The sequence below is a fragment of the Hemitrygon akajei genome, chromosome 5 (genome assembly GCF_048418815.1).
Source record: "Hemitrygon akajei chromosome 5, sHemAka1.3, whole genome shotgun sequence".
NCBI classification, from domain to species: domain Eukaryota; kingdom Metazoa; phylum Chordata; class Chondrichthyes; order Myliobatiformes; family Dasyatidae; genus Hemitrygon; species Hemitrygon akajei.
Window position 1 is genome coordinate 183,089,186 of NC_133128.1, and position 1,153,433 is coordinate 184,242,618.

At 41.2% G+C, this 1,153,433-nt stretch overlaps 4 protein-coding genes and 1 long non-coding RNA gene across 11 annotated transcripts; 1 reads left to right on the plus strand and 4 right to left on the minus strand.

The window, feature by feature from the left end:
• Positions 1-970: 970 nt before the first annotated feature.
• LOC140728541 (dipeptidyl peptidase 4-like) lies at positions 971-203,335 on the minus strand. Of its 3 annotated transcripts, XM_073047412.1 has the most exons (28): positions 202,802-203,335; positions 202,436-202,514; positions 202,053-202,140; positions 155,433-155,519; positions 120,019-120,114; positions 105,103-105,197; positions 85,270-85,344; positions 81,183-81,235; positions 81,026-81,098; positions 80,156-80,276; positions 68,908-69,062; positions 67,461-67,555; positions 64,521-64,647; positions 64,378-64,422; positions 62,994-63,092; positions 62,838-62,908; positions 51,520-51,573; positions 47,277-47,401; positions 47,145-47,192; positions 39,359-39,457; positions 27,225-27,294; positions 26,337-26,531; positions 24,070-24,124; positions 21,858-21,957; positions 9,635-9,699; positions 8,542-8,614; positions 8,143-8,216; positions 971-3,809 (listed from the first exon to the last, which is right to left on the minus strand). In XM_073047412.1, exons 2-28 carry the CDS (start codon positions 202,439-202,441, stop codon positions 3,711-3,713), a joined length of 2,343 nt encoding a protein of 780 aa, XP_072903513.1. In that variant the 5' UTR covers positions 202,442-202,514; positions 202,802-203,335; the 3' UTR covers positions 971-3,710. The 3 variants fall into 3 exon arrangements, with proteins under 3 accessions (XP_072903513.1, XP_072903515.1, XP_072903514.1); XM_073047414.1 differs by lacking the exon at positions 155,433-155,519 and having other exon boundaries at positions 202,802-203,333; XM_073047413.1 differs by lacking the exon at positions 202,802-203,335 and having other exon boundaries at positions 202,436-202,795.
• A 24,836-nt stretch (positions 203,336-228,171) lies between these two features.
• ifih1 (interferon induced with helicase C domain 1) lies at positions 228,172-346,002 on the minus strand. Its single transcript, XM_073047417.1, has 16 exons — positions 345,412-346,002; positions 328,806-328,980; positions 315,419-315,634; positions 294,500-294,601; positions 264,526-264,755; positions 258,462-258,672; positions 249,829-250,034; positions 245,964-246,080; positions 243,829-243,952; positions 240,860-241,081; positions 238,241-238,497; positions 236,252-236,401; positions 233,095-233,256; positions 230,076-230,266; positions 228,986-229,079; positions 228,172-228,889 (listed from the first exon to the last, which is right to left on the minus strand). The coding sequence occupies exons 1-16, from the start codon at positions 345,859-345,861 to the stop codon at positions 228,713-228,715; spliced, it is 3,084 nt and encodes a 1,027-aa protein (XP_072903518.1). The 5' UTR covers positions 345,862-346,002; the 3' UTR covers positions 228,172-228,712.
• A 12,025-nt stretch (positions 346,003-358,027) lies between these two features.
• Positions 358,028-364,373, minus strand: LOC140728544 (uncharacterized). Of its 2 annotated transcripts, none has more exons than XR_012099103.1 (3): positions 364,099-364,373; positions 358,484-358,609; positions 358,028-358,381 (listed from the first exon to the last, which is right to left on the minus strand). It is a non-coding gene; the product is annotated as an uncharacterized lncRNA (long non-coding RNA). The 2 variants fall into 2 exon arrangements; XR_012099104.1 differs by lacking the exon at positions 364,099-364,373 and adding an exon at positions 362,891-363,534.
• On the plus strand, positions 363,490-397,553 carry LOC140728543 (sorcin-like). The gene is made up of 8 exons (XM_073047418.1): positions 363,490-363,655; positions 369,186-369,344; positions 382,631-382,700; positions 384,979-385,022; positions 386,063-386,210; positions 392,926-393,039; positions 395,111-395,169; positions 397,017-397,553. Exons 1-8 carry the CDS (start codon positions 363,632-363,634, stop codon positions 397,041-397,043), a joined length of 645 nt encoding a protein of 214 aa, XP_072903519.1. The 5' UTR covers positions 363,490-363,631; the 3' UTR covers positions 397,044-397,553.
• An 18,095-nt stretch (positions 397,554-415,648) lies between these two features.
• LOC140728545 (voltage-gated inwardly rectifying potassium channel KCNH7-like) lies at positions 415,649-938,648 on the minus strand. 4 transcript variants are annotated; one of them, XM_073047422.1, is made up of 16 exons: positions 938,312-938,648; positions 926,576-926,806; positions 637,821-637,973; positions 598,437-598,871; positions 581,352-581,372; positions 533,745-533,959; positions 498,458-498,883; positions 484,888-485,287; positions 474,883-475,082; positions 459,201-459,423; positions 441,059-441,264; positions 430,583-430,682; positions 427,842-428,105; positions 420,709-420,880; positions 418,088-418,271; positions 415,649-416,192 (listed from the first exon to the last, which is right to left on the minus strand). In XM_073047422.1, the coding sequence occupies exons 1-16, from the start codon at positions 938,385-938,387 to the stop codon at positions 415,902-415,904; spliced, it is 3,597 nt and encodes a 1,198-aa protein (XP_072903523.1). In that variant the 5' UTR covers positions 938,388-938,648; the 3' UTR covers positions 415,649-415,901. The 4 variants fall into 4 exon arrangements, with proteins under 4 accessions (XP_072903523.1, XP_072903521.1, XP_072903520.1 ...); XM_073047420.1 differs by having other exon boundaries at positions 427,842-428,102; positions 459,201-459,453; XM_073047419.1 differs by having other exon boundaries at positions 459,201-459,453.
• Positions 938,649-1,153,433: the final 214,785 nt, after the last annotated feature.

Consider the following 1,153,433-nt stretch of genomic DNA (forward strand, 5'->3'; position numbering starts at 1 on the left):
AGTGAGTGTTTTTGGTGTCATACCAAATCTCCTCAAACTCCTAACAAGCAACACACACACACACACACACACACACACACACACACACACACACACACACACACACACACACACAAAGACTTAAAGGTATCATGGTCTTATTTATTTCATATTTGTCATGAGCGATATTTGATAGGTATTGTAAAGCACCTACATCATAGGAAAATATAGGTATTCATGGCTGATAATTAGTTGACAGGTTGATAAAGGGTGTGAAGCACAAAAAGAACTGCTTGTTCACTTAAAGCAGAATGGCTTTTTATCCTTAGAATAGCTTCAGGTTTACTTCCACTTTAAACTCAGTACACACATCTTATTGTCACTCGCAAACACTTGCACAGCACAAGATTTTTGCACACAATGGTCATTACAAATTAGAGGGAATATTGATTGGTAAGAGTGATGGGTACATTGCATTGATTGATCTTGTATTCAGTTGAGGATAGAAGGTGGGTAAAGGATTCACTTTTGTAATTGAAGAGAAAACTTTTATCTGGAGAGATTGTAACCTAAAACTGGAGCTAGACCTGTTGTGAGTGACATCAAAGTACACCCTTTGCTTCTTTGGAATTTGGCATAATGAATCAATAATTTCTTCAATAAAAGCAGAATAAAAAAGCCAGTTTTAAAACCTGCAGACAAATTATTGCAAACTCCACGTTGTTAACAGCATCCGCATCAAATCCAGAAAAGGAAATGTGATTGTGTACGAGCAGGAAATATACTTAACATGCCAACAAGGTTGAGTGTGACAACCTTTTGCGTGTGGTTTAAAATTTCTTTGTGGGCTAGTAAAGAAGGATATGTGTATGCAGACACCTTAAAGGGAACATTGCCAATAATCATCTTCTTCAGTTTTTCCACACAATTTTATGTACTCTTGAACAATATTATATCCCATTCCCTGAATAATGAAGCTGCACAAAGAATACAAATTTACAAACATTACCATTTATTTGTAAGGAAGCAATGTGCACAAATTTATTAATGTTCTTAAATTAAAAGCTTTCATTATTGAAATATTTAAAAAAGGAATGCAAAATGGAATAATATATAGTATTCACTGCAAATAACACAGAGCTTAAAAATAAGATGAAATTAAAAGGGTATATAAAATTTCATACAGCATATTATGCACATTATGGCCATTAATGCAAATATAAGTCTGAAATTAATCAAGTATGTAGCATTTTCCAAAACTCTGTTCATGGCAGGATTCAACTCATCTGAAAATAGATTCCATCAGGGAATGACCAATCTTAATCTTAAATCAACAAAACAGTGCAGAATGAGTAAATCATACAATAATAATAAATCACAGCATTTTATGTGTATCTGGTCATCAGAATGCAACAAGGATCTACACTTAACTGAAGTTACTTATTGTACAGCAAATTCTAAGCTCTGTAAGCACCCTGAGAACCAAAGAAAAGCTTCTATGTATATTTCTTTTCTGATAACATTGCATCATTTTAAATACTTTGAAGTATGGAATTTTTCAAACATTTATGCTGAACGTGTTGAATAAAATTCAAGGTAAAACAATTCAACTATTTCCAGAATACTGCACTAATGTCAGTAGATTATTTAGGAGTGAAATTGAGTAGAAGGAAAATGTCCTCAGTCCCCTTTATATGGAAAGAGTCCTTTAAACAGTAAACCCAAAAATCTTGAGAGTTAGTTCACTTTTGTTGGAAAATTAAAAAGTTGTAATCAATATTGGCATGATGTTCTGTTCTTCTTTGTAAAGCCATTATGGAACTTTGGTTAAATAAACAATTAAAGTAAAATACATTGAGTTCTGGTTAATTGAGCCACTGATTAATTGGAGCAGTCAGATAATTGGGCCAACTCTTAAAAACAAAAACTGATTGAGAAAAAAGCCAGGATTTCCCTCATTTATCTGGGACACTACACCATTTAATTGCAACAGGAGACTGCTGCCAGACAGTTTCCAGCTAGCTTTAGTCAGTGTACTTGTGTGGCCATTAGTCCCTACACCATGCAAACAACTTCTAAATAGCAGAAGTTGTGGACGTTTGTGTTCAAAGGACAGTCAGCCTTGTCACTGATAATAGTTGACAAGAAATAAACAGTAAGACAGGTCAGAACTGCTTTGCTCACTGTCGTTTCCAACATTCAGGCTTGGAGATGCCAATAATGGTTGGGAGTGAAAATGAAGTAATTTCACTACTTCAGCAAGTTGTGAACTATGAAGAATTTGAAAATATTACTAATCATCTTGAATGTTGTAATAAAAATGAAGATTTGGAGGATGCAATCATCAAAAGGATTATGTGAAAGCAGTCCATTATCTAGATGAGATGTCTGCTTATTTTGCAGTCAATCAACAGAAGACAGTAGCCTAGTGTGCATGAATTTTGCCATCAATAACTATCAGGAACTACTACACAGTTTATACTGTTGAAGTAATGATACCATTAATTTGTTCTCTTTTGAATTTAAATACATAATTTGTTACTCAGTTTAACAGCAGTTTGCCTTTTTTATACCTTCTTAACTATTTCCATGAAACTTTGGCTAATTGGGGCAATCACTTAATTGGGCCAAAAGGTGTGGTCCAGATATGTCCCAATTAACTGGAATCCACTGTAATAGTAAAAACTCAAACAGAAAAAATTCAGTCCATTCTACAGAAATCTCATCAAAGTTTTGGTTGCTAGGAAAGGTGAATCAATGACAGTACTCTTGAATAAAACTTGCAAATAAATTTGTAAGCTACTTGTTCTTCAGTAGAATCAGCTTTGATTGATTACTTGCAAATTGCACCAAGTGGCAAGACGATAAGAATTGTAAAAGCAAAATTTGAAGTTATTTATAGAAATTGAATCAAGTTATTCAATTTCACAAGCCACAGAAGAAAGCAGTAATTGGATTTGGATTAAAAGGAAAGGCAACAACTGGGCTGCAAGATGAAGACAGGAGGGTATGGAACTGAGTGGGGTGTACCTGGGACGCCAGGTAGCACCGTTGAGCCCTCTGGAGATGTTGTGGGCTGATCAACGAAACGTCAAAGAAGGAGGGTGCCCACCTGATGACCCCAATGAGGTACCTCCTTGTCACCACTCCAAGCCCACTGCCAACATTGAGAGTGCTGACTTATCATAGGGATTGAAACATCAAGTCCTATTAGCTCTAATAATATAGCTTTCAATTACAAAAGCATCCAAAGTGAACCATTTGTTTGAAATTAGCATTTTTTCCAGATGAAAAATGTTCAAAAAATTTCAAATAATACATGATCAATTAAGACATTGAAAAAATGTAAACCATCTTTTAGAGAACCTGGATCATAATATTTTATTATTTTATCAATACAAATGCTTTAAGTGGGAACAGTTGAAATATCAGAAAACAAACCTGCAGATGCGAGAATCTGAAACATAAACAGTAGTGCTGGGAGAACTCAGTCAGTCAAGTCACAACTTGGAAACAAGAAAGATCAGCCATGATCTTGTTGAATGGCGGAGCAGGCTTGAGGGGCCTACTCCTGCTCCTATCTCTTATGTTCTTATGTTTGTTAAACCAGTTAACGTTTCAGATCAAAGACCCTTCAGCAAAACTCCGTGAGGATCCGCTTGACTGGTTAAGTTCTTCCAGCATTTCTATAATTGTAAAGTTTTACACTCGCTTCGATATATTGTCTGACATCAGTTGAGAGAGAAACATTGCTTCAGGAAGTGCGACATATGAATGTAGAGATGACATTTTGCGGGACTGCTTAAAGCATGATCCTTGTCTGTATACCACTGAAACACAACAGAAAAGCAAAATATCAGAGCTTGCTTCAAAGTTAATGTTGTTTTCTTCCCAAATTCTTTAAAACGTCAACCAAACACCGGATCAACTCTTTTTTTAATAATGCCTACATATTGCCATGTTATATAGTCTTTCCTATTTAAAACTGTTGACCATATATGCTATGAGCTAACATATTTTCTTTGTGATCTTTTTCATTTATTAATTTGAAAACAGAAGCTCGAGTTTTGTTTTATTAATAACTTTTTTCTCATCTTAGAGCATGTTTAGTCCATTTCAAATTAAACCAACATAATCTGAGAACTATACACTGAAGTTCAAAAGACTCACACAGCACAATGTAAAGAGGCTCCTCCTTTTGAAATAATCTGTAAGCAGTGTATTAAAATTATTATATAGGTAACAAGTGTTTTGTATACCGATTGCATCTTTAAGACCCTGTTGGACATTGATAATGTAAGATGTCACAAGCCTGTTTCTCTTGCTAGTGGAAAGACTTGTGGCAGGGAAGCTGTGTAGCTTGGTTGTAGTGAGGTCTGGACCTCAAGCCGTGGGCTTGCCTGCTGTTGCCACTCAGGAGAGGAGATACTGGAGGCAGGGCAGCACAGTGTTTATGCTTGGTTGGGGGCTGGTGTCTCCTGTCAGGCATGCGTTTGGTGGAATAACAGGGTGGACTGCATGCATATGTCTGACTGTACATGAAGGGAATGTGTTGCTTGTGGTCTTGTGTCTTTTTGCATAACTACTTTTTTTTCTTGCTATTTTGAACATAGTGTGAATGTATGCACCAATTTCCCACAAATTGAATCACAGCTGCCTTCTATCACAAAACCATATTCATTAACTCAAAATGCCAGCATTACTTGATCTTTTACACATATGATTTAAATGCAATGATCTCAGAAATATTCACCAGTGGCTGCTGTCTTTTAATTCAATGTGTTTCATGGCACACCATTCAGTGGTTCACACCATTCACACATTAAGCAATAGTACTTGGTCCTTCTGAGTTTAAATTTGGCACGGCATCTATACTCAATCGATTTCACTGGGTATCGTAGCATTGCGAGGAAGAACATTAAAAAGGCAAGTTCTTTAGTTAATTATATGTGTTTAATCAGTGTCTTAATTGACTTCTTCAAATTATTGAAGTAACTTTTAATATTTCATATGTTTCACAATGTGACAGTAATATGTATATATTTAAAAACATGACAGCTTTAATAGCTGGCAAAATGGAAGGTAGATAAGGGTAGAAGATTTAAAGGGCTGTGGATTTTCCAACACATCTTTGGAGTCCCTGATTCTACTCAGACCTCACCTGGGATATAAAACAAAATATACATTCCACATCTAAATAAGCTGAAGTGACTCTGGGAATAACTACCAATGCCAACTGAAAGCTGTAGATGTGTGTCAGCTTAATCTAGCCCAATATCCTGTCCCGGATCTGGGCCGTACCTTCCAAATATCCAGACCTGACTTGCACTACCTTAATTTCCCTTTTCTATTTTATGATTATGATTTATAATTTAAATTTTTATTATATTTACTTCAATTTGTACTTCAGGGAGCGTGAAGCGCAGAATCAAATATCGCTGTGATGATTGTATGTTCTAGTATCAATTGTTTGGTGACAATAAAGTAAAGGAAGTGCTTTGAAAAACAAAGTAATTCTGCATCAGTTTGAAGTAAACTGTTCTCCAAAATCAAATGGAAGTCATTACATTAAAAAGCACATATTTCTAATGTAGTCATTGCAAATGTATTGATCAGTAAGATCTTGAAGAAACTAATGAGGAATCTGAATACACCCAACACAAATCCAAAATAGACTTATTTATTTACATGAATCATTTTTAAGATACTTTTCAATGTCAATATGTGACCTTGCTAGGGATGGACAGAAAGATTATGTGGAAGCTTCTATAAGTGTTGTTAAGGAACACACACAAAGTGCTGGAGGAACTCAGAAGGCCAGGCAGCATCTACTGATGTATTGAGTAAGCAGTTGATGTTTTGGGTAGAGACCCTTCATCAAGACTGGAAAGAAAAGATGAGATATCAGATCAATAAAGTGGGGGAGGGGAGGAAGAAGTACAAGGTGGTAGGTGAAACTGGGAGCAGTGGAGGGGTGAAATAAAGAGCTGCGAAGTGATTGGTGAAAGAGATAAAGGGTTAGAGAAAGGGAAATCTGGTAGAAGAGGGTAGAAGACCATGGAAGGGAGGGGGAGGAGAACCAGAGAAGTGATGGGCAGTTAAGGAGATAAGGTGAGAGAGGGAAAGGGGAATGGGGGAATTGTGAAGGGGGTGTGGTAATCACTGGAAGTTAAAAAAATTGATATCATGCCATCAGGTTGAAGGCTACCCAGATGGAATATAAAGTTTTGCTCCTCAATTCTGAGTGTGTTCTCCATTTGACTCTCCAATAATATGCACTGAGATTCTAATTTCAAAGTTACAAATATTTTCTTTCACACTTTAAGCGGAAATTTCTCCAAAACCTTATCCATTTTGGTAATGCAACTTTGGATAAGGTTGTGTGCAAAAAATTTTGAGAGAAAGCAGAGATTTCTCAGAATGGTTATAGGCAATAGTGATTTTATTACAAAGCTGGGATTGTTCTCTTTGAAGGGAGTTCTACTAAGAGGAAGGCTGAAGGTAAATAAAAGTGCCCCCATTAGCTGATGGTAGATGAACTACTAGTAGTAGGCAGACTTCGATCCAAGGAGATCCCGGGTTTGTGCCTCTGATAAACTGTGTCCTCTCCAGGGAGCAAGCCTGGCGGGAAGATTGAAGAACCAGCTGTTGCCCATGCTGCGGGTTCCTCCTCTCCATGTCACTGATGTAGTCCAAGGGAAGGGCAAGTGCCGATACAGCTAGGTACATGGTACATGGCACACGGATTTAAGAGATACAGGGATCACTTTGTGGAAGAACTTGTTCATGCAGTGATTAGTAATGACCTAGGTCACATCCATGAGTGTGGTGGGAACAGAGACCACGAATTATTTCAAAAGGAAATTGTATAGGCTCTTAAGAGAAATACAATTTAAGGCCAAGGGGATAAAGTGTAGGAATGGGACAACCGGGTTATCCTACTGGAAGGACTCGGTGACCTGAACTGCCTCTTAATTTTTCATAATAATTCAAGGATTTTATGAAAAATAAGAATTCTGCTGAACTATTAAAGGCATTAGAGAGGTTCTGAATCCTGGCCCTCTCCGTCCCTCTCTCCCTGCATCAGCACTCCCACTATTCACAACAGCAAAGCGCCAAAGAGAGACTATGGTCTACAGTCCATGAAAAAACTACTGTTCATCCCAACAGTTCGACATCCCTCAGGCGTTCTCTCTCACTAACAACGGAGAGAGAATTATCACAACTTCAGTGTGTTAAAGACTGGGAGAATGCCAAGGGTCAACTGAAGAGGGAGATGACTTTGGGTCAAATTATGTACAGAAAAATAATAAAACTAGAGAAAGAGGAAACACAGAGTGAAAGGAAAGCTTCCAAACTTTTGTCAAAAAAAAACTTTTTTCAAATATGGAAATGATTCGCTAACATAGGAATGAGAAGCCATTTCTGAGTCAGAATGTGGCATGTCATTATACATAGAACAACTTACAATTTCTTAATTTTTAACTATTCACTGCTAACAGAGGGAGACTAGACCAAGGTTCCTGTTCTTGATTTAAAAGATTGATTAGTGTTGATCCATGTTGTTAAGCTGTTAAACAGATTTTATTACTACACTGATCTTTATCTCCTGAATTCATTGAGTAATCTAAGGGAGATCCACCACCTTTTAAAAATATAATGCAAAGAATAGGACCTAGATGTTGTTTGTCTGAGGAATACTACTGTTCATGTGTAAATTGATTTGTAAGATCTGGAGATTTGTCAATCGCAGGGCAGTGTCTTGAATGAGTTGGACTAGAATTAGAGTGACACACACCAAATGCTGGGCGACCTCAGCAGGTCAGGCAGCATCTATGTAAATGAACAGTTGACATTTCAGGCCAAGACCCTCTTTACAGTTGAAGATATTGGCAATTACTGGTCCCTCTGAGCTTTCTCAGAAAGTATACATAGCCTCCACTCAGTCAGTCATGTTAGAAACATAACTTAGCTTTTAATATGTAGACCAAACTTGTATAAAAAGTTAAAAGAATTAAACATTCAGTTATTTTTCCACCAAGAATTGGCTCAATATTTCCCATGTAATTATATTTGTTGATTTAATAGAAGAAATTTGCAAATATTCTCTTAAGTATATAATGTAATATTGTGTTTTTTAGAAACTGTAGTGCCTAAACGTACCATCGCTTGAAAATCCACTCCTTTCTGAACAAGGGCTTTTGAAATCTGTGCTGCCTGCTGGAAATGGACATTATCTGAAACAGAGTGTACAAGTTAAATGTTATTCCGGTCTGCTTGATAAATTAAGCTAAGGCAAACAGACTGGATTAACTAAGTGATAATCCTAAATGATGTATTGACATCTTTTGGAAAGCATTATAATCCATTAAATTGTACAAATATGCATTCTGTAAACACATATAGAAAATTTCTCAGAAGTTAAATAGGACGTCTAATGCTTCATAATGAAGTATTATTGCTTACTCAGTATTTGTTCTGCAGATTGGTCTCCGATCTGCAGTTTAAATATAAGTATGATTTGCTTAAGCTATTGGATGATCTAGGACCTGCCAAACTCACCATCTGCTGTTCCATGGACAAGGAGATAATCAACCAATTTGAAATTTGCAGCTCTTTGCATCACAGTAGAATTCTGGAAAACAATGAAGAATATTACAGATAATTCTTCAGAGGAAGTGGAAATTATTTATATATTACAAAAAGCACATGCGAATTTTTATATTTTAATTATAATTTCAAAATTTAAAACCATATTTTTAATTTAAACTGCAGAACATTGAGCAAAAGTATCCCGATGTCCTAAAATGATTTTAAAACATTCACTCCTTTCTGCTCTACACAGTTGCTCATGACTCACTGATGTGGGGTAATTCAGAAATGTCTGTCTCAATCATTACGATTTTCTGAAATTCATTTTAATTCACTTCAGGATTTGAAGAAATTCTCAAATGTTTTAAACAAAAAACACTCAACAATGGTGCAGTGGTGGGAAGAGAAATGGCATTAATATTTTTGGTCAAAGATATTTAATCCGAACCAAGAGAGGAAGACAAGTTAGTGATAAGTTGTGAAAAGGGCGGGTGAGGAATGGAAATATCTGTAACAGAGAGAGGCCAGAATTGCCATGTGAAACTCCGTTATAGCTTTTTTTTTCTAACACATACTTTCTGAAAGTGTTAGTCTTGACCTAACTTGTGTGAGAGCATCTTGATAAGGTCACCTGTAAATTCAGTTGTTGTTCTCTACTTGACTTTAATCTCCTGTGAATTCAATATCGGATAGGATGGATAATTTAGCGTCAGCGGCATGGTAGCATTGTGGTGGTTAGCACAATACCTTACAGTACAGGCAACCCGGATTCAATTCCTGTTGCTACCTGTAAGGAGTTTCTATGTTCTCCCCATGACTGCGTAGGTTTCCTCTAGGTGCTCCGGTTTCCTTCCACAGTCAAAAAATGTACCAGTTGGTAGGCTAATTGGTCATTGTAAATTGTCCCATGATTAGGCTAGGATTAAACTGGGGATTGTTGGGCAGCACAGCTCAAAGGGCCAGAAGGGGCTAACCTGCATGGTATCTTAATAAATAAATCAATAACAAATTAGACTAAAGTTCCTCCATTGTGACTGGAATCATAAATATGACTAAGCCTTACCTTGTAGAATTGAAAATTGTCATCATTCGTTGGTAAGCCCATGTAACGTTCAGTATAGATAGAATCTGTGATATGTGAAACATAATAGATTCAAATAGAAGAATTCTTGGAAATATACTCAAACAGCTCTTAACAAACAAACACTATCTGCTTGTGTGAATTAAATACCCTATTTCCAGTTCCATATTAACCATTTACAGTTTATTTGCACGTCCTTTGCAACTTATTTCATTGATGATGTGATGAATTAGAATGAATAAAAAGTTCATTCCTTTTCTAAAATGATACATTTCTGATGCAACCTTATCTTATCCCTCCCTTTTAAAATGTTAGACAATATATAACTTAACTGAGCCACTCACTAAAATGAAATGATTGTAGAGTGTTCAAAAATATAATGTGATATTCTGTAATTAATACAGAATACTGCAACATTGGTTTCAGCTCAGGCACCATTTTCATCAAAATTACAGCTGAGATCCTACCGCTGCCTGCAAGGAGTTTGTACATTCTCCCTGTAACTGTGTGGATTTCCTCCCGATGTCAACAGTTTCCTCCCACAGTCCAGGGGTGTACTGGTTGGTAGGTTAATTGGTCATTGTAAATTGTCCCGTGATTAGGCTGGGGTTAAATAGGGGTTGCTCGTCAGCATGGCTGGAAGGGGCAGAAGGGCCTATTCCATGCCGTATCTCAATAAATATATAAATTCATACATACATATTGTCAGAAAATCTCCAAATCTTCAGTGTACACATTGAATGCTTCTGCTTTTGAAGTATACCCAAGAGCGGACTCTTGAAAGTTATAGAGGCATAGAACACTACAACACAGAAATGGACTCTTTGGTCAATCAGGTCTGTGTCAAACTATTAATCTGCTTAGTCCCATTAACCTGCACCTAGATCGTAGCTCTCCATACCTTTCCAATCCATATAACTATCAAAATTTATCTTAAATGTTGAAATCAAACCCAAATCCACCACTTCTGCTGGCAGTTTATTTCACACTCTCACCACCCTCTGAATGAAAAGTTTCCCTCCTCCCCCAGTTGCCTTTAAATTATTCACCTCTCACCCTTAACCTCTTGCTCTAGTCTGTTTGCATTTACCCCTCTATACCCCTATCACTATCAAATCTCCCCCCATTCTCCCACGGTCTATGGAAAAAAGTCCAAACCTATTCAACCTTTCCCTCTAAGTCAGGTCCTCAAGTCCTGGCAACAACCTTGTAAATTTTCTCTGCACTCTTTCAGCCTATATTGATATCTTTCCTGTCAGTAGATGACCAGAACTGCACACAACACTCCAAACTGGGCTTCACCGATGTCTCATACAACTTCAACATAACATCCCAACTCCTGTACCGAATGATTTGACTTATGAAAGGCTATGTGCCAAAAACTCTCGTTTTGATCCTATCTACCTGTGATGCCATTTTCAAAGAATTATGGATCTGTATTCCCAGATCCCTCTGTTCTACTCCACTCCTCAGTGCCCTATTGCTCACCATGAAAGACCCACCCTGGTTTGTGCTCTTAAAGTTCTTTCTTATTTCCATCTAATGAAAAATGTACTTACTAATAACATTTTATATGATCATAGCAACCATTTTTTTTGTTTTAATCTGTTTTAATATTCAGACAAATGTTTTGCATATGTTTTTTTTTCTGACCAACAGAGGTAGATAAGTACTGTGGGAGAATTTCATTAGAATGATGAATTTCCTTGTACTGATTTGCCAATGGACCCATTAGAAAAGTTAGAATGAAACTCTTTCCAGAACCAACTAAGGCATAATGTAGAGCTATTTAAATTACAAGACATTTGTGGATTAATTTCTGGTTAGTACATTACAAGAAAGATGTAATTACATTTGAGAGGGTACAGAGGAGAATAAGGCCAATAGAGCATGAGACAGAGGAGCAGAATTAGGCCATTTAGCCCTCTGATTCTTCTCTGATATTCAGTCATCGCTGATTTATTTTCCCTCTCAACCACATTCTCCTTTAAGTCATTGACACACATGCTAATCAGGAATCCATAGAATCTTCGTTTTAAATAAACCCAATAACTTGGGCTCAAGAGCAATCTGTGGGAACGATTTCACAACCTGTGATTCACAATCCTTTGGCTGAAGTTCCTCCTCATCTTTGCTTTAAAGGGACATCTTTCTATTCAGAGGCCGTGCACTCTGATCTCTCTTGGAAACATCCTCTCCACATCGACTCTATCTAGGCCTTTCAATATTCAGTAAGTGTCAATGAGATTCCGCCCTCCCAATCCCTTATTCTTCTAAATTCCAGAGAGTACAGGCCTAGAGCCATGAAAGGTTTTCACATTTTCACCCTACCATTCCAAGGATTATTCTCATGAACCTCCTCTGGACCCTTCCAATGCGAGAACACCACTTCATCCAAATGAGGTCTGACCAGTGCCTTAAAAAGCCCCAGTTTTACACCTGGCTTTTATGCTCTAGTCATCTGAAAATGAATGCTAACATTGCATTTGGCTTTCTACTACCATCTCAAACCGCAAATTAACTTTTAAGGAATTCTGCACTAGGTCTCACAAGTCCCTTTGCACTTCTGATTTCTGACTTTGTTCAGAAAATAGTCTACCCATTTTTTCCTTCTACCAAAATGGATGACCATACAATTCCCTGCACTGTTTTCCATCTACTACTTCTTTGACCACTTTTCTAATCTGTCCAAGGCTTTCTGTTTCCTCAACACTGGCCCCTCCACGCAAGTTTGTATGTTTGTAGATGGAAATCATTGACATATATCATGAAATGAAGTAATCCAAATCATTGACATATAACCTAAGAATAAGTGGTCCCAACATCAACCCCCTCAGAACACCACTAGTCACCAGCAGCCAATCAGAAAAGTCTCCATTTAATCCCACTCTTCACCCCTTGCCAGTCAGTAAATCTTCTATCAATGCTGGTATCTTTCCTGTAAAACCATGGGCTCTTAGCAAGCTGTCAAGTTAAAGTTTGTCATTCAACCATACATGAGTACCCATCATTACAGCCAAAGGAAACAGTGTTACTCTGGGGCCAGGATACAAAAAACAATACCAATAGCCATACACAGCACAAGGCACATGTAACACATATAAGATATGAGTAGACAATAGACAATAGGTGCAGAAGTAGACCATTCGGCCCTTTGAGCCTGCACCGCCATTCTGAGATCATGGCTGATCATCTACTATCAATACCCGGTTCCTGCCTTGTCCCCATATCCCTTGATTCCCCTATCCATAAGATACCTATCTAGCTCCTTCTTGAAAGCATCCAGAGAATTGGCCTCCACTGCCTTCTGAGGCAGTGCATTCCACACCCCCATAACTCTCTGGGAGAAGAGGTTTTTCCTTAACTCTGTCCTAAATGACCTACCCCGTATTCTCAAACCATGCCCTCTGGTACTGGACTCTCCCAGCATCTGGAACATATTTCCTGCCTCTATCTTGTCCAATCCCTTAATAATCTTATATGTTGCGATCAGATCCCCTCTCAATCTCCTTAATTCCAGCGTGTACAAGCCCAGTCTCTCTAACTTCTCTGCGTAAGACAGTCCGGACATCCCAGGAATTAACCTCGTGAATCTACGCTGCACTTCCTCTACAGCCAGGATGTCCTTCTTTAACCCTGGAGACCAAAACTGTACACAATACTCCAGGTATACTCCCTCACCAGGGCCCTGTACAAATGCAAAAGGATTTCCTTGCTCTTGTACTCAATTCCCTTTGTAATAAAGGCCAACATTCCATTAGCCTTCTTCACTGCCTGCTGCACTTGCTCATTCACCTTCAGTGACTGATGAACAAGGACTCCTAGATCTCTTTGTATTTCTCCCTTACCTAACTCTACACCGTTCAGATAATAATCTGCCTTCCTGTTCTTACTCCCAAAGTGGATAACCTCACACTTATTCACATTAAGCGTCATCTGCCATGAGTATAATACAATTATTCAAAAAAATGTAGTCCAAGTCCCTGAGTCCATCAATGTCACAGCAGTCTGCATTCAACCATAATGCAGCTGGTCTTCTGGCAAGTGAACACAGATAGCAGCACTGACCCCAGCATGGACGCTGTGTCACACCACTTCCAGCACCAATGCCTCTTTTCTGGATGGCTACAAACAGGCAACGCTGTGGCTTGAGGCCTACTCTTCTGCCGAGTGAAGACTGGAGGGCAGCACCAATGTTAGCAAAGACACCGTGCCACACTGCCTCCAACGCCTCTCTTCTGGACAGCTGAAAACAGGTGACACTACAGCTTGAGGCCTAGTTCTTGCTAAAACTGAGGCCACACAATTCCCCCACCGTCGATCCTGTCAATAAACCAGTGAACTGAGCTTGAAGCTTTACAAGTTACCAATGTCCAACAGGGTCTTACAATCACAGGAAAAGCGACTAAGATAGGCTGATAAGATACACCGATAGACTGCACACCGCCTTCGTGTACTTTCTCCAACGCCTCTCTAGCAGGCAGCTACAGGGTCTGCACAAAGTTCAGCTCTGTCAGTTTTTCTACCAACAAGAACCTCACCGATGGGGTAGACCTGCAGTACTTTAAGTTCTTAATGTCCAGCATTATCTTGTGATCATAAAAAAAATGGTTAAAAATATAGTAACTCCTTTGGTTGGCCCCGTAGACGTCAGTGTGTCTGAGTGTGGCGCCATCTTAACAGCAGGACTTACCTTGTTAAGCAACCTCGTGTACTGCACTCTGTCAAAGACCTTCTGAAAATCCAAGTAAACAACATCCACTGACTCTCCTTTGTCTATCTTGCCTGTTATTTGCTCAAAGAATTCCAACAGATTTGTCAACCAAGATATCTTCTTAAGGAAACCATGCTGACTTCAGCTAATTTTAACATGCACCTCCAAGTACCCAAAACCACATCCTTAAAAATGGACCCTAACATTATTGCGACAATGTTGTGAGAACAGGAGAATTTTAGCCATGAGGAGAGGATAGCAGGGGAATGGTTTGTTTACTTTGGAAAAGAGGACAAGCTATATAAAGTTATAATGAGCAGATAAGGGGGAATTGTACCTTTAAACAGGGAGATCAATACTTTGGGGTAATGTTTTAAAGTAATTTGTATCAAGGTCAAGGTTTTGGGGCCAGAGGCGAGGACTGGTCAGTTCACCTTGCTTCTCCCTGAGGTTTACTTGTTAAACTGAGGCTGTGGTCTGCAACTAATAGGATTCTGTGGACTCACTTTTGTGAACTTCAGTTCTGAATGCTGTTTGCTTACTTTTATTGTTTGTACAATTCATTTGTATTTTCTCTGCATATTGGGTGTTCCACAGTCTTTTTTTTAATGGGTTCAATTGGGTTTCTTTGTTTTGTGGCTGCCTGTAAGGAGATGAATCTCGAGGTTGTATAAAGTATACGCACTTTGAACTTTGAAGTACAGTAATGCAATTTACAGTACAAGTCCTAGACACAATGGGCTAAGAAGAAACCTTTTATATGATATATCATGAAGTCTTTTGGTCAACTCAGTAAGATTTCAGATAATGCCATTCAATACCCTCTATTTTTCATAAGGAAAGCACAATCTTAAAAAGGTGATGTTTCAGGGGGAAAAACCTACCACACAGCAGCTTCAGAGAACTTTCTGCAGGGGCTCTGGAACAACAGTGCTGGCCAATGAGCAGGAATAGACTGCAGAAGGCTGGAACTTTACAAGAAGTTTAAGGAAAATATTTCTTGTTGAACCTCTTTGCTGTGGAACGACAGTTGTCTTTACCCTTTTTGTCTTTAAGGGAATAAATGTAATGGGGGCAAAACAGTCCAGAATTATGGTGATTTACTTTATGCTTGTTCATTTTCCTTTGAATAAAAAATGTGACATGAAAAACAGCTTTGAGCATTACCCTACAATAGAACGGAGTTCCTTTCTGGAGGTCAGAGAACGGATTGTAGACGGACTCCAAATTTCTGGAGTCAACAGCCATATGCATCTAGCAGCTGCTCTGTTTCGGGTGCCGGATATGATAACAACCAACTCAGTTTATTTACATTCATATGATTAACCAGACATGTTGCATGATACAGGCCCTTAGGGAACTAGAGGATGGGAAGCTCCTGTTAAATGAAAAAGTGAAGTCCAATCATAATGTCACAGTATTTCAATGTGCAGAAAGACAGCTGTTTGACATCTCCTCTACTCCAACTGGAAAATGAACTAGTTAGGACTATACTGGTTCCCAGTTCTTTTCCAGAGCCTTACGCCTTCATGTTCATCCATTTGATTCCTAGGTGTGTAGAGCATTTCAGCCTTTTTCAGATGGTAACTTCCAGACCCTCAGTAATCTGTAAAAGTAAATGTCTTTCTAGAACTCCCCCCTAAATTTTTTTAACCTATTAGCTTAAATCTAAGCCTTCCCATTTTGATTTTTCTGCCTTGAAAACAACCATTGTCGGGGGCCAAATCAAAGATGGTGATGAATCAGCACATAGGAGGGAGATTGGAAATCTGGCTGAATGGTGCCGCAAAAACAACCTCTCACTCAGTGTCAGCAAGACCAAGGAACAGAATACAGACTTCAGATGAGGGACACCAGAGGTCCACAATCCAGTCCTCCTTAAAGGACCAAAGGGGGTGAGGGTTAGCAACCTTAAATTCCTAGGTGCTATAATTTCAGGGTACTTGTCCTGGGCTCAGCACATAAGTGCAATTACAAAGAAAGCACTTTGAACTTTAAAACTTTGAAATATGGCTTTCCACTTCATCTTGCCCATTTGTTTCATAATTTACTACACCTCAAAGGAAATCCCCTTCAGTCTGTTTAGTTCCAAAGAAAGTTTTCTAATCTACCCAGCCTCTCCTCACACCTGAGATCTTCCAGCTCCGATGACTTTCTTGTAACTCTTCCCTCTTATATATGCTAGGGCTACTGCAATGGCACATTGAGTGTTATTGGATGCCATTATTTTCTCAGTTTTTCTGTGGAAGCGTCTTTCTCTGTGCTTCGCAGGCTGTGCTGGGGCAAAAAGAAAGACGCACACATAGAAGAATTCAATCTTTCAATCACCCCCACAAAATGCTCCTGACAAAGGCATTTTTGCCAGTGCTGTTCAGTTACTTTAATATAACACAGAACAATCCGACACAGCTATGTGACCTCTGGGCTGGAATGTCTGTGCTGAACACAATGCCAAATTAAACAATTTCATCAGCCTAGAAGTAATCCATATCCCTCCATTTCCTGCATATTAATGAGTTCATCTAAAGGCCTCTGAAACATCTGTATTACATTTGTTTCCACTACCACCCCTAGCAGCCTGTTCTGGTCACACTCCACATAAATAAGCTTTCTCATTTAACCTCCCCTCCCCCAACATGTGTCCTCTAGTTCAAAAGTTCGAAGTACATAATTGTTACTATATACAACCCAGAGGTTCAGTTTCTCAGTAAATCCAATATTCATAATGAAATCAATGAAAGATCACACCCAACAGGATTAACAACCAGTGTGCAAAAGTTAACAGAAGATAAAAGATAACAAACGCAAAAAAGAAAGAAAAATTAATAATAGAAATGCCTGGCTCACAATTGGAGAACTCTTCTCAGAAAGAGAACTGTTCCTTGTGGCAATACAGGACCAGGCGGTTAACACAAAAATGATCAAAAACACTTAATAAAAGACCAACAAATTCAGAGAAAATGCAGAGAAAAACCAGAAACAATCCAGCACATTACAAGATCCTGTAGCAGTTGAACTCAATCTGATTACTTACACAGACACAATCAAGTGGCAAGCATCATTCACCAGCAACTTGCTTTAAAATATAAACTCGTATATGAAATCACACCTTACTATATATACAAGCCTGATCCAACTTTAGAATCAGAATACCATAAGTTATATTATGACCGATCAGTTAATATAGATAGGACAATCTATATAACCATTTAGATACAATAATACAGGATAAACAAGCAAGAACAACTTATTTAATAGATATAGCCATTCCAAACACACATAACTTACAGAAATCAGTAAGTGAAAAACACCAGAAATATGCTGAATTAAAAGAGGAAATTGAAAGACTTTGGAACGTGAACAGGGTATACATTGTCCTGATAGCAATATTTACAACTAGTATCATCCCAAAGTCACTACACAATAGCATTAAACAATTAGGGCTACACAGTAATATTTATGTAAATCTTCAGAAAGCCACAATATTAAACTCTATGAGAATAGTCCGAAAATTCTTAGCAATTGACAAATGAGTGTGTGTGGCTATGCCTGTATATCAGGGTCTACCAGCTTGAGCTGAGAAAAAAAAAATCATCATCATTAATAAATAAGTAATAAGTATCAAGAACATAAGATGAAAGGTTCTCCATATCAACATCTTGGGCTGAACATATTGCTGTCGAGTTGAAGAAGCCATACCAGTGCCTCTACTTCATTCGGAGTTTGACAAGATCTGATATGTCCACACCATCACAGGCACAACCACCCTCACCATCGAGGACATCTTCAAGAAGGCTGGATCTATCACTTAGGACATTTACCATCTGGTGCATGCCCTCTTCGCATTGCTACCATTTGGGAGGACATACTGGAGCTGAAGAACAACACTCAATGATTAAAGAACAGTTTCTTCCCTTCTGCCATCAGATTCCTGAACGGTGCATGAATCCATGAATACTACCTCATGATTTCTCTTTTACATTATTTGTTTATTTTTGTGACTTTTACTAGTTTTTATGTCTTACACTGTACTGCTGATGCAAAGCAACAAATTTCTTGACATGTCAGTGATAATAAACTGGATTCTGAAGTGATTAAAAGGTGTTTGGGTTTGAAAAAATCAAATTTCTGGTTCATTAAAATGAGTGAGCTTAATGGACTAATTTGACCATTTATGGCATTAAAAAAAAATTTAAATATGAAGGTAATTTCTGCGATAAGAATTGCTGTGTATTTGATACTTCAATAATATTTGATTAATCATGTATATTGTTTAATTATGCATTCTCATTTATTTGAATAATTTATTATGGGTTATATGTAACATACATGAATTGCATACGTCATCATGTGCACCCTTACTTAATGTAAACCCATAGTAACACCCACAGTTCAAACTCCCATAATTTCATTTGAATTAGTTTAACATTTTGAAGTTACAAATCATAACTTCAAATATTTTTGAAGTGTTTGTTACTCATGAGAGGGTAAAATTTTCATCTATTTTCTGATTATTTAACTATAAGTGACAATTGAGTAAATTGCAAAGAAAACTAAATCTTTAATTTATTAGATTGGTATCTCTGGTTTTATTTTCCATCTTGAGAATTCAAAAATGACATTGATGTTTTTATAAAAACAGAAGTATTCTATTGTAAATACTTCATCTGAGTTCCTTCCGTTGGGGGATATTTACTATCCACTTCATTAGCACTATTGCAGGCTTCAGATTTTGGTATTTATCAAGTAATTTGTTGTATTTGTAACAGTGGCAGGGTGGAAATACATCTCTCACAAAGGAGGTGTTAGGCGCTCCTTCCTTCTGCTAGCCTACAAGTTACCCTTGGACATGGCGTTGCACCTGCTTAGCCCCCTCAGAGTCATGTGAAGCCATAGGAACAGGTGGTGCATGGTCAATTTGACCAATGAAATGACACTTGGAATCATCCAGTATGGCCCCAGTCTTGTCCATTTTTGTGGTAAATCCTTTTCCTTCTTTGCTTGTGGTCTCAAACAGCAAACACCCTACCCTTCTGACACTAATATGATCTTTGGCCTTTGAAGATAAATGTCTCCTGTCATCCATTTGCTTCTCAAGCAACTGTGGCCTAATTTGACCAAATTAAAGGGTTCCTACAATTAGGGTAGCGGGGTGAAGATACGTCTCTACCAAAGAAGGTGAAAGGCGCTCCTTCCCTCCAGTTGCCTGCAGGTCACCTTTGGGCAAAGTGTGGCACCTGCATAGCTCCTCAATCAGGGTCACATGAAGCCAAGGGAGCAGATGGTGGATGGTTGTATGAGCAGCTGGCACATATCACTAGTCCTGGTTTTGCGACAAATAAAGCCAGGCAATCTCTGAAGAGTATTGATAAGGGCTAAAGTCACCCATCTTGTAAAGACACTATCCAGAAGATGACAATGCAAAAAGCTTCTGTAGAAAAAATTGCCAACAACAATCATGGTGAATGAAGACCACAATTGCCAACATCATGACATGGCACATAATGAATGAATGAAACTAATTAGTATCTTCTATATTTGATGAACATTAGCATATTTGCTGAACTCAATGAGTGAAATTTTTCTTTCAATGGTGCACAAAATTGGCAAAATATCTGTCTTGGATTTATGTACAAGCATCACATTGCTTTGATTATACTTCAGACAGTGTTGTCTACTTATGTCAGTAAGTGCAGACACATATCTAATAGCAAATGCCTTTCTGTGATGTCTTGTTAATGAACTTGAAAACAAATTATTATTTCTTAAAAGATAAAATTATTTTAAAAAACAATATTTCTAGTAAAATAACAGATGGTTTAATATAACTATACAAGTTCCCCTGTGGGATTAACAGAATGTCTCATTGTCCTCTGACTCAAGTGACACAGAATCAAGATGCCCTGGCCAACGGTGTTTAAGCTGAACTGCAGAAGCTATGTGAGAGGTAAGGTGCACATCTACTCTGACCTCAAAATTCCCAAGCTTGTGATATACTGATCCTTCTGCTCAGGGAGAATTGCTCTCATTTTGATGCAACTGTTAAACGTTACCAGAACTATGCTTTCTCAGGCACGTAAGTATAAGATCTGTTGGCAACACCCTCAATCCAAGCACGGGCATTCGTCTAAGTGAGGGACTGCAAGAATAATTGCATCATCCATTTTATAACATACATTGATGACCACTGAATTGACCAAAGCCAGCATAACCAAATGCACCATTTAACCACATATATTTAAATTGTTCACTTATCAACAATATTTGTTTGATAAAAGTAAGATTTTGCACTTCATTGTTAGGATGGAATAGGATGGGGATGTCTATTGGGAAAATATGTAACATCACTTTATATTGTAGATGATAATTAAAATCAGTCATCAGAAAATTGTGGTTTGGGATTCAAAAACTCATCTATGTATTGAGTGGAATGTTAGGATCTATGATGCATATAATCTGATTAGAGTCATAGAAGCACAGAGTCATGGAAAGATACAGAAACATGCCATTCAGCCCATCTAGTCCAAGCCTACTCCCATCAACCTGCAGTGGGATTACAGCCCTCCATACCCCTACCAACCATGTACCTATCCAAACTTCGTTTAATCATGGAATTGAGCTCACATGTACCACTTAAGCTGGCAGCTCATTGACCTTCTCATGACCTTCTGAGTGAAGAAGATTCCCCTCACGTTCCCCTTAAATTTTCTAACCCATGAGCTCTGGTTCTAGTCTCACCCAACCTCAGTGGAAAAAGCCTGCTTGCATACCCTATACCTCTCATAAGTTTGTATATCTTTATCAAATCTCTGCTCACTCTTCTATGTTCTAAGGAATAAAGGTCTAGCCTATTCAGTCTTTCCTTATAATTCAGATCCTCCAGACCTAGCAACATCCTTATAATTTTTCGCTGTACTCCTCAACCCTACTTACATCTTTCCTGTAGGTGGGTGATCAAAACTGCACACATTACTCCAATTAGGCCTCACCAACGTCTTAACCAACTTCAACATAGCATTCCATCTCCTGTACTCAATACTTTGATTTATGAAGGCCAATGTTGTTTTACTTATAAAACAAGATTCAAATTATGATACAGAAAAAAATTTACAAAAGCAAAACTCATGCTTTTCGCTTAGATTCCACTTCTAAGCCATGGGCAAAAGCAAAGATGTGATCTGACTTACTTATTATTCCCAAGGTTTAATGTGCTATAAAATACAACTGGTTGTTGCCTCTTCATTGTTTTACCACTTATTTAAATTAGAAGCTGAATGTGCTTTTGAAATTTGTACCCACCCAGTCAATCAAGAAGAATTAGAGGCATGCCGTCATGCTGAATCACCAAAGACTAAAAATGACTCCACTAAAAACAGCACTAACAGACAGACAGACACACACACACACACTATACACTTACTTGTTAATTTCTATGTTGTGTATATTTCTGCAGTATATAAATATTCCGTCAGTTTATTTATTAGAACATACCATAATAAGTCCAGTTGGACACTGGAGCAACCGCCATTCCACACTTGAAGACTTTGCTTCCTGATCCAAGTACCATGGATGTGACATAACCTCCATAAGACTAAAGGCAAATAGAAAGCAATGAGTTACTTTGAATTAGCATATAAAATGGTTGAATACATAGATTTATGTTCAAAGACACTGAAGAGAATTCTCTCAAACTCTTAGTTTTAAAAAAAATCCTGGAAGTCTGCTTATGATAAAGATGCTGATGGCCATGGTGTGTAATTCAATCATGAGGAAGTCTGCAGATGCTGTAAACACAAAAGCAACACACACAAAACGTGGAGGAACTCAGCAGGGCAGGCAACATCTATGGAAAAGAGTAAACAAGTCGACATTTCAGGCCAAGACCCTTCTTCAGGACCAAGAAGGAAGAGGGAAGATGTCAGAATAAAAAGGTGGGGGGTGGGGAAAGAGGCTAGCTGGAAGGTGAAAGGTGAAGCCAGGTGGGTGGGAAAAGGTCAAGGGCTGGAGAAGAATCTGATCGGAGAGGAGGACCCAGGAGGAAGTAACAGGCAGGTGAGAAGAGATAAAATATCAGAGTGAGGAATAGAGGAAGGGGAGGAGTGATTTGTTTACCAGAAGGAGAAACTGGTATTCATGCCATCAGGTTGAAGATTATCCAGACAGAAAATAAGGAGTTACTCCTCCAACCTGAGGGTGGCCTCATCTTGGTACAAGAAGAGGCCATGGATGCATATTTATATAATATTTATTTGTTTCAATGCCTAAAAATTTGAACAGTTTTAGTATTTGATGCATTACTTTTGAGAGTTTTGCAACAATTTCAAGTATTAATATTGAGGATGGAAAGATCTGGCAATGTGGATGGATATCTTTTTCCTGCTCTGTAAGGTCCATAATCCAATGATAACTCTTTTTTTCCATATCATGCACACTGTGAATTGTTTTATAATGACAGCAATATAGCTACTTCCTGGATAATTTCATTGACATGGATGATTACTTCTATTTTACGTTTCTTTTCAATATTGCTCAGTGGCAACCTTTTCTGTTGCATTTGGTTCTTCAGGACACACTACTATGTCCTTGAGAAGTATAATCGGCCTCTTGGTAAGTACAATGTCCTTCAGTAAGCATAATGTGCCTCTTCTATTGGATACTGTTGTTCCACAGGATTTTGAAGGAAAATAAAAACATAAGAAACAGGAGTAGGCAGAGGCTAGCCTGATATTCCCCAGTCTAGTCTACAATTCTTAGGAAAAAACAATAGGAAAGTATTTGCGCATGAAACCACAACCAACATCTTATCTGTTTAAATAATATCCAGATCTTAAAATTTAATTCAACTAAACATAAAGATCCAGCATATGGGCAGCAGGATGGAGATATGTTTCCAACAAAGGAGGTGTAAGGCGCTCCTTCCCTCCGCTAGCGTTCTGGTCATCCTTGGGCAAGGTGCAGTACCTGCTTAACCCCCTGATCAGGGTCATATGAAGCCACGGGAGCAGGTGGTGGATGGTCGTATGAGCTGCCCAGAAGAAGGCAATGGCAAATCACTTCTATGGAAAAATTTGCCAAGAACAATCATGGTCACATGACGTGGTTCAACGCCTTATAGGTTTGATCCATTTTTCATATTAAAGAAACAGATTTTAATGAGAAAATGCAGGTTTCCTTCGTCAAACTAAAAGCCACATATTTCTCTTATAACATCTATCCTAAAAATTGTCAATGCATGCATGGACAATCAAGTGAGAACCTTGATTAAATCTATGTGAAAATCCTGGTCTCTACAAAATTGCGGGCTCACATACATATTCCTGAAGATGGGTCTTGGCCCTATTAGTTGACTGTCTATTAATTTGCATAGATGATGTCTCACTTGCTTACTCAGTTCCTCCAGCATTTTGTGTGTGTTCTTATGGATTTCTGGCATCTGCAGGTTTTCTCTTGTTTATTATCTGCATTTTGTATAAATGGATTACTCTATTGAATAAGCTTTTGCAATACTGCTAATACTGTAGTACACTAGATTAATCAAGGGAATCAATTAAACAAATATGCTTACTCTCTCACAGAATGAAAGGGAGTGTACTACCAAATTAATGGTATTGCAAAGATGTATTTTTTGCAGTGGGGTCAAAACAATTATATAGCATACATATAAGAAAGTAATATTTTTACTAAGCATAATTTGAAGACTTACCCATCCCCAGATTGCTATTTTTTTCTCATCAATGAATCCCATTTCTATGAATTTTCTGCAAAGTAATGAATTGCTTATGTTAATTAAGCCCATAAGCTAAAACACTGATGCATGCAACAATGCTTAGTTTGAAGTCAATAGTTTAAGTACTTCATACTTGTGATATGTCTGTAATCATAGTGCTTTAAAACTCTATGCACTGCAACTTGTTTTTTGAACTTAAAATACAGAACAGTTCAGCTCAGGAGCAGGCTATTCAGCCCACAATTTTGTGCCAAACCAGCTCAAAAACAAATCGATAACACTAATGCCTCCATCGCCCTTAAATCCATGTTCCTATTCAAACATCTCTTAAAAGCCTCTGATGTTTTTGCCTCTACCACCATTCTAGGCATTACAAGGAGTTCACCACTCTCTGCATAAAAAATTTACCCATCACATCCCCTTTGAACCTACCCTCTCTCACCTTCAATGTATGCCCTCTGGTATTAGACATTTCAACCCTGGGAAACAGATACTCTCTGGCCACTCTATCTATGCCTCTCATAAACTTGTAAGCCTCCATCAGATCTCCCCCTCAGCCTCTGGTGCTCTAGAGAAAACAACCCAAGTTTAGCCACTTTGTGGCCATTTTCAAGGAGCTACGAACTATGAACAGATCTCTCTGCTCAGCAACTCTGTTAAGGATCTTGCCCTAGACAGTGTACCTTGTACCTTGCATTTGCCCTGCCAAGGTGCAACACTTCACTTCGCATTTATTTGGGTTAAATTCCATCTGGTAGATGGAGCTCGTCAGCCTGGGAAGGCAGTCCATCTAAGAGAGGGAAAACTCTGATTTCAAACCTCCGCCGCCTTGCAGCCCATACCCACTCATGGGAAAGGCTTCGGGAGTAAACCCTGAGGACAAATCCGGAGCTGGAGTCCCTAAGGCAGTCCGACGTTGTCTTCAACCTCGTTCTGGCAACTCCTGCGAACACTGGTGCCAAGCTGTATCGGCCCTTCCCTTCCCTTGGACAACATCGGTGGCATGGAGAGGGGAGACTTGCTGCATGGGCAACAGCCGGTCTTCCATACAACCTTGCCCAGGCCTGCAGCCTGGAGACTTTCCAGGCACAGAACCGTGGTCTCGCGAGCCTAACGGATGCCGTACAGACTCCAACTGCCGTTTCTCTTCACATATTTGCAACTGATCTATATCACACTGTATTCTTTGCTAGTCTTCTTAATCAGAATCAGAATCAAGTTTAACATCACTGGCATATGTTGTGAAATTTGTCATAATGCAGCAGCAGTACATTGCAGTACATCATAATAAAATCTATAAATTAAAGTAAATATATGGTATATATTAGTTATATTTATTTATTAGATATATATTTAAAAAGTAGAACAAAAAGTAGTGAGGTGGTATTCTTGTGTTCAATGTCCATTTAGAAATCTGGTGGCAGAAGGGAAGAAGCTATGCCAGACACATTGAGTGTATGACTTCAGGCTCCTGTACCTCCTCCGCGATGGTAGCATTGAGAAAAGATAGATAGATAGATAGATAGATACTTTATTCATCCCCATGGGGAAATTCAACATTTTTTCCAATGTCCCATACACTTGTTGTAGCAAAAACTCATTACATACAATACTTAACTCAGTAATAATATGATATGCATCTAAATCACTAACTCAAAAAGCATTAATAATAGCTTTAAAAAAAAAAAAAAGTTCTTAAGTCCTGGCAGTTGAATTGTAAAGCCTAATGGCATTGGGGAGTATTGACCTCTTCATCCTGTCTGAGGAGCATTGCATCGACAGTAACCTGTCGCTGAAACTGCTTCTCTGTCTCTGGATGGTGCTATGTAGAGGATGTTCAGGGTTTTCCATAATTGACCGTAGCCTACTCAGCGCCCTTCGCTCAGCTACCAATGTTAAACTCTCCAGTACTTTGCCCACGACAGAGCCCGCCTTCCTTATCAGCTTATTAAGACGTGAGGCGTCCTTCTTCTTAATGCTTCCTCCCCAACACGCCACCACAAAGAAGAGGGCGCTCTCAACAACTGACCTATAGAACATCTTCAGCATCTCACTGCAGACATTGAAGTCAAGGGCACGTCTTGGTGATATGGTTACTTAATGATGGATGCCAGCTTACTGAGGCATCGCTCCCTGTGGATGTTCTGGGTGCTGGAGAGGTTAGTGCCCATGATGGAGCTGATGAGTTTACAACTATCCGTAACTTATTTGATCCTAAGTGAGAACTCTAAGTGTTTACACACCTTGCTGCTCTGATTTGATCTTCCACTTCATATGTGCCCAATCTTCGATATATTGCATGCATTATTTTGTTTCCTTGATAACCGCTTCCCCTTCCATCAAAGCTGGCAACTATAATCCCTTCTGTGCTGGCAAGGTAAGTGGCCCAGCCAATGGAGAATTGGGCATTGGCTTTCTGACTGCATGGCCCACCATATCTGAAAGAAATATCACAGGAATAATATAATAAAATCTTCTAACAAGTATTTGTAGTCTTTAATTATGCAAACCTAAATATTCTCCAACATCAAATAGAGTGCAAAAATATTATCATTATACATATCTTTCAAAATATGCTTATCTAGAAGACCAAACAAAATAAATAATAATAGAAACATAGAAAACCAACAGCACAATACAGGCCCTTCAGCTCACAAAGCTGTGCCAAACATGTCATTACTTCAGAACTACCTAGGCTTACCCATAGCTCTCTATTTTTCTAAGCTCCATGTATCCATCCAGGACTCTCTTAAAAGACCTTATTGTTTCTGCCTCCACCACCACTGCTGGCAGCCCATTCCATGCACTCACCACTCTTTGTGTAAGAAACTTACCTCTGTACCTACTTCCAAGCACCTAAAAACATGTCCTCTCGTTCTAGCCATTTCAGCCCTAAAAGATCAAATCTTATTTGTCAGCTGGCAACTAATAAAAGGTAATTAAAAATAAAAAAATGAGTTACTACTACACTACACTGAATCAAACGGCTTCAAACACAGATTTCAAAGATAAAAATATCATTTTCTGCTGAAATAAGACAAGATGGGAAAAGACTATATGCTACAGATTCATCTCCTATTGTAAAGTTAACATTTATTTTTGGGAAAAGCAGACGTTGGGATTTCACTTACACATCAATGAGCAGTGGATATTTCTTTTTATCATCAAAATGCGGTGGAAGTATCATCTGATACCAATAATCTGAAAAATATTTAAATCAGTTGCACTTAAAACATTTGTCATCAACGCTGAGTACAATTTGCTGAGAACATGACAAAGATTAAATATTGCCACTTTTTATTTTTTACTTATCTGCCTTTAAAGCAAATATTGATGATAGATAAACCACTTCCCTATAGGTACACATAGACCTGTTATTTGCTGATCTTAACAGGACATTCAACACAAATATTAAAGATTAACCAGTGTTCAAATAAAGCTGGTCAGAAGTGTGCACTACAGCTTTCTATCAAGCTGTCTATATTAGCAAGTTGGGAATAAATAGCACTGACTTGAATTGACTTTATTACTTACATCCTTTATATACATGAGGAGTAAAAATCTTTACGTTCTGTCTCCATCTAAATGTGCAATGTGCCATTACAGTAATTTATAATAACTATGTATTACGTACAACAGGATAGTCAATATAACATAGAAATACAGTCGCGTCAGCATGAGTTAATCAGTCTGATGGCCTGGCGGAAGAAGCTGTCCCCGGAGTCTGCTGGTCCTTGCTATTTTGCTGTGGTACCGCTTCCCGGGTAGTAGAGGCTGGAACAGTTTGTGGTTGGGGTGACTCGGGACTCCAATGATCCTTCGGGCCCTTTTTACACACCTGTCTCTGTAAATGTCCTGAATCATGGGAAGTTCACATCTACAGATGCGCTGGGCTGTCTGCACCACTCTCTGCAGAGTCCTTCGATTGAGGGAGGTAAATACCAGGCAGTGATGCAGCCAGTCAGGATGCTCTCAATTGTGCCACTATAGAAATTTCTTAGAAATTTGGAGGCCATACCAAACTTCTTCAACCGTCTGAGGTGATAGAGGTGCTGTTGTGCCTTTTTCACCACACAGCCAGTATGCACAGACCATGTGAGATCCTTGGTGATATTTATGCTGAGGAACTTAAAGCTGTTCACCCTCTCAACCCCAGATCCATTGATGTCTATAGGGGCTAGCCTGTCTCCATTCCTCCTGTAGTCCACAACCAGCTCCTTTGTTTTTGCGAAATTGAGGTTGTTTTCTTGACACCACTGTGTCAGGGTGATTGCAAAAGATTAGAGAGGAAAAAGCAAGAATATGTGGCTATTTGAGAAAAAGGATAAACAGATTAAAATTGAATTCTTAATCAGGGAGTTAGCACAGATGAAAAAGCCCTGAGTGATTTTGAATGGAATTTACAGAAACTCCGGCAGTGGTGTTTACAATATGCTCAATCTGTGAGGACAGATTGAGGGAACCAGCTGGAAACCGGTAGAATAATGCACCCAGTAATGAGGACCTGAGTTTCAACAGCAACAAGCTGAGGTAAGGGCAGACTGGCCAATGTCAAAGTGGAAGTAGTTCAAACACATCTTTCAGGCAAATATGCTATCAAAGGTCTGAACAGTTTGGTTCATTTCCAGGGAGAAGGTGAGTTTGTTACCACAGAGATATTTTGGGGCTGTGGAGAACAGTGCAGGCAAACAGAGAGGTGTTACATCACTGCCATGTGAGATGATGGAAAAGACTACAGGACTGAGGGAGCTAAATGGAGCACTGCTGCCAATCCCCAGCAATTGCTGTCACTCATAGTGTCAGCCTGGATGTAGCCCTAAAACATGGCAACAGGAGTATTCTATTTATTTATTGAGGTACAGCATGGAATAAATCTAACCAGACCTTTGAGACACACGGCTCAGCAATCCCTCATTGAATGCTAGCCCAAGCACAGGACAATTTACAAACACCGGTTGACCTATTAACTAGTAAGTCTTTGAACAGCAGGAGGAAACTGGAGAATGATATCGCCAGATCATTGTGTGGCTGAAGAACTGATGCAGAGATCAGGCTTTCAGACTGGTGGATCACTGGGATCTCTCCTGGACATACTATGTTGTCAACTTGCAGGCTGTCCCCATCACAGCCTTAGGTCTCTGCCATCCGATTCCTAAATGGACATTGAACCTGTGAAAACTACCTCACTTTTTAAATGTATATTATTTCTGGTTTTGCACGATTTTTAATCTATTCAATATATGTATATTGTAATGAATTCACTTATTTATTTATTATTATTATTATTATTTGCTTCTTCTATATCATGTATTGCATTGTACTGCTGCTGCTAAGTTAACAAATTTCACGACACATGTCAGTGATAATAAACCTGGTTCTGATTCTGTTGGTTGTTAAGGCAAATGATGAATTTCACCATGTTTCAATAAACGTGTAATAAGTAAATGAAACTGAATTGGAAGGTGTGACCTGTAGAAAAGGTTTGGATTACTCTTGAACTTGATGGGGACCAACCTCCTTGTGGACAGGTATTCTAAAACAGTTGGGGAAGATAAGGACTACTTTCGCAGGGGAGAGGAACCAGATTGATAGGGCAGAGGATGGAGCAGTTGGTGTAATGGTAGATGCAACATGGAGAGAGACTGTATGGAAACATAGGCAAAGGGTAAGACACAATTGGAGAGGTTGAAATATACTATTTTAATGCAAGATCTGAAACAAAGGTGATGAACTCAGAACACGGCTCAATGCATGGAACCACAACACTGTGGCCATTATAGAGACCTGTCTGTCACAATGGCAGGAATAGTCGCTAAGTGTGTAATGAAGCAAATTTGTATGAGTATTACAGTGGAGTAAAGGGAATTAGAGAGGGATGAGAGAGGAGCTGTCAAAAGCTGATTGAAAAGGACACTGGCAGGGATGACAAGAGAACAGTAGTAGCTGGAGTTTCTGGGCACAATTCGGAAGGCACAGGATAGATACATCCCAAAGATGAAGAAATATTCTAAAGGGAGGACGACACAACCATGGCTAACAAATCAAAGACAGCATAAAACCTAAAGGGAATGCATATAATATAGCAACAATCACTGGGAAGATAAGCTAGTGGGAAGCTTATAAAAATGAAGAGAAGGCAAGTAAACAAAGAACTATAAGGATAGTAGAGATAAAATAGAAAGGTAAACTAGCCAATAACATAAAAGAGGATACCAAAAGTTTGAAATATATCTATATATCTATATATATAGCATATACTCTGCTATAGTAGTGAAGTGAAGTGCATTTGCTATTACTAAAGAGAAGGTGCTTGGGAAACTGAAACGTCTGTAAGTGGATTAGTCTCCTGGACCAGACAAACTACACTCCAGAGAAAGATCTGAAAGAAGCAGCTGAAGAGACCGTGGAGGCGTTAATAATGATTTTTCAAGAATCACTAGATTTTGGGGTGATTTGGAGGACTGGAAAATTGCAAATGTCATTCTACTCTTCAAGAAGGGAGAGAGGCAGAAGAAAGGAAACTATTGGCTAGTTAGTTTGACTTGGGAAGATGATGGAGTCGATTATTAAGGAAGAGGTCTCAGGTTACTTGGAGGTGCATGATAAAATAGGCCGCAGTCAGCATGGTTTCCTCAAGGAAAAATCTTGCCTGAAAAATCTGTTGGAATTCTTTGAAGAAATAACAAGCAGGATAGACAAAGGAGAATCGGTTCATGTTGTGTACTTGGATTTTCTGAAAGCCTTTGACAAGGTGCCACACATGAGGCAGCTGAACAAGTTATGAGCCCCTTGTATTACAGGAAAGATTCTAACATGGATAAAGCAGTGGCTGATTGACAGGAGGCAGAGAGTAGGAATAAAAGGGGGCATGTTCTGGATGGCTGCCAGTGACTAGAGGTACTCCACATGGGCCGGTGTTAGGAGCTTCTCCTTTCACATTAGAGGTCAATAATTTGTATAATGGAGTTTACAGATGATACAAAGATAGGTGAAGGGACAGGTAGTATTGAGGAAGCAGGGAGTCTGCAGAAGGACTTAAACCAATTAGGAGAAAGGGCAAAGAAGAGGCAGATGGAATATAGTGTAGTCAAGTGTATGGCCATACACTTTGATAGAAGGAATACAGGAAGGTGTATTTTCTAAATATGGAGAAAATTCAAAATTCAGAGGTGCAAAGGGAGTTGGGAATCCCTGTGCAGGATTCCCTAAAGGTTAACGAGCAGGTTGAATTGGTAGTAAGGAAGGCAAAAGCAATGTTAATGTCTATTTTGAGAGGACTAAAATATAAGTACCAGGATGTAATGCTGAGGCCTTGTCAAGCATTGATCAGACCGCACTTGGAGAATTTTGAGCAGTTTTGTGCTCTAAGAAAAGATGGACTGGCATTGGAGAGGGTCCACAGGAGGTTCTCGAGAATTATTCTGGGAATGAAAAGGTTAATGTATGAGGAGTGTTTGATAGCTCTGGGACTGTACTTAGTGGAGCTTAAAAGAATATGGGGATCTCAATAAACCCTATCAAATATTGAAAGGCCTAGATAGAACCAATATAGAGAGGATGTTTCCTACAGTGGGTAAAAATATGACTAGCAGGCACAGCCTCAGAAATGAGGGACATCCATTTAGAATACAGATGAGGAGGAATTTCTTTAGCAGAGGGTAGTCAATTTGTGGAATTCCACAGACGACTGTGGAGGTTATGACACTGGGCATATTTAAAGTGGAGGTTGATAGGTCAGGATGTCACAGTTTATGGGGAAAAGCCAGGAGAATGGGGTTGAGAGGGATAATAAATAAACCATAAAGGAATGGTGGAGCACTGTCAATGTGCCAAATGGCTGAATTCTGCTCCGTGTCTTATGGATTTATGGTCTTTTTGTCTCAAGCTAATGTTTCTATCGTATTCTCATTTCAGGGGCTCAGCCAATAACAATACCCTTCTATTGAGTTAAGACTATGATATAGAGAAGAAGGCTGGACCATTTAGTTCCTTTATTAAGATATCAGCTGATCTTTTACCTTTGTGCCATTTTTTTTACCAATCCCATTCCCTTGAATATACACCAACTATCTCTATTTCCAATATACTCATTTACTGAGACTTCATGGTCCTCTTGGATATGGAATTGCAAAACTGCACCTCCCTCTGAGAGAAGAAATTTCTTTTCAGTTTAGCTCTGAATGGCTAACATTTGTCTGCAGGCCCATATTTTTCAACACCTCTTAAGTAACCAGTGGAACATCATCCCTACATCTCTGTTCTCAAGCCCCAGAAGAATATTGCTGATTGAGTGGAGAGAGATGGTGGAGATCAGAGAATAGGTGGGAAGCAGGAAATAAATGGTAAACATAAGAAATTCTGCAGATCCTGGAAATCCAAAGCAACAGATACAAAATGCTGGAGGAACTCTGTGAGAATGAAATGCTTTTAATAGTGTACGGTTTTAAAAGTGGAGATAGAGTCTTGATTTAAGAGGTTGTTAGCTGCAAAGCGGAATGAATTAAGGGTTGACATTAATGCTAACATAGATTCAAAGCCTAAGGAAATTGTTTCTCTGCAGTGTACTCTATCCAATCCTTATGACACTGTTGTAAATTTTTAAACATGTTATCTCACCTTTAGTGATAAAGTATAGTTAAAGCACACATATAAAAAAGAAAATCAGACATGATCTCACCATGCCTACATTTCTCAAAATTATCTAATGGTCTGGAGGGCTGTAAAGTAGGTAAGCAGCATAATGATTTTAACAGCTGGATTAACAGTAGCAGTTAGCGGTAGTAGATTTTGTATCACTTCAAGTAAACAAACAGTATGGTGCTACCACATGTAAGACCGCTGAATAAATACCACATTGAATAACAAGGTTATGTTTCCAAAATCTTCAATAACTTCTAAAACTTTTAAACCAAGGTATTTAAATAAATTAATAGCCTACAGAGAGTCTGCCCATGTCTTTTATTGCTCCTGAACTCCCCAAACAGTTTGCACTCTAGCTAATCCACATCTAACTAACTTTACTTTTTTTCAGCTTAGGCAATTTGCCTGAGAGTTCAAAATGAGATTGCTCTCGCCAAATTAGAAAATGTGCATTTTGGGCCTATACATGCTACTGCGTGTAGAAGTGAAAATCTAATTATGCATTTGCCGTTTCCATTCTATAGGAGAGAGGATGAAGATCTTAGCAGAAATGTAAACATCTTTATCAAATGGCCATTCAAATTGCCAAATACCTGACTTGGCAGAATCAGAATCAGGTTTAATATCACCGGCATATGTCATGAAATTTGTTAACTTTGCGGCACCAGTAAAATGCAACACATAATAATAGAAAAAGCAAGTGAATTACAGTATCAACATATATATTAGTTAAGTAAAATAAGTAGTGCAAAAAAAAGAAATAAAAACGTAATGAGATAGTGTTCATGGGCTCAATGTCCATTCAGAAATCGGATGGCAGAGGGGAAGAATCTTTCCCTGAATCGTTGAGTGTGTGCCTTCAGGCTCCTGTACCTCCTCCCTGATAGTAGCAATGAGAAGAGTGCAGGTTCTGGGTGATTGGGGTCCTTAATGATGGATGCCACTTTTCTGAGGCACTGCTCCTTGAAGATGTCCTGGATACTACGGAGGCTAATACCCATGATGGAGCTGACTGAGTTTATAACTCTCTGCAGCCAACTTCGATCCTCTGCAGTACCCCCTTCCCCCCCCCCCCACACCCCAATATGAGATGGTGATGCAGCTCTCCACAGTACATCTGTAAAAAAAATTGAGAGTGTTTTTGGTGACGTACCAAATCTCACCAAACTCCTAATGAAATATAGCCGCTGACGTGCCTTTTTTGTAGCTGCATCGATATGCATTGATAAGCTACTCAATGAATTTAATTGTGTATCAATGTGTATTTTCAATTTCTTGAACCTCATAAACATTTAGGGCAGTCTGCCATTTAGAACAGCATAAAGCATCAGCAACTCTTTGCAATTAACAATTCACATGAAATATCTTCCTCACAAGAAGTTGCTGATTAATTTGCACATTAATAATTCTTTACTTGTTAAACACACTATCTTGTCAGCATGTTCTGAGCTAATATGTCTATAATATGAATCAGACTTTCCCTACCAAGGAAATGTACAGCCAAACAAGCAGTTGCTATTCAGCTGCTTGCCGATATACAGGAGGCCTCACATGCTGGGTTCAGTGTTGCACCTTAAGCTTGTTTACATTAAACCATCACTGTGTGACATTTCCTGTTTTTCATGGCAGACACAATTTATACTAATGTCTCCTGTGAATGCAGCACTCCGCTGTGATTATGGGACAGGAATCAGCCCTCAAATGTTCACAGAATTAGACTTTGTCTAACTAGTTATATCCTCTTATAGGTCGGTGAGCCTAACATCAGTAGTGGGAAAGTTAATGAAAGGTATTCTGAGGGACCGGACATGTAAGTATTTGGAAAGACATAGACTGTTTAATGATAGTCAGCATGGCTTCCTATGTGGCAGGTAATATCTAACCACTCTTATAGAGTTTTCAAGGAAGTTACCAAGAAAGTGGATGAAGGCAAGGTGGTGGATGTTGTGTACATGGACTTTAGAAAGGCATTTGGCAAAGTCCCACATGGGAGGTGGGAGGTTGGTAAAGAAGGTTCCGTCGCTTGGCATTCAAGATAAGGTAGTAAATTGGATGAGACATTAGCTATGTTGCCTCTCTGACTGGAGACCTGTGACTGGTGAGTACTGCAGGGAACTGGTGCTGGCTCCATTGTTGTTTGTCATCCATATCAATGATATGAAACATAGTGTGGTTAGCTGGATCAGCAAATTTACTGATGACACCAAGAGTCAGCATGCAGATAGTGAGGAAGGCTCTCGTGACTTGTTGAGGGATCTGGACTAACTGGAAAAATCGGCTGAAAAATAGCAGATGGAATTTAGTGCAGACAAGTGTGAGCTGTTGCACTTTGGGAGGACCAACCCAGCTAGGTTTTACACAGTGAATGGTAGGGCACTGAGGAGTGTGGCAGAACAAAGGGATCTGGGAATACAGGTCATTGAAAGAGGCGTCACAGGTAGTTAGGGTTGTAAAGAAAGGTTTTGGCTCTTTGGCCTTCAACAATCAAAGTACTATGTACAGGAGATCAAATATTATGTTGAAGTTTTATAAGTCGTTGGTGAGGCCTAATTTGGAGTATTGTGTGTAGTTTTGGTCACCTACCTACAGGAAGGATGTAAATAAGGTTGAAAGAGTACAGAAAAAATTTATAAGAATACGACCTGAGCTATAAACAAAGATTGAATACATTAGGACTTTTTACCTTGGAAAGTAGAAGATTGAGGGCAGATTTGATAGAAGCATACAAAATTATGAGGGGTAAAGATAGGATAAATGCAAACAGGCTTTTTCCACTGCAGTTGGATGGGATTACAACTAGAGGTCATGGATTAAGTGTGAAAGGTGAGAATTTAAGTGGGCCATAAGGGGAAACTTCTTCACTCAGAGTGTAGTGAGAATATGGAATGAGTTGCCATCACGTGGTGCATCAAATGCTTCTGGGTTTCTTGAATACCTGTATTTATTAATTGTTAGAGCCATTAAGCTCAGGTACTTTTGGTTTAACCTTGTCAAACTAATTGTGACCAGCATGTGTTTCCTGCATTTTATGATTATTTAAAGGGGATTCTCATTGTGCTCTGTAAGTGGAGTCCTACTGTGTGCTAGGGAGAATGATTTGTCTCGCAGTGCTGCTCAGTTATGCCTCCAATGCTTCGTTGGTATTTTTATGTCTAACATCTTGCTTTGGTCTCTTCATGGGGATTCTGCCATTTCTCTGCTCCTGAGAGGAGTTGTTGTCAGCAACCTCTTTGACAGACAGTCTGCCATTCCTCTGCACTTGAGTCCAGTTATGTGAACACTGGTTTTTGTCAAGAGTGATACCATGACACCTACATGGCTTATTCATGCCCCAACTAGGAGTTGAGGATGCCATCGTCTACCTGCTGAACTGTGTCTACGCCCACCTAGACAAGCCGGCGAGCACTGTGAGGGCCATGTTTTTTGACTTCTCCAGTGCGTTCAACACCATCCGCCCTGCTCTGCTGGGTGAAAAGCTGACAGTGATGCGGGTGGATGCTTCCCTGGTGTCATGGATTATTGATTACCTGACTGGCAGACCACAGTACGTGCACTTGCAACACTGTGTGTCAGACAGAGTGGTCAGCAGCACTGGGGCTCCACAGGGGACTGTCCTGTCTCCCTTTCTCTTCACCATCTACACCTCGGACTTCAACTACTACACAGAGTCTTGCCATCTTCAGAAATTTTCTGATAATTCTGCCATAGTTGGATGCATCAGCAAGGGAGATGAGGCTGAGTACAGAGCTACAGTGGGAAACTTTGTCACATGGTGTGAGCAGAATCATCTGCAGCTTAATGTGAAAAAGACTAAGGAGCTGGTGGTGGACCTGAGGAGGGCTAAGGCACCGGTGACCCCTGTTTCCATCCAAGGGGTCAGTGTGGCCATGGTGGAGGATTACGAATACCTGGTGATACGAATTGACAATAAACTGGACTGGTCAAAGAACACTGAGGCTGTCTACAAGAAGGGTCAGAGCCGTCTCTATTTCCAGAGGAGACTGAGATCCTTTAACAGCTGCCGGATGAAGCTGAGGATGTTCTACAAGGCTGTGGTGGCCAGTGCTATCATGTTTGCTGTTGTGTGCTGGGGCAGCAGGCTGAGGGTAGCAGACACCAACAGAATCAACAAACTCATTCGTAAAGCCAGTGATGTTGTGGGGGTGGAACTGGACTCTCTGACGGCAGTGTCTGAAAAGAGGATGCTGTCCAAGTTGCATGCCATCTTGGACAATGTCTCCCATCCACTCCATAACGTATTGGTTAGGCACAGGAGTACATTCAGCCAGAGACTCATTCCACTGAGATGTAACACTGAACGACATAGGAAGTCATTCCTGCCTGTGGCCATCAAACTTTACAACTCCTCCCTCGGAGTGTCAGACACCCTGAGCCAATAGGCTAGTCCTGGACTAATTTGCACTTGGCATTATTTACTTATTAGTATTTAATTATTTATGGATTATATTGCTATATTTCTTCACTACTCCTGGTTGGTGCGACTGTAACGAAACCCAATTTCCCTCGGGATCAATAAAGTATGTCTGTCCGTCTGTCAGCTTTCTTTTATATGTTTGTCCTCTGGAGGGCATGGCTTACGTTGATCGAAAGTCGCCTCCATTCTGCTGATTGATTCATTTAATGTCTGCCATGCTCTTTTCCCATTGGTTGGCTTAAGCGCAATGGTGCCCAATTCTGGTTCCGGGCACCCTGGGGGTATAAAAGGTAGCACGTGCAAAGGGTTCACTCCCTTTCCTTCCTGCCATCCACGGGGCCCACTTCAGGCAGAGAGTCACAACCAGTACTGAAGGACCACTGAGAAAGAGCACTGCAGACACATTGCCCCACCCCAGCGTTTGTTTTGTTAAGTATCTGTTCGTAGCATGCTTACTTCTTGGATTTTATAAATCAGGGAGGTTTAGCAGAGTATCCATTTATTTAAAGGTCATTGAATGTACAGCTTAGTGGTTCTGTGTAGCTTTGACAAATACTTGTTTAGCTAGACGCCCAGTTTAGTTCATTTTTAAGTGGTTAAGGCTTTGGTCTAATGATCTTAAGGTCACTAGTTCGAGCCTCAACTGAGGCAGCGTGCTTTGTCCTTGAGCAAGACACTTAACCACACATTGCTCTGCGACAACACCAAGCTGTATGGGTCTTAATGCCCTTCCCTTGGACAACATTGGTGGTGTGGAGAGGGGAGATTTGCAACATGGCAAACTGCAGGTCTTCCATACAACCCTGCCCAGGCCACAGTCATCATCGAAAATCAATGGACAGCCGAAGAAGGAGTTAAATAAACATCTAAAGTAGCTATTTTTAAATCAGTGTCTCCTGTTTCACCCATTGGATCGTCGAATCAGCTCTCCCACATTACAATTTCACAATCAAATATAGCTCAAATAGCTATTTAGGCAATACTTTCCAGATCACAAAGAATACTAACATGGAACATTTTCAGCAAACCATGACCTTAGCCTGAAAGTAATACACACAACATCTTAGAGACCCTTAGATGGGTACATGGAGCTTAGAAAAATAGAGGAAATAGAAAAATAGGAAAAACAGGAAATTCTAGGCAGTTTATAGAGTAGGTTACATGGTCAGCACAACATTGTGGGCCGAAGGGCCTGTAATGTGCTGTAGATTTCTATGTTCTGTGTTCTAAAATGCTGTAAGAATTCAGCAGGCCAGGCAGCATCTATGAAAAAGAGTAAACAGTCAACATTTCAGGCCAAAACCATTCATTAAGACTGAAACAGAAATAAGAAGACAGAGTAAAAAAGTGGGGGGAGGAGAGTAAGAGGTACAAGGTAGTAGGTATTTATGAGATTTCTTTGTTGACTAGTTTTAACTATTAAAATCTGTAGTCAGTGGGTTGTACCCACACAAAGTGGTTTAATTACATATTCATTTCTCACTATCACTCCATTGAGATAACGATGTTTTACTTAATACAGCACATAAGTACCATGAAGATATTAACAGCCCAATATCAACTTAATAGCAGTTAGTCTTTTCTGCACAGTAAATAAAATGAGGTCACACAAGTGTCTGCATCTGGTGCAGATGACCATGCTCTCTTCTCACTGCTGCCATCAGGAAGAAGGTACAGGAGCCTCAGGACTCACACCACCAGGTTCAGGAACAGTTATTATGCCTCAACCATCAGGTTCTTGAACCAAAGAGGATAACTTCACTCAACTACACTTGCTCCATCACTGAAATGTTCACTCAACATACCGACTCACTTTCAAGGACTCTTCATCTCATGTCCTTGATTATTTATTGTTTGCTTATTTATTATTATTATTTAATTCTTTTTGTATTTGCAAGTTTGTTGTCTTTTTTGCACTTGCTGAACATCCAAATTGGTGTAATCTTTCATTGATTCTATTATGGTTATTATTCTATCATGGATTTATTGAGTATGCCGGCAGGAAAAGGAATCTCAAGGTTGTATATGGTGACATGTGTGTACTTTGATAACAAATTTACTTTGAACTTTGAATCTGTAACAGATAAACTGCTGAAGGAACTCAGTGGGTCAGACAGCATCTGTAGAAGGAAACGGACAGTCAGCGGTTTGGATCGAGACATTTCATGTGAATATTAAAAGTTAACTTACTTGTGCCATCTAATTGTAAAGACTTGAGAACCTTTGTGGGCATCTGAATGCCCTTCAGCTTTTCTTCCAAATCTTTATTATCTTCGAGAGTTTTTACCACTTGAAGATAAAAAAAAGTCTTTAGTTCTTCAAAGATCCAAAATGATACTTGCCTTATCAGACAGAGTTGCATTAAGATATAAATAAAACATCTGGATGGATGGTTTAAAATTATAGCTGAAATAATAAAAATCATCAAATAGTAATGCATGTGATATTTTATCATTTGATAATAATGGCAAAATTTCACAGAACATAAAGTAGAATGCATTCCAGGACTAATAGAAAGAGGTTATTTTAGATACTATTGAGAAGGTCTGCAGATGCTGGAAATCCAAAGCAATACACACAAAATGTGGAAGGAACTCAGCAGGTCAGGCAGCATCGGTGGGAGTGAATAGATAGTTGACATTTTGAGCTGAGACCCTTCTTCATGACTGTAAAGGAAGGAGGAAGATGCTAGAATAAAAAGGTGGGGGTAGGGGAAAGAGGACAGTTGGAAGGTGATAGGGGAAGCCAGGTGGGTGGGAAAGGTCAAGGGCTAAAGAAGAAAGAATCTGATAGGAGAGGAGAGTGGACAATAGGGGAAAGAGAAGGAAGAGGGGACCCAAGGGAAAGCAATAGGCAGGTGAGAAGAGGTAAAAGGCTAGAGTGTGGAATAGAGGAAGATGGGGGGAGTGGAGGGACTTTGTTTACCAGAAGGAGTTATAGTAATATAGAAATCAGGTAGATTACTATATAATGGCTCTCCATCATAGTTGTAATCAATGATGTGCTTTCTCCACCCCCAGCATTCGAAGCAATTTTTACAGGAGCATCACGGAAAGTGGTTTGACCAGCTGCACCACCATCTGGTGTTGGAATTGCAAGTCGTCTAACTGCAAGTCTAGACAAAGTATTGTGTGGGTGGCTAACAGGATCATTGGGGTCTCTCTTCCATCCATTAGAGATATTTATCAGGGATGCTATATACACAAGAGTCTTAGCATTTGTCAATGATCCCTCCCATCCATCCAACGATATCTCTGACTCCCAGCATCAGGCAGGAGGTACCGCAGCATTAGGTCAAGGGATGTTAGGTTGGGAAACAGTTTGTTCCCCCAAGCTGTGAGACTACAGAGCCCCCTGCCATCACCCAGGTCTCATCGCATATGAATCACCAATAGCGATATAATATCCAGTAAGATGCAGCGGCTTTTATGGGGTCAACTAAAGATGTTTTTGTCCTGTCTAAACTTATTTTTTTACAATCACAAGATCCTGCTGGACATCAAGAACTTATAGCACTGCAGGTTTACTCCATCAGTGAGTTGATTATTGGTGGAGAAACTGTAGGAGCTGGATTTGGTGTGGATCGTAATACTACCTGTGTCAGAGGAGCATTGGAGGCCTTGGCCATAGCGAGGATTAAACCTCAAGCTGTGGTGTCGCCTGCTTACAGCCACACAAGAGAGAGGCGTCGAAGTCGGTCAGCTCCCTCAGAAGTGGAGTGGTGTGGCATAAAGACTGGAGTCAGTGCTGCCCCCCAGTGTTCATTCAGCAGAAGGTAAGACATAAAGGGATATGGGTAACCCTAGGTAATTTCTGAAGTAAGTACATGTTAGACAGAGCATTGTGGGCCGAAGGGCCTGTACTGCGCTGTAGGTTTTCTATGTTCTATATTATTGTACAGTCTGCTGAAACATTCATTGACTCAGGGTCTTGGACTATATTTTTTTGTGTCATATAGTAAACAGAATAAATGATATTGAAATTGACAAGGTATCTGAAACAAAATTTTTAGGAGTGGTAATAGTAAATTAAGCTGGAAACCACAAATAAATTATGTATGCCAGCTGATACAGATCTCTCTGCAAGCCAAGATTGCCTTCCTAACTGTCCACTACAGCCTGAATCTTGGTGTCACCTGCAAATTTGCTGATCCAGTTAACCACATTATCATCCAGATCATTGATATAGGTGACTGTTACGAATGAAGGGAGCAAAGTCACCCCCCCCCACCCTTTTTGAGAATCGCAAAATCGCTATTATTTCGGGTCTGATACCCAGGAAATGAGAGAGATACACAGCATGTCAGTAATGAGAGACACAGGATAACAGCAAAGGCAGTTGTTATAGACAACGCAGAATACACAAGGTGGAATGTCTCCTATTGACAAAGAGAGAGATTACTGCTATTGTCTCTTGAAGGAGGAATTGTGTATTGAGTACTGTACTATTCATTGAAACCCCTCAGGGGGCAACCAGAGTGGTCTGGTTGAGGGATTACATCATCCCAACCTGATTAACATCTGAGACCCCGTGAGTGGGGATAAAAGTCGGGTCTGGGGAACACCCCTCAAACACACCAGGAGAAACGCTACGAGACCGGTGGGGGCTTGTGTGTGTGCCCACCCTTGCCTGGGTGACGAGTCCGCCACGGAACGGTCCAGCTAAAGGACGGATACGGATCAAGATCGTAACAAGGAAAGTCAGCAAGTTTTTCTCTTTCTCTCTCTCTCTCCAACAATTGCAACACAGCGATCAACAACGGCTGCAGCCTGTATGAACTGAACTGAACTTTATATTTCCATCGGACAATTCATTATCCCCTAGACAACGATAGAACTTATTTATTATTGATTATTATTATACCCGCACTTTTAGGTTTAGTATTGATGACGTATATTATCTGTATATTTGCATTGATATTATTTTTGTGTATTTTCACTAATAAATGCTGTTAAAAATAGTATCATCAGACTTCAACGGCTACTCCTATCTTTGCTGGTAAGACACCCAGTTACGGGGTTCGTAACAGCGACAAACAAAAAGGACCCAGCACTGATCTCTGCGGCATAACACTAGTCACAGGTCTCCAGTCAGAGAGACAACCTTCTACGACCTCTCTGTGGCTTCTCCCACAAAGCCAATGTCTAATCCAATTTACTACCTCATCCTGAATGCTGAGCGACTGAACCTTCTTGACCAGCCTCCCCTGAGGACCTTGTCAAATGCCTTCCTACAGTCCATGTAGACAACATCCACTGCCTTGCCTTCATTTGCTTTCCTGGAAACTTCCTTGAAAACTCTATAAGATTGATTAGACATGACCTACTATGCACAAAGCCATGCTTACTATCCTTTATCAGTCCATGTCTGTCCAAATTCTTATAGATCCAGTCCCTTGGAATACCTTCCAATAACTTTCCCACAACTGATGTCAGGCTCACCGGCCTATAATTTCCTGGCTTATGTCTAGAGACTTTTTAAACAGCAGAACAACATTGGCTATCCTCCATTCCTCCAGCACCTCAGCTGTCACTGAGGATGATTTTGATTAGGACCCTGGCAATTTCTGTGATTGCCTCCCGCAGGGTCCAAGGGAACACTGTGTCAGGCCCTGGGGATTTATCCACCATAATATGCTTCAAGACAGCAAACGTCTCCTCCTTTGTAAACTGTATAGAGTCCATGGAATTGTTGCTGTTTTGCATTACTTCGATAGACTCTGTGTCTGTACCCTGAGTAAATACAAATGCAAAAAATGCATTTAGGATCTCCCCCATCTCTTTTGTCTCCATGCATAGATCTTCTTGATCTTCCAGAGGAGCAATTATGTCCGTTGTTCTTAACATACCTGTAGAATCCTTGGGATTCTCCTTCAGCTCGTCTGCTAGGGCAACCTCGTGCCTTCTTTTAGCCCTCTTGATTTCTTTCTCAAGTGTTCTCCTGCATTTCTGATATTCGATAAGCACCTCACGTGTTCTTGCTTGCCTATACCTGCAATGCACTTTTTTTCCCTCTTAACCAGGGCCTCAATATCTCTCAAAAACCAAGGGTCACTACATTTGTAATCTGTACATTTTACTCTGGCAGGCACATACATGCTTTGTTGCTCTCAAAATTTCAGTTTTGAAGGCCTCCTGCTTACCAAGTACAGCTTTGCCAGCTAACAGCCTGTCCCAATCTACACTTGCCTGATCATTTCTAATACCATCAAAATTGGCCTTTCTCCAATTTAGAATCTCAACCCACAGACCAGATCTACTTTACTGCATATTTACTTTGAAACTAATGGCATTGTGGTCACTGGATGCAAAGTGTTCCCCTACACAAACTTCTATCACCTGACCTATCTCGTTCCCTAACAGCAGATCCAGAACTGCACGCTCTCCCATTGGGACTTTTACGTACTGATGAAGGAAACTTTCCTGAACACCTTTGACAAACTCTGTCCCAACTGATCCTTTTACAGTATGGGATTCCCAGTCAGCATTTGGAAAGTTAAAATCACCTACTGAAACGACCTTATGTTTGTTACAACAGTCTGCGATCTCTTTACAAATGTATTCCTCTAAATCCCTCGGACTGTTGGGTGTTCTGTAATATAGCCCCATTACCATGGTCATATCTTCCTTATTTCTCAGTTGTACTCATAATGCCTCACTAGACAAGTTCTCCAGTCTGTCCTGATGGTTCACTGCTGTGACATTTTCCCTGACTAGTAACACCACCCCCTGCCTTTAATCATTCCCACTCTATCAGTTCTAAAACAATGGAACCCTGGAATATTGGGCTGCCAGTCCTGCCTCCTCCTGCAATGAAGTCTCACTAATGGCTACGATGTCATAATTCTGGGTTTCATGCCCTGGGCTCAACTGCCTTTTGTACAATACTTCTTGCATTGAAATATATGCAGCTCAGGGCTCTAGTGGCCTCATGCTCAACCTTTTGATTCCTGACTTTGTCTGAGGTCTTACCAACACCTGTCCCCATAACCTCTCCATTAACTGTTCTGACATTCTGGTTCCCATCCACCTGCAACTCTCGTTTAAACCCCACCATGCAGCACTAACTAGCCTTCCTGCTGGGATATTAGTCCCCCTCCAATTCTGGTGCAAACCGTGCCTTCTGTGCAGGTCCCATCTTCCCTGGAAGAGAGCCCAATCATCCAAGAATGTTATGCCCTCTCTCCCATGCCAACTCCTTAGCCTCATGTCAAACAGCATAACCTTCCTAGTTCTGGCCTCTCTAGCACGTGGCACAGGGAGCGATCCGGATATCAGAACTCTGGAAGTCCTGCACTTTAACTTAGTCCCTAACTCCCTGAACTCCCCATGCAGAACCTCGTCACTCATCCTACCCATGTCACTGGTACCTACACGGACCACAATCTCTGACTGTTCACCCTCCCACTTAAGAATGCTGAGAACTTGATCCGAGATAAGAACATAAAGCATAAGAACAGAATTAGGCCATTCAGCCCATCGAGTCCGCTCCGCATTCTATCATGGCTGATCTTGGATCCCATTCTAACCCATACACCTGCTTTCTCACCATATCCTTTGCTACCCTGACTATTCAGGAAACTGTTGACTTCCACCTTAAATATACCCACCTTCTTGGCCTAAAACACAGTCTGCGGCAGAGCATTCCACAGATTCACTACTCCCTGATTTTAAAAAAATCCTCCTTATCTTTGTTCTAAAAGGTTGCCCGTCAACTCTGAGGCTGTGCATTCTGGTTCTGGACACCCCCACCACTGGAAACATCCTCTCCACATCCACCCTATCTAGTCTTTTCAACATTCAGTAGGTTTCAATGAGATCCCCATGCATTCTTCTAAATTCCAGGAAGTACAGGACCAAAACTGCCAAATGCTTCTGATATATTAACCCCTTTACTCCTGGAATCATCCTCGCAAACCTCCTCTCGACTCTTTCCAATGACAATACATCATTTCTGAGATTTAGGGGCCAAAACTGTAGACAATACTCCAAGTGCAGCCTGACTAGAGTCTTATGAAACCTCAGCATTATCTGCTTGTTTTTATATTCTATTCCCCTCGAAATAAATGCCAACTTTGCATTTGCCTTTCTTACCACAGGTTCAACCTGGAAATTAACCTTCTGGGAGTCTTGCACAAGGACTCCTAAGTCCCTTCGCACCTCTGATGTTCAAACCTTCTCCCCATTTAGATAATAGTCCACACTATTGTTCCTTTTACACACTATTGTTCCAGACCCTGGCACCTGGGAGACAACATGCCATCCAGGAATCTCTTTCTTGCCCACGTAACCTCCTGTCCATTCCCATAACTAATGAATCTCCCATTACCACAGCTCAACTCTTCCCCCATCTTCCCGTTGAGTCAGAGAGCAGACTCATTGCCAGTGACCCGACTGCTATGACTTTCCCCTGTTACGTATGAGCTCTGTGTACTGTGTTGTGCATTTGGTCTGGAGGAACATTGTTTCACCTAGCAGTGTATGCGTGTATGATTAAGAGACAATAAAGATGAATTTGAACTTGAACATGGGCTTTGTCCCTGACACATGGCATGACATCAAATGAACAGAAACCATGGGCAGCAAAATGATTGTTTTAAAATGTCTTCAGCTCCAGCCAGGGAAGAACTTGATATCTAGAAATTCACAACTCTGGCACCTTAATAGCCCGTCTTAATCCGGACTTTATTATGTTCTGAGGTTAAAATTGTCTCTGTCATACCTGGTTTAATTCACGGAGGACATCATTATGGGATTAGAGGAATCACTTTACACTGAGGTCCTGATTGGAGATAATGCTACCTGAATACCCTGAGCAGATCTGGATTCCTGGTTAAAGGTCTTCTTTTCCTTCGTTGCTTTTGCCACCAGCGTGGCCTCATCATTCTGGCTTCTGTTCATCTGATGTCATGGACAATGTCCATGGCTCACAACTACGATAGAGAGCTGTGAACTGCTGGTGTAAGTGGCAGAATGAATCAGGAAACTGCCCTCTGGTATTGCCGAATTATCCTCTGCAGACTTTTGCAATTTAGTACAAAGAAAACCAAACATTCACAAATCTGTACATTGCAATTGAACATTTAGGAGTACTGCTATACAGACATGAAGTGGGCAGCTGGAATCTGGTGGAATCTTGCACCAAATTAACTATGAATGATCCGCACATTCTGCACGTACCCTGTTTGTCCAAGGTGACTTATCTTTCAATTGTTCATGATTGTTGTTGACTGTAATCTCATAACAATATCCATTAATGAGAGTTTAAAAAGAAGCAAGCAGGGCAGTCAACACCTTTTGAGAGCCACAGTTCCTGATTAGTGATTGGATTGTGCATAATTAGGTACTTGGGAAGGTCTAATATAAAGATGTTAGGTTTAGGCAGAGTGGCAATTATGTGAGTGGGGAGTTGAGGCTCACTGAGGCTTCAGCAAGGAAATGCATAGGCTGTAGGTAGATTTTTCTTTTTATTTATTCTTTCTTTCTTATTGCACATTTAGAGCAGTGGTGAAGCAGGGCAGGATAGTGGAATGTTCGGCTTGCAGGACGCGGGAAGGCAGGGAAACCTCCAGTGTCCCTGATGATACAACTGCATTCAAGATGAGGTAGTAAGTTGATTAGATATGAGTTTTACAGGAACAGCCAAAAGTAGATGGTAGCCTCACTGACTGGAGGCTGGTGAATATGGTTAAGGGAGACACAAGGAGGAGATTCTTCATTCAGAGGGTGGTGAAAGGGTGGCACAAGGTGCCATCGCAAGTGGTGGATGTGGGTTTGATTTCAACACTAAATACAGAGATGGGAGGGTTAGGGAGGGCTATGGTCTGGGACCAGGTCAATGGGACTAGGCAGATTAATGGTTCAGCACAGACTTGATGGGCTCAAGAGCTTGTTTTGTGTTGTAGTGTTCTACAACTCGAATAATCCAGCTTTTGCACCACTGTAATTCATATGAAAATTAACATATTTGTGATTACCTGTATGATTGGCAGTATTGTAAATACCAAAAATAGGCATTCCAGGACCTGCACAGAACAAAGGTCAGATAGTAAGTCGATGGTAATGATCTATCTTTGGTTTGAAAGAATTAACATCTTTGATGCACTTACCATAACAAAGCAGTTTGTAATACTTTCCGTTCTTGCTGAAGTATGCAGAATAGTACTGACAGCGATCTTTCATCAGTTCACAGGTAATACACTGTTGTTTTGGATTAACTTTTCCAACTTCAATTCTGTAGGAGAGAAAAAATAACATAAATACCAGACTGAAATAGACTTTGTGCAAGCTTACTTAAAGAGTTGCTGTGAAATTAGTCGTGTCCTCTATGTATTGATTAGATCCTGAATTAAGCATCAGATGATTGGAAAACTGGAACATGCCAAACTTTAAAAGAGAAAGATAGCATTACATAAAACTAATGAACACAACACTTCTTTTGCTCATTCACAGACTGTAAAGACTGTATCAAGATCAACATTCATTTCTCTTCTCATCGTTTCTGAGGAAGTGGAGATGAGTTGCATGTTTTTGAACAGTTGTTACCTATGTGGTGAATGAATTCTTGTAATGTTCCCACGTCCATAACCTTAAATCTGTCCCACTGTGCTACAGCCTATAGGTAAAAGGGATTAATGTTAATTTTCCCCAATGGAATATTAATGAGATTTTTAAACTGTAATTTTGATTGACTAAATATTCGGATGGACATGATCTGAGCACTTCTGTTCCACTGTACTGTACAGAGAAACCAAAACTCTATGCACTGTGTTGCTTGGGAGACAGCTAAGATTTAATCCAATTAAGTGAATATATCTGAGAAAAAGTACCATGTTTAGTGATACCAAATAAATACCTTGGCTGCATTGACCAAGGTATTTTTTCTTGGAATCCAGTGGAATGGGAAATACTTTGTCTATGAATATATTTATGGCTAAAATTCAAACACAAAAGATGATTGTCCTCCCAGATGCACCATCAGGAAATGCTTCGAAGCTTTTGACTGTGGCTTGGAGTGGAAATGAACATTTGACCTTTAAAAACACGAGGAAATCTTTAGATGCTGGAAATCCAAAGCAACATACACAACATGCTGGGGGAGCTCAGCAGGTCAGATAGCATCTACGGAAATGAATAAACAGTCGACGTTTTTGGCCAAGGCCCTTCATCAGCTCTGAGTAGGAAGGGGGAAGATGCCAGAATAAAAAAAGGTGGGCGGGGAAAGACACGGACTGGAAGGTGATAAGAGAAGCTAGGTGGGCGGGAAATAGCAAGGGCTGGAAAAGAAAGAATTTGATAGGAGAGGAGAGTGGACCATAGGAGAAAGGGAAGAAGGATGGGACCAGGGAAGTAATAGGCAGGGGAAAAGAAGGAAATGGTCAGAGTCTGGAATGGGGTGGGGGGGGGGGGGGTAATTGACCTATAGATGCCTGTTAAGTTTGACAAATATTGAGACTACAACATGTAATGTTGGTTGGGGAACTGTACAGACAACAATTCAAACAGATTCTAAATCTATTATCTGGGTTAAATGTACATTGCTGTCATTGAAACATCAGAAAAAATGCGACAAGGTCTTAGACACAATAATAGGAGCCATTACTTTAGTACTAAATTGAGCTTTCCACCAAATGCTATCAGTGATTCCACGAGGTACTAAAGCAGGTGAATTGGACACCATATCACAGCATCATATCTTTTGGAAATTGTTAAACAATTACATTTGAAAACCAATGTGCAAGCATGTTTGACAAGCAACCATCTATAAGAGAGTTTGCTTTGAAGTTACTGAAATTAGAAATAGGGAAATTAAGCATGAAGAATCAACAGAATTGGGTTCAATGAAAAATTGATGCAAGCTGTTTTCCCAAACATCATGAGTTACCAGTGATTGCATGAAAGAGCAACGTTAGCACCAAAAAATGACACTGTGTAGGCCATGAATAAAGATTTTCTTTTGAAGCTTCATGGGCAATCTGTACCTGACCATCTATTGAAAATATTGACAGATATTGATGAGGCTGAATGTTTTCCTGCTTAATTTCTAAACTCTGTCAAAGATTCAAAGTACATTAACTATCAAAATATATATAAAGTATTCAGTCATGAGTTTCAGCCTCCCACAAGCAGCCTTGAAACAAAAAACACCATGGAATCTATTCAAAGAGTACATCAAACATCCAACACACAAAAAAGGAACAAATCGTGTGAACAGCAAAAAGTCGATGAATAACACACAAAATATGAAACATTAAACACAGAGTCCTCAAAATAGTCTAGAAGTCCAGAATGTTTGAGTTTAGTTCAGATTCGTCCAGCACTGTGCCGTTCGTTGACTGCAGGCTGCAGAGTCAGGCTGTGGTGAAATGCCCCAATTCATGGCAAAGTTCTCCGATTGAATCACGCAAAACAGCAAAAATAAGCGTTACCAGAATCCAGAAACACATGTAACATGAAGCACAGAGTCCTCCAAAAATGAGCTGAGAGCCACAGCAACCAAACCTTGCAGTGTGGGACCCAAGAGTCCTGCATCTTCCGAGAGAGACAGAGAGGGGGACAGAGACAGAGAGAGACAGAGACAAAGAGAGAGACTCAGAGATCGAGAGAGAAACACATAGAGACAGAGTGATCACTCGAATGCAAGCAGACAGTGCTGAACACTCTCATACCTTCCACTCTCGTTATCATCTATTTCAACCTATAATCGGCAAGAAGTAATGGAGCCGACCATAGGTTCGTGCTCTGCCTTTAAGACACACACCAACTCAGAATCTCGCCAAAATCCCCAGACACAGCAAACGTGCCAGATCGCTCAGTCAGCCAAAAAGCACATCATCAAAATGTAAATTCCAGGCTCCAATCATACACAGATTAGTAGTGGAAGCACATTTTAAAAAAGTAGTAGTTTTGATTGGAAGTAGGTGGTGACAGAGTGCAGAAACACTCTGCTCCACCTGATGAGCCATCACATAGTCATCAACTAAAAGGAGGTCCTCAGGAACTTGCATCCACCATACAATGCAATATAATAACATTATTAATTCATATTTGTTACTACGTATAATTAAGGCTTCAATAATGTCCAGCAATCCCATTTGGGGAAATGTCCTCAAGTTTCAAATACCAATTATCCCATCTGATCTACCTTTTCAATCCCAGTGACTTAATTTCCCTGTTCATTTTAGTTTTGCTATGAGTATTAACAGACTTCTTTCCAGACAGAAGGAATGAGTTCTGATGAACCCCCGGGGTTCATAAATCAGTGAGACCAGAGTTCAAGGCCTAGTGTTTGGGGTCTTGTTATCAGCAAGTCCAGAGTTCAAGGCCTGGTGCTCAGTGATCGGCATGTCTGGGAACAATGCCAAGAATCGAAACACAGGGGTTCAAATTGGATTTCCAAAATTGAGAAACATTGACTGCAAACCAATGCAAATCCACCGGGGAGGTTGAAGCTCAGTGCTTGTGGGCCCAAGTCGAAATCTACTGGAGACTTGCGGTGGGAGGCTGGAGGTCCGTCCTGGGATTACGGGACTGTTTATGTTTGTGGATGGGAGGAAGGAACAGGGCTTGTTCCCCCCCCCTTCTAATTCTGACTCCACACCTTTTTTTTTAAACAGTCTTGCTGAAATGTCTTAGCCCAAAATGTCAACTATACTCTTTTCCATAGATGAAGCCTGGCCTGCTGAGTTCCTTCGGCATTTTGTGTGTGTTGCTCATTTTGCTGTTGTCGTTTTGTTGCTTGTTGTGTTCTCTGCTATTCTGCTGAGCTATGTTGGCACTGACATGTGTGGTGATACTTGTGGGCTGCCCCCAGCACACACTCCGGTGTGTTGGCTGTTAATGCAAATGGTGCATTTTACTGTATGATTCAAAGTACATACGATAAATTAACCTGAATCTTGAAATATTCAAATTCTGAGGAGCAAGGACAATCATGAAAAGATGTTATCCTTCATCTCAAAACTCACTGCTTTTCCCATTGGCAATTATCTAGTTGGCCCAGAGTTGGAGGTAAAAAAATTCTTTACATTTTCAAAGTGTAGTCTGAAGTCCACCAATAGTGAAATTAAGTGAGCTTGCCCACATTGTACAATGTGCATAACTACAAGAATAGATTAATATTGAATGCAATTTTTGTTTACACATTTATTTTCTGTGTGTACAATTTTATTGGCAACTTTAGTTAAACTACATAATCGTAAACCCCTTCTGGTGTAACTATATATTTATGTTAGATTTTAGCTCATTTACCAGGAGTATTGTAAAACTGACTGGATGGAAATAAATGAAAATATCACAATGGGTGGGATAATAATCCACATAACATCAGATACAGTTGTTTTTATTACTTACTTATAAATGTTTCTTCTTCCTGGATACTGCTCATATTCATTGCTAACGTAGTATCTGTAACGTAAAGCAGAGATATAAGGAATAATAAACAACAAGAAACAAAATATCATAATTAGAAAATTATATATTAATTCTGAAGATAATTTTGTAGACTCATACAGCCAGACACAGGCTCTCTGACTCAACTAGTCCATTCCCAGCCAGGCTAGTCACACTTACATGCACTTGGTCCTTAACTGTTGTGCATTTAATATTTCAATAATTGAGTAATATGTGTGTGTGTATGTGCGTGTGTGTCTCCTGCTCGTTTAAATCATTAATTATGGATCATATGTAAAACTACATTAATTGTATACATCATCATGCTACCAAGTTATATGTGCACGCTTCGCTAAAAGTAAGGACAAAGTTAAACCTGCATACCAAGACACCTGTGTTTTCTTTGAATTAATTTAATGTTTTGAAATTACAAAACATAACAATAACTTTCTAATTCTTTCCAATGCACGTACCTATCCAATTGATTGTAAAGTTTAAAGTTAACGAGTATTAGTAAGAATTCAATTTAAGATGATGAATATATATAGAACATAGACACGATTTACAATGCCAAAATGAAAAAAGAAAAAAATATATTTTATGCATTTGATTTTGAAGCAGAAATATTACTGCTTGCTTTGACTTAACTGGTGATCTCACAAACCTCTCCACCCCCGATTCCTGAGGAGATTGAGGCAAGTGAGGCTCTTCCTCCCCTCCCCCACCTATTTTAACTGAATTTTACAGGACAGTTTGACAGTCCTGACAAGTTGCATCTCCATCTGGTTCGGGAGCAGCAGAGCATCAGTTTGGAAGCTCCTACAAAGAACTATGAAAACAGTTGAGAGGATCATACGGGTCTCCCTACCATCCATCGTGCATATTTCTCAGAAGTGCTGTGTTCGCAGGGCTCGTAGTATAATCAAAGGTGCCACCCATCCACCCAGCACCCTCTTTGACTTTCTCCCGTCAGGCAGGAGATTCCAATGCATAAAGACAAGAACAGTCAGGATGGGAAACAGTTTCTTCCTTCAGGCCATTTTGCTTCTCAACTCCCTGCCGCATCACATTCGAAGTATCACTGGTTAATCTATTCTGTACCTTACAATTTTTAAATTTAGGAACTTTAGTTTGTTTATGTGTGATCGATCTGTAGATTTTATCCTTACTTTCATGAGTCACTGTGTGTTATGTGTACTACAGTGCTTTACATCCTGGTCTGGAGAAATGTTGTCTTGTTTGATGATATAAATATATATAGTTAAATAACAATGACCTTGACTTGATTTCTACAAGTAGTTGCTATTCACAGAGAGAGATAAAATCTTCTGTGATTTCATCTTAAAACTAATAACCACTTGCTGAACTGTAAACATGACAAAGAGTAAACAAGTAATTTATGGAAACTTAATGAAAACGGCAAATTCTATTAAAACAAATTTAAAATAAAACTGGATATGGAAGGGCATAAGCAATACTGAAGTTGAGATACTTAGGCATTCAAAATCAAACAATTTTTTTTTATTTGAGTTCATAACTACAGCACCTTTCTGATTCTGAGGCAATAACTCTATCAGTGAACCGAGGCTAATTCATGAACAGGTTGAATGATATATTCCAAGTTCAATGATGCACACATAATTGTCAGGAAAATCGCTGATAGCCTTGTTATGATTAAATGTTTAATTGGGATTTAATATGCCTAGGAGTATGGAAATGATGATAAAGAAAGTGTTGCAGGTAGCTGGTGGTTAGGAGACATTTTTAAAATGTTTATTTATCAAAAGTATTGTAGTGTTGAAAAGATGAGCAATGGGTCGCAGGTGCATGGGATCATCAGTCATAGGAAAATACAGCACAGAAACAGGCTCTTTGGCCCATCTAATCATTGCAGAACTATTTAAACCGCCCAGTCCCATCAATCTGCATCGGGACCATAGCCTTTCATACCACTACAATCCATGTATCTATCCAAACTTCTCTTAAATGTTAAATTCAAGCTTGCACTGGCAGCTCATTCCACTCTCACATAACCATATAACCATATAACAATTACAGCACGGAAGCAGGCCATCTCAGCCCTTCTAGTCCGGGCTGACCGCTTACTCTCACCGAGTCCCACCGACTTGCACTCAGCCCTTAACCTTCCATTCCTTTCCTGTCCATATACTGATCCAATTTTTTTTTAAATGACAATACCGAACCTGCCTCTACCACTTCTACTGGAAGCTCATTCCACACAGCTACCACTCTCTGAGTAAAGAAGTTCCCCCTCGTGTTACCCCTAAACTTTTGCCCCCCAACTCTCAACTCATGTCCTCTTGTTTGAACCACCCCTACACTCAATGGAAGAAGCCTATCAACGTCAACTCTATCTATTCCCCTCATAATTTTAAATACCTCCATCAAGTCCCCCCCAACCTTCTATGCTCCAAAGTATAAAGACCTAACTTGTTCAACCTTTCTCTGTAACTTAGGTGCTGAAACCCAGGTAACATTCTAGTAAATCTTCTCTGTACTCTCTCTATTTTGATGACATCTATAATTTGGTGATCAGAACTGTACACAATACTCCAAATTTGGCCTTACAAATGTCTTGTACAATTTTAACATTACATCCCAACTCTTATACTCAATGCTCTGATTTATAAAGGCCAGCATATCCAAAGCTTTCTTCACCACCCTATCCACATGAGATTCCACCTTCAGGGAACTATGCACCATTATTCCTAGATCACTCTGTTCTACTGCATTCTTCAATGCCCTACCATTTACCATATATGTCCTATTTTGATTAGTCCTACCAAAATGTAGCACCTCACACTTATCAGCATTAAACTCCATCTGCCATCTTTCAGCCCACTCTTCTAACTGGCCTAAATCTCTCTGCAAGCTTTGAAAACCTACTTCATTATCCACAATGCCACCTATCTTAGTATTATCAGCATACTTACTAATCCAATTTACCACCCCATCATCCAGATCATTAATGTATGACAAACAACATTGGACCCAGTACAGATCCCTGAGGCACACCACTAGTCACCGGCCTCCAACCTGACAAACAGTTATCCACCACTACTGTCTGGCATCTCCCATCCAGCCACTGTTGAATCAATTTTACTACTTCAATATAATACCTAACAATTGAACCTTCCTAATTAACCTTCCATGTGGAACCTTGTCAAAGGCTTTACTGAAGTCCATATAGACAACATCCACTGCTTTACCCTCATCAACTTTCCTTGTAGCCTCTTCAAAAAATTCAGTAAGATTGATCAAACATGACCTTCCACGCACAAATCCATGTTGACTGTTCCTAATAAGACCCTGTCTATCCAGATAATTATATATACCATCTCTAAGAATACTTTCCATTAACTTACCTACCACTGAATTCAAACTTACAGGCCGATAATTGCTAGGTTTACTCTTAGAACCCTTTTTAAACAATGGAATAACATGAGCAATATGCCAATCCTCTGGCACCATCCTCGTTTCTAATAACATTTGAAATATTTATGTCAGAGACCCTGCTATTTCTACACTAACTTATATAACCATATAACAATTACAGCACGGAAACAGGCCATCTTAGCCCTTCTAGTTAGTGCCGAACGCTTACTCTCACCTAGTCCCACTGGCCCACATGCAGCCCATAACCCTCCATTCCTTTCCTGTCCATATACCTATCCAATTTTATTTTAAATGACAATACTGAACCTGCCTCTACCACTTCTACTGGAAGCTCATTCCACACAGCTACCACTCTCTGAAAAAAGAAATTCCCCCTCGTGTTACCCTTAAACTTTTGCCCCTAACTCTCAACTCATGTCCTCTTGTTTGAATCTCCCCTACTTTCAATGGAAAAAGCCTAGCCACGTCAACTCTATCTATTCCCCTCATTATTTTAAATACCTCTATCAAGTTCCCCCTCAACCTTCTACACTCCAAAGAATAAAGACCTACCTTGTTCAATTTTTCCCTGTAACTTAGGTGCTGAAACCCAGGTAACATTCTAGTAAATCTTCTCTGTACTCTCTCTATTTTGTTGACATCTTTTCTATAATTTGGTGATCAGAACTGTACACAATACTCCAAATTTGGCCTTACCAATGCCTTGTACAATTTTAACATTACATCCCAACTCTTATACTCAATGCTCTGATTTATAAAGGCCAGCATATCCAAAGCTTTCACCACCACCCTATCCACATGAGATTCCACCTTCAGGGAACTATGCACCATTATTCCTAGATCACTCTGTTCTACTGCATTCTTCAATGCCCTACCATTTACCATATATGTCCTATTTGGATTATTCCTACCAAAATGTAGTACCTCACAGTTATCAGCATTAAACTCCATCTGCCATCGCTCAGCCCACTCTTCTAACTGGCCTAAATCTCTCTGCAAGCTTTGGAAATCTACTTCCCTCAAGGTCCTAGGGAACATCCTGTCAGGACCCGGAGACTTATCTACTTTTATATTCCTTAAAAGCACCAGTACTTCCTCTTCTTTAATCATCATAGTTTCCATATCTTCTCTACTTGTTTCCCTCACCTTACACAATTCAATACCCTTCTCCTTAGTAAATACCGAAGAAAAGAAATTGTTCAAAATCTCCCCCATCTCTTCTGGCTCCTCACATTGCTGTCCACTCTGAATCTCTAAGGGACCAATTTTATCCCTCACTATCCTTTTACTATTAATATAACTGCAGAAACCCTTTGGATTGATTTTCACCTTACTTGCCAAAGCAACCTCGTATCTTCTTTTAGCTGTTCTAATTTTATTCTTAAGATCCTTTTTACATTCTTTATATTCCTCGAGCACCTCATTTACTCCATGCTGCCTATATTTATTGTAGATATCTCTCTTTTTCCTAACCATGTTTCCAATATCCCTTGAAAACCATGGCTCTCTCAAACTTTTAACCTGTCCTTTCAACCTAACAGGAACATAATGATTCTGTACCCTCAAAATTTCACCTTTAAATGATGTCTATTTCTCTATTACATCCTTCCCATAAAACAAATTGTCCCAATCCACTCCTTCTAAATCCTTTTGCATCTCCTCAAAGTTAGCCTTTCTCCAATCAAAAATCTCAACCCTGGGTCCAGTCCTTTCCTTCTCCATAATTATATTGAAACTAATGGCATTGCGATCACTGGACACGAAGTGCTCCCCAACACATACCTCCATCACCTTACCTATTTCATTCCCTAACAGGATATCCAAAACTTCCCTTTCTCTAGTCGGTACCTCTATGTTTTGCTGCAAAAAACTATCCTGCACACATTTTACAAACTCCAAACCATCCATCCCTTTTACAGTATGGGCTTCCCAGTCTATGTGTGGAAAATTAAAATCTCCCACAATCACAACCCTGTGCTTACTACAAATATCTGCTATCTCCTTACAAATTTGCTCTTCCAATTCTCACTCCCCATTAGGTGGTCTATGATACACCCCTTTCGCATTCCTCAATTCCACCCAAATAGGCACCCTAGACGAGCCATCCAATCTACCCTGCCAGAACACCGCTGTAATATTTTCTCTGACAAGCAATGCAACACCTCCCCCTCTTGTCCCTCCATTTCTATCACACCTGAAGCAACGGAATCCAAGAATATTTAGTTGCCAATCACACCCCTCCTGCAACCATATTTCACTAATAACTACAACATCATATTTCCAGGTATTAATCCATGCTCTAAGCTCATCCACCTTTCTTACAATGCTCCTAGCATTAAAATAAATGCATTTAAGAAATTCTTCACCTCTTACTCTCTGTTTATCACTAATGGTGCAAACAACTTTACTATCTTCTTTTTCTTCCTTCTCCCATACATCTGTTCCTACACTCTGATTCCCCTTCCCCATTGTATCCGGTTTAAATCCACTGGAGCCTCTCTAGCAAACCTACCTGCAAGAATATTTGTCCCCATCCATTTCAGATGTAGACTATTCCACTGGAACAGGTCCCACCTTCCCTGGAAAACTACTCAATTATCTATAAATCTGAAACCCTCCTTCCTGCACCATGTCTTCAGCCACATGTTGATCTGCGCTATCTTACTATTTCTAAACCCACCTGCACGTGACACTGGCAGCAATCCTGAGATTGCAACCCTGGAGGTCCTGTCCTTTAGCCATCTGAGTCAATCAGTTTCCCCTTATCTTCCCCATAAGCTTTTCACCTTTCACCCATGACCTCTAGTTGTAGTCCCACCCAACCTCAGTAGAAAAAGTCTCCTTGCATTTACCTTAAAATAGTGGTAGAATAACATCCTTAATGGTGCTTTCTGGGGGAGCAGATTTTCAGAGCACAAAGAAAGTTGTTTTTGGTGTTTAATTACATTAAAAAAGGCTAGTATTTTCTGTGCAGTCAGCAATGAGGAGAACACAGGAATTTTAGTTGCACAGGCCAAGGTTGGGCTTTTGGGAGCATTGGGAAAAGATGCTGCTGTTGATTTTGGAGAGCAACGAGGAAACCGCACAAAGTAGCCAAAAAGGAAATCCTAGGAATGGAGTCTCTATGCCACAAATATTTTCTTGTTTGTTAATTACTGACAAGAGGGAATTAATAGAAAGCTTGTTGTTTCCTGATGAGACAGGAACTGGGAACTTCACTTCAAAATGTTCAGAGGAGTGGAATTTTTTTCTCTTGAGGCTCAGGACAAGTTTGGTCTACAGATGGTAGAAGGAGGCTGATCTAGTGCTGAGAATGAGCTCGTAGCCTGAGGTCGCAAAAGGAGCACAGAGAAATGCTGGGCCAGTGAGGATGATAATGTCATATAAACAAAGAGTTCTGATATACAAATATGCAAGAGAACCACCTTACAGATTTGGCTTAAAGACCTCCAACAACACGAATTTAAGTGTACTGGGAAGGGTGAATAGAAATAGGTTTGACTGGAGAAGATTTCATGTTATGTGTAGCTATTGGAAGAATCCTAAGTAAGCAACTTTCAATTAAGTTACCAAGTCTGGAATGTATGGCAGTTCACAAGATTATTCACACTTAGTATATAGAACATAGAAGAACATAGAATAGTACAGCACATTACAGGCCCTTCGGCCCACAATGTTGTGCCAACCCTCAAACCCTGCCTCCCATATAACCCCCCACCTTAAATTCCTCCATATACCTGTCTAGTAGTCTCTTAAACTTCACTAGTGTATCTGCCTCCACCAGTGACTCAGGCAGTGCATTCCAAGCACCAATCACTCTCTGAGTAAAAAAATCTTTCCCTAATATCCCCCTTGAACTTCCCTCCTCTTACATTAAAGCCATGTCCTCTTGTACTGAGCAGTGGTGTCCTGGGGAAGAGGCACTGGCTGTCCACTCTGTCTATTCCTCTTAATATCTTGTACACCTCTATCATGTCTCCTCTCATCCTCCTTCTCTCCAAAAAGTAAAGCCCTAGCTCCCTTAAACTCTGATCATAATCCATACTCTCTAAACCAGGCAGCATCCTGGTAAATCTCCTCTGTACCCTTTCCAATGCTTCCACATCCTACCTATAGTGAGGCGACCAGAACTGGACACAATACTCCAAGTGTGGCCTAACCAGAGTTTTATAGAGCTGCATCATTACATCACGTCTCTTAAACTCTATCCCTCGACTTATGAAAGCTAACACCCCATAAACTTTCTTAACTACCCTATCTACCTGTGAGGCAACTTTCAGGGATCTGTGGAAATTTACCCCCAGATCCCTCTGCTCCTCCACACTACCAAGTATCCCGCCATTTACTTTATACTCTGCCTTGGAGTTTGTCCTTCCAAAGTGTACCACCTCACACTTCTCCGGGTTGAACTCCATCTGCCACTTCTCAGTCCACTTCTGCATCCTATCAATGTCTCTCTGCAATCTTCGACAATCCTCTACACTATCTACAACACCACCAACTTTTGTGTGAACACCACCAACTTTTGTGTTGTCTGCAAACTTGCCAACCCACCCTTCTACCCCCACATCCAGGTCGTTAATAAAAATCACAAAAAGTAGAGGTCCCAGAACTGATCCTTGTGGGACACCACTAGTTACAACCCTCCAATCTGAATGTACTCCCTCCACCATGATCCTCTGCCTTCTGCGGTGTGGTGAACTAGATATACCTGTCTGACTGCTCCTGTGGCTCCTCCCACAGACCCTGCTGACTGCTCCTGTGGCTCCTCCCACAGACCCCTGTATAAAGGCGACTGTGGGCTGCTGCTCTCCCTCATTTTCCCCAGGATGTAGTGCTGTTTATTCTTCCAGTCAATAAAAGCCGATATCTCACTTCCTAAGTCTCAGCGTGAGTTATTGATGGTGCATCATGCGGGCAAGCCAATTCTGAATCCACCTGGCCAAACTTCCCTGGATCCCATGCCTTCTGACTTTCTGAATAAGCCTACCATGTGGAACCTTGTCAAATGCCTTACGAAAATCCATGTAGATCACATCCACTGCACTACCCTCATCTATATGCCTGGTCACCTCCTCAAAGAACTCTATCAGGCTTGTTAGACATGATCTGCCCTTCACAAAGCCATGCTGACTGTCCGTGATCAGACCATGATTCTCTAAATGCCCATAGATCCTATCTCTAATAATCTTTTCCAACAGCTTTCCACCACAGATGTAAGGCTCACTGGTCTTTAATTACCTGGAGTATCCCTACTACCTTTTTTGAACAAGGGGACAACTTTCGCCGCCCTCCAATCCTCTGGCACCATTCCTGTGGACAACGAGGACATAAAGCCTCTGGCCCCGGGGACTTATCCGTCCTAATGTATTTTAACAACTCCAACACCTCCTCTCCCTTAATATCAACATGCTCCAGAACATCAACCTCACTCATATTGTCCTCACTGTCATCAAGTTCTCTTTCATTGGTGAATACCGAAGAGGAGTATTCATTGTGGAACTCACTCACTTCCACAGCCTCCAGGCACATCTTCCCACTTTTATCTGTAATCGGTCCTACCTTCACTCCTGTCATCCTTTTGTTCTTCACATAATTGAAGAATGCCTTGGGGTTTTCCTTTACCCTACTCACCAAGGCCTTCTCATGCCCCCTTCTTGCTCTTCTCAGCCCCTTCTTAAGCTCCTTTCTTGCTACCCTATATTCCTCAATAGACCCATCTGATCCTTGCTTCCTAAACCTCATGTATGCTGCCTTCTTCCACCTGACTAGGTTTTCCACCTCACTTGTCACCCATGGTTCCTTCACCCTACCATTCTTTATCTTCTTCACCGGGACAAATTTATCCCTAACATCCTGCAAGAGATCCCTAAACATCGACCACATGTCCATAGTACATTTCCCTGCAAAAAGTCATCCCAATTCACACCCGCAAGTTCTAGCCTTATAGCCTCATAATTTGCCCTTCCCCAATTAAAAATTTTCCTGTCCTCTCTGATTCTATCCTTTTCCATGATAATGCTAAAGGTCAGAGAGCGGTGATCACTGTCCCCCAGATGCTCACCCACTGACAGATCTGTGACCTGACCCGGTTCATTACCTAATACTAGATCTAGTATGGCATTCCCCCTAGTCGGTCTGTCAACATACTGTGACAGGAATCCATCCTGGACACACTTAACAAACTCTGCCCCATCTAAACCCTTGGAACTAATCAAGTGCCAATCAATATTAGGGAAGTTAAAGTCACCCATGATAACAACCCTGTTATTTTTGCACCTTTCCAAAATCTGCCTCCCAATCTGCTCCTCGGTATCTCTGTTGCTACCAGGGGGCCTATAGAATACTCCCAGTAGAGTAACTGCTCCCTTCCTGTTCCTGACTTCCACCCATACTGACTCAAAAGAGGATCCTGCTACATTACCCACCCTTTCTGTAGCTGTAATAGTATCCCTGACCAGTAATGCCACCCCTTCTCCCCTTCCCCCCCCCCCCATCCCTTTTAAAGCACTGAAATCCAGGAATATTGAGAATCCATTCCTGCCCTGGTGCCAGCCAAGTCTCCGTAATGGCCACTACATCATAATTCCATGTATGTATCCAAGCTCTCAGTTCATCACCTTTGTTCCAGATGCTTCTTGCATTGAAGTACACACACTTTAGTCCTTCTACCTTACTACCTTTACACCCTTTATTCTGCTTCTCTTTCCTCAAAGTCTCTCTATATGTTAGATCTGGCTTTACTCCATGCACTTCTTTCACTGCTCTATCGCTCCGGGTCCCATCCCCCTTGCAAATTAGTTTATATCTGGATGATTATCCTCCAAAGTTGATCATTGTATAAACTAGGGGTTCCTAACCTGGGGTCCACAGACCCCTTCCTTAATGGTATTGGTCCTTTGCACAAAAAAGGTTGGGAACCCCTGTCCTAAACAGATTACTGAAAAAAAAACTTGACATTTACAGGTTAGATAGGTAAATATATTTGATTAATTAAACTGTATATTGTTCATGTGTACAAAACTTATAGATCCAGCAACACTGATTAAAATTATTTTCTGAATGGATATTGACCCCATGAACACGACCTCACTACTTTTTACTTCTGCTTTGCACTACTTATTTAACTGTACACTCATGCACCCATATACACACATACACAAACTTCACACTTTTATTTATATTATCAAGTATTGTATTGTACTGCTGCTGCAAAGTTAGCAAATTTTACAACATGTGCCGGCGATATTAAACCTGATTCTGAAATCCTAAGTTTTCTGATCACCTTTAAAACATTGAAATCTGTTAACTTTAAAGTACTTAGTCTTCTGCGAAATATCACTACATATCAGGCTGAGATTATTAAATATGTACTATGAAATTGGCTGAATTTCCAGCGGTGATAATGAAACCTTGTCTCTGATAAACGAAGGAGAAAATATTCAAGGTGGCCTACACAATTCCAGAGAGTGTTACAGGAATAAGTTGACCAATAATTAAAGCTAACATGCGAAGAAGAACTCAATGAATGGAGAAATTTAACTTAATTTTAAATTAATACATTTTCCTCCAGCTAATTTAAACTACCAGCTAACTTCCTGATAAAGGGCTTCGGCCCGAAACGTTGTTATTACCTCCTCCCATAGATGCTGTCTGGCCTGCTGAGTTCTGCCAGCATTTTGTGTTTTTTATTCAGCTAACTTCAATTGTTTGGGCCGGAAAAATTACTGAATTAATAAAGATAGTGTGTGGACAACTCTGCTTAATCGCCTGATGATAATGCTGTGAACTGCAGTGCAAAGGTTGAACAATGTGTTGAGAATTCTGTAAAGATAGTGTTGTTAGAATTTCAGTGCACTTACAGTGTATTGCCCAGCAGAGCTATTATTCTGGTCACTTCCCAGTTTCCTTTGGTAATTTGTTTCAGGTGTACCTTTAAAACATAATTATGGGACTTGAATTTGCATCAGTTTAGAAAATATTTTAAAAGACAAAAAAAATACTAGTGCTTACTATACCTGTGTTTTTTCATGAATATGCTTATATCCATTATTGTCACTTAGTATTTTGTAGAAAGTAACATTATCTGGTGCAAAAATTGGATCTGAAGGTCGAAACTGCAAACAATCCAAAAGAATTAGAATTCTGAAATGTTGGCATTCAATAAATTATACTTAAGTTGTAAAACAATGAAAAATACATTGTCCATGATGAAATCAACAACAAAGGCATTGGGAGAAACTGCAGGTGGGCAGCAATGTGTATGGAAGCAAGAATTATCACAGTCATATGTTTACTAAACAAAACATGACCTGGTTAAAATCATGCGAGTGGGTGGTTCTCAGTAATAGTTTTGGATATCTTTTTATTCATACTTCAAGGTCTGAATATAGTTGCATTTACTTTCCACCCTCTCATTACCTTCGAACTGAATAACTTCAAAAGTCATTTGTCTACTGCCTCTGAAAGTCAGCTCCATTGACTTCAATTTTTTAAAGTTCTACACAATGTTCACATTTATAATGCAAACTGCCTATGTAAACATGTAACACTGATGCTAATTTTAATAAAAACACAAAATGCTGGCAGAACTCAGCAGGCCAGACAGCATCTATGGGAGGAGTAGTGACGACGTTTTGTGTTTTTATTTATTTCCAGCATCTGCAGATTCACTTGTGATGCTAATTTTAATGATGAGTTATTAGTGCGTAATCATAGCAGAGTGTACTTCCTTGTTCCAAGAGAATTGTGTTTCTGGAAAATTATCCGTATCATTATTTGCTGCAATGTGAATGAACTCTTAATAAAATTTGTTGTTTCTTTCATATTTTGTACTTATTTAGTTATTTTTCTCTTAAAAATCTCAGGAGAAATTGTTTATTCTGCATCTTAAATTGTTTGCAATGATTTGTGAAGTCTGGAACCGGACTTCCATAATAGGAGAGTATACAGTACTAGTTTCCAATATGATTATCTGATGTCAAAAATAACTTACTGCTCATTACGCCTCTGGCATGTAGGGCAGCAATGAAGTTCTTCCCTCTCTGTCTGTATAGAAGGATTCTTAATTGCTGCTTTGTAACAATTGTTCTTTTTTTAACCATTCAAAGTTGTTAGCCCTGAGTTGAACCCTTGAACCTAGAGCAGTGGACCACTCTTAGTCTGGTCTCTACCCTTTGACCTGTTTGATACAGGTAACCCTACCTAGAGCCAAAGCACAAGGCCTTGACTCCAGCCAACATAGCTCTCTGGTCATTGAGGTACGCAAGCATCCAAACCATGACAAGGTTGTGGTCCCCTTCGAGACTCAAATGTAAAGCTGAATAGAAAAGGATGTATGTATACAATGTTTATGATACTAATTTTCAGAAAAAATAAAGTAATTTAAACAATTATACGTACCTCACCAATCCAACCCGTTGTACTTATTTCCTTAAGTTCTTTATCCTAAAGAATAAATATTCAGATTAACTGGGCATAGAAAGATATTAATCATATTTTAGGTAATAATTATGATATCTTAGGGATATTGGTTGAAACCTCACCTTTGAACATGTCCAATGGTCTGTGTTAAAATCACAGATTGTTAAAATAGAATGATTCTGTCTTCGGTTAATCCACTGCACACAGATTCGCTCTTCAGTTACCCAGGTTACAGAGGCCAGATAGTAACTAAAAATGTAAATTAAAAAACTGAAAATATTCTGACTTGGATGTTAAAATACAACTATTAAGTATTGAACGATTCACCTTATCTGTCAATACATTTTTATATTTTATATGTTATTATATAATAGTATTTTATGGTCGACTTTACAAATCAGCTGTAAATTTGCATAAGTTGATTCTATGAGCTAAATTTAATCATATTGATTAAGGATATCCACACTTCCATAAATAGTACACTTAAAGGACTTTGAGAACAATATTTATTTGCTTAGCACAGTTATTTAGATAAATAATGACTCAAAAGAGTGTAATAGGACTGGCTAAAAAATTTGATGACAGAGAAATGGGGAAAAATAAAGGAAAGAAAGATGGAGTGGATCTGGATTTAGGGATGAACTATCAGTCGGCACTGGTTACGGAAGAAGATGTACATTGTACTAGGTTCTAAGAACAAGATAACATGGGGAGGATGTAAAGAGAGATTGTCCCGCTATGGAGGGGCAAAGTCATTAAGGAATTAACTCAGAAAATGAGAACCTCACCTATAGAATATTAGGAGGTTACAAGCTGATATGGTTCACTGAGAATTTGGTACAGCATTGTTGTGACAGCTGTATTTAGTATAAATTGAGATTTTCTCAAATTCCCAAAATTTCCCAGTACTGTTTTTTAAGTCTTCTATTAGAAATCCTCACATTTTTCCTAATAGAATTGACCTATTTTTGTTAGTCATAAAAAGTAAAGCAAATAGGTCAATTTTATTTTAATCTACACATTTTGTAAAATAATTTTACATTTTATTGTGTGTATGTTTGTGTTTTGAGAGGGGAGAGGGTACGTATTATCTTCAATATAATGGACGCATCCTCCTTCTGAATGACAAGATGTGAATTTTATTTTTTTTAAGAACTAATTTTAATCCATCTGGAAATTGAAAGCAACAACATAAAAAGTTACTGGTTTTATACCCTGCCTGGTGATTTTTTTGTGACCTTAATGCAGACCAGGGGTCCCTAACCTGGGGTCCATGACCCAGTGGCTTAGTGGTAATGGTCTATGGCTGGGAAACCCTGACCTAATGGGAGCATCAGAAAGACACTGGTGTAACGGAACAGCAAGTTTGCAGCTAGTAATTATTGACAGTTGCACACTTTCTGATTCCTGAGTGCGCAACCTGGTCCTCCACCCAGGATTCAGAGTTTGCATGGTCAATTATATGTGCATCTGACATCAATGTGACCATTTGCATCAACAATATCCCTTGCAATAGTAAGGTGGGAGTGGAGCAAAAGATGCTGGGATATTGCTGCTTGTGATCAGGAAGATGTTGGAAAAAGGACTGGGTTTACTTTTTGTGATCTGGTAGAAAATATTGGGCTGGTATTTGGGAAAAGGTTTGGGGAGACTTGGTTGGCATATTCGTGCAGATATAATTGGGAATGGAGCCTTGATGTGGGAATGTAGTACCAACAAAGGTAACAATATCCGTAGATGTGAACTTCCCACTATTCAGGACATTTACAAAGACAGGTGGGTAAAAAGGGCTCCAAGGATCATTGGGGACCCGAGTCACCCCAACACAAACTGTTTCAGCTGCTACGATCCAGGAAATGCTACCACAGCATAATAACCAGAACCAACAGGCTCTGGGACAGCTTCTTCCACCAGGCCATCAGACTGCTTAATTCATGCTGACGCGACTGTATTTCCATGTTATACTGACCATCCTATTGTACATAATATTCATTACAAATTACTATAAATTGCACATTGCACATTTAGATGGAGACATAACATAGAGATTTTTACTCCTCATGAATATGAAGGATGTAAGTAATAAAGTCAATTCAATGCAATTCAATTATAGGATCAAGTAGGGACACATTTGGGAAGGTGAGCAAGACATTTGGAGTGTTATTGAGAGAATCATTGGGGTGCTGGGAGGCGGATAATGCCTAAAGGCTTAAACGAAGTATTTTACTCATCCGCAGCGTTCTTTTCAAGTCATGTTTGCCTGAGGGTGCCCAATGATGGAAGGTGCAGGAAAATGCAGGTTGAGTTTTCCATGATTTTTTTTTTCAAAAGCATCCCTGCACATTGTTGATGCAGAAATCACACTGGGGTTACAAAGGTGACTGACAGCAGGGAATTTCCTGATCAGCAGGAGATAAATCAATTTTAAATCTCAAAGTGCTGAAACAGGAACTGCACATTGGGATCCACTTTCTGAGTAGAAGTTTCAAATGTGTGATCTGTACAATTTGATATAATCAACCGTCTACATCTCCTCTGCATCTGTTTATTGAACATGTATTGACAATGTAAAATCCATAGCATTATTTTTACTGATATAATCCATTTTTCCTTAAATAGCTATTGAGCTTGTCGTACCCAACTCTGCCATTTCTGAATCCATGGATTTTCAATTAATCCAAGACCTTCCAGATGACTATGAATGTTATCTAAATTATGGTTTCTTGAAATATTCCCAATGTTAATGCTATGTTGGCTGGCCTACATTTACTCGGTCAATGTTCTTGTTGTTGAATGGTGTTGCTATATGCTAATCATGCTTATTTTTACACAGGATGTCTAAGCAAGGAAGAGGAAAGAAAGAAATTTTGAGTCACCGTTCTGTTATTGGCAGGTGAATTACACGGGCAAATGGATGAGGAAAAAAATTGATTTTGTCTGCTGCACTTTGTTGAAATTTTGCTGACATTTACCATTCAGGTCTTTGACAAATTTGACATATTGGAAATAACTGGGGAAGATATCATTAGGACAACAGAGAAATCAAAAAAATAGAGGTATACCTTGGAAGTATTTCTTTTGGAGCTGAAAGCTCTGCAGGCACAAGATTTTTGGTATCTACAACAAATAACCTCACAGAAGGATTTGGAGAACCAGCCTAATTTGAAAAAAATAAATTATTTCTGTGGTAACAAATGCAGCCCAATATTTTACAAGCCTCCATTCCCAATACCATTCCCTGCTTAGAATGTGTACTGAAATGAAATTGTTACAGTTTTTCACAGTTATATTTCACAAATGTACAATAATGTAGAACAGTTATATTAGTATGAAGATGTTATACATTTTATTTTGTATTTAGATTTTGGAGTGGATGGACAAGCCTATAATTTAATTGTTAGTCATAGATACTGAGATACATCCCAGGATGCACTGGGACACACTATCAGTGATGTAACATGGGGTCATCGGGTGGTTTGGGTCTTTCAACATCAGATGCTCTTGCCCAGGTGACCCAGCTAGGGCTGATCAGTCTCTGGCTTGTGTCCCAGCAGCAATGGTTCATGGATCACATCTCTTGATCTGTAGCCACCTTTTCTTTGCAAGGTATTTCAGATGCTAAGGAGGAGTTCTCTGCTTGTGGGGGACATCCAGCAGTAAGGAACACTGCTTCCCTGTGGATAAGCATCCAGATATGCTGAGTATTATCACATGTTCATGGTGAAACAACTGTTAAGATCTTTCCTCAAAAGTGAACTCAATGGGAGAAATGGAAACATATTTGTATCCAGTAACTTATGAAAATTGTGGGTGCTTCAGGGATTTCTGAGAGCTCTGGGACACCACAGCTTGAAAGGCCATTCCAGGGAGGCACTCACATACACAAACTTTCACTGCTGTTTGATAAATCTTAGGGTGAATTAACAACAAAGATTTATTTGGGTGAGGCACACCCAAGACTGAAATGAAGACTAAGCTGATGGTGAACTGTTCCACACTGAGTGGAGGCCAGTGGAAAAAATACTTCCCTGTACTAGAGGAATCTATGCTCTTCTTCCAGGCTCATCGACAACTTCAACTCCCCCTGGTGAGGAATGACATCTGAGGATTGGTGGCGGTGTTGAGGGGTGTGGGGGTGAGGTCAGTCTAGGCTGGCTGGATATCCACCGGGAATGGTGCCCTGTACCTAAACTCTCACAATTTTAATGTAATAAAATGAGCAGGAGCTGGTTAAGGTTTGGAGCAGCCCTGATGGGCTGAATGGCCCAATTCTGCTCCTATGTCTTATGTCTAGGTGGGATGTTCAGATCGGGATGGAGTGGGGAGAGGTTTTAGGGATAGGAGGGTGGTGGTGCTTGGAATTTATATAAGGGACATCGTAGACAATATTAGACCTCATCACCTGAGCCCTTTGGCATTATTGTATCTATTTTTGCTTTGGACCATAGAGAAAAGGCTCTAATTTTTTTAAGACTACTTTTTAAAAGAAACTTTTTAAAGGAATTGTACCTTGGGATATGGAATTACCACTGTTTCCGGGTACTGTCCATTACCATAAAATGGGTACTCTATCACTTCAACCTCGGTGTCATTGAATTCTCCATAAGCAAGAAACCTTCCATTTGGTGACCACCATAAAGCATTATTTGAAGAAAACATTTCCTCTGTAAAAAGAAAGAAACATTATCTTGTTTGATAATATCAAGCAATACTTAAATAAGACCTATAGCAGCATATACTCTTAGTGACCACATTATTAGGTACAGGAGTGGAACCCAGCGTGGTCTTCTTTTGCTGTTGCCCATCCACTTCAAGGTTTCACATGTTAGACCATAAGACATGGGAGTAGAATTAGGCCATTCAGCCCATTGAGTCTGCTCCGCCATTTCATCATAGCTGATCCCAGATCCCATCCAACCCCATGTACAGTACCTGCCTTTTCACCATATCCCTTGATGCCCAATCAATCAGGGATCTATCAACTTCTGCTTTGAATAGACCCGAGGGCTTGGCTTCCACCGGAGTCTGTGGCAGAGCATTCCACAGATTCATTACTGTCTGGCTAAAAAAAACCTCTTTACTGCTATGCCCTCTGGTTCTGGATACCCCTACCAGAGGAAACATCCTCTCCACATCCACCTTATCTAGTCCTTTCAACTTTCTCTAAGTTTCAATGAGATCCCCACACTTTCTTCTAAATTCCAGTGAGTACAGGCCCAAAGCTGCCAAATGCTCCTCATATGTTAACCCCTTCTTTCCTGGAATCATCCTCGTGAACCTCCTCTGGACTCTCTCCAATGACAATATATCCTTTCTGAGATAAGGGGCCCAGAACTGTTGACAATACTCCAAGAGCTGCCTGCATACTGTCTTACAAAGACTCAGCGTTATCTCCTTCTTTTTATATTCTATTTCCATTGAAATAAATGCCAACAATGCATTTCCCTTCTTCTCCATGGACCCAAACTGTGAATTAATCTTCTGGGAGTCTTGCACGAGGACTCCTAAGTCCCTCTGCACCTCTAATGCTTGAATTTTCTCCCTATTTATATAATAGTCTGCACTATTGTTCCTTTTACTATAATACATCATCATACATTTCCAAACATTATTCCATCTGCCACTTTTTTGCCATGAATGTTGTACTTTCATAGATGTTCTTCTGTACATTACTTGTTGCAACACCTGGTTATTTGAGTTACTGTTGCCTTCGTGTCACCTTGTACTAGTCTGGCAATTTTTCTGACCTCTGTCATTAACAAGTCATTTTCACCAATGAACTGCAATGCACTAGATGTTTTTTTAAAAAATTTTCTCATGATTCTCTGTAAACTCTAGAGATTATTGTGTGTGAAAATCTCAGGAGATCAGCAGTTTCTGAGATATTCAAATCACCCTGTCTGGCACTAACAATTATTCCACAGTAAAAGGAAGTTAGATGACATATCTTCCCCTTTCTGATGTTTGGTCTAAACAACCAATGAATCTCTTGACAACACACATAAAATTCTGGAGGAACTCAGTAGGCCAGGCAGCATCTATGAAAAAGAGTAAGCAGTCAACATTTCGGGCTGAGACCCTTTTCCATAGATACTGCCTGGCCTGCTGAGATCCCCCAGCATTTTGTGTGATGTTGCTTGGATTTCCAGCGTCTGCAGATGTTCTCTTGTTTGTCACTGAATCTCTTGACCATGTCTACATGCTTTTATGCATTGAGTTGCTCCCACATGATCGTCTGATTAGATATCTGTATTAACAAGCAGGCGTACAGGTCTATCTAAATGAAAAGCGGCCAGTGAGTGTAGTTTGAGCAGATAGCAACAAAAGTTGAATATTGCAAACAATCTAGATCACTGACTGAAAGGTGAAAGAAGTTTAAAAACGGTCATACAACAAAACAAACACTGGCAGTTATTTTCAGGTTTGGACTGCCAAACGATTTAGACTCTTACAAGTCTAGTCCATATTACCAGAAATCAAACAATTGGAAAAAAAAAATGTAGTTGCTAAAAATCAGAAGAAAAAGGATAAAAAGCTGGGATGCTAAAGTGTTCAACAGAGCAGACAGTTTGTGTGGAAAGAATAACAGAGTCAATATTTCATTAAGGACATTAGATCAGCATTGCAAAATCATCAGCAGAAAGAAGGGAACAGAGGGGTTTACCGGGATCTTGCCTGGTGCAGAGGGCATGTGGTATGACGAGAGGCTGGATAAATTGGATTGTTTTCTCTAGAGCACTGGTAGCTGAGGGAAGATCTGATAGAGGTTTATAAGATTATGAGAGGCATTATGGACAGAAAGTATGTTTCCCGGGGTTGAAATGTCTAATACCAGAGGGCACGCGTTGAAAGGGGATGTGAGGGGTAAGTTTTTTACTCAGAGAGTGGTGGATGCCTGGAATGCACTGCCTGGTACAGCGCTAGGTGACATTAGAGGCTTTTAAGAGATGTTTGTGTAGGCACATGGATACAAGGAGAATGGAGGGATATGGACATGGTGTAGGAGGAAGGATCAGTGTTGAGCTGCTTTTGATTTGATTATTAGCTGGTTCGGCACAACTTGGGGGCTGAATAGCCTGTTCCTGTACTGTACAGTTCTACATTCTATGAAATGTTAACTCTATTTCTAACACTTATAACATATTTAAGCTTTTTGAAAGTGTAGTGCAATGCCTTTACCCACATTATTTAATTACTAATGTACTGAGAAATAATATAATTAAAACAAAAAGAACACTATTCTGTGCATGCCTGAATATACAGTCTTTGCAAAAGTCATAGCCACATACATATACAGCTTTTGCACAATACTGTATTTATCAACGTGGAGCAAAGAGGGAGTTCGTAAATCTGGCAGGAGCAAAGAATGCTGGAAATGGTGAGGGTGGAGCGCCATGGGAAGGGTGTGGGGTAGGAGGCAGAGAAAGAGTGCCGGGGGTGGGGGAATGGTATGGGTGCAGATAACTCACAGGCCTGAAACACCAATCAAGGTTATTTGATTCCAAACCATTGGCTTATTGATCATTACCAAATGTCTTTCTGGTGCTTCCACCTCCCTCCCCCCCTTTCCCTAACTATGATTCCCCTCTCCTTGCCCCCCTCCTACTCTCACCTCACAGTGGAGACATATATCAGAATCTGATATCTCATCACTATGTCATGAAATTAATATTTTTGTGCCAGTAATGCAGTGCAATATATAAAATTACTACAGCACTGTGGAAAATTCTTAGGAACCCTAGCTATATATACGTGAACAAGACTTTTGCACAATATTTTGTGAAGGTTCAATTTACATAATGTTACTATACTGTGAAGGGCAAACCGAGGTTGAGATGGGGGTCCAGAGTTGACCCTATGAACTATACTGCTATTGAGAGGGGGGGGGGGGGGGGGGGAGGCGTCCAGTGCAGGGAGGGGGGGGGGGAGAGAGCGAGAGGGGAGAGAGGGGAGAGAGGGGGAGAGAGGGGAGAGAGAGAGAGAGAGAGAGAGAGAGAGAGAGAGAGAGAGAGAGAGAGAGAGAGAGAGAGAGAGAGAGAGAGGAGAGAGGGAGAGAGAGGGAGAGAGGGAGAGAGAGATATGATTTAATGTTGTGGATCCTCGGCTGATTGTTTACCTTTGCTCCAGGGACACTCTGCCTGTGTGTTAGGATTCCTGCAGAGACAGCAGGGCGGAGCCAGTTTGATGGACAGCCGGTGGCCCGCAAGTGGAGACAAGAAGCAGGTCTGCTAAGACACAGAGAGACACACCAGGGAGACACACTACAGGACACTGAACGAGCTTTGTGCACCCACATGAAGGTGGGGGTTCTGGAGGATTGATTCGGGGAATCGATCAGTGGCTCGCAGTGTGGGGAACTGTTTGTGTGTCCACCCTTGCCTGGGTGACAGGTCCACCACTGAAGAATGGGTGTACGTGGTATGGTCATAGTCGGTGACCACAACAGAAAGACAACGGGAAGATCGACGGCAATGGCATCACCTCTCATCATCTCTCTCTCTCTCCAACGTTACTCAACTAACTACCATGAACTGAACTGAACTGAACTCTTTTCATTATATTGTAAGACTGTATCCATTTACCCCTAGGTTTGAAACAGCCTAGTTTTGATCCTATTTCCACACATATACATATATCCATATCTATATCATTGCTAACCTGTTTGATATATTTGCATTTATAGTACTGTATGGCTTAGTTTACTAATAAACACTATTAGTTTATGGTAATACCAGACTCCAACGTGTTTTCTATTTCTGCTGGTTCTTAACCCAGTCACGGGGCTTGTCCGGCATCTTGAAAGACAAATTGGGGGCTGTTTGAATTGATTGGGGTAAATTCCCTTATCTGATTTGGGCTGTGTGGAAAAAACAGCAGAAATGGACGTCAATAAATTTTTGGCAGAGCCAACCTCGGAGGCATTAGAGGACGCCAGGAGGGTGGAACTGTTGAGTATTGCAAGAAAGTTGAATCTTTCGAAGGTGAAGATTTCAACAAGGAAGTCAGAGATGTTGAGAGCCATAGCCATGTATTATGTATCTACAGGGGTGTTTCAAGTAGAGGAGCCGACCCTGCACCAGTGAGTACTGTTATGACAATGGAGGAGATTGTCGTGTCTAGTACTGGAATACCAAATCATTTTACTGAACTCCCTGTAGTTTTCACAAGACTCAGAAAGTCTGATGTTTTGGAAAATATTGATGGGAAAATTCAACATTTGCAGTCAAAGCAGCAAAAGCAACTGAAGAGCTTAATTAACAAGTATAAAGGTTTATTCCCTGATATTCTAAGACCGTGCACGATGGTGGTGCATGACTTCATTGTAAAGTCAGCTCAGCCCATTAAGGAGCATCCCTACAGTATGAACTTGGAGAAAAGCAAGCTGGTGGACAAAGAAATTGACTACATGCTAGCAGCCGGTATCATTAGGCCAACCACTTCAGACCGGGCGTCACCGTGCGTGATTGTCCCTCCATCAGATGGGGGCATGAGATTCTGTACTGATTGCAGGAAAGTAAATGCCATAACAAAAACAGATGCTTATCCCATCCTGAGAGTAGATGATTGCATTGATAAGGTGGGAAAGGCCAAGTACCTTACAAAAATTGACATACTGAGAGGATATTGGTGTGTTCCACTGACTGAAAGGGCTAGTAGCAAGGCTGCCGGGGCAATATTGCTACAGAGAAGATGGGACGAAATTGAACACCCCATGGTTTATTTCTCCAGAAATTCAACGTACAGCAGAAAACTATTCCATGGCAGAGAAAGAATTACTATCACTTATTCTGGTGTTGCAGTATTTTGAGGTTTATATTTGTCCGGCACAGAAGACACTAATAGGTTACACCGACCACAATCCATTGGTATTTCTGACTAGCATGAAGGATAAGAAACAGAAGGTTGCTAAATTGGAGTCTGATGTTACAAGAATATGATGTGAAGATAAAACATGTAAAGGGGAACTGACAATGTCCTTCCCGATTGTTTATCTAGATGTTAGATTCAAAATTATATCTGTTTTACTCTGTTAAGTGATGACTACCTATGTATCATATTAAACTCTTAATGTACATTTACTTTTAAATTTTTACTCCCATAAAAATTTCCTAAAGGGGGGGGGGGGTATGATGAGCAAACCGAGGTTGAGATGGGGTCCAGAGTTGACCCTATGAACTCTGCTGCTATTGGGGGGGGGGGGGGAGGCGTCCAGCGCAGATGTGTGTGTGTGGTGTGTGTGATGTGTGTGTGTGTGTGTGTGGTGTGTGTGTGTGTGTGTGTGTGTGAGAGAGAGAGAGAGAGAGAGAGAGAGAGAGAGAGAGGAGAGAGAGAGAGAGAGAGAGAGAGGAGAGAGAGAGAGGAGAGAGAGAGAGAGAGAGAGAGAATGAGAATTTTAATGTTATGGGCCCTCGGCTGATTGTTTACCTTTGCTCCAGGGACACTCTGCCTGTGTGCTAGGATTCCTGCAGAGACAGCAGGGTGGAGCCGGTTTGATAGACAGCCAGTGTCCAACAAGTGGAGATAAAAAGCAGGTCTGCTAAGACACAGGGAGACACACCACGGGACACTGAACGAACTTTGTGCACCCACGTGAAGGTGGGGGCTTTGGAGAATCGATTCAGGGAATCGATCAGTGGCTCACAGTGTGAGAAGGTGTGACTGGTGGGGAACTGTTTGTGTGTCCACCCTTGCCTGGGTGACAGGTCCACCACTGAAGAATGGATGTACGTGGTATGGTCATAGTCGGGTGACCACAACAGAAAGACAACGGGAAGATCGACGGCAACGGCATCACCCTCTCATCATCTCTCTCTCTCTCCAACGTTACTCAACTAACTACCACGAACTGAACTGAACTGAACTCTTTTGATCATATCGTAAGACTGTATCCATTTACCCCTAGGTTTGAAAGAGCCCAGTTTTGTTCCTATTTCCACATATATACATAGATCCATATCTGTATCATTGCTAACCTGTTTGATATATTTGCATTTATAGTACTGTATGGCTTAGTTTACTAATAAACACTATTAGTTTATGGTAATACCAGACTCCAACGTGTTTTCCATTTCTGCTGGTTCTTAACCCGGTCACGGGGTACGTGACAGTACTCATACACTGTTGGGATACATGTCTGAATTAAAAAGCTATTTTTCGCTTTGATGATCATTTTGGGCTCTTTGGAATTCTATGTTTTCCTGTCTTTCATTCTTTCGGATTTTTCTTCTGTTTTGTGGATGTCTGCAAAGAGTAAGAATTTCAGGTTGTATATTGTATACATTCTCTGATATTAAATGGAACCATTTGAACTATTTTGGTACTTTCTGTACAGATGTATATGGCACCAAGATATCTGTGACACTTTTCAAATCCCTTTATGATTCATGAAATTTTGTTTTATAGAATGTTTCCTAGAATGCGTTCCTTTCATAAACTAAGGAATAAACAATCATAAAAAGGGGGAAACTCTGCAGATGCTTGAAATTCAAGCAACACACACAAAATGCTGGGAGTATTTCAACAGTATACATCAACAGGCTAGGCAGCATCTATAAAAAAGAGTAAACAGTCAACATTTCGGGCTGAGACCCTTCATCGGGACTGGAGAAAAAAGATGCAAAATCAGAGTAAGAAGGTGGGGGGTAGGGAGGAAGAAATATAAGGTAGTAGGTGATAGGTGAAACCAGGAGAGAGGGAGGGGTGAAGTAAAGAGCTGGGAAGTCGATTGGTAAAAGACATAAAGGGCGGGAGAATGGGAAATCTAATAGATGTCAGAAGGGCATGGGAGAAAGGGACAAGGAGCTCCAGAGGGGAGGTGATGGGCTGGTGAGGAGATAAGGTGAGAGAGGGAAATAGGAATGGGGAATAGTGAAAGAGAGTTGGCTGGGAAGTGGTCCATTATCAGAAGTTCAAGAAATCTATGTTCATGCCATCAGGTTGGAGGCTCCCTAGATGGAGTATAAGGTGTTGCTCCTTCAAACTGAGTGTGGCCTCATTACAGCAGAAGAGAAACATAAGAAACATAAGAAATAGGAGCAGGAGTCGGCCATCTGGCCCGTTGAGCCTGCTCCGTCATTCAATAAGATCATGGCTGATCTGACCATGGACTCATCTCCACCTACCTGCCTTTTCCCCATCACCCTACTATACAGAAATCTATCCAACCCTGTCTTAAATATATTTACTGAGGTAGCCTCTACTGCTTCAATGGGCAGAGAATTCTACAGATTCACCACTCTCTGGGAAAAGCAGTTCCTCCTCAGCTTTGGCCTAAATCTACTCCCCTGAATCTTGTCCCACATGGAGGCCATAGACTGACATGTCAGAATGGGAATGGGAAGTAGAATTAAAATGGGTGGCCACTGGGAGAGAGGCCGCTTTTTCGGGCAGACAGAGTGTATGTGTGCAGCAAAGCAGTCTCCCAGTTTACATCATGTCTCACCGATAAATAGAAGGCCACTCCGGGAGCACCAGATACAGTAGATGACCCAATAGACTCACAGGTGAAGTGTCGCCTCAACAGAAGGACTGTTTGGGGCCCTGAATGGTAGTGAGGGAGGAGGTATAGGGGCAGGTGAAGCATTTGTTCTGCTTGTAAGGATAAGTGCCAGGAGAGAGAATGGTGGGGAGGGACGAGTGGACAAAGAAGTCATGTAGAGAGTGATCCCTGCAGAATGGAGAAACTGGAAAGGGAAGGAAAGATGGTGGTGGTGGGATTCTGTTGGAGGTGGTGGACATTACAGAGAATTATGCGCTGGACGTGGAGTTTGGTGGGATTGGAGGTGAGGTCAAGAGGAACCCTATCTCTGGTGGGGTGGCGGGAGGACGGGGTGAGGGCAGACGTGCGCGAAATGGAAGAGATGCGGTTGAGAGCAGCGTTGATGGTGGAGGAAGGGAAACCCATTTCTTTGAAGAAGGAGGACATTTCCTAGTTCTGGAATGAAAAGCCTCATCCTGAGAGCAGATGGGGGTGGTGATGCAGGAATTGAGAGATGGAGATGACAGTTTTAGAAGTAACAAGGTGGGAAGAGGTATAGTCCAGGTAGATGTGAGGATCAGTGGACTTATAAAGGATATCGGTAGATCAGCTGTCCCCACAGATGTCTCAAGAAAGATGTCAGAAATGGACAAGATAAGTTCGATGGCAGGGTGGAAGTTGGAGGCAAAGTTGATGAAGTCGATGAACTCTGCATGGGTACGGGAAGCAGCACCAATGCAGTCATCGATTTAGCGTAGGAAAATTTGGGGTGTGACACCTGTGTAGGCTTGGAACATAGACTGTTCTGCATAGCTGACAAAAAGGCAAGCATAGCTGGGAACCATGGAAGTGCCTATGGCTACACTTTTTGTTTGAAGGAAGTGGGAGCAGCCAAAGGAGAAATTATTAAGAGTGAGGACCAGTTCTGCCATACGGAGGAGAGCAGTGGTAGAGGAGAAATTGTTTGGGTCTGATGTCCAGAAAGAAACGGAGAGCTTTGAAACCTTCCTGATGGGGGATTGAGGTGTATAGGGATTGGATGTTCATAGTGTAAATAAAATGATTGGGGCCATAGAACTTGAAATCATTGAAAAGATCAAGAGCATGTGAAGGGTCATGGATGTAGGTAGAAAGTGATTGAACCAGGGCAGATAAAACTGAGTCAAGGTATGCAGATATGAGTTCAGTATGGCAGGAGTAAGCAGACACAATGGGTCTACCCAGACAGGCAGCCTTGTGGGTCTTGGGTAGGAGGTAGAAATGAAAGGTGTGGAATGCAGGAATTATGAGATTGGTGGCAGTGGATGGGAGATCCCCAGAGTTAGTAAGGTCAGGATGGTGTTCTTTAGTGGGATCCTGTTCACGGGGTAAATAAGAGGTGGTACCTCAGAGTTGTCACCTGGCCTCAGCAAGGTAGAGGTCAGTCCACCAGACTACTTAAAGAATGCCCCTTATTAGTGGGTTTGATGGCGAGGTTAGGATTAGTGAGGAGAGAGTGGAGAGCAGTGCGTTCAGAAGGAGTGAGGTTGGAATTGGAGAGAGGAGTGGTGAAGTTGAGACAGTTGATGTCTCGTCAACAGTTGGCAATGAAAACCTCCAGAGCAGGGTGTTCAGGAAGAGAAGGAGGGTGAAGATGGGAGAAGGTGCCATTGGTGCAGGCTGGAGAGTCCTTGCCAAAGAGGTAGGCATGGAAATGGCAGCAGTGTTAAGGTGGGAATGGAATCACTGAGGTGTGGGTGCAGGGGAACAAAGGTCAGGCCCTTACTGAGGACAGAACGATTTGCCTCAAAGAGGGGAAGGTCAGAGGGGATGGTGAAGACCTGGTATGAATGAGAGCTGGGATCAGAGTGGGGGAGGGGAATGCCTGTCATTGCAGCTTTGAAACTAGAGTACAAACAGGACAAGAATTATTCAGTTTGCTCTATGTTGCAAAACTACATGTCGGGAATAATTTTAAGTAATATTTACAGGAAAATTACATTAAAAGTAATAAAGAATGTGAACATGATTTAGAACAGTGATTTATTTTTTCCAAAATATTTCTTAACACTTTAATCTCAACAGATTTCAATGGTAAACACCTTTCCTCAACCTAAGAGAAACTCCATGTGCAAATTCAAAGCAATTTTTCCTCTGAGGAATACTGTGGCCTTTGACTTTGAATGATTTTATAGATTTTATAAAACTTTGACACAGTAGTGTAGTGGTTAGCACAACACTTCACTGTACCACTGACCCGGGTTCAATTCCCACTGCTGCCTGTAAGGAGTTTGTACGTTCTCCCCGTGACCGCGCGGGTTTCCTCCGGGTGCTCTGGTTTCCTCCCACAGTCCAAAGACATACCAGTTGGTAGGTTAATTGATCATTGTAAATTGTCCTGTGATTAGGCTGGCATTAAATTGGGGGATTGCTGCGTGGTGTGGCTTGAAGGATTGGAAAGACCTGTCCTGTGCTGTATCACAATAAATATACAAAACAATCAACTTTACAAGGAACTCAAATTGGAGAAAGTGCGTAGGTAGGTGTGATCTTTGTAAAAACAGTATGCAGTTGAGATGCCTATTTTACAAAAAGATATTTACCATTTGTGTACAAGGATGAAATACCAGTATGATTTTGATGAATTTATATCATATGGAAGAATCATATTCCTAATTATTGGTTATTAACCCAATGGGAATGTATTAATTCAAGGTTGTTAAGAATGGATATGATGCTACACAGTATAGCTCATGAAAGTCATATTTCATAAAGGGAACATGGGTAAGACCGGTAGAAATTGAGGGGGTTGAATTTTCATGATTCGAGCTTGGGTTTTCCTCAAGTCCTGCTGAATTTTGCAATAATAGAATCTGCTTCCCTACTTGTAAGTACAGTAGCTTAATTAAAAAGCTGGGCAGGACAGATAGAACAAATTAGTTGGTTTAGTCATGGAGCAGTGAGGTGGGGACGAAGGATCAGGTGTCAAAAGGAATAGTAATGGCAGGAAACCAAGGGAGATCAGGAAGAATAAAATATCTAGGGTTAGAAGTAAAGACCCATATATAAAATCATGTGGATGAATTAGAAAGTTTAGCGGGCAGCAAAACAGAAGACTCAGGCAGGTCAACATCTAGTGCAGGGGTTCCTAACCTGGGGTGCATGGACCTCTCAGTTAATGATAGGGGTCCATGGCATAAAAAAGGTTGGGAACCCCTCCCTGATCTAGTTGAATATATGGGGCAAAACATATTTGACCCATTACTTAATTAACTAAAATAAAAATAACGGTTATTTTACCCTCGTAAACCCAGTCAGGTATCCCATTCAAAATTTTATTTTCCTCTCCATTGGATGTTAAGTTGATAGCAGCAGCTCCAGGCTCAGTTTTAAGATAAATGTTGTTGTTCCAAACATAGGCCTAAAGAGAAGAGATTTATATTAAAATATAGTATGGAAATTCCAGCAACATTTTAGAAGTAAGTAATAAATAAATGCACAAAAATTCCACTAACTAGTTTGAAAATCCATCTAAGATGCCAAAATTGTGAACTTGGTGGAAACTTGCAAATAATTACTTTACTAGATTTTTAAAAATGTTAAGTATTATAAAATGGTCCATATTTCACACACTAACACAATAAACATTGGTTTGCAATCCATTTGTGCAAAATTATTTATAATCAATTTTAAATAATATTAAAAATGTACTTAATCAGATGAGGGAAAAATACAGTTTGGAAATAACTCAGTAAATGTGTAGCTTGGGTGGTCGATGGTTCTCCGATCTTGGCAATCCTTTTGCAAGTGTTTTTTCACCATACGAGAAGACTCAGCACTCTATTCATTTGTGGTGTGTCTTCCGAATGCTTGGCCTATTTGTTAGCCAATGCGGACAATATTCCAGACCACAATACACAGAGTTTGCCGTGCATCCAATCAGTGACAAAATCCCCTCCCTGCATCAAAATTGAATTTCCGTAATGATGACCAATCAGTTGATTGACAAGTATATAAAGGCCAAGCATTTGGAGGACACACAAGTGAACAGTGCACTGACGATACCTACTCATATGGCGACAAAATGTTTGTAAATGGACTGCCACATCAGAGAGCAACTCAACCCAATCAAAAATACAGTTTACTAATACAAATACAAATACAACTTACTAATTTGTGTCCCACTGGAGCCCACAATATGTTCTGTATTTTAATGTTCAAGTTTGCATTCTTCACAAAATCCCTAAGGAAGAAAAGAATATAGTAAGAGTAATATACTTTCAATGTAAAGCACTAATAGTAACATTTTTTCAAAGGTTTCACTGACCTTTTCGCCAAATCATAAACAGAATACCAAGCGAAAAAGGAATGCCTCCATAGCTGTGAACAAATTTACAAAGGTCATTAATATATACAACAATTTGTAGATAGGCACTTTGTTTAATCTATCAAAATGGCACAGAGGTTAGTTAGACAAGGGTTTACATTAAGCCAAAGAATACATTAGGATAGGCAACAGAAGTGGATTTTTGATTCAGATAACAGAGATAAAAATTAAAGAAACTGAGAACTTAAGAAAGGGAATTTTTGAGCTTAGAGCTTGAAGGAGCAGACAAATTGAAAATATTAAGACTGAGGCTTATCTAGACCAGAAGACAATAATGATTACTGAGCAGAAGGGTAATAATTGGTGTAGAGTTAAATACTGCAAACATACCTAGCTTTGGATAAACTCAGGTTTATGAAGGGTAGAAGATGGAAAGCCGACCAATGCAATAAATTTAGTGAATTTAGAAATAATATAATGGATATGGCTTTCAAGTGCACTTTGGTGAAGACTGGCACTGAAATGGATACCATTACAGAGGCGGAAGTGAACTGTCTTTGTAAAGTGTTAGATATGAACTGAAATATCGTATCAAGGTAAGTTGGGTAGTGATGATTGGGAAATATTGCAAAGAGAATTGGAAAACACCAAAGAACGCCTCTGACAATAGAATCTAACATGAGAAAGGTAAAAAAGAGAAAGGTGAGGAAGGCCAATGTGATGTTAGCACTTATATCAAAATGACTAGAATATAAAAGCAAGGATGTAGTGTTGAGGCTTTATAAAGCACTGGTGAGGCCTCTCTTCTAGTATTGTGAACAGTATTGAGCTCTTTATCAAATAAAGGATATACTGACATTGGAGAAGGTTCAGAGGAAATTCATGAAAATGATTCTGGAACTGAAAGGATGTGATATGAAGAGCATTTGAAGGCTCTGAGCCTGTACTCATTGGAATTCCGAATAAGGGGTGACCAAATTGAAACCTATTGAATCTTAGAAAGCCTTGATAGAATGAATGTGAAGAGAATGTTTCCTTTTGTGGGGGAATCTAATACCAAGGACACAGCCTCAAAATAGAGGGGCATCCTTTTAGAATCAGATGAGGAGGAATTTCTTTAGCCAGAGAGTGGTGAATCTGTGGAATTTATTGCCACAAGCAGCTGTGGAGGCCAAGCCTTTAGGTATATTTAAGGCAAAGGTTGATAGGTTCTTGATGAATCAGGATATGAATGGATATGAGGAGAAGGCAGAAGATTGGAGCTGAGAGGGAAAATGGATGAGCCATGATGCAATGATGGCATAGACTTGATGGGCCAAATGGCCTAATTCTGTTCCTATATCTTATGGTCTATTGCAGTGATCCCCAGTGGGAGCAGTTACATGTCCTAAAGGGCATTAGGGGAAATAGAAGTCTTTGGGGGTGTTCAAGATTCTTGAGGGGTGCAACTTGCTGCTGTCATCAACATCTGACAGGCATGTCCAGTTGTGTTCATTTTTAATTTTAATTTAGCCCTGTTAATGACGGATAAATACGTACAGCACAATCTCAAATTTCAAAGTAAAATTTATTATCAGAGTACATACTCTATGAGTCTGAAGGTGGTGAAGCCTTGAATTCTAATCCTGCTAAGAAACAGAAACTACAGGAAGTGTGTCAATACAGTGTTACACATCTGGAGTATGGTTTAATTCCATTCCCATCAGATTAGTGACGCCCCATTTGTAATACCATACTGTCTAATGAAGCCGCCAAACAATCAAGAATGCAGGAGCACTTCCAAAAAGACACCCTGAAACGACTACATATGGTATTACTCAGTTCCAGAAGATGAAAGAAGCTTTGGAAAAGTGTTGCACACTCTAGTCATTTGCCAAGAAATCTGAAATTTAACTGGATAGTGGTCTCATTGCTACTTATAACGTTTCCAAAATGATAGTAAAGTGTGGAAAATCTCACAATTGGTAAAAGATTAATAATGCCTGCTGTATCAGAAGTGATCACCACTGTTCTCAAACTGGATACCAACATTTTCAAATCAATTCCCCTGACTAATACATCTGCAACTCATCAAATTGACGAAATGAGTGAAGACATTGAGCATCAACTACGCACAGAGCTATAAAAAACAGAATTTGGGATACAACTGGATGACTCAACTGCACAAGACACTAAAACATTATTAATGGCATATGTACAGTTTATCAAAAATGGAAAAGTTTGTGAAGACATTCCCTTTTGGAAAAAGTAAAAACAAATATCAAAGGAGAATCAAACTATGACAAGCTCAAAATGTATGTTGAGGATAAATGAATTCTGACTAGGAACATGATTTCTTGAGCAATTTATGGAGCACCATATATGGCAGGTCACCATGCTGGTTTAGCAGCGTTTATGAAAAAAAATCCAAGTCTGTTTGCAATCCATTGTGTAATGCATCATTGACCTCTCGCAGCCAAGAACCTCAGCCAATGACTTTTTTCAAACATGACGCTTGTAATACCCCCTATTAACAAAATTAAAGCTCATCCATTAAATAGCAGAATATTTTGCCAGTTATGCCAAGGTGACGATGAAGAATTTGAACGCTTGCTTCTTCACACTGAAGTGCATTGACTGTCAAAAGGCTGCTGCTTAAAACATTTCTTTGATCTTTTTGATACTGTGGTTGAATTTTTGCTCAAAGTTTACAGGAGCTTGGGAAACCAGATTGAACTTTTCCGTGGAGATGTGGCATGCCTAACCAATTTGTATGACAAAATGAAGATTCTAAATCTGAAACTGCAGGGTAAGAATTTTAGTTTAATCCAGCCAAAAAGTGCAGTGTCAAATCTTATCAGAAGATTGGAAATATATAAGCAAAGCATCGGGAGAAGAACATACTTAGAGTTACCTTGCATGGAAAGTATGACATTCTCTTTCACAGACAATGATTTGCTTATACCTACAGTCACTGAAGAACAATTTTCAGAATCGATTCATGGATTTGAATGATCTGGAATTTCCGGATTAGGTAATTAACCCACTTAGTTGCAAGGTGAAAGAACAGGAAGAGTGCTTACAAGAAGAAATTATCAAAATTCAGTCTGATGGAGAAGCAAAAATGATCAGCTTTTGTGGTATGTGACTACAGTGTCATACAAAGCTTCCTGGTCTTTGGAGAAAAAGCCAAACTGCTCTTCATTGCATTTCCATCCTCCTACCTTGTTGAAAGAAGTTTCAGTGCAGTGGACCACATACTCAGGAATCGCTTGGACGTTGTTATGCATGGTGACTTAAGGCTTTGGCTGTCACAATTTTAACCAGATATTTTAACTCTTGCTAAAACCCATCAAGCTCAAGGATCGCATTGATATTGAAGCTCTTGTACAGCACGCAGATACTGTGTAAGCCAGTTTTATAGACAAATGAAAATTTAAAGCAGAATCATTGTCCTCATGTTAGCATATTGTAGGCATGTTTTACATTTTGGGGATGTCAGAACGTATGCTGTGCCTAAGAGGAGCATTGGCAAGTATGGATGTGCTTTATGGGGTAATTGGGCTAAAAAAGGTTGGGAAAAACTAGTCTATGGTAATAAGTCTGATCAGTTGGAAATCAGCTCATAAAGCACAAGATTGGTCATCACTGGTCAACTTATTTGAACTGAATGCAGCCTTCAGTTCTGCTTAAATTTAAGGTCCAATTTACAGCTAGGGCTTTGCAACTTTAACACAAGCCATTTCAGAGCAGCCCACTAGCAGTATATACAGTTTTAAATTCTGCCGCGGGACATCTCCTCATAGATCTAAGTGAGTTCCATCTTCTGTCCCAGCCTTTCTGAGCTCACGCATGCTGGGGGATTTGATTCCCTCGTCAGTCTTGCATACTTTGTCCAATTCATTCTATCAGTAATTAATCCCCATAACACCACATTTAAGTTTGCTGATGACACCATTGTTACGGGCCAAATTAAAGGTGGTGATGTATCAGCATATAGGACTGAGATTAGGAATCTGGCTGTATGATATTTCAGGTGTCTCACCAGAAGTATTCACTTCTTTTGACTGCACCAAATCAATAAGAATCATTTAAAATCCAAAATTACCTTTGTGTAATTACTGGTGAGAAGTACATATTTTTCATCAGCTGATACCAAGTAATCTGAAGCGTCAACCTTTTCCTAAACATTGAAAACAATAGATAAAATTAAAACAAGAAGACAAATCCCTTTAGTTTCATTAGTCAACTTAAAAGACTTGGCAAGTTAAATAGTAAACATCACATGTGGATGCTAGACACGTATGTTTATTTATTTATTGAGATACAGCACAGAATAGGCTCCTCCAGTACTTCAAGCTGTGCTGCCCAGCAACCCACAATTTAACATGAAATGCTGGCAGAACTCAACAGGCCAGACAGCATCTATGGGAGGAGGTAATAACGACGTTTCGGGTTTCGGCCTGAAACGTCGTTATTACCTCCTCCCATAGATGCTGTCTGGCCTGCTGAGTTCTGCCAGCATTTTGTGTTTTTCTATTTATTTCCAGCATCTGCAGATTCACTCGTGTAACCCACAACTTAACCCTAGCTTTATCTCCGGACCATTTACAATGACCAATTAACCTACCTTCTTGGGCCCTTAGCTCCCAGCGGAGCTTAGGCCATCGATGATCTCCCGTCTCCATTATCCTCTGAAGACGAAGGCATGCCCGGTGTTCATCAATGCTTCTGCAATCCACTGTATCCACTGGACAGGGGATTGGCCCATACAGCTTCATCAGAGCCCTGTTAGCCAGCCTGAATGCTTCCACCTCTCACGATGGGGATATAGGGTGGAACCTACCTAACGGTACTTATTTGGACTGCGGAAAGAAACTGGAGTGCCCGGAGGAAGCCCACATGTTCACAGGGAGAATGTACATCTCCTTATAGACAGTGGAGAGAGAAAGTAATTGATGGTGTCAGTCCTTTCACAAAGGAGGATTTTAACTAATGTTAATCCTCCTGTTCAGGAGGATTTAAACTAATGTGGCAGGGGGGATGGGAACAAGTGCAGAGAGACAGAGGGGTGTAAAATGAGGGTAGAAGCAAAAAGCAGTAAGGTGAAAAGTAAAAGTGGCAGGCAAGCAAATCCAGGGTAAAAAGCAAAAAGGGCCACTTTTCAACATAATTGTGTAAGGGCTAAGAGTGTTGTAAAAACAAGCCTGAAGGCTTTGTGTGTCAATGCGACGAGCATTCGTAACAAGGTGGATGAATTGAATGTGCAGATAGTTATTAATGAATATGATATAGTTGGGATCCCAGAGACATGGCTCCAGGGTGACCAAGGATGGGAGCTCAACATCCAGGGATATTCAATATTCAGGAGGGATAGACAGGAAAGAAAAGGAGGTGGGGTAGCATTGCTGGTTAGAGAGGAGATTAACGCAATAGAAAGGAAGGACATTAGCCTGGAGGATGTGGAATCGATATGGGTAGAGCTGCATAACACTAAAGGGCAGAAAACGCTGGTGGGAGTTGTGTACAGGTCACCTAACAGTAGTAGTGAGGTTGGGGGTGGCATTAAACAGGAAATTAGAAATGTGTGCAATAAAGGAACAGTAGTTATAATGGGTGACTTCAATCTACATATAGATTGGGTGAACCAAATTGGTAAGGGTGCTGAGGAAGAGGATTTCTTGGAATGTATGCGGGATGGTTTTCTGAACCAACATGTCGAGGAACCAATTAGAGAGCAGGCCATTCTAGATTGGGTATTGAGCAATGAGGAAGGGTTAGTTAGCAATCTTGTCGTGCGAGGCCCCTTGGGTAAGAGTGACCATAATATGGTGGAATTCTTCATTAAGATGGAGAGTGACATAGTTAATTTAGAAACAAAGGTTCTGAACATAAAGAAGGGTAACTTTGAAGGTATGAGACGTGAATTAGCTAAGATAGACTGGCAAATGATACTTAAAGGGTTGACGGTGGATATGCAATGGCAAGCATTTAAAGATCACATGGATGAACTACAACAATTGTTCATCCCAGTTTGGCAAAAGAATAAACCAGGGAAGGTAGTGCACCCATGGCTGACAAGGGAAATTAGGGGTAGTATCAAGTCCAAAGAAGAAACATATAAATTAGCAAAAAAAAGCGGCACACCTGAGGACTGGGAGAAATTCAGAGACCAGCAGAGGAGGACAAAGGGCTTAATTAGGATAGGGAAAAAAGATTATGAGAGAAAGCTGGCAGGGAAAATAAAAACTGACTGCAAAAGCTTTTATAGATATGTGAAAAGAAAAAGATTGGTCAAGACAAATGTAGGTCCCTTACAGTCAGAAACAGGTGAATTGATCATAGGGAACAAAGACATGGCAGACCAATTGAATAACTACTTTGGTTCTGTCTTCACTAAGGAGGACATAAATAATCTTCCGGAAATAGTAAGGGACCAAGGGTCTAGTGAGATGGAGGAAGTGAGGGAAATACATGTTAGTAGGGAAGTGGTAGTAGGGAAGTGGTGTTAGGTAAATTGAAGGGATTAAAGGCAGATAAATCCCCAGGGCCAGACGGTCTGCATCCCAGAGTGCTTAAGGAAGTAGCCCAAGAAATAGTGGATGCGTTAGTGATAATTTTTCAAAACTCCTTAGATTCTGGATTAGTTCCTGAGGATTGGAGGGTGGCTAATGTAACCCCACTTTTTAAAAAAGGAGGGAGAGAAAAACCAGGGAATTATAGACTAGTGAGTTTGACATCGGTGGTGGGGAAAATGTTAGAGTCGGTTATCAAAGATGTGATAACAGCACATTTGGAAAGAGGTGAAATCATCGGAAAAAGTCAGCATGGATTTGTGAAAGGAAAATCATGTCTGACGAATCTTATAGAATTTTTTGAAGATGTAACTAGTAGAGTGGATAGGGGAGAGCCAGTGGATGTGGTATATTTAGATTTTCAAAAGGCTTTTGACAAGGTCCCACACAGGAGATTAGTGTGCAAAATTAAATCACACGGTATTGGGGGTATGGTATTGACGTGGATAGAGAATTGGTTGGCAGACAGGAAGCAGAGAATGGGAGTAAACGGGACCTTTTCAGAATGGCAGGCAGTGACTAGTGGGGTACCGCAAGGCTTAGTGCTGGGACCCCAGTTGTTTACAATATATATTAATGATTTAGATGAGGGAATTAAGTGTAGCATCTCCAAGTTTGCGGATGACATGAAGCTGGGCGGCGGTGTTAGCTGTGAGGAGGATGCTAAGAGGATGCAGGGTGACTTGGATAGGTTAGGTGAGTGGGCAAATTCATGGAAGATGCAATTTAATGTGGATAAATGTGAGGTTATCCACTTTGGTTGCAAGAACAGGAAAACAGATTATTATCTGAATGGTGGCCGATTAGGAACAGGGGAGGTGAAACGAGACCTGGGTGTCATTGTACACCAGTCATTGAAGGTGGGCATGCAGGTACAGCAGGCGGTGAAAAAGGCAAATGGTATGTTGGCATTCATAGCAAAAGGATTTGAGTAGAGGAGCAGGGAGGTTCTACTGCAGTTGTACAAGGCCTTGGTGAGACTGCACCTAGAGTATTGTGTGCAGTTTTGGTCTCCTAATCTGAGGAAAGACATTCTTGCCATAGAGCAGGGGTGTCAAACTCATTTTAGGTCACGGGCCGGATTGAGCAAAATGCAGCTTCATGCGGGCCGGATCAGTCGGACGCGTGCGAACGCAGCTTTCGTTGCCTCCGTTTTTTCAGCCTGCTCTCATGTGTCTCAGTCTCTGCTATAACTACAAAGTGTTTCACTTTACAAATTCCGTTTCTTATGAAGAAGACTGCCGAGCAAGACTGCCGAATAAACACTAAAAACCCTGAAAACCTGGTACCTGAATAAACTCAGCATTAGCCATATCATACGCCATAGGCGCTTCGATTACTGGGGCCAGCTTTAATAGTAATTAGATATTATCTCGCGGGCCAAAGATAATTCCACCGTGGGCCGGATTTGGCCCGCGGGCCTTGAGTTTGACATATATGCCATAGAGGGAGTACAGAGAAGGTTCACCAGATTGATTCCTGGGATGGCAGGACTTTCATATGAAGAAAGACTGGATCGACTAGGCTTATACTCACTAGAATTTAGAAGATTGAGGGGGGATCTTATTGAAACGTACAAAATTCTAAAGGGATTGGACAGGCTAGATGCAGGAAGATTGTTTCCGATGTTGGGGAAGTCTAGAACGAGGGGTCACAGTTTAAGGATAAAGGGGAAGCCTTTTAGGACCGAGATGAGGAAAAACTTCTTCACACAGAGAGTGGTGAATCTGTGGAATTCTCTGCCACAGGAAACAGTTGAGGCCGGTTCATTGGCTATATTTAAGAGGAAGTTAGATATGGCCCTTGTGGCTAAAGGGATCAAGGGGTATGGAGAGAAAGCAGGTACAAGGTTCTGAGTTGGATGATCAGCCATGATCATACTGAATGGCGGTGCAGGCTCGAAGGGCCGAATGGCCTACTCCTGAATCAGCTGACATTTATTTTCTTAATGTCTTTTCAGCAGAAGGTACAGCTGAACGTTTGTGCTTTATTAAGAGGTTCTTAATGACTTGCAGGCTTGTTGTTAACTGAGCCAAGAGATTGGGAAGATATCCACTAAGTCAGACTGAACAGTAACAGACACTTTGGCTCGCCATGCTTTATATACAGTACTGTGCAAATGTCTTATTCTCTATAAAACTGTTTACTGTTTTCCATAGTGCTGCCTGGCCTGCTGAGATCCTCCTGCATTTTGTGTGTGTCATTTGCACAGGACAGTATTTACTAATGTGGAGTGGAGAGCAAGTTTGTAAATCTGGTGGGAGCAAAGGTTGTTGGGAATGGAAACGGTGGTGCGCCATATGAGGGGTGTGGGACAGGTGGCAGAGAAGGAGTGCTAGGGGCAAGAGGTGGCATGGGTGGAGACACATCCAGCCCTGAGACACCAGACATGGGCATTTGATTCCAAAATACTGGTTTATTGATCATTACAGAATGCTTCTCCAGTGCTTCCCACTCCCTCCCCTTTCCTTGTCCACTTTCCTCTCTCAGTCCACCATAGAGACCATATCAGATCAGGTTCATCATCACTCACATATGTCAAGAACATCTTTTTGTGGCAGCAGTACAGTGCAATACATAAAATTACTACAGTACTGTGCAAAAGTCTTAGGCACCCTAGCTGTATATGTATGTGCTAAGACACAGTATCCATCTCTACTTATTCTACTTATTGTTCTGTACCCTACTATATTATTGTAATGTGCATTCAGATACTTAATTAAATCAGAATCTGAATAACTTTATTGCCAGTATGTGAAAGAAGACAGAACTGATTATGCTTCAGTGCCAAGCATAACACACAGGACAATGGATTTAAGATTCAAAAACTTTATTGTCATTCCAACCATACATCAGCTCTGCAGGGCAGAATGAGACAGCGTTTCCCAGGGGCAAGTGCAATCATAACATAACAAACACAACAATAAATAGTAGAACACAACAGCCACATGTCAGATAAAATCAAGTTATATGTGTCCAGTGCAAGTTAAAAGTGTCCAAAGCAGAGTCAGATAGAGCAGCTATTTAGCAGTCTGACTGCCCGTGGGAGGAAGCTGTTTAGTAGCCTTGTGGTTTCGATGCTCCTGTAATGTTTGCCTGATGGCAGAAGAACAAACAGTTTATGGAGAGGGTGTGAGGGGTCTTTAATGATGTACCGTGTCTTCTGGAGGCATCGACTCTGAAAGAGGTCTTGGACAGAAGGTAGGGAGACCCCAATAACATTCTCTGCTCCCCTAACCACCCTCTGCAAGGCTTTTTTGTCAGCAGCACTGCAGCTGGAGTACCAGGTTGTGATGCGAAAGATCAGCACACTCTCAACCATGCCTCTGTAGAACGTAGTTAAGATGTTAATAGGGAGTGATGCTTGTTTAAGTTTCCTCAGAAACTGCAATCTCTGCTGGGCCTGTTTCACAATCCCAGTGGTGTTCCTGGATCAGGTGAGATTGTCTGAGATCTGCACCCCAAGGAACTTGATGTTTTCCACTCTCACCACTATGGAGCCGCTGATGCTGAGGGGTGTGTGCTCAGGCTGAGACCGTCTGAAATCGACGATCATCTCCTTGGTTTTGGTGACATTAAGCATCAAGTTGTTGTCATTGCACCAGCTGTCTAGGTGTGTGACCTCCTCCCTGTACATTGTTTCATCATTTTTGCTGATGAGCCCCATCATAAAAGACAACACAATAACAATCAAATGTTTACAAGACAATAGTGCAAATCAGCCAGGAGCAATCAACATGTGCAAATGTCAATAATCAAAGTTGTGTCTTTGCCCCTACTGGTCTCCCAGACAGATTTCAAAATATACTGAGTTTTTAAAAAAGTCTTCACCAGATCTTCTCTAAACTTTCTATCTTAGCTACAAATTGGACCTTAAACTTAAGCATAACTGAAGGCTGCATTCATTTCAAATAACTTGTTCACTGGGAAAGACTGATTTAGTTCATCTGCCATTTCTTACATTACTACCTCTCCAGCTTCATTTTCCAGTGGTCCGATTTCAACTCTTGCCTCGCTTTTACACATTATTAATCTGAAGAAGCTTTTGGTATCCTCTTAAATACTATTGGCTCGCTTACCTTTGTATTCCATCTTATCTTTCTTCATGACATTTTTAGTTGCCTTCTGTTGGTTTTCAAAAGCTTTCCACTCCTCTAATTTCCCACTTATTTTTGCTCTATTATAAGTCTTCTCTTTGGCTTTTATGTTGGTTTCAGCTTCTGTTGTCAGCTTTGGTTGTGTCACCCTACCTTTAGAATACTTTTTCTTTGGGATGTATCTCTCCTCCGCCTTCTCAATTGTTCACAGAAATTCCAGCCGATGTTGCTCTGCTATCATCATGCTGGTGTTCCCTTCCATTCAATTTTGGCCAGTTCCCCCCTCATGCATCTGTAATCCCCTTTACTCCACTGGAATACTGATACTTCTGACTTCAGCTTCTCCTTCTCAAATTGCAGGCTGAATTCTATCATATTATGATCACTGTCTCCTAAGGGTTCCTGTATATTAAGCTCTCTAACAACACCCAATCCAGAATAGTTGATCCCCTATTGGGCTCAACCATGAGCTGCTCTTCCATATTGCAACCTTCCATAGTTGAACAGAAGAACTGTAAGCTCTTCAAGTTGTAATGAGAATGTAAAGCTATAGTTAGGTCTACTTGATTGAAAGAGATTGATATTTGATAAGTGATAGGGGTACATTGAGAGAAGAAGTCTATCCCTTGCTTACAATTTAATGTCAATACACTTTTTAGACCAAAAAACCATAAGACCATAAGATATAGGAGCAGAATTAGACCATTTAGCCCATCGGGTCTGCTCTACCATTTCATCATTGGTGATCCAATTTTCCTCTCAACACCAATCTCCTGCCTTCTCCCCATATCTCTTCATGGCCTGACCAGTCAAGAATCTGGCACTGCTTTCATTTCTTCCATTCATCCTAAATATTCTTCTGGGCCTCAATAGATAGATAAACTCTGCCTTCCAGAGCTCTCCGATCAACATATCCAGAGCTCATTCTGAGCATTAGTGTGAATGATCTAGGCATGGATAAATTAATATTCTCAGCCATGATTTCCTCCTGCCATTTCAAGCAATTAGCAAATGGACATACCCACATACAGTACTGTGCAAAAGTCTTAGGCACATCTAAAAATCCAGTAAAATGAAGCTTCTTTCAAATATAATGAAATGAAAAGTTTCTAAGTATCATAGAATTTACTATAAAGAGCAGTAAACAGTAAAAAAAAAACCTAGATCAAATCAATACTTGGAATACTTTAAAGGGACCCTTTGCCTTTAAAATTGCATCAATTCTCTTAGGTACACAGTTGCGCAGCTTTATAAGAGAAACCAGCTGGTAGTGCTCCAAGTATCTTGGAGAACTTGCCACAGTTCTTCTGCAGACTTTGAGTGTCTCGCTTGCTTCTGTCTCTCCAAGTAATCCCAGACAGCCTCGATGAAGTTAAGGTCAGGCCTCTGTGGAGGCCATACCATCTGAAACTACATTTGTAGATAAAACATCTAGGGTGCCTAATTCTTTTGCATAGTTCTGTACAAATCAGGAACAGGAACAGACTATTTGATCCCTTGAACCTTCTCATCATTCAATGAGATTGTGGCTTATCAGTAAACTCAACTCTGCATTCCTACGTACATGCATTTCCTCTATCACCAGCGCATATCTTACAGCCACTATCCTTTGGAGAACAAATTTCAAAAGATTCAAGTCTCTTCAAGAAGAAATGTTTTGCCTCATGCCTGACTTCAAACAGTGACTCCCACTCCCAGTTTTAATATCCCCAACATGCACTTTTAAAGATCCTTCAAGAACTTTTAGCTGTCATTCAAACTTCCTCTCACTCATCTAAATTCTAGCAGATTCTTCCAAGTATCAATCTATTAAATTGTGTAGAGTTTACAAGATGTGGTCTCATAATTTTTGTTCTCAATTCCCTTACTAATAAACAATAACATTCTGTTTATTTTCCCAACCTATATAATTGTTTTTGTACATTTTTGAGATATTTCCAAATCTCACATCTCTGCATCTTTGACTATTTAGATAATATAGTTTGTTTTATTTTGCCTGTCAAAGTGGACAATTTCACATTTTCTCCGATTGTATTCCATTTGCCAGGATCTTGGCGAAATTACTTTATCAATCTCTGACTCTCTGTGACTTCCTTAGAAATTACTTGCTCGGTTGCCGTTGTATCATCTGTAAATTTAGCAATCATTCCCATGGTGGCAAATATAACAAGCTGAGGTTCTAGCACCAATCCTACAGTCACATCGATCATTATACTTACCAAGGATAAAAAGACCCCTTTATGAATACCCTGTATTTCCATTAACCACCAATCTTCTTTTGAGAGCATTTCTCCCATAAAAATGGATGCTTTGATATACATCAAATTAAAACGCAACATTTCTCATTATTGGATGTTGTACTCATTTTAAAAATATGGAAACCTAGATTTTATGAGGATGCTGTGGCAGGTCAACTGAGTGCAAATAAAAAAAGCCAAGGTGAGTCCAAGTATAAAGGCCAAAACCAGTGTTTGAAGGTATTAAACCAAAAAAAAACTACAGGTCAGTTAGTAAACCATGGCTTGACCTCAACTGGAATTTTGAGTTCACATCAGATCACTACTGTACCTTAGTAGGAAGGATGTAAAGACATTAGAACTGGGAAGAAAAAAATACTTATTGGAATGGTCTCTGGGGTAAGTATCTACAGTTAAAATAACAGACAAGAAGATTGTTTTCCTGGACAGAAAAGATTCAGGAGAGATTTCACAGACACATGTAAAATGATGAGATTCTGAACACAGAGGACAGTGACATATTGTTTTTTTGGTGTAACGGTCAAGGATTAGAAGTCATGGGTATAAAATAAAGAAGCAGGGAATTAAAAGTGACATGAAGAAAAACTGGAAATTTTTAGAGTGAGCATTATCTTTGGAATCTGGAAAGCACTGTCTGTAGACATGGTGGAGGCAGATTCCATTGTTGGCATCAAGACACAATTGGAAACATATTTGCTAGGAAGAAATTGCAAGGCTCTGGTGAGAGTGCAGAGCTGGAAAGTTGCCCAGTAAAAAGCTGATGTAGACACAGCAGGCCAAATACATTCCCGCTGTGCTAAATCTATTTTCTTCTTCTGCCACATCAACGACTACATTGGTGCTGCTTCATGCACCCATGCTGAGCTCATCAATTTCATCAACTTTGCCTCTAACTTCCACCCTGCACTTAAATTCACTCGGTCCATTTCTGACACTTTTATCCACTTTCTAGATGTCTCTGGAGACAAACTGTGACCAACATAGAAACATAGAAAACCTACAGCACAATACAGGCCCTTTGGCCCATGAAGTTGTACCGAACATGTCCCTACCTTAGAAATTACTAGGCTTACCCATAACCCTTTATTTTTCTAAGCTCCATGTGCCTATCCAAAAGTCTCTTAAAAGACCCTATCCACCACCGTTGCTGGCAGCCCTTTCCACACACTCACCACTCTCTGAGTGAAAAACTTACCTACTCTGTACCTACTCCCCAGCACCTTAAACCTGTGTCCTCTTGTGGCAACCATTTCAGCCCGGGGAAAAAGCCTCTGACTATCCACACGATCAATGCCTCTCATCACCTTATACCCCTCTAGCAGGTCACCTCTCATCCTCCGTTGCTCCAAGGAGAAAAGGCCGGGTTCAGTCAACCTATTCTCATAAGGCATGCTCCCCAATCCAGGCAACATCCTTGTAAATCCCCTCTGCACCCTTTCTATGGCTTCCACATCCTTCCTGTAGTGAGGCAACCAGAACTGAGCACAGTACTCTAAGTGGGGTCTGACCAGGGTCCTATATAGCTGCAACATTACCTCTCGGCTCCTAAATTCAATTCCACGATTGATGAAGGCTAATACAGCGTATGCCTTCTTCACCACAGAGTCAATCTGCACAGCTGCTTTGTGCGTCCTATGGACCCGGACCCCAGGATCCCTCTGATCCTCCACACTGCCAAGAGCCTTACCATTAATACTATATTCTGCCGTCATATTTAACCTACCAAACTGAACCGCTTCACACCTGTCTGGGTTGAACGCCATCTGCCACTTCTCAGTCCAGTTTTGCATTCTATCAATGTCCCACTGTAACCTCTGACAGACCTTCACATTATCCACAACACCTCCAACCTTTGTGTCATCAGCAAACCTACTAACCCATCCCTCCACTTCCTTATCCAGGGTCCCAGAACTGATCCATGAGGCACACCAATGGTGACCAACCTCCTTGCAGAATATGACCCAACTACAACCACTCTTTGCCTTCTGTGGGCAAGCCAGTTCTGGATCCACAAAGCAATGCCTCCTTGGATCCCATGCCTCCTTACAATAAGCCTTGCATGGGGTACCTTATCAAATGCCTTGCTGAAATCAATATACACTATATCTACTGCTCTTCCTTCATCATCATGTTTAGTCACATCCTCAAAAAATTCAATCAGGCTTGTATGGCATGACCTGCCCTTGACAAAGCCATGCTGACTATTCCTAATCATATTATTCCTCTCTAAATGTTCATAAATCCTGCCTCTCAGGATCTTTTCCATCAAATTACCAACCAATGAGGTAAGACTAACTGGTCTTGTCACGTACCCCGTGACCGGGTTACCGAACCAGCAGAAATGGAGTGCACGTTGGAGTCTGGTATTACTGTAACTAATAGTGTTTATTAGTAAACTACGTAATACAGTACTAATAAAATGCAAATATATGAAACAGGTTAGCAATGATATATACAGAAGTGTGGAAATAGGAATCAAAACCAAGCTTTTTCAAAGTCTAGGGGTAAATGGATAGTCTTACAATGGTGCAAAGTTCAGTTCAGTTTAGATCGAGGTAGTTGCTGGTGTACTGTTGGAGAGAGAGAGAGAGCGAGAGGTGATGCCGTTACCGTCGAACTGTCCGTTGGCGTTCTGTCCTGTTATGGTCACCGACTATGACCACATAGGACCATTCTTCAGTGGTGGACCTGTCACCCAAGCAGGGGTGGACACACAAACAAGCCCCCCACCAGTCGCACCTTTCACACACTGTGAGCCACTGATTGATTCCCCGAATCGATCCTCCAAACCCCCACCTTCACGTGGGTGCACAACGCTCTTTCAATGTCCCGTGGTGTGTCTGCTTGTGTCTTAGCAGACCTGCTTTTTATCTCCCCTTTCAGGGCACTGGCTGTCCATCAACCCGGTCCTGCCTTGCTGTCTCTGCAAGAATCTTACAAGCAGGCAAAAGTGTCCTTGGAGCAAAGGTAAACAATCAGCCAAGGAGCCATAATATTAAATCATGGCTCTCTCTCTCTCATCTGCGCGGGATGCCTCCCTCCTCTTCTTCTCTCTCCCTCTCTCATTAGCAGCATAGTTCACAGGGGAGTCAACTCTGGACCCCATCTCAGCTTGGTTTGCTCATCACAGTCTATAATTTCCCGGGCTATCTCTACTCCCTTTTTTGAATAAAAAACCATAGAACCATAGAACATTACAGCACAGAAACAGACCTTTTGGCCCTTCTTGGCTGTGCCAAACCATTTTTCTGCCTCGTCCCACTGACCAGCACCTGGAGCACATCCCTCCATACACCTCTCATCCATGTACCTGTCCAAGTTTTTCTTAAATGTTAAAAGTGAGCCCACATTTACCACTTCATTTAGCAGCTCATTCCACACTCCCACCACGCTCTGTGTGAAGAAGCCCCACCCTAATGTTCCCTTTAAACTTTTCCCCCTTCACCCTTAACCCATGTCCTCTGTTTTTTTTTTCTCCCCTAGCCTCAGTGGAAAAAGCCTGCTTGCATTCACTCTATCTATACCCATCATAATTTTATTTACCTCTATCAAATCTCCCCTCATTCTTCTACGCTCCAAGGAATAAAGTCCTAACCTATTCAACCTTTCTCCGTAGCTCAGTTTCTCAAGTCCCGGCAATATCCTTGTAAACCTTCTCTGCACTCTTTCAACCTTATTAATATCCTTCCTGTAATTTGGTGACCAAAACTGCACACAATACTCCAAATTCAGCCTCAGCAATGCCTTATGCAACCTCACCATAATATTCCAACTCTTATACGCAATACTTTGATTTATAAAGGCCAATGTACCAAAAGCTCTCTTTATGACCCTATCTACCTGTGACGCCACTTTTAGGGAATTATGTATCTGTATTCCCAGATCCCTCTGTTCTACTGCACTCCTCAGTCCTCCCATTTACCTTGTATGTTCTACCTTGGTTTGTCCTTCCAAAGTGCAACACCTCACACTTGTCTGTATTAAACTCCATCTGCCATTTTTCCAGCTGGTCCAAATCCCTCTGGAAGCTTTGAAAACCTTCCTCCAATCTTCATATCATCAGCAGATTTGCAGATCCAATTTACCACATTATCATCCATATCATTGATATAGATGACAAATAACAATGGACCCAGCACTGATCCCTGTGGCACACCATTAGTCACAGGCCTCCACTCAGAGAAGCAATCCTCCACTACCACTCCCTGGCTTCTTCCATTAAGCCAATGTCTAATCCAATTTACTACCTCACCATATATACCTAGCGACTGAATCTTCCTAACTAAACTCCCATGTAGGACCTTGTCAAAGGTCTTACTGAAGTCCATGTAGACAACATCCACTGCCTTCCCTTCATCCACTTTCCTACTAACCTCCTCAAAAAACTCTAATAGATTCGTTAAACATGACCTACCACTCAAAAAGCCATGTTGACTCTCCCTAATAAGTCCCTGTCTATCCAAATAATTGTAGATCCTATCTCTTAGTACTCCTTCCAATAACTTACCTACTACCGACGTCAAACTTACTGGTCTATAATTTCCCAGATTACTTTTAGAGCCTTTTTTAAACAACGGAACAACATGAGCTATCCTCCAATCCTCCAGCAGCTCACCTGTAGATACCGACATTTTGAATATATCTGCCAGGGACCTTGCAATTTTAACACAAGTCTCCTTCAAGGTCTGAGGGAATATCCTGTCAGGTCCTGGGGATTTATCTACTCTGATTTGCCTCAAGATAGCAAGCACCTCCTCTTCTTCAACCTGTATAGGTTCCATGACCTCACTACCTGTATCCTTTATTTCCATTGACTCCATGCCAGTTTCCTTAGTGAACACAAATGCAAAAAACCCATTTAAGATCACCCCCATTTCTTTTGGTTCCATACATAGCTGACCACTCTGATCTTCAAGAGGACCAATTTTATGCCTTACTGTCCTTTTGTTCTTAATATACATGTAGAAGCTCTTTGGATTATTCCTCACCTTGACTGCCAAAGCAACCCCATGCCTTTTTTTAGCCCTCTTGATTTCTTTCTTAAGTATTTCTTTGCACTTTTTATACTCTTCAAGCACCTTATTTGCTCCCTGTTTCCTATACATGTCTTACATCTCTCTCTTCTTCTTTATCAGAGTTCCAATATCCCGAGAGAACCAAGGTTCCTTATTCTTATTCACTTTGCCTTTAATCCTGACAGGAACATACAAACTCTGCACTCTCAAAATTTTTCCTTTGAAGGCCTCCCACTTACCAATCACATCCTTGCCAGAGAACAACCTGTCCCAATCCACGCTTTTTAGATCCATTCTCATTTCTTCAAATTTGACCTTTTTCCAGTTTAGTACCTCAACCTGAGGACCAGATCTATCTTTATCCATGACCAAGTTGAAATTAATGAAACTAATGATCACTAGACCCAAAGTGTTCTCCTACACACACTTCCGTCAATTGTCCTAACTCGTTTCCTAATAGGAGATCTAATATTGCATTCTCTAGTTGGTACCTCTATATATTGATTTAGAAAACTTTCCTGAACACATTTTACAAACTCTAACCCGTCTAGACCTTTAACTGTATGGGAGTCCCAATCAGACAGACAGACAGACATACTTTATTGATCCCGAGGGAAATTGGGTTTTGTTTCCCTTGGGATCAATAAAGTATGTCTGTCTGTCTGTCTGTCTGATTGGGACTCGCATACTGTTAAAGGTCTAGATGGGTTAGAGTTTGTAAAATGTGTTCAGGAAAGTTTTCTAAATCAATATATAGAGGTACCAACAATATGTGGAAAATTAAAATCCCCTACTATCACAACTTTGTTTCCTGCAGTTGTCTGCTATCGCTCTGCAGATTTGCTCTTCCAATTCTCGCTGTCTATTGGGTGGTCTATAATACAACCCCATTAATGTGGTCATACCTTTCCTGTTTCTCAGCTCCACCCATATGGCCTCGGTAGACAAGCCCTCTAATCTGTCCTGCCTGAGCACTGCTGTAACATTTTCCCTGACTGGCAATGCCACCAACCCCCACCCTTCATTCCTCTGCCTCTATCACATCTGAAACATCGGAACCCTGGAACATTAAGCAGCCAGTCCTGCCCCTCCTGTAGCCAAGTTTCACTAATGGCTATAATGTCATAATTCCACGTGTCAATCCATGCCCTCAGCTTGTTAGCCTTCCCCACAATATTCCTTGCATTGAAATAGACACGCCTCAGAAGATTATTAAAGGAACAACATCTTTTATAAACTTACCAATTCCTATAGTTATCTTGATTATACCTCTTCCCGCCCTGCCTCCTGTAAAAATGCTATTCCTTTTACTAAAAATGCTATTTCTTTTGTCTCCGCTGCACCTGTTTCTGGGCTGTGGCTTTCCTTTCCGGGACCTCAGAGGTGTCCTTCTTCTTCAAGATAGTGTATCTTCTTTGGCAGATACACCAGTGAAATTTAAGAGACTACTAGTCAGGTATATGGAGGAATTTAAGGTGGAGGGTTATATGGGAGGCAGGGTTTAAGGATCAGCACAACATTGTGGGCCAAAGGGCCTGTACTGTGCTGTGCTATTCTATGTTCAAAGAATGGGGTTTCCCTTCCTCCACCATTGATGCTGCCCTCACCCGCATCTCCTCCATTTCCTGAACATCCATGCTCACCCCATCTTCCCATGTGCCTCAACTGTGATAGAGTTCCTTTTGTCCTTATATACTATTCCATGAGCTTCTACATCCAACACATAATTCTCCACAATTATCAATAAACATATCTTTATCTCTCCCTGCCCCCACCCCACATTCTGCAGGAATCACTCCCTCCGTGATTCACTTGTCCATTTGTCAATCCCTCCCCACTAATCTCCTCCTGACACTTTTCCCTGCTAGTGTTACACCTGCCCATTCACCTCTGTTCCGGGTCCAAACAGTCCTTCCAGGAGAGGCAACACCTGCTTGGATCGTCTATTGTGTAAGATGCCACTTGCTCTACGCTGGTGAGACCCATTGTAAACTGGAGGACTATTTCATTGAACACCTCTGCTCCATCTGCTAAAAGCAGAACTTCTCAGTGGCCAAATATTTTAACTACGATTCCCATTTCCATTCTGACATGTCACTCCATGGCCTCCTTATGTGCCATGATGAGGCCACCCTTGTATTCCCGTTTGGGTAGCCTCCAACCTAATGGTATTAATATCAAATTCTCCTTCTAGTTAAAAAAGTTCTTTTTCCCACTCGAACACTTCTCAGCAGCTTACCACTTCCCCCCCAGTTCCCCTCCTCCTTCCCTTTCTCCAATGGTCCACTCTCGTCTCCTATCATATTCCTTCCTCTTCAGCCCATTACCCTTCCCACCCGCCTGGCTTCACCTATCAGCTGCTAGGTATCCTCCTTCCCTTCCACCCACCTTTTTATTCTGGCATCTTCCCCCTTACTTTCCAGTCCTAAATAAGAATCTCGGCCCAAAACATCAACAGTTTATTCAAGTCAAGTCAAGTTTATTGTAATTTAACTATGTTTATGTATATGTGTATCAGGGGCCCTCAACCTTTTTTGCACTGCGGACCAGTTTAATATTGACAATATTCTTGCGGACCGGCTGACTGGGACGGGTGGGGGGGTGTTAATCATGACCAGAATATAGATGATAAGTCAACTGTAAGTCACTTCCAAGTGGCAAATACACTCAATTTTGTTTCTAAAAGGGTTTATCTAACGAATTTAATATTAAACACACAGCGCGTATTTTCCTCACATGAATATAGTGATAAGTCAATTATACGTCACTTAAAAGTCAACAGCATCATAGCATTTTAAGTAACATTTGGATATTAAACACAGCGCATATTTTCCTCGTATGAACATATAAAATCATTGCAGCACACCAATATTGCTGAATCAGTGGGAGCCCTGGGCAAGACGGTCCCATCGAGGGGTGATGGGAGACAGCGATACTTGAAGGGGGTTCCTTATGTCCAGTCTATTCCGCAATTTAGTCTTCATTGCATTTATTGCAGATAACCCTGCTTCACAGAGATATGATGTTGGAAATGGAAGCAACGTTTTCAATGTCTTCGTGGATGTCTCAGGATATTCAGCCTTGACTTTGATCCAGAATGCCGGCAGAGATGTTATGTCAAACATACTTTTCAGCCCACTGTCATTTGCAAGCTCGAGGAGTTGATCTTCTTCCCGCGCTGACATGGATGATTCACCGGGGACATTCACAATTGGATCATGGACCCATTCCTTTGCACGTCTTGGGTCATTTGCAGTTGGGAAGTAACGCTCGAATTCTGTCGACAGCGAAGATAGGTGATCGCGCACCAGCTGTGAGAAGGACAGTGCAGCCCCAGTCTCTCCCAAAATCCCAGCTAATGTTGGGAACATGTCAAATATGCCCCTGTCCACTCGCCGTCCCCACAGTTCCAGTTTGGCTTTGAAAGCAGACACTTTCTCTGCCAACTTGAAGACAGTTGTCATTCTCCCCTGAAGAGACAAATTGAGTTCATTGAGCAGGTTGAAGATGTCACACAGGTAAGCGAGTTTTGCTATCCACTCCTCGTCACATGGTGACTCGTTAAGCCATTCCAACAGCTGTGCTTCAATGTCCTCCGCTATGTAATTGATTCTCCTTGAAACTGTGGTAGCTGAAAGAGAAACCTGTGACATCTTGTTAGCTACAGCTTCTCCCAACAGTTCACGGCACATGTCCTTGGCAGCAGACAGAATCAATTCTTCACAAACAGTGAAAGGCTTCTTAGCCTTAGCAACACAGCTAGCCACTAAGTATGACGCTCCCAGAGCAGCAGCATTTGTGGAGGCGGTGGCTCTCAGCACTTGCTTCTGTCCTGCTTGCTCATGTTTTTTCCGCTCAAAAAACTCAATGGGTTTGTCTTTAAGTGCAGGGTGCTTGGACTCAAGGTGCTGAAGCAGTTTTCAGGGCTTCATTGGCTCATTAGACAGCCTGTCTCCACATATCACACACAGGGGGGCTTGGAGCATGCAAGTCACTGGTCGCATTAAAGCCATATTTTATGTACGATTTGTCGCATTTTCTGTTGAAGGAAGCTTTCTTTTTTTTTGCAGTCTCGGCCTCAGCTGTCGCTGCGTTATCGTCATCATTAGGCCTTTTATGTCCCTACCACCTCTTCCAAAGAAACTCTCAAGCGACGTTTGTTTTTTACTCATTGAGTAGTTGTAGGTTTATGACCGACTGATGACCTTGCGTGCATTCAAGTTCAACAGTGGGCGTGACAAGGAATGAGGAAAGGTGCAGCCGAGTCATATTGTTTCATATAACCAAATTATGTCGTTCCCTCGCGGTCCGGTAGCACATGCTTTGCGGCCCAGTGGTTGGGGACCACTGATGTATATAACCATATCATGCCTATAGAAACGTGACAGTGTTTCTCTAAACCAGGGTGTAAAGTGCAGTAGTACACGTAACACATATAACATGATAACTTATGAAGGATAAAGTCTACAGATGAATCATACATAAATAACAAACTAAAGTGTATTAATATTAAATGTTGTACAGGAGCAGATTAACCAGTGACACTCTGAATATCATTTCCATGGATGCTGCCCGACTTGCTGAATTCCTCCAGTGTGTTGTGTGGATTGCTTTGGATTTCCAGCATCTGCAGATTTTCTCATGACTATTGTACAATGCTATGCTTTTCCACTGCATCTAACCCAGGGTCAATAGGTTCTAGCCTTTTATCTGATCCTTATCCAATTCACTATTAAGATGAATATTGAGACTAATATTTCTAGTCATGCATCTAACTTCCTAGTAGATGGCATGATCAATGTAAGTTTGCATTGTCAACTTTCCTTATGAGGGTAGATATAAGTCAAGCCTATACAATAGGTATATTTTCGAGATATATTAGTACAAAGTGCTCTGGGATAGCTCATTGTTAGCCAAAAGACGCTCTTGACACAAGCTTTGCTGGGAATGTAGAAACATGATTATGATAAATATTGTATTAATTCTATATTTGTTTTTTTTGTTATAGTCGTAGAGTCATAGAAAAGTAGAGCACGAGAAACAGACTCTTTGGCCCAACTCATTCATGCTGAACCATTCAATCTGCCCACTCCCATTGACTTGCACCAGGACCACAGCCCTCCATGCCCCTACCATCAATATACCTATCCAAACTGCTCTTAAACTTTGAAATCAAGCTCACATGCACCACTTGTGCTAGCAGATTGTTCCACTCTCTCATGACCCTCTGACTGAAGAAGTTTCCCATTAAGCTTTACACCTTTCACCCTTAACCCATGACCTCTGATAGTAATCCCACCCAACCTCAGTGGAAAAAGCCTGCATGCATTTACCCTGTCTATACCACTCATAAGTTTATATACCACTACCAAATCTCCTCTTAGTCTTCTATGTTCCAAGGAATAAAGTCCCAACCTATTCAATCTTTCCTTATAACTCATGTCCTCCTGACCAGGCAATGTCCTTGTAAATTTTCTCCGTACTCCTTCATGGAAGTTTATAAGAGCATAAGACATAGGAGCTAAACCTGACTTCTTCCTGTATTCCTTCATGCCCTGTCTCATCAAGAATCTATTGACCTCTGCTTTAAATAAAGGCTTGGCCTTCACAGCAGTCCATTGCAAGAATTCCACATGTTATCACTTTGTGCATCTCAGTAAACTGCTTTTAGTACTTTACATTGAAGAACATGATGACTGCAAGAATATACAGTATATTTTAAGGATTTTATCAGTCGATGTTACAAAGATAGTAGCACAGTTACTGGTCTTCTGCATATAAATGAAGTTTCTAAATTTAATTAAATGTGATATTTTAACTTTCTTTTTAAAAGGAATTACCCAAGTTTATTGATCATTTTATTGCAAACGTCAGGCTTAGATAACATGATAGCCATCACCATAGGCAGAAATTTATTGGGGCACATCAAAATTCAACTCTGTATATACCACCAAACATCACTTAAAACCACTCAAGCATAAAATAACTATACTTACCATTATGGTGTATGACAGAAAATCACTTGTTTGTCCTGTTTCAACATTGTAGCGAACAACATTGCCATCACTGCTTTTATGTAAGTATTCATTATCTAAAACATTAGTGTAACAATGAAAAAATTAAAAGCATGAATATATATGCACATATATCAAATATTTTTATCTTTAAAGTTCCTTTCAGAAAAGGGATCCTTTCTAAGATATAGATTTTTAAATCTTCAGTGAAGGTCAATAGTATTCTTATCCCAGTATAAACTCTTCTCCATTTATGCTTTGGGGTCTGAGAATACCTGAGAAGATAAGCATTTACAGCATGTCTCCAATCATCTTTATGCTGGAGATAGTGAGCCATCTTCTTGAATTGCTGCTGTCCCTCTGTCTTGATATCCACCCAGTGTTGCTCACCATAAGACCTTGGGGCAGAGTTAAGCCATTCAGCCCATTGAGTCTGCTCTGCCATTCCAACATGGCTGATATATTATCCCTCGCAATCCCATGCTCCCGCTTTCTTCCGTAACCTTTGACACCCTGACTAATCAAGAACCTATCACCTTCTGCTTTAAAGAAATCCAATGACTTAGCCTCCATAGCCATCCATGGTAATGAATTCCACAGATTCAACAACCTCTGGCTAAGGAAATTCCTCTTCATCTCTGTTCTAAATAGACATCATTCTATTGTGAGGTTGTGCCATCTGACCCTAGACTCCCCTACTACAGGAAACATCCTCTCCACATCCAATAGGTTTCATTCTTCTAAACTCCAGTGAGTACATCAAACATTCCTGATACGTTAACCCTTTCATTCCCCACATCATTCTTGTGAACTTCCTCTTGACCCTCTCCAATGCCAGGAACAATTTTTTCTCAGATAAGAGGCCCAGAACTGTTCATAGTACTCCCAAGTGTGGTCTGACCAATGCCTTACAAAGGCCCAGCAGTACTTATTTACTTTTATCCTCCTTTTTGAGGAGGCAGTTTCAGGATTAAACCCAACTATGGTGGAAGCAGCAGTGATAAACTTTCAGATCAAATGTCTTGTACGACTTGGAGATTTCAAATGGACTGAGGGGCTGTCTAGTTGACTGTGTTTTTACTATTATTCTATATATACTTGTATATGCAAGGACTGGGCCTTAAAGCCACAGTGTCGTCTAGCGAGCGTTGAAGGCTGGTCGACCAATGATATCAATGGACTGGGGGTTCTGGCTACATATGTGTATATATATATATATATATTCACATATTCTGCATTGTTGTATTTTTGCTGACATTTTAGATGGGTTTGTTGACTTGCGTGTGCGAGGACTGGGCATCATGCCATGGCATCGTGTTGGCAGGTTGTGGGCAATGGGACTCTTATTACCTGATTGTGATCCTGAGTGTGGCTGTTGGTAATGTGTCTTTGCACCTTGACCCCATAGTAACGTTGTCTCGTGAGTGAATCTGGTCCAGGAGCCCATGGCTTATGCCAAAGCTGTGGAGTCTGTAATTCAGTGATGAGGTGAGTGAGGCGGTCCAGGAGCCCATGGCTTACGCCAAAGCTGAGGAGTCCATAATTCAGTGATGAGGTGAGTGAATCCGGTCAGGAGCCCTACGGCTGCAGGACAACAACGACTCCCAAACCTGGCGGTGTGGATGAAAGACTCCTGCATCACCCAGCCTAATCCCAAAATGGCACTGGCGATCTACAGCGACGTTTAGTTGGCAGCTCACAAAACAACCAGCTGTTATACTAACAAGCATAGTTCCGTATTTCAGTTTCACCAAGACGGTATTTTGTTATTCTCAGTGCAGCTCCTGGCAATCCTTCTGTATTCTCACTGAGCCAGAGTTCATTCTGAGACATTATGGTAATGATAGACTGAGGGTCATGAAGTTACAGATTGGGATACTGTACATTCTTGTTACTGATGATGTTTCACGGGACCTCATAGATACCTAGTTTTAATCTGCCAGATTTCTTCCCAGTGTAACACACTTGTAGTGTAACACAACGTGATGGAGAATGTCCCCATTGTAGCAGGACAAAGATTGTTCATTGGTCATTTCTATTAAAGCTAAGGACAGATGCAGCTGCCACAGAAAGGCTGGTAAGGATGAGATTAAGTAGTTTTATTCCTTATGTTTTTCACTTGTTACCTGCTGTTAACCCAGTCTGGCAACAGGATTGCAGCTCAGCCAATGGTGGTGCTTTCAATCCAATCCACTCCTGAATTATTGACACAGACATTAAAACCAAAAGACATAGGGGCTGAATCAGGTCATTCAGCCCATTGAGTCTGCACTGCTATTTCATCAGGGCTGATCCATTTCCCTCTCAATTCCCATTCTCCTTCCTTCTTCCCATATCCTTTCATGCCCTGACTAATCAGAACGTATCAACCTCTGCCAAAATATACCCAATAATCTGCTTCCATAGCCACCTGAGGCAATGAATCCACAGATTCACCACCTGCGGATTAAAGAAATTCTTCCTCATCTCCTTTCTAAATGGACGTCCCTTTTTTCTGAGGCTCCACCTTCTGGACTCACCTACTATGAGAACCATCTTCTCCACATCCACTCTATCAAGGCCTTTCAACATTCACTAGGTTCCAATGAGATCCACCCCATTCTTAGAAATACCAGTGAGTCAATGTCCAGAGATATCAAACGCTCCTCATATGATAACCATTTAATTCCCAGAATCATTCTTGTGAACCTTCTCTGAACCCTCTTCAATGTAAGCACAATCTTTTTTTGATATGGGGACCAAAACTGCCTGCAGTCCTCCAAGTGAGTCCTCATCGGTGCATTGTAATGCCACAGCATTACATCCTCGCTTTTAAATTCAGTCGAAATGAATGCTAATATTGCATTTGCTTCCTCACCACTGGCTCGGCACACAAGTTAACTTCTTGGAAACCCTACATGAGGACACCCAAGTCCCTTTCCTTCTCCAATATTTGAATTTTCTCCCAAGTGAGAAAATAGTCTACGCTTCTAGTTCTTCTACCAAAGTGCATTCTTCAAAGAGCATACATTTTCCGACAGGGCATTCCATCTGCCACTTCTTTACCCATTCTCCTAATCTGTCTAAGTTCTTCTGCCACCTCCCTGCTTGTTCAACACTACTTGCTCCTCAATCTATCTTTGTATTGTCCACAAATGTGGTCATAAAGCCATCAATTCTGTCATATAAATCATTGACAACAATAACCACCACGGAACACCACTAGTCAATGGCCGCCAATCTGAAAAGGATCCCTTTATTCCCACTCTTTACTTCCTGCCAATCAGCCAATGTTTTATCCATGCAAGTACTTTTCCTGTAATATCATGAGCTCTAATCTTCTCCAGCAGCCTCATGTGTGACACTTTGTTAAAGACCTTCTGAAAGTCCAAGAACACAACATGCACCAATTCTTCTTTGTCCACTCTGCTTGTTATTTCCTCAAAGAATTCTAGCATATTCATCAGGCAACATTTTCCCTTAAGGGAACGATACTGACTTTAGCCTATTTTGCCATGTGTCTCTAAGTACCCTGAGAGAGCCTAAACAATCAACTCCATCATATTCCCAGCCACTGAGGTCAGGATAAATGGCCTATAATTTCCTTTCTTCTGCTTCCCTCCCCTTCATGAAAAGCGGAATGGCATTTACAATTTCCCGGTCCTCCCGAACCATACAAGCATCTACTGATTCTTGGAAGATTACTGATGTCTCCACAATCTCTACAGCTACCTCTTTCAGAACCCTGTGGTGTACTTCATCTGGACCAGGTGACTGACCTATCTTCAGACACAAACAAGAGAAAATCTGCGATGCTGGAAAACCGAGCAACATACACAAAATGCTGGAGGAAATCAGCAGTCCAGGCAGCATCTAGGAAAAGAGTACAGTCGACATTTCAGCCCAAAGCATCAACCGTACTTTATTCCTAGATGATGCTTGGCCTGCTGGGTTTTTCCTGCATTTTGTGTGTGTTCCTACCTTCAGACATTTCAGCTTTCCAAAACCTTCTCCCTAGTAATAGCAATTGTGCTCACTTCTGTTCCCTGACACTTTTGAACTTCCAGCATACACTGCTAGTGTCCTCCACAGTGAAGACTGATGCAAAACACTTACTCAATTCATCTGCCATTTCCTTGTTCCCAATTACTACCTCTCCAGCAACATTTTCCAGTGGCCTAATATCTACTCTCAACTCTATTATTCTTTATACATCTGAAGAAACTTTTGGTATACTCGTTGTTATTATTGGGCAGCTTACCTTCACATTTTATCTTATTCCTCCTTACGGCATATTTAGTTGCCTTCTGTTGGTTTTTAAAAGATTTTCCATCCTCTAACTTTTCAATACTTTTTCTTCTATTATTTTCCCTTTCTTTTTCTTCCATGATGTACTTGACTTCCCTTGTCAGCCACTGATGCATCATCCTGCCTTTAGAATACTATTTCTTCTTCGGGGTGCATCTACCCTGCACTTTGCAGATTACTTCCAGAAACTCCTGCCTTGCTGTTCTGCTGTCATTCCTGCTAGTGTCCCCTTCCAGTCATCATTGGCCAGCTCATCTCTCATGCCTCTGTAATTCCCTTTATTCCACTGTAATATTGTTACATCTGACTTTAGTTCCTCCTTTTAAATTGCAGGGTGAATTCTATCATACTGTACTATCTGCCTCCTAAGGAGTCCTGTAACTTAAGCTCCCTATTCAAATCCTGATCATTACACAACACCAAATTCAGAATAACCTTTCCCTGAGTGGGCTCAACCACAAGCTACTCTAAAAAGCCTTTTCATAGACATTCTACAAATTCTCTCTTTTGGGATCCAGCACCAACCTGATTTTCCCAACCTACCTGCATATTGAAACCCCCCTTTTCTATCTTCCATTGTAATATGTACCTCACATTCTGGCTACTGTTCAGAGTCCTGTATATATTTCCCATCAGGGTCTTATTGCCTTGCAATTTCTTAACTCTGCCCACAAGATTCACCATCTTCCGATCCTCTTTCCAAGGATTTGATTTATCACCAACAGAGCCACACCACCCCCTCTGCATAACCGCCTGTACTTTTGGTACAATGTGTGTCCTTGGATGTTAAGCTTGCTACAATGATTTTCTTTCAGCCATGATTCAGAGATACCCAAAATGTTATACTTACCAAGTTCATCTAAAAGTTAATCTACTGTATTCAGTATACTGAGTGCATTCAAATAAAATACCTTCAGTCCTATATTCATCATCCCTGTTGATGTTGTCCCCCTGTTACACTGCAGCTCATCTCACTGACTACAATTTTGCCCATTCATCTGCCTGTTCTTCCTGACCGTCTCACTTCACACTGCCCCTGCTTGTGTATCAACTGCCCCATCCTCAGCCCTATCACTCCAGTCCCCATCCCCCTGCCAAACTGGTTTCAAACCTCCCTAACAGCTCCAGCAAACCTGCCTGCAAGGATGTTGGTCCCCCCTCGGGTTCAGGTCTAGCCTGTACAGGTCGTACCTTCCCCAGAAGAGTTGCAAACGATCCAGAAATGTGAACCCCTGCCCCCTGAACCAGTTCCTCAGCCATGAGTTCATTAGTCAAAATGTCCTATACTTACCCTCACCAGTGCATGGCACAGGCAGCAATCCAGAGAATACTACCTTGGAGGTTCTACTTTTCTGCTTTCTAACTCCTTAAATTCTCTCTTCAGGTCTTCATCCCTTTTCCTACCCGTGTCACTGAAACCAGTATGTACAAAGACCTGGAGATGCTGATCCTCCCCCTTTAGAAAGCCGTGGACCCAATCCATGGTGTCCTTAGCCCTGGTACCTGGGAGGCAGCATATCACCCAGGAGTCTCTTTCACATTCAAAGAATCTTGTGTCTACTCTTCTAAACATGGGATCACCTATCAGTACTGCAGTCTTGTTCTCCCACTTCCCTCCTGAACCACAGTGTCAGATTAAATGCTAGAGATCTGGTCACTGCAGCTCTCCCCTGGTATGCTGTCTCCCTCAACAGTATCTAAAGCGGTATACTATCTATTGAGCGGGACAACCTACCAAGCAGCTGCCCATTTCCTTTCCCTCTCCTGACAGTCACAAGAGTCCCTCATTCAGAGTGTATTCTGTGAATTGGTTACTTCCATTACACCGACTACGTGTAAAAAGAGGAGGAGCACTCATTCATCAGCTGAAGGAGAATGCAGGGTGGTAATCAGGAGATCTCCCTGTTCATGTTTGACTTAATGCCAAGAAACCACATGAGGTCTGGAATCAATGTTGAAGACTCCAAGAATTGCTGCCACCTTCCCTTATGTGACCGTGCTGACACCTCTGGTAGGTGTACTCTTCAAGTGGGACCTGATATTCTTTGAATTACACTGAAGGAGCCTCGTTCATCAGAGCTAGAAGTACTGGTACATTAAAACTAGAATCTAACAGGGTAAAGCTTAGCAACAAGAAGGGGAAAGTCACTCTAGTGGGACTGCCTTATAGAGGTTCTTCACAGTCCTCATAGTCAGCAGGAGCTTGAAGAGCAGGTGTGTAGAAAAATTGCTCATAGTTGTTTAAATAATAGGATTACATTAGTGGAAGATTTCAATTTTCCCAGTATTGACTATAGAATGCAGAATGTTAAGAACATGAAGGATGTAAAATTTATGAAAAGTGTCCACAAAAGTTTCTGGGTGGCCCTACTTGGGAGGATGCAATACTGGATCTCTTCTTAGGAAACATGGCAAGGGTAAGTAACTGAAGAGGCAGTCAGTGACCACTTTGACTCCTGAGACCATAATTCTATTACTTTTAAGATAATGATGGAAAAAGATAAGGCAGGTCTTATGGATAGTGTTTCAAACTGGAACACGGCTAGTTTTGGAGAAATTTGGCAGGATCTAGCAAATGTTGATTAGGTGAACCAGTTGTAGGGAAATGAACAAGTGAGAGGCTTTTAAGAAATGTCATGTCAAGTGTATGGGAGCTTAATGTTCCTTTCAGGGTGATGGATAAACAAGTTAAGGAACCTTGGCTGATGAGGAATCTGGCCAAGGAAAAGAAGGAAGCATTTTATTGATTTCAGAAGGTTGTGGTCAAGTGAATCCCTTGATAACTATAAAAAGATAAAAAATACTCCAAAAAGGGAAATGAGAAGGACAAAAAGGCAGTATGACATGCAAAATCCCAAGAGGTTCAATAGCTATATCATGTGTAAAAGGATGATTAGAGAGAGAGTAGGCCCACTTAAAGATCAGCGGATGAATATTTTCCTCTTTTCTGAGGAAAATATTATAGTTGTTCGAGAGATAAGGGTAACAAGGAGAGATGTTTTGGAGGACAGTCATATTATGTGCGAGGAAATACCTGCAGCTTTACAGTGCATTAGGATCATAAGACATATGGTAGGGTGCCTCACCTGAGGGTGCTTAACAAGATAAAATCTTATGGTGTTACAAGAAATATACTGGCATGGATAGCGGAATGGCTGACAGGCAGGAGACAGTGATGGGCCAGAAATGGGGCCTTTTCTGGTTGACTGCCAGTGACTAGTGGTGTTCCTCAGGAGTCAGTATTGTGACTGCTACTTTTCACATTGTTTGTCAATGATTTAGATAGTGAAGTTGAAGCCTATGTGGCAAAGTTTGCTGTTGATACAAAGATAGGTAGAGGGGTAGGGAGTGCTGAGAAGGCAATGTGATTGCAGCAGGACTAAGACAAATTGGAAGAATGGGCTAAAAAGGGGTAGATGGAATACCGTGTCGGGAAGTGTATGATAATGTATTTTGGTAAAAGGAACAATCGTGCAGATTATTATCTAGATGGGGAGAAAATTCAAACATCAGAGGTGCAATGGAACTTGGGAGTCCTTGTGCAAGGCTTCCAGGAGGTTAATTCACAGGCTGAGTCTGAGGGAAAGAAGGCAGATGCAATGTTGGCGTTTATTTCAAGGGGAGTAGAATATAAAAACAAAGAGATAATACTGCGGATTTACAAGACACTAGTCAAGCCACACTTGGATTACTGTCAACAGTTTTGGGCCTCTTAGCTCAGAAACGATGTATTGTCATTGGAGAGAGTCCAGAGGAGGTTCATGACGATGATTCCAGGAAGGAACGGGTTAACATAGGCAGAACGTTTGGCAGCTTTGGGCCTGTACTCACTGGAATTTAGAAGAATGTGTTGGGAACTCATTGAAACCTACTAAGTATTGAAAGGACTAGATAAGGTGGACGTGGAGAGGATGTTTCCTCTGGTGGGGTTATCCAGAACTAGAGGGCACAGCCTCAAAATTGAGGGGTGACCTTCTAGAACGGAAGTAAGGGGGAATTTTTTAGCCATAGAGTGGTGAATCTGTGGAATGATCTGTCACAGACTGTGGTGGAGGCCAAATCCATGGGTATATTCAAAGCAGAAGTTGATAAATTCCGGATTGGTCAGGGCACCAAGGGATATGGTGAGAGGGCAGGTGTATGGGGTTGAATGGGATCCAGGAACAGCTATGATGAAAAGGTGGAGTAGACTCATTGGGCTGAATGGCCTAATTCTGCTCCTATGTTTTATTGCCATTCCATCATGGCTGATTTATTATCCCTCTTCTGCTGCATTCTCCCTAAAACCTTTGATGCCCTGACTAAGCATGAACATGTTAACCTCCGATTTAAATATACTCAATAACTTGACCTCTGCAGCACAGCCATTTGTGGCAATAAACTCTACAGATTCATCATGTTCTGGCTAAAGAAACTCCTTCTCATCTCTGTTCTAATCAAGGTCCCTCTATTCTGAGGCTGTGCCCTCTGGTCCTAGAGTCAACCACTATAGGAAACATCCTCTTCCCATCCACTCTGTCGAGGTGCTTTAAAATCCTATAGGCTTCAATGAGATCCACCCTCATTCATCTAAATTCCAGTAAGAACATGCCCACAGACATCAAATGCTCCTTTTACGAATAACCCTTTCATTTCCGGAATCATTCTCATGAACTTTCTCTGAACCCTCGCCAATTTCAGCACATCGTTTCTTAGATAAGGTCCCCTAAAATGCTCACAACACTCCAAGTGTGGTATGACCAATGCCTTGTAATGCTTTTTATCTATCTTTGCTCTTACATTCTAGCTGTCTTGAAATGAATGCTAACACTGCATTTGCTTTCCTTATCACTGCAAGTTAACCTTTATAGAACCCTGCACAAGGACTTTGTACCTCTGATTTTCAATTTTCTTTCAATCCGTTACTTCTTTGCCTGTTCTCCCAACCTGTCCAATACCTTCTGCAGACTCCCTACTTCCTCAACACTGCCCCTCTACCTTTCTTTGCATCACCTGCAAATCTGGCCACAAATCCATCGATTCATTATCCAAATCATTGATGTATCATATGAAAAGAAGTGGTCCCAATTCCGACCCCTGCTGAACACCCGTCACCAGCAGCCAAGCGGAATAGGCCCTCTTTATTCCCATTCTGCCTCCTGTCAGTCAGCCAATCTTCTATCCATGCTAGTATCTTTCCTGTAACACCATGCACTCTCATCCTCAGCCTCATGTGTGGCAGCTTGTCAGAGGCCTTGTGAAAATCCAAGTAAATAACACCCACTGGCTCTCTGTGTCCATCCTGCTTGTTATTTCCTTGAGAATTTCAATAGATTTGTCAGGCAAGTTTTCCCCTTAAGGATACATTATGACTTTGTCCTACTTTGTCATATACCTCCAAGTACTGTGAAACCTCACCCTTAATAATGGACTCCAACATTTTCCCAACCACTGAAGCCAGTCTAATTTCCTTTCTTATGCCTTCCTCCCTTCATAGAATTCAGTGACATTCGCAATTTTCCTGTCCTCTAAAAATATTCTAGAACCTAGTGATTTTTGAAAGATTATTATAATGCTTCCACAATCCCTTCAGGTATCTCTTTCAGAACCTCAAGGTGTATTTCCATCTAGTCCAGGTGATGTGTCTACCTTCAGACTTTTCAGCTTCCCAAGAACCTTCTCCTTTGTAATCACAACTACACTCACTTGTGAACCCTGACCCTCTGGAATTTCTGGCATCCTGCTAATGTTTTCCACAGTGAAGATTGATACAAAATACTTATTCAGTTTGTCTGTCATTTCTTTCCCCCATTACAACTCTCCAGCGCCATTTTCCAGCAGTCCGATATCCACTCTTACCTCTTTAAATATCTGAAAAAAATTGGCATCCTCTTTTATATTACTGGCTAGCTTACCTTCATATTTCATCTTTTCTCTCCTTATGGCTTTCCTTGTTTCTTTCTGTTGGTTTTTAAGCTTCCCTTTCCTCTAATGTCCCACTATTTTTTGTTATATTATATGCCCTCTCTTTTGCTATTATGCTCTTTTTGACTTCCCTCGTCAGCTATGGACATCTCAACTTCCTTCAGAATACCTCTTCATCTTTGTAATGCATCTATCCTTTCAAATTGCCCCCAGAACCACCAGCTATTGCTGTTTTGTTGTCTTCCCTGATTATATCTCCTTCCAATCAACTTTGACCAGTTCCTTTCTCATGCTTCTGTAATTCCTTTTATTCTACTGTAATACTGATACATCAAACTTTATCTTCTCACTCTCAAACTGCAGGGTGAATTCTATCATATTATAATCACTTCCTCATAAGGGTTCCTTTACCTTAAGATCCCAAATCAACTCTGGCTTATTACATAACACCCAGTCCAGAATTGCCTTTCCTCTAGTTGGTTCAACCACAAACTCCTCCAAAAACCCTTCTTATAGGCCTTTACAAATTTCCTCTCTTGGGATCCAGCACAAACCTGATCGTCCCAATTGATCTGCATACTGAAATCCTCCAATACTAGCAAGATACTAGATTTTTAACATTGCCCTTTTTACATGCCTTTTCTATCACCCGTTGTAATTTATTTCCCTGGCTTCCATATAGAGGCCTGCATATAACTCTCATCAAGGTCTTTTTACCCTTGAAGTTCCTTAACTCTATTCACAATTCTACATCTTCCAATCCTATGTCATATTTTTCTAAGGATTTGATTTGATTTTTAATCAACAGAACCTCCCCATCCCTCTGCATTCCTGCCTGTCCTTTCGATACAAGGTATATCCTTGGATGTTAAGCTCCCAACTATAATCTTCTTTCAGCCGTGACTCAGTGATGCCCAAAAAGTCATACCTGCTAATCTCTTAATGCACTCCCTCATTCCATGTACTGTGTACATTCAAATATTTCACCTTCAGTCCTGCATCCATCACCCTTTTTGATTTTTTATCATGTTGTTCTTGAACTCATTTCACTGAGTGCGACTGTGCCCTATTATCTGTGTGTACTTCTCACAGTCTCACTACACACTACATCAACTTGTTTACCAACTGCCCTATCCTCAGCTTTATTACTCGGTTTCCCATCCCCCTGTTAGATTAGTTTAAATACTCCCCAACAGTTCTAAGGTGAATAAATCCTCAGGACCTGAATGAGTGCATCCTTGGACTTTGTATGGTGCTAGAGAAGAGATAGTGGAGATATTTGCTTCATTTCATGAGGTTACTGAAGACTGGAGGGTGATGAATATTGTTCCTTTGGTTAAGGGCAGCAAGAACAATCCAAGGCACAACAGGTTTGTCAACTTGACGTCCACAGTGGAGAATTTGTGGAGCAAATTCTGAGGGACAGGATCTACCAGCATTTGGGTAGTCCAATTAGAAGTCAGCATAGCTATGTGCACAGAAAGCCATTCCTGGCAAATCTTCTGGATTTTTTGAAAAGATAATCAAAAAAAAAAAAGATGAGAGTAGGTCAGTGGATGGTGTATATTTGGATTTCAACAAGGCTTTTGACAAGTTCTCACATGATAGTTTGGTCTGGGAGATAAGATCTCATGGCATGCAGGGAATTATAGCGAGATATATTCAAAATTGGCATGAAGGTAGGAACCAGAGGGTGGTGGTCAATGGCAAATTCTCCACCTGGAGACTTGTGACTAGTGATGTGCATTAGGGGTTGGGGGTGTAGTCATGTTTGCCATGCTTCTCAATGGGACATCACAAACTGGCCCAAATGTTTTCACAGTGTACACATTGAATAGAAAACAAATCTGGAAATTTTCTAATATAAATGGCTCATAAGCATTTCGTGCTATCTAGCTAATGAGGTAGGAGTTCAGGATTCAAGTCAATTCTTTTATTTATTGAACTATTTGAGCAAAATGAGATCAGGAACAAAAGCAGGAGTATGCTATTTGTGCCTGAACTAACTTAGGATCAGATTAGATTATGTTGATAATTCCCTTAAAACTTAAAGCTATGGTCGTATTATATCTGTTTATTTCACTTTGTTTTTAACTAACATATTTTTGTCTTTATTTTCATTATCCCATTTTAAAGCACTTTGAACAACATTGTTTGTATAAAAAGTGCTCTAGAAATAAACTTATGTCATTAGCTGCCAAATGTTATGCTGGAAGTTTAAATAGAAAGGTACAAGTTCCCAATTATTGAAGTGTTCCATCCCTGATTACTCTTTGTAGCCCTAACTGCTCATAAGTTGGAAACAAACAAAAACAATGTGCGCAAGAAGATCACAGATACTGTTTGGAGAGCAAACATGAGAAAATCTGCAGACATTTGAAATCCAAGCAACACATACAAAATGCTGGAGGAACTCAGCAGTTCAGGCAGATCCATGGAAAAGATTAAACAGTTAATGTTTAGGGTCAAGAACCTTCTTCAGGATTTACAGTGAGGTCTATCTGTCAATAATCACCAGAATTACAAAGGAAGGTGGAGGGGCAGGTAGTGTTGAGGAAGCAGAGAGACTACAGAGGACTTTGATTAGGAGAATTGGCAATGTGGCAGATGGAATATAGTGTCGGGAAGCATATAGTCATGGACTTCAGTAGAAGAAGTAAAAATGCAGACTATTTCCTAAAAGAAGAGAAAGTTCAAAAATCTGAGGTGCAAAGGGACTTGGGAGTCCTTGTCAGGATTCCCAAAAGGTTAATTTGCAGGTTGAGTCTGTGGACAGGAAGGCAAATACGATGTTAGCATTCATTTTGAGAGGAATAGAATATAAAAGCAAGGATGTAATCAAGGTTTTATAAAGCACTGCTGAGGGCTCACTTGGAATATTGTGAGCAGTTTTGGGCCCCTTATCTAAGAAAGGATGTGCTGTCACTGGAGAGGGCTCAAAGGAGGTTCAGGAAAATTATTAAGGGATTGAAATGCTTTTCATATGAGGAGTGTTTGATGGCTCTGAGCCTGTATTCACTGGAATTCTGAAGAATGGAGTGGGGGGGAGGGGTTCTCATTGAAACTTATCGAATGTTGAAGGACCTCGAAAGAGTGGATGTGGATTGGAGGTTTCCTATGGTTGGGGGCATTTAAGACCAGAGGGCACAGCCTCAGCATAGAGGAACATCCATTTAGAAGAGAGATGAGGAGGAACTTCTCTAGCCAGTAAGTGGTGAATCTGTGGAACTTCTTGCCACAGGCAGCTGAGGAGGCCAAGTCATTGGGTATACTTAAGGCAGAGGATGACAGATTCTGGATTTGTCAGGGCACGAAGGGATATGGGGAGAAGACAGGAGATTGGGGCTGAGAGGGAAATGGATCAGCCATAATGACATGGCAGAGCAGACTCGATGCGCCAAATGAGCTAATTCTGTTCCTCTTTCATATGGTCTTATTTGAGCAGTGGGCCCACCCTCCCTACCAACAAGGAGATACTCGCAGGGAACAATGTAGTTTTAAACACATTTTAATTTTTGTGTAATTCAGACAAATAGTTCTTGACATAGACTCAAAAGTCAAAGAGGATTTATAACATATAAAGAATTTACAAATTACACAAGATTACTAAATGACAAATTATTTCCAAACGCCGAGGCAATTCTTACAAACCTAAAAGACATACCAACAAGTTACATATGCCCCATTCCAACATGTCAGTCTATGGCCTCATCTACTGCTGTGATGAGAGCATACTCAGGTTGGAGGAGCAACACCTTATACTTCATCTGGGTAGTCTCCAACCTGATGGCATAGTCATCGATTTCTTGAACTTCTGGTAATTGCACTCCCTCCTTCGCCTTCACCATTCCCCATTACTATTTCCCTCTCTCACCTTATCTCTTTACCTGCCCATCACCTTTCTTCCATGGCCTCTGTCCTCTCCTATCAGATTCCCCCATCTCCAACCCATTATTTCTGTCACTAATCAGCTTCCCAGCTCTTTACTTCACCCCTGCCCCTCTCCCAGTTTCACCTATCACCTACCATGTACCCATTCCTCTCCTCCCCCGATGTCTTACTCTGACTTCTAACTCTTCCTTCCAGTCCTGCTGAAGGGTCTCAGCCTGGAGTGTCAGCTGATAACTCTTTTCCATAGATGCTGCCTGGCCTGCTGAGTTCCTCCAGAATTTTGAGTGTATTACCTTGATTTCCAGCATCTGCAAAATTTCTCTTGTTTCTGGTTACACACAAACATGTTGTCCACTCTAGAAACCATAGACTGCGTCTTCTTTCTGTTATTTCTACCAATCCTGACTGCTTTCTTTCACTTATACTGTTTTGCTGTTAATTGACATCATCTGCATATGATGTTTTTCTGTTTCATTTATCAGGTGAATGCAATGTTTATTTAGGCCAACATGTTTCTCTTGATTTGGTCGTTGGCCAATGGGAACCTCATTGTTCTCTTGTCTTCAACAAGAGCCAAAGCAAGAATTATTGGTTCGAAGTGTGACTTAGTCAACAAGAACTCTGACCCTTGGAAGGTTATGCTACTGTGCAAGAAAGCTGAGGTTAGCAATAAGCTTCTTGGGCCCTGGAAAGTGAATATCATTCATAAAACCATGCCAGTCTTTATCCAACACACTTCCACTTTAATTTTTAACCCTTTGACAACTTTAAAGTCAGTGTAATTACAGAGTAAAACAATCAACAATTAATGATTACCTGATATCCAAATCATAGGATATGATTTGTAAGAGTATGTTCCGCTTGTGAAATCATCTAAGGTAAATGTTCGACCTTGACCATTTTCCTTGTCTCCTAATTTTTAAAAAAAAGTTATTTTCAATATGAAAGACCAACTTTGAAAGATTTCTATACAACTAGCTCACGCTATTTAATAATTTTCTAATGTTCAGGCATTAGTCTGGAGTTGGGATATATAACACAATGTAAATTTCAGCAACCAATCCTTAAACGTGAACATGGATTGTAGATTAAATTTAAATTACTTTAGTTCCTAGAACTCCGGATTTCAGTTCATTTAAAAAAAAGACAACGCTGATTAACATTCCTTTTTGTGTGTCTGGAGTGTGGGTGCAAAGATGGAGGTTTGAAAATTATATGTAATTCAAAGGAAGCATTGTAGGTACATTGTAACTATAGAATTGTCCTTTCATCTTTAGCATATAAAATGCCATGTAATATTGGGTTGAACAGGCCTCTTCCTCCAGAGAGTGCCTCACTTTGTCAAATAAAAGTGGTTGAACAAGTTAGGTCTCTATTCATTGGAGCGTAGAAGGTTGAGGGGGGATTTGATCAAGGTATTTAAAATTTTGAGAGGGATAGATAGAGTTGACGTGAATAGGCTGTTTCCATTGAGAGTAGGGGAGATTCAAACGAGAGGACATGATTTGAGAGTTAGGGGGCAAAAATTTAAGGGAAACAAGAGGGGGTATTTCTTTACTCAGAGAGTGATAGCTGTGTGGAATGAGCTTCCTGTAGAAGTAGTAGAGGCCAGTTCAGTTGTGTCATTTAAGGTAAAATTGGATAGGTATATGGACAGGAAAGGAGTGGAGGGTTATGGGCTGAGTGCGGGTAGGTGGGACTAGGTGAGATTAAGAGTTTGGCACGGACTAGGAGGGCGGAGATGGCCTGTTTCCGTGCAGTGATTGTTATTGTTATAAAAGACTACGTACTTTATATCTACCAGCTGAGTCTCTCTGGTGACTTTGTTCACATTACAACAATCCATGCTTTGTCATTCCGGTGCAGTGCAGAGAGGAACAAATGGCCATTTTGTCATTGCCTTCTTTAGAGTAAAAGTTGGTATTACTCCCAAAATCTTAAAGCTTAAATCAGTTACTTCTGTATTTTGTTGGTTAAAAAATGTTGATAAATCTTTCTTTTGAAACCTCAGGTTCAGGAAATCATCAGCCACGTCCCGATTTGGGCTTGCACTGCAGCCCAAAGTTGGTTAATGGGATAAGGAAAGGAAATCTGGAAATTATGTTGTGACATATCCCTGACAGTGTGTTTTCTTAAGGTTTACATGGGGCCACCGTCAGTGTCTTGCTAGAGCATGTGACTGACTGAAATGATCAAATGCATATAATTTACAATATGCTTTTGAAAGATCAAGACGGGGAGCAAACAATTTTCAGGAAGTAGATTGCCAGAGCCTGGCTGTGTGTTTTTTGGAGACTGGGAATAGGTGGGTACTGTGTTTTTGGCAGATCAGGGGTGGGAAGACTGGAAAACTGAGGTTCAAAGTTCAAGGTACATTACAACTCTGAGATTCGTTTTCTCCAGACAGCCATTCAAAGAAAAACATCAAGCCTCCCCCAACCTTCCCATGTGCAAAAAACAAATCATGCAGATGACAACAAGAACATCAAACGTTAAACCCACCTTGCACAAAAAAATAAACAAATTGCGCAATAGGAAGAATAGAGTATCAGAGACCAAAAGTGTGCGCAGTGGTAGAGTGTGCGCAGTGGTAGAGTGTGCGCAGTGGTAGAGTGTGCGCAGTGGTAGAGTGTGCGCAGTGGTAGAGTGTGCGCAGTGGTAGAGTGTGCGCAGTGGTAGGTTTCCACAGGGAGGCAGAACTCAAGATCGTGACATCATGGAATAGCCTTAGGAATTGTTTTAGTGTGGGAGCGGACAAAACATAATTAAGTGATTTCCTCACCTTGAAGATCTCCTAATCTAATATTGTAGAAGGAAGACTACATTGTCCGGGGATTCTCCATTGACAGGTGTCTCAGGAAAATGTGATTCAACCTCCCTTCCAGTAGTTTCAGAAAAATGCCCGATGAGAAATTGTATTGTCCTGCTGAAGAAGTTATGTCAGGGTTTTCTGAATGATGTGGAATAACCGAGGAATGATTGTTACTATATTTCATACTCTAATGGAGATTCCCAACCTGGTATCCACAGACACCTCTGTTAATAAAAAAAGGTTTGGAACCCCTGCAATTGCCAAGAGTTTTTTTCCAGTATAAGCTGATGCAACAAGCAGAGCTGTTGGTAATATACGTACACATTCAGGAATTTCATATACCGTAGATTCCGGACTACAGAGCGCACCTGATTAAAAGCCGCAGGCTCTAATTTTAGAAATAAAATCAATTTTTTAATTGTAAAGGCCGAACCGCTACTTTTAAATATACATACGTATCGGTAACACAAATTACGTTGCATATACTTTTTTACTGAACAGCACGAACAACATTCCAATATCTCCTAGCGACTGGTAAAAATATATATACTGCAGCTTACCAGGAAAAGTTATTGATCGACTTTAACTTAAAAGCAGCGTTTTCGCTCGGGTCTAATCGGCTCTGACGCGCTTGCGCAATGCGATCGGGTCTAATCGGCTCTGACGCGCTCGGGTCTTGCTTTTCTTCGAGTATTTTCCATGTTGATGAGGGTGAGTACAAATGACTGATTTACAATAATTTAATTGTGAAAGTGCGCTTGATTTATCGTACAATTTCATTGGACCTCTGTGAACTACTCATCAATTTTATTGGTCTACTGTTACGAGGCAAAATGTTTACGAGGCGGCATGAAAAAAAACCATGTATTAGCCGCTCTGGATTATAGGCCGCAGAGTTCAAAGCTGTTCAAAATGTGGGGAAAAAGTAGCGGCTTATAATCCGGAATCTACGGTAGTTTTTCTTGTACTTCCAGCCAAAGGAGCAGTAAGTCTTTGATTGCACCTAATCTCTGTTGCATTGTCACAATCTACAAGCTGTAACTACTCACTGGTGTCCGCCTCTTCCACTCAATCTTTTAAAGAGTCTTATACTAATAGTATCCTCAAATCCTCCTACCAATTGCTTCACATCTATCCCTACCGGTTTTGACCCATCTGCTAGTTGATCTGGATTCTGTCTATTTACCTTATAGAACAGGGCATTCTGCCGTAAGGTTAGCTAACTCTAATATTAATTCTATCTTTTTCTTTCTCTCTCTTTCTGCAGACAATGTCTGGTCCACTAGGTATTTCTAGTAATCTCATTTTAATTCACATTTCAGTAACATCCCTAACCTGCACATCATAGCTGTAACATTGTTTTCACTTGCTCTACCCGGATCAATCCTCACCTTGCCCTAACAAAGAGATTTCCTTTGTCCTTTCTGATTCTCTTCCACCCTCACAGCGACTAAGAGCTAACTCATTTTCTCTCTTTTCATGTTCTGATGAGAGATTACCAAATTCATCTCTTTGCCCTTTTGCAAAAATTACCTCATCTATTGAGAGGATCTTCTGTTTTAAATCAGGCATGATCTTCCATTAAAATCCATGTTCGCTGTCTTGGATTAAATCTGTGCCTTTGTAAATAAAGGCTTATGTTATCTCTTGAAAGGGATTCCAGATGTTTGATCCCCACTGAGGCTGAACTAACTGGCTTTTTAAAAAAAATATATAATCATTTCTGTTTTTAATCTATTCAATACACAGATATACTCACTATAATTGATTTACTTTTTTTTCTTCTTTCTATATTATGCATTACATTGAACTGCTGCTGCTGCTAAGTTAACAAATTTCACGACACATGCCAATGATAATGAACTTGATTCTGATTCTGATTATATACTTACTCAATATTTCCTTTACTAAAAATGGTACAACTCCTGTGGTCTTGTAGCCAGGAATAACTGAAAAATCATTGGAGTCACAGTACCACAGAGGTTGGCACAGCACTTCCCAGTGCTGCCTGGAAAGAGTTTGTACGTTCTCCCCGGGACCACGTGTGTTTCCTCTGGGTGCTCCAAGGAACTACTGATTGGTAGGTTAATTGGTGATTGCAAATTTCCTGATGATTAGGCTTTGAATAAATCGGGGAATAGCTGGGTGGCGTACCTTGAAGTGGCAGAAGGACCTACTCTGTGCTGCATCTCAATAAATACATTTTAAAAAATAGTAGTCAGTGAATCCTCAGGTTTTTTTTTCCTTTTTATACTTCAGTCTGGGCTTTACGTTAGTTCATTTCAGAGATGCCATCCTCCTTAATACTTGCTCTTTTGTGACAGAAAGTCATCCAATGTTTCACAGTCATCTGCCTTAACTGCAACATTGGCATTGAACCCCTCTTTTGGCAAAGACATTTGTCATCTTTATCAATGATCGGGATGATAATGTGGTTAAATGGATCAGCAAATTTATGGATGACACCAAGAGTGGGGATGTAGTGGACAGTGAGGAAGGCTTTCAGGGGTTGCAGAGGGAAACATAGATTGAAAAATGGCAGATGGATTTAACGCAGACAAGTAGGACTTCAGTAGGACCAACTAGGGTAGGTCATACACAGTGAATGGTTGGGCACGGAGGAGTGTGGTAGAACAAAGTGATCCGGGAATACAGGTTCAGATGGGATGTAATGTTGAAGTTGTATATGATGTTGGTGAGGCCTGATTTGGAATATTGTGTGCAGTTGTGTTCACCTACCTACAGGAAAGATGAAAACAAGGTTGAAAGAGTACAGGGAAATCTCACAAGGATGTTGCCAGGTCTGGAGGACCTGAGTTATAAGGAAAGATTGAATAGGTTAGGACTGTATTGTTTAGAATGTCAAAGATTGCGAGGAGATTTGAGAGAGGTATACACAATTATGAGGGCTATAGATAGGGCAAATGCAAGCAGGCTGTTTCTACTGAGGTTGGGTGGGACTACAACCAGAGGTCATGGGTTTAAGGGTGAAAGGTGAGAAGTTTAAGGGGTACGTGAGGGGAAACTCCTTCACTCGGAATGTTGAGAGAGTGTGGAATGAGCAGCTAGCGCAAGTGTTGCATGCGAGCCCGATTTCAATGTTTAAGAGAAGTTGAATAGGTACATGGATGGTAAGGATATGGAGTGCGATGTTCCTAGAGCAGGTCAATGGGAATGGTTTCAGCAAGGAGCAGATGGGCTGAAGGGCCTATTTCTGTGCTGAACTTCTCTATTGACTCTATGATTCATTACGAACCTTACCCAAATCCTCCACATCCACGCAGAGGTTACTTTTTCATTTCCCTCATTGCTCAAAGTCATCAGGATAAACAGACTATCAAAATTAGCTTTACCCAGATTTGGAAACTATACCCTATTTCATCTTTGTGCTTTTCCATAACTATGCATAATCAAACTGAATTATGATCACTGACACAAAAATGTCTCCACTGATGCCACTCATCTCCTCTAGGACTGTCAACCTCGCCCACATCTTGCAGACTGTATTCTCTTCAAACTGGCTGAAAAGGGTCTGCCCAGGAATGCCGTGACCTCCATTGCATTTACATTCTCTGTGTACCAACTAACGTCAAGGCAAATAAAATCTCCCCCACTATTGCTCACTGAAGCCTTTGCACTTCTTAGAAATTTAATTACAATTTCTTCTCATCTTCAGCCTGTTTGGAATTCTTAAGGTTACTGTCGTGGTGGCATAGCAGTTAGCGTGACGCTATCACAGCTTGGGGTGTTCCGGAGTTCAGAGTTCAATTCCAGTGCTAATCTGTAAAGAGGCTCTGTGCGTCTGCCCTGTGGAATTCACGGGTTTCCTCACGTGATCCAAAGACAACTGGGTAGGTTAACTGTTCATTGTAAATTGTTAGAGTTAATTGGGTTTGCCGGGGGCTGCTGAGGCAGCTTGGCTTGAAGGGCCAGATGGGTCGACTCCACTCTGTATCCCGAGGGAGTAGATTTCCACAGCCCGGTTGGGTGTGTAACACCCTGCGAAAGGTTTCAATTCTAACAAAATGGTCTTTCTGTGGAAGCAGTGTTTGGGCTGTGGTTAGAGATAACGGGTGCTTTGGAATGCGAGCCTCAGGGGTGCGGGTCTTTGTTTTGTGTGAGCTCGGGTTGTTTGCTTGGCCGGAGATGAAGAGAGAAGACGCTGGCGAGAACCGATCATAGCATTCAACCCGGTGGGGGACCGTTACCCGATGGAGCAAGGTGCCGAGGCTGACTGAGGATCAGTGAATATTACTTCCGGGAAGAGTTGAGCTCCAACTTCTGCACTGTTTAATTATAATGGGCCCTTTAACATTTTTTTTCTCTCTTTTGTTTTTTACTAACTCTTTGGTTAAGGTTCATAAATATAATTCCTTTAATCATAAGCAGTGTGCTGTCTGTAACAGGGTAGGAAATTGCACAGCATCCACACAAACCGGGGTTTGGGGTGGGTGAGCCATCCCAATCTCATGGGTTTTGCAGGACCAGAGTGTGTTTTCCCCAGACTTACACAGCCAGGAAACCAGGGGGCTTTCATGTGTTTTGGGGAGCTACCTGCACAAGCGGTGCATGCGAGTTCGATTTCAATATTCAAGAGAAGTTTAATTAGGTACATGGATGGTATGGGTATGGAGGGCCATGGTCCTAATGATTGAGCATGGATTACATCTTGTTTCCATGCTGTATTTTACCATGACTCTATAAATAACTTCGTGATAGTCTCATTTAGAAGAATGACGGGGGGATCTGATTGAAACATATAAGATTATTAAGGGATTGGACACACTGGAGGCAGGAAGCATGTTCCCGCTGATGGGTGAGTCCAGAACTAGAGGCCACAGTTTAAGAATAAGGGGTAGGCCATTTAGAACAGAGATGCGGAAAAACGTTTTCACCCAGAGAGTGGTGGATATGTGGAATGCTCTGCCCCAGAAGGCAGCGGAGGCCAAGTCTCTGGATGCTTTCAAGAGAGAGTTAGATAAAGCTCTTATAGATAGTGGGGTCAAGGGACATGGGGAGAGGGCAGGAACGGGGTACTGATTGTGTATGATCAGCCACGATCACAGTGAATGGCGGTGCTGGCTAGAAGGGCCGAATGGCCTTCTCCTGCACCTACTGTCTATTGTCTATTGTCATGTGATAATCAACATATTATCCTTACTCAGGGTTACAAATGTTTTTAACCCATATTTCTAACATTCGTTGTCTCATCCTTCTCTCTTCCTCAACTAAATGCCCTGAAATGAGGAATGTTAAGTTAGCATTCCTAACTCCCTTTATGGCATATTTTGATCTTTTTGTAGTGTACCCCATCTCACTTGTATTGGTTTGCACTTCCCAAGAACCAGTTCCAATACCCTACAAATGTAATGCCCTTAGAGTGAAAGAGAAACAGACCTTTTGACCCATCTGGTTCATGCCAGCCCAATCTTCTGCTCAGTTGCATCTATTGGCACCTGGATGATAGAACTCCATATCGCCTTCATCCACGTAACTGCTTTCAGTTTGAAATTAGATTTACATTTTGCTGTTTTAATTGGATGGTCTCCTATGTTATGAACATAACTTTTTTTAAGCTAAATAAAGGTTTTTGGTTCAACTTTTACATTTCTTGTGGAAGGACAAAATTCTGCAAACTGCTGAGTGAAGACTCTCATTGGAAATAGACGAGGTGTTGAATTCATCCTTAGCAACAAGAAGAGAAACAGTGATTGAAGGAAAGACAGGTAATAAATATTTTTTCTTTCAACATAATAAGAGCAAAGTTTCAAGGGTAGCATGGTTATCTCTGTCTCCACAATCCTCACATTTGGAGGGACACTATTTCCTCCTCCTGCACGAGGGTGCAGAAGCTTAGGTGTGCCCAGTGGAAATGTAAATCCTCCACACTCGGTTAGAAAGTTGGCTTGTGCCACAGCAGTACACAGAGGAAGAATTACTCACAGCTTGCATAATAATGATTCTGTGTATGAACGTTAAAGCAGACTTTGGTATCAATATTGATGAATCCATCATACATCCTATGTGCAAGCCCCCTTAAAATCTGAGCAATCTATTCACAGATGGAGACCACGTCTCCAAGATTCCTTGCAGTGGCTTTCCAACAATACAGTATCATAATTAGGGCTGGTTCCCTAGAGAGTGCTGCGACACTCAGATGCCGTCAAAAGTGCATCCATGCTGGCAGATCTATTGAGAAGATATTTTTAGTTGTAGTTCTTCCATGGCATAAGGTTAAGTTCTCATTTACAGCTCTACAGCACTCTATATCTGGAGCCGTTTAGAGCAGACACAGCAGGCAGCCAGTCCAGGAAGCAGCCCAGATCCAGGACATTCCATACAAAATTCAAGTTCAAGTTTAATTATCATTCCGCTGTATCCATGAATACAATCGAACAAGGCAGCGTTCCTCCAGGGCCGAATTGCGAAACACAGCACCGACAGTCAGACACAGCACAAGGCATATATCACACATATAAGATAACAGTGAACATACAGTCACACACAAAAAAATACGTAGCCCAAGTCCCTGAGTGATATGTCTTGCAGACTGATGGTACATGGATGATTGTCGGGAAGAACAATCCCTTAGCAGTCTGCAGTCATGCGTATAATCCACCTTTTGTCTTCCACTGAGTGAACACTGGAGAGCTGCACCACCCCACTGGAAGAAATCTTAATATTAATTAATTCTAAGAATGATTTTACATGTTGCATGTTAGCCATCAACACCAAATATGATTTAAAGCCTTGATATGTTTTAGTACTAGTGAGGTATTAGAATATTAGTGAGGATAACCAACGCCATCTTTCAGTCATGGCTGGTGAATTTGAACAACAGCACATTGCTTGCTTCAGAAACTGTAAACCTACAGTAACACCACTAATAGCTCATTCTCCTTCCCGTGCACGCACTGGATACAGATGCTTTATGTCTCAAGACATAAGTAATGTGTGAAGACTTCCAGATTTCTTGGGAAGGAAAAATAATAACAGAATTGTGGAATGTAATTCTAGAGCGCCATAATTCATATTAGTACAGGTTTCACTTGCCAAATTCATCTCACTAATGTGCGTTTGCTCATTTCAATTACCAAACAACACATAATGGATTTTTAAAAAAACACTTGTTCAGTTTTAGTGGCTGCTGTGGGATTGTTTCTCAGTTCCTACCTTTTTAAGATGTTAATCGTTCTTCTGCTTTCTGTCTGACTTTCTAAAGTTTGTCGTTTGACCTTTGTGATCTTTACAGGCGAGCCTGCTGAGCATTGCACAGCAAGGATCTCAGCTTTCGAGAGGACCAACAGATAAAGGAATTTAAGAACTGAAAAATTACTTGTTGTCCTGTGTGTGTATTTTTCCTCAGGCTACCAGGAGTGGGGTAATTCCAAGCCAGTTTAGAGTGTTTTTGATATTTTACGGTAGTGGTGAAGAATAAGACAGCCGGTCCTGTGGGATGGAAAGAGAGACTGTTATTGCATGGACACTGTAGTAGAGCCTTGAGACCAGGGTGGGACATCCGGATGGATGCCAGGACGTAGAACTGTGAAGAGTAATTGTGGCCGTGAAGTTATCGTGTTTTCTGCAAGAGACGTCAGCGACCCCTTTTCCAGGCTTATTGTAGAGACTTTAAAGACTTGAGTTTTCAAAATGTTACACTCAGAGATTGAGCAAACTGAACCTGATTTGAATGAACAAATTAGAGAGTTGCGTAGTAGGCTTAAGGAAGTCTTGACAACTGTAGATAAATTACACAACAGGTCCTATCGATACGTTCCAAGGAAAAGACACATTGCTCTATTTACAGGGGAAGTTGAGAAAGATGTGAGGTTTGTTGATGACTTTATTGAAATAGTCGAATGGCTGCTTTGAGCTAGAAATCAGTCTGACCAGGATCAGCATGACTTTGTTATGTCACTGCCCAGGGGTGCAGCTTTAGAAGAAGCACGTATACGCAGTGATGCTGAAGAGGACCGAGCTGATGTCTTGTTCACCTATCTCAGGGAAGCTTTTAGTGAGCTGTTGCTTCATTTCTATAGTCGCAAACAGCATGAGGGTAAAGACACAAGAGTTTTCACATGCCCTAGCCCAAGCCATTAACTTGTTACTGAAGTGTTCCCCTGATGTTGTGGCCAATAAGAGGGTGGCACTCAGAGATCAATTTAAAGAGGCCATCAGCGATCCTTCGCTTAGAAGGAAGAGTGCGGAACAACCCCAACTCCTCAATGATAGAAGTGCGAGAGGAGACTTGTCTGTGGTTTTCAGAAGAGTCCTCAGGAAATTCAAAGACTGTAAATCAAAGTGTAGCAGTAGCCAGGCCCAGTGCTCAACTCTCAAAGCACAGGAATATAAGTCTATCACTCTAGATGACATCCTTAAAGTAGTTACAGAGCAGGGCAAAACCATTAGTGAGTTAATTCAAGCAATGAAAGATCTTGCTGTACAGAGAGGTGTTGCACATGCTAGTAGCAGTAGACCTAAGTTACAGCCTAGGCCAACAAAGGATGGGTAACCAATATGCTTCAAGTGTCAGGTGGGAGGGCATGTAGCAAAGAATTGCCCACAGAAGTGAAGTGCAAGGGATGTAGAGCCTGAAACCTCCAGCTCTCAGGTTGCTGTGACCTGGGGGAACCTCACAGACTCAGATAATGTACAGCCATCCTGTAACCATGTGCTGCAACATGCTGTAGGAATATGTCCTGTTGTTGAGCTTGAGATATCAGGTGTCTCTGTCCGTTGTCTGTTGAACACAGGGAGTCAAGTGAGCACCATGACTGAACAGTTCCTTCAAGAACATGTGAATGGCGAGGATGAAGATATGTTGTCCACTGCTCGCTGGCTTAGGTTAATAGCCACTAATGGTCTTGGTATTCCTTACTTCAGGTATCTACAGCTAGAGGTTCAAGCGGTGGGCATGAAGAATCCCAACTGTGGATTTCTAGTAGTCAGAACACTAGAATGGGTTGTTAGCACTGAACAACCCGTCCTGTGCATTTTAGGGATGAACGGTATAAGCCAATGCAGACAACTTTTCTACACCGAATTTGACACAACCTTAGAAGGAAAGTTGGATTCTGATTAGAGAGATGTTTTCCAGAAAGTGCAGAAGCACACTACTGAAAAGAAAGCCATAGTCCCAGTACTGTATTGGGAAAAGATACTGAGCACATATCTGCTGAATTGGTAGTTACCATTGTGGCTAGAAAGGCCACTGCGGTGCTGGGACAGACCACAAGATGTTACTTGAGCCACTTAACACTCTTCTACTTGGTGGACTGTTAGTTATTCCCATGCTCGTCGACTCTTGTAGTCATACGGTACCAGTACAGGTTTTAAACCTCTCTCGAGAGGATGTATGGCTCTCATCTCGAACCCAGCTTGGTATACTGTCAAAGGTAGACTGTGTAGACAGTGATCAGTGTGGTGCTGTAAGATTTCAGTGGATCTCAGCTGGCATTGAACAAGTGAGAGTTGGTGTAAAGGAAGAGGGTAGTAACCCCAAGTTAAAGTCAATTCTAGAAAAACTCGACTCTGGGGGTAGTGAAGAACAGCGAACTCAGCTAAGAGCTTTACTGGTTAAGTACCTGGATATCTTTGCAGTCGAAGATGAAGAACTTGGGTACACTGACATAGTCAAGCATGAGATTCATTTAATTGATGATGAACCCATTTCCCAGCCGTACTGTCACATTCTGACCAATCAGTACAGTGAAGTGAAAGAGCACATCTCAACGTTGTTGAAGAAGGGTGCGATTCGGGAGAGCAACAGTGGTAACGTTGGTATGGAAGGCTAATAGTAGCATAAGGCTGAAGGCTGCGTGTAGATGGTCAGAGACTGAAAAGGATGCATTCCTACTCCCGTGTATTGATGAGAGTTTCGATACCCTGTGGGGATCGAGATTTTCTCAACGATAGACCTTCTAATTAGTTATCACCAAGTGGCGGTAGAGGAGTGTAATAGGCATAAGACTGCTTTTTTGACCCCGTTTGGTCTATATGAATACCTTCGCATGCTGTTTGGGGTCTGCAATGGACCAGTGACTTTTCAAATTCATGCAGGCAATGATGAATGATTTAGCCTTCCAAGTTGTGCTGGTGCATCTGGATAATATTCTGGTGTATTCACAGACTTTACAGGAATACTTCGAGAGGCTTGACACTGTGCTTCAGCATCTCAAGGAGACTGGTCTGAAATTGGAAAATGTCATTTTCTGTAGACAGAGGTTAAATTCTTAGGACACCAGATATTAGCCAAGGGGACAGATACAGATCCCAAGAAGGTCTTGGCTGTTTACCAATGGTCAGTACCATCTACAGTCAAAGACTTAAGATCATTCTTAGCTTCTGTAGTTATTATAGACGGTTCATTTGGAGATTCTCGAAGATTGCAGGTCCACTGCATGATGTAGTCAATTTGTGTCTTGGTGCAGGGAGCCCTAGTAAATCAAATCAGCTGTTAAAACAGTCTTGGATGGAAGATTGAGAAACTGCCTTTGACTTGTTCAAGGAGGAACTGAGCAGTTCACCTATCCTCGCCTTTGCCGATTTCTCCATAGCGGAGACAGATGCAAGCAGTCGTGGACTAGGAGCTGGTTTATACCGGCAAAAGCGAGAGACAAAGAGGAATTATAGCAGCATGAAATTAGAGCTGCTTGCACTTAAGTGGGCTATAGTAGAGAAGTTTTGTGGTTACTTATTGAGTTCTAAATTCACTGTAATAACTGATAATAATCCGTTACCCCACTTGAAAACTGCCAAGTTGGGAGCAATTGAACAGAGATGGATCTCACAGCTGTCAGTGTTTGACTTTGATGTTCAGTATCATCCAGGTCGGAGAAATACTGTGGCTGATGCTCTCTCTAGTCAGCCAGTTGCAGGGGAGCCAGAGCCAATCCCAGAGGATGCTGAGTTTGATGGGTGTGTGGAAATGTGTAGTCTGAATAATCGCAGCCATGCTCTTGACCTGGCTCTGGTTACAGCTGGTCTTAAAAGATGTAAGGTTAAGCAAATTTGCGCCCTTGAAGCTGGTACTAGTGATCTGATGCAAGGAAACACCCCAACCTTCACCGGTTATTCTACTGGGGACTTGCACACTTTTCAGCAGCAGGACCCTGTGTTAAGTGTCTTCAGAAACTTATGGGACTGAAAAAGAAAGTCGAATGGCAAGGAATGTAGAGCTCTGCCTAAACCGGTTTTGTCTCTATTAAATCACTGGGACAGGATCAGGGAGCGTAAGGGGTTACTGCATCGTGCAGTTGAGCATGAGAAGCACAGGGAGTGTTATCAGCTTCTGCTACCTGCCAGCTTGAGGAGGCAAGTGTTAGGGTATGTACATGATTCTATGAGCCGTCAAGGCATCGAGCGTAATCTGTACATGTTGAGAATCAGATGTTTTTGGGTGGGCATGCTCGAGGATGTGGCAAAGTGGATCAAAGATTGTCCACGTTGTGTTTTAACTAAAATGCCACACCCTAAGATCCGTGCCCCCGTGAAATCACTTCTTGCTTCCAGGCCGCTCGAAGTTGTCGCTGTAGATTTCACTGAGCTTCAGCAGGCAGCTGATGGACGTGAGGGTGCTGATGTGACGTGAGGGTGTCACAGATGTTTTTACAAAACTCACTCAGACATTCCCAGCTCGGGATCAAAAGGCGGATACCACAGCAAGGTGCTCCTGAGGGAACGGTTCATGAGAGGCTGCACTCTGACCAGGGCTGTAACTTCGAAAGTGAGGTCATTGCTGAGCTTTGCAAATTGTACAGGGTAAAGAAAAGCCATACTACACCCCATCATCCGACTGGCAATGCACAGTGTGAGCGTTTCAACAGGACGATGCATGATTTGTTGTGTGTGTTGTCTCCAAAAAAGAAACGCAGGTGGCCAGAGCATTTACCCGAGTTAGTGTATGTGTATAATGTGATGCCTCACGCCACCACCCGATATTCCCCTTATTACCTACTGCTGGTGTTGATCCCCTCTTGCCAGTGGATGCTCTGCGGGCTGAGAATAGTCTGTGAACTGGAGATACGACGGGTTAGCCATACACCAGAAACAACTGAGTGATGCTCATGCCAGAGTGAAAGAACACTCTGAACAGAAGGCTGCGGAACATATTGCCTTACAGAAGGACAAAATTCATTGTCTCAAGATTGACATAAATGCACTGGTTTACCTTCGGATCGGACCATTAGATTGTAATAAGATCTAGGATGCTTGAAAATCAACTGTCTACAGGGTGGTAGAGGTGCTAGACAACACATACACTGTGGAATCTTTGAAGGGAGGTTAAACAGGGTAGACATCAGGCCCTGTGAAAACATTCCCACCCCAGTTCCTCAGAGGAGACTGAAAACTCCTGTAACTCGGGGTAGTCCTTCCGAGACATGAATCAGATTCTGAGGATTCAGAGAATGGTGCGATATTGGGAGAAGATGTGTCAGAACAGGGTGTACATAATTTCGACCCTAGCCTTGATAGCATTACTCCTGGGACGGAGACCATAGTGCCTGTGACAGCTGATACGGGGTCAGGTGTTGGTAGTCTTCCTGTTGCAGCACCCTGCAGGAGTAAAAGAGTAAATGCTGGACCGCACTCTAACCCACATCACAAACCAAGGTCAGTCTTAGATGCGGCCTCCATAAGTCCTGCAGCAGTGTCACAGATACTGGCTAGTCTAAGTACAGTTCTGTTCAGAGAAGCAGTTAAAGAGGTTAAAAGTACTTTTGCAGTGAGTCAGTAATCGAGGACGCTCACTGGAATGCAGGGAGAATGTAACCAAGTGACTGTTGAATATCATTTTTATTGTTAAAGTGCACTTGTGTATTCACCTTGGTAATGCTAAAGTAGTAGCCTGTGCCTTTAAGAGAAAATGGTGATGCCATTTTGCATGAGTGGAGTAGAACGAAGAGTTGCCATGTTCTAGAAAGGACGACGTACGAATGCTTTTCCCAGTTTTGGTGAGGAGAGGTGAATCATATTTGATAATATCCATGTAAATTCATTTATACTTGTTTGTAAATCTAGAATAGCAGTAATTTGACATGTTTGACATGTGGATGCTTTAGATTTTTGGGAGTAAATTGATCAACACTGGAATAGAGTGATTGTGATGTTCCTTAATCAGCCAATGAAGTTAGTCTTTTTAGTAATTCAACTACAAGGAAATATATTGTAAAACTTTGTGTAAAAGTTTATTTGTCTTTTATTGTTTCATGACCGAATGTGATTGTAACAGAGTAATATGTATGTTCATGTAGCGTCAGCGAGAACTGATTTCAAAGTCCAGCCTATATGTGTTTGGAAGTTAAGCACGTGTGTGCCAAATGTGAGTATATCTCTTAGTTAAGATGAGAAGTATTTATTCATATTTTTGATGTTGTGTATAAGGTACTGGGTTGGTGGGATTCTAACATTGCTTGTATTGAGTTTTTTAGAATTGTCACTGCCGTATTGGTTTTGTATATTTCGTTTTAGTTATTTTCATACTGCATACATAACAAGGGTGTGGTCGGAAGTTAAACTGAGATTGTAATAGCGGGAACTGTTTTGTTTTAATTTGCTTTGACATTTTTATTTTGATACCCTCTTTCTGTAATAAAACATCCAAAACAGACAAAGGAACTTAAGACCCAAAAAACGATTTGTTGTCCTGCGTGTCTATTTTTCCCCAGGCTACAAAATTTGGTGCCAGGAGTCGGTCAATTCCAAGCCAGTTTAGATGGTTTTTGATTTTTGTGTGCAGTACAATACAATACATTATACAGTAATGGTGAAAAAACAAGACAGCCGCTCTTGTGGGACAGAAGGAGAGTCTGCTATCGCACGGAGACTGTGGTAGGGCCTTGAAACCAGGCTGGGACATCAGGACTGACAACAGCATGTAGAACTGTGACAGTGATCCAGAGCAACTGTGAAGTCATGCTTTCTTCAAGAGACATCAGCAACCTCTTGCCCAGGCTTGTTGTAGAGAATTTAAAGATTTGAGTTTTCAAAATGTTACACTCAGAGAATGAGCAAACTGAACGTGATTTGAATGAACAAATTAGAGAGTTGCATAGTAGGCTTGAGGAAGCCTTGGCAACTATGCTTAAATTAAGCAACAGCTCCTATGTATATGTTCCAAGGGAAAGACACATTGCTCCATTTACAGGGGAAGTTGAGGAAGATGTGAGGTTGGTTGATGACTTTATTGAAATAGTCGAACAGCTGCTTTGAGCTAGAAATCAGTCTGACTAGGATCAATATGACTTTGTTATGTAAACACAAAGTTTACTGCAGATGCTGGGGTCAAAGCAACACGTACAACACGCTGGAGGAACTCAGCAGGTCGGGCAGCACCCGTGGAAATGAACAGTCAATGTTTCGGGCCGAGACCCTTCGGCAATGTTCCTCCAGCTTGTTGTACGTGTTGATTTGACTTTGTTATGTCACTGCTTAGGGGTGCAGCTCAAGAAGAAGCACGCATGCGCAGCGATGCTGAGGAAGACCAAGCTGATAACTTGTTCATCTATCTCAGGCCATTTGGCCCATCGAGTCTGCTCCACCATTTCCTCATGGCTGATCCATTTTCTCTATCAGTCCCAGGAGCCCCAATCTCCTGCCTTCTCCCCATATCCCTTCATGCCCTGACCAATCAAGAATCTATCAACCTCTGCCTTAAATATACCCAATGACTTGGCCTCCACAGCTGCTGTGGCAATGAATTCCATAGGTTCACCATGCTCTAATTAAAAAAATTCCTCCTCATCTCCATTCTAAAAGGACACCCTGCAATTCTGAGGCTGTGTCTGCTGGTCCTAGACTCTCCCCCCAGAGGAAACATCCTCTCCACATCCACTCTGTCCAGGCCTTTGGAGTACAGAAGGCCAGATTTTGTGGTTTTGTTATTGTTTTCCATTAATAATGCTTGCTGTATCCATTTAAAATGTGCAAGATCCTGCTTCTCACCATTCATTTCAATAATGCCATTAATGAGGAAAGGTTCTTAAGTCTGAAGTATCATTCTGCTTAAAGGAAAGTGGTTAAAATGATACTTCATCTGATCACAGGTTGCACTGTGCATTTCAAGGGTTAAAATTACCACTTGAAATGAATAAGTCTTGTTTATCAGTTTGGACTAAAAATGTTAACTCAAAAATTCAGGTCAGTATTGTCAGGTGACTCATAATGACATGTCACATACCAAGTTACTTGAAAGGAGTACGTGATAGTGCCCAACACATGCAGGACACTTTTTCCAAAGTATTTAACATATTTAAAACTTTTTTCCAAATTACTTCAGGATGGAGGTGAAGACAAGCACAAAATGATTTCTGTCTGAAACAAAGTTCCATTGCCCTTTCTCAAAAATATGCATGCAGCAATATTGATTTATACCATGCCAAATAGTGATCTTTTGTATTATTCTGATTCACATAAAAATAATTTGAAACCTCCAGGTATTTTTTTTGTAACTGTAGAGCCTATTTTGAACAAGGGGGCTTTGTGCTTGGCCTGCCTGCTGTTAAAGGATTGTATAGAGGCAAGGGAGTGACAAGAGCTCCAGAAATCTTGCCGTGTCCCAGTGAGTAATTGAACTTCCCCTGCTTCACAGCCCAAATGCCACAATAAGCCGTGTGTTCGGCCTCTTTTGCCTCCAAAGGTTCAAATCTCACTGCTGTTGAATGGTGGGAAGTGCAAAAACACAATTCCACCAGACTAGAAGGCTAGTTCAGCGCAAGCTGATATTCCCTCCCAGATTGTCCAGGTGGACTGCCCCAGGATGAATATGCCATAACAAAGGCAGTATCTGGGAAAATGATGGGGCGTTCCATCGCAGCGGCTTCTGCAAGGTCAAAGAAAGGTGTTACTATCTTTTTAAATGTATTTTTTATGATCGCAAGACCCTGCCAGACGCTAACTTCAAGTACTGCAAGTCTACCCAATCTGTAAGTTACTCATTTGGTGGAGAAACCGAAGGAGCTGGATTTGGTGTGCATCATGCTGCAGCCTGCATCAGAGAGGTGTCAGAGGAGTTGGTGTATGAAGGCGGTGTGCAATCTAACTGTGAAAAATTGTCTTTGACGCTTTTCTTGTGATCAGAAGACCCTGATGGACGTTGTTAAGGTGGAATGCCACAAGTCTGATTCACTGATTTATTGGCAGGGAGCCAGGAAGCTGCATGGCCTCAGTTGTAGCAAGGTCTAGGCCTCAGGCTGCGGTGTCGCCTATTTACAGCCACCCGAGAGAGAGGCGCGAGAGGCGGTGTGGTGCTGCGTCCAAGCCAGAGTCGGTGCCTCCTCCCCCTCCCTGTATTCACTCAGCAGAGGACAAAACGTATTGTGTTTGACTGCAGATTGCTTCAACATTCATGGAGTCAGGGTTTTGGAGAGTATACAGTTGGCCCTCCTTATCCACAAATTCCGTATGTGCGAATTCAACCAACCACGAATCAAGAAAACCCGGAAGTGCTTGTGCTGCCTTTATGGCAGTTATCTAGTTTATAATATTTTCGCTTAGTAATTAATTTGTTAGCATTTTTTAGTTAAAGTTAGGATTGTTTAAGTAAATTCGTTGTCTGTAATATATTGTGGCATGCGATGACGTCACATCCGGTTTCGCTGCGTCCTGTGGGAAAATACCGGTTTGAGAAAGACGGAACGGAGGGGGCTCACACACACGTGAGACCAGCGCAAAAGTTGTCTCTGTATGCATTAGAAATCACAGTGAAAGCAAAGCTGTAAGTCATGAGATAATCGATATGTTGAATTAAAATGTTAACGCTGATTCCGTTAAAAGTAACGACGGTCGATAAGGTTTATGTTTTCGTTAGTTAAAGAGTTGCGGATAGTTTGTGTTGAAGTGTATTTAAAGCTGTCAATGGCGTAGGCAGATTCTGACTGAATGCTGCACTTTAATGTAATGTAGTTGTTGTAGTTTACTTTTACAAGTATTTACAATGTAAATGTGATATCAAGAAGGAAACAAATACTGTACCAATCTTGTATTGTTTTATCAACAGTTTTCACCATACGTTAATGTGAAGAGTGAACAGTAAATGGTTAATCTTACTTCGACCTTGTTTTCATTGACTACGGTTTACCTCGATGTTTAGTTCGGCGCTCTGTTACACCCGAGCGAGAACATTACAGTGCTCTTCCAGCACTTGTTGTTCGAGCATGTACAGACTTTTTTTCTTGTCATTCTTCCCTAAACAATGCAGTATAACAACTATTTTACATAACATTTACATTGTATTAGGTATTATAAGTAATCTAGAGATGATTTAAAGTATACGAGAGATTGTGCGTGGGTTATCGTGGATCGGGATCAAAAAAATCGGAAGTTCTCTTACTAAGTAAGTCGGAACAGGTACATCCGGTATTATTTAGCGTCAGTTAGTCAAACACTTGTCTTAGTATATAGTATATAATTTACCTTTCTATGCATATAAAACACTTAAGAACATATGTTTCAGCGCCGGGCTCAGGAGCCAGTGACAGACCGCTTTCGAGCGCGCTCTCCACCGTGCTGGGTTGATGTGGAGGATCAAAAACCCAAAGCCCAATAATTAAACCACTGCGTTGCGTTGGAAAAAAAGTTGAATTTCCCCATGGGGATGAATAAAGTATCTATCTATCTATCTATCTATCTATCTATCTATCTATCTATCTATCTTAGTAACAATTGTAGCTTTCATCCGGGCAGAGCCTTCCTCATTTTAACCCTTAAAATTGTTCCGATCGTTGACCGACGTAGCCTAACGCTTTTCCGATGACCGATGGCGTTTCACCTCTTTCCGATCGCTTTATTACTTCCACTTACTTTATTTTCAATCGCGATCGTGATTATTTTCGTGAACAGAAACACTGCGCATTCAGAGCTCTGGCGCCGGGTCCTAATGTCCACCACACTGAGACAGGTTAAATGAGGTCTGGGGTTCCGCTGGGTCCTAATGTCCACCACACTGAACAGGTTGAATAAGGGACTTGAGCATCCGCAAATCTTGGTATCCGCGAGGGGTCCCGGAACCAATCCCTCGCGGATAAGGAGGGCCGACTGTATGTGCTATATGTGCTGTGTGTGAATGCTTTCCATTTTGGGCCCATAGTAACACTGTTTAGTTTGGCTGTATTCATGAATATTTGAATGACAATTCAGCTTGATCTTGAACTAGAACATAGCCAAGTGCTTTTGTGTGGTAGCCCATTAGCTTAACATTAAGGGGAAGCAATTTCAGTTGACCAGCATGCCTGGGTGCACTGGTGTGCCATGATTGGCATGTATGGAGTCAAACAAAAGTAAACCTGAGCATTTAAGTTTAACTAATTTGCCTTAACAAGGAAGTCATTAGTAATCTGATGCAGAAAAGACTGCTTCCTACATCAGCAAAGCTAACCATGCAGTCTTCCAAATCTATACTGGGCCGACACAAGAACAATCTGAACCATCTCACTTCCTCATTCTCTGTTGCAGCATCACTGTAATATCTGTCAAGTTCCCTCTTGAACACCACAATTGAATCTGTTTCCTATGTTCCTTTAGATAATGCTTTCTTAACCCTAACTACAAGTTATGTAAGCACAGTTTTCTTCACACCTGGTTGGTTCTTTTGCAATGTTGGTTCTTTTGAAAGTATAATTCATTGCATGCCGTCAAGTGGAAAACCTCCAGCAGAACCCTGGAATGGATGCAATGGTTGCAGATGAGCTTCAAGGCACAGGCAAAGTGAAAAGGCAAAGACCGGGACATTGGAAAATGGAAGGCCTTTCATTTTGATGGATACACTGGAAAAACATTTCACAAATGTTGGAGATTAAAGAATACTGGCGTTCAGAAGGGCACAAATCTCTGACAATTAACATGAGGGTACAGCAAGAAATTGGGAAAGCCAACGAGATGCGTTATTTTTGTAAAAGAAACGGTATCTGGAATACTCTTTAAAGGTGTAGTCTCTCATTGTTTCTATTGTGTTTCTTTGTATTTACTGTGCATGCTTACAAGAAAGTGAATCTCAGGGTTACATAAGGTGACGTATATAAGACTGTAAGACAAAGGAGCAGAATTAGGCCATTGGGCCTATTGAGATAGGAGGGAAAATATGAAATACAAAGGCAAGCTGGCAAACAATATCGAAGTGGATCATAACAGCTTTCTCAAGTATGTAAAAAATAAAAGAGCGATGAGAGTGGATATAGGACCACTAGAAAATGAGGCTGGAGAAATAATAACAGGGGACAAGGAGATGGCAGATGAACTAAATGAGTATTTTGCATCAGTCCTCACTGTGGAAGACACCAACAGTGTGTCAGATGTTGAGGGGTACAGGGGAAGAGAAGTGAGTGCAGTTACTGTACAAAGGAGAAGGTGCTCGAAAAGCTGAAAGACCCAAGGGTACATAAGTCACCTGGGCCAGTTGAACTGCGCCTTAGGGTTCTGAAACATGTAGCGTTGGAGATTGTGGAGACATTAGCAATCATCTTTCAAAAAGCATTGGACTCTGGCATGGTGCCAGAGGACTGGAACATTGCAAATGTCACTCCATTCTTTAAGAAAGGAGGAAGGTAGCAGAAAGGAAATTATAGATCAGTTATCCTGACCTCAGTGGTTGGGAAGATGTTGGAGTCAATTGTTAAGGATGAGGTGACGGAGTACTTGGTGACGCAGAACAAGATAGGACAAAGTCAACAGGGGTTACTTAAGGGAAAATCTTGCCTGAAGAACCTGTTGGAATTCTTTGAGGAGATCACAAGTAGGATTGATAAAGGGGATGCAGTGGATGTTGTATATTTGGACAGAGCTTGATAGCTTCTTGATTGGATATGGTATCAAACATTACAGGGAGAAGGCTGTCGAATGGGGCAGAGGAGAGGTCAAAATAGGATCAGCCATGATAGAATGGTAGCGCAGACAATATACGCACTTTGATAATAAATTTATATCGAAGTGTACAGGATAACGGGAGGCGTGGATTGAGTGGACAGCCAGAAACTTTGACACAGGGCAGAAATCATGAGGGGGGAATGGCTTCAGGGTGATGGTGGAGGGTGCGGGAGGGATGTCAGAGGCAAGTTTTTTTGCACAGGGAGAGTTGGGTGCTTGGAATGCACTGCACAGGGCTGGTGGTGTAGGCGGGTACGTTGGGGACATCTGATTGATTTTGGATAGGTATATGGATGATGGAAAATGGAGGGCTAGGAGGGAGGGAAGCGTTACATTGATTTTAGAGTAGGTGAAACAGTCGGCACAACATTGTGGGCTGAAGGGCCTGTCCTGTGCTGTAGTGTTCATTGCTCTATGTTCAATTCAAAAGTTATGGTCTCATTACTTAATGATATACTTGCAATAGAGGGAGAGCAACACCAGCTTGCCAGGTTGAGACCTAGGCTGAGATGATTATATTGAAGTTTAGAAAACTGACAGGTGATCTCAATAAAAAAATAAAACATTTTTATATTGTTTGGCAGTTTAGATATGAGTGTAATTTTGTTTTCATCCAGAGAATAATGAATTTTTAGAATTCTTTATTCGAGAGGAAGCTGGAGTCGTAGTCACTGTGTATACTAAATGCCAAGTTTTAAATATTAAGGGAATCGCTGGACATTTGATCAATACTTCCATTTCTATGTTGTTTAAGGATCCTAAAACAAGGTTGAGGGCTGTAGTGCTCTTGATTGACACTGGTAAAACATGTCCAACAGATGCAGTAAGGTAAAAATGTCCGTCATCGAACTGTGACATTCACATCCTCCCAAGGCACTGCTTTTCAGAAATAGTGAGGAAACACTGTATACAGTATCTTCTCTCAGTACACAAAATGTGTCTGATCATACAATACTACGCAAAAGTCTTAGGCACCCTAGATTTTTTTTGTATGGTTTCAGATACCCTGATCTCAACATCATCAAGGCTGTCTGGGATTACCTGGAGAGACAGAAGCAAGCAAGACAGCCAAAGTCAGCAGAAGAACTGCGGCAAGTTCTCCAAGATGCTTAGGACAACCTACCAACTGATTCTGTTTTTTAAAAAAACTGCATGACAGTGTACTTAAGAGAATTGATGCAGCTTTAAAGTCAGAGGGTAGTCACACCAAATATTGATTTGATTTAGTTTTTATTGCTTACTGCTCTTTATAGTAATTTTCTTTTCGTTTCATTATTTTTGAAAACATCTTCACTTTACAGATTTCTTTTTACATGTGCCTAAGATTTTTGTACAGTACTGTACTGCATTTGAGCTTCCATCCACCACTGACCTCCCTGCAAAACCTGAAGAGCAGCTTGGTGATGTTTCTGAGACTCTGGCCGTTGGAAAATTGTGATCATCCTTTGGATCACAACATACAACAGCCTCCACAGGTCCTCATTGATTTAACAGTACAGAATTGGAGAGTCCCTCCAAGCATGTGAACTACAGGAATGGAATTACAGAAGTTACTGACTTCCACTGACTATAGATCCATCACTACATTTTCTAAGAAATGTCTCATAAGAATTACTTGCAGAGATGCTGCAATATTCATTAATAGATCCATCTGGGGACTCTTCAGTCTTCAGCTAATACTAGTCTGCTCTTGGTTTCACAGGTAAATTACTAGAAGATTGGAAATTCCATCTATTCCGTTAAATTGCAAGGCTCCTGGTTTTTTTTGTATCACTCTAATGCACTTTTGATCAAAATCAACAACCTGGTTTTCTCAAAAAAGCACTTGGGACAACACGTCAGGACTGACCACAAAAGTTACCTTGGAATTCCTTATTCATCATCACTTCTTTCACATTTACCCCCAACTCCATCCCATCCTAACTTTCAAACCAACGTGATCACAGAAACCAACATTCCTCCAAAGGGATGGCAGCAGGATATGAATACACTCAAGCCTTCTCTGCCCTTATTTTAGATCTGTACACCACTGCTGTATTGCTGTGTATCCCTCAGTAAACTTACTGAACTAAAGCACTTTTGATTCCAAACCTCAAAACTTTAATTCCTCCAGCATTACATCTTTTTTAGGGAGAACATTCCAAGTTTCCATTTCCCATGATGAGGAAAACCTTTTTCTGATCTCATTCTTAAAGCTTTGGCTCTAATTTTGTATTCCATTTCATTCCTCTGTTATGGGCTAAGATCCTCCGTTGTCGATTATAGCTGCCGGCCTACCAGTTAAATTGTTCTACTCAGTCCTTAATAATGGTTCTTGACTTAGTATTGCAGAATCACCATCAGCAAACAGACTTGGTAGTTAAACCAACAGATAGATGCTTGCTGATGTGAGTTTAATATTTCAGTAATATTTGTGTGGGACATGCCTGTCCTTTGATCTTTTTTTTTGGATTGCTTGTGAGATCGCTTTGCTATCGGAGATGGGAGACTGCCTTTTGATCACTGGTGGGATCGCTCTGCATCCAGAGAGGGAAGACTGCCTTTTGATCATTGTTTGGTTTTCTCTGAGAGGAGAGAGGCCACCACTGTGCCCTCAGAATGGTACCCAAGTTTTCTGCTTTTAGGTCTTGTGCTTGGACTGTAGACTTTCTTTCAGTCATCATTTTTATATTTTGTGTTTTTCGCCTGATCCTTCCCATTTTTTTGTGTGGGGGTAAGGGGATTTGGGGTCAATACACCTGTTCTGTTTTTATTAATCTTTTATGCAGGGAGAGGGGATTTGGGGGTTGATGATTGTACTGTTACTCTTTTCTACCTCGGTTTCGTGGCTATCTGGAGAAGGAAAATTTCAGAGTTGTATGCATTGAGAATAAATGAATCTTTGAACCTTATGTCTTAGAATGCAAACTCTGCAATGAGATCCAATGGCCAGGAAGATGGTTCTGCAACGCCCTCTGGACAGCAAAGGGCATGACAAGGCACAGGAGACGTCATGGTCATCCACTGCAACCGGGGATGACCCCAGTTTGTGATACTTGTTTGTACCACTGGACCCGGACTTCCGACGACAAGAGGGGAACTGCCACAGTGTAATGGCTTTTCCACTTTAAAAAGTCTCCTGCACAGGTTTCCTGTCATCGTTGGACATGACAGAAAATTACCAATATTTGAGTGATATTGTAAATATGTTGCTGATTAAGCATTATTTATTTGTTTAAATAATTCATTATGGGTTCTATGTAAAAATATATTAATTGCAGACGCCATCACGCTAACAAATGATATGCGAGTGCTTCTCTTAAAGTAAAAACTGGTTAGACTCACATGACCTTGCTCATTCATTTTTCTTCCAATTAGTTTAATGTTTTTCAGTTACAAAATATAAATCTCGCCCATTCCTTTATTGCTGCCCATAAACTTACACTGCAGAAGTTGCACTACTGGCTTTCTGCATGACATATGATATCAATTTATGGCAAGGGTGGTCCTGTAGGAGAGTATTGAGCCTGCTGAGGGCAGGAAAGCAGCTGGAGTGAAGAATTCCAAAATATATCTGAAACTCTTCTGTGCAGAGCCACAGTGAGGTAGCAGTGATCTGCACAGACAATTTTAATGGGAAACATTTAAAAGTACTAAAAAAAATTGCTAAACCTTCCCAATATTGCAGGCAATACATAAATATCTGTATTCCATATCTGTTCTTCTAACTTTATTTTTTACGTAATTCTTTATTCCTTATAATTGTCGAATGTTGTCATTTTTTGTTGCATGTAACACCAACATGGTTCTCAAAGTCCAACCCTAAGCCCCCTTTGTAAGAAGTGGATATGGGTAAGGCCAGCCAGCTGGCCAGCAGGTGAAGCTGTATAGGCCAATCCTCTACACAGTGGATACAATGGATTGCCAAAGCACTGATGAACTCCAACTATTCCATTGACTTCAGAGGATGATGAAGACAGGAGGTCACTGATGGTCTGTGCTCCACTGGAAACTAAGGGCCCAAGTAAGCGAGAAATTAACGCCAACATACCACAGCAATTTCCCAATACCGGTAAATGCATATGGCAATTAAAGTTGATGTTTGATCCTTGTAAAGTTAATTTACTAGAGCAGTTTATCCCTCCATCCCATGCCAAAAAGAAAGCACTGTAGATTTTGTGCTTAAAGTTTATGCATATTGAACAAACAATAGTCTTTTTCTCAATAATCATCGGCCCTTGATTCTAATGTTGTTCATGCAATGCAGTCATCGCTTCCCACTTGTAAGGATATTGGATAATTACATAAACTGTTAATTCATTTTAAAAAGATATTTTGTGGGTGTTTCTCTGTTCTAACTTAAATTGCACTGAAGTTGGTAATGGGGCTTACACCATAAATGCTGATATTAAATCTTTTGCAAGCATTGTAATATGTTCTCCTTCAGGTAACTGACCAAAGGTACTTCCATCAACGATAGGTCAGAAACTAGCAATAAAAACCTTAACAGTTTGTGTCAGTATTTTACATACAGTTATATAGAGGAAGAAGATAAGAGAAATTGAAGGCCAGAAAAAGTCTTTAAGTTACCATGGAAAATATCAGGCTCAAGGCTAACAGTTGAGATAACAGGGTGATCTAATTATGCTAGGTGAGCATAATTCAGTTGGCAATACTAAGACAGTTGTAAAATATTTCGCTGAAAGTAAGAAGATAACAACAATGTGTGTTGTAAAATCAGTATCTTTGAGAAGTTCCTCTGCGTCACTAAGCTTTCCCCAGCTCATGCCAGAATAAAATCTTTCACTGACTCATGTGGTGTCATCACTCAAATCTCTTTTGGGAAACAGTTATCATTTTGGGAGCTAGCATATTTTAACTTCAGAAACTCACAGAATGTTTATTATAAGGTAGGAGGCCGTTCAGTCAGCCGTGTATATTTTGACCACTCAGAGTGATCCAGTTAAGCTCACTCTTACACTCCTTTTTGTAGTCTTGCAACTTTCTTTCCTGGCAGATTTCTTCTAAGTACCACGATTGAATCTGTCTATCCTTGGCAGGGCACTCCAGACATACAGACAGCAGAAAAGGAGAGGAAGGACATTGATGGCTTTAAGTTGGGGCAGGGGTTCCCAGTCTGAGGTTCACAGACCCCTTGGTATTGGTCCATGGCATAAAAAAGATATAGGATCCTCTGGTGTCTGGGGACGTAGATGATTTGACTGGGTATCTCCAGCACTTCCTATTTTTATTTTAGATTTCCACCATCTGTTAGGTGTTTGAGTTGTGAATCAAAGGAAGAAAGTCAAACTCAAACTGATCTACTCAATGAAGATGAAGCTTCTGGGCACTTACCACCAAAACTAAGCAATAGACACTTGGTGACAGATGAGGGCAATATATCTAAGGTATAATTTCAGGAGAAAATTGGTAAAATAAAATAATTGGTGAAAATCAAAGTTAGGCAGCAGAGAAGGAAGTCAAGCCAGTGCAGAAGATTTGAGCAGAGCTTGGTACATCATTGTTTAGCCTGGAGCTTTATTTCAATCTTCACCTCCACTAACTTCATTAGCAAGATTGTTGAGGACTGTCTACCAAAGAGATCAATCTGAATGTTCACCAATCAGAAACCACAGGTGAACTGAGAGATCCACACCCTAGTGAGGTCTATGTTAGTGGCATCCAGATTGTTTGTTCCGACTTTTTCAGGAAACTGAGGTAATGCTTTTGTAACACAGACAGTCTTGCCAAAGGGTTTCCGCCCAAAATGTTGACTGTACTCTTTTCCATAGCTGCTGCCCGGCTGGCTGAGTTCCTCCAGTACTTTGTGTGTGCTGCTTGGATTTCCAGCATCCGCAGATTTTCTCCTGTTTGTGATTTTAAGGCTTTTGTAAGATAAAGAGGGGCCCATACTGGCTGTCAGTTGTGGCAAGCCTTGTGTGCTATAATAGATTACAAAATAAAGTCAGGCAGCATTGCTAGAAACAAAGTACCCCTCCCTAAAGAGCTCAAAGCATTCTGTGCATCATTTAGAACAGAAAGGGAATGAAGTTGCACTACTGGCTCTGGCATACCCACAACCACCATTGATCAGCCTTCCTGTGAGTGCATACACATCTGGACCAGATGTGTCCTCCGACTCTGTCCTCAGATCCAGCTACCAGAAGTATGGTATGTGCAGACATCTTTATCCCCTCCCTTCTTCAGTTTGAAGTTCCCACCTGCTTTAAGACCACTATCATCCTGGTGCTAAAAAAAATTAAGGTAACATCCCTTTGGCTCTGACATTCACAATCATGAAGCGCTTTGAGATACTGATCCTGCACGTCAGCTCCAGGCAACCTTGACTCAAAGCAATTCACACACTGTTGAAAGAGGTCCACAGTGGATGCCACCTCCCTGTTCATACACACATTCCTGAAACATCTGGATAACAAAGATACCTATGACAAACTCCTATGTATTGACTATAGTTGTGGTGTCTGTGCAACTACATATCAAATAAATAAAAGCAGGCATGCAGGGGATGGCTTTAACTGGTGCATTCACATTGCAGGTGGGGGGAGGGAGAGAGACAGAGAGAAAGAGAAAGAAAGAGAGAGAGATCAATGAGCATGCGTAGACAACAGATCAATGTGCATAGCTGAGTTATCAGTTCATACGTAGTGCTAAGGGGAGTCATTGCTCTAAAAGAAATAGGTCCATACGTTACACTTCCTCATCCTATTAATGCAATATAAAACTCTAATATTACAAAGCATTCAATTTCCCTGTCCATATCCAAATAAAAATGCTTTCACAATAACAATCCATAACTAAGCACTATACCAAAGATTCAGTCTTTTGCGTGGTGCTCTGTTTCTTTCAGGACAGCACCTCTCGACCTGTGGAGTGGCATCAGGTTTGGCAGGTGTCTTGTCGAAGACAATGCTGTTGGTTGCCAGTGTCACGTTGCTGTTAGTGACATGATCATCACTGGGAGGTGAGCCCCGTGGCTGTAATGTGTCCATCTTGTTGGATGCAGTTGACCTGTGTGCTTTTTGGTTGAGCATCCAGTATCTGGTCCACATGACATCTCCATGTATGATCTCCAACATCTACTGTGTACATCAATGATCCATATCTTGCCGCTAACCTAGCAGGTGTCCACTTGTCTTCTTGGTAATCATGCACTAGGACTTTCTGTCCAATCTTAAAGCTCCTTGCTGCTTCACTTGGCAACTGGCTGAACTGTTTATTCGGCACTTCCCTCCTGGATCTGGTTTCAGGAAGTCTGTGCGAGATCAGAGATTCCTGTTCATGAACAGCATTGTAGCTGCTTGATTTGTCATCACATGAGCAGCATTTTGTCAAGTCTTCCATCTGTCTATCTATTGCCGACCACCACACGTATCTCCGGGTGAGATTCTTCATCTTGACCATACCCAGGTGTCCTTCATGCAAATTCTCCAACATTCTCTTGCACAGTTGAGAGGGAACCACAACACGAGATCCTCACATCGCCGTTCTTTGACATACCAACAGTTGGTCTCGTCTCAGAGAACTTTGGGAACATAGGGATACCATGAGCTGGCCATTCTTGCATGATGGTATCATAGACTTTTGACAATGTTAGTTCATTCCTTGCCTCTCTTTGTATTTCAGAATTTGTTACCGGCAACTGGTCCAGTAATGATGTGTAGAATACTTCTGGGTCACAGTATGAAGACTTTTCTTCTTCAGTTGCCAACAGTGGAAGACGGGACAAGCCATCAGTGTTGCGGTGTTGTTTGACACCCTTGAACTCTATGGCATAAGAGTGTATTCCTAGGAACAGTGCCCAACATTGTAACTGGGTAGCAGTCATCATTGGAATTCCCTTGGTGGGATTGAAAATGGCCACAAGGGGCCAGTGATCAGTTACTAGCATAAACTTTTATCCATTGATGTAGTGGTGGAACTTCTTTATTCCCCATACTAGACTAAGAGTCTCTCGGTCAATCTGTGCATGGCTGCGATCTGCTCTTGTCAGCGATCTTAAAGCAAACACAATCAGACATTCAGATCTATCTTTCATTGTGTTTGACAAAATGGCACCAATGCTATAAGGGGATGTATCACACGCCAGTCTGATGGGCAGAGAGGGATCATAATGGGTGAGCAGTTCATCTGATGTTATTAGACTGTTTGCTTCCTTGAATGCTTTTTCACATCTTTCTGACCATTCCTGCGTTGCTCCTGTCTGTAACAGTGTGATCAATTGATACAGCACTGCAGCAATGTTTGAGAGAAACTGGTGATAGTAGTTTATGAGGCCCAAGTATGACCTGAGTTGTGACGCATTTTCTGGTTTGGGTGCCTGTAGAACTGCTTCAGTCTTCTCTTGTGACTTATATAAGCCCTGCTTGTTAATGACATGGCCACTATATGAGATTTCATTCTTGAGAAACTCACTGTGTTCCTGGGATATCTTGGAGCACTTGGTCCATTGCTCTTTGCCAAGTTGCTGGAGCTGATGTGACGCAAAAGACAAGATGATTATACTGGAACAGTCCCTTGTGAATGTTGATTCTGAGGAATTTCCTGCTTGACTTCTTGATCCCCATTTGCAGATAGGCTTCTGACAAGTCGATCTTTGTAAATCTCTCCCCACCTGCCAAAGATGCAAAAATGTCTGTGTGTGGTAGGGGATACCACACAGCACGCAGCACAAGGTTGATGCTCACTTTGATGTCCTCACATATGTGAATGGCTCTGGCCTTCCCTTTCTTGATCACTGGGACAATGGGCATGGCCAAATCACTACACTCAACCTTTGAGAATATTCCAGATACCTCCAAGTCCTGTAGCTCAGCATCCACTTTAGCACAGAGCGCACAAGGCATTGGATGTACTTTATGGAATCTTGGTGGTGTTGTTTCATTCAGTTCAATTCTGGCCTTCGTGCCTTTGAGTTTACCAATCCCTTTCACCAACTCCTTCTCATTAGCATTAAGCAGCTGTGACAGACTCTGTTGAGCGGTACTATATGGGGTGCAGTTGCTTGTTGATGACACATTGAGAGCATTGATTGTGTACCAGTCTAGTTGGATTTTTCTCAACCATTCTTGTTCAAAAATTGTTGGCCTTGCTCCACTTTTCAACACAAAGTTCTAATTGCTGTGTTGGTGTCCATACATCACATTCACTTTCAGTTTGCCTTTGGGAGACGGTTTTTCTCCTGTGTAGGTCTTTAGCATATTGAGGTATTCTCTAATGATAGCTTAGAAAAATCTGTTGTAGTCAGCTTCTGAAATTATAGACAAAGCTGACTCTGTGTCCAGGTCCATTTTCAGTTCTACACCACACACATCTATTGAGGTTCATATGATTTTGTGATCTGCTTCAGTAATGCTATGCAGTTCTCAGCATGTCAGCTCACTGTTGTCAGACACTGTGGTGTCTGATTCTGGTTCATATTTAGTTACTTGATGCCTTTGCTTAGGTTTGTGTTTGGAACTTTCCACTCAGTGTTGTATTTCCCTTTGGTTGTGCTTTTTGTCTGCCTTGCACACTTTCTCTATTTGGCCTTGACCTGACACTATCTGCAAACTTTTTCTTGGACCCAACAGACATTTGCATTATGGGTGGATTTGCCACATCAATAATATTTTTGACTTTTTTGCACTTCACATTCTAAACTCAGTATCTGTCATTCTGCTGCATCTTTTGTTGCAGTTTCTAACGATATTGAAATGATCAAAGCCTGTTTAAGGTTGGGTCTCTTTTGAACCGTAGCCTCTTCTGAGTGCTTGCCATGTACAAGCTTGCCCCTTAATGCATCAGGAAATCCATCTCTAAAGTCACAGTATTGGGAAATTGTGCGCAGTTCTGCAATGTATTCAGAAATGCTTTCTTCTTTGACTGGATCCTTCTGTGAAATCTAAATATCTCCATTATTACCATTGGTTTAGGGCTCAAACAGTTTTGCAAAATTGCAGCAATTTTGTCAAACGTCGTGCTTGTTGGCTTTGCAGGATTTGCTAGGTTGTGTAAGAACCTATACATTTTTGCACCCAGTAAGCTAAGAAGTGTGGTTGGTGGCTTTCTTTTCATCATCCACATTACTTGCCTTACAATACAGTTCAACCCTCTCGATATAAGACAACCAGTCAAATTAGCACTATCAAATTCATCAGCTTTCCTGACAAAAGCCATTGTCACATTATCCCGTAATCATCTTGTAGCTATCAGTGCAGTTGGTGATATTCTCTGACATTCAGGTTTGTGTTTGGCACCAATTTTTTGTGTCTGTGCAGCTATGTATCATTTAAATAAAAGCATGTATTTGGGAGATGAGTTTAACTGGACGGGGGAAGAGGGGAAGAAAAGAGAGAGAGAAAAAAGAGAGAGAAAAGAAAGAGAGGAGAGACAGAGAAAAGAGAGCAGAGACAGAGAGTGAGAGAGAACAGAGAGAGAGAGAGAATGGAGAGAGTGAGAACAGAGAGCAAGAACAGGGAGTGAGATCAGAGAGAGAGTGAGAGAGAACAGAGAGAGAGGAAACAGGAGAGAGAGCAGAGGGAGAAAGAGTAGAGGGAGAGAACAGAGAGAGAGAGAAAGAACAGAGACTGAGAGAATGAATGAATGAATGTGTAGACAACAGATCAATGCACATGGTAAGTTATTGGTCCACACATAGCGCTAAGTCATTGCTCCGAAAGAAATAGATCCATACATTACAATAGTTCCACATTCAATATTGATAATCCAAGCTAACTCATTTCCACACTCCTAGACCTAGGAGATGACACCTCTCTCTGCAACTGGATTCTCGACATCCTGACCAATAGACCACACCTCTGCCACAATTTTCACAATACTGATGGCCCATAAACAAACTTTCTCTGATCCTACCTTTACTTTGTACACACCTATGACTAAATGACTGGATTTTGCACTAACTCTGTCTACTAGTTCATAGATGACCCCACCACAGTGGGTCAGATCTCAAACAATGATAAGACAGAGTACATAGAAAGCTGACTGCCATTTCAAGACAAGAAGCTTCTGCTCAATGTCAACAAAACAAAAAAGTTTCAGTAAATGGAGTTGAATACATGTCCCTATCTGCATCAATGGCGATGAGGTGAGATGGCCAAGAGCTTCAAATTCCTATGTGTAAATATCACCCATAGCCTGTCCTTGTCCAACCATGTAGACACTATGACCAAGAAAGCACACCAGGGCCTTTACTTCTTCAGAAGGCGAAGGAAATTCAAAAAGTCCTCTGTGACCCTCATCAATATTTATAGATACACTATACAGCATCTCATCAGAAGCGTCATAGCCTGATATTGGCCGGAGGATTGGCGTATTGCTCATGTGGTTCCATTGTTTAAAAAGGGTTCTAGAAGTAAGCCTGGCAATTATAGACCTGTCAGTTTGACATCAGTGATGGGTAAATTAATGGTAAGTATTCTTAGAGATAGTATTTATAATTATCTGGATAGACAGGATCTGATTAGGAGTAGCCAGCATGGATTTGTGCGTGGAAGGTCTTGTTTGACAAACCTTATTGAATTTTTTGAAGTAGTTACGAGGAATGTTGACGAGGGTAAGGCAGTGGATGTAGTCTATATGGACTTCAGCAAGGCCTTTGAGAAAGTTCCACATGGAAGATTAGTTAAGAAGGTTCAGTCGTTAGGTATTAATGCTGGAGTAATAAAATGGATTCAACAGTGGCTAGATGGGAGATGCCAGAGAGTAGTGGTGGATAATTGTTTATCGGGATGGAGGCCGGTGACTAGCAGGGTGCCTCAGGGATCTGTTTTGGGCCCAATGTTGTTTGTAATATACATAAATGATCTGGATGATGGGGTGGTAAATTGGATTAGTAAGTATGCCGATGATACTAAGGTAGGAGGTGTTGTGGATAATGAGGTGGGTTTTCAAAGCTTGCAGGGAGATTTATGCCGGTTAGAAGAATGGGCTGAACATTGGCAGATGGAGTTTAATGCTGAGAAGTGTGAGGTTCTACATTTTGGCAGGAATAATCCAAATAGAACATACAGGGTAAATGGTAGGGCATTGAGGAATGCAGTGGAACAAAGAGATCTAGGAATAACAGTGCATAGTTCCCTGAAGGTGGAGTCTCATGTAGATAGGGTGGTGAAGAAGGCTTTTGGAACGCTGGCCTTTATAAATCAGAGCATTGAGTACAGAAGTTGGGATGTAATGTTAAAATTGTACAAGGCATTGGTAAGGCCAAATTTGGAATATTGTGTACAGTTCTGGTCACCGAATTATAGGAAAGATATCAATAAATTAGAGAGAGTGCAGAGACGATTTACTAGGATGTTACCTGGGTTTCAGCACTTAAGTTACAGAGAAAGGTTGAACAAGTTAAGTCTCTATTCATTGGAGCGTAGAAGGTTGAGGGGGGATTTGATCGAGGTATTTAAAATGTTGAGAGGGATAGATAGAGTTGACGTGAATAGGCTGTTTCCATTGAGAGTAGGGGAGATTCAAACGAGAGGACATGATTTGAGAGTTAGGGGGCAAAAGTTTAAGGGAAACACGAGGGGGTGTTTCTTTACTCAGAGAGTGATAGCTGTGTGGAATGAGCTTCCTGTAGAAGTAGTAGAGGCCAGTTCAGTTGTGTCATTTAAGGTAAAATTGGATAGGTATATGGACAGGAAAGGAGTGGAGGGTTATGGGCTGAGTGCGGGTAGGTGGGACTAGGTGAGATTAAGAGTTCGGCACGGACTAGGAGGGCCGGAATGGCCTGTTTCCGTGCTGTGATTGTTATATGGTTATATGGTTATACGGTAACAAGACGTTCACCATGAAGTTCACTCAAAAACATCAAAATAGAGCAACACTGGGCTTTTTCACCCTTTAAGCTTATCCAACACTCAACAAGATTATGGTAAATTATCTGTTTTTACATCTTTTTCCTGCAATATCACCACAATCTGTGATTCCCAGAATTTTTTTGATCTCTGTTTGGAATAAATTAAATGACTGAGTCTCCATAGTCCTCTCATAAAGAATTCTGGAGAATCTTGGATTACTGTGCGCAGTTCTGGTCACCTCACTACAGGAAGGATGTGGAAACCATAGGAAGGGTGCAGAGGAGATTTACAAGAATGTTGCCTGGATTGGGGAGCATGCCTTATGAGAAAAGGTTGAGTGAACTCGGGCCTTTTCTCCTTGGAGCGACAGAGGATGAGAGGTGACCTGATAAAGTTGTATAAGATGATGAGAAGCATTGATTGTGTGGATAGTATGAGGCTTTTTCCCAGGGCTGAAATGGCTAACACGAGAGGGCACAGTTTTAAGGTGCTTGGAAGTAGGTACAGAGGAGATGTCAGAGGTAAGTTTATTATGCAGAGAGTGGTGAGTGCGTGGAATGGGCTGCCAGCGACAGTGGTGGAGGCGGATATAATAGGGTCTTTTAAGAGATTCCTGGACAGGTACATGGAGCCCAGAAAAATAGAGGGCTATGAGTAACCCTAGGTAATTTCTAAGGTAAGTCCTGTATTGTGCTGTAGGTTTTCTATGTTTCCATTCTCAACTCTCAGCTTGAAGAAATTTCTCATCATCTCATACTTAAGCATCCTACCTCTTATTTTGAGATTGTGACCTCCGGCCTTAGATGACTCAGTCAGGGAACTGATACTTCTTGCATGCAGTATATCCTTGTCAAGCCCTAGAAGAATTTTGCAAGTTTCAGTAAGATTGACCCTCATTCCTTTGAACTCTAGAGATTATTCCACAGACCCTATACATTCTCCCCTCAGAAGGCAAGCACACCACCCTTGGAAACAGTCCACTTCATTGATTTCTGTCTGTGGCAACTATCTTTTTTTTAAACTGTATACATATCCAGTTACAACATGGCCAAGGTTTCCTTTAATTGCAGTAAAACATATTTATTCCTCTATTGAATCCTTTCATGGTAAAACCCAACATATCATTCATTTTTCTGATCGTTGACTTTGTAATTAAAACTGTATCAAACCTCTGACAAGGAAGCCAGACATAACATCGGGAAATACCTAGAGGTCTTATTTAACACATACAAAATGCTACAAGAACTCAGCAGGTCAGGCTGCATCCATGGTTTTCCAAAATTTGGAGAATCTCTTCTGCCTGTCGAAATTCAGGCTAGGAGAGAAGGAGGGGGTACGAAGCTTAAAATTAGCTCAAAAGGAAAACTGTGATTAGAATGCTAGTGGCTGGCAGTATTTTACCTTTAGTTAAGACCTCTCGGCCAGATAGGTATTGCATTTGGGATATGAAGACCAGGAGCCATTGACAGGTAGACCAATGAGACGGGCACTGTATTGAGGAAACCTGAACTATCACAAGGTCCGCTAGAATGTCAGCAAATTGACCCAAAAGGCAGTTTCAGTATAGATAAAGAGGAAATGGTGATATTATTTCTGCTGTTACTGTAATTACACAACCCCAAGTCAAGGTATATCATACCAACAGAAGAACTTCTGGCCTATTATCACCTATGAAAATCTTCAATCAGGACTCTTGTGCTTTGGGAGTATTTCAATCTTTGGTCCATTGTGAAGCAAGGGAGACAAGAAGGAAATACGAATCCGTCATTGGAGAAGGACAGAGACCTCGGGAGTCTAATCAATTACCACCAGCATAAAGCTTAGCATATTTGAAAGTTTGAAAACTTTATACTGGATGAAGTCATCAGAGTGTCACATCTGGCCTGCTGCACACAGTCAGGGATGTCTCGCATTGAGTCCATTGTATTCTAAAGGAGAAGGATGAACAGCCGGATCTCGTGGTACATATCGGTAGCAATAATATATGTAGGAAAAGGAAGTAGGTCCTGAAGAGAGAATTTAGTGAGTTTGGCAGAAAGCTGAAAAGCGGGACCTCTAGCGGAGTGATCTCTGGATTGCTGCCTGCGCCATGTGCCAGTGAGAGCAAGAATGGGATGATTAGGCAGATGAATGCATGGCTGAAAAATCAGTGTGGGGCAGGGCATCAGATTTCTGGATCCTTGGGATCTCTTACGGGGAAGATATGACCTATAGAAAAGAGAGCAAATATAAAATATGAAGGTAAGCTAGCCAACAATATGAAGGCAGATACAAAAGGCTTTCTCAGATGTATTAAGTGTAAAATAGAGACGTGAGTGGATAATGGACCACTGTAGCATAATGCTGGAGAGGTAGTAATGTGGGACAAAGAAATAGCAGATGAACTTAATAAGTATTTTCTGTCAGTCTTCACTGGAAGACATGAGTAGAACGCCAGAAAGACGAGAGCATCAGGGGTCAGAAGTTGGTGTCATTGCAATTACCAAGGAGAATGTCAGAATCAGAATTACTTTTAACATCACCAGTATATGGTGTGGGATTAACGGTGGCAGTGCAATGAAATAATTGATAAATAAATATACAGAGAAAAGAAATATTGAATTACAGTAAGTATATATATGTCTATTAAATAGTTAAGCTAAAAATAAGTAGTGCAAAAAAACCCAAAAGTTTTTAAAAAGTAGTGAGCTGTTGATGGGTCTAATGTCCATTTAGAAACTGGATGGTGGAGGGGAATAAACTGTTCCTAAATCACTGAATGTGAACCTTCAGGCTTCTGTACCTTCTTCTTGATGGTAACAATGAAAAGAAGGCATGCCCTGGGTGGTGGGGGTCCTTAATGATGGACACTGCCTTCCTAAGGACCACTCCTTGAAGGTGTCTTGGATATTACGGAGGTTAGCACCCATGATGGAGCTGACTAATTTCACAAGTTCCTGCAACTTACTTCAATCTTGTGCAACAGCCCCCACCCCCATACCAGACAGTGATGCAGCCAGTCAGAATGCTATCCACAGCACATTTGTAGTTTTCAAGTGTTTTAGTTGACAAACTAAATCTCCTCAAACTCCTCTAATGAAGTTGAGCTGCTATTTTGGCTTCTTTCTAGCTGCACTAATATGTTTCATGTAGGTAAGGTCCTCAAAGATCGTGACACCCAGATCATACAAAGGTTGCTCAGTCTCTCCAGTTCTGATCCCTCTATGAGGATAGGTTTGTGTTCATTCATCATAACTTTTCTGAAGACCACAATCATCTCTATAGTCTTGCTGACACTGAGTGCAAGGTTGTTGCTGTGACACCACTCAACAAATTTTCTTGGGAAGCAAAAAATTCTGAGGGCAGATAATTACTTGGACCAGATGGACTACACCCCAGGGTTCTGAAATTTGTAGTTGAAGAAATTGTGGAGGCATTAGTGATGATCTTCCACAAATCACTAGATTTTGGACTGGTTCCTGAGGACTGGAAAACTGCAAAATTCATTGTCATTCTTTCAGAAGGAAGGGAAAAAACTGAAAGTTATAATCCTATCAAATATTAAAAGGCCCAGATAGAGTGAATGTGGCCTGGATGTTTCCTACAGTATTTAAGTCTAGGTCCAGAGAGCACAGCCTCAGAATTGGGGAATGTCTATTTAGAACAGAGATGAAGAAAAATTTCTTTAGCCAGAGGATAGGGAATCTATGGAATTCATTGTGAGGCCAAGTCATTGGGTATATTTAATGAATGGTTGATGGGCCCTTGATTAATTAGGGGATCAAAGTTTATGGGGAGAAGGCAGGAGAATGGGATTGAGAAGGATAATAAATTAATCAGCCATGATGGAATGGCGGAGAAGACTCAAAGGGCCGAATGCCCTAATTCTGCTCCCAGGTCTTACAGGATCTCTTCTGGCCCCAATCAATGCAATCATGGAGAAGGTATGCCACTTTGTTAGGAGCTTGAGGAGCTTTTGTATGTCACTGAAGATTCTTATAGGTTGTCACACAGCCTGGCAGGAGGCTGCAGACTCACTTAGTTCCATCGTGGGCATAACCCTCCCCAGCATCATGGACATCTTCATGAGACAGTGGCTAAGAAGATGGCCATCTTTCGGGATCCTCACCATTCAGCCCATGCCATCTTCTCATTTCTATCATCATGGAGGAGATACAGCAGCCTGAAAACCTATACTCAGTGATTATAGGAACAGTTTCTTCCCCTCTGCCATCAGATTTCTAAAGGGTTTCTGACCAATCCACACTACTTCTTTTTAATCCATTTTTTGCATTTCTTCTGTATTTTAGATTTTTCTCTCCACTGTACTGCTGCTGCAAAACTACAAATTTCATGTCATCTGTCACTGATAATAAAACTGAATCTGATTCAGAATTTGACCTTGTGTTCCTCCCATATGTCTTTCCACATGCTTGTCTGCACTGCCTACTGGACTGATTAAGTTACCTTCTGTCTTTAACTGCAGCTTGCCACAATGGGACTCTGTATCCAGTTTCTGTCAAAATGGTTTCAAAAGCATTAAGAAATCTTTCTGCAAGAATGTTGGACCCTTGTGGTATCCAGCTTGTATGGGTCCACCTTTGCCAGAAATGAACTTACTAAACCTGAAATCTGAAGTCCTTGCTGCTCAATCAACTCTTAAACCATGTATTCATTTTCAATATCTTCCTGTTCCTAACTGCCTAGGACTGGTACCAGAAAAGTCCAAAGTCATACAGTATCAAGAGAACCACGTATATATAGTTAGGGTGCTTAAGACTTTGCGCAGTGCTGTAGTAATTTATGTATTGCACAGTACCACTGCTGCATAAAGAAACACATTCCATGACACATGTGAGTATTATAAACCTGATAAAGATTTGGGTCTCTTTTGTGGACTGAGAGTGGGAAGGGGGGCAGGGAGAGCGGTACTATGGTTGGGAAAATGGAAAGGAAGAGAGAAGAGAGAGGGAAGCATCAGAGAGACATTCTGTAATGATGAATGTTTGGAAGCAAATGACCTTGCCTGGTGTCTTAGGGCTGGTGGGTCTGCATCCACACTCCCCCCAACCCCGGGACTTCTACCATTCGTTCCACACTCCTCCAGCAGCACTCCACCATCACCATTCCCAACCTCTTTTGCTTCCGCTAGATTTGTAAACTTGCCCTCTGCTCCACGTTGACAGACACAGTACTGGGGCACCCTGGCCTAAGACTTCTGCACCACACTGTAGTTGAGAGAGAAATGATAGCCCAAGTCATAGAGAGAAAGAATTCAATCCACCTAGCAAATTTGACATTATACAAAGCAGATGTTCAAATAATAGCCAATTCAAGCAGTATAAGAGGTATCATAAGGAAAAAGGAGCTAAGATCAGAAGTATCATATAAAGGGATTAACTCCAGTAAGAGCAATGCAAGAGAATATTGAAGTTATTAAGTGATTATGATTGCATTCCACAGTACAACCTGTGGAAGAAGTGATGTAAATAGAGTAACATGGTCATTTGAGAAGTCACTCAGAAACACCACTCTTTGTATAAAAAGAGGATATCAGTATAGTGTGTGAAAATGCACCCTAGGGCTCTGAAAGAGGTAGCATTAGAGATTGTGGAGGCAATAGCAATCATCTTTCAAAAATTTTTGATCTCTGCTAGCGGACTGGAAAATTGCAAATCTCACTCCGCTCTTTAAGAAAGGAGGAAGGTAGCAGAAAGGAAATTACAGACCAGTTAGCCTGACCTCAGTGGTTGGGAAGATGTTAGAGTCAATTGTTAAGGATGAGGTGATGGAGTACTTGGTGACACAGGACAAGATAGTACAGAGTCAGCATGGTTTCCTTCTGGGAAAATCATGACTGATGAACCTGTTGGATCCTTTGAGGAGATTACAAGTAGGATAGATAAAGGGGATGCAGTGGATGCTGTATATTTGGACTTTCAGGAGGCCTTTGACAAGGTGCCACACATGAGGCTACTTACCAGGTTAAGAGCCCATGGTATTACAGGAAAGTTACTAACATGGCTAGAGCATTGCCTGATTGGTAGGAGGCAACAAGTGGTAATAAAAGGATCCTTCTCTGGGTGGGTGTCAGTGACTAGTGGTGTTCCGCAGGGGCTGATGTTCGGACCACTTCTTTTTATGCTGTACAGTATATAAATGATTTAGATGATGAAGTAGATGGCTTTGTTGCCAAGTTTGCAGATATGAAGATTGGTGGAGGGGCAGGTAGTATTGAGGAAGCAGGTAGGATGTAGGAGGACTTGGACAGATTAGGAGAATGGGCAAGAAAGTGGCAAATGAAATACAGTGCTGGAAAATGCATGGTCATGCACTTTGGTAGTAGAAATAAATGTGCAGACTATTATCTAAATGGGGAGAAAATCCAAAAATCTGAGATGCAAAGGGACTTGAGAATCCTTGTGCAGAACACCTGAAAGGTTAACTTGGAGGTTGAGTCAGTGGTGAGGAAAGCAAATGCAATGTTAGCATTCATGTGAAAAGGTCTTGAACACAAGAGCAGGGATGTGATGCTTAGGCTTTATAAGGCACTGGTGCTGGCATTGCAAAGGGTTCAGAGGAGGTTCACAAGGACAATTCTAGGAATAAAAGGGTTATCACACGAGGAACATTTGATGGCTCTGGGTCTGTACTTGCTGGAATTCAAAAGGATGGGTGGGTAGCTCATTGAAACCTTTCGAATGTTGAAAGGACTAGACGGAGTAGATATGGAAAGGATGTTTCCTGTGGTGGGGGAGTCCAGGATAAGAGGCACAGCTTCAAGATAGTGGAATGCCTTTTCAAAACAGAGATGCAGAGAAATTTCTTGAGCCAGAGGGTGGCAAATCTGTGGAATTTGTTACTATGGCAGCTGTGGAGGCCAGGTCACTGAGTGGGTGTATTTAAGGCCAAGATTGATAGATTCTTGATTGGATGCGGCATCAAAGGGTATGGGGGGGGACGGTCGTTGATGGGTTTGAGAAGAGGACAAAAAGGATCAGCCATGATTGAATGGTAGAGCAGACTCGATGGGCCAAATGGCCTAATTCTGCTTCTATGTCTTATTGTCTTATCGTCTTAAAATATTTGATGAATATGCCTCACAGGAAGACAGGGTTCCAAAAAATTCTTTGGCACATTGGCCTTCATAAATCAAAGTATTAAGTACAGGAGATGTGATGTTATATTGAAGTTGCATAAGATGTTGGTGAGGCCTAATTTGGAATATTGTGTACAGTTTTGGTTACCTACCTACTGGAAAGATGTAAACAAGGTTGAACACGTACAGAGAAAATGTACAAGGTTGTTGCTAAGTCTGGAGGACCTGAGGGAAGATTGAATAGATAAGGAATTTATTCCTTGGAATGTAGAAGATTACAGAGAAATTCGAAGGAGGTAGACAAAATTATGATGGGTATAGATAGGGTAAATTACAAACACAAGGCAGTCTGCAGATGCAAAATAACACAAACAAAATGCTGGAGGAGATCAGCAGGTCAGACAGCATCAAAGGAAAAGAGTAAACAATTGATGTTTCTGGCTGAGAACCTGCTTCAGGACTGTAAAGAAAGGGAAGGATGCCTGAATAAAAAGGTAGGGGAGGGGAAAGAGGGTAGCTGGAAGTTGATAGGTGAAGCCAAGTGGGTGGGAAAGGTCAAAGGCTGGAGAAGAAAGAGCCTGATTGGAGGGGAAAGTGAACTAAAGGAGAAAGGAAAGAAGGAAAGGACCCAGGAGGAAGTGATATACAGGTGAGAAGAGGTGAAGGGTCAGAGTGGGGAGAAGAGGAAGGGAGAGGAGAATTTGTTCACCAGGAGAAGTCAATATTCATGCCATTAGGTGGAGAGATAGGGTATGTGCAAGGAGGCCTTTTTCCACTGAGATTGGGTGGGTCTTCAACCAGAGGTCATGGCTTAAGGTGAAAGGTGAGAAGTTTAAGGGGAACATGAGGGGAAACTTCTTTACTCAGCGGGTCATGAGAGTGTGGAACAAGCTGCCAGAGCACGTGGTGGAAGCAAGCTTGGTTTCAATGTTTAAGTTTGGATAGGTACATGGACGGTACGAGTATGGAGGGCTACGATCCCAGTGCTGGTTGATGGGAGAAGGCAATTTAAATGGTCCTGCATGAGCTGGATGGGCTGAAAGGCCTGTTTTCTATGACTCTATGATTGAGCAAATACACAGAAATGAGGACAAATTCGATACACGTTTTCTAGAAACTCCACCTGTCGTTTGTTGCTTTTTCATGCACCAGGTATTGTATAGGCTAGAAATAGGCATGAAGAATACATGGACACATAGACACACACACACACACTCTACTTCGCTAATATTGTGGCGAGAATTTGGTCCATTATGACAGATGAGGAAGCTCGTTAGTTCAACAACGGGTTTATTGGGAATGAACACAAAACAGATTGGGCACCATCACTCGGAGAGTAAACCCAACCAAAATCATGTCTGACGAATCTTATAGAATTTTTTGAAGATGTTACTAGTAGAGTGGATAGGGTAGAGCCAGTGGATGTGGTATATTTAGATTTTCAAAAGGCTTTTGACAAGGTCCCACACAGGAGATTAGTGTGCAAACTTAAAGCACACAGTATTGGGGGTATGGTATTGATGTGGATAGAGAATTGGTTGGCAGACAGGAAGCAAAGAGTGGGAGTAAACGGGACCTTTTCAGAATGGCAGGCAGTGACTAGTGGGGTACCGCAAGGCTCAGTGCTGGGACCCCAGTTGTTTACAATATATATTAATAATTTAGACGAGGGAATTAATGCAGGATCTCCAAGTTTGCGGATGACACGAAGCTGGGCGGCTGTGTTATCTGTGAGGAGGATGCTAAGAGGATGCAGGGTGACTTGGATAGGTTAGGTGAGTGGGCAAATTCATGGCAGATGCAATTTAATGTAGATAAATGTGAGGTTATCCACTTTGGTCACAAGAACAGGAAAACAGATTATTATCTGAATGGTGGCTGATTAGGAAAAGGGAAGGTGCAATGAGACCTGGGTATCATTGTACACCAGTCATTGAAGGTGGGCATGCAGGTACAGCAGGCGGCGAAAAAGGCAAATGGTATGTTCGCATTCATAGCAAAAGGATTTGAGTACAGGAGCAGGGAGGTTCTACTGCAGTTGTACAAGGCCTTGGTGAGACCGCACCTAGAGTATTGTGTGCAGTTTTGGTCCCCTAATCTGAGGAAAGACATTCTTGCCATAGAGGGAGTACAAAGAAGGTTCACCAGATTGATTCCTGGGATGGCAGGACTTTCATATGAAGAAAGTCTGGATAGACTGGGCTTATACTCGATGGAATTTAGAAGATTGAGGGGGGATCTTATTGAAACATAAAATTCTAAAGGGATTGAACAGGCTAGATGCAGGAAGATTGTTTCCGATGTTGGGGAAGTCCAGAACGAGGGGTCACAGTTTAAGGATAAAGGGGAAGCCTTTTAGGACCGAGCTGAGGAAAAACTTCTTCACACAGAGAGTGGTGAATCTGTGGAATTCTCTGCCACAGGAAACAGTTGAGACCGGTTCATTGGCTATATTTAAGAGGAAGTTAGATATGGCCCTTGTGGCTAAAGGGATCAGGGGGTATGGAAAGAAAGCAGGTACAGGGTTCTGAGTTGGATGATCAGCCATGATCATACTGAATGGCGGTGCAGGCTCGAAGGGCCAAATGGCCTACTCCTGCACCTATTTTCTATGTTTCTATACAGATGGGGGAGATACACAGTACACACCCCGGTTACAGTCCGCGTGACCCACAAATACACAAACGAATAAGTGTACAACCCAAGCTAACATGTAACAATAAATGAACTGGGTCTTCCCACCATAAACTCATAAAAGCATTTTAACACAAAAACGATAAACAGTGCTGGCCATTAGAAATGCAGGGGTGGGCAGTTGACCGCACCCCTCCTCCAGAGCATCACTATATAGTCTTTTCTCATCTTTGAAACATTGTGTGCTGTTTAAAAATAAGTGAATGGTATTCAAGGAAACAGAAGCAATTTCTAAGTACATGAGAGGATTAAAACTTTAGAGAGGATTAATACTTCATTATGAGGAAATTGAATGCTGATGATAGTATTCTCAAAGGAAGCTTCACAATAATAACATTCGCAACGAATTAGGATTGCAAAAGTCAACAGAATTTTAAACAACATGTAGTCAGTGAAATTGGATTATATTTATGAAATCAATAAACGGAATCTTGCTGCTGATAATTAAACACTAACCTAAGATTGCTCAAGATTTTGGAGAATTTGTTTACTCAAGTTTATAACCAGGATTTATGTAACAATGGCAAGGCTACCCTTTGCTTTCTGGCTTGTTAAGAATAGAGAAAGGTTAATAAAGGAGTTTTTTAGAAATAACCAGTGCCTGCTGGCATTAATACTTCAAAGAACTCCTCCAACCCAGAACAATGCTCATGGTCCATGAAGCACCAATGATCCTTACCCTCCGCTAGAGGAGTTCCCAACCTTATGGCATGGACCCCCCCTACCATTAACCGAGGGGTCCATGGATCCCGTGTTTCCAATGGAGAAGTAACTCCTCATCTGATGCCAGGCAGAGTGAACTCACATCCACGCTCTAATTACTCTCAGCATGCTCTGACTGAACAGCCATCAGATCATCAGACTTCTAAAGAGAGGCTCTATTCCAAGCTCATTACTGGGAAAGCAGAGAAATTGTGGGAATTGCTGGTGCATAGATGCTTGAAATGAAGCTTCTTTGTCGGAGGCAGTCGGAATTCCAGAAAAAGATCAGAACTAGAATCTGGTTTATTAGCACTGACATATGCCATGAAATTTGTTGTTTTACTGCAGGGGAACAGTGCGCTACATAGAATTTACTACAAGTTACAAAAAGGCAAATGAGTATTCACCACCTTCTACCAGCCTTACGCTTGCTGCCTGCCGTGGGAAGGTGTCTCTGTGTCACAGTCTCTCTATCTCACTCACTGTTCATGAGGGAAGGCCCCTGCATTCAAATGGTCTCTCTCTCTCCCTCCCTCCCTCTCCCCCCTCCCTCACTGTTCATGAAGGAAAGCCCCTGTGATCAAATGGTCTCTCTCTCTCTCCCTCCTTCACTGTTCATGAGGGAAGGCCCCTGTGTTCAAATGGTCTCTCTCCCTCCTTCATTGTTCCTGAGGGAAAGCCCCTGCCTTCAAATGGTCTCTCTCTCTCTCCCTCCCTCACTGTTCATGAGGGAAGGCCCCTGCATTCAAATATTCTCTCTCTCCCTCCCTCACTGTTCCTGAGGGAAAGCCCCTGCGTTCAAATGGTCTCTCTCTCTCTCTCTCCCTCCCTCACTGTTCATGAGGGAAGGCCCCTGCGTTCAAATGGTCTCTCTCCCTCCCTCACTGTTCCTGAGGGAAAGCCCCTGCGTTCAAATGGTCTCTCTCTCTCTCTCTCCCTCCCTCACTGTTCATGAGGGAAGGCCCCTGCGTTCAAATGGTCTCTCTCCCCCTGACTGTTCCTGAAGGAAGGCCCCTGCGTTCAAATGGTCTCTCTCCCCCTCACTGTTCCTGAAGGAAGGCCCCTGCGTTCAAATGGTCTCTCTCTCTCCCCCTCACTGTTCCTGAAGGAAGGCCCCTGCGATCAAATGGTCTCTCTCCCCCTCACTGTTCCTGAAGGAAGGCCCCTGCGTTCAAATGGTCTCTCTCCCCCTCACTGTTCCTGAAGGAAGGCCCCTGCGTTCAAATGGTCTCTCTCCCCCTCACTGTTCCTGAAGGAAGGCCCCTGCGTTCAAATGGTCTCTCTCCCCCTCACTGTTCCTGAAGGAAGGCCCCTGCGTTCAAATGGTCTCTCTCTCTCTCCCTCCCTCCCTCACTGTTCATGAGGGAAGGCCCCTGCGTTCAAATGGTCTCTCTCCCCCTCACTGTTCCTGAAGGAAGGCTCCTGCGTTCAAATGGTCTCTCTCCCCCTCACTGTTCCTGAAGGAAGGCCCCTGCGTTCAAATGGTCTCTCTCCCTCCCTCACTGTTCCTGAAGGAAGGCCCCTGCGTTCAAATGGTCTCAGCTCTCTCACTCTCTCTCTCTCCCCCTCCTTCACTGTTCCTGAGGGAAAGCCCCTGCACTCAAATGGTCTCAGCTCTCTCTCTCACTCTCTCTCTCTCCCCCTCCCTCCCTCGATGCTGTTGGAGGATGGTACCAGAGTTCAGAGCCTGCGGTTTCCAGATTGGACTATAGTTCCAGGTTGCTCCTTTTTCTGTTGCTATTTTGGGTGACTTTGAATCGGGGCGGCCTGCAGATAACGAACACTGAGCTGAACTGAATACAGAGTCTTACAGTTTTTTTTTGCTCATTCTTTCTCGTTGCCGTTCATGTGATTTGAATTTTGCACACGTTGGGGGTGTGGTTGATGTTTTTTACTTTAAATGGGCGGCATGGTTTTCTTTATTTCCTGTCTGTCTGTAGGAAAGATGAATCTCAGGGTTGTACACTGCATATATACTTTTATAAAGAATGTACTTTGAATCCTTTGAAATAAATAATGTGCAAAAGACAAATAATAAGGCAGTTTACATAGGTTCATGAATAGTTCAGAAATCTGATGATGGAGGGAAAGGAGCTATGGGTCTTCTGGCTCCTGTACCTCCTCCCCGATGGCAGTAATGCAAAGAGGGTTTGCCCTGGAGAATGAAATTCTTTAATGATGGATGCCGCCTTCTTGTGGCTGGACTGGATATCTCTCTTAGTACTTCAGATTTACCTTATCAATCTGTCTGTCACATAGACTGCATATCCCATAAGGCCATGAAATATAAGAGCGTAATTAGACCATTTGGCCCATCTAGTCTGTTCCTCCATTTCATCATGGCTGATCCAATTTTCCTCTCAGCCCCAGTCTCCTGCCTTCTCCCCAAAGCTTTCACACGCTGACTAATCAAAAACCTATCAAACTCCACCTTAAATGCACCCAGTAACTGGCCTCAACAGCCACCTGCGGCAACAAATTCCACAGATTCACCAAACTCCAGCTAAATCAACTCCTCCTCATCTCTGTTCTAAAAGGATGCCCCTCTATTTTGAGGCTGTGTCCTCTGGTCCTAGAGTACACTACCAAAGGAAACATCCTTTTCACATCCACATCCATTCACATCCCATGTCCAGGCTGGGTCTTTTAGCCACCTTGAAACAGAGTGGAAGCAAGACATTCTTAACCCTGAAGAAAACCCCAAAAAAAAGGTCCTACAAATACAACTATGGATTCCTCAGCCACGGGTAGTGGGGAATATTGATATTGTTAATAGGCAAGGCCAGTTACAAAGCCAGGTTTCCTTCATTTAACTGAACACATTCAGTTTACCAATTGAGTTATCATAACAAATTATAAGTTTTTTAAAAATATTCCACATTTCCACCTTTTTAAATGAATACAGTTTATTAAATTGCTCATGTGCTATGAACTCACGTTCTCAGGATTCTGAATTAAGACCTCGAAGTGACTCTGTAATTGCCTCACAATCATTTCAAATACTTTTTGAAGGAGCAAAGAATATAGCATTTTAACCACCCACACAGCTGGGTGTCCAACCAAGCAGCAGTAAGTTCCAGCATCTGTTAACAGTGCTAAGCAGCCACTTACACCAAGTAAAGAGCCACTTAATCCTTTGTATGGTGCCAAGGAAAGCAGAATTGTTATTAATGTTTTTATATGATTGTGCTATGGAGATTATCAGAAAAAGATAAAAACTGTTTTATTGACAGAGCATGAAATTTAAGTGCATCAAATACAGGACGATATGGCAAATTGGATCTCCGCTATTTCTCCAATCTGCTCAACCAGGAAGCACATTAAGAAAAACGCGAATGGAAGACCATAAAATATAGGAGCAGAATTAGGCCGAGAGTCTGCTCTGCCATTCCATCATGGCTGATCCATTTTCCCTCTCAGCCTCAAACTCCTACCTTTTTCCCCAAATCCCTTCATGCCCTGACTAATCAAGAATCTATGACATTGGAAAAAAAGTTGAATTTCCCCATGGGGATGAATAAAGTATCTATCTATCTATCTATCTATCTATCTAAATATACCTAATGACTTGGTCTCCACAGATACCTGTGGCAATCAATTCCACAGATTTACCATTCGCTGCCTAAGAATTTCCTCCTCATCTCCGTTCTAAATGGACTCCCCTCTATTCTGAGGTTGTGCCCTCTGCTCTCTGGTTTACGTGCCGAAATTGATCATGAAGGGAAATATGCCTTCCTCACTGACAAATCTCATAGTTATAAATTATAGTCATAGTACTGTCATTAGAAACAATCAGTACAATGAATGGCTTCCATTTCTGAAGGACATGTTGATCAGTCAAAATAATATTAGCAAGTTCAAGAGTTGGCAATAATCCTTAAAATTTTAGTAATATTTACTATCAGAAAGTGAAACCTTGTGCTCAGTGTCAGTAAGACCAAGGAATTGATTATAGACTTCGAGAAGGGTAAGTCAAGGGAACACACACCAGTGCTCACTGAGAGATCAGAAGTGGAAAGTGGGAGACAGTTACAAAGAAGGCATGACAGTGGTTATATTTCATTAGGAAAATTGGCATGCAATGAAAGACTCTTGCGAATTTCTACAGATGTACCGTAGACAGCAGTCTAACTGTTCGCACCACTGCCTGGTACAGAACAGACAGACATACTTTATTGATCCCGAGGGAAATTGGGTTTCGTTACAGCCGTGCCAACCAAGAATAGTGCAGAAATATAGCAATATAAAACCATAATTAAATAATAAGTAAATTATGCCAAGTGGAAATTAGTCCAGGACCAGCCTATTGGCTCAGGGTGTCTGACACTCCGAGGGAGGAGTTGTAAAGTTTGATGGCCACAGGCAGGAATGACTTCCTATGACGCTCAGTGGAATGAGTCTCTGGCTGAACATACTCTTGTGCCTAACCAGTAGATTATGGAGTGGATGGGAGTCTTGTCCAAGATGGCATGCAACTTGGACAGCATCCTCTTCTCAGACACCACCGCCAGAGAGTCCAGTTCCACCCCCACAACATCACTGGCCTTACGAATGAGGCCTTACAACTGGACAGCATCAGAAAAAGCTGCAGGAAACAGGCCCGGATTAACCTAGTAGCAAAAGTAGCGTATGCTACGGGCCCCGCATTTTCGAGGCTCCTGACCTCACTAAATGCTTACAAGCTGCAGTCTGGTGAAATCGGCATCTCACCGTATTCTCATGACTGTTAGAGTGAGTTTTGGGTAGGCGATTCATTTACACTTAAATAAATGACTTCAGCCATCAGTCTTCTGTTCTTTGATAAATACTGTGGATTGAGTTCATAGCAATACATTTCTTAAAGCTGTGAACCCAGTCTCATTTGTAACAATGCATCTCTGGCGCCTCTGAGACAAGAATGCTAAGTTTACAGGTAGTTGCAAAGACACTATATCTATGCTTTTTGAATATGAATTGTCCTCTGTGTTAGCAGGTAACATACCAAATAGTGTATTATGGATTTTAACTTGCATTCCTGAAGGCCATGAATGCCAGTTTAGGCGTACTGGCGCCGTTAGAATGAATTTAATCAAAAGATGTGAAAACTTCAAAGAATTGTCTATACTTGTAAACACGAACTGTCCTTTGTGTTTAGCAAATAAATCTCGAGCCTCAATCACAAGGCGGACAGACCTGTTCTGCCAGGGGTCTCTGCCTGCTGTAACCTTGTTTTGTCGAATAAAGAAACTGCCTTGTACCTATCGGTAACGCAACGCTCTGTGATTTCATCCACGCCACAACATTGTTTATACTCCTTCACGTAGTACTCCAGAATGTGTCATTTCATTAGATGCTGAGAAAGCATTTGATAGAGTTGAATGGCAATATTTATTTACTGTGCTTGAGAAATTTAATTATAGTTCAACATTTATATCTTGGATTAAATTGATACATCATACCCCAGTAGCTTCGGTTATTACTAATAATCATAGATCTCCCTTTTTTCGCTTATTTCAGGGCACCAGGCAAGGTTGTCCTCTTAGTCCATTGCTATTTGATATTGCTCTGGAACCTTTAGCAATTGTGATTCGAGAATCACATAATATTTTTGGTATTACCCGTGGGAATGAGATACATAAACTATCACTATATACAGATGATTTATTATTATATATTCCTAATCCTGAGGAATCCATTCCCGCAGTTTCATTTTTTGTTGGCTCAGTTTAGTAATTTTTCAGGTTACAAACTGAACCTTAATAAGAGAGTACTGTTTCCTCTAAATATGCAGGTTCCAATTTATGGATGTTTACCTTTTAGATCGGTTACCAATCATTTTATATATTTAGGGGTTAAAATTACAAAAAAAAATAAGGATTTATTTAAGGCTAATTTTTTACCTTTAATTGATCAGATTAAACATTTATTTACCAACTGGTCACCAATGTCTTTGTCATTGATAGGTCAGATCAATATTACATACATTTTTAAATTTTTTTCAAGCAGTACCAATTTTTATTCCGAAATCTTTTTTTGATAGGGTTGATTCTAAAATTTCTTCATATATATGGCAGAATAAAAAATCCTAGGCTAAGTAAAAGATATTTATGAAAGTCTAAAAATGAGGATGGTCTGGCATTGCTGAATTTTAGATTTTATTATTGGGCAATTAATATTCGCTATTTGAAATTTTGGCTTTGGGACTTGGATATAACTTTAAGCCCACATTGGGTAAATCTCGAATGTAAATCGGTACAAGGGTTTTTATTGGGTTCTATTTTAGGGACCTCGCTTCCCTTTGTTCTTTCTAAATTGTATAAACAATTGGATAATCCAATAGTTAAATACACTTTACAAATATGGTTTCAATTACAGAAATTTTTTGGGTTGAATCAATTTATTTTAGCAAGTCCTATTATATTTTAAAAAAAATTCTATCCCTCTATCATGGACCAAGCCTTTTTGACTTGGAAAACTAAAGGTGTATCACGATTTTCTAATTTATTTTTGGATAATTGTTTCATGTCCTTTGAACAATTATCTAACAAATATAATTTACCTACATCCCATTTCTTTAGATATTTACAGGTTAGAAACTTTTTAAATACGGTCCTCCCTACTTTCTCCGAATCTACATTCTATAGACAGTTTGGAAAAAAAATTTAAATTTAAATCCTTTTCAGAAAGGTGCAATAGCAACTATCTACAATATAATTATGAAACTTCATTCAGATGTATCTGATAAAATTAAAAATGATTGGGAAAGGGAACTTAAGCTTACTTTACCTACCGAAAAATGGGAAAAAATCCTTCAGTTAGTTAACTCATCCTCTATATGTCCTAAACATTCGTTGATACAGTTTAAAGTAGTGCATAGGGCCCATATGTCTAAGGATAAATTAGCTCATTATTACTCTCATATAAGTCCAGTGTGTGATAGACGTCATTCTGAGACAGCCTCTTTAACCCATATGTATTGGTCATGCTCTTCTTTGAAAAAATATTGGGAAGATATCTTTGATATTATTTCAACTGTATTGAATATTGATTTACAACCTCATCCTATTACTCCAATTTTTGGTTTACCAATGATAGAATCACATTATTTAACCTCTTCAGCACGTCAGATGATTGCATTTCTTACATTAATGGCTAAAAGATCTATTTTGCTGAATTGGAAAGAGATTAATCCTCCCACCACATTTCACTGGTTCTCTCAAACTATGTTATGTTTAAACTTTAAAAAAAATCAGAAGTGTTATATAGGATCCATCTATTAAATTTGAAAAGACTTGGAGGTCTTTTATTCAACACTTTCATATGTTGTGATTTGACCATTTTCCAAACCTATTCTCGTTTTAATATATGCAGAGAGGTTTGGAGTTAGTGACACTAATGGTTCTCTCTTTTTTGATGTTACATACAGCCCATGTTTTTTTTTCCTTTTTCTTAGTTTTTGGTTACTATTGTTTAGATTAGATTTTTTTTCTTGGGGGTATATATTTTTATTTCTCTTTTTTTTCTTTCTGGATATGTTAATTCTTTCTTCTATGTATACTACATTTGTACTCGAACCATTTTGGGAGGTTTATTTCCTTTGTATTAACTGAATATATATTTATATATGTTATGTATTAACAATGTAATCCCAATAATTGTGTAGCATTACTATGTTGTATCCACTATTTTGATATTAATAAAAAGATTGAAAAAGAAAAGAAATTGTAGTTTTGTTACTTTAGACATTTGAAATTGATACCTACATGTAAGTAATACTATTACTGAAGTGTCAGACATTTGTTGTATTATCTGGCTGTATAGCAAATGAAAAAAAATGAATTACTTTACCATGCAAGTAAATAATTTATGTTTTAATACTTATGTGCATTTTGTCAATTTAGGGCCCCTTTATGACACATGCTACAGGCCCCGCACTAGCTTAATCCGGCCCTGCCAGGAAGTTGTGAACTCGGTCAGCTCCAGCATGGGAACTGGCCTCTCCAGCATTCCGACATCTTCAAAATGCGGCGCCTCAAAAAGGTGGAATCCATCATTCAATCCCTCATCACTCACAACATGCCCTGTACTCATTCCCATCATCAAAGTGATGGTACAGGAGCCAGAAGGCACACAGTCAATGTTTCAGGAGCAGATTCTTCCCCGCCACCATCAGATTTCAGAATGGACAATGAACTCATAAACTCTACCTCAGTAATTTTCCTTTTATTTCATTTTTTATTTATGCTTATTGTAATTTATCATTTTGATTATTATGTATTGCATTGTACTGTTCCACAAAACAACAAATTTCGTGACATATGTCGATGATATTAAATCTGATTCTGAACCAAATAAGCCATGATCAGCTATTGCAGCCTTATAAACCAAAGATGATGCATAGAAACATAGTAAGATCAAGGAAGATACTTGCCAATTTCCTGGAAGATACAGCGATAAATAAATCGGTAGATTGGTTTATTATTGTCATATGGCCTGAGTTACGGTGAAAATCTTTGCTTTTCATGCCATCCATACAGATACTTTCGTAGCAACACTGAATTGAGGAAGAACGATTATAACACAAGCTTGTATGGATCTGTGCAGAGCAGCTTGCAATGAGATGCTGTGCTCCGATGCCAACCATTCAACACTCCCTGATGTGACAACAACTAAACCCTGGAGGCAGGAGAGCTTTGGGAATTATATCCAAAGGCACAATTTCACAAAGTATGCCACATATATCATCCATCGTATCTTGTTTATATTGTAGTGGGGATAAGTGAAATAGCTTTGTAACACTGACAGAGAAGAGGGATGATCGAGGGAACACACACCAGTCCTCATAAAGGGATCAGAAGTGGAAAGTGTGAGCAATTTCAAATTCCTGTAAGTCAACATCTCTCAGGATCTATCTGGACCCAACAAATCAATGCAGCTACAAAGAAGGCACAAAAGCTGATATATTTCATTAGGAGTTTAAGGAGTTTTGGAATGTTACCAAAACACTAGCAACTTTCAGCATATGTACTGTGGAGAGCATTCTAACTGGCTGCATCACTGACTGGTATGGGGGGGTGGGGAAAGAGTGCTACCTCACAGGCTCGAAATAAACTGCAGAAAGGTGCAGACTCAGTCAGCTCCATCAAGGGCACTGGACTCCCCAGCATCCAGGACATCTTCAAGGAGCAATGCCTCAAAAAGTTGGCATCGAACTCAACGATTCAGGAACAGCTTTATACACTTCTTACTTTAATTTATAGTTTTCCTTAAGGACTCTCATCACCCAGGACATGCCCTGTTATCATTGCTACCATCAGGAAGGAGGTACAGGGGCCTGAAGGCACAAACTCAACTATTCAGGAACAGCTTCTTCCCCTATGCCATCAGATTTCTGAATGGACACTGAACCTGTGATCACTAACTCAGAACTGCTTTTTCTCTTTTTGCACTACTTATATAACTTTTCAAAAAGATGTATACTTTTTATCATAACTTACAGGTTTTATTATGTATTGCAATGCACTGCTGCCACATAGCAACAAATTTTGCGGCATATGTCAGTGATATTAAAACTGATTCTGATATAGCAGAGAAATAAAAGGGGACTTTTCAGTGTTGGTACCAGTCACAGAGAAAGTCTGGAACCCATTCAAACCAACCTATACTGCAGACTACTGTCTAAAGTGAACTTATGCCTGCTTACAAGCCAAATGACAATCCCATGAACTCCAGGACAGAAGCTTGCCAATGTACATACGGTACAAGGTCAAAATGGAACTGCACACAGTTCATTTAGCACACAAGCTTGTCAGTTTACAGAACACGCAGGCTCTGAAGTTTGTTACTGCAAAAAGCACTCTATGCAAGTTTTTCTGAACTTTTGAAGTTTTGGAATTTTTTGACATATACAGTGCAAGCAGGACAGAAACACAAGGGCAAACTGGATAAGAAGTAAAATAAGCTCAAAATAGTTTTTTTTATTATCAAAGTACATATACATTGCCACATGCAACTGTGAGATACTACGTTTTCCTGTGGGCATACTCAGCAATTCTATAGAATAGTAACCATAACAGGTTTGATGAAAGATCAGCCAGAGTGCAGAAGACAACAAACTGTGCAAATGCAAATATAAATAAATAGCAATAAACAGGAACATGAAATTACATGATAAAGACCTTAATGTGAGATCATAGGTTGTGGGAACATCTCAATGGATGGGCAAGTGAGTGTAGTTATCCCCTTTTGTTCAGGAGCCTGATGATTGTGAGGCAGTAACTGTTCTTGAACCTGATGGTGTAAGTCCTGAGGTTCTTGTACCTTCTACCTGATAGCAGTAATGAGAAGAGAGCATGAACTGTGTGGTGAAGATCTTTGATAATAGATGTTGCTTTCCTATGACAGCATTTCGTGTAGAAATGTTCAATGACTAGGAGGGCTTTTCCCGTAATGAATCCATTACGGTGTGTAGGGTTTTCCATTTAGTAAAGTCTATGCAATAGAGTGTATAAGAATTATGGGAACTTGAGCTGGAAAGTGTTCATTCCAGGACAAGTAACTCTCCTGTTGACAACAGCTTGTAACAAAGAGAATATTTGTTCTGCAGGTAAACACTGACTCTGAGTGAATTGTTTGAGTTTACAATATATTTAAATCCCAAAATGTTACTTTTTGAAAGTACAATAACTTGTATTTAAATGAATCATTACCAATTGCTTCCATCATCTCCTTAGAGATAATATTCCAGAGGCTCACCAATCTGAGTTTTTGGTCTGAATTCCTGGTCTGTCACGAGGATGAAGATGTTTACAAGTGTCATCATGCTGTGAAATAGGTAGCAACCTCCCGCATCCCAGCAAGTGTTAGAAGGCTGTATAAACCACTGATAGTATTGTTCCTTCACAGCGTGTGTTGCGAATTGACATAATGTTCAACATTTTGGTTAAGCTATATCCATGTCTAGATTTTAACCGCTATTTGTACAATATTCAAAATGATAAATTTAGATCAGTTTATCTCAGTCAACTGTCTGACAATATTAATCCAATTAGCTGCTCAACCAGCTTGATTGCATCACTGCCATCGATTGTCATACATGTCCTATAGCTGGGGTCTGACAACAATTCCAATCTAAAAAGGGAACAATGAAGTGAAAAAGCCTAATGACTCTTGGTGGGCAGATTTGTTTCCTGACCAACTGTAAACATCGTCTCCGTGCTGACTGTATGACTGCAAAATCATAGGCAACATTTATCAAATTGTTTTGAAATCCCTTTCACAAAAACAATCAAACCATTGACTTACTAGAATCAAATCATCATCAGGGACTTCCACCATCCAGGCCATGCTCTCTTTTTGATGCTTCCATCAGGAAGGTGGTACAGGAGCCTCAGGACCCACATCAACAGGTTCAGGAACAATTATTACCTCTCAAACATCAAGCTCATGAAACAGAGGGAATAACTTCACTCACCCCAACACTGAACTGCTCCTACTGAAACAAGGGCTCTTCATCTCATGTTCTTGATATTTGTTTATTCATGCATTATTATAATTTCTTTTCTTTCTTTTTGTATTTGCAGATGTTGGGATTTTTTGCACCGTGGTTGTTATCAGCCCTGTTGGGAGTGTTCAATCAGTTATTCTATTGTGTTTTGTGTATTTACTGTGATTGTCTGCAAGAAAATGAATCTCAAGGTTGTATATGGTGACATATTCTGCATGTACCTTGATCGTCAACTTACTTTGATCTTTGGACTATAGAATCAAGCAAACCTTCTTTATATGTTGAATGAAACAAACTTGGACTAGGTTCTAATGTCAAGACAACATGACACTAATAAATGTATCATTCTTCATGTGTTTGGTGCATTGCCACTAGTAGGATCCAACTGGGCACATTTAAAATAAATACAATACAATTTCTGGACAAGTAACTGTAAATTTGATAAATCCTCAGTGAATCAGAGAGAGTCAACATGGGCTTAAAAAATCAAGTTTATTGTTATTTAAATATATAAAACATAGACATAAAACATAGAAATTTACAGCACATTACAGGGCCTTCGGCCCACAATATTGTGCTTACCATGGAACCTACTCTAGAGATTGCCTAGAATTTCCCTAATGCATACCCCTCTATTTTTCTAAGCTCCATGTACCTATCTAAGAGGCTCTTAAAAGACCCTATCGTATCTGCTTTCACTGCAACCACTGGCAATGCATTCTATGCACCACCACTCTTTATGTGGAAAAACTGACTCCTGACATCCCCTCGTATTATTTCCAAGCACCTTAAAGTTATGCCCCCTCATGTTAGCCATTTCAGCCCTGGGAAAAAGCCTTTGGCTATCCACAAGGTCAATGCCCCTCATCATCTTATACAGCTCTATCAGGTCATCTCTCAGCCTCCTTCGCTCCAAGGAGAAAAGACCAAGTTCACTCAGCCTATTACCATAAGGTACACCCTCCTTGTAAATCTCCTCTGCACTCTCTCTATAGTATCCACATCCTTCCTGTAGTGAGGTGACCAGAACTGAACACAGTACTCCAAGTGGGATCTGACCAGGGTCCTATATAGCTGTAACAAAACCTCACAGCTCTTGAACTCAGTCTCATGGTCGATGAAGGCCAACACACCATAGGCCTTCTTAACAACACTGTCAACCTGCACAGCAGCTTTGAGTGCTCTATTTACGTGGACTCCATGATCTCTCAGATCCTCCACACTGCCAAGAGTCTTACCATTTATACTATATTCTGTCTTCAAATTGGACTTACCAAAATGAATCACTTCAAACTTATCTGGGTTGAAATCCATTTGCCACTTCTCAGTCCAGTTCTGCATCCTATCAATGTCCCGTTGTAAGCTCTGACAACCCTCCACACTATCCACAACACCCCCCAACCTTTGTGTCATCAGCAAACCTACTGACCCACCCTTCTACTTCTTCATCCAGGTCATTGATAAAAATCACAAAGAGGAGGGGTCCCAGAACAAATCCCTGCGGAACACCACTGGTCACTGACCTCCATGCAGAATAGGAACCATCTACAATCGCCCTTTGCCTTCTGTGGGCAAGCCAATTCTGGATCCACAAAGCAAGGTCTCCTTGGACCCCATGTCTCCTTACTTTCTGAAGGAGCCTTGCATGGGGAACTTTATCAAATGCCTTAATGAAATCCATATACACTACATCTGCTGCTCTACCTTTATCAATGTGTTTTGTCACATCCTCAAAGAATTCCATCAGGCTTGTAAGGCACGACCTGCCCTTGACAAAGCCATGCTGACTATCCCTGATCAGATTATGTCTCCCCAAATGCTCATAAATCCTGCCTCTCAGGATCTTCTCCAACAACTTGCCCACCACTGAAGTAAGACTCACTGGCCTATAATTTCCTGAGTTATTTCTACTCCCTTTCTTGAACAAGGGAACAAGGAAACAACATTTGCAACCCTCCAATCCTCCAGTACTTCTCCCATCCCTATTGATGACGCAAGGATCATTGCAAGAGACTCAGCAATCTCCTCCCTCGCTTCCCACAGTAGCCTGGGTTATATCTCATCCAGTTCCGGTGACTTATCTAACTTAATGCTTTCCAAAAACTCTAGCCCATTCTCTTTCTTAATGTCTATATGCTCAAGCATTTCAGTCCACTGTAAGTCATCCCCACAATTGCCAAGGTCTTTTTCCCTGGTAAATACTGATGCAAAGTATTCATTAATTACCTCTGCTACCTCCTCCGACTCCATGCACACATTTCCACTATCGCACCTAATTGGTCCTATTCTCACACGCCTCATCCTTTTGCTCCTCACATGCTTGTAGAATGCCTTGGAGTTTTCCTTAATCCTGCTCACCGAGGACTTCTCACAACCCCTTCTGGCTCTCCCAATTCCACTTTTAAGCTCTTTCCTAACAACCTTGTAATCTTCTAGGGCTGTAACAGTACTTAGTTTCTTGAACTTTTCGTAAGCTTTTCTTTTCTTCTTAAATAGATTTTCTACATACTTTGTACACCATGGTTCTTTTAACTCTACCATCCTTTCCCTGCTTTAATATCCATGCAGAACTTCATGCAAATGTTCCCTGAGCATTTGCCACATTTCTGCTGTGCATTTCCCTGAGAACATCTATTCCCAATTGATGCTCCCAAGTTCCTACCTAATAGCATCATATTTCCCCCTACTCCATTAAAATGTTTTCACAAATTGTCTGCTCCTATCCCTCTCCAGCGCTATGGTGAAGGAGATAGAGTTGTGGTCACTACCTCCAAAATGCTCACCACCAAGACATCTGACATCTGACCAGGTTCATTTCCCAATACCAGATCAAGTACAGCCTCTTCTCTCACTGGCTTATCAACATATTGCATCAGAAAATCCTCCTGTACACACCAAACAAGATCTACCCCATCTAAACCCCTTGCACTAAGGAGACGCCAATTGATAATTAGGAAAGTTAAAATCTCCCATCACAACAACCCTATTATTATCACATCCTTTCAGAATCAGCCTCCCTTATCTGCTCCTCGACATCCCTGTTACTGTTGGGGGGGGGTCTATAAAAAACACTCAGTAGAGGTATTACCCCTTTCCAGTTTCTGACTTCCACCTACACTGACTAAGGCTACGTCCACACTAGACCAGATAAATCCGTAACCAAAGCTTTTTCTCTTCATTTTGACGCTCTGACCACACTGAAATGGCGATTTCTTCCCCCGAAAACGGAGCTTTTCTAAAACGCCCTCCAGAGTGTGTAAATTTGAAAACGGCGATTGGGCAAAGCAGTGTGGACAGGGTAAATGGAGATTTCTAAAAACGCTGTAATGACGGGCCAGAGCAGATAGTGACGGCAGCGCAGCATTTCATTGTTTTCTTGAATGCAACCCCAACGCAACCTAACAATTTCAGAAGAGACGGCAACGAGACTGAAGCCAGAAGAGTTAGAAATGTACTCACCAAATACTTTGACCCATAACTTACTGAATAAATAAGTATATTCACTTTGCCCTGTTTTCTGTCCTTGCTTGTATGAAGGTGGTTTACCTATTTATGCAAGTACTTCTCTGACAATAAATGTGTAACAGCCTAATGTAACATTGTATGGAAATACAAGATAACACTGATGCAGACATGTTTTATACATTTAACAAGGTGCTTTATTAATGCAACAAAGTTAGTCAGTTTTTCAATGTTCATCGTCAACTGGGTCATACTGTCCATGAACTCCCTGCCAGTTGCCTCCATACACTCCAGTATTTGTTTTATTTTAGTTTTAAGTCCTCCTGCGTGAGAGCCAACAGCTGTCCGTCATTTGGCAATTTCTTTTTAAGTTTTTCTAGTCTGTAACTGCATAAACGCGCTCTTTCACAGTGAGATTCGACACCAAACATGTCGCTTGTTTTCTGTAGCTGTTTCCTGCGCATGCCCAGTGGGAGGAGATTTGCCCAAATACCCGTTTTAATGTGGACGGAGGTATTTTCAAAAATGCTTGGTGTGGACGCCTATGGTTTTTACGCGAAACCGGCATTTTCAAAATTATCCGGTCTAGTGTAGACATAGCCTCAGTAGACCATCCCTCTATGACTTCCTCTTTTTCTGCAGCCCTGACACTATCCCTAATTAGCAATGCCATGCCCCACCTCTTTTGCTTTCCTCTCTGTTCTTTTTGAAACATTTAAAGGCTGTCACATTCAGCAGCCATTCCTGCTCCTGAGGCATCCAAGACTCTCTAATGGCCACAATGTCACAGTTTCACGTATTGATCCTTACTCTAAGCTCATACGCTTTATGATACACTTTGCGTTAAAATAGACACATCTCAATCCATCAGGCTGAGTGCATCTTTGCTCTAACATCTGCCTACCCTTCCTCACAAACTCCCTACAAACTGTCTCTACCTCTGCTCCAACCTCCCCACGAATAGATGGATAGCCTGTAAGCTAACAGAAGTACAGAATTTACTCCAACTTTCACCCTGCCCTCAAATTTACCTGGTCCATTTCCGACACCTCCCTCCCCTTTCTTGATCTTTCTGTCTCCATCTCTGGAGACGGCCTATCTACTGATATCTACTATAAGCCTACAGACTCTCACAGCTACCTGGACTATTCCTCTTCCCACCCTGTCTCTTGCAAAAAGGCTATCCCCTTCTCACAATTCCTCCATCTCCACCGCATCTGCTCTTAGGATGAGGCTTTTCATTCCAGGACGAAGGAGATGTCTTCCTTTTTTAAACAAAGGGGCTTCCCTTCGTCCACCATCAACTCTGCTCTCAAACGCATCTCTCCCATTTCACGCACATCTGCCCTCACTCCATCCAACCGCCACCCCACTCGGGATAGGGTTCCCCTTGTCCTCACCTACCACCCCACCAGCCTCCAGGTCCAACGTATAATTCTCCGTAACTTACACAACTCCAACTGGATCCCACTACCAAGCACATCTTTCCCTACCCACCTCTTTCTGCTTTTCGCAGGGATCGCTCCCTGCACGACTCCCTTGTCCACTCGTCCCCCTCATCCCTTCCCACCAATCTCCCTCCTGGCACTTATCCTTGTAAATGGAACAAGTGCTACACCTGCCCTTACACTTCCTCCCTCACCACCATTCAGGGCCCCAGACAGTCCTTCCAGGTGAGGCGACACTTCACCTGTGAGCCGGCTGGTGTGGTATACTGCGTCTGGTGCTCCCGGTGTGACCTTTTATATATTGGTGAGACCCGATGCAGACTGGGAGACCGTTTCGCTGAACACCTACGCTCGGTCCGCCAGAGAAAGCAGGATCTCCCAGTGGCCACACATTTTAATTCCACGTCCCATTCCCATTCTGATATGTCTATCCATGGCCTCCTCTATCGTCAAAATGAATCCAAACTCAGGTTGGAGGAACAACACCTTATATACCAGCTGGATAGCCTCCAACCTGATGACATGAACATTGACTTCTCTAACTTCCGTTAATGCCCCTCCTCCCCTTCTTACCCCATCCCCGACATATTTAGTTGTTTGCCTGTTCTCCATCTCCCTCTGGTGCTCCCCCCCCCTTTCTTTCTCCCCGAGGCCTCCCGTCCCATGATCCTTTCCCTTCTCCAGCTCTGTATCACTTTCGCCAATCACCTTTCCAGCTCTTAGCTTCATCCCACACACTCCGGTTTTCTCCTATCATTTTGCATATCCCCCTCCCCCCACTACTTTCAAATCTCTTACTATCTTTCCTTTCGGTTAGTCCTGACGAAGGGTCTCGGCCCGAAACGTCGACAGCGCTTCTCCCTATCGATGTTGCCTGGCCTGCTGTGTTCCACCAGCATTTTGTGTGTGTTGTTGTTTGAATTTCCAGCATCTGCAGATTTCCTCCTGTTTGCTCTACAGAATTTAGAGGCAGCTCAAAGGGCCAATTGGGAACCTGATCCCTTTAAGGTTCGAGCCATGTTGAGAAAGGGCAAAGATCCTACTGTAGGGCTGGGGACACCTGGCTGGATGATGAAAATGAGGGAGAGAATAGAGTGGACCCCTCAGTTTAATCCTCAAGATGATTGCCCGCTCTCTCGTCTGTCCGAAATAGTAAGGGCCAGGTCAGTAATTATGCATTTCCACATCCACTGTAGGAGGCATCAGCCTACAGCTTTTCCTCTCAGGAAGAGGAAGCTCAGGAATGTAATGTTGAAATACAATGTGAAAGACATTGTTGGAAAATGCGCTATGGTTGTAGAAATAAATGTGCAGACAATTTTCTTAACATGGAGAAAATCATCATTTAGAAAATAGTCTTCACATGTCTGCACTGAGTTACAAAGGAACTTTCTGCAGAACGCCCTAATGGTTAACTTGCAGGTTGAGTTGGTGGTGAGGAAGGCAAATGCAATGTTAGCATTCATTTCAATAGGTCTAGAATACAAGAGCAGGGATGTGATACTGAGGCTTTACAAGGCACTGGTGAGGCCTCACCTTGAGTATTGTGAATAGTTTTGGGCTCCTCATCTAAGAAAAGTTGTGCTGTCATTCTAAAGTGCAGAGGGAGATGGTTCAGAGGAGGTTCACAAGGATGATTATAGCGCTGGGTCTGTACTCGCTAGAATTTAGAAGGATAAGGGGGGGGGGGGGGATCTCATTGAAACCTTTCGAATGTCCAAAGGCCTAGACAGACTAGATGTGGAGTCTAGGACAAGAGGACACAGCCTCAGGACAGAGGAGGATTAACTTAAGACAGAGTTGTGGAGAAAATTCTTTAGCCAATTTATTTGGTGTATTTGTGGATTTTATTACCACAAGCAACTGTGGAAGCCAGGTCGTTGGGTGTATTTGATCAGAGATTGATAGGTTCTTGATTGGATATGACATCAAAGGTTACGGGGAGAAGGCCGGGGAGGGGAAAGAAAAGGATCGGCCAGGATTGAATGGCAGAACAGACTGGATGGGCCAAATGGCCAAATTCTTCTCTTATGGAATGTGTGGAGTTAATAGAATGGACACCTTCGACGCAACAGATCTCAGAGAATTCTCTGCTAAGGAATTAGTGAGTTTAGGGGATTGATACAGACATAAGGCCGGGGAGTCTTTGACCGCAAGGTTATTGAGAATATGGAATGGGGGGTACTGGAGTGATCTTATCTAACAGAGAGTTGGGTGCCCTAGGGTGCCTATCATGCCAACACGTGACCAATATCGCCCTGAGAACACTGCTCGCTTCCCCTGAGCATGATGAATTACTATGGATTCGGGTAATAGCAGCAGTTATACTTGGGTATCCCACCAGAGGATATTGAATTAACTTCTGGAATCACATGATTACGGAGGCAGTTTTTCCAATAAAAGGGGTAGAGCTGTCCTTAATGGCCCCAACCGTTAGTCATCCTATAAGTACAGTGTTTCATTTATTACAAGGTTTAAAGTATGTAGAAGAGAGTGCCCATAGCCAGGTATGGAAGTTAGACAAGCAGATGGGGATTGGGGGATCCCGCATGTCCCTGTAAAGAAAAGCTTTTAGCATTGCCTTCCACCATCCTCTATGCAATGTGGAAATACTGTCAGGAGGGGAGAAAGGCAGACTGTTGGGGGGAAAGGTCATTTTTCAAGTGCTCTGCAGACAAGGGTTCTTTTGTCCTCTGCCAGATTCCCCTCATTCCATTCATGGTTCCCTGCAAAGAGTATCGGCTAACGTTCACCAGCAGTGGGAATCGGTGGGGGAGGGGGGTGGTTACTGCCTCATTGTTGTAGGGAGGGGCCATTCCACCTGCATCCACCTTCCTGTAAATCGTGTGAATGATCTGAATGCAGAGAAATGTGAGGTGTGACCACACGTGTCAGTTTGCATGTCTGTTTGTGGGCACGCATGCGCGTTCATGCATGCGTGGGCTTTGCCTTAAGGTACCGTGAATGTGTTGGGCCCCCCCCCCCCCCTCAGTTGCTTTTTCCTTACCGGTCATCTGATAAGTGTTGTTTCTCTGTGAGAAATTAGCTGTCTGTTTCACGTTTTTGCAGTTCCATACCAAGTTTCAAAAGAAGGAGTACAACCTGGGCTTTGTGTTTTGAGTTCTAATCTGTTGCATGTTTATTGTGTCATAGCCTGTTACTTTGCCACTTGTTTCCCCATGGCTTTTGTAATTGGTTTTAGGGATGACTCATGTTTCATAGTGGCCATATAAAATTTTGAGTTGAAATTTGGGCAACTTTATTCTGCATATGAGAACTACACATTTCAGAGGGAATTAAGCATTTGGGAACAATTCTAGTAGATCGATTGTTGTTGTTTTCTAAATATCCAGTGACTAATCAGGAGCAATTAGTTGCACTTACATCTCCCTGCATTACAGAATGACAAAGTGGTGAATGCTAATTTGTGATGGGAGATCAAGTTACACATTCCTATGGATGGTGTTTCAATTTGCACACTGAATCAACCGGGCAGATTGCTGAATTTGTATGAAGACCCCTTACTAGATCACAGAAGGAATGCCACTGATATTGACCCTTTTGACGACAAAGAAAAGACTGTTGGGGGAAATTATTTGGCTCCTCAGGTTTTGGCACTCTGTTTTGGAAGAGCCGAGAAAGGGAACTCTATTCCAGCCAACCTTAACCTTAAGGTAGCAGCCGTAAGGGACTTGAGCCTTAACAGCCCTGGTACAGTCTGTACCTTAAGGGCTGGTATTTCCCTGTGTATCGTTTATTTAATTGGAAGGTGCTGACTCAAAGTGATTTCCCTGCCTAACAGGGAGCGTTGGTGTAGCTGGTGTGCTGAGAACAGCTGCAAGGTGTATTGGAGTATAAAAGTTGCATTGTTTGCTGTGTAACCAAAACTATGTAGTCAGCTTTGAACTTGCTATTTGCTAGAGAATGAAATCTTAAGAATGTAGAAGACAATGATGTGTTAATGAGAGGTAGCTAAGAGATGTAGATTATATAGTCTGAGTTTGCTATTTGCTATGCATGTATCCAATTTAGTTTGCTGTGTAACCAAAACTATGTAGTCAGCTTTGATGTAGATTATGTAGTCTGAGTTTGCTATTTGCTATGCATGTATCCAATTTAGTAGGAGAATGAAATCTTAAGAATGTAGAAGACAATGGTGTGTTAATGAGAGGCTAGCTAAGAGATGTAGATTAGAACAGGATTAAGTCAATGGGTAGAAACAATAGTGGCGGATGTACTCGTGAGACGCAACTGTAGACTAATGCAACTAAACCAGGAGATTGCTATAAAAATGCTATGTACAAGGATCGGTGGGCAATCAGTGACTAGCTCAATGACTTTTGCAAATTAAAGTTTAACCCTTCTTGAAGAATCTTCTGCGTCCCCTGGTCGTTTGTGGGGCACGAGAAACCACGACAGTTGCAAGATGGGTGGCAAGTGTGAGCAGGAACATTACCCTGGATGGCTGTATCTGTGCCAAATGCTGTTGCAAACTGGGCACTTGTTGGAAGCTAATCAGCACTTACTGGATATGGAGTTCCTCGGCCTAACCATTGTTCCCACAGGGTGGTGCAGTTGATATGTGGTGCTGTATGTATGCCGCCCCAGCGCCCTGGATTCTGATTGGTGAGAGGGCTATTAGAAAGGAAGAATGTTTTGAACGATAGCCTTTCTCAGCATGGGACGGCCAGTCTGTCCCAGAACCTGATGCCTTGGATTACCTGCTCACAAAGAAAGGTAGCACTTGTACTGTTATTGGTGATACGTATAACTTACGAAAGTAAAGACAAAATATGCAGCTGGATTATGCATAAATAAACAAAGTACACTTCATAAGTTAAATATTGTCAGGTCTTGAATAGATTCACTGGTGACACTTTGAATGTGAGGTGGCAGGGAATTCAGAAGCTTGAGGGAAGAAACTTTTCTCATCCTGACCGTTCTTGTTTTTCTGCATTGCAATGTCCTGCTTGATGGTAGAAATTCAAAAATGATGCTGGATGGATGGATGGGATCCTTAATAATACTAAGGCTACATCCACACTAGACCGGATAATTTTGAAAACGCCGGTTTCGCGTAAAAACGATAGGCGTCCACACTATGCGTTTTTGAAAATATCTCTATCCACACTGAAACGGAGATTTCAGCGAATCTCCTCCTCCTGCGCAGGACACATCTACCGAAAACAAGCGACCTGTTTGGTGTCGAATCTTGCCGTAAAAGTGCGCGTTTGTGTAGTTACAGACTAGAAAAACTTAAAACAATGGACGGCTGTTGGCTTTCGCATAGGAGAACTTAAAACTAAAAAAAACAAATACTGGTGCGTACGGAGGCAACCGACAGGGAGTTCACGGACAGATTGACCTGGCTGACGATGAACATTGAAAAACTGACTAACTCTGTTGCATTAATAAAGCACCTTGTTAAATGTGTAAAACATGTCTGCATCAGTGTTATCTTGTATTTCCATACAATGTTACATTAGGCTGTTACACATCTATTGTCAGAGAAGTACTTGCATAAATAGGTAAACCACCTTCATACAAGCAAGGACAGAAAACAAGGCAAAGTGAGTATACTTATTTATTCAGTAAGTTATGGGTCAAAGTATTTGGTGAGTACATTTCTAACTCTTCTGGCTTCAGTCTCTTTGCCGTCTGTTCTGAAATGGTTACCCCGTCCACATTGATCTGCCCGAGCAGCGTTTTCAAAAATACCCACCCTGAAAAGCGTTTCTGAAAAGCTCCCGTTTCGGGGGACGAAAATGCAGTTTTAGTGTGGACAGAGGGCAAAAACAAAGAGAAAAAGCTTCGGTTACGGATTTATCTGGCGTAGTGTGGATGTAGCCTAAGGGCCCTGTGTTCGCAGTGCTCCTGATGTGTCACTGATGGATGGTAGGGAGACCCTTATGATCCTCTCAGCCATTCTCACAGTCCTTAGTAGGGACTTCTAGTCTGATGCTCAGCTGCTCCCATACCAAACCACAAAGTCTAAGTCATCCCTGAGAATATAATTAATCTTTGTACATGGATGAGTAAAGTAATAGGTAGAGACAAGTCTATAGCCAAACACACAAAATGCTGGCAGAATTCAGCAGATCAGCAGCATCTATGCAGGGAAATGAGCAGTCAATGTTTCGGGTCAAAACCCTTCATCAAGACAAATACAAGGCTGTTATTCATTCCTACAGTCTCTCATAAAAGAACTGCTCAAGTTAAAGATCTGATTAGATACTAGGCTAGCAGCAAAAGGCAAATTGTAATGATAAGAGTGTACTCAAATAGGCACAATGTTAATGGTTTACCACAATGAGCTGTGCTAGGACTTTCAGTCTGAATCATTCATTAGTCTGATGCAATTGAATGACCTGCTACACACAGAGCACAGTTAAGGTTCAAAAGCTTTGCCACTTATGCAAGTTTGCTGATGGCACACGCTTAGTACTGTAAAGTGATATCTCTGGAAGCACAACATTACAAAACAATGTTAATTAAACAAATATGCAAAGGTCCACATAAATGAAATATCATCTGCATATGAAAAGAAGTACAGTCCTTTCTAAATGCTGAAAAGCTAGAACCAATTGTGGTCAAAACTGATGGATATAGAGTATATTAAGCATTAAAATGTCATGAAGATGCACAGAAAATAATCAACAAGGACGGCAGAACAGTGGTCCTTAAAAGAGTAAAACAGACATGATGAGACGTTCTGAGCATTTAAAAAGCATAAAAACTCCAGATGCTGGAAATCTGAAATATAAACAGAAAATAGAGAAAACACTACAGTTAAGAAGCATCTCTGGAACAAGAAGAATTACCATTTCAGGTCAAAAATTGTCTGCACTAGGAAAGAGATAATCAAAAGCAACACACACAGAAAGCTAGAGGAACTCAGCGTCGATGGAAACGAATGAAGTGTTGACGTCTTAGGCTGAGACACTTTTTCAGGATTCTGAAGAGATGAATCAGTTAGTTCTTTTCCCCCCAGTTATAACAAAGAGAGCTCGAACAGAAATGTTAACTCGGTTTCTCCTTGTACTAATACAGTGTGGTACTGACTGGTTAAGAGTGTAAATTTACCAGCATGTCAGGATTTCAGGGGTTAAATTATGAAGAGGGATTTCATAAACTGTGTTTGCGCAATGTAGATGATTGAAGGGTGACCTTCTAAAAATTTTGGGATATTAAAAGAAACAAAGAATGTAACTAATTTTGCTGGTTGGTGCCGTCAGGACACAGTCTTGTTTACAGAAGCACGGTGCCCTCAGCGCACCCTTGGATGGTCATTGACACAAATGATGCTTAACACTGTATATTTCGATATACAGGTGATAACTAAAGCAAGGGGGCACGGTAGCACATCGCTTTATAGCATCAACATCCCGAGTTCAATTCCCACTAAGGAGTTTCTACATTTTCCCTGTGACCATGTGGGTTTCCTCCACATGCTCCGGTTTCCTCCCACAGTCCAAACATGTATGGGTTAATAGGTTGAGCAGTCACATGGGTGCAATTGGGTGTGCTGCTAGACCAGAAGGGCTTGTAACAGCTCTGTATTGCTAAATACACAAGAATAAACTAAATAAGGCTAACCTAATCTTTCTCTCCCTGCTCATGTTTTGTAATGTCTTTGCCCGTGAAGAAAGCATGTGGTATATATTTCTATCGACCTTAGCAAACTATTCTGTTGCCATCAAGTATTTGATTACAGGGACTCCATGACTCTTCTGTTCCGCTACACCTCTACAAATATTTGTCTTTTTTTTTCATTTTCCCTCTTCAAATGTTTTACAATTTACCACACTGAATTTCATTGTTACCTTTTTTCCTTCACCCAATCAGTCTGTTGGTATCTTCGCTTGGATCTCATGCAAGTCTCTCTCTCTCTTTCCATGATGTTGGAGGATACTAGCAAGGTTCTGTGTTTATGGATTTGGACTACGGACATTTTTATTCTTATGGGTTTTATATTTTGTGTTTTCACCTCTTCTTTATCTCTGGTTTTTTTCTGATGTAGGGACGGAGGGGTTTGGGGGAGGATCAATGTTCTTGTTGCGTTTTTGCGCATGGGTGGGGGTGTCAATGACGGTGGCGGTGTACCTCTGTCTGTGTGGTGCAGGTTATGTTTGTTGCTTCTCTTTGAATTTTCTTCCATGGTTTTTCTTTGTTTTGTGGCCATCGTGAAAAGAAGAATCTCAGAATATACATATGCAATATGTATATTGCATACATACGTAGATAATAAATGAACCTTTGAATCTTTGACGCCTGTTCATTTCTCTTCATCAGTTTGTCATGTGGATATTGACAAAACCTTGCGAAAAACCATGTTTATGTCATGGTTCTGGTTGGCCGTTCCCCTTTAACGCTTCTTTCTCCCTGATCATACCCCAATTTCAGTCAATTGCTGCTAGTTACCCAATTACTGTACATCTGGCTTTCATCAGAGACTGGGAAATAAATACGATGGCGACTCTATCACAGGTTGTCAGTTCGTTGGTCAATTCTTGTGTGATACTTCGTTCCCTGTTCAGATTAGAACTGGTAATTCTAAGTTCTGCTCTAGTTTCTAGAGAGTCCCTGTGAATCCCGTCTCCTTGTCAAGATCCCTCTGGTTTCCTGCTCTATGTTCAGGTCTACGCCAGCCTCCCCAACTGAGTCAACGTACCAGTGTCCTGCACTTGGGTTCTCCTCCGTCGCCCCCGTGTAACAGTTTACAATATTTCATTGCTTTACCTTCTCAAAAAAATCAATGTAGTTTTGTAAGAATGAATTTCCCAAAACAAATTCATGCTGAGTGGCCTCAATTATCTTATCTAATCCTTTCTAAATCCTGATTTATGCTGTTCCTCAATTTTCCTCACAGTCTTTCCGCAACCGGTGTCATGTCACTTTGATCAATTCAGCCAGCAACCTTATAGTTCTCCAACACCATAAAGGAGATTCATGAAAATGATTCTAGGATTGAATGACTTGTCATGTGAAGAGTGTTTGATGGCTCTGGGCCTGTATTTAGTGAAATTCAGAAGAATGAAGGGTGACCTCATTGAAACCTATCGAACATTGAAAGGCCCTGATAGAGTGGAGGTGAAGAGGATGTTTCCTGCGGTGAGTGAGTCAAGGACCAGAGGGCACAGCCTCAGAACAGAGAGGTGTCCTTTTAGAATGGAGATATGGAGGAATTTCTTTAGCCAGAGAGTGGTGAATCTGTGGAATTCATTGCCACAGGAGGCTGTGAAGGCCAAATCTTCATGTATTTTTAAGGTAGATGTTGATATATTCTTGATTGATCAGGGTATGAAGGGATACGGGGAGACTGAAAGGGAAAAGAGATCAGCCATGATACAATGGCTGAGCCAACCCAATGGGCCAAATGGCCTAATTCTGCTCCTATATCTTATGGCCTTACTTCTCTGCCAGAAAGCTTTAGAACATGGAAAGGAGGGTTACCTTGATTTAACTCGCCAATATTTTCTCACGTAATCTGGTTGCCTTTAAAATTTCCTTATTAATTTCATCCCTACAAACTTCTACACTGGGCTAGTCTTTCTAAAGTGAGAGAGTTCCAGTGACTTCCATACACTTTTTTATTTATGTGTTTGTTCTCTATTACCTTCAACCCCTCAAGGGTCTAGATTTCACAGAGTTATACAACATGGCAACAGGCCTTTCAGCCCAACTGGCCCTTGATGACCAAATGCCTCCTCCAGGCTATTCCCATTTGCCAATGTTTGGCCCATAATCTTTTAAATCTTTCCAATCCATGTACCCATCCAACTGTTATTAGGGAAGTTGTTATTGTATCTGCCTCAACCACTTCCTCTGGAATTCATACCACCCTGAGTGTAACAAAGCTATCGCTCGAGCTTCTATTAGAACATTCCCATGTCCCCTTAAACCATTAGACCAAAGCAGAATCAATTTATATAACTTCCAGTAATTTCTCTACACCCCCTCCCCCTTCTCTCTTGTTCTCTTCCCCATTCTGGCTCCCCTCTTGTCTTTTGCTCACCTGCCTATCACTCCCCCTCTGGTGCCCCTCCTCCTTCCCTTTCTCCAATGGTTCACTCTCCCCTCCTTTCAGATTCCTTTTCTTTAGGTCTTCACCTCTTCCACCTATCACCTCAGAGCTTCTTACTTCATCTCCTCCCCCCACTACCCCCCGCCAGGGCTTCACCAGTCACCGGCTACCTTGTACTCCTTTCTCTACCACCACCTTCTTATCCTGGCTTTGTCCCCCTTCCTTTCCAGTCTTAATGAAGAGTCTCAGCCTGAAGTGTTGATTGCTCATTCCTCTCCATAGGTCAACACACACAAAATGCTGAAGGAACTCAGCAGTTCAGGCAGCATCCACGGGAATAAATAACTACTCGATATTTTGGGCAAAGACCCTTCATCTGGAATTAATTAACAGCATATAACAGTGGGGGGAGGGGAAGGAAGATTGCTGAAAGGTGATAGCTGAAGTCAGGTGGGTAGGAAAGATAAAGGGCTGGAGAAGAAGGACTCTGATAGGAGAGGATAGGACCATAGGAGAAAGGGAAGGAGTAGGGGACTCAGGGGGAGGTGATCAGCAGGTGAGAAGAGGTAGGAGGCCAGAGGGGGAAATAAAAGAAGAGGGGAGGGGGAGGGATTTTTTTAAACCATGGATGCTGCCTGACCTGTCAAGTTCCCTCAGCATTTTGTGCATGTTGCTCTAGGTTTACAGCAACTGCAGAATCTCTTGTGTTTAAAAAATGCCAAATTACTGACTTCGATCATGATGTTACACTTCATGAAAACATTAAATTCTGGGAAAGGTAGGAGAGGCATGTTATTACACTGGAGGAATTTCAGTTATGCAGAAGACTGGTTATTTTGAAGCAGAAAAGGTGAAGAGGGCATTTGTTATTGGTGGAGCAACCACTTAGAGTGCTGAGTATTAATAAATAAAGGTCACTGGTTTTGTGATAATTGTCAAGTGGGCAACAGAAGGGAAATTCCCTCTGCAGTGAACTGTTAGAGCCTGAAACAACATAAAATGCTGCTGGAAGCAGATTCAACAAGAACTGCCAAATGGGAACTTAAATACTCGGAAGAAAATAAGAAGCAGGAATCCTGGAGCGGAACTAATTTCTCAACTCTTTTAAATAACCTGCACAGGCACAAAGGGACAAGGAGAGATGCATTCTGCTTACAATTAGATCCTGCCTTAGCAAGAACCTGGACCTGCTACTGTATTTTGCCTACCACCACAATATACCTACAGTGGATACAATCTCACTGGCTCTCCTCTCAGCCTTCGAAGACCTGGACAATGGCAATGCCCATGCCAAGATGCTGTTTATTGATTACAGCCCACTGTTCAGCAGGTCAGGCAGCATCTATAGGAGCATAAACGGTTTAAAAAATTCCTCCCTCTCCCTCTATTCCCTACTCCAGCCTCTTACTTCTTCTCACCTGCCTATCACCTCCCCCTTGATCCCTTCCTCCTACGTTCCACTGTTCAATACCATCACCCCCTCAGTACTCATCAAGAAACTTCAAAACCTGGGCCACTGTTATCTCCCTCTGCAGCTGGATTCTTGACTTCCTAATCAGGAGACCACAGTCAGTTAAGATCAGAAATAGACAGCAAACCACAGTAAGTGTGGATTGGAAATACCATTTCCTCCTTACTGAAATCTATACGGCACACCTCAAGAATTTGTGCTTAGCTCACTGCTCTACTCTTTCTACATCCATGACTGTGTGGCAAGGCACAGCTCAAGCGGCATCTATAAATTTGCCAATGGCACAACCATTTTTGGCAGAATCTCAGATGGTGACAAGGAGGTGTACAGGAGTGAGAAAGGTCAGCTGGTCGAGTGGGTGTCACAGCAACTTTTCACTCAACATCAGTAAGCCCAAGGAATTGATTGTGGACTTTAGGAAGGGGAAGTTAAGAGAATATACATCAGTCCTCATCGAGAGATCATTAGTGGAAAGTTGGGGGGGGGGGGGGCAGTTTCAAGATCCTGGCTGTCAGCATCTCTTCAGATCTATCCTGGGCTCAACATACTGATGTAATTACAAAGATGACATCTCAGCAGCTACATAATTCATTAAGAGTTTGAGGAGATTTGTTATGTCACCAAAGACTCTAATACATCTCTACAGATGTACCATGGAGAGCATTCTAACTGGTTACATTATCATCTGCACAGAATAAGAAAAGCTACAAAGGGTTGCAAATACAACCAGCTCCATTATGATCACTAGCCTTCCCAGCATCGAAGACATTTTCAAACAGCAGTGCCTCAAAAATCCATCATTAAGGAGCTCATTACTTAGGACATGCTCTCTTCTTTTTGCTTCCATCAATGAGGAGGTACAAGAGCCTTAAGGCACACATTCAATATTTTAGGAAGAGCTTCTTCACCTCCACCATCAAATTTCTGAACAGATAATGAGGCAGCGCATGAAATCTACCTTGTTATTTTTGCTCTCTTTTTTATACTAATTTACTTTAATTTCAAATATTTAATATATACTTCTTATTGCAATTCATACTTTTCTTATATATTGCATTGTACTTCTGCTGCAAAACAACAAATTTCACAACTTAGGTCAGTGATATTAAACCTAATTCTGACTTAATTGTATTACCATTTTATAACTATAAATTTGTTCATTAATATATAGCTGTTTTAATTATATGTAGCTGTTTTAATAATATGTAGCTATTTAATTATTTAATTATATTTATTTTAATGCTAGGAGCATTGTAAGAAAGATGGATGAGCTTAGAGCATGGACTGACACCTGGAAATATGATGTTGTAGTTATTAGTGAAACATGGTTGCAAGAGGGGTGTGATTGGCAACTAAATATTCCTGGATTTCGTTGCTTCAGGTGTGATAGAATCGGAGGGGCAAGAGGGGGAGGTTTGGCGTTGCTTGTCAGAGAAAAAATTACATCGGTGCTCTGGCAGGATAGATTAGAGGGCTCGTCTAGGGAGGCTATTTGGGTGGAATTGTGGAATGGGAAAGGTATAGTAACACTTATAGGGGTATATTATAGACCACCTAATGGGGAGCGAGAATTGGAGGAGCAAATTTGCAAGGAGATAGCAGATATTTGTAGTAAGCACAGGGTGCTGATTGTGGGAGATTTTAATTTTCCACACATAGACTGGGAAGCCCATACTGTAAAAGGGATGGATGGTTTGGAGTTTATAAAATGTGTGCAGGATAGTTTTTTGCAGCAATACATAGAGGTACCGACTAGAGAAGGGGCAGTGTTGGATCTGCTGTTAGAGAATGAGATAGGTCAGGTGATGGAGGTATGTGTTGGGGAGCACTTTAGGTCCAGTGATCACAATGCCATTAGCATCAATATAATTATGGAGAAGTATAAGACTGGACCCAGGGTTGAGATTTTTGATTGGAGAAAGGCTAACTTTGAGGAGATACAAAAGGATTTAAAAGGAGTGGATTGGGATAATTTGTTTTATGGGAAGGATGTAATAGAGAAATGGAGATCATTTAATGTTGATATTTTGAGGGTACAGAATCTTTATGTTCCTGTTAGCTTGAAAGGAAAGGTTAAAAGTTTGAGAGAGCCATGGTTTTCAAGGGATATTGGAAACTTGGTTAGGAAAAAGAGAGATATCTACAATAAATATAGGCAGCATGGAGTAAATGAGGTGCTCGAGGAATATAAAGAATGCAAGAAGAATCTTAAGAAAGAAATTAGAAAAGCTAAAAGAAGATACGAGGTTGCTTTGGCAAGTAAGGTGAAAATAAATCCAAAGGGTTTCTACAGTTATATTAATAGCAAAAGGATAGCGAGGGATAAAATTGGTCCCTTAGAGAATCAGAGTGGACAGCTATGTGTGGAGCCGAAAGAGATGGGGGAGATTTTGAACAATTTCTTTTCTTTGATATTCACTAAGGAGAAGGATATTGAATTGTGTAAGGTAAGGGAAACAAGTAGGGAAGTTATGCAAACTATGACGATTAAAGAGGATGAAGTACTGGCGCTTTTAAGGAATACAAAAGTGGATAAATCTCCGGATCCTGACAGAATATTCCCTAGGACCTTGAGGGAGGTTAGTGTCGAAATAGCAGGGGCTCTGACAGAAATATTCCAAACGTCATTAGAAACGGGGATTGTGCCTGAGGATTGGCATATTGCTCATGTGGTTCCATTGTTTAAAAAGGGTTCTAAGAGTAAACCTAGCAATTATAGGCCTGTCAGTTTGACATCAGTGGTGGGTAAATTAATGGAAAGTATTCTTAGAGATGGTATATATAATTATCTAGATAGACAGGGTCTGATTAGGAACAGTCAACATGGATTTGTGCATGGAAGGTCATGTTTGACAAATTGAATTTTTTGAAGATGTTACAAGGAAAGTTGATGAGGGTAAAGCAGTGGATGGTGTCTATATGGACTTCAGTAAGGCCTTTGACAAGGTTCCGCATGGAAGGTTAAATCGTTAGGTATTAATATTGAAGTAGTAAAATGGATTCAACAGTGGCTGGATGGGAGATGCCAGAAAGTAGTGGTGGATAACCGTTTGTCAGGTTGGAGGCCAGTGACTAGTGGTGTGCCTCAGGGATCTGTACTGGGTCCAATGTTGTTTGTCATATACATTAATGATCTGGATGATGGGGTGGTAAATTGGATTAGTAAGTATGCAGATGATACTAAGGTAGGTGGCGTTTTGGATAATGAAGTAGGTTTGCAAAACTTGCAGAGAGATTTAGGCCAGTTAGAAGAGTAGGCTGAATGATGGTAGATGGAGTTTAATGCTGATGTGTGAGGTGCTACATTTTGGTAGGAATAGTCCAAATAGGACATACATGGTAAATGGTAGGGCATTGAAGAATGCAGTAGAACAGAGTGATCTAGGAATAATGGTGCATAGTTCCCTGAAGGTGGAATCTCATGTGGATAGGGTGGTGAAGAAAGCTTTTGGTATGTTGGCCTTTATAAATCAGAGCATTGAGTATAAGAGTTGGAATGTAATGTTAAAATTGTACAAGGCATTGGTAAGGCCAAATTTGGAGTATTGTTTTCAGTTCTGGTCACTGAATTATAGGAAAGATGTCAACAAAATAGAGAGAGTACAGAGAAGATTTACTAGACTGTTAAACACAAGGAAATCTGCAGATGCTGGAAATTCAAGCAACACACACAAAAATGCTGGTGGAACACAGCAGGCTAGGCAGCATCTATAGGAGAAGCACTGTTGATGTTTCGGGCTGAGACCCTTTGTCAGGACTAACTGAAAAGAAAGATGCTAAGAGATTTGAAAGTAGGAGGGGAAGGGGGAAATGTGAAATGATAGGAGAAGACCAGAGGGGGTGGGATGAAGCTAAGAGCTGGAAAGGTGATTGGCTAAAGAGATACAGAGCTGGAAAAGGGAAAGGATCATGGGACAGGAGGCCTGGGGAGAAAGAAAGGGGCAGGGGAGTACCAGAGGGAGATGGAGAACAGGCAGAGTGATGGGCAGAGAGAAAAAGAAACTAAATGTGTCAGGGATGGGGTAAGAAGGGGAGGAGGGGCATTAACGGAATTTAGAGAAGTCAATGTTCATGCCATCAGGTTGGAGGCTACCCAGCCAGTATATAAGGTATTGTTCCTCCAGCCTCAGTGTGGCTTCATTTTGACAGTAGAGGAGGCCATGGATAGACATATCAGAATGGGAATGGGACGTGGAATTAAAATGTGTGGCCACTGGGAGATCCTGCTTTCTCTGGCGGACAGAGCGTAGGTGTTCAGCAAAACGGTCTCCCAGACTGCGTCGTGTCTCACCAATATATAAAAGGCCACACCGGGAGCACCGGATGCAGTATACCACACAGGCCAACTCACAGGTGAAGTGTCACCTCACTTGGAAGGACTGTCTGGGGCCCTGAATGGTGGTGAGGGAGGAAGTGTAAGGGCAGGTGTAGCACTTGTTCCGTTTACAAGGATAAGTGCCAGGAGGGAGATTGGTGGGAAGGAATGGGGGGGGGGGGGGGGGGAACAAGTGGACAAGGGAGTCGTGTAGGGATCGATCCCTGCAGAAAGCAGAAAGAGGGGGGAGGGAAAGATGTGTTTGGTAGTGGGATCCTGTAGGAGGTGGCGGAAGTTACAGAGAATTATACGTTGGACCTGGAGGCTGGTGGGGTGGTAGGTGAGGACAAGGGGAACCCTATCCCGAGTGGGGTGGTGGGCGGATGGGATGAGGGCAGATGTGCGGGAAATGGGAGAGATGCGTTTGAGAGCAGAGTTGATGGTGGAAGAAGGAAAGCCCCTTTCCTTAAAAAAGGAAGACATCTCCTTCGTCCTGGAATGAAAAGCCTCATCCTGAGAGCAGATGCGGTGGAGACGGAGGAATTGCGAGAAGGGGATAGCCTTTCTGCAAGAGACAGGGTGGGAAGAGGAATACTCCAGGTAGCTGTGAGAGTCTGTAGGCTTATAGTAGATATCAGTAGATAGGCCGTCTCCAGAGATGGAGACAGAAAGATCAAGAAAGGGGAGGGTGGTGTCAGACATGGACCAGGTAAATTTGAAGGCTGGGTGAAAATTGGAGGCAAAGTTAATGAAGTCGACGAGCTCAGCATGCGTGCAGGAGGCAGCGCCAATGCAGTCGTCGATGTAGTGAAGGAAGAGAGGAGGACGGAAACCTGTATAGGCTTGGAACATGGACTGTTCCACAAAGCCAACAAAAATGCAGGCATAACTGGGACCCATACGGGTGCCCATGGCTACACCTTTGGTTTGGAGGAAGTGGGAGGAGCCAAAGGAGAAATTATTGAGAGTAAGAACTAATTCCGCTAGACGGAGGAGAGCTTTGAGACCATCCAGGTGGGGGATGGAGGTATTTAGGGACTGGACGTCCATGGTGAAAATAAGGTGGTGGGGGCCAGAGAACTTAAAATCATTGAAAAAATTCAAAGCATGAGAAGTGTCACGAACATAGGTGGGAAGGGATTGAATGAGGGGGGATAAAAAAGTGTCAAGGTATGCAGAAATGAGTTCAGTGGGGCAGGAGCAAGCTGAGACAATGGGTCTGTCTGTCCAGTTAGACCCACTGACTCAGCTTGCTCCTGCCCCACCAAACTCAATTCTGCATACCTTGAAACCTACCTGTCCAGGCAGACCCATTGTCTCAGCTTGCTCCTGCCCCACCGAACTCATTTCTGCATACCTTGACACTGTTTTATCCCCCCTGGCTCAATCCCTTCCCACCTATGTTCGTGACACTTCTCACGCTTTGAATTTTTTCAAAGATTTTAAGTTCCCTGGTCCCCACCGCCTTTTTTGCACCATGGACGTCCAGTCCCTAAATACCTCCATCCCCCACCCAGATGGTCTCAAAGCTCTTCGCTTCTTTTTGGATTCCAGACCTAATCAATTCCCCTCTACCACGACTCTCCTCCGTCTAGCGGAATTAGTTCTTACTCTCAATAATTTCTCCTTTGGCTCCTCCCACTTCCTCCAAACCAAAGGTGTAGCCATGGTCCCATAGTATGGGTCCCAGTTATGCCTGCCTTTTTGTTGGCTTTGTGGAACAGTCCATGTTCCAAGCCTATACAGGTTTCCGTCCCCCTCTTTTCCTTCACTACATCGACGACTGCATTGGCGCTGCCTCCTGCACGCATGCTGAGCTCGTTGACTTCATTAACTTTGCCTCCGACTTTCACCCTGCCCTCAAATTTACCTGGTCCATTTCTGACACCTCCCTCCCCTTTCTTGATCTTTCTGTCTCCATCTCTGGAGACGGCTTATCTACTGATATCTACTATAAGCCTACAGACTCTCACAGCTACCTGGAGTATTCCTCTTCCCACCCTGTATCTTGCAAAAATGCTATCCCCTTCTCGCAATTCCTCCGTCTCCACCGCATCTGCTCCCAGGATGAGGCTTTTCATTCCAGGACGAAGGAGATGTCTTCCTTTTATAAACAAAAGGTCTTCTTCCACCATCAACTCTGCTCTCAAACTCATCTCTCCCATTTCTCACATATCTGCCCTCATCCCATCTGCCCACCACCCCACTCGGGATAGGGTTCCCCTTGTCCTCACCTACCACCCCACCAGCCTCTAGGTCCAACGTATAATTCTCCGTAACTTCCGCCACCTCCTACGGGATCCCACTACCAAACACATCTTTCACTCCTCCCCTCTTTCTGCTTTCTGCAGGGATCACTCCCTACGCGACTCCGTTGTCCATTCGTTCCCCCCCCATCCCTTCCCACCGTTCTCCCTCCTGGCACCTATCCTTGTAAACGGAACAAGTGCTACACCTGTCCTTACACTTCCTCCCTCACCACCATTCAGGGTCCCAGACAGTCCTTCCAGGTGAGGCGACACTTCACCTGTGAGTCGGCTGGTGTGGTATACTGTGTCCGGTGCTCCTGGTGTGGCCTTTTATATATTGGTGAGACCCGACGCAGACTGGGAGACGGTTTGGCTGAACACCTACACTCTGTCCGCCAGAGAAAGCAGGATCTCCCAGTAGCCACACATTTTAATTCCACGTCCCATTCCCATTCTGATATGTCTATCCATGGCCTCCTCTACTGTCAAGATGAAGCCACAATCAGATTAGAGGAACAACACCTTATTTACTGGCTGGGTAGCCTCCAACCTGATGGCATGAACATTGACTTCTCTAACTTCCGTTAATGCCCCTCCTCCCCTTCTTACCCCATCCCTGATATATTTAGTTTTTTTTTCTCTCTGCCCATCACTCTGCCTGTTCTCCATCTCCCTCTGGTGCTCCCCTCCCCCTTTCTTTCTCCCTAGGCCTCCCGTCCCATGATCCTTTCCCTTCTCCAGCTCTGTATCCCTTTAGCCAATCACCTTTCCAGCTCTTAGCTGCATCCCACCCCCTCCGGTCTACTCCTATCATTTCACATTTCCCCCCTCCCACTCCTACTTTCAAATCTCTTAGTATCTTTCTTTTCAGTTAGTCCTGACGAAGGGTCTCGGCCCGAAACGTCGACAGTGCTTCTCCTATAGATGCTGCCTGGCCTGCTGTGTTCCACCAGCATTTTGTGTGTCTTACTGGAATGTTACCTGGGTTTCAGGGAAAGATTGAACAAATTAGGTCTTTATTCTTTGGAGCATAGAAGGTTGAGGGGGCCTCGATAGAGGTATTTAAAATTATGAGGAGGATAGATAGAGTTGACGTGGATAGGCTTTTTCCATTGAGAGTAGGGGAGATTCAAACAAGAGGACATGAGTTGAGACTTAGGGGGGCAGAAGTTTAAGGGTAACATGAGGGGGAATTTCTTTACTCAGAGAGTGGTAGCTGTGTGGAATGAGCTTCCAGTTGAAGTGGTAGAGGCAGGTTCGGTATTGTAATTTAAAGCAAAATTGGATAGGTATATGGACATGAAAGGAATGGAGGGTTATGGGCTGAGTGCAGGTCAGTGGGATTAGGTGAGAATAAACGTTCAGCACAGGCTAGAAGGGCCGAGATGACCTGTTTCCACGCTGTAATTGTTATATGGTTATATAAACCTTCATGTATATCTTCAAAAGAAATTTGGATGTCTTAAGTCAGTCATAGACTATTTCAATCCTTAAAGTATAATTATGCTATAGAACTTGAAAGGAAATTCCATTTTTTTTTGCAATATAGTTAGGCATTAGAATCATAGCGAAGTAGGACACATAAATAGGCCATGCTGAAACGTTTAAACTGCCTACTCCCTTCAACCTGCACTGGGACCAACGCCCTCCATACCCCAACTGTCCATATACCTAAACTTCTTTTGAGTGTTGAAATTGAGCTTGCATGCACCACTTACACTGGCAGCTCATCCCACACTCATAACCATCTGAGTGAAAAAGTTTCCCGTCATGTTCCCCTTAAACTTTTCACGTTTCACCCTTCACCCATGACCTCTGGTTGTAGTCACACCCAACATCAGTGCAAAAAGCCTGCTTGCATTTACCCTAACTATACCCTTCATAATTTTGTACACCTCTTTCAGATCTCCTCTCAATCTTCTACGTTCTAAGGAATAAAGTCCTAAACCCTTCAGTCGTTCAGAACTGGCTATGTAAATTTTCTCAGTAATCTTTCAACCTTACTTACATCATTACTAACAAGAAAGTAACCGTACCAAGTGTGCCTGAAATAATGGCACTGAGGAATATTAGCAATAATAAGATAAACTGTCAGATTAATCTGATACTTCAGATTAGTTACTTGATTAGAAAAAATGTTGACATCACAAGTACTATCTGTAAACAGGATTTACACTGCATTGAAGTCTTCACCTCAGTGGAGCAGACCGTATGGAATAAAAACATTAGGGCCACAAGTATTTCCCAAGGATGTGTTTTCAGGAAGAGTGACAAGGTATGTGGGTTCAATGCACATCAGAGAGACGGAACAGGAACAGACTTTGGGAGCTCTTTGCAATCTTGCTGTATTTTTTCCCATCAGTTTCTGATGGTGCCGCGAACAATAAAGTCACTCTACAAATACATTAGAAATCATCATTAATGACGCGTTGCAACGCTTAAACAGCATTAAATACACTTACTGCCTGGCACCAGGACGACAATCGGAACTGTTATCACAACGATAATGACAACAGTTGCAACGACACCCAGAAGCACTTTACATATGGTCTGAAATAGAAAGTTCACGTTTCAATGTCTTCGCATTCCTTCATTCAACAACGGGGATATTGACTTAAAATTTCAAAATTCGGAATAGTATGCGAAGTTATTACACAGCCACAAAATGAATTAACTACACTCCCCCCCCCCCCCCCCCACACACACACACAACCACCACCAACTAACTCCCGTTCTGAGTCGTCAAATGAACAAAAACACAGGTCAACGTGTTGCCAGCAATCAAAACCCGCACATAGGTGATTTCATTTCACGCTGTGAGTTAACTATTTTACCAGTTACTGACCTGCATATTCGGTTCAAGTCTTGTTCTTTGGATAGAAGTGTGAAGCCCGACTTTGATTAGTCTGGAATGGTGGCAGAGGCTGGACGGACAACAAGATATCAACTCAAAAAACTGTTGCCGAGAACTTTACAACCTCACTAATGTACCTAGTTTTTGGCTTAGTAAACGATCTTTAAATATTATCTGCAGTAGTATGCATCGTCCCAGTCCATCAGCTACCAATTGTAAATGCAAAGGTTAACTGATAATAAAACGCTATATTTTGATACGGAAATTGGACGATTATTTTCATTGCTAAAAATCCTTGTGTGTCAGCATTTACAAACGTGGATTCTGGCTGAACAGCCGTTGCAACAGGAGACTTACCACTTGGTTAGGTTAATTCAGACAGCAGATTCGCAGTCAGGACTGAGGCCAATGTGATGTCGAGGAAACACTGCGTAAGGACTACCGAGTACAAACGTCCGGTTTTATTTTAACTGAGATATTGCCAGATCAGCTACTCCGACAAGATCTTACTATAGACAACGCTTTAAGCATTCATTAATTTTCCCCAACCGCGAATTAGTGACTTTTGACATCGCTGTGTGCTGATTTGAATTGGATGGGTCGGGTTGAATTATTTCCCATTTGATGGGTGGAGATGAATAAAATAGTTTATTTCCTTCCCATTTTGAAACAGATGTTTGCAGCCGTTAAATGCCGTGCAATATCGCTGCCTGCCACCCGTGTTAGTATTTCTAATGTGTTCCACTGTCTCCACTGGAATAAAGGCATTCAATAAATATCTATGTGGCGTGTAAGGCTAACCGAGAAACGTAAAGCAGAACGAGGAGGACACTTGGTAGGTAAAGAGGAATAAACACACAGACATTATCCAGCTTTCTCACTGCCTAACGAAATGTTGTTTCTACCCATGCCTTGTAGGAGGCTCCTTGTGAAAGAAACCTCCGCGATGTTAGAGTAGCTTTGTTGTACGAGTACTCTGGGGGGGGGGGGGGGGGGGGAACCTAAACAAAATGTAAAACAGATTGTGCAGAAATACTGTCACAGCTGACTAGGTAACTTCAGTTTCAACTTCTCTCACGCCGAATAGTGGTGAATCCAATTGCAGAGAAAAGTCGCACAAAATTAGAGGGAAACAATTGAACAAAGTTTGTTTATTGTTTACTCATTGAGATACAGTACAGGTTAGGCCTTTTCAATCCTAACCTAACCATGGGCAATTTATGGTGACCAATTAATCTTCCAACCAGTACATTTTTGGATGGTGGTAGGAAACCCAGAGTCACAGGAACATATAAACCCCTTACAGGCAGCAGCTAGAATTGAACCCAGGCTACCTGTGCTGTAAAGCATTGTGCTAACCACCAAGCCACCCTGGATTCCATAAGAGGCAAGATACAGACAGGGGTTAACTAAGGTCACCAAAGTTAGCAATTCCCACAAACAAAATCAAACTTCACCCAAAAAGAAGATACCAAACTGAGCCAAGAAACTGGGGGGCAAGGAGCTTATACAGGGCTACAAACGAGGCGCAGGAGATAACAAGGAACTATCCTCATCGGCAGATGAGCAGAAAGCGCCTGGCCTTGTCACCTCTGCCTCCCACTGGTGGCCAGTTCAAGGAGTGAGAAGAACTGTTGGTACAGTATGTAAACAGAAGTTTGGCTTCCCCACTGCAGAGCAGTGAGCACTGGATGAAGTATGTTGAACGGGAAGCTGTACCTGTGAATCACTGCTTCTTCTGGAAGGAGGGTTGTCATGCTAGTGAGCACTGGAAGAGTTGTTGCATTTCCTGTAATTTGTGGGAACTGGGTGTGAGAAAGGGAGAGAGTGTTGATAGAGATGGAAAAGTGGAACAGTGTATCAAACAGGGAATTCTGAAAAGAAAAGGAGAGGGTGAGAATGTACCTACCCCTCCCCTCTTGTTGTAAGTGGCAGAAATTGCTGAGAGTGAGCATGTTGCAGAGAATGACTGGGTGGGAAGACCAAGGGCAGGAAATGGAATGGACATGATTTGAGGTCCCTCTGTCTCTGGTGGAGGGAAATTCACCAATGACGATAAAAGAGATACCGATGGGAAAGTGCTGTTGTTTGACTGGATACAATGGAGACGGAAAAGCCCGGGGAAAGGAATGGAAACTTTAGGAAACAGGGAAGGATGGGGTTGAGGGGTTCAAATGGTTCTGTTTATTATCAGAGAATTCATGCAGTACAAAACCTTAGTCTTCACAGACATCTGTGAAAATAGACGAACCCCAAAAAATGAACAACAGGAAAACATTAGAACCCAAAGCCTCCTCTCCCCACTCCCCTGCCCACCCAATTAGCAGCAAGCATCAATTCATCAGCTTCCCCCTTCCTCACCTAGCCACTTCAGCAGCAAAGTGTCAGCCCCCACCACCCACCAAGCAAAAACAAAGCACAAAAAGAGAGACCATGATCTGCAGTCAACAAAAACTATTAGTTATCCAACAGTCTGATATGCCACAGTCTCTCTCTCTCTCGCTCCTGTTACAGAATTCTGTGATGCCTTTTATTCAGAGATTCTCCAACTCAAGAACCAGCAGCAAACTCTCCACCCCACTGAGAGAGAGAGAGAGAGAGTGATCACCCGACTACCAAGACCTCCATCCACACACTTGCTTCAGCAAAATCCTGATGTTCCTTACCTCAGTCAGCAACACTTTAGAGAGGGATAATAAATTTATTTCTTTATTCTTTGTCTTTGGGATACAGCACCAAATAGGCCATTCTGGCCCTTCGAGCCATGCTGCCCAGCAACCCCTGATTTAACCCTAACCTAATCATGGGACAATTTACAATGACCAAGTAACCTTCCAACCAATATGTTTTTTTGTGCTGTGGGAGGAAACCAGAGCAACTGGAGAAAACCCACATGCTCATGGTGAGAACATACCAACTCCTTATAGGCAGTGGTGGGAACTGAACCCAGGTCACCTGTACCGTAAACTTTGTGCTAATCACTAGCTTATTGTGCTGCCATGATTGAATAGAGGAGCAGACTCTATGGGCCAAATGGTCTAATACTGCCCCCCAATGTGAGACAAAGGTACACCTGAACTTCTTTCAATCTGGCCTACTGAATTCAGATCTCATGATGTACTCCACTCTCTGGCCATCACCCAAATCCAGGCCATCATCTCCTGGACCATTCCATATCTCATCAGAAAAGGAGATCTCCACTCCACAGCCTCTGGCCTCATATTGTTACCAGCCTGTACTGCCCATTTCCACCTCTTACCTAAGGTTCATGAACAGAACTGCCATGACAGAACCATTGTTTCTGTTAGCACTTGCCCTATTGAACTCATTTCTTCAAAACTGGACTCTATCCTACCTCTTCTTGGCTGGTCCCTTCCCACTTACATCCAAGTTACCTCTCATGCCCTCCACCATTTCGATAACTTCTGACTTCCTGATTCCAAATGGCTTGTTTTTATCATGGATATTCATTCTCTTTGTATTCATATACCCATTTGAGGATCTCAGGGCCTTCTGTTTCTTTCCTGAATAAAGAAGCAGCTGATTTCCTTCCAAATGGCAAAACTTGTGCTCATCTTCAATAACTTTTCTTTCGATTTCTCCGACTTTCTACAGATCAAAGAGGTGGTTACAAGCACTCTTACAGGCCCTATCTATATATTTTGTGTCAACCTCATAGAAGAGTGCTACTTCCAACCCTAAACTGGCACCCCCACCAAATCTTTCTATGCTCATTGACAACTGCTTCAGATGTGTCTCTGGCACTCATGCAGAACTCATTACTTCATCAGCTACCCTGCCCTAAGTTCACCTGAACATCACTGACAGTCCTCTTTCTTTTTCAGATTTTTTTCTGTTATTGGACAAATCTCCACCGGCATCTTCTGTAAACCTGCTTGACTCCCACAGCTGATTCAACCATGCCTTTCTCCAACCCTTCCTCTTGTAAGGATGCCATCACTTTTTCTTAATTTATCCAACCTGTTCACGTGTCCTAAACATGGGGCCTTCTGCTCTAGAGTTTCTCAAATGCCTTCCTTCTTCCGGAAGCTCAACTTCCCCTTTATCATGATTGATGGAACTCTCACAATTAAATCTTCCATTTCCCACATGTCTACTCTGAACCTCTTACTCCAGAGGTAGAACAGCAGGGGTGTTCTTGGTCCTTAGCTTTCAATCCTCCATCTTCCATATCCAACACATAATCCTCTGACTTCTCGTCCAGCTTCAATGTCATCACCATTCGTATCTACTCCACTCTACCTCCTACATGACTCAGAGGGTGGAGCAAAGTCAAGATGGCACTAAACGGCGACTCCTTTGCTTGCATCTTTGGAGACAGCTCTATTTCTATCTTTGAAATCTCGTTTTTTCCCCTTTTCAAAGTTCTTTTGAAGACCCTGACCTGGTCTACCACTTTGACTTGGGTTCTTTACGGGAATGGGACCCGCTCTCAGGGCCTCACAAATGGCCGTTTTTTGATATGCCAAGGACGCAGCCTGGAAGACGAGCGTGCCGTCAGGGTGCCGGATTTTCGTGGCTCTGGAGACCAGCTGATTCAAGGCCGGTGCCCCTGACTGAGGCGTCGCAGGAGAACATGGAACATCGGGAACATCACTTTAGCTGCCGTGGGCTGTGTGTCCAGAGACCTGAGCCCTGGGGCCAACACTCTGGGCTCAGAGCTCGGAAAAAACGACGCAACATCATAAATCAGAGAGTTGTTTGTTATGTCTCCCCACTCACTCTAAAATGGGAACACCTCATTTTCCTTTATTAGGGAGAGAGAGAGCCTCTGGTATGTCGAACTACCGGGTGAACGAGTAGTCTTTGGTGTACTGCAAGTCTGTGTCTTAATTGATGCTTTGCTGCACACTTGAGTGCTTGGTGGGGGGGCGCCGATGCTTTTTTTCTGGGGGGGTTTGTTGCCTACTGCTGCTTTTGCATGGGAGGGGAGAGCTGGGGCTTGGCTTTGGGGTTCTAACATCTGACTGTTATTCATTCTTTGGGGCACTCCTCTATTTTCGTGGATGTTTGTGAAGAAAAAGAATTTCAGGATGTATATTGTATACATTTCTCTGACATTAAATGTACCTATTGAATATATTTCCATAGGGGTTGCTCTCCTTGGAACTCTCTAGTCTGTTCATACCTTCCTTTGTCCTCTGGCACGTTCTGCTTCAGCTGACATAACATGTACCCCTTCACCCCCTCTCCTCATCATAAAACCACCCCTTTCAGATGAGTCAGATGTTGACTGGATTTGGTGCTCACAAAGTGACTTCCTTTAGATTCTACGTTCACACTTTATATTTCTTGACTATTAAAGGTGTCAAAAGGTATGGGGAGAATGCAGGATAATGGGGCTGGGGGTTGAGTGGTATAATAAATCAGCCATAATCAAATGGCAAAGCAGAGTGGATGGGACAAAAGGCCTAATTCTGCTCCTATGTCTTATGGTCTTACATTGGTGGAACCAGGCATAGACTAGGTGATGCCTTGCAGTCCTTCTACCGCAGCTAATCTGAGCTTCCCGTCACACATCATTGTAACTTCCCAATCCCACAACAACCTCTCTGTCCTCCGCCTCCTCTATTGGTGCATGGAGATGCACGTTAGATGCAGACCATTTTATTTACCACGGGAATTCACCACTGTCCTTATAGTCGGTGTGTACATTCCCCCCAGCGCTAATGCAAAGGAGGCGCTCTGTGAACTGTACGGGACTATTAGTAAACTGCAGAACGCACACCCTGATGGACTATTTATTGTCGCCAGAGATTTTAACCATGCAAATCTCAAATCAGTGCTCCCCAAATTCCAACAGCATGTGGACTTTGCAACGAGAGAGAGAACGCGTTGGACCTTGTTTACACAAACATCCCCGCCCCCACCTCGGTTACTCAGACCACATCTCTGTTATGCTAATCCCAGCATACAGACCGCTCATCAGGCGCTCCAGGCCAGTTCAGAAGCAGGTGAAAACTTGGCCAGCAGGAGCCATCTCTACTCTTCAAGACTGCTTTGAGAACACTGACTGGCACATGTTCAGGGAGGCTGCAACCGATGGCGACTCTACCAACTTACAGGAGTGCATGGCATCAGTGACTAGCTACATCACCAAGTGCATCGATGACATCACTGTGTCCAAGACCATCACTACACGCGCTAACCAGAAGCGATGGATGACAGTGGAGGTGCGTGCGCTGCTGAGGACCCATGACTCTGCCTTTAGAGCAGGTGACAAGGCAGCCCTAACAACAACGAGGGCCAAACTGTCCCGAGCCATCAGAGAGGCAAAGCGTGCACACGCCCAGCGAATCTGCAGCCACTTCCAGGACAGCAGCGACACACGGCCAATGTGGAAGGGCATTCATGACATCACCAATTACAGGACAACATCACCTGACTGTGCAGGAGATGCCTCCCTCCCAGATGCGCGGAACAACTTCTACGCTCATTTTGAGGCAGAAAATGACATGGTGGCGAGGAAGTCCACCCCTCCTTCAAATGACCAGGTGCTGTGTCTCACCGTGGCTGATGTGAGGAGAACCCTGTGCAGGGTCAACGCACAGAAGGCTGCTGGACCAGACAATATTCCTGGCAGAGTGTCTAGAGGATGTACAGACCAGCTAGCAGATGTTCTCACTGACAACTTCAACATCTCCCTGAACAGCGCCATCGTTCCAACGTGCTTCAAGGCCACCACCATTGTTCCCGTGCCGAAGAAGTCTTCAGTGTCCTGCGTCAATGACTACCATCCCATTGCACTCTCATTCATCATCGTGAAGTGTTTCGAGAGGCTCATCATGAGGCACATCAAGACCCTGCTGCCCCTCTCACTGGAACCCCCTGCAGTTCACGTACCGTCCCAACTGTTCACCAGATGACACCATTGCCATCACCCTCCACTTGGCCCTAACCCACCCAGACAAAAGAGATACGTACGTTCGAATACTGTTCATAGACTTCAGCATTCAACACAATCATCCCTCAGAAACTGATTGGAAAGCTGAGCCTACTGGGCCTGAACACCTCCCTCTGCAACTGGATCCTAGACTTCCTGACTGGGAGACCTCAGTCAGTCCGGGTTGGGAGCAGCATCTCCAACACCATCACACTGAGCACGGGGGCCCCCCAGGGCTGCGTGCTCAGTCCCCTGCTGTTCACTCTGCTGACCCACGACTGTGCTGCAACACACAGCTCGAACCATATCATCAAGTTCGCCGATGACACGACTGTGGTGGGTCTCATCAGCAAGAACGACAAGTCAGCTTACAGAGAGGAGGTGCAGTGGCTAACAGACTGGTGCAGAGCCAACAACCTGTCTCTGAACGTGAACAAAACAAAAGAGATGGTTGTTGACTTCAGGAGAGCACGGAGCGACCACTCCCTGCTGAACATCGACGGCTCCTCGGTAGAAGTTGTAAAGAGCACCAAATTTCTTGGTGTCTACCTGGCGGAGAATCTCACCTGGTCCCTCAACACCAGCTCCATAGCAAAGAAACCCCAGCAGCGTCCCTACTTTCTGCAAAGGCTGAGGAAAGTCCATCTCCCACCGCCCATCCTCATCACAATCTACAGGGGTTGTATTGAGAGCATCCTGAGCAGCTGCATCACTGCCTGGTTCGGAAATTGCACCATCTCAGATCGCAAGACCCTGCAACAGATAATGAGGTCAGCTGAGAAGATCATCGAGGTCTCTCTTCCCACCATTACAGACATTTACACTACACACCGCATCTGCAAAGCAAACAGCATTGTGAAGGACCCCACGCACCCCTCATACAAACTCTTCTCCCTCCTGTCTTCTGGGAAAAGGCACCGAAACATTCGGGCTCTCACGACCAGACTATATAATAGTTTCTTCCCCCTAGCCATCAGACACTCAATACCCAGAGTCTGGACTGACACCAACTTACTGCCCTCTACTGTGCCTATTGTCTTGTCTATTATTTATTGTAATGCCTGCACTGTTTTGTGCACTTTATGCAGTCCTGGGTAGGTCTGTAGTCCAGTGTAGTTTTTTCTGTGTTGTTTTTACGTAGTTCAGTGTAGTTTTTGTATTGTTTCATGTAGCACCATGGTTCTGAAAAATGTTGTCTCGTTTTTACTATGTCCTGTACCAGCAGTTATGGTCGAAATCACAATAAAAAGTGACTTGACGACTTGAAATGCAAAATGAAAAATCAAAATCTAATATTCTGGTTGGGTAGCTTCCAACCCAATTGTATGAACATTGAATTTTCCATTCTTAAGTAACACTTATTCCCTGTAGACTCATCCTTCCCAGAGACCATTTGTCCACCTAGTTTCTTTCTCCCTTTGTTCTTCTCTCCCACCCTTTCCCCCCAAATAGTTACACCTGTCCATCATCTCAATCTCAGCTGTTTCCATCTATCCTCTACCAACCTCTGCTGAGTTCCATAGACAGTGACATGCAAAAGTTTGGGCACCCGGTCAAAATTTCTGTTACTGTGAATAGCAAAGCGAGTAAACGATGACCTGATTTCCAAAAGGCGTAAGGTTAAAGATGACACATTTCTTTAATATTTTAAGCAAGATTACTTTTTCACTTCCATTTTTTACAGTTTCAAAATAACAAAAAAGGAAAAGGGCCCGAAGCAAAAGTTTGGGCACACTGTATACTCAGTACTTAGTTACATCCCCTTTGGCAGGTATCACAGCTTGTAAACACTTTCTTTAGCCAGCTAAGAGTCCTTCAATTCTTGTTTGGAGGATTTTCGCCCATTCTTCCTTGCAAAAGGCTTCTAGTTCGGTGAGATTCTGTACTGCTTTTGAGGTCTATCTGCAGATTTTCGATGATGTTTAGGTCGGGGGACTGTGAGGGCCATGAGGAAACCTTCAGCTTACGCCTCTTGAGGTAGTCCATTGTGGATTTTGAGGTGTGTTTAGGATCATTATCCCATTGTAGAAGCCTCCTCTTTTCATTCTCAGCTCTTTTTTTTTACAGACGGTATGATGTTTGCTTCCAGAATTTGTTGGTATTTAATGGAATTAATTCTTCCCTCTGCCAACGAAATGTTCCCAGTGCCACTGGCTGCAACATAAGCCCAAAGCATGATCAATCCACCCCAGTGCTTAACAGTTGGAGAGGTGTTCTTTTCATGAAATTCAGCACCCTTTTTTCTTCAAACATACCTTTACTCATTGCGGCCAAAAAGTTCTATTTTAACTTCATCGGTCCACAGGGCTTGTTTCTAAAATGCATCAGGCATGTTTAGATGTTCCTTTGTAAACTTCTGATGCTGAATTTTGTGGTGAGAATGCAGGCAAGGTTTTCTTCTGAGACTCTTCCATGAAGGTCATATTTGTGCAGGTGTCGGTGCACAGTAGAACAGTGCACCACCACTCCAGAGTCTGCTAAATCTTCCTGAAGGACTTTTGCAGTCAAACGGGGGTTTTGATTTGCCTTTCTAGCAATCCTACGAGCAGTTCTCTCAGAAAGTTTTCTTGGTCTTCCAAACCTCAACTTGACCCCCACTGTTCCTGTTAACTGCCATTTCTTAATTACATTACGAACTGAGGAAACAGCTTTGCTGTCTTCTTATAGCCTTCTCCTGCTTTGTGGGCATCATTTATTTTAATTTTCAGAGTGCTAGGCAGCTGCTTAGAAGAGCCCATGGCTGCTGATTGTTGGGACAAGGTTTGAGGAGTCAGGGTATTTATAAAGCTTTGAAATTTGCATCACCTGGCCTTTCCTAACAATGACTGTGAACAAACCATAGCCCTAACAAGCTAATTAAGGTCTGAGACCTTGGTAAAAGTTATCTGAGAGCTCAAATCTCTTGGGGTGCCCAAACTTTTGCATGGTGCTCCGTTCCTTTTTTTCCACTCTAAAATTGTACAAAACAAAAATAATACACTAATCTTACTTAGAATGTTGAAAAGAATGTTTCATCTTTAACTTTATGACTTTTGGAGATCAGTTCATCTTCTACTCACTTAACTATTCACAGTAACAGAAATTTTGACCAGGGGTGCCCAAACTTTTGCATACCACTGTATGTTCATGCATTTTTCTTGTAACTAAGTTTGTTCACTTTTTCTACACAGAGGGTTTTGTCAGGATAAGCAATATGGTGTATGTATACCAGTGTGAAATTTAAATGTTACTTCATGATGTCACTAAGATGTTAAGGCCCTTTGTCAGATGATTAATTATTCTAACATTGTATGTAACATGATTCCAGCAGTTAAATATTGACTGCCACAAATTTCTTGGTCTTGCTGGTTGAGTGATGTATGTAATACTTCAGAATAAAAGAACAATACAATACACTGTGGGGTAAGTATGCCACAGCTGGTCAGTGAGATTTGGTTTGACATGGAAAAGTAAAAAGAGTTGTGATGGAACATGACTGGTCAACTCTGCAGCTTTGATCATTTAGTATCGTGACAGCTGCTTCAGGAGGCACAAGCATTTCGAAAAGAGTTCTCATGAAACTGATTTCAGTTACAGTTGGGAGAACAGAGCAGCCTTGATGCATTTTCAGTGAAGACCTCTCAATAAAGGCTTCACTTAGCAGGTCTAGGAATGCCTGTGAAAGCTAACCGTGCACCTGTACTTACGCGTGCAAGCAAGAGAATTGCTTTGGCATGCACACGTATCTTGCAAGTGTACAATATGGACTATAAAATGGTATACAGAGAGCTGATTGGTGCCTTTCGGAAGGGTAAGATGGGGAAACACGAATCACTCCTCATACAGGGATCAGAAGTGGAGAGTGTAGTGTCTGTGCAGAACGACATAGAAATTAAATAGAAGCATGGATGCAGAAGATGCCTGTAACTGGTGTATTCACATTGCAAAGACAGCAAGAGAAAGAAGAATGCGCATGCGTTGATAACAGCACATGCACAGACAACAGATCAGTAAATCGTGCAGAGGGGTGGGGAAGTCATTGCTCCAAAAGAAATAGATCCATACATTACACTTCCTCTCCCTTAAGATTAATGCACTATAAAACTGTGTAAGTACAAAACATTCAATTTCCCTTTCATAAACCCATATTCCAGATAAGCATGCTTTCACAATAACAGTCCATATCAACTTCACTGTTCTAAAGGTTCAGTATTTTGGGTGGCACTGTTTCTTTCAGGATAGCACCTCTGGACCTGTGGAGTGGCATCAGGGTTGGCAGGTTTGGTAGGTGTCTTGTCTAAGACAAAATTCCTAGTTTCTGGTGTCATGTTGTTGTCAGTGACATTATCATCACTGAGAGGTACAGTAACTATGGTGATGGTAATGTATCCACCTTGTTGGATGCAATCGACTCTTGTATGTTCTTCAGCTGAGCATACAGTATCCCATCCACATGACGTCTCCATGTCTGATTTCCAACATCCACTGTGTACATCAGTGGTCCAGTTCTTGTAGCTATCCTACCGGGTGTCGACTTGTCTTCTCAGTAATCATGCATAAGGACTTCCTGTACAATCTCAAAGATCTTTGCTGCTTCACTTGGCAACTGGCTGAACCGTTTATTTTGCACTTCCCTGCATAGATCAGGTTTCAGGAGGTCTATGTGAGATCTCAGATTCCTGCTCATGAACAGCATTGCCTGTGTTTGATTTGTCGTCGCATGAACAGAGTTCTGATACAGAAAAAGGAAGTTGTCCACCTTGTGCTGTAGAGAAATGTCCTCCTTGTCCATCGCTTTAATGGACTTATTGAAGGTCTGGATAACCTTTTCAGCTAAACCATTCATTGCTGGGTGGTGAAGAGCTGACTTGAAATGTTTGATGCCATTTTCCTTCACGAACAGTCTGAATGCTTCTGACGTGTATTGGGGTCTGTTGTCACTCACAATTTGTTTGGGTAAGCCGTTTCTAGCAAAGATAGTTTTCAGAGTGGAGAAAGTCTTTGCTGAGGAGGTTGGCTTCATTGAAATAACCGCTGGCCTCTTTGAACGAACATCCACAGTAATCAGGAACATGGAATCCATGAATGGCCCAGCAAAGCCAATATTTATTCTTTGCCATGGTGATGACAGCCACTCCCATGGGTTTAACAGAGCATGTGGGGGTATTTTTTGAACTTTTTGGTATCCTGAACAGTATTTGGCCATCTTCAATCGTTTATCTGTTCCTAGCCACCACAAGTAGCTCCTGGTGGGATTCTCCATCTTGACTGCATCCAGGTGTCCTTCATGCGGGTTTTCTAACACACTGTTGTGCAGTTGAGAGGGAACGACAACATGAGCTCCACACATCAGCATTCTTTGACCTATCAACAGTTGGACTCGTCTCACTGAGGACTCTGGAAACATAGGGTACCAATGAGCTAGAGATACATGCATGGTGATTTCATAGACTTTTGACAATGTCAGGTCATTCCTTGTTTCCCTTTGTCGTTTGGAATTTGTTACTGGCAACTGATCCACCAATGCGGTGTTGAACACTTCTGCTGGGTCACAGTATGAAGACTTTTCTTCTTCAGTTGCCAATAGTGGAAGATGTGACAAACCATCAGTGTTGCTGTGTTGTTTGAAACCTTTGAACTCTATGTGATAAGAATGGGCTCCTAGGAATCGTGCCCGATGTTGTAGCCAGGTAGCAGTCATCACTGGAATTCCCTTCCTGGGATTGAAAATGGCCACAAGAAGCTGGTAAGCTGTCACTAGAGTAAACTTTTGTCCATAGAGGTAGTGGCCGTCCCCATACTAGACTTTTCCCCAATGCTAGACTAAGGACCTCTCAGTCGATCTGTGCGTAGTTGCGTTCTGCACTTGTCAGTGATCTTGAAGCAAGTGCAATCAGACATTCAGATCCGTCTTTCATAATGTGTGACAAAATGGCTTCAAAACCATAAGGGGAAGCATCACACGCCAGTCTGATGGGCAGGGATGGGTCATCATGGGCGAGCAGTTCCTCGGATGTTATTAGTCTCTTTGCTTTCTTGAATGCTCTTTCACATCTCTCTGACTATTCCCACTTTGTTCCTGTCTGTAATAGTGTGTTCATTGGATACAGCACTGTAGCAACGTTTGGGAGAAACAGGTGGGTGTAGTTTACAAGGCCCAAGTATGACCTGAGTTGTGACACATTTTCCGGTTTGGGTACCTGTAGCACTGCTTCAGTCTTCTCCTGTGACTTATTAAGCCGTGCTTGTCAATGACTTGTCCATAACATGAGATTTCATTCTTGAAATCTCAGAAATCTCTCTCTGCACTCAGACCATACTCTCTCAGCCTGGTAAGCACTTTACCAAGGTTCTGGAGGTCTACTTAATCATTTTTGCCGGTCATGATGATGTCATAAAAGTAACATTTTGTTCCTAGGATATCTTGGAGCATTTGGTCCATTGCTCTTTGCCTAATTGCTGGGGCCGATGTGATGCCAAAGATGAGAAGATTGTGAGGAACTTCTTGCTTGACTCCTCAATCTCCAATTGCAGATAGGCTTGTGACAAGTCAATCTTTGAAGACCTCTCCTGGCCTGCCAAAGATTCAAAAATGTCTTTTATCCATGACAGGGGAATCTGCACAGTGCACAGCACCGGACTGATGTTCACCTTGAAATCCCCACATATGCAAATGGCGCCGGCCTTCCCTTTCTTGATCACCTGTACAATGGGCATGGCCCAATCATTCCACTCTAACTTGAAGAGAATTCCAGATGCCTTCAAGCTCTGCAGTGCAGGATCCACATTAGGACGTAATGTGTAAGGCACTGGACGTGCTTTATGGAATCTCGGTGTTGCTCTTTCATTCAGTTCAGTTCTGGCCTTTGTGTCTTTGAGTTTACCAATCCCCTTCTGAAACACCTTCTCATCAGCTTTAAGCAGCTGTGCCAGTCTCTGGTTAGTGCTACCATTTGGGCTGCCATGGGCCGTTGATGCCACTCTGAGAGCTTTGATTGAGTGCCAGTCTGAGTTGGAATTTTGGGTTGGAGTAGATGAGGGGAGTGACGAAGTTGAGGATGTTGACATTGCATCAGCAATTAGATATGAAAAGGTCCAGGTGATAGAAGATAGTGAAATTCTGATGGGCTTGGAGCTCACTGGGATGTGGTCACAGAAGTACAAAGGTGACACCTCTGCTGAGGATAGAACGCTTGTCATCAAGTAGGTGGGTATGAAGAGGATGTTGAAAACCTGGCAGCAGTTGGAACTGGAGCAAAGTGGTATTAATAGTAGGCAGGATTCAGTGGGGGAAGGGGTAACAGGGGCAACATAGTGAAGGGAAGGGGCTCAGGTAACCATCCTCAGCCCTCCTCTTTCCCCTCTTTTTTAACACTTGAAGGTTGGCCATCACCTGTTCCCACAGGTTTTATTTTGCTTCAGTTTACAGTATTTGCAATCTTTTATGTGTCCATGGGAGGTGCTTTCCTGGCATAAAGCTATTCCTTCTTACCAGAATATGACTTACCTGAGACCTTTAATATCTGGCATCATGTTCGTCTACCATCATGCTTAATCTACTTTAGCCAACTTGGTCTTTATACTATTGTAACTGACTTTATTTAAGTTTAGGACTCTAGTTTCAGGCCCACATCCCTCATCATTAAACTTATTTCTTGGGAATACATTCTTTCTTCCTCTTTCTTACGTTGACTCAGGCCTAGGGAGCCTTGCCTTGCTACTGGTACCACATAGCCCAATACTACCTGTCTCGGGTTGGGTTGTCAGCGACTCAACTGGCATACCCCCTGGGCACTTCGGTTAACCAGGGAGGAGGGTGTGTAGGCACCCAGCACGACTAAAAACAAAACCTGTCAAAGGGGCGGATGAACTCCTTGTGAGTCAACGGCCACCTACTGTCTGTGTGAGGAGTGGCACGCCACACAGTCTTTCGTTTTGCACCTTGTAAGGCAAATTTAAGACAATGGGGATATATTACTATGACATAATTAATTTATCCTCTCTCATTCCATCATGCCAAATCTAAAACAGTCTAAAGTTGTTTCCTATTCAGGTGCAATCTACTTGGTTTGTGGAGATGCCACATGCCCCAGAAATGGTCCCAATTCTTCATGAACATTCAGAAATCTAAAGCCTTCACTCCAGTCACACACTCATCTTCTCTCTTCCTATTTCAGCACACACTAGCACTTGGCACTTGTAATGATCCAGAGGTTAAATTCATTCAGGTCCTACTTTTTAACCTATTTTCTAACTTTGTCTGCGGAGTTTCATTCTTTTTCTATCCCTGCTATTGATATGGATCACAACCTCTCGTTACTCATCTTCACCATTCAAAGTGCCCTCCGGCCATGCAGTGACATCCTTAATCCTTGAACCACAGAAACAACATACAATTCTGGAATCATGTCTGTGTCTGCAGGGATATCTGTATGCTCCTCAAACTATAAAAATTCCCTAGATCCCTTACTGAACCTTCTTCAGTGCCATGGACTTGGAACTGGCTGAATTCCCAGAGGATCATTGTGATACAGAGTACAGTACCATAAGACCATAAGATATAGGAGCTGAAGTAGACCATTTGGCCCTTTGGGTCTGCTTCACCATTTCATCACGGCTGATCCATTTCCTTTTCAGCCCTAATCTGCTACCCTCTTCTCATAACCCTTCATACCCTAACTGATCAAGAATCTATCAACCTCTGCCTTAAATATCCCCAAAGAATTAACCTCCACAGCCATCTGTGGCAATGAATTCCACTCTCTGGCTAAAGAAATTCCCCCTCATCTCCGTTCTAAAAGGACGCCCCTCTATTCTGAGGCTGTGCCCCCTGGTCTTAGAGACTCCTCCATCACAGGAAACAGCCTCTCCACATCCACTCTATCGAAGCCTTTCAAAATTCAGTAGGTTTCAATAGGATCCCCCCTCATTTTTCTGAACTCCAATGAGTACAGATCTAGAGCATCAAATGCTCCTTATATGATAAGTCTCTCAATCCTGGAATAATTTTTGTGTAATTCTTTTGAACCAAGTCCATTGTTAGCACATCCTTTCTTAGATAAGGAGCCCAAAACTGCTCACAATACTCTAAATGAGGCCTCACCAGTGCCTTATAAAGCCTCAACATTACATCCTTGCTTTTATATTCTCTCGAAATGAATGCTAACGTTGCATTTGCTTTCCTCACCATCAACTCAACCTGTAAATTAACCTATAGGGAATCTTGCAGTAGGACTCCCAGGTCCCTTTGTGCATCAGATTTTTGAATTTTCTTTCCATCTCGTACTTGCTAATGAGCAACATAGACCCTGGGGCTCTTACAGTAACTACTCTTTCAAAATGTCCATACACCAACAAAATATATGAACGCAAATTCCCAGTTGCCTCTGTTTCTGCACACTCTTCGTTGCAGCCAATAGGTAACACCAGAGATGCAGTATTTTTGTGCTCTGCATATTATATCCACAAAACAAGGTCTCCAGCTGTCCTAAATTGTATTTATCTTGAAACTAATGTCATTAAAACTACTTATCAGGTCACTTAGCACAATGTATTTTAACAGGCCTTGCAGAGAAGAGATTGGCTGTCACCCTTCTCAGCAACCAGTGAGTCTTACCTCAGTCGTTGGTAAGTTGATGGAGAAGATCCTGAGAGGCAGGATTTTTGAACATTTGGAGACGTATAATATGATTAGGAGTAGTCAGCATGGCTTTGTAAAGGGCAGGTTGTGCCTTACGAGCCTGATTGAATTTTTTGAGGATGTGACTAAATACATTGATGAAGGTAGAGCAGTAGATGTAGTGTATATGGATTTCAGCAAGACATTTGATAAGGTTCCCCATGCAAGGCTTACTGAGAAAGTAAGGAGGCATGGGATCCAAGAGGACATTGCTTTGTGGATCCAGAACTGGCTTGCCCACAGAAGGCAAAGAGTGGTTGTAGATGGGTCATATTCTGCATGGAGGTCGGTCACCAGTGGAGTGCCTCAAGGATCTGTTCTTCATGATTTTTATAAATGACCTGGATGAGGAAGTAGAGGGATAGGTTAGTAAGTTTGCTGATGACACAAAGGTTGGGGATGTTGTGGATAGTGTGGAGGGCTGTCAGAAGTTACATCGGGACATTGATAGGATGCAAAACTGGGCTGAGAAGTGGCAGATGGAGTTCAACCCAGCTAAGTGTGAAGTGGTTCATTTTGGTAGGTCAAATATGATGACAGAATATAGTATTAATGGTAAAACTCTTGGCAGTGTGGAGGATCAGAGGGATCTTGGGGTCTGAGTCCATGGATGCTCAAATTAGCTGCACAGGTTGACTCTGTGGTTAAGAAGGCATATGGCATATTGGCCTTCATCAATCATGGAATTGAATTTAGGAGCTGAGAGGTAATGTTGCAGCTATATAGGACCTTGGTCAGACCCCACTTGGAGTACTCTGCTCAGTTCTGGTTGCCTCATTACAGGAAGGATGTGGAAGCCATAGAAAAGGTGTAGAGGAGATTTTCAAGGACATTGCCTGGATTGGGGAGCATGCCTTATGAGAATAGGTTAAGTGAACTGGGCCTTTTCTCCTTGGAGCGAAGGAGGATGAGAGGTGACCTGATATGTATAAGATGATGAGAAGCATTGATCATGTGAATAGTCAGAGGCTTTTTCCCAGGGCTGAAATGGTTGCCACAAGAGGACACAGGTTTAAGGTGCTGGGGAGTAGGTACAGAGGAGATGTCGGGGTAAGTTTTTTACTCAGTGGTGAGTGCGTGGAATGTGCTGCTGACAACGGTGGTGCAGGCAGATAGGATAGGATCTTTTAAGAGGCTTTTTGCTAGGTACATGGAGCTTAGTAAAATAGAAGGCTATAGGTAGGCTTAGTAATTTCTAAGTTAGGGACGTGATCGGCACAACTTTGTGAGTCGAAGGGCCTGTATCGTGCCGTAGGTTTTCTATGTTTCTAATATAGAGTGAACTAATCTTGAAGAATAGTTCAACGGCTGTAGGTGGCACAGCAGTGTAGTGTTAAGCACAGTGTTTTACAGTACAGGTGAAATGGTTCAATTCCCACTGCCGCCAGTAAGGATTTTGTATGCAAATATCAGAGAACAACTCTACCCAACCATCACCCACTCAAGCTATGTATTTTCTGAGTTACTTTCTGTTTGCCTGTTCTCCTGTGACCACATGGCTTTCCTCTGCATGCTCCGGTTTCCTCCCACACTCCAAGGACATACTGGTTGGTCAGTTAATTGGTCATTGTAAATTGCTCCTTGATTAGCCTAGGATTAAATTAGGCGATTGCTGGTTGTCACGGCCCGAAGGAAAGGAAGAGCCTCTTCTGCATTTTATCTCAATAAATGAAAAAACAGTAATTAAACATATATTTGGTTTGTGAAAGGTAGTAGTAGTAGTCTCTCGAAGTCCGAGGAAGACGGATGTGTTGCACAGTCAACGTCTGTGGGCACGCATATGACTTCTGAGGCCGAAGTCCGAAGCGCAGATACGATTGCAGATGGGGCAGGGATCACCGCCTGTTGGGGCAGGAGCGGACGCCTTCCTGTGTCTTTCTTGACTCACCTGCATGCGCCAGTTGGCTTGGAAGTTGCTTGCTGACTTGGAGCATAGATTGCGCCACTTAGTAAATAAAAGTGATTTCCTTTCCCAACAAACAAAAACTTTCTACATTCATATAATTTATATATATTTTTCCTCATCATAACAAGGTTCTATGCTAAATGAGATGCTTCCTCACAGTTGAACAACTTGGTTTCTATCCTGGCCTCAGGGGCAGTTGTGTGGAGTTTACACACTCTTCCTGTGACTGTGTGGGTCTCCTCCAATACCGCAGTTTCCTCCCAATTTCCATCAGCATAAAGGTTGGGACATATATTTATGACTGCAAATTACTTTCCACGTGGGTGGATGGAAACAGGCAGAATAATAGATCACAGGGGAATTAGCAGGGATGTGGGATTGTTCTGTGAGCTGGCACAGATTTGATGGGCAATATGGAAACATACAATTGAAACATTGCAGTTGACAGCACTGAGGCTTGACAAATCTCTTCCATACTGTTTTTCAGCTACTACAATCCCGAATAGTCTTAAGCAATTATTATGAATGCTGGAAATTTGACAGAAAAACACCTCAATTCATGAAACACGTAGTGTGCAGTACTTTCTCCTTCCTTTTGCTAAAGCATTCACAGCAACAATAATTCTCAACTCTGAGTCTTGAGTTGATGATTCATTCTCCAACTAGAGGACACAGTGACCTAAACATTCACAGGAACACATTGAACTGTTGCTCTGTGATGTTCCAGTGACTCTTTTGGTTATGAATCTGTTGCTTAAATGTGGGTGCTGGGCATTACTGAATCGGCCTTGTACAAAAGTCCCATCTTTCCTTAACGTGCTCTATTGGAGGATGCAAAGGAAAGAGGCATGTCCGGGTGAGGGTGGGGAATGCATGGATGGCAGATGCTGATGGTGGTGGAGAGTCACCACAAGGATCAGTTAATTATATCCAGTGGCAGCAAAGTTCTGTGATTGGCACTCTGGGTGTTGTGAGTTTGGTAAGTCAAGGTGAACCATCTGAATCGTGTCTGCAATCATATTGGTGACGAGGGACTAGAGAGCAGGATATTGCAATTCGGCAATCTAAAACAAGAACAGATAACGCTTAAAAAAACAGCAGATCAGCGGAAAGAAATGAAGGGTCCCAGACCTGATATGTTAACTGTTTCTCTATCCACAGATTTAATCCGAACCTGCTGAGATCTAACAGCATTTAACGTGTTTGTTTCATACAGATTGCCTTTTGTATTGTGTACAGGAGGTTATTTTTGCTTCTTGGGATTGATAATTATACTCCCTCGGAATAAATCTTGAGGTACACATCAGTGTTGCGGAAGATGAAATCATATGCACAGACTTGATTAAAGGATGATTAATGGGGGAATGTAAATGGGAAATCTGTGAGCAAGAACAGCCAAGAGAGGATTGGGAGCTACTGGCTGGGGAATGAGGATTGGGGGCAGGGAAGGTTTCAGACCATGGTGAATCTGAATTATAGCAAGAAAGTAAGGAACTGAAGCCCACTTGTTCTGGGAATTGTTCAAAGATATCCTCTTTAGATTTTCCTGCTGCAGATCAATGTTACGGGTTTGTTGGACTGAGACTGCCCAAGGACGGATTCACTAAATGTCTTCATGCATTAATTTCTCCCAGCAACATCTTAAAAATAAGATTTTCCAGAAGCAATGAACAGCTACGTAAAACCAATTCAAGTTTCTGGGGTATTATTAATCACTTTGGAAACAAGCAATTCATTTTCCTACCCACCACACTTGAAAAGTCATGTCTATGAGACTAAGTTTGTATTCAAGTCTTTGTCGATCCATTGCATTTCGCAGCAATGTCCACAGTACTAAATTTGCTGTGTTTATGACAGGCACCAATCCATTTCTTTCACAGTGAAACAATTATAGACCTTGGTGTTAAGTCTATCTGTGCGGAGGAGAATTCCTCATGAGGTGTCCTACATTATTGTTGTTCCTTTCCGCACCTTGAGGCACATCGGGTCGCAACCTGGCTATTCTTCAGCGTTTGTCTGTTTTTTACAATGTCCAGTTGCTAGTTCGGTGCTTAACCCAGCACAGATGGAAAGTGTGCAAGGAGCGGCTGGATTTGAACCCGGAACCACTCGCCATTAAGTCCAGTGCGGATGCCACTACACCACTGACTGGCTTTCCTCCATTACCTTAGTGAGTACAGCTGAGCTGATAGGTACAAATGACATGGGAGTATTACAAAAAAGAATGAGAAACTGGTCTCGAAAAACATTAATGAATATTGGAATTGGTGGTATTGCAGAGGTGAATATTAAAAATCAACACTTTGAATTTGCAGCTTGGGAAGGTGCCAGTGAAAATCTATAACGCATTCTGCAGATGCTGCAAATCCAAAGCAATGCACACAAAATGCTGGGGGAACTCATGGATGTTCTGAGCTGACACTCTCCTTCAGGACTGAAAAGGAATGGGGAAGATGTCAGAATAAAGAGGGGAGAGGGGAGGAAGGAGGATAGCTAGAAGGTGAGAGGTGAAGGTAATTGGGTAGGAAAGATAAAGGGAGAGGAAAGAATCTAACAGAAGAGAGTGATGAAAGGGGAGGCGGGGCACCCGGGGTGGTAATAGGCAAGAGTGGGTAACAGAAGAGGAGGGGAGGGGGAGGGAATTTTACCAGAAGGGGAAATCGAATATCCATGCCATCAGGTAGGGATCTGCTCAGATGGAATATAAGGTGTTATTCCTCCAGCTTGTCCCTTACAATAGCGCAAGGACAGGAGTTAAAGCAGGCAGGCATGCTTACCTCATCAGATTATATATTACTCCACTTCTTATTCAAAGGCTGGTCTCAAAGACAGATTTGTGGCATTAGTGTTTAATACTGCATACTGACCGCTTCTTGTTTTAAGTGCATCCAAGATTTTCCTGAAACCCGAGGCTGAGAGCTCTATTATGAGTAAATCCTGATTTTTATCATACTGGTTGTCTGTTTGACATCAGTGGTGGGTAAATTAATGGAAAGTATTCTTAGAGATAGTATTTATAATTATCTGGATAGACAGGATCTGATTAGGAGTAGCTAGCATGAATTTGTGTGTGGAAGGTCATGTTTGACAAAACTTATTGAATTTTTTGAAGAAGGTACGAGGAATGTTGACGAGGGTAAGGCAGTGGATGTAGTCTATATGGACTTCAGCAAGGCCTTTGACAAAGTTCCACATGGAAGGTTAGTTAAGAAGGTTCAGTCATTAGGTATTAATGCTGGAGTAATAAAATGGATTCAACAGTGGCTAGATGGGAGATGCCAGAGAGTAGTGGTGGATAATTGTTTATCGGGATGGAGGCCGGTGACTAGCGGGGTGCCTCAGGGATCGGTTTTGGGCCCAATGTTGTTTGTAATATACATAAATGATCTGGATGATGGGGTGGTAAATTGGATTAGTAAGTATGCCGATGATACTAAGGTAGGAGGTGTTGTGGATAATGAGGTGGGTTTTCAAAGCTTGCAGGGAGATTTATGCCGGTTAGAAGAATGGGCTGAACGTTGGCAGATGGAGTTTAATGCTGAGAAGTGTGAGGTTCTACATTTTGGCAGGAATAATCCAAATAGAACATACAGGGTAAATGGTAGGGCATTGAGGAATGCAGTGGAACAGAGAGATCTAGGAATAACAGTGCATAGTTCCCTGAAGGTGGAGTCTCATGTAGATAGGGTGGTGAAGAAGGCTTTTGGAACGCTGGCCTTTATAAATCAGAGCATTGAGTACAGAAGTTGGGATGTAATGTTAAAATTGTACAAGGCATTGGTAAGGCCAAATTTGGAATATTGTGTACAGTTCTGGTCACCGAATTATAGGAAAGATATCAATAAATTAGAGAGAGTGCAGAGGATTTACTAGGATGTTACCTGGGTTTCAGCACTTAAGTTACAGAGAAAGGTTGAACAAGTTAGGTCTCTATTCATTGGAGCGTAGAAGGTTAAGGGGGGATTTGATCGAGGTATTTAAAATTTTGAGAGGGATAGATAGAGTTGACGTGAATAGGCTGTTTCCATTGAGGGTAGGGGAGATTCAAACGAGAGGACATAATTTGAGAGTTAGGGGGCAAAAGTTTAAGGGAAACACGAGGGGGCATTTCTTTACTCAGAGAGTGATAGCTGTGTGGAATGAGCTTCCTGTAGAAGTAGTAGAGGCCAGTTCAGTTGTGTCATTTAAGGTAAAATTGGATAGGTATATGGACAGGAAAGGAGTGGAGGGTTATGGGCTGAGTGCGGGTAGGTGGGACTAGGTGAGATTAAGAGTTCGGCACGGATTAGGAGGGCTGAGATGGCCTGTTTCTGTGCTGTGATTGTTATATATGGTTATATGGTTGCACACTGATGTTATCAAAGAGGAAACGGTGTTATGTGAATACTCTTGAATGAAAAGGTGTTGCTTGAGGCAAGGGAGAAGCTGCATGCTGCTATTTGTTGCACGTTTATATTGTTTTTGATCATTAACATTTTTATCCACTTTGCACAAAGATGATATTTCGCCCAGAGATGTAGATTTAGAAATGGACAATATTTACCCAGTGAATGAATTACAAAATAAATTAGCAATGGGAATGCTTCACTCATGAAGAGGCTCCAAAGCATTCGGGCTCTCACGACCAGACTATCTATCAGTTTCTTCCCCCAAGCTATCAGACTCCTCAATACCCGAAGCCTGGACTGACACCTTACTGCCCTACTGTCCTGTTTATTATTTATTGTAATGCCTGCACTGTTTTTGTGCACTTTATGCATTCCAGTGTAGGTCTGTAGTCTAGTGTAGCTTTCTCTGTGTTGTTTTTTATTACGTAGTTCAGTCTAGTTTTTGTACTGTGTCATGTAACACCATGGTCCTGAAAAATGTTGTCTCATTTTTACTATGCACTGTACCAGCAGTTATGGTCGAAATGACAACAAAAGTTGACTTGGCTTGACTTGGAGATTACAGAAGTACGCATTATAGAAAGTGTTCTTCTTTTAACTCTCAGAATACCCCTGGGAAAGACTACATTTCTCCATCCCACCTCTGGAATCATATTAACTACAGTCCATTTCCACTGGAGATTCAACACCATTTAATACAGGGTGGCAGGGCAAGATACTTCTCTACAAAGGAGGTGTGTAAGGTGTTCCTTTCCTCCGCTAGCCAGCAGGTTACTCTTGGGCAACATGTAGCACCTACTTTGTCACACGCCCCACCCAATCAGGGTCACTTGAAGCCATAGGAGCAGCTGATGCATATCAAGTCCTGGTTATATGACCACTGATGCCAGGCAATCTTTGAAGATTATTGATAATGGCTGTGGTCACCAGTTTTGTAAAGACACCACCCAGTGGGCAATAGCAAACCACTTTTGTAGAAAAATTTGCCAAGAACAATCATGATCACCTGCATCAAACATGTTGATGATGATGATAAATACAGAGAAGATCACTATTGTCTTAGATTGCAGTTGGAACAATTGTCTTGTTTAAAATACATTTTCAGGAGGTGGCCATCACCAGCTAGACCCATTCCTAACATCCCTGAAAGAATACTGTAGATCATCTCTCATGGTTCTTTTGTCTAGGGAGCTGCAGAATTTAGACCCAGATTTTCTGACAAGGCCAGTAATTGTTACCTTTGCCTGATTGTCCTGGGGTAGGTGGTGATAAGCTCTTCTGAACTGCAACTGTTCTTCCAGTTGTTCTCTAATGATGCTGTTGGGTAAGGATTTCCAAGTTTTAGACACAACGTTGAAGTGACGCTGTTTGTCTTAGTGGTTTCCCAAGGAGTCTGCTCCCTTATCCTTCTTGAAGGTGAAAATTGCAAATTTGGAAAATGCTATTGGAATAACATGCTGGCTGTAGCCATACATTCTGCAGCCAATGTCCACGGGTGATGGACGTTTTGGTTGGTTAACAGACTTCCAGAGAAAATCGCTTTGTTTTGGATGGCGTTAAGCTTCTTGAGAGATGGAGAGTATTAGTCATAGAAGAGAATAGCCCAGAAACAGGCCGTTTCAAAATATTTAAATTGCCTACTCCCAACTACCCACACTGGGACAGTAGCCCTCCATACCCCTACCTATCCAAACTTCTCTTAAACATTGAAATTGACTTCAATGCACCACTTGCGCAGGCGGCTTATTCCATACTCTTAAGACCCTCTGAGTGGAAAAGTTGCCTCTCATGTTCCCCTTAAACTTTCCATTTTTACCCTTAACCCATCACCTCTGATTGTAATCCCACCCAACCGCAATGGAAAAAGCTAGCTTGCATTTTCCCTATCTATACTCCTCATAATGTTATATACCTCTATCAAATCTCCTCTCAATCTTCTATGTTTTAAGGAATAAAGTCCTAACCTATTCAATTATAACTTTGTATACCTCTACCATATCTTCCTCAATCTTCTATGTTCTAAATAAAGTCCTAACATATTCAATCTTTCCTATAACTCAGGTCCTCCAGACTGGCAACATTCTTATAAATTTTCTCTGCAATCTTTTAATCTTATTTACATCTTTCCATTTTGGTAGGTGACCCAAAAATGCACACAATACTTCAACATGAGCACCTTATACAACTTCAACATAACATTCCATCTCCTGTACTCAATATGCCAAAAGCTTTCTTTACGGCCCCAAACATTATATCATGCTGTGAAAAGATTCTTCACAGACACCAGACACTGATCTGTTCTCGTCACCGCAGCACCTATTCAGCTGATCAAGTGAAGTTTTAGTAATCTCTGACCTAGGTCTGATGCGTGTACAGCTTTCAGACAACACTGCTTAGTGGCATTTATATATAATTTTGTGATTATAATTTAAAGTATTTTACACTGGCTACCCTTTGTGACTACTTTCATATTCATTGACCCTCAACAAGCAAGGAATGAAAGATGTTGAAGATGTTGTTATGCTGTAGTCGATAAAAAAAACTTAGATCATTAGTATTTCATTGCACGTTGACTCCAAGAAAGAAAAAACAAAACTTCATCAAAAAAGATACCTCTTTTAATCACAACATATTTAATTTTCATTCTCATAAGATACATTAATCTCCTCAGAGAATAAGCTGAAACAACTGCAGATTATCATATTTCCATACCAATCATTTACTCCCCTAGATAAGCTATTTCAATATTTCACAATCGTAAGTCTCACTCAGGCAGACACTCTTTGTTCTGAAGGTTTATAATCCTGCACCACCCTCCCCTCCCCTCCCCCCCCCTCCCCCCCCCCCCCCCCCCCCCCCGCCTCCCATCCTCATACACAAGATGCTCATTCCGGTGACACGAACACTCATTCATCACTCAGTTAAACTAGAAGCAGACAAATTTTTGCTGCTCATGACTTGGGTATCTTGGAGTTTATAACAGTTTTTTATATAAAACCCCAAGTGTACTATTCTGGGAACACTGGGCATTATCTATTGGCTGCAAGTAAATGAAGCCTGTGCATCCGATTAGAAGCCGATTTTAGGTCTAGTTAACTTCAGTGTCATAGGGCGAGTATTAAGTCTTTTAATGATTTCTAGACTGCATTTTCAGCCCATGATTGTGCTATATTTAAGTAAGTCAGAATACAATTTACAGCATTGAAATATTTTACAAGTACCATGTAAGTGCAGACATTTAAACATTTGTTGCATTGCTAGCAATGAAAGGAAATTAAATCAAGAAGACCATGGGGCCAATATATTTCCTTATTCTGATCACAATTTATATAATTGTTAATGGATATTTAGTTTAAAGCAAATGCAAAATGTGTCAATATTTAAATGACATTAGAAAGTGCTATTAGAAATATTATCTGTGGCTTTCAACATACTTGACATAGTCAAAATTAGGTAGCCTGAAGGGAACGTCCCTCCATTTTTTATAGGTACTTTTTTCAGAATTCTTCTCGTTGATACATACAGCAAAATATCTGATTGACAAGCAAGGTAAATCCACTCCACGATGAACCATCATTGTTCCCCAAGACTTTGAAATAAAAAAAGCAGAAATACGTTAAGACTTTGTTGAGCAACTAAGCAGTTATCAATTGATCTTGTTAAAATCAAATTAAATTTCATTTACCTGACCACAGCTCCTGCAATAAATCTCTTGATTTGTTTGGTAATCAAGACATTTCTCTTGCAAGGACTGATTTTCTCGCACTCCATACAAATCTCTGCAATGACAGATAGGTAATTAAATTTATATTTAAGACTGAAAGAAATAAATTTTATCACTTTAGTCAAAGCACACAACTTTGCTGGCATTACATTAATTGTGCCAAGCAGTAAGAAGAGCATTAAAACGTTCGCTATTAAAATATTTTGTGGAATATTTGACAAAATATTTTAATATCAAACAATAAATAATGAATTTGTCTTCTAAGTCAGTTTTGAAGTGAAGAAGTATATACAGAACATTATTTTTACCAAGAGTTTTATCCTTGCTGAACTGAGGGTTTAAGATTCAAAAATTTCATGACTCACAATGGCTATAATATTATAAAAATGACACCCCAATAAGGATGGTGGGATGGAAACATTTCTCTACCAAAGGAAGTATAAGGCATTCCTTCCTCAATGAACCTGCAGGACACCTTTGGGCAAGGTGTAGCATCTGCTTAGATCCCCCCCCCCCCCCCACCCAAAGCCAGTGCATACATATCCCATGTCCTGGTTATGCAACCACTGACAGGTAGACAATCTCTGAAGACTATTTTTAATGCCTGGGTCCACCCATCTTGCAAAGATACAGCCCAGTTGAAGGCAATGGCAAACCAATTCTGTAAAAAGATGTGCAAAGAACAATCATGGCTATATGACACAGCACATAATCATTATGATGATGAACCTGATTGACTTTGGTAAGTAACTATTTTGATTTACATTGAAAATGTAAATATTGAACCATATTTCAAAACTTTTATATGTTATAAATAGAATAAGCAAGAAAATCTGAAATTAAAACAGACAAGTATGGAATTACAAACTAGATTTATAAATACATTTAAAGAATGGCCACTGCCAGAATGAAATTTTACATCAAATATAATATTTAATGAAGGAAAAAATTAAAAAATTGTGTTTGACTTCAGAGTGGCTTTGAGAAAACACATTTTAAATGGAAAATTATGCATTCATGTAAAGCTATTAAAAGTTTTAATGAACCTTACTTGAAGTCATCTGTAACATTCACATGGTGCATGTTTTCAATTACTTGAATATCTTTTCCTGTACAAACAAGTCTGCTACAGGTACTGCAATGGAAAGTCACTTTAGAAGGATCACTTTTTATTCTTTTTCCCAAATCTTTCCTCTTTTTCATTTTGTGCTCCATTATGTTCTGCAATTGCTTTTCTGCTATCTAACGATTAGTAAAGAAAAATATTGTTAAGTAGTACATAAACTGTTTTGAAAATTTGTTGTACAGTTCTTCATCTGAATTTGTTCTAATTCAATTATTGACTATTCCAACCTGAAGCTGAGCTTGAATCGAAACCTGACAGAATGGTTAAACTGGCTATGAACTGATTCCAGCACACTATTATTCTTCAGTGTAATAAAAAATGAAGTGATTTAGACAATATTTGAAATTGGCCCCAATGTTGTATTCTGGATCAGTATCAGAATCAGATTTAATATTACCAGCATATGTCCTGATATTTGTTCACTTTGCGGCAGTAATACAATACACGATAATTATGAAACTGAATTATAGTAAGCATATATATGTATATTAAATGGTTACATTACAATAAGTAATGCAAAAGCAGAAATAAAAAGAAGTGATGTAGTGTTCATTCATTCAATGTCCATTTAGAAATCATATGGCAGAGGGGAAGAAGCTGTTTCTGAGTCGCTAAGTGTGTGCCTTCAGGCTTCCTGATGGTAACAATGAGAATAGGTAATGTCCTGGGTGGTGGCAGTGCTTAACCAATAGTGCCACTTTCCTGAGGCACTGCTCCTTGAAGATGTCTTGACCAATCCTGAGCAATATGCACCCATATTCAGATCTATACACGGGCAGAATAATAAGCCTAGGAGTTGTAATGTGGCCTGAAAATGTGTATAAATGCTGTATGTAAGTCTCCAAATGGCACTATTCTGTCAAGCGCACTCCCAAGTCATTGAATATGGTAGAAAAGGCCATGCATGAGAAAAACTGCACAGGGAGCTTTCTGCCATCAGGTTCTCATCAGCAGGGACTGCAAAGGGAGCAGGTTTAGCAGTTCTTTGGAAGGGAAATTGTGTGATCAGGTGGAGAGCAGACATCAGGGAGGAGATGGGGAGGGTGATCTTTTTAAACTATTGTTTAGCTGGAAACCACACCACAAACTCCCTGACGGTGGCCTAAAAGTTGCCCCTTTTAAATAACAATGAATAGATCATAACCCTGTTGTTGCATTGTCATGCTGCATACAGGCAATACTTAATGGTTCAATAATGTACAATTGATGTTACAATGGTCACTGCATATTTGATATCTATATATAATCTTCCATCCATACACAGGGAAGGGGAAGAATCCAAAAGTGTGGGTGCATTCTTTCATATGCAATGCTAGGATATTCTTAAGTCACTATGCTCGTACCAAAAAAAAAGCGTATTCCAGAGTATACTAAAATTTCTGTTTAAAACCCAATGACAGATATAATGTTGACAAACTGAGTCTTCAAATCAAAACAAATGCACCTAAATTAGATGGAAAGAGTTTATGAAGTATTTTGCTCATCAGCATTTGACAGACTAGAAAAAAATGTAAGGTTCTTTTTTAAAAAACTTTTGGTTACAGTGCAGACAGGAACGGGAAAAAATAGTGATGATGTTATTCTGGTGTAACATATGTCATCTTGACTGAAGTATTGACATGCTAAGCAGAAAGGTCAAATATTATCCACTTTTAGCTGCTTTGGAATCTATATTCACCATCTTATCTGCCTTGATATTAAACTAGTCTTTGGAGTCAAAAGTAAGGTTTGAATCCATAATGATATTTGACTGCCAACTGCCACGTTAGTTGAGCACGTTTCTGGAAGTAAATGTGAGGTTGAGGCCTAAGCAAAGAGACAGTCATAAAATGCAGGTGGAGAAAGCAGACTTTAAAGCCGCTAAAAACCCAATTTATGTTTTGGTTCTTGATTCTACAGCTGAGGATTAAATCACAAGTTACAATGTTCTGATTATTTTACAAATAAATGATTTGCAGTTGATGCCTGTGGGATGTTATTCTGTTCCCTAGCCATTTTCTATGTTGACATTCATTAAATATGCCTGGTTTCATCCACTAGATGCTTTAAATTTTTTTTGAGAGATTTGAATTACGATATAAAACAATAATTTCTACAAAGTGATTAAATCCACAATTTACAATAGTATAGATGAATTTTCACATAAAATGTGGAGAAGTGATGGACTATTCTTCCTCTAATGTAACACTCCAAAAATGTAACTCAACTGCATAAAGTCACCCCCTCCTTGATAGTTCTGTGCACATGCTGTACTATAGACGTGGGGCAATGTACAATGCTTTTGAAGTTTAGATCAATGTGATTGACTTTCAGCCAATTGTTTTTACTGAGGTAATTTGGTTACAGCATTTAGACACATTTTAAACTAGGTTTTCTGGGTTATTTTACAAATTTCACTTATGGCAAATTTAGAAACTAACTTTGAATAAAACTATGTATTTGAAAAAAAAAACACCAAGTTAACAGACAGAAAATGGTGGAGGAACTCAGCAGGTCAGGCAGCATCTATGGAAATGAATAACAGTTGATGTTTTGGGCCGAGACCCTTTCTCAGCACTGAAAACTCAGAGGGAAGATGTCAGAATAAAAAGGTGGGGGGGGGGGGGTGGTGAAGAAGGAAGCAGGAAGGTGAGAGGTAAAGCCAGGTAGGTGGGAAAGATAAAGGGCTGGAGAAGAAGGAATCTGAAAGGAAAGGAGAGTGGACCATAGGAGAAAGGGAAGGATGAGGGGACCCAGGGGGAGGTAATAGGCATGTGAGAAGAGGTAAAAGGCCAGAGAGGGGAAGAGAAGAAGAGGGCAGGGGAGTTAAGTTTTTTTCTTGCCAGAAGGTGAAATTCATATTCAAGCCAGCAGATTGGAAGCTACCCAGATGGATTACAAGGTGTTGCTCCTCTACCTTGATCAATACCAAATGCTGTTCCATTGAATATTTCTTTTATATTACCTGCTTCTTGTATTCCTCTTCTGGCATGTCTTGCACTTTCTGAATCGCTTTATACATCATGGATTCACGGAAATCATTTAAATGTTCACGTTCAAGAACTCCTGATCCCTCACGTGCTACAAGTGCGTAAGTGCTGTCATGTGATCGAGCCCTGCCACGAGCCTTTAAACAAGCAATAGGGTAAATCAAAATATTGAGTATGATTACTGCTGTTGAGAGGCGTATTAAATCAGCGGGAGCAGACTCAAATGGCCTAATTCTGCTTCCAGCTCTTATAGTCTAAGATTATTTTTCTCTATGAACAGAAAAGTTGCTTTGAGAATTACTGAAGGATCAACCTTGGTATTTACTTCAAATAATAATTCTATAAGTAGCCAAATTAAATGTAGACCGTCAAAGTAACAGTTTAGTGAGAAAGGTGGTTTTGAGTTTGCCGACTCTCACCTGTTGAGAATGCAGCGTAAGTACAACAAAATATGATCAATCTTTTTATCTCAGGCTGGATTTATTTTGAAAGGTGTGGTTAAAAGGCCTGTTTCTTCAAGGAAATAAAAATCTTTTAAATGAAAATGGATGCTTTGTGATATGAAAACATCTCTAAGGTTGTCACGTTAAGACAGGAAACATCCTGAACAGGATAGCCCGTCTGAACCCCTCCCCGACCGCACAATTGTTGGTAGCTCGAACCACATTTGAAGCCTGCTAAGTTCATTAACAGTTAGGCCTTCAGAATGTCAACCAATTATTAATATCTGCTAGCTGTTCAAAATTTGAAAGCTACTCCATTATTTGTACTCCTTACAATCATTCTCAAGAGATAGTTTGAAATACCTAAAGTAAAATGATGCAAAACTGACTCCAATGAACTTACCAAAAAAAAATCTTTATTTCAGATTATTTGGGCTCAGACCCATCTAATAATGACCTTGGGCCTCGTTATCAAACACATGTGTGTGCATTACAATAAATGGCTTCTCTAGAAAATGTATTGACTGCAGGTTGTTTTCAAGGAGTTTCACACTGCTTTTCAAGTAGCTTCTTGTGTTCCTTATTTTACAGAGTTGGCCCACTTCCATCTGTTGAGAATACAGTGGAAGTATAACAAAATGTTATCAGTCATTACCAAATGTTGAGAGTAGTTCTGGGGTGGCGGGGTGGAGCTATGCCCCTACTAAAGGATGGGTAAGGCATCCCTTCCCTCCGCTAGCCTGCAGGACACCCTTGGGTAAGGTGGAGTACCTTCTTAGCCCCTTGATCAGGGCCACATGAAGCCATGGGGACAGGTAGTGGATGATCGTATGAGCAGCTGGTGCATGTCACAAGGTCCTGGTTATGCAACCACAGACGCAAGGCAGACAACCTCTGAAGAGTACTGATAATGGCTGGAGGTCACTTGTCTTGTAAAGACACTGCCCAGCAGGTAGTGATGGCAAAGCAATTCTGTAGAACTTACCAAGAATAATCATGATCAAGGCCATGGTCGCCTACATCATACGGAATGCCGCATGATGATGATGGTAATGAGTGGTGGGCAGTTCAGCTAGTGATCTTGTTGTTTTCTTTTGTAGGTGGATTCACAGGTGGGGTGGGAAGGGCAAGGCAGACGTGAGGTGCAGGTACTGCTGAGCTCGGTTGAGGCGGGGTAATGTTCAAAGCAACTTAAATGGTCATTTCATAGAATCAGTCATATGTTGCTTTTAAAGCCAAAATCAGCGAATCAAGCAATATGGTAGCCTAGCGGCTGGCTCAATGCCTGGGTTCATTTCCGGCCACTGCCCGTAAGGAGCTTATACGTTCACTGTGCCCACCTGGGTTTCTCCCGGGTGCTCCACTTTCCTTCCGCAGCCCAAAGGTGGACTGGTTGGTAGGTTAATTGGTCGTTGTAAATTGTCCTGTGATTAGGCTAGGGTTAAATCAGGGGTTCCTGGGTGGTGCAGCTTGAAGGGCTGGAAAGGCCTATTCCACGATGTATCTCAACAAATAAATAACGAGGGGATTTAATGTGGTTCAGAACTAAGCCAGATCTAATATTCAGGATAAGGGAAGCAATGAAAGCACTTGGTTAATCTGGAGTGAAGAACATGTTGTGAAAAGTTAATTAAACAGAAAGGTTTGAATTGGACAATATTCTGGAGATAATAATTGTCCTGTGTTAAAAATGACATAAGATCTTTAAAGACGGTTAATGTCAATATAACAGTGAGGTTGAAAATGAACTGCATAAACAAGAGAGCAAAGACAGCTAATTTGTTTTCTTAACACTGAGAAGGAGAACACTGTATGACTCATCTTAGCTTGCAAGGCAATGAAATAGCTCAAAGGGATCAAGAAAGGAAAAAGCTACGCATCACAAGCATTGATGTGTAAGATGACTCCATACATGTTACTAACGGCGAAGGGCAGCAATGAAAATCTGGGGAGAGGAACAAAAATGGTTTCTTGGGGGGGATTCCAGAGGTGAAAGTAAAAAGGTGGAAAAAGTACACTGCCTTTACTTGTAACCCACAGCGGAGGATCCTCATGCTGAGTGCTGCAGGAATGGAGATGGGCTAGGATGCTGTGATCCATTTCGTTAAAGTGCTGAGCTGAAGAAAGGTCCTTAATTGTCTTGCCTACCACTTGCAATATCTATTGTACATCCACAGAATGGTTACAAAGACACAATTCAAAGAAAAAAGCTCCAAGGTCTTTTAAAAGTCTATTAAGTTTTAATCAGAATATTAAGTAATTCAGATTTTTTTCTTTTACTAAGTTATTGTACTACTGCAATATATCAATGGTGTAAACAGGGCAAAAGTAACTTCTAATGCTGGGCATTTTAATTTGCCCATGAAGCAGATGGACACCCAGTAATCTGTAGAGAAGCTTTTCCTAATTTACCACAATTTTGAATTTTACCACCTTGCCTTTCTGTGTGTGATTACTAATATAATAACGTATACCTCCTAGTTACTTTTTTCTCGATGATGATCCTTCCATGAGTTTTGGATGGGTTTTAACCAGGTCTCAGAAGAAAAATGTTAAGACTCACACCCTATGCATTAACCAGCTTCCCCATTTATTGAACTCTTAAGAAAAATATCACTGAGTCAAATAATATACATTTATAAATACTAAAACTGAATGACTACACTTATACTTTGTGCACTATACTCACTTGGACCATGGCAATCTCATTAGTGACGAGGCCATAGCGAATTACAAAGTTACATTCCTTGATATCCAGACCTTCTTCTGCAACAGTTGTTGCAATCAGAAGGTTTATTTCTCCATCATGGAATTTACTGAGCACCTCCTTCTGTTCATTCTATTTAAAGTGCAAGGTTAAATGAAAAAAATTAGAAATGGACAATACATTGACACATGACAAAAATGTAGGGAGTTACTTATCTATAGAGTTCATGCTAAACCATTTAAACGGCCTACTCCCATCGACCTGCACCGACCCCCCCCATACCCATGTATCCATCCAAACTTCTCTTAAGCATTGAATCGAGTCACATGCACCACTTGTGCTGGCAGCTCGTTTCACACTCTGAGCGAAGTTTTCCCTTGTGTTCCTGTGGTGAACTACATATACCTGTCTGGACTGCTCCTGTGGCTCCTCCCACAGACCCCTGCTGACTGCTTCTGTGGCTCCTCCCACAGACCCCTGTATAAAGGCGATTGAGGCCTGAGCCCGGCCTCATTCTCCAGGATGTAGTGTTGTTCATTCTTCCAGTCAATAAAAACTGATATCTCGCTTCTTACGTCTCAGAGTGAGTTATTGATGGTGCATCAGTTCCTCTAAAACTTTTCACCCTTCACCGTTAACCCATGACCCACAAAATCAATTGCCCAGATGATCATTCCTATTCAGGGCCCTGTTATCTTCCTTTGATAATCATTTGAATGAAGTCAATGGGATTAATTCAAGAGGCAGAGTACAATGAACTGAAGTCAAAACACTTTTTCAATATCTGAATTATTTTACTGGCTTTGACAGTCATAGAGCAATAGAGCACAGATACAAGTCCATATCCAAATAACTAGTCTCAATTTCCTGCATTTGGCCCATAGCTCTCTAACCCCCAACTCTGCACGCACCTATCCAAGTGGTTCTGAATCAGATTCAGAAAAAGGTTTAATTACCACTGTCACAGGTTGTAAGACTTTTTGTGACAGTACAGTGCAAGACATTAAAAAGTTACTATAACTTGCAATAAAAAGTATAATAAAGAAATAGAGCAGAAGAGGAACTGCATGGTAACGTACATAGCTTCATGGACTGTTCAGTAATATGATGGTGAAAAGGAAGAAGCTGTTCCTAAGACACTGAGTGTGGGTCTTTATGCTCCTGAATCTCCTCCTTGTTGGTGTGAAGCTCTAAGTATTTGAAAATTATATGCAATTCAGAGGAAGCATTGTAGATACATTGTAACTACAGAATTATCCTGCTGTTGCCTTTGATCTTTAACCTATAAAAATGTGATGCAATATTGGATCAGATTCCAGATCAGGTTTACTAATCACTGACATATTTGTGAAATTTGATGATTAATACTCTGGAGATAATGGGGTTGAACACCAAGCTTTAATCACTAAACAGCAGCCTGATAAATATATTGCTGTTGTCCAGGTGCTCCAAAGCTGAACAGAGGCGCAGTGAGATTGCATCCACAGCAGAACCTCAGAAAGGCGGCATCCATCATTAGGGACACCCACCAACCTGGACATGCCTTCTTCTAATTGCTACTATCGGAAATGAGGTACAGATGTCCAAAGACACTCACTCAGTGATTCAGGAACAGCTTTTTCCCCTCTGCCATCTGATTTCTGAATGGGCATTGAACTCATAAACACTACCTCACTACTTTATTTCTTATTTTTGCACTGCTTATTTAATTTTATTGTTTAATATATATACTTCTTTTCTTTCTTCTCTCTATTGTTATCTATTGCTTTGTACAGCTGCTGCTAAGTTAACATGACTCTGATTCTGATTGCAACCGGTTTGAGACTTTACTATCAATATTTGTCCTTTAAATTTCTGTACAGTGGAGCTGAGAGCTGAGCTATGTTAAAGGCATAATATTTGTAATACTTGTAAAGGCACAAGTTGTTGACGTAGAATCATTGTGAAGAAACAAATGCAAGAAAGGTATACCTGAGTCATGTGCTTGAACTGACTGTTACTGCCAGCTCCAGTTAAGTAATGTGCCTTAATTCCAACATCCTTAAATTTCTCATTCTCTTCAATCCACTCTTGCAGAGCATGTGCATTTTGACGAGTCTTTGTAAATACGATGCCTCTTGAATTTCGGTTTTTAGTGAATTCCTGAAGTATAGCTGTTCGTAGTTTTGTCAGATTTCCATTTTCATACTGAGGCATTCCAGCAAGACTCTGAAGTTTGGCTTGTTGATCTGAAAAGGGTAATTAAAGAAAAAATCTATCATGTTAGACCACCCACACCTGCTCCCGAATTCTAGACAATGCCCTAAAGTGAGTGAAACTCTTTATTATCATAGCATATGCCCTTCACTGTGCTGATATGTAACATTATTATGTAGGGTACACAACACAGCAGAGGCTAGGAATATGAAATAAAAACAGAACCTTAGGAGAATCCAGAGATTAAAATTAAAAGTACTGTTCTTTTAAGCATATTGTAATAGCTTGCACTTGGGCAAGCAGAACATATTTTCAGAAGTTCTCAGGTGATACAAGACACGCAAAACGGATTTACAGAGGATAATCATGGAAATGGAATTAGTTGGTTAGCTGTACTGGCATATGCTAAAAGCACTCTGTATATGTTGTATTGCACTCTGATTCTCCTGTAACTCTTGCCTCTTCATGTTACAATCATAAGTTGTATAAGATGTTGGCAAGGCCTAAGACCATAAGATATAGGAGCAGAATTAAGCTAACGGGCCCACTGAGTCTGCTCCGCCATTTCATCATGGCTGATCCATTTTCCCCTTGCCCCAATTTCTTGTCTTCTACCCATATCCCTTTATGCTTTGAGCAATCAAGAATACATCAACCTCTGTCTTAAATATACCCAATAACTTGGCCTCCACATCTGCCTGTGCCAATGAATTCTACAGATTCACCACTCTTGACTATAGAAACTCCTCGTCATCTCTGTTCTAAAAGCATGCCCATTTTTTTTTCAGACTGTGCCTTCTGGTACTAGACTCTCCTACCATAGGAAACATCCTCTCCACATCCACTCTATCAAGGCCTTTCAACATTTGATAGGTTTCAATTGGGTCACCATTCGTTCTTCTGAGCTCCAGTGAATACAGGCCCAGAGCCATACAGTGCTCTTCATATGACAACCCGTTCAAACCTGGGATCATTCTCGCGAACCTCCTTTGAACCCTCTCCAGTGTCAGTACATCCTTTGTAAGGGGTCGAAAACTGACCACAATGCTCCAAGTGAGGCCTCAAAGATAATTTGGAGTATTGTGTTCAGTTTTGGTCACTGATCTATATGTAAAATGTAAATAAGGTTGAAAGAATACAGAGAAAATTTACAAGGATGTTGCCTGTCAGGAGGACTTGCCTTATAAGATTGAATAAGTTAGGATTTTATTCCTTGGAACACAGAAGATTGAGAGGAGGTTTGATAGAGGTATAAAAAATTATGAGGGGTATAGATAGGGTAAACGCAAGCAGGCTTTTCCTATTGAGATTGGGTGGGACCACAACCAGAGGTCATGGAGTAAGAGTGAAAGGTGAAAAGTTTAAGGGGAAACGCCTTCACTCAGAGGGTCTTGAGTGTGTGAAATGAGCTCCCAGTGAAAGTGGTGCATGCGAGCTTGATTTCAATGTTTCAAGAGAAATTTGGATAGGTAGCATAGATGTTTGATACAGGTATGGAAGGCTATGCTCCCGGAGTAGGCAGCTTAAATGGTTCGGCATGGACAAGATGGGCCGAAGGGTCTGTTTCTGTGCTGAACTTTCTATGACTCTAAGAATTCCTCTCAGGGTGTATTATAATGATAAAGAACTTGAGACAGCTAATATCAAGCATTGGAAATAAAGGGGCAGTTACCTCTGAGTGATCTCTACCAGTTCCTGAGGTTATTTGGTGCACTGGGGCTTATAAAGGAAAATAAAACCATATCCTGCCTTCTTTCTCATAAATACAGCTGGGGAGATGACCGAAGACAATGAATTACTGTATGATAAGTTTACATAAAGTTGTGAACACTAATCAGTAAGTGGGCAACACAAGAGACTGAAGATGCTGAAACCCGGAGCAAGTTTTGCTACAATAAGTGTATGGGACATTGGAAAAAAATGTTGAATTTCCCCATGGGGATGAATAAAGTATCTATCTATCTATCTATCTAAACCATTTGCTGGGAAACTCAGGAAATCAAGCAGCATCTGCTGGTGGAAAGGAACCCTTGACTTTGCAGGTCAAAACACTGCACCAGAACCAAGAATGGAGAGGCCTCGACCTTCCACACTTTGCCTGTTCTGCTATTTCTAATGGCTCTCTCATCTTTCCACTCTCAACACCGATGCAAAGTTTTTGACCCAAGCATCTAATGTTCAATCTACTGAGTTCCTGCAGCAGATGAGATCTACAACTTTCAGTGCATGCTTTGTCCGCGATGAGTGTTTTGTCTCTTCGAGAGGTATTTTTATATAAATCCTGTTACAAAACCATTCATTTTGGAAGAATTCACAGGGCCTCTGTTATTACGTTGCATAAAAAATGGCTGAAATGTCAGTTAAAATTCATCGTGAAATGTAAAAATGCATTACCATTAAATAAGGAAAGAAGAAATTTATCAGTGTCATCCAATTTTGACTTCGGTACCTCCTCCTCCTCTTCTGAATATTTTTTCCTTTTTTCGCCTTTATAGAAGTCCATGAGATAATTATACGCATCAATCATCCGAATGGTATCATTAATCATCAAAGCATCATTATATTTTCTTAAATGCTCTGCACAGACTCGTAGCTTACGATCCTCTGTCTTTGCTCCTGAGGGTGTCAATTAATAGCACAAACAATTCTGCATTATACATCAATTTACAGTGCAACTTAGTCAAACATTTCTTAAACAGTAGCCATCCATGAGACCATATAGGAGCAGAATTAGGCCATTTGGCCCATCGAGTCTGCTTCACCATTTCATCATGACTCATCTATTTCCCTCTCAACCCCGTTCTCCTATAAGACCTCAGTCCCACATGTATAAACGTACACTTACATTCATACTGCATACTGTTCAAGATAGCATTTGAAAACTCTTTCAACCACAAAGTCATTAAAAATGTCCCCAATTTTTCAAAGTGAAGCTAAGTTTTGTTTTGAATGAGTAGCTCAGTTCATCTGCTTTACAGGACAGTCGATCATCTGGGGAACAAGTGTTAGTTAGACAGGGGTCTAAAAATGCCATAAGTTCATATACTGAACAATATAGGCTGCTTTCTGATTTGCCATCTGCCATTCATGAATACCAACTAGATTGGCCATCTGCTTCAGGGGGAGCCTGCATGTAATTTCCCAGCTTAGGCTCCGATGATAACTAGGATTCCATTTTTAAATTCCAAATCACAAACAACTGAGCACAGAGCCCTTCCTTTGGCATCAGGTACTGAATGGCGAAAGCACTAACCTATCGACAGAAAAAGGAGGTCAGAGGGGGCTGGTACAGGTGAAAAATAAAACTTGGTTTGCTGCTTTACTATGTGGAATTTTACCCTCTAAAACCAATGAGGATTAGTTTCCCTATTTGGCTGCACGTCTTGGGCGACAAAGTGGTTTATGATTGACTGTGGGTGCATTTCACACATTGCTTATCTTAAGTTAAAATAATTGCTGTCACATTAATCAAAATACTCTTTGATCTTTCCTCAATTCACTGAATCTCCTTCCTCCTCAAATATTTAAGCACTTCCCTATTGATGACTATTGTTGAACTTGTACTCAATATCCTACGATTTCTTGATTGCTTGCAGCGCATATCTTAACATAATTTCCTGAGCAATTTCTTCTGAATTTTCAGTGCAAAAGCATGCCAACTTTCATAAAATAAAGGCAGTCCTGTAAACAAATCCAGCTGAAAATGAAGAACAGATAATGCAGGGAAAAGATATCTTTGCTCTGCATTTCAGCTGCCAAGGGTTTGAACATCTGACTTTCCTTCTCCCTCCACAAGAAAGAACTGACCTGTTGAGCGTCTCTGGCAATTTCTGTTTTATTTCTGCTATTTTCAAAGTTCAACAATTCAAAGTAAAATTTATTATCAGAGCACATAAACGTCACCACATATAATCCTGAGGTTCTTTTTCCTGCGGGCATACTTAGCAAATCCATAGAACAAAAACTGTACAGAAGATCGATGACCAAACTATGCAAATGCAAATATATACATAAATATCAATAAATAATGAAAGCATGCAATAACAAGATGAAGAGTCCTTGAAGTGAGACCATCAGTTGTGGGAACACCAGAAATAGAATGAGTGTAGTTAACCCCTTTTGTTCAAGAGCCTGATGGTTGAGGGTTGATGGTTGATTGGATTAAGGCAGAACCAAATGTTGCTAGCCTAATGCCTTATTCAGGTCATCTAGATCCTGGGAAAGAATCATGGAAACTGTTTGCAACTTGCTAGTTAAATATTCAAAGAAAGTAAAGGTGCTTTTAGGTTTGGGATTCCTATATGGATGGCAACATATAAGAAGAACAAGCTATATAAAAGGCTTACTTCAGCATGAATAGAATAACTAAGCAAAGGTTTCTTTACTATTTTTGATTAGATTTCTCAAAGTTTACCTTATGTATTTAATTTTATACAGCAATCTTACAATGCATACTCAACTTGTTTTTATGCCATGGAGCTTACCATTAACCAAGGGGTCCGTGCACCCCAGGTTGGGAACCCCTGATCTAAAGCTTGCAAATACAAGCAAAATCACATCATACAAACCCAACTACAGTGGTTAAAAATGAAGTAAATATGTGAAGTAAGGAATTCAAAGGAAAAGAAATAAAGGATGGCCAACCGATTTTAAAAAATCCACTTACAGACCCAGACCAAGTGAGGACGGACTGGAGTCACATATAGACCCAGATCAGGTGAGGACGGACTGGAGTCACATACAGACCCAGAATGGGTAAGGACGGACTGGAGTCACATACAGACCCAGACTGAGTGAGGACGGACTGGAGTCACATACAGACCCAGACTGAGTGAGGACGGACTGGAGTCACATATAGACCCAGACTGGGTAAGGACGGACTGGAGTCACATACAGACCCAGACTGAGTGAGGACGGACTGGAGTCACATATAGACCCAGATTGGGCAAGGACGGACTGGAGTCACATACAGACCCAGACTGGGTAAGGACAGACTGGAGTCACATACAGACCCAGACTGAGTGAGGACGGACTGGAGTCACATATAGACCCAGATTGGGCAAGGACGGACTGGAGTCACATACAGACCCAGACTGGGTAAGGACAGACTGGAGTCACATACAGACCCAGACTGAGTGAGGACGGACTGGAGTCACATACAGACCCAGACTGGGTAAGGACAGACTGGAGTCACATACAGACCCAGACTGAGTGAGGACGGACTGGAGTCACATATAGACCCAGACCGGGTGAGGACGGACTGGAGTCACATATAGACCCAGACCGGGTGAGGACGGACTGGAGTCACACAAGTGATTATACTGATGAAATGTCTTACAATCACAAACTGTACATCATCTAACCTGTTTTCTCCTTTTGAACAATCCACTGCTCGTAAGACTGGGTGCCAAAATCTGAATCAGCGCTTCGTTTCATGAAGCTGTGGATTTGCGTCATCATGTCTTTGATCTGGCAGCCGAAAGGATCCTTTAAGATACACAAATGTCACATTAGTTGCAGCTTCTTGATAAATTCTCCATGATCTGCAGTGCCTGTTGAGTGTGACACTTGAAATATTGGTCATGCATTTGCACTGACGGTGCCATTTTTGCTTTCACACAGATCAGGCCTCCCAAGAACAGCACTGAAATATGTTATGGGAGATAGCTATTGTTCTCCCGGACAATACAAAGCACGACAGATATTGAAAGTATTGTTTGATATAAAGTGGAAATGTAGAATGAATCAGACAAAAAGCCGGAGTAAGGGAAAAGGTTTGATTGCTGTTCCAGGGCTGTATCTTTCTCAGTGTTGCTACTGTAGATATTACAGTGTAAATGGAAAATGGATATTAAAATCAAACAAGCTAGCGTAAGGAAGGAACTTCTTAATCTTTTCAATGCCAAATTGGACTTGGATATTAAATCTTGGATTACATCTCCACGGAAGATATCCCTGTTAGGGGTGTGACCAAATATTTATTTATTTACCAATACAGCACGGAACAGGCCCTTTACACCCAACAAACTGCAATGCCGAACAACACATCTTTTTAACCCTAGCCTAATCACAGGGCAATTTACAATGACCAATTAACCCACTAACCGGTACGTCTTTGTATTATGGAAGCTGAAGCACCCGGATGAAACCCATGCGCTCACGGGGAGAACGTAGAGAATTGAATTCTGAACTCCGGAATGCCCCGAGTGTAATAGGTTTGCGCTAACCACTACTTACTGTGGTACCCTTAGAAGTTAATGTAGAATATAAACTATGAAGCACAAGGTGTCACAATTGGGAAAGACTGTCTGGATGGAGGAATCCTACTAGGCAGGCAAGTGAAATTTGCAGCTATATTTTAGATCAAGTTCAAAACCAAACAATTCACCTAAGGCTCTCCTCTACAATCACTCTGAGCACCGGTGCCCCACAAGGCTGTGTACTCAGCCCCCTGCTGTAGTCACTGTACACCCATGATTGTGTAGCCAAGTTTGCATCGAAGTCAATATATAAGTTTGCTGATGTTACCACAATTGTAGGCCGTATCTTGGGTAATGATGAGTCTGAGTACAGAGAGGAAATTAAGAACCTGGTGGCATGGTGCGAAGACAATAACCTATCCCTCAACGTCAGCAAGACGAAGGAATTGGTTGTTGACTTCAGAAGGAGTAGCGGACCGCACCACCCCATCTACATCGGTGGGGCACAGGTGGAACAGGTCAAAAGCTTCAAGTTCCTCGGGGTGAATATCACAAATGACCTTACTTGGTCTAACCAAGCAGAGTCCACTGTCAAGAAGGCCCATCAGCACCTTTACTTCCTGAGAAAGCTGAAGAAATTTGGTCTGTCCCCTAAAACACTCACTAATTTTTATAGATGCACCGTAGAAAGCATTCTTCTAGGGTGCATCACAACCTGGTATGGAAGTTGTCCTGTCCAAGACCGGAAGAAGCTGCAAAAGATCATGAACATAGCCCAGCACATCACACAAACCAATCTTCCATCCTTGGACTCACTTTACACCGCACACTGTCGGAGCAGTGCTGCCAGGATAATCAAGGACAAGACCCACCCAGCCAACACACTTTTTGTCCCTCTTCCCTCCGGGACAAGGTTCAGGAGCTTGAAGATTCATACGGCCAGATTTGGGAACAGCTTCTTTCCAACTGTGATAAGACTGCTGAACGGATCCTGACCCGGATCTGGGCTGTACCTTCCAAATATCCAGACCTGACTTGCACTACCTTACTTTCCCTTTTCTATTTTCTAATTATGATTTCTAATTTAAATTTCTATTATATTTACTTCGATTTGTACTTCAGGGAGCGCGAAGCGCAGAATCAAATATCGCTGTGATGATTGTACGCTCTAGTATCAATTGTTTGGTGACAATAAAGTAAAGTAAATAAGTAATTCTGCCACACCTTAGGGGAAAGGGTTGTAACTAATGTTGATTACAAAAGCACCTCTATGCTTTTAGCAATAATTCCATAAGTACCTCTGCTCGTTCTTCAGCAACCTCTACTTTCTTCACTGGATCTTTCACCTGGTCCTTCAGTTGCTCCTGGTGAGTCCTCACGGTCATTATTTTACAAGCATCGAGATTTGCACAAATCTACAGAATTAAAAAGGAGCAAGAGTGTGTCAGTTAGATTCAGATAAGAAGTTGATTCGTTGTTTGATGATTAATCTCTTCCAGTAGCTCCTCAGCAGTGCCTTTATGCCTCTCCCTGAAAGCTAAAACTGAGCCAGGATTCACTACCTCTTCAAAGTTCAAAGTAAATGTATGACCAAAGTACAGATATGTCACCATAGACAACCCTGAGGTTCATTTTCTTGTGGGCATACTCAATAAATCCAATAAACCTATTAGAATCAATGAAAGACCACACCAACTTAGACGTTCAACCGAAAGAAAACAAACTGTGCAAATACAAAACAAAAGCAGTAACAATTATAAATTTAGAAGCAACAAATAAAGAACGTGAGATGAGGAGTCCTTGAAAGCGAGTCCACAGGTTGTGGAACATTTAATTGATGGGTGAGTCAATTTATCCCCTTTGGTGCAAGAGCATGATGGCTGAAGGACAATAAATGATCCTGAACCTAGTGATATGAGTCCTAAGGCTTCACACCATTCGATATCCTTCCACAATGTGCATCCCTTTGCCTTGTGGGGTACCTTCGCAAATGCATTGCCGCAAACTTTTCCAGTTGCAATATTTGGCCCACTGAACAAACCATCTCTACCTTCTTTCAACCTGCTTCAGTTACAACCATATGCCCACATCTGATCATTTCTTTATCGCGCTTATTTGTAATTAAGAATATGACTTCTTGTCCTTAACGAAGTCATGTTGGCTGTCACTGATTTAGAGAAGAACCCCGTCTGAACAACAGTTCGTTCCAGCCTACACGAAGTAGCTGCACTCCATCCATGCTCAGCCATAGAGAGCACTTGCACTAGTGGGTCTCCTACTTCAAGAAAATTTATACAATCTGTATCTTTGACTGGTTGCAGGTAGCAGCACCTTACTCTGTAAACCTCAGGAAAGGAATAAACTGTGATAATTAAGAAATATAAGTAAAGGAAACAATTGCAGAAAATTAAAAGGTTAAGTATCTGTATTCTTACTAGCATGAATGTGGGAGACAAGATTAATAAATCTGTGACTGACATGAAAAATGCTGAAATTGTTGACAGTGAAGAAGGTGATCTTTGTCTGTGGAGAGAGGTTTTTAAAAAAAATTTAAATTCAAGATTATTTATCATTCAACCATACTCCCTCCTTCCCAGAGAGCTGCAACAGGTGACCCTATGGAATGAGGGCCTGGTCTGCACAACAACCAAGGCCATGCAGCTCCCCTGCCGTTGGTCTCTCCAATGAATGAGTAAACCACACTTGTAGTATTCCACATTCCTCATGTCCAACAGGCGATTACAAGAAAAACGACCAAGGCAATCATTTTCACCGCTGGTTCGACAGTTCACTGCCTCCAATGCCTTCCTGTAACAGGTGGCAACATAGTCCAGCTCCACCACTATCAAGCAACTCGCTAGTGGGGTAGACCTGCAGTTCTTAATATTTAGTGAAACTACAAAAGGGGATAACTACACTCATTCTATTTCTGGTGTTTCCATGACCAATGGTCCTTCTTTAAGTATTCTTTATCTTGTTATTTCATACTGAATTGAATTGAGTTGACTTTATTTCTTACATCCTTCACATACATGAGGAGTAAAAATCTTGTACGTTACGTCTCCATCTAATTGTACAATGTGCAGTCATAGTAATTTATAAACATTTATAATAAATAGAACAGTCAATGTAACATAGAGTACAGCGTGAGTTCATCAGTCTGATGGCCCGGTGGAAAAAGCTGTCCTGGAGCCTGTTGGTCCTGGCTTTTATGCTGCAGTACCATTTCCCAGATGGCAGCAGCTGGAATAGATTGTGGTTGGGATGGCTTGGGTCCCCAAAGACTCTATGGGCCCTTTTTACACACCTGTCTTTGTAAATGTCCTGAATAGTGGGAAGTTCACATCTACAGATGTGCTGGGCTCTCCGTACCACACTCTGCAGAGTCCTGCAATTGAGGGAAGTACAGTTCCCATACCAGGCAGTGATGCAGCCAGTCAGGATGCTCTGAATTGTGCCCCTGTAGCAAGTTCTTAGGATTTGACGGCCCATACCAAACTTCCTCAACCGTCTGAGGTGAAAGGGGTGCTGTTGTGCCTTTTTCATCACACAGCTGGTGTGTACAGACCACGTGAGGTCCCTGGTGATGTGGATGCCAAGGAACTTGAAACTGTTTACCCTCACAACCCCAGATCCATTGACGTCAATAGGGGTAAACCTGTCTCCAATCCTCCTGTAATCCACAACCAGCTCCTTTGTTTTTGCGACTTTGATGGAGAGGTTGTTTTCTTGACACCACTGTGTCAGAGAGATGACTTCTTCCCTGTAGGCCACCTCATTATTGCTTGAGATAAGGCCAAACAATGTAGTGTCATCGGCAAATTTACTTAGCAGATTGGAGCTGTGGGTGGCGATACTGTCATGGGTATACAGGGAGTAAAGGAGAGGGCTCAGTATGCAGGCCTGAGGAGTTCCTGTGTTGAGAGTCAGAAGATTGGAGGTGAGGGAGCCCACTCTTACAACATGCTGGCGATCTGACAGGAAGTCCAGGATCCAGCTGCACAAAGCAGGGTCAAGGCCGAGGTCTCTGAGCTTCTTGTCGAGCCTGGATGGAACTATGGTGTTGAATGCTAAACGGTAGTCCTAAGAACAGTATTCTCACATAAGCATCTTTCAGTTGTATCGGTAAGCGAATTGTGAGGGGTCCAGTTTGGGTAGTAGTAAGCTGCAGATGTAATCCTTAACCAGCCTTTCAAAGTATTTGCTTATTATTGAGGTGAGTGTGACAGGATGCCAGTCGTTCAGACGTTACCTTGGTCTTTTTTGGTACTGGGATAATGGTGGATAATTTGAAGCAGGAGGGCACTCTACTCTGGGAGAGGGAGTGATTTAAAAATGTCAGTCAACACACCTGCCAGTTGTGCTGTGCACGTCCTGAGTACTCGCCCTGGATGCCGTCCAGTCCCACAGCCTTGTGACTGTCCACTCGTTGGAAACACCTGCGTACCTCAGCCTCAGGGATGACCAGGTTGCAGGTTGTAGCGGTGGCTTTCCTCGGAGGCTCAGACTGAGCGACATTGAACCAAGTGTAAAAGCGATTGAGCTCATCTGGGAGAGAGGCCACGATGTTGGCGGCACCACGATGTTTGACTTTGAAGTCTGCGATGTTATGCAGCCCTTGCCACAAGTCACGTGTGCTATCTGTTGAGAATTTTAACTCAGTCTTCCCCCTAAATTGTTGTTTTGCAGCCTTGATAGCTTTGCGCAGATCACAGCTGCTTTTCTTGAGCTCTAACTGATTACCAGCGATGTAAGCTTGATGCCGCGCTGTAAGTGCTGCTTGCACGGAACTACTGACCCAAGCTTTCTGGTTTGGGAAGACCCTGACCGACTTCTGGGGGACAGCTTTGTCGATGCGCATCTGGATGAAACATGTGACTCCATCCGTGAACTTGGAGACATCCTCATCACGGAAGACATCCCAGTCAACGTTATCGAAGCAGTCCTGCAGCATGGAGGCCGATTGGTTCGACCAACAGTGGACGGTTTTAACTATGGCCGCCTTTTGTTTCAGCTTCTGCCTGTACATCGGCAAAAGCAGGATCGAAGAGTGATCTGCTTTTCCAAAAGCTTGGCGAAGGAGAGCTTTGTAATCATTGTGGGAGTGTAGCCCTTTCTACACTGTATGATTCTATAACTATTAGAACAAATTCAGAATCTTACCTGTAAAATATGTGATTCTGCTCCTTGCCTCTTCTTCGCACCACCCACGCCTGGTGATGCTGTTAGTCCAAGAATCTGTGGAAGTGGCTGCGCTACAGATTCTTTCTTGTTGTTCAACTTTTGTTCGATGTATCTTGTCATTATGCTCTTGTACACTCCTTCCTTCTGAGTGTGGTGGCATTCGTCAATTATTATCAGTGAGAAATCTGTTAGGAAGAAAGAACTCATGTTACTTTTAAGCATAAGGCTTTTTGTGGGCAGTAGGAAAACATATGTTGTCCTCACAGCTAGGAGGTTTAGATTCCACACCTGACACTGAATTCATCACATTTTCTGTCTATACTATATTCCACTGGATTATTACTTAACCTGGGGCCCATGGACCCCTCGGTTAATGGAAGGGGTCCACGGCATTAAAAAGATTAGGAATCCTTGACTTCGATGGTGGAAAAGTAATTTGTCTTCAGGATTCTCAATTTGTTTTGAATAGAAAAAATATTATTGGCATTATATTTTTAATGTTATAGATAATAGATAAATGAATGAATAAATAAATAAATGAACAAACAAAACAAACAATGTGAACTGATGATTTGTCTGCCAGCTTTCTGTGAGGTGTTCCTCTATGTAAGTTCCAGTAGTATTTAAACTATACAATAGCAATTCATCAACTACAAACTGCTTGACATGACTTGGGAGCATGAGTGAAACCTTCGTACTGTCAGCCTTTTCTATCCGCTTTACTATGGAAAAGCAGAAATCATTTTCAACTGTCACCCACTTGTTTTCATCTGGAAAATGAACAGCCTACATTAGAAAGAATGTAGATCACAAGAAACAGAACAACGAGGAGGAGAGATGGTTCCTTGTGCCTGCTCTGCCTTTCAATAAGCCCAATTGTGGTCTCAACAGCATTTTGAAGTGAGGGTGGTATCTGGTATGGAGACAAGTTTACATTGCTAGATACTCTATTCATTCATTTTAGCAAACAGAAAATCCAACAGATTTGTTCATCTCCATGAGTCAGATTCTGAAGCTCTGCCGTAGGAAAACAAATTTAAAATACCCACCCTGACTGACACACTGTTTGTTAATATATCAAAGTGTGATGACAAGGGAAGAATAATAAGCAGAATCTAACTGTGGAAACCAGAGTCTATTATCAGTCACTGAAATGTCATAATAAATGTCACCGAGGTTGGGTGGGACTATCACCAGAGGCCATGAGTTAGGTGAAAAGTTGAAGGGGAACATGAGGGGGAACTTCTTCATTCAGAGGGCTGTGTGTGAAATGAACTGCCAGCACAAGAGGTGCATGCCAGCTCCATTTCAATGTTTAAGAGAAGTTTAGATAGGTACATCGATGGCAGGGTTATGGAGGGCTACAGTCCCAGTGCAGATTGATGGGAGTAAGCAGTTTAAATGGTTCAGCGCGGTCTAGAAGGGCTGAAGGGCCTGTTTCTGTGCTGTACCTTTCTATGACTCTAAGTCATTATAACTTTCTTGCACACAGTGTAATTCTAACTGCAATATCGTAGTGACTAAATAATCTAATTCTGACCGCTGTGATTAAGAGACAGTTATTAGCAACAGACAACAGGGATATACCCTGCTTTTCAAATGGTGCCATGAGCGTCCTGAAGAAGGGTCTCGGCCCAAAGCGTCAACTGTTTATTCATTTCCATGGACGCTGCCTGATCCACTGAATTCCTTCGGCATTTTATGTGTGTTTCCATGAGAATTTTTATGTCCACTTAAGACATTGGACAGAATCTCTAAAAGGGCTTGGGTTAAGCACGAGCTTGAGCCTTTTCTGTTTATTGAAATGAATCAGAACACTTGGATTCATGGAGCAGTATAATGGCAACCAATAAATGCATGTGTGTTCAGAACTAGTGAACAAAGGTAAGAGGTTTCCTTGTTGCAAGCTACACACTTTGAATTTATTTTCAAGGTTTCTATAATTAGGCCAAGCCTGTCATTGAAATGAGTCATGAAGTGGCCCAGCGGTATAGATGTTGGTATTTCTGTTCCAGGGACCAGGGTGCTGTCTCATTGGAGGTTTCAGGTTCACCCCATGGTTGAATGTCTCCCCACTGCTTGCTCCCTCTTCTTCCCCATCTTCTCGACATAATGGTCAGAGTGGGAGATGGATGGTGAACTGAAGCAGCAGCATCCTGAAACTCAAGGCCCCTCTTGAGAGTGAATGCGTTTAGTTTGGAACATGATGAACCAATCTAGATTTAGTCTCTCCAAAGCAGAGGAAGTAACAATGTGAAAACCAAATGCAATACACTGGATTGGAAGAAGTCTAATTGAATCACTGCTTCATTTGGGAGGACAGTTTAGGTCCTTGGATGATGACTTGAAAAGACAGATATAGTATTTTCTGCAATTGTATGGGGAAATGCATATGGAAGTCGTAGCTGGGGATGTAAGATTGAATCAGGAAGTCACTAAATGAATGCTGAAATGAGAAATGAAGATTGGTAAAATTTTGCTTCAGTTGACAGCTTATGAAGGATGCTCTGACGAATGTGGAGGCTGATAGGATGGACGGTGAATCCCAGCAAAACTCTAACGTGAGTGAGAGAGAAGTGCAAGGAACAGATGAGACATGATCAAGGACTTTTCCAATAATGGTTTTGTTATTAATTTCATAATTAATTCTTTTCAATAATTTCTGATGTGGGAAGTTTATCCATCGGTGCCATCATGACAGAGACAGAGAAACAAGAAGAATGGAATAGAGTCCTTAAACAAGACAAGTTGTGAGGAAGTATGATCAACATAGCAATGGGAGTGTGCAGGCTTCTATTGGGTGACTGTAACTGACTTATCTCCTGAGAAGGATTCGGAAGACAGTTCAGATAAGGGCCTTGTTAAGGCTACAATATATTCTTATTACCTAGATACTTAAATGTCAGAAGATAGAGTAGGAGCCAGGCATCTATTTTTCTGTCTGTATTAAGATAAGATAAAACTTTATTTAATCCCAAGTGAAATTATTGAATTATTGTATTGTATTGTGTGCTGCACATTTATTATGTTAATTTGGCTCATGGGTTGGGGTGTGGTAGAAGTGAAGAGTATAAGCATCATGCTTTTTCTTGGTTTAGTTACTTATTGTTTATTTATTTACTGAGATACAGTGCAGAATAGGCCCTTCACGCCACACCACCCAACAATCCATTTAATGCTAGCCTAATCATGGGACAATTTACAATGACCAATTAACATACCAACTGGGACACCTTTGGACTGTGGGAGGACCTGAGAGAAACCCACGCAGTCACGCGAAGAATGTACAAACTCCTTACAGAGAGCAGCGGGAATTGAACCCAGGTCACCTGTGCTGCAAAGCGTTGTGCTAACCACTACACTGCTGTGCAGTCCCAGTTAATTAATCCCCTTTAGTTGAGAAGGGGGGAGCCACAGGGAGGTATCTTTTTGTAGACAGTATGTAGCCTTTACTTGAAAGCAAACCAAAACCGCTGAGAGATTGAGTATGGGAGTTGACATTTCCAATATGTGTTTCCAATATAACTAAGTTCCAAGTTGAGAAAAGTATGTTCGATCCTTTATTACAAAACCAGCAAAGACAAACGATTTTATAGTGGTAAAGAGCTAACAAAACTTAATCAGCGATAGAGCAAAATTAACGTAACTAAACGTATTTAAATGTAATTAATGAAATAAGCCTTCCAATTAGAGTAACTATGCTGTTAGCAAAAGAATATCATTCCCCGGTTGCCTCTCTCAACTAGACTAAACTGACTAAGACAAAAAGAGAATATGTAACTATACTCATTCGATCCTACCATGTGACAAATTACCCATAATAAATGTGCAAGACAAAATACAATGCAGACAGAAAAAAGCGACATGGCTCCTACACATAGAATTCAACACATTCATCCCTCAGAAACTGATTGGAAAGCTGAGCCTATTGGGCCTGAACACCTTCCTCTGCAACTGGATCCTAGACTTCCTGACTGGGAGACCTCAGTCAGTCCGGATCGGGAGCAGCATCTCCAACACCATCACACTGAGCACAGGGGCTCCCCAGGGCTGTGTGCTCAGTCCACTGCTGTTCAATCTGCTGACCCATGACTGTGCTGCAACACACAGCTCGAATCACATCATCAAGTTCGCCGATGACACAACTGTGGTGGGACTCATCAGCATGAATGACGAGTCAGCTTACAGAGAGGAGGTGCAGCGGCTAACGGACTGATGCAGGGCCAACAACCTGCCTCTGAATGTGAACAAAACAAAAGAGATGGTTGTTGACTTCAGGAGGGCACAGAGCGACCACTCCCTGCTGAACATCGACGGCTCCTTTTTAGAGATCGTTAAGAGCACCAAAATTCTTGCTGTTCACCTGGCAGAGAATCTCACCTGGTCCCTCAACACCAGCTCCATAGCAAAGGAAGCCCAGCAGCGTCTCTATTTTCTGCGAAGGCTGAGGAAAGTACATCTCCCACCCTCCATCCTCATCACATTCTACAACAGGGGTTGTATTGAGAGCATCCTGAGCAGCTGCATCACTGTCTGGTTCGGAAATTGTACCATCTCGGATCGCAAGACCCTGCAGCAGATAGTGAGGTCACCTGAGAAGATCTCGGGGTCTCTCTTCCCGCCATTACAGACATTTACACTACACGCTGCATCCGCAAAGCAAACAGCATTATGAAGGACCCCACGCACCCCTCATACAAACTCTTCTCCCTCCTGCCGTCTGGGAATAGGCACTGAAGCATTTGGGCTCTCACAACCAGACTGTGTAACAGTTTCTTCCCCCAAGCTATCAGACTCCTCAATACCCAGAGTCTGGACTGACACCTTACTGCCCTATTGTCCTGTTTATTATTTATTGTAATGCCTGCCCTGTTTTGTGCACTTTATGCAGTCCTGGGTAGGTCTGTAGTCTAGTGTAGTTTTTCTCTGTGTTATTTTACGTAGTTCAGTCTAGTTTTTGTACTGTGTCATGTAACACCATGGTCCTGAAAAAATGTTGTCTCATTTTTTACCATATACTATACCAGCAGTTATGTTTGAAATGACAATAAAAGTGATTTGACTTGACTTGACTACATAATATAATTTGAAACTGTAATAATAGGATGCATCTTATTCACAACTAAAGAGAAGTTAATAGCAGAAAGATTGCTTACCAAGTAGTTGGGAGAGTGACTTTGCATTTAAACAGACAAAGCATTTTTATTCCAATGTCATAATCATTTAAGAAACATTTGTCATAATAGCAACAAGATACTCTGCGCCAGTAACCAAAATAAGATCAGTCTACGTGCACGAGTACTTATGGCCTGGAAGTCTAGAAATTGGAAGATGACTAGTATCCAACTTCCACTCAAATAGAGAGGTGGGATGTGGACTGGAACCTGGCTCTGCAGTATTCTGCATCTCTCTAAACAAAAATCAGCTTCCGTATGGAGACAAAGGAAGGAGAGAATTATAGGGAACAGAGTTTACTTTTATAAATGCATGCATAATCACGATCAAATGTTCTTTAGGAGTTAAAATCAGTAATCAGACTGGCTAAGAACAATTTTACAAGTAACTCCACAAGGACTTAAAAATTCACAGCCTATATTTTGCTTAGATAAATGATAATTTTCAAACAGAGGCACTTTCCCAGCCCACTCTGTCCAACAGAAAAGAGAGAGACATCTGACTAAGGCTCACTGGCTGACTGCTCCAACTTTGTGAGAAAGCAGAAGATTGAAGGAATGTAAAAGAGCATGGGAGTACAAGAACTCTGTAACCAAACTGGTCACTTGCTTGTGTCTGCTTACATGAATGTTGTTTGTAACCGTATAGGAACAAAATCACATTATATGCTTTGAAATGGATCACCCAGAAACTTTGCTTTAGTTTTTTGTTATATTTATAGAGTTCAAATCGACACTCTAACATTAAAACTGCATACAGGGAAGTGGGTGCAGATGATACTGAACAATCCCACATAAATCAATGGGGGGGGGGGGAGCGGTCATTATGAGTTTCTGAGCTTCACAAGGAAGATCCTTCAGCTATATCACTGAAAGAAGTCAAATAGATGGAAAGTTGCAAGCTAGCTAGAGTCACTTTGGGGCCTGCTGAAGGCTCAAACCTTTGTGGATAAGGTAATCCAGCCCAGTAGAGAAGAAGTATCTCCTCCAATGAGAAAATACAGTAGGTACAGCGGGAGTACAGGCGGCCCCCATTTATCGAACGTTCGCTTTGTGACAGCTCACTGTTATGAAAGACCTACATTAGTATAACTGTTTTCGCTAACCAAAGAGCATTTTCGCTTTTACAAAAAAAATGACGCCTGCTTTATACGTGTGTTACCCCGAGAAAGACTACCATGATCGTGAAGCCTTGTGCGGGCAGTTGTGCGTGCATGCGTGTACGTGTGTATGCGCGTACATACGTATGCGTGTACGTGCCAATTTTTTTTCTCCACATCGATTTTGGCTCGCTGTCTTCCCCATTTTGATCATTGAAACTACACCGTACATACAATATTTCTATTTTATATAGGCTGTATATTTATCATATCATTCCTGCTTTTACTACATGTTTGTGTTACTTTACATTTTACGTGTTATTTGGTTTGATTTGGTAGGTTATTTTTTGGTCTGGGAATGCTCAAAAAATTTTCCCATATAAATTAATGGTAACTGCTTCTTCGCTTTATGACATTTCGGCTTACAAACGGTTTCATAGGAACGCTCTACCTCCGGATAGCGGGGGAAACCTGTTATAGAAGCACAGTGTGCCCTTGGTCTCCTCTTGCCTTCTCTGCCATTCATATGATCATAGTTGGACTTTTACCAGATTGGAAAGGGCAGGTACAGGCTGAATCGAGGTGGCAGGACCCAGGCCCAAGACCGAGGAATGACCTGAGGTTTGGTTCATTTAAGCGTCGGGCCAGGTTGAAAATGTCAGGGTGTCGGGGCTGGAGGTGAGAGTCAGGCTGGAGTTCAGCTGGCTGTTCCGTGAGGTTTACACATCTCTGCGCTGAATTGAAGCTGTGGTCTGCAACTAACAGGCTCCGGCATTGGCTGAGACTGGCTTTGTGACTGCTGGTAATGTGTTTGGCCACTGTTTCATTTGGCTGTATCCATGGGTATTCGCGTATGGTTGAATGACAATTAAACTTCAACTTGAACTCATATGCAATTAAACAGTTGTTAAGGGTGGAATCAGGTGCATTGCTGATAGAGGGGCTACCACTGGGAGGTTGAAAATTGTGGATGGTGGAAGTGGTGGTGGAGGGAATCAAGGCAAAAAAGCCAGGAATTAGTTGGGCTAAGTTCCATACCATGCAGAGGAGGAGGTGTGGAAAGAAGGGTTATTCATACTGGAGGTGAGGGACATAAAACTGGGGCAGCTCCTTGGTGGGGATGAGGAGATGGGTTTTGGTATAGAATCCCACTTAAGTAACATTGGGTATTTATAAGTTAAACAGGATATAAAGGTCAGCAAATCTTACAGGTCATAAATACTTAGTAGAAAAACCTAGAAGAGGCATACAAAACATTGGCTGTGCATCATGTTGTGATATGTCACTTGTCTGGGCTCCACTCTGTATTACACTGTCAGACATGCAGAATACTGTGCATGAGGGGTAATGCAAAGATCATAGAATCCCAGGAATCTACAGCACGTTACAGGCCCTTCAGCCCACAATGTTATGCTGACCATGTAACCTACTCTAGAAACTGCCGAAAAGGATCTGTGCCATTAACAATTCAGTCCCAGATTTGGCGTTAAAGTTTTTTCAAAAATCTGCTGTTCCACTTTCTGATATCTAGGCAACATTTATTCAAAGCAGACTGGATTGAATTCAGACTCCCAGCTGCTTTGCAATTTGAGCTTGTGGCCCGAGGTTATGGGAGTAAACGGCCAGGAATGTGACCAATATCTTGAGTAGTATCAGTAATGGAACAACTGCGGAGAAATTATTACCTTAAGAAAAGGTGAAAGGAAAGAAAATATTAAAAGCAACTGGAGTTAAAAAGATCCTGCCGACAGGCAGAATATTAAAATATTAAGAAGAATCCTATAAACACCTCAGAATTGCTCCAAATTTAATCCTGGAACCTGGGGCAGCATAATAGTATAGTGGTTAGCTCAACGCTTTACAACACCAGTGATTTGGGTTCAATTCCTACCTCTACCTATAAGGAGTTTGTACATTCTCCCCATGACCACGTACATTTCTTCTGGGTGTTCTGGTTTCCTCCCACACAGATTAATTGGTCATTGTCAATTGCCCTGTGATTAGGCTAGGATTAAGTTGTGGGATTGCTGGGTGGCACAGCTGGGAGAGCCTATTCCACAAGATAGATAGATTTTAGATAGATAAAGCTAGCTGCAGCAAACACTGGAATTGATATAAAAAAAGACATTTTGGTGACAAATTCCTGCCAGAAATAATCCTCTCTCTTTGGCTGCACATGTTCAGATAATACATTTCAATTACATATTTTAGTTTAAATTGTGCTTTGCAAATTAGAAATAGGATTATTAACTGTGAAGGTAATGACTACTGAAAAAAGATGTAAGCAATAGCTTTAATAATTAGCACATTAAGAATTGTAATAACGGCAAAAATCTACCTGTTATCTTGAGATCATTAGCATCACCATTACTGGGCTCGGCCAGCTGATTCTCCAGAATCTGAGCAGTACAGATAATAATGTCATTTTCACGCACCACTTGAGGGAAGGAGATCTTCAGCTGGGTGTCACCGCTTATCTTGCTGACGCTGTACTTATCTTTTAGGAATGGATTGAACTCCTTACGGAAATGCTGGTCAACCAGGGGTACCTGAGATATGTGTGAATGCAAGAGAAACAATCATGTGTAATTTCATCCAGATGAGTGAATTAGATAATAAATTCGTATTTGTTTAATATTTTCTTCATATATGGAACAGCGATAGGTCATTAACACGGCATGCAGTAATTTCACGGTTGTGAGAGGAACTTCATTTTTAAAAAATTTTTATTTTTCATCTTTCATTGATCCTGTTATAGTTACTATTCTATAGATTTGCTGAGATTAGCTGCAGAAAAATGAATCTCAGGGCTGTTACGTACTCTGATAATAAAATTTACTTTGAACTTGAACTTTGATTTTATTTTATTTCCATGCCAAGTTTTCATGAATATTTATCTATTTAGTGATAAGGCAGGGAATAACCATGCCATCCAGCATCTCCAATTTAACCCTAACCCAATCACGGGACAATTTACAATGACCAATTAACCAAGCCAGTACATCAATGGACTGTGGGAGGAAATCCGTGCACCTGGGGAAAACCCACACATTTCACGGAGAAGATATACAAACGCCTTACAGCGGACACCGTGACTGCACTTCAAGTTCCAATGCTCTGAGCATCACACTCCCGTGACTCCCTCAATGTGCATTTCCTTTAAGCCTTATCCATGCCTCTCTCAGAGATATATTTGGGAAATCCATTCTTTAGTGGTTCACACTTAATACTCTTCCTGCTTCTCCACCTTACACCAAGTACAGCACAGCAGTACAGGACCTTATTATTCACCAAGAGCTTCATGGCCTGCAGGAACGAATTCAGGAACAAAACTTTAATCATCTTAAGTCAAACCTCTCCATGAAAACCTTTGAAACTCCAGCATGAAAGCAATTGGGGAAACAGCATGATTGCTCTGCAGTCTCCTTTTCAATTAATCGCTAACAAATCTGCAAGGGACTGCTCAGCTTTTTAAACAGGAAAGAGCAAGGGCAATCGTGAGAGCAAATCTTTTTTGCTGCTAAAAGGTGAGGTCTCTGTGGTGAACTAGATATACCTGTCTGACTGCTCCTGTGGCTCCTCCCACAGACCCCTGCTGACTGCTCCTGTGGCTCCTCCCACAGACCCTGCTGACTGCTCCTGTGGCTCCTCCCACAGACCCCTGCTGACTCCTCCTGTGGCTCCTCCCACAGACCCCTGCTGACTGCTCCTGTGGCTCCTCCCACAGACCCCCTGCTGACTGCTCCTGTGGCTCCTCCCACAGACCCCTGCTGACTCCTCCCACAGACCCCTGCTGACTGCTCCTGTGGCTCCTCCCACAGACCCCTGCTGACTGCTCCTGTGGCTCCTCCCACAGACCCCCCCCTGCTGACAGCTCCTATGGCTCCTCCCACAGACCCCCTGCTGACTGCTCCTGTGGCTCCTCCCACAGACCCCCTGCTGACTGCTCCTGTGGCTCCTCCCACAGACCCCTGCTGACTGCTCCTGTGGCTCCTCCCACAGACCCCCTGCTGACTGCTCCTGTGGCTCCTCCCACAGACCCCTGCTGACTGCTCCTGTGGCTCCTCCCACAGACCCTGCTGACTGCTCCTGTGGCTCCTCCCACAGACCCCTGCTGACTGCTCCTGTGGCTCCTCCCACAGACCCCTGCTGACTGCTCCTGTGGCTCCTCCCACAGACCCCCTGCTGACTGCTCCTGTGGCTCCTCCCACAGACCCCCTGCTGACTCCTCCCACAGACCCTGCTGACTGCTCCTGTGGCTCCTCCCACAGACCCCCTGCTGACTGCTCCTGTGGCTCCTCCCACAGACCCCTGCTGACTGCTCCTGTGGCTCCTCCCACAGACCCCCCGCTGACTGCTCCTGTGACTCCTCCCACAGACCCCTGCTGACTGCTCCTGTGGCTCCTCCCACAGACCCCTGTATAAAGGTGACTGTGGTCTGCTGCTCTCCCTCATTTTCCCAGGATGTAGTGTTGTTCTTCAGTCAATAAAAGCCGATATCTCACTTCCTAAGTCTCAGCGTGAGTTATTGATGGTGCATCAGTCTCCATATGTAACTGCATAATGCTAACAGGATTGTTCAGATCCTGTTTTTGCCGTATTAATGTCATATCGGAGATGGCGTATCTTAATGGTGTTTGCTTTGCTGATCATGAAGATCACAAAATTTCCCTATGGCGCACATTTTTAAAAAAAATCGCTTATATTGCTATTTCAATTCATAATTCAAATCAGAATAATTGATGCTGAGATTGAGGAAGGCATTTCTGTTGGTCCACAAATCAAAGACAAACAATTCAAAAACCTCCTAGTGGGACCCAAGAAAATCGCATGGAAGGAATTCAAGGATATTGTTGAAAAAGTTCTTAGCAACTACAGAGTACCAAACTACATGCAGCTGGTCGACAACATGCTTCAAGCACACAAAACATGAAGCACAACCAGTCACTAAAGATTCATTTTCTGCATTCCCATTTAGACTTCATCCCTGCAAATCTTGATGCTGGCATTGACGAATATGGTGAAAGGTTTCACCAAGACATTGCAGTCATGGAGAAACAGTATCAGGGCAACTGGAATCCATCAATGCCAGCTGATTATTGTTGGACATGTAAGTGAGAAGCCTCAGATACTGAGTACAAATGAAAATCATCATGCAAACATTTTTAGTTTAGTTGAACTATTGCTATACTATAGCAGTATTGTCCACACTGCTATACAATTATTCAATAAAGTTAATTTCTTGTTTCTCTAAACTCCTGTGATACAAGTAGTCTGAAATTATATTTGGGTTCAGCTTCAAGCAGTCTATCATAAACAAAAAAAAAATTCTGAGGAAGCAACACTTTTGGAAAAACTTGTTGTCCAGTGCAATTTGCATTCTACAAACATGACATGCTAGAATACTTTGAAATGAGCAGAAGGGTTGGATTGCACTAGGAAAGTATGCATCAGTGTCCCAGACTGCAAGACTGGCCCCTCCAGAGGCTGTTCAATTGGTGTTGCATACTAATTTGGTCACAAGTTTAAGCCTGGTGTAAAAAAGATTAAAATTGCAGCCAAATTACTATGCAACACCAAATGAACCACCTCTAGAGGGGCCAGTCTTGCAGTCCGGGACTCTGACTACATCTGGCGGCTGGCGCACAAATTCCACACACAGGAAGAGGGTGTATCTTTTTTTGAGCAGCTGCCTATCACCAATCTGCAGTGTGAGAAGACGCAACTCACTCAGGTTCGCCGATTGAGTAAATAAGGCATCGACTCGCGGTGGTTTGGTGTCTGAGCAGCAGCCAATCAGCGATCAAAAGAGTGAGAAGACATGGCTCACTCAGCTTCGCTCACTGAGTACACAAGGCACTGATATGCATTAGTTGAGTGTATTGGGCAGTAGCCAATCAGCAATCAAAAGAGTGAGAAGGAGTGGCTCACTCAGCTTCACCAATTGAGTACATAGGCATCGATTTGTGATGTTTGGTGTTTCGAGCACTGGCCCGTGATCAGGATTGATTGGCAAGAACAAATTAAAATAAGGCAGGGGCAAACGGAATGGCTATTGCTGAAGTAGACAGTGTTAGAGTGGTTATTTAAGATTTTAGCTCTTCGAGGCTTCAACGAGGAGAGGCTTGTGAGAGAGAAGGTGAAAAAGCTGCAGGGTAAGTCCTTTTCCCCCTATTTGATTAACTGTTTTCCTTCTTTACAGTTAGAACAGTAGGGATGCCAGGCAGGATAGTTGAATGCTCCTCTTATGGGATGTCGGAAGTCAGGCAGATTTCCAGAGTCCCTGATGACTTCACCTGCGGCAAGTGCATCCAGCTGCAGCTTCCAGCACTCCACATTATGGAGTTGGAACTGGAACTTGATGAAATCCAGATCAGTCAAGAGGCTGAGGGTGTGATAGATAGGACATACAGAGTCTATAGAAGTGAGGCAAATTGGGGTGGATAAATCCTCAGGACCTGACAAGGTGTTCCCTCAGACCCAGTGAGGAAAAGTGTGGAAATTGCAATGGCTCTAGCAGAGATATTTAAATCATTGCTAGTGACAGGTGAGGTGTTGAAGGACTGGAGGACAGCAAATGTTTTCCCGCTGTTTAAGAAAGACTCTAAAAATAAACCAAGAAATTATAGGATGGTGGGCCTGACTTCAGCAAAGGGAAAGTTATTGAAAGCATTCTAAGGGACCAGGTATTTCAGTGTTTGGATAGACGAGAACAGCAGGTACCTGCGAACACCACCACTGGGAAATCCCGCTCCAAGTCACTCACCATTCTGACTTGGAAACATATCGTCATTCCTTCATTGTCGCTGGGTCAAAATCATGGAATTCCTTCCCTGACAGCACTGTGGGTGTACCTACACCTCAGGGACTGCAGCGGTTCAAGAAGGCAGCTCATCACCACCTTCTCAAGGGCAACTGGGGATGGGCAATAAATGCTGGCTCAGCTGGCCATGCCCACATCCCCTAAGTGAATAAATTTTTAAAAAACATGGACTGATTAGGGATTGTCAGCATTGAATGATATGTCTAATCAAACTTATAGAGTTTTTTGAGCAGATATCCGAAAAGTTCATGAAGGCAAGGCAGTGGATGTTGTCTACATGGAATTTAGTAAGGCAATTGACAAGTTCCCGCATGGGAGGCTGGTCAAGAAGGTTCGGTCACTTGGCATTCAAGATGAGGTAGTAAATTGAATTAGACATTGGCTTTGTGGGAGAAGCCAGAGAGTGATAGTAGATGGTTGTCTCTCTGAATGGAGGCCTGTGACTAGTGGTGTCCAGCAGAGATCAGTGATGGGTCTGTTGTTGTTTGTCATCTATGCCGACAATCTGTGATAACATGGTTAACTGGATCAGCAAATTTGTGGATGACACCATGATTTGGGGTGTAGTGGACAGCGAGGAACTCTATCAGAACTTGCAGTGGGTTCCAACCAGCTGGAAAAATGGGCTGAAAAATGGCAGATGGAATTTAATGCAGACAAGTGCAAAGTGTTGCACTTCAATGGGACCAGCCAGGGTAGGTCTTACATAGTGAATGGTAGGGCACTGAGGAATGTTTTAAAGCAAGGAGATCTGGGAATATTTGTTCACAATTCATTGAAAGTGGCGGCACAGGTAGATGGGGTCGTAAAGAATGCTTTTGGCATATTAGCCAAAATGAATCAAAGTAGTGAGTATAGGAAATGGAATATTATGTTGAAGTTATATAAGATATTGGTGATGCCTGTTTTGGAGTCCCGTGTGCAGTTTTGGTCTAAAGGAAAGATGTAAAAAAGCTTGAAAGAATGCTGAGAAAATTTATAGGGATGTTGCCGGAACTGGAGTACCTGAGTTATAAGGAAAGATTGAATAGGTTAAGACTTTATTCCTTGGAACGTAGAATATTGAGGAGAGATTTGATAAGAGGTAAATAAAATTATGAGGGGTATTAATAGGGTAAATGCATGGAGGCTTTTTCCACTGAGGTTGGGTGTGTCTACAACTAGAAGTCATGAGTTAAGGGTGAAAGATGAAAAGTTTCAGGGTACCCTAAGGGGAAACTTCTTGATTTCCATGGATAAATATATAAGCACGCGAGGAGTATGGAGGGCTATGGCCCAAGTACCGGTCAATAGAAGTTGGTAGTTTAAATGGTTTGGTACAGAGAAGATTGACCAAAGGGGCTACTTCTGTGTTGTACTTTTCTATGGCTCTATGACTGATATTTTTGATTTTTGTAGATATGTTGTGATGTGTACATGGGCTTCTTTCCTGGCAAGCAACTTTCATACCACTAGATATGTCTTGTGTCCTCAGTTTCAGATTATTGGTTCAGTATAACTACTGAGATTAGCTGAAGGAGGTGTTCTTAAGTCTCTCCTGCGTTGTAAATAAATTCCAGCAAGAGGCACAATGAATTACCTTGTTAACGAGCACAATAACCTTCCCTGTTTTCCCCTGTAACTTCATTTTGTCCAGATGATGCCTAGTAATGTAGACAGCCACTCTGGTCTTTCCACTTCCTGTGGGCAGGCAAATAATGATATTTTTACCCTCCAAGGCTGGAGCCGCTACTTCCTGCTGATAGTCTCGGAGCTGGATCTCGGAAACTGGGGAATTTCGGCCGTCCTTTTCGTTTTCGTCATCTCCATCTAGAATGTGACATGAAAAAGTACAGGATGTTATACAAAGGACAATATTGATACAGATCTGATTACAGTGTATAACAATCTATCCTAATCACTGAGGATTATTTTTTAGCATCAAACCTTTTTTTTTATCTATAAAACATGAAATTAATCATTAGGCTGGCATTTATTGGAATTGCCCTTGAGAAAGGGGTGGTGATCCTCCTTGATCTGCTACAGTTTTGTGGCTTCTTGTGACTCTCAGTGGAATGGGGTGGAGTAGTTTACATGCTCCTGCTACCTGACACAGTAGAGGAGGTTGGTTGGGAGCAGATGGTACAGATATTACCTCAACAGTCGGGAAGGCACAACAGTGTCTATACTACCCAAGGTGCTTATGGAGAGATAATCTGCCTCAAATATTGCTGGCCATCTTTTAGCCTGTTCGCTGCTATCCCAATAATAAGCCCTGGATCACTAGTCACATCAAAGGCCTCCTAAACCAGAAGAAGAGGGCCTTTAAAGATGGTGATCGGTTGGAGCTTAAAAGAGTTCAGAAGGAACTCAGAGTACAGATAAGGGGGGCAAAGGAGCAGTATAGGAGGAAGCTAGAACAAAAGCTGCAGAAAAAAAGCATGAAGGAGGTGTGGGATGGGATGAAGATCATCACCGGATGCGGTGCAAAGCGGGGGGCGAACATAAGTGGAGATGTGGAGAAAGCGAACCAGCTGAACAACTTCTTCAACAGGTTCGACAGCTCAATCTCATCCTCACCGCAGAAATCCACACCAGGCTTACTTCCCTCACAGGAAAATAGCCACTCACAGGAGACCTTGCCCATGCCCAGGATTACGGCTGCACAGGTGGAAGGCCAACTGAGGAAGATCTGTACCAGCAAGGCGGCTGGACCGGATGGAGTTTCCCCACGATTACTGAGGGCCTGTGCGACTGAGCTGGGAGAACCACTACAGCGCATCTTCAACATGAGCCTGGAGCAGAGAAGAGTACCCAGACAGTGGAAAACATCCTGTATTGTCCCGGTACCGAAGAAACCACAACCAAAGGAGTTGAATGACTTCAGACCTGTTGCCTTGACGTCGCACGTGATGAAGACCATGGAGTGGCTGATAATACAGAATCTGAGGCCACAAACTAGGCACGCCCAGGATCCTCTTCAGTTTGCGTATAAGGAGAAGGTGGAGTGGAGGATGCTATCACGTATTTGCTGCACAAATCACTCTCTCACCTAGATGGGGTCAGTTGTGCTGTGAGGATTACATTCCTTGACTTCTCTAGTGCCTTTAACACCATCCAGCCCAAGATCTTAAGGCACAAACTAACAGAGATGGGAGTAGACTCTCACATGGTGGATTGGATAGTGGACTACTTGACAGATAGACCTCAATATGTGCGGTTGGGAGACTGTAGGTCTGACACGGTGGTCAGCAGCACAGGAGCGCCGCAGGGAACCGTACTCTCTCCGGTCCTGTTCACCCTGTACACATCAGACTTCCAATATAACTCGGAGTCCTGCCATGTGCAGAAGTTCGCTGATGACACGGCCATAGTGGGGTGTGTCAGGAATGGACAGGAGGAGGAGTATAGGAAACTGATACAGGACTTTGTGATATGGTGCAACTCAAACTACCTGCGTCTCAATATCACCAAGACCAAGGAGATGGTGGTGGACTTTAGGAGATCTAGGCCTCATATGGAGCCAGTGATCATTAATGGAGAATGTGTGGAGCAGGTTAAGACCTACAAGTATCTGGGAGTACAGTTAGACGAGAAGCTAGACTGGACTGCCAACACAGATGCCTTGTGCAGGAAGGCACAGAGTCGACTGTACTTCCTTAGAAGGTTGGCGTCATTCAATGTCTGCAGTGAGATGCTGAAGATGTTCTATAGGTCAGTTGTGGAGAGCGCCCTCTTCTTTGTGGTGGCGTGTTGGGGAGGAAGCATTAAGAAGAGGGACGCCTCACGTCTTAATAAGCTGGTAAGGAAGGCGGGCTCTGTCGTGGGCAAAGTACTGGAGAGTTTAACATCGGTAGCTGAGCGAAGGGCGCTGAGTAGGCTACGGTCAATTATGGAAAACCCTGAACATCCTCTACATAGCACCATCCAGAGACAGAGAAGCAGTTTCAGCGACAGGTTACTATCGATGCAATGCTCCTCAGACAGGATGAAGAGGTCAATACTCCCCAATGCCATTAGGCTTTACAATTCAACCGCCAGGACTTAAGAACTTTTTAAAAGCTATTATTAATGCTTTTTGAGATAGTGATTTAGATGCATATCATATTTTTTACTGAGTTAAGTATTGTATGTAATTAGTTTTGCTACAACAAGTGTATGGGACATTGGAAAAAAGTTGAATTTCCCCATGGGGATGAATAAAGTATCTATCTATCTATCTATCTTTACCGATGTGTGATAGAGAGCGTCCTGACATACAAACCGACAGGGAGGTACTCTAGCTGCAGCAAGACAAATCACAAAGCTCTCCAATGGGTAAATAGGATGGGTCAGCACATCACTAGGACTCAACTACTGGACCCGAGGACTATCTACATCTCTCGATGCCTTTGGTGTGTTCGCAACATCATTAAAGACCTATTCTATCCCGGGCACTGTCTGTTCAATCTCCTGCCATTTGGTAGGAAATACAGAAACATCTTAGCCAAGACAGTAAGACCGAAAGCAACGTCTTCCCGAGGACCCCAGATTGCCAATGGCCTTTGAGTATTATGGACTATCGAAGTCACTGTTGCATGTAAATATGGATTAAAAAAAATTAAGTCATATCTGTTTTGCACAGACTGGAGTAGCACTGAAATCTCGTTGCCTTGAGTGGACAATAAAGTTCTATTCTATTCTATTGTGTCCCACTGGTAGAGCGAGTGAACATCTAGGATGAAGACAAGGGTGCCATGCTGTTTTGCACTTCAAGGTTTTGGTCTTCTTGAGAAATCATGAGTGTCTGCTGCTCTGTTGAAAAATATACTGGAATTACTGAGTTCAACAGTGCATAATGGAACTTGGAGTTGCTTAACAGCTCACCACAGACGATATACAAGCCTGTCTCATTACCCTGCTGATTCAGAATGCTGCACACTTGCTAAAGATCACATTACTTTGAATCAGATTAATTTAAATGTTTTTACAGCTGTCATTGCAATCACTATATCCCATCCAGATCCCTCCTACTTATCAGGATTGCAGAGCAGTTGAGCAAAAAGCCTGACCCGTAACCTGACAGATCTCTCTCTGAAGCTTTGATACAAATGGAAAAAGATTAAGGGCAATTCCTTGAGCATAATATGGTGAAACATTTAATCGTACACCGTATCTGCATGCAGTTTCATCTTCATTAAAGGCCCTGTAATCTTCGATACAAATAGTATGGTACGAAACTACAAAGGCAGCAGGAAGTCTGGAGTTCCTTCTTTATAGAGAATGCCAAAGCTCTTTTTGAACTGATCCTTAAAAAGCATATTATGAAAATATTTTTCAAAAACAACTTTGAAAATTGCAACCTGATTATATTGAGGCAATGCCTCAAAAACAAAGTGCCATCCATCACCAAGAACCCTCACCACCCAGGACATGCCCTCTTCTCATTGTACCATCAAGGAGGAGGTACAGGAGCCAGAAGACACACTTTTTTGCAACATATATATATATATATATAGATATATTCTTACCGTAATTTAACAGTTTTTATTGTTATGTACTGCTGCCAAAAACAGCAAATTTCACGGCATATGCCAGTGATATTAAACCTGATTCTGATCCTGTAATATCGGAGCTGGGGGTAGGGATTAAGTGGGAAGAAGTTCTTTGTTTTGTGCTTTGTACCGTGAATTTGAGGTGTACCAATATATGGAGAAGTAAATGACAATAGTATTACTGAATGGAAAAAAAGAGGGAAAACAACACAGAAAGTTTTGCTTGGTACACCTATCAATCATTTGCTGACTTTAGTGAGGCTTGGGAGCAGGGAATTTTCTCACCTTTTAAATAAGAATAGTCGAGGATACTAGGAGATTAAATTATTTAAGGTTAAGAAAGGAGAGAAAGGAAATATCTTTTCATATTTTGTCTGGGTAGCCTCCAACATGATGGCATGAGCATCAATTTCTCTACCAGTAATTTCCTTCCCCTTCTCCCTTTTTCCATTCCTCATTCTGGTTATCTTTCTTCCCTCAACTGCCTATCATCTCCCTCTGGTCCTGCACCTCTTCCCTCTACTGCCATAATCCACTGTCCTCTCCTATCTGATTCCTCTTTCTTCAGCCCTTTACCCCTCAGCTCCTTACTTCATTCCCACCTCCCCCCTCACCTGATCTCACTTATCACCTGCCACTTTGTACTTCTTATCCTTCCTCCATACTTCCTTATTCTGGATTTTGTCCCCTTCCTTTCCAGTCCTGGTGAAGGGTCTTGGCCTGAAACATTGATGTTCCTCCAGCATTTTGTGTACATTGTTCTAATTTTCTAGCATCTGCAGAATCGCTTGCACTTACGAAAAATAAAAATTGTTTTGTCCTTTCTTGGCTCTTTCTACATTCTGTCCTAGAAATGTGATTAAATAACCGAAAGTGCTAGTACATTTGGGAGATGACGTCTACAAATTACTCTACCATGTTTTACAATGCTAAATATTGCCAGTATTTAGCCCAGAAGCTGCAAACTCACCAGCAGTTATTAAGTTATTAATAATTGTCCAGCTCTGGGGAAAGTTGCCACTGAATGAATGGGCATAACAATGATTGTAATAAATAAAATTGCACACAGTGTCAGAGGGACCTAGGTAGGCAGGTGAGGAATACTGCCAGCAGGATTGAATTACTTTGTGCATGAGAGCCATGGACACGTTCAGAGTTGCAGTTTGGTCTGCCAAGAAAGGAAACCAGAATCAGATTCAGGTTTATTATCACCAGAATCTGTCGTAAAATCTGTTAACTTTGCAGCAGTAGTACAATGCAATACATAATAATAGAAGAAAGAAAACTAAATTACAGTATATATACATATATATACAAAATAGTGAAATCAAATAAGTAGTGCAAAAAAAGGAGAGAGGTATGGAATGAGGAATGAGGAATGGCTGTGTGGAATGAGCTTCCTGTAGAAGTAGTAGAGGCCAGTTCAGTTGTGTCATTTAAGGTAAAATTGGATAGGTATATGGACAGGAAAGGAGTGGAGGGTTATGGGCTGAGTGCGGGTAGGTGGGACTAGGTGAGATTAAGAGTTCGGCACGGACTAGGAGGGCCGGAATGGCCTGTTTCCGTGCTGTGATTGTTATATGGTTATATGGTATGTTCATGGGTTCAATGTCCATACAGAAATCTGATGGCAGAGGGGAAGAAGCTCTTCCTGAATCATTAAGTGTGTGCCTTCAAGCTTCTGTACCTCCTTCCTGATGGTAGCAATGAGAACAAAGCATGACTTGGGTGGTGTGGGTCCTCAATGATGGATGCTGACATTACAGAGGCAAGTGCTCAAGATGGAGCTGACTAAGTTTACAACTCTCTGCAGCTTTTACCCTGTGCATTGCCCCCTCTCCCATACCAGATGGTGAAGTAGCCATTTAGAATGCTCTCCTCGGTACATCTGTATTGAATTGATTTTATTTCCTACATCCTTCACATAATACATAGAAATACACTCAAATCAGCGTGAGTTCATCAGTCTGATGGCCTGGTGGAATAAGCTGCCTCGGAGCCTGTTGGTCCTGGTTTTTAATGCTGCGGTACCGTTTCTAAGATGGTAGCAGCTGGAATAGATTGTGGTTGAGGTGACTCAGGTCTCCAATGATCCTTGGGGTCCTTTTCTCACACCTGTGTTGGTAAATGTCCTGAATCATGCAAAGTTCACAACTACAGATGTCTGCACCACTCTCTGCAGAATCCTGGTACAGTTCCCATACCAGGCAGTGAGGCAGCAGGTGAGGATGCTCTGAATTGTACCCCTGTAGAATGTCCTTAGATTTGGGGGCCCATACCAAACTTCATCAACCTTCTGAGGTGAAAGAGGCGCTGTTGTGCTGGTGTGTACAGACCACATGAGGTCCTCGGTGACGTGGATGCCGAGGAACTTAAAGCTGTTCCTCGAAATCTGCGAGTGTTTTTGGTGACTTTCCAAATCTCCTCAAACTCCTTTATAGTCGCATCGATGATGTAATGCAGGCAAATTCCCATGCCTGCCCTTGTGGGCTGAAGAAAGGAGTCCACTCTGCTTGAGGATGGAGTTGGCCTAATCAGCAGTTAACAGTGAGATGTGGAGAGATCAGCAGCATCAACAGAATGTGAGTGACTGAGTTTGAACTCCATAGCAAGACAACCAAGACATCAGTGAAATGGTGTTTGATGTCCCAGTAGGTCACAGATCTCCGTGGGGGGGGGGGGGGGGGGGAAGGAGAATACCATCCAAGTGTTAGCCCCTTAAATAAGATTCCTTCAGGGAAAATGGAGTTAGCAAAATCCTGATACCAAAACTTTACAAGACAATTTTAAGATGCTGGAAATGTGAGATCAAGGATTTGAATGATGATGAGAAGAAATTGTTAAATTTAATATTGACCTTGGAAGTCTGTAAGGTGCTCAAGTCATGAAATAATGTGTTGGTCCTTGAATACAGAGGGCAAATTAAAGTGAAGATTTCAAGAGAGAGGCAAATGAAATCCCAAGGTCTCTCTTGCTGTTGACTGTAGAGTTTCTGTAGTCACACCAATCTGCATTTAGTTTCCCCAAGCATAAAGAAGAATATAAACTGAGCAATAAGAGCAGTACTCTAAATTAGAAGGATAAAAACCAAATCATTGTTTCACCTGGAAGCCTTGGCTGATGACAGAGAAGATTAAAAGGCAAGTATTGCATCTCCTGTGGTTGCATGGGTAAATGGCATAATAAGAGGTACTGCTGAAGGTAGGAGAATGAACCACAGCAAAACAGAGGAATGGTCTCTTCATAATGCTAATAGGAGAGGAAAAGAATCATTCTTTAATGGTGGCACCACATTGGACAACAATGGGTTGAGTGTGGAGTTTCAACATGCTCAAAGTGAAGGTAAGAACTTTATTGTTGCTTTGGGTGGGTAGAGTGAATGGGAGAAAAGATGCGTGAGAAAAGTGGAGTTACGGTTGTGGCCCTGTTAACCACAATGTAGGGAAAGTACAGTTTAGAGAGAATAGATGCGGTATATTGGAAGCACTAGGATACAGGATGATATTAGCAGAATAGATATGATGGAGAGAGGGAAACTGGGAGACAAAAATAGAGCTTCTGGATTAAATAAGGAATGATACTTTTCTACCTCTGATCTGTTTAGCCTGCACAGAAATCAAGCCATTTGCAAGACTTTTATCAAAATTAAAAGCAGACACCACAAAACAAGATGTTTAAAAAAATTAAATGAACTTCTATAGCTTAAATAGTTCTTTAATATTACATGATCTTAAATATAACCAAAATAATCTTTATTTTTCCTCAATGTAATCCCTTTTCTCTCTAGTTTTGAGTTTCATATATTACAGTCCCAGGCATCAAAACATTCAAGCGAGCTGCTGACGCAATGAGAAAAAGGGAAAGATTGACTCATGTTTACAACTTTCCTTTTCAGTCTCTTGATAAGCCTTCTAATCTGCACAAAGCAGATTTCAGTGATAAACAGAACTGAGACTGATCACTGGACATGTGGTAAAATTGCAGGCATAGTGACAACAAAAAGTGATTTACCATCTTAGCTTGTGACAGACACGAAACAGCAGTAAGAATGAAACGGTATACAAATGAATGCACTGAGTTGTCATTGTGTGTTAGAATTGAGAGCAGGAATCAGTAACCTTCATCATGTTGCCACAAGCAACTTGTCAGTATAGATTTGACTTTCTGAACCACAGTCAAAAAATAGTTTGCTTAATTGGGCGGCACAGTAGTGTGGTGTTCAGCGTAACGCCTCGGGTTCAATTCCAGACTCTGCCTGTAAGGAGTTTCCACGTTCTCCCCATGACTGCATGGGTTTCCTCCTGGTGCTCCAGCTTCCTCCCACAGTCCAAGGACGTACCGGTTGGTAGGTTAATTGGTCATTGTAAATTAGGTAGGCTAGGATTAAATCGGGGGATTGCTGGGCAGTGCAGTTTGAAGGCCCAGAAAGTTATTACATGTCTTCAGCACTGACTTAATTGTGTTACACTCTACACAAATTAACGGCTAAGGAACAAAATTTAAATTTCAGAAATGGAAGATGCCAGTTTATCTACCAAAATACATGTAAAGAGACATTTGGAAATAGCCTGGTCTAGAAAGCATTTTGCACAATGCAATGTTAGTGAAGAAACTTAATTGGTATTTTGACCTCTTACTACATAGAACATAGAAAACCTACAGCACAATACAGGCCCTTCGGCCCACAAAGTTGTGCCGAACATGTCCCTACCTTAGAAATTACTAGGCTTACCTAATAGCTCTCTATTTTACAAAGCTCCACGTACTTATCTAAAAGACCCTATCGTATCCGCCTCCACCACTGTTGCCGGCAGCCCATTCCACACACTCACCACTCTCTGAGTAAAAAACTTACCCCTGACATCTCCTACATCTTTTATTAAATGTCACCAAATTGCTCTCAGGACCTCCATGCTCCCCAAACAAACAGAATGGTATCTAATTTTCCAAAACATGTAACATTCGAAGAAACGCTACATTGCAGATGCTGGAATCTGGAGCAACAATCAATCTGTGGGAGGAACTTGAAGGGTCAAGTAGCTGGAGAAAGAAATTAATTGTCAAAAGAAATTTGTAATGTTCCTTCATGGTTAGCTCATCCAGAAGATATCTGGACTCCACAGTGTCTGGGCAATTTGGATTCAGATGGTGGTGTTGATGTGCTTTAGCCTGGTTGAAGGTACATACCCAGTGGTGTTCCATAGAGATCTCTGCTTGGACCTCTGTTTGCACCATACTGCTGCCACAGAAGAAAAGAACTTCTCGACAGGGTGCCTGCACCCAGGCCACCCCCTACCTGTGACACTGCTTCTCTGCCACCTATCTCACACCCTTCCGTGACATTGCACCCTCGCTATTCCCAACATCCTTTGCTTCTGTCAGATTTACAAACTTGTTCTCTGCTTCACTGACAGAGTACTGTACAGTCTTAGCTACATACATGTGTGCCTAAGACTTTTGCACAGTCATTGGCATCTGTACATCTCAAGAGACGATGGTCTGAAGGTTCTTGGGGTTGTAGCCTTGGGGCTATTTGCACTTTCTAGAGTGGCTGTACTCCGAGTGACAGTCTCTTCCACAGCGGCTGTAGGTGAAGGAGGAAAGTGCTCTGGTGTTTCTTTGGGCTCTCTTGTTAATGAGCATGTTTGTCTTTGCTATCTCAGCACGTTGTACACCACTTTTGACTGTGGCCCTCCATGCTTTCTGGTCTTCAACTGTTTCCTCTCATGTGTTGAGGTAAATGCCCATCAGCCCCATGTCGTGCTTGCAGACATCCCCGTAGTGGTGGCATGATCTTCCTTGTGGGTAGTAACCCTCACTCAGCTCGCCATGCAGTATGTCCTTGGGAATGCATCCCTGGTCCATCCATTTGACATGGCCCAACCATCTGTGGCTGAGTAATGCGTGGATGCTGGAGGTGTCAGTCCGCTGCAGAACCTCTGTGTTGGTGATTCTGTCCTGCCAGCAGATCCGCCTGAGGCAGCGTAGGTAGAACAAGTTTAGCCTCTTCTCTTGGCTGATGTATGGTGTCCAAACCTCACCGGTGGAGAGGAGTGTGCTGAGCGCCCACACACCTGCACACACACAGCTTGGTCTTCCTTGTCAGCTGCCTGTTGTTCCACACTCTCTTGTTCGGTCTGGCCATGACAGGTGTAGTTTTGGCAATCCTGCTGTTCACCTCTGCTTCAAGGGACAGGGAGCTGAGATGGTCAACCCAAGATAGGTGAAGGAGTCAACTACATCAAGATAGCACCCATCAGTGGTGATGTTTGGGGGAGATTCTGCATCCTGGGCCATGACGCTTGTCTTCTTCAGGCTGTGTGATGTCAATGCTACGTCATTTGCAAACAGCATCTTGTGGATGAGGGCTGTCCTAACTTTGGTCTTGGACAGCAAGCGAGCGATGTTGAACAGCTTGCCATCAGCTCTTGTCTGAAGGTAGGTGCCTTCAGTGCATCCTGCGAAAGCACAGTGAAGGGGCATGGGTAACGTAGAAGGTTGCCCAAAGGTACCGTGGGATATAGATCAGTTGCAAATACAAGGGGAGAGATTGCAGGTAGAGTTGATGCACTCAGGGAGATCAAATGTAAAGGGAAAATACACAATTAATTACGTGACCCTTAACAATGTTGATCTACAGAGGGATCCTGGGTCCTAAGACTCCCTGAAAATGAATTCACAAGTTGATAGGTTTGTAAAGAAGACTGGTGGTGTGTTTGCCTTTATTGGTTGAGGCATTGAGTTTCAAAGTAAGGAGTTATGTTGCAGCTTTATAGAACTCTGTTAAACTGCTTCTGGAGCCTTCAATTCAATTCTGGATGCCCCGTTATAGGAAGGAAGTGGAAGCTATGGTGAACGTTCAGAAGAGGTTTACCTAGGATGCTGCCTGGACTAGAGGGCATGCGCTATAGGGATCACTTATATTCCATGGAGGACTAGAGGCTGAGGGAAGATCTGGCATGTTTATAAAGTTATGAGAGACACAGATAGAATAGATAACTTGTATCTTCTACCCCAGGATCAAAATATCCAATACTAAAAGGCATGCATGTGAGGTGAGAGAGAAACATTCAAAGGAAACATGTAAAGGGCACTACCACAGAGGTGGTGGGACTTGGAATGCACTGCTGGGGTGATGGCAGAGGCAATTATGGTAGAGGCATTTAAGATTCCCTTAAATAGCCACCAGAATAGGCAGAGAATGGAATGCTATGGACCATGTGCAGGCAAAAAGTATTAGGTGTCAACAGCTTTAGTTTGGCATAGCTCTGTTGGCTGAGAGACCATTTCCTATACTGTACGATGTTATAGATTATTTGCTGTTACACAAATTTCAGTTGTACCTGTCTGGACTGCACATGTGGAAGCCAATTTACACAGCTACACAATACATATTTTGTGGTAATTTAAAGCAGATCTGTTGGACCAAGTCCTCAAGCTATGGAGTACGACATTTCAAACCACCTGGATACAAATTCATTTTAAAGTCTCTACTCTCTCCTTGCAGGTGGTTCACTTGTTAACTGACCTGCAGAGTATTCTCAGTATATTCTCTTTTTTACTTCAAATTTTCAGCAATTTGTTTTGAATTTCAGTTCTGATCATCCCCAAATCTATTTTGCATCATCAGCTTGATTATGCCACCAGTGTATTGAACCCCACTGTTTCCTGTGCCTTAATACTTCCTATTTTGTGTCTCTCTGGACTGAAACGCTTCTTTACATAAGTGAAGTGGCATAATGTGTACAGAAAGGCAATTCTGTTCCACATAATACTCTGAGGAGAGAGGAGGGGCCAGGTGTGAAATTTACTTGGTCCACCTTCAGTTGAACATTTAACACATCCTTCCTTGTGCTAATCAGTCTCTGGGCTCTTATATTCATGTGAATCTGCAAAGATGTTATAATTTTTTGCACAGGTCATGTTATGTGTGCAAACACAGCAAGACCCTCTGATAGCTGTAAGATGCCTTTGCTGTTGAACCAAAATCTCTCCCAACAGGGCCAAGATACTATTCACTTCCCTAAGAGCTTTGTAATCCATCATAGGGAGAACCAGTTAGGTGGCGAGCATTCTAACTGGCTGCATCACCATCTGATATGGGGAGTTAGGGCCCTACTGCACTGGATCGAAGTAAGCTTCAGAGAGTTGTAAAATTAATCAGCTCCATCATGAGCAGTAGCCTCTGCAGTATCGAGGACATCTTCAAAGAGCAATGCCTCAAAAAGACTTCTCAGCAAATATATTTTTCAGAATCGGATTTACTATCATTGACATATTTGTGAAAGTTGTTAATACTGATGGTGGTGTGTACTGAGCTTTAACTGATAGACAGCAGCCTGATAAATGTATTGCTGTTGTTCAGGTGCTCCAAAGCCAAACAGAGAGACAATGAGATTGCATCCACTGTAGAGTTATTATGATGCTTAGCAAATATGTAGTATCCAGGTCATCTTCAAGGAACAGTGCCTCAGAAAGACCGCATCCATCATTAACACCCCCACCACCCAGGACATGCCATCTTCTAATTGCTACCATCAGGAAAGAAGTACAAGAGCCTGAAGGCACACACTCAACGATTCAGGAACAGCCTCTTCTCCACTGCCATCGGATTTGTGAATGGACATTGAACCCACGAACACTACCTCACTACTTTTTTTCCCATTTTTATCTTTGCACTACTTATTTAACTGTTTAATAAATATATACTTACGGCATGTCACAGTTTTTTTCTTTTCTATTATGTATTGCAATGTACTGCTGCCACAAAGTTAACAAATTTCACAAAATATGCCAGTGATATTAAACCTGATACTGATTTCTGCAAGCTTGAATAGAATGATGGTGTAGACTTACTCAAACATTCATCACACCAAAATGCATCAATGAACCATCAAATTGCCAGAATTATGCTTGGAATTTTCATGGCTGATCCTAAACATAAAACCATCTTCAATGAATTCTGTGCCTGGATTAGATCATAAAACATTATATCGTGCTCTTGGGCAGTGACCCTTAAACGTTTGCTGTTGCCAGCAGATTCGTCTGTTATCTTTAGTATTTTATAGTGCAGAGCTGGTACTTGTTGATTGCCATTATCACTAACCTTTCATTATTTTAACAATCTCTCCCTCAATATCGCAAAACCGAAGGAGCTGGTTGTGGATTACAGGAAGAATGGAGTCTGGCTAACCCCTATTGGCATCAATGGATCCTGGGATTGAGAGGGTAAACAGCTTTTAAGTTCCTTTTTAAACAGCTTTTTACTCCTCATGTATGTGAAGAATCTAAGAAATAAAATCAATTCAATTCAAAACTGCTGCCCTATATTTTATGTGCAGTAAAAAAAAAGAAACATATAGTTAAGTATATAGATAGTTTGCATGCAGGCTGAAAACTGATTTCAGTTTGAGATTTAATGCAAAATATCTTAATCAAAATCATTTTGTATAAAATGATTTCAGTTTAACCATGTAGATTTGTGGCAAACTTATTTAACTAACCTTATTGTTTGAGAATTAACAAATTACCTTTGGAAGAATCTCTCAACATCTGTTGCCTGCAGGAATGAATTTCTATAATGATGTGATTCTCTGGATAAAATTCCCCAAGGAAGCATAGGGTTGGAATCATTTGGTATCAGAGATGGCTTAACAATGAATTACTTTTAATATATATTCTTAAACAATGGAATATTTCTACAGGGTTTTATTTGATATCCTTATTCATTTCCTCCTCATTTAAACCTCACCATCACAAGATATCAAAGTATACCTGCTTCCAACAATCAAGTTATCAGTCTCTGCTATCCTTCAAACTAGAATGTAATATTCAATTCCCTTTGCTTTTCTAGGTCTATGGAATTCTGTCTTGGAGAATGAAGAATTTACAGAAAGCATCCCCAATGATGAAAATATATCACCTGATCTGACTTGAGCAAGCTCAGAGAATGGCTAAATACCTATGGGGGAAAAAGTAGCCCATGGCGTCAACTTTAGGTGATATGTCAAGCACAGGGAACATGAGCAGAACTTTGGAAGGCTTAGGAACCAAAAGGTTAAAGGGAGGTCACGCATTCTTGCTTTGAGGTAAAAGAGAGGAGAAGCAGAGGGGATTATGTTCAAGCACTGATTCTCTAGTACCAGCAACTGTTTAAGTGTAGTGGGTAGGCTGCCAAACACTACGTACAATGTCACTGGGCAGGCGCAGAATACCCCAAACACAAGAGAGACTGCAGGCGCTGGAAATTCAGAGTGACACACACAAAATGAAAATGAGATCTTGAAATTAATCATGAAATGTGTGGTCAGTAAATAATGAGACATAACAATCAGTCTCTGGGACCTCAGAGTTTTTCATACAGCACATGCCTTCAGTGAATGAACAGCAGATTCCCACTTCCTCATTTCCTACAACTGGGAAACACGTTGTGGGAAAACTGGAATAGGTCAATGAGTATAGAAACCAAAGGGATTGCACACAGGTTATTTAATTTCTAAAGGAGAAGCAGTTAAATGTGTACCGTGTGTAATAAACACTCTGGAAACACTAATGCTCATAAACAGAAAATCTTACAAAATATGGATCTGGCCCAGTCCATCGTATGTAAAGCCCTCCCCACCACTGAGGTCATCTACATTAAATGTTGTCACAGCAAAGCAGCATCCATCTTCAGGAATTCCCACTAGGCAGGACATGCTCTCTTCTTGCTGCTACCATCAGGAACAAGGTACAGGAGCCTCAGGGCTCACACCACCAGGAAAGCCTTGGGTGTGCATTCACTTCTGTAAGGTTTAGGAACAGTTACTATCTCTCAGCTATCAGGGTCTTGAACCAGTGGGGATAACTTCACTAAACTTCACTTGCCCCATCATTCAACTGTTCCCACAACCGATGGACTCACCTTCAAGGAATCTTTATCTCACATTCTCAATATTTATTGCTTATTTATTTATCATTATTATTTCTTTCTGCTTGCATTTGCACACCGGTTGAACATCCAAACTGGTGTGGTCTTTCATTGATTCTATTATGGTTGTATTCTATTATGGATTTATTGAGTATGCCTGCAAGTAAATGGATCTCAGGGTTGGAATGTTGACATATATGTACTTTCATAATAAATTTCCTTTGAACTTTGAAGAGGTAATGTAGCTGGCTCGCTGGAGAATGTGAAAGGAGAAACTAGGATTATTGGGTGGAGGATATGCTGAGCAAAACTTATGTATAATAAGCTGATAAAGTATAGACCTTTGAGCTGAATGTACTTTCATACTTGTGTTTTTATTTTGCAAAGTTGAGGGAATACTTGTGCCAAGGATGGATCACATATTACCCTGACACATTTTGCACTTGGTTAGGTTTAGATCATAACTGATGATCTTTTATAAATAAAAAAATCTAAAGAAAGGGAATAGGTGCTGCCCAGTTGGAAAAATTCAGAGTTCTCTGAGAGTTATAAGGCAGGACGTGTTAACGGAGACAGGAAAAAGGCAAAACCATGAAGGGTCTGAACACCAGAATCTGAATTTTCAAATTCAAGCGTTGGTAGACTACAGGCAGTATCGGTCAATGGAAAGAGTTGCAGAGCATCAGATGAGCTCAAAGTTATGGTGAATAGAAGATGAGAGGCCATCCAGTAAGATTTGAAACTGTCAAGCCAGAACACAGCACAGGAAGCAAAATAAAGAAATATTGACAAGAGAAACACAATATTTTAAACCTAAGCTTGGAACAAACTCTTGGAGCACTATATTCTACCTTTTACATTGTAACATATAACATTCCCCATTTTTCTTGGCATTTAAACAAATCTGCTAAGATACTACTTTTTTTCGAAGGAGTTGAGAATTCAGGGTATTTGCATATGCTACAAACAACTAATTTGTTACAATTCTTGATCTTTTTACTTCTTGAGTCAGCAAGATGGACACAGACTCTCAATGTACATGATTTCTTTTAACATTTTCAAGAATGTAGTGGTAATTACAGGATGTGACTATATCACAGCACTCAGTGCAGTTTCTTGAAGAGCTAATTGGTCTGCTATAGATTCCATGCTGATCAACGACACATTAAAACTGCTGGGTAAGCAATTGAATGGCAGAATAGATTTGTTATCATTAAAGATACGGAGAACAAATACAGCTTGATAGAAGTTTCAAAGGGTATATAAAGCTGGAATAGGCATTAAATGACTGCATTGGAAATGAGCTGCATATCTTCAGGTACAGAAGCCTGAAGACGCACACTCAAATATTCAGGAACAGCTTATTCGCCTCTGCCATCAAAGTTCTGGACAGTCCATGAGCTCATGAACACTACCCTGCCGTCCCTCACTTTTACAATGTGTTTGTTAGGTATTGTAACTGAATGACTACCACCCAAAGGCGCTGACGCCAATCATCATGACATACTTTAAATGGCTGATGACGACCCACATCAAAACTCCATTCTTGCCACATTAAACGCTCACCAATATGCTTACCAAAGGAATTAGTCTATGGCAGATCTATCATGTATCTGGCCCTGACGACCTGGAAAACAAGGACATCTGATGAATCATCTCGGCCTAAAACGTTGATTGTTTGTTCATATCCATCGATGCTGCCTGACCTGCTGAGTGTCTCCAGCATATTGTGTACTGCACTTACATTATATTGCTGTTTCTAGATTTCGGTTTGGTATTCAGCACTATTGTCCCACGGACCTAGGTGAACAAACTCCGCCTCCTCGGATGAAATACATCACTGGGCAACTGGGTGTTGGATTTCCTAACCAACAACCTCAGGTATCAAGATGCACAACTCCCGCCCCATCATCCTCAGCACAGGTGCCCCCCAAGACTGTGTGCTGATGCCATTGCTATATGCTCTTCTCACACGGCCAAACAGCCCAGTAATCACGTTGTCAAGTTTGCTGATGGCACAACAGTGGTGGGGCTCATCACTAACAATGATGAAACAGCCTATAGAGAGGAGGTGGAAGAGCTTGAGATCTAGTCCCGTGCAAGTAGCCTCCTCCTCAGTGTTAACAAGACAAAAAAGTAGTTAACAACTTCAGGAGAACATATACTATTGATACCCCCTTTACATTGGTGGCACAACAGTGAAATTTGCAAGCAGTTTCAAACTCCTGGGAGTGTACATCACATACAACCTCTCGTAGTCCGATAACATACCTGCACCAACATCTCTGCTTTCTGAGGAGGCTGAAGAGCTGGACTTTGCACATCTATACTCACATCATTCTACGTATGTGCAGTAAAGAGCATCATCACTGCTTGGTAAGGAAACTGCACTGCAGTCGGCAGGAAAGCTCTACCTCGGGCTATCAAAACTGCCCAACACATCACCGACACCAGCCCACCCACTATCAAGGACATATATACAGAAAGGTGCTGGAAAAGGGCCAAGAACATCATGCTCATGACTGTCCCACTCCCATCAAGGAGGCTACAAAGCATCCACACCAGGACCATCAGACTCAAAAACAGTTACTTTCCCTCAAGCAGTAAGGTTGATCAACACCTCCACTCACTACTTTATTATTTCCCATCACTCTCACCTTATGTACAGCCTAGCATCATTTTACGGACACACAATACGTGTACAAGCTTTCTTAAGTATTTACGTCTATAGAGTGTTTTTTGTAATTATTATTTATTCTTCATCTTTTGTGGGGTTTTTTTGTATTGCATCGGATCCAGAGTAACAATTATTTTGTTCTCCTTACACTTATGTACAGCAACAAACTTGAATCTTCATATCTTTGCACTGTACTGCTGCTGAACAACAAATTTCACATTATATGTCAGTGATATTAAATCTGATTCTATTTTTGCAAATGAGTAAAATAAATCTGTGCGCAGGGTCCTCAGTTGCTTCATCGACACACACAAAATGCTGGAGGAACTCAGCAGGCTGGGCAGCGTCCGTGGAAAAGGGTACAGTCGATGTTTTGGGCTGAGACCCTTCAGCAGGTCATTCTTTTCCTCTTTGTACTCTTTTCCATAGATGCTGCCTGGCCTCCAGCATTTTGTGTGTGTTGTCTGCAGATTTCCGCTTGTTTGTGAGTTGCTTCATCTATGTCAGAAACAGGAAAATTCAGTGATAACTGCAACATTCACTTCCATTTTCAAATACACTGATGATGAAATAGTCCATGCCTCCATGGATTTAAAATTCAAAGTTCAAAAGTTAATACTTCTTGTTGAAAATAATTTGACTGCATAATAATATATTCCAAAAAGTATGAAACATGCAATAAGTGAAAAAATAAATGTCTTGATTTTTGAAATAAGCCTGATGTCAGTAGTGGGTAAACTATTGGAAGATACTCTAATGGACAGGATATATGAACATTTGGATAGATAGGGCCTGAGGTAGTCATAGCCGAAGGGTGGTAGTGGGGACGAGCTCCCACTGCTAAACAAATGCTCTTCAGGGGGTGCGTCTCAAACAGCCTCTGACAACCAAGACCAACTCCTGGCCTTCATGTGTGGCATAGTTCTTATGTCCAGCGGAACTGTTCTCACTGACAGGAGAAGGGGCAAAGGCGGGCCACTAGCACCTTAAAACCAGTTGCTCCGGACAGATGGGGCTTGTTAACCATGGATGGTAGCTCATCTAGGAGAGGGAAAACTCTGATTCCAAACCTCTGCTCCCTTGCGGCTATACCCGCTCACGGGAAAGGCTTTGGGAGTAAACCCTGAGGAAAAATCCGGAGTCAGAGTCCCGAAGGCGGCTGACTGCTGTACCCAGCACCAGCACGGCAACTCCTGCGATGCTGCTGGCACCAAACTGTATCGACTTTTGTCCTTCCTTTGGACCTGCCATCAGCATGGGAGGGGGAGGGTTCCACTGCATGGACAACAGACGGATCTCCATATCAACTCTGCCCTGGCTTGCGCCCTGGAGAGCCCACTCCAGTTTCGTTTTATAGTGTCAGACAAACACAGGAAGCAGCAGTTACCGATTATAAGTCATAACACTTGACTGGCGTAGAGCATGGCGCCGGGGTTACTTCCAATGGTGGGAGAGACCATCGCATTTCACTGGACAGGTACCGTCTGCTTCAAGCTGGGCAACTCCCAGCCAATAAGGTGCCGTCCCGCCACAGTCAGTCTTCCTCATTGGGTGCATGGGGATAATGCATTATTCCATGAAGAGCTAACTGTAACTATGCACCAGACAAGAAAGAAAACAAGTTGAATAAGACAACACTCCTCAAGTTGGGATGTTGGAATGTCCGCACAATGATGACTGGACTTGACCAAAACCTCAAGGATATCAAAGATGCATGAAAATCAGTGGTAATTAACAATGAGCTACTAAGGGTAAAGGTAGATATAGCTACCCTACAAGAAACACGTTTGGCAGATTCAGGTACACTGAAGGAAAGGGACTACACATTTTTCTGGCAGGGAAAGAACCAAGATGAGCCCCGGAAGCATGGAGTGGGTTTTGCCGTTAGGAACTCCTTGTTGCAAATGGTGGAGCCACCAGAAAAGTGGAACACAACTCTGAGCTCTACTCAAGGGAGAGCGTTGTTCTTAGCTCAGCCATTGATGCCATTGATTGTCTACCAGTCATGGATGAACTTGACTTCAAACCAACCATTGAGGACCTCAGCAAGGCAATTGACAGTCTGGCCCCAAGGAAAGCTCTTAGCAATGATGGGATTCCTCCAGACCTGATCAAACACTGCAAGAACTCACTCCTCCAACCTTTGTTGGAAGAAAGAAGCCGTACCACAGGATATGCGTGACTCCAAAATTGTCACTTTGTACGAGAACAAGGGTGATAGGAGCGACTGCAACAATTACAGGGGTATCTCCCTCCTGAGTATTGTCGGCAAAGTCTTTGCTCGTGTAACTCTGGCACGTCTACAAACTCTGGCAGAACGGGTCTACCCCTGAGTCCCAATGTGGTTTTCGCACAAGGAGGTCAACTGTCCATACGATTTTCTCATTCCGTCAACTCCAGAAGTACAGGGAACAACAGAAACCCCTCTATGTTGCTTTCATCGACTTGACCAAGGCTTTTGACCTTGTCAGCAGGGATGGGCTCTTTCAGATTCTCCTCAAGATCGGCTGTCCCCCGAAACTCCAAGGTATCATCAAGTCATTCCATGAGCACATGAAGGCTACTGTTCAGTACGATGGCAGCTCATCGGAACCCTTCGCTATTCGTAGTGGAGTCAAACAAGGTTGTGTGTTGGCCCCAACATTATTCGGCATCTTCTTCTCTATGCTATTGAAGTACATGTTTGGGACATTGACAGAAGGCATTGACGTGCACACCAGGTCTGATGGGCGGCTGTTCACCCTGCGTGCCTGAGAGCAAGAACAAAGGTGCAAAAGATCTCAATATGTGACATGCTCTTTGCCGATGACGCTGCTATAACCTCGCACACCAAACAGCAACTACAAACTCTCATGGACCACTTCTCTAAGACATGCAAGGACTTCGGGCTTATCATCAGCCTAAAGAAAACAAATGTCCTTGCCCAGAACATAGTGGAGACACTAGTCATTACCATTGATAATTACGATCCAGTGTGGTCCATGAGTTCATATACTTGGGGTCGACCATTAGCAACACTCTCTCCCTCGATGCTGAAATCAATAAGCATATTGGCAAAGTAGCATCGATCCTTGCTCGACTCTCCTCGTGGGTCTGGGAGAATCTGAAACTCACTACAAAGACCAAGACTGCTGTGTACAATGCATGCGTTATCAGCACCCTCCTGTATGGTTGTGAGACTTGGACCATCTACTCCAAACAGGAGAGGAAACTCAATAGCTTTCACCTGCGCAGCCTTTGTCGCATCCTCAGCATCACCTGGAGAGACAAAGTCCCAAACTCTGAGATCCTGTCCCATGCTGGACTCCCCACAATGTTCACGCTTTTAAGACAATGCAGACTGCGTTGGCTGGGTCATGTCTATCGTATGAAGGATGGTAGACTGCTAAAGAACATCCTCTACGGAGAACTAGCAACAGGCAAGAGGAACATTGGTAGACACCAGCTTTGCTTCAAGGATATCTGCAAGCGCGACATGAAAGCCTTAAAAATCAACTCAGTGTGCTGGGAGGACACAGCAGATGACTGCAACAAATGGCGAGGTACTCTTCGGCAACACCTAGAGCAAGGCGAAAGAGTGATCTTGAGTCAGTTTGAGGAGCGGAGAGCTAAACAGAGAGCACAGTGGACAGCAGACAACTACTCCACGACGCCCTACACATGCAGCAACTGTGGCAGAGCCTACCGTTCCAGGATCGGCCTCAATAGCCACAGTCAACGCTGCTCGACAAACCAGTGACCACCAGAGGCGCAGTACCCATGGTTGACCACGACCGATGGAGGCCACACAGGGCCCGAATAGAGATAGTCATCATGACTTTGTGTTTGATAGGCCATGTTTAACTAATGCTATAGAGTTTTTCAAAGAGGTTATGAGGAAGATTGATGAAGGAAAGACAGTAGACATTGTCTATGTGGACTTTACCAAGTCCTTTGAGAAAATTCCTCATAGGACTGAAGGTTCAGGACCCTGGCATTTAGGATGAGGTAGTAAATTGGATTCAACATTGGCTTAGCTGGAGAAGCCAGAGAGTGGCAGTAGATGGTTGCTTCTCTGAACGGAGGTCTTTGACTAATGGGTGGTACAGGAATCTGTGCTGGGTCCATTGCTGATTGTCATCCATATAATGATTTGGATGATAATGTGGTAAACTGAACCAGCAAGTTTATGGATGACACTAAGATTATGGGTATAGTGGACGGTGAGGAAGACCATCAAAGCTTGCAGTGGGATCTGGACCAGCTGGAAAAATGGGCTGAGGTATGAGGTATGGCATTTTGTGAGGACAAACCATACACAGAGAACTGCACAAAATTTTGAAGGGTATAGGTACGGTAAATGCAAACAGGCTTTTTTCCACTGAGGTTGGGTGAGACTGTGTTGGCGCATGGCCTAGTGGATAAGTCATTGGTCTAGCGATCTGAAGGCCACTGGTTTGAGCCTCAGCTGAGGCAGTGTGTTGTGTCCTTGAGCAAGGCACTTAACAACAACCGACAACACCGGTGCCAAGCTACTTGGGTCCTAGTATCCTTCTCTTGGACAACATCAGTGGCGTGGAGAAAAGAAGGCTTGCAGCTTGGGCAATTGCCGGTCTCTCATACAGCCCTGCCCAGGCCTGCGCCCTGGAAACCTTCCGAGGCACTAATCCATGGTCTCACGAGACTAACGGATACCTACTATTATTGGGTGAGACTAGAACTTGAGGTCATAGGTTCAGGGTGGAAGGTGAAATATTTAAGGGGAACCTGAGGAGGAACTCCACTCAGAGGCTGGTCCGAGTGCGGATCACGCCACCAGCGCAAGTGGTGGCTAAGTGCTTGACTGCAGCATTTATGTCTGGAGAGGTACATGGATGGGAGAGGTATGGAGGGGTACGGTCCAGGGTTAGACAAACAGCAGTTTAGCATGGACAAGATGGACTGAGTGGCCTATTTCTCTGCTGTAGTGCTCCATCATTCTATGACTATGAAATGCGACATGCAAGTGAAGTGAGTGTAAAACCGTCGGAAATCACGAGAGTTACATTCCATTTGAACATAGAATTCAGGAAATCAAACATAAAATTATTGGATTTGAAAGAAGCCAAAGTCCAGCAAAAGAAACAGAACCTGGTCTTAAATCAAGTGTGTGTATGAGTTAGCAAACAGGGTGACAGACAGCACTGGAGATGCTTCAGTAGTATATGAATAAAATACAAAATAAATACGTTCCTATAACTATAAAGGCAGAGTGTCACAAAGGAATCAATTTGCACGTATAATGCAAAAATTAGAGAGAAGACCACGTAGATATGAACAAAATTGATTGGAGATACCAGTTACCCAGGTTATTCCAATGTAACTAATAACTACTGCAGCCACAATGAAATTCTCAACTATCTTCACAAATTAGTCCAAAGCAAAACAGACTGCCACAGCAGAAACAAATCACACTGTATTTGTCACTGTGTAACATCCAAATGAGAGCTGTCAAGCACAATTGGGCCATTCTATCAGTCACTTCTAACGGTTCAATGTTCAAAGAATATCATTAGAATTGTAGTTATGGAAGTGGCACCCATTATACCAGACTGGAAAGCTAAGCCTTATTGTGCCTTTGTGACTTCGTATGTCAAATTTTATTATTTAAATGAAGATGATACAATGCCCTGAAGTTACATAAGCACAAACTTATGTCAACTGAGCCGGAACACTGGAAATATATATACCCTTGATGAATCATGAAATATAAATGCGAGATTTCTATTTTAACAGCTTTTTTAACAAAAGGCAACGCAGCAACAAAAATATTTTCTGTTTTATGCTTATTGTGTCTTAGACTTGGACTTTCTACTGAGTACCAGGCTTTAAAGAAATGACTGAAACTGCAAATCGTACTCTGATAAGAAGGCTGAGTTATAACACTGACTATATACACAATTTTTTTCAACATGGGCTCTTCATATTTGTAAACACAAGAAATTCTGCAGCTGATGGAAATCTAAAGCAACATATGCAAAATGCTGGAGGAACTCACCTGCCTATCACCACCCCCGGTGCCCTTCCTCCTAGGGTCTGCTCTCCTCTCCTATCAGATTCCTTCATCCTTCCCACCCACCTAGTTTCCCCCATCCTTTCTTTTTCTTTCTTTCTTTATTTATTTATTTATTTATTTATTCATTCATTCATTCCCCCCATTTCTCTCTCTGCCCCTCTCACAAACCCTCCTTGCCTGTTCTCCATCTTCCTCTGTGCTCCCCTCCCCCTTTCTTTCTCCCTAGGCCTCCCTTTCTCCTTTCCCTTATCCAGCTCTGTATCCCTTTTGCCAATCACCTTTCCAGCTCTTGGCTTCATCCCACCCCCTCCTGTCTTCTCCTATCATTTCGGATTTTCCCCTCCCCCTCTCAAATCTCTTGCTATCTTTTCTTTCAGTTAGTTCTGACGAAGGGTCTCAGCCCGAAATGTCGACTGTACTTCTTCCCATAGATGCTGCCTGGACTGCTGCGTTCCACCAGCATTTTATGAGCGTTGCTTGAATTTCCAGCATCTGTAGATTTCCTCGTGTTTGCGTTTTTAAAATCTTCTAGCTGTTCTTCTTCCCCTTCCCCTACCTTTTTATCTGGGACCTTTCCCCTTCCTTTTTGGTACTGAAGAAGGGTGTCAGCCCCAAACATTTAACTGTTTGTTCATTCTTCATATTTGTACTTGATTTTTACATGATTACATGTTGAAAAATGCACTGAAAATAATAAAGATTATTATAAATGTAATTATCCATTATAATTATACATGACTGTATAGGACTTCATTCCCTAGACTGTAGGAGAATGAAGGGAGATTTGATAAATGTATGCAAAATTATGAGGATATGAATAGGGTAAATGCAAGCAGGCTTTTTCCACTGAGGTTGGATGAGACTAGAAAAAGAGGTCATGGATTAAGGGTGAAAGGTGAAATATTTCAGAGGGTAGTGAGAGCTTCCAGTAGAAGTAGTCGATGTGAGTTCGATTTCAACAATTAAAGGAAATTTGGATAGGTACATGGATGGTAGAGGCATGCAGGACTATGGTCCAGGTGCAGATCGATGGGACTAGGCAGATTAATAGTTCAGCATGGACTAGATGGGCTGAAGGGCATGCCCTGTAGTGTTTATAACTCTACAGCAAACTTCCATTTACCTGATGTGTTCTGGTCTTTGTTGGTCCCAAACTAGTAGATCTCCAAACCATTACACATTAATAAACTTCTAATTCTGTCTTTCTTAAAAGATGGTACATAGAAAAATAATACATTTCCCAGTGAATCATAAACGCAAGAGGTTCTGCAAATGCTAGAAGTCCAAAGCAACAAACACGGAACACTAGAGGAACTCAGCAGATCAGGCAGCGTCCAATTGAAATGAATGAATAGTCAACATTTCAGGCTAAGGCCCTTCATCAAGCCTTGATAAAGGTCTCAGCCCAAAACGTTGATTGTTTATCCATTTTCCAGTGAACCTGCTAAGTTTAAAGGGAGCATGGAAATAAAAGCCCTAGCAAGTTTCAAGGAAGTTTGGGAGGGAGAACCAGACGTGCTTCAAGAGACTATACCAAGTGCATTTTAAACAAAGGTGTGAACAAAAGGGTGTGAATCGGGGCCCTGGTGTACAACAGGAACAGTAGTCACAGGGTGAGAAAGGGAGTGCAGGAACTGAGTTCCCAGTGTGTGAAACGCAGCAGAGGAATCAGCATTAGATAGGCCTAAAGCCAACTCAGAGGCACTTCTGATTGTTGGATATTACAGTGTTTGGATAATATTATTACAGTTTAACCATAAAATTAATTTTGGCTCACCTTATTGCATCAAACAGCTGACTAGAGAAGAAAATGGCAAAATGATAGACTTTTAAAGACAATTCTGAAAAACAGAGCCCCCTCTCCCTGCCGCAGTTTTACTTGGCTTGAGTGCACAATCATTTGGTTGTCATGGGGCTTTAGATTCCTGCCTATGAAACCCCATGGTTTTCTGCCAATTAATTTTAATTCTCAGATAATCATAAGAATCTCGTACTCATACTCTACATAAGTCTTTCTGGCAAGTAAGGCTCCCTGCTCAGAGAGCACTTTGCAAAATTATGCCAATTACTTAATCTTTGTGATGCCTTAAAGCATTTTTGACAGGGAATATTTTATATGACAGATTTTGGAATAGTAACAAAAATGAAAGATTACAATTGTCCCCTGTTTTGTATCTGATAATCCAGAAGCATGTTTTCTCTCCCAAGCCTTTCTGCTTCATCTCTGATATTCCATGTGCCCACTCCCCAAGTTCATCCCTTTAATCACATGAGAGACTCTCTTCCATTCTTTTGAAATTCTCCCCAAAGATATCTGCTCATGCAATGTTTCCATTTCTGAATTAATTATTGTTATATCTATATCTCCTAATTAGGATGAGAATGTCCTTGAGACCTTGTGAGAAAAGGAAATGGTTCGCTAAGCAAATAGACAAAGTTTTATGGCAGAATGTCTGAGCACCAGAACCTTCAAACAGATACCAGGACCATGTTTTCCTGGTGTTGAAAAACACACCAAACCCCATGCACAGCCAGAATTTCAGCCTCAGCACACATTCCTCTCCAGGCTACCATCCATCTTGAGGTTTGTGCATTTGCAGTCACTGTGGATCAGGGCTGTTGATGTTCATCGCCCAGACAATATTCACATCCTGAGGGCACACACTAAAACGAACATCAACCATTAACAAAGGTTATCAACACAGTGAAAAATGCTGCCTGCTCTACTGAAATATAGCAATCTTCCAGTGGAAGGAGCTATTCATTCCCAAATGTTGCAGAATGGCAGAGATGCAGAATAATGAGGGTTCAGCTAAGGTTTAGTTCAGCTATTGTAAAGACCACATGTGCCAAAATGAGAAGAAATTTGAAGTCATGCTGCTGTGTAATTCAAATTTTGTAAGTAAACAGCATGATTTGACAGACTGATAACAGCGATATATTATTACATTTGCAAATTTTATGAATGAAGTATGCTTTTGGAAAAAAATAATCACTATCTCCTTCACCTCTGATCAGACTCCTTTTGGTAATTTCCCCTTCCTGCCCTTGTATCCTATCCTCACCCTCCTCACCCGAGTGCAAAACCTCGAGTCTGCTGACTTCTCTGGGGATGCCAGTGTCCACAGCTTCTCATTTGCTGATCACGTGGCCGAATGCTCAGTATCAGGTCAGCCTCAAAGATTTGACTTTCAGCAGCAGGTTGCTTTCTTCCAGGAAACTGTACTTTCAATCTTGCACTTAAATCAGAGATTCCAACCTGGGGTCCATGGATACTTTGCTTAACGGTATTGTTCCATGGCATAAAAAAGTTAACTGACTTTAAGTGACTTAAATCCTTTCACTTTTGGTTGCATAATACAATTTTAAAATCTCTATTTAGTTATTTTTGTTAAGGATATTTTTTGATATACCATTTTTCAGAGTAAAAAATGTATGCTTCACTCTTCTATAAATATGTAGATCCGATAATACACACATACTCTTGATTTTCCTGTACAATTATCACAGAAGTTACCAGAATAATTTTTAGTGTCACTAATTCATTAAAGAAGGGCATTGAGAGAAAATAAAAATCAATTCAATACAATCATTTTTCCCCAATTGTTCATCTGCAAGCACATGGCAGGGTTTGATTAGATGGCAGCATTAGAAGCTCATGAGAATTTCTTGCACTAATGTCCTGAACAATTTGTCAAAAGTTGAAAGGACGCTTTAATCTCTGCACTTTGATTTTTGAGATTGAAAACACTGAGAGATTTATGGCCAACTTTATCAGCAATACAATGCTGAACAATAACCCTTTTAGACATCAATGGAAACTGCTATTCTCACACTAGTTGAAACAAATGCCTTGTATGACTGTAAACCAGTATGACTGAAATTTAACCGATCTTGTATTGTGTTTATTATCAGTCATCATTTGAAAATTTTAAAAAGAGCATCAAACTTTTGGGAGAAAAGTCAGCTTCGTAAATTCCTGAGTAGTAAATTGTGTCCTTGTTGGCATCAAGAAAATACAACTGTGGAAAGGAAGTTGGCAGAGTTGAACTAAAATGGTCTCTGCTCGAAATGTCGGCTGTACTCTTTTCTATAAATGCTGCCTGGCCTGCTGAGTTCCTCCAGCATTTTGTATGTGTTGCTTGGATTTCCAGCATCTGCAGATTTTCTCTTGTTTAACATTATTGTGGTAACTTCTACTTTACAAAAAGACCACTCGACAACTTGATGGCCAAAAGAGCATCTTTATCTGGGACGGCAAATGATATTTACAATACAGAGGCTTCCAGGTACCTCGTGCGGCCTGGGTGGAGGAACTATATACAATGCATACTGGGAGTAAAAAGAGCAGAAGTAAAGACCCCGCCAACCCTGGATCCCACCTCTTGCTACCAACAGCTCCCCGACTAGTATTAACTTACTTTTAATAATACTCACATTACAACAATTATAATCTCATTCCTTTATCTAGGAACGTACAAAATTCTGAGCGAACGTGATAGGCTGGATGTAGGGAGGATGTCGCCCCTGACTGATGAGTTTGGCACCAGGAGTTATAGTCTCACGGGATAAGACATTTACAATTAAGATGAGTACAAATTTCTCAATTCAGAGATGGTGAACTTCTGAGAATCTGAACTACAGCAGGATGTGAAGAGCAGATCATTAAACTCATTAAAAGTGGTGGAGAATTATAAACATGATTCTGCAGATACTGGAGATCCAAAGCAACACAAACACACAAAATACTGGAGGAACTCAGCAGATCAGAGAGCATCTATGGAAAAGAATAAATAATTGACATTTCAGGCCAAGTCCCTTCTTTAGGACTGGAAACGGAGGAAGAAGATCCTGGAATTCAAAGGAGGAGAGGGGAAGGAAGATAGTTAGGTGGGTGGAAAAGATAAAAGGCTGGAGAGTAAGAAATCTGATAGTAGAGGAGACTGGATCATGGGAGAAAGGGAAGGAGGAGGGGACCCAGCTGGAGGGTCTTGGCCAGAAATGTTGACCATTCACTTCTCTCCGCAGACAGTGCCTGACTTACGGAGGTAGAGGGATTTCAGGATACCAAAGCCATTAAGCAGTATGGGGAAAGACTATGAACATGGTGCCAAGATTGAGAATTAACCATAGCTCACTATATTAAGATTGGTCAGGATTGGCATCTATTGATGCACGGCGAAAAGCTGAGGTTGAGTTGAAGATCAAAGCATTTAATTTGAGGAGTATGCAATTTATTCTTTGCACTGGGTGGGGATATAGTCAGGTGATAAACACTGAAACAAGAGGCAGGTTTATACTAAAAATGAAGAGGGGTGTGTCCCCTCTGAGTGGAAATGGAAGATGCCATTGGCAGGGAAATGGTAGAAAAATTAAACTGAGAGAGACAAATCATATTCAGTAAATTGCATCAAATAGATATGGACACAGCTGAAAAAGACTACAACTTACTCAACTCAGCACCTAGCATTGCCAGTCAGGGCTGAATAGCAATCAATTATCTATAAAGTTCAATGCAAATCAGAGGATATACAGTTTAAACATTTTATTCAGCTAGAAACATTGCACTCTGAGCACTCAGTTCAGATTCTGGCACCAATAATGCACATCATGGTGACAAGGAGGCATACAGGAGTGACATATAATGGTGTTGCAACAACAACTTCAAACTCACCATCGGTAAGACCAAGAAACTGACTGTGGATTTGAGCAAGGGGACGCCAGGAGATGACATCACTGAGGGGTCAGCAGTGGAAAGGGTAGGCAGGTTCACACTCCTGGCTGTCAACACCTCAGAGGATCCACTCTGGGCCCAGCACATCATGAAGAAGGGTTGTCAATGACTCAACTCATTGTGATTTGGAGCAGAGTTGCTATGTCACCGAAGACTTTTGCAAATGTATACAGGGCCACGATGGACAGCATGCTGACACGTTGTTAATTGTCATGGCTTGAAGGGCTGTAAAGGCCTAGTCTGTGAGATGTGCATGATTGAGAGCGCGAGAGTGAGTGAGAGAGAGAGAGAGAGAGAGACAGAGACAGAGACAGAGACAGCACCAAGTGTCACAAGTCTGAACCCTGGTAATATAGACTGTGTAGGAAATACTGGAAAGGCATGCATCTTTTAACTTAAATAGATGTTTTTGAGAGGTGATCTTACTGAACAAAATCTTAAACTATTAGTCCTCCTTTGAAACTATAGCCTGAAATATTCCATTCGAGTAAACTAAAATGAACTTTGCAAGATGCAAATAAACATCAGTAATTTCATTAACATAGTTTACTGAGAAATGTATGAAATATATCTCATTTACAAGTAATACATTTCTAAGAATAAGTTAATGTCACCAAAACAAATGCTAATATTAGATAGATTCAATATAAATAAATATTTATCATTGAAACCTGTCAATGCCTTACCTGAGCTGGCATTCTCCTCTCCAGATTCACCAGAACCTCTGTTCTCCAAGCGACTGCCATTTAAACTGCAATTACTTGCCTCCAATGAATCCAAAGCAGGATCTGTTAGGGAAAAAAACTAGTGGTTTTCAAATTCTATGAATTCCAACCAACGTAAAATAGCAGGTGATCACTTAAAGCAATCGTTTACAAGGCCAGTTGTCCAATAAATGCAAACCAACTCTAATCTGAAGGTCAATGTACAGTATGATCTATTAATAAAATTATCGGAGCATTAGTATTGCATTATAGTCAATAAATTCTCATGTGGATTCCTTCTGCATTCTCTTAGCACAGAAAATCAGTTTTTTTAATGAATTTGAAATACCCTGATGAGCAAAAGACTTAAGCATATCTATTTATAGCTAGGATGTTTAAGACTTTTGCAGAGTACTGTATTAATTTTACGTATTACATTGTACTGCTGCCACAAAAAAAATAAAAAATTTCATGAGATATGTGAATGATGACAAATTCTGATATGGGTCTCTATTGCAGACTGAGGGTGGGATGGGAGCGGGGGAGAGGGATCATGGTTAGGAAAGGAGGAGGGGAGAGGGTAGGGAGCGGGAAGCACCAAAGAGACACTCTGTAATGTTCAATAAACCAATTGTTTGGAATCAAATGACCTTGCCTGGTGTTTCAGGGCTGGGTCGCTCCCCGCCCCTGGACTTCTTTTCTCTGCTACCTGTCCCACACCCCTCCCATGGCACTCCACAATAGCCAGTCCCTACATCTTTGTCTCCCACCAGATTTGCATCTCGCTCTCCACTCCACATTGGCATATAGAGTACATGGATGCTATTGTAGCCACTGAACCAGGATTACAGGCAGGTTCGGTACTTCTTTAAGGCAGGGAGTCCGACAAGGTAGTTTAAATACATAATACAATTTTACTAACAAATATCAGTTTTGTTAAAAACATTGCCGGACCTACACCGAACTGCAATGTACAAAGGAAGCTGCATAAGTAACACACCTCATGTGGGTACACACGGTCACAAGAATAAATCAACCAAGAGGATCAGCAATGTTGCCACTTGCCTCCCCTTCTGGACTAGACAATGGCCTAACTATGTGTTAGCATGCTTTTAAAGTCATCTCCTGGGGAGCAAGGTCCCAGGCTACCTTCCCTCCTGCAAGAAGCAAAAGGCACAATTCTCTGTACTACCTGGCTATACTGTTAAGAATACTAAAAGTTAAAAAATCTCATGTGCCGACACTTCACCTTTCTCAAGAGAAAAAGTTGCCATATTGCAACTCCAAGCCTGGAAGTATTTCAAATGCTGAGTTTAATAGATGGTAAGATGAAGATTGTTGTGTATAGTTTGGTGCTGATTTCTATCGTGCATAAGGTCCAATTATCAAGTATGCCCAAACAAGCATTGTAAATTGTTCCTATAAAGTTTTATCTTCTGGTAGTTCCAGAATGAAGGACTTGTTGAGGGATTCAGTGTGGTAAATGGAAGCCAGGATTAGATCAAAATGATGAAGAGCCACTCAAGACAATGGATCAGCCATGGTCTTCACAGGAGAACGTGAGCTGATGGACTAAAGGCTTTGGCGTTCATATATATCATGATGAGTAGGAAAGTGATCAGCCATGTTAAGGATGAGGTGAGGGAAGGGGGTGTAATATTCAGTGAATGTTAGTGGTGAAAAGCTTCCACTGCCTATTAAATGCTCCCAATGGTGTGCTTCTCAAATAGCCTCTGACAACCAAGTCCACTCCTAGCCTTCACATGTGGCTCAGCCCAGTGGAACCACTTCTACTGACAAGAGAAAGGACAAAGCCAGGTAACTGGTGCCTTAAAACCAGTCACTTCAGGTAGATGAAGCTCATCAGTCATGGTTGGCAGCTCACCTTGGAGAAGGAAAAATCTGATCTTAAACCTCCACTACCTTGCAGCTATACCCACTCATGGGGAAGGTTTCAGGAGTAATCCCTAGGGGAATAATCCTGAGCTGGAATCCACAAAACAGTCCTACGCTGAGTTCAATGCTGAAGAAACCCACATGGTCACAGGGAGAACGTACAAACTCCTTACAGACAGCGGTGGGAACTAAACCTGTGTCGTTGGTACTATAAAAAGCGCTGTGTTAACTACTATGCTACTGCGCAGGCCCATCATCCCAAAGTCACTGCACAACAGCTTTAAACAATTAGGCCTACATGGCAATATTTATGTAAATCTCCAGAAAGCCACAATACTAAACATCACTAGAATAGTCTGAAAGTTCCTAGCCATTGAGAAATGAGTGTGCTTGGCTATGCCTGTACCTCAGGTTTTCCCAGCTTGAGCTGAGAAAAATATAAAAATAATAAAATGCTTTGTTGTGCTCACTAATGACTGAATATCATATATATTCCATTAAGTTTAATTATTGGTAGAGTTCAATGAAATGAAGAGGCTTATGTGGAGTGACAGCGATAGAAAATGGATATTCCTAACATTAAAAAAAATGGTTATGGACTGTTCTCTTGACGGGAATACTTATGTAATCCAGGGACTACCTACACTATTAATTACATTTGATTACACAAAGAAATCAGTCTGGAAACGTTTGCAGTCAGTAACTGCCCTCTGCTGAATTATAAATGTAATGACACTTAAAACAGGTAAGTAAAATGCCACCTCCTGACAGCCTGCAGCAACAGCAGGCAATCATTCAAACAGAACAAATTCAATCAAAATCCTAAGTGAAGAAACATCATTCAAATGATTACTAGTACCATAAGACCTACAAGAATAAAGAATTTTTTTAATAATGTTGTTGGTAAGTACTGGACACTGACCTATCATTTTTTAATTTTTTAATTTATATATTTCAGAATTCAAGAAATATCTTGTGGTATTATTTCACTATTAGATATTACAAACTGCAATTTTACAGTAACTATCTGTTCTAAAATCCTTCTTATCCTCACAGCCACTTCTCAATCATACTTTCTTACAATGTTCTTTTTAATGATCTTCCCTTGTCTCTCTTGTTCTGACTGCAAAGCTCATCTAATGATTAGGATACGGTTTAAAATAGTCATTGTAAACAGCAAATGTTTTAGATTTGATACAATACATTAAACATCTTACATCTGACATCCATTTCCTTTTTGTTGTACTCATCCCTTGTAAAATTTAGTCACAGCTGTGTGTGATGCACGATGCAATGCCTGGGGATTTACTTCACTGTCATGTTTGTCCAATATTCCCAATGTTATATTACTTTCTCTGCTCAGTTGTGCCCCATGTAATACTCTTGACAATTTCCACAAGACTCTGTTTCTGCAGATACCAAAATCATGTAATTTCATATAAATTTTATTTTAAGGCAAATTATTTGTTTATGAATGTGATTGTTTTAGATTTATTCCTCTGATCTACACCACATTTTCCCTGTTTTTCTTTCATTTTTATTTACTACTTCTTCTCCTGCCTGCAAGACGTTGTCACATATTTTGACTTCCTTCTTCCAATAATGGCCAATCCCCTTTCTCCTTCCCAATGTTGACTTTTCACCTGTGTGGTTCCACTTTCAGCAGGTCCTAACTCAACCCCAGGTTTTGTGCAGTGTAGATGGAATGGCAGGTGGGGAAGTCAGAAATTTTCGGACAACCGGGCTCATGGGGAAGACTGAGACCAAAGATGACAGTGGGCATGTTGAAATAAGATAGAGGAAGGATAAGAGTGGAGTAGGATGAGATTGAGAACTATGGTGCCAAAAAAGATTAGAGAGGACACTTCACAGTCAACACCCAGCTTTGTCAGCTCTCAAAGTTCTCCAAAATTCTGGATGTCTCTGAATGTATCTGGAATTTGATACATTTAAAAATTACTAAAATCAACAAAACAAACAAAAGCATAATATATTAATGTAAAACCACAATATCTAAAGATAGTAAATAACTTAACTAATTAAAAATGCAAATTACATTATATTTACCCTTCACCTTCACAACCAATGCTGCCATTCAAATGAATGTGCTAACTTTTGTTCTACCAGTACTACACTGCTTCAATTGCAATGGCCAGATTCCTGCAGGAACTCTTGGAAAATTTAACAAGTTCTTTCTTGGTGAAAACACGGTAGGAGAATTGCCAGTAATAATTTGCCAGTAAGTTAAGGACATCAGAGATCTGGTTGGGAGGTACAGATATCCTGATACTACCTGGAAATAAATACCAGCAGTTCAGTATTGAACCATTACTATTTCTCAGTGATTTCCGACTCAAACACCATCTATTGAATTGTCTCTTTTGCTTTTTACTAGTTTCTTTCCAAAACTCTAGCACTGGACTTGAGTTCTGATGAGGGATCTCGGCCTAACACATCAACTCTTTATTGTGGGCTAAATTTACACTTTGTAGTGTTTAGAGTATCTAATTGAGATTCAGACTTAATTATCACGTGTATCAAAACATGTAGTGAAATCTATCATTTGCCTTATCAACCAATACACCCAGGGATATTCTGCGGGTAGCCACAAATTCTGGCACCAACATAGCATGCCCACAATGTTCAACACGACATAGAAGAACACGAGCAGCAGCAGTAACAGTGACAACAACAGAACAGTAAACAAACACAAGAAAATCTGCAGACGTAAGAAATCCAAAGCAACACACACACACCAAATGCTGGAGGGACTCAGCATGTCGGGCAGCATCTATGGAAAAAAGTAAACAATCAACGTTTTGGGCTGAGAAGAAGGAGGAAGACGGCAAAATAAAACAAGTCCCTTTCCCACCCTCCTCACACACGAAGACCTCCAACCTCTGGAAGGACCACCTCCAGCCCTTGAGTACTTGGCCCCATGCTCTCAAACTTGCCGACATCAGACCTCCAACGTTCAGTCCCTGGGCCAGACTCACTGACTTTGGTCTTCGACCTTTTGGACATTCTACCCCCGGACTCACTGAACTCTGGATTTTGACCTTTGGCTTTACCATCTGGACTTCGCCAATCTCAGGGTATCAACCCCACGACTTACTAATCACGGGTTTGTCCATTGGGCCTTAACTGACCTGGCCTCTGGAATCGCTGACCTTTGACCACAGAGCACCTTGGGCCTCACCTTCCAGACTCCCACAAGTCTCCAATCCCAGTGACCTGGAGGGTCACAGGCTCCTGTTACTCCCACCCTTATGGACCTCTAATTTGGAATGTGGGATCTGTGAATCACTGGTCTCAGTGCCTGTCAACCTGACCCGACCTCCAAACTGCTGACCTTTGACCATAGGGTGCTCCAATCTACACTAAGGATCCCACCCCTGACTTTCATTCTCCTTCATTCTGTCAGTAAACCCTAAGCTGCTCTCACGCTGACCCCCACCAACCAAACCTACAAATAAGAAGGGTCTGAGTCACAACGTTGATGGAAATTGCAGCTTGGTGCAAACCTGACCTGAACTGGCTCTTCATTTATCCCTAACTCACCCTCATTCCTGTCTCTAAACCCTACCCTGACCCTAACTCTCCCACTACCCCTAAAACCATCACTACAAACCTAAAAATCAACTAACTCCGAAGCACAACTTTGACAGACATCTCTGCTCAGCACCATCTTGACTGCAAGTTACCAAAAAGTTATGAAAACAATTAGTCATTACATCTTCACAAATAACAAATTGTCTCCTTTGGGTACTTTCTACTTTGTAAAAAATAGATTGAGGTTAAAGATAACTTGACTAAATTATATCTCATTGGTTAATTTGGTTAATTAAAAAGAGCCTAATCTCATGCCAATGAGAGACAAATACAATGAGAGACATCCATTTGTATGCAAACTGGCTATACCATGCTTAATGGGCAAGTAACATCCATAGAGCTTGATGAATTATTGATTACATATTGTACAGAAATATTAATCTTTACCAGAACAAATAAGCTGTTCTTACCAGTAAGATGCTAAGTCTAATCATCAAGGATAAACAAAATGTTATCATCAAATTATTTTGAGTAGTAAATAAACAAATTTCCAAGCTATTAAGTTGATTTTATACTGTTTGAATGGAAGAGGATAAATGGGTTTAATCTCAGAGAATGCGAGTAAGAGAAAGCAAGGATTGAGTAGAATTCTTCTCCATATTAATGCTACTTCAATTAGCAGAATTAACATCCCTTCAGTTTTGAAGATAATTAGTTATTCTGCTCTCTCTTTGATTGCATAAATAATTTATTTTCATTCTGACCTTTGTGACACAAAGCGAATGAAAAGCAGGGTGCATAAATGAAGATTTGAATTTTGGTTACATTGATTCTACTATGGTTATTATTCTACTATGGATGTATTGAGTATGCCTGCAACAAAATAAATGACAAGGTTGTATATATACTTTGATAATGAATTTACTTTGAATTTTTGAGCCTTGAATTGTGATGGAGCAGTCAGTCAGCTGCCACATTACAGCTCCAGGGAACTGGGCTTGATCCTCACCTTACGTGCTCTCTGTGTGATGCTGCATGTTCTGTCTGTGATTGTAGGCTTCCTTCTGATGTTCCCATTTCTTCCTGCATGACCTCTTCATGTGGGGTAATGACAAAAAGAATCCAAGGGGAGTCAATGTACATGTGAAAGAGAGTAAGTTGCAAACGTCCTTAGGAATGAGGATAGAGGAAAAAGAACATGTGGGATTGTCGCTCTGAGGGCCAACATTATCAGCTAAATGGTCTCCTTCTGTGTTACTTTGAATGTCAGTATATCATCATCATTGCACGCAGTGTTGTATGATGTGAGTGATCATGGTCCTCCATCCATGACCATGATTGAATTTGGCAAGTTTTTCTACAGAAGTGGCTTGCCATCGCCTTCTTCTGGGTAGTGCCTTTACAACACAGGTGACCCCAGTCATTATTGATACTCTTCATACGTTAATTGTCTGGCGTCAATGGTCACATAACCAGGACTTGTGATATGCACCAGCTGCTCATACAACCATCCACCACCTGTTCCCATGGTCACGTGACCCTGATCGGCCAGTGGATGGGGGGGGGGGGGGGGGGGGAAGAGAAGCTAAGCAGGTATTACACCTTGCCCAAGGATGACCTGCAAGCTGCAGGCTAGCGGAGGGAAGGAGCACTTTACATCTCCTTTGGTAGGGGCATATCTCCACACTGCCACCCACTGCAAGTACAGAACAGACAAAAAGAGAAAAAAAGCCCACTTTCAGAAGTAAAATTCAAATCACACACCCTGAAAGCAGGCAGGTAGATTAATTTGCTGATACAGATAAACCCTTCATGTGGACTAGTGGAAAAGGTCAGGTGTGAAAAAGTATGAATTGTGCTGTGGGAAAATAAGGAAAGGGGGAATGGAACAATGGGATTGTTTACTGGGAGGTTAATGTGGATTTCTTGAGCTACATGCTCCCTTCTCTGTTCTTTGGTAAAAATTACAGTTTTCAACTGTTGTTAGCTCCTTTTCCTGTTCAATTGTATCTTCTCTTAATACTGCAGCTGAAGGCATTGTAAAAGAAACTTAGTCAGCAAAGTGCAAGTGGTTAAAGAAGAAAATGAACAACAAAGTTATGCAAAAGGGTGATTATATGACAACTATATCAGACAGAACCAATCAAAGCAAGTTTTCTTTTTCTGGTGGACTTCACATTAATATGGTCCTTACTAATACTGTGGACACTTTATATATAAATACAGTTGTGGGTAGGATGGTGGGTGGAGATACTGCATGTCTGCATCAAAGGAGGTGTAAAGCATTCCTTCCATTGCTAGCCTGCAGGTCACCCTTGGACAAGGTGTAGCACCTGCTTACTTCCCAATCAGGGTCTCATGAGGCGTATGAGCAACTGGTGCATATCACAATCCTGGTTATGCGACCACTGGCACCATACAGACAATCTCCGAAGAGTATTGATAATGGCTGGGGTCAACCCGTCTTGTAAAGACACTGCCCAGTTGGCAGCAAAGGGAAACCACTTCTGTGGAAAAATATGCCAAGAACAATCATGGTCATGGTAAGACCATGAAAATCATGTCATATGACACGGCACGTAATGGATAAACAAACTGTTGTGATAAAATACTAAATTACTTCAAAGTAGATCATTATTTATCCTGGGTTAATCAATAATAAATTCTATACGAAGGAAGTTATTTTCTCCAAGAATATATATCCAATCCTAACCACAAGAAAACAAATATCCTAAAGCTTAGTCGGTTTTTACCAACTCCCTGTATTTGCCACAAACATTGAATTAAGGGCTCCCAGTAAGAATTTATCTGGGGACTTGTACAGAATCAAGGTCACTTCAAAAAATTAAATGTAGAGAACACATACAACTTCTGAACTGTAGAGACTGCCCTTACTGTAACTGTAGGCTTCAATCTATAAATGGACTAAATGGAACTGCAAAAATGTCCAAGATCTCAAAAAGGAAGTTAACTGAAATAAAAATGTATGGCACATAATATAATGCAAACGAATATCCCATGAACAGTCCAAAAGGAAACGCATTTCCTCGTTTCTTTGGAGTATTACTCTGAAATTGATAAACGAAACTTAATTGTAAAGCAATGTTGATTATCAAAGTATCAGTTTCCAGTTCACTGAATTACTGACACTAGACTTTGGCTACTGACTGTGAAACACAGCAAGGGGACTGAATATGTAGGGTCACACCAAAGGAACATTGACAAGAAAAATGCATTGGGTGTGCAATCACTTCTATAAGGTGAATTTGTAAGGTTCAGGAACAGTTATTACCCCTCTACCATCAGGTTCTTGAACCAGTGGGGGAAACCTTCACTCAACTTCATTTGCCCCTTCACTGAAATGTTCCCAAAAACTTTCCAGGATTCTTCATCTCATGTTCAGGATATTTATTGCTTGCTTGTTTGTTTGTTTATTTATTTATTATTTCTTTCTTTTTATATTTGCACACTTTGCTATCTTCATTATTGTTGAATGCCCAAGTTCAGTAGTCTTTCATTGATTTGGTAATGGTTATTATTCTATAGATTTTTTGAGTATGCTCACAAGAAAATGAATCCTAGGGTTGTATTTGGTGACATATATCCACTATGATAATAAATTTACTTTGAACTGTGAATTATGCATATCCATTGCTAAGGATATTAATTTGTGCACAGTGAACCTCTGAAGTATCTAGACTTGGAATGAAATCTAGAACGTGAATTCAGGCAGGATGGAACAGTAACCTGACACCTGCCCTGTCATTTTGGAGTGCAGTGTGATGAGGAAGAACCCCCAGTAGTATAAACTGAAGGATTATTATTATTTGTTGGCAGCTTAGCACAAATCAACTGTTCCAAAATATGGGTAAAATACAGAATGACAGGAAATTGCATAATGAGGAGAAAGTGCAGAATAAGCAAAAGGGAGGATGTGAAGGAGGAGTTGGGAGAATGGTAGGACATTAATGACACAGGAAGTAATTTTCTTTTCCGACCATCAGTTAGGAGCCAGAAAAAAAGGGCGTACTTTCATAAGCACTCCCAGAGTGAAATCAGTAACCTACAGCAGCCACAACCGCAACCACAGAGCAGGGCAAGGCCCATGTTACCAGTGGATGCCAAGGTGGGCCAGCAACACCAGAAGAAAGCGCGTAGCTTTCCCAGGAACAAAGGTCTCTCCCTGATCCAGAATGCCATCAATTTCTGGACATGCCATACCAAAACTACCAAGAACCAGAACGGCAGGCTAAAGCAAAAATATGTGAAGGTAAAATTGCAAGCAAAAGAAAAAGTACCATGAGAATGTGTTAATCTGTTCTTCCAAATATTTAAAATTATGCCCCTCATAAACTTCTTATTTCATGAAATTAAAATCTTGCAGTAGCACAAATAATATATTAGTGAATCAGCAACCCTTCAGTAGACAATCACTTTTCCTTCTGTGCGAAAAGTACCCTCGACTTCATGTGTGGACTGAAATATCTGACAGTGACAATGGCGACAGCACTCAGTTGGCATCAGATGATTGCTGAATCAGAAAAATCGAGGCTGGGCATATCTGAACTATAATCCAGCAGGATGCCATCTATTCTCTGCTCTTTCATATGCCTAATTTCCTCTTTCTGACCCTTTGTCATCTAACCTACACCAAGGAACGAATTACAATCATTAATTGACCTGTCAGTACAATTTTTCATAAGACTGTGTTTATTTCCTGCCTTTCAGATACATGCCCAAAAGCTCTTTAGAAGCTTCTGTTGCCACAACTTGTCTGTATCTGCCTACTCTAGTGGTTGCCATTTCTTCCTGCGTGGAATTGTTTATTCGTACATTAACACCATAAGATAAGAGGAGCAGAATTAGGCCATTTGACCCATCAAGTCTGCTCTGCCATTTCATCATGGCTGATCCATTCTCCTCTCAGCCCCAGTGTCCTGCCTTCTTCCCGTATTCCTTCAAGCTCTGACTAATCAAGAATCTCTGCCTTAAATATACTCAATGACTTGGCCTCTACAGCCACCTGTGACAATGAATTCCACAGAATCACTACTCTCTGGCTAAAGAAATTCCTCATATCCATTCTAAGTGGACATCCCTGCCTTCTGAGGCTGTGACCTCTAGTCTTAGACTCCCCACCATATGAAACATCCTCTTCTCATCCACTCTACCTAGGCTTTTCAGATAGGTTTCAGATATGAAAAGAAACAAGAACATTAGGGGGAAATGTACATAGACAGGGGAAACACGCAAACCCTACACAAAAAGCTCTGGGGGGTGGTCAGAATTGAAACCAGGTTCCTTGAGCTCAGACATAATAGTGTCAATTACAGAAGTTTTTTAATATTCTATGCCAGATAACTGAGCACTAAATTCAAGGCTGATCCTCTGGTGTAGTCCTTAAGGAGTTCTGCTATATTTCAGTTGAAATGTTAAACTAAGGCCTACCCTGCTCTTTCAGGTGATTATTAAGAAATGAGGGAATTATCCTAAAAGTCTTGTCAACACTTTTCTCTCAACTCATACTTCTTATAATAATGTAATCTTGCCATTATCATCTTGGGAGATTGCAACATTGTTGTACTACAGTACATCAGTGGCTAAATTTTTGAAGTACATCATTCACTGTCTTCATCGAAGTACTAGTTATAGTAAAATAGCCAGAGTTGGAGACACTGATTAAAATCAAAGATCACCAAAACTTTTACTGAAATTAACATAACACATACTTATATTAAAAAAAGCTTAAACTGTTTTCCTGGTAATGTGGATGCTGAAAATGGCTGGGGTCACCTGTCTTGTAAAGACACTGCCCAGACGAAGACAAAGGCAAACCCCTTTATAGAAAAACTGGCTAAGAACAATCATGGTCATGAGACCATGATCACCCATGTCACAGGACATGGCACATGATGTTGATGATGATGGATGCATGAGGGACTGCAGATGCTGGAAATCTAGAGCGACCCACACAATGTGTAGAAGGAACTCAGCAGGTCAGGCAGCATCAATGGATGAGAAAACCCAGGAAGGATCTCAGCCAGAAACACCAACTGTATTTTCCCACCCATAGATGCTGCCTGACCTGCTAAGCTCCTCCAGCACATTGTGTGTGTTGCTCATGATGATGATGATGGATGCTGGAACAATATCATACCCAACTTGTACCGATTTCCATTCCAATTAATTATACCATTTCAAATATGAATACTGTATTTTACCAACATTGGCATTGCACTGAAAGTAAGAAAATAATATTTAATACTAACCTAACTTTTAATTAAGAGTAATATTTTACTAGTGAAACTCTAAAATCATTTGTAAAAAGCTGCTAACCTCTTGGCTATCTTCCACAATGGATGTTTTGTGCAGTAGCGTATAACACATTTTTCAAGTCATCAAATGCTGCATGGATCAGCTGTGACACTGTGATCTTTGACATTTTTGATCTGGAATAGGGAACTGAGCTGAGAATCCCTTCTGCCAATGGAGCTGTTTTGGAATAAACTTTATATTTATCAGTTGTCTACTTAATGTACTATTTACTAATTGGCTGGCACAAATGATAGTAAATGTATCCAACGAAGAGTAAATTACTCATTAACTAATAGGCAGAGGAAGCAGTGCCATACCACCTTTTCCTTCTGCATAAGATCAGAAGCGATCAGCATGCATGTGTATGCGTGCATGTCCCTAATCTCAAGTTTGAAAAAACTCCAACATATTGAGATAATTTTTTTTCCTTCCTGACAGTAACAAAAATACCTGGATTCTCATGATTTTGGAAGTTTCCCTTGTGCCCATCAATGCAAAATTCCCACCACCACAATGCAATTTGCCATCCAGGACAGCCTGAGGTCCAGAAAACTATTTTCCATCGCAACAACAGAAAATGCTGGAGCAACTCAGCAGGCCAGGCAGCATCTATGGAAAAGATTAAACAAGTCAACATTTTCGGCCAAGACCCTTCATCGGGTCAGATGAATGAACCACCTTTCATTGCGTGACCGGCACTGCCATGGAAGGTGTGAATGAGAGGTGGAAGAATAATATGTTAAACAGAAGAAAGTCCAGAGATGCTGGGAATCCAAACCAACACACACAAAATGCTGGAGGAACTCAGCAGGTCAGGCAGCATCTATGGAAATGAATAAGCAGTCGACATTTTAGACTGGCACTGCCATGTAAGGTGGGAATGAGAGAAGGAAGTATAATATTTTGCAGCTTTTCAAAAGGCTGAACCAATTAATGGGCAATATCACTTTCCAGTAAGGCGATAGAGTAGTAACCTCATGGGTGGCAGCAGCTGGAAGAGCTATATTGTGAAACAGTTGTTTAATTATGTCTGTAAATTCCCACACCTTATAATGTTCTCTTTTACATTCAAGCAAAACATTATCAGCCACCAGCTGATTGTTAATATTTACAATTTACTTCTCACATTCAGTCAAGAGCAGTGTGGTAGGAACTCAGTAAGGTGAAAAATTAATAGTGGAAAATAAATTTGGGACATACTTGATAAATACTTTGGACTTCAATAATCTGAATTCTTGCACCAACTAATGAGATAATTCTCTCCAAGTATAATATGGTTCATACAAATGTAACAGTCCCTATAGTGTAGTGTGAAAAAATCTGAGCAAGCGTCTTTTCAAATATCATCTGAAGAAATTATTAGCGCCATTAATTTCTCCATGATGATTATATTACAGGTTATACACTATTATTAATTACTTTTATTTTTTTTGAGAATAGCTTGTTGCAAGAAATGCTAGATTAAGTGGTTTATTTAATGGTAACTGTTAATTAGAAACTCAAATTATTTAAATTGTTCTGTGATTTACAAACATGAGACTATTATAAAAGATTTGATATTGTAGTGGGAATTCTCTGCTAATGATTGGCACTCTCACATTTGATAATGCAGAAGTAGCAGTAAGAATAATTCTTTTAGATCTGGGGTACCCAACCCAAGGACTCCTCGGTTAATAGTAGGGATCTATGATGTAAAAAAAGTTGGGAACCCCTGTTTTAGATGAAGAATGTTACAAAACTTGCAAATTACTGACAGCACTACCATCCAAAACAAAGTTGGAACTAGGTAGGAAAATGAGCAGGCGTCTCATTATCCTTCTTTCTCTTCTATCTTTCGACGTGTTAAGATTCTTCATAGCACACCCATATGGTCAATAATTGCTTCAAATCTTCAAAACTAAAGGTTAACATCTGAGATTGCTCAATATGTCCCCTCTAAAATTTGCACATATGTACTTTCAGAGCAGGAAAGCCTTTCAGCTTTACTTCCTATTGGGACTCAATAAACTGACATCAAAATCTCCATAGAATGCATAATTACTCAACAAACCTCTGAAAGAATAAATTTACTCAAATTTTTAAAAAACCTTTTGAATGAATAATCATCTAGTTGAAGCGAGCTATCCTCCAAGAGGACCACAACCTTGCCATGGTTTGGAGGCTTGCATGCCTCAATGACCCAGAGAGCTATGCTGGCTGGAGTCAGGTCTTGATGCTTTGGCTCTTGGGTAGGGTCACCTATGTCAAACAGTTCAAAGGTTAGAGGCCAGACTAAGAGTGATCCACCAGTCCTCCAGGTTCAGCACTGGTAAAACAAAATTGTTATAGAGACAGCAATGAAGAATCCTTCCATGTCTGAGTGCATCAGTATTCCTGAGTCTCCCCCTGGAACTTGCATGAATGACAGTAGTGAAAAAAGAGCTACTGACACGATGAAGGAAACCCTGACCACCACCAGAGATGGAGGACCTTCATTGCTGCCCTAAACGCTAGTGGTGTAACAGGCAGTAGGCAAGTAGTTAACATGAACTATGGTACACACATTATGCCAATGGAGATCGATTAACAATGTCATCTGTTCATCCTGCTTCCATCCCACTTCATTATTTTCCATGACATTCTTTTGTTGTAGCTTTCTGCAAGAAAACTAAACAATTAAAGGAATTCCAGAAAAAAAACTTATGTTTTTCTTCATAACAAATGAAAATTTTGTATGAATTTGGTCCTGCAGCACAAATAACTAAATTCCACTATTATCCCAAAATCTACAGGGAAATTCTCCAGAAAATGAAGTTGCAACACCTGGCTACTTTTGTCAACTAACTTCAACATCAGAAGCTCCAAGAAATATTCTTACTTTGCAAGAAGAAATGCATTATTACCACACTGACAAAGCTGAGTAAATGTTTTCTAATATAGGTCCACTGAGATTGTGAATGCCAGACTCACGGACAGCCGGTACATATGCGACAATATTCAAGATGAATGGGAATAGGTTTGCTGGCCACTGCAAGACAACAGGCATCTTCTACCAGGTGAAAACAGTATGTTCCCATGTGTTCTTCTTCCCCCACCACCCTGAACTGCAACAATCAGGTATTGAGTCAAGCCGAGCTGAAAACTCAGCAGATTGACTCATTCACTGAGCCAGTGAGGCTGGCTCACTCTACCATCACAGCTGTTTCTGCGATCCTCTCCCACACACCGTTTTTGTTCATTTCCATCTTATTCAGCAATGGAGCACAGTCATAATCTGCAGATTGCCTTTAATGCTTAACTCGTTCTAAACAAAGTAAAATTAATACCCAGGAGAAAGTAAATTAGGTATCAAAATATAAATCCTAAATACAGGTTGAGCACTCCTTATCTGAAATGCTTGGGGCCAGAAGTGTTTCAGATTCCAGATTTTGTCTGGATTTTGGAATATTTGCAGCTATATAATGAGATAGTTTGGGGATGGGACTCAGGTCTAAACAAAAATCCATTTGCATTACATATACAGCTTATACGTATACCCTGAAGGTAGTTTAATATAATTATTAATAACTTTGTGCATGAAACGATAATGTGTACGTTGAACCATCGGAGTGGTAAGCTATCACTACCTTGGCCGGTCAGGTGGACAGTCAGTGGCCGTTTGGCATCGCGACCAATCCCGACTCTGAATGTATATGCTACTGGTAAGCAGCCTTCGTCTTACACTTGTTCATCACGCAGTAAAAATTATGAAGTACCATTAATATAATGAAAGTATAATGAGTTTAAGATTACTAAAGCATCAGGAGAATACCTGAATCAGCTGTTGAACAACAACAAACAACTGCAGTCTTTCAGTTTCCACCTATGGTACTGTATTTTGATTAATCATAGAGAAGTACAGCACAGAAAGAGGCCCATCAGCCCATCTAGTCCATACTAAACCATTTAAACTGCTTACTCCCATTGACTTGCACCAGGACCATAGCTCTCCATACCCCTACCATCCATGTACCTATCCAAACTTCTCTTAAATGTTGAAGTCAAGCTCACATACACCACTTGTGCTGGCAGCTCATTCCACACTCTCACGACCCTCTGAGTGAAGAAGATTCCACTTATCACAAACAGGAAAATAAGTTTTCTTTGTACTTTTTCAACCTTATACACATCTTTCCTGTAGGTAGGTGACCAAAGTTGCAAACAATACTACAAATTAGGCCTCACCAATGTCTCATACAACTTCAAAATAATATCCATAACATTACAATGCATTTGTATTTCACTTTTTTTTTGGTTTTATGTAAGGTATAAAAGCAAGAGTGAATTTAATTACAGGTAAATAGAATGAAAACTGTGAAAAAGTTGACATTTTATTTTTAATGCAATAATGATGCTGGTCATGTTACACTTGTAGGGTAACGTAATTGGTGGAAACTTAAGTAATTCACAACCACCGACATTCAGTTGGGGTTCACTTTAAGAGGCTGGTCTGATGTGATTACATAATTACATGAAGTTTGGATGCCACATTTTGTGTTTAGGTTTTGGAGTACAGTAAATGAGTTGTTCTAGGTTGTCTTAAACATAAAGCATCTCCACTGTTTTATTTGCTAAAACCTACACACTGGAACATGGGATTTTAGGTGGAGATGAAATTCAGATTTCATGCACAATATGTTTTGTAATTTAAAAAAGTGTGATGATCTTCACGTACAACAAAAGATAAATGCAGTACCAAACACAACCTCAGGTCTGAGAAACATAAGGCAGAGGGTCTGTCATCGTTAACGGCATTGTGAAGTGAAACGTCTGAAGCAGTTGAGGGACGTGGAAGCAGATGCCCTTGGGATGAGGAAGCACTGTGCTGGATGACTATTTTCATCTGCTTCATTAACAAGGGTTTCTTTAAAATAGCATGATTTCTTGTTCTGTTATGAACGCACGCTGCTCTAGCCCTTCAATTTCTCTGCTGCTTCGTGATCTGAAGACACTTTATCACCTCAAATCTTTAAAAATTTAATGTCATGCCTTTTCTTAAATGTCTGCAACCAGCCTGCTGAATATTCACAATTACCTTCCATTTTCAGTTTTATGTGATAGATCTTTACTTGTTTCATGATCGGCATAAGTGGCATATGTTCACTCCAAAGCTGATGAATCCACTCTTTCAATACATGAGCAAGATCTTCATTTTTCACAAGTGTAGAACCTTTACACCATAGAACCATAGAACATTACAGCACAGAAACAGGCCTTTTGGCCCTTCTTGGCTGTGCCGAACCATTTTTCTGCCTAGTCCCACTGACCTGCACCTGGGCCATATCCCTCCAAACCCCTCTCATCCATATACCTGTCCAAGTTTTTCTTAAATGTCAAAAGTGAGCCCGCATTCACCACTACATCTGGCAGCTCATTCCACACTCCCACCACTCTCTGCGTGAAGAAGCTCCCCCTAATGTTCCCTTTAAAATTTTCCCCCTTCACCCTTAACCCATGACCTCTGGTTATTTTCTCCCCTAGCCTGTTTGGGGAAAAAGCCTGCTTGCATTCACTCTCTCTATATCCATCATAATTTTATACACCTCTATCAAATCACCCCTCATTCTCCTATGCTCCAGGGAATAAAGTCCTAACCTATTCAAACTTTTTTCTGTAACTCAGTTTCTGAAGTCCCAGTAACTTCCTTGTAAACCTTCTCTGCACTCTTTCAACCTTATTAATATCCTTCCTGTAAGTAGGTGACCAAAACTGCACACAATGCTCCAAATTCAGTCTCACCAATGTCTTATACAACCTCACCATTACATTCCATCTCTTATACTCAATACTTTGATTTATAAAGGCCAATGTACCAAAAGCTCTCTTTATGACCCTATCCACCTGTGATGCCACTTTTAGGGAATTATGTATCTCTACTCCCAGATCCCTCTGTTCTACTGCACTCCTCAATGTCCTACCATTTACCTTGGTTTGACCTTCCGAAGTGCAATACCTCACACTTGTCCGCATTAAACTCCATCTGCCATTTTCCAGCCCATTCCTCCAACTGGTCCAAATCCCTCTGCAAGCTTTGAAAACGTTCCTCACTGTCCACTACACCGCCAATCTTTGTATCATCAGCAAATTTGCTGATCCAATTTGCCACATTATCATCCATATCATTGATATAGATGAGAAATAACAATGGACCCAGCACTGATCCCTGTGGCACACCATTTGTCACAGGCCTCCACTCAGAGTAGCAATCCTCCACTACCACTCTCTGGCTTCTTCCATTAAGCCAATGTCTAATCCAATTTCCTACCTCTCCATGAATACCTAGCGACTGAATCTTCCTAACTACCCTCCCATGTGGGACCTTGTCAAAGGCCTTAACTAAAGTCCATGTAGACAACATCCACTGCCTTCCCTTCATCCACTTTCCTGGTAACTTCCTCGAAAAATTCTAATAGATTGGTTAAACATGACCTACCAAGCACAAAGCCACACTGACTTTTTCTAATAAGTCTCTGTCTATCCAAATACTTGTAGATCCTATCTCTTAGTATTCCTTCCAATAATTTACCTACTACCAATGTCAAACTTACCAGCCTATAATTTCCCGGCTTGCTTTTTGAGCCTTTTTTAAACAACGGAACCACATGAGCTATCCGCCAATCCTCCGGCACCTAACCCACGGATATCCACATTTTAAATATTTCTGCCAGGGCCCCTGCAATTTCAACACTAGTCTCCTTCAAGGTCCGAGGGAATACCCTGTCAGGTCCTGGGGATTTATCTACTCTGATTTGCTTCAAAACAGCAAGCACCTCCTCCTCTTTAATCTGTATAAGTTCCATGACCTCCCTACCTGTTTGCCTTGTTTCCATAGACTCTATTCCAGTTTCCTTAGTAAATACAGATGCAAAAAACCCATTTAATATCTCTCCCATTTCTTTTGGCTCCATACATAGCCGACCACTCTGATCTTCAAGAGGACCAATTTTATCCCTTACTATCCTTGTGTGTTTTCTATTTTTCTGCATTATAAAGTATGCAGTGTTTTTCTATTTTTCATTAACTTCTGTTCATTACTTTCGGCAGAAGACTTTAACAGCTTGTCCTTCTATTTCATTAGGTCATAGTTGGAGGGTTGTTCCAACACCATAATCCTCCGTGAGATGCTTCACACTCATGTTGCTGTCAAGTTTTTCCAACAACTTGACTTTCTGAGATAAAGATAAATGTAAATGCTTCCTTTTTTACCCATAGTAGTAGTCTTGGGCCTTTTTGACATTTTCAACAATATCTTCACAGCTCAGAGCACAGAATAAGCACCAAACAGGGTCCCACTCATGGAATGTGACATCATTTCTCAGAACTGTCTATGGTGCCTAGAAAACTGCACAGCACCTGGGAACCTTCCCATTGTCAGTGCTCTATAAAATTTTGGATTTGAGGTTTTCTGATTTTGGATTTTCAGATAAGGGATGCTCAACCTATATAAACTTATTTTACTAGCCCATAAAAAATGTGAGGAAAATTTCCCATATAGCGGAAGCTAGTCATGAATGAATTTAATTCGCATAACACGAACATTCAAAAGATAGTAAAGACCATGCAAATACACACACAAAAAATGCTGGTGGAATGCAGCAGGCCAGGCAGCATCTATAGGGAGAAGCGCTGTCGACGTTTCGGGCCGAGACCCTTCATCAGGACTAACTGACAGGAAAGATAGTAAGAGATTTGAAAGTAGGAGGGGGAGGGAAAAATGCAAAATGATAGGAGAAGACCGGAGGGGGTGGGGTGAAGCTGAGAGCCGGAAAGGTGATTGGCAAAAGGGATACGGAGCTGGAGAAGGGAAAGGATCATGGGACGGGAGGCCTAGGGAGAAAGAAAGGGGGAGGGGGGCACCAGAGGGAGATGGAGAACAAGCAGAGTGATGGGCTCCCCTCCCCCTTTCTTTCTCCCTAGGCCTCCCGTCCCATGATCCTTTCCCTTCTCCAGCTCCGTATCCCTTTTGCCAATCACCTTTCCGGTTCTCAGCTTCAGCCCACCCCCTCCGGTCTTCTCCTATCATTTCGCATTTTCCCCTCCCCCTCTTACTTTCAAATCTTTACTATCTTTCCTGTCAGTTAGTCCTGACGACGGGTCTCGGCCCGAAACATCGACAGCGCTTCTCCCTATAGATGCTGCCTGGCCTGCTGCGTTCCACCAGCATTTTTTGTGGGTGTTGCTTGAATTTCCAGCATCTGTAGATTTCCATGTGTTTACCATTCAAATAGAGTAAGTTTTTGGACCCACTAAAAGTAAAGACTCATGTTCTAGAACAGGCTGCAGTCTACACAACCTATTCTTGTACAGTTGCATCTTTAACATCTAAAATATGTACCATAGTCAAACATCGCCAAATATGTTCAAACGGTTCACTAATGCTCCCTTTAGATTTTTTTTCGAGTCCGCTCCTCACCAGAGTTCATTACTGCTTTGAAATAAGGTAGACAAAAGAGCTGAATTCAGTAGGTGAGAGGAAAGTGACTGCCCTTATTGTTAAAGCAGATTTAGCTTCAATAACACTTGGGCAAAAAAGAAGTCAATAAGGATAATGGGAAAAGTTTCTAGTGGATGGCACTATACACAGTACAAAGGGAGCTAGTCATCCCAGCCCCTGCATAGGGTTATTCACAATCAAAGTTCTTGGCCTTATTATCTTAAGCTGCTTCATCAAAGGTCTTCCCTGGAAAATATCAAAAATGGAATTATTCATTACAAAGTTTTACCATATCCAAGCCAGCACTGAGTGTAAAATCTTTCAATTCCTTGCAAATCTAACTCCACTCAACTCAACACCATCCAGGGAGCAAAAAGAACACACTTGACAGGTTCCTCATCAACGTACTTAACTATTCACTCTGTTCATCTTGAGCAAAATAAGGCTGCAGTGTGTTGCACCTCCAAAATGTAATGCAAAAAAAAATTCCTCAAGGTCAGTTCTGCGAAAACATCGGATAACATAAGCTGGAGTCTGGAAAACTTCCTGCTATCTTATCCAGTACACATTGGAAGATCTGATCGTACAACAAGTCAAACAGACAGGTAAATGTCACACATTTCTTCATTCCTCATCCATATCCTCCATTGAATTAAGCCGATGAGTGCAAACAATCAATCTTTTACCTGTATTCAGAGATGAATCCATTGTAGACATGTCTGACAGGATGCTATTGTCTTTGCTGTTAACTTGGTCATCTTCCCCATCAGAACTGGGCCCAATGTACAAATCTTGGATTGCTTGCTCATTGCTTCTAAGGGCTAACTGGACTGGGTTAGCATCGTTCAATTTGTTCTGCTCATCAGTTGCCAACTGACCACCAGATGGATCTTGATTTTCTTCTGTTGAATGTTAATGAATAAAAAATACAATCAAGTTAAAAATAATGTATAGATGCTGGAAATCTGAAATAAAACATGAAGAGCTCTAAATAATCAGCAAATCAAAAGTAGAGAAATTGAGTTAACATTTTAGATTGATGATCAAGAATTAGAAATCAAACATATTTTGTGTTGTAAAGTGGTGATAAACTTTAACACCGTAAGATATAGGAGTATAATTAGGCCATTTGGCCCATCAAGTCTGTTCTGCAAGTTCATTATGTCTGATCCATTCTCACTCTGAACCCAATCACCTGCCTTCTCCCCATATCCTTCATGCCTTGACCAATCAAGAATCTACCAATATATACATTAAATATACCCAATAACTCAGCCTCCACAGCCACCTGTGGCAAAGAATTCCACAGATTCACCACTCTCTTGTCCCACTTGGTGGCACAAGCGCCGGACTCCAGAGCAAAGGTTCCAGAGTTCCAATCCAAGTCGGATTAAGCATCGAGCTAGCAACTCAGCCTTGTAAAAACAAGAATAGCTTGCTACGGAAACACCGTCATGACGGTGCCCTGATAACTCCACTGCCGAGTTAAGGGCTGTTCTTCTTCTTCTACCACTCTCTGGCCAAAGAGATTTCTCTTCATTTCTGTTCTAAAAGGACATTCTTCTGTTTTGAGTGTGTCCGCTGGTCTTAGGACTCCCCCACCATAGGAAATATCTTCCCCACCTCCACAGATAGCCATAGATGGAGATCATGAAAAACCCAATGATGCAAGTTGTAATATTGCTGGCCACAAGCGTGGCGAATGGTTGTTCAGCAAAGGTAATTTGGCTGAAGGTGTTAATCAAAGGAGCTACATGAAACAGAAGATGAATATACAATAGAACGATGAATAAAATAAAGATTCTGAAATGGAAGTTCTTAAAGCACTCAGTAAAAATGGATCCCTCCAAGAGGACCTACAACCTTGTCATTCGGTTTGTAGGCTTGCATACCTCAATGACCTGACAAGCTATGCTGGATGGAGTCAGGGCTTTTTGCTTTGGCCCTTGGTAGGACCACCCTTGCCAAACAGGTCAAAGGGTAGAGGCCAGACTAAGAGTGGTCCACCAGTCCTATAGGGTTGGAGGTTCGGCTCACAGCTAACAACGCTGACTGGGAAAACAAAATTGTTACGGAAATAGCAATGAAGAATCCTTTGACATCTGAGTACAACTGTATTCCCGAGTCTCCATCAGGGACTTGCATGACTGACAGTAATGAAAACCGAGAAGAACCTACTGACATGATGAAAGAAGCTCTGAACACCGCCAGAGATGGAGGACTTTCACTGCTGCCCTAAATGCCAGTGGCGTAACATGCAGTAAGTAAGTAAAGTAAGGAATAGCATTAACTTCTGTAAGAAAAAGTTAATGTAAGAGGTCAATGACTTTAGATCTGGTGCAAGCTGGAAAGATAGAATTCATTGTTGAGCCCTGAGGACTGTAATGGGTCTGTTTGAAAGATGACTTGCTCTTCCACAAGCTGTCAATAAGAATTGCTGAAATAGTGTAGAATACCAAAAGACAGAGAAATGGGAATGTAAATGGGATGGAGAATTAAAGTAACACACATCTAGATCAGGGGTTCCTGGCCTGGGATCAATAGACCCCTTGCTTAATGGTAATGGTCCATGGTATGAAAAAGGGTGGGAACTCCTGATGTAGATGATAAGGTTAAGTCATTTGCAGACTGAACGCAAGCAAGTGTTCTCCAAAGTCCTTAGATTCAGAGGAAACAGCAAATGCAATATACTCAACTGGAAAAGCACAAGTGAATCCTCACTTCATCTGGAAGGAGAGTTTGGGCTGCATTACCATCACTGTGTAAAAGTTACCCAAGAACGATATAATTCAGCTCATTTCCCCCTCCTCCCTTTTATAGCACAAACAGGATGTATTTCCAGACAAGAATGGGCAAAAGCATCATTATGATACTCAATAGGATAGTGTATAATAACAAAACTTCATCATAAGAATTAAGAATGGGTTATTTAAATGTTTATCATTGTAAATTGCATGGCCAAGACACATATAGAAAGGCTGACTAAAAATTCTTTCAGATTCAGATTCTCAAGAAATATCAAAACGAAGTACTAACAAGTTTTGTATATCTGTATAGGATGTCCTCAAAATTATACATATAAACCCTATATACTGTAACTTATTTTAGCCCTATGCTTTATAGTTTACATATGCCAAACTTTTGGGCAGATGGGGCTCACCGGCCATGGCTGTCAGCTCACGTAAGAGAACAAAAAACTCCAATGTCAAACCTTTGCTGCCTTGCAACTGTACCCACCCATGGGGAGGGCTTTGAGAGTAAACTCCGAGGGAAAAATCCACAGCTGGAGTCCCTAAGATAAGACAGCCCTGTGTTGAGTTCAACACTGACAGTCAACTCCTGTGATGCTGTTAGTGCCAAACAGTATCGGTGTCTGCCATTCCTTTGGGTTAATCAGATGCATGAAAAGGGGAGCTTGCTACTTGGGCAACAGCTTGCTCTCCGTATTGTACTGCCCAGGCTTGCGTATCTAGAGAGCTGGAACACAACATCCATGGTTAACCTTGACCGACAGAGGCCTCCTCATACCAACATTCAGTAAGATGATATCCATATCTAAATTTCACCTAGGAAACATGATTTTCTGACGTATGCATGATTTTCTGATTTTGCTGTTATTTCACAAGTTACATTTGTTGATGTTAAATGACAGTGGGAATTTTGACATTTGAAAGGCAAGAGTTTATTTATGACTCTAAGACATAGGAGCAGAATTAGGCTATTTGGCCCATTTAAGCTTCAAATAAGCAAGATGCTATTCTGTTGCTCTCTTCTTTGACAAAGCTAACAATGTTCAAAATCAGTGTAAAGAGAGCTCTATTATATCCACACTGGCAGCACGATCTATGACTAATACCTTGATTCTAGAAAAATATGCAGTTTTGTTTTCAGCCTTTCATAGAATACTTAAATATCTCTGTGTTTAATGATAACACAATTCAACTCCTTTGTAAAAGTAACAAAGTTGGTCAAAAATCTAATGTCGTAGAGCCAGGATGCTTTACTACCAGAACGAAGCACCAAAGGGGAACTTGTGTGATTCCCCAGGGGACTTCACCCTTTGCTGTATGACTTCCTATAATTTGGTGCTCTTGACCACATGGAATTTTCATGTTATCCCCATATCTATGTGGGTCTCTACTGGATGATCTAATTTTCTTCCCAATCCCAATGTCCAATCCCCAGGACATGCTGCAGATTAACTGGGTTGAGTCAGGACCGTTCACGCCGTGACCCTGTTAATCCGAAAGGAGACCAATCCTGACATTACATGCCAGACCAAGTTATCCAGTGGGTGGTAAAAGGATAAACCCTCGGCCCACTGGAAATCATGAAAATCGTTAGCCAGAACATCGAAGGCTTAAGCCACAGTAAAGCAGAAATCCTAGCAAACTAAAAACCGGACATCTTGTGCATACAAGAAACTCATAGGCTGAGCAACCAACCCTATGTTCCAGGAATCCACTTGGCTATTGACACCCCTAGCCAAACTTATGGAAGTGCAAACTTTGTTAAAGATAAATCTATAGTAATGAGCACAGCAAACATCCAAGCTGGCTCAATGGAACTTCTGAAAGTTGAAAAACACATAAATATCATCTCAGCCTACAAACCCCCTAATGAACCATTCATGTGGCCACCTAATCTAGATCTCCAGGACAAAATGTACCTCATTATTGGTGACTTTAATAGCCATAGCACCAACTGGGGATATGAAGATGACAATGCAAATGGAGAAGAAGTTGTATCATCGGCTCTTAACAACAGCCTTGAGCAACTATACAAGTCAAAGGACACCCTTACCTTCACAAGTGCCAGATGGAGAAAAGGATACAACCCAGACCTTGCCTTTGTTACCAACCTCTTCACACGAACAGTCCTCCAATATATACCCAAATCCAACACCGCCCAGTCCAGGTAGAATCCCTTCCAGTTCTGAGACCTGTACCAACAAAGTATCTACCAAGATTTAACCTGAGAAAAGCCAATTGGACATCTTTCGCAGAATCCCTTGATCAACTTATCGATGCCATACCACCAGAATCTGATCATTATGATGAATTTGTCTGACTAATCTGGAAAGTAGCACAGCAGAACATACCTAGAGGCTGCAGAACCAAATGTACTCAGGGATTGACTAGTGATATCAAGCAAAGTTATGATGAGTATGTCAACTTATATGACCAAGACCTGTTTGGTCAAGACACAATTGAAATGGGAGAGTTGGTTCTGTCCCTACTGAGTCAAGAGAGACAACAGTGTTGGCAGGAGCTGATAGAAAATATAGACATAAACAGGAACAGTAAGAAGGCATGGGCAATTGTTCGGAAACTCAACTCAGACAATAGAGCACCACAGAGAATTCCTGCTGTAACACCCAATCAGGTTGGCCAGCAACTAATACTAAATGGTTGACAAATAACAAGGAATGGAGGCAAAAGAAAAAGCAACATCAGGAGATGGAGTCAGCTCTCTCAAATGGGAATAACAACTTCCCACCTCTCACCCTAGAAGAATTAAAAGATGAAGTATCACAGCTAAAATCCAACAAAACTGCTGGCATAGATGGGATTCTTAATGAATTCCTTAAGCATCTTGGACCTAAAGCACTCCACTGGCTGCTGTCCCTTTTTAACTGTTGCCTAAGATCATTAAAAATACCTAAAAAGTGGAGAAGAGCCAAAGTTGTTGCTCTCCTAAAACCCAATAAAGACACCAACACTCCTAAAAATTACAGACCAATTTCCTTGCTCTGCACCCTCTACAAACTCTACGAGAGACTCATACTGAAAAGAATATCCGCCTTAGTCTAACACCAGACCAAGTTGGGTTCAGGCCAGGATGCTCTTGCTGTGGTCAAGTCCTGAATTTAACCCAGTATAATGAGGATGGCTTTGAAATGCAACAAATTACAGGGTCAGTATTAGTTGACTTAACAGCAGCATACGACACTGTGAATTTCTACTGAAATTATCTAAAATGTTAAAGAACGAAACCCCAGTCAAAGTAATAAGAAGCTTCCTAGAAAATTGTAGATTTTGTGTAGAAATGATTGGAATTAAGAGTAGGTGGTGTCCACAAAAGAATGGACTACCACAGGGATCAGTCCTGGCACCTCTACTATTTAATGTTTACACAAATGACCAGCCAATCTTTTCTAACACACACTGGTTTATCTATGCAGACGACCTAAACATAGCAACAAAAGATAACTCCTTCCAAGAAGTTGAAGCACAACTTACAGCAGTCCTCGAAGCAAAGAAGCAGTATTATGAAAAATGGTCTCTGAACCCAAATCCATCAAAAACTCAAGTGTGTGCATTCCACCTGAGGAATCGAGAAGCAGCTCGGAAACTCGATCTTCTGGTGCAGGAAGGAGCTTGAACACCATCCGACTCCAATTTACCTGGGTGTGCCACTGGATAGGATGCTCTCATTTGCCATCCACATCCAAAACTTCTGAGGGAAAGTTGGCTCTTGCAAATCTCTCTTGAAAAAATTAGCAGGCACAAAATAGGGAGCTAATGCTCACACACTTAGATCACTGCCCTAGCACTCTGCTATGCACCCACAGAATACTGTGCAACTGTGTGAGGCAGATCAGCCCATGTGAAGAAAATAGACCCATTGCTTAACAAAGCCTGCTGAATAATCACAGGCACACTGCACCCCACACCCACTAACATCATTTACAGACTTGCAGTGCATTGCTCCCCCAGAGATCTGAAGACAAACTACAACAAAAATTGAAAAAGGTAAACAGAACTCAGATCCACGGCACCCACTACATCATCATGTGCCAGTTTCCAACTGCCTAAAATCGAGGAAAAGCTTTGCTACTGTGGAGGAACTACCACACGGAACATCTCCCCAAACATACAGGATTGACCTCTGGCAACAAACAGGAGCCAGAACCCCACCAAACAATACAGTGCGAGACCCCACAGAAATGTTGCCAGACGGGGCACTGCTTGACAGACAGAGAGTTGCACTCTCAACAGAGCGAGAACGGGAGTTTGTAGGACGGGAGACAATATAGTGAAGTGGGGTTTAAAGACCAGCGAATCCTGTGAGTGTGGCAAAAGGGTGCAGAATATTGAACAGGTTCTGCGCAATGCCCACTCTCACCTGACTTAGCTGACACTGACCTGCGCAACATCAACCAAGCAACACTAGAGTGGCTGGCTGTCTGGTGCGACAAGCTATGATGAACTGGCTACTATAAATAAATTCCTTCTTTAGGTAAGTGCAAAAGAATCAAAGGGGATTTTAACTTTCAAAAAGTAAAAGTTAAATTATTATCGAAGTACATATTTGTCACCATATACAACACTGTGATTCATTTTCTTGTGGGTATACTCAATAAATCCATAGAATAATAATGATAACCGGATCAATGAAAGACCACACCAACATGAGCATTCAACCAGTGTGCAAGGCAACAAAACGCAAATACAGAAAGAAAGAAATAATAATTATAAATAAATAAGCAATTAATATTGAGAACATGAGATGAAGAGTTCTCGAAAGTGAGCACATTTCAAACATCAGGCAAGTGAAGTTCAATGAAGTTATCCCCTTTGTGTTCAAGAGCCTGATAGTTGAGGAGTAGTAACGGTTCCTGAATCTGGCCGGGTGAATTCTGAGGATCCTGATGACCTTCTTCCTGATAGCAACAGCAAATAGAGAGCATGGCCTTGTGGTGGGGGTCCCAGATAATAGATGATAATTTCCTGCAATAACATTTTGCATGGATGTTCTTAATGGTGGGGAGGTCTTTACTGGTGATGGACTGGGCTGTATCCACTACTTTTTGTAGGGTTTTCCGTTCTTGGGCATTGATGATTCCATAGCAGGCTGTGATGCAGCCAGTCTATATACTCTCTATTACACATCTATAGAAGTTTGTAAAAGTTTTAGATGTCATGTTGAATCTTTGCAAACTCCTAAGGAAGTAGAGGTGATGCCTTGCTTCCTTCATACTTGTACTTGGGTGCTGGGCAGAGGACAGTTCCTGCGAAATAATAACACCGAAGAATTTAAAGTTGCTGACCCTCTCCACCTCTGATTCTCCCATGAGGACTGGCTATATGTACTTCTGGTTTTGTTCTCCTGAAGTCTATAATCAGTTCCTTGGTCTTGCTGACATTGAGTAAGAGGAATGTAAGTATGTGGTATGTGAGAGAGAATAACTTGCAGGAAAATGGTGGACTGAAACAGATGATATTATGCTGCTCAGAGCATGGAGTCAATGGACTGGATCACTTCTTCACAAGACATAAGGCACTGTCCCCAGAACTGTCACAGAGCTAAAACATTCACATTGGTTGCCAGTGAGGAGAAAGAGATTGCAGAGGAGTGAGTGAGAAAGCTCTCAGAGGTGGGCATGTAAACTTTCATCTACAGATACATGCCAGGAGGAAGACGTAAGACCTATTAAAAGAGAAGCCTGTAATTAAATTCCCATATAATGCAGAAATGCTGAATGAAATTTCATAATCTCGCAAAAAAGTCAAGCTGAGCACGGTTTACACCTGCAGAATAAAAATCATTTGTTTTAATGCAAAGCTTTAGTCATTTAAATGAGCTGCAACCCATTAGGATGTGAATAAACTTTGCAGCAAACCATCACAGTACTGGAGCCATAGTTACTTCTCCTGTATTTAAGAGATTCAGATGGACCAGCATTACAAGAAACGGAATTTTATGCATCATCTAGGCTCTCAAAAGTTCAAAAAAAGTTTATTATTTAAAAACATACATATCACCATATACAACCCTGAGATTCGTTTTCTTGCAGGCATACTTAGTAAATCCCAGAACCATAATCGATCAATGAAAGACCACACCCAACAGGTCATACAAACAACCGATGTGCAAAAGACAATAAACTGCAAATACAAAAGAAAAAAAAACAAATAAATAAGCAATAAATATCAAGAACATGAGATGAAGAGTCCTTGAAAGTGAGTCCGTAGGTTGTGGGAACAGTTCAGTAGTGGGGTGAGTGAAGTTATCCCCTCCAGTTCAGTAGCCAAATGGTTGAGGGGTTAAGGGGTAATAACTGTTCCTGAACCTGGTGGTATGAGTCATGAGGTTCCTGTACTTCCTTCCTGATGGCAGCAGTGAGAATAGAGCATGCCCTGGATGGTTGATGCTGCCTTCCTGTGACACACACCATGCAAATGTATTCACTGGTGATCAGGGCTTTACCTGTGATGAACTGAGTGATATCCACTAATCTTTGCAGGCTTTTCTATTCAAGATCATTGGTGTTTCTATACCAAGCTATGATGCAACCAGCCAATATACACTTCGCCACACATCTCTCAAAGTTTTAGATGACAGGCCGAATCTTCTCAAACACCTAAGGAAGCAAAGATGCTGCCATGCTTTCTTCATAATTGCACATGTGCTGGGCCCAAGACACATCCTCTGAAATAATAACTCCAACGAATTTAAAGATGCTGACCCTCTCCACCTCTCACCACCTGATGAGGACTGACTCTTGGACCTCCAGTCTTCTCCTCCTCAAAGTCAATAATCAGGTCCTTGATCTTGCTGACATTGTGTAAGAGCTTATTGTTGTGGCACCACTCAGCCAGACTTTCAATCTCCCTCCCATCTGCTGATTCGTCACCACCTTTGATTTGGCCTGTGACAGTGGTGTCATCAGCAAACTTAAATATGGCATTAGAGCTGTGCTTAGCCTCGAAGTGTAAAGCAAGTAGAGCAGGGGTCTAAGCAAACAGCTTTGTGGTGTACCTGTGCTGATGGATATTGTGGAGAAGATGTTCTTCCCAATCCAAAATGACTGGGGCCTGTAAGTGAGGAGATCAAGGATCCAATTGCACAAGGATGTATTGAGGTCAAGGTCTTGAAGCTACTGATTCGAATGCTGAGCTGGAGTCGATAAAGAGCATCCTGATGTATACATTTTTACTGTCAAGGTGTTCCAGGGTTGAGTGAAGAGCCAATGAAATGGCATTTGCCATGGACTTATTGCTCTAGTAGGCAAACTGGAGGAATCCAAGTTGCTTCTCAGGCAGGAGTTGATATGTTTCATCACAAACCTCCGAAAATACTTCATCACAGTGAATGTAGGTGCTGCTGGACGATAGTCATTAAGGCAGGTTATCACGTTCTTCACAGGCTTCTTATTCCTCAGACTACCAAAGCGAGAGGTTAAAGATATTGGTAACCACTCCAGCCAGTTGATTAGCACAAGTCTTTAGTACTCAGCCTGGTACCACAGTTGGGCCGTACGCTTTCTACAGGTTAACCCTCCTGAAGGACCCACAAGAGATTGAAATCATAGGGCTATTGGCAGCTGTGTGACTTTGTGAAGGTTCCTCCATGTTTTGATGGCTAAAGTAAGTATAGAAGGCATTGAGCTCATCTGGAAGCGAAGCCCTGTTGTCTCCTATGTCGCTTGGCTTCACTTTGTAAGACGTAATAGCATTCAAGCCCAGCCACAACTGTCAAGCATCCTTCAGTGATTCAAGTTTAGTCTGGAATTGCCACTTTGACCATGGGATGGTTCTCTGGAGATCATATCTGGACCTTTTGTATCTGACTTGCTCACCAGACCTAAATGCCAATGATCCAGTCCTTGGCAGACTGTGGATCTTGTGGTTTATCCAGAGCGTCTGGTTGGAGAAAAATCCAAAAGATTTTGTGGGGACTAAAAGTAGTCCACGGCTACTTTTATAAAGTCTGTGATAACTGTGGTATATTCATTCAGATGCCCTGATGAGTCATTGAACACGGCCCAGTCCACTGATTCGAAGCAATCCTACAACCACTCATTTCTCCCATAACCACCCCTTTATTGTCCATAACTCTGAAGCCTTGCCCTTTAGCCTCTGCCTGTATGCAGGCAGCAGAAATAGTCAAGTTATCAGGTTTCCTGAAAAGTGGTCTGGGCATGGAATGGGAGGTAGTCCCTATTATAGCATTTCAGTGGTCTATTGTATTGGGACCCCTGCCTGGTGCTGCAGGATATATGTTGATGGTAATTGGGCAGAGCTTTCTTCAAACAAGCCTGACTGAAGTCCCTGCCTATGATTTGAAATGCTTTGGGGTGGACTGTTTCTTGTTCTGTGATGGTAGGATTCTATATCTAGAGCGCCTGATTACCATTGGCTTTTGGCCGTATGCAAACCTCAGTCAGGATCACAGAGGAGAACTCTCTTGGTAAGTAGACGAGTCAGCATTTAATTTTTATATGTTCCAAATCAAGGGAACAAGAGTACGACAAAACTGCCACATCTGAGCACAACCGAGAGTTTATCATGATGCACAGACTCACACCTTTTGCCTTCTCTGAATCAGCAGTTAGGTCCATCCTATGTACCAAGAAGCCTTCATGCCTTACCAATGCATCAGGAGTGTCCAAGCTGTGGCATGTCTCCTTGAAACACAGAACACAGTAATTCCTCATTTCTCTCCAACACAGCAATCTTCCCCCAGGTCCTCAATCTTGTTCTCCAGCAAATGCATATTTGCTAACAAGATGTAGGGTAGAGGGGGTATTATTCCTCTGCATTTCAGCCTGACTTGGGGTCCACCCGTCCTCCCTCACTTCCAGCCAGAGTGATGTACTTTTGTCCTCTTAAATTTGTGTGTCTATACAACTACTTATCAAATAAAGGCATGCACTCGGAGGTGAAGTTAACTTGGGTATTCACTTTGCAGAGAAAGCAACAAACCAATTCGCATGGGTAAGTTGTCAGTCAATAATTAGTGCTAAGGGGAATCATTGCACTAAAAAAAATAGATCCATGTATTACTCTTTCTCCCCTTTTAGATTCATGTAACATTATACTGTCTATATAACAAAACATTCTATTTACCTTTAACAGACCATGTTCAGATAAACATGCTTTCACAATAACCTACGCACTTGGTAGTTAAACCTGCCGACTCTGGGTAATTATTGGTGTTAAAAGTCGAAATGTGGAGGGGGTTCACTTGGTCGGTATTGGTGTATTTTCACGACACATGCTGGTGATAATAAACCTGACTCTGTATTTTATTTTGCAAGGTCATTTTGAAAACTCTCTCTCTATAAGGGAGACCCATACATCCTGAGTCTGGCCTTCCACTCAGCTGAAAGCTAGAGCATGGTTGTTAAGCAGGAACAATCTCTCATAAATCTTCTCTTCCTGTTACACTTCCTCTTCCTGTTCCTCTTGTCCTTCCTCCCGCTCTCCGGATCTCACCTCACGTAGTTCATGTAGAGGCCAGGTCATTGTGTATATTTAAAGCAGAGCTTGATAGATTCTTGATCAGTAACAGAGTCAAAGATTACAGGGAGAAGGCAGGAGAATGGGTTGAGAGGGATAATAAATAAGCCATGATGGAATGGTGGAGCAGATTCGATGGGCTGAATGGCCCAATTCTGCTTCTATGCCTTATGGTCTTATATCAGGCTCTGCTCTCTGCATCAGCTTGGCATGTGATGCAGGATGCCCACAGACAGCCGCTATCAATATGCCTCATCACTGGAAAACCAATACTATTTTCTACGACTATACAGAAGCTCAAGAGGCTTGGTTGCTTGGTTAGAGAGCTCATTAGTGTGAGGAATCAGAGGAGACATCAGGACCCTTTGCCCCCAAAGAACCACAACATCGTGCAAAACTATGTGTATGCTGATGCAAACTCCCTGATGCAAAAGCAGACAAATACACACAGTGGCCACTTTATTTGGTACCTCCTGTACCTAATAAAGTGACCACTGAGTGTTTGTTTGTGGTCTTCTGCTGCCGTAGCCCACCCACTTCAAGGTTCAATGTGTCATGTATTCAGAGAAGCTCTACTGCACACCACTATTGTAACATCTGACTATGTGAGTTACCGTTGAATTCCTGTCAGCTAAGGCTACATCCACACTAGACCGGATAATTTTGAAAATGCCGGTTTCATGTAAAAACGATAGGCATCCACACTAAGCGTTTTTAAAAATATCTCCGTCCACATTGAAACCGAGATCTTGTCGAATCTCCTACTGGGTATGCGCAGGACACATCTACCAAAAACAAGCGACATGTTTGGTGTTGAATCTCGCTGTGAAAGATGGTGCGTGTTTGTTCAGTTACAGACTAGAAAAACTTATACGACAGGCAGCTGTTGGCTCTTGCGCAGGAAGATTTAAAAGTAAAAAAAAAACAAATACTGAAACGTATGGAGGCAACCAACAGGGAGTTCATGGACTGTAATACCCGGCTGACAACGAACACTGAAAAACTGACTGACTCTGTTGCATCAATAAAGCACCTTGTTAAATGTGTAAACATGTCTGCATCAGTGTTATCTTGTCTTTCCATACAATGTTACATTAGGCTGTTACACACCTATTGTCAGAGAAGTACTTGCATAAATAGGTAAACCACCTTCATACGAGCAAGGACAGAAAACGGCAAAGTGAGTACAATATACTTTTTTATTCTACGGGTCAAAGCATTTGGTGAGTACATTTCTAACTCTTCTGGCAGCAGTCTTGTTGCCATCTGTTTTGAAATTGTTAGGTTGCGTTCAAGAAAACAATGAAATAGCGCGCTGCCGTCTGACAACGTTTTCAGAAGTCTCTGGTTACCCCGTGCACACTGATCTGCCCGAGCAGCGTTTTCAAAAATACCCACCCTGGAAAGTCTTTCTAAAAAGCTCCGGTTTTGGGGGACGAAAACACAGTTTTAGTGTGGACGGAGGGTAAAAACGAAGAGAAAAAGCTTTGGTTACGGATTTATTTGGCGTAGTGTGGACGTAGCCTAAAACCACTCTGGCCACTCTCCTCTAACCTCTCTCATTAACAAATCATTTTCACCCACAGAACTGCCACTCGTTGGATGTTTTCTTTGGTTTTCACTCTTTTCTCTGCAAACTCTAGAGACTGTTGTGCATGAGAATCAAACCACCCCATCTGGCACCAACAATCAATCCATGGTCAAGGTTATTTATTAGTTATTTCTAACCTACTATGATACTTGGTTTGAAAAACAACTGAACCTCTTTAACATATTACATATGGGCATAATATTAGAGGCAGAAACACGTAAATTCAGAATTTACCTTCTGTCTCAGATTTGCAATTATTGCCAGCTAGGATATCTGCAAGATCCTCATGTCCAGTCTTTTGTAACACTGCCAAGAACTTGGAGAACCAACCAGGGGGCTTCACCACTATTCTGCTCAATAACTCTCGGATTCCAGCTTGATTCCCATGTTTCGAAGTTTCACTCAAAATCTACAAAGGAAAGTTTAGATCAGTGTGTTAATGAATATTTTTATAGTCTTGCAATGGTTCACACATTCCTCCCAAACTATTTGATGATTTTAATTGAGAAAGTCAGACTATGAAATACTTGATACTTGAGTATATTTGGTTTTCACACAACCCAGAGAAGTAGACAAGATTTCAATTTAATATTTTGTCCAAAACATGACATTATTAGCACTACACTCGCCAGGGTTCCAATTCCTGGAACAACTTTGAAGCTACACCCTTTTGATTCAGGACTAAATTACCATTGGAGACAAGCCGATTTCATAATTGGTCGCTCTCTCATGTAATATAATTGTATGTGGGAACTCTGACAGAGCTTCATGCTACTCTAGCACAATATTACTCTATCTTGTTTTGCTATGTATTTCTACAAGTGCAGTGGAAGTTCTCTTTAAAATTCAAAAAAACCTTGGAGTGAGACCCTCACCAAGGAAGTTTGAGAATACTGTGTTAGGTTATACTTATAGTAAATATGAGTCATCATATTTTTTATGATTTTCCAATATAAAATCACAAGCTCAAATTCTAAATGAAAACTGATTAAACGAGTAATACAGCATTTACATTATCCAGCCACTTAGGGTCACTGTCTTATCTTATCTTCTCAACTTACGCAGAAGATATAAAGCTTCCATTAGAAAGTTGACTATTCTGCACAGCTTTTTTTTCCATATCCGTGCAGAAGATCATCATCATTATGTGCCTTGTTGCAAGATGTGTGCGATTACGGTCTATAATCATGATTGTTCTTGACAAATTTTTCTACAGAAGTTGTTTGCCATTGTCTGGGCAGTGTCTTTACATGGCTGGTGACCCCAGTCATTATCCATACTCTTCAGAGCCTGGAATCAGTGGTTGTATAACCATGACTTGTGATATGCACCAGTTGCTCATACGACCACCTGCTCCTATGACTTCACATGACCCAGATCCGGGATCCTAAGCAGGAGGTATACCTTGCCCAACGGTACTTCCAGACTAGCAGAGGAAAAGAGTGCCTTACACCTCCTTTGGTAAGAGATGTATCTCTACCCTGCCACCCAAGATCAGACCTTCCATAAAAGTCCTGAACAGCTGAAGGATGTTATTATCCCGAATATGTTTCAATGATTGACCCTTCTAGAATCATGCTCTACAAAGTTTCTCCACCTTTAAGCGGGAAGTTTGTGATGCACCATCAATAACTCTCTGAGACGTGAGGCGAGATATCGGCTTTTATTGGCTGGAAGAAAGAACAAGCAGCAATTGACCACCACACTGCATCTTGGAGACTGAGACCGGGGCGGAGTCCCCAATCGCCTTTATACCGGGGTCCGTGGGAGGAGCCACGGTCAGTGGGAGGGGCCGCAGGAGCAGTCAGCGGGGGGGGGGGGGGCGTGTCCAGACAGGTATATGTAGTTCACCACAGTTTGTCCACCTGCTGTACCTATGCTAGGTTAGACCCATACTGGTAAGAGCCTCATTGATCAAGTCAAAGCCAGCTTCTTTGTACACAATCCCACAAAGGAATGAGGTAATACTGATTCCAATTCAAGTGGGATGTGAACAACAAGCCCCAGCAGTGAGGTTCTTCTGCAGCAAGACTGGGACTCATGGACACATCGAAATCCTGGGCAGATTGGCATTTATAAAAGTAAATGCCAGCAAGTTCACAGGGGAGTACTGACATTTCCCTTCAAAGTCAAGCTCATTAAAAGCCTTGCAGAGTGACATGCATGTACGTTTTTAACAGGATGCTATGACATGGCTCACTTGTTCATTTTGTGCCATGCCATATGCTGTGGGAAATCGTGTCCAAGGTCTTTCCATGATGACCAAAACTGTTCTTGGCAAATTTTACTACAGAAGTGGTTTGCCACTGCCTTCTTCTGGCAGCATCTTTACAAGATGGGTGACCCTAGCCGTTATCAATATCCGTCAGAGATCGTCTTCCTGACATCAGTGGTTGCACAACTTCATAGTTCCCACACCCCACACTTCCCGTTTCTACCTCCTACCCAAGATCCACAAACCTGCCTGGCCAGGCAGACCCATTGTCTCAGCTTGCTCCTGCCCCACCGAACTCATTTCTGCATACCTTGACACTGTTTTATCCCCCCCTTGTTCAATCCCTTCCCACCTATGTTCGTGACACATCTCACGCTTTGAATTTTTTCAATGAGTTTAAGTTCCCTGGCCCTCACCGCCTTATTTTCACCATGGATGTCCAGTCTCTATATACTTCCATCCCCCACCAGGAAGGTCTCAAAGTTCTCCGCTTCTTTTTGGATTCCAGACCTAACCATTTCCCCTCTACCACCACTCTCCTCCATTTAGCGGAATTAGTCCTTATACTCAATAATTTCTCCTTTGGCTCCTCCCACTTCCTCCAAACCAAAGATGTAGCCATGGGTCCCAGCTATGCCTGCCTTTTTGTTGGCTTTCTGGAACAGTCCATGTTCCAAGCCTATACGGGTATCCGTCCCCCACTTTTCCTTCACTACATCGACGACTGCATTGGTGCTGCCTCCTGCACGCATGCTGAGCTTGTAGCCATTAAATTTGCCTCCAACTTTCACCCTGCCCTCCAATTTACCTGGTCCATTCCCGACACCTCTCTCCTCTTTCTTGATCTTTCCTGAAAACGACTTATCTACTATAAGCCTACGGACTCTCATAGCTTCCTGGACTATTTCTCTTTCCAGCCTGTTTCTTGCAAAAATGCCATCCCCTTCTCGCAATTCCAGGACGAAGGAGATGTCTTCCTTTTTTAAAGAAAGGGGCTTCCCTTCCTCCACCATCAACTCTGTTCTCAAACGCATCTCTCCTATTTCACGCACATCTGCTTTCACCCCATCCTCCCGCCACCCCACTCGGGATAGAGTTCCCCTTGTCCTCACCTACCACCCCACTATCCTCCGAATCCAACATATAATTCTCTGTAACTTCTGCTACCTCCAACAGGATTCCACTACCAAAAACATCTTTCCCTCACCCCTCCCCTTCTGCTTTCCACAGGGATTGCTCCCTACGCAACTCCCTTATCCATTCGTCTCCCCCCATCCCTTCCCACTGATCTCCCTCCTGGCACTTATCCTTGTAAGTGGAACAAGTGCTACACCTGCCCTTACACTTCCTCCCTCACCACCATTCAGGGCCCCAGACAGTCCTTCCAGGTGAGGCGACACTTCACCTGTGAGTCGGCTGGTGTGGTATACTGCGTCTGGTGCTCCTGGTGCAGCCTTCTATATATTGGTGAGATCCAACGCAGACTGGGAGACGGTTTCGCTGAACACCTACGCTCTGTCCCCCAGAGAAAGCAGGATCTCCCAGTGGCCACACATCCTAATTCCAAATCCCATTCCCATTCTGATATGTCTATCCATGGCCTCCTCTACAGTCAAGATGAAGCCACACTCAGGTTGGAGGAACAACACCTTATATTCCGTCTGGGTAGCCTCCAACCTGATGGCATGAACATTGATTTCTCTAACTTCCGTTAATGCCCCTCCTCCCATTCTTACCCCATCCCTTATTTATTTATTTTTATATTCCCCCCCTCTCTTTTTCTTCTCTCTCTGCCCCTCCCACAATCACTCCTTGCCTGCTCTCAATCTCCCTCTGGTGCTCCCCTCCCCCTTTCTTTCTCCCTGGGCCTCCCGTCCCATGATCCTTTCCCTTCTCCAGCTGTGTATCCCTTTTGCCAATCACCTTTCCAGCTCTTAGCTTCACCCCGCCCCCTCCTGTCTTCTCCTATCATTTTGGATCTCCCCCCTCCCCCTCTCAAATCTCTTACTATCTTTTCTTTCAGTTAGTCCTGACGAAGGGTCTTGGCCCGAAACTTCGACTGTACTTCTTCCTATAGATGCTGCCTGGCCTGCTGCATTCCACCAGCGTTTTGTGTGTGTTGCTTGAATTTCCAGCATCTGCGGTTTTCCTCGTGTTTGCATAACCAGGACTTGTGATATGCACCAGCTGCTCATACAACTATCCACCACCGGCCCCCATGGTCACGTGACCCGGATCAGTGGCCGGGGAGGGGGTGAACTAAGCAGGTGCTACACCTTGTCCAAAGGTTACCTGCAGTATAGTGGAGGGAAGGACAGCCTCACATCACCTTTGGTAGGGACGTATCTCCACCCCACTATCCAAATTACCCGCCCCATAAACTAACTGTGTACGTTGACTTTCAACTCAACTGGTCAATGGTGCTTTTTGTGCTTCATACGAGCCTCCTCCTTCATACTTCAGCACACCCACTGGCTATGATACTCTACTCCGTCCCCTCCAGTTTGCCCTTGAATCTAGTTATGTTAATCATTTCACCATGTGGTTGTAAATGACATATTCCCACAATTCAAAGCAAAATGTTTCTCCTGAATTCCATACTGGATATTCAGAATTGGCAAGGTGAAGTCAAAGTGATAGCTTCCTTGGTGACCAAAGATGAACCATCCCAACACTTTCAGCACAGCCCTGTGAGTAAAGCAGTGGATGTGAAAAGACCGTCAATTCCAAGTGCGACTTGAAGGTCAAGCGTGTTCTTTCCATATTATTCACAATAAAGGGTGTCACTATAGTAAATGGCTTATTCATGTTGAAGGAATGTGCTGTCCTTACATATATATTTCCTCTCACATACTGCACTATGGGAATGTATGAGTTATTCATGATGTGAGCATAGTGGCTGTATCTGTTGTGTTATTCATGTTCAATTGTGATGGTGGCTAAAATATATTATTCATTTTATAGGCTCCAGTAGAATTCCAACTTATATGAAAATGGAGTCCATCTATATATTAGAACCATAGAACACTACAGTACGGAAAACAGGCCATTCGGCCCTTCTAGTCTGTTCCATTGACCTGCACCCAGTCCATAACCCTCCAGACCCCCTATCATCCATGTAGATTAGATGAAGCCCTTTTTGTACACAGCCCCCCTCACTTACTTGCTGCCCATTACACCGCTGGTGTTTAGGGCAGCAATGAAGGTCCTCCATTCCTCTCTGTCCTTGATCACTCAGATATAGAAGGATTCATCATTGCTGTTTCGGTAACAGTCCCCCTCAACAAATATATTAAAAGACCTGAAGACACAAGAGACTGTGGATACTGGAATCTGAAGCAAAGATCAAGCTGCTTAAGGAACTCACAAGACTCAAACAATATCTCTAGAGGTAGATGGACAACTGATGTTATGGGTCAAGACACTTCCTTACCAATGAAGATAATATAAACATTTCCAGATAGGAGTAGCAACTTACATAAATAACGTTGTTTGTATTTTGACTAATATGAGGGCAATGGAGATTGTACAAGTGTTTTACTGCCTTATGGACTCTTGGGTATTTACACCTGTCCTACCAGAAACAATTCTGGCTTTTGGGACCACCAAAGACCAAAGCATGCTAAGTAACTGAAATTTTACTATAGAGTTACAGAACACTACAGCACAGAAATAGGCCTTTAGCACAGCTGGTCCATGCTGAACTATTAAGCTGCCTAGTCCCATTGACCTGCACCTGGACCTAGCCCTCCCTTCTAAGTACCAATATAAATGTGCCAATAACTCAATATTTATGACGCTATCTACGTCTGATGCCACTTTCAAGGAATTATGGATTGGATCTGTATTCCCACTTCTACCATGCTCCCTACCACTGACCTTACAAGTCCTAGCCTGGTTTGTCCTCCCAAAGTGTCACTTCTCACACGTCTTCATTAAAATCCATCTGCCATTTTCAGCCCCTTTTTCCAACTGGTCCAGAACATGCTGCTAGCTTTGATAGCCTTCTTCGGTAGCCTCAAATTTTGGTATCATCTGCAAATTTCTTTTTCCACCTATGCCTCCTAATCTGAAGATTGTTTCTGGTACTTTGTCTTATTGCAGATTCCAAGAATCTGCAGTTTTTGAACTTGTTGAAAGATTCCAAAGTGCCAAGGGAAAGTTACAAGGAGAAATCAAACAAGTTCTATAGAAATTAATTATACTTAGGAGCATAAAATTCAGTGTTTATGATTACTTTCTGGATCTGATGATAATACTTTAAATGTCTTAAACACACAAATCCCAATTTATTTGAATATCTGCATTTTCTATCAATTCATTTCTGAAGAGGGATCTGAAACATTGACTCTATTTCTCTTTTCGTACATGTTCTCTGACCAGATGGGTGTTTCTGACTGTTTTTGTTTTTTTTTATTCCAAAAATGTGTATTCTGCTGTGGATAATTGGACTAACCTAGAATTGAGTGATATTGCACCAATTTTTCAGCCTTGTTGTCCCATTTGGGGAAATCAATTTGTCTCTGCAAAGGAATACTGTTCTATGAACTTTGCAATAGAACATCTTGGAGTCTTTAACCTTAGGTTGACCGATAATATTGTTTAACACCATTAAGATATAGTTCACAAGTTCTAAGCCACTATGTCTAAAATTAATGACCTCACATTTACCAACATTGAACTCAATTTACCCTGTCATTTGATGTATTAATAAAATCTTGTTTTATGCTTCCAGTTACACAGTTCATAATACTTCCAACCCTTAAATCATCAGCAAAGTTGAATAAGTGATTCTGTCTCCCATATTCTAATTTGTTAATAAATATGTTGAATAATTAAGGGCCCAATTCAGATCCTTGTAGTTCACCCATTAACTCTGCTGAAAAGGATAGACTACATATTTATAAGACCACAAACCGTAAAATATAGGAGCAGAATTAGATTATTTGGCCCATTGAGTCTGCTCCACCATTTTATCATGGCTGACCCATGTTTCCTCTTAGCCCATCTCCCTCCATGCCCTGTCTAATCAAGAATCAATCAGCCTCTGCCTAAAATATACGTAAAGATTTGGCCTCCACAGCTGCCTGAAGCAACAAATTCTAGATTCACGTGGCGGAACTGTTCCTACCAACGGGAGAGGGGCAAAGGCGGGTCTCTGGCGCCTCAAAACCAGATGCTTCGGGCAGGTGGGGCTTGTTAGTCCTGGTCGACTGCCCACCTAGGAGAAGGAAAACTCTGATTTTAAAACCTCCGTTGCCTTGCGGCCACACCCCATCATGGAAAAGGCTATGGGAGTAAACTCTGAGAAGAAATCTGGAGCTGGAGTCCCGTAGGCGGTCAATAGGGAGGACTTCATCAATCTACTGTCTGGCAACTCCTGCAGCCAAAGAGGCCACCATGTGTAACGATCTTCGTGTGTAACGATGTATCATATATGTAACCATATAATGTATATAGAAATGAGACATTTCTCCAAACCAAGGTGTAAAGCCAGTAGTACACATAACACATGATTACTTATGAATCTGAATAAAATCTAAAGATGAATCACACATAAATAACAAACTAAAGTGCGTTGATATTAAATATTATAGGGTACAGAACAGATTAACGAGTGACACTTTGAATATGAAGTGACAGGGAGTTCAGAAGCCCAGTGGCCATTGCTCTGCCTACCCCTCAATATTTTCCTACAGCATAAGACTATCCTTTCTCACTGTCAACCACACTATGAATTTTCATGGCATTTGAAAAGTACAAATCAATCCTATATTCATGTCCAAATAGTTCATCTATATAACAAACAGTAAGAGTACCAACCCCTGTGAACACTGATCAGAGGTTTCTAATCACAAAATCAAACCTCCACCATCACCCTTATCTCTAATTACTAAGACAATTTGCCAGTTTTCCCTGAAGGTCTCTAAGCTTTGGAACAGTCACTCATGTAGAACCTTGCCAAAGACCTTATTAAAGTTCATGTACACTACATCAACTGCATCACCCTCATTGTCACACTTCTTCAAAAAATATCAAACAAATTAGTCAGACAGGATATCCATCTAGTTGCTGTAGAACATAGAATAGTACAGCACATTACCAGGCCCTTCGGCTCACAATGTTCTGCCGACCCTCAAACCCTGCCTCCTATATAACGCCCCACCTTAAATTCCTCCATACTTGTCTAGTAGTCTCTTAAACTTCACTAGTGTATCTGCCTCCACTACTGACTCAGGCAGTGCATTCCACACACCAACCACTCTCTGAGTGAAAAACCTTCCTCTAATATCCCCCTTGAACTTCCCTCCCCTTACCTTAAAGCCATGTACTGAGCAGTGGTGCCCTGGGGAAGTGGCGCTGGCTGTCCACTCTGTCTATTCCTCTTGTCGTGAACTAATCCTTGATTTTCCAAGGATAGATAATTCCTGACCCTAAGAATGTTCTCAAATAACTTCCCTACTCATTGTTCTTAGACTTGACAGCTCAACTTACTCCTGCTGCCCCTCTAGAATAAAAGTTCTCACATTTGTCATCCTCTAGTCCAAGGTTTGACTGATTTAAGAGCAAAGCTGAATTGGAAAGGTACTGGCCGTATTAAGGTGATGAAGCCCAAGCCGAGGTTTGGACGATTTAAGTGCAGGGCAGTGTCAGAGTTTGCTCAACATTTGTGTTGGACTCAGGCTATGGTCTGCAACCATCAATGAGGACGGAGGAGGTTCCAGAGGATTGGAGGATTGCAGATGTTGTTCCCTTATTCAAAAAAGGGAGAAGAGATAGCCCAGGAAATTATAGACCAGTGAGTCTTACTTCAGTGGTTGGTAAGTCGATGGAGAAGATCCTGAGAGGCAGGATTTATGAACACTTGGAGAGGCATAATATGATTAGGAATATTCAGCATGGCTTTGACACAGGCAGGTCATGCCTTACAAGCCTGATTGAATTTTTTGAGGATGTGACTAAACACCTTGATGAAGGTAGAGCAGTAGATGTAGTGTATATAGATTTCAGCAAGGCATTTGATAAGGTACCCCATGCAAGGCTTATTAGGAATGGGATCCAAGGATACCTTGCTTTGTGGATCCAGAACTGGCTTGCCCATAGAAGGAAATGAATGATTGTAGACAGGTCATATTCTGCATGGAGGTCAGTGACCAGTGGTGTCCCTCAAGGATCTGTTCTGGGACCCTTACTCCTTGTGATTTTTATAATTGACCATTATAACTGAGGAAGTAGAGGGATGGGTTAGTAAATTTGCTGATGACACTAAGGTTGGGGGTGTTGTGGATAGTGAGGAGGGCTGTCAGAGGTTATAGCGGGACATTGACAGGATGCAAAACTGGGCTGAGAAGTGGCAGATGGAGTTCAACCCAGATAAGCGTGAGGAGGTTCATTTTGGTAGGTCAAATATGACGACAGAATATAGTATTAATGGTAAGACTGTCGACAGTATGGAGGATCAGAGGGATCTTGGGGTCTGAGTCCATAGGACACTCAAAGCTACTGCACAGGTTGACTCTGTAGTTAAGAAGGCATGCGGTACATTGGCCTTCATCAACCGTGGGATTGAGTTTAAGAGCCGAGAGGTAACATTACAGCTATATAGGTCCCTGGTCAGACCCCACTAGGAGTACTGTACTCAGTTCTGGTCGCCTCACTATAGAAAGGATGTGGAAACCATAGAAAGGGTGCAGAGGAGATTTACAAGAATGTTGCCTGGATTTGGGAGCATGCCTTATGAGAATAGGTTGCATGAACTTGGCCTTTTTCTCCTTGGAGCAACGGAGGATGAGAGGTGACCTGATAGAGGTGTATAAGATGATGAGAGGCATTAATCGTGTGGATAGTCAGAGGCTTTTTTCCAAGGCTGAAATGGCTAGCACAGAGGACAGAGTTTTAAGGTGCTTGGAAAGCTTTTAAGGTGCTTTAATGTAAAGAGGAGATGTCAGGGCTAAGTTTTTTTACGCAAAGAGTGGTGAGTGCATGGAATGGGCTGTCGGCGATGGTGGTAAAGGCGGATATGATAGGGTCTTTTAAGAGACTTCTGGATAGGTACATGGAGCTTAGAAAAATAGAGGGCTATGGGTAACCCGAGGTAATTTCTAAAGTAAGTACATGTTCGGCACAGCACTGTGGACCAAAGGGCCTGTATTGTGCTGTAATTTTTCTATGTTTCTAACTAGTGGACTTCTGGATCAGCTGCAGTGATGTAGTGTTGTGAACTTCAGTTCTGAATGCTGTTTGCTTGTTTCATTGTTTGCAAGATTTTTTTTGCTTTTTTTTCCTCTGCACATTGGGCGTTTGATGGTCTTCTTTTGTTTTTAATGGGGTTTGTTGGGGTTCTTTGTTTCGTGGCTCCTGTAGACACACGAATCTCAAGGTTGTGTAAAGTATACATACCTGTACTTTGATAATAAGATGCACGTTGATCTTTGATCTGACACTTTACTTATGATCAATGAAAGTTTTAAAATCTGTCAGGACCCCGGCAATTTTCTCTCATCTGCCACACAAGTCTGCAATATATCTCAACAAGATCTGACAATTTATCCATTTTAAGTAAGACAACTGTTCTATGCCCGTGGAGCACTTTTTAATCATTTAAAACCTGCCAACACATGTAATACCTCCTTTCTAACATTAACTTGCTCTGGCATTTTACCATCCAATATTTTATCAGGGTTGTGATTGGATCAGGAGCTTAATAGTTCTGGTAAAATGCAAACTGGGCATCAGAAAGCAGGTTATGTTTGAGTTGGTATCACATGACAGCACTGTTAAAGATATTTTCTACAATTTTTCTGATAGTTGAAAGTATACTGATTGAATGGTAATTTGACAAACTTACCTAGACCTGCAAATCTGTCGGGGTTGTCTTTTGTACCCGGTGCTCCCAATGCAGCTCCCATTGGTGAGACATGACACTTCATCATGCACCTCCACTCCATTCACCAAAAGCAGAATTTCCCAGTCACCAACCATTTTAATTCTTACCCTGTTTCCATTCCAACATATCGGACCATGGCTTCTTCTTCTGCCATGATAAGGCTACTCTCAGGGTGGAGGAGCAACACCTCATATTCCATCTAGGTGGCCTCCAACCTGATGACGTGAATATTGATTTCTCCTTCCAGTAATATATTTTTTCTCTTTTTTTTTCATTTCCCATCCCTCTTCTCTCTTCTTTCATTCTCCACTTGTCCTCTTACCTCTTTTCACCTGCCTATCACCTCCCCCTCGTGCCCCTCCTCCTTCCCTTTCTCCCACCCACCTGGCTTCATCTGTCACCTTCTAGCTACTCCTCCTTCCCCTTCCCCTCACCCTTTTATTCTGGCATCCTCCCCCTTCCTTTCCAGTCCTGGTGAAGGGTCTTGGCCCAAAATGTCAACTGTTTATTCATTTCCATAGATGTTATTTGACCTGCTGTGGTCCTTAAAATCATAAAACATAGGAACAGAATTAGGCCATTTAGCCCATTGAGTCTGCTCCGCCATTCTATCACGGCTGATCCCAGAACCAATTGAACCCCATACATCTGCCTTCTTACCATATCCTTTGATGCCCACAAACTATCAACTTCCACCTTAAATATAGCCACAGACTTGGCCTCTACCGCAGTCTGCAGCAGAGCATTCCACAGATTCACTACCCTCTGGCTAAAAAGTTCTATTCTAAAAGGTCGTCCCTCAATTTTGAGGCTGTGCCCTCTAGTTCTGGATACCCACATCATAGGAAACATTTTCTCCACATCCATCCTGTCTACTCTTTTCAACATTTGGTAGGTTACAATGAGATCTCCCCTCATTCTTCTAAATTCCAGTGAGTACAGACCCAAAGCTGCAAACACACCTCATACGTTAACCCCTTCTTTCCTGGAATTATCCTCATGAACCTCCTCTGGACTCTCTCCAATGATAGCACATCCTTTCTGAGATATGGGGCCCAAAACCATTGACAATACTCCAAGTGCCGCCCTACTAGTATCTTATAAAGCCTCAGCATTATCTCCTTGCTTTTATATTCTATTTCCCTGGAAATAAATGCCAACATTGCATCTGCCTTCTTTACCACAGACTGAACCTGAAAATTAACCTTGTGGGAGTCTTGCTCGAGAACTCCCAAGTCCTCTGCACCTCTGATGCTTGAACCTTCTCCCCATTTTGATCATAGTCCATACTATTGTTCCTTTTACAAAAATGCATTATCATACATTTTCCAACATTGTATTCCGTCTGCCACATTTTTGCCCATTCTTCCAATTTTATGAAGGTCCTCCAGCATTTTGTGTATGTTGCTCTAGATACCCAACATCTTCAGAATCCCATGTTTTCCAGATGTGTAGCTTGCTTTGGAGTGTTGGGCTTCAGAACTAGATCTGAAATATTGTCTGATTGCATTCAGTGTGCTTAGCCACTTCTTTTTATCATTTCTATGCATTAGTTCTGTGAAAATATATTTCTGTGATGATGTTGATCATACAAACAAGTCAAGAATGGCATTCACTTATAGTAGCACTGGAGCATTAGAGAAGTACAGCACAGAAGCAGGCCCTTTGGGACATCTAGTCTGTGCTCAATCATTTAACTGCCTACTCCCAGTCCATAGCCCCCCATACGCCTACCATCCAAGTACCTATCCAAACTTCTCTTAAATATTAAAATCAAGCTTGTATGCACCCGCTGTGCTGGCAACTCCTTCCACACTCTAAGTGAAGAAGTGTCCCCTCAAACTTTTCCTTTTTTTACTCTTAACCTTTGACTTCTATTTGTAATCCCACCCAACCTCAGTAGAAAAAGCCTGCTTGCATTTACCCTATCTATACCCCTATTTTGTCTACCTCTATAAATCTCCCTCAGACTTCTATATTCCAACGAATAAAGTCCTAACGCACTCAATCTTTCATTGTAGCTCATGTTCTCCAGACCCGGCAACATCCTTGTAAGTTTTCTCTGTACTCTTTCAAACTCATTTACATCTTTCCATATCCTTTGCATTTCCATTTCCTGTAGGTAGGGGACCAAAACTGCACTTAATACTCCAAATTAGGCCTCACCAAAGGATTCTTCAGTGGAATATGTGTAAAAGCTAAATTTCTACACCCTACCTTGGCTACATTCTACTTCATGGTTTACTACTGGTTAAACATAGATTGTAAGTGCTTCTGCTTTGATTTTAGTACTCTCATGTACATCCTGCCATCACTACAGAACTTCTTGGGCCTCTTCTTTCCATTTAATTATCCACCTGCATTCACAACTACAGAGATTTGATCTCATCTACAGTCAAAAGATTGTTTAGTTCTGTCAGTTTTTGCAGCTTAACATCTCTTGATTCAGTCGTCACATTACAATCACGTCACAACCATGTAACCATATGCATGAAAACGCATATGTCAGTGTTACCCTGCCTCCTTAATCAACACCAGGGTTTGACACTGACTCAGCTGGTCTAACCACATTGGAAAACAAATCAGACTCAATCAGATACTTTGCCACAAAGTGTTCTTCTGATGACTCACTAGGCTTCTTTGCCAATCAGGTGCATGTCAATAGTATGATGGGATGCTTCTATAAAAGGGAATAAACACTCTACATTTTGGGCTGAGAACTTTCACCATAACTTTCCTGATGAACAGTTTCAGCCAGAAATGTTTACTGTTTATTTCCCTCCATAGACGCTGCCTGACTTGCTGACTTCCTGCAGCATTTAGCGTGTACTGGTTAAGATTACTGGCATCTGCAGAATTGCTTGTGTTTATAGTGGATGCTTGCTAGTTTTCTCTCTGGGTTTAAATGAAACGGTAGTCAACCTACACAAAATCACGCAGAGCAAAGCACTCCAGTTGATGAACTCTATGTACTCCTCAATGAGCAACCCGTGGATATTACATTCTTTTCTCACAGCTAGATAAGCAGCAGCAACTGCTATATTATAAACATGAAAACAAAGATTTAATGTTGAGGCTTTATAAGGCACTGGGAATGCCTCACTTGGAGTATTGTGAGCAGTTTTGGGCCCCTTATCTAAGAAAGGATGTGCTGATATTAGAGGTGGTTCAAAGGAGATTCATGAAAATGATTCCAGGATTGAAAGGTTTATATTGAGGAGCGTTTGATGGCTCAGGGCCTATACTCACTGGAATTCAGAAGATGAGGGGGGAGCGTGGGATCTCATTGAAACCTATGGAAAGTTGAAAGGGCTCAGTAGAGTGGATATGGAGAGGATGTTTCTTATGGTAGGAGAGTCTAAGACCGAAGGACACAACCTCAGAATAGAAAGATCTCCATTTAGAACAGAAATGAGGTCGAATTTCTTTAACTAGACTGTGGTGAATCTGTGGAATTACTTGGCCACACATGGCTGTGGAGACCAAGTCATTGGGTATATTTAAGGCAGAGTTTGATAGATTCTTGATTAGTCAGGGCATGAGGGGACATTTCTGAAGGATCTTGGCCCAAAACATCAACTGTACTCTTTTCCATGAATGCTGCCTAGTCTGCTGAGCTCCTCCAGCATTTTGTGTGTGTTGCTTGGATTTTCAGCCTCTGCTGATTTTCTGTTTAGAAAGGGGGCCTTTTCTAGTGGGCTGCCAGTGACAACTGGTGTTCCAGAGTTTGGTTTTGGGACCACTTCCTTTCACATTCTATGTCAATGAATTGGATGATGGAATTGGTGGCTTTGTGGCCAAGTTTGCAGATGATACAAAGATAGGTGGAGGGGCAGGTAGTGTTGAGGAAGCAGAGTGTCTGCAAATGGGCAAAGTGGCAAATAGAATATAGTGTAGGGAAGTGTAACATTATGCACTTTGGTAGAACGATATAGGTGTAGATTATTTTCTAAATGGGGAGCAAATTCAGAACTCAGAGTGCATAAAGGTTCATGCAGGATTACCTAAAGGTTAACTTGCAGGTTGAGTTGATGGTAAGGAAGGCAAATGCAATGTTAGCATTAATTTCCAGACAACTAGAATATAGACAATGTAATGTCAAATTGTTCAAATGCATTTTAAATATTGTCAGCAGTTTTGGGCCTCATAGCTAAGAAAGATGTACTGGTATTGGAGAGGGTTCAGATAAGGCTTATGAGAATGATTCCAAGAATGAAAGGGTTTGTGAATGAGCAACAGCGAGTATAAACTTCCTATGCTCACTGGAGTTTAGAAGAATGAGGGGAAATCTCATTGAAACCAATCCAGTTTTGAAAGATGTAGATAAAGTGGACTTGGAAAGTTTCCAGTAGTAGAAGATTCTAGAACCAGAGAGCAAAACTTCAGAATACAAGTAAGTCCCTTTAGAACGGAAATGAGGAGTAATTTCTTTAGCCAGAGGGTGGGGAATCTGTGGAATTCTTGCCACAGGCTGCTGCAAGAGGCCTAGTCCTTATGTATATTTGAAGTAGAAGTTAATAAATTTTCGGATTAGTAAGGGGTGACCTAATTGAAACATATTGAATGGTGAAAGTCTTTGATAGAGTGGATGTGGAGAGGATGTTTCCTTGGCTGGAAGAGTCTAAGATCAGAGGACACAACCTCAGAATAGAGATGTTCTTTTGGAACAGAGCTGAGGAATTTCTTTAGCCAGAGAGTGGTGAATCTGTAGAATTCTTTGCAGACATCCCACCTCTCCCGGAAGTCTCTGGCAAATTGACAGTGGCTCCCTGACACCTGCAAATGATAAATATCCCGGAAATCGATTTATGGGAGCGAGGGAGCAGTGAGTTTAACAGGCGTTATTTTATTTCAACTAGCTGGCTAGCTGCTAAGAAGCCATTCTTTTGCAGACATCCCACCTCTCCCGGGAGTCTCCCGCAAATTGATGGCGCTACCTCCCTGAAATGAGTTTTTGCAGGGTGGGATGTCTGTCTTTGCCACAGACAGCTTTGGAGGCCAAGTTATTAGGGAGATTTGAGGCAAAGAATGATAGATTTGTGATTCGTCAAGGCATGAAAGGATGAAAGGATACGGGGAGAAGCCAAGAGGTTTGGGGCCGAGAGGAAAATTGGATTAGCCACGATGAAAAGACGGGGCAGACTCGATGGGCCATGTAGCCTAGTTCTGCTCCTATGTCTTATGGTCAAAGGTTTCTTACTCAGCAAGAGAATGGGGTTGAAAGGGGAGAGTAAATCAGCCCATGATCGAATGGTGGAACAGACTTGATGGGTTAAATGGCTTAATTCCTCTCCTGTGTCCTAACGTACATAATTTCCACGTAACACACACAAAAAGCTGGTGAAAAACAGCAGGCCAGGCAGCATCTATAGGGAGAAGCGCTGTCGACGTTTCGGGCCGAGACCCTTCGTCAGGACAGTCACAGCGCTTCTCCCTATAGATGCTGCCTGGCCTGCTGCGTTCCACCAGCATTTTTTGTGTGTGTTGCTTGAATTTCCAGCATCTGCGGATTTCCTCATGTTTAATTTCCACGTCATTTCCAGGTGAACGCTTATGGGGTAACAGCGACCCTACAGGAGGCAATAATGTCACGTGGTTTATCGACCGCTTCCTTGGAAACCAGAAACCTATCGACAATATCAACAGGACCCTAACTTTTACTGATTTAAAACTAGACCTCCAAGCACTGAAATTATGTCGCCACCAATAGGTATTTCCAGAGACATACGAGTACTCACATTCTCCAAGTCATCCATGATAAAAATCTGCTCGGCGAAACAGTGTGCGGCAACTTCTTTCGGTACCATCTTGTCGATGAGAGTCGGTGATAAGAGCCTGACGAGTTGAACTTCCAGGTCATTGCGAGCCTCGAGTGATGGGGGCATCAGATCACCTTCTGTCGGGTCGATGTACTCAGCAGCGTGCTCGCAGCCCCCTTCCCTCAGAGCGGTGACAAACTGCTTGAACCAAACCTCTGGAGGGGGCTTGTCGACGATTTTGGTGAGCAGCAGCTGGGCGGCAGCCCGGTTGCCCCGCTGTGCCCTCCTGGCGCGGATCTCCTCCTTGTCGGCTTCTTCCATAAACTGGATGAAGTCCAGAACTGGCTCCACCTGGATGATGGTGGCCAGGCGGCCGAAGAAACACTCGATCAGCGCCAAACGCTGCCGCTGCAGCTCGTCGCTGCTCATCCTGAGCCCTGCTCAGCGAATATTTTACTGTGAACCTTTGGGAGGTTACTGCCACTCTGAGCGCTGCTTTCCCTCGGCACTTTAACTATATAAGAGGAAACTTTCAGTTTCGATTTCGCATTTCTTCTGCGGAGAAACAGCAGTGACGACTCCGGGGACTTTCGAGTGCAAGAGATCGCACAGAAAAGCTGAGCGGAAGTAAAGCAACACACGAGATGCTGGAGGAACTCAGCATCTATCGGAAAAAGAAAGTTCCGTTTTCTGTTTCTGTGCAAAGGACAGTCCAACTAACAAAATGTTTTAATTTTCTAAATGGAAAGGCTTTTATCGGTTTGTAATGAAGCCGACGTGTTCAAATGCAGCGTCAAAGCTAATGGTTATACTATTCCTATTGCTCTTTCAAGAGTGTATCTAAGTTTGTAAGGAAAATAAGTTTATTCTATTGTGTCATTTATGTATAATTTATGCTGATTCAAGTTCATATGATTTATGTTTGTAATGTTCTATACTACTGCAAAAGCAAATTTTCACAGCGTTTTTACCCTTTGTCTCTATGTATGCCACGATAATAAAGTTCAACTTAAAACCAAACGATGTGGGAGCAGAGTTTGACATTTGGCCCATCTAGTCTGCTCCACCATTTCATCATGGCTGTTTCAATTTTCCTCTCAGCCCCAATCTCCTGCCTTCTCGCTGTATCGCTTCATGCCCTGACCAATCAAGAATCTATCAACTCTGCATAAATGTACATAAAGACTTGGCCTCCACAACCGCCTGTGGCAAAGAATTCCAGAGATTCACCACTCTCTGGCTAAAGAAATTCCTCTGCCTCTCCATTTTAAAAGGACGTCCCTCTATTCTGAGGCCGTGTCCTCTGGTGTTAGATTCTCCCACCATGCTCTCCACATCCGGCTTTTCGCCATTCGATAGGTTTCTTTGAGGTCAACCCTCATTCTTCTGAGTTCTAGTGGATACAGGCCCAAAGCCATCAAACGCTCTTCATATGACAAGCCATTCAAACCTGGAATCAATTTTGTGAACCTCTTTCAAACCCTCTCTAGTTTCAGCACATCCTCTCTAAGAAAAGGGGCCCAAAACAGCTCATAATACTCCCAAGTGAGGCCTCACCCATGCTTTATAAAATCTCAATATTACTTCATTGCTTTTATATTCCAGTCCTCTTGAAAAGAATGGCAATATTGCATTTGCCTTCCTCACCGCAGAATCAACTTAACCTTTAGGGAATCATACACAAGGACTTGCAAGTCCCTTGGCAACTCAGTTTTTTTGCATTTTTTCTCCATTTAGAAAATAATCAACCTTATTATTTCTTCTACCAAACTGCATGACCATACACTTCCCGACACTATTCTGCCTGCCAATTCTCTGTCCATTCTCCTAATCTGTCTAAGTCCTTATGTAGCATCCCACTTCCTCAAAACTACTTGCCCCTCCACCTATTTTGATATCATTGGCAAACCTTGCAACAAAGCCAACGATTCTATCATCCAAATCATTGACATATAATGTAAATAGAATAGGTCCCAAAACAGTCCCCTGTAGAACATCGCTAGTCACCAGCAGGCAACCAGAAAAGGCTCCCTTTATTCCCACTCTTTGCCTCCTGCTAATCAGCCACTGATTTATTCATACTAGAATCTTTCCTGTAATACCATGGGCTCATAGCTTGCTAAGCAGCTTTGTTTGTGGCACCTTGTCAAAAGCTTCCTGAAAATCCAAGTACACAACATCAACCGATTCTCCTTTGTCTATCCTGCTTGCTATTTCTTCAATGAATTCCAGATTTGTCAAGCAAGGTTTTCCCTTGAGGAAACCATGCTGACTACTGTCTATTTTATCATGTGCCTCCAAGTACCCTGAGGCTTCATCCCTAATAATCAACTCCAACATCTTCCCAACCACTGAGGTCAGACTAGCTGGCCTATGGTTTCCTTCTGCCTCTCTCCCTTCTTGAAGAGTGGAGTGACATTTGCAATTTTCCAGTCTTCTGGGACTATCTCCAGAATCTAGTGGTTCTTGAAAGACCATTACTAATGCTTCCACGGTCCCTTCAGCCTTCACAACCCTCTGTTGTACATCACCTGGTCCAGGTGAACTTGTCTACCTGCAGACCTTTCAGTTTCCCCGGAATCTTCACTCCAGTTATGTACTTCTCTCAACTGGTACTTGAAAATAAATTACCTATGTAACAAAAATATTCAATCGTATGTATTTCCCGCCTTTTAAGGGCATGCCCTCAAAAGTTTTGGAAGCCTCTGTTGCCACAACTTGTATGTATCTGCCTATTGTAGTGGATGCCATTTCTTCCAGTGTGGAATTGTTTATTGGTATATTATTATCACATGTACTGAGGTACGTTGAAAAATGTTTGTTTTCCATGCCATTCAGACTGATCGTTATCCATAATTACATATAAGTAGTTAAAAGAAAATAATATAGAATATAAAGGATTAGAGAGCATGTTTCACGAGGTTAAGCCGTGTCAGTCTGCACAGACTTGCACCTTCCAGTCTCCATCCAGCTAACAGTATTCACTTGCTGCTCGTTCCATACTCAGCACTTGCAGCCCAGTTCTCATCCACAATCCTTGTTCACTCATCGAACCAGCCGACTTTAACCAGTTGCTCCTCGCCTTCACTTCCTGCCTAAAGTTTATCTTGTTGCCTGTTGTGTTTAGTTTCTGATCTCTTGCGTTTAGTGGCCCCTTGTGGCCTGTTATTTTGTGGTCTATCAGAAAAGTATCATTATTGCTAAATCATCTTCACTGCTTTGCTTTTAGGTCAATCCTCTCCCACATTTCCTGACAGAATGAGTGAAACAATGATTGACCCAGCAGAGTTTGCTTACTGGAAGGAAGTTATCACTGACGTGAACACCTGAGGCTGCTTAACAAGCTATGAGCCCATGGTATTATAGGAAAGGTTCTAGCATGGATAAAGCAGTGGCTGATTGCCAGGAGGAGTGGGCAAAGAATGGACCAGATGATGTATACCCCAGGGTTCTGAAAGAGGTGGCTGGAGAGAGACCATGGCGATATTAGTAATGATCTATCAACGTGATCCAAAAGCAGCAGGAAACCATTGACCATCTGTCAGCCATTCTCATTCTTCTTTCCAGCTCTGTGCCAGACAACCTCCTCCCTCTGAGCCCTGGATTTGCGTGCCTAAATGCTTCCACAGGACCCTAACCCAGTGCCACAACTTCCTGTCCAGTGCATCTCCCACTTTGAGTTCCAGCTGTCTCTGTATTTTACAAAGGGGCAAAGATTGCTTTTGTCCTTTCTCAATTGACTGAGCAATCTATGATCTGAGCCACCACTAACTGGGACAATAAAGTCATCATTTGCACCACACTGTGTATGAGGATTTCACTGCTGAAAAGTGAAAGGGAAGCAGAGGATCCGATGCTTCACCTGCACCAAGGTTCACGCACTGTGCTGAATTACACCATGGAATTCAGGACCCCTGCAGCGGAGTACAGTTGGAATACAGAAGTGCTGCTGGCTCATTATCATCATAGCTTCTTGGAATGCTTGAAAGATGAGCTGCCTACCCAGGAGATGCCCACCAACCTCAACAGCCCCATCACTCTGGCTCCCATATCGACAAGCATCTAATGGTACAACCCTCCAGATCATCAGCCACACCCCCATTTCTATTCTCAGAACCCAGAACCATTTGAGGTTTCAGGATCCTCATCAGCAATGCCTTCAGAACAATGACAATCAGGAAGACTTAAATCAACCCCCCCCCCCCTCCCCCCCCCCCATCCTCGGGTACGAGTGTCGGTGGAGAAACAGACTTGTGCATCTACTGTGGAGCAGTTGGCCACCAGCACATCAAATGCCCACTGCATCTGAGACTCCGGGTAGAGGCGAGGAGCCTCCTATCTGGCAAGCTCACCTTGGTCCCTTGTTCTAGCACCACAGCCCATCTCACTCGATCTATCCTTCACACCCTGATGACTCTACACGTACATAAGTCTCTGGTGCATTCTGACACAGCAGGCAACTTTCTGGATTGGACTCTGTGCGTGCAGCTTGGACTCCCTAGTGAACCTATCTCTCATCCCTTCAACATCATGGCCATGGACGGACATCCCTTGGGGTGTGGGACAATCAGGACATGCACACAGCATGTGCACATGAGCACCGTGAGTCCATTCAATTCCTCCTGATCAACTCACCCAACAGCCTTGGTACTTCTGATTCTCCACTCACTATCCCTACTTCAGGACATTTACAAAGACAGGTGTGTAAAAAGGGACCGAAGGATCATTGGGGTCACCCCAACCACAAACTATTCCAGCTGCAACCATCCAGGAAATGGTACCGTAGCATAAAAGCCAGGATCAACAGGCTCCGGGACAGCTTCTTCCACCAGGCCATCAGACTGATTAATTCATGCTGATACAATTGTATTTCTGTTATATTGACTATCCTGTTGTACATAATATTTGTTATAAATTACTATAATCGCACATTGCATATTTGAGCAGAGACATAACAAATATTTTTACCCCTCATGCATATGAAGGATGCAAGTAGTAAAGTCACTTCAACCTGGTCATCCAATGCACTGCTGAATTGGGAACCCAACTGCCTGCAACTTCAGTTAACTTCACCCCAAAAATCCATGGAGACGCAGGAAACCCTTGAACTCACCAAACCCCCACAGGATTATCATGACTTAGCCATCGCCTTCACTAAAGTGGGAAGCCAGCACCTTGCCACCTCACAGATCACACAATTGCTTGATTGACTTCTTCCTACTCACCACTCCTCCCCAAGGCAGTCTGTTCTCCCTCTCTCTACCTGAGACACAAGCCATGAATGATTACATCTCTGAAGCACTACAGCATGGCTTTATTCACCATTTCCCATCCTCAGTCAGTGCAGAATGTTTCTAAGTCAAAAAGAAGATGGGGTCTTCATCCCTGCATTAACTACTGTGGACTCAGCAATATCACCATTAAATACTGTCAGCCCCTCCCTTTGATGGATAGCACATTGAAACATTCCACAGAGTACAGATTTTCAGAGTGTGTATAACCTGATGCACATGCACCAGAGGGTTGAGTGGAAGATGGCGTTCATAACACTGGCCATTATTAATACTTGGTGATGCCTTCCAGACTCTCCAACAGTTCAACTGATTTTTAAGCCTTCATTCACAAGATTATCTGAGACATGTTATACAGGTACGTGTTCATCTGTCTCGACGACACCCTCATCTTCTCCAAGAACCCCCGGGACCATATTTGTCATGTCTGTATAATCATTCAGCATCTTCTCGAAAACCATCAACTGCAAATTCAAAAAATGTCAATTCCACACCCCAGTCATTTCCTTCTTGGGTTACATCCTTTCACCTCGAGGCATAACCATGGACCCAGAGAGAGTGTGGTCTGTTATTGAATGGTCCCATCTGCACACCCTCAAACAGCTACAGCGCTTCTTGGGCTTCACCAACTTCTACCGCTGTTTCATCAGAAACTACATCCAAATCGCCACTCCTCTCCACTCCCTCATGGATACCTGGTGTGCTGTGCAGACTGCACTGTTGAAGAGCTCAAGAAACGTTTCACCACCACTCCCATCCTCCACCATCCAAACCTCTCCGGACCTTTTGCGGTAGAAGTGGATGCATCAAATGTGGGTGCCAGGGCCAACCTTCCCCAGTGAGGAGAGGATGGGAAGACACACCTTTGTGCCTTCTTCCAACCCAATCCTGCACAGAGCCATTATAGAGTAGGAGATAGGGAGCTACTTGCCATTAAATGGGCCTTGGAGGAAAGGAGACATTTGCTGATGGAGAACACCAAGCCCTTTCTGATCTGGACTGACCACCAGAACCCCATATCCATACGACAGAGCTGCCAACTCAACCCACATCAGGGTCACTGGGCTGTCTTCTTCGAACAGTTCAACTTATCATCTCCAACCGGCCTGGTTCCTAGAATACAAAGGTGGATGCCCAGTCATGGCAGTTCAGCCCAGCTTAAATGAAGACCGATTGAGCCCATCATTCCATAGTTTCACATTCTCACCCCAATCATCTGAGACCTTAACAATTAGGTCTACCACGTCCTATAGCATGAACTTGCTCCAGCCAACACACCTGATAACTGCATAAAAGTGCTGGCAGAATGTGCTCTGCTGCACTCTTCACCCCTCTCCAGCTGTCCAGGCATTCAACGGACCCTGGATTTCCTGTGTTGCCAGTACTGGTGGCCCAACATGATCGCAGATGTACATCGGTTCATTGCTGCCCGTCTTCAATGTACCCATTTCCAATTTCTCCAACCAGCAGGCTTCTGGGCTCCTACAGGTCCCTCAACACCCATGGTCCTATGGATTTCATCATAGGATGCCATTTTCTGTTGGAGCCATGGTGATCAATACGGTGGTGGACCAGTTCTCCAAGGCGTTCCACTTCATTGCTCTCTCCAAACTTCCATCAGCCGCTGAGATGTGGAACTTGTTCTCCGACACGTAGTTTGCCTCCACTCCATCGTGTCGGACCAGGGGCCACAATTCATCTCCAGCTTCTGGCAAGCATTCCACTCTGTCCTCTGCACCTCAGTGAGTTCGTCCTCTGGCAATCATCCACAGACTAACGGTCAGTCTGAAAGAGCCAATCAGCAAGTGGAGAAGTTTCTGCAATGCTTCACTGTCTCTAACCCTTCCACAAGGAAGAAGTATCTGGTGTTGGCCATGCTGTCACACAATGTGTGCACCTCCTCTGCCATGGGTATGCCACCCTTTGAAAGCTACCAAATCCCATTGTTTTCTACAGAGGAGCCCATAGTGGAGTTCCTGTCCATCAGGGCATGGTCCACTGTTGTCGGAATGCTTGGAGAGACGGAGGGCCATCCTCACCACCAACTGTGCCTTCTGCCACCAGGCCAACTACTCTGGCTTGAGGAACATGTCTTGCATTAATTCAGTTGCTTACCATCTCTAGCTGCAACTGCCCCACAGGATCACAAATACCTTCCATATGTCCTCCCTCAAGCCCATTTCCATGGATCACTCAACCCACCTGAGCCTATACTTCCAGAAACTAGGATTTGGAAGGTAGCCCAGTTTGCTGGTTGATGGATTCAATTTGCTGTGGACAGAGTGTGCAGTACCTGGTCCGGAGGAGAGGTCTTTAGTGCTGTCCAGTTATATCTTGGGTCCATTGCTCATCTGTGAGTTCCACCAGACCAATCTGGATGATCATGGGCTGTCTGGGATAGGTGGGGAGGGGGTGGGTCTGACAGGACATGCATGCATCCACCCAGCTAATAGTATTCACCTGCTGCTCATTCAAGACTCATTACTTGCAGCCCAGTTCTCATCCACAGTCCTTGTTCACTCATCGAACCAGCCAACCTTAACTAGTTGCTCCTCACCTTCACTCTACCTGCCTAAAGTTTATCTTGTTGCCTTGTTGTATTTAGTTTCTGTTCTCTCTTGTTTTGTGGCCCCTTGTTGCTTGGTAGTTTGCAGTCTATTAGTAAAGTATCGTTACTGCTAAATCATCTCTGCTGCTGTGCTTTTGGATCAAGCCTCCTCTATATTTCCTGACAGGATGAGCAAATTATGGCTTTTCTCTTTGGAGCAAAGGAGGATGAGAAGTGACTTAATGGTAGTGTACAAGATGATAAGAAGCATAGAGGCATAAGAGGCCTCTGGACAGCCAGAAACATTTTCCCATGGTGGAAATGGCTAATACAAGGGGGCATAATTTTAATGTGATTGGAAGAATGTGTAGGGGAGATGTCAGAGATAGGTCTTTACACAGAGAATGGTGGATGTGTGGGAAGTCCTACGAGGGGTGGTAGAGAGGCAGATACATTAGGGACATTTAAGTAACCCTTAGATAGGCACATGGATGATAGAAAAATAGATGCTAAAGGGTTAAATTGATCTTCGAGTAGGTTCAAAGGTCTGCACACCATTGTGTGCCGATGGGTCTGTATTGTGCTGTAATGGGCTCCAGATAACAATTTCTTTGGAATCTCATTCCCTGTTCACCATTTTTTTGAATGACGTCCCTTACAGTAAGCGTTTGATCCTGTAAACATTCTGATATTTTCAATTCCCTCTCTCAAACAAAAAATCAAATCTAGTGATCTGTTGAGCAATTGATACAAATTCTGTGATGAGAAACATCATTTTGTGGGGAGCTTAATGGTTGAGGGGTAATAACTGTTCCTGAACCTTACAGATTCACCTTACAGAAGAGAATGCACCCCATGGCCTTTTACTTGTCAATATTTCTCTGATGTAACATACATATTCAGTTCCCCTGCAGTGTTTCAGTCAGTAGCCAAAGTCCAATGCTAATAATTCAGTGAACTGAAAACTGAAACTTTGATAGGCTACATTGCATAACATTTTAGTTTCGTCTATTGCTTTCAGGGTGCTACTCCAAAGAAACATGGAAACTTTTTCCATTTCCTCTTGGACTGTTAATGAGGAATTTCCTTGCAGTATATGACGTGATACATCCTTTTTTGAGACCTTGGCTGTTTACCAGTTTTGCAGTTCCATTTAGTTCATTTATTGAATTCAGTTTGTAGCTTCATCACAGTCTCTACAGTTCAGAAGTTGAGGGGTAATAATTGTTCCTGGACCTGGTGGTGTCAGTCCTGAAGTTCCTGTACCTTCTTCCTGATGGCAGCAGCAAGAAGAGAGCATGACCAGGATGATAGGGGTCCCTGATGATTTTTGCTGCTTTACTGTGACAACTCTCCACGTAGATGTGCTAAATAGTGCGGAGGGCCTTACCTGTGATGGACTGGGCAAAATCCACTACATTTTGCAAGATTTTCCATTCAAGGGTATTGATGTTTCTATACCAGCCTATGATGCAGCCAGTTGATGTACTCTCCACCACACAACTATAGAAGTTTGTCAGAGTTCTAGATGTCATGCTGAATCCTAAGGAAGTGTTACAAGGTGGGGACAAGGGTGCTGGGAGAGGACCCATAAGCAGGACACAAACACATCTTTCTTAGGTTCAATAAAATAGCGTTCATTACCCGCTACACAGAGAACCGGGAAATCAAGGAGGACAAAGAGGAACACGAACCTCAGACTAGGAGACTAGGGGCTTGGATCACCGTGGACCTTGGACTTAGAAACTGGGAACTTGGATCATCGTGACCATGACTGGGACCCTGGGGACTGGGACCGCCGCGGACCTTGGACTTGGAGACTGGGAACTTGGACCGCCATGGACCTTGGACCTGGAGACAGGGAACTTGGACCGCCATGGACCTTGGACCTGGAGACTGGGAACTTGGACTTAGAGACAGGGAACTTGGACTGCCGTGGACCTTGGACCTGGAGACTGGGAACTTGGACCGCCGCGGACCTTGGACCGCCGTGGACCTTGGACCTGGAGACTGGGAACTTGGACCGCCACGGACCTTGGACTTAGAGACAGGGAACTTGGACCGCCGCGGACCTTGGACTTAGAGACAGGGAACTTGGACTGCCGTGGACCTTGGACTTAGAGACAGGGAACTTGGACCACCGTGGACCTTGGACCTGGAGACTGGGAACTTGGACTGCCGTGGACCTTGGACCTGGAGACTGGGAACTTGGACCGCCACGGACCTTGGACTTAGAGACAGGGAACTTGGACCGCCATGGACCTTGGACCTGGAGACTGGGAACTTGGACCGCCGCGGACCTTGGACTTGGAGACTGGGAACTTGGACTGCCGTGGACCTTGGACCTGGAGACTGGGAACTTGGACTGCCGTGGACCTTGGACCTGGAGAATGGGAACTTGGACCACCGCGGACCTTGAACTTAGAGACAGGGAACTTGGACTGCCGTCGACCTTGGACCTGGAGACAGGGAACTTGGACTGCCGTGGACCTTGGACCTGGAGATTGGGAACTTGGACCACCGCGGACCTTGGACCTAGAGACAGGGAACTTGGACTGCAGTGGACCTTGGACCTGGAGACAGGGAACTTGGACCGCCACGGACCTTGGACTTAGAGACAGGGAACTTGGACTGCAGTGGACCTTGGACCTGGAGACAGGGAACTTGGACCGCCACGGACCTTGGACTTAGAGACAGGGAACTTGGACCACCGCGGACCTTGAACTTAGAGACAGGGAACTTGGACTGCCGTGGACCTTGGACCTGGAGACTGGGAACTTGGACCGCCACGGACCTTGGACTTAGAGACAGGGAACTTGGACCGCCGCGGACCTTGGACTTAGAGACAGGGAACTTGGACCGCCATGGACCTTGGACTTAGAGACAGGGAACTTGGACCACCGTGGACCTTGGACCTGGAGACTGGGAACTTGGACTGCCGTGGACCTTGGACCTGGAGACTGGGAACTTGGACCGCCACGGACCTTGGACTTAGAGACAGGGAACTTGGACCGCCATGGACCTTGGACCTGGAGACTGGGAACTTGGACCGCCGCGGACCTTGGACTTGGAACTTGGACTGCCGTGGACCTTGGACCTGGAGACTGGGAACTTGGACTGCCGTGGACCTTGGACCTGGAGAATGGGAACTTGGACCGCCGCGGACCTTGGACTTAGAAACAGGGAACTTGGACCGCCGCGGACCTTGGACTTAGAGACAGGGAACTTGGACTGCAGTGGACCTTGGACCTGGAGACAGGGAACTTGGACCGCCACGGACCTTGGACTTAGAGACAGGGAACTTGGACTGCAGTGGACCTTGGACCTGGAGACAGGGAACTTGGACCGCCACGGACCTTGAACTTAGAGACAGGGAACTTGGACTGCCGTGGACCTTGGACCTGGAGACTGGGAACTTGGACCGCCACGGACTTTGGACTTAGAGACAGGGAACTTGGACCGCCGCGGACCTTGGACTTAGAGACAGGGAACTTGGACTGCAGTGGACCTTGGACCTGGAGACAGGGAACTTGGACCGCCACGGACCTTGGACTTAGAGACAGGGAACTTGGACCGCCGCGGACCTTGAACTTAGAGACAGGGAACTTGGACTGCTGTGGACCTTGGACCTGGAGATTGGGAACTTGGACCGCCATGGACCTTGGACTTAGAGACAGGGAACTTGGACCGCCGCGGACCTTGGACTTAGAGACAGGGAACTTGGACTGCCGTGGACCTTGGACTTAGAGACAGGGAACTTGGACTGCCGCGGACCTTGGACTTAGAGACTAGGACCTTGAATCACCGCAGCCAGAATGTGGACATCAAGGATTGCTGCAGCCAGAATGTGGACACCATGGATCGCCACAGCCAGAACGTGGACACTAAACACAGGACAGGAACGTCTAGCCAGGACTCCGCCTTCAACTCAGGCACTGAGCCGGGACTCTTCTTTGAGGGATAGACATGGACACTGGGCATGAACGTCCAGCCTTCAATGAAATGCAGTATCTGATGTAACACTGATGTAAGAACAACATTAAAGGCAAAAGAACATAGAAGACTGACACAAGGGAGCACACAAAATGTTTGAGGAACTCAGCAGGCCAGGCAGCATCAGTGGGTGCTGTACTCTGTTTCTGCGAACTATGTGGTGACTTGCCCGCCAATATGATGAACTGAATACCGAGGCTTTGGGCCTACTCCGAGCCAGACATCCCACCTCTCCCAGCAGTTCCGGGAGTCTCCCGCATATTGATAGCTGCTCCCTAACGCCCGCAAATTATATCCAATATCCCAGAAATCGATTTTTTTTGAGAAGGAGAGGGAGCATACTGATTGGTCCCTCTTCGTGCTAAGTAGACCTATCAGTTTTCTCTGTGGGTGGGCTTTACAGTCAACCTCAAAAATAATGAGTGTGGCTCACTGCACTGTTTGCAACAGTGACTTTTCCATTGCCCATGGTGGGTAAAATGACTGTAAAAGACACATTGGGGTGAGTTTAACAGGTGCCATTCATTCACTAGCATAGCTAGCATTTTTTAAACTAGCTGGCTAGCTGCTAAGGAACTACTCTATTGATGTCCTACGTGATGAGGCCAAACTCCCTGTAGACTTGCTTAAAGTTGTAATAGAATAAAAAGTCTCCATGATAATATCATAAAAGTACGTATTTTAATGTCACATTTTCTGCATATACCCAACTTAGTTTACAGATTAGACAAAATCACTAAACAAAGTATTACATACACCCTTGGAGGTCGACCGGGGGGGGGGGGGGCAGGGATATGGGGTTGCAGGGGGCGGGGGTGCTACCTCCCTGAAATGAGGGTGGGATGTCTGCCAAACTGCTCTGGGGTTTGGATCAAAGGACTCAGTTTGGCTTGCAATGCTGCTGTTGCTCGCTTCTGTTGGTTGCATGACTTGATTTATTTTTTTTCTCTTTCTCTGTGGGCACTTGATGTTTCAGGCCGAGACCCTTCGTCAGAAGTGGCCGAAGGATTTTGGCGTGAAATGTTGTCAGTTTACTCTTTTTCTTTGATGCCTCACATGCTGAGTTCCACGACCATTCTGTGTGTGTTGCTTTGGATTTCCAGCATCTGCAGATTTTCTGGTATTTGTGACACAAGAGTGATGTGTTATTTCTGTGTAATATAACATGCTTGATGCATAATTTTATTTGCAACAATTAATTTGCATTAACTTTACTTACATAGTGTAACCAGGGCAATGCTGAATAAAATGTTGCTAGTTTTATTTGAACAGAGCATTCTTCTATTTGATGATGAATGATGTAATGTTGAAAAATTATTCAGATTCACTCCAATAGGGCACTGTCCTGTAAAAGTTCATGGTTCAAAGATTCAAAATACATTTATTATCAAGTACGTAGACAGAATACAACTCTTGAGATTCGTCCTCCTGCAGGCAGCCAGGAAACAAAGAAACACCATGGAACCTGTTCAGGAAAACATCAAACACCCAATGGGTGAAGAAAGAACAAATTGCGCAAATGGCAAAAAGCAACACATAGAATATCAAACATCAAACCAGGTGTTCAGTTTGGTTCAGTTCAGTGTTGTGCCGCTAGACCACTGCAGGCCGCAGGGCAAATATTTTTTCACTGCAGCGTCCCAGATTGCAATGATCAAACCACTCAAAAACAGAAAAAAAAGGAATAACCAGAATCCAGGAACACATGTAATACGTTGAACATGACAGTCATGGACAGTACAGTGCTCTCCCTGCTCTCATAACATAGTGAGAATATCCTAATGATTAAATATAAATGGTTCTGAGATTTAAAGATTCTGCTCTACACTTTTGGCATCATTGTTAATTGAGAGACCCAGATAGATTACTGGGCAAAGTAACCTTTGGAACACAGATATTTAGATAGATAACACTGAATATAGTAAATCTTGTTAAATAGTTAATAGATTGTAATGACAAACATCAACGTTCAATTTGGACTTTACATATCTTTCAGTTTAATTTTCGTATTAGTTCAATTCTTACTGCAAAACTGAACACAAAATATTTTCTTGTACATAGGTCTGCATCTTGCAACATCTTGTAGAAAAGTAATTCTAACTGAACAGGTGCAGTGCAATCTCTTTCAGGGTGTCTTAATGGCATCAATACCTCCAGGTTTAAACACTGGCTAAGGTTTCCCTTGTACTTCCGTTGTTAAACATGCGTGAAGAGAAATGGATTTAACTATGATGTCTCGTGATCAAATTGTCTGTGATATTTACCAGGGATTATATGAAACAACTTGTATATTATACTCAGGGCTGGCCAACAGTTATTACACATGTACAAGTATGAGAAAATCAATAAAATATTTGTGATAGATCAGCTAGTTGAGTGGTGTAGCAACAGCCTTGCGCTCAGTGTCAGTAAGACCAAAGAACTGATTGTGGACTTCAGAAAGGGTAAGAAGAAGAAATCCAAACCAATCCTCATCAAGGGATCAGAGTTGGAAAAAGTGAGCAATTTCAAGTTCCTGGGTGTCAATATCTCTGAGAATCTACCCTGGGCTCAATATACTGATGTAGCTACAAAGGCAGCAGCTATATTTCATTAGGAATTTATGGAATTTGGTATGTCACTAAAAACACTCACAAATTTCTACAGCTGTACCATTCTGGCTGGCTGCATCACCAGCTAGTATGGTGGCAGGGGGGTGGGGCACTACTCCAGAGGATCGAAGTAAGCTGCAGAGAATTATAAACTTAGTCAGATGACTCATGGGCACTAGCTCCCATAGTATCCAAAACATCTTCAAGGAATGATGCCTCAAATAGGCAGCGTCTATCATTAAAGACCCCCATCACCCAGGTCATGCCTTGTACTCATTGCTACCACAGGAAGGAGGTGCAGAAGATTGAAGGCACACACTCAATGATTCAGGAACAGCTTCTTCCTATCTGCCATCCAATTTCTGAATGGATACTGAACCTATGAACACTGCCTCACTACTTTTTATTTCCATTTTTGCTCTCTCTCTATATGTAGAGATATATATATATAAAAATATATATCTTACTGTAATTAATGTTTTATTCTGTTATTACGTATTGCATTGTCAACAAATTTCATGACATAAGCCTGATTAAATTAAGACATATTAAACCTGATTTTGATTCTGAATAGATGTTAGAGACACAGACTGAAATTAAATCTAAATTTGCAATTAACTTATGCCAGTTCTATGTGCCTTATTTAAATCTTATTTAAATAACATTTTAAAAGCCTTAAAGGTTGGTGGAAGAAAATTCAATAGTAACCTTAAAATAAGAAACGTAAGTGCTTGAGGATGGGAGAAATTTATGTGTCCATCAGGAAAGGTCATGGTAGGATAACTTTATGCTTAAGCTTTTAAAAAGCAAGATGTATCAAATGACTTACTGCCGATTTATATCATTCTATGATGTGTAAACTAACCTGACATTAAAAGGAAACTCTTTGTTTATAGAAAATTATACTTGTAGTAGATAATTAACAATCTTTATGAAGCTGTTTTAGCAGGAAATTCCTGAATATTTCTGAGCAAAAATTGCCACAGTGCTACAGAATGATTAAGGCGGATGATCAGAACCAGAAGCAAGGAGGTAGAATTTACAAAATAGTTTTTGTAAGAACTTAGGACTAAACTTGAATCGACGCAGGATGCTCGACAGTTGTGGCGGGGCTTGGATGCTATCATCTCTTCTAAAGTAAAATCAAGTGACATAGGCATCAACAGGGCTTTGCTTCCAGAGTAACTCAATGCTTTCTATGTTCACTTTGATCATCAAAACATGAAGGAATCATCACAAGCTCCTACCGCCCCCGATGATCCTGTGACTGCAGGCTCTCAGGCTGATGTGTGTGCAGTCTTCAGAAGGGTGAACCCATGAAAGCAGATGGCACAGACGGGGTACGTGGCCACGTACTAAAGACCTGGTGCTGATCAAGTGGCCAGAGTGTTCAGTAATATCTTTAACCTCGTTTCTGCAGTCTGAGGTAATCACCTGCTTGAAACAGATTTCAATTATTTAGTGCCTAAGAAGATTGTGGTAACCTGCCTCAATGACTATCATCCAGTATCACCTACTTCCACAGTGATGAAGTGTCTTGAGAGATTGGTGATGAAACACATCAACTCATCCCTGAGAAGCATTTTGATTCTGCTCCAATTTGCCTTCTGGAGCGACAGGTTCACAGCAGATGGCATCTCATTTGCTCTTCACTCAATTTCCGAACATCAGAATGCTCTTTATTGACTACAGCTTAGCATTCAATACCATTATCTCTTCTAATCAATAAGCTTCGAGACCTTGGCCTAAATACATCCTTGTGCAATTGGATCCTCGATTTCCTCACTTGCAGATCACAGTCAGGTCGGATTGGCAACAACATCTCCTCCACAACCTCCACCACTAGGCTGTGTGCATAGCCCTTTGCTCTGCTTGATTTGCACTTCTAACTGTGTGGCTCCAATGCCATACTTAAGTTTGCTGATGACACCACTGTTGTAGGCCGAATCAAAGGAGATCATGAGTCAGCAAGTAGAAGGGTGATTGGCAGAGTGGGTGGTGTGACACTGCTGGCTCCTCCCACAGACCATGGCTCCTCCCACAGACCCCGGTATAAAGGCGATTGAGGCCTGATGCCCTGTCCTCAGTCTCCAGGATGTAGCATGGTGGTCAGTTACTGCTTGTTCTTTCTTCCAGTCAATAAAAGCCGATATCTCGCCTCCCGTCTCAGAGAGTTATTGATGGTGCATCAGGATGGTAGTTGCTTAGTGATTTTTTCAGGCTGGCCTGGTTAAAATCTCCTAAAACAATGGTGAAGGCTTTTGGTTGTGCTGTTTTGTGCACGTTGATCACATTGCTCAGATCACCTAAAGCCTGCTTGATATTGGCCTGAGGCGGACTGTAAACTGCTACCAAAATGACCTCAGAGAACTCCTGTGGTAGTAGGTAAAAAGGACAGCACTTTAGAAGGCCAGGGAGTGGGGCTGAGGAGGGGAGAAAAAGGATCAGCCAGGATGACTCAATGGGCCTAATTCTGCTCCCACGTCTTATGATCTTAAGGAAATCTGGCTGAGTGGTACCACAACAACTTCTCACTCAGTGTCAGCAAGACCAAGGAGCTGGTTATTGACCAGCAGGAAGTCAGAGGTCGGTGAGCCAGTCCTCATTGGAGGATCAGAGATGGAGAAGGTCAGCAACTTTAAATTCCTTGGTATTCCCGGGCCCAGCACATAAGGGCAATTACGAAGAAAGCATAGCAGTGCCTCTACTTCTTTAGGAGTTTGTGAAGATTTGGCAATGACAACTAAAACTCTGCAGATGTGTGGTGGAGAGTATATTGACTGGCTGCCTCACAGCCTGGTATAGAAGCACAATTGTCCTTGAACAGAAAATCCAACAAAGAAGTAGTGGATATGGCTAATCCATCACGGGTAAAACCCTCCCCACTACTGAGCACATCTACACACAGCGTTGTCATAGGAAAGCAGCATCCATCATCAGGAACCCATCACCATGCTCTCTTCTCACTGCTGCCATCAGGAAGAAGGTACAGGAGCCTCAGGACTCACACCACCAGGTTCAGGAATAGTACTTACCTCTCAACCACCGAGCTCTTGAACTATAGGGGATAAGTTCATTTGCTCCATCATTGAAATGTTCACGCAAGCTATGGACTCACTTTCAAGGACACTTCATCTCATGTTCTCAGTGCTAATTGATTTTTTAAAATTTCTTTTTGTATGTGCACAGTTTGATGTCTTTTGCACACTGGTTTAACGCTCAAGTTAGTGTGGTCTTTCATTGATTCTAGTGAATCAATGAAATTATTGATGAAATTATTCCATTACGGATTTATTGAGTACACCCACAAGAAAACAAATCTCAGGGTGACACGTATATACTTTGATAATTAATTTACTCTGAATTCTGAAGTCGAAAAGTGATCCAGATTAACGCTGCTAAATAACTTTAGAAATTCTAGAACATTATCTCTGTGGAGGCTGGGAACTTCCACGACTCCATGTAAAAGTGCGGCAGCTCCGCTGACCCAACTCCCAAATGCTCATGCGGCTTTGCCACGGTCACCGAGCCATCGTGCTTTTCAAACTGATTGGCTGTCGCAGCGCTCAATCATTGCTCGCCGTGCAATTGAAATCGAAGTTGAGAAGTCATCCAACGGATGCGGCGGGGAGGCGGGGATTGAGGTAGCGGCGACAGGAAGTGAGGCAGAGAAACGGGACGTTGCTCGGTGTTGAAATACAGCGTTTTCCCAGAGGTTGTGAACTGTAAATACCTTCAGTCCCCGGCTTTAGTCATACGCAACGAGCTCGGAGACCATGTCTTACCCAGGATATGGCGGGGTAAGTCGGTTGGAGTTACCGTTGTTCGCGGCCGGGGCTTCATCGAGGCGGCGTAGGCCAGGCATGAGGTGTCGCTGGGCCCGAGCAGGCCGGACCCGTACCGACCCCTCACCCTGCACTCCCGGTCATGGCCGTGATCGGCCCTACCTTACAGCCCCTCCCGCAGGCACGGCGCTCGGCGGGTTTCCCCGCTGATCAGTAGCGATGGTGCCGGGGTCCCTCTGCTCCCTGACGATAGACACTCATTGTTCACCCTCTGGAGCAGAACTCACTCCCGCCGTTGTAGTCCTTTTTTGGTCGAGAAGGTGGTTCCAAGGCAGGAATGCCTTCAGTGAGGCCTTGGTATGTTGCAGTCTCGCTCGGAGAGAAGTGAGGCCAAGCAGTCGAGTACTTGAGACTTAACTCCCCGTGATCTTATTTTTAAAAAAATATAAAATACCTACCAGTGAGTTAACGTACGGAGAAGAACTGATGAGCAGTATGTGAGATCAGGTTTTGCAGCACTTCCGTAAATTGCTGCGGTCAAATGGGGAAATGCACTCCATTTTAACTGAATTTTAAACCGGTAACGCCAAGTAAAATGGAGTGTGTTTTCCTATCCTGTCGCGGTTCATTGTTTGCTCAAACATCTTTGTGCCTTTTCATGAACCCACTCATCTTATTTGCATTTTGTATTGCAGATTTTAGAATTATTTTGAAGTTTATATTCCAGTCAAATTAATTGTGGGGTGGGAGCTTAGAGAGTGCTGTTTAATATACTGGGGAGCTAACAGTGAATTCTGTATTTGGGTTACAGATTTGCCATTCAAAGTGCATATGCCACTATACTACTCTGAAACTCATTTTCTTGCAGGCATTCACAGTAGATGCAATAGAATTAATGAAAAACTGCACAGGGCAAAAGACCAAAAGCTATTGTGTGAAAGACAACAAGCTGTGCAAATACAAAAACAATGAACACTAAATATAGAGAACACGAGTTGTAGAGTTCTTAAGAGTGAGTCCATAGATTGAGGAATCTGTCTAGTATTGGGGTACGTGAAGTTATTCCCCTGTGGCTCAAGATCCTTATGGCTGAGGGGTAATTGTTTCTGAACCTGGTGATATTTCTGTCATGTATAGCATTAAAAAAAATTACAAGAAACAAAGTACAGATCCAAACAACTGAAAAATACAAGGTGAAAAGGAGCATAAAATAAAATTTGCAATGGATAACATAATCAACTTTTTACCTTTTATAATTATGGAAGAGACAAAACATTAGATGCAGAGTATATTACCAATACTTGGAGCAAGAGAATATCGTGTTCTGTCAAAACTGATTTCGAATCAGAGATGAAACAATACACAATCAATATAAGAAAACTAATTAAAGTGAAGTAATAACAGTGGTACTGAAAAGTGAGAAATTCCTAGGTTTCTATCCTAAACTTTATTGAAAGTCCCTTTATTTGGGAATCTTTGCATTAAATTGGAAAACTGCAATTATCAGTTTGCTATGTAAGACTGGTTGCTATTTGACATTGATTCTTTAAGGTTGTTACAGCCTGGGGAGTGGTTGGGGGCAGGGGGAGGAGGCAGGGAAGTTAAGCTCCCACAATCTTCTAAATGCTCCCAGTGGCATGCATTTCATATAGACTCTGACAACAAAGTCCACCTGACCCTAGTGGAACCATTTCTACTGACAGGAGAAGGGGCAAAAGCAGGTTATTGGCACCTTTTTTAAAAAAAAAGTCACTTTGGGCAGATGGGGCTTGTCAGCTGTGGTTGGCAACTCATCTAAGAGAAGGAAAGCTCTGATCTCAAACCTCCAATGTCATGTGCTATACCCACTGTGGGGAAGGCTTCGTAAGTAAACAGAGGGAAAAGTCTGGAACTGGAGTCCCTAAGTCTGTCTTGTGTTGAGTTTAATGCTGATTGACCACTTCTGCGATGCTGTTGGTGCTGAACTGTACCGGTCTGCTGTTGCTGTGCATTTATTAGCTGTGTGGAGAGGGGAAGCCTGCTACATGCAACAACTTGCTCTTCATGTCATACTGCCCTGGCTTGTGTATCTGGACAACTAGGACAAAACATTCATGGTCAACTCTTCCCAATGAAGTGCCTCATTTAAGCTTGAGGTAAACCAGAGATTTTACAGATGGCAATTATTGAGGAATTGAGTCTTTGTGGGACAGTTTGGAAAACCTTCAATTGATAGATCCAGCATAAGCAATACATCATTACTGACAAACCTGACCAGAGCAGTAGTTATCATTTCCATTGAAACCCAGAAAGCATTTGATAACTTTGTGTCACTCAAGATATAAACTTCAGTGCCTTCTGCCTGCCTACTGTGCCTTGGAAGGTACAATAGAGGATTTCCATCTCCCTCTGAAGTTTTGTTATTGGAGGCCAGGTTCTTTCCCCGTTTAAAATCTCCTGCATCCCCTTAATTTATGTAGTTTCCTGGAAAGTGCACTTGGGGAGGGGAGTTTACTACTAACTTCCAGGTAGAGTAAGCTCATATAGACTACTTGAAGTTGTAATATGTTAATTGGGAATTCTGGTGTCTTCACTCTTCCTTCTCAGTCCTGAAGAAGGGTCTCTGCCCAAAATGTCGACTGTTAATTTCTGTAGATGCTGCCTGACCTGCTGAGTTCCTCAAGCCTTTTGTATGTGTTGCTTTTGATGTCCTAGGACTCTTGTTACTGGTTGTAATAATAATTAAAGAGGGGTTGAGAGACTATGTTACATTGTGATTTCCTATTGGTTTCTGTTGAAATTGACAAACTGTGCTAAGGTGCCTGTAAATGATTCTCATCGGTAACCGACAATGAGTACGAAAATTAACATTCAAGTTTATTTGTCACTTGTATGCACGTTAACAGCCAGCACACCTGAGGGTGTGCTGGGGTCAGCCTTCACATTTCAGCTGGTAGCATGATGTATTGACATGGCATTATTTGTTGCCATATATTCCTAATGACCAAAGGCACACAGACTCACTGTGTGGCCGTTTGTCCTAATTAGTTTGATGAAGTTTGAAGATCTATTTGTCTAAAGGTAGTTTTCCTTCGTGTGAAGTCTGGCACATTGTTAATTTCATCCAACACTTCCTTTCTAAAGATGCAAAAGTACTCCTTGCTCACCACATTAGTTTTAAAAGCAAAGTGTTAAATGAGTGGCTATCTGATAGTGAGTTTCCCTTCGCAAAAAGGAAGTCAACAGCATAGATCTCCATGGGCAGCTGTTTTCAAGGCTCGTGGTAGGCAATATTGCATTGCCACTGATCATAAATCCACATGTATTACTGCTGATTTAGCATGACTTTAATTTAACGTTCCCCATATTTATTTTCCTTTATGTCCTTGAGTTTAAAAATTGCACATTTCTTCCACCAGAAGATGTAATATGCGTTTTATGACTAATTTCTGAAGTATTAAAGAATCATAGAAAAGTACACCATAGAAACAGGCCCTTTGGCCCATCTGGTCTGTGTTGAGCCGTAAACTGCCTAGTCCTAACTATCTGCACTGGAACCATAGCCCTCCATACCCCTGCCATCCATATACCTATCCAAACTTCTCTTGAACATTGAAATCTTGCTTGATGGCACCGGCAGCTTGTTACACACTCTTTAGCTATTGGAATGATTTCCAAAAAAAAGTTTTGAAAATGTGGAACTCAGCAGACAGAACTCTGGAAAGCTCAGATACATAGTAATAAACTGTAAAAGAACAATGGGTTTTTATTTTAAAAATTATCAGAATTAACACATGTTTTTAACCACCTTTTGCCATAATATGGGGAATGTGGGGCTCATTGAGGGTACAGGTAAGATTATAATCATTTTTTAAATGGTAGATTTGTTAAATGAGTACTTTGTATCCGTTTTCACAGTGGAGAAAGTGGACAAAATGCCAGCGGTCAAGGGAACCTAAAAATAAGTGATGGGGAGGAGCTCAGTGGATTTAATATAAGTAAGAAAAGTGTTAATGGAGAAAATATTGGGACTTAAGCTATACAAATCTCCAGGAGCTGATGGTTTCTACACCAGGCTTTAAAATAGGTAAGGAACTTGTAGATACGTTAGTCATAATTTTATAAAGCTCTCTAGATACAGACATTATGCCATATTGGATCGGGAGAAGTTCAGATGTCACTCCATTATTTAAAAAATTTGCAGGCAAGAAAAAAGACAGATAACCACTCACCTATTGTTTTAGCATCCACTGTAGGGAATCCATCATTGGTTTAAATAGGTATTGATTAATCAGAATTGAAGAACAAGCCATGCCTGACTAAACTAATTGGTTTACTTTTATTGAGGCAGTCCCTAGAACAGTGGAGAGGGAATGTATTTTCAAATTAGTTTACATTCACTTTCTAACAGCATTAGGATTGTTATAACCAATTATTAGCAAAGATGGAAGAGCATTTATAACGTGATGTAGTTTGGTAACAGTCAAAAACAAAAGGTGGATAAGCATTTTTCTGCGACAATATGATATGGTCCTCAAGGACCTGTACTGGTATTTAGATGGACAGTATATTACTGACTTTGATTTTAATGTTATCTATTGCATTCCATGTTTTATAACTTCCAGAATGAAATATTTCCATACTTTCCTTGTTTATCTCCTGCTTTTTACAGTCCGCCACCTCTCAAGCTGCTTCTAAACTGCTGCCACTACCCTAATTTATGTTTTTGCTGATCCATCTTCTCAATTCACCCATTTGTCTCTTAATGGAAAAATTCTCAATCCTTGCGTTCAACTTTTTCATATCTTGCACCTAACTATCTCTGCATCCTTTCCCAGTACTGTAAGCCTAGGTACACTTGTATATCACCCACTCTGGTGGCGATAATTACATTAGCTGCAAGCCCAGGAACTTGCACCCTCATTTTACTTTATTTCCCCTAACTCAGTCTCTTATTATCCCAGCTGTAACTCTTGTTTATGGCATATCTTGAATATATATTTATAAGACTCTAAGACATAGGAGCAGAATTAGCCATTCAGCCCGTCGAGTGTGCTCCACTGTTTCATCATGGTCAATTCATTTCCTTCTATAATACTCAAACTTTTATATTTGTGAATAATTTGAACCAACAGTTGCTTATTTCTTCAAAATATTCTAATTTTGGTCAAGTATGATGTGCATTTTATATTTTTATGCTTGGTAATTCCTGAATACTTTATTATTCTCCAGAGTATGTTGTCTGTTTCCTTCAAATGTGTGTTTGCATAAAATTGATAGCTTTTAGTCCTGGTGAAGGATGATATCAGGTGGATTAATGGAGCTTTATTGCTATGTATAGAGCAAATTTACTAGCTATATTAAGAAAGGTGGGAGTAGCTTAATAGAATGTTTCTGTGTGTGACTATTTTAAATCTCTGAGAATCGTTCTCATAAGCATGCAATCTTAACTTTTTGTAAGAAGTAGGTCTAAGAAAGTTATTTTACCTACTGGACAATAGAAATTTAAGTTTTAAAAGTTAATAAGTTTTTGTCTATTAAAACTGAATGTGTTCTGTCTTGTCAGCATGGAGGTTTTAGTGGACATATGGCAGGAATGGCAGGGCCAGGTGGTCCGATGCATGCTGCTCCACCAGGTGCATATCAAACTTACTCTGCGTACTCTGGTTATCCTGCGGCTTCAGTCGATCCAATGTGGAGTTATTTCACTGCAATTGCTGGACAGGTAAGCACTTTGAGCTATTGCTTCCAGTTACTAAGAAGACATGGTATGAACTTGCCTGAACTTAGTGATGTGTTTTTGAAAGTTTTCTTAGTTATGGTTTGATTCAATGACTTGCACTATTAACTGAACATTTCAGTATTAATTTCATTGCAAGTATGCTTGTTTCTTACACCTTGAAATTTGAATTTAGCACTTCAGAATAAGATCTTTAGAATGGTTTATTATTGCCAATTCAATGCTCTTTTATAGAACATTCTTGAGGTTGGAAACACCAAGGAAGATTAGGTAATGGGATTCATATTGGTGTGAAAAGATCTGCTTTTCAGTTCAGTTTTGACAGTAAAATAATAAACTTGGCTTTGACTTTGAGTTTTGTCTTTACTTTGCATCAAGCTTGTGTTTTTCTCAAGTGGTCTTATGCTGAAATTTGATTACAAATTTAGCAAAGTATTCCATTCCCCAGTGTTCACTTTGCTTTGGTTAAACCCTTGCGTTTGCATGAAGTTAGCAATATTTTTGAAAGTGGTGCTGAAATGTCTGCTAAAGAACTCCACTGCTGATTTACTAAATAGGAAATTTAGTTTGAAATTTAGTCAGAAATTTGTCTGTTTTTAGATAAACATCTACAGGTATTGCTTAATGTATTTTGAATACTTTAGCAATAATTGCCCTTTGCAATTCACAAGGTAGAACAATAAGGAAGGGAAATTTGGCTCATCAATTCAGAAAGAATCTGCAATTCTTTCCTCAACAGTTTCAGCATAGCAGCTTCTTAAACTGTCAAGCACCTGACATTTCGATGACAAATTCTGCCATCTTCATTAGGGATATCTAGTCTGGTGGTGTATATACCCACGTCATCCAGCCCTCCTGATTGGTTAGTCGTCAACCGATCAGGTTTCCACTGTCCCATCTTGTTTACAATCGTATTCCAGTTCTTAGAGTGAGACCTTTGTCTTTGTTAAAAATTTTTATTCTGTGGTCTTATTTGAATGGCTTTCTTCCCCAGGCAGTCCCAAAAGCATTTGGCACGGCACAGTAGTTTGTGCCGTCGAAGTCAATCCTGTGGTTATTGCGTATGCAAAAGTTCTGCTACCTCCAACTTAATGTGCCGAGGCGTCATTCCTGATGCAGATGGCAGAGTTTGTCATTGAAATGTCTGTTAAAGTTGACACTGGAAGCCTAAGAAGAGTTTATTTATCAGGTTGTTTTTGTTTTTCCCACCTATCAATTACCATCATATCAATTTTTAAATTGCATTTGTGTAAGTGACAATAAACTCTTCCTTAAATCTGAAGTTTGATTTTTGTCAGTTTGGGTGTAACTCACGTTTACTCTGCTCTCCTTAAAAATAAAATGAGAATTTAAATGTAAGCATGTGGGGGGGGGGGGGAGGGGGTGAAGAAACGTAAGCCACATTCACAAGTGGAAGTGAGCAGGAAGAGTTCACACTGATTGTCACATTCCTGATGTGAGTTTTTCCGGAGCGTGTGGAGACACTTGTGGTCTGCCCCAGCACATCCTTAGATGGTGTTGGTTAATGTAAATTGCATATTTCAGTTTTTGATGTATATAAATCTGAAATCTAAATCTCCCTGTAGGAGGCTATTACAGTTTTGGGGATAAAACCAATCATAAAGGCCTTTCCCTGCTAGAAAAATAAAATTGCAAAATTCAGATTGTACTGACTACACCAGGGGTCACCAACCTTTTTTTGTACCATCGACCGGTTTAATATTGACAGTATTCTTGCGGACCGACTGACCGGGGGGGGGGGTATTAAACACAACTGGAATACAGCGATACTGGAAGGAGGTTCCTTATGTCCAGTCTATTCCGTAATTTAGTTTACGTGGCTTTTGGCACTTGCTTCTGTCCTGCTTGCTCACATTTTTTCCACTCAAAAAAACTCAACGGGTTTGTCTTTAAGTGCAGGGTGCTTGGACTCAAGGTGCCGAAGCAGTTTTGAGGACTTTATTGCCTCATTAAACAGCCTCTGGGCCCAAACTCCAGCCTCCTGCCCGCCAGACGCCTTGGCCAGGTGCGGTTGGTCGTGGGTGGGGTGAGAGGACAAGGTCAGGAGTGGGGGGCCCCGTGTCGGGGCCGCGGCGGTCACAGTCCAGAGAGAGCGACTGACCGAGCAGTGCGACAGGACGCGCGCCCAACACAGACCCCTGTGAAACATCAGTACTCACTGGTAGTCAAGCAGAAAAGGATTCTTTTATTTCCACTTGCTGCCTCTACCAATTAGTCAATGCTTTAACCATGCTAGTAACTTTCCTGTAATACCATGGGCTCTTAACTTAGTAAGCAACTGACACAGTAGTGTTTGTTGTCCATCATATCCGGCAATGACATTGAAACCTGTGCAAGAGGGTTTTCAAAGTAGAAAAGGCGTTGCAGTGGGACAGTTCCCCTCCCTCAATTTTAGAAGTCTCAGTCCAGTGTGCAATGAATTATAGAACAATACAGCTCTGGAACTGGGTGTCATCACACTGGTTACAGTGGATGATCATGACTTCGGTGCCTTATCATGCCTTCATTCTCATTGAAGTGTTGCAGAACCGCCTTGGCTGTTGAATCTCACTGCTGATCTCATCTGCCTAGACTGCTGGAACTGGCTTCACATGCTAGAACAGGCATGTCCCTATTTCACTGGGGTATGAGGCCTGCTGGTTAATCTCACCTGGTTTAGCAGTGTACTGGGGTGTGACTGCTGTTGCATGCAAACAGCTACTTGGAGCTACGAGTGAGAGCTGAATGTTCAAAGTAAATTTATTATCAAAGTGCATATGTCACCATATACAGCCGTGAGACTCATTTTCTTGAGTATGGGGACTAAGGTAAGTGAGCTGCCCCAGAATGGGCATGACAAACCCCTTCACCAGAGGTGCTACCCCTCCCTGGACACCCCATGCATGGCTGTGTATACTGGGTGATAACTGTTAGGAAATCTGTATAGAAAAGTTTTTAAAGTGGAAAAGCCATTGCACTGGGACAGTTCCACTTTCTTGACCTTGGAAGTTTTATAGTATTGTAGCATTAGTAGTGTTTTATTTCAATTAATTTGTTAATCAATTCAATGGCAGTTTGTCTATTTTATACACTTGTAACTATTTCCATGAAACTTCAGCTAATAGGGCAGCTGCTTAATTGGGTCAAAATGTGCTGGTCTTGACAGGTCCTAATTAACTGGAACCCACTCTATTTGGATTTCCTACTTTATTGGTAATCTATTCTGGAACAGACTATTCAAGTTTCTTACCTACCGTCTTGCGCTGTCTAAGAGGCAAGCAAGGATTTTTTTTTTAATGTGTCTCCGGTATACAAGATGTGAGTTATCACTGGATTTATTTTTTTTTTAAGTACTTATTTACAATTTTAAAATGTAGGTTTGGTTCAGTGGAAAATAATGGGATTTGGCAAGCAAAGTGGCTATCTCAGTTTAGACAATAGACAGTAGGTGCAGGAGTAGGCCGTTCAGCCTTTCTAGCCAACCAGCACCGCCATTCAGTGTGATCATGGCTGATCATACACAATCAGTACCCCGTTCCTGCCCTCTCCCCATATCCCTTGACCCCACTATCTATAAGGGCTCTATCTAACTCTCTCTTGAAAGCATCCAGAGACTTGGCTCCACTGCCTTATGGGCAGAGCATTTCACATATCCACCACTCTCTGGGTGAAAAAGTTTTTCCGCATCTCTGTTCCAAATGGCCTACCCCTTATTCTTAAACTGTGGCCTCTAGTTCTGGACTCGCCCATCAGCGGGAACATGCTTCCTGCCTCCAGTGTGTCCAATCCCTTAATAATCTTGTATGTTTCAATCAGATCCCCTCTCATCCTTCTAAATTCCAGTGTATACAAGCCCAGTCGCTCCAATCTTTCAACATATGACAGTCCTGCCATTCCGGAATTAACCTTGTGAACCTATGCTGCACTCCCTCAATAGCAAGAATGTCCTTCCTCTAATTTGGAGACCAAAACTGCAGACAATACTCCAGGTGGGGTCTCACCAGGGCCCTGTACAGCTGCAGAAGGACCTCTTTACTCCTATACTCAATTCCTCTTGTTATAAAGGCCAGCATGCCATTAGCTTTCTTCACTGCCTGCTGTACCTGCATGCTTGCTTTCATTGACTGATGTACAAGAACACCTAGATCTCGTTGTACTTCCCCTTTTCCTAACTTGACTCCATTTAGATAGTAATCTGCCTTCCTGTTCTTGCCACCGAAGTGAATAACCTCACATTTATCCACATTAAGCTGCATCTGCCATACATTTGCCCACTCACCTAGCCTGTCCAAGTCACCCTGCATTCTCATAACATCTGACATTTCACACTGCCACCCAGCTTTGTGTGATCGGCAAATTTGCTAATGTTACTTTTAATCCCTTCATCTAAATCATTAATGTATATTGTAAACAGCTGCAGTCCCAGCACTGAACCTTGCGGTACCCCACTGGTCACAGCCTGCCATTCTGAAAGGGACCCGTTAATCGCTACTCTTTGTTTCCTGTCAGCCAGCCAATTTTCAATCCATTGAGGGAGAATTCCAAGGGATTCTACAGATGATGTATTTTAAGAGCAAAAGGATTGCAAGGGACAAAATTGTTCCTCTGGAAGATCAGAATTGCAATCCATGTCAGTACTCTGCTCCCCAATACCATGTGCCCTAATTTTGCCCACTAATCTCCTATGTGGGACTTTATCAAAGGCTTTCCTGAAAGTCCAGGTACACTACATCCACTGGCTTTCCCTTGTCCATTTTCATAGTTACATCCTCAAAAAATTCCAGAAGATTAGTCAAGCATGATTTTCCCTTCATAAGTCCATGCTGACACGGATTGATCCTTCTACTGCTATCCAAATGTGTCGTAATTTCCTCTTTCATAATTGACTCCAGCATTTTTCCCACCACTGACGTCAGGCTAACCGGTCTATAATTCCCTGTTTTCTCTCTCCCTCCTTTCTTGAAAAGTGGGACAGCATTAGCCACCCTCCAGTCAGCAGGAACTGTTCCTGAATCTATAGAACATCGGAAAATTATTACCAATGAGTCCACTATTTCTAGAGCCACCTCCTTAAGTACCCTGGGATGCAGACCATCAGGTTCCGGGGACTTATCAGCCTTCAGACCCAACAGTCTATCCAACACCATTTCTTGCCTAATATAAATTTCCTTCAGTTCATCTGTTACCCTAGTTCCTTTGGCCACTATTACATCTGGGAGATCGTTTGTGTCTTCCCTAGTGAAAACAGATCCAAAGTTCCTGTTTAGCTCATCTGCCATTTCCTTGTTCCCTGTAATAAATTCACCCGTTTCTGTCTTCATTGGCCTAATTTTGGTCTTAACTATTTTTTTGCTATTCACATACCTAAAGAAGCTTTTACTATCCTCCTTTATATTCTTGGCTAGTTTACCTTCGTACCTCATTTTTTCTCTGCGTATTGCCTTTTTTGTTATCTTCTGTTGCTCTTTAAAAGCTTCCCAGCCCTCCGGTTTCCCGCTAATCTTTGCTATGTTATACTTCTCTTTTATTTTTACACTGTCCTTTACTTCCCTCGTCAGCCACGGCCTCCCCTTACTCCCCTTAGGATCTTTCTTCCTCTTTGGAATGAACCGATCCTGCACCTTCTGCATTATTCCCAGAAATACCTGCCATTGTTGTTCCACTGTCTTCCCTGCTAGGGTTTTGTTCCATTGAACTTTGGCCAGCTCCTCCCTCATAGCTTCATAGTTCCCTTTGTTCAACTGTAATACTGACACATCTGATTTTCCCTTCTTCTCAAATTGTAGGTTAAAACATATGGTCACTACCTCCTAATGGCTCCTTTACCTCGAGGTCCCTGATCAAATCCGGTTCATTGCACAACACTAAATCTAGAATTGCCTTCTCCCTGGTAGGCTCCAGTACAAGCTATTCTAAGAATCCATCTCGGAGGCACTCCACAAAATCCCTTTCTTGGGGTCTAGTACCATCCTGATTCTTCCAGTCTACTTGCATGTTGAAATCCCCCATGACAACTGTATCATTACCTTTGCAACATGCCAATTTTAACTCTTCATTCAACTTACACCCTACATCCAGGCTACTGTTTGGGGGCCTGTAGATAACACCCATTAGGGTCTTTCTACCCTTAAAATTTCTCAGTTCTATCCATACTGACTCTACATCCCCTGATTCTGTGTCTCCCCCCCCCCCCCCTCGCAAGGGACTGAATATCATTCCTCACCAACAGAGCCACCCCACCCCCTCTGACCGTCAGTCTGTCCTTTCGATAAGACGTATATCCTTGAATATTCATTTCCCAGGCCCTGTCCGCTTGAACCTATGTCTCTGTTATTCCCACAACATCGTACTTGCCAATTTCTAACTGAGCCTCAAGCTCATCTACTTTATTCCTTGTACTTCGTGCATTCATATATAATACTTTTAATTTGTTACTCCCCTCACCTTTCATATTAATTCCTATTTCACTTGGCAATACTATATGATCTCTTCTTGAACTTTCTGTTCCATTGATTCTGTTTGCCCTTTTTAACTTTTCCTATTTTCACTTTCCCTTTAACTCCATCTTTATTTCCATTTCATCCCCTCCCCCCAACTACTTAGTTTAAACTCAACCATGTTGCAGTGGCAAACCTGTCTGCCAGAATGCTGGTCACCCGCCTATTAAGGTGTGACCTGTCCCTTTTGTACAATTTATCCTTACCCCAAAACATACCCCAGTGGTCCAAGAATGTAAATCCTTGCTTCCTGCACCAGTTCCTCAGCCACACATTCAGATCCATTATCTCCCTGTTTCTGCCCTCTCCAGCACAAGGAACTGGAAGCAAACCGGAGATAACCACCCTGGAAGTCTTGCTTTTCAGCCTTCTTCCGAGTTCTGTGAAGTCCTGCTGCAGAATGTCCTTACTCTTCTTCCCAATGTCATTTGTGCTGACATGCACTACCACTCCCGGTTGTTCACCTTCACCCTTGAGGATTCCCTGCAATCGGTCCATAATGTCCTGGATCCTAGCACCAGGGAGGCAACACACCATTCTTAAATCTCGCCTGTTGCCGCAGAAATCCCTTTCCATACCAGTGTTTCATAAACACTGTTGTACAGTTTGTTGTACATTACAGTGGGGGCCACAACTGATTCACAACTCCCAAAACAAGCTGTTTCAAATCCAGATAAGCAGTTTGCTATCTGATTTTCAGTAAAGTAATAAGAATTATCATGACTGTGGCGAGGTTTGATTGATATAAGTGCTGGGCCGATTTGAATGGTTGGTTACGGGCCAAAGTGTGGCGGCAGGGTCCAGGCCCAGAGTGTATCGATGTGACAGGGTGCAGGTTTTAGAGTGAGGAACGACCTGATGTTTCGAAGATTTAAACGCCAGGTCAGATGGATTGAAAAGGCAGGGTGTCAAAGCCAGAGGCAAGGGTCGGATCAGTTCTACTCGCTGCTTTGCAGTGTTTACTCTTCGCTGTACTGATGTTGTGGCCTACTCCAGGCTACATGTCTGTGGGCTCTGTGACAAATACTTTGCTATGCATTGAACTTAGGCTGAGTTTGTGGGGACGCTCCACCTGCTCTGGGCTCCATGTCTGAGGACTCGCTTTCATTCTAGATGTTATTTGCTTTCTTTTATTGTTTGCACTTGTCTTTTATCTCTGCATGTTGGGTGTTTGTCAGTCTTTTTTTATATATGGGTTCATTTGGGTTTCTTTTGTGGCTGCTTGTAAAATGAATCTCAAGGTTGGGTAATGTATAAGTAATTTGATAATGTACTTTAAACTTTAGTTTAACTTGGTTTTGACATTGATAGTTAAGAGAAGCAAGAAAATATAAACCAGTGAAATGCTAGTAAGTCTCTTTTTGTACATTTAAGTCCACATGACTGCTGAACACAAGGTCTGTCTTCATTTAATCCTTTTAACATTTTGGTGGTTTGAGTAGAATTTCCAAACTATATTCAAGTTGAATTTGCCCTTCCCATTGTATTTTTGGATGTGTTAGAAATGGCAGAGAGATACATTGCTGGTGGTAGTGTGCTTTGGTCAGCTGCATGAGCAGGTGGCAGACATACATATTGGTCAAATTGGGGGGAGGGAGGGAATTGTTCATTAAAAAGTTTGAACATAGAATTAAAAATGTTGCATCTGCTAGGAATGTTGTCCCATGTAGACAATACAGTAAGATCTGTCATTAATTTTTAAAGGCTGATTGTCTCATTATAAATAGGCCTTGCATCAGGTCTGAAATACTGGCTGTGAACGTGGAAGATGACAAAACTCTTTAAGTTGAAACAGCAAGGAATTTCTCAAACCCAGTCATGTTGAATTTGTCCTTTTTATATTTTTTGGAATTGTATTATTAGATTCAAGCTATTTTAAGCAATTTTACCTATTTCATAAAGAATTCTACTTAAACTAAGTCTATATATTCAGATTGATGGGTAATGCCTTAATTTTTAAGGCGGTAAATATTCAAACATAATTTATACCTCTGCAGTATCTTTATACCTCAGCACTATCTTTATGTAAAGGCATTTTTGGGCTTGTTTTTTAAAGTAAAAATATTTTGTTTGGGAGGTACTTAAATTTTAAACAAAACAAAGAGATTGCTAATTTGCTTGAATGTGCGGTGTACTACACGTAGTCGGTGAGCTGCAGTTGCAAAAGAGGTTTATTCAAACTTCGTGGCCTCGCTTTAAAGCCTTCCTGATCCCGCCCTCTTCGGGTGGGAGTGCTGTGTTCACAGTCCCATCCCGCGCGCGGGCTTTTCCCCTTGCTGGTGAAGCAGACTTGGCGCCCTCTTTGGGACCGGCCTGAATGCCAGCGCGTGCCACTTTGTGAGCCGGTTCGAGTGCACTGGGAAGTGGGTCGCCACATACCACCCCCCCCCCCCCCCAGAACCTGTGATACACCCCCCCCCACCCCAATGTCCTCAGTCTGGGTCAGTCCCTGTTTGGGAGGTCTGCCTCTGCGCCGCGGTGCCTGAACCTTGACCGGCTGCACCAAGTCCACATGGGCCGGTTTGAGTCAGTCCACTGTGAAAACTTCCTCTTTCCCCCCAATGTCCAGCATGAATGTGGACCCGTTGTTTCTGATCACTGTAAACGGCCCCTCGTAGGGCAGTTGTAGCGGTGTCCGGTGTCTGCCCCGTCATACAAAAACGAACTTACAGTTCTGCAGGTCTTTGGGTGCACAGGTTGGGTTCTGCCCATGCTGTGAAGTGGGCATGGGGGCCAGGTTACCGAGCCTCTCACGTAGTCTGTCCAGGACTGCTGCGCGTTCTTCCTCTTGCCCCCTTGGGGCTGGTATGAACTCTCCTGGGACGACCAGGGGTGCGCCGTACACTAACTTGGCCGATGAGGTGTGCAGATCCTCTTTGGGCGCCATGCGGATTCCGGGCAGGACCCAGTGAAGCTCGTCCATCCAGTTAGGCCTCTTGAGGCGGGCCATGAGAGCCGACTTCAGGTGATAGTGGAAACGCTCCACTAGTCCGTTTGACTGTGGGTGGTAGGCAGTTGTGTGGTGCAGCTGTGTCCCCAAAAGGCTGGCCATAGCTGACCACAGGCTGGAGTTGAACTGGGCGCCTCTGTCGGAGGTAATGTGGGCCGGTACACCAAAGCAAGATACCCAGGTTGCGACTAGTGCTCGGGCGCAGGATTTGGAGGTGGTGTCGGTGAGCGGGACCGCCTCTGGCCATCTTGTGAACCGGTCCACGATAGGAGGTGCCGCGCTCCTCGCGACACTGGCAGTGGGCCCACGATATCCACATGAATGTGGTCGAAACGCCGGCGGGTGGAGTGGAACTGCTGCGGCAGGGCTTTGGTGTGCCGCTGCACCTTGGCTGTTTGGCAGTGCATGCACATTTTGACCCATTCACTGACTTGCTTGCGGAGTTTGTGCCAAACGAACCTGTTGGCTACCATCCAGATGGTTGTCCTGATGGAGGGGTGTGCTAAGTTGTGAATGGAGTTGAAAACGCGCCGCCACTGGGACGACGGGACGGGGTTGGCTGGTGGTGACGTCACAGAGTAGGGTCCTCTCACCTGGGCCTATGGGGAGGTCCTGGAGCTGCAAACCGGAGATTGCAGTCCTGTAACTAGGGATCTCCTCGTCTGCTACTGCGCCTCCGCCAGTGCTTCATAGTCTACCCCCTGGGACAGGGCTTGGATGTTAGGGTGGGAGAGGGCATCCGCCACGACATTGTCCTTTCCCGAGACATGCCGGACATCCGTCGTGTCTTCGGAGATGTAGGACAGATGTCGCTGATGGCGGGACGACCAGGGGTCGGATGCTTTCGTGAACGCAAAGCTAAGCAGTTTGTGGTCTGTGAACGCGGTGAAGGGCCTACCTTCTAAGAAGTACCTGAAATGCTGGATTGCCGGGTATAACGCCAACAGTTCCCGGTCAAAAGCACTGTATTTGAGCTCGGGTGGTCATAGGTGTTTGCTGAAAAACGCCAGGGGTTGCCAGCACCCCTCGATGAGTTGTTCCAGCACTCCACCGACTGCCGTGTTAGATGCGTCCACTGTGAGGATGGTAGGGATGTCCGTTCTGGGGTGCACTAGCATCACGGCATTTGCCAAGGCTTCTTTGGTTTTAACGAAAGCAGCGGCAGACTCCTCCTCCCATGTAATGTCCTTGCCTTTATCCGACATCAGGGCGAACAGGGAGCGCATGATTCGAGCTGCTGAGGGGAGGAAGCGGTGGTAGAAATACACCATACCCACAAATTCCTGCAGGCCTTTGAGTGTTGGGTTAGGGGAAATGGCGGATCGCGTCTACCTTGGCAGGCAGAGGGGTTGCCCCGTCTTTAGTAATCCTGTGGCCCAGGAAGTTGATGGTGTTGAGCCCGAACTGGCATTTGGCCGGGTTGATTGTTAGGCCGTATTCACTCAGTCGGGCGTAGAGTTGACGGAGGTGGGACATATGCTCCTGACGACTACTGCTGGCTATGAGGATGTCGTCCAAATAGATGAAAGCAAAGTCCAGGTCGCGTCCCACCAGGTCCATTAACCGCTGGAATGTCTGTGCGGCATTCTTTGGGCCGAATGGCATGCGGAGGAACTCGAAAAGGCCGAACGGGGTGATGAGTGCCGTTTTGGGGACGTCGTCCAGATGCATCGGGATTTGATGGTATCCCCGGATGAGGTCTACCTTGGAGAAGATCCGTGCGCCGTGCAAGTTTGCTGCAAAGTCCTGAATGTGCGGCACAGGGTAGCGGTCCGGTGTTGTAGCCTCGTTCAGCCTGCGGTAGTCACCGCATGGTCTCCAGCCCCTTGTTGCTTTGGGCACCATGTGCAGGGGGAGGCCCATGGGCTGTCGGACTGCCGTATGATCCCTAATTCCTCTATCCTCTTGAACTCTTCCTTTGTCAATCGGAGCTTGTCCGGAGGAAGCCTTCGAGCACGGGCATGGAGGGGTGGTCCTTGTGTCGGGATGTGGTGCTGTACGCCGTGTCTGGGCATGGCTGCTGTGAACTGCGGTGCCAGAACCGATGGGAAATCCGCCAGGACTCTGGTGTAGTCGTTGTCGGACAGCGTGATGGAGTCTAGGTGTGGGACCGGCAACTGGGCTTCACCCGGGAGAACGTTTGAAAGGTCTCGGCGTGGACCAGTCTCTTCCCTTGCAGGTCGACCAGTAGGCTGTGAGCGCGCAAAAAATCCGCTCCCAGGAGCGGTTGGGCTACGGCGGCCAGTGTGAAGTCCCACGTGAACCGGCTGTAGCCGCACCGTACGGGTGCCGTAGGTCCTTACTGTGCTGCCATTCGCGGCCTTCAGGGTGGGACCCAGTTCTCTGTTGTGGGTGTCGTAACTCATCGGAGGTAAGACTCTGATCTCGGCTCTGGTGTCGACCAAAAAGCGGCGTCCCAACTGCTTGTCCCGGACATACAGGAGGCTATCCCGATGGCCAGCCGCCGTAGCCATCAGCGGCGGCTGGCCCTGGCGTTTCCCGGGAACTTGCAGGGCGGGCTACAGTGGCGGGCTTCTGTGCCCCACCGCTGGTGGTAGAAGCACCATTGTTCGTTAGTCTCCTCACCCCACCTCTGGGGTTAGTAGGCTTTGCAGCCGGGTCTGGTCTGCTGCCGGGAGCGCAGCCTGGTGATCTGTGTGACAGATGCCCCACTCTCTTTTTTGGCTTTCCACAGTACGTCTGCCCGGGCCGCCACCTTCCAGGGGTCGCTGAAATGCGCGTCGGACAGCAGCAGGCCTATGTCCTCGGGCAGCTGCTCCAGGAACGCCTGCTCAAACATGAGGCAGGGCTTGTGTCCCCCGGCCAGGGACAGCAACTAGTTCATCAAAGCCGAAGGCGGCCTGTCTCCCAAACCATCCAGGTGCAGTAAGCGGGCAGTAAGCGGACAGCTCGCTTGCGCTGTGATAGACCGAAAGTCCTTATGAGCAAGGCTTTGAATTCTGTGTACTTGCTGTCCTCCGGGGGCGACTGTATGAACTCCTCAACCTGGGCGGCTGTCTCCTGGTCGAGGGAGCTCACCATGTAGTAGTAACGTGTGGAATCCGTGGTTATCTGCCGAATGTGGAATTGGGCTTCTGCTTGCTGGAACCACAGGTGAGGTCGCAGCGTCCAGAAGCTTCGCAGTTTTAACGAAACTGCATGAAAAGATGCGGCGTCGTTCATCTCCGGTCCAAATATCGTCACCAATTGTAGCGGTGTGCTACAAGCAGCGCTGAAGTAACGACACGTAGTCGGTGAGCTGCAGTTGCAAAAGAGGTTTATTCAAACTTCGTGGCCTCGCTTTAAAGCCTTCCTGATCCTGCCCTCCCCGGGTGGGAATGCTGTAGGGGGCACGTATTCACAGTCCCGTCCTGCGCGCGGGCTTTTCCCCTTGCTTGTGAAGCAGACTTGGTGCCCTCTTTGGGACCGGCCTCAATGCTGGTGCGCGCCACTTTGTGAGCCGGTTCGAGTGCGCTGGGAAGTGGGTCGCCACAGTACTTGAAATTCTGTCAACAATTGCAAGGAGAATTGTAGCTTGATGGGAATTTCTAATATCTTAATAAAACTGGACTACGCTTTGTTTACCTGAAGCAAAATGGCTGCTGTGTGCATCATTGAATTTTTCATTTGTTTTCATTAGCTTTGTAATTTTTAGTTTTAACAGTTAATGTATTTGCATGTAAATATATTAGTGCAATAGGAAAGTTCCAAATGTTTTTGTTCTAGAGTATTTGTATAAAACATAAAATTCTTAGCTGATAGTGTTTCCAACATTGTATGATAAAAACATAGAAGAAATCTTAAACTATGATTTGATTTTGTAGGATGGTGAAGTGGATGCTGAGGAATTGCAGCGATGTTTAACTCAATCTGGGCTGCATGGCACCTATAAACGTAAGTAATTTTTCAATATCTGCAGATCGCTGTATTAAATGTTTTAAAGTAAGTAAATTTATTATCAAAGTACATTGTGTGTCACCTTGTACAACCCTGAGATTCATTTTCCTGTGGGCATACTCAGCAAATTTATGGATTAGTAACTATAGCAGGATCAATGAAATATCAACCAGAGTGCAGAAGACAACAAAGTGTGCAGATGCAAATATAAATTAATAGCAATCAATAGTGAGAACATAAGATAATAATACAGCATCCTTAAAGTGAGATTATTGGTTGTGGGAAGATCTGAATGGATGGGCAAGAGTGCAGTTATCCACTTTTGTTCAAGAGCCTGGTGGTTGAGGGGTAATAACTGTTGATGAGAGCCCTAAGACTCTTGTACCTTCTACCTAATGCAAACAGTGCGGAAAAGTGCATGGCCTGAGTGGTGGGGATCTCTGATGATGGATGCTGCTTTCCTATGACAGCATTTCATGTAGATGTGCTCAGTGGTTGGAATGGCTTTACCTGTGATGTACTCTGCTGAATCCACAACCTTTTGTAGAATTTTCCATTAAAATGCATTGGTGTTTCCATCAATAAATAAGAGAAATCTGCAAATGCTGGAAATCAAAGCAACATACACAATGCTGGTAGGAAATCAACAGGCCAGGCGGCATCTATAGAAAAGAGTAAACATTGTTTTGGGCCAAGACCCTTCAGGACTGGGGGGGGGGGGGGGGGGGGGGGGGGAGGAAGGAAGAAAAGACTAAGAAGGTGGGAGGAGGGGGCAAGAAGTACATGGTGATAGGTGAAACCTGAAAGAGGGGAAGGGGTGAAGTAAAGATTTGATGGTTGATTGGTGAAAGAGGTAAAGGGCCAGAGAAGGGGGAAATCTGATAGGAGAGGATAGAAGAATTTCCCCATTCCGATGTGTCAGTCCACGGCCTCCTCTACTGCTGCGATGAGGCCATGCTCAGGCTGGAGGAGCAACACTTTATATTCCGTCTGGGTAGCCTCCAACCTGATGGCATGAACATCGATTTCTCGAACTTCTGGTAATTGCTACCAGAACCCCCCCACCGGTCCACCATTCCCATTTCCCTCTCCCACCAGTCCATCACCTCCCTCTTCCCTTTCTTTCATGGTCTTCTACCCTCTCCTACTGTTCTTAGAATAGTACAGCACACTACAGGCCCTTCAGCCCACATAGATGTTCTTCCATAGATGTTTCCTGGCCTGTAGAGTTCTTCCAGCATTTTGTATGTGTTGGTATTTCCATCCCAGGCCATGATGCAGCTAGTCATTACAGTCTCCACTACACATCTATAGAAGTTTGCCAAAGTTTTAGATGTCATGCTGAATCTCCGCAGACCCCTAAGGGAATAGAAGCACTGTCGTGCTTTCTTCACGGTTGCACTTGTGTGGCAGGTCCAGGACAGATGCTCTGAAATGGTAACACCTGGGAATTTAAAGTTACTCACCTTCTCAGCCTTTGATCCTCCAATGAGTACAGGCTCACAGACCTCTGGTTTCCCTCTACAGTCAGTCTCTTGGTCTTGTTGACATTAAAAGTTGGTGGTTATGATACCACTCAGTCAATCTCCCTCCTGTATCACTGCAGTTGTCAGTTACTGAAAAGTAGCATCACATGTTGGCAAAGTTTTGCCTTTTATTTAAAGGTAGGTAAACCAAGTTAAAGGGGAGTCACATGAGGGAAGAGTAGGTGAAAATATCTAATTGTGAAATTGAATCAAAGTTGTAAAAAGAGCCTTTAACTTGTTTGGTAACTTTAACAATGAAAAGTGTGGAAGATTTGCTGCTTACCAGTTTAGGCTGATTGTTATTTTCTGTGAATCTCCTGGGAATTTTAATCTAAAGATCTTGAACTCCTGCTTTGACTTCCTATATAGTGACCTGAGTAAGTTAACTTTTTAATGTAGATTTAAGGAAATGTTTCGCTGTCAGAGATGAGTGCCTGAAGATGTAAAAGAACCAAAAATAATGAACTTTTGATGATGGACAGTCCTATAGTTGTGAAAGGTCTATTAATAGCAAGTTACTTTTTGATTCAATGTGGACTGAGGAAGACTTGGTTTGTAGAAGAGTGTATAATATTTTACAATTATTTTCAAATGGCTTAGAATTGAGGAAAAAATTAAATTAATATTTATTTCAACTAGCTTGCATGTTTGGATTTTTCAATAAACTTGACAAATGCTAGATGTATGTTTTTTTATGACCCATTGTTCGTTTTGTATCTAGCATGCCTGATTATTATATTGCTTTTCAGCTTTTAGTTTGGAGACTTGCAGAATCATGATATCCATGTTGGATGTATCCTTCACCTTTATATGTATATTGATACAAAAGTGGTCTTGATCACATAACCTGTATATTGGATTTTCAGGTTTTTGGTGATTAAAATTAGTTAATATGTAAAAACCACAATGCTGTAAGTCTAAAGTGAAATTGAAAATGCCAGAATTATTTCTGGTGTCACAACATGATTAGAAAGTAGCATAGTTAATGGCCTAGATTTAGTGATAGTAATGTGCTAGCAACCATCGATGATTTTTAATACATTAAAATAATGTTATCCATTTAAAATGTGGAAGTGGCAGTGTTGATTTAGCTTAACTTTGGAACTGCCTTTGATCTCTGTAAAACCTACCTTGCCCACCCTGGTTTTCAGGACTTGTCTCTGGACCAAAAGGTAGATCAAAAGTTGAATTCTGGAAGCAAGGCCAGAGCGATTGCCTTGCCTGTCAAGCTATCATTTGATTTAATGTGGCATCGAGGCAGTCCGGTAAAACTGAAATCAATATAACATTCTGCCTGGCAGTGACAAAAGAGAGAGAATCTAACAAATTGCACTTGACATTCAGTGGGGTTACCAATGCTGAGGACTCCACCACTAATGTTGGATTTTGCTGTTGACTTAAAAACTCAACTGAGTTAGTTAGAATGCTGCAAATTTTAGTTTTTTTTACTGGTATTCTAAATCTTTAACTGCTTGGTTAATAATCTGGCTTTTTTTTTGGGGGGAGGGCCTAATTTCATGGACCTGCAATGTTGTTATATCCTCATTTTTGAAGTTGCTATCAAAATAGTGATTATTAAAAATGAAACCGTTTTAATTCTTGAAATATTTTTTCTTTTGCCATACCTTTACTGATTTAGGTAACTGATCTATTAGTGTCTTGTATATTAAACACTTAGTTAAAATTTGTACTGTTTTGCTTCCTAATTGGAATAAAGTTACTGAAATATTGGGAGCCATTGATATAGTGAAATATGTTCAGGACTACATTTATTTTTTGCACTATTTATTTTTTTATCAACAACGAGCACAATTCTTGACTCGAGCTTTTCAGAGAGATATGACTGGGAAGATGGGCTTTAATGAATTTAAAGAACTGTGGGCAGCACTCAGTGGTTGGAAACAGAACTTCATGATGTATGATCAGGACAGAAGTGGGACTGTAGAGCCACTTGAACTTGGCCAGGCTATTACATCAATGGGTAAGTACAAAATCTCAGCATCTATACTTTTCACCAAATTATAGAATGGCTAAGCTGATATTACCAAACAGAATTAGTGGACAGTTTAATACATTCTGTTTGTGTTTTGCAATATATTTTTATGGCAGTTCTGTTTAGTGTTAACAAATGTTATTCTTGTTATCCTAAAATGTTTGCATGACTAATTATTGGTGTGCCTGAGCAAATTGTTTGCTTGTAAATATTTTTGAAGAACATTTTGTAATTTAGAACTTTATTCTTCAGTAGAAAAGTAAAAGGAAGTTGATTTTAACTTAAATTTTGCTTAATACCTTAAACTCTTAGACCACTTGTTTTTGAGTGTATTGCCAAAGCAGTGGAGTGATATATAGGACATTATAAAACTTGATTGATCTTCATTAGTGCTAATTATTACTTAAAAATAAATGGTCTAATTTTTCTTTACACTTGTCATGATATTTAAATGTATGGAACTTAAATATCTAGAAAATATTCTTTTTAACACTTTATTCTGGGGACACTAGGGATAACGAAGTTATGAGAAGATTGTTTTTCCAAAATACACTATCTATTTTGAAACTAATGTTTCAAATGTTTTGTGAACTTTTAATAACCATCTCAAGCTTTTTTGTTCTATAAACCATATTAATGGGGTAAAAGGATTACTGATAATTTAAGTAATATAAGTGGACTGTAAAAACAAAGCAAAACTTTTAAAGGGCCAAATAAGGGGACGTCATGGCACCCACATTTTCAGGGAGTAAATGCATTCTTGAGAAGTGTTGGATTAGAGCAAGGACTCCCAATCTGGAGTCCATGGATCACTTGCTTAATAGTATTGGTCCATGGCATGTTAGAGGTTTAAAAGGTAACAACAGCAAAAAAGGAAAATGCAAGTTTTGAATTGATGATTCGAAGAGAGACTGGTAGTGCTCGAGCAAAGTGGTTTGAGGACGGGGGGGCGGGGAAGTCATGGGGAAACCTCAGTGAGGCAGATGTTAAAAGGTAACTGCCAAGACTGCAGGCCAAGTATTGCCTATTAACTCCTCCAGAATGTTTAATATCACTAGCATATGCCATGAAATTTGACTTTGTGGCAGCAGTACAATGCAATACCTGTTAAATATAGAAAAACTGAAATTACAGTAATTATATATGCATATTAAATATATATATATAATATGCATCCATTAGTCTTGTGAGACCATGCATTTGCACCTTGGAAAGTTTCCAGGGCACAGTTGCCCTCTCCACACCACCAATGTTGTCCAAGGGAAGCGCACGGGCTGATAAAGCTTGGCACTGGTGTCATCGCAGAGCATTGTGTGGTTAAGTGCCTTGCTCAAGGACACAACACGCTGCGTTAGCTGAGGCTCGAACTAGTGACCTTCAGATCACTAGACCAACGCCTTAACCACTTGGCCACGTGCCAACACAATTAAATAGTTAAGTTAAAATAACTAGTGCATTAAAACAGAAATTTAAAAAAAAAATGAGGTGTTTATGGACCAAAAATGGACATTTATTTAAAAAATGTCCATTTTTGAAATCAGATGGCAGAGGAGAGGAAGCTGTTCTTGAATCATTGAATGTGCCTTCAGGCTCCTGTACCTCCATCTTGATAGTAACAATGAGAAGAGGGCATGTCCTAGGTGGTGGGGTCCTTGATGATGGATGCCACCTTCCTAAGGCACTGCTTCTTGAAGCTCCAGAAATGTATCTTGCAGACCTTTAATGTTCCTTTTCCATTAAGTCATTCTGGGCCATTTGCTTTCTCTTCTGGATAAAGGTAATAAAATCAAACTAAAATGAATAGCAAGAAAGTTATGTAGAAGCAGAAGGGAACTAGAGTCAGAGACACGAGGAGAGATGCTGAACAGTGACTAATAGGAAAGAGACCATGTTCTCTGACTATAAGTGTAAAGCCATGGGAGATTGACTTGTAATATTAAAACTCTGACTTCTGGCAGAATTTCACCAAAAAACCTGCATTGGTGGTCAAGATTGTTACTGGCTGAGTAGAATAACCAAGAGAATGAGTCTGAAGTCATTCAGGAGAGTGCATAGTTGAGCATAAGGTAATTAAGTTAGTTTATGCTTTCCTTGAGCAATTTTTTTTTCGTATTTACTCAAACTGAAATCAGCAAAACTGGTTTGTTTTCCAAGCTACCTAATGTAAATTTGGAGTGTTGGGAAGTATCAACACAGAATAAATTGTACGAATCTTCAGAGAAATTAAAACAGTTACACTCAAAAGCAGGGGTTCCCAACCTGGGGTCCACGGACCCCTTGCTTAACGGCATTGGTCTGTGGCATAAAAAAGATTGGAAATCCATGCTCTAAAGCAATATTTTTTGGGCTAGAAATGGACCATGTTATCTAGAGTTGAAAATGAAGTAGCCTAGTTATTAACTGTAGTTGAAGTTCAGGGACCCTGGGACTTTTTTTTAACACAATTTTCACCATATTTGATTTTTTTTTTTGCTGATAGTTTTGTTTCTAGCTTGTCTTGTGGCACATCTGTTGATAAAGCAGAATTTTTGCATGTGCAAATGATTTTGTAAATTGTGTTTCAAATATCAAAACTGTAGCTACTTTCCAGCTGCTGTTGCAAGTAGTGCCTACTCAATTTGTGTCAAGTCCTGGTATCTAGATTAATTTTTGACATTGGTCCTGAGAAAGCCTTTTAGATACAAAGACAGCTGATGTCAATTCCAAGTAAGGAATGTGTATTGGAAAGGTGGTGATAACTTCAATCTCTGATCAGAAAGGTTGATTAGTTTGTTCTTCAAACAAATTTTCCCACTTTTGCCTATGTATCTGTATTTTCTGTCAAGTATTTTCAGTTCAAGGACTCAACTGAATCTATTCACCATTCTCAGCTGTGATAACATTTTATCTACTCATTTTAAAAGTCCCCATACATTGCTCCCTGGGTTTTTGCTAATCTTCAAAAATCTGTGACCTTTTATACTGTTACTGTAATGTAAATAGTTTGTTCTATTTTCTCCCTTTCCACATTCCCTTGTAAATTTGAAGGAAGCCATTTTACATACTGATACTGGCTTGCAGAGCAGTTCCTCTATCTATCATCTTTCCCTACCCACCAGATTCTACCCACGAGGGGCAATTTGCAGTGTTAAATTAATCTCTCGGGTTGCACGTCTTTTGGATGTGGAAGGAAGTCAGTGGACCTGGAGGGAACCCACGTGGTCACAGGGAAAATATGCAAACCTGGGAAATTAAACTTAAGATCTAGAGTGAATCTGGATTGTTGGCACTGTAAAATAACAGGTCTGCTAGCTGAGCATTGCCTTTAAATACCTTATCGCATTTTAGCTCTTTCTGCTGTACGGTAAACAGTCGCAGCTCTACCAATCTATCTAGGTAACTGTAATTCTTTCTGCTTGGGACCATTTATTCAACGAGGATAAAGTTAGGCACTCGAGAACGCTGGTGAATTCATTTCTATCGATGTTGCAGTGTGAGGTTGGAGGGAAGAAATTAGAATGGCAGCTTTACCAAAACCTTCACTGCAAATTCTGTGGACGTAACAACTGGTCAGAGGTGAGGTATTCTGCTGTACATCAAAGCCACTCCATCAAGTCACAAGTTGGGAATACCTTTTATCTTTCTAGATAAGTGTAGCTTTAACAATAGTTCCATTGTTCCATTTGATGTCAGAGAATGTATACAATATACAACCCAAAATTCTTGCTCTCTCAGACATCCTTGAAATAGAGGAAAATACCCCAAAGTGTGAATGACAGAAAAAAGACGCAAGATCCACACATACAAGCAGCGTCAATCCTCTTCTTCCCCACCTAACCCCCCCAATATTCTAGCATAAAGAATCAGTATTCCCACTGCCCACCATTCCATTCAAGCAACAGCAGAGCCCCCAAAGAGAGACCATGATCCACACTACATCAAAAACTAAATGTTCACTCCAAAATTTCAACATCCCACAGACTTTCTCTCTCTCACTAACAAGGGAGAGACCGACATCACTCCTTTCACAGCAACAGTAGATGACAGTCACTGTTTTAATATAACAGTCAGTCTGAAGTGTTGCTTTTGTATTTTGAATTCCCCAACTTGAGAATAGAAACATAGAAAATAGGTGCAGGAGTAGGCCATTTGGCCCTTCGAGCCTGCTGATCATCCAACTCAGAACCCTGTACCTGCTTTCTCTCCATACCCCGTATGGAATCAACAAATCGATTACAGAGTGCAAGTTTCTTCTGACAGTCACTCTCAATGTCTTCGATGTTCCGGCTACTGCTATGCTTCAGTATGTGACTCCGGCAAGAATTCGCATCCACGGGGCCATGCAGGCCTCTAAGTCACCCGACTTCGGGCTAACCTGGAAACCCGGCTGATCGGTGAGCTTCAAGAACAGGAACACTCCCTTGTGCAAGACCCCAGTTTTTGAGTGCCACTGTAAATCAAAGATCTTGACCCTAGCCACTCTGAAAAGGAAAATAGAGACATCAGAATTGGAAGAATTTAGCTGCTGATGAGCAGGGAGAAGTCACCCTCTGGTGCCATCTTTAGCTCTGCCTAGCTGAGCATGATGTCCCTTGGCACAAAGTAGTTCATATGCTGTCATCACTGAATATGCCTTTCATTCATTTCATCTGCTGTGTTTTAGCTGTTGTCATGATGCCCTTGACATGATCTGCCAAACTTCTACCTCATTTCCTTGTCAGTAAAGCAGCAAAGATTGAGGAGTGTCACTGTGCAAGTTCACTTCCAAATCACAAACCATCTTCACATAAACATTTTCTTTATATGATCCAAATCTTAGCTTTTTCTTCTCATACTGAACTGTGCAAATATATTTGCTGAAAATCTGGCTTTTATTTACCATTGCCATCTCTAGCAATTACAGATTTGAACCCTGTGCACGTCCCATTAGAGCATTTTGGGGGGTGGAGAAGATTAAATGAGTTTTTTTTGTATGATATTCAAAGCCTTCAAGTTATTCCTGAATTGTGGCATCTAAAATTGATGCCATTCTTTAGCTGTGTCAGAGCTTGTTTTGTTTGAATTCAGCAAAAACACTTTTGCTTTCCAGTTTTAAAGCCGAGGATAATCTTGTATTTTAGTCGGTTCTGCTTTTTCCAAAGATGGTCTGCCTTGCCCTCTAATTGCATAGAGACATCTCCAGATCTCTCTCTCATCTTATCCCCTTTTAGAACCAGATATTGATCCCACTCTTCTTGCTAAAATATCATTGTTTATCATATATCAACCCTATTCTTCCAATTTTTTAGTTATTTAGTTTTTGAAAATGCTCTGTATAAAACAATTCATTACTGTATATAATGGAGATAGAAATCATTCTAGTACTGAACCTGTGATATAGAAATTCCACCTCCATATTAAATAATCTGTCAACTCTTGGTGTTTAAAAATAATCCATTTTTTGCAGCCGTTAGCCAATTTTAGATCAATGCGCAATGAACTTTATTAAGTTTTATTAAGGACTTCAGATTTGCTAGCTACTGACTATGCGCTACCTTATCAGTTTTTTTTGTAATCTTTAATCTTTGCCCATCCTATTGCACCGCTATCATCTCTACCACCTGAACAAAATATTATGTTAATCAATTACAATTTTCTCAATAAAACTGAGTTACCTGCATTATTTCTAAAGCTTCATTTCCCAAGTTCTATCAGTATATACCCATTTCCCTTTGCATGAGTAAAGCTTATAACATGTCACAGTCCTCCTGTGTTTTAATATCCTATATCCAAGGAGGTTTGGTAGATTATAGCTGACAGCTCATAGCAATCTCTGTAGTCCTGAAACTGTACAATACAGATGTAAGCCCCTTTTCCCACTGTGTCCAAACCAATCATTGTATCCTACACTAAACCAACCTATGGTTGATTGTCTGGCAATTTGAAATTCTCTGTATCTCGATAACTTGTCTTATCTGTGTGAAATAGAGCTAGCCTTTTCACTGCCTGTTTTTATCTTCTCCAGTTTTCGAGCAGCATTTTTATATTGGGTCTTTAGCAAAATCCCCGGTGCTGAAGTAAATTCCCCATGGCTTCAGCAACATTTTGGCTCTCCTGTTTTCTTCCTTTTTCTTTAATTTTTGCTGTTGTACTATTTTAAATCATTACTAATCACACAGAACTGGACTTTTTTTTCCAGCATTCAATGTTTTATTGGTTTTTCATTTAATTTCCAATGCTTTCTCAACCACCTTTGATTTTCTTTGTTGTTTTATTGTAATCTAATCAAACATTTTTCCTCCAGCTTCGGGGTTTGCAGAACCTTTTTGGTAATTGGAATGCAGCTTGTTTTAAAAAAAAAAATGACAATGTATAATATCCATTGTGGTTAAATCAAAGGATTCAACTACTATTGCTGACTTGCCCGAACACCTGCCAATGAGATTATGATTTGTCTGCACTCCAAATTTATAAAGGCAATAGCAGTGAAGATTGTTAGCTGACATTGTTAATGTTGGCTACAAAAAGCAAGTTTCTTAGCATTTGACTTTCAATGTTTTATTGTTATGATTTACTTTCCAACATCATGGTATATGGTCTGGAATCTCTGAAATAAATGTAGCTGAACAAGGGAGCTTGGGATTACTTTTGGCCTTTGTAGATTCCAAGTTTCTATTGTGCTTATTGCAGACTTCGTAAAGTATTTTGTAACTTGTTAACTGAGAATTTTTTGTGATATTTCTAGGATACAGGTTGAGTGCTCAAGCTATAAGTGGTATTATAAAGCGGTACTGCAAAAATGGGAAGACTTACTTTGATGACTATGTTGCCTGCTGTGTAAAGTTAAGGGCGGTTACAGGTATGCTTTTCTTATGAAGAGAGATTTTTTTTGTACTATTACCCTGAAGGACAAACTTGGCACCAGTAGAGTTATTGTTTTATTTTAGTTGGGTTGGAGGAGGGTGTGAGGTGTTTGGGAAAGAGGATACACAGTTAAGACTGGAATTAAGAACATTGTGCACACTTAACGAAAAATGCAGTGTAGCCTGCACCCACACTGGTTTGCTGCATGAAACCCCAGTCACTACTTTGCAGGATCCTTCTCTACAAGTGTAAAATACTTGCACTACTTCAATTTTGACTTGTTCTGCCATGCCCTTGGATCCTAGGCTCTGCTGCTAATGTGAACATGCTCTGTATATCTATTCTATCCAGGCCTTGCAGTATCCATTAGATTTCATTGAGATTCCTCCTTCCTGCCCCCCCATCCTTCTGAACTCCCAAGTAGAGGCCCAGAAACAACAAATGCTCCTTCACTCTGTCTTCACCTCCCTTGATCTCCTTTTGATTTTTTTTTGTCCTTTTGTACCATATTAAATGGATATTTTTTATTTGTATTTACTCGGGACATGGGCATAAAGTCTATAGAACTGAGGCAAAACAGTAGTAAGGTCATGGATCGTATCTAGATTACAGAAGAGGAAGTCCTGCTGTCTTGAGGCAGATCAGAGTGGATAAGTTCCCAGGCTTTGACAAGGTGTCTCCTTGGACCTTGTGGGAGGCTGGTCAGAAATTGCAGTGGCCCTGGCAGAAATATTTAAAACATTCTTAGCCACAGGTGAGGTGCTGGAGGACAGAAGGATAGCTAATGTTATGTTGTTCAAGAAAGGCTCTGAGAATAAGCCAGGAAATTGTAGGCCAGTGAGACTGACGTCAGTAGCGGGTAAGTTATTTTAAGGGACAGGATATGTGAGTATTTGGATGGGCAGTGCCTGATTCGGGATAGCCACCATGGCTTTGTGCATAGGTAGCTCGTCTTTAACCCATCTTAGTAGAATTCTTTGAAGAGGTTACCAGGAATGTTGGTGAAGAAAAGGCAATTGACATAGTCCACATGGACTTTATCAAGGCCTTGGGGGGGAGTCCTGAATGGGATGCTGGTCCAGAAGGTTCTGTAACTTGGTATTCAGGATGAGATCATAGATGCTTGCCTCTGTGACTAGAATGTTGCAGGGAGCAGTGCTGGGTCTTTTGTTTGTTATTTATATTCATGATTTGGGTAATAATGTGGTAAACTGTATTAGCAAATTTGCAGGTGTTATCAAGATCGGTGGCATAGTAGACAGTGAAGAAGGCTGCGAAAGCTGGCAGTGGGATCTGGACCAACTGGAAAAATGGGGTAATAAAACTGTCAGACAGTAAGACTAGAGCTAGAGGTCATAGGTTAATGGTGAAAGGTTAAATATTTAAAGGGATCTTGAGGGGGAGCTTCTTCACTCAGAAAGTGGTGCGAGTAGAATGAGCTGCCAGTGGAAATTATAGATACAGGTTCAAATGCAAAAGTAGAAGTTTTGGTATGGGAGAGATACGGAGGACTAGGGTCCAAGTGCAGATCACTGGGACCAGGGTCCAAGTGCAGATCACTGGGACCAGGGAACTTAACATACTAGATGGGCTCAAGGATCTGCTTCTGTGCTGTAGGACTGTCTGCTTGTTTATTTTTATATTGAATTTTACAGTTGTTTAACATTTAACTATCCAGTTCTGATGAAAGGTAGACAGGCTTTGATTCTCTGCCCAGAGGTGATGTGTGTCTCTGACTTTGTTTTGCATTCTTGAGCAATACTCATTTTTGCTTTTGTAGCATCGGGTGATGGTTGTGTAAGATGAGATATCTGATGTAATTTCTTTGTCACCTTGGTATTGCCTGCAGAATTCTGGAGACCTTAGTTCAGCTTCTCACCACCCCCCATTAAACCTAGTGACCAAACCTAATTAAATACCTCCATCCTCCATCGCTCTCCTGGATAACTTTCTGAGGATTTTGCCATTTATTTCCTATTTCTTCACTGTGTCGTGCAGATTTTATTTTGTTTGAAATAACAAGTGAAAACAGCTTAGTCAAAACTAAAGATATATTTTTATTGCAGATGCTTTTAGGCGAAGAGACAGCCTCCAGCAAGGATATGCAAACTTCAGTTATGATGATGTAAGTAGTTAAAGGATAATAAGCTTTAATCTTTTTCTAATATAATAACAGTCCATTAATATACGTATTGTATGATTTGATTGAGGAATGTGGTAATAATTTTGGTTATCAAGGGAATGAAAGGTTACTGGGCGTAGGTGGGGCAGAGCTCAGATTGCAGTCATACAAGTGATCTTAGTGAATCAAAGATACAGGTGGCTACTTGCTATTTCTAATTCGTGTGTTCATATGTAACCCTTGTAATTTGTTACAATATGTGGGTTTTCACTGAAGGAAAAAAATGGGTGGAGTTGGCACTTTTCGTGCAAGGGTATTTATTTGGTGTGTCAAAAAATCAAGCTTATAAAAATTAGTAAAAGTAGTGAAAAGAAAACTGCCAATATTTACTCAATATCTACCAGAAAACACCATTAGAGCTGCATACTTTGTTCAGTGTGAACTCCTGTCAGCTCAATCTTTTTCCTCCCCCCCCCACCCCTAGCGATCATTTTTAATTACTTACAAAGTTAACTTACAACGTCCAATGAATCAATATGATGCACCCCAAAATGAAGTTACAATCCTATTACAGAATAGAAGTACACCCTATCCTCGTTATATGCGAGGAATACGTTCCTCGCAGTCGACGCATAATGTGAATAATTATTTAAATGGAGAAAATAGGGATGTGTTCCAGAGGGCTTCCTAAATGTTTTATCTGTAATTTATTCACATTTTCATACCAATATGACACAAAAGCAGTACCACAAGGCACATTTGTATTATATTTCATCAATTTAAGATAATATTCAATGTAATAAATCATAGAAAGTTAACATACTAGGGTGTACAGTACTCACCAACAGTGGTAGATGTGTTTGGGATGGGCTGGCGCATTGTCAAGCAACAAAAGAACTTTAAAGGCAAGATTTTGTTCCCAGCAGTAGCGTCCCAGAGCTGTGTTACCTTCACCTGATGCCGCGCTGTTTATAATTTCCAACTTTTTCCCCCCCAAGTGTTAAAGCGGTTCTCTGCCGTTTGGCTGATGTCCCAGGACATGACAATGGATGCTTAGGAGGGATAGTTATATATTTCAAGCACAAAATCACTGCACCATAGGTAAAACCAACAAAAGTTGTAAGAGCGCAAGAGCATGCACACCTTGCCAAAACTAATGCGAGACTGGCGGGAGTGAGATAGTGAGGCGCGTGCACCTGACGTATTGGCGGGAAAGTGGCGCTTTTCATCCCAACTGTGAGATGCACGCATATGACTTGTATTGGTGGGAAAGCAGTGCTCCTCGCATAACTGAGTTTTGGACGCATATAAGGAGACATTGGTAGAAATAGGTTCCTCGCATAACTATGAATCCGCATAGTCTAAAGACGCATATAACGATAGGGTGTATCTACCTTAAATACAGTATACAAACAATATATACACTTATGCATCCACATTACTAAAGAAATTGAATATTCTACCGTGTATGGTGGGAATGGTATCATAAAGCAAACCCATTTTAAGAATATACCAGGGAAGACATTGAAGTGTGCACATTCAGTGCAACTACAGCAGAATGATAAGGCGATGTTTGTGTGGATAAATGTGCATGTGTACTGAGCGTGTTTACCAAATGCTCTCCACCACATAATTATTTATAAAGATATCTATGTAGTGTTTCTTCTAGTTAAATGTTTCAGTATTTTGCCTGTGAATATTTTAATTCAAAAGGTAGCTTAAGTTTATTTGAGTGTCCATCTTGAAAAATTTATATTAATTTAGCTTGCCCTGTTTTATAAACTGCACTACTGATTTCATAATTATAGTGAATAGAAGCTTTCATTCTGTTTTCCTGTTTTTTCTTATAGTTTATCCAGTGTACAATGTCCATTTGAATACAAAATGGCATCAAATGCAAAAAAAAACAGTCATGGATTAAAACCAGTGATTTATATTGCTGTGAAGATGAATCAAGCTGACTTAAACTGCATAAATGTCTAGTTGTTTTGTATATTTTTTCTTTTTTAATAAAAAAAAAGAGAAATTGGATTTTATGATGTGTACACTTTGTTATCCTCCAAATTGCCAAACTGCATATTTCTCTAATAGCTTGCAAAATGCTACTTTACATGTTAGTGACGTTGTCGTTGTGCCTCTTGGAAAATTTGTGTAATTAAATAAAAGTTAGGTTTTGGCCTATTGTAATGTATAATGTAATCAAGCTAATGTGAATAATTTTTTTTTGTGAGCCGAACATTTTACATTTGACCACTATTCCCATTTGCAATTTTTTAAAAAAAGTTATATTTTCACATTTTCATACTGTATCATCACATAATAAACACTTTCTGATTTAATGCTGTATACACAGTTGTCAATGCAATAAAATAGAAAGTCACGATAAAGGTTTTTATTACCCGTGTCTTTGTGAAGAAAATTAGTGTGTTAAACAACTGTTTGTCTGTAGGCATTTTAGAAATACTGCAGATGTTGTAAATCTGAAATAAAAACAGAAAATACTGAAGGTATTCTTTGGTACAGACAGTATCTGTGGTGACAAAAACAGATTGACCTTGTATCAAAACTCATTATTTTTATCCTGTTTAATATTAATCGTAATGTAAACCAACTCATAAAAGTAATCAAGGCACCATTTGCACTATTGGCAGTGACTGCACTTCTGAAGCAGCAAAATATTGCACATCCTGTATTCTGAAACTACATTTAATGTTCATCATAAATATCTGTTAATGCTTTACAGTTACACATTCAAAGTAAGCTTTTGGAACCCGGAACATCTTGTGTTTTGAAACTTTTCATCTTTAGAATTGCTTTTAAGTATTTTTCTTCAACTTTATATGAATATGGCAGAATCAGGTTTAATATCACTGGCATATGTTGTGCAATTTGTTAGGTGGTAGCAGTATATTGCAATATGTAGTAAAAACTAAATTACAGAAACTAGTATGTATTAAATAGTAGTGCAAAAAAGGAAAAAATTGTAGTTCATCAATTCTTTGTCCATTCAGAAAGCTGTTCCTGACATGTCGAGTGTGTGTTTTTGGGCTCCTGTCTCTCCTTGATGGTAGCAATGAGAAGAGGACATGTCCTGGCAGAAGGGGGTCCTTTATGATGGATACTGCTGCCTTGAGGCATCATCTTCTGAAAGTGTCCTGGATGCTTGGAAGGCTAGTGCCTGTGATGGAGCTGGCTGAGTTTACAACTATCTACAGCTTTCTTTTCCTGATCCTGTACCAGATGGATGCAATCCATTGGAATGCACTGCATAGCTCATCAGTAGAAATTTGCAAGTGGCTTTGGTGACATACCAATTACCCTCAAACTCGTGATGCAATATAGTTGCTGCTGTGCCTACTTTTTAATTGCATTATTATGTTGAGCCTAGGATAGATCCACAGGTGTTGAAGGAACCTTTTCTACTTCTGATGCCTCAATGAGGGCTGGTATGTGTTCCCACGATTTCCCCTTCCTGAGGTCCACAGTCAATTTCTGTCTTGCTGACAGTGGACATTTGTTGCCATGGCATTACTCAATCAGCTGATGTGTCTCATTCCTCTTCACCTTGTCACCATCTGAAATTCTGCTAATAGTTGTGTCATAGCAAATTTATAAATGACATTTGAGCTGTGCCTAGCCATGCAATCATGGGTGTTGAAAGAGTAGAACTGTGAGTTATGCATGTATATTTCAGGTGCACTACAGTTGATTGTCAGTGAGGAGGAGATGTTATTGCCAATCCACACAAACTACGATCTCCTGGTGAAGTCAAGGATCCAGTTGCAGAGGGAGGTATGGAGGCCTCAATTTTGGATTGTTGGTTGTGTTGAACACTGAGCTGTAATCAATAAACAGCAGTTTGACAAGGGTATTACTATTGTCTAGATGAGCCAAGGCTGAGTGGAGAGTCAGTGAGATTACATCAGTTGTAGGCCAATTATGGCAATAGGCAAGTTGTAGTGGGTCCAGGTCCTTGCTTAGGCAGGATTTGATTTTGGCCATGACCAACCTCACAAAGCACTTCACAGTGGATGTGAGTGCCACTGGGTGATAGTCATTCAGGAAGCTCACCCTGCTCTTGGCACTGGTGGTGGTGTCACCCTTTTGAAGCAAGTGGAAACATCTGACTGCAGCAGTGAGAGATTGAAGGCATCCTTGATCACTTCCACCAGTTCGTTGGCACACATTTTCAGAGCCCTACCAGATACACCATCAGGACCTGATGCTGTGTGAGAGTCGAAAAATGTTCTGACATCAGCCTTCAAGACAGATATCACAGAGTCACGAGATGCTGCAGGGATTTGCATAGATACAGTTTGATTCTCCCTTTCAAGTGTGCATAGAAATTGTTGAGCTCACCTGGGAGTGAAGCAGCACTGCCCATTAAATTATTTTCATCCCTATTATTTATTTTATACACTGAAGTTGAGAAAAATGCCTGATTTGTGAAATAAATCATTTCAAGCAGTGAAATATCATGAAGGCTATTACATTTTATGCTGTATTCCCTCCTGATTTTTTTTTGATTATGTGGTTAACAACGGCTGGTTAAGGCTAACCACTTTAGTTCATGACAAACTGCTGATACCAAGTGTTACAGATTTTAAAACTGGATAGGGACTTAAATGTGTACATTGCCCACTAATCAGTGATAAGTTTAACCGATCAGTTTCTTTTGGATGTTACTATCTTTTAGACAAATGGCTTCTTCAAAGTGTATTTTTTGAGTTGATTTTGAAACTGTTGTAATGGAAGCATGTTGCACCAGGTTAATTAATACCAAAGTTTGGCTTCCAATTATTTTTTTAATTTAGTGCGGAACAGGCCCTTCTAGCCCTTTGAGTTATGCCACGTAGCAATGCCTAATCACAGGACATGTTAACCTACCGACCAGTACATTTTTGGGCTGTGTGAGGAAAACGGAGGACCTGGAGGAAACCCATGTGGTGACAGGGAGAACGTACAACTTAAAGGGAGTGGCAGGAATTGAACCCAGGTCACTGATACTCTAAGGCATTGTGCTAACCACTATGCTACTATACCATGATCATAACATCACATGGCTCTCAGAGTAGAGAGTTATAGCCTGATAATTGTTCAATACAAATCCAACTTGGCCTAGGATTCTTTATTCTTAGCACTTGATTCCTAGCATGAATTGAATGCTTAATAGCACTAATTATAAAGGTGTGTGTGTGTGTGCTTCATTTTCACACCCTCAAATTTTTAAAAATGGCTTTGTAGCCAATGAAATAACTTTTCAAATATAAACAGCCTTGTGGGGAATTTTGGCAGCCAATTTGTGCAGCACAAGAAATCTCACAACGGTGTGGCATAACCAGATAATCTGTTTTGATTTGTTGGCTGAAGAATGAATATGTATTGAATTGATCATTACAGATTAGATCCCTGCTCTTTGGAACAGTGCAAACTGAGCTTTTCTGTCTTCATCTTCAGTCCTGTGGTTCTTCACTTCCTTGGTGTTTATTGTCCTGTGGTTCTTGGTCTTTATTGGAGCATGCTGTGACATAGCTGTCAATCACTGTCATCCTCACCTGAGCGGCTAGAGTTGATATCATGTTCATTCTGCCATTCCTTGGACTTCAGATAGTGTTGTTTTATTAGGAGACTGCCCAACATAGACAGTAATTCTCCAGCGTTCAGATGGTGTTGCTGTCTCCAGAGAAAGTTTGACGTGGGCTACAATTGCTCAGGGGGACCTTCTGAAGTAGGTGCATCCCATGGTGGAACACCAGCAGTAGCGTAATTAGCAGGACTGCTAGAATCCTTTTTCTCTCAGAGAACAGAAAATGTTCTTATCTCTTCTTGTATGCTAAAAATTCCATTTTTGTATTCAAGTATTCCAAGTTCTAAACTTCAAAATCCTGCTGACTATGCAACTTGTTGGATTCTGATCTTTTTGATCCAAGGTTCTCTGAGAAGTCAGGAAAGAGACATAGAACTTGTTGTTTCATGATCGTTTTATTAAGTTGAGAAATTGAAATGGATAGTGATAGAGGTCTACTAATTGAAAAGAGAGAGAGAGAGAGAAACTAAAATTGGCACCTAACAAAATCAGCTATTCTTATACCACTGAGAACAAGAAAATCCTATTCAAATTTACAGATACGAATTAACCAATTAAAAATTACATATCTGAATACTGTTCTACAAGTTAACCAATGAGAAAGCAATTACTTAAATACAGCAGAACAAAGAAGCTTCAAATGTTTTCCAGAATTATACTTGTATAGCCGTGAGAGGCATATTAAATGATTATGTGCATATAAGAACTACACAAAATACAAGGAATATTTAATTGTTAAACTGCAAATAAAATAACAAACAGTCTAATCTAAGGATTAAACAGTTGAATCCAGCAATCAGTCAAGATAAAAAACAGAAAAAAATGGAACAAAAAGTATTGCTATCAAGTTTTATTCTTGAGTAACAGTATTTGATTTTTTTTATGATGAGGTAATATTGTGACTATAAAATCCATGAATTTTCACTCAGAAGTAAAAGTGTTACTTTCAAAATCACACTTCATGAACTTTGGAGGTACTGAACAGGATTGCTAATAACATAAGAGTTTTACATTTAAAGATAATTTTCTGAATTTCAGAGTATATTGATGCAATATAAAAAATAAATCCTGTGGAGATCCTTTAGATCAGGGGTTCCAAACTTTATGCCATGGCCCAGTACCATTAAACAAGGGGTCTATGGACCCACAGTTAGGAACCCCTGCTTTGGATGAATATCCATCTATTTTCCATAGAACACGTAAGACTTGATATGCTCTCATAACAAAATCTGCCACATTTTCACATGCAATTAATAAAGGGTCTTGTCCCAAAATGTCAACTGTTTTTTCCTCTTCATAGATGCTGCCTGACCTATTATCTTCCTCCATTTGTTGCTCTAGATTTAATTATTTTAACTTAAGCACCTGGGCCAGGAGAAACCGGAAACATTGTGAGGGAAAACATAAGGTAATAAAGCCTTTAATGCAATCTTTTTCCTTTGGGCAATATTTTTAACATCAACAGTTTTTTAAAAGAGGAAATGGATAGATATTAATTCATAATTTCATTGTAATTAGATGTTGTATATGGAAAAGTGATTTCATAATACAAATCTTTGTTGAAACTAAGCAGCGTTAATGGATTACTGGCCTGCAGTAATTGAGTCAGCAGTAAACTGTAACAAGTTCATAAACTTAATTAATTGTGTTGCTTACCTTTTGTATAGGATGGTATTGCCTGTTGTCACATATAATATTTGCAATAATTTTTATAAGCATAGTCTGCTACCAATAGTCACCATCGCTTTGTGAAGGGCAAGCCATGCTCATGAGCCTGAATAAATTTTCTGAAGCAGTTTCAACACAATTTGATGAAGGTAGAGTGGTGGATGTGGTGTATATAGATTTTAGTAAGGCTTTTGATGAGGGGTCCATGGAAGACTCATTCAGAACCTCAAGGAGGTATGAGATCCAGGGAAACCTGGCTATGTGGATTCAGAATTGGCTTGTGGAAGGCAGAGGGTGATAGTAGATGGAGTGTATTCTGCTTAGAGGTCAGTGGTATGTTCTGGGACCTATGCTCTTTCTGATCCATATAAATGGCTTGGATGACAAAGTGCAAGGGTGGACTATTAAGTTTACAGAAGACGTGAAGGTTGGTGGTGGTGTGGATGGTGTAGAATGTTATAATTTGCAACAAAACATTGATAGGATACAAAGCTGCATTGAGAAAGGACAAGTGGAGTTCAATCTGGAAAAGTGTGAAGTGATACACTTTAGAAGGTTGAACTTGAAGGCAGGGTACAAGGTTAATGGTAAGATTATTAGTGATGTGGAGGATCAGGGAGATCTTGTGAGCTATGTCCATAGATCTCTCAAAGTTGCCGCGCAAGTTGATAGGGTAGTTGAGATGGTGTATTGGCCTTCATTAGATGGGGGATTGAGTTCAAGGGTCATGAGGCAATGTTACAGCTCTACAAAACTTTGATTAGCTCACACTTGGAGTATTGTGTTCAGTTCTGGTTTCTGCATTATAAGAAGGATGTGGAAGCTTTAGAGACAGTGCAGAGGAGATTTACCAGGACATTTGCCTGGATTAGACAGCATGTCTTATGAGGTTAGGTTGAGCGAGTAGGGCTTTTCTCTCTGTAGAAAGAGAGGATGAGAGGTGCCTTGACAGAGTGGTACAAGATGACGAGACCATAAGACCATTAGACATAGGAGCAGAATTAGGCTATTTGATCCATCCAATCAAGAACCTATCAAACTCTGCCTTAAATACACCCAAAGACCTGGCTTCCACAGGTGCCTGTGGTAATAAATTCCACAAGTTCACCATCCTCTGGCTAAAGAAATTTCTGTGCATCTCTGTTTTGAATGGATGCCCCTCTATCCTGAGGCTGTGCCCTCTTGTCCTAGACTCTTCCACCATGGGTAACATACCACATCTACTCTATCTAGGCCTTTCAACATTCGAAAGGTTTCAATAAGATCCCCCTCATCTTTCTGAATTCCAGAGAGTACAGACCCAGAACCATCAAATGTTCCTCATATGATAACCCTTTCATGATTGGAATCATCCTTCTGAACCTCCTCTTGTCCCTCTCCAATGCCAACACACCTCTTCTAGGATGAGGGGCCCAAAACTGTTCACAATACTCAAGGTGAGGCCTCACCAGTGCCTTATAAAGCCTCAGCATCACATCATTGCTCTTGTATTCTAGACCTCTTGAAATCAATACTAACATGGCATTTGCCTTTCTCACTAACAATTCAACCTTCAGGGTGTTCTGCACAAGCCCCTTTGCATCTCAGATTTCTGGATTTTCTCTCCATTTAGAAAATAGTCTGCACATTTATTTCTACTACCAAAGTGCATGACCACGTATTTTCTAACATTGTATTTCATCTGCCACTTTCTTGCCCATTCTCCTAATCTGTCTGTCCTTCTGCATCCTGTTTCCTCAACACTTCCTGCCCCTCCACCAATCTTCGTATCAACTGCAAACTTGGACACAAAACCATCTATTCCATCATCTAAATCATTAATACACAGCTTAAAAAGAAATGGTCCCAACACCGACCCCTGTGGAACACCACTAGTCACTAAAAGCCAACCAGAAAAAGATCCTTTTATTCCCACTCGCTGCTTCCTACCAATCAGCCAATGCTCTAACCATGTTAGTAACTTTCATGTAATATCATGGGCTCTTAACTTATGTGGTAGCCTTATGTGTGGCACCTTGTCAAGGCCTTCGGAAAGTCCAAATATGCAACATCCACTGCATCCCCTTTATCCTACTTGTAATCTCCTCAAAGAATTCCAACAGATTCATCAGGCAGTATTTTCCCTGAAGGAAACCATGCTGACTTTATACTATTTTGTCTTGTGTCATCAAGTACTCCATCACCTCATCCTTAACAATTGACTCTAACATCTTCCCAACCACTGAGGTTAGGCCAACTGGTCTATAATTTCCTTTCTGCTGCCTTCCTCCTTTCTTAAAGAACATTTGCAATTTTCCAGTTCTCTGCAACTATGCCAGAGTCCACTGATTTTTGAAAGATAATTTCTAATGCCTCCACAATCTCTACCGCTACCTCTTTCAGAACCCTAGGGCGCAGTTCATCTGGTCTGGGTGACTTATGTACCTTTAGATCTTTCAGGTTTTTGAGCACCTTCTCTCTTGTAGCAGTAAATACACCCACTTCTCTTCCTTCACATACAAAATCAGGCACACTGCTAGTGTCTTCCACAGTGAAGACTGATGCAGAATACTCATTTAGTTCAGCAGCCATCTCCTTGTCCTCTGTTATTACTTCTCCTGCCTCATTTTCTAGCAGTCTTATATCCACTCTCATTTCTCTTTTATTTTTTAACATACTTGAAAAAACTTTTACCATCCACTTTGATATTATTTGCTAGCTTGCTTTCATATTTCATCATATCCTTTCTAATGAATTTTTTTAGTTGCTCTCTGTGGGTCTTTAAAAACTTCTCAATTCTCTATCTTCCCAATAATTTTTGTTTTGTTGTATGTCCTTTCTTTTGCTTTTACAATGGTTTTGACTTCCCTTGTCAGCCACGGTTGTATTATTTTACCATTTGAGTATTTCTTCATTTTTCGAATACACATGTCCTGCACCTTCCTAATTTTTCGCAGAAACACATGCCCTTGCTGTTCTGCTGACATCCCTGCCAGCAGCTCCTTCCAGCTTGCTTTGGCCAACTCCTGTGGTGAATGTCCTTTTCTGTGCTGTACTGTTCTATGTTGCTTGACATGCTTCACTTGTATCCTAGGATGAAGTTGATTGAACGCTAAAAGGGTAACTTTTTATACATCATTTTTTCTTTCAGAAGTTAGCAACTGCTCTATTGGATTTTGCAATTACTTCGACTTTCACTATTTTAAAGTCGACACTGCTTCTAGAATTGCTACTAAGGTATCTGAGCATTTTTGTAACTTCCTATAATTATCCCTTAAAGATAATTAGGAAGTTGAAATGAAGGAACCAATGACTGGTTAATTAAATCTTGGTATCTCAAAAGAAGGCTATTCTTGAGTTCTTTCTAATAGGATAGAGGCCCACTTAGACAGATCATGTGGTAGGCCAGTGTGGCTTCAGAAAAGGCCAATAATATGCTGGCAAAATTTTACACTAAGCCAGTTTTCAAGTGCTTGGGTTCCAGAGTAATTTATCTGTATTAATCTGAACTTTGTCACGAAGGATATAAAGGGTAATACCAATGAGTTGTTAATTGGGTTGGCTAGGTTATTACACTAGAGAACAAAGATTTTGCTTTCTGAATACGTTTGGGTGTATCTGGGATTCTGGGCTGCCAATCATGAAAATCACTATGAAATTTCCTTACCATGCACCATTTTATTTGAGATCGCTTATATTTGTTATTCCAATTCATAATTCAAGTCAGAATACTTGAAGACCATGGAGCGGCTGATAATACAGAATCTGAGGCCACAAACCAGGCACGCCCAGGATCCTCTTCAGTTTGCGTATAAGGAGAAGGTGGGAGTGGAGGATGCTATCACGTATTTGCTGCACAAATCACTCTCTCACCTAGAGGGGGTCAGTTGTGCTGTGAGGATTACATTCCTTGACTTCTCTAGTGCCTTTAACACCATCCAGCCCAAGATCTTAAGGCACAAACTAACGGAGATGGGAGTAGACTCTCACATGGTGGATTGGATAGTGGACTACTTGACAGATAGACCTCAGTATGTGCGGTTGGGAGACTGTAGGTCTGACACGGTGGTCAGCAGCACAGGGGCGCCGCAGGGAACCGTACTCTCTCCGGTCCTGTTCACCATGTACACATCAGACTTCCAATATAACTCGGAGTCCTGCCATGTGCAGAAGTTCGCTGATGACACGGCCATAGTGGGATGTGTCAGGAATGGACAGGAGGAGGAGTATAGGAAACTGATACAGGACTTTGTGATATGGTGCAACTCAAACTACCTGCATCTCAATATCACCAAGACCAAGGAGATGGTGGTGGACTTTAGGAGATCTAGGCCTCATATGGAGCCAGTGATCATTAATGGAGAATGTGTGGAGCAGGTTAAGACCTACAAGTATCTGGGAGTACAGTTAGACGAGAAGCTAGACTGGACTGCCAACACAGATGCCTTGTGCAGGAAGGCACAGAGTCGACTGTACTTCCTAAGAAGGTTGGCATCATTCAATGTCTGTAGTGAGATGCTGAAGATGTTCTATAGGTCAGTTGTGGAGAGCGCCCTCTTCTTTGTGGTGGCGTGTTGGGGAGGAAGCATTAAGAAGAGGGACGCCTCACGTCTTAATAAGCTGGTAAGGAAGGCGGGCTCTGTCGTGGGCAAAGTACTGGAGAGTTTAACATCGGTAGCTGAGCGAAGGGCGCTGAGTAGGCTACGGTCAATTATGGATAACTCTGAACATCCTCTACATAGCACCATCCAGAGACAGAGAAGCAGTTTCAGCGACAGGTTACTATCGATGCAATGCTCCTCAGACAGGATGAAGAGGTCAATACTCCCCAATGCCATTAGGCTTTACAATTCTACCGCCAGGACTTAAGAACTTTTTAAAATCTATTATTAATGCTTTTTGAGATAGTGATTTAGATGCATATCATATTTTTTACTGAGTTAAGTATTGTATGTAATTAGTTTTGCTACAACAAGTGTATGGGACATTGGAAAAAAAGTTGAATTTCCCCATGGGGATGAATAAAGTATCTATCTATCTATCTATCTATCTATCTATCTATCTATCTATCTATCTATCTAACTGATGCCAGGAAGTTGGCCCACAAATCAAACAGGTAATCAATGACAGGCAACTTGAAGAACTTCTAGTGGGACTGGAGAAAATCACATAAAAGGCATTTGGATGTTGATGAAATATTTCTTGGCCGCTACAGAGCACCGAACTACATACAAAACCATGAAGTGCAACATTTTACCAAATATTCATTTTCTTCATTCCCATTTAGACTTCTTCCCTGCAAATCTTGGTGCTGTCAGTGACAAGTGTGGTGCAGTAATGGAGAAATAGTTTCAGGGTAACTGAAATCCATAATGCTGGCTGACAAATGTTGGACCCTTAAGTGAAAAGCCTCAGATACTGAGTATAAAAGAAAATCCTCAACGGAACATTTTTAGATTAGTTGAATTATTGCAAAGTGTCAGCACTGTTAGCAACTAAACTCATTACAGTATATTCAATTGAAGTTAATTTCTTGTTTGGAAGTTAATTTTTGTTCAGCTTCGTACGGGTCTATCATAAAAAAAAGTTCTGAGGGTGCAATACTTCTGAAAAAATTGCTGTCCAATGTTATCAGTCTAGTCTAAATCATACACAAGACCTGTGTCAGATTGAAGGAAGAACAGAGTCTTTGCCTTCCTCAACATTGCAGCTAGAGCATGCAGAGTCAGAGGCTAAAAGTATCAGTTCAAGAACAGACATCAGAAGACATGAGACGTGATGAATGACATTGATTCTTTTCTCAGAACCTGGGTTGCCACCATCTCACATCGAGACTATGAACTAAATGCAAGCAGGGAGGCTGGGCCTTGTGTTTCCAAATGTTGGATCGGATACCCTTATTCAGAGAATTTCAACTTAAGTGGTTTATATTTATGAACGCTCATTTGGTATAATTTTATATAGCAATCTCCCATAGCAAGTTCCCAAAATCTGTAAGATTCTGAGAGAGTACAGACTATGAGTCAGCTAGAGGAAAATCTTCAAGGGTATGAAGAAATTCCTTGAAGAAATGCGACTTCAGTGATTGCTAGAATACTCCGGCAAATAATGCCCAGAATGTAGAAAAGGATATTTGAAATGGTGTTGAGAATCTCAAAGTTATGCAATGGGAGCAAACAACTGCACTGCATTTCCATGTGCCTGGCCCTTATGCAACTCTTAGCCCATCTATGGTTTCCACGTTGGCTTCTATAGCCACCTCAGAACCTTCAAAACTGGTATGGAAAGAAGGGATTGCCTGAGCATAGAGGATTTGAATGATGCTAACTCAGTTAAGAAGGAAATGAAGATTCAACTGGAAGAATCAGGTTAACTCTTATTTATTTGCAGCATTAACATAATAAAAGTTTATCTTCCAAATTGTATTTGATACACATTATACAGCTGGGAACAAATTGAAACATTCAAAAATAAATGGTAAGTGTTACATTGTACAAAACCTAGTATACAGTGGATGGCTTTATAAATGCTTAAAAATAGTAATGTATTAACACACTTCACAGAAGAACAAAATTGTCAAAAAGAGTTGGTTTCTCAGTTTATAAATTCTTGGAGACAAAAATGCCCAATTGCCATCATGCAAAAAGGCAAGGTAAGAAAGGATATTAGACAGAACTTCAGTTGCAGATTTTTTTTGCTTTACAGTAGGGTGAAAGTGTTTGGAAACTGTTTAAAACTAAGCTAGTAGGAAAATTGTGCTCAAATGCAGAAACCAGGTTTATTTAACAAAGGAAAATTTGGAACACACCCATACTGTTAAAGCTTTTATAACCAGCAACAGAGAGACTACTTACAAAGTATGGATGCTTTCAAGTACTAGACCCTGGTTCTTGGAATATCAATAGATTCTTAGAATTTTATTTATTTTATTTTACAAACATTCTCTGTCTTTTGAATTTTCCATTGATACGATAACTTACTCCAAATTCCATTTCCTTCTTTGCTATACATTATCATAATATGACTATTTACAATGTTATATGCAAAATTTCCAGTTAAAAGTGTGCAAATTGAAATTTTGAATGACTACAGCATTAATAAACGTACCAAAGAAGCAAACAATAAGTAACGCCTTTTGGATAGAGTTGTTACTCAAATAAGTCATGAAGGAAAATAATGCAGTCAAGGAATTTTTGATATCTTTTATTAAATCATTATTTTATAAACATATCACAACCATGATAAATTAAAAATGCATTTTAAATTAATGTATATCTCACAAGGATCACAAGGCAGCCCCAGTTACTTGCATGAAAATGTGCAATGCACAAGTGTAGGATATATAATTTATTCTACAGCAAGGAAGACTTTATAAAAGTTACAGGGGAATTTTTTTCTGCTATTCCCATTTGGACATTAAGTAAGCAATAAGAAATGTTCAAGGTCGATTTTTTGTAATGATGCTGTAAGTTGCTAAAATATTATGGTAAAATTATTATCTCTTGTAGTATTGCGAAATTGTGTATTTTACATTGTGATTCACTCTGTAATGCCAGTCACAGGCATTGTTGGGATGGAGATACATCTCTACCAAAGGAGGTGTAAGGTGCTCCTTCCCTCTGCTAGACTACAGCCACCCTTGGGCAAGGAGTAGCACCTGCTTAGCCCCCTCACCCCCCAGTCAGGGTCATGTGAAGCCATGAGAGCAGGTGGCAGATGTTTGTACGTGCAGTTGGTGCACATGACAAATCCTGGTTATGTGACCACTGACGCAGACAACCTCCGAAGAGTATCGATGATGGCTGGGGTCACCTATGTTGTAAAGACTCAGCCCAGAAGGCAATGGCAAACCACCCCTTCTGTAGAAAAAATTGCCAAGAACAATCAAAATCATGGAAAGAACATAATCGCCCACGACATATGACACGGCACATAACAAAGAAACGATAGACATTGCACAATACCTCTGAGTGCTTTAAGTCGAGGATTCCTAACCTTTTTTATGCTGAGGAAGCCTTGCCATTAACCGAGGGGGTCTGTGGATCCCATGTTGGGAACCCTTCCTCTAGGTGATGTAAACGGCCAAAATTACAGTTTTATTATGATTTAAATTAAATAGCATGTCAAATGAAAAAGTCTTAAAGGCTCTGAGAAAATTTACATTTTTCCTCATGGTACCATCAAAGAACACTGGCCACAAAAGCATTCGGGTGATGAATAGCTTCCCTACAAATCAACTAGGACTAACTTCCTAATCCCTTCACTTTGGTTACCGGTTTAAAACTTCCTGGAGTTGGGAGTTAGTTAACTTGATGGGAGCCATTCAAACAATGATATGGTATACCATAGCAATGATTTATAGAGTTCAAACACCCCAATTCAATGATGCAGCAGCAGTGATCAAGTTGTGTGATGTATGAAAACTACAACTGGTAGTTCCTTCAGTGCTGATGAGACACTTAATGGAAATGAATTCAGTAAACCTGTATCTATAAGAGAAAGGCTCATCTAATAAACTAACATACCTACAATAATGTAGTATATAGCTGGAAGAGAGTGCTTCCCAATGATAATGTACATTTGTAACACCAGACCTAGAATTTTGTCGGTGATTTTAATCTGGCTGTCACCATACATGCCCTAATTTTGATACAATGTGGTCCCAGATATCTCATGTGTATTACCTGCTAGAGAGGATCAGGATCAGAAAGTAGGAGCAAGTCTGGATCACTTAGCTGTGCATCTGTAGTGAAGTGAATCCAAGTACCCTGATTCGTAACCCAAAATGAAGAACTCCTGTGCATATTTTATTTTAACCATTATTAAACTGCCTTTTGTGAACGGAGAAGCTTCAGAAATGTTGCCTTCAACACACAGATATTTCAGAGGTCTCTCCGTGTCAAATTCTTTTAATCAATTAACATGCAGCTATAGGACTGGGAGGAAATCTTGATGACAGCCAACACCATACAACTGGGCTTTCATTTTAGGCCGTCACAAACTAGTAGAAATAGCTGCAATTTATATAATTTCACTCCTGCAATAAATGGATAATGATTCAGTGAATATGATTTGATGAATTTTCTCCTAATTACATAGGACCATTCCTGCCTGCAGGCCAGAACTAAATGTACAAGTACTTTGTAATTTTGAATTCACCAGTAATTCTTTCATGAAATTCTGGATAAACCAACAGAATACAGCACAAATGTACTCACTATTATAGCATTAAACTATGGATTTAGGAGTACAACACTGGTATTAAGTAATCCCTAACTCCATATTTAATCGGAAGAAATTCTGTAGATGCTGGAAATCCAAAGCAACACACACACAAAACGCTGGATTAACTCAGCAGGCCAGGCAGAAAGGAACAAACCAGTCCTGAAGAAGGGTCCCGCTAGAAATGTCGATTATTTGTTTATTTCCATCGATATTGCCTGACCTGCTGAGTTCCTCTAGCATCTTGTGTGTGCTCCATATCTTAATGCTCTCTACAGAGTATGGTTCTGCTGGTGCAATATTAAAAGAAGGGTATCAGAACAGAGCAGCCAGACTAATTGGGTGGCTGAGATTACGCTGAATTTGTGGATAGGAAAGATGTTTGGAGATGATGCAATTGCTTCTATTAAAGATTATCAATGGGTTAGATAATGTAAAAACATGTAAATTATGAGGAGAACAGAAGATTCAGAGAACACTGCCTGCATAGGAGTAAATTCACATTCATAATGAATCTGCTTAAATATAATAAGATAAACAAGCAATTAATCATTGGAATAGGCTCCCTGGGGAGGAGGAAGCAATTGATATAGAATATGTTTGCATTTAATTGGATCCCTTTTCTTGATGAAAATTACCAGTATGATCCCGGCCTTAGGAGATAAGTGTAGAGCTGGGGTTCCCAACATTTTTATTAACTATTAAGCAAGGGGACCATGGACCCCAGTTTGGAATCCCCTGGTGTAGAGTATTTTGCGTATTTGCACCATGATCCCATTGCAGTACATGGAAGTGGGTGAAATATACTGGCATGGATTGAGAATTGACTATGAAATACAAATCAAAGAGTGGGAAGAAATGGATCTGTCTAGAACCAGTGGGGTACTCTTGGATCAGAGCTCAGAGTGCAACTAATCACAGTGTACATCAAAAATTTGGATGAGTAAGACGAAATAGTTTGCTGATAATACTAAATTAGATCGGATACAAACAGGTGAAAGATTGGAAGATGGAAAATATTGTGGAAACATGTGAGGGTATCCACTTTGGTGAACATAATAAAAATACAGAGTGGGATGGTGAGAGGTTTGGTCATGCTGATGTTCAAAGTGACTCAGATGTGTTGGAACACAAATTGCTGAATGCAAACGTGGAAGTGTAGTAAGTGATTAAAAGGGAAAATGGTATAAATGCAAGAGAAAAATAAATGTATTATGTCTGTTTGAGATGTGTGCTCAGCTTCAGTGTGATTCCCTAAGAAAGGATCTAATTGCCAAAGAGGAACTGTAGCCATTTGAGGAGATGTTAGGTAGACTGGGATTCTTTTCTTTAAAGTTTAAGTAAATAAGAGGAGATCTTATTGAACAAATAAAATCCTTAAAGGCCTTGGCAGGCTGCATTCAGGAAAACTTTCACTAGCTGCAGTGTCTCAAGCTAGGGAGCACTGTTTCTAAAAGAAAAGATAGACATTTCAGGACTGAGATGAGGAGAAATTTCTTGACTCAAAAGATGAAGAATTCTAGAAATTCATAGACTGGAGAACTCTGCAGGCTCAGTTATGGTATTTATTCAGAACAGGGAGAGTAGATTCCTAGTTATCAAGGCAATGAAGTGATATGAGGATAGGGCTGGAAGAAGATACTGAGGCTGAACATCAGCTGTAATCTTAATGAATAGTGAACTGATTGGTTCACTCCCACTTCCACTTCTTCTGACTCTATGCATTTCCACTAAGTGTTCCGGTTTCCTCAAACATCCCAAAGATATGCTAGAAGGTTTTTTCTTGAAAACTGTAAATTACTCCTTGGTGCAGTTAAGTGTCAATAGAATCAAAGAGAGGTTAATGGGCAAGTGAGAAGGAAGAGGATGGAATGAAATAAGGAGAGAGGGACTGGCACTGGTGGGTGCTGGCACTGAACTGATGGACAAGAAGCCCTTTCTCTGTGCTGTAACTAGAAAGAAAGTAATAATTTGCAATATAGTACATGATTAATTTAACACGCATCATGGTTGGTGTAGTGTTGCTAATCCCTTGTTTCAAGGGTGACTTTACCATGACTTGCTGACAGATAATGTGATGCTTCAGGATTCTGACTTTAGATCCTGGCAACAGACATTTCCAAATTGGCTGTATTCAATTTCCTTTCCTTTCTCTTTCCTCACACTATTTCAATTTTCAAGCTCAGAGAACACTTACACTAATTCACCTGCTTCTCTGAAAGCAATGAAGGTAATTGTCAGATAGATGCTTAGGGTGATTTTGGGTGTATGGGTTGCAGACCTTCTCACTATCAGGATTCCCTTCTTCTCATTACTGATTGTTTTGGACCAATTGCTAGAGTTTTGTTGCTGAGGTAAGATAATAACTGTGTTATTGTACTGTAAAACTACTAGGATAATGGAAGGCAAACTATAAAGGTGCTGGTCTTATTTTGTACCACACCTATTGCAGCACAGGTGGTTTCATGAATATATGTTTTCTCCCAATGACAGCAAGAGTTCATTTTTAGAAAGATGATAATATCAATTTTAGTTTGCAGTTATTAGGATACTTGCATTGGTTTCCAGTTTTATATGTATAAAGGTTGATTAAAAATTGAAACCTTATTCTGCTAAAATACATTTCTGTTAACTACTTATTGTTACTTATAAATGCTGTGGATAAGTTGATTAGCAACAACATCAACTAATTTAGGTGAACTAATTTTAGAGTAAGATAACTGAAACATTAGACCATAGGACCATAACATATAAGAGCAGAATTATGGCATTTGGCCCATCGAATCTGCTCTGACAGTTCATCATGGCTGATCTATTTTCCCTCTCAGCCTCAATCTCTTGCCTTACCATATACCCCTTCATGCCCTGACCAATCAAGAATCTATCAACCTCTGCCTTAAATGTACATAAAGACTTGTCCTCCACAGCTGCCTATAGCAATGAATTCCACAGATTCACCACTCTCTGGGTAAAGAAATCTCTTTTCGTCTCTGTTCTAAAAGGTGTCTCTACTCTGATACAAGACTCTGGTATAGGACTTGCCCACCACAGAAAACGTAGAAAAGTTACATTGATTGAACAATGTTACCTCATGGTCTGAACTATACCCATTGATTATGATACTAAAAACAATGAAGAAAATTGTGGTGTTGACATGTTTGACCTGTGCAGAATAAATATTTCAAGACGTCATTTAACCTGACTTAAGTAATTCTGATATCTTAAATCAATTATGAGATGATGGCATAAATATCATAAATATAAAGTCAACCCAAGTCAGCAGAGCCTTTTAAAAAAAAAAATCAGGAACACTGATATGCAAAAATATCAATTTCTTAATCATCAGTATTGATAAGCTGTTTTGTTGGATTAATCAATGATAGATGGCTGGGTTGGAAACTAATCTGATATGTTGAGCTGCCTGTGATTAATGCCTTGTTAGTGACCATGGACTTTTTATGATTATTCAAAAATAATATTTAAAGAAACGAATGCTACCATGTGAGCCAAGCACCAGATATACAAAAATATTTATTGCACTTTAGACTTACGGACCTTTTAACAACTGAAGCAAGTCTTATGCAGAAACTGACAGCTGAACTCCACATGTATGCCTGTCTTTCAGGCCACTATTATACTAGACTCCTATAATGTAACTTGTATTTTCTTCACTATGAAGATTCAATTGTATTTTCCCATTCCTTCATAGAATAGCAATGTTGGAGGAAAAAGAAAAGAAAAAGCAAGCTAATGGGTTTAGTGGAATGGTTAGATGCTATTTTAAGCACAAAATGTACAGTTCCCACTTAATTGAAAGAGCTATGAGCTCAATGTGTGCTTATAGTAGCTGTTTATTTCAAGTAATAATATTTAGTTCAGACCAGAACTGCAGCCTCTGTCTGTCAGACTTAAGTATGCAGACGTCATTCTCCCTTCCCCCACCCTCCCTAACCCATGAAATCTCTAGTTTGAGTTCAAACTAACTTCATGCAACACAGAAACCAATGTAATGGCATGCATTTCAGGCTTTGTTATTTATTCAAGGTGCCTTGGATTACTGGCAGTGCGATATTTTAAATGTATTCTTATTGAAGCTTTTCAGGTCATTATCAAAGAGGAACTTTAACATTGTGGGCTCAGAGCTGAAATGAATCTACAGTGCTTTTGCATATGACAGTATCATTGTAGACCCCTGAGACATACATGGACAATGCTATTCATAAATAGGAAAACAGCCACTCAAAGCAGCAGGACTATTGAAATGCAGAGTACTAATTGGCTATATGCCTGGAAGACCAGGATCTGACAGATGCCTGTGAAGACCCAGCAGTCCCATGGTGCTTACTGAGGAATCTGGTAAGGAAGGGTGTCGCATTGTATGCAAAGAGGATTGCGACTGTTGCTGCTGCTGCTGCTGTTGGTGTTGTTCTTGGGACTGTAAAATTTGTTCTGGTTCTTGGTCCAAAAATGTGGCAAAGTTGTCTTCTGATATTGTGTTGAGATGTACGCCACTGGACAATGACTCTTTGGATTTTAGTTTGGATTTTTCAAAATCTGAAAACTCTGGACTCTGAAAGAAAAAAAAAATCAAAACCTGCAGTTGGAATATCACAGTAAACAATCCAACAATACTTATATGTAGAGTAGTGGCTCGTTATATCAATCTGGAGTGATGGTGAGGTTTAAAGATTCAAAGCATATTTATTATCAAAGTATGTATGCAGTATACAACCCTGAGATTCATCTTCCCACAGACAGCCATGAAACAAAGAAAACCATGGAACCCTTTCAAATAAAAATATCAAAACTCCACCACACAAAAAAAACAAATCATGCAAATCATGAGTGAAAATCTCAAATATACAGTGTATATAATCAAATAGATAGTATACATCCCAGCCCATGTCTGGAACACCGCATATAGTCCTCGCTTCTTCCTGCAAGGATATCTGCCACTAAAACAGCCCAAACTATCGATTTATATATTATCTAATCTGTTCTTCTTTCAATACATATGCTTATATTACATTGGAAGTAGATTAGAGAATGCCTGTCGGGAAATAGCTGAACAAGTTGGAGCCATGCCCATTGGAGTTCAAGAGAAGAGGAGCCAACTTTTATTAAAACATGCAAGGTTTTGAGGAGAATCATTGAGGTGAAGTTTGAGAGGAGATTTCTCTCATGTGACTGATTGAATTGAAGGGCATATCTTCAGATTAAGGGCTACCTATTTAAAATGGAGATGAGAAGGAATTGTTTCTCTGTGATGATTGTGAGTTTTTGGAATTCTCCACACCACAGTGCGACAGAAACTGATTCATTATATTCATGGGTGGGATAGACAGATTTTGTCTATAGGCCTATCATGTTTGATGAGTAACAGGCAGGATAGTAGAGCTGAGGCCAAGATTGGTTCAGTTCTGATTCAATGATATGACAGACTGTTTGGGCTAATTCGTCTTTATTTCTTGTGCTCTTATAAATCATCTAAAATACTCACGGTATTTTAGTAGTGGCCTCTTGCAAAGGTTTGATGCTCATGTGGGATCTCTGACCTAATCAACTCCACTGTCAAAAACTTCTCTCTACCTCCACCCCCCCCCCCCCACCTTATCCACCATCCTCTAAACTCTCTGACAACAGGTGTATGAATTAAAAACTAAAATTCAAAAATTATGTCAGAAGAATAATGAATGGGACTATTAAAAAAAATTTCCCAGCATTCCAGTTTTCAATGTAGATGGTGTTGTAAGCCAACTATCTCCCAACTTAACTGGGACTACATTGTTCTGGCATGGTTTCTGCTACTGATATTAGGAAGTATTAAATTACGACATGTAGTGGAGAATATATTGACTGGCTGCATCACAGCCTGGTATGGAAACACCAATGTCGTTGAATGGAAAATCCTACAAAAAGTAGTGGATATGGCCCGGTCCATCACAGGTAAAGCCCTCCCAACCATTGAGCACATCTACATGAAGCGCTGTCTAGGGAAAGCAGCATCCAGCATTAGGGACCCACCATTCAGGATATGCTCTTTTCTCACTGCTGCTGTCAGGAAGAAGGTACAAGAGCCTCCCATCTCAAACCACCAGGTTCAGGAACACTTACTGCCTGTCAGCCATCAGGCTCTTGAACCAAAGGGGATAATTCACTCAACTTCACTTGCCCATCATTGAAATGTTCTACAACCAATGGACTCACTTGCAAGGACTCTACTTCTCATTTTCTCGATATTTACTTATTCCTGCTTTTGTTTTTTTCACAGTTTATTGTCTTCTACACTCTGGTTGAATGCCCCCAAGTTGGTGCGGTCTTCCATTGATTCTGTTATGGTTATCATTCTGTAGATTTATTGAGTATGCCCACAAGAAAATAAATGTCAGGGTTGTATATGGTGACATATATGTACTTTGATAATAAATTTACTTTGCACTTTGAACTTTAGTAATGGATGTTTACCTGTGGAGTTGTGGGAAAACTGTGGTTTGTGGTTACAGGTTGGACTGTATGTACCATTCTTGATGATGATCTCTGATAGTCTCTTGTGGTTGTTACCATGCTGTATGCAGGCGGTCCTGACATAGACTGCCGTTGCAGTAACTGCAAGATGGCATGAATGTCAGTAGACATTTGTGATTCCAGTCTAGAAAAGAAAAAAATATTGCATATTTTATTCCAACATTCTCTTTAAATCTCACATATTTATAACAAACAATAAGAGGATGACTAGGGAGAGAATAGGCCCTCCTAAGGGCCATCAGGTCTGTCTATGTGTGGAGCTGCAGGAGATAGCTAAGATTTTTAATGTCTATTTTTCCTTGGAAATGAATAAATAGTTGACAGTTTGGGCTGGGACCCTTCTTCCGGACCAGTTCTGAAGAAGGGCCTCGCCCCAAAACGTTGACCGTTTATTCATTTCCATGGATGTTGCCTGACCTGCTGATTTCCTCCAGTATTTTGTGTGTGATTCTTTGGATTTCCAGCAACTGCAGACTTTCTTGTATTTGTATTTCTCCTTGGCAGTTTAAGAGTGAAAGGTGAAATATCTAAGGGGATCGTCTTCACTCAGAAGGTGGTGAGAAGGTGGAACGAATGGCCAGCAGAAGCAGTGATTGCAGGTTTGATCTCAACCTTGAAGAAGAATTTGGATAGGTACATGAATGAGACATGTCCTTGTATTGGTTGATAGGACTGGGCTGAATGATAGTTTGGCATGGACTGTGTGGGTTGAAGGGCTTGTTTCTGTACTGTAGTTCTTTATGACTCTATGAGGATATCATGGATACCAAAGAAATGAGGGCAATAATAGTGAAACTTTGGAATATATGCATATCATGAGGAAGGAGGTATTTGCAGCTTTGAAATGCATTAAGCAGGGACAAGTCCCCAGAGCCTGTCCAAGGGCATATTTGGACCTGATGGGAGGCCAGAGAAGAAGCTGTGGAGCCACCTTTGGAGATATTTGCTTCTTTGTTATCCACTGCTGAAGTTCCAGAAAACTGGAAGGTGGCTGATGTTGTTCCTTTGCTCAAAAATTTTAGAAGGACAAGCCAGGGATCTAGAGGTCAGTGAGCCCGACTTCATTTGTGAGGAAGTTTCTGGACAGAATTCTGAGGGACAAGATCTCCCATCACTTGTAGTTAAGGCCTAATCAGGAATAGCCAGTTAGAGAGATGGGCTGAGGAACGGCAAATGGATTTCAAATTAGTTAAAGTGTGAGCTGATGCATTCAATCCAGGGCAGTAGACAATGAATGGTAGGGCACAGATGAGTGTTGTCTAACAAGTGCAGAATTCGCTGAAAGTGCTGAGCAAGTCGTCAGTGTTGAAGGAGAATGGCAGCACATCGGCCTTGGTCAATCAGGCATTGATTTTAGTAGAGATATTTTGCTACAGTTATATAAATCATTGGTGAGGCCATACTTGCAATATTGTGTATAGTTTTCTCACCCTGTTATAGGAAAGATATTGTCAAGCTGGAAAGGAATTAGGAGAGGTTACAAGGGTGCTGCCTGGACTATAGGACATGAGTTATATGATCATGCCAGATCTTTATTCCTTGGAGTATATGGAGAATGAAAGGTGACTTGATAGAAGTTCATAAAATCATGAAGGGCTCAATAAGCTGGATGGTCATAGTCTTTTTCCCCAGGGCCGGGGAGCCAAAAACTAGAAGGCAGAGATATAAGATAAGTGGGGTGATGTTTAAAAGAGGCCTGAGAGATATTTTCTTTAAACAGAAGGTAGTGAACACCTGAATTAAGCTGCCAGAGAAAGTGGTCAATGCAGCTACAATTGCAACATTTAGGGGGCACGGGTAGGTACATGGAGGGCAAGGGCTTTGCGGGTTAAGAGTCAAACACAGACATCTGGGACTAGCAGAAAGGATGCTGTGGTTGGCGTGGACTAGTCAGGCCAAAGGGTCTGTTTCCATGCTGTGTAACTCTATGACAGAACCACGTTTTGTAAATTTTACTTAACGATGTAGACTAATTATTAGAAGAAGCTGAATTCCCACATCTGGAAAACACTTCATGAAATAGTACTAAAGATATGATTTCATGAAGTCCATGTACAGCCATGCACTTTGGTAGAAGAAATAAAAGCGTAGACAATTTTCTAAATAGAGAGAATATTCAAAAATTCAAGGGGCAAAGGGATTTGGAGTCCTCGTGCAGGATTCCCTAAAGATTAATCTGCTAGTTGAGTTGATGGTAAGGAAAGCAAATGCAATGTTAGCATTCATAAATATAAAAGCAAGGATGTAATGTTGAGGCTTTAGTTGGCCATGTGACTACCTAGCCTGTTCTGAATTGTCTTAATTATATTTGTCACCCTGTTCCCACATCTCTTCAAATGCTTTTCCTCCTTTCTTCTATCAAATTAATCATAATTCTTCATATGTAAGGAACAACCACAGATGCAGGAAATCCAAAATAAAGATAAAAATTGCTAGAATTACTCAGCAGATCAGAAAGCATTTATAGTAATAGAAAAAGAGTTACTGTTTCAGATTAATCACCTTTAATAAGAATTAGGAAAAATGTTATTAGCATTGACAGCGTTGAGAGAATTCATTACCTGCTGAGGTGTTCCTGAAGTAAATCTAGTCTGTGCTCAACTTCACCATAGGTTAAATCACTTCCTGACTCTGAGATACCCTGGGCTGCTTGAGAACTTGCTGATTGAGTAGACATATCAGGGTATTCTGCTGTTTTTCCACTTTCCCAGTCCTTTAGTCTCTCACTGGAATCTGACAAAATCCATTAAACAAAAAATTATTTTCAATAGTTGTCTTTTTACCTTTAGCAAATGTGGCGGTGTAAAAGTTGAAAATATTGTGATCATTAATAATCAGAATATCTTTGACTTACAACTAATATTGGCAATTAAAAGCATACCAAAGCAGAAATCCACAAGTCTAAATTAACCAGTTACAGCATTATTTACTGTTGCGAACAGGATCATACATTGCTTGTTTGTTATGTGCCGTGTCATTGACATGGACCATCATGGTCTTTCCATGAACATCATTGTTCTTGGCAAATTTTTCTACAGAAGTGGTTTGCCATTGCCTTCTTTTGGGCAGTGCTTTTATAAGATGGTGACCCCAGCCATCATCAATACTCTTCAGAGATTGTCCGCCTGGTGTCATTAGTCACATAACCAGGACCTGTGATATGCACCAGTGCTCATACGACCATCCACCAACTGCTCCCATGGATTATCATGACCCTGATTGTGGAGCTAAGGTATTCCTCGACCAAGGGTGACCTGCAGGCTAGCGAAGGGAAGGAGCTCCCTACACCTCCTTTAATGGAGGCATATCTCCTCCGCACACCCACTTACAACTAAAAACAAAAAAAAAAATCATAGAAGTAAAAAAGAGCTAATCTGAAGCTCTTCACATATTTCAATGTTGGGAAATGCTTCATGCTTAGATGTGCTGATATACAGTACATGTAGTTTCTAGCTAACCTAAGGTTTTATTTCCAGTTGTCTGTTTTGAGGCATATTTGTTGACGTTCTGAAATAGAATGTAAGAAAATAGAGGAGGAAGAAGCCATGTCCCCTCAAGACTGCCCCATCATTCAAAATGATCAATATGATCAATTGTAGCATTTAAGAGTTTGGATAGGTATAAGGATGAGAAAAGTATGGAGGGCTCTGGTTTGGGTGCAGGTAGATAGGACTAGACAGAAGAACAAGTTGACACAGAATAGGTGGGCTGAGTGGCCAGTTTCTCTGCTGTAGTGCTCTATGACACTATGGCTGATCTGTCCCAAGTGTCAGTTCCTCTTCTGTGCCACTTTCTCATTGTTGTCAGTTCCCCGATTGTTCAAAAAATTACCTGCTTCCTCTTTAAATGCTCCGGTGTTCAAGCCTCTACAAACCCCTGAGGTAGAGAATTTCTGAGATCCATGACCCACTGTTAAAAGAAGTACCTAGCTAACACTGCTTTAAATGCTAGCCTCCGAATCTTTGAACTGCATGTTCAAGGATTTATCTGTAAGTACTGGAAGCATATTAGTATCCATACTGAAATATCTCAGGATCATCTATTCTCCAAAATATCAAAGAATGTTGATTTAATTTCATTAATCATGATAGGAGCATTCCAGAAATTAGCTTGGTGCTTCTCTTTTGAAGTGGCTCTACTTTTAATAAGTTCAGGTAACGGGGGACAATGAAATAGCGGACAAACTGAATAAGTATTTTGCAACAGTCTACACTGTGGCAGACACTAGCAGTATGGTGGAAGTTCCAGGTGTCGGGGGCATGGAGTGTGTGAAGTTACCATTACTAGAGAGAAGGTCCTTGAGAAACTGAAATGTCTGACATTAGATAAGCCACCTGGACCAGATGGTATACACCTCGGAGTTTAGAAAGAGGTGGCTGAAGAGATTGTGTGAGGGATTAGTAATGATCTTTCAAGAATCACTAGATTCTGGAATAATTCTGAAGACTGGGAAATTGCAAATGTCACTCCAATCTTCAAGAATGGAGAAAGGCAGAAGAAAGGAAACTATAGGAAGTTTAGTCTGACCTCAGTGGTTGGGAAGATGTTGGAGTCAATTATTAAGGATGAGGTCTCAGGGTACTTGGAGGGATATGATAAAATAGGCCATAGTCAGCATGGTTTCCTCAAGGGAAAATCTTGCTTGACAAATCTGTTAGAATTCTTTGAAGAAATAACAAGCAGGATAGACAAAGGAGTATCGGTTGATGTTGTAGAAACATAGAAACATAGAACACCTACAGCACAATACAGTCCTTCGGCACACAATGCTGTGCCAAACATGTACTTACTTTAGAAATTACCTTGGGTTACCCATAGCGTACTATTTTTCTAACTCCTTATGCCTATCCATGGTTGCTGGCAGCCCATTTCATGCACTCACCACTCTCTGCGTAAAAAACTTACCCCTGACATCTGCTCTGTACCTACTTCCAAGTACCTTAAAACTGTATCCTCTCCTGTTAGCCTTTTCAACCTTGGGAAAAAGCCTCCGACTATCCAACGATAGTGTACTTGGATTTTTAGAAGGCCTTTGACAAGGTGCCACACATGAGGCTGCTTAACAAGCTATGAGCCCATGGTATCACAGGAAAGATTTTAGCATGGATAAAGCAGTGGCTGATTGGCAGGAGGCAAAGAGCAGGAGTAAAGGGAGCCTCTTCTGGTTGGCTGCTGTTGAGTAGTGATGTTCTACAGGGGTCTGTGTTGGGGCTAATTCCTTTTATATTATATGTCAATGATTTGGATGATGGAATTGATGGCTTTGTTGCACAGTTTGCAGATGATATGAAGATAGGTGGAGTGGCAGGTAATTTTAAGTACAGAGGCTACAGAAGGAAGTAGACAGATTGAGAGAATGGGCAAAGAAATGGCAGATTGAATATTGCATCAGAAAGTCTATCGTCACGTGCTTTGGTAGAATAAATGAAGGGGCTGACTATTTTCTAAATTGAAAGAAAATACAAAAAAAACGGAGGTGCAAATGGACTTGGGAGTCCTTGTGCAGAATTCTCTAAAGGTTAATTTGCAGGTCAAGTTTGTGGTGCGGAAGACAAATGCAATGTTAGCATTCATTTCAAGAGGACTAGAATATAAAAGCAAGGACGAAATGTTGAAACTTTATGAAGCATGGGTGAGGCCTTACTTGGAGTATTGTGAGGAGGTTTGGACGCCTAATCTTATAAAGGACATGTTGACACTGGAGAGGATCCAAAGGAGTTTCATGAAAATTATTCCAGGATTGCTTGGCTTGTCCTACAAAGTGAGCTTGATGGTTCTGGGCCTGTATTCACTAGAACTTAGAAGAATGAAGGGTGACCTCATTGAAAACTATTGAATGGTGAAAGTCCTCGATAGCGTGTATGTGGTGAGGATTCCCTATAATGGGAGAGTCTAAGACCAGGGGAAATAGCCTCAGAATTGAGGAGCGTCCTTTTAGAAAGGAGATGTGGAGGAATTTCTTTAGCCAGAGAGTGGTGAATCTGTGGAATTTTTTTGCCACTGGCAGCTGTGGAAGCCAAACCTTTATGTATATTTAAGACAGAGTTTGATAGAGCCTTGATTAGTCAGGCATGAAGGGATGCGGGGGGAAGACAGGAGAATGGGGCTGAGAGGAAAATTGGATCCAACATGATGAAATGGTGGAGCAGACTCGATGGGCCAAATGGCCTAATTTTGCTCTTATATCTTACGGCCTTATGGTCTTATGCATGGTACTCCAGGTGTGGCCTCACCTGTACAACTGTATCAATACCTCCCTTTTTCTAAACTCCAGCCCTCTTGCAATAAAGCCCAATACGCTATCTAACCATATGCGGGACCTGTTTGTTATGCTTTCTACACAAATAAATCTAGATATTTCTGTTGACTCATCTGCAATCATCTTGATTTAGATAATTACCTTTAGATATAGTCTCACACACCACCATATTAAACACTATTTGCCAAGTTTTGGCCCATTGTTCAACTCAACTATATTAAGTTGCAGGCTCCTAAAATGGCAAACTTGAATACCTTACACCTTGTTACCTCTTCCATGCGATTAATATACATTGTAAATAACTGAGGGCCAAAGTATGATCATTGGAGCACTCCACTAGTTACCAAGGGCAATAATGCCTGTACACCAATGATGTATCACGTATCACAGTAAAAGATCAGTCTGTATATTCCATTTGTTACACACGCGTTTTATTGCATTTAGTTATGTTCTTTCCACATGGAGAAAGAGTGATGTAGTGACTACACACTACAGATTATGACAAGTACAGCAATAGAATAATCAGAAAATGCTACAGATCTTCAGTTAGAAAGACAGGGACTGTTTAGGGATGGTCAGCATGCATAACGTTGTGCATGGGACACCATGTCTCACAAATTTGACTGAGGTTTTTGAAGAGGTAACCAAAAGGAACGATGAGGGCATGGCATTGCCTGTGGACTTTAGCAAGGCTTTTGACAAAGTCTTGCATGATAAGATGGTTCAGAAGGTTAGTTATCTCCAAAAGGAACACAACCCCAGAAGGAGATTTGCTTGCCTCATTGAGCTATGTTGGCTAGGGTCTGGGCTTTATGCTAGGGTCGTCCATCCAAACAGGTCAAAGTGTAGAGGCCAGACTAAGAGCGATCCACCATGTTCAGAGGTCCAGCTCAGGGCTAATGACCTTGGCTGGTAAAACAAAATTGCTATTGGAACAGAAATGAAGAATCCTTCTATAGTTGAGTATTCAGAGTCTCTACCCGGAACTTGCATGATTAACAGTAGTGAAAACCACACTACTGACACAATGCAGGAAGCTTGGAACACTGCCAGAGGTGAAGGACCTTCATTTTTACCCTAACCTCCAGCAGCATAATGGGCAGTAAAGGGAAGGTTAGTTCCCATGGAATCAAGGGTGAGCTAGCTAACTGAATACAAAATTGGCTTGGTTGTAGAAGGCAGAGTATGGTAATGGAGAATTATTTCTCGGGGTGACCTTATTAGAAGTATAAAATATATAAAGATCAGATGCGGGGACACATTCTTTCTCTCAAGATAGGTGAATCTAAAACTTGAAGAAATAACTTTAAGGTGAGAGGAGAAAGATTTAAAAGAGATTTGAGGGGCAAGCTTTTCATAGACAGTCTACTGGATGTGTGGAACAAGCTGTTAGAGAAATGATAGAGGAGAGTGCATTTACACCATTTAAATGACATCTGGATGGGTGCATGTATAGGAAAGGTTTAGAGAGATAGAGGGCCAAACACAGGCAAATTGGACTAGCTCCGGAAGGCATCTTGGTTTGTATGATCTATGGCTCTAATACCAATCATATATCTAGAATTATAAGAGACTGCAGATGCTGAAATAAGAACCAGGAAATAAACTGCTGGAAGAAGTCAATAAGTTAACTAACCCATTGTGTGGGACAAGACCTGATCAACATTTCACATTGAAACACTACATCATGATGAAGAGCAGAGAAAGAAGATACTGTCTTTGTTTGCACATTGGTTGTTTGTCAGTCTTTGTGTGCTTTGTTTTCATTGATTCTATTGTATTTCTTTTATTGTGAATGCCTACAAGAAAATGAATCTTGGGGAAGAATTTGGTGACATTATATACTTTGACAATAAACTTGCTTTGAAGAGAGGAAGAGGTAGAACAGGGGATGCCAGTTGATAAGTGAAACCAGATAAGTAAAGTATAGGGTCAGGTAGAACCAGCTATGGGAGGGGGAATGTGGAAGAGAGTTTAATTTTTTAACTATCTCTTCCCCCCTTCTCTCTCTCTCTCTCTCTTCCCTTTCTCCCACCTGTTTCCATCTACCCATTATCCCTGCCTTATCTAGTTCAAATGCCACTTACCAGCTTTTATCCCAATACTCCCCTCTCCTCCCAAACTTGGCTTCATCTGCCCATTCATTCATGCTTCGTCTGGCTGCACCTACCACACTCTGCCTTAATTCTAAATACTGGTTAACTTTACTCTACACTCATAACCACGATGCACAGTTTCAACCTGAAATGTTGCCCATCCCCTTATCTCCATGGATGGAGATTTGCAGTTTAGAACTTTAAAAATGCATGGTTTCCATTGCCCCTTATGCAGCTGTTCATAAATTAAATGTAGCTTGGAAGTTAGAATCTTCGATGTGAGCCAATGTTCAATGACATTGGGAAGTAATAAAACATAGGAATTAATTGGGCTGCATGACAATTGGTCTGAGCAACACACACAAAATGTTGGAGGAACTCAGCAGGCCAGGCAGCATCCATGGAAAAGAGTACAATCAACAATTCAGGCCAATATCCTTCATCAGGACATGAGGCTTGATGAAGGGTCTCGGACAGAAGCACTGACTATACTCTTTTCCTTAGAAGCTGCCTGGCCTTCTGAGTTTCTCCAGCTTTTGGTGTGTGTTGCTTGGATTTCCAGCATCTGCAGATTTTCTCTTGATTGTGATTAGACAATTGGTCTAATTTTTTTTAACTCCCAGAGGACGCTGTGTCCACTGGCAGAACTTTGGCTGCGTCTCAAAAGGACCTATACTCTTAGCTAGGTATAGCTTTCCCTTCCAAAGAATGCCAGGCAAATGACCTGCACTGTGATGTTGTTTCCTGGAGCATGAGAACATGAAGTTCACTATTTCTACCATTCAGTTCACTCTGGCTGCAACGTCAAATTAGTTACTGCAAAAAAGCTGATATATCTGGATCACAAATAATTGGACCCAGGCTCAGAGCTATTTAAAACTCAATTATTGCTGTGTTCAGGAGATTCAGATAGATGTACCATTTATTTATTTCCTTAAATCAGTTGTTTATTTGTCAGTGATATTTTAATCACATAGTTAACAATTCTTGTATTACTGTAATATTATTTTTTTTACATTCAGTGTGGAATACGCCCTTCCAGACCTTCAAACCACACCATCTATCAATTCCCCATCTTAATCCTAACCTAATCACTGGAAAATTTACAATGACTAATTAACCTACCCACTGGAACACCTTCGGACTGTCAGGGGAGACCTACGTGGTCATGGGGAGAACATACAAATTCTTTACAGGAAGCAATGGGAATTGAACCCCGATCACCGATACTGTAAAGCCGTTTGCTAACCACTACATTACCATGCCGCCCCACGCAATAAAATGTGATCTACCATTCTTTAATGTATTTACTATACTAGATTTTGTTCTGGTATCTCACCTGGCATCTTAGTTCTTCTTTCAGCTTTTCTGCTTTGAATTTCGGATCCTTGTGCAAACCCCAGTCTGCAGTTCACTTCTATCTCAGCAGGGTAGTCCAATATGCCAGAACATAGTGGCTTTTTCTCCTCGTCCACAGAGGTAGAAAGGGAAGATGAAGTACTTGGTTTTTCTTCTAAATCCCTTTTTTTATAATAATGTTGCTGGTCGCATTTTGGGATGTTTTGAGATGCTCCCTGCTTCCCATATTCTTCTTCATCATCTTCTGTGATAGAAAATATTATTAAATGAAGTAAGAAATTGTTATTTTAAGAAACCCACAGACTAGAAAATGGATTAGCTCTTTATTATTAATGTTTTAATGATTTTCTTTAATTGGTGTGGTTGATGTATGATGTACTGTGGCTTGCATAAAAACATGAAATAGAATCCATTCAGCCCCTCATATCATAAGACCATAAGATATAGGAGCAGAATTAGGCCATTTGGCCCATCAAGTCTGCTCTGCCTTTTCATTATGGCTGATCCATTTTTCCTCTCAGCCCCAATCGCCCGCCTTTTCCCCATATTCCTTCATGCCCTGCCTAATCAAGAATCTATCAACCTCTGCTTTAAATATTCCCAATGATCGGCTTCCACAGCTGTATGTGGCAACAAATTCCACAGATTCACCATAATCTGGCTAAAGAAATTACTCCTCATCTCTGTTCTAAAAGGAAACCCCTCTATTTTGAGGCTGACTCCATCATCTCAGTCTCCAATGGCAGCCCTGATTTTTTTTGAGACTGAGATTCCAGGTACTAGACACTACAGACAGGGAAAACATTATCTTTGCATCTACCTTGTCAAACCCCACAATAAATTTGTACATTTCATTGGGATCATCTCTCATTTTTCTTAGCTGTAGAGAGTTTAAATGCAATCTCTCCTGAAAGGACAATCCTTCATCCCCAAAAGGAATTAATAAATAACTCAGTAATTCATATCAATGCTTCAAACTTAGCCAAAATATCATACACCGAGTTCAAGTTCCAGCTGCAATTTCAATACAATCATACCTTCTAATTATAGGTAATTTCCAAATTGTGTAATGGTTCCATTTTCAGGAACTTTCCATTGGCCTATTTCTCTGTAAGTCATAAATATCTCCTTATTTGGATATTGAGGAAGACAAATGCGATATTAGCCTTCATTTCGAGAGGACTAAAATATAAAAGCAAGGATGTAATGCTGAGGCTTTATAAAGCACAGGTGAGGCCTGACCTGGAGTATTGTGAGAAATGTTGTGCCCTTTATCTGACGTTGGAGAGTGTTCAAAGGAGGCTCATGAAAATGATTTTGGGATTGAAAAGCTTGTCATATGAAGAGCGTTTGATGGCTCTAGGCATGATATTCACTAGAATTAAGAATGCGGGGTAACCTCATTGAAAACTATTGAATGGTGAAAGTCTTGAATAGAGTGGATGTAGCGAGGATGTTTCCTGTTTCAAAGGTTTCAAAGGTACATTTAATGTCAGAGAAATGTATACAATATTCATCCTGAAATGCATTTTCTTCGCAACCATCCACAAAACAGAGGAGTGCCCCCAAAGAATGAATGTTAAATGTTAGAACCCCAAAGCCCACCCAGCTCCCCTCCTATGTATAAGCAGCAGCAAAGCAACAATCCCCCTCCCCACCAGAAAAAAACACATCGGCACCCACCACTGAGCACTCAAGCGTGCAGCAAAGCAACAGCAAAGACACAGACTTGCAGTACCCCAAAGACTACTCGTTCACCTGGTATTCGACACACCACAGGCTCTCTCTCTCTCTCTCTCTCTCTAATAAAGGAGAAAGAGGTGTCTCCATTTCACAGTGAGATATGATGTTAAAAGTCTGTTGTGTCACTTCTTCCGAGCTCTGTGCCCGAAGATCTCGGGTCTCTGGGCACACAGTCAGAGATCTTCCATCTCCCAGGACACACCGATTTCCTGCCGAGACACTGACCTTTTGGTCTGCCCGTCTCCAGAACCACAAGATCTATGGTGGGAGAGCCTAAGACCAGAGGACCCAGCCTCACAATAGAGGGGCGTCCTTTTAGAACGGAGATGAGGAGGAGTTTTTTAGCCAGAGAGTGGTGAATCTGTGGAATTCATTGCCACAGGTGACTGTGGAGACCAAGTCATTGGGTATACTTAAGGCAGTGGTTGATAGATTCTGATTAGTCAGGGCATGAAGGGATACGGGGAGACGACACGAGATTGGAGTGAGAGGAAAATTTAATCAGCCATGATGAAATGGCAGAGCAGACTTGATGGGGCAAAAGGCCTAATTCTGCTCCTATATTTTATGGTCTTATGGTCTTAATGTAGACACCTATACTGTATTGCTCTACATATATTTCTTATAATGCTTTCATATCATTGAATCATTACTATAATGTTAACCAAAATTAAAATAATGGAATATTCTGTATATTGTATCCAGTCATTATTGAAAACCATAAAACAATTTTGTTATTTTCATTATTATAAATTGCTTGAAAATGCTTTAGTAATGTATGGGAGAATGTACATAAAGTCAGGTTATTTGAAACCCGGTGAGCCCCTGAGCTTAATTTGAAGTGATAATGAGAACAGAACTCTAGTTTGAGCTAAAAATTTCAAATAAAAAAGATTGATCCAAAAGCTAAATATTTCAATTGTAACATTTTTGTAAATTCAGTGTTTAACAGAAAACAGGAAACATGAGATGAATTACCTCCATTGGTTCTCTTTTTAAAGGAAAGTTTTCTTCTTCTGGTTCTGGGAACATCCTCATCTGACTCATTGCTTGATTCTGCTTTGAGTAGAATATCTGCCTAGATAACAGACAAAATAGTAGTAACTTCAAACAACAGCATTCATTGTAAATGATGAGAATCTATTTCACTCCTCACTTGCCCAAGAGCATCAAGAAGCTCACAAGGGGAAATGCTGATGCTTTGATAGTTATGATGGACTCTTGATTAAAGTCTCTTTGCAAGGTCTCCATGCCACAGCTTGCATGGTGTGGGGTGGGGGGGGGTGGGTATGGTGCTTCTGCTGGTGCAAGTGGAGGGGAGGGGGAGGGTTGTTGCTTCTGCTGCTGCTTGTATGATGGGAGGGGTAAGTGGGAGGAGAAGGGGGCTTTGGTGCTCTGAAGTTTCTGTCGTTCATTCTATGGGGTTTCTTGCTTTGGGGATGTCTGTGAAGAGTAAGAATTTTGGGTTGTATACTGTATACATTCTCTGATATTAAGTTGATCCATTTGATTGAATTTAACATAGACCATTGGCTTGGTCTCTTGAGAAATATTCTCCCAATGCTTATTTGAACTACAATCAAAAAATTATGCAGAATATGTGCTAGGAAACTTAAACCTGCTAATTACTGCGTAGCGCACTCATTGGTAACAACCTGCTCTGAATTTCTAGCCAACTTTACATTTAACACAATTTAATTTAAATTATCATTAGGTTGTGAGTTCCCAACCTTTCTATGCCATGCAACCATTCCATTAACTGAGGGGTCCTTAGACACCCGGTTGGGAAGCTAACATGTTGGAAAATCTGATTCAGTTAAATGCAGAAATGCAAAGTGGTTGCACCACTTGCTAGCAATTGTTCTAAAATTTGATCTGAGTTACTAAGTATGGATGAATAGCAAGATATGAAAGAGAACAGGCTTAAAAGTTTTCAATGCCTGCATTGTAGGTTTTAGTAGATCAGATGGAAAGTAGCAAAAACTTTTAGAATTCCAGTGACACACCAGGACTTCCAGACATATACTCAGGAGGAACTGAGATAGAAAATCCACAAGATCACCAGGGGAAGCCCAAGGACCACGATGCAGTACCACAAGAAGTTTAATGGACTTCACATGAATGGAAAAAATAAACAGTGAAGGCAAACATGAAAGGTGAATGAAGCTTCAAGTGCCTTGGTACATCAACTGGAATTCTCAGCTCAATTTAGCACACCCTCGTCTTCTATTAAAAGTAGTCTCAATCAATCAGCATTTATGTAATATTCTCATACAGCATACACCTTCACATAGTGACCACTTCTGCCCAGCATGAATGCATATCACAAAACTTGCAGACACTGTCTGTTTCTCATCTATTACCATCATATTGCAAAACGGCAATGCATAACACTAATCACCCAAATGACTGATGCCATTGTTAAATTTTGCAGCTGAATCTCCACTTTTTAATGCTTCTGATAATACATCTTCTGCCCCATTTTGTAAGACAGCTATATTTTGCAACAACTTAGTATATTATCATTTCTCCACCGCAATTTTTCATCCCCGCTCTCCCACATCCAGGCATACACTTTCTCTCAGGACCCATTGCAAAATAGCTTCAATAGGGTGTAACTGAAGTATTTACTAATTCATGGAAAAGCTGGTGGACCCTGATGTGATTTCTCCTTATTTCAGAGAACTTCCTGCAATGAAAGGGCACTGCTAGGTGAGCATTGGACATTGTCTCAACTGAGCCTGTCTTGACTGTGAAAGAAAAAATGGAACAAAATCTGGAATTAAGGCACTAATCATTAATACAACTGCTTTAACAATTTTGGGACTTTCCAAAATAAATTTATAGTCATGTAGAACACTTGAATTGTAGGCAGTCTTGTTTGTTGAAAACATGACAGCTTGTATGAAGACAGCACTAACAGAAACGTGAGTTTGGAGAAACAATTTTCTTTTGGCATTGATTGCAGGATAAATATTGGCCAAGTCACATGAAGACCTACTATGTTCTTCTTCAAATTTTTGACACCTATTGGAGAGGGCAGGAGATCACAAGATCACAAGAGAAAGGAGCAGAAGTAGGCCATTTGGCCCATCGAGTCTACTCTGCCATTCCACCATGAGCTAAACTATTCTTCCATCTAGTTCCAATTTCCGGCCTTTTCCGCATATCCCTTGATACCCTGACTAATTAGATACCTATCAATCTCCTCCTTAAACACCCTCAATGATTGGGCCTCCACAGATGCTTACTGTCCTTTCTTAAGCATGACTTACAGTGGACTGAAATCCTTGAGGATGTAGTTATTAAGAAAAAGGACGTGCTAGAGCTTTTGGAAAGTATCAAGTTGGATAAGTCACTGGGACTGAAGGAATTGTACCCCAAGCTACTGTGGGAGTCAAGGTAGGAGATTGCTGAGCCTCTAGCAATGATTTTTGCATCATCAGTGGGAACAGGAGAGGTTCCAGAGGATTGGAGGGTTGCGGATGTAGCTCAATTATTCAAGAAAGGGAGTAGAGATAGACCAGGAAATTATAGACCAGTGAGTCTTACTACAGTGGTTGGTAAGTTGATGGAGAAGATCCTGAGAGGCAGGGTTTATGAACATATGGAGAGATATAATATGGTTAGGAATAGTCAGCATGGCTTACCAGCCTGACTGAATTTTTTGAGGATGTGAATAAACACACTGATGAAGGAAGAACAGTAGAAGTAGTGTATATAGATTTCAGCAAGGCATTTGATAAGGTACCCCATGCAAGGCTTATTGAGAAAGTAGGGAGGCATGGGATCCAAGGGGACATTGCTTTGTGGATCCAGAACTGGCTTGCCCACAGAAGGCAAAGAGTGGTTGTAGACAGGTCATATTCTGCATGGAGGTCGGTGACCAGTGGAGTGCCTTAGGGATCTGTTCTGGGATCCTTACTCTTCATGATTTTTATAAATGACCTGGATGAGGAAGTGGAGGGATGGGTTAGTATGTTTGCTGATGATACAAAGGTTGGAGGTGTTGTGGATAGTGTGGAGGGCTGTCAGAGGTTACAGCGGGACATTGATAGAATGCAAAACTGGGCTGAGAAGTGGCAGATGGAGTTCAACCTAGATAAGTGTAGGATGGTTCATTCTGGTAGGTCAAATATGATGGCAGAATATAGTATTAATGGTAAGACTCTTGGCAGTGTGGAGGATCAGAGGGATCTTGGGGTCCGAGTCCATAGGACACTCAAAGCTGCTGCACAGCTGGACTCTGTGGTGAAGAAAGCATACAGTGCAATGGCCTTCATCAATCATGGGATTGAGTTTAGGAGCTGAGAGGTAATGTTGCAGCTATATAGGACCCTGGTCAGACCCCAGCTGGAGTACTGTGCTCAGTTCTGGTCGCCTCGCTACAGGAAGGATGTGGAAACAATAGAAAGGGTGCAGAGGAGATTTACAAGGATGTTGCCTGGATTGGGGAGCATGCCTTATGAGAATAGGTTGAGTAAACTCAGTCTTTCTTCCTTGGAACGGTGGAGGATGAGAGGTGACCTGATAGAGGTGTATAAGATGATGAGAGGCATTGATCGTGTGGATGGTCAGAGGCTTTTTCCCAGGGCTGAAATGGCTAGCACGAGGGAGCACAGTTTTAAGGTACAGAGGAGATGTCTGGGGTAAGTTTTTTTACGCAGAGAGTAATGAGTGCGTAGAATTGGCTGCCAGCGACGGTGGTGGAGACGGATATGATAGGGTCTTTTAAGAGACTCCTGGACAGGTACGTGGAGCTCAGAAAAATAGAGGGCTATGGGTAAGCCTAGATAATTTCTAAGGTAAGGACATGTTCAGCACAGCTTTGTGGGTCGAAGGGCCTGTATTGTGCTGTAGGTTTTCTATGTTTCTAAATACAGTAAGTTTGTAAAATATAATTCAAAATGCATGTAGTGCACAGCACAGGCAAACAGTAAAGCTCTCGCTGTCGTCGTGACGAGACCTCGATGGTGGCAGGGTATTCATTCATCTCACACTCTGAGGGAAGAAGCTGTTACCCAGTCTTGCAGACCTGGTCCTGATGCTTTTGTATCTCCTTCCTGATGGTAGTGGGTTAAAGAGATTGTAGGATTGGTGTTAAGGATCCTCAACAATGCTTCAGGTCCTTCGTCTGCAACACTCATTGTAAATGTAACAAATATGGAAGAAGGAGACCCCGGTGATCCTCTCAGCACTTTTTATTATCCTCTTTATGGTTTTGTGGTCCAATGCCTTGCAGCTTCCATACCACAGATTGATGCAGCTAGACAGGATACTCTTGATGGTGCTCCTGTGGAAAGCTGCTAGAATGGGGACAGGGAGCCTTGTATGCTTCAGTCTCCTCAGAAAATGTAGACACTGCTGTGCTTTGACTAGTGAGGAGGTGTTGTGGCTCAAGGTTAGATCATCCATGATGGGAACATGAAGAAACTTTGTGCTCTTCTCTCGCTCCATGATATGCAATGGAGAGTGGTCAACCTATGCTTTCTTGATATCCACAGTCATCTATTTTGTCTTGTCCACGTTGAGACACAGATTGCTGTTCTCACTCCGGTTGACAAGCCTCTCTACCTCCTCTCTGTAAACCGACTCATCATTTTTGTGATCCACCACTTATGTAGACTTTTCTGATCTTTTACATTATTGAAAAATACGTTCAAAATAAAATTCTACGGTATTTATTTACAATATTACAGTATAGCTTTGCCTAATACTGCAGATAAATTATGAGCGGTGTCTTGGAATTGATGATCAAAAATAAGTGACAAATGTTATCAAGATAAGGAATGGCATAAGGGAAACTGTTTATACTATGTCCTTTTGAAATGGACAATGTGAAAATAAATACAAATTTGTCAGATGTATGCATGTGATTTAATATTCAATATGTTTATCTCTATGGTGTTGAATTACAATGATTGTCTGATTTCAGCCCACAGTTATATCATCATCAGTGAAGTAACTCTACCTTCTTGGGTGACAACAAAAGAGCTCATGGCCCAGTCTGAAGAGCTAGTGAGTCCTCCTCAGTGTTCTGGCCAATATTTGACCTTCAGACAATATCACTGAAACAGACTGATCTCTTATCACCTAGGTAATTTCCACAATACAATGCTAGCTATGTGATTGTCAGGTAGAGTGTAAAACCATAAGACATAGGAGCAGATTTTAAGTCATTCAGTCTGCTCTGACAATCAATCACGACTGATTTATTTCCATCTTAACTCCATTCTCTTGCCTTCTCCGCTTAATATTTTGTGTCCCTGACTAATCAAGAATCTATCAACCTCTGCTTCAAATACACACAATGACCTGGCCCCCACACCTGTCAGTGGCAATGAATTCCACAGATTCACCATTCTCATTTCTGTTCTACTTGTATTCTGAGGCTGTGGCCTCTGGTCCTCGACACTTCCACTTTTGAAAGTATCCTCTGCACGTCCACTCTATCTGAGCCTTTCAATACTCTCAATTTTTCAATGAGATCCCTCCCCATACTTCTAAACTCCAGTGAGTACAAACCCATCAAACACTCCTTCTATCTTACTCCAGCATTCCTGGGATAATTGTTGTGAACTTCCAATGGACCCTCTCCAATACCAGCACATCATTCCCAAAATTGCACATGATAGTCCAAATGTGGTTTGACCAATTCCTTAAAAACCTTAGCATTATATCCCTATTTTATATTCTAGTCCTCTAGAAATGAATGCTAACTTTGCATTTGCCTTCCTTACTAACACTCAACCAGCGAGTTAACCTTCAAGGAATCCTGCACAAGGACTTCCAAGTCCATTTGCACTTCTGATTCCTGAATTTGCTCCCTGATTAGAAAATAGTCTACATCTTTATTCTCTCTACCAAAGTGCATGACTGTACACTTCCCTACACTATATTCCATCTGCTACTTCTATGCCTATTCTCCCAATCTGTTCCTTCCGCAGACTTCCTGCTTCCTCAACACTACCTGGCCCTCCACCTCACTTTGCATCATTTACATCATTTACAAACCAGAAGGTTATCAATTCCTGCATACAAATCATTGACATATAACATGAAAATAAGCAATCCCAACACTGACCCTGTGGAATCAACAGCCAACCAAAAAAGGACCCCTTTGTTTCCACACCTTCTGCAGTCAGCCAATCTTCTATTCCTGCTAGTATCTTTCATGTATAACCATGGGCTCTTATCTTATTAAGCAGCCTCATGTGCAGCACCTTGTCAAAGGCCTTCTGAAAGTCCAAGTAAACAACATCCACAAACGCTCCTTTGTCTATCCTACCTGTTATATCCTCAAGAATTCCAGCAGATATATTGGGCAAAATTTCCTCTGAAGGAAACTATGCTGACTTTTGCCCATTTTGCCATGTGCCTCCAAGTACTGCGAAGCCTTATCTTTAATAATGGACTCCAGCATTTTCCCAACTGCTGAGCTCAGGCTAAATGGCCTATAATTTCCTTTTTTCTATCTCTCTCCCTTCTTAAAGAGTGGAGTGTTATTTGCAACTTTCCAGTCCTCTAGAACATTCCAGAATCTAGTGATTTTTGAAAGAATATTACTAATGCCTGCACAAGCTCTTCAGGTACCTCTTTCAGATACCCTGGGGTGTAGTCCAACTTGTCCAGGTGACTTATCTACCTTCAAACCTTTCAGTTTCCGAACACCTTCTCCTGTGTTCCCTCACACTCTTGAATTGCATTAATATGTTGGGCCCAGGATAAATCTTCAGAAATGTTGACACCCAGGAACTTGAAACTGCTCACCTTTTCCAGTGCTGATCCCTCAATGAGGACTGGTATGTATTCCCTAGACTTCCCCTTCCTGAAGTCTACAATCAATTCCTTGATCTCTCTGACATTGAGTGCAAAGTTGTTGTTTTGACACGACTGAACCAGCTGCCAACATTAATTGTGTCATTGTCAAATTTATAGAAGGCCTTTGAACTGGGCCTAACCACACAGTCATGGATGTAGAGAGAGTAGAGCAGTGGGCTAAGCGTGCGTCTTTGAGGTGCACCGATGTTGATTGTTAGCAAGGAGGAGATGTTATTTCTGATCCTTACTGACTGTGGTTTCCCAGTGAGGAATCAAGAATCCAGTTGCAGAAGGACATACAGAGGCCCAGATTTTGGAGCTTGTGGATTAATACTGAGAGCACGATGGTGTTGAACACTGAGCTATAATCAATAAACATTTCGGGCCTGATATAGATATGACTATTGTCCAGGTGATCCAAGGCCAATGGAGAGACAGTGAGATTGCACCTCAGTAGACCTATTGGGGTGATAGACAAATTGCAATGGCTTGATTATGGCCATGACCAATCTCTCACAGCACTTCATTTGAGAAAACGTGAGTGCAACTGGGTGAAGGTCATTGAGTTAACTCACCCTGCTTTTCATGGGCAGTGGTATGATTCTCATTCCATTGAAGCAGGTGGGAACCTCTGACTGCAGCAGTGAGAGATCAAAGGTGTATTTGAACACTCCCATCAGTTGCTTGGCACAGATTTTCTATGTCAGACCAGGTACACCATCGAGGGTTCACCCTCTTGAAAGATGTTCTGATGTCGGCCTCCGAGACAGAGATTACAGAGTCACCAGATGTTGCAGGGATTTGCACAAGTGTAATTATATTCACCCTTTCAAAGTGTGCATAAAATATATTGAGCTCATCTGGGAGTGGCGCATCACAGCCAGTCATGATGTTAGGCTTTACCTTGGCTCGCAGACCCTGCCAGAGCTGATATGCATCTGATTTAGTCCCTAACTTCAACCTGAATTGTTTTTTTTCTCTTAAAATAATCTGCTGTACGTCATACCTGGATTTTTTATATAGTTCTGGATCTCCAGCCCAGAATGCCACAGATTTATCCCTCAACAGACTACAAATCTCTTGGTTCATCCATGTCTTTTTGGCTTGCGTATGTTTTGTATGTTCTCAAAGCAATCAATCATCCACTCAGGTCTTGGTGAAGTCAGTGATAACTGTGGCATATTTATTCAGATTTGAAGATGAATCCCTAAAAATTGTCCAGTCCACTGACTTAAAGCAGTCCTGAAAGCACTCCTCCACCTCCCTTGACCATAACTTCTTGGTCCTCACCATTGGTGCTGCTGCCTTCAGTATCTGCTTGTACACCGGTAGAAGTACAGCCAGGTGAACAGACTTTTCAAAGTCTGGGCATGGGATGGTACTGTAGCTGTACTTGATGGTGGTATAACAGTGGTCAAGTTAAACTGAAAACCTAACACCACTCCAGTGAGCCAAACAGAACCAGAAATGAATACTGAAGCAAAGTTTTATTAAGTACCTCCATTTACGTGGAGCACTGCCACAAGAACGCAGCATCCAGCATCAAGGACTCCACCATGATCACGCCATGATCACTTCTCACCACTGCCATCAGGCAGAAGATAAAGGAGCCTCTGCTGCCATACCACCAGGTTCTGAAACAATTATTACTCTACAACCATCAAGTTCCTGAATCAGCATGGATAACTTCACTCACCACAATTGTAACCTCACTCACAGTGGGTTTAGATACTACAAGCACACTTTCTAGGATTATACAACTCATGTTCTCAGCATTTTTATATGCACAATTGTCTTCTTTTGCTCATTGCCTGTTTGTCAGTCTTTGTTTATGTATAGTTTCCATAAATGTATGGTGTTTCTTTGTTTTTCTGTAAAAGATTGCAAGAAAAGATATGGCAATATACGGAGCCTATAAAAAGCATTCACCCCTTGAAAGTTTTCTTATTTTATTGTTTTATAACATTAAATCACAGTGGATCTAATTTGGCTTTTATTGACACTGATCAACAGAAAAAGATGCTTTTGCATCAAAGTGAAAACAGATCTCTACAAAGTGATCTAAAATCTAAATTAATTACAAATATAAAACACAAAATAATTGATTGCATTTAAGTATTCACCCCTTCCAAGTCAGTATTTAGTAGATGCACCTTTGGCAGCAATACAGCCTTGAGTCTCTGTGGATAGGTCTCTATCAGCTTTGAACATCAAGACACTGCAATTTCCCCCCATTCTTCTTTACAAAGCTGCTCAATCTCTGTCAGATTGCACGGGGATTGTGAGTGAACATCCCTTTTCAAGTCCAGCCACAAATTCTCAACTGGATTGATGTCTGGACTCTGACTTGGCCACTCTAGGATACTAATTTTGTTGCTTTTAAGCTGTTCCTGTGTAGCTTTGGCTCTATGCTTGGGGTCATTGTCTTGCTAGAAACAAATCTTCTTCCAAGTCGTAGTTCCCTTGTAGACTACATCAGGTTATTCCTCCAGGATTTCCCTGTAAGTTTCTGCATTCATTTTGCCCTCTACCTTCACAAGCCTTCCAGGGCCTGCTGCAGTGAAGCATCCCCACAGCATGATACAGCCACCACCATGCTTCATGGTAGTGATGGTATGTTTTTAATGATATGTATAGTGTTTCGTCTGGTGGCCAAAAATATCAATTATGGTTTAAACAAACCTTAGAAACTTCTTCCAGCTGACTTCAGGCAAACTCTGGCTGAGACTTCATGTGAGTTTTTTTTCAACAGTGGCTTTTTTTTGCCACTCACCCATAAAGATGCGACTGGTGAAGCACCCGGGCAACAGTTGTTGTATGCACAGTCTCTCCCATCTCAGCCACTGAAGCTTGTAACTCCTCTGGAGTTGTCACAGGTCCCTTGGTGGCCTTCCTCACTAGTCCCCTTCCTGCATGGTCACTCAGTTTTTGAGGACGGCCTGCTGTGGGCAGATCTACAGCTGCGTTATATTCCTTTCATTTCTTGATGATTGACTTAACTCTACTCCAAGGGATAATGTTCCTGTATCATCTCCTGGCGAGCTTTTCAATAACCTTTTCACAGAGTTGCTTGGAGTGTTCTTTTGTTGTTATGATGTAGATTTTGCCAGGATACTAACTCACCAGCAGTTGCGCTTTTACTACAATCAACTGAAACACCTTGACTGCACACAGGTCTCCAAAAACAGATTTCCATTTTACTAATTATGTGATTCTAAAACCAATTGGCTGCTCCAGTGAATATTTGGTGTGTCATATTAAAGGGGAAAGGCAGTGAATACTTAATGCAATCAATTATTTCATGTTTTATATTTGTAATTAATTTAAACCACCTTGTAGAGATCTGTTTTTACTTTGAGACGAAGGACTCTTTTTCTGTTGATCAGTGTCAATAAAGGCCAAATTAAATCCACTGTGATTCAATGTTGTAAAACAATGAACTATGAAAACTTTGAGGGGGAGGTGGTGAATACTTTTTATAGGCACTCTACATTGTATGTAATTTGACAATAAATTTTACTTTGACTTTGAAAACATGATTCCGTCCAACTCAGCCTTAAGTGTTGAGACATTTTGATTTGAATTGCCTTTAACTGCTTATTGTCCTCTGAAAGGAAATAACTTCAATGATACCTTTGACCCTTCATCTCGCAGATTGAATGTGAGTTCCAGATTCGTTAAGAAGTAGTCAGAGAATTCTGGATACATATCCAAAACTTCTAATAGGTCTTCCCTTTGGATCTTATGCAAATCGCAGTACGTCAGCGCTCGTACATCAGCATTAGATTTCCCTGGTCTTGCATAAAGGTGGATCATTTCGCCGAAGATGTCATTTTTCCCTGGAAAGACACAAATTTATCTTTAAAATCAAAACTTCTAGGACATAAATCTTGAGCTAGTATTTCTCTCTAAGATCTATATCAGAACTTCAAAAAAAAAGAATAAATTCTGGAGTTTCTGGTGACATTGATAACACATGATATTGTACTAATGTTATTTATAGAAGATGCAGTATTGATGCTACTTGGGAATGAAGCTAATAAGACATTGAAGCAATTGTTCTTTAGTGTAAAACCATGTCAACTGCTAGGGTTGATTGGTATGTTTCTGCTAAGCACCAAACATTTTTTATTATTTTCTTCACTGATTTTATATGGATCCTATTTGTAACAAATAGGTACCATTCTACTGATCCAATTAATGTTCCTTTTCTGCATAAGCAGTCTGCATTTATTGCTTTGTGCTGAGTTTTACTGATCAGCGGTTCATTATTTCTGTTTATGAAATGGAACTTCAAGCAGGCAAGTAAAAAAGTAAATAAGAATTTCTGAAGCAAGTACCGGTAGATTGCTGCAGAAATTGTACTTCGATCATTTCTTTTACTTTCTTAAAGCAGTTTTCCATTAAAACCACACTGATTTGAAGAAGAAAGCAGAATATTTTCAGATACTTAGATTATTAATTCTTACATATTAATAACTGTAGTTGCAAACGTTTCTCTATATACTGTAGGTAACTATATATGTAGATAGGCACCTTTGAACACATTCAAAAAGAACTTTACCAACTAATCTGTTATCAAGATTGTTGGAGAAGCAATTCAGAATTAGGCAGAATTTTAGTGTATGCAACAAATAGCAGTCAATTAATCATTGTGAAATTTTAAAAAGTCAAACAATTTATAAAGCAATAAACAACTCATATTCTGGTGATCAGTGTACAATAATAGTATAAAATGGCTGAATCTTGATTTATCCAGAAAGAACTCTATGTTCTCAGACTTCTAGCTTTGTACTGAGTCTATTATGTGCCATGGCAACATAAGACAACTTTGACTTAATTGCAGGCTGAAAATAAAAGCAATTTCAAATCTTCTCAAGGATAATTTTTACTTTCACTGGGTGACCAGATTGCTCTCCATTAGTGGAACAGGACTTATTTCAATTTCTTTCTTCATTGTTTTCATCTGTCCAGTTTCACTGGTCATAAAAAAAGTAATGTCCTAAAGGCTGATGATCTTGTAACTGCCATCCGGAAGAAGAGGGTGAGTATGATGCAAAATGTACAATGTGGAATGAGCAAGATACTTACTCACGCCTTCATTGTTTAGGATTGTGTTCTCCACTGATTGAAGGTGAGAGGGTGTAGGTTCAAGGGGGATGTGAAGGGTATGGTTTTTACTCAGGGAGTGGTGGATACCTGGTATGATGGGAGAGGCAAACAGATTAGAGGTTTTTAAGAGATGTTTGGATAGACACAGGGATGTAAGGAAGATGGAGGGATAGCAACATTGTGTAGGTAGGAGGGATTAGTGTTTGGATGTTTTTGATTTAGCTGGTTGGCACAACATTTTGGGTCAAATGGCCTGCTCTTATATTTTACTGTTCTATGATTGTGGAATCATCATCATGCCTTATGAGAATAGGTTGAGTGAACTCAGCCTTTTCTCCTTGGAGCGACAGAGGATGAGAGGTGACCTGCTAGAGGTGTATAAGATGATGAGAGGCATTGATCATTGGATAGTCAGAGGCTTTTTCCAAGGGCTGAAATGGTTGCCACAAGAGAGCACAGGTTTAAGCTGCTGGGGAGTAGGTATAGAGGAGATGTCAGGGGTAAGTTTTTTACTTAGAGAGTGGTGAGTGCATGGAATGGGCTGCCAGCAATGGTGGTGGAGGCGGATACGATAGGGTCTTTTAAGATATTTTTGGATAGGTACATGGAGCTTAGAAAAATAGAGGGCTATTGGTAAGCCTAGTAATTTCTAAGGCAAGGACGTGTTTGGCACAACCTTGTGGGCTGAAGGGCCTGTATTGTGCTGCAGGTTTTCTATGTTTTGATGTTTCTATCTCATTTTCATAAAGTCAAAAAATGCACATCCCATTAAAGCTTTGATTATCACATGCAGATGATGATGTTGTTATGGTGGCTGGGATTATACATGAGGAACAAGATTCAGTTTGAAGATCCTGGCTTCTGTACCCTCTCCTTTGGGTACATTTAGCATGACAGCCTATAATCTTACAACCTCTTCTATTAGGCAGACTCAATTTATGGGATACCTGTCAGTTGTATATTTGATATTTCAATAATATTTGAGTAATCTTGTATATATAGTTTGATGAAGTGTTCTTGTTCATTTAAATAATTAATTATGGTTATAATTATGTAAAAATACATTACTTGTGCTTTACATTGGTTTGTATTCGTTCCCTTCAGCTTTTCGGCATTTTCTTTCTTGTGGCTGATTGGCGGGTGGGTGATCTGTTAATTCTTTTGTGTGGGGAGGTTCGGGGTTTTAATGCTACTGTTGCTGTTCTTTCCTGTGAGTGAAGGGGTCATGACTGTTATTGGCACTGATTTTTTTCTCTGCGAGTGTGGGGTTGGGGATTGATATTGTCTCTGTTTTTTTCTGTGGGTGAGGGGGTCGGTGATGTTAATTGTCTCTGTTTTTTTCTGTGGGCGAGAGGGTTGGTGATGGTAATCGTCTCTGTTTTTTTCTGTGGGCGAGAGGGTTGGTGATGGTAATTGTCTCTGTTTATTTCTGTGGGCAAGAGGGTTGGTGATGGTAATTGTCTCTTTTTTTTCGGTGGGCGAGGGGGTCAGGGATTGTAATTGTCACTGTTTCTTTCTGTGGGTGGGGACCGGGGATTGTTATAGAAACATAGAAAACCTTCGGCCCACAACACTTAGAAATTACCTTGGGTTACCCATAGCCCTCTATTTTTCTAAGCGCCATGTACCTATCCAGGAGCCTCTTAAAAGGCTCTATTGTTTCTGCCTCCACCACCGTCGCCAGCAGCCCATTCCACGCACTCACCACTCTGTGTAAAAAAACTTGCCAAAATAAAATGGTGCCCCCTCGTGTTAGCCATTTCAACGGTGGGAAAAAGCCTCTGACTATCCACACAATCGATGCCTCTCATCATCATATACACCTCTATCAGGTCACCTCTCATCCTGCGTCACTCCAAGAAGAAAAGGCCGAGTTCACTCAACCTATTCTCATAAGGCATGCTCCCCAATCCAGGCAACATCCTTGTAAATCTCCTCTGCATCCTTCCTGTAGTGAGATGACCAGAAATGAGTACAGTACTCAAAGTGGGGCCTCACCAAGGTTCTATATTACTGTAACATTACCTCTCGGTTCTTAAACTCAATTCCATGGTTCATGAAGGCCAATGCACTGTATACCTTCTTAACCACAGAGTCAACCTGCACACCAGCTTTGAGTGTCCTATGGACTCGGACCCCAAGATCCCTCTGATTCTCCACAATGCCAAGTGTCTTACCATCTTACCATTAATACTATATTCTGCCATCATGTTTGACCTACCATAATGGACCACCTCACACCTATCTGGGTTGAACTCCATCTGCCACTTCTCAGCCCAGTTTTGCATCCTATCGATGTCTCGCTGTAACCTCTGACAGCCCTCTACATTATCCACAACACTTCCAACCTTAGTGTCATCAGCAAATTTACTAACCCATCCCTTCACTTCCTCATCCCGGTCATTTATAAAAATCATGAAGAGTCGGGATCCCAGAACAGATCCCTGAAGCACTCCACTTGTCACCGACCTCCATACAGAATATGACCCGTCTACAACCACTCTTTGCCTTCTGTGGGCAAGCCAGTTCTGGATCCACAAAGCAATGTCCTCTTGGATCCCATGGCTCCTTACTTTCTCAATAAGCATTGCATGGGGTAGCTTATCATATGCATTGCTGAAATCCATATACACTATTACTACTCTACTTTCATCAATGTGTTTAGTCACATTGAGTTAGTTTAATGTTTTGACATTACAAAAAATAACGCTGTTTTGCTTGTTTCCTACTGTCTGCTGCCAAGAAAAGCCGGAAAGTGGCCACTTACAGGATTTAGCACCATTAGTGAGTTTTCTGCATTTGTCAGTGGAGAATTGTGGAGGTTGAGATTGAGTTTTGGAGAATCAGGAGGCGTTTGTTCCCTCACTCACTCTATTCACAGGCATTCTACTTACTGGCCAGCAGAGAAAAATATAGCAATCCTTGGAGAATAATGGTTATTAAAATGCTCGCCCTGCTAACATATAATACAGAGCGGGGCGGCATGGTAGTGTGGTGGTTAGCACAACGTTTTACAGCACCAGTGACCCAGGATCAATTCCTGCTGCTGCTGCCTGTAAGAAGTTTATATTTTCTCTCTGTGACTGCGTGGGTTTCCTCCGGGTGCTCCAGGTTCCTCCCACAGTCCAATGGTATACCAGTTGGTAATTTAATTGGTCATTGTAAATTGTTCCATGATTTGGCTAGGGTTAAATCAGAGGTTACTGAGCAGCGCAGCTTGAAGGGTCGGACAGGTGTTTTCTACTTTGAATCTCAATAAATAAATAAAATATGTGATGCGTTGTAAGTTTTCACTGCTAATGTAATGGTTTGTCTGTAGCGGTAATGTTTGCGTTACGACTAGAAACAATTGGGCTTTGGAATGTGCGCTGTCTAATGAGAGGCATGTTGTTCTTTCTTGTGGGGCTGGGAGCAGGGATTTTGCGGTCTTTGGTCGGTGAGAGATGAAGAGAGAAGACGCGAATGGAAAGAGCTGGTGTACCGGCAGATGGAGTTGACTCCAAGCGAGGGTCCAATGGTCAGCAACGCTAGGCGGAGGTCAATGCGGAACGAGAGGGTGAATCCGTGAGCTCCAACGTGCACATTAGACTGTTCCATTAAAATGGGCCCTTTTTCTTTTTACTTTCTTTACTAACCCTATAGATTAAGATTTATAAAGTTCAATCATTTAATTGCATACGGTGATATTTTGCGGTTTGTATTGTAACCGGACATCATATCACGCAGCATCCACACAAATGAGATTTTTCAGTTTGGCTTGGCCAGAGGCCATCTTCCCCTAGACAAGTGCATGCTGGCCGAGCCTGAGGGTTACAAATAAATAAAAAAATGTAGCTCTTACAGCTGCAAAATCAAGGGCAGCATATATTTAGATTAATGGAAGCTGCCCTCAGGCTAACTGATCAATCCAAAGTAATCCTAGTTGTCTGTGTTTGGCTCATATCCCTGTAAACATCTGTTTTCTATTTACCTGTTCAGTTACCTTTTAAATGTTGTTATTTGCCTGGCTCAACCCCTTCCTCTGGCATATACTGACCACTCCGGGTGGAAAAGTTACCTCTCAGGTTCCAATTTAATCTATCCGCTCTTACATCAACCCTATGACCTCTGGTTCTTGACTCCCCAACCCTGAGAAAGAGACTGTGCACTTTACCCTATGTGCACGTTCACACTAAGCCCCAATCTGTTATGTAACCATATGACAATATAACAATTACAGCTCGGAAACAGGCCATCTCGGCCCTTCTAGTCCGTGCTGAACACTTACTCTCACCTAATCCCACCGACCTGCACTCAGCCCATAACCCTCCATTCCTTTCCTGTCCATATACCTATCCAATTTTACTTTAAATGGCAATATCGAACCTGCCTCTACCACTTCTACTGGAAGCTCGTTCCACACAGCTACCACTCTCTGAGTAAAGAAGTTCCCCCTCATGTTACCCCTAAACTTTTGCCCCTTAACTCTCAACTCATGTCCTCTTGTTTGAAGCTCCCCTACTCTCAATGGAAAAAGCCTATCCACGTCAACTCTATCTATCCCCCTCATAATTTTAAATACCTCTATCAAGTCCCCCCTCAACCTTCTACGCTCCAAAGAATAAAGACCTAACTTGTTCAACCTTTCTCTGTAACTTAGGTGCTGAAACCCAGGTAACATTCTAGTAAATCTCCTCTGTACTCTCTCTATTTTGTTGACATCTTTCCTATAATTCAGTTCAACATTTTCCTACAAATCTCAGCAACATCCTTGTAAATCTCTTTTGCTTCATGGCATCTTTGAAATTGCAATAACCACTGCTGACAGGTAGAGGGAACCGATCCTATGTTTTAGCCAGTTATTGGGATCCATGAACACCTCTGCTCCCTCGGACTCAGCACCCAAATCTTTGCATTCATTAAGCTTATATTAAGCTTGAAATGGGTTTTAACTCCTTATGGAAAGCTCCCTTGGTGCTACACTGTGCTCAAGCTACTGGTGATTGACATTTACCAGCACAAGGTGAACTTTTCCTTTTCTAGGGTTAATCATTTCCCTGAGAGACAGACCCAGTCAGAATTTCACCAACTAGTTCATAACCACTTACAGTAAAAATAAGACCACTCTCTTCATGAATATGAATGAGGCCAAGAATTTCAGATGTTAAAATGTTTTACCAGCAAATGGTTCAGAATAACAAATGAAAGCTATGAACATGAATTACTTCTTGGGAAAAGCTGAGTACAAAAGAATCTTGATCCAACTGATATAATATTTAGCTTATTTTCTCAATGGCACTGAACAGAAAATAAATTATATGTTATTACAGAGGACGAGTATTCTTGATAGTCAGAAATTGGTAGAAAAAAATAGCCAGAAGTGGCAAAGATTTACAATGGATTTACCACTGAGTAGCCCCATTATGTCAAGATTTACTCTGAAGACCATTTATCCAGTGAAAAATGAGCAGTTTTTGTAAGATTTAGCTTAGAACACCTGCTCAATATCAGCCAGACATTGAAAAATAACCTCATTATACAACGGATTTGTCAATAACCTGGAAAGGCAAGTAATATCACAGTTTGATGAATGTTACTTTAATTTTATAATACGGCACCTATGCCTGAAGGTTAAACTGTAAGAAAGTGCTACAATACATCTTTGCTGACAAGTGCAAAGTACATTTTTAAGAGACACTGAATTTAGCAATTAGATGAGTTGTCGAACAATTTTTGGACAAGTTTGCTATTTATCAGCCTATTCAATCATCTTTAGGCAACAATGTACAGACAGCTATTAGAGGCAGGGTTCCCCATCTCAATACAGCTTTGGTTCTATTAATCAACCGACATACGTAGATTTTGTGATGTTTATTCAATGACAGGAAATATCTAGTTGCTAATCATTACAAAATATTTGGGTTTGAATTTCTAGTCTGTGAGAAGTTCACAGCTTAGAAACTGAAACCTAGAGACAGTTTGGTTTTTGTATATCATATACTGAGATATTTGAATTTTCTGTAAGGTTTCATTTCTTATTTTGTTTTTATCTTTAGCTTGCATAATACAGTTAGCCCCTTCAGGTAACTGATGCTGCCTTTCAAAGATAATGCAGTATCCAATATTTACAAGAGCTTTTCCACTCAAAGCGGCGTGAAGATAATTCTGTAGTTACAATCTCACAGAAGGTCTTAGCCCGAAATGTCGATTGTTTATTCATTTCCATAGATACTGCCTGACCTGCTGAGTTCCTCCAGCATTTTATGTACTTTGCTTTGGATTCCCAGCATCTGCAGAATTTCTCGTGTTCAAAATAATCTCGTGGTCACACAGGGCACTAAGGTAGCATAGCGGTTAGTGCAATGCTATAACAGCTGGAGGCATCAGAGTTTGGAGTTAAATTCCAGCGGCATTTGTAGGGAGTTGGTACATCCTCCCTTTGAATGTGTGGATTTCAATGTGGTTACTGGGTCAGTTGCTGATGGTAAATTGTCTCGTGATTAGGCTAGGGTTAAAAATGTTAGTTGTTGGGTGGTGTGGCTCGCTGGGCTCGAAGGGCCTGAATCTCTCAATAAGTAAAAATCATTTTAAGGGGCATAATTTTAAAGTGATGGGAGGAAAGTTACAGGGAAATGTCAGAGGTATTTTTTTTACACAGAGCATGGTGGTTTTGAGAAACACATTGCCAGGTGTGATGGCAGAGGCAGATTCATTAGAGAATGGACAAGGGAGAGCCAGTGGATGTAGTGTACCCGGACTTTCAGAAAGCCTTTGATAAGGTCCCATATAGGAGATTAGTGGGCAAAATTAGAGCACATTGTATTGGGGGTAGGGTACTGACATGGATAGAAAATTGGTTGGCAGACAGGAAACAAAGAGTAGGGAGAGCTCTTAAAGATAGCGGAGTCAAGGGATATGGCGAGAAAGCAGGAATGGGGTACTGATTGTGGATGATCAACCATGATCACAGTGAATGGCGGAGCTGACTCGAAGGGCCGAATGGCCTACTCCTGCACCTATTGCCTATTGTCAATAAATACTTAGATAGGCACATGAATAATAGAAAAATGGAGGGCCATGTATGAGGGAAGGGTTAGATTGATTTTGAGGGTTATGTGTGAGGGAAGGGTTAGATTGATTTTGAGGGCCATGTATGAGGGAAGGGTTAGATTGATTTTGAGGGTTATGTGTGAGGGAAGGGTTAGATTGATTTTGAGGGCTATGTGTGAGGGAAGGGTTAGATTGATTTTGAGGGCTATGTATGAGGGAAGGGTTAGATTGATTTTGAGGGCTATGTGTGAGGGAAGGGTTAGATTGATTTTGAGGGCCATGTATGAGGGAAGGGTTAGATTGATTTTGAGGGCTATGTGTGAGGGAAGGGTTAGATTGATTTTGAGGGCCATGTATGAGGGAAGGGTTAGATTGATTTTGAGGGCCATGTATGAGGGAAGGGTTAGATTGGTTTTGAGGGCTCTGTGTGAGGGAAGGGTTAGATTGGTTTTGAGGGCTCTGTGTGAGGGAAGGGTTAGATTGATTTTGAGGGCCATGTATGAGGGAAGGGTTAGATTAATTTTGAGGGCTATGTGTGAGGGAAGGGTTAGATTGATTTTGAGGGCCATGTATGAGGGAAGGGTTAGATTGATTTTGAGGGCCATGTATGAGGGAAGGGTTAGATTGATTTTGAGGGCCATGTATGAGGGAAGGGTTAGATTGATTTTGAGGGCCATGTATGAGGGAAGGGTTAGATTGATTTTGAGGGCCATGTATGAGGGAAGGGTTAGATTAATTTTGAGGGCCATGTATGAGGGAAGGGTTAGATTGATTTTGAGGGCCATGTATGAGGGAAGGGTTAGATTGATTTTGAGGGCCATGTATGAGGGAAGGGTTAGATTGATTTTGAGGGCCATGTATGAGGGAAGGGTTAGATTAATTTTGAGGGCTATGTGTGAGGGAAGGGTTAGATTGATTTTGAGGGCTATGTGTGAGGGAAGGGTTAGAATGATTTTAGAGTAGGTGAAAAGGTTGGAACAACATGGTGAGCCAAAGGGCCTGTTGTGTGCAGTAGTGTTCTATGTTTTATAAAAAGGAATATTTTTCAGTAATCAAGTTAAAATATTTCCCTTGGAAAGCAAGAGGCATGTTCAGTGTACAACTGCTCCTAAATCAGATGCTAAAGAGATAATTGTCAATGCATTTAACAACACACACAAAATGTTAGAGGAACTTAGCAGATCAGGTGAGATCTATGGAAAAGAGTAAACAGGCGACGTTCAGGCCGAGAACGTTCATCAGGACTGGAAAGTAAGGGGGAAGTTGGCAGAATAAAGAGGTGAGGGAAGGGGAAGGAGGACTGGCTGAAAGGCGATAGACAGGTGAAGCCAGGTGGAAGGGAAAGGTAAAGGGCTGGAGAAGAAGGAATCTGATCGGAGAGTGAACCATAGGAGAAAGGGAAGACACCAGGGGGAGGTGATAGGCAGAGTGAGGAATAGAAGAAGAGGGAAGGGTGAGGAAAAAATACTCGAAGGAGAAATAAATGTTCATGCCATCAGGTTGGAGGCTAGCTGGACAGAATGTGAGGTGTTGCTTGTCCACCCTGAGAGTGACCTCATTATGGCAAAAGAGGAGGCCATCGACCAACATGTCAGAACTGGAATAGGGGTAGGAATTAAAATGGTTGGACACCAGAAAGTTCCGCTTTTTGGCAGATGGAGCAGTGGTGCTCAAAAAATGTAGTCCCTCAATTTACATCAGGTCTTACCAATGTAGAGAAGGCTGCACTGGGAGCACTGGATACAATAGACAACCCCAACAGATCTGCAGGTGAAGTGTTGCCTCACCTAGATGGATTGTTTGGAGTCCTGAATGGAGGAGGGAGGAGGTGAATGGGTAGGTGTACCATTTTTGTTGCTTGCAGGGATATGTGCCATGAGGGAGATTATTGGGAGGGATGAATGGACAAGGGAATTATGGAGGGAGCAATCCCTGTGGAAAGTGGAGGGTGGGATGGGGGGGGAGGGAGGTAAAGACGTGTTTGGTGGTAGGATCCCACTGAAAATAGAGAAGATGCATTTAGCTGGTCAGTTCATTTGTCAATTGGTTTAGGATTGTACAACTAAACCTCCTTTGTACAACTAAGGGTAAGGTTGTACCTTTGGGTAAGGAGGAACATAAGAGCATAGCACATCAGAACAGGGGTAAAGACAACAGGAAAATACACTGAAAACCTGAAATAGGTGACAGTCACATACCATGCTCACTCACCAAATAAAATGATTTCACATTGAACTCTTCGGTTTTAAATTTAGTAGAAAACCAAGATGGGTATACAAAATCATATCAAAAAATAGATTATTTTTACTGATTACAACTTTCAGTATCACCTGGCATCTTTTTTTCTCTGTATTAATTGGTCCCTGGTCATATAAAAGTCTATATAAATGTACGATGTGCTAGCACTTAGAAAATTACACCAGTCTGTGCACAAATTCCAGCTGGACGTAAGCCGCGTGTTCTTTGCCGTGCCCCTAACCCTAGGAGGGCACCTGAAGAGATCATTAAGCAGCATCTTTCTTACCGAAACCAGGATTAACCTGATCAGCAAAATTCTCCATCATGCCTGCCTGATACTTGGAATGTAAATCGCACCATGTGCTGGCACCTGAACATGCTGAGACCTGCAGAAATATTTTGACAGCTGGCTAGGTCATGGCCCAGACTTAGCCAGCTGTCAAAAATATCACAACTTAAATGTTTGTGAATATTTCTGGCATTCTGAACTATTCAGAGGCTGCTAGGCTGCATTGTCTAGGCACCGGCCAATAAGCTGAATGTGTATATTTTCAGAAACATGTTTTGAGACAATGTGGGCCTCAGATCTCAAGTTCTTGACACGCCATATCCAGAGCACTCTGGCAGCTTTTAAAAGCTTGCATCTGTCATTGTTCAAAGTGGCTTTGAGGGTATGACAGTGTTTCAGTAACACCGGACAACAAAGATGTTGCTTCCTGAATACTTTAGGATGTATTTTATGGATTTTGTGCTGCTGATCATGAAAATTATCATGAAATTTCCCTGTCATGCACTTTTTTAACAAGTTGTCTTTTTTTGTTACTTCAGTTCATAATTCAAGTAAGAATAACTGATGCCAAGATGAAGGAAGGCTCTTTTGTTGGTCCACAAATCAAACAGTTCTTCAATGACAGGCAATTTGAAGAACTTCTAGTGTGACTGGAGAAAATTGCATGGAAGGCATCCAGGGATTCACTTTTTGCATTCCCATTTAAATTTCTTCCCTGCAAATCTTGGTGGTGTCAGTGACAAGCATGGTGAAAGGTTTCACCAGGACATTGCGGTCATGGAAAACGGGATCAGGGCAAATGGAATCCATAATGCTGGCTGATTATTGTTGGACACTTAGCAAGAAGCCTCAGACACTGAGTACAAATGAAAATCATCAACAGAACATTTTTAGTTTCGTTGAACAATTGGAATGTGTCAGCACTGTTATGCAATTAAATGCATTATATTCAATAAAAGTTAATTTCTTGTTTCTCCAAATTCCTACTTGCTACAAGGAGTCTGAAATGATATTTGTGTTCAGTTTCAAGCAGTCTACCATTAAAAAATGCTTAGGAAGCACCACTTCTGGAAAAAAGGGTTGTCCAGTATGATCTGTCCCCAGCATGGAATACTGAGGAGTTGTCCTTGAGTAGAGGCAGTGGTTCTGGATTCGTGATTTAATTGCTGTCCCCTAGAATGAAAGCGCACAGGGTGTCACTCTGACACTTGACTATCCCCTTGCCAGTCAGCCACACAGTCCAGATGGTTATCTTTCATATGAAGCTGATGCATGATGGGTAATTAATGCCAGGGCTGATGCCCAATGCCATCGACAGGCATTCTTGCTACAAGTAGCAGGCACCCTTTTCCCATAACTTGCCATACCCAATGAGAAGCAATGGTAGAGGAACACTAGAGCAGGAAAAGGCATACAAATCAGGCACAATAGATAAGCATGCAAATGAGTAGATGGATATTTGAACGGCTTCTGTTTTGGTAGAAATACGGAGTGGGTTGCAGCTATTGGCAAATCTGAAGCTTTGTGCTTGCTGGGTTAGATGTAGATCTCCTCTGCTGTGCAGTGCAAGTTACCTCCAGAGCAATGCAAACATGGGAGATATTGTTGGAAAATGCTGATGACCTTCCTAAGGACACATTGTGGTGACAGTGTAGCTCGCAGTGTAGACAGATTTCGCTGTTTTCTGTGTAGTTAGTGGGTAGACGTAGACTCTCAATAGAAGCTGATTATTCTGATATGTTGGCTAAAAGGTATAGATCTTGAGATGGCACAAATTCAAAGTATTATGACTGCTTATTATTATAATTCAAGGTATTATCTGTGATCACGCTGTCTTCCTGCCATCTTAATGGATGGAGTTCCTCTCACCCCATGAGCCTTCACGTCATTTTCCGCAGCTTCCACCATCTTTCATAGAACACTGCCAGCAACCATATCTTTACCTTCTCTCCACTCACCATTTTCTACAGGGATTGCTCCCTTTATGTTTCCCCTGTCCATTCATCTCTCCCCACTAATCTTCCTCCCAGCACTTATTGTTGCAAGTGGAGAAAGTGCTATACCTACCCATTTGTCTCCTTCCTCAGCACCATTCAGGGCCCGAACAGTCCTTCCAGGTGAGGGAACACTTCACCTGCAAATCTGTTGGGGTCATCTACTGTTTCCAATGCTCCTGACGTAGCCTCTCTCATTGGTGAGACCCAACATAGGCTGGGGGAATGGCTTTGTGGAGCACCTTCACTCCGTCCACTAAAGGTAGGATTTCCTAGTAGAACACCCATTTGAATTCAGATCCCCATTCCCATTTCCATATGTCAGATCATGGCCTCCTCATTTGTCACGATGAGGCCACTGTCAGGTTAGAGGAGCAATAGCTTATATTTTGTATAGGTAGCCTCAAACCTGATGGAAGGAACATTGATTTCTCCAACATTAATTTCCCCCCACCCCTTCCTACTTGTTCAATTCTCCACTCCCGCTCTTGTTTTATGTCTTTTCCTCATCTGCCTATTACCTCCCCCTCATGCCCCTCCTCCTGTCCTTTCTCCCATGGTCCACTCTCCCCTCCTATCAGATTCCTTCTTCTACAGCCCTTTACCTTTTCCACCTATCAATTTCCAGCTTCTTACTTCAAACCCTCCTGCTCCCACCCACTTGGCTTTACCTGCAATTTTCTAGCTTGTGCTCCTTCCTCTTTCCCTGCCTTCTTATTGTGACATCTTCCTCCTTCCTTTCCAGTCCTGATGAAGGTTCTCAGCCCAAAACTTTGACTGTTTATTAATTTCCACAGATACTGCCTGACCTGCTGAGTTCCTCCAGCATTTTGTGTGTGTTGCTCTGGATTTACAGCATCTGCAGAATGTCTTGTGTTTATAATTATGACGGCTACCTGGATGTAGACATCAACCACCTGGCTGTTCTGATTATGGTTGTAGACCAGCTGCATGACCAGAGACTGAAAACCATACATGTGTGAAACTTTTAAACAAAACTGGTGCAGTGCAGGGAAAAGCTGGAAACTTAGCAATTCCCGAAGTTTTTATTGCCTGCTGCTCTCTGGCAATGAAAAATAAAATGAGTTCTGCTTTCCTGAAATAGAAGCACGAGGGATTCTGAAGATACTGTAAATCATCACAAACAAAAAGCTGGAGGAAACTAGCAAGTCAGGGGTATGTTTATTCCCCTCCATGGATTTTGCCTGACTTGCTGTGTTCCTTCAGCATTTTGCGTGGGCTGCTCCTTAAGCGGAAACTTCTGTGATCTTCCTCCTTCAGCAAGTACAAACTGATATGTTGCAAGTTTTCAAAGAATTCAGATCTATCAGGAGATTGTTATTGCCATGTCTACTGATTACTCTATGAGCTTCATTTTAACAGGAAATGTACATAGATGACAATAAACTAATCAAATTAATTTACAGCTCTTGTCAACACGTTTTGGGCCTGCATTGAAGTGCCAAATTTGACAGCACAAATTCATCGCCTTCACAGGGAAAAGGAGTTCCCTGGTCAATATGTGCTGTCAAATATGCCACAAAGTTTGGAAAAAAAAACTTAATTTATTCTGACACATCAAAAAATAATGTACAAATAATTGATCATCTCTAAACAATAAAGGTTCTAGCATAGGAGAATGAGGGCAGATTTGACAGAGGTATACAAAATTACGAGGGGCATAGATAGGGCAAATATAAGCGGGATTTTTCTACTGAGATTGGGTGAGACTAGAACTAGAGGTCATTGGTTAAGGGTGAAAGGTAAAAGCTTTAAGGGGAATATGGTGGGGAACCTCTTCACTCTGAATGTAGTGAGAGTGTGGAATGAGCTGCCAACAGAAATGGTAAATGCAGTTTCAATCTCAATGTTTAAAAGAAGTTTGCATAAGAAAGTGAATGGGAAGGATATGGTCAGATGCAGGTTGGTGGGACCAGGCAGAATAATAGCTCAGCGTGGACTAGATGGTCCAAAGAGCCTGTTTCTGTTCTGTAGTTCTCTAGGACTCTATAACCTCCACTCTGGTTCTGAGAAGTAGAAGATGGCTACACATGATTTTCTTGGATGCAGGAAAACCAAGGACATCAGGCACAATGCACACCCAACAGACCTAGTTCTTGGTGCACTGGTAAGGTGGTCCAAGATAAATGAAGGTGCATGAAAAGTTCACCCATTGTTGCCCTTCCCAAAATGGCAAAATAAGATGAATTGAATTTTATTTGTGAGTGTGTATTATATAGGAAACTAACAATGCTCAAAGAGCAGATGGTATGGAGAGGCATTTCACAGTATACACACGGTGGCCACTCTAATAAATATCTCCTATGCCTAATAAAGTGGCCACTCAGTGTATGTTCGTGGTCTTCTGCTGCTATAGCCCATCCATTTCAAGCTTCGATGTGTTGTGCATTCATAGATGCTCTTCTGCACACCTCATGTCAGCTTGAACCAGTTTGGCCGTTCTCTTCTGACCTCTCTCACTAACCAGGCATTTTCACCCAAAGAATTGCCGCTCACTGGATTCTTCTGTTTTTCACATCATTCTCTGTAAACTCTAGAGACTGTTCTTTGCGAAAATCCCAGAAGATCAGCGGGTTTCTGAGATACTCGAACCATCCCATCTGGCACCAATAATCTTTCCATGGTCAAAGCCACTTAGATCACATTTCTTCCCCATTCTGATGTTTGGGCTGAACCACAAATGAAGCTCATGACAGTGCCTGCATATTTTAATAAATTGAGTTGCTGCAACTTGATTGGCTGTTTAGATATTCGCATTAACAAGCATGTATACAGGTGTACCAAATAAACTGGCCACTGAGTGCATGTACAAGTTTAATAACCTACATAATCTGTGCCCTCAGCTGTCCTAAGGTAACAAAGTCAATTGTATAGAGGTTTCTGACCAATGAGAATTCAATAATGGGGAATAACTGAAGTAGTTACATTGATGGCTTAGCAGTCCAGAGACATGGCTAATAATCTATTTATTTATTGGGATACAGGTTGGAGAGGGCCCTTCCAGACCTTTGAGCCATGATGCCCAGCAATCCTCTGAGTTAACCCTCGAGCAATCACAGGACAGTTTACAATGACCGATTAAATACCGAACAACACACGCAAAATGCTGGAGGAACTCAGCAGGCCAGGCAGCATCTCTGAAAAAGAGTAAATAGTTGAGCTTTCAGGCCAAGACCCTTCATCAGGACTGGAAAATAAAGATGAAAAGTCAGGGCAAGAAGGTCGGAGGAGGGGAGGAAGAAATACAAGGTAGTAAGTGATTGGTGAAACTGGAAGAGGGGGAAGGTGAAGTAAGAGCTGTGAAGTCAATTGCTGAAAGAGATAAAGGGCTGGAGAAGGGGGAATCTGAAAGGAGAGGACAGAAGACCATGGAAGTAAGGGAAAGGGGTAACCCACTGATTCTCACAGTTACTTGGACTATACCTCTTCCAACCCTATTACTTGTAAAGATGCCATCCCCTACTCTCAATTCCTTTGTCTTCTCCGCATCTGCTCTCAGGATGAGGATTTTCATTCCAGAACTAAGGAAATGTCCTCTTTCTTCCATCATCAATGGTGCCCTCACCTGCATCTCTTCCATTTTGTGCATGTCTGCCCTCGTCCCATTAACCTGCCACTCTCAGGGATAGAATTCCTCTTGTCCTCACCTACCCCACTAGTCTAACATTGTCCTGACTTAGATTTGGAGACTGCTTCATTGAGCATCTTTGCACTGCCCACCAGAAAAAGTGGGATCTCCTGCTGGCCACCCATTTCAATTCTACTTCCTATTCCCATTCCAGCATGTCAGTCCAGGGCCTCCTCTACTACTGCCCACTCAGGTTGGAGGAGCAAAACCTTATATTCCATCTGGGTAGCCTCCAACCTGATGGCATGAACATCAATTTCTTGAACTTCCGGTAATTGCCCCTACCCTCTCTCCTTCACCATTCCCATTCCCGTCTCTCAGATTTCCAGATAAATGCCGAATAAGGCATCAGTAAAAGTAACTAATGGTAATTTGAGTTCATCAGTAAACAAAAGAGAACAGAGAAGTGAACAAACTGGGGGAGGAAATCAATGAGTCAAGCAGCATCTAGAGAGGAGAGGCAAGAAATCGTCAATGCTTCAGGTTGAAACTCTGCAACGGTGGAGAGGGAAGGCTGCCAGTATAAAGAGGAGAGGCTGAGTGGTAAGTCAGAGATCTGGAAGGTGGAGTCATAAGACGGAAGCTAATGATGGTAGATCAAGGCAGATGGGATCAAGGAAGGGGAGGGTGAAGGGGAAGTGATCAGCAGGAACACAAAAGCCACACGTGAGAATAAAGGAAGGTGATAATGAGAAACATTCGGGGAGAGAATGGCAGATGGAACCAACTGGACGGGGGAATCCAGTGGATAAACTGTGTGAGTAGTAGGGGGACGGAACCATAAACTGGGTGGGAGGGGGTAAAATGGATGATGGGGCTGGAGGGGTACAGTATGGGAAAGGGGATATAATGAGAGGACTGGAAAACACAGGAGGTGGGTTCACCCGAAATTTGGAGAGTTCAATGTACATGCATTGGATGTGGTGAATCTGTGGAACTCATTGCCACAGGTGGTTGCGGAGACAAGTCACTGGGCATGCTTAAGGCGTTCTTGATTAGTCAGGGCATGAAGGGATACATTTGACTCAATAGGCCAAATGGCCTAATTCTGCTCCTATATCTCTTGGTCTTTTGGTCTAAATGCGAGTAGTGATTTGGAGCAACACCTTTAAAATTTCAGATCAAGGAGTCTTCATTAGTTCTGCTCAGTTGTGTCACCAGTTTGTCAAGGCAATGAATGCCAGTCTTGTTAGCACTGCCTATATCACCCCATATTAGAAATAGTGCTAATTATCTTCAAGACAAACAAAGCATTTCAACTGAGTTTATCATTTACTCCTTAATCTGCAAAGTTGCACATTTGTGGGAAAGCTTAAGCTAACAGCCAAATATTTTTGTCATTTTATGGCAATGTTTTTGGCATTGCTGATTCATATTTATAATTTGTAGGCCCGTGAACAACATCTAAGAAGGCAAGTCAATTCAAAAGTGCTCATTGATTCTATATATTTCATGCTTACTTACCAAGGATTGCTACTACAATGTTGTCTTTCAGGATTTCTATAGAGCCCCTGGAGATGAAGTAGAGAGCAGTAAGGATATCACCGCTATGAACTAAAGTGTCACCAGGAGGAGCATGTGTGGTTTTAAACTTCATGGCCAGAGCTCGGAGACATCCTTTACTGGCTCCTTTGAATGCCTTGCAGTTCTGAAGTAATGCCTGGTTGAGGTGAAGGCATATGTCTGCCTGGAGACATTCAGGAAATCCCTTAAGGACCTAGTAGAAAAATTAAGTATTAGTAATAATGAATGGCGGGGCAATCTGTAATTCTAGTCAATAGTATGTATCCTCAGTTACAGTTCTAGAAATTAGATCCTCAGCTTTGTAAAATCCTAAGACACTGCAGGTATCGGTGCAGATGATGGGATTTCCATGACTGTACCTTATTGGATATGTAAATTACGAACAGAGAATAACTTATACATTCATTTTCAAAATTCTAGACTGAAATCATGCACTGTTCAGACAATGGGCTATATAACTTTCTGTCCTTTACACCATCTTTTAACATACTAAATATATTCATGGTGCTTCTTGATACACTAGTTAAACCATCTTAGAAATAATTCTGAATCTGTAAAAATATTAATAGAGGGTTGTGCATTTGAAATGCCTGATAAGTATATGTAGACCACGTGCTGTTTATTTTTTTATTTACTTTACAGAAAAGGCACTTGCGGCCCTTCGAGCCACGCTGCCCAGCATCCCCCAATTTACCCGAGCCTAATCATGGGACAATTTGCAATGACCAATTAACCTAGTCTTTGGACTGTGGGAGGAAACCTGAGCACGTGGGGAAAACCCAGACATTCCACAGGGAGGACGTACAGACTCCTTATGACGGCACTGGAACTGAACTCCTAACTTTGTCAACGGAATATCTGCAATAACTTATTAAGTCTAATCTCCAACAGTATTGAATATTATAAAGGGATTCAATATGGGAGAACTTTCTATAATTCTATTTTGCGATGTAATAGTTCAGCAGTCACATAGAGATATATAAAGACAAAACTGCCGTGCAGTGGCTGTTCAGCCACCAGATGGCAAAAAGTGCACCTCGTATCTCTGAATAGGTTCTTATAGCAAATGGAAATATTTTACCAGGAGCATTAGGTATAAGTCTAATGATGATGGGTTGGAAAACAGGGTTAAGTGATGTTTATGCATTATTTTGATGACGGGTTGGCAAAATATACAGGTAGTTTTAATAATTAATCTGATTTGGTCTTTTCTTTGTCAAACAATTACCGGTACTGATATGATTAGCAACAGAGAGAAGACAGAAACAATAATAGAAGGAGTTTCTTTTCAGTTTTCTTGTGGCACGTCTGGAAAGGCTAGTATTTAAAGATGATCTAGGTGGGAGTGGGAACCGCCACCTTGGACAAATGCAGGCCTATTGTCTGAGCAGAAGTAGTTTGGTGCCGGCTAGTTCTCACTGGACGATTCAACCCTTCCATATTTCAGGACCGGAACAGCCCGCCACCATGGCCTCCTTCTTTTCTCCACTTTTTTTCCTGTTCTGCTGATGCTGCCGCCTGATCACCCCAGTTCGTGGTGGATGCAGAAATTCATCACGTCAGAATGTGTGTTGTAGCTAGCCTCCAAGTAGACCTCCGTTGACTGAGCATTTGCTGGTGGCAGTAGTATAAGAGTGATCTGTTCTTAGGGTGGGGCAGTACCAGTGCTGGATTCAGAAGATGTCACCTGGTGCTCGTGTGTAGGACTGAAAGAAAAAGCAAAACTGACGGGTGGTAAAGATGCTTTGCAAACTCCACAGGGGTTTAGTAATTAAGGTTCATTATATACGGCCACAGGGAAGAGCTTCTTTGAGAGAGTGATACCCTCTGTGTTCTGGAGGATCAAGGGTGATCTGAATGTAGTCTACTCCAACTTGATGCCAACTAAAGCCCACAGCATTGACCTGCTCACTGTTGTCCTCTTGAGGAGTTAATGAATTTGTCTCTCCTTGCACAGCGGGCCTCTGTCATTTTCACAATCCATTGGAACTCTGTATGTTGCGATTTTATTGATGTCACCAGTATCAATGAGGTAGACCTTGACAAAATTAAGGGCACAATCAAATTTTAAAGCCTTCAGTAAAGGAGTCCATGCATTGGTCTGTGCTGCAGAATGTCACCATTTCCTTGCTGATGCAGAATTCTACAGGCATTGTTCCATTAGGGTGCATGAAGAAGGCTGATGTTATGTTGTGGCTAGTTCTTCAATGCAAACAGACCTCCTTCTTCCTCCTATTCCTCCCATCAGTTATCACTGTTGAGGATATTCATCCTCCTGTGAAATGCCGAAGTCCAAGTGCATTATTAATAACTAGCATTAGTTGATACTTTGCCAACAATAGTTTCAATTCTTTGTATTTTGGGGACTGATATTACTTCCTACTTTGTCTACAGATTTGCAGTCTGCCTAAAATATGTACACAGTCCAAACAGACAACTTGACTAGGGATTCAATTTTGCTTTAAAATTCATGTGCTTGCATTTCAGGCTGAATGCAACTAGAAACTGAAACGTAAATGCAGTGGGGTGAGTTTTCCGTATAACAGAAAATGAAAGGCAGTAGCAAGATATGCATTTTCAGGATATTTGTGCCTAATTGGCTCTAAGAACAGGAATAGAAAATATATCTTTCTAAATCCTCTTCAGTGGCTCTAGCTATTTATAAAAATGCTTTGTCATGTAGAAGATGAGGGTTATCATACAGTTTATTAAATAGAAAGTATAATATTCTGTGAATTCTAAAGAAAAAATAGCTATAATTTTATTCTGTACATTTTAGAAGTGGTGGGTAAAAATAAGATATCTGCATCAAGATCAATATAAATTCATTACAAACTCGCAGCAACCTTCTGTGAATGGAGCTATACCGAGTTATAAATAGAGTGCGCAGTGTTTCCATGTGAACTGCTGTGACCTTTTTTTAAATCTTTTTTTCATATCTTGTCTATGATCTTTTTGAAGAATCTTTTTATCATCTGTCTCTTTGTGAAGCATTGAGATCTTTTTTATCTCAGTTTTGTTTGTGGCAATTTTCAATTACTTTGAAATTGCTAAATATCATACTGCTATTGCCTGGAATGCTGGGTGAGATAATGAGAGGGATCAATTTAATTTAATTTCAGAGACAGCTACAATCAGAAGTATTATAATAACATGTTTCCTTTACTCAAGGAAGATTTTTAGTGTATGGAAACATCTTTTCTCAGCTGTTTTTTTGTCTGTGTTTTTTATCAGTCATACTGATCACTGCGTTTTAAAAAAGCTTCTATTTGAAAGACACAGAGTGGTCTCTATGTTGGGTCTTTACTGGAAATACAGGCAAACACAGATAACAACAAACACTTCATCCTCTTATGGATGTATTCTATCCACAGGCAGACAGACAGACTGTAAATTATTCAGTGTTTCAGACCCTCCCTCATTACCCTTTCCTGAAACAGTCCAATTTCATATACCCTATTTCTTCTCCTTGCCTCATTTTCCCAGCGCTTTCCAACAATCTGCCTTCACTACAACGCTGTTCTCCTGCTCTCCCAGAAATTCAAATGAATGAACTCCTCCATGATGTCTAATGAAAATATAAGCAGCATAGAGAACCCCCATCAAGCCTCCACATTTTAGTAAGTGTTGCTTATAAGGCCCTGTGGAGATGAGACATAGGAGCAGAATTAGGCCATTCAGCCCATCGAGTCTGCTCCACCATTCTATCATAGCTGATCCCAGATCCCACTTAATCCCATACACCTGCCTTCTTGCCATATCCTTTAATGCCCTGACCAATCAGGAAACAATCAACTTCTGCCTTAAATATACCCATGGACTTGGCCTCCACAGCTGTCTGTGGCAGAGCATTCCACAGATTCACTACTCTCTGGCTAAAAAAAATTCCTCTGTTTTAAAAGGTTGTCCCTCATTTTTGAGGCTGTACCCTCTAGTTCTAGTTACCCCAACCATAGGAAACATGCTCTCCAGATCCACCCTATTTAGTCCTTTCAACGTTTGGTAGTTTTCAATGAGATCCCCCCATAGTCTTCTAAATTCCAGTGAGTACAGGCCCAAAGTTCATATGAAAACCCCTTCGTTCCTGTAATCATCTTCATGAACCTCCTCTGGACTCTCTTCAATGACAGCGCTTCCTTTCTGAGATACGGGGCCCAAAACAGTTAACAATACTCCAAATGTAGACTGACTAGTGTCTTATAAAGGCTCAGCATTATCCCCTTGCTTTTATATTCTATTCCTCTTGAAATAAATGCCAACATTGCATTTGCCTTCTTTACCACAGACTCTACCTGTAAATTAACCCTCTGGGATTCTTTCACAAGGACTCCCAAGTCGCTCTGCACCTCTGATGTTTGAACCTTCTCTCCATTTAGATAATAGTCTTCACTATTGTTCCTTTCACCTTATAGAATTCAAAGTTGAAAGTAACTTTAATATCAAAGTACATTTATGTCACATCTACAGCCCTGAGATTCATTTTCTTGTGGCATATTCAATAAATTCACAACAGAATAGTAACCATAATAGAATTGATGAAACATTGCACCAACTTGGGTGTTCAACCAGTGTGCAAAAGCCACAATCTGTGCAAATACACAAAGAAAGAAATAATAAATAAATAAATAAATAAATAACAAATAAATAGTTGAAGACATAAACAACAAATTATTCATTTTGTGGTTTTCCTATATTTATTTTTTCTTTTCTTGAGAATGGAACTGACCCTTCTTGCCCCTTGAGCTGCATCACCCAGCAACCCCCAATTTACCCCTAGTTTAATCACAAGACAACTTACAATGACCAATCAATCTGTCAACCAGTACATCTTTGGACTGAGGGAGGAAACCAGAGCACCCGGAGGAAACCCAGGTGGTCACGGGGAGTATGTCTAAACTCCTTACAGCCAGTGGCGGGAATTAAACCCAGGTTGCTGGTGCAGTGAAGTGTTGTGCTAACCTCTACTCTACCTTGCCACCCCATTGATTTAAGTTAACTTTTGGTTCTGGAATTGGCACATTCTACAGAATGTTTATTCTCATATAACAGGCATAATGCAGATCACACCTAATAATAACTAGCCAAAATGCTTTTGGGATCTGGCTTTTCACACTATCCCACTTCCGAATATACTGAACTTTAAATAAAATAATCGAAAATGCTACAGGTCATACAAATGTAAGTACTTAATCCTTGTGTAGCTTCATCCTGAATTACTGCAGAATAGGACTGATAGTGAAGGGATCTGAAGCATTAATGTTTGGTCTTTCTCAGCCTTTGGTGGGATTCTATATACAAATTTGGCATTTCTATTAATAAATCACTAAATCAAATGAGTTAGAGGGAAAGGCTGAATAGGTTAGGACTTTATTCCTTGGAGTGTCGGACAATGACGGGAGATTTGACTGAGGGAGACAAAATTTTGAGGGGTATAGATAGAGTAAATGCAAACAGGCTTTTTCCACTGCAGTTGGGTGAGTCTAGAATTAGAGAGCATAGGGGAAAGGTGCAGGATGAAATATTCAAGGGGAACCTGAGGGGGAGCTTCATTCCGAGGTTCGTGTGGGTGTGAAACAAAGCGCCATCAAAAGTGGTGGATGTTGACTTCAACATTCAAGAGAACTTTAAGTACATGGATGGGAGGGGTATGAAGGGTTATGGTCTCAGTGTGGGTCGATGGGACTGGGCAAAATAATGGATTGGATTGGCTGAAGGACCTACTTCTGTGCTGTAATGCTTGATGATTCTATGACAAATGATAATTTGATGTGCTTTATTAGGTTGCAGAAATGGGGAAGTTGGCAGTGCCATCAAGTTAGGCAACCATGGTAGAAGAACTAAAGTTAATATCCTGGAAATCCTGCTGTTAACTGTTAATAGTGGATAGGAAGGTTGTGCTCATTTCAAGTAGGAGTTGCACCAGTTGGTATTACAATGAAAGGAAGAGACTCCAATGTCCTCATTTGAAAGAGATGTTAGATGCTTTGCATATTATCTGACACTGATTAGGCCTGAGGCAGCAGCTGAAAGATCCTGGCTGTTATTAAAAAAAGTAAGTCTTTGAAATTAAAGTAAAGATTACTCTGTTTTTAACTGCCTCTTACCTGCCACAACAGGGCATTTGATCTCCCTAACAGGGATCTCCCTTTGTTCTACCAGTCTTCCAGCTCCACTTCCTCTGATATAGACAATTCACATTTTTTTCTCTTTCTCAGTTCTGACAAAAGGTCCCAGACCTTAAATGTTACCTATTACTCTTTTTATGGATGCTGCTTTATGAAAAGATTTTTCAATTTATGTCTATAAGCCCATAAGACAGAGCGGCAGAATTATACCTTTCAGCCCATTATGGCTGCTCTGCCATTTGATCATGGCTGATCTATTTCCCTCTCAACCATTGCCATAAGTGGCAATGAATTCCTCAGATTCACCACCCTCTGACTAAAGAAATTCCTCCTCATCTCCATTCTAAATAGACATCTTTAGATGTCTCTAAATGTTCTAGACTCCCCCACTATAGCAAACATCTTCTCCACATCAACTCTACTTAGGCCATTCAACATTCATTAGGAATCAATGAAATTCCTCTTTATTCTTCTAAATTCCAGCGACAATAGGCCTGGAGCCATTAAATTCTCTTCATACGATAACCCCTTCATTCCCAGAATAATTTTTTTGAACCTGCTTTGAACCCCGTACAATGTCATCACATCCTTTCTTAGATAAGGGCCCCAAACTGCTCCCAATTCTGCAAGTGAGGCTTCACCAGTGCCTTATAAAGCCTCAGCATTATTTCCTTTTTTTTATATTCTAGTCCTCCTGAAATGAATGCTAACATTGCATTTGCCTTCTACACCACTGCCCCAGCCTGCAAGTTAACCCTTAGGGTGTTCAGCACCAGGACACCCAAGAGCCTTTGCCCTTGGGTTTTTAAATTTTCTCCCCATTTAGAAAATAATCTACACTTTTATTCCCTTTGTCAAAGTGCATGACTATGCACCTCCAGACACTGAATTCCATATTTCGTTTCTTTGCCCATTTCCTGAATCTATCTAAATCCTTCTGCAGCTTCCCTTCCTCCTCAACACTACCTGTTCCCTCCACCTATCTTCAGATCATTTACAACTTGGCTGCAAAACCATCAATTCTGCCATTCAAATCATTGACATACAATGTAAATGATGTAAAAAGGGTGTAAAAAGAAGTGATCCCAAAACAGACCAGTGTAGAACACTACTAGTCACTAGCAGGCAGTCAGTAAAAGCTCCCTTAATTCCAACTCTTCGCCTCCTGCCAATCAGCTACTGCTCTGTCTTATCTTGCTAAGCTGCCTCTTGTGCAGCAGCTTGTCAACCCAAGTACACAACATCTACAAATTCTCCTCTGTCTATCTGCTTGTTAATTCTTCAGAGAATTCCAACACACTTGTCAGGCATGAATTTCCCTTAAGGAAACCATGCTGACTTTGGACCATTTTATCATGTGCCTCCAAGTATTCTGAAACTTCATCCTTAACAATCAACTCTGGCACCTTCCCAACCACTGAAATTAGGCTAACTGGTTAATAATCTGCTTCCCTCTCTTCTTGAAGAGTGGAGCGACATTTACAATTTTCCAATCCTCTGGAACCATGGCAGCATCAATTAATTCTTGAAAGATCGGTACTAGTGCTCCACAATCTCTACAGCTACCTCTTTCAGAACCCTGCGGTGCAGTCCATCTGGACCAGGTGACCTAGCTACCTTCAGATCTTCCAGCTTCCCTAGCAGTTTCGCCCTAGCAATAGCAGCTGCATTCACTTCTGCTCCCTGACACGCTAGAACGTCTGGGATACTAGTGTCTTCTACAGAGAAGACTAATCAAAATACTTATTCAGTTCATCTACCATTTCCTTGTCCCCCATTGCTATCACCCAGCGTAATTTTCAAGTCTTTGAAACATATTGACCAGGTGGTTAATCCAAGAAGAGCAGGATGACTCCTTCATTTGCTATTTTTAAGGGGAATGGATTAGCACTCCATTGTTAAACATTCTACTCCTTCTGACCTTCTTGCTCCTCATTCTACCTGACTTCTTTCATGGTTTTCCTATCTGCCCTGACCCAACTTCTGATCTACATCCTCATTTGCCTGATGGATGCGATCATCTGCTCTACTGATATAAAGTGCAGAAAATGGACCTAGCCACCGGTGCTTCTCCTCGATATTTAGATTCTGGACTATTTCAAACAAGTTTATTTCCATGTACTCCAATTCAGCTTTATTCTAGGACTTTCTATTTCAATTTTCAGATTTCCTCTATCCACAGTGTTTGGCAGTCTGCATTTGTCAGAGTGAGCTCAACTCTTATTCCAGATCTCATCACTAGGCTACAATAATGTATCTATTCTCAAGCACATTAAACATGCAAATTACTGTTCTGTAAGTCTTTGGCATTGTGTTTGAAGGCAAAAGAAAACAGTTAGTTGTCATTGCAAAGAGTGCATTTTTAAGATTTGGCAAATAGTGCAAAACCAAGTTAGATGGGTTTGAGTAAAACTCAAAGTAAACATTGTATGTTCAAGCAATCAATATGGTTGAATGATTTTCCTGTTCAGTATGGCAACAGGAGGACTAGTTTTTGATTTTGTATACATCTACAAATTCTTTGGTTTTTTTGCCACTTAAGAAATGCATGGGCATCAAACCATGAGCTCTTCTTCACCATTATCACTACAATATGCATGTATAGTCTTCCTGGTGTATTGTAATCACCATTTGATATGGTGCTGTGCTCAGTGGAAGGTTGCTGAATGTTCAAGTTACCACTTGGTACACCTGATATGGGGAACAAACATCACAATATTTTAAGCTTGGTCTGCTGACATGGACATATGACATTGAACAAACCGGTTTACTGCTCAGCAGGCCATATCTTTTCCAGGGATTTTCTACAAAAAGTAAAACAGAGAGATTTTTACTACTGGAATAAGCTAGAATCAGCTCTCTGGCCACCTTACACACAAGAACCATGTTCACAGCATTTTATAATATCTAATTACTAGGTTTGGGAAAAGCTACTGAGAATGTTGACAGAAACACTTTTTCTTGTTGTCCCTCAGTGACAAAAAATTTATAAGTTGGTATTCAGGTTATGGCTTCCAAATATTTAGCTGCCATGAGCCCCACAGGGTTGGGCGGTGAGCTGTAGAGCATTGGGCACCAAAACTCCTCGAGCACTTGTTAATTATTGTCTTAACTCAAGTCGTTAATCCCTTGGGCTCTCCGTTTAATGTTGTCAAGTTTACTTTGATTGGTATGGGTTTCTGTGTACTGTGGTTATTTAAAGTGGACTCCCAATTAGCACTTAATGTGGGGTCCTTGTTTTGAGAATGATTTGGCTCATGGTGTCACTTGGTTGAGCTTTCAATGTCCTGCTGGAATTCCTATGCATAAACTTCACATGGGTGTCTGTCATTGCACTACACCTGGGTTCAGACATTGCCAGCGCACCAGTGTGACATTTAACCTCTGCCATCATCAGGCACAGTTCTTAGCAAAGTATGTCTCTGTTTCTTTTTATTTATTATTTTTGGGATATAAGCACTGTTGGCAATACCAACACAAATCCATTCCTATATGCCCTTGGGAAAATGTTGGTGAAATATTTTCTGAACTTCTTCTGAAGGTGTTATTGAGAAGGGAGTTCTGTGATTTAGACGCAGTGGTAATGAAAGAAAAGTTTTTATATATTTCCAAATTAGGGATGATGTGCAACTTGGAGGCCAACCTGCAAGAGCAATTTCTGTGAGCATGAAGCCTTTGTCCTTCTTACTGCTAAAAGTCACAGGCTGGGGAGGTCCAGTAGATATTGCTGGAGTGTATTTTGTAGCTGTTATATTCTGTTGCCATTTTGTGGTTGGGATGATGAGAATAATCATTGATGATGCTGCATGTGGTGCCAATCACTTGGACTGCTTTATCCTGAATTGAATTTCTTCAATGCTGTTGAAGCTGTCTCAGTAACTCAGTAGATGAGAGCTTTGAATGATTGTTGAAGAAAAATTGTTTTAAAATAATTGCTTCCAGTCGAAAACATCACAGCATGCTTGTCTCATTCGCTCATTATGTACTGTGTCATATGATATAGGTGATCAGGATGTTTCCATGACCCTGATCATTCTTGGCAAGATTTTCTATAGAAGTGGTTTGCCATTGCCTTCTTCTGGGCAGTGACGGGTGATCCCAGCCATTATCAATACTCTTCAGAGTTTGTCTGCCTGGTGTCAATGGTCACATAACCGGGACTTGTGATGTGCACCGGCTGTTCATATGGCTATCCACCACCTGCTCCCATGGCTTCATGTGACTCTGATCGGGTGGGTGGGGGGGCTAAGCAGGGGCTACACCTTGCCCACGGGTGAGCTGAAGGCTGGTGGAGGGAAGGAACACCTCACACCTACTTTGGTAGAGATGTATCTCCAGCTCACCAGGCGGCTACTTATTTAACCCATTTTAATTTCATTCTGAATTTAAAACAAATAGAAATAAGAATTAGTACTTGTGCCACCACACTGCTCCTGGTAAATTTCTGCCTCCTAGGATTATGATACTACTGAACTGTTATTATAGTCCGTTTGTAACAGTTTCCTCAATAATATTAATGCAATCTTCCCAGACACAAAACCTCCTTTATCTTTTGTCCTTCTGATATGGGTAGAAATGGTACAAATAATCACAATATAATCTCTTCCTATTTAAGTGTAATAATCAGGGTTGCCATCCTTATGAAACCTGGAGGACATATTCATCATGATAACACACAATAAAAGCTTACATTTTCCACATTAATTATAAATAACTTTTACCCTTCATCTCAAAAAATAAGTCATAAAACCTGGATATAAAAGGGAAAGACACATAAATGAGACATATTCTCGTTTACAAAAACATATTAATTGATTTAAAACAGATTCCATTTCCTTTTAAAAAAATGATGAACGCATAACACTTCTAATGCAGGATTCCTTTTAGTTTGAGAAGAACAAACGAGAAGACAGAGTAAATCAGCAAGAGACACCAAATTAAAGCCAAATGCAATAAACCATAGTAGCACATGCAGGGTAATCTAGTATCCATCAAAATTGCATCATCATTTTATCTCCTGTTGCTTTATCTACTTGGAAAGTCTATTGCGACTGGAACAGAGCATTAGCCTCTATTTTACAGCAGAAATAATAGTGAGGTTATCACAGCTCACCATAGTTGCCAAATGAATTAAACAGCAATTTCCAGTATCCACATATGCACAATTAACTGTGGAAATCATGAAGTTGCTCTCCAATTTGCTCTAGTCACATGGAAACTTTGCTACACTGGGGTCTAGCTAAGAGATTCAGCATCAAAATAATGAAGAAGCTGAAGTGGTACTTATTCATTTAATGGTAACTAAAAAAAAACAGAAAATGTTAGGCTGGTGTATGAGGTTGTAGGTAATTAGTTAGCAGCATCATAAGTTTTTCCTATTGCTGAGCATGCAATGAGAATTCAAATTTACAAGTAGGGGTCTTATTTAGAATTCATTATTGTTGTAGATTTTAGAATAGTTAAAATATTCTCCTTTTTTCTTTCTTTTAATCTCACCATTCTCTTTTTTGTGCATAACTTTACATTGAAAAAGACACACTGATTTACACTTCTAATGCATGAAGATGCACCACTTAGATTGTTTGAGGAAGCACCTTACAGTTTCTTCCACCCACAAGTACTATTGATCGATTGAACAAGCATAGCATGCAGGAAATAAAAGACTCTCTAATCACTACAAAAAGCTGCTTAAAAGCTGGCAAAAACTCTATCGGCATCTGCAACAGTTAGCTTAAACAAGTAGAAATTTTGTTTGTTGTTGCTGATCACAAATTCCGGGCCAATATGCAAGAGAAACATTACATTTCCTTGTGTTTCTGGGACGACTAGTCAGTTTTAGTTTATGAAAAATAAACAAAATTTCAGATGTGTCTTTTAGAAGAGTGTTCTTCTAAATTTAGTTTACTGTAAAAATTCTTTACATGACATTTTCAATCATACTTATATATTAAAATAGAATAGAATGCTATTACATTCTTATAGATAGTTATATATAATGTAGCAAGCTTTTGTTAATGTTATATCTAGGTATTTATACATAGGATCACACAGTCAATTGATTCCAAGAGAGGTAGCTTTTTACATCCAGGTATGTAATTTAGATTTCCCTATATTTTAAATTATTTTATCAATAACTTCTGTCAGACTTAATGATGATAATGTTTGAGAATGTCATACAGCAGCAATTTGTTCAAAAATCATGCAAACCTGACAAGAGTGCAATGGGTTAAAGGCTGGAAAAGTGCAATAAATACAGTAACGTTGTCATGCATATGGCATGGACGTAAAGCCGTGAGACAGAGAGAGTTAATCACAATGGTAAAGCAAGCCAACTTGTACAAAGGTCTTAAAGTCACAATGAAAACACTTAAAAGAAAGTCAACATAACATAAGCCATATGCATATGGAAATTAGAGGACACAGGTAATGTGGACTGTGGGATGAGAGCTTTTAATCAAATGACAACCAATTTGTGAGTTATATAACAAGTTGTAATTTGTTTTTGTTATCTCTATCTTATACTTCACTCCCACAATTTACCTTACCCCCATTTCTTTATAGTTCATCATTGAACTACAGGCTCATGCAAAAAGCTCAAATTAAATATAAAAGCACCAAAAAAGTTCAGTAAGCTGCAATATTAATGATGTTTATTGTTCCACATTTATATATACAACAATGATATATACCTCCTGTTCTTACCAGAGGGGGTTGAGTAATTCCAAGTATTAAGTTGTGAAGCAAATAAGGAAGAGATAAGTTTTTATGAGTACAGCAAGTAATTAAATGTACATTGATTTTCTTTTTATACTGGCATATCTTAAACTGGGACTTGAAACATAATAACATGGTTCAAAACATGTTATTACACTTAGAAAGATTATCATATGTAGTGAAACGTATGTTGGTGATACTCTCAAACATGCACGTTACGTCTAGTTGTGATTATGTTATGATATGATACCTCATTCTAATCTCAGTAAATATGATGCTTTTGAAAACCTGCAACATTTCTATGTTTGCTAACTTACACTTGTTTTTAGTTATGATATGTTTCTCATTGTTGTTTTCAAATCCTTCATCCCATTTCTCCACGGCTTCTATGACTTCTTCTGCCACTCAGCATTCTTGAGATATCAGTACTTCCCTAATTTGAGGTTCCTGAATGTCCCTGATTTTAACTGATGTACTGTACCAATAGCAGCCATGCCTATAGGTACCACAATCTTAAGCTCTAGAAATTCTCTAGAATATTTTTGTCATTCCTCATCCATTTTAAACTACTGTTAAAAACTTACCATTGGACCAAGCTGTTAGCATCTACCCTAAAAACCTCTTTGCTCAACATCTTTTTGTTTTGAAAGTGACCCTGTATTAAAGTAGCTTGCAGTTAAATTTTACTTAAACCATTACGAAAGTCCTACAATTATGCAGTGGAATCTCAGCTTTAATGTTAAAGTTTCATCAGTGATTTTTGCTATGTTAAAGGTGCTATATAAATGGAAGCTGTTGTCCTTTGAATAGTAGAGAGAATAAAATAATTTGTTGTCAAATAAGGGAATATATTCATTAGACAGGGTAGTAAAGAAGGCATTGATTTCATCAGTCAGAGCACTGAGTACAAGAATTGAGACATCATGTTACATCTGTCCAAAATGCTGGGGAGACCACGCAGAGTATTGAGGGCATTTCTGGTCACTTAACTACAGAAAGGATATCCTTAAGTGGAAAGGCTGAAGAAAAGATTTACATGGGTGTTGCCAAGACTGGATGGCTGAGTTATAAGAAGAGGCCGGATACACTGGAATTGTTTTCCCTGGAGTGTCGGAGGCTGAGAAGTGACCTCATAGAAGCATATAAAATTTATGAGGGACGTAGATATGTTGAATTGTCAGAATCATTTTCCCAGGTTAAATTTGTCAATCTGTCCTAGAGTACATAAGTTTAAGGTGAGAGGGGAAAAATGTAATCAGACCTGGGGGGGGGGGGGGCAAGTTTTCCATCCAGAGGATGGTTGGTAAATGGAGCAAACTCCTAGAGAAAGTTGTTGAGCTGGGTACAGTCACAACATTTAAAAGACGTTTAGACAGGAATGTGGATAGAAAAAGATTTAGAGGGATATTGGCCAAATGCAGACATATGAGTTCAAGTAGGATCCCTGGTCTGCATTGATAAACTGGGCCGAAAGGTTTGCTTCCTTGAAGTATAATCATGAATCTATTTTTGTAACTTACCATTATGAATTTAAGAATGAACTTTGAGATTGATCGAAAAGTCCACTGTGTGCTAACAAAATTTGTCATATATTTTCACAAGTAGATAAAATAGCAAGTAGCTTGCAATTAATTTTTAATTAAAATTTTATAAAAGCCTTGCAAATATTATGCAGTGGAATTTCAGCTTAACTGTTAATACCACAATCTGTTTACTGGGAACTAAAATATAATGTTTTAAATTATAAGTTTGCAAGTATTGCCTACCAATAATAAGACTTCTAATTTATATTAATTCAGTCCATAAATATTATAGTTATACACAATCAAAAATATAATCCAGCCCAGCTAAATGTTTGTCCAGGGACTGAAATTAAGTATGTGCTGCATAATTGTTACTTCGTGATCTGCCAGAAAAGTGGGCAGATGGCCAGACAAGGAAAGGAAGTGCACAAGCCAACTCCCATATATCGGTTCCATTCTAAAAGTGCAGATTTAACTCAGTGATATCTTCTCGGTTCTTTAAAAAATGTGAACTGATTAAAAAAATTTAAAGCTCTTATTTGTTTCCACACATTTCTGATGATCAGAATGAAAAATACCTTGACACATTTACAAAATTATCCTTAACTATCAGCTATTTTATCCTCAAGAAGTTAAAATTCTAATACACTTGAAATTCTGCTAATGCCACTTTACCAGTAAATTGGAGGCAGATGTCAAAACACCAGGATATTTCTGTAGTAGCTAATGTAGTATTATGTCTCCAGTGCTGTCATTCTGCTTAAATTCAGGACTTCAAATACTGTTTGCAGTGATACTATTAAGCAAATGTGTCAGACATGGTCAGGAAATTATCTTCTACAACTGACAGTACTGACTTGGTTTCTGACTGCATCAATCACATGCAGCTTTTTAAACAGTTAAGCTTGAGAATTTTGAATGAAAACCTCTAGTCTTCAACACAGGTTATAAATAATAACAGTGGCACTGACTGGGGGATAATGTGTAATATTAGAATTTAATGGAATACTCAATAATTGTTGCCACATATGATATTTTATGCTTTCACTCAATTTATTCTGAATTGCAGAATACTAATTTACCTCAGAGCCAAGAACAAGTAATTCCTGACAGTAGCTGTACTCCGTGTACCTGTATCTTCTACCCTTTATTAGTAGTTCCAGTGTGCCTGCATTTACCCAATCTTCATTATTTACAGAATTTGTCAGCCACAGTTCTATTTAAATAGAATCTCATTAATAAACAAATCTATGCACATACCATATTCATATCTATGCCATTTGTATATGTCCAAGCATGTTGGAAATATTCCTCTAGCCTCTGACGGAGAGGGTTGGGAATCTGATGAAAGCGTATGAATTCCTTGACTCGAAGCATTTGCATATGATACCTTGCTGTTCCCGAATACAGTCTCTGGATAATTGCTGAGACATTACCAAAGATACTGGCGTACATTAGTGCTGGTCAAGGAGAAAACATAGGCACAATCAGACAAATTAAATTTTAGCCATTTGAAGCTTTTATCTTAATATATTGTATCTGGTAGCTTAATGGTTTAAACTATTAACAATTTTTTTCATGTATGACAGGTCTTCAAGTTTTGAAAGTATATTCAATAAGTTTAAACCAACCAATTTTGTATTAGTTCCGTTTGATACCTCCTTGTCTTCACTTTGCAATTATTTTTAGAATCACACTAGGGAAAGATTTATAATTTTAACTATTATCATTACAGTTATTTTGGAAGTTATTGGAAAGGTCATTTGAAGATGTCCAACAGTAACATTTGAATTCTTGAGAAGCTGACAATTGGTGCAAGCCACTCTGTGCTACCAAACTCCACCATGGATGGTCCCAAGCTTGGATATGCAAGTAGGAGGGTTGGACATGGGTCTGGTAACCTCATCCTGTAAAATCCCAGTGCTACAGAATCTCCAGAGTCCTCATTCCTGGGAGACAAAGATTTTCAAAAATGGGTTACACCTGGGGAAAACTTGAAAGACTGGCCCAGAACAGAGGACTCTAGCAGCCTGCACCCCCAGTAGGGGCGATAGGCTTAGGAAGAAGACTGTGTGCGAGCTTAGTGATTTTTATATGTCTTAAAGTAGCTTGAACCAGCTGTTGTAGAAACTAAGCAACACACACAAAACGCTGGAGGAACTCAGAAGACCAGGCAGCATCTATGGAAAAGAGTACAGTCGATGTCTCGGGCTGAGGCCCTTCAGCAGGACTGCACTCTTTTCCAGAGATGCTGTCTGACCTGCTGAGTTCTTCCAGCAATTTGTGTGTGTAGCTTGGATTTCTAGCATCTGCAGATCTTCTCTTCTTCGTGTTGTAGAAATCATCTGCCTTCAGATTTGAAATACCGTACTTTTGTAAATCAGGACTATCCAATATTACACCAATGCCAAAAAACCACCATGTTTGCACTACAGCACTAAAATCTTTGCCACAATTATACCGTACATAAGAATAAACACCTTACAATATTTTGATGTGGTATAATAAAGATAAAGAGATATTTTGAACATTTACTTGCACAGCTCAATTTCTATGGCAATGGCAGTTCTCATGGCAACAGTATTCCCAGGATAAATATAATTTAATCACGCAAATCCAGACAGTATGTCATTTTCCATTTATAATGTTTTATCATTCACAATCGTTGGTCAATCTTGAAAGGAGTCATTTATTTTTATACCTATTTCTCAGCATGCTGAGTAGTATCATTGAAATGTTCAGTTTGATTTAAAGACAATTTATATTCAGAGGTTAACCATTCGGGCAGCACAATGTCCAACCAAAAAAAAAAGAATATTAAAAATAAAATAAGTAATTAACATGAAATCCCCTTCATACATTTTTCTGTATTTCATTCTTATATAGCCAATCTCCTATCCTGAGATTTTGCCCCTAAGTTTTAGAAGAAACCATTTTCCTGCATGTAACAGATACAAGAGGTTCTGCTGATGCTGGAAATCTTGAGTGTCTCACACAAAATACTGGAGGAGCTCAGCAAGTCAGGCAGTATCTATAGAAGGGAATAAACAATCAACATTTTGGGGTGAAGCCTTTCATTAGCACTGGAAAGGAAGGGGTCAGAAGCCTGAATAAAAAGGGTGGGGGGAAGGGAAGGAGTACAAGCAGGCAGATCATAGATGAGACCAGATGAGAGAGAAGGCGGGTGGTTGTGGGGACGGGGAGAGGAAGTAAGAAGCTGGGAAGGAATAGGTAGAAGGGGTAACCGGCTGAAGAAGAAGGAATCTAACAGGGGAGGCTACAGGACCATAGAAGAAAGGAAAGGATGAGGAGAACCAGAGGGAGATGATGGGCAAGTGAGGTGAGAAGGGATGAGAGGATAACTAGAATGGAGAATGAAAAAAGGGAGAAGGAGGTAGGGAAAGAAATGACTGTAAGTTGGGAAATTGATGTTCAAACTATTAGGTTGGAGGCTGATGCAGCCTCCTCTGCTTTGGTGAGATATGATGCAGATTGGAGACTTCTTCGTTGAACACCCTCACTCTGTCTGCCGTAAAAGGCAGGATCTCCATTCCATTCAACTTCCCATCCACATTCTGGCATGACTGTCCTTGGCCTCCTCTGCTGCCCCCATGAGGCAATACTGAGGCTGGAGAGCAAGACTGCATATTCCATCTGGTTTAGGAGCCCAGATTATGCAGCTCCTGCTGAAGCGATTTACTAATGCAGCGATTGGCTTTAGTTTTATTGAAATGTCTAGGAATGGGCTCAATTCTATTTAATGTGCCTTTGCCAGTGTTGATAAATTTCGACAACAGTCAGTTTTTTATTCTTTATTTCCCTCTGCTGGGAATAACCTCACATTTTCCCTCATTATACTCCCTCTGCCATCAATTAACTTATGCAATTAACTTAATTGTACAGATCCCTAAATAATTTTTATATCCTCTCCACAGCTCATGTTGTTTCCAAACTTTGCATCATCAGTGAACTTGGATACATCATACTTAGTTTTTCATCTAAGAATAAACAACACCATGGACTAGATGAGCCGAAGGGACTGTTTCTGTGCTGTACTTTTCTATGACTCTATAAACTGTGAATAGTTGAGGAGTGAGTACCAATTCTTGTTACACCCAATTAGGAGCAGCGTGCCTATATTGGGGGAGCAAATTGAGAGAAAATGATCAACTTATGAACCAGCTGAGAAAAAAAAATAGCAATGAATGTCTCTCAAAGTCCAACCCTACGTCCCCATCATGAGAGGTGGAATCAGGTAAGGCCTCTGGTGAAGCTGTGTAGGCCAATCCTCTGTACAGTGGATGCAATGGATTACACAAACATTGATGATCCCCAACCATAACATTTGGACGATAACCGTTTGGACAATGGAGACAGGAGGTCATCAATGACCAATGCTGCACTGGGAGCTAAGAATCCCAGAAGAATTATTGGGTCAGATCTCATTGATATCAGAGAGACCAGCATTCACACCCGAGTGCAGCATGTAACATATTTATTTGAGTGGACCAGAATAGACCCCAAACAAAAAATAATTGAGGGTATCTTGGACAGCAGGCTGAACCTTCCATAGATAGTAAGCTGTCCAATATGTTAAATATATTGAGTGTCTCTAAATATCCCCAATGGTCAGAAATGTTCAAAATTATTCCAAAACCAATTAAAATCAATGAAACAATTGTAAAGTTTTAAAATGGAATCAAATAAAATTAAAATGAATTGGAAAAACTATTAACCAAATAAAAGGAGTCACAATTCATTCAAGATACTATATCTTGATACCATATACATATAGCTTTCAAAGCATTCCACTCAGCTGCATTAAATGGACTTTTTGTGCTCTAACCTGCTGTTGCTTTAGTGGGCAAATTCCCCATTGTAAGTTCACATCACCAATGCTGAATATGATATGGAATTTAACTCTAGGGTTGCAGTCAGAAAATTGCCATTGAAAAGCAACATTTTTTTGTTCTCTCCGAAGTAAAGTCAAAGACAAAGTAAAATTTATTATCAGAGTACATACATGTCACCACATACAAACCTGGGATCCTGAACTTGTGTAGGGAAATATTGGTATTCATCATGAACCTGCTGACATTTCCCAACAAAATTCTGGCCCATTAAAAATAAGAGAAAGATTAATAAAAAATAGGTTCACTTACAAACTATTTAAAAATATAAATTAGCTTGGACTTACCTTTGTCATTCATAGTCATTCCCCTCCATTCAAATTGATGGGGTTTCTGCCTCTGGGCAACAGATCATAGACCATAAGACCGTAATACACAGGAGCAGAATTAGGCTATTCAGCCCATCAAGTCAGCTGCATTAAGGCTGATATACTATCCATCTCAACCCCACTTTTCTGCTTTCTCTCTGTAACATTTGACATCCTGACTAACCAAAAAGATATCAACATCTGCTTTAAATGTACCCAATGACTTGGCATCCACAGCCATCTGTGCCAAAGAATTCCATATATTCACTAACTACTGGCTAAATAAATTTTATCTCATCTCTGTTCTAAATGGAAAATCACCTCTCTACATCCACTCTATCTAGGCCTTTCAATATTCAATGGTTTCAATGAGATCCACCCGCGTTCTTTTAAACTCCAATGAGTATAGGCCCAAGGCAATCCAATGTTTCTCATGCACGAACACTTTCTTTCCCTGAATCATTTTCATGAACCTTCTCTGAACCCCTTCCAATGCCGGCATGTACTTTCTCATATAAGGGCCCCCAGACTGTTCACAATACTCCAAGTGCAGTCTCCTCAATGCCTTATAAAGCCCCAGAATTATATTCTTGTTCTTATATTCTTGTCTTCTCAAAATAAATGCTAACACAGGATTTGCCTTCCTCACTACCAACTCAACCTATATGTTAACCCTTAGGAAATCCTGCATGAGGATGCACGTTTGACTTTTGAACTTCCTCCCAATTTAGAAAATAGTCTACATCTTAATTCCTTCCACCAAAATGCATGACTATACACTTCCCAACACAATATTTAATCTGCCACTTCTTACTCCCTGCTTCCTCAACACTACCAGCCCTTCCACCTATCTTCGTATTGTCCGCAAACTTGGACACTAAGCCATCAATTTCATTATCCAAATCATTGGTATGTAATGTAAAAAGAAATCGTCCCAACACCAGCCCTTGAGGAACACCACGAGTTACCGGCAGCCAATCAGAAAAGGCCTTTTTATTTCCCATTCTGCCTCCTGCCAGTCAGCCAATCTTCTATCCATGCTAATATCTTTCCAGTAATACCATGGGCTCTTATCATATTAAGCAGCCCTTGTCAAAGGCCTTCTGAAAATCTAAGTTAACAACATCTACTGACTCTCCTTTGTATCCTTCCTGTTATTACCTCAAAGAATTCCAACAGATTTGTCAGACAAGATCTCCCTTAAGGTTAGCATGTTGACTTTGGCCTATTTTATCACGTGTCTCCAAGTTCTGAAAAACATCCTAAGTAATGGACTCCAACATCTTCCCAATGACTGAAGTCAGACTAAATGGCCTATAATTTCCTTTCTTCTGCCTCCCTCTCTTAAAGAGTGGAGTGACATTTGCAGTTTTCCAGTCCCCCAGAACCACTCCAGAGACTAGTGATTCTTGAAAGATCATTACTAATGCCTCCACAATCTCTTCAGCTCCATTTTTAGTGCCCAGGAGTATATTCCATTTGGTCCAGGTGACTTTACCACCATCAGACCTTTCAGCTTCACAAGCACCTTCTCCTTAGCAATAGCAACTACGTTCACTTCTGCCCCCTGACACTAGATTTTTTGGCATACTGCTTGTATCTTCCATTATGAAGACTGGCACAAAATACTTTTTGTCTGTTATTTCATTGTCCCCCATTACTACCCCTGCAGCCTCATTTTCCTGCAGTCCATTATCCACTCTCACCTCTCTTTTACTCTTTATATATCTGAAAACATTTTTGGTATCCATTTTTATGTTATTGGCTAGCTTATCTTCATATTTCATCTTTTCTTTCCTTATGACTTTTTTAGTTGTCTTCTCTTGGCTTTTTTGAAGCTTCCCAATTTCTACCTTCCCACTAATTTTTGCTCTATTACGTGCGCTCTCTTTTGCTTTTACACTGTCTTTGACTTCTCTTGTCAGCCACGTTTGCTTCATCCTCCCTTTGGAATACTTCTTCCGCTTTGGGACGTATCTATCCCGTGTTTTCCGAATTGCTCCCAGAAACTCCACCCATTGCTGTTTTCCTGTCATCCCTGTCAGGGTCCCCTTCCAATCGACTCTGGCCAGCTCCTCTCTGACATCAGTATTCAGTGTGGTGCAAGTTAGTCCATGCAGGTGCTGGATTGGCTCCAGTTTTGTGATACCCTAGTGAACTCCATGAGGAACGTTGTATTTAGGTACATTTTAAAAAACATTATGAACAACTAACCCCAACACATGAAATTTTGTGTTTGGTTGGAGACCTTAAGCAAAGCAGTTATTTAGGTAATTGCAAACACTACTCTTCTAAATACAACTAGATATTCTAAGCCTTCTCTGTCATTCTAGGCTCTTGATTGCAATCTATTTCTGATGGTGCATCATTGTTTATTTCCTCTGTTTTTTTTTATTCCCTATTATACAGTATATTTTCTTGCTTTATTTTTTACTTTGTGATGCACATTGTTATGGAAATTTAATCATATTGCCAGATGGCTTTTCCATCGAGGCAATTTGAGTAGAACTCAGGACCTTTGCTGGAGGTGTTATACTATAGCGCCCTGCCCAATAGCCCCAAGAGGTGGCAGAATAGATATGCAGACAGAGCATGGAAAGCTGAGGAAACTACAGGCTTGTCATAATGGGGAAATTTAATTTCTCCAACATTAAATCAAGATGCTTCGATGGGGCTGGATTTCTTCAGTGCATCCAAAGGATTCATTAAACAATATATGGAGAGTCCAAATAGAGGGGAAGACATACTGGACCTGGTTTTGGGAAATGAGCCAGCCTAGGCAATGGACTTAATAGTGGGTGAACATTTTGGGAATAGTATCCATGTTTGAAGACAGTTATGAGTGAAGATAAGACTGTATCTTGTGGGAAAGTACTAAATTGGGAAGGGCAATTGATGATAGGATAAGATAGGAACTAAGGGCCATTGACTGGGAACTGTCATTGTTAGACAAGTTCATGTTTGACATATGGGTGTACAGGATCGCCATATTCCAGTAAGACAAGGTTGGCGAGGGAACCTTGTATGACCTGAGAGGCTTTTTTAAATTTAGTGAAGAAAGAGAAAGGAAACATACATAAGGCTTAGGAAGCTAAATTCAGACTAGGCCCTTGTGGAATATAAAGACAGCATGTAAGTGCTTGAGTAGGTAATTAGGAAGGCCAAAAGTGGGCATGCAATGTCCTTGGTGAGCAGGATTCAGGAGAATCTAAAGGCATTTTATACTTCTTTTTTAAGAGATACAGCATGATAACAGGGAACTGAAAGTTGTTGAAGTGATGGAGATTACAGATGTAAATGAGAATGGACTGAACCAAAAGTACAAAATGGAGTTGAGATACAAAGGCACGAGCTCAGTGGAGCAAATGGAAACAATGGGCCGAGTGGTGCACCTAGATTTGTGAATTCCGTGTAGGAGGTAGAAACAGGCAGTGTGTGATAGGGGAACTATAATCCAAACTATCAACATCTGTAGTCTCTCTCATGTCTCTGGTGATTCCAAATGTTATTCTAGAATCAACACATTCTAAGTGTCACAGGACCTCAAGTGTCAGCCTAGATCTCATTAAAACTCCCTGCAGTAGATCCTATTTTTAATTTAGTTGCAATAAAACCTTGGTAACCCTGGTTCTCTCCAGAAAAGCTCCAATAATATTTTTCAATATTAATTTACGCTGAATTCAAGCTTACAAATGCAAACATGAATTCAATGTAAATGTACGGGCTTCATAATGCAAAAACAACATATAATTTTCTGAAGTAAATTGTTGCACTGTGGTTTGGGAAGCCATTCAAGAATGGGAAGAGAAGAGAAGAGAAATATAGTTGTAATGGGGGTGGAGATATGTCTGTACCAAAGGAGGTGTTACGTGCTCCTTCCCTCCGTTAGTCTTCAGGCAACACTTGGGCAAGGGGTAGCACTTGCTTAATCCTCCAATCAGGGTCTTTTGGAGCCATGGGAGCAGGTGGTGGATGGTCGTATAAGCAGCTGGTGCACATCACAAGTCATGGTTATGCGACCACTGATGTCAGGCAGACAGTTTCTGAAGAGTATTGATAAAGACTTCAGTATAAAGACACTGCCCAGAAAAAGACAATGGTAAAGCACTTCTGTAGAAAAATTTGCCATTGCCTTTAAAAAATCCCTGATGGTACTTATATACAGGCCTCCAAATAGTAGCCAGGATGTGGGGTAAAACTACATTGGGAGATTGTAAAGGTATCTGAAAAGCTTAATGTTGCAATGGTCACGGGATTTCAATATGCAGTTAGATTTGGAAATCAACCTGGCACTCTATCTCATGAAAAGGACTTTGTAGAATGCTTAGAAGATGGCTTTTTTGAGCAGCTTGTGGTCAAGTCCAATAGTTAAAAGGCAATTCTGGATTGGAAGATGTGTAATGAACCAAGTTTGATTAGGGAACAGATCCAGGAATACTTAGGAGATAGTAATCATAATATGGTAGAATTCATACTATAGTAAGAGCGGCTGTAGCTAAAATTGGATGTAAAGGTATTGCAATTTAGTAAACTTAACTTTTGGGGCATGAGAGAGGAGTTAGCCAAAGTTGATTGGAAGTGGATACTAGCAGGGATGATGGGAGAGCTGCAATGGCTGGAGTTTCTGGGAATAATTCTGAAGCTGCTTCCAAACTGTATTCAAGCTTTCCAAATGGGCATGATGCTTAGATTGCTCCTGGTTTAGGTGGATGGGATCTGAAACAACTCCTCATCAACTTTTCTCCTTTTCACCTGCCCCAACTTTGCCTCCAAAGTTCCAACTTCTCCATTTCTCTCCAACTTCTCTTGGAACATGCCTCGACCTCGCTCCAACAGCTTCTCGCACCTGCAAGCCTTGACCCTCAGATCAGCTTTGCCTTTGCTCACCTTTTTGTTGTTTGTTGTGATCATTTACCACCATTTTTCAGATAAAAAGCGTTATTAATAGAATAGTTAGTTGAATTTCCTGCTTTGAAAACCACCAGTAAGCTGTCGTCCACTTTAAGCATCACTCTCAAGGGAGGATGAGGCAAATGTGACTGGCATGGGAAGTCAAAGACAGCATAAAAGCAAAAGAGGGGGCATACAATATAGCAAAAAATTAGTGGCAAGCTTGAAGATTGGGAAGTAATTTCAACCTACAGAGGGCAACAAAAAAAAGCTATAAGGAGAGAAAAGATCAAATATGAAGGTAAGCTGGCCAATGATATAAAATAGGATACTAAAGCATTTTCAAATATATTGTAGAAAGAGTAAAACAGAAGCAAGAGTGGGCATTGGTCCACTGAAAAATGACACTGGAGAGGTAGTAATGGGGAACAAAGAAATATCAGACAAATGGAATAAATAATTAGTATCAGTCTTTACTTCAGTGGACAGTAGTGAGTGTAGTGGTTATTACTAAGTAGAAAATATAAACCATATAACAATTACAGCATGGAAACAGGCCATCTAGTCCGGACCTTCTAGTCCGTGCCAAATGCTTACTCCCACCTAGTCCCACCTACCTGCACTCAGCCCATAACCCTCCATTCCTTTCCTGTCCATATACCTATCCAATTTTTTTAAAATGACAAAATCGAACCTGCCTCTACCACTTCTACCGGAAGCTTGTTCCACACAGCTACCAATTTTTGAGTAAAGAAGTTCCCCCTCGTGTTACCCCTAAACTTTTGCCCCTTAACTCTCAACTCAAAAATACTTGGGAAGTAACAATTTCAGTAACTTAATCTTTATAGCTAATTCCTTAAAATATTTGTGGTACTTGAATGAAATCTTGAAAAAAGAAATTGCTTATTAAATTTAATCCAAGTTTAAAAACTATGGCTTAAAGGATATTTTATTAAAGAATATATGCAGGTTATAGAACTGATATTCTTCTAGACCAGCTGTTCCAAACCTTTTTTACGACATAGACCAATACCACTAAGCAAGGAGTCCATGTACCCCTGTCTGGGAACCCTTGTTCTAGGTGATCATGTTAAGATTATAACATTCTTTCTGATTGTGTAGTACTTGGAAAAATGTCGTCAGTAAGGATTACTTACAGCCAATAAGCATGACACAGATGGAAAAGATCTTCTCTGAGTTGGTGTTAGGCGATACGTTTCCAAATCCGACACTTGTCAGACTACTGAAGGTGAAGTAGAGAGCTGTCACATATTTATCTTTGATAGAGGGCCCAGAGTTGGCATCACTGTAATTGTATCGTTTCTCTATCTGTTCTCCTAAAGAATCCAACCAGCCAATCTTGTGTACCAGGTACGGTCGTTCTACATTCCCGATGGCATACCAAATGCAAGCGAGCCAGTGAGCAATCAAGGCAAATATGCACATAAGCAGCATCAGGACAGCAGCCCCGTATTCGGAGTAGCGGTCTAGTTTACGGGCAACTCTCACCAAGCGCAGCAGACGGGCTGTCTTCAGGAGACCAATTAGCGTTGTCGTCTGTCAAAACAGGAAAATTATGAGTGATCATGGAAAGTGATTACAGCTTTTCCAAAATCTCAGAGTCGGAACTATATAGTCAATATTTTTGTGCAGGATGCCTTGATTAATCATAAGAATCTACAGCATAGTGTGGTAAGTTCAATTTTCACAGGCTACATATTTAAAATGAAATATTGGTTATGTTGTTTGCCAAATGGCTCCAGTAATAATCCTCAACACTAGTTTAATAAAATAAAGAATTAATTAGATTATGAGTGTCAAGGTTTGAATCTGCAACTAGTAATAAATTGTCTGTGATACCATTGGGGATAAATCATCTAAATTTGCTAATGTTCAATCAATACTAGTTTCTTTCAAGTCAGTTAATTGTTAGGAATTAAGAACAGGGTTGCCACTCAGGATAAATTTGGGGGGTTGTGAAACTTCGGTTTATCCAACATTCTGTACAATTTTGCTACTAAGATTTTATTTTTCTACCTCTAAAGCAATTATCAGCATAATATGCAATCTCCTCCATTGCTGTTAAAGCCCAGATGTGCTCCCTTATCAATTAGTAAGAGTACATATATTTTCCGATGCTCCTTTTGAATGAGCTCCTACTTAGATAGTCTCACCAACACAGTTAATTGATTCTTATTCCGTGTACTACTCTATGCATTCATTAGGTTCTCACTGTGCCACCTCTTGCTGCCATAATTCCAACACCTATCACTTGCCTTTGATTAATTAACTCTAAGCCTCTGTCCTCTTTAATTCTAGTCCAAAGTAATTTATCCTCTCTTCCCCACACCTTTCCAACCTTAAAGTCTTCTAAATACAAGAACATTCCAGCTCTGTACAGACCCTTCAGCCAAAGATGTTATGCCAACCTTTTAACCTATTCGATTATCTAACCCTTCACAACACTCCATTTTTCTATCATCTATGTGTCTATCTAAGAGTTACTTAAATGTCCATAAAGTACCTGTTTCTACCACCACCCTGGCTGCACATTGCACATATCCAGCAATATGTGAAAAGACCTTACCTCTGGTGGAAACTAGATGGAGATGTCAATCGCCTGAAAATGATGCTGCTTCGTATTAACCATTTCCGCCCTGCAAAAGTCTCTGAATATCTACTTGACCTATGCCTCTTACCTTATATGTCTGTAATGCCCTGGTTCATATTTTTACTGTTATGCTGTATGCATTTCAATTAGCAACTCTGTAAGAGCAATCTGGTCTGTTTTCAGCTTGTTTGGGTTATTGTTGAAGATAAGGGAGGAGGAGGAATGTGTGCCATTCAATTAGGATAATAGAGCTGAGGGGAGGTTTCTCTGGTGAGGGACACTAAGGTTGGGCTTGGGGCTTTTTCTCAGTGGGGGAATAAAGAGAGAAGACGCTGGAGAGAAGAAGTCATAGGATTCGACCCGGAGGGGACTATGATCCGACAAAGCCAGGATGTGATCAATCGAGAATCAGTGAATATGACGAAACTTTGAGCTCTGACTTGTACACATTTGACTGTTTAATTAAAATGGGCTCTTTTCTTTTTGTTTTTCTTTACTAACCCTTTAGTTAAGTTAAGATTCGTAAATATAATTCCTTGAATCATATGCAGTGTACTGTCTGTTATTTTGTGGCACGAATTTGTAACAGGGTAGCAATTTACATAGCATCTAAACAAACCGGGGTTTGGGGCGGGAGAGCTGTCTCAATCGCATGAGTTTGGCGGGAATGGAGAGTGTCTTTCCTAGACCTATGCACCAGGTGTTTTCACATCTCAATCAAATCATGTCTCATCCTCCTTTGTTCCTAAGAGAAAATCCCTAGCACTTTCGCGTGCCTTTATTTTGCTATTCAATCCCTTTAAACATAATATTCTGATCAGTATAATTTTCATTCACCACCTCAACCCCATATCTTCTTAACAGAATCTAATGCACACTTCATAAACAGCAGGAAGGTTATAGTAGTTCCAATTTCCCGGCCCATCCCGTAAATATTTGATCATCATCCACAGTTTCCGAACAGGTCATGCACTTTGATGCACAATCCAATTAGAAGCTGTATTAACAATATTTTCCAACAAATGATGGAATTCCTCTGAATCCAGTAATTACATACTTGCACTTCTATTTAAAAATACCTTAAATTTCACCGGTAATATTTTGATAGTAATTAAATTTCCATCAGTAAATGAATGAAGCGGAGATTTTCCTTGTTTACTTATGAATTGCCAATTTTGTTTATTTGTGAATCTAAAAATTCTTGCCATGATGAATGAGTGATTTTGCATTCTTGTTTCACAATTAACTGCGAATGCATGTGGTGATGGCTTTTATTCTAAATGTCACTTAGTAAAATAAACCTATTGCACTAAAATGATCTGCATTCACTGGTTGGCTAATGGATAGTCATGGGTTGACTGCCGTGTTTCTCACATTAGAAACTAAATGTATGTTCAATTGGCCAACCTGGCCCCAGATGTATCATTATTCACACCAGCAGTCACTGTCCAAGATCTAGCTAGGATTCCTTGATTGAAGGATAGACATTGAGTGGTTGGGTGAAAAAAAAATTGAATCATTTTGTGTTTATTTGGAATCTAAGTTCATCATGGAAGAGGGAACTTCAGTCCCAAATATACTATCCACTGCAGAAGGTATTCCTCTTTTCCTTATAAGACACAGCAATGTGAACCCCATGTTTCTACTGCAAGCAATTAGTTAATTTTTGTCATCTTTTGGCGGAACTCTTCCTCTTGTGGTTAGCTGGTGTCTTCTTGGGATTGGTTTCTAACACTATGATACAGGGCACACTCCGAGGCCCACTCGTGTACACGGGGCACACTCCGAGGCCCGCTCGTGTACACGGGGCACACTCCGAGGCCCGCTCGTGTATAAAATTAAAACCCAACAATAGCCCAATCTAACCACAGACAGTGTGAACCTTACCTCTGCTTGATGAACTTTTTTTTTCACAGCTAAATCAAAAAGGTTTAGTAATCAAAAGCTAATACTTACTCCAAAATGAAATATCTTGCTTGGCCAATCTTGTTTCAGTTTTTTTTTAACTAAATGCAGAGACAGTAACCAAAAGTATTGTAGGTTGTCTGGAGTTTCAAAAGGCTTTCAATAAGATACAGCTTAATAAACTAATAAGGGCACAGAATATATAACACAAAAATCAAAGCAGGAGTGGACCATTCGGCCCCTTGTCCCTAATCTGTCATTCAATAATATAAAAGTTGTATTTCACCTTCGTGCCCATATCCTGTATTAACTCAATAATCCTTGATACACATAACATCCAAAGAAATCTATTGATATATGTCCAGAATGTACAAACAGACAGAACATTGACAGTCCTCTTAGGCAGATAGTTATAAAGATTCTTTATTCTTAAGATGAATTTATTCCATCTCATCTCAGTCTTGAATGACTGAAACCATATTTTAACATTGCCTTGTTCGAGAATACTTAGAGAGGCAAATTGTTCACCCCTGAATAAAAATTGTTGAGTTATGAATTTTGTTTGCCTTAAAGAGATTATCTTTTATTCTTCTAAATTCAAGAGTACAGGCTGAAGCTGCTTCATCTCACCGTAAAAAAAAAACCCATCCCAGGAATCAGTCCAATAAATTCTCCTCCCTCTATTGCAAAGAAATCCTTCCTGTTTAGAAAGGAAAGAAGTGCTCTACACAATACTCCAGGTGCAGTCCCATGAGCATCAGTAAAGTAGCTCTACCCTTGCACTCAAATCTTCTTATAATAAAGGCAATTTTTCTTCCTGCTTCCTTGATGTATCAGTATATTGATTAGCAATGATTCATGTAGAATGCTCAAATCCCTCTGAATTTTAATCTTTTAATTTCTCACCATGTGAAAATACTGCCCTTTTCTACCAAAATGGAGGTCTTGACATTTTTCCACATTATATTCCATTTAGCATTTAAGTAATCTCTCTTGATTCACCTTATAAAACACACTGTCAGCCAGGTTTGTATCATCAGAAAACCTGGATGTATTACTTGGTCCTGTTATCCAAATCATCAATGTAGATTGTGAACAGCTGGCCTGCTTATTCTTACCCACTGCCTTTTGCCCAAAGACTGATTCTCAATTCCATGGCTCCTCCATCGAGAGAAGCAGGAGCACCAAGTTCCTGAGAGTCTACAGGGATGACCTCACTTGGTCCCTCAATATCAAGAAGGTACAGCAGCACCTCCACTTCCTAAGGAGATTAAGGCAAGCGAGGACAACCCCCTCCCCCCACCAATTTTAACTGAAATTCAAAGGAGCACCTTTGAGAGCATGCTGACAAGCTGCATCTGCATCTGATATAGGACCAGAAGTCCCTACAAAGGACTGTGAGAATGGCTGTGATGATCTTAGGGGGCCTCTACCATCCATCGGGGACTGCGTATGTAGGGCCCTTAGTATTATCAAGGATCCTGCCCATCCATCCAGTATTCTCCTTGACTTTCTACCATCAGGCAGGAGACTCCAATGCATATAGACAAGAACTGTCAGAATGGGAAACAATTTCTTCCCCAAGGCCATTAGGTTTCTGAACTCCCTGCCACATTGTATTCAAAGTGTCACCGGTTAATCTGTTCTATACCTTACAAAATTTAATCTATGCACTTTAATTTATCCATTATTCATCTGTAAATTTTTATCCTTACAATCCTAATTTATTGTGTGTTATGTGTACTGCTGTGTTTTGCAACCTGGTCTGGGGTAACGTTGTCTTATTTGATGGTATACATGTGTTAATGACAACAAAACTCGACTTGACTTGACTAATTCTGTGTGATAATCTCTTGTGTGGTACCTTTACAAAGACATTCTGGAAGTACCAAAACAGCATCATTGGTGTCCCCTTAGCTGTTCTGTAGTTACAACTTCAAACTGTTCAATGTTTACTGTTCCTTCTTCCTTAGAGATTGACATCAAATATTTTTGTTCAATATCTGTCACTTCCTTATTCCCCAATATAATTTCTCCTGACTCTGGAACAATTCTAATTTCAAAATAACATCAAGGAGAACCTTTAGGGTTCTTTTAGGTTTCTTTGTTTTGTGGCTGCCTGTTGGGAGACGAATCTCAAGGTTGTATAATATATGCATACTTCGATAATAAATGTAATTTGAACTCAAAATTCACATAGACCACAGAACACTACTGCACAGTACAGGCCCTTTGGCCCACAATGTTGTGCCAACCTTTTGACCTACCTTAAGATCAATCTAATCCTCCCTTCCTACACAGTCCTCTATTTTTCTATCATCAATCTGCCGTTTCTGCTCTCATTGCTTGTTTGAAAATCTTCTCATTCACAAAACTATCTAGACTCCGGTTCTTAATGTGAAGAAAGTAACAGATCCATAAGGGGTTCTAAAGCTGAACATTAATTCCATTAGTATCAGCTTTTCAAAAGAGTAACCCCTGATATTCGCAGAGAGAATATTCCATTTATCTTCATTTTACAAATTGTAGATAAAATAACATTTTTTGTGCCTTAACAGAAGTTTATTGGTATGTAAGTGAAAGCTGCTGTGGGTTTGACATATATTGATCAAAATAAACACCCATTTATTCCTCTCAGCATGTTATATTAATTTAATATTGCTGCCCTTTCAAAGCACAGTCGGCAGAAATGAATGTCAAAGCACTGAATGCTGATACTAAGTATTGTGCAGAGCTATTCAATTCCCTTGTGTATTTGGGAATGAAAGGATTTCAGCCATATGACCAATCTATAGTTGAGCTGACACAATCAGGGGAACAATCATTTTTATTGCAAAGCTGCACAAATATTTAATAGTAGTTCAAAATCTTCACGAATGTTCTAAAAATAGCAGTGACTGCACAGAAAAGGCCTATTGTTGAAATCCTAAAACAATTTGGTAAATGCTTAATATAAGACCATAAGATATAGGATCAGAATTAGGCCATTTGGCCCAGTGAGTCTGCTCTGCCGTTTCATCACGGCCGATCCATTTTCCCTCTCAGCCTCAATATTCTGCCTTCTCCCTGTATCCCCTCGTGCCCTGACTAATCAAGAACCTATCAACCTCTGCCTTAAATATACGTAAAGACTTGTCCTTCACAGCTGCCTGTGGCAAGAACTTCCACACTCTGTGTGGTGAACTACATATACCTGTCTGGACTGCACCTGTGGCTCCTCCAACAGACCCCTGCTGACTGCTCCTGTGGCTCCTCCAACAGACCCCTGTATAAAGGCGATTGAGGTCTGAGCCTGGCCTCATTCTCCAGGATGTAGTGTTGTTCATTCTTCCAGTCAATAAAAGCCGATATCTCGCTTCTTATGTCTCAGAGTGAGTTATTGATGGTGCATCACTCTGGCTAAAGAAATTCATCCTCATCTCTTTTCTAAAAGGATGTCCCTGTATTCTGAGGCTGCATCCTCTGGTCTTATGCTCTCTCACCATAGGAAACATTTTCTCCACATCCACTCTATCAAGGCCTTTCAAGATTCAATAGATCTCAATTAGGGCATCCCTCATGCTTCTGAATCAGACACTCCTCATTGGACAAGCCATTCAATTCTGGCTTGTTTACTCATTTTAATTTGTATGTGGGGCCTGCTAGACCTTTGTCCAGAAATATCAGCTTAGTATACTAAAGCATAGATTCAAAGTTTATCTCGAGCAAGTAAGTCGGCTTTTAATCAGCCTGTAGCCTTTCACCATTCAAGGACATGAGGCAGATTCCCGCTCAGTGCAGAAAAGAGATAGAGAAATACTTCAAAGATATGAACAAATTACAAGCAATTTCCTGTGATAAGAACAAGAATATCTTACCTATCTACAGGAAAAATGTAAATAAGTTTGAAAGAGTACAGAGAAAATTTACAAGGATGTTGCCTGGTCAGTGTACTATTATGTGTACATAATAAAGATCTTCAATTCCCAGTGTGCAATGCAGGTGGTGACCCAGAAGTGATGTTGGTGAGCAGGACACACACGTGCTCTTGGTAGGCTGAATGCCCTGAGAAAATTGTGGCCAAGCTGAAGCCATTATGTAAGTTTGTATATAAAATAGTTCTAGCATTTTTACTTCCACAAGTTTGTCTTGGCTGAAGAACAAACATAACATGGTGTCAGAAGTTAGCATGAGGTCTAACTACAAAGCATTAACTGAATACCGCGAGCAACTAGGTTCCAATGGAGAGAAACAGTCGGTAAGAGAGCACACTGTCTCGAAGTTCACCAAGAGATTCAGGAGAGAGAAGCTGAAAAATTCTGTTATGGATAACCTAAGTCCACCCGCACCTACACAGTTTACTGACAATCTAGCTGATAATTGGAAACACTTCAAACTGTGATTCAATATACTGTTTATTTAGCAGTGAGCAGAGCCAGTGGGGGTGGAGGAAAAATCAAAAGCATCTATCTTCTACAAGTAATTTGTGAAGATGGTTTGGACATCTACAATAGCTTTCAAATTGATAAGACAGACTTTAAACAGACTTTAACTCTAATGACAAAATTTGAGGAGCTTGCCCTAAGTGAAAACATCACATTTGAAAGGTATATAAGTTCTTCTTCTGTGACCAGAAACAACGTGTCAGCTTTGACCAATATTTAGCAGAACTTAATACACTGAGTAAGTCCTGTGAGTTTGGAGACTTGAGAGACACACTAGTCAGAGACAAAATAGTTTGTGAAATCCCAGATAATGTTCTTAGAGAAAGACTACTCTGAGAAAAAAAATTGATGCTATAAAAGGCCATGGATATGTGTAGGGCAGCAGAAAGCACATGAGCACAAGCTACAAGAGGTGCACAGAGCAGAAACAGCAGCGTATGTTGTGACGATAGAGGGGCAGAATGCAAGGTGCTTCACAAAGCACCTGCAGACCAAAGAGATAGGCTCCAAGAGCAAATGCAGCAAATGTGCAGATATGGATATCCCAAAAATGTGTCCAGCTTGTGGAAAGTCCTGTAATAATTGTGGAGAGAAGAATAATTTTGCGAGGTGCTGCAAAACTGGGGCTACCAAGAGAAAGATGCACATTGTTGCTGAGGAAATGGAGGCAGTTGTTGCAGATTCTCTGCAGACTGCTGGTGCTGGTAAAACAGAATGGATTGTCCCAGTGACTGTGAATGAGACAGTAATTCCATTCAAGCTTGACACCAGAGCCAAAGTGAATCTGTTATCCATCGATGATTACAAGACTCTCAAAGTAAAGAGCAAAATTTACCCAGTGAAGTTCAAAGTGACAGGCTATACTGGAGAATACATTCCAGTAAAATGAGGCTGTATAGTGACCTTCAAGCACAAGGGGCAAAACAGCTACTGGTTGTAGATAAGAGAATTCAGACAATATTAGGTCTGACTGCATGCAAAAGGATTAACTTGGTGGAAACAATTTTCGTAGTGGCTTCACAGACCAAAGGTGACAGGGCAGCATTCAATAAAGAGTACTTAGATGTCTCTGAGCGTCTCAGATGTAACTTGAGAAACTTGTAACGTAATCCATATGAGATCCAGAAAGGTTAAGCAAGAGAAGCACAAGAACTTAACTTTCCATAGACATCCATACCAGTTACGCCAGCATGAAAGTCAGGATGCCAGTACTGAAAAGAATGATCATAATGAAGAAGTTGCCAGTCATGCACCTGTGGTTCAAACTCTGTCTCATTGACTTCCAGTTAAAGACTGAAAATCAAAAATATCTCTATGGTCCTCTCTGAGGTTGAAGAGGAAAAGTAAAAAGGAAGATGGGGAGACCACATAGACCCCCCCCCCCCAGGCCAGGACAATAACACTAGTTCAACACTAACCAACAGGAAGAATTGCTATCTATGATATGAGCCAAACGAAAGAGTTCTGTGAATTAAGATAGGATCAGTTGGAGCTCACGCAAAGTCTCACAAATCAGATGGATGTAGTCCAGGCTCCATTATGAGGCATGTGGCGTGAACTATGGTCACCCAGCAAGGAAGAAAACAGACATGAACAGATAAGGTCTTGGCAGAAGGATGAGAAAGAAACAAATATGTAGATCAGAGTTCTCAAAAGGACACTGGTATAATGCAGCACGTGAAAGCAAGATACCTGTGGAAACAAATAGCAGTCCAAAAGGGATCATTAAGCCACCACAGAGACAGAATGAGAGTGGCTGATTGAAAAGGAGATGGTATTTGTTCATTACAATTGAAGTTGATGTAAATATCTGTGTTGGAAAGCATTATTATGTCTTGCAGGTCTTTGAAGACATACTATGGTGTTTGTTTTCTTTAAAGGGGGAAGATGTGTTATTATCTGTGTACATAATAAAGATCTTCAGTTCCCAGAGTGCAATGCAGCCGGTTAACCTGGAACAGGAGGTGATGTTGCTAAATGACACACACACACACACACACACACACTCTTGGCAGGCTGAAGGTTCCAAATAAAATGTGATTGAACTGAAGCCATTCTGTAAATCTGCAAATGAAATAGTTCTAGTGTTTTTACCCACACTAGTTTGTCTTTTTGGAAAGAACAAACGTAACAGTCTGGCCAACCTGAGTTATATGGAAGAGTAGGTTAGGACTTTATTCCTTGGAACACAGAAGACTGAGAGGTAATTTGACAGGTGTATACAAAATGATGAGGGTTAGGGTTAGATGGGGTAAATGCAAGTAGGCTTTTTCCACTGAGGCTGAGTAGGGTTCCAACTAGAGGGCATGGGTTAAGGGCAAAAGGTGAAAAGTTTAAGGGGAACGTAAGGGGAAGCTTCTTCACTCAGAAGGTCTCGGGAGTGTGGAATGAACAGCCAGCGTATGTGGTGCATGGAAGCCCATGTTCAACCTTTAACTTGGATAGGTACATTAATTTGGTAGAGGTATGAAGGGCTGTGATCCCAATGCAGGTCCATTGGAATAGGCAGTTTAAATAGTTCAGCACAGCCTAGATGGGCCAAATGGCCTGTTTCTGTGCTATACTTTTCTGTGACTCTAGTATCAGAATTCTGATGGAATCAGAATTCCATCATTACATGTAAAAACATAACTGTATTAGATGAGAAAATAATTAGCATTTCTATTCATGTCATGGTATCCCTGGCTGTCATCAGTATTCATAACTGATTATCAGCAGCTGCAATCTACATTTCAAACTGGTTAGTTAATTGCAAGTCCTTCAGATGGCTTGCAGATACTTCCTCCAACATCCCATTTTCTCTCATGAGGGTTTGCCAGTTTGAATTTTCCCATTGAAGGAAGGAAATAAATGTGACACACTTAGAAACACCAAGTTTCACCTAGCTGCAGAAAAAAAACCAATAACATATGTGAATGATGATTAATCTGATTCTGATATGGGTATCTATTGTGAACTGAGAGTGGGAAGTGGGCAAGGGGAGGGGAATCATTGCTGGGAAAGGGGAGGGAAGAGGAAGAACCAGAGGAACATTTTGTGATGATCAATAAACCAACTATTTGGGATCAAATCACATTGCCAGGTTTCTCAGGGCTGGGTGTGTCTGCACCTGTGTCACTGCCTCCAAACCAGCACTCCTTCTCTGCCACCTGTCCCACACCCCTCCCACGGTGCTTCACCCCCACCTTTCCCAACATCCTCTGCTCCCGCCAGATTTAGTAACTCGCTCTCTGCTTCACATTGACAAATACAGTACTGTGCAAAGGTCTTAGGCACCCTGGCTATATATAAGTGGTTAAGACTTATGCACAGTGCTGTATCAGCCTGCCCTGCTTTCAACACTGCTTTGTTTCCAGACACCTTGAGAACGGGCAAGAGGCTGAGAGCTGGTTCGGTCCTGCTTAATCGTTCATATGCCACCGTTTCCAGGGTGCTTTGCAGAGTGAACAATTTGAAGAATATCAATCATTCTGGAGTAACATTATAAACCACTGACGATACATCTTGTGAGGATACTGTTGTTCAGCTTTCTAAACAACCACAACAAGTCAGACATTAATGCAGAACCTGTAACAGGCAAGTCTGAAATCCAGAGGCAGGATTCAGCAAGGTTCAGTTGTAGTACCTGCAATCCCTTCAATTGAAATTGTTGAGAAAGTTCCTATTTTCCCACCTGCTGTAGTCCACCATAACTGAAATTTAGTTCACTCCCAGGGACAATAAAGGGTGTTCATGTGCTCTGGACTCAGATGATAAGATTGGGATGAGTTCTCTGACCTTGGCAATCCCATTTACAAACGTTTCATCACTGTATGAGGAGACCTCATTGATGCGCTGTTCCTGAGGATGATGTCTCCTTGTAAGGTGATGAAACATTTAGAAAAGGATTGCCTGAGTCGGGGAACAATTCAACCCAACCATCAACCACCCGAGCTACACATTTTCTGAGTAACTTCCAATAGTTTATAAGGCTCTGAAACATCCGACCACTGTGTTACAGATCTGCGCACCAGAGCCTTCCATCTCATTTCATTCAAACTACTTCAGTTTTCACACTGGAATTTGTGCACCAATGGAAATATTGCCTCACAGTATCAATATCATATCCACAACAGTAAATCAGATCCTATCAATTTGTTAATTATGGCCCTTTTAGTCTCCTTGTAATCATAAAAACACATCAATAGGTACTAATCTATTTCCTTTCTGAATGCAATGATTTAATCTGGCTCCACTACTAAGTCCACCAATTTCAGACCCTGTCCTTTGCAGTGTAGAAACAATTTCCCTGAAATCACTTCCATTTGTATATCATCGTTCTACTTCATCTCTTTATTTACGTTTCCACCATAAGGAATAGTTTCTTTTTAGTAATGAGGTCCAGACCTATCATGTTTCTAAATTTTACTTTTAAACCCCTTCTGAGTCTTCTTTGCTCAAAGGACAACAATACTGAGAATAACAGTATATATTCTGAGTCTATTTGTTGAAATAAAGCCCGTCATCACTGAAATCCTTTTCATAAATCTCTTCTTTACCTTCATCAGGATTTCCCTATTTTTCTGAAAGCATGGTATCCAGAAATAGACAAAGTATTCCAGTGGTGTTAGTGCCACATTGTTTCATAGCTTCCTTGCTCTTGTACTCCAGGTTTTTATTTATAAAACTGAGGAAACGGCATGCATTTTTGAACTGCTTTGTCATCCTGCTCTCCAACACACTCTGATATTTTGGTTATGTCATTGGTGTTATTCCCTCTGCCAGAGGATCAGGATAAGTTTGCTGATGATTCTACTGCCAATGATTCCTCACATCAGTCACAACTTCCATTAAGGAAACAGCAAATGACATTCCACAGCAGGTTAAAGCAACATTTGCACTGACAAGCAAAAAGTGACCTCCGATCTTGCCATCTCGTTGAATCTGCCATCAACTAGTGTTTCACCATTTATAACAGCAAGATCAGCCAGGAGACTAAAACAATCTTGATATCTTGCAAAGTGTAGATCCAGGCAAGAGAGTGGATGGATGGGAAAATAACAATTAGCTCCAGATCATTCAGGGCATTAGGGAAGCAGCAGGCATCAATCCTGGGAGCTTATTTGTAGTTGCAAGATAACTTCAAACAAATTATGACCCACTTTATTTCCTTCGCTCCAAACATATAAGGCACTTTTCTTAACGAAGCCAGTTTAGCTCAACACAACTTTCATTCAGCATCCTGTTTTATATTAGGAAGTTCTACCAGATTATACTAAAAAAATTAGTGTGAATAATACATGCCTGTTCTTTTCGTAGACCATGAGGAATAATGAAATCGATTTTCAGATATCAAAACAGGTTAATGTAACAAATTCCTCCCATTTGACAGTGAACAGTAAATTAAGACATTTTATTGCATTGATAAGCTAAATATATATTAAACAAAGAGGGATGGTATGCTGGCATAGTGGTGCGCACAACACTCTACAGTAGCAGCGACCCAGATTCAGTTCCCTCCACTGCCTGTAAAAAGTTTGTGTGTTCTCCCCGTGACCTCGTGGGTTTCCTCCACATGCTCTGGCTTCCTCCCACAGTCCAAAGACACTCTGGTTGGTAGATTAATTGGACATTGAAAATTGCCCTGTTGTTAGGCTGGGGTTAAATTGGGGGACTGCAGGCCGGAGGGGCCTGTTCAGCACTGTATGTCAATAAATAAATAAATAACCAAGAATCTCTGAATCACTCACGTTTTGTTGCTCGTTTGGATTTCTGATTCAGATAAAAATTGGATTAATTGTGACTTACCTCATCAGACCCTGATCCAAAAATGAGAAGGTCAAACGGTATAGCTGCAACCATGTCAATAAGGAACCAGCCTTTGAAATAGTGAATCGCAATTTTTGCTGGATGACTAACCACCTCTTCATTTTGGTTTACGTAAGTTGTTCTGAAGTTTATTAGGATGTCAATAATGAACATAATATCCACGATTAAATCCACAACATTCAGTGGGCTGCAGGAGTATCCGCACTCTCTTCTCTTCTGCTCCTCCCTGTCATTTAGTAGGAAGGCTGCGGAGTAGGGAGTGAAGATTGCGGTGTAGATGACCAGGAGTAAGATTAGCCAGTCCCAAACGGCCTTGAAAGGACTATAGTGCAGGATAGTGAGTTTATGGATGCGAGGTGTCTGAAGCTTGTACTCTGGAAGAACATCAGCTCCGAGAGAAAGAACCTGTAGTATGTAGAAATAGACAGAAATTACAATGCAGTAATATCATATTTTCATAATTTTCAGCCATGGGCCAATGTGTACTGTTCTTTTATTTATTGCTATTGTCAAATTGATAAAAAATCAATAATTGAATGATAATAATTGAAAAAAATGATTAGAATAAAATTGAAATGAGATAATTGGATTTTGGATTTCCTTTCCCCAGTCAGTTTGGATTGGCAACAACTTCTCCTCCACAATCTTCAGCACGGGTGCAACAGGCTGTGTGCTTAGCCCCCTGCTCTACTCACTTTACACTTATGACTGTGAGGCTAAGCACAGCTCCAATGTTTGTTGACAACACTACTATCACAGGCCAAATCAAAGGTGGTGACAAACCAGTGTATAGGAGGGAGACTGGAAATCTGGCTGAGTGGTGCCACAACAATAACAACCGCTTACTCAATGTTAGCAAGAGCTAGTTATTGACTTCAGGAGAAGGAAACCAGAGGTCGGTGAGCCAGTTTTCATCGGAGGATCAGAGGTGGAGAGGGTCAGCAACTTTAAGTTCCTCAGTGTTATTATTTCAGAGGACCTGTCCTGGGGCAGCATGTAAGTACACTTATGAAGAAACCACGACAGTGCCTCTACTTCCTTAGAAGTTTGTGAAGATTCGGCATGACAACTAAAACTTTGAGTAACTTCTACAGATATGTGTTTGAGAGCATGTGGACTGGTTGCATTATGGCTTGGTATGGAAACATCAATGCCCCTGAAATAAAATCCTACAAAAAGTAGTGGATGTGGCCCAGTCCATCACAGGTAAAGCCCTCGCCATCTTTGAGCACATCCACACAAAGTGCTGGAGCAGGAAAGCAGCATCAAGGACTCCGTCACCCAGGCCAGGGGCTTTTCGCTGCTACTATTAGGAAGGTGGTACAGGATCCTCACGACCACACACCTCAGGTTCAGGAACAGATATTACCCCTCAACCATCTAGCTCTTGAACCCGTGGGGATAACTTCACTCACCCTATCACTGGACCTATAGACTCACTTTCAAGGACTCACCTCGTGTTCTCGATATTTATTACTTGTTTATTTTTTTATTCTCTTTTCTATTTTCGCAACTCGTTGTCTTTTGCACACTGGTTGTTTGCCTTCTCGTTGGGTGTGGTTTTTCACTGTGTTTATTGGATTTACTGCGTATGCCCACGAGAAAATAAATCCCAGGGTAGCATATAATAAAAATATGAACTTAGATAATAAATTTACTATGAACTTTGAAGAAAATGTAGAACACTCTTTTCCCTTGAAACAAAAAGGATCTCAATAAGATCTTTAAAATCATGTTTTTTTAAACTTAGACGAAGTCTCCATTTATTGGGTGGAGTAAACATAGAAGCTATCTTGAAAATAAAGATACACAACAAAAATCCCATATGGAACTTCCGTAGCCAAAGAGTGGTGAGAGTATGGAACTGGAATTCACAAGGACTGGTTGAAACAAGCAATTCAGATGCATGTATAATTAGGCTGGACAAGTACATAAGGAATGGATTTAGAATCAAATGAAAAGACAAGCAGGCAATAGGCACTGCCAAATGGCATGTTTTGGTGCAATATACCTTATATAATCTAATGTAAATCTGACCAGATAATATTTAGTGACATATAATTACAATCTCATCATCATCATTATGTGCTGTCTGGTATGATGCAGCGATCTTGGTCTTTCCATGACCCTGATTGTCCTTGGCAAATTTTTCTAGAGAAGTGGTTCGCCATTACCTTCTTCTGGACAGGGTCCTTACAAGACAGGTGAGCTCAGCCATCATCAATACTCTTGTCTGGTGTCGGTGGTCTCAGAACTATGACTTTGATATGCACCAGCTGCTCATATGACCATCCATGACTTCCCGTAACCCTTGCACCTGTACCCCTCCATTACAATGAATGGAGACTCCATATGTCTCAGGCTGTTTGAGTGAATGCCCCAGCACCAGTGGTGAAGTATTGCTTCAATTTTATGCTCCTAACTCTGGTAGTGAACTGCGTAGACCAAAATTAGTGAAAACAGTGGATAACAATTTTGGGATTTCTGTGCTTGTGCAATAATAAAGGTTATTGTTTGTTAATTTGGGGAAAAAAAATCTCAAAGCTTATGCATGGATCTGGCAGCATTTTCCCCATAAAACTGGGTTACCAGACCTTTTAAACATCACTTTTGGAACAAGTGATCAATAATACCATTTTCCTCTGGGTGGCAGTGTAGCCACTTTAATAGTTGAGGCTTTTAAAAAATGCCTGTCTGGACACAAAGTCATCCAGATTTCATGTAAATACCTGATGTTATATATTTCTGTAAATTATAAATACATACACTCATGTCCTATGTTGTTGCTTCCTGAACAGACTTCCTGTCTGTTCTTTCCCATCATTTTACTTTGGCTACATAAACATGTTTACCATATTTCTTTTTTCCTCTCCTTTAGAAATCGCTCACACACTTTCCTTCAGGAAGATATTTCTCTACCTCTCTTTTACAGCCAAAGCCACACAATGGTTCTGAATCTACCCACCCTCTTGACTATATTCTCATAATGGGGTGACAGCATGAAAATACAGTTTACCGCTCCAGTTTTGAGTTGCATCTGATTGTTCACCATATGTGCTTTTCCAGTCTCTGAAATCCTGTTCTGTATGAGTTTTACGCACCTTCCGCCTTGTCAACCATTCCCATTCCCTCATTTCACTGTGCAAAGGATGGCGTGTGGAGTGAGTGGGCAACTGCTAGAAACTACTGAACCTTTACATCTTTCCTGCTTTTATACCACTAATGCTGTTCTTTTGGGATTGGATCCGGTAGCATTGCATACAACCCCAGCTCACTCCATCTAAATCAAGGTTTCTTAACCTTTTTAATGTCATAGACTAATGCCATTAAGCAAGGGGCCCATGGACCCCAAGTTGGGAATCCCTGCTCTAAACCCTTCCACCCAGCCCACCACACCCAACCTCATCTCAACCCGGTCTATCCATTCATTCCACATCTACTCTATTCCACATCTCTCTATCTTACTCACTACTCCCAATCCCATTACATCCTGATGAGCCCAAACTCAACCCTACTTCAACCAAAATCTGCAAACTTCACTTCACAGCTTCTACTTGGCTTCACTCTATCTGACTACACCTAGTGTTGTTGCACCCCCTCCTATCGCACTGACATACACCTAACGTTGATTAGGTGATGGAGACTGGAGATAAAAACTGTACTGCCCGCCAGTCCGTAGGTGCCCTTGGGATCCCAGAAATGAGGGGTGGATCCTTAGACCCACATGGCATCAGGCACGAGGCTTCTGCCATCATTTTGAACTGAATGCTTCCTTTGGGTTCATCTGAAGCTGGGCATATATCTTTACAGGCCATCCAATGATGGGACAGAATCTTTGCACCATCTCAATGCTAGGATTGAGTACTTTAGGACAACCTAATGGAAGTCCTGGGTCTTTGAGGCTCACCTATGCCTGGCATGGTTCATCAATACCCTTCTGTTGCTAGGGTTTGGTCTCAGGACCCACCTGAAATTGGCACTGGGTACATATAGTCAACATGATGCCAATTATGACCGAGGATACAAGGACAATGAAGGCCCACAGCAAGGATGAAATGGTTATGATAATATGGACTAGAGAGGGTCTAGGACCTGGAAGCAGTGATCATATTGGATTTGGTGCTATGTTCCTGGTCCAGGTAAACAGGAATGTGGGCAATGATGAGAAATCAAAGATGCTCTAAAGAAGCAAATGAATGGATAATAAGGCAGATGAGCACAGTACAGAAGTATGTGAGCTAATAGACTTTGGTAGAAAATCTAAAAGGCTGAGTTTTTTTAAATGTTCAGAGTTTGGGGAAAGTTAATGTTCGAAGGGATAAGTATATCCTTGTATATAAGGATACTGCAAGCTAACATACAGACATAGCAGGCAATTAGAGAGCCAAATATTATGTTGGTCTACAATATATGAGGATTTCAACAGAGGAGTAAAAATATCTAAATTATATCTGGCCATGTTAAGACCACAAAGTGTGCAATTCTAATCCCCTTACTTTGGATAAACTTGCTTCTGAGGGGATGCAACTAATATTCTCCAGAATGATTACTGGGAAGGTAGATCTGATATACGAGGAGAAATAGAGTAGTGTAATGCCCTGGTTAAGATCTCTACTGCCATGCTGTAGATATTTCATTTTGGCAGTTTTTGCAAAAGTAGTGTGTCCTGCTGGTAGAATACTTTGGTTTTGGCTAGAGTTAAGAAGCCCCGTTGCTCAACTTAGGAACGTTGTGCCAGCCAATCAGGGTGGCAGAATCGGGAGAAAGTTCTAGAGAGTGGGATAGACAGAGATTTGTGATGGATAGTAGTTTGGTTCGGCTCTTTTTTTTTGGTGGGAGCTGTGGGGAGGACAGGAGGGAAGATGCCAGAGAATGCTGTTGGGAGGAGAGCCCCGTTGCATGAAGTGATTTGTGCAGATGAATGGCTCCAAGGAGGAAGGGCCAATACTCCCGAGAGAACACCCGTTTGTTCAAGATGGATATTTAGTGAAGTTTGGACTGTAGCGGGTGCTCTCATGCAGGCCATGGGTTTGGTGCTGCAAGTAACGGTTATACCCAGCTTTTGGACAATACGAGCCCCAACAATATGGACAATATGGGCCCTTTTATTTTTTTCTTTTCTTTCTTTTAGTAACCGTTTGATAAAGCTGAAATTTTTAAACATACTTTGTTTTTAATTTTCTGCCGTGTATAATCTGTTATTTCTTGCTGACCGACAAATGTGTGTGGGCTGTACCTACACAGCATTCACCCAAAGCGAGGTTTCTTTAATCAGAACATCACGATGCACCTGTTTTGGTTGAACCCCAAATTATACCAACCCTAGACGCATATTGCTTGTGAAAAGTGCCCTTCTCACTGCTGAGTCACGTAGCTAAACAGCCAGGTTTGCATATGAGCCCAGTGAGGGGGTTACAGTAGGATAGGCCACCTCTCTTTAAAATTTACAATGAAAAATAACTTCACTGAAATTCTTCAAGGATGTGACAGGGTGGATGCATGGAGGAGTTAATCACTCTCAAAATAAAGAGCGAGCCATTTAGAACTGAAATGAGAAGTACTTTCACTGAGACTTTGAGGAAATGCTGGAATATTCTAACCCTGTGGAAGTTCTGTCAAAACTGAGTTCAGCAGATTACTGGGTATTAAAGGAATCAAAGCAGCTGGAGATAACAGCAAGAAAACGGTGTTTGGAGTAAATGGGCCATGTTGATTGGTGAAAGAGGCACCAGTTGACCATTTTTCTTATGTTCTCATGTCCAGGTCCAGGTGTGCATCAAGCTCTAGAATCGAAGTACGAGATTATTGGATGTGATTTGTAACCATGAATCACCTGGATATAGGTCTGTCGATGTATATAACACTTAGTAATATGATTTTTGGGTGGTGTGGGTGGAGATACGTCTCTACCAAGGGAGGTCTATGGTAGGTGCTCCTTCGCTCCTCTAGCCTGCAAGTCACCTTTGGGCAAGGTGTAGCACTTGCTTAGCCTTTCATCAGAATCAGGTGAAGCAATGGGATCAGATGGTGGATGATCATATCAGCAGCTGCTGGTGCATTTCACAAATTCTGGTTATGTGACCACTGACGCCAGGCAGATAATCTGTAAAGGGTATTAATAATGGCTGGGGTCACCCATCTTGTAAAGACACTATCCAGAAGAAGGCAATAGCAAACTAATTCTGTAGAAAAATTTGCCAAGAACCGTCATGGCCATGGAAAGACCATGATCACCCACATTACACGAGCTGGCACATAATGACAATGATGATTCTTAGGCATTGATTGCTCCTGAATGCAGGATTGCAGGACAGAAGTCTGCAAATGGATATCACTGTATATACAGTATTAATGTACAGAGGTCTGGCTTAGTTTAATACAGGTGGATACAGGTGTCTCAGTGGCATTAACTGTAATTCCAAACAACTTTCTTTTAAAGAACTGGTCCAGGCTCAATGATTCTTTGAAGTATGAAGACTGCTCATCAACTCCTTCCTAGCTTCAACTCTTTTTAGTAACAGGACAGTGCGCACGAATTTCAGTGATTTGCTAATTAGGCTGATGCTGTTAAGGCCACTGGCTTTTGAGGAGAGGTGGGGAGGAAATGGGTTGAGTTTCCTGACATAGGAGGAATGGGTAATGCTTGTGCCTTGCTAAGATGGGGTGAACAACTGACCTAATTAAAACACTTTTATTTTACTTTTTTTTTCCAAATGGTATGGATTTTTTTTTCCTTTTGAGTTTCAAACTCAATGTAATAGCATACGTTTTGAAAACTGCAGTGCTTTCAAAGAGTGGCCAGATTTCAGGAACAGGAAATAGGCATATCTTATAATTTCTTCTCCCCCTTATGCTGATTAATTATCATTTTGTGTGACATACATGTGTAACAGGTGATGCTTTGCCTACAGATGTTGTGCTGTTCTGGGAATCTTCTGTTTCATTTGGGCAGAATGTTAGACCATAACGCATAGGAGCAGAATTAAGCCACTCAGCTTATTGAGTCTGCTCCACCATCCCATCATGGCTGATTTATTACCCCTCTCAACTCCATTTTCCTGTCTTCTACCTTACCCTTTGATACCCTGCCTAACCAACAACTATCAACTGCCACTTTAAATATACTCAATGACTTGGCCTCTGCAGCTGTCCATGTCAATGCATTCCACAGACTCACCACCCTCTCGCTAAAGAAATTCCTTCTTAGAACATAAGAACATAAGAAATAGCAGCAAGAGTAGGCCATCTGGCCCATCTAGCCTGTTCCAAGGTCATGGCTGATCTGACCATGGACTCATCTCCATCTACCCGCCTTTTTCCCAGAACCCTTAATTCCCCTACTATGCAAAATCTATCTAACCTTGTCTTAAATATATTTACTGAGGTAGCCTCCATTGCTTCATTGGACAGAGAATTCCACAGATTCACCATTCTTTGGGAAAAGCAGTTCTTCCTCATCTCCGTCCTAAATCAACTCCCTCAAATCTTGTGGCTATGTTCCCTAGTTCTAGTCTCACCTACCAGTGGAAACAATTTTCCTGTCTCTAGCTTATCTACCCCGTTCATAATTCTATATGTTTCTATAAGATCTCCTTCCATTCTTCTGAATTCCAGTGACTACAGTCCCAGGTGATTCAATCTCTCCTCATAGCCTAACCCCCTCATCTCTGGAATCAACCTGGTGAACCTCCTCTGCACCGCCTCCAAAGCCAGTATATCCTTCCTCGAGTAAGGAGACCAGAACAGCACACAGTACTCCAGGTGTGGTCTCACCAGTACCCTGTACAGTTGCAGCATATCCTCCCTGCTCTTAAAATCAACATTCCATTTGCCTTCTTGATAGCCTGCTGCACCTGCAAACCAACCTTTTATGATTCATGTCCAAGCACTCCCAAGTCCCTCTGCACAGCAGCATCCTTACCTCTGTGCTAAATAGATATCCCTCAGAAGACAGCCACCAGAAGATATCTGTGGCTATATCCTCTGGTCCTAGACTCATCCACTATAGGAAGGATCCTCTCCATATCCATATGCGATAGGTTTCAAAGAGATTCCTTCTCATTCTTCGCAACTCCAACAAGTACAGGCCCAGAACCATCATTCCATCCTTTATTGTTAAATAAAATGTTAAACCCGAGAGAATAGCATTGTGAGAGATAAGCACCAGCATGGCAATATTTACTACTATTTTAAGATCTAGTTATGTGTCTGAATGTATTAAGCAGTACAAGAGGCAAGCACAAGAAAAATGAATAATATTTAGTGACCTATACTGTTAATTCTTTTATAAGTTTCTTGGCAAGCAATTTTCATGATAGACTTTCATGATCGAAATCCCAATAGGTTATAGTCTCTGTCAACGTGTTCCTGCCTGCTGCATTGTGCCTTGTTACATAGTCTCTGAAGGCACTTCTTTCTTTCAGCTTCCTATACTATCTAAAATCCACATTGTCTTCTATGTATTCTTCTCAATCTTTAGAAACATGTCTGGTGCCCCCTTATCACCACTTATTTATTTTGTACTGTTGTTGGTCTTTTCATCTGTAATACTATTCTCTGCCACAGACCTCAGCCTTTCACCTAGATTGCTGTAACTTTTAATAAGTTCAAGGCAAAACAAGCAGAATATACTATTAGCCCCGGTTAAATACTGAGCAAAAACGATAACCTGCAGTGTTATATACACAAGAGATTCTTCAGATGCTGGAAATTTAGAGTAATGCATCAAAAGGAACTCAGCAGGTCAGGTAACATCGATGGAAAGGAATAAACAGTTGATGCTGCAGCAGAAACCCTTCATCAGGACTGGAACGGAAGGAGGAAGAAGCCAGAATAAGAAGGTAGGGGAGGAGGGGAAGGAATATAAGTGAGAAGGTTGTAGGTGAAGCCAGGTAGCGGGGGTTGGGGGGTGGGTTGAAGTAAGAAGCTGGGAGGTGATAGGTGGAAAAGGTAAAGGAATCTGACAGGACAGGAGCTTGGACTAGAGGAAAGGGAAGGAAGAGGAGCCCGACGGGGAGGCGATAGGCAGGTCAGGAGAAGAGAAGAGGTAAAAGAGGAGCCAGAGAAGGGAGTGGAAGAAGGGTAGAGGGAAAAAGTTAGAGAAATCAATGCCCATGCCATCAGGTTCACTATAATGTTAGCTCCACAGTAAAAATCATTGGACAAGGCTGACAACCAAAACCATTAAATATCTATTGAGGAATTACTTGCTAGTTTGAGTATTTTAAAGGAGAAATTGAATATATGGGGTAACAATGATAATAGATGCATTAACATTATATTGTTATTGGATAAATATGATTTGTTCATCATAGAATTGCTTATAATTTTAACAAAACCATGAACATTATGAGGAACCTGAGGCTGATTATTCAAATGATTATTCAAATATTTACATAAGGCTTGAACAAAAATAAAATGTGAATATACTATTTACTGTTTGGGATGGCACTGTCACAGGAAGGCAGCGTCCATCATCAGGGACCGCTGCCACCTAGGACACCTAGGACATGCTCTCTTTTCACTGCCGCCATCAAGAACGTGGTACAGGAGCCTCAGGATTCACTCCACCAGGTTCAGGAATAGTTATTACCCCTCAGTCATCATGCTCCTGAACCAGTGGGGATAACTTCACTTGCCCATCACTGATTGAACTGTTCCCACATCCTATGGACTCACTTTCAAGAAGTTTTTATCTCATGTTCTTGATAGTTTTCCTATTTATTTTAATTTTTATTATTTATTTATTTCTTTTTTACCTCCACAGCTTGTTGTCTTACACATTGATTGTTTGTCCGTCCTGTTAGGTGTGGTCTTTCGTTGATTCTGTTATGGTTCTTGGATTTACTCAGTATGCCCACAAGAAAGTGAATCTCAGGATTGTATATGGTGACATACAGAATCTGTACTTTGAACTTTGGTAGGGCAACATTGTTATTTTCATTTTGTGTTGTGAAGGAAAGCCAAAAAGAAGTTAGAAGTGTTTAGGAATGTTATTTGTGACAGATTTATCAACAGTTGCTTTGAATTTCCTTGGCACATACTGCAGCATTTCGACAGTATCTGCGGTTCAAGCTGCAGGACTCTGAGCTGTAGCCTTCTCTCCACGCACAGCACCAGAGCACAGAGTGCAATGAACTGAGCTACACCCAGGCATTGACTGAGAGGAGAAATGGAAGGAGGGTTGAGAATCAAAAATGGAGGATTATTGAGTGAGGGCCAGTTGCCAGGTGAAAGATGCTGTGATCATTAGTTGAGAAAAGAAGTGTTAGGGTGGAATCCTTTTCTGTTGCCTGTATGACTACAGCTCCAATAAAACGGCCTGACCGTTCTGCATGCTCAGAATTCTCCACTGTGTACGACTTACAAGTTGCATTGCAATAACTCAGGAAGACTTCTTCAAATGAATCTTCTTTAAATGTTTACCATGCAGGTGGGTGAAGGCTGCAAATACATGGGAGTGCTACCACCTGGAGCAGGGGTACCCAACCTGGGGCCCATGGACTCTTGTCCATGGCATTAAAAAGATTGGGAACCACTGATCTGGAGGTTCCGATATTTTGGTGTGAAAATAGAGTCCCATTCTTACATCATCATTGGCCTAGGTCCTGTGATACCATGTGGGACCATGTGTATCACAGGCATTGCACCTCCTCCTTCTAAAAGGCAATTAATGTAGAGTATTCAGTGCTGGAATTGGCAATGGTAACCACATTAACTGGGAGAGAAATAATAAAATAGTATCAGCAAAGAACCAAAATTAGAGCAGACTTTTTGGTCAGGTAGTTAAGGTGTATAAAAGAGTCTGGTGAAAAAATATTTTTCTTTACTACTTGCCTCCAGATAATGACGTAAGCCATTGTGCTCATGCATTGCTTGGCCTACTAATGCTCAATGCTGTAAAACAAGCACTTCAGCAGCTTAAACACCATCAGCATTTTTGTGCATAATCTGGGATCTCTGCGATCCCAGAGATCGCTGATTCTGCTGATTCACACCTATGTTCATAGTAATCTGCTCTTGTAGAAAAGCAAGTTGGGGTTTATTATTAGCAGAAAGACCTAAACTCACATGGGCACTTTAATATCTCATTCCAAAAAGGGTGCTGGGTTTCTTTACTTGTCACCTGCTTAACTAACCAAAAAATGTTCCTGATAAACTTTAAAACAAAATGCAGGGATGGACATAATGACAATCAACTGATCTCTTTTTAGATCCTGCTGGACCAGTAATAAGACTGTAAGACATAAGATATAGGAGCAGAATTAGGCCATTTGGTCCATCGAGTCTGCTCCGCCATTTCATCATGGCTGATCCAATTTTCTTCTCATTTCCAATCTCCTGCCTTCTCCCCGTATCCCTTGATGCCCTGACCAATCAAGTATCAATCAACCTCTGCCTTAGATATACATAAAGACTTGGTCTCCATAGCTGTCTATGGCAAAAAATTCCACAGATTCACCACTTTCTGGCTAAAGAAATTCCTCATCTCTGTTCTAAAAGGACAACCCTCTATTCTGGGGCTGTGTCCTCTGATCTTAGACTCTCCCACCATACGAAACCTCCTCTTCACATTAATTCTATTAAGGCCTTTCACCATTTGATATGTTTCAATGAGGTTACCCCTCATTCTTCTGATTTCCAGCTAGTACAGGCCCAGAGCCATCAAACACTCTTGACGAAGAATAAGTAATCATTCTTCAATACACCACACATCGCTGATCAGTGACTGAATAGAAGATGCAAATTTAACTCGAAGTAACAGATTATTTGATTTTAACGAGACTTAAAAGATTAAAGATTAGTTTTATTTGTCACATGTACATTGAAACATACAGTGGAATGCGTTGTTTGCATCAAATCAGCCAAGTTTGTCATGATGAGGTCTCTCTCAGGTTGGAGGAGCACCACTTCATATTCTATCGAGGTAGCTGCCAACCTGATATATGAACTTCAATTTCTTTAAAAAAAGGCAACTTCTTCTTCCCTCCCATTCCCTCTTCCTTAATTACCCACTCTTACCTCTTCTCCTCAGCTGGTTAATTTTCCATCTGTTATAAATGAGCTACAGGTAGGAGCTGAATGTGATGTGGTCAGCAAACATGCCATAAAATCAATAAATAAAAATTATACAAACACAAACAATTAAGTACATATAAATAAATAAATCAGTTTCCTCAATCTGCTTTTTAATCTTCTGAACTAGCAAGAACTTGACATGTTAGTTTAAAAATCTGACTGTCTGTGAACCATAATCACAAGAGATTCTGCAGATACTGGAAATCCAGAGTAACACATACAAAATACTGGCGGAACTTCCCACAGAGACTGCCTGACCTGCTGAGTTCTTCCAGCATTTTGTGTGTGTTAGTGAAATCAGCATTGTTTTAGTTATTAATTCATCCTTGCCAGTCACCTTCAGGAGATGAAGAACGGTTTACAACTGGGTCCAGTATGTAGGGAGTGTTGCACTGTTGGAATTGGATGTCAAATGTCTCATAGCGGTGTTTCAATGAAGAGTAGGGAAATTATTTCTGATGGTCTCTGGAACATTTATTCCTTAATAAAGACTCTGAAAGAAATTGGGCTTTAATATTTTGCTGGTTGTGGGAGCCTTGTGGTGCCTTGAACACTACATTACAACACGCTATATTTCAAAAATAAATTTAAGTGCCTCATTTATAATATTCTAGAAACAACTGCTATATAAATGTAAGTATTTTGACATTTTCTATGAGGAGTCTCTGTATGTCCTCCCCTTAGAATACATGTGTTTTCTCGGGGTGCTCCGGTTTCCTCCTACAGTGCAAAGACGTACTGGGTAGATTAGTTGGTCATGCTAATAAATTGTCCCATGAATAGGTAAGAGTCAATTGGGGCTGTGATGTTGCTGGGTCAGTGTTGCTTGCAGGGCCGGAAGGGCCTTCTCCTTGCTTCATCAATCAAATAGCATTAGCATGCATTTCCACAGAAGAGATGCCGACTGAACTCAGTTCGGACAAGTTCCTGAGTTCAGTCGAGATGTTTCTTACAAAAAAAAAGGCTGAGTTGCTAGAGTAGGCCATATTAGGTTCACCTCTCAGCAGCCATATACTGGCATTGATTAAATGTCACACACTGTCCCATTGGTGGTGTATAGAAGCTGGAGAGAAGGAAGGGAAGAGGAGATCTAACACTCTCTGCCTGATAAGAAGATGCTGCATATAAAGAAAATTTTCATAACCTGGTTACATTTGGCTATGGTCCTACAGCGTAATCCTGAATCACATTCTGTGCTAACGGCCAATCTCACTTGAAAAGCCAGAAAATCACACTGCAGGAAGATAAATTTTCAAGATTTGTTGCAAATATTGAATGAGGACAAACCACTAGCACTAATTAAACTTAAGAAATGAAAGCCACTGATTTATCTTTACTTCCTGGCCTTTTCTTATTAGCTCTTTTGGCTTTAGTACTGTAATGGACTCTGGGTTATTTAATGACAGAAAAAAAAGATTGAGACTGATCTAAATCCTGTATGCATATTTCTTCATTAAGGACATGCTGACAAACCAAATGTTCTAATTAACATATGCTTTAGTAGCCTTTTCTACTTCCTGTTACAGAGAAGGTGGTTTGCATCATGAGAGATGAATTATCCTAACATTCTTTAGTGCTATTGTCAAAGCCAAGGGTAACCTCCTCTATTAGCAACCTACCTTGAGAATTCTAACCGTAATAAATGGCCGCCATCTAACTGCGTCACAGTATTTCTATTTTTAGAGCAATTAAACTACCACATCCATGTGGAGTGTGAGCATGATAATAGATCTTAGTTAGCAAGTTGGAATGACATATAGACAAGGAAGAGATACAAAAGCTTATTCTACAATCCAGATCAGAATTAAAATCAGGTTTGATATCACTGGTGAAATTTGTTAACTTTGTGACAGCAAAACAATGTAATACATTATAAAAAATTGCAAATTGCAATAAGTTTATAGATATTAAATAGTTAAGTAGTGCAAAAATAGAAATAAATAAGTAGTGAGGTAGTGTTCTTGGGTTCAATGTCTATTTAGAAATCTGATGGCAGAGGGGAAGAAACTGTACCTGTATTGTTGAGTGTGAACCTTCAGGCTCCTGTACCTCTTTCATAATGGTAGCAATGAGCAGAGGGCATGTCCATGGTGATGGGGATCTTTAATGATCCATGTCTCCCTTTTGAGACATCGTTCTTTGAAAATTCATCCTTTTATTTGTTACTGTGCGTAGTACTGTTCCATATTAATTAGACAAATATGCGCTACTGAAATCAGACTGCTCTTTGGAAACTCTGTTTTCTTTGATTCTGTTACTTAATGAGAAGAACCCCAATTAAATAGAAATGAAGGTAGGATTCCCCTGAAAACCTGCTGGATAAATGCCATTTGCCTCCAGTTTAGCTGAATTGCATGGTTGATCCTTAGAAAATGCTGATTCAACTGATGTTGGCTAGGATAAAGTTAATTAATCAGCTTCACTATTTCCAAGCAAAGCAAAGAGAAGATTTAGACCCCTGTTCACAATCAGTGACATGAGAGGAAAATACGTAGGCTTGTAAATGTCCATTTAACATTAACTCAGGAAAGATAGTGACGGCATCAGTAGCTGAATAAACCTTATGACCGTGTTACAAGGTTATTCCTGTGCTACAAGGTTAACTGTGTTGGAAGAAAAATGATGCCAGTTCAAATCCCACCAAGCCACCTCAGCAACTTAAGTTCAGTAACTTAATTAGTTTAGAACAAAGAGCTAGTAGTGGCAAGTGGTGACTTCAAAATGATTAAGATATAATCGACCCAGGACAAGTAATCCCACACTGGATATTCAAAGCGTCTGTGCTATCAGCAGCAGAGGAATTATATTCCACCAACAAAGTCCTCACATTGCCATTAAGCTAGGGCGCCAACTGTGCTTCTATGAGGAGTGTGGTACAAGCACTCAAAGGGATACCTCTAAAGGAATTGTCTATACATGAAGCTGTAGTGCAGGACTCCATGGATACTAACAGCAGAAGATTTTAATTTGATGGAAAAACCATAGCTGGCTATTTTCATTTTGGGACCATTATTTAAATAAAGACAAATATTCTAGATATTATTCAGTGATAAATCAGTTGGTTTCAGTTTATTTAAGTTTTGAATGGAGTCAAAAATACATCATGGGAGTTGAAGTGAAGGCTTTGATAGAAACTCAGAGCACTGGGACATTTGAATGACTTTAAATCATACCTGGGTGATCAGATGAAAATTTGATGTTTTTTCTACTGACCTAATATCTTTTATGAATAATGCCTGCTAATAATACTATGAGATATAGGGGTAGAATTAATCTACTCGGCCCATCGACTCTGCACTGCCATCTGATCATGGCTGATCCATTTTCTCTCTCAGCCCCAGTCTCCTGCCTTCTCCCCATATCCCTTCATGCCCTGACTAATTAAGAATCTATCAACCTCAGCCTTAAATATACCCAGTGATGCACCATCAATAACTCTTGGAGACGTGAGGTGAGATATAGGCTTTTATTGGCTGGAAGAAAGAACAAGCAGCAATTGACCACCACACTACATCCTGGAGACTGAGGCCGGGGTGGTGTCTCCAATCGCCTTTATACCGGGGTCCGTGGGAGGAGCCACGGTCAGTGGGAGGAGCCACAGGAGCAGTCAGCGGGGGGGCGTGTCCAGACAGGTATATGTAGTTCACCACACCCAGTGACATAGCCACCACAGTCACCCGTGGCTACGAATTCCACAGATTCACCATTCTCTGGCTAAAGAAATTCATCTCTGTTCTAAAAAAGATGCCTATCTATTCTGAGGTTGGGTCCTCTGGTCTTAGACTCTTCCACCACTGGAAGCATCCTCTCCACATCTACTTTATGGAGGCCTTTCACCATTTGATAGATTTCAATGAGGACACCCCTCATTGTTCAGAATTCTAGTGAATAGAGGCCCAGAGCCATCAAACCCCCTCATATGATAAGCCTTTCAATTCCAGAATCATTTTCATGAACCTCCTTTGAACCCTCTCCAATATTAGCACATCCTTTCTTAAATACGGAGCCTGAAACTGCTCACATTAATACTTAAAATTTGTAATCCAGTAGAGAAAAGAACTGCTCACAAATTGCCTAACTTTTACTCACAACTGATGCCAGAACTTAAGAGTCAACCCTGATGGGATTTACTTTTTTAAATCCTTATCAAAATTGTAGCAATTATTTTATCTTAATTATATCTAATTCAATTCCCTGGTTCTGTAACTTTCTGAAGGAAAATTCCAAATTTTCTGAAGGATATTCAGATTGCATTATTAGCAGAAGGCACATTTCATTTCCATGCCATGGGCAAATGTAATTTAATTAACCTAATTAGCATTAATAGTTGGACTGCTTCTCAGTGGTCATTTACAGGAAGGATCTTGTTCACAGAGGAGGTAGCATGTCTGTCCATCTGGGCTTCATGGTTTTTTAAATATCCAACAAATAAGATCAAACAACTGAAAGATAAATCTGGCAGATATTTTGCTTTCTGCCTCAGCTCACTAACTCTCAACAGCCTTCTGTTGGTTTCTGATGTGCTGTTATTCCAAAACAGGTAAGGCAACAGATCTCAGAAGGATCGTTAAAAATAGGCATAATTTTCTGAAATTTGCAAACAGCATATTGCTGCAACAGCTTGAAAGAACTTCAGCAACAAAGCAAAAATTAAATTACGCTCTTCTTGCAAGCTAGGTACAAGTACAAAGGGTTTTGGAAGGAGTCAAAAACTTGAAAATGACATTTGCCTTCCTTTTTATTGCAACCACCATTATGAATGAACACTTAATTTTTGCAGTTTAATTACAAGTGCTCCTTTCAATGGTGAGCCACCGTTGGTTCCTCAGTAAGCGGAGGCAGTAGAAGAGGAGGCCAGAATAAGCCCAAAGACCTATAAAGGTAGGTACAGCATATGGAGAGGGTCAGAAACTGGAAAGTGACTTCTACCTTCCCTTTGTGCACCCATCATTAAGAATGAACTCCTAATTCAGATAGAGCATGAATCAAATTACAGCTTAAATTCTCTCTGTATTGATTTGACAAATGTGTTACTCTGGTTCCTATTTGGTGAAGCATCATAGGTGCAGTTTGATGAGATTAATCATTTCACTTGTCACAGCAAGGTCACTGAAGAAAAAGGCTCCAAAATCCAATTAACAGTAGCACAAATTCCTAGAACAGCCTCTCCCTGAAACTCCATTCCCTTTGAAATCCTCTCAGTGTCATTAAAACGCCAACCAACCCAGTTTGCAAAATCTCCTCGTGGATGCTCTTAAGAGGATCCTCCAAAAGAAGAAAGATACAGCTTTTATACTTCAGAGCTTAAAACGTCTTCTGCCAGGTCTACCACACCTGCTCTCAATGCTGCCAGACTCTGAGACGTTCCCTCTTTTGGAGCTATTCCTATTTGCAATTATGAGTTGGCTGCTTTGATGCTGGGCTACACAGCTTCTCAGTAAGCACAGGCAGCAGAAAAGAAGGAGGCCAGATAAAGCCCAAAAAGAACAATTTGCCTTTAACTTTATAACTATTCTCTTGTTGGTCCTCATTCCCTGCCCCTGACAAAGCAAGAATTCTTCTCTACTTTCGCTGGTAAAACTTTGGTTCTACAAACACTTTTTTTTTCCAGATCAAGGTCTGCGCAGCATGATCCAGCAGTCAATTCTGCCAGGAACTCGGCTTCAGATTTGAGCTGTATGACTTTCAATTTCTAGTAATTAACATCCCGAGTGAAATGTGGGAGGTCAGTCAATCGGATTTAAATGAGAAGCTGGAGTTCTGATATCACTGGCTTGAACAGCCTCCATGTCAAAATGAGGCCCAAAGAATCAATGGCACAATTTACCCTATGAACAACTTCAGGAGCCTGTAAACCGTGCCTCAGGTACCATCAGTTTGCATACTTAATTTTGTATTTCAATAATATTTACAATTAGTTTAATTTTTGAAATATTGTTTCAATCTTTTAAAAATTTGTTATATTTTTCAGGAAAGAGATAGCTTTAATATAAATTAGAAACAGAAAAGGTTGAAAAATGCATGGATCCCAGTGTTGTGTGATTTTTTTTGTGAGCATTTACTGTCCCTTTGTCCAAAGAGTTAGCATCTGCAAGATGTTGCTTTGGTTTTTGTTTGTTTCATAGCATTAGCTTTTCAACTCATTTGGCTTGGAGCTCAGTGCTTATCGGCCATGTAAAATCTCTCAGTAGTGAAATAATTATCTCAATCCTTCAATTTAACCATTCTTCTGTTGATCATGGATATCATTTAGAAGTGTAAGAGAAGGAACTTCACTATTGACCTTTAACCTGTGCAGGTCATGACTATGAACAGCCCTGCAACCAGTCACAGGTCATGGTGGATAATTAAACAGCTCATGGAAGGAGGAGGTTTCAAGAACATCTACATTTTCAACAGCGGACACAGCTTTGTTTAGCTAGTAATGTCAAATGGATTTATATCTACAAGTTTAAGCTCAAGTTCATTGTCACCTGACTGTATGTATATACAATCAAACAAAACACTACAGTGATCCCACAAGATATACATCACAAACAGCACATAAACCAAAATATTACCATAAATTGGTTAATACAATATTATTCGAAATGGATTAAGTGCACAGCACAGGGAAACAGTAAGAAGCGCGCTCTCCAAGTGATCAGACTGCAGTGGTGGCAGGATATTCATTACTTTCACAGATGAGAGAAGAAACTGTTACCCAGTCTATACCTCCTTCCTCCTTCCTGACAGTAGTGGGTCAAAGAGATTGAGGGGTGGGTGGTAGGGACCCTCAACAAAACTTGAGGCCCTTTGTCTGCAATGCTTCTGGTAAATGACACAATTATGGGGGAGGGAGACCCTGATGATTCTCTTAGCAGGCTTTTTTATCCTCTGTAGGGTCTTGCTGTCTGATGCCTTGCAGCCTCCATACTACACAATGATGCAGCCAGACAGGACACTCTCGAAGGTATTCTTGTAGAAAAGAAATAGAGTGGGGGAAGGGAACCTTCCATCGCCCAATCTCCTCAGAAAGTGTACATGCTGCTGTGCCTTCTTGACTAGTGAGGAGATGCTTTGGGTCCAGGTTAGATCGTCCATTATGTGCACACCACAGAGCTTTGTGCTCTTCATTCCCTCGGCAGCAGAGCCATTGATGTGTGATGGAGAGTGGTCAATCTGTGCCTTCCTGAAGTCCACATCATCTCCTTTTGCTTGTCTATGTTGAGACTCAGGTTGTTGTTCTCACATCATTTGACAAACGCCTACCTCCTCCTTGTGTGCCAACTCATCACTGTTGCTGATGAGGCCAACCACTGTAATATCATCAGCAAACCTGATGCACTTTGAACTGCGAGAACAGCAGCGGTCAGAGCACAGCGCCCTGGAGGGCACCAGTGCTCAGCATGAGGAAGCTTGAGATGTTGCTACCAACTTGGTCTGACTGGGGTCTTCTTGTCAAGAATTCCAAGATCTAGTTATAGGGAGGGGTATTGAGTCCCAACGAGGACAATTTACCCACCAGCCTCTGAGGGATGATCATATTAAACACCAAGGTGAAGCTAATGAACAACACCCTAACGTATGAGGCACGTTTCCCCAAATGGGACAGAATAGAATGAGAAGGGCGAGACTATGGCATCATCAATGGATCTCCTGCTCACCATCTCGGAGGTAAGTCTTAAGACAATTTGATTTACCATAAAATATCAAGAAACAACAGAGTGCAGTAGGTACACCAATGTTTCTAGGCCCTGCCAATGACTCGACTGTAATATTTTAAAATTTCCTCAAGAATCTGCCACAGCTCACATTCAGTCCTCAAACTAAGGCATTTATATGAAGAATGGAAAACTGTCTAGATATGTCCTGATCATCAATAAAATGAAACTCTAGGCTGGCTAACATTACCCAATTTAATTGCTCATTAACATATGCAAAGTGATTCCGATTCCCATTCCATGCTTCACAATGCTATCAAGCAACACAGATTTAAGGATCAGCTACTCACTTACACTGAACTTCAGTTTAATCTTTAATGGCCCTGAGACATCCTGGGACTCCTGATCTGTCTGTTCCCTAATGGTCCCAACCCATCCATTCCACGAATAGCTATCCTTGAGCGCCATGATTGTGTAGCAGATAGCGCAACACCGCCACAGGTTGGGGTGTTCTGAAGCTCAGAGTTCAATTCTGGTGCCATGCTGTATCAAGTCTTTGTTTCTCCTCCCTGTGGAAAGCGTGAGTTTTCTCTGGGTCCTCCAGTTTCCTCCCAAGGGTGGGTTAACTGGTCTTTGTAATTTGTCCTGTGATTAGATTAGGGTGAATCGGATCTGTTGGGAATTGCTGGGGCAGAATGGCTCAAAGGGCAAGGTGGGCCCACTCTGTACTGTGCTTTATAAATAAATAAATGATTTTATTTCCATCAGTGGAAAGCTAGGCAGTCTGCTAATTGGTACATCCCAATATGTATCTTCGTGCTCTCTCATCCAATTCAGTGAAGCATTCTCCTGTGACATGAGTATGACCTGTGTGAACTCACTACCAATCTACTACTTACTCAGCATTCATGCATAGCAACAGGACAGAACCATTAATCATTCATCTGAATATTTTTAAGGATAGTGAGAAGTACTTCGAACACATTAAAAAGGCAGAATGTATCTCTACAAGCCAATGAAATATTAGTTTTAAAATAAAAATATGTCTAATAACTAGAATGATCTATCTTCTTCCAGGAATCATCTTTCAATATAGAGAGCAATGTACTTATTTGCAAAGTAGAATTCAAGCACATCGAATGCTATGGATTACAGACAAAAACATGCATGATTAATTAACTTATCAGAACTTGAAGAATTGAAGATAATATGTAGGTGCATTATGAAACATTAATGAACTACTACACTGTTTTTTGGGAATATAGGTCAGGAATTTGGTCCCCGTTCATTTTATCCTTCAATTGTCAACTTAAGACTTCCACTCTTATATCCTTTTTTAGAAGCAACACACACAAAATGCTGGAGGAACTCAGCAGGTCAGGCAGCATCTGTGAAAAAGAATAAAGAGTCGACATTTCAGGCTGAGACCCTTCTTCAGGTCTGAGGAAAAAGGGGAAAGATACCAGAATAAAAAAGTGAGGTGGGAAGGGTCAAGGGCTGGAGAAGAAATAATCTGATATGAGAGGAGAGTTTACAAAAGGAGAAAGGGACCAGAGAGAAGTAATAGGTAGGTGAGAAGAAGTAAAAGGTCAGAGTGGGAAATAGAAGAAGGTGGGGTGAAATTTTCTCACAGGAGGGAGAAATTGATATTTATGCAATCAGGTTGGAGGGTTACCTAGAAGGAATATAAGGTGTTGCTCTTCCACCCTGAGGGTGACCTCATTGTGGCCCAAGAGGAGGCCATGGGCCTACTGGTCAGAATGGGAATGGGAATCAGAGTTAAAATGTTTGGCCACCAGGAGGTTGCACTTGTGGTGGATGGAGCGGAGGTGCTTGACGAAGTGGTCCCCAATTTACGATGGATCTCACCAACGTAGTGGAGGCTGCATCATGAGCACTGGATGCAATACAATCCTTTACTAGAAGGAGTCTGTAGAGACTAAACATAAATTCATTACTAGCTGTCTTCCATCCCTTCACAGCGCAAATTTATTTTACTACTTTTCTGACCTTTTCAGAATTTTAATGAGCTGTTATAAAGCTACACATTAGAAATCATCCATTATGTATCTCAGGTCCAAACATAGCCTTGGTGGTATACTAACAAGCGGGTACTTGAAACTGTCATGAATTGAAAAAGAATTGGATCAGAATCCATGTCTTTACTAACAGGATTCAAGCTGATCTGAATACAAATGAAAATCTAGTTACCCATTACTTCTCACATACAAAGCTTTGGAAATCCCTTCTGACAACTAGGACTGAGACAATTGGTATTTGTAGATAAGAATTAAATATAATTGTGCTCCTCCTCCTTGTTAAAGTTTGATTTAACTGTCAGTATAAATCCCAATTAGTCTTAATCTATAGCACTGCCAGAATTTGAGCTTTGTAAATGCCACTTTCTAGTTCAAATGCCCTATTAATATTACTGCTCTCTTCCTATACTGAATATCCTGAAACTTGTATCTCTGCATCTTTTAGCGATTTAATAAAGAACACAATTTTAGATCGGTCTCAGGATATTACTTGCCAATCAGTGACAGCTGACATAGGGAAAATGTAATTTATAACATCAGTGGTACTCAACTTTCTAAAGTAAATCAATCAATTTTGCTAAAACTAACAAAGGCAAGTGTGCCTCTCAAAGCACTTCAGATTCATTTGATGGCATTTTAAACTCTAATTGGGATGATAAAGTCTATTTTGCCACTGGTGTGCATTTTAAATGACTTTCCAGCCCATTGTAAATTAGGAACTGAACATATAGGTATTTAATATCCTCTGCATTCATTAGACATTCTGAATTACTTTCATGGCAAGTGTTGTTGTTCGGAGAAGTGGGCAGTTTTACTGAGCAAGGTCATACAAGGAGGAGTGAGGGCCATCGGATACCAAATGATAAGCAATGGCCTAGTCATGAAAAGTACTTCAACTGAATGGAAAACCATACAATAGGTATCATCAGCCTATCATGGGTAAAGCCCTCCCTACCATTGACCACGTCTTTCTGGAGCATTGACCAGGAAAGCAGCTCCCATCACCTGGGCCACCCAACACCAGGTCATGCTCTCTTTTTGCAGCTTCCACATGGAAGAAGATCTAGAAGCTGCAGGACTCACACCACCAGGTTCAGGAACAGTTATTACCCCTCAACCATCAGGCTCTTTAACCAAAGGGGATAACTTCCCTTGCCCCATCACTGAACCGTTCTCACAGCCCATGGACCCATGGACTCACTTTCAAAGACTCGGCAGCTCATGTCCTTGATATTTATTATTTATTTATTTTCTATAATTCTTTCTTTTTTACTTTCTTTTTATATTTGCACAGTTTGTTGTCTTTTGCACTCGGGTTGTCCGCCCTGTTGGTGCAGTCTTTCATTGATTCTGTCATGGTTAAAGGGTTTATTGAGTATGTGCGCAAGAAAATGAATCCGAAGGTTGTATGTGCTGAGTTATATGTACTTTGACAATAAGTTTATTTTGAACTTTGAACTTTGAATTTTTGCCATGGGACATTCTGTCCACTTGAGAACAATGTTCTCTCAGAACTACCATGTTATTAAAATATGGTCAGGAGGGCTGACAGGAGTCAGAAGACATCAGATTCAGGACATTATTCTTGGAACTCAGCTTGGCAATGTGTGTTTTCATTTATACTCAGTAGCCTTGTTTTGACATATCTGATGGTTGCTTGGGGGCTGTTGCAACACAATTAAACTGAAAGTTCTTTGAAAGTTTGTCTTTATTTTGCCTTGCACAGCTATAATATTATATTTGTTTCTCAGTTTTCATTTTGGCCACCCTCATCCAGGCAAATTTGGCATCTGGTTTCAGTTAGCTTGCCTTTAAATTGATGACTACTTAGCTTTGGATGAAGTAAAACCAGATGGAGGAGCAGGGAGAATGCCACACACCACTGTCGAGCAGTGTATTTATTTAAAGCAGAGATTCCCAACCTCTGGTCCAAGGACCCCTTGTTTAACAGCATTGGTTCCTGGCATAAAAAAGGGTGGGAACCCTTGATTTAGAGAAGAACAGGCCCTTCAGATGCAATGAGCTCACTGCCTATTTAATACTAGCCTAACCACAGGATTACTTACAAAGGCCAATTAACCTACTAACCAGTATGTCTTTGGACTGTGGGAGGAAACTGGAGCATTCAGAGGAAACCCATGCATTTAAGGGGAGACGTCCAAAATCCTTACAGACTGTGCTGGAATTGAATGCAGGAATTATTCTGGGGCTAGAATCTAAGAGGTGTTGATGGGACTTTCATTCCTTCCATTGAAGAAAGCTGAGTGGTGCCTTCCATTCAGAATATAAAAAATGCAATCAACTTGAGGGGAAGAAAAAGAAATTGCATTTATATGGGTACAGAAGCTAAATATTATAGATGCTGGATACCTGAAGAATTTGTTGGAAATACTCTCTAGTTCAGCCTAAATCTATGACAAAAGAAAGGCATTTAATATTTCAGATATACAACCTCTATTTAGAACAGAAAAATACAATGTAACAAGTTTCAAGCAAATACAGAGCCAGAACGAGTATGTTGAGATCTTCGCTCGTTGGTCCCCTTGTTAACAGATATATTCACGAACCTTCACTAGTCTTGACCAGTATACTTTGAGCAGTGATTTCTGTGCATCAAATGGATCATCGCACAGCACGTTAAGGTTTAAATTAGATTCAGATTTATCTTTAAGCAACACATGCATTCATTAAAATACCGTATGGCCATTCTAATATATTAACTGGTAGTCTATGGGGGCTGCATTTTTTAATGGTATCTCAGTTCACAAACACCCTATTTTGCATATTAATTTATGTTACTTAGGATGCTATGTGATTTTTGATTTATAATTAATTAATTTATTGAGATACAGAGAGGATTCGGCCCTTCTAGCCCTTTTGGCCATGCCACTTAGCAAACCCCAATTTAATTCTAGTCTAATCACAGGACAATTAACAATGACCAAATAAACTACTAATCGGAACGTCTTTGCAATGTGGGAGGAAACTGGAGCACCCAGAGGAAACCCACGTGGTCACGGGGCAAACGTACAAACTCCTTATAGGCAGCAGTGGGAATTGAACCAGGGTTGCCTGTACTGTAAAGCATTGTGCTAACCACTATGCTACCGTATCACCCCACGAGTGGGTGGGTTTCTTCTGGATGCTCCGGTTTCCTCCCGCAGTCCAAACACGTACTGGTGAGTAGGCTGTTTGGTCATTGTAAATTGTCCTGTGATTAGGCTGGGATTAAGTAGAGAAGGAATGGCTGCTTTATTGGAGACTAGGGCTAATATTTTTAGTTCATTCAAGAAGGAGGTATAACAGAAGTGATTGGGAACTGGTAACATTTTCTTCATATCCTCTTGCCAAATGGTTTTCATCATGCCCATATGAAATTTTGTTCCTCTTACTCCTCAACTTTACATGGCGTCAGATAATCCTTCACTGAGGCACACAGAATGAGATTCAGTATTCTATATCATTTTCTTTCATTTATATATCTGGCTGTCAACTTCTGACGAAGGTCATTTGATCCACTTGAAACTAATTCTCTCACACTCATTGACAGAGTTTCGTTGTTCTACATGATCCTTTGAGGAGCCTGGCTGGACAAAACGTATATGCCAGGAGCATTAAATGATTGTAGGGTAATTGAATATAGCCAAAGAAACTGTGTTCCTTTGGGCCAAGGTGCAAAATAAATGACCAAAAACACACATCACACTACACATAGCACAGAGCACAAAGAACACATGTGGTTAACATTTCAGAAAAAAAACATGCAGTCACAAAGAAAAAAGATATAGCTCAAGTCCCTGAGTGGCATGGCTAAGTTAATGGTAGTTGTCCTGGTACAGCTTGTTCTTCCACTGAGCAAACACCAGAGGGCAGCACTGAGCAAACACGCGAGTGTTCCAAACACAGGCTAGCCCTCAACGCAGCATAGATTCTAACATGCCCACAGAGGCTCCTCCTCTCTCCCACACTGCCTTGCCATCTCCTCCCCTGGGTGGTGGCAACAAGTGACCCTGTGGAGAGGGCCTAGTCCTTGCCACAACTCCCCTGCCGTCGGTCTTGCCAATGAACCAGTGAACCTGACTTGGAGTATTCTACGTTACCAATGCAATCACAATAAAAGCGTTCAAGACACTCATCCAATGATACACAATTTCAGGCAACAATGCAAAAATGGTATGCAATAAGTCCAGCTCCATGGCTATTGTGTAACTCACTGATGGGATAGTCTTGCAGTACTTGATTTTCTTTGTATCCAGCAGCAACTTGTGATTGAAAAGACAATATACGAGATGAAAGATTCCACCTTCGACAGGACCCAGAGTGGCTGCTGCGTCTGAGCGCACCACACCTCACCAGAATATGATTCTCTTTTCATCTAGGGCTGTGTGTGTGGGAAGACCAGCTGGAGTGGAATCTATCCAAGAATGGTCGATATGCTGTGTCCAATGTGTGCAAAGTCTTCTGAAGATGTTGTTACGAAATGATATCCCAGTGGGTCGTTTATCTGAATTCCTGTAGGGGCAGTGCTGAGGCTTGGTTGCAATGGAGCCATATCCTCATTAGAGAAAAGTGATAAAAAGAAACACAGCAAGCTCTATAATGTGTTTACAAGGAAAATCCTATCAAAATATTTTCCTACAAATTGGAGATGATTGGCGAATGTAACCTATTTATTTATTGAGACGCATCGCAGAGTGAGCCTGTGGTAAACTACATATACCTGTCTGGACACGCCCCCCCGCTGACTGCTCCTGTGGCTCCTCCCACAGACCCCGGTATAAAGGCGATTGGGGCCTGAGCCCTGCCCTCAGTCTCCAGGATGTAGCATGGTGGTCAATTGCTGCTTGTTCTTTCTTCCAGTCAATAAAAGCCTATATCTCGCCTCACGTCTCAGAGAGAGTTATTGATGGTGCATCAGGGCCCTTCCGACCCTTCGAGTTGTGCTGCCCAGAAACCCCTGATTTAATTCTAGACTAATCATGGGACAATTTACATTGACCAATTAACTAACTACCAGGCATGTCTTTGGACGGTGGGAGGAAACCGGAGCAGTGGGAGAAAACCCTTGCTGTGTCTGGGAGAATGTACAGACTCCTTACTGGCAGTGATGGGAATTGATCCTGGGTTATCTGTACTGTAGAGTGTTTTGCTCACCACTATGCTACCATACCACCCTGAAGGATTATAATAAATGGAGAGATCTATTGTCAGATTGTAGGTTCACTATTCGCTGACAGAATCAGCACTTAATCCCTTCCCTAACTGCTCATGGGAAGGTAGTGGTGAGCCACCTTCTCGAACTGTTGCTCTACCAGTCTTTCTAGTAAAGGTATTCACACTGGTCCGTAAGGTACTGAGTTTCATAGTAATAGTAAAGGAGAAATTGCATACTTCCAAATCCTCATGGTGTGTGATTGGAGGGGAACACGCAGATAATGCTACCATGTATTTCTGAAATCCTTGGCCGATGTTGGTGTTTTGGAAGTGCTGTTCGAGTAACTGGTTTGAGTAATTGAAATGCATGTTGTAGACAATGCACACTGCAGACGCAGTGGATCAGAAGCAGAGAGAGTGAGCAGCTTCAAGTTCCTGGGTGTCCAGATCTCTGAGGATCTAACCAGGTCCCAACATATCAATGCAGTTATAAAGAAGGCAAGACAGCAGCTGTACTTTATTAGGAGCTTAAAGAAATTTGGCACGTCAACAAATACACTCAAAAACTTCCATAGTTGTACCGTGGAGAGCATTCTGACAGGCTGCATCACTGTCTGGTATGGAGGGGCTACTGCACAGGACCAAAAGAAGCTTGTAAAGAAGGTTGTAAATCTAGTCAGCTCCATCTTGGACACTAGCTACAAGGTACCCAGGACATCTTGAGGGAGCGGTGTCTCAGAAAGGCAGTGTCCATTATTAAGGACCTCCAGCACCCAGGGCATGCCCTTTTCTCACTGTTAACATCAAGTAGGAGATACAGAAGCCTGAAGGCACACACTCAGCAATTCAAGAACAGCTTCTTCCCCTCCGCCATCCGATTCCTAAATGGACATTGAATTTTTGGACACTACCTCACTTTTTTTTAGATATACAGTATTTCTGTTTATGCACATTTTGTTTTTTAATCTATTCAATATATGTAATTGATTTACTTGTTTATTTATTATTATTATTGTTTTATTTTATTTATTTATATGTTTTTTTCTCTCTGTTAGATTATGTATTGCATTGAACTGCTGCTGCTAAGTTAACAAATTTCCTGTCACATGCCAGTGATAATAAACCTGATTCTCATTCAGATTCTGACTGGGTGTTTCCCCCTTGATCTAGTGAGTTCTCCTTGAAACTACACTCAAGTCAATTTCAAAGCTCAAAGTTCAAAGTAAATTTTATTATCAACATACATATATGTCATTATCTACAACCTTGAGATTCATTTTCTTGTGGGCATACTCAATAAATCTATAGAATAATAATCACAACAGAATCAATAAAAGACCACCCAACTAAGGCATTCAACCAGAGCGCAGAAGACAACAAAATGTGCAAATACAAAAAGAAGAAATAATAATAATAAATAAGGAATAGAGCTTGAGAACATGAGATGAAGAGTCATTGAATGTGAGTCTATTTGTTGTGGAAACATTTCAATGATGGGGCAAATGAAGATGAGTGATGTTAACCCCTTTGGTTCAAGAGCCTGATGGTTGATGGTCAGTAATTGTTCCTGAACCTGGTTGTTGTGTCCTGAGGCTCCTGTACCTTTTTCCTGACAGTATCAGAGAGAAGAGCATGCCCTGCGTGGTGGGGGTCCCTGCTAATGGATGCTTTTTCCTACGACATTATTTCATATAGATATGCTCAATGGTTGGGATGGCTTTACCTGTGATATACTGGGCTATATCCACTACTTTTTGGAGCATTTTCCATTTAAGAACATTAGTTTTTCCAGACGAGGCTGTGTCAATTTCTCTCCACTACATATCTATAGAAGTTCGTCAAAGTTTTAGATGTCATGCTGAATCTCTACAAACTCCTAGGGAAGTAGAAGCACTGCTATGCCTTCCTTGTAATTGCACTTATATGCTGTGTCCAGGACAGGTCCTCAAAAGTCAAAAGCTGCCTTGATTTTGTGGGCAATAATTTTTGCCTCACCTCACCTTTGAAATTTGGTTCTTTGGTCCAAGGCATTGATGTGATCTGGTAAATCCAAACTGAGCATTGGTGAGTAGTTTCCTGGTGAGTCAGTATCAGTAACAGCACTCTTAACAATACCTATCGTCACTTTGATAATGGAAAGTCGATGAAATGGATCTTAATTCACTGGAATGGATTCATTTTGCTTTTTGTGAAAGGACGTGTCTGGGCAGTTTTCCATATTATCAGTGAGTGCCAATGTTTTGACTGTACTGGAGCAGAATGATTAGAAGTGTGACTAATTCTGGAAAACAGTTCTTCAGTCTTATGGCGGAGATGCTGTCCAATTCAATTGCTTTTGCATCCTGTGTCTTCAGCTGATTGTGAAGTCAGGTAGAGTGAATTGAAATGGCTGAAATCTGGCTTTTTGTGATGGTGGGATCTCAGGAGTAATCCAAGAATGATTATTCAAACTACACTTCTGAATCACTATGACTGCAAATCTTCAGCCTTGTTGTGGCACTCATGTCATAGGCCTCCACCTCACACCCTACTTCCTCCTCCCATTAGCTGTTTAGTCGTCCCTCACCATTCTAAACTACATGTTCACACCGCTTGAGAAATGACTAACTGCTAATATAAATAGAAATCGAAAGGTGTTCTCTAGACATAAGAGTAGTGGCACCTGTCATGAGCTGGCCTTGCCCTTATTTGTTAATTGTTGTCGTAACTAGAGTTGTTAAGCCCTTGTGCATTCCGATTAATCTTGTCAAGTTAATTGTGTCTGGCATTGATTTTCCTTATTCTATGATTATTTAATGTTGAACCCCAATTAGTGCCAATCGCTGGGTCCTTGTGTGTGTTTTCAGAATGACTCGTTTCATGGTGTTGCTGGGTCAAGCCATCAATGTTCAATTGGAATTCCCATGAATAAACTCTAGATTCTGTCTCAGCATGTGAGTCTGTCATTGCTGTGCATCTGGGTTCAGTCATCTGTCCGTGCTCACCATGAGAGAAACCCATGGAAGAACCTGACAAATTAAGGACAAAAATGGGAACTTGCACACTCCTGAGGCTATTTTTGACACACTAAAGGAATACTTTACATGTCTTAATGGGGAAGAAGCTGCTTCCAAAGCCGTAATGAAAAATGAGGCGCTGGATCTACTAAATATTGACTGTGTGGAGCAATTAGAAAAATTAGCTGAATTTAAAGAAGGTAAGTCAGCAGGACTGGATGGATGCATCCTAGAATTTTCAGGGAAGTACAGATGGAAATCTAGAGTGCACTGAAAATAATCTTCAAAGCTTTTTAGATATGAGGATGCAACTGCTATCGCCCTATTCAAATAAGGAAGCCAAATAACCACAGGCTAGTCAGTTCAACTCTGGTGGTAAGAAGGTGGTAAGAAGGCTTTTAGAAACAATTATCCGGTGTAGTGTTAAAAGTCGTAGAGTTTATAGTGCACTACAGCAGAAAAATAGGCCCTTTGAAACATCTAGTCCACGTCAAACTGTTTTCTGCCTTGTCTCATTGACCCAAACCTGCACCATAGCCCTCCATTCCCCTCCCATCCATGTCTGGAGGGAACTTGATCAATTGCCTTCATTTTAATTACAGCAAATCAACACAGATTTGTTACAAGCAAACTGTGTCTATCCAATTTGACAGAATAATTTGATGACAAAACGGATAAAGTTGGTAACAATAATGCAGCCAACGTGATGCCCTATGGACTTTATAGATTTTGATAAGGTGCTATGTAACAGCCTTCTTAGAAAAGTTGAATCATGTGGCAATAAAGGAGCATTAACAACATGGGCAAAAATTTAGCTATGCAATAGAAAATGAAGGCTGTGTTAAATGGTTGCTTTTCCAATCACCTGCGGCAGGTGAATATTTCTCCTGTGTCAATAGTTACCATTCTTTTACTTCACATCTGTGATCTCATCTTAACCTTGAGCAGTCCCAAGCTCTTCCGCACCAAAGTGAACCGTCTCTCACTATCTTCTCTTTTGGCAAACTTCATCAGTTTTATAGACTATCAAAGTACTCACAGTCCTGTGCAAAAGACTTAGACACATCTATAAAGCTATGGTGCCTAAAACTTTTACACAGTACTGTATTTGTTAATGTGAAGTGAATTTGTAAATCCGACGTGAGCAAAGGATGTCGGGAATGGTGAGGGTGGAGCACCATGAGATGGGTGTGGGACAGGTGGCAGAGAAGGATTTCCAGGGGCAGGGAGTGACGTGGGTGCAGATGCACCCAGCCCTGAGACACCAGGCATTTGATTCCAAACCAATAGCTTCATTGAACCTTACAGAATGTCTCTCTGGTGCTTCCTGCTCCCTCCCCTCTCCCTTCCCATATTCCCAACTGTGATTCCCTTCTCCCTGCCCCCTTCCCGTTCTCAGTCCACAATAGAGACCCATATCAGAATCAGGTTTATCATCACTCACATATGTCATGAAGTTTGTGGTTATTTTTGTGGCAGCAGTACAGTGCAATACATAAAATTACCACAGTACTGTGCAGAAGTCTTAGGCACCCTGGATATATATACTGTGTGTGTGTGTATATATATTCATCTATTCCAAGCCCTCCATAATTCCTTCACACCATACAGGCCCAAACGGACTCTGCGGCCCATCTAGTCTGTGCCAAACCATATAATTTGCCTTTTCCCATTGACCTGCACCAAGACTATAGCCGTCCATGTACCTATCCAAACTTCTCTTAAATGTTGAAATCGAGCTCGCATGCACCACTTCTGCTGGCACATCTCTCACAATGCTCTGAGTTAAGACGTTTTGCCTCATGTTCCCCTTAAACTTTTCACCTTTCACCCTTAACCCATGACCTCTAGTTGTAGTCCCACCCAACCACAGTGGAAAAAGCCAGCTTGAAATTATCCTATCTGTACCCCTCATACTGCTATCAAATCTCCTCTCAATCTTCTATGTTACAAGGAATAAAGTCCTAACCAATTTAAATTTTCCTTATAACTCAGGTCCCTCCTATAATATTGCAACTAGAATATTTCAGTTGAGGTTTTTATAACAGTTCAGCATGATTTCCCTGCTGTTATGCTCTGCATCTCTATTGATGAAAGAATTATGAATGCATTTATCATTGTGTTCCCAAATTGCCCTACCTATTATTTCCCTATATTCCCCTGACCACTCTGGCCCTACACTCATCACTTTAAATACTTTCTGGAGTACAATGCCTGCAGATATGATGGAGGGAAGTTCCACTGTGTCCTTCATAAGGGGATCATAAAAATATGTGGTGGAGAAAAATTTTCAAGTCTTTTCAGAAGGGATTATTATGTGGAAATAGTGATTTGTTCTGGTAGAGAACCAGTTTGGATGAGATGGGCTGAATGGCCTCTTTCTTTGTTGTAATTATTCTATCTTCCTATCGCAGGTGGAGGTGCGGAGCCCCACAGGAGTGAGATAGATCATTTGGTTGAGTGGGGTTGTAAGAACAATTTCGCACTATACGTGCCCTTCAGTTTTCCTCATTGAACTAAGGTTAATACCCTTGTTTGCTAGCAATGATAGAGTAAGAAATATGCTGGAACATCAGCTTACAAATTGTGGTGTGTGTTCCTGATGGACAACAGTGCCTTCCTGATGCCCAATTTTGAGTTGCCAGAAAATGTGCAAGTTTGTAGGTTAAATGTGCAGTTTAAACATTTTCCCTGAGTCTGTAGATGAGTGGGAATCTGAGAAGCTTATGGAAACGTGGAGAGGATGAAATTGGTTAGGGTGGAGTAATCTTAATGGGTTTTTGGTGGCCAGTGAGACCTGAAGTCCTGAGTGACCTGTTTCTGTGTAGAACGTCTCTTTGACAATGGGCGTACTTTTCCTTTCAAGTAGAATAAGAATGAGGAACTCCAGATTAAAAGTGAGAATTAATCCATTTTTGAAATGCCAACACACTTGATATATCTGATCTACTATTAATAATCTTGGAATTGAGTCGCTGGTCAAAATATCCAAGAAGAAAAATCAAAAATATAGTATGGAGGATTTGTTGGTTAAATTCTCCACGGTGGCAGAGAGCACAACCCAATTATTGATGAAAAAAACAGCTTACAGTGAAGTTGAAACATTTGAAAAGGTTAAATAAAGATAAAAACAACATGACTTAAAATAGAAATTTAATATCATTATGCAAGTTTCTAATATATTATATACATGAGAAAATCTGCAGATGCTGGAAATCCAAATGAACACAATCAAAATTCTGGAGGAACTCAGCAGGTCAGGGAGTATCTATGGAAAAGAGTAAACAGTCAATGTTTTTGGCAGGGACCTTTCTTCAGGACTGGAAAGGAAGGGGAGAAATCAGAGTATGAAGGTGGAGGGAGGGAAGGAAGAAGTACAAAGTGGCAGGTGATAGGTGAAACTGGGAGAGGTGTGTTTACTCCCCAATACTCCCCAATGCCATTAGGCTTTACAATTCTACCGCCAGGACTTAAGAACTTTTTAAAAGCTATTATTAATGCTTTTTGAGATGGTGATTTAGATGCATATCATATTTTTTTACTGAGTGAAGTATTGTATGTAATTAGTTTTGCTACAACAAGTGTATGGGACATTGGAAAAAAAGTTGAATTTCCCCATGGGGATGAATAAAGTATCTATCTATCTATCTATCTATCTATCTATCTATCTATCTATCTACGTTGACTGTTTACTCCTTTTTTATAGATGCTGCCTGACCTGCTGAGTTCCTCTAGTATGTTGTGCGTTTTCCTAATATATTACATGATCTATGTGTTCAAATTCAAGAATGTCAAATAAATTCAAACATCATCTCAATTGGTCTTAATGTGTATGAATGTAGATTTGATCATGTGCCTCCCTCTAAATTGCTTTGTAGTTTTGTAAGTTGTTGCAGTGTATTATTTCTTATTAAATCCATGCAATTTCAGAAATTTATCAGTGGTTAAAGTATTGAAATATATAAAGTACATTTTTCTAAACATTGTATTGCCTTACTCCAAGTTGTGGCTGTTGAAACATCCCTCTCATGTTGAGAGGAACAACATGAGTCAGTGAGACAAAATCAAAAAATTCCTCTGCTGAACATTTGCAAACATCCTGATAGAAGTATCTCTTTTAAAATAGCTTCTTAAGAGAAATGGCTTTGGACAAGCATACTCCGCTTGACCTAGGATCATTTCCTTTTTGTTCCAGTATATGGTGAGGAGCAATAATGGATCTTTTGATAAATGTGAAGTCTGAATGATTGCATGGTACTTGCAATTAGTTTTTCCACGTGCAGCTGTATGGACTTCCCAGGAATGCATTACATGTCATGACTTACCTTCAGAAACAACGTTACCTTAGAGTCATAGAAAAGTACAGCACAGAAACAGGCCCTTCAGCCCATCTAGTTCATGATGAGCCATTAAACTGCCGGCTCCCATCAACCTGCACCAGGACTGTAGCCTTCCATTCCCCTACCGTCCATTTAGCTATCCAAACTTCTCTTAAAAGTTGAAATCAAGCTCGCATACACCACTTGTGCTGGCAACTTGCTCCACACTTTCACAAACCTCTGAGTGAAGAAGATCTTCCTCATCTTCCCCTTAAACTTTTCACCTTTCACCCCTAACCCAAGAGCTCTACTTGTAGTCCCAGCCAATCTCAGTGGAAAAACCCTGCTTGAATTTACTCTATCTATATCCCTCATAATTCCATATCCTTCCATCAAATCTCCTCTCAATCTTCTGTGTTCCAAGAGATAAAGTCCTAACCTATTCAATCTTTCCTTATAACTCGGGTACCTTCTTGACTTTATTTTCTTTGCATCTTATTACAGGAAATGTGATAGGAGTTCTTGGTGTTATTGAAAATAAATGAATTATTCCACTCGTTTTGCAGCACGGTCTGCGGAATTCTATTGTAACCCATCCTCTCTGTATAATTGAACATGGCATAACAGTGTTAGCAGAAGACAGGACAAGTTGTTGTTCAGTCGTTAAGTTGAGTCCAACTCTTTGTGACCAGAGGGTCCATAGAGTTTTCATGGCAAGATACGGAAGTAGATTGCCAGGCCTTTCTTCCGTGCAGCTACTGCTGTTGCCCAGGTTGTGAGCCGGCTGGGTTTGAACTCAGGACCATCTGCCTTGAAGTCCGGTGCTGATGCCATTACACCACCATCCGGCCCACAAGTGCAGTATTTATGTATTATTTCTCAGCTAAAACAATTCCACGATTGCAGCCTGGTTTTACTAAGGTCACAAGGCCCCGTGGGCTTGCAAAATTGTTAAAAATAATAATGATTAATTCATCATAAAAACCTTTAGAAGAGAATAAGGTTTCTAAAGCTTTGTTCTATGTCAAAGATCTTACCTGTGTCACTTTTTCTGTGACATTGTGCGTCCTTTCCTTCACTTTCGGTGCAATGATGGTCTTTTCTGATGAAGGCGGAGATGAACTCTTCTTTTCAGCTTTTATATCAGAAAAGTTCAGGGTGATTTGAGGAATCTTGCTAATTGTGCTATATTTGTTGAGATTAGAATCTGAGGTGGAGCCCAGTAGACTTGACTTGATATGATTAAAAGGTCCTGTAGAAATGACAGTAAAATATGCAAGGTTTATTTTGCAATCAGATCATCTACTTAGGTTCATCTTTTCCATTAGACTGAGCTTCCAGTGCGTAAATTATAAATAAGAGACCATTTCATCTATTTAATAATAATGATAAAATATTATTAATTGCAAGTATTAAAGTTAATTGGAATTTCAAAGAATGTGAATTAAAATGCATTCATTGTACTTCTCAATTTTTATTTCTGTATGTGTTAAATAAGAAAATGCCTTCTATTTACATTGTAACTTGAGGGAATGGTGAAAGGAGCACATGTAAACAGTGATCTACCTTAGCACATCACATGCGAGATCAATGATGATAGAGTAGATAGCCATCTCAGCTGTCAGCTGGCCATTTGCCAAAATTAAAGCATGGATTATCATATATTAGATTAGCAGCTAGTTAATAGCTATTGATGAATGCATTATACATGCACATTAACTTCAGCTTGACGCAGAAACAAAAATTCAATAATGTTAGTCACTTTTACACATTCGGTTCACCACAGTACTTCAAGTAGCCAGACAAGCGTGAACAGTTCAATGCTTATACAAATTGTCCAGAATTTTCATCCGATTGTTTTTGAACGAACGTGGAGCTTCTTCATTCAGACGGTGGTGTGAGCATCAAATGAGCTGTCAGTGGAAGTGGTAGATGTGTGTTCAATTGTAGCATTTAAGAGAAGTTTGGATAGGTACATGGATGAGAAGTACAGAGGGCTACGGTCCTGAAGCAGGCAGAGGAAACTAGGCTGCAAATCAGGTTGGCATGGGCTAGATTGGCTGAAGAACCTGTTTCTGTGTGTAGATGATTCTATAACATCATGAAGTTCAACAGCACAAGTTAATATTATTTCAAGAATATATAATTGAGAAGAGTAATATCCTGCGATTAGCTTTGATCTATGAGCATTTAGAACATAGAACAGTACAGCATAGAAACAGGCCCCTTGGCCCACAAGGTTGTGCTGAACCAAATAAATTAGTGCTCAGTTGGTCAACTAAACTAATTCCTTATGTCTACACAATAGCTATATCCCAATAATTTCTTCACATTCATGTGCCTATCTAAACTTCTCTTGCCTTGCTTTATTTCAAAATTTTAGACTCTCAAGATTGTAACCAGGTGACATTTTTCAATTTGTGTTGACTTACGTGAGAGTGCCTGTTGAGTTTATATTTCCTCTTTGCATTTTTATGTGCACTTATTTTGATTCAGATGTTTCTTATGTTTACTTAATGTATGGCTTGACGGAAGTTTCTATAGAGTCACTCTTAATCATGGTAAATGCAGTATATTGGGCTGAATCTTTTCTCACTGCTGCCAACAGATAGAAGGTAAAAGAACCTCGGGACTTGCACTGCCAGATTCAAGAACAGTTACTACCCCTCAACCATCAGGCTCTTGAACAAAAGGGGATAATGACACCCACCTATAACCAATAATCTCACTTTAAGGACTCTTTACCTTGTTATTTCATGCTCTCGTTATTTATTGCTATTTATTTAAATATGCTTTTGCAGTTTGTTGTCTTCTATGCTCTACTTGATCTCTCATTGACCCTGTTATAGTTAATATTCTATAGTTTACTGAGTATGCCCACAGGAAAAAGATTCACAGGGTTGTATGTGGTGACGTATATGTACTCTGATAATAAAATTTACTTTGAACCTTGAACTTTGAATCTTATTACCTGGACTCACTGTTTGGAGTTGCCATTTATAATCTCCCCGCCCAAGTATTTTACTGGCCCTCTTTTTCTGAAGTGAAGTACCCTGGGCTCCAATATCTTGGTTTGCACACCATGAAGGCATTGAGGGACACATTGAGAAAGCTCTATTCCCTCATCTTCAATAAAACCCTTTGACAGGTGACAAAATGCAACTCCCAGCTTTGCTGGCTATAAAATTTGTGAGACATTTTTTAATAGTTTTTCAAATGCCTCTGGTGGAAACATTTAAATACTATTATAAATATGGTAAATAATAAAAAGTACAAATGTTTGTAAGTGTGGTGGGGTGGAGACATGTCTCTACCAAAGGAGGCGTAAGGTGTTCCCTTCCTCTGCTAGCCTGCAGGCCACCCTTGGGCAAGGTGTAGCACCTGCTTTGCCCCCCGGATCACGGTCATGTGAAGCCATGGGAGCAGATGGTGGTTGGTCATATGAGCAGCTGGTGCATATCACAATTCCTGGTTATGTGACCACTGACACCAGGCAAACAATCCCTGAAGAGTATTGATAATGGTTGGAGTCACCCATCTTGTAAAGACACTGCCCAGAAGAAGTCAATGGCAAAGCACTTCTGTAGAAAAAATTGCCAAGAATAATCATGGTCAAGACCATGATCACCCACACCATAAAACATGGCACGTAATGATGATGATGATGCTGAATTAAAAATAATTAACATATTTAAATTTTTGTCCGGAGAATAGACAAAACACCTAAAATGACAAAAATCATTGAAGTAAATTTAAATGATTAAAATCAAAGGAAGGTGGTTTCCCCTTTGCTTCTTATGCAGAGCCTTACAATTCCAAGTAAAATTTATGAAGCTTTTGATCCTGTCTCTGCAGCTTCCCAAGCCTTGCCTAGGAGACAATAGCAGGAAAACATAACAGGACTCCGCTCTGCCACTGAATTGCACCTAGATTCTAACGACGTAGCAAACACACAGATTTGACTTACTAATTCTACCTTTAAATTAAAAAAAACAAGAGAAAACCTGCAGATGCTGGAAATCCAAGCAGCATACACAACTCAGCAGGCCAAGCAGCATCTATGGAAGAGTACAGTTGACCTTTTGGCCCGAGACCCTTCACCTATCTTTAAATTAATCACTTTCACTTTTGACAATGTATGCGTAGAAGATATGATCTCACTTCTATATAATTGGCTAAAACTGTAAGTTCCACTGGAAATCAATAGCTATTGTTATAAACATCCAGGCCAGTATCCATGTTTGATTTCATTGAGATGGATTACACATGAAAAATACATACTACACCTCCTCTTTAAAGCTTGTCAGAGCCCACCATGTTTATTGCTCTTTCAAACTGGGTAGTTTCAGTAGACACCATCGAACAGCTTAGTTATTCCACAGGAAGTCTCACGGTCTTCTTGTAGATCTCCAGAAGACTTTCTCTTATCTGCTAATATTATTATGCTAGTATTATTTTATGCGTTGTATGTGATATATTAACTGGGTTTTGCACCTTGGTCCATGAGGGACATTGTTTCATTTGGCTACATACATGCTTGCAGTTGAATGACAATAAGCTTGAACTTATTCCAACAACAGGAGTTGCTTAGTAATTAGCCAGATGATGGATATGAGGTTTCGACAATGCTTCTATTTCATTTGAACAAATGATGGAATGGACACCACACTAGTGCAGCAAAGTCATGAAGAACAATTCATTATTATCATTCAATTAATGAACAACACTGTACTAAATTGAACTGAACAAAAAACAGAAAATTCACACAGATATGCCCACAAGTTAGATATGGCCCTTGTGGCCAAAGGGATCAGGGGGTATGGAGAGAAGGCAGGTACAGGGTTCTGAGTTGGATGATTAGCCATGATCATACTGAATGGCGGTGCAGGCTCAAAGGGCCGAATGGCCTACTCCTGCACCTATTTTCTATGTTTCTATGTTTCTATGCCGGGTTTGGAGGACCAGAGGTATAAGGAAAGTTTGAATCAGTTAGAACTGTATTCTTTAGAATGTAGAAGATTGAGAGGAGATTTGATGGAGGTATAAAAAATTATGAGGGGTATTGATAGGGTAAGTGCAAGCAGTCTTTTTCCACTGAGGTTGTGTGGACTAGGGTCACGGGTTAAGGGTGAAAGGTGAGTAGTTTTAGGGGGAACATAAGGGAAACTTCTTCAGTCAGAGGGTTGTGAGAGTGTGGAATGAGTTGCCAGCACAGTGGTGCAAGTAAGCTCAATTTCAGTGTTTAAGAAAAGTTTGGACAGGTACATGGATAGTAGGGGTATGGAGGGCTATGGTCCTGGTGCAGGTTGATGGGAGTGGGCAGCTTAAATGATTTCAACATGGACTCGATGGGGTGAATGACCTGTTTTTGTGCTGTACTCTTCTATGACTCTATGACTGAGTTGAACTGAATATGCTTGGTCTGTTTTAATGGTTTGTGGTTTGGTGTTTTATATTGTGTTTTTCCACTAGTTTTTTTTGCCATTTTTCATGATTTTCTTTTTTGCGTGTTGGTGGTTTGATCTTTTTCTTTGAATAGGTTCCACGGCTTTCTTTCTTTGTTTCGTGGCTGTCTATGTGGAGGTGAATTCTCAGGGTTGTGTACTGCATACATACTTTGATAATAAATGAATGTTTGATTGAGTCTTTCCTGACTTAAGTGTGAAAAACAAAGTATACTGTGTGGAATGAGCTTCCTGTAGAAGTAGTAGAGGCCAGTTCAGTTGTGTCATTTAAGGTAAAATTGGATAGGTATATGGACAGGAAAGGAGTGGAGGGTTATGGGCTGAGTGCGGGTAGGTGGGACTAGGTGAGATTGAGAGTTCGGCACAGACTAGGAGGGCTGGAATGGCCTGTTTCCGTGCTGTGATTGTTATATGGTTATATAGAAGTATTTTATTGAAATATATCTCAACCTCCAATCATAAAATTAAATAGTTTTTAAAGAAGTTAGTTTAGTAGTAATAGAAATATTCAGCAAAAGGTACCAGAAGTTTCATAGAAGTATTATAGCCGGTAGCTTTGATATTCACCTGCAGTGATTAAATGTTGGATTATACTGTACATCTAGATTTTTTGGTTAATAATCAGACCAATAATGCAACAACAAAAAATTTCAATTAGTGAAGAAATCAACTGTTACATATAGATAATTACTGTAAAGCTTTAGATAATAACATGATTTGAATGTTCAGAAATAAAACTAATGTTAATTTAAATTGTTTATCTTTGCTGGAGTTTCCATAAATTCTCAAACCTGTTACTTGACCCTTAAGAAAAGTGAACAAAGCTCTGGTGATATTAAATATCACACAGTATCAAGGATGATGTTAATAAAGCAATATGGCAACACAACTTATTGTTGTATGGCAGCTGACAATGACAAGCATGTCCCAATATAGCACACCAAAGAAATGAAAAACATGTAACTGTTGTTTTTCACTGTAGTTTCTTGTTAATTCCAACTCAGGCTTGCAATACAATTTCCTACAATTTCCAATCTAATCAAAAAATAAGTGAACGTCAAAGTGTAGGAAATCACTTCATGTGGATATCTCTGCTGGATCCAGCCTCAGTCCCAGTGAATAACGGTTGATTGACATGACCACATGAAGAATCTATGACGTACAGATAAGACTGTCAGTCAGTAGGATAAAAATGATTACACAATGGATCTTTTGCCACAGATGCCTCAAGCACATTTAATAAACATCAGATAGCAATTCAGGTTTCTAAACTATATTATGAGGACTCCAGAGGAAGTGAAGTAAACATTTTTCAAGTTTATTCTTCATTCTTCACTCTCCACAGATAATGTAATAGCTTTCTTGATTGCTATGATCCAACATTCCAGTTTAAACTCAGCATCACATTTTGTCAACTGGATGGAGGTTGACACAACTGAAGTAAAAAGTACATATATATTTTTTTCTAGCCAGTTAATACAATTTTCCTTATTCATCTCTGCCAATTTGCTGCTTAGAGTTGCTGAAGACCTGGTATATACACAGTGGCTACTTTTTAAGGTACGGGAGTGGAATCCAGTGAGGTCTGCTGCCATCCATTTCAAGGTACAACATGTTGTGTGTTCAGAGATGCTTTTCAGCACATTACTGCTGTAATGCACGATTATTTGAGTTACGGTTGCCTTCTTGGGAACCGGAGTGATTGGGATGAAGATGAGGTAGTTTGTTTACAAACAGTGGCCTTGTGTAGTGAGACTGCCAGTAAGGAGAGGCTGATGACAGGGCAAAATTGCTGATGAGTTGCAATGCAAAAAGGCAGACAGAATCGGAAAGGGTGAATACAGAATGGAAAGTGCTATATTTGAATGCACGCAGTATAGAGAATAAGGTAGATGAACATTGCAGAGTTTCAGATTGGCATGTATCACTGAATTGTGGCTGAAAGAAGATTATAGCTGAGAGCTTAAGGCCTAAGAGTACACATTGTAATGAAAGGATAGTCAGGTAGGTTGGGGTGGCTCTGTTGGTAAAAAATTAAATTAACTCATTAGAAAGAGGTGACGTAGGGTTGCAAAGTGTGGAATCATTGTGGGTAGAGCTAAAGAACTGCAAGGGTAAAAAGATCCTGATGGGAGTTGTATACAGACCCCAAACAACAGTGAGGATGTGGTCTACAAATCACAATGGGAGATAGAAAATGCATGTCAGTATACTCCCCAATGCCATTCGGCTTTACAATTCAACCGCCAGGAGTAAGATATGTCAAAGTGCCGGGGTTAGGACTCAATGTATTTAAGTAAACTACTTAAGAACTTTTTAAAAGCTATTATTAATGCTTTTTGAGAGGGTGATTTTAGATGCATATCATATTTTTACTGAGTTAAGTATTGTATGTAATTAGTTTTGCTACAATAAGTGTATGGGACATTGGAAAAAATGTTGAATTTCCCCATGGGGATGAATAAAGTATCTATCTATCTATCTATCTATCTATCTATCTAGTGGAGTAAACGGAATTACAGAGGCATGAGGGAGGAACTGGCTAATGTTACAATAGTCATGGGGGATTTCAATATGCAGGTAGTTTGGGAAAATCAGGTTGGTGCTGGATCCCAAGAGGGGGAAATTTTTGAATGTTTATGAGTTGGCTTTCTGGAGCAGCTCATGGTTGAGCCCACTAGGGGATCAGCAATTCTGGATTACATGTTGTGCAATGAACTGGAATTGATTAAAGACCTTAATGTAAGGAAATGCTTTGGGACAAGTGATAATAATATGATAGAATTCACCCTGCAATTTGAGAAGGAGAAGCTAAAGTCAGATGTATCAGTATTACAGTGGAGTAAAGGGAATTACAGAGTCATAAGGGAGGAACTGGCCAAAGCTGACTGGAAAGACACCGGCAGGGATGACAGCAGGGCAGCAATGGCTGGAATTTCTGGAAGCAATTCAGAAGGTGCAAGATATATACATCCCAAAGAGGAAAAATGACACAACTGTGACTAACAAGAGAAATCAAAGCCAACATAAAAGCCAAAGAGAGGACATATAATAGAGCAAGAATTAGTGGGAAGTTAGAGGATATGAAGCACTTAAAAACCAACAGAAGGCAACTAGAAAAGTCATTAAGAAGGAAAAGAAGGAATACGAAGGTAAGCTTGCTAATAGCATTGAAGACGATATCAGAAGTTTCTACAGATACATAAAGTGCAAAAGAGAGGTGAGAGTAGGTATTGGACCTCTGGAAAATGATGCTGGAGAGGTAGTAATGAGGGATAAGGAAACAGCAGATAAGCTGAATAAGTATTTTGTCTTCACTGTGGAAATCAACAGCTGTATGTCAGAAGTTCAAGAATGCCAAGGGGCAGAAGTGTGTGAATTTACTATTACTAGTGAGAAGGATCTTGGGAAACTGAAAGGTCAAAGGTAGGCAAGTCTCTTGGATCAGATGGTGTACACCCCAGGGTTCTGAAAGAGGTGGCTGTAGATTGGGGAGGAATTAGTAATGATATTTCAAGAAACACCAGATCCTGGAATGGTCCGGAAGACTGGAAATTTACAAATGTCACTTCCAATCTCCAAGAAAGGAGAGAGGCAGCAAAAAGGAAACTATTGGCTGGTTATTCTGATATCAGTGGTTAGGAAGATGTTGGAGTCATTTGCTAAGGATGTAGTTTTGGTATTCTTGGAAGCACATGATAAAAATGGCTGTAATCTGCATGAATTCCTGAAGGGAAAATTTTGCCTGACAAGTTGGTTGGAATTCTTTGAAGGGATAACAAAGCAGGATGGACGAAGGGAATCAGTGGATGTTGGATTTCAGAAGGACTTTGACAAGATGCTTGAGTGCTCGGTGGTGTGAGCTGATGCTTTTTGTTTTGCTGGTGGGGAAGGGGGGGGATTGTTGCGGTTTATGCGTGGGAGGGGGAGCTGGGGTGGGCTTTAGCTTTCTAACATTTAACTGTCATTCATTCTTTGGGGGAATTCTCTGTTTTCGTGGATGGTTGTGAAGAAAAAATATTTCAGGATGTATATTGTATATATTTCTCTGACATTAAAAGTACCCTTGAAACCTTTGAAACATGAGACTGCTTAACAAGTTAAGCGGCCGTGGTATTACAGGAAAGATTCTATCACGGATAAGGCAGTGGCTGAATGGCAGGAGGCAGAAAGTGGGAATAAAGGGGCCTTTTCTGGGTGGTTGCTGGTGACTAGTGGTGTTCCACAAGAGTCTATGTTGGGACTACTCCTTTTTACATTACATGTCAATAACTTGGATGATGGAATTGATGGCTTTGTTGCAAAGTTTGTTGATGATATAAAGATAAGTGGAGGGGCAGGTAGTTCTGAGGATGTAGAGAGGTGACAGAAGGACTTAGATTAGGAGAAAGGGCAAAGAAGTGGCAGATGGAATGCAGTGTTGGGAAGTTTACGGTCATGCACATTGGTATGAAGAGAAAATTCAAAAATCTGAGATGCAAAGAGACCTGGTGGTCCTTCTGCAGAATTTCTTAAAGGTTAATTTGCAGTTTGAGTCGGTTTTGAGGAAGGCAAATGCAATGTTAGCATGCTCTTTTCTTCAGGACAAGAAAATAAAGGCAAGGATGTAAGCTTGAGGCTTAATATAGCAACAGTGCGGCCTCAGTTGGAGTATTTGTGAGCAATTTCAGGCCCCTTATCTAAGGAAGGATGTGCTGACATTGGAGAGGGTTCAGAGAATGTTCAAAAATTATTCTGGGATTGAGGGGCTTGTTATATGAAGAGTGTTTGATGGTTCTATGCCTGACTCACTGGAGTTCAGAAGAATGAGGGGTGATCTCATTGAAGCTTATTGAAAGGCCTTGATAAAATGGATGTGGAGAGGATGTTTCTTATGATGTAGGAGTCCAGGACTAGAAGACGCAGCCTCAGAATAGAAGGGTGTCCTTTTTGAATGGAGATGAGAATTTCTTTAGCCAGAGAGTGGTGTGGCTGTGGAAATTATTGTTGCAGGTGCCTGTGGAGGCCAAGTCACCGGATATATTTAAGCCAGAGGTTGATAGATTCTTGATTAATCAGGGCATAAGGGCTATGGGGAGAAGGCAGGAGATTGGGGTTGAAAGGAATAATGGATCAGCCATGATAAAATGGCAGAGAAGATTTAATGGGCCAAATCTCCCAATTCTGCTCCTATAATGGATGGTCTTATGGTGTATCTCAGCAGTTTCTGAGATACTCAAACCACCCCATCTGGCACCAACGATCATTCCACAGTGAAAGTCACTTAAATCACATTTATTCCTCATTCTGATGTTCCACCATTACTTTATATTCTGACAGATGTGCTGTTTACTTACAATAATTTTTCACTACATGGTACCCTTTGAAAACTATTAATCTTGAAATCCTTATTGATCAAGTGCGCACAACTTTTTCAGAAATAAGCTCTGAGCTTCTACCACTCTACAGTACATGCGAAGAAAGTGTTTGTTTTCATTATTTCCCAGTTGTACTTCTCCCAATTGTACTTTTACAATTTTACAATTCGTAGCCTGCTGTAAAACTGAGGTTCGATTCCCGCCGGTGTCTGCTAGGAGTTTGTACATTCTCCCCATCAACGCTTCGGTTTACTCCAGGTGCTCCAGTTACCTCCCACCTTTTAAAGATGTGTGGTTAGGGTTAGAGTCTGGTGGGCATGCTGTGTTGGCCCCAGAAGCATAGTGATATGTGGTGACTAGTGGTTTTCCACAAGAGTCTATGTTGGGACTACTCCTTTTTACATTGCATGTCAATAACTTGGATGATGGAATTGATGGCTTTGTTGCACAACCCAGCACAATCTTCGCTGATTTGACTTGGCACAAACGACACATTTTACTCTATGATTTGATGTTGATATGACAAATAAAGCTAATCTTTTAAGAGATTGGGACTGAGAGGGAAAATGGATCAGGCATGATGGAATGGCAGAGCAGACTCAATGGGCCTAATGGCCTAATTTTGTTTCTATATCTTATGGTCTTATGGTTTCCTTTTTAATTATGGGCCCCTTTGGTTTGTATTTTCCAGCAAGAAGAATTAGTTTCCCTTTATTTACGTTTCAAATGTCTCTAACATTCTGTGTATCTAAATTGATTTATAAACTGGAGATCAGTGGGTAGTAGTCTTATCTCTGATGCCTAAGGTTGTAGGTTCAAATGTCCCTGTATGGCGTAAGTGCTAACTGCGCTTTCAGTTTATGAAAAATAATTGTGCTTTCAATGCTCTTGGTGGTATCATTTGACTGTCTGTAGGCTAATGTTTTAACAGTATTTGGGAAAGAGGGTTCCAGAGAGGCTTTGCAAAACACAGCATCACAAGCATGCCTGCTGGCTCTGTAAACTGTTTAATGCAAAAGGTACCTGTGTTTATGGCTCAAATTACTGACAATTTCCAGTACTTTAGACAACAAATAAAGAAGATACCAATATATGACATCTCCTTAGGGTGCACAGTAGTGTAAAAAGTTAGCACAACCTTTTTACAGTCCACGTGATCCAGGTTCATTTCAGGTTGCTACCTCTAAGGAGTTTGTACGCTCTCCCTGTGACTGTGTGGGTTTCCTCCGGGTGCCCCGGCTCCCCCCCACGGATCAAACATGTTCCAGTTGTTAGGTTAATTGGTCAATGTAAATTGTCTTGTGATTGGGCTAGTTTTCATCGGGGAAATTGCTGGGCAACGTGGCTCGAATAGCCAATAGAGCCTATTCCGTGCTGTATCTCAATAAATAAATATGGTGTCAGAAGTGCTACTTGATGAAAATAAGAACTTTATATGCTGTATCTAAATTGAATACTGTACATCAGGTATAAAATCTCTCTACAGAGAAGTCTTGTAGCTGTAAATTAAATGACGTGCCCTGCACGATCCAATTGACGGAGTATATGACAGGACAAATAAACGCACCCCAGCCACTGTGGGAGATCAGAACTATGTGTAGAAGTTCAGAACCTGAGGATCTTCAGAAAGAAGACAACAAAGGAAAATACCGCACTTGCATTGTCCTTCAGAACCTAGGTAAAAATCAGATCAGATCTCCTTCATCTCTTTAGGAAATTATATAAAAAGGAAATTGAATGTTTCTTGAATTTCAGGCAAGTTGACTTTGTTAGGAAGTACTCATCATCAAAGGTCATTCACAGGCTCAAAAGACAGCCTGGCAGGAATGGCTTAACTAAAGCACTGATCACAGATAATAGGCTGGAGTACACAGCACCTATCTTTATGAGGTTCTTAAAGGACTGGCACGTTTATCACCTCTTTAACTACAGAGTAAAAGGAAAATTCTGAACACAGGGAAGGTGATCAGGAACAGTTGCAGAAGGCTAAATGTTCAGAATTGGATTCTTGGATGAGGGTCTTTGGTTTCCCCAGCATGCAAACTGAGGGAAGATAATGAGTCCTCTGCGGAAGCCTGGGAGTAGGTGAATTAGAAGTCTCCTCCAGACATCAGAAAAACTGGATAATGCGTGGGTGTGGGAAAGCACCCAGAGAAAGCCATAAGACAGACATAGCACTTCACCAGTGTCGAAGGACAGCCAGCAAACAGAAATCAGAATCAGTTTTATCATCACTAATGTATGTCATGAAATTGGTCATTTTGTGGAAGCAGTGCAATGCATGCTTTAAAAATTACAATAACTTGCAAAGATAAATAGTGCAAAAGAAGAAAAGAGGAAACACCATGAGGATGAAATCTAAATTAGCTGAACACCAGATAAAGCGGATGGTAGTGGGACGAGGTAGTTTAAAATGGTTTGGCATAGACTAGATGGGCCGAACCTCCAAGAGGGCCACAACCTTGTAGTGGTTTGGAGGTTTGCATGCCTCAATGTCCTGGAGCACTGTGTTGGCTGTAGTCAAGGCCTTATGCTTCGGCTCTTGGCAGGGTCACCCATGCCAAACAGGTCAAAGGGTAGAGGCCAGACTAAGAGTGGTCAATCGGTCCTCCGGGTTCAGGGGGTCAGGTCAGGACTAACAACACTGACAGGTCGAACAAAGCTGTAACAAAAACAGCAATGAAGAATCCTTCTGCATCTGTGTGCAACTTGCATGGCTAACAGTGGTGGAAACCAAAAGGAAGCGACTGGCACCATAAAGGAAGCCCTGAACACCGCCAAGATCAAGACCAAAACTGGTTTCTGGCCAAGGAAAGATTAAGATGGAGGACCTTCATTGCTGCCTAAATACTAGTGGGTGTAATGGGCAGTAAGTAATTAGTAAGATGGGCTGAATGGCCAGTTTTTGAGCAGTATTGTTCAATGACTCTATGACTTCATACATATTTCAAATCATAGAAGTTAGCAAATGAACAGTCTGACCTATATCAAGGGTATTGCCCCAGAAAACAAAAGAGATTATTTAATTTAAACAAATACATCTTCCCAGAATTTAATTGTTTGCTATACTGCAAAATGAGCTGTCAACTAACAGATATTTCATTATGGTTGAGTGTGCAAATGTTAACAGGAAGAAACCCATCGCTTCTGTGAGGGATTTTGCCTTCTGGTTCTATACAAAAGAGCTACAGACAATCTGCTGGAGGAACTCAGTGGGTAGAGCAACATCTTACCACCACATAGCCTGCCCCCCGCCCCCAAACAGGTAAAGGGGAGGGGGAGGAATTATGCTTTCAGGTCAAAGCCCTGCATTAGAATTAAAAGTGGAGAGGGGAAGTCAGTATGAAGAGGAGGGGAGGAGTGGATAGACCATGGGTCAGAGGAAGTTGGTGGACCAAGGAGGGGTAGAGGATGATGGCAGATGGAGCCAGGTAAGAGAGGGAGAGGGGTGAGCAGTTGGGTAGAGGGATAGGTGCTTGGTAGATGAAGGCAAGCAAAAAAAAAGCATGTGGAGTTGGGTGGTAGGAACAGAGGGTGAAGGGGGTGACAGCTAAGTAGGTGCTGAACACAAAAGATTCTGCAGATGTCCTTCACAAAGTGCTGGAGGAACACAGCAGATCAGGCAGATCGGTGGAGGGGAAGTACCAACAAGGTAAATGTACCATCAGGGTGAAGTGCTAATGGAGCAGAATCGGGTGTGGGAGCTGGTGGGTGAAATGTGTGGGTAGCAGGTGGTTCAAACCGGGAGAAAGAGATGAGGAAAGTAGGTGATGAGTGGGTGGGGAGGTTGGATATGGGAAAGGGGACAATAATGGGAGGATTGGAAGGGGAGAAGAGTGGTGAACACACCAGAGGTAAGGGTTGTCTGAAACTGGAACGTCCGGTCCCAATTGTGGACTACCCAAGTGCATTGTGAGGTGTGGTTCTTCTAATTTTCATTGGGCGTCACCCTGGCAGTGGAGAAGACTGAGGATGGGCAGGTTGGTATAGGAATGGGAAGGAAAAATGAAATGGCCTCTTCCCATTCCTACCATCAAGGAGGCGGTTAGGGTTCGGGTCATCCACACCAATCAGGTCAAAGGGTACAGGACAGACTAAGAGAAGTCCACAAGTCCTCTGGGTTCAGGGGTTCAGCTCAGGACTATCAACACTAACTGGTAAAACAAAATTGTTATGTAAACAGCATAACTGTTTCTACATCTGAGAGGCCAAGGGCCGATAGTTGTGGACCTTCATTGCTATACTCTATATGCCAGCAGGCATAATGGGCAGTAAGTAGTGAAAGCAGTGAAAGGTGGTGATCTGATTAGAGGCATAGAGTTATACTTAGTCACGTACATATTCAGCCCAAATTGTCCAAGATTATAGTACAGTATTGCTTTGGAAAAGTGAGAGAACACAGCCAATTAAAAGCAACCTGCAGGGCTGCAAGAAAATGTTGAATGGGACTGACCAGTCTGCTCCTGCAGAGCAGCAGGAGGTGAGTTAAACAAACTGTTTACATACTCTAACTTTCTGGACATTTCCTGTAGTGATGCTGGCAGATCTGTTGATGTCCATATCATCAACATGTGCATCTACTGTATATCTACCTTCAGTACCATTGTGTGACTCCACCTTCCAGAAACACAACCTGGTCTTCCCTCTTGGCCTTGCAACGACCCACTGTATCTGGTGATTGACCACTCATCTCCTAATCACCCAGTACTGTCTGTTGAATGCCAGAGTCTTAGTGGTGTCTATGAGAATGACTGTCAAAGAGAGTGACAGGCCTACTGACTGAGATCTGCTCAGGTAAAATTTCTTGTAGAAGAGAGAAGGAACAAGTGCACTTAATGATAAGAGGAAGGATGCAAAATAAACAAAAATCACACACCAGAAAGTTTGAAACTTAGAAGACAGAAGAGGCTGTAAGATGATGTGAGTAAAGAATCTATAATTTCTACAGGGTATTTGACCCCAGTAGACCTAGTGAATGCTCCTTAAAGTGACAGTCTATCAGGATGGTCAGGTCCTTTGCAATCTGAAGTCTGTTATTACTGGCTGTGGGATGTACAGCCTTCTGAAAGATAGAGGGAATTGGATTACTGACTGCATTGCAATCAGTAATCAGCTTTGTGGCTCCAATGATTGCATTGTAAAATATCGTATGTGTCTATGAGTGTCAAAGTGATGTTAAGCTTTTAGATACATTTATCACTCACCAGCAATCATTATCAATAATCACTCTTACCTAATGATAGTAGCACACAGTAAAGAGTCATCACCATTATTATGTGCCGTGTTGTATGACGTGGGTGATCATGGTCTTTCCAAGATCATGATTGTTCTTGGCAAAATTTTTACAGAAGTGGTTTGCCATTGCCTTCTTCTGGGCAGTGTCTTTACAAGATGGGTGACCCTAGCCATTATCAATACTTTTCAGAGATTGTCTGCCTGGTGTCAGCTGTTGCATAACCAGTATCGTGATAACTACCACTTGCTTGCTTCCATGGCTTCATGTGACGCAGATTGGGGGGTCAAAACAGGTGTTACACCTTGCCCAAGGGTGACCTGCAGGCTAGCGGGGGGAAGGAGTGTCCTACACCTCCTTTGGTAGAGACGTATCTCCACCCCGTCACCCTACAGTAAGGAGTAAAGTCGTTAAATTTCTAGAGGTGCTGATATTATAACCTACAACTGAGTCCTGGGGAATTCCCCTTCACACTGTCTTCTCTGGTAACATCCTCCTGGTGATACTTCACTACAGACAAGCAGTAGGCCACAGGCATGCTGAACTTCTCTCCTTGCACAAAGATTTCCAGGACAGTTGCTATTAGATGTCTCCTGATTTTTACCAGTAGTTGAAGGCAGTGGGCACTCACTTCCCCTTTAAGAAGCACTGGCATGACTACAATCTTTGCAGGTTATATTTATGTGATATATTTTGAAAAAAGAATATAATAGGCACTGTTCAAATTCTCCAAATGATTGAATCAGGAGAACATGTGAATTTCTAGTTAGAGCACAATCCGAAGAAACTGGAGCTGAACCCTATGCGGGCCATTCTGCTTACACACCGATTCTTTAGCTCACACGCTGATGTAGACAGCTCGACAACCCGCAGCTGAGCACGCACGAGCCTCTGTCTCTCTCTCTCCTTGTGCAGAGTGCAATTGCTAGAAACAGCCTCATTATTTTTAATTAGATATTATGTGAGATAGAGGTGATCAGAAGGGTGAGGCAATATGGTCACAACCTCAAACATAAGACTGAACTGAATTGTTGAGCATCATTGTACCAAAGATAAGACCTCTGGCAAGACTCAAAATCTGTAACAATCAGGATGTCACTTGCATTTGAAATATGGCAAGCCAGCAAATGAATTTGCCTCTGATATTCTCTCTAATGTTTGTTGTGCACACTATTTTCTGCTTTGAATCTACACATATTTCAGAAAGAAAATTTGTGCGAGACCTATATTCCTTCTCAGTAGCTTCAAACTGTAGCTATTTTTATCCCTGCGTGTAGTAGAGATAACTGAAGTGAAAAATAATATTCAGTGAATTGTATCGTATGTGGGCGGAAACTGCTGACAGAAAAAAAGGCAGGGTATTTTATTCAAGGCCTTCTAGTCTAAGCTCCAACAGAGAGACCAAAACAAATAGCTCACCCACTAACAAAAAATTTCTTGCATCCCTCTTGGCAAAGGTAATGGAAAATATCTGCATCACGAAGAGCTGATTAGATTTTGATCGTAATACTGAACTGAGAATTCATTCAATTTTACTTGTGGTTTAGTGAATGTATTCCATTCAATGTCAGTGAGTAATGCTCATTTTTATATACCTGGTACCATGCAAAATAAAAGAGAAGATGCTATCGCAACAATGCAACCTCTCTTTAGCAACACACAGAAAATGCTGGAGGAACTCAGCAGGTCAGGCAGTGTCTGTTGGAAAGAGTGAACAGTCGATGTTTTGGGCCGAGCCCCTTCATCAGGAGCGAGAGGGAGGGGGCAAGATGCCTGAATGAGAAGGTGGGAAGAGGGGAAAGAGGCGGGCTGGAAGGTGAAAGGTGCTGGGTGGGTAGGAAAGGTTAAGGGCTGGAGAAGAAAGAATCTGAGGGGAGAGTTGACAATAGGAGAAAGGGAAGGAGCAGGGGACCTGGGGGTTAGTAATCGGAAGGTGGGAAGAACTGAAAGGTCAGAGTGAGGAACTTCTGTTTACTGGAAAGAGAAGCGTAACCAGACGGAATATAAGATGTTGCTCCTCCACTCCAAGAGGCACCCTCATGTTGGCACGAGAGAGCGCCATGGTTTGACACATTAGAAAGGGAATGAGAATCCTAATTAAAATGTTTAGCCACCAGGAAATCCAGCTTGTACCTCTCTGTAGATGCTTTAGGGTCTGATGTAATCTGTGTTCTCTTTTAACAACTTGTAAATAAATGATAATAAGTTACATTTATACAGCAGCACACACAAAATGCTGGAGGAACTCGGCAGGCCAGGCAACATCTATGGAAAAACAAATACAGTTGGTGTTTTGGGCTGAGACCCTTCATCAGGACTGAGTTGCTTAATTTTCAGTATCTGCAGATTTTCTCTTGTGATTGGACTACACTTATATAGCATCTTTTACGGAGAAGCATGTCTCATGGCCCTCGAGTGGAATGGATTGACAAATTGGGAACAAGATGCACAATGAAGTATTAACAGACCTATCTAAAATAATGGTCAAAAGAGCAGGTGTAAGGGGAAATATAGAAAGGGTAGCGCTGAGCAGGAGTAGAAGTTTCAAGCAATGTGTCAATAATGATGATGGGGAAGTAGATTAGGATAAGTTAGAGGGAAAGGAAAGGAGAAGTCGGGAGAACACACAGCAGTTTGCATCGGGTGGAAAGTCTTTCAGAGATGGAAAGGATGTGCAGCTTCAAGTTCCTGGGCAGCAGCATCCCAGAGGATCTATCCTGGGCCCAGCACATTCATGCAATCAGGAAGAAGCCACGCCAGTGACTATAATTCGTGAGATGTGTAGACGCAGTCAGCTCCAACACAGGTACAACTCTCCCCACCTTTGAGAACATCTTCAAAAGATGGTGCCTCAGGAAGGTATCATCCATCATTAAAGACCCTCACTATCCTTGGCAAGCCCTCTTCTCATTACTACCATCAGAGAGGAGATATAGCAAGGTTTCCCAGCCTGGCATTCGTGGATCCCTTGCTTTGGTTGGCAACCCCTGAGATATAGGATCTTGAAGACCCACACAATGTTTTAGGAACAATTTCTTCCCCGTGCCATGAACTGCGACACGAGTCCTTGACGAGGATGAATTGGACCCACAAATCTGAAGCGAGGATCAAGACCTGGTATTACACTAGATCTGAGGACAAAACAAACACTAGACGATACCACGAGTAGGCTTACCACTGAGCACGGAACCACAATTCTGGTGTTCCTTAAGTACTCAATTCTTGGTGCTTGAAACCTGATTTCCAATTGGCGAATCTGTCCTGAGCCCTTAAAGGGGTCCCATCAGCTGTTCGTACTCTGGGGAGCTTGAGTGTCTAAATTCCGGGAACTGGCACAGTCAGGGGGAATCTTGTAACAGGACCCCCTCCCCTATGGCTGACTCCTAATAGCATTGACTGCTGGGAGAGGCGGTGATGGCAATCGAGGATGAAAGCTGGATCCAAGATGTCTCTTTCAGGCACCCAGCTCCTCTCCTTATGTCTGAATCCTTCCCAGTCCACGAGATATTGCTGAACCCCTTGAAGAGTGTGCGAACCCAAAAGCCTTTTCACTGTGAAGACTTGTTCCCCCTCAATAAACCTGGGTGGAGGCAGGACTGATGGTATAGGGTCTAAGGAACTGGTGCAGACATGTTTTAACTTAGAAATGTGTAAGGTGGAATTGATCCTTAGGGACTTGGATGGCGAGGGACTTCAAGGTGTAAGCCACTGGGTATACTTTCCTCAGGATTTCAAATGGTCCAATGAACTTGGGTGCCAACTTTCCAGATCCCACCTGGAGAGGCAAACCATGAGTGGACAGCAGGACCTGTTGCCCAGGCTGTAACACCAGTCTGATTTTCCTTTCGGTTTGCCTTGGTCTCCATTCTCCAGGTAGAGTCCAGCAAAATCTTACTCTAATCCACCTTTGCTTGCAGCTCTGAATGAGATCCTCAGCCACAGGGGCCCCAACCTTGGCCTCTTGTTCTGGAAAGAGAGGTGGAGGACAACCAAACTGGCACTCAAACTGTGACATCCCATGTGCTGAATTCTGTAAGGTGTTGTGGGTGGCCTCTGTCCACATCAAATGGTCACACCCCTTGTCCGGTCTTTTCAAGGTCAGGCATCTTAGGGCATAATCTCAGCTGTCTCCACTACAGATGGTAGCTTCTCCAAGGCAATGAACTTGCACGCTTTCGAAAAGCGATCGACAACCACAATGAAATGCGTGCCCAAGGTCTACCTGGAACAGGTAGGAAGTGGAGGAGCCCTTGAGGTTGGGTATGGGGCTCCTTGTTCTGGGTGCACACCACACATGCCTACACATACTGCTGAACCTCTTTCACCATTCCGGGCCACCAATATATCTTGATAAACTTGAGGGTCCTGGCAAACCCTGGGTGTGCGGTTATTCTCGACAAATATCCCTATTGGAGTACCTGGGACCTGACGGATCTTGGAACGAACAGCCTACTCAGAGGACCATTTGTTTATCTCTCCTTGCTCTTGGGCATCGTGAACAACAGTGTGAATTCTCCAATGAATTGGCGCAACCACCTTGGCTCACCGCAAAATGATAGTAGGCTGCTTCTCATGTTGACAAATTTCATGTCACATGCCGGTGTAATAAACCTGATTCTGATTCTGATTGTTCCAGTTCATCAAACTGATGTGACAGGGCATCTGGCTTCTGGTTTTTTGACTCCGGATGGTAGGTCAGGATGAATCCAAAGCAGTTAAAGAGCAAAACCCGCCTGGCTTGCCTGGAATTCAGCCTCTTGGCCTCCTGAATATAAGCCAGGTTCTTGTGATCAGTCCAAACGATGAAAGAGCTCTTGGCCCCTTCGAGCCACTGACACCATTCCTCCAAGGCTAACTTAACCAGAAGAAGCTCCTGATTCCTGATGTGATAGCTGCTCTCTGCCGGAGATAGCTACCTGGAGAAGAATGCACATGGGTGCAGCCTACTGTCCAGCAGTGGTTGATGGGACAAGACAGCACCCACTTTGATGTCTAAGGTGTCCACTTCCGCTGTGACTGGAAGGTCCTGGCTAGGCAAAACTCAGATGGACGCTGTTGTGAACAGCTGTTTAAGTTATGTAAAAGCGACTTCTGCTTCAATCATCCAGACAAAAGAGCCTGTGGATTTCTTAGTTGGCACTGTCGGAGGAGCTGCCACTGAGCTGAAATTCCTGATGAATTTCTGGTAGAAGTTAAGCAAACTCCAGAAATCACTGGACTTGTTTGATACTGGATGGTGGAGGCCAGTCTCTGGCTGCCTGAGTCTTGGTAGGGTCCATTTTCAGATTGCCATTGGATATGATGAAACCCAAAAATGAAGCAGTTGTCATGTTTCTCCAACTTGACATAAAGACCATGGTCTGGAAGCCTCTTTACAATGTCCCTGATGTGAGCTACTTGCTCCTCCATAGACCGTGAGATGATTAGGATATCATCTAGGTAGACCGAGGTATATTGATGGAGAGTCATTTATATAGGCTTGGAAAATAGTTTGTGAATACCCTCGCTCCTTGGAGCAACTCAAAAGCCGTATTCATGAGTGGACGAGGGGTGGTAATTCTTGGCTATTATGTGGTTTAATCCCCTATAATCAATGTACAGCCACAGGCTCTCATCTTTCTTTTGTACAAAGAAGGAGTCTGCACCGATGGGTGAGGTGGAGTGCTGAATGAAGCCCCTGGCAAGAACTTCCCTTGTATACTCCTCCATTGTGCTTCTCTCTGGACCTGAGAGTGCGTAAATCGACCCTGTGGTGGACAGGCCTATAACACAGTCGTAGGGTTGGTGCAGTGGAAGAATTGAGGCTTTTCCCTTGTGAATAACTCTTCCAAGTCCTGGTAGACAGAAGGGATTTTGACTGGTCTGTGTTGCTATCTCCTCCAAATATTCCTTCGAGGATGGCTCACTGGGGCTTCATAGGTGATTTGACAGGCCCATGAGTCCTATCCCTATGCTCACAAAGTTCCTTCGTAGAAATAGTGGCCAAATCAGAATCTGAATCCCCGTCTTCAGGCAAAGGCAGTGAGACGTTACAGAGGATTCTTGCTTCTCCCCCACCCTCCAGGAACAGGTTCCAAGGATCGGCATACAGGAGTCCTTTCCTTCCTTAAGCCTAGCAGCAAGTTTCCCAGACTGCTCGGGTGTCTCCTTGGACCTCTCCCTCTCTGTAGTTCCAGTGGGATCCCGACTGGACTGTGTCAGGATTTGCACAGTCCTCTTGGCCAAAACTGACTTGTCCACTCTTGAGGACCGGACTAGATCTCCAGAAATACTCCAGTTCCCCAGCACTGAAGGCTGTCCCCTTTCTGGGTGTGAGTCATGAGAGAGTCTGGGTGTCAGAACACCACGCCGCAATGAAACCTTCTTAAAATGACTTGACCAAGCAGTGTTTTTCCCCTCCCTCCATTCCACAGATGGGCTATGCTGGGAAAGCCAAGGGTACCGGAGGATTAGGGGTATCAGTCAAGTCAATAATGTAGAAACTAATATCTTCCACGTGTTCCTCAATCCTCATCTGCAAAACCACAATCTGTTGCTGGATCTGCTCAGACCTTAGTGGGTGGCCGTCCAAGAGAGTTGTGGGCATAGGCTGGCTCCACTCTTGGAATGGGCTTGGACCAGCTCTTGTTGACCTCCTGACATTGTCCCACTCTCGCTCTGCCAGACGATTATCAAGATGGATGGACTGGTCAACCAGAACCTCTAGGTTCTTTGCTGACTCTCCCACGGCAATGGCATCCTTCAGTCCATTTCAGAGTGTGTGGTGGTATGACATGGCCTAGGCCTCCCTGTTCCCACTCTCCTGGGCCAAGGTCCAAAAGTAGATCACGTAGTTGACACTGACTGCACCCCCCCATCGAATCTTCATCAGGAGGTCCGAGGTTTGGCTGGCTCCAGCGGGATGATGAAACATCTTCCTCACGGTGGCCCTGAATTCCTCAGAATCCAAGTAAATCTCTGACCCACATTCCCAGGCCGGGGCTCGTCCTATCAGAAGAGAGATAATGAAAACAACCTTTCCACAGCTCTGAAGGGAACCAATGTACTAATGAGCATCGGACAAGGAAGCTGAGGGAAGAACCTGGATCACGGTCAAATCTCTCTGGGGCTGGAAGATGGACTGGTTCCACAGAGTGACTGACAGCCTCACCCGGGCAACTCCTGGTGTCCTCCCTGTCATAGTTGGAAGATTGCGACCTGGACATTGTGTATCTCCAGGCTCTGGCTGTAAATTTTCTCACTGTAGTTGGCCGCAGCTGACAAAAAGCTCTGATGCCCGGCTGGTTCCATGTTGGCTCAATCATACTGCGATGAGAGTCCTTGACGAGGATGAATTGGACCCAAATGCTGGGATATCCGAAGCAAGGTTCGAGACGTGGTATTACACTGAATCTGAGCTCAAAACAAACACAAGACAGTATCATGAGTAGGCTTATGATTGAGCATTGAAACATAGTTCAGGTGTTCCTTAAAAACTCAATTCTTGGCACTCAAAACATGATTACCAATTAGTGGGACCGTCCTGAACCCTTAAAGGATATGCGTTAGCTATCTGTTCCCCGTGGTGTTTGAGCATCTAAAACCCGGAAAACAGCATGGTTGGGGTGTCTCATAACATGATCACTACCTGGCTATTCTTCTTTTTGCATTATTTATTTTTTTCATTATAACTCATTGTAATTTTGTTCTGTTCTGTACTGTACTGCAGCCATAAAACAACAAATTTATTGATGCATGTCAGAGATAATAAAAACTGATTCTGATTCTGAGATGCAATGATAGCAGGCTAACAGTCTGCCAGAGCACCGCTCTGGGGACAAAGGAGAGAACACCTCTGGAAGTGTAAGTGGAAGAACCCCAAGGCAAAGCTGCTTCTGTGAGGAGACGCTGGCACTGCATGGGAATTCAATACAATCCCGTCTAATAGAGAAAAGGAAATGACAGGGACAGTGGATACAATTAATCATCTTGGTCCAAAACCATTCAACCCAGGAGTAAAAGCAATTAATTTTAACTAAGATGTGGCTGTTAAAGGCAGCGTATAGAAATAGTGGATTTGGAATTAACTGAAAGATATGGTAAATATTAAGTGCACCTTGTGTACATACATAATTGTTACAGGTAAAGTTCTCATGATGTATAGGAAATACACATTGCAGATGTTCAGAGAAGCATCTGGGTTCAAACCACTGGACAAACTAACATTCAAAAGTACCAAACCATCAGGAAGGTGCTTCAGCTCAGCCAGAAGAAAGTCTTAGTTACAGGAGATTCTCCACAATAGGCATCATCCAAGAAGGTGAAGAGGCTGCAACAGCTTGGGGCGTTCCAGAGTTCAGATTTTCTCCTGTAAGTGTTACAATTTTTTGCTCATTCATTATGAGCCACGCCACATGACATGAGCGATCATGGTCTTTCCGTGACCTTGATTGTTCTTGGCAAATTTTTCTGCAGAAATGTCTGACTGTTGCCTTCTTCTGGGCAGTATCTTCTCAGCCATTATCAATACTTTGCAGAGATTGTCCGCCTGGCATCAGGGGTCACATAACCAGGGCTTGTGATATGCACCAGCTGCTCATACGGCCATCCACCACCTGCTATGTGGCTTCATGTGACCCTTACCAGTGGGCTAAACAGGTGCTACACCTTTCCCAGGGATGACCTGCTGGCTGGCAGAGTAGAGGAGCACCTTACACCTCCTTTGGTAGAGACATATCTCTACCCCACCACCCTGATACCTGCCTCGATCACTTCTTCTGGAAGCTCGTTGCATTTACTCACCATTCTCTGCATGAGAACATTGCCCCTTGGGCCCCTTTTAATCTATGCTGCATGGGGAAAAGACTGCTACCATTCACTTTATCCACGGCTCTCATCATTTTAAAGACCTTTCTATATGCTCTAAGGAATAAAGATGTAGCCTGGCCAATTCTCCCTGTACTTTAGGCCATCTAGTCCTAGCAACATTCTTCTAACTCCTTTCTGCACTCCTTCCAGTTTAACCACATCTTCTATACAGAAGAGTGACTAAATTTGTATACAGTACTCCAAGAGTGGCCTCACCAGTGACTTATATAGCTGCAACATAATGTCCCTCCTCCTTTACTTAAGAACCTGAGTGATAAAGGCTGGTGTGCTAAACACGCTTTTAACCACCCTGTCTAACTATGAGTCTGCTTTCAATGAACTATGTGCTTTAACTCCGAAGTTTTTGGTACATTGGCCTTTATAAATCAAAGTATTGAATATAAGAGTTGGAATGTAATGGTGAGGTTGAATAAGACATTGGTGAGACCTAATTTGGAGTATTGTGTGCAGTTTTGGTCACTTAATTACAGGAAGGATATTAATAAGGTTGAAAGAGTGCAGAGAAGGTTTACAAGGATGTTGCCGGGACTTGAGAAACTGAGTTACAGAGAAAGGATAAATAGGTTAGGACTCTATTCCCTGGAGTGTAGAAGAATGAGGGGTGATTTGATAGAGGTGTATAAAATTATGATGGGTATAGATAGAGTGAATGCAAGCAGGCTTTTTCCACTGAGGCCAGGGGAGAGAAAAACCAGAGGTTATGGGTTAAGGGTGAAGGGGGAAAAGTTTAAAGGGAACATTGGTGGGGGGCTTCTTCACGCAGAGAGTGGTGGGAGTGTGGAATGAGCTGCCAGATGAAGTGGTGAATGCGGGCTCACTTTTGACATTTAAGGAAAACTTGGATAGGTATATGGATGAGAGGGGTTTGGAGGGATATGGCCCAGGTGCAGGTCAGTGGGACTAGGCAGAAAAATGGTTCGGCACAGCCAAGAAGGGCCAAAAGGCCTGTTTCTGTGCTGTAATGTTCTATGGTTCTATGGTTCCAAAGTTCAAAGTACATTTATTATCAAAGTACATATCTTATATACAACCTTGAGATTTGTCTTCTTACAGGCAGCCACAAAACCAAGAAACCCACTGGAACTCATTAAAAAGAAAGAAGACTATCGAACACCCAATGTGCAGAAAAAAATTGTGCAGGCAATAAGGAGATTGTATGTTCTCCCTGTGACCATCTGGCTTTCCTCTCACAGTCCAAAGATGTACTGGCTGGTAGGTTAATTGATCATTGTAAGTTGTCCCATGATTAGGATAGTATTAAATTGGATGAATGCTGGGTGGTGTGGCATTAATGGCCGGAAGGACCTATTCCGTGCTGTATGCCAATAAAATTTAAAAAGATAAAAATAAGCAAGTAACATTCAGAACTTCTAAATTCCTTTACACTCTCTAGTGCTCTACTATTCATGGTATAAGTCAAATCCTAGTTTGACTTTTCCAAATCCATTACCTCATACTTATTTGTGGTGAAAACTACTTGCCACTCCTCAGTGTCTTCTCTAACTTAACAAGATTTCCGTATAATTTACGATAACATTTCTCACTATCACTTCCTAATTTCATGTCATTTCCAAAGTTCCTGATCAAGCCTCATGAGTTTGCATCCCAATCATTTATATAAATAACGAATAACCAAAGGTCACAACACCGACACATGTGGCAAACCAGTAATCACCAGTATCCATTCCAAGAAATAGCCTTCAACCAGCCCTCTCTGATTCCTATCCCCAAGCCAGTTTTGATTCCACCTATCTGGTTCTCACTGGGACCTGATATTCAAAGTTCAAAGTTCACAAATAAAGTTATTATTGAAGTACATATATATCACCATATACAGTACAACCCTGAGATTTATTTTCTTGTGAGCATACTCAATAAATCTATAGAACACTAATCATAACAGAATCAATAAAAGACCACACCAGCTTGGGTGTTCAACCAGAGTGCAGAAGACAACAAGCTGTGCAAATATAAAAAGAAGGAAATAATAATAATAATAACAAATAAGCACAAAATATTGAGAACTTAAGATGAAGAACCCTTGAAAGTGGGTCCATTGGTTGTGGGAACATTGCAGTGATAGGGCAAGTGAACCTATACCATTTGGTTCAAGAGCCTGATGGTTAAGGGGTAATAACTGTTCCTGAACCTGGTGGTGTGAGTTCTGAGGCTCCTGTACCTTCTTCCTGATGGCAGCAGCAAGAAGAGAGCATGTCCTAGATGGTGGAGGTACCTGATGATGCATACTGATTTCCTGCAACAATGTTTCATGTAGACTAGCCTACCCTGCAGGACCAGACTATAATGTATGTTTCCTTTCGTCCTTCCCACTTTTTGTCTTTTTTAATCAAATAATAACTTTTAATCTAAATTAATATTGGATAGAGCTGGGATCTGAATTATTCAATAGGCATATGCAATTCCGATTAATATTATGAGTCATATGAGATTCTCTCATTCCAGATATGAGAATAACTCATCTACAGACATAAGAAACAGGAGCAGGAGTAGGCCATCTGGCCCATTGAGCCTACTCCAACATTCAATAAGATCATGGCTGACCTGGCTGTAGATTCATCTCCACCTACCTGCCTTTTCCCCATAACCTTTAATTCCCTTGCTATGCAAGTATCTACCTAAATGTATCTTAAATGTATTGTGATATATTGTGCTTACCGTGGCAGAGAATTCCACAGATTCAGTACTCTCTGGGAAAAAGCCATTTCCCCTCTTCTCCATTCTAAACCTATTCCCCCAAATCTTGAGGCTATATCTCTTCGTATGTCTTTCCTTAAGCAAGGAGGCCAGAACTTCATACAATAATACTCCAGGTGTGGCCTCACCAGCACCCTGTACAGATGCAGCATAACCGCCTTACTCTTAAATTCAGACCCTCTAGCAATGAAGACCAACATTCCATTTGCCTTCTTGATAACCTGTTGCACCTATAAACCAACTTTTTGTGATTCATACACCCAAGTCTCTCTGTACAACTGGATATTGCAATCTTTCACCATTTAAATAATAAACCCATCTTCCATTTTCTCCCATTTACCTATGTGCCATCTCCATCTGCCACACCTGTGATCACTCACTTAACCAATCTATATCTTTGCAGACTCCCCACAGGATCTGCACAGTTTGCTTTATGTATTAAAACATGCATTGTAAATTTTGAATTGCGGCTTTAGGAAAATGTTTCTGAACAATTGGGGTGTAATCTCAAATAGTCTTCCTTAATAAAAAATGTTTATTCATTAGGATAACAACACTAGTAGTTAAAATTACAAATGTTTAATTTGACTTTGGATGTATGAGTTTTAAAAGTCAAAAGGAATGGAAACCACATGCCAGAAGTTGAAATGTAGAAAAGTATGGTTAAGCCATCTGAGAATTGAACTCTTTCCACTGCCGGCTCAAACTACATGCATATTTTACTGGTATTGAAGATAAAAGTCCTCTGAACTTTTAAAAGTCACGGTGTATTCTGTGGAGGGCAGAAGGGGGCAGTGGGAGGAGTATGTTCCTAATGGGCAGATGGAGAGGGTGGAGGAAGTTGTTTATGAATTGACAGTATGAATATTGAGCTCTCCAAATTCTGGTATACTGCACTCACTCCACCCTCCCTCAGCTTCTTTTTTCTCCCTCCCTGGACTACCTGATCTACTTTGTATGCTCCCCTCAGCCTCCTTTGCCCTGTAGCTTTCCACTCGTCCGCTCTCTCTGTTCCATGCAGAAATTGGCATTCAAATGATTATAACAGGGGTATACATTGAAAAGCTTTGAGACAAATGATGATAACACATTAGCACATTAACACGTAGAGACAAGCTGGATGAACTCAGCAGGTCGGGCAGCACCCGTTGACTGGTCATTTCAATGGATGCTGCCCAACCTGCTGAGTTCATCCAGCTTGTTTGTACGTGTTGATTTGACCACAAATATGCAGTGTACTTTGTGTTTACTAATGATAGCACATTACCTACATATATTAGACGTGGAGATCAGCATCATTATGTGCCGTGTCGTATGATTTAATCGATCATGGTCTTTCCATGAGCATGACTGTTCTTGGCAAATCTTTCTACAGAAGTGGTTTGCCATTGCCTCCATCTGGACAGTGTCTTTACAAGATGGATGACCCCACCAATTATCAATACTCTCCATTGATTGTCTGCCTAGCGTCAATGGTCACAGAAGAAGGACTTCCACTATGCACCAGCTGCTCATATGACCATCCAGCACCTGCTCCCATGGCCTCACGTGACCCTGATCAGGCAGCTAAGCAGGCGCAGAACCCTTGCCCAAGGGTGACCTGCAGGCTAGCGGTGGGAGGGGAGCGCTTTACATCTCCACACTGCCACCCATAGATGGGGAGGGCTGAGATCAAAAAGAAGGCAATAATTGTTTAATGAATGGAGGCCTTTAAAAACCCACACTGAAAAATGATTTACACTCATTGTTGGAATAACATATAGTGATTTTCTTTGTTTCTGTATTTTCTTTGCAGCATTTGACTGAAAAATTAAGTTAATAACAGCACATACTTGCCACATCACTGATTCATGATTGTTCATGCTCAGCGAATGATAATGATGGCTAATCTGGGATTTGCCCAAATGCAGAACACTCCAGTAAAAAGAGGAAACCAGCATTGTAGTGTCAGATTTGACCAATCCTATTCGAAGCCAAGGATATTCAGTAAGTTATAAATTATTCAGGAAAATTCACAGGATTCGGAACCTTGAACAAATAGGAGTGAAAAACTTCCATGGAGGGATGAATGAGTTAATCTAAAGAAGATGTTGAGACGTTGAGGTTGTGTGGCCAGGGTTATTGATGGTAACTGAAATTTATGCTATTAAAGTCCCACACGGAATATTGTGGAGGATCAAATACCCAAACCCAAACCCAAAGTCATTTTGCCTTTCACTAATTCTTAAATGTGATCTTTTTCTGTGAGACAGAATGTACACAAAAACAGATAGAAGTTGGACAAATATGGTAAAAGAGTGCAACCTCATCAATTCTAGATAAGTACAGTACTGTGCAAAAGACTTAAGCAGATATACTACACACGTAGCTGGGGTGCCTAAGACTTTTGCACAGTACTGTATTTATCAACATGGAGCAGAGAGCGAGTTTGTAAATCTGGTGGGAGCAAACGATATTGGGAATAGCTATGGGTGGAGCACCACATGAGAGGAATTAGAGACATGAGAGAGAAGCTTGCACAGGTGGATTGAAGGAGGATACTGGCAGGGATGATGGCAGATCAGAGATGGCTGAAGATTCTGGGAATAGTTCACAAGGTGCAGGATAGATATGTCCCACAAGGGAAGAAATTCTCAATGGCAGGGGTAGGCAACCGTGGCTGACAAAAGAAGTTAAGGACTGCATAAGAGCAAAGGAAAGGGCATATCAAAAATGAGTGTGAAGCTGGATGATTGGGAAGCTTTTAAAATCCAACAAGAGGCAACTAAGAAGCTTTAGAGGGGAAAAGACTAAATATTAGTGCAGACTAGCCAATAATATAAAGCAGGATACTAAAAGTTTTTACAGTTATATAAAGAGTAAAAGGGAGGTGAGAGTTGATATTGGACCTCTAGAAAAATGATGCTGGTGAGGTAGTAATGGGGGACAAAGAAATGGCAAATGAACTTATGGATACTTTGCATCTGTCTTCACTGTGGAAGACACTAGCAGTGTGCCAAAGTTCTGTGAGGGTCAGGGAGCAGGAGTGAGTGCCATTGCTATTACAAAGGAAAAAGTGCTAGGCAAACTCAAAAGTCTTAAAGTAGCTAAGTCACCTGGACCAAATGGACTACATTCCAGAGTCCTGAGAGAGGTTGCAGAAGAGATAACGGATGCATTGGTCATGAACTTTCAAGAATCACTTGATTCTGGCATGGTCCCGGAAGGCTAGAAGATTGCAAATGTCACCTCACTCATTGAGAAGGGAGGAAGGCAAAATAAAGGAAATTATAGACCAGTTAGCCTAACCTCAGTGGTTGGGAAAGTATTGGAAGCCTATCATTAAGGATGACGTTTTGAGGTGCCTGGAGACAACTGATAAAATAAGTCAAAGTCAGCATGGTTTCTGTAAAGGGCAATCTTGCCTGACAAATCTGTTAGAGTTCTTCGAGGAAGTAACAAGCAGGGTGGACAAAGGAGAGGCAGTGCATGTCATTTACTTGGATTTTCAGAAGGCGTTTGTTAAGGTGTCACACAGGAGGCTGCTTACAAGATAAAATTTTATAGAGTTACAAGAAAGATACTGGCATGGATGGCTGACAAGCTGGAGGCAGCGGGTGGGAATAAAGGGGGCCTTTTCTCGTTGGCTGCCAGTGACTAGTGGTGTTCGTCGGGGGTCAATATTGGGACCGCTACTTTTCACATTGTTTGTCAATGATTTAGATAATTGAATAATGGCTTTGTGGAAAAATTTGCAGATGATATGAAGATAGATGGAGGGGTAGGTACTGTTGAGGAAGCAATATGATTGTAGCAGGACTTAGGCAAATTGGAAGAATGGGCAAAAAAGTGGCAGATGGAATATGGTGTTGGGAAATGTATTTTGGTAAACAGTGCAATAGTGCAAACTATTATCTAAATGGGGAGAAGGTTTAAACATCAGAGGTGTAAAGGGACTTAGAGGTCCTCGTGCAAGACTCCTTGAAGATTAGTTTACAGACTGAGTCTGTTGTAAAGAAGGCAAATGCAATGTTGACATTTATTTCAAGGGGAATATAATATAAAAGCAAGGAGATAATGCTGAGCCTTTATAAGACACTAGTCAGGCTGCACTTGGAGCAGTATCAACAATTTTGGGCCACATACTGTATCTCAGAAAGGATGTGTTGTCATTGGAGAGAGTTCAGAGGAGGTTCACGAGGATGATTCTGGGAAAGAAAGGGTTAACATATGAGTTGCTTTTGACAATTTCGGGCCTGTACTCACTGGAATTTAGAAAAATGTGGAGGATCTCATTGAAACCTACTGAATATTGAAAGGACTAGATAGTGTGGATGTGGAGTGAATGTTTCCTAGGGTGGGGAATTCCAGAACTAAAGGGTACAGCCTCAAAAATGAGGGATAACCTTTTAGAACAAAGGTAGGGAGGAATATTCTTAGCCAGAGAGTAGTGAATTTGTGGAATGCTCTGCCACAGACTGTGGTGGAGGCCAAGTCTGTGGGTATATTTAAGGCAGAAGTTGACAGTTTCCTGATCGGTTAGGGTATCAAGAGATATGGCGAGAAGACAGGTGTATGGGGTTGAGGGGAATCCGGGATCAGCCATGATGGAATGGTGGACCAGACTTGATGGGTTGAATGGCCTAATTCTGCTCCAATGTTTTATGGTCTTATTGGTGTGGGACAGGTTTCATAGAAGGAGTGTCAGGGACAGGGTGTGGTGCAGATATAGACATTCCCAGCCCTGAGACATCAAGCAAGGTCATTTGATTCCAAACAGTTGGTTTATTGCTCATTAGAGAATGTCTCTCTGGTGCTTCCTGCTCCCTCTCCCTCTCCTTTCCCTTTATCCCAACCATCATTCCCCTCTCCCTGGCCCCTTCCCACTCTCAGTCCACAATACAGACCTATATCAGGATCAGGATTATTATCACTCACATACAGCATATCATGATTTTTTTTGCAGCAGTTTAGTGCAATACTTAAAAATAACAAGGTGCAGTGCAAAGGTTGCAGGCACCCCAGCTATACTGTATATATGTGCCTAGGGCTTTTGCACAATGCTGCAGTTGTATTAATAGCCCTATTAAAACATTTTTTTAACAGAGACTAGGGTATATCTTTCGCTGTGTGCTTGTAATAAAGCTTTCTTGACCCCAGTGTGGTTTCAGAGACCATGAGGTTTTCCCAATAACAGACTACTGTGCAATACAGACTTAGTGGTCACAGTATTAGGTGCAGATGTACTCGTTAATGCAAATACCTAATGAGTTAATCGTGTCAGTAACTCAGTGAATACAAGCATGCAGGCATGGTCAAGAGGTTCAATTGTTGTTCAGACCAATTATCAAAATAGGAAAGAATTGTGACTTTGACCATGGAATGATCATACGTGCCGGAGGAGGTGGTTTGAGTATCCCAGAACTGCTGATTCCCTGGGATTTCACACACAGCAGTCTCTTGAATTTACAGAGAACGGTGTTAAAAAACAACAAAAAAAAAATCGGGTGATTGTCAGCACTGTGGGCAAAAACATCTTGTTAATGAGAGAGGTCAGAGGAGGATGGTCAGACTGGTTCAAGCTGACAGGAAGGTGACAGGAACTCAGATAACCAAACGTTTCAATAGTGATGTGCAGCAGAGCATCTCTGAATACACAACACGTCGAACCTTGAAGTGGATGGGCTATAGTCGCAGAGCATCAATGGCCGCCTTATTACATACAGGTGGTACTTATTAAAGTGCTACTGAGTGCATGTTTATCTACCAAGAGTCATCATTTTAACTAGCAGTCCTAATCAACGTGTCCAGGAATATTTACTTTGAAGTTCTGAGGACGGGAAATTCAAAAGGAAAGTATTTCATGTTTATGAGAATTGGGCCTGGTATTGGGAAAGAAAAAAAAATTTTGGGATGTGATTGTGTTCATCTAAATCACACTGTTCCAGTGTGTAAAAATTTTAAAAACTGTAGATGCTGAACAGCTGTTATATATTAAAAAGAGCCCGAAACAATCAGCGGGTCAGGAAGAAAACAGAGTTAACGTTCCAGGTTTCATTTCTGCATTTTCTGTTGTCCTAATTTTGCCTAGAAAAGTAAAAAAAAAAGAAACTTTAAAGCAGGGGTTGATAGCTAAATTTTAGGATGTACAGGGAGGTGCTTGGACTAAGAATACTGAATGCTTATGAGATGAAGTGGCATGGATGTGCCAGGGAGCATTCAAGCAGACCTGCAAGAACAAAACAAGGTGGACCTGGAAGAGAGAAGCCACTGTTTGACCACTGGGTATGATGAACTTAAAAGATCGAAGGCAGGGAGACACCACCCTGGTTGGTGCCCAAGCAGACCTGCAAAGGCTGAGTCGGGCTAGAGCACTCGGAAGGGTGAAGTCAGGTTGCTGCCCAAGAAGACTTGTAATAGCGGACCTGAACGTTGAAGGCAGGGTAATGCTGAGGCAGAACTGAAGGGTAGATAGCAGGATGACACCTAGGTGGATCTGGAAGGGAAAAGCTCATGGCAGAGCTCAGGTGGAGCTGAAAGTTTAAAAGCAGGGTGGGGCCCAGGTGGACCTGAAAGGGTGGATCTCAAGTGGACATGATGAGTTGAAGGCAGCGTAGTCCTCAGGCAGACATGAAAAGGAGACGGCTGGGTGATGTTCAGGCAGACATGAAAGGGAGACGTCTGGGTGTTGCTCAGACAGACATAAAAGGGAGACAGTGATGCTCAGGCAGACATGAAAGGGAGATGTCTGGGTGTTGCTCAGGCGGATCTTGTAAACCTTCTCTGAATCCTCTCCAATGCCAGCACATCCTTTCTTAGATATGGGGCCCAAAGCTGCTCACATTAGAAATATTGAAACATAGAAATCTACAGCACATTACAGGCGCTTCAGCCCAGAAACTGTCTAGAACTTCCCCACCGCATAGCCCCTTATTTTTTAAAGCTCCTTTTACCTATCTAAGAGGCTCTTAAAAGACCCTATATATCCACCTCTACCACCTTCACTGGCAGTGCATTCCATACATCCACCACTCTGTGTGAAAAACTTACCTCTGACCTGTCCCTTGTACCTCCTTCCAAGCACCTTAAAACTATGATGCCTCCTTATGTTAGCCATTTCAGCCCTGGGAAAAAGCCTCTGGCTATCCACACGATCAATGCCTCACATCATCTTATACACCTCTATCAGGTTACCTCTCATCCTCCGTCGCTCCAAAGAGAAAAGGCCAAGTTCACTCAACCTGTTCTCATAAGGCATGCTCCCCAATCCAGGCAACATCCCAGTAAATCTCCTCTGCACTCTCTCTATAGTATCCACATCCTTCCTGTAATGAGGTGACCAGAACTGAACACAGTACTCCAGGTGGGATCTGACCAAGGTCTTCTATTGCTGTAACAGTACCTCTTGAACGTAATCCCACAATTGATGAAGGCTAATCCACCATACGCATTCTTAACAACACTGTCAATGGGGGCAGCAGCTTTGAGTGTCATATGGACACAGACCCCAAGATCTCACTGATCCTCCACACTGCCAAGAGTCTTACCATTAATATTATATCCTGTCTTCAAATTTGACCTATCGAAATGAACCACCTCACACTTATCTGGGATGAACTCCATCTGTCACTTCTCAGCCCAGTTCTGCATCCTATCGAAGTTGCTCTGTCACCTCTGACAACCCTCCAGACTATCCACAACATCCTAACTTCTGTATCATCAGCAAACGTACTCACCCACCATTCTACTTCCTCATCTAGGTCATTAATACAAATCACAAAGAGGAGGGATCCCAGAACAGATCCCTGTGGAACAACACTGGTCACCGTAATCCATGCAGAATACCAACCATCTGCAATCACCCTTTGTCTTCTGTGGGTTAGCCAATTCTGGATCCACAAAGCAAGGTCTCCTTGTCTCATTGCTTTCTGATTGAGCCTCACATGTGGAACCTTACTGAAATCCATAAACACTCCATCCACTGCTCTATCTTCATCAATGTGTTTTGTTACTTCCTCAAAGAATTCGAGCAGGTTCCTAAGGCATGACCCTTGACAAAGCCATGCTGACTATCCCTAATCAGATTATGTCTCTCCAAATGCTCATAAATCCTGCCTCTCAGGATCTTCTCCAACAACTTGCCCACCACTGAAGTAAGACTCACTGGTCTATAATTTCCTGGATTATCTCTACTCCCTTTCTTGAACAAGAGAACAATGTTCTCAACTTTCCAATCCCCTGGTATCTCTCCCATCCCTATTGATGATTCAAAGATCATCGTCAGTGGCTCAGCAATCTCCTCCCTCACTTCCCAAAGTATATCTCATCTGGTCCCAGAGACTTATCTAATTTATTACTATCCTCTTGCAATGTGTATACACTCAAGCATTTCAGTCTATTGTAAGTCATCCCCACAATTGCCAAGGTTCTTTTCACTGGTGAAAACTGAAGCAAAGTGTTCATTACTTACCTCCACTACCTCCTCTGACTCTATGCACACATTTCCACTATCGCACCTGATTGGTTCTATTCTCACATGGCTCATCCTCTTGTTCTTCACATACTTGTAGAATGCCTTAGGGTTTTTCTAAATCCTGCTCACCAAGGCCTTCTTATGGCCCCTTCTGGCTTTCCAAATTTTATTCTTGAGCTCCCTCTTGCCACCCTTGTAACTTTCTAGAGCTCTAAAAGTACCTAGTTTCTGGAATCTTTCATAAGCATTTCTTTTCTTAATTAGATTTTCTACATCCTTTGTACACCATGGTTCTTTTACCCTACCATCCTTACCCTGCCTCAATGGAACATACAACATTACTCCATTTGTAGTCTGGCCAATGCCCTTATAAAGCCTTAGTGTTGCATCCTTGCAAGGGGCTATGCTGTGATTATGAAATGAACCAAAATTCAGACACGGGGACCTAACTAGGATGGAATAGTGAAGAGAAAAATAATGAAGAACAAGAAAATAATACAAACCTGTCAGGTATCACTGTTGATCTATGATTGTTCAAAGCATTAAGAACACAGTACTGTGCAAAAGTCTTAGGCACATATGCATGTACAGGTAGGGTGCCTAAGACTTTTGCACGGTACTGTATTTGTCAATGTGGGGCAGAGAGTGAGTTTGTAAATCTGATGGGAGCAAAAGATGTTGATAATAGTGAGGGTGGAGCCCCGCGGGAGGAGTGAGGTACAGGTGGTAGAGAAGGTGTGCCAGGGGTAGGGGGTGGCATGGGTGCAGATACGCCCAGTTGTAAGACACAAGGCAAGTCATTTGATTCCAAACAATTGGTTTATTGATCATTACAGAATGTCTCTCTGGTGTTTCCTGCTCCCTCCCCTCTCCCTGCCCCCTTCTCACTATCAGTCCACAACTGAGACCCATATCAGAATCAGGTTTATCATCTCTCACATATGTCATGAAATTTGTTTTATTTTTGCGGCAGCAGTACAGTTTAATACATAAAATTACCACTGAACTGTGCAAAAGTCTTAGGCATTCTAGCTATTTTGTGTATATGTACACAAGACTTTTGCACAGTACGATGCATTTATGGAACAAAAATGTTTAGAAAGAAAGAACATGATACACCTCTGAGATAAATTTATCTTTAGCAAAGCTAAAATCAGTAAACAACTTTTACAGTATCTTCGATGCAATGCTCCTCAGACAGGATGAAGAGGTCAATACTCCCCAATGCCATTAGGCTTTACAATTCAACCGCCAGGACTTAAGAACTTTTTAAAAGCTATTATTAATGCTTTTTGAGATAGTGATTTAGATGCATATCATATTTTTTTTTACTGAGTTAAGTATTGTATGTAATTAGTTTTGCTACAACAAGTGTATGGGACATTGGAAAAAAAGTTGAATTTCCCCATGGGGATGAATAAAGTATCTATCTATCTATCTATCTACTCAGAATTATGTTTCTTATCACTGACATATGTCATGAGTTTTGTTATATTTTGCAGCAGCAGATAAATAAAAAATAAGGAACATGCAAAATGTGAAGAAGAAAACAGAAAAGAGAGATTAGTAAAGACATCAACTTTTTAGACCATAAGACCATAAGACATAGGAGCACAATTAGGCCATTTGGCCCATCGAGTCTGCTCTGTCATTCAATCATGGCTGATCCTTTTTTTTCTCCTACTCAACCCCATTTCCTGGCCTTCTCCCCATAACCTTTGATGCCATGTCCAATCAAGAACCAATCAATCTCTGTCTTAAATACACCCAACAACCTGGCATCACAGCTGCACATGGCAACGAATTCCACAAGTTCACCATGCTCTGGCTAAAGAAATTTCTCCACATCTCTGTTTTGAATGGATGCCCCTCTATCCTGAGGCTGTGCCCTCTTGTACTAGACTCTCCCACCATGGGAAACATCCTTTCCACATCTACTTTGTCTAGGCCTTTCAACATTCAAAAGGTTTCAATGAGATACCTCTTCATCCTTCTGAATTCCAGAGTACGGACCCAGAGCCATCAAACCTTTCTCGTATGATAACCCTTTCATTCCCAGAATCATCCGTGTGAACTTCCTCTGGACCCTCTCCAATGTCAGCACATCTCTTCAAAGATGAGCGCCCAAAACCATACACAATACTCAAGGTGAGGCCTCATCAGTGCCTCATAAAGCCTCAGCATCACATCCCTGCTCTTGTATTCCAGACCTCTTGAAATGAATGCACACATTGCATCTGTCTTCCTCACCACCAACTCAACCTGCAAGTTAACCTTTATGGTATTCTGCACAAGGATTCCCAAATCCCTTTGCATCTCAGATGTATTGATTTTTGTCCCCGTTTAGAAAACAGCCTGCACATTTATCTCTACTACCGAAGTGCATGACCATGCATTTTCCAACATTATATTTAATTTGCCACTTTCTTACCCATTCTCCTAGTCTGTCTAAGTCCTTCTGCATCCCACGTGTTTTCTAAGCACTACCTTCCCCTCCACCAACTTTTGTATCATCTGTAAACTTGGCAACAAAGCCATCTACGTCATCATCTAAATCGTTTAATAACAGCACAAAAAGAAGTGGCCCCAACATTGACCCCTGTGGAACACCACTAATCACTGGCATCCAATCAAACAAGGATCTTTTTATTCCCACTCGCTGCCTTCTTCCAATTAGCCAATTCTTTGAACATGTTAGTAACTTTCCTGTAATACCATGCGCTCTTAACTTGGTAAGCAGCCTCATGTGTGACACCTTATCAAAGGTCTTCTGCAAGTCCAAATATACACCATCCACTACATGGCTTTAAGGTAAGGGGTGGGAAGTTCAAGGGGGATATTAGAGGAAGGTTTTTTACTCAGAGAGTGGTTGGTGCGTGGAATGCACTGCCTGAGTCAGTGGTGGAGGCATATACACTAGTGAAATTTAAGAGACTACTAGACAGGTATATGGAGGAATTTAAAGTGGAGGGTTATATAGGAGGCAGAGTTTTAAGGGTCAGCATAACATTGTGGGCCGAATGGCCTGTACTGAGCTGTTTTGTTCTTTGTTCTTTAACCACAGAATCAACCTGCGCAGCAGCTTTGAGTGTCCTATGGACTCGGACCCTAAGATCCCTCTGATCTTCCGCACTGCCAAGAGTCTTACCATTAGTACTATATTCCGCTATCATATTTGACCTGTCAAAATAAACCACTTTACACTTATCTGGGTTGAACTCCATCTGCCACATCTCAGGCCAGTTTTGCATCCTATCGATATCTCATTGTAACTGCTGATAGCCCTCCACACTATCCACAATACCCCTCAAAAAGGCAACGTGCACCAGTAAGGACCCCTATCATCCAGAAAATGCCCTTTTCTTATTGTTACCATCAGGAAGGAGGTACAGATGTCTGAAGGCACACACTTAGGTATTCAGGAACAGCTTCTTCTCCTCTGCCATCTGATTTCTGAATGGACATTTAAACCATGAATACTACCTCACTACTTCTTTATTTTTGCTTTTTCACGACTTATTTAATTTAATTATTTGATATACATATAGGTACTTACTGCAATTCAGTTTTTTCTACATTATCATGTATTGCATTGTACTGCTGTTGCAAAGTTAACAAATTTTACGACATACGCCGTTGATATTCAACCTGATTCTGAATCTGATGTAAAAAGGTATAGTGTGTAATTGGACATGAATAGTCTCTCAGCAGGGTAAATGGTAGCGTAAGTGTCTTTTTCTAGAGGGAAAGTCTGAGGTAAATTCTGTAGTAGAGGACATAGCATTTCAATGTAGGATCTACAGAATAAGGTGTCTGTAATAAAGTGCTTGGTGCATTGGAAAGTCTGTCAGGAAGCTTTCTTTCAATATCAAGGGATGAGGAGGAATCCAAAAAGAACCTGTAGAAAAATTTTGTGCAGAGCCTGGAACCAAATATTTGGAGTGTGGTCTGGCAATTAACTCCGTTCACACTTACAGACCCAACTGTAATGTAACATCGGTGGGCCAATGCCAAGTCTTTCAAATGCACCTCAAACAGAGGTTATTGGAAATAGGGGTGATGCAGCAGCAGGAATGGATCACAGCAATCCAGCTATCTGGATGATTAGGATTGCTGAAGCATTCATTTGAAGGACTAAGAAGCTGCTGTCCTTCCTCAGATGGTAAAATTTGTCCCACCATGCCTGACAGGTGCTCCGCTTTTTGCTGTCATCCAGAAGGCTACAGAACAAATTCATGATATGACATGAATATAGATAAGTACAGTGGTCTGCATTTGTATGATGGCCCAAATAGCCTGTTTCCATGCTAGCTGACTCAATGACTTTTGGCTAATAGCTGGAGTATTGAGATTGGGAATGACAATGTTCACATCAAATGAACAATGCATAATCTTCACAACAATCTATGAGAATGGCTGAGAGGATCATAGGGGTCTCCCACTGGGGACATTCATCAGGAGCACTGTGTATGCAGGGCCCTCAGTATTATCAAGGATCCCACCCATCCATCCAGCATCTTCTTTGACTTTCTAGCATCAGGCAGGAGACTCCGACGCACAAAGGCACGAATGGACAGGATGGAAACTATTTCTTCTCTCAGGCAATTAGGTTTCTGAACTCCCTACTGCATTGCAGTTGAAATGCCACTGGTGCTTCACTCAATGTCAATAGGACCAGGGAACTGAATGTAGACTTCAGGAGAAGGAAACCAGAGGTCCATGAGCCAGTAACTATCAAAGGATTGGAGGTGGAGTGGGCTAGTAACTTTAAATTCCTGGATTTACTATCTTAGAAGAGCTGTCCTGGGCCCATCATGTAAACATTATTGCAAAGAAAGCACGGCAGCACTTCTACTTCCTCAGGAGTCTGCAGAGATCGACATGTCATCAAAACCCTTGGCGAACTTCTATAGGTGATTGGTGGAAAGCGTGCTGACTGGCTGCATTTTAGCCTGCTATGGGAACACCAATGCCTTTGAGTAGAAAATCCTACAAAATGTAGTGGATTCGGTGCACTAGATCACAGGTAAAACCCTCCCAACCATTGAGCACATCTACATTGCTAAGTATTCCTGCAGAAAAAGAATCTCAGGGTTGTAGTGGTGACATGTATGATAGATAGATAGAGATAGATAGATAGATACTTTATTCATCCCCATGGGGAAATTCAACTTTTTTTTCCAATGTCCCATACACTTGTTGTAGCAAAACTAATTACATACAATACTTAACTCAGTAAAAAATATGATATGCATCTAAATCACTATCTCAAAAAGCATTAATAATAGCTTTTAAAAAGTTCTTAAGTCCTGGCGGTTGAATTGTAAAGCCTAATGGCATTGGGGAGTATTGACCTCTTCATCCTGTCTGAGGAGCATTGCATCGATAGTAACCTGTCGCTGAAACTGCTTCTCTGTCTCTGGATGGTGCTATGTAGAGGATGTTCAGAGTTTTCCATAATTGACCGTGTACTCTGATAATAAATTTTACTTTGACTTTTAATTTAATTTGTTCTGTACTGTACAATATTTAATTTATGCACCTAACTTTGTTTATTTATGCCTAATGCATTTGTAGATGTTATTCTTACTTTTCCAAGTTATTGTGTGTTATGTGTACTACTGTGCTTTACACCCTGGTCTGGAGAAACGTTTTGTTTGACCGTCTACATGTATCTAGTTAAATGACAATGAACTTGACTTGACTTGATTGAATAATGAACAGCCTAATGCATATTCTGCCAGCCGCTCAGTGCATAAGTGCAAATGTCATCATCAATATGCTCTCCTTTTCACTTTCCAGATGCACGAAGCAGATGTCATTTTGTAATTTTAAGAGCACTTGCGTCTCTCAAGAAATCTCGAGCCCACTACTGGTGGCTGTAATAATCTGTTAGTCCTTTCTAGGCTTTAAAAAAATCTGGCTGAATTGAGTAGTTTGCTCGATCACTGAATGGCAGGAATAATTTCCCAATTATATAATGATGTTTCACATTTGGGTCCATTAATGCTTTCAGCACCTAATCATCTGGGCAAGATACTTGATCAACAGTGACACTGCCACTTCAGCCAACAACAGAAGTGCACCGTCTCTTGATGCCTGCACTTTCATTAAATCCACTTCAATTTTATAATTTAGCAGTAAGAGGGGAAAATTATCTGTTGTGCTGTATGTAATGGTCACTTTTTGAAGTAAAGGAATGGTTTTCAACAATGTCGTTCAAGTATAAATACAATTCAATGTTGAATTCTCAAGTGATTTACTGAGCACGGACCAGGTTGGATGTTTCCCCAACAATGACCATCAATTTCTGTATCATCTGAGGCATTGGCCTAAAATTTACAATGCTACCAGGAATTTGCAAACACTTGATAATAACATTTTTTTGAGGATGTGACTAAACACATTGATGAAAGTAGAGTAGTAGGTGTAGTGTATATGGATTTCAGCAAGGCATTTGACAAGATACCCCATGCAAGGCATATTGAGAAAGTAAAGAGGCATGGGATCCAATAGAACATTGCTTGGTGGATCCAGAACTGGCTTGCCCACAGAAGGCAAAGAGTGGTTGTAGATGGGTTATATTCTGCAAGGATATCGGTGACCAGTGGTGTGCCTTCAGGGATCTTTTCTGGAACCCCGACTCTTCGTGATTTTTATAAATAAGCGGATGAGGAAGTGAAGGGAATGGTTAGTAAATTTACTGATGACACTAAGGTTGGGGGTATTGTGGATAGTGTAGAGGGCTGTCAGAGGTTACAGCGGGACATTGATAGGATGCAAATCTTGGCTGAGAAGTGGCAGATGGAGTTCAACCCAGATAAGTATGGGGTGGTTCATTTTGGTAGGTCAAATATGATGGCAAAATATGGTATAAATGGTAAGGCTCTTGGCAGTGTGGAGTATCAGTGGGATCTTGGAGTCTGAGTCCATAGGACACTCAAAGCGGCTGTGCAGGTTGACTCTGTGATTAAGAAAGAATACGGTGCATTGGCCTTCATCAATCATGGGATTGAGTTCAGGAGCCGAGAGGTAATGTTGCAGCTATATAGGACCCTGGTCAGACCCCACTTGGAGTACTGTGCTCTGTTCTGGTCGCCTCACTACAGGAAGGATGTGGAAGCCATTGAAAGGGTGCAGAGGAGATCTACAAGGACGTTGCCTGGATTGGGGAGTATGCCTTATGAGAATAGGTTGAGTGAACTCGGCTTTTCTCCTTGGAGCAACGGAGGATGAGAGGTGACCTGCTAGAGGTGTATAAGATGATGAGAGGCATTGATCGTGTGGATAGTCAGAGGCTTTTTCCCAGGGCTGAAGTGGTTGCCACAAGAGGACACAGGTTTAAGGTGCTGGGGAGTAGGTACAAAGGAGATGTCAGGGGTAAGTTTTTTACTCAGAGAGTGGTGAGTGTGTGGAATGGGCTGCCGGCGACAGTGGTGGAAGCCGATACGATAGGGTCTTCTAAGAGACTCCTGGACAGGTAGATGGAGCTTAGAAAAATAGAGGGCTATGGGTAACCCCAGGTAATTTCTAAGGTAAGGACATGTTTGGCACAGCTTTGTGGGCCAAAGGGCCTGTATTGCGCTGTAGGTTTTCTGTGTTTCTATGCCAGCCAGGCACTCGGAAGGCTCCGGGTCAAAGTTCTGCAGCAAAGACATTCGCCTCTCCACTAAACTGAAGGTTTACAATGCTTTTGTGGTCTCATCACTTCCGTATGGCTGTGAAACCTGGACACTGTATCGCAGACATGTCAAACAGCTTGAACAATTCCACAATTGCGCTCTGTGATCAATCATGCAAATCCGCTGGCAAGACCGTATCTCCAACCTGACAGTCCTGGACCGAGCCAATTCCACAAGCATTGAAGCCAAGGTTTCGAAGGCTCAGCTCAGATGGACCGGCCATGTGATCCGCATGGATGAGTCCAGAATGTCACGTCAGTTGTTCTACGGAGAACTGGAGCAGGGCAACTGTGCCCAAGGTCGCTCAAGGAAGAGGTACAAGGACAACCTCAAGTCAAACCTTAAGTGGGCCAGACTCCAGCCCCGTGATCTCGAACACACTGCTGCTGCACCAAGTGGCGCGATCTATGCTCCAAGGCAGCAAACAACTTCCAAGCCAACTGGCGCATGCAGCGCCTCAAGGCGCGTCAAGAAAGACACAGGAAGGCGTCCGCTCCTGCCCCAACAGGCAGTGCTCCTTGCCCCATCTGTGACCATATCTGCGCTTCGGACTTCGGCCTCAGAAGTCATATGCATGCCCACAGACGTTGACTGCACAACACATTCATCTTCCTCAGACTTCGAGAGACTATTACTATGTTTCTATTTGGATCTGACAAGTTAATGCATCTTCTGCACAGCTAGTGAGATAAGCAGGATGCGGATTATAACTGCTGACATAAAAAGAAAATAAAAGTGATTTTATTAATCGTTTCCTTCAATAAAATACTGCCCAAGTAAACTGATGGCACCAAACTATTAATATTTAACATTTTTGCTGAATAACACTGAAAGAGTTAAGGGCCTGACTAATATGGACACATGATAACAGACAGTGGTGTTCCAATGAGAATTGCAAGATTTTACATCTGCTAGCTCTTCACTTTCATCTTAAGCTTGTTATAGCCAGGGGTGGGGGACTAGTGGGGATAAGCTCCCACTCCCAATGGTGTGTCTCAAATAGTCTCTGACAACCAAGTCCAGCTCCTAGTCTTCATGTACGGCTTAGCTAGTAAGCTTGTTTCTGCTGACAAAGGAAGGGGCAAAGGTTACTGGTGCCTTAAAGCCAGTCACTTTGGGCAGATGGGGCTCATTAACTGTGGTTGGCAGCTCACCTAGGAGAAGGAAATTTCTGATCTCTTACGGCTATACCCACTCATGGGGAAGGCTTCGGGTGTAAACCCCAAGCAAGAAGTCCAGTGTGGGATTCCCTAAGTCCCCTATTGTAGAGTTGAAAGCTGACCGGCACTCCTGTGATGCCATTGGTGCCAAACTGTATGGGTCTCTGCCGTTCCTTTGGATTCATCAGCTGCATGGAGAGGGGATCTAGTAACATGAGCAACAGGTTGCTGCTCGTATTGTACTGCCCTGGTTTGTGTATCCCGTACACAGCCGGGATGCTACTTTCTAAGTCGACCACGCCCAATGGAGGTCCTCAGCACTTCACCTCAGAGCTATGACATTTAGAGTCATTCTTTAAATAGAGAATGATGCTGATTCAAGAATAGACACTGCAAGTTAGGAGAAAGGGGTTACCCAGAGGCTCACAGAGACTTGGAAGATTACCCACTACGTGCATACTCTTTGAGAAAATGGGTGACTCCAGAATGATATCGATGTAGCAATGTAGATGGCTGTTGAGGAGGTAAGCAGTATTACTATGTAGGTGCAAAGTTTGAAACGTCAACAAATCCCCATGTGGCTCTGCCTGCCACCTTTATGTTAAAGGATGCTGAGGTACATCGTTGGATGTGCTGGGACACATCACCGGTGATGTAACCTGGGGTCATTGGGTGTTTGAGTCTTTTGACATCAGACACCTTCGCCCAGGCAGGGTTGCTCAGGCCCTGACTTGTGTCCCAGCTGTCCATGGGTCGCACCTCCTGATCCATCGCCACCTGGAGGCTTGCTCAGCAGTCTCTGTGACGGTCCTGATGCCTCTTTTCTTTGCAGCCTCCATAATGCCAAGGAGAGAGTAGGTTCTGCAAGGTGAGCAGTCAGCAAAACCTCTACACCCCACCTCAATAGCTCGCATAGTGCCCTCCACCCCTGTCCCTGGCACTGCTCTACAGCTTCTGGTATTTGGCTTTCTTACGTTTGAACACCACCTCAATCTGATCTTTCCAAGGCACTGTCAAAAAATAGTCAACCTTTTTCCCTTTTGATTATGGTGTTTGAGTGCTTTCCGTAATGTAGCAGTGAGCAGAAAACTAAAGAGTGGCTAAGATCAGAAGCAGTGGCCTGGGAAAGATCCTGATGCCAGGAAGTTAAGAGTGATTGGAGTGTTGACTTCCAAGGACAAACTAATCAACATACTGTATGTGCAAATCTATTTATGTTTGCAGGAGATAATGGACCCTAATGAAAACTGTCATGCTGAAGACTTATCTGCATAGATGCTTGCTCTAATAAAAAATGTCCATTTACGACCATGGGCCTTGGTGAACTCTGGGTGGATAATGTCCTGGGTGATGAGCACATGGGTGATAAGTGATCAAGATAGACAAATCACCACTGAAAGTATGATCTCTGCGCAGAAAGGTTATTGAGAATGTGAAAAATGTTCACTGTGAATAATTCATAATATAAACAGTGGTTCTATAGGGTTCTAGGGAACAATCTAGCAAAGAAAGCAGTTTGCCAGTTGCTACATTAAATACCACAAATTCAGATAAATCAGGGTTAGTTAAAGCTAGTTGTTCTATAGTGATGAGAGAATGCAGAAATAAGTTAGCAAGTTGTGAGGAGAACACAAAGGGATGTAGATGGGTTAAATGACGGAACAAGAACTGCCATTTTGTTTGCAATCAGGGAGGGTGAAAAACAAACCGACACTGACTGTGAGGCAGTGCTCTTCCATGGGCGTCAACTGAGAGAGTTTTAAACCAAAGCAATAATTCTTGTGCAACAAAATTCCTGTCATAAGAAAGGGGCTGAATTCTCTCTGGTGCATTAGGAGGTCAAAAAATGGCACGATTTTACTTTACTCTGAATTTAAATAGTTTCAGCAGTATTGGTCTTACTTTGGAATGAGAAGGAGTTACTAGGCTTATATTTCAAAAAATCTTTGGACAATATAAATAACTACAAATGAATGTGAGGTAAATCTCATTTGATATTCACATATACTCCTTTTTCTGGTGAACCGTCATCAAGGACCACCACCAGTCAGGCCATATTCTTTTCTCACTGCTGCCATCAGGATGGAAGTACTGGAGCCTCAGGATTCATACCACCACGTACAGTAACAGTTAATACCATTCCCACCCACCCCCGCAACCATCAGACTCTTGAACCAAAGAGGAATAACTTCTCTCAACTTCACATGTCCCATCGCTGAACTCATTCTCAAGGACTTTTCATCTCATGTTCTCAATATTTATTGCTTATTTATTATTATTGCTTCTTCTTTTTGCATTTGGACAGTTTGTTGTCTTCTGCCTATCGGTTATTTGTCTGTCATGTGTGCAATTTTTATTGATTCTATTGTGTTTCTTTGTATTTACTGTGAATGCTAGAAAGAAATTAATCTCATGGTTGTATATGGTGATGTGTGTGTACTTTGATAATAAATTTACTTTGAACTGTGAACTTTGAATCAGCAAAGGTAATATATTTAGTTGAATAGAAGGCATTTAGTAAACTGCTCTATGATAACTTTTGAGAGCATAGTGAGTTGAGGACTGTACATCAACAACTTTTGATAGATAGGGGAGTGCCTGATTAATGGAAAAAAGGGAGATGGATTGACAGTCAGTAACTAGTAAGATGATATTGGGATCAGAGTAGGAGTGTCAACTATTTCTAATTTACTATACTCCAAGTGAGGCCTCACCTGCATCTTATAAAGCCCTAACATCACATCATATGCTTTTTTATTCTAGTCTTCTCAAAATGAATGTTAACTTTGCATTTGCTTTCCTCACCATTGATTCAACCTGCAAATTTGCCTTTAGGGAATTCTGCACGAGGACTCCTTAATCCCCTGGCATTTCAGATTTTTGAATTTTCTCTCCATTTAGAAAATACTCTATGCTTTTATTTCTTCTGCCAAAGGTTTATTTTTGGATGTGGTGATTAGAATGCAGATCTCCAGACTGGTGATCTGGCTTTATTTTTGATTTCTTCAAGCTAATTATAAACTCCCATTTTTTTTCCATTTAACAAGTATTGATACCTTTAAGTTAGGAATTTCTGACTAATTTGTTATAGTAAAGATTCAACACTTCAATCTCATAAATACGCAGTTTCCTTGCTTTGTACTGCAGTCAGTGAAAAAAGGAAACACAATTCTTGAAATTACATTGTGAAGTAACAGAAAATGACATAAATTTCTTTACTCTGTTAATGATGGTAACCTCAGTATAAATATGATGAGAACATAGCGGAATTTCAATTTCATCAGGTGGTTGCATGTTAGTATATTACATCACAATCTTGGATCACAATATTTACAAATTAGAAAGAAGTGACACTTGTATCTTTAACTGTGATTGTGCTCAATATTTTTTGGCTATTCAGCTTTCTTTTAACAGAAACATGGCCAGAACAACAAGTCTCTAGGTTTATTACATTAATCTCATTCTCATTCTCTGTACTAAATCCATGCACAGTGCATCCTGAAAAAGGTCATTTTAATAAAATTAATAACGTATATTTAGGTCACTATAATGATTTAATAAAAACAATGATTCAAGACTCTTCTTAACCATTTGAGATGTGACATTGATCTTGGAGCATCTTGATCAGAACTTACATGCTGCAGTCACCAAACAAGTAAGCAAGGATGTTAAAAATAGTGAAAGTACATGCAATTTTAGGTAAGAAATTTACCTTTAACATTGTGTCCGTTGTCTATGATGGCACCGTGTCAATTAAGAAAGAAAGAAACAAGAAAAATACAAAATTCTAAACAGCAAATTAAAAGAAATATATCTTGTTTTCAAACATTTTGCTATGTAAGAGCACAGTTATGTAAATGTATTAAATTCTCACAGTGAAGTTCTCAGAATTAAGATGGCCCAGCCTTTGGGTCTGCATATGTTATGATACAATTTTTGCCATTTCATTTGGGCACATCACACATGGAAACTTCATTATCACTCAAGATTCTTCACAGCAGGCAGAATGTTTGCTTCTTAAAGGGAAAAATATAATGAGAATGGAGAGGAATTGTGGCAAATGATTTAAAGAAGTGAGTAGCTGGTCATCCCTAAAATTTACATGTAATTCCCATGGTAGAGTCTGGATATTTAGAAAATGAATGCAAATGTGAGGGCTAACTTTAGATATCAGCCATTAACCCAATTTTAACTACTAGTTACAATAAATACATATTCCAAGCTGATAAGCGGAAAGAGACTATTCTATTACGCTTAATGAATTTGTTAGATTTATGATTCTATTATGGTTATTGGATTTATTGCATATGCTCCCAAGAAAAGGAATCTCAGGTTTAATGACACTATGGCTGGGAACATTCCACTGATACAGTTATTCCATAGATATTTGCATCCAAATATGAAAATGATATTTGCTTTTTGTCATATGTAACTCCCACATCTGCCTGCTCCCTGATGGGAGTTATAGATAGGTAAAAAAATTAAATCTAACCCTTAGAAAGAGCTTAGATTGGATCAGAAGATGTAGAATCTTTGTGGGCAGAGTTAAGAAATTATAAGGGTAAAAGCCTCGGATGGGAGTTAAATACAGGACTTGGTACAGTAGCCAGGATGTGGGAGACAAATTACAATGGGAGAGAAAAAGCATGTAAAAAGAGCGATATTATGCTAGTGATGAGGAATTTTAATAAGCAGGTAAATTGGGAAAATCAGATTGGCTGGATTCCAGGAGAGGGGATTTGTTAAATGCCTACAAGATAGCTCTTTAGTTCAGCTTGTGGCTGAGTCCATTAGGGGAATGGTAATTCTGGATTGCGTATTATGTAGAGAACCAGGTTTGATTAGAGAGCTTAAGGTAAAGGAACCCTTTGGAGGTACCTCTTGTAATTTCAAAGGTTGTTACGGAGGACAAACTTCATAAAACTGTTGCATCATTCTTCACTGTAGAAGTTGCTAGCAGAATGCCAGAGATTCAAGAATATCAGGGGCAGAAGTGAGTGCAGTTGCTGTTACTAAGCAGAAGGTGTTTAGGAAGCTGAAAGACACCTGGACCTAATGGACTACACCCCAAGGTTCTGCAAGAGCTACCTGAAGAGATTGTGGAGGTATTAGTAATGAGGTCTGGAAAATTGAAAATGTTACCCCATTCTTTAAGAAGGGAGACAGGCAGAAGAAAGGAAACTATAGGCCAGTTAGCCTTGACTTCAGTGGCTGGGAAGATGTTGGAGTCCATTATTAAGGATGTGGCTTTGGGGTATGTGGAAGCACGTGATAAAATAGACCAAAATCAGCATGGTTTCCTCACCTGTCAAATCTGTTGAGATTTTTTGAGAAAATAACGGGCAAAATAGACAAAGGAGAGTTTGTGGATGTTGTTTACTTGGATTTTCAGAAGGCCTTTGACAAGGTACTGCACATGAAGCTGTTTCACTAGACAAGCGCCCATGGTATTACAGGAAAGATACTAGCATGGATAGATGATTAGCTGACTGGCAGGAAGCAAAGAGTGGGAATAAAGAGGTCCTACCCTCGTTGGCTGATGGTGACTGATACCATTCCATACGGGTCAGTGTTGGGACCACTTCTTTTCACATTATATGTGAATGATTTGGATGATGGAATTAATGGCTTTGTGGCCAAGTTTGTGGGCCATACAAAGATAGGTGGAGGGGCAGGTAGTGTTCCTTGAATGACTTAGACAGATTGGGAGAATGGTCAAAGAAGTGGCAGATTGAATATACTGTAGGGTAGTGTATGGTCATGCACTTTGATAGAAAGAGTGAAGACACTGACTATTTTCTAATCAGGGAGAAAACTCAGAGACTTATGAGTCCTTGAGCAGGATTCCCTAAAGGTTAACTTGCAGGTTGAGTTGGAGGCAAGGAAGGTAAATGCAAAGTTTGCATTCATTTCAAGGGGATTAGAATATAAAGGGAAGGATGTCATGCTGAGATTTATAAGGTACAAGTCAGATTGCACTTGGAGTGCTGTGAACAGTTTTCAGCCCCCTATCTAATAAAAAGTGTGTTGGCGAGGGTCTAGAGGAGGTTCCTGAGAATGATTTTGTGAATGAAAGGATTAATAAATGGGTGTTTGATGGCTCTGAACCTGTAGTCATGGGAGTTTTGAAGATTGAAGGGGGATCTCATTGAAACCTGGCAGATATTGAAAGGTGTGGATAGAGTGGATATAGGGAGGATCTTTCCAATAGTGGGGGAGTCCAGAACCAGAAGGCACAGCCTTAGAAGGGAGGGACATCCATTTAGAACAGAGATGAGAAAGAATTTCTTTAGCCAGAGGGTGGTGAATCTCTGGAATTCATTGCCTCTGAAGGCTGTGGGCCAGGTCACTGAGTATATTTAAAGTGGAGGTTGATAGGTTCTTGATTAGCCGGTGTGTCAAATTTTGTGGGGTGGAGGAAGAAGAATGGGATTGAGAAGGATAATAATGGTGGAGCATACTCCATGGTCCAAATTCTGTAATTCTGCTCCTATGTCTTATGTGTATTACAGGAGAGTTTAACATTTTAATACAGGAGGAAGTCATGCATCTCTTCTGAAACGAGCTTGCAAATTTCTGCTGATTGCTTTTGAAAGTAACATAAAATAAATCCTATCCCACCTAATAACAAGAATAATACATTGTATCTGTACAGCACCTTCACTTTAGAATAAAAAATCCCAAGGCAGTTTACCAAGAGAAATGTAACTGAAATACACATTAAACTCTGATGGGAAAAGTTATGTGACAAAATGTTCACTGCAACATCAGGAAGTCTCCTGTATACACCTTCTCTAAACTGTTTATTTCTTCATCATCATTCATTTTATTATTTAATTTCTCCCACCTTCAAACCTACAATGGATCTTGTCTTTTGTTCTGTCTGTCCCAACTTCCTATCACCAGTCTATCTAGTCATACAGGATCTCCAGTCATTTCTCTAACTCTCATAAGATCTGATGACAAGTCTTTGACTTGAAACATCAATAATAATAATGATAACTTTATTTATATAGCATATTTCATACATTAAGATGCAAGCTCAAAGAGTTTTATATAGCTTGTAAAGATAAATAAATACAATAAGAAGAATATGAGAGAAATTAAAATTTGTAAGTAAAAACAAACATTATATAGAATAAAATGTAATCCAATATGCCAAATTATATAAATATAATCAACATCAACAGATAATAAGCAATCCTATAAGTATGCCAAATTTTATAAAATAGGTTTTAGAAGTATTTTGAAATATTTTACAGTACTAGCCTGGCATATCTCAGTCAGTAGAATATTCCAGAGCTTTGGTGCATAAGAGCAGAAGTCCGCATCACCAGTTTTTATATGTTTAGCTCCAGGAACACTAAGCAAGCCAGTATTCTCAGATCTAAGATTATGATTAGGGATGTAAAGGGAATAGACACTTCAATATATATGTAAGAGCTACATATTTGCAATTTGCCTACCGACACAACCAATCGACAGATGACACAATAGCCACAGCTCTACACGTGGCCCTTACACATCTGGAGAAGAGAGATGCTTATGTGAGAATGCTGTTCTTGGACTACGGTTCAGCATTCAACACCATAATTTATTCCAGGCTCGACAAGGAGCTCAGAGACCTCGGCCTTCACCCTGCCTTGTGTAGCTGGATCCTGGACTTCCTGTCAGATCGCTGGCAGGTGGTAAGAGTGGGCTCCCTCAACTCCACCCCTCTGACCTTCAACACAGGAGCCCCTCAGGGCTGTGCACTAAGCCCCCTACTGTACTCTCTGTATAGCCGTGACTGTGTCACCACCCACAGCTCCAACCTGCTAATTAAATTTGACGGCACTGCATTGATTGGCCTAATCTCAGATAATAATGAGACAGCCTGCAGAGAAGAAGTCATCACCCTAACACAGTGGAGTCAAGAAAACAACCTCTCCCTCAACATCGTAAAAACAAAGGAGCTAGTTGTGGACTATAGGAGGAATGGAGACAGGCTAACCCCTATAGACATCAATGGACCTGGGGTTGAGAGGGTGAACAGCTTTAAGTTCCTCGGCATAAACATCACCGAGGATCTCACGTGGTCTGTACATATCGGCTGTGCGGTGAAAAAGGCGCAACAGCACCTCTTTTACCTCAGACGGTTGAAGAAGTTTGGCATGGCCCCCCAAATTTGAAGAACTTACTAAAGGGGCACAATTGAGAGCATCCTGACTGGCTGCATCACTGCCTGATATGGGAACTGTACCTCCCTCAATTGCAGGACTTTGCAGAGAGTGTTCCGGACAGCCCAGCACATCTGTAGATGTGAACATCCCACTATTCAGGACATTTACAAAGACAGGTGTGTAAAAACCCTTCAGGCCTGAAGGATCATTGGAGACCCGAGTCACTCCAGCCACAAACTTTTCCAGCTGCTACCATCTGGGAAATGCTATCGCAGCATAAAAACCAGGACAGGCTCCGGGACAGCTTCTTCCACCAGGCCATCAGACTGCTTAATCCATGCTGACATAACTGTATTTCTATGTTATATTGACTATGCTGTTGTACATTATTTGTTATAAATTACTATAATTGCACATTTGAATGGAGATGTAACGTATAGATTTTTTACTCCTCGTATATGAAGGATGTAAGTAAAAAAGTCAATTCAATTCAATTCAATATTCAGAGCCTTATATACAATGAAGGGTATTTTAAAATTGATCCAATGGACACAGGCAGCCTGTGTATGATGCCAAAACTAGTGAAATGTGTTCAGATTTTCTTGTATCTTTAGTTAATCTTTTGCTGCTGCATTTTGAACAAGCTGCAGATGATTTATATCTTTCTTAGGCAGACCTGAAAAGTGTGCATCAGGGACAGGCTGATCAGCTAAAAACAAAACGTTAGCCTTGTTCCTCTCTGTCGGATTTGATGAGTATTTCAGCTTCCTGATTTTTCAGGGATTTTTACTTTTCTCAGGATGCAAGAAATTTGATTTAAAATTAATATCAATGGCGTCTTTGAAAAGGGATGTAAAAGTTTCAGCAAAAAATTTGTTAAAGGTGCAGCTGAGGAGTAGAAGGTTCTTTACTTCCAAAGGTAGCGGACAGGAGTATGAAAAGGAATGGAGTACCATTCTGGGGCTGTGGGAATTGGGCAGATACAAAGCTAAACAAAAGTGGTAAGATAACAAAAGCTGCAAAGGGATTTTAAAATATATACAGTATGGTGAACAACTCACACAAAATGCTGGTGGAACACAGCAGGCCAGGCAGCATCTATAGGGAGAAGCACTGTCGATGTTTTGGGCTGAGACCCTTCGTCAGGACTAACTGAAAGGAGAGATGCTAATAGATTTAAAAGTAGTGGGGGGAGGGGGAAATGCAAAATGATAGGAGAAGACCGGAGGGGGTGGGATGATGCTAAGAGCTGGAAAGGTGATTGGCGAAAGTGATACAGAGCTGGAGAAGGGATCATGGGACGGGAGGCCTGGGGAGAAAGAAAGGGTGGGGAGGGGGAAAGCACCAGAGGGAGATAGAGAACAGGCAGAGTGATGGGCAGAGAGAGAGAGAGAGAAAACCCAACTAAATATCTCAGGGATAGGGTAAAAAGGGGAGGAGGGGCATTACCGGAATTTAGAGAAGTCAATGTTCATGCCATCAGGTTGGAGGCTACCCAGCCGATATATAAGGTGTTGTTCCTCCAACCTGAGTTTGGATTCATTTTGACAGTAGAGGAGGCCATGGATAGACATATCAGAATGGGAATGGGACGTGGAATTAAAATGTGTGGCCACTGGGAGATCCTGCTTTCTCTGGTGGACTGAGCGTAGGTGTTCAGCGAAACATTCTCCCAGTCTGTGTCGGGTCTCACCAATATATAAAAGGCCACACCGGGAGCACCGGACACAGTATACCACACCAGCCGACTCAGAGGTGAAGTGTCACCTCACCTGGAAGGACTGTCTGGGGCCCAGAATGGTGGTGAGGGAGGAAGTGTAAGGGCAGGTGTAGCACTTGTTCCACTTACAAGGATAAGTGCCAGGACGGAGATCGGTGGGAAGGGATGGGGGGGACGAGTGGACAAGGGAGTTGCGTAGGGAGCGATCCCTGCAGAAAGCAGAAAGGGGGGGAGGGAAAGATGTGCTGTGTAGTGGGATCCCGTTGGAGGTGGTGGAAGTTACGGAGAATTATACGTTGGACCTGGAGGCTGGTGGGGTGGTAGGTGAGGACAAGGGGACCCCTATCCCGAGTGGGGTGGCGGGCAGATGGGGTGAGCGCAGATGTGCGGGAAATGGGAGAGATGCGTTTGAGAGCAGAGTTGATGGTGGAAGAAGGGAAGCCCCTTTGTTTAAAAAAGGAAGACATCTCCTTCGTCCTGGAATGAAAAGCCTCATCCTGAGAGTAGATGCGGTGGAGATGGAGGAATTGTGAGAAGGGGATAGCATTTTTGCAAGAGACAGGGTGGGAAGAGGAATAGTCCAGGTAGCTGTGAGAATCTGTAGGCTTATTGTAGATATCAGTAGATAAGCCGTCTCCAGAGATGGAGACAGAAAGATCAGTATGGTGTACAGTATGGTGAACTAAGTTTTCTACCAGCTTCCACAAGATCCCTCTCACTGGGGACAGGGAACCTGCAGAACTCAGAAGGATCACTGGCTGATGATAAGAAACTGAATGCTGGATAATTTAGTCTTTGCGGAGCCAAAGGGAAAGATCACCAGCATCAGCAACCAGAACAATTAATATCACATTTTTAACAGTGTGATGCATCACAAAGATTCTCACAACAACTTAGCCATGAAAAATCAGGTAATTCTATATAGATCAGCAATAAAATGATCCAGCAAAATCTGAAAGGAAGAATTAAAGATAGAGATGGGAGTCAGGGTGGAGATACATCTCCACCAAAGGAGGTGTAAGGCGCTCCTTCCCTCCACTAGCCTGCACTAGCTTGGGCATGCTGTAGCAGCTGCTTAGCCTCACGCCCCACCACCCTGAATCTGAACCCATGGAAGCAAGTGGTGAATGGTCCTATGAGCAGTCGGTGCATATCACAACTCCTGGTTATGCCAGGTAGACAACCTCTGAAGAGTATTGATGATGGATGGAGACACTGCCCAGAAGAAGGCGATGGCAAGCCACTTCTGCAGAAAAATTTGCCAAGAACAATCATGTTTATGGAAAGACTATGGTTGCCCATGACATACAACTGGCACATAATGAATGAATAAAAAATCGTGAGGTGATAAGAGCAAATTCCAAGGCTTGGGGCCTTAGCTATTGAATGTAGATATTCACTTAAGTATGAATTATATAAATGTACATTCATCACCTTGAGTAGGGATGTCTGTACCTAGATAGCGAAAGAATGAGAATGTACAACCTTAGCACGGTAACATTTTCAGATTCCTTGCTTTAATGATGGTCTCAATTTTCTGCTTTGCTGGCTGCAGCCCCGTTTTAGGTATTTGCAGAGCTAAATAAATTACCTTTTTCTGGATGAAGGCACATAGGCTTTGTTTGAGGTGGAAATTATGCTGATGTAAAGTTCTAAACATTCTCTGGAGTATATTAAGATTTTTTCTCTTCGTGATTGTTGTAAAATTAGAACAAACTGCCAACTGGACGAGCGATACTGGACCTTTACAACATCTTGTCTATAGTCACCTGGGTTATTTTTGTTGCCAATTTTACTTCATGTAGTAGTTTGATCGACATGTTCAACCACCGGTGGCTATTAATTGTCAAGAAATGCTGGCTCTGCCTTGGCCAAGACAGCTTTGCAAATCTGCCTTTGCCAACTTGATATGCAGATTTTGAGATGTAAACAGATGGTATAGCTTTGTCATTCATGGCTTTGAAAAGGGTCACTTTGTGATTTCTCCAGAGCTGAGTAGTTTGTCTCTACCTTAAGGACCACTATGATGGTGTCCCTCCACTCGCTTTGTGCCAGTTTACCATGCTGCTAAAGCTCATTTTGTTCTGTCTCTGAACTGGAGTTTACTGTACAAGACAAGGTCATGGTTTATAAAAGATCTGATTGGCATCAAGTTTTATATACATGTGACTTTTAAGCTCCTTAGTTTCAATATGTGAATCCTTGAATATATTTTGCTATTGTTGCAGTTTTCTCAAGCTGATTGCAGTGTGTTTATACTGAATACATTTTCTAATCCATCTGCTATTCTTTCAAACAAACCCTTTCAAGCATGGTCAGTCTGTTAAATTAATCTGCTACTATAATCAGTAGCTTTATCTTTTTCCCAATTTAAGAACAACATAAATCTATTTCTCCCAATATTTGCAGCACCTTCCTAGCAGCACCTGACTAAACTCAGCTTATAAATGGCCAATCCCATGGTGCACCCTCTGGCTGTGTCCCATCTGTATTAACTACTGCAACTTTAAAAAAAAATTGAAACCAGTGTTGCTATCTTCTTTTCTTAATCACTGCTATTGTCATTCATTGTATATGCTGAAACTGGAGAGGGTTCAAAGGAGGCTCACAAAAATAATTCTGGAATTGATAGGCTTATCATATGAGGAGCGTTTGATGGCCCTGAGTTTCTACTCACTGGAATCCAGAAGACTGAGAGGTGACCTCATTGAAACCTATCGAATTTTGAAAGGCCTCAAAAAAGTGGATGTGTCTTATAGAGGGGGACTCTAAGACCAGACGATGCAGCCTCAGAATAGAGGGACGTCTTTTTGCAACAAAGATGAGGAGGAATTTCTTTCGCCAGAGAGTTGTGAATCTGTGGAAATTTTTGCCACAGGCAGTTATGGAGGCCAAGTCATTGGGTACAGAGGTTGACAGATTCTTTAACAGTCAGGGCATGAAGGAATACAGAGAGAAGGTAGGTGATTGCAGCTGAGAGGGAAAATGGATCAGCCACGATGAAATGGCAGAGCAGATTCAACAGGCCAAATGGCCAAAGTCCGCACCTTTATCTTACGGTCTTATGGTATCAAACTGTGCTCTTCATGTTACTCATCCAGAGTAAAGTTGTGTAAACTTCCTTTCAGTGATTTTCTGCCATAACTGTTACCCATTCATTGCGATTTTGCTTTTCGTTTCAGGGTTTTCCATCCTTATATACAGAGACCAGGAGCCCCATCATGTGACATTTAAAGTATTTCACAACTGTAATCTGAGTGAATTGAGCTGTGTCATTGTCACCTCAAAAATTGCACAGGGGATTCCCTTGTTTTCAATTGACTTTCTGTAAATGAGCTCTCACTCATTGTACTTACATTAACATTGGTCACTAACGTAGACTGCGTTGGTCACAACATGAGAGGATCTTTAGAATCCCTTTCCAGAAATGTGCCACCTTACATGCCAATTCAAAGGCTAAGCCTTGCATGGTTAGTAACTTGCACTAGATAGAGTTATCATTAGTTCACAAACAAACCCTAGTGGAACATGATCCTACATAAGACCATAAGACATAGGAGCAGAATTAAGCCATTCGGCCCATCAATTTTGTTCCGCTATTGGCTGTACCATTTCTCTCTCAACCCGATTCTCCTGCCTTCTCCCCATAACCTTTCACAATCTGACTAATCTAGAACCTACCAACCTCTGCCTTAAATACATCCAATGACTTGCTGTCTGGTCCCAGACTCCTCCACCATAGGAAAAATCCTCTCTACATCTAGGCCATTCATCATTCAATAGGTTTCAATAAGTCAAGTCAAGTCAAATCACTTTTTATTGTCATTTCGACCATCACACAGTAAAAACGAGACAATGTTTTTCAGGACCATGGTGCTACATGCAACAGTACAAAAATTACACTAAACTACATAAAAACAACACAGAAAAAAAATTACACCAGACTACAGACCTACCCAGGGCTGCATAAAGTGCACAAAACAGTGCAGGCATTACAATAAATAATAAACAAGACAATAGGCACATTAGAGGGCAGTAAGTTGGTGTCAGTCCAGGCTCTGGGTATTGAGGAGTATATAATGGCTTGGGGGAAGATCCTCTTCTAAATTCCTGCAGGTAAAGGCCCAGAGCCATCAATTGCTCCTCATACGATAAAACTTTCATTCTTGGAATCATTCTCGTGAACCTTTCTGGAGCCTCTCCAATCCTTTATTAAATAAGGGGCCCAAAACTGCTCACAAAACAGAAAATGGGGCCTTACCAGTGTCTTATAAATCCTCAGCAATAGATCATTATTCTTATTTCTAGTCCTCTCAAAATAAATGCTAACATTGCATTTTCCTTCCTTACCACAGAGTTAACTGCAAATTAACCTTTAGTGAATCCTGCAAGAGGACTCCCAAGTCCCTTTGCAACTTGGATTTTTGAATTTTATCTCCATTTAGAGAGTAGTCCGTGCTTTTATTCTTTCTACTAAAGTGCATGACCATATATTTCCTAACACTGTATTCTATTTGCCACATCTTTGCCCACTCTCTTGATCTGTCCAAGTCCTTTTGCAGTCTCCCTGCTTCTTCAGCACTACCTGTCCCTCCACCTATCTTCATATCTTCTCAAACCTGATCATAAAGTCATCAATTCCATCATCCAAATGATTGCCACATAATGTAAAAAGAAGCAGATCCAGTACTGACCCTTGTGGAACACCACAAGTCACCAGCAACAAACCAGAAAAAGCTCCCTTTATTCTCACTCCTTGCCTCCTGCCAATTAACAATCATCTATTCATGTTAGTATCTTTCTTGTAATACCATGGGCTCTTATCTTGTTAAGCAGAATCATTGCGGAACCTTGTCAAAGGTCTTCTAAAAATCCACCGATTCTTCTTTGTCCATCCTGCTTGTTATTTCCTCAAAGAATTCCAACAGATTTGTGAGACAAGATTTTCCCTTAAGGAAACCAGACTGATTTTGGGCTACTTTATCATGTGCTTCCACATACCCTGAAACCACATCTTAATATCAAATCCAATATCTTTCCAATCATTGAGGTCAGGCTATTTGGCCTATAGTTTCCTTTTTTTCTGCCTCCCTCATTTGTTGAAACATGAAGTGACATTTACAATTTTCCAGTCTCCAGAACTATCGTACAATCTAGCAATTTTTGAAAGATCAGTACTAATGTCTTCACAACCTTTTCAGCCACCTCTTTCTGAACCCTGGGGTGTAGATCATCTGGTCGAGGACACTTTAGATCTTTCAGTTTCCAGAGCACCTTCTCCCTAGTAATAATAACTGCAATTGAGCACCCACAAATAAAGCACCAACAAGATTTTCACATAGTTGCAGTTATTAATCATCTCCCTGACTTCTAAATCCATGTCCTGACCTTTTAATTTTCCATGATTTCAGGTGTTTCTGGAAAGTTTGTCAGTGCATCCTAGGCGTTGCTTCAACTTCTGCTTATGAAATTGCCTTCTTGCATTTGTGTATAGCTTTTTGATTGATTCAACAGACTAGGTTTAGGGCTCACAATCTATCAGGCAGCAGCAATCTTCCCCTTTCTGCATGCTTCAGAGCAAGCATGTCTGTTGTGTTCATCTGAAGTAGTATCATCAATCTTGTCTCAGCAATATGCTTCAAATCTACAGACAGGTTTCATCAACCTGTATCACTGTCTCTGCCTGCTGAACATGCTCATGATCAAGTCCCTAATTATATTCAGCCAGTTCTGAGGCTGGGAGCAGACTCATAAAAGGGCACTCTGAGCTCTGCCAGAGCAAGGAATGACCAGGGGGATGAAGCAAGTGATTCAAAGAAGTTGTTAAAAGCTCTTTGAAAATATGCAAGACCACTATCAGCTCATTGGGTACTCTGCTCTAAACGCAGGAACTCTGGATAACCTTGACTAACTTTGCTGAAGCCACGCTAAAGTGGCAGAAGGAATGTGTAACTCCCCATATCATCCACTTGCTCATTTCACCAAGTAGCCCCTGCTGATCCTACATTGGTCCCAGCACTTCAGAAACTGAAGAGCTAGTGTGGAATCCAGTCATCCTTGATGTTAACCAGCTGTTTAAGGAAGTCTGGCTGGTAAATGAAAATTGATCTTAGCAGGCATTTGAAGCTCCCTGACTTCATTGTATCATCGTCCCCGAGGCCTGACATGGTCATTCTGTCAGAAACCTCAAAGCAGGCGGTAGTAATAGAACTGACAGTGCCTTGGGATTGAGCAGGTGTTTGAACATAAAAAAAGCCAAGTGCTGTACCAGGATCTGGTCGAGCTGTGCCAGAGAGAGGGGAGAGAGCACGATATGAGTTTCTAGAGGTGGGGTTTAGAGGTTTGGCTGACAGCAGTCTGCAGAACGTTTGGCATTACGAAGGCTGTAAAGAGCCAACAGGCCCATCACAGAGGCAGCCAAGCAAGCCTTTAGATGGCTACAAATCAAGAGATGTGACCCATGGACCAGTGCTGCTGGGACACATGGTAGGGCCTGATCAACACTGGCTGGGTTGCCTAGGTGAGAATGCCTGACGTCGAAAGACCTGAAAAACCCGATTACCCCAAGTTCCATCACTAATGATGTGTCCCAGCGCATCCTAGGATATATATCTCAGCATCATGGATTATTGTATTCTTTGACTTGTCCCCCATTTCAACAATGTAATTACCCTGGGAAAATATCCCCATCCTCTCAAGGTATGTTTCCAGACTCTCTGATGTATACGATATACCAGATATGGGACTTACCGGCCATGTTGTGCTGTTTACCACTCCATATCAGAATGGTCTCTTAGATTAATCAATCTTGTATCTACAACCTTATATCCTTGTGATCATCTCTGTACACCAACTCAGTACAACTGATCGGGAGTTTGCTGAATTCCCCTTAATCGACAGCGAATGATTTTGTCTCTTAGAATGGATGTGATTCTTTGTCATTCCAATCTCCAATTGGATTTATTCTCCATGGATTCATAAAATTCGGATTCCATTCCCAGTGTGGATAGGCAAATATGTGTGAGACAAAGGAGCACAAAGGGTCAATCAGACTGAATTCAAGGGCTCCTAATGACCATTCTACAATACTGACATATATCAGACTGCAGTTAGTCACGCGATCCAACTCTTAAAGAATGGTGGCCTTTAAGAAATAATTACTGTTGACTAATATTCATAATAACAAAGCATTATAAATATTACAAAAGTATTGATTAACTTGGAACCACTCAGTGCTAGAGTTTAGAGATAATGAATGAAATGGGATTGGTTTAAGTTGTGCAGCAAAGTTCTCAAAGACATTAAGTTGAAGACAGACTTGATTGGGTGATGGCCTAGTGGTCTGCACAGGGTGAGGTGGGGATAGGGATGGAAGGAGCAAAAGGGTAATCATTCCAGGAATATCCAACAGGAATTAGCTGTGGGGTGAAGCAGCGAGGACAAGGTGACTGGAAAACAGATCGTGGGAAGTGAAGAGATGCAGGGTAATGAGCCAGGAATAGGGTGAAGCATGAATGATCTGAGATGACAGAGTGAAGCTGAGGGTGCAGAGGTGGCACAGAGGCAGCAGAATGATCCAGGTTTGAAATGGCACATTGTATGCGGTCCCAGAAAGGTGAAGCTCAAGCAGACCTGGAAAGGGAGAAGACAAGTTGGAGCTCCAGTGGATCTGAGAAGAAAATGGTAGGGAGTGGATCAAGCGGACCTGAAAGCAAGAATACAGGGTGGAGTTCAAGTAAACCTGAAAGGGTGGTGGCTTCGCTGACTGTGTTGGGTGAACCAGGGGTAGGGAACTACAGAGTGAAGGGGCAACTAAGCAAGGAATAATTAGCAACCTCCAGCAACGGGGTGAAGTAGAGTGATTAGAAGAGGTCTGAGCGGCATGAAATATGTGTGGACATGACAAGGTCAACTACAAATCGATGCTGCTAAAGAGGATTAGTGTAGAGAAATGCAAGGGCAATGTAAACACATTGAGTGGAAGGACTAGATTCTCTGCTCTGGACAGTACAGCAAAGAAGATTCACCAGGAGTTCAATGGAACTGTCAAATCTAGAGGTAACAAAGGTATCGAGCAGGATATGGAAGAAATCTCCCTGGTAGTTAATTGAACCTGTGACTAGATAGCAGGCTTAAATTCGATGTCTCGCATCCAATTATAATAGCCATTCATGTCTACTTATTTTGGTTCTGGAAGTGCACCACCAACAATATTGTAAAGAATGCTCTATAGGTTTTGGGATTGTGTGTCTGAAACAGACGTTGACTATTTTAATCTTTGAAGAGAGCACTTAGTGCCTGTTTGATGCCTCTTCCCAAAATATGGCTGCATAATCGTATTCATGCAATACTTGTTTTGAATGTGCTCTAGCAAGCAGCCTTTGAAGACACTAAAGGGTATAGCTACAAAGAAGAATTTTTAAAAGATATTTACCAATGTGAAGAGCCACATAGAGCATGCTTGTCAACGATACTAAAGATCTTTGCTAGTCTGTGTTACTCATTCCTAAATTTCATAGGTTCATTTTACTGTCAAAGAATGCATGTCTGATACAACTCTGATATTTGTCTTCCACAATTCCTATTAAATTCTCTCCCTTACTCCTATTTTTCCCTTACCAAACCCAGGACATTCTTGAAGACTACTAGTTGGAAGGAAGTTGGCTCAACTTTAACTTTGTGTAATCAGCGACAAATCTAGAACATTTGCAGGGTGTACTGTGCTCCACCAGCCCTACAAAGGCAAAGAATGCAGTCCACTTTCCAATAAAACTCAGGTCTATAGTTTTTGCTGAACGGTTTGTTGCCCAGTTAAGGGCTTAAACAATATTTTATCTCATCAAATCTAGTATTGACAACAATATAGACAAAGTTTTTGACAGGAGAAGAAAGAAATAACTTTAGCTGTGAATAATATGTAGTAAAGGGGAAATAAATGGGCTATCAATAATATCATAATACACTTCATCATTCATTACTCCTTAATAGGTTACGTTTGATGATTATATAGGAGTATTTGTAGTGATAATAATTAATAATGGGAACCCACAGTAACATCTTTCAAAAAGTGATTGCCTAAAATGAGCTGCCATATAAAAAGACATTGGGTAGAATGACTGAGACTTTATGAATTGGCTCCCCATTGTCATTCACAAATAGGTACTTAGAATGACTCAGTTCACATGTGACTCAACGCACAAAGGCTTCTCTAGTGACTCATTTTGTTATAGAGATCATTTAGAGGGCTTAACTCTTGATTTCTTGCTTTGTGCCAAGGATCATCAATCATCAGTATCATTTATGCAACATAATGATTCATCTCATGCTTGGGGTCTGTCTAATATTATTCAGTAGAAGAGGTTGCAGTGACTCATGACACAATCATCACAAACTATTTATGTTTCAGGACACCTGTTTTTCTTTAAATTACATTTTACAGTTTTAATTTTAAAATGCATTTGTGAAGTCTTCACCCACATTTTCAAATCTCCCTCACCTCTCATGACCTCCATTCCTAAGACATAGGAGCAGAACCAGGCCATTTAGCCCATGAAAGCCCCCTGCCATTCCACATGGCTGATTTACTTTCCCTCTCATCCCCATTCTTCTCCCTGTATCCTTTGACACCTTTACTAATCAAGAACCTATCAACCTCCACTTTAAATATACCCAATGGCTTGGGTCCACAGCCACCTGTGGCAATTAATATTACAGTTTTACACCCTCTGGCTAAAGAAATGTTTTTGTACTCCTCTGAGATACCTGCCCTATTCTTACACTGGCTGTAAATTTAACCTTTCTTCTGCTCACAGTAATGCCACGTATGTATGCTCTATAGGTCCCTTCTTAGCCTGATCCAGCTCTTAATACCGCTTGCCTTCTTCAAGACTTCTCTTAAAAAAACTACTTTTTCACTAAGCATATGGTCATCTACACTGACCGCGAACCAGTGATAAAATATTTTGTACAAGTGCTCTGTGAACTGCCTTGGGACCTTCTGGTGCTCTAGAAATACAAGTTTTTGTTTTCATATATTGTTTATCTTTGGTCCTTAGGTAGGACAGAGAATTAGACACTGACAACAGGGATTGTGGAGTGATCGATTAATATATTGGGTCTATGACTATTTTCATCTATATAATTGAGTCATTTGCAAATCAAGTTGTATGGCACACTGACATAACAGTAAATTCTGCTGTTTAACAACTCCAGCAACCTAGGTTCAGTCCCAACACTGGTTACTGTCTTTGCAGAGTTCTCAGTTATTTACTGTGACCATGTGGTTTCCTCCATTTGTACAGGTTACTATCTAGTGAGTATTTCAGATAGTGACAGGAAAATGTGGAGGGGTTATGGGTAGTTGTTAGAGATATAAAAGGAAAATAAATTGGGATAATATACATTTGTGTGGAAGGAAAGCACAGATATGATGAGTTTGAAGATCTATCTCAAATATTTTTGGAGTAGTGATATGAGGAAGGGTGACAGGGTGGAAATATGTTTCTATGGTGTAAGGTACTCCTTCCCTCTGCTAGACTGCAGGGCAGCCTTGGGCAAGATGTAGCACCTGCTTAGCCCCTGGATCAGGATCATGTGAAGCCATGGGAGCAGGTGGTGGATGATTGTATGAGTAGCTGGTGCATATCACAAATCCTGGTTATGTGACCACTGATGCCTGACAGATAATCTGTAAAGAGTATTGATAATGGCTGGAGTCGGCCATCTTGTAGAGACACTGCCCTGATGAAGGCAATGGTAGACCATTTCAGTAGAAAAATTTGCCAAGAACAATCATGGACATGGAAAGATCATGATCGCCCATGACAGACAACATGGCAAATAACGAACAAATGGACGACATGAGGAAATCTAAACTCAGAGGAAACATGCTCTGTAAAGAAGTTAAGCTGCTTACCTTCACTTGCATGTCGATCCCTGAATACAATCCTAGAGTTAACATGGTATCCTTCAAAATCATGGACTGACGATGCTCTTCTCATACTGCACATACTTTCCCTTGACTGGCTGTATGTCAGACCGGAGGTAGACTGTAGCATTTCTGGATTCAGTCTATCCCATTGTTGTTTCGGTGAAGAATGGTCTAGAGGCCCTGGCAGATTGATAAATGGAGGTGAACTACCAGGCTCTGTCAATGCTTTTGTGTCTTCAAACTCTGAAGGACCACAACTTTCACTTGCAGGGGATTTCAAGTCCTTCATGGCCAAAGAATCGTTGCTTACTTTAGAAGATTCCACCACCACCACATCAGGATCCTCCTGGGGGAGTGATTGCTTGCTGGATGTAAGAAGTCTTATAGCAGGCAACTTTAATCTGAAAAATCTTCCTCGGCCTACAATAAAGGAAATAAATGAATATGAACAAGTGATGTAAATCATACGATTACATGTTCTAAAATACACAACAACAAACAGGATTTTCAAGGAATAAAAATGAACACTAACAAAACCAAACATGTGGCAATCTTCTCCACCTGTGACTACGGTTAAACAGGAATCTGTCCATTTGCAATGACGATGGGGGTTAATATATCATAATTACAAAGATGTACAAAATATAAAATTGAAAGTTCATCATCCAAGTATTCATTAATATATAAATGAATGAAGGGAAAGGAACATTTTTTGTAAAAAAAAAGAAATTTTAATTTTGAATTACATTTTACAGTTTGTCTTAATTTTATGAACTAAAGGCTTCAATAGATAAGGAGAGGTAATCACATTGTGGACACTTACAGATTTTAAGAATGAGACAAGGTCTACAGAGTAGATGGCAGAGTCTGCTCCAATCTATCATTCTTTACATGAATGAATGAAATTGGCTTGTTTCAGAAAGTAAATTCCTTTCACAATTTAAGGTATTGTGCTTATGATAAAGCACAATATCAAATACAAATTCTACACTACAAAGAGACTTATTTAACCACTAATTCACAAAATAGAGCAGCAACACAGATTCTGCAACACTCTAATTTCATTTTTTCTGCCAGAGTATTATGAGACTAAAGCATTTCAATGACCATTGAATCACGTTTATTAGGGTCTTAAGAAGTGATATGGCTGCAGGAGTCTAAGTACTCTTGCTATTGATCATTGTTCTCATAATATTCTGAATGATCAGTGCTTAGAATGAATGGGATCCACTCACAGAAAGTAAAGATGCTTCACATTGAGAAGCTATCACCTTCGATTATTCAGGGTTGCCTTTGACAACAGTTGTCATACGTGATGAGTGTAGACTGTGACTACACATTGAATATTTGTGCCCTTGGATCACTTTATATGCAAGGCAATAGAAGATTGTTGGCTACTAGTTCTCTTAGGTCTGGAGGAACTTGTTAAATATTTCTGTACATCAATGAGTTTATACAGTAGAAAAATTGTTATATTTTATCATTCGTTTGTTTGATTTATTATTTTTTGATGCTATTGCCTCATTGTCCCTTATGAAGGTATTAAGCCAAGAATCATTTGGAATAATGCTTAACATGATTGTATAATATTTATATCACCGCCATTTTAATTCAGATAACAGCTTGTTTCAAGCCAGATGACAGTCCTATTAAAATAATATACAAAGGTACTCCCTATTACTTGCATTGAAATTTAGTTCTTTATTTCTCTCTATTAAGTTATCTCACATGAAAAATAATCACAGAATAACACAGCACAGAAGCAGTCCACTCGTTCAGACGGGCCATTATCCCTGTCTAAGCTATATCCATTTGCCCGCATTTGACACACATCCCTCTAAACCCTTCTTATCCATGTCCATATTTTGTACCCAGCAGAAAGCAGTCCATCACGGGTAAAGCTCCCCTCTCCATTGAGCACACCTACATGAAACACTGTTGCAGGAAAATAGCATCCATCATCAGGGATGCCCACCACCCGGGACTTGCTCTCTTCTTGCTGCTGCCATCAGGAAGAAGGTACAGGAGCCTCAGGACTCTCACCACCAGGTTCCGGAACAGTTATTACCCCTCAACCATCATTCTCTTGAACCAAAGGGTATAACTTCACTTGCTCCATCATTGAGATGTTCCCACAACCTATGAGCTCACTTTTAAGGACTCTTCATCTCACATTCTCGCTAATTATAGCTAATTTATTTATTATTTCTTTTGTATTTTCACAGTTTGTTGTCGTTTGCACATTGGTTGAATGCTCAAGTCTTTCATTGGTTCTGTTATGGTTATTACTTTATAGATTTATTGAGCATGCCCACAAGAAAATGAATCTCAGGATTGTACATGATGACATATATGTACTTGGATAATAACTTTACTTCTGAATTTTGAATCTGTTCAAATATTTTTATATGTTATTGTACTTGCCTCAACCATTTCTGCTAGAAACAGGTTTCACATGGGCACCACCCTCCACGTGAAGAAACAGCTTCTCTAAGTCTTTCTCTCTTCACCTTAAACCCATGGGCTGTAGTTGTTAATCTCTTTACACTGGTTAGAAAGACCATGCAGTTTCACCATTCTATGCACCTCATGACTTTATACCTCTAGAATGTCACCCCTCAGTTTCCGTCTCTCCAAAGAATAAACTCCTAGCCAGCAAACCTGTCCCTACAACTCAGATTCTTGAGTCCTGGCAACATTCTTGTAGATCTTCTCTTTGCACTCTTTCCCAGATTAGTAATCTGCTTCCTACAACAGTGTAACCAAAACTATATACAGTACTCCAGGCGCAGCTTCATCAGTGTCTTGTACAGCTGCAACATAATGTCCCAACTTCAATGCACAATACCCTGACTGATGAAGGCCAATGTGCTAAACCCCTCCTTCAACACTCTACCTCTCTGTGACACAATTTTTGGGGAAATATATGTTAGGAGTCCTGGAACTTTTTGTTTTAAAATACGCCACTGATCTCAGCCGTCTACCACAGAAGTCTGTAATGTGTTTGGGGATTCCTACACTCTTCCTCCCTAGAGTCAGAGGTATGGAAAGGGATCCATCAATCCAACTTGGCAAGATGCCTGTCCAAACTGGACCCATCTGACAGTGTTTGGACCACACTCCTCTAAATCAGGGGTTCCCAACCTTTTTTATGCCATGGACCAATATCATTAAGCAAGGGGTTCGTGGATCCCAGGTTGGGAACCCCTTTTCCAAACCTTATCCATCCGTGTACCTGTCCATCTATCTTTTAAATGTCATTGTTGAATCTGCCTTAATCACTTCCTCTGACAGCTTATTCCATATACATATCAGCCTTCCTGTAAAAATACTGCTCTTCAAGTTCCAATTTCTTCAAGTCTGTCCCCTCTCACCTTAAACTTATGCCCTCATGTCCTTGAATCCAACTTTGGAAAAAGATTACGTGTTTGTAAAACTGATATTATGTTTGATTGCATGGCGTTATACTATAGTTATTCAGACATCCAACAGTTAACTCTGGTGTGTAAAACTCTCAGACTCCTAGTTAATTAGCAGAAGTATAATGTAAGGGGTAAGAGTGGGATACAAAGGAACAAGCAAGTGGGATTATCTCAATTAAGTGCAGTAAGAGTAATTCCCCTCTGATCTTTGGCTCTCAACATTGACATGCTGACGTTGTTCTAAAATGTCTGTTTATGTAGAATACATAGATATGGTAGGTGTCACTTTGACATTGTTGACAGTACAGATCTGCTGACATTTGATATCCTTGGCCATCGTCCTCTGCTATTGCCCATCCTCTGCTGTGATAACAAGTGATCGGGAACACAGTCTGTGAACTGACTGCAAACCAGAAATGATTGAGACTGTAGCTGTTAGGTTTCTCATTTGGGATATTCAAAAGCTTTGACTGATTGTTTCACAAGTGAGCATGAACCCGATAGTTCCAGAGATTCCCTTTGTGAGTATCAATAATGACAATGCATGCTTGCCGTATACCTTACACAGATTGAAGGATAAAGTTGCTGAAAAGTTGGAATCAGAGGCAGGTTAAATATCACTGACATATATCATGAAATTTGTTGTTTTTGTGGCAACGATGCAAGGCAATATATAATATAGGGGAAGAACTCTGAATTACTGTGAGTATATATATAATAGTTAAGTTATAATAATAAGTAATAAATAAATAATAATACATAAATAATAATAAAATAAGTTATAAAAAATAAAAATTTAACAAGTAGAGAGGTAGTGTTCATGGATTCAATGTCCACTTAGGAATCTGATGGCAGAGGGGAAGAAGCTGTTCCTGAATCATTGATCGTTGCAATGAGAACAAGGCATGACCTAGGTGATGAGGGTCCTTAATGACGGATGTCGCTTTTTTGAGGCATTGCTCCTTGAAGATGTACTAGAGCCTAGTGCCCATGATGGAGTTGACTAAGTTTACAACTCACTGCAGTGTATTTCAATCCTGTGCAATAGAAATACATACCCTCCCAACTCCCCCTGCCGCCATACCAGAATGTGATGCAGCCAGTTAGAATGCTCTCCATGGTATATCTGTAGCAATTTATAAGTGAATTTTAAGAGACAAAATTAAATGCAGGAAATCAGACACCTGATTTTTTTTAAAAATCCCACCTACAGAGTTTCTGTCAGTAACACTTTGAATTGGCAACAGTTTCTGGACTCATTTTGTATTTTATTTTCCAAATGTACATAATTCATTCTATTTTTTTTGTTTTGAGATTAGAATGTACAGTATACTTTTTTATTTAAGCCATTCCAATAACAATTAATTTAAATTACACATTAATTATCCTGCAGTTTACAAATAAAGTAATCACAAAATTATCAGCTATTAATAAAGTTTTTGAATGAAGTGCATTACTATATTTTGAGTGAGAATATTGGATCGGTACCACTCATTTTCTTTTTGACTGCCAGGAATGCATGGACATTTGCACCCTGAAACATCTCCCTCTCTGAAGCTCACCACAGTGGGAACCTGCATTTGTACGCAGAATTGTAAAGCTGCTTACAATTGGAAAACATACTGATGAAGGCATTAAAGGTTCCACAAGAAAGAAAAGATTTTACAGTGCCAATTTGATGCCAGCACAGTAACCTTAAGTCCAACATAGCAGCCAATTCCCCCTCTTCATTTCATAGAGTTAAATATCACCAGAACGGCCTGCCCCTAACCTGACAAACCTACCAGCTACTTACAGATAAGCATCCTATTGGCCAATTCTACAAGAGTTCAACAGCTTAGTTAGTTGATTTAAATTGCAACAAGTGGAAATTCCACTTGCAAACTTCCTGGAGAAAGGTATCCTGGATATGGATATATAAACAGTAACTCCCCTTGAATGACAATTTGGTTGGGAGAATGAGCAGATGGTACAGAGCGATACGAGCTGCTAAAAGAGGAGAGAGAAGAATGTAATGCCGAGGTGTTCAGGAAGTTTTTCCTGCTCCTCAGTCTTATCAATGAATGCTCTGTTATGCATTTGCACTTTGATAAGTATCCCTCTCTGAGATTTATTACTATTGCAACCTCAGAGCAGGGCAAAGGATTGCATTGCTATTAGTGGTTAAGGTGGCTGTTGTAATGAACACTTACAGAAGGAGCACTTTTGGAAGTGAAGGTATTTGTGACACCATACAGTTCCCCATCCGTCGTTCTGTAAGGTAGAGCAGTGAGGTGTTCTACACAGAGGGAATTACTGATGCCTCATTTGCTGTTAGGTGCTCCCTTGGCATCTCAGTGCTGACAAAGGGCTGTGCATCGATGACATGGTTGATGATTCCAACATGCAAGCAATATGTGCAGAGAATGGAATCAACTCTGACACACGGAATTTTACAGTGCCGAACACTGAGATAATGATGCCCCTGCTTCCTCAAGGAAGCAGGTGCAATGTCAAAGATGCTCTGCTGCCTGCTTTGCACAGATGCTTGGCCAGACTGGATTCCTGACAAGAGCATTGTCAAAGCAAACACAAGGAAATCTGCAGATTCTGGAAATTCAAGCAACACACACAAACTGCTGGTAGTACGCAGCAGGCCAGGCAGCATCTATAAGGAGAAGCACACCTTATATACCAGCTGGGTAGCCTCCAACCTGATGGCATGAACATTGACTTCTCTAACTTCTGTTAATGCCCCTCCTCCCCTTCTTACCTCATCCCTGATATATTTAGTTTTTTCCCCCATCCTCCTTTTTTTCCCTCTCTGCCCATCACTTTGCCTGTTCTCTATCTCCCTCTGGTGCTCCCCTCCCCCTTTCTTTCTCCCTAGGCCTCCCATCCCATGACCTTTTCCCTTCTCCAGCTCCGTATCCCGTTTGCCAATCACCTTTCTGGCTCTCAGCTTCAACCCGCTCCCCTCCAGTCTTCTCCTATCATTTCACATTTTCCCCTCCCCTTCCTACTCTCAAATCTCTTACTATCTTTCCTTTCAGTTAGTCCCGACGAAGGGTCTCGGCCCGAAACATCGACAGCGCTTCTCCCTGTGGGTGCTGCCTGGCCTGCGGCATTCCACCAGCAGTTTGTGTGTGTTGCTTGAAGAGCATTGTCAAAGTGGCAGGTGTGGAGCAATAAATACTATTGATGGAGTAAATCCCAGATTTGCTCCTTCAACAACAGGAGCAGGAAGAGTGAACATAAGTAAAGGTGTGACACCATCAGCTCTGCCTTCTTGCACTGCCTTGCTGTGATGGCAAAGGGTCAGGGTGAGGTTGAGGTGTGGGAAAGAAGGGGAAGTAAGGGGCACACTTCTGCATTGTCTTCAGTTTTAAATTTGGCAGAAACTATGTGAAGGAAGGGAAGTGGGACACAAAAAGGATTAGATAAGAGGATGACATTGGCTTCAATGCTTTGAATGCTGCTGCCGACTGCAAATGCATGTGGTCCAGTTATGGAGTCTAGGCTTTAACTAGCTTCATGTATGGGTTTTGCACCATCTTCTTCATTAAGAGAGAGGGAAGCGTGTGCATCATGCAGGGTATTTGGAGGATATAGCTGTGACAACTGAATAACTGGAATATGTAGATCCAAGATTCGCAGCAGTACCGAACGGGCGAGGATAATGTACAGCATAAATTCTGTCCCTTCGGTTGCTGGTTGGTGAGTGAGAATGCTGGTGAGTGAATTGCTGTGAGAGGTTGATTTGTCTAGAATTAGCTCCTGTCTGAGCGGGGACCTAGAGCTGTTGCAACCCACTTGCCACTGCGACAGGTCTACAGCGGATACAATCTCGCTGTCTCTCCACTCTGCTTCGGAAGACTGATGCAACAGCTAATTATATATACCGCAATGCTTTACCGTTTAGGCCACTTAGGTTCAATTCCCACCAATGCCTGGAAGGAGTTTGTTCGTTCTCACCGTGACCGCGTGGGTTTCCTCCGGATGCTCCGGTTTCCTCCCACAGTCCAAAGGGATGATATGTTAATTGGTCATTGTAAATTCTCCCTTGATTAGGCAAGGATTAAATCAGGGGATTGCTGGGTGGCATGGTTCAGAGGGCTCGAAGGGCCTATTCCGCACTGCATCTCGATAAATAAATAAAAATAAAATCAGACTTCTATTAACCAATTACAGCTTGGTGTTCAATATCATCATCCCCTCAGTATTAATCATCAGACTTCTAATCCTCGGCCCCTATAAATGGGTCCTCAGCTTCTTCATCAGGAGACTGCAGTCAGTACAGAAGAGTGATAACATTTCATCCTCACTGACAATCAAAACAGGGGCACCTCAAGAATGCACGTTTAGTCCACTGCTCTATTCTTTCCATACTCCGGACTGCATGTCTAGGCACAGCTCAAATGCCATCTATAAATGTGTAGAGAACACCAATGTTGTTGACAAATCTCAGATAGTGACAAGGAGGCGTACAGGAGTGAGACTGATCAGACTGCTAAGTGGTGTCATAACAACAATGTTAGCCAGAAAAAGGAATTGATGGTTATCTTCAGGAAGTGAAAGTCAGAGGAACACACCAGTCCTCATGGAGGTGTGAACTGCTTCGGGCTCCTGGGTGTGAACATCTTAGAGGATCTATCCTGGGCCCAGCACATCGATGCAATGCATCACAAAGAAGGCACACCCAGTTGCTCTACTTCCTTAAGAATATGAAGAGATTTGATATGCCACCAAAAATTCCTTAGATGTACAGTGACAGCATTCTGACTGGTTGCATCACAGCCTGATACGACAGCTCCAATGCACAGGATAGTCTGAGACGGCAGAGGCATGTAGACTCCACCAGCACCACCAAGCATACAGCCCACCCACAACTGAGGACATCTTCAGGAGAGGATGTCTCAAGAAGCCAGCATCCATCACTCAGGTCCTTTACCACCAGGGTCATGTCCTCTTTTCATTACCATCAAGTGGAGGGGAGGTACAGGAGCCTGAAGACACACACTCAGTCATTCAGAAATAGCCTCTTCTCATCCACTGTCAGATTTCTGAACAGTTTATGACTCCATGAACACGAATTATTTATTTTGTAGTTTATAGACATTTTATGCCTTTGTACTGCTATCACAAAACAACAACAACATGTCATGCAAGATAGAGGTAATAGAACTAATTCTGAATTTGTAGAATATAGGATTTGAAAATACGTTTACAGGTTTGACTACTTGTTCAAGTTTGTTTTGCAATGATATCTCTGAATTCTTCAGGTTGAAACCTGCTCCTGAAGATTTCTGTGAAGATTACTGGTTTTTTATTTACTTAATATTTCCCCATTCACTTCCTGCCAACCTGCCAGCACCTCTTATGGTCACAACATCCTCGATGGCTTTTCAGAAGTACTGACCAGCTTTAAACAATTACATTTTGGTTGAACTAGAGCTGTTCACTCACTTTATGAGTACTGTGCCAAGAGATTCAAAGAATCAGCATCATTGTTAATGCTCTAAAATCACAGGCCATTGGAGATAATACTTACATTGCAAATAATCTGTATAAATTAGTCATGAGGCCTGGTTTTCAGGGATTACTCAATTTAACCATCTTTAGGTTTACAAGTTTTGCAATTCATTTTGAAATGTCGTAGAGTCATAGAGCTATAGAACAGTACAGCACAGAAAGAGGCCCAGCAGCCCATCTAGTCCATACTAAGCCATTTAAACTGCTTACTCCCATCAACCTGCACCGGGACCATAGTTCTCCATACCTCTACCATCCATATACCTATCCAAACTTCTCTTAAATGTTGAAATTGAGCTCGCATGCACTACTTGTACTGGCAGCTTATTCCACAACCCTCTGAGTGAAGAGCTTCCCCTCATATTCCCTTAAACTTTTCACTTTTCACCCTTAACCCATGACCTTTGGTTGTAGTCCCGCGCAACCTCAGTGGAAAAAGCCTGCTTGCATTTACTCTATCATAATGAACTCACTTTTATTCTATCTTTAATATACACCCAGAATTACGATATTATGATAGATGGCTTCCATTTATACAGTTTTGGTGTTTTTCCAAAAAAGTTACTTCTTATTTTATTAATTTAAAAAAGCCTATTTAATGATTAAATATGAAATACTCTTTGCCCAGATTCACAGTATGCAAACAATCCTTTATTGCGCTTCACTGCCTCTATGTAGATGTGGTGAAGTTATTTTTCTGACAGAACGCAGTTCAACTGAAAAGGGAACATTCATTTTTTCCTGCTTCAATAATCAGAAAATGCCTATATAAAAATGTACTGTATATTCAAAGACTGAACTCACTCCAAAACAATCATCACCTTCATTAGATGTTTTAAAATTTTCCAAGAGTTGATCGGATTAAAAAAATATTTTTTTAAATTTAAATCGCAGTAGGGGTTTGCTGCCTCATAGTTTCATTGGCATCATTAGTTCAACTGGCTGCTTGTTTTTGGTAGGGAACCCTTTGTTTGCCAAGATGATTTCTCAACAGAAAGGAGTTTATTATTCAGTATAGTCTGCTGTTTCATATAAGAAACTGAGAGGCTGCATATGCATTTACAGAAAGGCACTATACCTATTCGTACTATAGCAAGCAATGAACAATGACAATTCAAATGTTACTTATATTTTCAAATATAAACGAGAGCTTTCACTATACAATCCATACAAAACAAACAATGTATAGATTTCACTTCATTGTAGGCCATTGTATCTCATTTTAAAAAAGAGCAAATTTGTACTTTGAAAAATATTCATGCATACCATAAATTTTCTTAAGCTTATCCCACAAGACTGCAGAAAATTGTGCAATACCCAGAATGTCTGTTATCAGGTCTGGTAAAATAGCTTCTCCCAAAGGATTTTGTTCTTGAAAAATTCAATAGTTTTTAGTATTGTCATCTTACACTTTAGCCGCAGCATTACATTCAACGTTTCCTTTTGCAAAATGAGGCAGCATCTCTCCAAACAACCCAAAATAAATCTTAGATATTTTGCAGAGGTGGTCTTCCAAGATTGTTTTCACAAGCTTTAAAAGCAGAGAGTAGGAACATCTGATTAAAGCTAAACTGGATCCTTCTTTCTGCCACTGGGTGCCAGAAATTTAAAGATATTGAAGTTGTGACAGTGATTTCTTTAAATGTTATAAGTACTTGCCAGAAACAGACACTAATCAATGGAAACAGAAAATATGATGTCTCCTTGAAAAAAAGCTTTAAAAACATCTTGGGACTTCTGGAAGGGTAACGGTAAATTCCATTTGTATAAAATGCCTCTAAATATAGTAACTACAGTTTTCAAAATAGTTCACCATCTGTTTCAATTAAAGCAGCAAATTTATACAAATAGTCCTTGATTAAGGGATGCCATTAAGTATCCAGATAGATCCAGCCATATGACATAATAATAATTTCATATACGGCATATCAGGACTGACAGCAGTGAACTTTACCTGCAGAAGATTCACTGGAGATAGGATTGCCATCTGAAATACAATTGAACTATATTGGTTACAAACAGCAGACTTAGTCAGTGATTCAAGCATACTAACGAGTTGCAAGGCATAAACTGATCAAAGTGGTTCCGTTCTATTAGCCCTGTTAAATGTTTAGAGCTTGTTAAAAAAACACAAATTTGGAATTATTCTTATGTGGTAATTGCACTAAACCAGAGATAATCTTTGACTTACCTGTTCAATCAACTCCCTTCAGGATCTCTCAATCTCTCACCACTGCTAGATCTTCAAATTTTCATTGCATTATAAAGAGTGACACTTCTGTTGCTAAGAATTATGCAGTTTAATTTGTTGTGCATAATCTAGACTGTTGTTCTACCCAGCTACACAGACATTCACTCATACACATAAACACACAGCCAATACAGTAGAGTAGACGGGAGGTTTTGAACCCGTAACCTGTACTGCTGAAGGTAGATTCTCCAGAGCTATACCACAGGACTATCATCCACAATGGGACTGGACATAGAAAGGATCCTTGGTGAGGTTTTGTCTTCTTATCAATGGCTGGACTATGGATTTTGCTCCTGCTGGCTGCCCTGATTTGGCTGGTGTACGTTATTCATTGTGATGCATTATGCCTCATTGAAAGAGGTTGTTTGTACAAGTTTCAGGAGCTGCAACTTTCCTTTTTCAGTGTGAGAACTACCAGTAAGGTCATCTTTATCGAAAGTGTAAACTAAACTGTGCAGTACCCAGAATGCTTATTATCTGCTCTGATAAGATAACTTCTCTCAAAGGATTATGTTCTTGAAAAATCCAATGTTGTTCTTTGCTTTAACTATCACCATCTTACAGTCTAGTTGCCGCATTACATTCAACATTTCCTTTTGCAAAACTGATAGTTCGAAACACTGGTTTGATTTTAAAACTTATTTTCCATTGTATTGTTTTGACATTGGTTGTTTGTGCCAATGCAACAATTCCATCTTTCATAGGAACTTATGGAAAGTTTTAGCACAAGATGTGATTTGGCTAGCTACTTAAAGAACAATTCAATTAATTCCTTTTTCCATGCTTTATCCCTATGGCTCAGCAAGTTTTCCTTGCCACCGATAGATCCAATTGCTTATTGAAAGATTACTATTTACCTACATGCTGAGTCAGGGACTCTACCCCAAAGTGTTAAGATTCAAAGACTGAATTTACATTTATTATCAAAGTATGTATGCAGTACACAACCCTGAATTCGTATTTCTACAGCCAGCCACGAAACAAAGCAAACCTTGGAATCTGTTGAAAGAAAAACATCAATCCCCCAACATGCAAAAAAAAAGAATTAATAGTGCAAATGGCAAAAAGAAACAGTGAAATGCACAGAATATAAAACGTCAAACCACAAAGTCATTGAAACAGTTGAGGAATGTTCAGTTTCAGCTCAGTTCAGTTCAATCTGGTACAGTGTCGTTTGTTGACTGCAGGCCACAGAGCCGGCCTGCCCCGATCAAAACCATCCAAAATAGCAACAAAAAGGGAGCCACCAGAGATCAGAAACATGAACTACAGCGTCTAATCCATCAACTGTGTCAATTAAACCTTGCCCTAGACCCGAGACTCCAGCAGCATCCTCCTGCAGCATTGAGTTAGGTGGAGGGAGACACTGATTGAACGTAGACACCTTCCTCCTGCAGCATCGAGCGAGAGGGAGAGAGGGACCGAATAAACACAGGCACTTTCCTCTGGGAGCAGCAAGTGAGAAAGAGAGGAAGACCAGTCAAGTGCAGACAGCACTGAACTCTCACTCACCTTCTGCTTTCATCTTCGTTGATTTTGACCTTTCTCAATGCTTTAATCAGCAAGATCGGCGAGAAATTAAGTTGATCATGGGCTTGTGCCCTGTCTCCAGGCTTCTTAGCCCTCAGGCCACACACTTTGCTTGAAATCTCACTGAACTCCCTCAGCAACAGGAAAGCACCAGATCGTTCACACACCATTAAAATGTACCATCCCAAAAACACACCATTAAAATATAGACCACAGGCTCCAAGAGTAGCAGAATCGTATTTCTCAGAAGAAGTAGTAAAGGAAGTTAAATAAGTAGTTTTGTGAACTGCAAAGGATGTTGCCTTTGGATGCATTATTTGCTGGTGCCATCTTCTCCAGAGAGTTACTCGCTGCATGCAGAAAAATTCTTCTTAACTCTCCTCTTGCTCTTTTGATAGTAATATTATGTCTGCATCCTTTGCTTAACAATCATCCTGCCAATGGAAGTAATTTCTCCCATTCATAAAGCATAATAACTTCAACTAGCTATTTTAAATCTCTGCTTTACTGTTTCTGATCTAGGTACAATCATAGATTTTATAATTTCTCCACATAACATACTCCTCATTTTTCATACCAGGGTCTCTTGACTTACTTTCATTCTTTTTTTCCATTGTCTTAATGCAAATGTGGCATCCAGAATTGAGAACAGGTTACAATGTGAGATTATTCATTGTGAAGATCCATCAGCTCGCTCTTCAAGCACTGCTGTAGATGTTCATTGGAGCAGTGCCCAGGTCCTAAACATGTTCAGCTATATCATCAAATCTTCCATCTGTTAAAATGATGTGTGCTGCTGGTTTGATGTTGTTTAATTCTACCCATATCTCACTGAAGCAGGTCACCCCCACGTGCTATAGGACCTAGGCAACATTAAGGCATGGTCTATGGCAAGTAATATTTATGATACCCAATTGCCAGGCATCGACAATTTGCAACAAGAGAGACACAACAGAAAGCTAATGTTGGAATCTGGAGCAACAACAGAGCAGAAATCACCAAGGGAGGGCAGTGAGAAATGGTCTCACAAAGCCCATGAAAGAGAGGAGAAAAACATCTTCAAACAGGACATGAGGAAACTTCACACTGGAAGAACCAAATTTAGACACAAGACCAAGAGGGAGCAATGTCAGGGGTTGGACAGTGAGCCAATACGAAAGAGTTTAAACAGCCTACTCTTGATATTGACAAAGTCCTGCATCATCAATATCTTGGGCATAGAGGGATATGGAATTAATGCAGGCAAGTAAGATTAGTGTGGATAGGCATGATGGTCAATATTGATATGGTCAGCCGAAGGGTCTGTTTCTATGGTGTACTACTCTACAACTTAACAAGACCAACCATCAAACACTGCAGCTAATACATATCCTAGTCCTAGAGATTCACCTCCTGATTCTCCATCATTCATTAGGAAAAAGTCAGATCTGTGGTAGATTATTCTCTGGTTCACTATGTGAATGCAGCTGGAATAATACTCGAAACACAAGGCACAATCCAAGACAAAGCAGTTTACTAAGACTTCAGCTTTAGCATTGATCCCAGCAGCCCCACACTGAGCCTAGATTGGATGCCACTAATGATATTCATTGCCGCAGCTCTCCATTTCAAGTTCCCCTTAAAGCAAGAGTTCCCAACCTGGAGTCCGCAGACTGCTCTCCATCCCACCCCCCACCCCCAGTTAATGGGAGGTGTCTATGAGGTGTCCAAGAGGTTGGGAAGCACTGCCTCAATATTACACTCTCCCTTGAGTTAAAAATAAATTATTCTTCCTCAATTGTCATTAGTTAAACTCTTGGACAAATACCCTTTACATTACCATATGAGTTAAGGCTTCTCAAGGAAGCATCTTTTCAACAGTACATAAAATATGATACCATATACTGATCTCAGCATCAGAATCCACACATCATATGTGTATACAAAGAAGGAAAGTGAAGCTTCCATAAGACCATAAAACATGGTCCATCTGCTCCATCATTTGATCATGACTGCTTCGTTATCCCTCTCAAGCCCATTCCCTACCTTCTTCCTGTTTAATCAAGAATCTATCAACCTCTGGAGTAAATGGTTCAGTACAGACCAGTTGGGCTGAAGGGCCTGTTTCTGTGCTGTTCTTTTCTCTGACTCTGTAACTCTATTGTGCAATTCTGCTTGCCCCATTACAGAAAGCGTGTGCCAGCTGTGGAAAGTTTACAGAAGAGGTTTACCAGGATGCTACCTGGATTAAAGTGTATGAGCTATAAGAAGAAGTTGGACAATTTGGATTTTTTTCTCTGGAGTGTCGGAGGGTGAGCTGAGAGCCAAGAGAAGTTTATAAAATGATGAGAAACCAATAGAGTAGACAGCCAGAATATTTTCTGCAGGATAGAAAGGTCAAACATTAAAGGACATGTATTAAAGGCTTGAGGGGTAAAAATCTAACTGAGATGTCTGGGGAAACTTTTGTTTTCAGAGAGTGTGGGTGTATGGACAGGGCTGCCAAAGGTAGTGGTGGAGGCAGAAACAATGGTGGTGCTTTAGAAACTTTTAGATATAGCATGTAAATGCAGTGAATGGAAGGATGTGGATCATGTGCAAGCAGAAGAAAATTATTTTAATTTGACAGAGACACCATGGGGCAAAGGGCAGTATTATTCTATGTTTTATGCTTAATGTAACCTTTTCGTATCCGGCAATTCCATTTGAAAAGACAAAAATATGTGTTCTAGCAATCTAACAGCTGGTCCTATCTAAGTCAAATATTTTTATAGTCTAAAATCCAAGTCTCACTAGTCCTATGCCCGTTTAAAGGCTGCAATGTTCTATACATACATAAAACATTTCTTCATGTTTTCCTCAATAATGCATTATTCACACTTCTGTATACGTATTTTCATCTGCCATGCATCTCCTAACTTCACCAGTTCTGCCCATGTTCTCCCGATTGATACAAATCCTGTCCTTGATTCATCAGTAAAAAAAGACTCAATCTGGCTTGTGTTACAATACGCACCCAACCACCCCAGCTTCCGAGGTTTATACATTCTGACTCTCTGAAATAGGGATAGCTGACGCAACCCCTTTGGAGACTCAGCCCTGCTAATTGGCAGCCATGTTTTGGCGCCAGGTTTTACTATTTAAAGAGAACCTGAACTGAGGTTTGCTGCTCAATCATCAGCTCAAATTTGGATTCTCATCTACCGTCTAGTTTAGAACCCTGTTCTTGCTTCAGTCTTGTATCGTGTCTTGATTTTAGTCTCAAATACTCCAGCACCTGGGTCCTAACTGTCTTTGCCTAGGACTCTCGTCATACCTCTCTAATTAATCTCTATGAAATAGAGCAGATGACCTAATTCTGACTTTGGCATAAACACTTTCCTCCAATCTAATCCAATCATTTTTAAATTGATATGATCAAAAAGGATAGAGAGATTCTATTAATAGGTTCCTTCTGAACTTCTTTGGCTCATGTTGAACAGAATAAATTAGATCAATAGGAATAATTTTACCACAATTTAAAATTTCCTAAAAGGTGGGTGTTTCCTAGACGTAATTCCAACTTGCTGCAAATGTTGACCCAGACACAAGATTAATGAGCTGAACTGGGAAGTTTGTGTGCAGGCCAAATCCACAGGGGTCAGCGTTGGGACCACTTCTTTTTAAGCTGTGTATCAATCATTTAGATGATGGAATAGATGGCTTTGTTGCCAAGTTTGCAGATGATATGAAGATCGGTGGGGAGACGGGTAGTGTTGAGGAACAGGTAGGCTGCAGAAGGACTTGGACAGATTAGGAGAGTGGCAAAAGAAATACCATGTTGAAAGATACATGGTCATGCACTTTGGAAGTAGAAATGAATGTGCCGACCATTTTCTAAATGTGGAGAAAATCCAGAAATCTGAGATGCAAATGGAGTTGGGAGTCCTTGTGCAGAAAACCCTAAAGGTTAACTTGCAGGTAGAATCGGTGGTAGGAAGGCAAATGCAATGAGAGTATTAATTTCAAGAGGTCTAGAAGACAAGACAGCTATGTGATGCTGAGACTTTATAAGGCACTGGTGAGGCGTCCCCTTGGGTATTGTGAACAGTTTTGGCTCCTTATCTATGAAAAGATGTGCTGGTATTGGGGAGTGTTCAAAGGGGGTTCACAATGATGATTCCGGGAATGAAAGTGATATGATACAAGGAATGTTTGATAGTTCTAGCGCTTTACTCGCTGGAATTTAGAAGGATGGGGGGGATCTCATTGAGACCTTTCGAATGTTGAAAGGCCAAGAAAGATTAGATGTGGAGAGGATGTTTCCCATGGTGGGGGAGTCTAGGACAAGAGGGCATAGCCTCAGGATGCACTTAAAACAGAGATGCAGAGAAATTTCCTAAGCCAAAGTGTGGTGAATTTGTAGAATTTGTTACCGCAGGCAAATTTGGAGGGTAGGTCATTGGGTGTATTTAAGGGAAAGCTTGTTCTTGATTGGAGATGGCATCAAAGGTTATGGGTGTAAGTCCGGGGAGTGGGGTTGAGGAGGGGAACAAAAGGTCAGCCATGATTGAATGGCGGAGCAAACTCGATGGTCTAAATGACCTAATTCTGCTCCTATGTCTTATGGTCTTATGCAATCGAGGCAGCCAAGCTTGGGCCCACAATCATATTGAAGCAGCAGGGCCTAGGTCTGAGAGCAAGGGTTGGAGATTTAAACGCTGGTCTGATTGAAAAGGTCAGGGTGTCAGGGCCAGAGGTGAGTGTTGAGAAGGTTCTGCTTGCTACTCTGCGAGGATTACTTGTCTCTGCTTTGAACTGAGGGTAGCCTGCAACTAATGGGCTTCTGTGAACTTTCACTTTTGTGAACTTCAGTTCTGAATGCTATTTGCTGACTTCTATTTGCACAATTTGTTTCTTTTTCTCTGCATATTGGGTGTCTGATGGTCTTCTTTAGCTTTAATGGGCTTTTTGGGTTGTTTTGTTTTGTGGCTGCCTGTAAGGAGACGAATCTTAAGGTTGTATAATGTATACATACTTTGATAATAAATGTACTTTGAACTTTGACCAGCAGACAAATAACCATAGGCAACAAGCTTCCACTCTTATTCTTGCTGGAAATGCAGGCCATATCCATCTGTAGACCTTCACTACATATTCTGTTTAGTATAAGAATAGTGGATGAACTTAAGTACAAATTATACTTCTGTAGCAATGCTCCAACTCATAGGTGACAGCTGGGGCACTGGAATAATGGCAGGATTATCTGAGATTGTTTTGCATGGTAGAACAGTGTGTCATTTATGCAAATTCAGTGTAAATTAGTGTTCATTTTGAACAGATGGAAGGTTCTTGCAAAACAGAATAGTAGGAAATTAATTATTAGATGGAGAAAAATGTATGAACGCAGGGGACAATTTGTTCCTCTGTGCGTGGCTATTGCCTCATGAAGGCATAGTATTTGAATTAATCTAACTGCACCATTGATTAAATGCAAAAATTTTAAAGTCACCAGTCAGCTCATAGAAGATTGAGAGGAGATTTGATAGAAGTATTCAAAACTATGAGGGGTATAAATAGAATAAATGCAATCAGGCTTTTTCCATTGAAGTAGGGTGTGATTACAAGTAGATGTCATGGGTTAAGTATGAGAGGTGAAAAGTTTAAGGTGATCATGAGGAGAAATTATTTCATTCGGATGGTTGTGAGAGTTTGGAGCGATCTGCCGGCACAAGTGATGTATGCAAGCTCGATTTCAATGTTTAAGACAAGTTTGGATAGGTACATGGATGGTAGAGGTTTAGAGGCACATATGGCTCCGGTGCAGGTTGATGGTAGTAGGCAGTTTAAATAGTTCGGCATGGACTAGATGAGCAGCAGGACCTGTTTCTGTGCTGTACTTTTCTGTGATTCTATGACTCTAGCTCCTTAAAATTAATTCCTGGTTAGTGGCGCATAATGTCATTCCTTTCTTCAGATTTGAAGTTGATTTTGGATTGGATTTCACAGGCATGTCCTGAAATCTACAGTACACCGACATGCACCCTCCAAGCTTATACCCTTCACCCCAGCTCCTCTACCCAGGCGGCAGTTTCCCAACTCCTGGCCTTGCTTCTTAACATACAGTCCAACCTGACTGCAGCCATCCCTCATACAGGAGCCTGAAGGCACAGACTGAATCATTCAGGAAGAGTTTCTCTTCCTCTGCCATCAGTTTTCTGAATGGCCATTGAATACATGACCTCACTACTTCTGTTTCTGTTTGTGCACTGCTGATTTAATTTAACTCTTTTTTAATATGTGTACCTGTTATTGCAGTTTAGAGTTTTCATTATGTATTGCACTGTTGTGCTGCTGCATAGCAACAAAATTCCCGGCATATTCTGGTGATATTGAACCTGATTCTGATTGTGCCTCAGCGTCACAGTTAAGGCCACTGACAAAACCCTGTCCCTCTTTTACAGTCCTAGAACTTCCCCTAGAACTCTCCACTCTGAATCGCTTTCCTGCATTGCTTCAAGGGCCTGACGTACTGTTTCCTGTGCATGCTCCATCTGGGTGCCCTCCTCAAATAAACATCTCAATCCTGAATATGTCTAGTTCTGCAATATTTGACACCTTAGATTGTTCAGTCATATTCACTGAGCTTCTGAACCTCCTTCTGCTAATGAATCCTTGACTTAAGTGTGGAGGCAACCGTGTGGATCGGTGACAACATCTTCTCCTCACTGATAATCAACATGGCCGCACCTCAACGCTACATGCGTAGCCCACTGCTCTACTCTCTCTGCAGTTAAGACAGTTGTTGGTAAAATCCCAAAGGGAAATATAGTGAGATAGATCAGCTGATTGAGCGGTGTTGCAACAGAAGCCTCGCACTCAACATCAGCAAGAACAATTGTGAATATTGCCAAGGGGAATTCAGGAGAGCACATACCTGTCCTCATTGCGGGGTCAGGGGTGGAAGGTTGAGCAGCGTCATTGAGGACCTGTACTGGGTCCATTACATTGATGCAATCACGAAGATGGCATGCCAGTGGTTTTAGTTGTTATGAGTTTGAGGATATTTGGTACGTCAGCAGAACCGAACTGAGGCAAGGCAAGTGAAGTTGAGGCAGAGCCAGGGCCAGAGAGTGAGAACGGACCTGAGGTTTGATCGATTGAAATGCTGAGCTGATTTGCAAAGGTTTGGTATGGGCCAATTCAGGGCGGCGGGGCGCGGGCCCAAGAGTGTATCAAAACAACAGTGTCTGGGTCAGAGAGAAACAAATGACCTGAGGTCTGGATGGTTTAAGTGCTGGGCCAGATTGAAAAGATTATGGTTCAGCTCGCTGCTCTGTGAGGTCTACACATCTCTGCACTGAACTGAGGCTTGGCCTGCAAGTAACAGGAACTTGAAGTGGCGGTGGACTTAATTTCATGAATTTAAAGAGCAAACCCGAGGAAATCTGCAGATGCTGGAAATTCAAACAACAACACACACAAAATGCTGGTGGAACACAACAGGCCAGGCAGCATCTATAGGGAGAAGCGCTGTCGACGTTTCAGGCCGAGAGTCCTGACGAAGGCCTGAAACGTCGACAGCACTTCTCCCTATAGATGCTGCCTGGCCTGCTGCGTTCCACCAGAATTTTGTGTGTGCTGTTGTTTTAATTTCGTGAACTTCAGTTCTGAATACTATTTGCTTACTTTTATTGTTTGCATGATTTTTTTCTTTTTTTTTTGCACATTGGGTGTTTGATGGTCTTTGTTTTGTGACTGCGTGAAAGGAGACAAATCTAAAGGTTGTATAAAGTATACAAACCTTGCTAATAAATGTACTTTGAATTTTGAGACTCTTTGTACATGCACAGTGGAGAGAATTCAGACTGGTTGCATCAAGGCCTGGTGTGGAAGCTCCAGTACACAGGATCACAACGGGCTATGTACGTTTGTAGACCCAGCCAGCTCCATCACAGACATAACTGTGCACACTGTCGAAGACGTCTTCAAGAGGCGGTGTCTCAGGAAGAAGGCATCAATCATTAAGGATTCTACTCATCTGGGACATGACCTCTCCTCCTTATTGCCATGAGGAAAGAGGTATAGGAGCTTAAAGACCAATACTCAAGGACTTAGGATCAGCTTCTTCTCCTCCACCATAAGCTTTCTGAATAGCCCATAAGCCCATGAAGACTCTTTGTTGGCAGAATATTAGATGGTAACAAGGGGGTGTACAGCTGCAAGATATACAACTATGCTGAGTGGTGCTGCAATAACATCCTTGCACTCAACATCAGTAAGAATTCAGAAGGATGAGAGGAGATCTTTTAGAAACATAAAATGATGAAAAGGATAGATAAGATAGAGGCAGGAAAGTTGTTTCCAATGGTAGGTGAGACTAGAACTTGGGGACATAGCCTCAAGATTCGAGGGAGTAGATTTAGGATGGAGATGAAGAGGAACTGCCTTTCCCACAGAGTGGTGAATCTGTGGAATTCTCTGCCCAATGAAGCAGCGGAGGCTACCTCAGTAAATATATTCAAGACAAAGTTGGATAGATTTTTGCATAGTAGGGGAATTACGGGTTATGAGGAAAAGGCAGGTAGGTGGAGATGAGTCCATGGCCAGATCGCCCATGATGTTATTGATTGGCAGAGTAGGCTCGATGGGCCTAGATAGTCTACTGCCACTCCTATTTCTTATGTTCTTATGTTCGAAGACCAAAGAGCTAATTATGGAATTCAGAAAGGGTAAGATGAGGAAACAGAAATCAATTCTCAGAGATGGATCAGAAGTGGAGAGTGTGAGCAATTTCACATTCCTGGGTGTCAATGTCTCTGAAGATCTAACCTGGTTCCAACAAATTGATGCAGCTATAAAGAAACCAAGACAGCGGCTATATTTCATCATGAGCTTGAGATTTAGTTTGTCATCTAAAACACTTGAAAACTTCTACAGATGTATCATGGAGAGCATTCTGACAAGCTGCATCACCGTCCGGTATGACGGTGGGGTGGGGATGCTGCACAGGATTGTGGCAAGCTGCGGAGAGCCATAACATTAGAAATATCCATCATGGATACTAGCCTCCAATTTACCCAGACATCTTCAAGGAACGATGCCTCCAAAAAGTGGCTTCCATCATCAAGGACCCCCAGCACCCAGGACATGCCCTCTTCTCACTGTTACAGTCAGGAAGGAGGTACACATTCAATGATTCAGGAACTGCTTCTTCCCCTCTGCCATCCAATTTCTAAATTGACAATGAAACCAAGAAAACTACCTCACTACTTTTTTATTTCTGTATTTTACACTACTTACCTTAACTATTGTATATACAGTATATATATACTGTACTTACTGTAATTGTTTTTTCGTTTTATTTGTTTTATTTATTATGTATCAAAGTTAACGAATTTCATGACATATGCCAGTGATGTTAACCTGATTCTGATTCACTTTTCATTTTATTGTACCATTTAATGATTTTGTAATGTTAAATAACTTTAAGCCTTTCACTGTCATGCTGCAGCAAAGCAACAAATTTCAGTCGTATAAGACACCGATAATAAAACTGGACCTGCTGCAGTTTGTCTATTGTCACAATAGGTCTACAGCAGATGCAGTCTCACTAGCTCCCCACTTGGCCTTGAGTCACCTGGACAATAGCCATACCTGCATCAAGCTGATGTTTGTTGATTACAGCTCAGTGTTCAGCACCATCATGCCCTTAGTCATAATCAACAAGGTCCAGACCTGGGCCTCTCACTCAATTTGAGCAAGACCAAGGAACAGTATATAGACTTTAGGAGAAAGGAACCAGAGGTCCATGAGCCAGTCCTTATTGGAGGATCAGAGGTGGAGAAGGTTAACAACTTTAAATTCCTTGGCATTATTATTTCATTGGACCGGTCCTGGGCCGAGCACAGAAGTACAATTACGAAGAAAGCGCGGCGGTGCCTCTAATTCCTTCAGGGTTTGCAGAGATTCTGCATGACTTCTAAATCGCTGACAAACTTCTACAGATGTATGGTGCAGAGTATATCGACTGGCTGCATCACAACCAGGTATGGAAAGACCAATGCCCTGGAATGGAAAATCCAATAAAAAATAATGGATATAGCTCTATCCATCATAGATAGATAGATAGATAGATAGATAGATAGATACTTTATTCATCCCCATGGGGAAATTCAACTTTTTTTCCAATGTCCCATACACTTGTTGTAGCAAAACTAATTACATACAATACTTAACTCAGTAAAAAATATGATATGCATCTAAATCACTATCTCAAAAAGCATTAATAATAGCTTTTAAAAAGTTCTTAAGTCCTGGCGGTAGAATTGTAAAGCCTAATGGCATTGGGGAGTATTGACCTCTTCATCCTGTCTGAGGAGCATTGCATCGATAGTAACCTGTCGCTGAAACTGCTTCTCTGTCTCTGGATGGTGCTATGTAGAGGATGTTCAGAGTTATCCATAATTGACCGTAGCCTACTCAGCGCCCTTCGCTCAGCTACCGATGTTAAACTCTCCAGTACTTTGCCCACGACAGAGCCCGCCTTCCTTACCAGCTTATTAAGATGTGAGGCGTCCCTCTTCTTAATGCTTCCTCCCCAACACGCCACCACAAAGAAGAGGGCGCTCTCCACAACTGACCTATAGAACATCTTCAGCATCTCACTACAGACATTGAATGACGCCAACCTTCTTAGGAAGTACAGTCGACTCTGTGCCTTCCTGCACAAGGCATCTGTGTTGGCAGTCCAGTCTAGCTTCTCGTCTAACTGTACTCCCAGATACTTGTAGGTCTTAACCTGCTCCACACATTCTCCATTAATGATCACTGGGCAAATAATCATGGGCAAAGCCCTCCCAACTATTGACCACATATTCATGAAAAGATATCTCAAGAAAGCAACATCCATTGTTAGGGACCCTTACCACTCAGGACATGGTCTGTTCTTGCTGCTGCCTTCAAGGAGAAGATACTAGAGCCTTAGGACATGCACCACCAGATTTAGGAACAGTTATCAGCTCTCAACCATCAGGCTCTTTAACAAAGGGAATAACTTCACTCAGCTTCCCTTGCCACCTTATTGAGATGTTCCCATGACCAATAGACTCATTTTCAAGAACTCTTCCTCTCATACTCTCGATATTTATTGCTTATTATTTATATTATTGTTTCTTCTTTTTGTATTTGCACAATTTGTTGCCTTCTGTACTGTGGTTGAAAGGCCTAGTTGATTCATTAGATCTGTTATAGTTACAGTTCTTCAGATTTATTGAGTATGCCCCCAAGAAAATGAATCTCAGGGTTGAACAAGGTGGCATATATGTACTTTGATAATAAATTTACTTTGAACTTTGACATTCAATGTTGAGTGTTTCATATATATTTTGAACTAATACTGGCTATTAAAAAATAATTCAGAAAGGATAAATTTCCACTGTGGGATCTGAATTCACTTTCCAGAGGCCAGGACTTCCTGCTCAATTATGCCAGAAATGTAACTAAAAGACAAAACCTTTATAAATTGGCAAATAATTTATTATTGTCACATGAACCGTGGTACAGTAAGAAATTTTTTTTTGCATGATGTCCCAGCAGAACATTTCATCACATCAGTATATCCAGGAAGTAAAGTGAAAGGCAATAACAGACTGCAGAATAAAGTGGTATGGTTATAGGGTAAGTGCAGTGTAGGTAGACAATAATGTGCAAGATCAGGAAAAGGTAGATTGTGAGGTCACTACTTGGCCTTATGTTGTAAAGAGAAAAAAGATCTTGGGAAGTTCAGCTTAAAAACAGTTCTTTGAAATTTCTTCTGCAGTCCAAGGTACCAGCTCTGATGAAGAGTCTTAGGCCTGAAACCATTTCCCTTTCCACAGAAGTTATCTGACGGGCTAGTGTAGCAGCTGGAAACACCACTAGTCTTCATTAGTAGTTAAATAAAGCTCATTGTAAAATCTGAAAACTTCAATGCTGATTGAAACGAGATTGATTTTAGTATGAACACTAAGTTTCACTAATAGCATCCTTCCTATAATTTCACATGCACATCAAGGGTTAACAAATGTATGTGGTAGTTAAGTTGAATTTGCAATGTGGGCATTTTAAAAATACAAGTTGCACTCACTATAGACTTGAAGAAGACCATCTGGTTCTCTGTCTGTCCACAGACAGAACCTGATTGTAACAGCATTGGCAGACACTGATAAATGTAATTAATGATATAATTCCGAGTTGACCTTGTACACAGTGGACTGAATTAGCTTGTACTGTAAGCGTTATGATTTATTATACAGTGCATGCGCCTCCAGTACTAAGGACAGATATTGGATTATGCTCTTTAATCTATGTGCCGACAGGTGTAATGTCAAGTTCTACTAAAGGTCATGTCAGGAACGAAATAAAAACATGCACTTTATTCCTGTGTCAGATATAATCTTTTTAACAACATCTCAACCGAAGCCAATATCGACAAGGAGTTGTTGAACACTGATGTGTATCATGAATATTTACATATTTATTTTTATTTATTTATTGAGATACAGCACAGAATAGGTCCTTAAGGTCAACAGATTTGTCAGGCAACATTTTCCTTTGAGGAAACCATGCTGACTATAGCCTATTTTATCATGTGCCCTATTTAGTCTGAGCCTAATCATGGGAAAATTAACAATGTCCAATTAACATACCAACTGTACGTCTTTGGACTGTGGGAGGAAACCGGAGCACCCGGCAGGAACCCACGTGGTCACGGGGAGAACATACAAACTCCTTACAGGCAGTGGTGGGAAATGAACCTGCATTGCTGGTACTGTAAAGTGTTGTGCTAACTAGTATGCTACCATATACATTGTATGTGTATACTTTTTATTTCTCACCTTTGCATTTCCCTATAATCATCAAAAAAAATCCACTTGCAGAGTGTGTAGACCGTGCTAACGGTTAAGGGAATTCCAGTAGGAAATACATACCTGTCTAGTTTTTATATTCTTGACAACACACAAGACTCAGAATTGGTAATTTTATAGGGTCAGTATCAGATGAAATTGTTTCACATTACAAAACACTTCATGTCAAAGTTTCTGATGTTGAATTTATATCCTGATTTAAACATGTGTAGAAACAAGTATTTAACATTTTACCTTAACTTTTGACCCCATCAGAACAACTCTATATTATTTGACCTTTCAGCAATGATTCTATGAATAATTTCTCTTTGACAGCAGTACTATAGATGTGGTTTATAATCAGAACACTCAGCTAACCCATGATCCTTCTGTATTCACAGTGTGTGTACTGTGGGATTTATTATGTTAGATTCAACATTCACTGTATTTTGAAATGATATTGATTCAAAATGGACATTTGCACAGTTCAGTCCAAGAGGCAAAGCAAGATGCTAACAGAGTGGGAGATACATTTAGGACCAATGTCAAGGGCACAATGTTATATAAAAGATTAAGTGAAATGGTATAGAGCTTGAAATTTTACTGTATTTGGAACAGCTGTGTGTTCTGAGGGGTGAGCCCATGTAAGTTTTATGTGAGAAATCCAGGCAGCACAGTGTTTTTTTAAAATTGAGTTACAGTGTGGAATAGGACCTCTCAGCACTGCCCATCAATCACTCAATTTAATCCTAGCCTAATCACTGGACAATTTGCAATGACCAATTAACCTGCCAACCAGTACATCTTTGGCCTGTGGGAGGAAACCGGAACATCTGGAGGAGCCCCATATGGACATGGGGAGAAAGTACAAACTCTTTACAAGCAGCGGTAGGAATTCAACCTGGATCGTCAGTACTGTGAAGCATTGTGCTGACCACACATTACCATGCCGTCCAGTTTTACCACACCTGGCATCAAAGGCAGCCTGTGAGAGGGAAGAACCTTGGCTCACAATTGTGCAAGCAATTGATTCGCAGGACCAGCAGAGGCCTTCAAGATGGAAAATGGAGAAGAGGAATTAGGAGGGTTTAGAGAATTAGATATGAAATTAGGAGCTTCAGTGCGATAGCATAGAGGGTGTGGAGTCAAGATGCACGTGTGTGCTGTGTGGAGTTGGTGATATTGTTGGTATTAGGAATCTAAGGATACTCAGATATCTAGGTTGGGGTTGGGAAACACCATCAGATGGGATACTTTGATGATGTGGTGTCCGCCGAGCTTGGCATTTAGCTTGCAGATGTTACATCGCCAGCTGAGGTGACATCCCCAGTGCACAGTTGTTGATGTTTCTCTCTGGGAGTGCTTGTGATTATATACAGTAATCCCCTATTTGCTTGCTTTGTCTTTGATTGGCTACCCCTTCAGCTGAACTTTGAATTCTATTGGCTGACATTCCTCTGGCTCTTAGGGGTTCGTTCGTGATATCTATTTCAATATTCTTTTTAAATTGAGGTACCAGAAGAGAACCACACTTGTAAAATTCTCATGCCTGCCTCTTGTCTGCCTCGCCCAGTTAAAGTGGTTTCCCTCTTGGTCTTCATGTACTGAGATCTACAGCACTGGGAGTACCAGGGGTCAGCAGCGCTAAAGCTCAATGTTCAAATTTCAAAGTAAATGTATTATCAAAGTACACATACGTCACCATATACAACCCTGAGATTCATCTTCTTGCAAGCATACTCAATAAACCCAATATCCCTAATAGAATCAATGATAGGCTGTACCAACGTTTGACGAGTGTGCAAAAGGCAGCAAACTGTGCAAATACAATAAGAAAGAAAAATAAATAATAATAATTAATAGATGAGCAATAAATATCGAGAACATGAAATGAAGAGTTCTTGAGAGTGAGTCCATGGGTTGTGGGAGCAGTTCAGTGATGGGGCAAGAGAAGCTGAGTGAAGTTATCCCCTCAGGTTCATGAGCCTAACGGCTGAGAGGTAATAATAGTTCCCGAACTTGGTGGGGTGAGTCCTGGGGCTCTTGTACCTTCTTCCTTCTTCGTGACGGCAGCAGCGAGAAGAAAGCATGACCAGTGATTATTTTGACACATAAGCTGGGAATCAATGAATGCAACTGTTACTTAGGGGTTGCTGTCTGACTGAGCATTAAGAAAATTAAAAAGGACCTTCCTGCATCACAGAGGGTCGCTTGGATATAACCAGTGCTGAATAGGACTTAACTTTCTAATTTGATATGGGTTGTTTCTGATTTTCACAGGCCTCCTAAGCATACAAGAGTTTTGTGCAAGTGATGCCAAGCAAATCTTTTGGTGTAACTACATGTAGTCACCATCTTTGGACAAATGAGTTGGGAAGGAGTTGGAAAGGCTGACTTGGATGATGGATAGAAACATTACACAACGTGCATTTCTAGACTCTGAAAGGATATTGAGAACATGGAGTTAGTATTGCATCTCAGATCCCAAATTAATTTTAAAAAAATGAGAGAAATATGTTTGATCAGAGATGGTCTAGGTCGAATAATTTTATAAATTGTGTAAGTTCTCATTGGAAAAAAATTGGACAGGTACTTTCAGGATTCCAAAAGCATTAGATAATGTTGACCCTACTCATTTACTCCACCTTCTGAAAAGTATCAGAATCAGAAGAAGTAGAACGGTGGTTACATTGATTGATACACTGAAGCATTCAGCATTTACTGTCACCATATAAAGAAAAAGTGACAGAAAAACTCAGTAGAATATCATCCTACCAAATCTCTCTTTTCCTGTGGAACCACACAGCCTGATACAGTGGAAACTCATCAGGATAAATGTTGTGTATTTAATTTTTCAGTAATATTTAAGTGATCTTGTGTATATACGTATTGGTTGATTAAGCTTTCCTGTTTATCTAAATGAAGGCTATGGGTAACCCTAGATAATTTCTAAAGTACATGTTCGGCACAGCATTGTGGGCCAAAGGGCCCATATTGTGCTGTAGGTTTTCTATGTTTCTAAATAATTCATTACAGGTTATATGTATAAATACGTGAATTGCATGCGTCATCATGCTACCAAGTAATACGCGTGTGCCTTGCTTAAAGTAAACATGAAGTTAGATCTGCATTTTGGACTCCTGTGTCTTCCTTTCAATTAGTTTAATGTTTTGAAGTTACAAAACATAACAGTATAAATATTTACAGAAATGAGACTGAAGAATGTTCAGTCATTCATGAACTGTATCACCTTTCTGCATTTTTTTTGGAAACAAGTATGCTGTCCAATGAAAATTAGTTAGATAATATGATGCAGATTATTTAACATTGAAATAAATCCAGATTCCTCACTATTTTCATTGGCTGTGTTAAGATCAACCTGAATATTCCTGTATTCACCAAAGTTCAAAATAAATATGTCACCATGTACAACCCTGAGATTCATTTTCTTGTGGACATACTCAATAAACATAAAGAATTATAACCATATATTTACTGCTATTAATCAACAAATAACATGAAGCACAAAAAGAAATCACTTCTATTTCCATTCCATCATGAGTACTAAGCATGTCTTATAAAATTTGCTATGTGTATTAAAAAAAATCATCGTTACAATTGTCAATTTATTGTTGCTCTTATGACTTCATAAATATGCCAGTTAAACTATGATTTCTCCCCAGGCTGAAGGTTTCATCAACTCTGAAGGACAAATTGAAAAATAAACCGTGACAATGGATTGACAAGCATTGCACTCTTGGGATCACAGGCTGTTAGTTTTTGAAGGTAAGGTACCTGCTGCCCGTCCAAAGGATACATATAAATTATCTCCAGCTGAAAGGTAATTGGTCACAGTAACTACTGCTATCAATGGTGGTCTTTGATCTCTTCCTAAGTTTCTAGCAAAAAAAATGTGTAACTTGCAGGGTGTGAAACTTCTTTCACTTTTACATTTTGCTGACGGTATTTGTTTTGCCTTAATAGGCAGATGTTCATGCTTTCTAGCATACTCAGATGTTTTTTCTCCAGTAGTCAACGGATTAGGCATATAGCCATCTACTAGACTGTCTCTGCTTCACAGTCAGGAGCTGAGTCACGTCAGTATTAAGGAACTAGGGCTGCAGCTCGATGTCCTTCGGCTCATACAGAGAATGAGGAGGTGATAGATAGGAGCTACAGGGAAGTATAGTGGTCACCCCTAGGTTGCAGGAGACAGGGAACTGGGTGACTGTCAGGAGAAGTAAGGGAAATGCACAGCCAGTGCTGAGTACCACTCTGACTGTTCCCCTCAGTAATAAGTTATACCACTTCAGATACAGTTGAGGGAGGTGACATACCAGGAGGGAGCCACAGTGACCAGGACCCTGACACTGAGTTTGGCGCTGTGGCTCAGAAGAGCAAAGAGGTGAAGAGGACTGCAGTGTCGATAGGAGATTCCATAGTCAGAAGAAAAGAGTTGAGATTCTGTGGGCACAGTAGAGACATCTGAATGGTATGTTGCCTCCCAGGTGCCAAGGTCATGGATGTCTTAGACTGGGTCCATGGCATTCCCAAAGGGGAAGGTGAGCAGCTAGAAGTCTTGGCACCAATGACATTGGTAGACAAGGTGAGGAGGTCTTGAAGAGAGATTATAGGGAACTAGGTAGAAAGCTGAAAAACAGGACCTCCAGAGTAGTAATCTCTGGTTTTATGCCTGATCCACATGTCAGTGAGGGTAAGAATAGGATGATTTGGCAGGGGAATGCATCACTGAGGAACTGGTGCAGACTGATGGATCATTGACATCTCCTCTGGGAAAGTTATGACTTGTACAAAAGGGAAGGGTTACATCTGAACCCAAGGGGGACTAATATCCTTGTGGGCAGGTTTACCTGAGTTGTTTGGGAGGGTTTAAACTAATTTGGCAGGGGATGGGAACCAGAGTGATAGCACTGAGGTTAGGTAGTTGGTTTACAAACAGAGACAGTGTGTAGTGAGACTGCCAGCAAGGAGAGAATGACAAAAGGCCAGAATTGTAGTCAACAAGATGATTTGCAAAGTAAAAGTGGATAAAATCAAAAGGCGTAAAGACAGGACTGAAGGTGTTATACTTGAATGCATGTATTATCTGGAATAAGGCAGATGAACTAGTGGCACAGTTACAGATTGACATGTATCACAGAATTGTGACTGAAAGAAGATTACAGCTGAGAGCTTAACGTCCAAGGATACACATTGTATTGAAAAGACAGGCAGGTAAGCAGAAGGGGTGGTGTGACTTTGTTAGTAAAAAATGAAATCAGATCATTAGAAATAGGTGACATAAGGTTGGAAGGCGTTGAATCATTGTGGATAGAGTTAAGGAACTGCAAAGGGTAAGAAGATCCTGATGGGAGTTAGATAAACCCCAAACAGTAGTAAGGATGTGGTCTACAAATTACAACAGGAGATAGAAAATGCATACTTGCCAGAAGGGCAATGTTACAATAGTCATGGGGAATTTCAATATGCAGGTAGGTTGGGAAAACCAGGTTTGTGCTGCATCCCAAGAGGGGAAACTCCAGACGGTTTGTTTGAGTGATTTGTGGTTGAACCCACTAGAGGATCGACTAGAGGATTGGGTGTTGTGCAATGAACTGGAATTGATTAGGGAGCTTAAGGTAAAAGAACTTCGGGTAAAAGTGATCAAACTATAAAATAATCTGATAGAATTCACCCTTAAATTTGAGAAGGAGAAGCTAAAGTCAGATCTATCAGTCTTACAGTGGACCAAAGGGAATTACAGAGGCATGCGAGAGGAGTTGGCCAAAATTGATTGGAAAAGAACACTGGCAGGGATGACATCAGAGCAGCAATGGCTGGAATTTCTGGGAGCAATTTGGAATATACATTCCAAAGAGGAAGAAGTATTCTAAAGGCAAGATGGTGCAACCGTGGCTAACGAGAGAAGTCAAAGCCAACATAAAAGCCAAAGAGAGGGCATATAATAGAGTAAAAAATAGTGGGAAGTTAGATGATTGAGAAGCTTTTAAAAACCAACAGAAATCAACTAAATAAGTCATTATGAAGGTAAAGATAGAATACGAAAGTAAGCTAGCCAGTAATATTAAAGAAGATACCTGAAGTTTCTTCAGATATATAAAGTGTAAAAGAGAGGCAAGAGTGGATATCGGACCAGTGGAAAATTATGCTGGAGAGGTAGTAATGGGGGACAAGGGAATGGCGGATGAACTGAATAAGTATTTTGCATCAGATTTCACTGTGGAAGACACTAGCAGTATGCTGGAAGTTCAAGAATGTTGGGGGCAGAAGAGTGTGAAGTTGCCATTACTAGGAAGAAGGTTCTTGGGAAACTGAAAGGTCTGAAGGTAGATTGGTCACCTGGACCACATGGTTTACACCCCAGAATTCTGAAAGAGGTGGCTGAGGAGATCATGGAGGCATTAGTAATGATCTTTCAAGAATCACTATATTCTGGGATGGTTTAGGAAGTCTGGAAAATTGCAAATGTCACTCCAGTCTTCAAGAAGGGAGAGAGGCAGAAGAAAGGAAACTATAGTCCAGTTAGTCTGAACACAGAGGTTCAGAAGATGTTGGAGTCAATTACTAAGGATGAGGTCTCAGAGTACTTGGAGGCACATGATAAGATAGACCAGAGTCAACATAGGGAAAATCTTGCCTGACAAATCTGTTAGAATTCTTTGAAGAAATAACAAGCAGGATAGACAAAGGAGAATTGGTTGATGTTGTGTACTTGGATTTTCAGAAGGCCTTTGTCATGGTGCCTCACATGAAGCTGCTTAACAAGATAGAAGCCCATGATATTTCAGGAAAGATTCTAGCATGGACAACACAGTGGCTGATTGGCAGGAGGCAAAGTGTGGGAATAAAGAGAGCCTGTTCTGGTTGGCTGCTGGTGACTAGCAGTGTTACACAGGGGTCTGTGTTGGGGCGGCTTCTTTTTATGTTATATGTCAATGACTTGGATGATGGAATTGATTTTGATTTTGTTGCAAAGTTTGCAGACAATCTGAAGATGGGTGGAGGAACAGGTAGTTTTGAGGAAGTAGAGATGCTGCAGAAGGACTTAGACAGATTAGGAGAATGGGCAAAGAAGTGGCAAGTGAAATGCTGTGTTAGGAAGTGTACAGTCATGCACTTTGATAGAAGAAATAAAAGGGCAGACCATTTTTTAAATGGAGAGAAAATTCAAAAATCTGAAGTGAAAAAGGACTTGGGAGTCCTTGTCAGGATTTCCTCAAGGTTAGTTTGCAAGAGGAGATGGAGGTGTGGAAAGCAAATGCGATGTTGGCATTCATTTCAAAAGGACTACAATATAAAAGCAAGGATGTAATGCTGAGGCGTATAAAGCACTGGTATTGTGCACAGCTTTTGATCCCATATCTTAGAAAGGATGTGCTGTAACTGGAGAAGGTTCACAGCAGGTTGACAAAAATGATTCTGGGATTGAAGAGCTTATCATATGAAGAGCATTTGATGGCTCTGGGCCTGTATTCACTGGAATTCCAAAAAATGAAGGGTAACCTAATTGGAACTTATTGAATGTTTAAAGGCCTCAATAGTATGGATGTGGAGAGGATGTTTCCTGTTGTGGGAGAGTCTTGGACCAGAGGATACAGCCTCAAGATAGTAGGGCATCCTTTTAGAACAGAGTGAAAGAGGAATTTCTTTAGCCAGAGAGCGGTGAATCTGTGGAATTCATTGCCATAGGTGGCTGTGGAGAACAAGTCTTTACATATATTTAAGGCAGAGGATGATAGATTCTTGATTAGTCAGGGCAGGAAGGGATATGAGGAGACTGGGCCTGAGGGGAAAATGGATCAGCCATGATGAAATGGTGGAGCAGGCTTGATGGGCCAAATGGCCTAACTCTGCTCCTATATCTTGTGTTCTTATGGTGTTATAGTACAGTTTTTACCTGCTTCCATGGGTTGAAACTTGCAGAAAGTGACAGATCACGTTGTGAGATGAACTTAGACCTCCCCAACAACATATCAGCATGAAATGGCTCTTCATTACGGCTGTTGGCTCATCCTTGCTTTGTCTGGCACAAACACTGAGAAATTAGTACCTTTATTTCAATAATATACTGATGATTCCTATTTTTGCTGAGTGTAAGACCAGAAGAGATGGGATAACTATTTTCAATAGCAGCATCCATGGGTGGTAATGGTGGCAATATCAATAGGGACATCATTAAGGCATCACAGTGCCTGTCTTGAATCTACTGTCGTGATCTTTCCTAAGGTCATTTCACCATCAGCAGCACACACAAATGTTGGCGGAACTCAGCGGGTGAAATCAGTTGTTTCTCCACTTTGTTCCCAGTCTCAGGCATCAATGCCTATATGCAGGGCTCTCAGGCAGCTGGTTATATCTGAATCAGATGAAAGCTGCTACCTACAGCTTTTAGACTGAACGAAATGCCACTGAACCTGTGATCTCAGATCCCTTTGTTAGCTTCACTGCGTCATCCTTTAAAAGCAAACAAACGAGTTTTATGCTCAATTATTTAACTGAAAACTCTTTGCTGATTCCATGAGCAATAAAAGAAGGCAAAAAGGCTTTTTCAAACAATGAAACATCTGCAAAGCTTTCCCCTATGTTTCAGCATTGTAATGGTAAAACTCTTCATAACAACTATTGACATCTGAGCAATGATGAATAAAGTGAGGAAGCTGATTAATGACCCTTTTAGTATCAATGGCAATGTCAGACAAAATCCTGGGATTGGTTAGATCAGGAGATTACTCCAAGAGTGGCAAATAAACCAATACCATTAATGTAAAACGTTATCATGAACTTGCTGTGAGGCCCTCCGTCAATTGGGGTCAACCAGGGAGATTGCTTCCTTGCTGTCTATGTGATGTGTAAGCCAGGGTAGTACGATATGGAGAGCAAGCTGTTGTCTATCCAACAGGCTCCCCTTCTCCACGCAGCTGGTGAGTCCAAAGGAATGGCAGAGATCGATGCAGTTTGGCACCAGTTATATCACAGGAGTGCCAGTCTCCACTGAACTGTCTTAGGGATTCCATCCTCTGATTTTTTCTTGGCTCTCCCAATGAGTGGGTAGAGCCGCAAAGCAACTGAGGTTCGAGATCAGAGTTTCCTTCTCCTAGAAGAGCTGCCAACCGTGGCGGACAAGCCCCATCTGCCCAAAGGGACTGCTTTTAAGGCACCAGTTTTCTACCTTTGCCCCCTTCTCCTGTTAGTAGAAACAGCTCTGCTAGGCTATTTGAGAAGCAAGCCATTGGGAGCATTTTATAAGGTAGAGGGAGTTTATCCCCACTACCCCTCTCCCCGCTTTGGTAACCTATGAGCATGTTAACTTTGTACAATTAGTCAATGATGCAAAACGAATCTGCCGGCCATGTACTTTCCCTGAGAGGTCGTAGTCTTTAGAAAGAAAGTAGATGTTCTGATTTCTTTGCCCTCTGCAGAGCGATGTAAACCCCCGCTCATAAGGAAAAGGGGAAAAGTTTTCTCAACTCCTGAAACTCTTATGACAGTATTACTTCAACTCTGTAGTTCTTAAAGCTATGCATACATCTGGGTAAGTTGCTGGCAAAGTCATCATTTTAGCCAACCCTAATTGCCTTGGAGAAATTAGCGGCAAGCTGCCTTTCTCTTGCTACAGTCACCCTGTTGTAGGAATCCCTACACAGCTTTATGGCAGGACTTCAGGCTTGGGGAAGTCCAGGTAGTGCAAGAACTGCATTTCACTTTCAGACTCAATGTGCTAATGGAAGAGAGGTTCAGGGGATTGCGTGCTAAACGAGGAGGCACTTTTGTGGATGATGCAAATCTTCCTGAATGTTGATTGAGCTGAGGCAAGTGGAGAATACTGCATCATGTTCTGAAAGAAGGTGGAGAGATGAGGAAGTAAACCAGTCCCTTCAGCCTCTGAAGGCATTTATGTATCTTGAATATTTAAGTTCCTGGTCAATTTGCAGGCATGGAATCAGAAGCATGATTACCCTTAAGGGCAGCCCAGCACAATCCAAGCTGATTTGGTTTGACACAAAACGATGCATTTCACTATATGTTTTGATGTACATATGACGAATAAAGCCAATGTTTTCTTTTTTAATGACAACCGCAGGATGTTACCGTTACTTTCTCAGGAAGCTGAAGAATTTGACATGTCCCTGCTGACCCTCACTAATTTCTATCAATGCCCCATAGAGTGGATGCTGTCTGGGTGCGTAACAGCTTGGTATGGTGACTGTTCTGCACGAGACCACGAGGAACTGCAGAGAGTTGTGAACACAGCTCAACGCATCATGGAAATCACCTTCCCCTACTGAAACTCTGTCTATTTGCTGCCTACGTGAAGCAGCCAGCATAATCAAGGACCACACCCACACTGGAGACCTTCCCTTTCCCCTCTTCCATCGGGTAGAAGATCCAAAACCCTGAAAGTACGTAACATCAGCATCAAGGACACTTCTATCTGCTGTTAGCACTGATAAATTTCCCTCGTGTGACAAGGAGAACTCTTGACCTCACAATCTTTCTCGTTATTCACAATTTACCTTCTCATGATCTTGCACCTTGTTGTTTACCTGCACTCTGCTTATTCAGCATTGTTACTGCTTTTACCTTGTTCTACCTCAATGCACAGTGTAAAGATGTGATCCATATGGAACTCTAAAGGCATATCCTACTTCCTAAATATCTGCTCAATGCTCATTCTTCATAATACGTTTGTGCAGTTGACTTTACTGTAACCTTGCGTCTCCATGCCTTATATCTGAGAGACCAAGTATTCAATGCTGATGTGCACAACTCTCACGGATGTTACCAACAGATTCATTTTCTCTTCAGAAGAGGGCCATTTATGCTTTTCACAGAAGGCAGCCACTGCTCAAAAACTGAACTGACCTGCACGTTCTCCAGCCTGTGGCAATGCATCTGCAGGTTAAGACTTATCTAGATTTAATAGACTCTTCTGAAAGTCTTGAGGCAAGTGTAACAAAAGATTCAGAATATTGTAAATAAAAGTCACTCTTGCAATACTGTATTAGGTTCAGGTTATATTAGCAGTGCCTACAGCTGCTATTTTCTTAATTATTGCTTGGGTGGAATTGATGAAGTGACTGAAATTCTTTACTGTCACTTTCTCAGAATACACCTGGAAAATGATATTAATTAACTTTTCTCAGAGCATTTGTGTAAAACATATAAATAAAATCACAATAAAGTAATAATTCATTCTTTACGATAACCAACATTTTATGAGTTTGCTCATTAAGAGGGAATTACACCTCCAGCTCTCAATGGTAATAATAAAAAGAAAGGCAGTTGAATTAATATACTCCCATTTGCTGGTGACAAATGGTAGAACTATTTGCCTCAATCACAGCAGTAATGGCATGAAAGTGAACACGCCATGGCAAGTTTCCATGGGAATGAGGGAAAGTGGAGAAAGAGGGAGGAAACTGAGATGTTAGAATACAAGAGGAAGCAAAGTCAAAGGTAAAAATAAATTTGAAGAGAGATGTAAGCAGTTCATTTGGGGGGGGGGGGACGAATCTCTCCCAGCATGAAACCACATACACATATTAATGCACACATAAATCAAGTCCAGTTTATAAAATTCATGTCGCAAAGGAGAACCTTTATCCATACATGGTTCTTGATCTTATTTTCTTCATGACCTATTCCATTTTATTAAGTAGGAAAACAACAGAGGTCATAAGTCATGGCCAATTTCTAGCAGCGCTACATCTCCCTACATCAGCATTTGGGCGAATCACAACAGGAAGCAGTTGGTACCATTCCTTACGGGAAGGCCCACAAATATTCTTAAATGAGAATTAAGCGCTTTTCATATGCAAACATACAATAAATCAAAGTAATCAGTGGTGTGATAAACAATTATTTATTGATTCTAACTGTAATTATTTCTGCTGTGGGTTAGGAGTTCGAGCCCAACCCCTGAGACTTAAGCAGGAAACTCTGGTCCTTCACCTTTAGTTAAGAATGTGACCCAGGTATATTGTGTTCCCTTATTGAGACATAAAAGGTGCAAGCACATCATTTAGAAGAGGGCAGAGGATTTATGCTTTATGTTTTGGTCAAAACCTGACCCTCTACTAAAATTAATAAACAAGCTTATTTTGTCATTAAGATGAGAAAACCTGTGGAGGCTGGAAGCCCAAAGCAACACACACGAAATGCTGGAGGAGCTCAGCAGGCCAGGCAGCGTCTATGGAAAAGAATACAGTCAATGTTTCAGTCGGGACCTTTCTTTCAGTCCTGATGAAGGTCTTGGTCTGGAACATTGACTGTTTCCTCTTTTCCACAGATGCTGCCTGGCCTGATGATTTCCTCCAGCATTTTTTGTATGTTGCTTGTTTTGTCATTGTTCGACTGTATTTTGTGACACTTTTCTATGTATAAATTAACAGCTGTGTTTTTTGCATTACTATTGTGGGGAACAATTCAGAAATACTCCCCAGCATCCAGGACATCTTCAAGGAGCAATGCCTCAAAAAGGCGACATCCATCATTGAGGACCCCATCAGCCAGGATGTGCTCTCTTCTCACGGTTACCGTCAGGGAGGAGGTACAGGAGCCTGAAGGCACACACTCAATGATTCAAGAATAGCTTCTTCCCCTCTGCCATCACATTTCAGAATGGACATTAAACCTATGAACACTACTTCACTACCTTTTTTCTCTTTCTCTTTATGCACTACCTACTCAATTTAACTTTTAAAAAAATATATAGACTTCTTACTGTAATTCACAGTTTTATTACTATGCAGTGCATTGTACTACTGCTGCATGATGACAAATTTCATGATATATGTCAGTGGTATTAAACCTGCTTCTGATTCTGAATCTGTTGATTTATGTTTTGTGATATTTTGAGATAATATAAGTTAACTTATATTAAAATAAATACTTATTTTTCTTCTTATATACAGTTGATAAGAATAAAAAGTGTGTGTATATAGTGCTTTTCATATTTGAGGGACATTCCAAAGTAATGTGCAACGCTTTTTATCTTCACATTTGTCACTATGCAAAGTCACTAGGTATGACAACACAATAAGCTCCTGTTATAGCACTGTTATATTAACTTAATAATCTATATTTTATCTGTTCTTAATTACTAGACATTTTGTCTTGGTTGCTGGAAATAATTCTCCTACTTTCCTTCAGATATGTCTTGTGGGATCTTTCAGGGAGCAAATGATGAGCCCTTACCTTAACATTCCAACCATGCATTACTCTCTCAGTACGGCACTGGATATTTAACGTGGATTTTGCGCTGAGGTATTCAGAATTCATATTCTGGCTGAAAGGTAAGAGTGTCCGCATTGTGCACAAGTAGATTATTAGCTTCTACTAGCAATATGTACCAGAAGTTCTCAAACCGAGTTCCAGCTGTGTTGATTTTCCCGGGATCTCAACTGAAGCACTAGAGTGGCCTCTGAGTTTCTAACTATGGAAAATTAGGCACTGGACTTTTCTACCTGACAATCCCTGTTAGAATACCATATACAGTGATGGTGGCCAGTGGAAGATGGAACAGTGATGCTCTGATTGATCAGCCACTAGTACTTGTCACAGAGGATAAGGAACTAACAGATTGACACTAACCATTTCGATGTAAGTGCTTTCAGAAAATGAGGAAAGGTAATTTGAAAAGGTAAAAGCGAATTATAGTCCGTCAGTAAAAATATGAGAGCAATTTACATCATCCAGTTCTAAGGATGCAAACAGTGGCCCCTCAGATGAGCAATCCCAGAAATCTGACAGACTAACTCAGTAAAGACAAGGTCAAAGAGACACTTACGTGCATCTTTGGAAGGCGACATATGATTTAAGCCATCTGCAGACTGCAAGGTTTTTTCTTCATCAACAAATTCAAAGTTTATAATGAACATTATGACCACTCCTTCTTCGTTTTTCACAGGAATTATGTGGGTGTTGCACAAGAACGTTGATCCTAAACAATAAAAGAAAGATCAGAGGTCAACTCCTTTAGAAGAAAAACCGAACAAAATTCCGAACATATAACAGAGCAAAATTTCATTGTCTAATTGCTTGGCTTCATTAATACTAAACAACATCTGTGTAATTATTGAACTGTGTTTTAAAAGATTTAACATTTGTTAGCGACAGCAATTTTACCAAAACACTGAAAGGTATTTGTATCTGAATTTGTACTGAAAGGATTATGCTGTGAAGTCTTTCAATGGAAATTTATATCTCATTTTTCAGAACAGAAACAATTGTCAACACATTTTGCTTCCATTCTCCATTTATTCAAAGGATCACTTCTCTGTACATGGAAATCCTGTTAATGTGCATCTGCCTTTGAAATGTATAGTGAGAATCACATTGATTGTGAGTCTGACTGAGGTGAACTAGCTCTACCAATCTCCATTCTCATTGTGAATTTCAAAGCTTTGCCTGAAGGACGTATTCATGTGACCTATCCTGTCAAAATGTAACAGCATTTATCAGGTCTGATTCAGGGTTCACGACTTTGCTCAGATGTCAATGATTTGTACGTTCTCCTTCAGGGTTAAACAGCATGAAGCATACCATTGTTTTGGGATTTGAGAGGAAACAAAAATGTTGATCTCATACTGTTGATAATAGTTTTTTAAAATCTAATTGCCAGATCATGGAACGGAATCTTTTATCTTGTTACTTAATAATTATTGAGAGTGAAGTTTTATTTTGATCTTCCTTGCCTTACAAACAATAGTGCCTTTCAAAAATACTTATTATAAGTAAGTGCTCATTGCCTGAAATCACACTCAATGATTCAGGAACAGCTTCTTCCCCTCTGTCATCAGATTTCTGAATGGACATTGAACCTATGAATACTACCTCACTACTTTAGTTTGCATTACTTATTTAATTATTTAATAGAATGATTTTTATTTATATGTATATGTATGTGTATACACACACACACACACACACACACACACACACACACACACACACACACACACACACACACACACACACACACACACACACACACACACACACACACACACACACAGTAATTTACAGGGGGAAGGAAAAAAAACTTTTTTAATTGATATTCATATCTTCTGGTTGCAGGCTACCTAAATGGAAAATGAGGTATTACTAGCTTTTCAGGATATGCAGGGATGGGCAATAAATTTCAGCCCATCAAAAAAACCCGTATCTAGAGAATAATGTGAAAAAGACTAAGGAGCTGGTGGTGGACCTGAGGAGGGCTAAGGCACCGGTGACCCCTGTTTCCATCCAAGGGGTCAGTGTGGACATGGTGGAGGATTACAAATACCTGGGGATACGAATGGACAATAAACTGGACAGGTCAAAGAACACTGAGGCTGTCTACAAGAAGGGTCAGAGCCGTCTCTATTTCCTGAGGAGACTGAAGTCCTTTAACATCTGCCAGATGATGCTGAGGATGTTCTACGAGTCTGTGGTGGCCAGTGCTATCATGTTTGCTGTTGTGTGCTGGGGCAGCAGGCTGAGGGTAGCAGACACCAACAGAATCAACAAACTCATTCGTAAGGCCAGTGATGTTGTGGGGGTGGAACTGGACTCTCTGACGGTGGTGTCTGAAAAGAGGATGCTGTCCAAGTTGCATGCCATCTTAGACAATGACTCCCATCCACTCTATAATGTACTGGTTAGGCACAGGAGTACATTCAGCCAGAGATTCATTCCACCGAGATGTAACACTGAGCATCATAGGAAGTCATTCCTACCTGTGGCCATCAAACTTTACAACTCCTCCCTCGGAGTGTCAGACACCCTGAGCCAATAGGCTGGTCCTGGACTTATTTCCACTGGGCATGATTAACTTATTATTATTTAATTATTTATGGTTTTATATTGCTATGTTTCTTCACTATTTTTGGTTGGTGTGGTCTTAATGAAACCCAATTTCCCTCGGGATCAATAAAGCATGTCTGTCTGTCTAAAGAGAGAGGTAGCACAGTATCTTAGTGGTTAGCACAATGTTGTACAGAATCAGCCACCTGGGTTCAATTCCCATCATGCCTGTAATCCATTGCATATTCTTCCTGGGACCGCTTGGGTTTCCTCTGGGTGCTCCAGTTTCCTCCCACAGTTCAGGGACGTACTGGTTGGTAGGTTAATTGGTCATTGTAAATTGTCCTGAGGTTAGACTAGAATTAACTTGGGGGATGACTGGGCGGCACAGTTTGAAGGGCCAGGAGGGCCTATTCCACACTGTATCACAATAAATAAATGGTTCCATTCACATCATGTGAATTATTTGTGTAAGTCTGCCAGCAGATTTTTCAAGTTGTTACAATAAGTCCAAGTTAAAATAAATCTAAATTCCTTTAACAGTCTGCCTGCATATTTAGCTCACAGTATTTCCAAATGTAAAATAATTTGAGCTTTAAATAATGTCTCTCTAAACAATGTAATTTTGCTCAGATGATTTATACAGTTTAGGATGGTGGTGAGTATTGGTATTTCGATGATGATTCATCTGGTGATTGAAACTACTGGAAGCATTTTGCACTTTAACTAGTTAAGTATGTGAATCATCCTGATGTATTGGTTATTTGGTCTTACAAAATTTTAAAAAATCAGTGATTATTTTCCCTTATGTATGTTGCGAAGATTTATTTTATAGAGTCAATGAATCTTATACATGGAAACAGGTCCTTCAGCATGTTTGGTCCATGCCAAACAAGATGCCCATCCAAGATAGTCCCATTTGCTGCGCTTGGTGCATGTCCCTCTAAACCAGAGTGTTAGAGCATATTCTGCAGTTAGGGTACATTGCAAATATTTATGTCACCAGCAACCAATCTACAGACATGAATGTGGATTGTAGATTGGATTTACAATGCAGCCCTGAACAATAATTTCCCTAGAGCTGTGGAATAGAGTTGATTGCAAACCAGACATCTTGGGTGTCTGGAGTGTGGGTGCGAAGAAGGAGGTGTGTGAAAACTATATGTAATTCAAAGGAAGCATTGTAGATGCATTGTAACTATATATTTGTCCTGCTGTTACCTTTGATCGTTAACATATAAAAATGACATGTAAATTTGGATCAGGAAGCTTCTTCCTCCAAGAGCGTCCCATTTTTTTTTGAATAAAACACTTCTGTGTCCACTAGCTTCATTATCTCTCCAGTGACATTGTTCATATCATAACACAGGAGTTCCCAACCTTTTTTATGCCAAGGACCCTTACCATTAACTATATGGTCCGTGGACCCCTGCTCTAAACCCCTGCTATTGAAGTATCATTTCCACTGTCTTTTTAAAGTTATTATTGTCCTTGCCTCAATCATTTCCTCTGACAGCTCATTCTATATACATATCACTCTCTGTGTAAAAAAGCTGCTCATTAAGTTCCTATTAAATTGTGGCGCCACATTAGCGCAGTGGTTGGCTCATCACGATCGCAGCTCAGGGTGTGGAATTCAGAATTCAATTCCGATGTCAGCTGTAAGGAGTTTGTACATCCTCCTGGTGAAGTGTGTGAGATTTCTCTGAGTGCTCTGGTTTCTTCCCGCTGTCCAAAGATGTCCTAGTTAGTAGGTTAGTAGGTCATTATAACTTGTCCTGTGATTAGGCTAGGGTTAAATTGGGGGTTGCTGGGCAGCATGGCATAAGGGGCTAGAGGGGCCTATTGACGGCGTATCGAAATAAATAAATAAATAAAATCATTGTGCCCCCCCCCCTTAAATCTATGCACGCTATTTCTTGATTCCCTAATCCAAGGGTAAAGAATGAATGCATTCACCTGTCTATACTCCTTACGACTTTATGCAGCTCTGTAAGGTCACCTCTCAGTCTCCTGCACTCCAAGGACGCAAGTCCTAGCCTATCCAACAACTCCTTATAACTCAGAGCTCTTCATAACTCAGGAGTTTGTACATTCTCCCCTTGACCAGTTGTGTTTCTCCGGATGCTCCAGTTTCCTCCCACAGACCGGAAATGTACGGGTTAGGGTTGGTAAATTGTGAACATGCTGTGTTGCTCTGGAAGCATGGCAACACATACAGGCAGCCCCCAGCACATCCCCAATGCATGTGATACATTTCACTCTATACTTCAATGAAAATGTGACAAATCAAGATCATCTTATCTTCATCAGTCCCTCAAGTCCTGCCAACACACTTGTACGTCTTTTCTGCACTCTTTCCAGTTTGGTAATATCATTCTTTATAGCTTTTTAATTTCTTATAGATGTCAAAAGTGAACACAACCCAAAGATGTATGGGTTAGGGCTGTAAGTTGTGGTCATGCTATGTCGGTGCCGGATGCACAGTATCACTTGCGGACTGCCCTCAGCACATCCTCGGACTGTGTTGGTTGTCGACTCAAATGACTCATTTCACATGTTTCGATGTACATGTGAAAAATAAAGCCAGCGAAGAACATGGTGAAGAGCTGAACTGGTAGATATAGAGTAAAAGTATAGTGTGCGTGTATGTGTGTGCGCATGTGTGTGTGTGTGTAGGGGACCAGCTATCAGATAGTGTTAGGTAGTTTGGTGAGACAGTGCCACCAGTTATGAAAGACCATTAGGACCATTTGGGACACCACAGAGGAGCATATAAACTCATTTGGTAGTATGAGTAGACTCACTCTGGTAGATATGCATCTTCTTTACTGCAATTGCTGCAGTCTGCAGCTTGTAATTTCCCTTTTAAGGATGTACTTTTGCACCAACTAAACAATCTGGCGCTTTTGTGATCTACTGGGGGATTCAGCAAACTAGACTCTCAAGAGTGCAGGTATGACTGGGGCAACCATCGCTGGGGTTGGATGTTGTGTTAAGGCCTGATAGCGGAAGACACCGTTGTCTCCATTATAACAGGCTGATTAAAGTGTTGCTAAGAATGTAATCATTGAGGATGAGAGTTGAAAGTGAACAGGTGCTTAGCACTGTCTGCCTGCACTTGACCAGTCTCTCTCTTCTCTCTACTCCCGTCGTGGGGGAGGTGCAGGAGGTTTGGGTCCCACACTGCCAGATTTGGAAGCAGTTGTTGTCCTGGACGGGCTTCACACCTCAGTGCTGAACAGGCTCCGTGTCTGTGGACTCACTTTCAGGATCTTTGCAGTTCATGTCGCATATGTTTTAATTTACCTTTTTTAAACTATTCGCGCAATTTGTCCTCTTTTGCAAATTGGATAATGTGGTGGTCTTGTTCTGTGTGCTTTTTTAGTGAATTCTATTGTGTCTCTGTGGTAAGTCATGCATATCTGTCAGGACACGCCCCTCTGCTGACTGCTCCTGTGGCTCCTCCCACAGACCCCTGGATAAAGGTGATTGTGTCACTGCTCCTCCCACAGTCCAGGGCAGTCATCCAGCATGGATGTGCTCCATTTTACTGCTAATAAAAGCCTTTCAGTATTTACTCTACTTCCAGTCTTTTGGTGTTATTGATAGTCCATCAGTTTCTTTGTTTGGTGGCTGCCTGCAGGAAGATGAATCTGAAGGTTGTATATGGTATACATACTTTGATAATAAATTTGGCCTTGGAATTTTACCCAGACACACTTGGTGGAATGGCACCTATTGCGGTCAGACAATGAAGGGCCGTAAATCCTGCTGACCTCAGCCAGCTGCTGACCTTGAATACTGCGATTCACAGACTCTTCACTTCTGGGGAGAAGCAGAGCCTTTTGTTTTGCTTATGAAAACATAGAATTCTGGTGCAAGCTCTAAGAAATGATTGAAATTCATTAGATACATCACATCCGGTCCCGGTGACTTATCCAACTTGATGCTTTCCAAAAGCTCCAGCACATCCTCTTTCTTAATATCTACATGTTCAAGCTCTTCAGTCTGCTGAAAGTCATCTCGACAATCTCCAAGATCCTTTTCCGTAGTGAATACTGAAGCAAAGTATTTAATAAGTACCTCTGCCATCTCCTCTGGTTCCATACACACTTTTCCACTGTCACACTTGATTGGTCCTATTCTCTCATGTCTTATCCTCTTGCTCTTCACGTACTTGTTTAATGCCGAGGTTTTCTTTAATCCTGTCCACCAAGGCCTTCTCATGGCCCCTTCTGGCTCTCCTAATTTCCTTCCTAAGCTCCTTCCTGCTAGCCTTATAGTCTTCTAGATCTCTAACATTACCTAGTTTTTTGAACCTTTTATAAGCTCTTCTTTTCTTCTTGACTAGATTTTAAACAGCCTTTGTACAACACTGTTCCTGTACCCTACCATCCTTTCCATCTCATTGGAATGTATCTACGCAGAACCCCTGAACATTTGCCACATTTCTTCTGTACATTTCCCTGAGAACATCTGTTTCCAATTTATGCTTCCAAGTTTGTATGAACACCATACCTATTTTCAAATTCTTAAAATTCATGGCAGATATCTGTGCCATGTACTTTGCCACAGGTGGTCCTGAGCCTGGCTGAGAAGGGAGGAGGGTTAGGCATGGAGCTAACAACCCCACTGAGATATACAGAAACACCAACAGAAGCTCCAAAGTCCTCATCCTGGAAGAAGAAAGATCTTCAAAGATGGGCTACACCTGGTGCAACTTGAAAGTCTGGCCCAGGATAGGGGACTCTGGCGAGCTGCTGTCAATGGCCTATGCCCCAGTAAGGTGATGGCCTTAACCAACCACCAACCATTTGTGCCAAGCTCCTGGAATTTGCAAACAGAAGAGTTATATTAAGGGAGCAGACAATGCGATAGAAGGGAGGAAGAGCGCAGAACAAGAAAAAAAAGTTGAAATAATGTTGCTAATAGATCTATTGCATAGAAGATTAATGTGAAATTTGGTTCACACACTATGCTCATGTTCAAATCAGTTCCAAATACTGGGATGAAAGTCATCTCTCTGTTGACTACAGTGACTCGATAAGCACTATTCAAGTATGCTTTCCTTCAACATTAATCTTCAGCTGAGCACAATTGGACTCAACGCGCTCTTGAAATTAATTATTTATGGTATTCAGTAGTTTTATTTTGTTCTAAGTGGAATAATTGTTATGTTTTAATTGGACTTGTGCATAAATTGACACAGTTTACATGATTTATTTTGTATCCAACATCTTGGGGGCCTATAAGAATTTTATTAAGATTCAGAGGAATCATTTAATGTTTCTTTTTGCATAAATGCTGCCTGATCTGCTGATATTTTCTGGCATTTTCCATTTTAATTCTTACTAAGATTTGGCTTCATTGCACTGAACCCAGGCAATACCTTGTGGCCAATAGCACTTTTTACTCTCTCTTAATATCTCAAATGATTGTTTAAATTTAAAAAAAAAATAAGTAAGTAATTTTAAATTGTTGATGCTTCCAGGAAAATATATATTAACTTAAAACATGTTTAACTGCTACAAATTAATCAAAATCATTAATAACAACTAAAATAATATTAAAAATACAGATCACTTATCTTTTTAATGAAACCTGGTGACTGTGCTTAATTGCTAATGTCTGACAACAAAAAAAAACTAAAGACCCTGATGGGTGTGACTAGAAATAGAGATCATACGTTTAAGGGGAATCTGAGGGGGAATCTCTTCTTCTCTCAGAGGGAAGCACAAGTGTGAAACAAGCTATCTGTGGGAATGGTAGACGTGGGCTTAATTGTAACAGTAGAGAGAAATTTGGATAGATACATGGATGGGAGAGGTACGGAGTGCGATGGTCTGGGTGTTGGTAGATAGGACTGGGCTGACACGGTCAGATGGCTCAGTAAGCTACAAAATATTCCTGAACACGAAAGTACACTGCAGATGCTGTGGTCTAAGCAACACAGGAGGAACTCAGCGCTTGGGGTTTCTCCGGAGTGCAATACTTTCCTTTCACATCCCAAGGACCCCCTGATAGGTGAGTGAAAGAAGAATTGGGGAGAGGTAATAGGAATAGATTACATGGTGTAAGTGGGGAATGCTGATGGACATTGGCTTGAGGGGCTAAATTGCCTCCTATATCATCAGTAAAAATATTTTTAAAAATTAGCTTGAAGGATGATTGTTGAGGAAAATTGTCCCTACTATCGTTTAAACATTTCCAAGTTTCTTTCCATCCTGATTCTGAAAAGGAGTAATAATAACAGAGTTGTTGTGATGGGAGATTTTAATCTCCCAAATATTGATTGGCATCTCCCTAGAGTGAAGGGTTTAGATAGGGTGGAGTTTGTTAGGTGTGTTCAGGAAGGTTTCTTGACACAGTATGGAGATAAGCCTACAAGAAGAGAGGCTGTACTTGATCTGGTATTGGGAAATGAACCAAAAGGTGTCAGGACTCTCAGTGGGTAAGTATTTTGGAGATAGTGATCATAATTCTATCTCCTTTACCAGAGCATTGGAGAGGGATAGGAACAGACAAGTTAGGGAAATGTTTAATTGGAGTATGGGGAAATATAAGGCTATCAGGCAGGAACTTGGAAGCACAAATTGGAAACGCATGTTCTCAGGGAAACGTATGGAAGAAATGTGGCAAATGTTTGGGGTTTGCGTAGGGTTCTGAGTAGGTATGTTCCAGTGAGACATGGAAAGGATGGTAGGGTACAAGATCCATGGTATACAAAAGAAGAAAAGAAGAGCTTGAGGTTGGAATTAAACAATAAACGATTGACTGTGGTCATTAATCCACAACGAAAATGGCGGATGCAGACCAATCAAAGAAGTGTAGACAGTAAAGTTTGGAGTATCTGAAATATAGATTGGTACCAGTAGCAAGTAACTAACAGCCGCCAATGTCTCTGTTGTGTGAAAAAAATTTTTTTTTTCAAATGAGGCAATGAAACAGACCAGGCTCCTTGAAAATTTGAACAGAATACACCTTAATGAAGCAAACAAGAGCTTGGCTTTTCTCAGTCATGTCAGGGAAACTTTCGGAAATGGAAAACAGTTCAAAACATGTTTGCCAGCACTTCACAACAAAATTATTTGATTTTTTGAACTTCATACATTGTTTCATTGCTCATCGATAAGCCTGGAAAGCTTCATACAATTGGAGAAGAACTGAGACTGCCAGCAGTAAGGGAGGTTCTGTGTATGGTTTTGCAAAAGTCACCAGAGCAAATAATTGAAGCAATTTTGCTCAGTAATAACTCTGTTCAAAGACAAATAGATTAAGTGTCTGAGAATGTGGAAGAGACATTGTGCAACATACTTAGGACAATGGACTTTGCTCTGCAGTCAGATAAGTCAACTTTGCCAGGCAATGAATCTTTGCCTCTTGGTTATAATAGACAATAGACAATAGGTGCAGAAGTAGACCATTCGGCCCTTCGAGCCTGCACCGCCATTCTGAGATCATGGCTGATCATCTACTATCAATACCCTGTTCCTGCCTTGTCCCCATATCCCTTGATTCCCCTATCCATAAGATACCTATCTAGCTCCTTTTTAAAAAAAAATATTTATTTATTAAATTTTAGAGATTACAAAGAATAAATGTGGTGATGAAATAGTGAGAAAAATGATATTAACCCTCCCCCCTCCCCTTAACCCTTATCTAAAAAAAGAAAAAAAAAGAAAGAAAAGAAAGATTGCCTGGATATCAGAGGATCCCCACATGCTCCATGGAGTTCAAAATTATTTTCACTTTCCCCAATTACTATAATTTTATCTTCAAAGGACCTATGTATCTAATCCTATCTTTTGTAAGTATGGGGACCAAATTTTCAAAAATATATCATATTCATTTCTTAGATTATACGTAATTTTTTCAAGTGGAGTACAACTATGTATTTCATTATTCCAACGATCCATAGTTAAATTTAAATCAGATTTCCAAGTAACTGCGATAACCTTTTTGGCTACTGCCTAGCTCCTTCTTGAAAGCATCCAGAGAATTAGCCTCCACTGCCTTCTGAGGCAGTGCATTCCAGTCACCCACAACTCTCTGGGTGAAGAAGTTTTTCCTTAACTCTGTCCTAAATGACCTACCCCTTATTCTCAAACCATGCCCTCTGGGACTGGACTTTCCTAGCATCTGAAACATATTTCCTGCCTCTATCTTGTCCAATCCCTTAATAATCTTATATGTTGCAATCAGATCCCCTCTCAATCTCCTTAATTCCAGCGTGTACAAGCTCAGTCTCTCTAACCTCTCTGCGTAAGACAGTCCGGACATTCTAGGAAATAATCTTGTGAATCTACGCTGCACTTCCTCTACAACCAGGATGTCCTTCCTTAACCCTGGAGACCAAAACTGTACAGAATACTCCAGGTGTGGTCTCACCAGGGCCCTGTACAAATGCGAAAGGATTTCCTTGCTCTTGTACTCAATTCCCTTTGTAATAAAGACCAACATTCCATTAATTCCATTAGCCTTCTTCACTGCCTGCTGCACTTGCTCATTCACCTTCAGTGACTGATGAACAAGGACTCCTAGATCTCTTTGTATTTCTCCCTTACCTAACTCTACACCATTCAGATAATAATCTGCCTTCCTGTTCTTACTCCCAAAGTGGATAACCTCACACTTATTCACATTAAATGTCATCTGCCAAGTATCTGCCCACTCACTCAGCCTATCCAAGTCACCCTGAATTCTCCTAACATCCTCATCACATGTCACACTGTCACCCAGCTTAGTATCATCAGCAAAATTGCTGATGTTATTCTCAATAACATCCAGGGTTATGTTCACTTCATGAAGCATGAAGGTATGGTTTAAGTTTTGCGAAGGGTGTGGGAACAGATGCAAAGGGGGAGTCAATATTTTAAGTTGTGGAACACTTTTTCCAAGAGGACATTCTGCTCACCAACATTCTTTCTTGAGCAACATTTGTGACATCATAGGACACCACTGTGGGATACTACTTTCTTGAAAAAAGCTGTACCTAACATATTTACCATTCTGTGTAATTCACAAACACAACCTTGTGGCAAAAAATCTAAGTGATCGTCTGCATAAATCATTACATACAGTCATCACAGAAGTAAATAAAATGAAGTCCCACATTCCCAATTCTTGACTATTTCAACAGCTTTGAATTAATGAACAGTTTGAATGCTTGCTGTTGCACACAGTCATCAGATGGTTCTCAAAAATAAACTCTCTGGGACTCTTTTATGTACTTTCTGAAGTTGTGATAAAATTCTTTGAAAACTTGAATGATTCAGTCAGTATCAACTGAAAAATATTAGGCATGATATTGCTTATTTATCAGAAATATTTGCAAAGTTTAATGAAATCAAACTACAGTTGCAAGGAAATGATGTTAATTTTATTAACATCAAATCAGTCATCTCTATATTTATGTCAAGCAACCCTATTTAAGTACAACATTGGCCGTTGCGACCTTTTCCAATTTCCAATGAGCTGGAAGGAAAAGAAAGAATATCAGATGATGATCTTCAGATATACTGTGCCCAGCTGGGTGGGCTGCATAAAGACATGTCAGAGGGATTTCAGGATCTTCTCTCAATCAAATTCCAGTTTGAGTAATAAATCCATTCCTGAACAGAAGAAGGATGGAGCAAGAAGTGATCTCACTACAAAATGACTTTCAGCTGAATCCGAGGTTCAAAAAATCAAATCATTTTGGTTGCAGAAAGAAATCTCTGAACGCAATCTTCCGCTGTGGAGAAAGGTCAAGATGTCCTTTATTGCCTTTCCAACATCATATTTAGTAGAGCATGGTTTCTGTGCAGTTGCCCAACTTCCTTCAAAGGAATGAAACAGACTGCGAATTATCGATCCTAGGGACCTGACTGACATTCAGTCTGATGTTGAGACGCTGGTATCACTGCCCCAAGCCCATCCATCTTACTGAAAGGTGAAAAAGCAATGAAGTAATAAATAGTCGGATTGCTAATGTATGCCTCTGAGATTGTTGATGCGAATTGTTTTCACTGCAATTAAAGAAATAAATAATTTTATACCTAACTTTAAACAGATTTGAATGATCTTTGCAATTATTTGTCATTGCTTTGAATTTGCAGTTCCTATTTTCTTTCACTGTGCAGTATAAATCAAAATTCTTTATAATTTTTATTCAATGGCTGGAAAGAGAGATAGATGTCTGGAAGCCAAGGGGGCGGTAACCCAAAAAAGTTTGGGAACTGCAGATATAGATGATTCCAAAGTGTTCTAAATACATCGACTAAGCAATGCATAACGTGAATTCAAATCCCAATATGTCAAATGGGGAATTTAAATTCAGATATTTTTTTTGAAAGCTAGCACTACTCTATGTACTAATAATGTCCAAGAAACTTCCTTATTGATGTTAAAAACCCATTTGGTTTAGAATGGTCCTTCAGGGAAGGAAATTAGCTGACCTTACCAGGGGCAGAAGTGCAAGTGGAAGGGGTAGATAGGGATGCCACCATCTGCAAGTTCCTTCCAAAGTTGCACACTGTTCTGACTTAAATATATATTACCTTACCTTCACTGGACTTGCCTATCAGCTGTACTGCAGGAGTAGCATTATTGTATGGGCTGCAGAAACTTGAGAGAAATAGTCATCATCGCCTTCTTAAGGACAATCAGAAATGGATAATAAATGGCGGGCTTTCTGGTGATATCCACAACTCATAAATGAATTGAAACATACTTATCTATGCAATTGTGAAATTGTACATTTATCCACAGCTACTATAATAAAGTTTTGCATCTGAGTTAGCAATAGTGTGGATTTAAGTAAAAATCTATTGGTTGAGCAGTGTATTATCCCATTTATTTCAGAAACAATGTATTTAGTTTTGGTAACAGTACCAGAAGGATAAACACTGAGTTACAGATTGTGCTAAATATATGTTTGTTAGATTCCATGTTGTATGACGTAGTCGATTGTGGTATTTCCACTTCTATGCTTGTTCTCGGCAAATTTTCTACAGAAGTGGTTTACCATTGCCGCCTTCTGGGCAGTGTCTTTACAAGGTGGGTGACTCCAGCCATTATCAATCCTCTTCAAAGATTGTCTGCCTGGTGTCAATGGTTGCATAACCAGAACTTGTGTTATGCACCAGCTACTCATACAACCATCCACCCTCTGCTCTGATGGATTCACATGACCCTGGTCGGGTTCTAAGCAGGCAACACACCTTGCCCAAGGATGACCTGCAGGCTAGCGGAGGGAAGGCGTGAAGGCTAGCGCCTTACAGCTCCTTTGGTAAAGAGAGGTATCTCCACATACGACGCATGTATGTGTTTTGTTTCCAAAGTCAGGATGATGTGTGTCTAGGAGAACAACAAACTTGTGGTCTTTCCATGCTTTTACTGCCCATGCTCTTCTGGCTGGTGGAGTCCTGGGTTTGGAAGGTGCTGTATGCTATTGAGCTTTGCTGAAGATGCACTTATTTAGGGAATTGGAGAGCATCTCCTCACATTCCTGACTAGAGCCTTGTAGATGGTGGACAGTCTTTGGGGAGTTAGGAGTTGAGTTATTGCTGCAAGGTTCTTAGCCATTGATCTGCTCTCATTGCCATGTTTGTATCAGTTCATCTTTGATTTGTATAAGTAGTGACTTGCACACTTTATGATAAATAGGACCAAATCAGCGTCTGTGGATATAATGAATTACTTTTGACTTTATCATTAGTACAAATGCAGATGATGCAGAAACAGTATTGTGCAGAATTCTTAGGAACCTTGATTTTTGTTAATGGTTGCATATAGTACGGCCTCCACAGAGCCCTGACCTCAACATCATTGAAGCTGTTTGGGATTACCTGGTGAGACAGAATCAGGCAAGACAGCTGGAGCGTGCAGAACAACTGTGGCAAGTTTTCCAACATGCTTCGAACAGTGTACCAACTGATTTGCTTATAAAACTGCACGACAGTGTACCTAAGAGAATTGATGCAGTTTTAAAAGCGAAAGGAGATCACACTAATAAGTGATTTGATTTAGGTTTTTCCTGTGTTTTTACTCTTTAGAGTAATTTTTTTGTTATTTAGAAACTTTTCATTTTGCTATTTTTGAAAGCATCTTCGCTTTACAGAATCTTTTTACATGTACCTAAGGCTTCTGCACGGTACTGTAACTAAGAAGAAATTGATAACACCTGGAATAATTCAAAAATCTATTCAATTTACATATATGACACTAGCTTTATTGCACATTACATTAATTTGCAGTGAGCATTTTGTGCATTATGTATAGTTTCCTTAAATAAAGTTTTTGTTATAGTTTGAAGTTCTACAATGCGAGGTTCCACTGGGGCATTTATCAGGAGCTTTGCGTATGTAAGGCCCTTAGTATAATTAAGGATTTCACCCATCAATCCAGCCTGCTCTTTGAGTTTCTACCATCAGACAGGAGACTCCGTTGCATAAAATCAAGAACGGTCAGGATGGGAACCAATTTCTTCCCACAGGCCATTAGGCTTCTGAACTGCCCGTCACATCGCATTCGAAGTGTCATTGGTTAATCTGTTCTGTACTTACAAAATTTTATTTATGCACTTTAGTTTGTTTATTTATGAGAAATCCACCTGTAGATTTCATACTTACTTTCTTTTATAAGTTATTATGTGCTATGTGTGTTATGCATACTACAGTGCTTTACACCCTGGTTCGGAGAAATATTGTCTCGTTTGATGGTATACAAGTACATAGTTAAATGGCAATAAACTTGACTTGAACTGAAGACACAAGAAAGGTAGCAACTTAATGAAATTATATTAGGTTATATTGGTTGGCTGCTATCTGATTAAAAAGTATTTTCTGTTCATGTAACCAGAAATTATATGATTAGAAAGGTTTAACCTTCCTGTTGGTTGCATTAGTTTACATCAGGCTTTCACATGACAGGTGAAATATGACTAGATAATTAACTTCAGAAAATTGGTACTTAAATGAGTAGTCTCACTTCTTAAAACAAATTGTTTCTTATTTGCTGTCATTGCTATATTATGCCTTTCAATCAATTGAGCAGATTGTCTTCTATTATGATACATGCCATCACACCAAAAAGCTTTCTAATAACACAGGCGTTCTATTCAGTATGCAGGTTCAGTGTTAAAACGGTTTCACCCAAGAAGGATTCTGTCGTGCAGGAAGAAGCAGATGCTTTGATCACGTCTCCCCACAATCTCAATTACAAATGTAATGGAGTCTAGAAAATCCATGGTACTCTAACAATAATATAATTTTTCCAGTTTTACTTACCTGCATTTGGTGGCAATATTGACATATCACACAATGAATGGCACATAACAAACAGCCCAGCATAATATCTTAAGCTTCAAAGCAGAATAACTGGAAGTGTGAAGAGGGTAGCTAGGGAAAACAGTAACAAGGAGGTTGAAGAGCTAAAAATGATCAGGAATCCCAGTGCAAAGGGCATTCTGAGTGCAGGGCCAGTGAAGCCCAATACAATATTAATGACCTTTGTAAAGGATTACTTTTAATAGAAACTCAGCGGTTTCAGAACAATTAGACTATTTGCAAGCCTCAAAGGCAAGAGTTCACAGGAAGTGTCTATGACCTATTTGAAGAAGTTCATTGAAACTTTTAGAAAGTATTTTTTCACTACTGACCTGCCCTATCTGCACTGGGCACTCAAAATCTAGAGTGTGGCTGAGGCACCATTGAGAGATCCAACTACGTCAACTGCCTGTCACCTTTTCCGGCATTACACCTGTACCTGGATGCACTGGGACAGGAGAAATGCAGTGGCGACTAGATTGTTGAGGTTTTCTGGGAACTGTGGGCACTGGAATGGGTTAGAATGCATTGTAGACAGCAAGGGTAGCAAGTTATTTTAAAATTTTTTCTTGGTTGATGTTAGATAGGGTAAATGCAAGCAGGCTTTTTTTATTGCGGTTTGGTGGGACTACAACTAGAGGTCATGGGTTAAGCATAAAAGGTGAAACGTTACAGGGGAACATGAGGGGAGACTCTGCACTCAGAGGGTTGTGAGAGTGTGGAACGAGCTGCCAGTGCAAGTGGTGCATGTGAGCTCATTTTCAGTACTTAAGAGAAGTTTGGATAGGTATATAGATGGCAGGGGTATGGAGGGCTATGGTCCCAGTGCAGGTTGATGGGAGTAGGCAGTTTACGTGGCTCAGCATGGACTAGATGGGCCGAAAGGTCTGTTTCTGTGCTGTACTTATCAATGACTTCAGGACTCTAAGTGAATAACATCATTTTAAACAAAAAGCGGAAGCAAAACAGAAGCTACAGGAGTTCTCAAACAAGGTGAGTATCTATAGTGCAGGTTCAGCACAAGGTGCAGCAGTCTCATGATACTCATTAGATATTGTAACAACAACAACACAAAGTGAGAAGTTGAACCATTATTGGCGAAGGTAGATCAATGGATGTTGTCTACATGGATTTTAATAAGGGGTTTAACAAGGTCCCTCATGGGAGACTCATCCAGATGATTACGAGGCATAGAGTCTAATGTTCCCTCTCAGGTGCGCACACACACACATCTTATGCTACCAGCGCACAAAGGAATTTAAACTGCGCACAAAAAGTTGTCATTTCCTCGTTGCATGTTAAGTATATTTTACAATTGTAAACAATCGCATTTCCTTTTCTGGCTTCTGATGCAGACGGTGGTGACAACGTGGAACTTATGAAGATTTGTCTGCAGATTTTAGAACTGGCTTATTTATACTGTTCTGATTGAAGAAATTATTGGTTCACTATGTCAAATTTCAAAGAAGCAAAGGGTATGTAGCACAAAAGAACTGCTAGTTCTTTTTCATTTAAAGCGGATGGCTTAGTGAGACAGTAGAAACAACTGGTCACTCCATTATAGGAAGGATAACGAGGCTTTGGAGAGGGTGTAGAAGAAATCTACCAGGATCAACATGTACAAAAGCTGGATGAACTCAGCAGGTCGGGCAGCATCCATTGGAAAAAAAAGTCTACCAGGATGATGCCTGGATAAGAGGGCATGTGCTCTCTAACAAGAGAATGGACAAACTTGGAGTGGCAGAGGCTGAGGAGAGGTCTGATTGAGGTTTATAAGATTATGAGAATATGTATGTTTTTCCCAGGGTTGAAATGCCTAACACCAGCGGATTTGCATTCAAGGTGAGAGGAGGTAATTTTAAAGGAGATGTGAGGGGCAAGTTTTTTTCACAGAGGCTAATGATGGCCAGGAATACACTGTCTGGGGTGGTGGTAGAGGCAGATACATTTGGGCCGTGAAGGTGGGAGAAGTGGACATAGCGCAGGTAGAGGGGATTAGCTTAGTTGGAAATTTGATTATTAATTCAATTGGTTCAGCACAACAGTGTGGTCGAAGAACCTGTTCCTGTGCTGTGCTCTTCTATGTTCCATGTGCTTTAAGGCGTAAAGAAAAAAACCCAGAAAATGCTGTGGATGTTCAGCTAGTCAGGCAGCATCTCAGGAAAATGAAACAGAATTAGCATTCCAGGTCAATGAGGCTTCAAATGAAAGGGTTTGAATTTTCTTGAGGATTCTAAATTGACCTGTGAATTCTCTTTCTCTCTTCACAGATGGCTTGTGACTTGCTAAATATTTCCAACACTTACGTTATTATTTCAGATTTTCAGCATCTAGTATTTGCTTTTTGGTTTTCAAAAGTCAGGCTATCTATAGCATCAATAAATAGACTGAATCAAACACAGGCTGAGGTAAATACTTTGACATAGGATTGCAGAATAATGTGAAAACAGCTTCAAAGCTCTGAAGGGTGTTCGAGTACCGTGGACCTACTAATAGCAAGTGAAGACAGCATAGCTAAAATGTAATGAGATGGGCTGAAAACAGTCTTGTCAAAGTTAAAAGCATTGGAGCTGATCCAGAAGGTGAAAGTCAGAAGTGATGAGCTTGTATGTCAGTGTGAAAGAGGAAAGGTCTGGTATTACAGTGCATTAGAGTAGGAGATTTTATTTTTATTTATTTATTGAGATACACCATGGAACAGGCCCTTTCGACACTTCGAGCCATGCTGCTAGCAACTTCCTGATTTAATCCTAGTCTAATTGCAGGACAACTTATAATGACCAATTAATTGACTGACTGGGATGTTGTTGGACTGTGGGAGGAAACTGGAGCACCTGGAGGAAACCCACATGGTCACGGGGAGAATATACAAACTCCTTAGAAGGAACCCGGTTGGTGGCGCAGTGACATCAGCGCCGGACTTCAGAGCAAAGATTCCTGAGTTCGAATCCAGTCGGACTGCTCCCGGTCACGCTTTCCATCCATGCCGGGTTGAGGGTTGAGCTCACAGTTCGACCTCGTTAAAAAAACAACACTGCGCTGTGAGAAGGACGTGGGGGACCACTCACAGAATCTTTCCTCCTTGAAAAAATAAGTGGTCACCGAGGCTCTGGCAGAGTATGGCACACAAAAAATCTGTGAATTGCTAAAATGCTGAAAAGCCTTCAATGGCCCTAAGCACATTGTCAGCTTGAATTGTGAGTCTGAGACGTGCAGGGATTTACCAGATGCCAAAGTGGTTCTGGGAATTCAGATGGCTGTCTGTACAGGAACAGCTCCTATGCTGGGCTCAGGTGGACTGAAGAGTTGGGTGGTGGGTTTCTAATGAAAGAATGCATCAGAGACCATGCTGGAACAAACAGTTTGGCATAGGGGGCAGGCAGACAGCAGTTCAGAGGCAAGGAAAGATCAATTGCAAATTTATCAGCACCAGAAGATTACCTACTTTTATTACTTACTGTTGCAAATGACATTGAGCTGAAAAGGGGGATAAACTTGAACCAATGTGTATGCTTTTTCTTAACCCTTTTTTAAATTACCATTTTATGTTAATTAAATTGTACAGCTATATGACTATAACTGCGTAATAAGATCTATGGCAGTTCCCTATCACCCTCAATATCCTTATTTTTCAAAAAAGGATCTATTTTCACTTTGAATACTTTTAATGTTCTACCCTCTACAGCTGGGGTAGAGTATTCCAGAGATTTATTTCTCTCTGTGAGAAGAAAGTTCTATGTAACTGGTTTTAAATGGTTCTCCCTCTTATTTGAAAATTTGAGACTCTCCCACCAGTGAAAATATCATGTCACCTATCTTCTCATGCACCTTCATGACCATAAAAATTTCATTGAGGTCATCTCTCATTAGGATATAGAATAGAATATAGTACAGAACAGGCTCTTCAGCCCACAATGTTGTTCTGACCCTTTAACCTACTTAATGATTAATCTAACCCTCCCTTCCATATTAACCCCTGTTTTTTTATCATCCATGTGCCTGTCTGTGTTAAATGTCCATTTCTGCCTCTACTACCACCGCTGGCAGTGCATTCCATGCACCCACCACTCTGTGTAAAAAAATCTTATCTCTGACATCCCCCTCTACACTTCCTTCCCAAAACCTCAAAGTTATCCTTGTATTAGCCATTCCTCTGGACTTGATAGAATGCAGGCCACAATGACCACAGTGAATCCAATGATGCTTGATTATGTGAACATTCCTAAACCTATCTTCAAGTCATGTTGTAATCTAACAGCAAAGATCGCGAATGTGGTTCTTGTGATTGCTGCGTACTTATCACACAAATTTATATCCAAAATTTACATAACATTAAGGAGACACAAGATTAAGTTAAAATAGTTGTATTCACACATAACACATAACACAGAATAACACATCTCACATTGTGTTATTCTACTTTCTTGTGTTTACATTATGATAGGAGGATCAGAGGTGGGGAGGGACAGTAACTTTAAATTCCTGGCTGTCACAATCTCAGAGAAACTGTCCTGGATCCATCATTTAAACATAATTGCAAAGAAAGCACAACAATGCCGTTACTTCCTCAGGAGTCTGCAGAGGTTTGGCATGTTATCGAAAACCTTGGCAAAATTCTATCGATGTGTGGTGGAAAGTGCGCTGACTGGCTGCATTACAGCCTGGTACGGGAACACCCTTACCTTTGAGCAGAAAATCCTACAAAAGGTAATGGATTTGGCCTGGTACGTCACGGGTAAAACCCTCCCAACCGTTGCGCACATCTACATGAAAAGTTGCCATGGAAAAGCAGCTTCCATCAGCAAAGATCCTTAGACTCCCCCCTGCCCCCCGCTGCCCCGCACCCCACTACTGCCATCAGATAGAAGGTACAAGTGCCTGAGGATTGCACCACCAGTTTCCAGAAGAGTTACTGCCCCTCAACCATCAGTCTTTTGAACAAATGAGGATAGCTACACTAATTTAAGGTCTCTGTTACATTTTTATTTCATGCTCCTTATTTATAGCAACTTATTTACATCTGCATTTGCAGTTTTTTTTTCAAGCTTTCAGTTCCTGATGTTTACAGTTACTGTTCTATAGATTTGCTAAGTATACCCGCACAAAAGAAAAGAATCTCAGGGTTGTATGTGGTGACATTTATGTGCTCTGATAATAACTTCTTTTTGAACTTTGATGTCCATGTTATGACCATGTTAAGTTTTATTCTTTTTCTTTTCTTTCAAGGATGAAGTTGAACTTATTAACATAGAACAATACGAGGGGTGATTGATAAGTTTGTGGCCTAAGGTAGAAGGCGTCAACTTTAGAAAACCTAGCACATTTATTTTTCAACATAGACCCCTCCTACATTTACACACTTAGTCCAGTGGACGTGAAGCATACGGATCTTGGACCTCCAGAAAGTGTCCACAGCAGGGGTGATTGATAAGGTCGTGGCCTAAGGTAGAAGGAGATGAGTTATTAACTTCAAACTTTCTGCATAATTACCCAATGAGTTAACATGCATGTGCATGTAATGAGAGTTGTATAACTCATCTTCTTCTACCGTAGGCCACAAACTTATCAATCACCCCTGCTATGGACAGTTTCTGGAGGTCCAAGATGCATATGCTTCACATCCGCTGGACTAAGTGTGTAAATGTAGGAGGGGACTATGTTGAAAAATAAATGTGCTAGGTATTCTAAAATTGACTCCTTCTACCTTAGGCCATGAACTTATCAATCACCCCTCGTACACCACAGTACAGGTCCTTCAGCCCACAATGTTGTGCTGACCTTTTAACCAACTCCAAAACCAATCTAGCTTTTCCATCCTGCCTCTAATGGATTTTTGGAACTGAAGTTATTAATTTGAGCCCAAGTTCTAAAGTGCAGTATAAATTGGCAAGAGAAGATCTGAACAGAATTTCTTCTTTTCTCAGTCTTCATTCATTTGTTATGTGCCGTGTTGTATGACATAAGTGATCATGGCCTTTCCTGACCATGATTGCTCTTGGCAATTTTTTCTGCAGAAGTGGTTTGCTGTTGCTTTCTTCTGGGCAGTGTCTTTACAAGACGGGTGACCCCAGCCATTATCAATACTCTTCGGGGATTGTTTGCCTGGTGTCAGTGGTCACATAACCAGGACTTGTGATCTGCAGCAGCTGGTCATACGACCATCCACCACCTGCTCCCACGGCTTCACATGACTGTAATTGGGGGGGCTAAGCAGGTGCTGTGTGTTGCCCAACGGCAACGTGCAAGCTAGCAGGTGGAAAGGGTGCCTTACACCTCTACCCTGCCACCCATTCTCGTCTTACATAACTTTTTTATTTAGATGCTATTAAATCTGTCTTGTCAGTCGACAGATTGTTTATTTGTTTCCTGATGCCATTGTCAGGTTAAAATTGCATTCATTCAATGTTTCTAATTCAGGCATTGGCTGGATGCAGGAGTTAGTGTATTCCTTTCTCTGGATGTCCCCGGTGTTTTAAAGGTTCAAAGGTTCATTTATTATTGAAGCGTGTATTCAGTATACAACTCTGCGATTCGTCTTCTCCAGATAGTCACGAAACAAAGAAAACCATGGAAATCATTCAAAGAAGAACACCGACCCCCCTCCCCCACGCAAAGAAACAAAATCTCGCAAACCCCAAACCCCTCCCTTACAAAAAAAACGAACAGATTGCTCCACATGGAAAATGGCGACACGAACATCAGACTTTAGACTAAAGGGGATTAGATATCTGGAATTAAGCAAAAGCCTGATGCCCATGGTTCTGACACTAGTTAAAGTTGCATAAAATACAAATATCAGTTTACATTTCAATCAGGGGATAGGAATCGAAACTCTGATACCAAATTCAAAGTAAATTTATTTTCAAGGTACATATATGTCACCATATACAACCCTGAGATTAATTTTCTTGTGGGCATACTCAATAAATCTATAGAATAATTACCATAACAGAATCAAAGAAAGACTACCCGACTTGGGAGGTCAGTTACAGTGCACTAACGTGTGTGGGTGCTGAGCATTTCTGATGATCACACTTGGAGCATATGTCCAGGACTCCCATACCTTCGAGATGTGAATACACAGAGGTGTTCAGGCATGAACAGGGGCACTGACTGACATGCAACACACACCTTTGTGCACTACTTCAGCAAATTCACTTGCGCGAGTGTGACTTACGGACAATACGTCTCACTCGTATAGAAGCTGGCCTTCATTATGAGTGTAGTTTTTGCTTTAGTGATGTTTAAGGGGTCCTCCCCAAGGAAGTCCAATTCCATGGTGTCTGGAGCTGGAAATGGTCTGCAGGTAGTTGTCTTTTAGGTTAAGAACCTTCCTTTAATTATTCCTGGCTGCCTAGATTCTGTAGTAGCCGATCATGAACAACCTCCCATTTAGTTAATTGACTACTTTTACAGGTGCATCTATATCTGCTTTGGGGGAGTTCTCGCTGGTTGGATTTCTATCAGTCTCTTTCAACTGCTCATCCTCACTGCTTCTGTTTCCTTCTTACTCCATGATAATCTGACCAAACTCCGCTTCCTCAGGGACATTACTTTCCCATCCTTTGTGGATTTCAATTCCAAATTCAACAATTTGAACCCAACCAGGATCTGAGACATGTTCAAATGATCTATCATTTCTTAAAGCCTATCCTGAGCTCTACACTCAGTGTCATATGCAATGACAGATTACTCTTTTCTGCATCAGTTGCTGTAACAAAGAACATTTCTCATTTCTTTCTTACATAAGGACTGCAAACTCACCATACCCTTGACTTTCAAAACCCCTCCTGAGCTGTGTGTCCCCCCCCTTCATTTTCATTTGATTTCATATCCTCCCCCATCTCCAACCCCCACATCATCTTCACCAACCCCTCTGATTTCCAGTCGATCGGTCCTCAATAGATTCCTCAGCTTTCCATTCCTGCTCTTGGCCCTTAATGAATTCTTTTCCCAAAATGAACTGATCCTTTCTTTCACTGCCTTTGCTGCTGTGCTAATTTTGTTGGCCACGAATCCTCACTTCAGACTGATAGCTCTTTCTTTTATCTGCAGTAGTACTGACCCACCAAGCTCCTGCACAGCCTCTTACCCTCACTTCAACTATTCGTTGCAAACTGCCAATGAACATTTGACCGCCTTGATTTCTGTGTTCCCTCATACAATCCACAACTCACTCTTTCCCCCAGCTCTGCTTTGAAAACAGTAAGCGTTGCACAACTCCCTAGTTCTGACGATAGATTATTGGCCTGAAACGTTGCAGAGACATTGCTTGACTGCCAACTTTTTGCAAAGTCCCTCTTCTGTTTCAGATTTCCAGCAATTACAGTTTTAGTTTATTACCACTCTTCCCACTGACTCCTCTCCTCCCCTCCCAGTCCTGATCGTGCACCCCCTTCCTCTTACGTCCTGATCGTGCGACCCCTCCCCCACTTGCTCTCGATCGTCTGACTGATGCCCTGACGATTCTCTCTGCTGCCCCCAACTCACACCCTCCTAAACTTGTTTCTTCTCTTCACTGTGCGATGGACAACACACACCAAGTGCTGGAGCACTCAATAGACCAGGCAGCAAGAGTGGAATGGATGAACAGTTGGTGTTTCGGGCTGAGACCCTTCATCAGGGCTGGAAAGAAAGGGGGAAGAAGGGTATGGTGAGGGCCATGAGCTGCTGGATGATAAGTGAATCCAGGTGAGAGGGGGAAAGCAGGTAGGTAGGGCAGGGGTAAAGTGGGAATGATGTGGGGAGTTGGGAGTTGATCGCTGAAAGAATCAAAGGGCTGAACAAAAAGGAATATAATAGGTGAGGGCAGTGAAGGGAAGGAGGTGGGGAACAAGACTGAGGAAGGTGTGGGTGATGGGAAGGGAGTGAAGGTGGGTGAGGGGAAATAGATAGATACTTTATTGAACCCAAAGGAAATTACAGCGCCATGGCAGCATTACAAGAGCACAGATATAGATATTAGACAGAAGTAGAAAGATTAAAAATAAGTTACCACAAACAGCCTCACAGGAAGGGGTCATCACTTCCCCGGCTATTGGTTGACCCATTGTACAGCCTAATGTCTGAGGGTAAGAATGGCCTCATATAGCACTCTTTGGAGCAGCGCAGATGCCTTAGTCTACTACTAAATGTGCTCCTCTGTTCAGCCAATGTGGCATGCAGAGGGTGAGAAACATTATCCGGAATTGCCAGGATTTTCCGAAGTTTCCTTTGTTCTGCCAAAGCCTCTAGTGTGTCCGTTTTGATTCCTGAACAGAGCCAGCCTTTCTAATTGGGTTATTAAGTCTGTTGGCATCAGCCGTGTTGATGCTATTGCCCCAGCACGCAACCGCATGGAAGACTGTACTGGCAACAACAGGCTTGTAGAACATGGGAAGGAGAGGCCTGCATGCTCCAAAGGACCCCAGTCTCCTCAGGAAGCAGAGGCCTTTCTTGTACTCAGCCACTGTGTTAGTGCTCCACTCAAGGTTGTCATCCATTTGCACTCACAGGTACTTGTAGGTCCTCCCCACAAATAGTAACAAGGAGCAATGCAAGCTTGGTCTTCCTAAAGTCCATCACCATCTCCTTCGTCTTATTAATGGTGAACTGGAGATGATTCAGTTTGCACCATTTGACAAAGTCCTCCACCATCCTCCCATCCTCCCTTTATACACCCAATTATTGCTGAGTCATCAGGGAATTTCTGCAGATGACATGACTTGGTGTTGTAGCTAAAGTCTGAGGTAAACTGGAAAGTCTGAGAGTAAACTGGAAAGGAGCCAATGCAGCCCCCTTCCTGGGTGAAGAGACCAGAGGAATGAGGGAAAACAAAATGGAGAGGAGTGGTTACCAGAAGCTACAGAAGTTCACGTTGATGCCGTTCTGTCGGAGACTATGAGATGGAATATGAGGAGCTGCTCCTCTCATCTGTGTCCAGACTCAATTTGGCAGTAGAGGAAGAGGCTGTAGACAGACGTGCCGGTGTGGGAATGGGATGTAGACAGACATGCCAGTGAGGGAATGGTTGGCCACCAGAAGATCCTGGCTGTTAATGGTGACTGGAGTGAGGTGTTCAAGCTAATTAGGTGAGTCAATTAAGTGAACATGCTTTCTGGCAGGCAAGGCCAATTTGCACGATCATATTTAATTTACAAATTACTTCCCTCACCACAAAGGTATACTGGCTGATCATTGTGTCAAGGACACATGTTTGAAATGGTGTAATTTGATTATTCTGTAAATAGAACAATCAGATGTTTATGATTCTGATTACCCAAATCTATAGAGGGGCGGCAGGGTAGAGATACAAAAGGTGTAAGGTACTCCTTCTCTCCACCATCCTGCAGGTCACCCATGGACAAGGTGTAGCACTTGCTTAGCCCCCGATCAAGCTGACATGAAACCATGACAGCAGCCAGTCCATATCACAAATGCTGGGTATGTGACCACTGATGCCAAGATGGCATCACCTGTCTTACAAAGACACTGCCCAGAAGAAGGCAATGGCAAACCACATGTAGAAAATTTTGCCAAGAGCGATCATGGTCATAGATCATGAACACCAATATCATATGACACGGCTCATAAAGATGATGAAATCAATACAGTTCATATTTTTCCTCAATGACAGCTTACAGCTCCATCATGGGCACTAGCCTTCATAGTTTCCAGGACATCTTCAAGGAATGATGCCTCAAACAGGCAGGTCCATCATTAAGGACCCCCATCACCCAGGTCATGCCTTGTTCTCATTGCTACCATCAGAAAAAGGTACAGAAGCCTGAAGGCACATATTCACTGATTCAGGAACAGCTTCTCCTCCTCTGCCATTCAATTTCTGAGTGGACATTGAACCCTTGAACACCACTTCACTACTTTTATTATTTCTTTTTTAGCACTACTTATTTAATTTAACTATTAAACATATACACTTACTGTAATTCATGTTTTTTTCTCTATTATCATGTATTGCATTGTACAGCTGCTGCTAAGTCAACAAATATCACGACATATGCCAGTGATATTAAAGCTGATTCTAATTCTGAAATAATTTTAAACATTAAAACACTATTCTTAAATATAACATAAATTATCATTACTGAACAGCATTTGATTAGAGCAATATTGATGAATTAATACTGCCATGTAGAATTCACTATTATATGATTATATAACAATAATATATAACAGTAGTTAAAGAATCTTGAATTACACTTTACGCTGTTAATGTCAGATGAGCTTTTCACGTGTTGCATTTCCTAATCCCTATTCATAAAAGACATCCCTTGTAGCCATTAAAATTTATATCAGTTGGAGGATTGGTTTAACAGTTCTATCACCAAGATCCAGAGCCTATGTCTGTAACAACCCGAGCTTGTGTTTCCTTTGACAGCACCTACTGTAATTAATAATTAACGATGGCTTCTCAAATTTATTTACAAAGTGACCATTAGATGACACAGAACTTACAGACGCTGATGCAATATTTATGACCGTAAGGGAGGTCTAGAGGATTTAATGCACGTTTTTTACTTAAGGGGTTTTCTCACAGTTATCTAACTATCCTTTTGTGTCAGGTCATTGCAAAACATTTGAATGCAAAGGAGACCGCACCATTCAACACAATCATAGTGGATCTGGAACCTCACTTGTCACTTTCCCTTACTAATCACATATCCCTTGATCTCCTTAACATTCAAAAATCTGTCCATTTCTGCCTTGACTATGCAGCACTTTACTATTAATCCTCCAGAGTTCCCCTGGGCAGTGAGTTAATAGGGTGAAGGAATGTTTTTTCTCAACTCTATCCTGATTTGCTGATCCTTTATTTTGAAACTGATCTCATTGTGCCGGACACTACAGGCCATGGGAAATATCAATCATGCTTCTACCCTGCCTAGCTTCAATAAAATCACCTTTCAACCCTTCCAAACAATAGAATTGTAGGCCCTTTCTCTTCACATGGCAAATATAATGAGAGTGGCATGGTTATGGGACCCGTGATCCGGGTTCAATTCCCACCGCTGCCTATAAAGAGTTTGAACGTTCCCCCTGTAACCCTGTGGGTTTCCTCTGGGTCCTCTGGTTTCCTCTCTCAGTCCAAAGTTGTACCATTTGGTAGGTTAATTGGTCATTGCAAATTTCCCGTGATTAGGCAAGGGTTAAATCGGGGGTTTCTGGGAGGTGCGGCTCAAAGGGCCAGGAGGATCTATTCCATGCTGTATCTCAATAAATAAATATATAACCATATATCTCACAAACTAATCTGGTAAATCCAATTCACTCCACTTCCCCTATTGCAAGCATAACTTCACTTCGGCAGAGAGGACAGAGCTGATATTCCAGATGAGGTGCCAACTGCAGTAATGAATTGCCTCTTGTCTATTTATGTCAGCAATACATCTAGACATTTTTGAAATCCTGTTAATAACAATTATTTTAGGATTATTTGTGAAAGTACAAATTTTAAAGTATCAGACAAAATTAACTGGTTAAGAGGGCATCGTCCCGTTTTGTTTAACCACCATCTCAGCATCTGGATCAAGGCCTTTGGGTTGTTAAACTTATCTCCTTACCATTAATATTCAAGTCATGTCATTTCAGAGGGTCAGATAAGAGCTTTGGAATCTTTCAATGGCACTTGATCCTGTTCCCTCTTTGTGAGCAAAGCATTTCAAGTACCTTCCACGCAATCTGAATCTTCTCTGTGTCGAGTGATGCACACAAGATTAAGTTTTCATGCAGTCCAAATATACTTTTCTCGTTTCATTAACTTTCCATTACTTGCCCTTGCCTGTGTCGATTTTTCCAACTCACCACACCACCTTTCATGTTACCCATTGAAAGGTTTTATCCAAAAAATTCTACTCAAACATTTCCAGTCCTTTGCCTACGCATTTCAAACTTGAATCTGCCTTGAATGACCCTACGTTTTACCATTCTGCTTCTCTTCGCATTCTCAACTGAGCCTTCTGAGACATGCACCATCGACTTACAGCAACACGAGCAGCCCTGCCTCCTTTCTGCCCAGCCTTTTAGCCACAGCATTCTATCCAAGCAACCCTCTTCCATCCTGCAAAAAACACCCACCAACCAACCACTATCTGTACTTACTTTTCCCATCAAAATATTTCACCTGCAAATAAATGAATAGTCATCCATTATCTATATAAAGCAGTGCAATGTGGCTGTGAAAGAGTTAAAAAATCCACGCGCAGAGCTATGAACAGAACCACATATAGTCATTGCTGCTTCCTCCTACAGCAGTAATCCTTATTTTGTTTCTTTTTACTATATCTAAAGTGCTTTTTTTCAGAATAAAAACATTAATATTATATGAATGTTGCCGAAATCCAGTGCTGACATCAACTGGTAATGGCATCTAGCAATTTGACCAATCTTTCTGGTACTAGAGCATAGATCACAACAAGCTAAGAGGAATTATTTTAAAAACAAAATTATAACTATACATAATTTCAAAACTAAATATAACATTCAATATAGTGCTCAATTTTATTTATATGTCACTGAAACCATAAATAAAACCATAAGTCCATAAGATATAGGAACAGAATTAGGCCATTTGGCCCATTGAGTCTGCTCCACCATTTCATCATTGCCCATTCATTTCCCTCTAAGACACAATAACTCGCCTTCTCCTCATACCTTCATACTCTGACTAATCAAGAATCTATCAACCTAATGATTTTCCCTCTACAATGCCTTGATGATCATTGAAGAAATATTAAAGCTTTTTCATGCTTTGTGTAACTGAAAACAAATCTGCTTCAGTCAAATACAGTCCAGTGCAAAAGTCTTACACACACACACACACACGCACACACGCACACACGCACACACGCACACACGCACACACACACACACACACACACTCTCACACACACGCACACACGCACACACGCACACACGCACACACGCACACACACACACACACACACACACACACACACACACACACCTGCATAGTATTGTATATTATTCCATAAATGAACACAGGGACAACTGTATCATGTGAGGAACTCCTGCAGAAATATGCACTGCCATATTCTCATGCTGAGAACCGGGGGTGGGGGTGGAAATCCTTGCAGATATATTATTAAAAATTGCAAAGTTTAAAAAAAAAAGAAATTGAATACATCAAAGACATTACGCAGTGAGAAATTTAATTCCATGTGCATTTTAACTAATTATTAAACCTTAGCTTTGAAGCATAAAGGCTGTCAAGATCTTGATCCCTAAAATACACTGATTTTAGGAAAGAGAATTGTGTAGGAAGTAGAAGTGAAAATCTACTAATTAAATTACTGATTCATATGGGAAAGATGGAGGTAGTCTTTCTCCTTTATGCTTTCTTTGGCTTTTTCCTTTCATTTCCTGGGGGAGCATTCAGTTACCATATTGCAGCATAGAGAAATTAAATGGCATTGTTCCAGCCACCAGAGGGTGCTCTGAACTGCTCTAGGAAATTACCTACAATCCATCCATTTGCAAGAGAATTGATTGCCCTGCAGAACAATGGTATAGGATTGATAAATCAGTATATTAAGTATTGTTCTTCCTCACAGGAAAGTGACAGACTATATGACACCATACTGGTCACAATATATATTCAAATGGTCATAAAGCCCAGAGAGCTGAATAGATTAATCAGGAATGCTTCTGAAAGGCTCAGTCGCACCTTATCATTTGACACAGTAGAACTTTTTTTTGCAAAATGACTGCATAGAACAGTTTTGGCAACATTGTTAAGATGTAAGCTAATTTCAATCAATCAGGAGAGAAAATATAATTAATACATAGCATTTATCGAATCTTACACTACTTTGAAAAACTCACTGGTTTGTTCCCTTGAATAACATTTACAACACGTAAATTACACCATCATTGTCATCATTATGTGTAGCATTGTATGAATGTAGGTGACCCTGGTCTCATGACCATGATTGTTCTTGGGCAAATTTTTCTGCAGAAGTGGTTTGCCTTTGTCATCTTCTGGGCAGTGTCTTTACAAGGTGGGTGACCCCAGCCATTATCAATACTCTTCAGAGATTGTCTGCCTGGTGTCAGTGGTCACATAACCAGGACTTGTGATATGCACCAGCTACTCCCATGGCTTCACGTGACCCTAATCCGGGGGAGGGGGGGGGGTTAATAAAAGGAGATCTTATTGAAACCCATTGAATGTTGAACAACCTCAACAGAGTAAATATGGAAACCTCAATAGAGTAAATCCCCCCTATGATGGGGGAGTCCAAACCAGAGGACAGAGCCTCACAGTAGAGGGATGACCATTTAGAATGGAGATGAAGAGGAACTCCTTCAGACAGCGACTGGTCAATCTGTGGAATTTGTTGCAACAGGTGGCTGCTGAAGCCAATTCATTGGATATACTTAATGCAGAGGTTGCTAGATTCTTGATTAGTCAGTGTATGAAGGGTCATGGGGAAAAGGCAGGAGTTTGGGCTGAGAGGGAAATAGATAAGCAATGATGAAATGGCGGAGGAGATTTACAAGGATGTTGTTAGAAATGGAAAATTGCAGCAATGAGGTATGTTTGCACAACTTAGAAATGTTTTCTTTTGAGCAGAGTGATTGAGGTATTTAAAACAATGAAAGGCCTTTACAAAGTAAATAGTATTTCCCTAAGACAGGGGTTTCCAGTCTGGGATCCAAGGACCCTTAGCTTAATGATACTGGCCTATGACATAAAAAAAGGCTGGGAGTACCTGCGCTAAAAGGAGGACAAATACAGGGAATTATAGATTCAAAGTACAATAAAATTTCATTAATCCTGCATACACAAGACTTTGGGGTAGGTACTGAGCCAACAACTTTTCTGGACCACTGGATGCTATTCACTTTCTGACAGTATTACCGAGCAGGATTCGACATTTCCCAGTGAAGCTGGTAGCTTATGGGTGTGGTGAACTAGATATACCTGTCTGACTGCTCCTGTGGCTCCTCCCACAGACCCCCTGCTGACTGCTCCTGTGGCTCCTCCCACAGACCCCTGCTGACTGCTCCTGTGGCTCCTCCCACAGACCCCCTGCTGACTGCTCCTGTGGCTCCTCCCACAGACCCCTGTATAAAGGCGACTGTGGGCTGCTGCTCTCCCTCATTTTCTCCAGGATGTAGTGCTGTTTATTCTTCCAGTCAATAAAAGCCGATATCTCACTTCCTAAGTCTCAGCGTGAGTTATTGATGGTGCATCAATGGGGGAACGTGAAATGGAATGAGTTAGGTTTCAGGGGAATTCGGGAAACAGAATCACGGGAATCAAGGGAACACGGAATACAAATGAAGCTGAGTTTCGAGGGAACACAGGGGAACAGAAAACCGGTGAGTTTCTAAGGAGTGCAGGTTATGAAACAGGGGCAGTGTCAAAGAGGGGCAGGAACAGGGGCCCCTGAGTGTGTAAGGGAGGACAGGAATCAGCGCTCATGAGCTAGATGCTGGACCATCGGAACTTACAAATAGTTGGACAATGGATTCTTGAAGTTTTACTTGGAGTGCAAAGATTAGGTAACTCTTTTCCCTCATGAGGTGGTAGCAGACTGAAACATGCTGTGTGAAATACTGTCAGAGGCCAAAATTCCCATCACTTTTTAAAAGTTACTTGGATGTGTATTTGAAGATCAGTGACCTACAGGGCTGTAGAACTAGGACCAGGAGCTGACACCCTGTGAAGAAACCCAGCTTCCAATAACACAACAGGCCAAAATTATTCATTCAACATAAATTTACCATGGCTCTAAAATTCCTGCTGTCCCTTTTTTGAAATACCCCATTAAACCTATCTTCTACCGTCAATTGGGGGACTGCTTTGTCAAGCACCTCTGCACCATCCACCACAAGGTGGACTGCCCAGTTGCCGAACATTTTAATTCCAATTCCATTCCCGTTCCGACGTGTCAATCCCTGTGGGTGGAGGAGCAACACCTCATATTCTGTCTGGGTACCCTCCTACCTGATGGCATATATATTGATTTCCCCTTTTGGTAAACAAATCTTCCGCCCCTGCCTTTATTCCCCATTCTGACCTTTCACTTTTTCTCACCTGCCTGTTACTTCCCCTGGGTCCCTTTCTCCTATGTTCCTCTCTCCTCTCCTATCAGATTCTTTCTTCTCCAGCCCTTGACCTTTCCCACCCACTTGGCTTCACCTATCACCTTTCAGCTAGCCTGTTTCCCCACCCCCGCACCCCGCATTTTATTCAGACATCACCCTCCTTCTTTTCCAGTCCTGAAGAAGGGTCTTGTTCCAAAACATCGATTATTTACTCTTTTCTGAAGATGCTGCCTGACCTGCTGAATTCCTCCAGCATTTTGTGAGTCCATCTTCTTTCTCACAATCTTGCTTCTCTTTCTCTTTGCTGTCTTGTATAGTTTGTGTTTTGGGTGTTGTCTGTAACGATGTGTCCGTGATGCTGCTACAAGCAAGTACTGAATTGTAGCTTCACCCCATTGTGCTGCTCAACGTACCAGCAGCGGAACAGGCATGGCCAGGCAGCCAGTACCCCACTGTACTAGTGCATATGCTGATAAACCTGACTTGATCCCTTTTACCTCTTTTAGGACTCCTGTCTTAATATCTTTTCACTAACTTATTTTTTGGTGCTAACACAACCGTGAAGCACTTTGGGCCGGTTTTGCAGTGCCAAAACCTGGAGTCCACAGAGGCCTCCGTTAATGGCAGAAAGGAGTTTGGGAACTCTGGTTCTAAATGGAAGCTTCTGTTATTGTTTGATTTATTTACTTGGTGTACATAATAGGCCTGTAATTTCCTAGCAGGTTTAGCTGAGGATGCAGAACTGCACATCTGAGAGTTTTCACTAATGATGTAATCAGTACCACAGCCACATTTGTTCTTCTAGATGGGAAACCTACACGGGGCTACCCCTGACAGCTAAACCTTCCCAGCGCTAACTTTATGCTGTGTCCTGCTCTCTCTGGTCCTTAGCTTCCAATATACAATTAATAATGTCACACTCCAATTATAGGCTACCTTGCGTTATTCAAACATGACCTAGTTGTTAAAGGGTCAGTACGAACTCTCTCCTGCCTACAGCAAATGCAACAAAAGTTAAAATCAGCCCTGTGGTAATTTGATCTGATTTTTAAAGGCTTTCTATTTGGTAATGTCAAACTTACAATACTTTTCTCTTTGGGCATGAAGTGGGGCCAATGGGTTGATTACAGCTGAAGTGGCTCAAAGATGTGGCATTTCAAAATATATAGCACTAATCAGTCGTACAAACCACATTTTTATTTTTTTTTAAATACTGCTGTCAAGTATCTCAAAAATGATTCCTGGCTTTGGCATACTTCAGATTCCCATTATTATTCTGAACGGTATTCCATTAAGCAGCTTTCAGACTAGGCTTGCTGGCTGCTGTGATCCCGCACTAAAATATTTAATCTTGTCAGCAGCCTGTAATGTCACTAAGTATAATGTATTATCTGCATTATTGCTGATACGGAAATTAATATAAGTGAGAGAAAAATAGGTTTATAAAAAGAGTGGTTAGTTCTGACTACTACAAGAAGCTCTCAGCATGTTCCCTTTTATGCTGAGTTTGTGTATGAAAATTTACCCAGTCTTTTGAATTTAAAAATAATAATTTTGCCTATTCAACTACCTCTGAGTTTCTGTCAAGATTCTTCAATGCGTTTTGTCTTCACAAAATCTTCAGAAATGCACTGAGGCACAGTGTTTATATATTGAAAGAGGTAGTAGTATACTTATGAGGCAGAACACCTGACCTAGTGATGCAGTTCTGTACAAAAGTCTTAGATATATTTATGTCCATTTGGATGCCGTGGTGGAGATATGCCTCTACCAAAAGAGGTGTAAGGTGCTCCTGCCCTCCACCACCCTGCAACTCACCCTTGGGCAAGGTGTATCACCTGCTTAGACGCACCCCCCCACCCCGATCAAGGTCACGTGAAGCCTTGGGAGCAGGTGGTGGATGGTTGTATGAGTAGCTGGTGCATATCACAAGGCTTGATTATGTGAGCACTGACAGCAGGCAGACAACCTCTGAAGAGTATTGATAATGGCTGAGGCCACCCATCTTGTAAAGACACTGCCCAGAAGGCGGCAATGGCAAATCTCTTCTGTGGAAACACTTGCCAAGAATAGTTATGGTCATGGGACCATGATTGCCCGTGTCATATAACATGGCACGTGATGATGATGACACATACCTGTAACTAGGGTGCCTAAGACTTTTGTGTAGTACTGTAGTAATTTTATGTATTACACTGTAATGCTGCTGCAAAATAAAAACAAATTTCATGACAAATGAGAGTGATGATAAACCTGATTCTGAAATGGGCCTCTATTGTAGACTGATAGTGGGAAAAGGGGAAGGGAGAGGTGAGAGAGCAGGAAGCTCCAGGGACATTCTGTAATGATCAATAAACTAGTTGTTTGGAATCACATGACCTTGGCTGGTATTTCAGAATTAGGTGTGTCTGCACCCACACCCCATCCCCACCGGCACTCCTTCTCTGCCACCCGTGCCTCACACCTCCTGTGGCACTCCATCCTTGTCATTTCCAATATACTTTGCTACCGCCAGATTTAGAAACTCGCTCTCTGCTCCATGTTGATAAATACAGTACCGTGCAAAACCTTAGGTACCCGATTTTTATATATAAATATATATATCTGCCTAAGACTTTTGCCCAGTACTGTATATTGAATCTTCATGCTCCTGCTACACAGGGAATTTTCCAGCCTGTGTTATTATTACAAAGCAGATAAGTTGCACAGTTCTGTCCAATAAAATCACCATAAATACACACAATTATACAGAGAAGAAAATGCCCAGCATGCAGTTCCACTGCAGTGTTACTTTTGATCTAGTAAGTGCTTTGATTACTAGTAATGAGAACTAGTTTCATTTGATTAAACAGATGAAGACAGGCACTTCAGTTTGAGTAAACCATGAGCTAGTGAGAAGCTCAGTGGGTCAGGCAGCATCTGTGGAAGGAAATGGATGGTTGATGACTTGGATCAAAACCTTTCATCTGGACTGAAAAATACTGGTAAGATAGCTAGAATAAAGAGATGAGGAGGAGGGCTGTGGCAAGAACTATGATGTGGTGGCCATTACATTGACCGGGGTGGCTCAGGGACAGGAATGGTTACTTCAAGTGTCAAGTTTTAGATATTTCAGAAAGGACGGGGGGGGGGAGGCAAAAGAGGTGGGGGCATGGCACTGTTGATCAGAGATAGTGTCACTGTTGCAGAAAAGGTGGGCGCCATGGAGGGTTTGTTTACGGTGTCTCTGCTGGTGGAGGTTAGGAACAGGAAGGGGTCAATAACTCTACTGGGTGTTTTTTATAGGCCACCCAATAGTAGCATGGATTTTGAGGAGCAGATAGGAAAACAGATCCTGGAAAGGTGTAATAATAACAGAGTTGTCGTGATGGGAGATCTTAATTTCCCAAATATTGATTGGTGTCTCCCGAGAGCAAGGGGTTTGGATGGGGTGGAGTTTGTTAGGTGTGTTCAGGAAGGTTTCTTGACACAATATCAAGAAACCTTCCTGGCGATCTGATTAAGAAAAAGAAAGAGGTGTATAGCAGGTATAGGCAACAAGGAACAAATGAGGTACTTGAGGAGTGTAGAAAATGTAAGAAAATACTAAAGAAGGAAATCAGGAAGGCACAAAGAAGACATGAGGTTGCTCTGGCAGATAATGTGAAGGTAAACCTGAAGGGTTTCTACAAGTATATTAAGAGTAGAAGGATAGTAAGGGACAAAATTGGTCCCCTAGAAGATCAGAGTGGTCGTCTATGTGTGGAGCCTCACGGGATGGCAGAGATCTTAAACAGGTTTTTTCTTGCATCAGTATTTACTCAGGAAACTGGCATAGTGTATATGGAAGGAAGGGCAACAAACAGTAATGTCATTGAACATACAGTATAGAGATTAAAGAGGAGGAGATGCTTGCTGCCTTACAGCGAATAAAGGTGGATAAATCCCCCGGGTCTGACATGATATTTCCTTGGATCTTGAGAGAGACTAATGTAGAAATTGCAGGGTCCCTGGCAGAAATATTTAAAATGTCCTCAGCCACGGGTGCGGTGCCGGAGGATTGGAGGGTAGCTCATGTTGTCCCATTGTTTAAAAAAGGTTCCAAAAGTAAACCAGGTAATTACAGGCCAGTGAGCCTGACATCAGTAGTAGGTAAATTATTGGAAGGTTTTTCTGAGAGATCGGATATACAAGTATTTGGACAGCCAAGGGCTGATTAAGGATAGTCAGCATGGCTTTGTGCGTGGTAGATGGTGTTTAACAAATCTTTTAGAGTTTTTCAAGGAGGTTACCAAGAAAGTAGATGAAAGAAAGGCTGTGGATATTGTCTACATGGACTTCAGTAAGACCTTTGACAAGGTCCCACATAGGAGGTTAGTTCAGAAGTTTCAGACACTAGGTATCCATGGAGAGGTTGTAAACAGGATTCAAAATTGGCTGTGTGGGAGAAGACAGAGAGTGGTAGTGGATGATGCTTCTCAGACTGGAGGCCTGTGACTAGTGGTGTGCCTCAGGGATCTGTGCTGGGACCATTGTTGTTTGTTGTCTATATCAATGATCTAGATGATAATGTGGTAAATTGGGTCAGCAAGTTTGCTGATGACACCAAGATAGGAGGCATTGTGGACAGCGAGGAAGGCTTTCAAAGCTTGTAGAGGGATCTGGACCAACTGGAAAAATGGGCCAGAAAATGACAGATGGAATTTAATGCAGACAAGTGTGAGGTGTTGCATTTTGGAAGGACAAATCAAGGTAGGACATACACAGTAAATGGTAGGGCACTGAGGAGTGTGACGGAACAAAGGGAGTTCAGATACATAATTCCCTGAAAGTGGTGTCACAGGTAGACAGGGTTGTAAAGAAGGATTTTGGCATCCTGGCATTCAGAAATCAAAGTATTAAGTATAGGAGTTGGGAGGTTATGGTGAGGTTGTATAAGACATTGATGAAGCCAAATTTGGAGTATTGGAGTATAGTTCTGGTCATCTAACTATAGGAAGGATATCAGTAAGATTGAAAGAGTGCAGAGAAGATTTACTAGGATGTTGCCAGGTCTTCAGGAGTTGAGTTACAGGGAAAGATTGAACAGGTTAGGACTCTATTCCTTGGAGCATAGAAGAATGAGGGGGGGATCTGATAGAGGTTTACAAAATTATGAGTGGTATAGACAGAATAAATGTGAGTAGGCTCTTTCTACTTAGATTAGGAGAGATAAATATGAGAGGACATGGCTTTAGGGTGAAAGGGGAAAGGTTTAGGGGGAACTTCTTCACTCAGACAGTAGTGGGAGGGTGGAATGAGCTGCCATCTGACGTGGTACATGCAGGCTCACGCTTAGGTTTTAAGAATAAATTGGATAGATACATGGATGGGAGCGGTCTGGAGGGTTATGGACTGGGTGCAGGTCAATGGGACTAGCGGAATAAAGTTTTGGCACAGACTAGAAGGGTTGAATGGCCTGTTTTCTGTGCTGTAGTGTTCTATGGTTCTATGGTTCTGATACGTAGATAAGGCTACAAGAGGGGAGACTGTACTTGATTTGGTATTGGGAAATGAATCTGGTCAGGTGTCAGATCTCTCAGTGGGAGAGGATTTTGGAGAGAGTGATCATAATTCAATCCCCTTTGCAATAGCATTGGCAAGAGATAGGAACAGACAAGTTAGAAAAGTGTTTAATTGGAGTAAGGGGAATTATGAGGCTATCAGGCAGGAAATTGGAAGCTTAAATTGGGAACAGATGTTCTCAGGGAAAAGTAAGGAAGAAATATGGCAAATGTTCAGGGGATATTTGTGTGAAGTTCTGCATAAGTACGTTCCAATGAGACAGGGAAGTTATGGTAGGGTACAGGAACTGTGGTGTACAAAGGCTGTAATAAAACTAGTCAAGAAGAAAAGAAAAGCTTACAAAAGTTTCAGAGAGCTAGGTCATGTTAGAGATCTAGAAGATTATAAGGCTAATAGGAAGGAGCTTAAAAAGAAATTAGGAGAGCCAGAAGGGTCTATGAGAAGGCCTTGGTGGGCAGGATTAAGGAAAACCTCAAGGCATTCTACAAGAATGTGAAGAGCAAGAGGATAAGATGTGAAAGAATAGGACCTATCAAGTGTGACAGTGAGAAAGTGTGTATGGAACTGGAGGAAGTAGCAGAGGTACTTAATGAATACTTTACTTTAGTATTCACTATGAAAAAGGATCTTGGTGATTGTAGTGATGACTTGTAGCAGACTTAAAAGCTTGAGCAGGTAGATATTAATAAAGAGGACGTGCTGGAGCTTTTGGAAAGCATTAAGTTGGAGAAGTCACCAGGAAAGGATGAGATGTACCCCAGGCTACTGTGCGAGGCAAGGGAGGAGATTGCTGAGCCCCTGGAAATGAACTTTGCATCATCAATGGGGACGGGAGAGGTTCCGGAGGACTGGAGGTTTGTGGATGTTGTTCCTTTATTCAAGAAAGGGAGTAAAGATAGCCCAGGAAATTATAGACCAGTGAGTCTTACCTCAGTGGTTGGTAAATTGATGGAGAAGATCCTGAGAGGCAGGATTTATGAGCATTTGGAGAGGTATAATATGATTAGGAGTAGTCAGCATGGCTTTGCCAAGGTCAAGTCATGCCTTATGAGCCTGACTGCATTTTTTGAGGATGTGACTAAACACATTGATGAAGGAAGAGCAGTAGATGTAGTGTACATGGATCACAGCATGGCATTTGATAAGGTACCCCATGCGTGGCTTATTGAGAAAGTAAGGCGGCATGGGATCCAAGGGGACATTGCTTTGTGGATTCAGAACTGGCGTGCCCACAGAAGGCAAAGAATGTTTATAGACGGGCCATATTCTGCATGGAGGTCGGTGACCAGTGGTGTGCCCCAGGGATTTGTTCTGGGACCCCTACTCTTTGTGATTTTTATAAATGACCTGGATGAGGAAGTGGAGGGATGGGTTAGTAAGTTTGCTGATGACACAAAGGTTGGAGGTGTTGTGGATAGTGTGCAGGGTTGTCAGAGGTTACAGTGGGACATTGATAGGATGCAAAACTGGGCTGAGAAGTAGCAGATGGAGTTCAACCCAGATAAGTGTGAAGTGGTTCATTTTGGTAGGTCAAATATGATGGCAGAATACAGTATTAATGGTAAGACTCTTGGCGGTATGGAGGATCAGAGGGATCTTGGGGTCCGAGTTCATAGGATGCTCAAAGCAGCTGCGCAGGTTGACTCTGTGGTTAAGAAGGCGTATGGTGTATTGGCCTTCATTAATCGTGAAATTGAATTTAGGAGCTGAGAGTTAATGTTACAGCTATATAGGACCCTGCTCAGACCCCAGCTGGAGTACTGTGCTCAGTTCTGGTCGCCTCACTACTGGAAGGATGTGGAAGCCATAGAAAGGGTGCAGAGGAGATTTACAAGGATGTTGCCTGGATGGGGGAGCATGTCTTATGAGAATAGGTTGAGTGAACTCGGTCTTTTCTCCTTGGAGTGATGGAGGATGAGGGATGACCTGATAGAGGTGTATAAGATGATGAGAGGCATTGATCATGTGGATAGTCAGAGGCTTTTTCCCAGGGCTGAAATGATTGCCACAAGAGGACACAGCTTTAAGGTGCTGGGGAGTAGGTACAAAGGAGATATCAGGGGTACGTTTTTTACTCAGAGAGTGGTGAGTGCATAGAATGGGCTTCCAGCAACAGTGGTGGAGACGGATACGAGAGGGTCTTTTAAGGGACTTTTGGATAGATACATGGAGCTTAGAAAAATGGAGGGCTATGGGTAAGCTATTAATTTCTAAGGAAGGGACATGTTTGGCAGAACTTTGTGGGCTGAAGGGCCTGTATTGTGGTGTAGGTTTTCTATGTTTCTATGTTCCATGTTTTCTAAGAGCTGACGGGTGTTATATGAATTGAGGTGGAGAGGGGCTGATTGGCAAATGGAGACAGATGAGGCAGGAATGAGTGGTCATCTTGGCAGAGACTGGAAAGTGTTAGATGGAGGCAATAAAGGGCTGAAGTGATGTAATCTGAAAAGAATGGAACACAAAGAGTGGAACCAAATAAGGAATGAATATAGAAGCTTAGAAACATAGAAAACCTACAGCACAATATAGGCCCTTTGGCCTATAGAGCTGTGCCGAACATGTCCTTACCTGAGAAATTACCTAGGGTTACCCATAGGCCTCTACTTTTCTGAAAGGGGACAGATGGGTGGGGGGAGTGGTTAGGTGATGCGCAAATGAGGAAGAAGAGAAAAACTTGGGCTGATGGGGAGTAATTTGGAAAGAAGGGTGTATGTGAGAGGACTGGGTAGATCAGAAGAAGAGAAAAATGGACAGAGGGAAAGCAGCACATATAACATACAAGGAGCTTTTGATGGCCCTTTGCCTGTACTCACTGGAATTCAGAAAAATGAAGGATGACCTCACTGAAACCTATTGAATGTCAAAAAGCCTCAATAGAGTGGATATGGAGAAGATAATTCCCATGATGGGGATGTCTAAGACCGGAGGAACCCAGCCTAAGAATAGAGGGGCATCTTTTTAGAATGAGATGAGGAGCAATTTCTTTAGCCAGAGAGTGGTAAATCTGTGCAATTTGTTGCCACAGGCAGCTGTGGAGGCCATATCATTGGTTATATTTAAGGCGGAGGTTGATAGATACACGGGGGGGGGGGGCATAGTTTTAATGTGCTTGGAAGTAGGTACAAGGGGGATGCCAGAGTTAAGTTTTTCACACAGAGAGTGGTGGGTACACACTGCCAGCGATGGTGGTAGAGACGGATACAATAGGGTCTTTTAAGAGATAGTTACATGGAGCTTAGAAAAATAGAGGGCTACGTGCTGGGGTAATTCTAGGCAGTTTTTAGAGTAGGTTACATGGTTGGCACAATATTGTGGGCCAAAGGGCCTGTAATGTACTGTAGCTTTCTATGTGCTATGTTCTAATCTATTTGCTCTCACTTTCAGAGTTTTCCTGTTACACACCTGGAATTTCTAGTTTAGGTGCTTTAGGAATATGTGTCTAATTTCTACCACAGCTAGTGAAGAAATCAAGGTTGAAAGGAAATAGATCAGGTAGTACACAATGCACATCATGTAGCCTCATCTTAAGTGGGTAAATAAATGTGCATTCTGAATTAGGATGGCATTAGATGTTATTTTTGTTGGTGTGTTGTACTTTTAAGATGCTCGAGCTTCAAAGATTAAATGTCAAGCTTCAGCCTGAATCTACATTGTGATGGAATGTGGGCAAGCAGAGAGGTGATGTGACTGCTTTGCGTGGGCAGCAATAATTGCAAGGAAGCAATGTGACATTCATATTTTTCTCCTCGACTTGGCTTAACATTTGCTGGCAAACTGCTTCCTCAGCACCTGCTCTTGCTATTTTTTTTTAACTTTATGCATTTCCAGGGCCTTTCCAGGGTGCATTACAGGGTCAAGCAGGCAGCCGTATTCCACCCCAGCCGCTGGGGCCAGGAGCTGAACTGCTGTGCCTACCTTTCAGTTCCCACGCTTTGATTATTGAGAGAATTTGAGAGGTAATCCATCCTTCATGAAGGTTTTACTGCCTCTCTGAGCAGATGGAATGTCGGAAGCCTGTATGAAATCCACCTTGAGGTCCAAACAGGAAGCTGGAATGGGAAATACTCTGTGCAGCTATTATGAACACAGTATTTCCCACAAACTTTCACTGAGGTGATGTAACAAGAGGCACTGCTTATCTGTTTGGATGCCATCAAAATCACTATTTTGGGTGGCAAATATATAATATTCTACTCCTAGGGAAGGCCTGTCTCACCAATGACTACAGATCATAAAATAAGATATATTTAAGGTGCTGTCAACATTTTGGGTAGTGGGCTGGATATGTGGAGGTGTAAGTCACTCCTTCCCTCCGCTAGCCTACAGGCCACCCTTGGGCAAAGTTTAGTACCTGCTTTGGCCCTGGATCAGAGCCACGAGGAGCCAAAGGAGCAGGTGGTGGATGGTCGTATGAGTGGCTGGTGCATAGCACAGGTACTGGTTCTATGATTACGGACACCAGGCAGACAAATCTCTGAAGAGTATTGATAATGACCTGGGTCACCCATCTTGAAAAGGCACTGCACAGAAAAAGGCAATGGCAAACTTCTTCTGTTGAAATATTTGCCAAGAACAATCATGGTCGTCAATAGAACATGATCATACAGTATGGCACATAATGAACCAACATCTACATATTGTAGAATCACCTTAGTTTCAAGCAGATATTTTTTATTATTCAGTAGATCTGACCATGAAAAAGGTCATTAGATCATTGGGTATCAGTTTATAACTAAATCAAACTTTAGTGTTGACTACTAGTATAGATTGTCTTCCTAAATCAAGTTGCTGTTCACTGGCATCATCCCATGATGTAAGACCATAAGATATAGAAGCAGTATTAGGCCATATGGCCAATCAGGTCTTCTCTGCCATTTCATCATGGCCGATCCATCTTCCCTTTTAGCCTCAGTTTCCTCTCTTCTCCCCGTATCCTTTTATGCCCTGACTAATCAATAATCTATCAACCTAGCAACCTCTGCCTTAAATGTATCTGACAATTTGGCCTCGGTTCCTATGGTTTCACATAGAACTAAAACTAATGATCAGGCATAAACAATAGCACCATTAATAAAACAATTTAAAATGTTAAGTGACTTATTTCTCTTGCTATTTATATGACACTGATAGCATTAAATCTTAAAGAAAATACCAAGATGTTCATTTCCTTTCAAACCAAAGGACATTATGTTTATGATTGATATTAGAATTATGCCATTTGAACCATTCCTTATAGCCTGCCAGCTCCTGCTGACATGTACATTTATATATAGAGTTTTGTATAATCATACAGTTTCATAAAAAGAAGTTGTCATTGCTGATGTCAGATGCTATCCCAGAGGAATCTTTGTTGCCAAGTGACTGTGAAGGCTGATGGGTTACAGATTCCAAAGGGACAACTTACAGTCGTTTGGTTACATGACCGATGTTCAGAGATTGTTTACTCTGTAATTTGGCTGTAAATATTAGATTCACTCAGAGATAAAGCTCTGAGATATTGCTGCGTGCTATAAAATGTTATTTCATAACACCAGTGAGGATACTGAAATAATTGCCGTTTGAAATAATCTTTATGTAGGCCCTACAAAATGATACTCTATAACCTTGACAAAAGAAACAATATTATTTTGCTAAATAGGTTCGCTGTTCAATTATTGCCATGATGAGATAAAAGAGAGAGGTTTCTGCAAAATGGTACAAGTGAAAATACTTTGCTATATCCCTGAGGCTCTCTAGTGAGCAAAAAAATTGGAGCCTTGCCAGAAGCTGAAATTATTGAAGAATATAGGGCAGTAGGGGTTAGCACAATGCTTTACTGTATCAGCGACCGAGGTTCAATTCCTGTCACTGCCTGTAAGGAGTTTGTACCTTCTCCTCATGACTGTGTGGGTTTCCTCTGGGTGCTCTGGTTTCCTCCCACAGTCTAAAGATGTACTGATCGGTAGGTTAATCAGTCAACGCACATAAAATGCTGGAGGAACTTAGCAGGCCAGGCACCGTCTATGGAAAAGTATATAGTTGACACTTCAGGCTGAGACCCTTCATCAAGACTGGAGAGAAAAATAGACAAGGAGTCAGAGGTAGAAGTGGGACATCCTGAGATTAGGGTAGGGTTAAATCAGGGAAAGCAGGGCCTCATTGTATCTCAATAAACAAGTAATATATAGACTTTGATAGTCATTCGGCACAGGAAACCCTTCAGTTTAAGATGATCAAATTAACCCCAGTCCTTTCCTCTCTCTCACAGCTCTGCAATGTGTTCCTTTCAAGTATGTAATCGGTTCCTCTTTGAAGGTTGCTGCTGAATCTGATTAACACAGTAAAGATTATAGCTGACATGGGGATGTTCTCAAAGGCCAAGAGGGAACCCATTGCTTGGAGAGAAAAGTACCACACCCTCTCTTCACCACAATCTCCAGACCATTGCCTCTCCCCTACCTTAGCACAATCTCCACCTCCCCGTCAATGTTTTCCAGAATCAGAATCAGGTTTAACATCAGTGGCAGATGTTGTGAAATTTGTTGTTATGTGGCAGTAGTACATTGCAATAGATAGTAATAAAAAACTACAAATTACAATAAGATATACACACACACACAATTAAATTGAATACATAATGCAAAAAGGGAACAATGAAAAAGAAAAAAATAGTCAGGTAGCGTGTGTGGATTCATTGTTCATTCAGAAATCTGATGGTGGAGGGAAACAAGCAGAGAGATTTGAGGAGAGTCATGAGAGAAGATTTGATAGCTAAATTATAAGGGCTATAGATTGGGTAATTGTAAGTAGGCTTTTTCTGTTGAGGTTGGGTGAGTCTACAATTTAGAGGTCATGGGCTAATGGTGAAATGTGTAGGGGGAACTCCTTCACAAGGGGGGTGGTGAGAGTGTGGCATGAGCTGCCAGTGCAAGTGGTGGATATGAGGTTGAATTCAAGATTTAAGAGAAACTTGAAAAGGTACGTGAATGGGAAGGGTATGGCTGTGGTCTGGGGACAGTCAATGGGACTAGGCTGATTAATGGTTCAGTATGGACCAGATGGGCCGAAGCTGCTGTTTCTGTGCTGTTGTGGTCTATGATTCTATGACTCTATGACTCTAAGTTGTTCCTAAAATATTGAGTGAGTGTCTTCAGGCTCCTGTACCTCCTTCTTGATGGTAGAAATGTGAGGAAGGCATGTTCTGGATGGTCCTTATGATGGATATCATGTTTTTGACACACCGCCTTTTGAAGACGTCCTTGATGCTGGGGAGGCTAGTACCCATGATAGGGCTGGCAGAGTTTACAATTTTCTGCAGTTCTTTCCAGTCCTCTGTCGTGGCCCCATCATATCAGACAGTGATGCAACCAATTAGAATGCTCTCCATTGTACATCTGTAGAAATTTTCAAGAGCCTATGGTGACATATGAATTCTCCTCAAACTCCTAATGAAATATGGCTGCTGGCTTGCCTTCTTTGTAACTGCATCGATATGTCGGGCTCAGGACAGACCTTCAGAGAAGCTGACACCCAGCAACTTGAAACTGCTCACCCTTTCCAGTTCTGATCTCTCAATGAGAACTGGTGAGTGCTCCTTCGACTTCCCCTTTGTGAAGCTGACAATCAGTTCCTTGGTCTCGCTGATGCTGACACCTCTCAATCAGCTGATCTATACAATGGCAGATTTCTAGACGGATGTTGAGCTGTTAGTGGTTCAGCAAGGATGTAGTGCTAAGGCTGCATTAGGCACTGTTGAGGCCTCACTCGGAGTATTGTGAGTAGTTTTGGGCCCCTTATTTCAGAAAGGGTGCGCTGACATCGGAGAGGGTTCAGAAAAGGATCACAAAAATGACTACAGGAATGAAAGTATCCATAAGCAGAGACTGAAGGCTCTGGGCCTGTACCCACTGCAATTTAGAAACACGGTAACATAGAAAACCTTCTCAACTGCCTTCCTAACTCCCTGTATACTGTTTTCAGGACCTCCCCCTTTTCCTACCTGTGTTGTTGGTACCAATATGTACCACAACCTCTGGCTGTTCACCTTCCCACTTCAGAATATTGTGGACGTGATCAGAAACATCCCGGACCCTGGCACTGGGAGGCAAACGCCTCCCGTGTTTTTTTCCTGCATCCACAGAATAGCCTGTTTGACCCCCTACTATAAAGCCTCCTATCACTGCTGCCATCCGCTTCCTTTCCCTACCCTTCTGAGCCACAGGACCAGACTCTGTGCCAGAGGCGCGGCCACTGTTGCTTCCCCCAGGTAGGCCATCCCTCCCAACGGTACTCAAACAGGAGTACTTATTGTTAAGGGGGACAGCTACAGGGGTGCTCTCTAGTATCTGCCTCTTGCCCTTCCCTCTCCTGACTGTTACCCACTTATATGTCTCCCAAGACCCCGGTGTGACTACTTGTCTATAGCTTCTCTCTATCACCTCCTACTTTCCCTGACCAGATAAAGGTCATGGAATTTAGAAGAATGGAGGGCGGGGGGAAGAATTGAAATCTATTAAATACTGAAAGGCCTCAATAGAGTAGACGTGGAGAGGATGAGTCCTTTGGTCAGGGAGTCTAGGACCAGAGGACACAGCCTCAAAAGAGAGTGATGTCCATTTAGAACAGATAATGACAAGGAATTTCTGGCTGATAATTCTATGGAATTTGTTGCCACAGATGACTGTGCACTTAATGTGGAGGCTGATAGGTTCTTGATTAGTCAGGACATAAAAAGCTATGGGGAGCAGGTAAATGAATGGGGTTAAGCAGGAAATGGATCAGCCATGACAAAATGGTGGAGCAGACTCAATGGGCCGAATAGCCTAATTCTATTCCAATATGTTATGGTCTACAGTTGTGAGTGCAGAGGGAGTAGAGCAGTGGGATAAGCACACACATTTGAGGTGCGCTACTATTGATTGTCAATGAGGAGGAGATAGTATTTCTGATTCCTTTCAGATAATTGAGAACTGGAACTAGTGCAGGTGATGGAAGATGGGGGGGGGGGGGGAATGAAAAAGAAGACACACATTCACTTTAACTCTGCCAGCCATCTGTTTGGATACTGACAATGATAATATTTAGAGCTGTGGACCTAACACGTTGAGACAACAGGAATGTGTGGCTTCCAACCAGCTCCAAACTTGACACCAGTTCTGGCAGGCAGGATGGGACTCCTCCAGAGCAATCCTTGTTTCTGAAAGTCACCATTCTGCTTTTTACACCTCTTGTGGCAGAGTGGCTTAAATAATATGCAAGACACCCATGCCCCTGTGGATTGAATACCTGTATCAAGAGCCATGCATGCAATCAGCTGATAGCACTTGTCATACTGGCTCAAATGCTGATAACACAGTTGGCTGCTTTCAAATAGAGTCATCACGATTGTTGCCAGGATACTGGGGACTGACCTGCATGATGCACTGCAGATGGTTGCATGCTAACTGGATGTTGAGGGACAGCCGGGGCTCACCAAGTGACAGGCTTGTAGTCAATGTCACCTTGCACCATGGGAAAACCTGCAATCTTGGCAAAGCCCCGTGCTTACTTCATCTGCTGCTCTCTGGTAAAAAAGACTAAAATGTCATTATTTCCCTTTGTTCAGCCAACAGAGATGACCTCACTAATAGGATATAAGGGCAGAGTTAGGCCACTCAGCCCATTGATTCTGCTCCACCATGGCTGATATCCGATCCCACTCAACCCCATACACCTGCCTTCTCGCCATACCCACAATGCACAACGTTGTGGGCCGAAGGGCCTGTAATGTACTGTTCTATGTTCTATATCCTGTGATGCCCTGATTGATCACAAAACAATCAATGTCCACCTTAAATGTACCCACGGACTTGGCCTCCACCTTGGAAGTCTGTGGCAGAACAGTCCACAGGTTCACTACTCTCTGACTAAAAAATTCCTCCTTACCTGTGCTCTAAAAGATCGCCCCTCAATTTTGAGGTTGTTCCCTCTAGTTCTTGATACCTCCACCTTAGGAAATATCCTCTCCACGTTCACCCTATCTAGTCCTTTCAACATTTGGTAGGTTTCAATTAGATTCTCCTGTATTCTTCTAAATTCCAGTGAGTACAGGCCCAAAGCTGCCAAACGCTCCTCATATGATAACGTCTTCATTCCTGGAATGATCCTCGTGAACCTCCTCTGGACTCTCTCCAATTAAATACATCCTTTCTAAGATAGGGGACCCAAAACTGTTGACAATACTCCAAGGGCGGCCTGACTAGTCTCTTTTGAAGGCTCAGCATTATCTCCTTGCTTTTATATTCTATTCCCCTTGAAACAGAAAGGGGACTATGCTACAGTGAACAACAAGCTATTGCTAATTGTTCCATTTTGAACTTGGAAGGATGCAACACACAACAGCCATGAGCATCAACCTTCCTCTGAGGTTTCTGATGTGGAGTTTATGCTTGTATCTCATTCACTGTTCCTCCTGAACAAGTGCGTCCTCCTCCTTCCAATCTCTTCGCACTCCTTCTCTTTATCTGTAACTAGTCTTACACCTGTTTGCTCTCTCCTGATTCTCCCAGGCTTATTTCAAAGGGAATGCCAAATAATGCAACCATGTCTGGGTGCAAGTTACTATACAGAGTTTTGAACTCAGTTCAATGTTCGTCATTATCTATCACATCACTTCCCTTCATAGATCATGGAGTCTTACAGCATGGAAACAGGCCACTTGGCCCAAATCATCCAGGCTAGCTGGGTTGCCCAGGGAGATCGTCCCATTGGACTATGTTTGGCCCACAGACCTCTAAACCTCTCCTATTGATGCATTTATCTAGATGGTTTTTAAACATTGGTAATGCACCTGTCTCATCCAATCTTTCTCGCAGTTCATTCCAAGTATGCACCACCCCTTATACACCCCACAGTGGATTTAGTTTGGCTTTTTTGATACTGATCAACAGAAAAAGACTCTCCTGTGTCAAAGTGAAAACGGATCTCTACAAAGTGATCTAAATTAATTACAGATATAAAACACAATATAATTGATTGCATAAGTATTCACTCCCTTCAAATCAGTATTTAGTTGGCTGCAATAATAGCCTTGAGTCTGTGTCGATAGGTCTCTATCAGCTTTTACAAACTGTTCAAGCTTTGTCAGAATGCATGGTGATTGTGAGTGAACAGCTCTTTTGAAATCCGCCCACAAATTCACACTTGGATTGAGGTCTGGACTCTGACTTGGCCACTCCAGAACATTAACTTTGTTGCTTTTAAGCCATTCCTGTCTAGCTTTGACTTTATGTTTGGGGTCTGTTTTGCTGGAAAATAAATCTTCTCCGAAGTTGCAGTCCTCTTGCAGACTGCGTCAGGTATTCCTCCAGGCTTTCCGTGTATTAGGCTGCATTACGTTACCCTCTAGCTTCCAGGGCCTGCAGCAGTGATGCAGCCACCACCATGCTTCACAGTAAGGATGGTGTGTTTTTGAAGATGTGTGTTGTTTGGCTTACGCCAAGCGTAGCTTTTAGTGTGATTGCCAAAAAGCTCAATGTTGGTTTCATCAGACCATAAAACCTTCTTCCAGCTGATTTCGGATTCTCCCACATGCCTTCTGGCAAACTGCAGCTGAGATTTCATGTGAGTATTTTTTTCAACAGTGGCTTTCTCTTTGCTACTCTCCCATAAAGCTGTGACTGGTGAAGCACCCGGGCAACAGTTGTTGTATGCGCAGTCTCTCCCATCTCAGCCACTGAAGCTTGTAACTCCTCCAGAGTTGTCATGGCTTCCCTCACTAGTCTCCTTCTTGCACAGTCACTCAGGTCTTGAGAACAACCTGCTCAATGCTGATTTACAGCTGTGCCGTATTCTTTCCATTTCTTGATGATTGATATAACTGTACTCCAAAGGATATTCAGTGACTTGGAATTTTTCTTGTATCCATCTCCTGGCTTTTCAATAACCTTTTCTGGAGTTGTTTAGAGTATTTTTTTGTCTTCATTGTGTAGGATACTGACTCACCAGCTGTTGGGTCTTCCAGATTCAGGTATATTTTTACTACAATCAATTGAAACACCTTGACTGTATGCTGATCTCCAAAGACAGATATCCTTTTAGCTAATTGTGTGACTTCTAAAGCCAATTGGATACACTAGTGATGATTTCATTTATCTTTGGCATGAAATAATCTTTTACTGTTGTCAAAAAAGCCAAATTAAATCCACTGTGATTCAATATTGTAAAACAATAAAACGTGAAAAATTTCATGGGGAAGGGTGAATACTTTTTATAGGCATTGTATTTTGACCAGGTCATTTCTCAATCTCCCATGTTCCAGGGAATAAAGTCCTAACCTATGCATTCTCTACATGTAATCCTGATAACTCTTCTCTGCACTCTTTCTGCTTTCATCTTTCCTACAATGGGATGATCAAAGTTGTACACAACACTACAAGTGCGGTCTCACCAATGTCTTGCATAAGTGCAACTTAATTTCCCATCTCTATACTCAATGCGCTGATGGTAAATTCAGCATGCCAAATGCCACCTTCACTACCAGGTATGATATAGTACCAACAGAGTTAATGTATCAGTTTGAAGATGCTTTATCAAATTGGCTAATCTCTATTGGTATTTTTCTGAAAGGACTTCAACCTAAGTCATTTTTCTTTCCACAGATGCTGCCTGAGTGTAATACATTGAGATAGGTTTGGGATGTTGCTGCTGAGCAAGTATAGGGCAATGGTCAATCATGAGGTAATAGAGAACAGGATGAGTTCAACATATACAAGAGGTCACAAATATTTATGTTATACGTGATGTCCTGAAGAGGAAACAAAATCATTGCAACCCAGTTGTGTCTCACAAAAGCAGAGCACTCCCACCATGTATGTAAAGAAGATGATGTGGCAACATACTCTACTTGACTAAGTGCATCCTTTGCTCAAGAGATTCTGTTGATGATGGAAATCTTGAGAAACACAAAATACACGAGGAACTCTGCAGGTCAAGCAGCATCTATGAAGGGAAAGAATAGTTGAAGTTTCGGGCTGAGACCTTTTATCAAGTCTTCCTGAGTCATGATGAAGTGTCTCGACCTTGAAACGTCAGCTGTTCATTTCCCTCCATAGATGCTGCCTGACCTACTGAGTGCATCATTAGACTGTGGGAATTTACTAGAGTAGGATTTCCCAACCTTTATTATGCCATGGCCCTTACCATTAACCGAGAGGTCCATGGTCCCCATGTTGGGAACCCCTGTGAGAGTTCTGAGGTTTAGGATCTGCCAATATTTGCATAGTCAGAGTTCGATGAGGAGGAGCCAGCATTGCTTTGTGTGTGGGAAGGCAAGTTTGTCAAATCTTTTAGAGTTTTATGAAGAGGTAACCAAAAATGTAGATGAAGTTGGAGCAGTAGATGTTGCTTATTTGGACTTTATCTAGATCTTCAAAAAGATCTTGTATGATAGGCTGATCTGAAGGGTTGGGTTCCATGAATTCCAGGGGAACTAGTTAGTTGCATTCAAAACTTTCTGACAGGTAGGAAGCAGACGGTGGTGACTGACAGCTGTTTTCAGAATGAAAACCATGGACTAACGGTGTCCCATAGGACGTCTGTGTTGAGATATTTGTCATTCATTGTTTATATAAAGATTTCTGCTAACAGATTTAGATGTAGGAAAATGGAGAAGATCAAGTGGAACATAAGTACTAACAAAGTTAGAACAAACAGCCTGTTTTTGTACATCATATTTTATGTAATCCTATGGAATTGCAACTGTAGGAAGCATGAGCTGTTGATGAGTCAAGACTGTCTGAAGTGAGAGCACAGCAGTTCTAAAGGATTTGCAGGCACACGTAATGAAGGATGTCTATACTCAGCTTCTGGAGATTATTATTCAAATGATATCAGTAGCCAGGGGTTATGTGCATTGGTCTGGAATTCATCCAGATATCAAAGATCTATGAATACATTATCTTAATCCCCTTTTCCCTCTCTCACCTTATCTCTTTACCCACCCACTGCCTCCCTCTTGTGCTCCTACCCCCTTTACTTTCTTCCACATCCTTCTGTCTTCTTTTATCAGACTCCCCATTGTTCAGCCCTGTATCTCTTTCACTAATCAACTTTGCAGCTCTTTACTTCATCACCCCGCCCCCCTTCAGGTTTCACCTATAACCTTGTGCTTCTCTCTTCCCTACCCCCCACCACTTAAATCTACTCCTTGGTTTTTTTCCGCAGTCCTGCCGAAGGGTCTCGGCCCGAAACATTGTCTGTACTCTTTTCCACAGATGCTGCCTGGCCTGCTGAGTTCCTCTACCATTTTGTTTGTGTCGTTTCTATGAAATCTTGTTTGGCGTTTGGACTGTAGGCTACCTTTCCATTTTATTGGCTTCTCTAGTTGAAGTGTGGAGGCAGCCTTTTGTTCCGTCCAAGTGCACACTGAAGACACTTGGTGTGGGCACCTCGGAGATGACACCCTTACTTATGAAGAAGAACCAGAATCAGAATTATTTTTAATAGCACCGGCATATGTCGCGAAATTCGTTGTCTTGGTGCAATGTAATACATGGCAATAGAAAAAACTTTAAATACAGTAAATATATGTAGGTATTAAATAGGTAAATTAAATAAGTAATGCAAAAAAGAAAAAATTAGTGAGGTAGTGTTCATGGGTTCAATGTCCATTCAGAAATCAGATGGCAGAGGGGAAAAAGCTGTTCCTGAAATGTTGAGTGTGTGCCTTCAGGCATCTGGAGATTACGTTGGTTAAAAGGTCTGGTAGATTGATTGAATGTATATTCGATAACTGTATTTATAGTCACATTTAAATTAGAGTATAATTGCATGCATGTAAATTATGTATTGAGGGTATAATTGAATATATGCAGATAATTAGTGATGCATACTTTTAAAAGGAGTTAAGTGAGTGTGAGTGTTCACTTAAGAAGAGCATATACCATGTGATATGACTTTTGACACACTGTTGTACCAGCTGCTGCTATTGGTGACTTCCTTTATTTGGTGAATCTACCTTCACCACTTGCTTCAGTAAACAGCTGATAAGCACTGCACATGGACAGTGATGCAGATAATAATCAATTGCTGATAGTAACAACTTACCTAGCAACTTACCTTTGAAATTTTGTGCCCAGATAATGGGAGTGTTGAATACTCAGCACAATAACTATGTTGTTGTACCATAACTTTAGGAAGCGAGTGGGAATAAATGGATCCTTTTCTGGACAGCTGCCAGTGATTAATGGTGTTCTGCAGGGGTCAGTGTTGGGACCGCTTCTTTTTATGCTGTATATAAAAGATTTAAATGATGGAATGGATGGCTTTGTTGCTAAATTTGCAGATGATATGAGATTGGTGGAGGGGCAGGTAGTGCTGAGGAAATAGGTAGGCTGCAGAAGGATTTAGACAGATTAGGAGAATGGGCAAGAGAGTGGCAAATAAAATACAATGTTGGAAAATGCATGGTTATGCACTTTGATAGCAGAAATAAAAATGCTGACCATTTTCTAAATGGGAATGAAATCCAAAAATCTGAGATGCAAAGGGACTTGTGAGTCCTTGTGCAGGCCACCCTGAAGGTTAACTTACAGGTAGTTGGTGGTGAGGAAGGCAAATGCAATGTTAGCATTCATTTCAACAGGTCTAGAATACAAGAGTAGGGATGTGATGCTGAGGCTTTATAAGGACTGGTGAGACCTCACCTTGAGTATTGTGTACAGTTTTGGGCTTCTTATCTAAGAAAAGATGTGCTGGCATTGGAGAGGTTTTACAAGGATGTTTCTGGGAATGAAAGAGTTATCACATGAGGAAAATTTGATGGCTCTTGGCCCGTACTCGTTGGAATTTAGAAGATTTGGTGGGGGGGGGGGGGGTGGAGAGATCTCATTGAAACCTTTTGAATGTTGAAAGGCCTAGACAGAGTAGATGTGGAAAGGATGTTTCCCATGGTGGGGGAGTGTAAGATAAGCAGGCACAGACTCAGGATAGAGGGGCATCCATTTAAAATAGAGATGCGGAGAAATTTCTTAGCCTGAGGGTGGTGAATTTGTGGAATTTGCTATCACAGGCATCTGTGGAGGCCAGGTCATTGAGTGTATTTAAGGCAGAGATTGATTAGGTTCTGGATTGGACATGGCATCAAAGGTTATGGGGAGACGGCTAAGGAATGGGGTTGAGGAAGGGGAATAAAGGATCAACCATGATTAAAATGGCAGAGCAGACTTGATAGGCCAAATGGCCTAATTCTGCTCTTATGTCTAATGGTCTCTTGAAACATAGGTCCCAGTATTCAAATACTAAACAGTTCCCTTTAAAGGAACCATTTCCTGAAGAGCCAGAATGTGACTCTCATGCCCTTTACAGGGCTGAACACATTATACGTTTTCAGCAATGAAGAATGGGGTTTTCATTAGCATTAAATTGCCTATTAAAATGAAGCTTGTCACATTCTGTATGTCAGTAATTAACACTGGAGGTTAACTAAGTTGGAAATTACACCAGTCGAGATATTTTCCTTGTGATGAAATGACTACCTGCAAAATTACCAAATAACCAAGTCACTACTCAAACTGCAGAAGTACCCTGTTGATCAGAAATTCTATGATAATCCATTTAAACATAAATACAATAATTACAAATAAACACTTCTTTTGGGCCACCCAATTTTGTAACCAATAATACCACACTAAATTTCAGTAAAAAGTATCTCCAAAATATTCTTAAGGAGACTTATAATTAAAAAAAACTAAAATGTAATTTAAACTGTATGATAAACACAAGATACTTCAGATGCTGGAAATCTGGAGCAACACATTCAAAATTTTGGAGAATCTCAGTAGGTCAGGCAGCATCTATCGATATGAATAAAACAGTCAATTTTTTGGGATGAGACCCTTCTTCAGGACTGAAAAGAAAGGGGAAAGATGCCAGCATAGGAAGGTAGGGGGAGGGGAAAGAGTAAAAAGTTAGATGATAGGTGAAGCCAGGTGGGTGAGGGAGGGAGAGGGGTAAGAAGCTGGGAGATGATCAGTGGAGAAAGTGAAGTACTGGAGTAGTAGGAATCTGATAGGAATGAAGAGTGGACTATGGGAGAAAGGGAGGAAGGAGGAATACCAAGAGGGAGGTGATAGGCAGATAAGGAGAAGATGTAAGTGGGAGAAGTGTGGGGAAGATGGAAAAACATTCCCAGAAGTTGGAGAAATCGATGTTCATGCCATCAGGTTGAAAGCTACCTAGATGGAATATGAAGTGTAGCTCCGCCAACCTGAGAGTGGCCTTTTCATGGAAGATGGCCTTGGACCAACATGTCTCAATGGGAATAGGGTTTGGAATTACAATAGTTGGTCACCAGGAAATCCTACTTTTACCTATGGATCTGTTTGGGCTGTCTACCGCGTCTGGTGCTCCTGATGCAGCCTCCTCTGCATTGGTGAGCCCTGACATAGACTGGGGGGGGGGGGGGGGCACTTCGTCAAGCACCTTTGCTCTATCTGCAAAAAAGCAGAATTTCCCATTCTGACATGGAATTGATCTAGAATTTGGTTAAACCCTTGTATTGTTTGTAATAGAAAAACAACACAGGGTTATTCTTGGTCTGATAATGTAATTTTTATATTTAAAGAAATGAGACAATTGATTTTGATGCAATTTGCTTCGAAATTTTCACCAGATGATGGATTATAATATTTTGTTTCCAAAGAATAGCTTTAAAGCTGCATTTATTTTTTAAGGTAATAACATGGATAATACAGAGTTCTTGTATTTTTCATACAATGCATTAAGTTTTTGGAAGAATGATACCAACAATGTGCTGCCTGGCATTCTTTACTTCAGCAGTGGGTTTAGTTATTGTAAATTGTCCACAGGATTAATGTACAACACTAAATTTCAATTGAAACATTCACATTATTCCTTCAGTTAATGCAGAAATGATATATTATGTTCAGTTGTATCTATGTTTATAATTAGTCTAGAACCACATATTAAGTTGAGAATTGCATTGTTGGACACTTAATAGGAGGAAATGCTGCATAAACAGTTCCATCTGATATAAGGTGGATTGTGTGGAAGAATCAGGTCTGCCTCACTTTTAGGAACTGGTCGAGTAAAGTCTTTAAATCAAATAGTGCTAGAAGGAAACGGGTTTATGGTATTACTTTTCACAAAAAAATGACAAGCCGTGATCTCCAGACTCTAACAGAATGATCTTATACAACCCTCCAGGACCACAGGAAACAATTGTGGATCAATTAACTGGTCCAAGGCATTGCTAGCTCATGCTCTTCAACAGGCTCTCTGCGTTTCTGCTTTCCTCGCTGTATCACTGGGAGCATCATGCGGTCATTTTACATAATAATGCGGCTCACCTTACATGCAAACTCTGCCAACCTTCCTCAAGGCAACTCTGCATTGTATGGAGAGGAAATATAAATTAACTTCCACTCTACAATTCCTTTCACAATCTTATTTTAATCTCACTGCACAGAATTTATGATGCTGGAAAGGGAGAGTTATGATACTGGAATGGAAAAAATAGAGCAGTTAGTCACTGGGAGATTGCAGGAGGAGCTTGCAGATGCCTAGCTAATTTAATAGACGAGTTAAAGACTGATTATATAGTTATGTTGGTGTTCATATGCTTCCCCATCTGTGCTTACTCCTTAAGGATTTTGTAACATTCACTGTCTTAAAAAGACTGCAAGATATGTATTGTACTGTAGGTTTTCTATCTTTCTATGTGCTTTCACTTTTTTGTTAAATTGAGAATATCTCCATAGATAATGTTTGTGTAGGGGTCTATGTTCTTTTTGCATTTTTTGTGGGGGGGGGGTTACTTGAAGGTTGATGTTCTTGTTGCGTTTTGTATGGGGAAGGGCGATTTGGGGGTTGATGTTTATGTTATATTTTGTGCTGAGGAGGGGGGATTGGTAGTCAATGTTCCTGTTACATTGTGTGCAGTGGGAGTGTTGATCATGTTGCCATTCTTTTATTGTATGGGGGGGGGGTCAGTGGTGCATTAGTTGTTTTGCCTACAACAATTTCCATGGTTTTCTTTGTTTCATGGCTATCTAGAGAAGACAAATCTCAGAGTTGTATACTGGATACATACCTTAATAATAAATGAAACTTTGAACCTTGTGTAATTAGTTGATTGTCTCTAAATAGGAAGACCTCACATTCAATCATCAGTAGTGTGTTAGTGCTTTCACCTTGTACACATATGCATAAGCATAACTTTGCCCAAAAGTGTGGAACTGGAGAATATGTAAAGATTACATTTAATCAGCAAGCATATTTCACCTACTGAAGAAAAGGTGGGTAATAGGAGTGTCATTACATGATTAATTCACCTAAAAATAGCAAAGTTGACATATTGACCTGTCAAGAATTATTGATCTCAATACTGTACTTTCAAACATAACTATCCTATTAATAGCAACACACACAAAATGCTGGAGGAATTCAGCAGGCCAGGCAGCATCAATGGAAAAGAGCAAAACAGTTGACCTTTCCGGGCCAAGACCCTCCTTCAGGACTAGAAAGGGAGGGAAGAATTCAGAGTAAGAAGGTGGTGGAGAGGGGAGGAAGGAGTACAAGGTAGTAGGTGATAGGTGAAACTGGGAAAGGGTGTGGGGTTGAAATAAAGAGCTGGGAAGTTGATTGGTGAAAGAGATAAAGGGCTAGAGAAGAGGGAATCTGACTGGAGGACAAAAGACCATGGAAGAAAGGGAAGGGAGAGGAGCATCAGAGGAAGGTTATAGACAGGTAAGGAGTTAAGGTGAGAGAGGGAAATGGGAATGGGGAATAGTGAAGAAGAGGAGGATCCACTACAGGAAGCTGGAGAAATCTTGTTCATATATTTGTCTAAGTTACGTACAATTTTTAGACCATTTTACCTAAGCATAAATTTGCAAAGTGTTTATTTTTACTGTGCATAAACCCTTGTAATACTACATGGTTCACTTATAGTCAAATATTTGTTTTTTTGGTTAAGGTGAGATAATACTTGACTGGAAAGAGGCCTGTGTTGCTTTGTGTTATTTGATGCCTTCAAGCAGGCATTTGTTTACCGGAAGGCTAAGTATAGATTCATTAGACAAATCACAGTTCATCAGGGTAGGATGTGGAGTAATCTGAGCAAACAGACAGGCTCTAAATGATGTGATACATGATCTCTTCTACCTGTGTTTACTTCACAGTAAAATTAATTTGAGCAGATTCAACTAATCTTTCAATGAGGCATTTTATTGATATTAAATGATAAGGACTCCGAACTAAATTGATTTAATTAGGATGAAGAAGGGGAAGGATGAAAGGCAGAAGAGAGGAATGATGGGAGAGTGGAGAGAAGAGAGGTAGGAGAGGGAGAGGAGAGAGTAAAGTCGAGGAATTAGAGATGAGATAGCTACAGAGTAGAAATGGGTCCTCGCCCATCAATAACAATAAGGCATTATGGTACATCTGACAAGAGATTGTGAGCTGAATAATTCAGAGTAGTTGGGCTACTAGCACGCATTAAACAACTCAACGTGATTGGGTTGCATAGATAATGATTTGGAGAAGAGGTCTTGAATCCATTATAATCTCAGTGATAATTAAGACAGAAGGAATCAAAGTGCAGTATTATGCAAGAGTCTTAGGCACATATATACAGCCTGGGTGCCCAAGATTTTTGCACAGTACTTTAGTAATTTTATGTATTCCATTATATTGCTGCTGCTAAAAAACAAATTTCATGACATACGTGAGTGATGATGAACCTGATTCTGATAGGGTCTCTATTTTGGACTGAGAGTGGGAGGGGGCAGAGATGGTGGAATCATGGTTGGGAAAAGGGGAATTGAGAGGGGAGAGAGCGGGAAGTACCAGAGAGACATTCTGTATTGATTACTAAACCATTTGTTTGGAATCAAATGACCATGTCTGGTGTCTCAGGACTGGGTGCGTCTACACCTGTGTCTGTTGCCACCCCTGGCACTCCTTCTCTGCCATGTTTCCCATATTCCTCCCACGGCACTCCGCCCTTGCCATCCCCATCATCCTTTGCTCCTGCCAGATTTACAAACTTGCTGTCTGCTCCACATTGACAAATACCGATGAGTCCCTGAGGAGACCGTCAGCTGATGCAACCTGCAGCTTGGTCATCTCTGAGGCCAAAGTACGCAAATGTTTCCAAGGAGTGGACAGTCCCAAGGCTGTGGGACCAGACGGCATCCTAGGGCAGGTACTCAGGATGTGCTTGGCACAACCTGCAGGTGTGTTTACAGACAACTTTATCTCTCCCTCTCCCTGTGTAGAGAGCCCACCTGCTTCAAAACATCCACCACTGTTCTGATACCTAAAAAAACCAAGATAGCATGCATAAATAACTGGAGTCCTGTCAATCTCACCTCAATAATAAGCAAATGCTTTGAGCGGCTGGTCAAGGATTACATCCGCAGCATGCTATCACCTACACTGGATCCCCTACAATTCGCCTACCGACACAACCGATGATGCAATAGTACAGCTCTACACACCACCCTTACACATCTGGAGAAGAGGGATGCTTATGTAAGAATGTTATTCTTGGACTACAGTTCAGCATTCAACACCAGGTTTGACAAGAAGCTCAGAGACCTCGGCCCTCAGTCTGCCTTGTGTAGCTGGATCCTGGACTTCCTGTCAGATCGCTGGCAGGTGGTAAGAGTGGGCTCCCTCACCTCTGCCCCTCTGACCCTCAACACAGATGCCCCTCAGGGCTGTGTACTAAGCCCCCTTCTTTACTCTCTGTATACCTGTGACTGCGTCACCACCCACAGCTCTAATCTGCTAATTAAATTTGCTGATGACACTACACTGATTGGCCTAATCTCAAATAATAATGAGGCAGCCTGCAGAGGAGAAGTCATCATCCTAACACAATGGTGTCGAGAAAACAACCTCTGCCTCAATGTCGCTAAAACAAAGGAGCTGGTTGTGGATTACAGGAGGAATGGAGACAGGCTAGTCCCTATTGACATCAATGGATCTGAGGTTGAGAGGGTGAACAGCTTTAAGTTCCTCAGCATAAACATCACTGAGGATCTCACGTGGTCTGTACATACCAGCTGTATGGTGAAAAAGGCACAACAGCACCTCTTTCACCTCAGACGGCTGAAGAAGTTTGGTGTGGGCACCCAAATCCCAAGTACCTTCTATCGGGACACAACTGAGAGCATCCTGACTGGCTGCATCACTGCCTGGTATGGGAATTGTACCTCCCTCAATCACAAGTCTCTGCAGAGAGTGCTGCAGACAGCCCAGCGCATCTGTCGATGTGAATTTCCCACTATTCAGGACATTTACAAAGACAGGCATGTAAAAAGGGCCTGAAGGATCATTGGGGACCCGAGTCACCCCAACCACAAACTGTTCCAGCTGTTACCATCTGGGAAATGCTACTGAAGCATAAAAGCCAGGACCAACAGGCTCCAGGGACAGCTTCTTCCACCAGGCCATCAGACTGATTAATTCATGTTGACACAACTGTATTTCTTTGTTGTATTGACCATCCTGTTGTACATACCATTTATTATAAATTACTATAAATTGCACATGTAGATAGAGATGTAACGTAAAGATTTTTACTTCTCAGGTATATGAAGAATATAAGTCATAAAGTTAAGTGTGTGTGTGTGTGTGTGTGTGTGTGTGTGTGTGTGTGTGTGTGTGTGTGTGTGTGTGTGTGTGTGTGTGTGTGTGTGTGTGTGTGTGTGTGTGTGTGTGTGTGTGTGTGTGTGTGTGTGTGGTGCACCTAAGACTTTTCTGGGTGATTCTGGGTAGCAGCATGGTATAGAAAAGATGGCAAACTGATTTGCTGGTGGTGTCAAATCAAGTACTTAATGCTCCTTTGTAACCACATTGGTTGTTACTAATGTATTGGGATGGGTTGTGAAAGGACTATATAAAATACTCACATGGTCTCAGATTTTATTTCAAACTGTCTATTGTGAAATTGAATGCATCAGATGACCATTTCTTTACAGCCTATCAGATTTCCATTTCAGGTGGGTTAGGTTGAAATGCCTCCCTCTGTGCTATCTACTGAAATGTTCAAAGGATCAGAAAAGGTTCAAAGGTGCATTTGTTGTCAAATCATGTTTCCATTTTCAACTCTGAAACTCATCTTCTCCAGATAGCCACAGAACACAGAAAGAACATGAAAGTCGTTCACCCCCATCCTCCCATCACACTAAAAAGAAGAGCATGTGATCATCAACCACATAAGTGCCCCTTCCCCCAAACAAACCAGAACAGGAACATTGACCCTTCCCCCTGCACAAATAGAAACTAACAGGACATCAACCCACAAACACCATTCCCTTGCACAGCAAAATGGAAGAGGAATGGGTGATAAAATCACAGAATATAAAAACCATAAGTCTGAAAAAAGTCCAGAGTTAATAAACACAATAATCCTATTCATAAATGCAGAACCATGAAGCCATCCTCCAATATCACTGACATTCATCAAAAGGGAGGGACACCACACGAGGCAGAGAGGCCTACCCACCTGCCACAGCGAGCCACCCAACCAGCTTACAACAAAAGCTGCAAATCTTTCAACTTACCCAATATGCACAGCATCAGTAGCCAGGAGGAGGTTTAGAACTGGGTGCAGGGACATGGAGTATGGTAGTTTGGGAACTGCTTAAGAATGGTTGATCAGAAGGTGTTTAGAATGGCCGCTAACACTGGTAGAAGGTCAAGATGGAAAAGCTTGGGGAGGTAATAATACTTGACAAGTCAGGATTTTTAGGAGAATGGCAGGTACAGTATATTCCTGAGGCTACATTGATAGATGGCTAAGTTTCATCTGTTCAATGTCAGAGTCAAAGTTAAAGTAAATTTATTGTCCAAGTATGTAGATATCACCATATACTACCCTGATATTCATTTCCTTGCAGACACTTACAGGAAAATAAAGAAGTGCAATAGAATCCATGAAACACTATACATAAAGAAAGACTGACAAACAACCAATGTGCAAAAGAAGATAAATTGTGTATATAAAATGTAAATAATACTGAACACAAGAGATTCTGAAGATGCTGGAATTCCAAAGTAACACCCAGAAAATGCTGGAGGAACTCTGCAGGTCAGGAGGCATCTTTGGAAATGAATAAACAGTCGATGTTTTGGACTGAGACATCAACTCTTTATTGCTTTCCAAAGCAAGTGCCTGACTTTGTGTGGGTTAGCATATAACATAAAGGTTTACAGCACACTACAGGTACTTCAGCCCATAATGTTGTGCTGACCACGTAACCGTACCTAGAAACAGCCTAGAATTTCCCTAACACATAGCCCTCTATTTTTCTAAGCTCCGTGTACCTGCCTGAGGCTCTTAAAAGACACTATTGTATCCACTTCCATCACCACCACCAGCAGTGCATTCCATGCACCCACCACTCTCTGTGTGAAAAACTTACCCCTGATATCCCGTCAGTACCTATTTCTAAGCACCTTAAAACTATGCCCCTCATGTTAGCCATTTCAGCCCTGAGAGAAAGCCTCTGGCTATCCACATGATCAATGCCCCTCATCATCTTATACAGCTCTTTCAGGTCACCTCTCACCCTCTGTCACTCCAAGGAGAAAAGGCCAAGTACACTCAACCTATTCTCATAAGGTATGCCCTCCAATCTAGGCAACATCCTTGTAAATCTCATCTGTACTCTCTCTATAGTATCCACATCCTTCCTGTAGTGAGATGACCAGAACTGAACACAGTACTCCAAGTGGGGTCTGACCAAGGTCTTATATAGTTTATGATACTCTAAATAATACTGAGAACCTGAGTTGTAGAGGCCTCGAAAGTGAGTCTGTATGGTGGTTCAGGAGCTTGATGACTGCAGGGTAATAACAGTTCTGTAATTGTGGTGTGGGACCTAAGACTCTTGTACCTCCTGTTTGAAGGTAGTAGTGAGAAGAGAGCATGGCCTAGATGGTGGGGGATGATGATAGATGCTACTTTCTTGTGGCAGTGCTCCATGTAAATGTTCTCAGTGCTGGGGAGGCCTTTGTCTGTGTTGTATCCACCACTTTCTGTAGATTTTTCCATTCCTGGGCATTGGTGTTTCCATGCAGGCTGTGATGCAACCAGTTAGGATACTCTACACTGGGCATCTATAGAGGTTTCTCAAATTTTTAGGTGACATGCTGTATCTACACAAACTTCTATGAAAATAGAGGTGCTTTCATGCTTTATTTGTGATGGCACTAACATGCTGGTCCCAGGAGAGTTTCCAATAAAACCAAGTCTCAGCCTATGGGATATATGTCTGATTGACTGTTCAAAGTCAAACACCTTGAGTCATTAAGCAAAATGGACTTTAATAAAAGAAACACCAATATTGTGTTTTGCCGTGCAAGTATTGGTAGGAGTAGCTTCATTATGTTCATTGTGGAGATGAAATCTCATCTTCACAGTGCAAATGCACTTCATGATTAGCACCACCACCGTACTAAATGGGGCAGGCTGCAGATAGTTCAAGCGTCTCAGGATTAGGCACCTATCAGGTGCTGTGGGCTGAGCAGAATTCTACTGAACTGCAATTTCATGGCCAAACATATCCCCTGCTCCACTGTCACCACCAAACTAATAGATCGTCCCTGGTTCAATGAAGAGTTCATGAGGGCATGCCAGGAGCAGTACCAGGTGTACCACAGAAAGGAAGATCCTCCCAATGAAGCAGCTAAGTGGGGCTACATACATGCCAAGCAACATGGAAAGCAATGCTCATGTTAAGTGATCCCACAACCAATGGATCAGATCTAAGTTCTGCAGTCTTGCCACATCCAGTCACGAATGGCGGTGGACAGTTGAGCTGGAGGAGGAGTCTCCACAGATAACTCCATTCTCAATAGCCACAGAGCCCAGCACCTCAGTGCAAAAGAGAAAGTTGAAGGTCATGCAAGACGCTTCAATCAGACATGACACAGTCCAACTCCGTCTTCTCACGTGGATTCCTGCATGACAGATGTCAGTCTTCGGTGAACTTGACTCTCTCCACATCATGTCAATAAACAGCTAAAGATTGAAAGTTTCAGAGAATATTTATCATTAAAGTATGTATACCGAATACAATTCTGAGATACATCCTCCTGTAGGCAGCCATGAAACAAAGAAACACCATGGAAGCCCGTTCAATAAAACATCAAACACCCAATGTGTGAAAATAGAACAAAATGTGCAAATGGCAAAAAGTGAGGGAACAACACACAGAATTTCAAACATCAAACCAAGTGGCATTCATTTTAGTTCAGTTCAGCACTGCACTACTAGCCCACTGTAGGCCGCAGTGCCATTCTTCACTGAAGCGCCCCAGTATGCATCAGTCGTCCTGATCAAACTGCTCAAAAACAGCAAAAAAAAAGAGTAACCACAATCCTGAAACACATGCAACATGAACCTCAAACTCCACCAAAGTAAGTCCACAGCCTTACTGATCAAGCCTTGCAAAGTAGATCCCAAGACTCCTGCATTTCCCTCTAACAACTCCTAGCAAGAGGAAGAGGAAGACCAGTCAGACACAGGCAGGGAGCGCCAAACAGCCACCCATACCCTGCTTCCATTCGCGTCAACTTCAACCTTGTTCAATGCCTCACATGGAGAGAAACAATGGAGTCCTTCAAGGGCTCGTGCTCTGCCTCCAAGCTTCCAGGCCTCCAGGCTGCACACTCTGCTCCAAACCTCACTGAGCTCCCTTGGAGACAGCAAGGCACCAGATCACTCAGTCGGCCCAAAAACACACCATCAAAATCACCCACAGCTTAGTAGTAGAATCATATTTGAAAGAAGACGGAAAAGGAGTAGTAATGGAAGAAGACTTTAGAAGCAGCAAAGGGTTTACCTTTTGACAATATTCTAGCAATGGTACTGAACCCATCATATAAATATTATTGCAAAGAAAGCATGACTGAACCTCTACTTCCTCAGGAGTCTGCAGAGATACAGCATGATATCAAAAACCTGGGCAAACTTCTGTGGTTGTGTGGTGGCAAGTGTGCAGACCGGCTGCATTATGGCCTGGCATCGAAAGACCAATGCCTTTGAGTGGAACAATCCTACAAAAGGTAGTTGATTCAGCCCAGTACATCACGGGTATAAATCTCCCAACCATTGAACACATCTACATGAAACAATGCCATAGGACAGCAGCATCCATTACCAAAAATCCTCATCACCCCAGCCATGCTCTTTTCTTGCTGCTGCTATCAAGCAGAAAGTACAAGTGCCTCAGGACTCGAACCACCAGGTTTAAGAACAGCTACTACCTTTCAACCATCAGGCTCTTGAACATAAGGAAATAACTGCATTCATTTAAGGACTCTTTTATCTTGTTACTTCATACAAGTAAAGTGAGAATCAAGACAGCAGTTGAGTGAATTTGGCATCAAGGAGCTAAATTGGAGTCAATAAGGATCTGGGGAAGACCACTCCACTGGTTGAAATCACTCCTGCAACAAAGGAAGATGGTTGTGAAGTCTGGAGGTCAACCATCTCAGCCACGTGACACATCTGCTTAGGATAGTGTCCCAGGCAAAATCATCTTTAGCTGCTTCATCAATAACCTATTAGTGGTGGCATCCGTCGGTCTCGAGAGACCATGGAGTTTCCAGGGCGCAGGCCTGGGCAGGGTTGTATGGGAGACCGGCAGTTCCCCAAGCTGCAGGCCTTCCCCTCTCCACGCCACCGATGTTGTCCAAAGGAAGGGCACTAGGACCCACGCAGCTTGGCACCGGTGACGTCGCAGAGCAATGTGTTGTTAAGTGCCTTGCTCAAGGACACAAACATGCTGCCTCAGCTGAGGCTCGAACCAGTGACCTTCAGGTTACTAGTCTGATGCCTTGCCCACTAGCCCACGTGCCAACACAATAACCTATTATAATTGTAACATCAGAAATAGAGGTATTCTCAAATTGCACAATACTCAACACCATTTGCAATTCCTCAGTCCACATTAAAATGCAGCAAGATCTGGACAATATGTAGGCCTGAGCTGATTAGTGAAAAGTATTGTTTGCACTAGGTAATGCTGATATTCAACTAGAGAAAATCCAGCTATCATTCCCTGATGTATAATTGGCATTACCATCACTGAATACCCCACTATCAATATCCTGGACGAGAGCATGAACGAGGTAGCCATATACAAAATGGCCTTCGGGAGCTGTGCAACAGCTAGAAATCCTGCAGCAAGTAACTCATTTCTTAGCACGTGAAAACCTGTCTGCCAGCTAGAGGGCCAAAATCAGGAGTGTGGTGGAATATTCTCCACTTCCCTGGATGAGGGCACCTTCAACACCACTCAAGACTCTCAACACCGTACAAAAAATAGAAGACTGTTTGATAGGTACCTAATCCACAACCACCGATACAACAGCAGAAATTTGTACCATCTAGAGGATGCACTGTATCAGGACTCCTAAGACAGAAACTTCCAAATCCATAACAGCTAGAAGGACAAGGACGGCAAAACTATGGGAACGTCAACAGCTGAACATTGCCCTCCACACAGCACCCTGATTTGGAAATACATCAATCACCTTTCCCACCCCATTGCAGGGTCAAAACCCTGGAGCTTCCTCCATCACGAGTGTGTCCACAACACAAAGACTGCTGAGATTCAATCAGGTAGTCCATCTTCTCAAGTTCAATGAGGATATTAATTGCTTACTTATTTATTATTATTATTTCTTTCTTTTTGTACTTGTAAAGTTGGGAGTCTTTTGCACACTGGTGAACTTTCAATAATTCTATTATGGATTAACTGAGTATGGCCGGAAGAAAATGAAACCTAGGATTGTATATGGTGACCTACAGTTTACAGTACTGTGCAAAAGTCTTAGGCATGTGTAAAAATATTCCATAAAGTGAAGATGCCTTCATAAATAATGAAATGAACAATGTAACTATAAAGAGCACAAAATGGTAAGAAACTAAATCAAATCAATATTTAGTGTGTACACCCTTTGCCTTAATACTGCATCAGTTCTCTTAGGTAAACTGTCATGTGGTTTTACAAGAAAATCAGCTGGTACCTTGCTTGCTTCTGTCTCTCCAGGTGAGCGCAGACAGCCTCGATGATGTTGAGATCAGGGCTCTGTGGAGGCCATGCTATCTGAAACTAGATAAAAAATCTAGGGTGCCGAATACCATTGCACAGGATAGGCAAATAAATGCTAGTGTGGTAATGTTCATGGGTTCAATGTCCATCCAGAAATCAGATGGTGGAGGGGAAGAAGCTGTTCCTGAATCATTGAGTGTGTGCCTTCAGGCTTCTGCGCCTCCTTCCTGATGATAGCCTTCAGAACAGGGCATAACCTGGGTGAAGAGAATCCTTAATGACAGATACCACTGTTTAGAGGAATTGTTCCTTGAAGATGTTCTGGTTTTTAAGGAGACTAGTGCCCGTGATCCCTCCTCCCCCCAGACCAGAAGCTGATGCAGCCAGTCAGAATGCTTTCTGCAGTACATCTGTAGAAAATTTCTGCAATGAGTGTTAGTATTACACTTTCAAATGGAATTTTCTTGATCCACTCGTTCACTTATCATGAATAATGAATTTCAGTTCATTTTCTGGATCTGGCTTTGCAGTAGTTTTATAAATTTGCTAGGCTAGGCTAGTTTAGTGTTAATAATAATTAGAAACTGTGTGGCTAGGCATAGCACAAATACCATGTATAAATTTGCTGACGATACAACCATTGTTGGTGGAATCTCAGGTGGTGACAAGTGGGTGTACAGTAGTGAGATGTGCCAACTAGTGGAGTTGTACCTCAGCAATAAATAGGCACTCAATGTCAGGAAGACGAAAGAGCTGATTGTAGACTTCAGGAAGGGTAAGACGAAGGAACACATACTAATCCTTATAGAGGGATCAGAAGTGGAGAGAGTGAGCAGCTTCAAGTTCCTGGGTGTCAAGATCTCTAAGGATCTAACCTGGTCCTAACATATTGATGTAGTTATAAAGAAGGCAAGACAGCAGCTATACTCCATCAGGAGTTTGAAGAGACAAATACACTCAAAAACTTCTATAGTTATACCGTGGAGAGCATTCTGACAGGCTACATAACTGTCTGGTATGGAGGGGCTACTGCACAAGACCGAAAGAAACAGCAGAAGGTTGTAAATCTAGACATCTCCATCTTGGGTACTAGCCCGCAAAGCACCCAGGACATCTTGAGGGAGCGGTGTCTCAGAAAGGCAGCGTCCATTATTAAGGACCTCCAGCACCCAGGGCATGCCTTTTTCTCACTGTTACCATCAGGTAGGAGGTACAGAAGCCTGAAGGCACACACTCAGTGATTCAGGAACAGCTTCTACCCCTCTGCTATCTGATTCCTAAATGGACATTGAATCTATGGACACTACCTCATTTTTTTAAATATACAATATCTCTGTTTTTGCACTTTAAAAAAATCTATTCAATATATGTAATTGATTTACTTGTTTATTTATTATTATATTTTATTTTGTTTTTTTCTCTCTCTGCTAGATTATGTATGGTATTGAACTGCTGCTGCTAAATTCACAAATTTAATGTCACATGCCGGTGATAATAAGCTCGATTCTGATACTGGGATGCATAAAAGATCAGCAGATTCCTTAAATGACATGGGTTATGGTGACTACATAGCTGATCACGAAGAATTCCAAACATTAGTTTTAAAGCTAAACATGAATTTTTTTTAAAAAAACAGACGTTGAATTCCAACTCAAATTTCTGGATTAGTTTGGGATCCTAAACTAAACACCAAATCTAATCCAGAGATTAAAAACTGAGTTCTGAACTCAAGTACCTTCAAACTCTGCTTCTGTAACCCTCAACACTAAAGCTAACATTTAAAGCATCATCCTAACTTTTCTGATTATAGGTTGAAAGAGCATTGCAATATGTAATTTGAAGTTTCAGAAGTTGTTAATTGCTTGCACTAGCCAGGTGTGTCAGAGGATTATTTAAATTTAAAAAAAACGTTTCCACGGTTCAGTAGTTGGAATTATTTTCTGTGTGGGGACTAGAAATACTTTGTTGGTTAGAGCTTCAATTTACTCACCTGTCAGCAGCGCTGTTGTTCAAATATTAGGTCAAGGGCTCATATGATTATTTTGGCTTCATGAGTCATTATATAAAATATTAAAAATACACTTTACAATTTTCCACTAGTCAACTTATATATTTACTATTAAACTGGAGGGAAAGTTGTAAATTTTATTTTTAAAAGGAGTGAAGTGTAATGTTCCAGTTTCAGTAACACCACAGATCTTTTAACACGTTGTACTTAATCCTCAAGGAACAATGCCTCAAAAAGTGCCCATCTTTAAGGAACCTCACCACCCAAGACATGCCCTCTTCTCTCAGTTATAATCAGGAAGGAGGTACAGAAGCCTAAATGGTACGCACTCAACAATTCAGGACCAGCTTCTTCCCCTCTACCATCTGATTTCTGAATGGACGTTGAACCCATGAACACTACCTCACTACTTTTATTTTATTTCTGTTTTTGAACTTATTTAATTTAACTATTATATATATACACTGTAATTCACAGTTTTTTTTCAATATTATGATATATTGCAATGTACTGCTGCTGCAAAGTTCACAAATTGCATGACGTATGCCCATAAAATTAGACTTGATTTTGATTCTGATTAATGCACTTTGAGATACTGAAGGGAATAACAAACTTGATCTCACAGCAGTGCTCAGTATTAACATATGCTCTGGGACAGGGCATTTGAATTAAAGTTCATTTAAGAAAAGGCACATGCTTTATTGAAACATAACAGTACTTTGCACATCAGCTTGCAAATGTGTGTGAAATATCATTCCCAGTGGGGTAAAGTAGCCAAGGGTGTTATCACTTTTAAGAGCGTGATGGAAACACCTAGAGTGCACATTACTATTGATGAGAATGAGAGATCAAGTGAGGCAAGATATGTATGACCTTTATGAACTTTGAATTTCTGGGTGTCACTATCTCAGAGGACCTGTCCTGGACCCATCATATAAATATAATTGTGAAAAAGGCAATTATGGGCCATACACAAACACGAAAAAACCTGTAGATGCTGGAAATACAAAGCAACACACAAAATGCTGAAGGAACTCAGCAGGCCAGGCAGCATCTACGGAGAAGAGTACAGTTTTGTTTCCGGCTGAGACATAGTCTTTTTTCGTTGCTGCCATCAGGTAGAAGGTATAACTATACTCATCATTGATTGTTATTTATTTATTGTCTGCATTTGTACAGTTTGCTTACAGTATATAGTTCTTGATGTTTATAGTTTTCAGATCCTGTTTACAGTTACTGTGCTATGGATTTGCTAAGTATGCCCACAGAAAAAGAATCTCAGGGTTGTATGTGGTGACATGAATGTACTCTGATAATAAATTTTACTTTGACGTTGAGATTGTTCTATGAAGGTAAATGTGTTTTATCCAGCACCCATGTAAATATAAAACCACCATTGATGTTGCCCTCCCCGTATTTCCTCCATTTCCAGACATCCATACTCACCCCTTCTTCCAGCCGCTTTAATAGGATAGAGTTCCTCGTGTCCTCACCTACTGCTACAGGAGCCACCACGTCCAACACATCATTCCCTGCAACTTCCGCCATCTTCAACGGGATCCTGCCACCAACCAGATCTTTACTTCCCCCCACCCCCGCTTTCCACTAGGATCTCTCCCACTGTAGTCCGCTTGTCCATTTGTCCCTGTCCACTAATCTCCCTCCTGCCACATACCCCTCCAAATGCTACACCTTCCCATTTACTTCCTCCTGCACCTCGCAGCCTCCTTCCACGTGAGGCAAAACTTCACCTGCAAATCTGTTGGGGTTTCTTATTGTATCTGGTGCTCCTGATATAGCCTCCTCTACACTGGAAAGACCCAACATAAATTGGGGGACTACTTTGTTGAGCACTTCCATTCAATCCAGCAAAAGCGGAGTTTTCCAATGGCCAACCACTTAAATTTCAATCGTGTTCTCACATGTCAGTTTCTGGCCTCTTCTGCCACGATGAGGCCACTCTCAGGGTTTAGGAGCAACTGCTTGTATTCTGTCTAGGCAGCTTCCAATCTGATGACACGTACATTAATTTCAACTTGCAACGCTTTTATTTTCCTTTTTCCTTTTCCTCTCACCCTTTCCTCCTCTTCTATTCTCCGCTCTGGCCTCTTACTGCTTCACCTCACCTGCCTATCACCTCCCTCTGGTGCTTCTTCTTCCCGTTCTCCCATGGTCCACTTTCTTCTATCAGATTCCTTTTTCTCCAGCCGTTTACCTTTTCCACCTACCTGCCTTCACCCATCACCTTCCAACTGGTCGTCCTTCTCCTCCCCCTCACCTTTTCATTCGAACATCTTCCCCCTTCCTTTCCAGGCTTGATGGGCTCATCCTGAAACTTTGTTTTCATAGATGCCGCATAATCTGCTGAGTGCCTCCAGCACTTTGTGTGTATTGCTTTGGATTTTCAGCATCTGCAGAATTTCTTGTGTGCACCCATGTAAATAATTGCCTTTCCATTGGAAATAATTATTGTGGTGAAACGATTAGTCATGAATATGTCGTTGAGAGTTCACACATAAATAAATTCAGCACAAAAAAAGAGGTCCCAGTGATGGTTTACATTACTCACGCTTCCATCTCTAAAAAACCGTCAAAACTAAATGCAGCTTCGTATATTCATGTAAGATAGGCTGATGTTAGCTTTTAGTAATAACAGAACATTAGGGATGGCAGATGAATCGTTTGTTATACATAGCACCAGATTAGAATTCAATCCAAAACACTTCTCTATCAAGAAGAGAAATGAGTTTTAGTCAACCCAATTACCCAAAACAAATAATCAATTAGTTGCTAATTTCTTCTTTTTGGAACTTGCTCTGCCTTACAGAGTAGGAAATTAATTGTAAAGTACTTTAAGATATTCTGAGGATGGAATATGAGGCCCTCCATTCATTGTGTTGCCCATGGCTATTGCATCCTAGCTGTCTACATGATACTCAAGCCAGTGTGCAAGCCAGGGCAGTACAGCATGGAGAGCAAGCTGTTGCCCATGCCGCAGGCTCTCCCACTCTATGCAGCTGACGAATCCAAAGGAACGGCAGAGACTGATACAGTTTGGCACCAGCGGTGTCACAGGAATTGCCAGTTCACATTGAACTTAATACCGGTCTGCCTTAGGGACTCCAGCTCTGGATGTTTCCTTCGAGGCTTATTCCCAAAACCTTCCCCATGAGCTGCAAGTTAGCGGAGGTTTGAGATCAGAGTTTTCCTTCTCCAAGGATGAAATAAATGCTCTTGTAACAAAGGTCCACTTGAAAATCATAGTTCGCTGTCAGAATAACAATGAAGCCGATGTTAATTTTTTCAACATGGTACCGCAACTTCAGATCTGAGTAGAAGTTCACTCAATAAAATTTCCTTCTCTACTTTGTTGTTACCTTTGTAAAGATGGCTTCTCACTGCCTATCTCATTGTTGAGTGTATTGAATGACAAGAATCTTAAGCATTTAGACTGTTCAAAGACAAAAGTAAATTTATTATCAAAGGACATATATGTCACCATATATTCCTGGAGATTCATAGATTCATTTTCTTGTGGGCCTACACAGTAAATCCAAGAAACATAATAGAATTGGTGAAAGACTGCACTCAACAGGACGAACAAACAACCAATGTGCAAAAGACAACAAACTGCAGATACAAAAGAGAAAAAAATATGTAACGAGATGAGATGAACATTCCTTGAAATTGAGTCCATAAGTTGTGGGAACAGTTCAGTGATGGTGTGAGTGAGGATAGCAATGAACAAAACTTACAAGGCAAAGATAAGCCATTTCTATTTCTGATGAAGTAATTTTTAAATAGTGTGATAAATATAAATCATGGTCAAACAACCTGTCTGGAAGGGTATTGATTGTCAAAGGGTTTATTGAATTTTAAACTTAATATTCTTCATATAGTTCTTCTCCCTATATATTTCCCTTCTTAATCCAAACTTTATTTTCATCTCTGTGTTTCTTCTTCTGCACTTAATTTGACATTAACTGCATTCACTTCTGATTTACACTTCCTTCTCAATTCTTTTGCTATTAACTTCACAATTGTTTAATCTGATGAGTTAAGGTGATACACATTGTCTAGTGTACATTATCAGCTTGCACTTCCAGCAGTTTAGCATGGTTTAAAAAATTAACACCTATATACGAAAGGACACGTCTAATGCAGTTTGATGGCAACTGTTATGGTCTGGTCCTAAGACCGCATTCCGGGTCTTGATCCAGTCCGCGTACTCCGGACTCCAGGTCTTGTAGCTGTCCCTCCTTTCACCCTTAAGCCCAAATAGGGTCATCTTGGCTTAAGGAGGTGCACCTGAGACCTATCGGCTCTGGGACAGGGTCTAGTTGGGAGGTTGTTCTGTTTGCCTGGCCATCCTGTTTTGACCTTGGCTTTGAGTACTGACTGTTAATCATCTAGGTCTGTAAGTCTGTTCTTGTAGTCATCTTGGACTGAGCTCCCTTCTGATCCCTTGCCTCTGTTGGGTAAGCAGGCTGCACTGCTGTTGCCTGGTGGGGACTTTGATCCTTTCCTACCCCTCTCTTCTGATGGGTTGTGCTCTGTGTCTTGCCCAGGCCCCTGTGTTCTTGCCTGGGAGGTGGCCCTGCCCAGGAGCTATGTGGCCTGCCCTGAGGACTCTGAACCTTTGCTACCCTTTGCTTCTGATGGGTTGTGCCCTGTGACCTGCCCAGGCCCCTGTGTTCCTGCCTGGGAGGCTGGGCCCTGTCCAGAACTAATGTGGCCTGCCAAGGGGGCTATTCTCCCAGCATTCCTTGTCCCATAGACCCATCCTTTAGCCTAGCTAGGGTCCTGGCTTTGACATGTACCCTCTGAACCCCAGGATCACCTTCGCATGTTGTGGTCTCCCCATCTTGTTCTATCCTTTAATTGTTCCTGTCCTGCCCCTAGTACTTCAGTGCCTGTGTCCTGCATTTGGGTCCAGTCTCCATGTCCCCTTGTGACAGCAACAGACTGTGGTCAATTGAGATTAATCTGTTCACTCCACACATATCATCTGTTAAACTAACTCTTCACCCTTTACTTCTAAGGTTTGGAATGCATTCATTTTTAAATATAATTCAAAACCTTGTAGTCAGTAATGCAAAAAGCAGATTCTGATGCCCAAGTACATGTTGCTGATTATGATTGTTGAAGGGTATCATTGCAATTGCCTGACACTGCCTAAAACTAGTTATGGATATATGATGACAGTCTAAAGTTCTAGAAAGAAGGGCACATTATGGGTGATGGTAAGCTATGTAAATTCATAGTGGATATATGAGCTGCAAAGTTTTCTGGTGCCAAACCAGAGGCTTTAATAGAGGAAGTGGAGAGAAAGGCTGTTGTGTTCCATCCAGTGTGGCTGAAAGTATCTCCAGACAAATTCCTGAATGGCACCAGAAGTGAAAAGATGTAATAATGTAATACTGCACAGGACAAGTAGGATGCAGAGAATTGTAAACTTTGTCAGCTCCATCATGAGTACTATTCTCTATAGTACCCAGGATAAGTTTAAGGATATGCGGTGTCCATCATTAAGGACCCACATCATCCAAGCCATGCCTTGTTCTCATTGCTGCCATCAGAGAGGAGATACAGAAGCCTGAAGGCACACACTCAATGATTCAGGAACAGCTTCTTCCCCTCTGCCATCCAATTTCTGAAAGGACATTGAACCCATACCAGACAGTGTTGCAACTATTTAGAATGCTCTCATGGTACATTGCAGGAATTTGTGAGAGTCTTCAGTGACATACCAAGTTTCCTCCAACTCCTAATGAAACATGCTCACTGTTGTGCCTTCTTTGCAATTGTATCAAAATGTTGGGCCCAGGCTAGATTCGCAGAGATGTTGGCACCCAGGAACTTGAAGCTGTTCACCCCTTGCATTGCTAATCCCTCAATGAGGACTGGTATGTGTTCTCTTGACTTCCCTTTCCCAAATTACACAATCAATTCCTTGGGTGCAAGGTTGTTATTGCAACACCACTCAACCAGCTGATCTGTCTCACTCCTGTATGCCTCCTCATCACCATCTGCAATTCTGTCAACCATAGTTTGTCGTCATCAAATTTATAGATGGTGTTTGAGCTGTGCCTAGACACACAGACTTGGCTGTTGAGAGGGTAGAGCAGTGGGCTAAGCACACATCCTTGAGGTGCGCCAGTGTTGATCATCAGTGAGGAGGTGTTATTTCCGATCTGCACAGACTGTGGTCTCCCAGTGAGGAAGTGAAGGATCTAGAAGCAGAGAATTGTATAGAGGCCCAGGTTTTGGAGCTTGTTGATTAGAACTGAGGGTATGATTGTGTTGAATGCTGAGCTGTAATCAATAAGCAGCAGCCTGCTGTAGATATTGATATTGTTTAAGTGATCTAAGGCTGAGTGGAGAGCCAGTGAGATTGCATTCACTGTGGACCTATTATTGTGATAAGCAAATTGCAGTGTGTCCAGGTCCTTGCTTAGGAGGGAGTTGATTCTGGCCATGACCACATTTCAAAGTACTTTATCACATTAGACGTGAGTGGAACTAGGTGACGGTCATTGAGACAGTTCACCCTGCTCTTCTTGGGCACTGGGGTAGGTGACGGTCATTGAGACAGTTCACCCTGCTCTTCTTGGGCACTGGGGTATGATTGTCGCCCTTTTGAAGCAGATGGGAACGTCCAACTGAGGCAGTGAGAGATTGAAGATCCTGGTCACTGCATTACAGAAGGCTTTGGAGAGGATGCAAATGAGGTTCACCAGGATCTTTCCTGGATTAAAGAGTATTAGCTATGTGGAAATATTAATGGATGGATTGTTTTCTCCAGACTGTTGAATGGTGAGGGGTGACCTGATGGAGATATATAAAACTGAGAGGTATTGATATGGGTAAAGAGTTATAGTCAGTTTCCAAGGATGAAAGTGTTAAATACTAGAAAGCATAGGCTTAAGGTGAAAGGAAAGAGTTTAAATGAGATTTTCTTACACAGAAGATAATAGGTATCTGGAAAATGCTGCTGAGTGGAGTTGCAGAAACCAATAAGAAGATATTTTTTTCAGAAGCTTTTAGACAAGTACACAAACAGGAAGGAAATGGAGGGATGATAGATCATGTGCAGGCTGATGGGAATGATTTAAATTGGCATCATTGTTGGAACTGACATAGTAGGCTAAAAAGCCTGATCCTCTGCTGCTCAATGCTGTGTTATCTCTCATTCACCAACTGTGCCAATAACTAAGGGTCAACTTGTGTGTGTTGCTTGGATTTCCAGCATCTGCAGATTCTTGTTTGCAATTCAATAACTAAGGGAGTTTTTAAGCATTTATTCATTCATGGGATGTACAGTAGGTATCGCTGGCAATGCCAATTGCTATCCATCCCTATTAGGAATTATGAATTACGCACATTTGTGAGTCTGGAGGTATAGACAGTCAAACTGAGTATATAATGACCAATGGTCATTAGCAAACCAGATAGGTTTTTCTGACAATCTGATGTGTTCATGACTACTGTTCCTGACACCACAGTAGTATGACTCTCCTTCATTGTTCGCTTATCAATCACATCTTGCATATAATATTCATAGGTTGGCCTCACCCTGGGTCTGGGCACTGTTGTAATTTTCACAATACCTCGCAGCTGTCATTCTCTGTCCTCTACTAAGTCATGACAAGCAGCCTGCAAGCATACTATTTGATATGCACTGGCACACTTCTTTTACTCCTGGAGGACAGGTTACTGCACAATTGGAGGCAGCCAGACACAGTCGCATGGACATCTCCATTGAATAAAAGTGGCCCCCCAACAATGGACTGGCTGGTGTTGAGGCCATGGATAGAGACAAGGTTAAAGTGACTTTATTATCTATCATCCTCCCTCACTGCCCATTGATCTTAAACTGTCACCTGATTCTGATTTAAAATGTGGAGAAGGTGTAAGGATGAAACCCTAACTTCCTGCGTTAGACTGATGTGCATTCTTTCTTCGGATAGCCAAAGACTACCAAAGGGGTTTACAGAGTTTCAGAGCTTTTCTGTTATTTGCTTTCCTGCTCAACATTGAGAGGCCATGTAACTCTGACAACCAAGTCTAGCCCCTGACCTTGGCAAACTTGGCAAACCATTTCTACTGACGAAGGAGGGGCAAGGTGGGTTACTGGTGCCTTAAAACCAGTTGCTCTGGGCAGATGGGGCTCATCAGCTGTGGTTGGCAGCTCATCTAGGAGAAGGAAAACTCCGATCTCAAACCTTTGATTTCTTGTGGCTATACCCGGTCATGGGGAAAGCTTCAGGAGTCAACCCCGAGGGGAAAAGTCTGAAGCTGGTGTCTCTAAGGAGGTCCTACATTGAGTTCGAAACTGACTGGACATTCCTGTGACACTGCTGGTGCTGAACTGTCTTGGTCTCCGTTTTTCCTTTGTGTTCATCAGATGCGTAGAGAAGGGGAGCCTGCCACCTGGGCTCCACATTGTACTATTTTGTATCTAGACAGCCAAGAAACCACATCCATGATCGACCTTGACCAATGGAGGCCCCTGACTGAGATGACTTCCTGGGCGATGAGTACGGAGCCAGCAGGGAATACACTGTTACCCTTTGCAACAACAGCATTTGCTCCCCCACAGCCTCCGTTTTACCAGTTAATCTGCATTAGACCAAAGTGTCCCAAATGCAGATGTTGCACTGGATTGCAGGAGAATGAAGGCATCGTGACTGTCACCACAATGGAGGGTGATGACTGGCCCATTCACTCTCCTTGGCCACACATTGTCACGTTTGCAATATTTTTCTTTACACCTGTAACTTGAAACATCACATTGGAGAACCCCAAAATCACACACAGATGTTTCCGATGCAGAGGACAGGGCAGGTTAATGCTCATTTCCCCAGGACAGTATCTGAACACTGAGCAGGAAAGCATTGGACTGAAATGTTCTGACACTCCGTAAACCCGTTTTATAGTCGCTGGCTGTCCAAAAGAAGAATGCACAACAATCTTTTTGTCAGTGCAAGAATTAATTATCAGGTTTATGCTGCTTGTTGATTTGCACAGTTCCTGGTCAAAATGTTGCTGCCTGCAACTGCTTAGAGTCTGCAACAATTATACATCTACATCTCTCACTCAAAAGTCTATTTGGCTGGAGAAAAGATGGCAAGCTATCCACGCCCAGACAGGTCTTGGAGATAGTGATGCCAATGAATGTCCATCTCCAAGGTTCTTTGCTGCCACATTGAGGACCTTTTTGCAGGAGATGGAGAGGAAGTGAAGTAGCTTTTGGTTGCTGTATCTGCTAGCATTGACATGTGGTCCTAAACGGACTCGCTTGCACAAATGTATATATCTACAGCACTGTGCAAAAATCTTAGCCACATATTGCACAGTGCGGTATTTGTCAATGCAGAGCAGAGAGGATGTCTGACAATCTGGTGAGAGCAAATTTTTCTCTTGTTTGCGATTGGGAATGGTGTGGATGGAGCGATGCCTGAGGGCTGTGAGACGGGTGGCAGAGGAAGTGTGCCGGGGGCAGGAGGTGGTGTGGGTGTAGGCACACTCAGCCCTGAAACACCAGGCAAGGTCATTTGATCTAAACAATTGTTTATTGATCATCACGGAACGTCAATCACTTTTACAATTCTGATTTTAATCAGCAATTTGAATAAGTTGGCCTGAAATTTGCAAAATAGTATAAATATAAAATCTTACCATCCGAACTAATTAAAATTATAATGAAAAGTCTAAGATATGGTAGTGTAGTAGTTGGCACAATGCTTTACAGTGTGGAAGAACTTGACTCAATTCCCAGCACTGCCTGTAAGGAGCTTGTATGTTCTCTTTGGTTTTCTCCAGGTGCTCAATTTTCCTCCCAGAGACTTACTGGCTGGTAGGTTAATTGGTCATTGTAAATTGTCCCATGATTAGACAATGGTTATATCAGGGGATTGCTGGTCAGCACGGTTCCAAGGGTCAGAAGGGCTTTTTCCCTGCTGTATCTCAATAAAAAATGTATAAAAATAACAATGAATAGTTGACTAGTATGATTTATACATCACATGTGCTCATTATAGCTGAATTGTGACTTTGATGCTCATAGATTAATTTATACGACTATGCCTGGAATATATTCTTGTTATTATGATAGACACTCCTTTATTATTTAGCTTGCCTTGGGTTTCAAAAGCATCAGGCTTTAATATTGGAAACACATGTTTGTATGTATTTTATGACTGGTCTCCCTTTTGTTATACTTTTGCTTGAATTGCTTTATTTACAGAATATCAGATTAATATGAAATGTAATTTGCAGAGCAAACAGTTCCGGGCAGCAGCACAAAGCATACAGATCATTTTGTTCCAATCTATAAATAGGTTTTTTTGTCAGTGCAAGAATTAATTTTACATAAGAGAACAGGCTTTCTGTCTTATTCTAAATATAGTGAATTTGTTGCGCTGGAGGTTGGCTTAGAGTTCTAAGTTAAAAGTGCTCTTTTGCTAAAAGGCAACTCCAGTTCTATTGAAAGTGTCAAACAGGATGAAGGTTTAATGGTTTAAGCTAAAGGGGTGAATTTCTCACTGGAGCAACAAACCGTGCTGCATAATGACATCTGCATATGCCAAAAAGGATTATACATTGAGGCTGCAGGGCCCAGGCCCGAGAGTGAGGAATAAGCTGATGTTAGGCCAAATTGGAAAGGTCGGAGTGTCGGGGCCAGCCAGAGGTGAGGGACGGGCTGGTGTTCAGCTCGCTACTTTGCGAGCTTTACTTATCTCGAGGCTGAACTCGGGCTGTGGCCTGCAACTAACAGGCTCCTGGAAAGGCTGCCGCGATGAACTCGCTTTGTGGCTGTGGACTCACTTTCATGAGCTTGAGTTTGGAGTTTACTTTATGTTGTTTGTGTGATTTGTTCATTTTTCGCACAATCGGTGTTTGATAGTCCTTTTTAATGGGTTCTATTTGGTTTCTTTGTTTTTGTGGCTGCCTGTAAGAAGACAAAATTCAAGGCTGTATATAGTACACATACACTCATATTAAATATACTTTCAACTTGTTCACTAGAATGAGTGTGGTAAACCATGTATATCTGTTTGGACACACCCCTCTGCTGACTGCTCCTGTGGCTCCTCCCACAGACCCCTGTATAAAGGTGATTGTGTCACTGCTCCTCCCACAGTCCAGGGTGGTCATCCAGCATGGACGTGCTCCATTTTACTGCTAATAAAAGCCTTTCAGTACTTACTCTACTTCCAGTCTTTTGGAGTTATTGATAGTGCATCAATGAGTAAGTTCAGGTATATTTGTTCAGAGTAAATGCTAATAAGTTTTCTAGCTGGTATAAATTAACTTGGCACTTACTCTCATACAACATAGAAGAAGAGCTTTTGGTCCATCAAATCAATTCTAGCTCTAAGAATAATTCCACTGATCCCGTCCCCTTGCAACTCCGCTGTAACAAGAGTTCAGTGATGGCCCAAGTGCAGGAGAGACACAGACCTGGAATTAACAGTTCACTGAGTTTTAACAAGAACTGTTCAGAACAAAAGAAAATAATCAACATGAGCCCAACTGGGCTGCTAACGAAAAACTCTCAAACTAATGCCATCACTGAGGCTCTCAAGCAGTAACCTAGAACTAAATTAATACCACTCCTTAAACATAAGACATAGGAGCAGAATTAGGCCATTTGGCCCATTGAGTCTGCTCTGCCATTCAATCATGGCTGATCATCTTTTTTTATCCTCCTCAACCCCAGTTCCCAGCCTTCACCCTGTAACCTTTGATGCCGTGTCCAATCAAGAACTTATCAATCTCTGCCTTAAATACACCCAATGACCTGACCTCCATAGCTGCACGTACAATTTACCATGATCGAGCCCAATGATTTTTGGAAGATCATTTCCAATGCCACCACAATCTCTAACACTATCTCTTTCAGAACACTAGGGTGCAATTCATCCAGTCCGGTGACTTGTGTACCTTTAGGTCTTTCCACTTTTTGAGCACCTTCTCTCTTGTAATAGTATCTGCACCCAATTCTCTTCCTTCACACTACAACATCAGGCATACTGCTAGAGTCTTCCACAGTGAAGACTGATGCAAAATACTCAATTAATTAATCAGCCATCTTCTTGACCCCTATTATTACTTCTCCTGCCTCATTTTCTAAAGGTCTTATATCTACTCTCATTTCTCATTTACTTTTTAACATACTTGAAAAAGCTTTTACTATCCACTTTGATATTATTTGCTAGCTTGCTTTCAGATTTCATCTTTTCCCTTCTAATGATTTTTTAGTTGCTCTCTGTAGGTTTTCAAAAACTTCCCAATCCTCTATCTTCCCACTAATTTTTGCTTTGTTGTATGCCCTTTCTTTTGCTTTTAAAATAGTTTTGACTTCCCTTGTCAGCTATGGTTGTCCTATTTTACCATTTGAGTACTTCTTCATTGTTTAATGAAGCTTAATGTGAAAAGACTAAGGAGTTGGTGGTGGACCTGAGGAGGGCTAAGGCACTGGTGATCCCTGTTTCCATCCAAGGGGTCAGTGTGGACATGGTGGAGGATTACAAATACCTGGGGATACGAATGGACAATAACCTGGACTTGTCAAAGAACACTGAGGCTGTCTACAAGAAGGGTCAGAGCCGTCTCTATTTCCTGAGGAGACTGAGGTCTTTTAACATCTGCTGGACGATGCTGAGGATGTTCTATGAGTCTGTGGTGGCCAGTGCTATCATGTTTGCTGTTGTGTGCTGGGGCAGCAGGCTGAGGGTAGCAGACACCAACAGAATCAACAAACTCATTCGTAAGGCCAGTGATGTTGTGGGGGTGGAACTGGACTCTCTGACGGTGGTGTCTGAAAAGAGGATGCTGTCCAAGTTGCATGCCATCTTGGACAATGACTCCCATCCACTCCATAATGTGCTGGTTAGGCACAGGAGTACATTCAGCCAGAGACTCATTCCACCGAGATGTAACACTGAGCGTCATAGGAAGTCATTCCTGCCTGTGGCCATCAAACTTTACAACTCCTCCCTCAGAGTGTCAGACACCCTGAGCCAATAGGCTGGTCCTGGATTTATTTTTCCACTTGGCATGATTAACTTATTATTATTTAATTATTTATGGTTTTATATTGCTATATTTCTTCACTACTCTTGGTGGTGCGGCTGTAACAAAACCCAATTTCCCTCGGGATTGATAAAGTATGTCTGTCTGTCTGTTGGAATGCATGTCCTGCATTTTTCCCAAAATCGCACACCATTGCTGCTCTGCTGACATTGCCTTCAGGAGCTCCTTCCAATTTACTTTGGCCAACACCTCTCTCATACCACTGTAATTTCCCTTACTCCATTCAAATACTGCTACATCAGACTTTACTTTCTCTCTATCAAATTTCAAGTTGAACAATCATATTGTGATCATTGGTTACCAAGGTTCTTTTACCTTAAACTCCCTAACGGCCTCCAGTTCATTACATAACACCCAATCTAGTATAGCTCAATGACAAACTGCTCTAAAAAGCCAACTCTTTGGCATTTAAGAAACTCTCTCTCTTGAGATCCATTACCAACCTGATTTTCCCAATCAACCTGCATCTTAAAATCTCCCATGACTACCATGACATTGCATTTCAACTTGTCTTTTCTATTTCCTGTAATCTGTGGTCCTCTTCTGTGGGAGGCCTGTATATAACTGCCATCAATGTCCTTTTACCCTTAGTTTCTTAACTCTACCCAGAAGGATTCAACATCTTCCGGTCCTATGTCACATCCTTCTACTGATTTGATGCAATTCTTTACCAGTAGAGCCACACCACCCCCTCTGCCTACCCCCTATTCCTCCAAAATAGCATATAACCTTACACATTTAGCTTCCAACTATAACCATTCTTCAGCCACGATTCAGTGGTGGCCACAACATCATAGCTGGCAATCTGTAATAGTGCAACAAGATCATCCACCTTATTTCTTATACTACACACATTTAGATACGCCTTGAATACAGCACTTGCTGTCCTTTCTGATTCAGCATCCCTAATGATTTGATGCTCAGCCTGTTGGCTGCAACTATCCCATCAGCTGCCTGCCCTTCCTGACAGTCTGACTGCACGCCATTTTTACTTTTTTACCATCCGTCCTATCCCGAGTCCCTTCACTCTGGTTCCCACCCCCTTGCCAAATCAGCTTAAACCCCTCCCCAACAGCTCTAACAAACCTGCCCACGAGAATATTGGTCTCCCTCTCTGGTTCAGGTGCAACCCGTCACTTTTGAACAGGCGATAACTCCCCCAGAAAAGATTCCAGTGATCCAAGAACCTGAAGCCCTGCCCTCTGCACCGGCTTCTCAGCCACGCATTTAACTGCCAAATCATCCCGTTTCTGCCCTCACTGGCACGTGGCACAGGCAGCAATCCAGAAATTACTACCCGGGAGGTCCTGCTTCTCAGCTTTCTACCTAGCTCTCCAAGTTCTCTTTTCAGCGTCTATCTAAATCATCATCTTCTTTCCCAGCTCGTGGGAAAGTTAAGCGGGGAGCATTGACACCACTCTGCTTCAATCAAGAGTTGACAACATTGAAGCAAAAGGAAGAGAGTTAAATACAATTACAATGAAATCCTAATTGGCTGGATTGTGTATATTCTCATGTGCATGATTGCCGTCTTCCTTGTGCTACCGGCTTGTGAGAGTATTCAGACTCCACGGTCGTGTCTGTGCTTGTGACACCATGTAAACAATTCTCACATTCTCTTACTCAATGTCAGCAAGACCAAGAAGATGATTATTGGTCTCAGGAAGAGGAAACCAGAGGACTGAGAGATAGTCCTGATCAGGGGTGGGTTATCAAAGGTGAAGAGGGTCAGCAACTTTAAATTCCTTGTTGTTATAATTTTGGAGGACATGTCCTGGGCCCGGCATGAAAGTGCAATTACGGAGAAAGCACAACAGCGCCTTTACTTCCTTTGGAGTTTGTGAAGATTTGGCATGACATAAAATTTTGATAAACTTCTATAGATGTGTGATGGAGAGTATATTTACTGGCTGTATCAATGGTATGGAACATCAATGCCCTTGAATGGAAAATCCTACAAAAAGTAGTGGAAATGGCCCAGTCCATCACAGGTAAAGTCCTCCCAACCATTGAGCACGTCTACAATGAGTGTTGTTGCAGGAAAGCAGCATCCATCATCACGGAACCCCACCACCCAGGACATGCTCTCTTCTCGCTGCTGCCATCAGGGAGAAGGTACAGGAGCCTCAGGAGTCACACTACCAGGTTCAGGAACAGTTACTACCCCTCAGCCATCAGACTCCTGAACCAAAGGAGATAACTTCACTTGCCTCATCAATGAACTGCTCCCTTAACCTATGGACTCAGTTTCAAAGTCTGTTCATCTCATGTTCGATATTTATTGCTTATTTATTATAATAATCATCATTATTTCTCTCTTTCTTTCTTTTGTATTTGCACAGTTTGTTGTCCTTGGCCCAAACGTTGTCTGCCCTGTTGGTGTGGTCTTTCATTGATTCCATTACGTTTATTGGATTTACTGTGTATGCCCACAAGAAAATGAATCTCAAGGTTGTATATGGTGACTAAAATGTATTTTGATAATAAATTTACTTTGAACATTCATGATTGTTAGTAACCCATTGATTTGCCCAGCAGCCACTTGCAATGGGGTTATTTTGCAATAACTAATTAACAGCAGCCAGCATGCTTTTGGAATGTGGCAGTAAATCAGAGACCCATATAATCAGACAGACCATATGCAAAACACACATAGTACAGTACTACAGAAACAAACCCGGTTTGCAGGAGTGCAGAGACAGCTGTGCTGTTCTATTGAATGCAAATGTAAAACGAGCTTGGTCAAGCTTTCAGTATAAACAATAATTGCTTCACAGTGCTATGTATAAGTGATATCAAATATCATTTTCAAGCTGAGTTCCAAAATTGTCTATTCCACTTGCTGTTGCATCCTTTAAGCGTTGATATATCATCCTCAACCAAACATACCCACTCAAATTTAAAATTTTAGGGTAGTAGTTCAGATTGCTGAGAAGTCCTGAAACGTCTATGAAAAGTTCACGGGTGACTCCGATATTGAGCATTGAACACCATGAGGCACAAATGAAGACATCAGTGCAGAGCAGGAGAAGATTTGGAAAGGCCAGCACTTAGAATTTCCAGAGTTGTGCTGTGGGGTGTGTAATCGTGGGGTAAGAATGGAAATATAGACACTGTTGGTGGGCATTGATAGAGTCAATTGGGAAGGGCGACTGCTGGCTTTGGGGGAAGGGTAATTATGGTCACATAAAAGGGGTGTCAACAGAGCTGAGTAGAAGGGTCTATCGTTGACATTAGGAGAGACATCTCTGTATCCAGATGAGGCGGGAATTGCTCATTTTGGGAATGAAATTATGGGCCAAGGGTCTTGAAGACTGGAAGCATGAATGCTGAGGCCACGATGACTGGATTGAGTTCTTTAATGTGACATTAGGAAATGCTTGGAGTTTCAGAAAGCCTTTGACAAGGTTCCTCACATGAAGCTGCTTATCAAGTTAAAAGCCTGTGGTATTACAGGAGAGATAGTAGTAGGGATAGAAGATTGGCTAACTGCCAGGAAGCAGAGTGGGAATAAAGGGGGCCTTTTCTGGTTGGCTGTCAATGACTAGTGGTGCACCACAGGTGCCAGTGTTGGAACTTCTTTTCACATTATATGTCAATGATTTAGATGATGCATTTGATGGCTTTGCTGCCAAGTTTGCAGGCAATACGAAGATAGGTGGAGGGGCAGGTAGTGTTGAAGAAGCAGGGAGTTTGCAGGAAGAGGTGGCAAAATGTGGCAGGTGGAATATAGTACAGGGAAATGTTTGGGTTGCATTTTGGTGGAATGAATAAAGGCATAGACTATTTTCTAATAGGAAGAAAATTCAAAACTCAGAATTGCAAAAAGACTTGGGAGTCCTCATGCAGGATTCCCTAAAACAGGGTTTCCCAATTTTTTTAATGCCACCTTGGACCCCTGTTTGGGAACCCCTGGCCTAAAGGTAAAGTTGCAGGTTGAGCCAGTGGTGAGGAAGACAAATGCTATCTTAGCACTCGTTTTGAGAGGACGACAATATAAATGCAAGGGTGTGATGTTGAGGCTTTATCAGACAGTGGTGAGACTATTGTTGGAGTATTGTGAGCAATGATGATGAAATGTTTGCAAGTAAATTGACTAGATTGGAGAACAATTCAACCCGACCATCAACCACCCGAGCTACAGATCTTCAGAATTATTTCCAATAGTGAGCAGTTTTGGGCCCCTTCTCTCAGAAAAAATGTGCTAGCATTGGAGAGGGTTCAGAGGAGGTTCACAAGAATTATTCTAGGAATGAAAGGGTTAACACATGAGAAGTATTTGGTGGCTCTGGGCATGTACTTATTTGAGTTTCATTGAAACCTATTGAATATTGAAAGGCCTAGACAGAGTGTGTCTGTTTCCATGGTGAGGGAGTCGAAAACCAGAGGCCACAACCTCAGAATAGAGGAACATCCATTTAGAACAGAGATGAGGAGGAATTTCTTTTTCTAGAGGGCAGTGAGTCTGTGTAATTCATTGCCACAGACAGCTGTGGAGGCCAATTCATTGAATATACTTAAAGTGGAGGTTGATATGTTCTTGATTAATCAGGGTGTCAAAGTCTATGGGGAGAAGGCAAGAGAGAGAGAATAAAACAGCCATGATGGAAAGGCAGAGCATATTCAATGGGCTGAATGGCTTAATTCTGCTCCTATATCTTATTGTCTTATGGGAATCTTCTTGTCCTTCCAGATTATTATATAACAACCATATTTACAACAGACAGTATAAATCAGTGATAATAAACCTGACTGATTTGGATACATAACTTATGTTTTATTGTTAAAATCAATCTGTAGGATTGATATCCTGAATGATTTCATTGCTCTCCTCAGAAGAGATCAATCAAGCAGGAGCTCTTTTGATTGTCATCAGCCTTAACAGCAGGCTCTGCATCAGAGATATGTAGCAATTCCTACTTGAAGTTTAGAAACGAATCTATACTTTGTGCAGGTATTTTGCTTGAGCAATCCAAAATTAATATCCCACAGATTGTTTTCTCCCATGGATCTTGCTTGTTCTGCTCCAAATGTTCATCTATTTTTTTTTCTGAAACAGTGCAAATCTCTCTGCATGAATTAATCTTTCTGACAAAGCCTTCCATGTGTCAGCAATTTTCTGCCTAAAGATATCTCTCTTCATCCTTTTCCTCATTGAATTAATATCAGTTTTAAATTGATGACCTGTGTTTGCTGATACGCTGTGAAAAGCAGTGGCCTTTCTTGTGATAGCCTGGTCCATTAATAAACTGGTTCATCAGTTGGTCAGTGATAACTGCACGAACGTGACTTGGAGGAAATGGTCTAGAATTTATTTAGTGGATGATAATGTGCTGCAGCAAGCTAAAGTTCTTGCTGAGTGTCTGGTGATTGGGAATGTAACAGAAGATAAAGCCTAAGATGCTGAATGCTGCTAAATTAGCATTAGCAAAGAAGTCCTTTCCTTCACAAGGGATCTAATATGTTTTGTCAAACCTGATTGGAAATTGGTTTGGCAACAGAAGGCAGAGGGAAGGGGTGGAGGATTGTTTTTCTCGCTGGAAGTCTATAACCATTGTTCCACAGAGATTAGTGCTAGGATCTTTGTTACTTGCCTTTTATATAAATTACTTGGATGAGAAAATCTGTGATGTGAAAACTAATTTGCTGATGACAAAGGAGTTATAAATAGTGAAGATGGCTGCCTAAGGGTAAACAGATGATCTGGGAATTGGGCAGAGCAGTGGTGGGTGAAATTTAATCCAGGCAAATGAGAAGTAATGCATTTTGTCTCATCTTATACTGGCTGGACATATAGAGCAAAACATCAGAGACATTGGAGATATTTGAGGTCAAGAATAACTGTCAGATCCAAGTTAATAGCTTACTGAAAATGGCAATGTAAGATAAGATTGTGAAGCACCAATTTTTATCAATACACCGTAGAAGGCATCCTACTAGGAAGGACCATAGCTTAGTGCAGCACTGCTGTGACCACAGAAACTGCAGCGAGTTCTGCACACGGCTCACAACATCCTGGAAACCATCGATTATCTACATATCTCTCTGCCTCACTAGAGCAAACAACATGATCAGAGGCCTTACTCAGCTTGGACATTCTCTCTTCCTCTTATCCACACCCCCTAGCCTATTGGTCAGAAGATACAAAAGTTTGATAGCATGTACCAAAAGTCTCAAGGAGAACTTCTTTCCCACTGTTATAAGACTGTAGAACAAGTCCTAGTATAATAAGATGAACTCTTGACCTCAAAATCTACATCGTTATGGAAAGACCATGATCGCCCACATCATACGATAGGGCACATAATGAACGAAATAACTAATACTTTTATACTTGGGCTTTTTGCTCTATACAAGGAATATCTATGATGTGATTTGTTGGTGAGTTCTTCAAATTATGAAGCCCCTGAAGGTGTGGTTAATACAAATATTGTAGGTACAGATGTGGTAAATACAACAGCAAAAATGAAAACAATGATGTTTTGACAGGGTGAGACTGAAGGTAGGAGAATGCTGGTGTGTGAGGAGAAACGTCCACTTTTTGTGGCGTTCTTTCAATGGAACGTAACTAATGCGCAGTAAACTGCATTCTGATTTGTACATGCTTTCAAGTTTATCATATGGATCTAAACATTTAAGATGACAGAGAAGATGTCAGCAGGCATCCAGCAGAAAAACCATTGTACAACATGCATAAAATGCTGAAGAAAGTCATGAAGCATCTATGAAGGGGAAAAAAAATTGTTGTTTTATCTGGCCAAGACCCTTCATCAGGACATTTATTCCCTCCAGACGCTGCCAGACTTTTGTGCATACTGCTCAAGATTTCCATCACGTGCAGAATCTCTTGTGTTCAAGAAATCCCATTGCAGCTGTTTATACCAATGTCCAGCGTAGGGATGACTATAATGCAAATGACTTTGGCGACAAAGTCTCAATCCTGCGAATGAACAAAAAACTCTTCTAAATGGGGAGAAAATCCTGTGCAATGAGCAATTAAAGATGACTCATTGCATTTGGCCCTTTTGTTCATCTAACTTGTTCACCACCAGTTTGTATATTGATGTTGGCTGTTCTAGTCACACCTTGGGTTGCATTAATTCTGCAATAAATCGTTCAGTTGCTGCTGTTAATGGAGTAATCTAAAGGATTTACCACTGAGTTAACCTGGTCACATAAAATGCAACATGATGTTCAGATTGTAAGAACAATCTTCAGAGCCAAGAATACAGTTTTCAACTTGGTGGCAATTTGACAATAAAAGTTTCAAGTGCATAGGGTTGATTTTAACCTAACCCCTTCTTTCAACCCCGTCACCACCCCCAGTAAAGACAGACAGGCTGACAATGGCTATTTATTTTGGACACAGTCTGAGTTCTGTTTAAAAAAAAATCAAGAGGAAGCTATAACATAGTTGATCCAATTGTGGTCAAGCAGTTTAGATTAATGTTGTTGTCTCTCAAAATACCAGGCTTGTGAACTGATTTTTAATAAATGAGCAATCCCACAAGCAATGGTCCAGAATGAAACTTTCAACACTACACTTAGGGATATTGACTGGAAAATGGAACATTGCATGGTAAGAACCTGCCTACAGGCACACCTATGCTCAGAGACCATTGTGGTTGCAGAATTGGCATTGACCGTGCTCAGGGCAGGTTTGATACTGCCACTGCAGTGCTGCACTGCAGATACACACTGAAGTTACAGAATGACCAAATGGGAAGGGAAGACCTGACTGGAGGATATAGGCCTGACTCAGCTAGTGCCAAAGGGACAGTTTCAACTTGCTCTACCGTTTTTTGGTTTTTTTTCTAAAAGAACTTGCTTCACTTTATCAGATATTGATCACTTAATTTTGCTCTCCGAATTACAGGAAGGATATTAATAAGGTTGAAAGAGTGCAGAGAAGGTTTACAAGGATGTTGCCGGGACTTTAGAAACTGAGTTACAGAGAAAGGTTGAATAGGTTAGGACGTTATTCCCTGGAGCGTAGAAGAATGACGGGGGATTTGATAGAGATGTATAAAATTATGATGGGTATAGATAGAGTGAATGCAAGCAGGCTTTTTCCACTGAGGTTAGGGGAGAAAAAAAAAACCAGAGGACATGGGTTAAGGGTGAAAAGGGAAAAGTTTAAAGGGAACATTAGGGGGAGCTTCTTCATACAGAGAGCAGTGGGAGTGTGGAATAAGCTGCCAATTGAAGTGGTGAATGCAGGCTCACTTTTAACATTTAAGAAAAACTTAGACAGGTACATGGATGGGAGGGGTATGGAGGGATATGGTTTAGGTGCAGGTCAGTGGGACTAGGCAGAAAAATGGTTCGGCACAGCCAGGAAGGGCCAAAAGGCCTGTTTCTGTGCTGTAATGTTCTATGGTTCTATTGCTAGGAAAGTCTGTTCACTTGCATTAGTGTAGTGGTGTGATATTCCCAATCCTTCCACTCTGAAGTCATGACATATGACCATCCTGTGATTGAAGCCACTAGTATAAATGCACTGAAGATGGAACTGGACAAACACATGGAGAAAAAGAGAAATAGAAGTAACGTTAATAGATTTAAAGCAGGGGGCTCCTCGGTTAATGGCAATGATCCATGGCATAAAAAAGAGTCTAAAAGAAGGATGGAAAGTAGGCTCAAGTAGAGTACACATGCTAGCATGCACTGATTGATTACACCAAATGACTTGTTACTGTACTGACACCCAATGTAACTGCATCTGCCAGCACAAGGACATCCAATTCAGACCTCCCACCTGACATAATACCAGGTGTTTCCACCATGCCAAGAAATCTCACAGGTCTGTTGGTGTACATGCCGAGTCAATTTCCACCATGACGCTCTGTTACAGTGCTTAACTTTACTTCCACTCGGATTTCACATCCCTCTTACGTACTACTAGTCGTGGCTGGAAGACAATTCTTTTGAGCCGTGAAAGAAATCAGAGCAATTCTTGCCTATTTTAGCTTTCCTTTTCAAACTACTAGCTTCCTAGGTCTAAAATCTGTAATCCAGCCCCTGCCAGGATCTCTTTCAGATACAGCAACTTGGCAGCGATCAATTATTTCATAAATTTCTTAGCAGCCAAGTTATATTTTGAAGATTTCAAATGATAGGTTTAGTTCAGATAATGATCTTAGAAATTTTGTTATCTGGACTATTATTCAATATTTCATTGTATTTCATTATTTTATTGTCTCTCTTCTTGCTGCTGCCATCAGGTAGAAGGTACAAGATCCTCAGGACTCGCACCATTAGGTTCAAGAACAGTTACTACCTCTCATCCACCAGGCTCTTGACTAAAAGGGGATAACTACATTCAACTTCACTTGTTCCATCATTGAAATGTTCCCACAACCAATGATCTTATTTCCAAGGACTCTTCACCTCATATTCTCATAATTCATTGCCATTTATTTACATTTGCATTTGCACAGTTCTTTTGTATTCTGCACTCTAGTTGATCTGTCATTGATTCTGAAATAGTTACGGTACTATTCTATAGACTTAGTGAGTATACCCACAGGAAGCTCAGATTTGTATATGATGATGTATATGTACTTTGATAATAAAATTTACTTTGAACTTTGATTATTTGCTTACATGTATAAATGATGTATAAACTTTAGGTTTTCTATCAATACTCTTAAATCTCCCAAGTTTTTTTTTAAACTGACACTTGAATTCATTTTCCAACCTAATACAACTGTCTTTGTTTGTCTTATGCTGCTACGGAGAGATGTACTTCTCTTTGCAGTCAACACAAACCAACCCTTTGGCATTTGTGCAAACAGGAGAGTCAGAAATCTTTCTTCCAATTCTCAAATAAGACAAATTAGCTTAATATTTCTCTGATTTGAGTAGAATCTGCATTCGTGTTAATTATGCAAAATCCTGTGCAGACACTAATGGTACTTAATCAAACGCATTATGATTTTATTACAAAGCCTGGCTTCATTTCCTGCCCACTGATTGATTGAAGATTTCCTTAGACTTGCATGTTATGTCATTCACAAAAATCACAAGCAGGTGTGATAAGAATAATAGCACTCTACGTTGACTTCTTGAATAATATATAACCACAGCAGGGTGCGGTATTCAGACATGACACGTCTATTTTCTTCTGATTAGCCTTTGTTCAATTTACAAAATATTAAGATTTAAGACTATTTGCTTGTAACACTGAAAGTTGAAATATGCAAGGGTCTTCAATTTCTTGACGTGGATGTTAAGTGGTCCGAATTGGATTTTTTTTTAATATAGCATTAATCTTTAGAGTTAGCTAATCATGTAGATCTTACACTTAAATTCATTCTGCTTTCAGAATGCTGAGTGCAGTTTCAAAATACTCATTTAGACTTCTGGTCAGTTTTATTTATCTGTGGGACATTGTGGGATATATGTGAGTCAGTAAGTCATTGGTGTGAGCTGCGAGATAGTAGTATATTCTTCTAAGTTAATATGACTACAACTTTACAAGTATTATCATAAGTGATTTAATTTTAGTTGTGTTTTGCAGAGATTAAAAGCTGATGAATTTTCTGTCACTTTTTAATAGGCACATTTACATGAACACTCATAACAATCAAAATAACACATTTAAACTAAACCAAAAATAAAAACTGAAATGTTATTTCAGTTTAGCTGCCCAAAGGAGGGCTTTGTCAGGCTGGAAGCCTGAAGAACAAGGTCAGAACTTCATCAAGAAGGTGGTCCAACACATCAGATGAAAGCCAAGTGAGGGGATCTGATGATATGGTGATGTCTAATGTAAATCAAAGGGAAACCATAAAACCTTCAATACCAAGCTCGCCATTTTGTGTCATACTGAATTGAACATATTTAAGTAACAGAAGTGAATGTTCTTTCTCCAAACTGTTTTCTTCTACCAGGTTCAGGATCAGCTATTATCCCTCAACCATCAGGCACTTGAACTCGTTAGGATAACTTCGCTCAACTTCATTTGCCCCATCACAGAATTGTTCCCACAATCTAAGGACTCACTTTCAAGGACTCTTCATCTCGAGTTCTCAATATTTATTGCTTATTTATTTCTTCTTCTTCTTCTTCTTGTTTTTCTCTTTTGTGTTTATACAATCTGGTGTCTTTTTCACATTGGTTGATTGTCCTGTTGGGTATGGTCTTTCATTGGTTCTGTTATAACCATATAACAATCACAGCACGGAAGCAGGCCACCTCCGCCCTCCTAGTCCATGCCAAACTCTTAATCTCACCTAGTCCCACCTACCCGCACTCAGCCCATAACCCTCCACTCCTTTCCTGTCCATATACCTATCCAATTTTACCTTAAATGACACAACTGAACTGGCCTCTACTACTTCTACAGGAAGCTCATTCCACACAGCTATCACTCTCTGAGTAAAGAAATACCCCCTTGTGTTTCCCTTAAACCTTTGCCCCCTAACTCTCCAATCATGTCCTCTCGTTTGAATCTCCCCTACTCTCAATGGAAACAGCCTATTCACGTCAACTCTATCTATCCCTCTCAACATTTTAAATACCTCGATCAAATCCCCCCTCAACCTTCTACGCTCCAATGAATAGAGACCTAACTTGTTCAACCTTTCTCTGTAACTTAAGTGCTGAAACCCAGGTAACATCCTAGTAAATCGTCTCTGCACTCTCTCTAATTTATTGATATCTTTCCTATAATTCGGTGACCAGAACTGTACACAATATTCCAAATTTGGCCTTACCAATGCCTTGTACAATTTTAACATTACATCCCAACTTCTGTACTCAATGCTCTGATTTATAAAGGCCAGCATTCCAAACGCCTTCTTCACCACCCTATCTACATGAGACTCCACCTTCAGGGAACTATGCACTGTTATTCCTAGATCTCTCTGTTCCACTGCATTCCTCAATGCCCTACCATTTACCCTGTATGTTCTATTTGGATTATTCCTGCCAAAATGTAGAACCTCACACTTCTCAGCATTAAACTACATCTGCCAACGTTCAGCCCATTCTTCTAACCGGCATAAATCTCCCTGCAAGCTTTGAAAACCCACCTCATTATCCACAACACCTCCTACCTTAGTATCATCGGCATACTTACTAATCCAATTTACCACCTCATCATCCAGATCATTTATGTATATTACAAACAACATTGGGCCCAAAACAGATCCCTGAGGCACCCCGCTAGTCACCGGCCTCCATCCCGATAAACAATTATCCACCACTACTCTCTGGCATCTCCCATCTAGCCACTGTTGAATCCATTTTATTACTCCAGCATTAATACCTAATGACTGAACCTTCTTAACTAACCTTCCATGTGGAACTTTGTCAAAGGCCTTGCTGAAGTCCATATAGACTACATCCACTGCCTTACCCTCGTCAACATTCCTCGTAACTTCTTCAAAAAATTCAATAAGATTTGTCAAACACGACCTTCCACACACAAATCCATGCTGGCTACTCCTAATCAGATCCTGTCTATCCAGATAATTATAAATACTATCTCTAAGAATACTTTCCATTAATTTACCCACCACTGATGTCAAACTGACAGGTCTATAATTGCTAGGCTTACTTCTAGAACCCTTTTTAAACAATGGAACCACATGAGCAATATGCCAATCCTCCGGCACAATCCCCGTTTCTAATGACATCTGAAAGATCTCTGTCAGAGCTCCAGCTATCTCTACACAAACTTCCCTCAAGGTCCTGGGGAATATCCTGTCAGGATCCGGAGATTTATCCACTTTTAAATTTCTTAAAAGCGTCAGTACTTCCACCTCTTTAATTGTCATAGGTTCCATAACTTCCTTATGGTTCTTGGATTTACTGAGTATGCCAACAAGAAAACAAATCTCAAGGTTGTATAAATGACGTATATACACTTTGATAATAAATTTACTTTGAACTTTGACATTGAAGTAGTTTGTAAACCTGGTGGGAGCAAAGGATGTTGCGAATGGTGAGGGTGGTGTGCTGTGGGAGGGGTGTGGGACAGGTGGCAGAGAAGGTGTGCCAGACGCGGGAGGGGTGCGGGACAGGTGGCAGAGAAGGTGTGCCAGATGTGGGAGGGGTGTGGGACAGGTGGCAGAGAAGGAGTGTCAGACGCAGGAGGGGTGCGGGACAGGTGGCAGAGAAGGTGTGCCAGATGTGGGAGGGGTGTGGGACAGATGGCAGAGAAGGAGTGTCAGACGCAGGAGGGGTGCGGGACAGGTGGCAGAGAAGGTGTGCCAGATGTGGGAGGGGTGTGGGACAGGTGGCAGAGAAGGAGTGTCAGACACGGGAGGGGCGTGGGACAGGTGGCAGAGAAGGAGTGTCAGACACAGGAGGGGTGTGGGACAGGTGGCAGAGAAGGAGCGTCAGACACGGGAGGTGGTGAGGGTGCAGACACACTCAGCCCTGAGACACCAGATAAGGGAATTTGATTCCAAACAATTAGTTTATTGATTATTACAGAATATCTCTCTAATGCTTCCCACTCTCTCTTCCCCTTTTCCCAATGATGATTCCCCTCTTCCCACTCTCAGTCCACAAAGAGACGCATATCAGAACCAGGTTTATCGCCACCTGCATATGCCATGAAATTTGTTACTTTTTGCTGCAGCAGCACAGTGCAATATATAAAATTACTAAAGTACTGTGCAAAGGTCTAAGGCACCCTAGCTATATATACTGCATGTGCCGAAGACTTTTGCACAGCACTGTAATTAGAGTCATAGTCGTAGGAAAGTACAGCACAGAAACTGGCCCTTCAGCCCATCTAGTCCATGATGAACCATTTAAACTGCCTACTCCCATCAACCTGCACCCGGAATATAGCCCTCCATACCCCTGTACTTCATCCATGTACTTATCCAATTGTTACCATGAGGACAAATTAAGTTAACCTAATGGTCCACTCAGGCCAGTAACAGAACAATAGATCGCATCCACCCTGCTCATGGACTGTTTGACCGACTCCCATCAGGGAGGAGGCTACACAGCATTCACGTCAGGACATCCAGACTCAAAAGCAGTTACTTTCCAAAAGTAGTAAGGCTGATTGACACGTCCACCCACTAACCCACAATTCCATCCCCCACAACACCACTACTTCATCATTTCCAGTCAGAGTTGCCTTACACACAGACATTCCTGTGCCTTTCGTCACTTTATACACATGCAATCAATCTATGTATACAGGGTTCTGTTGTTCAAAATGTGTCGTCTTGTACGATGTGGACAATCATGGTCTCTGGACTATGTTTGTTCTTTGCAACTATTTCTACAGAAGTGGTTTGCCATTGCCTTCTTCTGAGCAGTACCTTTAAATGACAGGTGACCCCAGCCATTATCAATACTCCAGACATTGTCTGCCCGGCGTCAGTGGTCGCATAACCAGGACTTGTGTATTGTACCAGCTACTCATATGACCATCCATCACTGCTCCCATGACTTCACCTGACACTGATCGGGGTTGGGGGGGGGGGGGGGAGTGCTAAGCAGGTGCTATACCTTGCCCAAGGGTGACCTGCAGGCTAGTGGAGGGAAGGGGTGCCTAACACCTCCTTTAGTAGCGATGATCTCCACCCTGCCACCCAAGTATATACAGCTATCTATTTTATGTATTTATATTTATTGTGCATTTTAATTATTGTGTGCTTTATCTTATTGTATTTTTGTGCTGCATCAGATCTGGAGTAACACTGACTTCCTTCTCCTTTATACTTGTCTACTAGAAACGATGTTAAACAGTCTTCAACTGTGAGCAAACATGGATAGATTGTACATCAACCTCTTGTCCAGCATACACTAAATATAAAGGTGCTTCCCTTTTACTGCTGGGGCAGATAGTTTGATTATTGCAACATCTACTGTTTAAACATTTAAATATCTATCTTGATTCTAGCCTATATATTTTCGGCACAAGAGGTTCTGCAGGTGCTGAAAATCTTGAGCTACACCAACAAATTGGTAGAAGAACTCAGCAGGTCAGGCAGCATCTATAGAGGGGAATAAACAGTCGATGCTTGCAGCCGAGATCCTTCATCAAGATTGGAAAGGAAGTTTGGGGGAAGTGCTGGAGTTAAAAAATGGCAGGTGATAGGTTAGATCTGTTGAGGGAGGAGGTGGGTGGGTGGTGGAGGAGGGAATGATGTAAGAAGCTGGGAGGTGATAGGTGGAAGAGGCAAAGTGATGAAGAAGGAACCTGATAGGAGAGGACACTAGGCCATCCATGGAAGAAAGGTAAGGAGGTAAAAAACCAAAGGGGGATGATGGGCAGGTGATGAAAGTGGGGGAGGAGAAGAGGTGAAAGGATGATCAAAATGGGAATGGAAAGAGAGATAAGTGAAGTGGGAAGGAAAGAAAGGGAGTGATTACTGGAAATTGGAGAAATTAAAGTTCATCCCATCATTTTGGAGGCTACCCAAAGAGAATCTAAAATTTTGTTCTTCCAACCTGAGTTTGGCCTCATCAGGGAAGAGAGGGAGGTCAGAGACAGATATGTCCAAATAAGGATGGGAGGTTGAATTGAAACGGATGGCCTCTGCTCTTTGCAGTGGACAGAGCCAACAGGCTCAACAAAGCTGACCCCTGGCTTGCATTAGGTTTCACTGATGTCAAAGAGACCACACCAGATACAGTAGATGACCTTAAAAGTCTTTCAGGTGAAGTGTTGCTTCATCTGGAAGGACTGTTTGTGTCCCCTGAATGGTGAGCAGAGTGTGGGGGGAAGATATAGAAACATAGAAACATAGAAAATAGGTGCAGGAGTGGGCCATTCGGCCCTTCAAGCCTGCACCACCATTCAGTATGATCATAGCAGATCATCCAACTCAAAACCCTGTACCTGCTTTCTCTCCATACCCCCTGATCCCTTTAGCCACAAGGGCCATATCTAACTTTCTCTTAAATATAGCCAATGAACTGGCCTCAACTGTTTCCTGTGGCAGAGAATTCCACAGATTCACCACTCTCTGTGTGAAGAAGTTTTTCCTCATCTCGGTCCTAAAAGGATTCCCCTTTATCCTTAAACTGTGACCCCTCGTTCTGGACTTCCCCAACATCGGGAACAATCTTCCTGCATCTAGCCTGTCCAATCCCTTTAGAATTTTATATGTTTCAATAAGATCTCCCCTCAATCTTCTAAATTCCAGTGAGTATAAGCCTAGACGATCCAGTCTTTCTTCATATGAAAGTCCTGCCATCCCAGGAATCAATCTGGTGAACCTTCTCTGTACTCCTTCTATGGCAAGAATGTCTTTCCTCAGATTAGGGGACCAAAACTGCACACAATATTCTAGGTGCGGTCTCACCAAGGCCTTGTACAACTGCAGTAGAACCTCACTGTTCCTGTACTCAAATCCTTTTGCTATGAATGCCAACATACCATTTACCTTTTTCACCACCTGCTGTACCTGCATGCCCACCTTCAATGACTGGTGTACAATGACACCCAGGTCTCGTTGCATCTCCCCTTTTCCTAATCAGCCACCGTTCAGATAATAATCTGTTTTCCTGTTCTTGCAACCAAAGTGGATAACCTCACATTTATCCACATTAAATTGCATCTGCCATGAATTTGCCCACTCACCTAACCTATCCAAGTCACCCTGCATCCTCTTAGCATCTTCCTCACAGCTAACACCACCGCCCAGCTTCGTGTCATCTGCAAACTTGGAGATGCTGCATTTAATTCCCTCGTCTAAATCATTAATATATATTGTAAACAACTGGGGTCCTATATGCTTAGTGATAGGATCCTGTTGAAGATGGCATAAGTTGCGAAGACTGATTTGTTGGAGATGGAGGCCCTTGGTGTGGTTTGTAAAAACAAGAGGAATCCTAGCCCTGTTATGAGGTGTCAGAGATGGATCAGGTAAATCTGGGGGAAGGGTGGATGTTTGAGGTAAAGTTGATGAAAATGACGTTCAGGATGGATGCAGGAAACAGCACCAATGCAGTCTTCAACATAGTGGAGAAAGTGTTGGGGAGTTACCAAAGTAGGCTTAAATGTGGACTGTTCCATGTAGCTGACAAAAAAGCAGGCTTCACTGAGGCCTACGTGCATGCCCATGGTTAAACCTTTGATTTGGAGAAAGCGAGAAGAGCCGGAAGAGAAATTGTTGAGGGCGAGAACTATTCCACCAGACGGAGGAGGGGAACTGGTTATCATGTTGTCCAGGAAGAACCAGAGAGCCTTAATGCCTTCCTGATGGGTGATGGAAATGTACAAGGACTAGATGTCCATAGTGAAAATAAAGCAATCAGAGCCGGAGAACAGAAAGTTATTGAAGTGATGGAAAGCATGTGAAGTTTCACAGATGCAGGTCGGATAGCACTAAATCAAGAGGAACAAAATGGAGTCATGGTCTGCAGACACAAATGCTGTCCACATAGTTTTGGAATTTTGACTCAGCCCCCAATGTTGTGCACAGCTTTAATGAGCTAGCGCTTTTGGCTACTTGGTTTTGTTACCATAGCCAAGGTGAGTATTTTTTAAAATCCAGGTTTGAATTTCATTCTCTCCAGTTGTCATGATAGGGTTAAAACTCGTATCTCTGAGCAACGGTCAGACCTTGGCTCCTGGTCCAGCAATTACACCATGATTATTCTGTACTTCTGGCAAGTGTTTCATCTACCGCCACCCACGCTCCCTCTGCTTATTCCGGCAAAGTAGAGGAAGGATGGCTCTCTGCTCCATATTACTGTGCTAAAGTCTTAGGCACGCTAGATATATATATGTGTGTGCTTCAGAAGTTTGCACAGTACAGTAATTCATTTTTAACTGACATTTAAAGAAGGCAAGAATAACTGAAACCATAGATAATAAAAGCTTTGACAGTTTTGCAATTGAGTCAGAGGAGAAGTCTTTTCTCTACACAGTTCTGAGTTAAGGGAAAATTAGTTGAACCATATGACATTGATATGGAATGCCAATTTCCCTTTAAAAGCAATAGGAGCTGTGGGACTTAGCGTGAATTCTCACAGAGGAGAGTGATATCAAAGACTCAGCTGAAGGGCTGTACTGAGTAGTGATTAGGAGGCTGTATCAGTCACTTTCCTTATTACCCTTTATCTGCTGCCCCCTATTACCCTCCTGCCCTTGTCTACCAAATGAACCCTGCCTTTCCCCACCTGGCTCCTGCCCACCATCGGTCACATCTCCTTGGTCTACCTATCATCTAGTACCCCCTGCCTCAGAGATCTCCCCCTCACCTCTTTACATGAGTTATTTTCTTTCACACTCTTAGTAATGATAAAGGAGCTCAACCCAAAAGGTTGAGAATTCCTTAACCCCCCCCCCCCCCTTCCACCTACCCACCTCCACCTACCCACAGTTGCAGCTTCACCCAGCAACTCCACATCATGGCACCTGCAGTCTCTTGTGTCTTAGCTAAGGGACCATTGTTAGGCCTGATTAGATCTCCTAGGTTTGATTTCTGGTCCAGGTGCAATATTGTCAATGTGCATCAGTGATGTGCGACTCAGAATCGGAATCGGAATCAGGTGCAATATCACCGGCATACGCTGTGAAATTTGTCTTTGTGGCAGCAGTACAATGAAGTACATAATAATAGAAAAGAACTGGATTACAGTAAGTACATATTAAATAAGTAGTGCAAAAATAGAAATAAAAAAGTAGTGAGGGAGATTTCATGGGGTCAATGTCCATTCAGAAATCAGATGACAGAGGAGAAGCTGTTCCTGAAGCATTGAGTGTGTATCCTTCCTGATGGATAATGAGAATAAGGCACGATCTGGGTGATGGGGATCTTTAATGATGGATGCTTCTGTTTTGAGGCACTGCGCCTTGAATAAGTCCTGGATACTACAGACGCTAGTGCCCATGATGGAGCTGACTAAGTTTATATTGTAATTCAAAGGTTCCCAACCTGCAGTCCACAGACTCCTTGATTAATGGTAAGGAATCATGGAATAAATAAAGTTGGGAAGCCTGATATAAATATTGATTGATTCAGATTTGTCACAATTACAGAATTACCAGATGCTCTACTGACACTACTATACCAGATGTTATACTAGTAGGTACGTATCTAGTGTTACGCTAGTGGGTACATGACTAGTTTTACACTAGTATACTAGTGGCTACATGACTAGTGTTATACTAGTGGCTACATGACTAGTATTATACTAGTATACTAGTGGCTACATGACTAGTGTTACACTAGTGGCTACATGACTAGTATTACACTAGTATACTAGTGGCTACATGACTAGTGTTACACTAGTGGCTACATGACTAGTATTACACTAGTATACTAGTGGCTACATGACTAGTGTTACATTAGTGGCTACATGACTAGTATTACACCAGTATACTAGTGGCTACATGACTAGTGTTATACTAGTGGCTACATGACTAGTGTTACACTAGTGGCTACATGACTTTTACCATAACACTCCTCATCCCAGATATTACTCTTGTCAGAGACAGATTCATACACACGATCTCGGTGTTAAAAATAATACTGTGAAGTAGAATAGCCAATGGGAGTAAAGAGGGATGGAATGCATCCAACTTTCTGACGTAAGGGAATGAGAAGGCTTTGCCTCCTGAGAGGAAGGTGGGAACAACTAGTTTTCCAAAAAAAACACACACTAAGCATTTATTTATAAACTTCTAAATATCTTGAATGCTGATAGTTTGCAAACACTAACACAGTGCTGTACATTGGGCTCATAATCCCTCATTGCGATAAGCAGACAGCTACCACCCTTTTCAGTCTTCAAACCCCCTCCAATGCCATATTATTACAGCAGAAAAAAACTGCAGGAGATTCCGGGTGAAAAGTCAATGATACCCGAAACAGAACTATGGTGATCCTACAGTAGAGTGGAGCAGAACAGTAGTGCAGTTGGTAGAACTGCTGTCCCATGGCTCCTATGATTCCTTTTCAATCCTGACCTCAGGTAGCGACCGCATAAAGTTTTTCGATTCTACATATCACTGTCGGGACTTCCCCAGGTGCAATAGGTTGACTTCATATCTCAAAGAGAATGGATTGGTACCTTAATTGGCAACAGTCTGTAACATAGTTGAAGAGGGTCAGCAACTTGAAAATCCCTTGGTGTTATTTTTTCAGAGGACCTATCTTTGGCCCAGCATATAAGTGCAATTCGCAAACAGCACGGCAGTGCCTCTACTTCCTTCGGAGTTTGTGAATATTCGTATAATATCTAAAACTTTGACAAACCCATATGGAGAGTATACTGATGGACTGCATCATTGTCTGGTATGGAAACACCAATGCTCTTGAATGGAAAGTCCAACTCAAAGTAATGGATACGGCCCATTCCATCACAGGTAAAGCCCTCCCCACCACTGAGCATATGTACATGAAGCACTATTGCAGGAAAGTAACATCCAGGACTTCCACCACCCAGAACATGCTCTCTTCTCACTGCTGCCATCAGGAAGGAAGTATACAAGCCTCAGGACTCATACCACCCAGTTTAGGAATAGTTACTAACCCTCAACTATCAGGCTCTTGAACCAAAGGGGATAGCTACACTCAACTTCACTTACCCGATCATTGAAATGTACCCACAACCAATGGACTCACTTTTAAGGACTCTTCACCTCCTGATCTTGATACTTATTGCTTTTTTTAGTTATTATGATTACTTCTTTCTTTTTGTATTTGCACAGCTTGTTGTTTTCTGCCCTCTGGCTAAATGCCCAAGTTGGGCAGTCTTTCATTAATTCTGTTGTGGGTTATTATTCTATATGTTCATTGAGTATGCCCACAAGAAAATGAATCTCAGGGTTGTATATGGTGGCATACATATTCTTTGATAATAAATTTGCTTTGAACTTTGAGGTAGGTTATAGAATCTGGAAGGCATGAAGAAACTAGGTTTCAGGAGAAACAATAGGGAGAAGTGGGATCCCTCCACAGACCTGATGCAGCAAAATGGCATCCTTCCAGGTTATTAGGTCAGATACAACCAGAGAAGTAGTCTTTAAGTGGATTGCCACCAAAGAGGTGTATTTACAAATGACTGCAATATGAAGCAAGGAGGAATATATCCTAGTCCCACATTAAAACTATGAGCTGCTGATAGCTATGATTCATTAGTCTAAATTTCCTACTTTGTCCCTTCAGTGAGCAAGCACCACATGTAGCTTGGCCAGCAAGTAGTTTTAATACCTTTGAATTCTTATCCAATTATGTTATTGATATTGTCATTTCATGTAGAAAAAAGTGGTTATTTAAATGAAAAGAGGGAATGTATTTGTCATTAGCAACACTGAAATGTTTAAATATCAAAATTTAAAAATTATGGGCTGTCACATCCTATGATTTTTTTTTAAAACTGAGTTTCTTCACATAGTTTTTCTAATTTAATTCAGGCATTACTGCATTCAAAATGCATGGGCTAAAATCTCGACTGGATTCCAACCCATCCATCACACAATCAGAACAACGGTGTATTTTCGATGGTTCTGTTCCAGAGGCAGAGACTCAGAGAAGCAAGAGGTAATAAGCACCAGATAACAGATCTGACACTGTATCCTTTGAATCCTTCTGCAACTGATTCAGATCTCAGTCTGGTGGAATTCAACAAGTGAGCAATTAACATCAATTATGCAAAGGTAATGACAATCAAGCTGAACTTCAGTTAGAGTTTATGTTTAATCATTAGCTTCATGGACACCTTTCTCAATGTGTGCTTCAAATGTTGAATTAAAATATCACTTAAAAAGTTATTATTTTGTTCATATTAAGTTGAGCAACAGGTGAGAGTCCAAATTTAATTATCCATGATTTTAGCACTAATATAAATAGCAGAGGTAACTTTTCCATAATCTTTTGTTCTTCAAATGTTAATGGAACAAGTGAAAAGAACATTAAGAGACTAGATTTAAGTTCTTTTTAAAAGTCTGGCTCCTTCAGAGACAACTCTAAAACTGTGATAACTAATCTGAATTAATGGCACCTTAATGCTGATCTTTTTATAAGATTAAGTATTATGCTGTCAATGGAGTCTGACCATTAACAGATTAAAGCCAAAGTACTTTCAACATTAGGCTTGTACAGATATTCAGGAGACTTTCGGTCAACAAGGCATTAAGAAAAATGCATGTTTTCCAAAAAAATATATAATCATCTTAGAGTTTTCAAAACAATCTATTTCTTTAAAGAAAACAAATGTTCTACTAATGTTCCACAAGTTGCCAGAGTCACAGTTACTGTTCTGAAAGTAATCACAGTGACTGCTTTCAGAAAGGAGTGGAGTTGGATGTGGATATTCAGCAGTACATCCATTGGATCAGGGTGTTACTGAGGAGGTCAGCCTCAACACCAGTGACCAGGGACAAAAAAGCCTACAGCTCCGACTATCACAGGAAAAGCCATCTCCACCACGGAGTAAATCTCCAATAAGCACTGTCACAGGAAAGCAACATCCATCAACAAAGACCCCACCATCAAGTCCGTGTCTTTTTTTCTCACAGCTGCCGTCAGGAACGAGGTAAAGCAGCCATAAATCCGATACCACCAGGCACTGGAACAGTATTACCCTTCGACTTCGGGCTCCTGAACTCCACCTCTGAACAGATTCCACAACCTATGGACCAACTTTCAAGGATTCTACAGTGCATGTTCTCAATATTATTTATTTACTTTTCTTTTTTTTTATTTGCACGATTTGTCTTCTTTGGCTGTTTGTCAGTCTTTATGCGTAGCGTTGTATTTCTTTGTTTTACTGTGAATGCCTACAAGAAAATGATTCTGGTGACACATCCATACTTTGTTAATAGATTTGATCTTTGAACTTGGAGTATTATTTGGCCTTGTGAAGATAGTGATACTATGAAGTGTCATTGAGTAGGCACTCCCAGGCTTTACACCCAGTGATAAAAAAGAACCATTATAATTACAAGTGAAAGGGATCTGCAGTTGGTTGTGTTACCGTGCAATTTTCCTTCCTTGGCAGTGAGTAACTGCACTTCATTTTGTAGATACCATACACGGACAGGGAGGTGGGGTGGAGATAAGTCTACTAAAGGAGGTGTAAGGTGCTCCTCCACTAGCCTGCAGGTCACCCTTGATGTGGCACCTACTTAGCCCCCCGATCAGGGTCACATGAAGTCATGGGAGCAGGACGCAGATGGTTGTATGAGCAACTGGTATATATCATAGGTCCTGGTTATGTGACCACCGACGCCAGGCAGACAATCACAGATCAGTATTGATAATGACTGGTCACCCGTCTTGTAAAGATACTGCCCAGAAGAGGGCAATAGCAAAACAATTCTGTAGAAAAAAATTGCCAAGAACAATCATGGTCATGGATAGCAAAAAGTATGAGAGCAAGAGTGTGAAGAGGGGTTGTCATGTTGATGATAGAGGGAAGACCATGATCACCCATGTCAAATGACATGATAAATAAGGATGATGATATAGCCACTGTGTGTTGCTGGTGATAGAGAGATAAATAATTGCCAAGAAGTGCCTAATGTATTTCCATTTTATTGCTGCAGTTTAAAGCTTCTAATGAGACAAAAAAAATCCATTATGTCCATTAAGAGTCTAAGATATCAAATTATGATGGAGGAACCGATGGTGAGGATCTTGCACTGCTTACAAGTTCTTAGCTACTTCTAATCTACAGCTTGTGATAGAATGTATAAAAAACAATTACATGGGCAGCAAAAAAAAAACTCTCCAGTTGCAGAAACAAGCATAGCCAAATCCAAGCATGGATTGATAAGGCTTGTCCTAGGCTGTGGCAAATTTCATCCTTAATAACAAAGAAGTATTGAAATTAGGGTGTTATTCTTCCATATGATCAACATTAAAAGATCATATGTTTTCCCATTTATTACAGCAAGGCAAGTGTTGCTGGAGCAGTACTCAATATCCCCAGAGTCAACACAATAGCAACAGAGAAGTTTCAAATATTGCTACATTTTGGAGATGCAATTGTAAGGGAGAGTTATCAACTAACGCTCCCTTTTGTAAGGAGGAATTTAAAAGGAAATTCTTTATTTTTTAACCAAGGTTGTTGTTGTGTTTGACCTGGTAATTTTTTTCACTCTTATACAAAGTATATCTTCTGCATATTGTTACGTTCCCCAGTAACCGGGTGACTTACCAGCAAAGATAGAGAGGTCCGCTGAAGCCTGGTGCTACTATTTTCAAACGTTTTTATTTATAAAGGGGCACAAATGTATGGTTAATACAAAACATTCAGATCATATACGTCATCACAACTCAATCTAAAGCACAGGTATAGTAATAATCAATCAGAAATAAGCTCTATCGTTGTCTAGGGGTAATGTAGATATATATTGTTTGCTGGATATCTAAAAGTCTTTTGCGGTCACTGCAGTTCCACCAGCTGCCGTCGTTGTGGTGTCGCGTTAGTGCACTTTTGTTAGAAAGAGAGAGAGAGGTGGGATGAAACATTTACCCGACAGGTTTTCCAACCTGTAGGAGTTCGTCGGAAGTCTCGTTGGGGAATGGACTCTCATCTGTGGCCTCCCCTGTAGCTAAGCCGTTCTTCCGTGGTGAGGTCGCCAATCCCAGTCAAGGAAAAGACGCACACGAACCCCACCACCGGCTGTCGCTATCAAAACGCTGTCGCAGGATTTCTAGCGTGTCTTCTGGTGCGTCTGAGGCCCCGCCTCGGCAGCCCACCTTTTATCTGGACTGGCTGGGTTGTAGATGTCAATCAGGGTGGGGGTGGGGCGATCTTTCCCCCATCACCCATCTCACATTGCCCTGAGGTTTTGCACGTACTCCCGTTCCTTATCCCACAAAGGTGTCTCCCAGGACAATGGCTATGTCCAAGGCTTTTGTCTGACTGAGCGGCCAGCCCGCATTCCACACCGTAAGGCTCTCTCTCTCTTGCGATTCTCACAAAAGAGGGGGCTGGGGTCATGACAATATCAACACTGAGTAAATCTCCACAAGATGGCACTGGAAAGTGACAACCCTTTGCGTGCAGCTCCGAAAGTAATCAACAGATTTCCCGTGTAGGAATACTACAGCTGAACTTCAGTCACAGCCATTGGCACTTCAGTAGGCAATATTATTTTAAGACATTTTTAAAAAATCTATTGATCCTCAAAATTGGCAGATGCTGGCTTGTGTGAGTTCTGTTTCCCTTTAAGAAAAAGGAAGTGCATTGGTCTGCAAGTGAGATCGAAACGCAGGGCCCTTATTCCCACACTGCTTACTATCCTGCTGGAAAATGTACAGTCTCTGGAAAATAAAGTGAAGACCAGGGAGGAAGATTGCAGTACCAAAGGGACTTCAGGGTCTGCTGTGTACTCTGCTTTATGGAAATGTGGCTCACCCCAAACATTTTGAAAGTAGCCCTGCAACCCAGGGGCTTCACCATCCACTGCCTGCAAAGACAAGACAGCTGAGCATTTTTCAAGGTAGAGGAGGTGGAATGTGTTTCATGATAAACTCATCGTGGTACATAGACAAGTCAATTCTGTCCCATTCCTACTCATCCAAACTGGTCAAGTGCCATCAATTTTATCTGCCGAGGGAGTTTTCTGACATCATCCTGGTAGTGGTGTACATTCCATCCCTGCCAATGTCAGGCAGGCACTGGAGGAGTTGAGCAACATGATCAGCAGTCATGAAACAGCACACCCTGATGCTTTCGCTATCATCGTGGGGGATTTCAACCAGGCCAACTTGAGGAAGTCTCTAACCAACTGCCAGCAGAGAAACCAACACATTTGACCACTGTTACACTATCATCAAAAACACTTACTGTCCCATCCCACACCTGCACTTCGGAAAATCACTTGGCTGTACTTCTACCCTTGGGATACAGGCAGAAGCTGAGGACCGCAGCACCAGTGCTGAGGATCACAAAGGTATTGTCATGGGACATGGTGGAGTATTTACAGGACTGCTTTGAATTGGTGGCGTGGATAATATTCAGGGATTCATCTTTGAATCTGACTGAATATGCCACAGTTGGTACTGACTTCATCAAGACCTGTGTAGATGATTGCATGCCTTTGAGAATAAACCAATAGCTGTGGATGAACCAGGGTAGTCACAGTTTGCTAAGAACTAGATCTGTGGCATTGAAGATCAATGGTCTAGAGCTATATAAGAAGTTCAGGTACAACCTATAGAAGGCTATTTTAAAAGCAATGAAACAATTCTGATTGAAGTCAGAAATGTAACTGGATGTATGTCAGCTTTGGCAGAGTTTATGGGCATTATTTCCTTCGAGGTGAAAGCTAACATCATGAATATCTGTGATACTTCATCCCCAGATGAGCTCGACACCTTTGGAAAGAAGAATAAAACCTGTACAAATGTACAGATCCCTGCCACATCTGGTGAGCCTGTGAACTCTGTCCAGAGGCTGACATCAGAACACCTTTCAAAAGGGTGAACCCTCACAAGGCATCAGGCCCCGATGGTGTACTTGAAGGGCACTGAAAACCTATGCAACCATAGGGCGGGAGTGTTCTAGGACACCTTCAATCTTTCACTGCTGCAGTCGGAGATTCCCGCCTACTTCAAAAGGGTGACAATCATACCAGTGCCCAAGAAGAGCAGGGTGAGCTGCCTGATGAGTGACTATCACCCAGTGTCACTCACATCTACTGCGATGAAGTGCTTTGAGAGGTTGGTCACGGTCAGGATCAAATCCTGCCTCAGCAAGGACCTGGGCCCACTGCAGTTTGCCTATTGCCACAATAGGTCTAAAGCAGATACAGTCTCAATGTCTCTGCACTTGGCCTTGAACCACCAGAACAATAGCAATACCTACATCAAGGTTACTGTTTATTGATTACAGATCAGCATTCAACACCATCATACCATCAGTACTAATCAACAAGCTCCAAAACCTGGGCCTCTGTACCTCCCTCTGCAACTGGATCCTGGACTTCCTCACCGGGACACCATGGTCTGTGTGGATCAGAAATACCATCTCCTCCTCACCGACAATCAACACTGGCACATCTCAACGACGCATGCTTGGCCCACTGCTCTACTCTCTCTACACCCAGGACTGTGTGGCTAGGCACAGTTCAAACTTCACCTATAGATTTGTCAATGACACAATTATTTTTGGCAGAATTACAACTGGTGAGGAGGAGGCACAAGATAAACCAACTGGTTGAGTGGTGTCGCAACAACAATCTTACACTCAATGTCAGTAAGACCAAGGAATTGATTATGGACTTCAGGAAGGGAAAGTTGAGGGAACACACACCAGACCTTATTGAGGGTTCAGCAGTGGAAAGGGTGAGCAGTTTCAGTTTCCTCAGTGTCAGCGTCTCTGAAGATCTAATCAATGTGCAACATTAGCTATTTTTCATTAAGAGTTTGAGGAGATTGGGAATGGCACTAAAGGCTCTAGCATATTTCTACCGATATACCATGGCATTCTAACTGGTTATATGGTATGGGGGGACCACTGTACTGATCAGAGAAAGCCACGAAAGGTTGCTAACTTAGCCAGCGCTATTATGGACACCAGCCTCCCCAGCGTCAAGGACTTCTTCAAAAAGGTGGCATCCATCATTAAGAGCCCCATCACACAGGACACGTCCTCAACTCATTGCTACCATCAAGGAGGAGGTACAGAAGCCTGAAGACACATAGCGTTTAGGAACGGCATCTTCCCCTCCACCATCAGATTTCTGAATGGACAATGAACCCATGAACACTACCTCAATTTTTCCCCTCCTTTTTTGCACTACTTATTTAATATGGGATTATAATTTATAGTTCTTTGTTTATTTTGAATTGCAATGTACTGCTGCCACAAAACAAATTTCACAACATATGCCGATGATATTAAACCTGATTCCGATTCTGACTGGGACTTTATTCCCAAATAATTAGGGAATTAATTGCAATGATTCTTTCCAAGGATTCAGCTAGTTAAATGCCAAAGTACTATTACATCCAAGTTTCCCACAGTACTTGGACAACTCTCAATTTATATGTCAAAATCCCATGCAGCTATTGATCATGGTTCCTTCGCACCTATACTTCCTTTGTAAAGGCTGATAATTATATCTTGCTGAATTGATGAATTCATTGATTTTTTTAAAAAAATCTAGAATTGTAGTTAAGGGTAGAATTTGTAGCATTAAGGATATGGTGGTAGACTGCCTTCTTGAACAATGGCAGACATTCTGATGAAGGTATTTCCACTGTTCTGCTGGAAAGGAAGTTCCAGCATTTAGACCCTGCAATAACAACGAATTAGCAATGTACGTCCAAAGCAGAGTGTGAAGCTTCCAAGAGGCAGAAATAACAGCTTTCAGAGAAATTGTTCAAGAAAGTTGAGGCTCGAGAAGTGTGTGAGTGTGTGAAGTGAATGGGAGAACCTTTTGAAGTTGTCATTACTCTAATAATGTTCAAATCAATTTCAATTGGATTTTGATTCATTTATTTATCACACGTACATTGAAACATACAGTGAGACGTGTTGTTTGCATTAACCCCCACACAACCTCAGGATGTGTTGGGGCAGTCTGCAAGTGTCGCCACACGTTCTGATGCCATCACAGCATGTCCACCATGTTCAGCAGGACAACACAACAAAATATCAGCAAAACAAAGCCCCTTAGCTCATAGTTACACATTTAAATTAACCATTGCAAGCTGAATTATTTCTAAAAGTGTGCTAAGCCATACAAGTTAATAAATCACCATTGCTTTAAAAGCCGCTTTTATTTTCACAATAGACTCATTTATGCCCATTATGATAGTCAAATGACAGATGAAGGATTTTGCTTGCTAGGACTAAGTGACAAGCCCATGCTAACCCTTCGCTAACCTCTGGAGCAGTCAGGTCAAAGATGCATAGAGAAATAGCTTTCTGATTACCACTGACTATCCTCACTCAGCTGATTAATCAGTGCTTTGTCATATTATTTAACATCTGAAGGAAGTAGTAAGGGGATAGAAAATATTCTGGGTGAGGGACTTCAGTGTCCATTATTAAGAACGATTTGTCTTTGTACCAAAATCACTGACAGAGCTGGGCAATTCTGAAAAACATAGCTGCAAATTGGGTCGATGCAGGGAATGAGTGATTCAACTTGGATAAATCTACTTGACCTCCCCCTCACTAATTTAGCCTTGCCGGGTGCTTGTCTATATCAGCAATGGTGGAAGTTAACACTGCACATCCCGTCCTCACACTCTGGACACCCTTTGTTGTGCAAAATGGCAGTACAAGCATGCTAAATCCACCCCCCCCCCCACACTTCTTTTATTCACCACGCTGACCTTTCACCTCTTCTCACCTGCTTATTACTTTCCCCTGGGTCCCTTCCTCTTTCTCCTTCTCCAATTTTCCACTATCTGCTCATATCAGATTCCTTCTTCTCCAGCCCTTAACCTTTCCACTCTAGCGTTGATCCGATCCAATTTGACATCCAGCTGGTTGAAAGAAGTTCTAAATTTCTTTAAAATATCTTGTCGATGCTGTTCCAAAGCAGCGAAAATGTCAGCCGGCAAAGTTGAAGAAATTTCTTTTTTCCCGGTTTTAGTACTTTTGTTAGACATTGTAAGATAGATGTATTCGCAGGCAAGTAAGAGAAACCTAATAAAATACCTAACTAAGGTTTAAGAATGGAGACGTATAGTGCAAAGGTAGGGAAAATGATGGAGCAAAAGTTCGGAACAGCTAAACAGTCGCCATCTTGCTGGAAGTCAACCTTTCCCACCTAGCTGTCTTCACTAACACTTTACAGCTGGCCTCCTTCCCCTAACCCCACCCTTTTACTCTGGTGCATTCCCCCTTCCTTCTCAGTCCTGAGGAAGGATCGTGGCCGGAAATGTCACTTCCATAGGTGCTGCCTGACCTGCTGAGTTCCTCCAGCAGTGAGTGAGTGAGTGTGTGTGTGTGTGTGTGTGTGTGTGTGTGTGTGTGTGTGTGTGTGTGTGTGTGTGTGTGTGTGTGTGTGTGTGTGTGTGTGTGTGTGTGTGTGTGTGTGTGTGTGTGTGTGGCGAAACTGGATTGTCAAAACAGATTTGGCACCGTAAGAGCAAACATGAAGAGATCTGCTGATGCTGGAAATTCAAACAACACACACAAAATGCTGGTGGAACACAGCAGGTCAGGCAGCATCTATAGGGAGAAGCACTGTCGACCCACACAAAATGCTGCCTGGCCTGCTGTGTTCCACCAGCATTTTGTGTGTGTTGTTTGGCATCTTAAAATGGGTTTCCATGGGTAAAAAAGCATATCACCATGATTTTCAACCTCACAGCTTGCAATATTCCTCAACTTATCTAGAGATGAACATGGTTTAATAGGAAGTGAAGTAAGGACTTAGCAGTACCAGCACCAGGCATATCCAGTCTGAAGATGTACCAGCCTACTGATGCTACAGTACAGGATTTCTTGTGTGCATGTGATGTAACAAAAGCAGCATACAATAAATAGACCTAAGCAATCCTACTTGGGTGGTGGGGTGGAGAAATGACTCTAGCAAAGGAAGTGTGAAGTGCTCCTTCCCTCTGCTGGGCTGCAGGTCACCATTAGGCAAGGTGTAGCCCCACTTAGCAACCCCCAACCCAATCATGGTCACGTGAAGCCATGGGAACAGGTGGTGGATGGTCATATGAGCAGCTGGTGCATATTACAAGTTCTAGTTTTGCGACCACTGATGCCAGGCAGACAATCTTTGAAGAGTACTGATAATGGCTGGGGTGAACAGTCTTGCAAAGACACTGTCCAGAAGGCAATGGCAAATCACTTCCATAGAAAACTTGCCTAGGACAATTATAGTCATGGAAAGACTATGCAGTCCCGGGGAGAATGTTCAAACTCCTTACAGGAACGGAAATTGAACCTTGGTCACTGGTACTATAAAGTGTTGTTCTAACCACTAAGCTACCATTTTGCCTTCTACCACGTATGCATTTTCTACTGCATAGTACTGTTTTTTTTAAATCTTGAATAACAGTATCCTTACAAAATTCCTTTTGGTTTCAAAACTGAGAAAAAGATCAGAAGTGGGCGAGGTCAAGGTACATTGACAGATATAATATCATTGGTATTAGGAAGTACTTCAGCTGTGGAGATTAATGTGATGGTTGCTGATATTGAACTTAAAAGCTTTAAAAGGAACATTCCTACTCCTTAATTCACGCACAAGTATATTGTAGTTATCTGCTAAGGGCTGCTTGTCAGCCTGAGCTTGCAATCCACTTGAAAAAAATCTATCTTTGTACGGCTACTTCAAATAAGATTTTGATTTGTTATTTGCAAAGAGTCCATCACCCTTTTCAAGTCTGGACTCTGGTCCCTTGTATTTTTTTCCTTGTGTTAATTTGTCCACAATGTATTTCCTTTTCCTCTTGTTCAAAACTTATTTGGCACCTGAGAAATAGAGATGGCAGCGTTGAATTTTCAGATTTATAATCTTGATTTGTTGAGGGTCTGGTTTCATGTGGCAACACTTCATGACGTTCACACTAGCTGTTTTATTTTTGCCCTTGAGGAATAAAGCAGAAAAGTTTCCTGCAACATACCAGCTGATATCACCGTGAACCAATCAGCTTGATATAATTTGACACCTACTGAATGCCCCCCAGCGTTTTCTGTACTGGGATAGGAAACAAGTCAATTAACAGAAGGAGCAGAAGCATTACCAGCACCAAGCATTATGAGTGTAAGTGTTAGTCTGTTTTTTCATTATTTCCCAAATAAAACCTTTTGTAAAAAATGTTTTAAAATTGACATATACACAATATCACTCATAAGCTATTATATTATGAAATGCCAAGTTAAATTTGTTGTTCCCTAATTAAAATATGATGACAAAAATCATAGGACAGAAATTTCCTGTAGGCTATTTTTGTTCTTGCATTGCACACCCTACCTGCAAATTGGGAACAGCACAAATTTGGACTATGACCATGGGTAGCAGTTCCTATTAAATATACGAATTTCAAGCTGTTGGATTCATTATTTAGCAGCACAAAGGTAAGTCTCGGGAGGGGCTTAGAGTTGCAAATGGGTGGAGTTAATCATGAGAATAAGGTGTTAGGACTGCTGATGCCAGTACCAGTGTTCTCTGCAACATGAATGGCAGAATCAGAATGTCACAGTCTTTTGTTTTGTAACTTCAAAACATTAAACTTATTTGGAGGACACGAGAGTCTGAAATGTGAAGCTAGCTTTGTATTTACTCTAAGCGAGGCGACAACTTTCCATGTGGTAGTATTATAGTATATTTTTATATATAACCTGTAATGAATTAGTTAAATGAACAAGAATGCTTAATCAATAACATATTTAAATATTATTCAAATATTACTGTAATATTATTTACACAACACATAGGATCACTTTCAACACTACCACGTCCTCACTGAAAGATCAAAGTAAATTTTATCATCAAAATACATATACGTCACCACATACAACCCTGAGATTCATTTTCCTGTGGGCATACTCAGCAAATCTATAACAGGCTCAATGAAATATCAACTAGAGTGCAGAAGACAACAAAGTGTGCAAATGCAAAAATAAATAAATAGCAATAAATAATGAGACATCAAATAACAAGATAAAGAGTACTTGAAGTGAGATTGTTGGTTGAGGGAACATTTCAATGGATGGGGAAATGAGTGTAGTTATTCCCTTTTGTTCAGGAGCATGATGTTTGTGGGGTAGTAACTGTTCTTGAACCTGGTAGTGCTTGTACCTTCTACCTGATGGCAGCAGCGATCATGTTGATCGCTGGGGTTTCTGAAATATATTTAATGCCTAATGCCTAGTTTAATGTTTATTGAAAGGCCTTGTAAATGGCCTGACCAATATCACACCAGATACCTATTTTGTAGTTTTGGCAAAGGTCCTTAGATCTCAAAATTCACCTTTGATTTAATACAGATGAACAACAGCAAAGAGGAGCAAGTGCTGTCTCCATTTCCTCAATGTTTAGGAGCCATGTATCTATTTTCTGTCTGTATTGTATTTTCTGGTGTGTTTATTATGGTAATCTGTCACGTGAGTTGGGGTGTGGTAAAAACACTTAATGTAGTTACGTAATCACACTTTTAGTTAGTTCAGTTTTAGTCTAGTTGTGGGAGGGTAAGGCACAAAGTAATAATTTCTCATTGAATGGTAATTTAGTTTGGCTGCATAGTTTTGCTCATTGGGACATTATTGGAACATTAATTAGATCATTAACTTTGTTTAAAATGTTAGTTTGCTTCTAATTTTACTATTTTGAAAGGTATATCACTAATTTAGTTTTTTTCATTTTTTATTGCCACAAGATTGTTCATCTTTGCTGGTTTCATAAAAAAAGGATCGAAGGTACCCTTTCTGACTTTGGAACTTTGTTATTTTGGAAGTGCGTCATACAGTGTCAAACTCCTGGCTTAGTCTCTCAGTGGATTTGGTTTGTTTTAAAGTAACCACTACAGCCACTCCTATGTTTTTACTAAAGTCAGCAATCACTAGATAAAAATGTAGGAATAGATAGGCCATGTTGTTCCTCCTCTGGTATTTAATTAGATTATGCAACACCTTGTCTCGGCTGCTGTCAAGCCACTGTACTTCTCAATGCCCTTGCTGTTCATATGACAAGCATCCTTGTTTTAAAAGGCATCATAAAATAAATCACCTGTTAGATTAAAAAAAGAGCTCAGAGGGCTGAGGTAAGGTATTGGTGCTGAAATGGGCAGAAGACAGAGCAGAAATGAATACATCTTTCCACACTGACAAGCAGTTAGCAGAGCACTGTCACAAAGAGCATGTGTGGGCCTTCAGCTATTTACTCAGATGAAAACGATCGCGTAATATATTAAACTTTGTTACTGACACAAAACTGATGGGAAAATGAGCTGTGCCATGTACAGAAAGAGTCTATGAATGTATCTATAAGGTTAGGTGAGTAAGCAAGAAGATGGAAGTCACGAGTATAATAGCAGAAAATGAGAGGTTATTCGCATTTGCAGGAAGAATAAGAAAACAGAACTTTTTTTTTCCCAAATGGTAAAAACTCGCAATTGTTGATGTGCAGTGTAATTTAAAGTCCTGTTTCCTGATCTTTTGTCCTCATGCATAGGTTGCCAAATCACTGGCAGCTCTGATAATGATTGTCCATTTCGAGTTACTTCTAAGTTGAAGTTACAGTTAATAGCCCACATTTATGCATATGAAGTTACATTTAGAACAAATAAGTGTGACAGATTTCCTTCTTGAGGTTCTTAAGGATGTTTCTGAAAATGAAAGGTTTATTGGATGAGTGCCTGATAGCCCTGGGTCTTTACTCGATAGAGTTCAGAAGGTTAAGTGCGGATCTCACTGAAATCTATCGGATGCAAAAAGGCCTAGATAAAGTGCACAATGAGAAAATGTTTCTACTAGTAGGTGAGTCTAGGATCTACAGGAACAATCTCAGAATAAACAAGCAGAAATTGGGTGGTGCTTGATTGTTAAGGTGGCTAAGGATTATGAGGAGAAATTGATATCAGCCATGATCGAAAGTAGACCAGATTTGATGGGCTAAATACCCTAATTCTGTTCCTGGAGCGTATGCTCCTAGCCTCAGAAGAGAGGGACATCTTTTTAGAACAGAGATGAGGAGGAATTTCTTTAGCCAGGTATAGTGAATTTGAGGCATTCACTGCCACAGATGGTTGTGGAGGCCAGTTTATTGGTTATATTTAAAGTGAAAGTTGATAAGTTCTTGATCGGGTAGGGCATCAAAGGTTACGGGCTGAAGGCAAGAGAATGGGGTTGAGAAGGATAATAATTTAGCCATGATGGAATGACATAGCAGACTTCTGCACCTAGATCTTATGGTCATCTGCACAGAGAGGTCAGTAAGTACCAATATTAAGGAAACCATTATCTCAGGGCATCAGAAGGAACTCCGTTCAGATTCAAATTCATTTATCACATATAACATCAAAACATACAGTGAAATGTGTCATTTGTGTTAAAAACCAATACAACCCATGGATATACTGGGGCATCCCACGAGTCTCTCCATACATTCCCCACACATTCAATTACCCCAGAAACATCAGTATCCAGCTGTGTATTGACCTGTGGAGAGGTCAAGTAAGCTACAGAGTCAAAGCATCATGCAACATAGAAACAGTTACTTCCATGCTGACCCATCTTTCAGCATTTGGTCCATAGCTTTCTTTGCTCACGTGATTCAAATGCTCATCTAGGCATTTTTTATATGGAGTCAGTGACAGTGATTAGTCTTGGTAGTTGTTCCGAAATGCATACTTCGTAGTTGTCTGGATTAAACTCCATCTGCCATTTTTCAGCCCACTTCACCAACATAACAATATCTTTCTGCAGCCCGAGCCTAACTTTCACACCATCAATAACTCTGCCGATCTTTGTGTCATCTGCGAACATATTGAACTTGCCTATCTCATCCATACCGGTCGTGAACTGTACATTATAAACAGTTAGCATCCCAGTGGCAAGCCTTGTGGGATACTACTAGTCACAGGAATTCAATGGCAAAATCAACCTTTCAAGAAAGTTCTATATCTGGGATATAGAGTTGTCAGTCCTGCCCATCCTTCAACCATATCTCAATAAAGGCAACAATATTTAGACCGCAATGCTTTCAACTTAAAATTAAAAGTAAATTTATTATCAAAATACATATATGTTACCGTATAGAACCCTGAGATTCATTTTCTTGCAGGCATACTGAATAACTCTGCAGAGTAATAACAATAACAGAATCAAAGAAAGACCACATCAACTTGCAAAAGACAACAAACTGTGCAAATACAAAAAGAAAGAGCAATAAATAAATAAGCAATAAATATTGAGAACATGATATCTTGGGGAGAGAATACAGCGAAGTATTGTCTATAGCTATGCTGCTTGTGTTTTGGTTGCATCAGATCTAAGGTATGGTTTAGATTTGTCCACCCCAATCTGCCTCAGAAATGTAGCGCTGTTCTGCTTACCAAGAACTCCTGGATCTGAAGACCAGCTTTCAAAATACCATTTTGTCTTTACTGTCTAGTCTGGAAGCTCTCAATCAGAAGTAATCTGTTGCAGGCACTCACTCGTATTGCATTGCGATGTGTCAGATCCCTACTGGATATTGCCAGATTTTGTGGGAAATTATTTTTTGAGCGTATCTCAAATTGCTATACTTTCGCTCCATAATTCAGACTTCCTATGTTTGACTGCTCTGCTCACCGCTGTTCTCTCTAAGCTGCACGGGTGCACGGCCTCACGCTAACTGAAATGCTCTCCTGCACATAGCCTTTACTGCAGCTGGGATGAAGGCCGATGAGAAAAAGTTTATGAAATGTGAAAAATTTTCTTTTGTTGTACTATATTTCATTCTACCCTTCAATTAATAAATAAAATCAAAGGTATTTATTTATTAAGGGAAACACGAGGGGGTATTTCTTTACTCAGAAAGTGATAGCTGTGTGGAATGAGCTTCCAGTAGAAGTAGTAGAGGCCAGTTCAGTTGTGTCATTTAAGGTAAAATTGGATAGGTATATGGACAGGAAAGGAGTGGAGGGTTATGGGCTGAGTGCGGGTAGGTGGGACTAGGTGAGATTAATGAGTTCGGCACGGACTAGGAGGGCCGGAATGGCCTGTTTCCGTGCTGTGATTGTTATATGGTTATATGGTATGAAATTTTTAAATTGTCATTCCGTATTGGCATAGTATGCAAATTACAAAAAAGAATTAAAGTGCTGCTCAGTTTTCAGGCTACATAAAAATTTCCTGCTCAGCGCAATGGTTGGCCTGCTCTGGGGAGGGAACATCGTTTCTTCCCCTGATCCTTTGTGTTAAGTTTGCCTGTTTCTCTAATACAGGTTGAGAATTTAAGGCCCTCTCTTTTCCTTCTGTTGCTTTCCAACTATTTCCAACAATTCAGGAAAAGCTTTTTATTTATTTTATTTTTTGAGATACAGTGTGGGATAGGCCCTTCTGGCCCTTTGAACCATGCTGCCCAGCAATCCCCCAAGTTAATCCTAGCCTTCAGGGACAATTTACAATGATCAATTAACCTACCTATCGGTAGGTCTTTGGACTGTACGAGGAATGCAGAGCTCCCGGTCGAAACCCACGTGGTAACGGGGGTGGAGGGTGGGACACACACTCATCATTCTTTATTCTAAAAACTTACTCCTGACACCCTCTCCCTATACTTTCTTCCAAACATCTTAAAATTATGCCCCATGGGATCAGCTATTTCTGCCCTGGGAAAAGGCTCTGACTATCCACTCAATCTATTCCTCTATCAAGTCACTTCTCATCCTCCTTCGTTCCAAAGAGAAAAGCCCTAGATTACTCAACCTCTCTTCATAAGACATGTTCTCTAATCCAGGCAGCATCCTGGTAAAATTCCTCTGCACATTCTCCAGAGCTCATACAACCATCCTATAATGAGACCACGAGAAATGAACTCAAAATTCCAAGTGTGGTTTAACCATGGTTTTATAGAGTTGCAACACTAACTTGTGGCTCTTGAACTCAAAATTCTGTCTAATGAACTTTGAACAATGACTTGCATTTTCATTTCTGAGGCCTACCATCGGGCAAATGGACTATTGGAAAACAAGTCTTAAATTAGATCTTAAATTGGAATGTGTTGATAAATTTATAAAACAACATGGAGTATGATAAAATAAGACAATTATAATGCATTTCCATCTTGAATTTAGCAGTGCAACAGCCTGTTTTTCAGCCAAGATTTTGATATCCCAGGGATAGTTGTAAAGTCAGGGATTATGGCAAAGCTCAGATAGTGCCATCGATTTAGGAGAAGACAAAAATAGAGTACAGTAGTGCACATCTAGTTCAGAAGGACTGAAGACAAGCGAAGGAATGGGTTGAATTCCATCTGCCTTCAGAAATAAAACCTTTCAGGGAAATACATTTTTCCACTTTAATCTGGTCAATATACGAATGGCCCAAAGTGCATATTTGTGTTCCGATTTAATTCCTTAATTCATTCCGTGGGGCAGTTAGTGATGTATAGTGGCCTTGCTCGTGAAGTTGGCACATTGAGAACAAATAGATAAACAAAACTTTGGCAATGGTGTCTGATTGATAGACCCACCATCTCTAATTTGGGGTGGCATGGTAACAGAGTAGATAGCACAATGCTTTACAGTACCAGCGACCCAGGTTCAATTCACAGAGATGCCTGTACAGAGTTAGTATATTCTCTCTATGATTGTGTGGGTTTCCTCTGGGTGCTCCGGTTTCCTCCCACAGTCTTAAGATGTACCAGTTGGTAGGTTAATTGGTAATTATAATTGGCCCACGGTTAGGTGAGGATTAAATTGGGATACTGCGGGGCTGTGTAGCTTGAAGGCCTGGAAGGGCCTGTTCAGAATCAGAATAGGAATCAGAATGAGGTTTAATATCACCAGCATATGTTGTGAAATTTGTTTTTATGGTAGCAGCATATTGCAACTATAATAATAAAAACTGTGTATTACAGTAAATATATATATACTATATATAAAAAAATTGTTAAATTTAATAAGTGGCGCAGAAAAAAGTAGTGAGGAAGTGTTTATGGGTTCAATGTCCATTCAGAAATCTGATTGCAGAGGGGAAGAAGCTGTTCCTGAATTCCACGCTGTATCTCAATAAATCCTCCAAGTGGACCAGAATCTTGTCATAGGGTTTGGAGACTTGCGTGCCTCAATGACTCGAGAGCTATTTTGGCTGGAGTCAGGGACTTATGCTTCGGTCCTGGTAGGGTCACCCATGCCAAACAGATCAAAGGAGAGGCCAGATGAAGAGTGTTTCACCGGTCCTCCAGGTTCATGGGTTCAGCTCATGAACCAACCCGGACTGGCCAAAAAACATCTGTTTCAGAAACAGCAATGAAGAATCTATACAGATGGATATGGACTGTCCTAAATGCCAGTGGCATAACCAGCCTTCCATTGATGACCTTAATAGCTAAATAATTTGCCATTAAGAGTACAATTCCAATATATCAATGGTGTAAGTAATTGAGTACAGGAGTGAAAAACAGACTGCAGTGAATGTTTCTGGTGTGTTCCATTTACAGTTTCCCTTTCCATCAATGGTGCTTGACCCTGAAAGTGTCTCCAGCATTCTCTATTGTTACGTTCCAGACACGCATGATGATGAAGTAGGTTTGCTGTGAGAAATTTATGTAATTAACTTACAAACAAATCAATTTTCTTCTTTTGTCTCTCTGTGCAGTAAATATAATGAGAGATGCTTTGAGGAACCAATTAACACTCATCCAACTGTGCTCAGTTCCAACATTGAGGCCATCAGTAAAATTCATAGGTAGTTAAAACAGAATAATGTCCACACCGAGAGGAAGAGTAAATATTTCTCTCTGTGGGTGTTATGTATAAAAGTGCATGTAACTTTTTTTTCCCTAATTTGCTGATGGATGGCACTTGAAGCCTGCACCTGAGAAGTAGTAAATTGCATTTTTCATGCTGGCTTGTTTAGTAATGTAATGAATCCTAAGAAAATGAGATGCTTGAATAAATATTTATTACAACAAGGCATAAAATGACATACCTCCTACTTTACATTACTAGTTGGTTCTGTTGAGCTGCTTTGCAGACAATTAAGTAAGGCCCACCAATGACCCAATGGCCTGTCTCACTCCTCCCCCTCTCGACCTTATACCAGTAATCCTCTTTCACCATTCTCAGACCTGATGAAGGGTCTCGGCCTGAAACACTGACAACTCCTTTCCGCCCACAGACACTACTCGACCCACTGAGTTCCCCAGACAGATACTTTTTCAATTTTGTTAGCTATTACAGTGATATGATATGATAGGATTCATGAACCATTAAGACATCAACTCTCCTTAAAAAGCCACTTTGCGGAGATGCTCCCAGTATATTTATCAGAATCCAATTAAGAGCCAGGCAACACAGAAGGAGGTCCTGCAGTCCTACGTACATACATACATACATACATACACACACTCTCACTCACATAAAATTAAATAAGTAATGCAAAAAGAGAGGAAACAATAGTGAGGTAGTGTTCACGGGTTCAATGTCCATTCAGAAATCTGATGGCGGAGGGGAAGAAGCTGTTCCTGAAATTTGAGTGTGTGTCTTCAGGCTCCTGTACCCCCTCCTTGATGGTAGCAATGAGAAGAGGGCATGTCCTGGGTGATGGGACTCCTTAATGATGGATGCCCCCTTTTTAAGGCATCACCTTTTGAAGGAAGCTATTGCCCATGATGGATCTGGCTATGTTTACAACTTTCTGCAGGTTTTTCTGATCCTGTGCAGTGGTCCCTTCATACCAGATGTGATGCCCCCAGTTAGAATATTCTACATGGTACATCTATAGAAATTTGCAAGTGTCTTTGGTGACATACCGTGTATCCTCAAACTCCAAATGAAATATAGTTGCTTTTGTGCGTTCGTTGTAACTGCATCAATATGTTGGGCCCAGGATAAATCTTCAGCGATGTTGACATCCACGTAATTGAAACAGCTCACTGTTTCCACTGTTGATTCATCAATGGGGACTGCTGCATGTTCCTTTGATTTCCCCTGCCTGAAGTTCACAATCAATCCCTTACACAAGGAGAAACTTATAGTGGCCATTTAACCAACTATGCCACATCTTTGGAGAGTGAATGAAGTCAGAGCACTTGGAGGAAACCCACATCACAGAGAAAATCTGTAAATTCCTCACAGGCAGCACCAGAGGCTGGAATCAAACCTGAGTCACTGGATTTGTAAAATATCAGCTCTGTGCTAGTGCCACTGTGCCTCCTTGCAAAATGATATACTCAGTTTAACAATTGAAATGTCATTTCCATGCACAGTTCAGACTTGTCAGATATAGGTCATGGAAAAGTGAACTTGGCCTTTTCTCCTTGGAGCGACGGAGGATGAGAGGTGACCTGATAGAGGTGTACAAGATGATGAGAGGCATTGATCGTGTGGATAGTCGGAGGCTTTTTCCCTGGGCTGAAATGGCTAATACGAGAGGGCACAGTTTTAAGGTGTTTGGAGGCAGGTACAGAGGAGGTGTCAGGGGTAAGTTCTTTACGCAGACAGTGGTGAGTGTGTGGAATGGGCTGCTGGCGACGGTGGTGGAGTTGGGAACGATAGGGTCTTTTAAGAGACTCCTGAATAGGCACATGGAGCTTAGAAAAAAAGAGGGCTATGGGTAACCCTAGGTAATTTCTAAAGTAAGTACATGTTTGACACAACATTATGGACTGAAGGACCTGTTTTGTGCTGTAGGTTTTCTATGTTTCTAAAATATTGTAGGAACCATTGTGAAAAACTCATACTGTTAAGTAACGTGCATTATGGCCTCGAATGGAAATGGCAATGCTTTTGAATGGAAAATCCTTCAAAAGGCAGTGGATCCGGTCCAGCACATCACAGGTAAAGCTCTCCCAGCCACTGAGCACATCGACAGAAAACGCTGTTGTAAAAAAGCAGCAACCATCATCAAAGACCCCCACCTTCCAGGCCTTGCTCTCTTCTCACTGCTGCCGTCATGATGAAAGGACAGGAGCTTCAGGACCTGCTCCATCAGGCTCCTGAATAAAAGGGGCTAACTACACTCACTTGCCCCACAATTGAGATGCTTCCCACAACCAATGATCTCATTTTCAAGGACTCTTTATCTCATGTTCTCATTATTTATTGCTATTTATTTATATTTACATTTGCACAGTTTGTTGTCTTCTGCACTCTGGTTGATCTTTCAGTGATCCTGTTACTATTCTATAGATTTGCTGAGTATGCCCACAGGAAAATCGATCTCAGGGTTGGATACAGTGGCATATATGTACTTAGATAATAACATTTACTTAGACCTTTGAACCTTCACCACCATCACTGATCACAACCTCAGCCTTTCTACTTTGTGGCATCAATGGCGTCTTTCTTCCTCACCAATCAAACGGATTATGTCCAATTTAGCCATGACTTTACCATTCATGAATGTACTTTGAGACTTTCTATATGAAAATGATTGTAATTCAATACGGTGGCGAGCATTCGGTCCATGATGACAGATGATAAAAGTTCATTTAACTCAACAGCCGTTTTTATTGCAACATGCACAAAAACAGATCGGGTGCTATGACACAGGGATTGAACCCACTCAGTCACATTCTGATGGGGGAGGTGATTATTACACACCCTGGTTACCATTAGGGTGACCCACAAAAACACAACTGTATATCCCAAGCTAAAATGTAACACTAAATGAACTTGAGCATCCCACCATAATCCCTCAAAAGCATTTTAAAACAAGAACAATAAATATCATTGCCCCTAGGAATGTTGGGGCGGGCTGTTCTTACATTCTTCCCCCCCCCCCAGAGTGCTACACTGCCCCCACCTGAGGGTTCAGCGTTCCTCAGAAACCCCAGAGTCCACAACAAATCCCAGAAGTCCAGTGGTGGTCAATGCCACTGCCTGGGGTTCAGTGGGATGTCTGTAGCCACCCGTCCCCATGGAAGGCACTGTTTGGTGAGGCAGGAGGCAGGGCACTTGGAGTGTCATTTCCTTCTGTCACCCTCGCTGGGTTGGTAGTGGCTGAGGGCCAATATGGTGTCAGCTGGCCCCAGTGCAGCAAGATTGCCTTCCACTGCGCAGGTAACCACAGCTGGTATACCACTTCGGAGATGCAGCCGATCACCTTTCCTGGCCCCTTCCTACAGTTTCCAAGCTTAGGAGATAGTCCCTTCTTCCAGGTGGGGTAGTAGAACCATTCTGGGGCCATACCAAGTACTTCTGCACTGAGGCCCTAGACTGGTGGCTCGGCCTGTTCTGGGATGTGCAAGCATTGCAACTGTGCACGAACAACTCTGTACCCTGCCTGTATCCAGTCCAATAGGAGCATTCCTGCAGCTTGCCCAACGTCCCCAAAATGGCTGGCTTCTACTAGCCCGTGCACTGACCGCAGCACCATGGCACGAAGCCCCCAGGCTGCGGGAGATGTCTGTCACCATCGGAAAGAGGCCACTGGAAGAGCAACCCATCACACATCTCCGGAGTGCCCCACTGAGAGTATAGGCCTTTGGTCTCTGGATCCAGGGCGGAGTCCTCTGTCCACTCCGGCCACCGTCCCATGCTCAGCCATCCCCTCACACAGGCCAGCATGGGATTGCTCACCTGCTTGCTGTTCAATGGTGGGGAGATCTACCTCACTGATGGCTGCCACCTGAAGTGCCACCAATCGCATTGGGCTGCTGTGGGGTGTGCTACCCTGCCGCGGGACACTGTGAGACCAGTTGTGGTGGTTGCTGCCCCCACTGGGTCTGCTTTCTGGATCTGCCCTGCCAGAGAGCTATGGCTTCAACACCAAGGTAGAGTGTTGCCCCCGACACATCCACATGGACCCCCTGTGGGACAGCAGGTCCAGGCCAATGATGCAGAATTCCTGGATGCTGGCTAGCCACACCTCGTGCTCCACTGTGTTTCTCCCAACTGCGAAGCTCAGCTCTTCTCTCTCAATGCTGCACATTCACCGGTGTCCACCTGTGCACTGATGTCCAGTCCATGTTGGGAAGGACACCGGGACAGATGATGCTGATGTTTAGCCCCATGTCCACCAACGCATGGCATCCGGTGCCCTCCACCTCACAGTGCACATATAAGCCTTGTTCTTCACCCAAACGGCCCACCCAGAGGGGTGGCAACAGAAGGATTCTCTTGGAGGTCACAGGCCTGCTCGGTGCTCTCCGATGGGTGTGCTGGGCTGTGTGCAAGGCGCCTGTGTGGGGCAGTCCTGGGCCACATGACCTGCCTGGACACACCGGTAGCAGAGATCGTTCTGTGGCAAGCAATGGGGCGTGCGTGGCACTGGTCAGACCCGTCTCACGGGCTGCTCCTCTGTCTTGGTGACACAAGCCCAGGGACGTCTCCTGCCCTCTCTGCCTCTGCAGCACCTTGGCCAGTGATGGCGGTGATTGCAGGTGAACATGCTGCCAAAGGTCTCTGGCATCAGCGCCTTTTCAAGGGCATGCAGGGCAAGATCTTCAAGTGCCACAGGAAGAAAGTGGGGGTAGGCATGTCGAGCACAGTGGTCGAGATCTGCTGCGAACACCCGCAAGGCTTTCCCCCAGTGTTGCCTGCTGCCCAGTTCTTCCCTCATTGCTTCCTCCAATGGCCTCTACCCGAAATGGGGCTTCAGTACTGTTACGAGAGCCCTGAGCTGGGCTGTTCAGCTGGTGTTAGGCCGAAGAAGGCCTGCAGGGCATCCCCATTCAATGTCAGGGAAAGGTACACCGTCGTCTGGCTGGAGCTCTGCCCTTTGTGCCACGTGGCAAGTCTGACTTGTGCCAGGCAAGACTCCAGGCGACTGGCACCGTTGTATCTGGGGAGCTTCAGGGTGGACCTTGTGGTCCAATGCTGAGACACGTTGGTCTTCCTCTGGCCCCGGCGGCATTGGTGGTACCTGCCATGTTGCCCTTCTTCTCATGGTTGTTATATCTTGGGTTCCCTGGTGTGGGCCTTAAGGGTGGTGTGTGACGCGCTCCACCATGTCCCCCAGGTTGGGTAGCCTGGGTACGCTCGCCCCGGGAAGGTACAATGCTCGGTGTTCAGGTTCCCATCTTCGGGAGCCCAACCCGGGGATGTGAGGGGGGAAATACCACTTGGTCCCTTGACTTATTCCTGGATCTTAAGGAACTCCATCTGACATTGTAGCTCTTCGATGTCACTGTCACTTTCTAATCCTACTCCTGACTGCAGTGTGGCGAGCATTCGGTCCATGATGACAGATGAGAAAAGCTTGTTTAACTCAACAGCACAAATACAGACTGGGCACCATGACCCGAGCGGAGCACCCACTCAGTTATATACAGATGCCGGAGGTCATGCTCCACACCTCTGTTACAGTCAGGGTGACCCACAAACACACAAGCAAATAACTGTATAACCCAAGCTAAAATGTAACAATAAATGAATTTGAACATCCCACCATAATCCCTCAAAAGCATTTTAAAACAAGAACAATAAATAGCGTTGCCCACTAGGAATGTTGGGGTAGGCTGTCGACAACTACAGCACTAAATCTACGTAAATAAACAAAGAATCCTCAGGACATGTGAAAATAACAGATAATTTTATCTGAAAGGACAAAGAATTGGGAAATGATTTAGAGCACACAAGTGGGTTAACATTTGAGTGAAGAAGTTACAAGTGAGTTGTACCCAGTGCTACAGGAGGAACATCAATTACTTCCAACAAGGCCGTGTAATATCTTCTATTTGTTTCAGTTAATAGATTGCTGCTACTTTGCTGAGCGACAGTTCAGGATTCAGAGAGCTGTTTCTGATGTCTTCCCTAGCAGCAATTCATTCATCAATGCAACTCAGCTCATATTGCAGAAATGTATCACAGATATTACACAACTTAATGATATCCAAAGTGGAGGTCTCAAAGCTGTACTTGGTGTACTATAGCCCCAATAATAACTTGGAGTTGAGCCTGTGGATGAGACAGTCTGAAGCTGGAAGTACACACAGTGGCATGGAAACATGGCCAGATCATAATCATTTTATTTTTTATACTTTCTAATCTCATTTCCAAATTTAACACTTCAATCCAATAATAAAACCTACAGGAATTGGGTTTTAGCTGAAGATCAGAAGATAAGATCAGACCAGAATCAGGTTTAATATCACCAGCATATGTTGTGATATTTGTTGACTTTGCAGTAGGAGTACAATGCAATATGAAATAATAGGAAAAAAACTGATTTACAGTAAGTAAGGGGAAGAAGCTGTTCCTGAATCATTGACCATAAGGCATAGGAGCAGAAGTAGGCCATTTGGCCCATCAAGTCTGCCCTGCCACTCAATCATGGGCTGATCCAATTCTTCCAGTCACCCCCACTACACTGCCTTCTCCCATTACCTTTTGATGCCCTGGCTAATCAAGAACCTATCTGTCTCTGTCTTAAATACACCCAGTGACTTGGCCTCCACAGCTGCTTGTGGCAACAAATTCTACAGATTTAACACCCTCTGACTAAAGTTACTTTACTGCATCTCTGTTCCAAATGGACAACCTTCAATCCTAAAGTCGTGCTCTCTTGTCCTAGACTCCCTTACCATGGGAAATAACTATGCCATTTCTAATCTGTTCAGGCCTTTTAACATTTGGAATGTTTCTATGAGATACCCCCTCCTTCTCCTGAACTCCAGGGAATACAGCCCAAGAGCTGCCAGATGTTCCTCATACGGTAACCCTTTCATTCCTGGAATCATTATCATGAATCTTCTCTGAAACCTCTCCAATGTCAGTCTATCCTTTCTAAAATGAGGAGCCCAAAACTGCACACAATACTCCAAGTCTCATCAGTGTCTTATAGAGCCTCAACATCACATTCCTACTCTTATATTTTATACCTCTAGAAATGAATGCCAACATTGCATTTGCCTTCTTCACCACCAACTCAACCTGGAGGTTAGCCTTTAGGGTATCCTGCACAAGGACTCCCAAGTCTCTTTGCATCTCTGCATTTTGATTTTTCTCCCCATCTAAATAATAGTCTGCCATTTATTTCTTCCACCAAAGTGCATGACCATACACTTTCCAACATTGTAGTTTATTTGCCACTTCTTTGCCCATTCCCCTAAACTATCTAAGTCTCTCTGCAGGCTCTCTGTTTCCTCAGCACTACCCGTTCCTGCACCTATCTTTGTATCGTCGGCAAATTTAGCCACAAATCCATTAATACCGTAGTCCAAATAATTGGCGTGCATCATAAAAAGCATAGTGTGTTTGTCCTCGGGCTTCTGTGTTCTCCTGGTGGTAGCAATGCATGACCTGGGTGATGGGGGTACTTAATGATGGATGCCATCTTTTTGAGGCATCACTCCTTGAAGATGTCCTGGATGCTATGGAGGCTAGCCTCATGATGGAGCTGACTAAGTTTATAACTCTCTGTAGCTTAGTTTAATCCTGTGCAGTAGCCACCTCTCCCCTGCTATACCAGATGGTGATGCAGCCAGTTAGAATGCTCCCTGCAGTACATCTACAGAAATTTGAGAGTGTCTTTGGTGATGTACCAAATCCCCTGTAACTCCTAATGTAATATAGCCGCTGTCGTGCCTTCTTTGTAGCTGCATTGATGTGTGATCCTCAGAGACAGTGACACCCAGGAATCTGAAGTTGTTCACTCTTTCCACTTCTGATCCCCTGATGAGGATTGGTGACTGTTTCCTCATCTTACCTTTTCTGAAGTCCACAATCAGTTCTTTGGCCTTAATGACATTGAGTGCAAGGTTGTTGCTGTGACAGCGTTCGACTAGCTGATCTATCTCACCCGTGTATGCCTTCTCGTCTGACGTTCTTCCAACACCAGTTGTACCGTCAGCAAATTTATAGATGGCACTATAAATCTGATGGCATTATAAGAAGATACACTGTAACTTCAATAACTGCACCAATGCTCATACGTAATGCTTTCCTTGGCATTTTTCTCTGGAGTTAGTTAGGAAGGAACTTGCTGCTGCCTAAAGCCTCGTGTGGTTGCAGATAGCTCAGGGGATTAGAAGCTGGGGCATTGTCCCTGGATTCAGTGGAAATCACTATAAAGATGTCACCACAGCCCTGTACAGTAGGTTGTTCTCCACCAGGAAGGGAGGAGTGAAGGACGTAAGACAGAGCACTATAGCACAGGAACAAGCCCTTCAGCCCACAATATTGTGCTAAGCTAATTGACCTAACAATTAACTGGCCAGCTAAGCTAATCTTTCTGTCTATACAATGTTTATATCTCTCCATTCTCTGCGTATTCTTGTACACATCTACGAGTCTCCACTACCATCCCAGGCAATGCATTCCAAGCACCCAGCACTCTTGCCCTGTACACCTTTGAGTGTACCACCTTTCACTTTAAATGCATTCCTTTCAGAATTAGACATTTTGACCCTGGGAAAAAGATACCGGTTGTCTGCTCTGTCCAGGCCCCTCATCATCTTATAAATCTCTATGAGATCTCCCCTCAGCCTCTGCTGCTCCGGTGAAAACAGCCCAAGGACCTTTAGTCAGGCGGCATTCTGGTTGAGTTTTTCTGCATCCTCTTCCAAGCCTTCAAATCCTTTCTATTTTGGGGCAAGTAGAAATGAAAGCAATACTCCAGATGTAGCCTCTTATAAAGCCAAAACAGAGCTGCCTGACTTCTTGAATTCAATTCCTCAACTAATAACAACAAGCATGTTTACAAATAAGCACACCTCGTTAACCACCCTATCAACTTGTGCAGACACTTCGAGGGAGCTACAGATTTGAGCTCAAGACCCCTCTATACATCAATACTGTGAAGGAATTTACAATTAACAGTGTGCTGCTCCTTTATGTGCGACCTCCCAAAGTGCAACACTTCACATTTGGCCAGATTAAACTCCAACTGCCATTGCTCTGCCCATATCTACAACTGGTCTGTACCCCGCTGTGCCCTTTGCAAATCTTCTCCATGACCAACCAGTCTTGTATCCGCTCTGTGAAATCAGCTTCGCAGATTCAGTGACTGGGAACAGAAGGCACTCACTACTGGTAAGGAGGTTAACTATTTATTTACAGGGCAAAACAGACACTAAACATTTAGTAAACCCTTCAAGCTACACTTGGTTACAAATACTTATCTAAACTGAGCACCTGAAATAGCAGGCCCAAACAGACACTGAACATACCCACAGTGGCAAATAGTTATCTAAAGAGTATGCCAGGCCCTCTTTACTTCAGTGTACCTCCACTGTTTACTGTTTCCATGACACCATGGCCCCCAGCCCATTGTGCCTCAGAGAGCAAAAAGAAACCACGTGCTTTCTGCATGCTGGATTTAAACTCTACTGACATTGTGATGTCATCTGCTATACGATAGCTGGGTGAAGCGGCTGCAATGCTCCTTACACAGACTAATCCCCGCCTCCCACGGGGGAGCGGTTTTCAATGAGCAGTTAAGGTTGACACTGTGACAGTATCATCTAGAAGTTTACTAATCCACTGATCTACATTTTCAACCAAATCACTTCCCAATATCGCAAACAGGTATCCCGGTACAGATCCCTGCGGAATGCAACCAGCCATGGACCACCAGCCAGAATAAGTCTCATCAGCCACAACTTTTGGGCAGGCCAATTCACCATGGATTTTATGATTTTAAAATTTTTGAATGGGCCTACCATTAGGGACCTTGTAAGATCCATATAGACACCATCCACAGCTCTATCTTCATCAATCACCTTTGTTACCCTCTGAAAAAGCTTAATCAAGTTAGTAAGATGACTCGCCCCACACAAAGCCATGGTTTACCAAATGCTCATAAATCCTTTCCAGTAAATTCACTATCATTGATGTGAGACTCACCGGTTTTTAAATTACAGGATTATCCCTATTTTCTTTCTTGAATAATGGAACAAAATTAGCTACCTGCCAATCCTTTGGGACCTTGCCTGTGGTTAGAGAAGACACAAAGATCTTGGTCAAGGCCCCAAGCAATCTCATCTCATGCCTCTCTCAATGACCTGGAGTGTATCCCATCAAGTCTTAAGGATTTATCCACATTAATATTCTTTAAGAGACCTTAAAGGGGCCAACATGGATGATGATGAAATTGATAGGGAAGGACAGTCTTAACTCCAACTGCTCCCAATTCTCACCCGCTGTTTTGCCTCTCGAACATCTGAAAAAAACCTGACATCATCTGTGATGTTGTGTACTTGGATTTTCAGAAGACATTTAACAAGGTGCCACACGTGAGGCTACTTAACAAGCTACAAGCCCATGGTATTGCAGGAAAGATTCTAGCATGGATAAAGCAGTGGTTGATTGGCAGGAGGCAAAGAGTGAGAATAAAGGGAGCCTTTCTGGTTGGCTGCCGGTGACCAGTGATGCTTCACAGGGGTCATAGCGGGACCAAATCTTTTTACATTTCATGTCAATGATTTGGATAATGGAATTGATGGCTTTGTTGCAGATGATATGAAGAAAGGTGGAGGGGCAGGTAGTTTGGAGGAAGTACAGAGGCTACAGAAGGACTGAAACAGATTAGGAGAATGGGAAAAGAAATGGCAGATTGAATACAGTGCTGGGAAGTGTATGGTCATGCACTTCGGTAGAAGAAATGAAAGGGTTAACTATTTTTAAATGGAAAAAAGTTACAATAAAAAATGAGGAGCAATGGGACTTGTGAGTCCTTGTGCAGGATTCCCTAAAGTTTAATTTGCAGGCCGAGTCTGTGGAGAGGAAGGCAAACACAATGTTAGCATTCATTTCAAGAGAACTAGAATATAAAAGCAAGGATGTAATGTTGAGATTTTATAAAGCACAGATGAGGCCTCACTTGGAGTATTGTGAGCAGGTTTGGGCCCCTTATCATAGAAAGTATGTGCTGAAACTATGGAGAGGGTTCAAAAGAAGTTTATGAAAATGATTCCAGGCTTGAATGGCTTGTCATATGTTTGGTGGCTCTGGGCCTGTACTCACTAGAATTCAGAAGAATGGGGGGTGACCTCATTGAAACCTATTGAAAAGGTGAAATGTCTTGATAAGGTGGATGTGGAGAAAATGTTTCCTATGGTGGGATAGTCTAAGACCAGAGGACACAGCCTCAGAATAGAGGGGTGTCCTTTTAGAACGGAGATGAGGGAAATTTCTTTAGCCAGAGAGTGGTGAATCTGTGAAGCTCTTTGCCACAGGCAGATGTGGAGGCCAAGTCTTTATATATTTTTAAGACAAAGGTTGATTGATTCTGTTTGGTCAGAAGGCAGGAGATTGGGGTTGAGAGGAAGATTGGATCAGCCATGATGAAATGGATGAGCAGGCTTGATGGGCGAAGTGGACTAACTCTGCTCCTGTACCTTATGGTCTTATGGTCTAATCTCTAGTCTTACAATGGCTGAGCCTGCCTCTGTTCAAGTGCAAGGGGAGCACCTGTGTGAACAGACTAAAGTGCACCAGTTCAACCCAGAAATCAGAGGGTTGGACTTAGTTAGCCGATAGAATAATATTTGCAAGATTCTTCTCCAAATAGGCTAATACATCCTCCCACGGTCATCTCTTCAACAACTTGTTTAAGATACAAGTATTTATTCCTTGTACCTTTTCCAAACCTCTTATTTGTGCCTGTTTAGGTAATGAATATTTTATATCACCTTCCCTGAGAGACTTGTATAAAGATTGTCAAGATACAAATATTGCAATCCTTTTTTTCATTTATTTGTATACCTGAAAGACACATTGTACTGATTTTTTTCTCTTCTAATTGTGCACATAAGGTGTTTTTATATAAATTTTATTCATGTAACTGTGGTTTCAAAAGCTATTCCATTGCTTTGCCCCCAGTGACCAACATCCAAATGGAATGTCATTAATCTTGAAATGGTTACTTTATTGATTTTATTCTTTATCTTATTGAGATACAGTGCAGAATAGGCACGCCCAGCCCTTTGAGCTGTGCCACCCAACAATTCCCCCATTTAACCCTAACCTAAACATGGGACAATTTACACTGACCAATTAACCTATCAACTCGTATGTCTTTGGATTGTGGGAGGATACCGGAGCACCCGGAGGAAACCCACGCGTTCTCCCCTTACAGACAGCGGCAGGAGCTGAACCCAGGTTGCCTGTACTGTAAATCATGTGCTAACCACTATGCTAACGTGCCTCCCCAGTGCCAAAGAAGATAGTGAATATTCCTATTCTGCTCCTATGAGCTATTACACAGAAGAAAGCTATTTAGCACATTGACTACTGAATTATTTTAATGCTGTTTCCTATACTCTCCTCATTATTTCATATTCCTCCTCTTCAAATATTTATCTAGTGTGACACAAAAAATCTTTAACTCAAGAAATATTACTAGGTCATTATTTATCAATAATTATCTAATGTATTCCCAAGACTGGAAAATTTTGAGATTTTTCTCCAACAGTAAGTTCTCCACACTGCGAGATTCTGCTGGGAGTCACAGCAAAGGTGCAGGCTGTGTATTCCTTTTTTACAGAAACAGACTTTTCTTCCTTGCCCAGTGAAATTTGCCAGCAAGTATCAGCATTCCATTTTCTTGTACATTCATGAACCATGAACGTTTATAATCCATTGGATATCGCATGTGAAAACCTTGTGATTAAAACATAACTAAATTAACTGTAAACTCTAATTTAGAAGTCTCAAATTACACCACCAGCAGTAGCAAAAGCAGACCAAAGTGGAGAAAGTATTTTGTCCAAATAATCACCTCTATTCAGGGTCCCAAGCAGACCTTCCAGGTGAGGCAACACTTCACCTGCGAATCTGCTGGGGTCATCTATTGTTTCTGGTTCTCCTGATGTGGCCTCCTCTACATTGGTGAGACCCGTCATAAATTGGGGGACTGCTTCAACGGAAACCTCTGCTTCATACACCACAAGCAGAACATCTCAGTAGCCAAATATTTTAATTCCAATTCCCGTACTCGTTCCGACATTTCGATCTATGGCCTCCTCTCGTGTCAAGACGAATCCACCCTCAGGATGGAGGAGCAACACCTTGTATTCTGTCTGGGAGGCCTCCAGTCTGATGCCATGAATATCAATTTCTCCTTTCAGTAAAAATTTCCACCCCACTCCCCTCTGACACACTACCCCTTCTCACCTTGCCTATCACTTCCTCCTCCCTTTCTCCTACGGTCTACTCTCCTCTCCTATCAAATTCCTTCTTCTCCTTTCCCACCCACTTGGCTTCTCTTAACACCTTCCCCCCACCCTCCCCACCTTTTTATTTTAGTACCTTCCCCGTTTCTTCTCAGTCCTGAAGAAGGGTCTCGGCCCAAAATGTCCACTGTTTATTCATTTCCATTGAAGCGACCTCACCTGATGGGTTATTCCAGCATTTTGTGTGGATTGCTCTGGTGTTCCAGCATCTGCAGACTTTCTTGTGTTTATAAATCAATTGAAAGCATATAAATTATAACATTGTTTTATTTGTTTATTAGGGCTCGGTTTTGCTCTGCTGTGTGATGAACCGAGGCTGAGGCTGAGGCTGAGGCTGAGGCTGTGGCCTGCTCCGGCTGCTCTGGGCTTCGTATCTATGGACTCACTTCGGCTCTGAGGGCTGTTGCTTGCTTTTATTGTTTGTATGGTTCATGTTCTTTTCTCTCTCTGCACATTGGGTGCTTGTTAGTCTTATTTTTAATTGGATTCTTTCGGGTTTCTTGTTTTGTGGCTGCCTATAAGGAGACAAATCTAAAGGTAGTATAATCTATACATACTTTGGTTATACTTTGAACTTTGAAATAAGGCAGTACCAATTGAGAGACCGATCAACTACAAGTGGAGGAAAAACCACAAATGAAGAGGAGGAAGACATATTGGAGGCAATCATTTCGGTGATGTCATTAGAACATGTGTGACAAATGTGTAGGACAGAGAAAATGGAATGGAGTGCTTATGGGAAGCAGAAGCACTAAAGAATAAAATGTAGAGATAAATTAGTTATACTTTTGAATTATTCACAATTTCATCATTCAGCTTTATGATTAAAAATTTATTGAAAAAAACATACTTTTTGCTAATGAGTACAGTGGGCAGCATGGTAGACCAGAAGTTAGCCTAACACTATAACATTTCCAGCAATCCAAGCTTATCTATACTACTGTACATTCTCTCTATGACCATGTGGGTTTTCTACAGGCTCTCCGGTTTCCTTGCATAGTCCGAAGATGAATGGATTCATAGATTAATTGGTCACATGGGTATAAATCAGTGGCAAGGGTTCATTGGGTTGAAAGAGCATATTACCATGTTGCATCTCTAAGCAAAACAAAAAAAGTACAGATGAAAAAGCACAAATGCCGCTACATACAGGGAAACCTGCACTTCCTTCTTTCCTGTTTTACTTTCGCTTCAATACTTGGCCACAGTGAATCTTAGGGCCACGATACCTCAACTGCCATCTGCCCAGTGACAAAGTGTTCAGAGCCAATATGGTTTAATTTCCTTGGAAGCTAATTAACCATATTTTAATGATGCATAATTTTGGTTCAAAGTCCATTTTTGTTCATTAGATAGACATCACAACCTACGAATGAGCACTGCACCTAATTTGGACAAAAATCAAAAACGCCCATGAGGTCACACCTTCAGCCATGAATTTGGTCAAGGTTGCGTAGCTGTGGGGGGTGCAGCGGAAGAAAGATGTTCAATTACATAGATACATTGTGAAGGGGAATTAAGAGGTAAGCTGGTGACTCTACAGGTTCACCCTATTCCTATGTAGGGGTAAACCTGTAAAGTGACTAGCTTACCTCTTAGTTCTGCATCTGGAATATATGATTTTATCTGCTGTTGATTGCAGTGTGCTAGAAATATTTGTGCTTGAATACTCCACTGAAGTAAATTGTCCAATAAACACAGCAATTCATTGCTGCAAAATACAGAAATAAAATAATAAACAACAATTCTGGACCTGACAAACGTCAAAATGCATTTTCCTAACAATAGATACTACTCAAAGCTAAATGTATAATTCGAATTGAGACACTAAGCAATCTAGTGCAATCTACATTACCGCAGCAAAAGGTTTCTATTTCCAGGTCAGTAAGATCTGTAACAGGCTGATCAATGAAATGATTATTATTGGACTCACTAAGACATAGTTGCTCTTTCATGTGGCAGTTTGAAATTACTGCATCTGAAGTCAATTTACCAGAACTAAATAGTACACAGAATAAGTATCTTGCAGTTGATGATTGCTCTATGTTTTCATTCATGCCTCACTAAAACTCTATTTTATTTAACAATGAAAAAACAAACAAACCATAAAAATCTATCATATGATATGCCAATTTACAGATCTTGGAAATCATTTTAAAATTATCTCTTTTTTTGTCCTATTGCAAAGGATATTGTATACCAGCCTATCCACTGGACTACATGCGAGAACTGAAAAGTTTTATACAACTTTATCCAAGTAATGCAGACCATCAGTATGCACAAATTATTATTAATTAATCAAGCAGTTTTATATTTATCATCATTACGTGCGTGTCTATTCATGACCATGATTGTTCTTAGCAAATTTTTCTATAGAACTAGTTTGCCATTGCCTTCTTCTGGGCAGTGACTTTACAGAACTGGTGACCCCAACTCTTCAGAGATTGTCTGCCTGGCGTCAGTGGTCGAATAGCCATGGCTTGTGATGTGCACCAGCTTCTCATATGACCATCCACCACCTGCTCCCATGGCTTCCCGTGACTCTAATCGGGGAGCTAAGCAGGTGTTACACCTTGCCCAAGGGTGAGTCACAGGCTGGTGAAGGAGTCCTCACACCTGCTTTTGGGAGAGGCGTACCTCCATCTCACCACCCAGAGCTTTATATTAAAGGTTGTAAAAAGAACACAATCACAGATTTAAGGAAAAGGCACTTATTCTGTCATTGAATGCAAAAAAAAAGTGTTTCTTTTAGAACCCCAGCATCTGCTGAGTGACACAATGTATGGTCAATTCCCTTCCAGCTGACTGTAACCCATACTCTTCAGTTAATAACCTCTCTAATAAGTAAGTTTAATTAGACAGGAGACTTCTAGGCACAATTCACCTTTGCACAGAAGTTTTAACCGCCTTACTCACAAAAAAGACCTCATCAAAACTGGATCATTCAATTCTGTCATACTGACTGAAATTAGGACAATAATCTGTAACCAATGACCTTAGTTGTTTCCTAGTAAATCAGAGAGGAAAGCTCACTGCAGGTTAACAATTTAATCCAGAGCAGAGGTACATATCTAAAACCAGGGGGGATAATTTTAGAGAGGATCCAAGGAATAACCTTTGTCACTCAAAGTATGAATCTAGCATATATTAACTGAAGAGTACAAGAAAGTACTTAGCAAGTACCAAGTGCTTGTATAGATACTTCATCACATTTAAGAGGTAACTACTCACAAGTTCTTGAATGTGTCAAAGCAGAGAAGGTTGCTGACCTAATAGTGGTAAATGACAATGCTTAGAAAGTTGCCTAGCATGGACCATGTGGGCTGAAGGGTCTGCTTCTGTTTTCAACCATATTATCATAAGATATAGGAGCAGAATTGGCCCATTTGGTCCATCGAATCTGTTCCACCATTTCATCATGGTTGATCCATTTTCTCTCTCTGCCCCAATCTCAAGAATCTATCAACCTCTGCCTTAAATATAACCAATTATTTAGCCTCCACACCCACCCGTGGCAATGAATTTCACAGATTCTTCACTCTCTGGCTCAAGAAATTCCTCCTCATCTTGGTTCTAAAAGGCACCCCGCCCCCCCATCCTGAAGCTGAGTCGTATGGTCTTAGACTCCCGCACCATAAGGAGACATCCTCTGCACGTCCACTCTATCAAGGTCTTTCAACTTTTGAATGAGGCCACACCGTATTCTTCTGAGTATATGTTTGAGTTTTCTGAGTTGTGCATAAGTCTGTGATTAGGACACCAATGTCCAACTGGCTGCATCTATCTGATTATGTTTTTAAGGATGTGCAGATTTCACACATCACTGCTTGGTTTCACAGCAGCTATTGCAATTATGCACAGCTAGGAAATATGCTCCAGTCTTCAGAGTGGGGAGTCCTGCGATTTGAACCCAATTCATACACAGGACACCATCTGTGCTTATGATCACTGAGGTGGGGTGTGGCCATACGTGCTAAGCCCGCAGGATGATTTCCCACCTGCTCTCTCCCCTGACCTTACTCTCATTTGCTCCTCATTTTTTACGTTGCAATGTTGTGGCTATCATGCAGAGAGGCCTTAGAGGACGAGACCTGCTTCCTTTCTGAGTGCCAATATTGACAATGTCTTATAAAGCCTCAGCATTACACTGAGCAGTGAAGCTGTTCAAAGCTATTAAACAAAAAATCCATTTTTTTGAGCAGAACTGTTCAGAGACGGTGCTGATTAATACACAATGGAAAAACCAAGGCAGCCTTTAAAAGACATAGCTTAGCAGAAAAACAAACCATAAATTTTCTCAGTTAATCTGCTGACAGACTATCTGAAAAAAAATAACTACACCTTTTAATTTCAAGAAACACTATGGAATATTAAAACATTGGCATTCTTCCTGTATGTTTGTACTGTGTTGAAGTTGTACCTGTATTCTAAAGCATAATACAGCATATATGTCTCTGAATATAAATCTGAAGCATTGTGGAAAACGGTGAGCACAACCTCTGAACATTTGAATCGACTGCAGGGAGCTGCAAGATGTCCCTGAGCTTCTGCGACCGGATGTTGGCTCCTTCACTGGTTTCACACTCCATGTGACATTGAACAAAGTGATACAAAGACTTCCCCAACTTCAGGGCCTGGTTGTTCTTCCTCCTAGAATCAAGTTAGGTCCTGACTCCAGGTTTTAACAGCAACTGGAATATCTTGTATTTTTCTCTCTCTATGTTTCATTGCCATTTTAATAGACAACTGGATATTTGCCAGCAAGACCCACATGTTAAAAATGACTATTAAACCATTTTTGGAAATTCTACTGGTTTACTTTTTGCTCAAGAAATCTCTGATTGATATATGGATCTGAACTAATATTTAGGTAAATACATTGAATGCTTTTTTTCAAAATAATACAAATATGCATACATTGCCCAATGAGCCTACTTGATGACATAATTACCTAAAATAACAGAAGTAGTATTGGGTATATGTTCATATTTTCAACAAAACATGTCAAACTCATAGATCACTGAAATGTAGGCAAATTTATTTTTATTTTATTTAGCGATACAGCACGGAGCAGGCCCAACCGGCTCTTCAGTCCACGGCGCGCAATCCCCGACAAACCCAATTAACCCTAACCTAATCATGGGACAATTTACAATGGCCAATTAACCTACTTGATACATCTTTGGACCGTGGGAAGAAACTGCAGCACCCAGGGAAAGGCCACGCATTCCACTGGGGGAGCATACAGATTTCCTTACTGAACAGTGCTGGAATTGAACTCCGAATTCCAGAACACCTCGTGCTGAAATATCATCACGCTATTACGTTGGAGATTTACATCCCTTTTTTATTCCTCTGAGGCTGGGAATGGTAATTAAGAGTGACCCATACATGGGTCAAATAGTTCACTTTCAAGACGAGCTATTAAATTTGCATGATTACATTTAATCTTCTATAATCAGACTTTGATTTACCTTTGGTGGTAAATTAAGCTATGAATAGGTGATAAATTATGTGTTAACTGGCTGACCTGGTGTCAGCATTTCAAAATATGGGATTGCCTTTGCATAAAGAAAATGAAAACTTTCGCTCAGAAGATAGTGAATCTTAGTAATCTCCCCAGGCAGCTGCAGAGGTTCAGTGATTGAGTATATTCAAGGATCCGATCAATCAATGTTCAGATATTAAGGAAACTCGGGGATATTGTATAAATGCAGGATATAGGAGTAAAAGATTAGCTGTGATCGAATGGCCTAAATCCTATTTCTTTTTCTACATAATAAATAGCAGGGTAAATAGTACAATCTTGCCCCCATGTTATCTTCATGTACAAAGGTTGAAAATGTTACTTTTTAAATACTGCATATTTTTGCACATACACTGATTTTGATATACTGAATAATGAACAAGTCATGAAGAATGATGTTATTCAGCAAATCTACTGGATGGGATAAGGTAATCTTTTGACTTACCTGATATTATATTGACATGCAGCACAGAACAGGCCCTTCGAGCCACACTGCCCAGCAATCTCTCAATTTTAATCCTGGCCTAATCATGGGACAATTTACAACGATCAATTAACCTACCCAACTGATATGTCTTTGGGCTTTGGGAGGAAACCGAAACAGCCAAAAGAAACCCATGCAGTTACAGGGAGAACATACAAATTTCTTCCAGGCAGCGGTTGGAGTTAAATCAGGGACTGCAGAGCATTGTGCTGTGCAACTATGCTGCTTGTTACCCCTAATCAATGAGTACACTCAAAAACCTGTCTTCAAAGAAATAATAAACAAATAATCACAATTGTCCATAAGTAATGGTTAATCAGTTTAAAGGAAAACAGCGTTATGAGTTTAAAATAAAATAACCATCATGTTTTCTATCTATTTTTCTGTTATTATGTCATACGGGTGCTAGTCTCAAAGTTAGAGTTTCAAAATGCAATCTATATATAATAAGAATAAACCATAAGTCATAATTTAGATGTTGCGTATCCCAGGCAAAAGCAAATAACAAAGTAAGAGAACCCATTTTCTGGTAATCAGTCAGTTTTAACAGGAAGGTAATGCCATTTGCACAATCAGAACAAAACTCTTGAAATCAATGCTCTGTTCCAAATTCAAAAAGTTCAAAATTCAAAGTGAAACTTATTATCAAGATACATATATCCCACCATATCTGACCCTGATTCCTTCTCCTTTCCACGCACAGGTACCAATTCCTGTTCCGTTCAAGTAGGAGCTCAAAATTAAACTACACTAAGATGAGGATGAGGATCTAAAATAATCAAGTTCTTCCCTGGTGTTGGCATCAGGAATTGCTGGAATGGAATTCCATTTCTAGTAAAAATAATTATAGCTGTCTTGCTAATGCTGCTTTAAAAAGATAAATTAAAAAATCCTACAACATTCAATAGTGACAAGGTTTATCTCTGATCTCAGAAAACTATAAGCTCAGCACATCTCTCTAGGTCAAGTCAAGGTCAATCTCAATTTCAAGCATCTTGCCTAGAATCTTTGCAGGATACCTCTGCTGAGATATGCCACATATGACACTTTATTGCTCACTGTTGCATTGTGCAAGTCAAAAAATACTTGCAAAATGGAGACGTTTCTAGTTATATATGTATTGAGATACAAGGTGGAACAGGCTGTTCCAGCCCTTTGAGCCACACCGCCAGCAATCCCCCAATTTAATCCTAGCCTAATCACGGGACAATTCATGATGACCAATTAATCTACCAACTGGTACATCTTTGGACAGTGGGAGGAACCCCCCAAGGAGAACATACAAACTCCTTATAGCACACAGAGGGAACTGAACCCGGGTCACCTGTACTGTAACACACCATGCTAACACGTGGTGTAGGAACTCATTGTGCACAAACACTCCCCAATGTCAAGGTCATCTGCAAGAGTAATGTCTTAGGAAGTCAACACCCATTGATAAGGTCCCACACTGTCTGGGCCATATCTCTTCCCATTGCTGCCATCAGGCAGGAGGTACAGATACCTGAAGGGCGACACCTCATGGTTCAATAAGAGCTTCTTACCGACTGCAATCAGATTCCTGAACTACCCTGAAGAACACTAACTCCACCTCAGATTATATTTCCTTCAACTTGTTGTTAGATTTATATTTGTTTATTTTCTCATAAAAGTGTGCATAATTTATGTTAATTTCTGTAATTTACTGCACTGCTGCTGTGAAAAACTAATTTTCATAGCATTCATACCAAGTATGTACAGCGATAATCCTGAATTTGAATTTGTTCTCCCCGGTAACTTCTTTCCATGTGTCCTTTTCAGTAAGAGGCACTTACCCCTCCAAGTGGCCAAAGAGCTACATCTGCCTATTCATCTCCTCCTTCACCTCCCGTCAAGTCCTTCCAGGTGAGGCAACACTTCACCTGGCAATCTGCTGGTGTCATCTGTCGTGTCCTGTGGACTAAATTCAACCCCCTCTACATTGGAGAGACCAATTGTAAATTGGGGGACTGCTTTGTTCAGCACATCTGCTCTATCTGACCAATGTGGAACTTCCCAGAGGACAAGCATTTTAATTCCGATTTCTGTCCCCGTTCCGACATGTCAGTCTTGTGTAACAATGTGGCCACCCTCAGGGTAGAGGAGCAACACCTTATATTCCATCTGGGTAGTCTCCAGCCTGATGGTATGAATATCTATTTCTACTTCTGGTAAAAAATATCCCACACCCCCCCTTCTACTTCCCACTCTGGCATCTTACCTCTTCTCAACTGCCCATCACCTCCCCCAAGTGTCCCCTTCTCCATCCCTTTCTCCTCTGGTTCATTCTCCCCTCCAATCAGATTTACTTCTCTCCAGCTCTTTACCTTTCCTACCCACCTGGCTTCACCTATCACCTTCCAGTTATCCTCCTTCCCCTCCACCCAACTTTTTATTCTGGCATCTTTCCCCTTCCTTTTCAGTCTGTAAGATGATCCCTGACCTGCTGAGCTCCTCCAGCAATTTTTGTGTGTGAATAAATGTTTGTTTCCTGCATGCACTGAAGTTTAGAAACATGCTCAGGTTTCTTTTTAAACCTAGAGGAACTATCAATTACCTCCCATCACTGCAGTATGGACATATTCATTGCCAACACACTCCTGTAGCTGAAAAAGAACTTGTTGTAATGTAGAGGTAGAGGAAAAAGTGGAGGTTTAAGGCAGCACTTCTTTAATCAAAATTATTTGTCAATTTTTGTTTAATTACACTTGTTGCATTATGAAAACCATAAGATATAGAAGCAGAATTAACCCATTTGGCCCATAGAGTCTGCTCCGCCATTTCATCATGACTGAGCCAATTTTCCTCTCAGCACCAATCCCCTACTTTTGCCCCTTATCCCTTCATGACCTCACTAACCAAGGATCTATCAACCTCTGCCTTAAATATACCCAAAGACTTGTCCCCCACAGTCGCCTATGGCAATGAATTCCACGGATTCACCATGCTCTGGCTAAAAAAATTTGTCCTCATCTCCATTCTAAAAGGACAGCCCTTTATTCTGAGGCTGTGCTCTCTGATCCTAGACTCCACCACCATATGAAATATCCTCTCCACATTCACTCTCTCGAGGCCTTTCTACATTCAATAGGTTTCAGTGGGGTTGCTCCCCATTCTTCTGAATTTCAGTAAGTAGAGGTGCAGAGCCAATCAACGCTCCTCATATGATAAGCCTTTCAATCCCAGAATCACTTTTGTGAACCTCCTTTGAACCCTCTCCAAACCTTGATTCTCCCATAAGTAAACAACAGGTTGTAATTTGGACCCATTTAGTTGAACATCTTGCAAGAAACAATCTCAGGGTGTTACATTGCTGTTAGTACCCATGTAATTACAATAACTGGATATCAAGAGAATAGTGCAAGGATATATGAATTTCTCTGACGTCTGTACAAAATCTGGTAACATCATTTTAGTGTTATGTTCATCAATATGGGATTTTTTTTTTATTCTGGAGCTTATCCAGTGTAACCTCAAAATCAAGCTCTCTTCTCTATTAAATTGAAAGCTTTGCAGAATGCTGCTCCTGGGAGATTTTCAACAAGCAGGCACAGAAAAGGTCAGGTATGCTTATCTCTGTGACGGATGAATTTTAGTAATGGAATGTATAGATCAGTGCAGAAAAGGACAGAAATATGAAACACACAAGGTTAAAATTTTATCTTTGCTCTCAAGGCCTAAAAGTAGGATATAGTAATTGTATAAGTATACTTGAACCAACATTTATATTCTACTATGTCATTCATCCAATTCATATGACTGACAATGAGTTCCTGCTCCATTCTGCAGGATAGCAGATTCTTTACTTTTAGCTGTTATTTTATTGGCTATGATTATATGCATTTATGTATTTATTAATTGAGATACAGCACAGAATAGGCCCTTTCCACCATTCGAGTCACGCTGCCCAACAACCTCCAATTTAATCCTAGCCTAATTCAGACACAACTTTATAAGTCCAATCAACCTACCAACTGGTATGTCTTTGGACTGTAGGAGGAAACCAGAGCACCTAGAGGAAACCCACACAATCACAGGGAGAACGTACAAACTCCTTTTGGGCAGCAGTGGGTATTGAACTTGTATCAACTGTACTGTATAGCGTTGTGCTAGCCACCACAACTGTGCTGCCCCATAAATACTGATATATTCTCCATTACCCTCATTTTTCAATATTTATTTCATTTATAAGAATTAATGACTGTTTTTGTAGTTTTATTTTTAATTTCTCTGCTGCTACCAATCAATTACATCACAAGAAAACCTACAAATAAAATCTGAAACATGTAATATAATACCATTGAAATATTAAAATGAAACAAATTACATTGGGTGTAAACTGCACTTGTCATTGGATTAAGCTTATTCTGAAAGTTCATAAGGAAAAGAATTGAATGTGATTAAAACCAACACCATAATATTTTTAAAAATGTCAGCTTATTTATGGTTATAATACTGAAACTTAAGAACCAACCCAATATATTCATATATGTTAATTGTTGGTCTTGATAAATTAATTAGAAATTCTAACAGAATTATTGCAAAATAACAAACACAAGATTAACTTTCACACACAAATGCTGGCCAGGCAGCTTCCATGGAAAAGAGTAAACAGTTGATGTTTTGGGCCGAGAACCTTCGTTGGGACTGATGAAGAGTCTTGGCCTGAAATGTCGACTGTTTATTTATTTCCATAGATGCTGCCTGGCCTGCTGAGTTCCTCCAGCATTTTGTATGTGCTGCTTCCAGCATCTGCAGACTTTCTCGCGTTTGTAACAAGATTAGTTTTGGCTTATTGTTTGATTATAAACCTCAGCATATTTAAAACATGTTTACCTTTGTTCAAATTCACTTTTAGATATTTATTGTTGGTGTCTTTATGTCAGATATCTTGCAATTGAATATTCTGCATTGAGAAATGTGCTTAGAAGCTCATTCAGATTACCCAGTCCAGTGTAATATGCCAAATTCCTAACATCTGTTTCTTTAAGTCTTCTTTAGCAAAGAGGATTTCAGTGACATCAGCTTGCACAATGCAAACCAAATTGTTGGTTTGCCGGGATTGAACAGTCAGTAGCAAAGGGATAGTTATCAGTGCTGATCCTGAAGACCCACACGGACTTAGCAGAATCAATGGCATCCATTTACCCTTCTCAGATACTGGGGGTGAATTAAATACCTATTAAGTACAGCGACCAGGTGTAAACAAAAGTCTTCAATTATTCTATTAAAAATGAAAATAAATAGACCCATAAACATTGAGTTAAAGTAGAATTCTGAAACAGTAAATACACTTTAAATACTAAATTAGCAGGATGTTTGTTAACAAAGGCTAGTGGGTATTATGTTCAATTCATTAGTTTCTCAGGGCCAGGGAAGTTGTTTTACAGAATTTATGACTTTGTGGTTTGTTAAATCTCATTAAACAAGATTTAACATAGAACATAGAATAGTTCAGCACACTCAACGCTCAAACACTAATTCTTTCTAGCTATACCATGTCCACATCCCTCCATCTTCCTCATATTCATCTAAACATCTCTTAAAAGTCTCTAATATATTTGCCTCTACCACCATTCCATTGCAATGCATTCCAGGCATCCTTGACCCTCTGAGTAAAAAACTTACCCCTCCCATCCCGCTTCAACCTTCAATGCATTAGACATTTCAACCCTGGGAAACAGATACTCTCTGTCTGCTCTACCTATGCCTCTCATAATCTTGTAAAAATCTATTTTACACTCACATTGTTTTTCAAAGCAAGAATTGTGCATTTAAAATTGAAATTCACATTAATTCCCTGATTCAGGTTGGACTGGATTAGCAAAGATCACATCCTGCAGAAACACAAAGTACCATTGGTGACAATTTCTTGAATTTTACATTTAACTGTATACTGTATGTGCAGAGGCACGTATGAATTTGCTGCCCCTTTTCTTTAAAGAATATGAGACAATTGCTAGTTTCACAGTCATTACAGCCCAAAATACTTGGTCATTCATTGGAAACCTAAACATTTATAAACAAACGACACTTTAGGTAAGGTTAGGAACAAACAAAACCAGTGTTCTATTTTTGCAGTTAGCAGGGAATATTTGGAACAGTTCACATTTCTGGAAGATGGAAATTTCATTAGCATTATTTCCATTATTAATTATTAAAGGAAGTGCACTTGACTGAGTCACACTCAGACGGTTCCTCTAGTACAAACACATTCCTTAAGAAAGTAATTTACCTTCAACAACATGCACGAGTAGTCTGAAAGATGGTGTTATGTTACATGCTCCACTTTACCACAAGCCTCTTTGAATAAGGCTCATATTGAAAATTCATAACTATAAAGTACACTTAAAAGATTAATTATTTTGGCTTCTGGGATCAAAGCCACTACCATACCATTTTACAATGTTCAGTTTGTTTATGGCTATTTACAAAGACTACAAAATGCTTTTAGTTTTGGTATTGTTCCCCTGAGGAAGTACAAAAAAACTACCAGCAGTAAGTCCGCAAATTAATTTAGGCAGCTTATCTATCCCTCTGTTCAGATATTCTTCCAATATCATTGACGTTACTCCAGGAAATACCTTTGAGGATTTGGGAAACCTCAACTCAGGTGAGTCCTGCCAAAACTTTCAAGGAATATAAAGGGTGGAAATTCCTAGGAAAGTCTTTCTGTTATGTTCTCTTTTAAAGAAAGCACAAAATCTATCAACAACACCCCTGAAACCAAAATAAAGGTCTCACAGTAAAGTTGCAGGGTTGGAGTTTGATCCTTATTGTGGCTCCCTTCTAAACTGGAAATAAATATGCTTTCAAACTATGAGACTTTTGACCCTCAGACTGCACTGTGAAGAAACATTATCCAAGAGATAACCAAATAGGATATAATAATAAATGAGAGAAAAAAAACATACAGGAATTGTGGTCATATTTTGTTTTTTTTTTGGTTGTTAGTAATAAGTATCCTTTCGTTATCCAGCCTGATGGATATCTGGAACAACAATGCTGCCATTACTGAAGGGCAGTCAAAGACTTCCTTACTACTGAGTTGTTGATCCCAGAGACAGATTTTGCCACACACAAAGATAGACCATAATGTTGCATTAACAATCTTGACTAAAAACCAGTATTACACATGTACAAAAAAAAAATGTCTTTTCAGCAGTTACTGACATATTTTGGCTGACAACCAAATTATATTTTAATCAGTCAGCCCATTCTGGGAAAAATGCCCATTATTTTCACAAAGAAAAAACTAGTACAATTATCAGACTAAATTATAAAACATGCTGTAAAAGAGAAAGATTGTAGTTTATGCCCTGTTCGTTTATAGTAGGGTCTTTCCTTCAGTCTCTGCCTCTAACATCTGGAACAGATCCAAATGAAGGTTTATTCTAATTCCCTGATATGCAAACCGAGGCACGTCACATTCATGTTTTGCTGCTCAGATATGCACGGAATATTTATTAATGCATGCAGAAATAGAAAGCAAACCGTATATTAAATGTAATGTTAATATATTTTTAACTCAGTGAAAAAGAGATACTAAATTTATTTCATTTCAGTTATTAGATAATAATTTACGCATGATGGGGTTTGTTACATTTTGTAACTCCAGGAACTAATTGAGAGAAAAACACGGGAGCCAGGAGACTTGCTTACTTAGTTTTTCTTTCCTTTATTTTGTAGTGAGGTGCTCACATTTGACTTGGTGGCATAATGACATATGCCATTCACATACTTTTTATGTACAACCCCTCATGAATTATGTAAGCAAACATAAAATGCTTAATCCGACAAGATATTTACAATACTGCTCAAATATTGCTGAAATATTAAATACACAACACTCCACCCTGTTTAGCTATAAATTCCAACTAACTCAATGTAGAATACACTCAGCTCAAATATGTAACCTATTTCTCTCTAATCACACACACACACACACACACACACACACACACACACACACACACACACACACACACACACACACACACACACACACACACACACACACACACACACACACACACACACACACACACACACACACACACACAATGGGGGATGTATTACTCCTGTGGATTAAAGTCCTTCCTGACCTGGGCCGGGGTGGGGGTGGGGTGGAGGGGGATTACTCTGCTTGGCACGTGAAACTGTGGCTGTGAAACAATCTCATGAATTGATGCCTCTTCTTTGGTGGCTGTAGGAGTTGACAGAAATGGTTCAGACAGCCCTGAACACGTTTCTTCTCTAACAATTGACTCTGCTGTCAGTAACGAATCAATGTGTTGTCTCCATATGACATCAGACACAATCGCCGCTGTGTAGGAGAGTGGTCCAGTTCTGTCCTTAATCTTTCTAAGTACCCACTTTTGATCATCTCTGTAGTCCCTCAGCAGGACCGGTTATCCAGGAGTGAAATGTCAAACCTCCTTATTTGAGGAGCCCTCTATTTGTCTCAGCTGTTTGCCCTGCATACTCTTTCTGAGACTGGGTTTGAGGAGATCCGAGCATGAACACAAGGAGTAGCATAGATGCTGAGTTGTTGGCAGTGCAGTGTAGGGCATTGTGATATGCAAGGAAGCAATTGGTGAGCTTCTGATTTGGTGCAAGTGTAGAGTGCTCTGCTGTCATTGCTCACAATGCTTAGACCCTGGACAAGCCTTTCCACTAAGCCATTTGTATACGGTGCAGATGTAATATGTCTTATTCCATTCATTTACAGGAACGACTGAAACGGTTCCACAACAACCTGGTGACACTGACCAAGTGTTCTGAGACACTAATCCAATCAGTGTGTGAGATAGTGTAGTGGAGGCTATTGGGAACACTTCTGGCCACTTTGTAGCTGCATCCACTGCTACCAAAAAAAATTGTGCCCACGTATGGGTCTGGCAGAATCTTGGCATCTTCTGGACGTGTTGGCATCCCAAAAAGTGCATAGCAAGCTGCTCGATCTGCTGATCTGTCCCAGGCCACCAGACAGAGGTTCAAGCCAATGCTTTCAATGTTGACCACGCCCAGATGACCGGCATGTAGCTCCTCCAACACTTTAGCTCCCTGCTTGGATAGCACAGCAACTCTCAATCCCCACATAAGACATCGTCCATCGAGGGCAAGTCCTGGGATCAATGTCCATAGTTGTGGGACCTGGAAATTCTGTTGCAACCTCCAACCATTTGGGGTTGCTATGTAAGCCTGAGATAGTGTGGGGTCTTTTCTGCTTTCTCTTTGGATCATTGATTTGTATTAGGGAGAATACATCCAGAGGAGTGAAAAATTTTCAGTTATGCCCTTTACCAGGGTAAACAGGGCATTCAGCATTCCTGTGATTAGTTGTCCACTTGAATTTGATTTTATAATTGTGTCCTCCGAGCCCATCCCTGCATTTGTTAGTGGTGTTAGTGGATTGCCATTCCACCACTGTGTGGACTGAAAACGGACGCCAGTGGTTGTTGATCAGCAATGAGGGTAAGCTCTCTCCCATGAAAATACTGGTTGAAAGTTTTACATCCCAAGCCACACTCTTTGTCAATCTGTGCATATTTTTCTCTGCCGCAGTAAAGGCAATGTGATGCAAAGGCTATGGGGCATTCGCTTCTAACACTTATACCAAGCAAGCTTTACCAGGTGGTCTGGACCATAATGTGTGAGTACAGTGTCTGGTGTCACCATTTCCTTTGTCTTTTGGAATGCCACCTCACACTGCTTTGTCCAATGCCATTTCTTCCCAGTTTGGGGGGGGGGGGGGGGCGTGGAAATCACAGTAGACAGGTTTGGCGGGAAGCTGTTATAGTAATTAACAATCCTAAATAGGAATGCAAATGTGACACATCCCTTGGCCTTGGAGCATCCACTGCCACTTGAATTTTCTCAGCATACTTTGAAAAATCTTGTGTGTCAAAAACATCAAAGTGATGTTTGGTTTAAATAATTCACACTTGTCGAGTCATACTCTGAACCCAAAATCTTCTAATATTTTAACACCGTCCCGAGATTTTGGAGCTGTTGCTTGCCATCCTCACCAGTAACAGTTATGACATTCAGGTAGCAGTGAGCACTTGGGCAGAGTTGCAACACATAGCTTTCTGCCAGAGTGCAGTTGGAGATGCTGCTCCAAAAGTATGCCTATTATCGTGATAAATCCTTTTGTGAGGGTTTATTTTGAGAGACACTTCAGACTCTTCTTCCATCTCCATTTATAGGTAGGCCTCAGCTAATTCCACTTTACTAAAGTGCTTCCCTCCAGAACGATTTACAAAGATATCCTCTATCCTGGACAGAGGGTATTGTTTTACTTTTGGCATTGTGTTCATGGTGACTTTAGATCACGACAGATCCTGACAGAGTCATTCTTCTTGGCTACTGGGACTACCGACTTTGCCCATGGGCTCCACTCAACCTTGGAAAGAATTCCTTCAGCCTCCAAGTGATCTACCTCACAGGCCACTTTAACATAGATGATATAAGAAACTGGAAAGGCTTTGTAAAACCTGGGTGTGGTATCTCCATTTAACACTGTTGTACTGTTGATTTGTTTGAGTTTTCCAGTGCCATCCTCAGACACTGCTGTGGCATCATCAAGTACCTTTCTTAATTCACTTTCAGTTGACTCTATTGCAAGGGATCTGGTATACAAATTGTGGATGAATCTCCAATCAAATTGTAGGTATCGCAGCCAATCACAGCTCCATAACGATGAGAAAATCTGCAGTGCTGGAAATCCAAGCAACCCACACAATTTACTGGAGGAACTCAGCAGGCCAGGCAGCATCAATGGAAAAGAGTAAACAGTGGACATTTCGGGCTGCGACCCTTCGTCAGGACTAAGCTCCATATTGCTAGCCCTCCTGTTTTCACCACAATCAAGCCCAATGTGGTTTGTTGGTTGTTTTATTTCACTGCTATGATTGTCATTTCCACAGGAGGTATCTTTTCTCCAGTATAAGTTCTTAGTTTGATAGCTGCAGGCTTCAGTTCAGGATTTGTGAAATGCATTCAACCTTATTTTATGGGATGAGTGGATCAGCCAAGCCAGTGTCTGACTCCATTTTAATGAATTTGCCATTCACTTCTGGTGTAGGCCATGTTGCTTGCCTCATGTTAGTTTTCACACTGTAAATCCCAAAGCGAACTTGTCATGTGTCACTCTCATCTTTATCAGATTTTTCATCAACAGCATGCAGATTAGCACTCGTTTTGAACCTGCAATTTCTCTTGTATTTTTATCTCTTCCCAAAGCATCCCATTTATTTTTGTCTGCCGGACCTGCTCTTTGTACTGTACGTGTCCTATTTTGTTGCATTTTCTGCAGGATTTACCTTTAAACCTGCATTGATCTGGTCTTTGTGAGCCTGTTCCACAAAATTAACATGAGTTGTTCGGCCAGGCAGGTTTCTGTCCAGATGGTCATGCTCACCTTCGTTCCTGACTGTGTCATAAGGAGGGCGTGGGGAGTGGACCCAAAAGCAAGACACAGACACTGAACTACCAGGAACAGGAACAGGCGTGAGAAGGAAGCAAGGAAAGTGGGGAAGAAAGGACACTGGACATGACACCGGCCCCGGACGAAGCAATGAGTCCAGGCCTGGGCTAGGACCTGACTAGGATAGGGAACCAGGACATGAAACTGGGAACTGGGAGCCTGGGCTTGGACTCCGAGCTAGAGACTGGACAAGGACCCAGAATCTGTGTCTTGACTTGGGCTCGAAGTCCAGAACCAGGCAAGGACATGACGAGGTTACAGGACGAGGACGAGAGACTCCTGGATGGGACAAGGCAACCCCAGCACAGGACGAGGAAATCTCAGCACCAGGCTGGGCAAGGTACTCCTGGGCTGGGTGAAGCACATGGACATGACGAGAACCCAGAACCTTGGTCGAGGGAGAGACAATGGGACTGGACGTGAGACTCCTGGACAAGGGAACCCCAGCACAGGACGAGGGAAACCCAGCACCGGGCTGGGCGAGGTGCATGACAAGATGAGGATACAGAGCCTATGGAGAGACAGGGACATGGAACAGTGAGCTGGGACCTCTCCTTGGATACAGGACATAGGGCCAGGACTCATTACACAGAACACCAAACACGACGAGACAGTTCCCAACGCTAGGTAGCAGCAAAACAGCTGGACCTACCTAGCGAAGGCTTGGACACAGACAGACAGTTCCAAACAGGACGAGGCTCCGGGCAGAGGCGAGGCGAGGTGAGGCAAGGCTCCAGGCAGAGACAAGGAAAGGCTGCAGGCAGAAAGGTGAAGGGAAGGGATACAGACAGGGGTCTGGACAGGAATAATCCAGCAGCCAGAGGCTGAATCCTGAAGCTATTTATGAAGCCAGTCCAAACAAGAATCAGCTGCCTCAACAGAAACTGGGGAAACCTGGAAAACCTGGAATAAGGAACATGGACTGGACCATGAACCGGAATACAGATTTCATGGACCGGACCATGACCGACTGCATCTCAATTGCATTTCTGGCTGCTGTTTCCATTGATACAGCAATTTCAACTGCTCTTTTAAATGTGAATTATACTTCAGTTAGGAGCCATTTTTGAATAATTTCTTACACGATTCCACACTGTATCTCTCAATGCTTCCTTAAACCCATCACTGTACTAACAATGCTTCGACAATTTCTTCAATTCAGCTGCAGAAGCTGGAATGGACTCACCTTCCTTTTGAATCTGCTTATGAAACCTGCTTGGTATTGTTAAGGTAGTAAAATATTCTGAGGTACTTTGTGACAGGACACAGATCCAGAAGCAGACATATAGAGGACCATGGTGACCTTAAGAGACAAGTAAAGGAGATTAGGTATAAAATTAGGGGCGATTCATTTAAAACTGAAGCACGTAGGAACTACTTCTCACAGATGCATGTGAACCTCTAGAATTCTCTTCACCAGATGATTGTGGATGTTCGATCATTGAGAATATTTAAAGGGGAAGTAGATAATTTGTTAGAAGTTCTGGGTTTGAGAGTTATGTGGAAATGGCACAGAAGAGGAAATGCCTGGTGCAGATCAGCTCTGATCATAGTAAGTAGTAGGGCCAGAGGAGGAGGTGTTGCATTGCTTGTCCGAGAAAATCTTATGGCAGTGCTTTGGAAGGATAGATTACAGAGCTCCTCTAGGGAGGCTATTTGGGTGGAATTGAGGAATGGGAAAGGTGTAGTAACACTGATAGGAGTGTATTATAGGCCACCTAATGGGGACCGTGAGTTGGAAGAGCAAATGTGTAAGGAGATAGCAGATATTTGTAGTAAACACAAGGTGGTGATTGTGGGAGATTTTAATTTTCCACACATAGATTGGGAAGCTCATTCTGTAAAAGGGCTGGATGGTTTAGAGTTTGTGAAATGTGTGCAGGATAGCTTTTTGCAACAATACATAGAAGTACCGACTAGAGATGGGGCAGTGTTGGATCTCCTGTTAGGGAATGCGATAGGTCAGCTGACAGATGTATGTGTTGGGGAGCACTTCGGGTCCAGTGATCACAATAGCATTAGCTTCAATATAATTATGGAGAAGGACAGGACTGGACCTAGAGTTGAGATTTTTGATTGGAGAAAGGCTAACTTTGAGGAGATGCGCAGGGATTTAGAGAGAGTGGATTGGGTCAAGTTGTTTTATGGGAAGGATGTAATAGAGAAATGGAGGTCATTTAAGGGTGAAATTATGAGGGTACAGAATCTTTATGTTCCTGTTCGGTTGAAAGGAAAGGTTAAAGGTTTGAAAACGCCATGGTTTTCAAGGGATATTAGAAACTTGGTTCGAAAAAAGAGGGATGTCTACAATAGATATAGGCAGCATGGAGTAAAGGAATTGCTCAAGGAATATAAAGAATGTAAAAGGAAACTTAAGAAAGAGATTAGAAAAGCTAAAAGAAGTTACGAGTTTGGTTTGGCAAATAAGGTGGAAGTAAATCCGAAAGGCTTCTACAGTTATATTAAAAGCAAGAGGATAGTGAGGGATAAAATTGGTCCCTTAGAGAATCAGGGTGGTCAGCTATGTGTGGAGCCGAGGGAGATGGGAGAGATTTTGAACGATTTCTTCTCTTCGGTATTCACTAAGGAGAAGGATATTGAATGGTGTAAGGTGTGGGAAACAAGTAAGGAAGTTATGGAACCTATGACAATTAAAGAGGTGGAAGTACTGGCGCTTTTAAGAAATTTAAATGTGGATAAATCTCCGGGTCCTGACCGGATATTCCCCAGGACCTTGAGGGAAGTTTGTGTAGAGATAGCAGGAGCTCTGACGGAGATCTTTCAGATGTCATTAGAAACGGGGATTGTGCCGGAGGATTGGCGTATTGCTCATGTGGTTCCATTGTTTAAAAAGGGTTCTAGAAGTAAGCCTGGCAATTATAGACCTGTCAGTTTGACATCAGTGGTGGGTAAATTAATGGTAAGTATTCTTAGAGATAGTATTTATAATTATCTGGATAGACAGGATCTGATTAGGAGTAGCCAGCATGGATTTGTGCGTGGAAGGTCATGTTTGACAAACCTTATTGAATTTTTTGAAGTAGTTACGAGGAATGTTGACGAGGGTAAGGCAGTGGATGTAGTCTATATGGACTTCAGCAAGGCCTTTGACAAAGTTCCACATGGAAGGTTAGTTAAGAAGGTTCAGTCGTTAGGTATTAATGCTGGAGTAATAAAATGGATTCAACAGTGGCTAGATGGGAGATGCCAGAGAGTAGTGGTGGATAATTGTTTATCGGGATGGAGGCCGGTGACTAGCGGGGTGCCTCAGGGATCGGTTTTGGGCCCAATGTTGTTTGTAATATACATAAATGATCTGGATGATGGGGTGGTAAATTGGATTAGTAAGTATGCCGATGATACTAAGGTAGGAGGTGTTGTGGATAATGAGGTGGGTTTTCAAAGCTTGCAGGGAGATTTATGCCGGTTAGAAGAATGGGCTGAACGTTGGCAGATGGAGTTTAATGCTGAGAAGTGTGAGGTTCTACATTTTGGCAGGAATAATCCAAATAGAACATACAGGGTAAATGGTAGGGCATTGAGGAATGCAGTGGAACAGAGAGATCTAGGAATAACAGTGCATAGTTCCCTGAAGGTGGAGTCTCATGTAGATAGGGTGGTGAAGAAGGCTTTTGGAATGCTGGCCTTTATAAATCAGAGCATTGAGTACAGAAGTTGGGATGTAATGTTAAAATTGTACAAGGCATTGGTAAGGCCAAATTTGGAATATTGTGTACAGTTCTGGTCACCAAATTATAGGAAAGATATCAATAAATTAGAGAGAGTGCAGAGACGATTTACTAGGATGTTACCTGGGTTTCAGCACTTAAGTTACAGAGAAAGGTTGAACAAGTTAGGTCTCTATTCATTGGAGCGTAGAAGGTTGAGGGGGGATTTGATCGAGGTATTTAAAATGTTGAGAGGGATAGATAGAGTTGACGTGAATAGGCTGTTTCCATTGAGAGTAGGGAGATTCAAACGAGAGGACATGATTTGAGAGTTAGGGGGCAAAAGTTTAATGGAAACACGAGGGGGTATTTCTTTACTCACAGAGTGATAGCTGTGTGGAATGAGCTTCCTGTAGAAGTAGTAGAGGCCAGTTCAGTTGTGTCATTTAAGGTAAAATTGGATAGGTATATAGACAGGAAAGGAGTGGAGGGTTATGGGCTGAGTGCGGGTAGGTGGGACTAGGTGAGATTAAGAGTTTGGCATGGACTAGGAGGGCCGGAATGGCCTGTTTCCGTGCTGTGATTGTTATATGGTTATATGGTTATATGGAAAGTTTAAGGCCTGAATGGCCTATTCCTGATTCTATTTTCTTATGTCTAATGTTCTCATGGAAAAAAAACATGGGGGAGACAGAAAAGGTTATGAAAGGAATTGATTGGTAATTGGTAGAGGGCTTTAGGTTACTGGGAGAGGGCAGGAAAATGGAGATGATTAAGTATCAGCTGTGATTGAATGGCAGAGCAGACTCGATGGGCCTAATGGCCTGATTCTGCTCCTGTAACTTTTGGTCTTATTGAATTCCAGACGACTCTAAGGACTGTATCAGTTAAATAATGAAGATGAAGAATGTTTACATTCGGTGATCATCAGAATGTGGTAATTTGAGCAGCACAGATCAAAGAACTGGGCTAGATTACAGAGACAGGGAGAGACGGGACTGTGATGGGATTTGAAGGGAATTATGGAACTTTAAAGCCAAAGTGCTGCTTCATTGAAAGTGATATTTAAAAGGGATTTGATTTGATCTTGAATCTGAAAAGCAGTGGTTTGACTACTGACCTCTATGAAATCACAAAGGTTGAGAGCAGAGCATTATTACCAAAACTGCTGTTGGTGTTTGATAGGCTTTGCCGATTCTATCTGCCTGATTTTTTTCCTTGGCCTTTTCCACATTATTTCTTACCAGCCCCTGCTCACTCCTTCCTCTCACCTCTTTATGTTGGTTACCTCTCACTACATTATCAGTTCTGATGCAGGGGCTCAACTCAAAGCATTGCCCCTTGCTAATTTACAACCAGTAAGCCAAGAAGACTACATCCCAATTAAGAACTGTTAATGAGCGAAAAGAATCCATCTTGAATCTTTAATTTCTCATATAGAGAGATTCAAACCTGGATCTACAGTCATAATATTCACATCTGGGAAGAGAGCAATCCTCTGAGGGACCTCAGAGATGCAGCAACTGGGGCCATGTTCAACCACAGAAACTGTAGAAGATCTGCTTGCTGTCTGCTACAATGAGTCATTATCAGGGTCCTGACTCCAACCAGTAGCTAAAGCATTCCTCTCTAAATCATTGTGTGGATTCTAGATATTATTTTTTTCAAGAGGAACTAACTTTTAGAACAAACAATAAAAATAATTCATCCTACCATGACCATGTCCAAGGTTATCACTGTAACCTAGAATGGAGATGAGGAGGAATTTCTTTAGCTAGAGAGCAGTGAATCTGTGGAATTCATTGCCATAGGTGGCTGTGGAGGCCAAATCATTGGGTATATTTAAGGCAGAGTTTGATAGACCCCTGATTAGTCAGGGCATGATGGGATGTGGGGATAAGGCAGGAGACTGGGGCTGAGAGGGAAAATGGATCAGTCATGATGAAATGGCAAAGCAGACTCGGTTGGCCAAATGTCTTAATTCTGCTCCTATATCCTATAGCCTTATCTGAAACTCAGAGGTTAAGCCGCATTGTGCAGGTGATTCTAGCCTTTGTGAGCACTTGAGGGTCAAGCTCCAAGCCATCACTGACTTACTCACTTAAATATCTGAGAGAACGGTCTTATACTCAACATCGGCAAGACAGGAGCTCCCTACTAAACTACACCCACTCTCTGACAGCTTCCCTCTGACAATCAAGATTCACATTGAACTCTGAAATATATGTGCCAATTTTCCAATTTTGGGATGCAATTCAGCAAAGACAGTTATTGAAGATAGAATTCAACCTTGCCTTCAACACGGCAGCTCAGCCCTTGTTCAAGCAATGAAAACTGTGTTTGTGGATCAAGGCCTGAAACCTGTCACTGAACTGACAGTCTACTGGACAGCTGCGATCCTTGCCCTCCTTTATGTTTCAAAGTCCTGGATATGCTACAGCCGGCACCTCAGGACTCCAGAAAGAGATCATCAATGTAATATCCTCAAAATCCAGTGAAAGGATAAGCAAACCAATGACAGGCCAATATCAGAGGCCAAATTATATTCATTTGGTCTATCGGGTAAGCTGCGTCATTTATGTGCACCCAATTCCTGTAACAAGCTCTTTATTTCTGCTCTGTCATGTGAAGAGATTATGCAGAAAGTAGAGGAAAAATTTTTTGTTGAGATCTATTTTGCATGTCTGTTGAAGATGGTGTCAGCAAACAATAGAACCACAAAATTGCTCCTTTCACTTCTTTTTCTTTCTACTATGGTCTGCTACTGGTAGAGCCTATGATCTAGATTTTGGCGGTGTGTTTTTTGGGCTGATTGAGTGATCTGGCGCCTTACTATCTCTGAGGGGGGTACCATGAAGTTTTGAACAAAGTGTGCAGCCTGAAGACCAAGAAGCCCGGAGATGGGTCACAAGCCCATAATTGACTCCATTTCTCAGTGATCTCGCTGATTAATGCATCGAGGACGATTGAAATCTTTGAGGTGAGAGCGGAAGGTGAGGGTGTATTCAGTGTTGTCTGCCTGCCTCTCCTTCTCTGCTGCCAGAGGAAGGTGTCTGTGTGTGATAGTCTCTTTCTCCATCTTTTCCACTGCTTCCAGAGGAAGGTCCATACATTCAAATGTTCTCTCTCTCCTCCGATGCTGTAGGAGGATGGTGCTAGAGTCCTGGGTCTTGGGCAAGGTTTAGTCAATCTGACTTGTGGGTTGGACTCCATAGTTCATGTTATGACGTGTTTCTGCTTTCTGCTCCATCCATTTTTGTTGTGCAATTTTCATGGGGGCAGACTGGCTCTGCAGCCTGAAGTTAGCAAACATCACAAAGCTAGATTGAACTGAACTGAGCTGAAATTGAAAATGCCTGAACTGATTCATGATTTGTGGTTTGTGTTTTATATTCTGTGTGTTTTTTGCTTGCTTTGCTTTCTTTTTGCTGTGTGCATGATTTGTTCGTTATTTTGCGTATTGGGGGTTTGATGCCTTCCTTTGAACATGTTCAATAGTTTTTCGTTCTTTGTTTCATGGCTGTCTGTGGGAAGACAGATCACAGGGTTGCACACTGTATACATACTTTGATAATAAATGTACTTTGAATCCTTTGAGATTCAGCATGTGCTCAAAGCCTCCATAATAAAATTGAGACATTCCCCTCTGTTGACAGACAATTCCATGCACTCGAGCTTGCTGAGAGGGAAAAAACAATTTGGATGTATTGAGAACTCGAAGTCCATGCATCAGAGTTGCACACCACACAAGCAACTCTCCTGTGTAACCCTTCGAGCAGGTCCAATTTCATAGAGTTCATAGTCCCCATGTTCAACTGACCTCATAGCACAGAGAACCAGAGTAGAGATGAGTCAGTTATGATCTTGAGGGACTGCATAAGAAGAATATTACAACCAATGCAATTTATACACCCATTAAAGGTCGTAAAAGGTCCCATATGTCCCTAAAAGTTCTCCATAGGCCCAATATTGTGTACATTATCTAGCAATAAGTATGAAAAAGGAGATCAATTGAGTGACAGAATCAGTATTTGTGCCATTCTTGCCTGTAATGAGTTTGCAGTGCACAAAGAGCTACAGATAGGAATTTAATATCAAACCAGATCAGTAATCACAATTGGCTCCTTTGTGCAAGGGTTATACTCAAATTTGTCTTGGACTGTCCATGCATAACGCTTATGATTAATTATATCAAAAGACAGACAATCTCATGTAGTCCCTATTGAATATCTTTTTGTTGGCTGGAGCATTGTTCTCTAGCTTAGAAATAATGCTGCTGCTATATACCACAGTGATGCCTGATCAACCTTTCATTAGCTGTCCTTTCATGTCTCCTTTACCACATGAACGTTTAAACTGAGTGCTTAGGGAGTGAAAGGTGTGTTATTCCATTGCTTTCAAAGAATTGGATGTACAAACAAACAGCCGAAACTCTGGACTGTGATCTCGTATGTTGCCTTCTGAAAGTATATGTTTGGTAAAGGTAACTCCTCTATTATGCATTCTGTGGCAGTAAATGTCCTGATACACATTACATCTAATCACTTTGAAGGGTTGTTGTTTTATATTGACCTGCTGCCCATAGTATTTTTCACAACAATTTAAATTGACTTTTAGGTTTGTAGACCAGTTCCATGCTGGAGCAGCTTTGAAAAGGTGACATACGGTGCATTTACTAGATTGATGATCTACATCCTTTTTTCAGCTAGGCCAATAAACAAAACGTCCTGTTGCTGCCTTCAGTTTGACAATATCAATTTGTTCTTCCACTATCTTGCTTTGCTGCTCTTTCAGTATCACCACCCTGTGTCCCCCACCTGTTTTAAAAAGATCACTGTCACCCCAGTGCCAAAGAAAAATAAGCTAACATTCTTCTTTAATGGCCACAGCACAATGGCTCTGAAATCCATCATCATGAAGTAATTTGTGAGACATTCATTTACTCCAGCCTCACAAATAACCTTAACCCATTGCAATTTGGCATGAGTCCTCAAATCCTAAGGACATTTTACAGGGGCACAATTGAGTGCATCTTGACTGGCTTCATCACTGCCTGGTATGGGAGCTGTACTTCCCTCAATCGCAGGACTCTGCAGAGAGTGATGTGGAGAGCCCAGCACATCTGTGGATGTGAATTTCCCATGATTCAGGACACTTACAGTGACAGGTACGTAAAAAGGGCCCGAAGAATCACTGGGGACCCCAGTTGCCCCAGCCACAAACTGTTCCAGCTGCTACCATCTGGGAAATGGTACCACAACATTAAAGCCAAAACCAACAGGGTCTGGGTCAGCTTCTTCCACCAGGCTATCAGATGATTAATTCATGCTGACACAATTGTATTTGTATGCTATATTGACTGTTGTGTTGTACATACTATTCATTACTATAAATTACTGTAAATAGCACATTGCGCATTCAGAATGAGATTTTTGCTCCTCATGTATGTGAAGAATGTGAGAAATAAAGTCAATTCAATTCAGTTCACCTACTGCAGAAACAAGTCCACAGTAGGTGCCATCTCCTTGGCACTCTAGGGAGGTGGAAGAACCTCCAAGTGTTTCGAACTCTGGAAGATCTAGATTGGAAACACCTATGTCAGACACTTACTTAATGACTCCAGCTTCCCCTTTAATATCATACCACGGTACCGTAGCAGTTAACGTAACAATATTGCCAGTGCCGATCTGTAAGGAATCCCTGTACATCCTCCCTGTGGAAAGTGTGGGTTTTCTCTCGGTCCTCCAGTTTCCTCCCACAGTCCAAAGATGTACCGGGTAAGTTAATTGGTTATTGTAAATTGTCCTGTGTCAGGAGTTGTTGGGGCAGCATGGTTCGAAGGGTCAGGAGGGCCTTCTCCATGCTATATCATTAAAATCGATACGGGTTTTAATTGATAAAATGGAGACGGGTGGATCGAGAGTCGGTGTCATGGCAGGAGACTCATGCCTTATTGGGGGAGTCAGGATATCTGCTTTTGGTCCCAAAGGCCCGAGATCTTTGCACTCTTCGGGCACAGAGCTCAGAAAAGGCAATGTAATGGACTTTTAACATCTAAAATCATCGAGTTGTTTGTTATGTCTCCCCGCTAGATGGTGAAAAACGGAGACACCTCCTTCTCCCTTATTACGGAGAGAGAGAATCTGTGGTATGTCAAATAGCTGATGAAATGCGAAGTCTCTGGGGTAACTGCCAGTCTGTGTCTTTGCTATTGCTTTGCTCACACTGAGTGCTTGGTGGTGGTACCGATGCTTGCTTTTTTTTTGGCAGTGTTGGAGAGGGGGGATTGTTGCTCGTTGCCGCTTATGTGTGGGAGGGAGGGTAGCTGGAGGGGACTTTAGGGTTCTTACGTTTATCTGTCAATCATTCTTAGGGACACTTCCGTGTTTTCGTGGATGTTTGTGAACAAAAAGCATTTCAGAATGGACCTTTGAGTCTTTGAACAAGGCGAACCCCAACATCATGAATGGCTGTGATGAGCTCAATGTCTTTTCTGCCCACTTTGAAATAGAGAATAAGACTACACCTGTGCAAATCCCTGCAGCATCAGGTGACATTGTCTCAGAGGCAAATGTCAGAATATAAGACCATGAGATATAGGAGCAGAATTAGGCCATTCAGCCCATTGAGCCTGCTCCATCATCCCATCATGTCTGATTTATTATTCTTCTCAACCTCATTCTCCTGCCTTCTCCCCGTGACCTTTCATGCCCTAATTAATCAAGAATCTATCAATCTCTGCTTTAAATATACCCAGTGACTAGGCCTGCACAGCTAACTATGGCAGTGAATTGCACGGATTCACCATCATCCCATACCCATCAACAGGGTAAAAACTTGAGTTCAGTGTGATCTTAACCATAACTAATTCCAAATAAAGTGGCAGGAGAATTTGAAATTATGTAATTTTTTGGTGGTGGACGGGGGTGGAGGGGGAGGGCCTGGTAGGTCAATAAGCTTGGCTTGGTCCGAACAGACGGCACACTGTCACACATTCAGTAAATTTGACTTCACCAACAGTATCAGGTCTCCCTAGGGCCGATTAGGTACTTTTGATCCCACTTTGCCACAGTCCAACCAATAGAAACACAGTTGTCAGCAGCTGGGGGATGTTCTCCACCATTGCCTTCCAAGATCTAGGCTGGGGTTCCCATCTTTATTATGGCATGGATCAATACCATTTAGCAAGCGGTTAATGGTATGGGAACCCAGGTTTGGAAACCTTGATCTAGAGAATCCTTAAACAACTTTAGCTGGCACCACAGCCACTCCTCAATTTATAAAATGGATGCACACTTGGAAAATATTTTGTTAAGGGTATTTCTGGGCCAAATCTATTATAGATTAATTGGTGCAGTGCATTTCAGTGGTTAGAGTGGTATGCTATTTGTTATAGAAAAAAAAAGTTCATAAATTGAAGAGTCATGCATCCCCCAAGATTCAATGCCATTAATAACAACTTTAATAACAACGGAATATTTGAAAATATCTGTAAGTGAAGGGACATCATCTCATGGCAGAGCTAAGCACCACTTTTGGTGTATGAAGTTTATTTTTAGGTTTGTCCCACACTCATTTCTTTAAAGGTAGAAGAATTCCTGAGGCAAAATTTTCCTCAGGTATACTGTAATAAAGATAATTCATTTAGATTCTTGAGGTCCATTTGGATATACACTCTAAAGAATTATATTCCATTATCTAGACTTGGAGTTTAAAAATGGGGAATAATGATACAGATACTGCTGTTTTAATGAAAACTGAAATGTATTGTCTGGATTGCTAACCTTGCTGTTCCTTTCTCATGATGCCATAAACTTTTCTCATGGGTTTTAGCAATGTGTCATCATTCTGAGTTAGCCAATTGTAAACAATTTTCATGAACTTAAATGCAGAAAATATAGATTCAGTGGAGGGTAATGTGTCTCCAAATCAATTGTCTTGTAAGACTAGGTTTCAATGAAACATTAGATTTATGGCTCTGGTATTTAGAAGGCAGATCGATTCTGTGTATAAGACCGTGTCTATTTATAGGATATAGCATACCCATAACACAGCTTACTTATGATGCGGATATATCAGAAATGAATGGACAAAGTCATTTTACTTCATCTAGCGCTGCATTCTCAATGTTTGAATAGATTGTTGATAGTTCTAGTTTCATTTCAATTGATGAACAACATATCATTTTAATACCCTTTCAATATTATTTTGCTTAAATTTCAACCAAAAATTACATTAGTGGTCCTAGATGATACCAAGCTGAACAGAGCTAAATAGAGCTTTCTACTTTTCCTTTACAATTGGGAAGTTCACTTCAATGCAGTTGATCATCATAAGTTTGACCTAAAAATTACTGATTTATAAATGAAACATGAGCAATCCCTTATGCAATATTTCGAGAATGAGACTCTTGGAGAAAATATAATTAAAAGTGAGTTTAATAAAATTGAACCTGTAATTACAATAGAATTCAGGCATCAACATTTCTTACATTTTGACATCTTTCATCTTTACAGTTATGCTTCTATTTATATTGAAGTATTCAGCTATCCACATCTTTGGAAGCTTGCCAAACAACATTTCTAATTTAATTTGAAAGCTACAGTATGTTAATGAGAAATTAAAATCATTTGCTTACATAGGCAGATTGGGGAATAAAATTGCACATGGTGGCTGCGGGCTCAAGGCAGAGTTTTAAAACTAATACATTTCCTTTTAATTATTAATTGTGGAAGATGATTTTCAGTACACCGTCAATGGTATCAATTTGGTAATCATTTATGGAATTTGTTTTTTTTCCCCCAAGGACAATACGTAGATGCTACTGAGAAGGCATGCATTAATTGCCTAATTTCTCTATCAATGGAATTGTTTACAATTGCACTTTGAAGAGATTTAATAGTTAAACCATCAGAGTACATGTAACATCAGAACAACGTGTTATTGCTCTCTGCTCTCATTGATGCAGCAGTGATCTTTCTCCCTCACTGGGGGGGGAGAGGGAGAGGGGGAGAATGAGACTGTGAGATAGCAATGTGCGGGGTTATGGAATGTAGTTTTGATGGACTCTGGATCAAGGTCTCTTTATGAGCGTTTGCTGTTGCTTTCTTTTTGGGGGGGTGGTGAACGATGCTTCTGGTGGCTTGAATGGGGGTGGGTTGATGCTTTTGCTGTGGAGGCTGGGGATTCAGGTTTTCGATGTTCTATCATTTATTCTGTGGGGTCTCTTGTTACGTAGACGTTTGTGAAGAGTATGAATTTCAGGTCGTATGTTGTATAGTAAAAGAACCAAAATGAAATGAAATGAAAATCACTGACAGGTCAGTTTGGAAAGGAATGTCAGGTTTCTCCTTTCTTGAGGATTAAGTAACACAGCAGGTTTGTACAACAAGTATCAGCAAGTTATAACTTAATTCAGGTACAGAACAGTGGTGCAGTTAATAGGTCTGCTGCCTCACAGCTCCAGTGTTCTCAGTTTGATCTTAAACTCTAGTGCTCAGTGTGGAGTTCGACCACTTTCTCTGTAACTACATGTTTTCTTTCATCATCACCAAGGCATGTGGATTGATACATTGATTGACCATTGTAAATTGCCCCAGTGTTTAGGTGAGTGGTAGAACTTGGATGAATTAATGAGAACACTAGGAGAATAAAAAGAGATTAACACAAGAGTAGTGTCAATGGAGGCTGGATGGTTGACACAGACTTGAACAGCCGAAAGCTATAGAATTCTATAATTATTTAACTGAGCTAACATTATGAGAGCAGTGAACTTATGTGAATCCATTAGATACTTCGAATCCTTGCAAACCTGGGCTTGATAGACTTATTATATGAGGAGCATTTGATGGCTCTGGGCCTGTACTCACTAGAATTCAGAAGAATGAGTGGGGATCTCATTGAAACCTATCAAATGTTGAAAGACCTCGATATAGTGGATGTAGAGTAGATGTTTCTTACGGTTGGGGAACCCAACAACAGGACTCAGTCTCAAAATAGAGGGATGTCCATTTAGAATAGAGATGGGGAGGAATTTCTTTAGCAAGAGAGTGGTGAATCTGTGGAATTTGTTGCCAGAGGCAACTGTGGAGGCCAAGGCATTGGGTATATTTAAGGCAGAGGTTGATAGATTCTCGATCAGTCAGGGCATGAAGGTACCTGGGGAAAAGACAGGAGATTGGGGCTGAGAGGGGAATGGTTCAGCCATAATGAAATGGTGGAGCAGACTTGATAGGCCAAATGGCCTAATTCTGCTCCTCCTGTACATCTTACGTTCTTATCATTTTATGGTAAAAGTAAAGTCATTTGTCAATAAAAATCTACTATGATTTCATATCATTGGAATCACTTCCTTTTTTTTTGAGTATATACCTTCTACAAAATTCATTGGATCTGAAATTTACACCAGAGGAAAAGGCCTTCAGACCACTGTCAATGTCAACCAGAAATTAACCATCTAGCCTAAACCTGCTTCTCAGATTTTAGCCTAGCGTCTTGTAAGGTTCAAAAAGTTCCAAGTTCAAAGTAAATTTATTATCAAAGTACAAACATGTCACTATATACCACCTTGAGATTAATTTTCTTGTGGGCATATTCTATAAATCTATAGAATAATAACCATAATAGAATCAACGAAAGATCGCTCAACTTGGGCATTCAACCAGTGTGCAAAAGTCAACAAAATGTGCAAATATAAAAAGAAAAAAATAATAACAATAAATACATAAACAATAAATATGGAGAACATAGGATGAAGGGTCCTTGAAAGAGAGTACATGGTTGTGCGAACATTTCAGTGATAGGGCAAGTGAAGTTGAGTGAAGTTATCCCCGTTGGTTCAACAGCTTGATGGATGAGGGTAATATCTGTTCCAGAACCTGGTGGTGTGAGTCCAGAGGCTCCTGCACTTTCTTCCTGATTGCAATAGCGCAAAGAGAGCATGTCCTGGATGATGGGTGTCCCTGATGATGGATGCTGCTTTCCTGTGACAGAGCTTCATATAGATGTGCTCAATAATGGGAAGGGCCTTACCTGTCATGGACTGAGCTGTATCCACTACTTAATAATACATCTAAATAGATAATGCATATAGATACTCATGGAAGTATTTCCATCATGATGAGGATTGTACTCAATCACAACATCAAGTAATGAGTTCAAACACTCTCCAACTTCTGGGTGTACAATAATTTCCACAGCTCTGCTCTAATCTTTCCCACAAGAACCCGAAATCTATGCCTCATGAATAATTCAACTCAGGTAAAGGAAAAAGATTCTTCTCTTCACTCTATTTAGACCAATGATAATTTTACACGCTTAATTAAATCTCTTCTCACCCATTTCTGTTTCATAATACATAATTCCATTTAGTCAATTCTTCTTCTTTCCAATATTTTTATTAATTTACATATAAGAACAGAGTACAAGAAAAAAAATATATATCAATACGTCATACTACCTTGCATATAAAGACTCCATCCCCTATATTCATACAGATTAATTTATTCATAACATTAAAATATAGTAATTTATTATATAAAAAATCTAACCCACTACCAAGACTGAAGCTGATTAGTAAAGAAAAAAAGGGGGAAAAAAGTCATCATCTGTGCTTTAAAAGCAAATCAAAGGTTTTGAAAATAAATTAGAAAAGGTCCCCACAATGTTTGAAAGTCTTGACTAGGTTCAGAGATTGAACATCAAATCTTCTCTAAATTTAAACATGACATCACATCACGTAACCATTGGGCGTGAATGGTCAATTCTAACTCATTGCCGGAGTTCTCAATTTCTGGCAATATTTCTCGGTACCTTTTCTAGTGCTAACACAATCTTCCTGCAAGTGGTGCCTGAAACTATACACTATGGGCAGACAAATATTGTCTCTTTGTTAGGGTGTATTCTGAAGTTAGGGTATATGGCAAATATTAACTTCACCAGCAACCCACCTTCAGAAGTGAATGTGGATTGCGATTGAATTTAAACTGCAGGCCTGAACAATAATTTTCCTGGATCTGTAAACTGGAGTTGATTGGAAAGCAGACAATGCTGATTAACATTCATTTAATGTCTGGAGTGTGGGTGCAAAGAAGGAGATGCATGAAAACTATATGTAATTCAAAGGAAGCACTGCAGGTACATTGTAACTATAGAATTGTCCACTTCCCTTTGATCTTTAGCATATAAAAATGCATTACAAGCATCACCCCTTGTAATAATGATCAGAGAGGCACAGAGAGAATCTTTATTTATCCACAGGTAACCTTTATCATCTCAACTAAAAGCACATGGGTTGGCAAACTAACTACTTGTGTGCACTCCCTACTAGAATCCCTGACCCTCCACGAAGAGTCAAGGACGAGAAAAGGTAATACTTGGGAAAGGACTCCATGGTGGCCAGGCTTCTTGCCAATCTCCATATGTCCATGCGGTCCTCCTCATCTCTGGTTGCTGGAAGTGAAGTCGCCGCTGCATATTTGGAGTTCCTGATTCTTATTGCATTCTTTATCAGTTGAACTGGTGGATCTCCATCCCATTAGCACAAGGTCACCTTCTTGCTGATTCTAGTCCAGGGCTACAGCTAACATTTTTTCAAGGTTCTGCCCCTCCCCACTCCCCAGCCTCGTGTATTTGTGTCTTCCAACTCTGCACCTTCTCCAAAGCTTCCAAACCTGTTAAACTAGTCGACCCAGACACTGAGTCTAATGAGATTACAGATCGCTTCTTTGATAGGTCTGGCATTTTACCTAATAGATGGCTACTTGTCTGAGAATGGTCTCAGGTTTAGCAGGTCATTACCTGAAGCTCCTTGTGTCCACATTCTGCTCTGATTAGATTATCCCAGAGCAAGAATCACTTCAGAGTTCACAATGACAATTGGTTTGTCTGCTTGCCCTGTCCTTGATTGATCTGAATCCACTAATTTATAGAAAGTAGTTTTGTTTTAATCGACTTCCACTTTCTTTGATTCTTCAAATTCACGCATTTATAGATAGTAGTTCCTTCTGGCCAACAAACGTCATCTAATATCTGGTCAGGGGACCTCCTCCTCCAAAGGTGGTACCTCCTGCTCATTTTTGTTGAATATAACACTTTTATATCTAATAGGTTCAGTGTCTCTGGTGCATGGAGCACACTGTCAGGGGTGGCAGTAGATGGATTAGGGACATTAGATAAGCACATAGATGAATGGAAAACGTAGGGCTATATGGGAGAGAAGGGTTAGATTGATCTTGAAGTAGGTTATAAGGTGATTGAGGAAAGTAGAGCTATAGATGTAGTTTACATGGTAAGGTGTTTGACAAGTTCCCTCATGGAGGCTCATCCAGGAGATTAGATCTATGGAATCCAAGGTGAATTGGCTGTTTGGATTCAGAACTGGCTTGCCTATAGAAGACAGGGAGTAGACTACCTATAACTAGATAGGACTTATTTAGTTAGAGGTCTGTGACTAGCGCTGTTATGCAAAATTCTGTACTAGGACCTCTGCTGTTTGTAATATATATAAAAGACCGTAATGAAAATGTACATGGGTGGGTTACCAAGTTTGTCAACAATACAACAATTGCTGATGTTGTGGATAGCATAGAAGATGCCCAAAGAATACAGCAGAATATAGATCGATCACAGATATGAGCAAAGAAATGGCATTCAGAATTTGACCTGGACAAATATGAAGTGTTGCACTTTGGGAGATCAGATATAAAGAAACACTACACTGTTAATACCAGGATCCTTAACAGTGTGGTTGTACACAGGGAACTTGGATTCCAAGTCTATAGTTCTCTGAATGTGGCTATACAGGTTGATAATGTGGCATGCTTGTCATTATTTGTTGAGAAACTGAGTTCAAGAATTGCACCTTTATAAAACTCCAGCTGCACTACATTCATTCTGCATGCCCCATTATAGCGAAGATATGGAGGCTCTGGAGAAGGTGCAGAAGTAGTTTACCAGGATGCTGCTTGGACTATAAGGAGAGGTTGGATAAACTTGTGTTGTTTGCTCTGGAGCTTCAGAGGTTGAGGAGAGATCTGGTGGAGGATAAGATTATGAGAAGCATAAGAGGGAAGGCAGCTAGAGTCTTTTACCAAGGGTTGAAATGTCTATTACAATTCATGTGCATGCATTTAAGGGGAGAGAAAGTTATTTCAATGGAGATATGTGGGAATGATGTTTTTATCACAAAGACAATTGTAGGTGTCTGGAATACGCTCGCTGGGGTAGTGGTGGAGGCAAATATGGAAGTGGTGTACAAGAGTGCTTTAGAAAGAGACAGGAATGATCAGGAAATTGAAGCACAAGGGCATAACTGCTATGATAGCTCGGGACATCGAAGTTCGGAGTTCAATTTCAACAAAATCTCTAAGGAGTCTGTATATCCTCCCCACAGAACTCATCAGCTTTCTCCAGATGCTCCGGTTTCGTTCCTCCATCCAAAGACACACCATTTGATAGGTTAATTGGTCATTATGAATTGCCCTGTGATTAGGCAAGGGTTAAGTTGGAGGTTGCTGGGCAGTGTAGCCCGAAGAGCCAGAGAGCCTATTCTGCACCGTATCTCAATCAAGTAATCAATAAATAAATCAAAACAGACCCCAGGGTAATATTATTCTTCATGCATATGCAGCCACTCTATGGGAATTATAGTAAGTTGTCTATTATTGTGAAGCTCAGTTTGATAGGGTACTAAAAATAATACTCAAATGCGATATCAATTCCTGGAATATTGCTATCTAATCCAGATATTCACTTAATCTGGAGCAGAAAACAGCCCAGAGAGAAGAAATGCAAATAGATTTCTATCTTACCAGAGAAATGACCTTGTGCCCTTAGATGCACAAGAAAAATTAGAATAGGGATTGGTTCCTTAAAGGAGCTGAAGAGATTTGTTTACTTGGGCAATTGATTGCTAAATTCTTTTGGGGTAACATTGTGGGCCAAAGGGCCTATTCCTGAGTTGCAGTCTCCATGTTCTGTGTGTCTAATTTCTAAGATTGAATCTTTTAGGAAATTTTGAAGGGGTAACAGAGAAACCGGCAGGGAGTATAAGGTACTCCTTATATCTGTTAGACTGCTGGTCACCTTTGGGCAAGGTACTGACCCCTCACCATTCAGGGTCACATGAAGCCATGGGAGCAGGTGGTGGGTGGTCGTATGAGCAGTTGGTGCTTAGTGCTAGTCCTGGTTATGTGACCACTGACGCCAGGCAGACAATCTTTGAAGAATATTGACAATAGCTGGGGTCACCCGTCTTGTAAAGACATGGCAAACCACTTCTGTAGAAAAATTTGCCAAAAATAATCATGGCCATGAGACCTTGATCATCCATGTGATACAACACGGCACATGATGATGATGATGATAAACAGGCGAAGTCTGTAATGTTGAACCTAGAGTTGGTAATCTTTGTCAATATCCTTGTAGACCACATTAAATGTACTTCCTTTATCAGGTTTTCTGTGTTAGCTCCTCCAGTAGTTCTGCTGGGGTTTCTATCATGACTAACCCTGACAAGAGTGGGTGATGGTTAGAGCACTGGGCAGGATCATACTGATCTTCATCTGACGGGTCTGTATAGAAACAGGGCTCAGATCAGCTTTACCTGACAACCTTGCCTGCTCATTGTAACGCAGAATTCGGGATGAGCTGGAAGCAAGATCCTGGGACATCCAATCCCCACAGCATCAATGGGCTCAGCATGGACTCTGGAGGCAGAAAGCACACCTCCAGCCGCACATGTGGCTTAGACCCATTCACTTGAATTCATTTGAGTAGGATTGACCAGGGTAAGTGCTATGTATTTTTAAGCTTTACTTAATTTTAATATCTTTAATTAATTTCTAGCTCATTATTTTATTACAATTTCCTTAATTATTTAAATCCAATTGAACAGTGTTTAAATGTTTCTGATCGTCAAAGAAGTTTTAAAAAATTATCAAAACCTTTAAAAGCAAGAGGCCGTCAAAAAGCCACCGAAGTGGCAAAGGGTAAGGAGGGATCTGAATGGCGCTGAGGGTCTCAAGGTCTTCTCCTCTGTCATTGACAGCTTATTCCACTTCATCCAGCAGCCAGGTCTCCAGGGCAATTATACCCTCAGACAGCACAAAGCAGGCCTGGATGTGGGAGGAGGTGTGCGGGCCAAACACAAGCGTGGTGGCAGGCACAATCTGACACGCAACCACAAGGTGTTCTGCAGGCGCTGGAAATCCAGAGCAACTCACAAAATGCTGGAGAACTCAACAGGTCAGGCTGCATCCGTGGAGAGGGAAAAACAGCTGATATTTTGGCCGAGAGTCTTCACCGGGGCTGGAAAGGAAGGGGGAAGGAGCCAGAGTAAGAAAGAAGGTGGGGGAGGGATAGGAGTGGAAGCTGGCTGGTAAGAGGTGAAACTAGGTGGGAGGTAAGGTGGGTGTGTGAGGGTATTCCCCATTCTAGTTCCCTTCTTACCCCTCCCTTCCCCTCACCTCCCTCTAGTGCTCCCTTACCTGCCAGCTTGTGCTCCTTCTTCGCCCTATCCCCCCACCTCCCCGCACTTTATTATTCTGGCATCTTTCCCCTTCCTTTACAATCCTGATGAATGGTTTCGGACCAAAATGCTGACTTCTCCATGCTGACCTGCTGAGCTCCCCCAGCAGTTTGTGTGTGTGGTGTGTGTTTAAATCTGACTCATGGTGCTTTTTAAAGAGCTAGACATTTAGGAAGAAACTCTCCCTGATGGTCTGTTTAACAGTGTCATAGCAGAATCTAAAAAAATGACATCTTCTATCCTTCAGCAAAGGATAAATTGTCATGGTATGCAGAGAGAAAATCCTACATTTTTTTCTCATAGGGAGTTATTGAAATTATGGCGTACATAGTGCATACCAAAATCAACACTAGTTCTCAAACCAGGCCTTGTGGATGCCATTGTCTACATTCATCGAACATAGAACATTGGGCAATATTGCACAGGAACAGGCCCTTCAGCCCACAATGTTGTCCCAAACTAATAACATTTGTAATTAAATTTCGAACCAAACAAAACCCTTCTGCCTCCACTAAGTGCACGTCCTACCATTTCCAGCGGTTCCATGTGCATATCATGTGCCTATTCCTGCACATTCACGAGCTTCTTGAGCACCTCTATCAGACATTTGGACAAATTTGTAGATTGTAAAGATTTAGTGCGATATGGGTCAAATGAAGGCAAATTCATTCAGAAATACAGAAGTATAGTCATTCATCAGTTATGGATCCACACTTAATACCATTTGTTTCAAGTTTGCTAACATTATGGAATACTTTTCCAATGCTTTTTGACACCCCAAACACAAAACAAGTAGTTCACCGACAATAAATAGTTGTATTTATAAAAAGCTTTTAATATCACAAACTGTGCTAGGGCGTTGCTTAGAGATTAAGTTTGATACCAATAGCATATGGAAGGTTTCTGGAGGAAAATTGATCAAGAAGAACCAGAAGAACATTGACATCCAAAGATGGTCAAAGCCTGAATGAGCATTTAGAGAGAAGATCAGCACAGATGGATAAGGAAATCAGTAGCCTCAATGATGAATTAGATACGTTGTCAGAGACTCAACTGGGATTAAGTTCATCATGACTGGTCTGGCCGAGCCTCAGATAGTTGTCAGGGAATAGAATGTAAATGACATCAAAACAATGCTATCCATTTCCCTAATATTTAGTTTAGGAAATTTTCTTTGGTTTGAAGAAGTTTTCAGACAATGTAGAGTTTTTGGATGGAGAAGAAAAGAGGAGATGAGGTGAGGTAGAATTGGGAGTATTTTGATGATTAGAATTGGATGATTTTATATAATATTAATGAGGTATTAAGATATATTCTAAGGAGCATAAGGAGAAGGATAGGAAGAGAAGAGTTTGCCGATGACTCTCTGTTTCTGATGGGATAGATATAAATGCAAACAAACAGGTTAGAATTTCATATTGCTGACTAAGGGAGCTGAAGCACTAAAGAGGAAGATATGATCAACCATCTCAGAAATTGCAGAGAGCTAAGAAGACGAGAATAAACAGAACACCACTTTTCCTGTCACTTGACCTTGACTATGACAGCTTTAATACGATGGCAGAGGCACTAATTGATTGGGTGATGTCAAAAAGGAATTGTCGCAGAGATAGACATAGATTTTAAAGACAAATAACACAAGAGGTATTTTGGAACAGAAAAGACTGGAAATTGGGCAGTAGTTAAGAAACATCAAAAATAGTCAATTTTTTTCTTTCCCCTATATATCCTTCTTGGCAATTATTTTTTTCCTGCATTTTTCCAAATAATCCTACATTTTGTCAATGTTCCATCATAAAATGTTTCTCTAACAGCAATATTAAGTTGACTCGCCCACAGTTTTGAGATTAACCTCTCCATTGTTTCAACCCTCACAATTCTATTGTCCTCTGACTTTTCCACATCACAACCACCCCCCCCCCACCACCTTAGTCTGTTTGGATCTGTTATACAAATTTCTTGGGGACAGGATGACCTTTCTGGTTTCAGCTCTGCAAATCTTTAAAATGCCTTCTTATCTATTTTTAATCCTATCCAATTTCTTTACTATTTTTGCATTTACCATGACATTGGAAGCATTTGTATCTTCAGCAAAGATGAAGTTATCCACCTGGCATGTAAACCATACTCTTCACCTCCACACAAAGAATTCTTCAATAACTTCACTTTCATTAGTTTATATAAGATTTGTTGGTTCCCCTATGCTCATGTTGCTTCTATACTTTCCTACTTTAGAAGTACTTCCTTTCCTACTCTATCTTCTTGCAATCTTATAAGCCACACTTCTGGCTTGATGTTCTGTCTAAATTTAATCTCTCTATTTTTAGTGTCTGGAGTTCTAAAGATTTGTTTAGCCTCCCTGTTTCCTTCCTCATCAGAAAATATTTAGTTTGTAACTGAATGACTTTCCAGTTGAAGACTTCTCAGTGGTTATTCTGGATTTACTACCAATCTTCAATTCCATTCCACCTAAACCAGAGTCCAGTATATCAGATTATTTTCCTTGCTCCTCAATACTTACAAAAAAGGAGATATCATGCTTACAACTTCCCAAGTTTTCCCTCACTGAACCCCATGAAAGAGATTCCTCTTAAACCACTTCATTCATTAAAACGAGTCAATACTGCATTGTTCCTGTTTGAACTGGAAATGTTGTCACCTTTTGCTTCGAGATCTGTTGCACTGTTTAAAGATATCATCTTTTGGACTGGACATTAAAGTCCAACTTGGGGATGTAAAAGATCCCATTGCAATGTTCCAAGTAATTTATTTCTGATGTTGTTGCCCATATTTACCTCTCAATCTATTTGTAAAGTAAATTGTTATGTTGCTCTTTATGGGAACTTACTGTGTACAAATTAGATGCCATGTTTCGTGCATTAGAATGGCTCCACTTAAAAAAAAATGCTTCATTGATTGGAAGGTGTTTTAGGATATCTTGAAAGATATACAAAATATTATATGAATGCAAGTATTAAGCACACATTATTAATTCTTTGTCTGAAGATTTGATGTGACAATGTTATTGGCAACAATCATCATGTTAAGAAAGTTATTTGTTCTGACCAAATACAGAACTTGCTGAGAAATACAGCGAATATTTATAGGCAAGAAATGCCTATAAAAAGTATTCCCCCAAAAATTTTTTTTCATGTTTTATTGTTTTACAACATTGAATACAAATGATTTAGTTTGGCTATTTTTGATACTGATCAACAGAAAAGGCTCCTTCAAGTCAAAGTGAAAACAATTTTCTGCAAATTGGTCTAAATTTATTAGTCACTAAGCACAAAATAATTGATTGCATAATTATTTCAAGTTAGTGCTTAGTAGGTGCATCTTTAGCACCTTGAGTCTATGTGGATAGGTCTCTATCAGATTTGCACATCTGGACACTGCAATTTTTCGCCATTCTTCTTTACAAAACTGCTCACGCTCTGTCAGATTACATGGAGATCATGAGTGAACAGCCCTTTTCAAGCCCAGCCACAAATTCTCAATTGGGTTGAGATCTGGACTCTGACTTGGCCACTCTAGGACGTTAACTTTATTGTTTTTGAGCCATTCCTGTGCAGCTTTGGCTTTATGATTGGGGTCATTGTCTTACTGGAAAACAAATCTTTCAAGTCGCAGTTCTTTTACAGACTGCATCAGGTTTTCTCCAGGATATCCTTGTGTTTTTCTGCATTCATTTCACAAGCCTTGTAGGGCCTGCTGCAGTAAAGCATCCCCACAGCATGATGCAGCAGGAGGAATGGCGTGTTTTTGATGATGTGAGGCTTACACAAAACATAGCTTTTAGTATGATGGCCAAAAAGCTCAATTTTGATTTAATCAGACCATAGAACCTCCTTCCAGTTGACTTCAGAGACTCCCCACATGCCTTTTGGCTAACTCTAGTCAAGATTTCACGTGAGTTCTTTTCAATAGTGGTTTTCTCTTTGCCATTCTCCCATAAAGCTGTGACTAGTGAAGCATGTGGGTAACAGTTGTTGTATCTGCAGTCTCTCCTACCTCAGCCACTGAAGCTTGTAACTCCTCTAGAATTGTCATAGGTCACATGGTGGCCTCCCTCACAAGTCCCCTTCTTGCGTGGTCACATTCTGTTTTTGAGGACGGCCTGCTCTAGGCAGATATACAGCTGTTCCATGTTCTTTCCATTTTTTGATGATTGACTTAATTGTACTCCAAGGGATATTCTTGTATCCATTTCCTGACTTGTACTTCTCAATACTTTTTCACGAAATTGGTTGGAGTGTTCTTTTGGCTTTGTGGTGTAGTTTTTGCCAGGATACTGATTCACCGGTAAATGGACCTTCTAGTTACAGGTGTATTTTTACTATGATCAAATGAAACACCTTGGCTGCACACAGGTTTATATATAGCTAGGACACCTTAACTAATTATGTGACTTCTAAAACTAATTGGCTACACAGGTGATGATTTGGTGTGTCGCATTAAAAGGGGGGGGGGGTGAATACATACGCAATCAATTATTTTGTGATTTATATTTGTAATCATTTAGATCACTTTGCAGAGATCTGTTTTCACTTTGACACTAAAGAATCTTTTTCAGTTGATCAATGTAAAAAAAAGCCAAATTAAACCCACTGTCATTCAACGTTGTAAAACAATAAAACATGAAAACTTCTGGGGGGTAAACACTCTTTATAGGCACCGTACTAATGTACAAAGATCCAAGGAGCAGTATAATATGGACGAGCTCTTTGCATTGGTTTGTTCAGTTGGATGTAGCAGTGTTTGACATGGATACCACTGTATTTTTAACATGTCATGAATGACAGACTTTAAAATAAACACATTTATCAAATTGCAATACATTCTCAGTTATTTTCAAGATATTTCTGAAAATTTGTAGAATCAAATCTCTGAGGTAATTAGAATTTAATTCTAGCTTTTTGTTACTGTTTCAATATTTTAATGGTAATTTTGAGATTCATTCTGAAAATTGTATAGTGGTTACCAGCAAGCAAATTGCTTGCAATGATTGGGTTAGCAATTGCCTGAGTGAAAGAATATATCACTTCTAAGACTCTACATTGTGTATATTCACTGCGGATGTTACTAGGAACAATTGAGTCTAGTGTGCTTAGCATTGATATCTCCTAATGGGTATCCTCTGAATGAAGAGGCAATAAATTTTCCCAAGAATCTAAAAGTTCAAAAGTTCGAAGATAAAAGTAAATTTATTGTTAAAGTACATATAGGTCACCATACACAGCCCAGAGATTCATTGACTTGCGGGCATTAGAGCAATGACAGTGTGGTGAACTACATATACCTGTCTGGACATGCCCCCTGCTGACTGCTCCTGTGGCTCCTCCCACAGACCCCTGTATAAAGGCGATTGAGGCCTGAGCCCGGCCTCTCTGTCTCCAGGATGTAGTATGGTGGTCAACCACTGCTTGTTCCTTCTTCCAGTCAATAAAAGCCGATATCTCACCTTTACGTCTCAGAGAGAGTTATTGATGGTGCATCAGACAGACCAACTTAAGCGTTTAACTAGTGTGTAACTACTCCTGAACCCAGTGGTGTGAGTCCTAAAGCTACTGCATCCCTTTCCTGATGGCAGCAGTGAGAAGAGAGCATGGCCTGTGTGGAGAGTGTCCCTGATTATGGACGCTGCTTTTCTATGACATTATTTTGTGCAGATGTGCTCAATGATGGAGAGGGCTTTACCCATGATGAACTGGGCCGTATCCACTACTTTTTGTAGGATACTCCATTTAAGAACATTGGTGTTTCTGTGATGCAACAGGTCAATATGCTCTCCACCATACAGCTATAGAAGTATGTCAAAGTTTTAGGGGTCATGCCAAATCTTCACTAACTCCTAAGGAAGTAGAGATACTGTCATGCTGCCTTTCTAGTTGTACTTAGGTGCTGGGCCCAGGACAGGTCCTCTGAACTACAAATGTGTTTGTAATAACACTGAGGGATTTAAAGTTGCTGACATATGCCACCTCTGATCCTCTGATGAGGACTGGCTCATGGTCCTCTGGTTCCCTTCTCTTGAAGTCAATAATCGGTTGCTTGGTCTTGCTGACATTGAGTAAGGGGTTGTTGTCTGGCACCATTCAATCTCTGTCCTATATGCTGTTGCATCAGCAGCTTTGATTCAGCCTACCACTTATTTCATCATACATTTGATACCATGAGAAGATCTCAAAGGATACCATGGTAAGTTTGACCCCAATCTGTGCCATATTGTGTCACTGTGTCAGCACTATTGCCCTGTAGGCCAGGAAGCTGCTCCTACTGCAAAACTGAACAGACCATATCCCCTCTGTATCTGTAAGACGTTCAGTTCTGCTGCTCGCAGTGGCATTGCACTGTTAGAAATGCTGTTAATGTTTTCCTCTCAACTGACAAAGAACAAACCGATCGCTCAGATAGCAACGTTTTCAATATCAAGCCACAAACATTTATTTGATATCAGTGCAAACCTAATTTTCTTTGGAATATTTCATTGTACAGGCACCAAAGTTATGAAAGATCTTTCTTCAAGAAGCTGCTGAGAACTCCAATAGTTTTCTCATTATTGCTTTCATTATTTTTACATTTACAACAGATCAACATGTAATATTGAGAGTAATGACAAGCTAAAAAATAATGTGAAAATAAATGTGTCAGAAATAAAACTTGAGCAGCAGGAGTGTTCAAGATCGGCACCAATCATTGCCACTCTACATGATTTGTTCTGTGATTTTTTTTTTTACAATGGAGAACACACAATTATTTCCTTTGACTGCAAAGGAGGCCATTTGGCCCATCAAGAGTATACCAGCTCTCAGAACAATCACATCAATCCAATTCCCACCGCCCCATTTATTCTACAGTAAACTCACATCATCACCTTCCTGGTGGCCAGGCAATGCCCCCTCCCCTCCCCCCCCCACACACACACAACTACAGTATCTGTGGGAAACACACTCAGTTACAGAGAGAACATACAATAAATATCCAAGAGCAGGATTGAATTGAGGAGACTGTGCTACCTTGTTTTTTTTGTATCCATTCAAATATCAATGAAAGGTATTTTTATACAGACTCTAATCAGAATCAGGTTTAATATCACTATCATATGTCATGAATTTTGGTGTTTTGTGGCAGCAGTACTTTACAGTACATAAAAATTTTAAAAAACTATACATTGCAATCAGAACTACATGAGTTATATACAGATTTAATTTATTAGTAAATTAAATAAGTAGTACAAAAAGCTAAAAAAAAGCAAAATAAATAGTGAGCTACTGTACATAGTGTTATGTTTTATAACTCCAAAACATAAAACTAATTGAAAGAAAATCAAGGGAGCCAGGAAGACAAGTCCAACCTAATTTTTACTTTTAGCGAGATGAGTAAGTATGATGTGGTGACGTAATGATATATGACACTAACGTCTTCTTACATATAATCTGTAATGCATTATGTAAACAACAAAGAATACTTAATCAAACAATGGATTTATAATGCAAGTCAAATATTACTGAAATAATATATACCTCTCCTCCCTGCAAGCTATAAACTCGAACTCAATGTAGAATGCAATTAAGTGTGTGTGTGTATATACACACACACATACACAATATACTATATAATACAACTTCTATGTAAACATCCACAGAATAATACATTTGAAATTGTCCCATTTCATTGTAAGTCTATTGATAGTTTGCAGATAGTAAATCTCAAGGCTTCCTCGTCCTGTACCACGCTCATCAGGTTTTCACCAACGGCATGCAGATTAGTGCTCTTTTTCAATCGGAAATTTGACTGTTTTTATCTTTTTCTCTTTCCGCGCAGTCCATTTATTTCTGTTGCATTCTGCATTGGTCTGATATATGCAAGTTCCTGCCAGAATGGCAACACAGTTTCTTCAGCCAGGCCAGTTTCTGTTCAGGCATTGCAATTTTGTTTATGGTCACTTTAATTCCTGATTGTAATTCAATTATGTCTCTGGCTGCTGTTTCTATTTTTACATGGAATTCAACTGATCTTTTAAATGTGAGATGTGCTTCAGTTAGGAGCCATTTTTGAATGCTTTCTGAAAGATTCCACAAACTAGATGATCCCTCAGTGTATCATTAAGCCCATCACTGAAATGACAATGCTCAGACAATCTCTTCAGTTCAGCCACGTTGAAATGGGCTCTTCTTCCTTTTAATTCCACTTATAAAACCTAAAGCATTCTGCAATCAACAGCGCTTCTTCCTATAGATGCTGCCTGGCCTGCTGCGTTTTGTGTGTGTTGCTTGAATTTCCAGCATCTGCAGATTTCCTCATGTTTGCAATCAACAATGGTTTTGGTTCTAAGTGTTCCTGCATTATGTTTATGATATCAGCAAAGCTCAATTTGGCTGATTTGGTTGGAGCAATTAAACCTAGAAGCAAACTGAATGGTTTTCCACCCATTGCTCTCAGCAGCACGGACACTTGTTTTCCACTGGCTAATTCATTTGCTTCAAAATGCCGCGCAATTCATTCAGTTTGCATCATCCATTTATCTGTTGTGCTATCAAATTTGTCTTTTTTCTGATGTAATTTCTGCTTTTTAAAATTTATGATTATTATCACCAGGTACTCATTGTTTAGGAAGATGTGAATTCTTCCATTTTCTGCCTTTTCTTTTTATGCTTGAACATTTTTCTCCTTTTGCGAAGAAAAAAAATTGTGATTTTTTAAAAACTTGATCATCTCTCTGCGCTTCAACAATTAGGTAGTTGTTTCTAGTTCGTTCAAAACTTCCTCATCATCACCATTAGGTTTTATAACTCCAAAACATAAAACTAATTGGAAGAAAATCTAATTTTTATTTTTAGCAAGAAGCGCACTCATGCCATTTACACATTTTTACATGTAACCCGCAATGCTTTGTGTAAATAACAAGGACTGCTAATCGAACTACATGATTACAACATTACTCAAATATTACTGAAATATTAAACACACAACTCATGGATTCATTGTCCATTCAGAAATCAGGTGGCAGAGGGGAAGAAGCTGTTCCTGATATATTGAGTGTGTTTCTTCAGGCTCCTGCCCTTCCTCCTTGACGGTAGCAATAAGAAGAGGGTGTGTCCTGGGTGATAGGTGTCCTTAATGACAGGTGCTGCCTTTTAAGGCATTGTCATTTGAAAATATCCTTGATGCTGGGGAGGCTAGTGCCCATATGGAGCTGGCAGAGTCTGACCCTTCATAAATTTCTTCCATCTTCCATGAAGGAATCTATCTGGAGCTTTAATTGGGCTTCACACTCAATGTCACATGTGAACAATGTGGGCAAATAATTTTACTTATTTGCATTTTTCAAATTGAATTGCAGTTGCATTTGAACTCCTTTAGTGAAACAACATTTACTTCTCTTGGCAAATCATCGAAGCAGCCTGCTAACATTATTTTACCAAGCTAAAGTCTGAGTGAAAACGATGCCATTAAAATGAGTATGGAGATCTTTCCACTTTTCCTACTTGGGTACATTGGAAATTGAGGCATTATTGTAACATATGACAGTTACATAAATATTATGTAAATAGTATTCTCATTCTGTGTGAATGAGCTTCCTGTAGAAGTAGTCGAGGCCAGTTCAGTTGTGTCATTTAAGGTAAAATTGGATAGGTATATGGACAGGAAAGGAGTGGAGGGTTATGGGCTGAGTGCGGGTAGGTGGGACTAGGTGAGATTAAGAGTTCGGCACGGACTAGGAGGGCCGAGATGGCCTGTTTCCGTGCTGTGATTGTTATATGGTTATTAGTATATAACCCCCAAGACTTCGCTTTCCACTGAGTCACTATGACCTATTTGTACGCTTTAGTAAATTTAAATTGTCCCTAAGGAACAAATAACAGATAATATCCATAAATGTTCTGATTAAGTTCATATTTATTGGATTTCCAGACAATAATAGTATTTAACAAACTGATGGAGTTCACAAACAAATTCAGCACGATGTATTATATTTAATTTCATTCGTAGTCATAAGACTTCCACAGAAGTACTAAATATTCCAACAACGTATTTTTAAGAAAAAATATATAAACGCTTACCTTGCAAAAAACAAATCAAACTTCTATTCCCTGCATGGAGAGGAGGGAGATATATGCACTCTGACTTGCAACAAATGAACTCTGCTGATTAATTTCCTTTATCCTGAAGTGTTCTCACTGTGCTTTAGTGTTACAGCATCTCAAAATCTAGAGAAAAACAACCAACTAAATTCTTTTGAGAAATCAGCTAAATAGAAGTCCTGTATTCCTGTTCACCGTATATGTGAGACGTACACAATTGGGATGACTTGACTGAGGGCTTGAGTTCAGACAGGTTTGACATTTCAATGGCCTCATTCAACGGCAGTATTTTCAGAGACTGCTTGGGGAATGTTAATTAGCCATTAATAGTACATTTCAATGCCAAGCATGATAACTTCAATATCCCTTAATGCAGCAAGGTGAAAATATGAAGTGGTGGACCATCAGTCCAATTTTACACATCTCCTATGGTCCAGATAGGAGCTGATGTGTTTCTAGAAATTCTGAGCACCCATTTCGAGCATTAAATGTGATCCATGGGAATGGGAACTAAGCTTATGTCTTATAAAAGTTATACTGAAGAGCAAAACACAAAATGCTGGCATAACTCAGCAGGCCAAACAGCATCTATGGGAGGAGGTAGTGACGACGTTTCGTGCCGAAACCCTTCATGAAGACTACTGTTTGGTGAGCAAGGTGAAATATTTTCAAGTCAAGATATAGAGGTGAACCGTACCATAAATAAGATTTACATGCAGCTTATTTTTTTTCTGCAAAGAATTTGATGATGTGGTTTTGAAAGAGTATTTAAGAGAGCAAGTGGGAAATATATAGAATGAAGAATTCATTTTCCTAAATGAATTAGGATATAAATTTGAGTCGGTTGGACAGTACTGGCACCAGACAAGCTTATTAAATTTTAGGCTTGTGCTTGCAAAATTTACAAGGGCTCCATAAGGATCCTAGGGCAAAGCAATCAAACTGACTGGCAAATAGATTTGGTACTGCAGAAACATGCATCATTAAATCTTTAGTGAAAGTCTGTGCATTCACAAAACTTAATTTAATAGTGCCTGTCTTTTACAAAAGTAGAATTGAAAACCTTCTGGAATGGTGGTATCAAGTACAATTACATGATTTAATATTACTGCAATGTATTATTTGTGATGAATCATATTAAATACTGGGTATTATTTACCTGCTGTGAAAGCATAGCCTGTGATGAAAACCACATGACTGGATGAAAGAAAAAGTTGACCAGCACAGTAAATATAAATTGCATCATGTGCAAAATCCAAATTTATCAAAAGCAACTGAAATAACCTGGCCATGCCTTGCTGAATACATCCAACCACATTTGGATTAGTTTGGATTTCTGACCTAAATTTGCACTCCTTTCTCTCTAAAACATCACACATGATTATAAGTGATTATCTGAAACAGAAGCTGATTCTTTTCAAGGAAAAATAAAAGCAAGATCACCATCTGGAAATGTTCTATTATCTGGGTATGAATGTGGAAATGATTAATGTACAATTAGCAAAGAGCTTTGGCTACGATATATAAAGGCATGACATCTTGTTCATTATTTCCTTTTCTGAGTACGCAGTTATTTTCAATCATAGCTAAAATAGAAGAACTCTAGGCCATAGATTACCCAGTGTCAAAAATGTATGCAAAGGTACTAAGAAGTGTGAAATAGCAGGACATTTTGTAACTATGTACATTTATATTTCTTTTCAGCTCATTGGTCAAATAGGTCAATTTGGACTTAGTCCTGTTGCACAGAACACAAAGCACTGGGAAAAGGATTACTGTACCTGTAAATTCAATTTCGACAAAGCTGATTTAAACAGCATAATTCTATGAAAATAATATCTGAGCAGATGCTGCTCTGACTCAAATTCCATCTTTATAAAAAGCATTGTATGATTCAGCACTCTTCAGATAAGCTTACGCACATCTTCCTGGATGACCTTCTCCTTAGGCAGTCCCTCAGAATCAAGCATGACTTGTTTCTACGTTTGTTTTCTGTGATCCAAGGTGACAAATGAGATGAATGTGGGAACCACAGGTGCTGATACTGATGAGTAGGTAGTTTGTGGCGTGATGTATGCTGTGGATTCAAGGTTCTCAACACTATCTGGAGTGCTCCGTCTCTTTCAGCATTCATAAAGTAATGATTGAAGTCAATGCGGATGTTATATTTCTTCAAGAAGACTTTTAGCACATTGTTGGATCTTTTCCTCTGCTTGCCTAGTAATCTCTTTCCATTATGGATTATATACACAAAGTCAAAGAATAACTTTGGAATGGAAGAATGTGCTACACTCATCTCTGGGGCACCTGGACAGTAAAATAACTTACATTAGAATCTTGCTTATTGACGATAGCTCCACCTTCAATACTATAATTCCAAGCAAACTCATCTCCAGACTCCTGGACCGGGGACTCAACAATTCCCTTTGAATCAGAATCAGAATTAATATCACCAGCATATGCCATGAAATTTGTTGCTTTTGCAGCAGCAGTACCAGGCAATACATAATTTAAAAATGTGAATTACAGTAAATATATTTTATATATAAATATAGTGCATTCAGAAATTGGATGGCAGAAGAGAGGAAGCTGTTCCTGAATCATTGAGTGTGTGCCTTTAGGTTACTTCCTGATGGTAGCAATAAGAACAAGGCACTTCCTGGGTGATGGGGGTCTTTAATGATGGATGCTGCCTTTTTGAGGCATCACTCCTTGAAGATGTCCTGGTTACTACAGAGGCTAAGCCAATGATGGAGCTGAGTGAGTTCAAAACTTTTCTGCTGCTTATTTCAATCCTGTGCAGTACACCTTACCCCCCACCCGCCATTCCAGACAGTGATACAACCAGTCAGAAGGTTCTCCACAGTACATCTATAGTAATTTGCGAGTGTCTTTGGAGTCATACAAAATCTCCTCAAACTCCTAATGAAATATAGCCTTCTCCATAGCTGCATCGATATGTTAGGCCCAGGATAGATCCTCAGAGATGTTAACACCCTGGAATTTGAAAATGCTCACTCTTTCCATTTCTGATCCCCGGTGTGTGTTCCCTCATCGAACCTTTTCTAAAGTCCACAATTATTTCTTTGGTCTTACTGGATCCTGACCAACAGACCACAGTCAGTCAGGATAGGCAGTAACACCTTTGGCCCTCCACAAGTCTGCACCCTCAGACCCCTAACTTTACTCCCTGTGCATTCATAACTGTGTGGCCAGATTCTGCATTAACTCCATTTACTGGTTTGCAGATGTCACCATCATATCTCAAATAGCAATGAGTCAAGTACAGGAAAGAGACAGAGTGCTTAGTGACATTATGGCATGACAACAAATTTTTCCTCAATGTCAGCTAAACAAAAGACCTGGTCTTTGACTTCGGGAAGAGCGGCAGTGCACAATCTTCTGTTAAAAGTCAACTACACAGACATCAAGAGTTCTTAGGAGTGATATCACCATCCTGGCCCATCCTGGTCCAAACATGTAGATGCAACAGCCACAAAAGATACATCTTCATGATGCTAAAGAAATCAGTCACATCTCTTTTGACCTGAACCAGTTTTTGTAGTTGCACCATAGAAAGCAACCTATCCGGATGTATCATAGCTTACCAAAGGCAATTGCTGTGCTTGAGACCACAAGAAACTCTAGAGCAGGGGTTCCCAACTTTTTTATGCCATGGACCCCTACCATTAACTGAGGTGTCCATAGACCCCAAGTTGGGAACCGCTACAGCCATTGTTGACACAGTTCAGCACATCACTCCTCATGGACTCCATCTTCGCTTTGCCTTGGCAATATAATCAAATATAATCAAATCAATATAATCAAGTTTTAGAATGTGTTATCCCCCTTCCTATTGGGCAGAAGATACAAAAGACTGAATGTACCATCAGATTTAAGGGCTGCTTCTATCACTACGTTAAAACACTGTTGAATTGTCCTCTAGTACAATAAAATGGAGTCTTGGCCTCACAATCTACTGCGTTAAAGCTTAGAAACTTATTGTCTATCTGCATTGCACTTTCTCTGAAACACTTTATTCTGCATTCTGTTATTGTTTTATCTTCTGCTACCTCAATGCGCTATTGACAAGAAATGATCAGTACGAATAGCATGAAAAACGAAGTTTTTTGCTCTACCTTAGCACAATAAACAATTCTACTAAACAAATTCGAAAACAAATGAACATCTGTGTAGGAACTCTGTAATGATTTGCTCAGCAAAGAGAACCTTTTGCATCTTGTACTAATTTAACATTACTATTTTATTATTTTTATTTCTCAACTAAATATTTAATTTAGGGATTCTATATTTTATTCATATTAACTGCAAACAATAAGATCAATCAGATATTACATTGGTAATGGTTCAGTGGTCTGCCATTTGCAGTATCTAACTGCCAGCTCTTTAGCATCAATTTTCCTGCATAATGCCATGGCCCTTGTGGGAGATTCTACTCCTACCAATATTATGATTCGCACTGGATCTGGATCACACTGATAGTTTAGGATCGTTATGTGTTGTGTCATATAGCATAGGCAGTCATGGTTTCTATGTCCAGTTCACTAACAAAGCTAAATTTCCATTGACTATCATCATCATCATTATCATTATGTGGCATGTCATATGATATGGGTGATCGAGGAGAATGACCATGATAGTTCCTAGCAAATATTTTTACAGATGTGGTTTCCCATTGCCTTCCACTAGGCAGTGTCTTTACAAGCTGGGTGACCCCAGCCATTATCAGATATTTTCTGCCTGGCGTCAGTGGTCGCGTAACCAGGACTTGTGATGTGCACCAGCTGCTCGTACGACCATGCACCACCTGCTCCCATGGCTTCATGTGACCCTCATCGGGGGGACTGAGCAGGTGCTACACTTTGTCCAATGGTGGCCCACAGGCTAGCAGAGGGAAGGAGCACCTTACACCTCCTTTGGTAGATACATATCTCCACCCCACCACCCTGTTTGGGATGCCTGTGTTGGGTAATGCTTAGCACTTGCGTAAAGGACATGGAATTTTAGCATTGCTGTAGAGCTCTGCTTCAGTCATTGTGGGATCAAGGCTGCAGATGAATAATTCATACAGCTGAAATGAGCTTACATCTTTTTAACCTTTCTGATAGCCATATTTCAGATGAATGTGGAGACCATGACAAAGGTCAGCATTGGACCTCCAAGATTTGCATGTGTGCTAACCTTTACTCCACATCAGATCACAATTGACTACGTAAACCTAATGAATGTTTATCGGAGCAAGCATGCAGTTCCTCTACTGTTCACCTAGAATGGAATCCCAGAAACTACAGTATTGTGCAAAAGTCTTTGGTACATACATATATAGGTAGGGTGCCTAAGACACAGTGCTGTATTGTGAATGCAGAGCACAGAGCGAACTTATAAATCTGGTGGGAGCAGATGATGCTGGGAATGGTGAGGGTGGTGAGGCAGGGAAGGGGTGTGGGGCAGGTGGCAGACAATGTGTGCCAGAGTGGAGGGGGGTGGGTGGCGCGGGTGCAGACACACTCATCCCTGACCCACCTGGCAGGTCATTTGACTCCAAACAATTGGTTTACTGATCATTATAGAACGTCTCTCTGGTGCTTCCTGCTCCCTTCTCTCTCCCTTTCCCTTTTCCCAACCATGTATCTCCTCTCCCTACCCCCTTCCCACTCTCAGTCCTTAATAGAAACCCATATCAGAATCAGGTTTATCATCACTCATATATGTCACGAAATTTGTATTTGCTTTTGCAGCAGTACTGTGCAATGCACAAAATTACTGAAGTACAGTGAAGAAGTATTTAGCTATACTTATATGTGCCCAAGACTCTAGGCCAGTACCGTAGATGACTATTTTCTGTTATTAATCTCAACGACATATAAAACCTATGCCAAATAGCCTGACAATGGATCGTGGTTATTTATAATCATAATGTTTGTTTTTATATTTCATCTTGCGGCTACAGCCAGAAGCTACCTGCCGATAGAGATCATTCTGGAGTTATGAAGTTATGGATAGCATAATTATGAATTCCTCCAAGAGGACCACAACCTTGCCATGGTTTGGAGGCTTGTATGCCTCAATGACTCGGAGAGCTATGCTGGCTGGAGTCAGGGCTTTATGCTTTGGCTCTTGGTAGGGTCACCCATGCCAAACAGGTCAAAGGGTAAAGGCCAGACTAAGAGTGGTCAATCGGCCCTCCAGGTTCGATGGATCACCTCAGGGCTAACAACACTGATTAGTAAAGGAAAATTGTTATTGAAACAGCAGTGAAGGATCCTTCTACATCTACAACTTTGAGGGATCAATGGATGTAGATAATTATAGCAATTGAAACTATAGTTAATCATTCATTGTTATCTTTGTGTTGAAGAAGTGTGAAATGTGTCAGGAGTGTGAAATTCTCTCTCTCTCTCTCTCTCCCCCCCCCCCTCCTCCCCCCTCCCAATGACTGTGATCTGTGATGAGCTGTGATGACTAAGGAGAAGTAAATGTGCATTATCAGAATGACATTTTATTTTCTTCAAGCATAGCTAATTCCATAACAGAACAGCACAAGCTGGATCACATGTGTGCAGCAGAAAGTTGAGGGTTTTCAGAATAATTGACACAAGTGACTTTAAGTTATCAAGCTTCCTCTGAGCTTAATCTCCACTAATCAAGACTTGCCAGTTCTTGATCCATCAATTTTATTATTATTAATGAATATAGCCAACCAATGACTGTATCTATAACAACAGGATCCGTAACTATAACAACAGGATTTGTGATACTGCTATTTATATTTTAACTGTAAAGCAGAGATCTTTCTCCACTGCTCATGCATAAGGATATCTAGATATTACAAAATCTCACCTTTGTGGCTGTCAGCCACGGATCATGTGATGATAGATTCCTATCCAAAGAGCAGGCACTTCACTTTGAATTGTAAAGGAGCCCAGCAATGGCTGACAAACTATCTTTTAGATGACATATTGATAAGGCTCAATCAAACCTTGCAGGTACATGTAAAGCATCCCAAGAAGAATTGGTGTATTATCCATAATTACCCGGCCAATATTTATCTTCCAATTAACTACACACAAAACAAAATCTGACGAGTGTATTATTGTTATATTGGAGCCAGCTGTCATCATCCTAATGCCTTCCACAGTTTATCTGAAAACTGTGCCTTCCATAGTTCAGTTTATCTGAAGCATAAGCAGATTTCATGTGATATTGATTATGTAATTTGGTAATAAAAATAGATATTCGATGAATATTTTACAGTACTTCAAATTGGAATATTACTTATCAGTTATCAGCCTGTGTAGCACACATGGTTCACCGGCGCCATGCTGTATTTGAGAATCTAACTCAGTGATGCCACAACAGCAACCCCTTACTGAATGTCAGCAAGGCATGCCACCAATCACCAGTAGCCAATCAGAAAATGCCCCCCTTATTCACACTGTTTGCCTCCTGCCAATCAGCCAATGCTCTATCCATGCTAGTATCTTTCCTGTAATACCATGGGCTTTTATCTTGTTAAAGCAGCATAATGTGTGGCCCTTGGCAGAGGTTTTACTGAAAATCCAAATAAACAACGTTCACTGAAATTCCTTTGTCTATCCTGCCTGTAATTTCCTCAAAGAATTCCAATAGATTTTTCAGGCACAATTTTCTCTGAAGGAAACGATATTGACTTTGGCCTATTTTGTCATCTACCTCCAAGTACCCTAAAACCTCATCCTTAACAATTGACTCTATAACATCTTTCCAACCACTGGCCTATAATTTCTTTTCTTCTGCCCCCTTCCCTTCTGAAAGTGTGGAGTGAATTTAGTCAGGACTTTGTATAATTTGAAATTTCACTTTTAGTCAACATCCCTTATTCTCTTTGTTGTAAGAACACTAAATGTTGCAAATACTCAGCAATTCAGAGTATCAGTGAAAAGAGAAAACAATTAAAACTTCAAGTCGCTGACCTTTCATCAGAATTGGGAAGTGGGAAAACAAACCTGTTTATGCTGCAGAGATGGAAGTTGAGGAGAATGACTAGAATAAGATGGAAACCAAAATTACCCATTTCATGTCTGGGCCCTTCATTAGAAGAGATCTTCACTGGTTCAGATGAAAGATCCAGACTCTCAGAATTACCTTTCATCAGTTTTTTTTTCTATTGTGCTATTTCAGAATCAGAATCAAGTTTAATATCATTGGCATATGTCATGAAATTTGTTGGCTTTGCGGCAGCAGTACAATGTAATACATAATAGAGAAAAAACTGTCAATTACAGTAAATATATATATTACAAAGTTAAATTAATTAAGTAGTGCAAAAATAGAACTTAAAAAGTAGTGAGGTAGTGGCTTCAATGTCCATTCAGAACCTGGATGGCAGACAGGAAGAAACTGTTCCTGAATTGCTTAGTGCCATAAATTAATCCCACAAAACACATTTTTGATAAATTTTGATAATCTCAATATAGCAAACAGGATGAATATGCATATTTCTATTTGGAAGTGCATTATTTGTTATGTTGGGAAAAGCAGAATATATGCTTGCTGTAATCGCACCAGAGATGGAAATGTGTTTCTTTGCAAATTCATATAAGAGTGTTATATTATATTTTAATGTTTCCTATACTTCCTCAGAAATATTCCTCAAAATTTAAAAGTGAATAAGACAGGGATGCAGCATCTTTAGGACATCAAACTATTTTTTTGTACCTTCAACATATAGTGGAGTATTTTTCCAATCCAGTCAATTCAGAAGTAATTACTAGCTAAAGCTAGGCATAGTTCAGTCAGTATTACTCTCAGCTTTCTGATAGAAAGCTATGGATTCAACATGTTCTTACCTAGAGGACAAAATGTAAGTTGGCATTTCAGTACAACAACAAGGGCTTTTTGGATAAAATGTTAACTGGATCTCCCATTTGGCCTGTAAGAGATACATAAAAAGGCATATGAAAGTATTCTGGAGAACAGAGGCTCTCCTCAGTATGTTGGACTATATTTATTCCTTGACTATCATTTGCACCTTATTTTGCCAATAATATCACATAAAAGTGAGATGTTGGTGTATGCAAATTAATTGTCATGTTTTCATGTTGCAACAGTAATTGAAGTTCTGGAGTCTGTCACTACATAAAACTGTTTGGAATGTCCTATGCTTCCGAGGGAAGGTCCTCACACTTGAGTGACCTCTCCCTCTCGATGATGTCGATGGATGGTGCTGGAGCAAGGTTTAACAGATGAGGCTGTAGATCTGGGCTCAAATTCAATTTTTATGATGTTTTTTAGTTTCTAGTTCTCAATCTCGTTGCTCCTTTTTTTGTTACTACTTTTGGGCAGTTTTTGAATCAGGGCTCCCTGCTGATAATGAACACCGAGCTGAACTGAACTGAAATAATACCTTTTGATTTTGTGTTTTACAGTATCTTCTGTGTTTTCGAGCATTTTCTTTTATTGCTGTTTGCACAATCTTTTTTATGCGTGGGGGAAGGGGTTTGACGTTTGATATTTTTCTTTGAAAAGGTTGGTTCTATGTTGCTTTGTTTTGTGACTCTGAAGGGAAGACAAATTTCAGGGTTGTATACAATATGTACTTCGACAATAAATGTACTTTGAATCTTTGAATTGTGAAAGGCCCTATAAAAAGATTTTCTTTTCTTCTCGTAAGGACTAACTGATTTCATCCATTATGCTACAAAGTACTATTATTGTGAAATTATGTAAAATAAACTAATTCACTGTATAGTCATATTCACTACGCCTCTTTCAATACTTGTATCCTGTAAATTAATAACACAATCTACTTATTATTCAGAGAGAAAAGCAATAACTTGGCATCAGTCCAACTTAGGCCTCTCCTTACTTTCTAAATTATAGGGAGACCTTTATATGCTGCTGATTCATTAGGTAATAGCTGATAGGGATACCTTTGCTAAACTCAACCAGATCTAATTGCAATCTTTGGCAAGCTTTCAAGTAAACAAGAACGTTTTGAATGACTTGTATGAAAGGTCACATTGGAGAGATAGAGAAATACCATTAGAGCTTCTGAAGGTGGGGTGGGGGGGTAAGCTTTTGAATTATAACATTATAGGATAATATCTGAAGTTCCCACCAGCTCTTTGGATTCTGATCAATGGACAAAAATAATTATCAATATCGGGACTGAATTTGTTAATTTAAGAGAGAGTGCCTGGTCCAGGAAACAAGAATTTTTAAAAGTTCTTCACATATATTTTTTGGAAATATGTGTTTTCTCAACTGCCTATCACCTCCCCTGGTGTCCCTCTTCCTTCCCTTTCTCCCATGCTTCATTCTCCACTCCTATCAGATCCCTTCCTCTTTAGCCTTTTAACCTTTCCCACCCAGCTGGCTTCACATGTAACCTTCTAGCTATCCTCCTTCTCCTCCCCCCATCTTTTTATACTGGCAGTTTCCCACTTCCTGTCCTATCCTGAAGAAAGGTCTTGGCCCAAAAGGTTGACAGTTCATTTCCATGGATGCTGCCTGACCTGCTGAGTTCCTCAAGCATTTTATGTGTGTTGCTTTGAATTTCCAGCATCTGCAGACTTTCTTATGTTTATACTACGTATCAATTCTTGTTTATTTTGCACAGTACGTGCAGTTTCTGAGATTCCATTCTAGGTGAACAGTAGAGGAACTGCATGCTTGCTCTGATAAACATTCATTAGGTTTACGTAATCAATTGTGATCTGATGTTGAGTAAAGGTGAGCACACATGCAAATCTTGGAGGTCCAATGATAACCTTTGCCATGGTTTCCACATTCTTCTGAAATGTGGATATCAGAAAGGTTAAAAAGACCTAAGCTAATCTCGGCTGTGCGAGTTATTTATCTAAAAATTCCACATCCTTTACATAAATGCTAAGTGTTACCCAACACAGGTATCCCAAACAGTGGCGGGGTGGAGATATGCCCCTACCAAAGGCATTCCTTCCTCTGGTAGCCTGCTTAGTCCCCCGATCAGGATCACATGAAGTCGTGGGAGTAGCTGGCACATATCTCAAGTCCTGGTTAAGTGACTACTGACAGCAGGCTGACAATCTCTGAAGAGTATTGATAACGGCTGGGGTCACCCATCTTGTAAAGACACTGCCCAGAAGACGGCAATGGCAAACAACTTTTGTAGAGAAGTTTGTCAACTACAATCATTGTCATGGAGACCTTGATTGCTCATGTCATATGACGTGGCACATGATTATAATGATGATGGTCAAAGGAAATGCAGGTGTGGTGGTGGGTTGGATGGTAGGGAAAGAACAATTATTTTCCACGGTGAAGCATACAACCAAATTAAAAGTTTAATAATGAAAATTTCAGAGATTCTCAAACAAAACACAATTTGATATTTCAAATTACAAGCAATTCTATGAATAATATTCATTAGGAGTTTCAGATTTGGTATGTCACCAGAACACTCTCAAACTTCTACAGATGTATGACGGAGAGCATTCTAACTGTCTACATCACTGCCTGGTGTGCATGGGGGCAGTGGGGGCAGTGGGGGGTGGGGTGGCTAATGCACAAGATCGAAGCAAGCTGTTCCATTGTGGGCACTAGCCACCACAGCAACCAGGACATCTTTAAGGAGTGATGCCTCAGAAAGGCAGCATCCATCATTAAAGACCCCCATCACCCAGGTCAAGCTTTGTTCTTATTGCTACCATCAGGAAAATGGTAAAGGAGCCTGAAGACACACATTCAATGATTCAGGAACAGCTTCTTTCCTTCTGCCATCAGATTTCTGAATAATGAGCATTGAACCCATTAACACTACCTCACTACTTTTTTAATTTCTATTTTTGCACTACTTATGCACACACATGTATATACATATACATATATATTTACTGTAATTCACAGTTTTTTTTATTGCAATGCCCAGCTGCCACAAGTTAACAAATTTCAGGACATATGCGGGTGATATTAAACCTGATTCTGATATTGAATATTCTCAAATGTCAGTGTAATTGAAAGAACAATTCCAAGTGGATAAAAAGCCTTTTTAAATAATATCAGGAAAAATAAAGAATCTTAATACCGTAGATGTCGGATTATAAGCCGCTACTTTTTTCCCACATTTTGAACAGCTTTGAACACTGCGGCCTTTACTACGGTGCGGCTAATGCATGATTTTTTTTCATGCCGCCAAAAACATTTTGCCTCGTAACAGTAGACCAATAAAATTGATGAGTAGTTCACAGAGGTCCAATGAAATTGTAAGATAAATCAAGTGCACTTTCACAATTAAATTATTGTAAATCAGTCATTTGTACTCACCCTCATCAACATGGAAAACACTCGAAGAAAAGCATTGTGCTGCCTTTATGGCAGTTATTTAGTTTATAATATTTTCGCTTAGTAATTCATTTTCTAGTTAAAGTTAGAAGTGTTTTAACTATATTTGTTTTCTGTACTACATTGCGGGATGCTATGACGTCACACCCGGTTTCGCCGCGTCTTGTGGGAAAAATACTGGTTTGCGATAAACGGGAAGGAGGGGGGCGAGCGCATTACGCGAGCGGCATTAGATCTGAGCGAACGCTGCTTTTAAGTTAAAGGCGATCAATAACTTTTCCTGGTAGGCTGCAGTATATATATTTTTTACCAGTCGTTAGGAGATATTGGAATGTTGTTCAGTAAAAAAGTATACGCAACGTATATTTAAAAGTAGCTGCGTTACAGGCACGGTTCGAAAAAAGCATTTGCAATATGTATTTGTTTATGTTACCATATGGATTTAATTAAAAGTTAAAAAATCCTCACGTGTAATATCTTTCTGTGTAAATATCTCATATTACAACGTGGGACACCTGCGGCCGAAAATCCGGTGCGGCCGAAAATCCGGTGCGGCCGAAAATCCAGTGCGGCCTAAAATCCAGTGCGGCCTGTACAAGTACAAAATTGATTTTCTTTCTAAAATTAGAGCCAGCGGCTTTTAATCAGGTGCGCTCTGTAGTGCGAAATCTACGGTAACTGACATAATAATATCAGTTATCCAAATATTTAACATGAAAATAATGGCAATCAACTCACATAGGAAAATAATATGTACAATCAAAACCTGAATGCTAGCCTTTGTTTACTAATTGCCATGGATTAATTATGTATAATTGGATTTTCAAAGTCACTGCAATGATATCACATAACATGAGAACCCACTATCAAGGGATAGCTTGCAGATAATTTTCCTATTGCAATATAGACTAGTGCAGTGTTTTTTTTTGCTTATAATGTAAAGGTTGAGAGCACTTTTCTACTACTTGCATCTCATAACAAAATGAAGCACTTTTCGATCAAGTTTCCAAGTGTTGAAAGCATGAAAGGAAACTCTCATATCAACCATCTATTCTCAGCGCCAAAAGGAATTAAACAACAATAAGATGGAACATACGTTAACAGCAGAGTGTTTATTGATATCATGATGAAATATTCAAATACTGAGTGTTAAATCTAAAGTGACTTATTTATCTGAGAATGGATGTATTATGCTCTATATGTTAAAAAAAATCTGCTTACAAGTTCAACAAACCAAGCTAATTTGCACCAAGGGCCCCTACCTTCTCTAATTCTGATATCTCATCCAGCTATACAACATATCTGAACTAATGGCAACACGAGTGAATCTGCAGATGCTGGAAATAAATAAAAAAACACGAAATGCTGGCAGAACTCAGCAGGCCAGACAGCACCTATGGGAGGAGGTAATAACGACGTTTCAGGCCGAAACCCTTCATCAGGAGTGAAGTAACATGGGATGGTCGAGGGGGGATAAGAAGTGGGGGGAGGGATAAAGTAGAGAACTGGGAAGTGATAGGCTGGAGGGAAATGGGCTAGGGGGAAGGTGGAGAATTATGGGAAATAAAAGAGAAAGAAAGGTAGGGCTGGGGGGAGAGATTATAGTGAGGGGGGAAAAAGAGAGAGAAAGAGAACCAGACTAAAATAATAGATAGGGATGGGGGTAAGGGTGGGGGGCAGGGGTATCAACAGAGGTCAGTGAGTTGGATGTTCATGCCGGCAGGAAGGAGGCTACCTAGGCGGGAGATAAGGTATTGCTCCATCGACCTGCGTGTGGCCTCATCTTGATGGTAGAGGAGGCCATGGACAGACATGTCGGAGTGGGAGTGGTCTGTGGAATTGAAGTGTGTGACCACAGGGAGATCCCGCCACTGCTGGAAGACCGAGCGCCGGTGCTCGACGAATACCCACTGGGTGTATGTCAGTCTTTTTTTAATGGGTCCTTTTGGGTTTCTTGTTTTGTGGCTGCCCACGAGGAGATTAATCTCAAGGTTGTATAATGTATATATACTTGGATAATAAATGCACTTTGAACTTACATTTCCCACATCTTTGGCCTCTAGCCCCCTCAAACTCACAGGCAAGAACAAGTGTTCTTCCTACTTAATTGTATGGGTTAGTTTTATTTAATTTTCTGTTTGTAAAGCACCTTGGAACATGTGTCTATATTTAATCAGCAACAACAGATTCTATTTATGGAACATCTTTGGCTATGAAAAACATTCCAAATATTCCAAGTCCCCTTATGGGCAAGGTATCAAACAAACGTGCCACTGGGGCCAAGTAAGAAGTCATTAGGACATGTGCTAAGTTATAAGAAGGACTTTAAATGTGGAGTGATAAAAACTGGCTAGAGGTTGGATGTCAGAGCTTGGTGCCCACTCAGCTGAAGGCATGGCAGACATAAAAGAGTATCTAAAATCCAGGAAGGACGAGAACACACAAGATCGAAGTTTCATGAAAAAGAAAAGGTGCTCAGGTGTGTGGCGAAAGGGGACTGCAGCATTTGGAACCAAGCACGAACAATTACCCAGAACAAAATACCCAGTTTGGTTTGCTTCAGCTTCATAAGACATAGAAGCAAATTAGGCCATTCGGCCCATCAAGTCTGACCCACCATTCCACCATAGATGACTTATTATCCCTCTCAACCCTGTTCTCCAACCTTCGCCCTTGTAACCCTTGATGCATGCTGTGACTAATCAAGAACTTATCAGCCTCCACGTTAAATACAGCCAATGGCTTTGCTCAACATTAAGCTTTATCCAAGCATCAATCAAAAAGCTGAATTCTGGAGGTGAGATAAGAATAACAGGGCATGTTTGTCAAGTTTAGCCTCAAGGATGACTAAACTGAAATCAATAGGCATCGAGGAAATTACCTTAATGCTTGCAGTTATAATACACGCAAAGAACAAAAGGTATAGTTATCTGAGATCAATTATTACAGACCCAGGATTTTACTACAGAGGTTCCATTGTTTTAACTGTTCCATCATTGACTTCCCTTCTACCATCAAGTATTCTATGCTGGCAACATTCAAGCATAGGCTGATCAACTGCATGTATACCTGCACCTCAGAAAGGTGCCCAGCAAGAAAGAGTCTAATAATGTCTATTGTTATTAACGGATATTACTATTGTCAGACCCCCCACTGTCAACACCCTAGTGGCTTGAAACTGAACTGAACTGCTCACCGTGGCTACAAAAACAAGCCAAAGGCTTAGTGTCCTACGATGGGTGAACCACACCTTGACAACACAAAGCTTTGCCACCATCTTCAGACCACAAGTGAGGATCATGGTGGAATTTCCTTCACCTGTCTGGCTGAGTACAGCTCCAACAATACTTCAGCACCTCTGTACCATCCAAGATTAAGCAACGTTTTTGACTCATGTTGCCTCAAACCTAAAATTCATTCAACCTCTGCTGCTCTATCTATTCACTTTCTGGTCTTTCACTGATTGTATTATGGTTCTTGGATTTATTAAGTACGCACATAAAAAACAAGTCTCTGTATTACATATGGTGACATATAAATACTTTGTTAATAATTTACTTTGAACTTTGACAAAGGAATACAGTCAATTGCCTACACTAATCTGAAAACAAATCCCAGATGCTCAAAACCAACTGCCAAAGACACAGTAAATAGATATATGCAAACAGAACCACCTACATAATACCCTTCAAATTGCACAGTACTCAAATATCACAGGTCTTTTCATCAGTACTGAGTCTATGTCATAGACCCTTCTAAGTCTAAGTCTATGGTCTAAGTCATAGACCCGTCACTACTTCACTAAAGGAATATCTTCACTAAAGTAACTGCAGATATTCAAGCTGATGGCCTTAGGGCTCAGCAACAAAATATGGTCTTCACTATAATGCTCAGAGATTAAATAAATAATCATTATAAAAATATGCAAATGAAGAAGAAGAAAAGGGTGAATCTAGGTGGGGAAAGCTACTACCAAATGCATCTTAACAGGAGTAAAAAGGAAAGCCATTGCAGATGAATCTCTGGCTTCAGATCAATAAGAATGTAATAATGGTGATCAGTCCCACCTGCAAGATAAAGGTGGGTGGAAGGGAGTAGCAACATAGCTAAAAGTACATATATGTTATTGTATACAACCCTGAGGTTTATCTTCTTGTGGGCATACTCAATAAATCCATAGAATAGTAACTATAACAGAATCAATGAACAGTCATCAAACTAGGGTCTGCACTAGGGTGTAAAAAACAACAGACTGTGAAAGTGTGAAAACAAACGACAATATAAATAAATATTGAGAAGATGAGATGAAGAGTCCTTGAAAGTGAATCCATTGGCTGTGGGAACATTTCAAGGATGGGGCAAGTGAATTGGAGTGAAGTTGCACTGTGAGTGAAATTTGAAGATGATTTGGTCATCTGAGTCGAAGTTTACAAATGGGTACAGAATTTAGTCATTGTGTCTTAGATACAGAGCACAGAAACAGAGCTGACCTTTTGGTATACATCTACACTAATCCGTTCATCGGCACTTAATTCTAATTCTTGATGACTCAAGTACTTGTCTACATAATTTATAGCTGTTGTGAGAGTACATGTCTTCACCACACACTCAAAACAGTTCAGTCCAGAACTTAAACCATTCTTTGTGTGAAAAAAATCTTCTTGATATTAATTCTGAACCATTCACTTCTTCCCCGAGTCTATGCCCTCTAGTTTGCAGACTGCAGTACTAGAGGGATATCAGGAATTGTGTACTCTGGCATATCAAGACTTGGCTCACTCCTAACATTCCTGACACATCACTCTAGCCTGAGGGTTTTGCCATCCACTGCATAGACCAAAGAGAGACATCAGGTAAAAGCAGAGGCAATGGCATTTGCTTCATGATTGACTCTTCATGGTGCACATTTATGGTGGTCCTGACTCAGTCTTGTCCCCCCCCCCCCCAACCTGGAATATCTGATGGACAAGTATCATTCATTCTAATTGCTGAAGGTCTTCTCCAGAGTTATCGTGGCCGGTGTGTACCTTTCACCCTGGGTAGACTGGAGGATGTACAATTTGGTAATGGAGGACCTAAGCACCATGATCAACAGTCATGAGGAAATGTACCCGGATGCCTGACTGCTCATTGTGAGGAACTTCAGCCAGGCTAGCTTGAAGAGTTCAGACCAGCTATCACCAAAACAGCAAAAGATGTGCTAGCATTGGAGAGGTTTCAGAGGAGGTTCAGAAAAATGATTCCAGAAATGGAAGGCTGGTTGTATGATGAGCAATTGATAACTCTGGGCCTTTATTCGCTGGAACATAGAAGAATGAGGGTGGATCTCATTGGAACCTATCAAATGTTGAAAGGCTTTAACAGAGTGGATGTGGAGTCAGTATTTCTTATAGAGGGGGAATCTAGGGCCAGAGTGCACAGTCTCAGAAATGAGGGATGTCCATTGAGGGACATTGCCACAGGTGGCTGTAGAAGCCAAGTCATCGCGTGTATTTAACGAAGAGGTTAATAGGTTGTTGATTAATCACAGCATGAAAGGTTACGGGGAGAAGGTAGGAGAATAAATCAGCCATAATGAAATGGTTGAGCAGACTCTGGGTCAAATGGTCTAATTGTGGTCCCATGTTTTAAAGTCTTATAGTCACCTGCATAGCCCTAAGAGCTAATGCACTCAGTCACTGTTACATCACCATCAAGAGGACTTTCCACGAGATCTCACACCAACTGTTTGGGCATGTCCGAATCACCAAGCTGTACTACTCTCAGCCTGTAGGACGAAACTGAGGACTGCAGGGCTCATGCCTAGGACAACCAAGGTATGGTCAAGAGAGGCAGAGGAGTGCTGATAGGACTGCTTTGAATCAATAGATTAGATCATAATCATTGATTCATTTTTGAATTTGAATGAATCTGCCTTGTTCATTACCGAGACCTGTGTGGGCAGGTGTGTGCCTTTGAAAATAAACTTCCTAGACCAGAAGTCCTGGATGAAACAGGAGATGAGCAGTCTGCTGAGGTCTGTGGCATTCAATAATGGCACTCTAGAGTCCTACAAGAAGCCCAGGTACAATCTACAGAGGCCATTATGAAAATGAAAAGGCAACTCCGAGATGAAACTAGAAATAGAATTGGACACAGGACAGGTGTGGCAAGGTTTGCAGGCCAATAGCTCCTATAAGGTGAAACCTAACAGTCTAAAGCGCAGTGATGCTGCACTCCCAAATGACCCCAGTACCCTTTATAGATGCTTTGAAAGCGAGAATGACACGACACCTGTGCAGATACCCATGGCATCTAGCAACAATGTGATCGTTGTTCTGAAACAACGTCCGAACAAACTTCAAGAGGAAGAACCCTGATTGTGTACTGGCTGGGTAATGAAAACCTGTGCTGACTAACTGGCTGGAGTGTTCAATGACATTTTCAACCTCTCGCTGCTGTGGTTTGAGGTTTCCATCTGCTTTCAAAGGATAGCAATCAATCCGGTGCCCAAGAGGAGCAGGGAGAGCTACCTCAGTGATGATAGTAACATTCACATCTACCATCAAAAAAACTGCAATGGGAGGTTGATTGTGGCTAGAATTAACTCCTGGCTGAGCAAGGAGCTAGACCATTGCAACTGGCCTACCATCATAACGTGTCTACTGCAGATGGAATTTCACTGGCTTTCCACTCAGCTTTGGAGCAGCTAGACAACTGCAATACATGTGTCAGACTGCTGTTCGTCAAAAACAGGTTGATGTTCAACATCATGATTCCCAAATTCTGCTGAATCCCTTCTGCACCCCTGCAAATGCAATCTTGTGCTTCCCATAGTGTTAAACTCAGAAATGTACAAATTATTTCAGCTGTTGCATAACTGATATTTGATAAAATTGTACTCTATGTCCTGGCTAACGAAGACAGGCATGCTGCATACCCTTTCTGTTATGTTTTATAACTCCAAAACATAAAAAATAATTGGAAGAAAAACACGGATCCAGGAATAACTCATGTATGTGTAGTTTTACTTTAGTGAGGCGCACACAGGGGACATGGTAGCATAATGACGTATGCCATTCACGTACTTTTACATGTAACCCATGACAAGTTATGTAAACACTATCAATAAAATAAAATATTTACAATATTACTCATACACAATGCCCTGGTTCACACTTTTACTGTTATGCTGTAGGTATTTCATTTAGCAGCTCTGTTTGTTCTGCTTTAAGCCTGCTTGGGTTTTTGTTCAAGATAAGGATGATGTGGGATGTGTGCCATCCAATTAGTGGGAGCTTTTACTCGGAGAGAGACAATAAGGTTGGTCTTTGGCTTTTGTTCGAGAGGAGATGAAGGGAGATGACACTGGAAAGATCTGCTTGTAGCATACGATCCAGTGGGAGACCCGTTTGTTCGAGATGGATTGCGAGCAATGTTCGGAAGGTGGTGTGTGCTTTCACTTTGACTGAGGACCCAGCACGTGGGTGACAGCGAAGTTCAAGATGAGCTCCAACTTCTGCACATTTGACTGTTTAATTAGAATGGGCCCTTACTTTTTGTTATTCTTTACTAACCCTTCAGTTAAGATTCATAAATTTAATTCCTTTAATTATATGCAGTGTACTGTCTGTTATTTTGTGGCATTAATTTGTAACAGGGTAGCAAATGACCCAGCATCCACACAACCAAGGTTTCGGGTGTACCTCAATCTCTAAAGTTTGGTGGGGCTGGAGGACGTCTTCCATAGACTTACGCAGCCAAGAAAACCGAAGTGTTTCACATATATTACTGAAGTATTAAATACACAACATTCTCCATCACTTTCAGGGATCCTTGGATCAAGGTCTTTCTGTTCATCAGTACTGCCTGAGGCCCTACCTTTCTCTGTTTGACCTATCCATATTATTTGTCTCAAAGTGCATTGCCTTGCACTTAACAGGATTAAATTCTATCTGTCATTGTTCTGCCCATCTAACCAACTGATCTGTATCATTCTGTAGCCTAAGATTATCCTCCCTATTAGTTACAAGGCCAATAATATTTTTGGTCTGCCTGGAATGGTCAAAGGTGGAAAGATGAGATAACAACATGTGCACAGGATGGAAGGAGAGAGACTAATGTTGGATCTTAGAGTGTCAGTGACAGCCAGCTTGAAGTGGAATATTTGAGGAGAGGGAATAGTTAAGAATATCAGCTAAAATATCCAGGGGAAGAAAATGGGATATCAGCAGTTTGGTGGGGTTAAGGTTAAGACCATAAGAAATCGGAGCAGAATTAGGCTATTTGAAGAATCGAGACTGCTCCTCCATTTCATCATGGCTGATCCCTCTCAGCCCCAATCTACACCCTTCTCCCTGTAACTCTTTATGCTCAGAATCTATCAACCTCTGTCTTAAACACAGTCAATGACTTGGCCTCCATAGCTGCCTGTGGCAATGAATTCCACAGATTCACCACACTCTGGCTAAAGAAATTCCTCGTCATCTCTGTCCTAAATGGACTTCCCTCTATTCTCAGGCTACAGTATGTCCTCCTGTAATGGACTTTCCCTAACATAGGAAACATTCTCTCCACACCCCCCTCTATCGAGGCCTTTCAACATTTCAACATGACGAAGGGTCTCGGCCCTAAACGTCGACAGTGCTTCTCCTATAGATGCTGCCTGGCCTGCTGTGTTCCACCAGCATTTTGTGTATGTTGCTTGAATTTCCAGCATCTGCAGATTTCCTCATGTTTGCTCTTTCAACATTTGATAGGTTTCAATGAGATCCCTCCTTATTCTTCTGAATTAAAGGAGCAGAAGATTTGTCTTAGAGATAAGATGAACTTGAAGAGTTCAGCCTAGATAAAGTAATATCCCAAGGGGAAATTTGGTGAGATTGACATGAGAAATGAGAAAAACAGAACACTTACTTGATGAATCCTCCAAGAGGACCACAATCTTGTTGTAGTTTGGAGGCTTGTGTGACTCAGAAGGCTATGTTGGCTGGGGTCAGGGCTTTATGGTTTGGCACGTGGTAGGATCAACCATACTAAACAGGTCAAAAGTTAGAGCCCAAGCCTAAGAGTGGCCCACCGGTCCTACAGTTTTGTGGGTTCAGCTCAGGGCTAACAACCCTGACTTGTAAAACAATACTGTTATCAAAACAGCAATGAAGAACCTTTCTACATCTCAGTGTGACAGTATTCCTGAGTCTCCACCTGATGAAGGAAGCCCTGAACATCACTGGAGATGGAGGACCTTCATTGCAGCCCTAAACGCCAATGGTGAAACAAGCAACAAGCAAAATTGATTGAAAAGCTCCTCAGAGACACTTGGAAAAGATTTTAGAACATTTCTTTAAATATGAAAGCAAATATGTGATGTTAAGGATTTATAAAGTGCTGGTGAAGCCACACTTGGAGTACTGTGTGCAATATTGGGCCCATTATCTAAGAAAGGATGTGCTGACATTGGAGAGGGTTCAAAGGATGTTCATGAAAATGATTCTGGGATTGAAAGGCTTATCATGAGGTGTGTTTGATTGACCAGAGAGTAATGAATCTGTGGAATTTGTTGCCACAGGCAGCTGTGGAGGCCAAGTCACTGGGTATATTTAAGGCAGAGGTTGATAGATTCTTGATTAGTCAGGGCATGAAGGGATACAGGGAAAAGGCAGAAGATTGGGCTGAGATGGAAAATGGATCAGCCATGCTGAAATGGTGGAGCAGACTCAATGGGCCAAATGGCCTAATTCTGCTCCTATATCTTATGGTCTTAGGAAGCATACTTGTTAAATGGGGGGGACTGACTGTCAGCTACAGAAACTTCATGTTGCTTGGAGACGGTGGGAAATTGAAAATAGTATTGTCAGAGCATGCAGTGGAAAAGGTAGAGCAAGCACAGTTGGAATGAAGCTTGGGAAGGGTTGAGGGATATGAGAAAAAAGAAACCGGGAAATAATTATGTATGCTTCTCATAGACTGATATTGGAAATTACTTATATCGGGGTTTCAAGCAAAGGTAAGATTAGTGCTGTTTATGAATCTTCCAATGGTCTAACTTCCTCCAAATCCTCACTGTAATAGTGCAAACCTAATATGTGCTTGGATGAGTCACTAGATTGCGTGCACCTGGAATAAGTGGAGGAAACTCAAATATTAAAAAAATTAATGTTTCTTTGCCTTTCCTTCATTGTTTTTGGGAGCAGTAAAGCATAGAAGGCTCCAGAGCAAATGCTTGTGGTTGGGCTTAGTATAAATGGATACTTGAAAGCAGACATTGGGCTGCGAGGCTTGCTTTTCTACTGTATAAATCTAAAATTAACTTTTAAATGCTTGAACAAAGTTTTCTTGTTAAAGTGATCACCCTGTAATCAAGCTGCAGGGCAGGCAAAATTAATAACAATGAAATAAAGTAGGGGAAAAACACTGGAATAAATGACTGGCAAGTAAACTGGCTGAAGTAATGACACACAATCCTTGTACATTTTAAATTTATCTTTTTTTTTGCAGGGATATTAATCTAAATGTGCTAATATTTTTCCTAAAATAGTGAAACAGTCAAGGCCTGTTTTTTTTTCCCCAGTAGAGTTTGCAGAGGTGAGAGACACTAAAGAGCGGGAAAGTGTAAGCTAGAAATAGTGCAAGACTGATTGAATGGCATTTATTCTCTCCCCCAGAGAGCAAACTACATGTGGTGTAACTCCTGGTTCCTGCACACCCAGTACCCAGGAGTGTAAGGGTTAATGTATGAGGAGCATTTAATGGCTCTGGGCCTGTACTTGTTAGAGCTTAGAAGAATGAGGAGGAATTTTATTGAAACACACAGAATATTGAAAAGTAGATGTGGAGAGGATGTTTCCTACAGTGAAAGAGTCTAGGACCAGAGAGCACAACCTCAGAATAGTGGGACATCCATTTACAACAGAGACGAGGAGGAATTTATTTAGCTAAGGGTAGTGAATCTGTGCAAGTTATTGCATATATTTGAAGTGGAGGTTGATAAATTCTTGATTAGTCAGGATGTCAAAGATTACAGGGAGAAGGCAGAAATTCATTGACACAGATGGCTGTGGAGGCCAAGTCACTGAGAATATTTAAAGTGGAGGTTTATAGGTTCTTGATTAGTCAGGGTGTCAAAGATTACAGGGAGAAGGCAGGAGAATGGGAGTGAGAGGAATTGTGTGGAGTTCTAGTGTTAGCAGGAAAGTGTCAAGAAACCAACATGAATCAGAATACACAGTGTCTACTGCTGAATGGCCATTCACTTGTTTGCTAAGTAACAAACTGATAAAAGCACTAAATTTTAAAAACAGAAAGATGTAATGTTGGTATGTGGTACATGATGTCATTGTATAGATGCTTTGGCTCTCCTGAAATTTGGGGCTTAACCTGGCAAAATCAACAATATGTTGTACAGCATTAAGTGCAACTATATCGGTGAAGCATGCCATTCACATGAAAATGTCAAGAAAATGTAGTTCTAGACACAGAAGGTTAGCTGTACACGTAAAGTAACATTGGTATGTTTCACTTGTGCAGTAGTCTATAATCTCTCATTGCATTAGTGAGATAACCCAAAATAGGAGACACAAGTTTCATATCACAGCATTGGTAGAAGTTCAATGCAAACGGGCAGTCTAAAAATGTATACCCTTTTGATCTACATTGCAAGTGATACAAGGAAGAGAGCCAAGTACAAGAAAGAGGTGCATTTGAATGGAAAGGTTTGCTGAATGCAACGCCCTTCAGCTAATCAAATTTAGAGAGCGAATACTTTGTAAATTGTGGCAGGTAGTCACTCACTCGGCAATGTAAGTTTGGTGCAGATGCAGCAAAAACCCTGTGCAAATGAGGTATACCTCAAAGTCGTGATGACGCAGCAGCTAAAGATACAAAAACAAACTAATTCTAGGATCCTTTGAGATCATTTAATTTTACATTACTTTCCTTCTGCTGTCCTCTGGAGAGCTGCTATTTCAGTTCCTGTGTCTCCACAGGGAGTTGCACTGCTTGCTTCTCTGAAGGGGAGACCTGCAAGTGAGCAGCTCTGGTAGAAATCTCACTGCTCAATATATTCAAGGTTTCTGGATGCTAATCAGAAACTGGTGAAACTCATTACCAACTTAGTGCTGCTATACTCCAAGTCTGACAAGAACAGGAATCTATCACAATGAAAAACCGTTCGAGTAAAATTGTTCTTTGGCAGTAATGTGAAACAAGTGATAGCTAATCTCCGGCCTGTTTTACACTGAACCTAATATTCATTTCCATTGACGTCAATATAGTATCACCTGTTCAGTGTTTCCACCAAAGTTGCTTGCATAATTTCTACTCACTGAACATAACAAAATTAAGCTGCCTATTCCATAAGGTCTCAGAGTGTGTACCTGTACTGAATTAACTTTGCAGACTGGAGATATGTGTAGCTAATTACAATTAGTCAAAATGTTCCTCATTAGGATATGGAAATAACAGAATCAGAATCAGGTTTAATATCACTGGCATATGTCATGAAATTTGTTGACATTGTGGCAGCAGTACATTACCAATCTTATATATAGTTTAATAAGTTGTGCAAAAATAAAAAAAAAAGAAAAGTAGTGTTCATGGGTTCAATGTCCATACGAGAAATCTGATGGCAGAGGGGAAGAAGCTGTTCCTGAGTCAGAAGCAAGTTTATTATCACCGGCATGTGTTGTGAAATTTGTTGTTGAGTATGTGCCTTCAGGCTTCTGTACCTCCCCCCTGAAGTTAGCAATGAGAAGAGGGCACGTCCTGGGTGATGGGGAACCTTAGTGATAGAGGCCATCTTTCTGAGGCATCACTGCTTGAAGGTGTCCTGGATATTACAGAGGCTAGTGCCCTGATGGAGGTGACTAAGTTTAATACTCTCCACAGTTTATTTTGATCTTTGGCAGGAGTAGCTCTCACCCCATACCACCCCCCCCCCCCCACATAACAGACGGTGTTGCAGCTGGTTAGAATGGTTAAGAAGAGGGATGCCTCACGTCTTAATAAGCTGGTAAGGAAGGCGGGCTCTGTCATGGGCAAAGTGCTGGAGAGTTTAACATCGGTAGCTAAGTGAAGGGCGCTGAGTAGGCTACGGTCAATTATGGAAAACTCTGAACATCCTCTACATAGCACCATCCAGAGACAGAGAAGCAGTTTCAGCGACAGGTTACTATCGATGCAATGCTCCTCAGACAGGATGAAGAGGTCAATACTCCCCAATGCCATTAGGCTTTACAATTCAACCGCCAGGACTTAAGAACTTCTTAAAAGCTATTATGAATGCTTTTTGAGATAGTGATTTAGATGCATATCATATTTTTACTGAGTTAAGTATTGTATGTAATTAGTTTTGCTACAACAAGTGTATGGGACATTGGAAAAAAAGTTGAATTTCCCCATGGGGATGAATAAAGTATCTATCTATCTATCTAAAGGATATCGTACAAAAGAGGCTGTTAAATTGGTCCCACTCACACTGGCTTTGTTTACTTTATTTCTCTCACCCACTATTTGCCGTCTTCTGCAAATGTAACCTTTCAAGCATATTTCCTGAATTTTAACTCAACAACTTCTGCAAACAAACTTCAATCCCACCCTGCTCCCTTTAGCACTTATGCTAACCCCATCTCTTTTGCTTACCATCCAAGCAACTTCACATTAAATACTGTCAAAAGTACTGTACACAAATTTGAACTTTACTGTTCTGTTTCCCTTTAATTTTTTTTTTACTCCAAGAACAATTCAAGCTTCCTGTGTGATTTAAATATTGATCCCATAAAGTGTATGGCCTACACATTAAGAGAACTAGAATATAAAAGCAAGGAAGAAATGTTAAGGCTTTATAAATCACTGCCAAGACCTCACTTGGAGTATTGTGAATAGTTTTAGGCCCCTTACCTAGGAAAGGATGTACTTATATCAGAGAGGTTTCAAAGGATGTCCCTGAAAAATATTCCGGGACTGGAAGGTTTATCATATGAGGAGCATTTGATGGCTCTGGGCCTATATTCAGTGGAGTTCGGAAGAACGAGGGGGAATCTTATCGAAACCTATCAAATGTTGAATGGCCTCAATAAAATGAAAATACAGAGGATGATTCCTATGGCGGGGGAGTTGAAGACCAGAGGACACAACCTCAGAATAGAGGGATGTCCATTTAGAACAGAGATGAGGAGGGATTTCTTTAATCAGAGAGTGCTGAATTTGTGGAATTCGTTTCCACAGGTAGCTATGGAAGCCAGGTCATTGGGTATATTTAAGGCAGATGTTGATGGATTCTTGATTAGTTGGGGCATGGATACGTGGAGAAAGCAGGAGATTGGGGCTAAGAGAGAAATATATCAGCCTGGATGAAAGGGAGGAGAAGACTCAATGGGCCAAATGGCCCAATTCTGCTCCTATATCTTATGGTCTATGGTCTGACAAAAAAAGAAATGTTCATGGTCGTGATTTTTTTCATCTACAAAGATCCAACTCTACAGCTTACACATGTAGATGATTACTTCAATAGCATGCTGGAGGTGACTTTATATCCCAGTAAAGAAAAAAATCCCTTCAAGAAAGAAAGGGGGAAATAAAGCAAATTCCTCCCCACTCCATAAGAGCAGGGAACACAGGGTCTTTAATTTCTTGGGACAGATGAGTCGTGAATGAGTCTCAATCCATTGCAGAAATGCAGATTGCAGATGGAATTTCATTCTGATTCATGGGAAGCACACCCAGTTCAGTACTTAATAAAGCTATGTTTGGATGCTGCTGAAATCAGGGATTCCCCAAAAGAACGTGAGTGATTAATTTTAAACCATTCACAGAAAGTACGCAAGAATAAAATAGTCATTTATTTCCCAGTCCTGAACGACCTTGAACTGAGTGGCTTGTGAGACACTTAAGAAGATGGTTGAGGGGCGGCACATCACTATGGATTACATTTAGATTTAGTCTGGATCAGTACAGCAAACTGCCCTTTCACTGAAGTGCATTGGTGAACCAAACGTGTTCCTTATTTAAAAACAGTCTAGTAGTTTCATGGTCATCATTATGGATGGAAGATTTTTTTTTTTGTTTAACAAAATTAATTTAAATTCCTTTGTTGACTCAGTGGAAGCAAACTCATCCATCATTAATTGTTAAATTTCCCAGGGAAGGATATAATTAATTTCTTTTGAACTTAGAACTGTACAACACAGGTAAAGGTCCTTTGTCCTATCATGTCTATACTGACCACAATACCAATCTGAACTAATCCCTCTATTCCCTACCTGCCTGTTTATGTATCTCTCTAAATACCTCTCCAACAAGCTAACATATTGAGCTCAACTCCTGTGAGGTAATGTTGCAGCTCTATAACACTCTGGTAGACTACACTTGGAATATTGTGTTTAATTCTGGTCACCTCATCATAGGAAGGATGTGGAAGCTTGAGAGAGCGAGCACCTTGAGGAGGTGCTGCCTGGATTGGAGAGCATGTCTTATGAGGATGCATTGAGCAGGATAGGTCTTTTCTCTTTGGAGTGACGGAGGATGAGAGGTGATACGATAGAGTTGTACAAGATGATAAAAGACATACATCAAAAAGATTAGTCAGAGACTTTTCCCCAGGACGGAAATGGCTAATAAGAGGGGGGTGATTGGAGGAAAGTATAGAGGGGATGTCAGACTCAAGCACTTTACACAGAGAATGGCAAGTGTGTGAAGTGCCCTGCCAGAGGCAGATACAGTCCCAATCTGGGGTCCATGGACCCCTCGGTTAATGATAAAGATCCATGACATAAATGCCTCTAACACAGGGGTTCCCAACCTTTTTTTAAGACAGGCACATTGTTGATAGAGAAATGCAGGGCTATGTAGGAGGGAAGAGTTTCAAAGGTCAGCACAACATCATAGGCTGAAGGGCCTGTTCTGTGTTGTAGTATCCTATGTTCTATCTATTTGCTTCCACAACCTCCTTTAGAAGTGCATTCTCGTCACCTACCACTATGTAAAAAAAAACTTGCCTCACACTTCTTTAATATTTCTCCCTCTGACCTTAAACCTACTTCTATATTTACAGACAGACATACTTCATTGATCCCGAGGGAAATCGAGTTTCATTACAGTTGCACCAACCAAGAAAAGTATAGAAATATAGCAATATAAAACCATAAATAATTAAATAATAATAGGTAAATTATGCCCAGTAGAAATAAGTCCAGGACCAGCCTATTGGCTCAGGGTGTCTGACACTCCGAGGGAGGAGTTGTAAAGTTTGATGGCCACAGGCAGGAATGACTTCCTATGACGCTCAGTGTTACATCTTGGTGGAATGAGTCTCTGGCTGGATGTACTCCTGTGCCTAACCAGTACATTATGGAGTGGATGGGAGACGTTGTCCAAGATGGCATGCAACTTGGACAGCATCCTCTTTTCAGACACCACCGTCAGAGAGTCCAGTTCCACCCCCACAACATCACTGGCCATCATTTACTAAACATCAGTAAACATCATTTACTGAGATGCAGCAAGGAACCAGCCCTTGTGGCTCTTTGAGCCACACCACCCAGCAACTTTCGACTTAACCATGAGACAATTTACAATGACCAAGTAACCTTACCAATCGGTACATTTTTGGACTGTGGGAGGAAACCTGAGCACCCAGAGGAAATCCATGCAATTATGGGGGGGGGGGGGGGGAATGTACAAATGTACACTGTCCTTACAGGTAGTGAATGGAATTGAACCTGGGTTGCTGGTAATGAAAGCGCTGTGCTAATCACTACGCTACCTCAAACCTCTGTTATTTGACATTCCACCCGGGAAAATGTCAGTTTTCAATGTATTTCATAAACTTGTATACTTGAATCAGGACTTCTATCAACCACCAGGGAGCACAGTCCACGTTTGTCCAAACTTTCCTCAAAGCTAACATACGGCAGAGTTGTTCTTAACTTCACACCATTGGAATCTTGAGAGGGATTGGTTTCCTGAGGAAGCTGATCAGAGGGGACAGAACTGAAATTGACATCAATTTGAAACCACTCTCATTACTGCCCCTTCTGGTTCCTTTTGGTAAATATCTCCACTTTTTAATTGGTTTATTATTGGCATATGTACAGATCTTTATGTACATGTTGTTAAATGTGACGATCTTTGTTTAAATGCCAACCAGACAGATCATTATGTACACAAGTACCGAGGTGGTACAGAAATAAAGCCAATTACGGAATGCGGAGTATAGTGTTACAGTTACAGAGGAAGTGCAGAGCAGCTAATGTATAATGGCTCTAAAAAGGTAGAATGAGAGCTAAGGGGTTTATGTTGGTAGCTGGGGTTGAACTGTTTGATGTTATGGTGCTCATCAAGCTTGGCAAGAAGCTTGCAGATGTTTCATCACCTGTCAGGTTGGCATCCTCAGTGTGAGGTTGTTGGAGTTTCTCTCTTGGAGTACTTATGCTTACGTAGGCCCACGTTCGCTTGGCTTCGCCCTGAATGGCCATCTTTCAGTTGACCTTTGAATTCTATCGGCTCGCGTTTCTTTGGCTCTTAGTGGTTTGCAGATGGCGTCAATTTCTAATTGTTTAGTTACGGGGTTATCAGAAGAGAACCATGCTTCTAAAATCTCTTGTGCCGGCTTCGTGTTTGCCTGTGCCAGAACCTCCGCAGCGTCCCACTTTAACTGGGGCCTAAATAAACACAAGCTCTTGCGGAGAGAAACACCTATTACTGCGCACTGAGGATATCATCTCAAATGGTGATGAGACTCCTGAAAACTAATTGCCAAGCTCAGAGAACACTGCAACAGGATAAGGAGACAAGGATTTCTTTATGAAGGAGACAAGGAGTTCTTTACCAAACAAGAAGTCCTTTCAGTGCCTTACACCGGTAACATAATAAATATTGGAATTTTTTTTTTTAAACTTTTTCAGCAGTTCAGATTGAGGATCAGGATGGAAAGTACTTCAGATATTTTGCTCATCAAAAGGAGAGCACTCATAGCTGTAGTACGATTAGTCTGTGCAGTAGTCAACAGTAGGAACATGGATATCCTGGGTTATCAGAATCTGAACGGTGACGGATTCTTGTTTACTTAGTTTTGAATCGAGGGGAGGGGGGGCAGAGATCAGGCACCTGATGTCAAAATAGCTACTTCCTCACCTATCCCCATCTTTTTATTCTGACATCATCCTCCTTCCTTTTCAGTCCTGAGGAAGGGTCTCGGCCAGAAACGTCAACGATTTACTCATTTCCATAGAAGCAGCCTGACCTGCTGAGTTCCTCCAGCATTTTGTGCGCGTTATTCTGGAGTTCAAGCATCTATGGACTTCCTCATGTTGATGATTTAACTATGAAAATGGACAAGGGAGAGCCAGCGGATGTAATGTACCTGGACTTCCAGAAAGCTTTTGATAAAGTCCCACATAGGAGATCAGTGGGCAAAATTAGGGCACATGATATTGGGGGCAGAGTACTGACATGGATTGAAAATTGGCTGGCTGACAGGAAACAAAGAGTAGCGATTAACGGGTCCCTTTCGGAATGGCAGGCTGTGACCAGTGGGGTACCGCAAGGTTCGGTGCTGGGACCGCAGCTGTTTACAATATATATTAATGATTTAGATGAAGGGATTAAAAGTAACATTAGCAAATTTGCTGATGACACAAAGCTGGGTGGCAGTGTGAAATGTCAGGAGGATGTTATAAGAATGCAGGGTGACTTGGACAGGTTGGGTGAGTGGGCAAATGTATGACAGATGCAGTTTAATGTGGATAAATGTGAGGTTATCCACTTTGGTGGCAAGAACAGGAAGGCAGATTACTATCTAAATGGAGTCAAGTTAGGAAAAGGGGAAGTACAACAAGATCTAGGTGTTCTTGTACATCAGTCAATGAAAGCAAGCATGCAGGTACAGCAGGCACAGTGAAGAAAGCTAATGGCATGCTGGCCTTTATAACAAGAGGAATTGAGTATAGGAGTAAAGAGGTCCTTCTGCAGCTGTGCAGGGCCCTGGTGAGACCCCACCTGGAGTATTGTGTGCAGTTTTGGTCTCCACATTTGAGGAAGGACATTCTTGCTATTGAGGGAGTGCAGCGCAGGTTCACAGGGTTAATTCCCGGAATGGCGGGACTGTTATATGTTGAAAGATTGGAGTGACTGGGCTTGTATACACTGGAATTTAGAAGAATGAGAGGGGATCTGATTGAAACATACAAGATTATTAAGGGATTGGACACGCTGGAGGCAGGAAGCATGTTCCCGCTGATGGGTGAGTCCAGAACTAGAGGCCACAGTTTAAGAATAAGGGGTAGGCCATTTAGAACAGAGATGCGGAAAAACTTTTTCACCCAGAGAGTGGTGGATATGTGGAATGGTCTGCCCCAGAAGGCAGTGGAGGCCAAGTCTCTGGATGCATTCAAGAGAGAGTTAGATAGAGCTCTTATAGATAGTGGGGTCAAGGGATATGGGGAGAGGGCAGGAACGGGTTACTGATTGTGTATGATCAGCCATGATCACAGTGAATGGCGGTGCTGGCTAGAAGGGCCGAATGGCCTACTCCTGCACCTACTGTCTATTGTCTATTGATTTATTACTTACATTGCTGCCCAGAACATGTTAAAAATTTCAGATATTCACTTAAACATAGCAAAGAGTTGCACTTTGATAGCATTATTCATGCATGTATGATCACAAAGTGCCTGATGTGTACATTTGAAATGTAGCTAATCTTCTGATAATGTGAAATGTGGCAAACAATAAGCCCCATACAGCAGGATGATAATGGCCAGTTCATCTACCCATGTGTGAAAGAGATTAATTTGCTAGGACAACATGGCTTTTTATCATCTCTGTCCTTCACAGCACCTCCTAATAGAGATCCGTGAAGAGACGGACTGGAGAGGTGTAACAGGGAGTCGGGGTTTGGGGAGGGCACACCCCATTGGAAATGCTCCTATTTCCAGCTCCCCTTTTGCCAGCAGGGCTCTCCTGGGCCATCCGATCCACACTTGTATCATTCTACTGCAAAGAAAATTGGTCAAACCCAGGGATACGTTGTAAGCCACAGATATCTGTGTACCATTAAAGGCAAGTTGACATTGTTTTTCCCCCAGAGCACACATTTTGATGTTTTCCAGGACCATTAATCCTCCAGTGATCGAATCAGATTCCTGCAATGTTGTTGGTTATATGGCACTGTGTTTATTTCTGTCGATGCTTGGCCAAGTTGTTAATGCACCTCCCGCATTTCCTTTATTGTTGATTTATGGCGCTTAGTTTCGGAATCGAAAGGAGAGGAGCTGGGAAGCAACTGCAGTCGCACTGCGAACGAAATGAATGTAGATGCTGCTGAAAGCCGGGATTATTTTATTTTATTTAGAGATACAGTGCAGAACAGGCCCTTCCAGTGCAATGAGCTGCACCACTCAGTAATATATCCATCTAACCCCAGTCAATATCCAATAACCTACTAAATATTATAGCTTTGGAGTGTGGGAGGAAACCAAAGCACCCGTAGGAAGCCCATACGCTCATGGAAAGATTATATAAACTTCTTACAGACAGCGCTGGAACTGAACTCCGGCACTCCCAGCTGCAATAGCATTGGACTAGCGGCTGCACTACTGTGGCACGGGCAGAATAATGGTAAACACTTCACAGTGTGCAGCAATACCTTTATAAAGAATAAAATGTTATCCAATTAGAAAATTTAGTCACTGTTCCGGTCCTCTTTAAATCCTATATCATTTACTTCATTGTATTAGTGAACTACGACTCAGTGCTCCTGCTGGTCAGCTTGTCAGTTACCTGCAAGTGTATTTTCTGGGTGAGAATAGCAAGCTCATTCCTCCTACTACCAAGGAAATCCATTCCTCCCTCCTGAATCCACACAGCTATAATTCCAGTAAGTGCATCATTAGATTTATGATTGTGGACTATCCCATTTAGAGGCTCATTCTGCCAGTTGGATTGAAAATTAGAAAGCAACACCCCCCCCCCCCCAACCAACCCAATGCTGGAAGAACTCAGCATGTCAGGTAGCATCTGTGGAAAAGAATAAACTGTCAACGTTTCGAGCTAAGACCCTTCTTCAGGACTGAGAAGGAAAGGGGGCAGATGCCAGAATAAAAAGGTGGGGTGAGGGGAAGGCTGGCTGGAAGGCGAGAGGTGAAGCCAGGTGAGTGTGAAAGATAAAGGGCTGGAGAGGAAAGAATCTGATAGGAGAGGAGAGACGGGAGATGGGAGAAAGGGAAGGAGGAGGGTACCTGGGGAAATAACAGGCAGTGAGAAGTAGTAAAAAGTCAGAGTGGGGAATAGAGGAAGACAATGCTGGCAGGTGGGAAATATGCACACTGGAAGGAGAAACTGGTATTCATGCCATCAGATATTACAAAGTTAAAATTAAAATGAATTGGTACAATTGAGACCCATTCAATTAAATTTCAATTCGACTCTGAAATTCTTCCTTCATCTCTATTTAAGCCCCACCTAAGTGCTCACTATTCACAGGAGGTGATTTCAGGTTAACATCAGGGTAATTATTTCCAAAATTTTTATTGAATTATAGCTTTTGATGCCATTTATTTAGATGACTTTAAAAGAAATCACTTTGCCTTTCAGATGCAAAATAAAGTTGAAGATACACTAACCAATGCACTTTGAAAATAACTTCAAAGACACTACTATGCTGGTACTTTTTATTTTGCTCATGAGACTTGCTCACAGACTTTGAGTCTGACTAGCAGCTTATGGTGGATTGAATTACAAAGTGATCCTCTCACAATGATACACTAGGAATGGCAATGGAATTTGTCCCAGTCAGCTACTGTATCAAGCTAGACACAAGCAGCTTCCAAGTTTCTGCCAATACTTCGCCAAGTGACAATTCTCATTGGAGCAATGGGATAGTAAGGAAGAAGTGAAATGTTCTTGCTCCTAAAGGTAATGCCCAGCTTTAAAATGGTTTGCAGTTGTTCAAATTCGTTACAGTTCTAAGATATAAACAGGCTGAGAGAAAGCGTCCTTTTCAGTTTGTTAGAATGCCAATCTAAAACCCAAATTTGAAACAACCAGTGTGACAGCCAAAGCAACACATACAAAATACTGGAGGAACTCAGGTCAGGCAGCATCTATGGAAATGAATAGACAGTTGACTTTTCAGGCTGAGACCCTTCTTCAGGACCGAGAAGTTAGGGGGAAGATGCCAGAATAAAATGATGGAGAGAGGGGAAGGGGGCTAGCTAGAAGGTGAAGCCAAGTGGATGGGAAACTTCAAGGGTTGGAGAAGGAGAAATCTGAGAAGAGAGGAGGATGGACCATACAAGAAAGTGTGGCACTCAATCTGCTCTTCATGAGAACTTGAGATAGGAGCAGAATTAGGCCATTCAGCCCATTGAATCACCTCACCATTCAATCTCAACAGATTTATTCTGCCCCTCAACCCTTACATATAGTAATGGTGCATAATTTATGCAGTCCAAGACAATCAAGCATCATTTTCCATGTCCTATTACCATGAAATTGTTCTTTTTACACTTCCTCTGTTGTAAGTGAAATTATTTAATTCTGCAGCGGACTTACACAGTTTAAATGTCTTTGAAGTAATTATAATGTAATTTAAAGTTATAGAGTCAATTAGCAAGGAAACAGGCCATTCGGCTCACAAACACCATGCTAACAGACACCCATGCATATTCATTCCATATTCCAGCACTTTCCCAGTTTTCAATTCAGATATTTGCCGAGACACCTCTGAGATGCTGTTAGTGACACTGCCTCCACCATTCTCTCTGGCAGTACTCACTAATCTCCTTCTTAGGTCCCTCTAAATCTCTTACCCACACCCTAAATCCAAGTCCTCTAGTTTTATTAACCTCTGTTTAAGGAGTTTCCTGCAATCTACTTATCAGATTCTTATATATTTCAATCATGTTTCCTACTTAACCTCTGCTTCAGGAAGATCTAACCTGTCCAGTGTCTGTTCATAACCGAAGTGCACCATCCCAGGATGCATCTCCTCAGCACCCTCTCCAGTCCCATCACAACCTTCTTATTATTTGGTGACCAGAACTGCACACTGTGATCCATCTTAGGTCTGACCAATTAAAGTGTAACCTCCCTGCTCTTGTATTAAATGCCCAGACGAATGAAGACCATGATTCCACGTGCCTTCTTAACCACATTATCTACCTGCGTTGTTACCTTCAGAATCTTGCACACCAAGATCCCCTTGTTCCTCAATACTCCCTCTTAATGTTTCTGGTGCATGTTGGAGGCTCATTAGCACTCCCAAGATACATCACCTCATGTTTACCAGGAGTAACCCCCATATGGCACTTGAACTACTGTCCACACCATCAGCAAGTTCACTGATCTCAGTGTTATCTTACTGATCAGCTCAGCAGCATCTACATCAAAATCATTCATGTATATTACAAACAGTAAGGATCCTAGCACTGATCTCTGTGGAATCCATTAGTGACAGGAATCTAATCACAGAAATCTCTGCCATCACCCTCTCTCTGATTGCCAGACCAGTTTTGGATCCCATTTGCCAACTTGCTCTTGATTCCATCGATTCAAAGCTTTTAGACCAGTCTCCTGGGGGTGGTGTGGGGGGGGGGGGGTGGGGGTAGTCTTGTTGAAAGCTTCACTGAAGAACATGTAAACTTATAACTGACCTAATTAACCCTTTGGGATTTCCCTCTGAGCCAAGCTCTTTTTATTCTACCCATCCCTCCTTAACAACATCTTTGTCACCTGCAGAAACTGACTTCCCAGTTTTAATGAAGTGCCCTGTATTTTAAATGTTAAATGTTCCTCTTACCACAGATGCTGATGAGTGCCTCCAGCTTTTTCTGGTTTAATGCGATTGGACTCTCAGCTCTGCGTTCTCATCCTGTTTATGTAACTTTGCTGAGAAAATTACTAGAAAATCTTGCTTCGAACAACCTTTAAGTGAAGTGATTCTGAACACATGAGATCTTCTGAAAGTTAAAAAAAAAAGTCAGCTTCATCTTTTTTCAGTAAGGAACCCCCTTTTTTATACAGATATCCTGGTTCCAGATATTCACATAAGAGGAACCTCAAGACCACTCGAGCCTTTACTCCACAATCGTGTCAGCTCTTACTCTACTAAGCTTTTTCTTCCTTTATTTTGATCGGTGAAATGGAGTAAATCCTAACATCAATTCATAGCAACCAGGATAGATAACTTCTGGCTAAGCGATAGTTTGAGAAATGGTATATTCAATATTCACCCATCTGGTAGAATCAATTATCATAGGTCATTGGGCTGTGATTAACTCAAGATTTACAACTGCTATGTCCTTAATTAAACAATCCAATTAATTTCTATTCCATCCAGAATAAAGGGACCGGTTAGGTTTCCTATAATCTGAAGAACACGAATGAACTGAAGTTGATATTCATGCGGCTTTCTGACTACAATCTACAAGGACTGTAGATGTTCAGATCTGATAATCCTAGGTGACATCTACTTAGTTTCTTTGATGACACTGTGACGCAGTGTAATCTTGACTACTTGTTTTGATACTCTGTTTAATTTTAGATTTTACAACAAAGCAAAGTTAAACCGTTCACTTCATATTCATCATCATTATGCGCCATGTCATATGACGTGAGCGATCACGGTCTTGAGCATAATTGTTCTCAGCAAACTTTTCTACACAAGTGGTTTGCCACTGCCTTCTTCTGGGTAGCAACATTACAAGATAGGTGACACCAGCCATTATCAATTCTCTTCAGAGATAGTCTGCCTTGTCAGTGGCCGCATAACCAGGACTTGTGATTAGCACTAGCTGCTCATTCGACCATCCACCACCTACTCCCATGGTCACATGACCCTGACCAGGGGTGGGTGGGGGGGCTAAGCAGGTCCTATCCTTCTCAGGTCCAAGGCATGAGAATTAGCCATAGTCATAGACTTGTGCAGAGCAGGGTGGGCATTTACTCCAATGTCCACTCTGATCATTTTGCCATTGACACTGATCCCATTTGTATTAGGTCAGTAACCTTTTAAGCCTTGCCTATTCAAGTACAGTACTGATCTTAAATTAAGTGACTACCAGATTTTAACTATCTCCTTTGGCAGTGCATTCCAGATATCAATCATTGTTAGTCTACACACATTTTCAGGCTACTTTTTGTCCATTAGAAAGTAAATAATTTGGTGAGATCTGATGAATTCTGTTGTATTGGCCTTCGCTGACTTTTAATTTAATAAATGTACATTCATTGTTGTCTAAGCTTAGTTATTTATCAGAGTTGTTAATCCATCTTTAAAAGTCTAAATTTACTATATATACTTTGCTAAACTTACTATATATACACATCTCGACAGGCAACTGGTTCATTTTTCACCTAAGTTTACTTTCAAGATTACTTTGCACACAAGGTCATTTTCATTATTCACAGAACATTAATACAAAAAAAAGTAAATGGTAAATTCCCAGCTGGTATTAATTGTGACTCAGTGGCTTAAATAACAGACATTATTGACGTGTGTAGATTTGGGAAGAAATAAATGACAGCAGATTTTTTTTAAGGGTTGAAAAAAATATAAGTCTAGCAATCTTTGTGGAGCTTGGGATGTGCTTGGAATGACAGTAGAAGTTTTAAGATAAAGATTTATGTCATTAGAACTGCCAAAGGACTCGGTAGCAGGGTGGAGCTACGTCTCTGCCAAAGGAGGTGTAGGGTGCTCCTTCTGTCCGCTAGCCTGCAGGTCCCCCTTGGGCAAGGTGTAGCAACTGCTTAGTCCCCCTTCCCCAATCAGGCTCACATGAAGTCATGGGAGCAGGTGGTAGATGGTTGTATGAGCAGCTGATGCCTATCTCAAGACCTGGTTGTGTGACCAGCAACTCCAGGCAGATAATCTCCGAAGAGTATTGATAATGGCTGGGGTCACCTGTCTTGTAAAGACACAACCCAGAAGGTGTCTATGGCAAACCATTTCTGTAGAAAAAATTGCAAAGAACAATTATGATCATCGACCATGACCGCCCACATCATATGACACAGCACATAATGATGATGATAGGACTGAGCTATGACAATGAACATTATTTAAATATAGTAATCTTGGACAACTTGCATGTTTGAGGTCTCTCTTTTTAGTATTGGAACTAATTTATATATGAAAAAATGCAATTATGTCCTACTAAAGTGTTGTAATGCTCACATGATTCTCAGCCTTTACCTCTTGTTCAGGTTCCTCTCAGTGAATATCATAGCTCAGGTCTCAAAATTACACTCTTTATGCAATCATCTTTGAAAAGCAGTGAATTTTACAGCAATCTCTATCAAAATCATTGCCACACATGGCTGAGGAGCTAAGTCATTGGGCATAAATTTAAATGGACTTTAATAGGTACTAAGTTAATAAATGCCTCAAAGGAATGGGGTTGAGAGGGAATGTGTATCAGACATGATTGAATGATGGAAAAGACTTAGTCTATAAGATAGAGGAGCATAATTCTACAGTTTGCGTACTCTTTGGCTGAAGAATTTCCTCTCCATCTCCATTCTAAATGGGCGTCCTTCTATTCTGAGGCTGCGTCCTCTTGTCCTGGACGTTGAACTCTGAAATCATTGTCATGAACATCTTTTTAACCTTCTCCAATGTCAGCAGATCCTTTCTTAGATAAGGGGCCTAAAACTGCAATACTACAAGTGAGCCCTCACCAGTACCTCAAAGCCTCAATATTACATCTTTGTTTTAATATTCTAGTCCTCTCAAAATTAACACTGAAGAGTCCTAGAGTGTGAGTCTGTAGGTCTTGGAGTCAATTCAGAGCAGTGGTAAATGAAGTCCTCCTCACCAGTTCAAGAAACTGATAGTTGGAGGGAAATAACTGCTCTTGAACCTGACGGTGAGGATCTGTACCTCCTGCCCAATGGTAGTAGTGAGAAGAGGGCATGGCTGGGATGGCGGTGTCTTTGATGATGGATGCATCTTTCTTATGGCAGCACCCCATGTAAATGTTCTTAATGTTGGGGAGTGATGCATTCAGAGTTTTTTTGTAGCACTTTCCTTTCCTGGGCATTGGTATTTCCATACCAGGCCATGATGCAACCAGTTGGGATACTCTCCACTGTGCATCTATAGAAGTTTCTCAAAGATTTAGGTGACAAAATTTATTTTTAATATATACTCACTGACTGTAATTAACAGTTTTTATTATTATGCACTGCAATGTACTGCTGCCGCATAACAACAAATTTCATGACATATGCCGGTGATATTAAACCTGATTCTGATTATGCAAACTTCTGTGAAAATAGAGGCACTGTCCCACAGTTTTCTGATGACATTTATATGCTGGTTCCAGAACAGATCCTCTGATGTGTTCATGCCAAGTAATATAAAGCTACTGATCTTCTCCATCTCTGATCCCTAATGAGGACTGACACATGGACCTCTTGAATGTTCCACCAGTTATCAATAATCAGCTCTTGGTTTTGCTGACGTTGACTGAGAGGATGTTGCTGGGTGCACCACTCAAACAGATTTTCATTCTCCCTCCTATACGCCGATTTGTCACCACCTTTGATTCAGCCAACAACAGTTGTCAGCAAACCTAAGTAGGGCATTGGAGTGTACTTAGCCACAGAGTCAGAAGTATAATGTGATCAGCGCAGGAAGCCAAGCACACAGCCTGGCGGAGCACCTGCACTAATGGCGAATGTGGAGGACATATTGTTGCCAATCTGTACTAACTGGGCCTGCAGGTGAGGAAATCGATGCAGCTGTACAGAGGACCATGTCTTGACATTAGTGATGAGATCTGAAGTGATGACAGTATTGAGTACTGAGCATAGCCAGTGAAGATCATCCTGATGTATGTATTTTTATTCCAGGTGTTCTGGTGCTGAGTAAATAGCCAATTAAATGGCATCTGCTATTGACCTGTTGTAATGGCAGGCAAATTGGATCAGACCAGAGTTAGACTTGGCTTCTGAGCTGTACAATCAATCATTTCTATTGATTCTGGCATTCTTACCAAGCAATGCACCTAAAATTTCTATTTTTGGATCTAAGGTTGCAGTCAAGAAATTTACACACTGGATAGTAATAGCCAAAATCATTTTTAGCTCTGATGTTAACTGCATCTTCCTTAAGGTAGGGAGTAACAGTGACATAAGATACCTTGCAGTGCCACAGAAGGCAATTTGTTCTTTTGTAGCTCATGCAGCAATACTTCAGTAATCATCAATCAACAGGGTCTAACTCTGGGCAGGACTGTTACTGTCTACACACTGCTGCTTACAGTCAGGGATTTTTCTCCGTTTTATTTTCACCTGACATTTCTAAACTTCTCTTTATATTCAAATTCCTGAGGGCTCTCCAAGAGCTTTCAGATTCATTTGTCTCCCAATTATGAAACTACAAGGTAATTGCCCTTTTTTACCTAAATTGGAACATAATCATAGTGGTGATGGGAAAGGGAAATCGTATTCATGGTACCCATCATTTCAACACATGTTGTATAGAGGAGTGCAAGTTATGAACTCCATATCATTCAGGCAGGGTTAGATCCTTTCTTAATTATTTAAAAGGATTACATCTGTGTATTTAATTTAGTTCCAGTTTGTTTGTATGAACTCATCTCTGTGATGCAATGTGATTATGTGTAACCTCTCAATATACGAGGCTGCAATTAGACCAGCAGCAGCAATCGCTCAGGTTCCAAGAAATTGTGGTTTGTATGAAGTCCAAATGGATGAGAGGTAAAGACTTTCCCACCTTTGGTTGTGGTGAGGAGTTAGGGGCAGAAGGGAAATAGCAAGGGAACTTAGTTATCATAGTTTCCAAAATTCCACCTCATTTAAATCAAGCTCCACTGAACTGAAAGCTGCAAATTTAACTGTGTTACGTATTCGGGCAACAATAATATAGATGAGTTAGGCAAGGGGTTTTATAACGAATAACACGTTTATTAAACACTGATAACAAACCCCCTTCAAATGTAAACAAACCCAAACAATGGTCCGAGCTCAGCTGCTGGCAGCTGGTCAGACAGTTCTTAATAGCTTTGCAGTCTCAAACAGTCTTTAAAGTAGTATTGGAAAAAACAGTTCTCCAAAGCGAATTGCCGAATGAAAACAGTTCAAAGAATGATATGCCGACAGTTCAAAAGCTCACGGTACTTTTAAAAGGAGAGACTTTTTAAAGCGATGTAAATTCTCTTCCACGTCGATGTCCTTCGATTCCCAGCGTCGAACTCCCACGTCGAATTTTATTAAATATAACAACTTAAAGTGACTGACCTTCCTTCCACAATATTCTCAATCTCCCGCTTTTTCCAGCGGAGACTATCGTGAGAATAGTAAACGAAATCCTTCCGAATGAGGATCACACAAGGTCGAAGTCAATCCATCGAAAATCAATTCTTCTCGATGTCCATTTTCCAAACTTCTCTTCACTCTCCATCAGCAAAGAAACCGTTGGCTCTGACCTTTTAAACTTTAGGCATTATATAAAACTTCATTTTTAACTAAACTGCGTCATCACATTAAATCACACAGTAATATGAAGTCATCTTGGCAAATCCTGCCACGAACTGCCCCACCTGACAGGGTGGGTCTTCCTTTTATACCCTGTAGAAAAAATCTGTCACATGACCTCTACTGGCGGGAAAATGACATCACTCCACCATTACCTCATGTCCAGTATAACTTCAACCCCAGTCACGTGACAAGGGTACCACTGTCACGTGTCACAGGTACGTAACAACTGTTATTCAGAAAGAAATGTAGAAAGAACACGGAATCTAAATCCTGGTTTGCCATCTATCACATGAAAAAAATGTTAAATGCTTTTACTAGTAGATAACTTAGAAAAGGCCTAGAAAATTGGGCAATGTCAACTTGATCTTTGAAAAGGAATTTATCTTGGACAAATCCATTCAAGTTCTTCGAGAAGGTAATGTGCTACGGGTAAATGAGAACCAATGATTTGTTGTACTTAGGTTTCAGTAAGACATCTGAGAGAGGGCCAAGTCAAAGGTTATTGCAAAAAATAAATCCTCATGGTGTAGAAAGTAACAATCAATCATGTGAATAGAAAATCAGCTGATGGTCAAAGCTCAAACTCCTATCCAACTTTGTATTAACCACAAACTTAGTAATTTTCCAATTAATTCTCTCATCTAAATTGGTTTCGAGTTATCTGAAAAGCTGTGGAGCCCCATTGTCAATGCCTGCCACTTGGGAAAATGACCTGTTCTTTCTTACCTTACTCTACTGCTATACACTCTCTACATGCATGATAGTGTGCTAGGCACAGCTTAAACATTTGCCGATGACACAACTCTTGTAGGCAGAATTTCAGATAGTAACGAGGAGGCATATAGTTGAAAGATAGATCAGCTGGTTGAGTGTTGTTGAAACAACAACCTTGCACTCAATGTCAGTAAGGCCAAGGAATTGATTCTGGACTTCAGGAAGACTAAATCAAGAGAACACCTAAAAGTCCTCATCAAGGAACTAGCAAAGAAAGGATGAGCAGTTTCCATTTCTTGGGTATTAACATCTCTGAACATCTATCCTGGGCCCAACATATTGATACAGTTACAAAGAAGGCACAGCAGCAGCTATACTTCATCTGGAGTTTGAGGAGTCTTGGTATGTCACCAAAGACTTTCTTCAGATGTAACTGTGGTAAACTATGTATATCTGTCTGGACATGCCCCTCTGCTGACTGCTCCTGTGGCTCCTCCCACAGACCCCTGTATAAAGACGATTGGGGCACTGCTCCTCCCTCAGTCTCCAAGATGTCGTGCTCCCTTTTTGCTGCTAATAAAAGCCTATTGTTCACTTCCAGTCTCCGAGAGTTATTGATGATGCATCAGTAACGTGAAGAGTATTCTAGCCGGTTGCATCACCATCTGATAGAACAGTGTCACTGCACAGGATCAGAAAAGGCTGAAGGAAGTTGCAAACTTAGCCAGCTTGATCATGGGAACTAGCCTCCCCACCATTGAGGACATCTTCAGAAGATGATACCTCAAAAAAGCAGTGTCCATCATTAAGGACCCCCATCACCCAGGACATACCCTCTTCTCACCACTACCATCAAGAAGGAGATATAGGAACCTAAAAGCACACACTCAACATTTTCAGAACAGCTTCTCCATCACCATCAGATTTTTGAATGGACAATGAATCCATGTACGCTACCTCACATTTTTCTCTTATTAGCTCCCTTTTGCACTACATATACGTACGTAACTCCATATTTATACATAAGTGTATATTCAGTGCATGTACATATAAACACAAATATATGCACATATTAACACACATATCTACAGACAGGAACATATTTCTTATTGTAATGTATGTATATTTACAGCTATATAGGACCCTGGTCAGACCCCACTTGGAGTACTGTGCTCAGTTCTGGTCACCTCACTACAGGAAGGATGTGGAATCTATAGAAAGGGTGCAGAGGAGATTATAAGGATGTTCCTGGATTGAGGAGCATGCCTTATGAAAATAGATTGAGTGAACTTGGCCTTTTCTCTTTGGAGTGACGGAGGATGAGAGGCGACCTGCTAGAGGTGTATAAGATGATGAGAGGCATTGATCGTGTGGATAGTCAGAGGCTTTATCCCAAGGCTGAAATGGCTAACACAAGAGGGAACAGTTTTAAGGTGCTTGGAAGTAGGTACAGAGGAGCTGTCAGGAGCAAGTTTTTTTTTTTTACGCAGAGAATGATGAGTGCATGGCATGGGCTGCTGGCAACGGTGGTGGAGGCGGATACGATAGGGTTTTTTAAGAGACCATGGAGCTTAGAAGAATATAGGGCTATGGGTAACCCTAGGTAATTTCTAAAGTAAGTACATGTTCAGCACAGCATTGTGGGCCAAAGGGCCTGTATTGTGCTGTAGGTTTTCTATGTTTCCATTTTTCTATGTATAGTGTCTATGTTACAGTATGTATTGTAATGTACTGCTGCCACATAACAACATACTGTATTTCACAAAATATGCCAGTGATATTAAATTCTTTTCTGATTGAGTTTGGATTAAAAAAGACCAAAGATACGGATGCTAATTTCCCTTATGACACAAAAATTGGTAGAAAAGAAAGATATGAAGGGGGTATTACAAAGAGGTGCAAGTTAACTAAATGCACAAATATCTGGAAACAGGATATGTGGGACAACTGTGAAATTATCCACTTTGGTAGAACAAAAAAAAGAAAATGCAAGATTGCAGAGCACTGAGATGCAGAAGGATCTGTGTATCCTAATGCATGTTTTACAAGACTAATGTTCAGGAACAGGAAGTGATTTGGAAGGCAATTAAAATCTTACAATGTATTGCAAGGGGAATTGAATACAAAAGAAAAACTGTTATGCTTCAGCCATGCAAGACATTGGTTAGACCATATCAGGAATATGGCCCTGCCCAGTATTGATCTGTGTAAATGCTTTGGAAACATTTCAAAGAGAATTCTTAATACTAATATCCAGAAAGATGGAATTTGTTTTCTAAGGGGAAGCTGGGCTTGTATCTGCCAGGATTTAGAAGAGGTTTTTTTTTCAGTGGGATGAGAGGTTTTTGGAAGCAAGCTACAATGCAGAGCTGAGATACAAACAGAGCAGCCATGTCTTACAGAATGTTGAAGCACACTCAAGCTGTTGAGCAGCCTATACCTGCACACAATGAATGTCCACGTGCTTATCAATGGCTTGTATAAGTGTATGGTTGATAAGCATGCAATGATCCCTAAGTAATGTCTGCTAAGGTGATTGAAGGGAAATTAGATGTTCAAGGTTCAAAGTGAAGTGTACATATATATATATACCACAATGAGATTCATTTTTCTTGCAGGCATACTCAATAAATTCATAATAGAATAATAACTAATAATGGAGTCAATGAAAGACCACATCAACTCAGGCGTTCAACCAGATTGCAAAAGAAAACAAACTTTGCAAATACTAAAAGAAAAAAAAAATAATAAATAAATGATAAATATTGAGAAAATGAGATGAAGAGTCCTTGAAAATTAGTCCATAGGCTGTGGGAACATTTCAGTTTTAGGGCAAGTGAAGTTGAATGAAGTTATCCCCTCAGGTTCATGAGCCTGATGGTTGAGGGGTAATAGCTGTTCCTCGACTTGGTGGAAGTTCTGAAGCTCCTGTACCTTCTTCCTGATGGTAGCAACAAGAAGAAAGCATTACCTGGGTGGTGAGAGTCGTCGATGATGAATGCTGCCCTCCTGTGACAAAGCTCCATGTAGATGTGCTCAGTTGTGGGGAGGGCTTTCTCATGATGGGCAGGGCCATATTCACTACCTTTTGTAGGATTTACTGTTCAAGGACATTGGTGTTACCATACCAGGCTGTGTTGCAGCCAGTCAATATACTCTCCACGACACATCTATAGAAGTTTGTCAAAGTTTCAGGTGTCATGCCAAATCTTTGCAAACTCCTAAGGAAGTAGAGGCATGGCTATTCTTTCTTCATAATTGCACTTATATGCTGGGCCCAATGATAACACTGAGGAATTAAAAGTTGCTGACCTTCTCCGTCTCTGTTCCTCTGAAGAGGACTGGCTCATGATCCTCTGGTTTCCTACTCCTGAAGTCAATAATCAGCTCCTTGGTCTTGCTAACACTGAGTAAAATGTTGTGTTGTCGTGGCACCACTCAGCCAGATTTTCAACCTTCTTCTTATATGTGAGGTGATAGTGGCTCAGGAAGAGGGAAATCTAATTCTCTTACCTATTAAGACTCATGACTGCTAAAGAAACATTAAACCCAAATCTGTCTCTTCGGCTGGCAGCTCATTTCACACTCCTACAGCCTTGTGTGTGAAGAAGCTCCCCCTCAGATTCCCTTTAAGTCTTTCACCCTAAACCTATGACCTCTACTCTAGTCTCAACCAGCGTGAGGAGAGAAAACCTGCAAGCATTCACTCTATCTCTATCCCTCAAAATTCTGTATACCTCTGTAAGGTATAGTGGGGGAGTCAAGCAACAGAGGGTACAGCCTCAAATTAGAAGGATGTCCCTTTAGATCAGAGATGAGGAGGAATTTCTTTAGCCAGAGGGAGGTGAATCTGTGAAATTCATTGCCACGGGCAGCTGTGGAGGCCAAGTCATTGGGTATATTTAAAGCAGAGGTTGATCGATTCTTGGTTAATAAGGATGTCAAAGTATATGGGAAGAAGGCAGGAGAATGGGTTTGAGAGGGATAATAAATCAGACATGATGGATTGGCAGAGCTGACTCAATGGGACGAATGTCCTAATTCTGCTCCTTATGTCTTATGGTCTCATTTTCCCTCATTCTTTTGTATTCCAGTAAATAAAGTCCTAATAAAGAGTGGCGAATTTGTGGAATTCTCTGCCCAATGAAGCAGTGGAAACTACCTCAGTAAATATATTTAAGACAAGGTTGGATAGATTTTTGCATAGTAGGGGAATTAAAAGTAATGGAGAAAATGCAGATAGGTGGAGATGAGCCCATGGCCAGATCAGCCATGATCTTATTGAATGGTAGAGCAGGCTCGATGGGCCAGGTGGCCTACTCCTGCTCCTATTTCTTATGTAATCTATTTAACCTTTCCCTATAACACAGGTACTGCTGTGCTATAGCAAAAAATTATGAAGTTATGAAGCACAGTGTCTATACTTGGAAGCAATCTATATAAAGTGAAAGAGTTTCTTTTTAAATCAATAAGAAGATTACATTGTCACACCTTTAGCTTAGTCTGAAGTATTTTGATGTTGTACTTTGAAGCTTCAGCAATTTCATTACAACTTTGACTGGATAAGTATTGAACTACAAAATTCCTACTGTAAATGTTTCAATCAATCAGATGCACACAAAAATCACAGGAAAATTCCCAGAGAAGTTCCAAAATAGTAGTTATAAGGAACAAGCTTTCCTTGGTGTATCGGCAAAAACTGGAGTATCCAGTCTGGAATAACGGAATCAGTCTAAACCCCATATCCTCATTTTCTCGATGGTGTTTGTTGGGATAAGGTTGGTCTTCTTGTACCTTCTACATTTTTGGGCTTTGTTGGGATTAGCCTGAGCATTTTGTACAGATCACACTGGTGTGCGCAACACAATGGTGGAAGAAGCTATGGGGAGAAGGACAATATTGAATTAATCTTGCTCCCACTCTGAAACCCAAACTCTCCCCATGACTCTTGTCCACATAATTTCGGATCCAGGAGGGCTAGGGAAGGTGCCAAATTGCAAAAGAAGCTTCCAACATCTCTGCTCCACATTTTGTACCTTGGTTGTAATGCTAGTGCTGCTTACAGTTTTCATTTCAAGTGAACTCTCGATACTGTGTGAGCGTATCTTAAATTTAAAGTCTTGGTCATAACCATTGACAATCTTGTCTATAATACGCTTAATGTAATTTCTTACTGTTAAAAGGAACCTGCAAATATGCCAGGACATCGTTACTCATTCTAATTGGAATTCTTGTGCTAGAAGCATGGATTTAGCATCAAAGAAATTAACTGTACATATTAGGAAGGAGAGAAAAAAACAACAACTTGGTTTTGGAAACTATCAAAACATTTTCTGAAAATATGTGGGAGTCTTCAATTTTCATTTGCAATAAACATTGTAAAATATATGTGAAAAGATTCAAAAAGTCTTCATTTTCTATTCAAATATCTTCATTACTGCTCTACTCAAAAAAATAATTAATTCAATAATCACTTGAGCCCTCAATTCTTATCAACAGTATAACCATGGAAAATATATCAAGCTTATCTGCTTCTAAGAAGCAAGCTTTAGTTTTGTTTTTCTTCATACTGATACATACTATATCAAGTATGTAATGTGTAAGACAATACATAAAATTCAGTTAACCAAACTAATTTTCTTAATATGTAAGGATAAGTCCAATGGGAATAATGCGCTGTTGTTTAATTTATTCAATAATGTGAACCAGCCTTTCCATTATGATCAAATCTGATGATTGATGGTTTCACAGAAAATGTGTCACTGTAGAATGTGATTTCTAAAACAACAATTAAAGTCCTGGAATGCACACAATAAACAAAAAAATGATTTAGCCAGTTGAGATAGGCACAATCACCCTAATTGCTAACAGATGGAATTGTGGAACTCAATCCTTGAAAGCCTTAATGAGAAACCTAGAATTCCTCATTTTTCTGCTGTAGAATATATTTATATATCTACCTCTGTAAATATACACAAATATGTTAAAGTCAAGGAAGAAGAACATCCATCTCCTTTACATTCTCTTTGTAGAAAAGATATTCTTGAACAATTTGACCTTTATGTTTGTAAAATGATATAGGAATTTGCTACAAAACTGTTCTTCATATATTTCCATTGCATTACTCAAATAAATGGGAGGTCAGGAAGACAAATCATATACAAGTAATAGACATCTTGGAGGTTATTGGAGTTCTATACCAAAATAATACAGATTGTGTTAAATGGCATGTGGCATAGAATAGGTTTAGTGGGTGTTTGGAAGGTAATAATGCATGCTGAAATGATTCGGCTGGTTCAGTGTGAAAATGTAACAATCCAGAGGAGAAAGGTTTATCTCCTTTATGTAAAGTAGTCTGCTGTTCAAGTCATTCTTGTGAAAGATGTTCACAGATGTAAAGTACTGCAGCTTTCTTAGATGTAGGATTAATTGCAACAAAAGTAGAATGCTATATTATACAAAGCAAAACTTTCTATTTTAAAAGCATTAAAGAAATATTCCTGTTATCTTCAATTTATGAACACTGTTATTTAACATTTTAAAATATAATTTTATTCTCATAATTGTGCAAGTGAATTATTGAAGTAAATCCTGATTGGTTTTTAAGATTTTTCCTCATTGATTTGTAACTTCTAACAGAATATAATAAAAGTTCTTCTTTATTTCTAGTTCTGCCAGCACTTTGTGTTTTTATTCCTTATTTCTATGTTGTTTTGCAAGCACCATATACATTTTTGGGAAGATCCAAATCTAGTATTACATTGCCAACATATATATTTTCATAATACTATTTTTCTTTTCTTTGTGATTGAAAGCCAATTACATATGATGAGGAGGATTATTTGTGGTTGGTCCTGTCATTCTTTAAGTTCAGCAAAGAACTCTTGTGTAATTTTGGAACATTGCAGGGAAAGTTAGACTAAGTTGCCCTGGGAGAAATGATCTTTTGTTTCTAGCAACCAGTCAATAAGATCACTCTTATTTACCTTTGATCCTTCAGGTCTCCTCACATCGATAACAACACCCCAAACCATTCCAGATTTCCAATATCAATCCTGACCTACCACCATTGGAAGTTTGGGTTAAGTCCTGACCCATTAACTGTACAATTCCAAATTCCCAGACCTTACTGAGATTCCTCCACTCTTAACCCCAAAACACCTCAAATTTTCCTGTCCTTAATCCTTTCCTCTTCCCCAGGTTCATCATTCAGAGCCATCCTCCCTTCTTTCAACCAATTTGTATGTCATTTACCTGAGTGTTATATCATACTACTACAAAGACCACGGGTCCTGAACTTCAAAGACTTTCTACCCCAGTCGCTGTCCTAGTCCTTCCTATCCATCAGCGACTTTGATCCTTCCAGACCACCTCAATCCATTCCTCATCATTGTCATCTGGCAGCTAGTCCTCCTCTCCTCCTTCCTGAAGGTGTGCAAGGCTCAGTCATTATGGCGTTGAGCACAACTGAAATGTGCAGCATGAGACTCACAATAAAGCAGAGTTTAAATGCACTACTGTCTAGCCCACCCATTGTGATACATAGGCTTTTCTAAGTGCATTTTTTTGTTCCTTGCTTTGCAAAGAATAAACAATGCACATGTCTCAAAGATTCATGTTTAGTAACCACCACAGATGTTCACATAATATTTATCCTGAAAATTTTTCTGTTGCTATTTAAAGAAATGAAACTATATGAGGTTGGCAATACATGCAGAACTGCCTTCTGTTCCTGACAGGTATTCTGTGTATTAATGCCTTTCAAAAACACATACTATTTGTGACTATAGTTCAAGTTAATGCTGGTTTATAGAACAAAGAAAATTAAAAATAAAATCAACAAACATACTGTTAGAAAACCTGCATGCACGATCAGTCCACATTACGCTATTATCATTCAGCATGAAACGAACTGTTTCATTACAATGTCTGAGGGATAAAGAGTCAATGATTTTTTTTTGCTTTCCACACATTAGTATTTGAGTGCTATCCTAGAAATGCAATGCAATAAAGGGTTTCTGTATATTGTGTGAACACAGCAACCACAGGCTGAGGTGCTAATGAGAGCACAGGAGCTGTTTTTCTGCTCTACATTCCTTTGTTGCTACTATACCACATGTCAAATTATTGTAAAGAAATGGAATGTTTATTTTTAAAGAAAGAACTCTGAAGCAAAATTAAAATAATTATTATAAAGCACTCAAGAACATTTGTAGTGCTTTTGACATTTCTAATGTAATCCTTCTAATACAAAATAAAGGGAAAATTGTTAATGCTCTGGACATCTGTCATGTGATTAATTTAAAATTCATTTTAAAAGGTCCCCCATCACTGATTCACTGACAGTTAATTTTTGAACAATTTCCTGATGAATTACTTGGGTCTTAAATGCTTGATAAACTATTCCAGTTGGTTACAAAAACCATACTGCTAACAAAGGTCCAGAACATTGTGGATTCCGATAAAATTTTATATAGATTTATGGTAAATAAAGTCCCTAAACTGAAAATTACCCCAAGAGAGTTTACACTGGCCAGCATGATAGTGTAAAATGGTGAAAGTGAGCATGTTTAACCTCTCCCCGACTTTATTTTCGTTTTTTTTCTAACTAAACACATGGAAGTCATTAGTTTGCTAAATTGATTCTTAACTTTTTGAACCATGTGTCAACTTGTCAACATTTCACAAGGAAAGTCAAATTTCTCTCCAGGGTTTTAAAAGTTATTTATGTGAACCAATCAGGTTGGTTTGAAGGCACAAATGCAGGCTTGTCATAATTAATCAAAAAGGGAAAGTGAAAATGAAAACTGTAATGACCCTCCCCCACCTTCTCCTGTTGCATGTGAAAAAAACTGTACAAAACATTTCTAAGAGCCATAGTTACTTGTGCTGTGCCTTGAGTTCCTCTCACTGTATGTTTTAAGACCACAAGTTGTAGGACCTTTGGCCTATCAAGTCTGCTCTGCCATTTCATCATGGCTGATCCATTTTCCCTCTCAGCTCCAATCTCCTGCCCTCTCCCTATATGCCTTCATGCCCTGACTAATCAAGAATCTGTCAACCTCTGCCTTAAATATACCCAATGACTTGGCATCCACAGCCACCTGTGGCAATGAATTCCACAGATTCACCACTCTGGCTAAACAAATTCCTTCTCATCTCCATTCTAAAAGGATGCCCCTCTATTCTGAGGCTATGTCCTCTGGTCATAGACTCCTGCGCCACAGGAAACATCCACTCTACATCTACTTTGTTGAGGCCTTTCATCATTCCAGTGAGTAGAGGCCCAGAGCCATCAAACACTCTTCATATGACAAGCCTTTTAATTTCAGAATCAATTTTGTGAACCTCCTTTGAACCATCTCCAGCACATCCTTTCTTAGATGAGGGGCCTAAAACTGCTCACAATATTTCAATATACTTAATTATAGTTCCTAAAATATACTTTACTAGAGGAAATTTCTGAAGCATGACCAAGTTATCTTGTTTGAGTTTTCTTCAAAATTGTAATCATATTTTAGAGATAAGGAGAATAACACAGAAACTTCAATTTGAGTTGTCTTCAAATTGTTCACAGTCAGATTCTAATCTGCCCGGATTAAATTTAAACATTTCCATGAATGTGCCCCCAAAATAGTCAAAGCATCCAAAGGAATCAATCACCATGCAATATGTAACTTTTGTAGCAGTTGGCTTGTAGGGAGCAAAGGTTAATCTCTGTATCATGGCTGCCACACTAGTACTGTATGCAAACTGTTGAGAGTTCTGGACTTGGAGTATGTTTTAGAGTTAGGGTATATAGCAAATATTGATTGTAACATCAGTCAGTCTTCAGTTTTAAATGTGGATTTCAGGTTGAAATTAAAACACAGCACAGAACAATGGATTTCCTGGAGCTGCAGGTTGGGGTCAATTCCAAGAAAGGGACACTCTACTTAGACCTCAGGTGGTGGCATATGCACGAATCTGGCCTAGAATCAGTGGTGATTAACATTCATCTGATCTTTGACCTTTAGCATATAATATGTCATGTAATATTGGGTGGAGCAGGCCTCTTCTTCCAAGAGTGTCTCTATAAGATGCCTGTTGCTCATTTTTGCTGAATAAAACACTTCTGTATGCACCAGCTTTAGTGTCTCTCCGATGACCTTGTTCCACCACAAACCAAAATGAACAAGGTATGATCCTGGTGTCCAAATTACTCAGGAGCCTCCCAACTATCCTTGTGTTCCAGAGAGACTATCCTATTCCACCATCACCTGCTGCATCTTCCACAATATCACCATCATGAAAGCAGCTTTTTTGAAAAAGGATGTAGTGCTTTCCTGGTATTTATGACAAATAATCGCTTCTCAGGCTTCCAGCGGGGTACAGGTATCGATTATAACTGACATTTCAATGACAAGCTCCACCATCTTCATCAGGGACAATGCCTGGGTATGTCTAGTCCAGTGGTATTTATAACCCTGTACTCCTTACCTCCTGATTGGTTAGTCCTCATCCAATCAGGTTTACACTCTCCCACCTTGTTTACAATCGAATTCCAGTTCTAACTTAGAGCGAGAACTTCATGTTTGTTAAAATTCTTTTCATCTAGTTTTATTTCAATGGCTTCCTTTATCAGGCGGTCCCAAAACCCACTGGCACGGCACAGTAGTTTGGTCATTTTGATTTGGCAAGCAGCCGAGGTGTTACATCTGCTCATTTCAAAGAAAATTTCCCTCCCCCCTCCCCTCTTCTTGTATTCTGCACTCTGACCTCTTTCCTCTTCTCATCTGCCTATCACCTCTCTCTGGTCCTATAAGTCCACTCTTCTGTACCAGATTCTTTTCTCTCTTAGCCATTATCTTTCCCACCCACCTGGCTTCACCTATCACGTTCCAGCTAGCCTCTTTCCACTCCCATCATCTTTTTATTCTGACATCTTCCCCCTTCCTTCTCAGTCCTGAAGAAGGGTCTTGGCCTGAAACATTGACTATTTGTTAATTTCCATTTATGCTGCCCGTCCTGCTGAGTTCCTCCAGCATTTTATGTATGCTATGTTGGATCTCTGTGTAGCAAGAGGAAAAGAAAGCAAAATTCCACAGGAACAACAGAAAGATGTCATGTTGAACTCCCAATCCAAGTTGCAGAGTGGTTGAGTACTCCGCCGAAAATTTCACATTTTAAACAGTTGTTATTGCATCTCTTATGACATTCAATGGCATCACACATTCTGAGGATCACCAGTGACCAGGAAGTTACCTGGACCAGGCATCCAAGAGCAAAACCGTGGAGAGGTTGTGGCTGCAAGAAGTGGGAGACTCAGCTCTTTCCAATGCAAAGTTTTTCCAACACCCACTAGACAACTTATGCTAGGTTTGGAGAAAGAAAGAAAAGGAGTTAGAGTAAGAAGGTGAGGGAGGGGAGGAAGAAACACAAGCTGATAGGTGAAATGGGGGGAGGGGGGAGATAAAGAGCTGGGAAGTTGATTGGTGAAAGAGAAGCAGGGCTGGAGAAGTAGGAATCTGATAGGAGAGCACAGAAGACCATGGAAAAAAGAAAAGGGGAAGGAACACCAGAGGGAGTTGGACGGGAATGGAGATAAGGTGAAATGGGAATGGGGAATGATGAAGGATGTGTGGGGGTTGCATTACCAGATATTCGAGAAGTCCTCACTCTTAATAATTTCTCCTTCAGCTCCTCCCACTTCCTTCAAACAAAAGGTGTAGCCATGGGCACTTGCATGGGTCCCAGCTATGCCTGCCTCTTGTCAGCTACATGGAACAGTCAATATTCCAAGTCTACACTGATATTACTCCCCAACTTTTCCTATGCTACATTGACAACTGCATTGGTGCTGCTTCCTGCACCCATGCAGAGCTCATCGACTTCATCAGTGTTGCTTCCAACTTCCACCCTGCACTCAAATTTTCCTGGTCCATTTTCAACACCAACACCCCCCCCCCCCCTCCCTTTCTCAATCGCTCTATCTCCATATCTCCATCTCTGGAGACAGCTTATCTACTGATGTCTATTACAAACCCACCGACTCTCACAGCTACCTGGACTCCTCCTCTGCCCACCTTGTTACTTGTAAAAATGCTATCCCCTTCTCTCAATTCCCCCGTCTCCACCACATTTGCTCTCAGGATGAGGCACTTCATTCCAGGACTAATGAGATGTCCTCCTACACCATCAATGCTGCCCTCAACCGCATCTCTTCCAGTTCACACACATCTGCCTTCACCCCATCCTCTAGCCATCCCAACAGGGATAGTGTTCCTCTTGTCTTCACCAACAATCCCACCAGCCTTTGCATCCAGCCTATAATTCTCCATCACTTCCTCCATCTCCAACAGGACTCCACCACCAAGCACATCTTTCCCACCCCCACTTTCTGCTTTCCGCAGGGATCGCTCCCTACTTGACTGCCTTATCCATTCATCCCTCCCCACTGATCTTCTTTCCAACACTTATCCTTGCAAGCAGAACAAGTGCTACTCTTGCCCCTACACCTCCCTCCTCACTACCACTTAGGGCCTTAAACAAACTTTCCAGATGAGGCGACACTTAATGTGAGAGTCTGTTGGGGTCATCTACTGTATTTGGTGCTCCCAGTGGGGCTTCCTGAATATTGGAGAGACCAGACATAGATTGGGAGAGTGCTTTGCCAAACACCTATGCCTTGTCCACCAGAAAAAGTTGAATCTCCCAGTGACCACCAATTTTAATTCCATTTCCCAGTCCCATTTCGACATGTCAGTCCATGGCCTCCTCTACTGTCGTGATGAGGCCACACTCAGGTTGGAGGAGCAACACCTTATAGTCCATCTTGGTAGCCTCCAACCTGTTGGCATGAACATCGATTCCTCGAACTTCTGGTAATGCTGCTCCCCATCTCCTTCATCATACCCATTTCTATTTCTTACTTTATTTCCTTACCTGCCCAAATCCTCCCTTTTCTTCTATGGCCTTCTGCGCTCTCCTATCAGATTTTTCCTTCTCCAGCTCTGTATCTCTTTCACCAATCAACTTCCTACCTCTTTACTTCACCTATTACCTTGTGTTTCTTTCTCCCTTCTCACCCCCCCCCACCCACTTAAAATCTGCATATAGAGAGGAGGTGCTGAAAATGTCTAATTGATACAACTTATCACTCAACATCAAATACACAGAAGGTATCATGAAGGGGAAAGGGTCTCCAGTTTCAAATTTTTGAGAATGAATATCACCGATGAGCTCTCTTGGTCTGCCAACACAATTTCAATAGCGAGGAAGACACAACTGCAACTATAGTACCCGAGATGCTTAAGAAGAGCTAATCTGCCCCCAAATTGCCGGCCAACTTTTATCGTGTGTGGTAGAGAGCACACTGACAAATGGAATGGCAGTGTGCTACTCTAGCTTCAGCAAGACAGATCACAAAGCTCTCTAATGGGTGATTAGGATGCTCCGCAGATCAATGGGACTCAACTGCTGGACTTGAAGACAATCTACAACACTTGATGCCTAAGGCGCATCGTAACATTGTTAAAGACCCATCCTATCCTGGACATTGTCTGTTCAATCTCCCGCCATCTGGTAGGAGATACAGAAACATCTTAGCCAAGACAGTTAGACTGAATAACAGCATCTTCCCAGCTGTTAAGATGCTACACCCCAGCTTGCCAATGGCCTTAGAGTTTGGGACTATCGAAGTTGTTGCATAAGGGAAGTCTTTTTTAAAAGTTAAGCTGTACCACATGCATTGTAAATATCCATTTTGCAAGTACTGGAGTAGCATCATAATGTCATTGTCTTGAGCAATGGCAATAAAGTTCTATTCTATTATCAAATTTTCCACTACTATTCCATCAGCCATTCCATGTACCAACAATATGCTGCATAAAACAAATATTCTTCATATTGCTTTTCCTTTTTGCCTCACATGCAGTAGTCACTTTAGACCTTCATTCTCTGGTTCATGGCCCTTCCAGAAATGTACAATTTCTCCGTATCTACTCGGACTCAACTCTTCATTATTTGAACACCACTGTTGTACCTCTTTTCAAACTTTCTAGTTTAAAAGGTGAAAACACAAAGCTAATCCGGAGTGTCCTGTAACACCAGTCCCTCATCCTGAGAACTGTTCTGCTTCTACTCCAAGGACATTGCAGCCTTCAGAAAGTACAGTAAACAAGTAATGAATAGTTCTCATTTTGAGGAGCACAAATTCTTGCAGTGGAATTATTAGCCCGGGAAACATCCAAAACATTCACAACAGTCCAGCAAAGTAAAATACTGGTTGTGTGCTCCATGGAGCAAGTAGAGAGCAACAACTTGTTTAAGTTTCTTCTGCGTTACAAGGAAAAAACCTTCCTTGGGCCACCAAGAGAGGCAAGAATTTATTGCACTTGGGTATTCCAACAGTTGCAAGTTTCACTATCATTCAACTCCATCATAACTTGGTAATAATATTTTCCCTTTTCACTGCACTTACTGATTCCTTACTTATTTACTTTTATTCTATATGTTTAGAGATATAGCACAGTACGTCTACCACTAGGGTGATTGCAAAGGCCAGGTTCGGGCTCAAACTTCTTATATTCTCGTCCTCATTTTGTAATATTGAGGCTTTATAAAGCACTGTTGAGGCCTCACTTGGAGTATTGTGAGCAGTTTTGGGACCCTTATCTTAGAAAAGATGTGCTAACACTGGAGAGGTTTCAAAGGAGGTTCACATAAAATGATTCCAGGATTGAACAACTTGTCCTATGAAGAGCTTTTGATGGCTCTGGGTCTCTACTCATTGAGATCCAGAAGAATGAGGGGTGACCTCATTGAAACCTATTGAGTGTTGAAAAGGCTCAACAGAGTGGATGTGAGGAGGACGTTTCCTATGGTGGGAGAGTCTAGGACCAGAGAACACAGCCTCAGAATAGAGGGGCGTTCTTTTTGAATGGAGATGCAGAGGAATTTGTTTAGCCAGAGAGAGTAGTGAATCTGTGGAATTCATTGCCACAGGTGGCTGTGGAGGCCAAGTCTTCATGTACACTTAAGGCAGAGGTTGATAGATTCTTGATTGGTCAGGGCATGAAGGGATACGGGGAGAAAGCAGGAGACTGAGGCCAAGATGAGAAATGGATCAGCCATGATGAAATGGCAGAGTAAACTCAATGGGCCAAATGACGTAATTCTGCTCCTATACCTTATGCTCTAAATGTGGCAGCAGGGTCCAGGCCCAGAGGGTATTGATGCGATAGGGCCTTGGTCCCGGAGTGAGGAATGATGCAGTGTTTGGATGATTCAAACACTAGGCCAGATGGATTGAAAAGGCAGTGTGTTCTGTCCAGAAGTGAGGTTCGGGTCAGCTCTGCGATGTTTACTCCGCTCTGTGCTGCACGGAGGCTGAGGGTGAGGCTGTGACCTGCTCCGGGCTTCATGTCACTTTCATTCTAAATGCTAATTGCTTATGTTTATTTCTTGCATGATTTGTGTTTTTTTTTCTCTCGGCGCATTTGGTGCTTGTGGGTTCCCTTCCTTATGGGTTCCTTTTGGGAATCTGATCTGCGGCTCCCTGCGAGGAGACAAATCTCAAGGTTGTATAATGTATACATACTTTGATAATAAAATGCACTTTGAACTTTAAACCTGAACAGGCCCTTAGTGTGCCAGAACTGCCCAATGACAACTATGTGACCAGTTAAGCTACTAGTCTTTATGGAGAAGATCTGAATGTGGATGGAAACTGCAGCACTGGAAGAAACCACACAGTCACAGGGTTACAGACAATGGTGGAATTGAACTTTGTCACTGGAGCTGTAATAACATTGCGAGCTGTGACACTACCATGCTACCTAAACTATATTGAAGTTAACCCAATAAGACATTGGACTGCAATTAGGCCATTCAGCCCACTGAGTCTGCTCTGCGATTCCATCATGGCTGATCCTGGATCCCACTCCAACCCCATACACCTGCCTTCTCAAATAAGGATAAGGGCAACGAACTCTACCATAAACACTACAGCTAGACAGGAAGACAGCTCCTCCTCCTTCCCAATTAGAGTGGTGAGGGTTAAGCACTACTTGGATAAATGGTGAATGCTGACTTGCCTGTGACGCCCACCACTCTAGTGTGAAATAAAGAAGAAGCTGGTCAGGAGGAAAGGCTATGACAACTCCATAGAGAGTGTGTTAATATTCCAGGATTGTTCTGGAGTTCTCCAAGGCACGAGAGTTTGCAGACAGAACACAGAACCGTGCAGCACAGGAACAGGCCCTTCTCCCACTGGGCCTCCTCCTTGCCTCGGTTCCCAACTGCCAACCCATCTACCTTGCTTACTCCACTTTCCTTTCCTATCGAATTTCATCACCTGAAGCAATTTGTTGTCCTCACCTATCAGTTGCCACCCTCTGCTGCTCTTTCTTCTCGATTCCCATCCACTTGCTGATCAGCCCCTGCCCATCTGGATAGCCCCCTCACCTTTTGCTTCATCTCTCTTTACTGGCCATCCCCATTCTGCTCTTTTAGTTTAGGCAAGTTAGAATCTCAACCACATTCGGATTTATTTAACACTTCTGCATTAAAACACAGAGAGAAATGTGTCATTTCATTAACAACCAACACAACTAACGTGGACTGGGGGCGGCAGCCTGCAAGTGTCACCACGTATTCCGGCACCAGCACAGCATGCTCACACTGCCCAGCAGAACGACAGAATAACGAGCAAACAAAGAAAAAACAACAACAGAATTACATCAAAGCAACCCCCTTTCCTCCCTCTCACCCCCTTCAAAAAAAAACAGAAGCACTGACGGTCCTTTATCCTCCACAGATGCTGCCCGACTGCTGAATTCCTCCAGAAGTTTGTTTTCAGCTGCTGATAACAAGGGAGAAATTATTTCCTGCAGATGAAATCTCAGGAGCATTTAAGAGGATCCACATGAAGGTGCCTAGCCTGCTTGTCTGAGGTGACTGGGTGTGCAAAAACATTGTTCCAGCTTTTCATCCGGGAGGGAGTGGGGAGGTGGGGCAGGTGCAAGCATCAGGTGCCGGAGCAGTTACCTTCTCCTGTCTCAAGTGCTCGTTCCTTGTGTATCTGGTTTGAGAAAAGCAGGAAAGTGTGATCATTGTGAATGATGGCACAGGTAAAAGGGATGCATTTGCAACATCTGTATGTAGTAGGAGGAAGAAATTGTTATTGGTATGATTGTTATTGAGATACAGTGCAGAACAGGCCCTTCGAGCCGCACTGCACAGAATCCCGGATTAACTCTAGCCTAATCACAGGACAATTTACATGACCAATTAACCTACTAAACTGGTACATCTTTGGACTGTGGGAGGAAACCAGAGCACCTGGAGAAAACCCAAATATTCCATGGGGAGGATGTACAGACTCCTCACAAATGGCGCTGGAATTGAACTCGAAACTCCGCTGCCTGAGATGTAATTAGAATCAGAATCAGGTTTAACATCACCGGCATGCATTCTGAAATTTGTTAACTTAACGACAGCAGTACAATGAAGTCCATGATAAATAAATATAGAGAAAATTTGAATTACAGTATATATATTTTTATTAAATAGTTAAGTTAAAATAAGTAGTGCAGAAAAAAAGCAGAAGTAAAAAGTAGTGTTCATGGGTTCAATGTCCATTTAGAAATCGGATGGCAGAGGGGAAGAAGCTGTTCCTGAATCACTGAGTGTGTGCCTTCAGGCTTCCCGACAGTAACAGTGTAGAGAAGGCATGTCCTGGGTGGTGGGGTGTCACCCTCCAATCAATTGTCCTTTCCCTTTCACCGATCATTTCCTCCTCCCCCCTTGACTCAGTATTTATTTTTCCTCTCCATAACTGTTGCTTCTGTCCTCTCCTCATTATATTACAGCTGCCAGCTTCTTATTCTCACTCTTAAATTCACATTCTCCTGCTCCTTTTCCATTCATAGTGTCCCCCTAACATCTACCCATTCCTTTCATTATCATTTGTTCCCTCCAATCGATTTTCTCTCAAATGCTTCAACATATTCTCCCATGGAACCTATCTTCTCTCACCAAGTTTTCTTTCATGTTCTGCATTTTCTTTATGTTGAGTGATATTTTATGTTAATCTTTCTACTCTGTTTTCAAATGCAGCCCCTTTGAAATTCTCTGTCCTCTTCCCTACTACTCTTTTGCCATATTCCCATGTTATTCCTCCTTATTGAGCTTGCTCTCTCCTAATACTTATTCCATTCCCTTGCATTCAGATTCCTCCAGGGCCACCTTCTTTCTCTTGCAACTCTTACAAAAATCCCACCTCCTCACATGCCCTCGTTACTAATAGCTCCAATTTCAGTCACAGTACATTTGAACAAGTTTATTTTTTAAGAAAATTCACACCATCAACCTTGCACTCAATGTCAGTAAGACAAATGAACTAATTGTGGACTTCAGAAAGGGTAGATGAGTGAATATGCACCAGTCGTTATAGAGGGACCAGAAGTGGAAAGAGTGAGCAATTTCAAGTTTCTGGGTGTCAGTATCTCTGAGGATTTATCCTGGGCCTGACGTATTGAAATGGCTACAAAGAAGGCATGACTGTGGCTAAATTTCATTCAAAGTTTGAGGAGATTTTGGTATGTCACAAAGACAGTTGTAAATTTCTACAGATGTACCGTGGAGTGCATACTAACTAGCTGCACCACCATCTGGTATGGGTTTTGGGGAGGGGGGAGCTACTGCACAGGACTGAAGTAAACTGCAGAGAGTTGTGAACTTAGTCAGCTCCATCATGGACACTAGCCTCCTTAGCATCCAGGACATCTTCGAGGAGTGATGCTTCAAAAAGGTGGCGTCCATCACTAAGGACCTGTATCTTCCAGGTCATGCCTCGTTCTCATTGCTATCACCAGGAAGGTGGTACCAGAGCCTGAAGGCATAGGCTCAACAATTCAGGAACAGCTTCTTCCCCTCTGCCATCTAATTTCTGAATGGGGGTGGAACCCCTGACTGCTAGCTCACTACGTTTTTTTCTATTTTTGCACTACTTTTGAAATTTAACTAATTAATACATACATACAGTATTCTTACTGTAATTTGTGTTTGTCCTCCATTATTACGTATTGTATTGTGCTGCAGCTGCAAAGAGAATAAGTTTCAGGACGTATGCAGTGATATTAAATCTGATTCTGATTCCTTAGCATATTGGGGTAGCAATTAGAATGGTTGGTCTTTGGTTGCCTGTTTGGAAAGCTTATTCAAGGTACCGAAATGAAAGATGTTAATGGTCACTTTCTAATGGAGATATCCATTTGATAAAGTCCCCATAAAAAACTATTATCTAAGGTTAATGATTGCACCACCAAAGACAAATTATTGACCTGGCAAGGAAATTGCTTAAATGGCAGGAAACAGAAAATACAGATGGATGGTAGGATATATCAATTAGCATTCTGCAAGGATGTATGTTTGAGTCTCTAATGTATTTATTGTTTGTAAGTGAACTTAATGCATGGGACAAAAGTAGCATTTCCTTCAGTGATGACAGGTCAAATTGTAAGCTGTGTGAAGGGAAGTATTACACTGCAAAGAGACACAAATAGAATCAGCAATTAGACAGCAGATTTCTGGATTTCACTACAGCCCAAAAGACATCCAATTTGGAGTTGGAGAGCGTAGAACAAAGTATTTTCTAAATGGTGGAAGGTGAAAGGCTATTGAAACTGATGAGAGACTGAGGGGCCTGGAAGCAGCTTCAGGTGGAAGAGAGTCAGCAAATTTGCCTATGATCATAAAATGCCATAATCAGAAAGGCTAATGGAACACTGACCTTTACATTTAGAATTGTAGGTACAGAGAATCCATGCAATAGGCCCAGTTAGACCAGAGGTCTGGTAACTGAGTGCAGCATAGGTTTACTAGAACTCTACCTAGATTCTAATAATCAAACCATGAGGAAAGAGCAAATAAGCTATGGATATACAGTAGTTCTAAAAAATTGGTAAAGGAGCGGTTTAATTAAAGTTTTCAAGGTATTATGGGAAAGTAACAGGAAGGTGGAGAGAAACTGTTGGCTGCAGGGTAAGGTCTGAACTGCAGGTGAAAAAAATTGATAGCCTAACTTTTCAGATATCAAGTTAGTAAACGCTACTGAATATCGAAGACAGTAGAAATATAGAACTACCATTTGATAGTTTTAATTCCAAGAATGATTAATTTTGTCAATCACTGATACTGACAGACATACTATGATCTTGACTGGATGTCATTTAATATCCCTTTTATTAATATTTTTAAGAAGTGATAAATTTTTAAATTATTTACTTCAATGTTAATATTTCCAAGTGTCTTTGGTTATCAAAGGGATTTAAAAGCCACTCACTAAAATCAATTATGGGTTATATAGCTGTAAAGTCCTTCTTTTAATTTTGCTGGCTATCAAAGGCTGTCAAGAGAACTTTCAGGGGTGGGACTGCCCAATATACAGATGAAGACAGCTGAAGGTCCAATTGCCTTCAACTGCAGCAATATGGGAGGCTTTTCGTATCTGGATTCAATTATTCTAAACAGATAAACCTTGCCCAAATACAGGAGAGAATGAGGAAAAGCTGTAAAAAAAAATAAGCACATGTACAATTAGGGAAATAAAGACGGTAAGCACATGGAAGGAATGATGACATCAAAATGAAAAGATGATGGATAAAGAAATGGGAGTAAAATTACAGATTAGCCACAGTCTCACTGAATGGCATTGCAGGAACAAGGGGATAAATAGCCTGCCCCTGTTCTTATATTCTTGCGCACACACAAGCAGTATTTCCAGTGCTCTGTTATTTCCATCGACTCAGATAACATGAGATGAAGGAGAGGGGGATCTAGCTGGGATGATCTTTGCAAGCAAGTACAAATACACTAATCAGCATCACCAAACCTTGTCTGTTTCCATCACCAACACAGCAACCCAAAACACAAATAATGTCAGCTCCTTGATCCCCAAGCTTGAATCAAGGAATTGACCTCTTAACTCTATTTGTAATCCAAAATAGATAGGTAATTACATCAGCTCATAATGCACACAAAAATATTCATCACAAAAAAATGTCAAGGACCTTGAAATATCATTATTCAAGAGTTCAAAAATATTTGCATTCATATTTTAAATTGTTTTGTTCCAGGTATCCAAATAGACATTGAAAATCGCTAACTACAAGTAGATACTATGGTACTTCAAATAAACCAGTCATGGAAGTGGAATTGAGTAAATTCTATATGCAAGTCTTGAATGCTCACTCTTAGTGGTTCAGGAATAGCTTCTTAAACTCTGCCAGTTTAACTGAACCTATGAACACTGCCTCCATATTTTTTAATACTCTTTTTGCATTTAGTCAAGTTAACTTTTTATATGTTTATATTATACACACACACACACACACTTACAATAATTTACATGTTTATGATGTACTGCAAGGTTCTGCTGCCACATAACAACTTTTATGACATATGCCAGTGATATTAAACCTGATTCCAATTCCTTTATATGAGGATACTTCTAAAACACTTCTCAAATTAATTTATCATACTTTGACCAAAACCAAAGTATCTTGAGAATCAAACAACTAAATGTAGCAAATAGATGAGGGGGTTTATGTTGATGAATAAAATACTTTTGTGCAAAGTTTAAACATATTACTATTTTATGGCCACTTGATTACTGAACTGTGATTATTTGTACAGCAGAGAAGACTTACAGCGGTCTGCCAGAAGCACAGAAATTTGACACTTAATAACGCTCTATATGGAAACTCAGGAAACGTGTAGCTTGGGGGGGGGGGTGATGGTTGGGTAGAGTTGTTCTCTGATCTTGGCAAAGATTTCATAATCGTGCATCGTCGCAAGTGAACAGCCCACTGATGATATCTCCTCATATGGTTTGCAAATGGTTTGTCAAGATTGGAGATCAATTCAACCCAGCCAACGTTTTACTATAAATCTAATCATTAGGATTTCTTGCTAATGTGTAAATAATTATTTATGGTCAGGAAAACCAAATTCATTTGGTTCTGACAAACCAAAACACTGTTGCATAAACCCCAGCATGTGGCTGGTATCCCTACCTAGCAACAGAAAAATTGTAGAGGTGGTTCCAAGTAAGAGTGCTACAAGGTTAGAGTGATTTCTAGCCAAAAAGACAAATTAGATCATGACCCATTGGGAGCACTCCCAAACTACCACAGCTGGTGCCACTTTGCTGAGCAGATATCAAAAATGGATGTAAGCACTTAAAAGAAAAGCCTTTCCTTGGCAGTCAGACGGCAAGAGTCAAAGAAAAGTTGTACAGTAAATGCCAGTCTCCTTTTGAGTTTAATTTTACAATTAGAATCCTCTCCCAACTTTTTTTTAAAAGATAAATATGAAATAGCACATAAAAGCAAAAGAATGAGGCAGAATTATCAGATGAAATTTAATAGAGGCAAGTGTGAGGTGTTGCACTTTGGGAGGGCAAATCAGGAGAAGACTTACACAATGAAAGGTAGGGCACTGAGGTGTGCTGTAAAATAAAGGGACTTGGAGATACAAATCAGAATTCCTTGAAAGTGGCATCATAGGTAGATATTTTCTTAAAGAGAGTTTTTGGCACATTGACCTTCATAAATCAGGGCAGTGCCTATCTGAGCTTGGATACCATGTTGAAGGTGTATAAGATGTTGGGATCAGTGACTAGCTACATAGGAAAATGCACTGAGGATGCTATTGAGATTAAACACGACACTGCCAAGGCAAGCCAGAAACCATGAGTTTCATGCATTGTTTACGGATCATAACGTTGGTTTCAGATAAGAGGACAAGTTGAATCTAAGGTTAGCAAGAGCTGCACTCTCCCGTGCTATCAGGAAGGCAGAGCTTGAGTTCGAACAGAAAATTCACAGACACCTATGGGACACCAGAAACATTCAACACATGTGGCAGGGTATAAAAACCATAATGGATTTCAAGTTCACCTTGTGCGTCAACAAAAGTGACAGCTCCCTTTCATATAGGCTGAATACACAATTTGATGCATTGAATGATGTGACATTGAGGAAAGGCTCCTCTCCCGAGGACCAGACACCCTGGCTAGAAGGGGACCCTAGTCAGGTTAAACCCATGCAAAGCTGCGGAGCCAGACAACATACCTGGTCAGGTGCTGAGGGATAATGTGGCCCAGCAAACAGAAGTCTGAATGGACATTGCTACTATTTCCTTGAAACAGTCCACTTTCCCTGCAGACTTCAAGGTAACCACCATTGTTCCAGTGATGAAGAGCTGATGGTAACTAGCCTGAATGATTACCACTCAGTGGCACTGACTTCAACATCATGAAGTGCATTGAACCTCTGATAATGGTTCATATAAAATCCCATCTTCCAGCTATATTGGACCCTTTCCAGTTTGTCTACCTCTCAAACTGGTCTGCTGACGATGCCATAAACTTAGCCCTCAACTCCATCCTGTCCCATCTAGAAAATGATCCCTCATACACCAGGGTGTTGATTGACTTCAGCTTGCTGTTTAACACAAACATCCTTCAGAGGCTGGTGGGAAACTGTCCTCGTTGGGATTCAACACCCCTCTCTCTAACTGGACCTTGAGCTTCTTGATGGAAAGACCCTAGTCGGTCTGAGCCGACAGCAACATCTCAAGCTCGATCACATTGCGCACAGGTGTACCCCAGGGCTGTGTACTCAGTCTGCTGCTGTTCACACTGCTAGATATGGCTCAAACTGCATTAAGTTCGCTGATGATAATGTAGAGTAATGGGTGACAGATGACACACATTGCTCATAATAGAAAACTGTTCTACATAATTCACAAAGAGCGTCATTGAGTCGTTGTGTTCATGTTACGAGATGGTGTCTGATGTAATGACATCCGTGTAAGGCGACGGTTTTTGGTTTATTTGTAATGGAAATAAAGGGTTGCGGCTTTTGTTAAGCACATAAACCGACTCTCACATGTTTAGATAGATAGATAGATAGATAGATAGATACTTTATTCATCCCCATGGGGAAATTCAACTTTTTTTCCAATGTCCCATACACTTGTTGTAGCAAAACTAATTACATACAATACTTAACTCAGTAAAAAATATGATATGCATCTAAATCACTATCTCAAAAAGCATTAATAATAGCTTTTAAAAAGTTCTTAAGTCCTGGCGGTAGAATTGTAAAGCCTAATGGCATTGGGGAGTATTGACCTCTTCATCCTGTCTGAGGAGCATTGCATCGATAGTAACCTGTCGCTGAAACTGCTTCTCTGTCTCTGGATGGTGCTATGTAGAGGATGTTCAGAGTTATCCATAATTGACCGTAACCTACTCAGCGCCCTTCGCTCAGCTACCGATGTTAAACCCTCCAGTACTTTGCCCACGACAGGGCCCGCCTTCCTTACCAGCTTATTAAGACGTGAGGCGTCCCTCTTCTTAATGCTTCCTCCCCAACACGCCACCACAAAGAAGAGGGCGCTCTCCACAACTGACCTATAGAACATCTTCAGCATCTCACTATAGACATTGAATGACGCCAACCTTCTTAGGAAGTACAGTCGACTCTGTGCCTTCCTGCACAATTTATTCACAAAATCCTACAATACAGCTGTTGCTGATGACGCCAACCAACGTGTTGAGTCAGCATACAGAGAAGAGGTCGAGAGGCTTGTCAAACAATGCAAGAATAAAATCCAAGTCTCAACATGAATAAGACAAAAGAGATGATTGTGGACTTCAGGAGGACACAGATCAATCACTCCCCATTGCACATCGATGGGTCTGACATCGAGAGAGTGAAAAGCACAAAGGTCCTTGGTGTGCACATTACAGATGATCTCATCTGGACCACAACACCTCACTAGTCAGGAAGGCAAAGCAGCATGAACACTTTCTGAGGAGATTGAAGCGAGCAAGGATCTCCACTCCCACTCCAACAACTTCCTTCAGGCGCACTGCCAAGAGAGTTCTGTCTGGCTGGACTGGAACAGAAGCTGTAAGGCAATAGACCACGAGATCCTACTGTAAAAACCACCAAGAGGACCACTAGGTTCTCCCTCCCCACTACTTGTGACATTTACCGGGTATTACAATACATGAAGGACCAAAACCCTATCACCCATCTCACAATCTCTTTGAGCCACTACCATCAGGAGAGATGTACAGAAACATCAGGACCAGGGCTGCCAGACTGGGTAAAAGATTCTTCCTGCAGGCCGTGAATCTAATGAACACCCTGTCACCAAGGAGGTCTCGCCACTACAACAGTGGGCTGTTTACTATACTGTTTACTTCTGCTGTGCACTGCATGCATTTTGAATTGCATTTCATTAACTTATTTATGATAATATTTGGGTTATGTGCCGTATGTGATATACATTTTGTTGCAGGAATGCTGTCCAGAGGAACATTGTTTCATTTGGTTAAATACATATGCAGTCAGATGTCAATAAACTTGCACTTCATCTTGAGTACTAATTTGGAGTATTGGGTTCGGTTCTGGTCACCTGCCTACAAGAAAGATATTGATAAGCTGGAAAGTGTGCAGAGAAAATTTACAAGAATGTTGTGAACCTGTGTTTGGGGAAGGGTTCAATAGGTTAGGACTTTTCCCACCGGAGCTCTGGAGAATGAAGGGAAAGCTTACAGAGGTATACAGAATTATAAGGGACATAGAAAGGGTAAATGCAAGCAGGCTTTTTCCCTTCAGGTTGGGTATGAATAAAACTAGAAGTCATAGTTTAAGGGTGAAAGGAACAATATCTAAGGAGAATCTGAGGGGGATCTTCACTCAGAGAGGGTGGTGAAGGTGTGGAATGGGCTTGCCAGCAGAAGTGTTGGATATGAGTTCAATGGTAACATTTAAGACGAGTTTGGATAAGTACATGGATGAGGTATGGAGGACTATGGCCGGGGGCAGGTAAACAGGACTAGGCAGAAGACCAGGCTGGCACAGACTAGATGGACTGAAGGGCGCAGTTCTATGCTGTGGTGCTGCATGACTCTATAACAGCAAAATCAGTGATAGAAAGTATAAAAAGACAAATTGCATAATATAATTACAGAAACTGCATAATGAGAAATTATGTCAAATCTTATTAAGATGAACAAGACTGCAGATGCTGGAAACTTGATTTTGGGTCTTGACCTTAAACATTGAAGTTCCTTCTGCCTCCACAGATGCTGCTTGACCTATTGAACCCCTTTGGCAGCTTGTTTTCTTCCCATGTTTGTGGAATGTTCCCTACACTGAAAATTATTTCTGATTACTGTTTCTTCTTTTCGTATTTACACAGTTTGTTGTCTTCTGCACTCTGGTGGAATGCCCAAGTTGACCGTTCATTGTTATTGTTCTATAGATTTATTGAGTATGCCCACAAGAAAATGAATCTTGGGATTGTATATGTTTGCATATATGTACTTTGATAATAAATTTACTTTTTTTTGGACTTTAAATGAATGAGAGTTATCATGTAAACCTAACTTGAATTCAATCACATCAGCAGGAAATGTTTTGATCAAAAAGTATCTTTTATAAAAATAAAAATGATCAGTTTTACCTTTATTTCCCATCCTGTTTTCGAGTCTTCAGTAAAGACATGTTGAATGGTAACATGAAGAACCATTTCTAAGTGCCTCCTCTGTGCAGTTCTGATCAAATTCAAGTTTAATTATCATTCAAGCATGCTGTACATGAATAGTCATGAATACAACCGAATGAAATAGTGTTTCTCCTGGGTCAAGGTGAAAAGCATGGTACCAATAGTTATACACAGCACTAGTCACATATAGCTCATAGTCCTGTAAACGTAGTCACACAAAAAAAAATAGCCCGAGATTGAGTGGCATGTCCTGTAAATTGATGGTGCATTGGTGTTGTCGGCAAAACTCAAACTTCATTTATGATCAAAGTTGAATACATTATGCAACCCTGAGATTTGTCTCCTTTCAGACAGCCATACAACAAAGAAAGCCAAAAGAACCCGCTGTTTAACAAAACGACCAAACAAATCGGGCAAACAGTAAAAGTAAACAAATCGCATTCAAAAACAAAAGTGATCGTTTACCAGAAATTCTACCAGACAAAGGGTTATTAATAAGGTACTTAGTTGTTTTCTTTGTCACTGATAAGTACTTGCTTGGCTTCACTAGTGCTATCTTAAACTAGAAAACAAGCCCTCAGGCAGTTTGCTGACCAATACATGTACATGATCCAGCTTAATCCAAATAAGGTGCACCTTATCAAGGATGAGAATTGTGGAAGCTGGGCCCAACTAACCAATAAAGTTTAATGGTAGATACACATTACACAGTTTTTGTGCCTTCAGAGGAAATCCAAAGCAGGATACCTTTTTTTTTTGTAAAGGGATACAAAATTGCTCTACTCTAACTGTTGATAAAATCAATAAGTTGCAATCGTTTCATATTTCAACTTCACCCTGGAGACAGGCCTATGGAACACAAACATGAAAGGTCAAAGGTTTCTTCATCCATTTTCAATGACACTGAAGTCTCAGTGTTTTATGAGACATAAATCAAAATAGGCTTCACGTAATGGAAGGGCTTCCTGTGGGTAATTTCTGAAATTCAAAACCAAGCCATGAGATAGATTCATGGAAAAGTAGGCAAGTCAGTACTTGACTGTGACTGCTTTGTTCCCAATGTTACAGTTCTTTCCCTTTGTGTCTCATTTAATCCTGAAACAAGTGAAGAGAAAACAAGAAATGGTTTGACAAATCTTACATAATTTAAGTGGTTAGGATTTCTTGAAAGCTAATCAGTTTTTCAGCAGATATAGATTCAAATCCCAGTATAAAGAAAAAATATCAGGAATAATTACAAATTCATTTTAAGTGGTTTTTAGCTTTCTAAAGCTTCTCAAACTGTCAAGAATTTGAGGCAGCATTTTGAGTATTTTACAAAACAGTTTGACATACAAAATTACAGTTCCTTGATTAAAAGCAAGTTAAAATTTAAAACAGTAAGATGAATTAAAATTATAAATTATAAAACAAAGCAAAAAAAAGTAAGGAGTACCTGTGTGCAATATCTCTATGTCCAATATAAATGTCTCTGCCTTTGTTTTCAGTCAATGGGAAATATGGTGTTCAATTCAGCAAGAAATTTAAAATGCTTCATTTATGAGAATGGCTTAAAAATATATGCTGCTAATTATTAGAGGATGAAATAATGGCTGGCATGGAAGCGGTTATATTAATTGGATCTGTCTACAGTTGATCCCATGAAGGGTTTGTCAGATTAGGCAGTTGTCAAGGTTGTAGTTAAAAATGGGGTTACTGGCCTTAGAAAAAGCGCAGATGTAAAGAAAGGATACTAAATCTTTTAGAACCCTTCCATAGTGACATGAATAGAGTGCTTCTGAAGCTTGTAAGCTAGATTACTAATGACAATTAAAATGAAGCTATTTTTAGATTTTTTTTGTAGATATGAAATTGTACTTAAGTATGTGCAATGATTAAATCTTTCTTTTTTCTTGATATTTTGCTAGGGTTATTAGCTTCAGAGCTGTTCTCTAAGGCTGAGTTGAGACCAGTGTAATGGTCTGAGGTGACTTAAGGCTATAATCATAACATTAGTCATAGTGCTGAACTGTGGCTGGTATGTTGATTGGATGTGTGCTTATTGCCAAGGTAATAGCTAGAGGAAGTCCTATGTATGACAAGCCTGATTTGAGCGTCTCATGGGGACCATTAGCTGGCCTGTCAGCTGTACTTAATGAGTCGCACAGTAATAGTTTCCATATTTGCTTTGAAAGTAGTGCTGAAAAAATTCATCCCACAAGATGTTATCAATATAAAGGACAGAAGATTAATCTAATATGCTCACTCACTATAAAATAAGATGTTTGAGCGTGGAGGAAGGAAAACTGTTAAATTGTCGAAAAAAAATTGATCTTTTTATTTTAATTCACTTCCAATTTTGCTCAGGTTTAATTCTCTTTGCTCTTTCATGATATGCAATAACATCTTACTTATGAATCTACAAAAGAAAGATTATTTTTTGGGATATTTTTAAAGTATTTGCAGATAGCAATTCCTTAAAGATTAATGCTCAAAGTATATCTTACTTACAGTGCTACTCAATTAAAATTAATGTTTGGACATATCAATCAATAGCTTGCTGGCTGTCCACTCTATCTATACATCTCTTCACTGTGTATAAGGTGATAAGATGTGTAGATGAAGTGGACACCTAGCACCTTTTTATCCATGGAGGCAATGGGTAATACAAGAGGACATACTTTTAGAAATTCATTTAGCAAACTCTTTGTTTTTGACCTTCAATGACAGTTTTTGCTTTGCTACTAAAGAAAGAAAGTATTGCTTATTTTATGGGAAGGGAGAATAGTTTTGATTATATGTCAGTTAACCTTAACAAATTGGATGTCTGACCAAACAGATGTGCCATGAGGGCTGAGGGAGATAGATGATGGTTTTCCATACTCCTGTCTTATGATATAAATAGATATAGGGGCAGCATGCTAGCACAGTGGTTAGCACAACATTTTACAGTACAGATGATCCGGGTTCAATTCCTGCCGCTGCCTATACACTCTCCCCGTGACTGCATGGGTTTCCTCCGGGTGCTCTGGATTCCTCCCTCAGTCCAAAGACCGGTAGGTTAATTGGTCATTGTAAATTGTCCTGTGACAAGGCTAGTGTTAAATTGGGGGTTGCTGGCCGGCGTGGTTTGAGGGGCTGGAAGGCCCTACTCCCTGCTGCATCACAATAAATAAATTTCACTTCCATATACTGTAACTGGAGTTTAGAGAAAATAGAGGGCTATGGGTAACCCTAGGTAATTTCTAAAAATAAGTACGTGTTCAGCACAGCACTGTGGGCCAAAGGGCCTGTATTGTGCTATAGGTTTTCTATGTTTCTATACGATTTGATGATCAGAGAGAACTGGATATGCTTCGCAATTGTTTAACTTTTTGCAATTCACCTCTCTCAGAAATACAACGTGAAATCTCAAAGTACATTTCACTGTACAATAAATTCCTTCTTTAAGGAAATGATCACACTCCTACTAGCTGCATGTCAGACGCAAATTCCAGATCCCAATTGCTATAGATTCAGAAAGAAATTAGGGTGGTTAAATTTTCTATCCTCAGCCAGATAGGCATGGAATTAAAAGTAATGCAATGGAGAAGATGGAATTATCTTCCAGTGGGAGCGTGGAAAGTGCTGGCTGTCCACTCTATCTATACATCTCTTCACTGCGTATAAGATGATAAGATGTGTAGACGAAGTGGACACCTAGCACCTTTTTATCCATGGAGGCAATGGGTAATACAAGAGGACATACTTTTAAGGTGATTGGAGGAAAGTAAAGTCATAGAAAACTAGAGCACAGGAAAATGCCATTCAGTCCATCTAGTCCATGCCGAGCTATTTAAACTGCATAGTCCCATCGACCTGTAACCAGGACATAGCCCTCCCTCACCCTCCTATCTGTGTACCTATACAGGCTTCTCTTGAATGTTGAAATGGAGCTCACATCCACCACTTCCACTGGCAGCTTGTTTCAAATCTCCTCACCCTCTAAGTGAAGAGGTTTCCTCTCATGTTCCCCTTAAGCATTTCACCTTTCATCCTTAACCCATGACCTCCAGTTGTAGTTTCATCAAACCTCAGTGGAAAAAGCCTGTTTGCATTTACCCTATGTCCCTCATAACTTTGTACACCACTATCAAATCTCCCCTCAGTCTTCTATGTTCCAGAGAATAAAATCCTAATCCATTCAATGTTTCCTTATAACTCATGTCCCAGCAACAGCCTTGTAAATTTTCTCGGTACTCTTTCAATCTTTTTGCATCTTTCCTGTAGGTAGGTAACCAAACCTGCATACGATATTACAAATTAGGCCTCACCAATGTCTTATACAACCTCAATATAACATCCCAATTCCTGTATAGATGATCCACGTAGATGTAGACAGTTGGGATACCTGTCGCAGATTCTCTACACTTTCGGGAGTGCACTTTGAAAACAATTGTTAGACCTATTCTTTTAAAAAATTCAGAATGATATTTGTTTTAAATATTACCATATTTAAAGCTTTTGTAGGAACAGTTGTAATATTAAGCTCGTGCAAAAGAAATTATTGTTGATATTAAAAACTAAGGTTTCATTATCAACATTAATTTTCAACTTGATACTGGCATGTTACCAGTATATGATAACTTTTTTCATATTTTTACACCTTCCTGGTCATTGATTTAGCTCAATTACTAACTGTTAAAATTTGTTAAGTTGGTGTCTCATTTGTAACTCAGTTCATGGCATTTTAATCTGAGTCAAGAGGTTAAAAGTCCAACTCCAAATATACAAGTGCAAAAAAAGAGTCAACTTCATTTTCATACATAGGGAGGGCTGTATCAAAGATTTGCTCTCTGAGATGTCTGCCTTCACAGATGAATGAAAAATAGGTTCCTTAATCAACACAGAGAAAATGGTCACCCGATCATAACCAAATGCTTCTACCTAAGGGAGCTTGCTGAGTGCTTCTGAATTCCTTTCCTGACAACATTATAGCATGCACTGAAAGTATGTTCATTGACTATAAAGCCTTTTAAAATATGAGGCTGTGAAAAATAATTACAGGTACATCCTCAGTAAAGCAGCCAGCATAGTGAAAGATCTCACACATCCAAACATTCTCTCCTCTCCTCACTCCCAATGGGTAGAAAATACAAAAGCTTGAAAACATGTACCACCAGATTGAAACACAACTTCTATCCCACTGATATAAGAATATTGAATGATACCTTTTTGTGACAAGATGGATCCTTGACCTAACAATCTACCTTGCTGCAAATCTACTTAGTTGCAAATATTTTTAAACCGCAATACTGATTATGTAATGCAAATTGCCTCTTCAGTCCACACTGAAGAATTTCTGTATTGGAGAGTTACCATCTGCTGGATGAGTGACTAATTAGAGTTCTATATGCCTAGTAGGCAAGCAGAAAATACAGCTATATTGAAGAAAGAGTAAGGAAGTTTTCAAATGCAACATTTTATGACCAACTTGGTTTTCAGAATGATATTCCATTCATTGGAGCAAACTTTCTGGCTTCTATCAGTAATTGGCTTCTGATGGTATTGGGTTTGCTGACCATGAAATTCTAAACTCAAACGAAGATCTGAAGCCCTATCAGATATAAATAGCCACAGTGTCCCTAAAGGGAGGTTATACTGTAACTACCCAATCTTCAGTGACTATTATGCTTCTCTGTTTATTCTCCATGGCAAGCTTAGCCGCCAATGCCCACTATTCGAGTGGTGCGTCTTCCTTCCCTACCAATAAGACAACACTTCCAGCTAACGAATTAGTTTAAAACATAGATCATTTATTTTCAGTGATTTGCATTTAAATCCATTCAAAATTCAGAGAATTTCTATCTTAAGCATTTACAAATCGCAAACTATTTCTAAAACACAAAGCATTTGCTAACCATAAATCATTTCTAAAACATATGTACAATTCCTATAAACGGAAAGGTTATCCCATGATGCAGATGAACAAGTTGCCTGTCGCAGAAGCCAAGTGGGAAGAATGGATTCTAGCTCAACCCGTATTTCTTCCACATTTCTTCTTGATGCCCCTTACTCCATTCCTATCACTTGGATGACTTTACACACATTACAGATATCTTTTTAACACAGTCCAAAAGCATCTTGGAGACATAAACCTAAATTAATGTTCAGTGTTCACAATTAATGCTGTGAAGTTAATTTCCTTGAGTACAGAAAGCCTAACTATAAACACATCAGTTATTGATATGCTAAATGATTATCCATCTGTTCTGCAAACTTCCATGAATTAAACAATTTAAGAGTCAGCTTGTCTGTTTGAAACAGACCAAAATAAAAAACCCATTGTCTTAAATTACACCTTGACTGGCAATAAAGAAGGTGCTGTCAGCTAACATTTTGCTTCTCGCTGATAGAGTATCTGTGCTATAAACAGAGCTTTCTTGCAAATCTGTGTTATTAACATCAAGCCGATTTACGTATCAGCCACTTACATTTTAAGAACTGAAGACTAACTCCCATTTACAAACAGAAGTTAAACAAAGCATTATTATTTGGAAGTTTACTTACAACTGTTTGCAATCTAACAAATGGTAGCTGCTGTGTTTAGAAAACTGAGATTAGTAAACAAGGAATGAATATCCATTACAGGCTGACATGCAGTATATAGGGCTAGAATAGAAAGTGAAGTGTTAAGAATATTCTCTAATGCACAATAAACAATTGTAACTCCAATATACAGGATTTTAAAATTCTGATCATAATGATTAGCATTCAGGAAAAAAGCAGAGAATTTTACATGCATACATGTAAGTTTGCAGGTACTAATGAGTTAGGAAATACTGTAATTTCAGAGGTTGGCAGCAGAAAATTGAAAAAGGTATAGACACATAACATGAAAAGATAAAACCATCATGCTCTTCAATATTAGTTCATGGATCTTAGAACCATGAATGGCAGATCAAAATATTATTCCAATTGTTAAGTGACAAGGAGTTGTGGAAGAAGAGTTAACTATTCGTGTACAGTACTGTCAAGAGTCTTGGACACATGTATAGCTATGAACTTTGCATGGTACTGTATTTGTTAACGTGGAGCGGAGAGCAAGTTTGTAAATCTGGTGGGAACAAAGAATGTTGGGAAGAGTGAGGGTGGAGTACCATGGGAGGGGTATGTTACAGGTGGCAGTGAAGGGGTGCCAGAGGTGGGGTGGTGGTTGGAATCCATAAAAGTACTACAGTCCATGCAAAAGTCTGAGACACCCAAGCTATATAAATGTGCCTAAGACCTTTACACAGTACTGTACACAAATCACCAAGCTAATGCATAGGTAGAAACAAGAGCTAACAGCAAGTCAGTCTTTATCTCAAGAGGTTTGTAATAACAAAGTGATGATATTGCATTTCAGCAATACAATGATCAAACCTATAATTATGATTGCTGCATTATGTTTTCTGCACCAACACTCACAAAGGTAATTTTATTATAGTCAGAATGATATCAATTTGTGAAAGGTTAAATCTTTAGACCTAACTGCATAGTCTTCCTAGTCTGCAATAAATGCCATAGTTGTGTGGTGGAGAGTGTATTGACTGGCTGCATCACCATCTGTGTGGAAACACTAATGCCTTTGAGTGGAAAATCTTACAAAAGGTAGTGGAGTCGGCCCAGTACATCACGGGTAAAGCCCTCCAGCTATTGTGCACATCTATGTGAAATGATGTAGTAGGAAAGCAGTATCCATCATTGGAGATCCTCACCAGCCAGGCCATTCTGCTGCCATCAGCTAGAAGGTGCAAGAGTCCCAGGGCTCACTTCACCAGGTTCAAGAACAGTTACTACCCCTCAACCATCAGGCTCTTTGACACTTAAAGGGAATACTGCACTTACTTGCCCATCCATTGAGATGTTCCCACAACAAGTGTTCTCACTTTAAGAACTCTTTATCTTCATATTTCATGTTCTCATTGTTTATTGCTATTTATGTGTATTTGCATTTGCAGTTCGCTGTCTTCTGCACTCCAGTTGACCTTTCATTGATCCTGCTATAGTTGCTATTCTATAGATCTGCTGAGTATGCCCACAGGAAAATGAATCTCAGGGTTGTATGTGGTGACGTATGTGCACTCTGAAAATAAAATTTACTTTGATCTTCGAGTTTATGATGTTATTAAATCAGATTAATTTATAAAATGATAACAAAAACTATTTTTCAAGAAAAAAATACAAATCCTTTGTCTGATATGCCACCAGTCCCTCGGTACCGAGGGTTAATTTCTTTAGCACACCTGTTGCTGCTGTTGTTGTCAGCGTCTCTGAACAGAATGATGAGGGAAGCCTTGAAATCTTGCACCAGGACGACATATGTTCATCAGCTAATTCTGCTGTGTCGCTGTCTGCAGTAAATTCAATGCTTTTGTTAACTCAACAAATGACAACTTTACTGACAGATACCGTTTTTCATTACAGATATCAAGTAACTGCTGTGTTCAAGGTGGTGGTATCCTCAGTAATCTGAAACAAAATGTTTCAAAGTCATTGTTGAGTTTCTGGAACTTTGGGTTTATAATATAAATTTTATTTTGGTAAAATCAGATAGAATTATAGATTAGGATCTAGGGCATATGGTGAAGATAATTTTAGGAGCTTATTGACATCTGAACCACCATATGGGTGCTCTGACTTGTAAAAAAAAACACAGTTGGAGTTGGTGTAAGATACCAGTTCAGACAAGCTATGTTACAACTGCCAGCAATGCCCATCCTCCCTATGCCATTTGTAAAAGCTACACATATGGAAAGCATATAACCATAGCCTTATCTGAAACAAAATCTAGAGATAATAACTGCCATCAAGGCAATATCTCTTACAAAGGTTCTAAGTACATTTATTATCAGAGTATGTATGCAGTATACAACCCTGAGATTCATCTTTCTACAGAGAGTCATGAAACAAAGGAACACCATGGAACCCATTCAAAGAAAACATTGAACACCCAACATGCAACAACTACTAGTTCTGGTGGAAGCAAAAGATAGGTTGATTGTTCGCATGCCATGTGAACTCCATAAGGTCCTTTGGTATTTGAGCTGGAGTTGTTCTTGAAGGAGAAGTAGGTCTCAGATAAGGCTGACTGCCACTCTCCCAATAGAGGGAACAGTTTCAGAGTGTGACTTGTTAAGTTGCCAACCAACTTGGTACGTTAAATCCAAGATGAGGATGATCAAACAGAATTTTAATCCCTTTGTGGTTGTTTTTTTCCCCATAGAACACACATAATCACGTTTTAGTTTGTACTTGGTTGTAGCAGACAGCCAAAATGCCAGATGTTCATGATTCCATTCAGGCTCTGTTGTTAGGAAGCTTCCCATTAGGTCCCAAGTCATGGACCCAGAAGATTCTGCTTGCCTCCTAAGAGTCATTGCTCGTTATTTCCTATTTTCAGCAAATGTAATCACAATTAAGTCTTACACAATGAAAATCCTAAAATTGTTCCTTTGGCATAATAGCCAGCCATGTTCATATTGATGATATGGAAATCAAATACCATGCAGTCAGCCATTAAATCTTTATCATTTCCAGGCACATACACAGTAGATAAACCTCTCAGTTTGTCCTGTCTGAACATTGCCATGATATTTTTCCTGATGAGTAGAGCCATCCCTCCTACTTTAGTTCCTGATCCTCTCTCAGTCCAAAATAACAGAACCCTGGAACATTGAACTGACAGTCCTGCATCTCCTGCATCCAAGTCTGACTAATGGCTATAATATCACGCTGATCCATGCTCTAAGCTCATCTGCCTTGCCTACAATATTCATTACATTGAAATAGACACAGCTCAGACCATTATTTCTACTGTGCTCAAACCTTCAGCTCCTGTCTTTGAATGCAGGCTCAACATTTACTTTCCCACACAACCATCCTGTGAGTTGCCCTGGTATTCTGTTCCCCATCCACCCCCAGAGTGACGCTAGCAAACCTTCTCCAAGAATATTAGCCCGTCCAGTGAAAGTGCAAACTGTCCTATCTATACATTTTCCACCTTCCCTGCAACAGAGCCCCAATAATCCAAAGATCTGAAGCCCTCCCTCCTGCTTTAGCTCCTTATCTATGTGTTAAACTGTATTAGCTATCTATTTTTAGCCTTACCTGCATGCAAAATTGGTAGCAATCCTGGGATCACCACCCTGGAGACCCTGTCCTTTAACTCAGTACCTAACTCCTTGAACTCACTCTGTAGGACCTCATCACCCTACCTGCCTACATCATTGGTGCCAATATGAACCATTACCTCTGGCTGCTCAGCCACCACCTTAAGAATTCTATAGATTCGATCAGAGATACTGCCAAACAGATACCTGGGAGACAACACACTGTCCGGGAATCTCGTTGTCGTCACAGAACTTCCTGTCTGCTCCCCTAAACAAGGAACCCCCTATCACTATTGCTTGCCTCTTTTTGTCCCTTCCTACCAGGAGCCCATTGGAGTCAATGACGTTGTCATCTACCTGCTGAACAGTGTCATCTATCCCATTTGGATAAGCAGGGCAGCACTGTAAGGATCATGTTTTTTTGATTTCACAAGTGCCTTCAATACCATACAGCCCTCATTGCTGGAGGAGAAGTTCCATTCAATGCTGGTTGGCACCGCCATTGTATCCTGGATAATGGACCACCTGACTGGCAGACCACAGCTTATGCAGCTTCAGAACTGTTTGTTACACATGGCTATAAGCAGCATTGGGGCCCCACAGGAGGGTACATTGGCTCCCTTTCTTTTTACCCTGTATACTTCAGACTTTAGATACATCACTGAGTCTTGTCATCTGCAGATGACTTAGTAATAGTTGGATGTGTAAGGGGAGGACGGGAGGGTGAATACAGAGCTCTGGTGGAATGGTGCAAGCTGAATCATCTGCAGCTCATCATCAGTAAGACAAAGGAGATGGTGATGGACTTTAGGAAGACCAAGCCTGCACTGCTCCCCATTACTATTGGTGGTGAGGACCTAAAGTACCTGGATGACAGACTTGAGTGGAGCACCAATACAGAGGCTGTGTACAAGAAGTGGTGTGCTGGGGCAGTGACACAGGCGATGTCAAATGGGCATCTGTAAGTCTCGTGAGACCATGGATTTGCGCCTTGGAAGGTTTCCAGGGCGCAGGCCTGGGCAGGGTTGTATGGGAGACTGGCAGTTGCCCTCTCCATGCCACCAATGTTGTTCAAGGGAAGGGCACTAGGACCCAAGCAGCTTGGCACCGGTGTCATCGCAGAGCAATGTGTTGTTAAGTGCCTTGCTCAAGGACACAAACACGCTGCCTCAGCTGAGGCTCGAACCAGTGACCTTCAGATTACTAGTCTGATGCCTTGCCCACTAGGCCATGCACTAACAGGCTCAATAAACTGATTAGAAAGGCTGTCTCTATTATAGAAGTCAAACCGGACACATTGGAGGCGGTGGTAGAACAAAGGACCCTTTTAGTAATAGACTGACAACTGCACTGCTCCAAAGAGTGCTATATGAGGTCATTTTTACCCTCAGATATTAGGCTCTATAATGAGTCAATCTGTAGTCAGGGAAGTGATGACTCCCTCCCGTTACACCATTTGAGATAACTTGTTTTTTTTTATTCTTACTTCTAATATTTTACATTTATATATCTGGCGCTTGTAATGCTACTCTGACACTGTAACTTCCTTGGGATCAATAAAGTATCTATCGGTCTACCGGGTCACAGAGCCATACTCAGTGCCAGATATCTGACTGCTGTGGCTTTCCATTGCTAGAACATCACCCCAATAGCATACAAAACTATATACTTGTTATTGAGGGGAACGGCCATTGTGGTACCCTGCACTGGCTCCATATCCCCTTTCCCTCTCCTGATGATCACCCTGTTACCTGTGTCCTGCACCTTAGGTATTATTACCTCCCTGTATTAACCCTCCATCTCCTGAAAGTCAACCAGCTCTAGTTCCCTAACAGGGTCTGTAAGAAGCTGCAGCTAGTTGCACTTCTTGCAAGTACATTCACAAGGATACTGGAGGTCTCCTGGTCTTCCCATTACATCTGAATTTGTCCACATTTATATTTATAGACATACAAATTATGGAGTCCCATGTAAGTATCCAGGCACAATGTGATTTGAATGGCAACAACACTAACAGGATGGACTGACAGGACAAACAAAACAATAGAATTCTATATTGAGAGTCTACCTTTCAAAAACAAATAATATCTGGAATAAAATGCAAAGTATTATTCAAATTACTATCTTCTCATCCAAATCCACAGGTGCAAGTTGTAGACTCATTCCAACCTTTAAAGCATAACTTAAAATTTTACATTACTGTGGTGGTTGTCCATGACAGGAAACCTGTATGGGAGAGTTTTTAAAAAGTGGAAAACCATTGCACTGTGGCAGTTCCACTCTCTCGACCTCAGAATTCTGGGTCCAGTGGAACAAGCGTGTATAACAAACTGGGGTCTTCCTTGGTTTCAGTGGAAGACCATGGCATATTCTGTGCCTTGCCCTTTGCTCTCCATGCAGCGAAACAGAACCGCCTCCTTGGCTGTTGAATCTCACTGCAGATCTTATACACTCAGTTAGCCAGAGTTGACTTTGCACGCTGGACAGGCATGTCCCTATCTCATCAGGATACGAGGCCCACTGGCTACCCTCTCCTGCAAAGCAGTGTACCAGGGTATGGCCACTGTCACAGGCAAACAGCTGCTTGGAGCTACAGGTGAGAGTTAAGTCTCTGGTGGGGACCAAAGGTGAGTGAGGTGCCCCTGAATGGACTCGACAAGCCCCTTCCCCTCCCTGGACACCCCATACATCTCACTGAAGTTTGGATACCACCACATAATCAGTCTCAGTGGTGTGTTCTCAAGCAACACATTAATCCAAAGGGAAAAGTAGAAAATACTGGAATCACTCATCAGGTCAGCAAGCAATCATGTAAAAAGAAATAGTGTCAATGTTTCAGTTTGAGGACCCCCTGTCAGAGCTGGGACAGTAAGAAAACAAATCAGTTTGGAAGGGCTGTTGGAAAGGTTGGGGAACATCCCTGCTCGGGTGCAGCCAGGAGTGCAGACTTGATCATTTATTGATGAGGTTACTTGATTGATGGATTAATAAAAAGTAAGTAGGGAGAAAGAAAAGGCACAAGGTAAAAGTTACAAAATGTAGGACAAGCAGTATATAGCTGCAAGAACTTTTAACTCATTAGGCATTGTTAATTCATTGAATTCATAATGCAGATGGATAATCTTAGCAGAGCAACACAAACAAAATGCTGAAGAACTCAGCAGGTCAGGCAGCACCTACAGAAGTGAATTAACAGTCAACATTTCAAGCGGAGATTCTTCCGCAGGACCGCAGAGGAAAGGAGAAGACGCTAACTTGTTTTCTTACTGTCTCAGCTTTAACGAAGGGTCACCAAACTGCAACATTAACACTTTCTTTTTACCTAATGAGTGTTTTCAGTATATTCTGCCATCCTTTCCAGCCCTAAAACATCTCTCATGCTTATAATCTTAGCAGAACTGTCCTGCTCTTATACAACAAGAAAGAGTTTTCTGAAATTGTTGAATTTGAGACTGAGTCCTGAAGGCAGCATTCTGTACAGCTAGGGGAGGAAATGCTGATGTTGGGTCTTGTTAGAACAATGCAGAATGGCATAGGCCGATAGATCAGATTGGGTGTGATGAGGATGGTAAGGACTAAAATTGAGGTACAGTTTCGAGACTGAGATGAGAACAGAGATCTTGACTAGATGCTAGTCGAGAACCTGGTGAGACTAGATGGGAATCCAAATGAGACAGAAATCCTAAATGCAATTGCAGGCTGAACCAAAGCTGAGCTGACGAATGAGCAGCAAAACTAAGATCAAGTGCTCTTGAAGTAGCCAAATTTTGGTGCCGAAACATGGCCGCCAATTAGCAGAGTGGGCCAGAATATTGAAAGGAACTGTGCCAGCTATCCATATTCCAGAGAACTGGAGAATCTAAACTCCAGAGTCTGGTGTAGTCGGGTGCATGTTGTAATACTGGGACTGGAATGGAAAATTAGAGCAACTATTTATTCCTTTTATCCAATCTATCCCTCCCTCACCCTGCTTTCTACTTAAAACTGTTTCATTTTCTCCCTTTACCAATTCTAAAAAAAACCTTTAAACTAAACAGTAATGATTTTTCTTTCCATGGGTGCTGTCTGACCTACTGATTGTCTCCAGCAGTTTATGCTTTTGCTGTTGATTTCAATCGTTTGTAATTTTGTTTTAAATTTACATCAGCCTGCAATCCTGCATGGGACATCTGGTCATTATAATGGTGGGACAAGGGTTTCATAGTTGGTGAAGCTGTCTCATTGCTCCATCTCTCTCTGTGATCTTTAACTGACTGCATGGAATTTCCCCCGTGTGCTCGGGTTTGCTGTTTGTTAATTAGTTCCTGTAATCTGTCCCTGGCATAGGTGGCTGGTAGAAGAATTCATGGGGCTGTTAATAGGCATCCTGAGAAAATAGGATATGGGTAAATAGGTGATTGATGGGATAGCTCTGAAGGCCTCCGCCTCGCTGACGATCAACACTGGCGCACCTTAAGGGATGTGTGCTTAGCCCACTGCTCTACTCTCTGTACATCCCTGACTGTGTGGCTAGACACAGTTCAAATGACATCTACAAATCTGCTGATGGTACAACCATTACTGGCAGAATTTCAAATGGTTATGAGAGGGCATACAGGAGCTAGCTGACTGGTGTCACAGCAACTACTTTGCACTTAATGTCAATAAGACCAAAGAAGTGATTGTGGACTTCAGAAAGGGTAAGACGGTAAAAGGGTAATCCTTTTTTTTAAGTATTATATGGGTCGGCACAACATGGAGGGCTGAAGGGCCTGTACCGTGCTGTAGTGTTCTATGGTTCTACGAGCGAGGGAGCACACACTGGTCGTCAGAGGAATCAGAAGGGGAAAGAGTGAGCATTTTCAATTTCCTTGGTGTTAATATCTCTGAGGATCTAACCTGGACCCAACATATTGATGCAGCTATGATGCCAGCTATATTCCTTTAGGAGTTTGGGAAGATTTGGCATGTCACCAAAAACACCTGAAATTTTCTGCAGATGTACCACGGAGAGCATTCTAACCGGCTGCATCACCGTCAGGTATGCGAGGTTGGGGGTGCTGAACAGGATCGAAGTAAGCAGTAGAGTTCCAAACTTAGACAGCTTCATCATGGGCACTAGCCTCCGTAGTATCCAGGACACCTTTGAGCAGTGATGCCTCCAAAAGGTGGCCTCCATCATTAAGAGCCTCCATTGCCCAGGTTATGCCTTGTTCTCATTGCTACCATCAGAAAGGGGGTACAGAAGCCTGAAGGGGTACTTTCAATGCTTCAGGAACAGCTTCTTCCCCTCTTCCATCAGATTCATGAATGGACATCGAACCCATGAACACAACCTCACTACTTTTATTTTATTTCTCTTTTTGCACCATTTAACTATTTAATATATACTTATTGTAATTCACATTTTTCCTCTGTTACTATGTATTGCATTATTCTGCTGCCGCAAAGTCAACAAATTTCATGGCACATGGTGATGATATTAAACCTGATTCTGATAGGATGGGTTGAATGATCTCCTGTGTTATATGAAACTACATGAATTAAAAGAACTACGGCACCCTCACAACAAAACAAAACACTCCTCGGCTCACATCAACCAGTTATATCCCACTAGAGCTTGTTTGATTTTGTGTGTGAACAGGCTGGTGCACTCACCTTAAAAGCTTTATTCAAGCACTTCATTGGCTGTCAAGTGCAAGATTCTGTTCACTCAAAACACAATCATAAATGACTGGAATTTTAAAACAGCCATTAAAACCATGCCATTCTCAGAGCTCTGCAAATTCCTTCCTTCCACACAAAGAGTATATGGTGCAAGTTAATTCATGCTGAAGGATGCAAGATTTGGTCAAGGACTTCTTTCAAACAATCATTTCATTTTGTCAACTTTACTCAGACTATTTGTTAGCTTAATTTTCCCTGTCCAATTGACCGATGCAGTACTTCACAATTCAGGTCCGTATCAGTTTGGACTGTAACATTTAATTTTACAGGCTAAACTGAGGTGCTCACATCACAATCAAAATCACCCCACGTCCTCCAAGTTCTGTGAACATGCCATATTTTAAGTTTTATAAATAGTTGTATTTAAAATGCAATATTAAAAATGATTGTGAGATGAGACAAAGCAAGAAAAGAGTGCTGCGGATTATTAGGTGGAATCAGTTTCTTGGGAACCCAGTTCACTGTGTTTACATTTTCAGGCAAAAACGGTTTTTCAACTGTGAAGCATTCACTTAAACTAGGTCGAATAGTTAAAATGGTGGAAGTGTCAAGCGTTCCTTATGTGAAACATCATCATAAACTCCGACAAAACCTCTAGAGATGTGTAGTGGAGAGCGTATTGACTGTCTGCATCACAGCCTGGTATGGAAACACCAAAGCCTTTGAACGGAAAATCCTACAAAAGGTAGTGGATACAACCCAGTCCATCATGGATAAAGCTCTCCCCACCACCGTGCACGTCTACATGAAATGCTGTTGTAGGAAAGCAGCATCCACCATCAAAGATCCCCACCACCCAGGCCATGCTCTTTTCTTGCAGCTGCCATCAGGTAGATGGTACAAGAGGCTCTGAACTCACACCACCAGGTTTACAGATAGTTACTACCGCTCAACCATCAGGCTCTAGAACAAAATAGGATAACTACACTCACTTGCTCATCCATTGAGATGTGCCCACACCAATGATCTCACTCTTTATCTTGTTATTTCATGTACTCATTATTTATTAATATTTATTTATATTTCCATACTTTGGAGTTTTCTGGTTGGTCTTCCATTGATCCTGTTATAGTTACTATTCGATTGGTTTATAGTGTATGCCCGCAGAAAAATGAATGTATGTGGTGATAGATATGTAACTTGATGATAAAATTTACTTTGGACTTTTAAATTCTAATACTTTGCCAAGTCTTTCAATTTAGGACTTTATTCCCTAGAGCATAGAAGAATGAGGGGAGATTTGATAGAGGTGTATAAAATTATGATGGGTATAGATAGAGTGAATGCAAGCAGGCTTTTTCCACTGAGGCTAGGGGAGAAAAAAACCAGAGGACATGGGTTAAGGGTGAAAAGGGAACATTAGGGGGAGCTTCTTCACACAGAGTAGTGGAAGTGTGGAAAGAGTTGCCAGTTGAAGTGGTGAATGCGGGCTCACTTTTAACATTTAAGAAAAAACTCAGACAGGTACATGGATGAGAGGCGTATGGAGGGATATGGTCTAGGTGCAGGTCAGTGGGACTAGGAAGAAAAATGGTTTGGCACAGCCAAGAAGGGCCAAAAGGCCTGTTTCTGTGCTGTAATGTTCTATGGTTCTATGATTCTAAGGCATTCATTTAGATCAGGGGTTCCTAACCTGGGTGCTTGTACCCTTGGTTAATGGTAGGGGTCCATGGCATTAAAATGGTTGGGAACCCCTGGTTTGGATTTACCGTGTTACATAATTTGGAGAAAAATACATTGAATGTCCTTATAAATACATCTAATATTTGTCCAGTGCAATAATTTTCCATGCATACCTGCTGATCTCTCATGGGGTTTAACATGGTGATTCATGTGATGTGTTGATTTGTAAGGTTAGGAATGTATCACGGAACAAGAATCTACACATCCTTAAGTAGTCCACACTTCATTAAACAGCACTTATTTGTTGCCAGAGCTGTACAGGGCAAGTTAAATTAAAATTGACTATTTTTTTGTTCGAACTACACGCCAAACTAAGTTGGTATTAGTTCCTATTCTTCTGAAATAAATGCAACTGTTTATTGTAATCACTGCATAATAGGCAATCGAGATTCTGATTACTGTGTAATGAGAAACATGCAACTGGTGTAACACTAGCATTACAATTCTAAGTTATCTGTATTATCTTTCTTGAGAAGTAACCAATCTACCACAAACAAAAATAATTCAACAAATTTGGCATTACTATGAGGGGAAAATTTGAAAGAGGACATTTAACATAAGATATAACTGCCTTATGTAGATTTCTCCTGTAGCATTATTAAGTCAATTTATGTAATGTTATTTAGGAACATGACATACTAAAATATTGGTTCATTACAATGAGGCAGATTTAATATATGAGACAGAGAATTTTATTGTAGACACAAGAGATTCTGCAGATGCTGGAAATCTTAAGCAACAGACACAAAATGTTTGAGGAACTCAGCAGGTCAGGCAGCAACCATGGTGGGAAATAAATAGTTGACGTATTTTAGCTTGGGTTGAGGTATTCGCTGAGCTTGGCAATTGGCTTGCCGACGTTTCATCACCAGTCAAGATGGCATTCTCAACTGTGCACTGAGGACATCCCCTCAACTGGTGATGGGACATCTGCAATCTAATTGCCAAGCTCGGTGAACAGTGCAACATCAAGTAGTCAGTGTTTCGGACCGATGATGTGTCTATGTCAAAATGTTGACTGTTTATTTCAGATACAGCTTGACCTGCCGTCCCTCCAGTATTTTGTCTGTATTGCTCAAAACTTCTTTGTAGTTATTCACTTCACTGACACTTTGATTTTTTTTCCTATTTTCAAACACACAAGGAATTTCTTTCTCCTGTCCTCACAGAGGTCCTGTTCCACTGCACAATCCTTCCACATTATTCCCATATTATCCCACTTCCTCTGAAATGGATTGATGGAACAACAGCCACTTCTCGATGCCTTCCTCAGTATAGAGCAATGGAGTATGGCTGAGAGGAGGTGATCAGGACTAAAGGAGTGCTGGGTACTGACGAAACTTAGAGTAGAGGGAAAGACAGCTGCAAAAGGTAATCCAGTACTCTCATTTACCAGTGACACCAACCACCCAGGTGACCTTAAATTCTGCAAAGTAATCTTTTCCTATATGTTCTGGCATCTGCTGTAGCCACGAGTTTGAGGATCAGTAATCATAGCTTGACTAACTCACTAGTCGATGAAATTCAGCCTTCTTGACTTTCAGCAACAGAACTGTTTTAAAAATTTCTCTTTGGAGAAACTACACAGATGTTTCTGCTTTTAACCTATGAATTGTCCCTTTGTAAAACTGTCTTGCCTCAAGTAAGAGATGCAGACACAAATCAGAGCAAGAGTCAAGGCGTAGGTAAAAAGTCATGCACTTGGCAGATATGAGAGAGCATATCCGATGCCGCCAACACTTCTGGCTGGAGTTGACCAAGTTGCCCTACAGGGGTAATCCAGAATTTGGTGTCATGGTTCACAGGTGAAGAATAAATACCTAGATACCTTCTCAGAGACGTCTGTCATCCACCAAATTACACCTTAATTTATTTTGAACAAAGATCGTGTTTAGGAAGATTCAGCACCTACATCTTGAGGGGCAACTTAATTTCACACGATGAACAACATTGTAACCTCTTGCTGTGTCTGATCAGTAACAACAATTATCCTGCAATTGTATCACGGCTTTAACAGGGAACCATGCTTCACAGGAGAGCTACCAAATAAATAATTGGAAGCACGGAGATATTAAAGTAATTGAAAGTTTGGTTAGAACTTGTAGAACTATCTCACAGTCTTTTTAAAATCTTGCTGAACCCAGCAAGCACAGAAAGTTGGTGATTATGATTGGTGCATGTCAGTATGTGAGCACTATTCTTCAGGCCTCCGAGCAAGAAGTGAATTAAAGTATTGAAGCTTTTAGGTAACAAAGGCATGTGACAGTGTTTCGATAATAGCGGAGGCAAGATTAAAATCAGATAGAAATGTAGAAATGAAAGATGGACAGTCTTAGTAATGGGCTGAATGTAACATTTAAAATTCAATTTAGGATTAAATAGAGTAGATTGGTTTGGATTTAGATAAAAAGGAATAAGAAGCAATATCTTCTCAAAATTTAGCTGGAAAAATATTCTGTTCATCAATGCTAAATACTGGTCAGTCTAATAAATTAAAGTAGTTAAGGGATCAATGGTGAAATCAAGATAAAACTGAATGTCTTCAGACTGCAATCAGAAACTGATTTCTTAGAGTATATCTTGCTGCTGAGGGACATCATGCAGGTGAGAAGAAAGAAATGTAATTTGTAGTGTGCCAGAATAGCATAGGAGTGGGTAGAGAAGAACTCATATGATTTTCTGGCCATGATGGAGAGGTAATGTCCCAACTACCTGAAAAACTAGTGGGCAGAGACTGGAACAGAATGCTTTCATAGTCACTGTAGGCAGGTTAAGGGTAATCTTTGTAACAATCGCAGAGCATGTTAGTTTGGTACAGTGGCAGGGTAGAAGCATGACTGGAGATATTCAAATATGGAAGTGCAATAAATATAGATTCCAACTTAGGAAGTTGGCATATGTTAAGACCTTTAATGAGGAGTGGGAGATACGAAATGGGGCAGTGATTTGCAAGAATAGGAGGAAAGAAGGTAGATTTCTGAGGAGAGAGATCAGAGTGACAGATCTGACATAGAGAATAGTTCCTGAATAGATGGACACATGTGAAATGCTGGAGGAACTCAGCAGGTCAGGCGGTATCCATGGAAATGAGTAAAACAGCCAATGTTTGGGGTTGGGCACTTCTTCAGGACTAGAAAGGAAGAAGCCAGAATAAGCAGTTGGGGAGGGGAAGGGGAAGGGATACAAGCTAGAAGGTGACGGGTGTAGCCAGATTGATGGGGAGGAAATAAGCAAGGAGATGATAGAGGAGAAGGCAAAGGGCTGGAGAAGAAGGAATCTGATAGGAAAAGAGAGTGGACCATGGGAGAAAGGAAAGGAGGAGCGATACAAGAAGGAGGTGATAGGCAGGTGAGGAAAAGAGGAGGGGTGAGAGGGGAGAAATAGTGGGAATGGGAAGGGGAAAAATTACTGGAAGTTGGAGAAATAAATGTTCAGGACAGCGGGTTGGAGGCTACCCAAATGGAATACAGTGTTGCTCCTCAAACGTGAGAGAAACCTCATGGTGACAGTAGAGGAGGCCATGAACTGACATATCAGAAGGGAAATGGGGATGGGAATTAAAATGGTTGGAAGCTGAGAAATACTGATTTTTGCGAATGGAGCGAAAATGCTCAACAAAGTGGTCCTCCAATCTACATTGGGTCTTACCGACATAGCTGAGACGGCATCGGGAGCACCAGATACATTAATGATCCCTACAGATTCACAGGGGAAGTGTTGTCTAACCTGGAAGGACTATTTAGGGCCCTAAACCTTGTATAGAGTTATAATGGATAGTGGAAATTCCTCTTAACAGTATGTTGGAGGTGACAATTCCCAGCTTTGCCCAATGAGAGCTACCAGAACAAAGAGTTAGAATTTAATTGTATTAACAGCAGCCCATTTTTGGCATTAATTTAATAATAAACTTTTCAACTTGCCCCACTTTTGACCCTCACTGTTAATATGGTAAGCAAAAAAGCTATAAATATGCCTTTCATAGAAACATAGAAAATAGGTGCAGGAGTAGGCCATTCAGCCCTTCGAGCCTGCACCACCATTCAGTATGATCATGGCTGATCATCCAACTCAAAACCCTGTACCTGCTTTCTCTCCATACCCCCTGATCCCTTTAGCCACAAGGGCCATATCTAACTTCCTCTTAAATATAGCCAATGAACTGGCCTCAACTGTTTCCTGTTTCCAATGCCCCAGAAATTTTAATCCCTCCCCCTTGCACCATTTTTCAAGCCACGTATTCATCTGAAATATCCTCCTATTTCTACTCTGACTAGCACGTGGCACTGGTAATAATCCAGAGATTATTACCTTTGTGGTCCTACTTTTTAGTTTATCTCCTAACTCCCTAAATTCACCTTGTAGGACCTCATCCCATTTTTTGCCTATATCGTTGGTACCTATGTGCACCACGACCACTGGCTGTTCACCCTCCCATTCCAGAATGTCCTGCAGCCGCTCAGAGACATCCTTGACCCTTGCACCAGGGAGGCAACATACCATCCTGGAGTCTCGTTTACGGCCACAGAAACTCCTATCTATTCCCCTTACAATCGAATCCCTATCGCTATAGCTCTCCCACTCCTTTTCCTTCCCTCCTGTGCCACAGAGCCACCCATGGTGCAATGAACTTGGCTGCTGCTGCCTTCCCCTGATGAGACATCTCCCCCAACAGTATCCAAAACAGTATATCTGTTTAGGAGGGAGATGACCTCAGGGGACTCCTGCACTACCTGCCTACTGCTACGCTGTCTAGTGGCCACCCCTTCCCTTTCTGCCTGTGTAGCCTTTACCTGCGGTGTGGCCAACTCACTGAACGTGCTATTCACAACTTTCCCAGCATCGCGGATGCTCCAGTATGAATCCAATCGCAGCTCCAGATGCTCAATGCGGTCTGCCAGAAGCTGCAGTTGGACACACTTCCTGCACACATAGTCGTCAGGGACACTGGAAGTATCCCTGATTTCCCACAAGCTGCAGGATGAACAAACCACGGGGCCGATCTCAGCTGCCATGACCTACCCAATACTTGCCTCAACTTTTGAAACTTTCTCCTTTGAAACTTTCTCCTTTTCCTCACTAGATTTACATTTCCATTCACTATTTTTTTAAATTTTCAATGTATATTATCACCATAGTTATTAAAATCTGTTCAATAGTGTGTCAACACAATGTTTTCATTGCATTAGTACTTAATGCCAAAGATATTGGAGTGTTCGGCATCCAAAGATCTTTGGCAGAATTTTACTTATTTCGAGATCTTTTAAACCACAATAACTTGCATCCAGCTTGGCTTTTGGCAGAGGAAAAAAAACTTCAAAGGCTATTGCTTGATATTTCTGTAGTAAATTATACTTGAAGGAGCCACTAAAAGGTCAAACTGTTTTTAAACTATTGTCTTGTTCTTTCGTAAAGGTTAAAACAAAGAGTGAATAAAGAAGGAAGAGGGGATGTAGGCCAATTAGAGTGGAAGCCAGACAGCAAAATTAAGAATAAGATCATGTCTACAATTTTTTTTTCTGCTGATTACTGCTGTTGCTAATTTTTCACTGCACTTTTTAATGAGTAGTAGTTTTCCCCCCCAAATATGTTGGCACATACCTTCCACCAAGCACAAAAAATGCCCAGTATGGCAGTATGCCTAGAATTCATTCACTGCTTGTGTTATTATTTGCTTATGCCTCTACGCAGTCATGTGTTGCAGAATGGGAAGAACCCCGAGACTCTTGCTGTGGTGAATAAAATGTTTAAATGATTGCAAACTGGAACAATAATTTAATAAGAGAACAACAGAAAGCTGAAGATGGAGGAGGGAAATAACTAATTATAGATGAGGGGGGAAATACAAACATCACATGAAGTGAGAAGTTGAATGAACAGATTAATAATTGAGAAGGACTAGAATATACAATCAAGAATATAATGTTGAGGTTTTATAAAGAACTGGTATGGCCTCACTTAGAGTATAGTGAGCAATTTTGGGCCTGTTATATAAAAAAGGATGTGCTGACATTGGAGAGGGTTCAAAGGAGGTTCACGAGATTGATTCTGGGATTGAAAGGCTTGTCACATGACAAACGTTTTATAGCTCTCGTCTGTACTCACTGGAATTCAAAAGAATGAGGGGTGAACTCATTGAAACCTATCAAATGTTAAAAGGAACTCAGCAGGCCAGGCAGCATTTATGGAAAAGAGTAAACAGTCAGTGTTTCAGGCTGAGACTGTTCAACAGGACTGTCTTGGACTGAAACATTGACTGTTTACTCTGTTCCATAGAAGCTGCCGGGCCTGCTGAGTTCCTCCAGCATTTTGGATGCCCAGCATCTTTTGATTTTTTTGTGAATGGACATGGAAAGGATGTTTCCTATGATGGAGGAGTCTAGGACCAGCGGACACAGCCACAGAATAGAAGGGTGTCCTTTTAGAATGGAGATGAGGAAGAATTTCTTTATCCACAAGCAGCTGTGGAAGCTAAGTTACTTAAGGCAAAGGCTGACAGATTCTTGATTAGTCAGGGCATGAAAGGATACAGGGAGAAGGCAGGAGATTGGAGCTGAGAAGGAAATGGCTCAGCAATAATGAAATGGTGGAGCAGACTTGATGGGCCAAATGCCTAATTCTTCTCCTATATCTTATGATCTTAAGATTACAGATAGTTATGCAAAAAATGGTCAGACAAAAAAAAAAGACACTCAACCAAGGGGTTGTTTGTGGGGCAGTGAATCAGGGAAACAGTATACTTCATTGTGGAAACCAATACAATCCTGAAGATTGCTATGTTGAGAGAAATCATCATGCAAGTAGATAAGAATAGGGCACAAGATAACATAAAACAGAGACAAAACAGATTGAAAATGTAGAAATCAAAGTTGTTTACATTAATTGGTTTGAATGGAGTTGAAACACACATCTTTAGGTTACAGTCAAGTTGCTTAATCTGTGGTTAAATGTACTTAATATACAAATACCAGTATGATGTGTAGATAGGACAATGATCAGATTCTGAAGTAATTTCCAATTTAAATATTTCTGTATTTCATGTGGGCAATTGATGTACTAAGTACTCCCTCCCCATTTCCCACTGACATTCTTTCCTGGACAAACATTTTCTGCTACTGGGATAAACTGTATAACTTAGTAGCATTAACATGAGGAACTCAAACCCATTGGTCTTTACTAATGCAAACTACAGGAGTACCAATATAAAGGTGGCCAAACAAATCCGATTGAGGATATAGTTTCAGTTTGGAAATTAGCACAGAGATTTTCCTGTGACAATCCACATTTTAAACATGTTGAAGTGTAATACTAGAAGTACATTTGTAATGCTGCAAGAGAAAATTATACTTCTATCAATTTCCACATACTTTTAAAAATATAGCACATTGGAGTTCTGAATTTATATCCATTTGTTAAACTCAGTAGTTAAAACTGCTAATCTTCCTGTTACACTAAATGCCAGACACAGATCAATCTAAACAAGCATCTAAGATAGATCTGTACCACACCTGTACGTTTAAGGTCTTCTATAATGCCAAGTTTATTAGTAGTCTCGCACCCCATTTAGCTCACAGAATAATACTAAAAATACTGAAAATGTTTCAGAGGGAGAATAGATTCAAAGCTTCTGTTGCAGTGCCCACTGGCCTGAACTGTTTACCTCTCCTCAGATGCTGAATGTTCTGTTGAACGTTTGATTTTATTTCCGATTTCTGACGTCTGCGTTATTTTGCATGTGTGTCAAACCATGGATTTAGATCATAAGATGCTGGAGCAGAATTAAGCTATTCAGCTCATTGAGTCTGCTCCACCATTCCATCATGGCTGATCACAGATCCTACTCAACCCTATACACCCGCCTTCTCGCCACGTCCTTTGATGCCCTGACTGATCAGAAAACGATCAACTTCTGCCTTAAATATACACACAAACTTGGCCTCCACCGCAGCCCTGTAGCAGAGCATTCCACAGATTTACTACTTTCTGGCTAAAAAAAAAAGCCTCCCTACTTCTGTTCTAAAGGGTCGCACCTCAGCTTTGAGGCTGTGCCCTCTAGTTCTGAATATCCCCACCATAGGAAACATCCTCTCTACACCTCCCTTAACTAGCCCTTTCAACATTTGGTAGGTTTCAGTGAGGTCCCTCTGCATTCATCTAAATTCCAGTGAGTACAGGCCCAAAGGTGCCAAATGCTCCTCGTATGTTAACCCCTTCATTCCCAGAATCATCCTCGCGAACCTCCTCTGGATTCTCTCCAATGACAATACAACCTTTTTGAGACATGGGGCCCAAAACTGCTGACAATACTCCAAGTGTGGCCTGACTAGTGTCTTATAAAGGCTCAGCATTATCTCCTTGCTTTTATAATCTATTCCCCTTGAAATAAATACTAACATTGCAGTTGCCTTCTTTACCACAGACTCAATCTGTAAAATAATCTTCTGTGAATCTTGCACAAGGACTCCCAAGTCCCTTTGCACCTCTGATGTTTGGACCTTCTCCCCATTTAGATAATAGTCTATACTATTGTTCCTTTTACAAAAATGCATTATCATATATTTCCCAACACCTTATTCCATCTGCCACTTTTTTTTGTCTCTTCTTCCAATCTGTCCAAGTCCTGCTGCAATAACAATGCTTCCTCAGCACTACCAACCCCTCCACCTATCTTCGTATAATCCACAAACTTTGCCACAAAGCCATCAATTCCATTTAGCTTGGAATGAATTGAACACATTATGACTGGTCCAATATAACTAAAAATTTCCAAACTGATATTGAATAACGCTCTCATTGCAGAGTGCATCACACTTCAACATGGTCTATTTTAACTTTCAGTGAAAAAGATGCAAAAAGATGAAAACTCTGAACATCCTCTACATAGCACCATCCAGAGACAGAGAAGCAGTTTCAGCGACAGGTTACTATCGATGCAATGCTCCTCAGACAGGATGAAGAGGTCAATACTCCCCAATGCCATTAGGCTTTACAATTCAACCGCCAGGACTTAAGAACTTTTTAAAAGCTATTATTAATGCTTTTTGAGATAGTGATTTAGATGCATATCATATTTTTTTACTGGGTTAAGTATTGTATGTTATTAGTTTTGCTACAACACGTGTATGGGACATTGGAAAAAAAGTTGAATTTCCCCATGGGGATGAATAAAGTATCTATCTATCTATCTAAAACATTTGATTTTGCTTCCCTATCCTACCAAATCTTTCTGGTGTTATAGGGATTACCCTCAGAATTGCTGAATATTAAAAAATATTGATTTTGAATATTTTCAAAAAGTATTTTGACAGGTAGATGGAGACTAACAATTATTTCGTTCTCCTTTACACTTGTGTATAGAAAATTATATTAAACAATCTTGAATCTTTATAAGAATTTATTATCTAGAATTATATTAAATGCTGAGACATCCATAAATCTCACATTTAGCCCATTTATCATTTAATTTCTCCATTGAGTTTGGTAATATTTGACAAAATAATTTCTTAATTGAAAATGTTACACTTCCCAGAGCATAAACCTAACATTATCAAAGCTGTCAGAAGAATATTAGAATAAATATAGTTCCTTCATAGTCTTACCCAGGTGACCACAGAAACTAGCATGCTTACCAATAGTAGAAACCATGTTAACTCTTTTTTTTAAGATTTCTTACATTTTCAGAAAATATGAAATGTTGAAACAAGGACACCCCAAATTTAGAGCAGTTTGGGTAATGGAAATTCATCTTTGTGGAATTCACAAACTATTACCAAAAATTGTGCTGCAGAATAAAAGTTCACCCTTACAGAACTTATATGAAAATAAATAAATAAATACATATAAAATACATATAAAATACATACAGAGAACTAAACTAGTTTAACTGAGGATACATTAAGGATCACAGACAGAATGTGCAGAGTTCATACAGACAGGATCCAGTCAAGATTGGACCCAAGTCACTGGCACTATGAGCATGTGGTTCTATTAGTTGTGCCTCTGTGCTACCATGACTTCTGAGCTGAACTGTACTCTTTGCATTAAACATAAACACTGCTTTCTTCCAATCATTGATTTTATTGCTGACTTCAGTATATTAAAATATGAACTTAAATGAAGTGGTAGGCTTTAAGGAGCACTCAAAAGGCAGGGAGCACAACAACAAGGAAGGTGATATATTATTATTGGAATGCACTGCCTCAGAAGGCAGTGGAGGCCAATTCTCTGGATGCTTTCAAGAAGGAGCTAGATAGGTATCTTATAGATAGGGGAATCAAGGGATATGGGGACAAGGCAGGAACCGGGTATTGATAGTAGATGATCAGCCATGATCTCAGAATGACGGTGCAGACTCGAAGGGCCGAATGGTCTACTTCTGCACCTATTGTCTATTGTCTAATGAGGGAATTCTTGAATCACTGAATGCTGGAGACTGGTGAATTGATTTGAAGATATTAAAGTGTAATATTCCGAAATGAAAGAGATACAGAAATTTGGAAGGATTTAGGGCTAACTAAAGTAACCAAGTTGAAAGATAAAAAATTTTTGTCATTATTTGAATACAGTCAGAATACACGAGTAGAATTTCCAAAACAACCTACTTATATAATAATTGCAGGGGATCTTTGAAAGCTCACTCTGTAATGTAGGAAACAGAGTATTTCCCTTACCTTGACAGGAACTTTATTACACTCTCTATGTTGCAGATAGGTTGGGAATCCCTGATCCAAACCTTCTCATGCCATTGACCTTTACCATTAACCAAGCGATTCATGGACCCCAGGTTGGGAACCCCTTGTCTGGGTGAACGCTTGTGAAGTGAAAGATGCCAGCATTGTGGTGATTATCTAGATATTAATTACTACATCCTGAAAAATCATAAAAACATTTGGAATTGTTTACTTTTCCTTATCTAAACTGGATTTAAATGGCTTAGCGAATCAGATTTAATATCACTGCCACAGGTCGTGAAATTTGTTAACTTTGCAGCAGCAGTACAATGCAATACATAATAGAGAAAAAATTGAATTGCAGTAGGTATTGTTAAACAGTTAAATCAGTAGTACAAAAAGTAGAAATTTAAGAAAAAAAAGTTGTGAGGTAGTGTTCATAGATAGATACTTTATTCATCCCCATGGGGAAATTCAACTTTTTTTCCAATGTCCCATACATTGTTCAATGTCCATTCAGAAATTGGATGGCAGACGGGAAGAACCTGAATCATTGAGTGTGTGATAAACAGTGATTATTAATCTGCTTTAAGATGACTGAGCAGGGGTCTAACTTTGTTCATCATCCAATAGGTAATTCCCCAGTATTTGTGTCAGTGAACCTTATGCAGCACTGGGCTCCTCTCAACATGGACTTTGTCAGCAGAGCAAAACACTAGCAGATTACATGTTACAGATCTGTCACCAGACCATTTGAAATCCTATATGCAAAAGTCCTGGACTTACTGCAGTTCAAATAGCCAAATACTGAAAGTACTGCTTAGAACCACTAGCTTTAGCTAGACAGATCCAGCCAATTAAATTATCCCATAACAAGATTTGCAATGTTAAAAGGAAGTTTCTACATTTCTTAGTGTCTATTGTACTTACTAACAATATTCTTGTCCTACTGTGCAAAATTTATATGGATGCAGCCAAGCATTGAACAACAATTGTATATAAATAGATTTTATTTTCTTATAATGACACCCCTTGATGATTAAGCTAAAGAATGAATGGTACTGTAGAATTATGGAAACTGCTTTGAGTTGAAGGTAGCAATTGATTTTAATAAAATCATTGTATGTTGCTATGCTTTCCATGGGCATTCTCTTTTGACTCCGAACAGTTAGAACAAGCTGCAAGTGCTACGATAGTAGCACAGTCTCAGCTTTAGTAAGTAATTTACGTCTCATTAACAATGGTGTACGTATAAAGCAGTTTGCGTTGCTTGTGTGTCAAATCTGGTGTGAGCACCAAGCATGCCATAAGTGGAACAGGATGCATTAATTTAGAACCCGATCAAGGAAAATGAAATCAGTTATCAATAAGACACAGTCAATATATAGTTATGTTGTGCATTAATTATATTATCAAGATACTTAAAAATATATATTCTTCACCAACTCTGAAGTTAAACATCAGTATAGGTATAAGGGACACATGTTCAATAAATTGATATGCAAGTAATTTTTCTGCAGCATTGGTAATAGTGTTTTAGTAGATTAACACTGACAGAAGTGAAGAGAGAACCTTCAGATGCTGTGGCCATTTGAATGCTCCCATTCTACAGCCAATGCTTAAATATTGCCAGCTATATTTCTTTCACCCATATAAGAGAAAAGTCACACAATAAGATATTTCTTCACAATCATACTACCATTGAAAGAGAAGGAATCACTAAAAATGTCTTACAGTTAAAACCATAAAAGCAACAATTGTTGTGACTCCAGTTTTGTATTGAAGATAAACATCACCAAGAATGACATTATTATTTTGATCCATAAAAATCTATGAGTGTTCTTCTTCCTATTATGAAATTAATATGTTAACTAACTGAAGTGGATTACTACTGTGTAAAAGAGGTATGCATCTCTTACATACAAGTTTCAGCTTTTTCCTTGCTCAGGCTGAGGCAAACTCATTAAATGTTACAGAAAACAAGTCATAAATTATGCATTTGCATTCTCAAATCTATTTCTGACAAATATAACACTTCACTGTAGACTTCAACACCATAGAGAGAACTACTTTGATCGAAAAGTAACTACATTCCACAGAATTGTTTCTATTTTAATATTTCTGCAATTGAATTGCTTCAGAATAATCCAAACTATCCGATACCTTCATTAAATATAAAAAAAAGTTGCATTTTCCAAAATATGGTGGGTGAACAAGTATTCTGCATCTACAAAGAATTCATTTCTATATTTGTTTCCTCTTCATTGAAGCAAAAAGGAAACAGAAAATCACAGCTGTTTGCTTCTCTACTAACTATTCCAAATCCCCAAATTCTCAGTTAGAAACATATAGACTACATTTACTATTTTCATCTGTGACTGGTAGAATTTTAGATATTAGTATAATCAAGGTCCATGCAGGAAAACAGTGTGAAAATAAAAGACGGGGAAAGTGGCCTACTCCTGTTTCTATGGTTATGTTGATCAGAAATTGCAATTGTTTCCAATGGATTTTGGGGGTTGCATTCTGTAGCTGTGTGGATTATCAATGATTCAAATCATTTTCCAATATCGCAATAGAGAAAATCTCTCAGAAGAGGCGACCTTCTGAAGACAATGCCTCAGAAACATGGTATCCATCAGTAAGGGTATGTAATATTGGGTCGGTCAAGCCTCTTCTTCCAAGAGCATCTCGACTATGATGGCTGCTTGTTTGACTGAATAAAGACATCTATATCCACCAACTTCAGTGTTTCTCCAGTGACTTTGTTCACAGTCACAACAAACACTACCTCACTACTTATTTTATATCTTGTATATATATTTCTTATTGTAATTTATGGTATTTTATGCATTGCATTGCTGCTGCAAAACAAATCTCACAGCATGTCAGTGATATTAAATCTGATTCCTTTTTATGATGAATATAGTTCATTTTGTATCATCAATGTATTCATTTCATTTGATTGATGCTCCCATCATATGATCTCATATCCACTGAATTGTGCTGGTATTTGACATTTGCAGTCTTGCGCATGATGGTAGAACTTTTTTCAAATCCTCAAACTTTCATGACTGTGAACGAAGTCGCCAGAGAGACACAATGGGTAGATATGATAGTCTTTAGTTGGGACAAGCCTTTGGAGTCACTCAGTAGAGCGAGACTCCCTGGCCCAACATTACAGCAAATTTTATTTGTTAAAAGCACAAAGGTATCAGGACAATTTCTATAGTTATAATGCCCTCTTTTGAGTTACATGTAATTTTTCAAATTCCTGGATCTTCCCACCAAAATGAATGTTAATTACAGTGGTCTCTGAGCTATATTCGTGTATTGGGTTGTTGATTTCATTCACTCAGACACAGACATCTCAAGTCATTTAGATGTTTCCTGGTCTGCAATTTACTCTAAATATGCAGCTCCAGGAAGACCATCATTCTGATCTGCATTTTAAATTCAATCTACAATCCATATTCAGACCTGAAGACCGGTTGCTGTTGAAATTAACATTTGCTATATTGCATCTCCAAAATATGTCTTAACAGTACCAGCAGGATAAAAGCTTGAATAGGCTATTACTACGTTTTCTGAAGTGAAAGAATTCAGTATTTATTTCAATTGTTTGCTTGGCAATAAACTGAATAATTAAAGTAAAGGCAATTAGAAATGTAGAGCTGTGGGGCCTTATAAACTACAGTTGTGTAAATATATATATGTTTTTATATCTCTTATTACCAAATGTTCTATCTACATTAGAATTTCACTGACAATGGAGTTCTATAAATAAACTTCCAAAGCAGTATGAAAACAAATTCATCTGATTCATCTGCCCCGCTATATACAAGATGAATCAATCTGAATATATTTAAATGTAGTAGCCATTAATTTAATGGGTGGAAAAATACAGGTTAAAATGAAAACACATGATAATTTAAAAGAAATGCAACTATAAGGGCTTACTTGAAGCAAAGTGTCAATCTATCTGTGCCATACATAATCATCCTAAAAATACAATGCACTTGACTAATAGACTGCTGTGTAAATGTATTTGTGAATGACAAGGCTATGGCAAAACCAATATTCTAGTAGCTCATTTTAAACAGCTATTAGCTTTTACTTGCTATTTTGCTGTGAATAAACTGTCTTTAAACTGAACATTAGTGTAAGAGTAAGTACCTAAATATATCTCCGTATGAGTCCCCAAATGGTAGGTTTCAAAAAAAAATCAGACTCGTATTTCAATCTCTGTTTCAATAAAGCAAGGTGGTTGCAGTGACCCCCCCCCCCCAGTTCTAGAAGCTGTTAAAGTAAATGAAATTTTCTTCGCCTGCTCTACATTTAATGGGTTTAAGCAATACTAATCAGCTTCTATTTCATTCAGATTTGAGATTGTTTTGCCTGCTTATATTTATACTATGACAGTAACCCAAGAGCCTGACTCAGCAAAGATAGTGATTACTTTTTAGGTAACTTGAACATTACATCACTGTTAGGGCGTGCAGTCTTCTGAGAGTGATGTCTAGGCATATTCCTGAGTTAGGGTGAAATGAAATTTATTTCCCATATGATCTCTGATGCATCGCTGACAATGTTTTTCCCAGAGATGAAAATTATTCTTGCTCTCAGCACTTACATTTCTCATCACAATGAAATCACCTTCTGCAAACATAATTCAAAAGAAATTTGATGGATGATTTTGCATTTCTGAAGCTCTTGGAATTTACGTGTTCTTCAAGCTGCTCAATACATACACACTAGATTCTCAGTGTGCATATTTACTTTCTTAGCATTCGTGTTCTTTGACATAGATAATGAACTAAAATTAGATCTTACATTAAATTGCAGGAGTAACCAATTTCAAAGTTTTCTACTCACTTAATAAACCTCAAAACTTTAATACTCAGGGGTGGCTACATGTATTGTACAAACAGATATTTCTACATTGAGAAAAATTACAATTCAATCATCTTAATTACAGAAAAATAAAAAACACAAATTGCTGGCAGAACTCAGCAGGCCAGAGAGCATCTATAGGAGGAGGTAATAATGACATTTCAGGCCGAAACCCTTCATCACCCTCCTGATGAAGGGTTTTGGCCTGAAACATCGTTATTACCTCCTCCCATAGATGCTGTCTAGCCTGCTGAGTTCTGCCAGCATTTTGTGTCTTTTATTTATTTCCAGCATCTGCAGATTCACTCGTGTTGCATCTTAATTACAGAATACTTTTTAACTGCTTAGCAGGTAAATAAGCTGAGGTAATGAATTATATAAAATAATTCAATTTTAGGCTTGACCAATGCTGAGTTAGTTTGCCTCAATTGGAATGATAATGGTGCACAATGATCATGTCTTCCAGGCAGGGAAGGAAAATTAATCAACGTATCTTCCTTTAATAATCATCCTGCTGGAAGGAAACTGCATAAAGGCAAGATCTGATTCATTTGACTTGCAATCCCGCATGGTTGAAAGTCTTGCTGCTTCCTTTCTATGGGTATGTACACTAAAGATGACAGCAGCACTAAGGGAATTGTTCTAAGCACTTTTTGGAAATGTTAGACAAAGTTAATAGAGAACTAAAAGCTAGGAAGTAGCTGGCTTGCTTCTGAAACTCAGAATGTGAGGACACGTTAAAATTCTCTAATAACAGAATTGAAACTGAAAAAACCTATATGGCTTCAATCTATACTGTAGAATTTTCATTAGAAGTATATTATGAATAATTTCACATCATAACCAACCACAGTTAAAACAATAAACTTCAACAACGCATTTCAAAAACAGCAGTCATTCATAAAAAGGTAACTAAACCTTCTAACTCAAATACCCAATCCTAGCGGTAGATTTAATTAGACATACTTTGTGAAAGCTGCTAATAAATACGATTTCCACTGAATTATCAACTAGAGCAGAGGTTCTCAACCTTCAGTCCATGGAGCTCTGTAGGGGTCCATGGAATAAAAAAAAAGTTGGGAATCACTGAACAAGAGGGAAAGACAAGGAGTGGATGCTCATCTATCAATATTGATAGATACAACTGGAGCTCTTTTCAAATACCTCGCATAGAAGCATTAGGAACACCACCATTCAGTCCCTTGGGTTTGCTCAGCCATCTGACATGATTGACGCCATGCATTAGCTTTCTTTTCCTGTATTTTGATACTCTTGCCTACTGTACAAAAAAAAAATCTAGTCTTGCAAGCACTGGTTTAGAAAAAGTTTCTCATTGCTGCTCTGCTACAGGGACAGTAGGTATGAAGGGCACTTTTCCAATTTTACCTCTGCTTTTCAGATTACATCATTTATTCTTGATTTAACCACCAGACAAAATATAATCTTTCTTACCCTAGCGAATTCTATCACATTTTAAACATCTCAATCAGATTACCCCATGATCTCCAGTCCTCAGAAGGGTAAGAAGACAAACTTTATACTGTACAGCCAGAATGTAGAACATAGAACAGAGAGCACAGTACAGACACTTGGTCCCTAATGTTATACCAACTTATATATACCTACTCCATGATTAATTTAATCCTTTGCTCCTACACAGTCCATAACCTTCCATTTTCTTACATCTGTGTGCTTATCTCAAAGTTTCAAGTAAAATTTATAATCAGAGTACATGCAAGCCACCACATCCGACACTGAGAATCTTATTCTGCAGGCATACTTAGCAAATCTGTAGAACAGTAGCTGTAAACAGGATCTACGGATAACAAACTGTGCAAACACAGATATAAATAAATAGCAGTAAATAACGAGCATGAAACAATAAGATAAAGAGTCCTTAAAGTGAGACCATCCGTTGCGAGAACGACAGAAATAGAATGAGTGTGGTTATCCCCTTTTGTTCAAGAGCCTGATGGTCAAGGGGTAGTAACTGTTCTTGAACCTGGTGGTTCAAGTACTGAAGCACTTTCACCTTCTACCTGATAGCAGCAGAAAGAAAAGAGCATGGCCTGGATAATGGATGCTGCTTTTCTGTCTAAGAGTGTTTGAAATGTTCCCATCATATCAGCCTCAACCACTACCCCCAGCAGTACGTTCCTAGCTACATCACTCTGTGTAAAAAAAAACCTACCTCTGACTCTCCTCTAAACTTTCCTCCGCTCACCTTAAATGGATGTCCTTTGGCTTTGACCATGATCACACTGGGGATAAAGGAGCTTGCTGTCCATTCTACCTATGCCTCTCATAATATTCTACACCTCTATCAATCGCCCCTCATTCTCTGTCACTCCAAAGAGATAACCCATAGTTGCCCTCATAATTTAAGTCTCAGTGTTATTCTGATGAATCTGTACTGCATGCCTTTCCTGAATATTAGTGTACAATATCAAACCAATATGGAAATCAAAATCCAGACATAGTATGGTTAATTTCCTCACTTAGCGGGCTTGAGGTTAAAGCAAACCTTCCGTTTCATTTTTGACCATTGTTTGTACCTGCTCATTGGTTTGATGTGTTATGCTTACTTAGAAACACATATTTTACAGCTCCTAAACATTTTCAATGAAAATATTTCAGTTCTTTGTAAAAATCAAAGTTGACAACCAAAGCCTTCCTCATATTCTACTTTATTTGCCAGAGTCTTGCCCACTCATCTTACCCATGTTTCTTCGAAACTAATTGCTTGTGTTACTTAATGCCCTTCCAAACTGAGTGCTACCAGTAAAACTCCAAGCCATTAACAAACATAGTGGAAAGCTGAGGTCAAGGGTTTCATCTTATCCCATCAGAGTGTCTTCCCATTATCTCCATCTCTATTCCTGGAATCCAAAATGAGGATCCCAACTTCAGATCTAAATACAAGCACCTTGCTAATTCAATTGTATCGATGAGATGTTTGTCTCCAAACATTACACAAGATATTTACTCCGGAAACTCTGCCAGTTCTTTTCATAACTGTAATATAGACAACAACAATAGGTACATTAGATACTATGCTTTTGGAAAAATCGATCTTGTCTGTTTTATTCTGATTTAACTAAGCCCCATGTGGCTTGATTGAATTAGGACATTACTAAGGAGGGTCCTTGTGGTGCTTGAACCATATTAATTCGACAAGCTAAATAAGCGATGTTGGAATTGCAACTAACATCTCAATCATTCACAACAGGAAAACTGTCTCAAAGTGCCAACTCCTGAATTCACAGTGGATAACTTCAATGCTTCATTCTGACTTTTAACTAATTAAAAAAGATGCTTACTACTTATTACGTTAATTAACTATTGTGCCTATGATTGAAATTTGTGAAAAAATAATTATGCACAATGTCTTCAAAAACATCTTCACCATCACAAAATTGTAATAAAAGTCTATAGCAGTAGCAAATAGAAATGTATTGTTATAAGGTTACAGGATAGTATTAGAATATGATACAGACTAACCCATGTTTAAAATTAATTTCTCTACAGTATTCTTGTCTACTTTCTTACCACAGCGCAGGAGGGGGCCATTTGGCCCATCAGGTCCAAGCCAGCTCTCAACATAGTAATCCTATTCCTCATATTCTTCCCTTCTGTTCCCTATAACCCAGCAATGATTCTCTCTCCTCCAAGGCCATCAACTGCAATTTTCCCCACAGAGTGGTAATTTCCCAGAACCAATTAATCTACCAGCTCATTTTGGTGATGTGAATGGCCTTGGGGACTAACCTGGACTAGGAGAAGCCTGCACAACCATAAGCAGAATATACAAAGTTTACACGAGAAGCAACTTAACTTAGCTTAAGTTAGCTCCTTGAGGCTGTTATACTGACTGCCACATCACTGCACCAGAAGTTTATTTTGTGTGTTTCTATCTTAGACAGTATTGAACTTCAGACAGTTAAAATATTACTTCTATTCAGATAGGTTCAATATTTTAAACTAATGTTTTGGTATGTGTATCCATTTCATTAAAATTCCTGTCACAAACACAAGCAGAGATTAATTCCATGCATTGTAGATTTTAAAAAAACTTCTTTATCCTACCATCTTTGCGATAGTATATGACATTGACTTTCCTTTCTTCTGAGCCTAGCAGAGCCTGAGCAATCTGGGCAATAGCATTCCGCTTGCTTTCTGGGCCATGCAGAAAATCACATGTACATGGCTTCTGCATGATATCCGGCCTTGAGAAGCCCGTCATTTCACAAAATCCATCATTGCAGTAAATAATTGCACAGTTCTGTACCCTTGCGTTCGCAATGATGAATTTTCTATCTGTGAAGAAAGTAGAAAAGGAAACAAATTAAGGGAGATATAATATGCTAGCGTGCTGTTACTCCTCTTGGTTAATGATTAGCAAACTGTCATCAGTTACAAGTAACATTAACGATAGGACGCACCTCAAGGATTTTACAAGAGGCTTGCAAATTTCATCAAATCCTTAAAATAGCAGTAGACAAAATATAGTTTATACTTAACAGATATTCACCATTAATGAAGCAAGATAAATGAAATCAAATTTCATTACAGTAGATTCTAGTTAATTGGGGCACATCAGGACCAATACATTTTGGCCCAATTAAGTGGCTGTCTCAAATAGTCAAAGTTTCATGGAGATAGTTAAAAACATTTTTAAAAAGACACTGGGTAACTGATTATATATTTAAATGAAATGTAGAACAAATCAGAATACCAACAGTACTATAAAACTGCAGTTCCCAATTGATGGAGGATTTAATTCAGTGTATGAAGCCGCGGTCTTTTGATTGACTGTAAATGAACAAAATCACTGCAACACCCAGTGCAGATAATGAACTGCCTTCATACAATGCTTTCAATAACTGCATACTCCAAACCTTAGCTTTCATAGTAACATTCAAGATTATATTCAATACCTTCAAATTCTTTGTAATTCTTAATACTGAAGTAGGGAAATAGTTTCATTTTCACTCAAGGCCATTTCTGGCATCTCCAAGCCTGAATATCTGAAACTGCAGCGGGCAAATCAGCAGAAGTCTTACTGCTTATTTCTCGCCAACTATCAGTGGCAAAAATCACTGCCTTTTGAAGACAAAGACATGCAACTGACACTATTTAAAAACTGTTCTCTCTAAGTACTATGTAGTGTTAAACTGACGCCACTTAAAAACTTTGACAATTGTTTCCTGTCCTGCTACAGTGCCTAGTGTCCCAAATAAATTAAGGGAATCACAGCAATTTTCAAATAGTTCTTGTTTTTTAAGGGTTGTCGCAAATAAGCGGCTGCCCTAATTAACTAAAGGCCCAATTAATCAGAATCCATTGTATCTGTTATACTCATTTTAATATTCACAATAGTAGATGTTAAAGTGAGTACATCAACTGTAAAGTTGATTTGAAAACATTCGCTGTGTTATGTCACTGCTCAGTAACACATAGGATAATAACCTGAGGAATGGGAGATAATTCTTCTGTGCGGTCATTGACAGCAAATTTGAAGGGTAGTGTGCATCTAGAGCATTCCATTCCAAGCTAGGACTAAAATATACCTCTGAGCTATTATAAATGCAGCATTTGTAACTGAACAGATTATAAAGTTGGAACAAATACACAACCAATTTAAAAGCTGAAAGCAGTCTCAATTATCTAGTTAGAATAATTTACAAATACACGTTCACTTAAAATGCAATTCATTTCAAATTCTACTGCAGATTTCTTATGTAGAAGTATGCTGCAGATTTATAAGAACAAGCTTTCTCTGTGCAGTTTTCACATTATATTGATAATGTCCTGACGTGCAATTGTGTAATTGGAAGCACGAAGGAGAAATTAGTTCTTTATGCTTAAATAATGTTATTTGTACTTGGTGGCAGCTGGATTAGCTATGATTATCATGAAGTGGATTTTTTGAAAACAAAAAAAAGGTTTGTTACAAATCCATCCTTACTAACCTACCATTCTGACACACATTACAACAATAGGAGGAATATGATACAGGTACATGAGCAAGTTGTGCGGAATGCCATCTGTTGTGGGAGTAATGATGGCCCTCACAAAGTTTTACAACTTGATGTGATTATAAATTCTTTGTTATCACAGTTGGTCTCATTTGAACTTTCACCTTAAACATGCACATCAGGCTGCATCAATGAACACTGGTAATTATTTTTGGAACTAGATATTTATTGGAATAGGCATCAACAATACTGGAGTGCTTTGATTGGCTGGTTTTGAATCACATTAAATCCCATCTTCCCCCTATATTGGACCCCCTCCAAATCACTTGTCACTCAAATCAGTTGATGGATGGAGCCATAGCCTCTGCACTCCACTCCATCCTGTCCCACCTGGAAAATAGTCCCTCATATGGCATAATGCTGTTTATTTATTTCAGCTCAGCATTTAATACGTTCATAGATCTGAAGCTGGTGGGTAAACTATCCTTTTTCAGTCTCAACAACTCTCTCTGTGAATGGATCTTGGACTTCTTAACAAAAGGCTGCCATCAATCCATGTTGGCAGAAGCATCTCTAGCTCCAGCACACTGAGCACTGGTGATCTCCAGGGCTGCATGCTCACCCTGCTGATGTTCACAATGCTGATGCATGACTGCATTGCTAGATCCAGTTCAAACAGAATTGTCAAATTCACTGATGTCACAACAGTGGTTGGCCTCACCCAACAAGGAGATGGTGTATGGAGACGAGGTAAAGCAGCTGGTAGAATGGTGCAAACAACAACTTGAGTCTTAACATGGATACCACCAGAGGTAATTGTGAACTTAAGGAGGCTGCAGGCTAACCCTTCCTCATTGTACTTATGCAGCTGTTTCGTGGAAAGAGCTAGATGCTCCAGGTATCGGGGAGTGCTCTTAATGGATGATCTCACCTGATCCCTCAACACCACCTCTTTGGTCAAAAATGCACAACAGAGTCTCCACTTCTTGAGGAAATTGAGGTGAGTGAGGCTACCACCTCTCCCCATTCTAACCAGTTTCTACAGGTGTAACATCGAAAGTGTCCTGACCAGCTGCGTCACTATCTTTTACAGGAAGTGGAAGGCATCTGGCTGCAAATCACTGCAAAGGTTTGAGAGGCCTGTCGAGAAGATCATCGGGGCTCCTCTTCCACCCATCACTTATCAGGAGCATAGCATATGCAAGGCCCTTAGCACTGTCGGTGACGCCTCCCATCTGTCAAACAATCGCTTTGACACCATCATCAGGAAGGAGGTACAGTAGCATTAGGATATGAACTGTTAGGATGGAAAACAGGTTTTTTTCTCACCCCCCTCCCCCCAGCAAGTAAACTACTGTACTCACTGCCACTGCCCAGGTCTCGACACGCATGAAGCGCTAGCAGTGTTATACTGTTTATTTTTTAAGCTTGTGTCAATAACACAAGTTATTATGTGTTAATTTATTTGTGGTAATATTACTTTGTGTTGTGAGTTATATCTATTGTGTTGTGTCCAATGGTCTGGAGGAGCATTGTCTCGTTTGGCAGAATAGATGTGTACAGTTAAATGACAATAAACTTAAAGTCGAACATAACTGATTTGATGAAAATTCATTTTGAAAGACGAGGATTATCTTTCTTCCTTGCAGAAAACTAGCAGCTGCTTTGGTTTTGGTACATTGACTGGTGGGATAATTTATTGTAGGCATATCCTCTGATGATTGGGTCAAGCTCCACTAGAAAAATCTGCCAAGTTAATCAAAGCTAGAACTTCAGCATCTTACTCCCTACGAGGCCCTCCTTAGGTCAAAGTCGACCACAGATGTTGCATGCTTGCTGTGTAGCTTGTACACAAGCCAGGGCTCTATGAGATGGAGAGTATGCTGTTGACCACACAGCAGGCTCCCCCACTTCACACAGCTGATAAATCCAAAAGACTGGCAGAGATCGATAGAGTTTGGCACCAGGGGCACCTCAGTAGTTGCCAGTCAGCGTTGAACCTCAACGTAGGACTCCCTTAGGGACTCCAGCTCCAGATTTTTCCTGGGAGTTTACTCCCAAAGTCTTCCTTCGTGAGTGGGTGGAGGTTTAAGATCAGAATTTTCCCTCTCCTAGATGAACTGTCAACCACAGCTGACAAGCCCCAACTGACCAAAGCAATTGGTTTTAAGGTGCCAGTAACCCACCCTTGCCACATCTCCTGTCAGTAGAAAAGGTTCTGCAGTGCTTAGTAGCTAAGCCACACGTGAAGGCCAGGAGCTAGGCTTGGTTGTCAGAGGCAATTTGATGTGTATACTATTGAGAATATTTAATAGGCAGTGGAAGCTTATACCCACTACCATCACCTCCCCCCTCCCCCCTCCCCACCAACTGCATCCTTCCAGCTATGAAAAACTTATGAAACCCAACATCTTACTGCACAGTTGGAAATGTTAGATTTGAATGAGACTTCAAACTCAGGGAGCTAAGGGTGCCCACTCAGGTGAACCTCACAGGCACCAAGGTATTATTTAAAGAGGAATCAGAAAGATTTCTCTCTGTTTTGGCAAAACAGTCACCTAAGTTACACCACTAAAAATTGATCCATTCTGATTGCCGTTAGTGGGATCATCCAATTACAAAATGGATCTTGAATTTTTGTACAATAGCTTTGAATGCTATGAATGTTTAAAGAAAGGCCTTGAACGTTCAAAACTGCCTATGCGTCTCATTGTTTGATTCAGTGGAAGACATGCCCGTAAAACAGGAATGAATAACATTATAAATGTACTGCACGGTGTCTCTGTTAGTAGCACTGTGAAGAAAATATCTTTAATGCATAGGAGCTAATTTGTGGTTGTAAGAATATACCCATGCTCCAGTTGACCCAGGGCGAAACTTCATCTCTAGCTTTGATTCGCAAGATTACTCACTGAGCTCATGAATTCCAAACGTTTTAACTACTTAAATATGACGATGCACCTACACCATGACATTTGTATTTTTCATACTATCTAATGTCATCCCACACAATGTTTGATGTTTGTAGTAACAGTTGCAGCCAGGATAAGCCCAGTAACTTTAGGAATTTAGCCCATGGAAAAATATTCATCGGGTATCCATTATGAGTACAATCTACAAATCTGTTCATTTACTTGCTGTATGTCACATTTTACCTTAAATGTGCTGAAGCAGAACAGATTAATTATGTTATGAATCTTAACATCTGATTTGCTGTGTATGTGACAATAGACTTTGTACTGAACTCTGATTAAGGGCCACACCAACTGCCACAAATAGGACTTCCTAGTGGCCAAACATTTTAATTCCCATTCTTGTTCCACAAGATGATCCATGGCCTTATCTTGGCATAAGGAGAGGCCACCCTGAGGGTGGAGGAGCAACACCTTAAATTCCATCTGGGTACCCTCAACCCTGATGACATGAGTATTGATTTCTCCTTTCAGAGAACAAATTTCAGTCCCCTCCCTCCTCTATTTCCCACTCTGACCTTTTACCTCTCCTCACCTGCCTATTACTTCCCCATAGGTCACCTCCTCCTCTTTCTTCAATTGTCTACTCTCCTCTCCTATCAGATCCCTTCTTCTTTATCCCTTGACCTTTCCCACCCACCTGGCTTCACCTATCACCTTCTGGCTCGCCTCCGTACCCTCCCCCCTACCTTTTCATTCTAGCATCTACTCCCTTTCGTCTCAGTCCTGAAGAAGGATCTCGGTCGACTGTTTACTCTTCTCCTTAGATGCTACCTGACCAGTTGAGTTCCTCCAGCACTTTGTGTGTGCTATTGACTTTAATTGGTAACTTTGTTTCCTACTCTGTGGGCACTGCATTTACTGAGCACTTCCTGTCTTTATTTGAGATTTTCAATGGTCATGACATTTTACTTTGGTAAATTTTAAAATAAAATTATGAAGAAAATTGTCAGGGAAATGGACGAGGTGCATTGTTAATTGAGAAGAATTACATTTATTTTTTGAATATTTTCAGCTAAGCTTCTCACATGTTATCTTCACAAAAACTTGTAATTTTTAAATCTCTGATCACTTTCGGAGCAAGCATAGAATAGGTCCATCATATCCATGCTGACCTTACTGCCTATCTGCCCCAATTCTACTTGCCCACACTAAGCCCATATCTTTCTATGCCTTGCCTATTAAAGTGTCCATCTAAATGTCCTTTAAACAGACTGACTGTACCAGACACTATTACTTCATATAGTAGTGAGTTCTAGATACCAACCATTCTCTCTGTAAAGAAAGTTACCCTCAAACCCCTTTGAAACTCCTACCTCTCATCTTAAATGAGACTTATTTATTTTTGATTCCCTCACCACGGAAATAAGATTTTGATTATCTAACTTATCTATGCCACTTATAATTTTACACACCTCCAATTTCCACCCCTATAGAGACGAGTCTCAAGGCTGCATAATGTATACACACATTGATAATAAATGTACTTTGAACTTTGATAAGTGAAGACTTGTAGTCCGGGCATTGTCCTGGTGAAACTCCTCTGCACTCTGCCCAATGCAACAACAGCATTTCTGTAGTGTGGCTACCAATATACCCCCAAGTGAAGTCTAACCACTGCTTCATAAAGTTGAAATATAACACCCTATATTCCATGCTCTATCCTACAAGGACAAACATGCATTGTGCCTTCTTCACCATCCTATTTGTTTGTATTGACTTTGCATGGAACTATGGACTTGAGTCAAATGTCTCTGTTCATCAACAGTGCTCAGAGCTTAACCATATACTGAATATGAACCTAACTATATACTGGATATGGCTTACATCTATTTGACTTCCCAAAATACATAACCTCACACTTGTTAGGATTAAACTCCATCTGCCAATGCTCTACTCAAATTTCCATCTGACCTATATTCTGTTGTAGCCTTTGTAATCTTCCTCACTATTCACAAAACCCCAATAACGTTTGTGTCATCTGCACACTAATAGACCATACCTCCAAGATTCATATTCTAGTTGTTATGGTACATCATGAACAACAAGGATCCCAGCACCAACTCCTGTGGTATGCCACTTAAGACTTCCCATCCTTTAACCACTAACCTCTGCCTCTATCACCAAGCCATTTGTGGATACAATCAGCTAACTATCCTTGGATCCCATGTGTTGAAACAGGCTCCATTACCTTTTCAAAAAACTCGAATTAGTGAGACAGGGTTTGCCCAGGTGGTATTGGACTTAAGGTTCATATACCTCTATCATGATGGCAGCATTGAGAATGGAACATGATCTGGATGGTGGGGGCCCTTGATGATGAATGCTGTTTTCTTGCAGGAGTACTCCTTGTAGATGTGATCAATAGTTGGAAGGATTTTTCCAGTGGTGGTCTGGGCTGTATCCACCACTTCTCAAAGTAGTTGCCCATCGAACCTTACACCACCTGCCCAGTTTCATTTCCCAAGATAAAATCAAGTATTGTCCTGCCTCTTGCAGTTCATATAGTCTTATAAGTATTTCTAGAATGAACTTAACAGAATTTCACCCCATCTCAGCCCCTTCTACTAAGGTAATGCTAATTAATATAGAGAAAGTTAAAAGCCCTCACTGAAACAACCCTATTGCACTTAAGTTTTGTTAATTTGTTATCTATTTCTCTAATTCCTGCTGAATATTGGCAGCCTGATTATATAACCCCAACAAAATGATTGCCTCTCTCTTATTCCCAAGTCCTACTCATATGGCTTATTGGATGATCTCTCCAGGATGTTCTCTAAAAAATGTGTGATGTTGTTCCTGATCAATGGTGTGAATTACTCTCCCCTTTTGTATTCTCCTCTGTCACACCTGAAAATTCTCTATCCTGGAATGTAAGCTACCAGTCCTGCCCTTCCCTCAATCAAATTTCTGTGATATAATGACATCATAATTCCAAATGCTGATGGATGCTCTAAACTCATCTGACTTGTATGTGGGATTCTTATTAGCATTGATGCTGTTAAGCCTCTTCATTCCTCTAGCCTGTCTGTCTCCTATGCCCAGTGAATTGTCTGAATTACTTTCTACATTTTTTCTTCACTTTTGTACAGTGTCAATGTTTCTCAACGACCTGCTAAATTAGTGTAAAACCTTTGAGCAGCATAATCAAAATTCCATGCAAGGATATTGATCCCCTTCCAGTTCTGGTGCAACCTGTCCTCATTCCACACGTTACACCTACCCCACAAGCAACCCCAAAGATCCATGTGTTAAAGCCATTCTTCATGTGTATTTATATTTAAAGTTATAGAGATATGGAAGGCCCTTGCATGTAGCTAACAACCTGAGTATATTGATTACTCAACCTGATTACTCAAACTGAAATATGTGCAATATCTAATTCCAGATGACTGGAAAATTGCAAATGTTACTCCACTCGTCAAGAAGGGAGAGAGACAGAATATTATTAGGAAATAATAAACCAGTTAATCTGACCTCAGTAATTGGGAAGATGTTGGAGTCGATTGTTAAGGATGTGGCTTTGGGGTACTTGGAGGCACAGGATAAAATAGGTTGAAGTCTGCATGGCTCCTTAAGGGAAAACCTTGCCTAACAAACCTGTTGAAATACCTTGAAGAAATAACAAGCAAAATAGAAAGAGGAGAATCAGTTGTGTACTTGGATTTTCAGAAGACCTTGACAAGGTGCCACACATGAGATTGCTTAACAAAATTAGAGCCCATGGTATTACATGAAAGATACTAGTATGGATAGAGCATTGGATGATTGGCAGGATACTAAGAGCAGGAATAAAGGAATCCTTTTCTGATTGGCTGCTGGTGATTAGTGGTGTTCCACAGGGGTCTGTGTTCGGGCCATTTCTTTTTATGGTATTGTCAATGGATGATGGAAATGATGGCTTTGTGGTAAAGTTTGTGGATGATACAATGATAGGTGGAAGGGCAGGTAGTGTTGAGGAAGAAGAAAAGTCACAGAAGTACTTGGACAGATTTGGAGAACAGGCAAAAAAATGGCAGATAGAATACAGTTTCAAGAAGTGTATGGTCATACACTTTGGTAGAAGAAATAAAAGAGTAGACTATTTTCTAAATGCTGAAAAAATTTGAGGTGCAAAGGGTCTTTGGAGTCCTCATGCACGATTTTCTAAAAGTTGATTTTCAGTTTGAATTTGTGGTGAGGAAGGCAAGAGCAACATTAGCATGTATTTCAAGAGGACTAGAATATAAAAGAAAGGATGTAATGTTGATGTTTAATAAGATACTGGTGACACCTCACTAGGAGTACTATGAGCAGTTTTGGGCCCCTTATACAAGAAATCGTGTGCTGACATTGGAGAGGGTTCAATGGAGGTTCACAAAATTTATTCCAGGATTGAAAACCTCAGCATTTGGGGAGCATTTTATGAGCTTGGGCCTGTACTCAAAGGATTTCAGAAGAATGGGGAGGGGGCGGGAAATCTCATTAAAATCTATTGAAGGTTGAAAGGCCTCAATAGAGTGGATGTGGTGAGGGTGTTTCTTACAGTAGGGGAGTACAAGACCAGAGGACAATTACTCAAAATAAAAGGATTTTCATTTAGAATAGAGGTGAGGAATAGAATATTTTTTGCCAGAGAGTGGTGAATCTGTGGAATGCATTGACACGGGCAGCTGTGGAGGCCAAGTCATCGAGTATATTTAAGGCAGATGTTGATAGATTCTTGATTAGCCAGGGCATGAAGGGATACAGGGAGAAAGTACGAGATTGGGGCTGAAAAGTAAATGGATCAGCTATAATGAAATGCTAGAGCAGACTTGATGGGCCAAATAACCTAATTCTACTCATATATCTTATGATCTTAATACTGGTTTGTGGAAAGGAATCACCTTCTCTGCATTATTATCATTAATTCTATTGCTGTGGTGTATTCCACTGGGTAGTTTGGTATGTCAGTCACTGGATCAGCAGGAAAAACATGATTGTGCTATTTCAATCATGCAGATATGACGGTTAACTGATTTAATGGCAACTGAGGATGTAGTGAAGAGTTTCAGGCACCATAGAAAACAGGAATTGAAGGTAAGATAGCAATATACTCCATAAAATGAGTCTACAACAGGCTTTCACAAACTGGGTTCCACTGACCCCTTGCTCAGTGGTACTGGTCCATGGCACAAGGTTGGGAACCCCTGGTCTACAACATTGACAGTGACCAAGCATTAACAACTTTTTCAAGGGCCCCATAGCATTGTAAACTCCTTTGTGAGTAACATTGTCAAATGGCAAAACTTCCTGCCTAGCTGAATACAATAAGCACTGAACTGTCAGAACCCAGGAGATCCAACTGCTGTGCACCTGTTGGTGACTGGGAAGCCAGCCAACCATGTCATGTGAGAAGGGACAAAGAGCTCATGTGCTTTTTCACAGCCCAAGTTAAACTTCATAATGCACTGAAAAAGCAAAATGACTGAGCATTTGTTCAAAACAACACACAGATGAAACTGGCTCCGTAATGGGGCTTCAATGTAATTTAGGTGAATGGTCTCTTTCAAAATGCTAGGATGGATTCTCCTACAGCTGAAGCTGTTGACAGCAATCGGCAATGGACTTGTTCAGAAACAGCCATGGTTGCCAAATATGAGAAACAGAAGGGGAAAATTAGCTTTGGGTCAGGAATGAAGTTTTAAAACAAATGTTATGAGATTTAATTTAGTATCTAACAATGCTGTAATTTAGTAGAACTGTTTGGTGCTGAAATAAGGAAAATTCTCCTATGCTTAGTAATAACACCTCTTTAATGATCTTGAATATTTAACACATTCAACATCAATTTTAGAAGACTTTTAGATGAACAATATAACACAGTAATGAATAGGGCAGATGTCTGCCTACAGGCGAATATGCTATTCCTCATTTTGTCCGGACAGATAGGTTAAGATGAAAACTGAGTCAACTTTCTTGTAATGTTTATGAAGTTGACATCGTGAAATTTAGATGTTGAAGCTTTCATAAGTATTGGCAAATAAATCATAATAATGCCAGAAAATATTGGTGGTACTCAACAAATCAGGAAACAGTTGTGGTGAGATACAGGATAAATGTTTCAGCCTGATGCCCTTTCTTCTGGAAGGAAAAATGTGTTCCCTGTTTGTTCACAGAAAATAGCATGAATCCGAGTTCATGTTCAAAGAACTTGCATTTAGTATAGATCAATGATTCTGGAAGTCAACTTATCTCATATAGGCAAAGACATTATATGGGCAATTTTATGCTCCTCATTCATATTCTGAATCATGGACCAACATTGCCAAACCCTTAACTATCATAAAGAGAAATGCATATTACATCTGTTTCTCTGGGCTAGTTGTAACCTTGCTACCAAATCCTGGATGCAGATCCACTGTATCACTTAATTTACTTGAGGTGAAAAAATGGTACAACTTTGTTTATAACTACAGTATCATTAGAGAAAAAAAATCCTCCTGTTTTATATAGAAGCACATGGCATATACTCTTCACTTGTCATGAGTACCTTCTGCCAATGCTCAGTTAGTATTTATACTCTTTCAAATTAGAGTTTATTCCTCGAAACTGGTTGGTTTTGTCGTCTGGTGGGACTGATGTTAAATTATATAAACGATACAGAGACGTAGCGACTTACGTTGGATTTCCAAAACAATAGTGATATGGCCGATTATTATTTGAATTTTGTAAAGAAAGCCAAACACAAAAATAAAGCTATATTGACAATACTACCCCGCCTTTACAATAATCTTTGTATTTTCTCAAACACCGAAAGATAAATTGCCGAAGGACGCAAAACCTACCGCCACACATTCAGATTAACTGGACCTTGAAATTTGGCAGGAAGTGTGTTTATTTTTACTTACTTTGACCTTCGAATTTCCTTATAATAGTCCCCAAAAAGGTATTCTGCGGTGCAACATGCCCTCTTCGCACAGGCATGGTTGTTATGTTGCGGATGTTTTGCCCCGATTTAAACAGCCGGTCCGAATCCGCTCGGTCTGTGCTCCTCTTTCAGCCACTCTGCCTCCCTTTGTCAGAAAAGCATCATCAACAACACAGCCTTTTTCCGCTCGCCAAAACCAGACCGTCCGCCAACATCTAGAACTCGGGGTCCCCCAGCAGAGCCAGGCGCCGGCGCAGAGGACAATTAATATATCCCGATTCACGTTCACGGAACAAAAGCATTGCAAATTTTCGGAAGGAGCTACTCCTTTCAAAACGCTGAGGTGCTGCTGAACGGAAGATATCAGCAGTTCTGAGCCTGGGTGACGCTCCCCTTAGCTCCACACGTAGCTCTGATTACCAAAGCGTATCTGTGTACAACTGATCGCTACCCATTCCACTTAACGTTGGAAATCATATTCAGCGAACAGTACATGGGATTAAAAGCAAAGAAGGGAAAAGGGGTACCCACACCTTTGGTTCGCAAAGTCAAGGCAGTAAATACTTGTGAAAACAATCACCGCTGTTAATTTGCTGATGGCTGTCCATGGTGCTGAACACAACTCCAATTTAATTTGAAATGGCGCAGGTGTTTCAGAAAAGTAAAGTAGATCTATCTATACAGAAGCAGTCAAAACATACAAACAACTAAATAGAAATGTGCTATTAATATGTAAACGAAATAGGGTTATCTTCGGAGCAGGAGAATAGGAATGGCGTCAAGTGTAAGCTTGAGAACACGTTCGATCCCCAAATAAGGAGATGAATTTGGCAATTAAGAACAAGTTAAAAATCGTAAACCGGGAACTGCTAAGCAAATTGATATTGATGAATGTTATTTATCCGTGTGCTATTCAAGTAATCTGATGGAATTTGGAGCTTAATATGTACGTTATTCAATGTGAACCAAGAAATCAAATGTAAGAGCTATCTCGATTTTACCTTCAGGTAAAACAGTGCAGCTGAGTGTTGTTAGAAATAAAACGCAACCAAGGTGCTGGCAATAAATATTCAATTAAAGGAATAATCATAACGTTGTCGCGCCCAGGCATAAGGATTACCGATAGTTTAGAACACTTAAAAATGAACTTCACTTAAAAATTCCCCAAGTCGCCAATGATAGGCAACTTAGATTTAGTCACTGGATTGTTTTAATGATGCGATAGATTCGAAGGCATAAATTGATACATTTCTCATCTTGCTGAATGGGAATGTAGACGTGGCAAGACGTTCCGGTGTACTTTGAGAGTGTAATTTTCTATTTGCTTCAGTCTCCCACCTTTTAGGGAAAACCCCGAATGATTCAAAGACACGTTCCATTTCAGTAGTGGAAGTTGAAATAAATATAACAGAGAAGCCAATGGTAGAAGTTAATTTTTTTTATGAATAAAGGGTGGTAGAGCAGTCTGAGCCCAATCACTGTTGAACCCTGTTTTTTCTCTCTCTAATAACCTGCCTCATTTTTCTTCTTAACTTATTTTCTCACTTTTTATTGACAGTGTCAAATTTATGATCCCCTGTCAGGATGAACCTATATCTTTATCTCTATCTCAATTTCAAAGCTTAAAAAAAGTTGAGTAACACGTACAAAATGGTGGAGGAACTCGGCAGATCAGGCAGCGTCCATGGCAAGAAATAGAATCCACATTTTGGGTAGAGACATTTCATCAGGACTGGAAGGGAAGGGGGAAGAAGCCAGAATAAGAAAGAGTGTGAATATGTGATGTTGTTTCTCTAACCTGAGAGTGGCCTCTTCTTGGCAGTAGAGGAGGCCATGAACTGGCATAGAACAAAGAAAATCTAAGACACATTACAGGCCCTTTGGCACACACTGTTGTGCCAAGCATGTACCTACTCTAGAAGCTGCCTAGAATTTCCCTACTGCATAGCCCTCTATTTTTCTAAGTTCCATGTACCTATCTAAGAGTTTCTTAAAAGACCCTATTGTATCCATCTCTACCATCTTCACTGGCAGTGCATTCCACCCACCCACTACTTTCTGTGTGGAAAGCTTACCTCTAACATCCCCTTTGAATCCACTTCTAAGCATCTTAAAACTATGCGCCCTCGTGTTAGCCATTTCAGCCCTGGGAAAAAAGCCTTTGGCTAACCACATGATCAATACCTCTCATCATCTTATACACCTCTATCAGGTCACTTCTCATACTTCATTGTTCCAAGGAGAAAAGATCAAGTTCACTCAACGTATTCTCATAGTCGAAGTGAAGTCCAGAAAAAGTATTCAAACTTACATGCCCTTGTTTTCTAAGTGTGTCAGGGTCAGCTGAACAACAGATAATGTGGCATTGGTTGTAGACTTGTTCTGTAGGTAAGCATATTGGTGAGTGTCCAGTGTGGCAGGAATGGAAGTTTTAGTATGTGCCATTACCAGACTGTCAAATCACAAGGTGATAGCCGTCAGTGCCACTGGGAGTTCAGTTCTGAAGGTGTAGAGCTCTCTGGTACAGGGATGATGGTGGCTGATTTGAAGCATGTGGGACCAGTGTCCTGGATGAGTGAAGTGTTGTTTGATGCCCATAAAAACATCAGTGAGCTGGGGTGCACACTCCCTGAGTTCTTGGGATGGGATGTTGTCTGGCCCAGCTGCCTTATGGGAGTTGACTCTCTGCAGAGTTCTTCTCATGTCTGCTGCTGTTATAGAGAGTGGCTGCTCACCTAGAAGGGGGTAGCTTTTGTGGCTGGTATTGTATTGTAGGCTTCGAAGCATGCATAGAAGTTTAGAAAGTCAGGGAGGGAGATGTCATTGGTACAGTTGACACTGCTTTTCCTTTCTTGGTCAGTAGTGCCTTTGATGCACAGCCAGAAATGCTGGGGATCATTTTTGGACAGGTGTGCCTGAATTTTTTGATCGTGGGTAGTCTTTCTCCTGTTGATGCAATTGGTGACATACCAAATCTGCTCAAATTCCTAATGAAGTAGAGCCACTGCTATGCCTTCCTCGTGCCTGTGTCAATGTGTTTGGCTCAGGATACATCCTCTGAGATGTGGAAGGAAAGTCATACTTGACTTATCTCCTTGAGGTGTGACTGGTAAAATGGATAAGAGGGAAACCAGTGGTGGTCTGTTGAGATTTTTGAAAAGGTTTCAATGATATCCCACACAGGAGGTTGGAACATATTCAATTACATGTGCAGGTTCAGGAACAGTTATTACCCCTCAACCATCAGGCTTTGAACTTGACATGTCAGAATGGGAATGGGGATTGGAATTAAAATGGTTGGCCACTGGGAAGTCCTGCTTGTTGTGGATGGAGCAAAAGTGCTCATTAAAAAATGTTGAATTCTCTTTTCTCTACTCCTTTGGAAATATTTCTAATATCATAAGCCCCTCCCAAAGTATAGTTTCCAATCCTGAACCTGGTGATTTTGTGCCATATACTTTGACTCAGTTATGAATTCTATACTGGTGAAAGAAGGGGGCAATCCACAGTGAGTTGCCATTTAATGTGTGCTCTTATTTCTAGTTGCTTTCACTCTCCCAAAGGTAGTTCATTACTATTATTAACACTGATTTGCACATGCTACCTGCAACCCTATTCTACTGCTCTGTCTTTGTCAACCTCATGTCCTCTCCAATTAAAGACTATTAACTTCCAGCTGCACTAACACATTCATCCTCAGCCCTGTCTCAGTCTGTCTGCCACTGTCATCTATACTATTGTTACTTCCATTCTCCACTATTTTAATGCTCTCTTGGTCAGTCTTCCCAGTACTACTCTGATGATTTAAGTTCATCCAAAATTCTATAGTTCTGCTCAGCAGTTCTCTATTTGCTAATCTATAATGAAACTCAGTCATTTTTAATAAGTATAACATCTTGTGCAAATTCTGCCATAAGTATATCTTCAACTACAACAACCTATTATCTTGTAAGTCACACTGAAAATCCCATTGACATCCTTATCTTTTAAGCTGGCCTCAAATTTGCCTCTTTGAACAAATTTTAATCCATCTCCTGCTTATATCTGTGAAGTAACATGGAATATGTTGCCCCATTGGAGATCCCAATGAAGAAAATGTCATTAAGTATTCCTGAAATCTTTCATTCTCTTTAGTAATAGCTTTTGTTGTTATAAGAAGGGGAATTACATTCCTTATTTCCAAATCCAAATCATCAGATATATTGAGAATAAACTTAGACTTTGCACTGACATCTAGGAAAATTAATTTGTGCTAGGTTTCCATTAGCAAGGTCTCTTATTCCATTTAAAAAAGATATTGTATATCAAAAACTATTAAATTCATTAGCAGCAATTGCTAGAAGCAGTGTTATTAAGTTCCATCATATAATACTACTCAGGAAACAGTTAAACTAATATCCTGCACTAGTAGCATGTATCCTCTCAGCTTTGACCTTAGAAAGCACCTCTTAAAGGGTCACACCACAAAGCAGGCAGCACTTTTTCAGCTTCAGGAATGATTGAAGATGATAATACCATCTTTCCCTTGGTAGCTTGCAGTCTGTACAGAATAGTGTGTGCAAGAGGAATCCCTCTCAAGCAAGACCTTTCTGGCAGAAATACTTACAAATTAGCTATCCTTCCAGTGAAGTCAACAGCTCCTTCCAGCTCTCAGTACAAAACTGCAATAACCAAAACTTGAAGGCTCCCCATAATTATGTTTGAGATTAAAACAAAAATCTGCAATGCACCAGTAAGCAGCAAAACTTAATATCTTCTCAGAGGTAGCAGTCAAGATTTCTCAGAGTGCAAGTGATTTTGAAAGTTGTGCAGGTTCCTGTGTGAGCTTGTGGTTGAGCTTTTGTGATCACGCATGCCAGGAATGACTTCCCAGTTAGACATTATTCAGAAGTGTTGATAATACCTAGCCAGTTTTATATCCATGGTATTAAGGTCGCTTTTATTCCATGGTCTTCAATATTAAAGATAAATATAGTTTGTGTCATTTTATCAGTTATCATTTTCGAAGTTCACATCAACTGCATTTCTCCACTGACACTCTGTTGCTTCAACCAGAATCTCCATCAGGTTTGTTATCACTGCTTTACATGATGTGAAAAATGTTGAAACTCTGTGAAAGTAGAATGACATGCCTTATCTTTAACAAATCCATGCTGGCTTTCTTACATCAAACCACACTTACCAAGGTGATTGTGAATATTGTCCCTGACTACTCCTTCAGTATCAGAATCAGAATTAGAATCAGGTTTATTATTACTGACATACATTGTGAAATTTGTTGTTTTGTGGCAGGACAGTGCAATACATAAAATATACTAAACATTGCAATAAGAAAAATATATAAAAGAAAATTTAAAAAGTAATGTAAAAATAAAGCAAAATCATGAGCTAGTGTTCCTGGGTTCATGGACCATTCAGAAAACTGAATGGTAGAAAGAAAGAAGCTGTTGATAAAATCTTGAAAGTGTGTCTCTGTTGGTAGTAATGAGGAGAGGGCATGTCCTGAGTCATGGGGATTCTTAATGACAGGTGCTGCCTTTTTAAGGCGTCACCTTTTGAAAATGTCCTCAAAAGGGGGAGGGGGCTAGTGCCTATGATGAAGCTGGCTGAGTTTACAACTCTCTGCAGCTTTTCCTAATCCAGTGTAATGGCCCCTCCATACCAGATGGTGATGCAACCAGCTAGAATACTCTCCACAGTACAGACCAAATCTCTTCAAATTCGTAATAGAATATAGCCACTGCTGTGCCTTCTCTGTAATTGCATTAATATGTTGGGCCCAGGATAGGTCCTCAGAGATGTTGACACCCAGGAACTTGAAGTTGCTCATCTTTCCACTGCTGGCCCCTCAATGAGGACTGGTGTGTGTTCCATCGGCTTCACCTTCCTGAAGTACACAGGAAGGTGAAGTCCTTAGTATTACTGAGTTGAGTACGAGGTTGTTGTTGTGACACCATCCAACCAGCCAATCTACCTTAAAGATGAGAATATCTGCAGATGCCGGAAAGGAAGAAATAATAATAATAAATAAATAAGCAATAAATATAGAGAACATGAGATGTCCTTGAAAGTGAGTCCATAGCTTGTGTGAACATTTCAATGATGGGGCATGTGAGGTTGAGTGAAGTTATCCCCTTTGGTTCAAGAGGGTTGAGGGGTAATAACGCTTTCTGAAGCTAGTGGTGTGAGGACTATTGTACCTTCTTCCTGATGATGGATGCTGCTTTCCTCTGACAGTGTTTCATGCAGATGTGATGTGCTTAGTGGTAGGGAGAGCTTTACCTATGATATTCTGGGCTGTATTCATTACTTTTCGTAAAGTTAAGGTATAAGAAAATCCTGCACCCTAAGCAGACTAACTTCCTAAGAGATGTAAAATAAATGTTTAATATCATGTTAGCATGATTTTTTGTCTTTTTAAAATATTCCAATGTGTTGGAAAATAATTTATAGGCCATGATTTCCAGCCATTCTCCAATGCAAAAAAAACATTGATTTAACAGCCAGTCATAAACTCAAGAAACTCTGCCTGTGCTGGAGATTCAAAGTGACACACACAAAAGGCTGGAGGAAATCTGCAGTTTGACAGCGTCTATGATAATGAATAACCAGTCAGCATTTCAGGCTGAGACGCTTCTTCAGGACTGAAAAGGAAGGGGGAAGGCACCAAGGTAAAAATAATAAAAAGGGTAAGGGAAGGGGGCTTGCTGGAAGTTGATAGGTGAAGCCAGGTGGGTGGGAAAGGTAAAGGGCTGGAGAGGACGAAATCTGAAAGGAGAAGGGAATGGACCATAGGAGAAAGGGAAGGGAATGGGACACCAGAGGGAGGTGATAGGCAGGTGAGAAGGGGTAAGAGGCCAGCCTGCTTGGCTGCCTATCATCTCTCCTTCATGCCCCTCCTCCTAGCCCATGTACTTTTAAACATCTGTAGATTTTATCATATGTTAGAGATTTTGATTGTTTACATGTAAATAACACAAGACATAATTGATTAGAGTTACCCAATTTTTTATTCCCTTCGCTTCAAGAAGTTCATCTTTGGTTTGAACTTCCACCCTATACTTTAATTGATGTGTTTAATATTTTGGAGAAAAAGTCTTTTTCACAAACATTTCACATGCTCCTCCTTTATAGCCTCTTGTAAAATGCCATCAAAGTACAAGGAATTTCAACTCCTTACATGTAGAACAAAAGGATGGAATTACTACCCAACAAGTGAGAAACATTATTTTATTGATGGTATACTACTTGGGTAACCTTAATTCTGCAGCAGTCCGTGGCTACTTAAAGGTTTCTTGAAAGCATTTCCTTTCATGCACTTGAAGGAGGATTAGTTGCAGACATAGGGCAATAAATTGTAATGCTCCGGTTATGAAGTCAATGTTAGTAATGGTTTAATGAGCACAGTACATTCATCATCACCCTGATGTGCATAATACTCCAACACTGTCAAATTGACCATTTAACTGAACTGCAAACATCAATCTTCACACCAACTTATCTTGCACATGCACATAAGATCATAAGATCTTAAGACATAGGAGCAGAATTAGGCCATTTGGCCCATCGAGTCTGCTCTGCCATTTCATCATGGATGATCCATCTTCAATCTTACCCTTAATCTCCTGTGTTCTCCCCATATCCCTTCGAGTCCTGACTCATCTAGAATCTATCAATGCCTGCCTTAAATATACATAAAGACTTAATCTATACGGCTGCCTGTGGCAATGAATTCCACAGGTTCACCACTCTTTAGTTAAAGAAATTCATCCTCATCTCCTTTTTAAATGGGCATCCTGCTATTCTGAGGCTGTGTTCTCTCATAGACTCACACACCAAGGAAGACATTCTCTCCAAATCTACTCCATTTAGGCCTTTCAACATTCAATAAGTTTCAATGAGATCCCCCTTCATTCTTCCAAATTCCAGTGAGTACAGGCCCAGAGCTATCAAAAGTTCCTCAAATGATAAGCCTTTCAATCCCTTAATCATTTTCATAAATCTCCTTTCTTAGATAAGGGGCTCAAACCTGCTCACAATACTCCAAATGAAGCCTTAACAGTGCCTTATAAAGCCCTAACGTTACCTCCTTTCTTTTATATTCTAATCCTCTGGAAATGAATGCTAACGTTACACTTGCCTTCCTCACCACTGGCTCAACATGCAAATTAACATTTAGGAAATCCTGCATGAGGACTCCTAAATCCTCCGCACCTCAGATTTTTTCAATTTTCCATCCATTTAGAAAGTAGTCTACACTTCTATTTCTTCTACTTGAGTGCATAACCATACATTCCCCAGCACTGTATGCTGTCTGCCTCTTTGTCCATTCTCCTAAACTGTATATCCCTCTCTGTCCATGCACTTTCTTATATTGTCATCTGTGTAAAATAAACACTGACACTCAATCTTATCTTTAACCTCGTCATGCAGTCCTGTCATATCTGTGATTGAAAACTGCTTCACTTCCATTCATTTATTCCACGCTTGGCATAACTAGCACTCGATAATCTTTCTCGTCTTACCCCGGAAGGGAGTGCTGAACACCAGGTTGTAGCAAAGAATAAATATTTCTCCCTGCCAGAGACATATAAGGTAATACAATTGATGACATCAAGCTAAGCAAGGGAATACACAATATATGGTGGGAGTGTAGAACCAAGAGATCTTGATCACTAAAGACAGAAGAACAATTAGATCAGGCGGTTAAGAAGGCAGCAGGGTAATAGCATATAGTGACCAAAGTATAGAAGGTAACATCAGGAAGGTCATCCAAAAATAGGATTTTTGTGTGTGTTGCTTGGATTTCCAGCATCTGCAGATTTTCTCTTGTTTGTGATTAGTCTACATTGACTAGTTGGGCAAGAGTTATGTGCATCGTTCTTGTCACCACAATATAAAGAGGTTATACGCTGGGATAGATATAAAGGAGATTTACAAAGGTCAGAATCAGGTTTAATATCACTGGCATGTATCATTAAATGTGTCGTTCTGCCGCAGCAGAGTATTGCAAAGCATAATAAAACTGTAAATTACAGTAAACTGTGTGTGTATTAAAGAAAAATTAAATAAGTAGTACAAAAGTAGAAAAAAAGTAGTGAGGTAGTGTTCATGGTAGTATCCATTCAGAAATCTGATGGAAGAGAGGATGAAGTTATTCCTGAGTGTGTGCCTTCAGGCTTCTGTACCTCCTCCCTGATGGTAGCAATGAGAAAAGGGCATGCCCTTAATGATGGATGTCGCCTTTTTGAGGCATCGCTCCTTGAAGATGTCCTGGATGCGGGGGAGGCTGGTATCCTTAAAGGAGGTGGGTGAGTTTACAACTTTCTGCAGCTTATTTCAATCCTGTGCAGTGCTCTCCCCCACGTCCCCCCACTCCCCAACCCCGTAGCAGAGAGTGATGCAGCCAGTTAGAATGCCCATGGTACATTTGCAGAAATTTGCGAGTTTTTTTTGACAGACCAAATCTCCTCAAATTCCTAATGAAATATAGCCACTGACATGCCTTCTTAGCAACCGATTCACTGGCTAGATAGCTATAGTTACAATAATGCCTGGCTTGGCTGTAAATATTTTAATAAATCAGGAGAACTGGAGAAAGTTTCATTTGAGCTGCATAAAGTATTGATAATTTGAGCCAGAGTTCACAGGAAGGTATTTTTCCCCTTTATCAGGGTCAATAGATTGGAATAGCCTTAAACTAACCAGCTGTGACTCGTACGCAGCTAGGCTTAACAGGGCTGGATGCCAAATGACAAATGAAGAGCTCTGTTTCACAGGGAGTCAGGCAGTGAGTATGACAAAGCCTTACTGGTGATTTGACTTTAGGTGGAATTCTTCTGTGACCATGTCTTTTGCATGTCCTGACTGCCTTAACATGGGACAAGACTCGGGCAAAGCCTTAGCTCCTATCAAAGAAACAAGAATTTTATAAAGACTTGAAAAAAAACTGTTACAATTTCTGTAATAAATAAAATACAAAAAAAGTGATGAATTGATTATTAGAACACAAAGAAATGATTGAAAATGCTCATACAATGGGGTTTCTACATCTTGGCCAGGTCTGACTGGCAATCAGGGACAGAGACAGATTTCCCAATGTAAAACATGCCAGACATATTGTGGATCTTCCTTGAACACCATGTAGAAACCACCAATGGGCAGATGTGCTGTCATCTGTCATCCATCTGGTCCCAGATTTACAATAAGTCCAGGTCTTTCTGACTTTTAAGTAATAAAGATGACAGTTTGGATCCACCAGCCACTGTCCCGAGCCATCAGAGGGGCAAAGCGTGCACACGCCCAGCTAATCCACAGCCACTTCCAGGACAGCAGCGACACGCAGCGCATGTGGAAGGGCATCCAGGACATCACCAATTACAGGACAACATTACCTGACTGTGCAGGTGATGCCTCCCTCCCAGATGCGCTGAATAACTTCTATGCCCGGTTTGAGGCAGAAAATGACGTGGCGGCGAAGAAGTCCACACCTCCTACAAATGACCAGGTGCTGTGTCTCACTGTGGCTGACATCAGAAGAACCCTGTGCAGGGTCAACCCACGGAAGGCTGCTGGACCAGACAACATCCCTGGTAGAGTGCTCAGAGGATGTGCAGACCAGCTAGCAGATGTTCTCACTGACATCTTCAACATCTCCCTGAGCAATGCCACCATTCCAACGTGCTTCAAGGCTGCCACCATCGTCTCCATGCCGAAGAAGTCTTCAGTGTCCTGCCTAAATGACTACCATCCCGTTGCACTCACATCCATCATCATGAAGTGTTTCGAGAGGCTCGTCATGAGACATATCAAGACCCTGCTGCCCCCCTCACTGTTTGTGCAGTTTGTGCACCATCCCAACCACTCAACAGACGATGCCATTGTCACCACCCTCCACCTGGCCCTAACCCACCTGGACAAAAAAGACACATACGTTCGGATGCTGTTCATAGACTTCAGTTCAGTATTGAACACAATCATCCCTCAGAAACTGATTGGAAAGCTGAGCCTACTGGGCCTGAACACCTCCCTCTGCAACTGGATCCTAGACTTCCTGACTGGGAGACCTCAGTCAGTCCGGATCGGAGGCAGCATCTCCAACACCATCACACTGAGCACGGGGGCTCCCCAGGGTTGCGTGCTCAGTCCACTGCTGTTCACTCTGCTGACCCACGACTGTGCTGCATCACACATCTCGAACCACATCATCAAGTTCGCCAATGATACGACCGTGGTGGGTCTCATCAGCAAGAACGACGAGTCAGCTTACAGAGAGGAGGTGCAGCGGCTAACCGACTGGTGCAGACCCAGCAACCTGTCTCTGAATGTGAACAAAACAAAAAAGATGGTTGTTGACTTCAGGAGGGCACGGAGCGACCACTCCCCGCTGAACATTGGCGGCTCCTCGGTAGAGATCATAAAGAGCACCAAATTTCTTGGTGTTCACCTGACGGAGAATCTCACCTGGTCCCTCAACATCAGCTCCATAGCAAAGAAAGCCCAGCAGCATCTCTACTTTCTGCGAAGGCTGAGGAAAGTCCATCTCCCACCTCCCATCCTCATCACATTCTACAGGGGTTGTATTGAGAGCATCCTGAGCAGCTGCATCACTGCCTGGTTTGGAAATTGCACCATCTTGAATTGCAAGACCCTGCAGCGGATAGTGAGGTCAGCTGAGAAGATAATCGGGGGTCTCTCTTCCCGCCATCATGGACATTTACACTACATGCTGCATCCGCAAAGAAACAGCATTATGAAGGAACCCACACACCCCTCATACAAACTCTTCTCCCTCCTGCTGTCTGCGAAAAGGCTCCGAAGCATTCAGGCTCTCACGACCAGACTATGTAACAGTTCCTTCCCCCAAGCTATCAGACTCCTCAATACCCAGAGCCTGGACTGAAACCTTGCCCTATTGTCCTGTTTATTATTTATTGTAACGCCTGCACTGTTTTTGTGCACTTTACGCAGTCCTGTGTAGGTCTGTAGTCTAGTGTAGCTTTCTCTGTGTTGTTTTTTTTTACATAGTTCAGTCTAGTTTTTGTACTGTGTCATGTAAACCATGGTCCTGAAAAACTTTGTCTCATTTTTACAATGTACTTGTGTTGCCTTTATGGCATTTGTTTAGTTTATAATATTTTTGCTTAGTAATTCATTTGTTAGCATTTTTTAGTTAAAGTTAGGATTGTTTAAGTAAATTCGTTGTCTGTGATATATCGCGGCATGCGATGACGTCACATCCGGTTTCACCCTGTCTTGTGGGAAAATACCGGTTTGGAGAAACGGGAAGGAGGGGGCACACATGTGTGAGATCAGCGCAAGAAAAGTTGTCTTCTACGCATTATAAACACAGTGAAGCAACGCCGTAAGTTCATGAGATAATCGATATGTTGAATTAAAATGTTAACACTGATTCTGTTAAAAGTAACGACGGTTGATAAGGTTTATGTTTTCGTTAGTTAAAGAGTTGCGGATAGTTTGTGTTGAAGTGTATTTAAAGCAGTCAATGGCGTAAGTAGATTCTGACTGTATGCTGCACTTTAATGTAATGTAGTTGGTGTAGTTTTACTTTTGCAAGTATTCACGATGTAAATGTGATATCAAGAAGGAAACAAATACTGTACAAATCTTGTATTGTTTTATCAACAGTTTTCACCATACGTTAATGTGGAAGAGTGAACAGTAAACGGTTAATCTTACTGTGACCCTGTTTTCATTGACAATGGTTTACCTCGGTGTTTAGTTCAGCGTTCCCTTACACCTGAGTGAGAACACTACAGTACTATACCAGCAGTTATAGTCGAAATGACAATAAAAGATAGATAGATAGATAGATAGATAGATAGATAGATAGATAGATAGATAGATAGATAGATAGATACTTTATTCATCCCCATGGGGAAATTCAACTTTTTTCCAATGTCCCATACATTTGTTGTAACAAAACTAATTACATACAATACTTAACTCAGTAAAAAAAAATATGATATGCATCTAAATCACCATCTTAAAAAGCATTAATAATAGCTTTAAAAAGTTCTTAAGTCCTGACGGTAGAATTGTAAAGCCTAATGGCATTGGGGAGTATTGACCTCTTCATCCTGTCTGAGGAGCATTGCATCGATAGTAACCTGTCGCTGAAACTGCTTCTCTGTCTCTGGATGGTGCTATGTAGAGGATGTTCATAGTTATCCATAATTGACCGTAGCCTACTCAGCGCCCTTCGCTCAGCTACCGATGTTAAACTCTCCAGTACTTTGCCCACGACAGAGCCCGCCTTCCTTACCAGCTTATTAAGACGTGAGGCGTCCCTCTTCTTAATGCTTCCTCCCCAACACGCCACCACAAAGAAGAGGGCGCTCTCCACAACTGACCTATAGAACATCTTCAGCATCTCACTACAGACATTGAATGACGCCAACCTTCTTAGGAAGTACATTCGAATCTGTGCCTTCCTGCACAAGGCATCTGTGTTGGCAGTCCAGTCTAGCTTCTCGTCTAACTGTACTCCCAGATACTTGTAGGTCTTAACCTGCTCCACACATTCTCCATTAATGATCACTGGCTCCATATGAGGCCTAGATCTCCTAAAGTCCACCACCATCTCCTTGGTCTTGGTGATATTGAGACGCAGGTAGTTTGAGTTGCACCATATCACAAAGTCCTGTATCAGTTTCCTATACTCCTCCTCCTGTCCATTCCTGACACACCCCACTATGGCCGTGTCATCAGCGAACTTCTGCACATGGCAGTGACTTGACTTGACTTGACAATTCAATCTAGTAAAGGAGGACCCTTGATTTAAGTTAATTTGTAGGATCATCATCATCGTCATCATTATGTGCCATGTCATAAGGGATAATAGCCTTTGACCATGATTGTTCTTGGCAAATCTTTCTGCAGACATAGTTTTCCTTTGTTTTCTTCTGGGCAGTGTCTTTACAAGACCCCGGCCATTATCATCACCTGTCAGAAACTGTGAGTGTCAGTGGTCGCATAACCAGGACTTGAGATATACACCAGCTGCTCATGTGGCCATCCGCCACCTGCTCCCAATGGCTTCATGTGACCCTGATTGGGGCAGTGGGGGAGATGGTGTTAAGAAGGTGCTATACCTTGCCCAAGGGTGATCTGCAGGCTAGTGGAGGGAAGGGGTGTCTTCTACCTCCTTTGGTAGAGGCATATCTCTACCCTGCGACCAAAGGATTATAAGGGAGCTGATTTTTAAAAAAACAAACAAGTAATAGGGTGTTGAGGGGAGAAACCTTTTATATGCTTAAAAAGTACCTGACTGTACACTTGAAGTTCAATAACCTACCAGGCTATGGACCAGGCTGAGATGAGAGATTAGCTGAGGTAATCTTTTCACTGAAGTAAGCATGATCAACCAAACAACCTCCTCCAGAGCTATAAATCAGGGTGAGATGGTAGCACAATGCTTTACAGTACCATAGAATTGGGTTCAATTCCCATGCAAGGCATATTCTGTGCCATATCTTAATACATAAATATGTAAATAAACAGTCTCTATAAATTTGTAATTCACTATTCACACTAACAGGTTAAATGGTCTCCTGCATTTGCAGATGTGCCAGAGGACATTTTGGTTTTGAGTTTGATCAGAATTAGACCAGGACACTAAAACTGTCCAATATCCAAGGGTGGTTATTCTGGACCAGGGGTTCCCAACCTTTTTATGCCATGGACCAATACCCTTAAGCAAGGTGTCTGTGGATCTCAGGTTGGGAAAACTTGATCTAGAGGATCTTAAATGTCAATCCACAAATATAATCAGTTTACAGTAATTGTACTCTTTAGCAGGACAAAAATTAACAACTTGTAGTGGTAACACATACAAAATGCTGGAGGAATTCAGCAGGCCAGGCAGCATCAATGGAAAAGAGTACAATCAATGTTTTGGGCCGAGACCCTTCATCAGGTCTGGAGAAAAAAGAGGTGTCAGACTAAGAAAGTTTTGGCCCAAGACATTGACTGTAATCTTTTCCATTGATGCTGCCTGGCCTGCTGAGCTCTTCCAGCATTTTGTGTATGTTGCTTGGATTTCCAGCATCTGCAGATTTTCTCTTGTTTGAAATTGTAATAACACTTTGGCAAGCAGATGCTAGCTTTGGAATGGTGTTTCCTTTAGTTGCATCCATTTTAAACTATTTGTTTTGTCCAATATTCTACTGGGTATCATGTGCCAAAGGGTGTCTTTGACTTCAGTCTATTGCACCTTGTAACTTGGTTGATGCTATGAACTTTTGCACTTTTAACACATTTGCTTCGGAATGTTTTAAGTTACAAAGTTGGGGTTAACACCTAAAGAAACAACTAGTAACATTATTAAATATGTTGTAAATCTGGTACTTTTCTAGTCTATGCGCCACAAGATCAATTAATGTGGCCTTGTCATCAAACATATCAGAGGTAGAATCCTTATCAATGGCGTTAAGTAACAGCAAGGGTGAAAAAAACCTGATGGGAGTTACATACAGGCCCATGGACAGTAGCCAGGATGTGAGGTACAAATTACAATGGGAGCTAGAAAAGGCATCTGAAAAAGCAAAGTTACAATAGTAATGGAGGATTTCAGTATGCACGTAGATTGGGAAAAACCAGGTTGGTGCTGGATCCCACACAGTGGACAGGTTGTACACTGTCTATGAGGTGGCTTTTTAGAGCAGCTTGTGGATGAGCCCACTAGGCAAGTGGATTTGGTGTTGTGTAATGAGCCAGATTTAAATTAGGGAGCTTAAGCGAAAGGAGCCTTAGGAGAGAGTGATCATAATATGTAACAATTCACCCTGCAGTTTGAGAGGGAGAAGCTAAAGTTAGACTTCTCAGTATTATACTGGTATAAAGGGAATTACAGAGGCATGAGAGGGGAACCAGCCAAGGGGACACAAGCAAGAATGATGGAAGAATGGCTGGAGTTTCTGGGAGCAAACTAAAGAAGAAGTATTGTAAAGGAAGGAATATGCAATCATTGCTGACAAGGGAAGTCAGAGATAGCATGAATGCAAAAGAGAGTGAATATAATACAGCAAAAATTAGTGGTAAGTTAGAGGATATGGAAGCTTTTATAAACCAACAGAAGATGATGAAAAAAAGCCATAAGAAGAGCAAAGATGAAAAATGAAGGTAAGCAAGCCAATAATGATGGCTGGTTTTACTTCAGGCGAGGGGGGAGTTTTGGGGTCTGGGTTTTCTTTCATTTTTTTCATGCCAGTTGCGGGGGGGAGTTGGTGTTGGGTTTGATGTCTTCTCTTTCATCAACACCCCTGGCCTTCCTGTATGTAACAGCGATCTAGAGTAGACGAATATCAAAGCTGCATATTTTGACTATAAAATGAACCTTTGAACTATTGAATAAGATAATAGAGGACACCAAACATTTTTTAGGTATATCAAGAGTAAAACAGAGGATATGAGACTGCTGGAAAATGACGCTGGGGAGGTAGTAATTGGGGACAAAGAAATGGAGGACGAACTTGTTTATTTTGTGTTAGTTTTCACCGTGGAAGACACTAGCAGTGTGCCAGAAATTTGAGAGTGCTAGAGGGCAGAAGTAAGTGTTTATCTTACTAAGGAGAAGGTGTTTGGAAAGCTAAAAGGTCTTAAGGTAGATAAGTCAGCTGGACCAGATGGATTACGTCCCAAGGTTCCTGAAAGAGGTAGTTGAAAAAATTGTGGAGTTATTGTTAGTGATCTTTCAAGAATCACGAGATTCTGAAATGATTCCAAAGGAGTAGAAAATTACAAAAGTCACTATACTCTTTAAGGAGGGAGGGAGGTGTAAGAAAGAAAAATACCGGCCAGTTAGCCTGACTTCAGAGGTTGGTAAGATGTTGGAGTCCATTACTAAGGATGAGAATTTGGGTTACTTGGAGGCACATGATAACATATGCTAATTTAGCATGGATTCTTGCCTGACAAATCTGAAGAAATTCTTTGAGGACATAACAGGCAGGATACACAATGAAGAGTCTGTGGGTGTTGTTTAATTAGACTTTCAGAAGGCCTATGACAAGGTGCCACACATGAAGCTGCTAAACAAGATAAGAGCCCATGATATTACAGGAAAGATACTAGTAAGGATAGAAGATAGGCTGACTAGCAGGAGGCAACAGGTGGGAATTTTCAGCCTGACTGCCAGATCTTAAGGCACAAACTAACGGAGATGGGAGTAGACTCTCACATGGTGGATTGGATAGTGGACTACTTGACAGATAGACCTCAGTATGTGCGGTTGGGAGACTGTAGGTCTGACACGGTGGTCAGCAGCACAGGGGCGCCGCAGGGAACCGTACTCTCTCTGGTCCTGTTCACCCTGTACACATCAGACTTCCAATATAACTCGGAGTCCTGCCATGTGCAGAAGTTCGCTGATGACACGGCCATAGTGGGGTGTGTCAGGAATGGACAGGAGGAGGAGTATAGGAAACTGATACAGGACTTTGTGATATGGTGCAACTCAAACTACCTGCGTCTCAATATCACCAAGACCAAGGAGATGGTGGTGGACTTTAGGAGATCTAGGCCTCATATGGAGCCAGTGATCATTAATGGAGAATGTGTGGAGCAGGTTAAGACCTACAAGTATCTGGGAGTACAGTTAGACGAGAAGCTAGACTGGACTGCCAACACAGATGCCTTGTGCAGGAAGGCACAGAGGCGACTGTACTTCCTAAGAAGGTTGGCGTCATTCTATGTCTGTAGTGAGATGCTGAAGATGTTCTATAGGTCAGTTGTGGAGAGCGCCCTCTTCTTTGTGGTGGCGTGTTGGGGAGGAAGCATTAAGAAGAGGGACGCCTCACGTCTTAATAAGCTGGTAAGGAAGGCGGGCTCTGTCGTGGGCAAAGTACTGGAGAGTTTAACATCGGTAGCTGAGCGAAGGGCGCTGAGTAGGCTACGGTCAATTATGGATAACTCTGAACATCCTCTACATAGCACCATCCAGAGACAGAGAAGCAGTTTCAGCGACAGGTTACTATCGATGCAATGCTCCTCAGACAGGATGAAGAGGTCAATACTCCCCAATGCCATTAGGCTTTACAATTCTACCGCCAGGACTTAAGAACTTTTTAAAAGCTATTATTAATGCTTTTGAGATAGTGATTTAGATGCATATCATATTTTTTTACTGAGTTAAGTATTGTATGTAATTAGTTTTGCTACAACAAGTGTATGGGACATTGGAAAAAAGTTGGAATTTCCCCATGGGGATGAATAAAGTATCTATCTATCTATCTATCATTAGTGATGTTCCACAGCAGTTTGTGTTGGGGCTGCTGCTTTCCCCCTTATATGTCAACGATTTGAATGACAGAATTGATGGATTTCTGGATAATGTTGCGAACAGTGCAAGGATAGGTGGTAGGCAGATAGTGTTGAAGAAGCAGAGAGTTTACAGAAGGGCTTAGACAGATTATGAGACTGGACAACGTAGTGTCAGATGGAATACAGTGCAGGGAGGTGTATAGTCATGCACTTTGATAAAAGGAATAAAGGCATTGACTGTTTTCTAAATGGGGAGAAAATTTAGAAATCAAAGGTACAAAGGGAGTCCTTGTGCAGGATTCTCTAAAGAACTTGCAAGTGAAGTTGGTGGTAAGGAAGAGAAGTGCAATGTTAGCATCAATTCAAGAGGACTAGAATATAAAAGCAAGGATGTAATGCTCAGGCTTTCTAGGGCATTGGTCGAGTTACACTTGGAGTATTGTGAGCAGTTTATGGCTCCTTATCAAAGAGAGGATATGTTGGCATTGGAGAGGGTCCACAGGAAGTTCACAAGAATGATCCCATGAATGAAAGGGTTAATGCATGAGAAACATTGATGGCACTGGCCCTTTGCTTGCTGGAGTTTAGAAGAATGAGTGGTGATCTCATTGAAACTTATTGAATATTGAAAGTCCTACATAGAGTGGACATAGAGGGGATGTTGTCTATAGTGGGAGAGTCAAGGACCACAGGGCACAGCTTCAGCATAGAAGGACATCCCTTTAGAACAGAGGTAGAGAGGAATTTCTTTAGCCAAAGGGTGGTGAATCTGTGGAATTCATTGCCATAGGTAGCTGTGGAGGCCAAATCACTGAAAGTTGATTGATTCTTATTTAATAAGTTTATCCAAAGATTCAGGGAGAAAGCAGCAGAATGGAATTGAGAGGGATAATAAATCAAAACATGTGAAAATCTGCTGAGGCTGGAAATCCAAAGCAATACACACAAAGTGCTGAAGGAGAGAAAGAAGTGCTCCACATCACGGAGTTAAATGATTACAATGAGAAGTGTGCTTTAAATCACATGTGGAACAAACTGGTACATTCTGCAACAAAAATACCTCCAAAAACGTTCTTGAAAAGGCGTCATTCATTCAAATAACAAGAATGGATGAGAAATAGAAAAGATTTGCAACTGTGCTAATTCACTTCATTCATAGAGACTCTGATGCATTATGGAAAAAACAAAATTGACATGAGAATTGTGCAGCTAGAATTCCTCAATCAAGAACAAAAGTAGCCAAACTACAGCTATTCATGATCTTCACTCTGATGTGGAACAAAATTCTAAACGAAACTGTCAAAGATTAGAGTGCCAAAGATCAAGATTCCAGAACCTGGAACACACATCAGTTCTCAATAGAGAGATCAGAGGTGAAAAAGGTGAGGAATTTCAAATTCCTGGGTATTATCACCCATCCTGGTCCCAATATATTGATGCAGGTACAAAGAAAGCACGATAGTGGCTATACTTCATTAGGAGTTTGAGGAGATTTGGTATGTCACTGAAGGCACTTGCAAATTTCTACAGATGTACCGTGGAGAGCATTCTGACTGGCTGGAGGGAGGCCATTGCACTGGATCAAAATAAGCTGTAGAAAGTACTAAACTCAGTCAGCTTCATCATGGGCACTAGCCTCCCCAGCATTCAGACCATTTTCAAAAAGTGATTCTTCAAAAAGGTGAAATCCATTATAAGGACACCCATCATCCTGGACATCCCTCTCCACATTGCTACCATCAGGGTGGTGGTGGTATAGGAGCCTGAAGGCACACACTCGATGATTTAGGAACAGTTATTTCCCCTCTGCCATTCAATTTCTGAATGGACATTGGACCCTTGAAGACTACCTCATTGCTTCTTTTCTCTTTTTGTACTAGTTATTTAATTTAACATATGTAAGTATACCAATGGCAAGTCCTACCAATGGCTGGAAATAGCAGGGCAGAGGGACAGCACAGAGGCGCTGAGTACAAGAGCAATAGATGCAAGGGTCTATCACACCAGACAAGACCCAAGATGCAGACTGTGCAAGGAATCCACTGAACCATTCAGCCCATAGTAGCAGGGTGCAAGATGCAGGCAGGGACAGTGTATACTGAACAGCACAACCAAGTTGCATGAATTGAGTATAGGAACGTCTGCACTGAGTATGGACTGGACACTGCCAAGTCCAAATGGGAAACACCCGAGAGGGTAGTGGAGAACGACAGAGCTAAGATACTGTGGGACTTCCGAATACAGACTGATAAGCAGGCACTGGCCAACCAACCAGACATAGGAATACTGACAAGGAACAAAAAAAAAGCCATAGTAATAGATGTGGCAATTCCGAATGACAATAACATCAGGAAGAAGGAATTTGAGAAGCTGGAGAAACACCAGGGCTCCAGGTCTCCAGGGCTTGAAAGATAGAAAGGATGTAGAAGGTTAAAACCAGAGAAATCCTGAAGCACTTGGGACTATGACACCTAGACTTCGAGAATGGCTTCAAAAAATCCTGGGAACAACATCTGATATTTCGGTCCAGAAGAGCTCACTTCTAGTAACAGAAAGGACACTGCGCCGAGCCCTCAAGCTCCCAGTCCTCTGGTAGAGGACTTGAGATTGAGGGAAAATGCACCTACACACCACCCATAGTGGGTGAGAGAAAATATATATAATAATTTACATCTTTTATTCTTATGTATTGCAATGTACTGCTGTCACATAACAACAAATTCCGTTACTTATGCCCACAATATTAAACCTGATTCTGATTCTGATTCTCATTCTGATGAATATTTTGGTCTTGACGATCTTACATACAAATCATTCAATGAGAACGGATGTTGTAGAAGTACATGGATGCAGAACTGCTTTCAACTCAGGAGCAGGAAGAAGCCATGGTTTTAAGGAGTGAAGACTGCAATATTGAAAGGAAACACATTCCCACATGCCCATACTAACCTTGATGAAACAGTTTCTCTTACAGATGAGTTGGGTAATAATATTTGGATTGTCTCGTGTTTCGGATATCACACACCAGTGTGACACTGGTCCCAGAAGTCAGGCTGAACGTTGAGAAAGGTAATAACTTTGAAAGGAGGTGAGTACAGGTGAGTGATAGCTCTGTCATGATCCCCAAAATGATCTCAGTGATGGTATCATCAAGGAAAAAGAAGAATCTACAAGGGAAGCAGCCCAGGAGAATTTCTGCAGATTCCTGAAGGGATTGAACCCGTGTGGAATGTGAAAATGGTGGAGTAGTTCAAACAATGGGAGCTGAACACGACATTTATGGATGTCTGTGGGACTGCTTTGTGTCTGTGGAAGGGGTGGATGCAGAAGGATTTCCATCTTGATGCCAACTGCTGAAGATCTAACTGAGGCCTGTAGTTTCCAGGTTCAGTGAGTGGCCTTTATCTTTGGGTAGGCACTCCAGTGAAATGAATGGATAAACCAGGATGAATCTGTGGTGAACTACATATACCTGTCTGGACACGCGCCCCCCCCGCTGACTGCTCCTGTGGCTCCTCCCACAGACCCCGGTATAAAGGTGATTGGAGGCTCTGCCCCGGCCTCAGTCTCCGGGATGTTGTGTGGTGGTCACTTGCTGCTTGTGCTTTCTTCTAGCCAATAAAAGCCTACCTTAACTCACGTCTCCGAGAGTTATTGATGGTGCATCAGAATCACAGACATGAAAGAATCACAACCACTGCTTGTAAATCATGCAAACGCCCTGGGAAATATCTTGATGTCAATGTCACCTGGATCTGTGCTGATGGATTAATGTACTATCTGACTGATTAAAACTCCAGATCAGTCTGGGGTGCTTTGATTGGAACATGAAAGAACATTCCTTTTATCTCTGGATATCAAGGCAGAGCAGCGTATCCATGTAGTCTTTTGTTCTTCCAGGTATCACCTGTGATGAATTTGTTGTAGATAGCAACCATTTCAAACAATATATTTGTACTGTCTGCAAACGTGGCTATAAAACCATCGTCCAAATCATTGACATACAACACGAAAAGAAATGGTTCCTATATATCCCTGTGGAACACTGCTATTCATTAGCAGCCAATCAGAAAAGACCCACGTTATTCCCACTCTTTTCCTCTGCCAGTCAGCCATTCTCCTATCCCTGCTCATATCTCCCTGTAATACCATGGGCTCTTAACTTGTTTAGCCGTCTCATGTGCGGCAACTTGCCTTCGGAAAATCCAAGTCAACAATCTCCACTAACTCTGCTTTGTCTAACCTACCTATCGTTTCCTCAGAGAATTCCAACAGATTTGTCAGGCAAGATTTCCCATTAAGGAAACCATGCTGACTTCAGCCTCAGCCCAAGTAAAGAGTGTGAGCCTAAGACATCAACTGTTTATTACCTTCCATAGATGCTGCCCGTAAATGCTGTGCTAGTCCAGGATTGTGAGAGTATTGCTCAATACACATCTGTGCGTTCACTGCGACCTCCCAATACTGCATGCTCTGGATTAAATTTAAAAAATGAACTATTTTTAAATCTAAAAGTTAGGGTATCTGTGGGCATTACTAAGGCGCCAGCTGTTTCTATTATTTAACTCCCTGCCTGCTGTGAAATCCATTACTCATTGATGTGAAAAACCTTTAAATGCAACAATTGTTATGGACCTTATTTCATTTCTGCAGCTGCTTGAATTATGGAGTTTTAGAGCAAACTAATTGAAGGAGCTTATGGTTGTAACACTCAAGAGTTGTTCTGAATTGTATTTTCACTTGTCTGCACACTCCAGAGGTATTGTACACCAAGTTCCCACTAAGTGCTCTATTTCACATTTAGTCCACATTAAATATATTTTGAAATAAGCAAAATTAAATCAATAGGCTGGATTTCAGCTTGAGATCCTGCTTTTATTCCAGATAAGGGATCTTGATGTGAAGCACTGACTGTCCTTTTCTCTCCACCAGTATCTACTGAGCTCCACCAGTATCTTGTTTTTTTTTTGATCCATTGATTCATTACGTACCTATCATTGCTTTGATGTTTTATAGAGTCAAAGGAATCTCTGAGAGCTTTTTGGGACATTGCATTATTTGGGTAATTTGGTACCTGTAATATCGATTATATATTTATATATTATATATACATTATATTATTATATATTATATATATATATGAATATTTAGGCATAATCTATTTTGTTAATTTTTCAGTGTTTAACTGAAATTTTGTTAATGTTTGCTTAACAATTGTAGGAATACATAGACATCTCTGTTTGGGTCAGGAACTTTGAGACTTAGTTAATGGTTGAAGTAAAACATTTATTTAATATATGCTGGTATTATAAATTGGTGTAATCTTGAGCTGCATATTTATAGAAATATAAGAATACAGACAGTATTCAACCTCTTGAGGCATAACTAACATTCAAAATTGCAATGTTGCGATACTCATGGGGGATTTCAATATGCAGGTAGATAGGGAAAACCAGGCTGGTACAGGATCCCAAGAGGGTAAATTTGTAGGATGCCTAAAGATGGCTTTTTAGAGCAGCTCATAGTTGAGCCTACTAGGGGATCAGCTAATCTGGATTGGGTGTTGTGCAGTGAACCTGAATTGATTAGAGAGCTTAAGGTAAAGGAACCCTTAGGGATCAGTGATAATAATATGATAGAATTCTCCCTGCAATTTGAGAAGGAGAAGCTAAAGTCAGATGTATCAGTGTTACAGTGGAGTAAAGGGAATTATAGAGGCATGAGAGAGCAGCTTGTCAAAGATAATTGGAGGGGAACACCAGAGGGATGAGGGCAGAGGAGCAATGACTGGAGTTTCTGAGAGCAATTCAGAAGACGCAGGATAGATACTTCACAAGTATTTTAATGGCAGGCTGATGCAACTATGGCTGACAAGAGAAGTCAAAGCCAATATATAAGCCATATATAATGGAGCAAAATTTAGTGAGAACTTAGAGGTTTAGGAAGCTTTCAAAAAAAGAAAACAGAAGGCAACTAAAAAAGTCATAAAGGAAATGATAGAATGTGAGCGTAAGCTAGCCAATAATATTAAAGAGGATACCAAAAGTTTCTTCAGATATACAGTATAAAGTGTAAAAGAGAAGCAAGAAAAGATATCAGACTGCTGGAAAATGATGCTGTACAGTTGGTAAAGGGAGAAAATGAAATGTCAGGTGAACTGAATAAGTATTTTGTCAGAAGTTCGTGAATATCAAGGAGCAGAATTGAGTGAAGTTGCCCTTACGAGGGAAAAGGTACTTGGGGAAATAAAGGATAAATTACCTGGACCAAATGATCTACACCCCAGTGCTCTGAAATAGGTAGCTGAAGATATTGTGAAGGCATTGGTAATGGTCTTTCAAGAATCAATAGATTTTGGCATGGTTTGGGTGACTGAAAAGTTGCAAATGTTACTCCATCCTTCAAGAAGGGAGAGAGACAGAAGAAAGAAAATTATAGGCCAGTTAGTCTGACTTCAGTAGTTAGGAAAATGTTGGAGTCGATTGTTAAGGATGTAATTTCAAAGTACTTGGGGGCATATGATAAAATAGGCTGTAGTCAGCATGGTTTCCTTAAAAGAAAATCTTGCCTGATTAATCTGCTGGAATTTTTTGAAGAAATATAAGGCAAGATAGACAAAGGAGAATCAGTAGATGGTGGGTACTTGAATTTTCAGAAGTTGTTTGACAAGGTGCCACACATGAGGGAGCTTAACAAGTTAAGAGCCCATGGTATTACAGGAAAGATTCAGCATAGATAGAGCTTTGGCAAGAGACAAAGAGAGGAAATAAAGGGAGCCTTTTCTGGTTGGCTGCCAGTGACTAGTGGTGTTCCACAGGTGTCTGTGTTGGGACCACTTCTTTTTATGTTACAGTATATGTCAATGATTTGGACAATGGAATTGATAGATGTGTGGCTAAGTTTGCAGATGATACAAAGATAGTGGAGGGACAAATAGTGTTGAAGAAGCAGAGGCTAAAGAAGGACATAGTCAGGTTAGGAGAAAAGGCAAAGAAATGGCAGATGGAATGCTACGTTGGGAAGGGTATGGTCATGCACTTCGGCAGAAGAAGTGAACGGGTTGACTATTTAATAAATGGAGAGAAAATCTAAAAAATCTGAGGTGTAAAGGGCTTTGGGAGTCCTTGTGCAGGATTCTATAAAGGTTAATTTGCAGATCGAGTCTGTTGTGAGGAAGGCAAATGCAATGTTAACATTAATTTTGAGAGGATTAGAATGTAAAATCAAGGATGTAATGTGGAGACATTATAAAACACTGTTGAGGCCTCACTTGGAGAATTAGAAGCACTTTTGAGCCCCTTATCTAAGAAAGGATGTGCTGACATTGGAGAAGTTTCAATGAAAATTCACAAAAATGATTCCGAGATTGAAAGACTTATCATATGGGGAGCATTTGATGGCTCTGAGCCAGTACTCACTGGAATTCAAAAGAATGAGGGGGGGTCTCATTGAAACCTATTGAATGTTGAAAGGCCCAGATAGAGTGGAAGTTGAGAGGCTGTTTCCCATGGTGGGGAGAACCAAGGACCAGATGGTACAACCTCAGATTAGAGGGACATCCTCTTAGAACAGAGACAAGGAGAAATTTCTTTAGCCAGAGAGCGGTGAATTTGTGGAATTCATTGCCACAGGCAGCTGTGGAGACCAAGTCATTGGGTATATTTAAAGCCGAGGTCGACAGGTTCTTGATTAGTCAGGCCATGGAGTGTTACGGGGAAAAGGCAAAAGATTGGGGCCGTGAGGGGAATGGATCAGCCATGATAAATGGTGGGGCAGACCCGATGGGCCATATGGGCCCATATGGGCCAATTTTGCTCCTCTAATTTTTTGTCTTATGGTCCTATTCAGACAGATCATGGCTGGCCAGAATCCCTACTTAATTTATCTGCTTGAGTTCAATATTTCTTGATAAATTTAGTCTCAGTTTTAAAGTCAGATTGGATACCAGCATTCACAGGCTTTTAGGGAACTGAGTTCTGGATTTTCATTCTCCTTTGAGAGAATGGGCGTTCATATTTCACATTTAAATGAACAACTCCCATTTTTTTTCCTATTCCCAGGAATTAATTTCACTGAGTTGCAATTTCAGATCACTTTCATTTAAATAATTGAGTTAGATCAGTTTCTATATGTCAGGGATTGCAAACCTATAATTTAATTCTTCTATTATTTTGCTGATTCCATGCTGTATCTCTTCCATGGCTAATGTCCTTCTTAACATTTCAATAGGGAAACCTGAAGCCAGGACTACTGATAGTGATCTGACCAGGACTCAGGACAGCCAAAGCATTACTTGTTCAGTTGAATTCTGCTTCCCCTGAGATAAAGCCCAACATTAGTCATCTTGATGACTTTATGCTTGTGCTCCAGGCTTTATTGATTTTTGTAAATGGACACCTAGACCTCATTACTCGGCCACAACCGCTCAGCTCTCAGCATTGACAAAATAAACAGAATTTTGTCCTTCTACAATCCAAGAAGATGAACACAAAATTCTGCTTAAGTTTTCCTCACTCAGACAACTAACTGCCCGCACTCACGTAACTTATTTATTTATTGAGATACAGCACTGAGTAGGTCCTTCCGCCCTTTGAGCTGTGCTGCCCGGCACTGCCTCCCTCCAATATAACTCCAGTCAAATCATGGGACAATTTATGATTATCGATTAACCTATCAACCAGTACCTCTTTGGACTGTGGGAGGAAACCCACAGTCATGGGGAGAATGTACAAACTCCTTACAGGCAGCAACGGTAATTGAACCCAGGATGCTGGTAGCGTAAAATGTTTCATTTGTAAACTACATGTATATTCTCAAATTATAAAACAATTCTTTTTCCTTAATTATCTCTAATTATCAATAAATTATATCACCAAATCATAAAGAGAATTCCAATTCTATGTATTCTTATTTCTGCTAATAATTTCTTATCCTGAAACTTAATAAATACCTTATAAAAGTCAATGTAGTCAACATCAATAGACAGACCCACAACATGCTAACGTTCTTTGATTAGATTATTCTAAAATTTGATTCCTGGCAGTCATAGATTCTGAGTGTGTTGGATGAAAATCTTTCAGTTTATGTTTGAATGCACCTCTTCCATTATTTTTGTTGGAAATACCTGATATTGATTTATCAACAACTAACCCAGTTATTGCTTAAAGCCAATAAAATCTCTCAAGCGTGGCTTAAAATATTACAATTTTATTTACAAGCCACATTTAAAATGCAAATGATATTCCATAGCTTTTTGAGCAAACATTGACTTAAGATACATAAGACCATAACACCATTAGATATAGGAGCAGAAGCAGGCCATTTGCCCCATCGAGTCATTGGGCTGATCCAATTCTTCCTGTCATCCCCACTCCCCTGCTTTCACCCTGTACCCTTTGATGCCCTGGCTAATCCAGAACCTATCTATCTCTGCCTTAAATGCACCCAATGAATTGGGCTCCACAGCCGCTCATGGCAACAAATTCCACAGATTTACCACCCTCTGACCAAAGTAATTTCTCCACACCTCCATTCCTTCAATCCTGATGTCATTCCCTCTTGTCCTAGAATCCCCTACCATGGGAAATAACTTAGCTATATCAAATCTGTTCAGGCCTTTTAACATTTGGAATGTTTCGGTGAGATCCCCCCTCATTCTCCTGAACTCCAGGGAACACAGCCCAAGAGCTGCCAGATATTCCTCATACGGTAACCCTTTCATTCCAGGAATCATTTTTGTGAATTTTCTCGAAACCCTCTGCAATGTCAGTATATACTTTCTAAAATAAGGAGCCCAAACTGCACACAGTCCTCCAAGCGTGGTCTCACGAGTGCCTTATAGAGCCTCAACATCACATCCCTGCTCTTATACTCTATGCCTCTAGAAATGAATGCTAACATTGCCTTCGCAACCTTCGCAAACCTGGAGGTTAACTTTCAGGGTATCTTGCACAAGAACTCCCAAGTCCATTTGCATCTCTACATTTTGAATTCTCTTCCAATCTAAATAATAGTCTGCCTGTTTATTTCTTCCACCAAAGTGCACGACCATGCACTTTCCAACATTGTATTTCATTTGCCACTTCTTTGCCCATTCCCCTAAACTATCTAGGTCTCTCTGCAGGCTCTCTGTTTCCTCAAGACTACCCGCTCCTCCACCTATCTTTGTATCATTGGCAAATTTAACCATAAATCCATTAATACCATAGTCCAAATCATTGACATACATCATAAAAAGCAGCGGTCCCAACACCAACCCCTATGGAACTCCACTGGTAACCGGCAGCCAGCCAGAACAGGATCCCTTTATTCCCACTCTCTATTTTCTGCTGACCAGCCAATGCTCCACCCATGCTAGTAACTTCCCTGTAATTCCATGGGCTCTTACCTTGATAAGCAGCCTCATGTGCGGCACCTTGTCAAAGGCCTTCTGAAAATCCAAGTACACCACATCTACTGCATCTCCTTTGTCTACTCTGCTTGTAATTTCCTCAAAGGATTGCAGTAGGTTTGTCAGGCAGGATTTTCCTTTCAGGAAACCATGCTGGCTTTGTCCTATCTTGTCATGTGCCTCCAGGTACTCCGTAATTTCATCCCTAACAATCAATTCCAACAACTTCCCAACCACTGATGTCAGGCTAACAGGTCTATAGATTCCTTTCTGCTTCCTCCCACCCTTCTTAAATAGCGGAGTAACACTTACAATTTTCCAGTCATCTGATAAAATGTCAGATTCTATTGATTCTTGAAAGATAATTGTTAATGCCTTCGCAATCCCTCCAGCTACTTCCTTCAGAACCCGAGGGTGCATTCCATCAGGTCCAGGAGATTTATCCACCTTCAGACCATTAAGCTTACTGAGCACCTTCTCATTCGTAATTTTCACTGCACCTACTTCACTTAGTCCGGTATATTGCAGACATCTTCCACTGTGAAGAATGATGCAAAATACGCATTCAGTTCCTCTGCCATCTCTACATCTCTCATTACAATATCTCCAGTGTCATTTTGTATTGGCCCTATATCTACCCTCGACTCTCTTTTACCCTTTATATACTTTTAAAAACTTTTAGTATCTTCTTTGATATTAGTCGCCAGCTTCCTCTCACCTGTGAGTCAGCTGGTGTGGTATACTGTGTCCGATGCTCCTGGTGTGGCCTTTTATATATTGGTGAGACCCAACACAGACTGGGAGATCATTTCGCTGAACACCTACGCTCTGTCCGCCAGAGAAAGCAGGATCTCCCAGTGGCCACACATTTTAATTCCACGTCTCATTCCCATTCTGATATGTCTATCCATAGCCCCCTCTACTGTCAAGATGAAGCCACACTCAGGTTGGAGGAACAACACTTTATATACCGGCTGGGTAGCCTCCAACCTGATGGCATGAACATTGACTTCTCTAACTTCCATTAATGCCCCTCCTCCCTTTCTAACCCCATCCCTGATATATTTAGTTGTTTTTTTTCTCTCTCTCTGCCCATCACTCTGCCTGTTCTCCATCTCTCACTGGTGCTCCCCTCCCCCTTTCTTTCTCCCTAGGCCTCCCGTCCCATGATCCTTTCCCTTCTCTAGCTCTTTATCCCTTCTGCCAATCACCTTTCCAGCTCTTAGCTTCACCCCACCCCCTCTGGTCTTCTCCTATCATTTTGCATTTTCCCCTCCCCCTCCTACTTTCAAATCTCTTACTATCTTTCCTTTCAGTTAGCCCTGACGAAGGGTCTCAGCCCGAAACGTCGACAGTGCTTCTCCCTATAGATGCTGCCTGGCCTGCTGTGTTCCACCAGCATTTTGTGTGTGTTCCTCTCATATTTCATCACTTCCTTCCTAATGACCTTCTTAGTTTCCTTCTACAAGTTTTTTAAAAACTCCCCAATCCTCTATCTTTCTATGAGCTCTGGCATTCTCTTTTACTTTTACTTTGGCTCTGACTTCACTTGTCAGCCACAGTAGTATTCTTCTTCTCTTTGAAAATGTCTTCTTTTGTGGAATATATATCATGCACTTCCCTCATTTTTTGCAGAAACTCCAGCCATTGCTGCTCTGCTGTCCTTCCTGCAAATGTCCCTTTCCAGTCAACTTCGGCCAGTTCCCCACTCGTGCCATTGCAATTTCCTTTATTCCACTGAAATACTGACACATTGGATTTTATTTTTTCCCTCTCAGATTTCAGTGTGAACTCGATCATTTTGTGATCACTGTTCCCTAAGGGTTCCTTAACCTTAAGCTCTCTTATCATCTCTGGATCATTGCACAACAACCAATCCAGCACAGCCGATCCCTTAGTGGGCTCAGCAACAAGCTGTTCTAAAAAGCCATCCCTTAGACATTCTACAAATTCTTTCTGTTGAGGCCCAGTACTGACCTGGTTTTCCCAACCACTTTCATTTCTAAATCCCCAACAATTATCATGACATTGTCCTTCTGACATACCTTTTCTATCTCCTGCTGTAATTTGTAATCTACATCTGACTGCTGTTTGGAGGCCTTATATAACTGCCATTAGCGTCCTTTTACCTTTGCCATTTCATAACTCAACCCATAGAGACTCTACACCTTCCAATCCTATGTCATCCCTTTCCAATGATTTAATATTATTTCTTATATGTAGACAGACCCACACCACCCCCTCTGCCTACTGAATGCATGAGGTAATGTTGTGGTAATGTGTATTTTGTACTTATGAGTTTTCTCTCATTTATTACTTCACTCTTGAAACCTGATCAACATATGAAATCATCTAATAACATTAACTCAAGCTAAGTACTAAATGCTTCTGAAAGGTTTGAAACCCATTTAAAGAACAAACATGAGAAAGTTTGCAGATGCTGGAAATCCAAAGCGACGGACACAAAATGCTGGAGGGTCTCCTCAGGTCAGTCAGCATCCATGAAAAAGAATAAACAGTCGACATTTTGGGCTGAGAACCTTCTTCAGGACTGGGAAGGAAGGGGAAGATGCCAGAACAAAAAGTTGGGGGAAGGGGAAGGAGGCTAGCTGGAAGGTGAGAGGTGCAGCCAGGTGGGTGGGAAAGGTAAAGGGGTGAGAAAAAAATAATCTGATAGGAGAGGAGAGTGGACCACAGGAGAAAAAGAAGGAGGAAGGAACAGGCAGGTGAGAAGAAGTAAAAGATCAGAGTGGGGAATGGGGGCGGGGGTGTATTTCTTTACCAGAAGGAGAAATCGCTATTCATGCCATCTGATTGGAGGCTACCCAGTTGCTCCTCCAACCTAAGGGTGATCGCATCCTGGCACAAGAGAAGGCTCTGGATCAACACGTTGGAATAGGAAGAGCAGTTGGAATTAAAATGTTTGGCCACTAAGAAGTCCCGCTTGTGGTGGACTTAAAGACATCCATGAGCCTACCATTGTCCTCAGGATACTAAATTAAACTGGAATTCACATCTTCAGAGAAAGCTTGCTCAGTATCCATCCCAGAAATACATCTGGTGCACTGTACAGAAATGCATTCCTCTACCTGAAAGCTCTATTCTCCACACACACACCTATGTTGATGTTTATCTAATTTCTTCTATTTGCATATGGTCTGTATCCCAATATTTCCTGCTTTTTGATGTGACTGCCTCATAAACATCAGAATCATAGAAAAGAATAACAGGGATGTAGGTCCTTTGGTGCATCCAAATTACCCATTCAAATTTCTCAACCATCTAAACTGCCTATTCCCATCAACCTGCACTGGGACCATAGCCCTCCATACCCCTACCATTCATGAACCTGTGCAAACTCTCTGAAATGTTGAAATCGAGCTTGCATGCACCACTTGTGCTGGCAGTTCATTCCACACTCTCATGACCCATTGAGTGAAGAAGCTTCCCCTCATGTTCCCCTTAAACTTTTCACCTTTCACCCTTAACCCATGACCTCCAGTTGTAGTCCTACCTAACTTCAGTGGAAAAAGGCTGCTTACATTTACCCTATCTATACACTTCATAATTTTGTGTCGCTCTATCAAATCTCCTCTCAATCTTTTGTGTTTCAAGGAATAAAGTCCTAACCTATTCAACCTTTCCATGTAACTCGGGTCCTTCAGACCTGGCAATGTCCTTGTAAATTTTCTCTGTACTTCTTCAACCTTATTTTCATCTTTCCTGCAGGCAGGTGACCAAACCTGGACACAATACTCCAAATTAGGCCTCACCAATGTCTTATTTAAGTTCAACAAAACATCCCATCTTCTGTACTCAATACTTTGATTTAAGAAGGCCAATGCGTCAAAAGCTTTCTTTACAACCCTATCGACCTGTGACACCACTTTCATTGAATTTTGGACCTGTATTCCCAGATCCCTTTGGTCTACCACACTCCTCAATGCCCTACCGTTCACTGTGTAAGACCTACCCCGGTTGATCCTACTGACGTTCAACACCTCACGCCTGTCTGCATTGAATTCCATCAGCTGGTCCAGATGCCACTGCAAGCCATGATAACCCGTCTCGCTGTCCACACCCCCAATCTTGGTGTCACCCGCAAATTTGCTGATCCAGTTAACCACATTATCATTTAGATCATAGATATAAATAACAAATAACAACAGAACCAGCGCCAGTTCCTGTGGTCACAATCCTCCAGTCAGAGAGGCAACCATCTACTACCAATTTCTGCTTCTCCTACGAAGGCTGGTAACTTCCTCGAAAAACTCAATAAGACTGGTTAGGCACAACCTACCACATGCAAAGCCATGCTGACTATACTTAATCAGTCCATGTCTATCCAAATTCTTATATATCCAGTCGCTTAGAATATCTTCCAAATAACTTTCACACTACTGATGTCAGGCTCACCAGCCTATAATTTCCTGGTTTATTTTTGGGGCCTTTTTTAAACAGCAGAACAACACTGGATATCCTCCATTCCTCCAGCACCTCAGTTGTCACTAAGGATGATTTTGATATCTCTGCTAGGACCCTGGCAATTTCTGAAACTACCTCCCGCAGGGTTCAAGGGAACAAACACTATGTCAGGCCCCGTGGATTTATCCAGCATAATTTGCTTCAAGACGGCAAACACCTCCTCTTCTGTAATCTGCACACATTCCATGAAGTTGATGCTGCTTTGTATTACTTCCAAAGACTCTGTGTCTGTACCCTGAGTGAAAAAGCAAAAATCACATTTCAGATCTTCCCCCATCTCTTTTGGCTCCATGCATGGATTACCATTCTGATTTATGTTTCTTGCAATCCTTTTGTTCTTAACATGTCTGTAGAACCCCTTAGGATTCTCCTTCAAGGCAAACTTGTGCCTTCTTTTAGCCCTCCTGATTTCTTGCTTAAGTGATTGCTTGCATTTCTTATACTCCACAAGCACCTCATTTGTTCCTAACTGCCTATACCTGTGTAACGGGGGGTTTCTTCTTTTTCTTTGTTACTGTGTATGTAATCAAAATGGCGTCTTTGTTTTGTTAAAAGTAGGAATGCTGGCGCCTGTGTTAATAGTAGGAATGCTAGCGTCTTTGTTATGATAAGTGCTGGAAGCTTGTTTGGGACTGTAAACTGATTGTTGGCGGGGATTTTGGGGAGTCGGCGCGATGGAGTGAGAGAGAGAGGACGGGATGCTGGAAGCTGGGCGACGGACCGGACCCCGAGCGGGGGTCCCCGGCCCAAGGTTTTCGGAGAGGAGAGGAGACGGAGACAGAGGAGTGTGGAGCGTCTGGTCGACCACCGTGGGGGTCCCAGGAGGCGGGTCGAGGAAGTCGGAGGGGATCGTATGCCAGAAGACTTCAGTAATTGAGCTCCAACGGTTGTGCACGAAGTGGTTTGGACTTTGATAAGTTTGGCGCCTTTTCTTTTTTTTTCTCTTATTCATATATACTGTATCGTTAGTAATCGCTTAGTTATAGTAATCTTTATAAATTGTACTCATTTTACTCATAAGGTGTACTGTCTGTTTTTTTTGGGTGGGGTGGGGACATCACACAGCATCCACACCAGCTGATTACCCAGTTTGGCGGGGCCGAAGGCTGCTCCCCCTAGACGAGAACGAGTTTGAGCGATGCCTGAGGTGACCCAGGGGTTACATCCTGCAATGCACCTCCACATTTTTCCTTAACCAAGGCTGCAATCTCCCTTGCAAACCAACGTTTTCTACACCAGTTATATTTACCTTTTATTCCGACAGGCACATACAAGCCTTTTACTCTCAAAATTCCACTTTTGAGGACCTCCCACTTACCAAGCACACGTTTGCCAGAAAACAGCCCATTCCAATCCACACTTGCCAGATCCTCTCCCTGTCTCATTCCCTAATAGCAGATCAAGTATCACACACCCTCTCATTGGAACTTCTATGTTGTAATTACAAAAACTTTCCTAAACACATTTGACATACTCTATCCCATCTAGTTCTTTTACAGTATGGGAGCCTCCGACAATATGTGGAAACTTAAAATCACTGAATATAACAACCTTATGTTTCTTTCAACCGTCTGCGATCTCTTTACAAATTTGTCCTTCTAAATCCCTAAGACTGTTGGGTGGTCTGTAATACAGCCCCATTAATGAGGTCATACATTTCTTATATCACAGGTCCACCCATAACTCCTCACTGAATGAGTTCTCCAGTCTGTCCTGGCTGAGCGCTGCTGTGACATTGACTAGTAACACCACCCCTCCTTCTTTAATCCCGCCTGCACTGTTGCTTCTTAAAGACCAGAACCCCGGAGTATTGAACTGCCAGTCCTGCCGCTCCTCGAACCAAGTCTCAATTACATAATGGCTACAATTTCATAATTCTAGGTGTTGATTCATGCCCTGAGCTCATCTGTCTTTCCTATGGTACTTCTTGCACCTCAGGGAACTAGATGCCAAAATGCTTAACCTTTTGATTCCTGACTTTGCCTAAGGTCTTAACAACATGTCTCCACAACCTCTCCACTATCTGTTCTGTCACTCTAGCTCCATCCCCCTGCAACTCTAGTTTAACCTGCCTCCCTCTCTTCCCCTTCCCCATGCAGCACATCCAGACCTTCCCACTAGGATATCAGTCCCCCTCCAGTTCAAGTATAAACTGTCCCTTCTCTACAGAATCAGAACCAGAATTCTCTACATCTCCCACCTCCCTGGAAGAGAGCCCAATGATTCCAAAATCTTATGTTCACCCCCTCCTACACCAGCTCCTTAGCCATGTGATAAACTGTATAATCTTCTTAGTTCCGGCCTCATTAGCATGTGGCATGGGTAGCAATCCTGAGATCACAATCCTGAAGGTCCTGCCCTTTAACTTAGCACCTAATTCCTTGAATTCACTTTGCAGAACCTCATCACTCTTCCTACCTATGTTATTGGTACCTACATGGAGCACGATCTCTGTCTATTCATCCAACATTTGCTGAGGACTTGATCTGAGATATCCAATTCCTAGCACCCAACAGCATTCCATCCAGGAATGTCATTCTCATTCACAGAACCTCATTTCTCTTCCCCTAACTAATGAATGCCATATCACCACAGCTTGCCTCTTCTGTTCCTCTTTACTTCTGAGCCACGGAGCCAAACTCACTACCAGGGACCTTACCGCTGTGACTTTTCTCTGTTAGGCCATGCCCCACTCCTCCTAACAGTATCCAAAGTGGTTTACTTATTGTTGAGGGGGATAGTCACATGGGCACTCTGGACTGGCTGTTTACCCCCTTTCCCCTTCTTGAGTGTCACACAATTTCATCCGTGCTGCACCTTTGGTATAACTACCTTCCTGTATGTCCTAACTATCACCCTTCAGCGCCAATTCCTTAATAAGGAGTGTGTGAAGCTGCAAATGGATGCACTTCTCACAGGTATAGTTGTCAGGGATGCTGGAGGTCTCCCTGCCTTCCCACATCCCACAAGAGGAGTATTCCACTATCCTGCCTGGCATCTCTACTGTTCCTAACAGAGCAACTACAGAGAAGGAAAAACAATTAACTGTGGGGGAGAAAAAAAAAATCAATCTACAACTTTTTTTGATTTTTCTCACTCAAGCTTCGAAGAGCTGAAGCCTCAAAACCGCCAATCCAACAATAGCCGCTCCGTGTGTGCCCCTACCTTACTTTAATTTGTTCTTTTCAATCAATCCTGAATGTTGAATGGCTGCTGCTCAAAGCACCAAACTGCTGTGAGTTGCTGCCTTTTCTACTGAGTCAGTGAACCTGAGTGAGATAGGTCTTCTTAGATTTCAGATCTCTGATTGGGCACTGCTCAAAGCACTATCATGTCCATTTCTACTACTCCTGGTAGCACGTCAGGCACCTATAATCTTGTGCATACATGCTTTAAATAAAAACTTGCCATCCACATCTTCTCCCCTCTCACCTTAAAGCTCTGCCTTCTAGCTAGAGTTTGACATTTCTGCACCAAGAGCAAGGTCATTACGATCTGTCCCTTTACCTGTTATAATTTTAAACACTGCCCTTAGCTTCCAGCACTGCAGAGAAAAACAATTCAAGTTTCCCAGCATCTCCCATATACTGCGATGTACTCCAATCCAGGCACTATCAATGTGAGCTTCTTCAGCACCCTGTCCTAACTTTTACTTCCTTCCTAGTATGTAGTGACCAGAGTTAATCCAAGTTTAACCTAATTAAAATGTTTATGCATGGCTTTTCTTCTCAATGTCTTAACTGATGAATGCAGGCATTTAGTATGTCTTCTTTAGCACCTTAATTCTTGTGTTGCCACTTTCAGGGAGATTTGAGCTTACATCCCAACAACACTCTATACATCAATGCTCTTGAAGGGTCCTGTCATTTACTGTATAGTATTCTTACATTCAACATATACAAAATGCATCATCTTACAATTGTCAAGATTAAACCTCATCTGTCATTTCTCCAGCCAAATTTTCAACTTTTCTTGTTGCACTCTTTGATAGCCTTCCTTGCTATCAAAGCAAGAATGGACATTAGGAGAAAGGGAAGAAGGAGGGGACCTGGGAGAGAAGATAGGCAGGTGAGTAGAGGTAAGAGGAATAGAGTGGGAAATAGAAGAAGAGGGGAGGTAGAAGGTATTTTTTTACTGGAAGGAGAATTTGATAATCATCATGTCATCAGGTTGGAGGTTACCCAGAAAGAATATAAAATGTTGAAGGTGACCTCATCTTGGGACAAGAGGAGGTCATGGACCAACATGTCAGAATGGGAATAGGAAATAGAATTAAAATGTTTGGACTGGGAAGTTCCACTTTTGACAGATGGAATGGAGGTGCTCGACGAAGTGGTCTGCTAATCTATGATGGGTCTCACCAATATACACAATGCTGAGGGCTTTCTGAAGGCAGTGTGCTGGTATATGCCCTGGATGGGAGGGGAAGAGAGACCTTGATGATTCTCTAAGCAGTCCTCACAATTCATTGAAGGGTGTTTGTGGTCTGATGCCTTGCAATTTGCATACCTGCGGTGATGTAGCTGGTCAGAACATTCGTGGTTAGAATATGGTTAGAACGAGGACAGGGAGCCTCACTTGCCTCAATTTCATTAGGAAGATTGAGCGATGGTGGGATAATGTGTTGGAAAGCTGGTGGAGTGAAAGGCGAGGACCAAAGAAATGACATTGTTATTGTGCCTGGGTAGAGGGTGTCAGAGCAGACATGTAGGAAGTAGAGGAGTTATGTGTGAGGTCTCCAACTATGGCAGAAGGGATATCATCCCCATCTGGTTCCACCTATCACATACCAGTCTCTCTCCACCCTCCTCCTCTTCCTCATCATCATCATTATGTGCCTTATTATATGATGTTGATGATCATGATCTATCAATACTCTTTAGAGATTCTCAGCTTGGCGTCACTGGTTGCATAACCAGGACTTGTGATATGCACCAGCTGCTCATACGACCATCCCCCACCTGATCCCATGGTTTAATGTGACCCTGATTGGGTAAGGGGGGTGGGTGTTAAGCAGGTATTACACTTTGCCCAAGGGTGACCTACAGGCTAGCAAAGGGAAGGAGCACCTTACACCTCCTGTGGTAGAGATGCATCTCCACACTGGCACTCACTATCTTCCCACATACTGTTATAATCAACCAATCTTTCCTGTTCCCACTGTCCTGATGTAGGGTCTTAATTGGAAAAGCTGACTTTCACTTTTTTCTTCCACAGACATTGCTTATCTTGCTGAGTAATTCCAGTGTTATCTTTTATTTCCATGTTTCAGCTTTGGCAGTTCATTTTGTTTTTAACAGACTGTGCAGAGTTGGAGTTATATTGAGAGTAACATGCTAATTTCTGCCTGGCTTCCTTATTACGCCAGTCTTTTTTGTGGAGTATCAAGCAGTATTCTGAACACAGCCAGTCATCTTGTGTTGCACATAAAGCAATCCCATCCTACAAAGCGAGTTTAATGACTTATTGGGTTGATAGAGTTGGGGCATAAGCATGGAGCCCAAAAAGTAAATTCAGTGGTTCTCCCTCTGGGATTGAGCAGGGACAAGGTGCACAATTGTGGAGCAATCTACAGGGGGAAAATACAAATTATTGATCATGTGGATAGTCAGAGTCTTCTTCCCAGGGCTGAAATGGCTAGCACGAGAGGGCATAGTTTTAAGGTGCTTGGAAGTAGGTACAGAGGAGATGTCAGCGGTAAGATTTTAAAGAAAGAGTGGTGAATGCGTGGAATGGGCTGCTGGCGGCTGTGGTGGAGGCAAATAGGATAGGATCTTTTAAGAGACTCCTGGATAGTTACATGGAGCTTAGAAAAATAGAGGGCTATGGGTAAGCCTGGGTAATTCTAAGGTAAGGACATGTTCGGCACAGCTTTGTGGGCTGAAGAGTCTGTACTGTGCTGTAAGTTTTCTATGTTTCTAAAAACAACAGGAAAGTAAGCACACTGTCACAGAGCACTGGCACATGGAAATATAGAATAAATATTTCCAGTTTTCAATACTCTGACTCTCAATTTTAAATATACTTTCCCCTTATGACCATAGTTTTCTTCTTTGATGTGACAATATGATATTTTTCATTATCTTGCCAGAATTTTTTCATTTCACAAAAGATATTCTTGTTTATATCTTATTTGCGTATATACTTGACAGGTAGCCTTGGCTGTTTCCTTCCATTTGAGGCATGAACACAGTTTTCCACATTTAAAATTGGTTGTATAAACATGCCATTTTTAAAAAAAATTAGTGTCAGTTGTGCAGCTCCCCCTAGTAGGATTAACCAACTGGCCTGCTCCAAATCCCCTACCACTTTATTATTGGCCTTTTACAAATCTGGAATTAATTGTACATTTTCAGTACTGTTGGCCAACTGAATTTATCACGTAAATGTTGCAGTCACTCTTTCCCAGGTTTTCAGCATTTGAAGATCACAGTCAGATGTATTGTCATTGACTTATATGTCATGAAATGTGTTGTTTTGCAGTGTAAACCCATCATCATTATGTACCATCTTGTGTAATGTAAGTGATCATGCGTCCATGACCATGAGCAAGAAAAATTTGTCAAGAACAATCATAATCATGATGTCATAGTCATGATTGTTCTTGGCAAATCTTTCTACGGAAGGGATTTGCCTTTGCCTTCTTCTGGGCAGTGTCTTTACAAGTTTACAAGACAGGTGACCCCAGCCATTATCAATACTCTTCGGAGATTATCTGCCTGGTATCAGCAGTCACATAACCAGGACTTATAATATGCATCAGCTACTCATACGACCATGGTTTCATGTGACCCTGATTGGGAGTGCTAAGCAAGTGCTACGTGTTGGCCAAGGGTGACCTGCAGGCTAGCGGAGGGAAGGAGCACCTCACACCTCCTTATCTTCACCCTGCAATCGCCTCCACCCTGCCAGCCAAAGGCACATAATTACTATACATCTACAACACAAAACAAATAGAGCAATTAAAAAAATAACACAGAAGCTGGCAGAGGGGGGAGAAGCTGTTCTGAAATTATGATGTGTGTCTTCAGGTTCCTAGACCTCCACCCCAGTAGTAATAAGAAGAGGGCAAATTCTGAATGGTAGAGGTGTTTAGTGATAGATGCCACCTTCTTGTGGCACCACTTGCTTGAAGGAGTTCTCAGCTCCGGGGAGGGCTGTGCCTAGGATGGAGCTAGCTGAATCTACAAACCTCTGGAGCCCTTACAATCCCATGTTTTGGAGCTTCCATGCCAGTCAGAGTGCTGGCCACCCTACAGCTACAGAAACTTGGAAGAATCTTTGGTAATCTGTTACAAGATAAGAAATACTGCAACAATATTTCTATTGTACCAATGTGTGACTGTTTAAAAAACAGTAAAAGAAACTGGGATCTGAAGCACAAAATTAACAGCATTATATTTTTGTGTTAACATAAAAGGTAACGCCTGATGAAGGGTCTCAGCTCGAAATGTTGACTGTTTACTCTTTTCCGTAGATGCTGCCTGGCCTGATGAGTTTCTCCAGCATTTTGCTTGTAACTAATACATTGAGATACAGAACAGAATAGGCCATTCAACTGCAGCGCTCAGCAATCCTCTGATTTAATCCAAGCCTAATCACGGGACAATCTACAATGTCAAATTAACCTATCAACTGGTAGGTCTTTGGACTGTGGGAGGAAACCAGAGCACCTGGAAAAAACCCATGTGGTCATGAGGTGAACGTATAAACTCCTTAAGTTAGTGGTAGGAACTGAACCTGGGTTGTTGGTACTGTAAAGCCCCAGGGATATGTGCTCAGGGGTTTAAATGTAAACCTTTGAACACATAGTCCTGCTCATCACGTATTTTGCTTACAGAAATTAAACTGTACATCTCCTAGGCTAGCCTTGAACCCAGATTGGCAGAGTTTATGCCCGAATCAAGGTCCTCAGAAATTATTGGACATTGTGATGCACCATCAATAACTCTCTGAGACGTGAGGCGAGATATCAGCTTTTATTGACTGGAAGAAAGAACAAGCAGCAATTGACCACCATGCTACATCCTTGAGACTGAGGGCAGGGCTCAGCCTCAATCGCCTTTATACCAGGGTCTGTGGGAGGAGCCACAGGAGCAGTCAGCGGGGGGGGGGGTCCAGACAGGTATATGTAGATATGTAGTTCACCACACATTGCTCCTCGGATGTCTTTACATTTTCAGGACAACCAGTTAGCTCAACTTGCTACTTCCCTGTTCAAATATATCAACAATATATTGAGAGAAGCCTATCAATAAAACCAGAAGGCAGAAATGAACAAGTTTTGAAAAGAAGTCAAAATGATGGAAAAAAAACTTCCCATGAACTGTTACTGATTGTGCACAAGTTGAGCCAATGCTGAAGTAATGGTCTAGGTTCCCATGTTGCACCCCAGAAATGGGTGGAATGTTTAATATTTTCTACATGAATAATTCAACAGTTCTAAGTTTTTAATATCCATGAGGGCATTATCTGCATGTGTGAAATTATTCTTCTGGATGCCACTCTCAGTAGCGTATGTCACATGCATTAGAGAAAGATAATAGGCAGAATTCAATTATCACTGTTTTTGGAATTATACTGGTGTCGCTGACTGTATTTCAGTGCACGAAAGCACTCTGCAAAAGGCCTAATCATGTCACACTGTTAATTTGTGACAACATCTTGGAACACACATCAAACACATTAAACAGGAGAATCTAATTAAAATGCAGAGGTTTGGAAATTGAAGGGAGTAAGGATCAAAGTGCAAACATAACCATCAAAAGTGGCTGAACAAGATGTATGCCAAACGGTAGGTGAATTACTTTGAGGACCTTTTAAAAGGGAACTATTATCATTTTAGCAAATAGAAAAAAAATGTAGCAATAATTGTGTATTAGATATTTGATTAAGAGATGAAGGGGAAGGGAAATATTGAGCAGTAAAGTACTATAAAGATTGAACATAATCTATTTCATCTGATTAAGATCAATATAATAAAACTGACTAAATCTGATTAACTTATCTAATATCAAACTTCTACAAGATATTGCAAAGCAAAAAAAAAATCCAGAGCAACAAACTTCATCTCACAGGAAATTAGTTTTGCACATCACGCCCTTGGATTGAAAGCCGATAGGAAAAATAAAGCTTTTCCCATCGATTTACCCCTGACCCTGGGGACATCTGCCAGGAGAAATAAGATCCATTAAAACAGGTGATTCTGGTAAAAGCACTGCTAATGAGAAAGTGGCTGAAGTGGAAGCTGTTCTGGAAAGGCGCTGAAGTAATACTCTGTCATTATACTGTATATCAGAACTTAATCAGTCCTCATTTCTTTCAGGATTCAAGCTGGAACACTTACTTGAGGTACGGATATGTGAATGTCATATAGGGTCCTTAAAAAAAAGATGGAGTTGGCTTCTACCTAAAATTTCTTAGAAATGGAAAGGTCTCAGCTGATTTCAAAATTTAAAACAAAATTCTCAAAACTTCTGAACTCCTGCAGGGTTGTCACCTAAATATCCAAAGGATTCAAAATACGTTTGTTATTGAAGTACATATGCAATATACAACCCTGAGATTTGTCTTCCCCACAGACAGTCACAAAACTAAATTGAACCATGGAACCAACCTGTGCAAAGAGAAACATCAACCCTCCACCCACCACATTCATAAAAAAATTGCACTAATGGCAACTAAAAATCTAGCAAAAACACAGAAAATAAAACACAAATATAACAGAATATAAAACATAACATAACGTACCACCAGGCAGAAGACACCGATGCATTAAAACAAGAATGGTTAGGATGAGAAACAAATTCTTCCCTCAGGCCATCAGACTTCTTGAACTCCCTGCCACATCACCTTCGAGGTGTCACTGGTTAATCTGTTCAATACCTTACAATATTTAATTGATGCACTTTAGTTTGTTACTTATGCATGATTCATCTGTAGATTTTATCCTTGTTTTCATAAGTTATCATGTTGTGTGTACTACTGTGTTTTACACCCTGGTTCTGAGAAACATTGTCTTGTTTCTATATATTTTACATAGGTTATATATGTTATATACATGTATATAGTTAAATAACAATAAACTTCACTTGACTTGACTTGACCTGAATGTACCACAATATAAAACATTAAATCAAAATATGTTTGGATTTGCGCATTTACCCCTTTTTGAACAAAATAAACCAGGATTTTTGAAAAGCTGCAAGCATTATCCTTATGGTGGTTAAAGTTAATTATGTTCTTATCTCATGGATGATTGTCATTGTCACTAATAGTTTAGTTTAACAAAATACTAAAAATCATTGTCATGTCAATTGGACAAGGCCAAGAAACATATATTTCACAGCTTGTTGAACTGAAATTTGTATCAATATACATAATGCCAAAAAGATATGCTTTGTTCCACTCAAATGATTCAGTCATATGACTCTGGTGCTGGAATTTAGCCCTGGAATTATTAGCTTTACAATGTTGTGTTTGATATCTGTGAAAGAAGCAAACACAATGTCTGAAAGCAGGGTGAGAATGAGATTGGGAGGTAATTACATTGTGCATTAGAATTAACAAGGTAACTGAGGTGTAACGACTCGGTTTTACATACTGCAGACATGATACAAATCCTCTGACTGCCCTACAATGGGCTTTTAACAGAATAAGTGGTCATCATACTTCAAGAGTGGCTTTCAATCAATCCAAAGAACAGGCAAGGTAATGTGATGTGAGAAAACAGAGAATGATGGAAGCTGGAAAAATGGATAATAATAAAAAATGGTGCAGAAACTGAAGAAGAGAATGCTCCACATGACAATAAGAAAGCATGTAGGTGTTCTATTTAACATTAATTCCTGAGATTCTCATATAAGCCATTCCATATGTACAGAAGTAGTGCAAATCTTTATTAAAATGCAAACATTGCATTACATACATCAAATTAAATCCACCACATTAGCAATACAATAACAAGTTTGCTTAAAACAAATTTGCAAGATAATTGAATTTTTGCTTTAGTGTTTACTTGTGGAAACAAGCTATTAAGAAGAGGGTTTGTGAGCATCAGGTACACATATATAAGTGATGTATGAATCAGAATCAGGATTACTATCACTGGCATATGTTATGAAATTTGTTATACGACAGCAGTACATTGCAATACATAATAAAATTGAATTAAATGCACACACACACAAGTATAAAGTTAAATTAAATAAATAGTGAAAAAAGAGAGAAAAAATAGTGAGGTAATGTTCACGGGTTCAATGTCTATTCAACCGAATAAACAGGGAAAAAAGCTATTCCTGAATCATTGAGTGTGTGTCTTCAGTCTCCTGTATCTCCTCCCTAATGGTAGCAATGAGAAGAGAGTAAGTCCAGGGTGATGGGGGTCCTTAATGATGGATGTCACCTTTTTGAGGCATCACTCCTTGAAGATGTCCTGGATGCTAGGGAGGTTAGTGTCAATAATGGAGCTGGCTGAGCTTACAACTTCCTGCAGCTTATTTTGATCCTGTGTAGTGCCCCAGACCCCCATACCAGACTGTGATGCAGCCAGTTTGAATGCTCTCCATGTACATCTGTAGAAATATGTGAGTATTTTTGTTGACATACCAAATCTTGTCAAACTCCTAATGAAATATAGCCGCTGTCATGCCTTTTTACATGTACTGCTGTACAACAATACGTTGAGCCCAGGATATATCCTCAGAGATATTGATGCCCAGGAACTTGAAATTGCTCGCCCTTTCCACTTCTGAACCCTTTATGAGGACTGGTGCGTGTTTGCTCATCTTACCCTTTCTGAAGTCCACAATCAATGCTTTGGTCTTAGTGACTTTTAACAGCGTTTAAGAATAACACTTCATAAATTGAATGCTAAGTGTTGTATATTAAGTTATCAGTAATACATTGGAATATTTCTTGTAAGTTTTCATTTAGTAAGAATGTAAATGATAAGGTTAAAGTCTAATTATTCTGCAATTAAACTTTTTTCCATTTTCAATATCTGTATGTTGACCTTTCTTAAATTTAGTATATCAGGCCATCCTCTAGTGGTTCAGTAAGTTTTTTTTGAAAGATCGATCAGACTTAATTTTTATATACAAAAATCCTCCTTACTTCAGGACACGGGGCTCTCAAATGGATCTATGAATCTGTGGAGCCTATTTGATTCGCTGAACTAATGCATCGCATTTTACTTATGGTCTTTACTGATTCACTGAGTACTGATTAAACTACAAATCCCAGTACATTTTCTTCCCATGATAAATAACTGCTCTTCCTCTCCCTCCTTGTGTGAATTCCAGAAAAGAATGTATTCATACTTCCCATTGTTGGTATGGTTACTAACTTTCATTTGATGAGGCATGAAGATAGCAGAAGAGAGTCTCCCAGAAAATAACTCTTCTGCCACATTTCAAAATGATGCTTTTTTCATGTGGAAAGCAGGATGTGTGCCAAATGGGCATTCTTTCCAATATACATTTGGTTTCCCACAATTGTATCCGGCCAATTGGAATGTATGCAACTAAAAGCTTGGAGGAGTGTTAAACAATGTTTAGAGGCTTGAATCGTAAAGCGAGTAGATAACAGCTTAAGACCATAAGACCATAGGAGTAGAATTAGGCCACCTGGCCCAATGAGTCTGCTCCACTCTGCTTAAAGAAGTGAATCAGTAAGATTCTTGAGATACATTCAGTGACAGTGAAGCACAGGACTTCCCAACCTCGGTTATGTCATGGACCCTTACCGTCAGCAGAATGGTCTGTAGACTCCAGGTTGGGAACCCTTGGTCTAGAACAAATGCGGACACTGAATTTGTACAAAGTAATAGAGAGCTCTCCCTGTAATTTAGGGAAAGGGGTAATATTTTAATCCTCTGTTATTAAATTCACAGAGGCTGAGTAGTTCTCAGAGTAATTCTCTGAGTAGTTCTACCTGTGACCACACAAATAAACAATCTTCTCATTGTCTTGATAAGACACATCACAAAAAGCTAATTACAAGAAAGACACAGAGCTCCTTGCTGACATTCAACTCTCACTCACTTCAAAGTTGGGTGCCCATTCCACTGCACTACACCCACAACTGTGTGGCTAGGCACAGCCAAAACACTATCTATAAATCTGATGATGACACAATTATTGTTGGCCGAATTTCAGATGGTGGTGAGGAGGCAAACAGGAGTGATTCAGGTCAGCTGATTGATTGATGTTGCAACAACGACCTGACACTCAACATCAGTAAGACCAAGGAATTGATTGTGGACTCAGGAAGGGGAAGTTGAGGGAACACACACCAATCCTCATCAAGGGATCATCTGTGGAAAGGGTCTATCCCTGGGTCCAACATATTGATGCAATTACAGAGAAGGCACAACAGCAGCTATATTTTATTAAATATTTGAGGAGAGTTGGTTTGTCGCCAAAGACTCTCACGAATTTCTACAGTTGTCGCATGGAGAACTCTCTAACTGGTTGCATCACTCTCCAGCGTGGAGGGTTCTTTACACAGGATCAGAAAAAGCTGTAGAAACTTGCAAGCTCAGCCAGTTTCATCTTGGGCACCAGCCTCCCAACATCGAATGCCTTCAGAAGGTGATGCCTCAAAAAGGTGGCATTCATCATTAAGGACCCCCATCACCCAGTACCTGCCCTCTTCTCATTGCTACTATGAAGGAGGAGGTACATGAGCCTGAAGGCACAGACTCAATGTTTTAGGAACAGTTTCTTCCCCTACACTATCAGAGTATCGGAATGGACAATAAACCTAGGTACACCACATCTCTCACAATATGCTGGAGGAACTCAGCAGGCTAGGCAGCATCTATGGAAAAGAGTACAGTTGACATTTCGGGCCAAGAGTCTTCATCACTCTTTTCCATAGATGCTACCTGACCTGCTGAGTTCCTCCAGCATGTTGTGTAAGTTGCTTTGGATTTCCAGCATCTGCACATTTTCTCTTGTTTACACCACCTCTCTATTGTTTTATTTGCTCTCTTTTTGTGCTGCTTATTTAATTTAGTTTTTATATATATATTATACTGTACCTTATAGTTTTAGTATTATGTATTGCAATGCACTGCTGCCACATATAACAAATTTCATAAATGTGCTGATGATACTAAACTTGATTCTGTTTCTGAACACAAAATTTGACTCTGCAATTGCTGTATTTTGGGTACAATGGGTGCTAATTTGTTGCCAAAAATGCACCTGATGCACGCGGAATGAGTCACTCTTTAAGGAAGAGCATTAGTGCATGCAAAATAAATGTCTGCAGAGTAGGCAGATTACCATGTCAATCAGCCTTAAAGGTTGACAAGATGCCAGAATTGCCAAATTGGAGTTTAATGATGCAGATGCCACCATGTGTTGATCATGAAAGCACATTCAGCAGTAGAAAGAAATTCCTTTCAGCACAATTTAAAGCAGCCTACGGTTTTTTGCTAATGAAGATCCACTAATTAGCCCTTCTTTTCAACTAGTATCGTGAACTGCCTGAACCCTTTAAATCTGGTGTGTCAGCCTCTGAAGACATTGGTGTTCATCTTAAGTCTCAAGCAGAAAGTAGTTACTCTGTGATGTAGGCACCACAGTGGCCACTCCCTGAGGAACGTCACATGGGAAGATGCAACAAAAAGCACATGGAGCAGATCGACTGTATACGGAGCAAGGAGGAGAAAGAGAGCAAAGAGGCTATAGAACTTAGAACATAGGGTAGCACAGCCCAGGAACAGGCCCTTCAGCCCGCAAAGTTGTGTCAAACCAATTAAGTTATTAATCAGATGACTAACTAATCTCTTCTGCTTACACAATGTCCATATACTTCAACTTCCCTCATATTCATGTGTCTATCTAAATGCCTCTTAAACGTCTCTGATGCTTTGCCTCTACAACCACCCCACATAGCACATGCCAGGTACCTAGCATTCTCTGTGTCAAATACTAGCCCCCTACATCTCCTTTGAAATTTCCTCCCTTCACCTTCAATGCATGCCCTCTGATATTAGGACATTCAACCCCTGGAAAAAGATATTGTCTGTCTACTCTATCAAAGCCTCTCATTATCAAATAAACCTTTACCAGATCTCCTCTCAGCCTCAGTCACTTCAGACAAAGCAATCCACTTGTCAAAGCTCTCTTTATAATGCACACCCTCTAATCTAAGCAACATCCTAGTAAAATTCATCTGCAGCCTCTCCAAAGCTGCAACATCCTTTCTATAATGGGGCAACCAGAACTATGCACTACTCCAGTTATGCAGCCTAACTAGAGCATTACAAAGCTGCAACATTACTTTCTGACTTTTTAACTCAGTACCTCTACTAATAACAGCAAATATGCCATATGCCTTCTTAACCACCTTATCAAAACATGTAGCCACTTACAGGAAGCTATGAACTTGGACCCCAAAATCCCTCTGCTCCTCAGCACTGTTAAGGATGTTGCCCTTAACAGTGTACTGTCTCTTTGCATTTGACCTACCAAGTTGTAACACTTCACATTTGCTTAGATAGTCTCTACCTGCCATTACTCTGCCCATGTTGACAGCTAATGTATACTCCATTGTATGCTTCGCCAGTCTTCTGCACTATCCACAACATCACCAATCTTTGTATCATCTGCACACTTACTAACCTGCTCATCTACATTTTCATCCAGGTCATATATATACATCACAAGTAGCCGGGGTCCCAGTATAAATCCCTGTGGAATACCACTAATCACAGACCTCCAGCTAGAATAAGTCCCTTTGACCACCACACTCCTTCTTCTATGGACCAGCCAGTTCTGAATCCAACAGCCAATTCCATTAAGGAACCCATGCATCTTTATCTTCTGGATGAGCCTCCTATGAGGGACCTTGTCAAATGCCTTATTAAAATCAATGTATACTACATCCATGACTTCATCAGTCACTTTCTACACATTATCAAAAAAGCATGTACTCACTGGAATTTAGAAGAATCTCATTGAAACCTACCGAGCATTGAAAAGATTATATAGGGTGGATGTGGAGAGAACATTTCCTATGGTGGGGATATCCAGAACTAGAAGGCACAGCCTTAAAATTGAGAGGCGACCCTTTAGAACAGAGGTAAGGAGTAATATTTTTTGGTTAGAGAGCAGTAAATCTGTGGAATGCTCAGCCAAAGACTGCGGTGGAGGCTAAGACCATGTGTATATTTAATGTGGAAATCAGGGCATCAAAGGATATGGCGAGAAGGCAGGTGTATGGGGTTGAGTGGTATCCGGGATCAGCCATGATATAATGGGGGAGCAGACTCGATGGGCTGAATGGCCTAATTCTGTTCCTATACCTATGATCTGTGGTCTTATGGACCCTCCTGGCTTTCCTAATTCCCTTTTGAGTCCTTTTCTAGCTTATTTATTATGCTCAAAGGCTCTGATTGATTCTAGCTTCCAAAGCTTTACATATTTTTTGCTTTTATTGACTTGCTTCACCATATTTGTCGACATCCAAGGTTCTTTTACCCTGCTATCCTTGTTAACGAAGCACAACTGTCCTGTAGTCTCTGCAATTGGTCTTTGAACACCCTCCACACCCTCCACTTGCCCAAAAGCAGCTGTTCCCTGGTTTCTGCCTAATGTTCTCATAATTTACCCTGCTCTAATTTAATACTCTCCCTCAAGCTCTATACTTATCTACAGCTATCTCAAAACTTGAGTTGTGGTCACTGTTCCCTAACTGTTCATGCACTGAAAGGTCGTGCACCTGGTCAGGCTCATTGCTGAACACCAGGTCCAGCGCAGCACCCCACCCCAACACCACCCCCCCCCGCCATTGGATTATCTATATATTGATTTTTTAAAACCCTCCTAGATACATCTGACAAATTTAGCTCCATCTAGACCACTTGCACTCAAAAGATCCCAGTTTATATGAGGGAAGTTAAAGTCCCCCATAGCAACAATCCTATTGTTTTCAAAACTTTACCTGGCATTCTGGATGGAAAATTCTCAATGAAAGATGCCTATAATGGGGAGGTGAATAATGATAACTGTTTAAGATCATGGTGATCATAACCTTTCATTTTAGCCTGCTGATGGGAGCCGAAGATATTTACATTATTCTTAAGTTTGACAGATACTTGACAGGGAGGTAATAGGTGTACACCCATCATATGAATAGATGACATTTTCCCTTCAGAGGGCGGCAACTGGAGTAGGAAGATAGACTTTAGAGGACGGTAGCCTGTTTCATAGTATAGAAAACCATTGACCCATCATAGGTGTACCACAAAGGGATTAATTTTATTCAATATCCAACTGGCAGTTTCATTTTACAAGAGCAACATCTTTACAAGAGCTAGAACTATTAAGAAGTGCAAATCTCATTGCATGCGAGATTCACTGGGCCAATACAAATCAGTGGCAGATGGGCAGATTGGGTGGTGTGGCATTATTAGTAAAAAAAAATAAATCAAATCCTTAGAAAGGACTGACATAAGATCAGACGATGTTAAGTCCTTGTGGGTAGAATTAAGAAACTGCAAGGGTAAAAGGAAATTGATGGGAGTTATATACAGCCCTCCAAACATTAGCTAAGATGTGGGGTACAAATTACAATGGGAGATAGGAAAGGCATTTAAAGGGGGCCATGTTATGGTGGTCCGGGGGTATTCCAATATGCAGATAGATTGGAAAAATTAGGTTGGTGATGCATCCCAAGAGAAGGAATTTGTAGAATGCCTACAAGATTGTTTTTTAGAGCAGCTTGAAGCTGCTAGGGAAAAGCAATTCTGGATTGAGTGTTATGTAATGAACCAGATTTGATTGAGGGTGTTACGTACCCTGTAACTGGGTGTCTAACCAGCAGAGAAAGAAGAATCCGTTGGAGTCTGGTGGTACCAAACTAAAGGTGTTTATTAATAAAAATAAGCAAAACCATATCAATAATGCAAATATACATATAAAACAAGTTAACAGTAATAAACCTAAAAGTGTAGGAATAATAATAATCAATAATAAACAAGCTCTATCGATGCCTAGGGGTAAATGAATTGTCATAGAAAAGTATAAAGTTCAGTTCAGTTCATGAGTGCTGATGTAGTTATGGTTGTGTATTGTAATCGTTGGAGAGAGAGAGAGAGCGAGCAAGCGAGATGTAACAGCTACAGTCAGGCAAACCTTCCTTTGCTTTTTTAATCCGTCATACCGGTGTGGTCATTCAGTTATGACCTCTCCGTCCTTCCACTAGACCGTTCTCCTGTGGTGGACTCATCACTCTGGCATGAGTGGACACACACACAAGTCCCCACCGGCCCTGCTGAAACACTGTGAGCTTTACTGACCGATCTCCTGGTTCGGTCTCCGAAGCCCCCACCTTTCTGTGGGTTCCAACACTCAATCAGTGTCCACTGCCGTGTCTGGAGGGTGTCTCTCCAGATCTGTCTTTTTATCCCTACTAACGGGGACTCAGCTATCCATCACTCCTGAATGACTGTGTCCATCAAATAAGGCCACTCCTTCAGTCCACTGAGGAATGTTTATGAGCAAACTATTGTCCTTGCAGCGAAACAGTAAATAATTCAAAAAGGAGTCACAATACGGTTAATCAGCGATTTCCCCCTCTCTCCTATCTGTCGCAGATGTTCTTGCTTGTTTTTCGTCTCTCTTTCATGGTCAGCATAGCAAAAGTAATACTTCGTGCTTCTCAGGGGGGGATGGTTAACTCTTCAACCCATTGTCAATCAGGTCTGTTCATCACTCATAACAAGGGGCTTAAGGTAAAGGACCACTTAAGAATCAGAGATCACAATATGATAGAATTCACCCTGTAGTTTCAGTGGGAGAAGCAAAATTCGAATGTATTGGTATTACAGTTGAGTAAAGGTAACTACAGAGGCATGAGACACATCATGATGTGTCTGTACACATCAGACTTCCAATATAACTTGGAGTCCTGCCATGTGCAGAAGTTCGCTGATGACACGGCCATAGTGGGGTGTGTCAGGAATGGACAGGAGGAGGAGTATAGGAAACTGATACAGGACTTTGTGATATGGTGCAACTCAAACTACCTGCGTCTCAATATCACCAAGACCAAGGAGATGGTGGTGGACTTTAGGAGATCTAGGCCTCATATGGAGCCAGTGATCATTAATGGAGAATGTGTGGAGCAGGTTAAGACCTACAAGTATCTGGGAGTACAGTTAGACGAGAAGCTAGACTGGACTGCCAACACAGATGCCTTGTGCAGGAAGGCACAGAGTCGACTGTACTTCCTTAGAAGGTTGGCGTCATTCAATGTCTGTAGTGAGATGCTGAAGATGTTCTATAGGTCAGTTGTGGAGAGCGCCCTCTTCTTTGCGGTGGCGTGTTGGGGAGGAAGCATTAAGAAGAGGGACGCCTCACGTCTTAATAAGCTGGTAAGGAAGGCGGGCTCTGTCGTGGGCAAAGTACTGGAGAGTTTAACATCGGTAGCTGAGCGAAGGGCGCTGAGTAGGCTACGGTCAATTATGGAAAACTCTGAACATCCTCTACATAGCACCATCCAGAGACAGAGAAGCAGTTTCAGGGACAGGTTACTATCGATGCAATGCTCCTCAGACAGGATGAAGAGGTCAATACTCCCCAATGCCATTAGGCTTTACAATTCAACCGCCAGGACTTAAGAACTTTTTAAAAGCTATTATTAATGCTTTTTGAGATGGTGATTTAGATGCATATCATATTTTTTTTTACTGAGTTAAGTATTGTATGTAATTAGTTTTGCTACAACAAGTGTATGGGACATTGGAAAAAAGTTGAATTTCCCCATGGGGATGAATAAAGTATCTATCTATCTATCTATCTATCTATGAGAAAGGAGCTGGCCGAAGTTGATTGCAAGGGGACACAAGCAGGAATGATGGAAGAACAGCAATGGCTGGAGTTACTGGGAGCAATTCAGAAAGTGTAGGGTAGTTACATCCTAAAGAAAACAAAGTATTCTAAAGGGAGGAGGAAGTACCCATGACTGCCAAAGAAGTCAAAGACAGCATAAATGTAAAAGTTAGGACATACAATACAGCAAAAATTAGTGAGTTGCTTGAGGATTAAGAAGTTTTTAAAAACCAACAGAAAGCACAAAAAAAGCAATAAGGAGATAAAAGATGGAATATGGCCACAGGAAAATGACACTGGAGAGATGGTATTCAGGAACAAAGAAATGGTGTATGAGCCTGGGTTAGTTTTCACTGTGAAAGAGAAGGAGAGGAGCTTAGGAGAGTCAATGGTGCCTAACAGCGACTCTTTTGTTTGCATCTTTGGAAACAGCTCTGTTTCTATCTTTAATATCTCTATTTTTCCCTTTCAGGGTTCTTTTGAAGACCCTGACCTGGAGTTACACACTGACTTTGGTTCTTTGTGGGAATGGGACCCGATCTCGGGTTTCATAACTGGCTGTTATTCGACATGTTAAGGGCATAGCCTAAGAACTTCACTCGCCTATGGAGGTCCAAGAGTTCATGGCTCTGGAGATGGGTGGATTGAAGGTTGATGTCACAGCAAAGGATCGGTGTGTCGCCATGGGAGTCAGAAGATCCACGGCTGTGTGCCCAGAGACCTGAGATCTTTGGGCATAGAGCTCGGAAAAGGCAACGCAATGGACTTTTAGCATCATAAACCAGCGAGTTGTTTGTTATGTCTCCCCTCTCACGGTGAAATGGAGACATCTTTTTCCCCCTTATTAGGTAGAAAGCGTGCCTGCGGTATGTCGGATACCGAGCAAACGAGTAGTCTTTGGGGTACGGCAGGTCTGTGTCCTTGCTGTCACTCTGCTGCACGCTTGAGTGCTCGGTGGGTGCCGATGCTTTTTTTATGCTGGTGGCGGGAGGGGGGATCATTGCTTCCTGCCACTTACATGCGGGAGGGAAGGGAGCTGGGGGTGCTTTGGGGTTCTAACATTTAACAGTCATTCATTCTTTGGGGGCACTCCTCTGTTTTCCTGGATGGTTGCAAAGAAAAGCATTTCAGGATGAATATTGTATACATTTCTCTGACACTAAATGTACCTTTGAAGCATTTGAAAGATGTCAGCAGTATGCCAGAAATTTGAGAGTATCGAGGCAGAAGTGAGTGTAGTCACTATTACTAAGAAGGTGCTTGGGGAAATTGAAAGGTCTGAAGATAGATAAATCACCTGGACCAGATATAAGTAACACAGTGTTCTGAAAGAGGTAGTTGAAAAGATTGTAGAGGCATTAGTAGTGATCTTCCAAGAACCATTAGATTATACAATGGTTGCAGAAGACTGGAAAATTGCAAATGTCACTCCACTCTTTAGGAAGGGAGCGAGGCAAAAGAGAAGAAATTATAGATCAGTTAGCCCGACTTCAGTGGTCAGCAAGATGTTAAAGTCTGTAATTAAGAATGAGGTTTTGGGGCACTTGAAGGCACATGATAAGATAGGCCAAAGTCAGCCTGGTTTCATTGAAGGAAAATGTTGCCTGACAAATCTGGTGGAAGTCTTTGAGGAAATAACAGGCAGGATAGACAACAGAGAGTCAGTGGATATCGTTTACTTGGATGTTCAGAAGGCATCTGACAAGTGCCACACATGAGGCTGTTTAACAAGATAAGATCACATGGTATTACAGGAAATATACAAACGTGGGCAGAAAATTGTCTGCGTGACAAAGAATGAGAATAAAGGGGAGCTTTTTTTGGTTGGCTGCCGGTGACTAGAGGGGTTCTGCAGGGGTCAGTATTGGGCTTGCTTGTTTCTATGTTATATGTTAGTGATCTGGATGATGAAATTGATGGCTTTGTGGCCAAGTTTTCAGATAATACAAGGATAAGTGGAGGAGCAGATAGTGTTGAATAAGCAGGGAGTCTGCTGAAAGGCAGAGAGATTAGGAGAATGGGCAAAGAAGTGACAGATGGAATGGAGTCAGGATGTGTATGGTCATCTACTATGACAGAAGGAATAAAAGCATAGACTATTTTCTAAACATGGAATGATTTCAGCAATTGGAGGTGCAGAGGGAATTGGGAGTCCTTGTGCAGGAATCCCTATAGGTTAACTTGCATGGTGAATCAGTAGTAAGGAAGGCAAATACATTGTTAGCATCATTTCAAAAGGACTATAATATAAAATCAAGGATGAAAGCTTTATATGTAAGGCATTAATTAGACTACTTTTGGAATATTGTGAGCAGTTTTGGGCCCTATAGTAAAGAAAGAAAGTGCTAGCATTGCAGTATCAAGAGGAGGTTTATGAGAATAACCACTGGAATGAAAGGGTTAATGTATGAGGAATGTCTGATAGCTTTGGGCCAGTATATGTTGGAGTTTAGAAGAGGGAGGATCTCACTGAGGTATACAAAATATTGAAAGGCCTAGATCAAGTATATGTGGAAAGAATGTTTCCATTCGTGAGAGATTCTGGGACCAGAATACACATCCTCAGAAGTGAAGGATGCCCTTTTAGAGCATTGTTGAGGAGGAATTTCTTCAGCCAGAGGATGGTGAATTTGTGGAATTCATTGCCACAGGTACCTTTGAGGCCTATGCATTAATATTAATTTTACACAATGTCCTATGCAATGTCTATGCTAAACTCATTAGTATGGAGATCCATGTGGAGATCCACCAGTTGTCTACCCTAATGAGATTGGCTGAGTCCATTGTAGCAGAACTCATGTGTGAGCTCAAAGAACTGATTCCTTCCCCATTGTTCCCTGTGGTGCAGGCTATCTACATACTTACTTATTTAAGACAATCACCTCTACTGAGGAATAGGCTAGAGCCCTCTGTCCTGGGCCAGTCTTTCAAGTTGGCCCAGGTGTACCCCATCTTCTTGGTATCCTACATCTCCCAGGAATAAGGTCTTTGGAGATTCTGTTGATGTTTTTGTAGTGCTGGGCTTTTACAGGATGTTCCTGGATTCTGATTACTCTTTTTTTTTGCTGCTTTTTGAGCAGATTGATTGGGCCAATTAATACAGACTGGCAAAGGATGGCCCTGTGGCTTGCTTTATCTGGTGGTGTTGTGCGAAACTGAACTAAACTTCTACTGGCTGGCCCCATGCTCAACCCTCCTCCTTTCGCAGACAGGCTCTCGGCTGTATAAAACTTTGTACACTATAGGGGTTTAAAGATAAAGACTAGCTTATTAGTCACTTGTACATTGAAACACCCAAACATATAGTGAAATGCATCTTGCGTCAATGATCACACAGTCTGAGGATATACTGGGACCAACCCATAATTATCACAGAAGTAGCATGTCCACAACTTCCTACCCTCTACTGCATACATTGTGTTGGCATCGCATCTGGTTGTTGCAAGTTTCAAATCTACTGATAGGGCATTTGTGATTTACTTTTATTTTGCCCTTCTGATATATTTTGGCCAGTAGTCCATTAGTATGATGAGTTCTTGGCAGTTCTGAAGGGAGAGAAGTTCAAGACAGAGTTGTTTTATCTTGTACGGGGGATGTAAAAGAGACTTGCTTATGATGCAAATCCTTTTAGATGCAAGATGGATGGTGCCAGCCAACATCGCGAGCAATGGTGATGTCCTGCAGACAGTTTACAAAACTACTTCTTTCAAATATGATTCTACTACTAAGGAGTTTGTGATTGGAGCCTGTGATTTACATTTTGATGGTGTGTTCTGGGGCTGATTGTGGGATCTGGTGCTTTGGTGTCTCTGAAGGAGTTTGATGCGGTCTGGTGCTTTGTGTGTAGACTGGAGGCCTGGAGACGGAGCACGAGCCCAGGGTTATCTCCATCCTTCTCTCCAATTGAGGCGTTGAGCAAGGTTGAAGTTAACCGGGACAAGAGCGGAGGATGGCAGATGTTAGACTCTGTCTGCCTGTTTTTAACTGCTCTTCCTCTCCCTCTCAATAGCAAGCTGTTGGAGGGAATTTCAGAAGTCCTGGGATCCACTTTGTCAGGATTGATCAGTGAGGCTATGGACTTGTTTTGGTGGACATTGAGGTTCATGTTGCAAGTTCCTGGATTCTGGTTACTCTTCTTTTTTTCACTGTTTTTGAGCAGTTTGTTTGGGGAGATTGATGCAGACTGGGGCGCTTCGGTGAAGAATGGTCCTGTGCCTGCGTTGGCTAGAGGCGCAGCGCTGAACTGAACTGAATACTGCTGGTTGGACGTTTGATATTTAATGTGTTGTGTACTCATATATTAGTCATTTGTCCAATTTTTTCGCTTGTTGGGTATTCGATGTTTTCTTGAACAGATTCTATGATGTTTCTTTTCCTCGTGGCTGTCTGCGGAAGGAGGTATATTGTATTCTGTTGTATTTTGTATGTTGTATTCTGTATTTTCACTCTGATAATAAATCTACTTTCACTTTGAAATCTGAAATTATTAAATCCAAATTGTGGAATGAGGGGGAAGTGGAAGGGGAGTGCATTTTCCTTATCTTCTATTCTCATGCTATTGTCTTCTGTGATATTTTACCATTCCCCATGAGCTCTCGTATAGCTGTCCCAGTGATGGACCTCAGGGAGGCACACAGTAAGGCAGTACTCCTGCCCCTGCTTCTGCTTCCAGATGGGCAATGTAAGCAAGGTAGAGGTGTATGATGATGAGAGGCAGTGATTGTGTGGATAGTCAGAGGCTTTTTCCCAGGGCTGAAATGGCTGCCACAAAAGGTCACAGGGTTAAGGTGTCGGGGAGTAGGTACAGAGGAGATGCCAGGGGTAAGTTTTTTATGCAAAGAGTGGTGAGTGCGTGGAATGGGCTGCCGGCAACGGTGGTAGAGGCGGATATGATAGGGTCTTTTAAGAGACTTTTGGATAGGTACATGGAGCTTAGAAAAATAGAGGGATATGGGTAAGCCTAGTAATCTCTAAGGTAGGGACATGTTTGGAACAAACTTTGTGGGCTGAAGTGCCTGTATTGTGCTGTAGGTTTTCTATGTTTCTAAGATAACTGTGTAAGAGGGGGCTCAGCAACGGCTTTCTGCCTCTCATAGGTGAAAAAGTGGTGGGATACAAAACTGAGGTGTGGTTCTGAAGTTTGGAGTACCGGTAACTATGTGAGAGTATGGTGATGTCCTTGAATGCAAATTTTATGATTTGAGGAAAACAACTAAATACTTTGTTAATCACACTTTTTCTGACAGACAATCATTGCAAGTAATAGTCTGTAACTTCCCTTCGGACTTGGAGGCAAATCGATGTGACAGAACTAAGACAAGGCAATGGGCCCATCGCTGAGAATAAAGGAGGACCTGAGGATTGATTGGCTTGAGCGCCGAGCTGAATTGGAAAGGTCAGGTACAGCCATAGTCAAGGTCAGATTGAGAAGGTCATGGTGTCGGGGGCCCGAGGCGAGGGACAGGCTCCATGCTCCACAACATTTACTCAGGGCTCGGACTCTCTTTGCGGACTGCAGTTCAGAATGCTATTTGCTTGTGGTTATTGTTTGCGTGATTTTTTCTCTCTCTCTGCACATTGGGTGCTCAACAGTCTTTTTTTTTATGGGTTCTTTTCAGTTTCTTTGTTTCGTGGCTGCCTGTTAGGAAAACAATCTCATGCTTGCTGAGCGTCATAGGGAGTCATTCCTACCTGTGGCCATCAAACTTTACAACTCCTCCCTCGGAGTGTCAGACACCCTGAGCCAATAGGCTGGTCCTGGACTTATTTCCACTTGCCATGATTAACATTATTATTTAATTATTTATGGTTTTATTTTGCTATATTTCTTCATTCTTGGTTGGTGCGGCAGTAACGAAACCCAATTTCCCTCGGGATCGATAAAGTATGTCTGTCTGTCTGTTTGTATAATGTATACGCACTGCAATAATAAATGTACTTTGAACTTCGAATTTTTGAAGTTTGTTGGACATTGTGTGATGGGGTTTATTACACTGAAAAATGACTGGAGCTAATGCTGCAGTTAGTGGTAATCGCATTTGAAGCTACATTCCCTGATATAGTAGCCCATTAAACCTTTTATGATATTGCAGCCATGTCCATGGATGTGACCTCCACGGTCATCATATTCTACTTCCTTTGAATGTGAACTTGTCCCTCACCAACACAGAGCAACATTTTCTTCTCAGTTTGCTTTACTGTGGGCTCCAGTGTGAGATCCAAAAATGGCCATAGACGTGCACAGTGACTCCCACCACCTGCCAAAATTACAACAAGATGCCCCCTAAAGTAGTACAGGCTGGCTTTGAACAGAGCAGGCTAAGTTTAGTTTGTGCCAGCCTTCCATATAACTGAGTACTATAGTGATGTGATAAGGCAAACAACAGCATGCCTAGTGCTGGCCAAACTTCCAAAATCAATTTCCTGAACAAGAAGTTTCAATTTTGAAATTTCTACTAATCAAATCAGCACAGTTAATTGTACACAGTGATCCCTATGCAGATTAGTGGGCACCTTCCATTTCAATATTCCCCCATCCTCCACCATCCCAGTCCAAATTCCTACTGTGAGTATATATATGGGAATTCCTGAGAGGAACAAAGATTTGAGAGACACGTTTTCTTTTTCCATGACATTGTAAATAGTGGAACTTTAACCAGAATCAGGTTTAATATCACTGGCATATGCTGTAACATTTGTTGTTTTGTGGCAGCAGTACTTTGCAATAGATAATAATAAAAATTATAAATTACAATAAGAAATATATTTTTAAAAGTAAGTAAGTAGTGCAATAAAAGAGTAAAAAACTAGTGAGGTAGTGTTCACAGATTCATTGTCCATTCAGAAATCTGATGGCAGAGGGAAGGAATCTGTTCCTGAAACATTGGTTTCACTGACATATCCTGAGAAATTTGTTACTTTGCAGAAGCAGTACAGTGCAAGACAAGAATTGACGTAAGTTACAAAGTAAATAAGTAGCTCAAAATATTCATGTCAGGGCAAGGCAGAGAAGATGAATAACTTATTTCTCACAATGTAAGTGACAACCCAGTCAGTACATGCACAAGAACACCAAGCAACACTATGAGACAAACTATTCTCAAAACAAGGATTCCGCATTAAGTGCTAATCTGGAGTCCACTTTAAATAATCACACAATGCGTAACACTTGTACCAGTCACAATAATTTTGACAAGATTAAACAGAAAGCACAAGGACTTAATGACATCAATTAACAAATACAGGTTCTCTAAAAACCTTGGAGCCCAACGCTCTACAGTTAGCTGCAGAGGCTTGAAGCGCTCATGACCAGCACAGGTTTCCTGAAACACAATCCCATGATATATTGAAAATAATCTTTAACTAAGGCATGATTGTTCACCTATGGTTAGGAGTAGCAGGTTATGCAACATCTATCCAAAGAAACATCTATGGAAAATAGTAAACAGTCAACATTTCAGGTGGGGACCCTTTATCAGGATTGGGAAAAAGAGATGAGAAGTAACTGGGAGAAGAAGAGGGTTAAAGTAAAGAGCTGGGAAGTTGATTGGTGAAAGAACTAAAGGGCTGGATTAGGGGGAATCTGATAGGAGAGGTCAGAAGGCCATGGAAGAAATGGAAAGGGGAAGAACACCAGAGTGAGGTGATGGGGAGGTAAGGAGGTAAGGTGAGAGAGGGAAATGGGATTTCCCAGTACAACCCCCGTTTCAATTCCCATTCTGACATGTCAGTCCATGGCCTCTTTACTGCCGTGATGAGGCCACACTCGGGTGTGAGGAGCAACACCTTATATTCCTTCTGGGAAGCCTCCAACCAGATGGCATGAACATTGATTTCTCAACTTCCAGTAATTGCACCCCCCTCCCCAATCCCTATTCCTATTTCCCTCTCTCACCTTATCTCTTTACCTGCCCATCACCTCCCTCTGGTGCTCTTCCTCTTTCCCTTTCTTCCATGGCCTTCTGTCGTCTCCTATCAGATTCTCTCTTCTCCATTCCTTTATCTCTTTCACCAATCAACTTCCCAGATCTTTACTTCGTCCCTCCCCCTCTCCCGGTTTCACCTATCACCCAATATTTCTTCCTCCCCTTCCCCCACCTTCTTACTCTGACTTCTCATCTCTTTTTCCCAGTTCTGATGAAGGATCTCGGCCCGATATGTTGACTGTTTACTCTTCTTCATCGATGCTACCTAGCCTGTTAGGTTCCTCCAGCATTTTGTGTGTATTACTTTGATTTCCAGCCTCTGCTGATTCTCTCTTGTTGGATCTCCAATAGTGCTGCTATTGTTTACCTGGCTCCTCTGTTTGCCTAATATTCCTCCTGAGCAAATTAATAAAGATAGAAATAACCCAGGAGAAAGAAATCCAGCCAGTCTCTGCATCTTGGTAAACATCCTGAAACAAGATATTTTTCAGGGGGCTTTTTCAAGCTTTGAAAACTTCAAAATCAAGTTTTCACCAAAGACCAATTCAAATTGAAGTTATTCACTTTATTTCTAAAAGAAACAATAAGGCATGCCAATTGAGTATAATAAAAAGCATCCAAATGTTACGTTACTGCTCCAAATTCCCTTTGTTTGCCGTGAGTTAAGTTGAAATGACAAATCAAAGGTTGTAACCATGGAAATTTAGAAATTCAGCATTGATTTCTATTGGTTAGGTGACTTTGCTAGCCAGTTATGATGAGCGAAGCCCTGCATAGCTTTGAAGATTTGAAAGGTTCCAATGCATTTAAATTAATTACAGATGGACTTTGGAGAATGGGAATTCAACTTTGTCCATTGATTTAATTCTTGACTGCAGCTTTCAAACTGTAACTGGGAAATATGACTGGGAAGTTTCATACCATATGTAAAAGCACTTTGTTTGATAGTGCATATGTTGGAGAAAGTAAGATATGATATTCATCTTATGGTGGAAAATTGCACAAAGAAATGTCACAGTTGGCTCCGATTCAGGTGATGGAAAATGTCCATACCACTGTTCATCATGGATTCAGTGCTGAATGTGGTTCAACATACTCAACAAGGATAATTTTATTTTAAATAGTTTTTTTCTGTTTTTACACACTTGTTCCCACCAATATTATGATTGATTTCTTCGTCTGACTGTATTCTTCCCCACCAGTCACACCTCTCCAATTACTTAATGGTGCTGATAAGTGCCAACGTCATTTCCTGTCTACCTGTTTGCAAATGTCAACTATTTTCTCATTGGAATCACTTTTGCTATATATTGACAGGAACCTATTTCATGTTTCACCAAGAACCTTTTACTCAAAGTCAGCAAGACCAGGGAGCTGATGGACACACTTTCAAAGACTCTTCATCTCATGTTCTCAATATTTATTGATTATTTATTTATCATTATGATTTATTTCTTTTTGCATTTGCACAGTTTCTTGTCTTTTGCGCACTGCTTGAATGCCAAAGTTGGAGTGGTCTTTCATCGATTCTATTATGGTTATTATTCTATTATTGATTTATTGAGAATGCCCACAAGAAAATGAATCTCGGGGTTGTATATGGTGACATTTATGTACTTTAATAATCAATTCACTTTGAACTTTTGAACTTTGATGTATTGTAACTGTTGAGATCTTGTCTGATCATTAATCTCCAAGGCAGGGGGAGGGAGAGCAGAGGGCAGGTAGGGGGTTGTTGATGGAAGTCAATCAAGAAGTATTGGCAATAGTGAGGCTGAAGGCCAGGCTCAACAGAATGTCTGTCTTGTACCAGTTTATCAAACAATTAGCACTGTGATAAACTGTTGCTGTAACATTCTGCTATCGTCTGCTGCTGCCCAGTCTTTTCATGCCGTAGCTGATCCTGTTTACATCTAAAACCTGCAAAATAGGACTTGGAGGGAAAAATCCTTTGGAAGAAACAATTATTTATGCTATTCCACTTGAACATTATCGCATAATAATTGGGATTAGAAAGAGGTACACACTGCAACATTTCTCTTCCTTTAATTCTGTTTTATTTATGAAACAAAAATTGTCTAATCTGCCCTCAGAAGCTCAGTGCACTCACGGTTCTGATTTTTCACTCTTTTTGTCATTTGCTGGGTATTTTTCTCTGATCAGTAATTGGTTTTGTGCTGTGTCAAAACAGCTGCCACTTGTCACACAAATATTTAACAGGCATTCTCCGCAGTATTTGCCCAGTTTCACTTTGCCTGCCTTTGTTTTTCCAAATTCACTACAACCCTTTTTCACACAACAGATGAGCTTAAACAAGCTCGGCTCAGATGAAAGGCACAGGCCTTCAGTAATCACTCTGCCTGGATGGTGAAGCAGGCACCTCTTCCCCCCCCCACATCACCTGATTATTTTGCCACGACACCCAGTAGGCCACCTATTCAAAGGCCAATTTACAATGGCCAATTAACCTACTTACTGGCATTTCTTTGGAATGTGGGAGGAAATCAGAGCACCCAGAGGAAACCCATCCACTCAGGGGAAGAACGCCCAAACTTCTTACAGATGGCATCGGAATTGAACTCTGAACTCTGACTGTAATAGTGTCACCCTAACCGCTAGGAAGTCAGGAAAGGGGAATGTAAAGGATTCAGCTGCTGAAGATTGGTTTGGTGGATCAGGGGCCACGGGCTCAACTGGGGATTAACAGTAGAGAGGTTGAGGCAGGCATTTAATTGGGGTCAAGGGATTGGCAGGAGAAAATTGGTGGTGGCGAATCAGAAAATCTTGACTGTGAGGAATTATCCATTATCTCTAGTGATCACAATTGTTTTAAATTCTTTCCTCTCTTGTGCCTTTGGATTTTCTACTATTGCAATGCTTTTAATGTGGAAAGATATAAAATACTTATTCAAAGACTCTGCCACTTCCTTCTTTCTTATTCTGAACTGCCAAGGCAATTCATCTCAAATGATCTTCATCCCTAATTAAATTTAACAGCTCTGAGAAGCTAACTGGCCACTGTTAGCATTGCTGGTTTTTGAAAGCACTACTTAGCAAAACCTCCAGCAATCCGTAAGATAAGGCAAGATTTATTAAACATAAGAAAGTCTGCAGATCGCAAACAAGAGAAAATCTGCAAATGCTGGAAATCCAGGCAATAGACTCAAAATGCTGGAGGAACTGAGCAAGCCAGGCAGCGTCTATGGAAAAGAGTACAGTCGATGTTTTGGGCCAGAGATCCTTCCTCAGGACAGGATAAATAAAGATGAGAAGTCAGAGTAAGAAGTAGGGGGGAGGAGAGGATGAAATACAAGGAGGTAGGTGATAGGTGATTTGCTGATGACCATATCTTGGGTAATGATGAGTCTGAGTACAGAGAGGAAATTAAGAACCTGGTGGCATGGTGTGAAGACAATAACCTATCCCTTAACATCAGCAAGATGAAGGAATTGGTTGTCGATTTCAGAAGGAGTAGCGGACCGCACGACCCCATCTACATCGGTGATGTGCAGGTGGAACAGGTCAAAAGCTTTAAATTCCTCGGGGTGAGTATCACAAATGACCTGACTTGGTCTAACCAAACAGAGTCCACTGCCAAGAAGGCCCACTGGCTTCATTACTTCCTGAGAAAGCTGAAGAAATTTGGCCTGTTCCCTAAAACCTTCACTAATTTTTATAGATGCACCGTAGAAAGCATTCTTCTAGGGTGCATCACAACCTGGTATGGAAGTTGTCCTGCCCAAGACTGGAAGAAACTGCAGAAGGCTGAACCGCAAGATGGCGGCGCGACACAGCGCGCAGCGGCCACTCCAGGAATGAATATCTGTTATCTGTAAGTAGGGGCTGTGTACAATCCTGATTTGATGGAGACAGACGTGTGAAGCACGGAGGAACATCTGGTGAAACTTTTGAAATACCTGTTTCGCTGCCACTGCTACTGTGCTATTGGAGAAGTCTCCGGGAGGAAGGCCCCGAATCCTCGGCTTTGCCTGTTGCTTGGCTGCCGGTGCCGGGGTCGAAGCGCTCGACAGAGATGGTGCTTGGTGTCGGAGGGCTGGTCGGAGGCTCGAAGTTTTCGGACGGACTCGGAGTTGGTTGTCATCGGGGCTCCCAGAGTGCTGTATCGGCAAGCTGTGGCGCTGGAGGTTCATGGCAAGAAGAGTTTTTCTTCCTTCTACCATCTGCGTGAGATGATGGGCTGTCGGGACTTTGAGACTTTCTTTTAAACCGTGCCATGGACTGCTCTTTATCAGATTACGGTATTGCTTTGCACTGTTGAAACTATGTGTTATAATTATGTGGTCTATAAATGACAATAAACTGAATCTGAATCTGAATCTGAAGAAGATCGTGAACATAGCCCAGCACATCACACAAACCAATCTTCCATCTTTGGACTCACTTTACAGCACATGCTGTCGGAGCAGTGCTGCCAGGATAATCAAGGACACGACCCACCCAGCCAACACACTTTTTGTCCCTCTTCCCTCCGGGAGAAGGTTCAGGAGCTTGAAGATTCGTATGGCCCGATTTGGGAACAGCTTCTTTCCAACTGTGATAAGACTGCTGAACAGATCCTGACCCGGATCTGGGCTGTACCTTCCAAATATCCGGACCTGACTTGCACTACCTTACTTTCCCTTTTCTATTTTCTAATTATGATTTATAATTTAAATTTTTATTATATTTACTTTGATTTGTACTCCAGGGAGCGCTAAGCACAGAATCAAATATCACTGTGATGATTGTACGCTCTTGTGTCAATTGTTTGGTGACAATAAAGTGAAGTAAAGATAGGTGAAACAGGGAGGGGGGTGGGTCAAGTTGATTGGTGAAAGAGATAAAGGGCTGGAGAAGGGGGAATAGAAACATAGAAAATAGGTGCAGGAGTAGGCCATTCAGCCCTTTGAGTCTGCACCGCCATTCAGTATGATCATGGCTGATCATCCAACTCAGAACCCTGTGCCTGCTTTCTCTCCATACCCCCTGATCCCTTTAGCCACAAGGGCCATATCTAACTTCCTCTTAAATATAGCCAATGAACCAGCCTCAACTGTTTCCTGTGGCAGAGAATTCCACAGATTCACCACTCTCTGTGTGAAGAAGTTTTTCCTCATCCTAAAAGGCTTCCTCTTTATCCTTGAACTGTGACCCCTTGTTCTGGACTTCCCCAACATCAGAAACAATCTTCCTGCATCTAGCCTATCCAATCCCTTTAGAATTTTATACATTTCAATAAGATCCCCCCTCAATCTTCTAAATTCCAGTGAGTATAAGCCTAGACGATCCAGTCTTTTTTCATATGAAAGTCCTGCCATCCCAGGAATCAATCTGGAATCTGATATCAGAGGACAGAAGGCCATGGAAGAAAGAAAAGGGGGAAGAGCACCAAATGGAGGTGATAGACAGGTAAGGAGATAATGTGAGAGAGGGAAATCGGAATAGGTCGTGATGGGGGGGGTGAATTACCGGAAGTTTGAGAAATTGATATTCATACCATCAGATTGGAGGCTATCCAGACAGAATATAAGGTGTTGTTCCTCCAACCTGAGTGTGGCCTCCTTGCAAAAGGAGAGGAGACCATGGGCTGACATGTGGAATGGGAATGGGAAGTGGAATTAAAATCGGTAGCCACTGGGAGTTCCCACATATTTTGGAGGACTTCTGCAGATGTTGGAAAAGGCTAGAAACAGAAGTTCAAGGAGCTTTTCTTAAAGTTTTTGATTCCAGAAAAGAGGTCTGAAAAAAAGATTAAAGCAATAATATTTTGAGAATGTGCCGCACTTCACCAAATCTAATCATTATCACAGTTTCCAAACCTGTAGCATTGATTCCATTATACAAGTACAGTCCAACAGCAGTAAGTGGCATTGCTGCTCAAAATCAGTGAGCAACTTTAACAACAGTCAGTAAAATCTTAAGACAAACCCTGGAGCGTAGAAGAATGAGGGGAGATTTGATAGAAATGTATAAAATTATGATGGGTATAGATAGAGTGAATGCAAGCAGGCTTTTTCCACTGAGGCTGGTGTAGAAACAAAAACCCAGAGGACATGGGTTAAGGGCGAAAAGGGAAAAGTTTAAAGGGAATATGGGGGGGGGGGCTTCTTCACACAGAGAGTGGTGGGAGTGTGGAATGAGCTGCCAGATGAAGTGGTAAATGCGGGCTCACTTCTAACATTTAAGATAAGCTTGGACAGGTACATGGATGAGAGGCGTAAGGAGGGATATGGTCTAGATGCAGGTCAGTGGGACTAGGCAGAAAAATGGTTCGGCACAGCCAAGAAGGGCCAAAAGGCCTGTTTCTGTGCTGTAATGTTCTATGGTTCTAAGAAATCCAAGCTTGTCCACATTGGGATTGGGACCACAGCTGTTTACAATTTACATCAACAATTTAGATGAAGGCATTGAGAATAACATCAGCAAATTTGCTGATGATACTAAGCTGGGTGGCAGTGTGACATGTGATGAGGATGTTAGGAGAATTCAGGGTGACTTGGATAGGCTGGGTGAGTGGGCAGATACTTGGCAGATGACGATTAATGTGAATAAGTGTGTGGTTATCCACTTTGGGAGTAAGAACAGGAAGGCAGATTATTATCTGAATGGTGTAGAGTTAGGTAAGGGAGAAATACAAAGAGATCTAGGAGTCTTTGTTCATCAGTCAATGAAGGTGAATGAGCAAGTGCAGCAGGCAGTGAAGAAGGCTAATGGAATGTTGGCCTTTATTACAAAGGGAATTGAGTACAAGAGCAAGGAAATCCTCTTGCATTTGTACAGAGCCCTGGTGAGACCACACCTGGAGTATTGTGTACAGTTTTGGTCTCCAGGGTTAAGGAAGGACATCCTGGCTGTAGAGGAAGTGCAGCGTAGATTCACGAGGTTAATTCCTGGGATGTCTGGACTGTCTTACGCAGAGAGGTTAGAGAGACTGGGCTTGTACACGCTGGAATTAAGGAGATTGAGAGGGGATCTGATTGAAACATATAAGATTATTAAGGAATTGGACAAGATAGAGGCAGGAAATATTTTCCAGATGCTGGGAGAGTCCAGTACCAGAGGGCATGGTTTGAGAATAAGGGGTAGGTCATTTAGGACAGAGTTAAGGAAAAACTTCTTCTCCCAGAGAGTTGTGGGGGTCTGGAATGCACTGCCTCGGAAGGTAGTGGAGGCCAATTCTCTGGATGCTTTCAAAGAGCTAGATAGGTATCTTATGGATAGGGGAATCAAGGGTTATGGGGACAAGGCAGGAACCGGGTATTGATAGTAGTTGATCAGCCATGATCTCAAAATGGCGGTGCAGGCTCGAAGGGCTGAATGGTCTACTTCTGCACCTATTGTCTATTGTCTATTGTCCTGTTTAAATTGGAAGGATATTATGTTATATTATTCTGAATAAGAGCATGTAAAAAGAAGAAAGATTAAAATTGAGTATGATGTGCACAGCAAATTTTGATAAATTTATAATTACCATTAATATAGCTTCTATATCAATATTTGTTATTTTTATTTGGAAATGCCCCTTTTCCTATATTTTTACTGTACCATTTGAATTGATGTTTAAGCATGGATACCCAACTAGCTTATAGCTATGCAACCAAAACCTCTTGACAATGCTGTGTTGAAACCAGTCATATGGAAGAAAGTAAGTGTAGCAGTTCAATTTCTCATATGATATTCCACCCTTTTCATGGAGACTCTATCCACGTCTCCTGGAACGACTTTGTTCACCATCAGCAATTTGCTGACTAGAGAAACTCTTGCAAAAAAAATCCTGCCCGCTTACAAAAGGTGGTTAAAAATACAGAAACTGAGGAAGTCTGAAGATGTTGGAAATCCAAAGCGATTCACACAAAATGCTGGAGGAACTCAGCAGATCAGGTGGCATCGATGGAAATGAAAAAAAAGTCGACATCTTGGGATGAGACCCTTCTTCAGGACTGAGAAGGAAGGGGGAATAAAAAGATGTGTGGGAGGAGGGGAAGGAAGTTAGCTGGAAGGTGATAGTTGAAGCCAGGTGGGTGGGAAAGGTAGAGGGCTGGAGAGGAAGGAATCTGATAGAGGAGAGTTGACCAAAGGAGCAAGGAAAGGTGGAGGGGACCCAGGGGAAGTAGTAGGTAGATAATAAGAGGTAAAAGGTCAGAATAGAGAATAGAGGAAGGAGGGCAGGGAATTTATAAATGTCTGGCCACCAGAAATATCCTCTCCGTCTGCCACAAGGGGAACTTCACGGTGGCCAAACATTTTAATTTTGATTGCCAGTCTAGCATATCAATCCGTGGCCTCATCTTGTGTCAAGATGAGGCCACTTTTAGGGAGGAGGAACAACACCTTATATTCTGTTCAGGAAGCCTCCTGCCTGAAGGCATGAATATCGATTTCTCCTTCTGGTAAAATAAATACCCCTCCCCTCTTCCTCTACTCTCCACTCTGACTTTCCACCTCTGCTGCCCTGCCTGTTACTTCCACTTGGCTCTCCACCTCCTTCCCTTTCTCCCATGGTCCACTCTCCTCTCCGATCATATTCCTTCTTCTCCAGCCTTTTATCTTTCCCACCCACCTGGCTTCACCTCTCACCTTCCAGCCAGCCTTCCCCTCCCCCCACCTTTTTATTCAGGCTGCTTCCCCCTTTCTTTTCCAGTCCTGAAAATCAACTCTGTGACACCAATCAGTTTTTTTCTGGCTTGCAGTGTTAACTGTTTGTTTATTTCCATAGATGCTGCCTGACTTGCTGCATTCCTCCAGCATTTTGTGTGTGTTGCTATAAAATACTGAAGCAAAGTTCCTGTGAACTTTGAAGCAATTTCCCATACAGTGCTACTGGCTGAGACACTGCCCCTCTTGTCCTTCTCTGCCGTTAAGGGGTTTTATGTTCCCATTAGCTGCCTGGAGAAATTAATGATGTGCCAGTCTTTATTACTCTCAAGGCTGAGACTCTTTTGTCTCTCAGAAAAATTCACACAAATATTTTGCAATCAGACTATTGTTGTGCATAAGAGCAATATAACTATGGGTTTTAAAATGTTTATAGCTTCTTGTTTTTTTCTGAATTGTGTATCTAGAGTATCTCAGATACTCACAGTCAATAGGTGGATATAAATATTAATGAAGAAAAGAAAGATTTTGCTGCCTTTTGTATAATAACACCACTTATATAATAGGAGCACCACTAAGAGTGTCCTGACACGTTGCATCTCCATCTGGTTTGGGAGCAGACGAGCATCAGACAGGAAGCCCCTACATAATACTGTAAGAATGGCTGAGAGGATCTTAGGGGTCTCCCGACCATCCATCAGTGACATTTATCGGGGACTCTGTGTAAGCAGGCCCTTTAGCATTACTAGGGACCCCACCCATCCATTCAGCATCCTTTCTGACTTCCTACCATCAGGCAGGAGACTCCGATGCATAAAAACAAGAATGCTCAGGATGGGAAACAGTTTCTTCCCTCAGGCCATTAGGCTTCTGAACTCCCTGCTACACCTCATTCAAAATGTCACTAGTTAATCTGTATTATACCTTACAATATTTAATTTTTGCTCTTTAGTTCACTTATTGATGTGTAATCCATCTGTAGATTTCATCCTTACTTTCATAAGTTATTGTGTGTTATGTATGTTACAGTGCTTTACACCCTGGTTTGGAGAAACACTGCCTCATTTGACAGTATGCATATATGTAGTTAAATGACAATAAATTTGACTTGACTTGAGCTACCTTCCCAAATTGTTCACTATCCAAAAGGACAACTTGCATATAATGCAAGTCCGAAAATTGTAAATAAAATGTGTAATTCAGCCTTCTGATTTTTTTCTTTGTGCATTATAGATGGATATGGTGCGGGAGCAAATGTTGCTCACCCATTGTGTAAACATTTTTGTTCTTGCACCTTCTGATCTTTAAGATCAACTTGAACTACCAGCAATAAGTGATGGAACCTTGGATTCATTTAGTATTAAAAGACAGGCTCCTAACAGGTCTTCACTCTGTTGCTAAATCAACACGTACAAAAGCTGGATGAACTCAGCAGGTCGGGCAGCATCCTTTGAAAGGAGCAGTCAATGTTTCGGGCCGAGACCCTTCGTCAGGATGCTCCCTGACCTGCTGAGTTAATCCAGCTTTTGTACGTGTTGATTTGACCACACCATCTGCAGTGTACTTTGTATTCACTCTGTTGCTTTTGTTTGTATAGTAATTTTTCAAGGTGTGAATACCACTGGCAAAGCCATACTTAATTGCTCTTCAGAAGGTGCTGTTGAGTTGCAACTTTGAACCTCTGCAACCCTCCTGGCAAAGATATTTTTCATAGACGTGTTTTGAATCTCTGCATTTAGTCCTAGTAATGATGAAGATGGTGGTGTCTCTACCAAAGGTGAAGTATAGTGCTCCTTCCCTCTGCTGGCCTGCAGGTCACCCTTGTGCAAGGTGTAGCACCTGCTTAGAACCCCCAATCATGTGAAGCCATAGGAGCAGGTGGTAGATGCTCCTATGAGCAGCTGCTACATACTGTATCACAAATCCTGGTTATGACACCATTCAGACAATCTCTGAAAAGAATTGATAATGGTTGAGGTCACCCTTCTTGTAAAGATACTGCCCAGAAGGCAATGGCAAACGACTTCTGTAGGAAAATTTGTTAGGAACAATCATGGTTGTGGAAAGACCGTGATTGCCTGCATCATACAACACAGCACATAACAAATGAAGGAATAATGAAGGGACAGAAATTTCAAAGTGAATTTGGTGAGAGACTTCAATACTTTGAAGTGTGTCCAGGAAAATGTCCTGAGTCAATATATTGAGGGTCCTGTTGCTCCCTCAATTGAGGCTCCCTCAATATATTGAGGGAGGATGCAATACCTGACATCTTAGAAATGGGACAGGGCAAGTCACTGAAGTGGCAGTCAGGGAACACTTTAGATCTAGTGACCATAATTCTACTAATTTTAAGATAGTAATGAAGGAGGATAGGACAGGTCCACAAGTTTATTATTATTTAATTTATAAATTAAATAAAGAAATACTTATTAACCTTCAACCATCAGGTTCCCAAACCAGCATGGATAACTTTGTTCACCTCAACACTGAGCTAATTCTACAACCTATGGACTCACTTTCAAGGACTCTACAGCTCATGTTCTCAACATTACTTATTTATTGTTTATCTATCTATTTATTTATTTATTAAGGTATTTATCTATTTACTGACTTACATAGTTTTGTGATCATATTAAATGTGCCAGGTTGGAAGGCTTGCTCCTGCTCCTATATTTTTGTGTTCTTGTGCTACATCAGTGCTTGCCAACCTTTTTTTATGCCCGGGGCTCCAACCATTAACCGAGCAGTCCGTGGATCGCAGTTTGGGAATCCGTGTGCTAGAGCCAAAGCAGCAACCCTACGATCTGTGTTGGGACCATCATTGTAACTACTTTAAGCTTCTAAATGTTGCTAGTTTAAAGTCATATTAGTGCAAAAATACATGTGGCTGGGAATTTTCTCAACCATTTAACATAAATTTATTTCTGTGACCTAATTGAGGAGACACGTTTCTATAAATGTTGCTCACACCTTCATAACGAAATGGGAAATGCAATAGCAAAATTACATATAATAAAGGTTTTGTATTTTCCATTAAATCAATGCAAACATATTTACTGGTTCTTATTAAAAACTTTTATAATTGAAGCTACATATAACAGTACATCATCTGTGGCTCAGTTATGGTAGTATTCTTACACTTAAGTCTGAAGGACGAGATTCAGCCCAGTTCATAAACTTGCGTATACAGAAATCTGCCAACGGGGAGGTGTACTGAAGCAATGTTGTTGTAAAGATGTAGTCTTTTAGAGGATTTGCAAAAGTACAACTGTAAGAATGTGAAGAAAGTCCCAGAATACTCCACTGAAGAACACTAGAGGAATTATTTATGGTATCGTGGCTGATATTTAATCTCAATCAATGCTTCTAAAAATAGATATCACTTTGGTTGTGGGAGCTCTCTGTATATAAAATGACTGTCATGTATCCTACAATACGGTGAATACATAACAAAATCCCTTCGTTGTCTGAGATATTTGCAAATGAATTTAAAGACACAATATAAATCCAATTATCTTAACTGTAAAATTGTACCCCATATAAGAAAGAAATAGGTTTATGCTATTCTTGTGACTAAATTTCCATATGTGTATTTTAAGACTATAAGACAAAGGAACAACCCATTGACCCATTGAGTTTGCTCCACTATTCCACTATTCAGCTTTACACATAGGCTGATTTATTATCCTTCTCAAACCCATTCTCCTTCCTTCTCCCTGTAACCTTTGATGCCCTGATGAATTATGAACCTTTTAACATCGGCTTCAAATATACCCAATGTCTGGGCCTCCACAGCTATCTGTGGCAATGAATTCCACATATTCACCACCCTCTGGCTGAAGAAATTCCTCCTTATCTCTGTTCTAAATGGATGTCCCTCTATTCTGAGGTTGGGCCCTCTAGTCCTAGACTCCTACTCTATAGGAAAGATCCATTCCACATCCACTCTATCAGGGCCTTTCAATATTTGATATGTTTCAATGAGATCCCCCTCATTATTCTAAACTCCTGCAAATACTGGATCAAGACCATCAAACCCTTTAATTCCAAGAATACGTACCAACATATCATCAAACCCTTTAATTGCCAGCATATCTCTTCTTAGGCAAGAGGCCCAAAACTGCTCACAGTACTCCAAAAGTAGCCTGACCAATGTCTTATAAATGCTCAGCAATACATCCTTGCTTTTATATTCGAGTCCTCTCGAAATGGATGCTAAAACTTCCTCACTATCAGCTCAATCTGCAGGTAAATCTTCAGGGAATCCTGCACGAGGACTTTGCACCTCTGATTTTTGAATTAGAAACATAGAAAACATACAACACAATACAGGTCTTTCGGCCCACAAAGCTGTGCCGAACATGTCCTTACCTTAGAACTACCTAGGCTTTACCCATAGCCCCCTATTTTTCTAAGCTCCATGTAGCCATCCAGGAGTCTCTTAAAAGACTCTATCGTAAAATAATTATCTTACCATTTAGGAAATAGCCTACATATTTATTCTTTCTAGCAACGTGCATGAGCCTACGCTATATTCCTTCAATCACTTGTTTGCCCATCCACCTAATCTTCTGCAGACTCCTCAAGACTACTTGCTCCTCCACTTATCTTTGTATCGTCCACAAACTTGGCCATAGAAGTAATCAGTTCCATCATACAAATCATTGACATATAGTACGAAAAGAAGCAATTCCAATACCGACCTCTGCAGCACACCAATAATCACCAGAAAAAGCCCCCTTCGTTCCCACTCTTAGCCTGCGGCCAGTCAGACAATGTTCTTATGCAAGTATCTTTCCTGTAATACCATGGGCTCTTATCTTGTTAAACAGCCTCGTGTATGGTATTTTGTCGAAAGTCTGAAAATCCAAGTAAACAGCATCCACTGGCTCTCCTTTGTCTATCCTGCCTGCTGTTTCCTCAAAGAGTTCCAACAGATCTGTTAGGCAAGATTTTCCTCAAGGAAACTATACTGTCTTTGGTCTATTTCATCATGTGCCTCCAAGTACCCTTAAACCTCATCCTTAATAATGGTCTCCAATAACTTCCTAACCAGTGAAGTCAGACTAACTGGCCTATAATTTCTTTTCTTCTGTCTTGCTCCCTTCGTAAAGAATAGAGTGACATCTGCAGTTTCCCACTCCCCCTGCATGTCAGGAAATGTTGAGGAGGCTTCAGTCAAACACAGAGCAGATGAGATGACTTAATGGTGAGTAGTCACTTTACTAATAAAAATAATAAGCCAAAAGGGGCTACAAAACAAGAGAGAATGGATACTTAACACAACACGGCAACAAGGTAATTGAAGGCTAATAGCAACTGGTGAGGCTGGCTGGTTAGATGGGTGAACAAGGACTATGGATGAGAGCTGGGCTAAATAGGTGATGAGGTGGAAATGAGTGGTAGGTGATTCCTGTTAGTTGGTGGAGTCTGGGTGTGTCTACCTGTGCAACCCTGACAGGCCAGCCACCCTTACAGCAGCACCCAATGGCCCAGGTCAATCCAAATGGGTCCAGTGGAACTCCTCAATGAACGAAGGATCCAAGATGAAACTTGATGACACCTAAGTCCTCTCCACCAGGCTGTACCCTTTCCAGTTGACCAGGTACTGCACACCCTATCTATGATTATGAGAATCCATCAACTGTCAAACCATGTACATTGGATCTCTTTCCACTATACTAGGTTCTGGAGGTGTAGCTCAGGTGGGTTAGGTGGTGCATGGCCAGTGAGCTTGAGTCAGGACACGTGGAAGGTAGGTGTGATCCTGAGGGTTGGTGGCAGCTGGAGACAGTAAGTGACTGCATTCTTATGGTGTGTGGTCTTGATGTGACTGAGGAACCAAGGCAAGAACTTTGGAAAATCAGTGCAGCAGGGGCAGATCTTGAGTGGCCAGACATGGTCTCCAGGCTGGAGTAGTCTGGCTGGGTGCTGCTGATGGTTGGCCTGGTGGCAGTAGGTGTGGTTGTCTTCCAAGCATTCCAGCCGCAGAAAATCAGGGCCCTGGCAGACAGGACGTCCACCACTGATTTGTTCATGGGGAACAATGGGGGTTGGTAGATATGAAGCTCTTCAAAAGGTGAGATATCTTGACAGTTGTGGTGTGTAGAGCAGATACCCCTTCCATTTGGAAGGGTTAAAGGTGGTGAAGCATTGCAAAAACTTCTCCACTTGCTGGCTGGGTCTTTTTGACTGACCATTGATCTGCAGATGATAGGCAGAGAATAAACTCATTGAGGTGTGAAGGCACGCAAGAAGCAGGAGATGAATTGAGGGCCCTGGTCCGATAAAATGTCCTGTGGGAAAGCGTGGAGCTGAACGACAAGTTTGAAATCCAGGTCCGCCATATCAGTGGCTGACGGAAGTTTCAGGAAGACAATGGAGTGGGCTGCCTTCAAGAACCGGTCCACCACTGTCATGATCACTGGGAAGGCGGCAAATCCATGTTGAAATCAATGGTGGTATGGGACCACAGTGTCGATGGACCAGTAGAGGCTTCAGGAGCCTTGAGGGACATTTGTTGGAAGAATTGGACGGGTACATTGAAGGCAAGCAGCAATGAGTATATCTACAATCATGCAGGGCCACTAGAAATGGCACCGCAGAAAATCCAAGGTCCTTCAGATACCTGGATGGCTAGAGAGGGTGTGGATTTGGTCCCCTGAAGTGGCTCAGACCACATGGCTACAGGCATGTATATGTAGATGTCATGTGTGTCGGCCAGAGCAGGCTCTGGTGGACCAGGTGTGTCAGCCAGAGCAAGCACCTGGTGGATCTGATGCTTAAGATCCCCAACGATCGGAGTGAGATTCTGTGATGATGAGGGTCAGTCTCCATTTCAGCTGGGTCAAACAGTCGTGAAAAGGCATCTGCGTGAAATGCTCCTGGAGCTGGGTCAGCAGGAGATGGTGAAGCTGATTTGCTTGGTGACGAGGTTCCTATTGAGCCTGACATCTGTTGGGTTTGCAGGTCTGCTGAAGGGATGTGAGGTTCTGGTGGTCGGTCCAAGTCAGGAACAGCTTAGTGTTTCCTCTCAGCCAATTTCTCCATTCCTCCAAGGCCCATTTAATGGCGTATAGCTCCCTGTTTCCTACTCCATAACAGAGCTATGTAAGGATGAACCTGCATGAAAAGAAGGCACAAAGGTGTCCCTACCCACCCAGCCCTCACTGGGATAGACTTGCCCATGTGCCCATGTCAGGTGCGTCCACCTCTACCACAAAAGATCTGGAGGTGATCAAATGGCAGAGAATGGGAGCCATGGTGAAGTGCTTTTTCGAGATCCTTGAAAGCATGCTCCACGGCGTCAGACCAGGTTACCCGTAAGGTAGGTGATTTGGTGAGGAAGGAGAGAGGTGCGATGATTTGGCTGTGGTTCCTGATGAAATACTGAGATAAGCTAGAGAAACCCAAGATGCACTTTAGCAATTAGAGGGAGTGCAGTCAGGGCTGTTCAACAATGGCACCCATTTTCTCTGGATCCATTGCGATGTCCTGGGGTGAAAGGGTGTAACCCAGGAAGGACATAACGAGGGTGTGAAACTGACATTTTTCTAGATTACAGTACAGCTGGTTTTTGAGGGGATGCTGAAGGACTAAACAGACATCCAGACATGGTCCTGGGGGTTCTTGGGGAAGATGAGAATGTTGTCAAGGTAGACAAACATGTAACATGTCTTGGAGGATCTCATGAATGAAGGGTTAGAATACACTGTACAGTTGGAAAGTCTGAAAGGCAACATGTAGTTTTCGTAGTGGTCAGATGGAGTTATGACCGCTGCATCCCACTTATCCCCGGCGAATATGGATCATGTTGTAAACACTCCACAGATCCAGTTTAATGAAGATCTGGGCTCTGCAGACTGTTTTGAAAGCGCTATCCATCAAGGGGACAATGTAGCATTTCTTAATGGTGATTTTGTTGAGTCCATGGTATTTGATGTAGGAGACCCCCTTCTGTCTTCCAGATAAAGAAAAATTCTGCAGCAGCTAAGGACTGGAACGATCGAATGAAGCTGTGATGTAGTGGTTCAGTGACGTAGTCATAAGACCATAAGACATAGGAACAGAATTAGGCCATTCAGCCCATCGAGTCTGCTCTGTCATTCCATCATGGCTGATCCTGGACCCACTCAACCCCGTACACCGCGGCCTTCTTGCCATAAACTTTGATGTCTTGACCAATCAGGAAACGATCAACTTACGCCTTGGTCTCCACTGTAGTCTGTGGCAGAGCATTCCACAGATTCACTACTCTTTGGCTAAAAAAAAATTCTCCTTACCCCTGTTCTAAGGGGTCACCCCTTAATTTTCAACTGTGCCCTCTGGTTCTGGATACCACACCATATGAAACTCCACATCCACCCTATTAGTCTTTTCAACATTTGGTAGGTTTCAATGAAATCCCCATGCATTCTTCTAAATTCCAGTGAACACAGGACCAAAGCTGCCAAACGCTTCTCACATGTTAACCTCTTCGTTCCCAGAATCATCCAGTTTAACCTCCTCTGGACTCTCTCCAATGACAACACATCTTTTCTGAGTTAAGGGGGCTAAACCTGTTAACTATCCTCTAAGGCTACGTCCACACTAGACCGGATAATTTTGAAAATGCCAGTTTCGCATAAAAACGATAGGCGTCCACACCAAACATTTTTTGAAAATACCTCCGTCCACATTAAAACGGGTATTTGGGTGAATCTCCTCCTACTGGGCATGTGCAGGACACATCTACAGAAAACAAGCGGCATGTTTGGTGTCGAATCTCGCAGTGAAAGAGCACGTTTGTGCAGTTACAGAGTAGAAAAACTTAAAAAGAAATTGCTAAATGACGGACAGCTGTTGGCTCGCGCGCAGAAGGACTTAAAACTAAAATAAAACAGATACTGGAGCGTATGGAGGCAACCGGCAGGGAGTTCACAGACAGTATGACCCAGCTGACGATGAACATTGAAAAACTGACAAACTCTGTTGCATTAATAAAGCACCTTGTTAAATGTATAGAACATGTCTGCATCAGTGTTATCTTGTATTTCTATACAATGTTACAGCAGGCTGTTACACATCTATTGTCAGAGAAGTACTTGCATAAATAGGTAAACCTTCATACAAGCAAGGACAGAAAACAGGGCAAAGTGAGTATACTGATTTATTCAGTAAGTTATGGGTCAAAGTATTTGGTGAGTACATTTCTAACTCTTCTGGCTTCAGTCTCGTTGCCGTCTATTCTGAAATTGTTAGGTTGTATGGGGATTGCGTTCAAGAAAACAACAAAATGTTGCCATCTGTTCCGGCACGTCATGCCGGTGTTTCTAGAAATCTATGGTTACCCCATCCACACTACTCTTGCCCAAGTGGCATTTTCAAATTTACAAACTCTGGAGGGTGTTTTAGAAAAGCTCCATTTTCGGGGGAGGAAAACGCCGTTTCAGTGTGGACGGAGGGTCAAAATGAAGAGAAAAATCTTCGGTTACGGATTTATCCGGTCTAGTGTGGACGTAGCCTAAGTGCGGCCTGACAGTGTCTTATAAAGGCTCAGCATTATCTCCTTGTTTCTATATTCTATTCTCCTTGAAATAAATGCCAACATAGCATTTGCCTTCTTTACCACAGACCCAACCCATAAATTAACCTTCTGGGAGCTTTTCACAAGGACTCCTAAGTCTGTCTGCACTTTGGATGTTTGAACGTTTTCCCCATTTAGATTATAGTCCACACTATTGTTCCTTTTACCAAAATGCACTATCAAACATTTCCCAACACTGTATTCCAATGCCATTTTTTTGCCCATTCATTCATGGCTTGGGTGTCAGGACAGGAGTGGGAGAACAAGGAACCTCAGGGAGGGTTGATGCCCAGGAGGAGGTCGACCATGCAGGTGTGTGGTCCGTAAGGTGGCAGTGTGCTGGCTTCCCTTTTGCTGAAGATGATGGTTAAGTTGTGGTATTCCCGTGGGAGTTTAGTGAGGTTGAGAGTTTCCTCCATATCCATGGATTTACAGGGTGAAGTTGCAGGCAGATGATCCAGTATAGGGGTCTCCAATTCAGTGGTGAACCAGATGACCAGATGAAGTGAGGATCATGAGTGGAGAGTCGGGGTAACCGAAGATGAGAGGAGTGTTGGCTGAGTTGATAAAGAGTAATTGGATGGACTCACTGTCCTCTCTGATGCGCTCAGGTTGTCTGTGTGCTCTGACTGTCCCAGACCCCAAGAGATGCTCATCTGCCGAGATGCAGAAGGGGTGAGAGAAATGCTCGTTAGGGAGTCGAAGTTGCACACAGAGTCCAGTCCAGGAGGCTGCGGGCTGCGCCAAAATCTCCCGGGGCTCCCTGTGCATGTAGAGCTGTCAGGGTGTGGAGGAGGATAGAAAGAATGGGTCAGGTCATGGTGCTAAAATGAGGGACTTGGGGGAGCTTAGCAGATTGTTGTCCCTGCATGCTGGAGCCGTTTTACTGGACAATGTGGGCATTTGATGCATGGGTGATCAGTTCACAGTTAATTGCATACACTGTAAGCTGTTTCTCCGCCAATTCCCAGGCTCCTGGGAGGGTGCGGAGCTCTTCCTAATTGCATGAGTTCTGAGGGCTTTGGTAGTTAGGATCCTGCAGCCTGAAATGGGACTCTGGCTGGTGATTTGGAGGGTCTTTCCTTAAGATGCTTGTCATCATGAAGGACTGAGAGGCTGTGTTGATAATGGACCAGCAGCACTTCCACGTTCCAGCCACACTTTCCCGTGAGGGTCCTGAATTCCATCATGTAATCCAGCACCGAGCATGAGCCTTGACGCAGGCAAAGTGTCCGACCCGCAGACTCCCTACCACTTCCCAGAAGGTTGAAAGCCCAGCACACCTCAATGGTGAATTCCTTATATTTACTGCAGACAGTGGTTTTATTGCCCTAGTTGGTGGTGGCCCAGTTTAGAGCTCGTCCAGTCATGAGAGAGATGACGGAGGCAATTTTGGATCAGTCCATGGAATACAGAGATGGCTGCAGCTCAGAGTGCACTGGCACAGGAAATTGCAGCATCAGGATGGGGATTTGTTGGAGCACTTGGCCACTGAAATTCAGGGCTCTGTGGGAAGAGGTTGACTGGCATGGTGTTGCTGTAACAAGACAGAGAGTTAGTTGAGAGTGGTGAGCAGATGGCTAATGGATCCTTGCTGTTTCTGGATCATGTAGTCATGTTGCAGATGACCTTCTTTAAGTGAGCAAACTCTGCAAGGGTGGATCACTGGTTCACTCATCCTGTCAGGACATGTAGAGAAAGCTTGACCCAAACTCAGGGGAGTGGAAATTATTTAGTGGGGAGTGATCACTTTACTAATAAAGTACAAAGTAAAAAGTCATGATGACCACAAGAGAGAATCGACGCTAAACACGACAAGACAACAAGGTGACCGAAAGCTAAGAGCAACTGGTTGAGGCTGCCTAGTTCAATGGGTGAACAAGGACAGTAGATGAGAAATGGGTTTAAATAGACTGCAGATGACGAACTGGAACTGAATGTCAGATGACTCCTGTTGGCTGGGAGGTGTGTGCCTGTGCAGGGTTGACACCAGAACTATTAACATAATATAGTGATTCTTGAACGATCAGTATTAATACCTCCACAATCTCTTCAGTTACCTCTTTCAGAACATTTGAGTGTAGTCCATCTGGTCCAGTTGATTTATTTACCTTCAAACCTTTCAGCTTCTCAAGCACCGTCTCCTTAGTAATAGTAACTACACTCATTTCTGCCCCTGACACTCTCGAATTTCTGGCATACTGTTAGTATCTTCCTCTGTGAAGACTGAAGTAAAATACTTATTCCGTCATTTCTTTGTCCCCCATTAGTATCTCTCCAACTTACTTTTTCAGTAGTCCAATATCCACTCTGGACTCACTTTTACTCTTTATATATTTGAAAAAAATTCCCATATACTCTTTTATATTATTGGTTAGCTTAACTTCACATTTCTTCTTTCCGTTCCTTATGGCTTTTTTTGTTGCCTCTGTGGGTTATTAAAAGCTTCCTAATCCTCTAACTTCTTACTAATCTTTGCAATATTATATGCCCTCTCTTTTGCTTTTATGCTCTTTGAAATCCCTTGCCCGTCACAGTTGCCTCAGTCTCCTTTTACAATAAATCTTCTTTTGTGCGGAATTATCCTGCACCTTTCCTATTGCTTCCAAAAATTCCAGCCATTGCTGTTCTGCTATCAACCCTGCTAGAGTCCCCTTCCAATCATGTATTGGCCAGCCACAGCTCATGCCTCTGTAGTTCCCTTTACCGCACTGATACATTTGACCTTAGCTTTTCCCTCTCAAACTGCAAGGCAAATACTATCATATTGTGATCACTGTCTCTTTAATGTTCCTTTTTTTTAAGCTCCCGAATCAAATCTGATTCATTACACAACACCCAGTCTTGCACCACCTTTTCCTTGAGTGCTCAAGCACAAGGTTCAAAGGCATTTTACGGATTCTCTCTCTGGAGATCCAGCACCAACCTCTCTTTCCCTATCTATCTGCATATTGAAATCCCTCATGGTTATCGCAACCTTGCCCTTTTTATATGGCTTTTCTTTTTCCGTTGTAATTTACAGCCTTCATTCTGGCTACTGTCTGGGCCCTGTGTATAACTTCCATCAGGGTATTTTGCCCTTGCAGTTTCTTAACTCTGCCAACATGGATTCTACATCTTCCAGTCCTATGTTACCTCTTTCTAAGGATTTGATTTCATTTTTTACCAACAGAGCCCCTCTGCCCACCTGCCTGTCCTTTCGACACAATATATATCCTTGGATATTAAGCTCCCAACTATGATCTTCTTTCAGCAATGAGTCAGCTATGCCACAATGTCATAATTGCTAGAAGATGATCTACCTTATTCCGTTTATTGTGTGCATTCAAATATAACACCATCAGTCCTGTATTCACCCTTTTCAATGTTGCCTCAGCTCATCCCACTGATTGCAATTTTGCCCTATCATGTGCCTGTCCATCCTCACAGTCTCACTTCACACTGCATCGACTTGTATACCAACTGCCCCATACCCAGCCCTATCACCCAGGTTGCCACCCCACCCCCGCCAAATTAGTTTAAACACTCCTTAACAGCTCTAACAAACCAGCTCACAAGGATATTGGTCCCTCCTCGAGTTCAAGTGCAACCTGTCCTTTTTGTTCAGGTCATACCTACCCCAGAGGAGGTACAAATGATCCTAAATAGGAAACTCTGCCATTTGCACCAATTCCTCAGCCACTCATTCATCTGGCAAATGATTCTATTCTTGCCCTCACTGGCATGTGGCTCAGGCAGCAATCCGGAGATTATTACCCTTGAGGTCCGGCTTTTCATCTTTTTACCTAACTCCCTATATTCTCCCATCAGAATCTTATTTCTTTTCTACCTATTTCATTCTTACCAATACGTATCATGACTTCTGGCCGTTCACCCTCCCCTTTAGAATTCTGAAGAACCGATCTGATTAACCCCTGGCCCTGGCACCTGGCAGGCAACAAACCATCAGGGTGTCCCTTTCACATCTATAGTATCTCCCTGTCTGCTCCTTTAACTATGGAATTGTCTATCAGTAATGTACTTCTCTTCCCTTCCCTTTTGTTCAGAGACAGACTCTGTGCCAGAAACTCGGTCACTGCAGCTCCCCCTGGTAGGTTGTCCAAAGCGGTACACTCATTATCGAGGGGAAAGACCACACTGGTACTCAGCATTGGCTATCTATTCCCTTTCCTTTTACTGACGATCACCCATTGACCTGCCTCCTGCAACACAGAGGTGACTAGCTCCTTGTGGTTCCTATTCTCCCATGTGAGCCAATGGTCATCCAGCTGCAGCTCCAGTTCTTTAACGTGGTATCTAAGGAGCTGCAGCTCAACGCACTTCATGTAGATGTAGTTATCAGGGAGACGGGAGGTCTTTCACTTCTTTTCATTGGCCCTTGCTAGATTACTAATAACCCAAACAATCTTTCACATAGCCATTGAGTGATAGAACATACAGCACTGAAACAGGCTGTTTGGCCCATCTAGACCATGCAGAACCATTAACCTGCCTGGTCCCTTTGAGCTGCACCCAAAACGTAGCCCTCCAGAATCTTGCCGACCCAGTACCTACGCATATTTCATTTAAGTATTCAAATCGACTTCACATCCATCACACTTGCTGGCCGCTCCACAGACGTATTTTGTGTAAATAAAGTATTGAAGTGTGTGTAAGTTTTTTTGTCAATTTATGGAATCCTTGTGGTTTTATTTTCAACTTTAGTTTTCAGTAGCAATTGTATTCCTGGCCAAGGAAGTTTAAGAAAATAGTCAAGTAATCACAACGATCATATGAACAAACAAAATATCAGTACACAGCAGGCAAAGTTTGGAAGATGACCATCCCTGCTGATCTGAATGAATGAGATTAAGCATGTAGAATGACATGAGGTCTAAAGACAAACTTGATACAGAAGTTTTGTTTTCGTTGATTTTGTGAACTTATTGCCTGCTTACAATGCTAACAAAATGTTGCTACTGTGTAATGAAGTATCACCTTATACATAACAGTGGTGAAGGAACGAATATTGTTGGAGGATTGTGAAAATATAGCTGTAAACAAACACATTTATCAAACAGTACTACAAGGTTGAGCGGTGAACGTGGTATTGATTTTAGTAAGGCATTTGACAAGGTTCCCTGTGGTAGGTTCATTCAGAAAGTCGGGGATGGTAGTAGAGGCGGAGGTGGTAGGGACATTTAAGAGACTTAGACAGGAATATAGATGAACAAAAAATGGAGGGTTATGTGGGAGGAAAGGAATAGATTGAGCTTGGATTCGGTTAAAAGGTCAGAACAACATCGTAGGCAGAAGGGCCTGTACTGTGCGTGCTGTTCTATGTATTATGTTCTATAAGCCATCCCTTTTTTTAGGGAATGAGAACCTGCTTCAGGTATATTTCAACCTGAAATGCCAATGTGGTTGTTTTTGATCAAGCACAATCAGTTAAAGTTATAACTTATCTGACTCTACAATTAAAGCATGCATCTCCTTTTTCTTATAAATAGTTGAATTGAATCTGAATTTTAAATTAGGTTTGAAACTGCCCTTGTGATGCATGGGAGCGAATATCACTTTTTTTTAAACCATTGAAAGATGGTCATTTGAAGAAATGCAAATTTCAATGCTAAATTAGCTATTTTTCAAATTCGATTTCTCTTTGAAAAGTGTTGAGGCTAGTGAATGGTGAATATCCTTCATAATTTCACTTTAAATAACTTTGTGAAATAAAGTAAATCATTTAAATTAAAACAAAAATCCTTATAATCACCAGTATAGCAAAAAACAATTTTCAATTCTGTTCTGAGATCAAACTTTAAATATCCGCAATATAAAATCCAATATTTGCCTTGTGCTTTGCATAACATCATCCATTATTTCACATGAATGGGACAGCTGCAGTGGAAGAGAGGCAGACCAAGATTCAGCTTTGCGTATGTAAATTCTACTTTTAATTAAATAAAAATACTTAATTCATAGAGTCATAGGGTCATGGAAAAGTACAGCACAGAAACAGACCCATCAGCCCATCTTCTCCATGCCACACCATTTAAACTCCTACCATCCATGTACCTATCCAAACTTCTCTTAAATGTTGAGGTCAAGCTCACATGCACCATTTGTGCTGGCAGCTCGTTCCACATTCTCACAGCCCTCTGAGTGAAGTTTTCCCTCATGGTTTGAAGGGTGCCCATTCCGATCAGAGATGCAAAGAAATTTTTTTAGCCAGAGGGTGGTGAATCTGTGGAATTTGTTGCCACGGGCGGCAGTGGAGGCCAAGTCATTGGGTGTATTTAAGGCAGAGATTGATAGGTATCTGAGTAGCCAGGGCATCAAAGGTTATGGTGAGAAGGTGGGGAATGGGACTAAATAGGAGAATGGATCAGCTCATGATAAAATGGCAGAACAGATTCAATGAGCTGAATGGCTGACTTCTGCTCCTTTGTCTTATGGTCTTATGGTCTTAATCTATGACTTGCAGTGGAAAAAGCCTGCTTGCATTTACCCTGCCTATACCCCTCATAATTTTGTAAATCTCTACCAAATCCCCTCTCATCTTCTACACTCCAAGGAATAAAGTCCAAACCTATTCAATCTTTCTATATAACTCAGTTCTTCCAGACCCAGCTACGTCCTTGTAAAATTTTTCTGCACTCTTTCAATCTATTTACATCTTTTCTGTAGGTAGGTGACCAAACCTGCATACAATATTCCAAATTAGGCCTCACCAATGTCTTATAAAACTTCAATATAGCATCCTTTCTCCTGTGCTCAATACTTTGATTTATGAAGGGCAGTGAGCTAAAAGATTTTTTTATGACCCTATCAATCTTCGGCGCCACTTCCAACAAATTATGGACCTGTATTTCCACAGCATTTGTTTAACCACATTGCACACTCAGTTCCCTACTGTTCGCTGAGTATGACCTACCCTGGTTGCTCCTAATGAAGTACAACTCCTCAACAATTCACTGTAGTGTATGTTAGAGTACCTCTAAGAGCTTTCTGTTTCCTTGCTACAGTTGTGATGCCTTGTTGGACTGGATATTTCTCATAGTTCAGAGTTGTTAACTTCAATTTAGCCCTTTGCCTGCTTAGTTGTTTTTTGAAAAACAACACAAAAGAAAACTTAGACCCCACATACATATATATTGAGATATACATATTGATATAATCTGAAAAATAAGATTTGTTGAAAGTGGCTTGTGATGCCCAACAAATCTAAATTTACCTGTCATTCTGGAAAAAAATAAACCCTTTATATATACTGTATATAATGTACAATTCCTATTATATAGTAGAAATGGCCAGGGTTGGAAGATTTCCATTACCTGGAGAGACTGGAAAAACTGCGGATTGTTTAAGTTTAAGTAAAGTATTATAAGACCAACGATAAAGTGCTCAAAATCACAAATTACCTTTGGAAGTGTAAGAGAAATGTTTTCCAGTGGCAGACGGTAATAATTCTCAACAGAGAATTAAAATGATTGCTAGTAGAATGGGGTTGACATGGGAACGATTGTTTTAAAGGACTAGTTTCATCTGAAGTTACTGGATATAAACATGATGGCACAGCGCTTTACGGTACCAGCAACCCAGTTCAAATCCTGCCGCTTTCTGTAAAGAGTTTTTTACAGTCACCCCTTGAGTTTCCTCCCACATTCCAAAGACATACTAGTTAGTAGGTTAATTAGTCATTGTAAATTGTTCTGTGAATAAGCTGGTATTAAATTGGGGGTTTGCTGAGCGCTGAGGCTCAAAGGGCTGGAAGGGCCTACTTCGTGCTGTTTCTCAATAAGATAAAATAAATAACTGAAAATGGACTCAATAATAATTATAAAGGGGAAATTGGGTAAATAATTAAACGAGGAAGATATGAACAGTTATGGAAAAGAGCAGGTAGGTACAAATAGATAGTTCCATCATAGACAGGGGCAGGTGGGGCTCTTCAGCCTTGGACAGCAGTCCACCTAGGAGAAGGAAAACTCTGATTTTAAACCTCTGCTTCCTTGCAGCGATACCCACTCATGGGAAAGGCTTCCAAAGTAAACCCCGAGGAAGAAATCCGGAGCCAGGGTCCCTAAGGCAATTTGATGTTCTTTACAACTTCACTCTGGCAACCTCTGCAATGGCACTGGTGCCAAGCTGTATTGGCACCTGCCCTTCCCTTGGACTACATCAGTGGCGTGGAGAGGGGGAACCTGCTGCGATGGCAGCAGCCAGTTCTTCAAATCTTCCTGCCAAGATTTGCACCCTGGAGAGGACACAGCCCACCATAGGCGCACGCCCATGAGCCCCTGGGATTGACGGCTGCCTACTACATAGAGCAAACACACACATAATGGGCTGAATTCCTGTTTCGGTATGGTAGCGTTCTATAATCTCGTAAGTAAGGCAGCATCTAACTATTTGTTGACGGAGCACTTTTTTATCAAGGAAACAGTCAGAAAATCTATAAACTCATTCCAGAGATAACCAGAAGTCTCTGCCAAAATAGAGTACTGTAATTTGCTTGGGGAAAATGGCTGGACTACAGCTCTTTCCCCATTGGAAACCTTTATTTAGAGATGGGTCCAAAAATCCATAGTAAAACTGAAATTTGTAGCAGCATTCTCAGTTCTTGATTTAGTAAGTTAATTTTTGCTTTCTGAGATAATTTGGCTATAGCAAATTGCAATTAAATAGATTAACCTTGAATGAAGTGATTGGATCGCCAAAGGAGAATGATAAAACCTTTCTGCGATGGGATCCAGAAGTCAAACCTCCCCAGTGGACCACTAGAGGGGGCTTCCGCTGCACTGACCTACACTTGCTTTATTGTTTGGTTTTGACCACAATTTCAAAGATCATTTGAGATAATAGTACAAACATTATTAAGTATTTCCTATCTGTAAATGGACCATAAAGTGCCCAGCTTACAAAGAATTTTATTCCTAGAGATAATGTAATTCCCAACAGAACTGACTAATGGAATCTGGACAATGGTCCTACATGGAGCGCAAGATTGCTTAGGTTAGTTCATAACAAGATTGTATCACAATTGGTAAACATTTACTAAGATTGGAAACTCTTAAAACACAGCTTTTCACATTGTGTTTTTACATTGGGACAGACTGGTTGAAGTGTGTATATTTTAATGCTAGGAGTGTTATGGATAATGGTGATGAGCTGGAACATGTAACTATGATGTCCCGGCCATAAAAGAGTCTTGGTTGAGAGGGGAACAGCAATGGGTGCTTCGTGCTCCGGGGCTTCAATGTTTTAGAAAAGATAAAGAGGGAGGTAAAGGGGGTGAGGAGGGGGAAGGGGAAGAGTTGCAATATTAATCAGGTACAATATCACAGCTGGGGTATATAATGAAGGGCTTATCCAATGAGTCTATATTGTCATTCCTTATGACACACCATGTGGCAACCTTGCCAATTGTTGTCTCTTTTTTTTAATGAGGCTGAGTTGCTAGCTCAATGCTCAACTCAGCACAGATGGAAGCATACACAGAGCCATCCAATCCCAACCCAGGACCACTTACCTCAAAGTCCTGTGCAGATGCCACTACACCACCAGCCGGCTACAGAGTCTATAAGGGTAGAACTCAAAATTAAAGAAGGTGCAATCACCCTTATTGGATTATATTTAAAAAAACTCTCCTAGTAGCCACTGGGACATGGAGGAACAGGTTTGCAAACAAATTAGAGAAAGGTATAAACACAATAGGGTCACTGTAGTGTGTGATTTCAATTTTCCTAATATAGACTAGGACTTCCTTAGAGCAAAAGGCTTAGATGGGGTTGAATTTATTGGATGTATCGATGAGGACTTCTTATAGTCAAACAAGAGGAGGGGCCATACTGGACTTGCTATTCAGTAATGAGCCTGACTGGGTACCAACCTTTCAGAGAACAGTTAGGGAACAGTGAACACAACTCCTTACATTTTAAGATAGCTATTATTAAGGATTGGTATAAACCTTGCGAGAGACTATTACAACGGGTTAGGGTAAATTATGAGAGTATTAGGCAGGAACTAGGGAGAGTTAATTGGAAATAGCTGTTTCTTGAGCAAGGCTACATCTGATATATGGAGTATGTTTAGAGATGAACTACAGAGAAGTCAGAGCAGGTAGTTCCAGTAGAAGGAAGACAAGGATGGCGAGGTAAACCTTGGATTTTGAGAGAGGTGGGGAATTTAATCAAGCTGAAAAGAAATCAGCTAAAATCAAACAACCCTTGAAGATTATAAAGAAGTTAGAAAATAACTCGAAAGAAATGAGGAGAACCAGGAGGGGGCATGACAAGTCCTTGGCAAATATGATTAAACAGAATCCTCAGGCATTCTACACATACAGTACACCGGGAACCTGAGGATAACTAGGGAGAAGGTAAGAGCTCTCAGGGATAAAGGAGGATATAGATGAGGTCCTAAATGAGTAAGTAAGTAAGTAAATGAGTGCATTGCATCAGCATTTACCAGAGAGAATGACGCGGAGGATAGGGAGATCAGAATGAAGCACACTAACTGGAGAACGATGTGGAGGTTAGGGAGGATTGGTCATACTAATATGTGAGGGCATTTGTGGAGGCATTAGTAATGATTTTTCAAGAATCACTAGATTCTGGCATGACTCTGGAGGACTGAAAAATAGCGAATGTTGCTCTATTCTTTAAAAAGAGAGTGGGGCAGAAGAAAATAAATTATTGCTCAGTTAGCCTGAATTCAGTGGTTGGCAAGATGTTAGAGTCTATTACTGAGGATGAGGTTTTGGGGTACTTGAAGACACGTGATAGGATAGGCTTAAATCAGCATAGTTTCATTAAGGGGAAATCTTGCCTGACAAACCTGTTGGAATTTTTTGAGGGAAGTACAAGCAGGATAGGCAAAGGAGAGTAAGCAGATATTATTTGCTTAAAATTTTAGAAGACCTTTGACAAGGGGCTGCGTATGAGGCAACTTAACACAATAAGAGCCGATGGTATCACAGAGAAGATACTAGTATGGATAGGACATTAGTTGACTGGTAGGAGACAAAGAGTGGGAGTGAAAGGGGCCTTTTCTTGTTGGCTGTCCGTGACTAGAGGTGTTCCACAAGGGTCAGTGTTGAGACCACTTCTTTACATGTTATATGTCAATAATTTGTATGATGGAAATGATGGCTTTGTGGCCAAGTTTGTGTACGATGCAAATATAGATGCAGGTGGTGTTGAGGAAGCAGGGAGTCCGCTAAAGGACTTAACCAGATTGGGAGAATGGACAAAGAAGTGGCAGACAGAATATTATGTAGGGAAGCATATGGCCAAGTGTATGGTCATGCACTTTGGTAAAAGGAATAAACGCATAGACTATTTTGTAAATGGGACCAAATTCAAAAATCAGAGGTACAAAAGAACTTGATTGTCTTTGTGAAGGATGCCCTGAAGGTTAACTTGCAGACTGAGTCGGTCGTGAGGAAGGTAAATGCAATGTTAGCATTCATTTCAAGGGAAGTAGGATATAAAAACAAGCATGTAATGCTAAAGCATTGTAACATAGAAACATAGAAAACCTACATCACAATACAGGCCCTTTGGCCACAAAGCTGTACCGAACACGTCCTTACCTTAGAAATTACCTAGGGTACCCATAGCCCTCTATTTTTCTGAGCTCCATGTACCTGTCCAGGAGTCTCTTAAAAGACCCTATTGTGTCCGCCTCCACCACTGTCACCGGCAGCCCATTCCACACACTCACCACTCTCTGCGTGAAAAACTTACCCCTGACATCTCCTCTGTAAGGCACCAGTCAGACCGCACTTGGAGTATCCTAAACATATTTGAACCCCTTATCTCAGAAAAGAGGTGCTGGAATTGGAGAGGGTCCAAAGGAGGTTCACGCACAGCATATAAAACAAAAGTATTACCACAACTGTTAATAAAATACAATTCAAAATGCTTGTAAAGTGCTCAGCATGGGTAAACAGCCCTTCTGACGAGCCCTCAGTGGTGGCAGGCTATTCAATAGTCTCACTCCCTGGAGTAGAGGTCTTAGCCAGTCTGGCAGTCCAAGTCCTCATGCTTAGTACCTCCTTCCTGATGGTAGGGAGTTAAAGGGATTGTGGGAAGGGTGGTAGGGATCCTTAATAATGCTTTGAGCCCTTCATGTACAACACTCCCCAGTAAATGTCACAAACAGGGAGAGTCCTCTGGGATTGCTTTACTCTCTTCCGAGGTCTGATGCCTTGCAGCCTCCATACTAGCTTCGATGAGGCAGCCCGACAGGACATTCTCAATGGTGCTCCTGTAGAAAGGAGTTAAAATCCACAATCATCTCTTTTGCCTTCTCTACGTTGAGATTCAGGTTGTTGTTCTCACACCATTTAATATTTCTCTACCTCCTCTCTGTCCACCGACCCATCATTGCTGCCAATGAGGCCAGCCCCTGTAGGGTCAGCAGCGAACCTGCTGGAGCAGTTCGAGCTGAATCTGGCAGTGCAGTTGTGAGTCAGTCAGCAGAGTGAACAGCAGTGGACTGAGCACATAGTCCTAGGGTGCACCAGTGCTTAGTGTAATGGAGCTTGAGATGTTGCTGCCAACTTGGACTGACTGGGGTATTTCCATCTAGAGGGCCCGGATTCAGTTAGAGAGAGGGTAGTTCATCCCCAACAAGGGCAGGTGAAGCTGATGAACAACATCCTGATGTTTGAGGCAGCATTTTCTAGGAAAGGCAGGACAGCGTGAAAGGCCGAGGTTATGGTTATCAGCGGACTGATTTGAGCAGGAGGTGAACTGTTAGAGGAAGGCAGAAAAAGGTGGTGTGGGGAGGAGAAAGAGTACAATCTAGAAGGAGATGAATGATGCCAGGTGAGGGGGAAGGTACGTGGGTGTGAGAAGGGGAATGAAGTGAGAAGCTGGGAGGCGATAGGCATCTTATTGCTTTCTAATAGAAATTATAATTTACTACACTTCTATTGGACATCAAATTGATATGCAATCTGTGGTTCACCTTGGATTTAAACATGTTTGACAGCTTAACAGATGGGCCCAGGTCATAAACTGGCATGCAACATCTGATGAAAAATACCTTGAACAGTGGAGATTACTGGCAGATGTACAGGGCATACTACTCCAGGACATGAAAGTGATACTTGTTAGCCAAACATATAAGGTCCTGGAAGTAAGACACTGCAGGTTATTCTCCTCCTTTGTGAATATATCAACCATTAGTTGTGTTTTCAGAAAAATAAGTGATAATTAAATCTTAAATAATTTGTGAGCACAGGCGATGTTACCCGTCAGCTGATGGTATTGCGTCGAATGCATCCATCATTAATAGAACCATGTCCCTTAATAATTCTGATATTCCATAAGTGCTTGACTGTAAGAATCATACTCTATTAAAAATGACTGGGAGAGGTTTATAGGTTTTTAGGATGAGGTTTATAATGCTTGCAGAAACGTATCTGGAATTCTAATTTGCTTTGGGAAGTTTTAATTTCCGATTATAAATTGGTGGAGCCGTTTCTCAATAAAGCGTTTTCCAAACCATCTCTCAGCCTTTGTTCCAGGTGACATTTACTGTATGTCAGTTTGAATATGGCTGAATTAACAACAGATGCATGAGAACAGTCTTGCTGTATCTCTAAATAAAATAAAACTGGTAAATAAAATTGTACAATGTTAAGTTCATTGGTGCTTTAAAAAGATAGTTTCGCACAAATCAAGTTGTTCTTGCAGTGAACAATTCCCTAACTGTATGTAAGAGTACCTAAGTACTAACTACTGGATTCCGTGACATGTATTTGTATGATGCACAATGGAATTCTATCAAAAGTCAATTGTATACTGCAAAAACATACTGCATAAGTTTGATAGAATGTTAAGTTGTATTTGGGTTCTCTAATCATTCGGCACACTTACCCACGGAGGCACCCAGACCTGCACATTAGGTCAAAATATTTAGACTTTCTTGAACGTACATGATTCATGAATAGCAGACACCAAGCAACTCTGTGCTGGTAGTTAACTGTACATTCAAAGTTTATTGGTGACCTTCTGATAAGAATGTTATAGAGCTATTGAATCATAGAAAAGCACAGCACAGAAAAAGGCCCTTCATCCCATCTAGTCTGTGCCAAAATGTTTTATTTACTTAATCCCATCAATCTGTACCCAGACCATATCCCTATTATCCATGTACCTACTCAAACTTCTTAAGCATTGAAATCAAACTCGCATGCACCACTTGAACTGGAAGTTCGTTCCACACTCCCACGACCCTCTGAGTGAAGAAATTTCCCCTCATGTTCTCCTTAAACTTTACACCTTTCACCACTGACCTGTAGCTGTAGTCCCACCAACCTCAGTGGAAAAGCTTGCTTATATTTACTCTGTCTGTACCCCTCATAACCTTTGCATGCCTCCATCAAATCTCTCCTCAATCTTCTTCGCTCCAAGGAATATAGTCCCAAATGCATTCAATCTCAGGTACTCCAGACAAGGCAGCATCCTTATAAATATTCTCTGTACTTTTTCAACTTATTTACATCTTTCCTGTAGGTAGGTGACTAAAACTGCGCACAATACTCCAAATTAGGCCTCACCAACATCTTACACAAATACAATATAACCTCCCATCTCCTGTACTCAATACACTGATTTATGAAGGCCAATGTACCAGAAGCTTTCTTTACGACCCTATCTACCTGTGATGCCGCTTTCAATGAATTATAGACCTGTGTTCCCAGATCCCAGTGCCCAAATGTTCACTGTGTAAGATCTACCCTGGTTTGTCCTACCAAAGTGCAACACATCACACTTGTCTGCATTAAATTCCGTCTGCCATTTTTCAGCCTATTTTTCCATCTGGTCCAGATCCCTCTGCATGTTCTGATAGGCATATGCAAATTTGCTGATTCAGCTTGTCGCATTATCATCCAGATCGTTGATATAGATGACAAACAACAATGGACTTAGCACCAATCCCTGCAGCACTCCACTGGTCCCAGCCTCCAGTCAGAGGGGCAACCATCTACTGCCACTCTCTGGCTTCTCTCACAAAGCCAATGTCTAACCTACTTTACTACCTCAGCTTGCATGCTGAGCAACTGAACCTCCCTGACCAACCTCTCATGTGGGACCTTGTAAACTGCCTTGCTAAATTCCATGCAGAGAACATCTACTGCATTGCCTTCATTAATTTTCATGGTAATTTCCTTAAAAACTCTATAAGATTGGTTAGACAAGACATACCATTCACAAAGCCATGGTGATTATCCCTAATTAGTCCCTGTCCATTAAAATATCTGGTCCCTCAGAATCTTCCAATAACTTTCCAAAAGCTAATGTCAGGCTCACTGGCCTATAATTTCCTGGTTTTTCTTGGAGCCTTTCATAAAAAGTGGAATAACATTAGCTATTCTCCAATGCTCTTGTACCTCACCTGTTTTTAAGGATGATTTAAATACATCTGCTAGGGCCCCTGCAATCTCTTCATTTGCCCCCCACAGGGTCCGACAGAGCACCTTGTTAGGCCTTGAAGGTTTATTTACCCTAATTTGCCTCAAGACAGTAAACATCTCTGTAAACTGTATAGGGTCCTCTCTGCTGCTTTGCCTCGATTCTATAGACTCTGTCCATCTCCCAAGCAAGTACAAATGTAAATAAAGCATTTAAGATCTCCCCTGTCTCTTTTGGCTCCACACGTGAATTACTATTCTGATCTTCCAAAGAACCAATTTTATCCCTTGCAATCCCTGTTCTCTTAACATATCTGTAGAATCCCTTAGGATGCTCATTCATCTTGTCTGCTAGAGCAACCTCATGCCTCTTAGCCTTCCTGATTTCTTTCTTAAGTGTTCTCTTGCATTTCTTATACTCCAGATGTACCTCATTTGTTCCTATTTGTATCTGCTATGCACCTCATTTTTTTTTTCTCAACAAGGGCCTCAATATCTATTGAAAACCAATCTTTCCTACCACTTTTTTTTACCTTCTGTTCTAGCAGGGACATACAAACTTTGTATTCTCAAAATTTAACTTTTGAAGGCCTCCCACTTACTTACCAAGTATACCTTTACCAGAAGACAGCCTGTCGCAATCAACAGTTGCCAGATCCTTTCTGATACCATCAAAATTGGCCTTTCTCCAATTTAGTATCTCAATCTGCAGGCCAGACCTATCCTTTTCCATATTTTCTTTGAAATTAATGGCATTATGATCACTAGATGCAAAGTGTTCTGCACAAACCTCAGTCACCTATCTTGTTATTCTCCCTCAGTAAGACTTAACTTGGAAAATAATTTAGAATTAGTCCAGCGGGTAAGTGCCAGTACAAAAATGGCATGGTGGTGCTTCAAATTCCTTAGAAGTTTGCGAAGATTCGGCATGTCTTCTAAAACTTTGACAAACTTCTATAGATGTGTGGTGGAGTATATTGACTGGTTGCGTCACAGCCTAGTATGGAAACACCAATGCTTTTGTAGGGAAAATCTTACAAAAAGTAATGGATACTGTCCAGTTCATCACAAGTAAAGCCCTTCTCATTATTGGGCACATCTACATAGAGCGCTGTTTCAGGAAAGCAGCATCCATTATCAATGACCCTCACCATACTCTCTTGACGCTGCTTCCATCAGAAAGAAAGTATTGGAGCTTCAGGACCTGCACCACTGGGCTTAAGAACAATTATTACCCCTCAAGCATCAAACACTTGAACCAAAGGGAATAACTTCACTCAACTTCACTTCCTCCATTACTGAACTGCTCTCACAACCTATGGACTCACTTTCAAGGACTCTTCATCTCATTTTCTTGATATGTATTTCTTATTTATTTGTTTAATATTATTATATTTTTTACTCAGCTCAAGCTAATGGAATCTGAGGTATGGGCATAGCCAAGCACGCTTATTTGTCAATTGCTAGGAACTTTTGAACTATTCTAATGGTGCTCAGTATTGTGGATTTCTGAAGATTTACATAGTTGTTAGTATGTAGCCCTAATTGTTTGATGCTATTGTGTAGTTCCTTTGGGATGATATTAGTTGTAAATATTACCATCGTGGCAATGTTCATGTTCTAAATTCTTTCTATTTCCTCTTTTAATTCAGCATATTTCTGGTGCTTTTCGCTTACTGATTTCTGTAAGCTATGTGGGTTTGGAATGACAACATCTCTTAAGTAAGTTGTTCTTGCTTATTTATCCTGTAATATTATATCTAGATGGTTAACATGGATTATCCTGTCTGTAATAGCTGATTGGTCACAACATAATTTGTGATATTCTGTCTCCAAAACTGGATGAAGCTTGTATTTATAGTAAGGTATGGTTTCATTTATGAGTTTGTATTTTAAAGCAAGCTTTTGGGAAATGATATTTGCAGCTTGACTGTGCCTGTGTGTTAATCAGATTGTGTTAAACTGCTACAGGAAGGTCTTGGATTATTTTTGGTTTCTCTTGGCATTTTCTACATTTATCCATTTGAAACTGTTGGCCTTTAATTATGTATTTTGATAATTTTTGTTTTGTGTTAACCATCTGGTCCTGTGTTGCCACAGGGAGCACTTCTGTTTCTGAGCCAGGTGCTCGATGCTTGCTTGTTGACATTGAGTCTGCTCAGATCGTGGGGATAACTTCCATGGAGGGTCGTGCTCTTCCATCGGGTAACTTTCTCTTCTACAGTGATAATGATATACAGCATAAAAAGAAGCAGTCCCAACACTGACCCCTGTGGAGCAGCCAACCAGAAAAGGATCCATTTATTCCTACTCGCTGCCTCCTACCAATCAGCCAATGCTTTAACCATGCCAGTAACTTCCCTGTAATACCACGGGCTCTTAACTTGGTAAGCAGCCTCATGTGTGGTACCTTGTCTCTGTACATGCCTTACTGTACATACTATTTATTACAAATTACTGTAATGTGCTCATTGGCCATTAAGACAGAGACATAACATAATGATTTTTACTCCTTACATATGTGAAAGATGTAAGAAATGAAGTCAATTCAATTCAATTGTCAAAAGCCTTCTGAAAGTCCAAATATACAATCCACTACATCTCCTCTATCTATCCTACTTGTAACCTGATGACAGAGGGGAAAAAGCTGTTCCTGAGTGTGTGCCTTTAGGCTCCTATACCTCCTCCATGATAGCAGCAAAAAAAAGAGTGTGTGTCCCAGGTGACGGAGGTCTGCCGCGATGGACACTGCCTCCCTGGGGCATCGCTTCTTAAAGACATCCTGGATGGTGGGGAGGCTCAGCTGGTCCAAAAGATGACAAGACATAGGATGAAGAGCAAGATAGCAAACTGGATACAAAATTGTCTTGGTGGTTGGAGGCAGAGGTTGCTTTTCAGATTTGAAGACTTGTGACTCATGATGTGGCAGGAATCAGTACTGGGTCCTTTATTATTTGTCATATTCATTAATGATGCAGAAGGTTGTAACATCGGAACGGTGAGTTGCAATCGTTGTTGCAGAAGTGACCTCTTTTTCCCTCACTGGTGAGAGAAAGCCTGTCTGAGATACCGAGGTGCGGGGTTACGGACTGTAGTTTTTGAAGGACTCTAGATCAAAGTCTCTTTGGAGGCTTTTGCTATTTCCTGCATGGGAGGGGTGGAGGTGTTGGGGTCAGTACTTCAGCTGGTGGAAGGGGAAGGGAGGGTTGACGCATCTGCTGCCTGCTTGTGTGTGGGAGGGGAGGGTGGCAATTTGGGGTTTTGATGTTACCTTCATTCATTTTTCGGGGCTTCTTGTTTTGTGGATGTCTCTGTGAAGAGTAAGAATTTCAGGTTGTATGCCCCATGCATTCTCTAATATTAAATTGAACCATCTGACCCACTTTGAATTTGTAAGAGACTGTAGCTGGCATGATTAGTAAGCTTGTAGATGATCACCAAAATTAGTAGTCTGATATAATTACAATGTATAAAATGCATCTGGACAGGTATACAGATAAGAAGGTTTAGAGGGATTTTGTCCAAAACAGGTAAATTGAATTAGTGTAGATAGGTATCTTGGTTGGTGAGATATGATTACAGATGAGTTATGCCATGGGGCCTGTTGCCATGATCTGTGAATTTAGGAAGCTATGAATCTCTAAAACATAAGTCCTTTATGTATTCAAAGATACTCAAATGGTTTCAGATGGTATTCATCAGCTAGAACATTAACAGACCATATGTGCAGCTTCCATTTCTAGTAAAGATAAGGTCCGCAGTGTCACTCTCCAGTGAAATTATCTTTCAAGGCTATTTATGTCAGAAATCAGTTCAGAGTCTTGTGGTGTGTGCTTGTACAGACAGATAGCAGAGCTTGTCATGATCGAGTGCATTCTGATGTACATTGATGGACTTGCTTTTTATCACTGTCAGAAGCAACATAACAAGCTGCAACTTCACAACTCATCACTGTGAGAGCTGTCATTTTGTGACATATTGACTAGAATGGGTTTATTATTTGCATTAATAGATCCTTTACTTCAGCACCATAAGGAATACAAAATCAAGCTAATTGGTGTAATGCAGTTTCATTGTAAAGGATTCATTTAACTAACCACTCAGATTCACAGTTTAGATTCACAATTTTTAAAAAAACTTAAAAATAAACAGGAACATTCAAACCTGCTAATATACGTCCTCATCATCATCATCATCATGTGCCGTGTCGTATGATGTGGGCGATCATGGTCTTGACTATGATTGTTCTTGGCAAATTTTTCTACAGAAGCAGTTTGCCATTGCCTTCTTCTGGGCAGTGTCTTTACAAGATGGGTGACTCCAGCCATTATCAATACTCTTTGGGGATTGTCTGCCCAGCGTCAGTGGTCACATAATCAGGAATTGAGATATGCACCAGCTGCTCATACGACCATCCACCTCCTGCTCCCATGGCTTCATGTGACCCTGATCGGGGGGCTACATCATGGTGACCTGCAGGCTAGCAGAGGGAAGGAGTGACTTACCCCTCCTTTGGTAGAGACATATCTCCACCCTGCTAATATAGAGCACATCATTAAATGGATGCTGATACCGTCAGTAATTATAACACTGTTATTGATTGTGTAATTTCATATTATGTAACTAAGGATATTTTTGAGTTTTTCTTGCCTGCAGAAAGCAAATGATGAAACCATGCAGACAGCAATCATCTCGCAAGAGTTGAGACAAAGCTTTCATGTCTCTGACACTGTAATTTAATTTTTACTGCTGCAGGAAGTCTGGTCTGACAGAGTCATGCATTCAGTTTAGGTAAATTATGTGAAATAGGAGCTGAAGATCAAGCTAAAGAATCTCAGATTTTGAAATAACACTGACACATCTCTTGTCAAACTCTGGGGAATGCCAACATATCTCTGCATCACATTCCCAAGTCACTGACATCATTAGACTTATTGAATGGTTCCTTCAACCCACAAACAGAAATCTCCTTTCCTGTCAAGTACAGTAGTCAAAGTAAAGGATGTTAGGGAGAGAATTTTCACAAGAGCAAGGAATGGTGTTGATGAAACCAACAAATCAGCATCCCAGAAAACTACCACAGGGTGGGTGGCTGACTAGTAATTATGATGTCTATAGTTTCCAAGTGTGTGTTAATTGGGACAGATAGAGCATAAATCAGATTTAAAACTTCTTTTTCTGTCTCCCACTTCAGAGACATTCGTTTAGTCTGCTACTTTCCCTCCAACATCCTCCAGCCAAAGAGGCTGTTTCTCTGGCAGGGTCATTCTGAACAGTCTCAGGAGTGTGGCGTTTAAGAATAAAATGGGGAGAAATATCTTCGAGTAATGAATGTTTTAATTTGTTATATGAGTTGTATAGGCAAATTCAATGAATAGACATAAAAATTTCTGTACACAGAAGGCAATCAAAGTAGAAAGTAAATTTTATTACCAGAGTACATACATGTCACCATCACCTGAGATTCTTTTTCTTGCGGGCATACTCAGCAAATCTATAGAATAGTAACTATAACAGGATCAATAAAAGATCAAGTAGAGTTCGGAAGACAACAAACTGTGCAATTGCAAATGTAAATAAATAGCAAGAAATAATGAGAGCATGAAATAACAAGATAAAGAATCCTGAAAGTGAGATCATTAGTTGTGGGAACATCTCAATAGATGTGTGTAGTTACCCCCTTCTGTTCAAGAGCATTATGGTTGAGGGGTAGTAACTGTTCTTGAACCTGGTGTTACAAGTCCTCAAGCTCTTGTACCTTTTACCTGATGCTTGGAGACAACAGGTATATGGTAGTGGGAAAGATGATCTTTATTGTAATAAATTATAGAGCTGACTAAAAGAGCTGAATAGAAAACTCTTACGTTTTTATTATACATATCTAATTTTTTTTATTTACAACTGCATGTTCTCTTTCTAACTTTGCCGTTGCTACCCTTCCATCACTATCCTGAGGGTGCTGCAGTCCAGCCAGAAAACCAAGGTTATATTAGAATACAGTATTATTATTAGGGTTGAAAACTGACCAAAACATGACTTGAAAACCACAAGCATCTGGTACCTAATATTTCTTCTTTCCCTGTTTAAATATTCAATTTAATTTTGGCAATGTTGGGGAAGATTTCACTGGGAAGAGCTTTGAATAACTCAAAATACCTTGATGCATTGAAGGAAATGGAGTAATGAAATACTGATCTGGATGTGGTGTTAACTTTTACATTTCCCACACAATCAAGTGCATTGTAAGACTTGTATAATTTAATATAGAATAGTCCCCCATCTTCCTGTAACCTTTATTTGGCACAAGTATTTCTTTTCTTTTTCAAAAGTAGATGAGAATAGCAAAAATTTGTCGGAACTCTTAACAAATGCAACTCTACACTTGTACTCAACTTTGAAAATATATATCCGATCCAGCAAAAAAACAACAAAATCATTTTTCTGTAGGTTTCCGAAAACCATCAGAAACCAAAGAGAATATGTAGAAATGTTTAAAGTTAGATTACAAAAGAAGATGCACAATGTATCTCAGAGTTGTATCCTAGAGACGGAGCGGAGTGATGGTGGCGTTAAACCGCGATTCCTTTGCTTGCATCTTCAGAAGCAGTTTTATTTCCATCTTTTAATATCTTTATTTTCGGGGTTCTTTTGAAGACCCCGCCCCAGAGTTACACTCTGACTACAGTTCTTTGTGGGAATGGGGCCCACTCTCGGGGTATCACAACTGGCTGTTGTTCGGCATGCCGAGAACTCGGCCTAAGAATTTAGCCCGACTTTGGAGGCCTAGGAACTCGTGGCTTGGGAGGCTGGCGGATCGAAGGTTGGTATCATGGCAGGAGACCCATATGTCACCGGGGGAGTCAGAATATCTACAGCTGTGACCCCAGATCTTTGGGCACTGAGATGGAAAAAAGCACCATAATGGACTTTTAATATCATAAACCAGAAAATTGTTTGTTATATCTCCCTGCTCACTGTGAAAACAAAGACACCTCTTTCTCCTTTATAAGGGGGAGAGAGAGCCTGTGGTGTGTTGAATACCGGGTGAAACGCGAAGCTTTGGGGTAACTGCAAGACTGTGTCTTTGCTGTTGGTTTGCTCATGTTTGAGTGCTTGGTGGCGGGTGCTGATGCTTTTTTTTTGCTGGTGGGGGGACGGGTGGGGGATTGTTGCTTGCTGCTTTACGCGCGGGAGATAGGGGAGCTGGGAGGGACTTTGGGGTCCTAACATTTAACTGTCTTTTATTCCTTGGGGCTCCCCTCTGTTTTTGTGGATGGTTGCAGAGAAAAAGCATTTCAGGATGTATATTGTATACATTTCTCTGACATTAAATGTAACTTTGAACCTTTGAAACTTTTGCATACCTACTTTGGTAATAAATGTACCTTGAACTTTGAGTAAAACAAGTATTTGAATAGCAGATAATCACATTGAAGCATGGCAAACATTTTACATGAAGAAGTATTTTTGGGGAAGGGCGTTTGTTACAAGAGCAAATATAGCAGCCATTATATGCAAGCATATTGCCATATGCAGCTGTCTGAAGAAGGATCAATTAATCTTTCTTTGCTTGTATTTATCTAGAGAGAATTGTTGGCTAGGGCAATTGGAAAATTCCATGTTCCTCAAATAGTGCCAGATCATTAATATACAACTTTAAAAATTGTCAGAGTCTTGGTTTAGTGCCAGATCTAAAGCATGGAACTTCTAAGCATGCGGCACTACCTCAGAACAGCACTGAAGTATCACCCTAGATTATATAGGCATGTCCTGTTCAAGTATTCAAACCCTTTGGACTGACGTATATTACAAGAAGTCACCTACTTCAGTTTTCAATTAATCTGCACGAAGGTTGAATATATTTATCGGTACTTGTGCTTTTTCTGTTACTCAGTAAACATTGCTCATGTAGGGAAAATTTATTGCTTATTTATTGCCACAAATTATTCAGTGTTTACAGCATTCCTCACCTTCGGCAGGGGGAGTTTAAGAGTTAATATTGTCACATTTGTCTTTCTATATTATCTACGTTTGCTCTTCAAGTGGTGTCTCAGGCCAAATAATTTTCCTATTCAGGATTTTGCTCAAGGTCAAATGAAGTGTAAACATTTACAGCCTTTCAAAGTCTAAGTAGAACATCGTGCGTTTACAGATTTATATTTAACGTCAGATTTTCTAAGGTTGCTCTTGCAGTAAACTAACATTTTATATGTTCTCATCAATGATGGGAATACCACCAGGATACCATCCAACACCCCAGTGGCTAAATTGGATAGAACATAGAACATAGAATAGTACAGCACATTACAGGCCCTTCAGCCCACAATGTTGTGCCGACCCTCAAACCCTGCCTCCCATATAACCCCCCACCTTAAGTTCCTCCATATACCTGTCTAGTAGTCTCTTAAACTTCACTAGTGTATCTGCCTCCACCACTGACTCAGGCAGTGCATTCCACACACCAACCACTCTCTGAGTGAAAAACCTTCCTCTAATATCTCCCTTGAACTTCCCTCCCCTTACCTTAAAGCCATGTCCTCTTGTACTGAGCAGTGGTGCCCTGGGGAAGAGACGCTGGATAGCACTGGAGACAGCATCCGGTTTAAGATGGCGTTACTGAAGGTGAGCAACAGCTCCCTGGTAGTTCGAAAGGCAAGAAATTAAACTAAAAACATGATTGCTAACACCTTTTAGTGGTAAACTATCACCTCAAACAATGAAGAGGCAAACAAAGGTGAAGCTGATCGGAGGGAAGAGCCGTGCTGGTACTTTGCAAACCGGAAGTGAAATGCGTTCAAGGTGCGATCGCGGATGGGTTGGAGCGAGCAATTCAGAGAGGAGGAGTTGAGGCAGAGGAGCTTCGATGCCCATCCAACTAACCCGGTGCAAGGTTGGATTGCTCTAAGCGCTGGGCTGACTTGGAGAAATTGAAAAAACATCTTAGAGCTGGGCGATGATGTCTAGACCCAGGGCCTATCGCTGCGGTGGGGCCCTAGTCCCAATGCAAGACACAATCCGCTGTTTGGGTAATATAAGCGCCAGCCCACCTAGGCTGGAAAGGCAGGGTATTGGGACTGGACTGTATAGCCCACTTCGTGCTGAGCCTGTGAGACTGCCTCGGCTGCCGTGCTTTGTGTCTGTGAGACTTGCAGCAATTTGCTCCATTAATATGGTGAACTGAGACCAAGGTTTTGAGCCTACACAGAGCTGTTCCAGAAGTACGGATCTAAGTACTGAATTTGGTTCAGAATGCTGTTCCTCACTTCTATTCTCTGCACGATTTGTGACTTTTCTCTTTCTCTCTGCATTGGGTGTTGGTCTTTACTTTCTTTATTTGTTTTTTTTTGGGGGTTTCTTGTTTTGTGGCTGCCTGTAAGCAGACAAATCTTAAAGTGGTATAATTTATACACACTTTTATAATAAATGCACTTTGAATCTTTGAATCTGGAATCATGATTTACAATTCACTTAACACCTATGTGGCCCAGTAAAATCTGAATTAGAATCAGGTTTAATATCACAAGCATAAGTCATGAAATTTGTTGTCTTCATGGCAGCAGTACAATGCAATACATAGTAATATAAAAAATATGGTGAATTACGTTAAGTATATCTACAGTATATGTAAAATAATAAAAGTAGTGCAAAAATAGAAATAACGAAATGTAGTGGAGTAATGTTCATGGGTTCAATGTCCATTCAGAAATCAAATGGCAGAGGGGGAAAAGGCTGTTGCTGAGTCCTGTACCTCCTTCCTGATGGTTGAGATTTGGAGAACTGGCACAATTGAGAAGCTGAGGCCAGCACAGATCCACCAAGATGAATGGCAGGACAGACTGAGGGTTCTAGTGGCTGGGTCCTCCTCCTGTTTCTTGTGTTCATTCTGTTGGAAAACTTCACAGATGGTTCACTAACCTGCATAGTCCTTTTTTTTCTCTTTTACAATCCATTTTCCAAACCCTATAGTCTATTTTTTCCAGTGCTAGTCAAATTCCATGAAGGTGCTCATTATTTAAATTTTATCTTGCTGTTGCTCCCAATCAAGTACAGGGATTACATAAAGGTTTAAGATTAGTTTGTGCCACAGATTATTAACTGCATTATTTGATCATGTCCTTTCTTCTGAATTGGCTAATTCCTATATATCTTGCAGTTTGACTTACTCGCTTTCCCCCTTCCCACTCTCAGTCCACAGTAGAGACCCATATCAGAATCAGGTTCATCATCAGTCACATACTGTACGTCATGAAATTTGTTTATTTTATTGTGGCAGTAGCACAGTGCAATACATAAAATTACTGCAGTACTGTGCAAAAGTCTTTCAGACCTTTGCACAGTACTGTAGATGCCTGTTCTCTCTCCTTATTCTCAATGAGGTACCCAACACCAAGGAGCTGGACATCGGATAATTACTATTTGTAATTACAATACTTGCTTTTATATCAAGTCAAGTTAAATCAAGTCAAGTCACTCTTATAACAACACACACAAAATGCTGGTAGAACACAGCAGGCCAGGCAGCATCGATAGGGAGAAGCGCTGTCGACGTATTGGGCTGAGACCCTTCATCAGGACTAACCGAAAGGAAAGATAGTAAGGGATTTGAAAGTAGTGGGGGGAGGGGGAAATGCGAAAAGATAGGAGAAGACCGGAGGGGGTGGGATGAAGCTAAGAGCTGGAAAGGTGATTGGCAAAAGTGATACAGAGCTGGAGAAGGGAAAGGATCATGGGACGGGAGGCCTCGGGAGAAAGAAAGGGGGGGAAGCACCAGAGGGAGATGGAGAACAGGCAAACAACTAAGTATGTCAGGGATGAGGTAAGAAGGGGAGGAGGGGCATTAACGGAAGTTAGAGAAGTCAATGTTCATGCCATCAGGTTGGAGGCTACCCAGCCGGTATATAAGGTGTTGTTCCTCCAACCTGAGTTTGGATTCATTTTGACAATAGAGGAGGCCATGGATAGACATATCAGAATGGGAATGGGACGTGGAATTAAAATGTGTGGCCACTGGGAGATCCTGCTTTTTCTGGCGGACCGAGCGTAGGTGTTCAGCGAAATGGTCTCCCAGTCTGCGTTGGGTCTCACTAATATATAAAAGGCCACACCGGGAGCACCGGATGCAGTATATCACACCAGCTGACTCACAGGTGAAGTGTCGCCTCACCTGGAAGGACTGTCTGGGGCCCTGAATGGTGGTGAGGGAGGAAGTGTAAGGGCAGGTGTAGCACTTGTTCCGTTTACAAGGATAGGTGCCAGGAGGGAGATCAGTGGGAAGGGATGGGGGGATGAGTGGACAAGGGAGTCGCGCAGGGAGAGATCCCTGCGAAAAGCAGAAAGAGGGGAGGAGTGAAAGATGTGTTTGGTAGTGGGATCCTGTTGGAGGTGGCGGAAGTTACGGAGAATTATATGTTGGACCTGGAGGCTGGTGGGGTGGTAGGTGAGGACAAGGGGAACCCTATCCCGAGTGGGGTGGCGGGTGGATGGGGTGAGGGCAGATGTGCGGGAAATGGGAGAGATGCGTTTGAGAGCAGAGTTGATGGTGTACGAAGGGAAGCCCCTTTGTTTAAAAAAGGAAGACATCTCCTTCGTCCTGGAATGAAAAGCCTCATCCTGAGAGCAGATGCGGTGGAGATGGAGGAATTGTGAGAAGGGGATAGCCTTTTTGCAAGAGACAGGGTGGGAAGAGGAATAGTCCAGGTAGCTGTGAGAGTCTGTAGGCTTATAGTAGATATCAGTAGATAGGCCGTCTCCAGAGATGGAGACAGAAAGATCAAGAAAGGGGAGGGAGGTGTTGGAAATGGACTAGGTAAATTTGAGGGCAGGGTGAAAGTTGGAGGCAAAGTTAATGAAGTTGATGAGCTCAGCATGCATGCAAGAGTCAGCGCTAATGCAGTCGTCGATGTAGCGAAAGAAAAGAGGGGGATGGACACCGGTATAGCCTTGGAACATGGACTGTTCCACAAAGCCAACAAAAAGGCAGGCATAACTGAACCCATACAGGTGCCCATGGCTACACCCTTGGTTTGGAGGAAGTGGGAGGACACTCTTATTGTCATTTTGACCATAAATGCTGGTACAGTACATAGTAAAAATGAGACAATGTTGTTCAGGACCATGGTGCTACATGACATACTACAAAAACTAGACTGAACTACTTAAAAAGCAATACAGAGAAAGCTACACTAGACTACAGACCTACCCAGGACTGCATAAAGTGCACAAAAACAGTGCAGGCATTACAATAAATAATAAACAGGACTGTAGAGTAAGGTGTCAGTCCAGGCTTCGGGTATTGAGGAGTCTGATAGCTTGGGGGGAAGAAACCGTTACATAGTCTGGTTGTGAGAGCCCAAATGCTTTGGAGCCTTTTCCCAGATGGCAGGAGGGAGAAGAGATTGTATGAGGGGTGCATGGGGCCCTTCATAATGCTGTTTCCTTTGCGGATGCAGCATGTAGTGTAAATGTTCGTGATGGCAGGAAGAGATCTTCTCAGCTGACCTCACTATCCGCTGCAGGGTCTTGCGATCCGAGATTTCATCTTGTGGCTAAAGCCCAGAAGCTACCTGCTGTTAGAGATCATTCTGGAGTTATGAAATTATGGATAACATAATTATGGATTTACTAAAATGATAGCTAGTCTTCAGGAACCTGGTCCCTCAACACCAGCTCCATAGCAAAAAAGCCCAGCAGTGTCTCTACTTTCTGCGAAGGCTGAGGAAAGTCCATCTCCCACCCCCCATCCTCATCACATTCTGCAGGGGTTGTATTGAGAGCATCCTGAGCAGCTGCATCACTGCCTGGTTCAGAAATTGCACCGTCTCGGATCGCAAGACCCTGCCGCGGATAGTGAGGTCAGCTGAGAAGATCATCGGGGTCTCTCTTCCCGCCATCATGGACATTTATAATACACACAGCATCCACAAAGCAAACAGCATTATGAAGGAACCCACGTACCCCTCATGCAATCTCTTCTCCCTCCTGCCATCTGGGAAAAGGCACCGAAGCATTCGGGCTCTCACGACCAGACTATGTAACAGTTTCTTCCCCCAAGCTATCAAACTCCTCAATACCCAGAGCCCGGACTGACACCTTACTGCCCTATTGTCCTGTTTATTATTTATTGTAATGCCTGCACTGTTTTGTGCACTTTATGCAGTCCTGGATAGGTCTGTAGTCTAGTGTAGTTGTTTTTTTTTTCTCTGTGTTGTTTTTTACGTAGTTCAGTCTAGTTTTTCTACTGTGTCATGTAACACCATGGTCCTGAAAAACGTCGTCTAATTTTTACTGTGTACTGTACCAGCAGTTATGGTCGAAATGACAATAAAAGTGACTTGACTTGAGGAAGTAAAACCTGTACACAATTTAATTTCAAACAGATACTTCATGGCTAGTGAAACTAATCATGGATGTAGGAACCATGCATCTATTTTTTTGTCTGTCTCTATTGTATTTTATGTTGCACATTTTATTATGGGTAATTTGTCATTGGTTGGGTGTGGTAGAAGCAAATAAGTCTAGTTATCTATTCACACTTTGTCTTTAGTTCAGTTTAGTCTCGGTAGAACCAAGGGTGATACTTTCTTTTGGCCACTTTTAAGAAAGTTAATTTTACTATCAAGCAAACTTCGCTTAAATATGTATAGATTGCTAAGATTGTTAATTTTGCTATTAGAATGCTAGATCACTAGTTATGTTTAATTATGCTAATTTAGTTTGACTGCTTAGTTATGCTATTAAGAATGTTAATTTCTCTAGAAAGCTTACTACACTAATTGGAATGTTATTAGATCACTTATTTTAAAGGATGGAACATTACTTTTTCAGCTTTGGAACTTCCATTATTGTGTCGTACAATAGCGTGTCATACAGTGTCAAGCCCCCACCCTGTACTCAGTCTCTGAATGTTTTTGGTTTGTTTTTAAGTAACCACTACAGGAGGATATTCTGATTCTGTCCTGTTGAAACTACACAGGGAAAATCAACGTATGAATGTTCTGTTATTGTCTCAGTGTTTAAGGTGTATCCTTGCCACTTCATGCACAGTTCAGGACTGATCTATTTTGTCACCTAACCTCATGGAGCCTCCCCATAACACTGTTACAAAAGGGGTATATTTTGGGTGACGGGCTTCCGTCCTGACAAAGGGTCTGTCCTGAAACACCGACTGTTTATTCATTTCCATAGATGCTGCCTGACCTGTTGAGTTCCTTCGGAATTTTGTGTGCGTTGTTTTGGAACAGATAGTGTTGATTAATCAAAGGGGCTCTGCCAAATTGATGAGCTGCCCCCTGTAAATATGTAATTCTATAAATTTGTCTCCCTGTATTCCTATATCCCAATTGTTAAAGTTAAGCAGGTGACTATTGAACGTAGCACATAGAACGTTGTGGCACAGTACAGGCCCTTCGACCCATAATGTTGTGTTGACCTTTTAACCTACACGAAGTTCAATCTAACCCTTCCATCCCACATAGTCCTCCATTTTTCTCTCATGTCTATCTACGAATCTCTTAAATGTCCCTAATGCACCTGCCTCTAAGACTCTTACACTGTACTGTTTATTTTACCTTTACTAGTCATCCCAGAATGCATCACCTTATACGTGAGTATTAAACTCAGTAGTTATGGGAATACATTGGCCCTGCACTCTCACTGTTTTCTTTTTAATGATTCGCACTTCTTGCATCTGGATACACCTGTAGCTACTTTCTAGTCCACTTCAGCCAGGTCCAGTCTTAACACATTAATGACAGCCTTTCCCTTGTTCTGGACCTTAATATCTGGTCTAACCTCGTCCTTCTCCATAATAATGTTGAAATTTATAGACCTTTGGCTCCTGTCTCTAAAATGCTCTCCCACTAACTCCCTCTCCAGATATTAGATTTAGAATGAACTCTTCTCTGGTCAGATTATCAATTTATCAGCTCAGGTAGACATTCCATTCTCACTAAGCTTTTCATATGTGGGCAATCCCAGTTACTATTACGGAAGTTGAAATTCTCTATTACTGTTCAGAGTAAAGCTTTCGTTAATCTGCTCATCAACCATTTATAAATCCTAATGATTAGGCATCTGCCTCACCAGATAATGTCTGCACTTTCCATTTACCCGGACCTTAGTTCCCATGATGTCTTCCATTGGACAGGTCTACAGATCCATTCCCCCCTTCCTACCCATCGCGTCTGCAGTTCCTGTGCTTATCAAGCTCTCACCAGGGACCTAGGTATCGCACTCACTTTAAACTAACCTGTTTCTGTCTCCTGTATTCCTTTTAAAATGTCTGGGTTCACAAGTGTTACATCTTTTAAAAATATGAATCAGTATTTATAATATTAACAAAGTATCACCTCATAGTCTGGCATCACCAAACTTCTGAGATTTGCTGTTCTCTATTTCTTTTTGCACTTCTCTGTGGTTTGCATACGTGTCTACACCTCTTTTCCCACTGGGCATATCTGGTACTCCTTGCTCATTGGGCATATCTGCTCCTCCAATCCGTTGGCATGTCTACACTTCCTTGCCCCCTGGAATATCCACACCCCCATCCCACTGGCATATTCACACCTCCATCCCACTGGAATATCCACACCTCCACTCCACTGGCATATCCTCACCTCCACCCCACTGGCATATCCACACCTCCTTTGAGACGCTGGTGTAGAAATATAACAGCTCCTGTCTGAATGGTGACTTGGATATGTATCAAAGAGGGTAATGAATCAGCATACAGGAGAGAGATTGTAAACTTGGCTGAGTGGTGTAATAACAACAACCTCTCAATCAATGCCAATAGACCACAGAACTGATTGTAGACTTCAGGAGAGGGAAAACGGAGGTCCAAAAGCCAGTGATCATTGAAGGATCAGAGGTGGAAAGTGTCAGTAACTTTAAATTCCTGAGTGTAACTATCTGAGAGGAGCTGTCCTGGACCCATCATATAAATATAATTGTGAAGAAAGCACGACAGTGCATCTACTTCCTCAGAAAGTTTTGCACGTTATTGAAAACCTTGGCAAACTTCTATAGATGTGTGTGGAAAGTGCGCTGACTAGCTGCATTATGGCCTGGTATGGGATCACCAATGCCTTTGAGCTGAAAATCCTACAGACAGTAGTGGATTTGGCCCAGTAGATCATAGGTAAAACCTTCCCAACCATTGAGCACATCTACATGAAAAACAGCATCAATCATCAAAGATTCTCACCACCCAGGCCATGCTCTTTTCTCGCTGCTGCCATCAGGTAGAAGGCCATGGTCTCAGGATTCGCACCACCAGGTTCAGAAACAGTTACTAGCCCTCAACCATCAGGCTCTTGAACAGAAGGGGATAGCTACACTCATTTAAGGACTCTTTTATAGTGTTACTACGTGCTGTTATTTATTTCTATTTAACTATATCTGTATTTGCACAGTTTGTTTACAGTTAACAGTTCCTTTCCGTTGCCGTTAGAATCTTTCCCAGGGTCTCGCCCTTTGGATCTCAAAGCCATTTCTGTACTCATTTCTTCAAAATTCACAGTACACTCTTAAAGATAAGTCCAAAAAAGTAGCAAGAATCTTTTGGTGTAGGTAAAAGTAAGTTAAATAAGGGTGATCATAGGTTAAGAAAAGTAAAGGTTATGGAGCGAATCTGAAACAGTACTCACTCCATGAGCGTCTCCTGGTGACCTCCACAGTTAACAGTTCCTGATGTTTACAGTTTACAGTTACTGTACTATAGATTTGCTAAGCATGCTTACAGAGAAAGAATCTCAGGGTTGTATGTGGTGACATATACTGTATGTACTCTGATAATAAATTTTACTTTGAACTTTGAACAATGTGAACCACACAGTTTCCTCTAACTGTTACTGCAGAACATAAACACAAGAAAGTCTGCAGATGCTGGAAATCCAAAGCAACACATACCAAATGCTGGAGGAAATCAACAGGTCAGGCAACATCTATGGAAATGAATAAACAGTTGATATTCTGGGTTGAGATCCTTCTTCAGGACTGGAAAGGAAGGGGGGAGATGTCAGAATAAAAAAAGTAGGGGGAGGAGAAGGAAAATAGCTAGGTGATAGGTGAACCCAGGTGGGTAGGAAAGATTAAGAGCTGGAGAGGAAGGAATGTGATTAGAGAGGAGAGCGGACCAGAGGATAAAGGGAAGGAAGAGAGGGGAGGGAAAAGGGAAATAATTGTTTACTGTAAGGAAAAATAGATATTCATGTCATCAGGTTGGAGGCTACACAGATAGAATGTAAGGTGTTGCTCCTTCACCCTGAAGTGGCCTCATCTTGGCACAAGAGGAGGCCAAGACTGACATGTCAGAACAGGAATGGGAATGCAGACCTTCTTTTTGCTCTTTGCCCCACCTTCACCAGTCTATACACTCATCAAAAGGCTTTGATTTAGTTTACGAACCCATTGAGTTTACTTGATTAGATCGTATAAATCACTTAAAACATTTTTTTTGAAACCTGGAATATCTGTCATATAAAGGAAAACTACTATCAGTAGTAAATACTGTACTGATGAAATTGATGATGTGACACCCAATGCCTTACCAAGCAAATATTACCTCAAAGAAGCTTCAGTGAATGTTTAAATCTATGGTGCTTAAACAGTCACTATTTACTTTCTGCAGTGGAAATACTTCAGATCTCAGGCAAGTATACCTCTCAGTGAGATTAAGCAGAATTGTAGACAGGACTGGCACAAAAAAATGAATTCTCCAGAATATTTTATTAATGGTGATTAAACTTCCTCCTTTTCCTTGTACATGAGGAAGATATGATTCCCAAGAGATGCCAGATTTTATTAAAATAGCATTTAGAGTCATAAAGTCACAGAAAAGTGCAGCACAGAAATAGGACCTTCGCCCATCTAGTCTATGCTAAAGCATTTAAGCCCATCAACCTGCACTGGGAACATAGCCCTCCATATCCCTCTCATCCATGTACGTACCGAAACTTCCTTTAAATGTTGAAATCAAGCCCACATGCACCACTTGTGCTGGCAGCTTACTCCACACTCTCAAGACCCTCTGAGTGAAAAAGTTTCCACTCATGTTCCCCTTAAACTTTTCAACTTTCACCCTTAACCCACGGCCTCTGGTTATCGTCCCACACAACCTCAGTGGAAAAAGCCTGTATATGCATTTACCTATCTATACCCTTCATAATTTTGTTACCACTTTCAAATCTCCACTCCGTCTTCTTTGCTCCAAGGAATAAATTCCTAACCTGTTTAATCTTTCCTTATAACTTAGGTCCTCCAAACCAAGCAGCATCCTTGTAAATTTTCTCTGTACTCTTTCAACCTTATTTCATAAATTATATTTAATTATCATTTCATAAATGATAATTAAATATTGAAATGTAAAATTAGATTAGCTGGATTTCTGATTGAGACTCTCATTAAGATGTATTAAGCAGCGAGTTTAAAGCTGAAGTGGTTGATTTTCATTTGCACTGAATAGCTGAGTGTGAGAAGAGTAAGAAAATATGCAAGAGCAAATCAGGCTAAAAATTATTTTCTTTAACCTAGTTCTCATTGCTTAATTATCAGAATAAATTTGTGTACATTTTGTTTAGAAATATGCAGAGAGTACATCTTGAAACCTCTAAATTAGATTCCATCTAAATGAAGAGCGATTTGATCTTCTTCAGCTGAAGAGACACGGGAGATTTTGCCCAGGTTACGGCAGCAAAAAAAAAAAGTGGACTTTTTCCTTTTAAAACTTTGTTCACTGAGTGCAGACCAGCTGGCAAAGTTGCCAGTTATCATGTATCTCAAATTGCCTCAGAACTGATAAAGCAGTTAAGAAACAACAGTACTGCTGGGTCGTAAGAACATGAGATATAGAGGGGAACTGTCCATCTGGCCACCAGCTTCACATTTCATCAAGATTTCAGCTGATCTTTTACCTCAGTACTTTTTTTCAGCGTGATCCCCGTGGTGTGTTGTAACACATACAAAATGCTGGAGGAACTTAGCAGTCAAGTAAACTCCAATGGAGTCTCCAATGCTGATGGCCTTAGCCTGAAACGTCAACTGTTTATTCCTTTCAATAGATGCTGCCTGACCTGCTGAGTTCCTCCAACAACTTGTTTGTGTAACTCCCTATCAGGCTTGTGTGCAAACTTTGCTCATTACCTGTCCCTGAAACTCAGCGGTGAGAAGTCCACCTTCCATAAACAATATTTGTCTAAGGTAGGTATGATTTGGAGTTCAACCAAACAAGAATGTTATGATGTCCAATTAAAGAAATGTCAACTTAAGTGAATGCTGTGTAAATACTGCCCATACAAAATTGTTGGTTGGCAAAATATAACAGATCATACACCGCATAAAATTATTAAGAAAATATATTTACAAATTTCAGCTTTATTGAACAGTTAGTAGGAAAGAGAATAAAGAATAAAAGGGCCCATTACAGCTAAACCAGTCCAAATGTGCACAGAAAATTGGAGCTCATCCTGGAGTTGTCTTTTTACTCACATGCTGGACCACGGTCTGTGTGAATGCACACACCACATTCTGAACTTCGTTTGAAATCCATCTTAAATAAATGGACTCCTTCTTGGGAGTTTTGGCCCTTCCTCCTTGAAGCCATTCATCTGCACAAAACACTTCTTGCAACGGGGATGTTCCTTCCCATGGCATTCTCAGTGATCTTCCCTCCTGTTCTCTGTGCAGCTCTCACCAAAAAAAACCACGAACCACACTGTCTGTCACCAAAACTCTCTCCGCCCCGCTCTCTCTAGAATTAACTGCTGATTCCAGCATCCTGATTGGTTGACACAACATTCCTAGGCGATACAGCAGGGCTCTTATCTCTAGCCAAAACCAGAACATTCTACCAGCAGGACACACTGCATTTGCTGAAAACTGCTGAAATGAAATACCTACTGCATAGCAGTAGAAATCTTGATAGGGCATTATATTTGTGATACTCTGGATTTCCAGCATCTGCAGAGTCTCTTGTGTTTAGGTATTCCCCACAATGCCTTCATTCTTTCAATACCCAGAAATGGTTTGAATGAACACAACCCCTGGGATTCCTTAGTCCTCTGGGGTGGAGAGTTGCAATGCCTCACCATCCTCTGAGTGAAGAACTTCCTCATTCACTCCACCACTAGAGGACTATGGAAGCTCAGATGTTGTGTTCATTCAAAACAGTAATTAGTACAGTTTTAGGTATTGAAGGAATCAAGGCATTGTGGGAACCAAATTTGTCTACATTTAGACAACTAAGATGGACACAAAATTCTCTCCCCCTAGTCCTGGACAGCGGGAATATCTTCCCTGTATCAGGCTTTTACTTGCTTAGGAATATTGTAGGTTTCAAAGGAATATTTATTATTCTTTTGAAAAGAGTGACATTCCTGGCTGACTCAACCTTTCATAGAGCAACATAACATCTCTGGAGCAGTCCAATGAACCTTCACTGATGACTATATTCCTTCTAAGATAAAGAGGTAGGTTAGTATATCTCATCAAACACTTTAATAATGGAACAAGACATCTTTACCCTTCTGGTCAAATTCTTGTTATGAAGACTAACGTGTCATCTACCTTCTCTATTAACACCAGTACAACCCAATTTCTTACCATTTAACAAGTTCTTCTGCTATGTACACCAAAATGGACAATCTAATTTTTTGCCTCATTATATGACATGCTCTTGCTCAGCCCCCTCTCAGTTTGTCCATACCCCTCTCCACCCAAAGCCTCTTTACATCTCTTCCATTCCCTCAATCCATGAGTTCAAAATCACATATGGACCAGATGGGGTAAAAAAGGTAGATTTCATTTTCTGAAGATTGGTTATTGAAAATTCCAGGTTGACTTAAGGCTTCATCTTCCATCTGCCTTTCTCCTTCTGCCACTGTGGGATTTGAACTCATGGCTCTAGATTAATGGTTCAGAATGACAGCAGCTCATCCATAAACTTAGCCATATGCTACTCTAACACAATAGTTTGTGAAACCCAAACCTCAGGCCGTTGGTAGAGCAGTCTGAGGCCTCTGAGGTTTTATTTTGCTTTTTTTCTTGCATTCTCTGTGTTTTATTAATTACAATTATCTGCACTGTTGTGCTTCAGGTTTCTTTTATGTTATTGTCAGGTCTTCTCCAGTTTACATTTCAGTTGCAATTGTCCTCGATTAGTTCTCCAGGACTTTACAGTTGTCCAATTAAGCATCCTTGGATTTTTGTCTCCTGTTAGAATAGTTACTTGCTATCTTTTAAAAGTCTGTGATTTTACCAGCTGGTCTCAGTCTCTTGTGCATGCTGGAGTGTATTTAAAGGGGCAATGCTAACCTCCTGTTTGTTCGGTTGTCTTGATCCTTGCCTACTGTAGTTCTGGTCAGGTTAGTCAAGCCCTTGTAGGTTCAACTGTTTTGTTTTGTTAATAAAATTCCTAGTTCTGTTTAACCCTTCCAAGTCTTTGTGTGATCCTGTGCTTGAGTCTGAAGATGCAATGTGACAGTACCCTTCCGGAGAAAAGAAACATCCCGGTTCCTTAATAAAGATTTTGCAGTAGGAGCTGTGGAAAGTGTACCTGCTGGGTTTCTCTCCTGGGCTGAATTAGAAGATAAGATTAATTTTCCTTGAGCTTTGTTGCTGAGTTGCAATCGTTATCAGCTGACTAAGCCGTGCTTTATACTTGTGGATTGGGTGCTGGGTCTATTCTGCTGTTTTCTCACAGGATCTGCCTGGTATCATCTTTCCTTCTTACACAGATATAAGAAAGGTTAATTCTCACTGTGGAACTCATCATCCAAGTGCTGTGAACATGTCAAAAAAGGTCACTGCCAGCACACTAGAAATAAAGGCTGCAGATGAAGTGTAAATAAACTAAATGGAACTTGTGAAAGTGCAAATAATATTCGGAAAAATCCTCAAAATAGTGCTTAAAGCAATTGCATAGAGCTCTCTAAATGCATTTTATAAGCAGTGTTTCTCATCATACCCTGTCATTTTCCCTGTAGTGGGTAGGCCTGACATGTGCCTAACATCAGTGCCAGTTTATGCAAACAGAGTTGAGAGGGCAAAATGACAAGAAGTAATTATGCACTGAATGCTGAATGAATATTGAATTTATCTCCAGTTGTTGTCATAACTATTCCCACAAAGGGATTAACACTATGAATAACAATATGGTATATAAATTTGCTGATGACATCACTGCCGTTGTCCGAATCAAAGGCGGTGATGAATCAGTATATAGGTGGGAGATTCAAAATCTGGCTGTTCTGGTACTCTAATTCCCATTCCCCTGCAACTCTAGTTTGAACCTCCCACCCCGAGTGCAGCATTAGCAAATCTTCCTGCAATGATATTAGTCTTCCTCCAGTTCAGGTACAAAACAGTCACTTCTGAAAAGGTCCCACCTCTCCTGGAAGGGAGACCAATGATCCAAAAATCTGACGTCCTCCCTCCTACACCAACTCCTTAGCCACAGGTTAAACTGAATGATCTTCCTATTTCTGGTCTCAGCAGCACGTGGAATGGGTAATAATTCTGAGATCACAACCCTGGAGGCAGCTTCTTTTATCTTATCACCTAACACCCTGAACTCACTTTGCAGAACCTCATCGCTCTTCCTACCTTTTCATCGGTACCTACATGGACCATGAACTCTGGCTGTTCACCCTCCTATTAAGAATGCTGAGGACTCAATCCAAGATGTCACGGACCCAGGTACCAGGAAGGCAATGTACAATCCAGAAATCTTGTTCTTATCCACAGAACCTCCTTTTTGTTCCCTACCTAACGACAGCTTGCCTCCTCTCCCTCATCCTTTTTGAGTCACAGAGCCGGTCTCAGTGCTAGGCATCTGACTGCTGTGACTTCCCTCTGCCTGGTCACCCACCTTTCCTTCTGCAAAATGCATCCAAAGTGATACAGCTGTTTTGAATGGGATGGTCACAGGGTATGTTAATCTGGTTGTTTAACCCCTTTCTCCTTCCTGACAGTCACCCAGCCTGCTGGGTCCTGCACCTTAGTTGTAACTACCTCTCTATATGTCCTATCTATCACCCCCTCAGCCTCCGCAATTAATCTGGAGTTCATCCAGTTCCAGCTCCAACTCCTTAAAATGGAGTGTTAGAAGATGCAGCCTGATGCACATCTTGCAGGTGAAGTCATCAGGGACACTAGAGGTCTTCCTGCCTTCCCTTATCCCACACGAGGAGCTTTCAACTATCCTGCCTGACAGCCCTACTGTTCTAAAGGAACAAATATAAAGAAGGAAACCTTAAAAATATCCACCTGCAGCTTTCTTGCCTTCTCTCACTCAAGCCACTCCTCGATGAAGCCTCAAAGAGTTAAAGCCTCAGATAACCAATATGTGAGTGACTATTTGCAGAGGCGCTCTGATTAAACGAGCAATTAAGGAAAGGGAAGATCTTCTGGAAAGTGGGACAATTCCGTCTGCCACCGTAGGTATCACTGACTAATAAATAAAAATGCAGGCACTATATTTTTCTTTTCTTGTGGGCAACTTTTAACGGCTTCAGTTTGGTAAAGTTGACACATCTAGGGTAAGTATTTCAACTATTTGTTATTTGTAGCATCCATAATGAATGAGTTATGATAAGTAATCAACAGTGAAAATCTTCCTCCTGGCCATGAAGAACTGTTTGCAGTTAGAGCATCACTAGCTCCTGAAAATCTGCGTAAATATGGTGGAACCATGCCAGTTGTTCCAGCTGCAATCAGCATGTGATTCTTTTTTAGTTTGCATATATCTGCATTTTCAAGGTGCTTCCGATATTCTTTGTGTTTCAGGGTGTAGTAGACTTGCTGAAACTGTTCCACTAAAACTGACATCATGCCTTCTCCTCTGATTAAGGAATCCAATTATTGTTATAACTATCAGAAGTCTAACAGTTAGAATTGCTGGAAACACCTCCTTCATGGACACGGACCTGGAGATTCACTGGAAGAGGAGAACCTCATAGGGATAATTTGCACTTTGCTTTACCCCTCCCTCTCTCCCAGTTTCACCTATCACCTGTCACCTTGTACTTCTTCCTGCCCTCCCCCCACCTTCATACTCTGAATTCTCTTCCTTTCCAGTCCTGATGAAGGGTCTCAGCCTGAAAAGTTGAATGTTTACTCTTTTCCATAGATGTTGCCTAACTTGCTGAGTTCCTCCAGCATTTTGTGTGTGTCACCAGTGGGTGGAGGTTGACCTGAAGAGCTGCCCTGTGGGTTTGGTCACAGTTGCTCCAGATGATTAATGATTTGACATTACCAGCCAAGGACAGTGGTTTGAATAGTTCATTTGCCATCTCCTCTGAGGTCAAGTTATGCACTACTTTTGCCCCAGATGGTTTGGGTGGGACTTGAGTGGGATAACTTATTGCCAAATGCTGAAGGAGAAAATGTGCATAGAGATGCTTAGGGTAATATCCATTTTGTCTGAAAGACTGCAAAATGTCCAAGGACACATTGACACTAGCTCCAACTTTGCCTATGGCTCTGGAGCCTGTACCTGAAGCTGTGTCGGTCCATCCACTATTTGCCTCATAGCAATTTGCAAGACTACCAATTGCTCAGACCTGAAGAATGTTGGAATAATTACAAGAGAGTCTGCAGATCCTGTAAATCCAGAGGAACACACACAAAATTCTGGAGGAGCTCAGCAGGTTAGGCAGCGTCCCTGGAAATAAACAAATAGTCAACAATTCATGCCAAGATCCTTCATCTGGACTGAAAAGGAAGGGGGAAGATGCCAGAATAAGAAGGTGGAAGGAAGGAAAGGAGTACAAGCTGGAAGCAGATAGGTGAAGCTAGTTGGGTGGAGGAAAGGAAATGAAGTAAGAAGCTGGGAGTTAATACGTGGAAAATGCAAAGGGCTGGAGAAAAAGGAATCTGATAGGAAAAGAGTGTGGATTATGGGAGAAAGGGAAAGAGGAGAGGTACCAGGGAGGTGCTAGGCAGGTGAAGAGAAGAGGTAAGGGAGGTGCAAGGTGGAGAATTGAAGAAGAGGCAAGTGAGAGGGAGAAAAAAATTACCAAATGTCACAGAAATTGATATTCATCCCATGAGGTTGAAGGCTACCAAGATGAAAGATGAGGTGTTGCTCCTTCCCCCTGAGAGTGGCCTCATCATGGTAGAAGAGGAGACCACAGAGTGACATGGCAGAATGGGAATGGGGATTGGAATTAAAATGGTTGGCCACTGACAAACCCTGCTTTTTGTGTATGGAGCAAAAGTACTTGGCAATGTAATCCCGCAGTCTATGGCAGGTCTCAACAATGTAGAGCAGGCCACATTGGGAACACTGGATACAGTAGATGACCACAACAGATTTGCACATGGAATGTTGCTTTACCTGGTAGGACTGTTTGGGGCCCCAAAAGGAAATGAGGGAGGAGGTGAATGGGCAGGGGTAGCACTTCCTCTGCTTGCAGGGAGAGGTGCTGGGAAGGAGATTAGCGGGGAGGACCATATGGACAAGGGATCATGGGCGGAGTGGAGAGAGCGGAGAAGGTAAAGGGAGAAGATGTGCATGGTGGTAGGATCCCGTTGACAATGTCGGATATAGAGATTCATAGGGTGGTAGGGAAAGACAAAAGGAACTCTATCCCTTCTAAGGTGGTGGGAAGATGGGGTGAGTGTCGATGTCCAGGAAATGGTTGAGATGCAGGTGAGGTCATCGTCAATGGTAGAAGAAGGGAAACCTCAGTCATTTAAGAAGGAGGACAATTCTGATGTCATGAAAGGAAAGCCTCTTCCTGAGATGAAGGAGCTGAGAAAAGGGAATGGTACTTTTACAGGAGACAGGGTAGAAGAGGTATAATCAAGCTAACTGAGGCAATCGGTAGGTTTATAAAAGATATTGGTAGATATTTTTTCTCTGGAGATAGAGACAGTAAGTTTGAAAGAGGGGAGAGAGGTGTCAGAAATGGACCGAGGGAATTTAAGGGCAGGGTGCAAGTTGGAGGCAAAGTTAATGAAATTGATGATCTTAGCATGGGTGCATGAAGCAGCACAAATGCAGTTGTCAATGTAGAACAGAAAGATTTGGGGAGCATCACCAGGGGAGACTGGAACATGTACCGTTCCACATATCCAATGAAAAGGCAGGCATAGCTGGGGCCCATGCCAGTGACCATGGCTACACCTTGAGTCTGGGGAAAGTGGGAGGAACTGAAAGAGAAATTGTTAAGGGTGGTGGTAGAGGAGAACTGGTTAGGTCTGATGTCAAGAAAGAAGTGGAGAGCTTTAAGGCTTTCTCATTGGGAGATAGAAGTATATAGGGACTGGACATCCATGGTGAAAATGAGAAAATCAGGGCCGAGGAACTGAAAATTGTTGAAGAGATTGAGAGCATGTGGTGTCACAGATGTAGGTGGGAAGAAACTGAACTAAGAGAGATAAAATGGAGTTGAGTGCCTGAAAAACAAATTTGCGGTCAAATAACATTGTTATATTCCTACCACTGGTGATCTGGAAGATGACAATTAACCAGAAAGCCCAACTGTGGTGCTCTTAGCCAGGTGCTGTAGTCCAAAGTGGATCAGAAAAATTGAAGACTGTTTTTTCTGCCCCTTCCTTTTGTGCCCACAAGCTGCTTTCCTCAATCCAACAGAAAAATCACCCTCCACCATACATTGAAACTACATGTAAAAGTACTTAAATCAAACAGGTAAAGGCACAGGGAATGTAGGCACTAATATTCCACATAAGAGGTATAAGCTATCAGTTACGTAATATTATTCTTGATTCACCCATCTTGTAAAGACATTGCCCAGAAGAAGGCAATGGCAAACCGCCTCTTTAGAAAATTTTTCCAAGCACAATCATGGTCATGGAAAGACCATGGGCCTATGATCACCTACGTCATACAACATGGCCATAATGATGATGATTCTTGATTCATTTGGCATGTTGAATTGCTTGCTTTGGACTTCCATGATTTGTGAAGATTGGTGTCAGTAACAGAGACGTATCTTAAGAATTTGAACTTCTTTTTAATCATTGTTAACATTTGAGTATTGACCAATCCTGGGAAGTGAGTATGTGACATTCATCTTATTTTTCATCAAGGAGTGTGACTGCATAATTTGAATGTCAAAAGCAGATGTTCAATAGTAATTATGCACTAAATGGACAACTTCTCAAGGAACACCATTCAGTTTCAAGTGAATAATGGGAGCTATCAAATGGATTTGAATCTCTTCATTTGGAACACTCCAAATGCTGTTGTCATGTCAATCTTTATTCAAAAAGGATATTTCAGAAAATGGCTGCAACTGTTTAATCAGGTGAAAATGTGCATTCATCTTCACTTCGTTCTTACTGGTCAAACTGTTGTTTGTGGCTATCTTAACGGAAAATATCAAATGTATAGATTGTCATCTTCCAAGAGGAACACAACCTTTTCATGGTTTGCCTCAATGACCCAGAGAGCTATGTTGGCTGGATTCAGGGCTTTATGCTTTGGCTCTTGGTAGGGTCATACATGCCAAACAAGTCAAGAGGTCTCTGGTTCAAGTCCAGATGCCCCCTGTTAGATTTTTGCATAATAGGGGAATTAAGGGTTATGGGGAAAAGGCAGGTAGGTGGAGATGAGTCCGTGATCAGATCAGCCATGATCATATTGAATGGCAGAGCAGGCTGGACAGGCCAGATGGCCTACTCCTGCTCCTACTTCTTATGTTCTAAAGGCCAGACTAAGAGGGGCCCACTGGTCCTCCAGGTTTGTGGGTTCAACTCAGGGTTAACAATCCTGACTAGTAAAACAAAATTGTTATGGAAACAGCAATAAAGAATCTGTCTATATCAATATGCTGGTATTCCTGAGTTTCCATGACTATGACTGACAGTAGTGAAACTACTGACATGATGAAGGAAGCTAGTATAGATGGAGGACCTTCATTGCTGCCCTAAATTCCAGTAGCATAACAGACAGTAAGTAAGTAACAGGTGTCATAAGAGGAACAGAGGAAAAATTAGCAGTGTCAACTTACACTTAGCAGTTTGTAAGTCAGCATCAATTGTGGGATAAAGAGGTGGTGGAATATGAGGGGGAAGATTAGTTATAAGCCTATCTTTACTGAAGGAGATGGTCTGCTTTTGTTCAAAAACTCTGCGATGGGAAAGCAAGGCAGATAATTCCCTCCGAGATGTAAGGTGATTCAGTTGCATCTGTACATTAGCTGTTCCTGCTCACCGATGTCTCTATTCACCAGAAGAGTTTCTGGGATGATGAGTTGGCCATGTGAGGAAAGATTGAAGAGGCCAAAGAGGCTATTATTTTCTGGACTCTGAAAATGAGAATATATTTTTCTCGGGCTTCCAACCAGGTACAGGAAGTCCGAGAAGAGTTTATTCATCAGGTACGCCAAGAAAGCAATAAATCCTTTTAAAATGAAAGTTCTTCTCATTATAAACTTGAGAAGATCTGCAGATGCTGGAAATCCAAAGAAACACATACAAAATGCAGGAGAAACACAGCAGGTCAGGTTGCATCTATGGAAATGAATAGATAATCAATGTTTTGGGCTGAGACCCTCTTTCCGGACTCATTAAAATAGAGATCTTACAGGGTGAATGCAAGGATATCTCCTCTGGCAGACAAGTTAATAGGCACTGGTCACCGTCTCTTGACTGGGTAAGCTTTTTATGACTGAAATAAGAAGAAATTTTTTTACCCAGAGAAGTAAATGTTTTGAATGTTTACCCGACAGGGGTGCAAAATGAGTCACTGCATTTATTCTAAAATAAAGATCAATGGCTTTCTGGATATTAAAGGATTTGGGGATAAAATGGGAAAATAGAGCAGAGGGGAAAGGACCAACTACAGCAGCCACAATTTGTCAAAATGTTCAGGTATGGCCCAAGTGCGGAGAAGAGGTGCTAATGCAAGTCGACAGTTCACTAACCTTAATAAGAACTGTTTAAAAGAAAAGAAAAACAATAAATGTTAGGCCATCAAAGCCATTAACTAACATTCTCAAACTAAAAGCTAATGCCAACACCACGGCTGAAAGGGATATCTAATAATAAATGAATACCTCTCCTTGACAGCATCAGTCAAAACAGTAGTCCTCTTCTCCAGACAAAGATGAGGATAAGCAGGGAGCATAGATGGTACTGTGCTTTTGGTCAAGTTGGATACTAAAGAAGGGAATCAAAAACCACCATAATAAGACAGTAATTAGCTGGAACATGCATTTTCATGAGCATGATTGTCAAGCCCGCCTTTGTGGGCACATTGAACCTGCAGCAGAGTCCATGGTTTTGACACAATAGGCTGATTGGCCTACTCATTCAGTTTCTAATATTAGATCATGGAACATAGAACAGTACAGCCACAATGTTGTGTTGAACCAGCTTAAAAGCAAATCAGGAACACCCAAACACTAATCCCTCCTATTTATATCTTGTCAATATCCTTCCATATTCCTTACATCCACGTGCCTATTAAAACATCTCTCTGATTTTTTCCATTACACACTGTTTCATTATCAAGTGCATTTGACTTATTACAAATAATGATTTTCAAATGCCCCTTTATTCAGAACAAGTAAATGTTCAGTATTAGCAATATATAATGGAAGCAAGTGGAAAAGCTCCAAAAGCACTTCTTCCCAGAAGTTCATCTATGTCACATTTTAAGGAATATCAATTTATCTTAATAGAACATTTGCAGATGTATGAATTCTGCTTCAGATTCTATTTGGTGTTTGATTTATTTCAATTTCTCCAAAAACAGTAAAAACAGTAAAGTAAATAGTATGACTTTTAGTAAAAATCATATAGTAACTTTTGTGTAAATCCATGACTACATTTTTAACTCAATTTCTTAAAAACTTTTAGAACTTACTGCAATGTATCTGAACTTCCAAATCCCATTAATTATAGAAAGATCCAAAGGTCCTATAAAATTGTATTGAATATAATCTATTCCAGGACATCTATCATGGGTTATGACATTTTCTAGATTTGGTGTAATGTTCTGTGAGGTAGATCTTGGAAGCTGCTGCTACTCTGGTTAACTGTTACTTGCAATAATAGTTGTGGGTCGCATTTTGTTCAAATGAAGAAACTCTAAATTGGAATCTTCATTGTATATGGTATTTATTAACTTTATATTGCACACAAAAAGAGACAGCTAGAGAAAGTGTGATACCAGCTCTCTCATTACCCATCAAGAGCAAACGTTATACTGCATCTCCCATTAGGGAATGATACAGGGCAGGTGACAGAAGTGCATGTAGATTAACACTTTGGATCTAGTGATCATAATTGCATTAGTTTTAAGGTAATTATGGAGAAGGATAGGACTGGTCCTTGGGTTGAGATTTTAAATTGGAAAATTAGAAAGGTTCTGGCAAGTGTGGATTGGAATGGGTTGTTTACTGGTAAAGGGATGCTTTGCTAGTGGGAAGCCTTCAAAAGTGAAATTTTGAGAGTATAGATTTTGAATGTTTCTGTCATAATAAAAGGCAAGGATAGCAGGTTTATAGAATCTTGCTTTTCGAGAGATAATGAGGCCCACCTTAAGAAGGAGAAGGAGGTGCTTAGTAGATATATGTAGGCAGGTAGGAACAAATGAGGTGCTGAGGAGTAGAAGAAGAAAATTCTGAGGAGGAAAATTTGGAGGGCTTAACTAAGGCATGAAGTTGCTCTGACAGACAAGCTAAAAGGTAATTCCAATGGCTTCTACAGATATATTAAAAGCAAAAAGATAGCCAGGGACAAAATTGGACTACTTGAGGAGCAGTGTGGTCATCTAGACACGAAGATGGGGGACATATTAAGTGGATTTTTTTGCATTTTTATTTACTTGGAAAACAGACACAGAACCAAGACAAAACAGCAGTGAGGTTATCGATTAGAGAAGAAAAGTTGCTTGAGGCAAATTAGTGTGGATAAATCCAAAGTGCCTGACAAGGTGTCACCTCGATGTTGTGGAGGGCAAGCACAGAGTTAGCAGGGGTGTTGGCAGAATGTCCTTAGCCACAGGTGGGGGGGCCGGAGAACTGAAGGATAGCTAACATTGTTTTGTTGTTCAAGAAAGGCTCTAAGAATGCCAGGAAATTATAAGCCAGTGAGCTGATATCAGTAGTGGGTAAATTATTTGAAGCTATTCTAAGACTGGATGTATAAATATTTGGATAGTTGGGCCTGATTAGACATAGTCAACATGAGTTTATATCTGTCTAACTAGTCTTATAGTTTTCTGAGGCTGGTCCAGAAGGTTAAGTCGCTTGGCATTCAGGATGTGGTAGTATAATTGGATTTGTTATTGGCTTAGCGGGAGAGCGGTAGTAGATGTTCACCTCTCTGAGTGGAGGTGTGTAGTGTGCCTCAGGGATCGGTGCTGGATCCATTGTAGTTTGTCATTTATACATGCCCTCTTTACATCAGAGGCATGGGAGTGGGAGCTACGAGCTGTTTCAATCTCTGGGAGTGCACATCTCACATAACCTCCCATGGTCCTAAAACACATCCTACATAATCAGAATAGCTCGCCATCACCTCTACTTTATGAAGAGGCTGAAGAGAGCTGGACTATGCATATCAACACTCACGAGCTTCCACAGGTGTTCAGTAAAGAACATCCTAACATGCTGTGTCACCGCATGGTACCAAAACTGCACTATAGCAGACAGGAAGACACTGCAACGGAAAGTCAAAACTGTGCAACACATCACTGGCACCAGTCTACCCACCATCAAGGACATATATACAGGAAGGTGCTGGAAAAGGGCCAGTAACATCACAAAGCGTCCCACCTACCCTGTTCGTGGACTGTTTGTCCCACAACCATCAAGGAGGAGGTTAGGTAGCATCCATACCATGACAGTCAGACTGTAAAACAGTTTCTCACCCCAAGCAGTAAGGCTGATCAACAGCTCCACCACTCCCCACACCCCACCACCACTACTTCATTATTTCCTGTTAGAGTTGCCTTATTTACTGACATTCGTGCTTCATGTCATGTTATGGACTTACAATAAATGTATATAATCTATCTTATGAATTTATATTTGTGCTTTTTATTATTAAGTATTTTGTGTGGTATCAGATCTGGAGTAACAATTATCTTGTTTCCTTTACACTTGTGTACTGGAAGTGACATTAATCAATCTTGAATATTAATGATATGGATGGTAATGTGGTAAAATGGATCAGCAAGTTTGCGATGACACCGAGATTGGGATGTAGTGGACAGCGAGGAAGACTGTTAAAGCTTGCAGCTGGAACTGGACCAGCTGGAAAAAAGTGCTGAAAAATAGCAGATGGGATTTATTGCCGAAAAGTGTGAGGTTTTGCACTTTGCAAGGACAAACCAGTGTAGGGCACACTGAGTGAACAGTAGGGCACCGAGGAGTGTGGTAGGACAACAGAATCTGGGAAAACAGATCAATAAGTCATTTGAAAGTGGCATCACAGTTAGATAGTCATATTGGCACATTGAGTACATGAGCAACACACACAAAATGCTGGAGGATCTCAGCAGGCAGCATCTATGGAAGCAAATATACGTTGTTGCCAAAACCATTCATCAGGAATACAGGGGTTGAAAGTTGTATAAGATGTTGATGCGGCCAAATTTAGAGTATTGTGTGCAATTCTGCTCTCATACCTACAGAGAAGATATCAATAAGATTGAAAGAGTACAGAGAAAGATTACAAGGATGTTACCAAGACTTACGGACCAGAGTTAAAGGAAAAGTCTGTATAGTGTAGGACTTTATTTCCCAGGAAAATGAGGGGAGATTTGATAGAGATATACAACATTATGAGGGGGTATAGACAGGGTAAATGCAAGATGGTTTTTTGGTACTGAGGTTGGGGAGACAAGAACTAGAGGTCATAGGTTAAGGGTGAAAGTTGAAATATTTAAGGGGAATTTGAGGTAGAACATCTCCACTCCATTGTGGTAAGAGTTGCTAATGGAAGTGTTGGAATCTGAAAGATCTGAAGATAGAAAAGGCACCTAGACCAGATGATGTACATCCCAGAGTTCTGAAAGAGGTGGCATTAATAATAATCTTTCAAGAATCACTAGCTTCTAAAATGGTTCCAAAAGACTGAAAAAAGGCAAATGTCACAACACTCTTCAAGAAGGGACACAGGCAGAAAAAAAACTATAGGCCAGATAGTCTGACCTCAGTGGTTGGGAAGGTGTTGGAGTTGATTATTGAGGTTGCAGGGTACTTGGAGGCACATGATCAAATAGGCCATAGTCTGATTGATTTCATCAAGGGAAGATTTTGCTTGACAAATCTGTTGGAATTCTATGAAAAAACAACAAGCAGGATAGACAAAAGAGAATTGGCATACTTGGATTATCAGAAGGCCTTTGACAAGATGCCACACATGAGGCTGCTAAACAAGCTATGAGCCCATGGTATTACAGGAAATATTCTAGCATAGATAAAGCAGTGGCTGATTGACAGAAGGCAAAGAGTAGGAATAAAAGGAGCCTTTTCTAGCTGGTTGCCAGTGACTAGTAGTGTTTCACCAGGGTCTGTGTTAGAAGAGTTTTTTTTACATTATATGTCAATGATTCAGATGATAGAATTGATGCCTTTGTTACAAATTTTGAAGGTAGGTGGAGGGACAGATAGTTTTGAGGAAGGAGAAAGACTACAGAAGGATTTAGACAGATTAGGAGAATGAGCAAAGAAATAACAAATGGAATAAAGTGCTGGGAAGTGTATGGTTATGCACTTTGGTAGAAGAAATGAAATGGTTACTATTTTATAAATGGAGAGAAAATCCAATTAAACTGAGATGCAAAAAGGTTGGGAGTCCTTATGCAGGATTCCTTAAAGGTTAATTTACAGGTTGAGTCTGTGGTGAGAAAGGCAAATGCAATGTTAGTATTCATTTCAAGAGGTCTAGAATATAAAAATAAGGATGTAATGTTGAAACTTTATAAAGCACTGGTGAGGCCTCACGTGGAGTATTGTGAGCAGATGTGGGCCCCTTATCTTAGAAAGGATGTGATGAAACTGGAGAGGGTTCAAAGGAGGTTCACAAAAATGATTCCAGGATTGAAAGGCTTGTCATTTGAAGAGCGTTTGGTTGGTCTGGGTCTGTACTCACTAGAACTCAGAAGAATGTGGGGCAACCTCAATGAAACCTATCGAATGGTGAAAGGCCTTGATAGAGTGGATGTGGAGAGAATGTTTCCTATGGTGGGAGAGTCTAAGACCGGAGGACACAGCCTCAGAATAGAGTGGTGTTCTTTTAGAATGGAGATGAGGAGGAATTGCTTTAGCCAGAGAGTTGTGAATCTGTGGAATTTTTGCCATAGGCTGCCTATGTGGAGGCCAAGACTTTATGTATATTTATATTTATGTATAAGTATATTTAAGACAGAGGCTGATAGATTGTTGACTGGTCAGGGCATGAAGGGATATGGGGAGAATGCAGGAGATTGAGTGAAAAATTGGATCAGCCATGATGAAGTGCTAGAACAGACTCAATGGGCCAAATAGCCTAATTCTGCTCCTATATCTTGTGGTCTTATGGTCTTATAACTGTAATGGTCTGGGTTGATCAGACCCAAAAGACCCAGGCAAGTCGCATATCCAGAAAATGTGGTAATAAGCAAGACAAAGTAACTTATGCTTAATTTATTATGATTAATTAGAAAACACAAATAAACCACATAAAAACTATATAGTAAGTTACAAAGATCTCCACAAAGAATTCAGGACTCACGATTTGTAGTCTCCACCCGTTTGTTGCTGTCATCGGTGGACTTCATTGTCTCTGTTATCAGGGATCGCCAAATTCCAACTTGTGAAATCAACCTGTCCTAGGCACCGATCGATAGCAATTCTTCTGAAGTCCCAGGAACTGAGTGAAATGTCCCTCAACAAATAGGAGTCCAATCTACCAGCATAGTGAGACACAAAGAAACAACAAACTATTTGATGTTTTGTTCTCATGCCTCTGTGCCTGAAGGCCAGGAAAGAATCCAGCTGCTATTAGCAAACACTTAACCAGCCTTCAGTGTAAGAATCCTGCCACTATTAGCAAATATTTAACAAGCCTACAGTGTTTAACTTGTAAAGATATCCTACATGCTGCGAGCTCACAAAGAGTTAAAATGTCCCTTAAAATTCTTCAAACTTTCATCTAATGTTTTTTTTTTCAAAATTTAATACACCAAACACAATAACTTCGTACAAATTCCATTGTAATACTGAAATTAAACAGGCAATAAATGTTCATTATATTGTTGTGCATGGATTTAAATACAAAACTGCCAATGATGCATATCATTGTAAATTGAAGCTTCATATAATTGTCAAATTCCAAGGTGGAAATGTACATTTGTAATTTATATGTATGGCCTGCTTTTTAAACATTAATCTGTGGGCTGCACAAAATATGGCCTGCAAAAAAAATACATTTACATATTTAGGCTTGTCTTATGAAGAGTGTTCAATGGCTCTGGGCCTGTACTCACTGGAATTCAGAAGAATGAGGGGCACTTGATTGAAACCTATTAAATGATGAAAGGCCTTGATAGAGTGGGTGTGGAGAGAATGTTTCCTATGGTGGGAGAGTCGAAGACCAGAGGACACAGCTTCAGAATAGAGGCGTATCCTTTTAGAATGGAGATGAGGTGGAATTTCTTTAGCCAGAGGTGTTGCCTGGATTGGAGAACCTGCCTTATGAGAATAGGTTGAGTAACCTTGGCCTTTTCTCCTTGGAGCGACGGCGCATGAGAGGTGACCTGATAGAGGAGTATAAGATTATGAGAGGCATTGATTGTTTGGATAGCCAGAGGCTTTTTTCCCAGGGCTGAAATGGCTAACTCGAGGCGGCATAATTTTAATGTGCTCGGAAGTAGGTACAAGGGGGATGTCAGAGGTTAGTTTTTCACATACAGAGAATAGTGGGTGCATGGAATGCACGGCCAGCAATGATGGTGGAGGCGGATACAATAGGGTCTTTTACAAGACACTTAGATAGGTACATGGAGCTTAAAAAAAATAGAGGGCTATGTGGTAGGGAAATTCTAGGCAGTTTCTAGAGTAGGTTTCATGGTCGGCACAACATTATGGGCCAAAGGGCCTAATACTGCTCCTATAACTTATGATCTTATAGTCTTCTATTTAGGCCCAACAGAAATCATCCAACGGATTAGCAATACAGGGTGGACTGTAAGCAGGTACATTTGTTATCTGATGAACTGTTTATGTAAATCACAGCCCAGTGTTTCTTGCTTGGGTCATTTCAGCTCAAGTGCAATACGCTCTCACAGAAATGACGACACCACAGAGGTTGGTATGTCTTTCCAATACCATCTCTCCTTCATTTTCATGATGACGGGAGATAAATTTTCTCCAAATAATTTTATGTTCCTGGATTTTTTAAAAAATCTTCTCTACTTCTTTGTTCATATAGGATAAATAGTAGATTTTTTAAATGGTTATTTCCACCTGGACTAGACTATGCACATTTATGATAGAGAACCTTGCTCTAAATGTATTGCTACTGACAAAATTATTAGGGAAATGTTCTGTCTTCATGAAGTGTAGACTGCCTTTTTTGGAACTCATTCAATTATACTGAAAATTGGCCAAGTTTTATAACACTTGCCAACATAGGCGGTTGAGTGAACTTGGCCTTTTCTCCTTGGAGCAACAGAGGATGAGAGGTGACCTGATAGAAGCATATAAGATGATGAGAGGCATTGATCGTGTGGATAGTCAGAGGCTTATTCCCAGGGCTGAAATGGCTAGTTTAGTTAGGAAGGTTCAATCGTTAGGTATTAATATTGAGGTAGTAAAATGGATTCAACAGTGGCTGGATGGGAGATGTCAGAGAGTAGTGGTGGATAACTGTTTGTCAGGTTGAAGGCCGGTGACTAGTGGTGTGCCTCAGGGATCTGTACTGGGTCCAATGTTGTTTGTCATATACATTAATGATCTGGATGATGGGGTGGTAAGTTGTTAAAATTGTAATGTTAAAATTGTACAAGGCATTGGTGAGGCCGAATTTGGAGTATTGTGTAGAGTTCTGGTCACCGAATTATAGGAAAGATGTCAACAAAATAGTGAGAGTACAGAGAAGATTTACTAGGATGTTACCTGGGCTTCAGCACCTAAGTTACAGGGAAAGGTTGAACAAGTTAGGTCTTTATTCTTTGGAGCGTAAAAGGTTGAGGGGGGACTTGATAGAGGTATTTAAAATTATGAGGGGGATAGATAGAGTTGACATGGATAGGCTTTTTCCATTGAGAGTAGGGGAGATTCAAACAAGAGGACATGAGTTGAGAGTTAGGGGGCAAAAGTTTAAGGGTAACATGAGGGGGAATTTCTTTACTCAGAGAGTGGTAGCTGTGTGGAACGAGCTTCCAGTAGAAGTGGTAGAGGCAGGTTCGGTATTGTCATTTAAAGTAAAATTGGATAGGTATATGGACAGGAAAGGAATGGAGGGTTATGGGCTGAGTGCGGGCCAGTGGGACTAGGTGAGAGTAAGCGTTCGGCATGGACTAGAAGGGCCGAGATGGCCTGTTTCCACACTGTAATTGTTATCTGGTTATATGGCTAACACGAGAGGGTATAGTTTTAAGGTGCTTGGAAGTAGGTACAGAGGAGATGTCAGGGGTAAGTTTTTTATGCAGATTAACATATTCAAAATGCTAAGGAGAGTTAACATATCAAGCAACACCTATGGTAAGGAATGAAGAGTCAAGGTCCTCCATTAGGACTGGAAAGGAAGTAAAGAAGCCAGAAAAAGAAGGTTAGGGAGAGGAAGGAGTACAAGCGAGAAGGTGATAGGTGAAGTCTGGTGAAGGCAAAGGTAGGTGGGTGGGGGGAGAGGGGGATGGAGTGAGAAGCTGGGAAGTGTTAGGCAGAAAATGCCAAGGGCTGAAGAAGAAGGGATCTGATAGGAGAAAAGGAAGGAGGATTTTTAGTATTTCCTTTTCCATTAAAATGAGCTTTCAGAGGACTAACATTTAAACTTTATCTTTTGTCTTCACTGAGATTGGAATCTCCTACAACCTCATAAAACCTTACATGTAAGATGGCTCCCCATTTAGGAAGAGTAAAGTCACAGTCACTGTCAGCTTCCTAGCCTCAGTATCATGCCTGGCTGCTGCTGCCGATGATCTCTGTCACATCTCAGAGTTTACTGCTCATGATGTTGTTCAAGAAATCATCCCAATTTCACATTAAGGAGAGCAGCTATCTTAAACACAAGAAAGTCTGCAGCTGCCAGAAATCCAGAGCAACACACACAAAATGCTGGAGGAACACTGCAGATGAGGCAGCATCTATGGAAATGAGTGAACGGTCAACATTTCAGGCTGAGACCCTTCTTCAGCTGTAGAGTTATCTGCATTTTATTCAAGCCAGAGGAAGAGACTGAGGAGGGACAGGTAACTGCATTTATTGCATGCTTGCCCAAAGCCCAGGCATTGCGAGGCTGTATCCTGGTCCATGTAGACCTCCCTTCCAACTTTTGAAAGCTTTGAAGGATTTTCCTGGTTACCATGTACAAAATCCACCTTTTCTTCACCAGCTGTTCAGGTCCTAATGACATCTTTTGGAGGGCTCTCCCTACCCCTTTTATCCATTTACTTTTATGTAGCTCAAAAATTATATTGTGGTATATCTCTACAAAAGCTTCATTGGCTTATTGTGACAACACTGAGAGCTTGCAATATGTGATGGTGAATATTGAGCTAACACTGACAATGACAGTCACAATGCAGCATTACACACGAAGCCCAACAATGCTGTTTGGAAAACTTTGAGCTCTTTTTGCTACATTTTCTATTAGTATTAGCATAATCCACACACCATTTTAATACCAGTGTGGGGAGAAATTTATAAATCAACTTCCTTCTTTTTAATTGAATGAAAGTACAAAGGTACAATCTGGTTCTTAACTAGATCCACCATGGGCCTATGGTGCCAGATCTAAACTAAATTATAGAGTACACACTACACCACAGCTGGTGTATTCACAACTTCCAGATGGATTGAATAAAAATTTTGTTTATGATTGTATTGAGCTGCAGTGTTATTAAGCCCAGAATGATACTTTGAAATAGGAAATGTCAACTTCTGAAATCTCATATATGCATAGACAAGATACACCTTCATACCACACTCTACAACAGGAACATCTGCAACTCTTGTGTTCGCATCACCTGAAATTGCCTCAGAATTCAAGAATGCCTTCACAATTTGATAAAACATTCTGAGGTGTTTCTAACAAACATATAAAGATGTATTCTTCATTGAAATAGTTTAACTATTCAGTCATTCTGTTGGAGTTCCCCCATGTACCAGGAATGTAATGTTTATTTGCCATCCATAATTCATACCACTTTTTTTTGTAATGATTTTGATTTTTTTTCCATGACTTTAGTTTATAAGATAGCACAAAGGCTGTGCTGGGAAAATATACTTTGGCCTAGATTTTGTTGTCAAAGTGAAGGCACAGGCCATTGTTCAAGCATATTATGTATAACAACTTAAATGCAAAAATGCTTCTTTCCTGCAGTGTTGTCTTAGCATTTCAAGTAAAAATACCTTTCTGGCAACATGTTCATTGCTACCTCCCTGGCTATGAAAATTAATTATTTCAATTATAAAGTTATATTCACAGATATTAAATATCTGGGATTTCATGATATTTTTCAAATTTGAAAATGTTTTATAACTTGCTATCTCTTTTCTTTCCTAATTCATGTCTATACAGGAAAAACTATACCGGTTTTCCTCAATTTACAAATGTTTGATTAAAAAAAATATTCTGTTCAAGGGCATTGGTGCCTCAGTCCTAGGCTGTGAGGCAACTAGTCAGCATGCCCTGCACCATGCATCTGTAGAAGTTTGTCAAAGATTTAGATGTCATGCCAAACTTTGCAAACTCCTAAGGAAGAAGAGGTGTTGACATGTTTTCTACACCATTGCACTCGCATACTGGGTGCAGGACAGATCCTCTGAAATGTTAACACCGAGGGATTTAAAACTGCTGACCATCTCCATCTGTGTCCCCTTGAATTCCCTGCTTGATTTAAAAAAAACACAAAATTGATGATTTCCTCAATTTACAAATGTTTAATTTTAAAACTTTCCCTGCAAAACTATTGACTTATTAGGACACGTGTCCTTGATTTATGTGTCTATTTTTGTACCATAATAAAGAGTACACCACACTCTGGTTCTGGGAATACGCTGTGGCAAATAATACGCACAATACATTTTGCCCATTCTTTTCGGTTTACAAAATTTTGCTTAAAAATGTTTACTAGGCTTAATTCTGTAGTACATTGACAACCTATTTTGATTTTGTCACATTACCACAAATACTCAGCCAATATTTCTGAACCACTGAAAAACTCATCTGCTATTTTCACGTTTAAGTTTAAGTTTAATTATCATTCAACCATACATGAATACCCATGTATACAACCAAACAAAACAGGGTTACTCGGGGCCTAGGTGCAAAGCAGTCAGACACAGCACAAGACACATATAGCACATAAGTTCTATATATGTGCACTTATAGCTCCTTTACTTCTCCTACCTTTTTATTCTGGTGTCTTCCCCCTTCGTTTTCAGTCCTGATGAAAGGTCTCGATGTGAAACTTTGACTGTTTATTCCTCTCCATAGCTGCTGCCTGATCTGCTGAGATCCTCCAGCATTCTGTGTGTGTTGTTTTGGATTTCCAGCATTTGAAGCATTTCTTGTGTTTGTGCTATTGCACATATATGGTAGCAAATATATATATCAGTAAAATACAGTTACACAAAAGAAAACATAGTCCAAGACCATTGAGGAAATAATTGAACTTTAAAATATCAAAGTTCAAAGTTCAAAGTACATTTTATTATCAAAGTATGTATACTTCATACAGCTTTGCGATCCGTCTCCTTACAGACATGAAACTAAGAACCCCAGTACAAACCATTAAAAACAAGAGATGACTATCAAACACCCAGTGTGTGTGTAGAGAGAGAGAGAGAGAGAGAGAGAGAGAACAAAAAAAACAAATGGTGCAAACAATAAAAGCAAGCAAACAGCATTCAGAGCTGAAGTTCACAGTGCCAGGCATCACTGCAGCTGATCCAGAATTGTGTTAACGGCAAGCCACAGCAACTGTTGTAAAGACATATAAAGTGATAACACTGGGGCTTGCTAATGGTAAACAAATATCACGTCACACACTGGTGGTAATAAACCTGATTCTGAGCAGAGCATCAATTAATGGTAGAAAGGCTGTGTGAAATACACATTGTGCATTGCCAACATTAGGTAGCCATGCCTTGAGTAAAGGCATCACCACTATCACCCTGACTCACTTCTCAGGCCATGCTCTCTTCTTGCTGCTACCACCAGGTAGAAAGTACAAGAGAACAAGGACTCGCATTACCAGGTTCAAGAACAGTTACTACCCCTCAGCCATCAGGATCTTGAACAAAATGGGATAACTATACTCACTTCCCACATCCAATGATCTCACTTTAAGACTCTTTATCTCATTATTTCATGTTCTCATTATTTATTGCTATTTACTTATATTTGCATTCGCACAGTTTGTCGTATTCTGCACGCTGGTTGATCTTTCATTGATCCCATTGTAGTTACTATTCTATGGTGGCATATATAAACTCTGACAATAAAATTTAGTTTGGACTGAAATTGGTAACAGGAGTTGCTAGCACAAATTTAAGCACAGGTGTACATAATTGTTAGTTGGACAAGAACACTTTGATGGATAGAACACTATGTAACAACTAAAGAGTCCAGTGTCAAGTCCAAAATGGTTTTCCTTGATTGTGGAAACACTTTTCTTGACCATCTATCTGTTTCTTTAATTATTAATTAGTGTAGAATTCCCACTTTTAAATTGAGCAGATCATGACTCATGGCCAATAACTAGTCGCTGTCCAACATACAGCAGTTATGTGACACTATAAAAGCTAAGAAGCTGCCAATTTTAAATTATTGAGAAGGTTCAGAGCTCATTAAAAAGTTAATGATGGAAAAATTACTGTTGTGATACTTTCATGCATATCATGTTTGCAGTTTCCCTTTTCTTTGCACCAACAGGACACAGATTTTGGAATCAGACATCAATCAAATGGTAAGGTGGATCCAGCACTAAGGCACAACGATAATCAAATAAAGCTAGAAAGACTCTTGATCATATTCCAAGTGCTAAGGTATTGCATACATCACTTGATGGAAAATGAAATTTAAGTCTTTTGTTTGTAAGTGGTAGACTCTGTGTGTCTCAAACAATTCAGGAGCTGTTTGAACTAAATAATTACACTGGCTAACACAATTACACAATACCAACAATGTAAATGAACTGCAAACACGAGAGAATCTGCAGATGCCGGAAATCCAAAGTGACTCACACAAAATGCCGGAGGGACTCAGCAGGCCCGGCAGCATCTTCGGAGAAGAGTGAACAGCTGATATTTTGGGCCGAGACCCTTCTTCAGGACTGGAAAGGAAGAGAAGTTTACTCCAGCTTCTCCCATTCCTTTCATTTCAAAATGGGACACTTTCAAGTTAGTGTCATGGTAATTGACCTCTGAGTTTGCTGATCAATTTTGGCTCCTGTTTAAGAATTTCCTCAATTACTATGCCTTCTCCCAAGTTCCAATATAGCCTTGCCACTCCTTATAATTGATTGAAATACTTTTAACCTTCCAGTTGTATAATCTTGCACTTATCAGAATCAGGTTTAACATCACTGGCATCTATCATGAAATTTCTTGTCTTTGCAGCAGCTGTACAACACCATCCATAATAACAGAGGAAAACTGAATTAGAAGAAAGTACATATATACATTAAAGAGTTAAATTAAATAAACAATGCAAAAATAGAAATAAAAAGGTAGTGAGGTGGTGTTCCTGGGTTCAATGTTCAATCACAAGTCAGATAGCAGAAGGGAAGAAGGTGTTCTTGAATTGTTGAGTGTGTGCCTTCAGGCTCCAGTACTTCCTTCCTGATGGTAGCAATGAGAAAAAGGCAAGACCTGAGTGATAGGGCTCCTTAATGATGGATGCCCCCTACTTAAGCCATCGCTCCTTGAAGACGTCCTAGATACTACAAAAGCTACAGCCCATGATGGAGCTGGCTAAGTTTATCTCTCCACCATCGGTAAACATAAGGTCTGGGTCTTAACATACAAGATTTGTGCAAAATATATTATCTTAATGGCATTATTAATCTACTTTGCAATTTTATTTTACAATTTGAGGCACCAATTAGAAGAAGAATAATGGGATTACAGTGTTTAGTTGCAGTGAAATATTGCAGTATCACTATTTCACCTGTATGTTCAAAATGTTCTTGCTGATACTGAGCGAGAGTTTGCTGTTGTGACACCATTCAGGCATATTTTCAATCTCCCTCCTATATGTGACAGTGACAATGATGTCATTAGCAAACTTAAATATGGCATAAATGTGACAGTGCGTAACCTCACAGTCATAAGTATAAAGTGAGTAGAGCAGGGAGCTAAGCACACAGTCCTGTGGTGTGTCTATACTGACAGAGATTGTGGAGGAGATGTTGTTGCCAATCAGAATTGACTGGGGACTGCAAGTGAGGAAATCACAGATCCAATTGCACAAGGTGGTATCAAGGCCAACTTCTTAAAGCTTATTAGTTTTGAGGGAATGATAGTATTAAATGCCAAGTTGTAACCGATAAAAATAATCCTGCTGTATGTATCCATGCTGTCCAGATGCTCCGTGGTTGAGTGAAGAGTCAATGGATATAACATTGGCTCTTCTTTATAATTCATCTAGAAAATAAGTCCAAAAATACTCTGTGCATCATCTTTCCATAATTAATACATGCATTTTATACTTTTTACACAATTAAAATCCACTGATTTAGCGAGAAACCAAATAAAATGTTGACAGCAGAAGTTAGAGCAAATTGTGTACAATCTCGTAACGTGGTTCAAAAATCTGAATATTTTGCTGATTGCATCTCTCCACAGCTTTAAACTTAATGTTGGTAAGAATAGATGTTTCTTCCAGCATTCAAGACTAATAGTAATGAATTCATCAATCACCCAGATAAACCAAAATATAAATGTATATTTTAGGTAAAATTAAACAGCAGAATGTATCAAATCTGAATTCAACATAACAGAACACACAATACATCAGGCGATATAAGAAATTGGGGTGGAATAGTTTTGATGTTCAAAGTCATGTTTTATTTCCAATAAGTATTCTTCCTAATCAATGGCCCACCCCATATGCATTCTTGAAGACAAAATGAAGCTCAGGCCTTTGCCAAATTGGATTTGGCATGATCAGATTTGGATTCTAGACGATTTATGAAGTTCAGGCATCTCATGGGAATGTATTACACTACTTTGAATGCCACAGATCTGTTAATCACATTCAACTCAATATTGTGCTCTGCTCTTTCAAGATTGAACTAAAAATCTGAGGATAATTTATGTATTCCCTGTCACTTCTGATAGGATATTGTACCAGAGAAATTGCAAGCATAATGGATCACAGACATGTCAATCTGTTTGCATGATACCAGGAATCTAGTGAACTTATATATAATATTTACTTTTAGTTTTTGTGTTTGCATTTGAAAATTTAGTCATTCAGTATTAATGACATAATTAGCATAGCAATTTTAAAGTTGTCATTATCACATAATACACATTAATAAGATGCATTTTATACGGCAACTACTGACTTTAAATTAATGCCAAGCCTCAATAACTTCATTTAACTTTCCAGCACTCTCAGATAGTGAGAACATGATCAAGTATGACATGTCCCAATGATTTTTTAATTACTTTGGATTATTATTAAAGTTATGCACTCCTTCTATACTGCCATTAAGATTCCAGGGCAAGGAGGAGTTAAGATCAGTGACAGTGAAATTTGCCTTCAGAGAGATAGTGTATATAAATAATAATGAACTGATGAATGGCAGGGTGCAGATATGTATCTACCAAAGGAAATGTAAGGTGCTCCTTCCTTCTACTAGCCTTCAGATCACGCTTGTGCAAGGTGTAACACCTACTTAACCCTTTGATCGGGGTGATGTGAAGCCATGGGAGCAGGTGGTGGATGGTTGTATGAGCAGCTGGTGCAGATCACAAGTCCTGGTTATGCAACCACTGATGCCAGGCAGACAATCTCTGAAGAGTGTTAATAGTGGCTGGGGTCACCCGTCTTGTAAAGACACTGCCCAGAAGAAGGCAATACAAACCACTTCTGTAGAAAAATTTGCCAGGAACAATCACAGTCATGGATAGACACTTATGTCATATGACACGACACATAACAAACAAACAAATGAACTGGCTCATGGAAAATAAAACTGATGTGCTTGTTAGACAATCTGCTGATTCATTATCTCCCATTTTCCACCATCAGCAAGCCAAATTCCACCAGTAATTTACAAAGACTTACTAGACATTCCCAAACCAAAAGCCGTGGATGAACCGGGAGGTACGCCGTCTGCTGAAGGCTAGATCTGTAACATTCAGGTCTGGCAACCCAGGTCTGTCCCAGAAAACCAGGTATGATTTACAGCGGGCTATTTCAAGGGTGAAGAGACAATTTTGAATGAGGTTGGAGGTGATATCGGATGTACACCAACTTTGGCAGGGTTTGCAAAACATTACTTCCTACAAAGCAAAACCCAATAGCATGAATGGCAGCCATGCTTCACTACCAGATGAACTCAATGCCTCTATGCCCGTTTTGAAAGGGAGAGTGTAACTATACCTGTGAAGATCCCTGCTGCACCTGATGACCCTATGATCTCTGTCTCAGAGGCCGATGTTAGGCTGTCTTTAAAGAGGGTGAAACCTTGCAAGGTGGAAGGTTTCAATGGTGTACCTGGTAAGGCTCTGAAAACCTGTGCCAACCAACTGACAGAAGCATTCAAGGACATTTTCAACCTCTCACTGCTACGGGTGGAAGTTCCCACTTGATTCAAAAAGGCAATAATTTTAACAGTGCCTAAGAAGAATAATGTGAGCTGCCTTAATGACTATCGCCCGGTAGCACTCACATCTACAATGATGAAATGCTTTGAGAGGTTGGTTATGACTAGACTGAACTCTTGCTTCAGCAAGGACCCATTGCAATTTGCCTATCACCACAATAGGTCAATGGCAGATGCAATCTCAATGGCTCTTCACAGGGCTTTAGACCACCTGGACAACACAAACACCAATGTCAGGACGCTGTTCATCGACTATAGCTCAGCATTTAATACCATCATTCCCACAATCCTGATTGAGAAGTTGCAGAACCTGGGCCTCTGAACCTCCCTCTGCAATAGGATCCTCGACTTTCTAACCAGAAGGACCCAATCTGTGCGGATTGGTGATAACATCTCCTCACTGACGATCAACACTTGTGCACCTCAGGGATGTGTAGTTGGTCCACTGTACTGCTCTCTATGAACACATGACTGTATGGCTAGGCATAGCTCAAAAACCATCCATAAATTTGCTGACAACACAACCATTGTTGGTGGAATCTCAGGTGGTGACGAGAGGACGTACAGGAGTGGAGTGGTGTTGTAGCAACAACCTTGCACTCAGCATCAGTAAGATGAAAAAGCTGATTGTGAACTTCAGGAAGGGTAAGACGAAGGAACACATACCAATCCTCATAGAGGGATCTGAAGTGGAGAGAGTGAGCAATTTCAGGTTCCTGGGTGTCAAGATCTCTGAGGATCTAACCTGGTCCCAACATATTGATGCAGTTATAAAGAAGGCAAGACGACAACTGTACTTCATTAGGAGTTTGAAGAGATTTGGTATGTCAACTCAGAACTTCTATAGATGTACAATGGTGAGCATTCTGACAGGCTACATCATTGTCTGGTATGGAGGGGCTACTGCACAGGAACGAAAGAAGTTGCAGAGGGTTGTAAATTTAGTCGGCTCCATTTTGGGTACTAGTCTACAAAGTACCCAGGACATTTTCAAGAAGCGATGTCTCAGAAAGGCAGCGTCCATTATTAAGGACCTCTAGCACCCAGGGCATGCCCTTTTGTCACTGTTACCAACAGGTAGGAGGTACAGAAGCCTGAAGGCACACACTCAGCGATTCAGGAACAGCTTCTTCTCCTCTGCCATCCGATTCCTAAATGGACATTGAACCTTTGGACACTACCTCACTTTTTAAATATATATCATTTCTGTTCTTTGCATGATTTTTAATCTAGTCAATGTATGTATACTGTAAATGATTCACTTATTTATTTATTATTATTACTATTTTTTTTCTATATTATGTATTGCATTGAACTGCAGCTGCTAAGTTAACAAATTTCCCAACACATGCCAGTGATAATAAACCTGATTCTGATTCTGACATTTTATCAATGTGTTGAGAGAACTTATCACTTTCTTCTCTTACGACAAACTAGAAGAGTTGGGTTTTTGTGAAGAAAACTGTACAGGTGTTGGGCATTTTCTTGGAACCATTCATATTTGCTAACCTTTTCTGGAGATCAAGAGAAAACTCCATTTCTGTAATGTTAGAAGGTTTGACTTCAGGCAGCAAATGAGCTTCTGAAGGTAGGTCAGCTGACAGCACAAGGGTACTCTTGGCAGTCCCTGTCTTGGGCTTTAAAGTTATACCAATGCTCATTGACACAAACAAATCTGGGCTAAATTTGGGTAGCATTTAATGTTGACCATTGTACTGTGAGGAAATAGGTCTTTGCATAGAGTTGTAGTTACAGGTCTTTTTACCCTGGTGTCCCCAAAGCTATTCCCATCTGCCCAGGTATGGCTCAGTTCCCTCTAAATCCCTGCTGTCCATGTACTTATCCAAATATCTTTTAAATGTCCAGTTTTAGATGGTGCTCGTGATGTCCAGTGATTACTTAGTGTTGGTGAAATACAAAACAAAGAAAACTACTAAACACCTTATTACTTACACTTTATTAATAATGATCACTGCTAACAATGGAGAGAAGGGCAGAGGCGAGGCTAGGTAAGCAGAGGCAGAGACTAAGGTGAGGCATGGCAGAAGCAAGCAAAAGCAGAACTGAGGAAATGCTTGCTGTCTAATTGATTTAAGTGGCATGTGAAATTGGAATGGTCAGTGTGCTGGGACTAGAGGTGAGGCGTGGATTGTTTCTGCTCAATTCTGTTCTCTGGCCCATGATGTTTACTCAGCTCTGCACTGAACTGATTCTGTAGCCTGCTCCATCTGCAGTGATGCGTGGCTTTATGTCATCAGTAAAACTTCGGTTCTGACTGTTATTTGCTTACTTTTATTGTTTACATGACTTCACTTTGTCTCTGCGCAGTGGATGTTTGACGATTTTTTTTTTAATAGGTTCTCTTGGGGTTTCTTGGTTTTATGGCTGTCTGTAAGGAGACAAATCTCAAGATTGCATCATGTATACATACCTTGATAATAAATGGGCTTTAAACTTTGAACCTGTCTCGGCACTTTCCCTGGCATGTCGATACATATATGCACCACCCTCTGTGTGAAGAAGTTTCCCCTCAGGTTCCTTTTAAATCCTTCATTGAAGCTGTACCCCCAGTTTTTAGTTCCACTTCCCTGGAAAAAGGCAGTCTTTGGCATGTACTTCCAATAAAAGGTATCATGTACTGTGTATTTTCTGGAAGATCCAGAATGTATGGATGAAATATTTCCAGATGTTGCATGTACCTAATGCAGCTAATATTGCTTGATTGTTTTAATTATGAGATCTCCCCTTTAAACATTCTTTGCCTCAGTTTAAACTTCAAAACTAAGACAGGTACAATAGCTGAAGATTTGTTGCCAGAAATATTTCATTGGCTGATATTGAGTGTGGCTGAGTGAAATTGTTCATTACCCGGAAAGTGATGGAGCATTTACTTGACAACTTCTGTTGAAAGTATGTGTGAGTTTTCAAGGGGACAGAATGCTTATTCATTAGAGTTCTTGGAAACAATTTAGTTTCACTCCTCACCTATGTTCTTTTTGAAAAGGCTCTGGCCTTTGCTCAAATTCTGCTGGGGGTCTGGCTTCCCCACAACTCTGAGATGATCTTTGCTTTGAATAGTTCAACCCACTGTGACAGAAATGTTTGGAAGTATTTCCTTGCTGTGGGCAATTTTAGCCATTTCTGCTTTAACAGCAACTAAAAGTGGAGTGGACAATATGCAACCTGCTCTACCTTCAAAACTCAAGTAGAATATGAAAGCAGATATGCAAGATCCCAATTTAACTTCTCAAAAATAAGTAGGGAGAACAGTACTAACATTGGGTTAAGAACTGATGCAATGAAACACTAGGAGGAGAGTATGATCATCCAGCACTTAGTCAGGAAGCAGATCTAACATCGATTGAAACAAGACAAAGAAAGAGAAGAGGAAAAAGGGTTAAAATAACACCACCACATTGGATTCCCAGGTAAGAGCAAGGGACTCTGCAGTTAGCCTATGAATACTTGCTTGAATTTGTCTGGAATATATTGGCAATCTTTGAAGTACTCTATTCCATCGTTGTATATAAAGAAGGGATGGCATAGTAGTGTAGTGGTTAGCACTACACTTTACAGTACAGATGACCTGGGTTCAACTCCAGCTGCTGCCTGTAAGGAATTTGTACGTTCTCCCCGTGACCGTGTGGGCTTCCTCTGGGTGCTCCAGTTGTCTCCCCACAATCCAAAAACGTACCAGTTGGTGGGTTAATTGCTCATTGCAAATTGTACTGTGATTAGACTAGGGTTAATTTGGGAAATTGCTGGGTGCTGCGGCTCAAACGGCCAGAAGGCCTAACTATCGACAGGTTACTATCGATGCAATGCTCCTCAGACAGGATGAAGAGGTCAATACTCCCCAATGCCATTAGGCTTTACAATTCTACCGCCAGGACTTAAGAACTTTTTAAAAGCTATTATTAATGCTTTTTGAGATAGTGATTTAGATGTATATCATATTTTTTACTGAGTTAAGTATTGTATGTAATTAGTTTTGCTACAACAAGTGTATGGGACATTGGAAAAAAAAAGTTGAATTTCCCCATGGGGATGAATAAAGTATCTATCTATCTATCTATCTATCTAACTTTGATATGACCAGAAGACATAGTAGCAGAATTAGGCCATTCAATGCCCCACCATTTCTATCATGGCCGATTTGTTATTCTTCTCTCCCGGATCTGTCCATACCTCTGTTATGCTTCAAGCAGTAGCTATTATTTTCATGTTTATGTTTTTTTCATGTTTATTAGAGCAACCTTAATCACTGAAATAGTTCTTGCTCAAATTTCTGTTTGTCATGGTCCAGTCTCTCCCACAGGGTTCCACCTTCCTTTACTTTGACTTCTTTCTAGGCAAGGTTGGCTTCATTCTGAAGGCTTGTAATGGACTGGCCGTTACTGACTGAAGACAAGCTGGTTTGCTTAAGGTTGAATTGGCTCACGTCCATTGTATGTATTGTTCAGCTGCTCACTGAACAGGACATAGAAAATATTTTATAATTGTATGCAGAAATGAAGTCGTGCACAACTGAACAAGTTTATGGATATAAAAATGCACTCCAAAGTATGTAAAATTGTTAGCATTTCCTGGGGGGGGGGGGTTCTTTACCTAAATCACCTCAGAATGAAATTCTCATCTGTAAAAATGGCAGCACATCATAATGTATGAATCTAGTAGAAAATGCAATGTTACAAAATTCTACTTTTAAGACCTTTTATTAACCTATTTGACAGTGAGTTGTAAAGCTTAGCAGTTAGTAAATGCTGCTGAGTTTAGTTTTTATTCTATATAATTGATTTAGAATTAAGTGCAATAAAAGTTGTTGCTCACAATATATTGAAAGTTTTGGAAATAAATTCAGCTGCTTGCCATTGTGATCAGATGGAGGAGATTATGTATTTGGTCCAATAGCTAGTTATTACACAAATGCCTCAGATATGGTCACCAGGTTCTGAAGTTCACCATGAAGCAGATAAATGTTTCTATTGATAAAACAATGAATGGCAGCTTAACTCGTAAGTTATTTTTGGGCCTAAAGATATCAGACACTAAATCTTCTGCCCATTATGCTACTGACATTTAGGGCAGCAATGAAGGTCCTGCATCTCTGGCAGTGTTCAGAACTTCCTTCATCGTGCCAGTAGTTTTCTCTCAGTTTTCATACTGTCAGCCATTCAGGGCCTGAGAAGAGACTCGGGAATATTGTCGTGCTCAGAAGAAGAAGGATTGTTCATCACTGTTTCCATAATAGTTCTGTTTTACCATTCGGGTTTGTAAACCCTGAGCTGAATGCCCAAACATGGAGGACTAATGGACCTCTCTTAGTCTGGCCTCTACTCTTTGACCTGTATGGCATGGGTGACCCTATCAAGAGTCAAAGTATAAAGCACTGACTCCAGCCCACATAGATATCTGGGTCATGAGGCACACAAGCCTCCAAATCAAGACAAGTTTATGGTCCTCTGACACTAACGAGGCCTTTGAAATATAATCAGCATTGTCCAACATAAGCACTAAGAAGGGTCTTGAACCAAAATGTCAACAGTATATTTTGATTTCCATAGATACTGCCTGATCTGTTGAATTCCTCAAGCATTTCGTATGTGTTATATCAGACACTACAGATGTGTTTGAAATTTAATCAGCATGGAGTAAGTTCCTTATTATATTTCTAAGTATAGCAGTTTCTGACAATTGGTTTACATGTGCAAACAGCCTACCAGCACCTTTGGATAGATATCTTACAAATATATTCCTTCGTAGGTTTGCCTAAAAATTGATCTGACTTGTCTTGTCAGCCAGGTTAGAGGTGAATCCAAACTTAAGGAATGAGAAGGGGCATTGATTTCTCTAACTTTGGTACCACTGCTTCCTTCATCCTACCACACCCCCCCCCCCACCCCCAAACACACTGTTTTTCTTTATCCTTGTGGCCACATTACCCCTTCTCTTTCCATTCCCCAACCCTCACCTACAATCTGAACTCTGTTGTAGATGGAGTTAGAGCAGAACCTAGCCCAACAGTCATGAAAACAAAGAGAGTAGATAGGGGGTTGAAGACGTAGCCTTGTTGGGTGCATCAATGTTGAGAATAATTGTGATAGAGTTGTTAGTGTCTATCCTTCTAATTACAGTCTTTCAGACATTCCTTCCTGTCTTTGGAATTTACATTATACTGGACTGTATGAAGATAGCTGAAATTTATTTGTTATAATTTTTGTTTGTCATTAGTTCTCGTATATTTCTGTACTTCAGCTGAAAAAATGTTCTACTATTTCTCTTCCCCTATTTGTGGCCTGTAGTACACATCAAATCTTACAATGGCTCTTCTATTTTTCCTTAATCCTATGTACACAGATTCTGATTTTTTGCACGTTTCCTGAACTATTAATGACTATTAATGACCATACTGCTATGTCCCCTTTTTTATTGCTTCCTCATCTTTCAATAGCTTGGAGCCAGTTCTCAACATTCCCAACTTTGAGCCATATCTCTGTTGTTGCCATGAACGCTAGACACCAGTGGTTTGCCTGTCAGAGGAAAAAAGAACAGATACTGAATCCATGAGAGAGAAACCTATTAAAGCAATCAGCTTGCTTACCGTGTCATGATATCATTGAACCTGAGCTAATTAAGTTGGAAAGTCTTTAACAGGATGTGCTGGGCCTTCTGATGGCAGGATATGTGGTTTCCAAGACTGGTGATTGTTACAATTTAAGGCATTAACTCAGTGAGTACTCTGGAGCAAGTATCAGACCCAAATCTTATTTGCATACATTTCCCCCAATCTGACAACAGTTTTGGAACCAGAAGATCCAAAAATTTGATGTCATCTTCTCAGTCTGACAACAAAAGAATTTTGAAGGGTCTCAGTCCAAAATGTTGAATGTTTACTCTTTTCCATAGATGCTGCCTGGCCTGCTGAGTTCCTCCAGCATTTTATGTGTGTTGCCTGGATTTAGAAAAATAGAAAATAGGTGCAGGAGTAGGCCATTTGGCCCTTCGAGCCTGCACCGCCATTCCATATGATCATGTCTGATCATCCAACTCAGAACCCTGTACCTGCTTTCTCTCCATACCCCCTGATCCCTTTAGCCACAAGGGCCATATCTAACTTCCTCTTAAATATAGCCAATGAACCGGCCTCAACTGTTTCCTGTGGCAGAGAATTCCATAGATTCTCCACTCTCTGTGTGAAGAAGTTTTTCCTCATCTCAGTCCTAAAAGGCTTCCCCTTTATCCTTAAACTGTGACTCCTCGTTCTGGACTTCCCCAACATCGGAAACAATCTTCCTGCATCTAGCCTGTCCAATCCATTTAGAATTTTATACGTTTCAATAAGATCCCCCCTCAATCTTCTAAATTCCAGTGAGTATAAGCCTAGTCGATCCAGTCTTTCTTCATATGAAAGTTTGCCATCCCAGGAATCAATCTGGTGAACCTTCTCTGTACTCCCTCTTTCCAGCATCTGCAGATTTTCTCTTGTTTGTGATTGGAAAAAGTCCATTGCTTTTGTTGACCTCATCAAGGCAATCACTTACATAAGCAGTTTATTTAAGCTGTTGAAGACAATTGGCTTCCAGTTGAAGCTGCTTAGTATGATCTCTTCTTTTCATACCTGTACCTACACAAAGGGAAAGGTCAACTATGATATGAAATCCTTTTGAGATCCACAACACTTTCAGAATATTGTAGTACGGAATTCTTTGGATTATTCTTTGTACTGCTGCTGTTTATATCTTCAGGTCAATCATGGAGGGCATCTATTTACACACCTACACTAACAGATAATCATTCAGACTCCAAACTTGCCTGAGTACCTCATCGGGGAATTGCTCAATGCTGACAAAGATATATTAGCTTCATACATTGATAATCCCCAGCAACTATGATGTGATTTTCTTATACATATAAATACACTGGATTGGAAAATATTGAAATATTCATATAACCATGGCCAACAATCACCAGAAATCTACACTTGACACCGAAGTCAACATGAGGTATTATTTTCAGATTGAGCAAAAGTTTTCAGGTTATTTAGTCTGATGGAGAAACCAACTTCAAGTCTATTAAACTTGTAGTCAGTACAATCTTGTACAATAAGGTATGGGGAAAGACTTAACTGCCTCAGTTGTATGCTGAGGATCTTCTGGTAGGACAAAGTCACCATCTAAAGGGCCCTCAAGCTGGCTAAGTTTGTCAGTATACCAAGTCCGCAACACTTGTGGTGGACTGACCAAACAGATTGGATAGATATTATTAAGGATACTCTATCTGGTGAATTGTCTACATTGGGCAATAGTTGACAGTCAAGACCGCTGGAGATTAACTGACCAAAAGGGTATAGGAAGAGTCAAGGAGAAAATGAGAGCTCAATGAACTGATATATATCTAAAAAAACAAAGAAAACTGAGACCAGAAAATGTTGATACTTCTCAGTCCATGGATTGTATCTGCAGAAAGAAGGCTGTTGAGTCCACCACCAGTGTTCAGTACTAACTGGACATCAAGCAGCATCCATTATCAAGGACACCATCATCCAGGCCATGCTTCCTTTTCACTGCTGCCATCAGGAAGGAGGAACAGGAGCCTCAGGTCCCACAATACTAGGTTCAGACACAGTTATTACCCTTCAACAATCAGGCTCCTGAATTGGCATGGATAACTTCACTCAACACTAAACTAATTCCACATCCTATGACTCATTTTCAAGGACTCTACAACTCATATTCTCAGTGTTAATTATTTGCTTATTTACTTGTTATTGTTTCTTTTTTTTTCTTCGTATTTGCACAGATTGTCTTCTATTGCACATTGATTGTTTGTCAGTCTATGTCAGAATCGAATCTGAATTAAAATCAGGCTTATTTTCATCAGCATGTGTCGTGAAATTTATTAACTTAGTATGACACACCAAATCATCACTGGTGCAGCCAATTGGTTGTGGAAGTCACATAATTAGTTGCGTGAAGATCAGGTGTGTGCAGTCAAGGTGTTTCAGTTGATTGTAGTGAAAATACACCTGTACCTGGAAGCTCCAACTGCTGGTGAGTCCGTATCCTGGCAAAAACTACACCACGAAGACAAAAGAACACCCCAAGCAAACCCATGGAAAGGTTATTGAAAAGCACAAGTCAGGAGATGGATACAAGAATGTTTCCAAGTCACTGAATATCCCTTGGAGTACAGTTAAGTCAATCATCAAGTAATGGAAAGAATGTGGCACAGCTGTAAATCTGCCGAGAGCAGGGTGACCTCAAAAACTGAGTGACTGGGCAAGAAGGGGACTAGTGAGGGAGGCCGCCAGGAGACCCACGACAACTCTGGAGGAGTTACAAGCTTCAGTGGCTGAGATGGGAGAGACTGCACATACAACAACTGTTGCCCGGGTGCTTCACCAGTTGCAGCTTTATGGGAGAGTAGCAAAGAGAAAGCCACTGTTGAAAACAATTCACATAAATTTTCAGGAAGCATGTGGGAGACTCTGAAATCAGCTGGAAGAAGGTTCTTTGGTCTGATGAAAACAAAAGTGAGCTTCTTGGCCATCAAATTAAATGCTGTGTTTGGTGCAAGCCAAGCACCACATATCAGAAACATACCATCCCTACCATGAAGCTGCATCATGCTGTGGGGATGCTTCACTGCAGCAGGCCCTGGAAGGCTTGTGAGGGTAGAGGGTAAAATGAATGCAGCAAAACACAGGGAAATCCTGGAGGAAAACCTGATGTAGTCTGCAAGAGAAAAGCAACATGCAAGAAGACTTGTTTTCCAGCAAGACAATGTTCCCAAGCATAAAGCCATATCTACACGGGAATGTTTTAAAACACAAAGTTAATGTTCTGGAGTGGCCAAGTCAGAGTCCAGGCCTCAAGCAAATTGAGAATTTGTGGCTGGACTTGAAAAAGGCTGTTTACTCACGTTCCCCATGCAATCTGACAGAGCTTGAGTACATGCATATCAACAAATACAACCCTGACATTCATTGTTTGCAGGCATACTTAATAAATCCAATAACCATAATAAACTCCTTTGCTTGCATCTTCGAAAACAGTCCTATTTCCATCTTTAATATCTCTATTTTTTCCTTTCAGGGTTCTTTTGAAGACCCTGACCTGGAGTTACACGCTGACTACGGTTCTTTGCGGGAATGGGACCCGCTCTCCGGGTTCCACTATCGGCCACTATTCGGCATGCCAAAGTCTCGGCCTAAAATTTCAGCACAGTTTCAGAAGCCTAGGATCTCGAGTAACTGGAGATGGGTGAATCAAGGGTCGGTGTCGCCACAGGAGATCCGTGTGTCGTTGGGGGTGTCGGAACATCTGCTGTGCTCCTGGGGACCCGGGATCCTTGAAATCTCCAGGCACGGAGCTCAGAAAAAAGCGACATAATGGACTTTTAATCCAGCGAGTTGCTTGTTATGTCTCCCCACTTGCTGGAAAATGGAATGGAGTCACCTCTTTCTCCCTTATTAGGAGAGAGAGAGCCTGCAGCATGTCCAATTATCGGGTGAACAATGTAGTCTCTGGGGTAACTGCAAGTCTGTGTCTTTGCTATTGCTTTGCTCATGCTTGAGTGCTGGTAGCAGGTGCGCTTTATTTTTGCTGGTGGGGGGTGGGGGGATTGTTGCTTGCTGCCCCTTGCGTGCAGGAGGGAGGGGAGCTGGGGGGGACTTTGGGCTTCTTACGTCTATCTGTCGATAGACATTTCAGCTTTTCAGGATGTATATTGCATACATTTCTCTGATATTAAATAAATCTTTGAATCAATGCAAGACTGCACCAACCGGGCATACAACCAATATGTAAGAGACAACAAACTGCAAATACAAAAAAATAAAATAATGTTTACAAAGAAACATCGAATGTCTAGCTCAGAGTTGAAGACTTCTTCCCAGAAACAGAAGGGTTCCTTGTGGCAATACAGAATTTTTCGATTAATACAAAAAAATGATCAAAAATGCATGGTAAAAGACCAACAAATTCAAGATGATAAGTGTAGAAAATGCTGAGGAAAAACCAGAAACAACCTGACACATTACAGGAATCTGCAGCAGTTTAACACAATCTGATTATCTACACAGGCACAATCAAGTGCCAAACATCATTCATTAAATCACAAACAAGAGAAAATCTGCAGATGCTGGAAATCCAAGCAACTCACACAAAATGCTGGTGGCCAGGCAGCATCTGTAGAAAAAAGTACAGACATCGACTTACCTTTTTCCATAGATGCTGCCTGGCCTGTTCAGTTCTTCCAGCATGTTGTGCGGATCCTTCATTAAAATCTTGCATTAAAATACAAACACATAAATGAAATCACACCTTACTATCAATACAAGCCTGATCCAGTTAGAATCAGAATACCAAAAATTATAATATGATCAATCAGTTATTAGAGATAAGACAATCCATAGTAACTGTTTGGGTAATAATAATACAAGATAAACAAGCACGAACAACTTATTTAATAGATGTAGCCATTCCAAACACACATAACTTACAGAAATCGGTAAGTGAAAAACATCAGAAATATGCTGAATTAAAAGTGGAAACTGAAAGACTATGGAACATGATCAGAGTAGGCATTGTTGCAATAGTAACATCTACAACTGGTCTCAGAATCAGAATCAGGCTTATCATCACCGGCATGTGTCATGAAATTTGTTATCATCCCAAGGGCACTACACAATAACATTAAACAATTAGGGCTACACAGTAATATGTATGTAAATCTTCAGAAAGCCACAATGCTAAACACCACTAGTATAGTCTGAAAGTTCCTAGCAATTGACAAATGAGCGCACTTGTCTATGCCTGTACCTCAAGTTTTACTAGCTTGAGCTGAGAAAAAATAAATAAAACAAACAACAGTGATTTAATAATTTAATATTCCATCAGCCCTTCGATAAATTACAACTTTTAATTATATTTAAAATGTAATGGAATAGGCTTTTGAGATCATTGGTCTTGGAGTTTAGTGACATTTCAATGTATCGGTTCTGGAAAAGGTTCTTGAGCAATGCAGTATTGATCCATGTTTCACTGCAAGTTCTGATCTACACTTACTTGGTTTTCAATTACAGCTGTCGATGCAAAATAAACCAATTTGGTTCCTTAAGCCTTCTCACCTTTGCTCTCCCTTCACTTTTTACAATAATGGGTAAAACTACACCATCAATATCATTTACAGAAGAAAGAAACCTGGTGCTGATTAACGGCAGGGGTAAAGCCTCCCCATCACTGAGCACATCAACATGAAGCACTTTCGCAGGAACACAGAATCCATCATCGCAGACCCTCACCACACAACTTATGTTCTCTTCTCATAGCTGCAATCAAGAAGGCGGCTCAGGGGCCTTAGTGCTCATACCACCAGGTTCAGAATCAGAATCAGAATAAGGTTCACTGACATATTCAGAAACGGTTATTACTCCTCAACCATCAGGCTCCTGAACAAAAGGGGATAACTTCACTCAACTTCACTTGCTCCATCACTAAACTGCCCCCACAACTAATGGATTCAATTTCAAAGACTCCTCATCTCATGTCCTTTATATTTACTGCTTATTTATTTATTTACTAATTATTATTTCTTTGTTTTCGTTTGTATTTGCAGTGTGTTGTCTTTTGCGCATTAATTGTTTGTCTGGCCTGTTTGGGTCGTGATCTTTCATTGATTTCGTTATGGTTCTTGGATTTACTGAGTATGCCCACAAGAAAACAAATCGCAGAGCTGTATTTGTTGACATATATGCACTGAGATAATAAATTTACTTAGAGCTTTGAAGCAGATTATGTTTCTATGAGACCTCAGATGATGTTGGACTTCTTCCTTGCTTCCAGTTTGGTGATAACTAACAAGTGATTCTCCAGTATTTATTGCAGGATATTGGGATGTGACATGTGCTCTAACTTGTAATAGTGCACATTGAAAAGTCAGACCCTGATTTCAGGCTGCCAGATTACCAACACACTGAATTTTACAATCTTTAATGACTTAGCACTTACTTCACACTTCACTCGAGTAAAATTCACACTATAAACATTCATAACTTTGTATAGCAACAACGAATGGAGGAAAGAGGGAAGGGGTGTTGGATGGACATGGGCTTGGGCAATGGTTGGGCTTCCATGTTCTTCATTTACTAAAACCTAGCTACTGTTTCACTTATCGTCTATATTTCCAAAAGTTGGAAGGCAACAGTGAGTGATTGCTTTTCCACTATTAAATAAAGTTCCTTTAAGAAGTAACTAGTAATTGACCACACAAGAAATAAGCCAAGAATACATTCAGTGGCCACTTTATTAGGTACACCTGCTCTTTAATCCAAGTATCTACAGCCAATCATGTGGCAGCCATTCAATGTATAAAGACATGCAGACATGGTCAAGAAGTTCAGTTATGGCTCAGAAGAGACATCCAAATAGGAAAGAAATGTGATCTAAGGGTGACTTCGACCATAGAATGATTGTTGGTGGCAGACAGGACGGTTTGAGTATCTCAGAAACTACTAATATAGGATTTTCATGCACAACAGTTGGGGGTGTTGTGGGTAGTGTGGAGGGCTGTCAGAGGTTACAGCAGGACATTGATTGGGTGCAAAACTGAGCTGAGAAATGGCAGATGGAGTTCAACCCAGTTAAGTGTGAAGTGGTTCATTTTGGTAGGTCAAATATGATGGCAGAATATAGTATTAATGGTAAGACTCTTGGCAGTGTGGAGGATCAGAGGGATTTTGGGGTCTGAGTCCATAGGACACTCAAAGCAGCTACGCAGGTTGACTCTGTGGTTAAGAAGCCTACGCTGTATTGGCCTTCATCAATTGTGGAATTGAATTTAGGAGCTGAGAGGTAATGTTGCAGCTATATAGGACCCTGGTCAGACCCCACTTGGAGTACTGTGCTCAGTTCTGGTCGCCTCACTACAAGAAGGAGGTGGAAGCCATAGAAAGGGTGCAGAGGAGATTTACAAGGATGTTTCCTGCATTGGGGAGCATGCCTTATGAGAAAAGGTTGAGTGAACTCAGCCTTTTCTCCGTGGAGTGATGGAGGATGAGAGGTGACCTGATAGAGGTGTATAAGATGATGAGAGGCATTGGTTGTGTGCATAGTCAGAGGCTTTTTCCTAGGGCTGAAATGGTTGCCACAAGAGGACACAGGTTTAAGGTGCTTGGGAGTAGGTACAGAGGAGATTTCATGGGTTAGATTTTTACTCAGAGAGTGGTGAGTGTGTGAAATGAGCCACCAGCAACGGTGGTGGAGGTAGATACAATAGGGTCTTTTAAGAGACTTTTAGATAGGTACATGGAGCTTAGTAAAATAGGGGGCTATAGTATGCCTAGTAATTTCTAAGGTAGGGACATGTTTGGCACTACTTTGTGGGCTGAAGGGACCGTATTGCACTGTAGGCTTTCTATGTTTCTAACCGTCTCTAGAACAAGGGTTTCCATCCAATACCATTAAGCAAGTTGATCATGGACCCCAGATCGGAGAACACCTCCTCTAGAATTTAAAGAGTGTGGTACGAAAAACAAAAAACATCCAGTGAGTGGCAATTCTGTGGACAAGAATGCGTTGTTATTGAGAGAGGTCAGAGGAGAAAGACCAGAGTGCTTCAAGCTGACAGGGAGGTGGCAGTAACTCAAATAATCATGCAAGTCATCAGTGGTGTGCTGTAAAGTGGAGTGTTGAATTTTGAAGTGGTTGAGCTACAGCAGCAGAAAACCCTGAACACATAGACCTTTCTAGATACCTCTTGTTCCTAATAAGGTGACCGCCGAGTAGCCAATCATTCAAATCCAAAGTGCCGAAACAACGTATTAAAGAGACTCTGAAAGTATTGTGTACCCTCCAAACAGTAGCTACATCAGTGCAAAATAGCACGGAAGTGCATTCAATATTTATGAAATAAACTTCAAATTATTGATAGAATCACTTCCATATCGCAAAGGAAAAATAAAGAATAGATTGCTAGCTGTCTCTTAGCCTATACTGTCAGATTAATAACTATAGTCTAAGCATTTCATCTCGGATATGAGAAGACAGTTTCAATGTTTGGTTAAAGTACTTGCAAGAGAAACATCACGGAAACACATAAATCGTAAAATACCATCGATACTGGAAATCTGAAATAACTGCGTAAAACATGGAAGTGTGCAGCAAGCCAGGCAGCAGCTGTGAACTTTGAAAGAGTTAATGTTTCAATGGATGATCTTTCATATGAGCATATTAATATTAATTTATATTTCCCAGGAGCATTTAAATCGTACATTCAAAACAAAATATAACACTGAAAATAGCTCCCGACAAAAAAAAATCCAGAGGGAACAAACTCCTTTGAGAGTTGCTGCAATTTAAGTTCCTGCAGACACAAAGTCTTGGAGTAATTTAAATATGCTGATGAACATGCTGTTGTTAAAAAGAGTAGAATTCAAAAGCAGTTTTCAATAGCAACTCGAATCTCAGTTTTAAAGTACAAGTTCCCGTGCATAAGTTATAGTCAAGGATATTTGCTTTTCTTAGCTTTTGTTTCAACTGTTTTTATTTTTAATTCTGTTTTTAATATTCATTCATTGGTTGTGGACATGCCGGCACTTTTTGTCTATTACTAATAACCCTTCAACTGAGGGGGGGGGGGGGCAATTAAAAGTCAATCGCTCCAGTTCACTAGCTGGCCTGTGGTGTAGTGACTTCACTTTGAAGCAAGTGATCCCAGGTTCAAATCCGGCCGTCTCCTTACAAGCTAGCAAGTCAACCTCAGCTTGCAACTTGACCTGGTAAAAAACAGACAAAATGCTAAAGAAACAGCAAGGTTTCCACTGGATGTGCCACTAGGCACGGCGAGGAATAACAAAGACCCTGGTTCACTGGAATAACCGGACCGGGTTACAGATTGCAAATCTCCTTCCCTAAGTGAATTTGACAAGCTTTCACTGCCATTCACTAGTTCTGTGGCCTTTGTTATAGAGGATTTTATTATATTGAAAACTTATTTAGTTCTTTGAATTTAAGCCCCTCCATTTGCATGATTGAATTCAAAACCAAGCTTCTGATTTTGAACAGTGTAGTAATGCTTTCACAGATTTTATTTGGCCCACTGAGTTCCTCCAGCAGGTTGTTTATTGCTTGAATTAAGCAGCATATTTTTACAGTTCTTCCACAATGTCCCTAAGGTTCTTGTAACAAATAAGGTACTCCCAAAGTGCAGTTATTGCTGTAGAGTGCAAAGAGAATAACCAACCTGCACATAGACACTCCCACAAACATCACTATATTATACTCTCTGCTCGCTCATTCCATGAATTCCTTGTCCATTCATCCCTCCCCACCCTTAATCCTGCTAGTGGCAGAAATGCTGCAAATGTCCATTTACCTCTTCACTTACCTCCACTCAGGGTCCCAAGCAGTCCTTCCAGGTAAAGCAATACTTCACCTGCAGATCTGTTGGAGTCATCTATTGTGTCCGATGATCCCAATGAAGCCTCCTCTACATTGATGATACCCAAACTAAATTGTTGAACACTTCTGCTCCATTTGCCCAAAGCAGAATTTCCCGGTAGCCAGCCATTTTCCTAGCCTCTTTCTCATTCTGGCATCTCAGTCCATGGCTTCCTGTTTTGCCATGATGAGGTCACCCTTAGGACGGAGGAGAAACACCTTGCATTCCATCAATTTAGCCTCCAACCTGATGGCATAAATATTGATTTCTCCTTCTGGTAAATGTTTTTCACTTTCCATTCTCTCTTCTTCTATTCTCCACACTGGCCTCTTACTTCTTGTCTTCACTTGCCTATCACCTCCCCTGGGTTCCCCTCCTCCTTCCCTTTCTCTCAGATCCACTCTCCTCCCCTATCGGATTCCTTCTTCTCCAGCCCTTCAACTTTCCCACCTACCAGTTAGTCACCTTCATTATCACCCTCCAGTTAGTCCTCCTTCCCTTCCCTCTACCTTTCTATTCCGGCTTCTTTCCCTTTCCTTCCCAGTCCTGAAGAAAGTTCTCAGCCCAAAACTGATTACCTTCCTCTCCATGGATGTGCCTGACCTGCTGGGTCCCTCTAGCATTTTGTGTGTGTTACCTTGGATTTATAGCATTGGCTGAATCTCTTGTGTTTAGCAATGTATTATGACCAGATGACCATTGCTCTTCCTGCTGTTGAGTAATTATTATTTCTGAGCAAAATAGAAAATACAGTTGATTGGAAAGGAAAGCGTAAGCATTTTCTGGTCAGTAACTCACCATCACAAGAGATAATCAGCTGCCAGCAAAGTCTGTGCATCGGTGCCTAAATTTAGATTAGTCAATATTAAATGTTAGCATTCATTTCAAGAGGACTAGATTATAAAAGCAAAGATGTAATGCAAAGGCTTTATAAGGCAGTGCTGAGGCTTCGCTTTGAGTACTGTCAGCAGTTTTGGGCCCTTATCTAAGAAAGGATATGCTGGCATTGGAGAGAATTCAGAAGAGGTTTGTAAGAATAATTCTGGCAATTAAAGGGTTATCGTTTGAGGTGCGTTGGATGGTTCTGGGCCTGTACTTGTTTGAATTTAGAAGAATGAAGGGGGATCTCATTGAAAGCTATCAACTGTTGAAAGGCCTAGATAGTGGATCTGGAGAAGAGGTTTCCTATAATGAGGGAAACTAGGACCAACGGGCACACCCTTAGAATAGAGGGACATACATTTAGAATAGAGATGCGGAGGAATTTCTTTAGCCAGAGGGTGAAGAAGTTGTGGAATTTGTTACCAAAGGCAGCCATGAGGAACAGGTTCTTGGGTGTATTTAAGGCAGTGGTTGATAGATTCGTGCTTGGTCAGGGCATGAAGGTTATGGGGAGAAGGCAGTAGAATGGGGTTGACAGGAACAATAGATCGGTCATGATAAAATGGTGGAGCAGACACGATGGGCCAAATGGCCTTATTCTTTTCCTATCTCTTATGGTCTTATCTTAATGTCTTACAAGCTGTTGTAAAAATTTGAAACCATGAATTTTTTCAGGAGTTGCTACAATCTAATGGTGTTTATCAATGTAGATTAGAAATGGTAAAATAAATATTGCAGATTACACTTCGCACTGAATTTTTTTTTCAGTTTATAGATCCTGCAGCTTTGCTATGAAATCGTTACTTCGCACTGCAAAGAGGTTTAAAAATCAATTTTAAAAATCAAAAGTGGATATTTTCTAGTAGTGTGTCTCCTTATTTTTGTCATCTGATTTATTCAGTCACTATTTTTGTGATGAAATATTCTAGCTGAATGAGCTCTTCCATTAATAATTAGTGGAGTAACTGAGGGTGACATATTGTGCAGCTGAAGGTGACATTTAACAGGTTGTGGAATGTTATTTGGTGGAGCAGCAATATACCTGAAAACTTTGAAGAAAGAGTGCTTGCCTATGTCATTTTGAAAATGTGAAGAAGAAAATTCTTTTGAAGAAGATAATGCTTATATGACGTACTAGAAAGGGAAGAGATTTGCATTGTGTTGAAGTACCTGCCAGATGAGGGATTGAGAGCTTTAGCAACTCCTGGTTTCTAGTGCTGGAGGTGAGGGAGTTCGCCAATTTAGTGACAATTTTGGTTTTCGTGACTGCACCCCCCACTTAGAAATCCGTCCCTTTTCAGTTCAGTTCTTTCCAGTAAGCAATGGAGCACTGAAAAGGTAAAATTATGTTATTTTTCTCAATAAACAAATTACTGGAGAAACTCAACGAGTTGACCAGCATCTGTGATGGGAAAGGAATTGTCAATGTTTCAGTTTGAGATGCGGCACCAGGGTCTTGTTTAGGGGTTTTTGACCAAAACATTGACAATTCCCCCTCAGCAGATGCTGCTCAACCTGCTTCAAGTCCCAGCATATGCAGTTTCTTATGTCTCTGTGTTACCTTCTCCGTTGTTTTGGAACCATCCACTGCCGCTCCACAGATGAGATGATACAAGAATGATCACAGTTTTGTACATATTTATATATTCTGCACTAACGTTACAAAGCAATGTAAAAATGGGAATCTACCCAGGAAGTTATGTATATTGCACTGTAGGCATAGTATCATAGACTACCGCAGCACAGAAGCAAACTCTTCAGTTGATTCTGTCCATGCCAACCTGATCTTCCGCCTAGTTTCACCTACATGCTCCCAAACCACATACCTCCAAACCATTCCCTGGAAGCTTTCCTTGCATTTCTCTCTGTCCAATATGCCCCCGATATTGATATCATCTACAAATTTGCTGATCCAGTTTATCACATAATCATTGAAATCATTAATACAGTTGATAAACAATGCGGGTGGTGGGGTGGAGATACGTCTCTACCAAAGGAGGTGTAAGTCGCACCTTCACTCCGCTAGCCTGCAGGTCACCCTTGGGCAAGGTGTAGCATCTGCTTAGCACCACCCCCCACCCCACCCATCAATCAGGGTCATGCTCCATCATGGGAGCAGGTGGCGGATGGTCATATGAGCAGCTGGTGCATATCACAAGTCCTGATTATGTGACTACTGACACCAGGCAGACAATCCCTGAAGGGTATTGATAATGGCTGGGGTCACCTGTCTTGTAAAGACACTGCCCAGAAGAAGGCAATGGCAAACGCTTATGTATAAAATTTTGCCAAGAACAATCGTGGTCTTGGGAACATGGTTGCCTGCATCATATGTTTAGCACATAATGATGATGAGGAAACAACACACCGCTAGTCACAACCCTCCAGTCAGAGAGACAACCATCGACTAACACTCTCTGCCTTCTCCCACTAAGCTGATGTTGGATCGAATTAGCTACTTGATCCTGAATGCCAAGCGACTTTCCCTTTTGGACCCACCTCCCATGCAGGACTTTTTTTAAAGATCTTTTTAAAGTCCTTTAGACTACACCAACTGCTTTCCTTCATCAAAATTCCTGCTAACGTCTTTGCAATGCTCTATAAGATTGGTTAGCCACAACCTACCACACACAACACCATGATGACTGTACTTAATTTGACCTTATCCATCCAAATACTTATATATCCTTTCCCTTCCAGTAATGTACCCACGGCAGATGTCATGTTCACAGGCCTATGATTTCCAAGCTTATTTTTCTTGAAAGCTAATCATTTCCACTGTTGCTGCATTATTGCCTTCATCTCTAGCTTCCCTAATCACCTCTCCAACCTTTATTGCTATTCACATCTTCCACTCTCTTCTGTCTCTACCAGACACCTACCCTGAATGTTTCACTATCACCTGACCATCTAACCATCCTACACCTCATTGAGTTTCTTCTACTTATACTGCCTTGTCTCTAAATGTGTGCCTTCCTACTGCCTGACTACCTCCATCTCCTGACACTCTCACCTTCTAAATACCCTGATTCCTGTTCTGCTCATATCAACATCACCAGACCTCCTGCTCCTCATCCAATCTTCTGCCCCTCAATGATCTACCAACTCTCTACGTTATTCCCTTCATTTTTTCCGATTGCTTTTTCTCTCTCATGATCCCCAATCCCCATCTGACACCCTCTCCTGATCCTGATAGACAACCTCTCTTGATTTTTCTATTTCTGCCCTTTATCAGCAATCTATTTCACATTTCCACAAAACCTTCCTGAAGATCACTGTTTCTGACTCATTTTCTCTAAATTTAAATCCGGTCTAAAGCCTGGAAGTGCATAACACCACAACGTAACTCACAATGATAAATTCATTGAGGCCTGGGGTCTATTAATAACTTTTCTTCAAGGAATTGCAAGGGAATCTTTTACTGCACCTGTTTCATAGAAACAGGTCTGCTTTATTTAGTTACTGTCCATGTGAATATCTCCTCCAGGACTTTTAGTTCTTCTATATGGAAACATATCATTGGTCCTAAATGGGGGAAGTTTTCAAATGGCCAAATAATGCACATCTAATTTATTTCATTTATGCCTTTGGCCTAAGTGTGATAATTAAATTGTGAAGAAAATCATGATATTGTGCATTATTAAAATGTACTGATATGAATTTGTATATTGTGCCATATTAAGACAAGGTAGTACAATGCCAACCTGGGGTCCACTGATGCCTCTGTTAATGGTTGGGGTTCATGCCATAAAAAACGGTTGGAAGCCCTGCCCCAGAGCAGTAGAGTGACATAGCTAGTAAAGCTATTACCTCATATCTCCAGGGATCTGGGTTTAATCCTGACCTTGGTGCAGTTTGTGTGAAGATTGCAATTCCTCCCTGTGAATCTGTGTGGAGATTTCAATTCCTCCCTGTGAATGTGTGGATATCCTCTGGGCCCTCTGATTTCCTCTCACATCTTGAAGACATGGATTGATTGATTAATTGGTTACTATAAACTGCTCCTAATGCAAAAGCTGTGGGAATTGATAGGGACTGGGGGAGAATTTTAAAAAAAGATTCGTGTAGGACTAGAGTTAATAGAGAGGGCTGTGAAGGCTCTGTATCTTACTAAATGAATGACTCTATATAACTAGTTCAATATTTTTTATATATCTATCCATGTATTTTGCCATGAATGCCTTAAAGTATGGATTCTACGTAGTATTAATAATGTAAACAAAATAATTCTGATTGGTCCATTTGCCTGCAGATATAATTAATTAATTTCTTTAAGTGTTTCACACACAAAGTGCTGGAGGAACTCAGCAGATCAGGCAGCATCTATGGAAAAGAATAAACAGTTGACATTTCAGGCTGAGACCCTTTTTTCAGGACTGGGAAGGAAAGGGCAAGTGTTCCCCCCCCCCCCCGTCCCCCCCCCCCATTTACTCATCTAACTACTAGATAGGATTATTTCAAAAGAAATCAAAACTATTACATTATTTAAGGTCATATATTCAGCACAACATAAAACATCAACAAGCAGACAACAATTTTCAGTTGAGACCAGGTGCCTAAAGAAGATTTATTTTATAATCCAATATTATAGAAATGTATGGACACACATTTTCCAGTGGAATATGAAAGCATAATCCTCCACCATGAGAGAGAAAAACTGGTGGTGGTGATGTTGAACTATAAATACATTAAGAGCAAAGGGTACAGTAAGAGTGCACTGCAGCACTTTCAGTTTTGTCAGGCATGTGAACGACTATTGTTTTAATGGTACTGCCTGGTGCAGTTATCAATGGTCATGATTAATAAGGAACATTACCAATATGAAGTATACACTTGACATGTAGTCCATGCCCGTTCAGCCTTATGATTTCACTGAACAATAGTTCCAAATTATTTTTCTGATAAAACCAGAAAGAAAATATGCTAGCATAATGCAGCATGACCACAAATATTGCAAATCCATAGTATATATGACCATAGTGCTTTTAAGTCTGGAATCAGCTGTAACCCAATGCAATTCAGAATGACAGAAATGTAGATATTAATACATAAATAATATACGGGGTCTGTTTTTAGTTTGTGCTTGGCCAACTGCCAAGAGCTATATATAGTTTTGTCATGGCAACGTAAGACAGAGTTTGTGCAAAGACATTGCAAAGCTCAGCAAATTTAACATCTTACCTTCAGTCTCCATACTCCAATCTCAGACAGCTTTCCAATATTTCATTTAAGGCCATAAGGCCATAAGACATTGGAGCATAATTAGGCCATTTGGCCCATTGAGTCTGCTCTGCCATTCAATCATGGCTGATCATTTTTTTCCTCTCCTCAGCCCCATTCCCGGGCTTTCTCCCTGTAACCTTTGATGCTGTGTCAATCAGGAACCTATCAAGCTCTGCTTTAAATACATCCAATGACCCAGCTGCTTGTCGTAGCAAATTCCACAAATTCACCATCCTCTGGAAAATAAATTTCTCCGCATCTCTGTTTTAAATGGATGCCCCTCTATCCTGAGGCTGTGCCCTCTTGTCCTATACTCCCCCACCATGGGAAAACATCCTTTCCACATCTAGTCTGTCTAGGCTTTTCAACATTCAAAAGGTTTCAATGAGATCATCCTTCTAAGTTCCTGCAAGTACAGACCCAGAGCTATCAAACTTCTCTCGTATGATAACCTTTTATTCCCAGAATCATCTTTGTGAACCTCCTCTGAACTCTCTCCAATGCCACCACATCTTTTCTTAGAAGTGGAGCCCAAAACTGTTCACAATACTCAAGGTGAGACCTCACCAGTGCCTTATAAAGCCTCAGCATCACATCCTTGCTCTTGTATTCTAGACCTCTTGAAATGAATTCTAATATTGCATTTGCTTTCCTCACCACTGACTCCACCTGCAAGTTAAACTTTAGCGTGATCTGCACAAAGGCTCTCTAGTTCCTTTGCATATCAGATTTTTGGATTTTCTCTCCTTTTAGAAAATATTCTACACATTTATTTCTACTACCAAAGTGCGTGACCATGTATTTTCCAACATCGTATTTCATTCGCCATTCTCTTGGCCATTAGATCTGTCTAAGTCCTTCTGCAGCCCACCTGTTTCCTCAACACCACCTGCTCTCTCCACCAATCTTCGTATCATCTTCAAACTTGGCAACAAAGCCATCTATTCCATCAACTAAATCATTGGTACACAGCATAAAAAGAAATGGTCCCAACACTGACCTCTGCAGAACACCACTAGACAATGGCAGCCCACCAGAAAAAGATCTTTTTATTCCCACTTGCCTACCAATCAGCCAATCCTCTAACTATGCCAATAGGTCAATACTCCCCAATGCCATTAGGCTTTACAATTCAACCGCCAGGACTTAAGAACTTTTTAAAAGCTATTATTAATGCTTTTTGCGATAGTGATTTAGATGCATATCATATTTTTTAATGAGTTAAGTATTGTATGTAATTAGTTTTGCTACAACAAGTGTATGGGACATTGGAAAAAAAAAAGTTGAATTTCCCCATGGGGATGAATAAAGTATCTATCTATCTATCTATCTATCTATCTTGTTATGGTCTCTTAACTTAATAAGCAGGCTCATGTGTGGCACCTTGTCAAAGGCTTTTGGAAGTCCAAATATACAACATCTACTGCATCCCCTTTATCTATCCTATGTGTATTCTCCTCAACGAATTCTAAGAGGTTTATCAGGCAAGATTTTCCTTTAAGGAAACCATGCAGACTTTGTCCTATCTTGCCCTGTGTCACCAAGTACTTCATAACCTCATCCTAAACAATTGACTCCAACATCTTTCCAACCACTGAGGGCAGGGTAACTGGCCTATCTTTCCTTTCTGCTGTTTTCCTCCTTTCTTGAAGAGTGGAGTGACATTTGCAATTTTCCAGTCCTCTGGCACCATGCTAGAGTTCAATAATTTTTGAAAGATCATTACTTATGCCTCCTCAATTTCTACTGCTACCTCTTTCAGAACCCAAGGGTACAGTACATCTGGTCCAGGTGACTCATGTATCCTTAGGTCTTTCAGCTTTTTGAGCACCTTCTCCCCTGGAATAGTAACTGCACTCACTTCTCTTCCTTCACACCCTTCAACATCTGCCACACTGCTAGAGTCTTACACAGTGAACACTGATGTAAAATACTCATTAAGTTCATCTGCCATCTTCTTGCCCCTGTTATTATTTGTCTGGCCTCATTTTCTAGGAGTCCTATGTCCACTCTCATCTCTTTTTTTTAAACACACTTTTTTCTATCCGCTTTGATACTATTTGTCAGCTTGCTTTCATATTTCATCTTTTCCCTTCTAATGGTTCTTTTTGTAGGTTATTAAAAGCTTCTTAAAGCTAATTTTTGCTTTGTTGTATGCCCGCTCTTTTGTTTTTACATTAGCTTTGACTTCCCTTGTCAGCCATGGTTGTACCATTTTGCCATTTGAGTATATCTTCATTTTCAGAATACATCTGTCCTGCACCTTCCTCATTTTTCCCGAAACCCACGCCATTGCTGCTCTGCTGTTATCCCTGCCATCAGCTCCTTCCAATTTACTCTGGTCATCTCCTCTCTCATATGCTGTAATTTCTCTTACTCCACTTCCATTCCAATATGTCAATTCATGGCCTCCTCTGCTATCATGATGAGCCAACTTTCAGGTTGGTAACAATTTATATTCCAATTAGGTAGCCTTCAACCTAATGGCAGAAACATCGATTTCTCAATTTTGGAAATTCCTCGTAATTTTCCCCTACTTGCTTCTCTCTTCTTCCATTCCTCATTCTTGCTCACAACTTACCTCTTCTCATCTCCGCACCTGAATATCACTGAGCCCCCCACCCCTGGTACTCGTCTTCTCTCCCTTGCTTCCATGTCCACTCTCCTCTCCTAATAGATTCCTGCCTCTTTAGTCTTTTATCTTTTCTGGCTATCACCTCCCAGCTTCTCACCGTTCCCCATCCCCCACCCACCTGGCTTCACCTATCATCTTCCAGCTTGGACTTCCCCTCCCTCAAACTTTTCATTCTGGCTTCTTCCCCCTTCCTTTCCAGTCCTGATGAAGGATCTCAGCCCAAAACATCAACTGTTTATTCATTTCCAGAGAGGCTGCCTGACCTGCTGAGTTCCTCCAGTACTTTCAGCATGTTACCATTATTTCTACTTGTTTTGTTTTGCATTTGCACATAGTCTTTTTCACATTTGTCAGTCTTTGTGTGCATTTTTCATTGATTCTGTTGTATTTCTTTGTTCTACTGTGAATGTCTGCAAGAAGATGATTCTCAGGGTGGTTTATGCTGACATTTATGTCCTTGGATAATAAACTTACTTTGAATTTATATATCTTGCCCCTTAGAATACTTCGTGATAACCTACCCACTACTGACGTCAGGCTCACCGTCTTGTAATTCCCCCGTTTATTCGTACAACCTTTCTTGAACAACCTTAGCTATCCACCAGACCTCCCGCATCTCACCAGTGGCTAAGAACATTTTAGATATCTCTGCTAGGGCGCCCTGCAATTTCTACACTAGCCTCCCACAAGGATCGGGACAACAGGCCCTGGGGACTTATCCACGCTAATTAGCCTCAACATAGTAAGTACCTGCTCTTCTGTATTCCAGAAATGGTCCATGAACTCAGTTCTATAGATTCTATGTCCATCTCCTGAGTAAATACAGATGCAAAAAATCCATTTAAGATCTTCATTTCTTTTGTCTTCATGCATAGATCATCACACAGAACTTCAAGTGGACCAATTTTGTCCCTTACTATCCTATTGTTCTTAATTTATCAATAGAAGCCCTTAGGACTCTCCTTCACGTTATCTGCCAGAGCAACATCATGTATTTTTTTAGGTCTCCTAATTTCCCTCTTTAGAGTTCTCTGGTACCTCTTATATTTTTCAAGTGCCTCATTGGCTCCTTGCTACCTACAGTATACTTGCTATGTGCATCCTTCTTCATAACCATGACCTTGCCTTTTACTCTAACAGGAGCATACAAACTCTGTACTCTCAATATTTCACTTTTGAAGGCATCGGACTAACCAATTATCACTTTGCCAGAAAACATATTCCAATCCACACCTGCAAGATCCTTTTTGATTCCATCGCAATCAGACTTTTATCAACTTAGAATCTCAACCCAAATTTCAGTCCTTGCCTTCTCCATAGTTAACTCAAAATATACATGAGCAAACCATTGTCTTTCATCCATACTGTGTCCTCACCACTAAATCAATTGCTTCTCCCTGTTGTATTACTTATTTATTTTAGTTATTGAGTGGAATAGGCCCTTCCCGCCCTTCGAGCCACACTGACCAGCGCTCCCCCGCTTTAATCTGAGCCTAATCACATGAGAAATTGCAATGCCCAATCAACCTATCAACTGGTACATCTTTGAACTGTGGAAGGAAACCAGAGCTCCTGGAAGAAACCACATAGTCACAGGCTGAACATTACAAACTCTTTACAGGTAGCAGAGGAAATATATTTGTTTCTTTTGGAATTCTGAAATACAAGTATCTGGAGACTGAGCTTTGAATTGAATTGTTGTGAAAAACTCAGTAAATTGTAAGAATGCCATAATGAATCTTTCAGGGAAATGAAATCTGTCACAAGGGGACATGGAGAATGGACCCAAATGCAGGACACAGGCACTGAAGTAATAGGGGCAGGACAGGAACAACTAAAGGATAAAACAAGATGGGAAGACCATGGCATGCAACAGTGATCCTGGGGTTCAGAGGGTTCATGGCAAAGGCAGGACCCTGGAGTTCATGGAAAAGGCAGGACCCTGGTTAGGCTAAAGAATGGGTCTATGGGACAAGGAATGCTGGGAGGATAGCCCCCTGGGCAGGGCCACCTCCCAGGCAGGAACACAAGGGCCTGGGCAAGTCACGGAGCACCTGGGCAGGTTGTAGGACACAACCCATCAGAAGAGAGGGGTAGGAAAGGGTCAGAGTCCCCCTACCAGGCAAAAGCAGTCCAGCCTGCTTACCCAACAGAGGCAAGGGATCAGAAGGGAGCTCAGTCCAGGATGACTACAAGAACAGACTTACAGAACTAAAGGATTAACAGTGGGTACTCCAAGCCAGGGTCAAAACAGGATAGCCAGGCAAACAGCCCAACAGCGCAAACCAGACAGAACAAGAAAAACAGGACAACCCCCCCCAAATAGACCCAGTCCCAGAATCCCTTATATACACCTGCCAGCCAATAGGTCTCTGGTGCACCTCCTTAAGCTAAGATGATCCTATTTGGGCTTAAGGGTGAAAGGAGGGACAGCTACATGACCCGGAGTCCAGAGTCCGCGGACTGGATCAAGACCCGGAATGTGGGCTCCGGACCGGACCATAACAAAATCATTCTATTGAGTTGTGCACTAAAACATTATGAAACAGCGGTGCACTGCTCTGGATTACCTCATATTTGAGCATGTGATATGTCTCCCCAGAAAGGAAAATATGACAAGAAAGCAATGTCACAATAATTAGCAAATAATGTAAAATATACCAGCTGTCAGAGCAAGCCATTGGTGTCATTGGTGTCATTGGTGTCATTGGTGTCCTGTGCAGCTGGGTTTGGAGGTTGGGCTCTGAGGTTTCTAGAGCACCTGTGTTTGTTCATTGCTGTCTTAACTGAAGTTGTTAAGCCCTTGTGCTTTCTGTTTAATCATGTCAAGTTTATTTTGATTGACATGGGTTTTCCGCATGCTGTGATTATTTAAGGCGGACTCCCGATTAGTGCTTATCACGAGTCCCTTGTTCAGAGAGGGATTTGTCTCGCATGGTCTCTCGGTTTTGTTGAAATTCCTCTGTATAATCTCTTGCTCCCATCTCCACATGGGAGTCTGTCGTTCCCCCACTCCTGGGTTCAGTCATTACCAGTGCACATTGTGACAATTGGATCAGTGACAATGCTCAGTAGTATAACTTCTCTCTTACATTTGCCACTTTCATCGTGCAGTCAGTGATGACAGGGCCTGCAACTGCTTCAGTTCTACTTCCCTCTTCTAATTTTTCTATCTCGTTTCTTTGCTTTTTAAGCAGCTCAGGCACAGTTTGCTCTTCCCTCCACTCAGGTTAACATCTATTCCTTTACCTCTTTTACCTCTTTCTGTCTCTCCCATCTGTGACACAGTTCAGAAGATAATTGTTAATGCTCTTTAATAAAATGCATGTTTTTGTTGTTCAACACAAAATTAAAATGAAACAAAATGTATCTGCATTGATATGGTGTCTCATTTTACAAAAATCTCTGGTGTGTGCTTAGTTTTTAAGGTGCAATTATTGGTATTTTAGTTGAGTTAAATTCAAAAGTATGGCATACATACATACTTATCATATCTCTCACCAATCCTGGTAATTGTTCTTTCTTATCAGTGTTATGTGTTTATGATACCATTCATTACAATACAGTGGAGATATGGTTACTATATCAACTGATTTTTATGTTCCGTACGTTCAACTTATGGATAAAATCAATTTTAAAAGGTCTACATAAACAAAACCATTTTGTTACCCAAGGACAGCCTGTATCAGGTTTCAAGGACGCTACATCCAATAATGTCACATTTCCTCTGTATTGTACGAAAATGTCAGCCCACGTTATGTACTCACATCTTGGATGAACTCTCAATCTTTTGACCTAGAGCAAACAGTAGAACAACTGAGTTTGTTGAATGTTGCAAATGCCAAAAATACACAAAGCTGACCACGTTTGATTTCTTTTTAGCTCAATTCTACTGAGGGCTGAAAAGTTGTGAGTGGTTTTTGCTCTTGCATGAATTCAGTTTTACAGAGGGATTACGCTTTGTTTGTTGGCCAATAGGTTTCACTCTGGAAAAGAATACTGAGATTCCTGGAGAATGTTACAGAATATAAATGATCTGTTGGAATTGAACTTTTAGCAGGTGGAGCACAGAAAACCTGGAGTATTTAAATCACCGGTGAACTTTTCCCATAGGTGAAGTGTGTAACAGCTTGGAAGACTGAAGTTCAATGTCTGCAAGCCAACTAATAACACGGCAAATGAAAGGAAAATGATAGCCTCGGGAAAATGATAGCAAGAGACTGAAGAACTCCCTGTCTACCAGGTAAATGGGCAACCTGGAATTTACTTTAAACCAAACAATATGATTGAAATTATACATGGATGTAAGGCTGAGACAGGTTTAGCATAACAAACAGAGCGCACCCTGTTACTCCTTAAACCTGAACGTGTTTGAATTGAATTGATTAACTCACTAATCAAATTTACAATAAATCCTTCATGAAGATTCATATTTATTTATTAAGCTTAATTGCAGATTTCAAGTTACCCAATAAATTCTTCAAAATGTATTGTGCAATGAGGTAGTGTAAACTTACTGCGGGTTACGCTGCTAGTACTTAAGGTAGGAATAAAGGCCCTCCATCCACTATCTATCCTTCACGAAAACCAAATTTGGTCTTGTTCTTGGCAGTGTTCAGGATTTCCTTCATTGTGTCAGTAGCTTCCTCTCGGTTTTTATTACTGTCGGTCACACAGGCGCGTGGACGTCAGCAAAAGTTACATCAGCGGTAAGAATTTAAAAAGAAGACAGCTTTATAGAGCGGGCACCAGGGTAAAGGGGGTCAGAATAGGAGGGTTTTGGCTCAACAGGGCTTCGATGATAACAGCTCAGGGCGAGGTAAGTTACTTGTGAAGAACGGGGATTGGAATAGGAAGTATGTCTGTGAGCCAGGTGTTCTGTACTGGGTGTTGGATGAGGGATATCCGGGAGTCTCTCAGCATCCCAGACGGCCACATCTGCGTCAAAGTGCATCGAGCTGGGTCCTTGGGGACCGGCTTAGGGAGCTGGAGATGCAGCTCAATGACCTTCCTCTGGTCAGGGAAAGTGAGGAGGTGATAGAGAGGAGCTATAGGCAAGTAGTGACAACAGGGCCTTGGGGGACAGTTAAGTGGGTAACAGTCGGAAGAGGCAGATACTAGAGAGTCCCCCTGTGGCTGTCCCCCTTAACAGTAAGTACTCCTGTTCAGTGCTGTTGGGGGTGGGGGGGGGGGGACCTACCTGGCGGAAGCAACAGGGAAAGGAGGAGGAAGGCAGTAGTGATAGGGGACTCTATAGTTAGGGGGTCAGACAGGCGATTCTGTGGATGCAGGAAAGAAACCCGGATGGTAGTTTGCCTACCAGGTGCCAGGGTCCATGATGTTTCTGATCACGTCCACAATATTCTGAAGTGGGAAGGTGAACAGTCAGAGATCATGGTACATATCGGTACCATTGACATAGGCAAGAAAAGGGAGGAGGTCCTGAAAACAGACTACAGATAGTTAGGAAAGAAGCTGAGAAGCAGGACCACAAGGGTAGTAATCTCAGGACTGGCCTGTGCCACGCGACAGTGAGTATAGGAATAGAATGAGGTGGAGGATAAATGCGTGGCTGAGGGATTGGAGCAGAGGCAAGGATTCAGATTTCTGGATCATTGGGACCTCTTTTGGGGCAGGTGTGACCTGTACAAAAAGGACGGGTTGTACTTGAACCCAAAGGGGACCAATATCCTGGCGTGGAGGTTTGCTAAGGGTATTGGGGAGAGTTTAAACTAGAATTGCTGGGGGGGTGGGAACCGAACTGAAGAGACGGAGAAAGGAGTGGTTGGCTCACAAATAGAGAAAGCTTGTAGGCAGTGTGAGAGGGAGGATGGGCAGGTAATAGAGAAGAGATGCGCTCAGACTGATGGTTTGCGATATGTCTATTTTAATGCAAGGAGTATCATGAACAAAGCAGGTGAGCTTAGAGCGTGGATCAGTACTTGAAACTATGATGTCGTGGCCATTACAGAGACTTGTGTGGCTCAGGGGCAGGAATGGTTACTTAGAGTGCCAGGCTTTAGATGTTTCAGAAAGGACAGGGGGGGTAAAAGAGGTGGGGACGTGGCACTGTTGATCAGAGATAGTGTCACAACTGCAGAAAAGGAGGAAGTCATGGAGGGATTGTCCATTGAGTCTCTATGGCCAATAGAAACAGGAAGGGGCCAATAACTCATCTGTGTGTATTTTATAGGCTACCCAATAGTAACAGGGACATCGAGGAGCAGATAGGGAGACAGATTCTGGAACGGTGCAATAATAACAGGGTTGTCATGTTGAGAGGTTTTAATTTCGCCAATATTGATTGGCATCTCCCTAGAGCAAGGGGTTTAGATAGGGTGGAGTTTGTTAGGTGTGTTCAGGAAGGTTTTCTGACACAATATTCAATTAAGCCTACAAGAGGAGAGGGTGTACTTGATCTGGTATTAGGAGATGAACCTGCTTAGTTGTCAGGTCTCTCAGTGGGAGGGCATTTTGGAGATGGTGATCACAATTCTATTCCCTTTACCATAGCATTGGAGAGGGATAGGAGCAGACAAGTTAGGAAAATGTTTAATTGGAGTAAGGGGAAATATGAAGCTATCAGGCAGGAACTTGGAAGTATAAATTGGGAGCAGACGTTCTCAGGGAAACGTACATCAGAAATGTGGCAAATGTTCAGGGGATATTTGCATGGCATTCTGCTTTGGTACATTCCAATGAGACAGGGAACGAACAGTAAGGTACATGAACCATGGTGTACAAAGGCTGTAGAAAATCTACTCAAGAAGAAAAGAAAAGCTTACGAAAGGTTAAAAAAAAAGGTAATGATAAAGATCTAGAAAATTATAAGGCTAGCAGGAAGGAGCTTAAGAATGAAATTAGGAGAGCCAGAAGGGGCCATGAGAAGGCCTTGACAAGCAGGATTAAGGAAAATCCCAAGGCATTCTACCAGTATGTGAAGAGCAAGAGGATAAGACATGAGAGAGTAGGACCAATCAAGTGTGACAGTGGAAAAGTGTGTATGGAACCGGAAGAGGTAGCGGAGGTACTTAATGAATACTTTGCTTTGGTATTCACTATGGAAAAGGATCTTGGTGATTGTAGTGATGACGTACAGCGGATTGAAAAGCTTGAACATATAGACATTAAGAAAGAGGATGTGCTGGAGCTTTTGAAAATAATCAAGTTGGTTAAGTCACCGAGACAGGACAAGATATACCCTAGGCTATTGTGGGAGGCGAGGGAGGAGAGGGAGCAGATTGCGGAGCCCCTGGGGATGGGAGAGGTTTTGGAGGATTGAAGGGTTGAAGATGTTGTTCCCTTATTCAAGAAAGGGAGTAGAGAAAGCCCTGGAAATTATAGATCCCGTGAATCTTATCTCAGTGGTTGGAAAATTGATGGAGAAGATCATGAGAGGCAGGATTTATGAACATTTGGAGAGGCATAATATGATTAGGAATAGTCAGCATGGCTTTGTCAAAGGCAGGTTGTGCCTTACAAGCCTGACTGAATTTTTTGAGGATGTGACTAAACACATTGATGAAGGTAGTGCAGTAGATGTAGTGTATATGAATTCCATCTAGGCATTTGAAAAGGTATCCCATGCAAGGCTTATTGAGAAAGTAAGGAGACATGGGATCTAAGGGAGCCTTGCTTTGTGGATCCAGAACTGGCTTGCCCACAAAAGGCAAAGAGTGGTTGTAGACGGGTTATATTCTGCATGGAGGTTGGTGACCTGTGGTGTGCCTCAGGGATCTATTCTGGGACCACTTTGCTTCATGATTTTTATAAATGACTCGGATGAGGAAGTGGATGGATGGGTTAGTAAATCTGCTGATGACACAAAGATTGGGGGTGTTGTGGATAGTGTGGAGGGCTGTCAGAGGTTACAGTGGAACATCAATAGGATGCTAAAATGGGCTGAGAAGTGGCAGATGGAGTTCAACCCAGATAATTGTGAAGTGGTTCATTTTGGTAGGTCAAAAATGATGGCAGAATATAGTATTAATGGTAAGACACTTGGCAGTGTGGGGGATCAGAGAGATCTTGGGGTCCAAGTCTATAGGACACTCAAAGTTGCTGCACAGGTTGACTGTGTGGCTAAGAAGGCGTACGGTGTATTGGCCTTCATCAACCATGGGAATGAGTTCAAGAGCCGAGAGGTAATGTTGCAGCTATATAGGACCCCGGTCAGACCCCACTTGGAGTACTGTGTTCAGTTCTGCTAACCTCACTACAGGAAGGATGTGGAAACCATAGAAAGGGTGCAGAGGAGATTTACAAGGATATTGCCTGGATTGGGGAGCATGCCTTATGAGAATAGGTTGAGTGAACTTGGTCTTTTCTCCTTGGAACAACGGAGGATGAGAGGTGACCTGATAAAAGTGTATAAGATGATGAAGGCATTGATTGTGTGTATAGTCAGAGGTTTTTGCCCAAGGTGTTTGGAAGTAGGTACAGAGGGGATGTCAGGGTTAAGTTTTTTATGCAGAGAGTGGAATGGGCTGCTGGCAGTGATGGTGGAAGTGGATACAATAGGGTCTTTTAAGAGACTCTTAGGTACATGGAGCTTAGAAAAATGGAGGGCTATGGGTAACCCTAGGTAATTTCTAATGTAAGGACATGTTCGGCACAGCATTGTGGGCCGAAGAGCCTGTATTGTGCTGTAGGTTTTCTATGTTTCTGTGCAACTCCCAGGTGGAAACTCAGAAATACCATCACTCTCAGATATGGAAGGATTCCTGATTGTCATTTCCGTAACAATTTTGTTTTACCCGTCAGGGTTACTAGCCCCAATCTGAACCCCTGAACCTGGAGGACCAGTGGACCACTCTTAGCCGGGCCTCCTGCCTTTGATTTCTTTGGAATGGGTGACCCTACCAAGAGCCAAAGCATAATGTCCTGACTCCAGCCAAAATAGCTCTCTGGATCACTGAGGCATGCAAGCCTCCAAACCGTATGACAGGGTTGTGGTCCTCTTGGAGAGCAGCAGTGTACAATGGAAGGGAAAAGTCTGGACTAAAGGGCCATGCAATTTAAAACCTTTGAAATAAGGGCATTCTGGGCAATGCATGTGCAAAAGCAAAAGAGTAAACTAGAATAGTTCCTGCTGAATAGTTTTGAAACCTTCCCTTATTTGCTGTTCTTCCTTTTCACACGCGTCTTTCTGCAGCTTGCCGGCATGAACATCATCTACATTATAGCATTCTATGGCAGACCCTTCACAATGGGAGGTTCTCCCATGACTGCTCACATTGCTGACACACAGGTTTTAAATCCTCTTCCCAAAAGGCTGCCTTGCTCAATTTTGACGTGCTGGGGAATTGGATGATAAAATATATTCAACAAGCTTCGCTGATCTCATTATTAGCAGGAGCCTACTGAGCCCAGCAATATGGGCATGGTTAGAGCAGACAAAATGTGCTCTCCTCTCTGCATAGTGATTCAACAACTAACCTTTCTGTTCAGATGACGGCTCATCCTAAGGGTACGGAGCATTTTGATCTAGAATAACTTGAGCCTCGTTCTTTCACTGATTTATTCATTAGTCTTTCATAGTTTAGGCTGAAAATGTCTTTCACTTGGCATTATCCTTTAAAGGAAATCATTTTTATATTGCAATGATGTCAATAATGGGAACTCAATATGAAATCCTTTACTTGATGGTGGAATTATAACACTTATAGGCTTGTGGAGAATGAAGTAATTCCAGGGTTCAGTAGAAATGTGTTCTGAAATTTTAGAAAGCAGGAGGTGGCGCAGGGTGCAAAGATGCCTTGTGTTTCAAGAAGTCAGAAGCACACTCAAAATGCTGGAGGACCTCAGCAGCCCAGGCAGCATCTATGGAAAAGAGCAAACAGTCGACATTTCAGGCTGAGATGCTGCCTGGCCTGCTGAGTTCCTCCAGCATTTTGTCTGTGCTGCTTGGTCTTCCAGCATCCGAAGAGTTTCTGGTGTCTAAAGAATATTATTTGAATGGTCGAAAACAGGGCGAAAGAGTGAACTTGTATCAGAGGAGCAAAGGATAAATGCAGATATGTTAAACCCAATCATATCGGGCAAGTCTTTTACTTAATTCGTAGGGAAAAGGTTGCTAGTTTGCGTAAAACTAGTTTGTATAAAAGTCACAATTACTGCAACACTCTAAATGTTGGGGATTAATTTATAATTCCTCTTATTTAGAACATAGAAGTGTACCTTTGGCCCACAACGTTGTGCCAAACCAGCTAAAATAATAACTAAAACATTAACTAATCCCTCTTTTCTATACAATATCTATATTACTCCATCTTCCTCATATCCATGTGTCTGTCTAAATGTCTCTTAAAAGCCTCTAACGTATTTGCCTCTACCACCATATTGGGCAGTGCATTCCAGGCAACCACCACCCTCTGAGTCAAAATCTTACTTCCCGCATCCCATTTCTCCATGTTCAAAAAATAATCATCTAAACTCTTTTCATGGTTTCCTATTCCTATCAATTAAAAAGTTTTGTTTTGATCACTGAGTCCCTCATGGTTCTGTTGCATAGAAGTATTAACGTATCATCTCTTTAGCAGGAAATCTTGCTGCAGCAATTGTGCTCCATGATCATTTTCAGCCTTCCTCTGTATAGCCTAGTAGTCAGCACAATGCTATGACAGCTCAGGCATCAGATTTCAGAGTTGAATCCTGATATCCCCTGTAAGGAGTCTGTGCATCTTCCCCGTAGAATGCGTGGGTTCTTCCCACAGTCCAACGTTGGATCGGGTAGGTTAATTGTTCATTGTAAATTGTCCTGTGACTAGGGTAGGGTTAAACTGGTGTTGTCGGGGAGTTGCTGGGTAGTACGTTCCAAAGGGCTGGAAGGGCCTATTCCGCACTCTGTCTCTCAATAATAAATTTAAATATACTTCCTTCCTTATATGGTCATTCTAAGTTTCCATCAATATCTGCACTATTATTGAGGCAGAACCTACCGATCACACAATTTGTCCATGGGCTTTGGTAGTTGCTTCCCTTAAAGGCTCATTAAGGTCAACCATGATCTTAACTGGGTGACAGGGCATTCTCAATGGTCTAAAAGGCCCACTCTTTATCCTATTTTTTATGTCCCTAACATTGTTCATACACCATAAACTGAACCTGTGTTTCAGGGATTGAGCCAATGAACAGGGCTTTTTATTTCACTTTTGAGGCATAATTACTTTGGTTTAGCACTTGTCATGACTGACCTCAGAAACCTTTGTTTTTATTTCTCCTGATGAAGTGACTGCTGAGCTGCTTGACAAATGAGATAAGACATTCTTTACAGGTTTGTTGTGTTCCTGGTACAAACTTCAGTGGAAACGACATTTACAAAACCATTCGGAAGAAAAGCGTTGAGGTTTAATTTTAATTCATTTCTATGCCGTTCTATAATAGGGACATTAATTCATTTCCCCCAAAAAGATACTGTGGAGATTTCCACATTTCTTGCGCAGTGTATATAGCACCACCAAGTGGCTTTTCCATTCCTGAATGACAAACAGCTGCTGATTTACACTCATAATATTGTTTCGTGTCCAGGGCTTCAGCATACAACTTATTTAAACAGTGCGATGATCAAGTTGGATTACTTACTGCTGGTGGTTAGGGCAGCAATGAAGGTTCTCTGTCTGTCTGGAAGGATTCTTCATTTACTGCTTCCGTAAACATTGTTTTTTTGACCAATCAGTGTGCTCAGCCCTCAGTTGAACCCCTGAGCCAGGAAGACCTGTGGACCACTCTTAGTCTATTCTTTACCCTTTGACCTGTTAGGCATGGGTGACCCTACCAAGAACCAAAGCATAAAGCCCTGACTTCTGCCAACATAACTCCCGGAGTCATTGAGGCAGGCGAGCATCCAAACCCTACAACAAATTTGCAGTCCTCTTGGAGGATATAACTGGGATACAATGCTTAAACTGCTTTCGTACTAAATTAATTTAATTATGCTCACTTCTCTAATCTTTCAGAAGCCATCCTTTCACCTAAATATTTTTGAACTGTGAGAACATCAACTGAGCCTGAAGTCAAAACATTTAAATCCAGTTAAGATATTCTAATTTGTTATGATTTTTGTCTCTGCTATAAACCTAATTAATCCACTTGGTACCCTGTCCATGGCTTCAACACTATATATCTGAAATGTACATATTCTAAATGTGACTTAATCAATGGACAATCTGAACAAAACTTCCTGTGGTAAAATAATTTTTAAAGAGTGAATTGGAATTTCGATTGACCTCCCTGCCCCGAATGTATTTCTACAGGTAGAAACCACTTTGTTCCTTCATTTTCATAAATAATCAGCACGTGGAATAAGTTTTTAAGGATCTCGCCTTATTCCCAGCACATTGATTGTGCTCTAATAATCCACTTTAACCTCTAGTGTCCTTGTATACATCGTGTTATTACCAATCTGCTTCATGCTTACTTTGGCTCTTTCATTCTCATATCCTTAAGATCACTCCCCTTCTATTATTTTTGCCTCAGCTCCATTTCCTTTCTTTCCTGTCATCTACTTCACTCTTTTCTCTCTAATCCAGTTTCACTTCTCTTATTTTCTACTGCACTTTCTCTTCTGTCAAACTCATTATTTACTTTCTTCACTCAATGCCATTAACTTGTCCCGTCTCTGTTTTATAGAACCGTAAAGAAGAGAAACATTAGTAGCCTGCTTGCCCACTTGTCATTCAATAAGACCATGGCTGATCTTTATTTCTCCTACCTTTGTCTTTCCTTCCCTCCTTTATTTTTTCCATCTATTTAGTCTTTGGAGTGTAGAAGATTGAGAGGAGATTTGATAGAGTTATACAAAATACTGACTATAGATAGGGTAAATGCAAGCAGGCTTTTTCCACTGAGGTTGGGTGAGGCTACAACTAGTGGTCATGGGTTAGGGGTGAGATGCGTAAAGTCTAAGGGGAACATGAGGGGAACCTTCTTCACTCGGAGGGTGGAACATGCTAGCACATGCAAGCTCGATTTGAATGTTTAAGCATTTGGGATAGGTAGGGGGATGGTAGGGGTATGGAGGGTTATGTTGCCGGTTCAGGTCGATAGGAATAGGCAGTTTTAAATCTGTACCATTTAAAACTTTACTAGATGGACTGAAGGGCCTGTTTCTGTGCTGTACTTTTCAATGACTCTATGACTTTAACTTTCCTCTTCTCTTTTATCTGTCTTGTCTTTAGGTCATGACTAATCCACATTTCTGTGTGTTGCCTTTTGTTACTCGACTTCTCATCACGTTTGCCCATCAAGTTTCCCATTCTCTCCATCTCTACTCATTCAGTTTCAATTTGGTCTCTTGCCTGATTAGTCTTTCATTACTCCATCCAGTCCATGCTTTGAGTCTTTATCTTCCTACCATCTTTGAATTTTCCTTGTTCGTATTTCCTTCAATTCTCTTTACTGGCTTCAACCTCACATCTATTCCCTTGGCCAATTCTTTCATATTACCTCTCATCAGCTCGCTTTATCCTGATTCCCTTTCTCTATTCTTCTCCTTTTGAATTGCCTTTCTACAGTTCTTTCTCACTATTTTTCTCTTATTCCGACTCATTATTTTCACAAATGTGTTTTTTCACTCCCTCCATCCAAACTGTCTTTAATTACTCTTTCCTTTCCTATATTTCTTAGGTTCATTTATTAGGTTCCATGTTGTTTGATGTAGGCAATCGTAGTTTCATGCCAATGATTGTTCTTGATTTTCTGTGGAAGTGGTTTGTCATTGACTTCTTCTGTGCAGTGTCTTTACAAGACAAGTAACCCCCAGGCATTATCAATACTCCTCAGAGATTGTCTGCCTGGCATCATAACCAGAGTGGTCAAATAACCAGAACTTGTGATTTGCACCTGCTTCTCATACAATCATTCATTCCCTGTCATTTCAACACTTTTTCATTCTGTTGCTGACCACTCAACATTCCCCTCCTTCCATGATCCCCTCACTAAAAAATTATTTCCTCTTTCATCCTCACACTTTTCTTCTTCCCTTAGTGAGCTTTTTAATAATTCTTTCTTTTATTTAATGGTGAAACAGGGGAAAAGGAAAGGAACCATAGAAAGATAAATAAGGAAAGAGAGATTGATCATTATAAGAAGATATGGAGCAAAATCCTAAATAAATTGAGTTGAAATCTAGACCAGTTTTGACCTAATACTTTATTACTTACTGTCCATTACTTCCCTGGCAGTTAGGGTGCCATTGAAGGTCGACCATTCCTGGCAGTATTCCAGGCTTCATCCTTAATGTCAGTAGCTTCCTCCTGGCCTTCACTACTATTGGTCATGTAAGACCCAGGTGGAGACTTGGGAATACCGTCACAGTCAGATGTAGAAGGATTCTTCATTGCTGTTTCCTTAACAACGTTGTTTTACCAGTCAGGTTGGTTAGCCCTGAGCTGAACCCTTGAACCTGGAGGACTGGTGGACCACTCTTAGTCTGGCCTCTACCCTTTGACCTGTTTGGCATGGGTGACCCTACCAAGAGCCAAAGCATAAAGCCCTGACTCCAGCCAGCATAGCACTCTGGTTCTTTGAGGCACACAACACTCACAACAATGACAAGGTTGTAGTCCTCTTGGAGATCTTGACTTAATGGAAAGGTGAAATTCATTGAGCCTAATGTCCTAACCAAAATTCTAACTGTCACACTATATTCTGCATTTGAGATATGCTTTTTTATTACCTGAACAAACTTATGTATGGAATGATCTGATTGGATAGCATGGAAACAAAGCTTTTCATTGTATCTTGGTCTCAAAAGTCTTAGATATATACTGTATATAATTTATAAAACTATTGTGTATGCTTGTGAATATCATGTGATGACAACTCTTATAAACATGCATGGACACAAGCACATGTACACTGATATTCATGCAAATGCTGATTTATTTAAACTCAGATATCTAGATATTAATAAAAGATATTGTTTAAATAAAGTACTGTACAAAAGTCTTAGGCACATATATAGAGCTAGGGTGCCTAAGACCATTGCACAGTACTGTAATAATTGTATGTATTGTACTCTACTGCCTCCACAAAAAGAAACTTCATGACATATGTGAGTGATGATAACCCTGATCCTGATATAGTTCTCTACTGTGGACTGAGAGTGGGAAGGGAGCAGAGAGAAGGGAAAAGGGGACGGGAGAGGGGAGGGAGCGGGAGACACCAGAGAGACATACATCACCGGAGAGAACAATAAACCAATTGTTTGGAAATAAATAACTTTGCCTGATGTCTAAGGGATGGGCGGGTCTGCACCCACACCACCATTTGCCCCCAAATCCCAGTCCTGACACTCCTCTTCTCTGACCTGTGCCTCACTCCTCCCAAGGCACATTATCCTCACCATTCCCCACTTACTTTGCTCCCACCAGATTTACAAACTTACTCCCTGCTCCACATTGACAAATACAGTACCAAAGCTATATATATATGCCTAAGACTTTTACACAGTACTGTACCTGTGGCAATAATAAATTAATTGCAAGTTATATATTCTTCCCAGCTCTAATTATGTTTTCCTCACATTTTTATTGCACATTTTTTCTCCAAACTAGTTCATCTTCAAATTTTCTTTACTTTTCTATTTTCCTTGTTTTCTTTAATTTTTCCCTAATCTCTATCACTTCACCTACTGTTAACCCCGCCTTACTTCCCAGCCTGTGAATTGCCAATCATTTATTTCCTTCATTTGTCTTTTTCTTTTGCATTTGTGTTTCACCTCCCTTTCCCATTTACTTCTGCGGGAGATTTTCAGCTTTGCTGATCGTGCTGTCTGTTGTGTCATAAAGTCTTTGCCTACAGAAGCACTGGGAAGGGAAAAGAATGAACCAAGCTGAGGTCATTCTGATGAAGAATGCTTCAGAGAATTGTGATCATGGGATTTAAATTAAGAGGCAGATGAATAACCTCTAACAGACAGACTGCAGGGAATGCTATGCTAGAATTGATATTACCGGTACTGCAAATTTAATGCTAAAGATAGTCACTAACGCTCCTGAGAGTTATACTCCTGGGGAGCAAACAAACTTAACACAAGTTTTGAAGGGTTGTTTACTGGTGATGAGTGCATGTGACAATTAGATGAAGATTTCTAATTTTAACAGTTTCTGTAAGATGTACTTCTGGAAAATAAGGGATCCTGTTGTTAAGTTTATTAAGATAGAAGATCCTTAAATGGTTCATCAGCATCATTATGTGCCATGACATATGATGTGGACAATCATGGTACTTCACCATGATTTTTCTTGGCAAATTTTGCTAGAGAAGTGCCTTGCTATTTTCCACTTCTGGGCACTGTCTTTACAAGATGGATGACCCCAGCTATTATCAATATTCTTCGGAGATTTCCTGCCTGGCAGACAATGGTCACACAACCAGGACTTGTGATATGCAGCAGCTGCTCATACGACCATCCACCACCTGCTCCCATCGCTTCACTTGACCCTGTTCGGGGGCTAAGCAGATGCCGCACCTTGCCCAAGGATGACCTGCAGGCTCGCAGAGCTAAGCAGCAGTTTACACCTCCTTTGGTAGAGACCCTGCTACCCACTTAAAGACATAAAAATTATTTTTTAAGAATTATTGTAGATTTTTGAGTCTCCTTGACTTTATTTTTGTCAGAATATGATGAGGTAGGATCCTTTGAGAGTAATACAACAGGTGGAAAAACATGTGGAGATATCCACATTATTTACCAATAAATTATAAATTAGGTCAATGGGAGTAAGCAGTTTAAATGGTCCAGCACAGACTAGATGGGCTGAAGGGCCTGCTTCTCTGTGTACTTTTCTATGACGATGATTCTATATCCTATTAGAATTTTTTATGGGAGCACCATCACCACAAGCACAGCAATGTTGAAGAAAAAAGCTCCTGCAGAGACTACTCGGAGGTAATAAATGCAGACTTCCCAGAAGCAGCTCATGGGAGATGCTTAATTTAATATGTGCTTAAAACTGTGAAAAACTTGGGCAGGGTGAATAGAGCCTTATCCCTTAGGTGAGTGGTCAAGAGCAAGATATAACGTATGGACTACAGAGCAGCAAAGTAAAAATGTGTTCACTCATCTGGAACGTGGTGCCTGAGAGGATGATGGAGACATAATCCCTCATCATGTTTAAGAAGTACCTGTGATGGCAGAAGTGGATATGTGATGTGCCATAACATACAATTGTCTGGATCAAGAACAAAAATGTAGGATTAGGTTAGATCATAGTTTATTTTTAACAACATACACTTAATGAGTTAATTGGCTGTTTCCTGTATGGTGAAACTCCATTAAGTTCTGCAAATGAATTTTAGGAATAATGTATTGATAAATAACAAAATTCAAAATGATAGCTAGCAAAACACATAAATCTGAAACTCTGAAACTAACAATTATACCTGAAATGAGCATCTCATTATAAAGATTCAAAATAAAGCAGATTCTGCCTAACTGGGCCAATGGTTAATCAGAGAGGCTGTTCATTTGGGACAACTCTTAAAGACCAAAACAAAATTGACAAAATAGCTGGGTTTCTTTTGTTTATTTGGAGCACTATGCCGCTTAACAGAGGCAGTGTGTAGTGAGTCTCTTAGCAAGGAAGGGCTGATGATTAGGGCAAAATTGCAGTCAACAGGGTGAGTTGCAATGTAAGAGGCAGACAAAATTGAGAAGGGTGAACACAGGACTAAAGGTGTCATATCTGAATGCACGCAGTATATGGAATAATGTCAATGAACTTCTCGCAGAGTTACAGATTGATAAGTATGATGTGGCTATCACTGAATCATGGCTAAAAAATGATTATTGCTGGGAGCTTAATGTCCAAGAATACACATTGTATTGAAAGGATAGACAGGAAGGTAGAGGGGGCAGTGTTGCTTTGTCGGTAAAAATTGAAATTAAATCTTTAGAAAAAGGTTACATAGGATCAGAAGGTATTGAATTATTGTGGATAGATCTAAAGAACTGTAAAGGTAAAAAGACCCTGATGGGAGTTATATACAGACCCTCAAACTGCAGTAAGGTGGTCTGCAAGTTACAGTGGGAGATAGAAGATGCATGCTAAAAGGGCAATGTTACAATAGTCATGTGGGGATTTCAATATGCTGGTAGATTGGGAAAATCAGGTTGGTGTGGAAACCCAAGAGGGGGAATTCTGAACTGTCTACGAGATGGGTGAGAACACTAGGGGATCAGCTGTTCTGGATTGGATGTTGTGCAATGAACCAGACTTGATTAGAGAGCTTAAAAAACCCATAAGGGCAAGTGATCATAATACAATCGAATTCACCCTGAAATGTGAGAAGGAGAAGCTAAAGTCAGATGTATCAGTATTACAGTGGAGTGAAGAAAATTACAAAGGCATGGGAAAGGAGCTGGCCAGAACTGATTGGAAGAAAACATTAGCAAGGATGATGGCGGAGCAGCAATGGCTGGAATATTTGGAATCAATTTGGAAGGTACAGCATATATACAACCCAATGAGGAAGAAGTATCTTAAAGGCAAGATGACACAACTATGGTTAACAAGGGAAGTCAAAACCAACATAAAAGCCAAATAAAAACACAAAATGCTGGCAGAACTCAGCAGGCCAGACAGCATCTATGGGAGGAGGTAGTGACAATGTTTCGGGCCGAAACCCTTCATCAACCCTGTCATATAAGCCAAAGAGAGGACATTAATAGAACAAAAGTAGTGGGAAGTTAGATGATTGGGAAACTTTTACAAACCAAGAGAAGGCAATTAAAAAAGTCATTAAGAAGGTAAAGAAAGAATATGAAAGTAAGCTAGCCAATAATATTAAAGAGGATACAAACAAGAGAAGAACTGCAAATGCTGGAAATCAAAGCAACATGCACAAAATGCTGGAGGAACTCAGCAGGCCAGGTACTAGCCAGGGAACAGAGTATAAGAGAATACAAATGTTTCTTCAGATACATAAGGTGTAAAAAAGAGGCAAGAATGGATATTGGAAGGCAGGAAAATGATGCTGGAGAGGTAGTAATGAGGGATAAGTAAGTGGCAGAAGAACTGAATAAGTATTTTGCATCAATCTTCACTGCGGAAGACACTAGCCGTTGGTGGAAGTTCCAGGTATTGGGGCACAAATTATGTTGTTACCATTACTAGAGAGAAGATTCTTGAGAAGCGGAAGGGTCTGAAGGTAGATCAGTCATCAGGACGAGATGGTCTACACCCCAGGGTTCTGAAAGAGGTGGCTGAAGAGATTGTGGAGGCATTGGTAATGATCTTTCAAGAATCAATAGATTCTGGAATGGTTCCAGAAGACTGGAAAATTGCAAATATCACACCACACTTCAGGAAGGGAGAGAGAGGCAGAAGGAAGAAACTTATAGGCCAGTTAGTCTGACCTCAGGGTTGGGGAGATGTTGGAGTCAATTGTTAAGGATTTAGTTTTGAGGTACAAGGAGGCACTGATACACATAGCCGTAGTCAGCATGGATTCCTCAATGTAAAATCTTCCCTGACAAATCTATTGGAATTCTTTGAAGAAATAACAAGCAGGATGGACAAAGGAGAATTGGTTGATCAACACTGGTTGATCATTGGTTGGTTGATGTTGTGCACTTAGAGTTTCAGAAGGCCTTTGGAAAAGTGCCACACATGCAGCTGCTTAACAAGCTATGAGGCCATGGCATTACAGGAAAGATTCTAGCATGGATAAAACAATGTCTGATGACAGGAGTCAAAGAGCCAGATTAAAGTGAGCCTTTTCCAATCGGCTGCCGGTGACTAGTGGCATGTGTTGGGACCGATTCTTCTTGCGTTTTATGTCAATGATTTGGATGATTGAATTGATGGCTTTCTTGCAACGTTTGCAAATGATACAAAGATAGGTGGAGGGATAAGTAGTTTTCAGGAAGTCGAGAGACTACAGAGGACTTAGATTCAGAGTACGAGCAAAGAAATGGCAGGTGGAATACAGCGTCAGGAAGTGCATGGTCATGCAGTTTGGTAGAAGATATGAAAGGGTTGACTATTTTCTAAATGGAGAGAAAATATAAAAATCTGAGGCACAAAATGATTTGGAAGTCCTTGTGCAGGTTGAGTCTGTGGTGAGGAAGGCAAATGTGATGTTCATTCATTTCAGGAAGACTAGAATATAAAAACAAGGATGTAATGTTGAGACTTTACAAAGCACTGGTGAGGCCTCACTTGAAGTATTGTGAGTAGTTTTGAGCCCCATATCTTAGGAAGGATGGGCTGAAACTGGAGAGGGTTCAAAGGAGATTCAGGAAAATGATTCAAGGATTGAATAGTTTGTCTTATGAAGAGCGTTTGATGGACCTGGGCCTGGTATTGACTGGAATTCAGCAGAAGGAGGGATGAGCTAATTGAAACCTATTGAATGGAGAAAAGCCATGGTAGATTGAATGTGGAGAGGACGTTTCCTATGGTGGCAGAGTCTAAGACCAAAGGACACAATCTCAAATTTGAGGGGTGTCCTTTTATAACAGGGATGAGGAGGAATTTCTTTAGCCAGAGAATGGTGAATCTGTGGAATTCATTGCCGTAGGCAGTTCTGGAAGCCAAGACTTCATGTATATTTAAGGCAGAGGTTAAAAGATTCTTGAGTGGTTAGAGCATGAAGGGACATAGTGGGTTGGGGGAGAAGGCAGGAAATTGGGACTGAGAGGGAAAAAGTATCAGCCACGATGAAATGACAGAGCAGACTCAATGGGCCAAAATGGCTTAATTCTGCTCCAATAACTTATGGTCTTAAATGGGGCATGAGACTGTTGCCAAACAGTTTCTAAGTAGTGTCAGTCCTGTGCATGTCATTTGGCTGTTAGACACTACATCTTGCTTAGGTCGAATAATTTTTAAATATCATCACGTGTATGTGCTTGTGTTCAAAAAGCAGTAATTTTTTATCACTGATAGTTGGCAAGTAGTAAACAGTAAGAAAATTCAGAACTGTTTTACTGACTGTGGTTTCAAACATTCAGGCTTGGAGATGCCAGAAACTGTTGGGGATGAAAATGAAATAATTTCACTACTTCAACAAATAAGGAACTGCAAAAATTTGAATGTATTGACAATCATCCTGAATGTTACAATGAAAGTGAAGGTCTGAAGAATGCAATCATTGAAAACGTTGAATGACAGTAGTCCATTATCTGCACTAGGTATCTGCGTTGATTTTGTTCATTTACAGTCAATCAATAGAACAGGTCAGTGTACACTGGATGAATCCCTCTGTCAATAACTATTAAGAACTAGTCATCATCAGGTGCCGTGCCCAGTTTGAGCTTTGATTGCCATGGCCCACACACTCCTGTTTCGAGTCAAGTGGATCAATTCATTGGTATTCATTTCCAGTTCTCTGGCTGTTGTCTCCATCATCATTTGTCTTTGCCTTCCTCTTGCTTTCTTCCCTTCAATCTTTCCCATAATTACCGTGCATTCTAACTCCTCTGTCCTAATCACATGTCCAATGAAGTAACATTGCCTTTTCATGATCTCATACATTATTCCTCTTTTTGTGCTTGCTCTGTTCATGACATCCTCATCAGATATTCGTTTCGTCCATGATATTCTTTGCTTCCTCCTTAAAAACCACACCTCTGCTGCTTCAATTCATTTCCTCATGTTACTAGTTATTGTGCAACATTCTGAACCATATAACATAACTGGATAAACGTGACATTTCAGTACTCTGAGGCGGGTTGTCATGCCTAGTTTAGTGTTGGTCAGTATACTCTTCATTCTCATAAAGGTGTCTTTTGCCATCCCTATTCTTCTTTTGATGTCCATGTCGCACCTGCCATCTGATGTCACCCAGCTTCCTAAGTAGCAAAAGTTCTGTACTTGTTTTATGTCTTCCCTGTTTATTCTCAGCCTGCAGATAGGATTCTCCTTCTTTTTGGATATCACCATACATTCTGTCTTTTTGCCATTGATAGATAGACCCATTTTTGCACTTTCTTCAACAACTATTTCAACTAAGTTTTGTAGTTCTTCCTCCATACTTGCAATTAACAGTGTCATTTGCATATCTGAAATTATTGATGTTTTCACCGCCAACTTTGATTCCCAAGATGTCTCTTATTTTTTGTGATATTGTTTCATTGTACACATTAAACAAATCAGGGGAGAAAACACATCCCTGTCTAACGCCTCTCTTGATTTTTATAAACTGACTCACTTCTCAATCTGTTCTTACAGTGGCAGTTTGTTCTCAGTAGAGATTTCTGATTAGGCGGAGGTCTTTCAAATCTAGATCTAGAGTTTCCTGTAATATTTCAAATAACTTTATCAAATGCTTTTGTGTAGTTGATAAAACAAACAAATCTTTTTGCAATTGAATAGCTCTTTCTGATAGTATCCTTAACATCAATATTGCATTTCTTATACTTTTGTCTTTCACAAAACCACATTGTTCTTTACCTATTTCAGCTTGTATCTTACTTTTAGCTCTTGTCATCAAAATTCTCATAAGTATGTTAGTGATATGACTCAGTAAACTTATGGTCCTAAGTAATTCACATTCTATTGCTCCAGGTTTCTTAGGAACAGTGATAAATACTGATTTTTTCACCTCTTTTGGTATTATTCCGGACTCATAAATGTCATTGATTAAATCAGTAAGTTTTTCTATTCCATAATCTTCAAGAGCAATAATTTGTTCTATTACTAATTCATCAGGATCTGCTGCCTTTCCTTTCTTAATCTTATTTATTGCACTATGAACTTCAGATCTTAAAATACTTGGATCTTCAATGTTCTTCTTAATTTCTGGCTTTTCTCCTTGATAGTCTTCAAACAATTCCTGAATATACTTAGTCCATCTGTTCATAATTTTATCTTTTTCCATGATAATGGTACCGTCCTTTACTTTCAAACATCCACCTGAAGAACAGAGGAGCTTTTTACCAGTGATATTCTTGATTTGTTTGTGTAACCTTTTTGGATCAGTAATAGGGATTCTTTCTAGTTGCTCACATTCCTGGTTTAACCATTCTTCTTTAGCTTTTTGACATAAGCTTTTAACTTTTTTATCTAAGGACTTATATTCCATAGGATTTGCTTTCTTCAGTCTCGTTTCTTCCATTAGATTTTTGATTTCATCTGTCATCCATTTACTTTTTGTGCTTTTTTTCTAGGAATCACTGACTTTACTGATTCTACCAAGGCATCCTTCAGAGAATTAAACTTCATGTCTACACTATTGCTATCATCTTCAATAGATTCTATTTCTAGACTTTGAAATCTATTCCTTACTTCAAGTGTAAATTTTTGTCTTAAGTTGTCTTCTTTAATTATTTGCGAGTAGTCAAGGGATTGTTCAGGTTTTTGCTTCTTTAGTTTTTTAAGTTTTACTTTTACGTGACATATTATTGGGTTGTGGTCACTGTTACAGTCTGCACCTGGATATGTTTGACATTGAGTCAGAGTTTCTAAATCGTTGATTTATAGTAATATCTGTCCTGGTGTCCTGGTGTTATCACCTGGACTTTTCCAGGTCCACAAGCGTCATGGTTGGTTTTTAAAGTAGGTATTCATAATGACCTGATTATTCATCTTGCACCATTCTACCCATTTCTTGCCTCTTCCATTTCTTTCCCCTCGTCCAAATTTTCCTACGGTATTTCCATCAGCACCTTGTCCTACTTTAGCATTTAGATCTCCCATGACAATAACAATATCTTGAGATTTGCATCCAATCTTTGTTTGTTCAAGCTCTTCATAGAATTTATCTATATCCTCATTTGTTCCATCTGTTGTTGGTGCATATACCTGTATAATTGCTAAATCAATTGATTGTCCTCTGAATCTAACAAGGAGTACTCTTTCTGATATTGCCCAATGTCCTAAAACACTTTTTGCCATGTTTTCATCCATAAGAATTCCTACTCCATTAGTGTAGGACGTTCCGCAAGAATATATTAGTGTTCTATTTCTATTCTGACATGCTCCAGCACCTGTCCAACGAACTTCGCTAATTTCCATGATGTTAATTTTTAGTCTTTCCATTTCATTTATCACATTGTGCAATTTTCCTACTTGATATAGGGTTCTTTCATTCCAAGTGGCAATAATCTTCTTTTGTGTTATTTGAATTTTATGAGCAGTAGCTTGATGACAGTCAAGCTGCCCAGAATCAACCTGACCGAGCGAAGAATCTTCAGAATTGTCTTGAAGATCTTCTTGACGCTGTTGTTGTGCGATACATTCTGTGAGTTTGACCATGGTTTTCTTAGCAGATAGATTCTAAGAAACCTGGTATCTAACAATGGTGGTTTGCTATTGCCTTCCATTGGGCGAACTGAAGAAATCGCCATTTCTCTTCCCAAATGTTCATCTGTCTGTACTATAGCCGTTGTCATTTGAGATCATAGCTCATCCACCTTCTCCGTCATAAATTCAGCTACTGAACCTGCCGGATCTGCCGTTGGCCTTCTCTCATATCCTGAGCAGGAACCCTTGCAGGTGCTACCGTTCCGGGTCAGAGCGGCCCTGGAAGCAATGAATGACTAAGGGTATCTCCACTTTCCCCAGAGCTCTGAAAGTCCCCAATCAGAGCCTCATCACCGGGTGCAGTTTAGAGTCAAACCCAGGACCATAGGAACTAGTACACTGTTTTATAGCACTGTAATGGTTTTGGTAGTGTTCTAATTTATTCTGTATTTCATACAAATACATAATCTGCTACTCAGTTAAAAAGTATATATCCTGGCAATTCTGGACAATGTTTCTCACTCTCTGCATGCCGCCTTGGCTGAACAGAATGACCCTCTTAGTAATTGACTAAGACAACTACGCTGCTCCAATGAGTGCTATAGGAGGACATTCTTACTCTAGGCCATTAGGTTCTATAATGAGTCAATCTATAGCCAGGGAAGTGATGACATCCCTCCTGTTAGGCTGTCCGAGATAATTTATGTTTTTATTCTTTCTTACTTCTCTTCTAATATTTGTATATCTGTGCACTTGTAATGCTACTGTGAAACTAATGTCCTTTGGGATCAATAATCTATCTATCTATATTGTCTTTTTTATACCTTTTTAACTATGTTCATGAAACTAATTGGGACAGCTATGCAATTGGCCCAAGATGTACCAGTCCCAATGTGTCCCAATTAAACAGGATCCACGATAAATTATCTTTGCATCTGAATAAATAAAATTTAGAAACAGAATCAGGCGTAATATCACCGGCATATGTTGTGAAATTTGTTAACTTAGTGGCAGCAATACATGATAAATATAGAAAAAAATAAGTAAATCAGTTATAGTAAATATGTGTCTTGAATGGTTAAATTAAAAACAGTGCAAAATCAGAAATATTATATTAAAAAAGTGAGGTAGTTTTCAAGAGTTCAATGTTCATTTAGGAATCAGTTGGCAGAGGGGAAGAAGCTGTTCCTGAATGACTGAGTATGTGCCTTCAGGCTGCTACACCTCCTTCCTGACGGTAGCAATGAGAAGAGGGCATGTTCTGGGAGATGGGGGTCCTTAATAATGGACACTGCCTTTCTGAGGCATCGCTCCTTGAAGATGTCATGGGTACTACAGGGGCTGGTACCCATGTTGCAGTTGATTAATTTTACAACTTTCTCTAGCTTCTTTCGATCCTGTGCAAGAGCCCCCCACCCCAATACCAGACAGTGATGTAGCCTGTTAGAGTGCTCTCCATAGTACATCTGCAGAAGTTTTCAAGTTAAGAAGAAATGAAAATAAGTAAATAAGAAATTTAATTCTATTTTGATTATACACTTCTTCATAATGACAGCATAAAATTATTGCAAATAACACTGCTTGAGGCAATTATCCACTAGATTTTTTAAGAGGGCTCCAAGGTGAACAAAATTTCTACAGCGTACTATTCTATCGCAGAAGATTAAAAACAATACTGCAAAAGTATCAACAATTCCTACAAAGTTTGATCAAATCTATATCTTTCAGTTTTTCCCATTTCCTAAATTTATTTGTTTTTTTTATTGAAACACTGTGTGGAATAGGCTGTTCTGGCCCTTTAAGTCGCACCACCCGGCAATTCCCCGTTTTGATGCTAGCCCAATCATGGGACAATTTAAAATGACCAGTTAACCCACCAGCCAGTATGTCGTTGGACCGTGGAAGGAAACCAGAGCACCGGAAGGAACGTCTGTGGTCATGGGGAGAATTTACAAACACCTTACAGGCAGCAGTGGGAACCGAACCCAGAACATTGGTACTGTAGAGTGCTGTGCTAACCACTACACTACCATGATGCACCATCATCTGTGATCGAATGATAATAAATTTATTGGAGCATCCACATCCTGTACCCTCCCCTACTATGATGTTTTTATTTCTTATCTTTTTGGAGAAGCTGTCGCACACTTTTAGTAGCATCATCTTGAACGGAAAAAGATCCATATTCATTGATCATACGTTAAACTGATGGCTAAACAAACTCCACTCAGGAGGAAGCTGCTGAAGTCATGACCTCAGTCTGAACCTGCAGTCAAAGCTGTCAAACAGCCCAAGTGTTCGGGTTACACTGAAAGATTTAAATCACCTTAAATCTACACCTCTGCTGAGCAAATTTCTTGGATAGGCACTGAATATGATGTGAAACACACTGAAGATGATGCATAAAGTATTGACCATTAATTTTCATAGTAGGAGAAATTGGGGCCCAGACAGAAAAGTTGTGATGCTTGTTCAACTGGCTCAGGTGCGAGGTTGGATCACTCTGGACACTGAAGGAAGAAATTGGGGCCCAGATGAAGAAGTTGTGATGCTTGTTCAACTGGCTCAGGTGTGAGGTTGGATCACTCTGGACACTGAAGGAAGAAATTGGGGCCCAGATGAAGAAGTTGTGATGCTTGTTCAACTGGCTCAGGTGCGAGGTTGGATCACTCTGGACACTGAAGGAAGAAATTGGGGCCCAGATGAAGAAGTTGTGATGCTTGTTCAACTGGCTCAGGTGTGAGGTTGGATCGCTCTGGGTACTGAGCTGATCTGAAGAGCTGGACAGCAGCTTCAGTCGGGTGACAGAATCTGGACCCAGAGCGAGTTGCTGGGCGGCCTGGTCTAGGCCCAGAGACTTTCACAGCAGTGGTGTATGGGTCCTTGAGCAAGGTATGATGCACTGTTTAGACAATTTAAACATGCGCGCAAATCAGAGGTGAGCGCCAACTTCGCTTGCTCTCCACAATCTTCACTCCTCTCTCCAGAGCACTGGAGCCTTTTACTGTTCCATTGTTGGGTCAATTTAAATGCCAGCCCAGATAGAGTGAAAAGGCAGGGTGTCAGTCGGGGAGGAGAGCTGATCCTATTCGTTCTCCGTGATGGTGATCGCCATGATGCTGAGGCTACAAAGACTGCCCAGGCCGCTATGCTCTGTGCCTGCTAATATGATGAACTGATAAGCGAGGCTTTGGGCCTACTCCAGGCTGCTCCAAAGTTCAGATCTGACGACTCAATTTCGGTTTGGAACGCTGTTGTTCGTTTCAGTTGTTTGCATGATTTGTATTTTTTTTCTCTTGCACATCAAGTGATGGTCCTTTATTCTTATTTTTTTCTTTAATTGGGTTCTTTTGGGTTTCTTGCTCTGTGGCTATCTATGAACAAACAAATCTCAAGGTTGTATGATTTATATATTCTTTGATAATAAATGAATCTTGAATTGTTTTACTCTCAGGAAATGTTAGCTATTGCATTTTCAACAAATTTTGAATGGAGGGTCTGTGGTAGAACAGATGGAATTAATTCAAGGCTGAAATTGATAGATTTCTAGATATTAAAGGAATGAGGGAGCACAGAAATGGGCAGGAATGTATTGCTGATGTAGAAGATCAGCAATGATCCTGTGAATGAGGAGTGGGTTCACAAGGTGGATGGCTTGTTCCTACTGTTGTTGCCACCTCCCTCCGATTTCCACATGGATCGCTCCCTCCGCGATTCCCTTGCCTATTCGCCCCCTCCCCACAAATCTTCAACCCGGCACTTATGCCTTCAAGTGGCCTAAGTGCGACTCTTAGACATTCGCCTCCTCCCTCACCTCCATTCAGGACCCCGAATAGTCCTTCCAGGTGAGACAATGCTTCACCTGTGAATCTATTGGGTTCGTCTATTGTGTCCAGTGCTCCCGATGCAGCCTCCTCGACACTGATGATACCCATTGCAATTTGGGGGAAACTGCCTTGCTGAGTACCTCCGCTCCATCTGTCAAAGGTGAAACTTCCTGGTGGCCAAACGTTTTAATTCCAATTCCCAATCTCATTCCGACATTTCAATCTACGGCCTCCTCTTGTCCCTAGATAAGGTCTCCCCCAGGGTGGAGCAGCAATACCTTAGACTCTGACTTGGTATCCTCCAACTTGATGGCATGAATATTGATTTCTCTTGCGCTAAAAATATATTCCCTCCACCTCCTCTCTTTCTCTATTCCCCACTCTGGCCTTTTACCTCTTTTCACCTATCAATTCCCTCTGGGTCTCCCTTCTCCTACAGTCCACTCTCCTCTCCAATCAGATTCCTTCCTCTTCAGCCTTTCACCTTTCCCACCCACTGGGTTTCACATGTAAGATTCTAGATAGTCCTCTTTCTCCACCCCCCCCCACCCTTTTTATTCTGGCATCTTCCCCCTTCCTTCTCAGTCCTGAAGAAGGGTCTCTGCTTGAAGCATTGACCATAAATGTTGCCTGACCTACTGAGTTCCTCTAGCATTTTGTGTAGGTTGTATTGTTTCTTATATCCACATGTCCCTGCAGACATCATCCTTTTCCTGAATAACACTACATCTTTGCTGCAGAGTGTCTTGGTGAAGATCAGTATTATCAGGGCATAAAATTGTCACTCTACTTTGGACAGAGAAATATTATGAGAGGTCTAGGGCAGAGTGAACAAGAAAAGAGCAAGACACTGGTAAAGGAAAGGAAAATACAAGTGTACTCTAGTAGATAAAAGGTTCTATAGAAAAATAAACTCACAAAAGTTAATGTAAGAGAAATTGTGAACCTGAGTTTTTGCAAACGTTGGTAGGTCCCGTCCCTCAGAATCTCCTCCAGCAATTTACACACCACTGATATCAGGCTCATTGGCCTGTAGTTTCCTGGCTTGGTCTTGCTGTTTGTTTTAAACAACAGGACCACATTGCCACTCTCCAGTTCTTTGGAACCTCACCTGTAGCCAGAGATGAGACAAAATTCTCTGCAAGGACCAACACAATATTTCTGTTAGCTTCATACAAGGTCCATGAATGCACTAGGTCAGGCCCTGTGATTTATCGACCTTAAGGCCTCCAATACCTCCTTCCTGTTAATTTGTATCAGTAAGACAACACCACTCATTCCCCCGTTTTTTGTTGTTTTTGCTTCTATCATTTTCTCCACAGCTAAAATTGAGGAGAAATAACCATTAAAAATCTTAACTGTTTCACACACAGATGCCATGCCAACCTTTATAGGTGCCTATTCTCTTTACAACCACCCTTTACTCTTAAAGTACCTATATAATTTCTTGGAACTTGGCCTCACCTTGCCTGCCAGATCCTTCTTATATCCTTGTTTTGCCCTCTTAACTTTTCTCTTGAGGGCACTCCTTCAGCTCTGGTAGTTATTTAGAGATTCACGAGATCCCAATTGCTTAAGAATAGTGTGTGCCTCCCTCTTTTATCTTAACCAGTTGGGACTCCGGGCTATTCCAGGGTTGGCCAGCAAGGGCAGACATGGTTCCCTAAGGGTTTTCTCAGGATAGATGGGACTCTATTGTTATTGATCATTGACTACACATGTTCCCAATTAATGTCTGTATATTTAAACCCTGCGACCTGGGCCTTACTTTACTCTGTGTCTTAAAGTGTGATCTTGTAAGTAGTAAGAGTATCCAGTTTCTTTTTGAGTCTTTTCTGTCTATGTTTTTTAATGTCTGCTTACTGCCTGTCATTTCTGGATCTTATTTGTGAATCAAGATGCTGGATTAGTGAATTTGTGTTTGGATTACCGCTTTTTTTGAGTTGAGCTGGTTTCTTGCCCATCTTGGCTAAAAGACAATAAAACTTACCTTTGAATCTACACATCAACTCCTGTTTTTATAATGGCTTCTGCCTTTGGGTTCATTCACAGTACAGTGGTAGAGTGCTGGACTTTCAATCCAGTGTCCTGAGTTTGATTTCTGATCAGGCCATTTCTTTGTATAACCAGAGCTTCAATATCTTTCATCAGCCAGAGTTCCTTGAATCTACCAACCTTGCCCTTTACCCAAATAGGAACATGGAGGCCCTGTACTCTTGACATCGTACTTTTAAAGGACTACAACTTGGCAAACCCAAGTATAGTCACCACACCTAAAGTGCACACTGCTATTTTTCTAAAGGATGTCCAGTGTTGCAAACTGTCTAGTAAGTATATTAATCAAGGAAGCTTGCTTGGACACGTTTCACAAATTTGACTCTATTCAAGCCTTTTTTGTGGGGGGGTGGGGGGGGGCCCCACTAGGGAAGGTAAAATCTCCTCCTAATACTACCCTCCTAGGTTTACAACTAGCTGCAATGTCTCAACATATCTGTTCCTCCAATTCCCATTGATTATTGGGGAGGAGGAGATGCCTGTAATACATTTCCAACAGAATGATCACATCATTCCCTTTTTTAATTTCTAAATTCAACCATTATGGCCTCACTGGCTGATCCTCTGAGAATATACTATCTAATGATTGTAGTTATCTCCTCCTCAATCAAGAAAGCATCTCCCCCTCCTCGCTTACCTGCACCTCTGTTATGCCTCTAGCATCTGTAACCTGATATATTGAGCTGCCAGTCCTGCTCTTCATACAGTGATGTTGCAGTTATTGATGTGATTTTCCAGTCTCCAAACCTAATCCGTGTTCTGAGTTCATTTACCTTATCTGTCAAGCTGCTTCAATTCAAATTGCAGTTTAAACCAATGGTCTTTCCTCTACTTTTACTGTGCTCCTGTCTATCCTGACAGATAAATTTGCTCTCATTGGCTAGAGTATTATCCCCTGGCTTCTCATCAGTCATTCTACTGTTGAACACCCAACTCCCCTGCCATTCTAGTTTAAAAGTCTCCTGAGCAGCGCTAGCAAATCTCCCAGCCAGGATACAGTTCCACCTCCCATTCAGGTGAATGTAGTCTCTCTCGTACAGGTCACTCCTACCCCAGAAAGGATCTAAGAATTGGAATCTCTGTTCCCTACACCAGCTACTCAGTCACATGTTGAGTAGAGCTACCTTTCAACTTCATCTCTCACTGGTACCTGCCACTGGGAGTAATCTAGGGATTACCACACTTGGCATTCTGCTCTTAAGATTCCCTCCTGACTACCTATATTCACTGCACAGGACATCATCCCTCTTTCTACCTATAGTACATTGTTAGTACCAACTTGCACAATAACCTCTGGGTGTTCTTCCTTTCCCTTGAAAATATTCTGCAGCCGGAATATTCCCGCAACAAGCTTGGGGCGAAATCATGAAGAAATGTACTCAATGTTTTAGGAACAGTTTCTTCCCTCTGCCATCAGATTTCAAAAGGACAATGAACCAACCCATGAACACCCCAAACCTCACTAGTTTTCTCTCTTTTTCAACTACTTATTTAATTATATTACACACTCACAGACTCACACTCTCACACACACACTTACACGCACACAAGACACTAGAACACTACAGCACAGTACAGGCCCTTCAGCCCTCCATGTTGTGCCAACCCATATATTCCTTTAAAAAAAAGTACTAAACCCACACTACCGCGTAACCCTCTATTTTTCTTTCATCCATGTGCCTGTCCAAGAGGCTCTTAAATACCCCTAATGTTTTAGCCTCCACCACCATCCCTGGCAAGTCATTCCAGGCACCCACAACCCTCTGTAAAAAAAAAACTTACCCCGATGTCTCCCTTAAACTTCCCTCCCTTAATTTTGTACATATGCCCTCTGGTGTTTGCTATTCATGCTCTGGGAAACAGGTATTGGCTATCCACCCTATCTATGCCTCTCATAATCTTGTAGACCTCTATCAAGTCCCCTCTCATCCTTCTGCGTTCCAAAGAGAAAAGTCCCAGCTCTGCTAACCTTGCCTCATAAGACTTGTTTTCCAATCCAGGCAACATCCTGGTAGATCTCCTCTGCACCCTCTCCATAGCTTCCACATCCTTCTTATAATGAGGTGACCAGAACTGAACACATTATTCTGAGTGTGGTCTCACCAGAGATTTGTAGAGTTGCAACATGACCTCCCTACTCTTGAACTCAATCCCCCTGTTAATGAAGCCTAGCATCCCATAGGACTTCTTAACTATCCTATCAATCTGCGCAGTGACTTTGAGGGATGTATGGATTTGAACCCCAAGGTCCCTTTGTCCATCCACACTCTTAAGTAACCGACCATTAACCCTGTTCTCAGCCTTCTGGTTTGTCCTTCCAAAATGCATCACCTCACACTTATCTGGATTGAACTCCATCTGCCACTTTTCTGCCCAACTCTGCAGCCTGTCTATATCATCTTGTAAACTTCAAAAACCTACAGCTCCTCCAACTTTCATGTCATCTGCAAACTTACTCACCCATCCTTCAGCCTCTTCATCCAGGTCATTTATAAAAATCAGAAAGTGCAGGGTTCCCAGGACAGATCCTTGTGGCACTCCACTAGTCACCGACCTCCAGGCAAAATACTTTCCTTCCACTACTACCCTCTGCTTTCTTCCTTTAAGCCAATTGTTTATCTAAACAGCCAAGGTTCCACTGATCCCATGCCTCATGACTTTCTGGATGAGTCTCTTCTGGAAGACCTTGTCAAATACCTTGCTAAAATCCATGTAGACCACATCTACCGCCCTACCCTCATCAATTTCTTTTGTTACCTCTTCAAAAAACTCAATCAGGCTCATGAGGCACGATCTTCCCTTCACAAAGCCATGTTGACTATCCTTGAGTAGACTGTACTTCTCCAAATCCTTGTAGATTTCCAATAGCTTGCAGACCACCGACGTAAGACTCACTGGTCTATAGTTCCCAGGATTCTCCCTATTACCTTTTTTAAACAAGGGAACTACATTTGCCATTCTCCAATCCTCTGGCACCACCCCTGCAGCAAAAGAGGATTCAAAGATCATAGCTACTGCTCCAGCGATCTCTTCTCTCACTTCCCCCAGAAACCTGGGGTATATCATATCCGGCGCTGGGGACTTATCAATCTTGATGTTTTTAAGAAGATCCAACACTTCTTCTTCCTTAATCTCCACATTGTCCAGCACACAGGCCTGTTCTATTTCAACCTTACCCTGATCAAGGTCCTTTTCACTTGTGAATACTGAAGCAAAGTATTCATTTAGGACCCCCAAACTCCTCTGCCTCCAGGCACATGTTGTCTTCTTTATCCTTTAGCAGCCCCACCTTCATTCTTGTCATCCTTCTGTTCTTCACATATGCATAGAATGCCCTGGGGTTCTCCTTAATCCTACATGCCAAGGCCTTCTCATGCCCCCTTTGAGCTCTCCTAAGTCCTTTCTTAAACTCCTTCCTAGCTACCTTGTATTTCTTATGAGCCCCTCCTGCTTCCTGCTTCTTATATCTAACATATGCTTTCTTCTTCCTCTTGACGAGTTACCTCACGTGTTTCGTCAGCCACGGTTCCTTTTTCCTACCATTTTTTCCTTGTCTCAGTGGGACAAACCTATCCTGAACCCAGCTCAAGTGGTCCCTAAACTTCCTCCACATTACTTCTGTGCTTTCACCCTTGAACATCTGTTTCTAATTTAATTTCGCTAGCTCCTGCCTCATCTCTTCGTAGTTAGCCCTTCCCCATTTGAGCACTTTCCCATTTTGTCTGCTTTTATCCTTTTCCATAGCTATGCTGAAGCTAAGGGAGTTGTGGTCACTCTCACCAAAATGCTCCCCCACCAAGAGGTTTGCCACCTGACCAGGTTCATTACCCAGAATTAGATCCAGTATGGCCTCACCTATCGTTGGCCGGCCCACATACAGTGTCAGGAATCCTTCTTGAACACACCTGACCAATCCAGCCCCATCTATTCCCCTTGTAGTCAGGAAGTGCCAGTCAATATGAGGGAAGTTGAAATCACCCATAACTACTACCCTGTATTTCCTGTACCATTCTAAAATCTGCCTGCTTATCTGCTCTTCGGTGTCCCGAGGGCTATTTTGGGGCCTATAGACTACTCCCAGCACAGTGATGGATCCCTTCCTATTTCTGACTTCCATCCACACCGACTCAGTGGACACTCCCTCTGCAGGGTCCTCCCTTTCTATAGCCGTGATACTATCCCTGACCAGTAATGATACTCCCCCCCCCCCCCCTTTTCTAACTCCCATCCTATTCCTTTTAAAACACCTAAACCCCGGTACCTGCATCAGTCGATTCTGCCCTTCCTCCAGCCAAGTTTCAGTAATGGCCACAACATCATAGTTCCACACACTGATCCATGCTGTAAGTTCATGCCCTTTATTCATATCACTCCTAGCGTTGAAATAAACATATTTCAACCCCTCTAACTGGCCACATTTATGTTTTGTCCCCTGCCTATCCTTCCTCACCAACTCAGAACACCTAGCATCATGCCCTTGTCCTCCTACCCTAATCTCTGCACTCACATTCTGAATCCCACCCCCCTGCCAAACTAGCTTAAACCCTCCCCAACAGCTCTAGCAAACCTGCCCACCAGGATATTGGTCCCTTTCCAGTTCAGGTACAGCCCATCCGGTTTGTACAGGTCAGACCTTCCCCAGAAGAGATCCCAATGATCCAGAAATCTGAACCCCTGCCCCCTGATGTTCCTACCTTCTCTGTCTCGTGCCACAGGCAGAAATCCTGAGATTACCACCCTTGAGGTCCTGTTTTTTAACTTTTTTTCTAACTCCCTATATTCCTTTTTCAGGACCTCATCCCTACTCCTATCTATGTCATTGGTCCCCACGTGGACCACAACATCTAGCTGTTCACCCTCTCTCCTGAGAATACCGAGAACTCGATCCAAGGTATCACTGACCCTGGCACCAGGGAGGCAACAGACCATCCGGGATTCTCGATCTCTCTCACAGAACCTCTTATCTGTCCCCCTAACTATCGAATCCCCTATCACTACTGCTCTCCTCTTTTCCCTCCTTCCTTTCTCAGCTGAGGGTCCAGTCTCGGTGCCAGAGACGCGACCACTACGACTTGTCCCTGGTAGGTTGTCCCCACCAACAGTATACTTATTGTTGGTGGCAATGGCCACAGGGGTGCTCTGCTCTTTCTGGTTATTCCCCTTCCCTCTCCTGACAGTCACCCAGATACCTGTCTCCTGACTTCTAGGGGTCGAAGACAGGTAACACACAAAAATTTTAAGTATACAGCATATATATATATTTCTTATTGTAATTTATAGTTTTTTAAATATATTTTACTATACTGCCTCAAAACACCAGATTTCACAATGTATGTCAGTAATATAAAACCTGCTCTGATTCTGATCTTCGTTGTCATTTTATCCAGTCTTCTCATAGTTAGCTCCTTGATGAAATGAAATTAACATATTAAGGAGGTACGTGTGTCAAGGATATTTGCTATATTACACCATCCTCGCCTTTCCACCTCAGAGTAAGCGAGGACCAATACGCCAGTCCTCTCTCACGTACATTACTCCAAATCTGTCAGAAGTACTCTGCGTCAGCAAACCTCCTACTCTGTGCCCGTCTTTTGCACCTAATGTATGTTTGTTCCAAGAGTGACAATGGCTATGGGACGGGTATGATCAGTATTTGGGGAACTACTGGAATCTATAACAAGGGATGCAATGACAAAACACCTTGAAGAGCCTAATCAGGTTGAACAGAGCCAATACTGATTTATGAAAGTGAAATCGCATTTCACGAATCTATTTTAGAATGAGAGGCAGCTTTTTAAGGAGATGACAAATACAGTAGGGTGATGGAGTCATACAGCATGGTCTATAGCACTGTATACAGTACCGTGCAAAAGTCTTAGGCACACACATATATGCCTAAGACTTTTTCACAGTACTGTAGTAATTTTATGCATTGCCCTGTACTGCTGCCACTTAAAAAAAAACTAATCTCATAACATATGTGAGTGATGATAAACCTGATCCTGATACGGGTCTCCATTGTGGACTGAGAGAGGGAAGGAGGCAGGGAGAGGGGAGGAAGTGGGAAGCACTAGCGAGACGTCCTGCAGTGATCAATCATCCACTTGTTTGGAATCAAATGATCTTGTTTGGTGTCTCATGTCTGGGTGTGTCTGCACCTGCACCACTCCTTCCCTGTCCCACACCCCTCCCGCAGCACTCCACCCTACCATTCCCAATGTCCACCAGATTTACAAACTCGCTCTCTGCTCCACTTTGACAATTGCTTAGGAGCCTTAGCTATATATACTCTATGTGCCTAGGACAATACAGTAAGCAGCAATCTAATGAAAAACATTGTGTCCAGAGGACCTGTACCATATATTCAGGACTGCACATCCGACGCACAATGTAACTGATTTTTTATTAAATTCCTCCGCATGGTTCTTAGAAACAATCCAGAAAATCTAGGCAAATTCACAGATTTATATTATATAATGTTATTTATGTTACCATCTCTGTTTTGTGTCTTTTTTGTAATTCATACCACCTCCACAAGATGGCACCACTGGATTTATAGAACACTCCGATCCTTAATTTGCTTTTTAGCATTTGATAAAATGACATTGCAATTTGTTAGACAAAAAATGTTATTAATCCAGAACAATTTTCAGATCAACACCTTTCATTGCCTTCTCATTAGTATTTAAACTACTGTGAAAATACATTTATGTAGAGCTTCTTATCTGTAGCTCACACTTAGAAATTTCTCAAATTGAATGAAAAGCATAGTTTAAATAAAGAAGTCTTATTGTTAGCAGGCTAAGAAAGAAGAAAATGCCTCAGTATTTCTCACAGATAGGAATGTAGCTTCAAATGACCATGAATCTCTTCAGTGGATTAATGACTACATCCTAGGAATTTAAAGTAGAAAACTTTGCTTAGATTAAAATATAACTTACACCCTATTTCATGGGGAAATGGGAAAGCAGTTCAAGCAAATCAACTTGCGCAGAAAATGTCAGTGCAGACCCTCAGACTCCAGTCTGGCAACCATCGGTGTGCCACCATTTCAAATGAGTCCTAGAAATAGGCAGACCAATTACCTGCCTGACTATCAGGATCTCATCAGCTCCTCCATAAAGAAAGTTAAGCGCACCAAATGCCTGGGAGTTCACATCACAGATGACCTCAGCTGGTACCTTAATATCACCTCCCTGAACAAGAAGGCACAGCAGTATCTCCACTTCTTAAGAAGATTGATGCAAGCAAGCCCCCACCCCCCAACCCCATCTTAACTGCGTTTTACAGGAGCACCATTGAGAGCACCCTAACAAGTTGCATCTCCATCTGGTCTGGGAGAGGAGGAGCATTGGACCAGAAGTCCCTACAAAGGACTGTGAGAACTGTTGAGAATCACAGGGGTCTCCCTACCACCCATCAGGGGCATTTATCAGGTGCACTGCATAGACAGGCCTTAGTATTATTAAGGATCCCACCAATCCATCCAGCATCCTCTTTGACTTTCTACCATCAGACTCCGATGCATAAAAATAAAAACGGTCAGGATGGGAAACAGTTTCTTCCCCCGGGCCATTAGGCTTCTGAACTCCCGGCTGCAGCATATTAAAAGTGTCACTGGTTAATCTGTCCTGTACCCTACAATATTTAATATCAATACACTTTAGTTTCTTTTTTATGTGTGATTTATCTGTAGCTTTCATCCTTACCTTCATAAGTAATCGTGTTATGTGTACTACTGTGCTTTACGCCCTGTTTGGAGAAACGTCTCGTTACTATATACATTATATAGTTATAATCTTTATTAACTGTTTAGACCTTGGGTGTAGCTGTAGTTCTCAAATGTAACAGGCTGAAATGGAAATATTTAATCATGTCCTTCGAACTGTGCTGCTTCAAGTTTGCCCGTGAAGGCACCACAGAAGTTATTCCCTTCCCCCTTCCTTCTCAGTCCTGACCAAGAGTCTCAGCCTGAAACATCGACTATCTGTTCATTTCCATAGATGCTGCCCGCCCCGCTGAGTTCCTCCAGCATTTTGTGTGTGTGTTGCTTTGGATTTCCAGCATCTGCAGACTTCGCCGTGTGTGTTATTACTTTTGTTTTGTATTTACACAGTTTGTCTTCGTTTGACACGTTGGTTGTTTATCTTCGTGTGCAGTTTTTCATCGATTCCGTTGAGTTACTTTGTGTCTACTGTGAATGCCCACAAGAAAACGGATCTTAGGGTAGTACATGGTCACATATATTTAACTTGATAATAAATTTGCTTTGAATTTTGAACTTTGCTCCATTGGCACATTGCACAGGAAAGCCTGAATGGTGTCCTGAAGAGATTACTGTGGTCAGCTAAAGCTTTATGTAAATATTTTTGCAGTAGATATTTTGAGATTGAACATTAATGTTCATCCTTACCTGAATAAAATATTTTAACACTAAAGCATCCCACCATTTTCACTTCTTGATTGCAACCTTCTAGGTCAAGATATGAGAGGGAAATTGTCTGAACTCTGTGGATGACCATTTAATGATAAGAGCAAACCATTTAGCAGGATTCAGCCAGTAGTTACGCCTTCTGGGGAAGGACAGCTCCAGACAGGCTATAGGTTGCATTGAATTAATTTCTAGCTTATTAAATGAATGATTTGGCTCCACGATGGAGGTATTTCCTTCCAAAACCAACCTCAATGGAGCTATTCTGGAGGGAGGGCGATGAGAGGTGACAGGCATAGACAGTATGCTTAATTCCTCTTAGCACGTGGCATATATTTTTGTCATAGTTATTACAGCTCCAGGCTTCCCTTCTCTTTTAATACAATGTGAACTTTAGACTAGATTTGAATGATATTTTAATCACTGGCCTGTATCAGTATTCAGAGAAAATGACTGTAAAACCAACTGTGAAATGAAAAGAATCCATGGAATTCAAATGTTCAGTTCAGTCATGTTGTCTCCTTCTCTTCCTTTGCTTAAATAAGCTTAAATTAACTTGTTGACAATAAGATCCAAAGCAAAAATGCCAAGTGTAAAAAAAAATCCAACTGTGGTTTAGCGATCAACTGCAATTATTCTAAAGTCTCCAAATCAGTGTTTTAATTTACGAACCTCTGTTGTACATGCATCATATTTGACTCGATATTCAGCATGTTTTGTGTGGGAAGGTTAAAGTGAAAATGTAATACGCTTGGATTCTCTTATTCCGACTGGGCCACTTAAATCTCACGTGCGCTTGAATCTGTGAATTGGGATAATCACCAAGCGTTATCATTTATTAACCCTACAACATTAACTGACTCCACGTCATCACTTCTCATTTGCTACTGGCTCCATTATTTGTGCTTTTGTTGCTTCTGGATGTACCCGGACCCTATTCTCTCACAAGTACAAAGTCACCCACCCAGTCCATGGCAGTCCATCTCTTCAATCACTCCAAGTAAAATTATCCAGCTTCCTTGTGCTTGTTACTTGTAGAGAGTCGGTGATAGAGTCAAGAGGTACAGGAGCGTCAGGACTACGACTGCCAAACTGAGTAACAGCTTCTTCCCTGAGGCTGTGAGACTAATGAATACCCTGCCATCATCGAGGTCTCATCACTAGGAGACTAGGAGCTGTTTACTCTTTGTTGTATACTACATGTTTAATACATGCAGTGCTTAACTACATGTATTTTGAATTATATTTTATTAACTTATTTATGATATGATATTTTAGTTTATCTGCTGTGTGGGTGCACGGTGGTCCGGAGGAACATTGTTTTGTTTAGTTGTCTATACGTACAGTCAGGTGACAATAAACGAGCCTGATTCGTACAGCACAGAAATAGGCCCTTTGTTCCATTAATGTCCTGCCCAGATTTTCCCAGGACTTTAGCCTTCAATGCCATGTCATTTAAAGTGCTCATCTAAATACTTCTTAAATGTGGTGGGACTGTCTCCTTCCACCACCCGCTCAGGCCATCCTTTTCTTCAGGGTGAAAAACTTCTCCCCAAATCCCCATCAAATGTCCCATTTCTTACCTTAAACTTGTGCTTTCTAGTTATAGGCACCTCTGCAAAGTCAGTCGTATAGCACAGAATCGGACCCATCAGCACAAGTCATCTCTGCTCACCAAGTCATCAACTTAAGCTCATACCACTTATCTGCATTAGTCCACATACAGATAAACCTTTTCTGTTTCTCTACTTGTCTAAATACCTTTTGTGCGTTTTGTCACTGAACACACTTCTCCAGCTTCTTTGAGCAACTTGTTCCATATGACACCCAGCCCCCTGTGTGTAAAACTCTCCCTCAGGTCCCTTTAAAATCTTCCTCCTCTAACCTGAAATCTATGCTCTCTAATTTTAGACTTCCCTACCCCAGGAAATTGACTGTGACCTTTCACCTTATCTATGGTCCTCAAGATTTTATATTGTTTATGAGGCCACCTCTCAGCCACCTGTACTCCAGGATAAAAAATTCCAGCCTACCCTCTCTCTCCTTCTAACGCAAACCCTCCAGAGTCAGAATCAGAATCAGGGTTGATATCACTGGGGTACGTTGTGAAATTTGTTGTTTGGCAGCAGCAGTAAAACGCAGTACGTAACAGTAAACACTACAGATTGCAGTGTAAGTACTGAATATACATATAAAGGAGTGATTAAATAAGTAGTACAAAAGAGAGAAAAAAGAATAGTGAGGTAGTGTTCATGGACGCACTGTCAAATCAGAAATTTGGTGGTCGAGGGGAAAAAGCTGTTCATGAAATGCTGAGTGCGTGTCTTCAGGCTCCTGAACCTCCTCCTTGATAGTAGCAATGGAAAGAGGCTATGTTCTGGGTGATGGGGGCTCTTAATGATGGATATTGCCTTATTTGAGTCATTGCCTTTTGAGGGTGTACTCAATGCTGGGGAGGCTAGTGCCCATGGTGGAGCTGACTGAGTTTACAACTTTCTGCAGCTTTTTCTGATCCTGTGCAGTGGCCCCTCCAGACCAGAGAATGATGCAAACAGTTAGAATGCTCTCCACAGCACAGCTGTGAAATTCGCAAATAGTTCTGTTGATGCACCAAGACCCCTCAAGCTCCTAATGAAGTATAGCTGCTGCAATGACTTCTTTGTAATTGCATCATTATGTCGGTTCCAGTATCGATCTTCAGAGATGTTGACACTAAAGAACTTGAATCTGTTCACCTTTTCCACTGCTGATCCCTTGATGAGGACAGTGTGTGTTCCCCCAGCTTCCCCTTCCTGAGTCCACAATCAATTCCTTGGTCTTACTGAACTTCAGCGCAAGATTGTTGTTGCGACACCACTCAATCAGCTGATCTATCTCACTCCTATACACTTCCTCATTGCCATCTGAAATTCTGCCAACAATAGTTGTGTCATTGGAAATTTTATAAGTGGTGTTTGAGCTGTGCCTAGCCACACAGTTATGGGTGTACAGAGAGCAGAAAAATGGGTTAAGCATTCATCCTAGAGGTGTGACAGTGTTGATTGTCAGCAAGGAGGAGATGTTATTTCCGATCTGTGATATCCTGGTAAAGGTCAAGGATCCACTTCCAGAGGGAGGTACAGAGGCCCAGGTTTGGGAGCTTGTTGATCGATCAGGGCAACATCCTTTTGGATCTTTTCTGTACCCTTTTCAGCGTAATAGCGTCCTTCCATAGCTGAGCAATCTGAACTGTACACAATACACCATAGTGTCACCAACAATCAAGGGAGAAATTTCTCACCTATCCCTACATCCCTTTCAATTTTGTACAACTCAATCAAGGGTAGAATAATCAGAATTTTTTCCATCAGTTTCCTTGCCACTGATATTAGATTTTACCAATCTAATTGATAATGCTACATTCATCCTTCTTTTCTAGTACCTCCATAGCTTTGTTCATCTCTGCTTTTGTTTCACTCTAGCATTAGAGTAAGAGGTGAACAACCCTCCCACCATGGCCCTCTAAGTTGTCAAGTTCAGTTCTAGGCTCTGGGTTATTTCTTAATGTATTTGCTCCTCTCTTGGTGGAGAACATATTGACTGGCTAAAAGACAGCTTGGTATGGAAACAACAATGCCCTTGAATGGAAAATCTTACATAAAATTAGTATATACAGTACAGACCTTCTCGGGTAAAACCCTCCCAACCGTTGAGCACCTCTACATTCAACATTGTCTCATGAAAGCAGCATCCATCATCAGGGACCCCCACCACCCAGGACAGGCTTCTCTTTTCACTGCTGCCATCATTAAGAAGGTACAGGAGCCTCAGGACTCACACCACCATGATCAGGAAAAGTGTTTACCCCTCAAACATCAGGCTCTTGAACCAAAGGGGATAACTTTTCTCAACTTCACTTTTCCCATCATTGAAATGTTCACTCTTTCAAGGACTCTTCATCTCATGATCTCGATATTTATTGCTTACTTATTCATTATTATTTCGTTCTTTTTGTATTTGCACAGTTTGCACACTGGTTGAACACCGACCCAAGTTGGTGCGGTGTTTCATTGATTCTATTATTATTATTCTATTATAGATTTATTGAGTATGCCTGCAAGAAAACAAATCTCAGGGTTGTGTATGGTGACATAAATGTACTCCAGTAATAAATTTACTTTGAATGCTAAGCTTTGATTATTCCTTAAGCCTCACTAAACCATCCCCTATTCTATCTCTCTTTCCATTTGTAAAATGCTCTTTAAAACCAACCTCCTTGATTTTCTGCTACCTTACTATCTGTTTATGTAGCTTAGTGTGCTATATTGTTTGAAAATGCCTCAGTGAAATATGTTGGGATATTCACCTTTGTTCGGTGTTCTTTATAAATATAAGTTATTTTTACATGATATGAAATAAGGAGTTTTTCTCAAAGGTCAAAATAAATTTATTATCAAAGTGCATATGTCACCACATACAACCCTGAGATTCATTTTCTTGCAGGCATTCACATTAAATGCAAATAAACACAACAGAATCAAGTAAAAACTGCACACAACAAAGACGGACAAGAACCAATATACAAAAGACAACAAATTGTGCAAATGCAAAAAAGGGGGGGGGAGTAAATAAATAAATAATAAATATTGAGGACAAGTGTTGTAGAGTCCTTGAAAGTGAGTCTGTAGGTCGTGGAATCAACTTAGTGTTGAGGTCAGTGAGTTTCTCCCCTCTGGTTCAGCAGTCTGATGGTTGAGGGGTAATAACTGGTCCTCAGCCTGGTGGTGTGGGGCCTAAGGCTCCTGTACCTCCTTCCTGATGGCAGCAGTGAGAAGAGAGTATGGCCTGGATGATGGATGCTGCTTTCCTGTGACAGCATTCCTGTGCTCCTTGTTGATGTGCTGAATGGGGGGAGAGCATTCCCCGTGATGGACTGGACTGCAGGCTTTTCTCTTCAAGGGCAGTGGTGTTCCCATGCCAGGCTGTCATGCTCTGCACCGTGCATCTGTAGGAGTTTCTCAGATTTTTGGATGCCAGATCTTTGCAAACTTAAGAAAGTAGAGGCACTGCCATGCCCTCTTTGTAAAGACACTTGTGGGGTAAACCCAGGACAATCTGTCTGAAATGATAACAACAAGGAATTTGAAGTACTAACCCTCTCCACCTCCGATCCACTAATAAGAACTAGCTTACGGACCTCTGGTTTCCTCCTCCTGCTCATTGGTTTTGCTGATATTGAGTGAGAGGTTGTTATTGTGGCACCATTCAGCCAGATTTTCAATCTCCATCCTATATGCTGATTTGTCACCACCTTTAATTTGGTCAACAACATTGGTGTCATCAGCAAGCTTGAATATGGCATTGGAGCTGTCATTAGTATAAAGTGAGTAGAGTAGGGCCTAAGCACAAAGCTTTGTGATGCTTCGAATCAATCTTCAATTGATCCTAGAAATAGTCTTATCTTTTATCACTACATATATTTTCCTTCATTTTGAGTAAACAACCTAATTTATTCTACAGTAATAAACACAAGAAAGTCTACAGATGCTGGAAATCCAAAGCAACGTACACAAAATGCTGGAGGAAATCAGCAGGTCAAGCAGCATCTATGGAAATGAATAAACAGTCGACTTTATGGGCTGAGACCCTTCTTCAGGACTGAGAAAGAAGGAAGAAGTTGCCAGAATAAAAAGGTGGTTGGGAGGGTAAATAGGCTAGCTGGAAGGTGATAAGTGAAGCCAGGTGGGAGGGAAACGTCAAGGGCTGGAGAAGAATCTGATAGGAGAGGAGAGAGGACAATAGGAGAAAGGGAAGGAGGAGGGGACCCAGGGGAAGTAACAGGCAGGTAAGAAGAAGTAAAAGGTCAGATTGGGGAGCAGTGGAAGGGGTGGAGGGAGAAGACTTTGATTACTGGAAGGAGAAATTGATATTCATTCCACCAGGTTGGAGGCTCCCCAGACAGAATATAAGGTATTGTTCCTCCTCCATCAGGGTGGCCTCTTCTTAGCACAAGAGGAAGCCACAGACCAACACATTGGAACAGGAATGGGAACGGGATTTGAAATGTTTGGCCACTGGGAAGTTCCACTTGTGGCATTTGCTGCAGATGGTGTGGAGGTGCTCGATGAAGCAGTCCTCCAACTACTGAAATTCTACAGCATTTTGTTTATATTCACACATTAAAAGCAATTCCCTGTTGAAATGTTTTAACATCTATTTACTTAATAGGAAAGATGACTGAAATGTCAATTATATGCTCAGGTCTTAATACACCTTGATAGTTTCTCTAAACCTGCGACCATTTGGTACTAATGATCTGGGACTGATATCTACAGAATCGATCTGCAGTGAGCAGCCCTTGATTTACACTGTCAGGCAACAACGTCACTGTCACAGTCAGGCGAAAGCTTTGCAAACTGATTGCTGCAGTGGACAGAATTCTAGATCTCGGCCGGATAATGATGAGAGGACAGACAGCAACATCTTCCTTCTGAAGATATTTTTAAACTTCACCTTTTGCATAACAAGTAATAAATGTTCTACCGAGATGGATGTTCGTCAGACCTTATGTATTGACCATATGTTTTGTTTCAGTGGCTTCTCTATTTTGAAGCTATAATTATTCACCCGATTCTTAGTTTAATTGCACCGATTTAATATATCTTACTCTTTCCTTCAGCTTTATTTGTATTTTTATTGTCTCCGACACATTAGCAACGAGTAGAATTTTTTTCTTCCATCGTTTGCTTCAATCTTTTAAAATAGTTTACAATTATCAACAGCTTTATGTTATGGCCTGCCTTCTCATATAAACATCTGTTCCAGATATTAGTGAACTAATAGCAAGTCTGACATCAGTGATTGATTGAAATTCTTCTTATTGCCTGATTTAAATATCCAGCACAGTTGCCGAGACAAATATGTGTTTCCGTGATTTGTCCTAAGCTCTAGTAGTCTATCAGGATTGTTGTAGCAGGATTTGACCTCTGCTTGAACCTCACTGCCCTTTGAAGCAGGTTGGAAATGAGTTCTTGGTGTCCCACGACAGCTATGTTACATGTAATGCCATCTGCAGTTCTGCACTGGTCATCTGGCCAGGAACCGAGGCAATGCCTTGTTAAACATGATACCCTGAGATCTAAATTTTAAGAGCTTCTTTTCGGATGAAATTTGCCCTTCAAGGTCAATCTTACTACTACCAGTTCTTGACTTCCACAGCCAATGGATATGAGTAAACGAATGGTGGGAGTTCATGAACTCTGACCCTATCACTTACACTAAATCGGGGCTGAATATAGCCACGGTCATGACAGCTAATGACCAAGAATAGGGGGATGGGGGGTCAGGGGTGGATTGTACAATGACACCGTATTTGCTAGCCTTCATCTTTTGGCAACTGCCATTATTACAAGTGTTTCTTTATGCAATCACTAAGTGTTTCTTTTGTAGTAATCAGGACATCTGGATTAAAAAGAAGGACCGTGATAAACACATGTGAATTTGGACATCTGGTAAGATGGCACCAGAAAGCACACAGTCCTTGAACTTCTGGCATGATTATTTTTTGATTCCCTTTATTGTTCACAATTTTTATTTCATGTGAGGATTTTTGCCTTTTATTTCGGAACAATAATGCTGTTGCTATTATCCACTGTCAATTTTGCCTCAGTTTTTGTGAAGGTTTTCTGTTGTTTCTTTCTAAGAACCAAAACTCCTTTAGCTTCTACAATATGCGATATAATATTTCATCTGATGATTATGAATGTATTTACCAATGCTTAATGATTTTTCTCCAGGCTTGCTTAAGAAAGAAAATGCAAAAATCCTGTGCAGTTAAAGTGACTGTTAATTAACAATATTTTATTAATTTAAGGTTGAAACAATGACTGCATACCTGTTTATCTGGAGGATATGATCATTAAATCATATTTTTATCTAAATCCCCCATTCTGAAAGCTAGTTTCTACCCAGAGATGACAATTACATAAAGTATTGCTGAAATACAGTACACTCTGGATTTGTTGGGGTTTTTTGAATGTATAGGTCTGTACTTTTGCTGCACACACACGACTAATAATAATTTCAGAGAACTCTGAATAATGTCATCTTTCTCTTTACTATGGGGAAACAAATTCAAATACTTTCACTCCATGAAGAGAGGTTAACACTGAAGAAAAGTCTTAGTCACAATGCAAGCTCCCCAGAGATGTTTGACATGCATGATGTGGAAATACAGAACTAGCAAGGGAGATACTCCAGCACTTTTTGACAGATGGAATGACTATTGTGTAGTGGGGATATGTAGGAACAGGTGTGATGCAATAATGTAATGTGCAGGCTCCATCCCCATTATCATCAGCGTCTGGGAGAGCAGATGGACACCGATAAGCATCAGAGACTGGAACTTGTCAGTCACCAGGTGGCGCCAGGTAATAAATAGTGAACCAGGAGACTCTCTCTCCTGTGAAATCACTGTCAGGTGCTGGGTCCTGCTTCTGAAGCCAGACAAGTGGATTCTCTACTGCCTGTACTGTTGGGCACACTATATAACATGCTCATTAGGAGTGCTGAGCTATAGCACCCTGTTAAAATAAAGGCAGGGATCACAGCAGGAAAGCGATGGCTCAGACTTCTCACGTTCCCACTCTACTTCAGCAATGCCTTGCACAGCTTTTCCTGTCAGCTCATTAGTAGGTGCACTGATGCATAAGAGACAGTCATTAGTGGAGTTTTCAGCGCTGGCGTCTGATCAGGTGACTAAAGGAAACACGAGGAAAAATAAAGTCTTCTACATTGTCACTGCTCTTCTTACTAATTTGAGTGTAACTGGGTAATGTATCCAAGGGGTTCCGAGTTCTTCCCTAACGCAGACCAATTCTCCGTGTGATGACATCACCATAAATATGATCTACTTGATCTGATCTTCCCTCAGATTTATTAGAGTTATAACAGAGCAGGCACTGTTCCTATTGCTTCAAATTGTGTCACCTGTCTGGTAAATCTTTAGTCTATTTGCTTCAATGATAAATAAGCAATCATGCAGGGGTACAAAGCATCAATATCAACACTTTAAAAAATTTTCTGAATTACCTTTGAAGTGTAAAATATACAGAATGAATCTGTCTAACCTTCAAACATTGAAAATGTACTTTCACAATTGATTAATGCCAGAAGAATCACTAATTGTGTAAGAATTCTCAAGATACATGAATTTTAGAAATTTAAATAAGACCATAAGATATAGGAGCTGAATTAGGCTATTTGACCCATTGTCTATTCTGCCATTTCATCATGGCTGATCCATTTCCCTCTCAGCCCCAATCACCTGCCTTCTCCCCGTAACCCTTCATGTCCTGACTAATCGAGAACCTCTCAACCTCTGCCTTAAGTATACCCAAGATTTGGCCTCCACGGCTGCCTGTGGCAACAAATTCCACAGATTCGCCACTCTCTGGCTAAAGATATTCTTCCTCATTTCTGTTCTAAAAGGGCACTCCTCTATCCTGAGGCTGTCTCCTCTGATCTTGGACTCTCCACCATAGGAAACATCCTCTCCACATCCGCTCTAACAAGATCTTTCAACATTCAAGCAACACACACAAAATTCTGGAGGAACTCAGCAGGTCAGGCAGAATCTATGGAGAAGAATCAACAGTGGACGTTTCAGGCCGAGACCCTTCTTCAGGGCCTTACACCATTCAATAGGTGTCAATGAGGCCAACCCTCATTCTCTGTATTCCAGCATGTGGGGGTCCAGAGCCATCAAAGACTCCTCATATGACAATGCTTTCGATCCCAGAATCCTTTTCGTAAGCCTCCTTTGAGGAAACACTATGCACGTTATTCGGTTGTAACGTGTAACATAGGTATGGTGACTAAAAACCTGTAGTACAGCTTTCAACTTGGGGTGTAAGAGTAACGTAGTGGATAGCACAATGCTTTACAGTACCAGTAACATGGGTTCAATTCACGGCGCTACCTGTAAGGAGTTTGTTCGTTCTCACCGTGACCGTGTGGGTTTCCTCCAGATGCTCCAGTTTCCTCCCACAGTCCAAAGACCTACTATGAGGTAGATTAATTGGTCATTGTAAATTGTTCCATGATCAGGCTAGGGATAAATCAGGGGATTGATGGGTGGTGTGACTCAAAGGGTCGGAAGGGCTGTATCTCAATAAATAAATATTTGAATTTTACACTTAGTAACCTATTGTAACTGGTGTATATGTGCACAGGAAGATCTATATCAAATCACTACAAGTAGTTACAAATTCTGAAAGCACTTACTGCTGATTAAAAATCTAGAAATGAACTGATCTGAAATTAGTTCAGTATTTAGCAAGGGAATATTTATTGCAGTCTATACTTATAGTTCTAGTTACTGGAATATGTATTGTTTAATTTTAAAAAGAAGCAAAAGCAAGAAAACAATTATGGGGTGATGTCTGTATTACAGATACACCAAGCAAAGCTATCTTGGAGAACTACACAGGCTTCTGATTTCAATCTATTTAAAATCATTTTAATCTATTTGAGATCCAGATTGAAGTACATTTTCTCTGCACCCTTTTGTATTTTATACTTCCAAACAAAGTTCCTGAAGTGGAAAAAATACCAGCGAATGAAATAGTAATTAATGCTTGATTGAGTAATGATTGCGAAAGAGAGAAGGATTTCTTCTAAACTAAGGGTTAAAAGACCTGGCTTCCTGAAGAAACAACCTTCTCGTGATTCAGAATTTTGGATGTATTATACTTCTACCCAAAAGTAAAGTAAAGCTGCATTTTGGTTCAGTCCTTTCCCTGGACTTGTAAGTTGGAAATCTGTCCTTGTCTTGACCCCTTCCACTTGTAGGCACTTCATTTTCACAGTTTTTCCCTTTGTGCCAAACCAGAGAAGTGCTTATAAATTTAATTGGGGTCAGGTTGGGCCCATTTCTTTGACAATAAGAAAGAGTCATAAGTTAACACAGTA

Excerpts from the sequence above, each read along its gene's own strand:
- ifih1 (XM_073047417.1), bottom strand. The coding sequence starts at position 345,861 with ATGAGCAGCGACGAGCTGCAGCGGCAGCGTTTGGCGCTGATCGAGTGT. Across the intron at positions 243,953-245,963 it reads TTGCTGAAGAACGAGCAGAG|GATCCTTTCGGCTGCCAGAT; the intron begins GTACTTATGGAA and ends TGTATCTTAAAG. Across the intron at positions 241,082-243,828 it reads TGTTCAAAAGGAGAAAACAG|GAGCAAAGACAGAGGATCGT; the intron begins GTTAGATGATGT and ends TGACACCCTCAG.
- LOC140728543 (XM_073047418.1), top strand. The coding sequence starts at position 363,632 with ATGTCTTACCCAGGATATGGCGGG. Across the intron at positions 363,656-369,185 it reads CTTACCCAGGATATGGCGGG|CATGGAGGTTTTAGTGGACA; the intron begins GTAAGTCGGTTG and ends CTGTCTTGTCAG. Across the intron at positions 385,023-386,062 it reads TCATGATATCCATGTTGGAT|AGAGATATGACTGGGAAGAT; the intron begins GTATCCTTCACC and ends CGAGCTTTTCAG.
- LOC140728545 (XM_073047419.1), bottom strand. The coding sequence starts at position 938,387 with ATGCCTGTGCGAAGAGGGCATGTTGCACCGCAGAATACCTTTTTGGGG. Across the intron at positions 637,974-926,575 it reads CATATACTATCGCAAAGATG|GATCAACGTTCTTGTGCAAC; the intron begins GTAGGATAAAGA and ends TTTATTGTTTAG. Across the intron at positions 428,106-430,582 it reads TAAAAAGAGAACCAATGGAG|AAGATGATGAAGAAGAATAT; the intron begins GTAATTCATCTC and ends TTTCTATCACAG.
- LOC140728541 (XM_073047412.1), bottom strand. Across the intron at positions 69,063-80,155 it reads ACCTGACTGGGTTTACGAGG|AGGAAATGTTTTCTTCAAAT; the intron begins GTAAAATAACCG and ends TTCTTTTTACAG. Across the intron at positions 8,217-8,541 it reads TGTCCATGGAACAGCAGATG|ATAATGTCCATTTCCAGCAG; the intron begins GTGAGTTTGGCA and ends ACTCTGTTTCAG.